Genomic DNA, 1,153,433 nt, shown 5'->3' with positions numbered 1-1,153,433 from the left:
GTTTCAAGCTCGAGGTGTCTTTCATGAATCGAATCGCAAGCGTTGACTGTCTCTAGCTATGCTAAGTCTCCGCATATTCTCCCTTTTTTTGGTAAACTTCATATTTAGAAATGGGATAAAAAGTACTAAAAAATGAATAATCATTAACTCCGTAGAGTTGGATGGCCGATTCTCAAATGAGAGAAATTTTAAAAGAAAGAATCGTCAAAACTTTATAAATCATTTCGGAAGTACTAAAATGCATGTTAACTGTAAGAAATTCTTAGATGATATTGATGAGACGAAACATTTATGAAAAGCATGAAATTTAATGGATATCAAATGCAACGTTCTCCCTAAAAATTAGGAAAAAAGAAGGATACTAAATTTGAAAGAAATAGCGACTTTATGAAACTTAAGGTCGAATTTTGAAAGAAAAAATAGCGGCTGACTTAGCATCAATGAGTAACGTATAAATGACCTCGACTGCCAGATGGATTACCAAATAACCATCCAATCTCAAGGTAATTTTCATGCGCAAGGTGACATGAATGAAAATAATATTTTTCTGACAAGGTCATTATCCCAAGCTTCGCGAAGTTTAATTTGCTCAGGTGTCTTTAGGATTTGCTATTCCTTTCGGAGAATAGCTAAGGTAATGTAGATTATTTTCCCCAACTGCACTCTTTTAGTTCTTTTGAAAGAGACTTTTATTTACTTTACCATATTCTTCTATTATTTGCAATGGAGTTTCTAATAAACCTGCTATCACTGGTATAAATAAGGCATAAGTGTTCCAGAGAGCAGTAAGCCAAGAAAGGTGGCAAAACGACTTAATTTCAGGCAAGAAACCATAGTTCAGCACTTGGAGTACGCGTTAAAATGTGGGTAAGTTTGATATCTCTATGATGCAATCGCTATTAAATCAAAGAATGGTGTTCACGCTGAAGAAAATGCAGAATAATCATTCTTCATTCCTGGAATAAGGATACAAAGGAACAACTGACAAAGTGATTTCTGAAAGTAGTCACTTGGAGCATGAACTGTTGTATCCTATCATATGTAATTATCATAAGAATAGTTCTCTAATTCCTTAATTTAATTAAAATATATTTTGAAATTTTCGGTTTGTTTATAACATCACAGTTACGGAAGACATAAATAAAAGAAAAAATTGCAGACAGGTAATATACTCTCTTCACTTTGAGCCAAAACAAGAATAGTAATTGATAGTAAACAAAAATATGATGAATTGTGGAAAAGTAAGTACAAATTAAAAGGAAATGTTAGAGAATTGAAACCTAAGGTTACCTAGTCCGTGACATAGAAGCGTACGTTGTAGAAGCTTGTAGTTGTAATGCTTTAACGTTGTCACCAAAGGCTATTGCCGAGAAAGTTATGTGAAAGAAAGATATGAATGAAATGAAATAATTAATATTTCTAAGATGAAATTAAGGTTGATAATTTGTTATAATTCCTTATAACAATTATGCTCGTTTGATTTAAACTGCAGAGCCTATGGATCCCAACAAAATGAGTGTGGCTTTCGTGAATATACATTTGCGCAGCTGCGATTGCTTCAGGTGGCAATTCAAAAGCATAGCGTCTCTGTTATCACAGGCTTCGTCGAGTAAATTTCAAACCCGAATCTGCGTTTACAGATTTATTGTTTCCTAAACCAAATGCGGGCTGTGATTGACAATTGATTGTCGAGAACAGCTGTAAAATGGATAGATCACGCAAGCTGATAATGCATCAAAGTGGATAAAAATATTTCTGAGAGGGTATATAAGAGACCTATTCGATTATGGAGGTACATTTGACAGAGACTTCTTCTTTGACTTCACATCATTGGAGGTACATTTCCATCCGTTGATTTCATTAAATTGTTTTCACTTTGCGTATGAAAATATTAGAATATAGTGAGAGAGTCGTAAATAATTGGTAGCATAGCGTAAAGGCTCCCTAGTGTCATTAATTAAGATGATCTTTGAGCGAGGACATTTTAAAACAAAACCTAGAGAACTTTTATTACCTACTTGATTATGGCAACTTATTCTGAAATCATTTTAATTTTTAGTGGCGCATTCTTTTCAAAACACACTCGAGCTGATTTTATTAGTGTTTGAATAATATCCTATTTCATGTCTTCGTATATTTTGAGGGATGAACACGGCATTAGAAATACCTATAATTTTCTTACAGATCAGCAAAATGGCATTGGATATGATTTCGTGCTTGGCCACGGCTCTACTGGTCATATCTCCAGGGGTGCTGTCAAAGTCTATTACACCTGAAAGAGAGGCTAAGGCAGGGCTTTTTAGCCGTGGTAAGTAGAAGTTTATAGTCATTAACACTTCTTAGTAGTAATGAAGGAGAATAAGTTTTAGCTATATATTCTTACGGGGGGATTTAAAGAAATTAAACTAGCATAATTATTTTTGTCTGTTTATCAGTATATAGTAGATTTTAAAATAAAATTTATTCAGTAAGATCTATTTTCCAGTATTAAAATGGTTTTTTTTTCGGTTCAACAAAAACTTACTTATTATCATATATTTATTCCAGACTTGAAGAAAATTGGTGGTGGAAATTAAAGGTTATTTAAACCCTGTAATCGTTGAATGAAACCAATTTTTTTACCATCGTACTGCATGGACAGATAATTTTTAATGCAATTCATTTTTATACGGGTTAAAACTTGCTAATACCAGCTAAAATCACGGGCTAATCATTTTGAAATTAATTTAAATTTATTAACGTTCAAATCACTATTCAATGAATAAAGAAATTATATTCCGTTTAGAATGTAAAAATTGCCGCTTTACAACATGTACTTAATATTTACTAACGGTGATGCGATTTACACGCTCCGAAATCCACATCCACAGTAAAAATTTGTCAGGGAGATTAGTATTTATACACAAGAATCAAAATTTCCTTATGATGCAGTGATGATTTTCCGTCGTTTGAAAGATATTAAATAGAAGAAAAATATTATTCGCGGACTTACAGCAGTTATTTGTTAATCTGTAGAAGAATACTTATCAGCGAGCAGTTTTCGTAAAAATATGAAATAAGATTTAGTCTAATGTGTTCGAAATAGAATTTAAAGAATTTCCACATGCACAAGCCACTCTTTTCTTAAATAAAAGAAAATTGTTTTCTTTATTTTATTGCAATTTTTATAATAATATGCTGTCAATTTTTTACAGAGGTTGATCAAAAGTGTTTTTTAAGGATCGGATGCCTAAACACTACCCAGGACTGGTACAATGCCCTCCACAGACCAGTAAACTTCCAACCAGAATCTCCAAGTGAAATTGGAGTCACTTTTACCCTCCATACCAGAGAAAACTTGCGTGGTGTGAGTATAAAATTAGTATTATGTCACTAATTCAATCAATAAGCCCATGAAATAGCACATAACCAAGGAAAAAATGTGCAAAAGAAGCACCCACTACGATATTCTTCGATAACTTAGAAAAAGCCTGCCCAACATAAAACCTATGCGATCAAATTCTATTTGTTTTGAAGAGAGTTCGCTGCATATTATGCATTTAGAAGGGCAAAATAAAAAAATTAAATGTAAATTCTGAAATAAAATGTTATTTATGACCACAGGAGGTGATAACTGTGGACGAAAAGGAAAAGGTGCCATCAACATTCTACAAAGGAAACAGAAAAACGAAATTCATAATACATGGTTTCCTAGGAAGTGCAGAAGCAGACTGGGTTCAGGTGAGTGCATTGAATTTACCATTCAATACATCGTGATTTTTAATTTTTGTGCGATGCGCTAATGAGTAATTTTTCTCACAAAACGCAGGATATAATGGATGCACTCTTGACGCGCATGAATATAAACGTAGTGACGGTGGATTGGTCCAAAGGCGCTGGCATGCCTTACAACCAGGCGGCTGTCAACACGAGGGTGGTTGGATTGGAAATTGCGTATCTAGTGAACACATTAATTGTAAGTTTAATATTTTCTCTCTATAATATTTTCTCTAAATTTGTAACTCAATGTTAAAATTGATATTTTACACCCGTTTTTCAGAAAAATCTTTTCAAGCAGTGATCTAAAACCTTACAAGGATTATAAAAAAATATCAAAACTTTCATGCTCAAGTCTAGTATATCTAATTTAACAAGAACTTTGAGGGTTCTAGGTGAACCCTCTTAAGGATACAACACACCGGGGCCAGGAACCAAGCACGAGGCTTATACGCCCGATCACCCGGGGAGGGGCTGGAAAAGTAGGAAAAAGGATAGAGGGGCCGCCGCGATGGGAGCCCGCCGACTCCTCTGAGAAAGGATAGAAACGGAAGGGAGGGGACGGCGAAAAACACCTTAACGCTATAGAAGCGAAAAGGGCCCACTAAATAGCGAAACCAAGCATACGCAATTAATTTTCTACCAATTCTAGTGGATTTTCCTATGAGGAAGAAAAATCCATCGATCGAATCGGTAGATAATCTAATTTAACAATAACATTAGTCCAATATCATCCCATCTAGGAATTATTGTGCTCACTAGTACCTACAATAATAATGATTTGATAATGAATCGAACTTGGCCAAAATTAATTCATGCATACTGCTGCATGTATTTGAGAAAAGACGTGGTTTTTTTGATAGATTTTGGCGAGATCATTTTGTAATTCTCATCATTATTCACTCTATTAGAAAACCAGAGGAGCGTCTGCGGATAGTTTCCATCTGATTGGACACAGTCTTGGAGCGCATACCGCAGGTTATGCCGGAGAAAGGATACCAGGATTGGGACGAATTACAGGTAACGTATTGCCATTTGAGTTCATTGGTTGCGATAAAATTTTATTGATAGTTCTTTTTTTAATCAATTAATTCCGTCTCCTTCATTCAAACATTTATTCATTTTAAAACGCATGATTGAGAATATCAAGGATACGGGGAAAAGGAATGAAATTCCATTTTTACAGTTACAAATACAGTAAAAAAAGTTTATCGTTGAAAATAATTTCTGAAGCCAATTTAAATTTCAATTTATCCACCATGGCAATTAAATCCTACATCCAGGAGTGAACTGTGTTAAAATGAATTTTCAATGTCATTTTGTAATAGCTGTAAAATATATCTAAATCAGAGGGGCAGGCTGTATGAGTGCATGAATTATTTGGAAGTCCTTGAATAAAAAAATGAACTTTAATTTCAAAGAAATAGGCGTAGTATTTAAGGTTGTGCGCACGAGTCTCTTCGAAAAATACGTTAAACTCAAGAAAACAATACGGCACCTAAAATATCGAAAAATAAAATTATTGAGTTAGAAATACGACGAAAAAATAAACATAGCTCAAGGTATTTTGTTTGCTTCCCATCTCAAGAGAAATAGATTAATTTACTTGCTAAAAATTCAAAAGCTGAATGAAGGAAAATCCTTTCACATTTCACACCTTAAGGATTGGATCCCGCTGGACCATGGTTCACAGATATGCCAAACTACGTTCGTCTGGACACAAAGGATGCCAAATTTGTGGACATTATCCATACTGATGCAGAATTAATAGGTAAGAGAATCCAATTAACCGCATCATTCACAGACAATGTTGTATTACTATAATTTTAAGTTAATTCATGACTAATTGAAAAGTTATTTCTGTTAACTCTCATTCAATTTAAAAAAATACTAGATGTTCATTTTTCTCTTTTAAAATTAATAGGAAGGTAAAAATTTACTTTGCCATTTATCGAAGCTCTATTAATTGGTTATTAAAAGTATTTTTAAATTATATCTGCAGCAATTATCAGCCTGATAATGAGTTCTATTATTTTGAGGAGAAGAATCTAAATATTACTACTCGGGTATAGTGCTTCATCGTACTCTTATCTATAACGAATATTCAGTTCTGCTGACGGTCGCTTTTATACCTAGTATACCGCACAAATTTATTTGTACTTACAGGCTACCGTTACATTTCCTTCAACAATATCAGTATAATTTTAAAAAAGTACCAGGTTTCATTTCATCACCTTCTCCACATAGGAGCCGCGTTTTTATGTACCTGTCTTGCTAGCTAGTTCACCATTTTATTTTTAAATTGAGGATTTTTAATCATTTACGTAGCCTGATAACAACATAATGAGGTGGGGAGCTGTTTTTTCGATGGAAAAGTATTTTGAAGACGATCACTTAATCAACGTATCCATTCACAACTCTCAGCATTTCCTTGCCGCTTCAAACTTGATTCATCAAAACCCTTTGTCCCCTCCGATATTTCCACAAAAAGATTGCCTTGCCTCTTACACCATGGCAAGCACTTTATAGTTTCTTTTCCTCTCAGGGTGTAATAGCTAAAATATCCACTTTAAAATCCGATAGTTGATAATTTACGGCCATTTATGGCACATATTTAACAGGTTTCTCATCATCCTAACTCTCTGACTCTTCCGCCACCAAAGGTCTATATCCTCTTACCCGCCATGTCTACCACTTTCTCGTTTTCACCTCCAGAATTGTAAGTAACTCAAATTTACGCAATCTTGGCCCCTTATTCATAATTTAAAGTCTGAAATCAGAAACCTGCATTTTTCAACCAGTTTTCATCGTAGCAAAATCCTCTGCCTCCTCCAATTCTCCATTTACCATTTTGCTTCTTCTCGGACGGTGGCTATCGGCAAACCAGTTGCAGCCTCCTGCTCAACATTCAAACTCTTTTTTCGCTCTTTCATTTCTCCACTCGACTTTTTTATGCCCTTGCAGACTAGCCCTACTACATCGGCATTTTTCCTCTCCGGTGAAAAAACAAAAAAAACACCACTATTTAAGACATCGCATTAAGAAAATACTGCCTTTCCGCGGAATTTGAATTAGGTTTTGCTCTATCCAAACTCTCTGTCTCCTCCGTATCTCCTCTAAAGTGGAACGACATATCTGAAAATGATTTTAAGATCTTCCTCGCAAATGCTAAACTTTTTACGAGCAAGTGTTCATCAATTCTACTTTGATAGCACTTTGTTTTATTAAGGAGAGTTGAAATTTGGGTTATTTCGTTCAAACTTCATGTGTAAGTTGTATTACATCTGAATTGATGAATTTATTTATTCTTTAGGTTTAATTTATGTCTATTTACTTTGGACTTAAATAGGTAACATATTCATTCATTTATTTAAATCGAATGCTGCAACCAGGCAATAGCGTACTTGTTGTAATATGTAATAAATATATGAATAAATAATACTAGTATATCTCTTCTAAACCAGCATGTCCACCTTTCTCCTCTAATATTCTAAACAAACCACTGGCTGACCATCCGCGCTATTTTCGCTCCGTGCCATTCAGGTTTCGGTATCGAGGAGGCCATCGGTCACGTGGACTTCTTCCCGAACGGCGGTTACCGTCAGCCCGGGTGCAGCATCCCGATGAAGATGGACATCTCGGAGATGGTGGACGCGGTGAGCGAGGCGCCCTCTTGCTCGCACAGCCGATCCGAGCTGCTGTTCCTCGAGTCCATCACGTCGTCGCCCTTCTTCGAGGAGGATATGGCGGAGAGCTACGGCGAGGAGCTCGAGGAAAGCGACAAGGAGCGGCTCTGCCCGTTCACTGCATTCCTCTGCGATTCCTACGAAAGCTTCCTCGAAGTAAGCACCCCTTTCAACAACAATACACGCAATGAGTTCACTCCGATCCGAAATCGCAGTTATCGCTAATCTGATGAAAGTCTTTAAATAAATCGTGTAGGTCGACATCCTTAAACAAGAAGACAACACACCATAAGCACAAAGGAAAGATATTAGTATGTAGCAGAAGAGAAGAAGTCAAGACTAACATTATGGGGAAACATAATCTGGAAGAGGTTGGTGAATTCTGTTATTTAGGAAGCAGGATAACTAGAGATGGAAGAAGCAAGAAATAAATTATCGGCATAATATCCTAAGCAATTAAAGCATTCAACCAAGGCTATCTACTTACAAAAATTTTAACATAAATGTAAGGAAAGAGTTTATCAGAGCTTATATTTTTTTAGTATGATCCCCTACGGAAGTGAGACATGGGCAATGATAACCGCGGAAAAATCTAGGGAAAATGCCTCCGAAATGTGGCGCTACAGAAAAATGATGAGGATCAAATGGATCAATGGAGTAAGTAATTAGTAAATCCTCAGAAGAGTATAAGAGAAGAGAAGCCTCGTGAAAACTTTAAAAAGAAAACGGAACAACCTCATTGGCCATTTCTTGAGATGTGATATCCGGATGACGACAATCATTGAGGGATAATTAGATGGCAAGAACAGAAAAGGAAAACCTCAAATGGAATAGATGGAACACTCTAAGAAAGATCTGACAGAGAAAAAACACATAGGTATGAAAATATTAGCTGATAGAAGAATTGAGTGGAGAGCTACGTAAACCAATCTTAGGATTGTTTAGGAGTGAATAGCGATTGTTATTTAAGGAGCGAAAATAGATGTCACAAGCCGTTTGATTCCATTAGAGAAAGTATTGTTTTCATACCTGCTCAAAATAATTGAAAAACATATCTGAACAGATATTATTCCGGCTTCAAGAGGTTATAGCTGCATGGTAATTCCTAAAATATCGTATCTCTTTTACTTAAGACTATATATTTCCAAAATTGCTTCGTTACTTTCACTAGGAATGAAAATTTTCAGAGAAAGAATTTGTCAAAGGAAGAAAAAGAATGCTTTGCGCGGTTGGTATTAAAAAATAAAATATGCATTAATGTTATGAGTTTAAAAAAAGTAACTTATTCGAGCATTTTATAAAAAATTGAAATTATATCAAATAAAAATAATTCTTTTAAATATTTGGGTTTTCAAGAGTTCTTACTGCAAAATAATTAAGCAAATCGACTCATTTCATAATTTGGGTAAATCTAGGGAAGGCTATAGAACTATATTTTCTTTGGTGTAAAGGATATCATTAGCGATAATGACAAACAAACAAAAGTTGAAAAAATAACAATTTCTTTATGAATACCTATGAATATTCATAGTAATATAGTCATAAATAATTTATTCATAAATATTCATAAATTTTGCCATCATATACATTGATCGATATTATGGCATTATATAATCACCATAGCAATAGAAGCCGTCGATTCATGGATGAGATACGCGAGTTTTATTTAAAATTTCTAGATTTTTAAATTGCACGGTTAAATATTAATCATATTTTCATGCTATAGACCTCCTTTTAAACGATTCCTTCCACAGATTGATGATAAAAATTTGATCAATTCGGATGTTTATGAGTTACAGTGAGAATTTTAAGCAATATATCAACGATTCCAATAGCTCCAGTAACTGGTGTGGAACAATTAATGAATTCCACATTGATTGAGGTTATTTTAGTCGTTATTCAAGCAAAAATAAACGATTTTTTTCTTTTCTCTTGATTTCAGGGTAGTTGCACAAAGTGCGGTGATGACGGCATGGAGTGTGCTCTGATGGGATTGGACGCGGACAAATACCCAGGAAAAAATAACCCTACAAATGATACAAGAAAGTTCTTCTTGCAGACCAACTCTGACAGCCCATTCTGCGGTAAATAATATTTTAAAATAACAATGTGATGTCTTTGATTATTAATGTACTATTTTTCAAAAAGATAAGCATAAAATGGGGGTATGAGAAAAGTTTTAAAAGTTGGATATGTGTTCCTATTTCATTAGCTTCGAAGTATAACGACGCACTCTCTTCAATTAAAATAATACCGATTTCTGTACATTTAAAATCCTCAAAAAACATGGAATTAATGGTGGAAAAAAGAATTATAACAACCAAAACCGATTGAAAAACAACATTTAAGCCAAAATAAATTCAAGTTTATATGGATTCTCTGGCTCCAAGCATTAAAGTACGAATCACAAAGACAGAGGAGCCACCTCGTATTCGCATTTCCGTCAGACCATAAAATCTAACGGCTAAGTAATTAATCATTTGAACCATTAAAATAGAAGTATCTATTGCCCCTACGCACAAAATAACTAACCTTTGCGTTGTCTTTGCTTCCTTTAAAAATGTTTTTTTTTTATTAATTTGTATACGCTTTATACTGCCTTGTGAGCTCTCTAATTTACGATGGCTCAAATGACTTTATGTATGTAAATATTTTTCAGCCTCCGCAATCTTGTACCTTTGCAGGATATCACTATGCCGTAAATGCGAGGCTTCCAGCTGATTACAAAGCACAGATACCTGCCATTGGGGACCTTATCATCACTGCTTCTGGCGAAGACGGCGTCGCAAAGAAAATGGACCTGACAGAAATGTGATTACCTTTGATATTTTCTCGAAAGGCACAAGTTTAACTATTAAAAATGTTTAAAAATACGAAAAAATACAGTAAGAGACTTTATGGATGCTTTATAATTGTAGCACTATAGAATACCTAATTTTAAATAATTTGAGTTATACCTTGATTTAATTTATACATTCCCATCAGTTTATCATGGACTGCTATACCATGCTCAATAAGTAAAATTATTCTCGAAATCCCAGCGGTAATTTTCAACAATTTCATGAAAATTTGATAAAAAGTATATATAAGACATTTGGAATTGTTTAAAAGCAAAATATTTTCCATAAATGATTCTATTTCAGTTCATAATATAGTCAAATGTGCACATTCCATTACCATTGAACTCTAACTCATGAGCATTCATGAATGAAAAGCAACCTTGAATATCAGCTACATCGAAATGTACACATTACCTTGCAAGCCATTAACAGGAATGGGGTGAACTTTCACCAATATGCACCAGAGGATTATGTTATCTCGCAAATTTATATCCACAAAAAATACTAATTATATTTTTTACCTTGAATTTTCTTTCCATAAAGCGAGGCTCGAAAAATGTACAACGGCTCCTCCTACAATTTCCTTGGATTTTCCTCAACTGACACTGGTAAAATAGGCAAAGCAGAAGTTACGTGGAAGTGGAACCCTGGTTATTTCAGCAAGGATAACTTTTGCTTCAGGTGTATCACGGATCTTTACCTCTCGAAGCTGGAGGTTACAAATCTCGGGTACTACCCTGGAAATGAGTGAGTAAAAATTTTGTACTTTCACACAAAAATAATCGGGGATAATAGGCTAATTTACTCATATTTTGGCCTTTAAAATTTTTAAATTACCCTATCCTTGCAAAATGGTATTCGTGGTTACTCTGCGTGGACGTTTTTGGAGATACATCTCTCGTTAACAATGTCTGAATTTCAGATATTTTTCGTCATTTCATTATTGAACAAGGTTTAATCATTTTCCAATACAAATTACGAGATATTGGTGAATAGTTGTGCTGTAATAATAAGTTTTCATTTATTGCTGGTGGTAGGACATGATCGAATGTTTTTGACACAAATTTCTCCATTTCAGTTTCAAGAAGAGTTCCACCTGTCCAAATGATCCAACATTATTCTTCAAGAACAGGGCGGCAACAACAGTGAATTTGAAGTGCTGATTGTCCCCGTCATACATGCATCCAATGGCAATGTATCACATGCAAACAGAATGAAACTGAGCTTGAAATAAAGTAGTAGTATAGCATTAGTAATTTTTATTATTTAAAAGACTCTGAAACTCAAGTAAACGATGAAATAACGTTAAAATTTTGTATAAAATAAGAAATTCTAAAGTTGATCATGGTTGAGAAGAGTTCCCTCAATGCAAGAAGAGCAAGTGCCTTAGTTGGATAAGTAAGATCAACCTACGGTTTTTAATTGGTTTACACGAAGAGCTTTGATCACACTTTAAGGATCAATATTAATGAGTAAGAAACATCTAAAAAAGACCAAATGAATATCTACAACAACCTTGGGAACCTGTAGTCTCATGAGGACCACTTAAGTTTCTAAATTACTGATGATACTCGCGCCAGTCTGTGTTTCAATACGCCAGAGGTGTTTGACCTACACGCCAATCTTAACCTGTTACAGAATATACCGCATATTGATTATTCACCACAATCCTAATAAAAAAATTACTATGCTTTCATCCAATTAACCTAATGCAGGCACTTTAAAATAATCAAGAGGATTCGGTGACTTGCTCTTTGAGATAATTTCCAAAGGAGTCGCTAATTGGATGGCACTGGTAATGGCTTCTGAAGAGGACGACCAGGATTTGAATTCAGGAAATTATCTCTTCAGTCTAATGAAATTTTAATATCAAGGTTATTTCCAATAATTTCCATGTAAATCGCGTGGAAAGAATACATTTGTTATTCATCATGTCACGGAATGAACTACCGCTGCAAGCATATTATACTCAGTCTTCTTGTTGAGTAGCAATATTTACGATAGCCGGGTAGTCCGTTTTGATTCTCACTTTGAACTCGTTGCGCTGAAATGACGAGTCTTGCTCGTCACGAGCATCCGATGCCAAAATGGCGCAATGACGAGTGTAGCTCGTCATCAGATTTTCATAATTTTAGCGCTATTTAGGGGAGCAATATGAACATTTTGAAATTTTGACTTTTTTAAAAGGTTAGTGTCACTCTCGTGGGGACCACCGATGGTCACTCCCTCTAATGAGGGTTCACCTTCAACTCCGAGCCAAATCCGCCCCTTTCCTGAGGATCCAGGCTCGCGAGGGACGGACCCAAAAAAATAGTAGGGCCTCCAATCATCTGGACCAGGTGTAGTACAATTAAAAAACATTTTAGAAACATACTAATAAATTATACTTCCGCATTCATGCAAAGGCAAAGCTTGCCAACTGAACTCTTGCCATGCACCCGTGGGAAGAGGCTAACGGGGTACTATGCAGGTGTGTGTATACGTATACTCCCTTGGTTCCAATGTTTACGGCGCGAGGATCGCTTGCAACGAATATCGGGCCTCTGGAGCTCCCGGCAGGCACTCATCCACTCGACCCCGCCCGTGTTTGCCATGCCATTCAGTCCTCATGCGGGATGGATGGATGACTCAATGCGGACCAACATTATCCCATTCCGAAACGCACGGACCGCGCACCTTGGAGCGTTTTCCATTCGCTCCCAGCCCATTCTCATCATATGCCTACACGTTTTCTCCATCGGAATTTGAATCCAAAACTCTCGCGGTGCAAAGAGTGCACTACCTCCGTAGGCGCATGCAAAAAGGGAATTGCACCGGGACGAGGCATTCAGTGCAGCGGTGGGTGGGTATGGACGAAGGCCCCGAGCGCAGGAGAGAGAAAGAGAGGACTGGTGGTCGGAGGTGCGTTGTAGGCGAGTTTTCGCTTTAGATTCATTGGTTGTTGGTTTAGAGCAAAGAGAGTGGCCATTAGGAGAGGGAAGAAAACAAGGGATACCGTCCTGCGGAGTTCACGAATATGCGAGAAAGTGCTGTAATGGATGAAATAAATTGAATGAAGTGTGAATCATTGAATAAAAATAGATCAATATGAAGCCCATTCCCAAAATCAGTTTTTACGGACACCGAATGACGTCGGGGTAAAGTAGAAAGAAAGTAATAATTAGGTAAGATATGAAATAAAGAATGTATCGATCAAGGGATAATAATCCCGGAGTTTCGATCAAAAGACCCGGGGATTATTAGTTTTCACTTTAGATTCTTTGGTTGTTGGCTTATGGCAAAGAGAGCGGCCATTAAGAGAGGGAGGAAAATTAAGGGAAAAGCATTCTGCTGAGTTCACGAATATGCAAGCAGGTTGCTAAAGAGGTGCAGTGGGATTGGTAATGCACGTAAAGGTCAAGTGAGTTTTCAAAGCGGACTTCGGTGGGTTCATTTGATTCAACATTATATTTAGTACGAGCACTTCAGAAGACGCCTCACTCACGCGCGACGGGTCTTATTTCGCGACTGAAAGCTTGTTTGAAACATTTATAATCGACCTAATTTTTTAGAATAGATTGGCCCTTGTCAGCATATTCCCATCTCTCAAATTTTAAAAGCTTTTGCACACTCTCTAGGACTCTACGCAGAAACCAAAAGCGGCTATTTTCTGAACTACCTACTTGCCAGGTCAATTTATAACAATGCAATCTAAACTTGACGACCGGCTTTTTAGTAGAGCAGACAATGTCATTAGAAAAAAAACATGATGAATCATTGGACTAAAATGGACTTTTGAGGCACATACGGTATGCAGGGCATCAGTAAAACAAAAGCGGGTGACGACGAGAGGGAGAAGGGGAAGAATAGTTAGGGGAAAAGGCAACAATATTAGGTAGGAAGTCACATGAGCAACTTATACGCGGGGCTCCTTCACCATGGACGAAAGGTACCAAGTATCAACGCTAAAGCTATGGACAATATAAACAATTTTTCTTTTTCGATCTCCCCCTTATTTGACACTAACTTATTTCAGTACTTTATACCAGCGGTTGTGTATCTTACTTAAATGACTCATAAAAACTTCCGTTTCACCAAAGCGATCGTTTTCCATGACCAAATATTAAAAAATATTAAATTTATTTACTCTACCATAGAATAAAATAAAAAAAATTACTTTGTATTATTGCACACTTTATTTTAAATTGCACGACCCGGGTTTCAGCATCTAATGCTATCATCAGGTAATTCATCATCACCAAAGTACTTTCATTTTATTCTATGATGAAGCAATTCCACAAAGTAACACCTGAGACCGTGTCTTATATTATTTATTCTACTTGAACTTTCACAATTTGATAATAATTAGTTTTTAATGAAGAATTAATTAATTAAAATTAACAAAAATTCGGATAAATGGTAAAATAACTCACACACTGCTCTCCATCCTCCATATTTGGCTTGTATTCATAAATAGTTTTTTGCAGAAACTGATATTCAGGTGACCCATCTGATGTGTTCATACTTCTCGATGTGCGTTGCTATGGTATGCCGAACTCCGATGGGTTTCCAGGCAAGTACAGTGCCTGGAAAGCAGGTACGACTCTTAGTACTCTCTCCAGTTTCATTTATCTGTAATAATGCATAGAATAGTACGGAAAGAACATTCTAAAAGGAGCATTCTAAAACAGAATAGAAACAATTGCTTCCACGGAATGACTTAGATAGAGTATAATGGAACCCCTCAAAGTTGGATACATTATAATGAGCTGAAAACAATGAAGACTGCAGCAACCCAAAAACTTTGAGCATCCCAGTATATCTCATTTAAGAGACATTATAAAGGGGGGTAATGTGGAGAACTTCAGCTCGCATAGGCAGGCATTAGCTAGTAATGGGCTTCAGTTCAGCGATCCTTTTCTTCGCCGGCCTTGCAGTACAACTAACGGCCCCACAGTGAAGCTTCACGCGCCACTTAGGGGAACGGGGGTAGGTAGGGAGATAGTTCTTGCACGTGCTTTGGGCGGAGTGCTTCAACGAAGAAGAGAGGTTAGGAGAGGGGGCGAGAGAAAGGGTCTGATAGAGTGCATAAGGATGCGGCGGAAGGGAAATGCATTCATTCTTTTGCGATGATTTGTGCGTAGCGACGCACTCTCACCACCAGAGTGCGTGAGTAAATCGAAGAGGGGAGGAAAGAGGTGGAGAGACTGAAGCTGAAATCTTGCCTTGCTAGAGTAATCAAACTGAAAAGTCGATGACATATCTATGAAAATTACATAAGAGCACAGCCTCAAAGGCCATAAACAAGGGGAATGCATAGAGGAGTCCCAATTCCCTCCCATATTAGGCTGATTTTTTGCCACTTCTGTAGCATTTTTATTGGTTTTCAAAAATGTCCGGCGATGAGTGCAATTCCATCCACTTTTTTCCAATATTTTTTTAAAGGATAATGTTCGTCATTGCAAGGAATATCATGAAAAAGAATGAATTTGATGCAACACGCAAAAATTTGAATAAATTTCTGCTATTAACCCTAACTATACCTTATTTCCCCGTGAAACTCGGATCAATTTGTCCATCAGCGACGCGAGTGGTGACTTTTGTTAACCCATTTAAATGCGCGGTGATTGACAACACATTTAGTGGCCGAATTGAGGATTCTCTTTTGTAACATTCGTGGCCATAAGACTTCTTGAAAATAACTTGGGTGAATAATATATTCTTTAGTGAGTTAACTGCAGTCACTGTGGTTCACTAAGCAGAGACAGATATATTTCATCCAGCAATTACCCAGAAACTGTCTTCTACGTCTGCAAAAATGACTTTTTAAAAATAATTTCAATTCAGATTATACTGTTAACTAATGACTCTTGAAACTGCCACTATATTGATATTACTTTTAGCAGAGCCGCTAAATTTTCATAGTACATGTTGAAATGAAGAACAGAAGCTTTATTGCAAACTGCAGTCTCCTTGCATGCCACAAACAATTGAGGTACAACCAAATGTATATAAGGCTCTGCCGCGGACGAAAAAACAGGCCACTTTCAATCCCTCTCCCGGGCTCAATAGTGGACTTTCAATTATTTCATTTACACCTGGTTATCCATCCTTTGATTTTGCATTGCTGATACATACAACCTTTATGCAACGTTAATATCAAGGAAAGGTCCCGATGACCTCAACATTCTGTCTGGCGCAATGGATATGACAGGAACAGCGTGCCTTTTTTCTGTAATTTCTTCCCGCCACTAAGCGCCATAGACCATTAACGCTTATAGTAGCTTTTTGTTTTGACAGGGTTAAGGCTAGGGGCTTATTAAAAATAATTCTGAAAGATTTACGAATTTATTTCCCACGGCCAAGAGCGAAATTTACCTTAATTACGACTATATGATAGTAAGATGGCTTTTTAATATGTAAGACATGCTTAAGGGTAATTTTACTGTATCAATTACATAATTTCGAGCATTTATCGTGATGGAAAATTATTAATGTGCATGACTTAAATGGGCATATAAGAAGGTTTAGCTGTTGGACCTCAATATTATTTTGCGAATAATTCACATTCAACCATTTTTGCCCACGAGAAATTACTGCCTTGACCCTTTCCAGGAAGAATTCAAGGGAAATGTAGTGCATTAGGGGCCTCAGGAAAATTCATCTACTTACCCTAATTGCGGGTCACAAGTACCCGTTGCGGTTTTTAGGATGCAGCACGCGGCCATGTTTGGCGTTGAAGCGTTTTATACCATAAAACCGATTCTCGGTCGTAAAAAAAGACGGTGAATATTGGGTCTATTGGGCTGTAATATTTTCATTTTAGCCTTATATATGATGTTACTCGGTCTATTAAAAATAATTTATATTTACGTTTGAGTTCCTGAGCCACTTCTTAATGTTATATTGTAAATCGTATTAATTCACTCATCATATCGCATTTTAAAAGATTGAAATCAAGAATCCGATAAAAGTAAAAAATAAGCCATAACCTTTGTGATTAGTTATTTCATATATATCCTGAGTTGGGAATTTTCACCACCTTATCTTGCGTAGAAATTTGTGAAAGCAGCATTGACCGGATGATGAACTAACTCTATCAATATGTTAATATTACATTAAGATAAAATACGGTGGATTAGTCGGCAAACAGAAATAAACGAAAACTACAATAAAATTTTATACCGTTGGACATGTGACACGTACGCTTGAATAATTTAGTAATATACTTAGTTATTTTAAGTAAAGTATATTATGATACATCATTAAACGTCACATTTATTAATTACCTACTAATATTAAGCATTGGTATCGCGTAAGATTAAATAGGTATTCAATGGTGTCTTAAATCAATTAGGAAATCTAATTTCCCTAAATTCAATCCGTAAGTAAGATGGAATTATATTTTTACCCTTTATATTAATTAAGCTTTACATTAATAAAAAAATTCCTTGTGAAAAAAGATATACATAGGTGTACATTTAAGTATTTAAACATTACGAAATGCAGATGAAAAGGTAAAAAAATATAAAATTCAAAAATTAAATTACACGCCTTATTCGGAATCATCTCATGAAAATAAGATAGATCATAAAATCTAGGAACATTCAATTAACATTGAGGTGGTTTTCGTCTAAATTTGAAACATTTAATCTTATTAATCTTTTGATTTATAAAATACCAGCGGATACCCAATATCGAGTGGTAGTTGTATACCTATCCAGCTCATAATAATCTTTTACTTCGCTAACCTCCCTTTACTGAATGCATCTGAATTTCAATGCATTCTCGGTGCCTGCGAAATTCATGCTGGGAGAAGAGAGGAAAGAAATTGGCCCGGAGTGCCCGGGGTCGAACAAACAGAAAGGAGTGGATTAGCGCAGCGGGGGTCTAGTGCCGAGTGAATAACCTCTTTCGACAGCGTTCCGCTTGGCTTGACTCGCCGCCATCCACGCCGAAACCGAAGAGGAAGGGAGATAACGAAGGGTATATGTACAGGGAAAGAGAATAATGAGTGCGCATAGAACGAGGGAATAAGTAATGTGAACCTGCTTACGGGGAGACCAATTTGAGCAATGAAGCATCGCCGTGCTAGCCGTATTTACAAGGCTTTCTTTCCCCTACCGATAGAAGGTAACAGAGTCGTTGACGCTTCCATAAGTCCATTGCTGTGGATAATGTAAAACAAAGGAGAAAATGAGTTAATAATAAGGGCAGAAATAGGGGGAATAGAATGAATAATATGCTAGAATACAGCCTGATGTCACTTCCTGCATTCGATCAACGGCCCTAATCAATCTGGTTCTCAATTTGGTACTGCTGATTTCTCTATCACCTTTCATTTATACACTGGCTTCAGACCCCAGTCATGACTGAGAAAAGTTAGTAATTTCTGAAACAAAACCTTCCTCCCACTGGGCGTTGAATATTGAATAATCATGGCAGCATAGTTCGGTGGCCATAGTTAGGAGAAATCTCTTTAAGCGCGATCACTGACTATACAGCTTTAAAAAAATAAACTATGGATTACTTTACAGAGAAAACCACACTATTTAATGACAAAGTATCATCCGATTTTGTTGAAATTGACCGATCAACTGATTCTACTCATACTCCACGTTTCTCAAGATACATTTTAAGGGAAACTAGGAACTCTCCACATGCAAGCGGTGAATCTTTATGGAGTGGCTTGCATTTGATATAAGTGCACATCAGCTTGCACTGTTGAGTAAGCTTCGTGTACTAACAACAATGGAGATCGGCACCTCGATAGATTAATTTGCTGAAGCACTCGGTTCTAATTCAAGGAGCTGTTGTCCCACTCCCTGGAAACGGTTATCACCGTGACTGAGTACCTTTGTAACAAAAGATGTATTTTAATCACCATGTTTTCGTTGATACAAATGAAACAATGAGCCAAAATTAAACGTAACCCATGAAAAATGTACTTTTAAGATTGGCACCGACTGACCGCGAGTTTCAACTTATTTACTGCATAGCAATAAAGAGATTTCAAATATATTGGAAAGGATTGTCTTTTCATTATTTTTGACTATTTTAAAATGTCCATCTCATCGTACCCTCAGAATTTTCAAGAAACTAATTCAAAATGTGGCTTTCCGCGCTTTACTCCACGTCGGTCGTCCTTATTTCTTTCGGACGACAGTTTCACCGATATTGCCACAGGCTTCTTCAGGTCAATAATCGCGAACAACTTGAGCGACGGTTAGTTAGTAGAATAGATTTTGGATTGCCTATTTAGTGACCTGAAGAAGCCGGTTGCACTATGGGCGAAACTGCCGTCTTTAATGAATATGGACTGTGGCGGAGTAAACGCCGGGAGAGCTGCATCTTCATTGTCTTCAACCCTCGGAAACCTTCATAACGATTCCAGACACTAAAACTTGTAATGAAGAGGGACTGGGTTAAAAATATGACGAGAGCTCCTTAAATGATACTGTAGCACGGAGAACAGTAAAAAACCGGGAAAATAATTACCATTTTGAGAACTTTTTACAGTGTACAAATTGGCTAATATACTGCGCTAAACCTTGGATGATTTGGATTTTCATCGCAAAGTTTCTAAATATTTTTGCCTCTAAAGTGATTGAATAAAATAAAATATTTTCTATAATCTCAAGAATATTTTCTGCGACGACAATGACGTGATGTTGTAGAATTTCTTATCAATATCTGAATAAGACATTTCAAGCTTTACTTCAACGGAAACTTGTGAAAAATGCTGCATCTTTGCATCCGGTCCAACTATCACCCACTGAGGAACTATAATCCAATCAGGGATGGGATGGATCGATAAATCCTTATCTAGAAACCAAGTAAAGGAGGACAAACCCCATCCCTCTCATTCCCATCATTTTCTTGAGATTTTACAAAACTTTTCCTCTCGAGAAAGTTTCAAGAGCGTTTGTTTGCGCATTCACTTCCTCTGTTTACACTTGTTTATCTTATCTATTTAAACCAGCCTCGCTCCCCACACCTCAGTTGCTTAAGTCACCTCATCTACTCTCATCCTTCCATTCCATCTGAAACCCCTATCCCCTCATCCATCCCTTTCCTCTCCGAGTCCTTTTAACATCTTTTGCTCCACCCCATTCTTCTCTCCATCGTCCAACTTTTAATCCTGTCCACTCATTCCCAGCCCTAGCCTCATCACCTTCCATCACACATATCTTCCCATCCTCCACTTGAGCGATCTGATAATTCTGATGGGGAATAATTGTTTGTTTTAATCAGAATCCGAATCGAATACCGATCCAGGCGCACACTGTTTATTTTAGGGAATTTCTGCACCTCGACTATAGGTACTTGGGGGAACGAGGTGGACCAGTGACTTGGAGCACTGCTTATTTGGGGGTACCTTCGGAATTGGCCTTTTAAGTGGCTTGCGGGGTGTTATGTAAATGTAGATAAGGTGTGAGTGACCAAAGGAAAGGAACTGGCTCAAGAACCCTTCGCGTATGAAATTCATGAACCTGTTATTTAGTTTGGGTATAGTTCTACCCTCACCTGTACTAATTAAATTTTGGGTTGAGTCAAGGAGATGGTGAGTTTATTTCAGGTTACGCCTTAGATGTTACCCTTGGCACTGTCGCAGTTACTTCACTTGCAATTCATGTTTTCTCGTTCATTATATCGCATTTATTTTTTTTTCATTTTTCAAATGTAGGCATTTATAGAATAGTCTGATTTTTTCCCAAAAAGCTAGCTCCTTTTTTTTAAATCTGAATTTCAGAAAATCATTCTGTGAACCGTGCTGGCTGAGGAAATTCAATTACTTCCTGTGGATTCAAACACCTGTAATTCTGGCATTTAGTATGAGGCTCTGAAAATGTATCTATGAAAGACTACAAGCATTATAAGGACATATTTCATTTTGCCGATAATACGCAGTTTCAATTTTTGTATTGTATTTTCACATGCATCGGTAACTAAGAGATTTTCGCCATGATAATGTGAAATACTGACGAATTACCATTATTTATTTCCACATTATTTATTGACACATTATTATTATTATTATGATTCCATTTATTGATTTTTAATTGACCTATTTATGGGTTACAGTATGCTAAATTACTAAACATAAAATCTGTAAAACTTGAGAGAAATTAACCACTGAAAACCTATTTTTGCTCGGCCAATGTCGATATCTATACTTCAATCTTAAATTTTAAAAAATGGACGAACGAAATAAAAAACAGGGATACGCTTCACTTCCAGCCCAATTTTTTAAAATCTTCCTGAGTATCCCAAAGTACTTAAGTGAAATGCCTTTCATTCGAATTTCCTTTTTGCGCCATTCCCACTTCGTTCTCATCCCTTACAGCATACCCTTCTCCGTTCCGCACCACACATGCATCCCTGTCCCCGAATTTCTCCCATTTGTTTAATTTCCTCCAGGCGTGAGCTGCAAATCTTGCGAAACCCTTTGCAAAATTCCTCCGAAAAGGCACTGAGAAATCTCTTCAGGGTTTCGAAAAATCCCCTCCTCCAACCGCTCTCTTCCACGCCCTCGTACCCTTTTCTGCCACTCTAATCTCTCTCCTGCGAACCCTAATTCCCTTTCCTTACATTCCTCACCCTCACAACCTGTGCCATACGTTCCGCTACCAACACTTGGCGCCCCCTCAACGCAACCCACCCTCCCCCGCAGATTTCTCCGCTCCACCGAAACGGGGAGCGCAAAGTAACTTCGACGATTAGTTTCTAGGAATTATTTCCTTCTTCTCCTCCCCTTCATCTGCACCCGTTTCCTCCCCAATTCCCCAAATCTCTCGCCTTCCTCTTCATGATTACGCCCTCTCTCTCTCTTGCTTTACTCCCCCTTGCTCCTTTTTCTCTCCGAGAGTGACTCAAACCTCCAATCTTCGCACTTCCTACCCATCTGCGTACTGCTTTGCCTCTCCTCGGTTAGAAGCCCATGTTTTGCATTGAATATTGCATGACTTATGATACAAAAGGGCATTATTATTATTTCGCTCGAAAGCTCTGAAAGTCTTGTGTTCACATTGAGTATAATTTGAATTTAATGTAGGTATATGTTTGTCCTTAAAGAAATTATTACTTATATGCATTTAACTAAAAGACATGCATAGGCTTGCTGATACAGCCATATCCAAATCTTCAATCACTATTTGACCACAGATTTTGATCAAAGTGTCCACATATTACTTTAGGTTGCCCAGTTATTTGTGAAAAGAAGGATTTAAATTAGGGTGAAGGGTGAAAAACGCGTTTGTCGAAAAAATGCAGAGGCTAGCAGCCTTATACTTAGGGGATACAAACTTACTGACAAAAAACAAGAAAACTAATGTCTTCATGATGATTTTGCTGGTCTTTAAGGTGTTTATTAGTAATCATGACGGTATAACTTTTCATCGTAATGGACGAGAGTTATAGCATCCAATATTGTGTAGGCATTTACAAAAAAGTAAACAAACAATGCAAACTAGGGATATATGCTCCTTCTCCGATCGGCCTAAAAGTGAATCACAGAGGAATTTTCATGGGGTATCTCATCACAGTTTCTTTTTCGCACCAAAATTCTGAGAATAATAATAACATAAGTTTTGCTCTAATTAAATTTTACTCTGGGAAGCGTTACGTGTAATAAAACTTTATTTTTCAAACGCAACTCCTTCGCAAAGCAGGAATGCTAACAACTCATGAGTCGCACGAATGAAATTCTGGATTATAACGTTAAATTTATACGTATTTGATGGAGAAACGACAAATATGAAAAGCATGAAAGTCTTCAATTTGTGGCTTTGGCTAGAAGTTTGTTGGTAAGTGGTCTTGGAAGTATAAAAATAAAAACTCAATCGCAAGAATAGAAAACCATTTTTTGTTGGCAGACGAAGTTACATGATAATAAATTTGCATTGAAAGTATAAGTGAATGGTTGACCGCTTAAGGGAGCGAATGGTTAGAACCATCAGGAAAGAAACGGATTGGATGATAGTAATAATAAATAGATGACGAAAATTGAAAAAAGCACTATTTCGGGAGTTTTATTCAACCCCTTTGGACTGGACTCCTTTATAGATATTGAATTGATAATGAATAGATAGACATTGAATTTCCAATGTCCGCAATTGAAAAGAATGTTGAGAGAAGGAGAGTTGAGTTAAAGCATAGAGGTGAGATGACAAGTACCAAAATATCTCAGCCTTTATCCATATCACCTAATTGTAGAAGTTACGGAGCAAGGTGGACTGGAAGAAGAGGTCTTTCCAACACATACTGTAACAGTTTAAGCTGCATCCATTCTCATAGGTAAGAAGAAGAATTATAGATAGTTTGACATGGAATGCCGGGCCATTTTGCGACAGTAAAATTGTCCGCTCTTTGTGGCGGAGTTGGCTGAAAGGGGAGACAATAGATAAGGCATTAATTTTGCAAGAGGACAGAGTTTAAGGGAACATCCATCTACCAATTATTTTTATTGAGATTTGTCACTAGAAATAGATCAAAAAGGTAGATATCTATTGAAAGATTTTTGCTATCTTTTTCAAAACTCAAGCATCAGTTCTTTTAGCTGGGTTAACCAAAATATCAAGATTTTAAAATTTAATGAAAGGGGTCTTCATCAATCACGTTTCAAAATATTCACTCATTTTTTCCACAGATTAAATAGCATGTTTTTGGTTTAAGAGAGGTGCAATACGGTTCGAAAACTATTTGTAATACTCCCTCAATCATTAGGTGTGGAAAAATACAGAGTGATCCACATGAAATAGAATTTTATACTTGTTGAAAGTAAAATTGATACCTGTACTTGTTTACGAATTTCACGTCATAATATCAAGAGCATGCTTGTTAGATCCAACCACATGCCGACGTATGGCGCATATCTTAAAATGTGAGCTGGATCATTGACCTTAAACAGTACCCTGTTCACTTATTTAGTTCATGTAGAGACTCTGCAGACTTCAATTACTTCATGCTAAAGAAGCATGGTTGCTGGTTAGTTTCTTTTGATACGGTTTTGAAACAGAAATTTCAATTAGGCTCCGTCCTACACTCAACCAGCCTCCTTTCTTCACCCCCCCTAGTATCTCGTCTCCCACCCTACCTACTACGCGGCTCGTCAACCCACACTCCTCCCACTCCTACAACCGCTTCGCCAATCCATCCCTTCCTGTTCCTTCTATGCCAGCAGGCCCCGCGGAGCATAAAACTCTTTGTTCACTCCTCCGCGGACTCCATTTCCTATCGTATACCCTTCACTAGTTGTTTTCCATCCAATCCCTTTCATGTCCGTGGAGCGGAGACCACGCATTCGGCCGAATAACTAAAAGAGACGGGCGGTAGCAAATGGAGGAGAAAAAATTTGAATGCCATGTTTTTTTTCCTGTCCGAGCGGATTGGAATTGTTTAATCTGCAGATATATCTTGCGCGAGAGTGAAAAAAAATAAATGAGATTCAAAATCTCTTTGAAAAAGATACGAGATTGTGTTCTCCAGTCTGGATGTTAATTAAAATGCCTTGGAAATGTATATTGTGTGCTGAATGTGTTTCGTGATGCATTCGCCTCGTTTAGTTCTTCAGTCCAACGAGCGTAGAAGTTTTCGGTTATCCGTGGCGAACTCATACTGCCCAAAACCTTTTCGCTAAGCTGAACTCAGGTGGAATTTATCCCTCAACGGTCTCACATAAAATCTCACGTGTACTCTAAGGAAAAGCCTGACGGTGGAGTTCAATTACTTTTTCCTGTTGCAAGGAAACAAACAAGCAAGGAAATGGTCTTATGACGATCAGAATAATGTGAAAATTGTTCAATGCTCTGCTGGGCGTGCGAACTTGTTTATTCTCGCTTTTGATTTCGATATTTGGATAAAATATTACTAAATTCATCATCAGCTGTAAACATGAATTAAACGATAAACTTGTGAAGTAACTCCAGCCTCTTTTCACGTATGACACATGCAATTTATTTGCAAAATAGAAGCAAAGGTTGGCATAAAAATATTGAACTCAGTGTCATACCGATCAGACAGTTTCTATCATTGCTCAAGAATTGAAGGAAATAGTGGAATCATAAGGTATTTAACTGTCATAACTGCTAAAAAAAGCTTGATGACATAATAATTGCTCTAGCTTTTATGTAGTGAACTTTGGGAATTAAAAACCAAGCATTATACCTACAAAATAGTAGTGCTAAGGCGACTAAATCCGGATAAATTACGAAAAAAATGTGAAAGATGTTCATTACCGTATTCTATCGCTGTACACTAACGACAGAGAGTCATTATTTTTTTAGGTGCCATATTTTAAGACTTAGTCGGTTGCATCTCAGTACGAGAGAATTATAGTGGATGTCCATAGGAGGCATGAAAGTTTTTAACCTTTGAAGCTAGCTTTTATATGTAATGAAGCACCTAAAAGCAAGAAAGAAACTAAAAATATCTGGCTTAATTGTCCAGACAACATTTATCGATTTTTAAAGTTTTGATCCAACTCTAGATGCTAAAATTGAATGCCAGCGTGGAATGCAACATGTCCAATTAGAGCCTCGTGAAAAGGAAATGAAATAATGGAATCAATGAATAGCGAGAAAATTATTTATGAAACTGCCTCAAGTTTTATGTGAATTCAAATAAAAATTGAAACATGTTATTCTGGAATTTATTTTTCTACTATTATTAGCGTTATTTGGAATGGGAACAGAAAAAATTTCATCGGCCTTGCTAAGTTTTGGACTCAGAATCATCATCTTACGGTTACGAACGCTATCATTGTCTCCTCCAAGCGATCGTCAGCGATGATACAAGGAGAAATCAAATGAGTTAGCTATTTGAGTCACCAGTCCACGTTGTTGAACAGGCAGAAATAACGAGCTAATGACCCTCTGGTGAAAGAGATGATCCAACTAAGGTTCATCTTGAATAACAATGATTTTAAGAGGACTGTGAAAAAATTAATTTTAACTTATTTATTCTTGCAGGCGAAAGAGATATAAATACAAAAGGTAAATATTTGCTGCAAAATATATCACTCGACCAGGATTTGAAGCCCGGATCTCCGTAGCTGCGATAATTAAACGTGCACTAACAAAACCATGCCCTGGATAGGGGCAACCTACCGTGGCGGATCTCGAACCCGCGACCTCTTGTTTGGCAAGCGGGGACTTTAAACCGCCGCCACCAAGGCCGACCGATGTGTTGTTGATTTACTTTGGCATGCGAGTTTTAGCTGAACTTCTGATTCTTTTGCCATAGACCTGTGGTTCGTTTTTTTAAATAATAGAACCAAACCAAAGGCTACAAATAATGCATAGGTATTACTTCTATATCACCATGGAACATATTTGTCGCGAAGGACGACGAAAATCTTTCCGCAAGAAAACGGACGAATTTCTGAATCCGAGTCTCTAGAGTATTGAGGGGTAACTATGTGTAAGTGTCTTTAGGAAACCTAGTGAATTCACGCTCCCCCTCACCTCTTTCTCCTTACGATTAACGATACGTACTCTTTCGCCGTTAAATCCCATCCCTACGTTTGTGTGACGGTAACGGCCTTTATAATTCTCCCTCACCGAGGACCTCTATCGCACCTCCCTCGCTATCTCCTCCCGCTGTTTCCTTCGAAATATCCTCTTCTTCCTCTCCGTCCGTGGCTTGAAATTCTTTTCTTGGTCCCGAGAGCCGTTTGCTGCGGCACACCTTCATCTTTCCTCCGCACCCAGCCTGCCGCACCTTCTTTACACGCCCGCGCCACCTAAAATCCCACTCAACCGATTTTACCTCCGTTTCATTCGACCACATTGCCACCACTAGCCTAATGCGCTCAAATCCGATACCTTCCTAGGTTGCTGTAGTCATCACCTCTCTCAACTCTCTCTATTTTTTCATAGTTATATCCCTTACTTTGCTGACCACTCACTTTTTGTGCTTGCAGTATATTTACGATTCACCCTGATCATCGTTCTCACCATTCATCATCACTTTATTGTGGATAACTTAATTGTTACGCAAACATTTCTGGCCAGGAAATAGCTCTGCTAAGTATTTGATAAGCTGTATGCGATACATTGGCGCAAAACTTACACATAAAGGTGCGGATAAACTCTCCCCAAGCGTGTAAAGCTTATAGGAGTAAAATCACGAAAGTTATGGTGAATTTCTCAAAAATGCTATAGCCAAGTACTGAGATGCCTATTCAACACTTACGCTGTATTAACACGAATACAAGGACATACAAGGACATACAAGGATGGCACAGCGCTGTATTAACAATTGCTGTTGTCTGTCAGCTGCTGTCTTGTCAAGTGTTACATTAGTTAATGGTATTCTTGCTTATACATGGAATGAAACTATATCTCTTATGAACCGCGGAATTCACGGAATGAAGCTAATTACATTTTATAAAAATATTTTTACGCGTTGAAATCTATACTGTAAAAAATGAAGAGGTCATTAATGAGAAATATTAAAGGCTTTAGGCCCGTATTCTTAGTCGACCCTATATATCTGTCCCTACATCACAAGAGGCCCCTTCATGCGTTTTTCAGTCGACCCTACGTAAGTAGTTGGGGTGATTACGTCGTCAAGTTCTCTGAAATGACGTTGATGATGGCACAGCGCCAATTTTCCATTCTGGTTGCGTAATGGGATCTAACTATGAAACTAAGAAAAGACGTTCGATAGTTTTCGGGAATACTTTTAGGGAAACGGCTCAAGGGAAATAAACAATCGGTGATGTCCGCCAGGTCGTGTCGGTACATTAATTATCGCTACAAATACTCTCATATCGAGCCAAAAGTAGAACCATATTGTCTTTCAATTACTTCAAAAGCGGCCTGTTCAAGATACTGATAAGTGCGGGACAAATATGGTCATTGATTTGGGAAATTACGTCGCATCATCAAGGCTAGATATTCGCTTTCTCCTTCCGTAGCCAAGTTTATTATGTGACAAATAGCAGCATGAAAATACGTTTTCTATGGTTATACGTAAGCGAAGTATTGGTTTTTTAAAAGCGTGCCAAGCGCCAAAGGTGAAAAATATTAATATATATTCGCAGGAAAAAGATTATGTATACCTCTATATTGTACTTATTATTGTTCAGCCAATTTTATTATTCATTTCACATGGGTATAATGTGGTAGTATCATTACCTCTCTGCTGTGTTTCTGTACATTTTCAAATGATCGTTTCAGCTCGTCTCCCTTTATATGCAGCATAACGTAAATTCTTTAATCGAAGTGATCAGCAGACGACATTTGTTTTTATAGGGTGTAGGGCTGGTTTAGGTACCCTACATCAAGTAGGGCCCGTTTAGTTCCAAAAACGACCACATGTATGGCTTGATTTGGCGTATGTAGGGCAAGACGGTTTATGTAGGGGCTGCTGACGTATCCAGGGTCGGTTGGCCCTACAGGGTCGACAGAGAATACGGCCTTTAGTGTTGTTTTGGTCACAATAAAATGCTGAAGTTTCTCACCTCATTGATTCTAGGAAGAGTTGAAGAAATAATGACTCGTCAATCGCTCATATTTTATTGTTACCATTCATATAGATAGTATTTATCTGTAACAAAATCATGGTTGGTAAAAATACAACCTAATATGGAATAAGCCAAGTTGAAATTTCTCCGGCTCCAACTACGAAAGATTTCTAAAAAACAATGCCTACTATTTCTCATATATTTTAACTCAAACACATAATAACACCATTTTAGGTATGAAGCCAACTCTACTAACTCTGTTATAATTCTGAGAGAGTTTCATCCAACATTGGCATTCTTTACTTACAATGCAATCAATTTAACTAAAACAATTTAAATACGGAATAATACGGAAAATGAATCGCTATAATAATTACTACTTAGAATAATTGAATTCTATTATGTTTTTTTATAATTGCTGCATATTTCCATTTACGGCTGAATAAGGATTATATGATGATGTAAATGTTGTTTTATGGAGCTGAATTTTAATTATATTACTAAAGCGAGAATATTTGCTTTTTCTGGCAGATGCAACAATCAAAACACCTCGCCGAACTAGGTCCTGCGCATATAATTTCATAATCATTTCATAAATTTCATCATTCCATAATTTCCACCATCAAACCTCTATTCCTCATGCTTCTCCATTATTATACCCTCATACCATCTCTGTTTTTTTGGCCTCACTTATACTTATTTCTCATGTTTTTCGCGTATTTCACTACTTGCGTTTCCTCTCTACTCCTCGTTACGTGACATTTTAGCCGTTGAATTCCCCTCCACTCCACCGCGTTGCTCTTCTCAGGTCTCAGCGCATATTTCACCTGGCGCGCTACTCTAAAAATCCAGCTCTTCATCTTATTTTCACCGTCCTTGGTGGTCAAAAAATATGAAAAAAAAGACCAATTTTTCTCACAAATATACGTCAAGGAAAAAAATAAGGACCAGATCCAACTTGTCGTTTCTTGGAAATGCTTCCTGTCACAGAGACCGCACGGAACGTCACAAATACTTGTCGCCCACGGTTAATGAGACGTAAAACGCGGGTCTCCGTATGACGGATTGGCTCGTTTACCGGACTTGGCTCGGAGCGAGACCATTGCTCCGGGGATTGCGCGGTGTTTGGGGGCTATCGCCGTGAATTATCGCCGTGCAGTAATGCGTCCGCCGCGAGCCCGAGGGCAACGGAAAGGGGATCGCCCCGGGCGGAAAAACCCTGGCGAGAAAAATGGAGTCGAGTGGACATTGATGGAGCGAGACAAGAGTCCGGAGAGGTCTGGCCCAAGTGCAAAAGGTGGCGGGGAAAATGGTTGGCCAGTGATTCATTCGCCTCGCAGCGAGACGGATGAATGTTTTGGAAGAAGGGATCGGTAAGAGGGAGAGTTTTAAGCGCCCTTCCGATTAAGACTATGGCTATTAATATGAGAAGCTACTATTTTTGGAGTTAATTCAGATTTGAAATACTTTTTCGAGCTGTGAAAATTGTTTTTTGCTAGCGCCGGTGCCGGTAGCTAGGTTTGCCCCTTCATAGTTACTGGGTTTTAATTCTACTTTTTGCGTAGATATAAACTTTTTATGAAAGTTACTTATTGTGTACTTGAGAATGACCTGACGGTCGTAACGCGTCGTGCTTTGTTAAATTAGTTTTTGGAGAATTGTCATTTGCCTTATTAATTATTCAAGTTTTTATGGCTAAAATTAGCTTTTTTGATGGAAGTGCTACAGCCAGCAGAAAGGTTAGCTCCGTCAAGTTTCTGGTCTTGGATTCTGATTTTTCCGTCGATATCAACTTTTTATGGCTGAAATTGTAACTATGTGTAGACATTGATTGATATTTAAAATAAAGCCCGGCAGTCTGTAGCTAAAAAAAAACCACTGTTAATCCAGAAATGCGTAATCAATGGCAGATAAGGATAGGAAATTATCATGCTAATGGGATTTATAAGGCAGAATTTATTCCTTTAGAACGAATTAAATTTCGGTCACTACTGATTTGTTACTACTTTGATATAATCAGGAGTTATTTTTCCATCAGTGATTTTTTGCTCACTTGTTTCTATTGCATTTTCACGCCTAAGGAAGAAGAGATGCAATTGTATATGGCCAAGGTTTTGATAAACAAAGGGAGAAGGAGGAGTATAGTCTCTATGAGGGTGACGTTTGGGAAACTCATATAGTTAATAAATAGAAGCTTCAAAATTATATATGGTTCCGATTTGTATTTGACCTCATAAAAATATGACAATATAAAAGTATAAAAATGTGTTTCGGAGAGAGGTGTAGAGGTCAGAAATCTGCCGACGAAGGCACTATCATGAAACTCTTGTTGTAATATCGTTTATTAAGTTGTTCTAATGCCTTAGCCTCGGAGTTTCAGCTTTTGTATTCGTAGCAGTCAACCACTATAGTAGTCGCCGTGGGTGCTGAATACCTTTTCCTCCGCCGCGGCGTCCGACCGTCTTCCGCCCGGGCGGTGTTCTCGGAGTAATCGGAGTGGACCACAGCATCGCTCATACTTTCTTTTGCAATACTTTTGTACCCAAACATACTTTCTTCGCTCAAGTGCCGAGGAAATACGCAAAAATTGTTAGTATTTCTATGGAAAAACTATGGCATGGCAACTTTTACGTTTCAGCAGGCAATGCCAGTTTTACCCGGTGTTTTACGTCACAAATGGTGCCATATTTTAGCCTTCTTAAACACTAAGTACGTCCAATGTTAACTTTTGTTTATTCCTTTGTTGCGTTTAGTTTCCTTTCCTTCTTAAAGTAACAGAAAATAGAGTCAATGGTTGATTAAACGAAGTAAGAAATGAGGAAAACTTTTTGATCTACAAAGCTAAGCTCGTTTGCTTCGTCCACTAAAATTCCGGGAACATTCAATAACCATATAAATCGTTGATATAACTTTTAATAAAACTTCCTGAGGTTCCCAAGCATTGCAGCTTTGGAAGGAAAGTACTTGTCCAGCTACACAAGTGTTGCCGAAGACATTTTTCTGCCGACAGTAATACCGTAACGTGGAGAAGTCAAAACCTTCTGCCTGAGCATGTATAACAGTTGGTTTTTCTTTGTGAGAATTTGAAAGGACTTCAAATATTACATTTTCATATACCATCTTAATTACAATTGTACCAATATCTTTATTGAGGGTTCTTCTGGGCAGTTTGAATGCATACATTGACGACATATTACTAGAGGTTTATTCATAATTTAATTGTGCGTATGGAGCATGCAGTGTGCATTGAGTAGTTCAAGAATTACCACACTCGACTCGACTCGATACTCGCGAGTAGTTTTCAACTCGCCCCGACACATGACTTGAGGTCAAAAATTACTATTCGGACATCCCTAAAACGCTTGTTTATTCAATTGCTGATTGGAACATAGAGATGGCAGAAGTTATGTGCAAAGTCAAAAATTACACGTAGCGATTTGGAATTTTCTGAGCAAGTCATAAAAGGAATGGTAAATCTCAGGCTTCTGTTGATGATAAACGAGGGAAAAATATTCAGGTGCTTAACAGATACTTTAATGCGCCTACTGTGATAGCAGCACCTCCATTGTTTTGAACTGGCCCTTTTTAGAACTCAACATTTAATTTTTTATTCTAAATATTACTCGGGGTACTCTTCTAGTCGTGGTAAAATTGAAAGAATATTGCATTTTCATCCAGTTCGGAGCTATCCTGAAAATTTCAGCCTCTAGTTTATCAGGAAGCGATCGAAATTTGAGCCGCAAGATTTTTCCCGGAAGGACAAACAAGAAAGCGAGTATAATAAAACGTGGTAATATACTAAAATATAATGAACTTCATTGAGGCAGAGATTCATGCCTTTTAAATGAGAGAAAATTTGGAAGGAAATTGCTATCGGATTAATGAAATATATTGCACTGTAATTATTGTATTGCACAGTTTCACTGCTCTGCAAAATTGCGACCAGAGCTTGTGCGTTAGGTAAGGTAGTGTATAGGTATATTTGATGAGTTATCATTGGCTAATTCCATTATAATTATTCATACTAACTGCAGTTGGCATGTGATTGATGAAAGCACCCTTACCAAGCCTATTAACACCACCGGAAGAAGCTATAAATTTTTACAAAAACGTATTTTTGCACACGGAAAAATTAGCAGCCATGTGGCGAGGAATGTGAAATGCAAATAGTTTATGAAATAGGTAGCAGTGAAGTCGTAATTTTGAATACAATCACTGGGATCAAGCTCACTCATTAATACACACTCAAATGATGAACATGAATTCTTTGGGTAGTCACCGCAGAAAATAAATTATGCATACTTCTGATTCATGGCTTTGAAATTCTCAGCGGTTCTGATTGTAACACTCCTTTATTAATAAATACATATCCGAAAGAGATTGTTGTGAATACTCCATCATACCACCCGGCGCTTAGTCTGCTTTTTAACTTATTAGGGTGTTCAGTTATCAAACAGGAACTTTTGTGCACTTCCCCTGGGTAATATAATTTCCATGGTGGTTATTATTTATTGGTCTTTACTCCCTGAAATAGTCTCCATCAATAAATATATTTAATTAAGACACACACTGATATTTACTCCTGGCCAGACATATGAATATCTAAAAGGCATACATTTAAGTCACTACGGAAGCCACCAAATTTAGGCATCCAGAAATATAGTGGCTATCAGCGGCGTAACTAGGCAAAGGCTTTGGGGGGATGGGATATCCTGAGGTGGCGACGCCCCAGGTCCGGGGGTCTGGGAATATTTTTGAAAAATGAAGAGCCTGGAAATACATTTTACATCATTTTGGAACTAAAGATGTCAAAACTAGACAGTAATTTTATTTATTTTTTTAATTTTCTGAGGCTTTGAGGCTATATATCATCTTATTCGACTCATTTCATCGTGTACTGTTTGATCATACTATACCAAATGAAAGGGGTGGATCCAGGATTTTTTTCTGGTAGGTGGGCACCAGGGTCTGACAACCTAATGGCCCCCTCATATTTGGGATTAAAAACTACACGCAACAATTACCATTCGAAATATACTCTTGATTTTAATATAAAAGTTATTAAAACGTAAATATCAGTAACTTTTACTTTCAAATATAAAATTTATCGGTATTTGCATTAAAAATCTCGACTATTTTTTTAAGCGTGTTCCCGTGCCCATCCTTAATCCGCCTATGATAAAAGTTGAAAATAATTTTAGATAAATGGAAGTTCACAGTAATATACTATTAAAATTTCGTAAATTTAAAGAAACCTAATATGTATTATCCACTTCACTATGACTCGCGTATCGATGCCATCTTTTACACTATCAAAGAGCAGGTGTTACCCAGATCAGCGAATGGATTAATTTGGATCTCAATTTTTAAAATTGGGTGTCACAATAAAGTTCATTTTATTGCAAGACTGAACTCCAGGGAAGATTTCCGGACTAATAAGTTCCAACCGATCAAGAATGGCATAAAATCACGAACACGCGGGGGTTTCATTCCTGCGACTTCTTTCATAATACTGAAGGGCTATTCTACTTTTGCAAAAATGAATCCCATGAACATATATATGAGTGGGTGAGAAACCAAGGGGTACAAGTGATTTTTTATTTCTAGACAGAGTTAGGAACAGAAATTAGGTTAAGAAAACAAACGAGATCAATTAAATATTTAGTAGTGCATTTGATTTTCCACTCGATGTCAGCACATAACAGAGACACACTCGTATCCCTTGGCAACCAAGATTTTGTGTAGTTCTTCCAGCAATGAACTTTACCTAACTCTGTTGAGAAAATGATCACTTTTACCCCTTGGCATCCCAATTCATCATATGCTTCAGCGTTAATGTTATCAATTAAAAGGATCACTGCAGTCGGAAACGTTGAAGTTAATAGTAATTGTTTTAACGAATTGTTAATTTAAATCAAAAAGGGAAAGTGTTGAAGTTTATAAATAAGCAAAGGATTGTCAAGGGTAAAAAGTTGTTGACAAGTTACCAGTGCAGATGAGTAAATAAGTTAAAAGAGACAACAACATCGTGTATAATTAAGAAGAATAAATGGGTAACATTAGGAAATGATTATTTCAAAGTTTTCACCTAACTCAAGGATGAGATGATATTCTTCTCGGGTACTCTCACTTGGTATGGTATGGTATTTGGAGGAGGCGACCGACAGCTGAGGTCATTTGCGCCATGAGGGAAGGGTGCGGAAGGAAGGGTGGAGATAACCCGGCGTCGGCGTTAGCCTGCTCTTAACGAAAGGCGCCAAGGGGACCACGGCTTAACGTCCCATCCGACGGACGGAGTGTTGCGCTTGAAATGTCCTCCACACAACATTCAAGCAGGGATCGGGCGGCCTCTGAAAATTCTCTGCCACTGTCGGGATTTGAACCCGAGCCCACCGGGTGGGAAGTCAATACTCTAGCCACCACACCAACCCGATCTCCCTCTCTCACTTGAAATGACCCGCTATAAGGGCTTATGGACTGCGGCATGAGAGAGAAACGGTTAAGAGGGAGAGAAAGGAATATTGGCATGCCATGCACGAAATGGCAAATGGAGAGGCAGAGAGGGGAATGACCGAATTCCTGGGAAAGTCGAATATCCAATTATGTAGGAGGGAAAGGATCACGGAATGTAAATAGCAAGTTGGATTCTCAGGGTTATGGGACACGAAAAACTGATAATGCACCGTTTTCTGGGGAACCGGTTACACGTGACTCCAAGGACACGTAAAGCCGTTGTCGAGGGGTGATACGTGCAGACGTTCTCACGGGGTTAGACTGATTTGTCATCAGAATGATTCGTAATAAGATTTTCTTAGTCACATGTCCATTTCATAGTGTAATAGCACCACCTTGAAGTTAAAAAGATACATTAGCTTAAATGTGAATCTAAACACCTTAGCATTAAAATCGACCAAGGCTTCAACGGAAATATTTTAAAACATAGTACGTGCTAAAATCTGAGTTCTGATGATAAATTTGATTCCTTTCAATATTGTAGCAGCATCTAATTTAAGATAGCCTAACATAAGTACATGGCTAAATATGAAAATCATATCATATTTTGACAAGTGCACTGCAATACATTCCGGCCGAAATCAGGGTTAGTTTCGATTCAATTAGATTTGATAAATAACCTAGCTTTCACAGACGAATATATAAAATTTTTACTAAGTTAGGCTAGCGGTGATGAAATATAGTATCAGCTAGAATGATAAAAAAGGCATTGTCGATGAGGTGGATAAAATTCACCCCCAATCTAGAATACAGGAAGTAGAAAGAAAGCTATACGTTGATCATTTTTATGTTAATCAATCAGTATGGTTTACCAAAAACATTGTTGCTATGAAATTGAGATATATTTTTCGACAAAATACTGATTGAAAGCACGAAAACATGCAAAGAAAATTAGAATACCGACCATAAAATACATTTTAAGAGGTATAATATCTTTTACCGAGAGAGAAAATGTTCCTCTGTTGAAGAATTATGGAGCACCTCAATGCCTCACAAGATCATAATGATTTCGAGGGATGACATCTCTTTTTGTAGGGAATAATTACCATTGAGAAAGATGTATGAAGCAATGCCCAGAAATTTAAGAGAAAACAACTATTCTGTATTTCAAAGTGTATAAAAGAGATGAAAATTTAGAACTCACGAGACCCGTATGTAATATTGACCGAAAATGAATGTATATTTTACAATTCCTGTTGGATACGAAAAAGTTTACAAGAAACATACCTTTATACCTCAAATGATGTGGTTTACTGTTACTCCGTCCCATTTCAGAGATACATTCATGATACTTCCTAATGCTAATCTTTTCCAGGAAGATACTTTTAGGTGATTTTTTTGTTTTGATTGTTACGATATAATGGGGTACTCCTTTTGCCAATTATCGCTTGTGAGAAGATAATAGCAATAGTTTCCTGATACTCATCGAGCCCATTTTGAGCTAAAATATCCCCATCTTCGTCAAAATGACACTAATGACCTTTGTACGCAACCGGAGTAGCTTACTTACCTCGATCAAAAGAGGGGAATTCTTTATTTCCTTTTGAACTCAAATTTCTTAAGAGGGAAGCTTAAAAGCATTTTTTTTTTGTCAAATTCCAAGAATTACCTACGGACTAAAGGTTCGGGAAACCAAAAGGATATTCGGACGCAACCACGAGAGAGCAGAATGCCTTTGCATCGCTGATGAGAGAGGTAGATATTTCTCTTGTCCTCCACTCGAATCACTTTCATTTCCGCCTACACGGAAACCTTAACTTTGTTGTAACTCAGATTTTTCAAGTGGGAAAGGTCTGAATGAATCGCCTTACAAAACGCTTTGTGACCGAAACATAATTCCTGCTGGCCCCATTCCCCCTTTGGGTCGGGAGAAAGAAAAATATTGTGCGGAATGGGGAAATAGGTGGGGTTGGGGTGAAGGGGTAGAGAGGGAGGGGGGGAGAAACAAAAGACCAGCGACAAGCACGCACTCCTCTTATATATATATTTTTTTCCGCATTCCGACGGTTCTTTCTGACGCAAAATTTAATCGCCTCGGCTACGGTTATTTCCCACCTCACTTGTTTAAACGGCCTTCGCGGTCATTCGTTACCGTTGGGAGAGGAGGGTTACCTCCTTCCCCCTAGGCTCCCCTCAAGATCCAGACCTTTAAATTTTCCCGCATTCACCCTTTTTCCAGGATTCTCTTTATATTTATCCCCTCCTCGCGCCCACGTAACCCCTTCCCCCCACCCTCAAGAACCTATTTCTTTACAGCCATGTTTATGATCATTGCCTTCTTCCTGTTTCCTCTGCCAAAGGTTTCTTTCCACTCCCCGCTGTAAGTTTTAAAAACCACGCCTAAAGCCATCCGTCAAAGTAAGAGCAAAAACGTTATGTACTTGGAGGTCTGCAGTGGGTGAATTCACACAAATATGTTCGTAAGCTGTGCATTTCTTTAACATGAAAAACATTCATGAGCATATTCACGATTTTTCTGGTATCATCTCCAATGAAAATTTTGTAGCATTGCATACCAACTACTGCAAACGTAGAAGACCTAAAAAATTCCTGCACATGGTAAGTCGTTCAGCTTTGTTTGATCAGGTGCAATTTGTATCGAGTAAAGAGTGAAATAGCATTAGATTATTCATAGCTAAATTCAAGTGAAAAAAAATTCATAATGTATTAAAGCATTCGAGTAATAGCAAATGCAAATGATAATTGGAAATGGATCAGTATCTTAAGAATAATCTTAATCCCATATGCCAACTACCTTTCCCACCAGAGAATTCAAAGAAGTCCCAAAACGCATTCTTATCCCACCAATATTTCCACGTGTGCTCTACAAAATAAGTTAATTCTTTTCTGGTTCAGATTTACCTTATATAGATAATTTTTAAACTAATAAAAACATGCATACAGAATATGACTCTTACAAATGAATGTATTTTATCCTAATTTTATTTCTGTGAATGTAATTTCTAATGTCTAAAGCAACGGCTAAAATGGTTCTTATAGTTGTAGACATTACTAATGCTACACTTTTCTCTTAAGAAAACATTTTGTGGTACATGTCCTCTGAAGGATATAATTTAAACATTATGCTTCTTGCTGTGGTTTATTTCTTATGGTAAATCTGTTTTTTTAAGAAAATAAACCCCCTAGAAAAATATATTCTTTTCTGGTCCAAATCCTATTCCCAGCTCATATTTCCTTCCCACTGATTCCCCACCCCCTGATCTCCCCATCCCCTCGTCCCTAGACTTATTACGCACTCGATTTTCTCCCCCGTAACCTCCCTCCGCCACCCACCTCAAACCCTCTTGCTTTACGAGAAAGCCAAATCCAACGCCGCAGACCGGATCCCTCTTTCCCATCCTTTCCCACTTTCCTGCCCTCGCCATTTCTTTCTCTCGCCGCTCGCCCTCCGTAACCGAATGTGCACCCATGCTTTTTACCTTTCATCTCACTTCCTGATTTTCTTCGCAACGTGTCTCTTAGTCCATTCATATGGTGAAATTTTCACCTTCAAGCACTTTGTGGCCTTGTTCACGACGCGTTTTCACATTTATTTTCATTGCTAGACGAATCTAATGTCGAATCCGATTTCATGTTTTCCTTCAAAAGAGAAGGCGCTTATTTGCTCGGAGAGAGAATGAAAAAAATTTATCATTTGAATTTATCTATGGTACTAATTTCTATGGAAGGAAATTGCCTGAAAACCTTAATATTTTGATATAAAAAGAAATTTACGGTATGTTTCATCATAAAAAAATTGTATAGAAAGTTGTTATATTCCAAACTTAGGCGAACAATAGATGGGAAGTGCCGATAATTCATTGTTATCGAATATTTAAAAAGCCTTTCCAAATCTTTTCCGTGATAACAAACACTCAAAGAATTGCACTAGCATAATAATTCCCCATTAATAATCTAATACATAATTTTGTACGCAGAATTACATTCATGATATGCAAAAAGTATGTTGAGAATACCATAGATATACTTATCATCCATTTATATTCTAATAATTAAATTTGTGTACAGAAATACATCATTCTACGCAAAAAGTTAGCCGAGAATACCATAGATGGAAGCATATTATCAGAGGACTAAAAAGAAAAGCCATAAAATGTACAATTTGTTACCAGACGGGCAAGCCCCACAAAAACTTCAGATATTTTATACCCACTTCCCTGCGTGCTCATGCATCTTTTTGCATTCCAGATGCCTCCTGGCATTCGGTCACTTCCCTCAGAATCGATTCGTTCCACTTTGCTCACTGTTTCATGGACCATCCTCTCTGCGTCTCCTCTCCAAACACGTGGAGGAGGGTTGTGTGTGATGGATTACCCAGCTAAGTGGTCTGCTCTCCATGCACACTGCTAATGTTTGCGAAGCTGGGCAAACCAATAAAATTTCTTTCCGATCATCAATAAGCTCCGTTCGCTAGACGTTGACAAGCCATGCTCCTCACAAGTCTGGCTGAATCGTCAACTAATGTGCTAACGTGACCACTAATCGATTCTAAATTGCGAGACATCTACGCGTGTGAGAAAATACATCCCTCAGGCAATTTTTTTTCAGCTGATTCGAATCATACGGCTGAATGGCACAGCGATAATATCTAGAATCAGGGCATAAAAAACGTAAATGAGGATAAAATATTCTGCTCGTAGACCTCAAAGAATATGATGGCAACTTCAATAAATTGGCGAGAGAGACTGCCTTGAATAAAATGGTGAGTTAAAGAATTGATTCGGTAACTGATACTCCGTGAGATAATTGTCGAACTCAGTGTGAGTTGAATTTGAATGTCATAGAAAATTTGAATGAAAAAGTTTCTATGACATGGGCAAAAGAAGTATTATTATATGCGTCTAAATCTAGAATGTAATGACGCTTAAAAGTTTTATTCGCCCATTGGTATGGAAATGTAAATTACCTGGTGTTTGTGGAACAAGTGAGTTTTGGTGCTTTCTTTATTTTCATCAAAATATTCAGGGTATTTGACTACGGCATATTCCTTTGAGTATTGCAGGTACAATGTCAGAAGTGAAGAGCCAAATGTGGGATGCAGTGAATTTATGTGACGATAGTTGAAAAAAGAATTCATTGTTAACAGCAAAAAGAATTCCAATAGAGATGAGGAAGAGGTTTATGAAATGTTTTGTGTGGAGTGTAGTGTTGTACGGATGTGAATCATGGACTGTTAAAAAGAAGGAGGAGAGATATTTAGAAAGTTTTGAAATGTGGGTATGGAGACGAATGTTGAAAGTGAAGTGGACTGACAGAGTGAAGAATGAGGAAGTTCTAAGAAGAATAGGCGAGGAAAGAAAATTAATACATATGATTCATAAGAGGAAGGCAAGTTGGTTAGGGCATATATTAAGAAGGAATTGTTTGGAACGGAGAATAATAGAAGGGAAGATAGAAGGAAAGAGAGGAAGAGGAAGAAGGAGGATGGGAATGTTGGATGATATAAGAAGAGGAAGAAAATACAAAGACCTAAAGGAGGATGCTCAGGATAGAGAAAGATGGAGAGAAGTCCAGTGGAAACCTGTCTAAGGACAGTAATCACTGATGATGATGAGTTGAAAAAATATTACTTTAATCCAGCGTCGCAAAAAATCACTAACTTCATGAATTATGAAAATCGAAATTAAATTAGAAATCAACTAAAAACTTCACTCAAAATTTCTCCTCACAATAAAAGATATTTACAGTTTTTTTGAATTGTTAAATTGTCAAGTTTATAAATTCCGATTATTTTTGGGAAATGAAAAAAATAATGATTAAAGATAAAGGCGCAATAAATTTTTAGGCCTTACTCATTTACTTAGGAGAGAGAAAAACTGAATGTAGTCCTGCGTACTATAGACGTTTTTTTAACAGAGAGTAAAGCCCCAAATTAATGAGCAATAAATGAAAATACTATAAAAAATGATTTGCACACAGCATAAAATAAAAATCATCTATCCCCATACTCCTCAAAATGTTAATAATTGGATTGTTTCGACACATAAATGTTGGAGTTCGGATGGAAGAAAGAGAGAAAATGTTCAAGTGATGTAATCTTCCGGTGGAACACGGTGATTATGGGAAATTTCCACACCCCTATTTAGGTAAGGAGGTCATAAGACGCTGCTCTGGACTTCGAAAACAATAGTGGAGGGAGATAGGAGAGGGAACAGGAGTGAAGAATACGGCCGAGTATTGGAGATAGAAAATTTGCGGTCGATGTATGTGAGTGTGAGTGTGGTAGAGTGGATGGGGTCACACGCAAACACACATTCAAAGGATCGGGCCGGGAATGAAAGACCCAGGCATTACTTTTCTTCTGCCCGCGGTCTCTCTTTCTCGCAAAGTTTTCCTCTTTTTTTATTATTATTTCTCTCCGCGCTGGGTGGAGCAGCAAAGGAGAGGAGTCTATGGGGGTCATAAGAAATGGAGACACAGGGCGCGACCGTGCCGTGGAGGAGGAGGAGGAAAAAAAAAGAACTGCAAGGTGCGTCGTCGAAGAATCGAAATTCCACCGGGACGAGTTTCCAGGAGCATCCTTTAGATGGGAGAAGGCCACGGGATATTGAGTTTGGTTGAATTAAAAGGGGTTTGGGAAGGGACTGAAAGGCTCCCTCTCTTTCCTCGAGGAAGGGTCTCAGATGCCTCTTTTGAGTAGAATAGTCTCAGTATTTTGGCCAACAAGAACGGAGGGGAAACTAGGAGTTGAAATAAAAGAATCTAGGCCACCAAACTGAAAATAAAAGGAGCACGGTGATCAAGTGAAAAATGAGGTGCAGTACATTGTTAAGCCTCCGACATCGCTTAACTAGGGAAGATAAAAGTAAATTGCCAGCCACTACCCAAGAAGCTTCTATTAACACTGCAAAGAGAAAAACTCTTTCATAGCACATTTAAGGACAACAAACCGGAAGTATTTGAGTGTATAAAAAGTAATTATTTCTAAACTCAATTTAATTTACTATGTAAAATTGTTGCAATTGTTCTTTTACTGCTGAGATGCTAATACCTTGTATGCTTGATAGCTTTGAATTATTTTACATGGAATACATACACTCAATCGGGTTTTTCCTCCACCGTTTTTTATTAATTCTTCGAGGGTAAGAAGTGAATATATGTTTAAATTTATCCATTCCAAAGAATTTTATGATTATTTTTAAGGGAAAAAACCAAAAATATGTGACTTATGATATTCATAACCTATAAAGATAAAATACGATGTGAACGATATATTATCAATTTTAATGATAGGTTTTCTGTCTAGTTGTTATTTCTACTACTCTGCCATGCTTTTTCTATTACGTCAAGATGGCCATAGCTACGTATAAAAGTTTAGTGTAGCCTTTAAAAATGTTCCAAAAAAAGTATTTTATATTAACGAGCACTTTTATTTCATGTTCTGATCAAGTGCTACTAACTACATAGGCTTTGAAGACTTACATGAACACAATGAAATAAATAGATGATTAATCGAATATAAATACACATGTTACGCATAAAAAATTAGAATTATGTGGTTATCATATTCATTGATAGACATTTCCCCATAACTGAAATACTTTTTGTTGGGTTAAGGCATATTTTCACTTTATCTTAGCATCCCATCCAGAATTTATCACGATAATATTCATGCTTATTCTATTTCCGAGGGCCCTTGTACGGCTCTGAAGACCCCTTTACAACTAAGTAGCATATTAAATAGCCGGATTGCGTGGAGAAAGAATTGAGGCAGCATTATTTTTTCTGGGCGGCTCGTTGTTGAAGAAGAAGAAGCAAGAGAATGAATGCTGAGGGCTTAAGGACGGGAGCGGTGATGGCTTTGTGGGATAGGGTGGAATGGGGGCGGGGGAGGGGTGGAAGGGGATGGGTCCAGAGTGGACGGGAATGGATTGAGGAGGAAGAGTTGAAATGAGAATTGCTGAGGTGGAAAAAGTTCCACGGGGGTGGAGAGGGGCGGCGGGTGGGCAGCTTCGGGTCAGAGGAGCCAAGTCGGGTGGCCAGTGGGTCTTCCATCTCTTTCCTTTTTTTCAGGATAGGCCGTAGCCACTAGATGGAGCTGCCAGAGAGAGAGAGAGAGAGAAACAGGAGAGTTGAAGAAGAGCATGAAAGAAGGTTAAGGTGGATGTTGTAGAGTGCACGTATGCGAAAAAGCAAGGTGGTCAAAGGGAATTTATGAAGAGAATTAGAGGTTGGAAATCTGGCCAAGCGATATGGAAGAGAGTCGTCGGGTGTTAATATGAGATTTTGGAAAACGGGATGTGTTGGCGTGGTAAAGATGCTTGATTCCACATTGGAAGAGGGGTGGCACGGTTGAATATCATAGAGTATGGCAACCCTTCGTCGGATGTAGCGCACGGCAAAATTCAGTTTATTTAAACCGGAATTTCTCTTACATTTTAGCACCGCAGTCCAGCACGAAGCTAAACGCAAGATACCTAAAAGTAAAATTTCAGTGACTGAGTAAAGGGAACAGGAAAAGAAACATGCATCACACTCCACATTTAACTTTGAGAGAAATCGCAGTTTGGTGTAAGGGATGCCAAAGAGAAAAGGAAGATTAAAAATCTGGGCAACAAAAAAATTTTAGTCACGAGTGGTCAACCGTCATAATTTGAAACATGGAAAAGGATGAGATTTCAGTCCATAGAATAAGTTTTCTTGAGCTGATGCAATTATATGTACGGAAACAGCTGCACAGTTAAATAAAGGAAAATTATTTAAATATCCTTTCACTGATCTTAAAAATGAAAGAGACCGCAGAGTCGGATAACTTTGGAGCTGTAAGAAGTGGCTTTTGCATTTCTCCCTTCATCTCCTTTTTCACCCAATGTGAGCGTTTTTCTTTTCCTTTCGTTTTTCACATTCCGCACTACCCAACCCCATCGGCAAAATGAAGAGCTAGCTTGACCACGTCTAGTAAGACATGCTGCAAGCGTGATCTTGCTATGCACCCGAGCCAGTAACTGAAGCGCTGACGAGAGGGAGACGACGAGGGCACGTTGGGTAGTCGACGTGGGTTTGCTCATGAAGTGAGATTAAAGCATGATTGTTCCGGCATGTGAATTCTTCCTTTTCTGCGCGATTTTCCCTGTACTTCTTGGGAGGACGACGGGAACGAGAGAGCCACGGTGACTTAAAGAGTTCCAATTAAAATATACGCCGATGACAAAACTATCAAAAATTATTTTATCATCATATCAGGGATAGAGTAAGTAGAATGAGAAAAATTTTCGTTAAAATAATAGTGAATTTCCTTAATTCAAAATACATGGGTAAATATTACTTCAAATTTATTACAGGCGGAAGGATTTGATTGAGTCTAAAATTATCCATAAATGTTTAAGTACAGTCAATTGAGACTCCTCCAAAAATGCACCACACCATTTAATGAAACCCCAAAACATTTTCCCGGTATTGGTCCTGCTTGCTTCAGGCTTACAACATCTTTAAAAAATTGCTGAGATAATGAAGAGAATCAAAATTAGGAGTAGGTACGCTTCAGAGCCCTCATTTGTCCATGGGGGAAAACGTCGTAGTTGACAGAAGATTGTAATTATAAGGAGAAGATATTAGGGAAAGAGAGAAAGGGAATGAAAATTTTGGATTACAAAAACTACGGCGCATAATGAGCAGCCGTCATCGTTTGAAGAGAGGGAAAAGGGAAGCCTCGACTATTTGGAATAGCTTCTCACGAAACAAGACGAGCAGGGGAGATGAGGTTGATACAAAAACGTGAAAAAGGCGATATAAAGAATTATATCGAGATTTAATGAAAGAGAACGGTGATATTTATCGTACTCCTTGAAAATTTTCTATCATTACTAATTCTGAAAGATAAATAAATAACTAATTAGTATATTTGTTGTTTTCCTCATTAATAAGTTAATATTTGATGCTATACATTTACTTTTTGAAAGTGGCTGAGACAGGCTGAAACGAAATGAATAATCTTTATCTAAATTTAAGGGTATTTTTTAAATATTGCAAACTTTAGAAGATAAATGTTTAACATAACACGAAGTGAAAAGAATGGATAAGAAACTGTAAAATATTTTCATTATTAAAGCATTTTCTTTCTGAAGACGGGTTGAAATCTTTTCGCATACGCTTAGTGGTACTCATATGACGGTTTAGGAAACTCTCACTGAATATAAGATGGAAATTTCAATGGGATCGACAGAAAGACAGGCATGGAGAGGGGTATTTAACATGGTTCAGGCGCTTTCCCGGTAATTTTTTCCGGAATTACAATAGGGTTCTAGAGCACGTAGAATCATGAGGTAAACATTAACTATGGTATGTAAGATTTTACACTTTCCCGGCGAACAACATGCATAAACTCTTCTCGGGATAATGCGCGGGTAAGATTATGTAAGACCGCCGACGTTTCGGGTACCTACTCGCTAACTATTTTCACGGCTACTGAGAATGGGTAGAGAGTCGATACCCTAAACGTCGGCGCTCTTACATAATCTTACCCACGCGGTATCCCAAGAAGAGTTAAACATTAACTGTGGTCCATAGCAGCCAGTCATCATCCATTCCATCTTTTCAAACGACGAAAAAAGCAAAAGCAGACACTTTTTCCGGAAAGAGTTCCTCGAAGCGGAGTGGGGGAAAGAATAAGAAAGGATACAGAAATACACTCAATTCCACTAAAATTATCGGTACAATTGACTGTGAAGTTGAAATTAATGAAGATTTGGATAATTATGGACTTCATTACGGTTGCACGTTCAAGATATAATGCATGACCCACTTTGATAGTTATAAACGAAAGAAATATCAATATCCATTAAATTAAATTATCTTGACCTACGCAGGCATAAATAAAAATTGTTGGCTCTGTAAATATGCCAAAAGGATGGGAAAGATAGTGAAGGGAATGAAACTTAGGAGTCCACTTGTTGTACTCATCTGACCACCAGAGCAAACGTAATGGCAACGAAAGGAATCTCACCAGAACAATAGGGTAGTTTCCTTTATCAAAGAAAACGAAAGGCATTGCTTGCAATTCGTTACCCACCACTAGTGTATTCATTATTCACAAATTATTTGGTTTTAGAAATACCGGTTTAGACGAATGGCAATGGTCAATTTTATCCCCATTTGAAAAAGGCCAGATTGGCGCCCGTGCGATGCCACTCCACGTGACGTCACAGGGACCTAGTTTCTATACGAGTAGATAGGAGTTTTACATCGTCTGATATAACCAATGCATGCATGAGGCACAGAGCTCAGGGAAACATGTCTTAATAATCACCTATTAAAACTACCGAAGGTCGGAAAGTTTTCTTCGTTTGATAAGGTATTAATAATCCTTATTTAAGCCAAACGCTACCAGCTAGCATGGTACTCCGCTACCTGCTAGCAGCCTGAGTCGTATCAGCGCTCGAAGCCGGGCCCCAAGGTCACCTGACTTGCGGCAGCGGGAACCAGAACGACGTCACACGGAGTTTACCTGGCATTCATACTTACCCGTCGCATTTTCGCGCGCTTGAAAATTTTCACTTTTCATTTAATCGCGAAAAATAGATATCGTCATTTAAAAATCTAAGAGCGTGAAATGCGCACTCCAGGAGTAATAATCTTTCGATTTAGGAAATAAAAAAATAATAGGAAACCACCCTACCGTGGAAGATGGAATGAGGCAACACCCTTTGAAGATAATAAAAGGAATAGGTAGTCGGAAAGGGTTTCTGCGAAAGAGGTGGTGGGAGAGAGACCAAGGATGTAGAACGGGCGAAATAGGTTAAAGGAAAAAAAAAGTATTTAAAGAATATCCTTTTAAAATAATAAATGGAAACCTTAATCTAATGACGCGAAGAATTATGATTAACATGATTGATAACATATACTTTTATTTTGACTTCTCGTTTCACTGTGTCGATCGATGAGGAAAGCTGATAGGAGAGGAGAGTTAGTCTGAATAAAGAACACGCAAAAAATATTTCTAGGCCCCTCGTATTTTGTCTTGTTTTCCCAACGATTACTAGCCTGTATCTTTAATTATCACATTGAAATGTTGAGGGTCAATAATGCACACCTTTTTCAGAATTTTTCCTTCACCTCAAATAAATTTTAAGGTAAACATATCCCGATATATATATATATAAATAAACATATCCCAGTCAAGGCGAATGATTTTTTCTCTGTGGACTTTTCGTCAAATAAATATGTTTAATATCCAAGTAAATAATGAAGTTTGATTTACGCATTAACAATTCCGTGAGATATTTTGAAGGAGTCTACCCTTCACATCCTGAGAATTTCAAAATGATAGAATTTGTTTTCAGCGAGTAATAAGTCATATGAAAAGATGGGTGCGCTGGATCTACGTGTTCTTAATAATATTTTATCTCTCAGCATCATAGGAAGGTGCTTAACAAATAGGCGATACAGCAAAAGATTAGAAAAGTTATAAACCCTTCGGAGTTGGAGGATATAGAATCAAACGAACAAGAACTCGGACGCATGAGAAGTTCGCAGCCGTTTCATGCGTGGGACTGGGAATGTGGACGGAGACAAAGGTGAACGGTTTGTAGGAAAAATAGTTCCAAATAATTGACATCATTCCACTAAGATTGCTTGGGATCGAAGTACACCAGCTGACTTGGTGATTATTCATATATTTCATGATAAATTAACGAATGAAACAATTTGCTGAGGGCGTCGGAGCTAAGTGGCTAAAGATCATAGATTCCCTGATGTGAATCCTAGCTGAAGCCTTGAAATACTCTCAAAGTAAGGTGTGACTCAGGAAAATGGGTCCCTATATCCTGGAAATGTGGATTTCACACGCCTTTGGCTCAATTTGGCGGTGAGATCTGACCTCACCTATCCTAAATATTCACGTTAAATTGTTGAGTGAGAGATAATTTCTCTCTTCACGCTCCATTGAGGCACCTCGGATAGGAAAATTCGTAGGGGATAATTTTATCTAAACTCAAATACATTTACTTAACATTTTTTTTCTTTAAAAATTTATTTGCTGAAGAACAGGGAGATGGTAAACGTACCGGTTGAGATAGCAAAGGACGTGAAAAGCAGTAAAAAGAAGACATGGAATGAGGAAAACGAAAAATGCGGTACATAAGCAGTCAGTCGCCGCCGCCAACGCCGTTTGAAGCGAAGAGGAAGAGCCAGACCTTTGGAAAGGTTTCATTTTTTCGAGAAGCGCGAGATGAGCGGAGAGAGAGGTAGACGCAGAAAGGGCGAAAAAAAGAAGGCCAGCGAGTGAGAAGACAGCCCAAAAAGGATATGTGGAGCCCTCCTATTACGGACGGAATGGAGGAGTCTTTTAATGCTTGTTTGAGGGAAGGAACGACGTCAAGGTGAAAGGAATCGGAGGCGTCGAAATTAAAGTACGTCGAGGCGTTTTGAGAGAGAGCGAGGTAGGAAGGTAATGAAAGCTTTAAGAGTTATGGGGCTGTTTTCGTCCTTTTGATATGTTGTTGGACGCTTTGGCACCCCAAGAGGCAAAGAGAAAGGGAGATTAGATAGGGGAAGTGAGGGAGATTGCCTGAGCGGAAATATCTGGCGGGATCGGAACAAGGGAATGGGTTGAAGTGTGGGGATCTGGAGGAAATCGGTTGAAAACCTTGTGCTCCACCCTGGTGATCTTGAAAGCGTCCCAGAGGTTGTGATGAGGCATTCGTTGATAACCGTCTCCGCTTTAATGATGCTCGAAATGTTTCGTTTATGGATGCTCAGTGCCCAATAATAATGAGCCACCCGTATTCAGTCGTAAAGTATATCTCAACTGCTCTTTCCAAGGGGGTCATTTATCATGCCGTTCATCATTTGATTCGAAATAATTCTCACCTGAAGAGGGATTGAAATTCGCCATTTGTGAGGCCGGATTTTGAATTTTATACAATTTTGTTCCTCTAGACCTTCAGGGCTAATCTTTTCTCGCGATGGAATTGGTATATTCTCATGTTTGACACACATAGCAAGGATGGACGAATTGTGCTTATAATATGAATGCTATAAACTGACCGTAATAGCAAAAAAATGGCGCAATTAGTATTAGATATCAACCCCTCTTCAGACAGAATATGCTTTTATAATATTATTCTGTTGACAGTTTTCCATCCATTCTTTTCACTTCTTGCTATCGTAACAATATATTTTCAAAAGTTTACGATATTAAAAAAAATTTACTTTAATTTGAAAAATATTATTTTCTTGTTTCAGCCTGTCTCAGTCACTATCAAAAAGTAAATATATGACACCGAAATTTAATTTACTAATGAAGGAAATTACAAATAAACTTATTAATTTATTTATATTTCCAATAAATTTTTAAATATTTAAAGTTATGCCATTTTATGAACACAGCCAATGCTTTCAGATAATGAGTTGCAGATCTTACTTGAATTTAGACTCTCTAATCCTGAACATGTGGCTTTCGCACGCCTTACATTGCGGTGAGCTCTGCCCTCATAATATTCCGGTTATATCGCTGAGCGAGAGATGAATTCGCCTTTTCACTCCATTGGCACATCTTGGATAAGGAATTCATTCAAATTTCTTATTATTGACGCAATAGTGCAGAGGAAAAATACTTCATATTTTACAATCGCCTTTAGTCATTTCGAATTCAAATTTAAAATCCTTGTTGGAAATATTCTTGTTCGTACTTAAGGATAAATATCCCTCTAACTCCAATTTTTCACTTACATGTTTACATTTTCTAATCACGTCCGTTTTTTTAACTATGGGTGAACTCATGCATTTTACATGAGTAGCATCAGTAGTAATTAAATAAGGTACTATTATGCACTACCAGCTGAGAATGGGACGTCTTAAATTCACACTTCGTTCAGTACCGTCCCTGATTTCAATACAATGGTGCCATCATATGGGTAGGGAAATGGAAAAAAATGTTATTAAAAGAGTCGTTATGACAGAAATTGTCGTTGAGTGGGATGTTAATCTCGTAGGGCACCTGTGTCAGTTTTGGTGCGATGTTATCCTGCTTGGATATGAATTGCAATAGAAACGATTAAACTCTGTTATTTTAAAGAGTAATTTTGGCTATTTCTGCTGAGCAAATTAGAAATTAATTCAGCATAGACAGACCAATGGTACGGTCAGAATCACAGAAAACACTTTTCGGATCTATATAGTTTTTTAATTGAAAGTGTGAACCGACATTTGTAATGTGATGCAGTTGCATAGATGTTTTTCATTTCATGTAATTCATGGCACGAATAGAATAATAATTATGCAATGAACGTGCTGCCATCTATCTTAATCATACAAACTAGATACGTCGAACCAATATCCAGACGTTTCCGAGATCATACGAGCTTCTTGCGTGATTGATGGCTGCCCATTGCAATAACGGTCAATGAAATTCAGTGGGAATCAATTTTACTGCGGCCATAATATCACTGATTTAAATAGGCAATTATAATTATCTACGAGCATATTTATGCTAAATAAATGTTAAGGTACTCCTAAATTTGCGTTGATTTGTCTTCCAGATATGAAACCAGGAGCCGCAAATTTAAAAAATTTTATGCCCGCGGAGCTTTCATCACAATATATTTTGTCTGAATAACAACATATTTTAAACGTTTCATAGAATTAAGATGGGTTAAAAAACGTATTCATCTTAAAAAACGAAGAAATTAAAATATTTTGACGGAAGAATAATAGTATTAATAGATATACATGCGACTGGAATAAAAAAGGTAATAAAGTAAATGCTAAAAAACATCATACATTACGGCCGATGGCATTTTTTCTCAGCCGGAAATTATAACCTTTCATCGAAGTGATTGAGGACCTAAAAAGGTTGCAAGACCAAAAATAAGTCTTAGATACTTCCAACTCAAAAAATCCCCAAAGTTTTAAAATCTCGCTAAATGGCAGCCGAAGTAATGATTGAAAGCAGTTCTTAAAATTCAAAGTAGAGGATCAGGGGCTTTCAAATTCTCAGGAAATATTCCTATTAATTGAGACGCAGAAAAAGAGGAAAGCTCGCTGGAACTCTTCCCGGAATAATAAAATCTCACAGAACGCGGCGTCCATTTGTACAAAGCTGGAAGTGGAGGATATTTCCTATAAGTTTACCGCCGACACATTTTTTCCGAAATAGCCTGACCCTTAGTGCCAATTACTTTTTTACAATTTACAATTAATTTATCTACCGATTCGATCGATGGATTTCTCTTCCTCATAGGAAAATCCTCTAGGATTGGTAGAAAATTAATTGCATATGCTTGGTTTTGCTAATTGTAGGGCCCCCTTCGCTTCTATAGCGTTGGGGTGTTTTTCCCTCGTCCCCTGCCTTCCGCTCCTATCCTTTCCCTGAGGCGTCGGCGGGCTCCCATCGCGGCGGCGCCTCTTTCCTTTTTCCTTCCTCTCCAGCCCCTCCCCGGGTGATCGGGCGTATAAGCCACGGGCTTGGGTCCCGGCCCCGGTGCGTTGTATCCCCAAGAGGGTTCACCTAGAGCCCTCATAGTCTCTGGCAATTACTATGACATCCGACAATCGACTGATCAGAGTTCCACCTTTTAGATCACTTCCTCGTTTACGCTCACATTTAGTTCTTTTCGTCACTTCCAAGAACGCTCTTTTAGCGCATTGCTGAGGTCGCTATTTCTAGCATTGTACAAATTTCAATCTTTCACATGCAATGTCCAATAAAAAAAGTTATTTCGCGGAGTAGCAGAAACAGAATCACCTGTTTCACATAAAGAGCCATTGTTTGGGCAAGAATATAAATTACGAAATGGATAGGTCAAAGGGTAGTTAATTAGAACACTGGTTTTCATTTTGCGTACAATATATTCCACGCTGTAAAATGTTTTGATTAGTAAGCAAAGTTTTAAAGTTTTTTTCAAAGAAAATCCACAGATATTCCAACAGGACATCTTAATATTTTCACGAATAACGGTGTACAAAAAATGACATAATATCACGAGGCAATGTTTTCATTCACTAAATAATAAAAGACAGTCATCCTCTTCCCCGCAAAACTCACGGATAATATTTGTTAATTATGATAAAACTAAATTAAAAAATCATCAAAATTAAAATTTAACAATCATGAAAATTTAATGTTTATTAAGCTGGACCAAGGATGCTGAGAAATTATATTTAGAGGACGCCATTCATTTCAACCATAAAAAATCAATGAAAAGTCTTATCACGAATTTATTCACAGGCTATTCAATTCATAATATCAAGCAAATTAAAAGAGAATTAGAGTTTTTACGATATAATTTCATCAAATTAATTAAAAAGTAAAGCCAAAAGCGAGTTTTAGCTTCGCAGAGACAAAACAATTTATGGTTAACCGTTACTGATTTTGAATAATTCATTGCGGTCCACCAAAATCCTCAAAACACTGCATTAGAGAAATGTTTTTAAACGTTTTAAAAGCATTAATCAATAAAAGTTCTCAAGTATTTTTACTTTTTTACTCTTTTTCTTATATTCACCATGTGCTATTATGACAGCTGTGTATAATTCTCGCACGAATCGCAGTTCTGCAGATAGAAGGAAAAAAGTTCCTTATTACGTGTAAATTTGGTAAGTACTTTTATCGCTCCATAGTTGTTTTCTGATTCCAAGAATATGACTAAGATATTTATATCATCGATTTTTCTAGATCAACATATTTCAGCTCTTAATTGTAGACGTAAATGCTGGCTGTTATTACAAAAGTGGCAAGAGGGCCTTCATATCCTATATAGATCATTTGAGACTAAAAAGAATGTTAAAAGCAAACGGAAGAGAAACTTAAGACCCGTTTCCTTTTTGGGAAGAAATCTTGGGGATCCTTCTTCCCCACTATCTCTCTCTCTCCTCCCTTATTTATTTTCTCCTGCGTTGGCAAAAACTACCGCCACTTTGCTGAGGGACTGTACCCAAAGGAAAGGCTAAATGGAGAGAGGGAGTGATAAAGGGTCGTATCCAAGGGAACGCCCGCCCGAGGTAGGTCAGCACTCAATCACACCATCGGCGCATGTGTACGTGGTGTTCCTTTATCTGCCATTTATCAACAGGCGACCGAGTTCCAATTCAAGAATCGGCGAAAAAACAATCGCGGATTAAAAGGAACCGTGACGTCAAAATGTCCCCGGGAGTTTTACTAGGGTGCCATAAATCCTCCGAATTCCGAAGAAATGAGCGCCGTAGATGTCGCTTGGGGGAACTCTTTGCAACAACTTTGGCCTTTGCTCTGAAACAATACGTAACGTACTACGTGCTGTTCGGTTTGCCGTGGAGCTTGTTCTCTTTTTTTTCCCCCGTTGAAGTACAATGGAGCTAAGCGAGGAGGCCCCATAAATGTGGAACGCTTTAGATCGTAAATCGCCTTGGCACGCATCCTGTGCCAGAAATGGGCCAAGAGAGATTCAAGTCTCTGGGTTTGTTTGGGATTTCTCTTAAAGCATGCACGAGTAGTTCTTCATACTCGGCGGTGGTTATGCCCCAAAAAAACAAAAGGGCGTATCGACATACCTCACATGCCAAGAGTCATAGGCTCATTCTTTGTAATATATTGACGGAATGGTGTGCTTAAAATAGGTGATATTAGCCCGTTCTTGAAATGGAATTTTGCTTAAATATTCTTACTAGAGCCTGTCTTTCTATTAAATTTTTAATCTCTCTCACAGAATCAGCATAAATGGATTTTGAGTAAACCCTCTGTTATCCCCCTTCTCAATGTATAATGTCTAGTGCTATCGCATAAGAATGGATATATGGATTAAATTAAATACATACATATTACCGTATAAGATTAAAAATTCATTAAGATCATTTTAAGACCATTTGTATTTTAGTCACAGAGAAAATAAGTTAATAGTTAAGATAAATTGCCCTTCTTCAAATAAATTCTTTACCTAAGAGAGCTCCCCCTTATCAATTGAGTCCTTGGCCAAGAGTTAAATTATCAGGGCACTGTTAAGAGCCCATTCAAGTTTTCCAGCACCCTTTCAAATGAATAATGAAAACGGCTATTGACATTTCTACTTCTTCGGGTCCTAGGAAAACTTGCGATCTATGGGGACGGTGTTATTAATTTAAAGACACTTTTTTGTGCTGTGCTTTGCACTCTGATTTTTCGTTTATGCATCCTTTTCACTAAAAAGAAACTATTTTATTTTTTCATTGTTAACGCCTATGGTAGAACTCAATTATAGGACGTTAAAACGATCGACAGAAATAAATAATATACACCTCTATTTATTTGTAATTAAATTACATCTACCTCCCATACCCCACCCTACTTTGAATCATTACAGGAGAAGGAGGGTGATGTCAGTATTTTCATATTATTTAACAAGAGGTAGAACATGACTGATTATCCATGTATAAATTAGTGACAATTTGTTCTAAACTAGATACAGCAATAAACTTGATTGTTTCTGGCTTTACTTTGTGAAAATCCATTCTTAATAATAAAACCCTCCCCTACCAAAGTAATAGCAACCAGATAAACAAGAACCAAATAACTGTTATTATAACGGTTTCTGTACCTGATGATGTCGCCTCTGCGACGAAACCGGTCGTATTAATTAAATCGTGTGGAAAAGTACAATAACGTTTTATTATTATAGACACAGCAATATATTAACAAATAAAAGCCTTTGTCACACACAGGGAATCCTGTAAGATAAAATATACATGATGTACAAAATCACCTATCTCAAGAAAGTACACCAATCGATTCGCAAAATTATGAACGTACAAGCACGACGTCTACCACAAACAGTGGTGTTTGACCCTGGCGTCACATTTTTGAACGCTAATGGTCGCGCGGAGTCTCACAGATACCGTTTTGGAATGGTTAAACAAAATGTATGAGGTAGAATTAACTGTTTTAACTACAACAAATCATTCATTCAATACTTAATTTCATGAATGGACAACACATTTATGCATAATGATGATGGAGATATTAATATAAATTAAAGACTGAATAATACTTATTTTGACGTTTCTTAGTTTTTCTTTCATCGAAATTATATCGGCATGTTTAATTTGGATAGTAAATGCAAACATATTTTACAGTGTTTCACAGTACGGATTTTGAAAATTACCTAGCAAATAATTTTGACTGCACGGGGAATAATTGATTTTGGAGACATTTTCTATTGATAGCGCGTTCAGTTGAAATTGAGCCAAAATATCTTCTATCAGATTTGAAATTTATTATTCGATGACACCAGAATATTTTTATGCGTATGCTTACGGTTAATATAATTCATCTATACCAATGCAATAAGCCACCATAAGCGTATGTGGCCGAGGGGAAAACGGTGTAATATATGCCAAAGTTCACTCAAATAATGTGAGAACCATGGTAAATTCTTCACAATAATAGTTTCATTTAGGCGTTAAAATGATTATAGTAAAAAACTCGTAGCAAATATCCCAAATTTTATGCTCAAATAGTTGTTAGTTCAAATCACAAACGGATTTAAAAATTTGCCATGAATATCACGAAGGTATTAGCATGTGTCGATTGTAACTCAAGTTGTCACGTGGCGTCTACCAGACTCCAAAAAACAACAAAATATCAAAATTTTTTCCATAAATGTGACAAAACATGTAATAATATTGGTGACTATTTCCTAATGATAAAATAATAAGATGCAAGGAATATGAATTTCCCAACTGCGACCTGTGGAGGGTTAACTTTAATTTATGGAACGAACCACACCAGATCATCACAGCTCCTCACTTACTTGGTGACAACTTACGTGGTGAGTAAAGCCAGTTATCCCACCATCCTTCATTCACACCCATGCCTCCGCGGTCCCTTCACGACAACTCGGCCCTGAAATACCGCACCCTGGGAAAACGACAATAGTTCTCCCAAGAGTTTTCGAAAGAGCCCGGGACTTAGAGAGGGTCGGACTCCATGGCGAAAAGGGAGTTGTGCACACAGGGATGCGGTTTCGGCAAGCTGGCGACGGCGTCGGGGGTCACGGGTTTTCTCGGCAAGCGGTTCTCCACCACCCGTATGGACGCAGCCTGTGTTCCTTCTCCTTATGTAAAGAAAAGAAAAAAAATAGAGAAACCCTGGTCGCCGCTGGGCCGACGGTTGAGCTTACGGTGGGTGGTTTTGCTACCCTCCACTCACTCCGGGGGAGATGATGTCACTCCCTACTTTCCTTCCAAAACCAGAGGGAGAGCCACTTTATGTAAGGTGGTGTAAACATTGGTTGGTGGGGATTCAGAGGGAGACCCGTCTCAAGAGGGAATCCCTAAGCTGATCCATCCACTCCCGCTTGCTACAATCCGGACAATCCCTATCCAACGTCCACTGTCATCGCATCTTCTTCAATTTCCCAAACCTCACCATCATTCCTATTTCCAGCAGATTCCTATAGTCTGCAGTATCCTTCCTTCTGATCTCCTCTGATACCTGTTCTTTTTAATTCGTGTCTTCGCACGTGCTATTCAACTATTAAAGCTAGATTTTCTCGACACGAAATTATCAAGAAATTTCCTTGTGAACCATCCGGTTTTATTATTAATTTTTCGCCTCAAGGTCATCTCTAATTTAAAAATATGTTGTACCGATTTAAGAAGAGTGCCATTTATGCTAGAAATAATTAAAAAATAATTGGAGAAAGAATAAAAAAGAAAACTTTTTTATTCCCAATTTTAGGAATAAGATTCACCGTACATCTTGTTTCCTCTAACTATGAGCTTTCATCAGCTGAATTTTGGTTGAAGAATATATCAATAGTATAAGAGAATCAAAAGATACGAAATTCTATCTTATGATGTATATGGCACCTTCACATAATGATTTCACATTGTGCTTGTTTGACAGCATTTGACAGATTGTGTATCATTCAATGGTTTAGTGATTAATTAATGCCTTATTCATGCTGATTTTCAATATTTCCATTCATTATAGCAGCGGAATAAATATAATTGACAAGAAATACTATAGTAAATAATAATACTTAAGGATTTGATCTCCCTTTCTTTGGACAAGGAACTCATTGGAGATGTAAGTGAAGATGTTATAATAATGAAGAGAAATTTGGACTCCTTTTAAAGAGTATATTTAATTATGTACCGTATTTAATGCATTGACCTTCAATTCTACTAATTTTATTATTTCACTATTCTGAGGAAAAATTTAATACAAAAATGGTGCAATTTTCACATTGATATATTCTTCTTAAGATATATTCTGCCCCCAGATTGGTAATTGTGACGTGAAAAAGGAATATCCATGCAAAATTTGTGGAAGAAAGAAGTTCTTGGGCGTGCAATACATAGATTAGAGCCTAAATAAAAGAATGTGAATGAAGAATTATGTGATGAAGAAATTACTGACACATTTAGTTACATTCATGAAAAATAGTTCAACGCCAGAAAAATTGAAAGCAAAAGAAATAGGAAGTAAAAAATGATATTTTCCTCGCAATTAGTCCAGGATTGAACAGATTCATACACATGCAGGTTTCCAATTGCGTTATGTCAATTTTAATTATGCACCCTGAGATGTCACTTAACTGAAATTTGCTTCGAAGGTAATAGAAATGAAGAAAGTACTGTCTGACTCACTCCTAAATTGAATAGATTCGTATCTCATTCTACAAAAAATATGAACTTCTGCCATACACAAAATACTGTTAACATTTAATTATTCTATAAGTAGACCATACCTACTGTTCTCAATTAATTGTAAAGTATTCATTAAAATTTTATCTTTCTATTAGATATCGTAGTTGAATCGATGACCAGAGAATGTTCAATTGGAATGGAGCATATGTTCATATTTTACTAAAATTACAAATTCAATCAATAAATAATAAAGACAATCCTGCATTTTCTGACTTACTTATTCATATTTTTAAGTTCATATTTTACTAAAATTACAAATTCAATCAATAAATAATAAATAAAATCCCGCATTTTCTGACTTACTTCAATTGCTCAAAATGAATGACGACCTTTTGCGAGGTAATTTATATATTGTGGGTTACCATATCAATAGACCTGACATAGTTAAGGTAAATTTTCTAAACGTTTATTTTTTGTATTTTGTGTTTCATGTTTTTTTTCCTTTGGTCTTCATATATTATTGTGTAAAAATGGATTTTGAGGGCTATGTAAATGTAGACAAACATTGTTTTTGCTGATTTGGTGCTATATACACGGGGACATGTAAAGCGAAAAAAATGGTTTTTGAGGGCTTTTACAATTTTTTTTGCATTCAGTATTTTATGCTTTGTAATTTGTTTTTTGTATATTTTTATGTGTGACTTTATGGTCGACTTGTAACAATTTATGTGTTAATAATAAATAGCATTTTTATAAAACATTCCATAATAAAGCCTGCATTGCTGTAAGTGAAATATACGTCAAAGATTTCCGTATCAACCTGTACTAACCTTTCCTAATAATTGCAAATAATCTGTTCAGAGATAATAAAATGTCACATGTTTGGCCTTATATAGGCCAAAGAATTCTTTCAACTCCAACTAGGTGATAAATTTTCCCCATTCAATCTTGATTCCTGGCAATTTTGTGGCATCAACACGAGAGATTAGAAACGGTAGGGTATCTGAAGACGAGATTACGTAAACTGGAGAGTTCTCCTCCATTTCTAGCGTTAGCAGCGTTGTCAATGTCCAACTCATGAGGGCACGACCAAAGGACAGAACAAAGCATGGTATGGGGCTTCTACTGAAACTTACAAGGCGCAAACGAGATATGTCAGCCTTGAACTCCACATTGAGATCATTCATTTCTATCTCCACCACATTTCCAGTCTTTCCCGTTCCTATCTTGCTCATAGGTCAGCATTGCATTCTCTCAAGAAGCTCTTGAATCGAACTGTTGTTGAATCGATTGAAGTTTTCCTAGAATCCATTCTCTTATATTCCTTTTATTTTATTATTTATTTCTAATATTGTCTGAAGAAGGGAACATCTTTTAACATTTAGGAGGGAAATTATTATAAATATTTGTAATCAATGGTTTAATCCATATAGTTCGTCCGCTCAGTAAATAATTCTACTTAAAAAATTTTCTCATTGAAAAAAATTGGCGTACTTTGAAGAAAAGTAATATTGAAATCCGCAACAATATACTTTTTCATGAATATTTTAATCATTATCTTTAATGTCATTTGCTTGCATAGTGGTTGAATACACGGTTTGGATCGGAATCAATGTAGCATTGAAAGTATGAGTAAAATAATAATTTCCAAGCAGCTAATGCACACACCGTTCGTAATATTGTGACATGAATGAATTATAAACCATCATGCACAAAGACACGACGACGGTAAAGAGTCCTTATGTAGTGTGGGTTACCGTTCTCTTCCCTTTAAAGAATTCCTGATGTATATCTATGCTATGAGCTCACAACATGTGAGTTATTTATGCTTGAGTACCTATAGGAAGAAATGCAAGAAAAATATTGTGAAATGTATTATATTGTTATACATGAAATTGTATTGCTTTATGAATATCTAAATATTTTATGAACTTAAAAGGTTACAAAATATTTTTTTCCAGTTTCCACCACTCAATTATGGATTTCAGCTATAAATTATAATCAATATAGACGGTTTTCCTTTTAGAAACCACTCCGGGAGTTGGACAATTCTTGGCTACGAATATTAATAGCCGAGAATGGAAGGATCATTGCAAACTACATCATTGCAAAATCTCCAAGAGCTAAAAATTTCTCGGATAAAAATACTTGTAGCCGAGAATGTAAGGATTCTATCATTGAAATGTCCCACATATAAGCAGCAGCAGTGGGAAAAATAAATGATACTACTTGCACTTGCCTGTTTGTTCAGTCGACTGCAAAGGCAAGTTTTGAATAAAATATGCAATATAAAAGCATTAATGAAATTGAAATTCTCCTCATCCAATTGACATTAATTAATTTTATGAATAAAATGATAGCATAGGCAATGTTTGTGAGGAAAAAAAACAAAAAAAAAACAAAAATAAAATTACTTTGTTCTTTTCTACACTTTATTTTTAATAGTACAACCCGGGTTTCTGCGTATCATGCCATCATCAGGTACTATTTAAAAATAAAGTGTGAAATAGAACAAAGTACTTTTATTTTATGATGAAGCAGTTCCATAAAGTAACGCCGGAGATCGTGTCTTATAACAAAAAAACTCTATCGGGCTGATGAGTCCAAATAGGTTTAAAAGAAATTATCTACAAAGAGAGCATTAAGTCAAGTCACCATATTTATTTCAGTCCTACAGTAGTTGCTTTTCTAAGAATTAGCTTCAATAATTATTAACGCAGTAAACATTTGTGAATATTCACTTGCGACGTTCTCTTTCCAAACAATGACCATGACTATTTTCTCATTCAGTTCGAATCTGGCACTTCGGCATTTCACACATGCTAAAGAATTCAGTCTGATGCGAAATCGTTGGATTACGCATGTGGACATGTCCAGTAAAAAGCGCAGATGATATAACATTGCGCTGAAACCAATAATCAATTATTTCTATCCCATTTGATTACTTCCGGTGAAATGCTTAAATTTTTACTTTGTTCAAGGCATGACGAACCGGGAAAATCAGAGCGCGATCCAGGAATAATGAATCATCTCATTATTTCAGGCCAAAATTGAATTGCACCCGTGTTTGCCATAATTAAACCCCCCCGTCATTACAAGAGCTTAATCGAACGCTGTTCATTTTGCCACGTCAAATTCATTAATCTCTCTTGAATTTCGGTGAACAAAAACGAAAACATTTTTCCGCTACCCCAACGCTACATTTCTACTTATTTTGAACTATGTTGAAATTATCTCCACTCTTTCCGCTGATTGAAGACTGAATCGGCTCAAAACTCCAAAAACCTGATAAAGTCATCCCAAATTTCTTCAAGGAAGGGAAGACACAATCCTCTTAGTCCCAATCTCTTAAATTGGAAGTTTAAATTTAAAAGAAAACCGACTGATTCGGAAATTGAAGATATTTTCGTCTCATTTTGATACATAGGCATCCCATGAATCAATAAGGTGCATTCAATAAACCAGAATAAGAAATTTTCCTGCCCAAACGCTCATCCTTTGAAGGGCGATGAATATGAAAAAAAAGTTAATACCAACGCTTTGGAAGCAGAGGATGCTGGGAAGAAACTTCCACCTACTCCAGTTCTTTCTGGATTTTCGACGCATTGTTTATTTTTATTATCAGAAGTTTCTTTTCTTCCTTTTAGATGAATTTAGCCCAATTCAATCCTTGATTTGCACACGCATCCAAGGCTGTGTCAGAAAAATGAGTCACTCCACAAGAAGGCCTTTTGGGAGAGATATTTTTTTGCTGGAGTTGAAATAAAGAGAAGTTATGCGGAAATGTGCTGGTCAATTTAATTTTGAAATCACTCGTGATAGTTTGAAAAATAAAGATATACCGTTTTCCGATCAGTCGCCTACTTCTCACCCTATTTTCGACAAACAAATCGACGGCCTTTTTAATTCCGAAAAATGTTGATGACGTAACAAACTCATACCAAGCGGGTCACCCTTGCACAGTGACTACTCGTCTGCGCTCATAGTTCTCGCGCCGTTCTTTATTTATTCCAATCTTGTCAGCGATTACTTCTTAAGAGTCATAACCCAGAACTCTTATGACATCACCAGCTCATTAAAATTAGACGTCAACTTATTCGTTTTCGTGTTTTAGAATTACAGGGGAATGTCTCGCTGGAGAAGATTTTTTTGGTAATTAAACTTTCCTTTCCATCTGCCGAATTATTTAAATAATTTGCAACATAAGGTGATAGTGAACCACCCCACTTACGAAAAAGGAAACTTTGGACGGATATTTAGTATAATAAATATAGAGGTTCGCTATTTGTGTATTGTTCTAATAATTGTATATGTTTGTGAGAATTAAAATAATAGTAATTATTATTATTATTATTACGAAAATGTAAAGGCAATTACGACCTGCTCCTTAAATGTTTTTGTTACACAAAATGCTTGCAATATTTATACATACTGGCGAAAATATTGTTGTAAAATGCTTTTAAACTATCACTATGGGAAAAAAATGATTCGCAGAAAGAGGTATCAATTAAGAAAAATAAAACTAAGCACGTCATTCCGCCAAATGAAACTTCCGTAAAAGAATGATTTTTCACCTAGATCTCTCTATTTATCTCAGCACTCGCTCGCTTTCGGAAGAAAATGCATGCCCAGGAATCAAACGGACAACTGCAAGTTTGAAAAATGAATAGAAGAAATGCCCTAATAAACCGATTCGAACTTGTGAGATAATTGAAACGAAATGTATTCAAATGAGGGCGAACTTCTTTACGATTTCCGAGTAAAAAAAAGGAATTGAAAGAACCTCAACTGTGGGCGAATTCAGATAGATGGAGACAGCGTCGTCACTAAAAGAATGAGTTTTTATGTATCTACTGGAAGGACAAAGGCTACGGTCCTTCCACATTCCTCTCTCTCCCTCCATTGTAAGCTACGCTAGAAGCTCCCGCAGCGCCTACCGCCCCTCGACTGTTCATTTTTTTCTTCATCGGCCGTGTCCGTGCGACGCGTCGTTGCAGTCGCCCTCTTTGCTATCTCGCTCTCCGTTATCTCGAGGACGACGAAAAGACTCCCATCGCGTGGAACAAGATGAACAGGGCGGTACTTCATCACGGCCTGAGGCGTGACGTCGACATTTCTTCTGCTTCCATTTGACGCTCAGTGGTGTCCATCGCTTGGATCAGAGATGTAGTTTCTTCATTCCTCGCGGTGCAGAAAATCACAACGGCACCAACTTAATTCCCTCGAGAATACCGAGCTCAATCTTTTTTGATTGGTAGAGCAATCTACCGTTGTAATATCTGTCAATCACCAACTACGGCTTCACTAAAAAAAGTTTGTCAACTAAATTAAGTAAGGTACCTAATACTTAACGCTTTGAAGCCCAAGCCCGAGTAGAACTCGGGTCGTTGTATTTGATTCCGTGGAAAATATTCCGCATGTTTTTCTCGGCCCCGAACTATATAGCCTCTTGATTTTGTAGCGGCTTCTACGTATAATTTTTCGAACTAGGAAATTACTTAGTCTATGTATACTGAATTGAAAGGCTTTCATTTAAAAATGAACAGCTAATTTCCACAAGTATCTTTAGTCTCAAAATCATTAATTCTCCGTGCTTTAATATTGTTCCTTATGCTAATGTCTAAATATTATTTTGGGTTGCAAGGAACAACCCTTGTAAAAGAGAAGCTATATCCAATTTTTTTGTTTTAGTTTTTGGGTACCAAATGAGTTTAATTGTTTCTCTATAGTAAATTCATATTAAAAAATGGGGTTAATTTAAAGTGAACTTCATATTATTAACCACCGGCCAAGCAAAGCTAAGCTAAGAGAGCAGTCTACTTTTGAAATAATGCGCTTTAAATTATTTTTCTTACGTGGAATACATTTGAATAGGCCAACACTATCCATGATTCATCGGCAATATTGGAGTAGTCATGAATATGAATGATGTATTCCTGCTAATAAATAAACAAAATACATGTTTTAGATGAGCAAAGTTCTCTGCTATACTAACTAGCTTCTTTTCCCTAGTTAATGAACGGCTTAAAAGCTGATGCAAAACGCTATTTCTAGGGCTTTTGTATTTTTACATTCCATTTAGCCGCAGCTTCGGAAAACGTTGAAAGCCAAATCAGGAGGGAGCAATATGAAACAAAGAATCGAGCTTCAAAGAATTCACCTTCACGAAAGCACTTTCAACGCACGTAGCTTATATATCTGTGATGCCCTAAAGCACGGCTCGTGGAATTAAATACCTTCGACGAACAATTCACGGAATAGGCTGGAATGATTTTCAGCGGCAGTAGTGAGGAGAATACTTTTTTGAAAAACACATCCATCTCTAGTCCTCGTGAAACACGAAGAGGAAAATGTAATGGAAAAATCCATCCTATCCTCGTTCATCGATGAAAAGATCGATGTAGAGGAGAGCCTTTACAAATACCGAGAAAGAATTGATTTTTGTGCAACGAGAGAATTGGCAATTTCCTAATTACCAATCGCTCAACGTGTTTTGCCAGAATTTCACTTCAATTCTCCCTATTTCATCTCTACTCCATATAAGCATAATAGAAGGATGGTAATGTAAAAAATATACCAGTATAATGTGAAATAGTAGAGTAAAAGACTATGGGGGAAAGAGAGGTACAAGAGATAGATCACAGAGAGCTTTAGAAAGATAACTCGACAGTCACTGTAAAATTAACAAAAGCTTGCGCGTTCTAATTAGTCAGGTGCATAACGGGGTTCGCAAATATTTGAAGGAGAAAAACTGTACAGGTAATCAATGCAGAAAATTTTATGTGAGTTCGAGTTTATCCCTACCAGAAACGGATGTCACATCGCATCGTGAAGATTAGCAGTATTAAAAATGCGATCAGCTTTGCATGAAAAAAATCGCTGCACTTAGAGTCTTTGATGCTTGAGTCTTGATTGGGTGTCTATGTTGACATATTTCGATGGATTTTCATTAATACTCGCAGGAATATAACTCTGGAATATGTGGGAAAACTGGATTTCCTACATTTCAAAATCTCAGCAACATTACTCCTTGGATTAATAAACAAGAGAACTTACAAATAACCTCTCTCCAATCAACTGAAATTTAAATGAGTTTATCGGCCTTAAATAGAGTGAATTTTGTAGTATGTCAGCACTGCTTGATACAATAGATTTTCATTTGATACAATAGAATTCCATTTGATTTTCCTGAGGTGTCCATGGATAACGTATTCACCAAAAGATTTAACCAAATTTGTAGAGAAAGTGCGGTTTCCAATAGGAAAATCTGGGGTACTGTAACTTTGCCACCGTCTCTTCAAGGAAATTCCAGCTTAGGCCATCGGCCATTCATCAAATATAGCGAAAGCAGCAAAGATTGCATTGTAAGGACACAATTTAATTGACGTAGAAAGAATCCCATTTTCTCGTCTGGTTATGATAGATGAAAAATATAAAGGCGGATTCAAAACAGCGAAAGATTGTTAAGGTTCATTAAACTCAATTGCGTGAAGCTAACCTCGCACAGCATCCAAGCGTTACCAATATGCTTATTGATTCCTAATGCCCATGAATTCCTCAAGAATGGCAGATGATGGAGACGACCGACAGCTTTGGTTATTAGCGCCATAAAGAAGGAATGGTGGAGAGTAACCCAGTGGCAGAATTTGTATGCTCTTTACCCCTTCCACTTCAATGTATTTTCTGATTATCTTTCTTCTATCTTATTTTTATTTTTTCTCTACTTATTTTTAAATGTAATGGTAGGTAATGAAATTATATTTTGTAATTTGTTATCAATAATTCACAATAGTGGAATACAAAGTGATCATTATTTCATATTGTAAAGTATCTATTTAAATACATAGAGAACACAGGCATAGCTACTCGCAAGGGCGTACCCAGAATCAAAACTAGGGGGGGGGGGGGGCAAGCCATTGTTGTTCAAGTTATAGGTAAGATTTAAGCATGAAAAAGGAAAATGAAACTAACACTTTAAGGAAACTGTAACAGCTTATTATTAGTTTTTAAAATTATTTGCTTGAAAAAATAATATTTTCCTTAAAGAAATTTGCAATTTTTGCTCCTTAGGGGGGGGGGGGGGCAGCTGCCCCCTCCTGCCCCTCGCTGGGTACGCCCATGGCTACTCAGCGAGGGGCAGTGGCTACATGGCTCCTACTAAAATGAATTTATTAATTCTACATTCATAATTCTAATGAAATATGAGTTCTTTATGCACATTATGGATGTTTTAACATTGTTTAACATTTAAAATATTTAGATTGCTCCCGTAATTACTGCTAAAATCTCTCTACACTCTATTTACTCGTTATTGCGCGATTTGGCATGGGAAGTTCAAGATGAGCTAAACTCGTTATTTCAACGCAAGGGGTTAACGAAATGATATAAGGGGACCACGGCTTAGCGTCTCATCTGACGGACGTACTGCTACACTCAGAGTACCCTCCACAAATCACCCCAGCGGGGATCGGGCAATCGCTGAAAAATCTCCACCACCACTGGCATTTGAACCTGGACCCACTGGGTGGAAAGTTCACCCTCTAGCCACAACACCGAACTCGATTCCCCGCTTGGTTCTCAATATCGATGGAGACGGCTTATATTTTTATCAGTTTACGTTATTGCCATCAAAACTCTTGCAAAAAATACGCGTTTCAAAGCAAGCATTTTTTGAGTTCTTCTCATGAATCAAATTATAGCCATTTCTTCCATGAAACTACCAGAAATGTGGAACGGTTTGATAATGTTTTTTAATAGTTATTTGAAATTGGCGTTTCCAGTCTCTGGTAAGTTTTTTTTATATTTATACCGCTAAATAATAATAAAGATATGTGGTAAGTCCGCAGGCACATCGGACTCCATACATCACCTCCACTCGGAGTGGTAGTATTTTTGAGGCTTCTTGTGCGTTTTGGAAAGTAAAAAAATGGCCTTAGTAAAGCAATGCAGGTAAATTAATAATTAATCAAATCATTGCGATAAAATATTGTTCAAAATACCAATGCTTTTCAAACAGAGTAGCAAGAAGGAACGTTATATTGTTAAAGGTTTACTAGTTCAGATTTTTAGATACAGCGAGCACTAGATTTTACTTACTGATGCTATCCCATCATTGAGATGATTAAATTTGAAAATATGGTGTGTATGACACAAAAAATCGTCTTAATCTCCAAATAAATTGACTTTAACGTATTAAAATATAATTTTTGCCTTCCTCGTGGCGTGCATTTATTCTTTGAGCGTATCTTTCGCGGATTGAGGCAAATATGTCTCACTTGTTTAGCCTGTAAATAGTGTCTCGGGAACTATCAATATAATTTGAGGATATGTACTTCAAATGCCTGTAATATTCATTGATGAACTTATTCATACTTGACTGCGATGGAAAATACTGCATTGACTGCATTTTCAACGTGTATTGAAAACAATACATTCGTTCAACTTTACATACCTAATTCATACACGTTATGATGCTACTTTATGAGAGAATTTTTAAATATCTGAATTAAAATATACTGTCATGCAAGTTACAGAGCAATTATACAGCAAGCCACCTATATTATCTTAAATTCAATCGCAAAATTATCTCCGTCACATTGTGTACGTATTTGGAGTGCTGTTAGAGAATAGTATTTTAGTTGAGTATCATGCAAAGCAATGTGTTCGCAATGGATAATATTTTTTCGATAATAAATATTTAATTAAAAAAAAACGTTATGGTGAGCAAAGCAGATGTTATTTAGTAATTTTATTCATCATAACTTAATTGGGGTTCATTGGGCACATCCTTGAAGTGCCACTTTTTAAAATTAACATTTCAGAGTGATATTCACCGAAAGTAATAGCTAATGACGAAACACGCTAATATCTTTTTTATCTTACGCTGAAAGTGATTCAAAACAGACACACACAGGAAGACGCATTGCGGCAAAAAAAGGCTCTCTGACACCAAAAATAGAACAACAACAAAAAATCCTTCCAGTGAGTAAAATTAGATTCAATATGTTTGATGGAAAGACTCATGAAATAGGATTGAGATAATATTGGCTCTGGATCCATGGTCCATGAAGTGGGCGATGGAGATAAAAATATATAAAAAAAAGGTCGATGATCAGAAACGGGATGGGATTGCGTATTGGGAACCAAGTCGAGCAAAATGGAGAGGAGAGTGAACAGGGGAAGGGACGGAAAGGAAGGAACGAAGAGGTCAGACGACGGAAGAGAACGGATGGTTGACCACGGAAAGAAATAAGGTAAGATAAGGAGTTGGGAAGGAAGCTGGAAAGCTAAAGGAGGAGGGCAATGGGATGTGGGGATATATCTGCGGTGCACCAAGAGGGCAGTTAACGGAATGGGAGTTGGCCTTTTTGTGAATTGAGGAGGGATGTCCATTTTGGGATGGAGGACTTCTAAAATACTTCTTAAATACTACATCGGATAGCTACCCTGATCGGTATAATACTTAAATAATAATCGTTGGAAAAAAATAAATTATAGCCGCAATCATTCTTAGGAATGCAGTACCCAAAAATAAAGCAAAGACAAAATTTTTATTTCCCTTTAGATCGCACTGTGCACCGAGCCATCGCATTATTGCTCAGTTACTCGTGAAACGAGAGTAATGCTGGGTACTATAATTCTCCACGGTTACATATCAAAGCTTAAATGATCGAAAATATTTGTGGTCAAACTGCCACGAACATGGATGCTGAGGGAGTATTTTAGCCGGGTCTGAACCACTGCAAACACAAACGGCAGTGAACGACATTCGAGATCTACGAAGTGAAATCGATAAAGTAATGCAACACATTATTTTCTGAAATTTTGGTTATTTTATTCAGCAATCAATACATCATGTTGTTCCCCAATCTTTTAGGTACAAAACACCATTTTTCTACATAATCTCCATTCAATGCTACGGCTTGACGCCATCTTGAAGTGAGGGCCTGTATGCCTGCACGGTAGCATTCCACCGGTCGGTGTCGGAGCCAATGCCTCACTGCATCAATAACTTCTTCATCATCCCCGTAGCGGCGATGATGAAACACGCATTACCCTACGACTCACTGTGCTTCTATTCACTGCAAGATCACTCTAGACATGGTGCAAGCGCCAATGAATATGTTAGATACCCTAATTTTTCGCTAAAAGAAACTCAACCACTGCCCGTTGTTTTGCAACGCACCTCGGTTACAGATCTCATTTAACCTTTTGTCAGGCGCAATATTGGAATTGCTGAGTACAGCCGCTATGTGCCGGACAGGCACAAATGTGAAAAAACAGTATTAACTCTTACCATGGCCCAGTGGTACACCTTCAAAGAGTAAAACACAACTATTTGTGTGCTCAAACACTTAAATGATGTCTTTCGTGCTCTCCATAAACCCATTTAAATGACGTCATACGGCACAGGACCGATCCAGCAACTTGCGTTTTAACGTTCTCTTTAAGCGAGTAAGTATCATTGCATGTAATTTAAATTAGCATGCGAATTCCATAAGACCAGTGCTTTTCATTATTACCAACTTATTTAGTTAACAATTCCTTTATTTTGTTTATATATGCTAAGTAATCCATTGATCTAGCGCCATAAATGGGAAAATTGCGAAGGGCTGCTTAGAGCGATTAAAAAAAAAGCTACCGTAAGCGTGAATGGTCTATGCCGCCTAGTGGCGTGGAGAAATGGAAAAAAGCTCGCCCTGTGCCTGCCACATCCATTACGTCCGACAGAAGGTTAAACAGCTCCGCATAGCGCGGTCACCCATTGGAAGCCAGTACAACTCTACGAGACGAAACGGGAATGTTTGAAAGTGTTTCACAAGAAATGCCAGCACCTGCCATTTGTAGTGAACTTCTGGCCACTCAAGGCAGTTAAAAATAGCAGTTTCTATACTTTTTTACTTACTTACAAAAATACATTACTCACTCAAATTCCCCTTTTCCAAGGTGATAGGTAAATTTAGAGATCAGAAAAAAGAGACAAGAGCTCAAGGAGAAGAAAACTAGAGCAAACGTGGTGTATTTCTTAAGTTGATAGAAATAATGAAAAGTTTTTTTGGAGGAAAAATATAGCATTTAACGCTTAAATGTCCAGGAAAATAACTATTAACGTTTCCTCATTTTTTCCACCTCTTTTATAATTGATGCGATCCTGCTAAACCAAAATTGGCCGTGAAAAACAAGTGTGTTGCATTACTTATTGAACTCACCTGGTATCTTGGAGAGGATAGTGAACAAGGTTAGGGTTTGAGGGAGGGAAAGGATAGGAGGCAGATAGATCTATCAATGGTGGGCATACGACTGTAGAAGGGAAGGTAATGGGATGTGGGGGGATCTGCGAGGGGGCAGTTAACGGAATGGACGGAGATGGAGAACGGATGGGAGCTGAAGGAAGAGAAGCGGAAAGAAGGGGAGATTGCAAAGGACACGGGGCGAAAAAAAACCGAAGGAGAAAGAGGTCGGGAGGGAGTGATTTTTTACTTCGAGGCAGAGAAGTGGGTGTCACCCGAGAGGGTCTAGGAAATGAAACCGTGAGATTGTTTCTGCGTCTTAAAACCCCTCTCCTGACCTTAGATCCCCACCCCATACCTCGCCCATTCACCTCATTGCTTAAGGTGCAGAAGATATTTCCTCAAAGGGCGCTGAAGATTGTCTTTTAGGAATTGTTTGCGAGAGAAAAATATTTTCCAGACGGGCCTTATTGCTGCATCAGAGAGGTAGGTTGAAAGTTGGAAAGGAAAATACATCACAAAGATATTTAATTATGAAAGTGGAGAAGAAAATGTAAAGATTTGAAATTTGAATCACTGTATAAATAGGACCTTACTGCCAATAAAATAGTAATAAATTTAATACACGTGCAAAACAGTTGCAACACAGGTGATTGTTAATTCTAATCTCATCTTGGCCTCGATGTTTATCTTGAAAAGCATTGAGGTTTGTGAGAATTTCCATAAACCATTTGAATGTCTCACGTTTTTGTGAACAGTGCGAGTAAATTATGAAAAATATAATATTATCATGAAAATTAATATCATGACTTAATTTTTTTTGCCAGTAAATCGTAGCAAAAACTAATGAAGTGAGCACTGCAATACGTCAGCTACTCTTTGGTATTTTAAAATGTATTTCATGTCGAAAATGTTAACGCAAATCACTTACACTAAGCTGTTTCGACAACTAGGATAACTGTGCTCCGAGAATGGCAGGAAAAAGCAATACCTGCAAACATGCAGAAATATGGGTCATGTACGACTTTTTAGCTAATTATTAGTTTTTCCTATCTTTATAAAATGGAGGAAACAAATACTATCACAGCATTGTACACTCCATGTTTAATTAAGAGCTTCAAGTTACGAAAAATCACTACCATTAGCTGGAATTCATGGTTGAAAAAGCCAATTACCTGACGTTGCTATTTTTTAATTACACCATATATTGTTCCATGAAACCTAATAATGGTGTCCTGCAGGGTAAACAGGGTCGTCAGTAGGTTAAATGCATATGTTTGTTCTTGGGTAAAGGAAATGTTTACATTATTCTCGCGAAATAAATGATGAAGATTTTCAACGAAGACATGAGTGATGAAGGTCATACCACATCTTTTTCCGAGTACCCTGGCCACTACAATGAGAGTTTAAAATTATCAATTTAAATAATATTATTTTATATACATTATTGTTTAAAGAAGTTAATATTAATTTAAAATTACACAGTAACTTGAATTATTCAAAATGAGGGAATGGGTTACGAAATCACTGAAACAGGATCGCATCAATTATCAAACGGGTGGAAAAAATGTGGAAACCGTAATTTTTATTCTTCTGGTATATATTAATGCTATATATTTCCTCCCAAAAGCCTTTTTATAATTTCTATCAACTTTAAAAAATACACCACATTTGCACTTGTCTTCGTCTCCTTAAGCCCTTGTCTCTTTCTTCTGTTCTCTAAATTTGCTTATCACCTTGAAAAAGGGGAATTTGAGTGAGAAATGTATTTGTGTATTGAAAAAAATGAAATAGAAGTAAAAAAGAATACAAACTGTTATTTTTAACTGCATTGGGTGGCCAGAAGTGCACTACAAATGGCAGGTGCTGGCATTGTACTACGAAGTGAGGCCGGCGCCAATTAATTTCCCGGCGTGCAACACGAAGTTTGGCGAAGCGGCGAATATTTGTCCCTGGAGAGGCACTGACGGAAAGTTCGAGCGACGTCCTGCATAACGATGGACTTGCGAACTTCGTCATGATGGTCATGAGCGAAATACAAGGGAGAACTTGCGCGGTCTCCCTGTCCCGCAATGAGCAGATACGGAGTAAGCAACGGAACTATGCCACTCTGCGGTGGAGAGCCTCGCCTTCCTCATCTCATGCTTGGGTCGTATAAAGTTCGAAGAATTCCACTTCCTCATTCTATCCTGCCTACGAAAGTAGCAACATCAACTGCGGGCATATACGAAGAAACTCAAGAGCAATAATTGTTGCAAGAACAGGCCGACAGAGCGGTCGGAGTGTACTTTTACCTGACAAGTAGGTTAAAATGCAATCAACTAAAAAATAATTCTTTCCATTGTACGGGCAGAAAACGCTTATCATATACTGCCATATATACTTCTCGAAAAACGCCATGGGGATACGGTAAACCACACTACTAAAAAAGGATTGATTCACTGAAAATAATTTAGGGTAATGCTTAGCATAGAAATTTTACTTGATGAAAATGTATTTTATTAATTATTTCATAGTTGAAACAATATTTTAAATTCTTATAATCCTTTTTTGCTGTAAAATATAAATTTTTTGGTTTTTGATGGAGGATATCGCAAACAAGTAGATCTAGATGTGCTATAGTAGATGATGATGTGCTAATTATGGTTAATTCTCTCGTCACATTAACTGCAATTTTTTCCCCGGAAACTGAAATTTGAGAGGGGAAGAAACGATGAGAACGATGCGTCTAATAATGAATATATTTCTTTCTTCCCAATTTCAATGATGCACATTTTTTAATTAACAGTCAAAGTTAAAGCGTGGTACTACGATTCGTATCAATGGAAGGGAAAACTAACTCCTGAGACATAAGTACCGTCAGTTTCTTTCCGTAATCTCTTTTATTCGTTATGATGAACTGTATTATATCGACACGTTCGTAAATTTTGCAAAGGTAAAAGATCACATCCTTTTTTTCAGACTTCTAGAGATGGTCCCTGCCGCGTATAAAAAATGAAACGTTATGAATGTGGAACTAGGTGGCTTATTTTACGTTAATCACTATCTTTTTACTCCATGTCTTCAGTAAAAAAACGAGTCAAAACGACTCCGTTTTACGATGGGGTATCACCCCATAATTTCAATACGAGGGGCTTTAATGAGCATGAATCCGCCCGTTTTCTTCCAGCCAGACAAAGAATGGTTCCACTCACCCTTCAGACAACTTTGAAACTTCTTCCCTTATTCTTTTTGATGGCCCATCAACTCATCTTCAATGAAGGTATGCATGATTAGGAGTGTTTTATCGCGTAAAATTTTATGAAACGAGCATCATATATTTCCTTTCTTACGACTCCAAGCCTCGGGCTGTAAATTTTCATCGTTACCATCAGTTTCAACCTTTACTGTATCGGTCTCGTCTCGCTTCTCCCATTTTCCCTTTTGCGGGAGACATTCAGTCTCTCTTGGGCCCTAATTAATATCCGAAACACCATCATTACAGAGGGGATCCAATCCGCCGGTAAGATTCTTTCTTCAACATATTTCACATTCATTTTAATGAACAGATCCACCCATTCCGGGCGACCCTTGCGGCTATAATATTGAAACCTTACCTAGTATTCATCGGAAAACGTAGCTGAGTGAATTCTAATTCCTTCTCGGCATCATACATTCATGAAGATTACTCGGGTTTTCATCCGCATGAGAGAATTTCACCCGTAAGAACATTGTTTAAGATAATGTTTTCCTCAGAAGTGCTAAATTTTAACAATAAACAAATGAAAAGAGATTTGTTGACGATGGCATTGTTCAGGTCATGAGCATGTACTGATGTGTTACAATAGGTCAGTAAATAACAGAACGTTTCTAATAAAAAATAAAGGAAAGGCTCCAAAGATGAAATGGAAAGATAATGCTGGAGATACTAGGCATACGAATACATAGAATAATAAGCGGCTCAGAGAAACACAATCCATAAAAATATAGCATGGTTCTATAATCGTACCAATCACGCAGTAAACATCGTACGGAGGAAAAATGTGAAATTACCGAAAATAACCAAGTTTTTCTATAGGTGATGATGTATCATTTAGTCAATTCAGCGTTAGCCTACAAAATTACGTTGTAAATGGCCCTTCAAAATAAATTGGTTCAATATCTCAATGCATGGAATTGCCTAAGTTATTGGTTGTGGGGGAACGAAATAATTTACATTGCACTTGGGCTCATATGCATTATTTTAATTTCCCAAGTGATACCTCTATCGTGCTATCACCGATAAAGTAAGAATATCAATTAGCTAAAAATGGATGTGGCACGGTCCCCAGAGGTTGGTGATACCACTTTTCTCAGCCACGTACTCGTCTTCTTATCCGCCCTCCGGAGAAATACCCAAGGGCTCCCAATCTTTCCTCCCTTCCACAGGGAAGAATGACGCCACGGTACCTTAACCCTCTCATGCATGATATCCTCATACGAGGACGCCAAATCTCTCTCACTACAATTTCACCAACTGTTACTGTATCGGTTTCCTAATCTTTATCTTGAAAGTTATAATATACATGTAAATAAGTATTAACAAAATCCAATTATAAAATACAGCCAAATATGTCACTGCGAATGTCAACTGAACAATTAAAGGTATTATAATACCCAAAGAGGTCCAGAACATTTTTTCTACCTAAATGATCCAATTCATTATTATTGTGTACTGAATCACGATAACCTGTTTCAAGCATAATCACCTCATGTTTGGACATTAAAATTTAGCCACTGCATGGCAAACATATTTATTTATTACTTTATTACTTCCATATTATGTTCAATTACATATGCATGAGAGGGTTAATTGCCTAAAGCCTTCGACCGGAAATCGAGGGATCCGGGTTCGATATCCCGGTTAAGGTGAATGTTTTTTTTCTCTGTGGATTTTTCGCACAATTTGTGTGCATTGGGGGTGACTCCGTAAAGTTATGACCGTAGCTAGTCCCGGTATACTTAAACTTTCCTCCCTTCATCCATCACGGCACCAACGATACTGCTTACGGTGGCCAATCCCTCCACTCCTCACTCAGTGTCCCCTTCTTGTTACAATAACGATTTTCGCCAATGGGCGAACAAGGGGTCAATGTGGTACTCTATCCGGAGATAATAAGATGGCTATGAGGGTGTTCAAGCGGGCAGGAAGATTTTCGAGGAGCAGTAAGCGTCTCCCTTAAATGTGCGGGAAGATATTATTAACTCCTCAAAATGCGATGGTTTCTTCTTGTGGTTCCGATATTATTACCTTCCGTGTAAGCAAGCGTAATGACTCCCAGGCCCTGAAGACGAAACGTACTAGCCTTCATGATCAGAGCAAAAGGAGGAGAAAAATGATGAAAGAAATTGCTGGGAGAATATGAAATACTGTTCACGGCGTACAAAATAAGATTAATTTCAAGCAAAAGAAAGTCTTGTATTTGGTGATAAAAATTCTTCTTTAATCACTCTTTTCGTTAGTTTAACATTTTCACTGATACAAACACAGGCTGATATTTTTCCTAGACGCTCAATATTTCTGTGGAAGTTGGAAACATGATACTGGTTTCCATTTTTTATGGAATAGATTATTTTACGTGTGGTGGAGAGAGAAAAACAGATGGAAGCGGATAGAAATACAGAGTACTGATTTTTCTTCTTATACTCCGGTCGACACATCAGAATACCTAAATTTATGACATAAAGAGTCAGTTACCCAAAGTCTTGAAGATTACAGCCAACTAAAATAGGTGCTAAACATACATTTAATTTACTCAGGGGATTTCCCGGCAAAGCCATAGCCTAGAGGATATCAAGCTCAAGACTCAAAGCCAAGATAAACTCGTTTTAAAAGTAATATACATCATATAAAAAGTATCTTTTAAGTAGGAAATGGGGCCACATTCATATTACATGTGTATTTGTTGATATAATAATATTTTCACGAAAAAATAAAATTTCTTAGGATTAATAGGATGCAACAGGTGACAAGGATGACTTTGGGCAATTAAGAATGAGGAAATCAATTGAATACGATAGAGTTGTCGAAAAACATGTGTCAGAGATCAAGGATTCCCCCCAAAAAACATTTTTAGGGTACCCTTTTAAATGCGAAAGCGGTGATATGTTAACAATTACGAAGCCACCGTAAATGTACACTTGACAAAATACAAGCCAACATACTCAAAACATTTCCAATAAAGCCAACAGACTTTCTGTCGTACCAGCCGTCCTCCCTCCCGAGGAGATGGGGAAAAACGGGAAAAATTGGAAGAACGTATTTAAAATGATGTTGGATGGTCTGTAGGGGTTGGACGGAGTTGCGGGAGAGGAAGTAGCTACCATGGATTGCGAGAGTCAAACGGGGATGCGGCAATTTTTTTCCCCCCGGACGAAGGGCGCAGACGGAATGGGGCGATGATTGAACGCGAGGGGGACGGAGGTCGTTGCGAGAAGAAATTTCGATTCACTTCCGACTCATTTCCCTTCTTCCCACCCCCACCCACACTCCTCTCCACCCCCGTACCTATTGTCCTCCCCTTCCGCCCGAAAAAAGGTATGGAGGGTGGAAATCCCAATCTCCTTGGGCCTCCGAGATCCATCGTGCGACTCAAAGATAGATTTGGATTGATGGCTATTGCAGTTGGTGTTTGCAGCCGTTTATACAGACGGCTAAAATAACTCCTTCAGTATCCATGTTCGTGACAGTTTGACCACAAATATTTTCGACCATTTAAGGTTTTGTATGTAAACAAAGGGAATTCATTATCCAAGCATCACCCTTGTTTCATGTGTCACTGAGAAATGATGCAATGGTTGGGTGCACAGTGCAATTCCTAAATAAATAAATAAAGTTCCTTGCGCTCGAGCAAATACAAATTTTTGGCTTTGCGTGTTTTGGATGCTGTATTGCTAAGAATAATTGTGACTAAAATTTACTTTTTCAATGGTAATTATAGTATATTACAGTATTTTACAGATTAGGGTAGATATCAATGTAGTATTTACGAAGCATTTAAGAAGTCCCCCCTCCCTTCAAGGACTTCCCACTCCAAAAAGGCATACTACCTTTCATTCTATCTAAATTAAACCTATTTTGTTCCTTCCTCTCCCTCGTTTACCCAACATTATACCCTCTTAGGTTAGATAAGAGGGTATAACAGACTCAATTTAGCGAATTATGTCCATGGTATTCTCTCATCATCGCAAAAGAAATTCTTGGAATGATTATGAAAAATTATTGAAATCACTAACACGAACCCATTACGTGTTTGAATATGGAACCTCACGTGTTACACATGCAATGCTTTTATGCTTCTGGAAAATATAAAAATCAAGGGATTTTAAAAATTTTACTCCGAGATCAAAACGAAAATATTTTATTTTTGGAAACAATATGTCCAAAATTAATTGAATTTTAATTTCTCTACTTTTTATAAGGGATAATCTAGCTATTAGTCCAATGCCGACGAGAAGAATCAGCTCTATACGTCTTATATTATTTCTTGAAAGATTATATCCCATGATAGAGTCGAAGATTGCAAGCAATTTAAAGAGCCAAATAATTATAAGTAATTAATTTTTTTAATGAGATGTTTCAATGAAAAACATAATGAATAATCTTCGAGGTTTGAGCATATGTGAGTTAGAAATAAATTTATAAAAACCAGTATGAGAGAAAAACGGAAATAAAAGAAAATCTCTCGAAATGTTCATCATGCAATATGATAACGTACATTTTCTACGTAACTATGGCAAATTGAAGAGTTTAATTATGAAACCATTGCATTGTAAAATATGTTAATTAATATTATAAGCTTGATTAATTAAAATTAAAACATTATTAATATTGTAAGCTTGATTAACTTATTGTACCATATCATTGAAAGATATTGATCGAAGTTGGAGCTTGCCAATTTCTGTCTTTATACTATAAATTTAGAGATTAACTACTACGTATGTTAGAAAGGGATATTCAAACAAAGTTTTCACTTGTAGCCAGCAATGCCGCTTTGCCGACAGTGGACATATGGGGTAGACTGATTTATAATGAATTTGGGAAAGTTTCTGTCGTCTGCGTTCAGCGCTAGAGAACTTTACAAAGAAGTTATTTTTAAAAATATATTTGCAGCCATCGAGGACCAAATGCACGAGCGAAAAGTGATGAAAATATACATTTTTATCAAAAATATATTTGATCTTTCACATTTCCTGGATTTGGTTAATAAAGGTGGCCTGCAATAGATATGTCGATTATTGATCTCTTGGCATTGTAATGTGGGCTAGAGGCCAATGCATACTAATGGAGGAAAGCCAAAGGAAAGTTAACAAAGCAGAGGAAGGAAAAGAACGAGATGGATGAGGTAGGTTTTTTAGGAAATAGTGCCGATAAGATGCGAAAAAAAACACAGAATTTGTTAGGGATAGGGAAGAAAGAGGTAAAATATATTGAATACAATCATTTTTTACTACTTTGAAAATGAAGACATGAAGGAAAAGTTTACTTAATAATGAGGCAAGTGCAGACATACATTGGGGAAACAGCTGAACTCAACAGATCCTTAGGCACAAAGCAGTTTAGAAATAGAGAAAAAAAACGTAAGTTCGGAGAACAACAGAGAATTAAACTAAATAAGAAGTATTTTATTTACTGTGAGAGAAAGAATGCAGGAAAAAACGAGGTTTCCTACGATTTGTACCGTAAAATAAACTTCAGTCAACGATAATCATAAGACGAATAGATGGAAGCAGTTGGTAAGAAGGCAAAATACCTGGCTCTAGCATTCTTTGACATTCAAATTAATAGGGTAGTTTCCTTCATCAAAGAAAACGAAATGCATGCATAATTGCGATTCGTTGCCCACCATTACTGTATTCATAATATTCAAATTATTTTGTTTGGTCCATTTTAACCTCATTTAAAAAAAAACATATTGGCGCCCATGCGGTTTCACTCCACGTGACTTCACAGGGACCTAGATGCCATACGAATAGTTAGGAGTTTTACATCGTCTGAGATTACCAATGCATGCATGAGGCACAGAGCTCAGGAAAACCTATCTTAATGATCACCTATTCAAATTGCCTATGGTCGGAAAGTTTCCTTCGTTTGATAGGGTAAGTATTAATAATCCTTATTTAAGCCAAGCGCTACCTGCAAACAGGGTACTCAGCTACGTGCCAGCAGCCTGAATCGTAGCGGCGCTCATAACCTCGCACCAAGGTAGCCTCACACAGCGGTAGCCGGAACCAGAATGACGTCACAAGTGCTCTTCCCAGCATTCATACTTAACCGTATATTTAGGGTATGGAGAAGGCTGGAGAGAGTGAAGCGGGAGGATAAGGTGAAGAATTAGGAGGTGCTGGAAAGAGTTGGGGAGAAAAGAACATTATTGATAACTGTACTAAAGAGAGTAGGGAATTGGGTAGTTTCTTTCATCAAAGAAAATGAAAGGCATTGATTGCGATTCGTTACCGAAAATTAGTGCATTCATTATATATAAATTATTTGGTTTTAGAAATACCAGTTTAGATGAATGTTAATGGTCAATTTTAACCTCATTTGAAAAAGCCCAGATTGGCGCCCATGCGATGCCACTCCACGTGACTATTAATTATCTATTAAAATTGCCTATGGTCGGAAATTTTACTTCGTCTGATAGGGTATTAATAATCCTTATTTCAGCCAATCGCTACCTGCCAGCAGGGTACTCTGCTATCTGCAAGCAGCCTGCATCGTAGCGGCGCTCAGAGCCTCGCGCCAAGGTGGCCTCTCACGCCGTCAGCCGGAGCCAAAATGTCACACAGGCTTTTCCCAGCATTCATACTTAGCCGTCATGTTTTCGTGCGCTTGAAAATTTTCACTTCAAATTTAATTGTGAAAAATAGATATCGTAATTTAAAAATCTAAAAGCGTGAAATACGTACTCCAGGAGTAATAATCTTTCGATTTAGGATATTAAGAAAAAGGAAACCACCCTATTGCTAATGTAATTGCTCTAAAAATTAAATGTTCTGACAAAAATAAAGAGGATTAAAACAAAGCTTATCATCAACCTAACTCAGCCCATTTGCGTTTCATTTTTCTTTTATTTTAAAAGCATATCAAAGGTCATCAGAAAAATTATACTGTAATTCTCCAACAATTATCCGAAAATTTCAAGAATATTTCAGATTCGTTCGCGGAGAAAATTACTGAATGCATAATGCGATTAAAGAGAAAAATCTGCTTCGAACAAAAAATCTTACTTTAATTTCACCACTTTGTTAGCAATATCTTCTCAGAAGAAATTTTGGACTATACAAAACAAACTATTGAATGCATAATAAAAAATAAGATATCCATAAAATAGATGACAAAGATGGTACGCTGTAAAAAAATGTTAAAAGAACATAAGTGGAGCAATGCCTAAGGCACAACGCGAAAAACTGCCGACATCATTCGATTTTGTGATTTCTTCTTGGGTTTTCAACCAGGTTAACTGAGTCGTATTCGGTGTAAAATTGGACAAGTAACACGCCTTGAAAATGGGAGATAAGTCATCTTCCGAAACGTCAGCCTATACGTCTAGGTTAACCTGGTTGAAAATCCGAGAAGAATTCATCTATATAATTCACCAGGAGAAATTAAAATCGTTTATCGTTCGGTTCATCTAATATATATTATAAGTTATCAATACAAATTTCAGAATCCAATCGAATATTCTTCCTTCTCACCCCACTCCAGATATTTTAATTAAAAGGAAAATCAAGCTGAATTTAATTAATTTCCTATAGTGAAATTAACAATTCATTACTATTGAAGACCTTAATGAAGACTACTTCATGCATACGGTACATCATGTACACGATACATAAGTAATAAATTTGGCTGTTACAAACTTCAGTTAATTATTAACAAATATTCTTGAATGAATAAAATGAAGACAATTAAGGAGAAATTTATTAATACCGTGATAATTTTGCAACAATTTCAATGATATGCTATTTAATTTTCAACAAAAATGCATTTAAGTTTTTGCATAATAATGCATTTAATTAATTAAATACGATCAATCGGATTGTATTCCGGCTTCAATCTTATGCGTTGAATATGCAACTCTACGAGCAATATTCACAAAAACATATCTTAATATGTGTCGTCAGGCTCATCCAGATGTAACTATTTCCATTACACCTCCCTCACACTACGAATTAGCTGAAAGACTTTTTAACAGAAAATATCATCCCACAAAAATGTCTTTTAGAAATTTAAGTTATTCTTTTATTTTATGAGTTAACAGTAAAAAAACTGCCGTAACTAATTATATTAGCTTTGGTATTAAATGAAGTACTAATGAATGGAAAATTTTCCGGGGATACTGGTAACGTTTCATCCTATCATCGAAAATTCAGAATACCGCTTAACATCCAGCCTATACCCGATATCAATTAAACATATTTAAGGCCAAAGTGATGCCAATGAAACAATTACAATGTCAGTTCGCAGAGAAAAAAAATCTTATAAATTGTTGTTTCTGGTGTAAATCTCTGTTATGCAATGTACATTTAAGCGTTGATAACACTTACAAAAATGATTACAGAAAATTGGTAAATTGGAGGAAATTAGAATTATTAAAATCATTATTATTTTTAATAAAGTGCCGCTTTACTTGGAAAATATAATTTAGAGTCATTAACGCATGGGATGCACAAGGTTAAATTTGCGGAAGAAGTTAGGTTTGGCAGATAGCGAAACAGAGATGGTGGAACAGAAGGAACGCGTGAGTGGTTGAAGCTCGCCAAGGGATGCAAGGAAATCGGAGGAGAAGGTACGGGGGAAAGAGAGGAGACTTTTCACCGCTCGTGGCGCGTAATACGTGGATGGTGGATAGCGGGAAAGGGTAGGTTGGGTTGATGACGGGACAGACGAACAGGGTTCGGCACTGGATGAATATTTCGTCCGCCTGGTACGTATTATTTTCTTCCGTAAGTAAACCATTATAAACAGATATCTCTTTTATTTTGTGCCATCTGGGCTAGGTTAAAATTGAAAATATTAACCCATAAGTTTCACCGGAGTGACTTATGGACACATCGTTTACACCAACGAAAAAGATGAAAAACAATGAGAACAGTTTTATGTCCAAATTTGGAAAGCGACAGATGAATAAGCAATATTGTGCAACAATACTTGATGTAGCAATTTGATAGTCTCACGCAATAAACACAACATGGAATAATATATTTTAGAAATGCGATGTGAACTTACCAAAATGCTTCGCGCTCAATTGTTTCGGACTGCGGAGGCACTGTGTTGATCACTGAAATTATCTCGTGCCCGTTGAATTATGGGTATTCGTCATTGCCTACGTCACAGTATTTCGCCAATAGAACGAAGTTACCCGAACAGAAGCGAAGATCCGGGAGAAACGAGAATCACCGCCCAGGAGAATATAAAAGAGCGTGACGATCACATGAAGTCGGGTGCATTATATGTTTACAAGTATACAAACAAAATGGACGCAATAAATATGAGTCAAGATTTGATTCTCAATAATGCCTACGTGAAAAGCAAAAATAGTTAACGATAGGATATTTCGCAAGGAATTTTCACTTATTTCCTCACCGGTTCATTTTATCCAAATCACCTTCTAAGGGTGAAACAATGCCCTTACAAATATTAATGATTTTTAAAAGATAGAAGTGATTTTGACTTTTATTAGTGTTGAAGTATCTTCAGAAGTACAATACATAAGCCTAAAAGCTTTCAAGATAACCCGAAATAATCCATGCTTTATAAGCTCAAATAAAACAAGCTGGTAAATATCCTGATTTCAATCGATGTATTAATACCACAATGTACTTTTCATACAAAACTATTGTATTGTTAATCTGCGCACTACTTCGATCCTAAAAATATCCTTTGGTGTGTCTCAGCGGATGGGGAATCGGTAGGGTAATTTTAATTAGGGATTAATAGATATCAGATTCGTAGATATGACGGCGATGCAATCAACAGGATCAGGCCGAACATTTACTTTGTTTCTTTAAATTTTCCTAGTCCATTGCGGCGCCCAGAGGTGAGCCCACCCGCTGCGGTCAGAATCGCCGCCATTTGTCACGTGAGCATGGCTTGAAAGCAACTTGATGATGTTAGTGGCCAGCAATTCTAAGAGCAAGGTCGTTTTTCCTTAAGAAAGATGGGAATACTAACAAAGCAAAAAATAAAAATAAATTGTTATTAAAAAAATGTTTTTAACACGAGCTAAAAAATAATGAAAGTAAATTTTCGTTCTATAAAATTTTAAGGTAACTTCGATGTAAACAAATTTGTTGTTATGACTTGGTTATGACTATCATTCTCGTTCTTTCAGATGATCACAACGCTGCCATCGGATTTTGGTGGCCATTTCTTAAACTAATCTCCATACTTCATTTTAATTCCTGAATACCAATCTATACACGGTTAATATCATAATAAATTTGTTATAGAATTACATTGTAATCTGGTTCTGAGTTATCATGAAAATTTCAGCTTGATAACTAGTCGGAAAGTGTGTTAAAATTGAGTTGCACGATTTTACGTGTAAAAGATGAAGAAGAGAGTTCATAAAAACGTTATAAAAGAAATGGAAATGGAAAGCTGGAAATTTAAATGGAAGCGTATAATGGAAAGCTGTCGTTTTTCCATTTGACAATACAGGTTGTCTTGTGGCAATTTATTTTAAATTTTTACCATCCTAAATTCATTGATCAAAATACAATCCCTACACGAGAGTACGAGATGCATGAGAATGTACGGCAATCAGTTTGCGAGTATTTTTCTAACCCTGGAGTGGTTTGGAACCTTAGATTTGGAGCATTTTGAGGGAGCGGAAATATTTTCGTGTGTATTAAAGAAACAATTCAAAATTCTAGGGAAGCGTTTCGCCATGGAAGATGAAAAAATAAGTGGCCTATAAAGCATGAATTAAGTTTTAGACGCCCAGTTTCCAATTCATAGAAGTCAAACGTCAAGTGGGCAGTCTATTATCTATCTTTAATTCCAAAAGATAGTTGAGGTAGGGGAGGAAGGTGAAATGGCGGTGAATGAAAACATGGATCATATTCACATTGCTACCTTTATGCGCTCTTTCACACGTCTCAGTTGGTTAAGGAGGGGTAGCCCCTGGAAGTGAAAATATTTCCATCTTGCTGACGAGAATATCTTTGTCTGTTAATCTTTCTTGTAAATGAAATTCGGTTAAAGCAAAGCCTGCAAATAAAAAAATACTCCGTCAAATATACCGTCGTTGGACATTCTTATTTGTGCTAGGAATATTCACTAAATATTAATGAATGAATTTGAAGTGGCAGTACGGTAAACCTTTCGTTGGAGAGTGCTTTTAGAATGAATTGCACCCAAATCAAGAGTCATGGCTCGGTTAGGAACGATTGTTGCCATCTCAAGCCCAGCAGTATTTGGCACCTGGAATCGTGTGCGGCACGTAAAGCCTGAAACGAGAAGAGCTGTTCCTCGAATACTTTAACAGAATTTTCTTACATTTCTCTTACAAAATCATGAAGCACTGCTACTGCATTTCAATAAGGACTTGCGGTGTAAATGTAGGAATTTAGACCTTCACACATTCTAGATGTGAATGCAACACTTGCCGTAGCTAGAGGTGTTATTTCAAACAAGATATTTTATTCTACCCATGTGAATAATTTTTATTAATTAATAGGGTATGATTATGTCGCATTGTGGGAGTAATGTATGAAATTTCAAATGGATGTAATGGATTTGAAAATTGATTTCAAATATCTATCAATGAAAATGAACGATTTGAATAGTATCCCGAGGAGTCTGAACAGTTCAGTGAACATTAATGTTTGCTCTTATTGTGTGACTAGCTAAATATAAGATGTGTTGTAAATATTACATTATTTCAATAATATTCTCATAGCTCGAGTTCCAAAAAGAGAATCCGAAATTTTTGAGGAGTCCCGCTCGATTTCGAAATAGAACTTAAGAAATAGTGAACCCAAAAATTATTTTTAATTCAAACAAAGTAAGAACACGCTCATTTTAAATCTTAGACGCCTCCGTCATCTGATGAAATATGTTTTCATATGATTGAAATAAATGATTGAGATTGTATTCTGGAGATAAAATTGGATGAGGGAGAAAAAAGGGTTAGATGCATATATAAGGCATTAGTATAAAACCCCTCAATTCTAACTCACTCTTGATAATGCGAACGTATTTCTTTGGAGTAAATTACCAAACAATTCATTACACCACTTCCACAGAAAATTTTGTACATCAAGGTCTTGAGATGAACGAGACAAAGTTAGCTTGTTCATCACCAAAAACATCTAAATATGGTTCGGCACGAAAACGCAACTCGGACTCGGAAACGGAACTCGCAAAAAGTAGTCAATCATTGCATAATTGTCTTTTTTTATCTTCTGTGTTTTTATCTGCCAGGAAATTTTCGTTTAATTAAAAAAAAATGCAATTTTGAGCGATACTAAGGACACTGGTGCGCACTCATTCCAAAAGGGCGGCCTACCCAATCAACCAGTCATGTTTTGATTCCTGCAGTCCAGAGCTAATTGAATCTTTCAGCATGAAAATGATGTTTACTCAAGTGAGTGCATGTTTGAATTAAAATATGCATGTGGTAATAATAAAAAAATTATCGAACTGCAGGATCACGGAGCTGAATATTTTGCTCGAATATACGTTCTGCGTTGCGGCGTACCCTTATCAAATGCGAACGTACACGAATTCCAGTTATTGTGAAGGTGGCTTTCAGAATGAGCCTGGGGGAACGATGAAAAACCACACACAGGTGGAAAGATTAAGCTCAGCTCAGTGCGTCTCTTGAGTTTAAGAATGAACCGAAAAACGGGAGATTAATCGCCTTAAATACGAAATACCGCGGGGTTAATTAGGGATAAGATGCAGGAATGAAACCATAGCGGTGATTTCCTAGCATGTTAAACCACGAACGACGTCGTCTCCACCCTCAGCTATGCAAGGCTCAAATTTTTCAGATCGCTTGCCACCAAGAGCCTCACGAAAAGGACAAATTGACTATGATTTACTCCTGAAATGAAAAGGTGCATGATAAAATTATCCATTCGACTGCTCACGTCCCTGCAGTGATGCTTCACGCAATGGCGAATGCTTTGGAGCGAAAGATGCTGTATTTGCTTATCGTGAAGACTCGTGAGATCGTGAGGAGGTTTAAGCTAGAGGTTGTGCGAGGCAAAGATGACTGTGCAAATGCTTCTTCGTCGCTAGATGGAACTAGGGTGGGGACTCATTACATGCTCGGAGGCGTCCGGCCACAAACTCAGGATGGTTTGCGGCCACAATACACGTCGCATATCGATTAATACGTCAAAGAGAAACGGATATTTCTATGGAGCTTATAGCATTTTATTCAGGATATTCTGAACTCGCTTCATTTTTGTAATTTTCTCCACAAAATACCCTCCCGAATATGAATCCGAAAACGAGACCACAAATTTTGCAACGCATTTTTTTCAAACAAGAAACTGTCACTTTCAGTATAAATTTCCCAGGAGATTGGAGGTCAAATTTTTTTTTCAAGAAAGCACAACCAGTATAGCAGCATGAACTGTTGCAATTTGAATTTTACTCATTTTTTCTAATTTAAACAGAGTTCTTCCTCGCAGTTCCTACTTTACCTATCGATAGAATATATAAAACTCTTGTTTTTGGAAAACGTTTCCGCATCTTTGTCACTCAGTGAGTAAATTGTATTCTATTGCACTTTTGTTGGCCGCTAAACGGAATTAATGCATATAATTGTTGTTAAAAGTTTAAAGAGAGACCTATACTGAAAGCCATCCACCAAAAGCAGTATGTCATCAATTAGAAAAATAATTTTGTCAAAAGGATAGTAGACAGGAGAGTGCCGTGAAGAGCTGCTTCAAAACCATCATCGATTGTTCACGTATAATGATGCTGATGATGATTGATTCTATTGTTAAAAAATCAAGTCTAACTAAAGGCATCTGTCTTGATAAAATGTAAATCATGAGCTGAGGATCATATGGAGCAAAGAGGAGGATAGTAGGTGTTTTATCTTACCTGTTAATGATTTCGAGTAACGACTTACGCAATGGCCATTCATAATGGTGGAAAGAGGGAATAAATTATTACGGCCCAACCCATTCTTTCGCATTAGTGGTGTCTCATAATTTCATGGGAGTCCCCCCGTGCCCTGACCTCGCCAACTACAGCGCCGAAGAGAATGCCGTCTTAATTTTGCTCGCACTTCCTGCAGCTAGAGCACCCCGCGCCGCGTCACCGAGTGACTCCTTTGAGCAGCCATTGTTACGTCGTCGTTTCACGGGTTTACTCTCCTAAATTACTAGCATCACCTCTACATTACCCATCGATCTTGATGAAAAGCAATTTATCGGCAAAATTTCCTCAAGGAAGGAAACAATTTGTATCCCTAACGCGAGAGACGATCCTTTTGAGTGGTAAATTAATATAGATGTGCTTTTCGGGCGCAATTTATGCTTTTTTTCCTGCATGGTATTTATTACTGACTATAAACTATAAAACGGGTCTTGCGATGCTAATGACTTTTATGGGTACTACATTGAATACTTTGCAAGTCGTTTTCTTTCATATTCATATTTCTTTAGTCCTAACTGTGATGAATTTTGATTTCAACGAATTTTTGGGCGTAAATTACTTGTAACCATTGTATTTCCGGCCAAAAGAGTTACGAGAAAGTCCTAAGAAGATTAGGAGAGAAGAGAGACCTCATTAAAATCTTATATAAAAAATAAGGAGACGGAAAAAGTAATCGGCCATATCTTGAGATATAATGACCGGATGAAGATAATCTTTGAGGTATAGGTATATACAAAAAAACAGGAAAAGAAGACCTCGAATACAATATACGGGACAGGTAAAGAAATATGTAAAAGAGAAGAGATACGTGGGTGTGAAAAGATAAGTTGATGGGAGAAATAAGTGGAGAGATGCGTCAAACCAATCTTAGGATTGTTTACTAGTGCTGTTTACTAGTTCCTATCCCTGGGTCATTTCGAACTTTGAGAATTATTTTTGTGGGTGTTTAAAGGTTCTACACACTTGGCTACCACGCTATCCCATATTACCTTAATAACATTCGAGTTTACCTCTGAAGGAGTCAGCCAAGGTTATCAACATTTGGAATGCATTGCTTGCCAACTTGAATCCTATTTGCACACATTAGGGAGAGTAGCAGAAAGCGCCCAAGAAATAAAGTAAATATCCGATGTCTTTCAAGGTATCATTCATTCATTTTTAATTTGTCTGCGTGCCCATTCGCAGAGAAATTACAAATTGCATACATAGTATATTTATTGTTTCAACCAAAACTATCAACAGGTGCGTGATGTATTACGTGATAATTTCGAAAGAACGAAACTGTCAACATCACATTATACTATTTCCTGAGAAAATTATACATTAATTTAGCTAAAAAATTTTACGTTGTGAAAATGTGTTAAACACATTGTCACTATCGACTCAAGCTGAAAGAAATATATTTAATGATAACTATTTTCATGGTGCATCTTACTTATCTCCGTAGCCGATATGATTTTTTTCGAAGCGTTGCTTGTTTATAAGTTCCTTATCGGTTTAAGGAACTTTTTAGGGAAGGGTAAATAATATGGAGCAATTCGATAAGGAATTTCAGGTGTACTAAGTATTGCAATGATTAATTAATATCCGGCCTCAGCTTTTGAAGCAATGAATGTTCCCTTACAAACTTCAAAATCGATTTTATTCTACTCTTATGCCATCAAATATTTATCAAACAATATACCACATTAAGGGTAATAGCATCTGAATAATACTTATCAAAATGAGGAATGACTCGAAAGAAATATTTTTTTAGTGGCACAGTCACGATAAAATATACCAAGAACGTACGAACTGAGTACCAGGCTCTGAATTCTGCCATATTTTAAGTTGGCTCTAAGACATTGGCGATGTAGTGTGATATATCACTATTAGACGCGAATCAGGACTATAAGCCAGCCACGCACAAGTCTCGACCACGGAATGGCACTTCTCGTGGCTTATTCATTCATCAGACAAGCAAAAGGACTTTGACGTCGGGAAACTTCCCCAGTGCAACTCGGAGGCGCGGACGTCCGAAGTTCCGCGCAGTGCGAGCAACTCGTCAAAAGATCCTCCGGGACCTTCGTTCACTCAGTCCTATGGTACCACCTAGCCACCGCAGCGAACCGTCAGCGGTCCTGCCTTTCACAGTGAATGAAGTCGCGGAGGCGAAGATAGGAGTGAATGATTTAAACTCTAGCTGCTTCAACGAGACGAGGTATCATAGAGTCGGATGGTCGTGATATCTTTAAAATAACGTCAACTGTCAGCTTGATACTAAGAGTAGATACTCCAAATAATATTTTCACAAATAATGATATTGATCGATATTGAATATTATGTTACATAATTGTCTTCCACGATACTTTTGTGGATACCGTTAACTGATATTCATGCTGTTCTGAGATTGAAATCGCCTAAAAATTAATTTTTTGAAATTTTCTTTCTGTAATGTAGATGTAAACATTAGCGTAAAAATGATATTCAAATCACAAAATAAGATAAATAAATTGTTATTCCTGAACCCTGCTCCAATATTTGAACACATTGGGGACATTTGCATTATTCTAGCAGAAACTAAATTTTGTAAAAATGTGTTTCTATTCTCCCGCAACTTTTCTATTTTAATTCACAAAAATATACTCTCCTACCTATTTCATTTCAGCGCATATGTAAATAAATTGTTTCAAAACTGCAGAAGCCAAGAGTGCATAAAACTAAAAAAAAATGCTCAACAAGATTAAAATTTTGTTGGCTTACCGGCTCTCATATTCCGGATTAATCTCCTCTTGAAGTAATTAAACCGTTAAAGAGTTTAAATTTCTATAGGCATGCTGGATTTTCCATTGTTCCTGCAGTGAAAGCAACTATGCATTCCTTTTATTTTGCAACCAGACATAAATTTGCCTCTGCGCCGTGCATTATATAAGCGGGATTGTGCGGTGATAACATAAATTTACCTAGAGTACATTAGCAAACCCAAAAGTATAACTCCATTAAAGTTGAGGACAACGCAGGCGGGGTGAAAAATAAATGCCGCGGCAGACCCCAAGTGAACGCGACTCGCATAAATCAGAGAAATTATTTAGCAGTAGGAGTAGCGGTTGCATGCTTCCACTACCCCTGAATCATATCAGCCTTTTAGTTTTAGCCATGCAGACGGTGTTTTGAAATCTCTTCATCCCCGTCAACCATGAATAACGCCTTTTGAAAGCGGCTGTAAACTGATCGGGCCAGTCTCAGTGAATTTATATGAACGTGGGGTTAATCAAATTAACTATTACAAAATTGAGTAACTCCGTTCTCCTACATCATCATGCCAATGTTGTGATTTTATATACTTCAATTTATTGGAAGCTTTCTCTACAATATGTGTTCATAAAATCGTAAAAAAAACAAATAAATACCGTTAAAACAAAAAATGATACCTAACTTTAGTGAAATCTTCATTATATACTGCCTTCAATTTGTGCATTGATTAATGATTAATCAATAGCTCTCCATGAAAAATTTCCAATAAACGATTTTAGATACTATATATTTTAACAAACATTCATATTTTTCCCCTTAAATCCAGTTTTACTGTTAGAAAAACAATAATTAAATCTTTGAAACTGCGTAGAATATTTTTGAGCCATTTCAAGAGAAGTATTTGGTAGCGAATTTCATGCGTACTAATATGACCTGCTAATTTGCGCCTATAGCTATACTATACTATACTATTAAAAAAAACTATGATCAACAAAGCCATTAGAATTCTTAGGAGGTTTCAAGAGATGGTATATGGACGTAGTTCAAAAGCACTTGTATGTTGAACACTTCGTTGGCTCACGGATGAATGGTACTAACAAGGAGCCACGATAACAACAGGCATTGTCACACGCGAATCCTCACGCGCCTTCACCGAAGGCAATTGGATTAGCCTTCTATGTTATCTGATTACGTGAAAAAATAACTAGACCGTGAAAAAAGAGGAACTCTCGTCAACACCTTGCGGCTGAACACGAATCGACGAAGAATTCTTTTATATTCCTTCTCAGCGACATTCTCTGCTTCTTTTAGGTTTTTTTCGTGCACATTGGTTATACATGGACTCACTTTAGAGGGTCGTTTTAAAAAAATATGGACGGCATCAAAATGGAGAGAAAGAATGGCTTTAACTGTGCGATTCTCGTTGGTGGAGAATGTGTTGAAGTAGAATGGGTTTTCAGAACAGTAAATAGTGTAGCAAGTTCGTTGGACAGAATGAGATTTATCTCAAACAATTTCGTGGCATTGCAAACATCCTAAATTTGTACTTATTGTAAAAATGCATGTGTTGTGAAGTTCAACTGTAATCCAAGGGAGTTACTTAATGTTATATAAATGAGATTTCATAGTACCTAAACGCGTAACACTGGATTCCTCAGATGAAACTGGTATTTCCGTTTTAAATATCTTTCCCTTGTAAATCCTGCATTTAACTATGAATGTAGCTATCAGTGATTAATAAAACACCATACAAAGAGGCGTTTAAAGGTTCCAAGGGTTTAATCCATACTTAACTAATGTATACTTGCTATGTGCTAATTAAGATGAGCCAGGATATCAGAGAATACTCTACATGGAGGACCATCTAAAATGAGTCCACATACATTTTTAATTTGTACCTAACTTTTATGCATTCCTTTCCTTTACAACGAATAAATTCTATGCCGTCAAGTCGGAGATTTCCTTCATTGCACCTACCAAGCTCTCATTGCTGAAAGAAAAACTAAGCATTGGATGAGCTTTCAAGCTCTACCGATTGCTGAATGAGAGAATATATTCGTTGCCTAGCGAATTCATGAAGATATAAACACTCTTCTGTTTCGCACGAGGAGACTAAATTGATAAAGTCAGGAGTCTCCTGGCAAACGCAGCAATTTTGAAACCAAACAATTGTTTTGAATAAAGGAAGAGACCCAGAAGTGGCCAAGTTCGATACATCTTTTTCGATGCTTGATAATAGCAAAAAACGATTATTTTTTCCCCCTCTGGGTTTATTTTTTTCTACCGTTGTACCATCATCATCGGAAATTTTAATAATTGATGGAAGCATAGGAAACAAATTTTGACAAGGAACCGTATTTACCTACTACCTTTCAAATTATTGACCGAGATTATCTTTCATTTGTTTGTAATAAGTATCCGACCTTAAATTCATGTTTGATAGAATTGTTCACCAGCAGAAAGGTTTTGAATCTGAAAATTGGCCGGTTTTCACCTTTACCTTTGATACTCTAATTTACTCGCTGTTGTATTAAATACTGAAAACGTACAGGCACAGTTACTTGAGAGCCACTTAGAGTTCGAATATATTTTTATTTTTATCTAGGCGCGGAAAGCTAAGTAATGCATGCAGTTATCTGTCTCAGTGTGTATTAAACAGCAATATAATTACATGACGCACGAGAGTATTTTATAGCTAGGTAAAGCTTGAAAAACAAAAAAAGAAGAAGGTCAAGCATCAACATGTTCGGTTCTATATCGTTTTTAAATGATAAGATGTCGCACTAGTGAATTTGATGGTATATTTGGCATAATATTATCAATTATTTAGAGTTTCGTGAGCATAAAATAAAAGTAAACTCATCAGGTTCACCATCGTGCAAGCTGAACATTTAACTGAAATGAAAATTGTTTATTTTTGAGCTCAGCGTTAATTTAAATCGAACAACTTGTTCCAATCAAAGCCATTTCCATACATAAAAGTAAATAGCAAAACCATCCTTTATCATTGAAGTACGTACATTTGACATTTAACATAAAGATAAAGTGTTTGGGGTCGCCGATAAGGGAGGAGGGTGGGATAGGAGGTATTAGGTTGACGGATAAGAAATGCATTGGCACTAGATGCACTCATTTTTACATGGAAAAGTGGTGATAAATTCGTCAGCCGCAATAGCACTATGTATTATCCATCACTATAACATGGCAACGGCAAAATGAATCTCGTCACATTATGGCGTATCATAGAGTTCTTTGAAGGGATGAGATTTTTTCCACATCCATTGGATAGAATGATTAGAATTGCCTGTTTTTCGTCGCTTTGAAATTTTCTCCATCGACACCTAAGGCGCAGCGTAGAGAATATAATATTCAATTTTTCAAGGACATCTCCCACTTAATACGCACAAGATTTTTGAAAGTACGCAGTGGTAATACTTGCATTCCTTATTTACCCAAAGGCTTCGTCAACTTTCCTCCATTTTAGACATAGCTTACTGTTGACTATGGTATTTAGCAGGCGAGAATGCTTATACTCAACTTTTTTCAAAGATTTCTAAAATTATTATTTCAATTGGCTGCTAAAATTATCGTGAGGCCAAAATTTCAATTACGCTGACGAGGGTATTGATGATGGCAGTGCTTTTAAAAATAGAATGGAGAAAAAACATTTACAAAAGAAAAAACAGCCCGATTCAACATCAAGGGTTACTGCGCTCGCTTTCCAAAAAAATAAAATCATCGAATAAAGGCTATGTATGGTCAAGGAAAAGGGACTAACATTGAAAATTGGCTGAAAGGGGAAACCGAGGGAAGTCTAGAGCGTAAGTATGGCTCGAAAAATGAAAAAAAGGATTGCGGAACACGGAAGGCATTCTCGGTTGCTCCGATACCGGCGATGCGATGGTTAGTTTTGAAGTCACCGCATGCTTTGAATGGCCCTAGCTCCCCCCTATCAGGAGGGGAATAACGAAGCAACAGAAAGGGAGAGGAAGGGAAGGGAATGCTTGCACGAGAGAGTGAAAAGAGATTTTCGAATTTCCGACTGAAAGAGATGAGAGAGGTAAAAGGGAATGAGTAGACTATGAGGGTTTGCGACTCGAATATGCGCATGTGGTCACGGATTACTGCGGAGAAAATGGGGAACATGAACATGGGGAACGAGAGTGAAGGAATAAAAGATATCGAATGGTGCAATGAAAGAAAGAAAAGTTCAGGTAAAGGAATCATTCGGCCTCGAGTGTATAATTTGAGTGCATTTCAAACTTACTGTATCTGAATCGAATACGTATCACTTACGCTCAGTTCAGTTCGGTTCTGCGATTAAATCCGCAGTATTGATTTATCAAGGCATTAAGAATGGATCCCTAATAATTATTTCAATAAATTTCGATTTGCGTCTTTGATATTTAAAACTGACTTACTTAAAATAATACCCAAAAACAACCGTGCTTGTAAATGACGAGAAGTGATAAAAAATCATTGATATGTAAAAAATGGTGATTATTTGCCGAATGAAATATGAAGGGTTATTACAATATTTCATTAAAACTTTAATAAATAAGTGCAAAAGAGAATGAGAAAGATTGCATGAACCACTTTGAAGTACAATGTATGGAAGAGGGCTGTTTAAATTTGCTATCTAATCGATTGATTACATTATATTTCTTTAGCAAATCCTCACAATTTTTGGCATTATAATTTAGGTCCTCCATTTAAGAAATTAAGGTAAAACAGTAATATTTATCCAGCCTCAGTTTTGGTAGGGTATGTGAGCTATTTTAGGGATGTATAAACATTTTTAGAAGGTTTTTTGAGGTTTGGTTATAAAATTTCTTTTCGCTGCCTTTTCGGAAACTTTAAATCCATAATTAGGGTAAAAATTCAACTATTTCAATACTGAACGAAATAATTTTGATTGTTGGTTTTCATGAAATGCTTAATGCTGAATTTTTGCCATGATAATGATGGATACAAACTTTCCAAAACTTAGACAGTGAAAGAAAAATTTTATGTACACATTACATCGAACCTCTAAGAACTAAATAAAGATAAGAAAGTGGTCTCGAAAAACAAGGAGTAAGCATTTTTTACCGCAGTAACTGACAGTACCAGCAAAAGCACTTCTTTTAAATACTCTAATAGGAATATAATGTTTGATTTGAAAATGGTTGGTAAGGTTAAGGAAATGTATTGGTCCATTAAAGAGCATTTTATCTCAAAAACCCTAGTGATTAATTAGGATTAGAGGAATACATTCAAAAGTTCATCATCGACTTTTACCTTTTATAACCTAATTATCGTCAAAGGTATGGTTTCGAATGAAATGGGAATTGTTATGAAGTGAAAAATTCTATCCGCTGCGGTAACGCTCAACAATCGCGAACCAAATCAAATTCGCTCATCTAGTAGCCCTACTAGTTGTAGAGGAGGACTACTAGGGCTACTAGATGAGCGGATTTGATTTGGTGCGCGATTGTTGAGCGTTTGTGCAGTGAAGGTATCGAATTGGCGATTGCATAAAAGTTGATGCACATCATTCTGGATGGTATGGCTGTACAGTTGAGAGGGCTTCTTGGCGTGTTTCAGTCGGCAGGCTTAGTCCAAGGGCTCATTTCTCTTCTTTTTCCTCCACATCTTTGGAGTCTATGGGGTATATCGATCATATCGGGGACGGAATCGTGAGTGTTCTTCGAGGAAAATATTTGAAAGTAATCGGAAGGGAAATTTTTGCAGGCATCACACATTTCAATTTAAAATTCTTCCCTACTTTGCTACCTTAAAAGGGAGGTAGGTCTATATTTAACACTAGGAATACCGGACTTGACACCCCCCCTAGAACTACCGAATGGAGTCATTTTGACTCCTACCTTATAATTGTTTATTTTTGCAGTTTATGTCTATTTTTATTGATACATTGTATTAGTTTATCATTTTCGTTGATTATTGCGATATTTCAGACGTTTAACAAAAAAATATAAATTAAAAAAAATGCGAAATTCGACAGTGTTGCTTTGAAATTCTTTTTTCTTACATGTTATGTTGTTTTAATAGAATGTTAATTTAGGAATTAGATAAAACAGCAAACGTAGACTTTTCAACACATTTTCTGATATTGTTTGAATGATCAAAAATATTACTTAGGCTACATGGAAGTTGGGAAGATAATTAAATAATGCAAAAATTGCTGTTGATACGCCACGCATTTGTCTAAGGTGCTTTAGAGTTCAAACATCGTCGTTCATTTTCATTGCCCACACAAAGACTTTTGGCAGGTCTTATAATTCCCAACTGATTATTTTTGCACATTGGTTTTGCCTGGAAATACTTATTTTGCATAAACCCGTCAGAAGAATCTGCGGCATTGGACACGCAACGCTTTTATCTACATCTAACATGAGGAGCCAACTCTGTAATGAGCTTTTTCTAAAACGTTTTGGGCAAAATGTTTTAGGTAGTCTCATTGTATGAATACCTGCTAAGTCGGGTGTATTTTCCAACGAGTAGATAGGCTATCACTGAATAGACGTTCTTGTGGTATATTTGTGATTTCATCTCTTTTGGTTCTTCTGTTCTCTTTTATTTACCTTTCCCACAATGCTAGTACCCTGGAGTTTTTGCTGTTCAGCGAGTTTGACTGAGGTAAAGTAATTATATACAGTAACATTTCGCCCTTTTTCAGAAAGGGTTGCAATAGCTTCAGTATTGCTAAACGGCAATCTGCATGAAGTGAATTACCTTTTCCAACATAAGGGAAGGCGTTTGCAAGATATTTGCTATCCTTGTCAACAGGTTGCCAATATTCATGTGCGTATTTGTCCGGATTATAAGGAATGTACAGAGTGAAATATACCTAATTATACTGGGAAAAAGTTGTTCATCAACTATAATGTACGGATCAGGTTTGTAACAAGCAATGTAATTCTCTATGAAACTATCGTTCACTATTGAAAAGAGGGCAAACTTGACAGTTTTGAGCCGATGGAATCGATTAGATTTCTCATCAAATCTTAGACATTGCAAAATGTTAACAAACCTAGTCGTTCGTTGTAGAAAATGGTATTCCCCAGTCGTTTGACCAAATACTCTCAATAGAGTGATTATTTGTACCTGATATTCCACGGGCATAAAATATGGCTACACATGCAACTAGCTCCACATCGGAAAGAGTAAAATCTTCGTAATTTTGTCTGCGTGGTTCCACAATTGTACATCGCTTTATGTGAGTCAGTATAAACGAATCGATAAATAATCGTAGATAATACCTTTTTTTGTAACTACCTATGAAAGTGGAAGTAAATGTAAATTACTGCTTATATTTCGCACGCATTTTGTCTGAATCTTCAGACTCGCTAGAAACGTTTTGAGGAATGAAATCCTCGACTTCGTCACAGCCGAAATGATCTTTTGTTTCGCGTTCCGATTCACCTTCCGGTAGAGAATGCAACATAGATAGGACTTCTTCACGCCTTCGACTACTTCTTCTAGCCATACTGCCAGTCAGGAAGAATGAAATCCTTGCTTCATAGGAGTTTTGCAGTCCACTCGAGAGTTCACTGGATTCACTAATGCAAAGGACAGCGCACGGTTTTCCTGTGCGGCACCCGGCAGCCAGCGCTGTCAGAACGTGCTAGGACAGTAACTGTATTTCATTCTACTGATTTATTTTCCTGGTTCATCAGTGTATCAATTTTTCTGGGGATTCAGTATATCAAAGGTACTTTTTCATATTTGAAAATCAACTTCCACGCAGTCAAGGCTGAAATAATAGTGCTGCAGCGCAATACACAGTATTAGCGGGCGGCGGCAAAGGTGGGCGGCGAGAAGGAAAGGGTAAGGGAGAAGGGGCACACACGACGGATTCTAAACACATGAATTTGAAAATGCTATGAATTACATATTCACCACTTTATCGCAAGGTAAAATAATATCAGGACATTCACATAGTTTGTAGATCCAAACACAGACCCGTAAAATAAGAAATGCTTTCAAAGTCTCGCAAATATGGGCCAAAAGGAAAATAATTGTATATTCAAGCCATTGATTGATTTCAATTAATTATTATTAACATAAGAAGAGATAAACACTTGAATAAATATTACTATTTGGTGAAAAAACAAGCAAAATACATTAGGGAGTCAAAATGACTCCCTTTGGTAGTCAAAGGTAAATTTTGAAAAACGTGCACTATTTTATTTTCTAGAATTTTTTTAATCGCAAAGCCTTATTTAGTGTCAAAAATGAATAAAAGTCACGGAATTTCAGGCCGGAATTCGAAAAATTTTAGACAGGGCAGAGAAATAAAAATGGCGAGGAGTCAAAATGACTCCATCGGTAGTTCTAGTGTTAAACGATATGTGGGAAAAAATTATAATGTTCCAGAAAAACAAATTATGTTTTATGCAATAAGTTTGCACAACAACGCTACCAGATCCGAGCTTTTGGATGAGAAAATGACGGCCTTAACTTTGCTCTGTGACCATCAATTGTTTGTCAGAGGGTAGGTAGATTCACAATTAAATTTATAATTCTTCTTACTTCGATACCTTAAAAGGGAGGTAGACCTACCCTTTCCCTACCCCTCGAGGGTCGTTTCATCCCTTATCCCCTCATCAGCCACCCTTTCCCTCGCATCTCCTCAAAACCTCTTTTCTAATCACTGCTTAACGGCTCCAATTCCAGCGTCCAATTCCGCCCTCGACGAGTTCCCTTAAAACTTTCTCCTCCCCCCCTTCCCTCTCTTGGCTGCCCACCCTCCTTTCCCCTTCTCCCTCCCTTAAACGACTCTCTTCCCTCCCCCGTCCCGCCGCAGCCGCGCTTTCTTCTTCTCCCAGAATCCTTTGCTCCTCGTCCCTGGGAAGGGTCCTCTCTCGGCTCCGGCCTCCTTCTAATTATGTCCCCTTGTTCTCATTCCACCTCTCACTCAAACACCTAACTTTTAAAACTTAATCTCCGTCCTTAATTAATTTTGCTTCAGTCTCTTATTAATTTATAATCCATGGCCATTCTTGGAGATAACGACTCGATTCGGTTACACGTTGGGACGAGGGCCTGATTGAGATGCGAGGATTATTATTTTTTTTAAAGACGACGGTCGTTTCCTCAATCCGGAAATTTATTCACCAGATAGTATGTACTCAGAAAATTCGTTATTTTTTCTTAGACCAAAATAATTATACAATTTTAAACTTTATCAAGCTGAAAGCCGATTATTGTATTCTGCGTTATGCCTCTAGGAGAGCGGGAGAACTTAAGATTAATTAAAGCTTTTTTAAGCCCACTCAGTCATGTCATACCTTGATGACTATACCACCTAACGACACTCCGAAGGCAGCAATATAAAACTGAAAATGAGAACACACTACGACAGGAGAAAATTCGAAATATATTGGTATGAATACATTTTTTCGATCAGCCTAAAAAATAATAAATGTTCTTAAATACACAACCTGACCATGAATTCATCTTGCTTTAATTATTAATGCAATGGTTACCTTTACAATGCGTAAAATAGTTAAAACGGCAATAATATAGTTTTCTGAGATGAAGTTTGAGCAGGGATACGCATGATTTTTGTTGCCAGAACCTATTCGGTTAGAAGCCGGGATTGAAACCATAGCACAAAAAAGGAGAGCCTACAAATGCTGATGAAATATCGGTACACCGCCCTCAGAGTGGGTCTCATAAATGTTTTTCTGTTAGAAAATAAATAATAACACGAGACTTAGCACTAGAGTTTCCTTTTTTTCAATTACAAAGTTCTTAAATTCAGATCGTTAAGAAGCAATCTATTTCCATTCCGCTAAGAAAAGCAAGCATATCCGGCAGTATAGCTTTTGACATATCGGTAGCTTCAACGAAACCTATAACAGCTGGGACTGAAAATAATTCTGATCAGTAACTTCTCGCTTTAAGTTCTATTACAATCTGCAGTGTTTGTATATCAACATTGGGCTAATGCAACTATGTTTTCGTGACTGCCGATTATGATAGAATATGGAGACTAGGAATAATCGCGAAAAATAATCGAAAATCCTTTGCAGTTAATAAGATGACGTTTCGAGCTCATCTTGAGATCAAGTTCACCGCTTTTCAGCTACTCCTCATTCGTTGATATGAGTTTTGTTTGGTTCGCAGTTTGTTCTCGTGAGCGATTCTTTCACGGAAGGGAAAAGTTCAACCCGAACGAGCGAATGATCCAGACCACACCTACTTATATAGAGTGTATGGTACTTTTTGTGTTTTTTAATTTTATTTTTAGCGTACGAAAGAACGTCTAATCGAGGAAGATATTTTTCGCTTCATTTAAGTTTCATATCCATCGTCCTTTTCATATAATTCTTTTAATAAATTGCGATACCGGGTATAAATTAACGGCGTCACTCTCAACAAAAATTAGAATTTGATGCTGTAGAATTTTAAGGGGACGTATGATATGCATCTCTCATTTTAAAATTACAGGAAACAACTTGTTGCCAACGACTGGATAGGGTCGCAGCATTACGCCAACTTATCACTTTCTCCCCTGGGACATCACCTCGTTGTATTAACCCCAGTTGACGACGCGCATTAAAGTCTCCGCCCCGACACACTTTCGTGCGTCACACCTCCATTCCCACAATTCACCTCGCGCACTCCACTCTTTCACTCCCCCATTTGCGTCATCTCCATTGCCATCCGCGCTCTTCCACCGTGCTCGACGCCTTCCGCGCGCAGCTCTGCCTTCTCCATTGTTCTCGCGTGCTTCTCTCGCGGGGTTTGAGGCGAGTCAAATGCCGCCTCCACCCACTCCCCCTTCCTCCGTCGCGAGAGTTGTGTTTGCGATTCCCCTGTTGAATGGGGGAGCAGGTGCGTCTCGGAGGAAACCGCGTGTGCCCTGGAGGATACGACTCCAGGTCGAGGGGAAGGAAGCGTGTGCTAGCGAGACCGTTCCCATTTATTTTTGCTCCCCATCTCTTCTGTTGGTGTGTGAATGAGGATTTTATGGAAGCACGGGAGGCTCTACTACAAAATTAAATAATACTTTCTTGATATTTGGTGCACATCTATAGAAGAGGTTTTATCTCCAATACATTGCATTGGCACGTTTATTAACTACCATTGAATAAATTTAAATAGAATTAACCTTGAACGTAGAGAAAAATTGAATTCAAAATTGAGACAGGCGATGTATTCTTGCCTACCTCAAATAACTCTCTGTAGTAAAAAAATCGGAATAGAGATATATTTAGTATGCTTGCAGAAAAGATACAATTTGCCGATGCTTCCACCCCCTGATTTGAATTTCTGACTTACAACGGCCATGTTTCTACTAATGTTTTGACATATCTAGTTGTGTTTTAACTAAGATTATTAGAGGATCAAGTTCGTATCCTACCTTTAGAATTAGCTTCTCATCCCAGAAAAAGAATGAATCTTCTAGAAGTTTAAGAATTTATTCCTTCAATTATGTTACAATGAATTTATACAAAGTAAACATTACAGTCTTAGCTTTTATTAGCATTAGAGGGCTGAGGTTAAAATATCGACATAGAACAAGATTCAATAAAAATTTGTTGTTTACTTTCAATGATGAAGGTCATACTTCGAATAAGGAAGTAATGCTGGGCACTTATGGCGATCCTATTGTTTCCTTTGACGCAGGAAAAGGGTCGACTCGAGAAAGAACAAGTTTTCCATCACGCACTCCGACTCCCATGGACTTAATCGTGTCCGCCGTGAATGGCGACGCTGCCACTTCCGCTCCCCAGGGTATTGCGCCGCGGCATAATGGAGAGAGGGATAGGTTGAGCGGATGAGGCGAGCGAAAAAGTGCAACATGGGATGCTAACGCGGTGATCTGCGTCGATTGGCATTTGCGGTCAGGGCTCCACAGGAATGGACGGAAATAGCAAACGCCAAGGATAGAGTAAATGGGGTCATGGTAAGGAATCTCCGCTGCAACTTCGCGATCTTAACTAAATCTATGTTTTATATTTAAAATTTTCAAACGTAAGTTTTAAATTTACATGTAAATAAATTAACCTTTTAAATTTCGTATTTCGCCTGGCAGGAAAGTAATGCTAAAAATCTTGGATATTATTCAGTGGAAATGGTTGTTATTACCACTTACTTTTGCAGCTACATTCCCGGAGATCTCCTTTCTCTTAATTAATGAAATTCGTCCCCAGCCATCAAAATGCTTCAATTAATTAATCAAAAAAATAGACTAGTGATGGGAATGCAAGAGTATAATTTTTGATGGTAATTGTGCAATGACACACATACAATAACATCAATGTCAGAACGGCAATTAGTTTCGAGTCCTTGACTTACATTTTTTCTGCACACAGAGGCATTGTGCCGTAAGATCCCAGATATAATGCCGATTCTAAAAACAATTTCGAAAAATAAATACTGCAAGGTAATGAAAAAATTAACAGGAGGCAATATTTCATGAAAAATATGCTTTGTTTATTACTCACGATTTATTATTAAATGCGGTTTCACGGTTTGAACCACCTTCCTTAATGACGAATTGAGAGCAAGAGAGAGCGAATACTGTCCTCAGAAATTGCAGCTATGGTTGCTAGAAATCGAATTCACGACGCTAAACTAGGACTAAACTAGAAATCGAATTCACTACATTTTCCAGTAGAGATTACGGTAATCAATAGCCATATTTACGTGGGTAATGTCACTAGAGACTTCCACCTAGGCTAAGATCTCAATAGGTACATTATTTTCGCATAGTTACGCAAAAGAAACATTTCATATTAGTGTTAATAACTTATACTGATGATAGAAAGCATACTGTAATACAGAAAATGCGGGAAATAAAATTCTTATTTTCCATCAACAATGCTTTTTCAAGATTTATGTTTGAAGGCAGCGAAGTTTTTATGAAATCAACGTCATTTGACTCCATTAAGTCAGTTTTCATTTATACTGTTGTTTTCTCGAAGGCGACACTGCGTTAATTTCTTGAGAAAAGTGCGCAATGGAACAAAAGTTCCGATTTCTACGGCTAGTTGGCACAATTTTCAATCAAAATATTTTTTATATTCATCGAACGCGAGAAAATACATAAAAAAATATTGGAGTTTTTTGTATTCCATCACAGACAGCCTTCACCAATTTCACCATGATTTCCGCTTTCAAGTGAAAACATTATCAGATCACAGGTCTTATCGAGGAAAAAAGAGGATCGGCTTGAAGCGGTGGCTAGATCGTTGCCTTCCCAGGCAGACGGTACGGGTTCAAAATCGATAATTGCTTATGCTTATCAGAGACTGCTCAATCCCTGCTTGAATTCTTTGCGGAGGACACTTCAAGTAAAGCACTCCGCCCGACGGATAGGACGCTAAGCCATGATCCCTCGGCGCCATTCGTTAAGAGGAGGCTAATTCAGTTATTCACGTCGGCTATGCCTCTACCTTACCCTCCCTATCCTTTCTACATGGCGAAAACGACCTTGAATATCGGCAGCCTCTTCACAATATCATACCATCGAGGAGAAACTCAGGGTTGGCACGGTGAAACGAAACGAAAATGTTTCGTTTAGACTCAAAGGGAAACCAAAATAAGGGGCCTAGGTTTAGTTTCGCTCCCGCACAAAATTAAAATCACCAAGGAGTTTAGTTTCGACCCGGGACGAGACTTTACTCCCGAAAACGAAACTAAATTAATCGAAACTCCGCTGCTCATAGTTACGTTTCGATCCCAGAAGTTGAGTGCAGGGGGATGAGAGGGAATAGTTTCGACCCATTACGTTTGACTTTTCGAATGGCTAGTTTGTGTTCACCGTTTTCCTGTTAGTGGAAAAATATGACTGCTCATGCATCTAATGCCGGTGGGCCGAACATCTACTTAGTTCAACCATACTTCGTACTCTGTGTGTGGGTCGAAACTAAAATGTTCGAAGGTGAAGTTCGTGGTCCTTGCGGTGCGAAACATTATCTACGTTTTGTTTCGTCAAAGAGTTTTAGTTTAGTTTCGACTCGAAGTAGTTTTGACTCCAATTTCCTTTCGACCCTCAGTTTAGCTACCCGGGTTTAAATCTATTTCGTTTTGTTTCTACATTCCGTTGAAATGAAACTATATTGAAATGACATTGTACTTATTTTGACTTCCATTTCGTTTTACTTACCAACCTTGGATAAAATGCCAGGTTTTTATCTAAAACAATATTCAGGAGTTCAAATTTTGCATACATTTATTCCAATTTTCATAACATTATTTCGTAGTTTGTAAAGACCATTTTATCTCATTTTGGCCATAACATTCGGTTTGGTCATAGACATCACATACATTTCATTCACTCTGTTGGCTGATCTCCTCTTGGATATTTATTAGCTTCGGCGAGTAAATCCCTCAAGGGGTAAGAATAGGCAGAATGATTTATCCCGCAGATTTATTCTCTTCGGTAAGAAATCGTGCCCGGAGTATTTACCCGAGTTGCTACTTGTGGAAATAAATCCTTTGGTGACGCATGATACTGGTGTTCTTTTTTTATTTTTCGACTTCTTCGGCAAAGTGAACAGCTAAGATGATGCTGAAGAAGGAAACTCACTCCTACTTTGTAGGAGTACTATTTTGTACTTTCTAAGAGAAAATACTTCAGCAATATTGGTACAAGATTGAACCTTTTTTTAGAAATGTCAAATGAAACTAAAACCGATGATACCAGATGATTCTGAGACTGACAAACTGAAAGAATACTTCTCTAAAAGTATTTTAAAGAAACGTTGCGCATTTAAAGATTAAATGGTATGATGTAAAAAGGCAAAATAATACACAAAATGTCGGAAGTTCAACAATAATCTTTCGTAAAGAATATTTTTTCAAGATTTATGAGATGACCAGAAAAATTACGTGAAGTTATCATGATTTAAATTACTTTGCTGATTAGTATTTAAAATTACTCCGTATAGAGCATTACTTAGAGTGAATATTTTTTGATCACATTTCCTAAGATATAAAGACCAAATCTACAGTTTGACTTTCCAACGACGTACATTTTCTATATTTAGTATTATTTTTCTTGCCCTTAGACGATTATCATCATAAAATTTTATGCAAAAATTTTTATTTCAAATGTAATTTACAGAAAATTGAACATTAGGAGCTTAACGTTTCTCTTCTCCATTCTATAGGTTAATTATAATTGGCATTTGCAGTTGTATAGTAAATATTGGGAGTAGGTCGTACGGACGCCATGCCAAAATCGATAGAGACTTTCTTCCCTCGACGTTCAAACAAAAATACTTAGATGTAGGTTCGAAGATTTTCGCGGCGTCGATCAGATGATCTCAGCATCCTCTTCGGGTTTTCACCGCGTCCGTTGGGTTTTGGTGACAACAGTTTGACCTGAATACGCTGACTGCAATGTCAGCGAAACTTTTGTCGCCAATATGGACGCGGTGAAAATCCGAAGAGCATGCACAGATCAAAAATACTTCGAGAGAAAATTATTTAAATAAATGCTTGTAAATGTTGCGATAAAAAAACAATTTATTGTTGCGCTTATTTAAAGTGCATGTTAACTCATTATGGACTAATAAAACACGCATTGACTGAGACTCACGGTGAACAGAGCGTTTTACATGCGAATAAACACTCTCTCTTTGCAGGCAAAGGACCCAAACAACTGCGACCCCGAATGACAGCCGGCGTGCACGAGCAAAAGGTAAACGTAGCGGTTGCGACAGCAGTGATGGGCACCTCCTCGTGCATCTGGAGATGAGAACTGCGGCCCGTAATGGTGGTCGTATCATGGGATAAGGATTCGTTGTAGGGATATTGGATTCAGTGGCAGACTCATAAAACGCCTAACCGCAGAGGAAGGCGTACCGCTTCTGCTCCTCTACGCAAATATCGAACTCTTTCCTTTTATTTACCGGCGCCAGCACCCCTTCCCATAGTCCATTGCATATTCCTTCTTGACGGTGTCTTTTTCCTCCCTTTATAATTCTATCGTTATTTTCCAACTCGTTTTTCTCAAGAACGGAGCCAGAATAATATCCAAGGAAGAGTTGGAATATGCTCTAACAAGTTTTATTTTCAATTTCATGCTCATTCTTACATTAAACCTCAAAAGAAAAAAATAAATGGACTTTGAAATATACAATATCGTTTGTTACACCTAATTCTACTTCCTATATCTCGTATTCAATTACTGCCATGTTTTCTTGGTCATGTTCCAGCTTTTAGGATAAAATACTGTAAATAATATAAAATTGCAGTCAGATTAATTTCATTCTCTCACAATGTCCTTACATTGATTGGCATATTTTACGCCTGATTATCTCAATTTTAGCAAATTAGTTACAACTTAAAAGAAATATAAAACAAAAGTAATGGGAAGGAATTAATTTAGAACTACTCGTAATTTATGTAAAATATTTATTAGATTTTTTTTACTCTTTACATTTTCTTTATTTACCCTTCACGCTGATATTGGAGTCATATTCTCATGCTCAAAGGAAGAATCTATAATAATTTAAAACAAAGGGGTTTGGAATTTTTCAATATAAGTATACCAGGTGTAGGTACAGTGATAACTTCACGGAATCACCCGTAATGCACAAATTGTACGAAAAATCCAAAGAGAAAAAACATTTGCCTTGACCGGGATTCGAACCCTATTCCCCCAATTTCCAGTCAAGTGCTTTAGCCAATAAAACCACTGAGGCGTCGTTCTATCCTGTGGAAGGGAAGAAAGATTAGGAGCCCTTGGGTACTTCTTCGGAGGGCGGATAAGAAGAGTCGTACGTGGCAGAGTGAAGTGGTATCACTAACCTCTGGGGACCGTGCCACATTCATTTAAAAATAATTGATATTCTTACTTTATCGTTGAGAGCACGGCAGATGTATCACTAGGGAAGTTAAAAAATGCATAGGAGTCCAAGTACAACGCAAATTATTTTGTTCGCCGACTACCAATAGCTTAGGCAATTTCAATCGTTGGGATATTGAACCCATTTGGTTTTGAAGGACCAGTTACAACGTAATGTTTTAGGCTAACGCCTGATTTTGGCTAATCCCGAATTCCACTCGAGTGCTTTAGCCAGTTAAGCTTCCGAGGCGTCATTATTCCCTGTGGAAATTTGAGGAGTATAAGCGATATACCGGAAAAGGTGTCCTTTTCTACGTGGGGACCCGGGTGAATGCCTTTTTTGTCTGTGGATTTTTCGCACGATTTGGATTTTTTTAAATTAATAATAGGAAATTTTGACTCATGTCAAGGTTCACGTGACGCTAAGAGAAATTGCCGAGAACGTGACATTGTACATTGAAACTGATAGAGGTTGATTCTAAAATAGATAGAGAAATACTCATGTGCTATTTTCCATTATGGAATCATAACACCCTGAAATCGCCAACGGATCCTCTAATTCACCGATCATCTAATCCCACCAAAATTATGCACTATTTTGCACTTACAATTTTCATCTCCTATTCCGCATATTTCACCTGAGTTCATGAAAAATCTTTACAGCCTTGTCTCTTTCATCCTCTAATAAACACTTGGTAGCACCTTATGAGCCAGTTAAACCCCAGTTTAACTCCTGGTCCAGCAGGGCTATTCAGTAACTCTTTACGCGGTCGCGAAGACGAAAGATTCCGTTTACGTGGTTACGCCGCGTAAACATTCGAAGACGCGTAATTTGCTATTCAGTAGGCTTCACGAAAACATTTTCGTGCCTTCCCCTCCGCGGTAGTGGGGAAATCGAAGATACCCGAAGTTTTCCTGCAATACGTCACTGCGAGCCAATCAGAGAAAATCGGCATGCAATTGTCCTCGACAAACAAAAATAGAGCGAGATTCAGCTGGTAAGTGCAATGCTATTATGAATTATAACGTTGATTAATGAAAAGTATGTTGTACACTTTTTTAATATAAGTCAGAGCTCAACGTGTATATTAATGTTGAAGATATGTATACGATTAGCCACCTAAGATTACAGTGAGTAATTGGGATAAAAACTTGTAAATGAGAGGAATTTGGCGTTATTATGCATTTGATTATGCCAGATTTTAGGTATGCCTTTGCTTTGATGGACCCATTTTAACGATAATACAAGTATTTGAATTGAAGTAGTCAGTTTCGTCATATCGTTTATCGCAGAATTGGCCGGATAATTAGTTATAGGCAATGAAAATAGTAATGTAAACAGTCCTCATGAGTGTGGTAAAATGTTTTGAAAATTATTATCAACCGCAAGCGATGTCCTAAGAATAGTTTGCTTAATTATTGGAAGACTGTAGATAAGAAAGGATAACTTTACGGGATAAGAACTGGTAACAGGGTGCTAAGAAGACGGAAAATAAGGTGAAGAACTAAACCCCTCAAAATAGATAAAAATAAGAATCTATTTACAACGGAATGCCTATCGTTACGTTGCAACCCTGACTTCAATGTTCACAATTTGTATCCTGGCATTAACATTTAAGAGTTATGGTACTGACGAAATGCGTCTCAACATTTGTCGCTAACGTATATAAGTACACCTAACTTTTTAGAATAGAAGTGACATTAAGTTCATATTTTTATTGAATAAATTCAAATTCTTCATTTTGTAGTGGTTTCAATTTAAGAGATACCTTGGGAATTTTTAAATTATGTACAAAGTCAAGTGAAGGAGTTTATACCTCATAATTTTGGATTCTTAAAAATCAATCACGCTATAATATTATATAGGTAGCAAATTTGCAGCATCTTAAGTCATCAGCACACCTAAAAATATCACTTTCTTACTACCGTTCTTAAGAAAAAGGAAGCACAGCCTGAATGGGTGGCAATTGATATAAACTGAGCTATAGTGATGACTGTTCTACTTTTATCCTGAAGTACCTCACAATCAAGAAGGTTAAGAGACCCAAGCAGTGATAATTGTTAAGGGAAATTTCTACCTAGTGAAAGATATTATATGTCTTATGCAAGTAACAGAAAGATGCATGAAAAGGTAATGGATGAAACATGACCCATTCGTAATATTTTTTTTCTCATTTTAGACCATTCTGATGAGGATGGTGGCAACTACAGGGTATCCCTTCTATGAGGGATCCCATGATTAATTTTAAGGTGGAAAACCGTAGTTTGACCACCAACAAAAGCAATGGTAGTGTATCAATTGGTAATTTACCAATGCATTAGGTAATCTGTTAATAATCACTTGTCTAATACTTCTGGCCTTGTTTAATATGCCTCTTCCAAGAATTAGGGACTCCGCAAGAGCTGGGATCTCCATAATAATCAGCCTCGTCTGGGAAGGGAAAACCAGCCCCTACACACATATTATGAAGTACAACACAAGAATTAACTATCAATCCTGATTTCATTGGTGTACACTCCAGCACTCAATGTCTCAGCAATCATCTGAACCTAGAGTTAAGAACCCCCATGCACCTCTCAATAGACTTCATAATTTGCTTATGGGCCTCAGTTTAATAAGTTTCAGGGGTACTTGGCCTGCCACATAGTATTCCAGTCTGGGGCCAGTGGTGGTGTGGGTTACCTAAGCCACCTATCATTCATTACACTGTTTTTAATATATTCGATGCTCAAGGATACAGATATGATATAAAAATTATTCTTTCTTTTCGATGCAAGGAGTTTACTTTTAAAAAATCAAGGTCATTACTTCCAATATATTATTAATATCATATAATGTATGCTAAATTATGTACCAGATGATTATTTTTCCAAATTTATACCAAACAACGAACACTGATATCCACTCTCCCAAATACATTTCATTTCCCTATGCATGGCTGATTGATTCCATTTATGTATCGACATAATTGATAATCTGGAAAAATTGATGCTTGCAAATTACTGTTAAATAAAATAGGAATGACTTAGAAATGATACTCTCTTACTTTATTTCCTTTGAGCTTACCTGTAATTATTTAGTAACTATAAAGAATAACGAAATGTAACCGTTGTTCTGGAGGTGGTATCAGTTACCATCACGTTTCAAATTGTTTAAGAGCTTGTTTCACAAGCATGTTATTAATATGCTTCTGAGTGGGTTTTCATAGCATATGGAATGAGAGTAGTTACAAGAGACATAAGCTGTGGATGTAGAATGGGTTTCATGATATAGGGAATATGAATCATTAAATTACAGGGGGTGGGGAGCTGTAATTTGGTAAAAGTTTGTAATATGAATAGAAGAGTGGCATTATCACCAAATTCTTATCAATGCTACGTTTCTGATCCCATACTAATGGAAACAGCATAGGTAAAGTTGATGAACAACCAGAGCAACATCTCCATTAATCGGTTACTTACATCATGCCATATTATAATGCAGGAAATTTAACGAAAGGAACTGGATCCTTTATTGTGAATGCATAAATACCTAATGACTGTGTTAGGCCTATTTGTAGGAATACTTCAACTATCACCAATTAATTTGAGAAGGACTGGCATGTAAGGTAATGATGATTTAGAAACACTCACGAGAATAATTTTCTGAGTCAAGGTCTAATCCATGATAAATTATTAAAATAAATTACAATGTTGGTTTGATTATTCTCCAACAGTATAAATTTGTTGGAAAATGCTATGTAAACAGTAATGGGCTCATCACAATTTGTTCTAAAAAGTCATGGGCATCTACATCAGCAGCAATTCATGCTTAATTTTATATTACTATACTCTGCTCATTTTCTATTGATGGGAATTATATATCTTTGGTCAATATGGGAGGAGAATTCTATGCTTCTGTAACCTCCTCAACTTCTCTGCTGACAGAGGGATGGCCAAGTCCCATATTATTGTCACTACCAGTAGCTGCCATGCCCATAAAATTGCAGTGCACAATATATCTAGATTTAGGTAGGTATTCCATGTACAATTTTCCCTAACTTATATAGAGATAGTGGTTGATGTGGTTTAGTAATATACTTACCTTCAAATGCATTCATACTACTAGAGCTCTTTGAGCTGGAGTCATGTGGGGACATAAAATATTTATTAGCTTCCAAGCTAAATCTTTATCCAATTTTTTCCCTGAAATACTTCTTATGTTTATACAAAAGGGTCATATACATTCATCAGTTCCCTCACACAAGACTGTCTCTTTTATCTCTCTCCTCCTCCTAAGTATTTCTAGGGCTCTCACACCAATAATTTTCAATCAGATTCGATCGTTACATAAATTAACGATACAGATTCAAATTAAAATAGGTTAGCCTCACCTCACCTTATGAGAACATTAAAATTGTAATCTCAGAAACAATAAATGGTCTCAAAATGTTATACGGAACAATATATATCTATAGCACATTAAGAAGTAATTGGCTGTCTTATTTCATAGATTTACAATGAGTCATTTCACATAAAAGTATAAATCCCTTAGCTAGGGTTCTGAGTGGCTAGAATGTGGGAGTCAATTCCTTCATACAATCATGATACTGCAGCAGGCACAAACAGGTATCTGGCTCTCAGACAATATCCTCTCACCACTATCCACAATCAACATAAATAAGATGATTGACTTGCCTCAATTCTTTAATAGGGACCATCACACTAATGGCCATTGAATAAATACTCTCGCTCTCTCTTCCATAATAATCATAGTCATGCCATGGACTCATAGGCATAATCGAAAGGAAACATCCTTTATGATAGATATCACAAAAACGACATATGTCGACCCCAATGTATATACTAACCATTTTGAACAAAACAAATCTCTTATATCAAGAAATACTTACAGTCCTATTTTGTCACAAGACAGATGACACTGAAAACAGTAGTATACTCAATGATGACTACTTGGTAAAATAATTTAACTTGTACCCACTATGCTATGTACATAAATAACATGCCCACAAACGTCTATCTGTCATACAAGCATCTACCTATACACAGTTTAGACATGTTAACCTCCAGCCACAGCAGCTGCACATTTCATTTGCGAAAAGGACCTAATATAAACACACAAAATCGATTCACCTATCAGTTATATCCTTTCAGTGTCAATATCTTGTATTTGATTAGTTAAAACAATAGCCAACACAACGTAGAGAAAAAAAATATACATCCACTATACGGCAATAGTTGTGAATATTTATACATCGCCAGTCTGAGTAAAAATATTGATCAGCAGAGGAGCTGTCTGTCTGCTAGTTATGTCCCTCCAACTTCATCATCCAAAAATATCTTATACAACTGTATATACAGACGGTAGAGCGCAGTATTCATTCATGTTATTTTAGCATTGATGTTGAACATGAGCCCTTTCAAACCAGAAGAAACAAAATAATCTTATGATCATACTACGAGTTGTTTACCTTCTTAGTGGATATTGAAAGTATCATTTGTACTTTATCCTAAGTTCTTGAATCCCGCTACATACTCCTTTTGCATATACACTAGTATTCATAGAGTAACACTGCATTCCGAAGTGGGAAAGCACTGACTAACGCCACAAAGGTGACTCGCAGCAGCAAATTCATGAATGGAACACATACGTTTCCTCTTAACCAGCAAATATCTTCCTAACTTTGTAACCGTCCCGGGGAAAAGTAGAACAAAGCATTTAAAATATCTACGCTCATACATCATCTACACTCATAGTGAAACAGACGACGGGAAAATGTCTTGTAAACACGCCTTAAAAACAAGATGCGACGACACATTTTCAACTATAAGTATTCACTTTGATAAACGGTTGAAAATAAATAGAGTAATATTGAAATATGCAATTAAGCGGGCGATAACGATAAATATGAAAAATATAAAACATTTCCTCAATGACGGATAACAACACCTCCAACTCCAATAGGCAAGTATTCCGAAAAGAGAATATGAGAAGCATATACAAGACAAGAATAATTTAAAATTCATGAAATTAACAGTTAAATATGCAAAAATATTACTTGCACGAAATGAAATTACGTCCACAGCTACAATGAACACCACTGTTTACATGGCAAAGCAAATACTTGACATATATTAACGGCATGTGGCCCCGTCGTCTATCGCGGTCTGCTGTTTAAGCGGCGGAAACTGAGTTTTCGTTGACAACTCTCGTCGCGTAAACTGAAGCACGAAACTTACGTGGCGGAATGTTCGAAATGGCTTACAGAATAGCAACAATGTGATTTTCGCGATCCCGTCACGAAATCTTTCGTCTTCGCGACCGCGTAAACAGTTACTGAATAGCCCTGCAGGTAACGAATTTCCCTTCGTGGTGTTTTGAGGTTTAAGTTGTTGATATTCTTTGCCTCTTTTCATCTCTTCCTCCTCATTATATATTCCTATATTTCCAACAATAAATGTATAGGCAATAGAAATTTGAGGAAATTGGGTTTGTGGCCGAGATTGAAATGGCTTATCAGAGATTACGTGATTGGCTTACTAGGAGCTCTTTTTAAGTTTTCTCACGTCTCTTTAGTATTTTTTTCAAGATTTCTCACGCGGAAGGAGAGGAACCACAATTTGAACGAAATTCTTAGATAATCAATTTATTGGTACTTCCTTCTTTCCAATTTTCAGAGTAAACTGAATTTTTTTGCTTCAATGTTGGCCTCATGGGTTATTTTACTGCGCACTGCGGAGCCACCTTGGGAGCATATTTTTACTCTAAGGAATCCTCTGGAGAGAGGAAGAAGAAAAATGTGGCATAAAAAGGCTTCTCTCCTCCTCGCGCGTATCCCTTTTCATTTGTTTATGCCTCTCCCATCCGTATTCGTGTATTATTGCTTACAACCTTCCCACCTGCTGCCACGGTTGGCCTTCCGCACCCACCCCACTGCATAGTTTCAATCCCGAAAGACAGAAGGGGGTCATGAATATGAGCCTTGGAGGAAAAGTAAACGTGGATGAGCGAAGGTTGTATGCGTGCGGAGCGATGTGAGTATTTGTGCGCGGGTGGGGTTTGGCGGTTGGAAGTCCAAACAAACAAACGCCTCGAAGGAGAGAGAAAAAGAGAGAGAGAGGGAGAATATGGGGACGAGTCGCGTGCGGGGGTGAAATGGGATTCTGGGATTGAGAACGGTCGGGTGCGGCGAAGGAAGTGGAGAGGTCGGATGCAGGAGAGGACGCGGAGATGGGAATAAAAAAAGACGAGCGAAATGGAGGGAGAGTGGAAAGGGGGTCTCCACATGCTTCTATCTTCCCGGCCGAGGTTCGCGGAGTAGGTGCGTAAAATTCAACCATACCCCCCGAAATCGGCGAGGGATTTTACTCAATGTTTGACGGTTATGAGCGAACTGTTGATGTTTTTACTGGGGCAGGTGTGTGTGCACCACAATCGAGAAATGTGAAAGGTTTCTCGGGATGAACATCATAAATGAGCATCGATGTAGTGTTAGGAAATGGAGTGAGGAGATTGATATCTTCGGCTTTCAACTGACACTATGCAAACACTGGTTTTAGATTCAGTATGGATTGCATTGGATCTGAATGGAAACGTTGAGAATACATAATTGTAATTAGACTTTAAAAAGATTTTTATATGTTGGCACTCTTGTATAGGCATACGGGTTAGTAAATACTTTATTTAGGAAAATTTTTGTTCTCAACATTGTTTTAATCCACGCATTTTTTGGTACGTACGGTGCAAACCTTTGTATGAATTTTCAAATCTACAGTACGGCTGCATTGCTTGCCATTATTTCATGCCTATCCCTTACTATATAGTTTACGGTTATTTCGTTAGAATAGAATTAAATATTTGATAAATCTAGAATTTCATGAACTACAGTAACAATCAACCATGTTCTCAACTCTTTAGAAATGCATTAACGAATAGGAAACAAATAAATTACTCAATTTGAGGTTTAAAAATCTTAAGTAGAGGAAGAAACAAGTGCGATAGTGCGTTAGTGCGAAGTCCTTTTTTACGATATCACACATTTTATAGCATTGAACCTGTGTACAGCAGAACCAATGCATGTCCATCGTGTACTACCTAGTCTAGCATTTTTTCGCCACCTTGTATTGGAGAATCAAAAAATTTAAGTATTTTTGCAAATAAGTTTACGATTATCTTTACTGCTACTATTCAGGAAGGGAGATGAAGTATCCATTCATTAGACATGAATTAGTTCCCCTATCGACAAATTCAATAATAATGAAGCATAAAGCGAAGCATAAATACGACTGAATACGTACGATCGACAAGTGTAGCATGGGAATATGGAGTCGAATGCGTGAGCATGGGGAATGCGAGGCTATGGAGAGAGGGAGGAGGTTGAGCTTCGTTCCGCATGGGGTCTAAACCTCCTCTCTTGCTTGTTTAGGCCGAAAAGGCCGTGGCTAAATCTCCCACCGGCTCCCTCCGCGGCACTTTCTCCAGGGATATCAATGGCTAAAGAGAAGCTTTTCTGCGAGGAGGAGATCGGCTCATGCGATAAAACGGGGCCAAATTTTCCTCCACTCCCCTCCTCCGAAGAACAGCCGCTCTCCCTAGGGAAAAGAAGGAGGAGAGATGCATAAATTCCCCGAAGGGATACGTTCGAGGGCTCGCTCTTCCAAGAGACACTCGGTCTGGAAGAGCGTGCAACGGGGCATGTTTGATGGCAGCGATGGAAGAGGATATTGTTGGAGAATGAGAGGTGAGGGTGGCCTCAGCTACGGAAATAAAGTCCCCGTGTTCGTTTTCCGTTTTCCCCTATCAACAATACCTTGTTTCACGTTTTATTCTTGATGAGAATTTATCCATTTAACATTGAACTTTTGAGCATAAATTGAACTCCTCAATAACAAGGAGGAAATAATATTTAGTTCGTTTACCTTTATAACCAATCGAAAATGATTTATTCAAGTTTTTAGCAAGAAAATTAACAGCAACAGTATAATGTTAAAATTATTAGTGGAGCAATGTGGTTTCATAATATCCAATAACTTGCAATGCAGGCAGTGCACAAATTCAGTGTGTGAAGCAATGTGTCTGTCATGCGATATACATTCAGATTTGTCTCTAGTCGGTAAGAACCAAGGTCTTTAAAGTTTCTAAAGATGATAAAGCATGTTCAATCTGCCATTGGTAGTTAGGTTACGAAAAAAGAAACAGGAAACAATCGTGAAAATACGTTGTCTCAATTTTTTTTAATGATAAAAATTTACCGTAATTACTGCGAGAAACATTCCAGTTACCTAAATTAAAGCTCCTCCTGGATAATTCCCGGTGGCATCCATCTCACGGTTTTTCCCAGTTTATTCCCGGACTTCCCGGGAAAGAATCGGTTGGGATGGGGGTATGTGGTTGCTCAAGCGGGGAGGCTGGGGAGGGGGGTATGACGCAAGAGTAAAAAAAAGGTGCTCAGTACACTATATTTCCTTCGGTTGAATTGTGGCAGAGCCGGGATAAGGCCTTGCTCCCGTCCTCCCTGGGGATGAAGGGGAGTGGGTGGATATCTCGAGCATTGCAGGGGGAGAAAGAAGGTTGGGTAGTATATGTGGAGGGGTGCTGGACATCATGGAGACATTTAATGTCTCGCGGGGCATTCGTCTGGAGAGTTCATAGCAGGCGGGCGGGTGGCCTTTCTAGGAGAGAAAGAGAAAAAAAGGAGGCGGAAAGAAATATATTTTCTACTAAGATAGGAGGGAGTGCTCCTTGGGAGTAAAAAAGAATTGGGTCATGGCCCGCGGAAGAGGATGTATAAAAAGAAACTCGCCCACGCCGGACGGAATCATTCCTTCCCCGTTCCCTGAGACTGTATTCGCCTTATTTTTTTTCTCAAAGAGCTTTTATATACATGCGCTCATGATATAACCACATTGATCCAAAAGTTATTTTATCTATTGATTTTCCCAAAAAAAAAAATTGTTTGAAAAACCAGCGGATTAGTTACGCGTATCTCATAGTACCTGAATCCCCTTGACAAAGAAATACAGGAGAAAATTATTGATATCTAATGAAAAACCTAATCATTCCCCTTTGCATGCCCTTCATGTGTTGCTGCATTATTCTGTAATATTTGATGCGTTATCGTATAAGGTTTGGAAAATACGTTCAACGATTCAACCTATAATTTTGATTTATATGCAATGACTAGGGCATCTATGCATGTATATATACAGGATATTTAACTATTTATGTTTGAATAGAGTGAAAAACAAACAGGCAAGGACTTAGATATCAAAAGAATGTTAAGAGACAACTTGGCCACTTAAAAAAATTTCAATAGCAATGTTTTCACACAGATTCCTGCTATAGAATGCAAAATGATTTTATTTAATATATTTGGTAACATCTAATGTTATCATAAACGTAAATGTATCCATTTTATTAGCAATTAACCCAACGTGTTATCAAAGCTTCCATACTTAATAGCATTGAATTATTTCTGATTTATCTCCTCACTTTGCATTGCCCATGGTCAGTCAAAAATGTATTAAAACCAGCCTCAAGATCAAGGAAAGAAGCTTTCTCTCGATGCTCTATAAACATAAGAAATTTGAGGCATACCTTAGGAGAAAAAATAATATTGCGACTTTTATTGAGACGATGATATTTATTGAACATGGAAATAGTAGTTCCTATAGATTATTGCTCTTATAAATTGTGACCTGTTTAATTTTTCTGCATTTTATCACAGAAGTAGGGAGATACCCCAAGGATTGCTAATAATTCCTTAGAAGATGATTATTGACACACTGAGTTTATTCAATTGTAATTCAGAAAAAATATTTGGAAAAAATATTTTTGTTGTCATTTGGTCATTAAATTTAGCAACATCATGCACCCGTGAAATATTGAGGTGCGTTTAAGCATCGTGAAACATTTTTTTGGTCAGTTTTTTTCCCTTGTGATCAAAATTTACTGATTATTATTAAACATCTTTCCGCCACTTTCATACGTAAGTTTTTGCGATTTTTTATCATTAGCTTTCTATAGAGAAAAATAAAAATTTTATAGGATATATGCTCTTTCGTAATGCCTCTTTCGAAATATCTCATGATTAACATTTATGAGCGTTAGTAGCATTTATTTAAAAAAATTATTAGTACGTTTAACGCTATATATAATCTGAGCGATTTCTCCGCTTAAGTATTTCCCCGGTCCTTTCTCACGTAAGAACTGCTATGACCCACCCCCATCAAAATTTTTGGCAAAAGTAAGCAAACTCTTAAATCACGCCGCCCCTATATGTAAGTAAACAGTACTTCAACTTCCAATTAGCAAGTGCTTCGGAAATGATGATCAATAAACTTCCTATCAATTGGAAATTTCGAAGTCTCGCTTGTAGCTTTGAGGTGGCAATCAGCTGTCTTCATTCTGGCCCATGATTCAATGATTCATAATGCAAGGATGGACGTTAATATGGGCTTCAAAGGGGCAGTTTGTGGGCAGAATCGCTTAACTTCCTCAGATACCTATTGCATTCTGCATCTTATCTACAACAATCATCCACTCTGCACATTACCCGATTCCCATCCCCCCTTCCCCACAAATAAACAGATCCTTTCGTCGTCCTCCGGCCGCTGCATCCGGCCGCCATTATGTGGCTTCCGAGCCCTATTCGACGCCTCGTTCACCGTCCAGAATGGCCTATTAAACACGCGACCTCAGCGCCCGCCATCATCTCCTCGAACCAACGTCGTTGTCGAATTGCTTCGAGCGTCCATGCTCTGCGGTGTGTGTTCCACGCCGAATGCTTTCGTTGTCTCCAGCCGCTGAATTTGGACTCCATCCATTCTGCGGATTATGCCTTTTTATCTCGCGTTTTCGGCGGTTTAACTGGTTTGCCCAAGGAATTCAACCACAGTGGACAAGTCCTCACTTTGCCTCGCGGGGCTTAAATGCGTGATTTCCTCGTGAATACAAGCATAAGGTTTGTAAATTGGTTCAGGAAATGCTTCTATTGTTATTATCATTAACGGTGGCCTTGCTTTTTATTTAAAACGATGAAATAATTTCAGGGGCAGTTACTTATTTACATTATCAAAATGTATATTTTAGTTTTTGATTATCTTCATTTTACTTGGCTTACGGTCTTAATTATGCTGATATTACCACACGTTCGGTTTGGGAGAATATTTCTTTGATATTTTTATTTAAGCATTTGCCTAAATAGTCCTCACAATTAGAAAAATTCAGTTTGCCAGGCTCTTTATTATGAATGGATGGAAGAATTAATGAATCAAAGATAATTTACAACTCTGCTCAGGTATTATCACAGATGGACTAACTTTATCTTTGCGTTGCAAGGTACACAAAACGAAAAATGAATTGAAAAGTTAAACAGGTTCTTTCTGCAGGAATCATTTCAAAAACGCAAAATGAACAATGAGATCTGTATGAAAATACCAAAGCCAAGTTCAGTAACAACGCATGCTAAATTGGAAATCTAAATGCAATAAGTTATAATTACGAGATCAAATTGCTAAAAGCCTCATGAGCACTAAGAAAATAATAATATTCATGTGGTATTTATAAATGAGTTTATATAATCACAACCCTTAATTTCATAACTTTAACACAGTTATTATATACATTCAGAACATAATTTTTTAACTGGGACAAGTAATAAAAAAGAAAATTATACGAATTATTTCCGATCAATAACTAATTGCCCTTGTAAAATGTTTTCATACTATGATATAATTTATGAATAAAAACAAATATAGATTACATTTCTTTCAAAAATTGATTTCGACTTTGACATTGACTGATAGCCGATGATAAAAATAAGCACACCGAATTCTATCACGATGGAACACGTTCTATTTATTCACATAAGTTTTTTATTCATTTCATTTTGCATCTGAGCTTGGTCCATTTTTACATCCGCGGATATATGGAACACCTCCAAGTTTCAGAAGTCCTCTCCCGAAACATAACGGCGCGGAGCGACAGACGGGAGTAATGAAAAATAAAAACAATTGTCCGTTTTTCTGTCCTCACCCGCCTTCAACCTCTCACGGACGCTCTCCCCAAAACCGTTATTCATCCACCCCTTTTGCCCCTCTTTAGATTTATTTACGACGTACCTCACCCATGCACTACGCCAAATACCAGCCCCGCCCCCTTTTCCCGAAAACCGAGCGACGGGGGTGCAGTGGGTCCCCGGCGCTTTTCTCATAAAACTGGAGAACATTCATCAAAAAGCATCGGAGTTGGTTGGTTTTTGCGGAGATGGTGTGAGAAAAAGCAAAGCAAGGTTGGATCCACCGAGATGACGTTTAACGTCAAAACTGCGGCGGAGCGGTTTCACTAAAGTAGGTGGGAGCAAAAGGGATATTATTTGAAATGAGTGAGTCGCTACAGGAGGAGGAATATATAGGCTCCAGGGAAGCCTTGGAAAATGTGTATCGTGTTACGAAATGAAATTTCTGGTGGGAGTAATAGATGATACATGCTTAATAACCGTGCGAGTGAAATAAAATTGCGAAAGTGTAATTATCTTACTTGCGTGTGAGTATAGACATATCCTATTAAGCATTTGGACGTCACTCATTATCAATGGACTCACATATTATAAATTATATTAATTCGGTCTTCATTACGATAAATTATTACTATTCTGCAATGAAAAATATCAAAATTTAATGTAACCTATTATCAGTTTCATATGTATGGATAGATTAACCCGTAATTCTCTGATTAACTATAAAGGATAAGGGAAAGGAAAAGGTATTTAAATATTACAGGCAAATAGATATTTCCATAACATAGCCTATTAAAATTTTAAAATTAAATTTAAAAGTCGGAAAGGAAAGACAAATGCTCGTTAAAACTGAGACGAGTAATAGTCAGTAAGAATAAACTTGCTAATTATCAGAAATAAAATTTAACATAGAAAAATAGGAAAAAGCTGTGGAGCATGAATTAAAAGCTACGAGTAAAGCTATCATATAAAAATAAATAACGCATATTGCTTGAATAAAGCTGCTAATGAATGTAAAGGTAAGAAAAAAGGCTCTCCAGGACAGGACGGTGAGAAAAACTACATTTGATTAGAAATTTGGTAATAATTCGATTTATATATTCTCACCCAGTGAATAGAAATTCCGGCGTTAATTATCTTACCCCCTGAAAAATTCACTTCCAGATAAGATTTAATCCGTTATTGGGTATTTACCCCCTCTAGGTATATGGAAAATGTTCTTGTATAAAATGATATGCATACGATATTAAATCACCTGAATTGAACTCACACATTTCGTAACAGTTAGTGGTGAAAAGTACAGAAAAACAAGGTTTGCGTAAGATGACCTCAAGGGGTAGCAGACTAGTTATTACTACTAGGGTTGCCCAGAAATTAATGCACCACAATTTTTTCAACAAAGTTGTGAAATTGAAACTTTACGTATCCATTACCTAAAGCATCATGAAGACACATGCAAAATTCGGTCTCTTGCGACTGATATCGTAGCAGCAGGACCATTTCAAAATGGCGTCTGTAAGTAATGTACGTAATAAGCAGCGGGCCGTCATTGAAAATTCTCACTGGAAAGAAAGAAACTGTGGGAAATATTCACAAACGTTTGTGCAAAGTGTATGGAGCATCTGTTACCAATAGGAGTAAAGTTAGTCACTAGGCTCAGACGAAAAGTAAGTACTATCGTTTTCAAAATTATGTAGACACCCACGAGCCCAACTTAACTGATGTGGAGGGTCGGTAAAAACTTGGAAGGTTGGCACATGAGGTAGCCTGCATCTCTCACCAGTAAGCCGATAAGAGCCGACGAGGACGGATGCGGGGGCGATCGGGATAGCGAGACAGGAGTCAAACTACAGGCGCGATAGCCCAATCGGATGGAATACACTGAAGAAACTCACGTCCACGCACACGTTTTGGCAGTCTGGAGATTTTTCATTTGGGCTCCGTGGCGAGGTTGTTCCTCTCTTTAGATTCAAATTTGGACTCACCGAGAACACGGAATGCTAATGTGGCTCCGTAGCTGAGTAGGATTATTTCACGCGCATGTGATGTACTGAAGTCATGGGGGAGATTCGAATCTGAGCCAATTGTATTTTTTTTATTTTGTGAAAGGTCAAGTGATAACATCAATATAACAGATGTAGATTACTCAATTAAAAAGACACCGAATTTTTTTAGCGACTAATTTTATTTTTAAATAATGACTCAATCTGCTTTAATACATTTATTTCTAAACAAATTTATTCAAAGAGTGGAAATAAGCAGGGGGAGAGGCAGAGGTTGTAATTTGTCCTTTGCTACTGTCCGTTGAAGAAATGGATGATATCCATCCGGTCATAAATTTATAATTATTTATTGTTGTCCGATCAGTGCGGTGTGGTCAGGTTGATTGGTCGGCTATCTCCGAGCCCCCGAGGTTATAGGGCCTCCACAACGCTCGCGTCTATCTCGAAGTGTATATGAAAGGTGTAATAAAAAACTCAGATTACTTGAACCAAATTATTTTTAATAATTATAAATTTCTAAGCTTTGATTATTTTTATTTACAGCTTAATCAGCACACAAAGTTTGTAAAAAAATAATGAAATAAAGGTTTCAGAAGATAAAAGAGAACCTTATGCGTTTTAAAAGGGTTATTCGAAAGTTATTTTGGAGGGTTTTTAGATTTCAGTGCGGTTTTAAGGTACAAATATTCTAAATAGATAATAGAACCATCTTACCTATCTAAATTTTTAAGCTATGTAATTTTCATTTTTCTTAGTAATTTTATTTACGAAATGCTACCTTTCATTAACTTTAACACTAGGAATACCGGACTTGACACCCCTCCTAGAACTACCAAATGGAGTCATTTTGACTCCTACCTTATAATTGTTTATTTTTCCAGTTTATCTCTGTTTTTATTCATACATTGCTTTAGTTTATCGTTTTTGTTTATTATTGCAATATTTCAGACGTGGTTTTAACAAAACATTATATTTTTTTAAATGCGAGATTCGACAGTATTGCTTTGAAATTCTTTTTTCCTACATGCTATGTTGTTTTAATAGAATTTTCACAGAGGAATTGGATAAAACAGCAAACATAGGCATTTCAACACACATTATAATCATGTTTGAATGATCAAAAATATTACCTAGGCTACATGGAAGTTGGGAGGATAATTAAATACAGAAAAAATTGCATGTGATAAGCCACACATTTGGCTAAGATGCTTTACAGTTCAAGCATTGTCGTTCATTTTAATTGCCCACACAACGATTTTTAGCCGGTCATACAATTCCTAACAGTTCGATTCTTTTTGCACCTTGATTTTGCCTGGAAATTTTTTTTTGCAGAATCCCGTTAGAAGAATATGCAGCATTGGACACGCCACGCTTTTGTCGAGATCTAATATGAGTATCAGCCAACTCTGTATCGAGCTTTTTCAAAAGCGTCTTGCGCGAAATGTTTTTGGTACCTAGTCTCCTTGTACACTATCCATGAATACCTACTAAGTCGGAAGTATTTTCCAACGAGAGGATAGGTCATCGCTGAGTATATGCTCTTGTGGTATATTTGTGATTTCATTTCTTTTGGTACTTCTCTTCTATTTATTTACCTTTCCCACAATGCTAGTACCCTTGCTTTTTTGCTGTTCAGCGAGTTTGACAAAGGTAATGTAATTATCTACAGTAATATTTCGCCCTTTCTCAGAAACGGTTGCATTATTTTCAGTATTACTAAACGGCAATCTGCATGAAGTGTATTATCTTTTCCATCATAAGGGAAGGCATTTCCAGGGACGCCGACTTACAAAAAATATTGGGGGGGCCCAAACCGGGGATCTTTCCCCGGGAAATTTTATAAGTAGTGAGTTTTAAGTTTTTAAAGCATTTTAGAAGAGTCATATGATCAACATTAGAACACTGAGAACTCTATTTTCGATATCTGGACACTCCGGGGAAAATCGACAAGCCTGACACTTTTTTCCTCACACTCATAACGAATTATTGAGGGGGCTCGGGCCCCCTCAAGCCCCACGGAGTCGGCGCCACTGGGCATTTCCAAGATATTTGCTATCCATGCCAATAGCTAGCCAATATTCATGGCCGTATTTGTCCGGCTTAGAAGGAATGTACTGAGTGAAATACACCTGATTTTAAATTTATTCAACGACTGTGATGTACGGATCAGGTTTGTAACAATCAATGTAATTATCTGTGAATCTATCCTACACTATTGAAAATATGGCAAACTTGACAGCTTTGAGCTGCTGGAATCGATTAGATTTCTCATCAAATCTTAGATAGTGCAAAATTTTTACAAACCGGTTCCCAGGCGTTCATTTCAGAAAATGGTATTCCCCAGTCATTTGACCAAATACTTGCAATAGAGATCATTTGTACCTGATATTCCGCAGGCATAAAATATGGCTATACATACATCTAGCTCCCCATCGGAAAGAGTAAAATCTTCATAATTTTGCCTGCGTGCTACCACAATTTTACGTCGCTTTATGTGAGTCAGTATAAACGAATCAATAAATAATCGTAGATAATATCTTTGTTTTGTAACTCCTTATGAAAGGGAAAGTAAATGTAAATTACTGCATATCCTTCGCACGTGTATTGTCTGAATCTTCAGACTAGCTAGAAACGTTTTGAGGGATAAAATCTTCGACTTCGTCAGAGACGAAATGATCTTCCTTTTCGTATTCCGATTCACCTTCCGGTATAGAATGCAACATAGAAAGGACTTCTTCACGCTTTAGCCTACTTCTTCTGGTCATACTGCCAGTCAGAAAAAATGGAAGCCTTACTTCACAAGAGTTCTGCAGTCCTCTCGAGAGTTCACTGGATTCACTAATGCAAAGGACAACGTACGGTTTTCCTGTGCGACGCGCGACAGCCAGTGCTGTCAGAGCCGACAATACTAGGACAATAACTTTATTTCATTCTAGATACTGATTTATTTTCCTGGTTCATCATTATATCAATGGAAGGATAAAAAGGTACTTTTTCAGGTTTGAAAATCAACTTCCACGTAGTCAAGGCTGAAATAAAAGCAATGCAGCGCAATATGGTGTATACAATATTGTGCTATGCGAGTCTTACAGGTGGGGAGAAGTGAGGAGTAAGCGAGGATGGGCAGACACGACGGCTTATAAACCCATGAATTTGAGAATACTCAATATGAATGGCATATTCACCACTTTATCGCAAGATAAAATGATATGAGGACATTCATATGGTTTGTAGTTCCAAACACGGACCCGTAAAATTAGAAATGCCTTCAAAGTCTCGCAAATATTAGCCTAAAAGCGAAATAATTACGTATTTAAGCCATCGATAGATTTGAATTAATTATTTACATAAGAAGGAATAAACTCTTGAACAAATATTACTATTTGGCTAAAAGACAAGCAAAATACATTAGGGAGTCAAAATGACTCCCTTTGGTAGTCAAAGGTAAATTTTGAAAAATGTGTACTATTTTACTTTCTAGAACTATTTTGATCACAGAGCCTTATTTTGTATCAAAAATGAATAAAAGTCACGGAATTTCAGGCCGGAATTCGGAAAATTATAGTCAGGGGAGAGAAATAAAAATCGCGAGGAGTCAAAATGACTCCATCGGTAGTTCTAGTGTTAATCTAAATCTTAAGAGCCAGAATAGTGTCAAAATCCATTTCTGGACATGCGATTTCCCAAAATCTTCCGGTGGAGGACCCCCTATCATGGGCCCCAGCCGAGGTCACACAATCACCCCAGGCCCCCCCTTTGTCCTTTTGTAAGGGTGAAAGATTTCATGTACCAATTTCCTTCAACTTAATCCTTGGAGATATTTGTATTTCGCACTCCTATTGGAAGCAAAGCGTTGGTGCTTTTAATTACATAACTACCCACACTGGTGAACAAAGATTTTGTCCTGGAGACGTCGTTGGATGATCTTAGACGTATTTTTTGCTGATTCGGAATCTGGGCTTGGATTATTTCCATCACGTCTAGTTTCATTGGGACAGCTGAATGCATGTTTTTTCTTTTACAAAAGTAGTAATTAATTTCATTTATATATCATAATAGCATGAACCGGAAAAAATAATAATTTCCTGTCATAACATGTCCTACGATGGCATGCCTTCCTGTCCCAACAAAATATATATAAAGAAACTTGCAGTAACCAATCGTTTTTTTCGATGCAAGGCATAATCAGCTTCCACTCCAGATAAGTAAGTGACTGTCGGCGCGTAAAGACGTTTGTTTTTCATGTGCAGATGGTTTGAGAATTTTGTTACTAGCAGGAAATGTCAGCTTATTACATTATAATCGTTGTGAAGTTTCTTAGCTTTCATCGTGGGGTCAATCTCTTTCAAATCACTGAGGCAATGTTTCTCAGCATTTTTAATTATCCTGAATTTTTTATCATTGGTTCCCTACAAGTAGGCAATCACAAAACACCATTTGAAAAAAAATTACAAGCCATACGTTTTTTTGGCAGACATTTTTAAAAGGGCGAATGGGCCTAAACAGTGCGTGAACTACCACGATTACTTTTGTCACGCGTGCGGTGAAATTACTTTTAAGGCTAAAAGGAGGAATATATCCTTTTTGAGACAGTGTTTTAGACTTTATTTTGACTGGCCGTTGGGTGACCTGGATACAGGATCGGAGCCTTCTGCGATATGTAGCAGGAGTGAGAGGCTTCTCACAGGTTGGACTGATGGAAAACGTCATATGAATTTTTCCGTCCTCATGATTCGGCGGGAAGCTAAGGATCATATTTCTGGCTACTATTTTGTGAAACACAAATTAAAGAAATAACACCGAAGTCAAAACACACAGTAAAAGATCCAAACACCTAGAATCAGCCCCACACTTGAAAAATTTACCAGTGGTTGAACCACAAAAAATGTTAATCTTAGCGAATATTCAGAAAGTATCTGAGAATGATGGATTTGAAATCTCGAAAGACTCAATTTTCGGACCAAAAATATCTGATAGACCTCATTTTATGACGCAAGAGGATTTAAGTGATCAATTGCGCAATTTAAATTTGTCTAAAAAGCAGAGAGAAATATTAAGATCACAATTGAAGGGTTGGAATTTGCTGGATCCAAATACAAAAATTTCTATGCATCGACCTCTCATCGACGAATTTAAATAATTTTTTCTCATGAAAACAATCTTAATTTTTGCAATGATGTTCTCCCTGTTATGGATACTCTTAGTTTTGAATACAACACAGATGATTAGGTTCATTGATTCCTTTATCGTCAGTTTAAAGGCTGTTTTCTAACATAATGGAATTGAACTCCCCTCGAAATCATTAGCTCATGGAACTGACATGCAAGAATCTTACCAGAATATGCAGTAAATTTTTCATTAGGCAAAATTTGTGGAAAATTTAAAGTAGCTGCATTTTTACTAGGCATACAGTTTGATTGAACGAAATATTATTGGTTCTTCTGGGATTGGGATAGCAGAGACAGAAAATATCATTAATTGAAAAAAGATTGGCTATAACGTTAGCACTCGTTACAGGATTAAAAATGTCCTTTTCATTTTTTTTACGACCCTAAAAACATTATTTTGCCACCTCTAAGTATTAAATTAGAGCTTTTTAAAAATTTTTATAAAAAATATGTGTAAAAATGGTGCAGTTTTTACTTATTTGAACAAATGTCCTAAAAATCAGTGAAAAACAGATAATAGAAGGATTTTTTATTAGGCCAAAGATTTTTTTTAAGAAGCGCTGAAGAATTCGGAATTTTGACCACAAGAGTTCCACAAAAAAGCGCGTGGAAGGCATTAAAAATGCATTTGAAGGTTTTCTAGGAAAGAGAATGGCTAAATATCACCGCAATATGGTGGTTAATGTAATTAAATTGCACAAAAAATGGGCTGCTCTACGTATTCAAAACAAATCACTTCATTGCCTCACACTTGGACTTTTTTCCTTCAAACCTTAGCATCGTTAGTGATCAACACGATAGGAGTTTCCACCAGAATATTTTACTGATGCACGAACGGCACCAACAAAAGTTCAGCAACATGTTAACAGATTAGTGGTGGACACTGAAAAGGGATTCGACAGAAGCTAAATATGCGAGAAAATTTCGAGTGAGTACCCATTTTTCACATTGTTTTAACTCACAATTTATTTCCTTAAACTCCCTAGAATCGGATTGTCCTAAAAGAAACTTAACGTGATAGAAAACATCTGGGCCCAGTTTCGGAATCAGCCCGAAAAATACCAGAGGATCGGCCAAAAACATGGCTAGAACAATAAAAATTATTTTTTTGGTCGATCAGTGTTATCGATTGAGTTGCAAACATCATGATCTACGGCTATCATTATGATTTCAGCAACGAGTGTATCTGGCTATTTATTGAGTATTGTCCATAATATGAGTAGAGTTTTTTATCAATGGAAATTTGACAGTAGCAAGGACAAATTACAACCTCTGCCACTTCCGCTACTTATTTCCACTCTTTGAATAAACTTGCTTAGAAATAAGTGTGTTAAGGCCGATTAAGTCATTATTTAAAAAATAATTAGTCGCTAAAAAAATTGGGTGTTAATTTTTTTATTGAGTAATCTATATCTCTTATGTTGATGTTATCAATTGACATTTCACAAAATAAAAAAATACAATTGGTTCATATTTGAATCCCCCCCAATAACTTCAGTGCATCAAATGCGCGTGTGAAGTATTCCTTCTCAGCTACGGAGCCACAGACACATTCCGTGTTCACGGTGAGTCCAAATATGAATCTGAAGAGAGGAACAACCTCGCCACGGAGCTCGCAAGAAATCACATCGAAGGCCCAACATGAGCGTGGACGTGAGTTTCCTATCCACCAGGGCATTTGAGCCTGTAGTTTGACTCCTGTCTCGCTAGCCCGGTCGCCCCCGCGTCCGTCCTTGTCGGCTATTGCTGGCGTACTGGTGAGAGATGCAGGCTACCTCATGTGCCAACCTTCCAAGTTTTTACCGACCCTACCACATCAGTTAAGTGGGGCTCGTGGGTGTCTACATACTTTTGAAAACGATAGTACATCAGAAGGCGGTTTCGCGGAGCTCCAAGATTTGCAGCGGTCAGCGAGACTGTCCACGGCTGTCGAACCTGACATGTTGCAGCTAGCTGATACTGCCATTTGCGAACAAAGACGCATTACGACTTGGTAGTTAGCGCTAAATCTGTTAATCAACAGAGGAAATCGATGCCTCTAGCGACCTCGGCCCCGTACCGGCCCAGGAGATGTTTCCATTCAACACGATAAACCTCGGCCCCACATAAGTTTGAGGACTGCTGAACACAGGGTTGAACTGTGTGCCCCCATTCACACCATAGACCTGATCTGGTTCCCTCAGACTTCCACTTGCCTGGCCCATTAAAGGATGCAATTCGTGGAACACCTTTTAAGGACGACGAGGAGGTGATTAACTCAATGAATAAATGGCTCCGTCGTCAGAACAAGAATTGGTACCAACAGGGCATACACGCCATTGCTTCACGCTGGAGGACGGCCATAGAAATGGATCGAGATTACGTGAAAAATTGGATGTGTAGCTGAAACATCATTATTTCAAGTGAGTATTTCTCATTATGTGCGATGAATAAATGTCGAAGAAAAAAATACGGTGAATTACTTTACAAGCAACCATCGTATTATTATTTTCACTTAATTGTAGCTGAATGAGATTGCTATTTCTATACATATTTCTAAAATGAATTTTCAAGTAATCAGTAATTAATTATACCTACATTCATATTAGCCCGATTGTTGCTCATTAGTGTCATAGCTCGTAATACCATGCCATCTAATATAAAAGCATAACATTTGATGCAAATGGTGATGATATAATCTCTTCGCATAGTATGAACATGCTGATAAACGGAAATCGACTCAGTGTCATTTCGTTTGCCATAAAGTGAGCAGCAGTAAAAAAGGAAGTAAATACGCATATGTATGAGTGTAAATGAGAAGGGCGATAGCCGAAGGCAGGATAATGGCCGTGGTCAGTGGCAGGGGTGGCCCATTGGAATTGGTTTAGGCGAGCGCGGTTGCATGGGATGTCGTCCTTGGATAATGGGAATCGAATGGGTGGCTGACTGGCGGCGCGGCGGGTGGGACGCCCATGAAAAGGGACTTGGAATATAGCGAGGTCGCGCGACACGGGAGGCAGCGGTGATAGAGTGTCCGCCTTGCTCAGGTTGTTGTATCGCGAGTGGCTGATGTAGTGGTGACGGTCAAATGGGACCGCCGCCGATTCCATGGCGAGCCACGCCAAATAACAGCGGCCGCCGCGGCCTAGAAACATGCTGGCCGTAGATCGCCGAGGAAATAGTTTTTTTCGTCGTTCAACAGCGCAATTTTAAATTTGCATTCATGGAGAATGAGATCGCGGCTATTTTGATCTACACCTTGGCACCACTATAAAACCGAAAGCGATGACAAAAACCGTCAATGAAAATTGAAGAAAATTCTCAAGCGTAACGTAGGGTAATAAATGTAAGTAAATGGGTAGTTACCATATGATGTGCAATCAAAAACACAAGTCCAATAACTAATTCATGATTCTAACTAATATTTATGGAGGATAGTCAAACAAATTCCGACATTTTTTTCCAATAATAATGAGGAATAACCCACATCAATCATGAGATTCGCAATATTATCTGCTGCTATTTTTCACCAAAAATAATTTATAATAGCTGTCCGATATAACACCCAAATACATTATTCAGCGAAGAATATCCAGGTTGTATGTATACAGGCTGGAAGAATGTTTCTCAGAAAAACTATTGCTAGTACGATTGTAAAGGATTTTTCGTCATACGTATCAACTTTTATCAATTACATTTTACTTTCCTTTACACTTTTTATATTACGTTACGTTACACTTCCGCTATTGGGCTTCCTATAAAAAAGTTAAAATCCAGAAAGTTCATCACTTACTTGATCCATGAGAAGTTTAAAGTTTCTCCGGTTGTGCATTTATAAATTACAATTACTACCTCCCCTATTAAAATTAGGGATAAAGAAACGCTGCAGTTCATTCGTAGACCTAGTTACCTATTTTGCATAAAATGTTTTCGGTAACTATTTATTCAGCGAAATTTTCATAAAAACCAATTTATTCCCACAAATTTTTGTATGCTTGGGATTTTAAAAAAAATTGACTATTAAGGCTAACCCTACCCTTATAAAGTTTCACTGCTGTCATGTGTTCGGCACGCGTCAATTAAAACAAATGTTTCTTAAGAAGACGACAGGATACAGCTTACAGTCATGAAATGATTGTATTCCTCATTTCATCAAATGTGTTTTTTTTCACGCGTAGTGAAAATTAATTTTAGTGTTAAATACTATGGCACGGTAAATTTACAAATGGGCAGCTGTAACATTTGATTGTCTATGTTGCTGTGTTTTAATCAGCTAATTTACTTAGATAGGTGCTTCATTTGAAGGTTATTTCTGCATTAATTTTTGAACGGCAAGTTGATCATACGCATAGAATGAAAAATAGGTACCTATCTCAGAGCAACAAATTAATTTTTGCTGGTAAGCAGTGGCTATTCCTTGAAAAAGTTAAATTACGTGATAATCAATCGGTATTAAAGTGTCCTTCAAAACAATCCTATTGAGATATCAGATCAGTTTAATAGTGAAACTTAAGCCAACATCAAAGGAGGAAACTTTCTTCAAATAATTTTTTTTTGGTTTTCAAGAATTGGTGTTTTTCAAGAATTAAATATTTTTTCAGTATTTTTTTTTGTCTCGACTGTTGCTTCGATACGAAGATATAATTAGCTGCTCAATTATTAGGTCAGCATGCATGATAGAAAATCTTCCAATTTGACCATAGAGATACTGTAAAAACTGCACTACTTAAGGGCTTAGGATATTTAATTATCAATTTAAATATATACTGTCTGTAAAATAAGCAAGACATCCGAGTTTGAGGACCTCCATTGTCTAAACGAGGTAATCAATTTCAATGCAACAAAAAGCATAGGCAGAGCAAAGGCGACAATCAGAGCTCAAAACAATAATAAATATCAAACGATGTTGAATTTACTGCTGACATTTAACGCGTATGATCTACGTACTTGTATTCCTTACATTCTACGCCGCAAAGCAGCGCCAACAAATTTTCAATTGACCCTTTGGTTTCGAAGTTAGCAGAGATTTACGTTGTTTAAAACAAATCCGTCAATTTTCGTGGTATAAGCAATTTGTTTCCCAAAATAATTGATTTGGCTTTCTTATATCAAAATTCCAAGTTATTGGAACGAAAAATACGGGAATTCCAAGTGCTCAAAGTCGAGCAACTTGATTTTACGCGCAAAAGACGGATACTTTTCTTGGAAAAAATTAAGTACAGAATGTATTATGGTGCGCAAATTTAAAAAAAAGGAAATGGTCTAACGTAGAAATAAATTCAATATCGTTTGCTTTTTGTTAAACTAAAATTGATTACCTCGTTCAGACCATACAGCCCCTCAAACTCGCGTGTCTTGATTTTTTTTACAGACAGTAGTCATTTATTTTTTCGGCTAGAGAAAAAAGTTCTGGAAACTGCGGCAGCACCGGTTCGTGCGTTGAGAGATCCAGGGAAATCCTCTACGAGAGTAATAATTTATTTCACGATATTTCAGGAGTAAAATCGTTTTGAAGATAACATTTTCCAATGGTCTTTTGTGATTGTCTTATCAAAGAAACCTCAAAGCACTCTAATAAGAACTGAAGTTTATTAATATCCTAATTTTTCCAATTGGAAGTCGGGAATTATGTGGTTCGGTGGTCGTTAGGTTCGGGTGAACATACGATCTACTAAAGCGAGAGGTGTATTGGGCTCCAATAACACATGCCAACAAGGAAAAAACTTTTTTACTGAAAATACCTTATTCTTATGTTTTTAAAGTTGTTGAATCCAAATATGATGGTTTTAAAGTTGTATCACCCACCATTTATTCACATTTTACAGTTAACTTTATGAAATCAAGCAATGTTTTTAGAATTTAACAGCTTTTTTATAGTTATAATAAAATTGAAAAAGTAGGTCTAATGAACGAAGATAATGGGGATTACTGTTTGTACTTCACCGAGAAGTTCAGCAAGCGATTCATCGCAGAAAAAGCTACACAAGAAGCTTCAAGGAAAAAAGGGAAAGAAAAATGTAGACCAATTCCAGTTGACAAGTGAACCCTGTATTATCACGCTGTAGTAAATACAAACAATTTTATCACGATGTAGTGAACAGTAAATACAAACAATTTTATGATGTAACACAGTGTTTCATTGATTTCCCTGTACACCGTATAGTGGTATTAGACTAAATATTAAATACATATTGCTTGGAAACTATGGGTGATATAAAAAAAACTAAGGCCAGGTTTGGATTCGGCACATCAAAATCTATAAAGATCAGCTATTAAAATAAAAAAGTTTTCAAACAATTTTTTTTGTTGACCTGTGTAGTTTAAGGATGAATCTGGAAGACTCCACATAATTGGGGTAGATCTAGGTGCCCATGAAATGACGTGATATGTGCACCATGGTCTTGGCGTGGCCCCCTCAGGTCAGTTTGCGAGTCCAGTCAGGACTAGTACCCAGCTAATAATATTGGCTGAGCAAAAACACATGCGTCAAAGAGTTTATAAGAATATGCCCCTATGGTATACCCAAAATATGGATATGATGCACTAAGCAAAATGGTTAGTTTTATTGGTGACATTATTGCTGTTTCCTCCTACCTAAGAACTGTAATGGACTGTACGAAGGAATTTATTCCCACGGCAATGCTGATTGGTTTAGGCGTAGTCCTCCGAGGATCTCATATCATACTTTAAACACTTTTTTATGGGCAAAAATGGAAAGGATTAAGAAGTTTAAATATCAAATAAATTATGAAGAAGGCGATGATCGTAATTTTAAGAAAAGAACTGTATATAACTGATGAATTTGAAAACCTTTGCCTTTTGTCCAGTTGTGATCCATTTAAAGATCTTTATTAGTGAAAGGATTTAAATAAGGAGCATCGTTTACTACAAGGAAAAGGTGCAATGTAGAGGTAATTTTCAGCAATCTGGTCCCGTTATTGACTTTTGTGTCTTATTTTTTTCAATATTTTCTGAATAGATTTTATTTTCATGGAAAATGTTTATCATACACTTAAATTATTTGAACAACCTCAAATAAATGGTTAATAAAGTACCTAATATATCTACTAGGAAGTTGTGGTACAAAATGTCTAGATTTATCAATTTGTTTTCTTCCTGGAAAATCTCTTGTCAAATTAGTGCCTTAAAATCTCGGGCTACCTAATCCCTCGTCAAAGGAGGTTTATTTCCAATAGGAAAAAGTTCTCACATTCTATGAATCGTAGAATCGGATTAGCATTGCTCCTAGGGCTTTCCCAACTAAAAGAGTTCTAAGAAACCTTACCTTTGTAAAAATGCTGAAATCAGTCATTGATTTATATAATTAATCATTCCAAAGAATGTTTATACGATAACCAGGCTTCGTTTCGTACAAACGGTTTGGTGCGCATTAGCTCGGAATATAATTTGCGCCGTAGAAAGAGTAAGGTCACGCACTGGATTTTGATCGATGCGGTATCCCCTTAAGTAATATTGGGGCTCTCTGAGAGCACATTAAAATAATTGTCTATCATCATAATAATAATACACCTTATAAACAGGGAATTAATGCCAGTGTATACCTTCATACTCTTGTCCTAGGGCACTGACTAATTCATTTTGTAGTTCTTAGAAATACCCTTAAATTCCAACAAGGGATTTTTTAGAGATTGGGTTAGCAGATATGAATCTGGGCGCATAAAAGCCTGCAGCTATGACCGCGAGTAATTCAGAGAACGAAATATGTTATCAGGAAAGTAATTACTTAGCTAGAGTAATAAGAGTTAACCTAGAAAACCTTGAAAAAGGTCAGGTGAAACGTGGAATTAGAGGTAATGGATGGATATGTTTGGATTCGGCAGGAAAACATTATCAATTGGCCATGCGAATACTAAAGGATATTCCGCGGCATAATAGGTAGAGATAAAGATTATTCGTTAAAAAAGAGCAGCGCGTAGGAAATTAATCTAATTGTGCAGCAAAGATGCTCCCCCCGAAAAAAATACCAGTGAGTCTCTCAGAAAAACACTGGTGAATTCCAGTCAACTCATGTATCCCATAAATAATAACTATGTATTTGGAGTTTTATAATAAACAATTTTACAAACCCAATCATTTAGCCTTAATATTTTAAGTTACTGCTTAGGTTTGAAGCTAATCTTCATTCTTTTGTATTCATACATCTTTAATTTAAGAATTGAATCCAAGGCTTTTAAGTAATTTTAAATCATAAGTAGATATTTTATGATTCTATGGACCACAAAATATACTTTTTAGGTGAAAATTTTCTCTAAGGAAATTCCATAAAGCAGTAATTTTCCGAAACTAAAAGTGCCTGGTTTAAAGAATTTATACATAGTAATTCCGAATCATTTCCCTTTGACAAGATGCCTTGACGGCTTGGGTCGAAGGCACAATCGCACTGTCTAATTTCGAAATGTTTTCCAAGTGTCATGGGGTTGCACCACTTTGGCTAGCGTTTTTGACTTTTAGAATATATGTATTCAGAATGTAAGTTCATTTTTTGCGGTTTCTAAGTGAAATAATTCAAGTAAGATAAGCTCGTGAAATTTTGAAGCAAAAATGCATTCTCCAATACAGAAAACTGAAGTGCCACAGTAAGTAATATTATTTAACTCTACATAATACCGCGCAAGCCGCCTAAAAGGCGTGTGGCAGAGGGTGTGAATACACCAGCCGTTTACAAATAAAAAGGAAGTGCTCTAAGGAAATTACGACTAGCATTTATTAAAGTCCTTTATGGTTCGAGGGACCATTCAGTACCAGTTGGTACACTAATACCAGTGTCTGAAGACCGTTGAAGGTGAAAAGTGTAAAAACTAGTTGTGCCGTTAGGTCATTCAAATTGTACGTATACGATGTCTTTTTCATTAATTTATGGTGCCATATCGTAGGTAATCCTTTATTTCAGGGACAATGCATAAAATATTTTTGATTTATTGAAAACTTCACAGAAAATTCTAGGTGAACTACCGCGCAGTAAAAAAGTTTCTCGGGAGTCAAACTCAATCTTTTATGTGGTGATGAATAAAGTAGCTGAACTATCGCACCGTAAAAGAGCTCCTTAGGAGTAAAATTACTCCTCTATGCAGTGGCGAATAAAGTAGAAAGTATGGTACCTCTTTCTAGTATTAACCTGACAAAAAGGTCATTGCAGAGGGAGAGAAACTCCCGACCTTTTCCCCCGAGGAAACTTGCCCGTCCCGGCCTCTTTCCAGGCGGCGGCGGCACGGGTCGACCCTCGTCACCACCCAGCGGCCTCTGCCCGCCCTCTCTGGGGTCGCCACCACCCGGGACAGAAAGAAGTTTCGCCCTCATCAAGCATTCTCCCCGAGGCGCTACCCGCGCTGCCCCTAATCACTCACGACCCCCGCGGGGACGATAATGTGAAAGGGGGATGCTAGCCGAAGGGGTGGGGAGGGAGGGAGGGATGGAAGGGTGTGCGAAATTATGTAGGGGTGGGCATCATGAAGCGGATTGCGAGAAGTGCGTTACCTGAGTATTCCCTTGGGGTTTCGGAATACGTAAGGAGTAAGGGAGAGAGAGAGATACGGCTTGAGAGATCTGTGGACGATCATGAGGGAAGAAACTGCACGCCACAAGGGCGATTAAGCACGCAGTTCACCAGGGGGGGCGGGGGTGTCGACTACAATTCCTATGGGATTAATAAACGCTAATGTCCTTGGAATCTTGAATTCGAGGGAATAATTTTTCCATAAACGCGTGAGGGAGAGGTGATGTAATACTGATTTGCATTCGGTGGAACCCTACTCAAATAGATATATATACATTTTTCTTCGCACATTTTACTCCATTTCGCTGCTGAATTTATTTTGAAAAGAATCTCCTTACTTTAACCAGTTTTTTGTCATCGATTAGTGCTCTATAAAATAACTAAAAAGTTCTATGAAGCGAATACTTAGATGCCTTAAATTTACAATTTAGGGTGCAGAATGGAAAGATGATAATAGCGGTGGATTTTAAATGACGAAGGAATTTTTTATATAAATGTATAAAATGTAAGCCTGGAATAATGCATGAATTTCCCTTTTCGGCTGGAAAAAAATTTCTCTCGACAGACACCTATCAACCACATAGAACGTCGGAGCACAACAAAAAAAGACTTCAATGAAGCACAAAGAGAAACGATTGCGGTTGCATGCAGTTATTCTCAGGAAAGCTTGGTTTCCCATATCATCGTTTTGGTGGATTCTTTTTCTGATTCCTCCCTTCCCTGTTTTACAGGTTAACTTAAGGTCATCACGCCATAAATAGAGTGAGCAAATTACTTCTAAGAAAATGAAGTCTTCATTGCTTATATTCATAGTGAAAGAAAACTGTTACCTAACTGACTCGCTGGTGATAAACTCTGCTGTCAAATGACTCACATTAAGAGAACATATTGCTGAAAAATATACAGTAATTATTTCTATCAATAACCCAAGTGAAATTATTCCCATGAAATTTAATATCATAATTAAGCGTTTATTTATGTATTCCTAATAGGGAAGGAACTCCTATTTTCATTACCCACCCAACAAAGGCTTTTCCCGTTTCTCATATATATTAAGAAAATTTCTTCAGAGACATTAGGTAGTTAAAACTGACTCAAAACTTTCAATTTACTTTATTTGAAATTGATGGTATATTTCAGGTACATTGACCACCCAGTATTTAACTCGTCACTCGAAATAACATTTTGAAATAGGTGCGCTTCTTTAAAACTGACCACGGGCCATCGCCACGAGCAAAATTATCTCAGGGAAAGAATACGTAATATATGTACCGAACTGATACCTGCTGTTCCCTATGGTAGAATGCTTTTAACGCCCAGACCCGCCACTGGGAGTTTTTCCTTCCCCGCTTTATTGCCAATAGAGTTCGGACTGATACCAGACAATGAGAGAAAACTCACGAAAAAGTTTCCAGGTAGGAAAAATTAGGGTCCATTGAGATAAGGAGCGGCTGCGTCGTAAAGCACCTTGGCCAGACCAATTCCGTTGCAACAGTCTTAAATTTGCAAAACAGCCGCTGCAAATTAAGCGAATCGGAATATTTCGGTTGGATGCCACTTTTCCCACTTGGGGATTCAGTGAGTTGTTTTTATCGGAGTGCGGAGCAGAATGGTGGAAAAAATGCATTCAAATTAGTCCCAAGAGATTTAGTTTATGTCTGATTTGGAGTTTTGCAACCCAGCACCTTTTACGGAAACATGGCTGTGTATAAATATGAGGATATATGTGCAATAACAGTTAGAGAAAATTATCGAGACGTATACAACTGGGATAGTAAGGCTTAGGAATAGAGTTTAGTATTTGCGCTACAATGGATCTCGAAAAAGTTTCACCTGAATTTGTATTTTTATTATATTAATCACTAATTGAATAAAATAATGGGCTATACAAATAATGGAAAATTATAACTGGATATTGCAATATAAATAAATTTAAACTATAAGTCATGTTGTGTTTTAAATAGGTGGGGCATGAATCAATGAAGAAAGCGTGTTTCACTATTTTTTTCAGCTAAAATTTTAATTATGAGCCTTTCTAGATCATTTCAGCGATGGATCTATAGGGTCTAGAATAGTAATAAAAATATCGCGAGAAGGTATCTTATAGAAAAGAATATCTCGAAAGAAATATGTTTGATGGGAATTGTTTTTTTCACTCATTAGCGAAATAAATTTCAATACATGATTTTAAAATTAGCAATGTTTCAAATTTCTGGTTGGCCAGGTTCTATATGGTTACCAGCAAATCTTATTTTGTGGAACGAGGCAAGTAGTATTGTTATTATTTATACATGTACCAAAAATAAGTTATTTTTTTTACAGACACAGTATATTGCGCGTTATCTTTGGGAAGTAAAAAAAATATTTCATGCTCTTTTTCCAAAAATTGAAACATTTTTTTTTTAAACAGACCCGCAACTCGAAACTATCGTGAGCCGTCATTCTTATACTTTATTGAATAAAATTTGATTACTTATGTAAAATATCTTTGTGTCAAGTAATAATTTTTAAACTATGGAAAGTACGTAGGTGATTCATTCCTACATTAGCTCTCACTGCCAATAGATCAACAGATTTAACGAACATTTTAATATCTCGCAAAAAGTATATGAAGTCGACACCCTGTCGGTTGCGTCAATTATTATTGAATTGATAGTGAACACATGCATACGGAATGGGAAAAAATGAAGAAAACCCATGCATGACAAATGAGTTTCCATTTATTACATGCCGAAAAAACACGCTAAACAAAAAGATATGAAAGGAAAATTTTACTAGGACTGAGTACGAAAAATTAGAAATACACAAGGTTAAATTTAGCTAATGAAAAAAACCTGTATGTAGCCCAAAGCGTAAATTTTCCGCACCGTGGAAAAATTACACCGAGTTTAAACTTTTAAAGATTTGGACGTAGATAACTCACTTCGGGAGATAAGTGTGCTCAAATATATACCTGGTGGTGGAAAGAGAGAAGAGAAAAAAACGAGAAGTTCTCGAGAACAGGTCCCAAAACCGCCCGCGTATACTGTTTACCCGCCACTGCGAGGTTATGCAATATCTGCGTCGGTTGGAAGAGGGGATCGTGAAGGTAGGTAATCACTCTATCCGCAATTTTTATCGAGGACTCCGCGTTGAGAAGCGGGGAAGGTGGGTGGGTACCTATGGTAACTGGCATCGCTTGGTGAGTGAGTGCTTTGCGAGAGGAGGAATGTTTGAGAAGGGAAGAAGGAATGCAGGCAGACGGGGGCAAAAGGGGGGCCCGGGGAAGAAGGCCTCAAACAATGAAGGAAAGGGGGTTCGCGATTATTAAAGGTAAGAGCCTGAGTGCGGAAAGGGTTGCGGAGAGGGGTACTGGTGAAGGAGTGGAAAGAGAGGAAGGAAAAAGATAAGTATAGTGAGCGCAAGAGAAAGAGTGAAAGATAGCGAGAAGAGGCGAGTAGGGTTTCATAATAATGCTGCGCTCTGAAGCGTGGTTATTCAAAGAGAGAGTTTAAAAAAATACATAAAGAAAAAATAAAAGAAACACTGAAAAGAAAAAAAATTGTCTTTTTTTATTTAAAAACCTTGGTCTTTCTTCAAAACGTACGATTTAGAGAGGCAAGGAGAAATGAAAGCACGGAGAGATGGGAAGTGGAGTATAAATTTTGGTTTGATTACCTTAAAAGTAAATAAAAGGGAATGAGAGAGAGAGAGAGCACGTACACGCGGATTCAAGAGCTTTGCCAACAGAAAGCTGAGAGAGATCGTGGGCTGGGAGGAGCAAATGATAAACTTCCCGGTGCAGCGGGTTAAGTGTCGCCTAAATTTTCATCGGGGAAGCTCTCCACCAGACTCGAGTTGGGAAGGCGGTGAGTGATTCTGGCTGTGTTTCGGTTCGGAACATGACGGATTACCCACAGGGATGACTGGCATTTACGTGAGTCAATGGTTTTTCTCTTAAAAAAATGTCTTCAATACCCTTCCGAAAGAGGATTAATGAAAGTACTGCATTACTGCACGGCTTTAAAAATTATTTCCTATCCCGTTTTGCGTATTTTGAGAAAATTATTCTTTTCTGGCCTTAATTTATTTGCTAGATTATTACTCAAATGATCACATACGCGATAACTGATAGTCCAGCATGATATATTGACTGATGTCTTATTAGATCTTTCTTAGAATGTACCAGTAAATTAACTAAACATTCTAAAAGAGCAGAAAGGGTAAATGATAGTACTCTATAACGCATGCTTTAAAAATTAATTCCCCTCCCGCTTTGCGTATTTTGAGGAAAAATACTTTTCTGGTCTTAATTTATTTGCTAGATTAATGCCCAAAAAATACCATACACGGTAATTGATAGACCAACACGTGATATTGCCTGATACCTTTGATCTTGCGTAGGTAAATATTGAGACCCTACACACGCATGGGAAGGATTCACGAATTTTTACTAGCATGGTAAAAATTTCAGAATGTTTAATCATCAAATTATGTAATAATCAAAAATAAGAGAAATCATATCCATGTACAACACTTAAAGAAGGGGTAGCGGCAGGATTAAAATGAAATAATTATGCAATAGTGTCATGTAAGATTTGAATATTTATTGAATAATTGGTATGTGATATTGGGAACAGGAAACGAATATTTTGGTTTAGATATTTCCAAAGCGAGAGTGTGATGTTGTGAGCAAAAAATAATTCACATCCTTGATTCAGCGGTAACAATGCACAATTTATGACATTGGACGTTGTAAACACAATGAAATATGAATAAATTCAACTAATTTTAACAAATAATGCATTTCATACACACATTACTAACTTTTAACGTAGAACTGGAACAGAAAAACGTGCTATAAGAAACTTTAAGAAAGGAAAACTAATTATTCCTATATCAGAAAAATAAGATGATAAAAAGTAATATTAACGCTTTGAACAACTAAAATACATGGTTAAATATAACTATATCATAATATGAGAGGGATGCTTCATGCATTGCTGAAGTACTTTCAATTTCCGTAGAGCTAATTAATTGTCTCGCCCAGTATTGCCAAACTGATAGTGTAAAAAACAGCCGTTTGACTTGGTATAATATTTATATTTGAGCATTCAAAAAGCTTATTCAATGATTCATATTTTTATTTTTCATCTCAAACACTTCATCTGCAGGGTAACTTTTAAAATGTATCTCACAATGTAACTAAGTCCCAGCAAAAAAATGAGTGAATTGTTTCTTTCATAGAACCGCCAGAGGGCTTATGTCAATATTTACACCTGAGACGCTTAATTTCCCCAAACAATATCCAGAATTCAGCTCTCTTTCTTGTAGAGTAAACAAAAAAGGATCATTGAAGGTAAATGGTATGAAAATATACTGAGGCTATTACTCTCAGAAGCAAACGATGAAATACCTCATCCACGGTCAGTGAAATTATAAAAGTAAATAAAAAAATATCTTTCGCTATTTTGACATAATAACATGTTCTACCTATGCCTTGATTGAATATTCATTCCTTGAATCCCTGAAAATCTCGGTCCATACCTCGGTTTCCTCGAGAAAAATACGTGATGTTTCAAGAAGAACTTTATAACTTTGTAAATTCATATAATATTTTCCAAAAAAGATACAGTACTGGTTTTCGTTTGGTATAAAGGAAAACATTAAATTTTGACTCGCGTAGTTCGCTAGTGCATAATTGCGCCGACACAAGCGCTGGTGGCTGATGCAATAAAGATAAAAGAATTTACACCAAAAGCAGAAAAATATGGTGATGACAAATAATACCAGTGCGTTGGACAAGTAAAATACATTTTACTGGTGACATATGACTTTGTCGTATTATAAGATGGATGCTTCATGAATTTCTTAAGTACAGTCCCGTAGCATTAATTTAGTACCTCGCCGTCAAATCCAATACATGAAGGACAGCCATGTTTCACTTGGAATAGCATTTCTATGTGAGAATTCCGTAGCATTTCATGCAAGCCCTCACTGGACCTGAGCTTTGGGTTTTGGCGTGAGGAATCAAAGTCGGTGACAACAGCTCAGCGTAATTTTCCTACCAAACACGCGAAAGATCCTCTTCTAAGGCCTAAAATGTATGACTGACATAAATGTTTTGTAGGAACGGGGAGCTCAGTAAAACAAAAGAAATCATTAGGTCTTCCATGCACATCTTACGAAGTCGTTGAGAAAATGAGACAAAGTTTTTGTCAACAGCCCTTCGAAATCGACCCTGCGTGCATCCCGTGAGCTGCAAGTCCCACATACAATGGTTTAGCGTGTGTTCACGAAACGTTAGCATTTGATTTTTCAAAGCTGTTTAGTCCTTTTTGAAACAACCTGCATAATAGGAGACTTATAGGGAAAAGTTTGGGGAAGCGGTGCATGATCTTGAAAGATATTTGCAACTTCCACTTGCGTTAGAAATATTGTAATGCGACCATTTTCCCTTTTTACTCCACCGATATGTATCCCCTCTTTGCATCTCTCCACTCCATCTCTTTCCTGTCGTTTTACGCACACTTGTGCGCGAACGAAATTGTACCCGACGTAAATTACAAATTTTGTAGAATTTCACACGCATACTAAGCCTACCAAGCATTCTACTAGCAGTGATAAACATTCATTTAGCTGAAATTATTTGTTGCGTTCGTGCGTAGCTGCTGCCAACCAAGCCATGCGCCGCCGCACTACGACTTCCCCTGCGCGCCGCTTTGCCTTCGGGACTGCCCGAGAGCGCCGGGGGAATACCCTTTCGGCGGGTTACAACTTGCATGCCGGTCACTGTCTCGTCATAGATGCTCCTACAGGGTGGTCCTTATTTTTAAAGTTTTCGAATTTCTTTTGGGACACCCCCCACTTTTGTTCCACTTGGTGAGAAAATGAATCATGAAATTATTTTTGCAATCGGATACCGGGAAAACGTGCCGCATCGCACTTAAAGCTTTGAAATTTCAGTATTTTTGGGTGTTTTTCGGACATAACTGAAGATGATGTCACTATCGGATTATTCTATCGCTTTTCTGTTCTCTAAAACGACTCATTAGACATTTTCAGAGTATAACCTCAAATTTCTTTCATTTCTGCCCATTGGTTCTCGGGATATCGCACCGAGAGTGAGCGCGCGCAACCCCAGTCAGACAATTTGGGTGGCACGCGGGTTGCATACCCTGAATATTAGTTGGTCATTCTCACCCATCGCAAAACCATAAAATTCTTTAGATGAACTTTAAACTTTGTCAATATAACCTCGAATGATATATTTATGTCTGTATATTGCCAAAGTGGGCTTAGTAGCAATGGTTAATTCTCCATATCTAAATCTTACATCTGAGTGCTTCTATCTAAATTCAGTAAATCATTTCTGGGAGCTAACCCCCTGAATGGCATGTGAAGGTGCTTCTTCTTGCATGGGAGATTTTATTTCTTTGCATCAGGAAAATGTGGGGTTAGTTGAGAGTTAATAGATAGGTGGGGGAGGAGCGGGATGAGGTTGGGTGGATTTCCCAGTTTTGATGCATCTTCGACCAGAAAAAGGAGAAGTAGGTGATGAACCGAGGGGCTAATGAGTGTAGGAGTTCAGGGGGAGAAAGGAAGAATTGGCTTGGGCACAGGGCACAATAGTAATGGTACTTAATGGATCCGGGCGTTGACGATTCGTGCATAGAATAATGAAATCCTTTAAATGAATCCCCCTCTTTTCCTACTCCATAAAAAAACTTTTACAGTGATATCTCCCAGTGACCACCCACTAACGTGCATTAATATATTCCTGTAATTTGTTCCAATCAATGCCACTTGGAGAAAATTCCCCTATGATCCATCTGTCAATTGTATTAATACAATTCCTGAGATGGATATGGAAAGCTGTAAATCGGGCATGCAGGACAGGCGTTCTCGAGAAGATTACAGGATGGAGTCGCAGATATTATGAAATTTTCGTTGTAGAAATAAGTAGAAACCCACCTGAGAAAGGACTGCAAGGAACTCCTCGAATGAAGCATTGCTGCAATCACACATACCCGTAGTTCAGTTCACACTGTGGTCATCCGATTCACCAGAACTGTTGATGTTCTCCAAGATATTCGAATGTAAACTATATCTTTTGAACGAATTGGGTGAAAACTTGTTTTGTGCACAGTTGATGAGAATAATGAAATTTATTTCAAATGCGACAAAGCATAAACAATTTTCCTAGATTATAGCTGTTGAAACTTTCGGTTGAGGCACAAAGTTTTGTGTTGTTTTTTCTTCCCCAAAATTGATGCGGTCTGTCGCTTAGAGGCATTTCTGGTGATCGTTTACAGTGTCATAAAAACGATCGGGGATATTTCCAACCACCTCCCCGTCAACTCCTTCGCTTTCACGCAGCCTTGCTTTCCCGTGATCGTCGCTTCCTCTGATGGTTTCCTTCAATATACCTATATTCTGCACGTTCCATTGATATTATCTACAACGCGCTAATTGAACGTGTTTGAATATATTTGTCGATCGGCAATCCCTATGTTATTGTCTTATTGTCCCGTCGCGCTTGGTCTCTAGGCGACATCTTACTAAGACACTAAAGTTTGATCACAAAGTCAGAGGATCAATAAAATGAAATGCATAACGACACATTCCGAAGGCGGTCTTTTTTATCTCCTTGAGATTCAAATACGCGTCTCATTCCTCAATTTCGGTCACTTTACCTAAGCGCTGTCTCTCATGTTGTCTCATTGTCTTCCGCTTTACTTTCTTGATTCGTTGATCTTTTACCAACAAGAAATAATGAATTAAGGTTCAACCTTATTTTGACGAAGTTTAAAGTTTATATAACGACTTTTATGGTTTTGCGTTGCGTGAGAATGATCAACAAATGTAGAGTGTATGCAACCCGTGTGCCACAAAAAATGTCTGCCTGCGGATGGTATTACTTCACATTTTGCCAGCCGACTCGAGCATCAACTTCTTAGAGTGAATGCTGGCTGATACTTTGCTTGAAAAGCTCGGGGTCATTACTAGCTGTTGAAACCCCTAAGAACGAAAGTATAAGATATGTCTTGCATGACTCGATGTGGAGGAAGTAATTAAAGTAAAGACTAATAAGACACTGCAATATTAATCCAGTGGAAATATTGCAATAAGTTACAAAACTTAATGTATAAAAAACTCGATTTTGAACAAACTTAAGGCAAAAAGAGGTGAGTCACAGGCCCCAGAGACATTAGATTTTATGTAATTTTTCTAAATATGAAGAATAGGGTGGTTTCCTATTATTTTTTTATTGCTTTAATCGAAAGATTATTACTCCTGGAGTACGTATTTCACGGTTTTAGATTTTTAAATGACAACATCTATTTTTCGCGATTAAATGAAAAGTGAAAAATTTCAAGCGCGCGAAAACGCGACGCTTAAGTATGAATGCCGGGAAATATCTCCGTACGTCGTATTTCTGGTTCCCCCTCCCGCCCGGTGAGGTGACCTTGAGGCGAGGCTTAGCGCTGATACGTCGCAGGATGCTAGCGGATAGCTGAGTACCTTGCTGAATGGTAGCGCTTGGCTTAAAAAAGGTTTATTAATGCCTTATCAAACGAAGAAAACTTTCCGAACTTAGCCAGTTTTAATAGGTGATTATTAAGACATGTTTCCCTGAGCTCTGTGCCTCATGCATGCATTGGTAACCTCAGACGATGTATAACTCCTATCCTTTCGTGTAGAAACTAGGTCCCTGTGACGTCATGCGGAGTGGAATCGCATGGGCGCCAATCTGGCCTTTTTCAAATGAGGATAAAATTTGACCCTTGCCATTCGTTTAAACCGGTATTTCAAAAACCAAATAATTTGTGCATTATGAATACACTAATGGTGGGTAACGAATCGCAATCAATGCCTTTCGTTTTCTTTGATGAAGGAAACTACCCTATTATTGTCAACATTGGTGTAGTGTAACCTTAGTGTTCAATTTATTGTTTGCGTTAGTAACGTTCAACAATTAAAAAGGTCCATTTTCCAATAAATTCAAGTAGTGTGAATTTCCTCTCGATAAGAGAAAAATATAATCTCTGGGAACGACTTTTATTGCCCTGCTAACTTAACCGAAACACTGAATCGTATTGCTCGAAATACTACATAATTACTATGTCCCTATTTTACCTCCCTTTAGAATATGGGTTCACATATTTCAGGAACGCTCTCCACCAATTTGATGCACTCATTGGTTTAATACCCTGCATACCGCAGAAATTATATCCTTTATTTGAACAAATAATCCAATGACCAAAGCTTTCATACCACCTGATGATATAATTGGAAATGACAAAGACGTAATTGTGTTCCATCCCGCAAATACCAACGAAATACGCATGAACCTCATTATATTAGCATAACTCTCCGCTTGTACTGTGCATTTATACTGCTGATAATTCTGAAGTGCTTTCATTCTGATTATTTTTACCCCTAGTTTTGTTTCATGTTACCTTCAGTTTAATAATCCGAAAATCTGATAATGGCAATTCCATTCTCTCAAACTGCATTCCAGCGAGCGTACTAGGATCCTTCTCAAACGAAGTTAGTGAAGTATTTCCATTTTAAGCTCCTCGTTCAATATTTCCATTCTCATATCCCTCTTGGTACCATCTCTAATTGCCAAATGCCACAATTAAAGTGCAAGAAATTAACTTCTAGCTGCTTCCGTGAGGTAAAATATTTTACGGCATGGAAAGTATTTGAACCTCCTCCCAATGTGCCAATAGCGACAAACGGCAAGCTACACAGACAGTTACACGAAGCTGCTGTTAATCCAAAATTCTCATTTCTATCCTCGTGTGTTAAAAATGCCTGTAAAGACGTTTTATACAAATGAGAGGCTCGGATAAATACAGTGACTGAGAATAATCATCTTTTTTCGACGCAGAGTTTATCAACATTATGATTAAAGTACAAAATGGCATAACCTGTTTTATTTTTTTCAATACCCTTCATTGATAGTTCAATAGAATAGCAGATGGATACTTTCTAACCAAAAATATATGCATCAGACATTTAATAACAAAACTGTTTCTACGTAATTTGAGCCGAGCCGTAAATAAAAATGTGGATGGTTGAGTATTCTTGGCTTCTTTTTCTTGGAGTTTTCTTGCTTTTAGGTGAAAATAAAGAGAAAATGCAACCTTTTGAAGGCAAAATTAATGTTAATGTAACTGATAATATATACCCTGTATTTTCACATATATCTGTGGTGGATATCAGAGAGTACTTTTTGTATTTTAACCGTTAAAAAGCCAAACCAATGGAAGTACTTTCGCGCTGCAGATGGTATAATACCCATAATATCTCGCAACAAAGTATATTCTGACACCTCGCTCCCTTCAAAGGGATCGAATGAAAGGAAGGACGGAGGAGTATCGAAGGAGAAGAATGGCCCGAGGCAGACTATTGGAGGAGAATGGTGGATAGCGGAATGGAGAATGATGAAGTGGAGAATGAGGAAACGCAGGCGAAGAGGAGAATGGAGAGTGAGAAAAAGTGGGAGATATAGAGAGGGCTGGACGTCATAAAGACTTTCCAAAAAGAAGATAAAGTTTGTGCGAGCCGGGAGAGGTGGGATAAAGGCAGAGGCATGGGGGTGGATTGTGCCGGATTGCCGGAGAAGACAAGGGAACAGCGGGGAGGGGTGTAAGGTTGGGGTGGGTTGGAGCGTGCATTGTTTGCGGCGCGGCTACAGCAGTTCGCTTCTATTTCCTCAAAAGACAAACGGTCAGAAAGAGTGCGAGGAGGAATGGGAGTTCGCAAATTTTTAAACCCCTAGAGAGGAGAATAGGTAACTTTCTTATTATTTTTTTATATTCCAGCTCTCACCTCCCAGTTAACTTGGCGGAGTTTACCACGGAGAAAGAGAAGAAGTTTAGCGACAGAACCCATTCTGTCGCGCGGTGGGCAGAGTTACACTAGAGCCGCTGCAGGAATGGAAGTATTTTATTTTTTTTTACCCAGAGAATGTGATTTATTCGGGATGGTGAAAGGCATGAAAAAGTGTTTATCCCCCCAGAACTTAGTTTAATAGGCCAGAAAATTTCATTTTCGGCTTGGAAAAAGTTTTAAACAAAGAAAATTTAAATAATGTTCCCAAGTTAAGTGAATAAGGAGACAGTAGTTGATTATATCTCTACTTGAGAGAAATAACTTAATTCACGGTGAAAAAATGTATGATGAGTGAAATGACTTAGTGTTGAAAGTGAAGATATCAACTGTTTAAAATATTCGGCAAATACATATTGAATATGAAAGAGTCTATATTGCAGAGTTTAATAAGTAAATTCTAGACAATTTTAAAGATAATTATTCAGCAGAAAAAATAGACAAGTATCGAAGTTAAAACTACTCCATATTGCTATACAGTGACTGAAATTCCTACAGTCTTGATTATTAATTATCTTAGTCAGATGGTATTACGTAAAAAGTATGTTTTAGAATGTAAGTTGAAGAATACCACCTACCACAAGTTGCTCAATAAAGGAGTTTTTTCACTGCATAGTTGTGTTCTCATGGCAAAAATCATAAAAAATAGGAGCATGGGAAAAGAATTATTTCTCGTCGTCCTCTTGGTACACTTAACGTACGACCGTACACATACGGCCGAACCGATTCCAATGTAAGTGAAAAATCATTCTCTTAGAATTTGAGGTCTGCGAGATGAATGAGGTGCTATCTCTTATTTTTAAAGAAAAATCTTATGAATGCATGATGAAGTGATGAATTAATGAGGGCATTTATAACATGAAAGTTCTACTACGCGATTCAACATATCAATTACTTCAAGAAATACAGAATCAAGGTCGTCAATGTTTAGTTGTAAAGGGAGAAATCTAATCTAGAAGCTAAAAATATTTTCCGGAATATCTGTAACACAGCATTGCAGCCATTTCATACTCCCTCCATAACGGCATGGCTCCCTAAAATAATAAAAATCCATTCCTATAGACACCCAACTGATGCGATCGGAATTCCTCCAATCCCCAATCACATATCCTTAGATAAGGAAGCCTGTCCAAACCACATTTTTTTATAATGCACATGGAAGGATCCATCCAGTTATGGACGTCACCCAATAAGGGAGCTACTCGGCCATAAAATTGTCTTCTCACGGCAATAATCTTGAGGAAAGAGGAAGACCATGGGAACCAAATCATTTCCCGTCGTCCTCCAGCCACACTAGGGAGAGGAGGGGACCGAACCGATTCCCCAAGGACCGGACGTGAGCTCCAAAATTCCCGGCGATTTCTAATATCTCCGCCAATGGCCCGAGGGTGAGGGGAGAGAGGTAAAAGGGGCTGGGATGTGGGGTAGGGTGGGAGGAAAAGGGAGTACGTGAGCCTGTTGGCCACCGCGATAACTGCGAAAATGATGTTGGGGGCGGGGCATAAATTGTGCAAGTACCAGATACGGGCGGCTCCTCCTCCCTTCTAGGGAGGTGTTGGGGGTTGGTAATAGTATTTGAGGGACGGGACGGCAAAAGTCGTCGCCGCCTCGGGGGAGACATCCGGAAAGAGGTTTGGGCGATGGCGGGAGGAAGGGTACCACCCAGAGACTGAGAGTGCATGCTTGGAGGAGAAGGCATTCAGTGGTCACGACGGTGGCCGATCGAACAGAGGGAATACCACCCACGGCGAAAGTGGAAAGAGCAAATGCGGTGAAATACAATTCAATAGTTGAATTTCAGCCGTATACATTTTTACGTCCCTCCGTTATTAAAATAAATACATGCTCAATGTTAATAAATGCTCATATGTAAAATATGCTTATCCGTGCGCATCCACTTGTGAGCCATTAAGTGGAGATTTTTATCACTAGAGGGTATATAACCATAAACCCTGGAAAAGGTCATTTTACCCTGGTCATGGAAATGGCTAGAAGTCTACCCAGTCGAGACTCGAACTCATGGACACGGATTTGAGGGCGAAAGAAGGGTTGTCGGAAATTGAACAAAGAACCTCTCACCATGAACTTTAATTTATACGTTTAATTAAAATAAATATATGGCAGGTACACGAACTGTAAATTTAACCCCGTTTCAACCCCATTAACTTAAGTTTAGGCATGGAGTCCTGGGCACGTAGCTAAAGTGTAATAAATGCTTAATATCGGGTAATTTACCTTAAATGTAATTTATTTAATGTTTCTTGATGGGAATTGCTCATTAGTTGTGACTCTCATCACGGGTAAAAATAATGTTAAAAAACCATATTTTTCCTTAAACAAGAGCAACAACAATTATTACGTAGCAGAAGCCGGACTCAAGGATTTATACTCAACTTGAAGCAACTAATTAATAAATATGGTTCTCAGTTTCACATCTCGTTAGCATACATTCATAAACATGAGTTATACACCTTGCGCTTTCCCACTTAAGTGATTGCTGGGCAAGTATTGAGCAGCGTAGAATGGATTGCTGGATTTTAAAATATTTTGAACTATGATAAGGTAATTATTTTTTCCCTTTATGTCAGGTAGGTATTATCCAAAATTTAATTTAGGAAATGGACGGAAATTCCTTAAGCAGAGAAAGCTAAAGCTATTTTATAATCATAACGGAAAGAGAAGTTTAACTGCAGCTAACCGGTAAATCTATGAAAGACATGAGAAAATATATCACACTAATGAAATCATCAGTTAAAGTATGATTTTCACAGAGGAAAAAATGAATTTAGAATTATCAGAATAAAAATGTCCCGTTAGCATAGAGCAGTGTGTGGACGAGGACGAAGTACGTTAAGGACTAGGTATCCTGGAGGGGTGATCCTGAAAAGCGGCAACATTTGACCGGGCCAGGGATTAACCCCCAAGGGTAATTAGGCGAAAAGGCAGGGAGAGTGTAGGCGGAAGAAGCGGCCAACTCCCTCTCTCTCTCCACGGGGCCATTTAGGAATTGGCCGGACGGACTGCCTCGCCGCAAGCGGGTCGCTAATGCACTGCGAGGAGGCAAGCGGGGGCGAGTTGGGGAAGGCCTCCGGTGGGCAGGGGGCGGCAGGGTGGAGGTGACCCCCGCGACGCAGGAAGGCCCGCATTAAATAATTACGAGAGGAATCCCCCGGCGTACTTAGGGGGAGTCGGCCACACAGTCGAGACGTGGGGTCCTATGGCTCTGGGGCTTCCAAGATTGTTTCTAATCCTTTTTGCGAAATATCATCATCCACTGCGACGCCCGGGGCTAAAAGTTAATCCACACCGTGCGTCTTCAAACGTTGGCGTTTCGGGACCCACTGTGTTATTTCATGCATATGAAAGCTAATTAGCATAGCTTTACCTCGGGGCACGTTGATTTGAAGATGATATGTCTCCCCTTTTAAAAGCAAATATTTCCACAGTTCCATCAGCTTTCCTCTTAAAATGTTGGTGACACATAAAGTGGAATATATTCATAGCATAAGTCAACACAATTGTTTAACCCAAATAAAAGTCAGTCTCAACGAGCACATCACTTGTTCAACTTGTTACGACCGTGTCATTTCATTGAAAATTTTAAGGCTAAACGGAAAGGCAAGCACATTTGTTTCGTGAAATAAATAATTTGCCCGATTGCGGTTGGTTAAAAATTGAAGATAGGAACTTTTTCAAAGGAGGAAAAGCGATGTTGAAACTTTTTAATTTAATATTAAAACTGTTACAATTTCAAACAAAGTAACTGCAAAGCAACTAGCCACATGGTCGGATGTAGATACCTATAATGCTTGAAAGTGAATTAATGAAAAGGCCGCGCCTGTAAATTTTTGTCTGTACTACCCTAGAACCTGGAATTCACTACCTGCTAGCAGGTGTAAAGTCTTCTTATTTTCTAAATAGGTGGTATGCTTAGGCACTTGAGAATGATTTTAACTGCACTTAGGTACTGCTAAATGTTTGGCATCTTCTATTATAGACATCTGCACATTATCCTACAAGAATATGCTTTTCAAATTTATCTGTCTTAGTGGCACGTTTTTCAAGTTAGGATTGGTAAATGAAAAATACATAATGCCATGATAACAATATTGTTAGTTTGTTTTTGTTTTGGTTTTGGTATTTGCCATGAAGCATATTTCACTGCTACTCTTAGGTAATCATAAATCGGTTGTGCATGCAACAAAGTAGTGCGTGCAACAAAGCTACAGTGAACCTAACCCTCCGTTTGAATAAACAATTTATTGAATTTTCTTTTCATGTTTTTATTAATTCTGCCACTCCGTGAGCTGAAAAACGCGGCCCAGTAAGCCACACTATTCAAAAGGTCTTTCTTTTTGCTATGAATTGCCTCATTCAGATTCGCAATACCTATTAGCAAATTTTTTAAATTCTACTTGCAGCAGTGCGATCAATCCAATATACGTGCCTTTGGCCACACCCAATTATTCATGCGAGTAAAAATTTTTCAACAAAGATTTTTTTTCACCATGATTATCCACCGTAGCTCTTCTGAATTAGGTCGGCGCACTTTTGAGGCACGCCTCCTCTCTTATGCCCTGTTTGTTCTGGAAAACTTCCATCGCTTGGCGTCGGATGTGTGATTAAAATTGTCGTTAGTTTTTGTTTGAATTCTGAAGAGAAGATAAATAATCTCCTGAGCTAATTAGGCCAATTGCTAATTTTTACTACCTGGAGAAAGAAAACATTGCACTGCTTTAAAATCAAGGCCGATCAAGTCATGGTGAATTAATAATGGTGCATGGAGGTGTGGTTAACCCGGTAGCATAAGTTTCTAGGATGAAACAAGCTTTCAATTTTTCAATCGCAATAAAATTTGAACACTAAATAGCATTTTCATGGGAGGTACTTGATATTTTCCGTTTTAATTAAAAGAGCTCGCCTTTTACACCGTAAAAAATTTATATGTTTATTTCCTCAATATAATTATGATGGTTACGAATCATGGTTACATTTTACATGCCCATTAATCCCGAAATACAAGAAATACTCGTCTTAAAACAAGTTAATAGGAAACAATAATTTGATAATATGTGATAAGTATTACTGGGCTGGCATGGCTAAATTTTATTTTTTTGGTATGTCTATTTTGAAAAACCCTATGAGATGCATTCTTTAAAAATATATTTAAATACAGTTTACCGTGTGCGCCTAATTTAATACGTTATCTAGGGGAAATTAATCCAGAAGATATTTTAAAATATCTGATGTCTTCCTATTATTATGATTGGACCGTGTTAATTGGATCATTAGCCTTCATACGAAGGGAACTTCATCGTTTTCACATTTCACATTCATAGCACTTAAGTTTAAAGGTGCTACAAAATATTTCCCTTCACTAATTTTTCGCATCCGACACATAGGCCATACAAATGTGTTTATTTCCCAAAAAAATTATATTATAAGAAATTCATCAATAACTTTAGCCGAAAAATAAGTGGAAAATTATGATATCTTATTTGACCACAGGAAAATTAGCCTTTTTAAACTCGACGAGATTAAAATACTCGTATAGGTATATCGCCATGAATATAAGTATAACCATACTTGGTTTTATTTAAAATCGGTAAATATCATACGATCTTTTTGGATAAGTTAATGCTCAGGCAATTTTTCCAATGTTGTGAGCTCCACGCAAATATTTGAGGAGTTATTAAATTTTTAACCTGTCGAAAACAATGAAGGAGAGTTATTTGATTGATATAAAAATGAAACGAAGCATGGATTGAGAAGTGACGGGAGTGAGCGCTAAGGGAAAAACGTAACATGAGAATGGTTTTTGTCAGAGAGACGGTCTCTAATCATTAGAATGCCGAATTATCATGTCCATTAGTCCATACGCTCCTTTAAACGACCCTTGCACGATGTTCTGCTCTGCAGCAATTATTTGCTATCTGTCCATGAACGAAATAGTTATTATTTCCTATCTCTTGATTCATCAAAAGGAGACGTAAATGTGGAAAAGAGAAATTGCCTGAATAAGAATTTTCCCCTTTTCCATGCTCACTGGTACTGAGCTTGGTAATCTTTTGTCTACTCAGCTGACTACTCTCCACCACAGTTTCATCATCAAAGAGCGTGAGAGACAGAGAGAGAAAAAGAGAGTGAGGATGTGCAGGTTCTTCATTACCTCCGGTAAATAAACTCTGATTCCTTTCAACGAAGGTTGCATGCATATCGCTATAGTTAAAATAGCTAACTTTCTCCAACACACATCTACTGTACTGGGATAGCTAACTTGTACCGATTTTTATGCAAACACAATCTCTGATAATTCCGCATTAAATCATAGGCATGGAAGGAATAATCAAGCTATGGATAAAAACAAATATATGGTAAATCTAAATTTAAACTGACGTGATATCCAGATTTTCTATAAAAGATGATGATTATGATTTTGAATAATAACTGAGTGGTTTGAAAAAATGTGGAGATCTCCAGTCAGTTTGGAAAAAAAAAATATTTTCTCATGGCTGAGCGTAAGACACGTAGAACATATAGGTTGTAAGGATAACTGAAACAAATGCCTACCCGTCTACAATCGCAACTATAAAATATTAACTTTTATAATAATTTGTGATTGCAGAAAACAAATTCCTACCAATAAAGTTACCATTGTATGGATTATGATTACATGTTTTATCTGATTCATTTATATTCATTTCTGCTACATATATAGAACTTAGTATTTAGTGCGCACGCAAATATGCAACTCACTGAAAAGGATCATCAAACCTAATTGTTTTTCTAGTCCACAAGGCATAGGAATTAATCCCTGCAGCTCTATGCACCGGAATGAATCATCAACGACGTTCAAACCTCATGGCTACAGGAAATCGTAACTTTCGCACTCCAACGGAGAAATGCCCTTCGGCGCTCCTGAAGTGCTTGCCCTGCAAATTTTACTCAGACGCTGCAGTCCCGTAATTTCATTTTCCTTGAGAACGTCAAGCGGTGTGCTCTTGTGCACTACAATGTGAACCGAGTGTCCGTTAGAACATGTATTAGAGCTGCATGCTTTCCGAAGTGAGATCTCTAATCCCTATTATGAGAGAGCTCATACGTTTGATGCCGCAACCTCTCGCTCTTCAGTCCCCCAGAGGGAGTTGCCAGCATTCTCCACGCCCGGCATCAAAACCCTCGCACTAGTTGACGGAGAATTAGCGCTCAGTCGGCGCATTGTGATTTCCCAATTGGCCGCGGGTTTACTTCTCACAGCACTGCACAGTAACCGCGAGTATTTTCGGGCTCACGGTTCAATGAATGATTAATCCATTAGTTACCCTTTCAGCCGTTGCGACTGGCGGCGGAGGGAGATGATACCTTACCTCCTCTCTAGCGTTGGTCCCGCGGAGTTTCCTCGGAGTTCACTAATCAACTTGGAAATCTCCTCGTGTCTCGTCGTCCTCAAAGAGCTCTCGAATGAGTTTACGTCAACGACAGCTTCCACATTACTCCCATTGTAGCCGAGTATTTGGTGGGAAACCACCGGTTACCATTCATCATAACCTTGATCGAAAACTACAAATTAAATCGGAATAATTTTTATACGTGTATACAAATAACAAGCCATATTAACTGGTTGATAGTTATTTTTGAATAGAATTATTGACTTAATAAAAAATTATTTTTTTTGTACAGTTCAAGGGCGAAAATTCATTAGTTACAACGCGTTCAATGCACAGTTACATCTAAAGGTCGAGTAAATGAAATATTAAATCCCATTTATATTTCCAACTATCCCATTTATATTTCAACACACCAGTATTATACATTGAGTGCGGTAAATAGCAGAAGAGCCCGGTAGCCATTGTATAAATTCCGAGTAAAATTATTATTTCTGCTAACTATGGCAGAAATATGTTCTACGATACATTGCCACCATTTGAAGTTAACTTAACATCGTAAACGGTACCAATTTATAGATTCTGTTGCATAACTTCGAATTCATTCATGGCAAGAACAGACGCCTTAAACGTTTTTCCAAATCACTGCATTCATATTTTAACTGATTTGTTGAATTGCACCGAAATGATCACGAGCGTTTTATGTACATTCGTTTCCGCTCAAATATAACGACAGTAAAGATTAAAGGAACATTTTTTTATGTAAATCATTTAGACCAGTGGTTCCCTACCGGTACGCGTACCCCTTAGAAGTACGCGACGAACCAGTCCGGAGTACGCCGAAAATAATCGGTAATGGCGGACGCCAGGAACTATGCTTATCTCAATCAAAAAATATGTATGCAAAATGCGCACATTACATTTTTGAGGGTAAAATATTAACTGTATTCGTACAGAGGGATACGGGAAAAAAATGTTTGGGGACCGCAGATCTAGAAGATGAAAGTTCTTTGGTAAGAATTCTACAGATTTTTTCAATAATAACATGAATATGAATTAATAGAATCATTATTATATACTTATGACATATACATGTTTTAGTGAAGGAGAGTCGCACTGTCTTAACATCCATTCTGTAGAATATATGAAGAAGAGAATTATGAATTTTGTGAGGTAGTGACGAGGAAGAATAATTTTAAAAAATGTTTAAAGGTTTGTACATACAGTGATCATAAAAGGACTTTAAAGACACAATTTTCTGTCCTCTAAAATATGTATTTCCAACATTTTTATGATAAAATGTATTTTCATGAACGATATTCACCTTTATGAACTTCTCAACCTGTTAAATCCATATTTTTTTCTATCCTAGAGGGCCGTGAGGAGTAAATTGATAACTGTGCATAATTAGGTACATCGTTCAGTATCATGGCATATATGGCAATCCAAGGTATCTGTCGCAGAAACCCTTTCAAACCAATCTCAGCCTTCCAGTGTCTTTTGCACTCAACCAAATATAACTGTAACTATCTGCGTAGAGGAAGTTACAGGGCTGTACGTGAATCATGCTTGAATTAGTATTGAAATTATGAAGGCATTGTAAGATGGATACGGATTACGTCAGTTGGCCTGGGAGTTCGCAGAAACCTAATTGGGTGCGAGAATATAGAATGCGCTCGTCCTAGACACACGGCGAAGCAGTGACAAGGGTGCGGGGTTTCCTCAGTCTCGGTGCGGTCTCTCTGCTCCCTCGTCACCCTTTGGGTGCGGGCCGCACTACCGCACCCATCTGCAGCTCCATCTCCCTAATCCTCTACCGGCCTAGCACCCATTTCTGGGGCACACACTCGAGCGGCGGCGGCACAAACATTTCGGAACGCACGGCGACAAACACGTTGTCCGACGCAAACAAGGAGGCCCTCTCTCTCTCTTGAATCTCCGAGCTAGCCCTTCCTGCCAAACTCAATTGGATCGGCACACGGACCTCTCACGCTCACGACAGCAGAACAAAAACAACGGCCCTCGCCATTTCCATCCCGGTCGACAGAATCAAAAGAGATATGGCTCCATTAAAATAGCCCAAGGGTTTTCAGTGCACTCATATCCGTCCACACAGTAAGATATTATATTGCTCACTTTTTATTTTATTATTTGAGGTAAAAATCGTAAGGTTTTTCCATTGGTTATAATTAAGATGTTTCAAACGTGTATGTAGAAGTCAGTCTTGCCACTATTTCCCGATTAGCATAATGTAAATGAATATAAAAATAAAATAAAATAGGATATTTCACCAATCAGCTCAGTCAGAAATGTTCTCTCCCCGCTTCAATTGTTGTTGTTTGAATTTTGAAGAGTGTTCTACTACAACGGATTGTCATATTTTTACCGAGCCTATAAAGAATGGAGATGCATTCGTTGAACGGCATCATAAATTTTAGTGAGACATTTTTTAGCCGCAGCTTTAAAAATTGGTGAGTCTATTAAAAAGTAAATATGTTCTGAAGATACTATGTTGAAGTACGGAAAATGACGAGGATACATGGCTCCTTTTTGACAGGTCGGATATTCTGAAGAGATTAGATTGAATTTAATTCACCCTATAACATCAAAAGCATTAAACTCATTAGAGTAGAACCTTAAGAGATCAATCAAGTGATGCGTCAAAATGCATTTTTATTAGATGTTCCCTCTTCACACTCGTCCTTTTAAAGCTTTAATGCTTCTAAATAGTAACAAATTCGAATTCTTGCATACTGATCTGCGCTCATAGCATTACTTACAACTTCGCTGAAGGCGAAAGTAATTAAAATAATTCCAAATGTAAAACCTGCATTCCTCCACGATTTTAAGATATGGATTTTTTCCAACCTCCCTCATCTACATTCTGTTACTATTTCACTGCCATTTCTGCGAAACATACGGATTATAAGAAGAAATAATCTCAATAAATGACCAATAAACAGGAATAATATGACAGAAATACACTGACTTTAATCTGAATCCCGACGGGTCACACAATAGCCGATCATCTTAAGGGTGAAGTTCATGGTATAAGTAGATTGCATTGTAAGGTCGGTGTCATCAACCTTTTCGGAAATGGAGAAAAAGTCATTAATATAATACTTAATGACTTGAATTCACCCTGTATGCAGAACGTGTAGCCAGAAGGTTTGACTCTCCAGGAAGACATCACACACTGGCATGGAAATCATGAGGCTACATCTAATCTAACTATACGGTCAATATTGTAGTCGTTTTCAGCCAATTAACATTTTTGTTATCATTAAACTCCGATATTTATTTAATAAAAATATCACATTAAAGTTTTTATGATGCGAGGCATATTACTAAAGTAAGGGCCGTTTGCATACATTTAAATTTAGACGCTTCAGAACACAGTCTAACTCCTGCACCGCCGTCTATTGATTCATTGAGCTACTCTTGCAGGATTGTTTTTGCTTAGAAGTCAGCCGCAACAATCGTTGATCCAGATGTGAAGAGCGTTCTGTGATACGAATCTTGTATGGATCAGGATTTTCGGCTGCTGAAATTCATCGGGAGTTATGCCTAGTTTATGAGAGCTACAGTTATGAGCCAAGGAGAGGTTAGACAATGGTGCCGTGAAATCAACTAGAAACAGCAGCTCGATGGACAACGTTTCAAAACCGAAGAGGAACTCAGGAACGGCATTGTAAATTGGTTCATCTCTCACGTGGCGAGCTTCTATGCAGAGGGGTTAAAGAAGCTGGTGCAGCGATAAGATAAAATCTTAGAAGGGCACGGCGATTATGTAGAGAAGTGAAGTTGGTTTGTAGCCGACTAAAAGTGCCAATAAAATGTGTTTATATCAGTATATTTTTTCCTGGTATATCAATTAATGAATATGCCTCGTACAAATGAAAAGGAATTCGACTGGTTTTGAATATTTTTTCCAATTTTTTTAGTAAATATGATGAAATGTACTTTTGCTTATTTTGTAGTGCAACTTGGAAAAGAATATTTGGGATTTAGGAAAAATAGCGATAATCGGAAACAGGTTTGTGCATGCGATTTTTTGTGTGATTTGGATGTTGTTAATTTATGGTGTATTGTGCGGCTTGTTTTTTTGTTTCCTTGCTGCTCGGATAAGGACATTTTTTATGTGATTATAACATTTACTTGACACAATCCAGCCACAAAATGACAGAACACCCACAAAATAATTTTTCCAATGAATTTTTTTTCCTTTTAATATGGAGTTTAAGGAAATTGAAAATGAAAAAGGCGCTTAGTTACCTACATCAAAAGCTGTCATTAAGTTGTCACTCCCTATGGTTCTACATCTCAATCAAACAATTTATTACTCATAAGATGAACATTTTATATTGTTGAAGACTTGAAATTGGATAATTGTGTGTTCGCAAGCTAACTATCATCCATTTCCAATATGAGTAAAAATTCCACCAAGACATGCCTGAGACAATTTCATATCTCTCCATCAATCCATACTCAGTCTCCTGGTCTATCACTTTCGCCTCTCCCCATACCGAGCATGTCGTGGCCAGAGGGCGTATCACGTGGGTGGGGGGTTGAGGGTGAAGGTTGAACTCGGTAGAAATAGAGGGCAAAGTGTGTCCGCCGATAATCCTCTTTTGACCTCACTGCCCCCTCACGCCCCCGCCCCTAGGCATTCTCCCCCTCCCCAACTCGCAAAATAACCGCCCCCAACCCAAAACACCAAGTCCTCATCCAAGGTTCCCACCGCCCCCCCCACCCCGTTCTCCGACCCATCTCTCAATTGCCCTGCCTCTAATTCGCAGAGAACGCTCTCAAGGGGTCCTCAGGGGGCCAATTGCCCAATCCAATAACCTGCCTACCTGCCTCCCTCCTCCATCTCTCGATCCGCGGAGCATTCTGGGATGGGGAACAGCAAAGCAACCCCGTCTCCTTCCACCCCTCTCCGTCACTGAGTAACCCTTTTCCGCCCCCGCCCTCTGGCCCTCCTCCTCCCTGAGGGTTTGGGAGGGAAAGGGGTTACTCTGCTTCCATTTCCGCCTCCGGTACACCTGCCGCCATTTTGTCCCCTTCATCCCTCCCTCCCCCTTCATCTTATGAGCCTCTCCTCCCCCTCTAACCTATACTCTTCCCGTCCGTCCCCTCGCAGCGCTGATAACTTCCTCCTCTCCTCTCTCTGTCGGCCTAATCTCCCGACCCGTTGCCTCCGTGTTTCTCTTTCATCTGTCCTGTTCGAGCCGTACCAAAGTTTTGTTTTTCCCCAGAACGAAAAAATATTTAAATCTTCATACTTAACCTTTTATTTTTTACTTCCTGTTTTTGCCCATTCATTTCTTCGATTTTCCCTCGCTGTTCTCTTCATTCTGAAGTATCCATTCTCCTTTCCGGGTAATGTTTTTATCTTCCCAACATCCTTCCTTTCTCGATTCGTAGGGTGCAGCATTATCCAATGTTTTCCCGGGAGCGACTAGCGTATATATGTATAATAATGATTGAGATGCGCTGCGTTTATTTGCATTTTTGTATGTATTTTTACCCTACAAAATCACCAATTTAGTCATATACTGGTGCGTGTACTTTGGATCATTTCCCTCCCTTGTTCAGCGTGTTTCTCATCCTCTTGTTGTTCCCATTTCTGTGTTTAGCAGATCCTTACCTTGTTCGCCGATGTCTTCATGTGTTGTCTTGAATTCCGGAGGCGGTTGTTCCTTGCCGTAACATGCACAGAAATTTCCAAATGGATACAAGAGAACTAATATGGTATTTTCCTACCCATCCACGCTTAATCAGCCTCCTGCCCAAATTTAACGCTCGCATATAAAATAGGTCTACAGCAAAGGATGAGAGTGCAATGAGAAAGGATACGAGGAAAAAAAATTCTGCAATCTTTTTTAGTCGCTGGCAGAAGAAGCTCGAACTTGAATCTCATTTAATTATTCGCGACAGTTAGAGGAGGCTCACATCACTAAATCCCTGCCGCGCAATCATCCTTGCAATCAAATATTTATTGAAGATTTCATAATACTATAGTAATGAATGGAAGTAGAACTGAACAACGAAACCGTTAATTCACCAGTTTATTACGCTTTGCTGCTATCCGAGGAATTTGGCCTGAATTTTTGTAACCTTATCTCTCTACATATTGCTTGATTACTACGTTTCCTCGTATCATGCTTCATTGAAAACGCATCTTTTGTTGTACATCTATTTTATATTATTAGTGACCCTTTCTCATCGTACTTCCCGGTGATTTTTTCCCCTCAATCTTCTCGATATCCTATCAGAATCTCTAAGTCTTCCTCTTGAGACCTCCTTTTTCTTTCAATTACCAGTCTCGAATTTGCTGTATCTCATGGCGTGGCCGACTCACTGTATGAAGGCGTGGAGTGCCTTTGCAATTCATTAAAAAATTTAATTGTGAGGAATACCTTACTATATTTACCAATATTAAGTGATATGCTAAAATAAATAAAATGATTTAACAAACATCCATCATGTATTAAGAAAAAATAACGTCAAGCTCTTGAGGAATAGCATGACGTCTTACTTCTCCTGATTCGGTGCGTCCTCAAACTGAGCGATGGCTCTCAGAGAATTAATTTGCACTTGAATGTTTTCCCTGAAGGAGAAGGTTGAGTTTTCAAAGCTCGTTAGCATAAAAATATATTTTTAACTTCTCTCATCACTCGTGGAATTTAATTTAGATGCAGATAATACTATATTTTCATCGTTGAAATTCTGGGAAGCAAGTTAGTAAGTTTAAAATTCTGTTTTGTTATCCAATTCATCTTTTCCTCTAAAAATTTAGAAAGTTCTCTTTCAAATTTCGCAAGTAATTGCAATAAAACCATTTAAGAACGCTCCTTCAAACTCATCTCATTTCCCTGCCATTTTTTAGAGTTTTGAGAGTGCGGGAAACTCAATGCATCCGCTGAATCAAGAAAATTAATTATAAACACCCTTCGATAGCCATTTATACATTATTTCCAGGGGATAAATTCAATTCAATTTGGTGCCATCCATCAGCTCTGCTATCTTCCATCGTCCCTAACTAGTCGAAAAATAACGAAGGATCTCGTTTGAAGGAGCTCACTGAGCTCTCTCAAATATTTTTTTTTACCTCTTAATTTCCTCAACCTCCACGCGCTCCTTTCCAGTTTTCGTTTCCAGAAGCCACGCTTCCCTAACCTAGAATAACCGTCCTCATTCGATGAGTCCTCTCCGTTTTTACCTCCCTACGCATGCGATTGGTCGGTAACCAATCTCTCCAATCTACCCACCCAGTCCAATGTTGTCCTGAATCACTATGCGCCTCGTCCATGGACCAGCAACTTCCGAACGACGCGACGCATGTTCTGTCTAGAGCAGCCAGAGAAAAAATACCTATCACCAGCTTTGCGTTCAACTTGTGTCCAACCGGAAGCTGAGCTATATTTAGATTTATCAGCGACGGAAAAGGATACATTGTAGATGTTTTCGAAGATAAGTTGCAGCAATCACTGCTATTCCCCCAGGCTAATTTTTCGAAAACCGTTAAGAAATGTAAATATACACATCATCATCATCATTAGTCAACAATCCTAAGATTGGTTTGACGCAGCTCTCCATTTCTCTCTCCTATCCGCTAATCTCTTCATAGCTACATATTTATTCTCTTTTACATCCTTTATAACCTGTTCTATATAACTCATTCGGGGCCATCCCTTGCCCTTTTTCCCTTCCACTTGTCCTTCAACGATTGTCTTCATCAAACCATCGTGCCTCAAAATGTGGCCAACTAAGTTGTCCCTTCTTCTGCTTAATGTTTTTAGGAGGCTTCTCTTTTCTCCCACTCTTCTTAGCACTTCCTGGTTACTCACACAGTGAATCCATTTTATCTTCATCATTCTTCGGTAGCACCACATTTCGAATGCTACCACTCTTGACTTCTCTGCTGTTGTCAACGTCCAAGCCTCGCTTCCATAGAGGAACATACTCCATATGTAGCATCTGATGAATTGTTTCCTTACATTCTATTCTGGTATTTTCAGCTGTAAGAAGATTCCTACCGATTAAAATACCAAAGTATTTACTAAAGTAAATCATTGAAACTGTTTACCTTATCATAAAGAGCAAGAACTATACCGTAACTTTATATCAACCGTGTCTAAAATTCACTGGAAAAAGATATTAAATTGTAGGCATCTGCCAATTCACCAACTACATGGCAAAATAAGAAAAAATATCTGGAAATAAACGATAAAACCTTTTCAGAGGGACAATAAATGATAGATACATTTGCGAAGCATAAACTATATGCGGATATGTCTGCATAGCAATTCCTCTCACAAGCGCAGTCCTGCCAGTGTTTGCTGACATTCAGTGAATTATGATACATAATGAAATACCTCAAAGCTGCTGTTAATAATCTACCTTCTAGTGATTTATTGATTTTCCAACAAGGAATAAATATCATAATACAGCAGTAAAATACATGTATAAGTCTGAAACAGAAAAAAATATTTATGTAGGAAATGTTTAAAAAAAATTCAATTCAACTGGAAACACCGTGCCTTTTGCATATTAGAAAAAAGTTTTAGGGATAAAAATTTGAAAATGTCATAAATGTTTTATTATAATGTACCTATTTAAAATGTGCTCCCTAACTCAAATAATATTAGAATTTATTGTTTGCTTCAATAACTGATCGCTGAATTATATTCTGTATAAGGTTTATGTATAAGCACGTGGTTCCTAACTTCTCTATCATATTATTATATCAAATAACCCGAGTCAGCTTTATTTATACATTAAGGTTTAAGCATTTGATTTTTTGCATGAATTCAGAGTACCCTCTGCGACCTAATTAGGTCGGTAAACCGTTCAAATAATCTTTAATCTCTTGCTTTTACTGTTGAATGCAGAGAAATAAGAGTGAACGGAATAAATAACTCATTTTCTGCTTCGGCCTCTCACCCCGCAGGGGACGTTCAAGTCGCCCTTTTGCGGCAAACGCGTATGGTTTATACGGAGTGGGGAGGCATCTACTCCGCCAAGTGCGTTCCTGAGTTTACTCTCGCATGGCCAAGAGCGGAAGCTTGTGCGCGCACCGTCAGGCATTTGTTGATTTTGCGGCATATGACGATCCGCGAGGCGAACGAGTGAGAGTGTATGGGAGGGGAGGGCAACTTCCCCTGATCCCCATTCCATCACCTATCTCCTCCTCCTCCTCCCACTCCCCCTCTGCATATTTCACTTCCCCATTCCACGGCTTCCCCATCAGTCACCGCGAGCGAGGAGAGTGGTTCGAGGAGGGGGGAAAATGAGTGAAAAGTGGCGTATTCTGGGTGTTTCTCCATCCAAATGGGACCCGTGGAGTGCCTCCAGGGTCGAACGGTTGAGGAGTGGTCTCGGCAATACCTTTGAGGACGACTCAGCGCGAGCGGAGTGGGAGCGTGTTTTGTTTTGGCTGAACACGGACTTGCGATGACGCAAGTTGAGTGACTGGATCGAGAGCTGCCAGTTTGATTGCGCCCTCTGTTTCTCTCTCCGCCTCAGTTTACTGGAGGTTTTCCACATGCAATATGTTTGTTTCTTTATTTCATGCATTAAATTGTGGCGGATTGTTCACATTCTAAACATGAATGGTATTTTTCAATGATATCCTAGAGTTATTCATCGAGTATATACAAAAATAACGCCTATTATTATTACCATTGCATTTAAAATCATACTTTTACATGCGCATTAGGTTAAAATTTGCTCTATATTATGATAATTTGTAGAAAATAGGCCAATTAAGTCCCAAATTCGTCTACTGCGCTCTAGGAGTCTGAAGAAGGAATTGATTTTAATATGCAACATAGAGGTTGAATCTCCAAAAAAATTGCATTTAAAGGAAAGGATTTGTTTGTTAGAGGTGACACAAATGCCATTAAAATGCTATATACTGGATATGGAAATTTAAATGCTAATATTCTTAGAATAATTATACTCTGAAGCTTTATGAGCCAGGCATAGCGCCATTTCCATTTAACTAAGGTTATTTTTTATAAGTAAAACCATTCATTTGCTGATTTCTCATAAGGTAGTGAGTGACGGACGGTTAGGGAAGTTGTAGTTATATCTTAATAGTAAAATGAAATTATATTAAATATTTTGACCAGGTGACATTCAAATTTTGGTCTAAACAACTTTTTCCTGCGCTTACTTCAGCTTTTTACCATTCTTCTTTTCTAATGAAGTATCAAAGCATAATTTATACCATTTTTTATACTACATGGTTAAAGCTTCTCTTCAAGAACATTATATGGCAATTTTATAAAAATTAAATTTTTACTTCCTTGCTCTTCGATTCCTAAATAAAATTTTCGATTAAAAAAAATTAGCGATACGTTGAAGTAGTAGGAAATTCACTCTTGCAACACAAAGCTTGTACATACTATAGGTTGAAACCCAGTAGTTAATTTGAGTGTTACTGGACTTATATTTATATAATTACAATATGTTAATTCATATATTAATCTTTTACATGAAAAGGTCACGAATTGTTAGCTTATCCATTAACATAATGAAATGATAAATATCTGTCGTACTGACATGGATTAATATTTTTGATAAAGTAATAACGAGCCATTATCGAAGATTAACCCTAACAGCCGGAAGTTAAAAATATTAACTTTGCCGCGATATGCGTGTAAAGGGATAGCTTTGTGGACAATTCTCTTTCTATGGTGTAATATATGCAACGGCGATGCAAAGAGCTAAGTTATAAATTGGTGCGGGAAATAGAACTGACAACTGTGGTTTCGACGGCTAACACATCTGACATGAATATCTGAACCAATAAATTGCCCTGCCACAACCGAGAATACCTTTAAAATATTAATTTAACCGTAGCCCACACACGCTCACATTCATTACAGTGATATGAAACGGATTTTCTGATCAAATCGAATTAATTGTTCCCTTGAGAAATCATCGGTGGTCTTTGCATTTAATAGAGTTGACAGGTGCTATCGTTGTCATTTTTAACGATGGAAGTATGTAATTGACAGTTTAATTTGTTGATTAAAACAGTAAAACGGCTGTCAACAGGAAATAGACATTTTAACCCAATATTGTAAAATGAAAAATGTTGGAATGGATGGAGACAAGATATTTACACAATTACAAATATATTTTATCCAAGTAATAATAGTTAGAATGTGCATATGTAGAAATTGACAAGTTAAATAGAACTGCGTGCATGAAAATAGATATCTCGTATTACAGTAGGTAATGGATTCATTCCACGACGCGAGGTTTACAATTTTTGATTCATTTTTAAAGCTAAACAACATTAGGCTTGCGTACACCATGTACTGGTCTCTTTCCAAACGCTACTAAAAAGGGTCGAGTCCTAATCCTGTCTTTCTTATACAGTCGACAATTTTTCGCACCTTTTTAAGTAAGCGATTTAATTTTTCCTAGATGATCAAAACATATGTACTATATAAGCTTAGTTCATTGTCGAACGCCAGAAAAATTTAATTCAGTCGAATTTATGGAAAACCTTTATGCATCGAGTATGCCAAAAACCTTATCAAATATATTACAATGAAATTTGGGAGGCCGAGGAAAAAATTAGACTTTTATGAAACTCGTGCAACTATAACATTCCAGAGAGGGATAATTATATATGCTGTGCGGAAAATGAAGTATGAAATACTAAATATGATGAGGAAACTTGGTGGATCAGGTTGAATGAGTGCACCATAGGCAACGAGTGGTAAATCTCCGTTCCCAAAATCGCGTGCACCTGAAGAAAGTTAAAAGAATTTTATTTCATGATGGCGTCACTAACTTCGTCGCGTAAAGCCTCCAGACGCAAAGGGCGTGGTCACGTGTTTCTTTGTCTATCTTGCTATTTCGGAGGGGGGCTCAAAGAGGGATACTTTAGTTGGCATCAGGAAAGTATTTACTTGAACATTTTGATTCGCCTTTTAAGCAGTAGCAATATCGGTTGAAATTTTACAATGCTAGCAGGATCGCGAAAATGAATTACATCATGGGTTTAAGCTTGGATAGCTGGCAATATTCAGAAATAAAATATTAAATATTCGGAAATCAAAGTCATGACCCTTCGAAAATGAACATTGCATTTTTAATATCGAGACATTTTACTTGAGAACCTATAAAAAGTGAATTTATGGTCAAAAATACAATATAAACGCACATCAGGGGAACATATTTCAACGTTTTTAATCTGTCATTTAAAATAGAGCATTTCCATTACAAACTAGCAGTTTACTTGATAGGACACATCCAACTCTATATCATCCGGTACCTGAATCCAATGCTGAGTATCTCTGCTAGGAAACGTATCTATAAAATGAGTTTTCCGATATGCGTAATTACTGATCCACAAAACGCTAAATCGATGAAACTTATGTCCGAAAATTGGAACTGAAGATGCCAAAATGATGACTGTCCAAAAACGCAATATTAATACAATAAGCATAAAATGAACTATTGTACTGTCATTAGTTGTAAATTCGTTGATTTTCATTTGTGCATTCATTAAATTTCATTTTTTGTGAAATGTTCAACTTTAATCGTGTGACCATCAAGTGATGAATTAGATTTAATCTAATTAGGTATTTTATAATTTTGTTTGAATATTTTCCTTTGTGTACCTAAGATTTCAATTATTTGCTACTCTTTCATGCAGTTGGAAAAACTGGCGTAAAATACATGGTGAAGAAATGAGGCAAACCTTTAAGTAATCATAAGACTACTATCCATAAAAAATAAACTTGAAACTTGTAAAAAAATAACCAACATCCCTGACTCCGGCGTCAGATTCGTGAAAAAATCGAGGCCTTTGGAGGTACTCTGCTGTTTTATCGCGACATATCTCGCTTTTCTTCGCAAAATATTTATTTTTGACTTACCAAGAAGTCGTGATTGGATGAGAAAAATCATCGCTCCGTGCAAGAGATCGATAAGCTGTGACTTTTCCGCCTACTCTCCGGTCAGATGGGAAGGAGTCACTCGAGTGGTGAGATAAAGGAGTTAAAAATAGAGAGAAAGAGAGGTGAGGGGTAGGAGTTGAAAGAGGCAGAGCAAGGGAACCTGGATGGCTCACGACAAGGGGCGGAAGGGGCATTTGCCTCAAGGCGAATCATGAGATAAGGAACGTGTACAGTGAGAGGAGAGAGGTGAGGAGGAGGAGCTGCCTGGGTCGCACGACCCTTTCTAGATACCGCTTCAACCCTGTTTCTCCGACCTAACCCTCCCTCACCCATTCGGAAAGGCGTAGAGCAAGAAGACTGCGAGATAGGCAGGCATTTTCTCTCCGCGCAAGCTGACGTGATTGGCTCCTACTCTGAACTGAGAGAAAGAAGAGAGATGTATATAAAAAATGAGAAATAGGGACGGAAAAAATACAAGGTACACGAGTCCCTCTCGGTAATCTCTTGGCTCGGTTTTTATCCAGTTATCCAGTAGTGACATGATCCGTGAGTACGAGGTCAAATCCGGTATAAACAAGAAGGGTCACGTCTTTCGGGGAAAAATATGGCACAAGGGAGCACGGAATTGGCTGAAGGCAGGGGAGAGGGTGGTTTGTGCTAGTGGTGGGATAGGAGTGAGCGGGAGAGAAGGGCAGTCGGATGCGAAAATACGAAAGAATGACGCAAATTGATCATTCCGAGGCACGGATACCTTAATGGGCCTTATCGATGATTGAATGCTTCTAAATCATCATATCCGACTGCAGTCATCGAAAATTCTGCCGCGATAAATTGCCTATATTATAAAACTAAAAAGGACAGGGCTCTCAGGTGCTCAATGCTCTGGCTATCAGGTGTTGTAACATTAGCAAAAATGTCATACAGAAACACTGTACCCACTCACCAATCAATTTTCAAACATAAGTACTGCTTGAGTTATAAAGTGAAGCACCAAAAAGAGTTCAATTCAGCAAGTGAAAATATATCACCTCTTAACAGAGTTTCTTGGAGTAGGTTTGAGGCAGGGATGGGAATTGAAACGAAACATTTTCGTACAAACAAACAACCCAGAGGGAAACGAAAACACTAGGCCTAGGTTTATTTTCGTTCCCCTAAGAAATTAAAATCACCAAGGAGTTTAATTTCGACCCGGGACGAAACTTTACTCCCAGGAACGAAAGTAAATTAATCGAAATTGCGCTGCTCATTGTTAAGTTTTGATCCCAGACGTTTGAGTGGAAGGGGAAAAAGAGGGAACATTTTCGATTACGTTTGTAATGCGTGCAGAGAGGTTAAATTATTGAGCTATTGAGCTTAAAAACCGAATCGTCAGTTTGCGTTCACCGTTCTCCTGTTAGTAGGAAAAAATATGAGTGCCCCGTGCATCTAATGCCTGTTGGCCGAACCTTTACTTCATTCAACTTCATTCCACCATACATCGTACTCGTTTATTGGGTCGAAACTAAAATGTTGGAAGGACGGATAAAGTTGCGCGCACCGGTTCAATCCGTGCATCGTAAGCATTTGAAAGTGTCTCATATACCATAAACTGATCATCTATTTGTGATAGATGTCCTTCTTAGACTGAAGTTACTTTGGAAATTTTCATGATTAAGTTACGTTCTTCCGACAATAATTGTAGAGGCTTACAAGATTTCTGGAAATCTTCATTGAAAGCGCACTGCCGCTAGTTAACAGCGGCTAACTTCTCAACAATTTTATTTTAACGAACAGGGAAAAAATTTAATTGAAATTCCACGTTGTTTATGGTGTGATATTTCGGATTATCAGTGTATGTAAAACCATTAAAATAGCATGTTAAATGCTCCTTTACTCAGTCTACCATCAGGAATAAAAATAAGCCATCATCAAATATTAAAGCATATAGTTTGTGCAATCGAAATTTAAAACCTACGGTAGTGAAATGCCATTAACATCAATAGCTAATGCATAGGTATCATAAATAAAATTTGCTGAGATTTTAATCCAATAGCTGATTTATTTTGTTTCTAATTGAATGATAATGCTATGCAACTCTGGGATCAAAACAAATTAGAAGATAAGTAATTCGATTGAATTTTTGAAAATTAGCGCAAGAAAATATCGGTCAATAACAATTTATTGAACTTCAACCAACGCCCATTTTATGTGCAAAAGGAAATGTGATTGGATTTAATTGGCAAAAATTGGAACTGATCACTTACACATAACCACACATATCAAGCTTTCAGTTCATCCATTTCATGAGATATAGAACGGAAAAATTTCTGTGAAAAATGACAACAGCACCATCCGGGTGCTAGCGTTTGATTGCAAATTACATTATGGCGACCATGTTTCTTTAAAACCGAAATAATCATTTTTTATGTGCTTTTGATTTTTAAACCAAATGAACATAAAATTTCCGATTCCCCTTTCTTTTGCTTAAGAGCTTACTTTCTTCGTGAGAGCGGTGAATTCTTCTCGGGTTTCCATCCGGGTGAGCTCCATCTCCATCGCTGCCGACGTTTCGATAGAATCCTTTTCTATCGTCATCAGGGCCGATGATGACGATAGAAAAGGATTCTATCGAAACGTCGGCAGCGATGGAGATGGAGCTCACCCGGATGGAAACCCGAGAAGAATTCACCGCCATCATACGCCGGGAAAAAGTGAAATCTTTCTTCGTGAGACTTTCCCGACCCGCACATATATTCTTTTGCGGCCCGTGCATTCACATCATATCGCGATCCAGTTTACCGGTGCGGTCCCCTGGAGACCCTCTCCCATAGTTTCCCTCAAACTGCACACCGGTCACAGATAAACAAAGAGGGGAAAAGCCAGTCCGACTGTGTACTAGAGTACCCGCGTCTCTCTCCCTAATCTTAACGGTCGTTTGGGCCGTTGCTATTTCCCTCCCACCTACCCCTTCCTTTCGCCTTACTCTAACCCTATCTCACCCTCATTCCTCCCCCGAGCCCTTTTACCCTTTTAAAACGTACGCCTTGGCAAACGGGTCATTCTTATTTATAACAACCCCACCCTCTCCCTCTCTCTCTCCTGCACCATATGTAACTCCCTGTAATCTCCTCTCGGCTGTGTATAAACTCTTTGACTCCTTACCATCGTCTTCCGTGGGGTCCCTTTCTGTCCTCCCCCTCGATGCAGGCGGCATGACCCAGCGCGACATATCTTTACGGGCCCCGTCTTTTATCGTTAATGGGGGAGAGCGATCCGCAATTTCTTAGAATGGACCAACGTAGCTCCAATCCTTTCCCTATCTCCTTGCCCTCTGTACAATCCTCTTTCCAAACGCTATCTCCGGCGCACTTGTGCCTAAACGCCGCTCCTATATGGCTCTTAAGGGTTTTATTCGGTTATAAATTTCTCTCTCGAGAGGGCGAGTCTCAAGATGCTCTCGCCCCAATCTCTCACGCTCTTCGCGCAGTTCTACATCTCACACTTGTATTTAGTAAACTAGGTTTCTTCTCTTCTTCGACTGTAGAGCATCTTTCAAGGTAAGGATTGCCTATCCCTGTGGTGCACGGCGAAATCTCATTTTATGTACAATGGCCTACCTTTCCGTGATCTATAAGGGGTTGTTACATTGATCCCGAGAGAGGAATGAGAGCAGGATTTCTTGCTTCCAGATTCTGCGTCATATTATTGCATGGGATCAATTAATTGAACTTATGTGCAGATATATCCCAAGGGAAGTTCTCTAGAAATTCAGTAAGAAAGGAAGGTTGATACCAAATGCAGTCAAAGCTATTTCATAATGTATGGTATAAAGACCAAGACATAGATGTGGATTTCAACAGTAAACGTTACTTTTATGAAAATATACACTATTACTTCACAAAATAGCCAACTGAAACAACTGAGATTTAAAAAAATCCATTATCTTAAAAAAAAATCATACGAATAAAAGTTAACGGTATTTTTTCTTCGATGGTAATCAACAAAATGAATTTTTAGTACTGCAATCATAAGCATTTTTAAACCAAGATCATGATGATGATCATTGTATCAAAATTCAGCTAATAGATTGTCTCTTGGGAAATATTAAGTCGCAAACATGAGTACATTACTACGAAAATAATAGAAACGTTTCACAATTTCACATATATGTTAGCGCATTCTTATGTTTGCGGAATGTCTACATCCCTGAAATGAATTGCATACTGGCAGAAGCAGCCAACTCAATTTTTTTGCTGTGAGTTATTCTAGTTTACGCATAAAATGATGATAAAATGAAGATACATATAAAAATTCATAAGTTCCCAATTTATCATTTTTCACAAAACTGACATAGAAAAACGCATAAATGCCTTGTCAGTGATGCTCATATTTGACTTAACTATTAAACACTTAAAGTAGAATTATGAGAGATAATTCAGTAACAAGTATTCGTGTATTTTATTCATGCCTTTGACATCCTTAACCGTTAACTACTGTCGCGGTGTTTTGAGACGTTAGCACTGGCGTGGGAATATACCAGAACCCTAAATTATTTGTTTAATTTCTTAAAAACTACTGATATTTTGTCAAAACCGCTAAGAATTTTTGAAAGTTTAAATTGTTTTCAGCGATTGTAGATTGTTAGATTTTAATATTTAATACTTTTTTCATGCTTTTAGAAAAAACCTCGTATTTTTTTTGTGAAAACGTAAAATCTAATATTTACAGGAATCATATTTACAGGAATGGCTTTGACTGCTACTGACCTTTGAGTTAGCCTTTGCATCGCAGAATAATCTGGGAATTTTAATGAATCAATTTACATTTCAAATATTTGATTTTCTCTTCATTTCAGTTCCTAGGCACTCATAATTCAATTATTATAAGAAAATTCAAAATAAAGTAATATACACCACTTCAAAATGGTAATTACTTCGATGGAAAAGACGAGGTATCTCTAACGCATCTAGTGGCGCGGGGACATACCAAGTCCCCAGATCATTTTGCACAATGTTTACGCTTCACAAGGAAGAGATAGACTGACAAAAACCAGTTTAAAGGGGAAGAGGGGGAGTAAACTTGAAGCTACTCAGTATCTAAGCGATGCTGCCAAATCACCCTTGTAACATAACATAAACAAGCCACCATGTTGTTTGTATGTAATTTCAAACTAACAATGGTAGTGAGGGACGGGGAGATTGTTGTGAAGGGAAAAAGGGAGTCGTGTATGGAGAGAAGGAGGAGGCAGACGTGTTGAAAAGAAAGATCGGGAGAAAGACTAAAGTAGCGGTGTATTGAGAGAGCGGAGGAAGAGATACGGCAGAATTCAAGATCGGCAGGGAGAAGAAGAGAACGCAGAGAAAAGGAGGCGCCTACGAGAGGAGAAGAGAACGGGAGGAAAGGGATACGAAGAACTCAAGATCCACAATGGTGCAGTACATGGCGGTGGTTCAGTGAGTGGTAGTACAAAATATAAATGGGATTTTGATAATCATGGTGGCTTTTTTGATGTTGTTTTTTTTGCTCCAAAGTTTTAAAATATAGAGCTGGTTTTTGAATTGTACTAAAATTATTTGTTTGGTTAGTAGTGGATATTCTTAAAACGTTACACCCTGGAAGTATACAACAAATTTACCAGCCAGGAGATCTACCATTACTCCGCGCAAAAAAACCACCTCTCACCCCGGGTTAAAAATTCGAAGAAACTCATTAAAAATTAGGTTAAAGTTTGTGCCTATAGAAGCTTAACTTTAGTATATGCCACCGCATAATGGCACACGACTTGATAAGAGAAGAAGTCGATAATATGGGGTTCTATGATCGGATAACCGGAATTTTTGCATTCTTTTGCCAAATTTCTGAAGCTTTTTCATAGCGTATCATATTTACAGGAATGGCTTTGACTGCTACTGACCTTCGAGTTAGCTTTTGCATCGCAGAATAATCTAGGAATTTTAATGAATCAATTTACATTTCAAATTTTGGTCGCAGAGAATAAATTACTCTGAAAATGTGTAGTCTCTATAACTAAATGAAACAGTAAAGGTACCAATTTAAGAATATGTAAAGTAACCTTAACCCTACAAAATTTCCCAGTGGAAAAATTCACGTTCCAAAATAAGAGCTGTTCATAAAATGATATGTATGGCATTGCAACATGTTAAAGCATAAAAAATAATTTTCAAGATTAAAATATTATATCATTGAAATGGCTCTTTAGGCAAAGAATTCCGTATTTGCATAGCATCCTTCGCCAGCATCTTAATCTGCGCTTCACATTCTCAACTTCACATTATAATTCCCTTTAAGAAATACGAAATATTTTCCGCTAGAGTGAATTTCATATTTTGACACAGGTTCCATGCTAAGGGCTAGTTGTATTTTCACTGAAAATTTGGAAGGTAATAGCTTATTTTTTCAAAAAGTTAGGAAATAAAGGGAAAATATGCCCATGCAAGCTTAAGTAGATCGTCCTCCTGGACTGTTAGACGTGAGAAGGTAAGGAGAAGAGTTGGAAAATATGCACTACTTTCCTAATTTTGAGAAGCAAATTTGCAAAGATATATAACTCTACGGAGGGCATCACAAAAATCTTTAATCCACGATCTCTTTTTCGATAATAATTAGACATGATTTATGTTCAAGGAGAGCTTTCAAGAACGGTTTACCAGAGGGAGGAACGATGAAAAATCCATGTAACTCAATGAACTGTACAACTTGCATATGGCTACGAAATTTTTGTTTCTGAAATAGTTTACAAATTGCCTTGTTGATTTGCTTATCTCAATTTATCTTTTCTTGTTTTGATTGTATTACTTTAAAAATTTCCACTAAATACTGATACATTTACGCTATACGAGCAATTATTCACTTGTTAATCTATAGAATCCTCATATGAGATTGAGTTGCTTCCGCGTATGTGACAAATATTTGTTAAATATTCTGCGTGGGTATTACTTAATAATGTTTTTTCTCTTTCTCATGTCTGCCAAAATCAGTTAAAAATATACGTGAAATCAAGTGAAGAAGGAAAATTGTGTGAGGCATTTTTCCACTTCATTTCGTGCAAACTATTTCAAAAAGACAATGTGTACGTATTTTTAGAGGATTTTTTTAGTACACAATCATTATTCCTTAACTGAAGCGGCTATAAATCTCCCTTCTAATTTAGTAAATGAACGAAGTTTATCCAATTTCAATACCCATATTATGTTCAAGATAAAAAATCGCAATTATTCGAGTCGTCATTTTAATTCAATCAAGCTTTTAATTTAAATGCTAATTAGATCGCTTAATTCGCCCCACTCAAACACATTAGAATGCAATTCACTTTTTGGATTACCATTTATTTACATATTTTTTCAGCGGCCGTAGTCAGTGTGTCCATTAAAGTCAAATTTTCATAATATGGAATTATTTTAATAATTTTGATTGTACTTAGAATGAGAAATTTAAACAACTGATCGAGATTCTGCTTCGTATACCGGGAGGTTAGCACGCTCATGTCAAGGGAAATAATCGATAGTATGCATTAGTCAAGTCATAATAGAGCTTAAGTTTTTAGCTTCTCATATGACTTCGTTGCACGCTAAGCTAAGCTGTCGTATACTATAATCGAAGTTGCCACTCCTTGGATTGAGATTGTAATTGACAACATTTTTGATAACCCGGAAATACAATAAAAATCCGATTACCCGCTTCCTATGAGTGACCGTGAATATGTGATGTGTTGCCATCGGATGACAAGGATGCTTTTGGTGCAACGCATCAGAAATAAGTCTTTACAGGGTATAAAACATCTATTTTCGAAAAAATAACTCGCAATACTTACTTCTATGAGGCTGTTTGAAATGAAAAGAACTCACGAGAAGCTGACAAAAATAATATTTTGCTGAAGGATGAATTAATTTCGGCACTTTTCTTACCAAAAATAAAGGATTTAAATACTAATACATAAAGTACTGATGCTAGTATGAAGTGATTCAATAGTAAATCGATAAGATAGGATTAAATAGATGAGTCTGGAAACTCCCTTAAGACAGTAAATTAGACCTGATGAATTGTTGGCTTTCGTCAAGTAATAGGAGCAGGGTGTTTCAGGAGGTATCCACGGTACTTCAAGTGGTGGTAGGAGAGACAATTTTTAGCATTTTTCTCCAATAAACATTGGGTCGCAACTCCTTAGTTTCAGAGCTAAAGCAACGCAAACAATTGTTTTAGATGCACTTTTAAGTTACCATGAAAACTTTTTCTTAGTTATTCAGTCTTTTTGGCATTTTATAAAAACACTCCGAATTTCAAGGACATTAAATAATAAAGGTTGGAATAAAATGTGCGATATGATTATCTGAAACAATTAATTATGAATGTTTAAGTTCATAATTTTTATGCTCACCCAAAGCTCTCGTTGAATTAAGCTCAAAGATTAATTTTTGAGACAATATTAATCGCTTCGCTGGGTGCATGCAATATGAAATTTAAATGGTTCAACTGTAAAAAATGATGCAATAAAATTAAATGCACGATAATATTAAGCCAAAATAAGACCACGATCTAATGCATCATTAGGTCTCTTCAATAGGCTTCTGACCATGACATCTATATCACATAGATAGCCCCGTGTGAAGCATATATATAACGAAAAAAAATATATCGGAAGGCTGTTACTTGGCGCGAGGGAGGAGAACGTGATAGGGCCGAAAGGTGGGGAAGAGGAGAAATCTGCAGAATAGCGCGAGCATGAAAGGGAATTGGAGTGAGATGGAGGGATGGGGTGCCAATATGGGGCTCAGGAAGGGAGGGGGAAAATAAAGGTGGTTGGAGGGAGGTTGGGCATCTCTCTTCAGCGGCCGCAGATTTATGGGCGAGGCGTAAATCTCGAGGAATGAAAGAGAAAAAGGGAGTAAAGAGAGGGGAAGAGAAGAAAAAATAGAGAAAATAAAGAAAAGAGACGCGTGGATAGTGAAAAAAATAAATGGAGACTATATAGAAATACATGCATATTCCTATTCACTTCGATGCAGATTTAGCTCTTCCTGTATCTTCACTATCAAATGTTAAGTTACATCCACGAAATAGTAAGCAGCGCCAACATCTGAACGGGGTTAGTAAAGGAAAAAGAACTATATCTTAAGGAAACATATATAAAGTTTAAGCTTAAAAAAAAATATGTAACCACTATCAAAATACGGGGAAGTTCAAATTCTTAGGATTTAAACTGTTTTAACGATATTAAGGATGGAGAATTTACTCCTTCCCCTTGTTCCAAGCTGCAATATATTAAATTTTGGATGACACTCCATGCAACAGCAATCAGGTGTCTAAAAGCTTTGCTCGATAATTTCTGCTCTATTAAATCAGTAATGCTTAAATACTTATTTCAGAACATTTTCAAATGGCATAAGAAAGTGAAACGGTGATATGTGTAATCTAAATGGATTTCAAAATTCATCACGCTCTCATATAATTATGAGGATAAAAAAATCAACGAAGGTACGCAAATCCTGACGCTTTTTTCCAACTCTTCTTCGATCATTCTTCACAAATACGGCAAAGACACCTTCTCCACCAGAAAAAAAAGTGTTTTTAAACAGAATTTTACCTAATTGAGTCTGAGGGAATAACAATCAGAAAATTGGCCTTCATGCATATGAGTGTTTCACCTCAATACTCATTCGAAATAAAGATTGTTAATGCTAAGATGTAGCGATATCAGCCATAGGTATAGATATTCCTTTCTCTTGTAGTAAAACTTTGTACCGATATGTTTTGATGTGACAAAATCTTGTATCACAACACGATTTGAATGAAGAGGGGAGAAAGAAAGTGAACCTAAGAAGATGCTCTCGGGCATGAAATCTGTGCGGGGAGTTGGAGGCAGGGGGGGGGGCGGAGTACCCTTGATTTATAGAATGGCCATCCCATGCAAATTAAGGAGCATATAACTTAGGCGAAGATGTGGAGAGAAGAAAGAGAATGAGAAGATGCCATGGAATCGGAGCTGTCGGAGGAGAGAGAAAATGTATGGAGTTTAAATGAGGAGAAATGTGAATATTTTTGGGGGGATGAGAGATTACAGTTTAATGGACGAAAGGGTTGGGGGTGTATTAAGTGGAAAGCGAAATCGGAAGCGAGTGCGGAGGGGGAGGGAAAGAATTTTATTGGACGAAAAAAATGATATTTAGATAAAAACAGCTGTAGTAATTTTACACAATATTTTATTCAAAAAGCCGGTTTTAACGTTTAATTCATTATCAAGAGCTGCCCACGTAAAGAGCAGGTAGCCTGGTTTATACATTGCTGGAAGGAGTAGGTGGGGCAAAATTAAAAAATAATATTCGGAGTGGTTTATGCTGGGGATTCACTTGCGTGACAGAGGTCTAGTCAGGGTCATCGGACAAGGATTTTAAAGGGAGAGGGACTCTCACCTTAAGGAAAGGTTAGTTCATCGTCCGCACCATATCATTGCACTGTAATCAACTTTTCATGAAAAATCAGAATACATTTCTATTTCAAAAAAATTCGTACAGCTGTCTGTATCTTATTACAATGAATTTCAACACATTGGGCTCGTCAACCATTGCTCTGGAAACAGTTTTGCTGATAGGTTGTGAAGTGGGAGGAGTATGAAGGAATGAATGTGGCGAATGCTAATATGGGAAGTAAATAACGGTGAAGGTCCGAACAATACATGCGATATCCTAGTGTCACGCTTGGGGCGGACAAGAGCGTGTTGGAAATGGGCGTGGAGGTTGTCACTGGTGGGCGACGCGGTGACAGTGTGTATACACGAGCGCTCAAGGTGACTTATAAGTAACCAAAAGATGAGACGAAACTTGAAACCCTGAACCCAATATTATTATGGGGAATGAGGATTATAATTAAATCAAATACCAAAAAAAAAGGCTTCCATCCTGATGTCTCTTCTTACATGTAAGTGTTAGCGTTAATGAAAACTTATTACCAATACATGTAAACAAAATGGAAACAAACGTTGTTGTCAAAATCGATCAACCCAACCATGAATTGATTTCACATATTTCTTTTTATTTATGGCCAGAAGTGATATGATATTATAGAAATGTGCGCAGAATACAGGGAAAAACAGAACGCAAATGCGAGTCTCTTGTTGATTGTATACTCAGAGCCTTTACCACTATAGTTGAGGAAATGGATGCTCCCCTTTGGATCTGTGTTTTACGGCACTGGAATTCTAATGGCTGCTAATTAATGTATGTCAATAAGACCACCCTTTGAGTGGATGTACTATTCCATTACACTCATTCAATTCTATGTAGTTCAAAAAAATACGTGGTCCGCAGGTAAATACCAATTCTGCAACGCTGTCCACAGCCACAAAAAGGGTTCTAGTCCATGCTCTTAACAATTGACATGTGAATCAGTTGGCATTTCGGATTTCACTGAATTGTTTTTGTGACCTCTGGGACTGGACATCTACTAGCTTTCCCAATTTCCCTGAAAATTTCAAAATATTTTTTCTATTGTACTTCATATTTCATTCGCCACAGAGATAAAATTCCCGTAATATACCTATGCTATTTAAAATGAATTGGAATGCAGTATTTTTACACTGATTTCAATAGTGTTACTTGGCTAAAAAAACGAAAAATATTTGATTAAAGGTGATACATATATATTTCGAACTCATGTTATAAAATATTCGTTCCTATTATTACGTGGATCGCGGAAATTATGGAAACAACTAAATTAAATCTCATTACGGTGCTTTATTTAAGCTATAGGCAAAATAAATCCTAGTGTTTTAGGCAAATTTGGTTGGAGGAACGTAAATATCGCTTAATTTGGTTTATATAGCATAAAAAATTCGTACACACTTCTTGCTCCAATATTATATTCTAAATTTCCGCGAAAGTCGTCCTGCGATGCCAAATTTTGAGAAATTAAATGCGCAAAAGGTAATTGGATTGAATTTCCCAGTTTCCTAAGGCTTACCTCTTAAAGTTAAAAAGGGAAAGTCGTCGTAATGCAGAAAAGAATGATAGGAAGGGAGCATATGGACCGTGACTACGAGGTTGCTCCACGATAATTAATACCAAGAGAAGGAGGGAGGGTGGGAGGATGGGGTTTATGGGGTGCCAAAGTTTTCGTTTGGAAGAAGGAAACTTGGGGACTGCGAGGAAAAGATGGGCGGAAAGGATGGAAAGAAATGTAAGCGGCGTATTTCACCCTTTCTGTCTCCCTTCCCGCCTCGCACCACCCTCTCAAAAACCCTCGGGCCATGATTCAGCAGGCACTATCTTTTTGTTCCTCTCTCCCCATTTGCGTTTTCGCTCCTTTTCGAGCAATTAAGTTGATCAGATGTCCCTTCCCTTCTCTTCTTCTTCGCCGACTTGACGTGGTTCGGGGAGAGAAAATATTTTGTCAGATAAAATTGTGCCAGGCGCTTAAGGATAAATGGGTGTTAAGCGAGAATTCACGACGCTTGGTGGATGTAAATTATCCTCGCGTAGCTCAAGAGTGACAAGTTCCTTCTTTGTTTTCCTTTCTCGAACAATGGGAATGAAACGGATTCAGTTGAATGGGAATGCAGATTCATTTTTAGATAATTTCTATAGGATTAAAAATTATAGTAACACTGATATGCCCTGAATTATTATCTTAAAAATCTCCTCTTCCTCACTTATTACGTAGAATGCCATTCACTCAGTTATTTAACTCAATATGCTCTAATTTTGGAGTATTTCGTTATCAAAGCTACGTAAATAATTGTAATTGAGGAGAGATCTCACCTCGAACTAAGCTAGAAGCCCTAAAATTTCAGGCGTTCAGAGAAGGGATCAGTTCAACTTCCTGGATCACCTGGAACACCTGGATTTATTTTGGGGGTGCCCAGAAGCTCCCCTTGGGATATAGGCCACTTTAAGGTGCAATTTAAAACAGGCAACCGATCTTTCTGAGGAAATCTTAAGGAAGGTAAAAAGGAAAGGGCTTGAAATTATTTTTCTTCAAGAGTAGTATGACTCTTGAGTAAATTTTCCAAGTAGGCTTCCGCGGAGATTATGATGAATTCTGCTGGTTTTTCCGGGTATTCTTCCGCGTTTATCCATTTGTAGGACGATATTTCGCCAACGTACCACGGAAAAGATCGCGAGAGCTCTCCAGAAACACAACATCATGACCAGATTCAAATGCGTCACCAAGATGTCGAATATCCTCGTCAACACGAAAGACCACCACCCTAATGACATCTGTGGAGGAGTATATCAAATTAAATGCAGCTGCGGTGAGTCCTACATCGGCCAAACATCACGAGCACTGAAATGCCGAGTCCAAGAGCACAGAAGGGCAGTAAAAAATAGACATTTCACCCAGTCAGCGGTGGCGGAATACCAATGGAGTGGACCGACACACAACATTGATTTTCACAACGCCTCTCTTCTGAACAAAGAAGGCCGCTACTACCCGAGAATAATCAGGGAGGCAATTGAAATCACCAAAACGACAAAGAACTTCAACCGTGAAGACGGCTACAATCTCGCCAGCGCGTGGAAAAGGGTCTTCAAAGATCCTGGCCAATCAGGGCACACCTCGAGAAAAAAGGCGGCAAACGGGGTGTATATAAGATGAACGTATTTCTGCATCAACACTTCAGTGGACCTGAGGAAGCCAACTGGAACGTTGGCGAAATATCGTCCTACAAATGGATAAACGCGGAAGAATACCCGGAAAAACCAGCAGAATTCATCTTGAGTAAATTGTTTATGAATGAGATTCTACAATAGACGCAATTGATAAGCTTGAAGAGGTGCTGATAAGTGTGAAAAGACTGTCCTTGAAATTTTAGAGGGATATAAATGCTAGAAATATGCCAGAAACTCTAAGTTTGAAGTCTTTCATTATCGTAAACCTACGATTGTAAGCACTACGAGGAATTACTGTGGTACACACAAATAATAATGGGTGGAGATTGAAAATAAAAAGGACCCTCCCTCTTGGGATAAATGACTGTTCATCTATAATTTGTGTGCAGTTGTAGCAAAAAGTAAAAGGATATGAAAATTCCATCCATCAAATGGTGCATCGCTGCACTCCCAGGTACCAATTAATAATAGCCTGACCTAATTGAAATATGATAAAATTGAAATATAAAGCAGTTAATTGTCGTAATTGAGACAATATTTATCTTAACAAGTTTATCAGATGTGTTTGAATAGAATCAGAGGAAAATAAAGGTTTCGTACCTAATAATGATCTAATTTTTGACATAAAGTTTTAGGGGTCAAAACTACACAACCATTTAAGCTATCTGAGATATCTCATACCCTATAAAACGTTAGTTAGGGCAGATTGCTTCTACACTCCAAGGCAAAAAAGAAAATTGAAGAGGTGTTTGGTTGTCTTAGAAACTTCGAATATTTCGTAAGATCTTTCGAAACGAAAGATCATTTCGAAACGAAAACTTCGAATTTTGTATAAAAATTGTGAAATTCGCAGCTCCAAAACTAATATCGAGAGTTATTGAAAACAGATCCTAGGTGTATATAAATGTATTTGTTTCCTCTAAATAAGATTTATGCGAAGTAAAATCATCCTGTTGTAGTAGAATGAGCATCCCGCGTATCCATTAATACTTGAAACGCATTAGAATATTACTTGATTCAAGAATAAATTTAAAGCTATTTGCCGCTCTCGTAGCAAATGTAATGCAATATTATCACTAGAATGATTGCTATTCGATGACCGAGAAGGAGACAGAGTGTACTTAGAGTGTAGATACTTCAATTAATCAAGCACGTTGTGGGTTTGAATTGAGAAAAATCAAAATCCTTCTTTAAAAAAATTAAAATTCTAATTAAAAAATTTAAATCCTTCCTGAAAATTTAAATTTTAACGAGGTTATTTATGCTCTTTAGAATAAACATGCAGTTTATTTTTTGATTTCTTGTTAAATGCAGTGTAATACTTACTGCATTGAATTTTGAGAGTGCATTTTGTTATTTTTATTTTCAATGTTTATCCATTTATATAGAGGTATTATGCATTTGAAAAGATATTTTTTATACGTTTTGTCATTTGCAAAGCAAAAAAGTGGAATCGATACTGTCACGTGGAAAACAGAATTTTTTCGAAAGGATCACAACGGAATGTCCAGCATTCGCATACAAAATTCAATAACCTCAATTTAATTCTCATTTTCATTTTCACTATGGGCTCAACAGGGCAGTCGTCAAATTAATTTATAAGGGATAAGTCATCTCCCTCTCTCTATCTCTCACTCTCTCTGTATACTTTATTTACGATGCCATCGTAAGCGCTTGGAGATTTATTTACGAGGAGACGTGCGCTGACCACGTACTCTCTCTCTCTCTCTGCCTCTCTCTGCCACCACCACCGAACGCTCTCTCCTCGCAGTGCTCCAGAAATAAAACCATGAGACCGCAGCATGGAATCTTCACGGGTTACCACCCACGTGCCGCCCTCCAAAAAGCTTCTCTCTCTCTCTCTCGCTTCACGCTTTATTTATTTCACTCTCTCCATCCGACGGCTTTTGATCTGCGGCATCCTCGCAAAAGGCACTCACGTTTACCCGGGAATTCCATGACCCTTACGGCATGACGCCTAGCCACCCCATGTTTTTTGGACATGGACAAAATATTTTTATCGGATTATTATTAGTGAAATTTGGTGGTTGGTTTACTTAATATAATTCGAAGTTTACACTTTTAGTCAAATTTTAATAAAAATAAAATGTTCAAAGTATAATGGTTAACTTTCCCCGTATAACTCGGCATGGTATCGTGCAGTGAAAACTCTGCTCTTGCTCAAGGGCATCGCTGATTTAAAGACAGAAGGTGTTCAATTCCCCGGCAGAAGGATATGCATTTTTTTTAGCGATAGAGCCTTTAGTACACGTATTTTTCAACTTAAGCACACGGAAATTTTACATACACACTTCATATAGCACAATTTTACTCTTCAACGGACACCATCGCCATGGGTGACCGATCTCTTGAAAATTGAAAGCTATTTAAATTAAATAATTTCATTCAGCCGGGTTGAATTCCTACACTGTATTACTTGCTGGATAATATTAAGCTCAAAAATGAGGTTTTCTCTAGATCACCTCCGACTTACTGACACCTCTCACTCACGGACATATTTTCAAGGACGGTAAGTGAGAGGTTTTACTGCATTTGATATTCAATAAAAGGGTAGTAATTAAAATAAATTTGTTTCAAATATATATAGAGGTGAGAAAATAAATATACATGCTCTGATTACAAAATATAAGATCCCGAAGATGGAACTTTATACTAGTTATGTAAGTGAAGCGTATGAAATTGTAAAATATAATTATGCGTTTATTTAAGGTGTTCTACCAGTGAATGCAGGTTTAAAGGAAGTAATTTGCAAATGAACACGGTTTGTTCCTCCTCCCAAGCATACTTTCTCTCAACATTCCGCAATAAGGGGTATTCGCTTCATTCCATCTGTAATCTCTGTTTTCTTCCATCACTCCACAAACTCAACTGCAAATAAACGCATAGTTACACTTTACATGTTTCACTTAAATAACTCAGGATAAAGTTCTATCTAATAAATATTATATTTCTATGAAATTAGATAATGCATCTCCACCTCAAATGAACGCGTAGTTCATTTTTACATGCTTGACTTAGATAAATCACTAATAAAATTCTATCCAATGGGTATTATATTTATATGAAATTAGATAAGGTTTTTTTCCTTACCTTAACATGTATTGTAACTTCCGACCAAAATCTCTCTCCTCCCTCAACAAGCTCCCCCGCTGTGTGCTGCCGAGTAACCGCCACCTGTTCCTCCCACACGCGCGACCGCTCCCTCCACGCTGCATCATCATCGTCACGCACCCATCCGGGGTGCCGAAAACCGCGGAATAGTCTATGAGGTGAAAGTGAGGCGACGCTCGATCTTGCTCCTGTGTCGCAATGCCACTGACTCTGCTTCACTTTCCATACCTTTTTGGGAAATTTCCCCGCACCTACGAAAGGCAAAGAGAAAAGGACAAGTGAGGATCACACGTCCCTTGCCCATTTACGCGCGGGCGTATGTTTTTATTTGAGCACGTGCGGCGAAGAGAAATGCACATAAATTATTTTTAGACGAGGATAAAGACCACACACTGGTGGAGATTTTGGCGCACATGCAGGCGTGATGGACTAGTTTTTCGGAGTGCAACCGTAATTGGGAAGGTACAAACAGTCAAAATAATTAGGTTTATGAAAATTTAATCAGAATTATCTTGCTGTGTTCAGATACAATGCACCAAATCAATGAGCTATTGTTCCCGGTATATTCCAATTGGGTCATTCAAGCTTGATACATGATGAGAAAAACAGAAGGATGCTAGAAAACTTCGTAAAAATATCTACGATGCTAAGCATCTATCTCTATAGCGTGGACGAAATATCGTATTGTGATCGAAGTGAACTTGTTTTGAATATACCGGAGAAAAATTCATCACTTTAAAAAACAACTCAGGAAGTACACATGGCATCATTTGAAACCACAATGAATTGTACAAAACAAAAAATAATCCTTTAATAGAATTCCTAAATGCGCTATTGATGTCAGAAATACTCAAAATAATAAAAAAACAGAATAAGGGCATTAGGCGTCGGCTTAAGTTAATCACTACAATTTAAGTTCACCTGTAAAAAATATCGGTTTGCAGCAGTTTTGGCTACGCTTACAGAAGTAATTGTAAAATAGGATAATGTTTCGATTGGAAAATGAATTTAATTGAAAAGAATAATCGCATAAAAATCTTAGTATGAAACCATTGCACGAGAATGGCAAAATATTGACGGAAAATTTTCTCTCAACAAAGTATTTTGCCATTTATAAGTTTCTAATAACTATCAAGCAGTGGCGTTGATGTTACCAGAAATCATTCTCCTTCGCTGAAATGGTGCTTGCAGCGTGTTGGTTTTTATGAGGATAATGCTGTGGAAAGCCCTTGCGAAATGCAGCTATGATAAGTTTTTTTAGCGAAAATAAGGGAGGGCACATTACGCCGCAAAATTGCCGATAAACTGGATATGTAGTGGCCATTCGCCGACCCTTTTATGGGCATTTCGACGCAGTTGCACCGGAGCTCGCGGCTTCGAACCTCGTCCCAGGGGCACACGTGTCGCGTCTTTAAAACGACCCTTTGTGTCCGCGGAAAATTACGAGCCGGATGGCTCGAGTTCAACCGGCGAAATTCGAAAAAAGGAAAAGGCTCAAGTATTACGGTTTAGTGAACGAGCAAGTACCATAGGCTTCAGTTAGCCCAAGACCCTTCCTTATAACGGAAAAATGTTCGACCTCTGACGCAATTGGGACTTTTCCTGCTTGCGCTCGAGCAAAGGGCGATGTGGATGAAATTTTCTCCAAGGTGACTCGATGGGTGATATTGGGGAGTGCAGAAAATGGGGAGGCCAAAGTGTTATGGAGGATAGGTGAGGGCGGAGACAATGGGGGCTAAGTAGGGGAGAGATGTTTGTGAGCCAAAGGCATGGACAAGGCTATTGACATAGCAGGGCGAGGCCGACCAAGGGAAAGGCACCCTTTGTGACATAACGTCACGGTAGCTAACGTTTGGATATGAGACGCCCACTCAGTCACAGGAGAGACGAGAGAGAATATCGAAAAAGCCCTCCTCGCCCAACGAAATGAAGGGATAGCTTGAAGAGCAGCGTGGAGAGGAACGGTGGACAATGTGAAGTAAGCATGTGAGAAGGGCCGGATAAACACTTTTAGTTACCTGTGCAATGAAAGATAACGTTTGTAACCGATAAGATCTCTTTTAATGGGCAATGCTGAATCGAATGTATATGGGAACTCGGTTACCACTACATTAGCCTCGTTTTGAGATTTAAAATTGCTGTCCTTGATATAAACTTCATTGCATGAGACTCTTTATGCCTTCAAAATAACCTGTGACCAGAGGACCAACGCATACGGCTGTCGTTTATAAACGTCAAGTTACGATGCTTAATGCATTATAATGAAATAACCTGAAAACATATGCCACCTAAATCATTCCTACCAATAATGCTTCCCAGCATTGTTAAAAAATTCTCAAAAACGAATAGGTCACTCAGGAATATGGTCAAAGTTAGTGTCGCCAATTTAATGAGATATTAAATTTTATCCCTTCCAGAAAAAATACTACACATACACTTACATGCAATAATCTTTACGAGTATATCAATAACACTCGCTAGTCTGTCCTCATTAAATATTCAAGGCTTCACTTCTTTGGAATAAAGCTTAACGTTGAAATACTCTCTAAAATACCCTTGCTAGAATTTGTTTAAAATTTACATATTATGTATTTACATTCCTGTATGTGGAAAACTATTCTGGGTTTATTTATTGGCTAACATCTTTGAAACTTATTTCTTCCATTATGGGCTTAATTTTTCGTGTAATTGTTTCAGAATCACCGATTGCTGGGAGAAGAGGTGGCTAGGTAATGCAATGCTTACTGTTCTCAATGGAGATTGAATTTCCATTATCCTGTGCTTTTATTGCCTTGATCCTGCATCTAATTAATGGTTCGGATTTGTATGTTGAGAGGTGTAAAAGTACATGTATACTTTTTCCACAGCAAGAACGGTGGCAGAGAAAGACAATAATACACAAATTTCATGTATTATTAAATAATTGTCTTTACATAACTCCTACTGGAAATCATGACATCGGTCGCGTTAGATACGATGGTAATATATATTCAATCAATTTTATTATAGAGAACAATTCTTCAACTTCAAGTTACGAACGTGTTGGCGATGACACCATTAAAAATCCCTTTTAATACGTAAGAGTAAGCACGTTATGAGTTAATTCTGATATTTAAGCCTCGATCCTTTTTTTCCTAAATTATTAGTATTTATTTTAAAATATTACTGGAGAAAATTCCGATTACCTCTAACGTTATTTTTTGAGGGAGGGTGCTGGAATGATGTTCGCTTACACTAGAACCGGCCCTGCTTGCTGGTACCAACAAATTCTGCCAACGGAATCGATTTGAATCGAACAAGAAACTCAGGAAACTCTTTTTTTCCCCCAGTGAGCGACATTACCGGTGTGAAGAATTTCGTCGAGGGGAAGAAGAAAATTACTCGTTCGAGAAGAGCGGGATGAGATAGGGCTGGCGGTGAGACGGAGCAAATATGTCAAGAGATAAGACATTCCTCCCTCCCCATTTTTTCTCTCTCTCTCGAATGTGCGTGTCCCGATCCGCACGGACGTGCACGGGAAGAAGAAAATTAATAAGACCATTCGGAATTCGCGCGTTAAGAGCGTGTCAGGTTGGGTCGTTCCCCAGGACGCTCGTTACACAGCGGCGGCGGCGTGCGATTTATGTCATCCCACCGAATGATATCGACGGAATAGGCTCCGCACGACCCAGCCGCGGTGGAAATGGCTGCAAACGGCAAGGATTTTCTCCTCTCTTCCTTTTATTTTTCCTGCAGAAAAGGGCACGTCCACGGTCACATCTGTTCGCCACATCTGGAGACATTTCCAGGGTTAGAGGGGAGGAGGGAGTCGGTGGGTGCGATAAGAATAGAAATAAAAAGGGAGGGAATAGGGGGAGTGAGCAAGATGGGTGGTCCCTCCCTTGATTATTACGGCTGCTGCGAACTCCACGGAGTGAAGGGAACGATGCTTAATGAAAGGATTTCCCCAAACCCTTACAACGCGTGAAAACTCCCTTAGCGATCATTCGCTGACGTGACAGAGTGGCAAAAACAGGCGGAATGCTTAGGGAAATACATTAACAACTGAACAACTTCTATCATTCTGGAATTACCCGTGTACTTTGTGCATATTTATATGAAAAAATACTATTTTGTCTTCATGAACAGTTTGGAAAAAGAAAATCTTTCCTTTATGCAACTTAAAATTTAATATTCCACTAGTTTCAATACACTCTATCATTTTCAAGACAAGTGGTATAAAAAATATCAGTTCTTAGTTACGTATTAGGTTGGGTGAAGGTATAAAACCGAGAAGCAATATGTTTTGTACCAGTGGCGCAGCTAGAAATAAAGGGGGGCTAGGGGGGGTTTTTTAGGCGCAACTTATACTGTGGTGTCTGGGGGTATGGAATACCCGCCAGGGTGAGTGGAAAGTGTGGGGGCCCTCCCCAGAAAAGTTTAGGAGAAATAGTGAGTTTTACGGCGTTCTGAGGGATATTTTATAAATCCTTACACTATTGTATGAATAATATTAATGCAATTTAGTAAAATGGATTTAACTTAATAATATCTCTGATCTCTTATGGGGTTAATCCCCTTACTGTGCCACTGTTTTGTACCACTCACCTTGAAAATGATACATTAAATGGAAACTAGTTTACGATTAAATGTTATGTAGCATAAAGCAAAGTTGTTATTTCTCCTAACTTAATGTGGAATTCTACTAAGTTAAGGCCTCAAAAATTCATTTCATCTAGCCTTCATGACATCATTGATAATTTCAAATTACAGGATATAAAATGTGGTACAAACGTTTGCTGCGTTGCGAAAATTGTAACTAGGCGAAATTGTGGTGTATTGATTGCTCAAAAATTATTTTTGCACCACAGGCCATACACCCTCCATCAATCGACAACAATCAATGAAACAATGAAATGAAATGACACCTTCTTTCTTACTTGTAGCGCAGGCTCAAAACGTTACTAATTAGTGCTACCTAGCTTAGAAATCTCGAAGAAAGTAATTTGGCAATAACACTTAAGCCCAAAGGATCACAAAAGAAAAGTAGGTAAACAAATATTTGGATACTATTTCGAATGAAGAATGAGATACAAAAAATAAAATGGGACAAAGAGTACAAAATGACAGTGTTAAATTATTATTTTATTTGCATGATATTAATTATGCATGATGCTTAAGGCCTTAATAGGCCGTTTAAAATTATATTTGTTGGATATTATATTAAATAGAGCCGACATACATTCCTGCAAAAACATTTCTAGAATGTCACAATATGAAGGTGAATATTAAGATATAGAAACCATTTTAGTAAGAATTTATGCATAAAACATCCATTTTTCCCTTATTTTGATTAATAGTATATTTATAAAAGGTTATGCCATAAAAATGATCTGTGTGATAATTATTTTAAGCAGATATTGATTGATTAGTTAAACAAATTTTCTGTATGCACCAATGTTATAACTGAGAGAATATAAGAAAAATTATGTGCCTATGAAAACCTTACTTGAATAATTCTCTTTGATTGCTTCTCGGCTGTTAATGGAATTCTTTACATGTTAATTTCAATCACAAATATCTCTCCAACTTTTTCTTATCTTACATTTTAAGATTTTTGTAATTAATTGTCCTCCGACTAGTAAATTGAGTGATCAAGGACTTTAATCCACTAGATTTTTGTCATTCGTTTAATTATTTTTGCTAACGGCAAAACATTTATTTAAAATTATAAGCCCTATGAAAAATATATTAGAGTAGCAGTAGGGAGCACTCACGAATGCAAGTTTTCATAAGCGATATATCGGTGCTAAATAAATAATAAACATTACACACCCAGAAAAATTTATTGAAGTCATTTTTCCTTTACTATGAACAAAGCCGCTCAAGTTTCGTGATCGTATTGTGTTTATTTTGTTCTACGGAGTGCGATATTTCCATTTGAGGGCGAATTGCTTCTTATCAATGTTTTAATTTGGCATATTACGCTCTATTAATCGAAAATATAACGTTGAATTAAAAAAAAATACATTTGCTACCGGAAACCAGAAATAAGCTGATATTAAAATTATCAGCTCTTACTGATCACGGTGTTAAAATATGTTAAGGCAATTTGTACTTAAATTCGACTCATAACAGAAGAGTTAAGCTTCACTATCCATGCGTTGTTGTTATTTTTGCTCATTTAATTTTGAAGCACCAATTATGTGCCTCTGAGAAGCGCCAGTAATACTACTTATGGTTTGGATTAGTGCGCTTTTTGAATTTAACACGGCCTCTAGCAATTACGTTCGCCATAAAGCACAGTATTCAATGCCGCGCAGCCTGACCTCCATTCGCTAACCGTGTTGAATGGTGTTGAGAGCATATCGCGGTGGGTATTCCCCCGTATCACGCCACCTGTGAGCCATGAACGGAAACCATTCCGTCCTTCTGATTCCCGAAGCCCTCTTGCCATCGCTTTGCACACGTGGCGTAATATCGTTATAATGAACGCGAAATCGCTACGTGGGTTCCCCTAGATTACTACGGCCCGCTGACCAAAAAAATGGAAACGACGCGACGCTAGATCATTTTTTATCGACCACCACGTAACGCAGGCAGCACGAATATTACAAAAGACGATCCTCAAGTCGGCCTCTCAATGTGTTGTCACCCACCGCGCAATTAAATGGGTTTACAGAAGTCGCCACTCGCGTCGCTGACGGACAAAGTGATCCGAGTTTCACGGGGAAATTAGGTATAATTAGGTATCTTAGCCAAAATTTATAGACACGTTGATGTGATCGATCAAATTCATAACTTTACAATGATATTACTCGCAATTAAGAACATTATAATGCAAAATATTGGAAAACAGATGTTCGCATTGCGATTATCACCGCACCGCGGACATTTTTGAAAGCAGTTTAAAATGTGACCTAAGTGGCAACAGAAATCGGCCTTCAAAAGTATGGAATTGAGCCTTTTCTATGCATTGTCCTTAGCAGGCACACTGAAAGGCAATCGATCTGTTACAAAGCGCGTCTATCGCCACCATATGAAACGCATCTTTCTGACCACAGTAAGAATAGATACTTTGCTCCACTTTTGTCCCTCATTCATCACTGGCTTTGGAAATGACAAGCGCGAATATCCAGATGCGGCTTTCTGCGTGGCGTATTGTCTCTTGTCGTTTGGCGTTTTTATGTAATTGTCGTTACAAGTTGGTGACTTCCGATCCGTCAGACAGTTAATTAATTTGCTCTTACTGGATACTAGGTGAGATTAAAATCTGTAATCCATTTCATTGACTACATAAGAGCGATGATAAATTCTTTGGCCAAAATATATGGATGAAAGTTTAATATGCATGCATGGTGACATTCGATAGCTCACAGGGAATGTATTTTTCCAGTTTCATCGTTCATTAAATATCAAATGATAATTCTCAATATTGCTCGCAACAAGGGAAGTTTTAAGAGGTTGTTATTTTAATTTGAATTTTACCTCTTATTTTTAAGAAATGTGTCGCGGAAATGTGATTAAATATGGCTAAATGAGTGGTCAACATTTTGGACGTCATATGACAACATGAGACCATAAAATTTTGATGCGTCACCTCATGATGAAAATAGTTCACTTCTTAAGTACCGCATTGCCTCCAACAACAACACAACAACATCCGTCGTGTTTATTGTGATAAAGGTAAACAGCTTGAACCAGTATAAGTCATTGATCCATGTTAAAATTAAACCCATTTTTTCAATATTTTGATCAAAGTAGCAGTACAAAATTAATCTCATCCAGTATTATTTCTCCATTTTTGTAATTAAAAACGGAAGACTGCAAGAGCTAATTTCGGGTCGAAAACCCACGCGGTCTGTCCCTTTTCTAAGATAACCGGTCGTTTCCCTTTCATCAATTTGGTACAGTTTAAGTTAAAGGGTAATCACATCCGAAGGAAACGTTAACTTCGTTATTATTATATACGTAGGAGTAGTTGTTAATGTAGACATGTCAGTAAAGCATGGAAAAAGAAAATTTTAAGTTGAAAATTATGAAAAATGAACTTTGTGACAAGGCGTCCAGGAAATAACAAATTAAAAATATTTTCGCATTTCTCATCGTTAAACAGCCTATTTTAGTTAGGGGATTGTTCTTTTGCAACCTCTCCTTAATTAAAAAAACACATTTGCCATTCTGACACGAACTCTCAATAAATAATAAAGAATAATCAGCTGATAAAAATAAGAAAAGCATAGAAGCTTACGTGCTCATTCAATGTAAAAAGTTCGTTCTTCGTAAGCTAGGATAAATTAGGATTTATAGAATTATGCAGAGTTTAAAAAAAGTAATGACGTTATTAATAAGTAAAATTTCAGGGTTTGTATTCAAGTAACTTTTTTTGTTAGGGAAAAATCGAGCTTCTTTTTTCCCATAGAAATAAGTTTCAGCTGGCTGTTGTGTTTAAAATCTGTTCATGTTACCCGCCAATTAGGTATTTCTATATCATTTATACATGTGTGTATATGTTCCTTTATAACTTTTCCAGAATAATAAAAATATTTATGGCGCACGAATTTTGACGAAAAATATCCTAATCTACTTACTTTTGCCCTAGAAAAACTTTTCTGTTTATCATTGAGGTGAATTAGATCATCGAAGTTCATTTCCTGGCGACCTTTGAATCGTTCCCCTGCCAGAAGCCAAGGATGCTGGCGCAGAGGGACGGCGTAACTGCCCGACAAATGGCCTTTGGCCACTGCGACGGCACGGTTTACTGCGCTCTCATCCCGTTTGGCACTTGTCAAGGCAACCCATAAACAAGGGCAAGGTGTGACCTAGCCATAGTCACGCGTCCCTGCGCAGCCTAAAGCAGCGCGCGCTCCTCTGCCTCTATCCCGTTGAGTCGCGTGCATCCGTGGGAAACGGACGCTGAGAGCGGAGGAAGGGTGCACTCGGCGTGCCTCGCACCATTTGTTCCCCACGCCCCTCTCCCATCAGCAGTGATCTCAGCAGTGATGCCATCCCAACCCTCGTTCATGTGATTGCGTTGCTAGGGTGAAATATTGGTTGTTTTATAAGTGGCATGGTGAATACTGCTGTATGCCTCCGAAGAAATTTTCAAGACGCGCGGTTCTTCACGTACATTTACGTACTACCACGCATTCGCCTAAAAAGGCGTGCGGTACGAGGTGTTGGAATATAATCTGTTTTTAATTAAAAAGCAAATGCTCAAGCAAAATTATGGCTAATATTTATTGAAGTCTTATGTCGTGTGGGGTAAAAACGAATCCTCATATCTATCCGTTCGGCAAAATATCTCTCTTAATTTGTCGTTCTGGTCGGAACTGGAAATATAGTGGGACTCTAATATGATAAGTCGCTCTTTAGGGTATCTATTCTCAATTGCTCAAGGAATCTAAGCCTATCGCGGAGCCGCCGAGTCTTTTCTTTCTTCTTAGTTCTTTTGGTTCATTGGGTCCACGCGTAGGACCAGGATTAAAACGGAAAAAGTTTCGATCACGTGATGAGCCTGATCATAATGGCGAAAGAATGTGTCGCCTGATTATAGTGGCGAAAGAATGTGTCGGAAAGGGTTTAACCCTTCCAAAAGTACTTATAATAATGCAAAGATGGCAATTTTTCAAGGAAGCTAGGCGTAGAAAATTTTATATCAACGGCTTAGCAAAAAGTGTCAAAAAATAAATATCCAGATTCCATTTGTCTGTACATATAAGACTTCATAAGACTTTATGGTCTCAGAGGTACTGCACACCAACAAGTCACTGTGGAGGGTAATAAGTAGCCCAACCCTGATATAACGATCATATTCCATCCCTGCCAAACTGGCTTGCTATGATGATACAATGTGTTAGTATAATCTTCAGTGTGCTTGTAAATGTTATTTCCAGATAGTTAAAGATCCAATGAAACAGAAAATTATTAGGATTTTCATAAATTTTATTGACTTATTTTCGGTAACAATACGAAGTTTATGATTTCAATATTGCCCTCGGCTTTCTATTTAAAACGTAATTAATATCTCTCCTTTATGATGTACTCTATTTCAATTTCTTCCTTCATTCCCTTGTTCTCTTCTTTCCTCTGATCATAAGCCAGCATTGTGAGGGACTAATGGAAATCGAAGAAAAAACTCTGCGCGAACTATAATCCACAAAAATGAATTCTGATTTAGAATGAAAGAATTCAGTTGAATGACTTTAAAAAAATTGTTTCACACAAATTCGATTATGTGCTGATATATCCTACCAGTACTCATTTTCTCATTTAATTAAAAACCATTTTAATATGACTCGTTCCAGCTATTCAACCAAGTTTTCCTGCACGTATTCATCTATAGGTGCGGGAAATTTTTCAAAACTATATGAAATTCAAATGAAAGAATTCAAAGGGTGTTCGGTAATATCAATATACTAACCTTACTAAGCCATCTTGAATTACGGTGACTGTTAAAATAGCCAATGTGTTCACCAGCTCCAGGAAAATTTACGATGACATCAGAAAGATTCTTGACAAATGCTGAGTTGCTCCAGCGACAAATTCAGAGTTAAAATGGTAATTACTCTCCCACAGGCTTGATGAGAAAAAAATATATCTGTCAGCCGGTGTCGTTGTGCGGTTTTGATACCTTTTGTTAGCTACGACAGCGGAAAATTTGATACTTTTAGAGGTCCTTGCCATTGTTTACATTTCCAATCGTCAACGCGTTAAATTCTGGTGTAACCAGATCGCATGCCATTGTGTGAGCCACTCGGGAGTAGGCACTTATTTCCATAAGTGGAGATTTAATGGGGGAACGTAACATTATCTTTCGAATCGTTGAATTACTCTACGCATCGCACCTGATGTTTCCCGGTGATTAGTTTAATTTAAGATCAATGCGTATCATATTTTCCCGTCAAAAATTTTAATGGGATTTGAAACCCTTAATGGGAGTCTTTCAGAGACACCATCAGTCATGAAGTAAAGTTGAAAGGCAATTTAAAAAGGGAACTTGAGCTTTAACTGTACGCTTGCATCAATATACCACCAAAAGCCAAAATGAAATTTCGCCTGAATTTTGAGCAATGTTGCAAGTTATGTCGTCCTACACCTTATTATCACAGTAACGTGAACTGTATTACGATTTTGTACTATTATCAATTATTCTATCAATCAGAGCCTTAAACCTTCTAGTTAAGGGATGTTCATGGTTAAATAAAAACACAGTACTATTCCACAACCTTATATTTTTGCAGTCTACTAGTTTCAACGTTACAACGTCATTATCAAGACTAACTGAGAAAAGCATACAACATCCAGCCTTATTTATCCAACGAGTCGATTGGGTGCTTGAATTCTTCAAGCGGGTAATAAGGAGGGTGGGAACATTGTTGTGTGACGTGTTGTCGAGTATTGTGTCCATAAGTGTTTAAAATATTCAAAAATTTCCCTGCCGGTTTTTGAAAGGGTAAGGAACTTAATTGTTTACTTTTAAAATTATTTGTTATTTTCAATATGATTTCATTTGACGGATAGTTCATTATTTGAATAGGCTAAGTTTAGCACTGAGACATAATTGGAATAAGGTTTTTAAAATTTCAAGACAGTGATGATTTTGTGGTTATTTTTCAACTCTTAAAGTCCAAAAGCGTTGTGATAAGCGAAACTTGAAAATGAAACGCAGATTCCTTAGATAAATATATAAAGATATACCACTCGCAAAACATATGTCCATAATGCAGTGTGTAAAATACTAAATTGTAAAGATTCCCCAAATTTCTTTGGTACTAAAAAATAGTTATTCTCAAGATATTCCAATTTGAAAAAAATAGCTTTGGCATATTTGCTATCATTATCGTATCGAATTATCAAGTATACTGACACGTGTATTGAAAATTCGCAATCCTGTTCCAGTGTTCGATCATCAACCCTAAAATTCCTGGTCAACTATGTACGTGGATAGAAAATCCTGTATGTAATAACGATTCGATATATTTTAAGAAAAAGCATATTCAATATATATAGATCGTGAGACTACACGCAAAGCATATTTCCAATGGGCATTGTGAGGAAGACCAAGATGTACCCATTCACCAAATTTCATTGGTCCAACGTAAATACTAATCATATTATGCCAATTCGCGTATTTGCTACAATTATCGAATCGATCTTTCGATAAAACTGCTATCTGCACTGTAATATCCGCAATGCCGTAGATTTTAATTCCAGTTAACAGAAATCTTCTCTATATTTCCTGGTCAACTATGTCCTTGGATGTAAAATCCTATATGTTATAGCAATTCGACATATTTTAAGAAAAAGTAGATTCGATATATATCGAACGTGAGACTAAACGCAAACAATATTTCAATTGGGCATTGTGAGGATTCCCAAGATGTACCCATTCACAAAATTTCATTGGTGCAACGTATATACTAATCAAAATATGCTAATTTCAGCATTTGCTATAACTATCGAATCGATCTTTCGATTATACTGACATCTGCACTGTAAAATCCGCAACGATATTGATTTTATTTCCACGCTATGGTCATCTTCTATATTATTGCTGGTCAACAATGCCCGTGGGTGTAAAATCCTAAATGTTATAGCTATTCGATATAATTTGTGAAAAAGCAGATTCGATATGTATCGAATGTGAGACTACATGCAAAACATATTTCCATTGGGCAATGTGAGGAATACCAAGATGTACCCATTCACCAATTTTCATTGGTCCAACGTATATACTAATCCAGTTATGCCAATTTGCGTATTTGCTACAATAATCGATTCGATCTTTCGATTATACTGACATCTGTAATGTAAAATCCGCAATGACATTTTTTTAATATCCAGTCTATGGTCATCTACTATATAATTCCTGGTCAAGAATGCCCATGGGTGTAAAATCCTAAATGTCATAGCTATTCGATATAATTTGTGAAAAAGCAGATTCGATATGTATCGAATGTGAGACTACATGCAAAACATATTTCCATTGGGCAATGTGAGGAATACCAAGATGTACCCATTCACCAATTTTCATTGGTCCAACGTATATACTAATCCAGTTATGCCAATTTGCGTATTTGCTACAATAATCGATTCGATCTTTCGATTATACTGACATCTGTAATGTAAAATCCGTAATGACATTTTTTTTATATCCAGTCTATGGTCATCTACTATATAATTCCTGGTCAACAATGCCCGTGGGTGTAAAATCCTATATGTTATAGCTATTCGATATAAATTGTGAAAAAGCAGATTCGATATATATCGAATGTGAGACTACATGCAAGACATATTTTCATTGGATATTGTGAGGAATAAAAAGATGTACCCATTCACCATATTTCATTGGTCAAACGGAAACACTATTGAAGTTATGCCAATTAACGTATTTGCTAGAATAATCGAATCGATTCTTCGATCATACTGACATCTGTACTTTAAAATCCGCATTGCTTTTGGTTTAACTTACAGTCTATGGGTATCTACTATATAATTCCTGGTCAAATATGTCCTTGGATGTAAAATCCTATGTGTTATAGCAATTCGATATATTTTAATAAAAATTATATTCGATATATATCGAGCGTGAGACTACTTACAAAACAAATTTCCATTGGGCATTGTGAGGAATGCAAAGATGTACCCATTCACCAAATTTCATTGGTCCAACGGAAACACAATTGAAGTTATGCCAATTAACGTATTTGCTATAATAATCGAATCGACTTTTCGATCATACTGACATCTGTACTTTGAAATTCGCAATGTTTTTGGTTTAATTTCTGGGATATGGGTATCTACTATGTATTTCCTTGTCTACTATGTCCTTAGATGTAAAATCCTATATGCTATAGCAATTCGATATATTTTAAGAAAAAGTAGATTCGATATATATCGAGCGTGAGACTATATACAAAACATGTTTCCATTGCGCATTGTGAGGAATACCATGATGTACCAATTCACTAAATTTCATTGGTCCAACGTATACACTTATCATTTTATGCCAATTTCCGTATTTGCTATAAAAATCGAATCGTACATTCGACTATACTGCCACCTGTATTGAAAAATTCGCATCCTATTGATAACCCCTCCATTCGATGGCCATACCCTTATCCCTCTCTTCTCTACTATCCCCGCTTTCAAAATTTAGCCTATGTTCTTATATTGGTGACGTATATAGGGCGATGCGTGTATTTCTTATGGGGAACTAATACAAAAAGATATAAATTCATATTGATATATCTTCGTTAGGAAACAATACTCATCTAAATAATTTATGTGTACGCATAATTCATTTCTTCCCTTACATATTTTTATAATTTTTATCCCCGTAACTATGTAAATAGGCCTGAAAAATGGCTCAATCGAATGCAACCTTTTATCGATCATAACTTCGACTGTAATCGCTCGATTCGCTTGATTTAACTTTTGTCGAAGAAAAGACATAAACAGTAGTATTATATATGACTTTCACATTCATGCCTTGATTTAGAAAAAAGTTATTAGCGATTTAAGCGTAACCAAGGAGATTGGTATCGATATAACTCGCACATGAATCGATCGAGCGAAATGGTCATCATTGCAAAAGTTGACCATTGTGATAAAAGTATTACTCTGAAAATTTCATTTCTCTAGCTTAAACGGTTGCTAAGATATTCAAGATTGCATGCTCCACAAAAAAATGGCGACAATGATTTTTCGCGTGCAGGACATTTTTCGGAATTTAATTATGAATTAACCAAGAGGGTTACGACGAAAGTAAGCTCAAACGTGAGGGTTCGGAGAACCCTCTAACGGTTTTTCCTAAAGAGTCCAAATTTTCATATGGCACATGTCTCAAGGCTGAAATCCGAGTTTGAAAATTCGCCCATCACGACAATGTTAAATCGAAATCGTTTATTCCTCGGAATTGTTTCGACGTACGAAAATTTTAAGATAGCCATAAAATTAACCAAAGAATTATCTAACTTTTTGGCAAAGGAATTTGTCGTACGATTATTGGAAGTTGGTCAAAAAAATTCCCAAAGTTTTCCCATAAGAAAAGCATTGAGAGCATTCAAACAGTAATAAAAAATACTAAATATCAATTCGTCGCTATGACAACCACACCAAAAAATCGACCAAAAAATCTAGTCCATGTCCATTGAATATCATGTTCCTCGGAAGTTTAAAAGTACAAAATAAAAGCGAAAAAGTTGTAGTCCCATAAGGCTCCCATGTTAATTCAAGTCGATATATCTGGAAAACTAATCGACTTTTTCAACTTTTCAGATTTTTCCTCCCGATGAATTTTTTTTTACTTTTACGTCCAATATTCCATATACCCACACCTATCACAGTTTGGGCTACTAATTTGTGTCAATCACACAATCAATCAATTAGTTTCCCACTTTATATATGCTAACGAGTCGATTGGGCGCTTGAATTCTTCAAGCGGGTAATAAGGAGGGTGGGAACATTGTTGTGTCACGTGTTGTCGAGTATTGTGTCCATAAGTGTTTAAAATATTCAAAAATTTCCCTGCCGGTTTTTGAAAGGGTAAGGAACTTAATTGTTTACTTTTAAAATTATCTGTTATTTTCAATATGATTTCATTTGACGGATAGTTCATTATTTGAATAGGCTAAGTTTAGCACTGAGACATAATTGGAATAAGGTTTTTAAAATTTCAAGACAGTGATGATTTTGTGGTTATTTTTCAACTCTTAAAGTCCAAAAGCGTTGTGATAAGCGAAACTTGAAAATGAAACGCAGATTCCTTAGATAAATATATAAAGATATACCACTCGCAAAACATATGTCCATAATGCAGTGTGTAAAATACTAAATTGTAACGATTCCCCAAATTTCTTTGGTACTAAAAAGTAGTTATTCTCAAGATATTCCAATTTGAAAAAAATAGCTTTGGCATATTTGCTATCATTATCGTATCGAATTATCAAGTATACTGACACGTGTATTGAAAATTCGCAATCCTGTTCCAGTCTTCGATCATCAACCCTAAAATTCCTGGTCAACTATGTCCGTGGATAGAAAATCCTGTATGTAATAACGATTCGATATATTTTAAGAAAAAGCATATTCAATATATATAGATCGTGAGACTACACGCAAAGCATATTTCCATTGGGCATTGTGAGGAAGACCAAGATGTACCCATTCATCAAATTTCATTGGTCCAACGTAAATACTAATCATGTTATGCCAATTCGCGTATTTGCTACAATTATCGAATCGATCTTTCGATAAAACTGCTATCTGCACTGTAATATCCGCAATGCCGTAGATTTTAATTCCAGTTAATAGAAATCTTCTCTATATTTCCTGGTCAACTATGTCCTTGGATGTAAAATCCTATATGTTATAGCAATTCGACATATTTTAAGAAAAAGTAGATTCGATATATATCGAACGTGAGACTAAACGCAAACAATATTTCAATTGGGCATTGTGAGGAATCCCAAGATGTACCCATTCACAAAATTTCATTGGTGCAACGTATATACTAATCAAAATATGCTAATTTCAGCATTTGCTATAACTATCGAATCGATCTTTCGATTATACTGACATCTGCACTGTAAAATCCGCAACGATATTGATTTTATTTCCACGCTATGGTCATCTTCTATATTATTGCTGGTCAACAATGCCCGTGGGTGTAAAATCCTAAATGTTATAGCTATTCGATATAATTTGTGAAAAAGCAGATTCGATATGTATCGAATGTGAGACTACATGCAAAACATATTTCCATTGGGCAATGTGAGGAATACCAAGATGTACCCATTCACCAATTTTCATTGGTCCAACGTATATACTAATCCAGTTATGCCAATTTGCGTATTTGCTACAATAATCGATTCGATCTTTCGATTATACTGACATCTGTAATGTAAAATCCGCAATGACATTTTTTTATATCCAGTCTATGGTCATCTACTATATAATTCCTGGTCAAGAATGCCCATGGGTGTAAAATCCTAAATGTCATAGCTATTCGATATAATTTGTGAAAAAGCAGATTCGATATGTATCGAATGTGAGACTACATGCAAAACATATTTCCATTGGGCAATGTGAGGAATACCAAGATGTACCCATTCACCAATTTTCATTGGTCCAACGTATATACTAATCCAGTTATGCCAATTTGCGTATTTGCTACAATAATCGATTCGATCTTTCGATTATACTGACATCTGTAATGTAAAATCCGCAATGACATTTTTTTATATCCAGTCTATGGTCATCTACTATATAATTCCTGGTCAACAATGCCCGTGGGTGTAAAATCCTATATGTTATAGCTATTCGATATAAATTGTGAAAAAGCAGATTCGATATATATCGAATGTGAGACTACATGCAAGACATATTTTCATTGGATATTGTGAGGAATAAAAAGATGTACCCATTCACCATATTTCATTGGTCAAACGGAAACACTATTGAAGTTATGCCAATTAACGTATTTGCTAGAATAATCGAATCGATTCTTCGATCATACTGACATCTGTAATGTAAAATCCGCATTGCTTTTGGTTTAACTTACAGTCTATGGGTATCTACTATATAATTCCTGGTCAAATATGTCCTTGGATGTAAAATCCTATGTGTTATAGCAATTCGATATATTTTAATAAAAATTATATTCGATATATATCGAGCGTGAGACTACATACAAAACAAATTTCCATTGGGCATTGTGAGGAATACAAAGATGTACCCATTCACCAAATTTCATTGGTCCAACGGAAACACAATTGAAGTTATGCCAATTAACGTATTTGCTATAATAATCGAATCGATTTTTCGATCATACTGACATCTGTACTTTGAAATTCGCAATGTTTTTGGTTTAATTTCTGGTCAATGGGTATCTACTATATATTTCCTGGTCTACTATGTCCTTAGATGTAAAATCCTATATGCTATAGCAATTCGATATATTTCAAGAAAAAGTAGATTCGATATGTATCGAGCGTGAGACTATATACAAAACATGTTTCCATTGCGCATTGTGAGGAATACCATGATGTACCAATTCACTAAATTTCATTGGTCCAACGTATACACTTATGATTTTATGCCAATTTTCGTATTTGCTATAAAAATCGAATCGTACATTCGACTATACTGCCACCTATATTGAAAAATTCGCATCCTGTTGATAACCCCTCCATTCGATGGCCATACCCTTATCCCTCTCTTCTCTACTATCCCCGCTTTCAAAATTTTGCCGATGTTCTTATATTGGTGACGTATATAGGGCGATGCGTGTATTTCTTACGGGGACCTAATACAAAAAGATATTAATTCATATTGATATATCTTCGTCAGGAAACAATACTCATCTAAATAATTTATGTGTACGCATAATTCATTTCTTCCCTTACATATTTTTATAATTTTTATCCCCGTAACTATGTAAATAGGTCTGAAAAATGGCTCAATCGAATGCAACCTTTTATCGATCATAACTTCGACTGTAATCGCTCGATTCGCTTGATTTAACTTTTGTCGAAAAAAAGACATTAACAGTAGTATTATATATGACTTTCACATTCATGCCTTGATTTAGAAAAAAGTTATTAGCGATTTAAGCGTAACCAAGGAGATTGGTATCGATATAACTCGCACATGAATCGATCGAGCGAAATGGTCATCATTGCAAAAATTGACCATTGTGATAAAAGTATTACTCTGAAAATTTCATTTCTCAAGCTTAAACGGTTGCTAAGATATTCAAGATTGCATGCTCCACAAAAAAATGGCGACAATGATTTTTCGCGTGCAGGACATTTTTCGGAATTTAATTATGAATTAACCAAGAGGGTTACGGCGAAAGTAAGCTCAAACGTGAGGGTTCGGAGAACCCTCTAACGGTTTTTCCTAAAGAGTCCAAATTTTCATATGGCACATGTCTCAAGGCTGAAATCCGAGTTTGAAAATTCGCCCATCACGACAATGTTAAATCGAAATCGTCTATTCCTCGGAATTGTTTCGACGTACGAAAATTCCAAGATAGCCAAAAAATTAACCAAAGAATTATCTAACTTTTTGGCAAAGGAAATTTTCCTACGAATTTTGCAAGTTGGTCAAAAAAATTCCCAAAGTTTTCCCATAAGAAAAGCATTGAGAGCATTCAAACAGTAATAAAAAATACTAAATATCAATTCGTCGCTATGGCGACCACACCAAAAAATCGACCAAAAAATCTAGTCCATGTCCATTGAATATCATGTTCCTCGGAAGTTTAAAAGTACAAAATAAAAGCGATAAAGTCGTAGTCCCATAAGGCTCCCATGTTAATCCAAGTCGAAATATCTCGAAAACTAATCGACTTTTTCAACTTTTCAGATTTTTCCTCCCGATGAATATTTTTTTACTTTTACGTCCAATATTCCATATACCCACAAATATCACAGTTTGGGCTACTAATTTGTGTCAATCACCCAATCAATCAATTACTTTCCCACTTTATATATGCGCAGCATACGCAACGAGTCGATTGGGCGCTTGAATTCATCAAGCGGGTAATTAGGGGGGGGGGGGAACATAGTTGTGTCACATGTTTCCGAGTCATATGCACATAAGTGGTTCAAAAAGCAAAGGAAACACCCCAAATATCGTTTAAATGAGTGAAATATGCGGGCAAATCGCTCATTCGCTGTCAACAATACTTAAGACCTTCTTAATAACCATGGTGATCAATGCTTCGGGAGACCGTTTTGATATGAATGATTTACGCAATGTAGAAAAATATATAGTGTACTATAGATGAACTTATGAAATGTAGCCGATTTTTCTTATTTTAGCCCTTAACCTAGGATTATATCACCTCCATTTTTGATTTTTAACGTTTGAATACAGCAGACTTAATGAAATTAAATACATCATTATTAGAAAATAAACGAACAAAGACTAATGAAATGATTATTCGAATAAATATGTCTATAATAATGAAGTAATGTTCGGATTTCTCTGACTATGTATGTCTCTCAATGCTGTCTTTTTTTACTGTCATGTTTTTTAGATCTAAGGAAGGTTTATAACAACAAAAAACGCATTGATTACAATAAATATATTTATACGGTTATGATACTTAAATTGGAGAAAGAACCGAAGAATGTTCAACTGTCCCCGTTGATGATATATTCGGTAAGTAATAGCAGTTCGATATATTTTACAAAAAGTATATTCGATAGGTGTCGAATGGGAGCATAAAAAGCGAATAACTTTCATTGGTGCAGCATGACCAATGCTTTAATAATCATATTCATAAAATTTCTTCGGTCTAACATCAATATTAATAAAGATACGCAAATTAGCATATTTGCTACCATAATCTTAACGAATTGTCAAGTATACTCACATGTGAAAATATAAATTCGCAATCCTATTTATTTATCCTCCCGTTAGGTCATCTACCCTATATTTCATGGTCAAATACGCCCGCGGATGTAAAATCCTGCATGTTATAGCAATTTAATATATATTTTAAGAAAACGCTGAATCGATATACATCTAATGAGACAGTAAATGGAAAACATATTCGATTGAGCTTTGTGAAGAATATCAGGATGTACACATTCACCAAATTTCATTGGTCCAAAGGATATACGAATCAAGTTATGCCATTTTGCGTATTTTTTATAATAATCGATTCGATCATTCGATTATACTGCATCTGTAATGTAAAATTCGCAATGCGTTTGATTTTAATTCCGGTCCATGGCCATTCACCATATAATTCCTGGTCAACTTTGCCCATTGATGTAAATTCCGATGTGTTATAACAATTCCATATATTTTAAGAAAATGTATATTCGATATATATCGAATGAGAGACTACACACAAAAAATCTTCCCATTGGGCATTGTGAGGAATACCAATGTGTACCCATTCACCAAATTTCATTGGTCCAACGCATATACTATTCAAATTATGCCAATTTGCATATTTGCTACAATAATCGATTCGATCTTTCGATTAAAATGCCATCTGCACTCTAAAATCCGCAACGCTGTATATTATAATTCCAGTTAATAGTCATCTACTCTCTAATTCCCTGTCAACAATGCCTGTGGATGTAAAATCCTAAATGTTAAGGCAAATCGATATAATTTGGAAAATGAAAATTCGATATATATCGCATGTGAGACCATATACAAAACATATTTCTATTGGGAATTGTGAGAAATATCATGATATACCCATTCCCAAAATTTCTTTGGTCCAACTTATATAGCAATCAAGTTATGCCAATTTGCGTATTTGCTATAATTATCGTATCGATCTTTCTATTATACTGACATCTATACTTTAATATCCGCAATACTATTGGTTTAACTTCCAGTCTACGGGTATTTTCTATATGATTCCTGGTCAACTATATCCTTGGATGTAAAATCCTATATGTTATAACAATTCGATATCTTTTAAGAAAAAGTAGATTCGATATAAATCGAACGTGAGACTATATACAAAACATATTTCCATTGGGCATTGTGAGGAATACCAGGATATACCCATTCACGAAATTTCATTGGTCCGGCGGATATAGTATTGAAGTTATGCCAATTTACGTATTTGCTATAAAAATCGAATCAATTTTTCGATCATACTGACATCTGTACTGTAAAATCCGAAATGCTATTGGTTTAACTTAAAGTCTATGGGTATCTACTATATAATACCTGGTCAACTATGCCCTTGGATGAAAAATCCCATTTGTTATTGCAGTTCGATATATTTGAAGAAAAAGCATATTCGATATATATCGCACGTTAGACTGCATACAAAACATATTTCTGTTGGGCATCGTAAGGAATCCCAAGATGTGACCAATCGCCAAATTTCACTGGTCCAACGGGTATACTTTTCAAGTAAAACCAATTTGTGTATTTGCTTTAATAATTGAATCGATTTTTCGATCATACTGACATCTGTACCGTAAAATCCGCAATGCTATTGGTTTAAAATCCAGTGTATGGGTAACTTCTTTAAAATTCCTGGTCAACTATGTCCCTAGATGTTAAATCCTATATGTTATAGCAATTCGATACCTTTTAAGAAAAAGTAGATTCGATATATATCGAACGTGAGACTACATACAAAACATATTTCCATTGGGCATTGTGAGGAATACCAAGATTTACCTATTCACGAAATTTCATTGGTCCAGCGGATATAGTATTGAAGTTATGCCAATTTACGTATTTGCTATAATAATCGAATCGAATTTTCGATCCTACTGACATCTGTACTGTAAAATCCGCAATGCTATTGGTTTAAAATCCAGTCAATGGGTATCTACTATTTGATCCCTAGTAAACTATGTCCTTGGATGTAAAATCCTACATGTTATAGCAATTCGATACATTTGAAGAAAAAGTAGATTCGATATATATCGAATGTGAGACTACGTACAAAACAAATTTTCATTGGGCATCGTGAGGAATACCAATATGTACCCAATCACCAAATTTCATTGATCCAACGGTAAATCTATGGAAGTTATGCCCATTTACGTATTTGCTATAATAATCGAATCGATTTTTCGATGATACTGACATCTGTACTGTAAAATCCGCAATGCTATTGGTTTTAAATCCAGTCTATGGGTATCTACTATTTAATCCCTAGTAAACTATGTCCTTGAATGTTAAATCCTACATGTTATAGCAATTCGATATATTTTAAGAAAAAGTAGATTCGATATATATCGAACGTGAGACTGAATACAAAACATACTACCATAGAGTATCGTGAGGAATACCAAGATGTACTATCATTTGCAAAAGTCTTGCAACAAATCGAGCGGCGCCACTTTCGCTCCATTGTCGATTTCTGGCCACCATTAAGATTGAATGATCACTATCTACGTATGAATCTTCATGGTAGCTCGGGAACGACTCACGAACGGGTCATCGTGACACGGGAGTGAGACGTAGGAAATCATTACGATGTTCAGTTGAGTAAACGAGCGTAGATGTTGTTAAGTCGTCGCGGCGTTTGAGATTATTTTTGTACCCGTAGTTGACTGAGGTAGATAATTAAAAATATTTACCCGTTAAAAGAGTGGTGAGAGTTACCTATGACGCCTGGCTTCCAATGGTAAACCCCAAAAGGCCGGCTGGGGGCACGATTTCGCCATTAGGAACACGGAAATCAACTCGCTCGTAACCCTTTTTTTTAGGGATTCAACGTCGTTCAGGAGACTTTATATTAAGTTGTTGAAATATTTGTTCGATATAGAAGAATTAATAAATGAAAAAAATTAACTGGCAATTTTCCGAAAAAAAAACACGAATCTGTCGTCTCCACCATATTTAATTGATTGGCATTAAATAGTTCTTTACGCCAGCTAATAGGTCCTGCACCTCGTCTTGCCCTACATCTTTATCCCAACTTTATCAGCCAGGGATGAGGAAGTAGGTTACCTGGAGTAAAACTTGCAGGCCGTAAGTGATTCTCACGTACTTCCAAAATAGTGAAAATAGGGCCAATTTGTAGCCCTATCATATATACATGTTGATGCCACAATTAGCTTGAAGAAAATACGCACTAGAAAAATAGTTGATAAACACCTCAAGATAAGCCTTTCCTATATTTAAAAATAAGGGCCGTGGTGCGTGCACGATTAAGGATTACCATTAAATAGGTTATTCCTAGGACTATACTTAGTAGATCAGCTGGTCTCAAATTCTGTCCCTTTCCAACAAAATTACTGTATTAAAAAAACACTGATTGTAGAATACTGAAGCCTAAAGTTTAAAAGTAAAATTCTTCACTTAATTTATAACTTTTTCTATCTCTAAGAAAAGTTTCCGTCACTGCTCATTTACGAAACGAAAAAGGGTAAAATTGTTCAGAAAAACTTTACTATAGAAATTAACTTGGTAGGAAATGGCGACAAGTTGATGACAAATAGGCAGCATACAACATAGGCGGGCAGCATAATCGCTGCAAAATATCATTCATAATTTTCTTTTTAATCAGATAAAATTGATCTATTTAAGAAATTACGTATATGGAACCTTAGATTATTACGATAGTTCTCATTCCAAAGGTTAATAATGTTGAGCAGTTACGGACCTGTAAAGGAAACCATATAGCACTAGGAATTACATTCACCAGTGATTCTGATTGGAGTTCCTTCAAGAAAACGCAATTGATTCGTCCTACCGCGCTAACTACGCATGATTCCCGTCGCACGGTCATTTAAATTAGAAATTGTTGCAAAAAATGCTCAAATTCAACAGCTGGTACCCTCTTAACATAAATTTCAAAAATAAAAAAAAAACTTTAAAATAAAATACGGCTTTGCGGAGGATAAAAAATTTCGGCCACGGGAAGGATTTGAACCCGAATCCCTCCTATCACCAGCCCGACTGTTTATCCACTGAGCTATTACTAACTCAAGGTCACGTAGGCGTAATTTTAATTATTTGTTATTATTGTAACACTGAGCTCCATGTGCTTCTCCTACGGCTTCTCACTTGAACGAATTTGATCAAAATAATCACTTTCTCGGTATATTAGTCTTTTATTCGTTTATATGATTATAACTTGAGCACGGAGGCTTTCGCATACTCTATGTTTCGGCTGGTTAGTATATACAATAGGAATATAATGATGTTGTCGCCTGCGACTTCGGTATGGTGTCGTCTTTTTAAGTTATTATTATTTGTTATTATGTTTCAAACTCGGTACTTGTATTTCTAATGAAGCAAGCGTATACATTCATTACAAACAGAAATTCTGTTAGGATTTGCTTACGTCCTTCTTACTCGACTTGAAAGGTTTTATGAAATGAGCTGCAGTTCCACTGATGCCTTAAACATAAAACGTATGGCCAACAAACACATTTCCTTATACAATGTAACCTACTTAATGCAAGTAAATAATTCAATTAATAATGCTAAGTAAGTATCCTACATTATCCCGAATTGATCAGTGTATATGTAAATGATTGCATCTAAATAAGGTAACTTTCAACTGCTATATCATCAACGATATAGCAGCTAAGAGTTATTATTCGCATTCACACTAATTCAGCAGTAGAACATATTATCAAACAATACCTGTTGAAATCCGACAATCATTAAAAATGGGACTTTTAGCTGGAATTAAGTTTTCCTCGTCATACTTTGAATAAGTGGAAAGGAATACATCTTTACCGATTGACGGACGTCGGAGGACTCTGTTATTACTTACGCAACGATTAATGCCGATCAGCTTAACTAATTCATATTTACGTGTTTGCTCAGATATTTATATGATGAAACACTGGGAATTTCAAAGCTGCCTCGTATCATATGTCGTAGATATTGTATTAAAACATCAACCTGAGTCGATAGATGTAAACAAAAGTCTACCATGTTCACAGTGAACGACTCGTGATTTCCAGCTCTCTGAAAAGAGCTGAGATCACTCAAAAAGAGCCAAGCTACCAACTTTTTAAAATCTCTCCGAGGAATTACCTTCGATCTTTCCTACTGCATTAATTGCTACAATGTGTTTGGGGGAATATCATGAACATTAATTTCACTTAAATGGAAGCGGTCTAATCCCGAGACTGAAAAGGATGACAAAATACCTCAACCACCCAATGACCCGTTCTCCATGCATTGAACCATGAAGACTAGTATTGGATTGTTGCATACACCCGAAAACCATACAATTTCCGGGCACAATCTTTGTGGAGCGAAAGTGGCGCCGCTCGATTTGTTGCAAGACTTTTGCAAATGATAGTACCTGTTTACCAAGTTTCATTGGTCCAACGTACACACTTATCAAGTTATGCCAATTTGCGTATTTGCTATACTAATCGAATCGTACATTAGACACTGCTGACATCTGTACTGTAAAATCCGCAATCCTATTGATATCCCTTCTATGGTCACTCCCTTATCCCTGCCTTCTCTAATATCCCCGCTTTCAAAATTAAGCCTATGTTCTTATATTGGTGACGTAATTGGACGGGATGCGTGTATTTCTTACGGGGGCCTAATACAAAAAGATATATATTCAAATCGATGTATCTTCAGTTGGAAATATAATTCATCTAAATAATTTCTGTGTGCGCATAATTCATTCTTTTCCTTACATATTGTTAAAATTTTTCTCTCCGTAACTATGTAAATAAGCCCAAAAAATGGCTCAATCGAATACAACCTTGTATCGATCATAACTTCGAGTCTAATCAATCGATTCGCCTGATTTAACTTTTGTCGGATGAATGACATTTTCAGTCGTATTTTGTATGACATTCATGTTCAAAACTTGATTATTAAAAAAGTTATTAGCGATTAAAGCGTATCCAAGGAGATTCGTATCGATATAACTCGCACATGAATCGATCGAGCGGAATGTTCATCATTGCAAAAGATGACCATTTTAATAATATTATAACTCTGAAAATTTCATTCCTCTAGCTTAAACGGTTGCTAAGATATTCAAGATTGCATGCTCCACAAAAAAATGGCGACAATGATTTTTCGCTTGCAGGACATTTTTCGGAATTTAATTATTAATTAACCAAGAGGGATACGTCGAAAGTGAGCTCAAACGTGAGGGTTCGGAGAACCCTCTAACGGTTTTTCTTGGAGATTCCAAATTTTCATATGGCACATGTCTCAACGCCGAAATCCAAGATTGAAAATTCGACCACCTCTACAATGGAAAGTCGAAATCGTTTATTCCTCGGAATTGTTTCGACATATGAAAATTCCGAGATAGCCAAAAAATCAATCAAAAAATCTAGTATCTTGCGTTTCAAGGAATTTGTCCTGCGATGATTGCAAGTTGGTCAAAAAAATTCTTTACGTAGTGCCATAAGAAAAGCATGGGGCACTTTCAAAAAATCATAAAAAATACTAAATATCAAATCATCGCAATGACAACCACACCAAAAAATCAACCAAAAAATCTAGTTTATGTCAAGGGAATGTCATGTTCCTCACATATTTAGAAATACATTAAAAAAGTGAAAAAGTTTTAGTCCCATAAGGCTCCCATGTTAATTCAAGTCGATATATCTCGAAAACTAATCGACTTTTTTGAGTTTTCAGATTTTTTCTCCCGATGAATTTTTTTTTACTTTTACGTCCAATATTCCATATACCCACACATATCACAGTTTGGGCTGCTAATTTGTGTCAATCACACAATCAATCAATTACTTTCCAGCTTTAATAGGGACGTTAACGAGTCGATTGGGTGCTTGAATTCTTCAAGCGGGTAATTAGGAGGGTGGGAACATTGTTGTGTCACGTGTTGTCGAGTAATGTGTCCATAAGTGTTTAAAATATTCAAAAATTGCCTGCCGGTTTTTGAAAGGGTAAGACATTTTATTGTTTATTTTTAAAATTATTTGTTATTTTCAATATGATTTTATTTGACGGATAGTTCATTATTTGAATAGGCTAAGTTTAGCACTGAGACATAATTGGAATAAGGTTTTTAAAATTTCAAGACAGTGATGATTTTGTGATTATTTTTCAACTGTTAAAGTCCAAAAGCGTTGTGATAAGCGAAACTTGAAAATGAATCGCAGATTCCTTAGATAAATATATAAAGATATACCACTCGCAAAACATATGTCCATAATGCAATGTGTAAAATACTAAATTGTAACGATTCCCCAAATTTCTTTGGTACTAAAAAATAGTTATTCTCAAGATATTCCAATTTGAAAAAAATAGCTTTGGTATATTTGCTATCATTATCGTATCGAATTATCAAGTATACTGACACGTGTATTGAAAATTCGCAATCCTGTTCCAGTCTTCGATCATCAACCCTAAAATTCCTGGTCAACTATGTACGTGGATAGAAAATCCTGTATGTAATAACGATTCGATATATATCGAATGAGTAACTATACACAAAAAATATTTCAATTGGGCATTGTGAGGAAGACCAAGATGTACCCATTCACCAAATTTCATTGGTCCAACGTAAATACTAATCATGTTATGCCAATTTGCGTATTTGCTATAATTATCGTATCGATCTTTCGATTATACTGACATCTGTACTTTAAAATCCGCAATACTATTGGTTTAACTTCCAGTCTGCGGGTATTTTTTATATACTTCCTGGTCAACTATGTCCTTGGATGTAAAATCCAATATGTTATAGCAATTCGATATCTTTTAAGAAAAAGTAGATTCGATATATATCGAACGTGAGACTACATACAAAACATATTTCCATTGGGAATTGTGAAGAATACCAGGATTTACCCATTCACGAAATTTCATTGGTCCAGCGGATATAATATTAAAGTTATGCCATATTACGTATTTGCTATAATAATCGAATCGATTTTTCGATCATACTGACATCTGTACTGCAAATTCCGAAATGCTATTGGTTTAACTTAAAGTCTATGGGTATCTACTATATAATACCTGGTCAACTATGCCCTTAGATGTAAAATCCTATTTGTTATAGCAGTGCGATATATTTGAAGAAAAAGCATATTCGATATATATCGCACGTTAGACAACATACAAAACATATTTCTGTTGAGCATTGTGAAGAATACCAAGATGTGCATATATGCCAAATTTCATTGGTCCACCGGTTATACTTTTCAAGTTATACCAATTTGTGTATTTGCTATAATAATTGAATCGATTTTTCGATTATACTGACATCTGTACTGTAAAATCCGCAATGCTATTGGTTTAACATCCAGTGTTTGGGTAACTTCTTTAAAATTCCTGCTCAACTATGTCCCTAGATGTAATATCCTATATGTTATAGCAATTCGACATATTTTAAGAAAAAGTAGATTCGATATATATCGAACGTGAGACTAAACACAAACAATATTTCAATTGGGCATTGTGAGGAATCCCAAGATGTACCCATTCACAAAATTTCATTGGTGCAACGTATATACTAATCAAAATATGCTAATTTCAGCATTTGCTATAACTATCGAATCGATCTTTCGATTATACTGACATCTGCACTGTAAAATCCGCAACGATATTGATTTTATTTCCACGCCATGGTCACCTTCTATATAATTGCTGGTCAACAATGCCCGTGGGTGTAAAATCCTAAATGTTATAGCTATTCGATATAATTTGTGAAAAAGCAGATTCGATATGTATCGAATGTGAGACTACATGCAAAACATATTTCCATTGGGCAATGTGAGGAATACCAAGATGTACCCATTCACCAATTTTCATTGGTCCAACGTATATACTAATTCAGTTATGCCAATTTGCGTATTTGCTACAATAATCGATTCGATCTTTCGATTATACTGACATCTGTAATGTTAAATCCGCAATGACATTTTTTTATATCCAGTCTATGGTCATCTACTATATAATTCCTGATCAAGAATGCCCATGGGTGTAAAATCCTATATGTTATAGCTATTCGATATAAATTGTAAAAAAGCAGATTCGATATATATCGAATGTGAGACAACATGCAAAACATATTTTTATTGGGCATTGTGAGGAATAAAAAGATGTACCCATTCACCATATTTCATTGGTAAAACGGATACACTATTGAAGTTATGCCAATTAACGTATTTGCTAGAATAATCGAATCGATTCTTCGATCATACTGACATCTGTACTTTAAAATCCGCATTGCTTTTGGTTTAACTTACAGTCTATGGGTATCTACTATATAATTCCTGGTCAACTATGTCCTTGGATGTAAAATCCTATGTGTTATAGCAATTCGATATATTTTAATAAAAATTATATTCGATATATATCGAATGTGAGACAACATGCAAAACATATTTTTATTGGGCATTGTGAGGAATACAAAGATGTACCCATTCACCAAATTTCATTGGTCCAACGGAAACACAATTGAAGTTATGCCAATTAACGTATTTGCTATAATAATCGAATCGATTTTTCGATCATACTGACATCTGTACTTTAAAATTCGCAATGTTTTTGGTTTAATTTCTGGTCTATGGGTATCTACTATATATTTCCTGGTCTACTATGTCCTTAGATGTAAAATCCTATATGCTATAGCAATTCGATATATTTTAAGAAAAAGTGGATTCGATATATATCGAGCGTGAGACTATATACAAAACATGTTTCCATTGCGCATTGTGAGGAATACCATGATGTACCAATTCACTAAATTTCATTGGTCCAACGTATACACTTATCATTTTATGCCAATTTCCGTATTTGCTATAAAAATCGAATCGTACATTCGACTATACTGCCACCTGTATTGAAAAATTCGCATCCTATTGATAACCCCTCCATTCGATGGCCATACCCTTATCCCTCTCTTCTCTACTATCCCCGCTTTCAAAATTTCGCCTATGTTCTTATATTGGTGACGTATATAGGGCGATGCGTGTATTTCTTACGGGGACCTAATACAAAAAGATATAAATTCATATTGATATATCTTCGTTAGGAAACAATACTCATCTAAATAATTTATGTGTACGCATAATTCATTTCTTCCCTTACATATTTTTATAATTTTTATCCCCGTAACTATGTAAATAGGTCTGAAAAATGGCTCAATCGAATGCAACCTTTTATCGATCATAACTTCGACTGTAATCGCTCGATTCGCTTGATTTAACTTTTGTCGAAGAAAAGACATTAAGAGTAGTATTATATATGACTTTCACATTCATGCCTTGATTTAGAAAAAAGTTATTAGCGATTTAAGCGTAACCAAGGAGATTGGTATCGATATAACTCGCACATGAATCGATCGAGCGAAATGGTCATCATTGCAAAAGTTGACCATTGTGATAAAAGTATTACTCTGAAAATTTCATTTCTCTAGCTTAAACGGTTGCTAAGATATTCAAGATTGCATGCTCCACAAAAAAATGGCGACAATGATTTTTCGCGTGCAGGACATTTTTCGGAATTTAATTATGAATTAACCAAGAGGGTTACGGCGAAAGTGAGCTCAAACGTGAGGGTTCGGAGAACCCTCTAACGGTTTTTCTTGGAGATTCCAAATTTTCATATGGCACATGTCTCAAGGCTGAAATCCGAGTTTGAAAATTCGCCCATCACGACAATGTTAAATCGAAATCGTTTATTCCTCGGAATTGTATCGACGTACGAAAATTTTAAGATAGCCAAAAAATCAACCAAAGAATTATCTAACTTTTTGGCAAAGGAATTTGTCGTACGATTATTGGAAGTTGGTCAAAAAAATTCCCAAAGTTTTCCCATAAGAAAAGCATTGAGAGCATTCAAACAGTAATAAAAAATACTAAATATCAATTCGTCGCTATGACAACCACACCAAAAAATCGACCAAAAAATCTAGTCCATGTCCATTGAATATCATGTTCCTCGGAAGTTTAAAAGTACAAAATAAAAGCGAAAAAGTCGTAGTCCCATAAGGCTCCCATGTTAATTCAAGTCGATATATCTCGAAAACTAATCGACTTTTTCAACTTTTCAGATTTTTCCTCCCGATGAATTTTTTTTTACTTTTACGTCCAATATTCCATATACCCACACCTATCACAGTTTGGGCTACTAATTTGTGTCAATCACACAATCAATGAATTACTTTCCCACTTTAAATATGTAACGAGTCGATATGCGCTTGAATATATCAAGCGTGTTAGTGAAGGGTATTGAGATCGAGTAGTGTCAGAAGTTGCCTAGTCCTGGGTCCATAAGTTGGTAAAATGTTTTAAAATTCGACCACGTCAGGTTATAGCAATTGGACATATTTAATGAAAATTTATATTCGACATAAATCGATAGTTAGCCTGTTATTTTCATTAAATTCGATTGGGAAGTAAGCCGAATACTAATATGTACACACACTCCAAATTTCATTGGTGTAACTGAAATAGTTATGAAGATATGTCAATTTGAATATTTTCTACAAATATCGAAACGAACTTGTGATGAGAGTGACATCTATATTGAAAAATACGAAAACGAATTCATACTTTTATTATGTTCTCCATTTCTATTCATTCCTTTCATCCACTATCTATTACTTTTTCAACTATGCCCGTGGATACTAAATTCTACCTGGTATAGCAATTCGATATATTTTAAGCAATCGTAGATTCGATATATATCGAATGTAACTCAACTTACAAAATATATTCCCCCTGAGCATTATGAGGAATACCAACATGTACCCATTCACCAAATTTCATTCATTACCTCAAATATTTCTCAAATTATGTCAATATTCGTATTTCATAGAATAATCGAATTGAACTTCGATTACACTGACATCTGTACGGCAAAATGCTCATAGGTATTGATTCGGTTTTCATTCTATGGTCATCCAAAATCTATTACCATCAAAAATATGCCCTTGGCTGCTTAATTTTAACGTAGTATAGCAATTCGATACATTTGAAGAAAACGCAGATTCGATATATATCGAATGTGAGACGACATACAAAACGTATATCCTTTGTGCATTATACCAAATACCAATATGTACCCATTTACCAAACTTCATACATCTACGTAAAATACTTCTCAAGTTATGTCCATATTCCTATTTCTTATTATAATCGAATCGAACGTTCGATAACACTGACATCCTAACGGCAAAATGCCCATAGCTATTGATTCGAAATTCATTCTTTGGTCATCCACTATCTCTTACCATCGCACATAAGACCGTGGATGCCGAATCGTATGTGTTATAGCAATTCGATATATTTTCAGAAAACGCAGATTCGATATATATCGAATTTGGGACTACATGCAAAACATATTTCCCCATTGCATTATGAGGAATACCAATATGTACGAATTTACCAAATTTCATTCATCTACCTCAAATACTTATCAAGTTATCTCAATATTCATTTTAGTTATAATAATCGAATCGAAAATTCGATTATACTGACATAGGTTCTCGGAAATACGCATGTCATTTGTTTTTTTTCCATTGGTTGGTCGGTTCACATGTTATGCCGGCATAAGTAACTCTCAAGATATGTATTTCAAATAGTTATTAACATTCGATGGAATTAAAGAAAACGTAGGTTCGATATATATCGAAAGTGATGGCCATTATTGGACTAAATTTTATATGATCATAATAATAATACAATGATGTACCTATTCGCCAAATTTCATTGGCCTAGGTGAAATACTTGGGAAGTTATGCTCTTTTCCGTTACACCATTGCAGTAAATTCACCTTCTAAGCCTATGGCCAATGTCAATGGGAAATCCCTATATATAACAAATGACTGTTGCATATGCGATACCGAATACGTAATGAAAAAATCAATACTCAAAAAAGTTAGGCGGTGAGGCTTTACTGGGATCATAACCATGTTAGCCCCCTCAAAATTTCATCCGTATACATGCACGTATGAGATAGGGAAATGCGTGTATATCTTACGGGCACCGACCACCGCCCGTTTGGCGGAGAGGAATGGCGGCGATTGCCGCGGGCTCAAGAAAATAATTTGGGAAAAATTCGGAATGAAATAACTCGTTAAATATTACGAAATCTAAATAAAAATGAAAACCTGGACGTACCGAAGGTACGTTTGTAGGCATGCTTTTTTGAGCTGAATAGCCTAATTTTGAAGCGTCAGCTCTCAAATCGATATTTATCGATCGTCCTATCTCGACAATGTTATTTCGATAATGCTAATAACTCGGAATCTATTCGACAAACGAAAATTCCGAGATAGCCAAAAAATCAGGTAAAAAATTAGAAAAAATATATTAGGCGGCGAAAGTCCAACTACTTTGGCAAGTGGGTCAACAAAAATTCCAAAGTTGGTCCATAAGAAAAGCATTGTCGATTTTTAAAAATTATTTCGACAGTGATCGAAAGAGATCGACGAAAAACCAAGGTACCAAAAAATCGACCAAAAAATCTAGTTTACGTCAATGGGAGACGATTACCCTGAGACGCCTAGTTATGGCGTAATTACGGAAATAGTTTTAGTCCCATAAGGCTGCCATGTTAATTCAACTCGATATATATCGAAAAGTATCGCATTTTTTGGAATTTTGAGATTTTTCCTCCCGATGATTTTTTTTTTACTTTTACCACCGAAAATTTCAACTCGATCGACTCGGCAGTTTGGGCTGGGAATTATGATGAATCAGTCAGTGATCAATCCGATTGCAGCTTTAATATATCCAACGAGTATATAATGCTTGAATTCTTCAAGCGTGTTAGTGAAGGGTGTGGAGATAGTGTGGTGTCACAAGAAGCCTAGTCCGTGGTCCATAAGTTGGTAAAAACTTCGAAAATTCCACCATGTCGAGTTGAAGTAATTCGACATAAATTATGAAAATGCATTATCGATATATATCAACAGTTAGCCCATTATCTTCATTGTTTTATATTGGGAAGTAAGTGGCATACAAACACGTACCCACACTACAAATATCATTGTTCTTACCGAAATAGTTTTGAAGATATGTCAATTTGATTATTAGCTACAGTAATGCAATCGAACTTATGAGTAAAAATACATCTGTGTATAAAAAATAGGCAAATGATTTCATATTTTCAGTATGTTACTCATTTCTATTCATTCTATCCATCCACTATCTATAACCTTCTAAACTATGCTCGTGGCTGCTAAATTCTACGTGTTATAGCAATTCGATACATTTTAAGGAAGCGCAGATTCGATATATGTCGAATGAGATATTACATACAAAACATTTTTCATATGTGCATTAAGAGGAACACCAATATGTACCCATTTACCAAATTTCTTTGATCTACCTGAAATACTTATCAAGTTATATTAATATACGTATTACCCGTAAAATCGAATCGAACTTACGATTATACTGACATCTGTACAGTGGAATACTCATCACTATTGATTAGAGTTTCGTTCTATGGTCATTTTATATCTATTATCATCACAACTTTGCCCGTGGATGCTAAATTCTATGTGATATAGGTTTTCGATATATTTAAAGGAAAAGAGGATTCGATATATATCGAAAGTCAGTAGACATACAAAACGTATTTCCCCAGCGCGTTTTGTAGATTACCAATATGTACCCATTTACCAAATTTCTTTGATCTACCTGAAATACTTACCAAGTTATATTAATATACGTATTTGCCGTAATATTCGAATCGAACTTACGATTATACTGACATCTGTACAGTGAAATACTCATCGCTATCGATAAGAGTTTCGTTCTATGGTCATATAAAATCTTTTACCATCACAACTATGCCCGTGGATGCAAAATTTAATGTGATACAGCTATTCGATACATTTTAAGGAAACGCTGATTCGATATATATCGAATTTGAGACGACATACAAAACGTAATTCCTCTTCGCGTTATGTGGAATACCAATATGTACCCATTTATCAAATTTCATTCATCTACTTCAAATACTTCTCAAGTTATGTCAATATGCGTATTTCAGATAACAATCGAATCGAACTTTCAATTATACTGACATCTGCATGGTAAATATCTCATAGCTATTGTATCGAATTTTATTCTATGGTCATCCACTCTCTATTACCATAAAAACTATGCCCGTGGATGCTTAATTTTTACGTGGTAATTCAATTCGATACCTTTGAAGAAAACGTAGATTCGATATATATCGAATGTTAGACGATATAACAAACGTATTTCCCCTGCCCGTTTTGTCAACTACCAATATGTACCCATTTACCAAATTTCATTCATCTACTTCAAATACTTCTCAAGTTATGTCAATATTCGTATTTCATATAATAATCGAATCGAACTTCGATTACACTGACATCTATACGGCAAAATTCTCGTAGCTATGGATTCAAAATTCATTCTATGGTCATTCACTATCTAATACCATAACAACTATACACGTGGATGCTTATTTTTTTTAGTATAGCAATTCGATACATTTGAAGAAAACGCATATTCGATATATATCGAATGTGAGACGACATACAAAACTTATATCCCCTGTGCATTATACCAAATGCCAATATGTACCCATTTACCAAATTTCATTCATCTAAATTAAATAGTTCTCAAGTTATGTCCATATTCCTATTTCTTATTATAATCGAATCGAACGTTCGATTACACTGACATCTGTACGGCAAAATGCTCATAGCTTTTGCTTTGAAATTCATTGTATCGTCATCCACTATCTCTTACCATCGCACATATGCCCGTGGATGCCGGATCGTATGTGTTATAGCAATTCGATATATTTTAAGAAAACGCAGATTCGATATATATCGAATGTGAGACAAAATTCAAAACGTATATCCCCTGTGCATGATGCCAAATACCAATATCTACCCATTCACCAAATTTCATTCATCTACCTCAAATACTTCCCAAGTTATGTCAATATTCCTATTTCTTATTATAATCGAATCGAACGTTCGATAACACTGAAATCAGTACGGCAAAATTCTCATAGCTATTGATTCGAAAATCATTCTATGGTCAACCACTATCTATTACCATCGCACATATGCCCGTGGATGCCGAATCGTATGTATTATAGCAATTCGATATATTTTAAGAAAACGCAGATTCGATATATATCGAATAAGGGACTACATACAAAACAAATTTCCCCATTGAATTATGAGCAATACCAATATGTACCAATTTACCAAATTTCATTCATCTACCGCAAATACTTATAAAGTTATCTCAATATTCATTTTAGTTATAATAATCGAATCGAAAATTCGATTATACTGACATTGATTCTCTGAAATATCCATGTCATCTGTTTAATTTTCAATTGGTTGGTCGTTTTTACATGTAATGCCGGCACAACTTTTCCCCGGAGATGAGTATTCCAATACGTTATTAACATTCGATAGAATTAAAGAAAACGTAGGTTCGATATATATCGAAAGTGATGGCCATTATTGGACTTAATTTTATATTGTCATAATAAAAATACAATGATGTACCTATCTGCCAAATTTCATAGGCCTAGGTGAAATACTTTGGAAGTTATGCTCTATTCCATTTAACCATTGCAGTAAATTCACCTTCTAAGCCTATGGCCAATGTCAATGGGAAATCCGTATATATAACAAATGACTGTTGCATATGCGATACTGGTTTCGTAATGAAAAAATCAATACTTTAAAAAGTTATGCCGTGAGGCTTTACTGGGTATAGTCCTGTCAGCCCGCCGCAAATTTCACCCGCCTAAATACATGAATGGGATAGGGAAATGCGTGTATTTCTTCCGGAGACCGACCACCGCCCGCTTGGCGGGGAGGAATGGCGGCGATTGCCGCGGGCTGAAGAAAATAATTTGGGAAAAATTTGGAATGAAATAACTCGTTATATATTACGAAATCTAAATAAAAATGAAAACCTGGACGTACCGAAGGTACGTTTGTAGGCATGCTTTTTTGAGCTGAATAGCCTAATTTTGAAGCGCCAGCTCTCAAATCGATATTTATCGATCGTCCTATCTCGACAATGTTATTTCGATAATGCTAATAACTCGGAATCTATTCGACATACGAAAATTCCGAGATAGCCAAAAAATCAGGTAAAAAATTAGATAAATTGTATTAGGCGGCGACGGTCCTACTACTTTTGCAAGTGGGTCAAAAAAAATTCCAAAGTTGGTCCATAAGAAAAGCATTGTCGATTTTCAAAAATTATTTCGACAGTGATCGAAAGAGTTCGACGAAAAACGAAGGTACCAAAAAATAGACCAAAAAATCTAGTTTACGTCAATGGGAGACGATTACCCTGAGACGCCAAGTTTAGTCGTAATTAAGGAAAGAGTTTTAGTCCCATAAGGCTGCCATGTTAATTCAACTCGATATATATCGAAAAGTATCACACTTTTCGGAATTTTGAGATTTTTCCTCCCGATGAATTTTTTTTTAATTTCACCACCGAAAATTTCATCTCGATCGGCCCGGTAGTTTGGGCTGTGAATTTGTATCAATGAATAAGTCATCAATCCGAATGCAGCTTTTATATATGTAACGAGTCGATATGCGCTTGAATATATCAAGCGTGTCGTGGTGGGTAAGGAGATATGGTGGTGTGAATGGTGGCCTGGTCCTGGGTCAATAAGTTGGTAAAAAGTTCGAAAAATTCACCATATAAAAGGTAAAGCCATTCGATTAATTTTATGAAAACTCATATTTGATATTAGATGAACTTAGCCCATTGCCTTCATTAAATTCTATTTGACAGCAAGTGGAATACTAAAATGTACTCACACACGAAATTTCATACCTATAACTGAAATAGTTATGAAGATATGTCAATTTGCATATTTTCTACAATAATCGAATCGAACATATAGTTGATGTGACATCAGTTTTGAAAAATACACAAATCTATTCATACTATCATCATTAAATCCATACGGATTCATTCTTTTCATCCATTATCTGTAAACCTTCTCAAATATGCCCGTGGACACTAAATATTATGTTTTAAAGCAATTTGATACATTTTAAGTAATCGCAGATTCGATATATATCGAATGAGAGACTAAATACAAAACATGTTTCCTATGTGCATTATGAGGAATACCAATATTTACTCATTTACCAAATTTCATTCATCGACCTTAAATACTTTTCAAGTTATGTCAATATTCGTATTTGTTATAATAATCGAATCGAAATTTCAAATAAACTTACATATATAAAGTAAAATCCTCATAGATATTGTATATATTCATTCTACGGTCATTCACTATCTCTCACCTCTCAACTATGCCCGTGGATGCTAAAACCTACGTGGTATAGCAAATCAATACATTTAAAGGAAACGCAGATTCGATACATATCGATTGTAAGACTACATACAAAACATTTTTCACCTTTGGATTAAGAAGAATAGCAATATTTACCCATTTGCCAAATTTCTCTGATCTACCTGAAATACATATCAAGTTATATCAATTAAGGTATTTGCCGTAATAATCGAATCGAACTTACGATTATACTGACATCGGTACAGTGAAATACTCATTGCTTTTGATTTAAAATTCGTTCTATGGTCATCAAATATCTATTACCATCACAACTATGCCCGTGGATGCTAAATTCTATGTGATATACCAATTCGATATATTTTAATGAAAAGCGGATTCGATATAAATCGAATGTGAGATGACATACAAAACGTATTTCCCCTGTGCGTTAGTGGAATACCAATATGTACCCATTCACCAAATTTCATTCATCTACCTCAAATTATTCTCAAGTTATGTCAATATTCGTATTTCATATAATAATCGAATCGAACTGTCGATTATACTGACATCTGTATGGTTAAAATCTCATAGCTATTGTATCGAATTTTATTCTATGGTCATGCACTCTCTATTACCATAAAAACTATGCCCGTGGATGCTTAATTTTTACGTGGTAATTCAATTCGATACCTTTGAAGAAAACGCAGATTCGATATATATCGAATGTGAGATGACATAACAAACGTATTTCCCCTGCCCGTTATTTGGACTACCAATATGTACCCATTTACCGAATTTCATTCATCTACTTCAAATACTTCTCATGTTATGTCTATATTCGTATTTCATATAATAATCGAATCGAACTTTCGATTACACTGACATCTATATGGCAAAATTCTCGTAGCTCTGGATTCGAAATTCATTCTATGGTCATTCACTATATAATACCATAACAACTATGCCCATGGATGCTTAATTTTTCATGGTATAGCAATTCGATACATTTGAAGAAAACGCAGATTCGATATATATCGAATGTGAGAGGACATACAAAACGTATATCCCCTGTGCATTATGCCAAATACCAATATGTACCCATTTACCAAATTTTAATCATCTACTTCAAATACTTCTCAAGTTATGTCAATATGCCAATGTCATATAATAATCGAATCGAACTTTCGATTACACTGACATCTATGCGGCAAATTTCTCGTAGCTCTGGATTCGAAATTCATTCTATGGTCATTCACTATCTAATACCTTTACAACTATGCCCGTGGATGCTTAATTTTTCATGGTATAGCAATTCGATACATTTGAAGAAAACGCAGATTCGATATATATCGAATGCGAGAGGACATACAAAACGTATATCCCCTGTGTATTATGCCAAATACCAATATGTACCCATTTACCAAATTTTAATCATCTACTTCAAATACTTCTCAAGTTATGTCAATATGCCAATGTCATATAATAATCGAATCGAACTTTCGATTACACTGACATCTATGCGGCAAATTTCTCGTAGCTCTGGATTCGAAATTCATTCTATGGTCATTCACTATCTAATACCATTACAACTACGCCCGTGGATGCTTAATTTTTCATGGTATAGCAATTCGATACATTTGAAGAAAACGCAGATTCGATATATATCGAATGCGAGAGGACATACAAAACGTATATCCCCTGTGCATTATGCCAAATACCAATATGTACCCATTTACCAAATTTCATTCATCTACTTCAAATAATTCTCAAGTAATGTCAATATGCCAATTTCTTATTATAATCGAATCGAACGTTCGATTACACTGACATCTGTACGGCAAAATGCTCATTGCTATTGATTCAAAACTCATTCTATGGTCATCCACTATCTGTTACCATCGCACATATGCCCGTGGATGCCAAATCGTATATGTTATAGCAATTCGATATATTTTAAGAAAACGCATATTCGATATATATCGAATATGGGACTACATGCAAAACATATTTGCATATGGAATGATAGGAAATATCAATATTTATCCATTCACCAAATTTCATTGCTCCAACAAAAATACTTGTCAAGATATGCCAATTTACGTATTCGTTTATATAATCGAATCGAACATTCGATTACACTGACAATGCTACTCTGTTTTACGGAAGTCAATTGGTTTATTTTCCATAAGTAGGTCGTTCCTCATGATATGCTGGCATAAGTATCTCCCAAGATATGTATTTCAAATAGTTATTAACTTAAGGTTGAATTAAAGAAAACGTAGGTTCGATATATATCGAAAGTGATGGCCATTATTGGACTAAATTTTATATGGTCATAATAATAATACAATGATGTACCTATTCGCCAAATTTCATTGGCCTAGGTGAAATACTTTGGAAGTTATGCTCTTTTCCGTTACACCATTGCAGTAAATTCACCTTCTAAGCCTATGGCCAATGTCAATGGGAAATCCGTATACATAACAAATGAGTGTCGCCTATGCGATACTGGTTTCGTAATGAAAAAATCAATACTTTAAAAAGTTATGCCGTGAGGCTTTACTGGGTATAGTCCTGTCAGCCCTCCGCAAATTTCACCCGCCTAAATACATGAATGGGATAGGGAAATGCGTGTATTTCTTCCGGAGACCGACCACCGCCCGCTTGGCGGGGAGGAATGGCGGCGATTGCCGAAGCTAAAGAGAATAATTTGGGAAAATTTCGGAATGAAATAACTCGTTAAATATTACGAAATCTAAATAAAAATGAAAACCTGGACGTACCGGAGGTACGTTTGTAGGCATGCTTTTTTGAGCTGAATAGCCTAATTTTGAAGCGCCAGCTCTCAAATCGATATTTATCGATCGTCCTATCTCGACAATGTAATTTCGATAATGCTAATAACTCGGAATCTATTCGACATACGAAAATTCCGAGATAGCCAAAAAATCAGGCTAAAAATTAGAAACAATGTATTAGGCGGCGAACGTCCAACTATTTTTGCAAACTGGTCAAAAAAAATTCCAAAGTTGGTCCATAAGAAAAGCATTGTCGATTTTTAAAAATTATTTCGACAATGATCAAAAGAGATCGACGAAAATCTAAGGTATCGAAAAATCGACCAAAAAATCTAGTTTACTTCAGTGGGAGGCGATTACCCTAAGACGCCTAGTTAAGTCGTTATTAAGGAAATAGTTTTTGTCCCATAAGGCTGCAATGTTAATTCAACTCGATATATATCGAAAAGTATCGAAATTTTTGGAATTTTGAGATTTTTCCTCCCGATGAATATTTTTTTAGTTTTACCACCGAAAATTTCACCTCGATCGGCCCGGTAGTTAAGGCTGTGAATTTGTATCAATGAATCAGTCAACAGTCAAATTGCAGCTTTTATATATGTAACGAGTCGATTGGGTGCTTGAATTCTTCAAGCGGGTGTGTAAAGGGTAGAAGATATGGAGGTGTCAATTGTAGCCTAGTCCTGGGTTCTTAAGTTGGTAAAAAGTTCGACAATTTCACCACGTAATGTTAAAGCAATTCGACATATTGTATGAAAACGCATATGCGATATAAATCTAAAGGTAGTCCATTCTCTTCATTAATTTCTACTGGGAAGTAAGAGGAATACTAATGTACACACACACTTCAAATTTCATTGGTCTAACTGAAATAGTTATGAAGATATGTCATTTTGAATATTTTCTACAGTAATCGAATCGAACTTTAAAAAAGTGACATCTGTTTTGAAAAATACGAAAATCTATTCATTATTTTATTATGTTACCCATTTCTATTCATTATATTCATCCACTATCTATTACCTTCTCAACCATGCCCGTGGATGCTAAATTCTACGTCATATAGCAATTCGATACATTTTAAGGAAACGCAGATTCGATATATATCGAATGTGAGACTACATAAAAAACGTATTTCCGCTGCGCATTATGACGAATACCAATATGTACCCATAATCCAAATTACATTCATCAACCTCAAATACTTATTAAGTAATATTAATATTCGTATTTCTAATAATAATCAAATCGAAGTTTCGATTAAACTGACATCTTTACAGTAAAATACTCACAGCTATAGATAAGCATTTAATTATATGGTCATCCACTATCTATACCTTCACAACGTTGCCCGTGGATGCTAAATTCTATGTGGTATGGCAATTCGATATATTTTAGGTAAAAGCAGATTCGATATATATCGAATGTGAGACTGCATACAGAATATATTTCCCCTTTGCATTATGAGGAATACTAATATGTACTCATTTACCAAATATCATTCATCTACCTCAAATACTTATCATGTTATGTCAATATTCGTATTTAATGTAATAATCGAATCGAACTTTCGATTATACTGACACCTGTACAGTAAAATTCGCAATGCTACTGATTCAAATTTCCTTCTGTGGTCTTACACTATAATATTCCCCCTCAACTTTGCCCGTGGATGTTAAATCCAATGTATTATAGCGATTCGATATATTTTAAGAAAACGCAGATTCGATATATATCGAATATGAGACTACATAGTAAACATATTTACAAAACACATTATGTGTAATACCATGATGTATCAATTCACCAAATTTCATAGCTCTAAGAGTAATACTTATTACGTTATGGCAATTTACGTATTTGGTAAAATAATCGAATCGAACTTTCGATTATACTGACATCTGCACAGTAAAATGCTCATAACTATTGATTAGAATTTCATTCTATGGTCGTACACTATCTACTACCTTCTCAACTATGACCGTGGATGCTAAATTCTATGTGTTATAGCAATTCGATTTATTTTAAGGAAAGGCAGATTCGATATATATCGAATGTGAGACTACATAGGAAACATATTTTCTCTGTACATTATGAGGAATACCAATATGCACTCATTTACCAAATTTCATTCAACTACCTCTAATACTTATCAAGTTATGTCAATATTCGTATTTGTTATAATAATCGAATCGAACATTCGATTATTCTGACACCTGTACAGTAAAATGCGCATAGCTATTGATTAGAATTTCATTCTATGGTCGTACACTATCTATTACCTTGTCAACTATGCCTGTGGATGTTAAATCCTAAGTATTATTGCAATTCGATATATTTTTGGAAAACGCAGATTCGATATATATCGAATGTGAGACTACATACAGTACGTATTCCCAGTGTACTTCATGAGAAATACCAAGATGTACTCATTTACCAAATTTCGTTGGTGTAACGAAAATACTTATCAAGTTATGCCAATTTACTTATTTGGTATAATAATCGAATCGAACTTTCGATTACACTGACACCTGTATGGTGAAATGCGCAATTCTAATGATTCAGAATTCTTTTTACGCTCATCAACTATTTAATACCACCTCAACTTACCCCTTCGATACTACATACTATGTGGTATAGCAATTCGATACATTTTAAGAAAACGCAGAATCGATATATATCGAATATGAGACTACATACAAATTATGTTTTTACAGTGAATTATGAGGAATACTATGATGAACCAAATAACCAAATTTTATCGGTCTATGAAAAATATTTAAGAAGTTATGCTACTTTACGTATTTGGTATAATAATCGTATCGAACTTTCGATTATGCTGACCCCGGAACTCTGAAATACGCAATTTCATTGGTTGATATTCCATTTCTTGGTCTTTCTCAATGTTAGGCCGGCACATCTGCCCCCATTTATGAATATTCCAAGTACTTATTAGCATTCGATAAAATACAATAAAACGTAGATTCGATATATATCGAAGGTTAGCCCACCAGCAGTAGTATGTTTAACATTGCTCCGTGAAGAATACCAAGATGTACCATTCCTGCAAATTTCATTGGTCTACCTGTAATACCAACCAAGTAGTGCAAATTCGCGTTTTTCAATGGCAGCATAGGTTAGGCGAACAGGCAATGGCGGCCCTTATATCAAAATCATATACCCACCAATGGTGCATGAGGCCTAAGATAATAATTTGAAAACAAAAGAGCAATGCATTTCGAAGAATGGACCGCGATGGTTGATTGGGTATCGTCCCATACTTATCGTATTTCTCCCGTCTACTGCCATGCTCCCTCCTATAAGGCGATGCGCGTTTTTCTTACCGAGTCCGACCTCAAGCCGTTTGGCGGGGAGGAATGGCGGCGATCGCCGGGAAGCCAAAAAAATAATTTGGGAAAATTTCAAAATGAAATAATTCATTAACTATTACGATACCTAATTAAAAAAGAAAACCCAAAGTCTAACGAATAGTTAGGCTTGTGCCAACAACTTCGCGAGCTACATAGCTTAAGTTTCGTTCGCCAGCTCTCAAATCGAAATCACATAAGAACGCGTGTAAATCGATATCTCGAAATCGGCTCGACTTGGAAGCTTCTAACCCATGCCAAAAAAATCGGCCAAAAAACTAATGTTTCCCATTTGGATCTCGTCCGCGTGCGGCGATTTAAAGTGGGTCATATCGCGAATTTATTTTTTTTCCATAAGAGCCCATGTTAAAGTAGATCGATATATCTCGAAAAGTATCGCACTTTTTGGCATTTTCAGATTTTTTCTCCCGATGAATATTTTTTTAGTTTTACCACAAAAAATCTCAGCTCGATCGGCCCGGTAGTTTGGGCTGCTAATTATGGTCAATCACGAAATTTTAATGAATTTCCAGCTTTAAATATATAATAATAATTTAAATAGCGTAACGAGTCGATTGGGTGCTTGAATTCTTCAAGCGGGTAATTAGGAGGGTGGGAACATTGTTGTGTCACGTGTTGTCGAGCATTGTGTCCATAAGTGTTTAAAATATTCAAAAATTTCCCTGCCGGTTTTTGAAAGGGTAAGGAACTTAATTTTTTACTTTTAAAATTATTTGTTATTTTCAATATGATTTCATTTGACGGATAGTTCATTATTTGAATAGGCTAAGTTTAGCATTGAGATATAATTGGAATAAGGTTTTTAAAATTTCAAGACAGTGATGATTTTGTGGTTATTTTTCAACTCTTAAAGTCCAAAAGCGTTGTGATAAGCGAAACTTGAAAATGAAACGCAGCTACGTTAGATAAATATATAAAGATATACCACTCGCAAAACATATGTCCATAATGCAGTGTGTAAAATACTAAATTGTAACTATTCCCCAAATTTCTTTGGTACTAAAAAATAGTTATTCTCAAGATATTCCAATTTGAAAAAAATAGCTTTGGCATATTTGCTATCATTATCGTATCGAATTATCAAGTATACTGTTTTGAAAATTCGCAATCCTGTTCCAGTTTTCGATCATCAACCCTAAATTTCCTGGTCAACTATGTACGTGGATAGAAAATCCTGTATGAAATAACGATTCGATATATTTTAAGAAAAAGCATATTCAATATATTTAGATCGTGAGACTACACGAAAAGCATATTTCCATTGGGCATTGTGAGGAAGACCAAGATGTACCCATTCACCAAATTTCATTGGTCTAACGGATACAATAATCAAGTTATGCCAATTTAAATATTTGCTAAAATAATCAAATCGATTTTTCAATTATACTGACATCTGTACTGTCTAATCCGCGATGCAATTGGTTTAACTTCCAGTGTATGGGTATCTACTACATAATTCCTGGTCAACTATGTCCTCGGATGTAAAATCCTACATGTAATAGCAATTCGATATATTTTAAGAAAAAGTAAATTCGATTTATATCGAACGTGAGACTATAAACAAAAATTATTTCAATTGGGCATTGTGAGGAATACCAAGATGTACCCATTTACCAAGTGTCATTGGTCCAACGTAAATACTAATCATGTTATGCCAATTCGCGTATTTGCTACAATTATGGAATCGATCTTTCGATAAAACTGCAATCTGCACTGTAATATCCGCAAAGCCGTGGATTTTAATTCCAGTTAATAGAAATCTTCTCTATATTTCCTGGTCAACTATGTCCTTGGATGTAAAATCCTATATGTTATAGCAATTCGATATATTTTAAGAAAAAGTAGATTCGATATATATCGAACGTGAGACTAAACATAAACAATATTTCAATTGGGCATTGTGAGAAATCCCAAGATGTACCCATTCACAAAATTTCATTGGTGCAACGTATATACTAATCAAAATATGCTAATTTCAGCATTTGCTATAACTATCGAATCGATCTTTCGATTATACTGACATCTGCACTGTAAAATCCGCAACGATATTGATTTTATTTCCACGCTATGGTCATCTTCTATATAATTGCTGGTCAACAATGCCCGTTGGTGTAAAATCCTAAATGTTATAGCTATTCGATATAATTTGTGAAAAAGCAGATTCGATATGTATCGAATGTGAGACTACATGCAAAACATATTTCCATTGGGCAATGTGAGGAATACCAAGATGTACCCATTCACCAATTTTCATTGGTCCAACGTATTTACTAATCCAGTTATGCCAATTTGCGTATTTGCTAAAATAATCGATTCGATCTTTCGATTATACTGACATCTGTAATGTAAAATCCGCAATGACAATTTTTTAATATCCAGTCTATGGTCATCTTCTATATAATTGCTGGTCAACAATGCCCGTGGGAGTAAAATCCTATATGTTATAGCAATTCGATATAATTTGTGAAAAAGCACATTCGATATGTATCGAATGTGAGACTACATGCAAAACACATTTCCATTGGGCAATGTGAGGAATACCAAGATGTACCCATTCACCAATTTTCATTGGTCCAACGTATTTACTAATCCAGTTATGCCAATTTGCGTATTTGCTACAATAATCGATTCGATCTTTCGATTATACTGACATCTGTAATGTAAAATTCGGAATGACATTTTTTTTATATCCAGTCTATGGTCATCTACTATATAATTCCTGGTCAACAATGCCCGTGGGTGTAAAATCCTATATGTTATAGCTATTCGATATAAATTGTGAAAAAGCAGATTCGATATATATCGAATGTGAGACTACATGCAAAACATATTTTCATTGGGCATTGTGAGGAATACAAAGATGTACCCATTCACAAAATTTCATTGGTCAAATGGAAATACTATTGAAGTTATGCCAATTAACATATTTGCTATAATAATCGAATCGATTTTTCGATCATACTGACATCTGTACTTAAAAATTCGCAATGTTTTTGGTTTAATTTCTGGGATATGGGTATCTACTATATATTTCCTGGTCTACTATGTCCTTAGATGTAAAATCCTATATGCTATAGCAATTCGATATATTTTAAGAAAAAGTAGATTCGATATATATCGAGCGTGAGACTATATACAAAACATGTTTCCATTGCACATTGTGAGGAATACCATGATGTACCAATTCACTAAATTTCATTGGTCCAACGTATACACTTATCATTTTATGCCAATTTGCGTATTTGCTATAAAAATCGAATCGTACATTCGACTATACTGCCACCTGTATTGAAAAATTCGCATCCTATTGATAACCCCTCCATTCTATGGCCATACCGTTATCCCTCTCTTCTCTACTATCCCCGCTTTCAAAATTTCGCCTATGTTCTTATATTGGTGACGTATATAGGGCGATGCGTGCATTTCTTATGGGGACCTAATACAAAAAGATATAAATTCATATTGATATATCTTCGTTAGGAAACAATACTAATCTAAATAATTAATGTGTACGCATAATTCATTTCTTCCCTTACATATTTTTATAATTTTTATCCCCGTAACTATGTAAATAGGTCTGAAAAATGGCTCAATCGAATGCAACCTTTTATCGATCATAACTTCGACTGTAATCGCTCGATTCGCTTGATTTAACTTTTGTCGAAAAAAAGACATTAACAGTAGTGTTATATATGACATTCACATTCATGCCTTGATTTAGAAAAAAGTTATTAGCGATTTAAGCGTAACCAAGGAGATTGGTATCGATATAACTCGCACATGAATCGATCGAGCGAAATGGTCATCATTGCAAAAGTTGACCATTGTGATAAGAGTATTACTCTGAAAATTTCATTTCTCTAGTTTAAACGGTTGTTAAGATATTCAAGATTGCATGCTCCACAAAAAAATGGCGACAATGATTTTTCGCGTGCAGGACATTTTTCGGAATTTAATTATGAATTAACCAAGAGGGTTACGGCGAAAGTGAGCTCAAACGTGAGGGTTCGGAGAACCCTCTAACGGTTTTTCCTAAAGAGTCCAAATTTTCATATGGCACATGTCTCAAGGCTGAAATCCGAGTTTGAAAATTCGCCCATCACGACAATGTTAAATCGAAATCGTTTATTCCTCGGAATTGTTTCGACGTACGAAAATTCCAAGATAGCCAAAAAATTAACCAAAGAATTATCTAACTTTTTGGCAAAGGAAATTTTCCTACGATTATTGCAAGTTGGTCAAAAAAATTCCCAAAGTTTTCCCATAAGAAAAGCATTGAGAGCATTCAAACAGTAATAAAAAATACTAAATATCAATTCGTCGCTATGGCAACCACACCAAAAAATCGACCAAAAAATCTAGTCCATGTCCATTGAATATCATGTTCCTCGGACGTTTAAAAGTACAAAATTAAAGCGAAAAAGTTGTAGTCCCATAAGGCTCCCATGTTAATCCAAGTCGATTTATCTCGAAAACTAATCGACTTTTTCAACTTTTCAGATTTTTCCTCCCGATGAATTTTTTTTTACTTTTACGTCCAATATTCCACATACCCACACCTATCACAGTTTGGGCTACTAATTTGTGTCAATCACACAATCAATCAATTAGTTTCCCACTTTATATATGCGCAGCATACGCAACAATAGTGTGAGGGAAGGAGGATTGTTGGATAAATACGGCTGGATGTTGTATGCTTTTCTCAGTTAGTCTTGATAATGACGTTGTAACGTTGAAACTAGTAGACTCCAAAAATATAAGGTTGTGGAATAGTACTGTGTTTTTATTTAACCATGAATATCTCATCGTTCCACCAAGTAACGCCTAAATCTGTTGATTTTATTTGTTAAGGGATGTGTTAATTGAACTCTGGGTCTTCCTAACTACCAATTGTTCTTACAGATATCAGTCACAGACTCATTTATTTCCACGCAAGAGCTCTTAAATAGTCTTTACATGGAAAATAACAGCACGAAGTGCCTAATCTTTAGGTATTAGGCATAAGTGATTAGATCCTGAAGAAAAATGTAGTATTTTTCAAAGAAACGTGTCTGAAACCTCAAGTGTTTCCAAACAATACCTTTCCCCTTTCCCTTTTGTTCAGAGAACTCACATCAAAACGAGGCAAAGAGTCTAAATAGATGAAAAACGCACATGTCATTTTGGTCCATTATTTTTCCCAACGTGATAGCATCATCTGAAGTTTCCGCTGACCGAACATAATGAACGTCCGCAGCAAGATACCTCCAGACGGATGGAAAAAAATTGGCGGAACAAAAAATAAAAACAACGGAAGGAAGGAGATCAGTTGGTGGATGTGGGCGCGGAAACCAGGGAAAGAGGGAGCCGATGGCAATGCGGGCGGGGGATCAGCTGTCCCGGCCAGGAGCAAGGGAGGAAAAAAAGTGCTGTTTGGGGGTTGGAGAAACATTTTTCACGTTCGGCTTTGTGGCTAGAGGGTGGACGTTGAAACCACAGCGGGCAGAAAGTGTGGAGGGAAGCAAGAGGAGTGAGAGGATGAAGTGTGTGTGAATGCCCTTCATGATTGAGTAAGCCTCGTCTGCTTTGACTGCTCGGTGGGGATGTCGGGATGAGGGGAGAGCTTGTGTCGATTGTCGGGTGACCAAGGTTGGTTTTGGTGGAAAGCGTTTCGATGCGTTCCATCCCGAAAAAGAAGTAAAATCTTACTAACCAAACTTTGATTCTTGCTCGATAAGTGTTCGGAGACTTAGGGGCACATTTTAGAGTGACTATAAGGTTCGACATCGACATCTGCCTGCCTTAAAAGTTTTCAATTGTCACGACACCCAAAAACCGATAGGGGGAACAGATTTTTTGAATTCTTGCAAAGCATTAAATAACTTTATCCATTGCTAATTAAACATTTTGTTTGGCATTTATCAATTTATGTACAATTATTTATGCATAATTTATGCACACGACACTTGCTCTTAGATTGAAAACGAGGCAATATTATTTTACTAAGAAATTTTTAATTTGGTATCATAATTTGTTATGGAGTCCAATTCAATTTTTTTCCACAGAAAATATTTTAAATACTCATCTTTATATATATATTAGGTGTTCATCACAAATCACGCACAAATTATAGGGGGCATCTAAAGACATCCCCAGAGGTCCTCAAAACCTCGAATTGAATGAACATTGAATTTTTCTTTGGATCACACTTACTGCCAAGGCAACCAGCTAAGAGATTTTACCCATCTCTATGATTGCAGAAATCTGAAAATACGTTTTGTTTGACTGAGGAAAAGTTATGCTTTTCACAAATCTTTCTATTTTTACAGTAATACGTTCGAATTTTCAACGATGTTTACGATTTTTTTTGTTTCGGTGAACATAAAATTCTTTGAGGCTTAAATCCAGATTTATTGTCCATGTTGTAGGGACAACCTAGTTGTCCCCTTGCCATAGGACGGGTAATAGTTGACGAGTTGAGCTGCGTAAATACACATGGTAAGCTACAGCGCAAAACAGGTGCATTTAAATGTGTGTTTGTCATATTGTTGATAAATCGATAATATCGTTTTTCTGCACATAAAAAATAATGCATTTTTTGTGGAAAATGATCATACTAATGGCGCTTTAATTGATTTTTATTCAGAGTGCCCACTGAGGTAGAGTTTGAAAAAGTTTCTCATATTTTTTTCGTTTTTCAATCCGTCCCTACTTCTCTAGCTATTCAGATATTTTCGATACATAAAATCAACGGCCTTAACACTATCTCATATGAGTGGATAACTGTATGCACTGCTGCGGAGCGGATCACCAACTATTGTGCTACTCTTCGGCCTCTTGTATCAGCATCACGTGCATAGTCGCTGATTACACACTATCGCTTCCTATAGTGAAAATGTTTTTCTTGAATAAGTTTACGAACCAATACACTAATGACGTTACTAACTCTTTAACAGTGGGGGGTGACTTTTTTGGCCAAATTTTGTCGTCTCTTTTTCAGAGTCGATTACCACAGGCGTCAATTAAGTCCAACGTCTCTTAATGCATAAATATTAATTAGAGCATTAATGGCAAATGAGAGAACAACCTTTGTGAGATGCACTAATATAATTGACAAAGCATGACCCCGGTTTCATAAGATAGTTATATCACCAGGTGAACTATGTTATGAAACCCGGGTCGTGCTTTTTCAAATATATTAGTGGAACTAACAAAGTCTATTATTTCATTTCTCATAATCAAGTACTGGATGGGATGAATAACACTGAAAATCATTTGTGCATCTCTCCCTAAATTCAAAATTACACTGTTCTCTCATTTTCGCCATAACCTTGGTTGCACAAAGTAATGGAATACGTGTAGTCCTACAAATAATATCTCTCTAAGACGGCTTTAATAACTTGTGCAGGAATAGGTGAAAGGTGGGCTTTTGACAGGATTCATGTTGCAGAGCGATATGTGGATGTCAGGCAGCTCCAAAGTTTCCTAGGTCTCGTACACATGGTGCTGACACCATCTCAACCACTCCCTCCCTAGTAATTGAACAAGCGCGGGACTTTTTATGGCATAGCAGCAGCAGCTGCTGGGCTTGCCGTACGGTCAATCTTGGATAGGTTTCCCGATCAATTGGGTGACCGGGAGCCGAAGGGAGGGGCTTGGATATTTCAAGCCGCTGAACTACCCCACGGTCTTCTTGTTCGATCTTGGCCAACGTCGTGGCGGTGACATCGAAGGAGACAGGACCCGCAGCCTTCCGCCGGGGAGCTTCCGAGAACCGCGATTTCTGCGACAGAACTAGAGTACCAGAAGGGTAACTGCTTGAAAAAGTAGCCTAGTTCATGAGTCAAGTATTCAGTCAGTAATCGTATTCAGAAACTTTTGAGTGACCAAAGAGCAATTGCCAAAGACATTAGTTTTCATTTCATCGCAACAAGGCGTGATGACAATGCTATACCTGGTACAAAACCATACGGGTGTGGCATAATGTGCGAGCTTAAGGTAGAGAAAAATGAACTGTTTTCGTGAAAGGCAACAACCGATACCCTTTTTCCTTTTCCACCTTCACCGAGGTGAGTCGCGCGGAAGGGGGAGTTTTCTCACCACAAGGCTCTTTTAGCCTCTTTTATTACAGCGTTCGTCCGAGTCATTTGTAGCGTTTAGTTTCTCTCTTGAACTTAAAAAAAAAGCAAGAGATTTTAAGGTCGATTAAATGACGTGAGAAGTATAGAATTTTTTTGGTTCTACAAAACTAAAGTTTAGCTCTATAGTTTGTTCGCTTCGTCCACTTGAATTCCATGAAGATTCAAGATCCAAAAAAATCGTTGATATAATTTTTATGGCATAAAAAAATCGAGATAGATCGAAGGATTACTGATTATGGTTTTTAAAACGAATTTTTGTGCTTGATTAAAAAATGAATAATAAAGAGTTTTGGCACTAATGAATTGGATTGCTCGCAATTTAAAAAAAGTCGATTGTGATTATGTTGAAAATTACAGACATAGTCTTTTACCGTATTTTGATACATTATGTATTTCTCGAGTTATTTGCGGCGAAAAATCAACGACCTTTCCATTTCGTGGATAAGCTGATGACGTCACGCACACTTTCCGAGCGCGTCGCTGCTTCTCCTCGGCCTTGTGCGTGGCCTTCGCATGCTCCGCATCAGTGCGTGCCACGGTAAATTAATATTTCCCTCAGCTAACGATTTTTTCTAAGCACGTTAATGAAAAGAAACACTAATAACGTCGACAACTAATCTAAATTGGGGGGAAATTTAGCCATTATTCTAATCAAGAGTAAATTTCTAAATAAGGTGAATTTTTCACCACAACCTTTCTACACAATATGTACTATATTTGTTGCACCTTAGACAATGAATATAATATATTGGTTGCGTATATATGAAATTTAAATATCATACATATACAAACAATTTTGGAGCCTTAGTCGACCCCAACGGCTATATCCTGTTGGAGGGATCATCTTCAGAAGTACAATCGTAATACTGAGTGCATTGTTTCATAACAAAAAAATGTTTTCGACATGAACTTTTGATGCATAGGTAATAAACATTAAAGATACCTTAAAGAAAAAATAACGGAATCGAAATCAAGTGAAAGAAATTAAAAAAAGAATACGTGTATGGTTTGAATACACTCTTATGAATCCCCAATGTCTCCAACAAAATCAACGTTGAAAAATAGCCATACTTTCATAATTCACATGCTTCAGGAAGTTATACATATATGGTTAATTTCTTTGATTTTTTTGGTAAACTATTGTAAAATTTTGGTCCCAAAAAAAGAAATCTTTTTCCGAACAAAACTTTTGCTTTGGGTAATGTATATGAAGCATTTATACGAAGATAATATGAATGGGGCTTATCCAGGTCTTTTGGGGTACTACCACTACGAAGGAAGAATAGCGCAAACGTAATAACTTAAAGGGCCTCAGGGGTAGTGTCTGCAGTTTGAAAATTATTGGAAAAGACGGTAAACAGCGATCTGTTCCGTGACTTTCTTTCCATGCCATATACGGAATTCTTTTTATGAATTGTGATTTCGAGTCTGTGTGAAAAACCTCTGGCCTCTTCTCCCCGTATATATCCAGACTAGAAAAAAAGGCCTCATGCGTCGCAGGTCTCATGGCCTCATAAGGGATGGTGAGCAAACCGCCATCGCAATAAGTCCTCTAATACCTAAAGTCACTAAGAGGACAAGGCTTTATAGGAGATGTCTTCTCCTCAGAGCAGTCGAGCGGAGAATGGCCCTAAATCATGTACTCTGAAAAATCTCTTCCTAACGGATTTGAACCCTGATCCGGGGCGAGAGGGGCTTATGTTACCGGGGTATCATTCTATGGCGATACCATCAAAGCGTTTTCTGAGTGTAAGATACAGCTTTGCCGTTTAAATATTACTTACGGTGCGCTGCTCATTTAAAAACAAATAAAGAGACGCATCACCATCTTCCGAAAGGAGGAGCAACACTGTGCGAACATCTGTGGTGCCAGAGAATGTGCTGTATTTAGTAGTTTTAATTGTAAATCTATTAATACTAAGACAAGATTTATGTCTGACTGTGGATTGTATGCATGAGCAATCATTTATTTAGACCTCCGGTAGTCGTATAAATGCTGCTTGTCTTGTCAGAAAAACGTATATATATTAGTCAATAATAAAGAAAATCCATAACTTTTGGATGCTTTGCGAGATTTATAATTATTAATTGATATGGGTTTTTTTTAATTCTTGATGAATTCTTTCGCAACTACCGCACTACTGTGACTTGTATATTGAGCATAGAAGACCCTATTGAATGTCCTTAGGGACTAGAAAATCTGTCCATATGTTATACTGAAACTGGGATACTTCTGCTACTGTTCGTAGTTTACAGATACATACTACATAATGACAATACTTTGTAAGAATTCACTCAAATCTGAGTAGTAACATTTTGAGATAATTATAGTCAAAGTCGTCAATAAGAGTCAGTAAACTTTGGGACCACAGCTTTAAATATAGGCCAACGCCAAAAATTGTGAATTACTGACAAATTTTCTTACGATAATGTAAAAAATTTGCAGGGTTGTGAAAATATAATCATTGCTTCTAAGCAGCTTTTTTATACGATTCATGATTCCGAGCACAAAGCGATAGAAATAAACTGAAACGTAATTGTTGACAAAAAAATCATTAGATATAATGAACAAAAATATAATTGAGTTTCTCATTACATATTATGAAGTGATCTCATCTAACGTGAGAACGCAGTTAAGATATTGATGAAATAGTCGACCTTTTTCCTTCTTCAGGAAAAGTTTCCGTGTACGCAGAATTGCCAAAAATCCAATTTTAAATTTTTTCTCTAACATAACGCTATAAAATACCTTTCCAATCTCACACAAAAAGCTAACTTTATTCACAGAAGCAATATTTTTTGAAACATTAATCACCAAACTCGTTGACTCTTGTTCAAACTTTTTGACATCAAAAAGTGAAATATAGATTACTTCTGAGATGATCTCTTTTTAAGTTTTTGACAACGATAGGATTCACCGAGAAAATATAAAGACATGGTAGGTACCCACTACCCATCCTTTCCTCGATTTTTCCTCACGAGATCAGAAAATCACGTTGAAATAAGATATATTCCGAAAACACACCCCCACAACCAATACATACGAGGTGTCGCTATGTTTCTTCTCGTATATTGATATTCATTTGAAATTGAAAGCAAAAAATTAGCAGCCTTTCATTCCCTTGCACCCAGGATGTTAAACACATTCCGTTTAACACCTCAGCCTTCAGCAGAGAAATGAGCTAGATTAAAGAAAGCTTCAAACGGAAATGTTTTCGAACCTCAGTGGTCGATAACAATCGAAAAAAACACAAATACAAGAAATTAATTTCTTAGGCGTTCACTCACAAAAAAGACGAGACCGAAAAAATGCGAAAAATATTTCTTTTATCCTAACTTGTCTAAGGGCCTGGACAGAATTTTGTACGCCGTGAGCACAAAAATTGCCTACATTATTGGCAACAAATTGAAACATCTAATAGGAAATACAAAACAAATGGCTACCTGACAATTAGGTTACATACAAAATTGACAATAGCACATACCATGTTTCCCCTGTCGGTCAAACGCGTCGTAACATTCTCACCTTATACAAGAAACATTACTATCCAATATATATCCCATCAATTGCCAGACGCAGGTATAAAATGACATAAGAAAATTTAAAGCAAATAAAGCGTGCTCCCAACAATAGTTTTGAATGCATACAAAAGTATTTTTACTTTCAAAAGAAAATAAAAACTGCTAAACAGTAACGTTCGATTAGTCCCAAACTCCTGCCTTTTCTCTCTCCTGAAACAGTTCTTTCAATTGACTTCCCGTTCAGCTTCAACCGTAAACACCCCACTCCGCGCTGTTAGCATCTCCTCCTCCCGTTCGCCTCTAATTTTCTCAAAGTTATACTCACGGTTTCCCCTCCTCTTCAATCGCCCCCAACTTCCTTTACCTACCGTTCACCAAAGGCCTCCCTTCGTCCCGGCCGCTCTTCCTTCCCCGTCCGCCCCCAATTTTTTTCCCCTTCTTATTCTAGCTAAATCTTTACCCACCTATCACTTCAAGTCTATGTTGTTGTGAGGACCTTGAACTTCATGCGCTGAAAAGGGCCTCCTGGAAGTCGAAATAGCTATATTCGCTCTCTGCTTGTCTTAGTTTGCATCTTGACCTGCTCCATTAAAGATAAGCTTCCTGGTAATTTATTCTATGGGGTCTGAGTTAGTGTTATTGAGTGTCAAGGTTTGCCAGTTGAGAGGCTGCGGACACTTCACGAAAACCAAGATAGTAAACCCGGATCGGTAAAAACGGTTTTTTAGGTTCCTCATATTCTATACTAACTACAAATATTCGTTTTCTACCAGCACAAGAATTTTCTAGTCTTCCAGCAGCTTTCAGAAATATGCATTTACAGAAAACATATAACAGAACGATAGATGTAAAATAAATTGTAAGGAAGGATGCATTAGCTATATGCCTAAACATTTTCTTAAATTCAAATGGATACATTTTTACCTTTTACCTTTAATGAAATCATTCTCATCGTATAACTACCTATAATGACTACTCTAAAAGGCACGAACAGGCAATGGACGTATTACTTTGAAAAAATAAAACATTTTTTCCCCATGTAAGCGGAAACATCCCAAAATCCAATACATGATAATGCGTGCCGTTATAATTGGCACGGTAACGACAAGACCCGAGGGATCGATAGTCCCGGGCCAGTCCGCAGGGTGGCTCTCCACGCCTTTGTGAGCAGGAATCAAAGGCGGATGGGCGCAGAATGACGGCACTCCCAATTGGCCCAAGGTTTTCGACTGAAAATGAGATCGTCGGGACGAGTCGCCCCCTAAAATTTCGATGGCAAGGTAGGTGGAACGAAATGGGGATGGGCGGACGTAGAGGGTTTGAGGTTATTAGCGAGAGAGAGAGAGGGGGTGGTACGGTCGGTTGAGAAGAAGGGATGAGGTTTTGGCGAACAGGCACGTGAGGGAAGGGAATAGTGATTGGAAACGATGGGGGCGTGGGTTAAGGGAAAAAAATAGAAATTGGGTTGCAATTGGCGAATTGGCCGAAACCCTTTTTTTTTATTCTACAAGGCTTTTTTTTCGTTTTATTTAAATTTCGTTCCCCAGTCGCATGCCAAATGGATGGGGTGGGGGCACGCGATAATGAACCAAAGCTCCCGATTTGGGTGGGGGGGTGGTTTACGATCGGCATTCGTTAATTTACGTCCACCTCATTATTGGCCGCTCGCTCCATCAGATGCAATTACAACACCGTAAATGAAATGTAGATTAAATAACCTTTTTCGCAATGAAGCTCACGCCATCGAAGAGTAGCGGCATAGATTATCTGACTCTATATTTAGCTTCTTTTACCTTCAATTAGCGTTATTAAGGTCTCTCTTTTAATTCTCCATAGGCTTTAGCCATAGAAAAAATAAGAGTATGTTATCTAAGTGTTCAAAATATCGTAATGCCTGGAAAAAATTATATTTTCTTTACCGGAATGAGTTTAAGTTCTTACTTTATTTTCTAAAATACCAATTTATGGAATCATTCATTATGGACAGTTGGGGAAGCACTCGAAATATGATGCAGGGAAAAATGGCTGGAAACAAAATTTGAGAAAACGCGGCAATAAAGCTTATCATCTCAGCTATTTCCCTGAGAACTCTTTTAAACTTTTGGCCATGTATTTTTGTTGTGATGTTAAATTAATTCAAATTTAGAGTACCTATGAAATACTTACCTTAATTCCGCATTTGACGACTAGGCAACGAGATTTTGTAAAATTGTACACAGTCGTGGGAATTATAGGCTCGAAGTGTCATTTTAAAGAATTTAATACAAACAAAAATCAAAATATATGCAAATCTTATTGTTTAAATCTAATGTGCCCGTAACGTTCATACGTCAGAATTTTTGTGGCTTCATTCAACTACAGGTGACAGTGGATTAAGTATTGCCTTTTTAATTTTGAGTCATAAATTTCTGATTTTTTGTCAAACATAGCATGAAAACCAGTTTTTATTCTATATTTTCATCTTTTGCTGCGCAATAGATATAATGAAATGGCATATGAAACCAATAGGGTTACACATTTCAAGGAAGTATCCCATAAATCTTATTTGTTGCTGCACTGACTTGTTAGCAACTTAAAAGTCAATGTTAGCATAAAATTAATGAATCAATTACGAAGCTTCATAATGAGTAAAGCATGCTAATGAACCAGTCACTCCTCATGCAAACTAATTTGGCAAGTTTGGTCGGTAAAAAATGCTCCAACGTGCAAAAGACTGTGATGGGGGACTATGAAATCAGTCTCAGAATAATAAATGACTCCTTCATCACTGCCAGCACTCGTTACGCTGCAGGTTACTATATGAACATACACTCCTTACGGTAAAGTGACTTTTTAAGGAATAAATTCGTGCCTACCAGCTCAAGACTGGTTGAAACTTTGGCGTACTATGAGGAAATTGTTTGCTCGCGGACCTAGTCGTTAAGCTGTACGTGTTCTATCTGCTTTCCATTATCACGTGAAGGTCTCTGAACCATCTCTACTGGGAGAATGGATTCAACAGTTCCGATTAGAAGGAAGAACAACTAGCAATGAAGATGTTGGAGAAAAAAAGAGGCCAATGTGAATTTCCACATCATGATAAGAATAAGGGGGAGAACTAACAAGATAATTCGCATGAGAATGCTCTGATTACAAAAGAGGGATTGTTCGATGAGGTTATTAGGGCCGAGGAAACAATTGGTACAGCGGTTAAATAAGGAAAGATTTGGATGCTAGAAATGTACACGAATTAGGTTGGGCGCCGCTCGAAACTCTGAGTCTACGAGGTAGGCTGAAATTGCTTAAGCAATTAAGAACAGATATCTTTCGAAGCGACACGGAAAATATGTTTCTGAATCTTATTGTTAGTATGTTTCTAGGTCCGACAGATACGATAAAATGTAATAAAAAATACGAGATATATTTATCAAAGTTTTGGATACAGAAATCTGCTTTTCCCCTTCTAAACAACTGGAATGCTCGGTGGAACTAAGCAGTTAAATCATTCCAACGTGCACCTATTATTTTTTTCTTCTCACGTAAACGTCTCCAGTCCTCACACCCTCCAACATATGCCAATGAAAGCACCTTACCTTAGGGGATATGTAGTTATCAATCAGCAGTGATTTGTGAGCATTACATCGAATTGCTACTAAATAAATCGATTTAAAGTTTACTTTTCTCGGCATAATTTTGTTTTTTTTGGCCTCAATCTGAAACTGGGATTTGTTATCTAAGCACTTAAGCATATAAGCCCACTTCAGATATTTGAACAATTACCTAGAATTTATGAGAATTTGTCAACATCAGTTCGAAATTTTAGCTACCCATCTCATTAGCGGCGAATGAGAATGACTGCGCTTTTGGGGCCTGAAAATTAAAAAAAAATCAAATTAAACATAAATATAAGACTGTATTTAGAAATTCTAATGCTTTGTCATTAAATATTGTTGGATTTAAAATACAGAAAATAGCTATACGGACGGGTAAAACTGCTATGAAAAGGTAGAATTTGCTTCTTAATTACCACAACTTAATGAGCAAAGCTTTGGGACACCTAATCCTAGGAAGAAAGATAACTAAATAATAAGAAATTCGGGAATAATTCTCGAAACGTCTTTATAATGGAAAGAAATCCAGCAGAGCATTAAGGAAATAATAACTGAGAATTCTCCGGCTTCTGACATTGTTGCTTGAGCTGCGACCGTGGTTAAATGAGATTGAGCATTCAAATGGAGGGTCTTTACCTGCTGAGCCGGTGTCCGTCGAATGGATGGGAAACTAGAAATCGGTATAAAGTGAAAGGGTAGGAAACTCTTGTTTGGAGCTTAAGGTTTGAAAGGACGGAATCTGCTTTTCCTCTCAGATATCACACTGAAAAATACCCTCTACGAAAGTTCTCAATCACTTGGCATGAGTAACGCCGTGAAAGTAACGCCGGTGAAAGACTTTCAACGACGAGCAGCGGAAAGGCTGAAAGTCCTCGTAATCACAGAATGGGAGCTATTTGCGAGGATGGGCAGAAAAGGCTAACTGCATACTTGGAGGATAAGTGTAAGGGAGAAGGAAATTGCTGGAGGCGCCGCGAGGAACAGTCTTTGGGAATGTGGCCGTAATGCTATGGACTGAACGTAGATACTTGGACAAGAAAGACAGGGAAATAATCTAGAGAAAGTATAAGGGTGTTAGTGGATTAAAAAGAAGATAGGAGCTTAAAAAGACACTGTGCGGCAACGACTATGCGTGGAGAGTGGAGAAAAGAGAAAGGTAATGATGAGGAGAATAATCCTACTCTCAATTAACCTCACGATAATGAATAGTTATATGTTCACCCCAAGAGCTTGTACTTACATTAATTTTAATCCCCAAGATTGTACCTCCACTTTCTTCTCCATAGAAAGAAGCCAAGGTCTGGAATATGTATCGATTATTAAAAAGAATGAGGGATAAAAGAGAAAGGGTTCATAATGTGTGCTTTGAACAGGCGAAGAAAAATAAAATATGCTAACAGCTTTTTAAAACAAAATAAAACTTTTTAAGGCCAAACATGTTTGGAAGTGTACGTATAACCTTGATTAAATAAGAATTATCCAAAAACAGCTAAAATCATCGGTTGAATTGTTTTGAAAAATGTTAAGAGATGACAAATTATTATTAATTTAAAAATTTATATACTGGTTAACACAATATTTTAGGAATGAAAATAACTATCTATTATTTAAGTAAACTGAAAAAAAGATGATTATTTTATTGCTTGAAATATTTGGAAGATATAATTTCAATAGGTTCCATAATCAGGGGAAAGATTTTAAGAAACCCTCCGAAGAATGCGGAGAGTTAAATTTGCCTCATGATGAGTCTAAATGGTGTGATGATGGTAATCGACAAAGAAAAAATAAATGAAATATATGGCAAAAGAAGGCCTCGCGGTAGATATATGGAGCAGGTGATGAAGAGTATTAAGTGGAAGAGTTGTCAGACAGATGATAACATTCCGTAAGTATTAAAATATTAGCGTTATAGTCAGTTAGTATAAAGCTGTGTCAACCCAAAATTCATATCGTCAATTTTCGATAATTAATGAAGTCCCGTCATAGAGAAATATTGACATATAAACAGGAAAAACACAAATCATCACGGAAAATGGTAAAACAATCATAAAATATTTCTTACATGTCGATGAGATATTTTATGCTGCCATTAAAAAAGCACAAATTTTCTATGCAAAAACGTTTTGATAAAAACACTTACGTTCTAGAGATATCCCTTAGTTAAAAGTAGCCAATGAATATTTACTTAAGCACTAGAGATCGTAGGTTCCACTTACAAGTGGTAACTTCGAAATCGGTGAGATAGAATATTGGTCGACCGCACGAACTTCAGATATTACCTTAAGTAGGGCATTCACAACAAATACGCAAATCGAAGAATGCGTAGAATGTATGTAATACGTAGAATGTATGTATGTAATACTTAATTCCATCATTGTAGTAAAAAAATATTGATATTTAATAGACGACTATTTCGAGTCGCATTGATAATCACAATGCATAAAATACTTTCGAAGCTCAAGAAGTTAGTTGCTAAAAATGTCATGCAGTGCAAAATAATGACAAGAAAAAATGAGAACAGCTGAATTAACGCAACTGTAAAGTTCTGAATGGAATGGGTGGGTGTAGATGTGATCTCGCTTTAGCATTACAGTGAGTGCCAATACGTTAAATACGTATCATAAAGATCTCACGGGACGAGACCCAAGCTACGTTTGCGGGGACGGACGCGCAGCGCGGGACCTTCCAAATCGCTTAGACACGACTGAATGACTACAGAGGAGAGAACTGGAGCGAACGCTGCTTACGGCTACATGACACGAGTGGTGGGCGGGACGCAAACGACAGAGGGCGCGCGTTGACGCAAACTTCAGACGAAAAGGTCCCCGCCACCAACACCACACGCTATGGACGACAGAGAGATGTATACGAACTATAGCGCGTCGGAACTGACGACGTGAAAAGCGAGCCAATTTCAGCCCATTCAAACACACGACGAACCGGCCAGGCACCGCATCCACGGGTCCCATCGTCGGTTCATACATACATACGTCGCCGACATGCCTGTTGGAAGGGAAACGATTTTTCGTACCATTACCAGAAGATATAATGATTTGACCACATCACGAGTTCTCACGGTGTGGTGAAAAAAGCGTTGAAGGACAAGTTATAAGAAAGAAAAGTGATGGAAGTTGGACGTCGCCGACAGCCGACGTTTCGATGGGCGAGATGGAGTTGGAGAACCTGACACGGTGGAAATCCCGTGTAACCTTCCACAATTCTATACGGCGGGAAAGCCTACGATCATTCTAGTTAATGAGAGCGTTTCCTCATAGAAAAAAAAGTGGAATGAGGACAGGAAAAATAATATAAATTAGCGCGAATCATAACGCGAGCTTCTGATAGAAGGATCGCCATCACGCCGCGGAGGAGCAGACGTCGAAATGTATGCGGACTATACATATATTCACGCTCACACACACACACATCCCAGCGCGTCGGAATTGACGACGCGAATAGTGAGCCAATTTCAGCCCGTTGGAAACGCACCGGGAGCGGGCCAGGCCCTGCACCCACGGATGACACAAACGTCGCAGACACGGGTGATTCTGGAGGAGCAGGGGGGGGAGGGATTGCGCTCGGGGGAAGGGCACACGTTTGGTCGCCGAGGTGTGGAATCGAAGTGAAGGGTCGGGAAGGAAGGCTGTCTTCTGTCGGAGACGACTGCTCAAGGGAACTGGCGAATGGGACTGGTGGGAGAGAGAGAGAGACAGACAGGGGGCATTAGAAGCAACCGTCCCCGACGATAGAGAGCAGGAAGGAGGGGCTCAGTCGAAGCGTGAAGCAAGTGCAAGATGAGATCATTTGTAGGAGAACGAGAATCCGTGTCGTAAACGAGTAGGTTTGGCGTGGCGGAAATTTCGTAGGATCTATGGGCAAACCCCTTTCCACTACCGTAACTTCTATCACTAGCTAACCCCATTCCTACCCCAATTTCTCTTCCCCATCTCCCTTCCTCTTTCTCTCAGCGTCTCCACTCAGGTGTTCTGGATTGGTCTGACGTGGTCTTTCAGCCGGCTCCAATTCCCGCTATCCACCTCTGTGCACTGGTCTATGGTACGTATTTTCTCTTATACACGCATAGATTGTGCATTCGATTGCAGCGTTAAATCTGGTCTGTTATATAGCAACAAAATGATTTTAACAGGAAACTCGCGAAAAATCTTGGAGCGGTGTCCGTATGAGCAAAATTTGATGAAAGAATATCACTCTTCCGTGAAGCTACTTGGTGTAGCATTACATAGAAGCAGGCATCTGCGATGAATGGAAGTATTACTACCCATGAAGTGCTGTTAGAGTTTAATTATACTGTAGTGTCCCGGGCTTGCCTTTACAAGTATCAATGGCAGGGATCTTTTGAGATGTCATTTTTGCTCCAAAATTACTTTGAAAATATCTCTGAAAGTCTTTCTTATCGTAGCATGAGTTAGAGTGATAGTTGTATCCATTCTCAAAATTATACCGAGCATTATCAACTATTACTAGGCTTTTGGAAATGATAACATTGACCCCAGCGCGAGTTTCTCGCACAATTATCTTCATGCCTGTCGTATTTTTCCACATTTACTGATATCTTCCCTAAAATACAATCTGATTAGACTTGGAAAGTTAAGTTTGACATCGTCAGGCTTTATTTCGTAGAAGTTTTTTTTTTAATTCATACTTTTCAACTTAATTTTAATATTTGTAGGTACTTAGCATTGAAACATTGTTCAGGTATAAAAATTCAGAGGAAAGTACAAATAGATAATAATGAATGTTTGGAAGTTATATTACAATTTAATCAGTAGGAAATTCGGAGAAAAATTACCGATTTTTATCTATATGATTTTACTTTATTATTCCTTTTTACCCCAGATTTCCACCTCTCCATCATTGCATTTGGTATACATCAATTGATATTTGTCGTATTAACGACAGGGATATTGGAACGTTAGAGAAAACCCCATTCGCAAGCATTGTTTTAATTTTAGTATTTCAAATCTCAATGAGATTAACAACTTTAAATGCCTAAAAAAAATAATATTTCTCGTTATTTACATCTGAGAAAATACCGAATTCAAGGCTTGTATATATTTGCTTTTCAATTTGTAGCGGGTGAGGGCTTTGAGTTTATATTTTTCCCTCAAAGGACCAATTGATGTCCCCTTATCAACAGGAACAGGAATAATTTCCGGGAACAAGCAGGATAAACACGACTCGATAAACACTATTTTTATGCCTAATGATGAAAACAAATTCCACGATATCATAAAAGCAAACATTAAAAAAAAATAACTGTCGCTGCTCATTAATTCTATAAAAAAATATTTGTTTTTTGAAATTTAAGGGCGTGAGCCTAATTAAATCAGTAATGGAACCCATTTTAGTACCTAATCAATATCACTGCATGCTAAATTCTCAAAGCATTATTTTGTCAAGTGGAGGAAAAGTTGGATAGCTCGGTTTTGTGAAGATATAGTGATTGCAACTGTGAGTGGGACTGTTTTGAACTTCTCTCAAGAGACACTGTTTTCTTTTTCGCCGTAATTGAACCCCTCAAAGCGCCGAGTACATCCAAACAGGGCGTAATCTCCTTCGGTCCCGTCACCCAGGTGTCTCACTCCCCTCCTCACCGCCTGCACACGTCACCCTCCGCCTCCGCTTAGGAAATTCAAACGCACGGCAGTTCCCAACCGTCTCTCTCCTTCCCTCCGAAGCGGACGGAGGTGTGACACGTGGGAAAGGACGGGCTTGTTTGTGTACGGTCGGGTTTTGCTCCGCCGTCGTGTGAGCCCGCGAGCGGGGACTTGCGAGGAGGTTGCGCACGGCGCTTGATCGCTTACTCCGCTTGATGCCCACGCTGGGAAGGCGTAGGTGGGTTAGCGCGCCGCCAGGCGGAAATGCTGCGAAGTCCAATCAAATCGAATGGTCTCGGTTCGTCGGATTGGAGAGGCGAGGAGAGGAGGATTGTGTCGTCGGCGTTTGACGGTTTCTCGTGAGATGCGGCCGATGGGAAGGGGGTGGAGGTCACGATCACGAGGAAATGGAATGGGGGTTGGGAGAAAGGTAGAGAAAATAATGTTGGTCGCTTTGAAGAAAGAACGAAATAACGACGACTATCTTTCTCATGATAGTTCATAAAAATAAGAAAGCAAAGGCTTGAAAAAATAATAAATACCAATTTGTTTTTTTATGAAAAAAATTTATTGAAAATTTAAACAATCTTTATGTACATGTAAAGTTTTAATCAGCAATTTTGCAATGTCATTAAATTGGTCTCAGATTTTTATAGTCGATTTTAAATTGTTAGATCAAAATTTCTAATTTCAAACGATAATATCTTACATCACCAGCGCAAACATTACACAAAAATTTCATGGTTTATATTCGTAAACTGGCTAGTAAGGGTGAGTCACTGGACTTACCGGAACGGCAATTATAAGCGCGCCTTCAGCACGGCAATGAGATCTTGAGTGGGTGGCTGCGCAGCAACCACGAGTAGAGGTCAAAAACAGCGTCGGTATTATTTAGTTAAATGGAAAGTATGCGAATTCAAACACGTACGAATTTTATCATTATGTCAATTATTCTCCTTCTTCGTGAGATCAAATATTCCATGCGAATAAAATTTCAAATTCTAAAGAATAACATTCCACCAATTTCGTTATAAATAGCAAATGAAAACCATAAAATTCATCACGTGATCCCTATAATTACCTTTTCAATATTCGTTGCGTGCGCCGACGCCAATGATTCGTAGGAGTTGATATTTAATAATTTTATTTCTTTCTTGTTTAAATTTTCTCAATGACCATAAAAATTTTCGAGTGAGGTCAGAGATAATAGTTCATTTAGAAAGGTCGCTCACTTACTTGATACAAACGCAAAAGGTTTCCTTGAGAGGGGTCATAGGACGAGGCATATAGCACTATCTAGAAGCAGTTTATATGTCTAACAATAAAGAAATCGAATATTTAAAAAACTGGGATCAGAATAGGCCATAGTTTTTTCGTAAACATAAATTTAATCACAATGACTTAAATATTTACTGCGAAATGTAAAAAGATTCATTTGAAAATTCACTTCCTTGACCGTACCTTCCTCGTTTCAGTTCCAATAGGAGTACTGTAGAAGACACATTGCTGATATGAGAAACGCAAAACGAAGTTTTAGCGATCAAGGTTCTCCGAATCAAGGATATATTGTCGGCGCAGCAAGATATGGATGAGAAAGAAGAAATTCGAGGCATGCGAATGTGGGACAGGAGCTTTCTCTACACTCCTTGTCCGTCTCTGACGGGAAAAAGAGGAACTTCTTAACTTCAACGCGCGGCAGAAATTAAAAGGGCATGAGCATAAAGTAGAAATCAGCTTCCCGTATCCCAGCAATTCTACAATGACATTCTCGCGCTTGCAAAATGTAGCGTGTCGATTATTAAAACAATATGTCAGTAGCAACGGCCTGATGAACTAGATTCAATCTGCTTTAAAAAAGGAATTCCTTCATCATGAATTTCTCGTACTACATTTGCGCACAGTTAAGGCTCTTTTGAGGAAAGAGAGGTGCTGTACCTTGGATCACCGCCTTCACTCCTCAAAAATCATATCTCCGCTCCAAATAAAAGCTCAAAGACTCAGGTAGAAGATGAAAATTATAGAAGAAGTGTTCCGCTTCATGAGATGGATCTCGATTATGGGGTTCTAGAGGCACTGTCATGAAAATTTTACATTTGAAATACCCGAAAATGATGATTATAGGTAAATGTTTTTGATAGAAAAATCCGAATTAGAACCTAATGCCGCAAAAGAGTTTTAGAAAATGCTCACCAAAACCGGGAAATATAGACCACAGGTTCAAAATAACTATTTATTAAAATTCTTTATAGCGCGTAAATTTTCCAGAAAATATGTAACGAGATATGCCTGTAAAATTTCTTGCTTTCATAAGCATTAAATTTATTTAAAGCATCCAATTGGATTGAAAATAACTCCAGCCCCCGCTGTGGATTTAAACCACTGCTGGCATACAAATGAGTCAAAGTACACTCTCCTTTAGTTACCTCGCTCATTCCAATAGCCCTCCACCTCCGCATATCCAATTCGTGAGAAGCTCAAAGATTACACGAGATATAGGGTGGGGCTAGAACGTGTCAGCCTAGTAATTCTACAAACAGACATGCTCGCGCTTGGAAAATGTAGCCTGTCGATTATTAAAACAATATGCCAGTAGCCACGGATAGATAGGATAGATTCAGCCTGCATTTAAAAAAGGAAGTAATTCTTTCATCTTAAATTTCTCGTATTACATTTGCACGTAGTCACAGTGCCAGCGCACAGCGGGCTGAAATCGGAAAAAGCTGGCCAAAAACCAAATTATCGACTTTTTCATTTCACACCGGGACTAGTATATCATAATTTTATAATGTCCAGGGCATGTAGAACTGAAGTTAATTTTTTTCAAAATAATTTGTTCAATTTGTATTGCTCTTCAAAATTCAATAAAAATATACGTAATCTTAAGTGCGCGATTTTAACAAAAAGTTCTATGTATTTTCCCCAAGCAATGGAATACTATGAATAATTCGAAATATTTAAGGTTATTAATTGAGGTTGTTAAAATCAAGGGCCAAGTACTGTTTTTTATTAACTTCATGATTTGTTTAAAATATTACAGTTTTTCGTTAATTTTTTTCCTAATGTTAGGATGAAAGTAGTTACCGCCACTTGCCGCTCCTAAGATATTTATTCCAGGAGTTAGACTGACCTCTATACAAATAGATGGCTGAAGTGGGAGTCAGAATAGGTAAATTATTGTCCAAGGGATAAATACAGGAGTTCGTTCACCATGAGTCAAGCTAAGATCACGAGGAACTGACTGCTATTGAGGGGACAGCCAATTTATTTCTTCCGCACACATTCGGGGACGTTTTAATCTTTCAGAGTCAAAAGGTATTTTGCTCATGCCTATTTTTTATGTGCACAAAAGCTAGTTTCACCTATCAATAGTCTCCTATTCTCGCATAAAAACAATTTTTGTTAATCGGATACATACATTATATCAGATTTTTTTATACACTGACCCTTACGTCTGTTATGACCTATACCTCAGCTCTGTATTTGGAAAATTGAGGCTAATGAAATTTTGAATTTCATTTTTCACACTTATATACCAAAAAGGCAAAGGCAAAAGTTCTGCCATCCAAATTCTTATAGACCTGTACGGGAGAAAACCAAATGGCTACAATAGTAATAGTAAAAAAGAGTACTTAGTAACTATAAAATGAATATCTGCATATATGTGAAGCCGTAAAATATATCTAGGAAGGATTCAGCGTGATGGGATCGGGGAGAATCTGGAATAAGCGCGGTGTAGGTAATAAAAGCGTGCATAAGGGAAAACGGATCGCAAGGAAGCCGCCGAGGAAATGAGGCAGGAAATGAAGGGAAGAATATTCTCCAACTCCCTCCTAAGAACGGGAAGGAATGTGGCTTGATGGGTTAAGATAGGGGGACTTAGGCGTGGAGGGTTTGAGGAGAGTATTTCTAAGAGAGGTTTGAGTTTTAGGAGGTTGGGGAAAGGATAATAGGAAAGAGTTAAGCGATGGTTCGGCGAGATGAGAGGATGCAAGGTATCACAGGAGACGCATTAGGCCGAGCGACAATGAGAACGCCCCCCTACTCTTCGCTCCAAACATCATCGACTCTGTCGAGCGATAGCGTCAAAACTTTTTGAAGAGCCCCGGCTTTTACTCGCACGCTTGCCTGCCATGCGAGCTCTCTCGGATCTTACACTCTTGAAACATGGAGTGCCTTCTTCCTCCGAAACGCTCCCCAATGCGAGAAAACATTTCTAGAGAGTTCAGAATGGGACCTTTTCCTGCAGCTCGAGAGACAAAATGAGTGCACATTTTCAGAAAGGCAACTTTAGCCGCTTCTGTGCCTTAGATGTCGAGGGATTCCAAGCAGGCATCCGTTGATAATTAAGGTACTGCATTAAGTGGAAGTGACTAATGTGCTTAAGAACCGACTCCGTGCGAGTTATTTCGTTGAAAGCAAGAATTTTGGCGGCAATTGAGAGATAAAGTATCACGCAAGGAACTGGCTTACGGAAGTAGGTTACCACCAGAGAGTCCTTGAAAATAGCTTAGCCCAAGCAAGATGTAGGTTATGGGAAAAAAGAAATCACTTAATAAGAAGAACATGATTCAGCATAATGGATAAGTTAAGAAGCAGTATATTTCACAATGCAATAGGTAATAATTAACTCAGTAGGAAAAAGATATACTGATTCAAAGGATATGTTTGGCTGGGAAAAAACGATGTGGTAAACTAGTCAATACGGGAAAATAAGAGCTACAAAGATATAGTATATATTACGTTTAAAAGTAGAATGGGATAAAAACGCAAAACGGCTATAAAGAAGTAGCACTTTACATTAAAATGATTGAAATTAGAAAAAAAATTACTTTTTCGAAGTGCCTATTCTCGAAAAGAATGAAAAAGGTATTCACTGAATACTTAATAAATATTTAATTTCACTTTTTGACTCGGAAGTATAAATTATTAAATAATGCCTGCATATTAGACAATCCATGCCCCACTAAAAATATGCAGCAATAATTCTTCCTTGGACATACTACTGGAATAGAGTCTCTATCGAATCATAAAACCCAAAGATTTTAAGGAATCAGTGGATATTAAGCCAAATTACTAAATAACTTTTTGACTTGGTTATTATTGCATTTAAAAAATTAGACACTTTCTAATGGCGAATTTCCTTTGGTAAAAAAATAAGTCGGTTGTCATTCCAGTTTAAAAAAATGCAGTGACGAAAATATGGAGAAAAGTACACATTTCTCCCATTATTTTCCAAATTCTAGTTAAATTGGTAGACAAAAGGATAGTAAAATTTTAGGACAAAATGAACGTATTTAAAATTAGATAATGTGGGTTTAGAAGTAGAATTAGTGCTGAAGGTGCAAAAATAAACCATATGCAAATGAAGTATAGTGCTTTTAATTCAAAGAATCGTGCATAAATCGCATGATGTTTCAATACATCACTAGGGTAAAAAAGGAAGAATGGAAAAATCAAATTACAAAATAAATGGGAAATGGTCATGCATATAAAACAGAGAATGGTGAAAGCAAACCAAATGTAAGGGATGGAGGAATACGACAGTGAAAGACTTGCTCTCGCAAGAGTAAGCACTATGCAACTGGGTTCCAGAAGGAGGAAGACTCGGAAGATACTCATGAGTATAGATAGAAGTGACTGGGTAACCCGCGCGAAAATATCGTAATTAACGCTATTAGGGAATAAGTGTGTTAAGAAAACGGTTTAATTGGGGTTTAAAAAGAAAAGAAGGTGTATCATAACGTACTACCTTTATACTTGTTTTCTTGAAAAAATATAAAAAACATATGAATACAATACAGGCAAGAGAGTTTGTTACCAGAAGGAACAATCATGACAACTGTTACTGGCACTGTTAATGGCACGCGATTTACAAAACTTCTTTAATGAAAATATAAGTACTAATAATGTTATCATCCGTAACTTTTTGGCTTCCACACAAACATAAATATCACGGAAAGTGCGAATCAAATTAATAGGTAAATTTGTATTGAGATTGCACTTTTTCTCATAAGCCGGTGATTTAACGTTTAAAATGATACCTCATTTATCACTGCAGGTACAGTATTAATGGAGCATATATGGAATTACAGAAAAAGACCTTTCGGTAATAATATATGAAGATGATGATGATGAGGGGGAAGGGCAGAAAGGAAAGGTAAAGGTTAGAATGACAAGGTCATTAGTTCGGAGATTTCAAAGTGATCTGAAGCGATGGAGAAAGAAATAGGAGGAGGGTCAAAGCGACTCGGCGAAAGAGACGTCGCGACGTGTCGCCGGATGCCTCCTAGGGCGAATGCACTCAGCACTTAGGGCCTATAACAAATCACGCTTGCTTGCTACGAGAGGGGACCAATAAATAACTGGACGGAAATTACTGTGCACATCATTCTTACAGTTTGGGGTTCTCCCACAAGATGCGTTTTAATTCGTCTTTTATGAGTCATTATGCAAAGCGGCGTTGTTTTGGAAAGTTGTAGTGAGCCCCTGTGACAGTTTTACTTTGGAGAGTTTCTCCACCTCTTCGATTTAAATATATGGAGCTGATATTTGCGGGCAGCGTGCAGCGTTGAAATTTTGTTTTCTACTCGGTAAAAGTACGCTAGATGCAGTTGATATATTGTCTACAGCTTGCAGAGAACACGCCTCGAAAATAACTTAAGTGGTCGAGAGGTATTCGCGATTCAAATACGACAACATTTCAATCGAAGACATTCAACACCCAGGCCGGCCTTCTGACTGCTGAAAACGTGGAAAAAGTCGTGCCCTTGGGCACAATATTTTTCCGCAGGACACAAGCTTCTGTACGAGGATAGGAGGCGTACTATTGATGAAGTTGCTGAATGATCTGGTCTTCTGTGTAGATCTGTGTAGCGCTTTTTAGCTGAATATTTGCAAATGAGAAGATTCGCGGCGAAATTCATCCCCCGCTTGTTGACTCTTGATCAAGCGTTTTTGGAAATAAACCGTATGATACCTCTTCCTCACCCAACCTAATCAACAGATATCGCACCTTGTGATTTCTTTCTGTTCCCTTGGATGAAAATGGTGTTGAAAGGGAAAATTTTTATGAAATTCCGAAGGCGAAAATGGAATCGAAGGTGGCGTTGAAAGGCATCGGAAAGAACGAGTGTTAAAGGTGTTTCGCGCAGTGGCAAAAACTTTTGAACCAATGTATCAGTGTTAATGGAGAGTACTTCCAAGGTGACTAGCGTTTGTTGCACCAAAAATTAAAATCTGAATTTTTAATAAATTTTGTCCAGTTATTTTTGGGTACCCCCTCGTATGTTTGCGGAGACTCTCGAGATAAACAACTTACTTTTGGCCTGGATATTTTCAAAACTTTAAAATTCATCTTTCCCCCTACTATTTTTCACTGAAGCACTTGTGATTATTTCCTATTCTGTTAACTGCGATGTAATTTACATCACATGCAGTAAATATATATTTATTAACTTGGAATCGAACTAGAGTCTATCGCATACTATCACCACTACGCGGAAAATCTATGACTGTTACTTTCTGAATACAAAATGTAGTAATATGGATATCCGTACAATTTCCTGAAGGCATAAAATGGACGCATCAATCAGACTTATTTTGTCTAATTTAGAGACTTATTTATGCATATTGCTTGTTTAAAACTTCGCAATCATCTTGTTATGTTAAAAGTATATTACTTTTTCTAAACCTCCCTTCTTTACGTTCAAATATTTAGATTTAAAAAAAGTAGTTTAAGGGAGAAGATATATTATAACGAAGAAACACCTAATGCTGACAATGCCTTTCTGAGTACTCTGAAAATTTCAGGGTGCTGTTAATAATGTTAAACAAGTTATGCGTCACTACATGAGAAAAAAATGAGCGGCTGTGTAGGATTTGTTTTAAAGATCCTGGGTAATTTTTACAGTTTACCCTAAAATCAGCTGTGTCCTTGAAACGACGTAATTTGCCGTCTTAATAATATACAAAAATAAGCACATAGGAAAGTTATGCGAAACGGAGCTTCTTCTGCACAGCTAATCAAACTGAATGTTAAATTTGCATTTGTTCAAAATGCATTCACACCCATAAATATAAGACTTCATAATCTGCATAGCTGATTTTTATACATTTAAAGCATAAATCAATGCTTCTCTTGACGCACACATTATTTCAGTTTTCATGATGCTTAGTTAAACGGAAATCATTGTGATATAAGCAAGGATTTTAAACTAATGTAGCAGATAATCTGTAAGTGTGGACGATATACACGAACAAAATCCCTATGGCTTGCGGTCTATGGCATTTGGAGAAGCATATTTTTATTTTATTCATGAATTCATTCACATATTACTAAAATAACTCTGGATCCCTTGTGAAGGTGAATTTTCAAATTTAAATATGATAGTATTTTTTATGCAATTGAACTTTCCAGCACAACTCATGAGTGAACCACAGCCATAAAAATGTATACCACTTAAATATTTCTCCAGAATCAATCATTAATTTCAATATCAAAATCGAAGAGAAATCTAACGGTCCGCAAATAGCCTTAAAAAAATAAACTAGTTTAATGCGGAAGTAATTTTCCTATATCACGTTTTTTCGCCTTCCATAATGATAAGAATCTACATAAAGACGCTTTTTTTCAAAGTTATATATATTATTATTTCTCATGAAATGATATTGTTCTAATTTTTTATAATATGCCATACTATTTTAGTCGACTTCGAAAATCAAAACACAACAAATATTCATTTTATTAGGTCCACTTGATAAATTTTTACCCATGAGTTCCGAGATTATAAATGCATCATTTTCAGTTCAATATGAAAAAATATCTTCCTTACAAGTATAAGTTTAAGTAATTATCGCTTCCAGCAATGTGTATTTTAAGAAATTCTTTTACTTGTTCCTGGAGATGACTGATAATGCAGGCTGAAGACAGAAACCCACAAATTCAAATTCATGCAACGAAATACATATATTTCCTTTTCACTGTAAGGAGACATTCCTCACACCTACTTAAACCTGGAATTGGTAGGCGATGAAAATATTTAAATCCACAATATCTCTCGTATGTATACGACGGGGATGGATTTCCTCCTTCCAGATCGCGAGACCGTGTGTGGCTTGAGCTCATCTATTCTACTCAGGGAGACTGGATGAATGCGGCCTCCAGGGGCGTTAGACTGCCTAGCGACTACTCGTGCGTAATGCAGTGTCCCGTATTGTCTAAGGCGCACAAGGTCGGATACGCTGTATTATCGTTACCGCTGCCACAAAAGCCACTCGGTTGCGGGGACAACATGCAGATAAAACGGTCGCATTAACGAAGAGTTAGGGAGTATGCCATTGAGGAGACAGAGACGGTATACAATCAGAAAAATTACATGTCCTTATCCTGTCCCTTTCTCCCTCCAATTACACCTCCCCACCAATTTTGGTCTTCTGAGCCAAATGGGACATATTTATTATTTCGTTTACGGGGTTTATTTTTGTGTGTTCTAGCCTTATTGACGAATAATCTTAATGGGTGGTGCGCAAGTTTTGCCTTTGCATGAATGTTGTAGCATAATATTTTAGTTATGTATCGTATTTTGGACCGTGTGGTGTGCATGTGGGAATCCAATTGTATACTGGCGATTGATCACACCCTGCCAAACACCCTGGAGGTGGCTTGCAGGGTGTTATGTGGATTTAAATGTAGCTGTAATTTTTTTCAAGAAAACCTAAATTTACATTACGAAATTTCTTGTCATAAATAGGAAAAATACTCCGAATTCTTGCCAACTCACACGCAGTTAACTTCGGCATGAAAAATATGCAATTAAAATATTCCAAAAGCAAAAGATAACATCAGGAGAGTAGTTACTATACTTACCTATTTAGAACGACGATATTTTCACTGAGGATTGAGCTTGGATGAATGTTGAAGATAAAAGTAGAAACCATATCCATAGGTTTCACAAGACTCACGTGCACAGGTAACACTCGCATCGGGATTTATACACTTCTTTAATTCTGAGACAGACTGGGGATTCTGCGAATTTCACGACCATACGCATCGACCCGCATTGCCCTTTTTAATTACCCGGCACTAAAATGTTGCTGCAAATTAAAAATATGAATTTCTCCACGTGCACGTCTTGGAAATATCACGCTTCCCACGGCTCGTTTCTAATTACCTGGCACTAGATTGCTGTTTTAAATGAAAAATATATCTTCCTCCACGTGTACTTCTTGAAAAAATAACACTGAACTCCAATCAGGGGAGAAAATTCTCCCTCCGAATTAAATATGATGTTTCTTCCCTTCTTTAAGCTCATCCTTCCAATGTCTACACTCTGAGAAAATAAAAAAAATAAGTTTCTAAAAATCAATCATCACTGCGCGCCAACTGAATCCATCAGCTGCACGAAATAGAACTACAGATGATCAGCGAAAGAGGAACAGTCACCGTCTGTTGATTCACCACGGAGCCCAGTGTTGGTAGACGCTATTGGCTCTTATGTCCTTTGAGAGAGGTGGCCGTATCCCAAGTCCACTTCGACGCCTGAAGAAACAAAGGAAGAAGGAGGAATTCAAGTCGACCCGACGGGTGATAAGTCACAGTCCGACTCGCTGGGAGAACACAAAGCAAGGAAAACACCTGAGACAGAGGCAGTAAAGCTCGCATGGTACTCCAAAGTATTCATACCCTTGACACTCAAACTCGGTGGAGTCACTAGTTTAATGGAATGTGCACGCTAAGGAGCAGGGGCTGAAGAAGGTCTAGGATTCAATTCTGAGAGGACAGTTGAAGGGAGCCGATGAATAGTCAAGTGACTCCAGCCCCATAATATACCAGATCCAAAGGAAATAATGAAGCCGTGCCCTCGTAGCGTCGTTAAATTTCCTATCTAAAGGCACGTGCATAAGTGACACAGCTTTTGCGATGCTTAATAAGCTCTTGAAATGATGTTGTGCAGTTTAGAAAAGATTAAAAGTGATCGGTGATGAAAGCATTAGAAGTGAAATAGTCGCTAATGATATCGTTACTTGCAGGGGAATGTGGAGGTCGACAGAAAGATGATTTCTTGATGTTCTTTGACAACCGTGTGTAACTAGACTTGTTTTATAAAAAAATCCAGCAGCCTAATTAAACAACGGCATCGAATTTTTTTAAACTGTTCATTAATATAAGCTTAAAAAAGGCTTGCTAATATAAGCTTCGTAAAATCCAAGCGATCACTAAATAGCTTTCATTTTTAGTTTCTAACGCCACCTTTATACACATACTCGTGCTGCGCCTGATAAGCCATATATATCCCACAAACAAAATTATTATAAAGAATAGTTTTTATACAGCTATGTGCTCATTAATCATCGTCCAAACACAAATCAAAAATAATTTTCATGGATTTTCTTGAATGATTTTTTAATGAACTTCTATGAACGAACCCGAAACATACGGTAATATTTGTCGCCATCAGCAAGTAAATGAGTGGATACACAAAATCGTATATGGTTGGGAATAAATGTTATTTATTATTACTGAAATATTTAAATAGTGTGAGGATATTTTAACTGGGATCCGATGAGAATTTCTAATAAAAAATAATTTTCGTTGCGTAATTTTAATCCACACAGCGAAATTCAAATGTTATTTACATTTTTCATACTTAGTTTTTATATTTCTGTAATTGCATTAAATTTTACCCTTCTTGAAGATATTTACGCGGTGGAAAAAAATGAATTATGCTCCAGAAGAGAACAGTTGCTCACTAATGTGAATTGCATTATGCCCTTCAAAATTATAAAATACGATGCAATATGGCGCCAAAAATGGAGGACATGAGGAACGTAAAATGGTGAGTTATGATCGTATCAACTCCGCAAGATTTCTGGCGCTCCCTTTTTTTGCAACACTTCGGCTCAATGATCGACTCTCCCTTAACTTCCCTCTCTCTATTCCATTCTCCTCTCATTTTTTTTATTCCGTACAGCGTTTTTGTTTTGTTTCCGTCCACACCCCTTTTCTTGAAACAGTCCGCAGGCGTGAGTTGGGCACGAGGGAAGCCATTGCAAAGAAAGAAGAGAGTGGCGAGAAAAACATTTTTTTCCCAGTATTTTTTATTCCTTTTATCTTTTCCTCCTTCTGTCATTGTTGTTTCGTTTTTTTATCCTCGCTTTCCATTTCATATTTGTTGAGTACACAAACTGCGCCGGCCATAAATCATCTGTCGCACCCGTGCCGCTCTTTCACGATTTCTGCTATCTTAGGTGGGGGTCTGGCCGCGCGGAGAATGCAGTAAGGAAAAACAAACAGTGAATGGGACAAGGAGGGAGAGACAAAGAGGAGGAGACGGTGGGATAAAAGAGGCCGAAAGTAACGAAATTGGAGTCTGCGGCGGCGAATGGATTGTTAACCCACCATAAAAATAAGCAAAAATGGTAGTTACAGAGGTAACTTTAACCTAAAGAACTTTTGATAGATAGGTTTGGTTAATCTTTCTCCTAAGTTCTTATATTCATATTTGAATTAAGACCCAAATTGAGAATTGTAAAAATATTAGGAGGGAATTTTCAATAATATTTACGGATGGATTCATAAATACGAGCATTATTCATAAAAGAATAATACCAGTGATTAAAAAATATTATAAAAATACAAACGACGCCTTCATTATAGAAATGCCATTTAATATAAATATTTTTGTCACGCAGCAGAGAAGTCAAGAGTGGAAGCTTTGGAAATGTGGTGCCACCAAAGACTGATGAAGATAAAATGGATTGACCTTTTAAGTGGTAAGAAAGTGCTAAGAAGAGTGGGAGAAAAGAGAAGCCTCCTAAAAATCTTAAACAGAAGACGGGACAACTTAGTTTGCCACATAATGAGGCATGATGGCCTGGTGAAGACTATCGTTGAAGGACTAGTGGAAAGGAAAAAGGCCAGGGGACGGCCCCGAATGAGTTTCATAGGACAGGTTATATAGGATGCAGAAGAGAAGAAAAACATCGCTGCAAAAAGGCTAGCGGATAGGAGATATAAATGGAGAGCTGCGTCAAACCAATCTTAGGATGGTTGACTAATGATGATGAGTTTTATCACACCAAAATGTTCAGTAAAAATTACAGGATGAAAATTCATCACACTTATTTTATACTTCGGCAAAGCGGTAGACATTTTTAGCCTTTTATTAGACTTTTTCAGACACCTTCCAACATAAGAAATCCTCAACACGAACATTCACTTGCCAAGGTGTACACAAAGAAGTGTAGCCTCTAATGAATGCTTGAGCAGCTAACGATGGTGAGCTTTGAAATCCAAAGCACACACAGCAATTTAAATTGATCCATTTGATAAAACGGTAGTTGGAGTAGAAAAATCTTGACGAGATGAAAAAATCATACTAAAGATGAAAAATTGTTGAAAGGCAGGAAGAGTCAAGAATAGATGGAGCACCCTTTTTTCAATCCGAGCCAGAAAAAGTGGGGTTGTAGGGCAAGATAACGCAGTAATTGATGGGACATAGAGAAGTGACAGGAGTTTGAGGGATGGAGTAAGCTATAGCCTTTGCTATCGGACTAATTAGTGCCTCAAAGAAAACTGTCTCGATACGGCAGACAAGAGATGGGAGAGTCTTTGAGAGTCAATGCGCTCCAGATTTTCCCACTTCCAGCTTCCCACCTTTCATCAAAGTAGCTGAGTCACAAGTTAAAAATTTACTTTTCTCTGAAATCTAATGATCCATATATTTGCTTTCCCAAGTTTCAGAAGTTTCCATTTAAATAGGAAAATTTACCTAAGAGTCATATGAAAGAGATACGGAAAAGAGAAAATTGACCCTCGTTTGAACGTGCAAAATAATATCTGATCTGTTCGGGGGTCACAAATTCGAATATTCTTCATGATCGACAAATTCTAATCGAGAAATTTGAGTACATTTTGGCTGTAGGAAATGATTACGGACTAGACAGAGATTAACTTTTGTGGAGAACGCGGTGGCTCGTGATAACGAAAATTCCACATAATAGATGAAATCAGTTGCGGGATCGCGCGTGAGGAGATAAATGTACAGCTTTCTAAGTTTTCAGCATTGGTAGATAAATAGAAGAAAAGAAGTAAAAAAATAGAATTACAGGCAAATGCAACCAGTGCAGATCGCCAAGAGCATGAAAAAAATTCACCAAAACAATATTCTCACCAAAATAAAAAAAATAAATGAATAAATAATCGCACTTAGATATAACAGACTAATTACAAAAATTTAAGGTGAAAATTCATTATGACAATAGTGTCAAACAAACAATTTTTATTAAAGAAACCAAAACATTAGGATAACACTGTGATTTAGCACAATCCCAAATTTAGTTAACCATTTATTCACATGTGTATCAATAAAAATAACAATAACAATAATAATAATAATAATTATGTTAAAACGAATATAAAAAAAAGAAATTCAACTTGATTCAACAAAATAGATTATAGTTCCTGTGTTTAAATCCTGAGTGAAACTTAGGACACCTCCAAACAAAAATTTTCAAAGGATATGGTAGCCTGTTCCGAATAAGTATATGAATTAAATTCGCCAATAACGGAATGAATGAGTGGGAAAAACAATAAAAAATATAACTCGTGATAAATTTTATGGTGTGCAATGACACATAGTTAAATAGCTATCAAATTTGACCCACGTTATGTGTAATTCCTAGCGTTTTTCTTGCAATAGTCATTCCTTGCTTTTAAGTGTATGACATTTTTTAGACTCAAGGACATTACCAATCCGCCCAGTCTCCCTTGTTCCATGTCTTACCATAAACTATAAACGATGAATATTTTTTTAAATATTCATCTTATCTACTTATTTCTTCTTTGTAAATGGAAGTTGAAGTTATGATCACAAGTTTGCATTCGATATTTGCATTTGACAGAGTTATAATAATAGTGGGGGGAATTAAAAGCTATATAACATGTTACAACGAAAACGTGTTATCTAATCATATAAATTATTTTGATCAGAAATGTTATGGAATTGGAGATGTATTGATTTATTTCATTTTCTCCAATGCCATTAATTTTACAGGTACAAAATTATCTGTGTAACGAGAGTGAAAATATTAATCTTTAGTTAGGTTTAAGTCTACGAGTCAACCTATTTTTCTTTTTACATCGATATCTTATTTCAATATGAGGGTGAGCGAAATAAAAATCTAAACATTTTCCATTCGTTTCCGCATGAATGAAATCAATGAATCTATAAGGTTATAACCCTTATAATGTCCTTATTTTGCAAATTTTGGTAAAACTGAATACAACGATAAAGTAATGGAAGGAGCAAAAAAATGAAGCAAAGCAGAGAAGCCGAGAAACTTAGTGCTAGCATGTTGGAAAGAGGGCGATACAGAAAGAGATGAAATAAATTCGGGGCAAAGTGAAATTTATGAAGACTGCCCGGCCAAAAACGGTTTTGAGTTATCATTTCTTGGCTCGTAGACTCCCATTTCCTTCTCCCACCCTTCTTCCGCGAGATCGGCCCCGTTATGAGTCGGCAAAACGGCTTCCGATCGTTAAAAAAAATAAAAGAAGAAAGATCGCAGAAGCGCTTCGCAAAAATATGGTCGTACCTCATTGGCGAGCGTGTTCAATGCATTTTTTTTTTTTTTTTTTTTTTGCACGGCCGAATCACAAGTATTGCATGGAGAACTCTTGACGGCACGACTCTCTGTCGAAGCGGAAATAACGAATCCGCCGTGCACTTTGCTCCTTAATGGCCCCAGTTTTATCTCAATGCCGCGTTTATTGCGAACAACTCGTACCTTTCCGTTTGCTGTTAGCGTGCGAGTAATGGTTTTTCCATGGGTCTTTTCAGACGGGCGACTTGGTTCGGAGATGTGGAGAGGGAATGTCTTTTCATGGCCTTGCTGATGAGGTAATATTTTCTCGATGCTGATCATAAAAAGCAATCAGGGGTACTCACTACCGTGTATTCAGATTTGGCTGATCACTTTAAAAGCATATATTAAATGATATTTGCTGTTACCAACAGCATCAAATTCCTTTTCCAGAATGACTGAATTCTGTAGTAAAACCTGTGTTATCAAAGAAAACTTTATCGTGTCTTTTCTTTATCGGATGGTAATGTTTCCAATTTAAATAACCAATATGTACCAATCAATCTATCTGAATGAAAGGAAAAAAAAACTCACCGCAGCCCAAAGGACTAAAAGGTGATCAAATTAATAATTAATACATCGGTAGATTTCGCAAATCACGTGTTACACCCATAATTTTGCAAAATAAAAGCGATAATTTGTTTTTATGCATTTTAACATAAAAGAGAGCAAGTAAATATTTCTCTCCAATAGAAATGTTTTAGTTTTTTGTTCCAGTTTGGGAAATATAGGGATTCAATTTAATCAATTAATTGCCATTTTAATAATTTTCATGCGCTTAAGGCTCCAGCATAGGCTGTGAACTAACCAGCTTCCTAAAATTAAAAAACTTACAAAGGATTTTTTTGAAAATGAAAATTGATTGATGCCCATCAAAAAATATCTCAAAGTAAACCTAAAAAAATAAAATTTGAAAATACCATATCACTTAATGGAACCAGCATATTAAATATGATAAGCGTAGAAATATCTTCCACCCCTGAAATGACCGCATATTATGGACAAACATTTGATGAAATTTTAAATTATAGCGTTTATATACCAATTAACTACCTATTTTGAATAGTAAGTATTGAATTCAAACGCAATTATAAGCGCGGCAGTCACAGCATTTCGGCCATCCATGCATTAAGCAACTCGATTTGCAGTCCCCGGACGGGATCCAAACTTTTGCATTTCACGCTCCGGCGAATTGCTCACCATTTTATGATGCCGGATTAAAAGCGCGGAGCACGTGAACTGAAAACATGATCCCGCGGGTGGAGCATAAAATTAACTGTCGTTTGACGAAGTTGTAAAGCATTCCGTGGAACAAGCGTTCCCAAAACCAACAAAATTCCAAGTGGTCCTCCCTCCGCTTTTCACGAGCGATTGGTATTCGTGGGCACAAAAAATTTCCGTTCGCGGAAGAGAGAGAGAGAGATAAAGAGATTCTATTTAGATAGATGACCGGTGAGAAATGGCACGTGGTGATCGGGGAACGCTGCGGTCGAAAAAGGGCTTTACCGTGTTAGCTACGGAATTTGGCCATGGAATTGTGATTGGGTCTGAGCACTGGCATTGCGTGGACTTCGGGTATAAATTACTGAATAATTGAAAATCTGGGTTTCTGCGTGGAAGAGCGTAAAAGTCATGTAATGTAGTAAAAATCGCTGACCATGGGTGGTCGACCGGTCGCTGGCGAAGTATATGTTCCCCGATAAACATGCTGAAGGGATTTAAAGAGAGATTTCATATTGGCAAATCTTTCGCATATATATGTAAATAAGGTAAGGCTAGATGAACAGAGACTATTTACGAAAACACTCGCAACCGCAACGTTTTTATTTTTTACCACTTCATAGAGATTTATAATAATAACATAAACTAGGTATAAATAAAAAAAACTGATAATTTTTCCATGCAAAATATTTTAAATGCATAACCGGGTATTATTTGTACATAAAGTGCCTTTATCAAGGTATCATCATGAAGTTATAGTTAATATAAGTAATTTTAGAATTAGTGTTAATACGTAGTAATACAAGATCTCCATTTTAATTAATTTAAAGATTTGTAATATGCTAATAACTATATGTATAATTTATAATACTTTTGCATGCTGTGTATAATGATTTAATTCAGTTCAGATATCAAAAATATTTTAACAAATTAACACGTATAAAGTGTCACATTAATAACAAAAAGCAGAATATTAAAACTTTCGTTTTCAGAAGCATTTGCAGCAACGAATGCTACAAACTGGTTCGACACCCGAATATCACATTTTTGATGGCGAGTTTGAAAACATTTCTTCTAAGATAAGTTGTTTTTGCAAGATGACAGGCGTAGTTATCAACAAAGTACACCATTAATTTCCAATGAAATAGCTAATTTTCATTACCATTATGATATCATATATAACTATGGCCAAGAAGGAACAAATTAATCATGACAGCAGACTTAAGTCTTCTTCGGTAGTTATGGTATTGCCATAGTTATTTCTTGATTTTGAATTTATAAATAAATCCTCGATCCCATTGCAAAAGCTGGTATTATTATCATTTACAATCATTCAGGGGTGTGAGTTCTTACTATCCCGCTATAACAAAGGATGCATTAATCTTGAAAGTTAACTTAAAATCCTAAAATTCTTAAAACTGAAAGAAAAAATTAGCGTTTGCATCAGCTTCCATTTTTCCAGTGCGCTGGGAATTGGTGAATTGATTCCTCTACGCGAGAAAATTTAAGTGCAATTCATGCTAAATTCATTGAATTGGATAGTATTCTGTAGTGTAGTTTTTTCTATTTTGTATTCAATCATGCATAAATTTATATCCTCCAATTACGGAAAACGTGGGTTTCACCCGGTTTGACCCATGGTTAGATTAATTTTCATGGCTAAAAGAGACACTGACACGGTACAATTGGGTTTCTGGGCCATTGCATTTCATTGTAAACTTTAATTATCTACTGCAAAAACCAATCGAAACTTTATAACGGCTGAATAGCGGTACGTCATCGTGCAGCTATTAAAAATTGGATTTGACAATCAAGTGAAAGTGTACCATATGGCGTCCTAAACTTTGTAATCGAAGGAATTGGAAAATTTACAACTCCAAAGACAACTCGTCTTGTCTGATTCTTTAATGTTAACATTAGGAGGTCTTATTAGGAAATATATTTGGACCATTTTGGGCTGTATTGATATTTGCGTATGTTCTATACTAAATCTGTCCCTTCCTTTTGCAAACAGATTGAGTGAACCCAATTCCGGTTTCCAACAAGGGAGAAATCAGTGTTAAACAAAGAACTATAAAAAACACGGTTCCAATAAAAGTAGAATATATTTTGTAGTTTCTCTAGAGGAGTCGAGTTCCGTAGTACATTCATATTCAATGGATCTCTTCTTACAGGAAGTTTTGCTTCTCGTCGCTAACTATACCATAAATTGAAAAGAATCAAATTTATCCAAAAGTGGCTCATTTACAGCAAAATCAAACTTTTTTAGGTAGCAAATGTATATGTATTTTGTAGGCATGCAATCATCGTTAATAGCATGAAAAATTTCGATTAGCGTTTCCATTGCGATACCAGTTTGCCATCAAATATTAATATTTCACTCTTCAGATAAACCCTCTTTAAAAATATCAAGCACATTAATGTAACACAAGAGAAAACTCTATATTTTTTAGCTTTCTGGGAAGAGCCTTAGAAATGTCGGTTTGGCGAGACCGTAAACGATTGGTCAAACTCATAAGTGAACAAAAAAATAAATCTGACAAATATTTCTCGGGTTGGTACCAGGTTAAAGCTTTTATGCAAGCTTTAACCTGGATTCTTGCATAAAAGCTTTAACCTGGATGCAAACCCGAGAAACATTTGTCAGAAGTATTCACCAGGAAAAACTTAAATCGTTTAAAAAAATAAATATTTGCGCATAAAGATTGCCAAGCAGATCCCTCCAAAATTTAATGAAATAGTGTGAACAATGAACCCTCGCCTCTTTTAGTTTCCTTGGATGCTTTATAAACAAATAATGGCAAAAAACATCTGTCATAAATGTTTTAACCAATTGATTCTTAATGGAACCGAAAAGTCTTAATTTGTAATGGATTCCGTTCAAGCTAGAAATCATCTCTCTAAAGAAGGTTATATATTCTCCTTTGATATGAGGATGGGGAGTTACTGGGTCATTAGAGGAGAGTGCGTTTCCAAGGAAACACCCTCACGGGTCAAAAGAATTGATCGCTGAATCCTAAACTAGGTTAGTTGAATCCGAAAGCAGAGCCAATCCTTCTGGAGAGGGGCACTCGCTCATACAACCCCGATTGGCTACTCGAAGGAAACTACTCGAATCCCAGGAAGAGGAGAAGTGATTCTGCTGCCTTACGTAGTGAAGGGGCTACAAACCTAATATAATTTACCAGGATTGGAAATAGAAACTTAACTAAAGTCAAAATCAGTAAAATGTCAATAGTTTCGTTCCAGGGAGCAAGATGTAGACACGAAACGGAATGGATTTAAACCCGGGGACTTAAACTCAGAGTCGAACGGAAATCGAATTTAAAACTGCTTCCGGGTCGAAAATATAGCAAAAAACCTGGGAAGAAATGAAATGCAGATAATGTTTCGCTCCGGAGGGATCACGTGCTTCACCTACGCACGATTTAGACTCGACCCACACTCCGAGTACGAAGAATGATTGAATGAAGTACAGGTTCGGCCTGCCGCCAGTAGATGCATGGGGCACTCATATTTTTACCACAAAGAGGACAACGGAGAACGAAAACTGGGTATTCGATTTTTAAGCTCAATGATTTAACCTCTCTACATTCTGTCACGAAATGGGCCGAAACTATTCTCTTATCCCCCTCCACTCAACTTTTGGGATCGAAACTTAACTATGAGCAGCGGATTTTAGATTAATTTAGTTTCATTCCCGGGAGCAAAGTTTCGTCCCGAGTCCAAGCTAAACTCCTTGGTGATTTTAATTTCGTGCAGGAACGAAACTAAACATGGACCTCGTATTTTCGTTTACCTTCGGGTCGAAACGAAACAATTTCGTTTTGTTTCACTTGCCATCCATTTTTTACTATGTGACAATCATGCTTGGAGGAAGCGACCGAAACCTTAGGTCATTTGTGCCATAAAGGAAGGTAGAGTGGGAAGGGAGGAAAGAAACCCGGCGTCGGCATTAGGCTACTCCTAACGCAAGGCCTCAAGGAGACAACGGCTTAATGCCTCACCCAACGTACGGAGTGTTGTACTTGAAGTGGGCACCGGGCAGTCAAGCATGGTTTGGGCAGAGTCTAAAAAAATCTTTACCACCTTCAGCATTTGAACCCGGGCCCCCCAGATGGAAGACCAACTTTCTAGCCACCACACCAACCCGAACATCACTATTAATTTTGAACTTCACCCGTATTCATACAACTAATTTGTCATTTCGTAATTATGCAATTAATTTTTTATTTGGGTACATTTGGTTGTTAATTAAAAGTATAGAGAAAGGAAATATGTGGAAGTGAGGGAAATAATGGACCTCCGCAGGAACAGCTCCTTGACTGATGACATTTGACTGCCGGTTAATGGAGTAGAGAGTGAGGTTGAAGGGGATGTGAACCTAATAAGAAAGGGAAGGTAGGCCCTTATTGAGAGTGTGGGGAAACTAATGTGAGGTGTAGAGGGGGTGGAGAAGAATAAAAAAGTGGGAGAGGAAGGGGGATTGCGGCTGAGATGAAATGAAGGAACTTCACATAACAGCATAGAAGGAGTCAATCACTCTCAGAAATTTGAGATTCTAATTTCCCAAAACCCGGAATCCTGTAATATATGGAAGAAGGTGGTAAAATGAGACCAAGATGATATTATGAATTCATTGAATATATTTTGGACTCAAAGTATGAAAAAAACGTGTGCATGATAGAAGCCTAAAGAGAATTAAATGTGTAGTTTAATTAAATAAAAGGACAAGTCAGGACAGTGAAAGTGCAATTAGTAGTAGCATCAGTAGAAAGTAAATATTACTCGGTATTAGATTTAGAAAAAAAATAATGAAACCGATTGTACAATACAGTATGCAATTTAATAAATATATTTAAATGAAGGAAATATGATGCTGGAAATTAAAATTTACCATCGGGGTCCTGCTAGTTTCATGGTTTGAAATTAAATGGAATGACAATAGGTGACGCCCATGTATAATAGATTGTCCGTAAAGGATGAAATTTTCAATGAAAATAACAAATTTAAGTGAGCCTAAATATTAACCTGTTATTAATTTTAAATGCACCAATCATCCAAAATTAATCGCCAGGAACTGAAATTCCAATCCTAAAATCTTAGCCATAGAATCTGGTCCGTTCCATAATTTCGGGAATGGCTTCCTGTCGACGATCTTCAATCTCGGGAATACGGGTCTGTATCTCCGGGAGGAAGAATTTCGGAGGTGAGAAAAGGGAAGAGGGAGAAAGCAGGTACAGGCGGAAAACCATCGCGCAAGAAAGCCAGCATACATATGCATGAGAATATAAAAGGCTCCCCTGCAGTGATTGCCTGCCGAGAAATTGGCATCCTTAACCAAGGTGGAGGGGGATCTTTGTGGAGAGGGGTGGTTGAAAGGGTGGCGGATAAAGTTGTCATGGGAAGGGATTAGACAATGGGTTGAGAGGGTTGGCGGAAGCCAGCAGGATGAGAGCAGAAGGAAGATCTTTAAGTGAATTTAGGGCGGTAGGGGACAACGGTGCATAAACTTCACACTCGCATACGATACGATTTCATAGCTGTCATAACGGCCTACAAGACGGGATGTAGGTTAGACTGGGTACGTACCTTGAAAATGGCACAATGGATTGAAACCAAGGTCGGTTGAATGAAGATGGAAATTACCATTTGTGTTCTTCATTATGGATATAACGAACTTCCACAAAATCAAGCCTGCAACGATTTTATATAGACTGGGTACGGTTGTGCCAGGGTAAGTTAGTAGTAGGTATGTTAGTAGTGGTTAGTAGTCATCGTATTAGCAAAACTACAGGAAATAGCGGAGTATGCATTGGAAGAGAGGAGCAGCTAGCACGTCTGAGCCTATGTCAAATTATTGTGTCAGCAGTCGCGTTCCCTACACGCTAGCAGGGGCCATAATGTTTTTTAGCAATCAAAAGTGAGTATTTTTGTTCGATTTCTTTTGATGATTGTTGTTACATGGATACAGATAGAATTTTGAGTATTCTTCCTCAGTATTAGGTAGACCTTATTGGTTTAATGGCAGCGATTACTCTGCTAGTAAGTTATTTTGTATCGACATGGCGTCTATTTTCTTGCGAAACGGTGCTATGGGTACGGTTATGACATTTTTCCTGGTTACGGTTGTGACACGAGTAACAGTTGTATTTTTTTTGCTTTAGGTACCCAGAATATGTGTTAGAAAGGCTTAATGAGGGCAGTGTAGCATGTTGTAATGTGAATACTGTCACAAAGAAGCGAAACGCATTGAAGAAACTTCTTAGTGGAGGCCTACGGGACTTCTTTGTTGAGGGCTGCGGAAATGCACGGAGTTAATCACGTGTCTTCGCTAAAACATGTTCGTAAACGCAATAGCCCTGGAGCGGGAGAAAATGGAAAAATTGTCAGCATAGGGTATATCGCTCACAACAAAGTATTTTTCGGCAGAACAAGAGCAGCAGTTATAAAAATACTTCAAACGTAACGCGGACAATTAGTTTAGGAATCTCCTTATAGAATTTATATTTTGATGGAAATTCTAGACTAGCATGACTACAAATGTTTACTCAACTAATTTTTAATTAAGAATAATGTATTAACTATAGAGGAATTTGAAGACAGACATAGTTATTTTAGATGTGATACTGCCTTGTTAACTTTAAACGGTTTTAGTGTTCCCAGATTTTTTCTTTTATTATAAAGTTGTAATTTTTATCAGGAAGATGACTATGCTGTATTATGTTAAATATTTATTGCAATTAAAGAGAATTCAGACCATTTTAGAGTAATTTCGAAACCTAACACTACTGACCCGAAGTTTAGTCACATCCGGCCTTGGGGTGTGGTCGATTGTGGCTCTCGTCGTTTTTTCATAACTGGCTCCTATGAGCTAACCATTATTTTTAGGGAAGCAATTTTAATTTTAATACCTATACAAATGTACAAATTACATTAAGTAAGATACTTTTTTGAACGTAATAGCCTTCTTACAGAACTAAGGGCAATCATATAAAAGATGTCACACAACCTTACTCAGTCTCCCCTACAGTCCCTAGTGACTAACCGTCGTTGCTTATCCGATTGGTATAACATAAGGGCAGTTTATTTGATGCCATATAATTGGTTAGGTTAAACACTCCTTTCTTCCTCCCTCAGACAATTAGACTTTTGTCTTTACATGTAAAGGAGTCCTTATTTCCGCTACATGTGAGCAAAAATATCTTACGGCAAAGAATAAGTTGAAGACTGCATTATTTCCAATTTTTGTACTAACAGCAATCGTTCGAAATTTTCAACGCCTGGATCTTAATTGCGCACCTCAATTATTCGAATCATCGATTTATTATACTCATTTTCCTCATAGGTGTAGTTATGGCAGCTGTTTTTAATGTCTTCATAATCCGGTTGTGATCATAGATTTGATGAATACGGGTATTTCTGTATGACAAGGTAGAATGTAGGTACACACGCACATATGAACGTCATCAAACACCCTATGCTGTTGCCTAAAACAATAAAAGGGAAACTCAAACAACGGACTAATTAATGGTGGTGCTCATTTTTTATATTTCCCGAGTTGATTGCGACACCTTCAAGAGAATGCCATTCAATTGTTTTGAAAGAAATACGAGGCATATTCATAAAGTTAGGGCCGTTCGCATGTATTCAAATATTTCAATGCAATCGCTTTTCAGGACACAGTTTTACTCCTGTCGTGCCATCTACCGATTCATTGGAAAGCTATACCAGTATTTGTTTTGTTTCAGAAGTTGTTTGCTTATCCATGCATGCAAACAACGATGTCCGCGACAATCGTCGATCCCGCCAGCCGTAGAGTGCGTTCTGTCATACGATTCTTGCATGGAAAACGATTGTTGGCAGCTGAAATTCCTCGGGAGTAATGCCTTGTTTATGGACCTACATTAAAGAGTGAAGGAAAGGTTATGAAATGGAAGAAATGGTGCCGTGAAATCCATTAGAAACAGCAGCTCGATGGACAACGTTTCGAAACCGAAGAGGAACTCAGGAATGGCATAGTCAACTCTGAGGCGGCGAGATTATATGCAGAGGGGCTAAAGAAATAGGTGCAGTGCTAAGAAAAATGCGAAGAAGTGAACGGCGATTATGTAGAGAAGTGAAGTAGGCTTGTACCTAACTAAAATAGCCAGTAAAATGTGTTACATATGAGTATATTTTCTCCTATGACCAAAAGGTCCTTAATTTACGGATATGCCTCGTGCTTCTGATCGGAATTCTAAACATTAGGATTTATATTTTACATTCGTACCCTCTGTTTCATAATTCCAATGTATTTTCATGAAAATCGTCAGAAGGACAAGTTATAAGATATATTTAATATTTTAGAAAAACATGACAGTTGTATATTTGCAATTTTGACAACAATATTGATTTTACTACGTGAATACGAGTTTACTCAAAAGTTAAAGAGGCAAATTACTTTGGATATGTTCAATCTATTCTCTCTCTCTCTTAAATCTTTGGTAAACTGGTCAGCTTTTTGCAAGTACGATGAGGAATTATAAATACAAGAACGGTGATAATTAAAAGAGAAGGATCTTCAACTTCGTAGCATGCAATTGTTATGAAAGCAAAACGTCTAATCGGTATTCTAAACAGTAGGCTTTACGTTTTAAATTCTAACAATCCGCTTCATTATGCCAATCTATTTTCATGAAAAACGTCAGAAGGACAAGTTATAAGATAAATTTAATATTTTGGAAAGACATGAGGGTTGTAAATTTCCAATTTTGACACTGATATTAATATGACGACGAGAGGTAAAGACCACTCAAAAGTTAGGTATTGGTGAGAAAAATTACTTTGGATCTGTTCAATCTACTCTTTCTTTCTCTTGAAATTTTGGTATAGGTAGGTACTGGCCGGTTGTTTTGCCGTCTGGCACCTATTTAATACAACGACGGTGAGGAATTATAAATAAGGGAAGGGATATAATTAAAATATAAGGGCCGTAAACTACGTACCACGCAATTGTCATAAAAGCAAAACATCAGATTGGAATTTTACAGAATAGTAGGCTCTACGTTTTAAATTGGTACCCTCTGTTTATAATGCTAATTTATTTTCATGAAAAACACCAGAAGGACAAGTAGTTTTTCTTGGATAAGTCATTAATTTACATAAGTGATATAAGTAATTGTGTAATATCCAAGAAATATTATAATGGAATACCACGAAGTTAATTATGAGTTAGTGATTTTTTTGTTAGAAGGATAAGTTATAAGGTAGGTATATTTAACATTTTGGAAAAACATGATAGTTGTGTATTTAACATTTTGACTACAATATCAATTTTACTGAGGGAGTAGGAGTCTCCTCAATAGTCGAAGAGGTTCACATTACTTTGAATCTGTTCAATATACTCTCCCTCTCTCTTCAATCTTTGGTAAACTGGCCCGTTTTTTTACGTCCAACAAATTTTTTTTAAAGCACGATGAGGTATTATAAATAAGGCAAGGGAGATAATTAAAAGAGAAGTAGGGGGTGAAAGAGGTGGGCTCAATGTGAAGAAAAATCACGGTGGAGCACAGGGATGGGTAAACGAGGAGCTGAGTGGTTGCTTGTTGGTAGGGTGAGGAAATTCCGTTCGAAGGGATGAGTGGGGAGATAAAAATAAAACTATCTTCATTAGCGGAGGGTTTTTGCAGGCCGGGCCGCAAAATGCGCCCAAAAAAAACAAAGAGTAGCGGAAGAATCCAGGAGTATGAGAGGTGGAAGGAGGCAGCCATCTCTGCGGAGGACGAATTTGATGCGGGAATGTGGGATTGAAGACCCGAATTAGGGTGAGGGAACGCGGGAGGGAGCCATATTGAGGAAAGATTTATGCAGCGGAGAGGAGATCACTAGACCACTTATTCTTCCGTTAAAACCTCTCAAGAGTTTTTACCACTCCGAAATTTTATCATCACGAATGGAGGCAAAAAAAATCTTGCGGATCGAATGGAGTACTTTACCTTCCATTTAGTTAGTTTTCCATCTGATTTGTGGAAGAAGTATGGGTCGAGAAAGAAAAGAGAGTAAATTTTTCTGAGGCTGAGCTTTGGTTTTATGATCCAAAATTAACGTCATATTTTAAAATAGATAGGTAGATATTTTATTTGCTCTAGGATTTTCCTTTAGAGAATAAGTACATGCACACATAAGTTTGAGAAGATCTTGTGAGGTTTTCAATGGGACATTGAACAATGTTATTAATTTCTGATAAAAAATATTAATATGGACATCTGGAGAAGTATTACGATTCATACAGATCTTATTTCAATATATTGACCTAATCATCAAATTTCATAATAAATAGAGAAAAGAAGGTATGCATATCACATATATTTATGATGACGCATTTCCTAATACTATGACATCCTTCGAAGCCGACAGGGATGATTGGAGCATGAATATTACAGAATTTTGATATCGAAATGTTTAATATTAATATTATGTCATGATTTATGCACACGCATGAGAATAAATAATTACTTTTTGAGATAATTTGTACCCCTTACTCCGTTTTAGTACGGCAAGAATGTTTAGGCATCATTTCAGCGACAACTTAAAAAATTATTTAATAATAATTAAATCATGTTAAAATGAGAGGTGCGAGAATTTCCTACTCATCTCGTTTTAAATTATGGCAGTCCTCCTATACATCTCAGTCAAAAAAATCAACGGCCAAATTAAAATATAAAATCTGGAAACATATCGCCAAAGTTGATATATGAGACTAGTTATTGGAAATTACTTGACATTATCGATGCACAGCAATTATTTCCAATTACAGTTAGTATAATTAAATAACATTTACTCGATTTGATAATTTTCCTGGCACAATATTAACTTACTTTTCAAGGAAAATTTTTATAACGAGAAAAAAAACTTGTTAACGATAAAATTTAAAAAGATACATTTCCATTAATTTCGCATCGGTTCCTTTTACATGTTAGAATTACGAAACACTCATTTTTTTACAAAAATAAGTTCCCTCACGGTATTTTAATGAATTTAGTCCCGAGTAACCTAATCGAGACATAATGAGGCCGCCCGAAACTGTTTCTATACGGAAGAGAAAAGATTTGATAGGCGCATACAAGAGAGCGGGATTAATGTTAGGGCAAGACAACGAGGTGGAACGGTTAAGATGCAGTAGGTATCGAAGATGGAACTTAGCTTGAAAAAGAGGAAGGAACACAGGAGGGAAAAACTGCACTGAGGCGAGGAAATTTTGAAGAAAGGCCTCGCGGGGTGATCGGAAAAGGGATGTATGTTTGGACGCCAAGCGCTGCTCAAGGAATGGCGTCTTCTCAGAATGCCCTGTGGGTTAGTATGTGAAAAGTAAATACTACAAAAATCTGGGTCATAGGGCCAGTACAACTAAATATAGAGAAATCTTTGCCGGCAACTTGGAATTGGACCAAGAACTTAATTTGTGCATTCAAGAACCGTAACCTGCATTAATAAACACGAAGTGGAGGATGAAAAAGAATGTGAGCTATGAAGTTTCCATCCTTAAAATTAATGTAAATGATGCTTCATAAAAGTAATGAATAGGAAAACATGCTTTGCAAGTACTCTTTAGTATACCAAAGCAATTATGTCATTTGTTGTTAATGGCTTCTATTTAAGTTTATGGAATTAAATTTTAACCATGAACTGCAAAAATAAACATTGATAATGGACAGTTCTTTATTAAAATTTACTCTATCATTGAATCATTACAATTTGTATATCTCTAATACATCGGGGATAATGGGAAAGAAATTAAGTATGATTTTTGTCTGACCACTATATTCAATATTGAATTTCAACGTGATTCGAACTATCTTAGGTGGTCAAGATTTTGCATTTCAAAGTTAAGAAGACGACATTAAATTTAATATATTTCTTGTCACAGAGCATCATTTATTTTTGCCGTATAAGAAGTTCGCTTGTAAAAGAACGGCAATGTTAGGTCAAAAATGTAAATTTTAAATATTTGAAGAAAAAAAGAGTTTTGATGAAAATATTAAGGGACCAATGGTCCAAGCGGGAACTGTTTCAAGTGGCTGAATTACGGTCATGCAATCGAGAAATACATTCATTCACTGAGAGCGAGTTTTTGAAGTTAAAATTTCAGTTTAAATAAGGGGAAACAATGTGTGAATTGAGGACTGGAGGAATGTGCGCACTCTGTTCCCTTCCACAGAGCATATTCTACCTATGATTGCAGAAATAGCAAAAATGTGGAAGCCTCAGGTAATTGAAGGAAATATTTACATTAACCAAACCAAAAACAGTTTTACGTAAACATTGGACATGTTTAATACTTCTGCGATTCACTGAAGAGCAAATCTTAACCAAACAAAATCATTTCATGTGAAATATTATTCCAAGAAAAAATGCCGGATCTGTCAGCGACGCAATTCTCCTTATTCAACAGAATATTATCACAATATGATTTTTTCTCTGTGGAACTCCGGTGCAAAATTTGGGTTGCCATGTTTTGTATTGAAAATTATCTCTATAAATTGAATAAGTTGATTATCCGATTAATGACTTGCAAACCAAAATAATTAAATCACAGTGATCTAGAAAGCACGAATGTCGACTTTATTGATTCTTAAGTTAAGTTCTTTCGTACCTTTGTGGCATTAATACCAGGGTTGAAATACCTAATTTCACATACGCTGTAAGATTTCAAGTGAACATGACTATGACGTATCCACCCTCTAGTGAAATAAATTTAAAAAATAAGTATTTGTCATGAATTCGAATTAAAATAGGAAAAATAATAAAGCGTTTCCGATTACCTGAATTAAAAAATTTAACCATTTGTGGTGAGAAGCATTAGCCAGTAATGCAAATGCGTCAGGACTAGGATATTTTTTCACTTACGTCTTATATTTGCTATTTGGTGCTTCCGTTTCTTGTATAATTAAATGATTTTACACAATACTCGAGAGAGATTTAAGCAATTTCATGAATTTTCAACACATCTCTATTCACCCGTGTGACGATTTCTCAGAAATTGAGTAAATATGCGTACTCAATATACTCGGCTGCCTTCTCACTCAATGGTCAAGGGTACCAATGCCTTTGGTGACGCCAATAAGAAAGAGACTGGTGCAGAGAACTGGCCACTATAGAAATGACGGACTAATAGGTTTGTTTGCATTTAATTTTCTTAATGAAAAGTAATCGATCTCAGAAATCCGTTCTCCCTTTCAGAAATTTCCAAGGTAACGTCAACATGTGACGCGATGTTTCCGCTATAGATTTCAGGAGGTATCTCATTTCGCAATGACCGAGAAGGGACAGAGGAGAGTGGTGCAGAAATTCATCGAGGAGAGTGCATGCCATGAAGAAATACTAATCCTCCCTTTCCGACGATATATTGCCCTCGTCCAATAATGATACTTTCGGTGTGCATGCCAATTTGAAGTGTGCGATTTCGATGTAAGAGGCAAAGGAAAATCGAAGTTCTGAATCCATAAGTTAGCTAAGGGGCCTACTCAACTCATGAATTGCATTCCTCATGGTTAAAGCCTATTTTTATTTTTTTATATATTAGATTATCGATAGCACCAGTCTTGTATAAACAGTGTATGATAGTAGCAAAGTAGTATTTACAAGGGGTATCTGTATATCCACCATTCTTAAAAGGGTTTTATGTTTCAATGTAATTGCATATGAGTGGAATAAATTTATATTATTTTTGAATATTATATATATAATTTTATTGGGAATTTCAAAGCATCTTATCATGGGGTTGTGAGTAACTCGAGATCGATTAATTCAAAGATACCTATCCATTTGTAACGAGAATCCGATCTCCCGAAGAATAATCACTATGGTAGTAATGAGGAAATTATTCATGAATATGTAACCAACCGTAGAGACCTAATTTATGTTTAAAGGAAATTTGAAGTGACTGGATCTCCTCTTGCGGAACTGTGAGTGCTGAAAGAAGAGGATAGCCAAAAAAATTAGACACTTCAGAATCAGCAGCATTCTTGTCCGTTTCGCGTTGAAAATGGTTAAGAGGAAAAAATAGGTTCATTTCTTTGATGTTCTATGAAAATGAATCGAATCATTGGAAGTTTCCATAAAATTTCAAAATATGTATCACTTACGAAAATTTATGTCTCTTATAAATTGAAATATAATAAAAGCTTGATAAACGTTGAAAATAACGCCGGCGCTCAGAAGATGTCACAGTAGTTGGAGAAGCAAGAATATTACAATTGGTTTTGGTTGGCAAACTATTGATCACTATAGAAAAAAATCAAGATGACTGCCGCAGAGTGGAGATGGGTTCTTTCTCGAACTTCTTATTCCGTTTCCGTCTCCGAGGAAACGTGAAGAGGTCTTTCAAAGATTTATTAAGAAGAGTGCCACCCCAATTATTTCTCTATAGACTACTTAAGGAGCTGATGGGTAGGATTAGACAACATTGAGAGAATATCAATGTCTTAAAATGGTGAGTACCAAAACCATTGCGAGGAGAAGAATTAGGGAGCTCAATCACCCCCGGAATCATTGAGAGGTACAGTTTTAAATATAGGTAGACCTCAAAATGATTCATCTCCTGAAAATGTTTATGGCATATAGGGGGCAACACTTAGGGGAGTACTGCAAGAAGAATCGTTGGTGACTGGCTTGTACAGAAAATCAATCATTGTCTGAAGCTTTCATACTGAGGCTTCGAGAAAGACGAGTTTGCAGATCTGTTGGTAAGAAGGTAAAAGGATTAATTTAGGCAATCGATGCCTCGGCACAAATGCATGGATTATATTAAACTGCTAGAAACATTCATATTCAAACTTCAATAATGGAATTTATGTTATTACTAGCTGACCCGGCGAACTTCGTACCGCCTAACAATCAATGAACTTACAGTTTACTTACACCATTTATAAATCAAGAGCGGCTGTATCGTTTTTAATCATGTTTAATTTATTATAATAAAATAAGGATACAAATTATATAAAAATACGTAAATGAGTACCAAAATTGCTTGTCAGAAAGACATTTTCTTTATTGAATCTACATAGGGTGAATCGGAGCACGTTTCCGCGGATTTTTTTCAACAAATTTTCTTACGTTTTAGCTTAAGACATTTTGGGCATTGTGGTTTAATAAAGCAGCTCATGAAATAAAAATTATACGCATTCAGTTGTTGGCTATTTGCGTTATTAGCTGTAAAAAAATGTTTTTAGGTCCAAGTCTGTTGCATACACTTGGCCCCTTCAGGGGGCAGGTTGACACGACCCCAGACCGACGCTTGACTGATGCTCAAAATCGTGCAAGAAAAGCCCCTATGAAGCAGCATTCGCATAAAATGACTTAAGGCGCGCCAGTTTTAGTATCTCTGTTTGGAAAAAATGCACTGCGTAAACGTACAGCATACGTAAACGCACCACGGTGAGCCCTACACATTCGGGTTTAATGTCTTGCGTCAAGCACCTTCTGAGAAACAACAGTTTTTGTTCTGTTATCAGGCGAAAGATGAAGCGGATGAAGCTAAATAAATATAGCGAAGCAAAGCAGTGACGCAGCGAGGGGAGGTTTTGGGGGATAAACCCCCCCCCCAAGAGCTTAGAGAATTTTTTTATGAAAGATTTTGTTATTAATATTAGGGGGACGGATGACTAACAAACAAAACATATTTAACTATTCACACAGCCACAAAACCCACTATTTTGAACCATTTATCTTAAAAAATGTCTGGGGGAAGTGCCCCCACACTTCCCGCTTACCTTAGCGAGTTTTCTATACCCTACAGACCCGTGGTATTAGCTGCGCCCAAAACCCCCTATCCTAGCTCGCACTTGAAGCGAAGGAAGAAATACAGAGGATGGTTTATCGAATCGTGAACATAGCACGCTAAATTGACCATGAGAAAATCATGGGGTTTCATTAGAACATGAGCACAAACAACACAAAAACTGAAAGAATGACCATGCGATTTTTTAATCGTTATCACGAATGCAACACGAATTGTAAATTGAATACGTTTAACCTCAAAAGGACATATGAGTTGAGATCATGGAATCTACGGAATGAGGACTTCCTAACCTTTGAATTTTCCTTTGAGTAAAGTTGCGTGAATCACATTCATCACCAATTTTTTTAATGATCAAACACGTTCCGTTGGATAGTTATGGTTGGTTTAGGCTTCGAAAGATCATGAGCACAGAAACTACATTTTTCTGTAAATCGTGCCTTGGTAAGCCAGGTACGTCCAAGGACTTAAAATATTCAGATAGATAGTTGGTGATTTTGTCTTCGTTTGTTACACATTTAAAAGATTCGAATCCATACTGAGTACGAACTATTTGAATTTACCTCGTTTTAGTCATCCACATCTTCGTTCTTGCTCGCTAAATCAACCATCTTTGATTCTTTTGGTGATCAATCATATTCTGGACATCTTTGTTGATGAGCTCACCTCCCGCTGAAACTAATTTGCAATCATTCCAAGGTTATGAGTTAAAACTACTCGATTCCTCGACAGGAACACGGACATTACCGTTTGTCAACAATTGCTTGGAGATTTGTTTACAAACACGGTAGTGAAGTGTCAACTCGAGCTGGGCCACGGCTGAGCTTACAATCAGCTCGAATTGAATTTTAAAAATGTAATTTCAATTTAATTAATATTTTGAATATATTTAGTAATTAAAATGTTATATTGTTACTAAATTCAGTTATTAAAGTGGTAAAAACAAAACAAATTATTTAATTTGTAGTTTTGACCGACTTATCAATTGTTGTGTTACTATAACTCCTAAAAGCATGCCCATAGGAAAGAGATGAATTTTTTTTGTGAAATTATCCTTTTTTTAATGGCCTATATGTTGACCCCGCCTGAGACGAATCCAAAGAACCAAATCTCATTGAAATCGGTGCAGCCGTTCTCGAGTTTTAAGTGTTCTAACTAACACGATTTTCGACTTTCTTTAAGCTAATATAAGATGGCAAATTGGTTAACCACTGACTGACTCATCAAAATTCACAGCCCAAACTGTGATAGGTGTGGGTATTTGGCTTATTGGACGCAAAAGTTCATCGGGAGAAAAAATCTGAAAACTTGAAAAAGTCGATTAGTTTTCGAGATATATCGACTTGAATTAACATGGGAGCCTTATGGGACTAAAACATTTTCCCTTTTATTTTGTACTTTGAAAATCTTGAGGAACATGGTATTCAATGGACATAAACTAGATTTTTTGGTCGATTTTTTGGTACGGTTGTCATGGCGACCAATTGATATTTAGTATTTTTTATTATTTTTTGAACGTTTTCTATGCTTTTCTTATGGAAAAAGTTTAGGATTTTTTTTGACCAACTTGCAATAATCGTACGACAAATTCCTTGACTTATTTGGTGGAGGATTTTTTGGTTGATTTTTTGGCTATCTTGAAATTTTCATATGTCGAAACAATTCCGAGGAATAAACGATTTCGATTTTACATTGTCGAGATGGGCGAATTTTCAAACTCGGATTTCAGCCTTGAGACATGTGCCATATGAAAATTTGGACTCTTCTGGAAAAACCGTTAGAGGGTACTCCGTACCCTCACGTTTAAGCTTACTTTCGCCGTAACCCTCTTGGTTAATTCATAATTAAATTCAGAAAAATGTCCTGCACGCGAAAAATCATTGTCGCCATTATTTTGTGGAGCATACAATCTTGAATATCATAGCAACCGTTCCAGCTACATGAATGAAATTTTTAGGGTAATACTTTTATCAAAATGGTCAACTTTTGCAATGATGGCCATTTCGCTCGATCGATTCATGTGCGAGTTATATCGATACCAATCTCCTTGGTTACGCTTAAATCGCTAATAACATTTTTCTTAATCAAGGCATGAATGTGAAAGTCATACATAATACTACTGTTAATATCTTTTCTTCGACAAAAGTTAAATCAAGCGAATCGAGCGATTACAGTCGAAGTTATGATCGATAAAAGGTTGCATTCGATTGAGCCATTTTTCAGACCTATTTACATAGTTACGGGGATAAAAATTATGGCAATATGTAAAGGAAGGAATGAGTTATGCGTACACATTAATTATTTAGATGAGTATTGTTTCCTAACGAAGATATATCAATATGAATTAATATCTTTGTGTATTAGGTCCCCGTAAGAAATACACGAATCGCCCTATTACGTCACCAATATAAGAACATAGGCGAAATTTTGAAAGCGGGGATAGTAGAGAAGAGAGGGATAAGGGAATGGCCATCGAATGGAGGGGTTAAAAATAGGATGCGAATTTTTCAATACAGGTGGCAGTATAGTCGAATGTACGATTCGATTTTTAAAGCAAATACGCAAATTGGCATTAAATGATAAGTGTATACGTTGGTCCAATGAATTTCAGTGAATTGGTACATCATGGTATTCCTCACAATGCGCAACGGAAACATGTTTTGTATATAGTCTCACGCTCGATATATATCGAATCTACTTTTTCTTAAAATATATCGAATTGCTATAGCATATAGGATTTTACATCTAAGGACATAGTAGACCAGGAAATACATAGTAGATACCCATAGACCAGAAATTAAACCAAAAACATTGCGAATTTTAAAGTACAGATGTCAGTATGATCGAAAAATCGACTCGATTATTATAGCAAATACGTTAATTGGCATAACTTCAATTGTGTACCGTTGGACCAATGAAATTTGGTGAATGGGTACATCTTTGTATTCCTCACAATGCCCAATGGAAATTTGTTTTGTATGTAGTCTCACGCTCGATATATATCGAATATAATTTTTATTAAAATATATCGAATTGCTATAACACATAGGATTTTACATCCAAGGACATAGTTGACCAGGAATTATATAGTAGATACCCATAGACTGTAAGTTAAACCAAAAGCAATGCGGATTTTAAAGTACAGATGTCAGTATGATCGAAGAATCGATTCGATTATTCTAGCACATACGTTAATTGGCATAACTTCAATAGTGTATCCGTTTGACCAATGAAATTTGGTGAATGGGTACATCTTTTTATTCCTCACAATGTCCAATGAAAACATGTTTTGCATGTAGTCTCACATTCGATATATATCGAATCTGCTTTTTCACAATTTATATCGAATAGCTATAACATATAGGATTTCACACCCACGGGCATTCTTGACCAGGAATTATATAGTAGATGACCATAGACTGGATATAAAAAAAATGTCATTGCGGATTTTACATTACAGATGTCAGTATAATCGAAAGATTGAATCGATTATTGTAGCAAATACGCAAATTGGCATAACTGGATTAGTATTTACGTTGGACCAATGAAAATTGGTGAATGGGTACATCTTGGTATTCCTCACATTGCCCAATGGATATATGTTTTGCATGTAGTCTCACATTCGATACATATCGAATCTGCTTTTTCACAAATTATATCGAATAGCTATAACATTTAGGATTTTACACCCACGGGCATTGTTGACCAGCAATTATATAGAAGATGACCATGGCGTGGAAATAAAATCAATATCGTTGCGGATTTTACAGTGCAGATGTCAGTATAATCGAAAGATCGATTCGATAGTTATAGCAAATGCTGAAATTAGCATATTTTGATTAGTATATACGTTGAACCAATGAAATTTTGTGAATGGGTACATCTTGGGATTCCTCACAATGCCCAATTGAAATATTGTTTGTGTTTAGTCTCACGTTCGATATATATCGAATCTACTTTTTATTAAAATATGTCGAATTGCTATAACATATAGGATTTTACATCCAAGGACATAGTTGACCAGGAAATATAGAGAAGATTTCTATTAACTGGAATTAAAATCTACGGCATTGCGGATATTACAGTGCAGATAGCAGTTTTATCGAAAGATCGATTCGATAATTGTAGCAAATACGCGAATTGGCATAACATGATTAGTATTTACGTTGGACCAATGAAATTTGGTGAATGGGTACATCTTGGTCTTCCTCACAATGCCCAATGGAAATATGCTTTGCGTGTAGTCTCACGATCTATATATATTGAATATGCTTTTTCTTAAAATATATCGAATCGTTATTACATACAGGATTTTCTATCCACGTACATAGTTGACCAGGAATTTTAGGGTTGATGATCGAAGACTGGAACAGGATTGCGAATTTTCAATACACGTGTCAGTATACTTGATAATTCGATACGATAATGATAGCAAATATACCAAAGCTATTTTTTTCAAATTGGAATATCTTGAGAATAACTATTTTTTAGTACCAAAGAAATTTGGGGAATCGTTACAATTTAGTATTTTACACACTGCATTATGGACATATGTTTTGCGAGTGGTACATCTTTATATATTTATCTAAGGAATCTGCGTTTCATTTTCAAGTTTCGCTTATCACAACGCTTTTGGACTTTAAGAGTTGAAAAATAACCACAAAGTCATCACTGTCTTGAAATTTTAAAAACCTTATTCCAATTATGTCTCAGTGCTAAACTTAGCCTATTCAAATAATGAACTATCCGTCAAATGAAATCATATTGAAAATAACAAATAATTTTAAAAGTAAACAATTAAGTTCCTTGCCCTTTCAAAAACCGGCAGGGAAATTTTTGAATATTTTAAACACTTATGGACACAATACTCGACAACACGTGACACAACAATGTTCCCACCCTCCTAATTACCCGCTTGAAGAATTCAAGCACCCAATCGACTCGTTTATATATATAGATTTAACGGTGAATCAACGCTTTCAAGCTCTTGGTGGGCTTTGGAGACTTAGGAAACTAAAATTTTGAACTAAATTAAACGGAAAAGTAGTCCCAAATTTTTCTCTTTTTGATCATTACTATCTATGATGTATATTTTATCCAGGAAAATGAACGCAAAAGCATCTGACGGAATTATTGGCAAAAAGAAAACTTGGATTATTAGCTTAAAAAGCATCTTCTTATGTGTATATATTTATCAACCTATCATTCTACCTTTACAAAAGTCGTAATGAGCTTAAGGTATCAACATTTATACTCATTATTGGCGTGAACGTTTCTCCTATATTTTATTCCAGATCTTTCCTCGTTAAAAACTCAGTAAGCTTGGGGAAAAGTAAACCTTGTTCCTCACAATCACTGCCACCCACTCAACTTCTCCAGCCCAATCGTCGGAAAAGGAGGGTATAATGATACTCCTCCTTAAGTCTTTACACAGGAATGCTTCCTAACATGTTTCCTCTTCCTCGACGTTTCTAACTGCCGCTTTGTACCTACCTTCCGTGTTCTTTCCATCTCAGATTCACCTCTGAGCACCTTAGCAGACCTGCCTCTTAAATCCTCACCGCAAGGATTCCTCTTGTGCCCTTATCGAAAATATCTCCTTGCGAGCCGTTTATGTCATTAATTCCTCCTTGGAACAATGTCTCCGAAAGTTCCGCAAACACTTCAGAGAAAGGTTAACTCCCTCTAATCTTCCTTAACCGCTCTTTCCCAACAGCCCTTGTTATTCCAGCAAAGCATCGATTTTGTTCGCAGCGTCTGTAAGCCCTTCTTTCCGCGTCCATTACAACTCATTCCTACGGAATTTATTTTTCCTCATCGGATTTTGTGGGATTGAACAGAAGAAATCTTCCAACCGTTCACGTTCTGGATAGGTAGGGATTTCGGAAGAAAAGTGCCAAGAGTTTGTTCCAAGTTAAAGCTGAAATACACGTGAGTTTCTACGATTCGTGTTTTGGAAAAATAATTTTGGGGTTAAACATTTGGCGATTGGTTAAAAACACAACTTATGTCCTTTGTTAAACCATTTTACCATAATATATTACCTGTGTTTATAACATTGAACACCAAAATCCATCCGAGGTAGTGGACAAAATAGTGATAAGTATTATTCGAAACTTGATGCTTTTTTATATTTTCTGTACTTAATAATGGTGTAACAGCCGAAAATGGTCAAAATATTTTTTAAACATATTGTGGAAGCAACAAAGTGTCTGTTATTGATAACATTATTAGCATTACAGTATCAAGTTTACTTTTCATTTTGCTTATATATTTGTTAAAATTTATTGTCTCTTGCGTCAGTTATTATAAGTAACTGCAATGTATAAAATATTTGGGAGTTGCAATGGATAATTTTAGTTAACCGCATGCATATTTTCATCTCCCGTCATGTTGTCACCCATAAATTTTTAATCGATGTTGAAACAGTTTGCTTTTTTAAGTAAAAAATTCTCATATTTATGTTTTTCAACGCATATTATGACTATCCAAGTACTACTCTCCTCTTTATTAACAGCAAATAATGTAAGCAATAAAATGTTACCATTAAGATTTAAATTTTGAAGCATATATCTCGAAACTTCCGATCGATTCGGCAATGCTGACATGACAAATGGTCACAAAGAGAGGTATTTCTGGCAAAAATGTGCGGTCTTGTATCCAAAACAAGCAGGTCTTGTATCAAAGGTCGAACTGGGTACACTTGAGGCATTTGAAACTATCTCAAAACAACTCGTTTATCGCGATGAAAATAAAAATGGAACGTTCCCAATTGAGGCCGATAGATATCGCCCAATAGTATCGGCAAATAAATTTAGCACGTCATTACTGTTGGGGGGGGTCACACCTATGGGAGTAATACTGCTGCATTGAGAGCTGCATTACGGCAGTCGAGGAGGCTCTTAAGTTTGCACAAGAGGTGGGCGTGGTTCGGCACGCCCTTTTTTATGATTTTTTCTTCCTTCTTTCCCAAGTTCCTTTTATCCCATCCCTCCCATTTCCACGTCACAGCGCTGCCGTCACATGATTTGAATTCCTGTCATACCTTCCTCCAGCACCACCACCTCCTCCCCCCCTCCTCCTTCGCGGGCACCTCCCCACTCTGCTCCTTAATTGAATCGAATTTATGGATCCATAATTGGGCGTCACCCACTGCTTGTTTTGCAGCCCTTTCGGCTCCCACCACCTGTCCACCACCAAGCAAGCATTTTGGAAGTGTACAGCGTGTGTGTGTTTTGGGTGGTGTGAGTAGTATGCTTGAGGGAGTGGAGTGTTCCCTCAGGGTTTCAGGTGGCCAATAATTCAATTAACCGCGGCCTCGAAATTGCCTTCTATTATGGCTCTTGGTCGAACGGTTTGAGCACACTTCCCGCTACCTGCCCCCCCCCCTCGGCCCCTCTCTCCCTCTCTCTTCACCTCGCCCACTTCTTCTTCCTCTCGTTGTCCGCAAAAACCCCCTCCATTACTTTGGTCAAAGCGTCCTGGACGGCCACTAGTTTTCAAGTACCCATTTTTTTATTCCTCTCCCATTCGCCCAATAGCCTCGGTATTGTCTCCTGTTATGTCTTGCCTCGTGTGTTTGTCCTTTTTTTCATATCCTGCTCCGTCAGTTGAACGTAACATGCGGGCAGCTTCTCACGTTATGGTCTCCCTCGAGAGTCTTTTCTTCTCCTACAAGCAAACTTGTTATTATCCCCTAAGGACTCTATAACTTTTTCTTGATATTCTTCTTTTCATTAATATTTTTAACTCAAGAAATGTGCAGACCAATTTTTCTCTCCCCATCGTTTGAAAACGTAAAAGTTGATAAATTCTTAACTATGCAAAAGTCTCAACATATATTTTATCCATTGTGAATGCTCAGGTGCACTCTAAAAGACAATAAATGAATTAAAAGGGAATTCGAACAGGTACTCATTTTGATTTATGTAAAAATGTGAAGATAATTTAACCACGGTATATTTTTTATACCAATATGCATGATAAATGCAAGAGCTTCGGCACTCATGATTGAATAATATGTCCAATACATAATGAAAAAATGGCGCATTGATTCCTAACAAACCAACTTTAGGATTTAACGAATTTGATCTTCAGCAGCCTGATGTAACAATTCACATTTCTAGCAATGAAGAGCTATCAAACCAAAATTTGAGCAATAAAATTTGTTTTTAATTTTGGTTTAAAACCTAGTAAAAGGAAGTTATTACTATTTCATTCATCATAAATAGACCCAATATTCCATGATGACGGTAAAAATCGGTTTTCCATTTAGCATACCTCATATTATGCTAATCCAAAATTTCAATCTGTACAAAATGTTTTAGTTTGAGCATTGAAGCCTTTTACGCTTATAACCTTATCTTTCTCCTCACTCGTTCTCCTCCGCAGTGAAGGAATTAGTCCATTGTACAAGAAGGCCATGGGCTCTACACCTCTCAAGGCCTTACGTCCTTCTCCCCTTATCTTGCCGGCCTTTCACCTTATAATTACCCGCAGGCACCTTTCACCCAAGCCCTCTACATAGCAAACTCTCGATGATGTGGTTTTTCTTTTCTAACATCAGGTCTCTAATGGAATTTTCTCTCCCTCGACTACCATTTATTTTTTTGCTGTCGCTGTCAGGAGTTTTCCTTTCTTTTCAGTGAAGGGTAAATGTTCACCTAAATAAACTCGATGAGATAAAATGGACTCTCCAGTGAATCGGGTTCATAACCTTGTGATACGGCTAGTTCGGGAAAAATAACTTCTCAGCGCCCTTTCCTCACTTCACAAAACATTTAATGAATAAAAACTTGACGATCAAAAATGTTAACTCTTTAAACATATTTTTACCCATAAATGGTCTCTGTTTAGTCAGTGATTTTAAATTAATTCAAGCAGATACATTAGAAAAAATGACGATTTACATGGGTGACAAATTTAAACTGATTTTAGGCAAAAATAAAATTATTTACTAAAACATTTGTTTTATCAATTTTATAAAAAAATCACAGGAGTTGGCGGTGAATTCATCAGTTCATCAAAACGTAGGCGGCTTTAAAGGTTGAGGGTAGGGTGCACCCTGAACAAAGTCACTGACTCAGGAATCATTTCAATAATTAATTTGGGACGTAAAAAAATCAAGGAAGGTAAATACCACCCCTGTCACCCACCTTCCAATGTGGACAATACAACCTGCTTGCGTTGTTGCGCATCGCGGAGTGGTTACAACTGGCCATGAGTAAGGACTACGCATCAATTCATGATTCTATGGAGAACTTAAATTTTCACTGATTTAACCTTTCCATAAAAGATATTAAAGCTCATCCTGGCCGCAGCCAAGTGGATTTTATACAACTACGTACGGGGGAGATTTCATTTTCCCAGAAAACACCTCCTAGTTAGTATATTTGATGGAGTGCCTATAGTATACTCCCAAGACTCGAATCTGGGTTCTTGCACACAACAACCGAGAACTCTACCCACTCATATACTGCTGCAACCTCAGTAATTACTTGGAATAATCACCTAAGTAATTATATATTGCACATGAAATCTTCTTTGGGTTTTGAAAATAAAAACTCAGCTTTATACATCCATAAACTTATTTGAAATATTTAACGAACGCTATGTGACCAAGTGAAAGAATTAAGCTTGGTTACGGTATCATCTGATTAGTATATAATTCACATAAGTTTCAATGAAAATGGCCACAATTGTTAAAAAAAAGTAATTAGAGTAAATAAATGTAAGTTTTTGAATTATCCTCCATTGAGTAGACAAAAATTGATGAATCGATTTTTTAAGGAATGCAGTTTTACTATACAATATACTCGTTATTTTGAAATATAATGCTGAAATCTACAGAAAGAATATCACGTTTCAATATCTTTATCAAAAAATTACAAGTAGAATTAGCCTAAAAATCTACCCTCCTTCGCAGGATATAAAATTGATTTTCTAAGTGGTCCGATTCCCATCCCCTACATCATTTAAATGGCTGTTATATCATCCGTTTTCTGAATTCACTTCGATTCCCACACGGATTCCGAGGTCTTCTTAGCATTCACAGGACTTTGCCTCTTTCTCATATCTTTCCTCTACCTCATACTTATTGCGATCGGTTGGACTTCAGGATTTGTTAGATTCACAATGGAAAAACAACGTGGAAGACCACATATTCATTTTCTTCTATCTACGCAATTTCGTCCATTCACAAAAAATATTTTCAGGTCATTCAAATTCACACTAAGGTTTATACTCAGGATAAGAAAAATTAAATATAAAATATTGAAATTTTGTAAATGGTGTTACATAAAATCAGACAAATTATCCACATTTGTAATTAATTCCTTTTAATGATTTTGTCACCACATTTATACATATAGCTATGGGCATTGTAATATTTTCTCCAGCGCGAATAGATATCCAGTTAAAAGTAAGCATGCGTTTTTAAACTTATTTATCACAAAAAACTTTATGACTTTTCTGTAATCATGAATGTGTTTTTTCTCCTTATACTTTAATTATTCTCTTTGAAAAATTAGGAATGCCTTTGAAACTTTACAAAAATAAATGGATGAATATCAGCTATGAAGTTCAACTCATTTTTCCAGAGAAGTGCTTTCAAATCATTTAAACTTTAAAAAAATGTAGCAGTTATTAAGCAACTATTAAAAATAGCTATGAAATTAATGAAGCTAAAATATGAAAGTTTCATACAAAATAATTGAAACGAGCGGCAAATGGTAAAAGTTTCCTGTAACCGATAATAATAACCTTTGTTTTGTTGATAGAATTATTTCCTGGAAGCAAACTTGTATAAAACTCTCAATGGGCTAATTAATTAATAATAGAATAATAAATTTACCATTAAAGCATGACTAGGAGGCATTAGAAACTAGAATGAAATGTTTTCTCGTTTTTACAAAACTCCGCATCAGTATTCACCGGAGGAATTCAATTGAAAGTTTCAGATAAAACTTTCAAGAAGAGAAGGTACTTTTTTTATTTTTTTATTCGGCAGGCACACAACCATAATCATATTATCGCATCGTTTGGTTGCTTTGCAAAAGAATAGAAATATCTTGTCAACGTGAAGCAAACGAAAAATGAACAAAGATGTTCATACAGTGCTTGTAAAATCACGCTTTAAAAGCATGCCAATATTACCATTTCAATATAAAGTACTAGATGACCCGGTGAACTTCGTTCTACCATCGTATCTATGTCTACATAAATCAATGTCAACAAGTCCTTCTCGCTAAAACTCTAAAACGGCAAAACCGATTTGGCTCATTTTGGGTATAAAATATTTGTGGATTCCAAACATTTGAAGTACCGTCTTTCAACCAGGTCACGTGTTATCTAATCATTTGGTATCAGATAAATATATCAACAAATAAGTACCTATCTGCAATTTTTTTCGGTCACTACCGTTTGTGGGCCACCACTATTTAATACGGTTATTAAATAAAAGTTTCTTACAATTGTTTCTTCTAATGAATACAGTATCTTCATCTACATTAAATACAACACAGATACAATACAGTCCATCAATTTAAAGCTTTCTGATAAAATATATTTTTCATTAATTGTGTTGCGTAAATATAAAAAGATGACGAAGGCGTTTGATAAAGGACGTTGTATTTTTGAATACTGGCCAAAAAGTGTTTCGAATCATTTCCCATTCCAGAAGCTAATGAGTGTAATGGAACTGTTGGTGTCACAAACTGTGCAAATTTTACTTTTCCACCTGCGCAACATAATCCAGTGCATTCACCGCCGTAATTTAACGCATCAAAATATTGACAAATGATTTTCATTTGCCCAGCTGCTTCATATTTGTCGGCACAATAATCTACTATGCGATCGTAGTTGAATGCTACCTGTTCCAAGATCACAGGAGCACTGCGTCTACGGAATCGATTAATGTCATTATGTCTTGTTCGCTGTTGTGTTGCTTGATGTTCACGAACTCATTGCATTCTAAGCATATCCGATTGATTTTCAGTCACTATATAACGCAATACTGCCATACGAATAAGACTATTATTATTACGATTATCTATCTAGCTGGTCATGAATACGGTCAGCATGTAAGGTAGCTCGTTTCACCAAGTTCTAAGTGAGGCTCGTTAAGTTAGGTCGTCTTCTCTTTGGCATCGTATTAGGCCAATAATCAAGGAAAAGAAAGTTTTCGCCCACTTAGGGGTAAATAGTGTTGCTATTTCAAACTGCATAAAAAATAACTGTCTTAAAATAAACAATAAACGATTAGTAACGAAAATAGTCTAAATTAGGTGAAAAAAGTTTCCGCGTACTAAGCTTTTGAATAAATAATGGCATATGAACTTATTATCGACAAAAACCTAAGGATTTATCTTGTGAATAAACTTAAAAAGAGATGTGAAAGTACATTAACAATACTGGCGGTCGTCAATGACAAATGATTTTCATTTGCCCAGCTGCTTCATATTTGTCGGCACAAAAATCTACTATGCGATCGTAGTTCAATGCTACCTGTTCCAAGATCACAGGAGCACTGCGTCTACGGAATCGATTAATGTCATTATGTCGTGCTCGCTGTTGTGTTGACTTTCTTTTCCTTGATTATTGGCCTCATACGATGCCAAAGAGAAGACGACCTAAATTAATGAGCCTCACTTAGAACTTAGTGAAACGAGCTACCTTACATGCTGAGTGAGCCTAAACCGCCAAAGTTTCAACATTTTTATAAATGTTTTCCAAAATTCTCCGTCAATCACGCGGAAAACGAAAATAGATTGCAAAAATAAGAATTTATTTTTATTTCTATTTCCGGTGGTATATCTTTCAACTATGTGACCATTATGACTAATTTATATGTGCAAAATAAAAAAGGTCCGCAGGCAATAATGACGGACTTCACATATTTCTTATGGAAATGATTAAGGGCCCATTCCAGAGCCTGTGTCATAATATTATTACCTTACATTTTCACCTGGAATTTCGCAAACATTTTAAAACCAAAAATAGCCAAATCGCTCCAGACGTTCTCAAGTTTTAGCGAGACTAACGCACAGCAAATTAATTTTTATTGCATAGAAAATTGATATATTAGGCCGAAAACAATATGTTCAGTGATGACTCGTACAAATATTATAAAGATCAGTTTTATAATATCAGAATTACTGGGAGGAGAATCACTACTGATGGAATAAGCAAGAAATAAATTTTAAGTAGAAGAGGCCAAGTGAAGACGGCAACCCAAAAAAATAAAGATTCACTCTCAGAGGGATATTTAAGAAGCAAGGGAATAGTTTATTTGAGATTACATTTCAGCTAGGTTTCTATACGGAATTAAAGTATATTATTTTATAATATAGATACTTTAAGGAATACTATAAGGAATTTAAGGATATTAATAGCACCCGAGAAATGAAAGGGGCTACGGTTATAAATACTGTGCATCGGATGAATGATGAAAATAATATGAACAGAACGAGTGAGCAATGAGGAATTCCTGAGGAGAGAAGATGAAATAAACCTTATGAAAACCTTTATATGAAGGCTGAACGACTTAATCAGCCATAATGTGAGGCATGATACCCTGGTAAGACAATATAAGTGGACGAAAAAATTGGAAAAAAAGTCCTCGAATAACAGATATGAAGCAGGTGAAGAAGAAATTGGAAGAGAAAAAATACGTAGGTATGAAAATATAAGCCGATAAAGAAGGGAATCGGCTCAATTGAGTGGAAAGCTACTTCAAAACAATCTTAGGATTGTTTAGCAATTACCTTGAGTCTGATAAAATTAATATTTGTGAAAAGTATTGTTTGGGTGAAATTCAGAATTCAAACTATGCCTGTAAAATTTTACCTGTAATGGCTCATTTACAACCGTGAATGAAGTTACGGTTTAAGAGATTTCATCTCATATGATTTACATCTACAGCATAGCTTCCCCAGTTGATGCCGTAGAAGATGTTCATAGTTTTTTATTCGTGTAATTTTGTTGAGTTCTCTTCAGTCACGGGTCAGAGACACATGCATCAATGCTAATCATCTAGAATGAAATACAGTAGGACTCATACCGTGATCAGGGAATCTTGATGAAAAAGGGATCAATGACTATATATATTGAAGGTTGTGAAAAAAGGGCAGGGAAGTGGAACCCGGTCAGAGGGCACATGAGAAATTTGCATGCGTGGCTTGATAAGTGTCATGAAATCGATGAAGAGAGGATAGGGTTAAGTACGGTGGAGCAGAAAATGTGACGATGGATGATGCTGGGGCGGCAGGGTTCATATCATGCTTCATCATTTTTTTCCAGATCAGAAAATTTCGCGTACAAATGATTTTAGTGATGTAAAGCAAGTAACCTGGAAGTTCACAAATGAAAAAACGACTTCGTTTTCTTCCACTAATTTATTTTGACCGTACGACATGTTTCGACCTTGAGCGGTCATTTACGAGTACTCAAGTCGTTTTTTCATTTGTGAACTTCAACTTCCACAAAGTTGAGCCTGACACCATTGAACCTGGAAGTCAGTTGAATAAATCGAAAGAAAAAGTTTACTTGTGAAAAAAAAAATTATTTTAGGGGGGGACGTTACACATGAATACTCATGCACTATTTTGTAGGCACATACATTTATTTTTTCCTTCACCTATCCCATGGCTTTTTTGCAAAGCGTGAAATCTGTTCCATTATTTTAGCGTTGGCAATTTTTGAGATAAGTGAGGATGGAATTACAAAATCCAAAAGTCTCTAAATGTTATTGGGCCTTTTGTGATTCTTGCTTCAATTGGACCCTAAATAAAGCATGACAAGCTTGTGCTCAATCGGACGATGGTTAGAAGTCATGATATCGCATCGGATCATTATCTTGCGAAAAACACGTTTGTCTTAGCTTTTCAAGTGCATGATGACCTCAATGACATCTTCTGCCGCTGTGGGAGGGCTTCGAAGGTTTAAATACGACAAGAACACTAGATGTTGGCTACTTTACTGGGAATTGGCAGTTGTGTAACACCAATTTTGTCCCCGTCTGTTAAAAAATCGCGGTCGTGAAGTTTGTTATACCGGATGATTCTCAAAGGCCAATTTTTATAGTTTTTGCTGATCATCGGAAAAAGTATGATATTTTTGCCGTAAAAAACTAATGGGCTAATTATAAAATAGCCTTATTTCATTGTAGTGAAGAATATTAACGCAATATTTTAGACTTTACATCTCTCCTATGTCGCAGGCTGCAGTTTTGGGCAAGGTCAAGAATAGGGAAGATGATAAATACCCTTGTATTACTAATAGAAACTTAATATTTTTCATTGTGATGAAAAGTGGTTATTTAAAAATTTCCCTCTATGTTTCAAAGAAAGTAATGCTAAGTTTTAGTGTGAAAATTAACTACTGTTGATAATTAATGCCTATGATTTTAATCCTGCTGTGATATTTTACCTTCCAGCAGCTAAACCTCTCCACTGCGCTCACTGATAGTAGAGACCGTAGCAGACCCACCGTACGTTGCAAAAAATGCTATTCTTCTAGTGCCTTGAAAATGCTATCGCCTACTTACGTCTTGATCCTGATTCGAGCTTTGAACGCTAGTTCGCTCCGTACACTACGGAGAAGATAACTGGGATGTTTTCTGGAAAGTTTGCAGACGAAAAACGTATAAAGGTGAGATAAAACAGAAAATGGCAAGAATATTGCACCAAATATCATGTAGCTAAAAATATATAAGGGGTGACATTGAGTGAATTTGTTACATTCATGGCCATCTCAGTACGACTCTCAACACAATGTTTTCGCATACAACACTTGTTCCTTCAAATTTATTCATATCAGTAACAAGACATTTTACAATTTCGTTAGCGGTAGAATTTGTTATTCCGTTAGATTTCCTGTATCATATTCAGAGCGAACGTGTTTGAAAGCAGAGCTAAACACTTGTCCATAAGTAATACGCATTCGAGATTTTAGGCGAGCATTTTTTTATTAATTTGCGGAAGAATCCACTTTTTCCAGACGACCTCCTCGAAAATCCATGAATATAAATTTTGAACACATGCATCAACACTTCCTATTTCGTGCCTCTTTAGAGAAGAAAACGAAGATTTTCATGTGTGTTCACTGATCACCATTTCACTAATTTCTTCCCGTAGCTATTAATCGTTAGTTTCATCTCCGGGTACCTTTCTGCACCCTTCATACAAATTTTTTTCACGTGCTTGACCTTCTCCCGAACCATATCTTAAAGGTCACCATGAAGTGACGAAAACAGAGCACCTGAAAGAGTTTGCGCAGCGCTCACTCTCGCGTGGGTTCGTGTCCCAGTCACCGAAAGGCGAGGGAGGTGGCGAAGTGTCTTCGCGGAGGCTCGCATCTGCGAAACGCGACGAGGGAATGTGTATGGCGAGGATGGCGGGTAGTATGGAGTAGAGCGCCGGATTGAAGGTCGTCGTATTCCCAAGGGGAAGAAGAAGCGTAGGATCAGAGGGACGGGAGCCAAGAATAGGGGGGCGCAGGAAATGTTGGCCTGGAAACGAGGTCAGGAATGTAAAAAAAAGGAAGGGAGTCAACCGGGTGTCGCAGGCGGCAAATTGAGGAACGTTGGCGGTGAGACGAAGGGAGAGTGGAGGATGTAGGGTTTTACTCAAAGCTTGTATTAAAGAGAGGGAGAAAATGGAGACAGGCATTTAGCCAGCAATTTGTTTTTGGGGATGATTTAGTCTTTTACGAGTTGTATTAATTCGCATTTGCCCTTTGCATGCAAAAAATTAACAAATGTCACCGGCTCCAGAACGACGTCTACTTTATCATACTGAGAAAGAACCCATCAAAATAACTATTTCTTGATAAGACGCAAAAATTGTTTTCATTGACTCAAAACATTAAATGGATTAAGATGTAATTTGGTGAGTCATCATGAATACGTAATGCGTCAATGGACACTAAAAAAACGACGATGTTCGTCCTTTTGGTATATTTCAAGTAAGAGGAACAATATAAACATTTCCTTACATGAAATATTTAGAAATATTTTTTACATATAGCATACGAAACTTCGGAATTCTTCTTCTTTTCTACACCTCGGAAATTGAAATCTACCTTTCGGCTGTTTAAAAATCGAAGAATGGGTAAAATTTAATTTTTAAAATCTATTTGTATTACGAAGATGTCATTCATTCTATAAAAAATACAATGTAATGCACCAACTAAATATTTACCCGAGCCGTCTCGAAGAAGACGACCGATTCGCCGTTCTCATTGTTTTTCGCGTGTTCTTCTTCACTCTTTCGACCTAAGAAGCTAAACGTTTACGTTTAAATTTTTTTTAATGATATATATTGTAGTAGTCGAATAAAGAACCAGTAAAACGATATATGACATGATTCTTATGGAGCTTCGGCAGGATTTTATACAAATGATTAAAGTTCAGCGTTCTACCTTTTCTGGGCCGATAGTAGGTGGAAGAATGTAAAGGACAGGGCTATAAAGGAAAAGGGTGAAAGAGGACAGAATGAAGGTAAGAAAAGGGAGACGTAGGGATGGAAGTTGGAAGCGAGGAAGGTTATATGGTGGAGCAGAAATCCGTAGGTGAAAGGAAAGGGGAATGTTGGGATAGGGAATTGGGCCGAGGGGCTTCTTTCGGTGTCCTTTGGAATGCATACCTCTGGGGATGTCACGTATGCCAGCATCCGAGTTGCGGAGGAAAGGGAAGAGAGACTTGGAGGAGGTATGGAGAAGAGGCGGGTGGTTAGAGGCCCACGGATACCGTGGAAGGAGCACATCCTTGCGGTAACCATAGTAAACTAGCGTGAACACTAAAAAGCTGTAATACGTAGAGCCATTTTCTGCTTCTAGGTATGCATGTCGACAAGAATTAACAAGAAATAATTTGATTGCCCTTTGAATAGAATATGTTTGGAATATATAACATTGAAATATGAATGAAGTTATATTTTTATCTAATCTAGGTATCTGGTTTTAGAAAAAAATACCACCATCACGTTTATTTCTTGAATGAATTTTCTAATTCTTATTCTAATGAATTTTCATTGTAATTTTTAAGGGTAAATATGAGCCACGTAACCCAATATTCATGCAAATACTTAATCAACCTACTCCCTTCAAATCTTAGAAACTATTATTTCTGCAGAGCTCTTTCTCGTTGGGATGACAAGGTGGTTTTTAAATGAGACATTAATATAAAATGTTTTGTCGACGATGAAATACGGTTGACTGATCGACAACGTGTAAGCAAAAACTCTTTTGCTGATAGATTGGCATAATAATGAAAGGCATATGATTGACCCGGTTAAAAAAAAGACGTCACGAAAATAATTTTCAGTAGTTATTATGGCAAGTTATGCCCCCAAAATAAATGTTTTTGACGATATTTCAAAACAGTGCAATAAAATCTCATCTCATAAGTTTTAACAGAATCTTTGGCCAACGAACCAGTTTAACCTTTATCCAACACCTCGATACTCTTAATAACAATAATGCTTTTTGAATAAAAAGAGGGGACCGAATTGAGGTGACGTGAATTCAGGCAAGTTGAATATTAAATAAAAGTTTGAAGGATGATTTGTCATCGGTAAAAATTAACTGCCTCAATTCATCTCTTAAATTGTTATTGGCTTGTTTTCGTAATGTATTCTCACTGTTAGTGTTAAACCCAAGCACTGTTTACTCGACTCTGTTAATTTGCAGTTACTGGTTACATCATTAATGTTTGTGAGAAGGAATGCTTTATTATAGATGACAGATGTACTCTTGTTGGAGACCGAAAATACATTAATAGTTGAGAAAATAATAAAACAAATAGCAGTTGTCATTAATATTAAATAACAAGCACTTGGTAAAAATAAATGCCAATTATAGGCTAATAATTAATTAATAAACTACACTACGTAAATACTTAATATTAAAGACCAAATGAAGGTCACCATAACTTTAAGTCCATATTGAAAAACTGCATAGGTACTCATAAAAATTTAGTTTATTTGGTGAAAACTTGACAGAATTGTGGTACTTCGAGATTTACGCATATTCATAAATTCCAGTTTCTCTCTTTCTTATAATTTTAGCACACTCGAATGTATTTTATGAGAATAATGTTTTTTTCTATTTCTTGAAGAAACTGTTGCATTAGTGAGAAATGCATGATTATATGATAAGCCAAAAGCCAAAGAGAAACTGGCAGTAAATTAATTCTGAACTTGCAGAAAAACTAAGGGAATTTCATGGATTGCATAATTTTTATCATATTAATTTCTCATTTATATTTCAATTTATTCTGACAAAACCTAAAAGAAACTTTGGAATTGGCAAGAAAAAGCATTAATGGCTTAGATTTTAGCCGTCAGCTACATATATTTCCTATTAGTAAAATAGGACGATGAAATATTTATGAAGCAGGGACATAACCAAATGAAGAAACATAGGAGGAAAATTTGAAGTATTGAGTTAAGAAAATCAAGGTAGAACTTGGATGGCTGTGATAGTTTCAACACCCTTGTCACACCTTTTAACGGCGGAAGGTTGGGTGAGTAGGCAGAGATGTTTTGTTTTTCGTTTGAAAGAATGCGACATGTTTTGGTGGAGTAGTGAGGTTGGAGGTGGAGAAGGGAGTGTCGCAGAAGAAGGAGAGCGGGAACATGCATTTTTCATCGGAATCTGAATGATTCAAACACGTCTCTTGGCTTCCTCTCTCTCTGTGAAAGAATCTCCTCCTCCTCTCCTTTCCGTCCAATCCCAGAAACAACCCTCAGTGGCTGGCTCATCGTCCCTTCCCTCCCTTACACTCACCCTTGCCTTTCCTTCCAACATCATCCACCCCTTCCTCCGAGAATCTTTGAAGGTTTTCGGAGTGACGAGCGCGTGGGATTTTATTTCCCATACAGACTCTTTTCATATTTTTCTTTTAGGATGGGGACGAAATTACAGAGACCTCTCGTGTTTCATTATGTATTTTCAAAGGCTGAGTTATGGTTCTTGCAATTTTCTTTCCCTCCCTGATGACTCACCCACAAGCTAACTCCATACACTCCTAAGTGCCTCTATCTTACTGTCCTGGAGCAAATTTCCCCAACAACTTTCATCCGATCTTGGGGTCAGAGCTGAATTTTTCACGACTGTGATGACACGTAAAAGGAATTTCATTAGGGTCATTGAGATATAAAATTTATATTTTTACCTTCTAAAACAAATTTCCTTCAAATAAAATTAACTTATGAAGTATTAATGCATGGTTATGTATGCGGCCTTAAAGTAGTTATTGAACTATTAAAAATTAATTCCTAAATGTACTCTAAAGTCATATTTTACTAATTTGCCACCTTCAAATAACTTGCTTATTTAAAAACTAGAAAAAGTGGAATTATTCTGTTATGAAATACCATAACTACGGGAGAAATAATACCTGAATTTTCCAAGATACCTACCACAGTTTTAGGAAATTCAATCTTCAAAATATCCTCTTACATTGCGCATAGGATCCATTTCAGGTTAGTTAATTTTCCTCAGTAAATTTTTCAATGAAATAATAAATACCAAAGTAAAGTATAATCGTGGTTAGCTTACAAATGGAGACGTTGAAGATAACTGAACAAAGGATTTTTGCTTTCTAAAATTCAGTGGACACAAAAAGAGAAGCACTGATTCAAATGCACTCTTGAAAAATGGAGCTTAAAATTTAGATATATATTGCTTAATAATCAACATAAGGCTGGACGGCGATATTTGGTGGAACTTGGTAACAGGAAACATAATAAAGATACAATGTTGTATGTTCCACAGAAGATTTAATAACCGACCCAGGTTTCGACAATACACTTTGTCATTTTCAAGGTAGTAGTGTACGACACAGTGTATTATCGAAACCTGGGTCGATTATTAAAAATTCTGTGGAATTAACAACAGTGTATCCTTATTTTGTTTCCTATTGTTTAATAAGCCTATTTGATTAGAAATATGGGTTTGGATTTGAACTATCGAGAAGTCAACGTCAAACTTGGATGGACGCAATGGCTTTCACACCCTTGTCACACCTTTTAATGGCGGGAGTATAGATGACTAGGTAGAGGTGTTTGGGTTTTTCTTTAAAAGAATTCACTCTGTTTTGGCGGAGTTACATATAACTGCCCCCCGCTAAAAATGAAACGGAAAAAATAACAAAATACGTAACTTGGTCAACGTAGAGCGGAAATTTTGATTCTTCCCGCAGTACTTGAAATGCTACGAGCACAGAATAGAGCAAAGAAGAGGATGCGAGCTGAGAAGCTATTAATTCACAACATTAATAAACCTTCGCAAGGGAGGACGACGAAGGTGTGTGTCAAGAGGAGCCAAAGGAGCAGTAATCTGCTCTCGTGTTCCGCTTATATAACGATCGGCCGTCATGGAATCCCGCCGCGCGCACTTTGGCCCGACGCTTATCTCTAGAAAAGCGCGAGTCCGGAGGAAACGTGCTAATGACTCAATTCCGTTGTCTTCCTCGTCTTGCTGTCGCCAAAGCCCACAAATATCCTCACACACACAGACACTACAGTCTCTTTAATCCATTACAACCCAATGTTACCTCTAAGTAACATTAAAAAGTGTATACATTTTCAGCTCTATTCAGGAAATATTTAAACTACGTGTTCTTTTGTTCCGTAAAGTTTGATGGTGAAATATACAACTGCCACAATAATTATGATTCAGTACAAAATTTTTCATATTTTTAAACTGAGAAGTCTTAAAATTGAATTACTCCAAAAAGTTCTGGATTGGAAAGGTTAAAATAATAATAATAAACGTCTATATTGGGCGAAATTGGGACTAGAAAGTCCCATCTTCCATCTAACCCCTCGTCAAACATGAAATATATGCAGTTAAATACATTGTCAAGTTGCTCATGAAATTAAATGCAGATAAATTACAAAAAAATAAATAAATAGAAGTTCCATTTGCAATACCAAGAGTAAAAAGATGTTAGTGAACGTGAGAAAAACCTAAGGATATTGACTGTCGTCCTTATTGGAAAAAAACCCACTGCAGGAAAACGCTGGTAAAGGGGTAAACGATGATTCATTTGACATCACTTATCACCATTTCAGTATTTTCTTCCCATATGACTCTTAATCGTTATTTTATCTCCGACTACTGCATTCATCATGCTTCCCCCGAAAAATATATTGATAACGATTGATATTAAAATTCCTGCTTATATATATATTTTAAAGTAATATTTTCAAGGTAGCCACGTTAAAAATTGGCATAGTCAAAACTAGCAAAAATGATAATGGTATGTTGTGAAGTACCATATTAAAACATTGCAAACTCAATTACTCCATCTCGGTAAATATATCAAAGAATGTAGTGAAATAGTTGGACTGTTTGGCAGTCTTTGTAAAAATTACACTTTCACTTTTGTAATTTTTAATCGAAATTTCACGTATTTTACAACCATATAATTGGTTTTTAGATTACACTTCAACTAAAATTCTATGGTGAATATCGACGATTCTAAAATCGACAGGGGGCATTATATCTAATCTTATTATGGGAGAAGCAGAGGAGCGCTTAACTGCGCCTTCGACGGAGAAGCCAACTGAGGCAGGAGGTCACACATACACACATCAAGGCATTCCGTCTTCGTACATATGCCCGACCCGCACACATATACAGGTCACACGCATCACAATCGAAACCAGGGCTTGAATGGCGCTTATTACTGCCCTAGCCCTGCCGTTCCAATCCTGATGACTTCCTCGAGACGTACGTAGCCTTGGTGGGAGGGGTGAGGGAGCGCTAATTGCCTGCTGGAGACTTCCGTATGGAAGGTGAGGATTAGGCCGCGTTGTCGGGCGAAAGACGGAGAGGGAGAGGTCGGGGCGGGGAGAGAGGGGGATTGATGTGGAAGGTGGAGAAGGAGAATAAGTGTCAGAGGTGGGACATAGGAAGGAAGAGGAAAGCAATGGGAGAAGAGGAAGAGGGGAGCAGTGCAATCGTGTCAGGCGAAATATGATGGAACTCCATCATGATGTATCAGAAAGGAGAGACAATGGCGGCTTCCACAATTTATTAATTACTGCGACCGGTTGCGATGACATAGTATCATCATCAGGCCTGATATCATCATCAGGCCTAATGTAGTAGTAGGCCATAGGTAGTGATGTAGTAGGCCATAGTATCATCATCGGACCTGATGTCATTCATGTCATTTTCATTAAACTTTCAATATAGTCTTCCAACTTAACTTAATCAACTGACGACCACGAAGATAAGTTTTCCGTGCTTTAATTTTTATAAATTTTATTTGAAAATCCTTATTTTATGAAATCGTTTCTGGCTTGATTTGGCGGAATTTCTGTCTGACGTTGTGAGCGTCAATATGAGCATTCAGACAGCAACTCGCTTTGAGATAAGAAGTTGGATGACATGCCGTTTTCCAAAACGTCGGTTGATTGATTTAACCCGGTGTAGAGCCCGAGAATAATTCCAGAGTAGTGATAATTTGACTTTACTTCCACTCTGTATACGTCTATTTGATATGAAAAAGGGACAGAGAGTTATTTTTTACCTTTAGAATACTTATAAAAATGTACGTAATTCAAGGTATTGATTTTTGAGGTAATAACGAGTTATTATGAAAATTAAAGTCAAATCACTGTAGTTGCATGAATACAGACCTACGGTCGGCTCAAATGGCTGGGGAAACTAAAAAAAAATAGGATGAATTATCCGCAACTCTCTCCTAATTTTAATTTTAAATCTAGTTGAATCCAACCCGACCCGTTGAATGAGATTCAGAACAATTCGCTAAGAAAAATCAGCCAACAACGGATATTAAAAGTGCGTGTCTTTACATGCACGTGAGGATAGACAAACGTTTGAGTCCATAATGTTTTCCTGCAAACTGCCAAATGACCAAAACGAGTAAAGCATGAAATGAGCGAAAGTTTGAGGAAAAATAAAATATGCTGTGCTTGGTTTATTTAAAACAGCAAAATGAGGCTGACAAAACGTAAAGATTCCGTTAAATGTTAACATGAATATATATGTTAATACCTTCATGGTAATTGATTTATATGCTTATACATAGCAGGTCAGAGTTGGTCAGAGTTGATTGGCCATTTTTAACTACGACAATATACAGATACGAAATCAAAGTGACAGGCCTGAGACGTAGAAAATGCTGCCGTCTGGAGGGACAAGAAATTCAATGGAGAAGAGGCATAATATAAGCAAGTAAGAGAAAAATAAACGGAGAATTTGCAAAAAAAAGGCGCCGGTAAAAGCTATTATGCTGCGATAAGCTGAATTTTAAACTGAATTTTATGTTTATCCATTATGTTCACGGGATGGCATTGACTGCTACCATCGTAATTTTCGCATGCTAGAAAATAACGTCATCTGATGGCTATTTAGCCAGAGTAATATTTATTTTACATTGGTTCTCTGTTTGTGGAAACTACTCGACAACTTCTTTGAAAATAAATTGTTAAACACAGCATCGGCTTGAAATATTCAGATTGCATGAGTGGCTAATGCAAAGAATTCAGAAAAAGGATCAGAAACAATGAAAAAAAGAGAAAACAGCTGTATATAACGTGCTTCATTGAAGACCGTCTAAAAGGCTGACGAAAAGTTTAACATGATAGGTTGATGTAAATGAGGTTCAACCTCACGACTTTACCAAAGTACATAAATGTTATCGCCCCTATCTGACGGAATGAAAACCTACTGTTGACTTAGCGTCAAATATTGCATAGTGAAATTCTAAGTTAACAGGCTGTGACGGAAATTAGGGTGTATGTTGGTTGTCAATCTGTACGCTGCTCCTGGTTTATTGACATTTTTTAAAAACCTGGTTAAGTTCGCGAATTCGCGAATTTAAGGAAATCATTTTCGCGTCCGTTATTAAAAACGTTTCACCATTATAGGTGGATGGAAAAATATTGGAGCAAAGAATGGAATTTTTATATTTTTATTCAATACAAATTCCAGCTATTTAAGCCTTTTTTTTTGCTAAAAAACGCGATTTCACTTCAATTTCAGCATTTACAAGGTTATAACTAGATCGTTTATAAGCTAAGTTATATGTTTATCGCAATACTTAAGACATAACTTAAGGTAAAATAACATTTTGGTCAAAACGAAAAGTAAAATTCCAACATTCAGTACACCATTGAACACGGCATCTAACTTCGAGGACCAGATACACGTAAGTCAGAAGAAGAAAGAGGAAGTCAAAGAGACTAGATAAAGATTGTGCGTAAAACGAAACTCGACAGAAGATTAGCGAAGGGCCGAAAGAAAATAACGCGAGCTACCATCGGGCGAAATGAACTCGCAAAAAAGTTTTGACAGCAATGAGGGAAGTTTTTGCTTTAGCCTTGGGACGGGATGAACGAAAAAGTGAGAGCCAGAAGACCGAGCGAAGAAGCTTCGAAGATTGGAAAGGCGATGAGGTATTGTGGCGAGGATTTCCTTTCCAAGCGGAGTGAACGGATTCACTCCCATTCCATCACCCCGAACCATTGACGTCTCCGAGCCTGTGAATTCCTTGCTCTTTTCAATCTCATGTTACCTCGCCTCACTTAGTCTTTTTTCATTTTACTTTCCCCTTATTTTGAATCGATTTGAGCGATGTTTGCGTCCTCATTATTGCCTAGATTGGCCCATAAGAAATACATCGGTATCTCTGTAGTAAGAGGAACAATTTTGATTTACCTCAATTTTATGACGGTTGCAACAACAAAACAAATTCATTCTATACTGAATAAGAGACTTATAGGTCAATTGATTCGTTGATGGAATTTTCTCCTAGGAACTTAAGCATGAACACATAGCAAGTGTACTGTAAAAACAGGATCGTATTTTCCGTGAAGGCATGTCTTGGATTGACGTATTTATGAATGCTATTGTTTAAGGTCAGACATAAACTCTTTACGCCAATGATTTTAAATAGGTATGATGCATCTTTTTTCATTCACACCAAACATTTGTATGAGTGAGTGATTGGTTGAAAGTAATTTTTATATAAAAAAGAAGAGTTTTGCGAGCGCCTCAATTACTTGACTTCTTCTAACCTTTCAAAATTCATGTTTTAAGTTAACCAGTAAACATTGAAGAGTTAGTAGGTTTCATACCTTATTCATATAAATTGAACTAAAACTGAGACACTAATCGAGAGCTTATTACATACCCCGACGTGAAAATAAAAAAGTGACAGCCTCAAAGTTAATCATTTTGATTGAGGCTGGCCCTTCACTAAATCATTAATTCTCATTATTTTATGATGACATCATTATGTTGGCCGCAAAATGACCACAATCGTGAGATAATTTCAATCAAGCGTATTTTTATGATCATCCAGTTATTTCTTTATCTCTAACAATGTGTTAAGGAAATGGATTTTTCAGTCACTTCAATCTAAAAAAAAAGTACTGAAATTGTAATAATCAGGACTGAAAAATTATGTTCAAGACTAAAACGATGATAAAAAATGTCTTCGCGGTCAAATTTAAATCAAGTTGAAAACGCTTGTGAGATCCTTTCAGCAAGATTGATTGACTGTGAACCATTAGAAAAAAATTGCTCTTTTTTCTAATGGTTCACAGTTACATATCGTCTTTTCGGTTTCTATTCGAAATCAAAGCTCTATAAAAAGTTGCTGGTAAAGTTCCTGGTAAAGCTCGTGAATTGATGAAAGTATATGCATGTATGTATTTCTCATCAAAGCTAAGGCTACGATGTTAAAATCGTGAATTCATTCTTACTTCTATAAAAACAATGGATTTTCTATAGTATATTGATCGCACAGGTCATTACCACTTCACGCCCACATACAAAGAATTTTTTTCCAACCAAGAAAATAGATTGCTCCGCATGGTTGAGGAGGATAAGAGGAAAACAATGGTTCGGTTGATTAAAAGGGCAATAGATATTTCGAATGGACCAACAAGGAATGTTTGCAGTATAAACTTCTTAAGCGTGTTTCCTATTTCAAGCATTATCCATGATGCAAATTATTACTCTTACAGTAAGTAGTGTAAGGTTTCAGAAGCAGAACTGGAATGAAATTCACAAAAGTACTGCCTCGAGTCCCAGCCAAAAAATACAGGTTAAACGTAAACTAAGGTACTGTGATGAATTTGAAAGTAAAATCACCTATTCTCATTCATCATTTAAGGTTGATGCAGGAAGATGTTGAGGACAGAAGAAGAGTCGGATAGATCAATTTTAACCAATTAAATATTTATTCGAACTGAATTTGGGGTTATTTCACCATATATCTAATGAATAATATTTTTTCTGAATAATAAGAAGTCATACGAAAGCTATTCAACCTTCATTTAATTCACGAGCTTAATAAACAATATTTTTAAAGCAGAATAAATTTAAAAAATTGCATTTCTATGTTAAAATGAACATTTATTTCAAAATTTAATCTTGCTCAAGATTCATTGAGGTAGTTGTTTCCCTCAAAAGGATTTTTGAAACAAAAAAAGTTAATTTCCATCTAATTTGTCTTCTGGAATACATTGGTAAAATTAGACATTATATATCTAGGTTACTTTTGTGATTTCACATTGGGTATAAGTGATTGAAGTCAGATGAGAAGATAAAGTTTTGGGAACAATTGAGATCGGCTCTGCCGTCGCTGGTACCCTAAAACATGTAACTAATATTAGATACATATTTAAACTTAAGGAAATGTTTATTGGCTGGATGCTAAAATAAATCAAGGTTACTTACACATAATCAAGTACAAGCTTGAATTAAATAAAAACTCAACTTAAATACCACTAAATGTAAATTAAACTCATACAGTAAAATAAGAAATTAGGTGTATACTTTTTTCTCAAGACTTTTTTTCAAGAATTTGTGGGAAGATATCCTTGAACGGTAAATTGATTTCCCTGCGTTATTTGCTTAAAATAACTTTACTATCAATAATCATTATGCAATATTGCAAAAATCAAAAAGATAATTCCAGTCGCGTAATATTTCATTTTATGCATCTAAGGAAATTACTTCCTCAAGGTCAAATTTATTGGTGGAGAACCAACTGCATTCAATTCTCCATGAATTAAGTTTACGTACGCGATAGACCGTTAGTCACGGCATGGATTTGTGGATGTTCGCGAAACTCTGATACCTCGGAAACAGCTGTAACAGTTTTCGTATTGGGCGGCTGTCTCCCGATTTCCAGCCACTACCTTTTTCGCCCCTTCCTCCCTGCACACTTCCCGCTCGACTCTCGACGAATTCATTCCCTGGGCGGCAGCGCCGCATTTTCATTATCCGCAAGAAGGAGGCTGAGGTGTGGACCGGAGACGTGCAAGGCGGTGGTGGGGAGCGGGAACTGGGACTGGCGCAAAAGCTCGGTGAGTCGGGGTGGAAGCTAAAACTCCACGGTGCCCTTCTCCACATCGAGGAGAGAGAGAGAAAGAAAATAGAAAATAGTTCGGGGAATAAGAGTTGGAATGAAAATATTTTTTCCCCCTCTCCCTCGCAGAGTTCCTTCCCCGTGTCGAGATAAAATTATCTCAGGGCGCTCGCTACTTTGAAATTGAGAAGGATGATGAATGGATCAAGTTGGATGCTCGATTTTCTTTAAAAATACTTTCAAAATTCCATTTAAGTTAAGCATCTTTCATCCTCCGGTTCGCGCACTCCCTTCCCGCCGCCCACAACTCCTTCACCCCCTCCCTCCCTCTCTCTCCCGCTCCCTCCGCAACGCATCCGTCGTCTCCCTTGGCTTGGTCCGCTGCGACCCTCCTCCTCTCGACCTTTTCTCCTAATGAATCTCTTTCTCTCTCTCCCTGATTCCATCCGATTTCCCTCATGATTCAATGTTGGGTCTTCACGTAAGCACACATCCCGACTACTTTAGGTGAATCTTATATGGTGATTCCATATCTCAATGGCATCATACAGTAGAATATTGGCGGTTATGCTGTTGGAACAGATAATTCTGATATACATAGCGATTCAGTGTTCGGCCTTTACGTAAACATACATCCCATTATGCCTAGTAGTAAGTGAATCTTGTTTTGTGATTCCTTTACTTAATGACATTCTACATGTTATGCAGTGGAATTTGGTGGTACTACTATTGGAACTAATAATTTTGGTGGATATAGTGATTCAATGCTGGGCCTTAAGGTAAACATGCATCCATGCCTGATTTAAGTGAATATGATTTGGTGATTCCATATCTCAACGACATCCTACAGCATTTTATACAATGGACTTTGGTGGTGACGCTAGTGGAACTGAAAATTTCGGTGGGCATAGTGATCTGCATCCTGTGACAGCATACATAAAACACCAGTAGTCAAATGTCTGGAGAAGTTCAGTTCCTTCTTGTAAATGGTTTATCACGTGAATATATCAACTTTCACCGTTACAAACTTCCACAAATATCGTCAGGAATGGCTTTAGCAATTGCTTATGCTCAGCACAGGTTGCCATCTTGAAACTCAATCTTCCGTGTGTAGTTAATGACGTTCTTATGATACCTATTCAGAACGATAAGGTGCATGAACCTGGTGCGATGAACGTGCAATCTCTTCATCCAGGACGTTACTTGTTATATAGCTCACATCAATTTATCGGGGGGTAATTTAACTAAATAAGATCGGTGAACCTAGAGAAAAAGAATCCCGTACTGAGACCTTACATTTAGAGGTTAGTGCTTAGCCACGCATAGATGCCCAATTATGATTAAATTCCAGGTATTCAAAGAGATACAGCGAAATGTAGAAAATTACTTAGCATAATCCTCATACAAGTGGATTCCTGTAATGCTGTAATGCCTGCGGTTTTATGACGTAAATTTATATCTTAAGTATACGTAGCGTGCAGCCTTCAAATATCCCTCTATTCATGTACCTCTTATCCTCTGATTACGTTATTAAAAACAACGAAAATTCATAAGTGCTAGTTTCTCTTTTACTTATGTCTAAAAGTTATGTTTTTGTGCTGTGCTATCTGGAAAACTAGTCACCGTAGATATTCGTTTACGCTAAGTCCGCCCTTTAAAATATTCTATTTTAATCCTTAGTTATATAAAAACATAAATTATATTAAAAAAAAAGAAAAACTGCACTTACTTATCCTAATGACAGAGGAAACTTTACTATCACGAATCAAGCATTAAAGGATAAAAACGAAGGAGGTAGTAAAACATTAATTGCCTTGAGCAGACATATCCTGCGAAAGGAATGGCTTCACCCGCCATCAGAACAATCTCAAATGGCAATGTGCTCAAGTTATACGGTTACGAACCAAAGTTTTAATGCCCTGGAACTAACTTACATTAATTGAGTTATTTCTGGAACGAGGAGCCATTACCACATTTTGTGGTCTTTATTGGTTATCCTCGTTTGGAAGATTTTTGGTCTCTAAATCCTTTTTACCTCAAAAATGACAACCGTTATTCATCATTTTCCCCATCAAAAACATCCCTTTTCCGAGGACTTTTTATACCGTCGTGCTGCCCTGCCTCCATTTTTAAGCCGCTTGCATAGACCTCTAGGGAAAAAATTACGCTCCTTTGAAAGGTTTCGCATGTCTCCCTGCATAAAGTTACCGTCAATCAACTTCGAAATATGTCCTGAAGAAGAAGACCGATGGTTATGACCTCTACGGTGCGATCCACCTCTTGAAACCGTGATCTTCGCCAAGAAACTTCGCCGAATCACCAAAAAATAAACTCTCGTGTTGTGAAGGAGCTAAAGGAAGCATTATATGGAAATCTTCACGGAGTGATAACTTCATGATGGTACTAGTCGAAAGAGTACGTAGAGTGACAAAAAATTTCTTCCTTTCATCACAATTGAATGATGTGTTCACGGGCAGTTTCTCTCGATATTTTAAACTATGTATTCAATAAAATACAAATATTTTTAACATCTCATAATTTTAGCATAAGAATATTTCATAATTGAGTAAAATTAGAGTTTCCGCGGTAAACTCATCTGTAATGATTCCCATGAGAAAGATAACTTTAAGTATGATTCAACGAAGACATCGATTAACAAGCGGGTGCTAACGATAGAAGTTTTATTTAAGTTGCAATGAAATACAAAAATTTTACACGGATAGAACGTGAGATATGCAATAGGAGGCACAAATTCTTTCGTTTTTTTCCGTAAACCTCAGTTTAAATAAATCAATTATGTTGATGATTGCATAACTAAACGTATTTTTCAACAAATTTGATTCAATTTGTAGATTATGTTACCCCCTCAACTCGTTATAAACCCTTCCTGAATAAAATAAGGATCATATTTCAGCTGTCATGATTGTATTACCGAGACTATTCAATCACAGTCAATATGATTTCAGGAGACCACCTTCCAAAAACGAGGCCAATCGTCTGTTAAATACAGTGTGAGCGTACATCAGTGACCATTGGACACCACCTGCAAGATCACTTGTGTACCAAACCCTGAAACGCGTGATATATACATACATGAGTCTAATTCAAGGTTGCGTTCCGCCCGTACCTATACAAGTTAATTATGGATTGAAAATTTGTCTGGATGAAATAGAGAAATACATCGTACCCATCCAACCAATGCTTTGAAGATTTAGCTCAAGATGAAATATTTTGAGCAAATAAGGTACAAGGAAGTACTCTTTTGATGATTATTTCAGGCGATTATGTGCTATGTTGATGGAGTGTAACTACGTAGAGGTCGTGAACTTAATTCGTTATTATCCATCCTCACTTTTTCTTCTCCCCGCAAGGAGACAGATCGAAGAAAAGCCAAGCACTCTCTCTACGATTCATGCGCGGGCCTCACGCCCTTGATAATATGCACGCACGGGCTTAGAAGGCGGGTGGGAGGAGAGGGTTTTTCGCCCTTTATTGCGCCATACGGAGGATTACGCGCTGCATCTTTTATGAGTCTGGCACTCAAAATAGAAAGTGCGGGGAGGGAGGAGTCGAACCCAGGAGGCACTTTCGAGGGACCACTCCCAACCACGGCAGCATTGTAAGGGATCCTCCACACCCTTTTCCCCCATCTCGACCCCCACCTTTCCGCCTCCCACCCCCCCCGATTTTTTTATCTCGCCCCAGCCACTTTTTATCACCTCACCCTCCCCCACACCCTCGTCCTTTTCCGCTCCTTTATGGCTCCTCCGCAATTCCTTCCCGAGCTCCTTCCGGGGGCCAAGGAAAACTAACAAACCCTTCGCACGCACGCACACACTCTTCTTTCACTCCCTTTCCCCTCTCTTTTAATTTCAAGCACGCACCTCGTCCTCTTCCACTCATTCGATTTTGCTTCAGCTCCCATAACACGTTCTAAAACGTGGACGCAACACCTAAGCGACGGTTCTGTGGCCATCTCTATCGCCTCTCTTACCTGGATGATATATTCAAGAGCTAAACTACGAGGGCTGTTTTTTTCAACTTCCGATGGGTCATGAACAGGATACGAAGTGATTGATTTGAAATAGTTACACTGGTAAATATTGAGTATAATTGTGGTGCCCTTTCGACACACTTAAGGGCCTCGGCGATTGAGGAATTGGTCATGTCTGTGGGCAAGTTTTACTATACTATCTTCATAGTATATTACCACTAATGACTTCCAATGAATTTTTCCTTTGTCCTGAAGCTCAACGTCCGTTTCAAAACGCTTCCCTCCTAGCTAAATCTTCAATTCAGCGTAAAGATGGAAGTCTTACCGCACTAGGTCGGCATTATTGCACGGCGGGTGATCGATAATGTCCCAATAAAAATTGTTCAAGGAGCAGTTGGGATGCATTAGCGCTGAGATTATGGTCGTTGTCATGGATCAGAATACTTACAGAAGTCAGCTTGTCTCTTTTTTTGTGTTGAATGGGTATGGACAAACCGCATCACACTGTATCACTTTCTAGCCACAGTGCTTGAAAAAATTCTTTTTTCTCTGCACAAAGGTCAAATCATGTCAATGCTGAAGGCATTCGGCGGGTATTCTGGCTATCGCTCCACAGTATCTCTCCGCTCTTGGCGGGAGAAATAATTGATGCAAAGTAGTTAATCAGATTTCCACTAACCTAAAAATAACAACTTACGGGCAGAAATGACTTGAGTGTTTCATGCGGAGGACGCGCAGTTGCCCTACCCGCTCAGTACCCGCCTGTCGCTTGTTTGGTATGTATATCTGAGCAGTTGGAGGTTGAAAATAAAACCACCCACGTAGAACTCGAATCCTCACTGAAACGTAAAAGACATAAATATTGAATAAGACAGACTACGCACACTGGAGTTCTAGGTGGCTGCACACTGCAGTGCACAGTGACCAAAAGTTGAGGCCAGCATTGGAGCTTCGGTTTCCTTTAGGAAATTAAAAAGTAAGGAAAAAGTACTAAAAAGTCGGATCCGAGCAACTCCAGGAGGAGGAATTGACCAAGCCCAACACACGACTGACTATCCCTTACATTGCGGGAGTATCGGAAAGAGTTTCAAGGATCCTGAGAAAACACGACGTGGTCACAAGGTACAATTGTGTGACCAAGATCCACAACCTACTAAGTAGTACCTGGACCGAAAGACAGCATTCCACAAGACTTATGTGAAGGCGTCTACAAAGTGCCGTGTTCGTGCGGGAAAGCTTACATAGGAGAGACATGCCGAGGAATGGCGACCAGGATAAAAGAACATGCAAGAGCTACAAAACAGAAGCAGCTCCACCTGTCGGCCATTGCAGAACACACGTGGAGTGAGGCAGATCACAGTATAGACTTCAAAGGAACGAAGATGGTGGCCAAGGAGAATCGCTTTTATCCAAGGCTGATCAGGGAAGCCTTGGAAATACACAAAAACAACAATTTCAACCGAGACCAAGGCTACCCAATCAGCAACGTTTGGAAGAGGGTATTGACCAATCAGCGTCCGGCAGGCAGCGGGACAGAGCCATATAAGGCGGCCAAAAACGAGAACTTCTCACCTTCGACCTGAAGACGGGAGCAGGATGGCTCCCGAAACTGTTGTCATCCAAAAACAACCAACGCGGCTGAGGAACCCGAAAATCAGAACAGACCATGAGCAACGCCGCGAAAACCTACGCCAGAATGATGATTCTATATTGCGATCTTTGTATCTAACCGATCGCAGTAAAAAAAACAAGTAAACGAAAAATCAATCACATCCATCAGACCCATCATCAGGTCCTCGAATTTTTTCTAATTAAATTTGGCCGCATGCGCTCTTGTTTACCCTGGATTTCTAGTCCGCATCTCCACTCTCCCCCCAATACTATTTTGCTCTAACGTCTTTATGCATGGACGTCTCCCCTACGCGATAGCTACACGGTCGTCTCAATCATTTCTCGTACCTGGCTGAAATATGTGAACAAAATTCTTTATTCAATAGCTACAATTATCCTCAAGGTCTTAGTAAACTGGAAAAATGATAATATTAAATCCCACTGCCTTAGATGATATTCGGGATAGAGCATTAGGGCTTCCAATAAAAATATTACACCTACCATTTAAGAGGAAGGCTAATCAAGTTCCCAAGTTCATGATCAAACGAGGCTGTGATAACATTTCTTAATTTCAAGGGAACCCATTAAGCAGTCAAAAATTTATAACGTATCAAAAGTTCTTTAAAAAAAGTTAACCAAAAAGAGGTTAAAATTGTTTTTTTAATCCAATCTTGTATTACTTTATTAGACAAGACAAAGAAATTAGAAATTAGACAAGTTAAATATTCTCTACGACCTCAGAAGATGCTTTACCGAATACTTCAGCGAGTTGGCTGTATTTTATGTTATATGTTAGAAAAATAATCAATATCTATGCCGCAACAGTTATGTCAGTATTAGTAATTGTGTAGTCAGAAAATTAAAAATACATGCGCGAGGAATTTAAAAACAGAGGTAAAGACTGATGAATCCTTCGAAAATATTGTTTCCCAATTCGTATGAAGTTATGCTGAAGGCTTGAGAACAAGTCTTATTACTGCAATTCATCCGTCATTTCTAAAATACGGACGTATATCCGCTTCATCTTAACGAGAGGAAGTAATTTAAAATGCCGAACATCTTACTAAGGTAGAGATGAAATTGTGCCGGCAAAAGCCCAAATCTAACTGTGTACCTAGCTCTATCTCAGGTTATTAAAATTCAAGGTCCCAATGGAAACAAAGTATCTATACATGCTACCCTTGCATTCGAAATCAAGACGATACATAAAGCTGAAACTCCTCAAAGAGGAAAAAAAATAAGAAGCCATTCTTGAAAACTATAAACGCCGTAGATGTTTTCCTTTATATTTTCAGAGGAGGAAGTGATTGGTTCAGATGCATAGCTAGTAATATAATCAGCGACTCCCCCAGACAACAAGGAATCTGGAAAAATTTTTGAAAAATGACATGCATGGAAATAAATTTTACACCATGTTGTCACTTAAAATTTAGCTCTAAGCATTTATAAGCATTTATTATATCTCAAAACTAGACAATAGTTTGAAATATATTTTTATTTCTCTGATGCTTTGGAGGGGGCGAGAGGATCTATCCTCTTATTCCCACCATAGTTACGCCTCTGGATTGGTTGATTCTACTTTGGCAATAGTACACACACACTCCAGCATAAACGGAATCCTATGAAATTCAGTAAGAAGATGGCTGCAAGGCAAAAGACACGTCTTTAAATAGATCTCCTTAGTTAGCATCAATAGTGACCATATATGCATTTGCAAAATTTACCTTTAAGTTCGATGTGAAACTAGGTGTACACTATGGATAATAATGTCTCATAGTCAAAGAATGCCATACAAGCCATTCATCCCGTAATAACGTTAAAATTTTATGACGATGGGGGATCATTGTAATGTAATCAGAAAATATACCTATATCACTTCAACGGCTCAACTTTGAGGAAATAATACAAATTTCTTGTCCCCCTCAAAAAGATAAATCTCCGGAAAACTACAATTTAAAATACATTTGCGTTGAATCACGACAAAAGCAAGGCAACCGCAATCGAGACGACGACTTATACGACTGATAGCCACAATTCCATTCGCTTGTACCCCGTGCGTCCCTGCCCTTGATTTTGCAAGTAGCATTCAGACTCCCTGATCCCCAATCCCACGGGAGTAATATATCGGATGCGAAAGGTTTTTCCTCTTGCGGAAGAAGAGAAATATATTTATTCCTCATCCAATCAGCGTCCAGCGCTGACTGGTTTCGTCCAATGATCCGTTTTTGAATCGTGCTTTGAATGCTCAAAGTGGTTGTTATGCAATCCTCGTTTCCAGGAGCTCCGCACTTCCCCCTTATCGTGATGGTCTCCTTCCTCAGGGGAGACCCCTCTTTTTTATTGCGGTTTCTTTTTATAGTAGACGAAGGGACGTCGTAATGCCGTGGGGACTTCATGCATAAAATGAAAAGGTACCTATATACACAAGCTTTTATCGGACAACTTAATTGCCTCCGGATTTAATGTTCCCATCTGATTCATAACATACAGTATCATAAAAATTGAATAGAAGAATTCCTATTTACTCTCAGGTAAAACATGAAATGAACGAGAAAACCCTACCGTAGAAAAATCGCTCTCCCACTTCCGTCTAGGCATTTCTTTCAAGTCAAATCTGCGCAAAGGTTTGTGGTACAAGCTCAATACACACCAATATAGATATATTTGAGGGTATAATATAAAAGAGGGTTTGACTTTATATAGATGATTGGAAATATTTGGTGTATTCATTAGCATTTTTTTAAAATTAATATTGGTTTCAATTCATGAAATAGGAATTCATTTTTGGAATGAATTTCTATAGGGTAAGTGCTACAGGAGAAATAAAATGACGTTCAACATTTCTCTTTCTGTCAATGGGAGATAGAGATTGCTTCCTCTCATTGTCAAAATGTCAAAATGTTTTTGGGAATCTTAACATAAAATTGATGCGTTCAAAAGTATGCAATTAGTGGTAATGTGACTGCTGTTTTTAAATTAAAATCATGTTGATCAAATAATGGTAAATTAATAATTTCAAAATCCTCTCACGAAGCAGCTAAATTGCTAATTGAACCATAATAATTCCGATAATTAAATTCTTCTCATTTGCTCCCGGTTTGATGTTTTAATCATAGGATTACTTTCGCATTTTCAAAAGAAGAATAACTCTACTCTTCAAACTCCTGAGTAAATACTATTGTATTGCTCTTACAATGGCTTGTATTTATTTATTTGATAAAAATTCTCACCAGCGAGGTTGGTATCTCTCATAATTTAGCAGAAGACGATACTTCACGAAGCCCATATCGAGGTTATCGATATAAATTTCTCGATTCGTTACAATTTTCTCCTAGCCTCATCGTAAATTATAGGCATACCATAGAATAAAAGCAGAAATGAATAAAGTCATTATTTCAAATTACTTGCGCAGATCAAAAAAATTGCATTGATTTCAGCAGATATCTGTGGTATAAATACTGTTAGCTGTTAAATATATTCAAAAGAAAAGTGATAAGACTCTCAACTTACACCGCAATTTTATCAATTATTTTATTTAAATGCAATTCAATGAACATTATAAGATTAAAGTAAATAGAAATAGAGGAATAAATACAGTAGAATTCACAGTTTCGCAAAATATGACATTTTATTTTATATATTCACATGCGGACCAGTATTTCCACGAATAATAATTATAATCATTCATTTCACAATTTCCAGAGATTCACCCATCCGAAGAAGCAAACAATTTTGCCCTCAAAATATTATGTGAGCACAAAGAAAAAATATCAATGATAGGGAAAAAAACGAGCACAGGTGACTGCACAAAATATTGAAGATCTAATAAGATTCCTGGAAAAGACATCTCCGGAGAATTATAATAGAGAATTCGCGCCACAGGTTGTGGTCTTTGAGTAATAAGCAATAAATGTTTCGATGGGAGATGGAATATATATATATATAGGGGATCCAAGTTCCACCAGTCTCAATAAATGCTTCTCGATCAGTGGCCGGCTGTGATTTGTTCCTCGAAACGAGAAGTTCAAAAACCTTTAAAAAAAATCATGATTATGCCTTCGATGCCAATGAAATTAGAAAAATATATGAATGTAAAAAGAAATGGAAAATTGTTGAAGACCAAATATTAAGTGAAAAGGAGGTATTTTCAAGAAGAGAAAAACTTGTAGGGCACATTTTGAGACACAATAGCATCGTTATTACACTAGCAGAAGGAGATATACAGGAAAGGAGTTGCCACGGACGACCATGAATGTCATTCATGCAGCAGATTGTGAATGATATGGGTTGCACTTCATGCATATAATGTAAGAGAAAGGCAGAAAGAAGAGAGGAATGGCGTACTATCCCAAACCAACTTTAGGATTGAATACTGAAGAAGAAGACATGTTCCCATTTCAAAATGTGCATAGACTAGAAATTATGAAGTTTCACCCTAGTATTTTTGCATACAAGTAGTATGTCTATACTTAAATTGCAGCGTTTAAAAATTAAAAAGAGTTTATTCCATTTATCTTGAAAACTTGTCATTGACCACTTACCTAAAATGAATCGATAAACATCTCTTCTAAGGTACGTTTACATTATCCTCCAGATAGTTCACACCATTCCAGGAGAAAACAGAATGTTGACTATCCATCTTCATTGAAACAAACGAAAAAACGCCCATACAAGCGGAAGAGATTCGTCCCCTAAATGCCATACGGTTCAAATGGTCGAATTTTGAATTTTGTTTCCCCAATACAATTATATATAGTATTGTTTATACTACCTTTTGTGAATGACTGCGTATCAGTGGTGTCAAAAGAGGCTGTTTATTTTGCGCTGAAATTTTTCTATCCAATCCTCCACGCAACACATGCTCTAAGTTTTGCTTCACTTTGAGTGTTTCATAAATTTTCTCATGGAAAATATTCATGCCGATTATAAATAAATTCACTTTCATTATGCTATAGCGATCAAAGATGATGGGGAACTTACGGTTAATCAGTATATTTTCACGAGGAACTACAAGAGGTAACATTATTCAATAATCTTGAAATTTTCAGAGTAAATAGATTAAACCCGTGGATACATTTCATTCGAAGTCAAATTTGACATTTTTCGTCATTATTGTCTCAGAGATATTTGTATTTCAGATGTGTTAACATGTTGAAAAAGGTCTTCCCTCCAAGCCCTGAGAATTCTAATGTGATCACCCAAGATTTATAGGAGTAATCTGTCATAAAAAAGGTCATGCATGGCTGGTAGTGAGGGAGTTATTCCATTTTTGGAAACGTATCGGAAAACTAGAACGTCCTTGAATGTATTCCACCTCAAAAAGAGCTTGAGACATAGGAACGCATGCATTTCGTGTCACCCAGTATTTTTCGATTTCAAGGACGCTTGCCTCTCTCAACACCAGCATGGTGAACTTTCTCTCTGGTGGATTCAGGCCTTAAAAGCCTTCGATCGCTCTGGCAAGAGAAAATGAATAGAGAAAAATCCCTCCTACGGGAAGTTTCCGTCATTTGGCTTTATAGGTTTATTTACCTCCACGAGAGTCTTCAACATTTACGAAAAAAGCGTCGTAAGGAAGTGAATGCTGAGTATCCATCGTCAAAGAGTTTCATGGCATTAAAGGATAGCGACTGCCTACCCAAAATGGCTCTGATTTCAATAAAATTTTTAAGAGGGTTGTTTGGCACTGGAATAAGTGTCTAGAAATTCATTTTATAAGATTCAGTAGCATATGTCAGACCTAGGATTATTTTTCTTGATGTGGGTGTTTTAATCAAAGTAATTGTTGGTAGTCAACTCCATATTATGAAGCATTCTCCCTGGGTGCTTAGTACTTGCCATATCACATCAAGCCCGCAAATAATTGTTCACCGTAATGGTGGCCTTATTGTTCATTTATGTACAAGGTACAATTGGAAAAGGGCATATGAACCACTTTTCTGGAAACGAAATTTGATTAGCAATGACTTGAAAATAAGAATGAAGATTATTCATGGAAACTTAATTTGAGAAATGTAGAAATGTATGTCTTTGCCAAAAAAAAAAACGAATAAAAGAATGATTTTGAAATTTACTGAACGATTTAATTGCTCGCTAAGCCTCCGCTGGATTTTAGACTGGCAACAAAGTTTGCGGACATTCTGAGAGTCGTTTCTGCAGAGGATTTTTCAGGTGCGGCGAAGATTCAGGAGAGAGGTGCATACCCTTCAAATCTCTCTTCTGAGAGTCGTTACTCACTTTCAAGGCTCCCGTACCAAGGGTCTTAATTTTGCTGTTGGCTTCCCAGGCTGATAAGGGAGCCTATCGAAATTACAAAACGCCAAAAACTTTCAACAGTGACGACGGGTACTATTTAACTAATGCTTTGTAGAGAGTGTTTCTGAAACCGGCTGATCACAGCAGAGAGAGAGAATCTGGTCAATCACAACGAAGCAGCGAGGATCCAGGGCTACTAAAACGCGGCGTTGGGTAGGAATCCAGGCGAAAATGTTGTCACCCTATAACTAACATCGCGGCGAGAACCCGGAGGATGGAGATATCATCGAAGCTGTTTGGCTTGGTCTAACGCCGTAGAGGCAATTGCAATCGCCATACCTAGGAAATAGATTTATGGAGACAAGCAACTACAAATTTAAAAACTCCTTTAATTAGGCCCTTGCTGGGCCGCCGGGACTCCGGGACGTATCCCGGTGAGCCCTCCAGCCTGGAAATCTTTGCCGCCCTCCAGTATCGAAACTGACTAATTTTACCGTCAGAATACCAGTATTGAGTAGTTAACTTGATTTCAATGATGCCTCAGTTAACAGCACTATTAGTACCGTCTTGAGTAAAGGAAATAATAATTTAAATTAATGTATTTCATTCTGTGTCATTCCGGTAGTCCCCCTGCATAGTGCTGATGCTCTCTGGCCATGGCCGTAGACCGCCCTAGGACGGAGTCCAGCATGGGCCTGTGCATAAGGCGAAATAATAAAATAAGATTCGGAATATTACAGCGTTGAAAATGAGGGACGACTCGTCTTACTAAAATTTCAACGGTCTTTCATATTTTCTAATCCGGTGCAAGGGTCTAGATAGATCTTTGAGGTCACTCACAGGCAAGTACCTAAGTGTTACGCAGATCTCAAACAGAAATTTTGCGATACTCGGCGCCCAGACTTCAAGGTCTCGCGTTGGTGGGAGCGGCGGATCTTTAAAATCCTCGGGAAACACACGATCCGTAGGCTTTCACGTCCCCACTTTCCTCGCAACGCAACACGGCTCTCAAGTCTCCGTTTCACTCAACGACCACTTTTAACTCACCCGCATCAATTTCTCTCCCTTCTTCCCATCCAACTCACCAAAGTGGCACATTACACTCCCATCTCCTTTCCTCTCTCCCCGAGGTCTAAAAACACTTTTCAAACACCCCCTTAAACTTGAATATTGCCCAGGAAGGAGGGAAAATATTTCTTTTTTGTCTCCTTCTGGTGACAGATGGAAGAGCAATTGTCGGACAGACCATTATTTATGCACGAACCTATCCAAAAATGAAAGATTTACTTATACCGTGATGAGAAGTGAGAGAATGTCAGGAAGTATCTTCTAGGATAAATACTCATAGCCATTAAAAAGGCAAATCTTCATTAAGCTAGTATGGTATCGCTATATACTATCAATATGAACTTTTCGGTTCAATGGGTTTTTTGGCATCACACCAAGTATCCATTTTACACTATTTTAGAATACGTACCACCTACAGTAGCTGCGGCTACCAGAGAGAGATTGTTTTTTTAAATATATGATACATACTACCTACTATGAGCGTAGACATGGTTAAAACTGCAAGTTTAATACTCACTTCAAAGTTGTAGTGAGATTGCACGTAAGTTGAAGGTAGTATTTCAGCAAGCGTTGAGTTAAGGTAATTAATTTATTCAATATTCTTTGCCGCTGCCACATCCATATTTAATATTGAAATCCTTTACCGTTTCTTTCCCCAGCACGTTTCTGTTATCCTTCCATTGTATATTTTCTGCTTCAACACGATGGTAATCATAAAATATACTCGCGTTAGTCAGAATTTAATCCCTTATTTTACACATTTATTTTTCCCAAAGCTCAGGCTCCCGGCCATACGCACACGGACACACGCACTCAGGGAGCATTCCCTTTTAACTGGCTCCGCCCGGCAGACACTTGCTTTTCCCCACGGTCGGTGGCCCTTTAGACAAACGCGGGCACAAATTGCTCTGATGCGAGCGAGTGCACTTCAATTCCTCCTGCCGAAATGGATATCGTCGTCTGGGCTGCCGTTCCTCTTCGGACACGGCCGTGATCGGGCTCTTCCGCGGTCAAGAGCCAGCGCTGCCGTGTTTCGGCGACGTCCATTAGCAGGGCCCGTAAATATGACCACTCCCCTCACCATCTACCCCATCAGTCTGCTCGCAATTGGCGGCCCTGTCATTCCACGGCTCGTGCTGGCTCAGGTCTAATGCCTTCAATTGCTACGTGAAGGCACTCATCGCCCATTCCCTGCGCCCCAACTCAGTCGCCGCCTAAATGGATGCCATTGATACCTAGTGCTTTATTTACCGAGATTGAGGGAGTGATTTTAGGGCCATAAAAGGATACATGGCGGAATAAACTTGTCTCAAATACGGAGAAAGAGATATTTTATTTGTACCACTGGTGATCCAGCGGAGATTCACTTTCACTAACGCTGACATCTCGTCGACAGAAAATACACAGCGTTTTGTAGAATATTTACTTAAGTGTCTTGAATTTTATAAGCGCTGATAAAAAGGCAGTCTCACGCATGAAAAATCAACGTTATCATCTTTAAGTTTAAAAATATTTTCTGCCATAAGTTAAGATATTTTTTTACATACAAACTGCAGGTAAGTACCTAACAATCGAAGGGCAGCGTAAAATTATGGCACAAGATAAAACATGATTACTTTTTAATTAGCTGTATTCGATACGTCAATAGAGAGGCATCTGATTGCTGCGTCCAAATTAATTGCTGTACTTCCTATGAAGTAAACCAAATTTGACATAGATATCCTAGAAAATTAATCAGTAATTACTACTCTACTCTTAGTACTAAAAATAATTTGTCTTAATCTTTGATATAAACTACTACTCTTTTGAAATACCCAAAGTTAAAAAAATAAATAAGACGAAATTTCACTAATTAATGGCAATCATAAATCAGCAAAGGAGACTAATTTTGCAGATACCGACGTTAGATATGTGCTGAAAGTATGTAAAGTTTCAATCATTAGGAAAAATATAATATTTCGTAAATTACAAACTCTAAAAACGAATTACAACGCATGGGAGGATTAAAATGAATCAGATAACAAGCCTGGGTATTTTTATTGGATGTGAGACAGTTAATGGAGTCACGCCTTAAATTCTCATTTGACGCAAGGTTTTTTGCGTTGTTTTCTTTGCTACACCTATCATGGATGTTCTGAAAATTCATCGGAAATTTTCAACCACATAAAATCAACATCAATTCTGCGGGAATCGAACGCGTAAACTACTAGTCATTGTTTAGCTAGAAGAATTTTTGCTTTCATTTCGAATGATGAAGGTCTCTTTCTAAATCCAGGCATAGGTAATATTTTGTTATCTCGCGATATCAAATTAATTACCCGCCGAATATGGATTGAAGCCCTTCATAAAAAGGTATTCACGGGTGATATATTCAAGAGCTTCTATTATAACTGGTACAATAGGCATGCACTCTTAGGTTTTCGATTTGATGGATACTGCTTTTCATTTGGAATCTACGTAGAGATATATTCAAATTAGAATAATGAAAATTTATTCAGAGTAAAATTTTACAAAATTCGAAGATATCATACACCATCGGAGATATTCATGTGCCAATGACGCTAACCAAAAAATAGATTCCTAATCATCCTGTCTCTACTTCCCAGCTATCTAGTTTTTTACACGATCCATCGGTCGGTCTCCAGATGAAATTTCAGCCTCCTAATACCTCGTGAAAAATGGAATATTTTAATTTAATGATCTATATCTATTCAGTTATTCTATGTTCTAGAGATTTAACATCGTTTCTCCTCTAATGATTAAATAATAATTGCAAAAATAATATACATTTATTGACCAAGTGAGATATACGAAACTTCAATGACTACCATCCCGTTAGCAAACATGTGCAATATGTACTTACTGCTTAAAAGCAGTGCGTATTGAAGGGAATGACGATGAGAGGAACAAATTGAAGTACTACTCAGAGCCGAGGGTTCTTGGTTAATAGGTGTCAGAAGAGAGATGTAGAAGCTAGTAGGGAGTCATTGGATGCGAAGTGCGGAAGGGAAGACAGCTGTCAGGATCCGTTGCAAAGTGTGCGCGGAGGAAACAGGACTGTCAGCGATGTGAGACGTGAGCTCCGTGTGTATATGTTTCCGCGATGTGATTCCAGAGGGCGGTGCGGAGGGGAGGATTTCAAGGGAGGGAGAGAAGTTGATTAGCCGAAGCGCGCATTGAACACGGGAGGCCGCACATCAGGTGCGCCAGGCAATGGGATTGAATACTACGCGGCACCGATCTCGGAAGGGATAGAATCCACAGCCTGCGCATTCTCTCTGGTCAGGTGCGACAACCCCTTTCCACCGGGGGATCGGGTTGGTGTGGTGGTTGGAGTGCTGCCTTCCCACCCCGTGGGTTCGGGTTCAAACCCCGGTGGTGGCAGATAATTTTCATAGACGGATTAGCGGATACCCGCTTGAATGTAGTGTGGAGGATATTTCAAGCGCAACACTCCGTCCGAAGGATGGGACGTTAAGCCGTGGTCCCCTTGGTGCCTTTCGTTTAAAGCAGACTAACTCCGACGCCGGGTTTCTCTCCACCCTTCCTTCCACACCCTTCCCTCATGGCGCAAATGACCTCAGCTGCGGGTCATCTCCTCCAAATACTATATCATTCCACCCCTTTCCACTTCTATATTCCTTTGACTGCAGCTCTGGCGAACGTGCTACGTTGAGAAATCAATCAAGGTCGTCGATCACAGTGACAAGGAGAGTCCCTACATTCTTAGAACCCCACTAAATCTATATGTCCAATAGAATCGATGAAATGAGATCGACATTTTTCCTAGAAAACCTTCGCACAATGTTCTCGGGATCATCACCGGGTCAGGGACTGCATAACTGCCGACTTTTCGATGTCCGACTCCGCCATCGAAACGTCGGCAGTTATGCAGCTCCTGACCCGGTGGCATTTCACGAAATATAAGTAGTATTTTGCTTTTTCCATGAACAAGTTTTTTGTATTTACTTGGTCCAATTCAGTCGGTCACATCTCACACATCGCGCACCTAATTACCAACGAACTAGTACATGGCTGACGTCCTAACACTTCCCGACTATTTTGGCGGATCGAGCGAAAGTGTATCAATATAGACTACCAATCTAAATGGCAGAGTTAACTCACATTGGTCAATAGCATGAATACCTAGATACACACCGACGAACTCACATCATGTAAGTGAAAATATAAAAATTAAATGAAATATATTACATCTAAATCCTAAATAAAAAAATAATAATTTTCAATAAAATTTCTTTCAAGCATCAATCAAATGTATGATGAAAATCATTTTAGAAATAGCACCTCTGTCGTTTGTATTAAAATATAGGTTGAAAATATTTTATAGATAAAAAAATCACAACTATTTATCAGTGCTCCAAACGCATCTTTGTAGATAAATTGGCTAGTTGAAGCCGAAAAAACTGGATATTTGTAAATATGTGTGAGTTTACATTTTACAATTTTCGAGCCAAATACCGGTACCCGGATATCCTCTCATCAAGGTTACGGCTATGAGTACGCATCACTACCAATTGAAAAGCCTGGTTTCCTTGCACACGAACCAATTTATTATGTTACTTTAAATTAATGTTTCCAATATGGACACTGTCATGTCAGAACATTCTCCCAGAAACAATTTTCATGTGTGAAATACAGGACGTTGTCATAGTTGGTTTGTTATAGCCACAGTGTAAGTTTCAAGTTGATAGCAAATGTTTGAACCAAGTCATGAGACAGGAAATCAACACCGGTTCCGGTCCTTCAAGCGAAAGCATCCCCTATATATAGCCCTCCCAATCCTTCGAACCTTTAAGCTACGTGCTCAATCACAGGAATGTTTGATCCTGAAGTGTCGTACATTTTGTGGGATGATTTATCTCAAACAACATTTGTGTGTGCGAAAAATCCACAGTGAAATATCATTCACCTGGACCGGGATTTGGACCCCAGATCCTCCAATTTCTTGTCGAGTGCTTCAGCCAGTTAAGCCACCGAGACTTCATTGTCCACAGCGAAAATTTGAGGACTATAGGCGCGCGAATTGGTCGCTTGTGGCATCATATGCTAAGCAGTCCATACCAACTTGTTCGGAATATCCGTGTTCAAATCACGGTCAAGGCGAATAATTTTTTCACTGTGGATTTTTCGCACAATTTGTGCATTGCGGGTGACTCCATAAAAATATCACTGTGGCTAGTATACTTAAATTAATATTTAAATTTTACGTTGCTTGATGCGTATTTAACCTGTGATCCAAAGCGTACAAAAACTTTTAACCTTATCGTTGGTGATGAAAGATAGTTGATGGAATTTAAGACATGCACTTATGGCATAAAAATAGTATTTCCAAGGAAGAAAAAACATGTAAAGGAAATATGAACCCTTTATTATATATTTATCGCCCTCACCCACACAAAAAAGGTTTCGAAGGAAACCCGGTCAAATTTCGGCTTTGAAGCTAATGTATTCCCAGTTTTTCATCATAGTAGCTACCTTATGCTATGGGCATGGTAATGAAGATGTATAAAACAGTGATTGCCATAGTTTAGTGCTCAAATGTGAGTGGTTCCTATATTGATTATTTCGCAAGCCCCCATGAAAAATAACAGGGTCGCATTTCATAGAGTTATTAGTATCTATAGATGAAGCTGAGGCAAATTCTTGTCTTTGGATGATAGTAAAGCCAGTGTACTAGTTAATTGTTGTAGAAGTAATAAATAAAATCGCTTACCAAATTATTTTTTATTAGATTTGGTGATGGCTGAATAACCGAATTCTCAGAGTGATATTTGTAAAGGTCATTCATTGATTGATATCATATGAATTTTATGCTATAATTCGATGTAAAAGTAAAATAGGTATAGGTGAAGATATAATTAGAATACATAATTAGTTATCTGCGATTGGTGTTGGAAAGAAGGAAAATAATTAAAATGCATTGGATAATAATATATCTAGGTAACCATTTCCAACGTGTCACGAGCTGGTATGGCTATTTTGGGATGTTTTTTCCAAAACCATGGATGTTGAAGCATTAAGGATTTTAACATTTTACAGCATAAAGATTTTAGCAACATCTGTGATAAATACATTTTATTTAAAAGTTTAAAATGGCTGACGACTTAAATTAGTATTTTAAATGAAACGCAGATCATTATATAGAACGCTGCATTCAATAATTTTTATAATATATTCCTATCGAATTCGTTTACTTCGGTTGAAATGATGCCAACGGCAAAGTAGACAAGGTATTGGCTTAATAATATTTTTTTTATTAAATAGAGCAAATACGTTTTGCTTTGTGGGTACAAAAGGACTTTACCATGAACCAGTTTACTCCTTCCAATAACTAACACACTGTGAGACAACAAACGCTTGTTTCGACCTCCATTCCGACAGCAGCCGGTAACGATGTCACTCCTCAGGTGTGATAAAGAACGTGAGATAGGTTTTGACAAAATTTGCCCTTAGCCGCACCACACCGGCGCCATAAAGGGCGCCCCCATCGTCAGAGCTGAGCGAATTCAGCGCTTTTTTTTCGTTACACCCACTCTTCATCCGCCTCTCGGAAAAATACTTTTCCTCTCCGGTCCAAAAAACCCCAATTTATCCGACCTTCCATATTTCCTACCGTCGTCGGGGCAAGGGGCCAGGTCGGGAGACGCGGGGGGGGGGCAGGGAAAGCAGGGGTCGGGGGAAGAAAGGAGAAAGCAATGAAGAAGGGGAAGGGCGATGTCGGGAAATCCGAAGAAGTGGGGATATTTCTTCTTTTTTTCTACCATACATCTTTCCTTCCTATCCCACCTAGCCATTTCCCCATTACTATCCTACTAACCCCTTCTCTACTCCCTCCCTCCACGGTCACCTATGTGACGCACAAAGCATACTACTCTCATGCATTGAATGTATTTGAGAGATGCGGCACGTCACAGAGGAGACAGTGCTCACTTTGAAGCTTTTGAAATAAACTTCGTCGGAAAAATTACTTTTGTCCGGTAAGTTGAATTGGACTCGGGGTAAACTTGGGAGTCGGAATGCCAGCCAATCAACTCTAAGCTCAAAATTCGAGGAGGTAAATGCGCTTACACAAAACCTTTGCCTAAAGGTACCTGTAGAACGAGAAACATCCAAATCGTTAGTAGTCATGGGAAACGAGTTGAAATGGAAATGGTGACCTTCAAAGAGTGAGGCTTTGGTGGGAAAATAGTAAAGACATCACAAAATGCACGACTTAGTAATAACGGTACACACAATTTGAGATATATTGAATTATATTTATAATTTATATTGCCAATTCTCAATCGTGGATATATTTATCTTTTAATAAACAAATATGTGCAAAACTGAGCCCTGATGAAGCCCTATACTCCAGGAATTATTTAATCATTGATAAAATGAGGTTAAGATAAGAGAAAAAAGAGAATCGAACTACCTATCTTTTGTGAAGTTGAGGAAGTTCTTGGAGAAATGAACAAATTTCATGTGAAACATACTTTCACTAAAAATGGCAATGAAACTATTAAAGGTTTATCCAGCTTTAATACAGTCATTGATAACTATTGATTTATCTTCTTCCAAAGAATTTAAGAATTTGATTAGCGAAATTTCCCCTATTATTTTATTTCTCCAGGAATACCTTTTCCTTTTTATTCCACATCTTTCTTTATTCAAGCCACATATTATTGAAATCGATTTGCTTTGTTGCAGAAAGAACTTGATATATTTTTTTAAAGGAACGAAAACGCTCCAATGAGAAATATACCTTTCTCCAACGCCACCCGCCCCGTCAGCATCCCGATAGGTACGGAGAGTTTTCCGTGTTGCCACTCTACAGGATGGTGAAAGCCGAACGGGAACAGGTGAGCCATTTTTATCTTCCTGGTGAAAATGAGGAATGGAATACAAATCGATAAGGGGCAGAGAAAAGGAAGCGTGGATGAACCAAGGACATGATCGTGATGAGGGTTCGGCGGATGAGGTTCAAACATGAAAACATATGCAGCATATGCAGAATGTACCGGAAAAGCAACAAGGAAATAAACGCCATATGAAAGAAATGCTTTTTTCATCACCTACCGATGCACGAACAAAATGTTATTCGGAACTTTCCAAATGGAATTGCGTTAATGAGTCTGGACCGTAATTCTTTCGAAAAAAATTGTCATGGCGTGAATTTAAAATTTTGACCATTAGCATTAATGAATCCCTTATCAGCGCAGTAGCTATTTTTTATGATTTCCGAGGGTTACTTCATTTCTGGCCTTATACGTCCTTCACATACTCCAACGTGTGCGTAATTAATTTCAATTGTCATCCGCAAAATTACATCTTAGAATAACAACAGGGGTTGGGAGTGCATCTGACGTTATTAAAAAAAAAAAACAACAGTAATGTGTTCCCAACTGTTGCAAAGAGGTCATTACAGAAAAAATCCAGGTTTGGAGGGAAATGAAAAACTTGTTACGTGGTTTCTCTTCAATCGCATGAATATGGTGCAAAACGAATGAAACAAAGAGTGCTACTACTTATTGTCGTTACCATTGGCCACATTTCCATTCGTTTTATGGCAGAAGGCAGAAATATATTATAATTCTTTAGCAAAACAGCTTTCCATCATGCAAACGTTACTGATATAGAGATGCGTCATGCTATTAGGTCGTTAGTAAAAATTCTCTCAGATACTACTTAATTAATTAAACGGAGAGTTTCATTTAAAATATTCTGGTAAATGTTGGGAGGTATTACCTCTAATTTTGAAATTGAAGTAGCTTTTCTAATTTTCCATGTAAATCTGATTATTAAAAACTAATCAATTTAATGAGCTTAGAACGAAATGTGTTTGATACTAATTCTGTTGAATGGGCGAGGTTCATTTAAACAAGAAATTAAGAAATTAATGTTTAGCCCGGCCAAGTCATAGAAAGTTTTGTTCTAATGTAATGCATATTTAAGTCATATATCAGGGTAATCAAATATTAAAATTTATAAATATTTGTTCAAATATCCTACTCAGAATTCATTATCTAACGGTGACATGAATAATAAAATATATGATTCACCTTTTCGTTTACTCACATTCCACTCTCAAACCCTCGTTGAACTCTAATTTATAATTGAAAAAGAATAAAGCTTTATTCTCTTCTTAATTTCGGTAGTATAGGAATTTATCAATTTTTACATCGTATTTAAATGTCAATTACCCAGTAATGAAGGACGTTTATGCAGTGTTTATCGGGTGAAACTCTTCCACCTGCGAAATATTTAAAGCGCAAATAAGATAATACAGTGAAATTTTGCATGCCTATGCAACTTTTTTACCATGTAATTAAAGGTGATGGAAAAGTATTATAGTTAACTCTGTGTGCTTGACGATAAGGAACTAATGCCTTACTATATTAGAACACTATATATCCGAGGAGGAACCTAAGGAAAAACTCTATACCCGTTCCGATTTTACAATGATGGATACCATTAAGCCTAGATAGTCCATAGTGTTCCATTATTTTTACCCTCCTACAGTCCGCGGTTGGTCAATCTGTGGTCAGGGAACAGTGTGGGAGAACACCCACCTGGGATATATTTAAAGCACAAATAACCTAATGCAGTGAACCTTTGCATGCCTATACAACTTTGGACCATGACCTTGAGGGTGATTTGGAGGCATTAAAGTTGAATCTTATCTTAAACTCTATATTCGAGAGGGAGTATAAGGAAAAACTCTTTACCCGTTCCGATTTCACCATGAAGGATTGGCGCCATTAAACCGATGTAGTCAGTGCTCCATTATGTTTCCCCTTCTGCACACCGCAGATGGCCAATATGCGGTCAGGGAACAACACAGAGGGGGAGTCGGCCGGGTTTATAATTATTGCGGTGTGGGGACTCCACCACCATTCTGAGGTAAATCCCCACAACACTTTCTTCCTCCGCTGATGCCATTCTTTTCGGGGGAGAGTGAAAGGCACAAGGGCCTTCGCGAGAAAGGATACGGGCGATTTGGAAGAGAGAAAAGGAATGAGCGTTAATGTTCGAGATATTTGGAGGCTGAAGAGAGGGGGAGAGATCCTTGGGGGGAGTGTTTCGGGGGAGGTTTATTTCACTGGAATGGGCGGAGTGAGAAAGAAAGAGAGGGTGGAAGAGGGGTGGGATGGGAGAGGTAAAAAAGGGTTTCCTCGCAAGGGAAAGGTGGGAAGAAGGGCCTTGCCGTGGGATTGGCGTCGATACGTTGAGTCGGCGGCGGCGGAACCAGATCCCTTGGGCGCGTGAGTGAGGAATGGTCGTAATAAGAGCTTGGGGCATCATAATCACTTTGGGGGTAGTTTCCTGGAGATTCGCCAGCCGGTCGGTATCCCTCCTCTCCACGTAGTATACCCATCGCTCCTTTTCCGAGGCACCTTTCACGCCATCACGCGAACCTTATCCCTTTTAACCCCTTTTGCCATCTCATCCCTGCCTACAGAACCCTTTCAGTATCATCTCCTCCCCTCATCTCCCCTTCTCCATCTGCGTTTCTCTCCTCACTCTCTATCGCTATCTCTCCATCCCACTTATCCTTTCTCGGTCTCTCTCTCTCTCTTTCTCAGACCCTCACCTGTATAATGACGTCCCTATTTTCTGCCAGGCTGTCCCACGCATCCGTTCAACCCAGGGATCCTTTCTCCATATCCTTTTCTGACCATATAGCCCTTATCCCCAGCCTTTGGTATCCTGGAAACGGTCCACCTAATTTACCTGTGCCTTCAACATTTCCTCACTGTAACTTTGTACTCTGTATGCTCTCATGACTGGAGTTATGTCAGTATTCCGTTCAGGTTGCACCACTAAAACATAACGATCTCATTCTCAAACTTTGGTTTACTGTTCCCGGTGTATCTCATTTTCCTTATCATTCAACCTTTCCTCACTGTACCTCATGATACCCTATTAATACGCACCTAAGCTCAAGGCTAGATTTACGTCAGTAATTCATCCAGATTGCATGGCATCGGTTCACTGATCCGCACATATTCTTTATGTACCCAACATTGCTAAGAGAAACTCCACCAAACCTCTATTTACTGAAAAAAAATTACCTCTGAGATTTTAAACTTTTATCAACCTCTGAAAAAGGAGACTGTAAAAAATTAGCTATTGAAATAAAAAATACGGAATAAAAAATTAAATACTAACCTCATCTACTGACCCAGTTTACTCATTATTTATGAAAAAACTCACGTATAAACAATGAAGGAACCGAAGGAAACGGAAAAAGTATTCACGTTGGTACTAGCAGAGTATCTTATTGCCGGCAGGGATATGAAGGTAATATACTATACACCTTCCAAATTCTTCGATATTAACATGTAAAATACAAATAAAGCTATATTATCGAATTATTTAAAGGAAAAAAACTGCCTCTGATTCAAAGTTTGATAAAAATATCGTTGGCTTAAATTAATAACTTCAGTTCTTAAGACGTAACGATAATGTATGTCACAAGTGAAGTAATAAAATCTCTTCAAAACAATGAACATAAAAATCTAAGAATAGACATTAAGGAAACTTCATCGTAAATTTATTTGGAGCCATTTTTTTTATCTAAAAACGTTTCTGAACAGCATATATAGCAGGAAAGAATCAAGCTGGAGGCAACTGATAAAAACTCAGCTTAAAAAATATAAGCTCTGAAAGTCTAACAAGTATTCATTAAAAATTAGATGAAAAGGATGTGAGAGCAGAGTGAAGAACAAAAATAGGAAAAGATAAATGGAACGCGATGGCATGTGGTCTTGAGGTATTCCTATTAGTAACGCCCACATTAGTCTTAATTACATGTAAGGCGTTGAATGGAATAAAACTTTTATTTTTGCACATGGTGATTTATTTGTTTTATTTTATTTTGTTTTATGCTGTCACGAAACCATGTAATGGGATAAAATTAATCACCGCGTGGAAAAAGTTAAATTTTTATTCCTTCAACTCTTATAATAGAGGATTTCCACCGAGTCACGCTCGCCACTATTCCTTATAAATTATTGAGATGTTCATTGTACAAACCTGGCTTCATTTTTGAATATCATCGAATGGATAACCCTTCTTAATGTCTCCCTGTATTTCTTTCCTTTCATTCCGATTTATATCTCTAGTAGGTCGAATATATCCTCCCAAGATAACCGAATACCCCTCAATGTTCCCACTAAACCCTTTCTTCCCTGTTAGCTCAATTCTTCTCGCTCCAGTCCCTCCTCTTTTAACGTGTGGTTATGCCCTTATAATCCCACTATCCACCCTCTCCATTTCACCCGCGGATATGTAATCCATACCCATCTGACCCGATCCCACACCCCATCACTTGGATATAACTCTGAGCCACCATCTCGATCCACGGACTTTCCTTTTCCCTTCCCCGATGGTCCTCGGAGGTCCTTTCGGCTTCGATTAAATGTTCAGCCATGCCACATGTCTATTCTTTTTCGTATCTTCTCTTTCGAAACCTTCCATTTCTCAGTCATTTCCCTCAGCTTACATCATCAACCCTCGCTACTCTTATACACATATACACACCCCCTCCCCTAGTAACTCATTCACTTCACGTTGGAAAACATTTTTATTAATACATTTCCAAAACAAAAGCTGAAATCATTATAATATGTAGCGTCTCCTTGTATCTAAAATATTTATTATAGAAAAGAGGATTTTGCACGTAGTCACACGCACAGGTGCAAAGTTAATTACTTGAAGATTTTGTAATTAGGATAATATTGTAAATCTAATAACGATGTATTACACTTTCTGACGATTGGAAAGAATAATTTTACCAGAAAAAAACTGTCTAAGGAAACAAGTAAATAAAGTAACAACTAGTTTGTTTTCGTAAATTTGCATTACCCCACATTATAAAACGCACCTTGCTCAAAGCCTTAACTCTTTTGTCCTCTTTGGATCGGCCTTTTTCATATGTTTCACTGCTGCCACAATCTCCCCGTTATGAAGTCAATGTTTTGGTTTGGGAAAATGAACTTTTCATCTTTACAAGAAAAAAATTGATTGGTAGAAAATGAAATATCTCGACTGCGTGAACGCTGTTTCATTAATGCTAGACACAAGAATCGACTAAAGGAGCTATCATGTGTTGATTATGGTCTACTCTCCATGTGATTGAGAAATATAGCGTTTAGATGTCGTAAAGTAAAAATAATACCTTAAAAATATCAACTAAAAGTTTACATGAGAACATGAAAAAGCATATTATGATGTATATATGAGGCATTAAGTTTTATTTTAAATCCACCGAAGGAGCAACTAGTTACGTTTTCTTATCATCGCACTACCCCACATAATGAAACTCCCTTTGCCTAAAACCTGTCATCTTTGGTAAGCCCTTTTTGATAGGTCGACCATTCTCTAGTTCTAAAGTTTCCACGTATATCAACTCGTTTCAGCAATTTGCTGATAGACCACTAAATGTTTGCCAAGTTAAAGCATACAACTCTCCTATAAAAGTGTGAGCCACGATAGCTGCGTGCTAATTACATATTTAGACTATATACAGAAGGTAAAATCAAAATTCGACGGAACTCATGAATTTGAACCAGAAAAGGAAAAACCTCGGAAAAGTTGACACGTAGATCACGAGATACGTTGGTTTATTTCAAATTCTTATGCCCTGTTGCAATTCTCTGTTAGCAGATAAAGTTTAAAAGTCCTGCCACAAGTAATATTTTGGTTATTAGTTCTGAAACTTTCCTTATGGGGAAATAAACATGAAATCTTGTTCAAATATATCAAGCACCTATTTTTCTCATGAATTCCGCACGGCGATAATCTATTGCAATACATTTGCATCGAACATTATAAATAGACACATTATTTCCATTTATTATTATTATATCGATTGAAATAAAAATAAAAATGTTTTATTAATTTTAAGCCGCAGTTCATAAGTTAACTTTTAATTTAATTTGGACCCATAATATGTCTCCCTTATTCGAGCATTCGGTCACTATTCAAACATAAAATGAGACAGCAAAATATATCATATGTTACTAATTGAATAAAAAAAATAATCAAAGTTTTTCTTTCAAATTAACGATTTTATTTCTTGCAATAGGCTTCGCGTAATACTCCAAGTAAGTGAAGTTCCAATTATTAACTGAGAAAATAGCGTAAAGAGAGATAAGGCAGAGATGTCGCACTACTTATGGACGGGTCGAATCAGGAAGTACGTTCCGTGGCTCCTCTCAAAGAGAGAAGGCACAAAGGGCATGGATATTGAAGCATTGGCGAAGGTGGAACAGGGTCGTCTCTAATTGGAATTGAGACTCACTTCTCTCCTCCCTTCGAAGACAATTTAAATGAGGCATTCACTCGACCTGAATATGTGTGAGGTGGGTGGGGAAAACCCACATCAGCGTTAATAATTCTTACAATATGTCCTAGATTCTGCAGATCTTGCTATCGTAAGGATTTGGTTTCCTTTACTTTCCAATGGTAATGGCTCTTATTTTTTGACCGAAATATTGGATTTATAGTATGACGAATGAGAGTTCAACGTAACACCGCAAATCGCAAATAACACTTCACGCCGTCTCATGCACCTCACGTCGATTAGTCTCATATAACAATAAATAAGTCAGACGGTTCCTTAGATAGTGGAATGAAGCTTCATCCTGAAAATCCTAGGGGTGCATGATGACACCTAAGGCTGAGCGGGTTTCGCACCAAAGAAGGTGTGCTTATTCCAAAAGACGATCTTCAGTTCTGCAGAAACGATCCCGGATAAAAACAAAACTGGTGATAGGCTACTGCTCATGCAATTCCACAGGCATGCGACCTCAAGGCATAAAGGAAGATGTTATCTACGGGTGTGAAAGGAAATTTTAAGCGTGAGGCATGATTATGAATCGTAAAATTATTAAATTTGAGGTTTGATACACCAGCTGCAATAGCCAACCGCCATGTTATTTTCCATTAACTCATAGTGGCTTCAAACTCACGATTGATATTCTTTGGTAAAAGTATTAGCGCTTAATAAAGCATTGTATAAAGTACTAAACATAATTGATACCGTCATTAATATTCATCACCAAGCACGGTCAATATTTTAGGTACAACGGTTTTTATTTTTAGTTTTTCAGTTTAAAGTTTGCTTTAATTTAGTTAATCTAAAACACTCCGCGAAAGCTAACCTCTTGAAGGATATTTCTTGTAAGACTCATTAAAAATAAAATATTGGACGGTTAGGAAATCAAATTTTATTTTTTAACCAGCGTAACCTTTAAAAGAGTGAAACATTCCCTTTATAAATCTCCGAATGTAATCTCCACACATTATCCCGAGAATAAATCCGGGGGGCGATTAGCAATAAGAAACGAAGGGTCCGCAGTTCAATTTAACGCGGAATGACGAATATTTACACCGCATGGAGTAATTTTTAAAAACTCTTTTGTGTTAATCATTTTTAGGTTATTAATTTGTTTTAATAATGAATCAGATTCTCGTGATCTTATTAACAATTGCTGGCAGTTTTTTGATGTTGTGGTAAGGCAAAAACCAGAAAAAAATCGTGAACGCATAATTAAAATAAGCTAAAAATATTTAAAATCGTAAAAAATGCAAGACTTAAGAAAACTCGTAAATTTTCAAAAATCAAGGAACCGCACTAATTTGTAACGTGACTACTGCTTTAACGGAAGTGCACCTCAGGATAGAGATTGGGATAAAATTAGTTCACAGGTTAAGTAAAGTAGGTATCTCAAATTTTGATGGCACAGTTGTATCACAAATTAACACTGAAGTGAATTGATCAAAACAAAATTTATTTGAATGAAAGCATAGATTAAATCACAATTTATTTATATCCTTATTATAAATGATTCCGAGAAAATTGGGTTTTAAAAATAGTCCCGAATAAGACAGCGAAATCTCATTTAATTTACACAAAATTAGTCGTTTCTTTTTACAATGTTCAAACACCTTGTTAATAAATTCACCATATTTAAATATATATGTGAAAAATAAATCATTTTTCCTTCATTAAAAACGTTTTGGCGAAATTCTCAAAACATTTTTGCATTCTCAAAGTGTGAACCTGAAATACAATACCGTTTATCACTAATCAAAAACCACGAATTTGTTTCCATGCGATGAAAAATCAGATATTTGAAATATATCTGATATTTATTTTTTTTACACATTGTATGTATCTTGGCGATGTCATTATTTCGAATTTAATATAGACACTTGAATAATACAGTCACTACACAAGATATATTTCAGCACAATGTTGAAAGACCTTGTGTTGTATTTTGACTGGCACGTTCTTATTTTGGGAAAATGCTCCCATCGTGAGTTAAGGTACTTGGAAGTGCTTTCCCTCATTCCAAAACAGTCGTTTACGTCCCGTTGTTCCCTGCATTGAACTGTCAACCTTTTGTGTCGGGCTCATTAGTAGCTGCGCGAGCTAACACGCTTTTCACCATGGCCGCGGCAAAAACTGCAAGCCTTCAGTACAAGCCCTACACCTCTGCCGTTCCATCGTATCCCTCCTCTTTTCCCTATTTACGTAGCTTCACCTAGCGTTAGCTAAACTGCTTCATTTGATTGTTTTAGTTTCTTATATCAACACCAAGAAAATTGTGACCTTTAAAGGTTTAACGTTTGACAAAGTGTTTTTGAAACAAATGGTAAATTTTTCCATTGTCATTAATGCAACTTGAGCACATTTCTGGATCGCTACGGACTCATGGTTTCGTAATAAATAATGGAATTGCCGTCTTCCTTCATTTCTTAAATATCCCAAATGAAATATAACTGTATATTATTACAAGTGTATAAATTTGTGGAATGTGTATTTGTCTAAACATTACAGAGAAAAACGAATAACACATAATGTCACTTTTTTATATGGAAATATTATGGGAAACAGAAAAGGCAGTTTTATTAAATATCATAAAGTGAAATTCGGGGATAAATAAACGGAAATTAACTAATTATTTTCTTCATCTCAGATAAGATTCATGCAATTGGCGTTGGTTCCGGAAATTCATAACAGATAAATAAAAGCTGAATTAGAAAGATCCAAGAAAAATCCATGATTTCATAAAAAAAATTGATAGTAAATTAATAGTTAAGAATTGAAAATCCAACGATGAAATATAATTAATTGCTCCTTTGGTACTTCCGTTCCATTAGCTTCTCGTTCAACTTTATGAATTGTGGAAAAGTGTGATGAACTCAATTTTTCTAATATTTCACACTCGATCTAATTTAGAAACTATCTCGTCCAAAGTCCAGCACTGCACCAATATTTATCCGCTCGAAAGTTCCTCTCCAGATGTCACGGCCTCCGGGAAGTGTTCCCTCACCGAAACTATTCCCTGTCGCTGTAATAAAAGTACCGAGAAGCAAAGTGTTGACAAACGCACCGCCCTGATTCCTTACCCTCGACACTCGAGACCCCGCCCCCTTCACCCCCGCGCCTTTCCCCCATCTGTACACATGTTCCTCTTACCTCCTTGCACCCCTTCCCTGCCCTCCAACTCCCTCTATCTCTGCCGGCTGCCTCCTTGGCCTTCTAGACACACGTGGGCCCCCTTGATTTATCCGCTCGCCTAATTGGTTTGGCTTCCCCATTTCAAAGTGACATACAAGTGGAGCAAGAAGGAGGAGGGCCAAGTTTGTTTCCGCATTTTTCCCTCCACCAACACCACGCACAAAACCAAACTCCTTCTCTCCGTACACAACCCACGCGCCTTCACCGCTTCCACCGCGCCCTCCCCGTCCCCCCGACACCCCATTGGCCGCTTCGTCAACGCTTTGGTCTCCCCCACACCCCTCTCGTGTACCTCCCCTGCTGGTGGCCGACAACCCTTCCCACACACCCCCCCTCCTACTATCCCAGCCACCGTTGCTCGAGTCCCGAGGGAGTTCCCAAAGTCTTCGCCTCTCTTCTCTTCTCCTCCCGGTGGTGTTCCCGCGGAGTTTAGTGTTTTGGGGGTTGAGTGGGAGGTCAGGGGATGCGCCGCAAACATTGGGAGAACTTTATGGAACTCACTCTCTCCACCTTTACCCTGAAAAACCCTTTCCCCTCTCCTAACACACAATTATCCTGAGGGTGGCCGTGTCTGACATCCGTATCCATGACACAAAGACGAATATTCTAATTATAGCAAGATCACCATTAGTCAATAACCCTAAGCTCTTCATTCCTCTCTCCTATCCGCTATCCTATTCACGGTGACGTCTTTCTTCTCCTGTACATCTTTTATAGCCTGTCCTATGTAACCCACTCGGGGCCGTCCTTTGCCCGTCTACCCTTCCACTTGTCCTTCTATGATTGCTTTAATCAGGTCTCATGATGTGGCCGGCTAATTTTTCCTATCTTCTTAAGATTTTTATAAGACTTCTCTTTTCTCCCACTCATCTCCTTCTAGCAGCAACAATTTTAAAGTACTCACTGGGAAATCGAAAATCCCCCTTATTTTACTTAACGTATTCTGCAAGGGATACAGCTTGTATCCATGTGACGAACTTGATTGTTCAACGCATTGAAGCCTTATAACCTTTGTCAAAATTGAATCGTCGGATATAAGAAAAGAAAGATTATGAGGAGTGAAATTAAAATTGCTTTTCTACAACCCTTGCAGTTTTCAATAATATCAAAATTTAATGAAATAAATCTGAGTGTGACAAACGAAAGTAGTTCAATCATCACTTCACGTATGTAAAATATTTTAGGGAAACGATAAAAATGTTGTAAGATCATGGAATATTAATAACAAACAATAATGACCCTTACAACCAACTTGTTTTATGACGTATAAAATTACAATGGAAATTGAGAAACAAGCTAAGCATACATAATAAATATCGCTCCTATGTAAAGAAAAATAAAATCCATTTAAAACTAAACTAATACTGTACAGACCTGTACTGTAAAATACAATAATACTTTCACATGTCCCTCTCGACACAACAGCCGGTATTCCTAACAACTTTTCGGATACCGTATCTATACCCTGATATCGACGTACCCCGTGGAATATAAAAGATAGGAGGCCGGGAAAATACGTACGTCGGGGGAAGAAGAATAAATGACTTCTACCTGGAACTGATCTTTGGATCGACCTCAGAAGGCAGTGTATCTTGCAGACAGAAAGACAAATTTACTCGCCGAAATAAAGAGAAGGGAAGAAGGGCCTCTTTCGGGTAAAGAATCCTTCGGTCCAAGTTGTAGCACCCGTTTCTCTAGAAATCTCTCCCGTCCAGGGCCTGCGGGAGAAACCCTTGCTCTGAGGCTTTTCCCCTCGAACCCCCTTACCCTTTTCACAAAACCCTTGCTCTCATTCCTCTCTCTTTCTTATTCTTCCTCGATCGACTCCTACCCTGAGCCCTTTTGCTGTTCTTTACGCCTTTCATCCCCACCAGATTCCGAGAGATTCCTTTTCCCAAAATCCCCAGGCTCCACCGCACAGAACTCTTTTCCATGATGGCTTTCCTACTTCTTACTCCTTCACGCTGGACGCACACCTCTCAATTATTTCCGCCACCTTTTAAAGCCCAACCTCACTTTCAACCTCACCCCACTTCCAACGTCGTCTCACTTCTTCGTCCCTAGAGAGGGCGCCATTCCCCACGACACACGTACTCACACTCATGGTTCGACCCTCCCATCGAAAAACCGTTGAAGAGACTCCTCAAAATCCTTCTGCTTCACTCTTCGGGGAACGGTGGTCCATTTTTTCACCCCTCAATAGAGATTCTTTTCCTAGAAAGTGGAGGTCGTGGGCATGTATGCGAAAGGCGGAAGAAACAGAATACGTCCCGCTCACTTATATTTCGACCTGAAAGTTCCTGTAATAGTTCCTAAAGTGCATGCATTCTAAAATGTTCCTCATTTTTTAAGAAGTACACTCAATACAAATGCATATAGAACGCGAATTGTGCGAATTGAATGAAAAAATAAAACAGGGCGCGGGAGCACATATTCATGAAATTAGCATTTTATTTATGAAGAGACATTTCTCCTGAAATGAGAGCATGTGAAAATTCAAACAGAGCTCCAATCGGCAGATGATCTTATAAAAATACTGCAAACATATTCTCATATTTCCACAATCCCATATGAATAGAAAAAATTAATAGGATACTATGGTTACTACATCAGGTAATTTTATTCCTATAGAGCAAGTTAAAGTTTTAATTGAGAAAAATGTACAATATCTTTTCCCAGGTTAACAAACTATGTGAGGCTAATTTTTATGCATGACGCCACGAAAGAAAATCAGCCCGTAATTCAAAGTTTGAAAAGATTTATTTTGTGAATGTTGCTGAATTTACCGTAAAAGTCAGCATAATAAGGTTTTAGAAAGGCAGATCATCTTTGCCAAAAAATAATAAAAACCTTTGACCTTTCACACATTCTGACAATGGATTCAAATACTATTTTTTATTTTAACCCTGAAGTGATTTTTAAAATGAATATGCAAAATATACTTCATGTATGAATTCATAATTGGAAAAAAATGCTGCTCGAAAATTTGAAAGAATTAGTTTTAGGCAGATGTTGAATGAAATTTTTGAAAAAAAAAATTATAGAAATATCAGACATCCATCGGCCAACCCAAATTATTTTCTATCTGATATTAAAATAAAAACTAAATGGTAAGGATATAATTTTCAGCCTACAACTTTCTAGCAAGCAACCCAATAAAGAAGTACTTTTAATGAAAGTTGAAATATTAGGACATATCCTTTGATAATTCAACATTTGAAAGAGAGTCCGTCATGCCATTGATATAGTTATCCATAAGGTATTAATTACAATTCCTATGCCTCTTGCCTTTGCTAATTTAATTAAAGAGTCATGGTTGAGCTTCCACGCGAGACAGACGTGGGCTGGTGCTTCGCTCGAGACAGGCAGGTGCCTCAGTGATGTGTTCAGTTGCGTCCAGAGTATAAGTGCATTCAATTACGAGGATAACTTCCTACTCAATTTAGAAGCTCCAGTTACTAATATTAAGTGGAAACCGCAGTTTAAAATGGCTAATTGCAGTGTATGTAATGTGAATGTTCTTAAGCGCCAGCTGAGGATTACCTGCAGTGAATGTCAAACTCAGTGTCACGCTACTTGTGTTCACTTGTCCAAAGAGGATATCGAGTATATTGGCGCTGAAAAGCAAAGTTGGCGTTGTCCTACCTGTGCTGCGGAAAAACGTAAGAGCATGTCAGTAGTTCCCCTGGCGGATACGGACACTGCTAGTATCTCTCATATTATAAACCTTCTAGAAGAAGCTAAAGAGGATAGGAAACGCATGGAATTGGACTTGAACAAGGCTATTGAGTTTGTGCACAATAGATTAGATGAAAATACTAAAGTGCTTCAAGAAAACTCAGCGCAGATTGCTGAATATTTAGCGACAATAGACTTGCTTAGGCAAGAGAATGTTGGCTTAAAATCTCGAGTGAGTGAATTAGAAAAGAGGTTAGACGACCAAGAGCAATATTCTCGCGTTAATGACCTTGAAATACACGGCATTCCCCAGCAACCAAATGAAAATACCTTAGAAATCGTGAAAAGTGTGGGGGACGCCCTTGGTGTTAAAATAACCGACGATATGGTGAACACATGCCACCGATTGGGAAAGAAGGGACACGAAGGCGGAACGAGAGGTATCATAGTCAAATTCGTCCGTAGGTATACAAAAGAAGAAATTCTTCAAAAGAGGCGAGTGAAAAGGACCTTCTCCACACGGCACCTGGGCTTGGCGACCGATACTCCGGTGTACATAAACGAGAGCCTGAGTCCAGGTCGGAGGAGACTCTTCGCTGCTGCGCGTCTTGCGAAGAAAGAAAAGGGATACAAATATTTATGGCTAAGGCATGGGACAATACTCATGAGGAAGAAGGAGAATGATCAAGTAATCACTCTGAAATCCTCTGATGACCTGGAGAAACTGTAAGCATTCTGTGAGTGAGTTATGTATGTCTTCAACCTATCTTTACTAACAAAATGCAGAGTACTGTTAATGATAGTGGATTTAATGGTGGCAGGTTCCTTGTCTTGCATCAAAATATAAGAAGTCTAAGAGCTAATTTTGATAAATTTGTATTTCAACTAATTAATCTCGATATAAAACCCGCTGTAATTGTTTTGACAGAAATTTGGGTCAATGACACTGAAGTATCTATGTATCAAATAACTGGCTATCGGAGTTTTGATGTGTGTAATAATAACTATAGGGCTGGAGGAGTTATTGCATATGTAGCAGATACTTATGAGTGTTCTTCTATTGATCTGGGTGAATTGAAAACTGCTGATATGGTTAAAATATCAGTAGGGATAAATGATTCTTCTTGGATAAGCATTATTGGTGTATATAGACTTAATTTTAATCCTGTTGAACATTTTTTGAGTGAATTGGAGAATGTATTAACCATCTCTCGTGAGAGGAATTTAATTGTAATTGGTGATATTAATTTATGTATATTACAACCCAACGATATTTCCTTTGAATATCAAACCCTTATGGCTAGTCATGGACTGGACCAGCTTATTCGAGTACCAACTAGAATTAGCAAAACGGGTAGTACATGTATAGATCACATTTTTTGCAGAAGTAGAGATAACTATAAGTATGAGGGAAGAGCGGACGATTGGGGTTTAACAGACCATCATGCTGTATCATGTTCTTTAAATATTAATGTACCCATTAATATATACGAACGAGTTTATCGAAGCCATTGCCGGATAAACTTTAACCATCTAAATAATAGTTTGCTAAGATGTGACTGGAATGATGTTTATTCACAACAAAATGTCAATGAAGCCTATGAAATATTTATAAATAAATTGAAATGCTGCATTGAAAAAGCTGAATACGTGTCAGACAGTAACAGATCGGGAGGAATGAAGAGGCCATGGATGACTTACGCTTTGTGCGGGAGAATTTCTAGGCGAAATTTTCTGTATAAAAAAATGAGGAAACACCCTGAAAATGAAAAGCTAAATAGGTACTACGTATCGTACACGCAAAGATTAGAATATGATATTAAAAAGCGCAAAGAAAAGTATTACAGGGACCTATTTGATAGTAATGTCAATAATACCGCTGCTCAATGGCGCATTTTAGATTCACTCACGGGAGGAAAGCAAGGAAATGAGAATTGTGTAAAAATTAGAACTAGTAATGGTATCGTTGTCACTAAGTGCCAGGACATTGTAAACGAATTTAGTTCACATTATGGTAAAGTAATTCAAGAATTGACCCAGAACAATTATTTTGAAAGTAATACGAATAAATACAAAGAAATATTCCCAACCTCCAATTCAATTGACTCACTGTTTTTTGTTCCTACTGATGCGAAAGAAATTAGCAGCATTATTAAGGAATTAAAGTCTAAAAAATCTAAAGGTGTTGATAATATTTCCACACAAGTTATAAAAGAAGTAAATGCAAATATTTCGGAGGTCCTTGCCCATATTGCTAATCTAAGTATGTATACTGGAATATTTCCTAAACAATTAAAAACTGCAATAGTGATACCAATTTTTAAAAAAGGTGATAAAATGAACGTAAATAATTACAGACCAATATCCCTATTATCTGTATTTGCTAAAATAATAGAAAAAGTTGTTAAAGTCAGACTTCTTAAATTTCTAAATCAGCATAGTTTTTTCAATAAAAACCAATTTGGATTTATGAGTGGTAAGAGTACAGAGGATGCATTATTAAAATTCTGTTCAGAGCTGAACGACGGACTGAATAAGAACTGTAGAGTTGCTGGCTTATTTGTAGACATTACCAAAGCCTTCGACTCCATTAATCATAACATACTAATGAATCGATTATGGGAAGCGGGTATACGTGGAACCGCATATGAGTGGTTTCAAAGTTATCTTTGTGATCGAGAGCAATGTGTGCGTCTCAAAAATTGCTACAGTGAAAAGATTCGACTCACCTGTGGTGTCCCACAGGGTTCTGTGTTGGGACCCATACTGTTTTTAATATATGTAAACAATTTATGTGCTGGCAGGTTTAAAGGTCAATTAACGTCATTCGCAGATGACACTGCACTAAGTTACTCTGTTAATAGTGTTGATGATCTATATGAACACATACAAAGTGATCTATTAACACTCAATATGTGGTTTTCGGCTAATTATATGTTGTTAAGTGAAAAAACGAAATATATTATGTTTAGCATGAGTAAATCTACCTCAAACAAAAGTAAACTATACTATCAATGTGCAAATTGTATAAAAGATAATGTTACTTCCTGTGATAAATGTATTTTGATCGAACAGGTTAGTCACATAAAATATTTAGGTATATATTTTGACCAAAATTGTAAATGGAAGTCTCACATAAATAAATTAAAATCAGAAATGATTACTATTGTAAGAAAACTCTACTTCCTCAGATACATATGCCCTGAATCAGTGTTAAAAATGGTATATTATGCTCTCGTTAATTCAAGATTGCAATACGGAATAGCCTGCTGGGGTGGAGCATATTTTATCAACATTAAACCATTGATAGTGGCGCAAAAAAGGGTTATCAGGGTTATAACGCGATCGTATAGGAAAAGCCACTCATTTCCTCTATTCAAAAAATTAGATGTCCTCCCACTAAGGCATTTATTCATTTATAAAGTCCTTAGAATATTCTATAACCGTAGTGGTGAAAAGGCCCGACCACAAAACTATGACATTAGAGCTTGGAGAAACTTCCATATACCTAGGCCGACGACCGAAATTTATCGACAGTCATACAATTACTTAGGGCCTAAATTGTTTAGCATGTTGCCGAGTAATGTAGCAAACTCGGAAAAAAGATGGGGATTTAAATCCGCAGTTAAAAAATGGCTTATGATGTGTGAGGAAGTAGAGTTTCTACTAAGAAAGGTGGGTTAAAAAGTTTACAATAAAAGGTATATTGTATATTCTATGTATGTAATTATGCGTTTATATAAGAAAAATAAGAAAAATAGTTATCCTTGTCCAAATATTTGAAATACGTTTTGTAATAATGAATGCAATCGGCAATAGAACAAATAACTGAATACAAAGAAATTTTACTTCTCATGTGTGCTAGCACCAGACCCATGTAAAAAGTTTAGGATGGTAGCCCCAAAACTACTCAAAGGGGTACCTATATATTCCAAAATATTTAAGTATGTTCTAAAATGTAATATTTGATTGTAAATGGAATAAATTATATATTATTATTAAAAAAAAAAAAAAAATATAGTAGCTTTAGATCAAATGTTTATTGTGCTGTAGCGAGCTGAATGAATATACGGGCTCGTATTTTACGTGCTGTGGACTTCATCCCAAGCATGACTCTTCACATTTGATGCACTCACAGAAACCTGCAATAAGCCACGAACTTTCTCTTTTGATATTCTTTGTTAATGGAGTTAACTCAAAACGTAACTGATGCCGCGCGCAATGCATCGATCTACAATGCAATTCCCTCTTCGGCGGTTTTGCTCATTGGTCAAAAGCAAAGCGCTTTCCATTGAACGAAACGCTTTCCAGCGTACGAAAGATTCGGGTAATATATCTCGATGCTTAATAGCTCCTCACGCCATATTTCAACCCGGTCACTTATCAAAGTGACAGATGAACGCGTTCGTTGGGACCGCTCGAAAACGCTTGCGCCCGGCATTGCAGATGGAATCACCTCCAAAAACTTTGATTAATGAAAAATATTCTTTTGTTTTTTTTCCATTCCCTCCGCCCCTTCTCTTTCCGTACGGGTGGTCAAATGCGTCCACCCGCCATTCAATACCGAACGCCGGCTATACCCAATTTAACCCCACCCCAACATTCCCGTCTTCCGCATCCCCCTTCTCTGTTTCTGCAGCCCCTCCCGCCGCCTTCACCACCCATTCCCTCCCATCCGGCCAAATTGTACCTCAAAAACTCCCGTCATGCCTCATAGCACTTGGTAGGTACTCTTTCAGTAAGAGTCGTTTGGAGGTCTCATCGACGTTAGCCCCATCTAACTGAAATTTCTCCCGCTGAAAATTAAAAGCTGTCCATTTTTCCTCCAACTCTCACATTCTGCAACCGAACTTCCATCATGGTGTCATTCCGTAATAGGTGATAGTATTTCCCCGCCTCATTACTTGCATCAGAAGGTACTGATATTGGTCGTGTCCACATAATAACTTTATGTAACTTGAGCAATATCTGTTTTTCCTCTTTTGTATTTTATTTCTGCATCTTTTAGTGCATGGGAGACTTAAAATCAGTGAATTTTTCTTAAATAGTGAAAAGGGCAACAATTATTTACATCTAATCACTGTAATGTTTGCATAACTTAGTTTAATTCAACTATATTGTCATTTCATAGTAAAATATCAAATTAAACTGGAATTTTTGTTGCTTAAAAGTAAAACTTCATTCTGACTGTACTCGCGAATTCTGATACTTGTGGAAATGTACAGGAGCCTAATATATCTCGTATCTCTAATTAGAACATTAAACAGAGTAGAAATCTCTCCACATTAGTGTCACAAAATGAAGGGAGTGCGAAAGCACAGAAATCACCCTCAAAATCATCGCGATACGCCCTCATCTGAGGAAAAACATCCTTCCTTCCTGGCTTCTACTGCCTCCCCTTCGTCCATCGCCCCACGCCGCTGATATTAGACCTCCAGCCTGCCCAAAGGGCTAACTTATCACTTCCCTCATTCCTTCCCCAGTCCATGGCACCGCCAAACTCCAAAACAGAACACGTATCGTTAACGCCGTCTCTAATTGGCCTGGCAGTTTTGATCGTCCATTTCCCCGGTTCTATAAACCGATCCCTCGCAGCCCCCGAAAGACCGTGAGAGAGAACTTGGCCGGCCCCTCCCGTTTCCTCTGACCTTTCTTGCCCACCGGTAATCCCCGCTTAAGCTGCCCTCTCAATAACACCCGGTTCCGGTCCACGCCTCCTGCTCCAACACTTTACCACCCCTCGCAGATTGGACCCTTTACCAGTAACAGTCCTAATGAGAGATTTTAGGTGCAGTCGCATTTTCGCCTAAGTAATTCAGAATAAATATCTTTGAATATCAATGAAAAGCAGTTTTAACGCTTCAGGAATGCAACGTTGGTTTACTCTTCAATAAGACAAAATTTGTGTTCTTATTTAAAGTTAGAAGTGACCATATAGCAATTATATAAGATTTCCGACGTAAATTGGTGGGTTCAACTCTTCCAAACTCCACGCGATTAGGATGTAAAATACAGATTAACAAGGGCTCATAAGGACACAAACGAAGGTACTGAAAGTTGTTTGGAAACAGAAAAGAATAATCATTATTCAGGTAAACCATGAGGCAAGGCAGCCACTAGAAGCGTAATTTCATTTGGCACATTCCAACCATACCTTTCTAGGTAATTTGCTAATTAAGCCAGTCTCATGTGTCCTTCACAAATTTAAAACTGAAATAATGTCCGCCGCTTTTAAAAATTGCTTAACAAGGTATCGCGTTCTCATTTGAACATCAGAACGTCCTAAAAGTACTTCTGTTCGATGAAGCATTTCGGTACATTCAATGACTGCACTGATTTTTGCTCTGTTTTACTATATTTTACACTTTTACACTTATTTTATTATGCTACCATTTCTGCTTTCATTTGGCCCCATTACCTCTTTCTAAACTTTGTTGCTTGTAAGTCATGTATCATATCGTACAATGTGTTGAATAAGTTCTTATTATATCGTACAATGTTCTGAATAAGTTCTTATTTGCATGGACAAAATAGTATAATTGATTCTCAAAGAAAAAAATATTTACCATCTATCGAGTGCATAAATGCTTCGCAAAGGGCTTGCAATTTTTTAAAGCATTTAGGGTATTATATCCTTAGCTAGGCATGAATTACAGAAGTTCATTCATTTTGGAGTACATTCAAAGTCAAATGGCAGTATATCCCTCCAGGTATTCTGTCAGGCAATCTTTTTGATCGTGTAACCCCTGCTAGGCCTTAATCGCCCATTCTCCTATTCCGCAACCCACACACGCAATCACGGGCACTGAGGCAATGCAACATCATCGCTTCTATTCCGCCCTCTCGCCTCCATTGATGGCCATCTCTTTCACTCACCGAAGCTTTCCTCCTTCCCTTGAGTCGGCCCCGTTGTCGGCTCCTCCAAACCTTCCCAAGGGCCTCTCTTGCGACCGCGGTCTCACTCTCCTCGGTCTTCTCATCGGTGGCACGGGTCGTTTGGCCCGTGATATCGTCGCCATTCCACGAGCGGACCACGCCGACCAGTCCGGCGTGTCCCAACCGATGACCCCCCCCCCTGCTCTCACGGTCCCATCTCTTCCGCACACTCCTCCAGTCTTAATCCTTTGGAGAGCCCCATTTCGCTCCATCTCCCCTCGACTGTTCTTCCCTCAAAATGGCCTTTATCCGTCCCCTAAACGCAGCGCCTTCGTCCCATACTATCGCACTTCTTTCGTCCCACACCAGCTCGCTATCTCTTTGAGCTTCTCCAAGCCTCGCTTTCTCCCCTATCTCCAGCTTTTTGGCCAACAAGACACGATTCGGCCGGTCCTTCACCCTTTATAAAAACCATACGTCCTTCATTGAACACCACTTGCGCTTACCGAAGTTCCTCCATTTCACGGTGAGGGGTCGAGGGAGGTAGATACAGGTCATTTCCCAAGTTTTCATTCTATTTTTCTTTCCCCATCTACTTCGCATCACATGGCGCATTGACTGCGCCTTTATCCCGAGTGATATTGGCCCATCTCGACGATTCCACCTCTTCCACCTTATCTGTTTTCTTCCTGCACGCACACTTTCGGTGAGGCATAACTCCATGGCTGTGCCCCCGGTGCCCATTGTCCTTCTCGTTATTCCTGGACATCTGAGGAAAGTGCCTTGCTGGTGCGGATAACGGTTTTCTTGTCTCGTAATTTTGCTCCAATTGCGCCTCATTACTATTTAAACCCGTTCAAGATATGGGCGAGTGGTGTGGATTTTCATGGTCCAATTTGCATTGAAGGCTGATTCCGGTTTTATTACCACTTGTGGGATTGAAACAGAAAAGCCTTCATTGCGAGCACTTACCAAACGTAATGCTCCTATAAAATATTTCTAAACCACTACTTCGAAGGGCAAGTGTCAGTTATTTGAAAGCGATTGCAGATTACGCATTCAAGCACTCATATATTTTGCCAATGCAATGGTGACAGATTAGTATATTTATTCAATAATATTCAATTCACATTTACTGTTGGCTAAAGGAAATCGTTAAACTCGATTGTTTCAGGCTTAACTTTGTGAAAATCCCTTGTGAACATTTCTGTACCTGATGATGTCGCCTCTGCGACGAAACCGGTCGTCTTGAATAAATTGTGTGAAAAAGTACCATAACCCTTTATTGTTCACAAAGGAAATCGTCCCAATATATTAAATAGTCTGCTCGCAAGGAAAATATTTTAGCCCAATGAAACTCATACCGTCAAAAATCAGAGTTTTGGAAATAATGGGAATATTTTAGTTAATGCTCATTTACTCAAATATGCCTTAGAGAGTGCGAACCGGCGGTTGAGTCAAGCATCTAAGACTAAAATATAGTCTCTTTGACATCTATAAGGTTAGTCAATCCATGTTTTCTCTCTTCTATCCTCTCATAGTGGTAGTATAAATTAAGTGACCGATACCCTTCCATTCTGAGAGATAATGATGGCATACCGATCCGCCCAGGGCCTCGACCCTTGTGCTATTTCAACGGGCCTCCCCCTTTCCCGCCAACCCCAAACCTCTGCATTTCTCCTCTCTCTCTCTCACCCTTCTTCCTCACTCTCCGAGCACTCCCTTTCATAGTTTCCTCTATAAACCCTTAGACTGCCCTTTACTCTCTTTCCTTCGCGCTGCTCATCGATGAGCTATCGCTCGAGGAAATACCCCTTTCCTCAAGAGATCAAGCGGCTCAAATCGTTTCCCATCCCTTCCTCTTCACTCGACTTCGTTCCCATTGGTGTCTCTTCTTGCCTCTCTCCTTCCATTCAGGTTTTCTCAACCTCATCCTAGAGGACGGATAGACGGAAGAGACGGTCACCGAGAGGAGTAATTTCCGGCAAAAGTCTGGGTAAGGCTCGTTAGGAGGAAAAGGATAGCGTGGGGGAGTGAGGAGGATCGGAGAATAGCCCCGTATCCCCTATACCCTCCTCTCGGAAGAGTGCAAAATTCAACGACCTATCTCGGGGACAGTGACCTGATACTGTAGCGTTATTTAGGTAGTATCACTGTTAGCAGAGGATTGAATAAGGCTGCTATAGCTGTGTAAATGAACTGTTATATTTATTTGTCATCACGGACAAAAGCCTCGTCATTGAGAGCATCCATAGATACAAGTCCTCAAGTGCTGCAAGCAAGTCAAATAGTGAGTGGAATAATCTTTGGGTGGCGCATGTATCAACATCCATACAGAGGCTGAGAGACATTTTGTCATTGTAATCGTTTCAAAATAATAAAATATGAAATTTTATGCAGTACTTAGGATATAAAATAAATTTCATGCCCATTATTTATTCACCAAAATATCAAGCATTGAGGGTGATTACGAGCACTCGCATCGCATCATAGTACTCAAATCAAAAGCACAAGTATTTGTACGAAGCCTACTTCGGATCTTGGAGGCTTTTTATTTTTGTGGAACGTTCCACTTTGGAATGCATGAAAGGAACTGGAATTCACGTTGAAGTCATCGAGAGACCACTTTTCTAAAGTTTTACCAGAATGCCAGACGCGAGAAAAGATAATGATAATAACTGCGATGGTTTATATCAAACAGAAGTAATTAATAGGAAATATAATACGATGCGTGGGTAATCATACAAAAATTCGCGATTTAATAAATCGAAGAAATGTATCTTGAACGTCATGTCTTAAAAATTTATCTCTACGGTCATTTTCGCTATGCATTTTTCAACCTTTTTATTATAGGCTTTCCCATCGTCGGTGCTTTAGGCCTGAAGTGCAAAAACGAGGTCAGAGAGCACTGACTGAGGACGAGAGGGAGACAACACTTGAAGACGAGATTTTAGTCAGCAGCATATCAAAATCAGGATACTCATTAACGCAAAAAATAAAAATTGATCCATCGAACCTAGAATGGAGTGAACTAAATAAAATACCCTCTATTCCAAAATGAATATTTAACTAATAATATTCTTCCATCCCCCTAATCCGTCTAAAATTTACCATATTTTAATCTTGGATCCTGTATATTTAACGGAATGTATATTTATTGGAATCATCTACAACCACTCAACATTTACAAGCTACTTACCCATTATAACCAAATGCTGCTTCTAAATATAAAAAATTTATACTATTCACCTCTAATCAGGAAAGATTTAAACTATGTGCTATTTTCTGTAGTAAAGTTCAATAGCGATATCTGTAACTGCAACAATAATTATGATTGAGCAGAAAATATTTACTTTTTTAAAACGAGAAATCTTGAAATTTAATTTCTCCCAGAAGCTGCTCTGGGTTAGAAAGGGTTAAATCATTCAATCATACCATACCGGCATCATACCGGTTAAATCATACCGGCATCGTTAAAAACAAGTTTTATACGTCCAGCGAAGCCATTACTAAAACAAAGCAACCTGAGCTCTATTTTCCTCCATTATCACTGCTCCCTCCCGCGTTTCAACACGTAACTGAGGAGGGAAAAAATAGTGATGAATAGGGGGAGAGAAAAAGCGTGGGTATTGTCGAAGAAAACGGGGGATACTGTGAGGGAACGTATTGGTCTGTGCGATGAGAGATTTCGGGGATAGGGTAGGAAAAAGGTTTTCTTCTTGGCTTGGCTGATATCCCTCCAAAATAATCCAACCAGGACGGAGACATTATTTATTTCCCTCACATTCCAGCACCCCCTCTCCACCACCCGTCCACTCCACCCCTCCACTCTCCTAACCTTCCCCTCAAATCCTAGATTTTGGCCCCACGTGGCTCAGTCCCTGACTCGAACGAAGTGCTTATATTTCGCACGTTCTCGCCATCCTGGAGGCCTAGTTACGTGCCCTCACAGCATGCGAACATTTGGATCGAGTAAACTACTCCCGTCTGATATCCAGACAGCTTGGAATTAAAGTGTTCCATTTCCCTTCGCTTTCCTACGTGTCCTGAAGTGTTATAAAGGAAATGTGAAATTCAATTAGCTATTTTAATGAATATCCTAAGGCTGCATTAGAAGGTGGTGAAAGTAAGTGACTAATCAGTTTTTCTATCTCAACACGAATACACAAATAGTGTAACATGACTCAGTTTTGAGCAAAGAAAGTGAAATAATCAGTATTAATTTGTTAGTGAATGGTTGGGTTTATTACTAATATACCTCTTATTTTACCTTGATAGGACGATATAGTATGCCGAAAGATATATATACTACAGCTTTCGTATTTTGTTAGGTTGACTTTAAGATGAAAAAACAACTGTTTTGGTCCTATTGCCAGGCATGTCATCTCATGGTCAGCAAAGTATAATCCTGCATTACTTAAAATATGAAATGGAAAATGTTCATCGCCAAGCCAAACCATAAAATTGACATTTTATCCAAATGATGATATTTGATATATTGATTATATTTGATGATGGGAAAGTTTCCAATGGAAAACATTCATTGAGGTTTTTACTTTTTGCTGAAATTTCCATAAATAACCGAATTATAATAACTAAAATTCTGAAGCTCCGGGGGTGTTGCAACACAAATCATGTCTTATTAGGGATTTGAATAAATGTAGGTTTTTAAAGGGTCAGAAAAATCTGTGGTATCAGTAGTCATTTTTAATTGGGTTTTTATTACCAAATCTTTTTACTCGTTCGTTTAAGTTAATAATTATTCAAGTTTGGGTTGCATTGGTGAGTGTGAAGCCAAGGGACCGAGTTGCAAGTGTGTTAATTGTGGAATCTAAATCAGATGTAAAGATCCCTGTGCCACCATATTAATCGAAAACATATGTCGTCAAACGCTTCACCCGGATATGAACTGGGAAATTTCAAGAATTTACGCACCATTAACTAAAAAGTTACCTCCGCCTTAGCCACTCGCAAACAGATTTTCATATTCTATCAACAACGATGGGAAAAATTTTTTTTTAAATTTATCTTTTTTCTATTTTTCATCAAAATTTAGTGATGATACTAGATACAGTATTTGTGGTAAGTTAAATTAAATAAAAGCAATCAAGGACCAACATGTTTCAGTTTATATATTTTTCACAATGGAACTCTGTATGGTGATGAACTCTGTCTTGTTGTCACCAAATAATTTGTTTAGTCCAAGATCAAACAAAATAGATGCGAAGGACATTCGTTATGGAATTGAATGTCCAGGTGCAATTCAATGGACTCTGAAGAGGACACGTGCACAAATACATATGTTAGTGAGCTCGGAGTCTTACAGAATGCTCCGGACACTCGCCACGAGTGGGGCAACACAACGTTTTTTTCTGCCTCCGTTAGGCTTCTACTTTCTCATTTCCATATTTTTGTTCACACATATTCGTCTATGTAGACATAGTGTCTAAGAAGAGAATTAAAATTCTGAGATATAGTGGACAATTCAACTCGTCGTGGAGCCAAGTCATACCCAACTCCGTCAAGGAAGGAACAACATCTTTATAACTCAATGAGGCGAATATGTGGAGGCATTTGAATTCATTAGAGGAATATGACATATGTTATAGCACGTTAAACAAAACTGTAAGCATATGCCTGTCAATATTACCCATCCTCTCACAACATCCGTTTTTTCGAAAATGGTAGCTTTTGCAATCTCAAAATCGTGTCCTGTTGTACGCCATTAACTATTTCTTGTTCGGAAGAACTCGTCTTTTCACTTCGGATTTCCTCTTTTCCTACTCATATAAAAATAATGTCACATTAAATTGCAATCATTTCGCGATTCCAATGCTTACAAAATTTGAAAATGAAAAAAAACAAAAGTTAAATTCTAAATAACATATTATGTTCTATTTTTCCTGTAATTCTACATTAAAACCAGAGATTTATTTGCTATTGCTTAGTTTTAGACTGTAATCTAAGGAATTCTACCATAAATACGCCTCAGAGCTAAATAATCGCGATTCAGGGAGTTTAGACGCATCAAACGAAATTCGTGAAATTTTATGAAAAATGGGGCTGTGATAAAAATATTAGTAGTCTTTATTTGTTATCTGTAATCAATTTATTAACTACATAGTACATCTACATCCATCCATATGAGAAACCTGGGTACGGTTGCTTAAAAATACCTTCCTCCTTCTTATTCAAAATTGATTTCTGAGGTATTGTCTTTTCACCTCGATGATTTTTTGAATTAATAGCCAAATATATACTCATGTAAATCACCAGTCATAGTTCATGTTCTCATTTTAAAAGGACAAGATGTGTATGAAATATAATTATAGCTTGTAATGATATTCTGTAATTAATTTCATTATTATTTAAACATGAAAATATAATTAAAATAATAAAAAAATCAAGCTGGCATAATTTTATAAGCAACACCTCCTTATCAGCATTCAGATATTTTTACAGCCACTCTGACACGAAGACTCCTTACTTTCACTGGGTCTTTGTAGCATACATAGATATAGATGATACACGTTATATAGATGATATATGGTTAGTACAGTGATATAGGCGATATATATGACTGTGGTTTCCGTATTCCCTAACAGGCAAAATGTGCTTAAAATTTCGTTGAAAAATCATTTTAAAAATGCATATGTTATTTCAAAAAATAAAATATGCTCTAAATCTATTCCCAAGAATTCTGTGATCATTCCAGTGATCTATTTTTTTCTTTTTCCAAGTAGCTATTTAAAGGGAAAATATTTACACAAGAGTGATAAAAAGTTATTGCTGAAATCCTACACTCCGCAAAAACTCCGTACTTAACTCATAGGTAGGAAGGAGGTAGGAAAGTGACCAGGGAAGCAGAATTTCGGTAAACGGTCTTCGCATCTTGCACTAGGTACCTAAGATCGGATATAAAGAAAATTCGGCCTGCATATTATTTACGACTAGTACCATATTTTACGTGCCACGACCTTAATGTTTCCTCCCCCTCCTCCTCCCAGCTACCGGGTCCCTCACTATCTCAACCTCCATATCTCTCCCCTTTCCTGATGCAATCTCTAGGTCTTGGCGATTCTCTCTGGCAGTCGAGCGATTCCCCGTGAGCTCGTACGTTTTTCCCTCGTACCTCGGGCGAATGGAGCCGCCGCCGGCGCGAACGTCTTCCCACGCCTTATCTTGCCGCACTCTTCTTAGACGCGGCACCCGAGAGGAAATTCCGAGGAACATCGCAGCCCGAGACCCAATTACGATGAAAGGAACGAGAGAGAGGGGGTGTGAGGGTGGGGGAGGGGTTGGTAGGTGCATCGCTCACGTGATCTCGGGGAAGCGGTGTGTTTGTAGAAGCGTACAGCCGATGCACACATTCAGTGAGCCACTCCTATTCCACCACCCCCACCCCGACCACTTCCTATCTGCACCTGCTGCGGTTGTAGATGCAATCACACTCCTCCTCAAGTGGATGCATGGCAATTTTACCATTCGTCCGGCAGCAGCGGCATTCCTTGATTAAAACTAGGAGGAGGTCACGAGTCTTTGCTCCGGGAAATATTTGGAGGCTATTACGTAAGAAAACAAAATTGGTCAATTTACATAACATATTTATCACCGAGGATACACATTACCTACCTTAAATAATTAAATGTATTAGGTCGGCAAATAATTCCCGGCGTTTTTTTACATTGCACTATTCCGTATGTCATTAAAAGTTTTGGCAGATTATTTTAAGCCATTCTAAGGAGAAAATCTTGTTTTTCCGGGGACTGCTTTTTATTTAAGATCAACATGTTACCTTTCAGATCGTTAAAATGGGATAACAAGTTGATAAAAAATGATCGTTTTCGACGTCTCCTTCTTTTTGCTTTTAATCAAGGTTATAAGGCCGTAGAAGCTTCTAGCAACATTTAAGTTGTGTATGTAGTGGGTGGTATTGCTGGACGTACCGCTTGTGATTGGTATGCCTAGTTCTAAAAAGGAAAGTTTGATTTTAAAGACACATGTTGTTCTTGCCGTCCAGCTGAGTTAGATGATTATTCGGGATTTTGGGCCGTTTCTAAACCCGGAAGTTATATTCAAAGAAGAGATTAGTAGATCTAAACTTTTTCCTTACAAGTAGGTCGTCATATTTTTCTAAATCCGTTCAATTTTCACTATGAAAAAGAAAACGTTAACATAGTTAAAGTAAGTATTCTACTTTACAGTTTACAAATAGCTTCCTAATTAAATGCTTGATTAAATTATATATGAATGGGGCCAGTAGCACATAGGCACCTGTATATGAAAGATCTACCCTTTTTTTACGATATTATTTAAAGTCGATTAAGCAATTTACGGAAGAGAAACTGATAATTAATATAGCAGTAGAGCCAATAGCACCGGTTTCACGGGTCTGAGCACATATTATAAATATTTCTTTCATTGACACTTATTTATATTTTGTTCAATTTCATTGACCGTGCCACTTTTTTCCTTAACTTTCTCCATATTGTCTGTTAACGTAGCGAAGCTGTCCCATTTCCCTAAATGATATAAAAACTTTCATGAAAATGATGACGGTGCAACCGCAGTATAGAATAGTAGGAATAAAAACAACTTGAAATAGCATTACCAATGCAGATAGATCTTACCGTGGCAAAACAGTACTATCTTCAATTGTAATTTGCGGACGTGATCGCTCGTGCATTCGAAATCTGAATTTACTCGACATCTCTGGTAATGGAGGATGTGTAATGCATGAGATGAGGTATAAACTGTGATTATGTGATTTTGTGGAAGAAAATCGTAGATACTATTTCTTTACGTCCGTAAAAATTCCATCTAACTCGCTTGAATAACCCTCGACTTGTGCCATAAACTCACAAAAAATGTTTGTACGTTGGATGACTGCGTGATGATAAACAACGATCCACCGTTCCCGAGTATCTAGACGGTGGTGCAATTAGGAAAAATTTCGTGGTGCACGTAGAAGTGAATTCAGTCGATACGCAATTCTTGGATGGCAAAAAAGATGCAGCTGATAAGGGTACTCTGTTGATGTTGGAATTCACAAGAAATTCATGTCCCATGTGAACTATATTCGCGATTTCCTCATTGCAAAATGATTTTCCTGGTTGTTATCATGAGTGTGGTTATCGTCTAATTGTACATACTATTTTTTATTAACGTTATATACATTATATGATTCGTTCATCACATAGCTATTATAATCTAAGAAAATCTGCTTGCATAAATTGTGATTGAAAAAAATGCAATTGGAAGACAAAAGGCAATTTTTGACAGCTCAAATCAACCGTAATAATTTTAGCAGACAAACGAGTTGTGAAGCCGTGGGCGTTTCTTGCTGGTCCGTCGTTAACCTGATGAACTCCAATTGACTTAACCTAATTGAAGCTAAACTTTTCTATGGTTTTAAATAATTTTACTGGTAACATTTTATAGTCTTCTGTTCGCGGGAAAAGTATAATGTGTAGCTCCAATTGGATTGCTTCCACCATTAAAAATAAGCTGAACATCTCTTAACGTTATCAAACTACGGCGGTCCATTCCCGTCAATAATAGTCAAATGTCGACTTGATGATCGATATACTAATTTAAAGGGACGCATTTCTCTTCTCACCTCGACTCTTCTCCTGAGTGAGACTAGTCATTAGGTTTAAGAGGGCCTGAGCTTTTTGCGAGTTAGGGGATATTACAAGCAGGTGAGAGAGATGATCTCAGAGCGATTCTTGGAAGGTGAAAAATAGGAAGTGGGATCAGGTTGACAGGATAGACGAGGTGTGCCAGAGGGTAAAAATGAGTGTGGAATGGGAAAGATGACCGAGATGAGAAGATTAAAGACGTTGGCTCTGGTTATTTTTTTCATTAAAGAAGAGATTTTTCAACTTGCCTGATTTTAACTCCTTTCTTGATGATCTCCTGCGCCGCTGTTACCTTAGTAATTGTTAAAAAAACATCAACTGAAGCTATTCATAAAACAAAAATTGGTGTATTTATTTCGAAATAATTATTTTTACCTTTTAATATCTCAACTGTTATATGAATATAGTTATAATAATAAATATTATTGGGATAATACCCATTAAAATGTTTCTTGTCAGAAGGGAAACAACCCTTTCCATTGATAAATATTTTAGAGGAACCCAGACCGAATTAATCCTGGCCCTAAATTGCTGACGTGAACTTAATATTTTCTGCACAACATTTCATAGCTATGTTCAGTAGTTTGCCCATTGCTGATCGCTTTTCAGCTCATCATACACGGCATACATCCAGGAACCCACATTTCGCGCATTTTATATGGCAGCGGTCGGCAAAAGTTCAAACACACCAGAGATAATATTTTAATGAGGAAATTTCAGGCTAATAATGCAGTACGGTCATAATTATTATATAAAAATTATATAATAATACCGTCTGAAGTACAAAATGATAGATGGAGTAAAAGGAGTAAAACGAACACCAATCCAAAAATAAACTCTGCCATTAACTCAGAACTACATCATATACCTCAATAGTTTTGTGAAATAGATTTTTAACACAAATTTGCCAATATTTCTGTAATTTTTTAAATATCATTCCATTTTTCAAATAAAAATACGATGTATTGCAAAAAAGGTTTCATTGAAAAGAGCAAAATAACGGCCTCCATTGGATTTTGGAGGCCATATCTGGAAATAACCTCCATATTAAATTTGTATTTCTAATAATTGCGCATATTTTTTCAATCATGATATAAGCGTCAGAAAATTACATTTTCTTCCATTTCTGAGCTATCGCGAACATAAATGTGCTCTGGCCGATCAGGAAGTGATCGACATTTGAGTTTCAAGATTTTGCACGGAAGGGCTCGTAAAAAAGAAAGCGAGAAAAATAAAACGTGGTTAAACGGGAGGAAATTACTCACACAATAGTAGCGATGAAGCTAGAAAATAACACAGTTACTCAGTTTGGAAGCCATCATTGCCATAAATTCCTCATACTCCGCAGATTGCGAAACGTTCATTTGGCACATTTCCTCACAAGACTTGACGTGCAGATTTTCTAGACGTCTCCACTCCCATCTGAGAAGAGACTCAAGGCAAAGGTAAAGCTATGAGTTTGGGGGTTTGCAGAGAGATTCATTTGGGTGCGGGGGCGCGTGATAGGCGGGTGCTAGAGGGGGGACGGAGGTTTTCCAAAGGGTCGTGGATGGGAAGGGTGGGTTGGTCGGAATGGCTGACTCGGGGAAAGTAAAGCCGGGTGTCGATGGGCCCTGGGCCAAATGCTTCTTTGGATAAGGAAGGGAAGCTTGAGACGGGAGGTCTGCGAGAGATATGAGGCCACCTTGAGAGAAGGGTGGGAAGCAGTGGGAGAAATGGATGGTAATGTGATAAAACCCACCCCTCCCACGCCCACCCACCCCCCCTTCACAGATCCCAGTCGTAAGACTCTCGTCTTAAGCCTTCCCATCGTTTGTTTGCACCGCCACATAAGCACGATTCGGGTAATCGAGTGAAGAAGCTCTCTCCTTCCAAATGCAACCGTGGTATCCATCCGGTGGTGTTTGCCGGAGTCGGTACTTAGGCTGCGGTTTCGTACTCGAGAACGGTTGAAAGAATGAATGATCCTCCTCGTCCGCGTTTTTTTTCACTCGGGAAGAATACGGAGTTGGCAAGTTTTCAGGTTAATATTGGGGAAGCGAGGGATTGCACTTGGATTTCCATTTCGAGCTTTTTTTTCATCTATACCTCCAGCATTTATGTCGCTAATGAGCCTGCTTCATCAAGAAATGTACCCTCTCCGTTGTTTACAATATCTATTCCCTGATTGCAGACATGGGCGTACCCGGCGTGGGGCAGGAGGCGGCAGCTGCCCGCCCTAGAAGCAAGATTCGCAAATGTCTTTAAGCAAAATCAGTACTGAATTGAAACGAAAGCATTCAACAAATTTTCTTTAAACCCACGAAAGATGATATGTATTAGTATAAGATATGTAGCTAAAATATAACTACTTTTTCGAGGAAATAATCTCATAAACTAATGTCACAACTTGGTTTGCTCCCCCTAGACCAAGGCTTGCCCCCCTAGTTATGATCCTTGGTACGCCCTTGATTGCAGGTATGTTGAGTTGAAAAAGCTTTGCTTCACGATGAGCCCTACTATATTTCCAGGTTCGACAGAAGCGATAAATTAAAAGAGATATTTTGCCGACCAAATAGGTATGGGAATTCGTTTTGCCCCCCAACCATAAAGGACTTAAATGAATGCTAATCGAAATTTCGCATTTCCTTTTTTATGTGCAAACGGCTGGTGTCTAAACACCCCCTGCCACATGGCTTGCGGGGTAGTATGTAGATGTAGATATGTCCACATTTTTTATTCTTCTTCTTCTTCATGGAAATATGCATCCTCATTTTTTAACGAATACAGTAATAACTACCTCAATCTTAAAAATCCTGCCTGTATCCTGCCTAGTCTCATTGAAGTAGTAAAAATGGCGTTAATTATTTCAAACCCTATGTTTAAAAGTATTTCCGCCATAAAATGACAGAAAGAGCTTTAATAAATGCTAGTGGTAATTGCGTTTGAGCATTTGATTTTCATATGTACACGGCTTGTGTCATAATACCCCCCCCCCCCCCTCCCCGTAACACGCCTTTTTTATGGCGACTTGCGGGTTAGTATGTAGATGTAGATTAACGGATTTCCTCTATCCCCCAAACTTCCCTCTAAAAAATTAACTTAGTTGTAAGATTTGATACTAAGCAACAATTTGACACAATTATTTTCATTCGTTAATCTATAGTTTCCCACATCGTCTTCCAAAGTTTCTTGAGACTTTCGCAGTGCTGTTCAATGTCACAGCAATATCTTTAAGGCAACGCTACTTCGACCACATTGTTTCTTGACCAATGCAGGTTAAACTGTGACATAAGATCCCAATCGTATATAAAGAGCTGTCCTGCATTGCGCACAATGAGAAAACATATAAAGTTGTCGGCTACTTTGGTCATACACTCCATAGTTAAAATACAAAAACTTAGCGTTGCCCGAGAGGCATTGATACATCACTACTTACTAATAACATAATGGAAGATACGGATTGCCTGTTGCCATGCGCAAAAAATTATTTCAAACTAGCAAATGAAAAAAAACTGTGAATTTTATATAAGTACTAAATAATTTTCGTTATTTTGCAATATAATTTAATTTCAACGAATAACGTTGGAAGCCTTTGACCTTTAATAGACATTTATTGTTTTTGATGCACAGGAGCTTTTTAAAACCTTCAGTTTACTGAAAATTTATTAAGTTAGCAAATTTTCGCACCTGATTAGTTCGGCGCCTTCTGGTATCATCTTCCAGGAAATGTATTGTGCCGCTGCCGCTGCCGATGTATTTTTGGTTAAGATATGAAAAAAAATCATTTATGAATTATTTTATGCACTGTAATTGATTTTCTGTCGCTGCAACCTGAGTTGCATTGTATTCATCAATTCCGGTGAAGATCTACAAAAATCCAACCTTTGTTGTTACATCAGCCAAATGGAGTGATTAAATGCAATAGTGTCACCTTTGGCTAAAACTATGATATTGTATTTACATTTGATTATACACGTCAACACAACAGGAGTTTAGGATATGAAATTCAATAATTTGCAGGTAAACGGACGATTTTAGAGCAAGTCAAATATTTGTGATATTACAAGTTTTCATTTCCACTAAGCTTCGTTATTTCAATGCCTAACATTTTTTTCTTAGTATTATTTCATTTTTCAAGTACAATCTGTCGCCACATCATCAAATTTTGGTGTCCATGGATCTCGTCCACTGTACTATTTCTAGTCCGCGGAGTCTGAATTGAACTTCAGGGAAGTTCCTTGAAGCAGGAACAAAAGGCTCAGCTGCTAGGCGCTATATGAGCGCTCAACTGCCAATGAGATACATTCAGACTGGATAAGGAAACCTAAGTGTCTCACAACAGGCGGTCGTAAACGAGAGACGTGACCCTAGGGCATCGGAGCAGAATATGGCCTAGGAGTACTCTGCCGGTCATACACTCAGGACGAGGATTAAGAACATGCTCCATAGTTTGGGGCATCAAATAGACATTCCCGTGTTGAAATGGCGCTGTGATGTAGAAAAACTTTAATTAGGTTAAAAACTTCATTGTTATTTCGTTACCCGCGAGAGATCATATGGCTAAAAACAACCTCTGTATTATAAACGCAATATACCGGTATTAACGCAACATAAATTTTCCCAATAACTTGCCTTAGGTAAGCCGTGATGAAATCGATTTGATGACAAATTGATTTAAATTTTTATCTCGTCCTATTTATCACCTTCTAGAGTTTTTCAAATTTGTCGAATAATATTTATCTGCTAACATTAATTTTATACGTATCAACACTTGACTAAAGTGATAAGCATGAATGAATCTTACTAAAGACTTACCCTTAGCGCATTCACACATTATCTAATTCACACATTCAGCTTAGGTACGTAGTAATTCACCTCCTTTTACTAAAAATACTTTATAAAATAAAAAATAAAAATAACGATTAGAAACAGAAATACACATTTTGGTATTCCATTAACTTGGTAAATTTAAAAAAAATAGTAACTTTCACCGTGTCCACAGCACAATAATAATAAACTAAAAATATTATTAGCGGCACTCTCCGTAATTTCACTACAGAATTTTCGTATTAACTTCATGTAAATTTCATGTAACAACAGAGGCAAAAAATCTTCTTATCTAAATGCAGTATTTTTGAAAAATCCATTTTGTAAGGGATGTGCTCCTAAGAAAAGTATGTTAATTGCCACATCATGTGAGCATCATAACTTATGGCGCCATAGCAGCAATTTTAAGATTATAAGAAAAAAACTCGAAGATTGTTATGATAAATCTGCCCAGTTTATTCTAATCCCTGCTAATTGTAACATGTTTCCTTACTACTTATCGTTTACACAATAACTTAAACTTTATCCTATGTAAATCCTTCAGAACCATCCTTTGCCGTACTTGTTAATCGGCGATTTTTTACGACAACCGAAAATCCCCTCCTTACAACCCACACCAAAATATTCAATTAGCAAAATAAAGAGTAAAAGAGTCCATAGAGATTTGCCTTAGCGAGAATTTTTTTCGTCAGACTAAGAGCAACATAAGACTCCATTAGAACCGAAGAATTGGAAGTGGGTTATCCTGCTCCGCTGCATCGTTAAATAGACTGTAAAAAGGTGCTGCTGAGGACTGTATTATACCCTTGTAAGCTTGACATTGAGAGGGACCGAAATTCCTTTCGGCCGCTGTCTTCTCTTCCAGTCTTGGCTGGAAGAAAAAGCTATTTTTTTCACTGACAAATTTTCATAGGGCCAGTTTCCGCCACATCCAGGGATAAAGGTTTCCTGTCTCTTATGGGCCACAATATTGTGGTACAGACAGTACATTTCTCTCATGCCCTCAGAATGATATGGATCGCCACAAGGACAGTGCGACGACGAGGACCGTCGCGAGGTCCATGACTGCGGGCGACCATGAGTACGGGACGTTGTGGCTTCCCATAACCGGTACCCGGCTCCCTCTGCTTCTGAAAGGCATTGCCTTCAACGTTGAATAGACCAAATATCTAAAAATAGTAATGCGCTTCGGTCCGTGTTAAAGAACTACGGGGATTGTAGCACCTGGTGTATGTACCAAACTTTGATAGTGATGCATTATAAGATTGTTAGAATTCGCGAATGAATCCCGAAATGAAATGACTCTCATAAACTCAGTGGTCTCTCACGAAATGTCTTATTTGTGGATTCTTCCTGGTGGTAGAGAGGTGACTCACGGCAGTGAAATCAAATTTATAGAATTTTTTTAAATAAAGATTTTCTTAACACCATTGGCACCCACATGCGTTTAGGTTTATTGTTTCAACTAATATGATTGGTTTAGGTATGCGAGAGTAGAAATACTAATATTGATAGAGATTAAGATACATAAGCGTAAGATTGGTAGTCTGAAGAATATATCCTTTAAAAAGGAAACTTATCAGGACATCAAATGAATTTTTATTTATTATTAATTTAAGAATAATCTATCGGGAAATATGTATTCTGGCACCAAAAATATCACCTTTAATTAAAAATCTTTGAGTATATGAAAGCTACATGGCATTGGCTTTGAATAAATACGATAAGAATCTCTAAAAACTGAAATTACCTCTTAGATTTTAGAAATGTTTATAGAAAAAACATTTTATTACGATATATTCACATGTAAAAGTGGAAGCGGAGTTCTTTTCACGCCCAGCTCACGGAGTAGCTTGGAACATGTAGGTCATGCAAATTTCAGAGCACGTTTTCGCCCTAGTTACAATTCCTGCACCCACGCTCAAACACTTCACGTCTCACATCCTCCCGCCCGCATCGCTGACGCTCTTCCTCATCCAAATTACCCTATCTCCGATAATTAATTCACAAACATTAAATTTTATTCCATCATCATTCTCCTCATTTACATTCTTGAAGACGATGGTGAATAACCTTTGTATATATAATTTACGATTGTTTTAGATAATTAATAAGCCCTAAAGTCTGATAACTTAGTTCTTCTTGTTATACTTTTTCTCTTTCGCCAATAGAGTCCCTCCTGCATCACTAGTGAGTAAAAGTTTCATCTAGATATCCTCCGCAAAAATCTCAAACTGACGCAATTTTTTCGAGAGTCCACCAATATTTAACTTGATTTTTCCTCGCAGTGCCATTAAAAATTAGCAAATCACTCCAATCAATTCTCCTTGAGATTTTATGGCTATTTATCACTTGCACAGTGAAAATTTTGCTGACAGTGGTTAGTTATTAGTTCGAATCATGTATGTTATTTAGTTAAGGAGTGTAGGGTCGGCAATTCGAATGTGATGGTAGACTTTATGCGTCATAATATCCGAAATTTGGAGTGCTCCAACTCACGTAGCGAGATCTGTGACCAATAGGGTCGTATGGAACGAATGGCCAAGTGGCACTGTCTCACGTTGCCGAAATGTTATAGCTCCCAATAGAAATGCCGTTTAGCTCCGCAGGTCCACCGTCCTTATCGTGGCATCCGTAGTATATCATTACAAAGCATGGATAACTTAGAGGCCTCCATATGATAGGCGCGTAACTCAACAGTAACGTGTATGAGGGGATAGAAAAAGTGTCAGTCATTGGTTATACAATGGAAGAATACTTTTTTCCCTGCTACTGGCAGAGAGGAAATATAGACTGTCATGTGAAGGAATTTGTCCATCTAGGCAAACCTCGAACGCCACTGGCGTGCAGAGGAGTCACCAATGTGACATTACTGTTATAGTTGGCTTCATTTCAACTTATGTGCAATTTCTTTAAATTTTATTGAGTTATTGATTCATTCCCTAAACTATTAAATAGAGGTATGATATCTGCACTAATTGTAAATTTTGAGTATCAAACATCGTCCTTTTATAGGGAAAGTTTATTGAAGAAGTTTTGTGCTTTTACTTTCAACTGGATATATCGTTCCATATCCGTACTTAAATATAGACATTAGAGTCAATGCATTAGCTCTTCCTTGGCAAAAAATCAGCCGCAGAATATCACATTTATAACAAAAAGTTTTACTCTATAAATACTGCAATCTTGTAGCACTAACATTGTAACATATGTCCAAGCAATCCATAATATTAAATAAAGTGTGCTTCGGACTACGGATCAGATGGAATTTTTTTTAAAGTTTCCAGTTTCTTAACAGCTATGATCTGACGTATTTTAGTGTTGCTATACTCATCATAGATAAATGATATATCTGCATTCTCAACCTCAGTCTCAAAAACTGGATCCAGAAAAGAGAGCCTTTTTATCAAAATGTCTTTTAATAAGTGAAATATATATTGTTAAAATTTATGTTAGGGTAAGTATTCAGGAATAACTGACTTGAAAGACTAAATATTTTTAACGTTTTTGTTTATATGTATCATAATTAAAATTCAACTGTCTAACTGTTTAAAAATTAAAATAGAGAAAAAATTTACTCTACTTCAGTTTAATCTATTTTACATTTTATTCAGGTATTCTAGATCGATTGAATAATAACTATGAATATATTTACTAGCTAGGCTTTGCATATAAGATATATTAGGTCGCATATTTCACCTATCACTTGCAATTATTTCTTCAAACTAATCAATGGTATTCAACGAAATATATTTCGTGGTGTGTTAAGTCCAAACATTTATAATTCTGTGATAGCGTCTATTGTCTGATTTCTATTTTTTCTTCGCAAACTTTCACAATTGGATAATAATGCATGAAAACAAGAATAAAACTTGTCCTGTAAATATTGAAGAGAATTAGCGTGCCAATAAAAACTTTTACAATTAAAAATAAAAGGTCAATGTGCTGATGAAAAACATATTTGGATTGAACGCATAACTAGCATTTGAGAAAACATATGACATAAATAGATGATTTTTTCATTTTTTATTTAAAACGTAACAATTCACCAAATAAATCATGGTTAAACTTTAATTATCTGCACAAGTAGCTATATCCTCAATTAAATTTGCTACCAATGTTCTATACATACTTATATTTAAGCATAAGCTTAATTGACGAACTTTTTTGGCTACAATAGAAGCTTAATTTTTTTGCGGGGCAAATGAATCATTTTAACAGAACAGATGACATAATTAATTACAAACGCGAGCGCTTTGTTGAATTATTCATGATTGTTTACAGAGGTGATACGATTAGTATGTGCTCCCATTTATCATATGGGGTGGATATCAGCGCAGCACGCAGCAATTATTCATGAGCTGTGGAGATAAATATCGCTGACGCGCTTCGCAGATGATTTCTTTTGCTGTGACATGAAGCTCGCGGATAAACAATGGTTTTATCCAATTAATTAGCTTAGTAGAAAGAGGCTACCGCGCATACTGTTATATGTGCAGTAGTAGATGATCGGATGAAATAGCGAGTGTATAGAATAGGAAAATTAAAACACCTACCGTTGAGAAAAATGAGGACTTGTTTGAGGTTGAAAGTAATCTAGTTAGACCAAGATGATTCGAAAGCGAGAAAGAGGTCATACAATTCCTTTGAAATTTCAAAATCACATCACAACAAAAGGGCAAATAATAATAGCAATAAATAAAAGAATAATGCAACTCATCGTTTCAAAAATGGGATTCGGCCGTTTTCAAAGCACATTGCTGAGGATATTGGCCATCTGGTGCACACAAATTGAGTAAATTGCCTGAGGACACTTTAAGCCTTTACTATCACATCAACGACCTACTAAGCACTATGGAGCGAAAAATCTCCCCAGAGAGAAAATGGATTGGTAGTTGGGGAAAATGAAAATAAGTTCGGGAAAACAAATCCGGGGAAGTAACAGAAGTGCCATTTTTATAGGAATTGCCCTTCGGCTATCATTAAAAATTTTCTCCTAGATAAATGACATATTTGCATCTAACATCCACATAAATACTGCGTCACCTCATTATGAGATTATCTTGAATTGAATCTATTGACCTCCTATGAGTCCACTTAATTGCATGTTTGTATTTAACTCGATGGGTTCGGTGGTACTTTTTCAGGTATAATAAAACTAATATGCCGACACGGTCAGATTTTACATGCTAACATAATACGTGATTCCATGTGTGAATATTGAGGAAGTCATGGAGGTATACTCTTGGCTTTGACTAAATAGGTCCTGGATTCAAACGCTGGATGAATCCTTTGAAAACGCTTGCCACTAAAACATGTCTGTGTGGTTTAGTTGAAATTGAGCGCCCTAAATTTATCTATCCAAACCATCCGTTGTGCCCACACACCGAGTGAGTCACAGTGGTCTTCAACCATTTTTAATACAAGAGCCAAATCGATTTCACATGGCCCGGAGGGCCACAATCCTCCACGTCCTTTACCGTTACATGAATAAATTTTAAAATAACATATAATTTCAAAGCGCAATGACGTTTATTGGCTAAAAAGTTCGATCAATGAATGCAATTTTCGGCATTGTGTATTTTTGATGAGTGTGTCAATATTTGGTTCGCGAATCAATATTTTCCTTAGCCTCTAGAAACTAGCTAGTGGGCCGCATGCGGCCCGGGGGCCGGGGGTTGAAGGCCCATGGTCTAGCTGGTTCTCGTGAATTATTAGGGCAAAGGCATACATTTATCCGTCTGACTAATGCAATTTTATTTACATACTATAGTCATCATAAATGGGGTAACCACTATTTCGCTGGTCAACATGAAACTTTTTCCCCTCAGCGCTCTTTCCAACCCGGCCATAACCATCGCCAAATGCTTCTTAGTGATAACTATCTTCAAATTCGTACTTCTCCCACACTGTTGCTAGCGGCTTTTCTTTCTTATCACCCTAAATTTAGGCTTAAATTGAAATTTTAAATACATCTCATTCTTACGCACTTCTACTTATACAATAATCGTACCAACTTTATCCCGGTGGATTGAATAATAACCTATTAAATTCGCCGTGGACGCGTAGACATCTCTTATTTCTAACACAGTGATTCATGATTAAATGTTCTTTGCTTGTTGAATAATTTTTTTGACGATATCGGTTGCCTAACTTACTATTAAAAGGGTTATCATAAAAGCCGCGGAAAGAATGGAGCAGTTTCAGTAACTCGTTGGAAGATATCAGGGATGGGTTGGCAGAGATTTTTCAAAGGATTTTTCCCCATCGCTGCTTGAGTACCTTGAGAAAGGAGCTTGAAGTGTAGCAAGTCGTCTTTCGGATAGGACGTTAAGCCGTAGTTTGCTTGGCGTCTTTTGTTAGGAGTTGACCGGGTTTCTCTCTTGTCGAGTGACTTAGGGCGAACATATTGAAATTCATTAACTATGGAAAAAAATAGATTTACACGACAAATTTGATAAATAAAAAATAAAAACTCTAATTAATTCTGGATCTGAGGTTTCCGCGGCGTTTATCCACATTAGTAACGGCTTTTGTGCGTTCCTTTCGTTGAGTTTTATATAGGTGATGACAGTTTCAGAAATCTTCTGACCTGAGGACCCGTAATTAATAACCGTATGTTTTTTTTATTTTTCGAATATGTCGTCTAAAACAGTTTTTAAATCATTAATAAATTTGAATGTGTACGCCCTTAGTCGATCGACAAGTGAGAAACTTGGAGTCAACATTAGCCTACTCCTGAAGAAAGGCGCCTAGCGGTACTGCTTATCGTCCTATCCGATAGTCGGCGTGCTGCACTTCAAGTTCCCTCCTCAAGGAGTTTTCCGACTTGAAGACGCCAGCAGGATATCTGGAGAAACTTTCGTCGCCTTTAGACAAAACCACGCGGAAGAACATCCGAAATCCGTTACTAATGTAAGTAATTCTTTTTACATTTGATTTCAAAGCGATACCATTCTTATATATTTCACATATTGAAATTTATTAACAACGTTAAAAATAACAGTTTGACACGACAAATATCTTGAAGGATTTGGAACTTTCCCGGCGAATCTTGCTGGTGAAGTCTTCTCGGGAAATATTCGGGTCAGGATGGACATAGCTGCCAACGTTTCGACGGCCTCTCTGCCATCTTCATCAGGGCGAATGATCTTCTATGATTGGTAAAATGATATGATAAACGAATGAGTAAGCTAAGGTGAAGAAGGACACCAAAAATGGACTAATCACAGAAGACTTGACTACCCCAAAAGTGTATATAAGCCCGGTACTAACCAGGCCCATCATTCGCCCTGATGACGATGGTAGGGAAGACCGTCGAAACGTTGGCAGCAATGTGCATCCTGACCCGGCTAATTTCCCGAGAAGACTTCATAGACAAATATCTTGCTTACGCATGAAAATAGGTGGTAACTGAAACAATTTTTCAGATCAATCTAGAACAATTTCCTCTCAATGTGGATACTCTTTCGCTTTCCAACTCGTGTCCCCGTCGGCGCTCAATGGTTCCTTTACGTTCCTCCTTCAAATCCGTCCTCCCTCCCTCCCACCCCTTCGCTCTTGGCAGTGACTCCCTCTTTCCTATCGCACCCAATCCGAGCCATTTCCGCGCCATTCGCCGCCAGTCCACATGACGCGCCTCTCCCACTCGCAATCTCGTTTCCGGAGACATTATGAGCGAAGGGATTCGCTTTCCGTTTAGGAGGAGAAGAAGACGACCCAGGGACTTAGTGGGAAAGGCGGCAGAAAGCGGAGGCAAAAGATTTTGACGCCAGAAATGAGGCGGAGGACGACGTCTGAGTGGCGTTGGCGATGTATAAGCCTCCTCGTTAATCATCTCACTACGCGAAGGAGAGAGAAATTATCGCTTTAATGGCGTGCTTATTTTGTTGGAACTATGAGTTCAAATATTTACGTGCTACGTGTTAATACTTTAGTTTACCACTGAAGCAAAGCTCGCTCCCTGATGTGATGCATTTAATCGCAATCTCGGAGTTAGTCACATTCTTCTGCATGGAGTTGATTATTCGGGATTACGGAGAAGGTTATAAGAAGGAGGAGAGATGGACTCTTAGGCAATGACTAAGACTATTGAAAATAACGATTAATTATACAAACAAAGGCAAACTATTATATTACCCATACCATCGGCTGTTACTGTCTACCATATTATGTTAATACCACGATAAAAAATTCAACGCCATAGTGAATTATGCGCGGAGAAATTAACCTAGCCTTATGAATTTTTTAAATTTAGCCTTATTACATTCATTTGAACATAAATAACACGATCGAAAACGTTATTATTCTCTCAATTTTCATTGAAAAAGTCATTTCATTCGATTCTAAATCTTCAAGATAATAGAAGTAGATAGCTTCTTCACACTCATTTGAATGTAAACTGGCATTATTCACAAAAGCTGACATGTCAAACATGAACACTTTTATGTGATGCTGAAAATTATCTCATTGCGACTGCATTCACTTTGTGACATTTTACTATACCCGCAAATGAATACAACTGTGAGAGCTCCAGCATTAAATATTCATTTATACTTGCTTAACTCCTACCAACATGAAATGTACAAATAATTTTTAAAAATCCAAACGTAAAGAAAACCTTACATGTGGTGAATATTTTTATTTTAAAACGTTTAGTTATCTTATTTTTTCTTGTTTAGGTAGCAAAACATTGTTACCTAAGATTTTCGTTTTTTTGTATTTTCCACCGAGTCATAGTTTTTCTTAATTATCTACTTCCTTCCTCTTCTATATATTTTTACTATCAAAGTTATGTATAACTTTGATTTTTATTACTGAAAAAAAATTCTGGTTTCATATTTATCAAAAAGAACAATTTACATTTAAGAGAGCTTTTAGCCCATTCACCTCAATATTATTAGCATTCCAAGTCAATAAATGAAATTCAAATACTGTCGAAGAGGTAGAAGTGGTACTGAGCAGGTTAGAATTGCATTGGAAAATGAATATAATTGGAAAATACAGGCCCTCGTTTGAATGATATTGGTGACGCAAGGGCTAGTAGTCGCCCATATAAATCGATTATAGCAATCGAGAGGCGGTAAATGATTAAAAATGTGGATTAAGGCTGTCTAAGAGTATTTATAGACACACAAAAGTATGAATAGAGCCACATACCGCGACTAGAATAATATGAGATCAATGTAATGACGGCGGGAAAGCTGCATCTCACGTTGGTGTCTCGTAGAGATGAACGGAAGCGGTGATTGGAAAGTTTGGAGTTTGTTCTGGCAAATTATTTTGGGTGAGAGAAAGTTAGAACCGATGCAGTATTTGGAAAAGTGAGAAGCGGGGTGGACTAGGATGAGAGGGAGAAGACTGAACAAGATTGGAGGGTAAAGACAGGGGTAGGGTTGCAAGGTAGCCCCAGGGGGAGAGCAAAAGAGGACGGGGTTGCTTAATGGGTGTGAAGGAACATAGAAGGAATTCATCTTGATGGGGTGGAAGGGTTGGGAAAGCGAAGACAGATGAGGGTTTAAGGGCGATACGTAGGGAAAAAGATCGGGCGGAGGTGGAAGGTGAGAGATGAAGTGGATGGATTGGCAAGCCTAAATAATTAGGCTGTGAGCCATGACGTCACATCCCACTCACACATGAAGGCTTTCCCATTTCAAGAACCACATCTCATGCTCGAATAAACGTCTAGTCTTCGATATGAAAAATGGCTAATCATTTTCATGGGGCTTGAAAATTAATCAGGAGCGCCTTTATTTATTCGAGCGACAAAAAATACTTTAGATGTGCATAAATATTTTTTAGATGGCCATACAATTTTTTATCCGTTTCTTGCTTGAGATACTCTGTTTTTAGGCTGTATACTCGTCTGTTTTGCTATTCGTTTTTCTGATATATCACGGAAGACTTAATATGTAATATAATAATTTTAAATGCCAGAGATATGACTAGACTAATAAATACCTAAAATATATTGGTCATGTGAGTGGATGTTCAAATCATACAATTTTCTGTTCAGGTGTAATTTCTGAAGGTAAGATAAATGACTTTTTATTATTATGGACGCCTTCAAACAAAAAGGTGTTACTTCAGATACACATAATTCGGTAGTCACCAAAGAAAAAGCAAAATGCAGTCGGTCATAGTAGAATAAGCGAGGAGTTAAAGGACATGGAATAATAGTATAATAGCCTAAGGATTATTTGCACGACAATAGATTTCTCTTAATGGCAAGTGCAAAAAAATACTAGTCAATAGAGGAGGAGTTTAAAATTGATCACTGTTGCCATTGAAATTCAGGTCAAATTTTCCGAAGAGTATGTACCAGTAGAGCATTACCCCCGACCCAAGTTAAAGCCTCAATCTTAGAAAAAGCATATAATGATAAACTAACTGGTCTCTATAAAGTAAAAATAAATGGTATACTGAGATATTTGTAGAAAAAATCAGAAGCATCGAGTATCAATATATCAAGTTCTAGTTTGATTTATTAGTTTAAGTTACTGTTTTCATGGGGACAGTTGAGGAAACGCGCTTTGATTAAAGGTATCTGAAAATACATAATTGAGTTTCCAACTTCAAGTGTTTCTCATTAATCTTTTTAGTGCACTGGTAAGTAGTCCATTTTAAAATGAATACCAGGTTTGAAGGCCAAATCTATGCTTTGAAATTAAATACATACATTTAAATAATTACAACTGTCAAAAAATTCTATTTCGCAGGGGAAATGTTGAATAGTATTCGCATCCTTCCATGTTCATGAAAGTATTCAACCCTAAAGAGAGTTTTTACTGAGCCTTCAGATCCCATATCCTAAAGCTGTACAAGCAACACAATCGTTACTCAGGTGTAAATCAGATGTCACCTCTTAGGTGCCTATCCGAGGAAAACGTGCCCAAGACGGCCTTAGTATGGAGGACCATTTATTACGTGCGAATATAGACGTTTTACGCCATAAAGATTTGCAGGGATGGAGGGGGGGGGACTTAAAAATGTGGTCGAGTGGTTTGATAGTCTTCCTGCGGGGACGGAAGAACGACGGTTCGAGAGGAGGGAATGTTGATGATATTTTGGGAAGTGGCGTCTGCTGCACGAGGGTTACAAGCAGCAAGGGGAGAGGAGAGAAGTTGGAGTGGTAAGTATCGCTATATAAGGAGGGGGCGATTGCGAAGGGAAGACTAGGTGGGTACGAGTGGTCTGAGTCAGGAGGGATGATATAACGGAAGTGATGCTGGGACACGTTGGCTGAGTCGCAATCTCCCGAAGTTAAGAAGCATAAGGGAATTGTTAAGCCGAGTTGGATGAGCCGAAAGCTGGCCAAAGTTAACTTTCTGACCGGATTTTTGTGAAAAGCTTTCCGGAAATTAGTTCGAATGTCCGCGGCACGAGTTACGCAGACTTCCGTTTATAATTGCCTTGGATGGCTTCCTTACCGTAAGTTAAATAACATCCGGAGGTTGTGAGATGCGATAAAGCAAACATACTTTCTGACATACGCAGACACTCTACACTGCATAGCCCCGGAGGATCTCGGCTACCATACTATTATTTCCCCCATTACCTACGCCAAGAAGATAGTGAAATAAAAGTTTTTCTCGAAAAAATTATAAAAATAATACAGGTTTTTAATGGGATTCAGTTTTTTAATCCTCGGGAATAAATCTTTAATTAAAGAAAAGTGGAAAAGTTTACAGAACCCATGTCCCATAAGTACCTAAACAAAGAGAAGGATTCAATATTGGAAAAATAAAATACTAGAATATGCGATGAATATGACAGGCTCATATATCGGTCTATGAACAAAATATGCCATACTTAATAAAATATGGATATAATGAACAGTAAAAGTGAATGTTATGATAGTTTTCTTTTGAATAATTTATGATAAAATTGTCAAATTAATTAATAACTTGTAACTTCCTAATAAAAGCAATTTTCTTCAGCACGAACTTGCAGACAATAAATCAGGAAAAAGTGAAACATGAAAAAATGCAATTGTGGAGATAAAAAAGGATGAAGCATACGACTGATGTACACGAATTTTCAAGAGCGCAAAAAGGAAATTAGAGAGAAAGAAAAGTGATACGATATAGAGATACATAGTTAAATGAACAAACTAGGTAAACACTTAAAAAATGATTAAAACTTGCTAGCCTGGGTACAAAAATTATTATTTGGAAAGCAATTTGCAGAGGAAAATTGCACTCCTAGGTCAGAATTTAAACTGCTGGCATGGAACAGATGATACCCGTAAGAACGGTAAAGTTTAAAAATGATCATCGGAAAGAGCACCTCTTGAATAGCACTACCCGCTGATGGAAATTCAATTGAGAAAGTTTATCACTTCATGAACAAGAGTAACCACAAGTGGTGCTAATTCATTTCTGCATTACAATCATATGAATGATTATTTAACTCAGGAAATAATAGTTTGAATGAACTCGTCAGTGTGATAGAAATAAATTGAAGGATTACAAAGAGTACGAAATTTCCTATGTCATTCAAAAAGTCCTCCCTATCCATCAAATTGCAATGATTTGATTAAGTAGACCATCTTGTGGAGGCATTGGTCTGAAGATATTCAGAAGCATCCAATTTAAATGTGAATCCGTGTAGCAAACCACTGTGATGAAACTTGAGGTATTGAAAGCTTGAAGTATTAAATTACGAGATAACGCCAAATCATGTGAAATAAATTGAGTGATAGAGGATATTTGCGGCTGAATGATCAAAGAAAGATGAAACTTTGCATGGAAATGGACTCAAATACATCGAAGAATGCGATTTATGAATAGAGAGGATAATACTTTGTTGGTTACTCAAGAAGGTTTGTGCTTTCCAGGATAATCATTGAATAATTTTGAAGGCCCTTTTGTAAACATAGAGATGGAGGAATGGCGAGAGTGATCTGGAAGCAATGCATCCGCTTTCACGGCTGCCTCCGAACAACCCCAGTAAACCTGCATCCCTTCATTCCGACCGGGGCGGACAAAAACGGGAAGGGGGACTCAAATACACCCTGCAATCGCGTGAAAAGGGCGCTCGAAGCACTCATGGAATCCCAATGTCATCGGAATATATTTTTTATTGCCTCTCGGGATGTCCTCTGGCGCCTAACCAAACAAAAAATACCTACACCCAACACCACCAGTCCTTTCGTCGCCATGGCATTCCGGCATCCCTTGATCACCCACCCCAGTGACGTCCTCGACCAGCGCCACAGCACAACCATCTCCCACTCCCTTCCCATGCTCCATCATGGAGCGGCACTCAAAATCCACGGCCGAGCCCTCAGTCTGCCCCGTGGCGATCCGCAACCCTCCACACGCCCATGTTCTCCACACGCTCCCCCAACCTCCCAATCTGCCGGACAAAAAATATCCACTCCTCCGTACCCCATCGCTGTATAACTCTCTCCCCCAAAGCTGACCCCTAAGACCCCTTCTCGTCCCCACCGTGTCCTCACCCGTCCCGGCATCCCCCATATTACCTACTCTCCCCTTCTCTGGACCTCCTGGTAAAAAAAACCTTTGCTCACAACCCCGATTAAACCCCTACCTCGGCATTTCCACCCTTCAACGTTTCGGTCGCTTCGCGTGAGAGGAGTCCGGGTTCATTTGCCTCCTGATGAAATTTCGCTCCGTATTAATGGAATCCGGCAGCATGAGGGGGAAAAAAGGGGTTCTTAGAGTAGATAGGAATGGGGTATGTGGAGGGAAGGGTATAAGGGAAAGGGGAAGGAGAAATTCAGGGGAGAGAAGGGCATGATGTAGGCTTTGAGTGTGTGAGAAGTTGAGAGAATGGGTGGTTGGTACATGTCGAGTATGCATTGGGTTGGGATGGAAAGAGCTTTTTAAAAAAAATGGATGAGGAATCCGGAGAGGGATGTGAAAGGAGGAAATGGAAGAAAAACCTTCAGGAGGACGGAAGAACGCAAAGGTAGAGGAGGAATGTAGAGTTAGATTGGATGTAAGAGTGTTGGTCTTCTATTCAAGAGTTTAGGACAAGGACTTCAGCCGTACAGGTATTTTACAGTCCGTTTGATAAACTCCGTCGCAATCTGGATACTTTAAAATGGATTTTTTCCGAATTCAGAATTAACTCAGGAGCGTCTAAGTCATTGTGCAGCCTTTGACACATTCTTAGTAATTTTCTACAGTAGACTAATGCGTTGAAAATTCTTTTCTGCGCCTTAAAATCTAGAATAATGTTTGCCAATAGGAAAAATAGTCTCCAAATAAAACTCCATAGACCCAAGGCAGTAAGAGAGGCGCTAAGAAATCGTAAGGAATTCCCATCGATCGCGGCTTTTACTATTTTTATTACAAAATATATTTATCGCAGCCGAATTAAGATGGAATTGATAATGGTATATTTTAATTTCTAATTAATATAATATTTACCCGTGAGTAACTGTCCCTGTCCCCAATTTTAATTTTAAAATAATTTTAATGCCCGTGAGTAAATGTCCCTAATTTTGCATTCCCTACTATTTGCGGCAAATGATATTTATTATAGTACGAGAAGAAAAAAAATCAATATAATTTTTCTGTTTTTCTCACCAACGATGTTACTTCCATCACAGTTCAACTTCTTGACCTTGATTTATGACCAAAATCAAAATTGCCGTGCGCGCCGTGTATTTCCTTTTCAAAGTAGAAAACTTACTTCACTTTTTACAATTTTAGCCAACTATTTCTTAGGATTATCCTCTTTTAAAGTGTTTGCAAAGAAAATTTGTTTATTTATCTCTGTTATGATAGGTTGTGCGAAGATTGTTGTATATATGAAGATTTTTTTCTCAATTCCTCCCATTTTTTGCTTTTTTAGGGTAGCTAAGCGAGCCGTTGAAGGAACAAATCAACAGTATATGTTATTTTTATCATTGAAATATGGAAAATGATGATGAGAGAACGTAAACTATACTCACATATCATAAATAAATAGAATACAATACAGCGGCAGGTCAGCCTTGGCTGACGGATTTAAATTATGGAGGAAAGAAGAATTAGGACATATGAAAAAAAAACCGTCAAAGCTGGGATCTTAGTTGCTCCTAAATCTATAAATCAGGGCTGCTTCTGAAACTTTAATTGAATGTGTAACAAATGAAAGGAGAAACTATGAATTCATCCACCAATTTATTATGCGGTACAACAAGTTTCTACGGAGTGGATAAATACATAGTTTTTCTTTTCATCTATCTATATATCATAAGACCCCTTAACGACCACTCATTCATTCACTCACTCATACAAATGTTTGGGGTGAACGAGACGAGATACGGCAAAAAGTCTAATGAAGACCCCCTCTAAAATTGTCTGAAACCCCAGGAAAAATTATGAAAACAATAAATTTACAATTATTTATCAGTCTATTCATATAAAATTGAGTATGGGGATTAGTTCAAAAAATGGCCACCAAATTCCAACGGCGGCGCAGCAGTCATACAAACGAACAATCATAGCAACATATTTGTTTATGCAAACAAGAGGAGCTAAATTGGGAAAGAAGATAAAGGAATTAAAACGAAAAACTGATGTAAGGAAGGAAATTAAGAAAGTAATATTTGAAGTGTCTATTTCCTTGCGTCTTCTTTCCGCAAGAACAAACATCTGTTTAAACAAAGCGCAGTCAAATGAAAAGCGGAGAAATATAAGGTAGGAATTAGTTGTTTATGGTATATTACATTGAAGGTGTGGTGGCTATTAATTTCAAAGTTAACAAGTGCTCTAAATGCCATTTTAGAAATATGATTCGTGCTGTTGACTATAGTTCATATCTTGTTGGCGATACACGATTGTAGTAGAAAGACTTTTAAACAAGTCTTACATAATATAGGTAGGTAAAAATGATTATATTTTCATTTTTTGTGATGGTGATAACTTTTTATTTTTGTTTACGTTCTTTTTTCCGTTAATGTCCTTTTTAATGTACAATGTTATCCGTGAGCTGCAGGAGTGAATAGGCAGTGAATAATACAATATGGAAGAGAAGTGCAAATAAAGGTATTTCTTATTCAATTATTTGTCTTGCGAAAATCACGTTTCCTTGAGTGACTAAGTTATTCAACTGTGAAAATTACCGAAATCTTGACATTCACAATGTCTTGTACACCAAACGCTGTGATCCGTTACTCACCAGATTTACTGCGCATTGCGTTGGATATTAAAGCTGAGATATTTGTGTATTCCGATTCATTAAAACTTTAAATAGAGGTATTTCTGAAGTGAAATCATTCGCGATCACGATAAATAATATTTCGATAAAATTCGTCTTACAAGCCCCAATTCATGCTAAGGCGCATTTGCTCTAGATATTGATATTCTGTCCCTACGCATTTCGCTTACGAAGGGGAACAGCTGTTACATCTTATTCGTATACCAAGAATTTGGTTGAGTTTTGTGGAAAATAACTAATAAACGTGTTTTTCATTGTAATACGTAAAGTCGTTATGTTATGATCTTACGTATGCATTGGGTGTTACAGTGGAACGTGGTCTCAACGTGTTTTGTATTTGAATTGAATAAGTTAGAGAAACTCGTAGAACTTTATTTTACTTTTTTAGCCCCTCAGAAAAACGTTTCTCTTTATACATATTTACATTCATATTGTAGCCTACGCACCATGCGCTCGTTTTACGTGAAAGTAGAAATATTGCTTATACCTAAGCTAGCCAGCTTAAAAGTAAACGATCCTTAAGTAACAAGTAGCAAACAAAAAGTGTAAGACCTCCCACAGTGAGCATAACAGGCCGCAGGCCTTTTTCGGGGGGGCCTAGGGAGGGCAGAGCCCCCCCAGCGAGCAAAGCGAGTTTGTTAAAATAAACTTCCACAAGGTTGAGCCGGAGACTATAAAGATTATATTGAATTTATAGTTAAATTCCCTTGAAATATAAATTAGATACGAGAAAAACGATTTTATTCGAATCAATATTGCTCTAATTGGTTTCATAACCTGAAGGAAATCAATTCAGGCTCAAATGTACAGACTAGAAAATTTACTAAAATTTAATTAATCATTTATTTTACAATTATTTTTCACACATTTATTAGGCTTATGCACACAGAAAATCAGCAGCGGTTACGGAGAACGGCATTTACTGTTTTTCCTGCAAGAGGAAACTCTAGCAATATGTGGTTCAGAAAAAATTTTCCTTGAGAGTACTGGTTTTGCAACGGTGAGAACGAAACCATGTTGGGGAAAACGACGAGACGTTCGATGTAGGGGAGCAGAAGATGCGGAAGTGGAAGGTTTCTCGCGGGAATAGGAAGGAAAAAGCCGAGAGATGAGAGGTAAAATGAATTAGAGTGGCGGAGAGGTAAGGAGAGCGATGGGTTGGCGGAAGCAGAAGGAATATGTGTGGAGAGGGCGAAGAGAGGAATAGGAGGAAGGAGTGTGGAGGATAATTTCAACGGCAGAGTGGGGAAGAAACATGATGGGCAAATGGTTGGAGGAATGGCAAGTGACGTCGGTAGACGCGGTTCCCTCTATCTCGGCTTCGGAATGGATATGAGAGGGGAGAAGGGAAATGGTTATCCACCCTGGTGTGAAGAGAGAGATACAGGGAGAGAAATGGGTTCAAGAAGAGGATATGGGAAAGACAGATAACGACCGACACACCAGGAAGTGAGCAGTTCGAAAGAAGAATGTTTCGATGCAACGATTGATGTCATCTGCATGGGATGTTTTGTCATTTATAATGCAGAAATGCAAAAATCACTATCCATAAAAATATATAAAAGAATGCAGGTACGACATCTAATGTGGAAACACACAAATATTGCATTTCACTCACTTTAGCTTATTTGAAACTTGATTAAAATGAAGTAAGCCTTAAAATTGGTGCCAAAGAAAATTTAATATCAAGTATGTGCATGAAAAGGCATATTTTTATGAATCAGTTCAAATAAAAGTATCCCGTTGATTCACTAAACATCAATTCCATAATAACGAGAATAAAAATCCGATAAAAATGATTGTTTGAAAAGAATATGTTTAGAGCAGTTATCAGGATAAAATGTGGCATCATTGTAGATTACATGGTGTAGACATATATAGTGTACGCTGTGCATTGAATAGTCATTGAATCGTAGTGTAGTAGTGAATACTATGAATTTTTATGATTCAGAACATAATTTTCTGTTTAAAATTGATAGAATATTGTGCCTAAACTATGAAAAGTGGAATTGGTAGATGCATTTTTGATGTACCAATTGATTCACCATATTTTTTCGGAAAAATTAACTGCCATATCATAATATTATAAAAAATAGAAAGCACCTACAAAAAGGAACCTTCAATTAAATATAAACTGATTATGATTTGATAAATATTTTAGACCCCTGGTAATTCCATGAGTACTTCCCAACGAAATGCTGCATTGAAATTATTTTCAATGCAAAGTATTTTGGCTGCATAGATATTGGAGATGCAGATAAAATGGCATGCATTGATCACGACGATGGATATCCAGGAATAGCGCGGAAAGACCGGAAATGAACGAGAACTATAGACAGGCCCAATTGGGTACGCCATCAGGTACCCACCTGTCCCAAAAGGATTCTCACGACGGATAATTCCCCAAATGATTGATTTAAAAATTCTACGATTAAATTCAATCTTCCATGTTTATCCACGCAGTCACTCGTTCTCCTCACTTCATAGTTTATTCAAATCAAAAATATGTACGCTGGGGTGAGATCAAGATGACGCAGAGAGTAAACAGGGAAATATATATTTTATAATACTCATTCATCACTTCCCACTTCGTCACCTAGTACGGGTCTATGATTCACATATTCCTTATCTAACTTCCTCAATAGAGCAGGGTACTTTTTGGAATCATTTACACCAATTTATTTTCCAACTCCATCTATTCCGCTCGTTTTCCATAAAATCAGAAGAGCCATTCGTTGAATCGGCTCGCTCCAGAGCCTTTCGACGGTGAAGTTATTGATGTCACCGTGAAAAAGCAGCCAGCTCCCTAAAGACGTGAGCAAGTGGAGGTGGTGGTATGCTAGGCGTAAATATGGGACGAAGGGGAATTGTTGGCGGAGACGCGGTGCTTTTGGCTGAGTGACGCCATTAGCTCGATCGCGGCAAAAATACAAAAAGGACTTGAACGGCAGAAAATCTACGAAATCCCCGGTGCACGCCTTTAGCAGCGCCCGCATTTGGCTCAAAATGGGGTAAAGCGTATTCCCGGATAAAAATGCAACGCGATGGATAAGAAGTGATGCAATGCAAGCGATCGAGTGGAGGAATCAATTTTCGGCCATTACGAAGCAGAGAGCATGAGCTCCAGATACCACTCGAAGCTCCGCCTTCCGTGTCGTAATTCGATACCATGCAGGCCTCTCATCGCTCCGTATATAGCATATGAAAAAAATCTTCCTGCCTCGTGGGTATGTCTCCCCCAAGTCACACTCCCAGTGTTGTCCCCGGAGAGCGGGCGATGCCTTTCATTGCACGATACAGGCTAGGATGACGACGCATCAGAGAGTTGGAACGGATCGGCTAAAATTTCCATGAGTGCTTCCAATATACCTGAAACGAAGTATGATGAATGAAAAGGATCTAAATAATGGTGGAGCGGGATACGGTAAATTTCATAAAATCAAAGAATTTCGATCGATATCGACAGGTGCTCATAAATCACCTGGAAATGTGCGGCAATTGCGTATGTCCTTTTCGCCCTCAGGTTGAAGACTCTTTCATGGAGTCTTCGATGAAGTACTTTATATTAAATTATATTATGACACTTTTTCTTTATATATGAATTATCAACGTGTTTTTCCGTAAAAAAGTCATAAATGTATGTAAAAATTTCAATCTACCTTGGCCTTATATTTGGACATAATTACACAGCTTACTGAAGGCCTAAGTATTAGCTTAAGTGAAACGTTCAATACACTTAGCTAGTGATATGATTGCAATCTTGTGCAGGGATGATCATTTAATAAAATATATCGGGTGCATTCTGCTTGGTAATTCATGCATGTAACTTGGCCTATTTTGACATTTTATCATTCCAAACCGCCGTCCCAATTTCATATCATATATACCATCAGCTTGAACACATGGGTAAATGCGTTGTTGGGAGATGTCCCTTCATTCCCTTGGGGGAGCGAAATTGAATCAAGAGACGTTTAAGACGCAAGGATCGGCTTCTCGACGGTGGTCGGGCCATTTTTAAAAGGCGTGGACGAAGGCACGGCGAAAATCCCATCCGCAGTGAGAGATGGGATTATAATTACGATGACGGATCCTCTTGGTTGGCCATTTCCCTCCTCGGCCCTCGGCAATTTTGAACGGCAGGCTGGTTTCTCGAAGGATGAAGAAGCCGCACATGATTGTAAGGGCCGGTGGACGGGAAGATGGAGGGTCTCGAGACGGAAGGGTGGGTTGGGAGCAGGGGATTGAAGCGAGAACGTGGGTTCCTGAAGAAGGAAGGAAAGAGGAAATCCTTGACGGGTAACGACGAGCAGGGTATAAGGCTTCGAAACGAAAGGTTTACGATTGAATTTTTTTATCGCTACTCTTAACTTTTGCCTCTTCCTTCCTTCCTTTGCGTCTCATTTTTTTACCCATTTCCACGCAGAAAAACGTCTGAAATTCCGATTATCACCCGTCTCTTTAACCTTCTGATAGACGCAATGCAAATCCTACCACGTTCGGAGACAGTACATCTGTCAAATTAGGTAATGCAATTTTTGTGTTGGCATAGGATATAAAATATAAAAATAAACTTTTCATTCATAGCTGTGCATATTTTTGTTTTTAGAAAACACTTCCTTATATCATTGCACTTTCAGGAACATATTTTAAAAAATAAATTTGTAACTTCTTGAAAACGCTATCATGCTGCTTCTTTGTAACACAACCATGTAATACCATTTACAAAGATCAAATATTTCATTCAGTCAGCATCAGTCAGTCAAAATATTCTCGGACTTCTGTTGTCTTTTACATCATCTCACAGATAATTGCGTCTAACAAAGGGGATTATGTATACCAGGTTCAAATAACAACCAATGGAGGAGTTAGGTCAACAAATCATGTAGCGACACATTTATTACAATTTTTAATCAAAATAGAACATAGTTTTTAATTAAGAACCCCACATACTCAGAATGGTAGGGTGTAATTGGGTATGACTACGTTGAGCGAAAATGGGGGAAAACGTGCTGTTAGATTGCGAGAGAAAAAAAGAGGAAATTACCAATTTCTCTTCAAAATCTGATAATGTAATTTGATCCCGAGTACTAACAACCACTTGAGGATGATCAAATGCCAGAACTCTATTTTTAATTGCTCTCTAATATTCTAGGATAGGAGAATCATCGTTGGAAACGATGATGCGATAGAAAATATTACCTTCGACAAGATTGTCAATTTAGGCAATAATTATCATGAAATTCGAGATTAAGAAAGCCTATACATTAAGATTCGCTAGCCTTTGCGATATCACTATTACTTGAGGTATTACCCCCATATATCCACTTATAGTTGAGATAACCTCTCAATTACGAATGTCGTAAGTTACTGGGTAAAACGTTGCCTATGAACAAAAAAATCGACAAATGTACAGTTAACTTACTCAATAAAACTTTTCCAGACTGTATTTATAAAAACTAAGACTACAATTATTTTTGCCACTGAAAAACTACGTATAATTTTTTGTCCCGTTGCGCATTGATGGCATTCTCAAGGAATTATATCTGTTTAAGATAATTTCAGATTTGAATAAAAACTTTATATCCCCTTGATTACGTGATCCTCCAAATTTATTTCTATGTCGCTTAAGATTTTAAATGTATAAATAAAAAAGAAAGATAGCCGAAAAAAGACAATGTGTCGCATAAATGATATTTAAAAAACTCATTTTTTCTAAAAAAAAATTTTGAAAATCGCTCAGAATGCAAAAATAATGCACGTGACTATAGATATATGAATGTCCTATTTTTGATGAGTTGCCTGGCTCAAAAATTCCGAGAATGAGAGTGTACGCAAGTCTGATGAAATATGTAGCTCATTTAATGACTCATAGGATGGATTTTTTATCATGGAATTCAGAATATCTTTCTTTGTGCCATTTCCTGATTTAATATAATTTCCCTGGAACCATATAATGATACCAAAAGGTTAAAACATTGGGCATTATATTTTTAAAATGAGGTCAACCCTTAGTTAATATGAGTTTAATGAGGATAGGAGATAGTATTTTAAATAACATACCTACATTTTCCAACGGCTTTTCCCTATTTTCCCTTCGTATCACTTGATTTGTTTCAAATCTAAATTTAACATAGATAGGTACTCAAAAGCGTTTTTCATCAGAAATTCCTTTTTCAAATCCACTTCTTAAGATTGTTTTGACTTAAAAAATCATTAAAGTTAACTTAATCTGAAATGGGTATAATTAGTTAACGCCCTCAGCGAGTTGTGAGGATTGAAAATAATTTTTAGCTGTATTTTATTTTTAAGGTATTATATCGATTATGATAGGTTTGCATAGAGCATTGACTAGCAAAGTATTCTAGTAGTGTTCCTTCCCTTCATGCACTTCCAACATCTATTCACGCTCCATTTAAGCCATTTGTCTCCTTCACATCTCATCTAGAAGCTTCTTCTTCACACCCACATCTCGAAAGTCTTCTCTCGTCCTCTTACCTTAATGTCCACGTTTCCGCACCGTTAAGCACCGTAACACTTGCGTAACGCACCCACTAGAGCCACTGACTGCAAACCTCTCACTGACTGGCTTATCAATGCCTGATCATCCCGCAAGCCTCACCAATGTAAACATTTTCGTCCCCGCTTGAACTTCAGCTTCAAACTCATCCCACACCTTCCGTGCTATCTCCTCAGCCTACACGTAAAATAGAAATGGCAACAGTGGACCACATTGCCTCAATACTTAGTCAATGATTGCCCATCCAGATTCCCTGTCCACTACCCTTACTTGCGCAGCCTGGGCCATGCACAGATTACGAATGAGTCAGCGAATCCCCATCACCACTTTCGCTGGGTGGGATATTAGGCTAATAGCCCTGGAGTCTCCGCATTATACAGCTTTTTTTTTAGCGGAATTATAACCGTTTACACGAAATACTACGGCCAGCATCCGCCACCCGTTCCTGGTATTCTGTCCTCAAAGTTCTCTTCAGAGCTTTCAACTTCCTTGCCTTTTCAGTTTTCATATCTTCTGAATCCTACGTTGCACTTCATAAACTCTAGGATTTGTTATGAATCTGCATTCACGGTAGGGAGGCTGCGAAAGTTTTTCACACTATTTCTAAACAAACCTCTGTCTAACCATGAAATAGTCTGATCTAATCTCTCTGATAGATATGATATCTCCTCATATCCCCTTGACTTTTCATGTGATTTCGCCCTTTATAATGATTGAACCATGCGTTTGTGATGAATAACACGTTCATTCCGCAAAATTCAGCTGCTTTCTCTCCCTTGTCGTTCCGCATTCCTAATCCAAACTCTCCTATTTCTTATCCATCCCTCTCTCCCCCTACTGAAGCGCTCCAGCCACCCATCACTACTAGATTTTTCTTTCCAGGTTCCCCTAATTATTTCCTCCAGCTGCTAAGAGCTCGAGGAAATCATGGAGAGGAAGAAATACATTTATTGTATGAATTCATACAATAAATCTATTTCTTCCTCTCCATGATTGCTAGTGGGAGTGTGAACTTCTAGAACCACCTCAATGTTGGCGGTTTGTGTATCAATTTCTACCACTCCTTTTCGCTTACCTGATATACATATATAACTCTGTACCCATCACCAGTAGTCTCCACTATCCTTCCGCCTTACTTCGCATTAACCTAAGATATCCATCCTTCCTTTTGCCATTTCCCTTTCAATTCTTTCTATCTTTTCCGCTCTCATCGCTGTCCTACATTCATGTTCCTACTTCATCTCATTGCTGCTTTCTTCTTCTCCATCTTCTTTCTTCTTGGATCTGATGATGATAATTCTCAGCAAAGGTTTGGCAAATTGATGACCTCAAGAATCTTACCTCACTGCCGTGGAGGACACCCAGCAATACCATAAAGATCCCGCTAAATAAGTTTCCGAGGCTCATTCGATTTTACTGCATGCTTTTATGGAAGAGATAGTTGGAAGCATTTCCAACTTCTATTCAACTGTGCTTTTTTACATGAAACTATCACATGAAATACCTTTTATCTGCCTCCTACTCTTCGATCCATCTGGCAGAGCAGGCCCCATTGGGAGTAATTGAGAATTAAACCTATCTTTGCTGATCTAGGGGTCGTGGGAACGCGCAAACATTTCCATCGCGACAAGGTTGCAACCCCAGGTGAAAAGGTTAGGTCGATAGAGGCTTTAAAAATACTCTATTAAGGAAGGAAAACATTTAGTGAGGCATGGAAAGACACGCATGAATAAGAAAAATATTCTATGATCCAATGAGAAGAGAGTCATTGGTGTTTTTTTTTATTTTCGAGCTGATAAACAGCAGGGCTTAAAATATAAGCAAGGACAAATGCTGGGTAGGTCTCTGATATACGTAAGCGTTCTCAGCTGAAAAGATATGAGAAATGAGGCCGTTCTTGTCATGAATTCGACGTCACTATGGTTTCATAACGATTTTCCACATGAGGTGTAATTCATATTCAGCCCTTTTAGGAATGGTATATAGTTGTAGATGACTGAGATAATCAAGTAATTGTTTTGAATAACGAATGCACGTAAAGGAGGAAGAGACGTTCGTAAAAAATGTAAGCCTTATTGATATCAAGGAAAGCCAAGGAAAGAAAATGAAAAACGACCAATAAAAATGTGTAAGTAGTAGAAAGGATTGTTTACCACACAAAACAAAAAAAACCGGGACAGGATGGTAAGTGTCGTCAATCTATCTCTAGAATTGGATGAGTTGGAGATATTTCAACATGGCGCAAGATGGAAAAAACTTCCATCTTATGTAGACACAATCATTCGGTATAGGGGAGACTGGGGCACAGTGGGACAGTTTTAACATTTCATTTTTATTACCCACAGAATTATTGGTTAATGGAAAAGTTTGGTACCATTGCTTGGAGAATTTATTCTAAAACGTATCAAAAAATCCGCAAGTAATACAATTAACTTAAAATAGTTGAAATACTTCAGTTTATTCTTTGATGAAAAGTTTCCCACTCTACCCCAGGCTGTGGCAGATGGGCACAGTGCACGGGGCAGAGTGGAACAGGCTTCCATTGGTCAATATAGTACAAATTTTGAATTATTTGAGGGTACAAATGAATATACTTATATTTTAATAGGTGAAATATGTATGAAAGCGAACTTATTAATCACGAAAATTATTATTTAATTACATGAGCGGGTAAAAAGTATTTAGTTATGTTATTATAAATTTTAAATCACTGCTTGCCTAGTCCTTTCATATGAAAATCTTTAATTTTCTTGACATTTTTATCGCTCATTTGTCAACATTTTCTTATAAGCAGGCTGTTTTTTTCTCCCTTTCTTTTGATATGATATTAATTTTCCAGTCTCTTTTTAACTAGTGTATTCGTAGGGATCTCCTGTCTTTTCTTCTGTCTAGTATTTTTAGATATTACCCTGGTAGACTTTGAACGTATTTCCTCAGGGGTGGCAACTTTTCCCTTTAAAGGTTTCAGCGCGGGATGTCCTAGGCTTTCGAAATTCTCCTCGGGTTCAAAATGAAATTATAAAGGTGCAACAAACTGATCTTCGACATTGTCTTTTGCAAGGTGTTTGCTATTAAAAATGCTTGGGTTTACAGGGCATACCCCGGTTGAGCTAAATGTAGAAATAATATTATTAGATGTAAATTATTTTTTATATGCTGTACCCACAAACTCTGCCAAGTTGCAAATTGTTATTCTCTCTCCTGAGTGGTTTCTAGGTAATTCGTAGTCGTTTAAATATTATTTCAAAGGGCCGAACACACAGTTATCTAATGGCTGCGGTTTGTGACTCCGGTGAGGCGGCAAAGCAAACGTTACACCCCATTCATTTTTACTAACTCTATGCCATCAACAGAAAAATGCGATTCATGGTTGTGTAAAATTAGCAATGCGGTATTATCTTTAGAATTCTTAGCATGATCGATGAAATGATTTCAAACCAGTAAAAGTAAATTGATAGTCATCCATTTAGATGGGTTTGCGGCACCTACTGATCTCATGAGTTAAACAGTATTTTTGGGAGGAATCACAAAAAAATGGAGAAATGTTATTAACCTGATCATTTATAATGTAGATAGCACAATGTAACCGAGAAGCCTCTTTCAGATGAGGTAACTTCACCTACTTGTTTCTCTCTATTGGAGGCTATCACTTTTCCTTGGAGTTGAACGGTAGTGGACCCACTTTCATCGTGATTGTATACACTTCCAGCGAAAAATACGTGTTTCACTTAAAGACCTGACAAATCGGAAAAAAAATGCTCTCACAACCGTCCTGTAATAGCCCATGGCTCTTGCCAGTGAGGTTTCCTCTAGTTTCCGAAGGATAATCGAAGGATTCCGCTTCATAAAACCATAAAAATAATCATCATCAGCGATTTCTTTCTGATCGCAGGATAGCGGGTATTTATTTCCATTTCTCTGAGCAAACTCATACGCCAATTTTTTCGTGTGCAGGCGAGAAGATCTGTGGTGCAGTCGTGCTGCAGTTATTACTCACAGATTAATATGGTGGTAATTAATTTTACAAGCTGTGAATCTCAAAAATTCAGTTTATAAATAATTTAAATTAAACAGTTAATACGTAACAAATGCTCTTGCCTCAAAATTATCTTTAAAAATAGATTTTAATTGACTGTTATTCTTCCTTTCATGCAAATCACTGAATATTCCCTGAGTAGGCCCATAGAAAGGGGAAACGTCGCAGCAACTAATATTTATGAGACTCTCTCCTCACTACCTAAAGGTCGCTTATGGCCAAGACTGTACTGTTCCGTATGAAGAGTTATATATGTATAATATATCACTTCCATATATAATAGTTGTGGGATTCAAGAAATTTAGACAAATTGTCACATGCGATCGGGGTTCACACTAGTTATTCACTTCGGCTTCACTTTTCTTATGTGCATTGCTGTTGCCATTCTGTACTTTTGTCCTCACATTGTTGCATTGAAATGTACTGCTTCAAATTCTAAAGCATAAACATGTAGCCAAAACACAATAAAGTCACCATGACATGAAATTAGAGTGCATGGAGGTTACGGAGATTGATAGTTTGAACCCCATGGGCTGTAAGTTGGCGTCCAACTGTGCCCCAATCCAAGTTGTCCCACTGTGCCCCAATCCAAGTTGTCCCACTATGCCCCAATGTGAGGTGTCCCACTGTGCCCCGCATGTCCTGAAGTCTTATATTTGTCAGCAAAAGTTTTAAACGTTTTATTTTCGGAACATATTTTTTTAAGAATATTTAACAGTCTCTAAATAACGTATTCGACAAGTCATTTTTTATGAAGCTTGTTATAATTAGGAAAATTGCATAAATATTCAGAACATGAAAGTTACGAAAATTATAGCAAAAACATATTTTATAACATTTATGCCAACGTACATAACATTATGAAATAAGATTTTATGCATTATTTATCGTAATATGACTTCTTTAATTTTAACACAATTGGTCTTTTACCGAGTAAATTGTTTAAATAAATCAATTGTCCCACTGTACCCCGTGTCCCACTGTGCCACAGTCTGCCCTAATCCTCTTCCAATATAAATATTAATTTTTATTATTTATTGAAGTATTGTTGTTCCTGGTTACCAAACGCAATATATATTACGTGTTAGTATGCAAAAACTATGTACCTAGTCTCAATATCACAATTTGTTTTTTAAACAGACAATCAATTTATATTCAAGATAGACTTCTAAATATTTCATAATACTTTGGAAAGAATTATTAAAGCAAAATAATAACTTTTAATGCAAAATTTAAAATTAAGAGCCGATGAAATGCTAAGTATTTGAAAATATTATCCTCATAATATATCGCCAAACTATCTGCCCTATTATTCTCTTTCTTTAGGCAGCATTTGCAAAGAATTGCCTAAAAATTTTGTTGGGTAGACTTTTTATTTTCCCGAGTAACAATGTATTTTCCTCATTCAGTCGGTAAATAAAAAAAACCGGCCTAGTTCCTAACCCAGCCGTGCCAGAGCTGGCCATTGTCTCCCGGAAGAGCAAAATGGATTATCCCTGAAAAAAAAAAGATCCACATGCACACACAGCAAACCAATCTCTCCCAACTTTTTTTCTCCAAGCTTCGGGGATGAAAATTTTATTTACAGCGCCGTGAACCATCAGAATCAAATCTGCGCGTGTACCTTTTAATGCAAGAGCGATGCAGCAGCTTCCCTTTTCGTTTCCCCAACAATCCCCCTCTCCCCTCACACTCACCCGCGGCAAGAGATTTTTCGACGCAAATGAATTCGCTCTCGCAAATGGATTCACGTGATGGAAACCGTACAAGTTTATATTCCTGTCGGTAGAGATTAAAAAGACGAGGTGAGTGCGAGAGGCAGAGGTGGGGAGGAAGGGGGCTAAGGAAACGCAAATTCGAGCATTTCTAAGGAGCGGGAATGGTGAACGGATGAACCGAAGGTTGGTGTTGTTTTGGGTGGGAAGGGAAGGTGCTTGCTTGCTTGCTTGAAGGAAAGGGGTTCGTAGATTGAAGGCGAGGACGTTTAAGCTCCTTGGGGGGGAAGAGGAGATGGAGAAATGAAGGGAAAGATGGAAGGGAGACCGGGTTGGATGCGTTGTGAATCTTTTTTGTTGTACCAAAACCGTGCTGAATTTTCACTGGGTTCGCTCGGTTGATATTTTCTCTCTCCTTGCGGATCCCTTGGACAACTTTTTCTTACTATCTCGTTTTGTAAGCCCCTTAAATCCCTTGAGACGTTCAGAATCCTAGAAAACTTTGCCACCACTAAAGATCTTCTTGAATTCTCCCCCGAGGGATAAAAGACTTGGTCCCTTATCAAAATAAAATGGAAAAGAAATATATTTTCCCTCAAAATACGAAATATGTGACATTTCAATATTTTTATCGCGTCATATCTTTGAATGCAAGGTTATAGAAAAATGGAACTCCATACCGTTTCTTGATGAGAAGGATATTTAATGCAGGCATTATTTTGCTATCTGCAGATAGTTATCATAAATTTAGAATATTCAGAAGATGGTAAATAAGCATATTTCCAATGTGTCTGCGAATAATTGGCGAGGTTGCCAGCGTTGAGCACGAAGTGAAATTGGCAAATATATCAGTGATGGTTATACCTCAACGCAATTCACTTGAATATTTTATAGGTCATCGAATCATTTCCTTTATTTAACCAAAATATCGTATTAGCAAATGGAATTTGTCCATCACGCGTCGATTTACAGAATTAAAAAGCACTTTGGCTTAAGAGAAAGCTGTTCATTATATCCAAAAGACGGTTGATATTTTGAAAACTAGTCGAGAAAAAATTCTAATATAAATATCAATAGGAAAGGCGTAATGCCTCTATTATACATTTCTCTTATTGAAGGAGTTAATGAATCACGACAAATTTAGATTTGGCATTTTCTCGCTTTTTATGCGATTCCTTGAATTATTTGAGAATTTTGTTTTACATTCTTGAATTTGATTCATTTCGGACATAGAAAAATTGAAAAGACAGGTGACGTACATTTAAAATAGGGAAGAATGCCAACCGCGATAGCAAGAAAATCCCTGGGGTGAAGTGGCCCTTCCTTCTTCCACGTGGCTAAAATACATATTTTTCGGATCTTGGGTCGGAGTGGAGGAAGAAGAAGGAGGTTAAGAGTGGAGGCGAGGGATTGGGAGTGTTCGAGGCACTCGTGGAATGCCGAGAAAGGGTTCGCAAAGGAATCCGGAAGCCGTGAAATGGGCGAGGAGGGCGCAGGTTAATGTAGAGATGTACGTCTCTCTCTCTCTTCCCGACCCGCACCTCCGCCTCTTTCCCGTCTTAATCCTCACTGCGCTACCCGCGCCCCCTCTTTACCCGACCATCCTCAGGGATTCCGAACAAATATGTTTCATCTCGCGAGGTGAAGCCATCCCCATAGGATATCGCCTAGTCAGGATATCCTCGTTGCGAAAAGTTTCACGTCTTTCTTTCAAGAAATGCATTAATTTTCTTTGTTTAAATCCGGAAGGATTATATTCCTAGCTATCATGAGAGGTTATTTAGAATCAGTTCATTCTAAAGGTTATAAAAAGTAAACTTAAATTTTCATTCCAGATCCTGAATTCATATCTGGAATTGAAATACCTACGAAAGCGGAATGATGTCATGGGATTAATATTCATTTAGAAAAGGCACGTGCCCAGGAAACACGAAACACGTCCCGTTTTATATTATATAGTCACTATTCATAGAAGACCTATTCAATTATTAAGTTTAACATTCATCTCTGGTAACTTAGAGGAAACGGTATCAATGCTGAAAATTTCCTTGTAAAATTTAATAATCCCATTGGCCAACCCATTCAGACGCGCATAAAGTTTCCCATGACTTGAAAATCGGGGCGCAAAAGGGATTACTCCACCTCTCAAATTAAAAAAAAAACTCAGTCTACATTCATGTAGCTTGGAAATACCCGCGTAATCACAAAGCTGAGATAAAACGCGTTCTGAATGAATCTCACTGTCACTCATCCCTGGAGAACCAGGCATTCCCAAAGAAGGTTTCGAATCTCAGACGACCCATTTTCGAAGTTTTTATCCCCGTCTAATATCTCCTCGTGAGCCTTCAACGCTGGCTGCTCCTCGGGGCGATGCATATTGGATGGCGACCCCCCCGGCGCGATCTTGCGGTTACCTGAACAAGGCTTGTTGCAGATGTAGGTTGCCCTCAAGTCTCCTTCCTATCTGCCCCTTCACTCTCATACATATATCCCTCCCCCTCAACCTACCCTTCTCTTCACCGCCAACTCACCCGGTCTCTCTCTCGCTCGCGAAACCCCCTGACCTAATGCCTCAACTCGAAGCGCTCGCATGGTATCTCCACCTCCCCCCCAACCCTCGCGGTCCTCCTCCCCTCAGACCCTTTCCTTATCCGCCATCTGTACCCTACCCCAACCTCCTCACTTCCAACCCCCTCTCATCCTCACTCGACCCATGCATACTCCATGTGCCTCACGGGTGTTTCTCACCAGCTCCCTCCAAACCTTTCCAAACACACCAGCCATCCATATTTGCTCCCATTCCGAATTCTTTTCTTTTCACTTCCCTCTCTCTTCCGATTTAATTTTCAATTTTTTTAAACCACACGCATTTTATGCATTAATTTATGCCTTTATAGTATAATTTTCATAATTTACTGTTTTACTCGGAGTGAATTTAGCTGTCCACGTTATGAGGCATGTTGGCCTGATGAAAAGAACCGTAGAAAGACAGGTGGAAGGAATGATGAGCAAGGGACGGCCTCGAATGAGTATCTTATGACATTTTGTAAAAGAGAAGAAATACGTCGCTATGAAAAGGATAGCTGATAGGAGAGAGGAATGGAGATATGCAAAAAACGAATCTTACGATTATTAACTAATGATGATGGCTATTTAATTCTTTTTAATAAAGAACTTTTTTATAAATTTTAACCCAGAGTTCAATTTCTACCCTTATTTGTTTATCGATTAAGTTATTTATTTATAATAACTATTCATTTCAAACTATTTATAACGAATGTCTTCACAGAGACTGCCTGTTGAATCGTGATCGAAAATATTTGGCCCGCGTCTGTAAAATTTTTCTTGAACTCAAATATTTTACAGAATGAATGAATGAATTACTGAAGCTCTGCAAAAGAGCCTTAGACCGGCGAAAGAGGGGGCCGGATTGTGCCCTCACCTGGGTCTGTTAAAATAATAAACAAGTCTCTTCCATCCGTTTATTCCATCCTCCAAGTTATTATCATCTTTTCCTTCATCCTTTTTCCTTTCTCGCATCGCTCATTATCTCTATCCCTTTTGCCAGCATACCGAGCCCCAACCCCAAAAAAATAAATTACGCCCCTCTCTTCTCCATCTTGCTTCAGCCCACTGGTCCCTCGAACCAGACTGATCACCTCACCACAGACTCTTGAGATGATCAAAATATTTTCGAGGAAATCATATCCCTCGCATTTTCTGTTACACATATCCTGCAGGCATGTTCCAAAATACATTCTCACCTGAATGATGTCGTACAGAGTGAGGTGAGTATGAGAGTTTCCCCTGTAAATACAATTTTTGAGTTCTTAATTGCAATATTTTTTGTTCTATTACCTATGTAAGATTAGCTGAAAATTTTTACAAGAATCAACTAACAATTAACTCTGGTTCAAAATCTCCGAATATTTACACGTACTGAGTAAAATACGCAAATCATGAAAATTTGATCAATTTAGCATTGTCGGATAAAAATGTGAAAATCCTTGCAGTAAATCGTAAAGATGTGTCACAAAATGATTTTGATGTCATTTGCCATTTTTTTTATTCGTTGCTTACATACTGAGGATTGAATATGAATAAAAACTGCGTTTTGAATTTTCATAGATTCTTTTCCTATTAGGCAATAGGAAGAAAGAACAAATTGTGAAACTGTGTGTGTTAACTGTGAAAGAATATTTAAGTATCTGCATTCAATATGGGGCAAAGCGCTCGCATTACGTAATTGGAAGGATGACTGTATATATTTCTCTGGCAATACTCTCTACCTAGTGCAACTGTGAAAATACTTTCAAGTATGGGGATTCAATGTGGTGGATGCTTTTGTTTTAATTGTTCTACTGTTACGATAAAAATTGCATTCCTCATCGCACACGCATCATGCAAATGGTTGCATCCATATCCAGGATTTTAACCACCAGAAATTGACTAGGTTTTAATGCAATAATTTGTGACAGTGGAATTGAACATTTTCAGGGATAATAATACCGCTATGTTGAATCTTATGGGGCACTTCAAGCACAGCTCTGCGACCGTTAAAAAAAACAGTGTTGATGCTTTTCAATTTCTCCAGACAATTAGAAAAATAACTACATCATATAACTGTAATATTTTGCATTCATCTTCTCCATAAAATACTTAGCCCACACTCTGGTCTGTCATCTGGATTTCTAACATTAGCAATTTTTGTTCTCGGTCACAATTTCTACAATATCATTTCATTCCTAATGAAATTTTTGTGACAATATTTGCTTTCTGGTAATTACTAGAACACATTTTCAGGTGAAGAACATTTTAATTTACCTGGATTTCTCTTTGTCTCACCTGAAATTTTCCACCTACTTTAAACGCAATTAGGGAATTGAAGATGCTGGTAAAGCATTTTTTATGCTTTCATCAAAAAACTCTCTAAACGACCTCTCATATCATTTCATTCAATGCACTATCATCGCAATAACCGTCCTCCGTATTATAATGAAAAAGATTTGGAGCCATTTAGACTGATACTGACTATTAAGACTATTATCAACAATTCGCTACCTTGGTTTGACAAGGTTCCAACTGACATTTTTGCAAAATTTGGTGTTTTCACTCAAGATAACTAAGTTTATGTTTCACTATGTGTTGCACCGGTTTTTATTCCTCTATGTAAAATAATAACAGATTTAGAACAGTGACAAAGTTCCAACAGCAAGGAGAAAAAAGTAATATTTGGTGTGACAAGGTTCTAACTGCATTTTACTTATTTTATTACTGATATAAACATGTAAAAAAATAAAACAAATAACATATTTTCTTAAAGTAATTATTACTAGTGTATCTAGTGGATCACTAGTGTATGTGCCAAAAATCAAAAATAAATTCCTATTAATAATAGAAATAGAGCAGTTTAAAACTTTGACAAGGTTTTTTCTCAAAACCAGCTGATGGTCAGTTAGAACCTTGTCAAACCAAGGTAGCGAATTATATAGTATTCTCCACTTACTACCGACTCAATCTCCTGGGCATGTATAGTATTAACATGCCGCGTGGATGATTGCATCACACAAATGATTGCATCCATATCCAGGTTTTTAATCACCAGATTATTACGCAATAACTGTACTATAATAATAGGTTTATTTTGCCATTTAGACAAAAATCTCAATGAAGACCATAATCTACATTCATGTGAGTATTATTTTCACGCTTTGTCAACGCAATAATCGCCTGTGCATGCCAAGTATTAAGCTGTCACGTAGATAATTGCATCATACAAATGATTGCATCTATGTCCGGGATTTTAATCACCAGATATCACTAATGCCTGAAATCATCTTGGCTCAAGTGCTTTTCCACGCTTCTTGGAGAGAAATTATGTTTTCCCGTGCTGACCGCCCGGTTTTCCGAGCTTCAAGCTGTGTCTAATATGATTTTCTCCCGTCAGCCACCGGTAGCTGTCCGCTCGCGTGGACGCCATCCATACATCCAATTTCCCTGCAGTTTGGATCTTCCTAGCACGTCTACTTCTCTTGCTCTCACTCTCATCCTGATATTCCACGTGCCCCTTCCATGCCAGAAACTCTCCCTTGTTTACGAACCAGAGGCTTCATTAGAGCGCGCGACACTTCTCCCCCTTCCCAATCAATCTCTTCATCCTTCGCCGCCACAACCCCCGTTACCCCCCTCGCCGCCCGGACAAACTTCCACGCGACCATTCCCTCTTTGCTTCTTTGCCTTCCCTCAGCCACCGGCTCCTCTCGTTTTCACGCCATTTCATCCCTCGTCCCCCTCATCTCGCCAAACAACACCCTCTTCATCCCTCAGCTGGATTAATGTTTGTTCTCGTCGCCTTCTCCAAATTTTCTGAACAAACACCGCGGGTGATTTTGCAACTGTACCCATAAATAAATGTCGGTATGAATGAGGGAGAGGGGTTGAATGGTGTTGCAACGATCAACGCATTTGAAATTCGTACAAAAGAGTTAAATATATGAAAGTTGAAATGCAAAACTAAACATAAATTGGAAACAACTAAAACTTTCAAACTTACACATACTTAAACACTTGTAAACAAATAGATAAAGTTGGATTGCTGATGAACATAAGTTAAGACGAGGGACTTGGGGTGAGTTTATTGTATTAGATATTTTAAATTGTATTGTACCTATGTTGATTGCAAAATGAATTATATTTTGCCACTATTAGTGCCTGAGGACCTTAGCGGTGAATGTTGGCATAACCGTGGAGCTAAAATCCTATTAAAAAAGCCTATGTACTAAAAATGCTCTACCCCTAATAGACACTGAGTTACCAAGGCATACTTTTAATTTACGCAGTCTCAACAACTCGTTTACTTTATCATCGTACTTCTCTTTATACGTGCCACTTCTTTCCTTTTCACGTATTTCAATTCACACACGAAGATTCAAAATACGTTATTCAAACATATTTGAATGGTGTTTTCTCTCTCTCTCTCCCTCTCTCTCTCTCTCCCTCTTTAGCTTGCGCTCAACAACCAACCAGCTCACCAACCCCATTCCTTTCACACTTCCACGCTGGGGAGAGAGGGATGCGTAAACTAATAAGCGATTTACTGTCGGCGCAGATGATGAAAACAGACGACGCGTGGTTGGGTTGTTTTTCACTCTGGGGCGGCAGATTTCTCGGAAATTAGAAAATAACAAGTTTCCACGTCGGTCGGAGTTCGCTTTGCCGACGAAAGTAACTAACTATTCATCGCTTGGGATAAACAAAGACCATCTGGTGGAAAAGGCATATTTGATCATTTTTTGAAATTGCAATATTAATGAGCTACGTTCATTTAATTTCGTATCGCGCTCTTTTGAAGTTGATTGGTTAAATATTACGTGTTTTTTTTCTTTCCATCTCATTTAGAAGTGCTTAGAACTCTTCTTTTTTTTTTAAACAAGAAAATTTAAATTGCGATAACCGCAGAACTTGAGTAGCGTGAACGATTTCCCTTATTAATAAGAGGGAAATGAGAATTATATACACTACTTGTAATAAAGGCTATTAGTAGGAATAAAAAATATCTATCAATTGAAAACACTTAAGTGGTGTCTCAAAATTTTAGGTACAAAAAACAGCAACATAATATTTTAATCCAACGACAGATATAATACTTATGCAAATACGTTTCAACTCTGATAACTCAAGATCAAAAGATGAAAGGTAGAAAAAAGTGCAGTGATTGAATGTTATAAAACATTTATAACCCGTTAAACCATCGTCCCTCCGTAGGCATTCACGTCATGCGTTTATCAATCTCTTTTATTTTTCACTCTAATATTTACTATTAAATGATCATGGAGTGGATACTTGATTACAAAGAATATACCATTTATTCGACTGACTCAAAATGGAAATGGAAATCAAAATGAAATCATTACTCTAATTATAATAAACATGAACTTCACTTTTAAAGAGGACAATTATCACATAACAAATGTTTAGCTATGAGACTTATCCTGTGTTTTTTACCCACACATGAATAGGTTTTTGACAATAATCAAATTTATCATCAAGATAATCCAATTTCAAATAATTCAGGATGAAAGCAATATATGCAAATGTGGTACCGGAAATATGTTTGTTCGTAGAATCGTTTGTCCTGGTACATTTTTAAAAATTATGGCATTGTTGTTTTTTTAATTGATTGAAATATATTCAGTTTCAAATGGAATTAAAATTGATCCAAATTTTCAATTACCAATAGCTTCAAATATCGACTTCTGGTTCGTTTCTTCTTTTATTGTATTTTATCGTTTACGCTTTTTTAATACTAGCCTGACTGCTGCTGGCTGCTATGTGACGCAAAACTCCATGATTTGGAGCATTTTTTTTATTTTCGTCGCCAGTTTATATGTCGTTGCAGTATATTTGAATGGATTCTGATGAAGAATCGATAAATAACTGCTATATCCAAGGTGCGTAAATCATTTGATTGCGGCGTATTAACGTTTAACTCTGGGTTGGGGGGGGGGGGGGAATTAGTTTTGCACGTTGAAATACTTATGAGAATTCTAATATAGCGTGGATAATAATTTAGTAAACGCCCGCCTTTGGCTCGATCCACTGTGTTGCCACTTTCCAACCAAGCATTTTCAGCTCTAAGGATTTATTTTTACCTTAATATCTAAATCTCCTCTTCCTTAAATTTACTTTTCCGCATTAATTTCAACCTACTCATAATGGGGCTGTACATATTGCTTCGAAGTCCACGCCTGGCGGCAGGGAAAGGATTTTTTTTGTATTTAAATTTAATAAAGCTTAAAATTGAGTTAATGGTAAATCTATACGTAAAAGCAAAAAGAAAAAATTGTAGTATAAAATTTTGTTTACAGGCAATGGCTATTACACACTACTCTTCACTTGACTGTTTCGAAAGTTTCTTGTTTTACTTTATAAATTCCTACTTTATATACGCTGAAATGCTTTAAAGCTTGGCGTCTTTAATTGCAAACAAAATTATCAAGTTCCTCATAAACATTTGTTCATGTGGAATAAAATATAATATAAATGAAATCTTAACACTTTGGATCAGGGGAATCATGTATAAATACTAATAAAAAATGAAAGATGTTTTCTCTTTCCCCCTAGGACATTAACCACGAACCTCATTATGCTCCATGAATTTTACGCTCGGTCGTTTTATCCATGTACTTTGTATCAATGAATGAATCATGCTCGGGTAGCATATAAGCATTTCCTTACATAGTTTTCCACAAAATATGACTAGGGCACATACATCAGTGGGCGGTCGACCATACCGCCGCGAATCCTTAAATATCTGTTATTTAATAACCTATCCCACCAGTGGCACACTTCACGCCTCCTCGTGCATAAAATAAAGGCTCTAAGGTTACGACCAAAGCACTAAACCATCCCTCAAGACCTTTGCCCTTCCACGTCACACCCCTATGGAATGCTACAACCTACAATGCTCTTTCCCGAGGGGATCCACGACCCAAAACCCCTTTCGGTCCACCCCGCAAAAATACTACGAATTCGGCAAAGCACGCATTCCGACCTCGCACTCCTCTTGTATATATTTTTTTAAGTGCTCATCTAGAGGGCTTTTACTTCCCTCATTCCCACCATCCCTTTCACATGAGCCCCTCCCACCGCCCTCGCCGTAACCTTTCCCCTTCGCGCCGCCCATATAATAATAAAAAACAACTTTCCGCCCGATCATTAAACTCCACCCTTTTCTCCTCACATTTTTCCTTGCATACTACTCACATGTATAAACGCATTTCGTTTACGGCCACCTTTCCCTCCCCCCTGAGTCTCAAACTTTTTCTTTCCTGTGTTCCTTCTAAATGCATTGAATACTGATTAGGTTCATTTTCTTGTATTCATTACATCCTGGTGACCATCCTACACTTTTCTGCAATGAGAGTATCTTTAGAAATAGAGGGTTACACTGATACGAACAAGGCTATACTCTTTTCACATCTCAAGGCGGCTGATATATATGTACCTATCCGTCATACAGATTTGTTTTTACATATTTTATCGAGATCAATGCAGCAGCAAGCTTTTTGCCACCGACAGTGAGTGTAGTCTTCACCTCTTGATCGTTATCGACTGCACAGGGCTTAAATGAAATTCCTAACTCCAAGACTTCCATTCGTTATGAGATAGGAAAAGAGTAAGTGGACCAGACTATGTTTTGTCAGGCAATTTTTTTTATATCTCCTGGTCGTAAACTGATGCATACGGATTATTACATTTCATGAAAAACTCGTAGCATTTCCTTGGTCAAATTATGTTCATACACAGTCCCTTTTTTAAATTATCCTTTTTAGTTTACACATTTTTTAAAGCATTTTTCCAACCTTATTAATGCAATATGTGAGTAACACAATCTTCGCACGTAGCGGAGAGGACGATTTGTGCTGTGCCATATACTTTTAGGTCCAAATTACAGTGGTAAGTATATTTTATCATCTTAACTGTTCAATTCAGTTGATTCACTAATATTAAATACACATAAACTTTCAGTTTGGCATATTTCACTTGGTTTTAGCGTGATTTTAGTAGTAATACGCAATTATCCACATTAAAGACGAGAACTCGTCACTTTCCTGAATGTAGCTATCTCGCTGTATTGAGTCATATTCGTTAGTTCTTTTGGAACCGGGTGGTGATTATGGCGTGATTGCCCTCCGTCATGCACTTGTCATGACCTCAACGTACGCATTCTCGTCACCGCCCGTCCGAGATGCCAAGCCGAGTCATTCGGTCACGCCCTTCCGTTTCAAAAAAAAGCAGGACTCATCAAAACACCCTCTGACACGCCTGTCTTGTCTGTAGCGAGCTAGGCACGCAAGACACACGCGAGGTTCGCTCACGCAGGTGACATCCGCATCACTCATCGCATCTCGAGACTCTCGAGTTCTCTCTTCATGTCGATCTGAGCTCAACCATGAGGAAACTAACAGTTTTGCCACATCCCTCTTAGCTCCGGCACGATCATAGGAGAAGTTTACATTTATATCACCATCATTTCGTATCCCTTGGCATCATCCTGTACATTTTACAAAGAAGTAAGGAAATCTGTCACTAATTACAATTTTGTACTGTTAGATTGATTTCTTCTGAAAAATCTACTCAATGGTGCTAGAAGAAAAGTGAAAAAGAGTTTTAAAGTCCGATCCCTTCATATTTTATGGCTGATTGCGATTATTTTGCCAATAGAAATGAAATTCTTTGACGAATGTTTCAAATAACAATTTCCTGTTTCTTGTATGAGCCCAAGGAACTTAAGAAATTTAATTAAAGGTTATTAAGGAAACTAGAGTATATTACTGAACGACTTCAGTGGTAATAATAAGTGTGGGGGATGATGAACTATGATGATGAACTATGAAATATGATTATTTTTATCTGGACAATATTGTTAAACAGAAATATACAAGATTTTGTTATACACTTGTCACTCCTGAGCTGTTGAGGCAAGCAGGATGGCTAAAGACACTGTCGTTGCCTTACGAAAGCACTATGCGGAGGACCGCCTGAAATTCATTATTAACGTGAAGAAATTACCGTTTGAGAAAAATGGTTTCGGAATTGAAACCATTCTTATTAAAGATAATGAACACGGTGTGAAAATGTGGTTTAAGTAAATGTAGGTTGATTATTTTCATGTTTAGGAGGACAAAATTTTCTCTGAACAATATTAACGAAAACAAAACTTATTAAATCCTGAGATCTCGATAAAATACTTTTTTTGTAAATAAAATTTTACAATTACTTTATGATTTATGTATGCATTCTATAAATACTTATGTAACGCATAATGAGTGCCATCCAATGCAATCTTCAAAATATGAACAAAGTGATAAAAACTATGTCTAGGAATGAAATAAATGAAAGAAAAGCATTGAAAGAACTATCAACGACATTGTAACAAAAACCTAGAAATCACAATGCAAAATACATTTCATCTGAGCTTGATTGAATTCCCGAATTGCGTTATTTTTCTCATTTAAAGCTCGCACCACGCCCCTCTACGGTCACGCATTTGCTAAGCGCCTTAATATATTTGCCACGCTATTCCTCCACCTGGACATCACGTCCAAATAACTCTTTTATCCTCACTCCCCTTTAATACCATTACTACTCCTCGCCATTCTCCGCCTCCTTTGTCCCCGTTTTGATACGAACGCGAATGCGACAACGCCTCCCATTACCATCCTCTGATCTTTTGTTTTTCGCGTGTGTCTCATTGAGTCAACAGAATTCACCTCTATTTCTCTGTTTCGGGAGGGCACTCGCCGGGAAAGGCTGCGCAGTAAGCACTCGGTGAATTCACGATAAGCGACATAATTACTGTGACACGAATAGACTTTATTATTTTAACATTTAATTACCCCTTGAACTTTGAAAATGGAACCATTCCTTCCTTAACAAGGCAAGCATTCTCATGCACACTATTTCATTTTTAAAGGTTCCTGCGGCGTAAATTCGTGTTTTTTACAATTAGACCGAGTTTCCAAAAATCTGAGTCAAAAAAATTGTGTGAACTTTAGGAGATTTTATTTACGGTAAATTGCTGCTATTCGTATCATTGAGAATATTATTTTAGGCTACTGAGGGGTGGTATAATATATTATGCTAATAAAATATCGAGGTAAGTAGTAATTTGACCACATTCTGCATAAAACTATCGGAAAAGAGATTTTCGAAAAGTTTACCAAATATAATTATCAAATGTATTCTAAGGAATAAATTATACCTTGAAGTGGTAAAAATATTACTTTTCCTTAGATCAATGATGGTTTTTTTTTATTTCAAAAAAACACATGAAGGAGGGTGTAGGCCAATCTTCTCACATTATCCATGCAATTTGTGAATTAATTCATTTCAGTAATATTGTATAATTTTATGTATTAGTATTTTTGTTTGAAATTGCATGTATATCTTTTTTGTATAAATGTAGATTATTAAAAAGTTATAATACGAAGGATGAATTTTTTCTAGTAACAGCCGTCTAAAACATACCAATCAAATAGTAGAAAATAGGTTACCGCAGATACCGCTAATACCGTTGAGTTTACAGAGAATCCTTCTCATTGAACGAGCATAGGATGGTACAGTAGTCAGAATATTTGCGTAGGATTTCTAATTTATGTCAAAAGATCTGTAAAGTAATGTTGCATAGAAATTAATCGGCATAAAGTTACAAGGAAAACATTGTGGGGATAGAGGTAGGTTTTTCTTTTCTTTAATCTACAGACCTCACTAATCCTAACTGTTTCTCCCAGAACGGAAACCATTCATAGGGGGTAAGATCGTTGCTTTACCCTCCACGAAAGTGCCTCTGGAAAGTCGTTGCAAAAAAGCCGATATCTCACAACTTGTTCCATCCAATAAATGGTGTACAGGGTCGTACAATCGTAGAGGTGGTGGCCTCCTTTTACACCCTAACCTATATTATTCACGCCTTTGAAGCAATTTGTTTCGTATCCCTTTTCACTTGACCCATTACACTGCCTCTTTGTCTAGGTGGTGGGATTTTTATTTCTTAGGTTATTTAAAATTTCTTTAATTACTTCAAATTTTTACATACTCCTCTCAATGCTATCTCTATTGCTATATCCCTCATTTTTCTTCCTTGTCATCAACTTGCCGCAGGTAACGGTTATACACTTACCATATACTTTCTATAGTTTTTGCAAGCATTTTTTTTATTTTTCCTTTTTATTTTTGCATCTATGAAATACTAATCTTTAAATACTAATAATACTCTTCTTAATAATCTACAAAATATTTTTGTAAAAATAATTTAATGTTCCCAAATCAACCCTTGAGTGAGAATTTTGAGTTACTTTTCTTCAGCTACAACGAAACAATATAAAATTTGTCATATAACTTGACTCCAGGTGTTTTTCATTAATTGCTACTTATAAATTTAATAAAATATTTTCACAAATATGGTTTCTTTAAACTTCTTTTCCAGATTACCCGTTCTACCTCCTTCTTTTGAAATGACTGACCATACAATTAATTTTATATTTTAAGGTCCCGTTTAGTACGGATAACCCACTACGGGGTTAAGGGAGTTCATCGAATAACAGTTTCCGTTTTCATTTGTAAATCTTAAGCAAATTAATTTCATTCTTCTAAACTTACTAATTCCGTCAAATCAATCTATCTTCCATGCCGCACAACTTTTGGTGATATCCATGCCCTTAAAATTTGTTTGGAGGAAGGAGGGTGACATAAACCGCAGGTGCAATTGAGGGTATCCACAAGTCACTAAATGTGCGCCACCGTTATTTGGCAAATTTCCCTTCATCCCTCTTCCGATTGTCTGCCTATTTTTGATTGTTGCTTTAGATCCTCGTTAGCCATCAAGGTCAATATCATGGCAAGGGTGGAAGATCAGTTTTATCCTTTTTTAACTTTTATAAGCCTATCAGGCTTAATTTTGAGGAACTAGGTGATGTCTACGTCAAAAAGTAACCCGTAGCAATTTTCCATACCAATTAAATTACTTGACTGACCTAGTTATTGGGTGCCCAGTCCCGTTGCCGAGGGCTGTTATTGCCAAAATTAGGAAATAACGGGAACGAAATAATGACACCCTTTCCATTCACGAATGGTTGAACAACTAGGTCGATAGCCAGGTAATTTTTTCTGTCGGTAGACATTGTATTAGCCAATCCAGGTACTCCAGTTCGGGCAACACTGGAATAGGAGTGAGAACACCTGTCCCGTCACCTCTCAAGCATATTTTTCACCTCCTTGATTGGGAGACGGAAAGACGGTTTTGAAAGACCCACTGTACTCTCCCCTCCGCAGCTTCCGCTTTCACCGCCTAGCATGCCTCCCGTCCCGAACTTCATCTTCTTCTTCAGAGCAGAACGGCAAAGAGCAGGAAACCCATGCATTTCTAAATGTTCCCAGGATAAATTTCAAAATTTCCTCATGAGCGCAGGGGAAGGGGGGAGAAAATGAGAGAGAAGTGGAAAGATGGAAGTTTTGGCCCTCGAGCAGATATAAAATAAATAATATTTATTTCCTTTATTTCATTTCAAGGGCTTAAGACAGACTTCTTTCTCGCCATCGACTTTCAAAAGCTACCCAGCAACTAAGAGGAAAGTTACTATGATGCCATAAGTACAATCTTTAGTTTTAGATTTAATATTGTGCATAACTTTAAGGTTTTAATAACCGCTGTAGGGCTAAATTTTATTTAATCATGTGAGCAACCAAGCATGACGATACCTAACCTTCTATAAAAAAATATAATGCTGTTCAAGAAACTCTTAGAGTGGAGATGTTGCAATTTTAGTCCGTCACAATGGACGTATTTTTTCATGTTTCCCTCAATAATTATTCACTCGTAAACGCTCGGGAGCACCGAATAGGAAACCAATCTTTCTTCTTCAATTTCTTGTTTCTTTTTTTCTAGAAGAAAAGAGAAAGGACGAAAAGCTCCTTCACTATATAAGACTGAGAGGCAATCCTCACTGCTTAATATCCTCCCTCAAACTTTGTTCAACCTCGTAAAAGGAACTGCTTAAGTGTAGCTGTGACCTAAAAGCGGTGACCTCAAAACTGACTGCATAGACTGTACACAGTTATAATTAGGGTGATGCCTTTATTTTAACGCACAAACTTATATTCTTTACGGCGTAGATCCTATTATGTTGGGAACTGAGATAGGATTTTTATCACATGATCCTTAATTTGAACCACAATAGAGGCGTTTAACAATTACGTTGCACTTAAACACTTTTGACAGAAGGAACTTAGCTTTCAAAACTAAAGTGGTTAAAGGCTTTGATTCAGCTCAAAATTAGAAGCATGAGGCCTTAAATGCTGAAGCAAAAGTAATGTAATACACATATGCACAATAAAAGACAAAATATCGTGACAAGTAAAGCGTTCTGGGTAAGTACGATACAATCTTGGGGCAAAATAATAAGTATCAAAAATACCTTTTCTTACTAACTTAGACAAGAAATTTTAATTTCACCTATAGAAAATTTAGTTGCATCTAAAAGTAAATAGGAAGCAAAAATTAAAAGTTCAGATAACTTTCATGCATAATTCGATAACTCTTAAAAAATTTCATGTTCCAGATAGCTCTATCTCCAAGTTACTAATTCTTGCAAGATATTGGTGTAAATATTTCCATGCATAGAATCTAACCTTTTCAGCGACAATTATTGGTTTTTAAAGATTTCTCAAATCAATAGCAAATATAGTATCATAACAATTAAACACAATATTTACCAACAAAGAGAAAAGAGGCACAAATGAAGATATCCCTCCCTATAGATATAGTCCCTCACTTGCGCAATATGTCCTCTGATGCTGTATTGTCTTCTCTTTCCTTGTCTAATCTGCTGAATCTTAGACTTTAAACGGAATTCAAATTTCTACACAATATCTTGAACTCGACTTTTGACTGCCCTGAACTCCTCTCTCTGTTGAATTTCAGAATACCGACTCGTTCCACCTGCTCGCTCTCCATCTGCCTATTCCCAGAATTTCCCTGACCAAGCGCTTACCTTTATATCGCCTCTCTTCCCTTCTAAATTCGCTCCCTCCTTCCATTGATCCTTTTCACCTGTCACGCAAAAATTTCACCGCACAAGCTCTGACCCATATGTCTGCTAATTGAATGTTATACTTCCCTACTGGCTAATTCTTTGTTTATTTTCATGTTGTTATTACATTGTGTCTAATTCATGTCATTGTTAAAAATTTCACTGTAAATTGGCGTCATGGCTGTATGTGAAATTTACTTAAATAAATAAATAAAAATAAATAATTATCCATAATGAAAACAAAAAAGGTAATTTCCACAAGTTAATTCAAACTCAACTACCGACCATGGTTTCAACATATTAATTCATTTTCATGAATTATTTGACAAAAGGGGAAATTACCATTTGTGTTTTTATCATGAATATATCGAAAATCTATCAAGTTAAACCTGAAACTATTTTATACAAACGAAGATATTATTATTTCAAAAATTTAGAAAGAGGCTTGAATTATGCATGGTATGAATTAAGAGCATGTATTGATTTTGACGAGGTTCAACTTTTACCATGAAACGAAGTGTAGCGTTGAGCCAAAAAAATATATTTTTCCCGATTGCCGGGGTAAGATGCAAGGATTCAAGTAGAGACGATTGGAGAGAACTGAGACGGTTTAGCTTGTGCCCGCGGGCAAGAATGAGTTCCACCACTCCCGTTTCAATGATTACCACGGTTAAGGCTGGAACAGGAGGATTCATGCGAGGAGCCCTCAAAATGGTTCTCTCTACTCATCCCAGAACCCGCCACAGGCACTGCTTTGGAGTCCCTCCTACTCGTCTGCCCTACGGGGAGGGAGGAAGAAGTCCAAATTGTTTCTTTGGCTTCCGCCCAAGCGGGGAAGATGGTATCGGGGACGCCAAGTGGGATGGTGGGACGAAGGGCCATCGGGAAGCCTTTGTTTCACTCGCTTCCCCTGAGGCTACGCGGCGCGGCGCCACCCGCCACTACCCGACGCCGCGTCGTTGCATTGGCCCCGACTCACGCCTCCCTGCCACTACTCCATTTTCCACATTGTCAAGCGGCGGAAAGGCCGGTCGGCGTGAAATGCAATAAAAATGGTCAAGGAATCAGTTTTAGCAGGAGAGAAGACAGTTATTTGCCCCGGATTAAAGTCGGTCCGATTAGAGTTCGCTTTCCCCCCCACTCACTCAATTAGGGTTAAAGCGTATTGTCTCCTAGAAAGAATTACTTAGAAAACGATTTTATTTTTCTAGCACCAATTTGCGTATATGTAAGTGATAATATAGAAAATAAATTCCATTCAAATCAATTTTTATGCTCAGAATTCCTGCCGATTATTATTCAGCTCAATTTTTTTTATAATTTTCCGGATAACTGTCTCTTATAGGCGATTGGTCACATTATCAATCTAATTTCTCAAAGAGCCTTATTTTTAGGGTCAATTATGATAAGACTAGATAAGAATGAGCAATTATAAGTGGTACCAAAGGTTGCGAATAAGAAAATGATCGCTCATGATGAAGTTGTTTAAATGAATCATAGAGTCACATTAAAATATAACAAAATTCCTTGCGGTACTTATCCTCAGGGAGACTTGGTTCATTGCCAACATTAGCTTGTGATGGCATAAGAAGTTAGTTATTGCTAAGCCTTGTGAAAGGAAGCATGAGCTGCAATTAGTGAAGAGCTTGTCATAGCTTAAACCAAATATTTAAAAAGTCACTGTACACTTCCGCAGAGATTTTTCTGAACTCTGAAGTCAGCAAGAACAACTGAGGACCAATGGACTCCTTGATATCCAGGAAGCTGAATAGCTATTGGCTAGTTGTGCGATCCAGCGACTTAAAGTTTGGCCGTTTTGTTCGGACTGCGCAAATTACGAGCGGTATTTGAGTAAAACGATGATTTGGGGAGCGGATGAGGGAATAATGAAGGAAAGAAGGAGAAACACCAGGTTCAACACTAGTAAGGCATTAAATGGTTCATATGTTTAGCATTTTCAAATCAACGGATAAGGTAAAGTTGCAGGTATTTCTCCATGCAGGAAACATTTCTATATACTACCTCTGAAAAAGTGATTCAGTAGCCTCTGATATTCAGTCTGAAAAACTTGAATGAGATTCATTCTTTCAGGGAGCATTTCGAACCACACTCTGAGATGAATCACGCCCATGCGTCACATTATGTAAAAGTAAATAAGAAGTTAAATTTTAAATGACTATCTAGCAGTTATCTTTGAGCAGTCCTTTTTTAAGAAATCATTCATTAAAACCACTATACCATTTCTGGCCTTGTAGTAATGCATAAAACAAATTTTACCAAATTTCCTACAGTCAAACAATCTCATGAGTCAGAATTGTAGTTATTTACCCATGGACAGGTCATGGAATTTTAAAAATGATTCTAATTCGCAAATGAAGAAAACAAATGAAATTCTTTTATAAAATCCAGGCTGCTTCATACACTGTACTTCACCAACTACGATGAAAACAGTGTAATACTCTGATATTATACTTGCACCCAAATAAAATTAAATTAAGCTACTTATCGAAGATGGCAATGAGCAACCTGAATTGATATTAAACTTCAGATAATACTGCAATGAAATCAAATATTTTTAAGTCTCAATAATTCCATGATAAATACTTTCTTGATGAATAAATAATCTTACTTAACCGGGAATATTTTTTTACTAGAAGACCTCCTCTATCGTAAAAATGCGAAATTTTATGATTTCGTTGCGTGAGTAGTATTTTCACGATTTTAAGTATCAGAGCCGCGATTTATAATTTCTGTATAATCAGGAAAGGTATATTAGACCTTACCACCTCATTAAAAACTATAAATAATAATAGCACATTATAATCATATAAATTTTATGATAATCATTAAAAACTTTAAATAATATTTGTATTAACGCACATTAGTTAGCCCTAACTAGGAAATTAAATAACCCTGGAATCCAGCCCAGAATACTATATTTCGAAGAATCCGATAGTGGTTGTGAGTCAGATTCTCTTCGGGTAACACCTCTTCAGAAATGCTCCTCGCTCCTTTTCCCCTAGCACCGCGCAATCACTCGCCTTCTACATCGGCCGCACGCGTTAATGGGTTCCTCTCGCGAGAAAGGGAGGGTCAGAAAAAATGGAGAGAGACGGAATGAGATACATACAAAATGGAAAAGGAGAGGAAGAGAGAGAGATGCAGGGAACAAGAAGAATGGAGAGGGCTGGGCGTCTGAGAGATTCGAACAAAAGGGGGTTAAGTAGCGTGAGATCCCAAGAAACACGTATCCCAGTTTGCACTGCGATTCCGTATCTGTGCGGTGGGTGCCGGGGATGAGCTAGCCGTGTTTGTGTGCGCGAGGTGACGAGAAAACGTGGTGGAAGCGAGGAGGGTAGCCCGAGGTTATTCCCGAAATAAACCACAACCGCATTCTTCGCCTCTTGCTCCACATGAGCCACCTTTTCTTTCTCGGAAGGTCACGCGGCTTATGCATTTTCCAGCAGGAGAGAGAGAGAGAGAAAGATGCAGGAGGAAGGAGAGGAAGGACATTTTCTTACCTTACGAATCCAACTCCTTCTCGCTCCTCTCTCCCACCTGGTCCCCATCTATTTACAACCAGGGCAGTGAAACTGGTAATACCAGGCCATTTTTTTTCCTTTAAAGCATAGACCAAGAAAACAGGGCGCCGTATGTTGTTCTCTGAACGCTTAAAATTTCTTATGGAATGTATTGTACCGACATCTTTCCTCTGGAGCATAGCCCATGGCGAGAATACTTTAGGAGAGCCGTACTAAACATGCAAGCCTTAAAAGAAAGAACGCAATACGATTCAAACGATAGGAGGAACAGCTGTCCGTCGACGATTTTCCGTCCGGCAAAACACATGCCAGGACTATGTGAAGGGAATTTGAGCGTATGAAAATGTTGGAGGATAGAGAAAATCATCTTCTCTTTCTAAGAAGCAAAAAGTTCTTTTCCTTAGGTTAGGATATTACGCCATAATCAAAATGCTTCCGTCTTGCCTTTATTTTTATTCCAAGAATCCCACTATTATAGCTTTTATCGCCAAGAGCGCTTGAATTGGTAGTGTGTGTGAATCTAGAGCGTTCGGAAGCTGAGGAAGTGAACGAGGCAGAAGAATTGAACAACGTGGTGGAAGGGTGTTCCAGAAAGACCGATGATAAATCAAGAATATGATTAAAAGTATGAAAGGTTTAAACCAAAATCATGCGAAGCAAACAGCGAAGCATATTCAGCACCTAAATTAGAAAGGCATAGTTAACTAAGACGCTGGTATGGCCTCACACACTATAATGAAAACCCCTTGGGAGTCATGCAGAATATTTATGAAGATTGACGCAATCGGTTCAGTTTGTTTTCTTCGTGAACTCCGTCTCGTGTATATTGTTTATATTACAGCTTGCCGGAAATTTATCCAGGTGATGACAGAAATATTGCATGAATGCCGAAAATAATTATTTTTTAAATCATAAATTTTAGAGAATTTTGGCCATTGTCTACTGAAAAAAGACCGTTACGTTGATCCGCATCTTTATGATACTTCTTTCAATATCGAGCAAAAATGCTAATTGATGCCATAGCTTTACATAATGCAGCTGTGTTACACCACGATCCGTATAGGAGAATTTAGCGTATTAAAGGGAAAGTAGGGATACTAAAATTTGAAACCATCTCATGAGCTCCCACCTGATGTTAAAACTTGTTCAATTTTTGCAAGAATATTACTGTAGAAAGTATATTTTCATGACAAATTCTGGAAGGGCTGACACAGAAAACAGGAAATGGCAGTCATGGGAAAAAGGTGACTTATATAGTCGGCAGCTAATGTGCCCTATAAATGCCGTGCTAATTGTGAGAAAAGCTATCCTGATTGGGTTGCTAGTAATGATGCAGGTTTTCTTGAAAGATATTTTTGTACAGCTACTCGGATATCATATCTAGAATTTTGGGTTATTATAAGGTTCATTATAGACCGATTTATGATTTAGATGAGCCACAAAAACATATTTATAGACTGAATAAAGGGAAAAATATTTTTGGAAGACGACTGGAAATTTTCTTGTCAAAACATCTAGTTTTGAGAGAAAAATCAACGTTGGGAAAGGAAACTCGGGCATGAGTGATCTCCATTTGTTCTCAAGGCTACTTCATAAAAAATAATGAATTGTAACGGAGCAAGAATATTTTTCCTCACTACGCTTCGTGCGGAAAATAATAATCCATCAACGTGTAACTTACTGGATATGGACTAAAATTAGAGTAATATTCGTGATTGCAGATTAAAATACGGTTCAATGGAGGAACAAAGCTCAAGTATCAAATTTTGCATACCGAATAACGATCGAAATGGGGTTTCATTGTTGGGCGTCTTAAAATTCTGCCAAAAAGGCAAGTGAGAAAAAAATTATGCATAAAGGAAGAATTAAGTGAGAATATTTCCGAAAAAGTTTTTTTCCCGTCGTAGCCACATAGCTTAATGATGCTAAACGAAATGTTTCATCAAATACGTAGGACAATTACTATCATTGTTGAATGAAAATGAGGAAGGCTTATTTAGCTAGTTTCAAACTAATTAAAAATTTCCCACCTACCTACATACCTACCAAATATTTTCCTTGTATAAATATAATAATAAAGGCCAGAAAAAAAGATTTTGTTAACCCAAGCAGGATACCACTCAAAAATAATTTATCTCTTTCCTACTTAAATAGTATACTGATCACGAATAATCTGAGCTTTTCCCGGTGAATATCATGCTTCTCTGGTTTTTAACCGGGTTAGGTCTGCATGGTGTACGCCGACGTATCGTTGAGAGACTTTCCGAACATCCTTAGGCTGACGATGCCGATGTCGCTGTGTTCCGATATTTATACCCTCCTTCTCCTCCACCTAGGTGGCCTCTGATTGGTTCGGCGTCATCAGCGCTGAGGACGTTGGGAAAGCCTCTCAACGGAACGCCGGCCTACACCATGCAGACCCTGACACGGTTGGAAACCCGAGAAGATTTCATCTATACTGATCATGCTGTCTGGATGCCGGAGACAAGTAGTTAACCCAGGCTACTGACTTAAGCAAGATTTCACCACCAACTATGTTTTTTAAGAATGGGGAACTCCGGTTATCGAGGAATTCAAGTTTAGATATATAGATATTACCTTGGACCCTACTATTTATTACTTTATTGTTTTGGCGTCTAGTCTTTTTCTACTCATTGGGTGATGGAGAGGAAATGAATAGTATAGATTTATAAAGAATGGCCTAATAGCCGAATAGATTGATGTAGCCAAATGTAAGTTGAATCATTAATAATCAAACGGCGTAAATTAGCTAGAGGAAGGAAATTTACTTCTTTTGGCGCGACCGTCCAATTTGATGTGCAAATTCAATTTTTGTATCTTCTATCAGGGCATTCATAATTTCTGATGTTTAAATTCAGTAATAATAGTTTTCTCCAGTGGATATTAAAGTTTAATTCAAATTTCAAAGTTATTTTATGCTGCTTCTACAATAGGTCAACTAAATCTTGAGATTGTCTCAATACTGAAGAAGTGCATTATATTATCTCGCATGGACACATAAGCATTATACTGTACATGACGGTGCTAATCCATCACATTATATTCATTAGCGGTGTTTGTTTAAATTCAGAAAAATTTATAATTTATTTTCATCAGTCATAAAAATTGAAGTACCTGCACATAATTAATTTAACATTTAAATTAAGAAATAGCTTTAAGGCTATTTTAGAAATCAAATTCATTTTTAATCGAATGGATCTTTTATTTTTAATTTCAAGGTGGTGCATTAGATGTCAAATTATATATTCTCTTCCAGGCTTAACTACAAATTTAGACTCAAAAAGCATTTACTACCATGGAATACTACTATAGTAATACTACTTCTATAATTTTGAGAGAGTTTTTGATGAAATAATACAATGCACTTCAAGGCTCTAAATCGAGTTATAGTCACTCATATCCCTTAGAAAATCATTTTAAAAAGCGCAGAAATGGAGTTATTAGTGAGTTGAGAACGCAAGTACCCTGAAACAAATTTCGAACCTATGATAGACTCAGGTGTGCCATGCGGTCGAAGTAATAGGGCATGTAGGTAAAGCACGGGGCTTGGAAGGGCAATGGGTTTGAGAGGAAAAGGCGCCGAATGAGCCGTAAATCTAAGCACACATGGGCAGCTCCTCCGCGTTTAAAATGTACTCCTGCTCCTTCGTTCGACCTGCTAAATTGGATCCTTTCGGACCAAAAAGCCATCTTTTCTCGGCGCTTACCCACCAGTAAAAGCATTTATATGCTCATAAAATGCAGCCATGAGTTATACGGTCGAATCGGTGTTGGTTTTTTTTTTACGCTGCAGCATTTCTACCGCGCATGCACACGCCAAAACACAGCTAAGAATGGGAGCTTAAGGGAAAAATCCAGTGAACTGAATCATTCCATTTACTGCCGCGGAACTCCGCACTTAACGTTCGCGGTGGAAGGCGTTTAAAACCCTAAACTGGCGACTCGAAGTGAAGTCCTTTCCTACCAGCCTAAAAATGTGTTTACGAGTCGGCGAGTTGGCTTAAATATTGAATTAGACTGCAATGAACTTCTCGTAATTCGCACACTCCTACTGCACAAAACACTCAGCAATCTCTTGAAAAAATACCTATGATTCATTTAAAACATCAGAAAGATGTGATCAATATTTTACCTTCTGAAACAGTTATCATTTCTCTGAAATGTTACTCTCTGATATAAAATCAACTACCAGCCATTTGTGCTCGCGTTTGTATGTATCTGTGATAGCTCTAAAGATACGTGGAATGTAAAAAAAGTTGACTCTTAAGCAATGGAGGTTAATATTAAAACGATAAAGTATTCTCAACACGGAACAAGGATAAAACCCTGATAAAATGAAAAAATCCTTTTTCCAAGGCTTGGATTTAAGGGGAAATAAAGCACCAAAAATGTACCCTAACGATCTTGGAGACCTGCGAAACCCAGTTGCGGAAACGGCGACGGCTAATTTGATTATGCCACGCACATAAAATGACTTCGCAAGCTCGTTTCCGTGGCTCCGCGACTCGGTTGTATGCCCATAAAAATGTTATCCCCCGACACGTACTAACCATAACGCAGGTCACCCGGATAATGTGCGCGGGTGACACCCAGAACCGTGGGCCTTCACACACACGACCATATATATATATATATGAATCCGTGGGTACCGAAATCCTTCAAAGTCTCCTCGCTCAGAATCTCGCTCACGTTATCCCAAGATTTTCCGAGTGATTCCGAGTAATAGTTCTCTTCCCGGCTCCGATGGCCTGGCAAGAATGGCTTCAGGGAGGCCAACCATAGTCGCCATTTGGCGGGTGCAGAAAGGGAAGAAGGAATTGCTATGGAGTTGGATTTGGAAACAGAAAAGACGGAGTGTAGGCCCAGAGAACGGAATAGGTGGTGGGGAAAAAGATAAGTTTACCACTTACCCAGGAGCGTAGCTGGGATTTTGAAATGGGGGAGGTTTACCGGAGATTTCGGGACTATCTCGGGGCGTATCGAAAACACGCCAGGGCAAAGAAGGATTTTTGGGATTTTTGATGCTGAAAACGCGATTTTTAGGACTCAAAAACAGTAATTTTTACCAGTGTTTATGAAAATAAAGCATATCATTTATACCGTTTTTTTGCTCTCCTGAAAGTTGCTATTTTTGAGATACGTGTTGTTAGAACTTAGCCATCGATATAAAGTTTTTGGCACCCCTTTTAATGGCTCAAGGGGGGTTTGGAACGTGGAAAATACCCCCGTGGCTACGCCACTACCTCTTACGTAAGGGAGAGGAGGTGAGAGGGATTATTTTCTAAGGCGAATAGCAACCGGGGTAGGTCACCAGGGGGTGAGGTGCTGCTCTGTCTATGAGCGGCTAGCGGGAAGGAAGCTAGGAATAAATGTTTGGGGAGGCTGATTTCCCAAGGGGTGCAGGGCGGGAACCGCACCTCTCCTCCCACCCCACCGGTCATCACCTCTTCCTTGCTTCCTTCTCACCGTAGGGAGAAGAAAATAATAAAAAAATGCCCCTACCCCTCCCAGCAGACCCTCCGACCATTATCTATCCGCCCACTACTCTTTTTCTGGGGCCGGTGCCGCCTCTTCCACAGCATTTCAACCTTGCGAGAAAGGCAACGCCGTGGAAAGGAAGGCAGGGCATCCTCCTTGAATACGAATCGGTATATCCAGAGAGATTTTTTTTCCGGCAGGGAGCGTCGGAGATGGTTTGGGTAAAAGGGGTGTGTAAAGGGTGCAAGGAGCGGCCGCTAGGGGTAGGAAGGATCGTGTGGGGAGGGGTGTGTGCTGGCGAGAGCAAGGGTGCGGAATATGAGGAGGAATTCGGGAGGAGTAGAAGTGAATGGGAGTGGAAAGGGTGCTGTGGGCTTTACATGGAAGAGCTTCGGCAATGGAATCAAAATACTTCTCGCTAGCTAGAGCGTTTAGGCTGGCTACGTAATAAAATTTATATAATGTGGAATATCCGCCAATGTCATTTAACAATATTACTGTGGCTGAAACATATCAACGAAATAAAGGAAGACATTAATACGTTAGAGGTATGTACTGATATTTATTTTAGGGATATAGATTTCCATAGGGAAATTACAATGAATCATGTTACTGGGCTATGAGGCCAAAAGAGGAAAAAAATGAAAATTATTTTCATCGACTAGTATTTGTAATTGGATCTCCTAAATTTGTCGGTTAAGGCATAAAATATCTGTAATTATCATTGATACGAGGATCTTTATTCGTATAGCGATCATTCCTAGTGATTTATTACGTAGCGAATTTCTTTATTTGGTGCTCATTTCATCGTAGCACTGCACATGACTTCATTCGAAGTCGCTTCTTTTTTAGTGAAGCCTTTTAAAATCCAGCCTTTACTATATTTGCGATTGCGGCCCTTAGAGGAGGACTCTAGAGAAACCAAAGATTAAGTTGGAGAGAATTGGGGACGGCGATCACGAATATTACAAATGAGGATCCTCAAGATATCATCTAAATGTGTTGTCACCGACCACACATTTGAATTGGTTTACAGAAGTCGCCACTTGCGTCTCTGACGGACGAATCGACCCGAGTTTCACGGTAAACAAGGTATAAGCTGCGGTTTTAACCGAAGTTTATATCACCTGATGACGTGATATATCAAACCTATAACTTTTCAATGCTACTCTTCGCATTTACGATCATTGTACTGCAAAAAAGGAAAAAAAAAATGATCGCATTGCACTCATCATTGCGCCGCGGACATTTTTGAGAACCGGTTAAAATGCGGTCGAATTGGCAACAGAAATCTGCCTTTTATGGGATAGAATTGGGTCTCTTCTATGCAGTCACGAATATTACAAGAGAGGATTCTGAAGTCGGCCTCTGATTGTGTTGTCACCTACCGCGGATTGAAATGGGTTTACAAATTTCACCACTCGTGTGGCTGACGGACAAATTGATCCAAGCTCCACAGTGTAATAAGATATAATTAGCCGTTTCAGCGAAAATTTACATTAAGAATGATTTTTTTTCCTTTTCTTGACCTTGTTTAATATACGATATAATATTTCTTGGAGTTTACATCAAAATTAATGGTATCCTAGGTGTAGCAATACCTTAGCAACAAAACATCAATAAATATGTTCAAAGTTAAGAGGTATGTCAACATTTTTTGTGTATTCCATTCTGTTCTTATACATATATGTTTATATATATTTTTTTTAATTATTGAATAAAAAGCCCGATTGTACCTTTTTTATATATAAATATTGTATATCGTTTTAATATTTGTATTTTATATTGTTCATACTTTTTTCTTACATTGCCCTGATGATGATTTAAAAATAAATCGAAACGTTGGCTTAAACTTGTTTTAAATTGACCTAAACTCCATGAAATATTATATCGTATATTAAGAATGATGTAATCTATCAGATTCACCACTATTCTATGCTAATCCTTGCGATGACAACATTATACTGAAAAATATTGGAAAAAAGTTGATTGCATTGCAGTCATCACAGCACCGCGGACATTTTTGAAAACGGATTAAATGCGACCGTAGTGGCAACAGAAATCAGCCCTCTGCGGGATGGAATTGGGCCTCCTCTATGCTGTCCCCTTGCATGCTGTCTCCTTGACGGCGATGGAGAGACTGCAAGTGTGGCTCGATATGATTCCGAGGCCGTTACGTGGTTTTAAGGTGAAGAATCTGGAATTGAGGGATCCCTCCCTCATCTCCCGGGGGGATATATCTCCCCGCGGTACCCTGTTACGTCCCACCGAGGCCCGCCTCCATCAAATCGCCCACAACCCCATTCTACGCCCTCCCCATCGACCTGCATTTCCAATTAGAGTACACCCTAAGGTCCCATTAGACACCTTCCGAGTGGTCTTTCCAAGGAATCTTTCCTAATAGACTTTCACAGTTCCTATAGATAGCGTTCCGCCATGAATCTTTTGCTACCCTATATCTATTGTCAACTGAGTCGATTTATTTATTTATAAATTCGTTTAATGTCCATTTAGCGTCAGAGGAATAAATTCAATTTTTTTCATATTGTTGTATGATTCCTTTGTTACCCAGATGCCCACGCATACCTTTTAATTTAATACTATGTTCCAAAAGAGTTCATACTCCTGGAACAATAATTTAATTTCTTTATTTATTTATCCATTTAAATATTTGGCCACCCGCAAGAGTGATTCAACAGATACTGCTCCGACAAAGATAACAAGGGTTTCGTTAAGTACATAAAGTTTTGGGGCACGCATGCGATAACTAAAAGTGAAAAAAAATCTATCCCAAATAGCTTTTGATGAGGAAAACTTTCACCACGACTGAATATTGTTTTTAGTGATAATAGCAGGCGGTACTGCAACGTTTTCATGTGAAACAATGCATGAAATGCAACAAATTATATGAAAAATCGTAAAAAGATTTTTATCTTTATAAAAAGTGCGTGCGTGGAAAGATATTACGGATTGGTAATCTTAAAACATTAAAATCACCTCAATAAAATGAATGCAAAATAGTTTGACGGGACTTTTATTTTCGGTAGCTAGTACGGGGGAAATTGCAAGATGATGATGGGTAATTACAAGATGGGTGATGATAAATGTCCTCTGTGAATTTCGCAATATGGAAGAACTTTATTTTAAATCTCTCTTGTGAGGCTTCCCCTACCTAAAAACTTTGTTGCCAGATCCTGGATGCAGAAGTGTACGAAATTGGGGCAAAGACGATGGGACATTTCCACTATCAATATTTTGCGGTCCATTCGTCTTCTCAAAATAGTGAAAATTCTTGATTAGCGTTAATGAGGTGAATAAATTGTCTGAGACCTTAAATAATTTTGTATAAACCTGCGGCGCGACCGGAGTTGGAGCCCCTTATTCGCCAATTGGCGGATTGGCGGCGGTTTCTAGAACTATTTTTCAATACAGTCTCACACACTTCCCTACAAAATTTATACCAATCAGTCACTGTTTTATCCTATGCTTTTCTCCGTCACTTTCAAAACTGCCATATTGTACTTTTGCATACACTGCCCTAGCCATTGACTAGTCAATTTTAAAATTTGGCATATACTTAGATGTCTATTGAAAAACCAAGAACCCTTTCTTACAGATCGTGAACATTCATGCGGATTATTTTGAGTTTGATTTTTACATACCCATTCATTTCCATCAGTCTTCTTTGGTCTCTAACTTAATTTCATTTACCTTTCACACTTAGGACATTCATAACTTGACGCAATCAAACCTTCATTCATACACCAATTTAACACACACTTTTGTCCGTAAACAGGCAATTAAGCGAAATATCCGCTAGAATATTTAACCTCTCTTGAAAAACATTCATCCAAATTATTTTTGTAATACACTTCCATCAAAGTCATGTTCGAACGTTTTATGAAATGGTAACTTCGATAATAAGTCCAATTTGTTGATAAAAATTTAGTAACCATAACGCGCGGAGAAAATTATTCTAGAAGCCGCCGCCAATTGGCGAATAAGGGGCTCCAACTCCGGTTCACCCAAACCTGCTAACTACCGAAAGCCATAGCGAGACAACGGAAAAAAACGAAATGAAACCAATACAAAATCAATTTATTTGCGGCAGAAGTTGCTCAATAATAGAAAATAGATGGTTCTATTCTTAGTTTTATGACAAAAATTTGCGATAAGGACTGAATATAAGAGATAAAATAAATTAAGACAGAATGAATTACTGGCAACAGTTAACTATACTCATCAAAACACCGAATAATATGGAAAAATGCAAACTCAACAGTAAATACGAATGTAACGTGGGTGAAAAGCTACCAAAAACTCCTCAGTTATCGTTTGTTGCCTGTGGGTATAGCAATAATTTTGATAATTGGTTAAGATTGAAGGTGTTGCATTACAAATTTATGAACATTACTACCAAACGAAACTGCCAGTAAAATATTGTAGGCTTAAAGGCAATATATATATGTGCCTTGTGCTAATTAAGGTTTTTTTTAAAATTCAGCTCATGGCAAGTAGAATCATCATGCCTGGGCGAGATGTAAAACGTACAATTAAATCATAAGTTAGGTAGTTTAAGTTAATCTAACTCAATACTAATTATTACAATGGCAAAGGGTGCATAGCAGCGCTTAGATAAAAAATATATCATTTTTCAAATAACGCCACTAAAAAACGTGGGGGAATGAATCAGTTTCATGAATACAGTAATTGCGTTTACATACTAGCAGCAGAAAACCCTAATTCTTTCCAGCATTCAATTAAAAGAGGGCTTCAGCCTTTAATTGCAGGAAAGAAATTCTTTGTTATGATTAGGCATAGAATTTTTTATTGCTTTTGAGTAATCTAGATTACATCACATTCTAGATATTTCAATTCCATCCAAAATATAATACACGTAATATCTGCGTCAACAACATAAGCAGTAAAAAATATCCAAATCTGTAAGAATATCCATATCTCGGGGACAACCATTTAATTCACCTAAATCCTGCATATTTTAGAGAGGCCTCATTTGAGCAATCTCACTAAAATTTATAATTAGATAGCTAGCGAGGCGGAAAACAACGCATTTTCTGGTAGCTCGCAATTTTTCATTTATACGTGCGCGAGTGTGGAGTGGGCAGGGAAGGGAAGGAAGGGGGGGGGAGAGGAGAGGAAAGGGTAGGGGGGGCAACTGGGGATTTTAATGAGAGCAACGTGCACTCACTCACACGAGACTCGAATCTTACCCCTTCCACCACTCCCCTCATCACCCCACCTCCTTTTCTTGCCACTTAGTGCTCGAATGCAGGTGAGAGGTGGGGGGCGGAGGGGGTTAGGTCACCTCACCGAGTTATCCAGCAGCAGAAAGGAGTGGAAAAGAAAGACTTGGAAATTGATCCTCGCTTCCTAAAAGCGACACTGGCCGGAGTAAAGTAAACTAAAGTAAATGGGTCCGGAAGGGGCGCCCATTGGTAATCCATTCCAAACACCAACCCGCAACTGGACTAAAATCTCTGTTCTTTTAACTGGCTTTCACGAGGACAAGGTGGAAAGGTAAAGAGACTGCATGTAGTATTTATAATGATTAGTGTCTTGGTAGAGTAGGACTATAAGAATTAAATGGAAAATTTTGGCCAACGTTTTGGTATATTTTATACCTTCATCAGGGTTTTTTTTCAGCGGATGGAGCCACAGCTGTGGGGCATTAAAGGATAAAACTACGATGGCCGGGAACCAAGTACCAAAATTTATATAACCGAATCATATCCATTGCAAAAATACCCTGATGAAAGCTGTGGCGTTGCCATGATTTGGAAGTGGGATGGGGGTTTACCGTAGATTTTGGGGTCCTTCCGGGGTGCATGGGAAGCATCCCAGAGCAGAGGGAGGTTGTAACCCCAAACCCCCCGTGGTTATGCAAACATTTTGGATTTAATTTTTAAAGACGTATACCCAAAACAAGAATAAACGTTAAAAATCTGAGTTCAAAAATATAAAACCACAATAAAAGCAAAGAAACAAAAAAGGATATCCAAAACACATAATTAAAATTATCATCACCTAAGCAGGAAAATTGGGTTGATGAAAACGTATAGCTAAGTGACTCCAAGATGGCTAACTCTGCCCTGAAACAAAAAGTTTTGCAAGAGCAATCCGAGACGGAGTTATGAGCACCCATAATTACGAAAATAATATCTTGAAACTAGATATAACTGATAAATGCAGGAAAATCAGTATGCTGGCGATTCTATTGCACCCACAATGTTAGCTGCTCACAGTCCTTGAGGGGAATAACTATCTGAATAGTCATTACCAGCTGGAAAAAATAATATACCTTGGACTTATTTGCGTCCTTTCAGTGAATTATGTCCTAACTTACTACAAATACATGCCATCCGCAGTACTCAAAACACAAAACTAGTTCCTCTTACTGGGACCAACCGTTACTCACTGATATAACCGTAGGCTACAAAGGAACGCATATCCTAGTAATCAATTAAGCAGAAAAAAATACTAAACATAGTCAATATCGTAGTGCTATTAAGCAGCAACGTAATGTCCGCGGAGAGAGAGAAACAAACGAAATCCATATAGTTAGCAGATGACATAAAAATATCTATGAAAATGAAATGATGTTAATATTCACCAATTAGTAATATCTACAGCGGGAGTAATGCCATACATTACGGCAACAGCACATAATAGCTGTTGCAAATGGGAACAAGATTGAAATGTCAAAACGTGAGATCGTGTGATGGTTAGATAGTTGGTCATATTGAGTGTACCTATATGTTATATATCCAATAAAGTTATACCCTAAGAAAAGGAAATATATGAGGACTTATATAATATGAATTGAGAAATGTGTCATAATCCAGCTAATTTTACATTTCCTAAAACTACTTAAGTTGGGGTTCAAATGCTAGCCTCGGCTTTCGGATACCACACAGCGCTCTTTGACACAATGACCCTGAAACTAAAACCACTCTCCACTAACAGCCAAACGGTGACGAAAGGAAATACTGATGAACACGCGCAAAACCCTAAAACCACTCGTTCCATTCATTCTTCAGCTCAACACTTCAAGGGCTATGAATGACACCCCCAAGGAACTTCCCTGAATGCATGAGACCACACCGAAAGATAGCTCGTAGCCCATCTCAATCCCTTTGGAAGAGTATTTCACCCGCCGTTATCTCAATCTTGTCCACGGACGACGATCAAAGCCCTCAAGAGTCTCCGCGGTCGAGTCTCGGCAAATATATATAAATGTATATCCCTCTCCTTTCCAACAGTTCTCATTCAAGACGAACCCTCGAGCTTATCTTTCGCATTATCCCATTCCCCTACTCGCCCTCTTTATCTGACCGAATCTCTCAAAGGTGGGATTTCCGTTTGGGATCCTCCGGAAGACCCATTGCAATTATCTCCCATCTACTCTCTCTTTCCCTCCGTTTCCCTCTCTTTCTCACGCTATTTCCACACGTTAGGACGAACACTTTCACTCTTTTCATTAATTGCTTCAGGGATTAAAATAAAAAAGAGAAAACGGCGACGATCCAATGAAAGCGATTTCTTTCACACTGAAATCTCATCCATCCCGCTCTTGTTTTTTTTTCGATGTTCATGTTTTTGTTGTACACGATTTTTTGCTCGGAAAGTTTCTCTCGGAAAGTTATTCGTGGAAAATGAATGATGTAAAATGAGGTGAACGAATTGAAGATGCAGTCACCTGCTGTAATCCTCTCTCGTGATAACGGCTAGCACTGGTTTTTTATGGGCGGAATATTAAACTAGTTTAATACCGCTCGCTAAGAATTAAAAAACGGCTCATTCATGTAAAGTAAGCTTTAAAAGTCGTTCCCCCCGGTCAGCATGAAAAGTTAGGAGCGCTATCCACAGATGAGCTTGAACATCAGGGATAGTCAATGTACTCTGTGGCTTGTTGGGACCAGTTTCACTCACTATTCACAAAGCTTTAACACAGAACTCTTCTCAATTCCTTCATTCCTCGCTATTCTCTCCCCGCCCTACGAGGTAAGGATGTTGGCGAAGCATAAGTTCCCAGCTCGTTGATTCTCACTGGGATACGCAGTCTGGCACGCTTTCAAAAATATCGGCTTGAATCGGCGTCGCAACGAATATTTATGAAGGAACGAAAATCGGAATCTCCTTCTGGAAGAGGATTCCAAAACTTCCTGAACGATAATCGCCCGTATACTGTCTTTAACACATAATTACCAAATGTTGAAACATATTTCGCCTATTTTCTTAGATAAACATGCAATTTCACATGGAAATAACATTTAGACAATATGAGTTCTCTACATACTCACTTGAAATGATGCAGAATCCTCCTCCAAAATTACTGCCACTAATTTATTCTTCAACCTTCGGAAAAGAAAAAGCTGACACTTTGATCTGGAATGGGAGATATCCTTACACTGGGACACGTAGCACTGACAAACAATCACTTAGGTATGCATGGCTATTTGACCTTCACGTGGCATCGCACTCTTTGCGTATTATTACTTTATCGACTCTGAAATTAACGAAAAATTGTTATAACACCATCAATGTAATTTAGCAGTTGAGCTCACGGCTCCCCCGCACAAAATCCAAATTCAGCAGCTTCAAATCAGACACAAACGATTCGCACTCTTATACCTCTAAAAGGGTACTGCAGCCTCTGTGCTGACAGCGGTTTGCCATGTTGGAGTAATGTGACATCACGGGAATAAGGCGACCTTACTTCCAGGCTTTCTTAAAGGAAATGCTGGCGAAGGAAGACGTTCTACGATGGAATTGTCCCACCTTAAACCTGTGTTGAGGTCAGAGAATAGGATAATTCCATCGAAGCTCGCCCAAAACTCACTTGCATTGCCTGGCTCGATGGCGCAAGGAAGCGTATCAAGGTAGGTAAAAGCAATAAGGGTATACGACGAAGTGAAAATCCGATTCCTCAGCCCGACGCGGCACAACACCCAGTAGGTCCTATTTTACCTAACCTCGCTCAAACGCAAACGCCCCCATTTAACCACTCTAGTTACAAATATGCGTCCATGGGGAAAGTGTGATCGTATCCGCAACCGCAATAACGTAATAGGAGACTTTTAGTGATAGCACACAATGCAAGCCCGCGAGAGTGGGAGGGGGGAAAAGTCACGAGAGAAGAGAATGGAAAACAGTCTCGGGTTCCAACCAAAGCCACGGTGGCCTTTTGCAAACTACAGTCTTGGCCGAATTTGTGATCACTCTTTCCATCAGAAGGACTGTGCGCTTATTATACCGGGTGTTTCTAAATGAATGGCGGGGTTTTTAAGCTTTCTTTGCACTAAAATTATTACACTATAATTAAATTAATTATTAAATATTTATTACACTCAAATTACAGCTATAAATCATGCATAAAATGAAAGAAAATATTGAACAGTTTTTAATAAAAGCCTACAAGCGATCAATGTGGGCAGCATTCGTCACACGGCACCAGTTTCGTGGCCAGGATTTTGTTCGGGGAGGGTCCACACCCAGGGGGGAATTTTTTTAGAAACAGGGAAATTGTTATTGTTGTAGAGGGTTTTCGACTAATTTAACGCTTTCCATAATTGAAAATACTTCATTTTTCAAAGAAATCTTTTGTAAATACACGATTTCTCAATATTTGTTTTTTTTTGTCTTTTGTGATTAAAAAAAATGTGCTTTTAAATTCGGGGGGGGGGGGGGGGTTCGTACCCCCCAACCCTATCGACCATATACGAGTTCTTCCTAAACGTTGATTAGTGTCTCTCCAGTAATTGTTGCAACAGCTGCTTCAGTGCTCTTTCTTACTTTGGGAAGGTCAGCCGGTAGCGGGGGCATGGATGCTATTATCACCTGGAGGATTGCATCTGAACTTAATACGGAACGCAAGTTGCACAGTAAGAACATATTCCTCCATTGCAAACTGTAAAACACATAAGCTTTTCGTTCACTAGTTGCCATCTTTGATACCAGCGCTCTCTCACTGATAGCGGTGAAACATTGGGTGCACATACGCGTTGTTGCCCAAAAATTAAACTCTTTGAGTTCCGCTTTCATTTGGTGCATTATGTATTGCTATCAGTTTGCTGTAATGAATATTATAGAGCGTTGAAATCCCGCTATTCATTTTGAAACACCCAATATTATAGAATTAATTATTATACTTTTTGCATTTCATATACTTAGGAATGCAGGATACACTATGCTAAAAAGCGACTGTAGCACTATTTTTTAATCTTCATGTATTGAAAAATGTTCTAAACTTTAATATCCAAAAAGGATGGATTCTATCGTAATGGAATGGAATATTCTATATTCAATTAGCATAATTATATTAAATTTCTTATCACATGCTTAGTGGCGGAACGGAATACAGTTTGCTCTTTATCATTTCTAGTTGAGCTCAGATTGAGTAGAAAAATACGGTGACCCATATCAATTAATAGAAGATGATTCTTTTTGCTATCGATTAACAAAAGTTGGTATCAAACGGATGATAGGAAACCGTTTTCTTAGGAAGAATTGTCAGGTGCGTCAATAACATGAAAAATCTTTAATCAGCCTTGCCGTCTGCTTCGTTCAAAAAAAATTTTTTGGCACTTTTGTACTATGTTTGAAGATAAGCATTTTAGAGACGCATGTGCTGGTATTCATCTTTCACTGCAGTTACGTTGCGCTGCAAAATATTTTGTTTCCTTCCTTCCCGCAGCTTCGTATCCTTTTCATCTCTTTCTAGCACCATTTAAAACTGTAGAAGTTAAGCATTGACGTGGACTTTAGTAGGAATCAAAATTTCGAGGAAAAAATAATATATGTTATCTATTTCTGTTCACTAACTACATCTATTGCCAGTTATTTTAAGTTTCCATTCATAAAAAAATGCGCGCATTAAAATTTGGAATGACTAGGACTTCAGTAGGAATCAAAAATCGAAGGGAAAATTAAAATATGTTGTATTTTATTGATCTGTTTCTGCGTCTATTGTCAGTTATTCTTCATTCGAATCCATTTATTAAGAAACATGTATACAATAAAATGCTTTGAATTCCATAAAGATAAATTTTGATTCCAACGAAGGGCAGCCAAATAATCGTAACGCAATTAGGCGTACTTAGGTCAAAATTGAAATTGCTTAATAGTAAGTAAAATCCCTGATTGCCAAACCAGCTGATCGGGTCAGCTTAAGGTTGGAAGGCGATATTTGGTGGAACTTGTTCACAGGAAACATAATGAAGATATACTTTTGTATGTTCCACAAGAGTTTTTAATACCGACCCAGGTTTTGGCAGTACACACTGTCATTATCAAGCACCTTGATAATTACAGTGTGTACTGCCGAAACCTGGGTCGGTATTAAAAACTCTTGTGGAGCATACAAAAGTGTATCTTCATTTTGTTTCCAGCTGATCGGGTATTATGCATATGGAAATCGGTCGTAGGCCCTTTCCTAAAAGTGGAAATATCTCTCCTCGGTCGGGCCTTCGTTTACCACTTTCGTTGAATAAAAATTTAATTTGACAAAATACCATTCTTTCATAATGATCGGGTATGACTATAGTCGGATACTGCATTTTCGGGTCGGGTATGGTAGTCATCATATGCTCATGTGGGCGCATGCATTTGTGGAATTGTTTTCGTAACCGTGCAATGAACATTTTGCACTCTTTCACTAAATTCTTTGTTTTGTTAAAATTAAGCTGTAAGTTACTCTATGTTTTCCGTGATTATTATTTCAAATTTATGACTCGATAAAAAGTTGCTTTGAGGATTTAAACAATAATTCAAATCCATCTTTTTATCTGCCATTACGAATTCTTAGCGATAAAGAATAATTAAGGGACTTTTAAATTTGATATTCCATGCACAATTGTAATTAATGTAGAACATTTTCCTAACAATCAAAAATCATCCGAAAAGAAAATCAGGGAGAATCAGAGTGAGCCAAAATTGGAGTCATAGTTGGCCCATATTTTGAATTTCATATCCATGTCACCATGACAATCAAAAAAAATATTGTGAAGGATCCAATTATAAAGAGTAAAATAGCGGTGGAATCAATGCAAACACTATAGTGATTGATAATTTTCGTAATGATTGATATTGTTTCATTATGTCCAATAAGGTACGAATGATATTTGATATCATTAAATTCATTGTCATCACCATTAGTCAGCAATCATAAGATTGGTTTGACACAGCTCCATCTCTTCTCTTTTACATCCTTTATTACCTGTTCAATGAAACTTATTAATAAATTAAAGTTTCAAATACTAAAATGTTACGATACTTTCCAATCTGCTTTTTTAATAACAGTGGATGTGATAAAGTTGTCATTCAATTTTAGTTTAACGAAGTACAACTCTCAAAACATGCATTAAAGACAAGCCATAACGCGAGACAAGCAGTTTTTATCAAATTTTGTTAAAAAAGTTTTCAATTTTTTTTACAGTCCTACTGTTCAAACACTTTCCAAATATTTCCACTTTGCTGTTTTTTTTCTATTTCCATCGGATTCAATTTAATTGCCCAAACTCGGCTTCCTTAATCCTCGCCGCACATTTTTAACTAAGCTGATTTTCCATCTCAACAGCTTTATTGATTGTAGTTTTGCTAACAGTGTCCTGCAGAGTAGGCTCTTTGAATGTCGAAGGTCAAAAAAGTTACACGGGCGATATTGAGACGTGAAGTCTTGAAAAAGTCGAGCAAAACTATTACACACTGGCTTCACCCTCGTAAAACTCTTGTCCTTGGATTTTTCAACGAAGCCGAGTCCCGTTCGCGATATTTTTTTTGTGAAGTCAAATCGAAGACCATAACAATCTCGGCACATGAACTCATTATACCCTCCGAAAAAAAAAGTTCCCATGGAAGGACTTTTGAAGGGTCGCATTCATCTTTTAGAGTCAAAAAGTTTCCTCTTACAAGTCCGATATTTCAGTAAGCAAAACAGCTGGAAGCGGATTATGCTCACGCTAGCTAACGTTTCTTTACTCGCCTCAGCAGACTTTTGTCCAAGTTTTTGCAATAAGTCCTTTAAAAAAGAATAAATGATCCGAGTACTATGTTTTTATGAAGATGTGTTTTTGGTAATATATATTTAAATGATCACGATTAGGTTTCATGCAAACAAAATTTTAATTAAGCTATAACTGAGTAGAAACATGATAATTATAACAGCAGTCATAAGAACCTTGTGCAGTTCAGTATAGTCGAGAAACACCAGCCACAAATATTAGCCATATAACTGAACTATTGTCTAAAAACTTTTTCCCTGGTTATACGGATTTAACGACATTCAAGGAAAAAATACTTGGAACGATTATATATTTCCTTACACAAGAGTCGTTTCTGTTATGGCTCAATTGGTAAGCTCAAATCCCAAGTCACCCATGCGTAACTAAATGGATCCCCAAAATATTCTCTCCTGGAATGTAGTTGATACAAATGTAAACTTTTTTTATGAGTATTTAAATAAATAAAAAAATGTGTCACTTTCCGTCGGGCTTAACATTTAACTTCAATGAATGCCACATGTTATTGGATTTCACTAAATATTTATATTCCTTACGATTTCCTTCTTCTCTTTTATAATTTAGAACTCAAAAATGGCAAGTGGCTGGGAGACGAAATGCCGTATAATTAGCGTGGTTTGCAGTATCTCCAAAATATTATCTCCTGCGACCCCTGACCGCATTCGCTTGACCAAGAAGTGGATACAAATGGCTCCCATATGACGCATATTTCGCTAAAGCTCCCATTATTTAATGAGTAGGCCACATTTGGGGCCCGCAGTGCGCTGAGTTAGCAGTGAGAGTCATGGCTTGAGGTGAAGTAGGGAGCACTAGTGGCCCTCCCGTGACATTTCCAACGCCTGCCAGGCACCGAGAATTTCGCGAGCGGAATAAAAGCACGGCGGCCGATTCGGGGAAATTTTAATTGCGTGCACGGCAGAGCAATGAGTCCAGCAGGTTCATTTGCGTCTTGTGCTCTCGGGCGGCTTGAACCGGCACTTGAGTGGTTTGGAAAGGCGGAGGGGTGGCAGTTTTACGGCACGAAGTGAACAGCGTGGAGGCATTATCGCAAACAAGCCGTGGAGGTGGTGACAAAGAACTGAGTCACGATAGGGAGTATGGCGAGAAAAGACGATGGGCTTCTTTGAAGGCCACGGACAAAGTAGATGGGGTGGAGGACGTAGAGATGTCCTTGAGCCCCATTGTTCACAAACTAAGGAACTTCTGCTGCTAAGGTGAAAATAAAAAATGGGGCACGGCCGAAGGAAAATTAAACCAACTCGAAGTTGGAAGCTCTGTTATCGGTATTCCGTGAACGAGGATTGAAATTCGATCAGCAGATATTGGAAAAAGAAATTGTGCTAAATGATGATGTGAATGACAATGATAATGTGTCAACTAAAAAAAGTAGATGAGTAGAATCGAGAAAAATAATACTTCGCGTGAACTCTTGTGGGAAAATTTTTGAAGCCTTGGAGGTTCATTTTTATATTTCCCAACGAAGGAAAGGTCACGCGTTCGTTCACCAAATATTATTTTTTTGCGAATGTGATCGAGTTCCTGAAAACATTCCATCCCTATTATTTCTTTGCAAAGGAGATAGGCTTGTCAACGATAAAATATCGAAGTTAATAATTGTTTTTAGTGACAGAAATTTTAGTGAAGGGGTACATGCAGGATTTCTCTATTCCCTTGAATCTCATCAAGTAAATTGGGCAATAAGGCAGATCCCTAAAGTCGTGGTTGACTTTTTCAGTGGATCGTAAATTATGTAAAATTTGTTCCTCATTTTTTTTCAAGCAATCAATTGCTTTGTAATAATTTTGTCGTGAATCAATTGTATCTTACGTCATCCAAATATAATATTTGATTGCTATCCATGATCAGGCAGTTTTTTAAAGCAGTAAGAGGTGTTGTACCCTTTTTCTTCTCTTATTACCCACCCGAGCTTCAATAGCCCTATACTCTAACATATCTACATTATTGTTAGATCTTTTAAAAATGACACGAGACTCTCGGCTTCACACATTTATTTGCACAAGTACAACACGACCATGCGTGTGCTCAGGCCAGGGCTCGTATACAATAGGCCTCCTCCGGACAGGCTAACTTGTCGTCAGTTCATCTTCTCCTCGCGCTCGCTAGCGGCGCTCCTTCCGCCACATCCGTCGTCAGCACGACGTATCCCTCCGCCGACATACTAGCGCGAATTCAAACGCAGCTAACATTATACAATTTTAATCATGAAAAACATTAGATAATCTATAATCATTTTGAACCCTTCATACTTTGGCTTACCTCAGATTTATGTAGCCCTGTTTGATGAAAATAAAAGATGTGCCTCAATACGATTTTATAGTGTTCATCACCACGAACTTTATATTGTTATCCATTCTTGGATTTGAGGAATAATCCATAATCTTGTTTATGATTGAAAATTATTCTTTTGCAGAGAACAGGGGCTTCATCAAAAGCAAAAGTAAATCTTAATTTTTCATCTAAATTGAACATCACGATCGGCTACCCGTTTTTGACGTACCAAGGGCGATACTAACGAGAAAAAATTAAGCCAAAATTGCCTTTGTACAGAAAGTTATTATTTAATGATTCCATGTGCCCTTCTTACTTCTTTACTCTATTTCATGTTGTATTAAAATTAACTGGAGCATGAGTTTCCAAGGACTGACATGAACTAAGAGATCACGTCATGATGCTATAATATCCGCCCCTATAACAAGCATTCCTCAAGCCTCATCCCCCATTACGGATGATGAAAAACAAATTTAAGACTTAAAAGCCCAATCTCAAAGTTTCATGAAGTCAAAAGCTTCATAATTTTCCTCCTCTCTCATACCATCCGTTATTATTAGAGGCTCTGGTTAGGGGTACAAAAAAAATACAACGAAACGCTCTTGAGGTCTTTCAATTATTTTCCGCAGGGAATTCATGATACGGAAAAAATCCCTTCATAATGGAAAATTGATGGGATAATAACGCCCATCAAATTTTCCGATCATTTCTTCGCCACGAACAACGCGGTGGATTACTATGCCTCGAGAAAAGAGAGAGAGGGAAAGAGCGAGGAGTTTTCGACTTTGCTGTTTCCAGGACATCCAACAATCTTTTGTGGCATTATTTTTTTCCCTCCGAGAACTGCGGTAATCAGATTACGCACGAGGATCTGGCTTCTTCACCACGAGGAAACACTTAGTGCATGATCCGCCCCTCTTCTCTCATCATGTTCCCACGGGTCTCGTTCGAGGAATCGAGGGAGGCAAAAATAATCGAAAGGATGAAGGGGGAAGAGTTGAGATGATTATTTTTGCGCTTCGAGATTTAAAAAATTCTGCCAAAAATCAATCGGGGGAAAGAGTATAGAAAGAGAGGAGCTTGGTTATTGGTGATGCCTCTGTACAGAATGTTTTTTTTTAATAATTCCTTCGGCCCTTCGTACTTTTGTACTCTATTACACATTGCATTAAAATTAACTGAAGCATGAGTTTTCAAGGACCGATATGAACTAGGAGAAACGCATCACCAGTGACTTATCTCCTAATTCTTCTCTTTCCCCACGAAAGTACTGGTAGTTTCAAAATGGGACCACCTCAGGTGCAATACATATAGGTATAACATAGTAATCACATTGACGGAAGAAATTTCTTTGTATTCTTCTTTTTTTCTTAACGTTGCAATTATAACCCATAATAAAACCTCTCCATAGAACAATTATCCTTTTTTTAAGACCGATTTATACACGAAAGCAAAGATTCATGCATTTTTAAATTCGTTTCAATAATAAGCTGTCGGAGTAGTATCAATATTTGCAATATTATACCGTCTTGGTGATGGAGTAAACCAATTTATTAGAGAGAGCGACCTGTAGCAGACCAAATTTATAAATTTTGTGAATTTGAACTCCAAGCAATCAAAGTTCTCATTGCAAGATTATGCATTCAAAGAACCGCATCATTTTTGTCACAGCGGAATCACTTTAAATTATTCTTGCGTAGAACTCAATTATTTATCGTATACCACGGGTGCATTATGACTTCCACATTTACTGATGAATCTCTATTCCTTGAGTACCTAAATAATAAGAAGTAAACAAAAATTTCCAGGACAGAACCGTCAAATAAAAAATTATAGCAACCACGTTTCACTCAGAGTTTCAACACGTAAGTTGAACTCGATCGGGATGAGTAGGCATCACTCTGGGGTAACCCACACGCCTGTGAATTGCGCTTATTTTGAATAGGTGAGCCATTTGTTACCGTGGACCACTTCGCATAGTAGTTTTGTTGCAGGGGTATACGAAGGCTTAACTCAGGATTTCAACCCAGTATGTTCTAATTACTCTGTTATCACGCTCAACGCCTCAACATATCATGCGTGCATGATGAACATTTAGATATGCAAAAGAAAGTTTATTATTTAGTAAAAAAGTTAGTAAAAAATGGGTAATTATTAACGTAAAAAGCAACTTGGAAACATTACTTGCACAATAAATTCTATTTTCCGATGTTTATGTAGTAATTTAATTCAAGAATAATTCAAATATATATATATACATTTTTTTAGACCGATATTTTTTTAAGGTCTATAAAGCACTAAAAAATCGTTTTTGTCACTCTGGGGAATGTAAGCCTCTCTCCAATCGCAAGACAGCAGTTTTATTCCTTGAGCACCAAGACGCAAAAAATTGCGCCAAATACTTTTAAATGCTCGCTGCGCTCCATGAAATTCAGTAAAAGAAGAAGAAATGCATTGCATTTGTTTTCTTTCACATATTTTACCAAAAAAGAAGCCATGAATCTTGCAAGAAGGTTCAATAAAAACAACTTCAGCCGGCCTAGCGCACCGAAAGAGGATTTTCTACTTCTGGAATATCTTTTTCTCTCCAGAAGTACTGGTGAAACTTCTGCATCGGTCGTAACTCTAAGACCATATCCATTCGGACATAAAACCATAAAACTCACAGCAACCGTCAGCGATTTCTCTTTTCCAAGACCGTGTAGGATTCGTAACGAGCAGCAAGCTAATATCAACCTGGGTGTCCATACCTCTGCTTTTGTTGCCAACGAAAATATTAATGCAAAGGTAACAAGTAAAAAAATGCCGCTTCAAATTCTCAAAAATATGTAATTACGTAATATTTTAAAACCAACCTGCAAGATGCATTCTATGTTTGCAAACAAGAGAATTAATGCCTCGAGGACGCATTAAATTATTTACACCTGACTTGCTGTACAATCTCAGGGTAACGCATTGTATTGAAACCCAAAGTGTATGAGAACAATCTCATTACAACTGTATACTAGGTTGCTTCAATGTTGTTTCTTCCTTTCTTTTGATGACCTCAGGTTACCAAATACACTATTATTTTTAATTTGCGTCTTACCAATGAAAAATAAGGTGATAAATAGTGATTTCTAAAATAAATATTTTGACTTTTTTAACAGCTTAACGAAATATATATAAGACCCATGTGAGTTTCACGGAAAAGCGAACAGAATTCTAAGTATCCTCAAAGATCATAATGATACATCTACATCTTTTTCATAATCAGTCAGCTCTCAGACTGCTATCTGGTCACAGAATAAGAATATTTCTTGAAAATCTCCGGGTGCCATGAGCTACTCGGAAATTGAGGCATTGAGCAATGAGGAAGCGCACTTCGGCATGAGAACTTTAACGGCTCCATTTCGTTCAATGTATCAGTGTTAATATGAGTGGCATTTATACATGTTTTAATTTATTGTGAGCAAGTTAAGAAAGTATTCTTTCCCAATGGCGCCTTGAAATTTATTCTCATACATGATCAGGCCACAAGTGAAATAATAACGGTAATATTGCAATCATATGCTAAATACTCTTTAATAAGTTCATCATCGGTATTAAATTTACAAAATCCTTGAATCAGCCTCTCCGTTTTCCCATTTCCCGTCTCGCCCTCTCTAATCCAAGCGACCTAGGGACTTGGCGCTCAAGCACGACTTTAAAGTCGGACGTAAGTGCGCAGTTGCATTTTAGTTATATACCGAAAGCCGATTCCCAAACTTCCAAAACACCAACGCAAAGTCCATATTAGAAATTTCGCTATGCTCTGTTTTATCGAATGCACAAAATATATTAATAAGCTTACCTACTTGATTAATAACAATTAGGGTATTCTCAGTCTCTCAAATTGCTCTTCACCACCTTTGATGAGTAATTTTCGGTCAGCCATCATTACCTATAGCCTTATCAGCTGCGATGACCAAGGGCTGTACTCCAGAACTCTACTCAAGTGTTGATACTGAATCAAACTCAACTCGGTTCCCACGTTGGTATTACGAAACATCACTCGGTAAATTTTACCACTGAACGTTACGGCAACTCCTGCAGCTCAAGTGAGTTGATTTGAAATCAGGTATACAAATACGAACCCTAACTCATATTCTACTTGAGTCTGAGATTTAAACCACTGAGTAAGAGTGAGAATTGAGTCAGGTTCTGGAATGTAGTGGTAAGTATGGTGTATAATGCATGATGGCCCTAAGTAGCTTGGCCGTCTAAAAGTAACGTCGTTTCAATAGCGTCGGCAATACCAAGGCACCTGTTACGGCAGGTTGCTTTAACAAAATGGTCAAGGAAACAAATAAGCTGAATTTTAATCAACATTTCAGCAAAAATAAAGAAAGCGCTGTTTCTTACCATGTACTTAAATTTTAAAGTGCCAAAATACTGGAATATTTTGTAATGGTTGACTTCCAAAAGGTGAAACGCGTTTTAAAAGAGGAAAGCTAAAGAAATTGTGAATTAAAGTGGATAAACTAGAATGAACTTTAATAAATAATGGTAGGGTTGAATTAATTTTTTGAAATATCCCACCCAACACGCCAGTGAGAAAGACTTTGCATATATCATATTTTTAACGCGTCTAAATATCGCAATACATTCTTTTTCCCTGCATGAGAATTTTCTGAGAAATATCTTTTATTTTCCTGATAATTGCCTAAACATCACATCAACTACAAACAGTACCGCACGCTAATCGTATGGTAAAGTTTTGTTAACATTTTGTGGGAGGCGGATGAAACAATTGGAGGTCGTTGATTTAGCGTCCTACGATTCAACGTTGAACAACTACCTTATCAAAAAACGATGAGGCAATAAACTGGTAATGGAAACTATTGCTAGTTTTAACGCAACTCAATGGAAAATAGAGTAATTCAATACTGAATGTAAAGCTGAAAAGGTTTTTCTTCGATTATTATTGCTAAATCACTACCACCATATTTTATATCTCTCTTGAACATCCTTGGAAGTCGTTTTTATGTTCCTTGTGGACATAGTTTACTCTTTTTCATTGCAAAAGGAATCTCACTTACAAAGCAGCACATGGCGATTATGATAAATAATAATTCTATGATGCCATTACGAATTCCATTTTGCCAACTGGCCGTTGAGCTTATTTGACTTTTGCCACGCAAATGAGCCTAGCAATATTACGCAACGACTCTGTTCTTTGCCTGAAGTCACTGGCATTATAGAGTTAACAAATTGTCTTAACTGCGTCTTCCAAGTAATTCCTTTATTTCCTGATGGCGCGAACTAATTTGGAGCGTTTGCATCCTACAAAAATTCAGTCGTGGAACCATTCGCAAACCTAATGAAGGCAATGGTTGCGCCGCGGGAGGAAATACATTTTTCATGAAGCGACCGCATATTTAATACAAATACGAGGAAGTAGCATGCGGTGAAAAAAAGAGGGGGCAACCTAATTACGAATTGCTTAGAGAACTGGAGGCGAGGTTGGCTCATTTACGGGCGGGGAAAATGCCCCGAAAGTCTTGTGGGGACGTCCTGAAGCGAGAGAGGGGGAAGAAGAAGCGGAGGTTTGCCGACAAACGGTGCGGAAAGGGACAAACAGAAAAAGTATGAGGATCTTGGAACGGACGAAAAATAGGGTGGGAGGAATTAAGGGGAGTGGGAAGGTTGTTAAGAGGAAGAACCAGAAGGGCGGGATAATAGTAACGAGAGATGGAGTGGCAAGGAAGGGAAAGAAAAGAGAAGGGGGGTGGGGGAGGAGGCAAGTTTTGGGTGAGTCGGTTGGATGAATAAATTAAATTATCAGAGAGAGAGAGGAGGAAAAAAAGCGGGAGAGGTGGTAAGACGAGACTGAAGCAGGAGCACAGGGTATGGCTGTGTCTCCTCCCCTCTTTCCTCAAAAAAAGAAGGATGCGTCTTAGGTTTTGTGTGTTTTGAGGCACGATGAGAGAAGAATAATGGAAAAGTGTGGAATGGGGGGAGAGAATGAAGAGAATAGAAATATGGTGGAAGGAAAGAGGGAAACAGAGGAATGGATGCCCTGGGGTGATAATAATTACTGAGGTCGGCAACGGAGGTGACAGGATGGCTGAGAGCGGGTTAGTAGAAGCTCAGAAGAAAGAAAGACAGCAATGCGATTGGATAGAATAAAGCGAGGAACATGCATTGCTGAGGATATATTTATTGATAATGCAGCAAAAGCAGACTCCAAAAATATTCCAAAAATCTATCATGCGAGCGCAAAAGTAATTATTAATCACGCTCAAAAAAATATTTATAACCACTACAAAATTAATTGAAAGGCTTCTCATTCATGGTTGCCGGAAAGCAAACTGTGAGCAAATACATAAGCAAAAGAAATGTGAAAAAAACAATTAAAATATTTCGATAATTTACTTCGGTTTTAGTACAATATGCTATGAGGTGCCTAAGAGATCAGACAATCATGCCTAACATGCAGTATATTGCGTTCATCAGGGCCAAGAAAACTTTTCGAGCGTGAAAATAACCCAATTAGTAAATTATATGCATGAAGAGGCTTTCTATATCTTGCCAAAGCATTTCCAGGGCATATTTTGCAATTATGAAATATGCAACATCATGCCAAATATTACGCAAAATATGCTATTTTAGTCTCTGAAGATTTTTTCTTTCTTTTTTTTGGGCCAACAATAACCCATTATAACTCAATATGAAACACCTCGCCTTTGCCCTCAAAAGTCTCCTGAGCGGAAAATTGGGAGGAAAAAATTTACTCTCGTGCCCGGAAATCTCCCTGGCTATTTAACCAATCAACGGGAGGCAACGAGAAATGTGTTTGTTTAGCAGTTTCCCGTCAATATATGTATATGATCTCTATCAAAACGAACGACGTGCCGCTCGTTCAGGTCTTTTTCGCTGCACATAAAAGCGACGTGCGTGGAGAGGGGGGGTGACGTGGTGCCCGGCTTGAAGTGTAAACCAACTCCTGCAACTCTCCCACCGCCCGCCACCCACCCTTTATTAGGTCTCCGCTCCATTGGGGAACTTCTCCCTTTGCCGTCTCTCGAACTGCATCCCTCCCTGAGGCCAACTCGACAACCCCATGGGTATTGATTGATTCTCAATTTACCCCGAGTTTTAGTTCCGAGCGACCCCGTGACCCGTTACACTTTAGATCATTCTGACCCTGACGTTCACTCTTCATTCAAAGGATCCATTCATCCCAGGATTCTGGGTTTGAATCTCTCTGGGCATTAAATAGGAGTTTTTAACTAATTTAAGTATGCCGTAACTTTACGGATAGCTCTACGGACTCACTCTGAAAGCATAAATTGTGAAGAAATTCCACAGAGAAAAAAAACATTCGCCTCGACCGGGATTGGAACCTAGATTCCAGGGAATTTCCACAACAAGCAACGTATTTAAAACTTTATAATGAATATTGCGAAGGAATTAGCATATTACGCATTACTGTACCTCAAGTTATCACGTGACGCCTAAAGCAACAAAATATTCGTATTAAATCCAGAAATGCGACGAAACATAAAATCAATTAGGTGACCAATTCAGATGCATAAAATAATGAGGTACAAGGAAGGACAGTTTCCTAACATTGAAAACACCGTGTGGGTAAATAAAATGAAATGCCTTGGGTATGGTAGACGCCACGCGACCAACAGAGGGTTAATCTCATGATTGAAAAAGTGCATCAAAATTATTTACATTGGGACTTTAAGTTTTCGACGCATTAATTTATGGCCTGTTAATTTCATAATAAAAAAACTCATGGTTTTGCAAGGTATCTGTCGCAAATTTTCCGGAATACTACGGAAATCTGTCTTTATATAAACAACCAAATTTTTCGTTCCTGCCTGGTCCGAATTACCTTAATCCTCGCACAAAACCCCAATTCATTCCCTTCCTTAAATCCCCAACCCAATCACTCCTTCCTCCTCTCTACCTCCCGTCCGTTCCTTTAACCTTCCTACTTCATCACTCTCCCATTTCCCAACCGTTTTTTCTCCCTCTCCTCCCGTCCACCCCTTACTTCACTGTCTCTCTCTTCTTTCCCTCCCGCCGACTCCTCGCTTTTTTCCAGATCTCATTTCGTTCCCCACTCCCTGGGCCCTTCGGGTAATTAATTGGCGGGTCACAAGGCGTGTGTGTTCCACTTGTGTACATGTGGCGGATCTCCCCATTTGACGGCGAGAGGAATGAGTGTGGTGGCCAGCGGCGGAAGAAGGGAAACGGTTGGCCAATCGGGCAAATCGGTGTGAGGAACGGACGTGCGAGTACGTAGGCGGGAGGTCGGGAGTTGGGAGGGTTGGGAAATCCGTGCGTATGGGTTGGGAAGGTGGAGTGAGGGGATGATTTCGGGAGGGAAGAGGGAGGGGTGTGAGGTGCGACGATGAAGCAATCGAAGAGTAGTGGGGGAAACAACGGGAGGGGAGTGGGAGAGAGGTGGATTGGTGAGGGGCAGGGGATGTAATGGCGAAAGTAGTGCCATCTCTTAGCCCGAGGCGGCAGCGGTGGCTCTTTAATTCGTTTTGTTTCCACTCTGACGTGCGCACACAAACAAGGTCTCATCCCTTTCCACTCATGCCTTACACCCCACCGTATTTTTTTTCCTTTCAACCGCTCCACCCCACCCCACCTTGTATTTTTCATCATGAACAGATAGTGAGCGAGTGGGTTATTTAGGTCGTCACCGCTGACGCTGGGGGTGTAAAATAAAGTAATAATAACAATAAAAAAATGAAATTCGTTCCCCACCCATTTTCTCGTAACCGCTCTTCCCCTCCCCATCATTTCCCTCCCATCCCATCCCATGCATTTTTGAAAGCCCGAGGAAATATTTATGAATACTTTATTAGGGCTGTCGAGGAACATGCCGAGGTTTTGCCGCTCAGGATCTCTGCAAACACTTGAACGGGGATGGCTCTCGTGGGCTTGCTCGCTGCAACCGTGTTTTTTTTTTTGTGGTCCTACTCTTCATTTTTGGTCATGTCACTGGTGTAAGTTCTAACGTACGGCTATCAAAAATCAAATCTTTTGACGTACAAATCGGACTCCATACTATACATATTAACGAGAAGTTGTAAAGCGAGAGATTAAAATCATGACTTTTCCAAAGTGATGAAGAGACAAATGATTTCAATACTCAGGGTGTTCTTTTTTATTTTATAGAAAACTGGGAATGCGTAGAGGAGCTGGTCTTATTTAGAAATGCAATAGATGAAAATTAAAGGAATGGATTATTTTAGGTACCTAATTCTCCTGTTTGCATGTAATCGTTGCTGAATTTAACAACGGTAATGGGCCTAAAAGGAAGCTCTAGATATGCATCATAGAAAAAAGGCTGTCGTCACTCCATTTTCATCGTGTATGCACAAGATGAATTTTATGATTTTTCATTTACTAGTAACTGCTATTACTATTATAACCGTATTGTATAAGAGCTGGTTCTTATTCATAGACAGAGCTATATTTTTACTCAAATGAAACCTCGTAGTCAAAATTTGTAAATTATAGGTATACTCCAACATTATTTCGCAATACGTTTTCTAGAGTACATGTAATTTTTTCCCGACCAATTGGAAAAATATTGAGCAGTTTAACTGCTCCAATTACTCCTAAATTCATTTAAAGAGTACAATTAATTTTTATTTCAATTTCACGTAAACCTTTTCTAATATTGAATCGAAAGACAAAAAAAAAGTATTAAGGTCATAAGGCCACCATTATAAAGATGGTTATTCTTTGATACGGAATTATTAGGAAATAAAATTCATAGACAAATGATGAAATTAACCTAAGGGTCGATGTCTTGGCATAACCAATGTGGCATGGGATGGACCAATGGAAGACATAATAGCAAATATTTCATCTTTATTTCTTTTAACCTGTTTGATATACATTATAAATATTATTTAATGGTTTGTGCGGTGCATTAGGAAGTCAAAATTACATTTTGATCGGTGTAAGATATTTTATTATTGTTGAAAGTATCCTCTCTAACTTTAATTTCCTGTCTCTGACCTTATTTTTCATTAAATCTATTTTGTTTCGTTTGAAAGAACAGTTCAATGACGGTCTTGATTTAGACTTGTTGACTGTGTTTTGGTAGATCTGTTCGAAATATGCATGCAAGATAAGATTTTGATGCAGTAATTTTCCGACGTAATTTCTTCTTTTTTATATAAAGGATGTATTTCACTCCATTACAATAAATCTCGAATACTTTAACATAAAATAACCAGATATTTTGGGGATGAACTGCATCTCTTAGCATAAATATATTTACTGATCCCAAAAAAGCGAAATATTTTTGAAGTCAAACCATAAATGCTAGGTGAGAAATATTAACTATTACGTGGAACTTTGGCAGAGAATGATGATTTTATAAAACAATCGTGGACCTTTTCATTTCATCTGGTGTTCTTTGGAAAGGAAAGCAGCAAATTTAAACCTTAGTCATGCCGCGAAACGATACCAGACCTGAAATGGTCTCCAAAGACAATTTTTGACGTATTATGATAATATGGTAATATTTGATTTTTCTGTTCCATGTACTCCCAGTTTTTTTTTCTTGCAATTAGCGCCTTACTATTTCATCAAAACCTCTCCTCGCAAATCACATTTCTATGAGGTCAAGCCGACTATGAGGAAATTAAAAAAAAAATTTCGCCTGGGAGACGTATTCCCGTTTTCTCTCTCACAGGCACACACATATGCATCCCCTTCTCTTTCCGCACCCAATTCCTCCTCCTCTTGAAGCAGACTGGCGCATATCTGACTGCTTTCCTTGCGATCCCCATTTTCAAGCCGAGCGCCCGAAACAATCGTCAATTTTCCGGAGAACACACAATCCAATCATCACGGATGGCGTCCTTTTTGCCGCCTGCGAAGATTCCCGATTTGCATAATTCTAATTCTGATTCTCGTACCAAATCAGGATCTCTCACTCCCCTGGCCTCTTCCAGAAGCGCCCAAGCCCCTCCTTACACAAGCACCACTCCATTCGAACACTCCTCCCATCCCTCCCTTCCGCCCCCACGGCACGGCGTTCTCATCCCTGAGCCAATCTCCAGCGCCTCCAATCCCTTCCGATTCTGCGACCTCTCCCTGGACGATGGCTTCCCCCATCATCCCCGCTCACCACCCTCCGAATCTAGGTCTGTGCGATATGTTGTCGAGGTACCTGCGGAGCGCGTACCGTTGTACCAGAGTGCCGTAAATCGCCCGGTAATCACTTGGCTCGGGATCTATCCAGCTTCTGTTACACAATGCTTCAATGGGATAGGTACTTCTTATTCAATGAACTGATATCAGAAAATTATCATACTTAAATTATTCATTGATGCTAGTTTTAAGTACAACTAGACCGTAATAATTATTTTTCAGAGCATTATTTTGTGAGCTAAACTGTAACAATGCATGACATCAATTTAATACAATGTATTATGATCCAAAATTTATAATTTTAACGATGAATCGTCATTACTACATGATACTCTTGATACTTATGACGCACTTTATGATTCTGTTGGTGCTATTTCATTTTCTTATTTTAAAATTTGAATAATTTAAACCTCACTTGCCAGAAATAGAGAAAATAAGCAATGCTTGCGCGAACTATGAGGTTGTTTCTTTCAATAACTTGTGATTTTGGGGCAAAAGGTTTAAAGCATGATGAAAATGAAACGTAAAATGAATAACTTTTCTCTTAATTTCAGTTATATTGCATATTTTGAGGGCATACAGTACCCCCCTAACTTATTTCTTACGTGTCCCTCGGTCTTTTCTTGTATTCACTCGGTCTTCAGATGATTGGAAAAATATCCTCAATTTCGTTATAATCTTTCTTTTCAAAAGCTAATCAGCTTAATTTTAGGGCGACGGAGAATACCAGAGCAGGAAAACAGACAAATAAATTGTAGAGTTTGGTCACCTGGCACGTGTGATTTAAAAAATTGGTGTCCATAAAAATGTGCAATGAAATATAATGAAGTGGTCGTGGTTCATCGGATTTTGAAGGGTGAAATCTCTTCTCTAAACTAAACAGTTAAGTAAATTGTATGATGAAAGTAGTAACAATCATCCTAGCTCTCCTAATTATCTCACTTGGTTCGCAAACATTTCTCCCCTGACATATGCAACGGCTTCTGACATTTTCCGATATTCATTTACGAAATTACTTGTATTTTATATCCAACTTTACCTTTAATAAAGAGAAAATATCAGTATCCATGTTTTCATGTAATTCTGAAGCACGTCCTCACGTGCTGCTCCGAATAAGTCGCAAATGGTGGTCTACAGACTCGCTCTCCTTCTTAAACTTTTCAATGAAGCAATTTGGTTTGTGATTTTCATCAAAGATTACGTCACAAACTTTCAAGGGATCGATAATCACCATTTTCAATAATACATCGCTTCCTTCGTATTGAACATGAACTCATTGTCACGAATTTCCTCGAGAGCATCGCGAAAAGAAGAGACAGACGTGAAGCGCCGTCTGCTACCCTCGCCGCTGACTAAGCTAAATCGCAGAAGGAAACTGTGCAGCTGACGATGGACAGGGTTCAGAGTAAATCCAAGAGTAATAATAATAAAATAGAAAATGTAATGAGTAAGTGCGACGAGGTCCGTGAGCGAGTAGATTTATAGTATCAGAATTTATGATTTTAGTGATAATTCATTTTTTTCATCCGTCCGTCGTATTTTTCAAAGAAATTTTGATTATGACTCCAATGCCTGTATCCACTCCCAATGACCTCTTTCTCCACCCGGTTCAAGGGATATCTGCGGGGAGAAATTCTCAAAGGTGACCTCCCTTACCCCGTGACCCAGCTCTCCCATCAGCTCTCGCCGTTTCTCTTGCCGTATCGCCCCACCCCAATTCTCCCCTGCCAACCCTCGGGTGCGCCGCAGAACTTCCCGCTGCTTCACTATCCGCACCGAACCCAAGCAATCACGCTCGTCTATTTCCAACGTCAGACCTCTCTCTGTTATTTCAAAACCATTATCGATGAAGTTTTTGTGCGAATCAGGGTACCCTTACCGTTCAACATTTCATAGGAAACGAAATATTCGCCGTCTATGGAAGAAGAATTCAATAAGCTCGGGTCTTAAGGGTAAAACAGGAGCAAGGAAACTTTTGAGTGAGGGTGCCCGTACAATATGGGTGGATTCCAGAAAAAAATGTTCATCTATCTGATCTATGGCGCAATTTTCAATCTATTTCAACCTACCGCGGCGAAGGAATTCTTTCCGAAATGAATTTTTGAAGACATTCATTAGATGAATAGACTGATTTGAATGCCTATTTTTTACGCAATATCGGTCGGTGGAGGCTAAAATTTCAACTCCCTGTGATTGAAAAACTCTTTTTGCTTAATATTTTGAAGCGGCAAAATGATTTCATTTTTATGGCATCAAAAAGGGATAATTTAGAATTTAGAAGATGCGATAGCGAGAACTAAGTCTTTTAAGGGATACAAAAACCTTAGATTACAGAATAGATTAAATAACTTACTTCCCCTGTAAAAAATGGGTTTGTCACTGAGGAATGTAAATAAAATTTACCCATTCATACAGTTGTTAATTTATCCACTCTTACAATGAAATAGTTGAAAAAGAAGAAGCTAAATTTTAAGAGCTTTTCCACAAATTCAACGTATGTGATAAATCTTCCTAGCTTGCAGAACCAATTTAATCAAATACTCGTACTCATCTTCAGCTATATAAATAGGTTTCCACTCTAATGGAAATAGAATAAGATATTTTTATTATACTTTTTATAAAATACATTTTGTATTATGTTTGCAAAAACTTTTTCCACGCAAACATCAATTTTTGTTGCATGAAGTGATAATAAAAACGCCAGCTGTTTGAAAAATCCTCCTTCGTGTACACAATTTATCCCAGTATGAGTAATAGAGAAATTTTGGATGAATTCAAGGTTCAAAATATATGCTACCATGAATTTTAGAGATATACCCAATGAAAATTAATCATTTAGTATTGTCTTCACATCGAACACAACGAGAGATGTCAACTTATCAGGCTTTACTTGTTATGAAAATGAAGCAGGTACTCTCAGTGAAAATCACAGTGGCCTTCGATCAATTGAAACAACTCAGGGATCCCTACAGAAACTGGGCACTTCTTCTCAATTCACTTAAGTCTTAATTCATTAATAACTATTGTTAGCCGTAATACCCTAGTTATTGTGATTTCTGATGGAAAATACCACAACAATATTAGAGGTGATAGCTTAAGCTTCATAAATTTGGCTTACTTTTTTATTGGGATTAGTTTGAAGCCTACTGCTCATCATTCTATTCATGTCGCGAAAAAAATATTTAAAAAATAAACTATTCATTCACCAGGTGCACTTCCGTAAGGCGGCTAAGTATTTGGTTACCTTTTTTTCTAAAGCCAATAAAGTCCAAAAATAATCTTCGTAACATTTTAATGGACGCACAGGCCTAATGGTCGTATTTAAAACGCTAAGTATCTAGCTATTAATTTTATTTACCTAACCAAACCCCGGCGTTTCCACAAAAGATAGCCAAAACTGCTGAATTGCTAAAGCTCTAACAATAACTTCCGGGTTAACTTTGAGAAACTTAGTCATTTACAACAAGATTTTTTGTTGAGCAAAGGCTTTTACGTACTTTTATTTTCTGGAACAACAATTTAATTTGACGAAAAAATCTATCTTTTAGGGTTCGCTCGATATTTCTCCGCTATTTCAAATTACATAGGATAGGAAATCCACATGCTAGTTAACACTAGAAGGACCAGACACTTATTTCGACAGGTAACCTCTATTGACTCAACCCTTAGAGTCCCCGGGAGGTCTATCGGGCTCCTCCTGCTATGTCACTCTTAGATGCTGACAGTTCACCAATCATTCATTAGTCAATATTCATTTTATTTTAGCATTAACTATGTTCTTTAAATTATAAAAAAATTAACTCATACTACCAAAATTCGTCAAATAATGCATTACTAAGGTTAAAACCACATATAACAAAGATTTCTTAAAGTTTTTGAATGTATACCTTTTCTTTGTTTTTGAGACCTAATATTTTTTCTAACTTACTGCAAAATCAGCAAAAATGCCTCGGAACGTTTAGAATAGTTCTTGAAAATCGGTGGGCACTCAGAGGATAAATCATATTTCCTAGATAGTTTTTCTGGCTTCATTTTTCTGACTTATTTATTTTTTATGGCTAAACCTAATCTTAATCCGCTAAAACATAATTTAATATTTTCACGCAGAAACGGATTTATTTCACCTATTTACCTTAAAATACCAACACCCCTCAAAATGATGAGTTAAGCCTTTCTGTTTTACTTGTGCTGGTAACGCGTGTTCTATTGAGGATATCACTACACTATGTTACGCATGGCATTTTAGAAGTTTTAGCTATCACATTTATGCATTTAGAACTCCTTATTACATTTTGAATGGATATAAACAGAATATCTGCCATGCCGAGAGAGGTGCGGTAGGCCGGGGCAGGGGAAGCATGATCGACTTGACCGCTGTTCATTTCAAATTTTTTACTGCAAAATTATTAGTAAAATTTACTAATTTGAATTTATAAGTGAAGGAAAAGTGTTTAATGTAGTTAACAATTAATTCAACCATAAACGATGAAATATTAAAAATAATTACTCATCGTCAAAATTAACGGTAATGGACAAAGGTGGATTTTGGAAGGGCACGAAGGAATCCCCCCCCCCCGGCCAGACGCTTAAGAAAAAGACAACATTTTTACACGATTATCATTACGTTCGCATTTCTTTGTATATCGGAGAACCAATCATCAATTTTATATTAATAACTTTCATGCAAAAAGAAAGAGAATATTTCACAGTGATTTTCATATCTCGTTTCTGATCTCAAGAATGGGAAGATCGTTTACCTGTCATACCCTTGTCCCCCCCCCCCCCACCCCCATAAAAAATCCTGTTCTCGCCCCTGGAAATGGCCCTTTCAGATAGCCATTCGACCCCGGTCCTTTTCAGTATTTCAGTAATTAGAAATATATCTGGCACTGGTTTACCGATTGTCTTAGGCAACCATCGACTGGAAGCAGAACAGGTTTCAAGGCTATGCTAAGATGCTATGAGTTAGATTCCAATCCGCAATATAGTGTCCTGATTCACTTGTTTTGCAGGAGGGAGTTCGAGGATATTTTATTTTTCAGCAAGGGCTTTTACTTATTTTTAATTACTGGGATAAAAAATTGATTGAACGAAACTGTCGATGCTTATATAATACGATATTTCTCCGAAATTTCAAATCCTATCACTCGCTCATAAAGATGTTCGAGGATAATAAATCCAAATGCTAGTAAAAGTTAGAAGGTAAAATATATCTGATACTGGTTTTCCGACTGCCTGGGGCAATCATCGACGGGGAGCAGAACAGGTTTCAACCCGACTAGGCTATGTATGCTAAAAGAGATGGGATGGATTCCAATCCGCCATGCGGTGTCCTGATTCACTTAATTATTGCAGGAGAGAGTCCGGCACGGTATCAGGATATTTCATTTTTCCTCCCGTCCACTTCATGCACTCATTCTCTCTCCATCCATGTTCCGGCATCATCTCTTCAGCACTCTCCTCGCTCGCCCACTTCCTTCCCAACGAGTTCGCCCCCTCATCTTGAGCCTCTTGTCCGATGCTTCCCTCCCTCCGCCCCCGCCGACTGCCCACCACTTCCGTGCCCTCCCTTTCTTGCCTCGCTTGGCTCCCAGGTGACCCGGTGACCCTAATTAGCGGGGCTCGTCCTTATCGCACGCGCCATCCAACCTCCTTCCCTACCTTATCCTTTCACGCACGCCTCACCTAATCCTTCAAACGACATCTACCCATCTTATTTCCTACCCCACACTTCTCTATTCCGCTATGTGCTCCTTATCCTTAGTTTCGAGCCCTCTCAATACACCTTTATACATATCTTTCTCCTATTGCGCTCAACCACATATTGATATTTTATTGGCAATTTCTCTCAAATTGAGATATTATTCCATTCACTTTTCACTGAAATTGTTTGACAATATTCTAGCCTCAATCGCATTAGTTTTGAGATAAATTGTTGACCTCCCTTTGTTAGTTTTATTCATGATATAATTAAGACAAAATTTGTCTTCTTCAGCTTCTAGTTCATTTTTCACTCCAAAATGTAGAGGGAGTAAATTGTCGTTTAAATTATGCGCAAATACTTTAAATAAGAGTCCTGTCAGATGGTCGGTAAAAGTGCTAGAAATATTATGTAAAAATGGCGTAATAAACATCCAACACTCAAATTCTCTTCTTGCTAATTACAAGGGAATTTGATTATAGAATTGGAGATGACATGGGACTAATTAAAATTCATCTTATGTGATAATGAATTTTTACAGGATCTAGTCTCTAGACAGGATCTGTAATTATACTTGAGGAAATATGGAATAATTTTTTTTAGAACAGAAAATTACTCAGAACCGTTAAAAATAACCCAATAGATTTGGAACTTAGAGAGTAAGTAAATATATCCGCATTGATAATTATTTTTGCGGTCTTACATTTTTTTTATTCGAATCCAAGTGGAATCCCGCAGGCTACTATTAACGCCCTACTCTCAGTCCCATATAACTGAAACTCTCCCTGCATTAAGCTGAGCGCAGGACCCATCTATCTTTATTTTTTGTACGTTATAAAAGAATTTTGACATTTAAATGTAGGGAAAGTAATTCTTCAAATAAGATGATACTGAAATAATGGTAATTGACCATTATGTAGTTAAAAATAGATCGATTCATTAATGTTTCCTTCTATCAAAACACAATTTAAGAAACTCAAGCCATTTCATGCTCATTTTTACTTCCATGTTCTTCACGTGCATACCTCATTTAATTACCTCGAGGAATTATTCCCCTGTTTTTGTGTCCCTATACGTCACACTTCCGCCATATCCTCTTCACCCTCCCATTGGAGCCCTCTCTAGACACTTACTCATCCATCCATCTTCTCTACTTACTCTCATCTGCATATCTCTCCCGCCATTATAACCTTTCACCTCTTACTCACACGTCCCCTACCCTACTCCCGTGTCCCTTCGGGACGACTTTAAACTTACCCCGTGTTTTATCCGCGGGACCCAGTCGCTTCAGACGAGACTCGCTGCGGCTTCCCGCGCAAAAGATTCACTCTGAGCCATGCGTCCCCCGAATTGTTTCTTAAGTCACTCGTATGACACCAAATCAAGAAGGATATACTCTATCCAATTGTGACTGAGCTTCCTTATATAAAATTAAAAGATAACTTTCTACGATTACTTTAGCTTTAGGAGTAAAACATTTTCAAGTATTTTTCATTCATAAGGAGTCTTTTCATTCCTTCTAGTGTGGCACTGTGAACTATTTATAAATTACCGATGTTCACAAGATCCAACAAATATGAATCTCCTTATGAGTCTGAGTTTTTTTCATTATTTCCTATGTCACATCTTAAATTGGCAATCATAGACAATTAATTCATCACCATTAGCATTTTTAAATAATTTGTTTGATTTAGGCACAATATATCTTGGAATAGGGTACATTTTGAGCGGTATTTGCAAAATCAAGCAATTTCAATAAAATACTTGCATTTTGTTCCAATCCACGTTATTATATCTAATCTTTTCCGGTTTTACAGAAAATGGCTCATAATTGGATATACACCTTGCAATGGTAAAATGAAATGCTAGGAACAGGAAGAAATGATTAACCAAATATTTAAACTTCGCAAGTACTCAAATTTGAACTCTCAAATTTTGGTATAGAATCAAAATTGGGTCGTTTGATAGAAAATGTAATGCAAATGGAGTGTATTCGAATTATCGCCCCGGTAAGACAAGTTTTCCATAGTCTTTTTCCTTGCAGCAATTGCATACAGATTAAAGAACTGGCTCAGCAGAAATATAATTTAGCCCATGGTAAATCAGGACATGATAAAGTTTTATTTCCAACTATACTACATAAATTTCGTTGTTGGTTTAACTAAATAAAGTTAAAGATACGCTAAGAACCTTAAACTTTCTGATATTGATGCTGTTTGATTTTTATTTCAATTCATAATTTTAAATATTGCTGGATGGTTTCCGTATGCTGAAGATTATTGCATTGTTTTGCAATATTTTCTCATTTTGAAATGATTTTCCAATTAATACATTTGAAACGGATGAGTTTATTTGAAACACATAGGTAATATTTCCATTGCTACTGATGCTTCATATTTAACTCACAGTTCGTAAGGGCATATCGCTTACTACCATCACAGCAAAAAAAAAACAAGTAATCTACGTTATATTCCTACACTTTTGTTGCATTTTATTACATGTGTTTAGTTTTTATTTGAAAATATAGTGTGAAAATAAATATGGATTTTTGAATCTGTTATATACCTGGCATTAAATAATGACTGCCAATTATATTTTGAAGTAAAGAAGGAATTTGCTTACTTAGGCTTTGCATCAGTTTGATATTTCTCCTAAATCTCAAGCAAAATATTTGGAACCCGATCAATTCCAAGTAGCATTTGTAAGGGTTGTGCTCTTATTCATTAAAGTCGGCCATCATTTTCCTTTAAGAGCTTTAATTTATTATGCACAGTTGATATAAGAAATGGAAAACATTTTCAATGGCAAACTGAAACGAGTACTCATTTTAAATGCCCTCATTAATACAAATGACCTCCGCTCTGTACACTGAGGCGTCCATGAAACCGCTTCAACTTTCGTCGCACAAAACACTTCCGTAAGGCGAGAAGCTGTATTAATTTCTCATTCATGATGACGGCGGAGCGTCACTGACCCCTCCCCTGTGCTTCGAACCACATATCCTCCTCGCGGCGTTCATTTCTGAGGACATGTGCCCATTTAAGAAGAGTTGCCAACCACATAGGGATAATATTGACGGAATATAAATGTTAGTATTCATCCAATACTAACGTAGACTCAAACTTTAGACTTTTTCATTACCTTTGGATTTTGCTTGGTACTTTTGTAATCTTTTTCCTTTTTTAGAGAAAATTCATTCTTTGGATAATCATACAAAATTATTCTGTCACAAGAACATGGAATTTACAGTATTGCGGAATTAAAGGTACTATAAAGGATTAAAATAAATATATGAAAAGGAAAAATATGCTTTGCATAAAATGATAGCAAATTCCATTGCATCATAAAATATTTTTACCCTTCGCGACTACTAAAAATGAGCTTTATTAATGAGTATTACCTGATGAACCAGTGCAAGTGGTTGTAAGATACACATCACATATCGAATTCAACTTGACCTCGAAAATAAATGTAAAACAATTAATTTAGAGGATAAAACACGTGTATTTATGCAACGTTTTGGCACAGTTTTTGTATATTTTCAAATATCCGACACCAGATTTACGGAAAAATATCCCATCTAATGATGCAAATGATGTGAAATACGTGGTTGCCTTAAAAAATGCAATTTGAAAAGATAAATTAATGATAGAAAATGAATTTTAATTCTTAAAAATGAGCGAGGATAGCCCAAGCTTTGCCGCAAATTACAACATTAAATTTTTAAGCAATGCCGTAATATGTATTTACGAAGAAAAGTTTCCATTTTAATTGTTGATAAAAATAAGAAGGAATTTTTAATGTCCGTAGAAGACAATTTTTTGCCACCTCAGTAGGAAAGCAGTTTCTAAGGTGTTTGTAAAGATCAAGTTTCATAATTATGTGCCATAGTTTTTTCATATTATTTTGTAAACTAACGCACCGGTAATGACCGTTCATAAGACACAAAAGTTATAAGAATCATCGTATAGAGGAGTTGGCAGCCCTGCTTTTACCCCAGTTAGTCTACTAGAGCCTTTGGCATTCCAAAATTCCTCAAACCCCGCTTCCTTGAGGCGACGACCCTTAGAAGGCAACCCTCGCCCAGGCACTTCCTCATTTATAAGGGTTTCAATATTAGCGAGTGGCGCTAATCTCCATCTCGGAGCCACCAACCCATTCCTTCCGGAATGCCGTCACAAAGGATTCATGCTCTCTTCCCTAAACCAGATACGCCTTCCTTTTTAAAACCTTCCGAGCCCGCATGCATATAAACATGACCCAGGCGACAGTGGGGAGGACAGAGACATCACAAGGACTTTTCCGGCGTCCCTCCCTCTTGCGGTCATTACCAGTACTAACACCGTTATCGTACAGCGTGCCGTAACAACGTGCACAGTCCCCACTCCATTCATCTTCATATCCCGGGGATGAAGAGGCGTTCATATGGCAAATAGGACTCTCATCTCCGTGTTCTGGGATTCAACCTATCCGGTGCGAATATGATTTAGTTGGATACCCGAAGCCCTTACCCATGCATGCTTATTTTTCGGCTCCCTACCTTTTAAATCTCTAAAATTAATGTTCGAAATTTTGAAGATTATTTCTTCCCTCTTTCAATGACACATGATGAAGCCAAAAGTTCCATTAAATATTCTTCACACATTTTTATTTGGCGCATATTATTATCTAGAGCATAGCACTACCGTTTTACTTGAAATCATGTCGCATTCTATGCTCTACCTACGTATTTCTCTCATGAACTTCTTTCGAATAATATTGAAAACACTCAAAAGTTTTCTTACATCAATATTGACTTTCGAAACACTAAAGTATGGAAATAGATAAAGGATAATGGAGAAATACTGTAATTAGTAATAGGAATTGACGAAAATCCTCAAATAATCCTCAATATCTGCTACGTATATCTTCATTATTAATGGTGAAATCCTAAGCCCCATCAAAATCCCCATGAAAATTGTTCGCCTTCGTAGCTTTCTTTATGCTTCTCATTTAACTGTGACTATACATTTACGTATTTATCTTCAGTGAAATAATTTCACCGGTCAATATCACCCTGCGCTATGTAGATTACAACGCTTACAATGATAATGTGTCATAGTACTTGTAGGCTTCTGTGCATTTCTTCATGCATCTCAATCCCAATCGCAATCATACCATTTTCTATATAGTATCGGAGAGCCGAAGACGATTCCAGCCTTTTATAAAATGACTTATTTATGAATTGAAACCTTGTTTATAAAATCTACCTCACTCACCTACACCTACACCTAAAATATGTCCGTGATTAACAATAACTTATTACTACTCATATTAGCATTCATGTGCCTCTTCCTTTGCTATCAACTAGTCCTTTGACTAAGTCTTTCCAACTCTGTTATTATTCATTCTGATCTCTGAATCTTATCATTCAAGGATAAGCATGTATTATATAACATACCCAACACTCAATCATATATTACCATTTGCAGAAAAGAATCATTTATTTCCTGTAATATGCAGCTCCCGGGGTATTCGGTGGAAATTTTTGATATACAATTAAAATATTTGTCTCATTCCACAGTTATTTTTTTTTGGTGACTCAAGTTTTTGGCACATAATGCCATTTTCAATTTACATGACTTTTGGATGACAGACATATTTGGTAAATCCAGTAACCCCCTTCTCTGAAAGCACTACCCCATCCCTCTCTCAGTGAAATATATATACATACTGTCATCCAAAATTCATGTATTTTGAAAATGGTACCATATACCGAAACCAGGGTCGGTAGAAATAGAGAAGTTTTGAATTAGACAAGTGCTTTAATTACGTTAAATATCTTGTATTTCCGTCAACTTGTGGGTTAAAAATATTTGAAAAAGCCAAGCCTTTTCAGCTTACACGAAATGGCCATTCTGAGATAATTGCCAGTACAGTAATGTGCCTGAAGTTTTTTTGCTTTGATCACCTCGTTACTTTGCACTAGCATATGAAAAAATAGCAGGTACAAATTTCCTTCATCCTTTCGCGTTCGTCGAGAAATCCTTCCATATTTAGCCTCAGGCATGTAAATGATCCAAATTGGCCCGGTGGCCTCCCTAAAAGCAGCAGCAAGCTTATACCCACTGCGTCCCTCGAGGTTTTCTTTATCCTGCCCCCTCCCTCCCCATTTTTCTCTCCTTAGAGTCGGAGGGAGAGAAAATTTTCAAGAGTGGAAGGGATTAAAAACCATAAATATGCATTACAATTTGTAAACAAAAAAAACCTCATCCGTGGCAGAGCGCGTGGCTTGCCTACGTTTGTGCCTTGTTTCCCGTCTCCTGCCTCCGGCCCAACATTCCCCCCTTCCCGCCACGGCCGCCGCCGTCTGATTAGTGTTGATTTATGTGGCTCTCTGCGAGGCGGCACGCTTCTCCCCCGACAACACCGGCGCCGCGCCCGCAGAGGCGCGCATACAGCCTTGCCGCACCCACACACCCCTCCTCGCCCCACACCCCACTGCACTCTACTAACCACCGAGAGGATCTGCTCTCTCTCTTCATTTTTTTAAACTAAAATAAGTCGAGATCAAAATGATATATATTTTTTATTACAACTAGGTACTACCGTATAACCGATAAAATGTTATATTGTTTAAAAATTAAACTACACTCGGGGCGTACTTTAATTACTAGAGGTAATTTTGGTGATTTCTGAACCTCCTCTGCCCCCTTAGTGAGATATCGAGAGATTTGGCTCGATGTCCTCCCTCTAATCTCACGTGGTATTGTTCAAATTGCGTATTTTCAGTGAAAATACGTTAATCTATTCGTTGAATATATTTTTTTAAATTTGTTTCGTTATTTTTATCTAAGATTAGTTAAGACTTGTATTTGGGATTATTAAAATCGCAATGTCAAACTGTTTCTTGCGGAAAAAAATTACTTGATACTTTCCAGAACCCCCCTCACCCCCACATGAGATTTACTTGACCCTCTACCCCCTAAACGCCTCACGTAATTAATTAATGCCCCTTACCTATTACAAAAATTATTTCAATGCATACAAGCGTTATAAAATTATATGTTTCTCTATATATCTGAACAAATTTGTATCGTACAAACAGAGGAGAAAATATCAGGTGAGGCTAATTGTACATAAGATTACCTACTTGGCATGCGCATAAATTATTAAAAAGATCGATATCGTGAATTAAACTCATCTTCATGAGAAATAACTCCCATTTGAAATGTCTATTTCACCGTATAATTTCATGAAAACATTCACTGCATAACAGAATTCAATGTTTCAGAAATGACATTAGAAATTTTAAAAAAATATCAGCCATGAGAAACTTAAAACACATACGAAAATGATTTTTATCAATCACAATATATATTAATTCCTTAATGTCGGAGAACATTTCAAATGCATTCCAAAAATATAGTGCCTCTTTTACATTGTTTTCTGTTCTCAAATATAATATTTTAATACATAAGGTACTAATTCATTTTATTACATAATATAAATATAATCTTTATTTTATAGTTTGATACACACTTGCGAGCATGCACAAACCTTCGTTTAGCCCACCACCACTGCGTCTTCAACCCCCCCCCCCCAATCGTCCCCAACATTCGGAATGCACTGAAGTTGTGTCGGCTGCTTGCGAATCCGAGGTCGTATATTTCCAGAGCGATGCATTCGCTTGTGTGCAGTAAGAATTAATTAATGCGCTTCTAGGCTGATCAAGAGTTAGCCTCTGTGATGATGATACATGTTAAAGGTAATTCAGTGCGTGATACTTTCAAATAAGCCAAATGGTTATTGGGATATAATCCCCAGTAAAAGCCTAGCACCATTAGAAATCAACGGTTAACTGTAAAGCAAAAACTTCCTGCAAAGTCTAAAAAATAACTTATATTCAGCAATGACCATTCCTTTAAAGAATAAGCCATGTGAAATTAAAACGTGGGGTGAAAAATGTAACGTTCCATCCTACCATAAAAAATACACTAATTAGAGCGTTCTTTATACATACGCGAAATTGAAACTGGAGTAGAATTTCAGCCATACATTTCAAGAAAATGGTAAAATGAAGTCCAGAAACAGGTCGTTATAGCTGAAAAATCGATAGAGAGAGTAAGGAAATGAACCTCCCGCCTCCAAATAACATTTTTAGAAAACAAGACTGATTTTGGTTATACCTTTTCCGACTTAAATGAAAATTGACAAAATGCCAGACAATTCATGTAACTTCAATTTTTATCATGAATATAGGTGAAGTTCAGCTACCCAAGGCATAGCAGAAAATTACCTGCAATACATTAATCTACCTCGCCAAAGTACAAACATTTTTGATGTCAATGGAAATTCTTCAAAACAACAGGTAACTGAATGTTTAATTTTGGACTGCTTCATCGAAAGGTTACCTCTGCTTTTCCCAACAGAATGGCTTCTTTAGTAAATATTATTTAATTTTATTCTTTTTCCGTAGTGAACAATGTCATTCATCTTGCTTAAGCATGATATTCCACAACTTTAATTTTTCGCTTGATATTAGTTGCTGAACTAGATCCAAATACCTAATAATAATCGCCAAAGCCTTGTCACGTATAATAGTGCATAAGAATGTAGCGCATGTGAGTTTTAGATGAAGCATGTAAAAAAAATTCCTTATAATTGAAATGAAAGTCGTGGTAGCCGATTACGGCCGTAGCGTTTTATTTAGACCAATCAGGATAGCATTAAATTCCATTCATTTTTTTTCAGAAATTAGGTTATTAGATAGAACTTTACTCAAGATTATTAGGATTATAATTCACTATGCTTTAAGAGGAAAATAGCATTTCTCGAAAATTAGTATCTGATTCCACTCGCACGCGTTTGAGCTAGTTGAAATCATCCAATGAATCCGGGTTTCTCATAAAGGGCAGAAATAGCTTCTGCAGAACTTGTTAAGCCGCTTCATGACTCCTGCGTTTCCGGGAATCACATTTTGAAAATTTTAAATGCGTCATTTTATGGCACTGTCTAAGGTTCAGATAAAATAAACATGCCTGTAATCCCACGCATTTTAAAGATACAGTATTATTAATTTAGCCCTATTTTTCATTTGGGATCCTCCTCATCAAATAGAATTAATTGATCCTCATTATAAACTGTATTTTTTGTCATAATGAGACGAGATGTTTCATCGCCAACTTTTTAGTATCAATAGAATAAATAAATTAAGGATTATTATTTAAAATTGTCAATATCAAGTCACTAACCTTTCATTTTCATATTTTATTTTATTCATGCTTACATTATTTTTAACTTGAAAAATTAGATTAGCTTATGCCACATGAGAGGAAATATTAATATATTCTAAATATTCTATTTTATATTTAAGATAATTTGAGAATTTGTGCTTATGCGGTTTTAATTTTGTACATATAAAAACAAAACAAATTTAACTAGGCCATGTTGCCGCAGCGAACCGTGAATTTGACAACACCAAATGCAGGCGATTTGACATTTGTTCGTTTTCCTGTCATGTAACTTCAATTTTTATCATGCTTATGGTTTTGAATTAAAGATTACATTTATTTTTATTTTGAATGCAAAGAAAACATATCTTGAGTAAAATTTTCCATTCCAATGGATTGAGTTCCAAATATGAATGGAAATGTGAGTACTTAACCTGAATTTTGAAAACTCTAAGCAAATCCGCGTTACTAAATCCTTTCCTTATTGAAGCCTCATTACTTTCATCATTCCAAACAAATAAAATCAGCCCTTTTGACGGCTTGTTTCGTACTTTTCGTCAAGAGAAAGGAATAAAAGATATGCTAGAGACCTGCTATAGTATAGAATAGCATTCAATTCAATCAATATTTATACTGCTTCAAAGTAGTTACTTGAAAGAGGCAAAAGGCAGTGGCACTTGCACTATGAGAAAACAGTAGGTGAGCAAGTGTGGAGAGAAAATTGACGTTGGCATTAGCGGGCTTGACATGAAAGACGCCAAAGAGAACTATACGTTTCATTTGACGGACGGAGCTCTGTACGTATTTGCCTAAGAACTCAAAAAGTCCTGCAGCAGTTAAGTTGAAAAATCTCCGCCACGCCGGAATTTGAACTGAGGTCCACGGGGAGCGACGTAGAAACTCAAGCCACCACATCACCCAGACTTACTTTTTCTACGAGAAAAACAATCAGAGAGATGCTATTTTACTTTAATTACATAAGACTTTAACTGTAAAAAAAACTTCATTTGTAGTGGGCATAGTGATCACACATCTCTAAAGACCTAAGACAAACACTCACATAGGGAATCCGCACGAACGTCCATTAGAGTTCGCAATCTCCGGAAACCCACACGAGCACTACTCACGCACGTTCTAGTTCCCTTCGGATGAGAATTAATGCGGACGGTTCCTGGGACGTCCCATATCATGCGGTATACTCTCCGAGTGTGTTCCCTAAGGGTAGTGGGGGTAGGGTTGCTAGGGGACCGGCACAATGTGCAAAACTCTCCACCCCCTCTCTCTTGCCCAGCGTCGCCCTCCGCGGGGACCTTGCCACCTCCCAACAACGCCCTCTCAAACCTTGGCGTCGGTCCCTTGCTCTCCAAAGGGCTTAATGTAGTCCTCTCTCGTGATTCACAGAGTCCCACGGAACGCCGCGTATTATCCGCGCGTCGAGATTTTTCTCGACCGCCCTTCTTTTTTATCTTCTTTATCGCGGTGGTTTCCCTCGTCCCTTTTGCTTGTGGACCTCAAAAGGTCCGATCCCCTCCCCAAAATGTAAGGGTACACTCTCCCAGCCACTGTTACCCTGACATTTCGGCCATATTGCTTCCTGGGCCGTGCAAATTTCGTCGAAAACTTGAATTTTCCACTCTGCGACAAAGTGATCATGTGACCATCTCTTTCGTTTTTTTTTGTTATTTTTGGCTTTCATTCGAGGACCGTCCCTCAATGGAGAAGGTTTTCGAAATGTGATCAAACATCACGGGAATGTGTAAACATGACGCTCCGAGAAAGTACTCGTGCATGACAAGACTTTTCGATACATATTTTATTCCTTTATACTTATTTTATGTATCTACGTAGAGAAATCATCTCAAATTTCAAATCTTTGAGGCTTTTTGGTGTAAGCCGGAGCCTAGATTATTTACGTTCAATGTATTGGTTTCGAGCCCGAGTTATAATGAATTTGAGATTTGGAACTCTAAAAGATGAAAATATCCTGAGCTTATTTATGGTATGCTCTGGAATATAGCCATTAAATTCGTAAAAATATGTTAAATTGTAAAATCCAGGTCACTAATTTAAATGCCTTTTGATTGTGATTAAAAATTAATATTTAGTTTTCCGTCGGCTTTGGAGTACACATGCCATATAAAATTAGTCATAGCCAAAATATTTTATCTGAAATTCCTTCTAAAAGTCATCCCAATAATTATCTTCTAAAATAATTTAACACAGAGTAGGCAACATGCATATTTATATTATATTAATAAAGTACAATTATGAGGTTGGAGAAGAAGTCAGGTAATGCAGGGTTCCCTATTTCCTTAGGTATTCACAAAGTTTTCAGACATAATTTTGAAATTATCACCGCCAAAAATGTTTCCAGATAAATAGCTCAAAATAGGGAGATAAAAGCTACAAGTTACGCTTGAGATAACACTTATTACCTGCCATTAAAAATATTTAATCAATCGATAGATGTTTTACTCTCGAAATTCTTTCTAAATTATTTTACAATGATTTAGTTATGGCCCTCTTCCAATCAATTAAAAAAGGTTTGGGAAATTATGAGTAAAGGTTTTAGTAAAGGAGTAACTTTAAAATCTTAGAACAAAACCGATCGCTTATAAGAGAGCTGAAGTTATTTTACACTTCTCTAATGCAGTTTTCTAATTAAAAATATTCATCGACTAAATATTTTGGAAAATCCTGTGTGCATGGAAATACCCCCATCAAGGTTTCATTTCAAATTGATTTTTTCAAAGATACTCACCACAGTACGCGGAACAGTATCAGACATTGATGATGGATCAGTAAATTTAATTATTGGGCAGAAGTCATGTGATAAAATTATTCTGCTGCTCGATTTTGAAAACAGTCGAGGATCATACCTCGTAAATTTGACCCAAATCCTTTGAAAACGTCGGTATGTTACAGAATAAAGCCTTCATCATCCCTCTCGATATAAGCTGCTTCCGATTACTCGGAATACGTGCCTATTGGCTGTTAAGCATGCAATATGAGAAGCAATTACGAATCACATGAATGCCTCAACAATTGTTCAACTTAATCCATGTTTCTGTGATATAAATTAAGAAGAAATTACTTAATGGACGATTGATACGGAATAAAATACAAATATGAATAGTAATTCATCATTTAAATGTATATCAGAGGAAAATCTTTGAACTTGGTACTAAAATTACGGCTAAGTTGAAAACTATGAATTTTTAGTGCTGATGTTACCATTATTTTATCATATTACTGTCTGCGTCGTAGCATTATACGTACTACGTAGGAGCATTTGAGTCGAAATAGATACAATACAGAGAAAAATTGTTACACTTTCAGGGTTTATGGCATTAATTCTTTGAAGTATAAAATAGAAAATCATTTTATACTATAAAATCATGTAACAAAGGATACAAATTATGCAAGGCCTAATAATCATTAGAGTATTTTGAACTCTTCATTCAGGTCTTAAGAAAGAGTAAATACTCTTTAAGTCATGTATATTGCTGCAAAAATTGCCGTTTTTACACCATTTTTTTAATGATTTAAACACTTACAATCGTATGAGTGGCATAAATGAAATAGCAATATTTAAAATATAAGTTAAAGCTGAGATAATAAACAAAAAAAGTATCAGTGGTTTCCACGGAACATATATATTTGCCAGGAAAAAAGAACCTGTTCTTCGGTCCTCCAGATTACGCAGGAGAATTTACCTAGGTTATTCATAGAACGAAATAAATTAAAGATCTACTCGGGAATTCGCGAAGAATTAACAAAAAATAAACATCTCCTAGGAAAAATACAACTATGCCCGAAATTTAAAAAAACATTCTTGTTTAATTAATGCTCCGAAAAGGGAACCCGTGTCCTCGTTTTCTTTTTTTATTCGGCTAAAATACGGATGGCGCCATCTGACGGAATCACGTAATGTCTGTTCCCGGTGAACTCGAGAGAGAATTACGGGTGAGATTGGAATGGAAATATAGGATGAGATGAGTGGCAAGGGAGCAGTGTGTGAGAGAAGGGGTAAGGGTGGGTACGGGGTCAGTTGGGGTGGGAACCAGGGTGTAAGGGTGGGCGGGGAATACGTGACGTGGATAGTTTCCAAGGGATAGACGTATAACGGGATAGCGGATACCGTTCTACGGGCGGCTGGGCTAAGGGCAAGAGACGGCTGCAGATACGTATGGGCGTAAAGGTGCTTCGGACATTTCACACTGGAAACGTGGAAATATGTGTCATGGGTTAAATTAAGAAAAAAAGAAAATGATATAGTGTTCGACGACCCAGTATTCCATACTTGCTGCGAGCGGTCCTTTGCAAAAATGTTTCAAGGCAATAATTAGAGAAGTAAATACGTGCTATGACCTCGATATTGCCCTTGAGTTCTGTTTGCCAAAATATTTTCTCAAATGGGTATAAAAGTGTTTGCTGTTGAAAAAGTATAATGTTAATATGATTTTTATTAGTTTCTCTGCTGCAAATGACTCTTTAAGAAAATATTCGAATGGTGCAATTAAAGCTGTAAATTTGCACTTGAATCTCATTATTACGACACATTTTGGTTGCTTAAATAGTTTTAGTTAATAGGTGCATGAAGTGTCGAATTTATAGAAAATTATGAATCCCTCTGTAATCAGGTAACTCCTTGATCTTTGAAGACAAAGGGACATTAGCGACTGCTCAACGAATGGCAAGAATGGGGTTGATGACGAGATAGAGATACTTAGAGACCATTGTTATTAGCATAGATAAGTGTTAGGCTATATTGAATTCAGGTATAAAAAAGTTACATTCGTATGCTATAGATAAAAATGAAGAAGTGCGAAGGATGCTTTGAATTATTTTAAAGGTATGGTATTGAGACGTTACCATAAAGATGCTGTTTTTTTTGTCTTTCACGAAATCATTTTAAGGTTATTTTACGAGGGATTATTACGAAAAATTATGCCATAAACTTTGAAATCACAGGGAATAAACGAAATTAATGAATTCAAACATTGGAGCACAGCAACAAGTACATGATTTATTAATTCGCAGTTTTTTTGATGATTCAATTCCACGGAGCTGTGTTAGGACCGCTGGGGATTAGGAGTAGGGAGGGTGGGAAGGTAGCCATTTTTTTAAGAGCTGCAAATACATTCACCTGGGGGCAGAAAGCAGTAGTGCAGGTACTATCGCGCAAAAAAGTATCTCTAAAAATAAGTGAAACTTGAAAGCAAGTTTAGGATGTGTTTGTTTAAAAAGCAGAGCAACATTGGTAATTGCCAATTTTTACTCCTTTGTAAAGCTCCACACTCTCTATGTTAACAATGATCTTTCCAAATTATTGCTGCCGTCGCAATGGTATCATACTGCCGTTTTGCACTGATATGAGATTTACGGAACGAGATATATGTTTACTTTTAATCTCATTTGCCCGCTTTCAAATTGCACCATTTATTTATTTCCATCTTCCCCGTTAACAGCACTTTAAGATCTTTACAATGGAAAATAAACAATATACAACACAGACATCCAAGCCCTGGATAGAGACCACCTAACCAGGCGGGATTCGAACCGACGAACTACGGTTTGGTAGGTGAGTACTTTACCCCACCGCGCTGCGCCAAATCTTGGCGAAAATTCGACCATCCGGTGCGTTATTTTCATCTTTGTGTTCTCGGCCTTAGAATAACAGGCAACAATAGATTAAGTCAAATTTCGTTTGGGTTCGTAAAGAGGCGCCAAAAGTACACTTTCTTGACCGAGAGTACAACTGAGTACTGCGTGGATAGATATAAAATACATTCCTTGATTACTTTTTTTAGGTAATTGAAGGCTTTTACCAAATGTTTACAGTCATTTTCGAAAGATCATGGCTGTCCGTTGTGAATACGAAAATCCCCGCATTTGAACACTGCGTAAAGAGATGGCAAATACATTCCTCAAGTAGTTTTTGCAGATAATTGGAGGATTTTGACAAATTCTTTCGGTCTTTTCCGAAACCTCATAGCTGTCCGTTGAGCATACGAGATTTCATCCGGAGACTCTTCCCTTTTTTTCCCCAATTCCCTCTCCTGCCTCCCGGGCACCCCCACCCTCACAGCTGCCGTCATCGTCCCCTCCAAACTGCCGACCCACAGAAACTGAGACAGTTTCTGGAACAGCTCGGAGATCCCTTTGTTGCATCAAAATTTGTAACCGACGCCCTGCATTGTGTGAAGGTGGGCGACGCGAGGTTTCCAGATATCCCCCCCTTTCCATGGCTATTTCCACACCCGCTCCCCTTCCCATGGTGCCTTTTGCGCGCACCAACTAAAACCGACCCAACTCTTCCTAACCCCTTCTAACGTTACCGCACCTCCACCCGACGTTCGCATTTATCAATGGCGAAGGGAGCGGAGTAGAGCTGGGAAAGATATTGTCTCGGACATAAAGCCAGCGGAGGGAGAGAGGGGGAGAAAGAGACAGTGGGAAACGGGAGTTCCGTATAGTAAAGCAAGGGAAAAAAATGATGATAACTCCTGCCGTTAACACATCTCCAAGCTACGTACGAACTCGCTCTTCCCCCGGCGAGCGGCCCGACGCTACACGATGATATTTTTTCCAAATGCTCCTCCCTCCGGCCACCCACCCCCGCACTGCATTCAAGCACTTCCTCTGTGCGAAGGCAGTGAAATGCCTGTTCTCGCAAACGAGGGATCCGCGAGGCATTTAGGCATGACTTCCAGCCGCCCGTGTTGCCGCCTCCACGGCAACGGGCCCGCCGACCTAAACGGATTTTCCTTTTGATCTCACAAACTCTTGATATGATTTCCCCATATTACTTAATTAAGGCGAAGCTGAATGCGCCCCGCCTACGCCCGCCGAGCATTGAGGAAACAACCGGGATTGCCTACAACGGCTCTGGCCCAAAAATCCGAGCGTTCATTCCTGCAGAGAAGGCATTACGGCCCAGTCTTTGTTCACAAAAATAGCATGCGTGTTATCGATTACAATTGATATGTGGATTGAAGTTTTCATCAGTATCTTTTCTCTGTGTACAATTAAAATTTTATCTCCAACTTTCATTGCCTGATTTTTTAATGTATGGATAATTACATGGATTTTAAAAAGTGTTTGGTATATAATTTGTATGACATTTATCGCTTTTTAATGCCATTAATAAAATACGTAGAACATACAAAAGACGAAAAAAGTACATTGTCATACAATGCTTCAAATATATCTTACGGAAATTAAGAATGAAATCATTGCAAATAAAGAAAAAATTCTTACGAATAAGCACCGGGTAGTAAGCAAATTAAAATACATTGATAGGATGCAGAAATCCTCTCACACTGAATACAAGACGGTTTTTATTGTATTCTATGGGTGAGGTATTCCACTTGGAATCTTATGAAATAAGAAATAAGTTTTTTCTCTGATTGCAATGATTAGAAAACTGAATATAATTCCCCTTTTATCATTATTATAATAGTTTTAATTCGTTAAAAAAATCGCACGAAGATAATAACTTCTTTATCAGTGATCATTACCAACTTAAGAACTAAGTGTAAGAATATTTGAATAATTACAGTTGCTACACACTAATCAGCCTTTTAGGAGTTTAATTTCCTATCAAACCCATTTTATCAGCAGAGAATTTATAGCATAAGATTTGGATGCTATCTGTTTAACTAAATCAAGTTTAAAATTTGGCATTTACAAGATATGCAAATGGAACGGTTTGCTTACACTTAATTAGTACCCTAGATATATCTGGAGTCCATATTTCTACAATGAGTATAAATATTTATTTTTATTAGCAGACAATATCCAACACTGTTATTTTGAATTTTGACTAGCTGAGAATATATTTATCGGAAATTCTCTTCAAAATAAAACCAAAAGGTAAATATACACTCACTAGACAAAAGTTTCACCACTATTTATTGAGTTATATTTATTTTAAATTCAATGGGTTATTTACCTTTGTTAAGCTCATTCTCTAAAGCTCATTTTAGTTGGATTAACCTGTAGCGAAGGTGTAAAAGTTCCTGAAATTTTCATTTGGGAGATGAGTGATGTAGGCAAGAGAGGAGGAATTTGTAACGCTTTAAAAAATGCATGCTTACTGTGTTTAAGTTATGTATGTATTACAGTCAATTATATGTTCACACACATAACATTGTAAAATATGTTTGCTGGGAAAGGGTTTCTGCAATGAAAGTGAGCCAAAGAAAGCATTTATCTTCCAAAAACAAATTCGTGTGCGGGCGTTATGCATTCATCTCAGATATTCTGGTAAGCGGAATGTCATTTAAAAACCTCCCATTCAAAACATATCCCAAAGCCGTATCATGGACTTTATCTTCTTTTAGCATAGGCATTTACAAGGCCACCGATAACGAATCGCAATAAATTTTTCATATCTCTTTTGTTCTCATATTCCCCCTTCACTTTGATGACGAAAAATAACATGTATATCCATTTTTATATCAGTGTAGCGATGACAAAAAAACGTTGTATATCTCTCAGGTCGCATTCCCATATTTGGTCACGCCAACAGCGGACAAAACCATCTCAATACACGGCCTTAATATTAATTTACCTCCAAAAATTAAAAATAAGAGTATCCGATAATTAAAAAAAATAGAGGTGGATCAGGAGAGACGACCAGAACGCGTTCCGATCCGGGTTAATTCAGAGAAATGAGCCTCATCCGAGTCATTCAAATTTCCGACCCGAAGTTGACTCGAACACATCCGAGTATAAATGACACATGAGGAGATGAGGGAGGGGTTGTTCGTGGGCGTGCCCCTAGGGAATAGGGTTTGCCGCAGGGAAGGGAAGGAGGGCTGGTGGGCGAAGGTAGGCCAGGGAACCCGAAGGTAGAGTGAGGAACAATGGGGAGGGGGTGAATTCATGGGAAGAGATCGTGTCGCGGGAGGTAGGCATAGTCGGCCATTACGTAATCCCGGATCACTCACGCTCCGCCAAACTCGCAAAGCTTAGTCTCTTTCGAGCGAATGACTTGGCACCATAAATCTTGCGCCGGGAAACCAACCGTTGGTGGGGGGGGGAGGATATTGCGGAAGGAGGCGAAGACGGTTAGGGATCAGCTCCGTTAGGGTTCGCTGCGTGAGTCGAGGGAGGGAAGATGGGTTGAGGGCTGGTTGATAGGATGTGGGCAAAAGGGTGTTCAACAATCCTCCCCGGTCGTCAGCAGCAGTTTTAAGAAGGTTCAGAAATATGCATGGTGCTCTACTTCTTGGGAGAGTAGGGGAGCGTAGGAGTTGGAACAGGTAGATAACGTTAGTTTTTGTGGTTTAATCAAGAAAGGAAAAAAATAACGGTATTCTGTGATACTGAGAACTATATTTTGATTCCGGTAGTAAAGATTCGGCACCTGCTTTAAGAACAATAATTGCTGAAACTCAGAAAAATGCGGGATGAATTAACGCTGAAACTGCATTGAAAACAAGAAATATATAGGCAACTATGCATTGCTGATTGAATTAATTTAAATGGTCAAAAAAATTTATTTCTGTGATTTCTCAATTCCTATAGCGCAACAAATTGTTATTCAAAATGTTCTATCATGTGGAAATATAAGCTGATGGTCAGGCAATTGCAGCATAATAATATTGACATCAAACTTCATATCAGTAATTTAAAATCATGCAAAAATTAACGTGAGCGGCAACAGAGATTTTTAATACTTGCTGGTAAGATGTGTTGGTTTTCTATGAGTAAGAAGCGCAGATAAAAAAGAGATAGTTGAAGGAAGTCGACCTTTTTTACGTCATGCACGTCACTCCCACGTGAACCGTCACCCCTACATTTTGGGTCATTTTTCGGAAGAGTTTCCCCTTGCTAGAAATGTATTGAATTGGACCAAGCGTCAACAACACTTACAAATTGCTTATTTTCACGAATTTTAAAATGGAGGATTCTCTATTTGGCCTCCAGATATGTTGTCACCTACCGCGCAATTAAATGAGTTTAAAATAGTCACCACTCACGAGGACTAAAGACAGGGTCCAAATTTCTTGAGAAAATAAGTTATAACTAGTGCTATGCAGAATTTAAGTTTTTCCCGGCGTATAGTTTGAAAGAATAATTTTCGGGTTTCCCACCAGGTGAGGTTTTGGATAATTTGTCCCAACGGTTCTAAGCCGGAGTCTGCCATCGTCTTCAGGGGCAGAATGTGGAGCCATATTATTTTTGGTATTTCGTTTGTTTATTTATTTATATCATTTAGTGCCCTTATTGGTTCTTTCTAGATAGTTGTTTTCGTATATAGCGATTGATTGTTATATTCCACGTATTGCTTAGTTGGAAGGCTATATTTCTATTTGTGTTCTTATCTTCTAGGCTCATTTCAATCATTTCAATCGGGGGCTACTGAGTCCCCATCTATGCATTCTATAATAATAATAATAATTGTTTATTACTCCACAAAATAAAAGTACTCTCTTATATTAAAAAAATATTATTTAAACATGGGGCAATATGAGTAAATTTGTGTAGGCAATGTCTTTTTAGCTAAGAAGTTATTAGACAGTGCTCAGAATCTTCCAACGTTATTTTTCATTGTATGGTAATTTTGGTATTGAGTAATTAAATATAGGCACGATGTAAGGAGAAGGAGATGGTATCCACATTGACTGATAATCCCGTCCAATCTCCTTTCAGAATCAATCATTCCCAAGATTGCCCGTTATAATTCAATCTCAGCCAACCGTATTACTCACAATGTTGCCGTGCAGCTGATGCGTTAGAGGGTGTTTCCCTAAGTGCTACCGTTATGAAAATGCCCATATCGCATTGAGAGTCAATTACAGTAACTATGTGGCAGGATTATTTATAACATTTAACTTTAATGACATTCTTATGTAGGCATCATCACTTCAGGTATTGCAAAGAAAGTGAACGTTAACCAGTAATAAAGATTTCTCTCAGAATGGGCAGTTTGGGTAAAAATAAGTCAGGTAGGAAACAGAAAGAATAAAATCCATGGGCCACATCAGTGCATTATTTTTTAATATTAGAGTAACATAAAATTCGTTTCTTTTAATTCTAATATATGATTGCATCACCTTTTCCCAAAGCTTATAGAATATAATAAACAGAATTTTAAAATGCTCCAACTTTTAAATTTAAAAATATTTTTCTTGTCAAAAATGTGTCTTGAATTTAACTGATTAATTTCATATCATGATAATGGTTAATTAGATTTATAACACAACATAAGATGGCAACCTACAATATGCTTATATGAAATTCAGCTTACGACTTAAAGCTGATTGGCTTCAAACGTAAGTTTAATATTTATAGAATGGAGAGAAAAGCCTTTATTACTCCTTGGCGAATTCAAATGAATTTCCTCGCTTGAATCAATGAACACCATAAGGCTATCATCATTAGCTTGCACCATTTATTTTTTTATAATTGAATGCTTCTTTAGGCTTTCAGCCGTTACACTCACGACTCGTTGAGGTGACATTTTTGCAATCAACTAATTAGGCCAGAGAATCTCTCTTTAACACAAACTTCACCCTTTCGATAACCTCTATTGAAAGAAAATGTCCCTATGATAAAACACCGTGAACAAACAAAGAACAAATTATCATCAGTTCAAAACTCATCAATCTTTCAAGACAAGGGTGTTTACTCTAAGCACGCTACGTCAATGATCCTCCAGCTTTGTTAGCTAATTTGATTTCTCTCAATTACCTGAGGAATGGGAGGCGCTGTTTGACTCGGAGCGCATGTTCAATGATAGAGGACGACCGTAAAGGCTGTTGTTTCAATACTGCTGTTATGACAACAAGTGCAATTCCAGGCTAATACTCAACGAACTGGGGCTGTACTCACTAGAATGTCAACTCAGACATGCACGATGCTAAATGAAACTGTGATGGTGGCGTAGGGAGTAATGTGTGAAATGGCATAGCTTCCCTTTAAGAAAAATATTACATTAATATTTTCTGCGCAACGATGTATGTATAAAATTCAGAATGATGACTAGAGTTTGAGGCTGGAGGGCATTGAAAGAAACTTATTTTCGGTAAAACACGTATCTTCTGTAGAAAAACTTGCATGTCTGCATTTTAAAAGTTTAAATCAATTATAAATACCTTTCTTTACGAAATAGAAGGTCTCGATTTTGTATTAACCTTAAGCAGCTTCGATTCTATGAATATTCCAAAGAGATTAGTAGATTATTATGCAGAAAATAATGTTTTTAATGCTATATTTTTTTGATCTAAATTCTTGTTTAGGGTACTTCCTCAGGTCGAGATTTTAAAATATACTCTAACCAGCAGGATTTCTTATAAAATTTTAAAATAAAAAAAATAGATAGTGTAATGTCGTATCTGCTAAATCATGAAATTCAAAAAGTAAATGCAAATGAAAAGTGCAATATATAATTCCTCAAATTCCTCAAAAAGGTTGTCAATTTTCCTCAGAATACACCTAAAATTAATTTATAGTGAACAGGTTAACTTTATCATGTTAACAAGTAAAAATAATTTTATATCCAGATAAGAAGTGAAACACGGAGCCCATGGACTGAAAATCACCCGTGGTTTATCATGAGGTATGCTGATGCTGTGCGAGCGTGATTGGATGTAAATATTGGCCATGCAATGGCAATTTTCTGAAGTATATTTTTACTGTATCACCTACATACATATTCATAGAGTCAGAAGTAGTATTTTCCGGATTTCTTTCACCTTTTAATGATATACCGTACTTTATTTACTTTTTTAGATGATTTTCAAACAAATAAATATCATTCTTTAAGGCTTATGCAGCAGCCAAGTCCTCATTCGGCTAAGCCAAAATGCCTCGCAAAACAAAACTTATACATTAATTGACTCTTATAGATTTCGAATGCGTACCTCTTTTGAAAGAACATATAACGATACATTTAAAAATTGTTTCCTTTTAAAACGAAAGGTCACAGTTTAATAATGAATATAAAGCGTGCTTGGTCATAAATGACAGCGTCCCAGTCAGCTAAACAGTAAGTCCTCGGGAAATACACTCTGGAACTGGAATGACAGAAAGAAGTACTACCTTCTAAAGCATTTGATCGGCTGGGAAGCGATAGCAGCCGTCTCCGCAAATACGCTCAAGAAGTAGTGGTTGCGAAAGGATATTTTAGAAAATACATCACTCCCTCTCGATTGATCACGTTTTATCTTTACTCTCTACTTGTTACTCGTACGATATTAATGTTGTGATCTTGTAATTTTCATAGTTATTTTAGAATTTGACGTTGGTGAACGTTCTCTTTTAAGTCTTGTATCGAAAAATTGCGACTGAGGAAAGCCTACGGCAAAGTTTTGAAATATTTGAGACACAAGCGAATCTTGGCATAGGCCTCTCTTACAATCTCGGAAAATATTAAGATGAATTCATTGGTTAAGCAAGTGATGAGTCACCAAAAATTACCTCTTAGATTTTACCTACTAGTGTTTCCAGGATTACGGTATCATAATTCCACAATTTTATTACAGCCTATTGCAGCTTCACTCATTACAATAATATTTTGGTTACTTCCAGCATTTGTGAAGTCTGTTTTACCCAGATTCTGCGATAAAGAGCACACTATTTTTGCAATTACATTCAATTGTGCAGTTTTTATTTCAAAGTTTGAAAGAATGTGTTGAGTGTGTTGAGTACCACCAAGAAATGGAATGAAAAACCTTTAGGAATGGAGGAATTAAAGGGTGCGAGGCTTATTTTCAATTCAAGAATCGCTTATTGTAGTCGTTCATCGGATGACGTTATGCCAGTCAGTCAATCAGTCAGTCGTCGGGAGAAACACTCGGCGTTGAAACGGGAGGATAACTGTTCAGCGCCACGCGGTGTGTGTCGTCCCTTCCGAGCGCACGTAATTGAATGTGCATCGCATGGCATGTCACTCCCTTCGGCCTGTTATGAAATCGAATATTCGGTCCGCTCCACGTCACTCCGGCGACACGAGGCCGCGGTCACCCTCGACTCCGTCCGTCACGTCCGTCACCACCGCCCGCCCTCCCCCGCCGCCACCGATGCCGTGTCTTGCCGGGGTGGACAAGGCCTCTCGCCGGCAGACCGACGGTGCTGCTTGTCGCTCTGAGCTTAATACTGCCCGTGGGAAATCAGAACGGCGTCGTTCGTCCCGTGTTCCTCGGAATTAGGGTAGGGTTGGTTGGTGTGGCAACGAGTGTTGTTCCGTATAGTGTGTGATGCGGGAATGCAGGGAAGTGAAAGGGATAGGATGGCATGCTGTGATGAAAATAAATGTTAAAAACTATCGCCCATAATCCAAATGGAGGCAATGGGAAACTTGACATTCTCAATTCTTGATATTCTTGCGAATTTTGAACTATACATGGTAGTGAAACGGACACTTTTCATGATATGTTCTACACTATAACTACAATTATTAGTGTGATCAATCCTTTAGAATCCTATTAAACATTAAATGATATTATGTTTGAAAAGCGTGACACATAATTTCAAAACCACGATCTGTTTGGAATAAAAATCAATATGGAAAGTAACGTAGCCTGCATTACTATGACTAAAGTCTGAATTTTCCCCAAGGTTTTCAGTGATGTTGTTATCAATCAATTAGAACTTATGTGGATATTTATTGGCTAAAGTCACCTTCAATTAAGTAGATGCAAACTTCAATAAATAAGAAAACTCTAATTTTTCACAATTATTATAGACAAAATTGTGAGGTTGCTAATTTATAAAGAAAATTAATACTTTTATCGCTTGGCTCCTATTTAAAATTCCTGGGTTCAAACTTTGGGAGAAGACTTTGTGCACACCAATAAAATGTCCTCGAATTGCGAGTAGGCCCAGGAAAAGAGACTAACTCTTACTCTGATATGTGACATTCTCACTCACGTTTCCTATTCCGGAGTGAGCTGTACCCTCACCTATCCGAACTAACCTTCGGGTTGAGGCACTGAGTGAGTAAATCAATATTTACATATTAAAAGGAAAAATTTGCGAGAGAAGTGATCAGTGACACCGTTTTACGAGAAAGAAGAAAATATCACTATATCATTTTACCAATCTTTTCTAACTTATTTATAACTCCTAAATTATTAATTTTTCGCGAAATATGATAAGTATGATACCTGTTTATTGATTGTGAAATATATTGTCGTGTGATACAAGAGACCTGGCAATGAAATTGAAAGATAAGACATCGAACAGTGGATTAGTACCCAGATCCGCGATATAGAGATACTACAAGGAATAAAAAACATCACGTTTGTCCAAGCCACGAAACAGGTACAACAGGGTGAATAGGCAACAAGCAATCAAATTAAACATGGATTCGATCAAACATGGGATGGATAAGCATAACATCATTTCAAAATCTTTGGAAAATCATTAGAAATATCTCATCAACTGCAAATCTCGTGGGGATCGTAACGTTTCCCCTTCACATCCCTTTAATGAAATCCATTTATTGGATTGACTTTGCGTGATGCCAGTTTTGGCTCTGATATTACAACTCTCTCGGTCTTGCCGCTATTCTTTGAGAGAGAAGCTGTTCCGACAACTGGTTTTGGAGGAAATTAATTCTTCAATTGCTCTTTCAAGAGCTAATGCACAAGCAATAACGTTATCACATTATTGGAGTGAATTTTCCGTGTGGTAAAATGGTTGCGTATCGTTAACTTGATGCCAGGTATTTTATGTTAAAAAGATAAATACGTCTAAACGATATATATTTTATAACCGCACATGCCATTAAAAAGGAAGCCTCCTGTGGGATCCTAAGAAATGGATATATTCCGGTCATTTTTTAATTCCTACAACCTATAATATTGAAAATTACAACATTTTTCTCGGGAGTATATGCATACTTCCGCAAAAACCTTATATACCAATGGATTTCCTCGTAAACCATATTTTTTCACGAGTAGAAAGGTGACCCAGTGAAATTAAGCTGAGTGAAAACTTGAAAGTGTATACTTTAATCAAGCTCGAAAATTTTTATAATTAACAGGAGTGTATGTATGCCCAACCTCATTTTTACTTTTAATGTAGCCTGTAGCCTATGTAAAAAGGAGAGGAGTAATAGTTCCGTAAATCTATCACAAGGATAACTATATACGTATATTGAATTTTTCTCTTGACCTCTATGTTTAACGTTTATAAGTGCCATGGAGTCTTAGAGCCATTAAGACCTATATTCCGAGATACTAATCAACTATAACTATTTTTACTGAACTCTTATTTCTGTAGTAAAACCTTAGATCAGGTAATATGTACGTGATCAATCAACAGGGTTGACATGTATTTAAATTATAGTTAAAGCCTGATATAATGCTGTACATTAATGGATTTTGATTAGACCTAATAATTTTCAATGCACCATTTGACCCACCAAAGAGTGAGGTTAATATAAATGACCACTAGATTATGCTAAGGAGACCTGAAAATCCCTTATTTAGCAGGGGAAATATTATATGTAATGAGTATTGACTCTCGCAGCTGTACTGGCAGAAGTAAGAAATTCATATATTACCTCGTGCCATGTGTATTTCATCAGAGAAAATTGCAAAACATCCATTGCGAAATGAAAATGAAATTATTTACTCGGAAGAACAGAACAAACTCGCAAACTTCATTTTCTTAAGTGATTGACCTCTGTAAACCGTTGCCTAAAAATAACTCCAGAAGTGGCTATTGCGACGCCAGATTCATTATCAGTTGATCATGCTTTAGATGACTCAAGGAAAATTTATCTGAAAATGCTCCAGGGGAAACACTTTATTATAAATTCTTCAATTGATGAAACATAATTCTGTAACGCAGCTCATATCTTTCCCACACCTCAAGGAGCAGAATGTAGCACACAATCTCCATAACTCTTTTAAACCACATATTTTAGTCAGCATTACAAGCCGTTGGCAATATAGAGCATATCGAATTAAATATCTCAGTTGATAGAATCTATATATCATGAAGCCCCTTAACGACCACTCATTCATTCATTCATTCACGTATACAAATGTTTGGGGTGAACGAGACGAGATACGGCAAAAAGTCTAATGATGACCCCCTCTAAAATTGTCTGAAACCCCAGGTAAAATTATGAAAACACTAAATTTACAATTATTTATCCGTCTATTCATATAAAATTGAGTATGGGGATTAGTTCAAAAAATGGCCACCAAATTCCAATGGCGGCGCGGCAGTCATACAAACGAACAATCATAGCAACATATTTGTTTATGCAAACAAGAGGAGCTAAATTGGGAAAGAAGATAAGGGAATTAAAACGAAAGGATGATAAAGATAAGGAAGGAAATTAAGAAAGTAGCATTTGAAGTGTCTATTTCTTTGCGTCTTCTTTCCGCAAGAACAAACATCTGTTTAAATCAAAGCGCATTCAAATCAAAAGCGGAGAAATGTAAGGTAAGAAATTAGTTGTTGTTTTTGGTATATTACATCGAGAGTGTGGTGGTTATTAATTTCAAAGTTTACAAGTGCTCTAAATTCCATATTAGAAATATGATTCATGCTGTTGACTATAGTTCGTATCTTGTTGGCGATACACGATTGTAGTAGAAAGACTTTTAAACAAGTCTTACATAATATAGGTAGGTAAAAATGATTTTATTTTCATTTTTTGTGATGGTGATAACTTTATATTTTTGTTCACGTTCTTTTTTCCGTTAATGTCCTTTTTAATGTACAATGTTATCCGTGAGCCGCAGGAGAGAATAGGCAGTGAATAATACAATATGGAAGATAAGGGCAAATAAAGGTATTTCTTATTCAATTATTTGTCTTGCGAAAATCACGTTTCCTTGAGTGACTAAGTTGTACTGTAAAAATTATCGAAATCTTGACATTCACAATGTCTTGTAAACCAAAGGCAGTGATCCGTTACTCACCAGATTTATTGCGCATTGCGTTGGATTAAAAGCTGAGATATTTGTGTATCCCGATTCATTAAAACTTTAAATAGAGGTATTTCTGAAGTGAAATCATTCGCGATCACGATAAATAATATTTCGATAAAATTCGTTATACTAGCCCCAATTCATGCTAAGGCGCATTTGTTTCTAGATATTTATATTCAGTCCCAACGTAATTCGCTTACGAAGGGGAACAGCTGTTACATCTTATTCGTATATCAAGAATTTGGTTGAGTTTTGTGGAAAATAATTAATAAACGTGTTTTTCATTGTAATACGTAAAGTCGTTATGTTATGATATTACGTATGCATTGCGTGTTACAGTGGAATGTGGTCTCAACGTTTTTTGTATTTGAATTGAATAAGTTAAAGAAACTCGTAGAAATTTATTTTACTTTTTTAGCCCCTCAGAAAAACGTTTCTCTTTATAAATATTTACATTCATATTGTAGCCTACGTACCATGCGCTCGTTTTACGTGAAAGTGGAAATATTGCTTATACCTAAGCTAGCCAGCTTAAAAGTAAACGATCCTTAAGTAACAAGTAGCAAACAAAAAGTGTAAGACCCCCCACAGTGAGCATAACAGGCCGCAGGCCTTTTTCGGGGGGGCCTAGGGGGGGCAGAGCCCCCCCAGCGAGCAAAGCGAGTATAACATAAAGACCTGTTTCATTACTTGGCTAGAGAGCTATTAAATTGTGGCTTGAAGTTTTACATAACTACACTTACTTGAGTGACAATATGATAATTTTAAATTTTAATTCTAGCAACCCCGCTTCAGCACTAGAATGTTTAGCTCATCTCACGAAAGCATTGCGCTCGCATAAAAATATACTGGCGCATCAGCAAATAATTTGATTCACTATTAAGCTTCAGAGAAAAATGGAGAATTTCCTTTCAAATCTCAATTTTTATATTGTATGCTTGCTTGTTTAAAAATCCATCATATTAGATAGATGTGCAGATAAAATCATTGCAGTGTAAAACATTGGAATAAATTTGATGCCTTTCAAGAAATAATGCATCTCAGCGACTAAATCCATTTAAAAAGATGAATTTGATTTATAGCAGCTTATTTCTTTATTATCCCAGGTCTATGGTATTTTCGTTGAACACACAGTGGTGACGAATAAAAATTGTGCGAAGATGGAGGGTCTGTCGGGAGTGGATAGATACCTGTTAGGTAGCCCCTTGGGGGCGATGTGGGGAGACAGAGACGGATACAGGGATGGAGGAAGTCGAGACAAATCAGCGTCCGATATCCTTTAGCAGCCGACCTAACTCAAGGGAGGCCTTCCCTACGTCCCATTTCGCTGGAGAGAACAAAAAATGAAGACCCGGGCATTAAAATCTCTCCCTCACTCCTGGGTGGCGTACCAAACTAGTGTGTTGGAGGGTGAAACTTACGACATCCAAAATGTACTACTACGTGATACAATGCGCGACCCACCTCTCCGAAGGCGGAGGGATACGAATGGCCGCACTCAAGCGGGACCCCTGGCGGGGAACAGCACCCACCTCTCACCTCCCTTCCCATCCCGATTTTACTGCCCACCCATAAAGGCCGTGATATAACTACACACTTAGACACGAACGCCGTAATTCGGTTCCGGGGCTGAGTTATCGAAGGTTGGGTCGTATGATGCTGGCCTATCCGTCAGTCAAAAGCGGAAGGACGCGGTGGTGGGGTGGGCCCTCGGACATAGATGGAAACTCCGAACGTAAGGGAGAATAAATTATTCGTCGCACACGCGGTCTATCCCTTCTCCCCTCCCCCAACGCTCCATCTCTCTTTGCGCATATCACTTTCTGTCAAACTTCCGCCTGGCCCTCGTACCTTTCTTCCCCTCTTAACTCCTCCTCCCATTCGCTCGCCTCCCTCGACGTGTATATACCTCTACCTCCACTCATCCCTGTCCGCCTTCATTCCCTGTATCTCACTCTCTGCCGTCCACATGGCACAATCCTCTTTGTCTCATCCACTCTTGGCCGGCTGGTTCGTTATTTGGGACAGCGGCCGACATTTAAGGTCAGCTATGCCATTGAACGCAGAGGTATTATGAAGGGAAGGGGGTTACGGTTTGACGTTTGACTTCAGGGTTAGCTAAAAAAAAAACACCCATAGTTCTGGCTTTTAATCAGAACGGCGTGAAAATTTAAAATTGGAACAGCCTTTCGAATACAAGAGAATAAATTATGATTGCGCATTTGTAGATTCCAGCGTAAATTTGTAAAATAATCTTTTCATATTCAAAATATAATGATTCCTTACTTTTACGAGTATCTTTATTGGCTAAATTCACCTTCATTCGTAAGCGTAATGATAGTGTGATTCAGCCTTTTACCACCATTGTTTTGACTATCAACATCATCGTAAGGTCACCTGTCCAGGACGTGGGAATGAAGTCGAAATCCTGTTCAGTGCTCTTCCGCGGCGATTCTGAAACTAATTTTGTACTTAATGTTCTTGCAAAATATAATTTTCTCATTTGACTTTAATAAACGTAACTACTTTTAACCTTTAGCTAGAGTGAAAGGATCAAATAAATAAACCTAATGGTAGAGTGACATATCTCGCGATTTGAGCGATTGTGGATCTCAAGGTCTGTTATCAGAATAGAATCACTATAAAGTGATCAAAAATCGATTTCAAAATTGAGCCATTTGTTTTCCATAAACATTTTTGGTGGTAGTGAGCAGGTAATGAAGCATGTGTTGAAGGTAATCAAATAGTGAGAAGCACTCTTGTAAAATTTTCGACGAACGACTGTTGCATTATGGACGAGTTCCAACCGATCGCGGAATCCATGATTAAATGGAACCTCCTCCCATGACAATCAAAGTGTGTCAATTTTGTAATCCACAGTATGCGTACTTAAAGTCCTATACTACAAACTATTACCATACTTCGGCCTTGGAGATTTCTGGGATATCCCCGTTTGAATTCTTACCGAGCGTCAAGTTATCTTTCAAATTCGCAATGGTATTCCATACAAGGGAATTGTATGTAGCCAATAAACTCTTATGCTTTATTCTTTAGAATCTTGGGACTATGCATGCATTTTTAGTTCCATTGTGATTTTCAAAATCTATATTCCCTTAACAACTGCTACATTATGACGTTTTTACGAAAATCTAAGAAACAAACTATACTAATTGCTACCTAACATTGATAAAAATTTAAAAACGATTGTTTTATATGGATATAAAGTTGATATAACAAGGTAAACTCTGATTTCAAGACTACAAGTGACAGGAATGTGGGAAGGTAGAGGTCAAAAAATATTTTAGATGGAAGTACCAACAAAAAATTGAAATTAAAAGTTTCATTTTCAATTTTAGAGTGAATGAGGTTGCGAATACAACCTCGATTGTCAACAAATAATGGCACGCAGTAAAAATCAAGCAAACAGCAAAACAACGTAGTGTATGCAGTATCCCGTTTCAAATATGTCCCTCAATAATGTGAGCAATAGTCTCGTTTTACGATTAACGCCAATCAAGAAGGATTGATTGTTGGTTAATAAAAGTCGTATTTTCTACTCATTTCAAGTTTCAACTGTACATAAAGATAAATTAATTTCTAATTTTTACATCACATTAACAATAATCGATCGCGTCATGGGAATCTCTGATTGCTCGTGTTATTAGTACACGATCATGAGCAAAGGCCATGTTGGCAAAGAATGATTTACAGTTCCACGAGACATCTTTCATTCACGAAGTTTCGAGCGCAGTGACTTAACTTGATCATTGACTTTTTTTATTTTGAAAAATTTTAAATTTTAGGGTTCGGGCGGCAATGGTTAATATTACCCGATTTTGATTTTAAAACTTTTGGATATGAGACCCTGATACAAGTACGCAACTTTCCCGCATATGGCAAATTTTATCCGGAAAAAAAATCCATATTTGGCCCGCCATATTGACCAAGGTATGCACGGCCTAATAAGCAATCAACAATCAATAGTACGCTCGAATGTTATTCATACGATGCGATTAGCCGTGCCTAACATATCTTAACATCTTGAGGTGTGGCCTATGATGGATGTTTTATCATCAAATGATGCACAAAAATCCCAAACAACACAAACCCGCTCACAATTCTATTGGAAATTTTTTAAATATATTTTTCATTTAAAAGATGAGTTTACTTTGATTTTTTCTCATGCATTTAATTACAAAGACGTTTCTACCTTATGAAATATTATAAAAAAATGATGAATGATTACAAGTTAATGAAATGCTTAAATTGGATTTATGTGATATTTTAAAAATATTTTTTTAGTAACCCGTTTAAAGTAAAATTTCATTCGGCTACATTGAATGCGCTTTAATGAGTTAATTTTAGTAGAAATCATATTGATAATATTAGTAGGAAACATATGAGCAATAAATGTCAGTCTGAATCATAGGATTCAGTCTCTGGGGCACCATCATGATATTCTGTCTCTCCCCTTCGGTGGAAACTCTCGAAGTACGATATATTACATTGTTTTCATTTGTGAAACTTCTTAGAAACGCTCCTACCATTGTAGTTTGACAATTTTAGATGGAAAGAAATTCTTATGAAGATCTCATGTATGCCATGGATGAGAAGAGAAAACACAAACCAGTTAAGTTCTCTAGAGGGATGTTTGTTAGTCAAAACTTTGAAAAATTGTATTCCGTAAAAAGCTCTAAGCATATTTGAATAGCAGCACTAGAACTAACAATAAGTAGCCTAGAAATTCATTTGCTTATCTCGCCTGACTCCTGATACCGCGACACCACAGCTTAAGTACGTGTGGCATTACTTCCTTTTGCGCCCTCGACCAACATTTGACATTTCTTTGGCAAACAGTCTCAACTCTCACCTCATTACCCACTCCACCTTCCTTTTTTAAATTCCTTTCATCTTCTCTGGCTGTTCACTCAAACTGCTCACCAGGCCGAGCGCTTCCACGCATTTGTATCCTATCTCATAGTCTTACTATCCACCAAACTCACATCTTCCAGGTAATGTATGACTTCTGAATCTTATGAAAAAGCAGTAGCAATTTCATACATTCTAATTGCATACACAAAATTGGCAAAACATGTAATTTAATGCGGAAATATTTTTAAATTAAAGATTTGAAAGAAATAACACCATTTTTTATTACTTCAAGGTGGCTAGGCAGGATACAGGCAGGATTACACCTTTGAATTTTGAAGGGGATTGAGGTACCTACAATAGGGCGGATCGGAAAAATCGATTTTTTTCAAATCCATCTGGCCCAATGAAAAAAAGTTGTGGGACCGATAAAAAATAAGGCCTGAAAAATTTGAGACCTCTAGGTGAACCCCTGACCCTCGCTCAAATGCAATTTAGGGGGGGAAGGTCGAAATTCGAAAAATATAATATTTTATGGTCATTCCCTATAGATTTTGCCGAGTTACTGTCCTTGTAGGACAAACTTTTCGTGCATTTTGACGTATCTGCCACCGTTTAGCCACAAAATGCCTAATTTGAGTCCGCGTCCGCGAAGAAAATATTCCAACGCCCACGCAGCGTCGCGGATACAAGATCGGCTGGCCGATCCCTTCCCCTCCCCGCTCGCTTCTCCCCCTCCCACGCCTCGAATACAACAAAATTCATCCCGCGTGTGCTTTTAGGAGGGCGTTCATCTTGGATAATATAAATCGGAAGATGGTAGAAGGTAAAATAGGATGCGTCGTGAGACGACTTGTCCCTTATTTGGCGCCTCGTCGGCGTTACAAAAATCTATGTGACCAACATTTAGAGAAGTTATGAAATATTTTTAGATCCGAGAACGCAGGAAAGGAGCCTACGGTCTTTGAAGAGTCCTCTCGAGTGGCTTTTAGACGTGCTAACTTTGGATATGCACTTCTATTCCGGTATTCATCATCACCTGCCTTTTCGAAAGCCGTACTGACAGTCATGGAGGATGTTACTCTGACCAATGTAACTGGCTTATGCATATATCCATCATGTCATGCTATTCCAATAAAAAATATTAGGTTATCGTGGCGTTGCGCTGGTTAGTGATTATTGAACGACCCAATCCATTAGGCAATTACCTCTTCTGCTGCCTCTACCTTAGGCAAACTTCACTTGAGAGAGCCATAATTTTTCACACCATTCACTTGGAATATCAGTTTTCCCGTGCTGTTGCTCAATTCGTGCATTTAATTCGTATCCCCATGCAATGCCATTCACAAACTAAATATTTGTCCGGACACTCAGCGTAAATTGAGAAAAAAAGTATCCTATCATTCGGATTTCAGGGTCTCGACGATGCGATAGCCGGAGGTTTTCTCGAAAATATTAAATAAATATTGAGGATTTTGACGAAACATACCAACGAATTGCTATTTCTGATCGTTGCTTTAGATATAGTAACTCATCGGAAGATTACCCTTGTTGTCCTCAAATATGGAAGATGAAATAAAAGAGAATTATAGATCCAAAAATTTCTGACCAAGTAAACGTGGTAATATATTTTTTTCCCGCAGGCTTATTCATTCATGGCCAACTTTTCAGAGTATCAATCGCTGTTTGCTTTAATTACTAAATTTTGAAGCTACTATTTCGTGGTAGAGTGACTGAAAACAAAAGTAAATCTGTGTCTTTAAAAAAATAGATATCATGGAGGCAAGTAATTTTTTTTTCTGCAGAGATAATACTGATACACGAATTCCAACCGCCTCTATATGGCCGAGGAGCACAATCCGTATAAATAACCGAAAATGAGTAGCTGCTAATACCCTCGTAGTCACAGATAATAAAGAATTCTAATATTTTTCTAAGTATTTATAATTTTCTTCACACTTAAAGATAGTGAAGCTAAGATGATCGAAATGAGTATGCTCCATCTTGACCTCTTGATTTACATATCCATTAACGCTTTAACGTATGGTGTGCCAAATTCAACTCGTACCTTCAAACCATTTTGCCTCAGAATTCAAGTAAGTTCACTATTCAGTTCAAGTTATTTCACTATTGCCCATTGTGATGTTTTCGGCACGTTCTTATCTGCCGACAGAAATAAGTTTTGACACCAAGCTAGGAGAGGTAGAACTCCAACTTCGATGGGAAAAAGTCTAAGCAAACCGCTTTGAAGATCGTCTACTTGCTGTGTTTTTCTTTTGGTTTTTGGCTTCCCTAGATAATTTTATTTTTTTCTTAAATTTACTTTGTATTCCTCTTGGTTTACTAAAATATTGTATGTAATCATGACATGTTAATATGCCAGATTATTTGAAGTTGAGGGAAGAAAAGGTGGGTGAAGAATTCGTCCCATTGGGCTCCTACGGAATGATAGCAATGTAAGAAAATAAAGCGTGATCGAAACCTGATGACTAATACATCATAAATATACTTCATTATGTGGTCGTAGTAGTTATATAATTAACAGTAAAGTGTAACTATATGACTAAGTTCTAACATACGAGGGAATTTGATATAAGCGTACATCATTATCGCTAGTTCACATTTCGATAAATCCTCCAACACTGATTATAAGTGGAATAAATAAAATAATTGAACTTATCAAATATCACGCATAATAATGTAAATATCACACAGGTTAAAAATTGCTATATCAGTTAGAAATTACATATAGTACAATGCTGACACCTAGTATAAATGTTTATAGCATAAGTGTGTAAAATTACCATAAAAATTATCGCAAAGCGTCAAAAATCACTCAAGATATATGAAGTTTTACGAAAATTACGTTAATTAAAATGTTACCGCATAATTAAAAATCAATAATAAGCAGTTATCACAAAATATTTTATACTGAGTATTCGATATTTACAAATATAATTATCCTTCCAATAATTCTATCGATTTTTTTAAATAAGCGAAACGTTGGCAAATAATTATTTGCTAATCACCCAAAGTGACAATGTACACTACATATCTTTAATGGATATGTTAACATGATCGTAGACATGCTAAAATTATAGCGCGTAAGAATTAGCATGCAAACTCCGTCGATTGAAAACGTTGGATGAAACAAACGAGTCTATTAATTCAAACGTACATGCACCAAATATAGACATGGTGCCATTCGTAACCGTGAGCGAATATTCCCGCAATCGATGATCTTGCGCATCCTCGGTAGTAAATAATGTTTTTTTTCCCTTCGACTAACACCCATTCCCTTTTTCATAACCTCTGGAGCGGCAATCTCTGCGCCACCCCCATTCATCATCGAGCCCAGAAGTTGACATTATTTTTGCGGAGCGCGTTGCTCCATTGTCATCGCGGCAGCATATCTGCGGTGGCTGTGAGGGTGATGTCTGCGGCCGCGGCTGGTCCCGGGCTATGAAACTTCCCAAGCAGGAATTCCCAGCATGCTCCCGCCCATTCCACTCGCTTCGCTGACCAACTGATTCACAAACGTTAGGGTCCATCGGAATGTTCCTTGTTTGCCGGACGTGATCGGTGTTTTCCATCCCAGTTCGTTGGCTTACTTTTTTTCTCTTCTCTTATTTTCTTTTTTAATTTTCGAACCGATTCGAACCAAGCCTCTCTGTTTCGCGCAGTCAGCCAACCGTCACACAACATTGCTTCCGCGCCACACTTTGCAACTTTCGCCAGACCTTCCAGCCAGCAGCGCGCATACCAACTATCCCTCGTACCTGCATTACCTCGCTTTACTCTTTCCTCGCTCCTTCAATAAACACCGTCCTCGGCCAAATTCCGAAGCGAACTCTCGCGATCCCCTTTCGACTTCACTCACTATCTGTCCACGCTGTTTTTTTTTCTCTCCGCATGCCTGCCACAGCCATACTCATTTTTATCTCTTCATGTCACCGCATTTGGGGCCAAAATATGTCCTGAATACCTCAAAATATTCTCGTACCTCGAATGCAAGCTGAGCACGGCTTTATCTCTTTTTTTTCGTTTTGTAACGGTGAACCTCGGACATTTGACGGCTCAATTCTCTCCTGTTTTTAGGCTTCGCGCGATATAATGGTACTTTCCATCCGGATCAGGAATCCTACCTACGGGAGAATTTTTCATGTTGGGCGCAGGTCCAAGGTTTGTAAATAAATACATGGGGAGAAAAGAGTGACGACGATAGGCGATACAGGTCAACAGCGCGTGATGCTGTTCGTGGTTCCACAGAGAGATATCAATTTGCTTTTAGTGGATTTTTTTCTAGATTGCGTTGAATTTCAATTCCAGGTTTACCCAGGGATATCTGATGCGGATAAAACAGGAGAAAATAATGAAGTTTCTAAAATTTAGCGTAAATGAAGCAAATAATTAAATGACATGAGAGACACTATGCACACCTAATATTATACCTGCTACAGTTACGGCCAGTTTCAAGAGAGGTGAAACATATAGATATCGAAAGTGGGAGGAAACTATAGAAAAATACTTATATTGCTATTTACGAGCGGTGAATTGTTGCGGAGCATTACAAATTAATAAACTATTAATTTTTTTGATGATTGATGGGAAGGGATTTAATTTAACTCTCGAATTAAAATGGATGTATGCGAATGCACTTCAAATGCAGACCCGCTTCAATTCACATCTTATTGTCAATTTCAAATTAAATGCATTAAACAGGCCACATACATTAATTTGTCATTTATATTGCATTTCGATCCCTCCTCTTGCATATTTTTAATAAGTATTTCCTTTCACAATAATCGTGAAAAATCATTCAAAAGAGAAAAGTCTACATGGAAATGATTACTTGGCTCATATTGTATGCAGTTAATGCTCGTTTAAAGCTAAAGAACTATCGTACATTCCAGAAAATATTATTTATGATTAAAAATCAAATTCACTGATCTATAGGTTAAAACATTTAGCATTCATGGATATAAAATCAATCGTTTTTAAGAAGTGAACTTTTGTTTTGGATGAAAAAAAAACGGAAAAAAGATGACAAATGTAATGCTACATCACAGAAGGTCGTGCCCGCAAAAATAATATAGCATGACTAATGTTTTTCCTACCCTGAGTTACGAGTATCGTAGCACAGGTGATCCCATCAAGAGAATTGCCTCCATTAATTAATTTATCAGGGTTTTTACCACAAGCAGTCCCTTCCATTTTCTTTCGTCCAAATAGAAGGAATTGATATTTTAGCAATGATATAATGACCTGTAAGCGTAAAGAGAATTAAAAGAATTAAATTGGATACCCTTAGCTGCTAAAAATCCACACCTATGTAAATCATGTATGTCGAAGTAAGAGTTTAAGAGTTCTCTTTTAAGAGTTTATAAAATAAATCACCGAATAGATTTTTTTAAGTATTCAAGAAACCTTAATTGAAGAATTAAAAAAAAAAAAACAGTGAATAGACGAAAAAATATTAGATTAGAAGAGCATTCAAGTGTAACCATTTTATAATGAAAAAAATATTTTAGATAAAAATAACTATAACATTCAAACCATATCGATTTTAATGACAAAAAATTCGTTTCATATTTCGTTTTTTTAAGCTATAAAATAAAGAACTTTTATTATTAATCTAGGAAATTCATTCATAGTTTTTGTGCTCAGTATAAAAATTTAAAAATTAAAGAATTATATTTTCCATATTTATATGATTCACCGAGTCAATGGCGATGGTGAAAGAATAGATCAATAAAAATACAAGATTGCCAAGGATATGAACTCGAAATAAATCAACGTCTATGAATTGAACCCATCGATGCATTGCTGTGTTATCGACCAAGATCCTAGGACTAACTATTTTTAACGCTGTCAAAACCCAGACAATTCATGCTCTATTTTATTTTACCCCTAATTTTCTATTTCTGCCGGCACATCTGATCCCGGCCAAATCACACTTCCTCCATTCGAAGACAAAAGTTTCTAGGTTCATCACGTTCATATCCCCCCCATCCTCCCAGCTATTCTCCCTTATAATTTCAGCCTTCAATTCTCCGATCGACGAGTCTTCGATTTTCCGTTTGTCTCACCTCCATCGCGCGGCAATAATCACAATCGTCGTCCGAGCCTTTTGTCTCCTCACAATACCGATGTCATTTTTAATGCCGTGCCATCGCTTTCATCGTTTTCTCTCGTGTCGAACGTGATTGACTGCGGTGCATCCATGCGAATCGACGGCGTTCGAACCTATTTTCGAAGCGATAGCATCTCATCCTCCCACACAGCGTGTTTTCCTCATCTGTTTTCCCTTGACCTTCTCACCCACATGGCTCGCTGCAGCGGCAAACCTCTCCCGTTCCCAGAATGCTTGGTGGCTATTTCTCACCTTCCTCGTGTATCTGCCGCTGTGCTCGGCGGAAAAATACATAGGAAAGTCAGGTGAGCATCAGGTGATAACATTTTAAAAAATTAGATTAAAATAAGGAAATAAAGTCCATAAAATAAGTTTCATGCAGAGCGCAAAAATTATTTAATTCTTCGACTGAACATTTCCATAAAAATTGCATAGACTGTGTCTTATCATTTTTAATGCGTAATTTACGCGTTCATTCGGCCTAAAAGCGTTGCGAGATCAAAGTTATAGCTTTTAAGCCGCATGGCATTGTTTCCCTCGCTTACTATGCTCTACGTTCCAAGCCATTCATGCATAGGCACGGTAAAATGAAAATTTCTTGGGAAAAAATTAATGCTTCAAAGTGGATGATAGTAATATGTCAAGCGATACTGATGAAGATTTACCAAGAGTCATGCTGCCGTGTAAAAGCAGTTTAGACACAACAGGATGGACTCATGACCTTGGGAATTTGGTAATGTTCTCAGCCATTCAATCTATTATACTGATTATGCCCCAAGCAAGTTCTTTTCCCCCTCCCCCTGCATTAAAACGACTCTGGAAACGCAGTGCTTGGCGAGCGAAGATTTCATAGACCAAGGGGCAGAGTTTTATTCACCGTGTTTTGTAGCTCGTCCTTAAGTGTGAAATGTGACAGATATTCATGAAATAACTGCGCAAAAATTTTTCAATAATTTTACATTAGAATTTAGCGTAGGAAAAGCGTACTTTGACTCATTAGTCAGGCCGCACCAGCCAGCTGTTAGCTTGTTTATTTAAGAGGTGGCAACCCCAACACTGGTCCTTACCACAGGGATGCTAATATTCCACCTTGTAAAAACTCATGCTTGAGTAAGCTGTTATAATTTCATGTACCATTATGTGGAACAAATATATTGTTATTATTATTTCATGACAATATGAAATTCAAATAATGAGTGTATTTTTCAAACTCAAATTGAATATCTAGTATAACACTCCGATACACCTTTTTTCTCTCGTCTTCAGCTGAGTTGATTTTGTTCACCTACATCCATAGACTCTCGATAGGGCTAGAAATTAATCAGTATCCCTCTCTCACCCTCAGAAATGCCTCTTGCCGACGGTCGGAACGTACGAATTTTATGGGTCGCCCAGCAAAAGTGATCATCTGGACTCATGATGGTATCGCCTTCCTCTTCCTCCCTCTTTCCTTCCCCTACGGCTACATTTTGTCCGAACTCTGCGAATTCCCTGGCTCCTGCGTGCATAAATTCTCGCCGATTCGCTTTGTTTGTTTTTTTAAATTGCTGATTTGGCTCCGGTCGTAATTCCCGCTCGTTCCATCTGGCCCATGGAGTAGAATGGCAGGAAGAATGTGTAATTCGCGAATTGCAGTGAATAATGCGTTTTCGTTGTTACGTTTGGAATTCAACAGTGCCCTTGTGGAGAAGTGGTGATAATATTTTATTGATTTTATTGCTATCGCTTCAAGTTTATGTTTAATTAACTAAAAAATGTTTCATATTTTCGTAGCTGCGGCAAAATATAATGCAAATAAATTATTGCCTATTTAGATTTTCCAAATGCCTTTCTGGTTCGGATAAACGCAGAATCCGAGCTTTCTCGTTTTTATTGTGATTCTTTCACGATGAATATGTTAGCATAATTATTATTTACACAGAAGTTAGTGCGGAGTAAAAATAGTTTAAATGGTAGAAGTATTACAGCTCTCGTGACTTATGTGAAGTCTATATGCGACGCGAGAGATGCCAGGAGGCCTTCATACGAGTGGATACAATACTGACCGATTGGTAAATGACAAAAACAATACCCAAAGGACAAAGACAACCCTGAAGGGTGTGTTAAATAAATAATTTCAATGAAAGAGGCTTAGATATTTTTCATAGGAATGAGAGAGCATCAAAACAGAAATATTTCAATGCAGGCTTTGCAATAGGACAAGAAATTTTAATTTAAAAAAGAGGAGGAATTCAGGGTTATGTATGGACATCATTCACCAAAACTGACAGATAACCTCTAACAGAACAATGTCATATAGCTGAGATGCGAAGAGTGCTCATTAGTTCAATTAACATAACATGCCAACTAGTGTTTCCATTAACATTTTGTAGCTTACTGCCTCTATGGCTCTATTTTTAAGGGCATTTTTAGGGTGAATGAGATGAGACACGAAAAAGTCATACAATCGACCCCTAAGAAATCGTCTGAAGCCATAGGCAAATTGTCGAGTTACCAAATTTTCTATCAATTACAGTGTTGTCAACTGCTTATATCCGTCTACTTTATGAGGGAGAAAAATTATTTTTCCGAATTCAGACCACGTGATACGTTGAGAAACCGGTCCGAGGTCTTTTAATTTTGGTCCAATCGTGAAATGTCTTTATGTAGTCAATTATCATCGTAAAAACGGAGAAAGATTAGGGGTTGCGTCATTTAGTTCAACAAAATTTGTAAAAACTGGCAGATTGACCAAAATATGCCTGTTCTGATGGGATCTTAGGGGGTGGAGTTCCCCCCTTAACAAATGTACCCAGAATGATTACTTAGTCATACAAGAACTAAGAGTCATGCTAAGCGAAATGTGCATCTTTAAGATAAAAAAAATAATTTGAAGCCAGTTGTGCAATTTGATGTGACAAGTTATAAATTTCCCTCTTTATCTCTCATAATTATTTGTTTTGCTGTGATGCATCAGGAAGAAACCGCTGAAAAACATCAAAAAGAGCTAAATTAATAATTAAGCTGATTTCAGAGCAACAGCGAACTAAACTGAAGTGCTGGATGAGTTTGGGTTCGCAGTTGTGGACACGTTCTTGCAAAGGGACTTATTTCTTGCAATTCAGGAACGGCCTCGTTTAAATTGCGCTGGAAAAAACGCTTCCGGGTATTTCAGTAGCCAATCCTGCTCGTTAAATCAAGAGAGAGAACTTCAAAGACTAACGTCAGTCTCCAAAAGAGCAACAAGATGCACTTCGCGGGATTTTTTAGCCAAAGTATGCAGAAAAAAAGGCTGCATAAGTCAGTGGCTTCTAAGGCTGACGTAGGGCACTCCTCCCGCATTCCTTAGTATCATTAGCATTAATTACTATCATTAGTGAATTTCTGAGGAGTCAAGTCGTTCTTCGTTGCTATGAATGTTCTGACCGATGGCATTAATGACCTTGCCGATTATAATGCGAGGAAACCGTAGGCGCTGTTCACACGATATGAGTATCCTAAAAGATTTTATTTTATAACAAAAAGGATAAAAACTAAGCCGCAATACGCGACTCTCTCGACGTAGAACGAAGATTGACACCATATGGATGTTACTATGACCACGAAATAACAGTTACCGGAGTAAACGGCATGAAAGAAAAAAGTTATTATAATGGTCAGAAAAATTAAACCAACTTTTCTGAATTAATTGTTGCTGAAAAATGCCCGGAATATCCCATTGGTTCAAAAGTGAAAAAGTTTTTACAAAATGACCATGATAATTGCAAAGATTAGCTTTTCTCTGGTGTAAAATAATTCCGCAGTAAGAACCTTCGTTGGTGCTTTAAAAAAAATTATCTGGTTTGTAATGAAAATTTCTCTCACAAAAAAATATATTTTTTAAGCATGCGGGGTGTACCACTTTCCTGTGTTATTTTGGAACCCCATTTCTCTTAAAGGGGAGAATAAACGTTGAATCCGGCATGCTATACCGCCAAAATACCGTTAGTCCAGTGCTATTGGACTATGTATATAATTGCTTTCATAAAATATCGCAAGTCGAAATGATCAACAGAGATACAAACATATCTACCCATCCTTCATGTGCGTTAACCGAATAAAATACCCTGGCGTGGTTCTTGTGCTAAATTTTGATCCTTGGAAGTTACTTATATGGAGAATACTTGGAATTAAAAAGAGTGAAAGTAAAATGGGCTTACGTAACGATGCATTCAACCTAACGCCTGAGCATTGCACAAGTGTTGATGAGTGGAATGTAATTTTTATGCTTGGGACTAATGCGTAGACCTTCAGCTGGTTGGCTCTTATCCGTGAATGTTTACCTGAGTAGGCGAATATAACTCGTTGAGGAATCTTACTTCAAATAAAAATCACTCGTATAAATAATATCCTTCCTCCCAGAATTAACTGTACATTATTAATCCGTTTCAACTGGCATAAAATCTAGAATAATAGCGGGTTAGGTAATGATAATATTGCATTCATTGGTGTGAATGGGGCTGAAACCTCAAGAGCAAGAGGGGCTGAAGAGTCTATAGATTTTAGCCTCCTCGACTTCATAGCCAGTTTTTTTACTACTCGGCCTCCGACAACCTCACTTAACCTCAGGTCGGGTCGTGTCTACAGTGATAATTCCGTCGTAAAAATCTTGGACACAGTTTTTACCACATTGGGAATCCCATTCAGCTAGTTTGAGCGCCATACTTAGAGACAAGCAAAATATTTTGCAGAAAAAAGTATTTCATAACTACATTTCAAGTAAATCCAAATGATTCATATTTATCAGTCATCTTTCTAACGACTCATGTCAACACCGTGGCTGGGAACTTGAAAACACTTTTGTAATATAGAACGTCCATATTTGCTTTTAAGCTGACACAACTGATATTAAGTTCCCAAAGTTTTTAGAAGACGGTGATAGATATAAAGGATATCCCCCGCAACTTTTGAAATTTTTAAAACAAGAACATTAATTTGGATTACGATTCAACAGGGACAGAAAATATTGAAATTCTCTAAGAAAATGTTTGAAAAATGTTTTTACAAGACGGTGATAGATATGAAGGATGTCCCCCGCAACTTTTGAAAATTTTAAAACAAGAACATTAATTTGGATTACGATTCATCAGGGACAGAAAATATTGAAATTCTCAGAGAAAAAAATAATTTGACGTCGTTCAGATTTTTATTTAAATCATCCAAATGCTTATCATGAACTCCGCGTCTTACATCATTCTAAAGGTCGTCCGAGTTTATCAAAATATCTCTCTCAAGTTCTCATGGTGGCACACGATGCTAGGTCGCGACTTAAAAGATACATTTTGATAAAGAATAAATGCTTCCCTGTGGATTGTGGATGACAAAATATTAATGAAGCACAATCAGACACAATATGCGCATTGATTCGCTCAGGTACTTAGCGTTTTCCACAAGTTAAAATTGGCAGGGAAAGTATTTATATAAAGATATTGAAATAGAGTAGTTTAGAAGCATATTATTAATATTTTACGCAAACTATAGTGTGACATGATGACCTGATGAAGACAATAGTCGAGAGAGAAGTAGATAGTAAGAACAGAAAGGGAAGACGTCGAACAAAATAAATGGAACAGGCAAAAAAGTATGTGAAAGATAAAAATACGTTTGTTTGAAAAGATTAAGTGATAAGAGGATTGAGTGGAGAGCTGCGTCAAACCAATCACGGGATTTCTGACCAGTGGCGATAATGATGATGGATATTATAAGTATGATTGAGGATACCTACTTAATTTTTCAAAATATTTCAATTGAATCAGATCCGGTTCCATAAAATAAACTAATATTGACAAGTGTCTTGTAGGTTCTTTTGTGGTATGTTCAGAACACAAGAAAAATGGGAAGAGGCTCCGATTAGTAAAAATAGGAAAGGCAGGGAGTTAAGAGGGTGCAGAAAAGAGAATGGATGGAGGGGGGGACAGAGCTAAGAAAATATTGGGAGGCAGTAGTGAAGGAAGCTAGCTGGAGTGGCGAGAGGGGTTGTATTTCAACTTGGGAGGCTGGAAAGTAGGCGAGGGAAAGGGGGGGAAGGTGTGTGTTTCTCCTTTCGGAATGGGACGATGAAAAAGTAGGCCCGCTTGAAAGATGGCCGTTTGGGAAGATGAATTCGTAAGACAGAGGGGGGAAATGGAAAACGCTGAAGGAAAGTAAGGAGGAGAAGGAAAAGACTTGCGCCAAAAATATGGGAGCGAGGGAATATGTTGCCATGGTTTGGGGGCATTGGGGCGCCTCGGCGTGCATTGTCGGGGGTGGTGTCTGCGTGGAAAGGGGGAAAGAGTGCAGGGGGATGCGAAAATGGAAATGAGGAGGCGTTGCGGGAGGGTTAAAGGGAGATTTGAAGGATGCGTGGGACGGGAGGAGGCTGGTGAATGAAAAATGACTGTTTTTCCGGCAGAGGGTGCGAGGGGCGGTGGGGTAAGGTTCTTGGTTTCTTCCTTCCCCAAGAACAGCAACGAAACTCCTTATTTGTGCCAAGATGTCTCCCGATAAGGAATAATGTGCGGTGATAGTTTCAAGAGTATCACCCAAGATGTGCCGTTTAATTGATTTAAAGGATTTGGGTGTATCCACATTATGGTCGAGAAAGGGATGCTTTTATATATTCTTCAAAGATACTGAAACTCACTATTACTGTTATATGAAATATAAATTGTCACAGATGTACATTGTGGCAACGTACACAACCTATTGCGCACTTTTATCTGATCAGCAAAGATCATAATTTGGCGATAGCTACACACCCAGACGACATTTTATGAAGCCTTAGCAGCTAAAATTACCCTAATATGTGCCAATAGTATTCAATCCGTCAGGTTAAGGGCATCTACATGGTATTTGATGGGATCCATACATATTTTACCACAAAAATATATTTAAACATTTATAAATAAATATTTGACGATTCGAATTCTATCAAGTAAAAAAGCTTTTTGTAATCGTAACGTATTCAATAAGTTTACGAAATCAGACGTCAAATGTTTACGAAGAAGTTTTTATAAACCACCCTTTAGTTATTTTTACGTCGATTTTTCATTTTTACTGGCTTTAAATACAAACTAAAAGCTGAAACAATCATTTTTCTTTATTAGAGCCATCATATGATGTAGATGCCATAACTATTATGCATGACATTTCATATTTGTTCTATTAATACTATATACACGGATTTATTTGACCATCTAATGCATATACATCACAATAAATGCCTATACAAATGGGCATTTCAAGATCATGAGGTATGTAAAAAAGAAACAAGTTGCACTATGTTACAATGTGACATTGTGACATGTGCTGACGTGAGTAGAGTATAGAAACATACAGAATAATATTAAGGCTTGCCAAACGGCTGAAGAAAATTAAGTTTAGGAAAGTAGCCAAAAGATTTAAACTAATATCTTTTGTTTTAAAGTTAAAAGGATTTTGATAAATAATTGCTGGTACCCGCAGACTGATGATTTTAAATGATCAATAACTTGCTCAATATGAGAGAAAAATAAAAGGCAATTTAGTTTTTATAAGAATGTTTTTTTGTGATTTCATGAGTTATGCTCCCTTCAGGAAACTCTCAATCCTCCATGCGCAAGTCACGCACCATAGAGTTTGTTTTTCAATTGATCTCCTCCACTCCGGTAAAATGCATTGTTTTTATTTTGCACCAGGCGACGCGACGTCTATCCCGGTTGCTATTCACGTTCCACGGCTAATGTCACTCTGAGGCGCACGCTTTTCCACTCTTAGGTAATCCATCTAGAACAACGTGCATCGAAATTCTCACCAGGATCAACTGATGCTATTTGTCAGTTAACGACGCGGCCATGGAAACGACTGACCACCCATCTGGATCCCCAAATCCATCGTCATCCATTTTATCAATTTTTTTATGCATAATGACACCTGTCTAGTACAATATTTGGTTCGTGAACCCGCATAACAGTGTATAAAATATTCTATAGCATCTCTTTATTGATTAGTGTTTTAATCCCACTGAATTCCGAGCATAGTTCATGCCACCAAAGAGGTCAAAGAGAGTTTCCGTGAGATACAGAGAAGCCATTTTCTCGATGAAAATTTAAAAAAATAATCAGATGTTACGGCAATTTAATATATGCCCTCTGCCTAACTTATATTAGTTATGACAAATTATTCTTAAAACAGTATGGAAAAAAGTTATCAACTACGTCTATCCATCTACCAATCTGCTATCTGATGGGATAAGTCTAGAATGTCACTCTTCTTGACATTCTTATAATAATTCCTGCCAATCCATTTTTAAGAAGCAGTTTTGGAAATCTCAAAGATTGTGTTAAAAGTAGAATAGCATTTTTTATTTAGGTTTCATGTCATAACGTAGATTTTTCTATAAGCATTCCAAAGAGAACTCGAGTGTGAAATCATTGCCAAATCGAAGTCAAGCCTGGCTCATGCTCTTAGCTATACGTTAAACCGAATGTTACTTAAACTCTATGATTCCTTGCACAGTTTAGTCAGGAACCATGCATAATAAGATCTATACCGGATTAGTCTTATGAGGTCTCATTTACCATACAAATCTTGCAATGATGCGGGCTGAAGTTGATAGAGAAATTCAGTACATTGTAATTTATTTCATGTTTTTTATGCTCTCGCGGAAGAGCCAAAGGTTTCATCAAAAAATATATGCCTTACCAGTAATAAATAATATCTTGTATCCAAAACAACCCTAGACATTACTAATAATGCAGAAATATTTTTAGTTTCGTAGTTTTTTCGCGAGAGTACTACTTTTATCTCTCGCCGAAAAGTAATAGCAGTAATTTCAAGTGTATCACCTAATATATTTCATGCATTGACTAAATGGTTGTGACAATATGCACATGAAGAGTGTGACAAGGGTTGTTTTCCTCAGTCCTTAAAGTTGCCCAGTCCTTAAAACTCAAGTAAAATGCTAGAGAACATATTACATTCGCACAAAGGGTAATATTATACGGCAACCAGTACAGCATAACTATCATGTTCAAATGGGCCAGTAAGAATGTAGAATATTTCATAGCTAGCTTTACTCAAACCTTTTGTTCTCAACCTAAAAGAAGCTATAACGTCGAACCTACCCCTCGACATGCAAAAAATTGCACAGCCTAAAACTCACGTTGAACAAGGTGGACCAAGATAAAAAAAATGGTGATCACTTGTTTTACGTAAAAATAATGTTATTTTGCCAGTGAGAAACCATGGTACGCGTCCCATCTACCCTTCCACATTATCGCTGATGCTGCAATCATTTTTTTTCTCGATTCTTTCGCTGAGAGTACTTATTTTTATCATATTCCCAATTAACTCTAGTCATTTTTCACTTCTGCCCACTCATCCTTTCTCAGGTATCCCTTTTGAATCCATCAACCTCAGCGCACGCCACTCCCACCTTCCCCACCCCCCTCCCTCCCTCCCTCGCCTTCCGCTCCGTTCTCATGACAGGAGGCGGTGATGACACCCACCCCTCTCCACTTTCCCACCCTTCCTTTTAAAGCGCCCCCATCCCAGCTCAACTCTTCCCATTTAGCCGTTGTCTTCCTTACGGCGCACCCGATGCGTGCCTCTGGCACTTGAAGTGAGTCGTGCGAGTGTCATTCCCTCACGTCAGCGGGACGTGAACGCCGGCGCGGGGGTTGAAGGGCGTGAGAGGTGACGGTCTGGGGTTTTTGAGTGCTTTGAGGAAGAAGCCGGACCGAAAATTGGGGTACAAGGAGGAAGGGGTCACGCGCGACAAAAAGGAGGCTCGACTATACACAGCCACTCGGACCAATAAGCTTACGCATGAAAAAAGCGTGGGATGTATTCCATGTTTTTTTAATTCGACCTTTTGCTTGTACTTTGATATCATTTACCACGACCTCTTCAGAATGCTTACTCTCGCAATGCTCGCAATGCATACAGTAAAATTCTTGTACAGATCTTGGAGAAGACCTTTGTAAAAAGGTAGATATTATTGCACCTAAAAGATATGTTAAGGCCTCTTTCGAAATCTACCTCATTTTTAATTTGATTAAGTTCCACATTTTATATTTATATAGGTACTTTCTGTTAGCGTGACTTTAAAGTAAATAAAAATATTAACATGAAAAATATGACAGCTAAATTTCCTAAATGAATATAGGTAAATTTGAATGTATTCTTTAATGAGATAACTAAGATTTGAGAATAAACCAATCGATGGAAAATCGCATAGATTGTTAAGGTTAGTCCGGTATCAAATCTTAATTTCCCCAATTTTAGCTCACATAACGTGATTCTGGATATTACAATCTACAATTTACAAAGATTTTCATGAAAAGTAACAAGTTATTTTTTTCTAAGGTGACTATTCTGGATCATTATATGCGTTGAAGAAGGATGGATTTCAGCCATAATGCTTGATGAGTTTGCTTTTGCTGAATGGAAATCGATGAGTAACTAGAAACTACGTAGGCAATAGCCTAAAAAAAACAAACTCCATGTATTTCCTCACTTGACCGTTTGATTAAGCTTTGAAGCTTGGCCGTCTGGATCCTTTAGCCGCCGTACCTGTTGATTGCTCACTAACTCGGTGAAATGCATTATTTTACTCGACCAAGTTCCTCAATCTAAAATAATATCATCATCCCTTTTCCAATCGTGCCTTAGCACAAAAAATAACTCGAATACATTTCAAAAAATCAAGGCTACTGGTATTTTCATGATGCTATAAAAAGCTCGAATCCAGGCTTAGCGGATAAATGCTAAGAGTGAAATATTGCAAAATTTTTAAACCTCCTCACCATAACTTCCGCAAGGTGCCTCGGCGATCTACAAGTATACGAAATATTTATCATTACCATGAATGGCAACTTTTTTTGAGAAAGGGACCGAAGCTGAAATCAATAATCTTGCCGTCCATGGTGGTGGCGGGGTAGTCCTCGCCTGCGAAACCGAAGGTCGCGGGTTCGAGTGCCGCTTGCGTAGGTTGCCTCTACCCAGGGCATGGATACTCGGGTACTTGTAATTGTTATATTTTGTGAAAACCCCGATGTAAAAGACAATGTGGCAATAAATACATAATTGATGAGGATAAGTTTTTGCCCCTGTGATAAAGGCAGGTATTTTTTTGTTTCATTTGTTAAGTGAATGACTTATGCTGGGACTCAATTAAGGAGTTGTTCTTACGTTGAAGGTACTTTCGTCGTTAGAGGAGGTTTCAGCGGAAAATTCCCATTGCAGCAGCAGTTCGAGCAGTAAAACTTAAACGGAGCGGACCTTCTTGACCTTGCACCGCACGTGCACCCGAAACGAAGGAGGTCAGCGAGGAGTGAAGTTGGGAAAGGGAGACAAGTCTGCTTGAAGGCACGGCGCTGTGACGGAAGGAACTCTTGTGCCGAGTGCCTCCCTCGGGTGGAATTGGAGAAGAACTACTGGGAGACGGCTTCTCTCCCTCCTTCGCCGCCTTCACTCAGCCGGAGCTTCCGCTGCAGACAGGGAACTTCGCCACTGCATACTGTCTATTGGACGGAGATGGATGAGAAGACGGCTATAGTCGAGGAAGACTCGATTGCGAAGCAAATTAAATGTCATATACATGACAAAGTAACGAATAGTTTAATCCACTGCTAAATACAGCGAATAATTCTTGTCGCTCCATCTTTTCAGTTCCAGTTGGAGTTTAATTCGCTTGATTTTATTTTAGAAAAATCATTAAGCTTAGTGAAAATACATCATTTGTCTGCAGCAAAAGTTGTCTTTTCTTATAAAATATCCTTTCAACTAATATTTCAATACTAGATCTTTAATTTGGAGACCTTACGACGTTTTATGAAGCAATCGTGCCTTAGCTAAATTCGACCTTCAGAATAACTTCAGGAATCACCCTCAGAATAACTTGAAAAGAATTTAAAGAGAGCAATTAATCGCCATTTGGACTACAATGCCCTTAGAGAACATTTACAAAAGACCTGCTTCAGATAACTAGTTCGGCTGAAATGGTACTATAATTGATTTAATTGGCTCATTTCGAAAACGATTTCATCGACGAGATAACCGTGAGCACGAGTAGTGCAAGCAAATACTCTGCTAAAATAAATTCAGTGGAAAGATTGCAACGTTTCTTTTCACCAATGTTTATTACTTCCAAAAACATCATACAAAATGACCGTGATTGAATATGCACTCCTTTGATTTCAAGACTCATTCTCTTGAAATTATAACATTGAAAATGAAAATTTGTTGAAACTGCAGGAAAAACGCTAGAAGTGTAATGGCCAGAGGGTAGAACTTTAGGCTAGTAATCGGATGAACATGGGTTCGAATCCTGAGTGAAGCCTTCGGGCACGCCCAGTTAAAAAAAAATTTCACAGTGCAAGTTGGCTCAGGGAAAGCATCTGGTCTTCCATCCCTGAATGAGTGGTATCACACACCTGAAACTTAATTTGAGGGTAGATCCAAACTTAACTACTGACCAACTTCAAAGTTACATCACGGAGCGTAAGGTAAAAACAGTTTCTGCACTTAATACTAGACTCTCGTATAAGCATTAGAACCTTCTCGAGATAACGATGGAGGAAACGGAGAGGGAACAGTGCGGTAGACTACTCCGCCCCACCCCCGTTTTCTTCGCACTGCGAGAGCAGACCGACCGTCTCATGACTCTTAAAGGCGCTGGGAGGCAAGTTTGATCGTCCCTTGCTTGAAGCAATGGGGGGAGGAGGATGAAAGGAAGACGAAAGACTTGGAGGGGAAAGCGCCTTCCGGGGTCTGGCCGATTAATTCGCAATTACACGGCCGCCGCTTAAAGCGATCCTTTGCTCGGTCGAGGAACAAACGTGGGGGCGCCGTCGCTTTCATGCGATGGGGAGAGTTTGCACGAGAGAGAGGGAGGAGGGGAGGAGGCTGGGGAGGAGCGCGTGCAGTCAGCGTAGGATCCATCCATCCCCCCGCCGTTGCGGTTCCAGACGGGTCCGTTATGCAACTTGCACCCCCGCGTTGCACTAGTATACGCACATCACAGCGTTCAAGGTGGATGTACAGTGTACAGTGTATTGGTGAAACATGCAGAGCGCTGAACACCCGTATGAGCGAACACCGAAGAGCGACCAGAAACAAACAGTTCAAAGCCTCTGCCATCGCGGAGCACGCCTGGAGTGAATACGGACATTCAATTTTATTTGACGACGCCAAAATAATTGCGAGAGAAGACAACTACTTCCCGAGAATAATAAGAGAGGCCATTGAGATAGTCAAAAGACCAGCGAACTTTAACAGGGAGGATGGCTATCCTTTGCACAGCGCGTGGAAAAGGTATATTCGACGCAAATACGAGGACGTTCCCTGATTGGTCGAAAGAAATCCACCGAATTGGCGCCAAAAATTGACTATATAAGAGAGGACTAAAAGCTTCACTTCATCCTTCACCTGAGGACGCTGGCAGGAGAGCTGGCGAAACTGTTGTGGTTCTTCGACAACGGACGCGGATGCAGCCCGAAAGAATGCTGTACTCAAGTAATCACCGCGGAAACCTGCGTACGAACATTGTTATTATAGTATTCCACCGATTAAGGTAGGTTTCCATGGAGTACTAAAGAAGTGATCTGGGAGCCTCTCTTTCCTTCCAGTACTGCCTTCTTCCATTCACTGTAAGACCTACTCCCTTTCATTCGATCTAAAAATCCTATTCTCTTCCTTCCCCTCCCTCAGTTACCTAACATTCTACCCTCTAACACCGTTTCCAACATCCCCTCCCCGCTATGTACTCGCTCCATCCATACCTTCTATCTCCTCCGTATCTCATCTGAAAGCTGCCTCCCCTCACCAACCATGTCCAGCACTTCGTCGTTCTTTTTCCTCTCCGTCCATTTCACCTTCTCCATTCTTTTCCATACCCACACCTTGAATGCTTCCAATCTTCTCTCGTCCCCCTTCCTTAGTGTCCACGTTTCCGCACCGTAGAAAGCTACACTCCAAATCAAACTGTAGCGGAAAATACTAATATACGGCACGTCTCTTTTTCCGTCGCTAAAACCACCGCTGGCACCTTCCTCAAGGCAATCAGAACGCGCGGCCGCTAACAGAGATTGATACTCCACATTTGGTTTTTTAATTGAATGGAATTTGTAAATACGGAAAGTGACGCGAAAAGCGATGGAAAAAGGGACAATGGGAATGACTGTGTGAATGAGAACCTATGATGGGTTGAACGATCTTTCTTTCCGTAGCTGAGAACCTATTGCTTGAGCTATCATTCTGAGGGACGGATAAAATGAACGTGCGATTCAGCAAATGAGATACTTCTAATTACATTTGGCTATACCCTACACTTTCTCACTCTTGGTGAGCATTCGATTTACCGACAAAAATTATAAAATTTGCAATAGAAGTTAACAAAACAAAAAAAACGCTATCTGCTAATCACATCCATCTCGAAGTTCATCTTTAAGCATGGGCATAAGCCAACGGCTCTCATTCATATTTGCGGTATAATACGCGCAGAAGTGTTCCCGTCGGTGCACCCTCCCTTCCATACTCTCCGTTCCAGCTGATCGATGAATGAGAACGCAACTCGCCAAGCCTTACATCCACGCGGGCTCTCATTCCAGGTTACGAGTCCAGAGCAATGCCTCAAGATTTGAACGATCACACGAACGAACGAATGCGTGAAGATCGGTTTTTCTTCACATCATGAACTTAAATTGCAGCTTTTCAATCGGGGTAATTCCGGTGAAAGCAATTGAATAGTTACCTAAGGCCTTGATGAATGGTTACCGTATATCAATCAGGACACAAATAGGTATGAGGACCATATCTAATGTTTGTGAACATGCGCTTACTTCCATGCATTAAAGAATTTTTAAATAAGTCAAACATTATAAAGAATAAAATCTACCTTATCATTTCCTCCTCTTTCATTCTGAAAAGTATATCGCACTAAGCATATACTCGCTGAAAATATTTGTACTCTTCCTATCTATGATCACTAGTTGTTTTGTATCATAATAATAATAATAAAATATCGCACAGTTAAATGTAGCCGCGTAATAGTGATCATTCACAATATTTCTTCAGCTGTACATCTGCAACAGCATTCTAAAAAAATTATTAGTCCTTGAGCTTCCTCAAGTGGTATGCCAAAATTTGGTTGTCACTGTAACACTATGTCCTATCTGTAAACGTTTGCTAATTTTCATGCCATAAGTGATTTACAAATAATTCAAATATCACTAAAAACAAAATCAACTTTATTCTTCCCTATTATTTCATTCTGAATAGTTTATCCCACTGAGAATATACTCTCCGAAAATATTTTTACTGCTCCAAACTATGACCACTATTTGTATTATGTCATAGCAGTAAGGACATATGGCACAGCTTTCTCAAATAGTATGCCAAAATTTGAGTGTCTGAGAAACAGAATGTTTTGCAATTCCAAAACTTTGGCATGTAGGTACTATCCGTTTGAGTGGGGCAGCATGTCGAGTCTTTAATATCCTATCCACCGTCATCCTTACACGGTCGGCCAAACTCGGGAAAAAGTAAACTGGACGTTGCCCACGAAGTCACCATGTAGTTCCCAGAGGACTTGCTACAAACTTTGTCGAAGTGACAGCCGAATGGATGGATGCTAAAGATATTTCACTGGATCTTTTTCAATGGATTTCATAGTATTCTTCCACCAGAGTCCAAAATAAATGTAAGGACTACAATGTTTTCCTTTGAATGACAGATAAAAATATTTGCTTTTCGGGAACACATTATAGAGTTAACTTAAGCAGTAAAAAGTTATTTAATAGCTTCCATTTCAACTGAAAGATGAAATTAAAGATGGGATGAAGAGAGGATGATCACGTAAGCAGATATGCTTCTTATTAGCTCAGATGCTTAAATGCATCTAACTCGATACACTGCATTGTATTATTTAGTGACCAAATTCAGATGCTTATGAGGCTGTCATTAAAAAGGTAATCAAAAGAAAAGCAAACAGAAAAAGAAATTAATTACAAATGGGTCACGGAAATGATTGACGGCGTCCTTTCAGATTTTTAATACAGACACCATTTAAAATGGCGGAATTTATTCTAAAGAAAAAAAGACCCATTAATTTAAGGTAAACAAAACTAGCAATTATTTCTCCGGTAATATTTAGTAATTTGTATTAGATAAATATTCAATCACATAATTTTTAGCCTGATAAAAATATCACTGTCATTATATTTAGCCCTTTTTCTTCCATGAACATAGTTTCATGGCATTGGTAAGTGATTGAATTATACTTCAATGTAAATTTCATTCAATGCTTGTCTTCCAATAATATTTGATACACTTTGTTCGTACTTTTTTATCTCAAGCCTGTCATTCAAATGTGAAAAGTGAAAATAATTTGCTGATGGAAAACTGAGAGGAAAACGGGACAAAGTGTTCTTGGGTACTTCTATTTTCCCCACGAAGTGTGTGCTTAGAAGAATATAGTCGTAATAGTGCTTGAGAACCCAGCATTATCTTTACAATATCTAGAATTATTTACGACTATTTTTGCAACGTTGAGGGATGCAAGTTAGATTGCACTCAAATGCTCACAATTTCGCATTAATTAGACTTACTAAAATATATCTCTCGCCGTAAAGTTTGATTTTTTATCTTTCTTCGCGATGATTTGCATCAAAATTTGACCAATTTCATGCCATGAGTTATATATTCGGAGGGCGCGGAAAGTTTTTTGTTGGAGGTGATCCTTTTTCAATCCAATTTCGACGCGAAATGTACAGCAAAGCAAAAATGCTGCAAAATGTTGATTCCACCACAATACAGCTAGTAGGGCCAATGCTGAGCTTTTAGTTTGACGTCTTAGCAGCCGAAAACTTTGGATATAGCAAACACTCTTCAATAAGTTATCACAACGGGCTTAAATACGTGGGAGTAAGTTATAAATATGAATCTTGAAGTTTCTTTGTTTAAAGCCACAGAATTTATTAAAATGGTAGATAACGACACCAAACTCGCCATAGTTTTATAAAAATAAACAAAGATCATTTTGCTATATTCGCTAATTTATTCATTCATCATTGAATCAATATGTTACTAAAATCAGATCTTTGTGTCTTTATAGAGATCTTATAAATAGTGGAAAATTAATTTATTGTCCAAAATGTTTTTTTTTAAACCATAAAAGTATGCCATCGTGCTATGCTTCCATTTATCATAGTTCAGAATGGTTAAAACACGGGGAGGAAAAAAAGAGGAGTGGAGCAATCCACCCTTAGGGAGAGTCCTCAACCCTCGACCTCCCAAGTCAGTCCCCCGCGAACTCCTGATCCTCAGGATATTACGGAGGACATTCCTCCACCGAAGTCGAGGAGAATGGCAACTTCGGGAGTCATAACCTCCACGGAGGAACTCCGGAGGCTCCTAGAAGAGGAAGGTGATGGCAGTGGGACGGACGAGGATGATGTCAGTACCTTCTCCGGTGAAACTATATACAGCGGAAGCGATGACGATGAGTCGGAGGAGGAAGGGGATCCATCGTAGGGTAATGAGTTACTATCCCCAGAATCATGCCTCCCGGGTACCTCTTCGCAAGCCACCACTGCCAGACTGAGAGAAACCACATACACCTGGACTTCTGACAGACCGACAATAGACCCCATTCCATTTACCCAGACCCCTGGTATGACTGCTTCACCTCAAGGAGACCAACCCACCGACTTTTTTAATCTTTTACTGACTGACAGTATCCTCAAATTGACCGTGAGAGGGACAAATAGATTTACCGACGAGCTGAAAGCACAGAATGTAGCCCCGAAAGCAAGGATTGTTGAATGGAAGTCGTTGACGAAAGAGGAATTCCTTATATTCTTAGGCGTCCTGTACCACATGGGAATAATCCGATTAAACAGGATATCAGACATATGGAGCAAGGACTTCCAATTTAACTTTCCCTGCTTTCGGGGATGCATGAGCCGTGACTGGTTCTCGGGTATTTTGCAATACTTGCACTTTGCGAAAAACCCGGAACCTGGTCAGCCTCAGCCAAATCACCAACTATATAAAATTCGCCCCCTAATCGACCTCTTTCATGACTCAATAACTAATGCCGTGACTCCGTCGCAAAAACTCTGCATTGATGAGTCTATGCTTCTCTGGATGGGGTGACTTGTTTTCTAAAGATTTTTGAAGGGGAAGAAACATAAATACGGAATCAAAATTTACATGCTAACGGAACCTTCCGGTTTAGTTCTCAGACTTATCGTTTACACAGGATCTAGTGACGCTGGATAAACTAATGGAGGGTCACCTTAATGCTGGCCATTCATTATTTATGGATAACTATTACAACAGTGCCACTTTGGCCCACCAACTACTGGAGTGGAAGACATATTGTACCGGAACTTTGAGAACTAACCGGAAGGGTAATCCTCCCCAAATTAATTCAAAAAAATTAAAGATGGGGAAGTTGTGAATGCCTACACTGATGGCGGTGTCTGCGTCATGAAGTGGAAAGACAAGAGAGAAGTACTTATGATCTAGAGATGGGTCAAAAAGAACCGAACTGCCAAAACGAACTGTTCACTGAAATGAACCGGTTCGAAAATGAACCGTTCTCTAAAACACCCTGTTCACTGTTCATGTCGGCACTGCACAATTGCGGCATACTCGGTACAGTAGGTATGATCATCAAGAGGCATTTTGAACTGCAGCTTACTCGAGCAAGTGCGTTGTGGGTACAACAGATGGCGGTTACGACGGAGGCCATCCAAGGCCGCCGAAGTGCGTCGTAGACGACCGAGCCCCTCCCCTTCTTTCTCTACTATTCCCCTCCGTCGACGAAAACGAACAGTTCGCCACTGAACAGTTCGTTCTAACTAATATTTGAACTGATATTTAAAATATCAGTTCATTCGAACCGTTCGTTCTAACTAATATTTGAACTGATATTTAAAATATCAGTTCATTCGAACCGTTCGACATAACTAATATTTGAACTGATATTTAAAATATCAGTTCTTTCAAACCGTTCGAAATACTAGATTAAATATTAGTTTCCTCGGGGCGTTCAGTTGGGATATCGCGTTCATTTTGATTTCGTTTTTTGAACATTTGTGGATTTGTGGATGCATCTCCAAAAATATTGTTTAAAACGCGATTCATGAACTTAGGAAACGATTGAACTCATGATTGTGGAACATTTTTTTCGGCCCCTTTACCAAGATGATCTTTGGACTTAGTTTTTGGCGCCTACGATGAAATTTTTTAATGTGGATGCATCTCCAAAAATATTGTTTAAAACGCGATTCTTGCTCGAAATTACCATAACACTCTCCACAAACCTTACGATACCACACTAAGCTTTCATGTACTCTAAACGCATGATAAACAATATTTTCTACCGAATGACCCTACCTGTTCACTATGAACCGATATTTTGAACTGTTCTTTTTACTGAACAGGATCAAAGTGAACTGTTCATAAAAATGAACAGTTTAACCCACCTCTATTATGATCAGTTAGCAGTATGGGGGCGAAATGAACGATGTCCCCCACCGAAGGGGAGGGGGAACTATACCCAAACCTGAGGCAGTTGCAAGATACAACGAGGCAATGGTGATACACTGATCAGATGATTTCCTATTATCCAATTGAACGAAAAACTCTCAAGTGGTATAACAAGTTGGGCATTCACATCTTCCACCTTCTCCTCCTCAACAGCTATTATTTATATAAGAAATTGCCTCCCAGATATTCATTTTATGACTTTCGGCTTTCGGTAATCAAATTCACCTACTTTCACTCGCCCTTCAGGCCCTTGGCTTGAATTCACGTCCGTAAAAAAATTTAAATTTTTAGCATTAATTTTTTTTTCAATTACTGAAGAAAAATTGTTTCTTAGGTAAATTATTACTGAAAAACCCAAAAAAATGCATTCAGTCAGAGAAAAGCCATGCAAAAAATAGCCTCAGCGTTGAAAGGGTTAAAAACGGCACGGGTTCAGCAACACTGTGGCGGTATAAGGTAGAACAATACAATTATGGAAATTTGGGAGTTTAAGAGGATCGGATGTCATTCATAAAAGGAATTTCTACTTAATTGAATCAGCAAAACTATTAAGGTTCCGAGTTCGAATCCCGGTATTGGCGAATGATATTTTCTCTCTGCGGAATTTTCGCACAATTTTGGCATTGCGGGTGATTCCGAGGCTAGTTCCGATTTACTTAAATTGCACATAATCTCTTCCTAAAACTTTGTGTAGCCAATAGGTAAATTTTAAATATCCTTTTATATTATTTTAAATAATAAAGGTCATATTCTGCGAGTTTTTATTACTTCATCCACAAATTATTGAAAATTTTGCTTAATAAAATCCAAAATGACTTTAAAGAAGTAGCTTGTACTTAAAATAAATAAATTTTTTGACTTTAGGCAATTACCCTTTAAATAATACATCCCCTCTTTTCCCATCAAAAACACTCCCCAATGGAATGTACATGAACTACACAAGTCAGGTGTAATCCATAAAGATGCTGTCTCAAGATAAAGGAGGCACATACCACGGGGTAGGGAGACGAAACGTCTACGTGACTCAGGGCACTAGGCCATGAGAAAACGGGCAATTCGGATGACGGAACTCGGGCCTGTAGAGATTTAGAACCATCGCACATTCAAGGAGAGATGCGTTCGTCAATCTCTGATCCCTTCCTTGGTACACTTCGTATGTACATGAGACCAGGGTGGGTATACTCACGTGGAGAGGGGAATAAATGACGTGAGCGCCGAGGAGAACGCACGCCGCCATTGGCTGACAGGATCGCGATCGGCTCCTCGTGTGCGTGAGGATTAGTATGAGGGAGGGGAAGAAGAAAAAAAATAGAGGATCGCGGAGCGGAACACTTCCTCGGGATCCCCAGATGCGGACGGGGAATGTAAATTCCTTGATGCGATTCCTCGCCGCCGGAAAAGATCGCCTTGGGATTTGGTTGCTTACTTTGCCGAAGAGACCGGGCGATAGGGATTGACTGGCTGGGAGAGGGGCGCCATGTATATTTATCGGATGTGGAGGGAAGGGAGGCGAAATTCGATGATTGGGGCGGGACTGAATCCCAGAGACAAGAGTTGAAGTGCCTCAGAGATATGGTGAAGCTATACGTCGATTTTAAGGTAGCTGCACGGGTTATTGAGACCAGATTAAGGCTTGCTTAAATCACAAGGAAGCAGGTAGCGAAGAGGAAATTTCTTTTGGGGCTATAATAAAAATATTATATCAAAATTTAACAGTTTTTACGAATCTAGGTGTTGAGCACCAGGGATGAGGAACTTTAGTTCGTAGTCATCATGTAAGTATTTACCAATGATAATTACCCAGAATGATATTGCTTACGATTTTTTAAGCGCAGTTATAAGCCGTAATGGCTAGTTTTGGCTATTTAATAGGCAAAAACTGATAATTTTAAGCAATATAATCACGGGTTAATAAAAAAATTTTTATCCGATGTTGAAAAAATATGCCTTACATGAATAGATCGGACCTTTGAGAACTTTCCAATTTTTTCATTCGAATTGTTTAATCACTCGCCATCAGAGCGACTTACTTCATGTACGAGCTAATTCTATCGTTCAAGGCATAAATGCCCATTAATGTTTCGAAGTGAGTCATGCGACGAGTCTCCATATTTCATGTAGTACAGATCCCCTGCCCTACATATTACCATTGGCTTTAAATTTTTAAATGGACTAAATTTGCGCTTATGGATTACATATTTGTAATAAAACCATCAAAATTTTTCTAAAAGCACTTTTCAAAATTCAATTCCACTGTATATCATATCTGTTCTTTCTTTTGCACTACTTAATGCCCAGTACATGATATGATAACACCGACTCCGCTTCCAGTGGGAAGCTATTATGTATAATAAGGAAAAAAATCTATTTTGGGAAATGCGGACGTTTGGCTATTCATATTGCTCACCACACTTTCCGTATAGAAGGACATAATGCAAGTCATATTTAAAAAAAAGTATATATTGCTTAATTCAAATATTCTCAAATGCAAATTAATTTAGTACGGGTACATTGAGCGAAAAATACTGGCAAAATATTGATCAAAATTCAAAAAACGTTTCATTCCATGACATTCAAGTTTAGCCTACTGAACCAGATCACCGAAATAATTTAAAAGTATCAAAATTTTCCAATAAAATTAAAAATCAGTGACTGCACCAAAAAATATATATTTTAGGTGCATAATCATATTGGATCCAAATGCCTCTCAGGTTCCATTGGAGACATATTCATAAAAATTACGTAATCTGTTTTTTTATCGTAGTATATCGATTGCGCCAGGGAGCATATTGAAATATTAAAAATCAACGTAGCACTGAAAAAATGTTTTGCCCTATTCCGTAATTTCATTCTGTCTGTGATCTTTGCGAAGAATATTAACCCTATGCAATGGACTTCTCTGAATACATGCTTTAAAAGAATGACCCTCTAACTTCAAATGTTTCAGATAGTAAGTTACTTCTGTCCAGACTGAAGTACGATGTGACACAATCGATGACGCATAAAGGTACTTGTAAGAATACTTCTACAATTCCTCGCGAAAAAGGGATAAACACTCGACACTATCAAAGTAACTCGTAATTACACCATGCCCCAAATTCGAAAGCATCCTTAAATTCATTTGCATGTAGATATTTCTTCACTTAAAACGTGATTTTTCGCATATGGAGCTCAGAAACAAGAGTAAAACCTACCTAATCTCCAAAAATTATTTTAACTGCGCCAAATACAGGAATCATTGTGATCAAAAACTAGAATTTATTTGCTAAATAGAATTACCGATCACTCTATAGAGAGAAAACCAATAGCATGTGATGAGTATTCAATCTGCATAAAATAAAACTCCAAGCGCTGGGTCAAGGCAGACCTATCACATTTTAACATATCTGTCTTATTGAGTTGTGAAGGTTGATTTGTTAGCATTATTAAATTTGTTTTTTTTTATTGACTTGTATGTGTTTTTGAACAAAATTTGCATTTTTCTCTAACCAATGGAGTCATGAAACGAAATTGAATTTACAATACGATGTTTTTATTTGAAATTATTTTGATCCACGATATCATTGAGATAGGAGTAAATTATTAATGGAATGACATTGATGATGTTTATTTCCCCTTTATGTGTCAGAGAATTGTAAAGGTAAAAAACATCATCTCTGAACAACTATTGAAGCTTGAATAAAAAACGGAGAGAGAGAAAGATAATTTGATCACCATGGCAGCAGAGCTCACAATTTGCTGCGACAAAAAAACAACAATGACGTAAAATAACACTTATTCCCATCATCAACTCAGCTACAATTCACCAGTAATTTTATCTCAATTCCTCAATATATTTAGATAAATGATGAAAGCACTGGCAGAAATTTGGCAATTACTCGATGGTGTTATAAATATAGCATGTATTAGGCAAAATTTTCGATGATGTAGTATGTAATACGAAGCTGATTGGGTAAAACAATTCTTAAAAACAAAAATCAGCGTACTTATTCTTATAAAAACATATATATATAATTAAAATTATCTACAATAATTCAGTTATTTTTGAAATTGTATATCCCACCTATTACAGAAAAAACATAACTTAAGGAATAAATGAATCATGCCTCAACAATGAACGATACTTAGCGTCATAATAATGAAAGGAAAGCACATATTTATAATGCCCCCTAGAAAAAAATTGATTTCACCCATTTGATTAAAGGGCATTCAAAACCTATATACTGTTAATAAATGGACTCAGTTTCTTTGCTTGTCATTTTATTTCCTGTTTGAAAGTTTTTTCAATTGATCCCGGATACCGAACGAAAATTCTAATAAATTGTTTTTGATTCAGTTTAAAGGAAATAATTTAATTAAATTAATATCCGATTAAGTGATCACTGCCTATTTAAAGATAGCCATTTTAAATTTACGTATTTTATAACATTACAGATTTACAAATTTTAACATCAAATACCTTAAATTCAAAGGTGAGAAGTAACAGTATTGAATATGAAACCATAGTGGCGATAATTTTTCTTTTTCACAATTGAAAAAATTATTGGCTGAAAATAAAAGGTAGCAAATTTATCTTTATTGCTTATGTTTTTGATGAGTGGTCTCGGTTTATTTTTCAAATATATTTTAATCGGATAATAAGGTTATTTAATAGCCTTTGAGCTTTCTCTCCTATCCAGTTTACGCATTCATTTGCGATGTTACAGAAACTAATATTTTAGAGATCATAAAATGATTGTCATTCATTTCATTATGCTTATTACTCATCGTATTTTGGCGATATAAATACCCTCAACCCCCACCAGCTAAAAAATACTTATATTAACACTCATTTCACTCCCAGTCGCTAAATATAATGATAATGTGATTCAAACGTCTGAAAAATCTAAAATAATTTTGTTTAAAAAAATACTGATATTATTGCCATGTGATAAATAATCTGTATGCATACCTGGTAATTTAATGCGTGGTTTGTTTTTGATGACAAGCGTACCGAGTTTCAATCCAATACATGCATTTCACAATTACCTACAATATTCCTCGTCCGGCTAATTGGACGAGACTGAGCCTCATTCAAATCCCAATATTCACGAATCGACCACTCTTAGGCGGTCCGGGTAAACATATATATGCAAAAATAGTAAAATAGTTCAAGTCAAGCAAATCTTCAAGCGAATTGATTACGAATATAACCGCAAAAAATCCAGCTGTGGAGCATTACGTAGTCATATACTTAACGTTAAAAAAACCACGATTGAATAACCATAGACATTAATCATAACCTCTATCTATTCAATAGAGTAAAACTTTGACATTACATCCATGCTCAACAAATCATCCCTACCACTAGGATTTTTGCTGAGTAAAAAAATACTACTCAGTCAGTATGTCTTTTTGTTTGAGTAGAAACAGCATCCGGTTTTTTTTTGCGTATCATTCTACACGTATTTTCACGTTTTTCTGCGTATCATGCGTTTCTGCATGTTACGAGAAGGCACCCTTTTCCTTACATAACCCAAAAAGTGATCAATGCCCCAAAAGAAGATCATTTCAATACTTCAACCTATGACATAATCATTCATTTTTATTTCTGTAAAAGTAACAGACCTAAAACGAATTGTTTAAATTAAAAAGCTTACAGTAAAACACACTTAAAGGTCGAAACAGCTTTGCAGTTTCTGCAATACCAAGCCAGCGCGCGGCACGAAATAATGCTATTTTTACAGTATTTTAAAATTACCGCAAAATGGTACTTTCAAAAATAATGAATCCAATAAAGCGATTTTGCAGGATATTTACAATCTAGTGAGAATGTTACAAAATCCTTAAAATGCAGATCCAATTATCATTGATTTATTCAGAAGACTCAGTTATTCAATAAGATTTCTAAACTCCATTCAACGTTTGAGAAATGGGAGCGTCATTAAGAATACCATCTTTTCCTCATACAGTTTTTTTATCCACCAGAGAGAGCAGTTTCACATTTCGAAAATTAAATTTGACTTTTTAAAAATTAATATTACCTCGACCTTTGACGGTTCATGAAAAATTGTCTGATGACTGGCGAGAACACCTCACCTCCATCAACTAAATTACCACTTTTATGAGCCAGAGTTTTATTACTTACTTCAAGATCCTCGAGCGCGAAAATCGGTTTGATAAAATGCAGTGGGGGAAAGAAGAGGAAAAATTGCTCGAGTGCCAACCGAGAATTAATTGAGACGCTGAGGTATTACTGCTGAAAGCGAATTACCGTCGTTTGGAACAGAATAGTTTCCCGGCGGTTTCCCGCATTTGTGCAATCGATGACGCCAACTACAAAGGCTCCATCTATCTACCACTGAAGCGCTCGCCTTCTAATAGCCATGGGAAGGAATTAATGCTTAGATGTTTCGGGATGTTAATCGCCTAGTCCTTCACACGATAGTTTCTGGCCCGTTATTTTCCTCAATCCTGCTGGCATCGCCTTCCGCGACGTTAAAGATACATAACCGTCATATCTCCAGCCATTTTCATCTGCGAGGTACCTACCATAAAATGTCTGTGGTTCGTGAACGGAATGATTTCACCTCACGTTTACACCTAGTGTTCACGTTGAAGGCGGAAAGTAACAATTTCCTTTGTGTGATAGGCTACGGCTAAGTAAGAGTCGGGGTCAATCGACATTCTTTCAGCATTATTTCTATATTCAAACGCATTCCGTTTGCAAGCGCTCATAGTCAACCTGACGCCATAGTTTATAATCGTGTTTTACAATATAAATGTAAAAGTTCATAATTTTAAGAAATTCGTAAGGCAAAATAGCGAAAATGTAATGGACACACTCATTCTTTCGCATTGCTGAAATCTTTTTCAGCAAAGTTGTTTTTTAAGTCTTAGTATTCAAAATAAGTAGTATACTTTCTCTTTCCTAAAAGACTCAAGGGCTGTTAACTCTATATAGCAGCCAATCATAGTGCATATTTTTAGATACTAGAATAAAGAAGGGGGAAAATAAGTGTAAGGGATTGTGAATTTTTAATGCGGACAGTTGAGTCATCCTTTACAGCAGTGCCCTGCTATTCTAAGACCAAAATTATTCCACGTAGAAGTAATTATCAGTCTCAATTTTTCACGTGGCTGAATCAACAAATTTAAGTTTTATCGAGCAATATCCCACTTACTCAGAGTTTCGACCCAAATAATAGTTCTGCTATGTAACAGTAGTGAAGTAAAGGCCCCGGATAATCCAAAGGGGCATAAGTTTCACTCATTCAGAGTAAAGGGGGGGATAACTCATTCCATAGGTCACCATGCTCCTCTAATATTTTTGGCTGAGATGTTTAAAGGTGTCAGCCGAGAAAAAAGTAATATGACGATATTTTTCCCACAGCAAAATGAGTTTGAAATGCTTAATAAAATGAATCTAAAGAACCTGAATGGCAATGGACGATTAAACACCATTATACAAGACATTACGACAAATATCATGTCAATTTCATCCACACCGACTGAAATAAAGGTAATGGATCACTTTATTGTCTTTGATGGATACGAAGCTAAAATGCCGAATTAGATAAAATGGCAAATGTGAAGACAAGATCGTATTAGCTGCTGGATTGAGCAGTTAGTATGAGCGTAGGTGCACGATTTATAAGCGAGACATTCTAGTGCATTTGTGATGAGAGGAGGAATTTATAAAGAAACTGACGAAAAAGAAAAAGAGTTGACGGTAGTTTAAATAAAAGCATTAATTTTGGATTTTTGATGTGCCAAAGCCAAAAAAGAAAATAATACGGAAATTAAGTGACTACACTGAAAATATTAAAGGGAGCAAGAACTTAGAAGCCGAATTTTCAAATACCAACAGAAGAAACTTCCATTAATAAAATAAATCGCAAATTACAAGAACGTTCAATTTTAACGGCAGGATGAACGCATTAGAATAAAGTAAATTATGAAGAAGATATCTTCAGAACACCATTTTGAAAATGGATTGAAAGGCATTTGGATGAATATATGGAAAGGATAGTTACCTTGTCATATTGATAATCAAGCGACAAAATCTCTTTACAAAGGATTAAAGTAACTGTGGTAGCATGCTAAAAATCTTGCAGACAGCAGCTGGTTTTTGAATACGCAAATAGTGGGTGGGACTTATGGATTTAAAAAAAACACCCAATAGTAAATACAGAAATAGAGAGAGAGAGAGGTACATCAAAGGAACCGAAATAGGCATAATATATATTTTTTTTTAAATGATTTCGTCAAAAAGAAGTGGAGAACCCTCATAGCGGCTAACGAGAGGTGCATGTTGAACCACGACGTTTACAAGGGAACCTATCTTCCAAAAATACAGCGAAAAGCCTGTCACAAGATTTTTGGGGGGGATGCAGAGAAAACTAACCATGGGAAAAGTGGGCTAGAGAAAAAAATGGACGCTTTCGGGAGAAAGAAAAAGGAGCTTTGGCGGAAGGCCGAGAGAGGGGGATGGAGGAAGCTGGGGAGGGAGGAAGTGGCGTTTGGGAGAGATGAAAAAGAACCGGGGGGTGGAGAGGGAATGCGAAAGGGGGGGTCAGGGGGTGTGGGAAGGGGGTTGCGCAGGGCGAGAGAGAGAGAGAGGGCACCGCGAGGGGAAGTGGCCATGGGGGAGGAGGGGGGAGGGTGGAGGGGTTACGGAAGGGTTCGCTGGAGAAGGGCAGAGGCGAGGCAAGAGTAGCGCGCGCGCCAGTCTGCAGCAGTACCCTGGCGCGAACGGTCGCACGCACCGTCTCGCTCTCCACGCGGTTTTAAGCCGTCGCGACAGCATCCGCGAACGCCGGCGAGGTCCCCGTCTACCTCCCGCCGAAGATAGAGGGACCCTTCCGGTAACACCGCTAAAGGGTGCCGGGCCTTGTGAAGGATTCACACCCACTTCGCCCCAATCCAACGTGACCTTTGCACGTGGCTGGTGGTCGTGACTGCGACGTTGATTAGACAGTTCGGTTGGACGATTCTAGTGTTCCTGAAAAGAGAGGTATCCACCCTGTCACGCCGCTGGAGGTCGCCGGTTCTCAACTTCATCCCACTCGTAATCGTGCCACTCGCACGTGGCTGGCAGTGGTGATTGGATCATTCTTGTAAGACATATACGTGGACGATTTAAGTGTGTTCCGATTTCCTCTTCTAAACTCGCCTCCTCCCGATCGTAGGGTGGTCGGCATGAGTGACTTGCCGCCCTGCCTGTGACGGCTTGGCCCAACGTTCCCTGAGGAGTTACCCGCGAGCGAAGTTCGCGGTCCCTCGCGAGCTCGGCCGCCGGCGCAACCCCCCGTCGGAATCGGAGAACCGATCCGCCAAACAGGCTACACCCTTCTCGGACTTCTTTGACCCCTGACCCGGTGGAGACCATCTAAAGCGGAAGTGACGGGACAAAGGTCGATGCGGAACGGTCTCCCCACCAGGGTGTGCCACACTAGACGGCGTTCAAAACAAACAAGTGAGTCCCGTAGTGTTTGCGTACTACAGTGAGGAGGTAAGTCTTGGAGCACACTCGTCAATAGCCGGAGGAGACTAGGGTACTATCGCTCTTCCGCATCTCTGTACCTTTCCTCTCTCTCTCTCTCTCTCGGCCCAGGAGGAACATTCAGGCACGCAAACAAGGCGAGTGTGTGCGTGAGTTGAGAGATACCAACAAGTTCCCCTTTCCCGAGAAAGTCCACTCAGCTGAGTCCACCACTACATCGCGTCCGCCCGGTCCGTTACGGTCCTTCCTCTCTGCGAGAGACCCTCATGGTACCCGCGGGCGCTCTCAAGAGGGTCAATATTCCCTTCAAATAAGAGGGAAGCTTCCGAGTGGTCTTGTGTATCAGGTGCGTGGGAGGCTAAAGGAGAGATACACTTGTAAACACAGATAAGGAGGGATCCCTCACACAAAATTTGCTCCAGAAGTTTGTCTCAGTCATCTGTACCCGGTCCCTCAGCGTCTCTCTTAGAACTTTTGCCAAGGCTAAAGTTAGTCGTGTTCCTTCCACGGGTTGGACGTCGCAGCGGTAGCTGGCGGAGGCGTTGTTTCGAGGATCTGCGGGATTCGTCGGTCATCGTCGGCAGCCGGAGGCGACTGAGCCCCTCTTGCCGGGCGCTTCCTCGACCCCCGCGACTCGGCCACGCCTCTTCCGACCGGTGAGTCTCCTCTCATAGCTCCCATTCTCCGCTTCCTCCCTCGCACTCTGCTTCCCTCATCTCGATGGCCTCTTTCCCGAAAGAAAACTAGCTAGCGGAATTTCTTCCTCCGAAGCGATGAATTTTCTTATCTCAACGAAGAGCACGGGGACTTCCGATTGTTTATTGCGAAAAGGATGGCTCATCTTTCAACCATTTTGGAGTTTTATAAAGAATTTGTGTATTTTAACCCATGCGAATTGGATACAGCCATATCCTTTCCTCCTTTTGAAACCACGTGCCCATTTTCCGTAATTTTAGTAAATATATCTTTTTGATTATTAAATAAGTGATCATATCGCCAAAAAATATCAAAAATTAAAATTATAAATCAATTAAAGTACAATTATGCATATTCAGAGTAATTCCATTCTTTGTACTGTTGATTTATTCCTCTCCAAATTTGTAGAGTGACACAAGACTTATGATTTCGGTATTTAAAAAAATAATGCAACAGATAACAAATTTTATACAATATTTTATCGTAAAATTCTAAAATATTACCACTTGATTGGTCCCTTAATGTTTTATTATCACGATAATGACTTAAGCATGAGTATTAATAAAGTTTTTAATCCTAAATTCTAACCAAATAATTTGATTTCAAATTTCGTTACTTATTCAGCAATTTCACTAAATTTTTATGTGAAATTACTTAAGTGAATATTTAGAAATAGGCTTTGCAAGAATTAGGCGTGCGGAGGATTGAGGGAGAGTGTAAAAATAAAAAAAAATGGGTTAGAATCTTGCATGGTGGGTTATTAGGAGGGGGGAATCCTTTTTAACATCCCAGTACTTGCAAAAAAGGCCTGTTTACTTTTGTTGTTCTTGATCAACATTCTTGGGTAAAGGAATATTTATGGCCATCGGAATCACATTTTTCCACCATTAATCTCTATCACTTCCTTTAAGGCATAGAAAAAGAAATGTATCGCAATTGGACGCCCAATTACCATTGTAATAGGATAGTTACCATAGGCAACTGGAAAATACGCAATTTCAACAATCTCTGATGAAAATCAATCGCAGATAGCTAAAATTATACCTAGAGCACTTAAAATATACTTCAAAAAAATACCACGGCTTTTACTTTTTTACCACCTTAATTTTTTATTCCTTTTAAAATATAGTGACTAATTAATACGAGGGGTCGTAGCGTGAAAATACGACCCTAAAATTTTATCCATAAAGAACGCTGCAGTTTTTGTAATTTATTTTATCCGACGCCTTCACTCGTCGTAAAAATTCCGAAAGATGAAAAAAAAAATGGAGTTCAGCAGACCAAATGTCTTTATCATATTTTCTACCTCTCGTGCCCGTTGCACTGTGGGTGGAATAACCATTCGTCGCTGCCGATGTGTAGGGAGGGATAATCCCCTAGCACGACGGCAAACGCAGTGGATAGCAGCGGGGTTACGCTCACACCTGAGGGATACCGTAGGCACATAAAATTTTAGAGCCGGTGACGCGGGCAGGGCAAGCTGCGAGGGTGAGGAGGGATTGTGGGAGGAGGTATGGTTATGGGGGTGGGAGATACTAAGGAAAGAGAGAGAGGAAAAAACTGACTATCGCGTCGCGAAAAAATGTGGGAATAGGGGAGAAGAGTCGTGTTAGTTGGTGGTAGGATTTAGGGAGTGGGGGTGGGGAGGTGAATGGATAAAAAGAAGAAGGGGTGAGAATCTTCCCGGGTGGGCACTGAAGAGAGGAGGATATCTTTATTACTATCCTCCGTACTTGTGGAACACGGCGGAGCGCCTCCCATAACCGTTATATTTCAGAAGCATCCCCCCACCCCCGTCCTACTCTTCAACCTCACAACGCCTCCAACCCCGAAAGAATCGCACGTCTTTTGGGTTCCCCTACACGGTCCTCAGCTCCCCACGCCGAAAAAACCACACCACCCACTCCCGCCTTCGTCTCGCCATTATCTATCTCCGAGCATCCATAATGCCTTCGCTCCCCTTTTATCTCCGAATTGCTCGCTCCTCCTCTTTCCGTTAAGGCCAAACCCCTTCGCGGACTCCCCTCCTATTCATCCATTCCACACCAACCCACATGCGTATCGTAACCCTTTTCTGCTCCTTTTTATTTTTGCAAGTCAAAAAACCTCTTCTTCCTCCTCCCGCAGTGTGGCTTTTTATCGTATTTTATTAATCCCTCCCCCATCTCCGCTTTTTTATAACCTTCCTTTCATCCTCTTCAGGTGGGAAGATGTTTCTTTTGCAATTCTATTGGTATGAGGTGCGTTACGCGTCCAGAAATACACGTGCCCGTAATTGGGTATGATTTTCCCCGAGCCGAGACTCTTTTATTTATTATTCCAGGGACAAAACGTGGAATCCCCTTCCGAATTGGAAGCATTGTCATTCGGGAAACCATCTTTTTATATTTGCTTTCTGATGTGTGAGTGTAGAATGGTTGACAAAAACACTGCCGTTGATGCGAACACATTAAGGGTTTCATAACCTTCTTCATAGGTCCCCGTTAATGCACTTCTTTCCATTCGCGTGAAGGTGCCTACGCTTGGAAGCACTGATTCTGGAAAGCGAACCTTTTTTTGCTATAGTCTTTTAAAAAGTCACTTAGTACGTTTATAAACTTTTGTAGAGCCCTTAAAAATCACAAAAACACAGAATTAATCTAAATTAAAGGCTGGATTTTGCAATTTTTCCTCAGGTACGCGTGTGGGCTCCTGTTAATATCTTTGTATTCATACGCGCACTCTCTATTTATGCTGTGGAGAAAACCGACAAGGTCGGAGAAAAAGAAAATACGCACGTATTCATCGCATTTTTGGGAAAAAATAAATATTATCACGTGAAAGAAAATATTTTTTGTCGAATAGAAATCTTTAATCGGTATTTCGCATCAGCAGATATAAAATGCTAACTTATTGATTTTTCTCCGTGAAATTGGGTAAAAGCATTTACAAAACTTAAAATGTGTAAGTTAAATGTGTTTTCTCAAATTTTCTTAAAATGGTGAGAAATTCATAAGCTTCTCAGCTACCACAACAGAAATACTCACAAAGTGAGAACTAACGTCATTGAATGAAAAATGGAAATGCTTTTCATAGTAATAAGCAAGGGTTAATATAAATGAAATTCGACTAAATTTTTGGGCAAGTGGTCAATCAAAGTGGTTACTCAAGACAACGAAAGCTTTTGGATTCCATCATCCGTATCGGAAATTTGACCGGATTGATTCCAAACAATTTTCTTAATTAGCCATTTAATTTTGTCACCATTGGGTATGCACGGCATGCCAAACATGGACATTAAAATTGATAGAATGTTAAATGAAGGAGCATGAATCGAATGTGAATAGCGATTTCAAGTACTCTTATACTCAGCATAGGGGATTGCATGCGGTAAAAAAAAGTCAAAAGAGTCATAGATATATGCGATGGAGTAGTATAGCTTTGGTGATTATTAATTTAGGTCGTATACAAACCCTCAAATTTTTATCGAGTATAATTTTGAAAGGTAGTGTAGTTTAAAGACTACTCACATCGTAACGAACTACACACCGTATTTCATATATTTCCGAGATAACTTTTTAATGACAAAGCCATTGGCACCTTTACTTATTCAACATTGCTTTGATGACGATATGTTTTATTTGACCCTAGGTCGCTTGTTCTCGTATTCCGTTTCATCTAGCATACGATCAATTCATCAAGTGGGGAATGTCATCTCGAATTCCTTTTCTGTATTCTACCTGCCTTTCCTTTTTTTTTTCTTTGCAAACGCTTTGTCCTTTTGAAATTTCGGCCGATCACTTGGCTCTCATCATTCTCTCCACCTCATCAAAAACTCCAAACATGTAAATTTTCCCTTTTAATCGGAAAACGTTCCAACGCGTTAAATTTTTCATTTCACTCTAAAACATTTTTGCGAGAGCCATTCCTGCCTTTCAAATGAAGAAAAAAAGGAGATACAAAGCGTGAAGGAGAAGGGAGGTATGGCTAATGACTGCGATGACCGGCGTTTCACACAGGGATGAGAGCAATTATTCGTTGATCTTTCAATGTCTCTCCCTTTTTCCTTCATCCCTCCCTTCCCTGCCACCATCGCGCGCCCCTCGTCGTGCGATCGACCCTCCGGAGGCCAAGTGATCAACTTGGCTGCGGAATTGAATGGGGGATCAAGCGAATGGGAGAGTGGCCAGGTTTTAAGGCAGCTCGGATGATCGAGAGGGGGGATTTCAAATGGAAGGAAGGTCGCTCCTCTTTGGGAGAGCGAAAGACAACACGAATGGCCGGGAGGGATGGGAGGAAAGGGATGAGCGGGTGTGGAGATGGATTATGGAGGGGAGGAGAGGGCAGAAATGGGATGAAGAGAGCAAAAACCGCGTTGGATGGAAAGGCACAGGTGGGACGTAAATATGGGATCTGTGCGATCGAAGGCTTCCCCAGAGGGCATGCGAATCAGAGGTTTTTCGGGTGGTGCACCAGCTAAAGGTTACTCAAAGTTAAGGTCGCACTCATGGGGTCGAAACGTTCACACGTCTACTCAGTGTACCGACCGAGAAAAAAACTAAGGTGCACTATATGATTTTCTGCGAAAGTAGTCAAAATAGCGCAGAATTAATTTAAAAGGAAAGTGCTGCCGAAAATTGAAGGAGACGGGTTAATAGAGTGCCAATCCTCATTTTTTCCCCAAAAACTGAGTTGCCCACGCTATTTTAAGGAAAAATATGAACTACAAGCTCCAACTTATAATCTAATTTAATATTTTAATTTATTTAATTAATACCATATTCTTAGCATAATGTGCAGAAATAAATTTTATAAAAAATTACCAACATTTATGGATTTAACCAAACTTTAAAATGAGAATATCTCAAAACACTAGAAATAATGGTTGGCACTTTTTTAACCCGACCCCTTCAGTTGTATCAGTAAGCAGGGGAAATGAGAGAAGACTGGGATTAGATGGGATTATTTCGATTAATAAATTGCTTTAGTTGTTGAAATTTTGCAAAGCATTGTTGAAAATTAATCCACACTGAGGGAGCCATGTTGAGGGAACCCTCATAATTGTTGCTTACATTGAAAAGTAAAGCAATCGTAGAAATATTTGTTGAAGCGAACTCAAATATACAGGAGAATGTAAATGGAATTAAGTGGAATAAGAAGAGTGATAAGAGGAGAATTTTTCACCCTTGAAACTGATAAAAACGGCTATAGGATACTTTTTAGGTTTAGCTGGTTTTAGAATATGAAAACTCACGTAATATCATTTTAATTGTACTACGTATTTATAGCTCTTTTTGACTTTGAAATCAAAATAGGAAAAAAATCTGCGATACATTTGATGGATGAAATAAGAGAATGAAGACTGTTTTTATTCCGATGTAGAAACTTTAGCACACATGAACATATGAATGAAATTTTAAAAAGTGTTACATAAACGTCCATTATTTAGGTCTCTCAGTAAACGATCAGTATTATACCACGATTTAGCATCTCAATTGTTGTTTCTTTTTCTGCTTGTGAGTACTATTTCAATGAGTGAGTCAATTTTCTTAAAAAAAAAAATAATATGCTCACCCAACACTTCTGAATAATTATAATTGAAAAAATTAAGCCTCATGGCAAAAATTGCAATAATAATTATTTCCGCTCTCTAATATAGGTATTAATATACTAGTGGAAAGAATTTTGAGAAATACATGGACGTCGATAAAAAAAAACTAAAATTTGTCCCTTGTCGTCTCAAGAAGACTAAGTGGGTAATCCTCGTTATAAACGTCTCAGAAATCGGTCTCTGCCTCTTCAATCGTTGAATTCGGGACACATTCTCCTAGCCTCTTTCGAATTTTCACCAAATTCGGCTTATCTTACAACAAATTTTCAAACCCTTTGCTTTCTTTGTAGATAATGCGAGATGATTTCTGGTTTGTACTTTAAAAAAAGAATGAAGCTAAACTTTGATTATTAGTGATGTAACCCAGAAATTGAATTGTTACAGAAAAGCGTATTTTCGGGAAGATCTGACAAATGGTTGTGTAGCTGCATACAGAAATACTTAGGTATTTCTAAGAGTTCCCAATGACAGGCAATTGATCGTTGTGAATTTCAATCTCCTCAAAAGATATAAACATATCCTCAGCCTTAAGGCCGAAAACTCATTCTTATTTTCATGGCCTAATTGAAGCATTATTATCACTTGTATTGTGTTGAAATAAGAGGTATTTTTTTATTCCCACCCGTGCCCTTTGTTCAATTTTCCACCAAACATTTTCCTAAAGAACAGAATCTAAGGAGACAAAAGGAGACCAAAAATGTATGCCTCTTTCTTGTCATCAAACAGTACCGCATGTAATGCGTTTTGATCTCTCTATTGGCTTACACGAGAACTAGGATTTTCAAGGGTGATTAACTGATTGCGTAATTTCGTACAACTCTGTCTTTCTGGGGTCATAATGCCAGGCAATTGTATAAATTCACATATCTAATTTAAACAATCAAACGCATTAAATCTCATCTTTTAAATCAAATAAATGTTGTAATCAAAAATAAAAAACCAATTGAAACTAAGATAACGCTCAAATTTCATATTTCTTTGAATTAACCGGTAGGAAGACTAGATGATTAGTTTGCATATTAGATTTGTATCCCAAGCTTGAATAATTTTTCAGAATGTATTACTTCTCCTTTCTAAATTAAACTGTACATTTTGTATCATTATTATACATATGTCTTGTGATTTATCACCATAATTTTTTTTTCTCCAAAGTACATGAAAATTCTTTGTATTTGCCTTTGAAGAATTACTACATTTCTGTTTAACAGAATCCAAAATTTCCTTGCATTTCCCAAAAGAATGAAAAAGAATGCTAATTAGCGTTGGTAAAAATTTAATTAATTGAATATCGCACAAATTTATATGCATTAAATCCCAATGAAACTTTGGCAATGGCATGCTTGGACTCATTAATATTTATACGACATATTGTTTCTATTTCCGTGGTAGATACCTGATTCTATTGTTCAGTAATACGCCCGGCCTAGTATAATGCCAGTGTCATGAGTCCATTAAAGTGAATAAAACGAAAAACGGATGGAATTAATCTCTGTATCCGAAAACCAGCGAAATAAGCCCTCGAAGCTGATACGCCGAGTGTTCAATCGATGCCCGGGTAATGTGGGGAATTAACAGATTCCGCTGTTGCCCACGGACATTATAGAATGGCCACAAAGTTTTCGAATGGCTTTCAGCGGGAACTTGGTATTTCCAGACCATAAGTTTCCTGAAAGCAGCGCGTGACCAAAATTGGAACTCAAAACCGCAGAGTCTGGTGTAAAGAGGCCTTGTAGCGGATATCTTCCACTTTTGCCGCAAAGGAATCTTGGTAACAGCAGAGTCATGACATTCAACATAATAGTATTGTTGTATGTTTTTGGCAATTCTCAACCTAAAATTTAAATTATTTGATAACACTTTTCGTGGATTTACGTCAGCATAAGGGGAATTATTCTCAGTGAGCAAAAGCTTGCTTTTTAAATAGCGATCATCCATTAATTTATTAAATAAGGACCACTTTACTTACTTTCTTTTAAAATAACTTTTATCAGCCTTTCATATTTTTTGGTAAAAAACAAATACGAATGGCAGGTAGATAGATTCTGTTATCAGTCAGCAATTTGAGGACTAAAGATCTGGTAACATTTTTATCGATAAGCAAGGATAATAACTATGTTTAGTTATAAAATGATATTTTTTCGCATTTTTTTAACGAATAGCGTTTGTAAAATTGAAGGCAATAAACGAGAATAATATTTATATTATGATAAATAATATGCAGAAGCTCTGAGAAGGAAATATTATTGGTCTCAGTTATAGTTAGAGATATCAATAAAGAGGAAAAAAAATCCTTATAATTCGTTAATGAAATTATGAATAAGTTCAATCCGACCTATTTAATAAATATTATCCAGATAAATGCAATGGAATTGAATAACTCTTCAGCATACTACTACAGTTAGACGGTTAAAAACTCCGAAATAACTATTTTCGATGTTGATTAATTAATAAGTCCATTGAAGATATTCCCCTAAAATTTCCAAATTTATTTTAAATTGAATATTTGTCACATTCACCGCCAGTATTCATGAAAGTTGTAACATTGGGCTTTATGATATATTTTTACTTCATTGAACGGATCAGCAAGCCCCCATAACCTCTATTAATGTGAAAGATTTAAAAAAAAATACTTCTGTTATCTGTATTGTTGAAGAGCATTAACGGTTAGTCAGCAAAATTCATGAAATATACAAATACCGTAACGCAATGAATGGAATACATAATTACGATACGATTGCAAATAATGAAATATACCACGCTTAATAGGGCACTGAATGTTTAATATTATAGGAATATGCACATATATTTCTTGTTTTAAAGAAGAATGTTCTCTGACAATGACAACTGTTCCCAGCTGATACAAACCGCTATTTTGGCATTGCATTTGAATTGGTTGCAACAGAAAATAGCGTTAATAATAGTAATTCAAGTTTTTTTAAACAATAAACACCGAACAATAATCACGTTGTACTTCACAATATTACGAAAAATACTATAATGTAGATCATATTGTCAGGCATTTTATAATCAAGATGTGTGCATCGAGTTCACAAATTTTTACATATAAGATACATTTTCAATGTTATGCATTGAAAATATCTAACTATTCAGCTAAATATAATTTGGTGAGAGTTTGATAAACATTGAATAGTGTGCGAGAAAAATTAAGCCTTTTGCAGGAAAAAAAATTGCCAACATGTATTTTTTCTATTAAATATTATCTAATAACTACTCTCGTTTAAGTTCACACAATTGAAGGACATATAAGCACGTATTTTTGATGTCTCCAAACACCAACTTTCAATTGAATTCTCTAACTTTTTACTCTCGTCATAGAGAAACATTGCTTATTATAACTTTTAGATCATTATTCCTCCGCGTGGGAGCTTGTATGATAGGCTATTTCCTCATAACGCCTACTTTTAGTTAGCATTTAGATAATATACTTGAGACTGTTTTCGTTCTTATTGAAAATTCTTTTTCCTTCTCCATGGTAGAAATAATGTTTAGCTATTTTAATTTATATGTGATCTCATTAACAATTACGCCAAATGTTAGGCTTTCACACAGTACCTTTTTTTGTCTATGCTCATTATTACGGAGCATTTATAAGCAAATAAAACGATTTAATCTATGAATTCTTTCCAAAACTACACTCAAAAAAATGCCATCTGCCAAGGCAGTGGAAATCAGGGCGTAGCTAATAACAAATATCTTACGTCATACGGCAGTCATGCTGTCCCCTCTGATCATATCTCCCTTCAACTCCCCTTTCGACAATCTCGTGAATTTTAATCTTATCACCTCCATCCGCTTCATCTGTCTCCGAGGACGCAACTCTGGCATGCATCTAAAATCTTTTCGCGTCTCCATTTTCATCTCAAACTTTTTCACTCCCGAAACTAGTTTTATACGCGCCCCTTGTCTTTATTCATGGTCGTCAAGGGACCCGATGTTCGTTCTCTCTGGACCGCATTTCGGTCATCCCACGCATCCAAAGCGTGTTTGTCGCGTTGCGAGTGAGAAACAGGTCGAAAATGGGATTTGGGCCGAGGGCGGGCAGAATACGGTCGCGGGCTTGTAAAAAGGTCAAGGCAGATGCGGCGTCTGTCGCCCCTAGGTCCCCGAGTAAGTGCGTCAGCCCCGCCCTATTACTGCTCTGACAAGTTGGCGCATAAGTGAAGGGTTTCCCTTCCTCGGCCACGAGGTAGAACACGAATGCTAAGCGCTTTCTACGGGAGATTATAGAGATGATTTTTTTCGGAAGATTCTCTAAGTAGGCATTTTACCACGTTTAATTGAAATTACCATTTTCAGTTTTAAGTTGAACTTTAGGGTGTTTTTAGGAGGAATCATCAAGTATTCACTAGATATTAGGGGGACAATTATAAGCATTTTTTCTCCAAAGACACGGGACATTAACTCTTTAGTTACTGAGCTATGGCAACGCAAGCATTCGTATTTACTTAGCAGTTACCAAGAAAACGGTGTTTCTTGGATAATCACCCTTTTCGACATTTCATTCAACAACCTGGATCTTAAAGAACATTAAATAATATTGGACGAAAAGGTGCGATAATAATTGTCTGAAACAATTAATCTCAAAATGGGCGAGAATTCGCAATCATATTGTTGGTACTTGCTCAAAGCTCTCGTTTAATTAAGCTCAAAGATCTTGAGAAAAATAATTTCTTTATTATTTTATGAAGCCATATTTGGTCTCAATATATGAAATTATGTAGCTTATGCTAATGGCCTGTCTAATGCAATAGACGCGAAGAACTTCTACGTTGAAGGTAAGGCACTAATCCCTATTACTGATAAAGTCAGAGCCATATTCCACGATAATTCGTAAGTGAAGCCATTTAAGCTTAAGTCGGAGTTCAACTTCGATTACGTGATATTTATCTTTGGGAAATTTTCTCTGCTTTGCATAAAATTTTGTAAAATGTTTTCATTTCCCGATCCAAACACAAAATTAACTCAATTTACTTGGCAGATTTCTTGAACAATTTTCACTTTATAGGTTTTTACACTTTTATTCTTGACCCAAGAAAATGGATAAGTTTCGGCTCCATCCAAATCATTTATAAATTGCTCAATATAAATGTAGGTCCCTCAAGCAAAAATCAACTGCTATTCTTTTAGGCGGTCACATCCAAATAAAATGAGGTATCCATGAAGAAGTAGCATAGCAATTAAGAAGCATTCGGTAGCCATTAACGATATGCGCAGGAAATTAAAGTTTTTTTTCTTCAATATTCTCTTTAAATGGACCGAATTTCATCCGAATCATTAAAATAAAATGATTTTTAATGCACTGTTTTGTACTGGTATCCGAACTTCCCGATAATTTATTTCAACTTACCCGGCATCACGCAAACCGAGATATTGATGGCATAGTTCGTGAAACGCATTAAAAAAAAGGATTTTCCATTAAAAACTCACGTGTAAAAAATGAAGAAAAATATGTAAAGCGACGGCAGCGGAAGAGGAGGAGAAAGAGAAAAAGAGGAGAAGGAAAGAAGAGAAGTAGCGGAGGAAAAGCGGCGAGTCCCTTATTCATCCCTCACAACCGGAGAAACAGAACATGCGCGTTTATTCGCCGGCTGAAACCATTTAAGCAACCGGATGCGCTCTTTTGTACGGCCAACGAGATTGGATGCGAGGAAATTCAAAACTCCCGAGGTGCATTAAGAGTGAGAGATAGCAGTATGAAAGAGAGAGGGAGGGTTGAGGAAACAGGATAGGCAGGGGAGGGTGGGGTGGAGGGAGTGAAGGGCGTGAATGAGATGGGGTGGGGGGCAAAGAGCAAGACTGTTAGAGAGCATAGGGATGTCGGAGGTAGGCACATGCATTCGAATCGATTTTTAGCCGTAGAGCGGCGGTTACATACACCGCTTAATCCTACGGCCTCCCTACTGCTACGGGCGGGAAACTGGATTGTAAAGGAAAAGGAAGGAAGTATTAGTGATTTTTGAGTGGCACAAAGCGACAACATAACGTGAAAATACTGGTGATACGGATAGGCTACTGGGATGTGGTCTTCCAGGAAGGTAGACTCACGTGCTTGCCTCTGTTATTCACGATGCAAGGTAATTTTCTCATTTCCTCTCTTTGTATGCTAATCCTGTGAATTGGCAAAAATAAGGCGTGGATGATTTATTATCATTCATTCTTGTTCTACGGAGCTTATGCCATCATGCTTATCATTTTTAGAATAATCATAATATTTAAAATTTCTTTTATTACTCTCACATCTTATTTATTACTTAAGCAGTAGAATAATTTTGTGTTTTACGAACTTCCCACATCTTGTCCCAATAAATTTTCTTGCATAGATTATGTCGGTGCAAAGAAGAAATATTGCACCATTATAGCAGACAATCACAAGCCTATTTAATAATACTTGACTTGAATGCTTAATTCCTCGATTTATCGTATTCTTTCTTTCTTTAATTGCGTTGCCTGTTTAAAAGTTTCAATTTCATCTTGAAACATTTGAGATACATGCACTAGACGTGATATAATAACTAGCTTTTTCTCGATGTACGAAAATTATATTATATTAATTATTAATATTACATTTAAGTTTTTAAGATGATTTAACAAAATAATAAAATTAATTGAATTAATCTAAAATGTACTCAGGAAATTTCAAAATGATTGCGTAAATTAAAAATAATTTATGTGTCATGAAATCTGTTAAAAATATAGCTTAACGCGAGTGAGCAATGGGTCCACTGAAGGAATGCGCAGGAAAGTATTCAGGAGAAAGTTTGAATCGTAGGCAAAAATGGAAGAGCTGACGATATATTGCTATCGTGTAAAAACAAGAGCGAGACAATACCGCAGTCGGGCTTGATCTTGCGGAAGAGTACATAGCAGTGATAAACATCCCGAGCGAGGCGGAGTGGGTAGTAGGTAAGGGGATTAGACACGTGAGGCAGGTATGTCAGTGGCGAGGAGGAGTAATCACGATTACTCAAGTAAAGTCAAGGTCGCAATGGGCAACAGACGATTTTCGACCCGGATGCCGAACCAGAGGTACTTAATGGCGAAGCGAAGTTTTTTAAATCAAAAACGACCCATTTATTACGCAAACACGTAAGTACATGGTAAGGTTTAGAAACTTTTTTGACATGAAATTTGAATGTTTTGACGTAAATTTCTCAAAAGTATCAAAGAATGGCCTTAAAAAGTTAATATTCTTCAAAGGGAGGACGTTCAGTAACGTTAAACGTCTTGATTGAACGAGACATATTCTTTCATTCGCAGGTTGAAAAGAAAGCAATTTTTCCCTCACATTTTACCATTTTCTCCAATATTTTATACATAGGCATCTTTTGACCTAAGTAGACGGTTTTTCTGTCTCTGCCTAATAGGTAGCCGTCTTTGCGAACTTTGGCGGAGGGCAAGAGGAAGATAAGGACATTAGGCTTTAGAGCCGGGCAATTTAGTGTAAAGCGATAGAGTACTTCCGTAGGGGCACGTACTTCCATATATAGCATGCTTAGAGAGAATTCGGTAATCGTGCATATGCCGCGGCCCCAGCGAGAATTGCAACCAGGTGGTTCGGCAGTGATTAGAATATCGATAAAACTTTTAGCAGTGAGCTAACAGGAAATATTGATTTGCCTTAGTGTCTAGAAACACAGCTTACTCGACACATCTTGGTTCAAATGGAGTGTTAATTTTAGTATAAATGATAATCTTAGCCACATTTCCACCAGCAATAAATGTCATTCTTGGTATTTGCCAAACAATTTGACGAAAAACACGATCAATGTCGAGAAGAAACTATTTCCCTGCTGAAATCCCTTAAAATAGCGTAAAGAGAACCTGAAAAATGCAGATTAATCAGTCAATAAAATATAATTACAAACATAAATCAATATAACAATGAAAACGCCCTCAATGGAGTAGTTGAGAATAAACAATGCTAACCTAAGTGAATTTATTTTAAAATAGCTAATGAGCAAAGTTACAGTGATTCCAGATTTTAATTTAAATTTTGATTCTCAAAAAATATTTTTCTCTGCAATGCTTCATTTCTCGTCTTTTTCGGGTGTTAATGAAATATAATACGTCGCTCCAACGTAAAAGTTAGAAACTTGGTCACACACATTTCATTTACTGCCGAGAAATATGTATGTGATGTCGAAATTTCATCTTTTTATACATAGATAGGTTTATTAAAATTGTACTGTAGAGCTATCTATTTAACCTGAGATCTCCAGGTTTGTGACTCGATGAGGTAAGCATTGAGAAGAGATAGTATGGTTTCTCATTCCCTTCTGCCTTGATTAAAATGACAGATTTCAAATTCGGCCCGCGATAATCGTATATGATAGACTTTTTGAAGATACATTTACCCCCAGCATTTTTTCCCATAAGGTATTAGAATCATTTCATCCATTTATTTTACCGTGGTAAAATTACATACTAGGCGAGGAAAATAGCAAATTTCACTCCTTTAATCGCTGTAATCCAATGGATAAGCTCCATGGCTACAACCAAAACTTTAGGTCTTGAAAGCCATAACTATTTGCGGAAACTCTGTGCTATATGCTTAGTTATTTGCTAACGATATGCTTGGTAACCATAATCTATTTGACCTGCTCCCGTATGTATATTGATCATCGTCTCCTTTTCCACCCGCCACAAGTGTTCCCGATCGCCCACGATTCTTTCCCATAAGCTTCCAGTAACTGAATGAACGGGAAATGGCCTGAGAATACGTCATCGCTTGACTCTTCCTCCTTATATTTGCTCTCTTACGCACCAATGCAATGCAATTATTTCACCCACACTTCCTTCAATCGAATGACCCACTTTAGCTCGCCCTCGCTCATTTCAGCTAGCTTCCTTTCTCAACTGAGTATTTCATCGCCATTTCTCCCTTTTCAATCTGGAATCCAACGTTGAAGGCATGCTAATGAAATCAGGGAAGGAAATCAGTTTCTATGTAGGAGGCTGGCGATCAATCGGCAAATTTAGATCTTGTAAACACGAGAGATGCCATCAGAAGCAGAACAGTGGATGAAAACGATATTACAATGTTTGGAGCAGGACATAGTTAATACATATTTCATTCATCGATTTGTACAGGTTTATGTACGTCCTCATGCCCTCTAGAATAGGCAAGCAACATTATAATGATATGTAAGAAATAAAAACGTCGAGATCATATTCAATTTTTTGCATTCATTTTTTTTGGGATTAATTATCCCGCGGAATTTTCAAATGCTCTCGTAAAAAAGACTAGAGAAAAATTTTAAATTACATGTCTCTTACAATTACGCCAATACATAGAACTATTCCAGGATAGAGGCATGCCATATGGCAAACATCACCAAAATGCCTCGACACCAACCAAGTCTTTCCCTCAGAGTTCACCCAGAGACTTAAAAGATCAACAGTTAGAACAATTAACACCAGGTTTTCATTGTTGCACATGAGATTAGGAAGATGAATGTATTACTATAATCTGGAAGGCTTAATGAGTAGCATATATAACTTTAAAGCGATGACTTAGAACGGTAAAAAAATAAGGCAAAAATCTATCCGTCCAACTGCCAATATCTCGATTTTATTTTAAATCCTAGTTAGTGATGAAGTTAAAGTTATCAAATATTATGTCTGGGATGGGAGGAGTCACTAACGACTATCAAATGATTAACAAATCTGTCAAAACCTCTCACATTATGCCGGCGAGAATTTCTGCACGGTCATCGGGATTCTGAACGGGAAGTCTCTCTATTAAAATCTTATTGAACCCGAAAATCAATAAATTGGACCGTTTTCCGCACAGTAAAATCCATATGTGAGCTAATAAAAACAATAAATACATTTGCTCAAAAATTTTCGCTTGTTTTCTTGCAATGCTTACGGCACATGAATCTTCTTCGAGCAGTGAGCCAATAAATTGGCTGATATCCATGCATTTATTTACACTGACACTAATTGTAAGAAACACTATAGAGGCAAAAGTCTTATGGATCAAGCTATGTACCCCACTAAAACGTATAGAATTTAAATATAAATATTTTTACGCATTTACAGTTGTGCCCTATACGCCATCCAAAAACACATTGTCCAATCTAAACTCTCTAACTTGCTATGAAGACAGCTCTACGACATACGGTCTTTCGGCCATTCTGTGATTCGTATGTATGCGTACATAACCGTAATTCGATCCTGTTAAAAGCTTTTATTTTAGATTAAGCTGCTTGAAAAATAATCAACCCCCGCCCTATGTAACTTACTCCTTCCACGTGGAGTAAATGACTCTTGTGGCAATTACACATCCTTATTCCAAAGTTTATTCTGGAATTTGTTCACAGACCTGACCTTCCACATGTTTGTTTGGCAAATTCATTTCCTCCACTCTTTTTCCAGGCAGGAGACAAGTTTCGACTGCTCTATTACGTATTTCCATTATGCGTCCGCCGTAGTTACGATGGCCTCCTAATGTCGCGGTGCTGCCGCTTTGAGCGGTGTCGTATTTTTCTTTAATGGAAGCGTCAAAGGTCCTCGAATCAATCCTTTGAAACCTAAAGGGCTCTTTTGAACGGCTTTATTTGTTCATCGGAATCAGAGATACGGGATTCCAATCACAACTGGTAGGCGATTGCATTTTTTATGGCTCTCTTTTGCTCAAACTTTTTAATTATTCAAAACTTGCCATTTAGCTTGGGTGAGCATATTGAAATTTATGATTCATTGAATGTCGAACCATGTATACATTTTCGTTGCAGGTAAAATTAGCGAACCAGTGCCATGCAATGTAATAAAGTGTTTTCTTTTTAATTAATTGAAAATTTGATTTATATTCCCGCCGATTTGCAAGTAGCAAGGAAAAATAATTTTAATCTATTGTGCATTAACATTTTTTTATAATTACATACATTGGAGCCACTACTTGGTACAGGAAACGAGGTGCAACATAAACAGTGCTAGGTTCATAGATCATTTTTAGGCACGCAATGCATACATAATGCCTAAAGCTCCAAATAAATTTGGAAATTAACGATACCATATATATTTTTATAAGTGAACCTATAGGTTATATATAAAGGCCAGGATCAACCAGAAGGTGGCGGTTTTCCATAGCGAGAAACACTACAGCATTCCTCTTTTTCGTCCCATTAGACCGATGAAAATTTTCTGAGCCTCATCAGCCAGTTAATGGAAAGGAATAATTCGATCGCCGTCTCTTTTCGCACCCTGTTGGGATCTAAAAGAAACCTAATGCTTACTTTCGACGGACGTCTTCTCTCCGTGTAAAGATTGATCCTTTAACGGAAGCGCCTTATTCATATATTTTTAACGAACCTGGATGAGGATGATAGACCTGAGATAATTGAGTCAATAGGAGTTGATTGGATTCCATATCACATCAATTCAGGGAGGGCTTTTAAGAAGGTAATTCCTGAAAGATACGCCCCTGATTGCTTATTTAGAACCGCGAAAAGTCAGCCCGGTTCGTAGCCTTTCGGGGAGGTAGTTAGGCTAGGGCAAATACTACAGGGAAAGAATAACCCGGGAAGTCATTAATGGGATGCGAAAGAGGATGCTTTGTCCTGACCTCTCCCCTCCTCCCCCCACCTCAGACCGGGGAACTTTTATTTCCCTCACACTCAACGTCCCCCTCTTTTTATCGCACTCGGAATTGTTCTAAGCAAATTGCCTGAGCCCCGTCGGCTTATCTCCCGCTCCCTCTCTCGCCGTCGCGACGCGCTTCCTTTTGAATAACCCCTTCCTCCTCTAATTTCTTATCAACATCTCCCTCCTTCCAGACCTCCTCTCCCTCATCCTCTCGACTGCGGATCTCTGCGAAAAACCAACTTCCATTCTTTTTCTTTTCCTTCCGTACCCCTCCCACTCGTCCGCCGTTTGCATCGTTAAAAATTTCAGCTTCATCATCCGTTCTCCACCTACCAACCTTAGGTGCTAGCAACACTCATCCTTGAGTTTCCTGCGAAGTAGTTACGCATCTAATACCCGAAATCCAAAAACTACTGTTTGCAATTGCATCACAAAGTTAGCATTCGTTTAGTTTAGTTTAGTGGAACATTTTGAATTAGAAACGTTTTCGCATTAAAAAGTATGAGATGATTTGAGAGGTTTTTATCGATACAAAAGACACAAAAAATAAGCATAAAGTATCAGCATAAATTATAAGCATAAGAAAATAACTATAACGGAATCACGTTGTTGATCAATTTTAAGAAAATTCCGAGAGAGTTAAAACTAAAGATGCCTTGATGGATAACGGAGTAGTATGGGTTTAAATCTGAAGAAAAGAATTTGAGGGATTTGGAGCTGATGGTGATGAAAGAATGAGGGACTGATATGATAAAGCATTTCGTTAAATTGCCCTTACAATAATATCAGTGGTGAAATAGCGATAGTATTTAAATTTATTTGCTGGTTTGGAGCATCATATGCTGGTTTATTTAATTAAGCTACGAAAGGCCGGTATCGTGGACGAAGAATCACCACTTGATTCCAAGTCATACAATTCCATTTTTACAAATTATGGGAGCTAAAATGTGCATCCAAAAAATGAATTAAAATTTTTGGAAAAAAAATAAGACGAGATAATTATTGGTAAACACATATTTCAACAAAACTATAGATTACGTCATTTTGTGTATTTTGGCATAATTTTCTTCACTCTAACCCTTCGATATCAACTACTCGATCAATTGAATGCATGTCTTCATACTTGACACTTCTCTCATAAGTTTTTCTGGATATCAGACAATTACTTAAATAAGTGGTATAAGTAATTGTAATATCCAGGAAAACTTATAATGGGATACCACAAAGCAAAACAAGAGTTACTGAATTTTACTTCTCTCATAATTTCAGTCCCCATTCCAACCCCTCCCCCGTACTCATCCGGCACCTCTTACTCCCCTCCCCGAGGTATTCAGTCAGGTTAAGATGTTGAAGAGTCTGAGAGAACGTCTAAAGTCGGGGCGGACGTCGGTTCGTGGGACGATGGAATGTTTTCCGGAGGGGTCGGCGAAAGTTTCTTGTCCAGGACACCTCTCTCTATCTCTCCACAGGCTAACTTCTCCACCTTTCCCTGAGAGCACCTTCCCCAAAACGCGCTCAACCGCTCCACTCCCCCTTCCCACCTCCTCCTCATCTCTTAGCTCACAACCCTTACTTCTTCGTTACCCTCAGGGTCTCCCCCATTCTCCACTTCCCGTCCCTTCCGCTCCTCTTCCAAGGCAACTTCGCTGCTTCAAGCCCTAGAGAGAGAGAGAGAGACGGAACTACCTCACATTCCCTTTCCTATCCTTCCCACCGTCCACCGACCCCCTGCTATCCCACATCACACTCACCTCTCTTGGTCCCTTTTCCTCAGGACAGTACCCTCCAAGGATCACGGTGTCCGGAAGCGTAGAATGTTTCTGAAGAGTGTTGCCTTCCCTTCAAATATCCTAGGATTTTTTCTAGATACTCCCTCTCACTGCGTCCCCTTCCTTCGTATATCCACCTAAGGGTGCTCTTACTCCGCCTTGCTCTTAACTTTTAATCCATCACCTTCACGTGGGCCAACCTAGTCGCTATTTCTTTATAGTATGAAATATCTCCCTCGTTCACCTTCCACATTTCGACACGTTGGTGTCAGCTTCAAGAAAATTGCAGCCTATGCTTCCAACCAGTAAGCTGAAGAGTTTTGGAGCATCAAGATGTTTCTCTACCACAGCATATTAAGTACTCTAGAGTTAGTATATTTACGAGGGTTGAATTTACTTTGCTGTACCCGTCATTACTATTGCAAGTGATATTTACGTATTGATCTGATAAAATACGTGGACGAACCATGGGTGTATTCAAGACTATTATTCATGCTTCTTGCATGCATGTAAATTAATTTGTATTCTCAACTTTAAAGGCCAAAATTTTGTGGATTAGAGTACTGCTCAATTCACTCATATTTTCCAAAATTACATATTTTTATCACTACCTTCCGGCTACCTGCATGCAAGTTATTTTGGAAGTCTAGCACCATCAACTATTGCTCAACATAATGGAACTCAATATTTTCGGTGAATCATAGATAAAAACATACTCATTATAGATTCATAGCTTTCTCCGCTCCAATTTATACAATTTCTCTTGTAGCTACTGATAATATTCGTTGTATTTTACTGCTAAAATTCATAATTTTCATATGGAACACAAAGAAAATGGGAAGGACAATCCTGAGATCTTCTCTTAGAGTATTATAAAATCTAATTTCGGTTAAAACGCTCTAATATTTTCTAAAATTTTGCTCAGATTTTGATGAATTTCGGCTCCCGAAACCATTCATTTGTTCTGAATTACCCTTCAATAAAATATAATATCATTTTTAGTCCCTTCAAAGTAACTATTCTTTCCCTCTGCTCCCTTAGCCCGTTTTTGTTACCTTTTACCGTAAATCTGCGGGGCTGCGATCCTCTGGAATTCTCGAGTGCAACCCCCGTTAAGAATAAATGACAGGTAGCGTGTAACCAGCACGTTTTCTCGGAGATAACCAGATAATTAGTGTCGTATTCACTGAGAACTTTGCTCTTTTCGCTCCTCTTCCCATCTGATAGCAATCTCTCCTCCATTATCTGCCTGCACACATCTTACTATTTCTCGTACTCTCGCATTTATGAGCTCAGTTTGCGAAGGAAGTAAAGACATGCAAATTGAAGTGCGGCGTGCAGCTCAGATTTTAAGTCGTAGATCATGAAAGCACACTTTTTGCCCATTAGTGATCATAAATTTTTAGCTTCGATCCATGGGTACTATAAAAAAGCTGGAGAAGTTCCCCAGTTTTGAAATTTGCAATCTTCTTAGACCAGGAATAACCGTTTAGAGCAAGTTCAGTTCCCATTTCTTAAAATTATGATCATAGGTATTAGGATACAAATTACGTTCATAAGACAATATCGTTTCAAAGCTCTTTCTAAGTACGTGGTAATGAGATAAGTTTTCAAGTTTTATCTCATGTATGCAATTATAGATTATTGAGTTTTCTCATTATTTGTATAATTTATGCGAACATATATGTTTACCAAATAATTACAAAACATTAAATAGTTTCACGCTGAAAATAAATCGTTCTTCTCCCTTGCACCATCGAAAATATTTTCCTGCAAGAGGGTGAATGCAATTAAATTCAATAAATTATGATGCCTCTAGTTATTTTTTGGCCAACTTTTAGTGGATATTTATTTACTTCATCATCTACACAGTAAGCACTGAATTCGAAGATATCTCATTTTGAAGCATAACGACAGGAATATCATTACAAACGAAACGTTTTAAATAGCTGTTGAGTAATTTATTCCAATAATTTATACATAAACTTCGAAATTTGGATGAAGAGTAAACTAAACTAGTTAGCATGAATTTTTCAGAGGTGAATCAAATGAACCTCGAGTGTCCTTCCATTATATGTCATCATGAATCTACATTTATTGTATTTCCGGCATTATGATTTCTGTGAAACCATTGAGTAAAAAATTCCGTGATAGAAAGGCTAGTAACATCATAAACTAATCAATCGTACAAGCATGTTTTAATCAAGTTATATTAATATTAAGCGCAACAAAAAGTATTTCGATTACTTTTCAGCGACGATAATGGAAAAAAAAGCTTTGAATGCCGTTTTAACAAGTTAAAACTTTACCATTAGCCAAATATGACACTGTTATTACAAAAATGATGCAATGTTAGGCCATTCTGTAATGGTGGATGACTTCCGTGCCGTTAATATGTTGCGGCAATTTTATTCTTTGGAAATTTCTATGCTTATACCTAATGATACATATTTTATCCATATTTTTTTAGTTTTACCATTTGATAAAATATTATTATCCGCTAACTACCCCATTTCTTAGAGTAATCAAAATAACGTAATTGTGATTAATCAACAGGGCAAGGAGCGGCTCCGAATGAATTCCATAGGACAGTTTATTTAGAGTGTAAAAAGAAGAAATACGTCGCTATGAAAAATCCAGCAGATAGGAGAGCGATAGAATGGAGAGCTGCGTCATAACCAACCTTAGGATTGTTGATTCATGATGATGATGAAGTAATTTTACATCCACGTGCTCAGGCTTTCACTGGAAATCTATATCACCACTTAAACTCTAAAATGGATGACCCGATTCGTGACAACGCCATTTCATGAACCTCGATACCCAGTCGTCCTTTCCTCGCTGCACCGTGAGTTCACTTTTTCGTTCCGGGGACGTTCAATGTTTAAATACTATAATAAGTTTTCCAGTCGGTCCGCTAATACAACAATTTCAGTCTTGAGATATTTTTGATTTTCCCGATTTAGAGTTTCCCGATAGTATGCCATAACCTTATCTTTCAGGCAAACACGATAGTCCTCTTTCAAATTCTTAACGACCTATCCGGCGTTACTCATTGATGCCCTTTCCTTGTCGTTTTCCATGCCAACCCATCCTTCGTCGATTGTCTTCCTTGGCCCAATTCGCTGCCCTACCTTTTGATCAGAGTTCTTAGAAGGCTTATCTTGTGTCCCACGTCTTCATACCATTTTTAATTGTGTGTCAATTTTTTAAGTATTCTACCGGTTTAGGTAGGCGCTAATGAATTTTAGCAACTTTGGCTTTTCATGCGAGAGGAATATAAAAACCCCATCCCTCTCAGTACTCGCTCCCTCAAACTCTTATGTCTCCTCTGCGTCTTAGCTAAGACATTCTTCTCATCACCTACCATGCCCAGCACTTCGTCGTTCTTCTTTCTCTACGTCCGCTGCACCTTCTCAATTCTCCTCCACACCCATATCTCAAATTCCACATGCCTTCCATCGTACTACAGTCCCAGCGTCCAAGGTGCCGCAACATAAAATGTCTCCCTCCTGATCAGACACATCAGTAATCTTTTCTGTCAACTATTTAAAAAATTATTACTATGTAAAAAGATTTTGCTCCTCCAACTGAAATTCTTCACCACATATTTACGGTGTCAATATGATGACGTGCCACGTCGAAGCCCAGGTCGTACAGTATTCAATTTTTGTGGAATAATGAAGTTTATTACATTTCATTATGAATTTAATAAGTACTAGGTGTAACTTAGTACGCGCCCAATCTTTGCCACACCCTTTCCTTGATTTAATTCTTTGATTTTTCTTACGGCTTGTGTCCTAACACCCCACACAATACGCCCGTTGAGGCGGATGTAAATGAATTAAAACCACCTCTTCTCAACCCTTTCCCTGACCTCCGATAACTTTCGTTCCATTTGTCACCCTTCCGCGACACGATCGCCGAGGCACGATGGAGACGTAAGGAAACGCCACTCCAACCGCGACCTCACGTGGGGAGAGGTCAGAATGGAAAAAAATAAACCGATCTCAACCGCGACGACGTCCTCACTCGTTCTTCAATCGCTCCCAGCTGGAAGGAGGGACCCAGATACGGCCGCGCCTCGGGATTTCTGGGTCGCGGCGGGCAGGAGAGGAAGTTGGAGGATGGGGAGGGTGGAGGAAGGGCATTTCCTTATGCACTAGGCCCTTCTTGGCTACTCATCGCGTGTCATCCACCCTCGGTGGATATGCACGTTGGGTTGACTACATCTCACGGGCCACCACGAGATTCCAGGGAGCACTCCCATGTTTGCGTGCCTCGTGCGGGAGACATCGCAAAACGAAGATTTGCCCATTCTCCTCCTTGGCTTCTTCCGTCAAATCTAGTGGCCGTTGGCGTGGTTATTCACAAAAATTCGAATTTATTCACGACTCCAAGGAATAGGGATGCAAAATCAAACAATCTTCGAAACAATCTTCGAGTGCGCAAATTAATACTTTATGAAGTATCGCGCATATTCATTGGTTTTGCACCAATACCTTGAATTGGAGAGCCAGTTTACAATTGAAATTCAATTATTTATGCTCTATATCCTATATAACTAAGATTAATACACGAAGAGCTAAGTATTCCATGTTTTATTTTCCCGGCAAATACTATCTATATACTATTATATTCCCGTCTTAGATACCGATTCGGTTTCCAAAACGCCAGCAGCTATGTTGTTATTGACCCGGTGCAAAGCCTGAGAAAATTCTAAGACAAGAAGAGCTGCATCGAGTACACTAATAATGCGATCGGAAAGGATAGATGAACTCAAGCTTTCTTCTAGGCTAGAATTTAATCCCATAGTGTAAAGAGTCGTTCTTACTAAAAAGAAGCGCCTGATTTAATATATGATTTAAGGAGTACACAAAACTTACGCCATAAAATTAGTGTTCCGGTACGGTGGCTAGGAAGTGAGTTAAATTTTGAAAGTTTGAAGCTATGAAATCGCTGGAGAAAAAAATATTCCTTTCAAAATATACTAAGAGATTCGGGTTTAAATTTTGATTCCACGCACATAAGTCTCTCCACTTAGGAAATCCCACCACAAAGTATAAAAATCGGGAGCAAGATTCGAATTTTTTTAAATCCCCTCCACCTCAATTATTACCACCAGGACGCATTACTGTTACGTAAAAGTTCTCCAAATATTAGCCCAAGAGTTTCTTTTAACTCCAACTTTGATTTAACCTCTTTCGAGTGTGTGGGATTGCATTAGCGAATCCATCAATGTAGGTTGATTCCAACGATCTCCGATTACGCCTGGGAAATCCTTCGCATCGCGCTCACGCAGAAGGTTTTCCAATACTAGCTTTTTGCCTTCGACATCGTTTTTGAGGGAAGGCCTTGAATAAAAAATGCCCAAGCACAATAGAAATTTAAGGTGTTTGTGTGAAATTTGTTGATGTAGACGGAATATTTGAACGAATTAAAAAGTTATTAATTAAAGTGATCATGTAAAAATATAAGACAATGCCATCTTATGATATAAAAAAGTTACAATTGTGGTTCTGCAATTTTTGGCAATATGGGCGGCCCTACAAGGGGGGGCGCCCCCTATCTGTATCCGCAACTGTCGTTGATCATTATACATGTTGTTCCACGACGTCTCTCCACAAAAGGTTGACTTAACTCGCATGAAAAAGCTCGTGCAATGATTTAAGCATCGAATTCTTGGCTCGTTGAATAAGGTTTGATTTCCAGTGTGACTCGCGATGCATTAAGCAAAAAACCCCACGCCAAACATCACGTGCCTTCAGCTGTTGGCCCACTCAGCCATGCATACACACACACACACTCCGTCTCTTAGCCGTGCACTCCACCCTTTGCGCGTACTCCCGCCTCAGACCGTCCCTTCAATTCCACCCCCTTCCTTCATGTTTCGGGCGGTAACGTTAGACTCGAGGCCGCCCGAGCCATAATACAATGTCTCCCACCCCCGACCATTCTATCTCTCTCTCTCTATGTAGGCACTCCGTTGTGCAACGTAATTAATACACGCGGAAACATAACGGGTGCTTCGGGATGAAAGGCCTGTCGCGACGGAGAGGCATCCCGCTTCTCTCTCTCTCTCTCGCAAGGGATGGCTGGATTTGGGGATGTTGCTTGCCGTGTGTGCGGACGTGCAGATGTTGACGTGCGCGTCGCATTATCTCCAGTATCTCCATCCTTTTCGGATAACAGTTATTCCACTGTGATTCAACTCTCGGAGCTCCCCGTGGCTAACACAATGTGGCATGGGTGCATGCGAAATCGTAACAAGCGCACCAGGCAGAGTGAACGTGTTGTACATATCATTTTCGTGAAATCACTGACCCATATTATAAAATTAGAAGACGGCTGAACCATTTGCGCTAAATTTATGGATATTAACAAGGGACCGTGAGATGGAAAAGTATTTGACCATAGACTGAGTGGAGATAAAAGCCAGAGGCAACTGTTGCATATATCCAGTCCTAATCGGCATGTAAGATCTCGAAGAACTGGTATAGTAAAAAAGTAATATGACTTATCACTATACTGGAAATTGATATAATTCAACTAAGTACTTTCCAAAGGTTTGAAAACGACCGTGAATCTCGGTTTTTTTCATAATTTACCGTAATTACAGGTGCATTAATACATTCGATATAGGTTATTATTGAAACATTTATGTGCTCCAAGAAGAGGAATCCTAAGGTTAGATAGTCATTCTTCTTCGCAATTAATAAAGGAAATTTTCCTATTATATTTCTTTGATATCGATTAACCCATTCATTTCCCCATTATTTTTCATTGGCCATCTCTTTTTGATCTCCATGTGCACTTTTCACCTATCGATAATTCCTTTGTGCTCTTTCACTGTCTTTCAAAAATCACGCAGTAAAATTGCGCACTGTTTTCATGCCTTCATTCGAGTATCCATTTTCTAATATTTTCCGCCTTTCATGAATCTATTCTGCTTCCACATATTCCCGGTCATGTAGCGTAAAAAGTCAGTCTCAAGTGCCAAATATTTTCCTGAACTGGCAACTTATTCCCTCCACACGAATGAGAAATTCTTAAGAATATATGAGGGAGCAAGGTAGTTTGAGTCCGTCATTCAAATCTCAGCAGGAGGTTCAAAATGGGTTCTCCAAGGTGAGGGACTGGGATACCTTGGTCCGACACATCTGGGTCGCCAAACAGAGAAGTTCTCCCACATTCCTCTCCCTAGTTACAGCAAAAAATTGAGCCGTCACACTTCGATTGTCACCTGAAGCTCGGCTTCAACCACAACGCTCTGTGCGACCTCGACGAAATAATATCTCATTGCTCACCTCGAGAAGAGGCGCGTGGGGTGGAATTCTTTCTTAGTCACCTTTCTGCAGTCGAGTTCCTCATTTCCCTCACGCAAGGATATAAGTATTAATTTTCGAGATCGATGGAACTGTCTTCTTTTTTCTCATAAAATATATTACCTCCTCCCTATGATAGATTTGATATACCCGAGTGATTCATTTACATCCTGATCGTTTATGATAATTATAAAGATATACACCACTGTTTTAATATCAGGTTGGATTCGAATACCATACTTAGAAATAGAAAGACATCACTTAACCTTAAAAACCATTTTTGAAGGATATAAATGTTTCTCTGGCTCCCTGAGAGATTGAGGACTGTGGACTATGATCGCGGCAAGTTTGGGGTCCAAACAGCCCTGAACTACCTAAGACTAGATCCCAGAAAACTAGGTTAACTGTTCTCTGAGAGTTAAATCTTCAATTCGATTTTATTCCTACATATTTATATTAAGTTCCATTTCACATGAAAATATGGAATGGCATATAGGGAAATTTTATATATTAGAAAGAACATGAGAGCAATACTGTTCGACAATATTAGTGGAAGTCTTTTACATGGTGTTTTGCGAAATCACTTCTGCTATCGACGCACCCTCCAAAAAATTATGAGGAAACACTAATACAGCTAGATCGGTCGTATTTGGTATTTTCTTTGACTCTTATATTACCTTGAAACTAAGCATATTTTCTTAAGATTATTGAGATTTTTATTGATACCCTAGTCAACGTTTACTTGTATCTCGAATATAAGAAATTTACATCTGAGGATATGGTGGGCTAAAATTTTTAAGTTAGGAAATATAACAACCTTGCCTTCTACAATTTAACATTCTATAGACGACTAGATTATAATGTATCATTTTTAAGGCTTTTGCTTCATGATACAGTGCATTGAAAGATGCTATAAATGACAGTGTATTGACCCTAATCGATGATTTAATGTTAAATTGTAGAAAATATAGTTGTTATTTTTCCTAACTTAAAATGGAATTCTAAAAGGTTAAGGCCTAAGTAACTCAGTTCCTGTACATTTTTAAATGTGAGGTAATCACAGGAAAATATTGACGAGGTTTTACTGTATGTGTCCCAAAAATATATTCGATCAAAAAAATATCGATTGAAATAGTCCTCTGAAACGCTACCTACGCTACAATGGAACATCTTACGGGCGCAGCTCCGCTGAGGAAACTCCGTGGAAGCCACCTTCACCCACTTACGTTGCGCCGACCGATTCCCCGCCCCTATTTCGGTGCTCTCCATCACGTTCCACGGACTGCACGCCCCGAAAGCCATTTACTCCCCCGCAACCTCGGCCATTCGCGAAGCACTCAATGCACCAAGCGACGAGCACCTCCTTCTTGATGCGGCGGCGGCCTCAAGGGTGTGGCTGATGGGTGCATGCATCAGGGTGCTGCAATGCCGAACCCGATCCTGTGGAGTTGGGGTGCAGGATTCACTCGGTTAACATGGGAGTGTCGCACTTTGCGAGATACTAAGAGGATTCCATGGGCTGATTTTGGCACCCTCTGAAGTATTCAGGCCAAATTTATCTATGGTTATGCGAAAATAAGTAGGTGAAAATTCAACCTTTACGAAGAAAGCGTCATACAAATAGCTGAACGTCCCCATCAACTCTAAAAACCTTAACAAATTTACTTATATCCTTCAATTATTCGAAATCACCTTAAGTTTTAGCCTGTGAGAGCGCTGTTTACTTAGAGCCTTATCAAACTTATAGCATATCAAACAATCAAAAAATGATGAAAATATATTTTACCAAGAGGGCTTCTATAAGTGAAAACTTAAATTTATTTCACAAAGGATGTGAGTCCAAACCTTGGCGAAATTGAAAGAAAATAATCTTCTTGTTACACTTTAACACCTTACGAAGACCTTTACCACAAATCAGTGCGTAAATTGTATTTCATTGCCAAAAATATGGTATGCATATATACGTGTCACCCTCAGAAAAACGTTTTGAACCTTCATATTGAACATTGATTTGGTTCATGAAAAAATAACAGATTAATTATTTTGCTTAAAACAAAATCAGTGGCTCAAATACGAGCTGTGAAGCCGAGAAATGCATGCGCGAGAGTACTCTGGCAATGGCAACGGTGTAGACAAAAAAGGGAACCGCTTCACCCCCTATTCAAGGGGTCGAGTATCCAACTTGAGAAGACGACGACGCGGCGAAGGGACAGCGGCGGCGCTTATCTCCCTCGCCGAGGTACGCTCAAGCCGATCCCATCGCGGTGCAGCTGCTCAGGTCAAAGTCACTCCCACGCGCGAAAATGAAGGAGGAGCTGCCGCCGGTCAGCTCTCGAGCCAAGGGGCGCGCCCTGGCCGGGAGTGCGCCGAGATGCACCTGGGCAAAATGTCCTTAGACCTCTTAGAGTTAGATACGCTTCTTGCCGTACGCCGAGTAAAAACAAGCCACCGTACCAGAGCCATTTATGTGGAAATTCAAAGAAAATGTCCTTCTTGGCACACTTTACTAAGTGTTTTACAAAGCAGTTCAGATATTGTATTTCGTTGCTAAAAAAATTCAAAATCCAATTGCATTTTATGCTCTCGTCGAATAGATAAGAGATGCAGATAACGATTATGAATTAAAACCTGAAGAGAGACGAAATTTCGGCGGCATCCTAATAAAGTCGATATAACAATAATGAAATAGAGACTCGATGATGGTCGCTGGTTGGAGTCAAAATATTTCTTTTACGTAGAAAACAGAACATATCACGACAAAATAGTATAAAGCATGCAAATATATTTTCTTGGACATTATGTATCACATATACTCTCAATTTTGCATACTTTGAGTCATGATTTTTCTCTTTCTTTCATTTTAAGGAAAAAAGTAATGCCTCAATTCCTCATAGATGCAAGTTTTATACACTACATGGGATATGAAGCCAAAATTTAATAATGCCTGATTAGGGGTTATAAGAAGTCAGATAATTTCACTCGTGGATCAAGTAGCTCAGGGGGTTCGGCCATAACTACATCCATTGGACGGTATTTTACGCTCTCGTTCCCTTGGCGCTTTTCATAAAGAAAAACCTCACAGTGATACCGAGTTTCTCTCCAGCATTCCTTCCCTACTATTTCCTGTAATACAAAGTACGTTATCTATTCCTCATCGTTACGTATAACGACATAACGACGGGACTCTACTGTTCTTGAGCAGTTATATTACAACTTGGACCTTTCAATGATCATGACTAATATTTTGGGGTTTCCGTAACCTATTCTCTTTGAACGAATTCTCTCAAAGATCCTGGCTAGTGTTTTTATTTCTCTCACATTTTAAGGAAAAAAGTAATACCTCATTAAAAAAATTCGCATCAAATATGGCTGAAGAACAAATTCCTGCAATCGAATATGTATTAGTATTAGATTTGTAGCACTTTAAGACTTCTCCCCTAAATCATCTCTTGTATATCGATATCTAATCCATTTGTAACTGCATCAATTATCATCTTCGCTTTCCGTTAAATATCTTGCGTGGAACGATCTTAATAATAATTACGTATGATATGACTCGTGTATTACCAGATCTCACATAAAATTTTTTCCACTGTTACAAATTAAAAATATCCGATCCTCATTCAGCAAATAACAGTCAGTTTTATTTTTCGCTTCTCTTTTTCACAATCACAATCCCAAATAGCCGGTGAATCGGGCACGGACGAGTGACCATGAAACCTGTTCGCATGCAACCCCACGTCTCTATCTCACATCTATCGGTACGAATGGGAATTAGATACAAAGGGAACAATGCATGCGAGAGGACAGTGCCCGCAATTTACAAATTGCACCATAAACACATTATCTTCCGCATGGCTTATTATGATATTGGACGAGATACAGAATATACCGGCGTTCACTAATGAATAGGATTTCATCGTCCTCTCATGTTTGAACGCCAAACAGAGTTCACTTTTTCTCCATGAAAAATAATTTCTAGTGGTACTGAAGAGGGATTGGTTTTTATCTGGTAAAATAAGGCCATGATGTAGTTTTCGATCCATCCACGCGACTTTGGTTTCGGGCAATTCGGTATAAAAGGCATGATTTTGGTTAACCCATGAACACACAAACAGAACTGCAGTCCCCGTGCGTTATGGTAAATGCTATTCACAAGCAGATTAATAAAGTCTATTGGATAAACTTCGGTTTAAATAGAATGGAATGGAAAATGCTATTAGCCTTTCAATCGTTCCACCGTGTTAACAGAGTCGGATATTTTGGCCACACCGATGGTCTTATCTTATTAATGGCTTCCGTTGTTCTCGGTTTTCTTTTGAAATAATCAATTCCAACTGTTATGTATTCGTGCAATTCAATTCTAAGCTCTTTTTGCGAGACTATAGAGTTTATTTTTTATAACACCCATTTGTCTCCTCATCAATAGAATTAACTGATTTTGGACTGAATTTTCACTCCATTTGAGCCGTATTATTGATTGAGAATACGCTAACCATCTTTATTGCATGAGAGTTAAAAAGCAAGGCTCAGTTATTCCAAAGTTTATCACATATAATTCTTGCATAACTAGAAAACGGAAACAAAATTTTAGTTAATAGCTCAAACTCTTACTAAAACAAAATAAAGAACTCCGGTAATAGCATGTGAATACATCATACTCAGACTCCAAACAATTAAGAAAATTCACCTCACGTGTCATAACTGAGTATCAAAGGATATTTGTTACCCATGTTTAAAATACTTCATGACCCATATAATTTCTACTCATGGACAAATCGAAGGTGCAACTATTTCACAACTCTATCCCTGATTTAAAAAATATGTCCAAGAATTAATATTATTTTCAAAAAATACTATTATAACACCGAGGAGAAAGATACTGCTTTGTATCATAATAATTACTTTACAGAAGGTCCTATATTCTCATTTTTTTGTTAAAACTATTATTTATGTCGTCATAAACTTGGTACGTGCGTTTTTCCCCCATAATCTCGCAGTGTTGTTCCACGTCTAATTTTATTAATTGAGCCTGATCCCTCATAATCCATCACCACTGGTCGCAACAAAGGTGCCCTTAATCCAATAAACGCTCGCCCGAATCCTTCTGATTAAGAACGGCATTGGAATTTACGCGCCTCCACCTGCACTGCACCCCGTCTTCCCACCCCATACCCCCCCACGCGTGGAGAGAGGCCTCTTACCCCTCCTCATCCCCAGCCTGATCTAAAAACTTTTCCCACCATTTTTTTCCACTAATTGGGACTTTCCAATCCAGCACTAACTAATGGCTCCCGTGTTTGCCTTTTGTTCATTTTCCTCCCTCTCATCCCTGTTCTCTTTTCTTCTTTTTTTTGTTTCGATTATTTCTATTTTTTTATCAGCGTCAGAACTCACTCCCACCCGCTGTGTGCGAAGCATTGTTATTCGTTAGGTTTTTTCTCCTCTCTCTCTTTGCTCACCACTACAGCCTAACCCAGCATCCCCTACCCTTTCCCACATTAATATCAAACTCCCGCCCCACCCTTCCTCCCTCCGTGTATCCCTAAATCCGGCTCCTCTGCCGCTGCCACCCACCCTCTCTCTCTCTCCCTCTAAGGGTTTCATCCTTTCCCGCAGGGTCTTACTCTCAATCCTTGCTCCCTTCTCCCTCTCACCCCCCATACCCCTTCCCTCGCCACCACCTCAAACATTGCTCCCGAACCTCTCCGGCTTAGTCCAACCCTTGGGCCACTCTCGGCGGGGTGACCTCCGCTAACCTTTCCCACCGCTTGAGCCCTCTGCCTCCCTCACCGCTAACGACTCTCCGACCTTCTCCCCCCAGCGCACCGACAGTTATGACCCCCTTTTCGGAGTCCAATGGGCCTCGCGTTTCACCTCGGCAGCCACAAATGTTGCTGTGTGCCTTCGTAATCGACGGTATGGCACGTTTTCAAATGGAAACTCCGAGCATTTTTTTCCAAGACTTCTTTCCCTACCCTCCCGTTGAATATGCCATAAAATAAAATCAGAAACCTTTCATCGAAAATTCACAACTACTCAGGTATTCACCGCAAACTAACAACGAAGAAATTAGGTTCTCTCTTGCAACGGTAATAAATGACGTCCCATATGTGGTTGCTATAAGTTTCATCTGACATTATTATGCAATATTTATTTCTATAAATGCACCTAATATTTCTCATAGCTGGATCAAATGTATACATTAATTTGGTATGTTAGACACTAAGGTCTCAAATGCTATTATTATTGTTTATATTTTCCTTATCATCATCATAATTTCTGCTTCGATACTGTTCGCTGAAGAGCTTAATTTTTCATATCGATAAGTTTGAAACTATATTGGAATTATAACTATTTTCCAAATGAGAAGAAAAATCAAAGCCATAGAAAATAGTAGTAGTATCTTTACCAACTGGGTCTACCGTGGATCTATTCCGGTGCCGGGTTATATATAATAATTTCTCTTCGCTGACTTCTGCGACCTACACTTTTCAATTATGCTCCCTTTCCGCTGTGAATTTCACAAAATGTGAGTAAGATCTCTCCCTTAAGACTCCCATTACTCCTCACTTCCACGAACCTCCGCCTGTCTTTCCTCTTGCCCCTTGTCTCCCATTTGTCGATTATTCCTTCTGACGTCCCATAAAGGGCGACTTCCGTGTTCTACTCTCGGGGACTTCGTCTCCAGCTTTCACCTCGAATTTTCGGAATTTCCCGTTCTCTCGCTCCGCCACCAATTTGCAGTTCAAAGGAAAGTCACTTTTTCACGGCACCACCTTAACATCAACAGTTGTTTCACTCCCCGGCTATAAAAATTGGATCATCATGCAAATTTAAAGCGCTAATCAAACGAGATTATGCGATCCCCCCTTATACATCCTTCTTTTTATTCGAATTTTAACTGCTAAGCTGCCGTTCCCGTCGAAATGGCCATTATTTCGCGCCTGTCTCGGCTGATTTAGTAAAACATTTTAGATTTCACTTCTTTGCAAACATCGCGCATTGAAATTATATCTCAAAAATAATAAAATATTTGTCATGATTATATATATTCAAGGTGTCAAAAATGATGAAATGTGAGTTCGCATTTAGACCGAAAATTTTTTAATCAGTCGCGTCCCCTATTTTTAATGATGTTTTTTTTCTCTGTTCTTCATAGATTAAGTTAAGCTCAGTGGCCCTTTCATCGAGTAATTAATTTTGATTAATGAAAAACGTGTGCAAGCACCCCTCTTTCGCTCACAAGCTGCTCTTTTCCAGATTCATCCTAATTATATTCTGTCATTTTTTTCTCCCTTTATCCGCTCTTTCCATTCTCCCCTCCCCTCGCAACCAATTCCATTCAATCGCACTCCATCCTCATAATTCTCTCCTTCCGCAGCACACCATATACACGGGCCGTATTTAACGCACTCCCACCGTTGCTTATACAGCCGGGAAAATACTCCCTTACACATGCTCCCCATTCCCTTCAACTCCCTTCTCATAACACGCCCCTGCTTACGTGCGCGCTCATATATAGTATATATACATATGGTACATGAATGTATATTTCATTTCATTTCATTCCCTGCCCCTTGCGGTGGCGTCTCGAACTTCCTCCGCCCTTCTTCCCAGTGTGTATTTTCCCCAATACCCCCATCCCCTTCACCTCCTCTCCATCCTATAACCGTAGCGTATTCCCAAATGACCTCACATTTCACTTCGATCCCATAGCCGTCTTCCATCCCCTCCCCAACGTAAGACTACTACCGCCTCTTCTTTCCCTCTCCCACGTTCTCCCTCCTTCTCCTTCTTCTTCTACTTCTTCCGCAACAACGAAAACCTCTTTTTCAGAAACTCCAGCATTGCACAGAAGTGGATCTTTGGATTTACCAACCTATCTTTCTGCCTTCCTCCTCCAAACGGCCCAACATCCCCTATATATATCCTACCATATCAACTAAACCTCTTTTCTTTTCCCTTCGCCTCACTCTCCAGCTCGATTTGTACTTCCTGCTTTCCTACTTTGATCCCACCTACCTTCTCAGCGTTTCCCCCATCCCCAAATTTGCCCCCAACCGATCGCATACACTCATTCAACTTTTTTTATATTTCTTCTTCTTGTACCATAGCTGCTGCTTTTTCTTTCTCTTCCTCTGGACTTGAGTGGCATCGGAATCATCTCCCTCGTCTCCTCACTTCCTTCCTCCTCATTTCCCCCCGCTTCCCTCATCCCACGTAGCTCGTCCCTTATCATGTCTACGGCTACCTGTCATGAGCCATCAGCCTTTTGATCTTCCTCCGTCCTTCAGCCCCAACCCCCCACTTCCACTCCTCCCAACTCCTCACCGATTCCCTCCCGCTTGCTCATTTCACTCTCCTCATGTGGATCTCCTAACTTCATCCTCTTCTTCCAAATTTCCGGCTCCTTAAGATTCCCTACATAGAATGTCTTCATAAACAATTGTATTATATCCACAACATTTTTGTTTCCATCGAAGCTTTCTAGACAATCTTAACAACTAATCATATTGATGAATTCTTCTCGGGTACTCAGCCAGGTTAATTCTGTCGTATAAGTCGATGTTTCGAGAGACGACTTGTCTCCCATTTTCAAGGACGTGTTACTCTTAGAAAGACCAATTTCGCACCGAAAAAAAGTCGAATACGAATTTTGTCGGCTTATACGACAGAATGAACCTGGCTGATAACTCGAGAAGAATTCATTTATAGTATTCACCAGGAGAAATAAACATCGTTTAAGTAATCACACGTTTGGAAATTTTTTTAAAATTTATGTCGTTTATTGCGGTTAGTGATATTATCCAATAGGCCCACTATTTTTATGTCGTTTACGCTACTACTAGGACAAACTTTTTAAGGCATACATGTTGACATTTTCCGGCCCTTTACCCACTTTTGAGGAAGGAAATAATAAACTTCAGTCCAAACTTGAGGTCATGCAATTCGATTAAAGTTCTTTATACATAATTTCAAATTTTTAAACTGCATGAGCTGTATCTGGAATAGTTATTTTAACAATCCTGTCATTAACCCGGCGGTGGTCGCGTGGGGTGTCCCAGACACCCCAGCCTTATATAAGCGCTATTTTTTCTTGCAATGGTGACTGCAATGATCTGTAACCTCCTCTAGCTGATTTTTTAAGCTGTCTGAGAATACATGTAAAAGATTATGATAAAATCAATGGAAGTTTTTAAGAAAAATTACTTTTGTCAAAGCTCTGCAGAGTGGGGTGCGCCAGACACCCCACGCGACCGTTCTCGTTACGGTTTGCCGCCTAGTATTCAAAGTCACCCTGAATGTTTTTCATTCATTTTCATCACATTTGATAGCTACTTTTCTGAAACTGACCATGAAAGTTGTCTTTTTACGTTTACATCAATAAATATTTATTTTTGGCATATTTTTTGCCTTTTATGTAAACAACAACAAAAGAAAGTTAGTAATTTCTTATAATGTTACAGTGATTTTTCTCGAAGTGAGCCACGAAAAATCGATCATATATTACTTACAGCACGTTCATTCAGTACCATATGGATTCCTGCAGTCTTTCTAAAAAAAGGAAATTGCTAATATACTTTGACTTTTTATTGAAAATTTGGATGAGGAATTATTTGTTTCTAACGTCAACTTTTGTAGAAAATGCGATTTTTTAGAAGTAATTTTTGAAGACTTCGTTCAATTACGTTAGTGCAGTAGTTATTCAAAAAAAAGGCATTATTTACATGTTTATGTGAATTTACCAGTGAAGGTTGGCCTTATAATACTTACATTCATCGTTTTCAATTCATACTAGATGCCAGCTACCTCTTGAGTAAAAGAAAGAGTCTTTGCCTTTTGAATGAATCTATGAGTGAAGAAAATTGATTCTGATGAAAAAGAAGACCGGTGTCATATAGCTGCGCATGAAACTTACACTGAACAACAGTGCAGGGATGATGAGCTTTTGTAAAAGGGAAGGGAGCTTATGTACGTTGAAGTATGGAGTTGCAACGTGTAATACGCAGGGATCAAGACCAAACATAAAAACATAAAATTGTAGCAGTGTTACCGAGAGGAGGGGACTTATTGGCAAAATAAATTGGATTCGAAACACGAATGGTTTGTATTTGTATGATGTTCATTGAAAGAATGGCAGAGAAAATTCTAAATTGCACTAATATACAGGTAGAGAAAGTCACTAAAAATTATTCTCGTAAGAGAGATAGTGAAATAGACAGGAAAGACCTAGTGTTCCTGAATAGTATTTTACTTTTAGCCAGGGCAAATAAAACTGAGTAACAGAATTTTTTATTGTTTTGGAACCACAATGGATTAGGAGTGGAAATATGTTATTCCTCCAAGAGCCATAACATATTTCTCTTTTCCCCTTTATCTTTTCGTTTCGAAAACGTGACTGCTAGAGTAGAGAAAATGAAAAGTGGCAAAATTGGCACAAAGTTTTTGAGATGTTTGCTCGCAATACACGGTAACATAATAGAATTGGGCCATTAAAAAAAGGTGATGAGCAATTTACTCCTTTTCAAAGAAGATGTTCATATAGGCAATATTTACCTTCCAAACCCGCAAAATATGGCATCAAAATTTTTGCATTGGCAAATTCGATTGTATTTGAAAATGTACCTACTCAGGGTGGCAACCAGAGGGTCCATTTTTTGTAGATACCAGTCCAAAATAGGAGTTAAAGCGAATATTTTCTTTTCTAAACAGAAACGGGAGAAACATAATTTGAACTACTGGTTAAATAATATTCCGCAAGCAGATGAAATTCTAAGCAATAATTTGACGGTTGCGAGAACAGCACGCAAAAAATAAAAGAGATTTAGCACTGAAAGTCGTATATGTAAAAGAAAGAAGAAAATAGCAGCTTATTTTGGTTTAGGAAGAAAAAAGCTCTAGTTTCCTGCGTCGTAAAATGGTCAAAGAATGTAATTTTTTCGTCAACAATTCACACAGCCATTTCTGTCAATGAATCTAAGACGAACAGATAAAAAAGAAAACCGGAAATATTGACCTTTTATAACTGCACTGAAGGTCTAGCCACATTAGACAAAATAGGCAGCACCTATTATACAAACAGAAACATCAGGAGATGATCCATGGCCATTTTTATTCATTTGCCAAACACTGCTGACATCAGTGCATTTGTTATACCTAGGTATTCCGATTCAGTATCACACTGCAAAGAAGTTTCCTTCGTGAGATAACTCGATCGTTAGCTTTTCCATACAGTAAAATTAGATCGATATTGAACATGACCTCTAGAGACTTGAAAAATAGAGGAATATGCGTAAAATGAGCCTGAGAAAAGGATGAGGAGAAAAAAAGAAAAAAGTTGGAAGATGTGTTTTTTCCAACAGATATAAAAACAAAAATATACTGTGCACTGTGTCAGAAACTAATGTGTGGTACACTTTTGCTGAAAATTTTGAGAAGTGATTAGATGCAAATAAATAATTTACATGATTTATTTTCTTCATTCTTTAGATTCAATAAAACTTTTCAATAGCGCGAAATTGAACTCCTGTTGAGGACTACATATTTGTTAGTTTAACTTCCAATGCTGTATATAATTTGTAACAGGAGTATTTCAATAGTTATAAGTGACCGTAATATCATCGTCAATTTTTCCTCAAGAATACATTATGGGAAATCGATTCAATATCGATAAGTAAATTAATTTAGTACATTTATTAGTATTTACGTAAGGAAAATAGAGGTCAACGCAGAAAATATGATGAGATACAGTGATTGGTGTTTATAAAAGTATATGCCATGTATTTATATCTCAACATTTCAACTGTGTTCTTTGGCTGAAACAAAAAAAATTGGCAAATTTTCCGGAGGAGCTGGGACTGCCTACTGGAAAATAGGGTATTCAAAAATATTTTCTTAAAAAAATAAAAGTTGAATTTATGGTTTGAAATATATAGTACAGTCATTCCTAAATAAACAAAGAATACGTCGAGATGTGAAATTTTTAAATAAAATATACTATTTGAAAGAAATTGAATAAAATCTTTTGGGGTGTCAGAGACACCCCACGCGACCGTTTATGTTCGGAAAATGGGCGCGACTACCGCCGGGTTAATTGTAATATTTTATTGACCCATCATAATAATTTAAAATTAACTTTTTCTTCTTATTTCCTTTTGTATAGTCAACGTTATTGCCCTCCTTCACATCTCAAAGCACGGGTGGGTACATAAAATTACCTTAACCTATGGCAAAATCTGTAGTAATTTAGAAGGCAGTGGCTATGAATTTTTTGCACATTGTTATTAAAATATCAAGGTTGATATTAAAAATTCCCATTCTACTAATTTTCCAATTTCGTTTTCATATTTAATTGAAACTAAACTTATTTAAATAATTGCACGAATATGAATGCCATACGGTTGCACTATATATGAGAGTTTTGTGCGTTGCTTTGTAGAAGGTCTTGAAATAGGACTTGGAGAAAATTTCCGGTGTTGACAGGTCTCTAAGAAAAGTTAAAAATTATGGCTATGTTTGCAGCCATTATTTTTCTTTCTGGGCTCAATTTATCTCATCTTTCGAATTATTTTGTACTTAATTTTACGTTAAAATATCCTAAACATAATTTTCTAATGTTATCTCCGCCTTTTTTATAGGTTCATCTGATTCATTTACAATTTTTAAGTTTCTTGAAGGTAATAATTTATTCCCAAACGACCAAGTATTTATCCGTTACCAAGCAATTTTAAACCAAGTCTTTACTATGAAGACAATGAGGTAATCTTTGATCATCCACACAATTTTTCATCCATTAAAATCCTTTATTCTCTAGTAGCTACTACATTGCTTTCTTTTATTCAGCTTATTTAACAGTTTTCTCATTTTCTTCTTGATCAAATTCATCGCAGAACACAATACGGTATTCCATATACCCAGTCTTCTTTCTCCCGTCTACTTTAAATTCCCAGCCATCACTTCCACGCTTCATCCTTTTTCAGTTGTAAAGGACTTTGGTTGTAATCCAATGACGCCCCAGACGCACTTAGCTTTAATTTACAGAACAAGTCATCGATTTCTTTAGATTGAGTCTATTTTTTATCTTTATCCGCCAGGGGTTGAATTCTAAGCAGTAACTGGGACGATGTTCAGGGCACAGTTTTTTTCTCATGTGAAAGGACTGGGTTCAATGGCCGTCTGGGTCTCTGGTCGCAGCTTCGACATTTTTTTCCGACTCGTTCCTTTTTTTTAAGGTATAACTAGCGCCGTTTATCTTTTCTTCATCTTTCAGTGACAAAGGATACGCGACGCTCCTTTTAGAATATGAATGAAAAAAGTTATTGTTGGACCTCCTCCGTAGATCTCACAATCATTCTTTAAAGAGCAAATTTGCATGTTCCCTCGCTCCTTCTTTCAAATTTCCACATCCTTTGTGGATTGTGAATAAAAATGACGCATTTTTGAATTTCAGCCGATGACATTACCGTTATTTCTGAAACGAAGTCCCAATATCCGCTAGGTTTAACTAGCTTCCTTCGCGGTGTGCATTTATGGATCCATTATGACGAAATATTTTAGAAAAACTACAAAATCATCCACATCGAAACCTAGGTCATACATTAAAAATTTTGAGGTATTTCACCTCTGAGAGACACGTACTGAACATGATTTGTCATACTTATATAAATATCAATACAAGAGCATCGATAATTTTTATTTGAACCGACGATGTTAGACATCAGTACGTTTGAATGTCCCTAGCCACATTCCCTCATCGTGTGTTGATGTATAATTCATATATAAATTGTGTGTGTAACGAGATTAGAAAAGAAATAAATATATTTATTGACCTGAGTACAATAATGTTTTTGGAATTTTAAAATAATCATAGATGCCTTAAGATAAATCAGTTTATAGCGTGAGGGTAGGAAAATAATTATTTCAGAGAACACGGAGTCGCCAGACCCTGCTTATAGCTTCTACCATAAATGGTATGAGCTCACTATTCAGTTGTACTCGTCTAAGGTTGGTTTGAAAAGGCTAAAATGGCTGTGCCAAAATTTAGCTGGCCTCAGCCACGCAACATGCAGGTTAGAGATGTCAGTTCCTTTCACGAAACTACCCACACCTTCAGCGCATAATTTTAATGGTTTTCAAGCGGTATTTTGAGCCTAAAACCCTCGAATCAGGAGCTAAACGATCCTCAAATTGGACAGTTATGCTTCTCATGAATGAGCCACTATTAGATTTTCAGATAATATATTTTTTTAAATATATCATATAAACAGCAAATAATTTTAGGAAAGGAAATTTTAATAGCTACGGACTAATATTTTTTTGCTATCATCGATGAGAATATTTGAATGAGGTTATTAAAAATGGGTTATTAAAAATATAATTTAGCGACAACGTATGATCAGCCCGGTTGGAATACTTCCTCTTAGCGAGGTTACGAACCTAAATATCGAGCTTTCCCGCCCTTCCCCATTTCCCATGCACCCCTTCTCATTCGCTCATTCTTGGACCGTTTCCCTTCGCGAGTTCCATCCCTTTCATTCCCACCCCCTCGCCATCCTTAAAGGGGCTTAAACGGCTCATGAATTTTTCCTCTTTGCCGCTCTTTGCTCTCACTTCGCACCCTTCGGGAGATCCAACCCAACCTCCTCTTGCCTTCTCGCCCTCTCGTTACTTTCCGGAACGGTATTCCTTCCCCTCCTGTATCATGCATGGCTGTGAAGTGTGTAGAATTCGTTGCCGAGTTTGCCTCAACCGCATGGAAATGCCAAGGACTTGTGCGTGGTCGAGGTTGCTTGGTAAACTTTGAGGAAGGGAATTATGAATTTCAGCCTCGTGATTTATTTACCTAATAGATCGTGTGGGAAGGAATGAAAAATCGAGTGAGTGATAGGTCGTTCAAAACCCCGGTGTGAGCAGGAAGTGTCAAAAATACATGTAACAAACATGAATTAATATTGTGTTTTTTTATGCATAACTTGCCATCAATTCTCCAAGAATTGAAAATATGACCCCGACCCAGAGAGCATAGTTCTGCAAATGTTTAACAAATGCACCCAAGCGATATTTAGCTGCATTAATAAAGAAGATGAATGCGTAATTTTAGCGTAGAAAACTTCTATTAATGAAATTTTAAAATTATTCTTAAAAAAAAGATGGCAAAGGCATACATAAATGGGAAAAATATATATTTGTGAAAAAATACATACACTGTGCACCAATAGGCAAGTTATCAGGTATTTTTACAAATATATACGTGGTGTCAGAAAAAAGAACACAAAACCCTAGGGCACATTAAGACCAAAAAAAATCAAAATAACGAAATCAGTTTATTCACATGGTAAATTCACAACTATAATGGAAATGTAATGTCTTTCCCCATCTTAGTTCACAAATTATTAAGGAGCCGAGCACAGTAAATCTCGATTATATTTTTATAATCTTCATTAAATACTCCATCAACATAATTCTACTGCAAATTCCTTCAAGATTACTTTCGAAAAATCAACCAACGATTGGTGGTGATTTTTTTTGAACATATAAATCCGTGATCTCCTGTTATTTGACTGAGAGTGCATTATGTCTATCCATTCCTACCATTTGTCTTTCATCAGTTTTCATTCCATAAAAAGTAAATATTTTTATTTGTTCTTACATTTAAAAATATATGCTTCCCATTTCTATCAGTATTTAATTTCATACTCTTTACAACCTATGACCTAAAACTGATGTAGATTCGGTATTAAAAGATCATTTTTAAAATTTCGCAATCAATGGCAGCAAAGAATGCAGTGCCTATAATTTTCTATGCTCTTATACAAATTTGAAATTAAATTCAAGTTCGCTGAAACCTCGCATTTGTGGTCCATATTTTACCAATTAAACAAACTAATGATTCCCGTGTGAGTCAATTATTTCAGAGAGGTTATTTTCGCAAAAATTCTCACAAAACACATAAAATCTCATTAAAATGAATGGTACACAGAGGCACTGTTGACCTGCGATAGAGAGAAAAATTCCTTTCCGTAAAGTGGGTGTACGTACTGTTAAATTAAAAATCAAAAGAGCAATTCCGAACAACCTGCGTTCCTGTTTCATTACTGCCAAAATTTAATGAATTTGCATCGACGGAACTCTGTTGGGGCAGCACAGTTGACCTTTCAAACAAAACATTTTTTCGCCATGACAGTGCGACCTCTGTGTTCCTGAATTATGAGAAATACCTTTCCTGCTGTTTTAGTTCGTTTACTTTGTCCGCGTGATCAAGCGGATGATTAAACATTTTCACAGTTCTTCACTTAGCCTCAATATTTAGACTTGCTTTGGAATGTTTTTCATTTCATTCACCGCTAATAATATGCCTGCAATTATTTACACGGACACCTATCGCTGGAATCGGTAGGGTACGGGACCCAAAAACGTAAACCGAAACGTAGTGGGAATTGTTCCACGCTCTCTTGGGTGCTGTGTGGATGGTAATGCTAAAAAAAGGTTTGTTCTTGAAAAGGTGTGTCATGCCATATTCCTTATGGTTGAGTTTTTAGTTAGAGTAGCTTTTATTTACAGACATCTTATCAAGCAACTGTTCACTTACCATCAACGGTGCAACTCATATGAACGCATAGCCAACCCAAAAATGAGCAAAATGTAAGACATAAATAATTAAGCTAAATATCTAAAACGTAACTTCCCACATGCCTTTCATTCATTAGATACTACCTTAGACCATGTGAATTGGAATTCTCACGACCATTGCCAGAAAACCATCGGATAAAGCTTAAATGAACTTATCAATGCAAATCATTTTTACCTGGCTACCCTATTTCCTAAGTTGACTCCTAGGTGGTGTTACAAACAATCATTCAGTGAAGTGTGTCAAACCAAAGGTTTCTTTTAGGATAGTGTAGAATATTGCTCGCCCCAAACACCCCGAATTCTGGGGAGGGAGGGCAATTTCTTTCCCTAAATCACCTTGCATATCAAGGATTATTTTGGTTGCACGACAACGTCTTCACCCGGGACCTAATGCCATTTGGTCAGATGGTTAGCGCTCTATGATCTAAGCTGCAATATCTCCTTTTAAAAATACTGAAGAGTATAATAATATTCTAATCGATACGTTCTCCATTCCTCATTGAATTTTCTTCAGATGAAAAAGAAGAAAACTTCCTCAACGCTGCACTCGATCCACTCTTCCGGAGTAAAACAGAAATCTCCTTTTTCCTCAAACGGGAACGAGGGCAGATTTTCTTCCTCTCACCTTCATATTTCCTGCCCATTGTTCCTTATCATCGCAGCTACACCAACCATAATATTTCCTCCTCCGAGAGGAAGCGCCCCTCCGCTCGCTGTGCAACCTCCCAAGTAGCAGTCTCCACCAACCAACCGGCTATCATTCATCCCCACCTACCCTTCCAACTCCCTCCCGTTTCTCTACTCCTACTGTTTTTCTACAAATTATTTTTTTCTCGTCTCCATCGCTCTCCTCTTCCACAATTTTTCAAAAGCCTTCCCCTTTGCTTTGGTTTTCACTGGTTTTCTACAGTTTTTGAGCCAGCAAACCCGGTCGCAGAGGGTGGGAAATCAGCAATTTACCCACCAAACGAACTCGATGCTGATATAATATCATATTATATCACTCTAGAAACCTATGACTCATACGCTGCGAAAAGATATTGGCGTAAAAATTCATTTAACTATCATCATGCAGGTATGGCAAGTGAAACTAAACGAAAATAATTCGTTTTGACCCGGAGGGAAACGGAAATGCGAGGCCTATGTTCAGTTTTATTCCCGCAAGATATTAAAATCACCAAGGGGTTTAGTTTCGACCCGGAACGAAACTTTACTCCCAGGAACGACACTAAATTAATCTAACCTCCGCTGCTCACAGTTACGTCGACCAATAGACATACGTCTAAAGAGGTTAAAACATTAATCTTAAAAATCGAATGGCCAGTTTGCGTTCACCATTCTCCTGTTAGTGGTAAAAATATGAGCACCCCATGCATCTAATGGCGGTAGGCGGAACCTTTACTTCATTCAACCATTCTTCGTTCTCGGTGTGTGGGTTGAAAATTCGCTGATCGAAGGTGAAGGACGTGGTCCCTCCGGCGCGAAAAATTATCTGCATTTCGCTTCATCCCAGAGTTTTAGTTTAGTTTCGACCCGAAGTAGTTTTAATTCCGATTTCGTTCCGACCCTGAGTTTAGCTCCCCGGGGTTAAACTCCATTTCGTTTCGCTTCTACATTTCGCTTTCGGTAATGAAACTATTGAAATTTTACTGGTTTTGACTTTTGTTTAGTTTCGATTGCCATCCCCGTCATCATGCCACTGAGTATCAGTGCTCTGGCATCATTACTAAGCGAAAGATATTTGATGAATGTACTTTTGTAATCCAATTGCATCATTTCTATTTAGTTCATTTTTGTTTTCTTTGTCGCCCAATTTTCTTGAAAATTGACTTTTCATTAAGTGATGCATCGTTCCAATCGCCCAGTTTTGGCATGGGTGATTGTTGTGCCACCTGGTAATTTGATACAAATGCAATGAAGGTACATTTTTTCCTTCCTTATTCTGGACAAGCACATGATTCCACGTAGCTGTCCACACAGCTATGATGTTAGTGTGAAATTATTTGTAAATATTTTTTTCTCTGGTTTGGACAGCAATTTCCTCAACTTTTATTCCTTTCTAACTCAGAGCTGTTTCTGATAGATGTTAAATTTCAAAACCTCTCATTTTAAAAATGCGAAAATTTTCTATCAATCATAATTAATGTGAGAGGTACATATTCTGTCATTAAACTATAGAGCACAGAGTTACACGTAGTTGAAGTCTTTCCCGAATAGGGCTGAAAATGCATGCTATTTTTGATGTTACTTAGAAGCATCGTTGGGTTGTAGTGAATTAAACGGACCTCAACCCGGCAACCAAAAGTGAGGCCCTCCAAGAAGCCTGCGATCATCCTCCAAGCAAACTATGTTCATATCACTCTTTCCCTCATATAGTCACGGTGCGTATTTATGCATCCCAACCCCTTCATCCAGACATAATCATAATCAATCATAATTACTACTGAGCAATAGTGATTTTTGAACGTACTTTGGTATTCCAAAGGGGATCATTTCTATTTTGTTCAGTTTGGTTTTTGTGTTACCCGCTTCTCTTTAAAATTGATTTTCCATTCATCGTTTCTTCGTTCCAATAACCAGTAATCATATGCTTGTCCAGATCATATTTTTATTTTCCACTAAATAGTGTGAAATTATTTGTGAAGATTGTTTTTTCTGGTCGGGGAAGTAATAAAACTTATTATAAAACTTATACTAGAGGCAACTTTTATGCGGACCTCAAACGGCAACCTAGTGTGAAACCCTACCAGTAAACTATCTCGATATTACTCTTTCCCTCGTATAGACACGATGCGTATTTATGCATCCCAACCCCTCCATCCGACTCATCCCTCAATTTCCCCTCCACTCTTCAACCTCACCCCTTGGCTGTTCCTCCACTGGATTCTCCTTTCCTCGGCCGCTTCATTCAATGGCTTGCATTCGTTGGAGAGAAGACCGAGGCGTCAGCATCGTTAACCTTCGTAGAGAGTTTCCCCCACGAGGAGGGACTTCGAGGTATTCACATATTTTGAAAGGACGACTTTTCCTTTGAATCGAGGAAATCATTTTTCCGAGGGATTCACCAGGTTTATCCTTGCAGGCGGGAGTCTTCTTTTTAAGTTTAAAAATCTTCTGGGAAAAACTTAAAAACGATTTTAATATAAATGATATCCCGTCATTACCAAACATCTATCTCGGAGAATTCAAATAAATATGATATCTACATACAAATTTTGATGAATTCGCCCTTGCTTTCTTTTTTTCGATAAAAAGGCTTGACTTTCATTTTTCATTCTCAAAAAACCTAGTTTTTACTATATGGCGGATAGGATAACCCTCGTTAGCATATCAATCCATCTTTAATGATTCAATAACCTCCAAACTAAAATGATAATTTTCTACTCGAACCTGGTATTTTTAGAAAAAATATTTCCAGCAATGAATTTGAGGCTATTAAGTGCTATAAGCGTACCTTAATTGCATGTTTATTACATTCGTACTTAGATAAAATGAAAAGGCAAACATCCACTCCGAGTTGCATATCTCAAAGAATTAGATAGTGCTCATGCTCAACATACCGCAACAAGTTTTTAGCTATGTTTATGTTTGATAATTACTCTAATATTTACTGAATAAGAGACTCGTTATTACAGCAATTGTATTTGTGAAGCTGAATTTCGGAAGTTAATTGTATTTTTTCCCGAAAAAATGAAACGTTGGTCATGTAAAATATAGCTTAAAGACGAGATATTATGGAAGAGGAATGGTGCACTGCATTATTCAATTCCAGAAAATATCTCCATCGTAAAACTCCTCTTCGTTGTATTGGCCCCAAGGTTTCCCCCTAGTACTTGGAGAAAAGGAAACAGGGGTCTACATTTTTAACGATACCCTTCAAAGCCCCCCATTCACGTCTCTCTGAGTCTATATTTGGTTTGGTTATATTCTTGCTTTACTTCATGTATCCTATCTTTTTTTTAGATAGCGGCGTAAAAAACATGGACGCACTTATCACAGCCCTTTTATTCTGTCATGATTGATGAGTGATCTCATGAAAAGTTACGACTCCATTAGTCCCTGCCGCTTGAAGCACTCTTTCAGGGAAAATCCATGATTGACAACTAGGGAGATTGAAGAGCGTATACACTATATTAAAGAAAGATAAAAAGCCTTGGAGTCATTAAAGGTGCAATATAAATAGGAGAATAACATTTTCAGAATTATAATTACTGGAAAAACGCACTAATTGAAGAAAAATCGTTCATGTATGATTCCTATTCAGAATTCTGTCAGAGTTAGAAGCTAAAACAAGACCAAGAAAGTTATCCAATGCAGTGCGCAAGATATTAATCAAATAACATGCAAAAGCATTCGATTTATCGTCATTGTGTATTCTGAATTATAATTGATTTTTTGAGGTTTTAAAATTATATTTCATTAATTTAGCAACACTCTTCGTCTCAGTTTGAAACCTTAGTCCTTCGCTTACACTCTTGAATTTATTTACCTCCTTCTAAACGTCATTGTTTACTAATGGCAAATTATCATTATCTTCCTTCAGTTATTCCGTAAATGACATTCATCGCACCATGTGTAACCCAAATCATTACACTGAAACGAGGAAAACTTTATAAATGCATCAGTTATAAAACTTAAAATCTTAAAAAATCACACAGAGTATTTGGAACATCTTTTTAAAGTTCGGGATATTCGTTATGATAAAAATAATTCTCTAACCAATCTGCTATAATTATTTACACATTTCTCGTTCCTGTCTTGGCACGGAAGAAATTATATTACTAGAATATATATAAAGGAGGAATTTTGCTAAACAATAATATAACTTGAAAAAGTAGATGTATTCCCTTCATTAATGAATTTAATTACTTTAAATGAAGCTAATGCAATATAAAATATTAATTGGTATCTATATATTTAAAAATGGTAGTAAGTAAATTATTGTGAACAGATCTTTCAGGCACAGATTTATTTATTTTGATGATTTATTGCAAGCACATTTTCCCAATTTCCCTGCGTAAATGGGCCAGGTTTTAATAAATATTAAATAAAAACGGAATAAAAAGATTTAAAAAACACGCTCTTTCCAAAATCAGTCTAAAATGCAATAAAAGTTTTTTTAATGCCTTTCATCCAACGGAGGATTAAGCGCGGGTACTTAATGATTATATTTGTTGGAAATGAGTGTGGAAAAGCCTGATAAGTGATAAAAGTTGACACAAAATATTAATGATTAAACCTAACCAGTATCCAACAATGAGAAGAGCGTTAACCATCAATTATAAGATTACGTCGCTTAGACAGATAGACGAAGCAAGTTAAGAAAATGCGTGTAGTATGATCCAAAGCAATCAATTTCCATTTTTCTTCCTTCTGTAATCTATCGTAAATTTTATGATCTTATGGTAAATTGTTACTTTTGGTTTCAATACGGCTCCTTACGTGGCCAACTAATGGTCTATTCCTGAAATGCCTCAGCTTGTTACTCCTGTCAGCTACTACAATAATCGAAAGTTAATGAGATACATCTTATTCAAATATTGTCTAATGCTGAGTGTGCGATTATAAGATAATGACGGTACTCTTTGATTGGGAAAATCAAGGAAGATAAATAAACTGTTCAATCAACTCACTTGACCACTCATGACCCTAACTTTTCTCCATCAAACAGTTTACCTAAATATGAATTTTAAACCAATCTTCTTGGACGATTACAGCACATACATAGGATAAAACTTTAATTTTATTGAGAATTTATCATGGACAAAATAGACCCTCTGATCACCAGCTGCAGCTGATTGGATAGTTAGGGTCTATATATTGATTTATTGATTGGGCCTTTTTAATTATAGAGCATGGTCTATGAAGTCAGCAATCCCCATATGATGATTTGAGTGAAAGATAATATGGAGTAGCGCCTCATATTTCACTGCTCGTCATTCTCCGAATTTTACTCTTTTATACAATGCTCTACAAGCGCTCTTTCATGGAAAAGAGAATATTATATGAGCATTGAAAAACACGGTTTATCCACTCCATTGATTTCGAAAAATGATTCCACGATGTGCGTGTAAAAACAAATTTGGAATAATATTTCAACGCGCTCATTGATCAAATCAGCTGCATATAAAAATAAATTACCAGTGAATCTCTCTTGTACTAAATGTATGACTTGTTAATGCAAGTTGTTTTTTTTTGAGTTGGAAAATAAAACCTTCTACAGTGTGTACACTGCTATCTCTCCCGGGAAAAATTACCGTCCATATTATGTTCATGCTCTGTATAAAAAGAGCACCATTTCTCTTTTTAAGCAAAAAATTAAAGTTCAGAATTTCAATGTCCACACCAGTAAACACCAAATAATGCGGCGGAATGACCTAATTTACATCTTCTCGATCTCGAGGTACAAGGCATAATTCAGCAGAAATAAAGAGCGAGAGCCAAAAATGCCTTCTCGGGAAGTCTTCCTCGTATCCATTGGGAGATCCATCTCATTTTCTCGACCCATCCCAAGTCCATTCTAGTGGTTGTCTTGGGATTCTCCATTTCCACCCTAAAAGTTCATCCCACTTCATGTCAATCGCGCCAATCACCCTATACACATCGGATGGGCCCTTCTTTTCCACATCTCCACCTACTCCCCCAAACCACTCGGTCGAATATAGAGCCATTCCGCCCTCCGCCTCGATCCCAGAAAAAGGAGCATCTCGTGTTTTCGCTGACTTCAATTCATGGACGTTCATTTACTCCTTCGCGTTTCTGAATGCGAGGCAGGCTTCAATTCCTGCTTCGAAATGAATTCATCAGTGCCATCTCACAGTGGAATGCAATACAGCGGGCATGCATTAACTGTAACGTTAGGTTGCAGATAGAAAATGAAATACTATGGCTAAAGAAATATCTGCTGATGAGAGCTGGATTGCTTAATGAAGCACTAGGAATGCGGAGGAAGGCTCATTATATTTGAGTGGAATTTCTGAGCTTAGATGTTTTATAAAAATCTGTCCTTGTTTCCACTCCCTACTACCTGCGATATAATTATATGATTTTTGATTGAGAAACTAATTGTGTAAATGCTAGTACTTAAGATCGATAAGCGGTTAACTAGTGCAGAATCCTTATTATGCGTCAGTAAATAGATAAATTAATCCACCGGCGGTAAATTTAATAGTTTTGGTTCATTGTGAATTAAAAATAATTTTGAAGATGAATGAAAATTTAAAAATATTATCAAGGTGCGTGAAATATTCACTGATAAGTTATGATAGGGGAACGTAAAAAAACAATTCATCTGCACAAATCATCATTTAGGAAGTAAATTCTTAGATGCCGTAAACTAACTAGTCATATACCGAGTGTGATCAAGACAGATAATGCTAAAATAAAAAATTATAGGCCTGAAACATTCTTTATGCCTTTCTGCGTATGAGTAAATCGTTGGACTAATTTTTTTTGCTAGATTAAATTCATTTTGTTGCAAAATTAGAAGTAAGATTACAAGCAATAAACATGAAATTTAAGAAATAAATTATATTAGAATGAGGAAATTAACCATATAATTGTTTTCAATTTCGTTAGGACATATTAATGCACAAAAACTTACCGATCGTATACAAATAAAAAATATTGGTTGAGTAGGTAAGCTTCCTTCGCAGTATACTTTCTTACACGAGCTAATTCCAGGCTTCATCTAAGATTTCAGTTCCCCGACTCCAATCACGAGCGGATTGATGGACCCTTTCGCAGTCCGTGAAGGCGATCGCTTTCCTACATTGCTCTTTCTAGTCCTTCTGAAACTCCCATTCTAACCCTCTGCCCCAACCCTATCTCAACGCCCCACTTCCTACGATCTGATTTCCGCCCTACCCCCCCGTTTTACTACTCTGGTAAGGGGAGAAATGAAAGTTGAGGCAGAACCGGGCTTCGAAAATGGAATAACGAGGCAAACATGAGGGGGCTGGCTATGCGCAGGGCGTTGCATACGTAATCTGGTGGTTGAAAGGTGATTTTCGTCTTCGGGAGAATTATAAAAACGGTAGAATCCTCCTGAAAGGTTGATAAATGAGGCGGGAACTTAGAGACCAATCTTAGAAACGGGTTTAGGGTATTTTACAGAATAAACGAACATGTACTTACTCTTTTGGATGTTTACAAGCTACCCCAGGGGAGGGCACTGAGTAAGCGAAGGTCTCGGCAACGGATGACACTGGAGAAGACGACGATCGTCGATCTCAAGACTTCAAAGTAAATACCCCTTAAAAGGTGGAATAAGCAAATTCAGTAAAATAACGAGGGAAAATATATGAAATATGGTATTAATCGCATGCTGAGCAAAAAATATTGACCATACAGGGTGGAGGAAAAATTGTGTAACGAAATTTTATCCCAAATTAGTTGATGCCAGTGCGAAAAAAATTACAAATAATGTTAAGGTCGAAATCGCTCCATTTTAAAACTACAGAAACTTTGCGCCAAGCGCTCCGATTGGACACAAGTGTGCCCTGTTGCCCATAGGTGGATTGGGGGGGAGGCACGGGGGTACGTGCCACCCCCTCATAGACGCTTAAAAAATAGACTATTAATGCAGTTAATATTCCGCCTCAATCATTTAATTTAATATTAATAAATTTCATATCCAAATAAAAATAATATGTTTTATAGTAATTATTGCGTTTTGTTTTTAATCTCAAATTTGAGAAGAGCTGTCAGACCCTTAAGCCCCCCGGAAAAAATCCCAGATTCATCCCTGCTGTTGCAGCGGTTGCTCTGGACAACTCATGACCTCGAGTGCTCTGTCTGCCGGAGACCGTGATGAATCCATGGCAGTTTGCCAGCTCAGTGGTAGCGCGGCAACAGGGAGAAATAGCGACCAATCGAAGCGCTTGGATCAAAATAGCATTTAAAAAATGGGGCCAAATTATCGACCAAATTATGATCTGTAACTTTGGTTCCTAATGGCATCAACTATCCACAGTTAAAATTTCGAGAAAAATTTTCTCCACCTAGTATAGAAAAATAAAAAATTATCACTATTCCAATTCTGCCGATGTATTTATTATTTTAGTGGTGTAAATAGATCCTCATTACGGTGGGAGCCCATATTCCCTCATATCCGTCCCTGAGAGGACTAACAATAGCAATGCACCCCATGTAACCGCGATAGCAAGAGCTGTACACGCCTTTTTGGGGCACTTCAGGGATACTCATCAAATTCAGTCAACGATTTTGGTCCTTGGGTTTTCTCTCTCTATCTTCAGCGCGTATCCGACGTCACGCTCCCAAACCTGGCCCTGAAAATGCTGCTATGCCCCTATAGTACTTATTTTAAATGTAACATACGGCCAAATGACTTCCGAGCTTGCGTCTTCATTGTGAAAATTTGAGATAAAGTTAATGTTAAATTTCGAATCATTGACGTATTTAGCCAATTGAAATATTTTATGAATTAAATCTTCCGAAGTCTTGAAGACACTAAAGCAGTTTTTCAGCCAGCCTCGCTGGAAGTAAAATTGAGTAAATGTTAAAAGGATCCACATCACCATTTCTCCTCAAGTACAGTACACTCAGAAGGGGAAATATCGCATTTCTAAAATTACAGATCATCCTCCACATATAAAGAAGGATAGAATTTTCAGGTTATACGTGCAAAATTGAGGAAGGCTGTCAATTACAGACGACTTTGATCGACGCATTTCTTCTAAAACCTCCGAAAAGCCATGGGTGATTTTCACCGAGAGAGATTACCCTTTGGATAACGGCAGGTGTGCTTGGCATGAGAAAACTTAAAAACGAGCAAGTCGGACGAGATGGGAGGGAGTGAAATTGTAGAAGGGGTTTGCAATACTCGGCATAGCCCACGCTGCAACTCTGATCGGAGAAACATATTGGATAAGGCTGATACCTTTTGAGCGAGGCAACGTCCGTCCAAACTGAACTCACGCACACATTTCCGATCACTTACAAAGCGAGAACATCATGCACACATAATGTGTAATAGGACCGGGGGAAGTTCTAGTGAGATTCCTGCTGGACGCAGGCGAGCGAGGGAGATTGAAAGAAAATTAAGGTTCGCTCTACAGCGCGATGTAGAGCGTAATCCCAGTTTCCAACGAGCATCTCCTCAATTGGAGCAGCTGGCTTGGGAATGGTAAGGAGGGAAGCAACCTCAGGCAACGCTTTCATCTCATACCATTAGTCCTATTTAGCATAGACTTTATGCCAATATTTTCGTGATAGTTATGAATAAATTCCGACGGATCAAATCATTTTGAAATACAATGCATGCAATTGAATTAAAATTCAATTACAATGAATGCAATTAATTTCAAAGCAATGCATGGATGTCCTAAAAATCATTTTTCTTGCTGGAAACGTTTACAAATACTTATAAGGGCCCGGGCAGGAGTTAGCAACTCGTGAAATCTACGCTTTGCAGTCCATACAATTAAACCACCTTCTACTAATGATTGTACCATTACATATAATTGCAAGAAGTTATCGTTAAAAAGATCTTATATTAAACAGATATTCACAATATTCAATAGAGCTTTTTTATCATGTTTAATATTTTACAATGAGTAAATGTGCATGATTATGCTTTGAGATACTGCCTCTCACGACACGAAGAGGTTTACATCAAAAAAAATATGACCAGGAAACTACAGTTCCGCAAAATTAAATTCCGTAAAAATTGTTTTTCTTTCGGAGCAGGAACGCTCATGGAGCAGGAACGCTCCGGAACGCCGTTCCAGCACTGGTTAACAAAAGACATAATAGTAAAATAACACTTTTATCAATTTTGCTGCCTCAAAATTTCTTATGTATACATTCGCAACCAAAACAAAAAAGGTAGTAAAATGTAAATAGTAACTTGCAAAAAAAAAACACACAGATTAATACTTCATTTGTAAAATAATCTAAGGAAAAAGCGTTCCGACACTGCTAATTTTGCCATGATATCACTGCCTCCAAGTAAAAATAACTCTAGTCTCTACACCAAACATGGCTATGAAAAGTAAAATAGATGTATAATATCTTTGAATAAACTACTGAATACAACTCAAGAGTATACCTTGTTGAGAAGCACTAAGTCTTCAACTATGCTCTTGCCTAACTGGTAGTTGTAACATTATTTTGATTAATCAAGGAATATATTCCGCTGAAAGAGCGAAAGATAGAATCGCTAGGACATAAAATGAAACTTCGGTTGAAAAATTTAGACGGGAAATAAAATGAAAAATATGGATTTCTGAAAGTCAACGAGAGCAATATCTGCCATCCTCCTAATTAAAGGATTGACCCAGAACTGCTCAAAGCGTCCGATGAAATGGACCTCTGACTTCTAGCTCCTCCGCCCGACCGTTGCTCGAGTTCCTCTCCCTTCCGCGAAAACCTATCACCCGAGGTGCCTGCCAACCGCATCGAAAGGCAAAGCGTTGAACGTGTTCTTTTGTGCTCACAAGTTAAGTCATTACTTGTGTGAGACTTCCATTTGTACCCACTTCCAGAGCAAAAATCTCACCTCCGACGCTGGGGATGTCGGATTTCGTGATCACATCAAATGAGAACTATATCCTCAAACGAAATACAATGAAAAAGAAATAATAATGGTGTCTGCATGGTGTCTGTCTATTTTCTTTGAAAAGAGGTTCCATGTCGATTCAACGGTAGACTAAGATCTGAAACTTTGTAAATAGGTTGAGGCTTCTACTGGTGTCATTAAAATGAGATCACGATTCTGATTGGATAATTACTCAATACTCGAATCTATCTAATCTTATTTCATTGCATAGATCTATCCCCTACGTGATCTCTATATTTTTTAAATTTCAATATCATCTCTTGGTTTTCAATTGAATGACGTACTTACACACAGGAAGACTGCTAAATATAAAGTGCACCTACAAACAATAACACTTAAACAAATAAGATAATAACAATTTAAAATCAAGCAAAAACAAAACAATAAAGCAATTACCGTGGCCACAGTCTAAATATTTAGCAATTTATGTAGTCACTCTGCGTTAAATGAGATGATACCTAGTGAGTGAAATTTTTAAATTTCAATTGTTTAGCTTATTCCTGGAAGATCGGCACAGTAGCCATTGAATCGAATTTGATTATAAATTGTAATATATTATCATCTCTTCACAAGTATTATCACACTACCACAACAAATCAGAGTACTAATCGCAACTTCTAACCAATTTTACCTAAATTTTTTAGACCGTGTGAAATAAAAGATTCTTCTTCATCCTCCCTAGCCATCACGCACAGTTTCGTGTCCTGTAATTTTACTTTGAATATAAGACGCGATAAACAAATATAAAATCTAATTTACGTTTCTTTTGCACTACGAATGTTCCGCGCAGTAAAATTGGTTATTGGTGATTAAATATGGTGCTGCCTGAATGGATTTAAAACTTCTACGAGTACGTGACAAGCCCTCGGACTCTCCAATCATGAAATCTAACTTTCTATTATAAATGGGATCGACGTGCGATGGTAAATCGATCGAAATCATCAGATAAAAAGTTCTAAAATAAAATTATTGAAGCTCAGTTGATGATAAATTAAAATCCATATTCAATACCGAAATATTTTGAAAGATGGCATCGACTCGCGCATATTTATTCGTTGCTCAACTGTTAAATTAAAAATGAATGTGTTTCCTAAATGATGTCAACATAAAAGTAATGGAAAAACTTCTTGTTCAGAGCTCAGCCCAGGACGTGAATCGGCTATAGTTTCGGCCGTGAAGATTCCTTTTCCCCTCATTTACGAGACTCTATTGCAACTAAATCCCGGAGTCAGTCAGAATGTCTTCCTTAATTCCCTTGAGTGTTTGCAAACGGAGAGTGGTTTTTGAGAGAACGTAGGGAAACGCACTTAGCAAGACGTCCGCGGAGCACACGCGAAATTAGAGACCCGAAACTTAGGATATCCGGAAGGTGAGGAGGACGTACGTCCACCGAAATGGCGCTAAATCACGCGTCGGTCGTCTCCTTGCCCTCTAATCCGGAGCAAACGAGGAAAGAAGACCAGGGTGGAAGTGTGGCGAGGTTGCGTGTGAAGTTCCTTTCCTCACATACTGTCCTCCTCGCGTCAATGATTTCCTGGCAATGAAGGGTACGACTGACAACTTGATGACTCAAAAGTTTCACTTTAACTATTACGAAATTCATTTGTTACCAACGCAGAGTTAAAGAAATAGTCCTAAATCTGACGCAGCTGAAATTAATGCTCTAACTTCCAACGTAAAATAATGATCTTTTTTTAAATGGACGAAAATAAATCTCATTATTGACAACTGTACAAAATTCATGAAAATATTTTTAATTTCACTATAAATTTTATTCAATGATATCACTCAGGACACGCATTATGTGCAAAAAAACAAGTCTTTCATGGAATTGTACGTTACCCACAATGATAATAAGGTTCTTTTGAACTATTAATGCTCTTGCAATCGACCACTTTTTATTTTTTTTACGCCTTCTTTTGGAAAAATTACCAGGTTGGTGTTGAAAATTTTATAAAAAGGTATAGGCAAAGAAAAAAAAATTGTATGAGGGTAAAAATCAGATGCTATTTCATAAAAACATATTACTCTCCAATTTGATAATGTCTCTGCATTCTGATCAAATGAATTGTCGTTCAACTGTTAAGTTTCCTTCAATTTAAGTCTTCTTTTCCTGTATTGAGGTTGAGTAAGGCCTGAGTGCTTTGAAGCATGAACGATTACCTTTAAGATGGCCGGAATCGTTCAATGCTGGTCTTGCAAATCTTTTATATTAAAATTCTTGCTTAACATCACTGAAAAACTCTAATTAACTGTAAGTGGGCTAGTACAAAACTAACTATAACTCTTTATTCCCAATCTCCTTTTCAATGTGGGGATTTGGTATGGTGGGGTGGCATATCCAACACCGTGATTGAGATTTTTTCAACAAGGATGTAGGTTGGCAGGAGAAAAGTAGCAGTAATAATTCCACCAAGGATGGAAATATAACGATTGAGCCATATACTTTTTTCATTGTGAATTTCATCCTTGGTGTTGATAACTTTTCTCCCGTGAGCAGGTATCTGCACGCCTACCTAATTGTAGTATTAATAATTTATTGTTAGCTAGTAATATAGTAACATCTTATGCAATAAAGCTTTTCCTTTGGCAAAGGCATATCGGTCACACTTATTGAAACTTAGTTTTCACGTACTTGTATCAGAAGACTTAGAGACAAATAGTGTGCTTTTTGAATTTATTTCTTTGAAAAACAAAAAATTTAAACTAAGGTATTTTTTCTTTCAAATTTCTAATAAATAAAACTTTTTATTTGGTTATGAACCATTATGACGTGCAAAACTCGAAATTATATTTTTTTAATAGGATAAGTTAATGACAAGGTACGCTGAGACGTGAATTTATGCAATAATTGGCAAGTTACCAGCCAGTTGTCCAAAGTTTGAAAGGAAAGTTTTTTATGCACACCACGACGGAACGTTGCATATTCTTGCCCAATAATCCACCCTCCCGTCGTTAAAAAAAAAAGAGAAGCGACCGAGTGGTAAGCGAGGCGACATGCTTAAATGCACGAGTCTCTCGACTGCAAAAAGCAAGAGGTATTCAGGGTCGTTGCGCCCTGCACTCATAGCCATGTCACTCAAAGCGTGATAGGTGACACGTGAGATGGGACTCGTCGACAGATAAGCGCTCCGACAGGACACGTCAAATTGCTTATCGCGGACGGCATTGGCATTTCCTCCGCTGAACGCTCGCACGTTTATTTCTTCCGAATTATATTCCGTCTCTGAAATATCAAACCTTTGCGTAACTTGTAACACAATATAAAATTGAGCTCGCATAGTCATATACGAATACTCTAGTACATACTATAATATACTTTGAAGCACTACAAAAAAGATCGAGATAAATCGGAGGATAATGTTGAATTAGACAAACGGCTTCATTTCTCTCAGGCTATGCCACGAAATAATTTTTATATTTAATTGCTCTACATTTAATTTTTTCAATTTTAGATTTTTATTTTTATAATTATTCCTTAAAATCATCGCTAAATTTTGTAAAGCGTCTAAAGAAAAATATTTTGCGCCGCAATTTGTAGGCCTGATTCATGAAGAAAAAACGCATAAAGGGTAACGCGTAGTTATCGGTTGTTACTATTAATTTGTCATAAATGCATTAACCGGTAGTCTGAGGCAGGGATCGTATATAATGCTGAAAAATGCCATGAAATCCAGGTAATAACTTCTCATTAAAGTTACTATAGGGCACGAAACGGCAAGATGGTGTCTACCCTGCGTGTCTACGTTGTATTTCAGAAATTAGACAAATTTATGGGGCTTTCATAAGCAGGTGTAGAGCAGCAATCATTTCGAATTTTTTGACCCCCTTCTGTTTCAGCAACGCCATTGTGCATTTCATGCATTTCAAAGCCATGGCGTACTAACTTTTTATGAGTTTCGGTGGTAATCCTAAACCTGTGTGAATGCGTCGCTGGAAAAGTTGCATGAATGAAATAACTGGGATGTCTAGTAATGAAATTGGCTGTATATAGCAACCTAGAATGCCTTAGAGGCGAGGCAGTTTTGCGTTTTGTCTATATCATATTATCCTCGGCTTCTCTTTACGAGCAATAAATTTCCTCCACTAGAATATATTTTCCTGCACCAAAACATATAAAATACATTTGTCTGCGAGTTTTCTGAGGCGTAGGTAAAAATATTGGGGTCAACACAAGCCTTCCCTGCGTTTTATGTCCACTGAAATTCAAGGTTTGACGAGAAATATCTTTCATTCCAGGACGGCTCTAAAGTGCGTCATGAACACGAGGCTCGGCAGAAATGAATGCACGTCATGTATTTATTCGTCAGCTCCAATATTCTCACACTCCTCCACTGATAAAAAAATGGGTAGCATTCATTTATTGCAAATTTAGAGATTAGACCTGGGCGAGCTTGGATATAAAGAAGCTGTCTTCCTTTATTCTTGTTTAAAAGTGCTATTGTGCCTGAATTCTGTCATGTTCGCTTGAGATAATCACACTGGGTGAACGTTTTTCGGAATTCAAACTGAAGTATAACAGATAGGTATAAGAGTTAATAAGTAGTTTTAGGAGCAATTTTATAATCATCTCATTTCCTATTATGAATGATCTTTCATTTTTTACCAGTATTTGCTCCAATCCAATGTATTAATAAAATCAAACAAGAAATAACAAATTCCAACTAAACCTAATATCGGCAATGAGGTATCTCTGGATCTTCTTCCGAGTCAACTCGCATCATAAATGAAAAGGGTTGTAGCAATTAACCTACGCCTCCTGAAAAAGTGCAATTTGCTGCTTAATTTCATGCTAAGACACCCCCGAAAAATCACTGCACTTTCCTCTTTCTTATTTTTTTAGCAAAAAATTTCATCGAAACTTAACAGGAATATAATTTCATTGCAATGTTAGAATATTTTTTATTTGGGCCAAGTGTGGTAACCACATGTTTAAAATAAAAAGAAATGATTTATGAACATGTGACGAACAGGCACATCTAACTTTTCAGATTAGAAGTTCATGAGTTAAAATATAATTTCTGTATAATAATCTGTTTCAGGGAGAAAAGGCATAGGTTTGGACAGGAAAAAATGAATTTATTGAATTGTTACGTTAAAATATAAATACCAGTGACTGACAATTTTTATCACAGAATCTTACTCGTCAACGATTACGTCTCTTCAAATAAATAGTGTTTACAAACGCCACACACTTGCTATGAATGTAAGAGCAAACGCTGGCCCTATTATATCTTAAATGGAAATAAGGTAAAGTCAAATAGCAAGAAATCTTTTGATCACTTTCACAATGCCACCCAACACGTCTGGCTGAAAAAATAAACGTACGTCACAGCAGACAGACACCTCATGTATACTATGAAGAAATGTGGTCAAGTTATAGGTATTAAGGAAGAAGTGTTAAAAGTAAATAGGAAAAAGATTAATTAACGTCTACTCAGGATGGTAGGAAAGAAAACCTCTCCTCTGGATTGCGAAGGGGGAGCGGGAGGGAGGGGAGTTGTAGGTGGCAGTCGGGGGCAGGAGAGTAGATACACATGCGAATTGAACGCAGAGATCAAGCAGCTCGCACCTTCGCTTGCAGGTCAGCTTGTGCCCGCTTCTCTTCACAAAATACACCCAAGAGCGCTCAAAGTGGATGTGCAGTAGCCAAAAGCAAATGGTCAGCATTGAGACCCCGGACGACGTTGGTATTACTACGAGAAAAGGGATGACGTCGTTCACTCAGATCGAAATCTCATTACAGAGAAATATTTCGGTCGATGAATGGCAAAGATAAGTTTTGACGAAAAAAATATTTCCTACGCTCAGCCATTTTCTCATGACTTGAAAATGAAAAAAGTGCTAAAGTTGCGGCCCCCTTTTAATGAGTAGATAGGATAGAGATTTGGCTCACTCACTCGTTCAGATTTACCCGATCCTTGTTTAAAATAATGGCTCCCAAGCATGTTAATAACAATAAAACACATGGCATGGAGGACGAGGAGTAGCGGAGAAGCGATGAGCGGTACACGGCAAGAGTCTATGACGTTATCAACTTGTTAGCGACATTATCGAGGCCGCAGACTTTTCGTCGCGAATAGCTCGAGAAGTAGGTGACGGATTGAAAAACGAAAAATACGGGAATTTTTGTTGTCTCACCTCTGCGACAGTAAATAGTAAAAGAAAATCGATGAAAGAGTCCCTTTGGTCATCAAATACATTAAATTTGATGCACTATTATAATCCATTTTCGGGTGTACGTCTGCATGCTTAATATTTGTCTCAACGTTTCATTCCACTTACTGGGAACGTCGTCAGGAGAATGAAAATATAAACATCTATCGTACCGTTGGAAAAACTGGTCCATTGTTGTCAAGGTATTTAAAAAAGTAAATAAAAATAAAATAAAAGCCAACTTCTATAAAACATCTACTATAAAAAAGGAAGATGAAAAGTGGAATATTGTTATCAAATTTTCGAAATATATCTCTTCCACACATGGCTTAAATTATATCCATCATCCCTGTTAAAATTCATAGGTCGTTTAGAAATTTCTATCGCCTCTCTAATAGGCCGTGGATAATATGCAGATTTTCTTGCAATGGCTTTATTAAATACATTTAAATTAATATTTGTAGTACACCCGAAAATGGATTATAATAGTGCATCTAATCGCTGCGAAAACCTTAAAACTAAAACATTAAATTTGATTTTTATAATAAAAATCCTGATACTAATTCGTCTTTTGAAGTGTCAAAAAATAAAACTTCCGACCAAAACACGTAAACAAACGCTATCTTTGGAATAAGTCAACCAGACCCATTTCGTTATCCAAGAGTATGCCTTAACTATCTTTGTTGTATGCTAAAAGGGGGATTATCCCATTTTCTCATATTTACTCTCAGGACGCCTCATGACTGGTCGAAAAAGTTGCATGCATCTGCATGAAGCCACTTAATTCAAAGAGAGAGAATTAAGTAGATGTAATAAATAAAAAGGAAACTTAGCATTGAATAATAATGTAAAGCAGTGGGCGGAGCAAGTCGTGATAGTCGAGGGAACGAAAACAGATACCTACATGAATTGGGAACAAGCCGCTTGCGGATTCACTTGAGAAAATACACGCTAGAGTACAAAAGATAGTTAATCTGATACCAAACTCCAGCTTTGGTACTGCTATGGTATAATTATAAAGATTATATATAATAAAGATATATTATACACATAAAGATTATATATATAATATATATATAAAGATACATTATTATAATAAAATGTATTCCTTTGACGTGGATTTATTCAAATCCGGATACTACTTCTTGCACAATATTATCAACTTTAGCAAAACTTAAATTCAAAATCAAAAGAAATAGGACGTGAAAAAATATTTCTTTTCTGTCAATCAGAACAATCGCGTGATATAGGACTTAGTTTTTTAAATCATGCATCCATACGCATATGAAAATTTTTCCCTCATGCACATACTCACTATGAAAACACCCTTCGTCTAGTTGGTAAAAATAAATATAACATGCATCGACACCTAGTATAAAAAGGGACAGGGATTTGAAGTGAAATAATAGATTCATGAGACTTGATATTGACTCGGAATGGAAGTCGGAGCTGGCGGTCAAGGAGAGCAGAGAGAGATAAATTGAGAGCACGAAGCTCACGGACTCACATGCAGGCCCACTTGTATATGCTCAGAAGCTCCGAATGGCGTAAAGAAGAGAGGAGGAGATAGTGCCGAAATATGGATTGAGGGAGAGCCATGTTCGTGATGGAAATGATTTTAAAATGAGAACGGGCGCCCAGGAAACAAAAAGGTGAGACGAGAGCGGAGGTGTCCGCTGTGGAAAAAAAGAGAGGCGTAAAGCGATTCGGAGGGTCACGTGATAGGGGGTGAGGGAGGCGATGGGTGGGATGGAAGGTTAGGAAGAGGGTCAGCCGTAGTGCCTGCACAAAGAGCCTCCTTTTCTCTCAACAAGAGAATTTCTCACTCCCTTAATATTTATTGTTTTTCCCATCCACCTGCTCCTTCTCCTACGCAGCTACCAGCTACGGATTCCAAGAGAAAGATCAGTGTGAGATTAAAGAGAATATGTGGAGTTGACGGTACGGTGAACTGATGGAAGATAAGAATGCAAAGATGACGATTTCGTGAATCTTAGCGGGAGGGTGGTAAAATAGAAAGACCTTTTATTTTCTCATATGCAAGACTGCGATAAGGTCACATTTTTCAACGAAAAATATGGCTATTCTCGAGAATTAGGGCTAAAGAGTAACATTTTATCACAAGAGTGGTGGCTTGTCAATCTTTTTTTAGGGATATTAATCAATTCACCGCTTTTTAATTTGTAGAATGATGATTGATTGGTATTATTTTTACGTAGATTTTACTATTTCAATCTCAGCCTTATATGTGACGAAAATGTATGATATATGATAGATGTGATAGGTAACTTTCTTCAGGCCGTAAGTTTAACATAAACCAGCAATACGATACTACCATCCCAAACTTACTTCTTCTACGCTAGTAAATTCTTACCTATGAATGACAGATCAGCTTCATCAGCGCTCGCGACAGACAAACGTGCATGTTTCGTACAGGCCTTGCAACCGCAGTTTTTGGAAAACCATTGATACTCTTGAGGGCTTTTGGGGAATAAAATAAGACGCACAAAAAGGATAGATAAAAGGAAAAGGATGCTCCGGTAGGGAGTGTATGGGGGAGTGGGCAACATATTGGGTCCGATGGCACACCATGTGGTGGATGCTGAGGCCAAGGAGGAAGACTTAAGCCCCGGACAATGGGAAGACTGCGGGAGGGCGGTTATCGAGCAAGGTGGTCGGAGGGAGGCAGTGCGGAAGTGGGGATAGAGTAGGTGGAGGAAGAATTGGATGAAAGGGAGGAAGCGGGGGGGATAACGGAGAGAGGAAAAAGAGAAAACGGGTGGGATTATAGTGGGGTGAGATGAGTAACAAGAGAGAAGGGTTTAAGGGATTGAATGCAGGAATGAGCTGGTTAAAGGGAACCGCAGTTTGGGACGGGGTGAGGGTCACATGTGTGTGTTTGCGCCTGGGTGTGGAGACCTGGGGATGTGGCCTGGAAGGGGATATGCGAAGGATTTCGGGATAGACGGGGGAAGGTCGTGGGGGCGTGGCCGGAGAGGCGAGGCGGGTGGATGCAGAGGCCACATGGAGCGGTCCGGGAGCAAACGTGGAAGGAGCGGAGGTTTTGCGGAGACTGACGGGGAGATAGGGAAGAGAGGGGGGTCGAGCCCTCTGGGGGATTCAGGGAGCGGAAGATGTGAACTGAGGAAGAGGAAATGGGGATGAGGAAACGGAGAAGGACAATGAGTGGGAGATGAAAGGAAGGCGATGGAAACGCTCGCTTAAAGGCAAAAAAAGAGCCGCTGGCACTATGAGGGAACAACATGAAAGGTAGATGTACAGAAGAGCAAAAGAGATGGTAAAATAATTACGGATAGGAGGAGTCACAGTTGGAGAGCATTGAAAAAGTCGGAAATTAATAAATACGGTTGAATCAATGGAAAAGACTTAGGGCAAAACGCACTGTCTTCGCTTGACTATTGCGATATTTATCCATACTGAAAGTAAATAAAGAATAGCTGAATATTTTCTTCGTGAATAGGAATCAAGCGATATTCATTAAGTTAGATATAAATCCATAGGATTGAAAACACTTGAAAATAATATAGGAGAAATGGCGGCAGCAGTAGTTTTTGTAGGAGGTGGGGCTTACGAGGATACTGAGAAGGGAACTTGCCTTAAGACTAAAAGACGTACTGTGAGAGTTTAAGAGTGGAATTGGCGAAATAAGGAACGAGAGGAGAATTAAGTGACGAGTGGATGAGAAAACAAAGGGGAATTCGAGGATGAGGGAAGAGAGGTTTCTGAGTTCTATGAAAGAAATTAAAAATACTGAAATAATAGGTGTGCACAATGTGAAAGTAGTGTTGAGCGAAAATAATTGTTATACTCACGAACTTGTATTGTTTTTTACTGTATTTCTCTCAAATAGATACTATTGAAAGAAATAGATATTCATAGACGCGGACTGGAAAAACTGTTTCATCGGGCGCTTAAACTTAAAATCAAGAAATATGAAACATCTATTCGGAGACGTCGCGGTAACAAAGGTATCGCGGGGAAGAATAGGCAGACGGTAAGATGTAGTAGGAGAAGTGGACAAAGGATGAACCCTTCTGGAACCACGGGAAAAGAAAGGGTGAAGGAAGGGGGTGGATGGGGAGCGGGAAAAGAGGACTTGGAGAAGGACAATGGGGGCGAGATAAAAATGGAAGGAAAAGCTCACTAAAATACGGCAATAATGAGACACCAGCACGGAAGCGAAAGATTGCAACAGATGGAAGTATGAAAGAGAAAAGCACCTGTTACTGCATTGAAAAATCTTGAAACGGATGAAAATAGCTGGAACAGCTGCAATAACTTAGGATCGAAAGAAGTTGGGTATCTAATCGAACACATAGCTGCAGACACGGTGCTGCGGAAGAATAGGATAACGGAGAAGGCAGAGGGAAGCCAAAGGGATGAGCCCTTTGGGGATTCCGAGAATAGATGAGACGAAGGAAAATGGAAAAAGGTGAGCAGAAAAGAAAGAGAGAGTGGATGGAAAAGGTTGATGTGAATGAGATGAAACGAAGGCGATGGAAACGATGGCTGAAAATACATGAATAAGGAGTGTCCACGACGAAAATAGGGGGAGGATGGAGAAGGATAGAGAAGGCAAAGCGAACACAAGGATCAAGAGGGATTAGAGTCGGAGAGAATCGAAAGAGTCGGAGAGGAAAAACTAAAGGCTGAATCACTGGTAAAACTAAAGATCGAGACATTGGAAGGTATGATGGAAGCCGGACTCGGATATTGGCTGCCCTTAACAGAGCTCATCAATAGCTTCAAAATATTTATTTTCCGGAGCCATCTTGAATATCCTCAAGAGACATCGTTGAGTACGTCATTCACTCTATTAGAACTTGCGAGAGCCTGAGCTAATGCCCGCGGATTTCTTTATGTGCAATCGAGGCGAAATTTATCAAATTTCTTCTATTTACTAAGCGTACAGTTTATTCTGCGTTTTATTTGAATTCTGGAAGAAATTATTTCACCAAAAATTAGGGCATAGTTTGAGATCACAAGGTTTCTACACTATACCACAAAATTATAGCACAAACTGACTCTTTGGTTTAATAAACTATTTAAAATAATAAAATTCAAGGTTTACATGCCTTATCACGCTTGACGACATCTATAGAAATAATTATGAACAACACTCGTGGAACCAGCCAACTTTTTTGTTGGATGATACCCAATTTCCACGTCATCTCGCTTGATACCTAAAATCTATAAAGAATGAAGATTTTGGTGCGAAGATGAGAGAGAGGAAGATTGAAAAAGAATTCAATGGTGGTTGGGTAAAAAGGAGGGTTTAGAGGTAAATAAAACACTTTCGAAAAAGAAGAAACGGATTGAATGTGACAGAACAGATATATTGGGGAGAAACTGATGGGAGCAAATGTTTGAGGAAAAGAATCGACGGGTGAGAACAATGGAACAGTGTTTCAGAAGATGTTCTCTCACTCGTCGGTCTAAGCAAGTTTCACAATTTGTAATGTATCCTAACAACTTATGCTTTAGACTAGCATCTAGTGTGACGCTTAGATTCTCTGTGTCAGCATAAGAATGAAAGGCAATAATATGAAATCGTATCTCCTGTTTTAATTTTTTTTGAGTTTTCAACAGTTGATTAATATTAAAGAAGCGTCTCGTGACTCACCTAAATGACCTTCACATGCTTTTGCGAGCATTACTGAACTGATTCAGACAATTAAAGGCGTAGGAAATTGATTATAAATTTGGAATAATTGCATTCAAGTCTTGACCTTTTTTAATTGGCATATGCGGGTAGTAGGAGGTAAAGTCAATGCGAGAAGTTAAAAGGAAATAGATAAAAAATAATTCGTTCTTTTTGGAATCAAAGGGGATTATTTTATGCTGTTACCCTTTACAAATATCTGACGGACGTAGAAGGACAAATATGTGAGAGTCTAATCCCAAATTAGCATTAGTATGCGTAATTACAAATGAATTCCGAAAGAAATTTGATCGAACGTCATACACTTGGCAAAACACCGTAACGTGGAATGTAGAAGTAAATTCCTATTAAAGCGGCCAGAATGCTGGCCATAATACCGGTAAATAAAATTAAGAAAACATTGAAAGGAATAAAAAGAAGAATAGGCGAGGTTCAATCAACCAGCAAGATAGTACGGGGAAAAATAATTTTTACCAGATAGCTCTTGAAAATTTTGAGTCGAAAATTGAATTGACTTTGATTGAAAAATTATGAGTCCTAAAACTTGCATAAAAACTGCTACTTTTGATGACAATAACTTACAAAAAACACCAATATTTATAATAATATTTACCAAAACAACAGTTCTATAAGGCAGCTTAGATTTGTTTGAAGGCTTCGTGGACGGTACTAGCTGTATTCGATGTTTATGACGGGTTACATATACATGGACATATATCAACTAAAGCAAATATCATGTTATCTAATCGATACAAGATTCGTATGGTCAGAAAATTATTATATTAATTGACTTTCAAAAATATCGTTGTTTCAAGGTCATGTAGGTATATTTCTTTTCAGTATTTTTTGTAAAAAAAGATTTTTGTGGCTTCTATTTGATGGGAATTAGCTGCTTCTTTAAATAAAGCCAATATTTTTTATGAATGAGTAGCTTTATCGTGGTTAAGAAAAGTGGTAACATCTTAATAAAGCTGTGCAGACAGATAAGAAAATATTTTCATCAAAACTTCGGTGGAAATGAAGAATATAACTGTAGCAAAATCCCAGACAGACAGAAAGGCTCACTTCACCAGAAAACGTAAAATTATAAGTCAATAGAGATAATTCGCGTGGAACTTATTGGAAGGAACTTGCTCACAATATGATTTAGCAATGAAATGGGGGTAAGAGCGGCGGGTGGTTGCGAAAAATAGGTTTGTAAAAGGATACGGAGAGAGGTGGATGAGTGGGAAAATGAGCGAAGGAGAAATTTATCGACGAGAAAGCGGAGAAAGAGGAAAAGAGGAAACGGAGTGGTTGAACTTCTGGATTTGGCTTGGCGCGGCATTTTAGCAGCGAGGGCTGAGGAGCCCTTCACTCGACGCATCGGCGGATGTGGGTCAAGAGGGGAGGGGTGAGCGGAGAGGAGGAAGGGGGAGCGCGCATGCAGATAGGAAAAGAGAGGGGGGGAAAGGAAATATAAGAGGGGCGGTTCTAAGTGCCGAAAGAGGAAGTGTGAAGCGGCGATCGGAGAACGGGAAGGTGGGACGTGGAGAAGAATTAGGCGAAACTGCGCGCGACTGAGACCTGAAGGATTAGAGGTTGACAAGTTTCACAAGTCAGGACTCCAAGGACTGTAGTAGTATTCAAGTGCAGCGGTCAAGGCTTGGCCAGAAAATCCTGGAAGGAAGATGGGCAAATGCGAAGGAGGGGTTCGAGATCGAGTGAGGAAAAATCTGTCGGTGCTAGTGGAGTGATATGTACGAGAGGATTTGGCTTTGAATCGGAAATGGGATTCGGAAAAGAAATATTAAGGTGAGGGAAAATATTTGATTAAACACGAGGCAAATATGCCCACTGTCTTCTATTATAACTATCTTATTCACCTTGAATGAGAGATTCGATAAAAAAAATTGAATACGCTTTGACAGTGCTTGGAGAATTTTTTATGTATTTCTGAGATAAAGAATTTTTAGGATCCACCCCTTCACTAATTTTATGATGACTGGTTAAATAATAATCCGCCTTTTCATATAATAATTCCTTAACACCCATTGTTCACATATCCTCCTGTGTTGTCTCCTCCAACCCAACACTTCCAGCAACACAAATATATCGTATGTATAGTAAAAACAAGTTTCTCTGATTCATTCGTCATGGAAACTTGGTAACCCTCTTTTACCATTTTCACTATTTGGTAAAATTGCCAAAATAGCTTTTCTTTCACCCAATGGTGTATGCTCTAGTGGAAAATAAAATTGTATATGTAAATACGGATCTTTTAGTGAAGAGAACAAATCAATGTAACCGTAAATCTTAACCGTAATGAACCGTAATCCTGTTGATGATAAATAATAAGAAGCTAAGAATAGCAGTTAATGAGGAAGGTGAATTTGGAAGTTGTGTTGGTGATGGTGATGAGAGAGCCATTCACCTGGAAAGTACCTCAGGAATACAGTGAAGAATCTTTTCGTCTCAGTCAAGTTGCTGACAACGCTGGATTCGTTCCTATATATCTTCCTTCCATGATACCACGGGCGAATGCGCGCTAAATTGCGTATTGCGAGGGCGTTGAGGAGCAGGTGAGAAATGGGGACGAATTTGCATGAATCCATGGAAATGATTGCCGCGCCCAGGATTAAGCGTTCACATGGAAGGTGCGGTTTGCGGAGGTCGCAGGAGGAAAGCCCACGGGAGAGACCAGGGACGGTTGCCAAGGGATTAAATCTGGATTTCACAATGATTGTTTCGTAATGAATTAAGAATAATCCCCAAAGCATAATATATAGATGGGGACCGTGGGTTGTAGAAGGATAGTTTTATCATGGCATAGAATAATAAAATCAAAATATTATCGGGGAATTTAAAAAGGATTGGTGTCTATACGAAATCTGCTTGAGTGGTGGAATAAATCATTAGAAGGCTACACGAAAGAACTATATTTCAAATTGTGATGATCACGCATTAGAAGATTGGTTATCAATAAATGTGTAACGGGCAGTGAAATATTCATAACTAATATTATTATGACGAATAGATTTCTATTTCTGAAATAATTTGCAGAATAATCGTATAGGAACTACTTCAATGCAATGTATGTACTTTATGCGTAATGTAATCTGCGATACAGTTCAAACTAATTCTTTCCAGACCCAATTCAATCTAATTTAATTGCTATGAATATTATCTATGATGTAAAGCCTTTCCTAAGAAACATTTTTGAGGAAGAATTATGATAAAATTACGAGGAAGAATATTTTTAATTTCTTTGATGATAATTATAAAACAAACTACTTCATCAAAATTACGAATTCACAAGTATGGAATTTAAAAGGTTTTAAAAATTAAAAGTTTCACCCTTATGATGATAAATTTCGGATATTGAAGTATTAATTAGGTACGTAAACAGATTGAATGTTATTTCTGCATTTGCCTGATGGGAATTCAGAGATAATTTTGTTGTTATCTTTTGTATTTTCCTTGTAAACGTGTTTTTTAGTTTCACTTCAAGTCAATGGCTATAAATCACGGCACCTCATGGAATGAAATTCGATCGGAAAAAACCTTGTGGCTACGCCGAGAATCGAACCCGATTATTCCGATTGACGATCAGGTATTCTTAACAGTACAACGCTACTTTTCACATGAAGTGACAGTTTTCGCACCAGACATAAAAATAGCCACCAGAGTGATCATTTAATTGATATAACAACATAAGATGTAAAGTTAGGTGCAGAGAATGCAAAACTATTTTAAAATTTGGTAAAATGTATGGTATGGTATTTGGAGGAGGCGACCGACAGCTGAGGTCATTTGCGCCATGAGGGAAGGGTGTGGAATGAAGGGTGGAGAGAAACCCGGCGTCGGCGTTAGCCTGCTCTTAACGAAAGGCGCCAAGGGGACCACGGCTTAACGTCCCATCCGACGGACGGAGTGTTGCGCTTGAAATGTCCTCCACACAACATTCAAGCAGGATCGGGCAGTCTCTGAAAATTCTCTGCCACTGCCGGGATTTGAACCCGAGCCCGCCGGGTGGGAAGCCAACACTCTAGCCACCACACCAACCCGATCCCCATTTGGTAAAATATTTTATCATAAATCTACTGGAGTAAGAAATATTTAAGCGAGTTCCCATATCAAATCTTCGTAATTCAGATCCTGAAGTCAATCTTATTCACTAATTCTGTTTTCAGTTTTCGCTTACTATCAAGATCCTTGGTGAACAGTTATAAAAGTAAAATATGCAACGGGCCTGTGCAATAGTAAAACGTGCTCTTATCTTTTGGAGAGTTTTTTTACAAAATTCGCATTCATTATTTTTTTTAATAGTAAAAAAAGCCAGAGAACAAGAGTTTGCCAGCTTCATTCACTCATTTATCATTTCCAGGGGATAGCGCCTTGTTCAGAAATGACGATATTGACAATAAGCTTAACATGATGAAAAAAATGATTTTTGGTTTTGGCAATTAAGTAACCATAATAAAAAATTTGGAAGGCATAGCATAGTAGTAGTAGATTATATCCATCCAGATTAAGCTTTTTGAATTGAATTTCATAACAAACATTTGCATACACAAATGGTGCAAAATAATATAAAGCACCATTTCTAAATAAAATACAAAGTTAATTGCAATAGTGTATGTTTGGCCATTCATTTATAGACTTCAAAACTTTTGCTGGAGTATATTTTTCTCTACAGAATGATATGGGTTAACATAATATAATTCACGTGAAATATTACTATTAAATATAAGTATTTATGGATATTTCAGTAAATAAAGTTTATCTTGGTGAACACAGTGGCCAATCTAGAATAATATAAATTTATGACTTTTTAAACACTATTAATTGCATATGTAGTCATGCCAGAGTTTAAAATAGTTCTTTTACGCAATTTAATTGTTTAAATCGATTAATATTACAAATATTATTAATCTCTTTTCACAAAATCAAAAAAACTTCAGCCTCTATATCTTTAAATATCTATAGAAAAATTATATGTTTTTGCTCTCGACACAAGTAACACCGAAACTTTATAGCAGATCTTTTGGCATCACAGGATTTGAAATGACGTAAGAGTATATATAAGGCTGCATGTAATTTACCTATGTATGCTCGAACACTTTTTTTCGTGTGGTAAACCTCCTACTCATTTTCCCTCAATGGAGAGAAGCTCGGTGGACTCATCTTTTTTTTTTGCCTTTCCTCGTGATTGTTAACCGAAAATCCTCCCTAGCTTGAAAAAACTTTTTTTTACCAAACTATGGAGACACTTAATGTAAGCCTTCTTCAAAGAGGTCACGGGACTTGGCGCAAAGAACTTCTCCGTCCATTTACCAACCATAAAAAGAGATTCGACTCTTTATTTTTTCTTCGCCAGTTCTCTCTCTCTCTCTTTTCCCTGGGCTCCCACTATAACTCTTTCCACCTGATTTAACTCTTTTCACCGTGTCTTTGACTCCCACCCCGTTTCTCCCTTATCGGCGTCACAACTCCACCGCAAACCACCGAACTCGGAGCAGGTTTTTACTACGCAGGCTTTATTATCTAGGACAAGCGTGTTGCTTTCGGCATTTCATCTGAAATGACATTGACCTTCAAGGAAAAATCCCGCTTCATCAAGTTTTTGGGACGACTGGAATCCACTTCAATACTTTTTTTTTGCATTTTAAATACGAATGTTTTTTATTTAGGGCTCCACTGAATTTTAAACGATTTTCTGACTTTTAGCAAAATGAACGCTACGAAAAAGGGATTTCTTAATATTTAAGCTCTGCATCATTTTAATTCCAAATCGTTTACATTGAAGTACTCAAGAGTAATTACAACGCTTTCTTTTTGGTTTTTGATTGGAATTACTGCCTCTAGGACGTGTTATTTCGGAATAATTTCGGTTATATTCCGCTCAATCCATTGTAAAAATTGAGTGCTAAATAACATGGAGTAATCAATCTCCTTGGAGCAATGCCATCAAATATTGGATTCTCAATTCTAATTTCCATCTTTTACACAATAAATTAATTTTCGCAGCATAAATGATTTTATTTGGGTTCTTTAAACTTGTGGTATAAATAACAGAAAAAATGTGAATTTGGTACGGTTTGGGGCACTTATTGTAATTAGGAACGTGATTTTTCGTTTACTCAATAGCTTGAAACTTTCTTTTTACTATGGTATGCATGTATGATATAATATTTTACTAATGCTAGTCGCAAGAAGTTAATGTACTGGCAGCAATTGATGCCATTTCCCATTTTAATTACATTCATTTGAATTGTATACAAGTTGATCAAAATGAGAACATCAGCAAGTGGACCGCAATTGCTACGTCAATAAATTTCAGATTTCGAGAGAATGCCATCATTGTCTGGTTTTGATTATGATGCTCAGATGTTAATGATAGCAAAATGGTCATTATGAGTTAATTCAAGCAAATAATTTCCAATATGCATCGCATCTAAGTTTCTAAAGAATGTCTTTAATATTCGGGTGTTGCGTCAAGCGTGAGTGATATATGTTAATGAATGGACAGGAGAGGTTCAAACTACACAGAACGGCATGTTAAACACGGTTCATGCAAGTTGATGAAGCGCTCTATATGGAGGCATCATGAATTTAGTCTCATTGTATATTGAGCATCACCGTCATTATTATGATAACAACTAAATCTTGTAGGGCATGGATTCATGCATTCCTCACCAATCGAGCTATAACATATTCATTTGCTCACGACCAATTCCGTAGCTGGGAAACGGTGTCCTTTTTCAAGTTCTCTCTTTTCTGCCTTCTAGTTTTAAGGGTTGTTCAATTTAAATTCATTTAGATCTTACGCAAGCTTTTATTTTATAAATTTGCAGCTGTAAAAGTCAAGCAATCACATAATTCACCTCTTTCAAATGAAGAGTGCAAATAATAGCGTTAAAATGGTTACAATACCATGATATCTCTCCCTCTATCTTTGCACTAGCTTAGGAATTGGCGGCCCCATCTGAACACACGTCCTGGCTAAGACCCTGATCATACTACTACCCTGACCATTTTTGCAGTCATGATATTGTTTTTACTCATTTGATTCTGGGGAGCACAAAACCATTAAAGCTACCTTGAGTGATAAATTTATCAACTTTCCATGGTCAATTCTCCGTTTTCTTTCTATTTTCTCTTAGCCTCGCTGAAATGGACTCCTTCCCACCATCCACCTTACTTCCCGCCTTCTTCTCCCCCTTTAGATTTCATTTTCTCCCTTCCACTCCATTCAGAGTAATCCCTTAAGTCCTCGACCCCGTCCTTACGTCTCACCACCCTTAACCAATCCCGCTCTCTTTCTCCCCCTCACTGCCACACCATCCCTTTTTCACCCAACCTAACCCTGAGAGGATGGCACCCATCTTTTCCCTCTCATCTCAAGACGACCCCTGTAACCATGCATCCCCGCACAAGACCCTCCGCATCGCTTTTCGCTTCGTCATAATCCTCCTTACCTGCAGTGAACACACACGTAAGGTTTTGGGAAAGGGTAGAGTTAGTCTAAGTTTTGAGTGGTCTAGGAGAGAGGCGTGAAGATAAAAGAGAACGTGAAAGCAGTCTATCATCGGGAGGTTGGGTATTTCTTCGAGACAGACCAGTGGTAGTATCGAATGAAGAGGTCTTCTGGACCATCGGATGAAGTGCTCAAAGACGTTGGAGGGTGGAGTAGTCCGAGCTCGACAGATGGGAAGGGAATGAAATATGTTGGATGACCATACAGTAAGGCGGGATGGAGAAGGAGGGCTTTGGTAACATTTCTCGTCCTTCGCGGAAATGAAGGATCACAAACTCTCATACTGGTCCTTATGTTCTTCAAACTCCAATCCTCTGAAACGATGTTTCCAAGAAGGTTTATTTTTTTGTTTTCTCTCTCCTTCTGGCACTAAGGGAGCCCTAAAATTTTAGCCCATTCATTGCTACATGTACTTAGTTGTAGATTTTTTTCTTGCATATTATATATGCATAAAAGGGAGAAATTTGTAAAAATTAGTTTAAAACCCCTTTTTCCGAGCAAAAAAGGAGAAAAAGACCAGCTCACCTTGGCCCAAAGTCCCACATTAAAATTATTAAGTATATAATACTGCATGTTTTTGGCGTATATTTGGCATCTTTGTTTAAAACATGTTTTTAGCATATATTTCAAATATATGGTGATATTATTTTCATAATTTTATTTCATAAAAGTGAGGCTTAACTGAGACTAAAAAAAAATAACTGATTGGAGAACCGAGTGGAGAGCTGCGTCAAACCAATCCTAGGATTGTTGACCATTGATGATGATGATGACCGAGTATTTGTTTCTTATCATTGAAGCTTTAATGTTTTGGGTGGGCGTGGATGTTATATCCAATTAAAACATTAGTATGAATTAATTGAATCCGTATGATTCATATATTTCCAATATGAAAAATTACCAAACACATCTTGATAGCTGGAATAGTTCTGGATGTCTTTCATTCAAATATAACCAGACTCGCTTGTTCGCAAAAAGTGACCTCAAAACCAAATGTTTAACATCTCCATGATATCAAATAGTTCTTTGAAGTAAATGCGAGAGACCATGGTTTTCATCATAAAAATAGCCACTGTCCGACATTGATTTTCCTAACCTTCATCAAGAGCAAGTTTCTCCTCACCTTTCTTTGCATTACCCTTCTTTTTTAAAGCCAGCCTGTATTTTTTATTCCATATTTTTTTATAAAACGCTCATGAATTTTCATCCCTTTAAGCGCATTTTAGTGACACTGCTGACGACGGCTCTTTTATAGAGGGATTTTTAAAAACCAAAATGTTATCATTAGGAGAATAATCTCCGGAGACAAAAAGTAAGCTTCCGTCCATTAGTGATTATCCTCGTGAAACGCTTTAGCATCTTTCCATGAAGACCGCAAAGTTTGCATGATAATGTTGGGTGGCTGGAGTAAAAAAAGGTGAGATAACTCTTTTGAAAGTTAATCCGATATCACTTGTAACAGAGCGACTGAGGTACTTATCGTGAAGCTGCCAAAAGCACAATTTATTTAACATTGCGAAGCAATTGTTTCCATTTACAGGTCCATGAGGAACAGCAGATGACAGGAAATGGCGTGATCTTTACTAATTGAATCACAAATCTCTAAAACCATATCAATAAACTAATACTCGTTCTCGCCGCTAGGAAATATCTTCATTTTTAGTCAACAATCCAAAGATTGGTTTGAGGCAGCTCTCCATTTCTCTCTCCTCTACGTTACTTATTTCATAGTGACGTAGTTATTCTCTTTTATATCCTTTATAACCTCTCTCATGCAATTCATACGAGGCCGTTCTTTGCCCTTATTTCCTTCCACCTGTCCGTCTACGTTTGTTTTCGTCAGGCCATCATGTCTCATTATGTGCCCAACTATGTTGTCCCGTCTTCTCTTTAAGGTTTCTAGAAGACTTCTCTTTTCTCCCACTCTTGTTTGCACTTCCTCATAATTTACACGGTTTTTTCTTCATCGTTCATCGTCTCATTTTATCTTCATCGTTCTTCTGTAGCACCAAATTTCGAATGCTTCCACTCTTGTCTTCTCTGCTACTGTCAATGTCCAAGCATCGCTTTCATAGATAATCACAGTTTGAAATACGGAGATATTTCAACCAAGGCATTATGGCTAGCGTAATTCGAGGCTCTAAACTGCACACCACGGCCCTCATTGAAGGAAACACACATGAGCGTTTTGACGCAGTAGTAGAGGATGTATTCGGCAAAGGCAGGGTGCTTTGTTGTAAATATCTGCAAGGAAATCTACATTACTCGTCCTATCTTCTCCACCGTAAATGACTTGCCAACATTCCGTTGAAAGGCACCCTTCTCACGCCTCACCCCTTATACATATATATACGTGCCGCTTTTAAGATGTGGGTATTCGCGTTTAATGGGCCGCCATCATCCATTGTGAGATCCCCTCCCGAAGACCAGGGAGGGCGGGGGAGGTGGATCATCTGGAGGGCCTGAATCCGCTTTCACCTGTCACCACACTCCAAAGGCGAAATGCTTTAAACCGCCTCACGTCGTCCCAGCGACCATTTCCATGTCTCCTTTCCTCGCCTCAATTGCTCCCTCTATCCCCACATGCTCCCCTCCTCGCCCTATCTCTCTCTCTCTCCTTACAGAGGCCCCATTTCACCCTCTGCCCCATTATACCATTTGCATTATCCTCTCTCTCTCTCTCTCTCTCTTCCTCTCTCGCCATGCCAGAAACCATCCCCAACCCAAGCTTACTTATCCCATTTTGCGATCTTCTTTATCCTTTCATTCCACCAATTTTCTGCCTTTCTCCCTCGCTTTCCGTCCTCCTCTTCTCACTATACACTCATTCTATCCTTCGTCCCTCTGACCCTTCTGTGGTGTCTAACCACCATCCTCTGCTGGGCCCCACTCGTTTCCCAACATTTCCTCTTGCGACGGATAATAGACGCAGAAGTAATGAAAGCTAATCTCGATGGAACAGTGAACTTTAAACCCATTAGCATTTTCTATGGAATAATCCAAAAAAATATGTTTGGACTAACGCAAATTTTTAATTCTCTCAATTGTGCGTGTAAATAGTTTACTCAAATAATTTTCCATACAATAGGGAAGTCGGGTCGCAGGTAATTGAAATTTTCCATTTAAATTTCTATGACTCTCAAACAGGAAAAGCATTTTTAGCATATCAATAGAAAATAGGATTAACTCAATCAAATTTGGCAGTTTTCGTTTGCCTTGCCCTCCCCAAACCCCTTCTTTTTGCTAATTTATTTGATCTCTAACCCACACTATTCACCCATACAAATCTCCATCCCTACATTTCTGTTCCGGCTAACATTAACCCTCTTCGGTTCTGTAATAACAATCTCTAGGGTTCCATTCGCTTCAGCATGCTGTTTTTATTACTTCATTCCCCCTTCCACCAGGGCAATGGTGAGAGCCTTAGCCACCCATGTTACCTAGATATAACTTTCGACCAACGAGTTTGAATTATAATTCCCTTTCTGGATCCTAATGTCCCACTGTAACGACGGTTGAGTCGTCAGAGTTTGTAAGGCAAGAGGTTTTATAAAACAAATGGCTGTTATGAGTATGAAATTTCAAACAAAAAATTTAAGAGAAGTATGGATAAAAAATAGACTAAAATAGAATATGTCAACCCGTAGGTAACGGACGATATTTAAGGTTCTGTAAAAACTTCCAAGAAATATTGACTTCACCATGAATCTAATTCATGATTTTTTTTAGAAATAATTCTTGAAATATGAACGCAGTCATTTCATATCTGCTTGCAGTTAATACAGGTTTATAAAACACATATTAATTACAATGCTTCTAATTGTATTTAAAAATTAACCTAAGGTGTACCATTGTGTAAACGATTGGAGATTTCACCTGTATTTTTTTCCGGAATACTTCAGCACTTAAAATCACCACAGATGCTTAGTTGGAAAACGATTACCTTCTGTGAATTCGAGCTAATATTTATGCGGTTTGAACCGAAATACATGTAATTATTCCTGTATTAATTCTAACTGAAGCATAAGTTAATTTATCTCCGTGGCCATTCACCAAGAGCTTCTGCGAAAAGGATTTCGAGGTGAAAAGCGCTCGCGAGGGCACCAATTGCAAGGTCTTGAAAATTATACCCGTCCTGGCTGGATACCATGCGGATGGGTGTGACCGTCAGTGAAAATTGAATATTTTCAATAGATTTTAATTTAAACGAGTGATAACTGTACAAAGCCATTGCGAAATTCTTAAACAATGAAATCGTCCATAAAAATACTCCAAAGCTAATTATATTATTGCCTGATTTTCATGGCTTGACTCTTTTTTTAGTTTTCCTACGGATGCAATGATTCGTACCAAATATTAAGAAGGTTTTAACGAGCCATGATATATACTTACCTTAGCGTAAACTTTGTTATGCAACTCGTCAGCATGGAATTGGCATTACAAAACACAATTGAAACGGCAAATATTATTGTAAAAGAAGATGTTTTACACCATATCGCCTATTTTACTTCATCAAAGAATTTCTACCCATATTTCTTTTTTTTATAATTCTACCCATCTCCATAGCTTGGCACTTCCTCTGGTTACTAATATTACCTCTTTCTTTCCTCACCTGTTATCTATGGCTACAAAACCTCTAAGCCCGTCATCCCTAAGGGATTGTTTTTAACTCCACCCTAAGTCTCATTGAGCCCCGGACTTCTCTCGTAATCTCAACATTAAACTTCGCCATTCATCGCCTTCCTTGGAGCCTCCAAATACTGCCACTTATGAAACAATACCTGGTCGCAATCATACGATCCAGTTTATTCTCCTTAGTGAGAATGAATGCGTAAAGCCTATTTAATTAAGAATGGGGTTTTATAGAGAGTGCTTTCCTGTGTACACATGAACTCGTCTGTAGATCACTTGATTTCGGGTCAATTATATCTTCCCTACTTACAGGTTGCGGCCAAAAGAGTCTAAAACCTTTCTAATTGGTATCCTTAACTTTAACGTTCAATTAGGTACGCAAGAAAGGTTTCAATTCTATATATGCATGTGACCTTCCTTTTATATACTAGTTCTTCATACCAGTGACATGAAAATTTTCAGTTCAATTTATGAGGGCTTAAAACTTTGATACCTGAGCACCGCTGAATGAAGTGTCTACACCGATCACGATCTTGAAGCGCTGTATGCTTATTTCAACACGCTTAAATTATGGAAAATAATTCTAAAGAGACTAATGTTAAGCATTTATTTTTTTCATGAACCAGTAAGGCTTTATTTCGTGAAATGTTTACGGGATTCCATAAAAATGCATGTACCAGTGACATGGAAAATTCGAATATTTTAATTACCTGCCACAGCTCAGTAACATTAAAATCACGACTCTTTTTAAACGCCAAAATTAAATCATTCATCAATTTTCCTACCCCACGTTCATAATTTCACACGCCTCTTCCTCTGCTCCAGCACTTCAGACCTCTTGACCCCTCCCTCTCAGGGAAAAAAATCACAACCCTTACTCGTTCGCCTCACTGGTGTACGTTCGTAGCTTCCTTCCGTCTCTCTTTTCCAGGTACCTCATAGCGTGCTTTAACTCTCGAAGGACCAAAATCCTAAGGCTTCCTAAAAGGACCATTATCGACATTATTACGGGTGATTATATTTTTAAATATTTCTTTGCTTATGTAAAAATTAATAGATAACTTCATTAAATAAAACCTTTTAATTCATTAATCAATACCACTCAGTAATTTTTTACAATGATTTTATATTAAAAAATTTTAAATGAACAGCGGACATGTCGATCCTACTTCCCCTTCCCTGGCCTACCACAAGCCACTCGATATGCCAGATATGCTGCTTATTTCTATTTAAAATATAATAAGAAGTGTTAAATGCGTAAACGTGCTGACTAAAACACCAAAATGGCAAGGCATAATGAAGAGTCGTTATTCCCTGAATATCACACGCGATGTCTTTAATAAGTGAATAGAAACGATTAACCCTTTCTGTTTAGCTGAGAGCTATTCCTGGGAGAAATTAAATTTCAAGACTTCTCATTTTAATGATTTTAACACTTTACACTCAATCATAACTATTGTAGCAGCTATATATTTGGCCATTAAACTTTATAGCACAAAATAACATGTAATTTAAATCAATCCCGAAAAGAACTTTAAAATTTATACTTTTTGATGCTACTTAGAAGCAACATTGAATTACTATGGGCGACTCGTCATCTTAATGAGTGTTGGTATTTTAATATACAGTAGAAAATTTAAAATAAATTTTGTCGAGTAACTACCATAAAAAATAGGTAAAGATCAGAAAAAATTAGGACGATAGAAAAAAACCTAAACGATATAATTGAATAGAGGTTTCCCGTCATAACGACGGGTTAGATCCTTCTAGTAATAAACTGATACCTTCCCTCGTTCATCTTTTTGGCAATTGTACGTACTTCCTCCTTCCTTCTTTCACTCTCTATTTTCCAGCTGCCTTTTAGCGTGCTTAAAACTGACTCGCCCAAACCACATTCCTCCCGAAACCTCCTCCGCTTTTGAAAACCGCCCAATAGATTTTCCACCAATCCTCCGACCACCCTTTTCTACCGCTCCTCCCTTCACACGTCTTTTCACGTCTCTTTCGCCAGTTCCATCCCTTGCGATGTCATCTCTCCCGAACTCATTCACCCACTCTCTCTCTCTCTTCCCTCCCACCTCCTCTCTCCTTTCACACCTTTCACCTCCGCCAAGCCTCCGTTCGCACTCTTCGAGAGTATTTACTCGACCCGAACGCGGGTCTGCAACGCCGAGGAGCGCACTCCGGAAACGGGTGTTGACCCCTAAAGTGGAGGTCCCGGGGATCGATTGCACGAGAGAGGCGTGAATGGATTTCTTTCATTCTCCCGCGCGCACACACACACACACACGTACTCACTGACACACAAAATTCGCACCCCCTCCACTTTCCCTTCCCACCCTCTTTTCCACACATCAAAACCCTCTATCCCTCCATTCAGGCTCAATCCCTACGCCCAAAAATTGCACCTGAATCTCTCTCTTTCTCTCTCAATCTCTCTCTTTCCTGTATTATTTTCCGAAAACATTCTTGAAAGTATGTTGATAATTTATCAAACAGGTCTGAAGCTTCATGTTTTATGAAAATGTTGATGCGTGTAACAAAAAATCATCTATTTGCTGCATTTTTATTTTACTAATTTATATTTTAGAGTCATTTTTTTCTAAAACTGTCGATATATGTAAAAAAATACGATATATACGTTAAAGCTTTTATGTGCACTAATACAGCTGTCAACATATCGCTGGAAACATTAAAATAGGCTGAGAGGCAATTGAATAATTCCCAATTTCATAGCTATGATAAGTTATAGAAAACACTCACTAACATACAAAATTCACACTCACTCCACTTTCTCCTTTTCCCATCTCTTTTGGACGTACCAAAACGCCTCTCCCTTCTCTGCATGCAAGCTCAACCCCGACGCCAAAAACTTGCACCTATCTCTCTCTTTTTCGCTCCCTCTCCTCTCTCGCAATCTCTTGCTCTCCATTCGCACAAGTCTCCTCGAATGTGTCATCACTGTGGTAGTGTTTCCCCATATTTCCCTCCGTGCCTCCGTTTGTTATCCCGACTCTACTTCCAGCTTCCTCTCTACCTCCCACGCCTTCGCTTGCCATTTTTTCTCTGACGCTGACCTGTTTACTCATATTCGTGTCACAATCATAGTGTTACAAATAAAAATGGATTGCATCCTTGATTCGTCCGAGAAATGTTTTCAAGGTATCCTCATTCTGAAATTTGAATATTTTTATGGAAAGAATCAAATACGTAATCGATTATTCATGCAGCAACATTGATATGTTCACAGAAATATTTTTTTTCAATTCATTGTATAAGGCTTTATAACGACTGCGCTTTTTTTATATTATCAGCATCAACGTGTTGGGTCAGGTTTTATTGTTTTTTGAGCAATATATTTTAGAGATTAAAGCACTTAATTATTTTCATTCCTAGAGCAGAGAGCTCGTAATCTCAAATTTAGGTGGCTTTTGACGTTGATATATCGATGAATAACGTTAATTCTGCATTATGTTCCGAAAACATTCTTGCAACCATGTTCATCATTCATTATAAAGTGCTAAAGAATACCGTTTGAAACATTAAAATGAGTTTAGGGAAAGTTGATTAATTCCTTTGTACATAATTATTAAAAGGAATTAAAAATATAATGGACTGTTTTATGAATAATCCTTGCTCTTAAATGAAAAAAACAATACCTTTACCGTAACAAGTAGTGAAAACTTGACTTTTCCAGTAAGCAAATATGGTCTGAACGAACATAATGACAAAATAGATGTAAAAATAAATTAAACATGGTGACTCTCAGTCAAAGGTGCGAAACCCTTATTCTAATTCCCAAGCTATTATTGATCCTACATCTTTTGAGAAACTGGTCATTATTCCTACATGTATACCAATGACTTGGCATATCAATTTTGATTCTACGCCTGTATGTTATGTGGTCATGGCTCAAGAGGAATTTCCGCTATTATCTTGAATGATGAAATGGTGACAAAATGGTTTTTAGATATGACAGATTTTCCTTCGTATTATATTAGAGTACGGGTGGCGAGAAAACAGCCGTTAGATTCAAAGCAGCCTCCAATTATATTGCTTTCAGTGTACCGCCATATTCTAACTTCTCTTTTTCACCATTTTTCTGATTCTTTTTCCCTTTGCAAGCGTAGAGAAGTTGAGAGAAAATTGTGCTCGAATCAGGAGACCGAGAACAAAGGCAAAATGAAAGAAATTGGAAAAATAAAATATTCAAGGAGCATAAGAAGGTTCCCTTTTTTCCTTGAGCGGTAGGCCTGAATTTACATGCCTGCTTATTTTTATTCCGAAACGGTTTCCTAATCCCTTTTCTTCGCCCCCCGTTTTTTTTTCTCCTCATTTTCCGCGGAAGGAGGAAGGACGTTGGCTTACACGCGCGAGTTGGTGTCATAAAATTAGGCCGTCCTGGTTTGCATGCCTTATGAAGTGAAAGTGGAGTGTCGAGACATTTCCTTTTTCTTCCCTGTCTCTCACTCTGTCACCAAGTGCATCAAGAGGTTAGCATTTTCTCAGAACCCACGTAGGTAGGGTCGTATTTACATCACAAATATTCTCTTTTTTTAATTTATTTTATTTCAGAGTTCAATGAACGCAGATTTTGCAAGACGCTTTAATAATTTTATTTAATTTTTGGGGGTGCATGGAGCTGACGATTTCTTTACTTTTCTTCTAATTTTTTTTACAGCTTGCGAACGGGTAGCTCTCTCTCGCCCCAGGAATATTTTCATTAAAATATCCTCCCGCGCCCCCTCAACCCTTTTGTTCTCGCTACCGCTCCGGGTAAAGAATGGAAACTCTGTATAGCTGAATGGGAGAGAAATATTTCGGACGCTTGAATTATTAAAGACTTCGAATTGCCTCGGAGGCGCTCGATTTGCGAATTCCTTTTGAAACTTTCATAAATAACTCGTCGACCCAACGTGGAAGTGCCAACGGGCTTTAGGATCAACAGGGATTTCCAAATGAAGGATTAGGAGCCTTTTTACTCCCCTTCTTCGCCAGCCTTATGCATAATTCCTCCCAAACTCGTCCCGCACCTTCCTCCCGTCGTGCATAATGCAGGGACACTTACGTGTGCTTTCCCCTGATCATCTTTCCTCCGGTATATCATCTTAAAACCCTTTAACAACTCATCCCTTTGCCACATTCTAAGGAGACGATACATTCCATCTCTTCCAACATTCAGAACCCCTTTCACCCTGGAATCTTCGAAGGACGAAGATTATGTCGATATTGCTTTAGCCGAGTGAGCCTCAATTATTGTTTTTAATGTACACTTGAAGGATATAAAGAAAAATTGGCCTGACTACCTACATGAATTCCTATTCAGTTCAATGAATGTCTCGACGGAATAGATTAAATTTGATTGAATGTAATTTAGCTCACAGCCTTAGATCTTTCATAATAGAGGAGTAACATTTCATCTCTGTTCTCAATGCTACGTAAAACCTTCTGCCATTGGGAGTCAAAGTAAATTTTATGAGTAAATTTTAATTACATAAGGCACAAGGTTTCCAAAAATTAATGAATATTAATGAGAAAATTCATGGTAGTGAGGCAATTAAATTATTTTCTGGAACATTAAGTAGATATGAATACAAAAAATTTAATGAAAAAATTAAATATTTATTGCATTATTTTTGGTGGTTGTAGCCTCGCAAATGTTTTACGGAATACCATTACTATCTATCGTAATATAAGAGATCAAAGGATGGCTTAAACGATGTCATCCGGACTAAATTAAAATGAATTCTTCTTAAACACTTCAATGAGCTCTCATTGTGATTTTTTACACGGCTATTTACTTCGCGATGAACATACATTCTTCCGTGTTTAAATCTATCAAATGCAAATCAATTTTTAGGTTGCTGGAGAAATTAACGGTTCAGAATAAATTCAGAATTTTTCCCTTGTCATGTTTTAGTTAAGGCAACTGTTCAATGTAAATATTTCTCATCCGACAAGGAGTCAACACACTGCACATGAATGCATTTTGAAGTATCATCGTACGGTAATTGAAAATTTTCCAGGTGAATGTACCTAGATACCATAATGAATTACTTCATTCATGCACGCATAACTTCGATAATGGCATCTTGAAAGAATATGCTTTTAATTCAGTAATATGTATGGGGCCTAAGAGATATCTTAAATCATATTTTCAGACGCTCGTTTGAGTACAAGATATTAGGCCATTTTCCCCATTTCTTTCCTCAGCCTTATTCTTTATCTTGTTTTTTCACAATGGCTAAAGTCAAAAATATAATAACACACTGTAAATTACTGAAACAGCCATTTTATCAAATGTAACTTGGCTTAATTTTTTACGTGAATTCATTTTAACAAGAGTTCTTAATTTCAATGGAGATTCACTAAAACTCAGTAAATTAGAAGATAGGAGGAGATAGAACAATGGCAAGACAAGCATAATACTAAAAAATAAAATTACTCCCAGAGATACTTGAATAACGATTGTTGCTGAGCAAACAATGCTTCAACATTTTAAAAGTTAAATCTTACAAAAATATTTTTAATTCTTAATAGAGCAAAGAATATTTTATCAGGGTAAGAGAAAAAATAAAAAAGCAAACATAATATAATGTACCATAGCATTCAAGTAAAAAATTCATATTTTGAGTTGTATCAACAATTATTTATAGGAATTGCAAAATATTTTAAATTCTTTAGTGAATCAGGAATATTTTATCAGACAAAGGGAAAAAATAAACAAGACAATATACTATGACATTCACGTAAAAAAATGGTCTCTTAATTGGTGTCATTAATAATAATTGAAATATGGGTAATAATTACTGGTTGAAATTATAAGTTGACCTGACGTCTCTTGGTCAAATTGATAGACAAGAAAATTACAGGTAAGTGATCATAAATGTGAAAAAATTGATTTTTTGTAGTGCGTAGGATTTGGATTTTTTCCACCCACAATTTCAAGCTAATATAGCTTTGCAAAAGACTTGTGCGGTCGAGCAACTCCATGTACTCCTCCTCGCTCTCGCGTTCTTCCTGCAAAACTCTCCGCCCGCCCCCATCCCCCATTTCCTCCAATCCCGCCAACACCAGTTTCATTTCCTTCGCGCACTCCTCGTTTCGCCTCGACACATTTCCTTCTTCCATTTGCTCCGCGCATCCATCTCCACCATATTTTCAACCCCCCTCCATCACCACAAAAACCTCTGCCCACACACAGTCTTCCTGAAAAGGACAGGGCGAAAAGAAATGGGGAGGGAGCGAGATAAAGTGGAAAAAATAAACCTTTTTCCTTCTCCTTCTTCCTGTTCCCTCAAGCGGGAATGGGGAAAACCTTTTTCCCCTCTCCTCCCAGTGCCCAGTCACCAGGAAGGCGTCGCCGGTGGGAGGCGAGGCGGTACGGCGCATAGGTCGCCGTGAAGGCAGGCAGCGGAGGTGGCGGTTTTGGGAGAGAGAGAGGGAGGACTCAGTCGGTCAAGGAAGGGTTGGAGCGAGGCTGGGAGGAAGCGGGGACCGTGGCAATGAATGGAAGGGTCTTGCGTCCGGCGGACCGTGCACTTGGACCCGTGCGGTGGACGGACTCCTGGGTCTTAGTCCTCTGCTTTCTTCTCCTTGGCGGGAGAAACCGAGGGAATTCTGAGATCGGGCGATGCAGAGACCGTAGCACGGCCTCTGATTCTGGCAAAGCTTGGTAGCCTTATCTAATGGGGCAGTGGTCAGGCTGGAGGGAGATTAATTAAAGAGGTGCTTATTCTGCTAGACAGAAGAAGTGTTTTCTTTTGCGTAATTGTTAGACAATTAAAAAAGTTAGATAAAGCAGCGAGGTCAATTTAAATTATAAATTAAAACAAATGAAATCAAAACATAGTTAATGAGCTATGGCAATGGCAAACTAAATGGCAATTAATACTAAGAAATATGACCAGAAGGTGATTTGCGACTCGTGCGGGCAGACTTCGATCCAGAAAAAGCTTTAATGCGTAGGCATTTCACGGATTAAGGAGGGAAGAGTTGCTCGGATTTGATCCCAGGGCCCTCGGGACCATTGCCAAGTGCCCTACCCAAAAGGCCACCTTCCAACCTAAAAAAATATGTAATAGCATTGAGACGACAAAGTTTTTTAATCGGCAGGCAATAAAATGGCCAATAATTCAGAAAATGAAATAATTGGGATTATTTTTGGTTATATGGTTGCTAAGGGTTAGCCATGACCAACATGAGCTAACGCAAATCAGATAAAATAACAACCTTAGCGACATTATGGCAAACTAAATGGCAATTAATACTAAGAAATATGACCAGAGGGTGATTTGCGACTCGTGCGGGCAGACTTCGATCCAGAAAAAGCTTTAATGCGTAGGCATTTCACGGATTAAGGAGGGAAGAGTTGCTCGGATTTGATCCCAGGGCCCTCGGGACCATTGCCAAGTGCCCTACCCAAAAGGCCACCTTCCAACCTAAAAAAATATGTAATAGCATTGAGACGACAAAGTTTTTTAATCGGCAGGCAATAAAATGGCCAATAATTCAGAAAATGAAATAATTGGGATTATTTTTGGTTATATGGTTGCTAAGGGTTAGCCATGACCAACATGAGCTAACGCAAATCAGATAAAATAACAACCTTAGCGACATTTATACATTTATTTGCTATCTTGAGTCAGCGACCGCTATCAATAATCTAAATAAATACCCAGGGCACAGCTACGATGTATTAGGAGTCCAATAGGAACTAAAGCGATGTGATGCGTACAAGGTAGGGATGATTTTCTATGTATTTGGTGAAACGTCAACGTTGTATAACATTAAATACCTCTTAGAAATAGAAAAAGTGTGTTCATGAAATTTAAGAGCCCAATCGACACTGCTTTTTTATTTATGTATTGTATAGGAGGAAGATAGAGTTGGGATAGAGGACATACACGCTGCAATCCGTAATCATCAAGTAATTAAATAAAAAAACTTGCTTCTTGGAATGGAGTGGGTTTGGTGGAAAAGTAAGGGACTGAAAGATCGTACGAAGAAGAGATTGTAAAAGAAGGAGAGAGGAAAGAGTGCAAAAAGTTATTGTGAGGGATGCAGGGAGTGGGAGGGATAGCCGGGAACAATTGGAGCAAAGAATTCGGTTGGACGAGTGCGGCTTAGAATGGGCGGAGAAAAGTTACGAAGTGAGTTTGGCGGAACGAGAAGGAAAGTTCAAAAACTGTAAGGGTGAGGAGAAACTTAGCCAAAGGGGAATGCTAAAGGAGAACGAAGGACGCTCAGTGGTAAAAGAGGGTCAGGAGATGAATACACCAATGTTGAGAGGAATCTGTGGGAAAAAGAAAAGCGGGAGGGATGCTCAGAAAGTCACCCTATAGCTTGCGTAACTTGTAATTCTTCAATTCTTCTCTCCCGCTTAAAATTAACTTCTTGCCCCATTCCGGAAAATATTCTCTTCCTAAAACATACGGTACTAGCAGGCCACACGGCGTTGCTCGGGAAGGATAGTACCCTGATAGGTGGGAAACTTGCAACGCCCCATCCCCAATTTATCCCACGACTGACTAAAAATTGAAGGAAGACGGTGAGCGGAAGACGTTGACCAGTGAATAATGGAGAAAACCATCTCCGTATACCGCGCACGGAATCAGCTTATCCACGCTCCAAAACATTGATTCATTAAGTGTGCGTCCGTGACTAGACCGAAAATATCGTGCGAACATATACCCCAGCAAAACAGTTTGCACCGAGAAGATTAATAGATGAGTGTAGTATCCTTTGAGTTCGTTTGTTTTCTCTTTTAGCGTGTCAAGAGTTGTGCCTACCCGGCAGGATGTCCAATCAGGGAAGTTATATGATGTGACGGAACTACTTCCAATGTGAAAACGATGTGAAGGACGCGTCGTGCTCAATCAATCAATCAGCGAGGTCAATTTATATTATAAATTAAAACAAATGAAATCAAACAGAGTTAATTAGTAATGGCAATGGCAAACTAAATGGCAATTAATACTAAGAAACATGACCAGAAGGTGACTTGCAACTTGTGCGGGCAGACTTCGATCCAGAAAAAGTTTTAAGGCGTAGGAATTTCACGGGTTAAGGACGGAAGTGTTGCTCGGATTCGATCCCAGGGCCCTCGGGACCATTGCCAATTGCCCTACCCAAAAGGCCACCATCCAACCTAAAACAATATGTAATAGCATTGAGACGACAAAGTTTTTTAATCTTGACCCATTCCGGAAAATATTCTCTTCCTAAAATATACGGTACTAGCAGGCCACACGGCGTTGCTCGGGAAGGATAGTACCCTGATAGGTGGGAAACTTGCAACGCCCCATCCCCAATTTATCCCACGACTGACTAAAAATTGAAGGAAGACGGTGAGCGGAAGACGTTGACCAGTGAATAATGGAGAAAACTAAGTTTCTGTCATAATCGCAGAGAAGGATTGTTTCTAAAAATTTCCATGGTTCAATGAATGGTTATCAAGGGAATGGGCACTTTCTTCTGATGCCCTATAAGCAAGGCCTTGTTTGCCAATAAGTTTTATAACATCTTTAACATCAGACATCACTTGCCTTCGATCAAATACTTCTTTTTTTTTTCTTTTTGCACGGAAGTGCAAGGAAGTAGCACTGCCGAGTTTAGGAGCATGAAATGCACCTATTTATTAACTTTGGTCGCAATCCGTGCAGCCGTATGGAAATATATAGCGGATAGACAAGCAGACATCCTCTTTTATACGTACATATTGATGTTCTCGGTTAAAATATTTTACAAATCATGGAGACCGAAAATGCTGAAATGCATAGTTACCAAATCTTTTCTTGTATTTTTCTTTCCGACTACGAGACCTATTTTAGCCAGCGTTTTCGTCCTTATTAGGAATATCTTCACCTCTTGAACAAATCTTATTCATTTACCATCCATTGTCTAGCTATGAGAAAGCGCTAGAGAAATGAACTGTTCGTCAAGATTGACGTCCTTACCCTGTGGAGGAACCGTGATGACACATGCTTAATATTAAATGAGGAATGATTAGATTTTATGGGGGACAGAAAATTTTAGCTCTCTCCATATCCTTTTGATCCCTAAGACACTGAAGAAAAAACCCTGGGCGTCTCAACGGATAAAGGCTGCGGACTGAGCTTTCATCATAGCATGAGTTAAATATAAAAATATTTTCCTTTGACATTTAAGCTCCCGTTTGACTTGAATCTTTAAAGAGCTTTTTTGAAAAAATAGGTCAAGTTCATGGTTTTATGGCATTATCAGCTTCCATAAGAATAGATTTCTGCTCTGTTGAATTAGTGAAATATTTTTTTTCGGTCCAATGTCACTCGTACATTTTCATGCGACGAGTTAAATAGCCCAGAGGTCCAGAGGCGATATCACCCGAGTGTGAAATAAAGTAATAAAAATTTTAATTTCGTGCGAGAACTTGCTTCAATGGATCGTACTGGAGCAATGGCTCTGCGGCCTAGGGGAAACGGCGCGACCCAAGAACCAAAAGAATCGTAAAGTCGTCTTCTGCTAATGGTTGAGCCAGAGCTCCCTCTCTTTCCCTCCTCATATCACGCCCATAAACCACTTTCCAGTTAGGCGCCTCCATTAAAATGGCTGGAGAATAAATCATGCGTAGGCAGGCATAAAAGGAAGGGTGAAGTAACATCAGAGAGGAGCTATGGAGGTTCCTGAATTAACGTCGCAGAAGCCGAGAGGGGACGCAGCTCAAAAGAAATGAGAGAGGGTAGCTCAAACGAAAAGACAGAAAAAAGAGTAATAATCTGATGACGATTAAGGACAACAGATTGCAATGGTAATTTTGGCGACGGGAATCTTACACAAAATGATGGCGGAAGAGAGAAATAGAAAGAGTAAAGAAAGAAAAACAGATTTTGAATACCTGCGGGAAGCATTAGGTGAGATGGCACCTCAAAACAAATAAGGGAATGTCAAGTGATAATAAAAAGCGTAATATAGGGCTAGGGCTATTGATCAGTTGCGAGAGCTGTGAATATTTTTCTATTGAATTTTCTCTTAATTTATGATTGAGATTATTATTACCTTGTAAAAAAAATTGAAAAATGGGCATAATTTGTTTTACATTTTCTCCTCCAATTTCTCCTTAAATAAACCCAGAAAAGTTTCCTGCCAGTTGTTCGTAGTGACAGTAGCTATTTTACTCTATTCTAATTAAATTAAGCATATCGTAGAAGCATCTATAATGCGGTTCTAACCCGTGATTAAATTACTTGTTTATGATGCTTTTTGCGTGCTTAACTTTAGGGAAAAGTGAAAAAATGTGTGTTTACTTTTGGTTGCTCAAGAAAAGAATGATATACGCTAACTTTATGAAGTGGAGGAAGGAATAAAAAATATAGTGCGCATATTGCTACGATAACTAGTTGAACTTATGTAAAAAAAATGCTTTTTATACTGGTTGAAATGAATTACTGTTCAGAGCAATACCAAATGATTTATAAATTTGCATCATTAATAAAGGTATGACGCATTGGGTTACATAGGCCGCCGTGAAGTCAATGTGAAATAAAGAAGCATATGGCAAAGAAACAACGTCTCCCTACACTTTTTGCATTCATTAGAGAAAATGTGTTACATGCGGAGGAGAAGCGCATTCATTACACGCATCTGTTTCATGCATGATCCATGTAGGGCATGGATAGAATCAGACAAATTAAGTTGTGCTCGCTAGTCGTGACCTACATAAGCAAATCCTACCAAAATTAACTTCGTTGAAAATTACCCCAGCGCTCGTCCATCTTTTTTGATCATATACCTATGATTTCCATGCAGCGTATCTCCTGTAGGAGGTAATGGAAAAAATGTATTCTGCATCATGTGCGATAAAAAAAGTTTTTAATGATGCGGGGAAACTTTGATCAGAAAACACGAGCCAAACTCACGCGTGCAAGATAATAGGATGAAATAAAATGCAGGCGGGGAGAAAAACAATCGATTCTCTCTCATCTCCGCATGCGGTAAACCTCCAAAATACGTGATGAAGTGAAAGAGAAAGGTGCAAAAATATTCCGCGCTAATTAAGTAGCAAAACAACTAACTCAATATTATTGTCTTAGTGACAGGTGAGCCGTTGCTTCATGCATAATCCATGCATTGCAGGCAATTCATACCTTTAATTGTATACCAAGGCTCTGCGTAATCTAAAATCTTTGGCCAAAACTAAAAATAAAGTGAAAGAATGGTTAATAAGTTAATCTATGAACTGGTAAATTTTTTAAATAACCTGAAATATACTTATGATATTAAATTCTCCTATGTTGGTTTCAAATTTCCTAATTTGTTTTGTGTATTTTGTTGTTGTTTTTGTTTATGAAGTTAAAACTTGAAATCTAATGTAAATTTTATGCTCTCAATGTGCCTCTACGTAAACTTATGGCAAAACTTATGGCTTAAAAGAACCATGTTGTTTATGGAAATAAAGATAATTATAATCATAGCTAATTTGAATCGGCATATCACGACTATAAGCCGATGTGCCCACAGAATTTTTATGAGTCTTGGACAGATTTACTCGCCCCCGATAACAAGGAAGGGTCATAAATGAGCTGCGTATCCCACATCCCGGCTTCACCCTATAAGACATGATGCGCGATTTTACTGCATGCTGTTGTGTGGGCCGAAGAATCCTTGGATTGCACGGCAGAGTGGCCGGGCTGTAAAAAAGAGAGGCATTGTGAAGAGGAAGCCAACACGTGACTGATGGATCGGATTGAAGAAGTGCGCGTGAGAGGTTTTGCTTTTATTTGGATAGAAGAGAAGTGAGGGTGGTCGGGTGTAGGTATATATATGTATGTGGGTGAATGTGGGTTGCTCGCTGGAAAGGTCTGAGGCGATCCAAGCGAGCCAGTGCGTCCAGACCAGTCAATGCGAAATCCAGTGAACGCTCGAAGGGAGAGAATATGTCCCAGACTACTCCGGAGGGAAAAAAGAGTCATGCCAGAGTGGTCCTTTGGGATGGATCCAATTCGTTTTATTTTTCTTACCCAAGACCCAAAAGCGTTCCAAATAAGCCTCTCTTCTGAACCAATGAAACATTTGTAGACAGCTCAATTCGTATATTCTAATTGGTTTATTCGACTTTAACTTCATGAAATTAAGCATTTTTATGAAAATCTCACACCTGCGTAAATTCGATTCGTAAATTTGTGCTAGAACCTTATTTTCATATACCTAGAAGAGGAATCCGTCGATGAAAAAAATATTCTATAATAAGAAGAATAATCTACCTCGAACTGTATAACACAGATTTAATTTATTAGGACATAGGCTATAGATTTTCCGAAATCAAGAACACTGAAGGAAAAGGCATACCAGAAGAGAAATATGTATTTAAGTTATATATTTATAAGTTATAAAAATATGTTTCTCTAATTAAAATAAATCTGTTTCGGATAATGTTTTTTGTTATCATAATGGATCCTTCCTACGTGTTGTGTATCGATACAAATATATATGTATTTAAATTCCTTTATTCAATCGAATTGAAGGCATTGTGTAATTGCTTTTCATTTTTTTTTTTCAAGCTAGAAATTAACATCAACAGTTTCCAAAAAGGGACCGGTCCAACGTAGTCAACACGTTTTTGTTAAAATAATAACTCCAGATGACATATCATTAAAATGACATAATTCAGGTAAAATTCTGGGGGAAATACATATGCGGTCCAATTCTCTCATCACATTATCATGGATATGTATGCAGACCTGTAGTTATCGGTTTGTTTTCCCCACAATCGCGTAAAAATTCAATAAACTACAAGGAAAAAATATATCTTACAGTTGAATAGATATGAATATCAGGTATACAGAAAGATAATATGTTACTCTCCTTTCAAGAATGACCCCCCATTCTTCAATATTCATTACTATGCCCTCATACAAATGGACCATTTATTTACATCTTGCCTAAAATGTTGATTTTCTGCTATTTTCCATCATTTGTTTTTTACCTAATTTAGACTTGGTTATTAGCGCCAGATCATTCATCTTTTGTTATTACTGTATCAGCAGCAAATTCCCTCGTTAAATGGAAACTTTTATAAGCCCGGTGACGCACTTTTTCGACAGAGCGGTGGGTATAGGGGACTACGAGAGAAGAGAGAGAGAGAAGTCGTGGGAGGATTGGGATCTAAGGAGGGGGATGGGCAACTTACTCCTTGTCGCTTATCGGCTTCTCCGAGAAATGAGGGAACTCATGTGGGCACTTGTGACCCGTACCACTGTCGAGTGGGACTGAGAGGAGAGCAGACAATTAAATGGGAGAAGGGAGGTGGGGGAAGTCGTTCTGCTTCGGGTGGAAAGGGACCTCTTTCAGGGGATTGCGGAGAACTGGGAGTAGAGAGAAGACGGGTGAAACAAGGGAGAGTAGCGAAACAGGAAGATAGGAGGAGGTTGAGGCCAGAGGTAATCGGATTACCCCACAAGAGGAAGGAAGTGAGGAGTTGAGTGTACGGGGGAGGGAGGGAGGTTGGGAGTAAAAACTATTCGGGGGATGGGAACATGGGGTTTTTGAGGGCCCTGTTTGGAGGAGGGGACTGGAGTGTGCCCAGACTGGAAGACGGACTACAAAAAGAAAGATGAACAGCCTTAGGTAGGAATTTCCGAGGGGCAAGGAGGAAGGAGGAGTCGTTTTTGAGGAGCAAAGATCGGGAGGATTGAGTGGTGTAGTGACGGAAAGAATAGCATTTGAAGAGGAGACAAGGGGATCCGGAGAGTTCGGGAAGGAAGTAAGTACTCGGGCAGAGAGAGGAGAGTGGTTGGTGAAAGAGGGAAACGCTGGGAGCGAGAAAAAAATAGATAAATAAATTGTGTGGAAGCGGTGGATTGGTTGGGCTGCGGCAATGGGTCGGGAGAGGACGTGAATAGCGGAATCTGCTGCGAAAATAGCCCGAGAGGAAAAGATTGTGCCACCGCACTGAACTGATGGCGTCGTTGTTTTCGCAAATAATCTTCCACTCAGAAATTCCCCACCCAAGGTAGGGGAGAAGCCTGGAAGCTGCCAGCTGGAGAAACGTAAACAAATAACTATCATGGAACATTTTCATACAATCCATCCGAAATTCCGAAGGAATATTACTTGCCAATAGAAAAATCAAACAGTTTCTACTTTTACTCACAAAATTAAAAAAATATGCTAAAATTGACGAATCTATAATGGTAATCCCTTGTTTACTGGCATCTTACCTCAACTAATCTTGTTCAAATATCGCTATGCCGGTGGAAAAAATTCACTGAAGCCTGTACTACAACCATTTTCAGAAATAGAACAAAAAAAAACGTCAATTTTTGGGTTTTTAGATATTTCATAACCCATAGATTCCAATAAGTATAACTATAACAACTTAATATGGGATATACCTTCGAGTAAAGCTGTTTTATGGGGAATAAAGGTTCTCAGGAGTCCAAGTAAAACTAAAGCTCAAAACAATGTAGTTACCACAAAAATAATGCCAAAAACACCCTTATATCCCGCTGAGTCGAATATTGAGAAATTCACAATTAATGTCTCCTCGGTGGCTCATAATTTATAGAGAACCCTAAAAAAATACTGATCATTAGGATATGACCCTGAACCTACTTTATCGAGTAATTTTATCCCCCGCCATTCCGATAAGTGGGGAAGAAATAATGAGTGGTGCCCTAAATGAAGTTTCTTTTCTCCTCCTCGAAATGGATTTTAAAAGGCATTTTTCCCCCCAGCAATACCCTTTATCCACCACAGTGCAGTGCAGCTCCGGTGTGTGTATTTAGGTCGCTAGAGTGCCATTGCCTCTCATCCCAAGGACGACCGGGAAGGGAGAGGATACGCGCCTCTTAATGAAATATCCCCTCACGTAAATGTAAAGGGGAATCTCAATCAGCCCATAGATGGGAGGGAGGCAGGAGGGGAGATCATTAAAAAGTTTCCGGAAAACACAAGAAGTCGGTCAAAGGAAATCATACTGCGACTCAGTCCTCCCCACCGCCACCCAGCACCTCCTTGAGGGCTCCGGAGGAGGCATAAGCAGATAAGGGAAGACAAGAAGGAGGGTGAGGAGTCGAAGTTGCCTGCGAATGTTTCGCGCACGAATTTTACAAAAGAGGATTTTCGAGTCGGCCTCTGAATGCGTTGTCACCAACCGCGCGTTTAAATGGGTTTACAAAAGTCGCCACTCGCGTCGCTGACGGACAAACGCCGAGTTTCACGGGAGAACGAGGGAAAATTAGGGGTGTTAACCGAAATTTATATACACGGTGACGTGATCTACGTAATTCGTAAAAGAATCCAATGCTATTCCTCGTTATTGCAAACATTATACAGCAAAATATTGGAAGGAAGTGGATCGCATTGCACTCATCACTGCGCCGCGGACACTTTTAAAAAAACCTGTTAAAATGCGATCGAAGTGGCACAGAAATAGCTTTCTGTGGGATAGAATTGGGCCTTCTCTATGCAGTCCCTTCGGTTTCGCGACTCATTTTGTCCTTTCTCTCTACCATGAATCGGCGACAGCATTTTCTTTCTCTTCCCACGCGGATACCCCCTACACTCTTCGATTTCAAACTGCTTTATTCCTATTCTCCTCTCCTTATTTTCTGTCGTTCCGCATCCCTCCACGAGTCCTCAGGGTCGAGTGACACAAGTATTGGCTTACTCTCTCGCAAATTGCACCCCGGGCACTCGCCTTGCCTTTGTGTCACTGGGGGGAGAAAAAGCGCTCTGGAAGAATGAGCCCTCAACTATCCGGCCTCAATACTCCGGTGATACTTGCGATAAAAGTGAGTTCCTCTCCTTCTCAAGTCCATAAATTTACGCCTCGCGAGGATGCGCTCGTGAGAGATAAGGTTCGCCTGCAACGACGGGATGCGGATGCAATTTAGTGCCTTGAGAACAAATGCTGGCTTGTCATTTCAACCTGATGAGAGGCGCTGTAATAATCCTGGCTAAATTAGACCGTTGAAGTGGGTAGGGGGTGCTTATTTTCATCGCTAAGGGGTCAAGAGGGTTTGTTCGTGCTCATGTTCGTGGTCTTTCCGGTGAAAACGCTTGTAAAAGGCTGGAGCAAGGAAACTTACAACATTCGCGGCGGATTTACAGGGTGAGTGAAAACGAAGATAGAATAATACTATACCGTGACCTTGCACGCCATAATATAAAAACAAAATAAACTTGAAGCTATATTTAGAGTAACTATCACTCAATTCGAACGTAATTCTTAAAATTTATCCCCATTACGAATAGCTTGATAAATGAACGTCAAATTCGTAAAATATTTAAGTATGTTCAAGTGATTAGTTGATGAGGTAAAAATTCTGCGGATATCGAAGGCGGAAAACTCTCAATACTGTTTGACTTACTGAAATTCAATAGTTGACCCATAAAAACTATCCACAAAATGAAAAATCCGTTTTTAACTATGGAAAATTTTTAATATTCCATTCAATTTCTATTGGTTGAAATCAATGTACTCGAAATCAATCGACTACGTCTGGTATATCTACACCATTATCGGGTTGCGACCAAGAACCACTAGGTGGGAAGACCTATTTATTGAAAAGAGAAATCAAGTAAGTACACAATTTATCCCTCCGAAAAAAACATAAGAGAGGAAGAAGGTGGATAATCAGAGAAAAATAATTTCCTCGGCATTAACCTGACATCTTTTCCAAAACACGTGACTTGACATGCAAGAATTTTTTCAAGAGGCACCGCGTGTAAACCGCGGTAAATCTCTCAATTTATTCCATCAATTTTCATTCCCACATGTCAATGCTGTACACGATTAATGTTTGTAGACTACTTCAGATATTTTCATATAGTCTGCATCACAGTCATGAAAATTAACACTGCCGTACTGTGGTAGGCGTTGCTCCGGATCACGAAAATACGCTGCCTCTGTTTATAAATAAAAATATATCGCGTCCCCGAAACCTAGCATTACCCTCTCCTCTTTCCCTAAGATGTAACACGGGTGATCTGCCCCTCGATTGTATGGTTTTCCCCATCCTGTTCCTCTCGGAGGCTTGACGGGAGAAAAAATCCGACTGATCGCGATAGCGGTATCCTTGTTGAGCTCCAGCAAACGAACGTTGAGAACACAGGAATGCCCAGCTCGATCCGACTGACGAGAAATCACGAAATACCGAACGCAAAGACTCAAAAAAAAGTTTGATCCAAATCCTCTCCAATTTTTTCCGCCCACTGAATGCAGTTTTATCTGCTTCGGAAAAAAATGTGATGAGAATTGAAAGGTTTGAGATGTCCCAATTTTCAAGATCCTCTCGAATTAATATCAGGCGATAAGTATCCAAGGAATCCTCGCTTATTTGTAACGTTTCATTTAAAGCAGTTTCCTGTTGGCATCGTTACGGTTGTATTTCCATTTTCTGTATAAATAAATGCACCTTTTGTAGCTAGAAAATATTAAATACTTCTACAAGTGTACTCAGTGCAAAATCCATTAATCGAATTCACATTTGAATATATTATTAAAATTCTACCTAAAACTTGTGATTACAAGTACCTTTGTCATGTCGTGTTATCATCGTATATATCTATGAATCAGCCAAAGCAAATAAGTGGCATGGAAGATATCCAAAATCGAAAAAGTAAAACTTTTCTGATGGTGAAAATATTGTTCACGTGATCGCATTCATGAAACTGGATAAAGTTATGGAATAATGTGCTTTTCCCAAACTCTTCTCATATCTGTTAGGCGAATGTAGTCCAAAAGTACAAAAGGTCCCGTTTGGAAGCAGAATTGCAGCCAAGATCAAAAGAGACCTCCTCAAAGTGCTACTTTTGTTCCAATTTCCGTAAATGGCTTTCTAAAACTCTGTAGAGGTAAACCTACCTCCCCACTTCTTTTCATAAATATCTAACCCCACCTTTTTCTCTCCAATTACGAATCCGTTCATAGATTCATAAATGGAATAGAAAAAGAATTTGTCAATCAATTAATAATTTTTCATTACTTATATGCCATTTCGCTGGTTTGGCTCCATTAACTCGCTTCTCAGGATGTTGTTAAATAATGAAAAGTCTTTAAATTTCACGCTAATCAATTCAAAGTCTTTATTTCTCCTGTATACCTACAACTGTTTATTTTAAAGTAATCATTTAGTAAAAATTCATAAATCAGCGGAGTATTATTTTTCATATATTATATAATATATACTATATAATATATATATTTTTTATATATTATGCAATTTTACGATACAAATATTTTGAGATACCTAGAAAACTAATAGCACTTTAATTGAAACTTTCCTTTTCAAAATTCATGCAAATGTATTTCATAAATACGGCTATGGATGTCAATTTATTTCCATAGATTATTTCTGAGGAAAATCACTGCTAGCCAATTTTTTTTCTTCGGAGGGGTGTACAAAACGTTAATTATATTGATGTAGAAACATGTATACATTATGAATTCCCTTCAATGCGAAATGCACAATTTCCACCTCATTAAACTAGTTTAAAATCGCGTCCTCCATGCATATGCATAGGCGGTATATCGCTGTGAATTAAATTCTTGGAAGTTCCGGAAACATTTCCTCATTGGCTAAAACGTGATGACGGAGATCAGGGGTGGAGAATGCCGTGACCGCCGCACAACGCCACTGGCGCTCAGCTTACCCGCCCGAAAACTCGGTAAAAGGAAAGTCGTCGGCTTATCCCACTCGCGGCAAACACCTATCATGCTCCAATTTCCCTGCTGCGATGACGTCACCCCGTTGCTTAGGAACCCAAGCGGGGCGGAAGAGCTGGGCAAGTCCGGGCACTTTAACGACGGGAGAGTGTGTGAGTGGATGGGGACCAGAGGGGTTTGGGAAGGAAGTGCATCAAAGGATAGAGGGGTGAGGATAGCATAATTAAGAAAACATGAGGGCACGGCTGTTTTCGATTGAGCCATTTATGGGTTTATGTTTATCTAGGAAGATGACCACCTATAAAGACTATCAGCCCACCACGAAGAAATTGGTGTAATTGTCATCATTGATTCGTTTCGAAATGGAAAAATAATTATAAATTATAAATCTAGGAAAACATTTTCTTTAAACACGGCCCAAATATTGATTTGCGATAATAATAAAATAATTGAGTTTTGCTTAGAAAGCACATCGAAATGTTCTTCGATTAATAGTGGATTTCACCTACGTTGGCATTGTGTATTCTAGTTAATATTAAATTTTGGAATATAATACGTTTTAATATTATTTTACCATGAGTTTACTTCCTTATCAATCCTTACGACGTTAAAATTAATAAAATGCCATAAATGCTTGGTAATACAATTTTGGACATACATTAAAGGCAAAATATAAAAAGTTTATTTCTTTGGTTTGTTGAAATGTATGCAACTTTATTTTTATTTACAACTTTATTAGGTTTATTTTAAGAAACTTTAATTTTCATGCATGAAATTATGATATAATTTACTTAAATCACAGATTTTCTTTCTTTTGTGAAAATATTTGTTTTCTTGCAATGTGAAATACTTCTTTAAATTACCTCTTTGACCATTTATCTTCTGTATCTAAAATTTTAACTTGGCCAAAATTACAATTGTGATCATTCTCGACTGCACGATTTGCAAATGGACACAATTTTATTTTATTCTGAGTTTTGTGAGTCTATTCTTTAAAAATTGTGACGCTTATATATGGTCACTACATGGTGTAATACGTTTTCGGAAAAATCTCCGGCTTAATTAGCTCACCGGCATCCTATCAAAAGTGACAAGTATCAAATACCTTTAGACACAGTGATTTGTGAAATATCAAACTGAGGCAATATTTGGGATGACTAGTAATGTGTTTCTTACAATAAATTAAATAAAAATGTATTTTTTTTCTCATCGCGCTTTCACGAATTCCAAACATACAATATGAAATAAGAATATCGAGGGTGAATACACGAAAATATGTCCAGTCACATCTCTATAGTTCAAACACCACAGCAATCCTAACAGTAAAGACATCACCTTAGTAGAAAACGTAAGAAGATGACGATTGCCATTAGAGGAGAGCGTTAGTTTGCGGGATGAGCGACGGTGGAATGACGGCCGGATAAAGCGGAGGCGTGGGAGGCCCTTGACGGTTGCGCATTCCAGACACACACACCTAGGACGTCCGAGCAAGTAAACACGTAGCTGCAGCCGCTACGTGTCGGGACTGCCTTCGTCCGCCGACCGCCGGGACAAAGTATGTGACGGACTCGCAATGGGGAGTTAAGGGCGTGCTACAGGGCAGGTGGATTCGGGAGGGGGGACGGCCGATCGCCGCAGCGGCCGCTGCTCCCGTTCGTCGGATCCGAGGTTGAGACGACGCCGAGAATGCCACGATGAGGGATGCGGTTGATGCTGATGAAAGAGCCATGGATTCTCTAACTATTCAGCATGAGTGCCACCTAAGCTCTGATCCATCATGGTTCAATAATCCCATTTACTTATAAATGTATTCATTCGTATGATTTGTATTTCCATAGGTGATTTGACTAATTTCTTCCCTATTACAATACACATGCATCTTATATCATCGTTTATCATTCTAATTATGATGATTATATTGAATTTCCAAGACAAAACCTGCCCACTATATTCCCGTTCAAAGTGGAAACAAACCATTTTTCCTTCGTATTTTTTTATAATTTGCTTAAAATAAATATTTTATATATATTCTCTCAATCTCTTTTTAGTCCCCAATTCTTTCATCACCAGTGCAGCTGGCTAAGTTTGTTATGAGTAACTTGCTACCTTGTTATTTAAGTTCTTTTTGTATCCTTATTGGACGTACAAAACATTTATAATATCCCTTTGGTCCATTGGCCAAGATTACCTCAACTTCCAACAATGGGTATCTAGAGACAAGTGGTCGAACACCCCGAACGGTCAAAAGCGCTCTCAAACGGTAGCTTCCCGTCCTCCCTCACCCGCACAGAACCCGAGAGATCGCCGTCATAAGCTATTGGATTCTAATATTGGCTGACTGCAGCCCTCTCCCCATCCACATGACCTGCAAATGCTCCGATAGTCGTTTCATACCCAGGGAGCAACATTACCGGTGTTCATCTTCCACTATTCCTCAAGGGATCCTACCTTCGATCTCTGCTATCTCAGGTGTTTGCATTAGCCTTCGTCATACAAGTGGTGGTCATTTCATCTACGTGAACTAAGTTGACTGATATGTTCCCCTAAGTGCTTCTGGGAAGGTAAATACGACTTGTTCCAGCGTCTTTGATCCAAATATCAATGATATTGGTCAGCGGTAATTTGGGAAATACTTAATCCCCAATAAATAGAAAGTGTCTTATTTTTACCATTTAACGCATCATATCATTTTACTATTACCCTTAATTTTGGGCCAAGGGTTTGTTAATGATGTTTCTACATCTTAAAATCAGAACCCCCTAACCATGCCGGTTGGTTTTGAAACGATAGCTGGCATCAATGAATTACAAATACAATATCAAAGCTACAGAAGCATAAATTCCACGGCTAATAGTTTGCTTCTGATAACTTTTTTACTAGGGTCATTTGGAATGCAGTGTTGGTGACACGGTTGAGTATTTTCAAATTTTTTCTATCCCTGCTCACATGCAGGGTATACTATTCCCGCGAGGAGGTAAAACAAGCGTAACACGACGTCCACGGTGACAGCTCAGATAATGTCTCCCGCATTGTAGGCTTCGAAAGGAGACATACCCTCACTACCCGTACTGAGACGAGCAAAAAATAGCATTAAAAAAAATGAAGGACGACTTATCCTGGTATCGCGACACGGACGGCCACAATGGATGCGGAGACGGGCTCCGAGGGTGAAAAAGGGCTTTTGGTGTCGTCTCCCGCGGGAGAGGGACGTGTGCAGGTTTAGGTCGCCGAGGATTGGGAAAAGTTTTGGAAAAATTCGCACGTGGGAGGTGCTTTCGCCCACCCATGAATAAATGCCCTGTCCTTTCATCCTTGAGACACCAATCCACGTTCAACTCCTCACAAAATGTATCCCGGCCCCCGGATAACCCTTTTTTTTGCACCAAAACGAGTGACTCAAAATGCTCGAAAACTCCACGAAAGAACATAAAATACAGTATTTTAGAGAAAGGAAGACATCCAATGGCCCAGGCATCACACCTTAAGTCTTTATCGAGAACCAATGCCAGGTTTTAGCTTCGATATATCAGCCGATGATCGTGAGTGCCATAAATATAAAAAATATCTAAATCAGTGAATAGTTTTAAATCATGTAAATTACCATTGTTGATAACATTTAAATAACTTTACTAACACACAATACTTAAATCGAACATAAAGAAATATTAAGAAGCGCCTAGTTCTACTGTTAGAAGCTCATTAATTCATTAAATGTTCCCTCACATTTCACCTGTTTGCATGATTCTTCGTGATTTCTTAGCCAAATTTTGTCGGACTATAATATTCGATAACTTGTTTTGACTAGCATAAGACTTATTTATTGCGGTAAGAAATTTAAATACCCGGAGTTGTGTGTTGTGAATTACGATAGGTTATTGTACCGATAAAATGTCCTTAACAGTCATAACGAGGGAGTATAATATTTATGCGAAATATTATTATACGACAAAATACACACACCAAATTTATTTATCACTAATTTGATTAAAATCGGATGACAAATAAATCTTATAATACTTGGATCGGTTAGATTACCTATCCATTATTCCTCAATAAACCCCTTACCCACCTCTCCCTTCGAGTCATCTCACTTCAACAGTTAAACATTTACGAGTATGATAATGAATGATGAGCGGAAATCATTCGGGCGATATTTAAGCACAGCATGCTCGGGAGGAAACGTATCTCATCGGATGATTGCCTTCCGTCGTGGAATGAGACAAGTAGTGAAACGGTGATTTATTCCATCAATAAATGCGTCCGCCACAATTGGTCGTCGACGGGGTGCGTGAGTGAGCCAAAGGAATAGCCCCGAGTCGCCGCGCCACGGAGGCATCCCGCGCTGCTCCCGGAAGTGATCTCCAATACCCACTGCACGAGGGCGGAGCGCAATTTTCCGCCGAACCGAGCTTCGATTGCATTATGGCGGGCCAAAATTATTTAATGAAGCCCAATTCCCAGGCAAATTGAACCCCTGCACCGATAAACATGAAGATTGTGTGTGGGATGAGGGAGGGGATTTATCCCTCCGTCGACGTCCCGCAAATAGTTCCGCGAACAAACGAAGTGAACTCCGGGCGACGGGAAGGGATTCAGGAGGGTAGGCCGTGATCGATTTTGCTTTAAGGTGGGAGGAAATTGGTTGTGAATCAAAATATATGCATACGTGCACAACGCGGTGGACTGTTAATGTATTATTTCTTAGTAAGTGTGATTATAATTATCATACTATTCACAACACCATGCATAAAGGTGTTACACTTTCAGAGCTCCAAAAGCTGGATTCCACTGACAGCAATGATGAATACATTTACTCTCATAAATTCCTTATTGGACTTAATGAATTAATAAGCACGAGATTTTAAAAATCAAATCCTAATTAGAACTTAGAAATGATAGTTAAGATACCAAATGGAAATTTTTAACGCAATATCAAAGAGTGAGTATGTGGACCGATCACAAGATAAGCAATATGCATTTTTTTATTTGATTAGATTTTGATAATAAAATTTAACGAACAGAAAATTGTTATAATTCCATGAATAAATGCATAAATAATGTTATTTGCTTAATATGCAAACGTTTCCGAAAACGTAAAATTTTAAAAAATTTTAATACTTTGTAAAATGTTAAAAACCCAAGAGGTGAACATTTCGTCAAATTTGGGTGAAAAGACACATTTATTGAACATAAAATAAGAAAAAAATGGAGCCCATAATTTTCAGGTTCGTACATTGATTTTAAATCTGATTAAAAAAAACAAGATGGAAATAATATTAGGTGCCATTAGATTGTATCAGTTACCAATATGTTATACTTTTACACATATACTGCTCTATTTCACTGTCTCATTTTTATTTTACATTCGATGTAAACACTGATATTGTAATAAAACAAAGAAATATATTTATAATATTTTATCTATCCCATGACAGGTTTATACTTATATATTTAACTTTTAGCTATGCACGAGAAAATTATCTCATATCACAAGTAATGTAAATTTACTTAAGCTGAAGCTCATCTCTCATCAAGATAAAATAGCTCTTATTACTTTAAGCACATTAAATATATATCTCAAGTACGCCAGACTTGGGTAAAACATTTTTAATAAATTGCTAGGAACACATAAGAGGAACTTATAATTTTGTTATTGAAAAGCTGCGGAATCCACGTAAAGACCTTTCAACCTAAAATAAGAACAAATTATAATCGACGAGTTATTAAACCATTTTGAGCATCTAGGAAAATTTATTAACTGCAATTGGTAGCTATTATCCTCAATAAATCTCCTATTAGAGCAAAATTTTCAATCACATTCACGATAATGTGAGCATCAAATCGTTTCTGAATAAAGCATAATAGTCTTTGTTGGCGCTAAGACCTTTAAATTGCGCTCACTACCTTTCTGTATTGTTTTTTTTCTTTCATTTGTCTTTTGTCAGTCAGCTGGTGCTGGTGCACATTGTTGAACTCTCAGTTCCTCTTCTAACGTATACATGTACAGCCCAATTATAATACAGTCCACTTTATATATATTTTTGAATCCGGCTTTTTATTCTCTTAGTTTTGCCATCCTCAGCGCGAAACAGTCTTTTTATGCGATACGATCGATATTTAACGAATTTCACGCGGAGATCCTCCCTCAGCCTTGGATATGGTGGGCTTGTGACCTTGATACAGAGGTTGGGTGGGTGTTTCGTGAAAAATAAAAGACGCCGGGTGAGATAAGAATGCAGCATGCCGTTCCTCGCGTTATTTGATACCACCTGGCTGCTGGAGGGTTGACGGGAGGCTTTGAGAGAATGTTGAGGAAGGTTGCTGAGGCGCTGAGACCGGGAAGATATCTCCTATTCTGTTGCTTTAAGATAGTCGAGAAGTGTGTACGCATTTTTGTTGCGGAAGGATACCCAGCCCACCCTCTCATAATGGCCGCTTACGGCTCCTTGGATGGCAGGGCTGAGGACCTGGGGAAGAGGTGGGGAGAAACCGGAAACTCTAGTTAGTGAAGAGGGAGGAAGGAAAGGAGATACTGAAAGAGTATAAAACCATATCTCTTTCCGGATATAAACACCGATTATATTGAGATGATATCTATGGAGGTTGATACTGTGAAAGCAAAACATGCATGCTATGGATAAAGGATCATTTACTTGGAATATTTTATGCATAAATTGAGTCGATTTAACATTCATTTTGCATTCAACTTTTATATCTTCATACTTAGCGTTTATGGATAAGGGCAATTCTTTTATAAACAATAGAATATATGCCTCTCTCGATCATAATAAATATTGCACTGAATTATTATATACTTTTTCTCTCATTTCCCGATAGTAACGATGTACATTGAACTGCTGAATAACTATTTGATGATTTTAAGGAAAATATCGATGGTAATTTCTGGTTTTATGTCCTGTGTCTTTAAATATTTGGTGTTTTTTTTAATTCCACGAATACAACCTCAGGCGTGGGATTCGGTATGAGCATACTGGTCTAATAATACAACGTAAACAATACTAATTAATATTAAATTACTACTTGAGGTATTCGATATAATGCGTATCAAACCAAAATATTTTTATACAATTCGTTTTTCTCGATGTAGAATAAAGCGTATATAACACTAATTAATATTAAATCAATAAATTCAGATACTACTTGGGATCTTCGATATAATGCGTAACAAACCAAAACCTTATTTTGGTAATTCTTTTTTCTCGATGAAAAATTATCTCGTACAATCTCTATTTCTTTCCTGGATAGTTGATTGGATGTATAGATAAAACCTTTGAGAAAACTCCCAGAAGAGGAACATGCCTTTAAGTTTAAACTAGCGTCACCAAGTTAAGTTTTTGTGGGGAGAGAGAGAGAGAGAGTGATAACAAAGGCCGAACTCACCTGGTAACTAGAAGGGAGGCAGGGGTGAAGATCGTCGCGTGGAGTGGGTGTGGCATGACTTGGGAATGAGGCAGATGGATGGGCCAAAGGGGAGACAAACGAGCGAATTAAAAAGAAGTGGAGATGGATGGGGCGGAGTGCCCCCTCGGAAGAGGCAGGGGGTAAAAAGAGAAGTGAAAAGGCGAGGGAGGGGAGACTGCTGCGACCCTTCAAACTGCCTCTCCTCCCTCACTCCATCCGAACCCTCCCCCCTCCCGCCCTCTCTCTCCCTTCACTTTATTCGCCGGTGTGTCCTTGTTTGCTCACAGCTAATAGGGTAGGGGAAGCATTTGGCAGGGTGGAAAAGTGCGTTGGGCGTGCATTTGATTCCAGAAATACCATGTATTATTCTATATTATGTAATAATTCGCTGGCAATATATCTTGTATTATATGCGGCACGACGTGGTGGAAGCTCTTAATATTAGTTAAATGAGACATGTGCATTTATTATGCATAATTAAACTAATATTCTATGAAAAAAGACAGTTTTTAAGCATGCGGGCTAAGCATTTTTATGAATGAATTCCAGCTCTCGCAGCATGTAATGTCTGATCATAACTTTTCAGAACTAATACAGGGATCCTTCAAACTGTTTCTCCGCTCCTTGTCGCCTCCACCCCCTTCCCTTTGTTCGACGACTTGTCCTTGTTTGCTCACAGGAAGAAGGGGTAAGGGGGAATTATTCGGGAGTGTGACGAAGGGCGTGCGTTGCAATAGTCAGAGGGGGAGCGGGACTTTCGATGGCGCGTGTGTGCATGCAAGGCTGGGGTCAAAAGAGGGACGGACGGACGCTGTTAAGTGAGATGCAGACGACGGGGTGTGTTTTAAGCGTAAACAAGGAAGTGGATGTTGTGGGTGTACACAGAAAGATCGGAGAGTAAGGGGAGAGAGGGTCGCATAGAGTAGAAAGGGTACGATGGAGTAAAATTCAGGATCTGCCAACGCAGGTAGGCAAGGAGTTGTGTTTCCAGGGAGCGGTCCGCGGGCATTGTCGTTCTGTTGTGTGGATGATGAGTTTATCGACCTCTCCCTCTCTCTTTCCCTTTTTCGTCAGAGCCTGCTCATCTGCTCTCTCCTCCCACTCGCAGCCTCTTGCGTTACGTCCTCGCCTCCACACCTCTCGGCCAACCCTTCAATCTCATCTCGTTCGGAACACCGCTAGCATAATCTCCGTTTCACTGCGAAAACGAACTTTATTCACGACAAAGCGAGCGTGCATCTTTCCGATCTGTGATAAATTAATTCATGAAAAATATATGCTAAGAAAAAAATGCTAAGTTTTCAATGGTGAACACTTGTATCTTCTCTGTTTCCCTGCAAGAACGAACTTCCTTAACGACATAGTGCGTGTTGAACTTTCCGTGATAAACTAATTTATGCAAAATATTTACTAAGAAAAAAATGCTAAGTATTCAATATTTTTATCAGTGATTCCCTTTTTCTACAACAATCTCGTGCGATGTCCCATTAATCGTTCACTTATCACATGTTAGGAAGTAAATGGGCTACCCAACTGTGACAAAAAATATACATTTCCTTTGTAAGAGGTGAAAATCAAGTCCAACTTTTCAAATGGTACCTTCTCTATAAACTAACTTCAAATAAAGAGCTAAATTTTACAAAAGACGTTATCTGTACAAAAAATGTTTTAAATTTTCATTCAATAAATGGATACCGTAGCATAGTATTTTATCAGTAATTTATTCACTTCCCACAATAGCTACATTTTATCTCCATATCTTAGATTTTTTCTTCATATTTCATCTTGTAATAACCCTCCTACTGTTTTCCCGGGAACTAACCTTTTAAATTTAAGCAATAATTTCTTCATTTTTTCACTTTTCTTTGGTGTAGCAGGCAGCAATGCAAAAATCTTTCTAAAATACGAATATTTCATTAAAAAATAAAGCCCCTGATAATTGAATTATTAATTTTAAGAAATAAAAAATAATACAATTTAGGCATTATGATTATTAATTATTATCATCAATTATTTTTAAATGAGGAGCTAAATATAAACGCTAATGTCGTTTCAAGTAACTTTATGCAATTTCTTTCAGTTTTTTACAATCAAGTAAATGATAGCGATCGTAATATCTCTATATTTTTTACCTTAATTAAGTAAAAGTACATTATACTTGCAAGCACTTATTTTCGTAGTTTTTCACTTTCTAGGAAATAGGTATTAATTAAAGCATAGCCTCTTGATTTCCTGTGGTTTTTGCGTAAACGTAGTTTTGAATTATAGCCGTCTTCAGGGAAAATTTATTAGTTGGCTAAATTTGAAGAATTTCATCCATATTTTGTGCCATTCAACTCACACTGCAAAATTCCGATCCATTATGTCTCATGTATTCTCTCCAGCCGACCAAGTTTTGATGCAGCTGTGTTCACATTGCTTGAAATGCTCAAAAGTTTTGGCACTACTTTGAAAGAATATGGGACTTCCCCTTTGCCGAGTTTTATTTGGCCCTCTTTTCCTGAACTCTTCCAATAAACCTTCGATCTGAACGGCAACTTTTGTATTAACAACACCCGCGGGAATGATCCGCAGGTGGGTGGCATCCGTTTCCCGACCCTTAAAATTTCCATCCGTGAATTGGCAATCTCTACGATTGGCTTGATTGATATAAAAGAAGAGAGTTACGGCCGATTTTATTGAATTTTTAGAAAAACCTTGAAACATATTTTTAACAGAAGATAATCATCTTCTGTATATTTTTACTGTTACATCTAATAGGTAACACTTATTTATTACACAATAATGTAATCACACTCCTGTGACTCATTGAGTGAACCGGCAAATATAGTCATTCCTCAGCATACTTCAACTTTGAAGCAGCGGTGAATTAAAAAATAAAAATAATATATACAATGCCAAATTAAAAATAATATATTCTTCATCTCTTCCTCGCAATGTGGCAGCATTCACCGGTCATTTGATTGGCGAATTCTGTATAAATAAACTATTTTTATTGATAGAACGACAATTTTATGACACTTTTTGAAGACTGATAAATGATTCATTTTTATTAATGCGTCCTTATTCTCATTTTTTCTGTTAAATGTTTCGTCAGATTCTGAGATTTTTCCATGTTTATTTGTTTTCTACATTGCGAAATGAAATTAACTTAAAGGTCAATGGCTACCATAATTTTAAATGGAAAAGGTGACTTAGCATCACTTCTTGACGGAATTAATACTTTAGATCCAAATCCTTGGGAAGTCGAGTGATTTTTCCATAGCCAATTGTTGTGTGCATTTAATATTTTTCAGTGCATATTGCACAAATGGAAGGAAAAAACGGGAAATGAAGGCCTTGGAATAATCCCCAAGGTATTTCTTAGTCGAAGCGCCAATGTGATACTTCGGGATATGCCTTGCATACATCATGCTTCGGCATTATATACATGTTGTAAGGTTCTTGGAACAAATTAATTATCTCTTGAAGTAGTTCTCATTTTAAGTACCTTTGAAAGCACAGTTTTTTTAAATACCAAACAAACTCCGATTGCGAGACAACTCGACATATTGTCTTTTCAGCTCGTAAAAATCACATAAAATAATAATTAAAAACTAAGACGGTCATCTCATTTAGTTTGAACGTAGACTTAATGTGCGTTTGTGCATGCAAAGACTTCAAATCTTGCTTCTGCTACCGCAAGTCACTCTGCTGCTTTCCCCTGAAATACTTCCCTCACTTGCTCCCCCTTGATTTTGCCTCTGATGCACTAACTCTCAAACTTACTTTGACAGATTCCCGAGGCAAAACGTTTTAACGTTTCTCCAGCCTTCCCCTTAAGCAATTTCCTTAATTCATTTCCCACTAATTTCTCACCGTCACTGTTCCTATTAACCCTCACAACCCAACCCAACCCCTTTCAAAAGCCTTCCTTGAGTCGACTCCTACTCCCACCGTTCGCCTACCTTATTACCTTCCGTTTTCTCCATTTGACGGAGGTTCACGTGATATAATGTGATCGGTTCGATGCCCCCCTCGCAAAATGGCGCTGACAGTGACGCTGAGCCCGTGTGATCGAAGGCGCGAAATGGAGTGGTAGGAGAGTGCGAGAGAGAGTACCGATAGCGTTTTCCGCAAGTAATCGCTTATTTATTGAGGAAATTGGCGCCACGGCATTAAAGAGATCCCTTTACCGTCTGCACGCCATGGGAAGTGGAACTTTAGTGAGTAAGAGAGAGCTGAGTTAGAGTGCGCCGTCTTCAACTTACGGATCGTGAGTGCCAGAGACAAGAGCGAGAATCCTATGGTTTTAATCCCATCGCCGCGCCGTGAGAGTATGTTGCGATTCCACGACGGAGGCAGATGGCTGCTGTCGCAAGCAAGCGCTTTTGCTGCACCGGGATGATGCATCGATGATATGTTTGCGTGCTTTGATACTCTGCGAGAGAAATTAGGGGAGAGATTCGAAGCAATCAAGTCAGCTAGTTCGGAGGAACTACTTAATTTTAACGCTAATTTTCCTAAATCTCCTCAGTATTTGCGTTGGTTTCAGCCTCAATCAAATCGTTAATGTTCACTTGAATACGAAAACATTTTTTGGCACACAATCGCTTCTCTTGGCAACTGAAACCCTCAGGGTTCTTTCCTGTCAAAGTCATTCTTCCCTTTCTCTAAATAACTCGTTTGATTTCCCTGAAATTATTTTAATGATTGTCTTTTTGTGCTACCTCCAGTGATATAAAATTAAATTAGAAAATGTTAAAAGATCTTTTAATAAAACTTATTTTCAAATAGGTACGTCGAGGTAGAATTTTTAAAGCATGATGTTAGATCAAGCTCACGCCATATTTAACACACATTTAGCACCGATACGTTTTACCTCAGATACATGTCGAATACATATGGTAAGTCTAGTGGTAGCGTATTAGAAACGCGCAATAAAAATAAATGCAATTGCAAGCATATATATATATATATTACGCTGCAGTATTTCAGGTATTTAAGTTATAGCATTCAGCTCTCAGCTTATTTTCTGTAGATGTTGAAGTAAACCTCTATCTATTCCCTGCAGTATATATACCTGCTTTTTAAAATCAAGCATCATGAACTCGAGTTTTGAGAGAGTGTCAACAAGAGCACAACCTCCAGTATTCAACATCCGTGAGAGAAATTACAGAGTTTTTTTTAACTTAAATAGACGCATAGAAATTTATAACCAGTCCTTTCATTCCCATGAAAGGTAGGTAAAACTGTCTCTAAGCGAGCATTCTGTGCCGCATTACGACTACTTGTGCGACTGCAGTGGGCGGCATGGCGGATCTAGATGGCCACCGATAAACTCTCCTCATAAATGTCCTCAAAACGTGGAAAGTTTACAAATCTTGATCCTGAAACCCTTTTCTCCGAAGGCATCTCCTGGCAAACGGGAGAGAGGAGGATCAACATAAGAGATAGGATACGGTCGTGAGGAGGAATGGAAACCAGGGAGCCATGGGATGCGAGATACGACTGCGAGATTATAGTGGAGAGGAGAAAAGAAAAGTGAGGGGGAAAAAGTAAGGTTGAGCTGATAGTGCGGTCGTTTTTATTAATTTTACGTCATAAGGAATAGGGTGGTGTGCTGGGAAAATATTTATCCATGGCAAATGTAATCTTCCCATAATCGTTGTTGCCGTTTCAAAAGCTTTCTTTTTCGCTTCCATACCCTCGACGTTAGGATCGCTTCAACTCATTTCTTTTTTGTTCCGCATTATTTTTTTGTACTACTATGTTAGCTCAACTTGGGAACGTTTTCAAAATTTTGTATCCCAGACCAGCTGTGGATTCGCCACTCAAATCAGTGAAAAATGTCTTTTCCTTACCATGGGCGATAGTGAATATGCTAATCCTTATCATGAAAATATCCAAAGAAACTATATTTTGTCAACATTCACGTCGTTGAACAAACCTTGGGGAAACGAATGCTGTTCTAAGGTCTACAAGATCGATATTGACAGCAATTTTTTAGCTCACGAACTGTTAAAATTACCTCTTTTTTATGTTCTCCCTTAATACCATACAATTCACCCATTTTATTGCAATTTGCGCCCGATGAATACTGAATTATTCACTATTTTTTCCTTCCTAAAAATGGATCTATCTTCTTCTGGAGTTCATTGAACCTACATTTCATATTTTATTTCATGTTTTGGTCTTTTCTTCTACCGGATACTCCTTTTGATTACCCCATCGGCAGTACTCATCCCTCCCCAGAGCATTCTACATCCGCAATCGACCAAGCCGAGGGTCTCATCATCAACCCCATTCCCTTCCACCGAATGCCCTCGACTGACCTCACTGCCCCCAGGCGACCTCACTCGCAACTGCCCCCCCTTTTTCTCGCCCTTCGGTTGGCCGTATCAGACCCAGCGTCCCTTTTCTAGCTGGTCGCACTTTCCACCTTCTCCTTCCACCTATCTGGATCGCTTCCCTTCCCTTTTATCTCAAAACCCTCCCCCACGGTCCAATGCACCGTCGCCTCTCTTTTTAGACCTGTTTCTCCGAAGTCATACTTCCCTTAAACCCTCGTCCCCGTGAAACTTTCCCGTAACTTTATCGCTCCTCATCTATTCCAACCTGACCACATCCTTGTTCCAAGACATCGTCTGGAGGTACAGAGTCCGTATTCATTGCACATAACGGACTCGATTCTTCCAAAGTACCAGGCCTAACTTAATAGCCCTATCAATACCCACCTTCTAAAGGTATAATGGGTAGGTTATACTCGGTATATTTAGCTCATTTAACACCTTCCTAGGTCCGTTTCGAGTCCGCATTCCTAAGTATTCAATATTGTAATCATTAACACATACACAAATCAAGCAGCCGATAATAATATTTCCTTTTTCAATAATTTAAATCCAATCAATCGCTTCCATTTTCCTTCTAACAGAATCATTTAGCCTTTAATATTCATTATACCTAAAACCATATAAAAATTTGTATATTTTGCATATATGTCACTCGAATTTAACTCACTAAACTATAATACATAAGTCCACTCATTCACAGTCATCGATCAGCCAAACGGTTGGTAAATTAACCTTTCATTCCCTATTGATATGCAGGCGTGTGAACTTTCCAGAGCATCACTCATCCAGGGTAAGGACCTTTACCTTAGCAACCTTGTAGCACTAGGAAAATTATTGTTAAAAGATTCATTAAGAGGTGAAACCGAAGCACCTTGTTTAGTAGTGAGACGTTATAACTACAAAGTGAAAATACAAACGTCGCAATACTACTCCTAAGATAGGTCAATGAAATTCACATTTTTTTAAATTTTTAAGAAATATAAAAGGAAAACGCCGAAAATTAAAGGAAATCAATTTTTCTGATTAAATTTATCTGATTATCGCTCTCCATTATACCATCCTGCATTAAGTTCACTCCTCTTCATTGCCGTTTTGAAAGCTCCAAACATTGAGTTACCTTGTATTCGGATCCACTTGAAACTCTAGGACAATGATTTCACATGTCACATGGCTCCAATGACGCCTATGGCAATTTAAAACGGCCTCATCATGCGTTTATCGCTGCGTTCAAATAAATGAGCGTCAAAATTCAAATAGGTTGGTTAGTGTCGGATCCTGTCATAGATTTACTCCGTAAGATTAAGTTCTCTGTTTCTTGTCAACTGCGGCTAATTGCACTCAGGCTATAGAGTGATTTAAGTATGCGTAAATTACTTTACCATAGTATAATTGGCATTTTGATACTTGATTGGCAGGCGACTTTTGAAATGATCACGAGATATACTTCCATTGGAAGTATGTTTTCATGAGGTCATTTTACTTAAGTTTTGAGTGAACTCGATGCCAAAGTGACTTGATGTTTATACGTTTTTAAAATGTCCTGAGTCGCATGTTGACCCCTTTTCCCCCCACTAACGCCCACTACTTACCCCAGAGAGAAAGCAAAAATCAACGATTAGTCCCATCATGGGTGCTTCTTTACAACCCGCTTTCAGTCACCGAGAGCACCCCTACAAATCCACCCCACTCCTCTGACATTTCTCTGACCCTTCTATGACTGCTTCACTTCCCTTCTCTAACTTAGCAGTCCCTTTTCTTTCATCTCCTCCCGCACAAGCCAATCCAGGAGCGTCCTCCATTCGTCCCCTCAGTTCCAATGTACTGGGCGGCTGGACCTCAAACCCCTCTCCACTCCACTCTCTCATTCTAGTGCCCTCTACTTTTTTTTCGGCACTTCCTCCCCGGAGTGGCCTCTGAACTCACCGGAGTTATAACAAGAAGTGATCTCGGCGAAAGGGGACCGGAGGCGAAGGGGGGTGGAGAGAGTAAAAACAGCTAGGGATTCTTGCGGAAGAACTTCCTTTGCCCAGAGGGGATAAAGAGGTATAAGGCAGATCAGAGGGGATAGTTAGTTTTTGAAATATGGGGAAGCAAAATTTTTGATATGCACTCACAGCTGAACAATTTTTTAATTACTGTTCGGTATTTCCCTCAAATTTGGGTTTAAATAAAAAGAAACGTTTGTCTAAAGGCGGATCGGAGGGGGTAGTATGCAAACAATTGGGGAAGCACAAATTCTGAGATGCACCCAGAACCAAACAACTTTTTAATTATGATTTGGCATTTCTCTCAAATTATATGTTAATTGTCAAACGTTAAACAATGCGAGACAATTTTTGAAAACAATTGCAAAGTGAGGATTTTTGAAGCTTTGATAGTATGAAAGAGGAACTGAGAATAATTTTGGAATTAAAGAAGTATAAATAAACGTATTCTCACTGGAATTAAATACAATGATATTGTCTCAAGTCAAATGAATTTCTCAATCATTTTGATGTAAGTTAAATTTAAGTATAGCTCTTCCTACCAAAACTATGAATAAACATTTCACATATTTGGGAAATCGTGTGAGTTTTAAAATGTGACATAACATTCATTATTTGGGCATCTAGTCACTATGCTTGAAGCAATGAAAAAAGAGGTTAAAAAGCATGTAAAGATAATTAATTATAATTGTACTTGACCACGATGAGTATCAATTCAATTTCTGCAAGCATAGAATTAGCAAAAGGAGTTATTTTCTCCGTAGCTACAATATGCGGAAAGCTCAAGCATTTTCTGATTATAGCAGTCTAGACACGAACGTAGAAACTCGTTGTAAGGTACTGCTGCGTGAGGTGTTACGGATCCACATCTCTGAAATCCGTCGCGCGAGTTGTTTAGAGGTCATATCAATTTCATCGGCATTGCTGCTGACTGCTTCAGATCAAAGACCTGATAATGCATCTGCTGAATGGCTGGTTACAGCTTTGAAATGCCTAAACAGTAAAGCACGACGGATTTCGAGGAATGTTTCCTAAAACTTGATAATATTACAGCAGACTTATTAACAGGTTAGACGCTGGCAAATGGAGTTTGGGCAATTTATCTAATTTATCTATCGCAATAACACGAAAATTAAATTGAATAAGGATTGATTTGTTCAAAAAAAGTGGCGACTTAATGAACACGTGAATATTAGTGAAACATTAATAGGGGAAAAATTGTTGTTTAATTGCCAACATTTACTCACAATAAAATCCACGTCTACACCAATGAAGAAGTGACTGCTATTACTATAATTTATCAAATATTATTTTAAAGAAAGTAGCTAAGCTACGTTGGTTCCTTAAATATATGAGCACAATGTAAGAGAAACTATTTTTTATTAGTGTATGATGAATAACACACATTTAATGAAAATGGATCATTCATAGGAAAATTAAATAAATGTTAGTAAGTAGGTACTTACTAAGTAAGACTTAAGATGCAATATTTTTTTCTAGATGCAAAAGTTTGCTTGGAGTTTTGAAATGAATACGAAAATTAATTAGCTTATTTCAGCTTTCACCAGGCTGTTATAATATATCCAGTATGACTTAGCCCACACCTGAGCATTCAAAAGTCAAAAAAATGGCCAAAACAGGTTGAATAAAAATTATTGCTTCATTCAATCTTGGTATTTCAGGAGGAAATAAAATAATTCAGCTTTGTAGTTCGAAGTGTTAAAAATGCAGCAAAAATTAATCAAGTCAGCAGTCATACATATTACATATGGTACACCTTTTACCACATTTGTAGTCTAAACCACTATTTTAGACAGATTTGACTACGATTTCATATTTCACAGTAGCCCAAGCCCATTAGGTAGAAAGGTCAGTACTATTTCCGGACATTCAAGTCTATAAAACATGTGAGTTCGTCCGTATGTTCTTCCAGAGTTAGTATTGGCAAAAATATAATTAATTATCTGAAACAACCTTTCATACATCCTTGACTTCCATTGCTTATTTCACAGTACTCAGAACCCATTAGATAACGGAGTCTTTACTTTTTCACGGACATTGAAGTCATTGAATTCTCCAAGTATATGTGTATCTTTCCTGGTGAGTTCGTCTTGATGTGCTGCTAAAGTTGGTCGTCGAAAGATGTGGAGGTGAACGAAAGGAGTAAATAACATAAGAAAAGAATCGCATGGCAGGAATATGAAGTGAGCACGAAGAAAAAGAATCGAGGGAAGAGAAGAGGAATAGCATTCTGTTTTGGGAGGGAATATGAAGAGCTTCAGACTGAGGGGATAGAAAGAGAAAAAAAAAGGTGCCGAGGGATGTTTTCTAGCTGTTCGAGGGGAAAGGGCAGCAGGGCGGCTGAACGAGAGGACAGGGAGGTTGTACGAGATGGAAGAAACACGAGACTCTCGCGGGGGACTCTGGGAAGAGCCACCCGAGGAATAGAAAGAAAAAAAATGGTGGGAGGAAATGTCCGGAATGGAGAGAGGAAAACACTCTTGGAGAATGCATAATTCTTTGCGAAGAATATTCGAGGAGTTGGTGGAGGTAAAGGCGGAAGAAACTAGAGAGAGTGGAGAGTTATTCATGACATTATTCCCATCCCGAACTTAAGTCCATGCGTCCCGCCCACGTGAGGAGAAATGGCAATTTTTTTCTCTCTGTCATTCCCATATCCACATGAGAAAAAATGATGTAAGACGATGTAAATACGGTGTAAGCTTCCAGTTCCTTTTAGATACAAATGTACTCGTATCGTTATAGTTGCCATGGAATCAATTACAGGAAATTAACAATTTTAATAATAAGCGAATAAAACGGGTAGAGGTTAATTGGAAGAGTATTATACCTGTCGATTCCTCAGTTAATACACTTGCATAAGAAATAATTTATTCCCTTAGCTTTATTTGCTTTTGTAAAGGTACTGAGAAGATTTTTCTCGTATCCGGACCGAAGGGAAAATTAGCTACAGAGAGACAATCAAAGTGCGGTCAATATAAATCCATAGTAATCATGTAGCCTCTTCTGTTGTAAAAGGAGATATATTTGTACGGTACACCTACTCACCAACACCTTGATTTTAACTATAATCTCTACCTCTACATAGTCGGTATTTCTCCCTTTTTACAAATTTCAGTAAGATCGCCGACAGCAGGTTAACAAAAATCAAAACTAAGAATTGGAGTTACTACGTAGCTGATGACCTGAGTAAAATGATATAATGAAAGGGTTTATTTGCATCTTATTATCTCCATCTCCATCCATCATCACGCCTGCTCCGTATTCCAAATAATACTTAAGTGACCTGTCCACTCATTCTCTCTCTCTCTCTTACATCCGAGAATATCAGAGATTCATTCATTTTTTCACGTGAGACCATTCCCATGCAGAAAACCTGTAGCTCTTTTGTGAGCGCTCTAGACTCTCTGTTCCGGCTGGGGTTGTGATGTTCAAACGGAATAATTTGATAGCCTGCCGCCGGCCCGACAGAGCCCGGACTGGGCGTGTCCGAACCGACCTCCATGCATGCATTATCGAAAAGTGCATTAGGCTACCCACCTCGGATTTGAACTTTGACTCCTCTTTTTCAATTACTCTGGTAATCAGTGTGTGGTAGCGAGTAAATCAATAGTCATCCTGTTGCTCTTTCTGTAGGTACTGAAGAGAGAGATTCGGCCGACCGTGAGAGGTGATTGCTAATTAATATCTCGGACTAAATTATACTATTGAAGGCTTTCTCATCATTCGACTGGATAAAATATTCAACGTAAAATTAATCAAACTTGGTTATTTTCGTAATAGCGAAATAAATTGTATTCATCGCAGCTTTATAATTATGGTGGTCATTCCAATGGTCGATTCATTTCACCTTATGATGAATGATTTAACGTTCGGTAACCATCTGCTGTAGGAAACAAGTGAATTTTTTCAGCGACATGACAGCAGTTTCCAATCTATGACATGATATTTTGTTTGTTGATTAATTCTAAAAAGTAAAATCTATATTCCATTCACGTAATTTCCCATTAGATGGATTTTTTTCTTTTTTTTACTTTGAATGGTATGTACTAAATATGCGACTCTCTTTTAGAAGGGAACAACAATTAGAGTTCTTTCACTGAAAATTAATAACATCCTGCATTGAATATTTCTCGATGTTTCTAATCCTCTAATGATACAGCATCACTCAATTTCAAATCATCGTAGTCAATTATTTTCGATTTGCACGAAAAATTGCCCCGTGGATATTATAGCAACGGCTACTGATCAATCAATTCGTGGTGATTTTGAAATGAGGCAGTATCGTGTAATGTCAATTCCAAATAGCTAACCGAGGAGCAGTTGTTTAGTTGTTTATTCCATCTGATAACGATAGAGATTTCAATTTGACGTAATCCATTCTCCTCATCATGGAATTATCAAAGGGATGATCGAAGTGTGCGAGTATCTCTTCATCATCAAAAGCTTTCAAATGTGAGTTTTACGTTTCGCTCTCTCAGCTGATGCACCGATAGATTTTTTAAATCGACCATTTCTTTGTCTTTGGTTATTTTCACCATGTTAACCCGTTATAACCCAATGTTGCTTCTAAGCAACATCAAAAATGTGTACATTATATGCTCTATTTAGGAAATATCTAAACTACGCATTATTTTGTGTTGTTAATTGTAATGACGAAATATTCAGCTGCCACATTGATTGCAAAATTTTCAAGTTTTAATAATGAAAAATCTTGAAGTTTGAATTCTCCCAAAAGTAGCTCTGGGTTAGAAAGGGTTAATATTTTTTCATAGGATGAATAAAACACGAAAGGACATTTGAGATGAACATATTTTTCGTGATCTCTTCAGCATTCTACAAAGAAGCGTGAAATTGCACGTCACAATATATTCCATGCATTTCAGAATAATAAGCAGCTAAATCTCAATGGTGTTCTTCATAATCAAAAAAACTGTTTGGATCATTCACTTTGTAAGGGTTTGGGTGTCCTTAACGTTTTCCGGCCGAAACTAGTCGCTTCTTTAAGAGAACCACGAAGAGGGAACCTTGAAGAAATGACCAGTATGGAAACGCTGGGGCCACCCAAACCCTAGCGCAGAAAATTATCCAAGCTATTTTTATTCGTAATATAACGAACTAAAATTTTATTTTCAACCCTTCAAGCTATATTTCGCTTTAACATATCCTAGAAATAAAAAATAGACTTATTATTTATAATTATAAGTGTAATGATACAAGAAAAACGCATCAATGTGTTTATTATAAATTTTATGATACTTCCATAAAAATACCCAACGTCTTAAGCCCGATAAATTTGAGCGTTATAAATTGAAATGAAATTAATAAAACTATTATTTCTCTTTTCCAAAATAGTTAATAACATTTTCATTCCTGATGGTAGCAATCGATACCTAAGGGTTAATTATCTTCCCATCAATACAGGAGCTTATGTTTCCATCACTTAATTATAGGCATTGTATATATTGAAGGGCAGAAAAATTTTCGTATTCACGTATTCCATAACAAACACTCATTATTGAGAATCAAAGAGTTGCCAAGACCAACAAAAGCAGCAGAATAATTCATTTTTGTAACATTATTTAATTGACCACAACCTAATTAACTTACCTTTCCCTGCGTATGTGCTAAAGATATTTTAATCCTTTTCACAGTATTTTTATTATTCCATTCATTTAAGCATATGGATCGCAACTCGAAATAATGTAGCAAAATTATCACTAGCAAAACAAATACAAGTTTTGATTATTAAATAATTCTTCCGTGAAATCCGGAATATCAGTTTTGAAAAATTGATACATGATTATTTCGTCATAGAAATTCAGAAAAATAGTGATATTTAAGCACTAAGCACCGCAAGATTCCTATTAGTAAAAAATTAGCTTTTCTTCCGAAAGGCAGAATAGTGAAGTCATTGAACTAAGGACTTATAAAATTCAAATTTGGAAGTCCTTTACTCCGAAGTGAAAAAGGGAAACCCCTTCGTCCCCCACCCTCCCACACCCGCGCCCTGTCAATGGCCTTCCACCCAACAATCCAGCTTTTCTTTCCAAGAATTCCACGCCAACCACCCTCACCTTCACTTCTTCCGTCTCGCCCACGCACTCGTCTCGACTCTAAGCTTCTCCCGTCTGTTTTTTCTCCGAATGCCCTCTCTTTGTTTTTCGCTCTAATTAGCCATATACACTCTCTCCCTCTCTCCAAACTCCGTCGCTCTTCCCTCATCACCAATTCCACGTCCACCCGTGTTCTTCCTCTTCCTTCTCTCCTAATCCGTTGCCTAAACATCTCCCTTTCTGCACTGCCTCCTGTTTTTTTCTTTCCATTCGCCATCCTGACATCTCTTCCTCCCTTCTCTCTGCCCTTTCTTCGTCCTCCTCACTTCACCTAACTGCTGTCCCCTTCTCCTTCCACGACCCTCTTCCCCCTGAAGCTTTCTCCGCAATACGCACTCACAAGGTCTGTCTCTCTATCTCTCTCCCGGCCTTCCACTTCCCTATACAGCCTAAAATCGTATCTCTTCGCCAACAATCCCGTCCGTTCCTTCCTCTTTAAATTTCCGGCGTTCGTTCGTTCCCCGAGAAGACCGCGCCCAGCCGTTCTTATAGGCTCTTATGCGGTGTTCTTTTTAATTTATTAATCTCCTTTTTGTCTTTCTCTTTAATTTTCTAAGCATCGACATTAATGCGGCCAAACTTAGTGGCTTGAATGGCTCCAAGTGCCGCGACAGAAATAAGATCTCTCAGAAATAAGATTGTTACTCGGTACGTAATATATATATTTTTTAAATAAACGAGTAAATAAATGTGGATGGTTAGGAAATTTTCCGAGTTATTATCAATGAAATTTAAAATAAATGCCACAGCTAACATTTTATCTTAAGGTTTGAGGAAATTCCTTTTCCGAGTTCTTTAAGATAGTTTTGCTAACATCTTATGCGATCAAACAAAGAGATGAATTTCACTGCTCAATGCATTCGTATTAGGTCAAAACTAACGGAAAACAGCCTATACTTTAAAGAAAAAACATTTTTTAGTTTAAAAATACAAAATCAACTACCTACCATCATTCTATGTCATACTTATACCTTAACAAAACAACAAACCAATTTGAGAAGTGGTTAAAGGGAAAAACTAGGAGGATATCATTCAATATATATCGTAGGATAAATATATACGTACGTTTCTCTACTCAATTTACATTAGGATATCTAACTTTACTCTGAGCCAAAGGCACTAAATTCAGCCTTGTTTGGAACCCAAAACGCTCCATTTGAGACGTGACAAGTGTCCCTTCAAACTACTAGCAGCATGCAGGCAAGCAAGCAAACAATTTCACCCTAACCCCGCGGTTCAAGCAGTTGGCCATCGTTAATTGCTCAGGAGAAGAAAATTACAGGGGTTACGACACAGCGGCGTCGTCGCTTGAAAATTAAAAGCGAGACGCGCAACTGATTAGAATTCGCGACATGGGGTCAACCTCCTAAGCAGATTCCGTGCTCTGCTCTACGGTCGGAGGACGAGTTTCGGAGGACTCCTGATTCATTATTGCGAGGAACATCGGCTAACAATTTAAGCCGAGCAAGTTAAGCCTTAGCCTGCGGGTAGTCCGGGTAACGGGGCAAGGTTCCAAGGGATGCTGCGAAGAGGTCAAGAACAGGAAATGGTCGGGAGAGCAAGAGAGAGATACGACTCACGCACACATAAATACTACTTGCGAGGGCAACTCTTTAGCCATCCCTCAAAGCAAGTCCTTTCTCCTGACTCCACCGCCATTTCCCCCTTCCCCTGTCCACTAGTATCCCTCCCCCTCCCCTCCCTACCCTACAACCCCTTTCCATTTCCCCCTCCAATGCAACAACTCCTTCCCTCGCGGGCCTCGCGTTAATAAGTCATCGTGTCATCTGGCTGACCTCTTTGCGTTCCTCTGCCGACTACTAGTCGCTCCAAGCTCTCCTTCCCACTTTTTCAAATATTTTTTACAAATTTTTATCAGATCTGAATCCTTAATTTAATTTTCGGGTTACGACGTAACGACACTGCTTTTAATACTTGCACCAGCGAACCTTTTATTTATTTTTCACTCTCCCGAGTGGGGATGTAACTTTTTTTACCTCAAATAAAATGGTTTACGGTTGAACATCAGCATAAACAAGCTATTCCAATCTAAAAAGTAAATGTTAAATAACCTTTTGCAAAGATTAAAAATCATTTTTTTATTCCTTTTAAAATTTTAATGTTTCATTGAATTACTTGACATAACGAAGACAAATTTTAGATGAGAGAAGAGGTATAGCAATTACCGAGATCCTGGCGGTGTTTGGAACATTTCAACCACTTACCTAGTTCTCAAAATAATTACGAATGACGCAAAATTGAATTCCGTCGTCTGTAGGTATATTAATAGTACTTAGGCAGTAAATCGCGGTTGATGGAAGTAATTTGATGTCCTTCATATCCACATCCAGTTAAATTAAGGATAAAATTAATAAGCACTTGGTATTCTCTGCTCACCCAAAGTATTTATTTCTGCTCAGAGTGACAAGATTCTAGATTTTGTTGTTGTTATTTTAATTCACTCTTTGATACTCCCTTCCTTAAATATTTGTAAAAAAATAATATTAATTTTGGTTTTAGTTATTCTCAGCCTGCAATCAAGTTAGCCTTTGTGAATGCCTTCATTCGGGTACAACAGCTTCAACAACAGGTATCTCTTGCAACCTAATGCTGAGGCATGCTGAGCCAATTCAACTTCAATGAGGCTTACAAGCATTTTCATATAAGCCTTCAACCGTCCTGCCGGGCCAACTTCAGCAAGAGGAATATCGAAGGATAATGAGACAGCATCCGCTGCAACAAGATGAATAGGAAGAAAAATCTTTATCCTCCGAGGCCACGGTGCATAAATCGTGATACAGCGTTTTGGCCGTTCACCAAGAATTCCATCTCGGCAAACTTGCTCCTCTATGCCTCTATGAAATTGGAATATCTATCCCGGGGAGCGGATTGGGTGATATTTTTCATTACTGCTTTCCGAAGTTACTAAAATATCCAACCGGAGTTCACGTATGATTTTATACATTTAAGACATGCGAAGGCCACTAGCATGCATAACAATCCTTTAATCCGTGCGTGTTTTTCATGTATTCCTAACCACTGTCCTTGCTTCATAAAGTGTGGTTATCAAACCTCAACTGACATGACCTCTTCTCATTTGAAAATGATAAATTACTATTTCTCTAATTTGCATGACATGCATTCGTTTCACCCCTAAGACCCAGGATGTCTAACCCAGAGAAGTGAAAAATTCTTTATGCAGCATTTTAACAATTATCTCTTGCTCTCACTTATTGGAAATTATTTGAATGATAGTTTATACCTGTTCTTCGTTGAAATGTAAGTGTTTGAGAATATTTAGGTAGTCTTGTTGCTACTTTTAAAGACAAGAAATTAAGATTAATTTTTAATATCTTCGATTAAAATACAAATATACACAGCTTACGTCAGATTATAATCAAATATAGCTGGGGAAAACCTATAACTCCATTTATTCCATGTTCTTGTATGATATCTTGTCATCATAATATTAGCCTATATTTTCTAATTAACACATAGCATTAATTCATAACATTTGTCCTTTCATTACTTTGCATCACATAAAATTGATTTTGAACATAAGAAATTTTTCTTTGACCAAAGAAATTTCATAGCATCTTTCAAGTTCTACTGATATTATTGCTCTTATAATACGTTTCTTAAACTAGTTATAATTATAATATGGTATGGTGCAAGAATGATAAGTATATTAACAAAAATAAAAATTAAATATTTCCCAAATAATTATCATTATTCTTCTGTTGACAGAAACTTTTTTTTTCACTTTTAGGCTCAAAACGATGCGACATTTCTACAATTTACAACTATACCTCTCCCCATTGACTTAACATTGATTCGGTGGTCCTCGCGGCTTCTCTCCTCTCTTTTTATGAACGACCGTTTTTCCATCAATCCCACCTCCTTCTCAAAAATTGTTACCCTACTCTTTCGCCTCGAAAAAGCTTGCTAATGATCACTTATAGAAACTTTCACTTCACGGAATTCTCCTCTTCTTTCCACTTGGTAATGGCACGGATGACATGGGCTCCATCTTGCGTTCATCTCCAATGCCACTCCTGTTGCCTCCATCCACACCCACCCTCACATCCTCACCCACGCAATGCTTTTTTACTCTCCAACTGTCGTTTCCAGCATGTTATTTCTCACAATTTTTCATTGGATTCAATATTTTTGTTTCACTCAATTCATAATTAAGTTTGTAGCTAGAGAGATGTATCTTTTTCTGACAGCAATATACGTTCATTTTATTTTTATCCTATTGTCTTGGGTTTTTAATTTTCTATTTATTTTAATTCGATTATTAAAAAAATATGATTGGATAAAATTGCTAATAAGATAGATAGTAATGAAAACTAAAAAGAAAAAAAGTAATCACGTCTTCGTAAAGCTTTTAACTAAGTATAAAAATTATGAATTAAGATAAAGTTGTGATTCGACTATTCCATGTAATAAAACAGTAAAAGCAGTTCATTTTTTTATCATACACCACCGTATTTACGTATGAAATTATAATATTTTTCCACTGAAGAACAACCATTATAATTACGATTAAAAATAATTAGATCTTAAAAAGTTTCCCTTACGTGTTCCCGTTCACTCGTTATAATGTTTAAATGCCATCAATTCATAGGATTCAGGGAATGAAAAAATACTACGTGACCTTCAGAGTTCAGTGCGCGTGAATTAGTTCCTAAAGAAGAACAATGGTGTATATCCACATGGCATATTGAAAAATCCCCGCATGTGATGAAAGATGTTTTCCGCCCTTGTTTCAGTTCTAGCCAAACTCATTTCTTGTGAAGGTAAACTGAGCATCACTAATCCATGAAATTACAATTACCATGGTTTCGTAGTACTTTGTTTCTGATCAGGCATTGTTTTGGACAATCTTTCTTTATTTTCAGCCGCCTAATTCACTATTAACAAAGCATTCATATTTTATGGAGGTCAGCGGCTCAGTTTTATTCACTTGTACCTACAGTGGAAAAGTGAGAGTAGGAGGTACTCTAGGAAAAGGAGCGTCTGCACCCGAGAATGTTGTCCTGGAGGTCTTGCTTGATAAAGTGGACCCGTCAAAATACGCTTCCGGGTTACTTAACACAGATATCTTAAGTGGCCGTGCATGTAGCGTTGCTCATTCACGCCATTTGCACTCGTTAAAAATGAAACAAAAAACATAAAATTTACTCCCATTTAATACTGAAAAATATAAAACTCTTATTTTCCCAGCCAAATGTAATTTGTTGGCCTTAATATCCTTTTGAAACATACTTTTAACATTAAAGAAAGCTTCATAATCACTCATACCGACCAGAGATCTAAAATAGTAACCCCTTGCTGTAATTTGTGGGTTTTTTTCGTTCAAATTGGGCACAATAGTTTTATTTCGTTTTAATGTTTGAGATTTTCTCACCTTAGAAATTAGTGAACTAATGAAAACACAGTTTGGAATCGCTTAATAGAATAAGTTTGACTCGTAGTGAAAACATTGTTTTACGAACACTTTTTATGGAATAAATTTGAGCCACGGTGGAGAAAACAATGTATGGTAAATAGAGAGATGATAGGTTTAGATTGTATAAGTATTGTTTTGAGACTAACACGTTGGGAATCTATGAATATGGCTTCTAGAAATTTAAAAATAAACACCAAGGGTACCATCGTAATCACCCCGCTGACGATAGATGAGTCGTTCGTTGAAACCTTGGTGATATGCAAAGTATTAAACCGGTGGAAATTCCGAGAAGACGTTAACCAATTAATACGCCGAGAAAAATTACATCATATCAAGGGCAACGTTTGTATACTTAAATATATTTCTTACCTGAGAAATTATTGCAATAGAGTGTATAAGGATTCATGCACTGCGTACGTCTGTGTTTATGAACCAACTTTCAATGCTTTACAAGGATACTAAGACTGAAGAAGCTGAGTAATAAAACTTTTCTCCAACATTAAGATGTGAATCACTAAGTAGAGATTGACCATATCTTTTCCCACCCGGTTTTTTATTCAAAATAGCATCTTTCGTTTTGAACTTCACCATCTCTACTTGAATAAAAGTATTTTTGGTAGATGTATGTGTAAAAATAGTGCTATAGTTTAAAACATTCATACATGGTTTTATACTAATTTTTTCATCAATATACGAATGACTATAATATGCTATTTCTCCATTATCCTAGGGCTACCACAAGGGACCTGTGATGGAGTACTGAGAGTTTCCCATCATCACTTGGAAGGCAAGGAGCCCCAAATCGTGGATTTTCAGCGAGATAGAATGGCGCCAGAGGTGGAGAAGAGGCGCCATGGGCGTTTCCAAAGCTGGTCGCTGGCGTTCGCCGTGCAAATGATACTGATGGTCGCCCTGCCAATGGCATGCCCTGCTCAAGCGGATGACGAATGCTCCCAGTAAGTACAAATTATCTTCATTACCTTGCCACCGAAATATAATTAGCTGTCACTATCATTTTTTAGGTCTCAACCAAAATCTTTTTCGTCATTTTCATCACCAGAATTTTAAATTTGTACTATCCTTTACTCATTTTAGAAAGATGTAAGCATTTGACAACTGATACCTAGTGAACTGGATAATCGATATTTTTATTATTCAATAATTCATTTCATTAGATGCGTTTTTCACCAACACATAATATTCCAAATCTCCGTAGGTACCTAATTGTCGATGATAAATGAGATCATTTGTTGCAGACCCAATAAATTTAAACTGAACTTTCCACGTTACTATGAACAGTTTTCTATACTACTGTACATCCTTTCTAGTAGGAAAATATTGAGGGGCAGATATTTATTTCTTAACTTAACTTAAAACTATCATCATGGACAAAGTTAACATTTTGATCACTATTCCGTCATCTAAATAGCAATATGAGTAAATAAAAACTCCATTCTATGAGGTAATTGTGATTGTAACTACTTTAAACCGTTCAGCAAAATTCCCCGATGGAATATGCGTAATCTGTCAAATTTTTACTTCCACCTTTTGAACCACATATATTTACCGTATGTTTACCCTACATAAAACCATGCACCTAACCCGTATTAACTTTTGGTAGATAAAAATGTACATGCTGTTCGACACTGCATCATGGTTCATTGGGTGTAGAAAAAGAGACACATACATTTATTTTTATGAGATATACATATTAGTCTGAATTGGCTATTCAAACTGTCCTCAGAATTGCAGTGCTACCCATCAATTTATAATCCCTTGCTTGTTTTAAATTAACGTGAATGCCTCGAAATTTTTAATGAATTGCCTCCAATATTCTAGAACAAATATTGAAAGAGCGCGTCTGCCCATAAATATCGAAACGAAAATGTTTATTCGTTTGCGACCGTTCTCGAGTAAATGAGTAGGAGGAGCGATCCAAAATGAACAGCTTTGTCCCCTCCCACCCTTCATCTGCTGCCCGTTGCAGATCCGAATTTGATATTCTGTCGGTCGCGTCCGCCGGCATTGTTGACGCCGCCGTGGCGTCGCGCGATGGTCGTCAGTGGCAACTCCCTCCCCCCCTGGCCATCGCCCTCCCTCGCTCACTCCAGCAGTTGCGTGTACGAAAGCCTATAAATCAAGTTAATTCAACTGATATCGCTGATTGGCTTTCAGGCAAACTAAATCATAAATTTGACTGGAGCCCCGACGGTCGTTCGTTAATCCAACACCCATCTCTGTTCATCCTTTCGCAAAAAAATTCATTGAAAGCAAATTATTATTTTTTCGAAGAAAACGAGGATGAAGCAAGGGGTATTTTTTTCATCTGCACGTAAACTAGCACCTTCATGTTTCATACTGACTAACATGTGTGGATATTACCATATCAAAAACTATAAATAAACGTTTTGAGGCACAAGCATCGGTTAGACGCTTTAATGTGCCATTAGAATTTTGTATTGAAGTAATTTATCAGACAAGCCTCAGATAAGTCTCTGAAGCCTTAATAATTTGGTGAAATACATTTACGGTATACCAATGAAATTTAGTATCATAAATTATAGAAAAAAATAGCTTATGCAATGGAGCAATAAAAGTGAGTATAAAAATACACAATATTGTACCTATAGCTTCAATTTTTGTCCTTAAATTACCTCTAGACAATTTATATAGCTTCAAATAACACTAATGCCTGACAATTTGGTAGCCAACTCAACATACTGATTATCTTTAATTGTATATTAATGCATAAAATACGCTTCCAGATTGGAAAATAACGGAAGAACTGGAAAAAATAATTTCGATCACCTGCCAATTAATCAACCACCTAAATGGTTGAATCTAGATAATTAATAGATTTGCATCCAAATAAGGAACCCGTAAGAATATAAACCTCGGCATGAATTTAAATAAACAACTTGAAAGGAGAGAAGGGGGGCATACTTGATAACCATACCCAATTTAGCAATTTATTAAAATTCATTATTAAGAATAATTAAGGCTGACCAATAAGATGTTTCAAATGCTAATTCAGCTTGCATAGCCCACATAATATTCAACATTGATTTTGTGCAACTTTATCTGAAATATTAAATCTGAATATGAGTGGCATAGCGTTTAATAGCGAGTACTTTCAATCACATCATGTTTCTTCGAGGAAAGTACGATCAGTTCACATGAACGTGATGGTTTTTATTTAGATAGAAAGTGAGTCATCCAAAATAGGCATTTCAGATAGGAATGCACATGAGTGGGTGAGAAACCAAGGGGCACAAGTGATTTCTTTGTTCTATGCAGTGTTAGGTACAGATATTAGGTATAGAAACAAACCAGATCAATTAGATATTTAGAAGTTCATTTGATTTTCCACTCGACGTCATCACAGACTCACTCGTATCCCATGGCAACCAATTTTTTTTTTTTATTTCTTCTGACAATTAACTTTACTTAACTCTGTTGAGTAGAAAACATCACTCGTGCCCCTTGGCTTCTCACCCATTCACATAGCATATCCCACTGTCGGCGAGCTCTAGAGGCAAAAAAAAAGTCTTCTTAGGCCGGAATCTACTTGTACATGGGAAAAGGTACTGCTCGTCTCTTTGACGAATCAGAATTATCGGTGGGGCGAGAGAGGGTGCTATGTTCGGGTGTGAGAGCTCCTAGCATTCGTGTCACGTGACGAGGGCACGGAGGCGTTTGTATCGGATGCGGAGATTATCCCGACGGCGTGTCGCGTCACCTTCCGACACCCACTCCAGAGACGTGTGGGCGTGATGTTGATGCGCGTCTTATGAGGGAATCGGTTAATCCACGGAATATTGCAGCAGTGTGCGAATTTTGAAATCTAGGAATCGTGATCCCTCAATTCACTCATTTTTTTATAAAACCTTCATTTTTTGCGAATTTCATAGTTCATCACAAGCTTTTTCTGCGTTACGTAATTTTAGAGCATCGACTGCAAAAGGGTATTTTTATATAGACTTTTAATTATAGCAGCATCAGTCTTTAAAAGAAACCTTAAGCATGTAAAGGGATAAATGGCTTACGGTCAAATTAAATTAAAAGGGTTTGATTTTCCTAACTAAATAATGACCGAAAATTTAAGTTTACTGGGATATTTCACAGGATGTAAAAATGGTAGTTCAACAGTAAAGATTTGATTTAATGGCTAAATCATATCTTCCAGCAATATCCATGTTGTTTCACTAATGTTGACTTCCTTGAGATGAAAAAATTATACTCCTTTTCCATGCCCGAACTTTTTCAGATATCCGTATGATAAATGGTAAGAATTTTTATGGACCAAGAGGAATAATATTCCACCCGGAAACACGGGTAAAAAATGGTGTGCACGCTATTCTCAAATTGAGTAAGATAAAGAGTTTTAGGGGTCACATTGGATTAAAAAACATGCAGGTGACAGACGAGTTATGCTATTACGTCGTCGTAGGTTAACGGAGCAGTAAGGGGGGGAGTTTTTAAAGGAAGGTTTAGTGGCATGGGCAACGACAGCCCTGGTGGATTCATTCGGGGACGACTAAGGGGTGGAGAAGTACTGGGATGCGGAAAGTTTAAAAAAGCAAATGATTTTGGAGTATTTTTCCTATGTTTTTAATATGCACCAGAAGGGATAGCGATAGAGAAAACTGCAATAATTAATGATTCTGATTTTTTTAAATCGATAGAAAAACGAATGGTGATAAAACTTAATGTTATAATCAACTCATTTTATACAGTGAAGAAATGGTTCACAATATTCGTTTGTTTTTCTTTAGTTTTTGATTTATGGTGCCACACCATTATCAGTTTCTCTTTTCGAGCAGGCAACATACTTTTGCAACTTGTTTTCTCGATATTTCATTATTTTTCTATCGTAAAATATTTAAATTCCAGCCTATCAATATCCTCGTTCATACCAAAAGGAAGCCTTCAGAAAATATTGCGTGAATTTATAATTAACATTACTCTAACGCAGAATGCTTTCCTGTTCGGAATTTATGCAAGGATTTCATTCAGTAATCTTTGCTCATAATACGCATAATATTACTGCAAAGACTAAAAATTAAGGGAAAAATAGTTAGCCTTTAGTTATTTTTCAATTTTTACAAATAAAACATCTCTTCTTAGGGAGAGAGGTCATATTAAACCGTGAATGCTGAACTCAGTTCCGCATTATAAATCTATTTTTTGCACATGTAAGACTCTTTTAACTGTAAGAAAAATTTATCAATGGTGTGTAAAAAAAATAATCTCGCATTTGCTATACTAAGTAAAATAAGCCGCAGTTTTTGGCCTGTGGTTATTAAATATAATAATAAAATTATTTCAAGTAAGTTATTTAAATAAATTCAAAACACATAATATGTGAGCACCGCGCTAAAATAAAAAAAATGAACCATTAGAGTTAATTTTTCTCAGAACTGTCAGAGGGTATTCAGTGCCCTCAAAGCACGTAAGTTATGGAGTCTAATTATTTTGCTGGACCGCGAGGCAGTCCAAGTCTTGCTCCAAATGATAGCCATAAAACAGCCGCTGCTTCGTGAGTGGACATTTCCGCGGCCTCTGCATCCAAGACACTTCAATTAGGCCAGGATGGCTTCGGCTTTCACCCGACCGTGTCGGCACTGCACCGTAGAATATCCAATGTCCCGGCTTATTTTATCCGGTATCAAGGAAAAAGAGGACATTAGGGGAAGTAAGTGAACGGGGGTGGAAAATGTGAACTGAAATGCATATACTCGTGATATAGGATAAAGGGCTGTTTTGAGAAAATGCCGGAAAATACGAGATGGTGGCATAAAATCTCTGGTATCTAACGGCGGTGGAATACGGTTGAATAGTAATGGAAAAGAATATCGTTAACACAACTCAAGGGATATTATATAAAGGAACAACAAAGGGTAAATTACAGACTCTCAACGTCAGTTTCAATCCAAAACGTATATGAATAATTGCCCATATCTTTTTCTGATTTTGCCACGCCTCTCCAGTTTTCCCCGGCTAATATAATGGTTTTTTACTTCGTTTTTTATCACTGTCATGCCCTATTTCCTTTTCTCAACGACCAGAAACTTTCTGTCATGAACACAAGCTTTCCTTTATTTTCTACTGCCTTATATGAGGGTATCACTTCACAATTTGTAGACCTAATCCTTGTAAATTCATTTTCTAGTGCGTTAAAGCAATTTCATCGCATCCATCGATGAAATTCAAATGATCAATTATATTCGAAAAAAATATAATGTTTTAAGAGGGAGGCCACAATATCTATCTAGCATGAAATAGATATTTGTAATTCAAAATTAGGCAAATGCGGAATGACTGCGGAAATTCCCAAGTACCATTGAGAAAAATTTAAAACCTGTACTTATTAAATTATAAATTACTTGTGAAAAGAGTAGGGGTACCTTGTAGACTTCACTTTGTATAATCAGGGAGTAACCTAACTCTAAAATTTAATGTCCCTCCACACTCGTACAGTTTCTCAGTTTCCTTTACCAAATGCCATTTCGCTTTGACGCAAATGACCGCGGTTTTTAGTAATCTTTGGACCCTTCATATTTTCCTCGGAAAACAACGGAAGCGATAACGGGCAGAATGGCAAATAATTCGGGAGTCGGAAGGAAAATTGGCGTAACAAAAAAATAAGAAACAGAGTGGTTTATGATAAAAGAAGTCAAGCTGCATAATATTACCGGTGACGTAAAGAGCCTCGAGGACGGCGGAAAAGCAACGAAGTATTCGGAAGCGAGGACCGGGACTTTTGGCGGCGCAAGGGCGACGCCGTATCCCGTGTTTTTGGAACACCGAGGCGGATGCCTCCCGCGGGATGTATCTGGATAACGACGTCGGGGAGAGACGGTACAAGGCAGAGGATGTGCGTAGTAATGCCAGCCGAAGGGAAGAAGAGGGAAACGGTTTGGCTCGACCGTGTTCACGAGGGAGAGACTCCGTCGCGGGGTGGGCTGCGTCATTCGCTGTACGGTTATGCGTGGCTGGTATAGTTGGTGAGGTGAGCCGGGGAAAATGAGGGAGCGGGACGAGAGATGGTGGTTCGCCGGAAGGGGTAGGTGGAAGTTACCGCCCGCAGGGACTGGAAAGGAGAGGGGGACCGCTACAACCCTTCACATGCCGCGATTCATTAATTTTGATTATTGCGCAACGCTCTAGTGTGTGCAGCAAGGCACGGAAGAGACGCAATGTTACGGGCCCTTGCCTCCCCGAATAACTGGGACGAGTCTCGAAACCTATTACCTCCACACCTTACCGCTCGCTACCGCAACTCCTTCTCTTCCTGCCGTTTTCTCTCGAGGTACATTCAACTCGAAAAAGGTTCTCTGTGGAAAGGTTCGGGAGGCTGGAAGTTAATAAAGGTAGTAGTAGAATAATACAGCAGTCAAGTTGTTTGGTTGCCGGTAACACACGAGATATTTATATGTAAATATATTCGGTTAATTAGGTTAACGAGCAAGAAAGAAAATGGAGAATCATTGCTGTAAAAATGCATGAAAATAACCCATAACTCATGAAAATGTGAATTAAAGAGTAATGACTCTTCATATAATATTTTTTTGCCTCACTATTATGTTTTATCCACGAATGCTTGTTTTCTTCACATATATACTGATTAAAGTCAAATTTTTATTCCGCATATAATATAAAATAGTTTTATTGAAAAATTTCGAATTTGGTTATATTGATGACGATCTCATGCTCAAAGTTGGTTAATAAATCCATTCCGCTGTTTTTTTACTACCAACTTATATAGGCAAATTGTAGTACATAATTAATATTTGCAGGGGGTATAACACAAGAGTTGCTGACTGGAGCGCTGGAAAGAATGGAATAGTATCCATCCAAAATTATGCCTCAGAAACATATTTATTCATTATTCCAATTCATATTTTCAAATATGCATCATCTATCCAGTAATTTTTTTCCTGAGGTCAATTCAGGCATGAAATTTGTTCATAGGAAAAAATTATTTGCATTATAAGCATCAGCAGCTTTCAGTTATTCTTGTAGTCAAATGGTATTCATTATTCTACTTAGTGCCTTATTTTATTCGAAAATAATTTTGTTCATTTATATTTGTCTCTTAGTTAAAATGTACACCATCTCCCTATTGTTTGTCGATTAATATTAATTAATATTAATTAATTAATATATTTCCCTTGAATATATTTGAAATGTTTGAAAGATGAAGAACGATAGTCATTTTTTTGGGAAAGGTTTTTCTAGATGTAACATTTACAAAAAATTTCATTTTCCATGCCAAATATTGCTCTCTTATTCCTTGGAAAAATATTTTCACTCTAAATCCTCGAGCTAGAGCGTCCATCTTATTAACATCCTGCCCTCCGCACGGTCACCTCTCAGGGCCACCGTCAACAAATTCAGGAATTCTCTGGCCCCTTTTGCGTCGCCGCTTTTGATAAGCCCACTGAAATTATGCTTTGCCCCCCAGCTTTTTGCATCGTCTCATAGGATGACTTTTTCTCTTGAAGTAACTAAATTTGAAATATATATATATACAAGAACAAGTTGAAGGCAACGAACTGTTTAAGACACGTGCCGCTGATGCTAAGTAACGACTTGACGTAAACAAACGCAAAATCTCTCGCTTTAGCCATCAGATGCGTCGCAAGATGTCACACTTTGTTTCGTTACGATCCGTTGAACAGTTTGCGCAGAATAAACTCAATCCGGACTTTTTTTAGCCTCACCTTGTAAATATATCTCTTTCCATACTTAAGCATATTGCTCTGCTATACTGTCTACTCTTTCACCATTGAGCTGCGTTGTCCTTTTCTGCTAAAATGAAAAGGTACATCATGGGGTTCTACTGAATTAACGAGCGAATAGCCCATCAGCGATTAAAAAGTATTTATCATTATCCTTAAGTACAATCATCCATCATATATGTTTCATAATATTTTAAGTATATGGAGTTAAAAAAATTTAAACAAAAATAATCTGTGAATGCACTGTATTTCATGAGGGAAATTTCACTCTGTTTAATAAATTCATCTATTAAGTTGTATTCAGATATATATAATTTACGTTTCAATAATATCAAATTTAATCTTACAAATTTGGCAAAATTGAAACAGAGGCAAAACAATGTGTAGTCCAACCACTGAGTCTAAGTTAACCTAGTCCAAAACGCACTTAAATTGGAATAGATGAGATTTGTCTATCATATTCTTTAAGGTGTCAAAGTTAAAAAGAGCATAATGATACGTTTTCTGATACAATGTAAACATTTTTCAGTCACATTCTCATTGTACGTGGAACGATTTAGATCGATAGTTTAGTATGTTATATTCTGTTTTTTCACCACTTCATATTAAAAATTTATGATGAATTTAAGTGACTCTTTCCTACATAAAACTAAGAATGGCTAACTTTCAAGATCCTGGATGATTTATGTCTTCCTGCTCCCGATCAGACAGGGGTATTAAATGCCTAGCAGGAATATATTCGGTATTTCTTAGTTATCCTTCTGGCTAGGAGGGAAACATGAATTGAGGAGTATCCCAATAGCCAATTACATTAGTCCCTGTTGACCCACTTGAATCAACATTGTTTGCCGACCGCTCTCCTCCCTTCACCATCTCCTCCGAATGTACTGTGGCCACTGTACAGCCTCCGACTGTTTATAAGCTTCCCTTGCGAGCGACGGCTTCTCGCAAACATTGCCGAGGACGCCCGATGGGGTGCAAGAATCACAAATTTCCCATCGCAGATCTCATTATTAATTAAGAGCATATTCACGTTGAGACGATTCAAGGGACGAGCACAATGACATTGTATTCGCACGCCACGACGCTTAGGTGATGTATAAGTCAAGCCGACGGCAGGGTACAGGTCAGACGTGAGTGTGGGGTTTCAAGAGTCGATGGATCGCGTTACATTGGAGTGAAAATGTGCCCATCATCGTACGTCGCCCGGCAAACATTCAAATCTGGGTTATTTTTAACGGTGGTGCTTTTGGAGAGCAATTACGCCCACAGACTAGGGAAAAGGTCGTTTCCGCGGAATTGCTATCATACAACGGGACTGTGGAAAGATGTTCCTGACTATGAAATGCATAATAGAAGCACTGCATTGCTCCCCAGGTACCTATTAACGCTCGGGTTCACGTTAATGACACACACTCTCGTACGCTTTATTTGGCCTCACGAGTATTAACATGTCACAGGATATCTCCTCATGCAGTGTTTCGCGTCCATTAACATTTATTTCAAATTTAAGTTATTACATTAAGGGAAATAATGGTTCTGGCACCCGGCCATCAAAGTTTGCTGTATTTTTCTGCAAAAGAGAAAATTTAATTTTTTAATAAAACACAACTTGCAGTAAAAAATTGGTATTGTTGTCATAAATGGCACATTCATAGCTGCAAATATTTTCGAATATGCAGAACTCGTAGGTGAATTTCGTTTTTACCATTTGTGGGAACTCGGCCTAATGCGATCTTAAAATCTCATTTGGACATATCTAAGGATAGATTTTAAAGCGATGTGCTAGCCGAACCACAGCATTTAACGAGCCCTTCTCACAATGGTTGCATGAACATTTTTAGCCCAAAATATACCACATCTTTATGATACCATGTAAATAGTGACCTTACGATTTGGGCTTACGCCAAATGAAAATTTTAAATATTTTTCACGGCTTAGCATCAACGAACACTGGGGATTTCGATATTACAAGCATAAAAATGGTAGATCAATTAGTGAAAAAAGAGGATATGTCGTTATTTCAAAGTACCGATTTGGAATTAGGGATAAAAAATATCTTCGTAGACGGAAAAACGTTACACTGCACCGAGAATTCCCTTTAATCCACAAAATTGCCACCATAGAAGGGATATTTCTAAAGGTCGTTGATGGATATGAGCTTTAAATCTCGTTTAATGGATGTCGTTTGCGTTCTTTTAGGCCTTTGGGTGTACGCATGAAGCCCAATTTACTTCGATAAGTTGACATAGGAGGCGAAGCTTCAATTTCATCACATTTACTACCACAAACACCGAGAAAATATTATCTCTAAAAGGCTCTTTTATCACAAAATAGTTATCTATAAACCACGAGAGGTATTACGTACAAATTGATGAATATCCTACGTTTGCCTAGTAAAAATCATTGTTTTTTTTTGTAAACCAACCGGAAAATTTTATAATTTTGAAATTTTAAATGCACCCAAGAGGAACCAAAGTTGAAATTTTTTAAATAAAAAAAAATATATAGCGTTATATCATTAGTTACCCCATACTTCTTGCAGCCAATGCATTAGAATAGCATGCAAAATCATTTTCAATGCAAAAAACCTACACGTATCAATATAAATTGCATTTAAGCACACATTAACATTTTTAGCATCCATATACTATTTTTGAGGACACGTGTGAAACACAAATACACATATCACCACTAGTTCAAATGAACATCACACTACTATCAAAAAATTTCTAAACTGTATAACTTACACAAATCTTTGCCGGAAAATTTTAGCAAATATCGTCAGACCATACTTAAAACTTAAGTTAAAATTTACTCTTCAACGATTAATATAATTGTGGTGAAAACCAAGAAAAAACAAGCATTTCGATACAAAATGATGTCTTACGAACATTGTGGCGTTTTAATCATTGATTACCGCCACTTCTCATGGATTTCATTTTGATTTATCGCAAATTCTTTTAATTTACGTATTTGTAATTTGATTGAACATTCTTATCACCGGCAGAAGCATGAATTTCGTAATATTTCATGCCAGAAATTTCTCCAAATTAGCCTTCAATTTAAGAGTAAAATTTGAAATTCATGTAATGATACGAATGATTTTGGAATTCCACGGTGAATTATTCCCGGAATTATGAGGATGTTCATGGCAGAAATTGTACGATATGAAATAATAAGGAGCGAAAATAGGATTTTTTCTACATGCCATTATCTTCATTACACATCGGCAAAAAGACAAGGCGCAATCGTATTGAACAATTGATACGCGTAATTCGTCCTTATTATTTTAAAAAAGGTCTTGTATAAAATGTATTTAATATTTGTTACCCAAATCGGTCGCGTAGGTATGATGTAATTGAACTTGATTATGCCTCGTCCAGATTACAATGTTTTCAGCGATCGAAGGAACTATCCTGCATTCATTCACACGACGGTGAAACCTGAGCTGCCCTCCATTGCTGAAATCTAAAGTGAACGAGAAACTGACGGTTACAACAGCTTTTGAGGTAATTAGGGTTAACATATTACTGTGTTCAATATGTTTTTAATGTATAATTCTTCTTCCACCCATATTCTTCATTGCTGGGACTTGATGAAAAAATATGGGAGCTTCAAAAACTTTTCGTCTTTCTCTTGTCTCTTCTGGTTTCATAGCCCCTAACCATTTTAAAATGGCAAGGCTAGGAACTAGGTGTACTATTGCTCGGAAATTCGATCATACCACTATTTTCGCCAAGTATCGTTAGTACGATCGCTCGAACGATCTGGTTTTCTGAACGAGATATTTCTTACATAACTTAAAACATCCTTGTTGTTATAGAGCACTGAAAACTTAAATGTAATGCGTGTTTTATAACTTAACGGATAAATCATAGATGAACTCGCGCACAGTCGCCGTCAAGTTCCATCATCGATGCACAATTAATAGTCATTTTTAAATTCTACCATTCAGAATAAGATATACTTGGGTAGCACTTAGTTTATATCTATAAAAATTACATTAATTACGAGATATTTCAGGTAGAGAGTAATTACCTGAGACGAATTCATCCTCGGTATATTCTTCCATAGCCGGGGGAGTTCAGTCTTGCTGGCGTTTGCTCATAACTCGTGCGAGGAAAGAAAAATACTTCGGCACAGGTAAAAGCGTAATATTGTGGTCATGAAACAAAAAGTAATGAAGACGAATTTTAGAAATTGGTATGGCAGAGTGTAATTTATCCTTGCGGTTCCCACGATGTTCAATCATGATATTTGTAATTCTATGGTTGTTTTTGTTATTATTATAAATTAAATTCTGATATTATGGTTAGAAATTAATCAGGTATAATTCACGTTATAGTTAAGAAAATTTGCATAAGCATGAAATATTTCAGGCAGAGAGTAATACCCGAGAACGATTCATCCTTGGCATCATTATCTTTCGTCGGAGGAGTCCAATTCTTGCTAGCGCTTGCTCATCGCTCCTGAGAGAGACGAAAAATTCTTCGGCACAGTTAAAAGTAGTACTGCTTGCCCTTTATACTCTATCGCTAACTCCAGTGCTAAGCATTCTTCCCAAATTTAAGACATTTTTACTCATTTTAATTCAGTGCATAAAAACAGCCATTTCCAAGACTCCACAATCTCGTGTATATTTTATAAGCAGTAACTCTAAAGAACAATTATAGGTAGATATCTGACCGTAATATTACGGCAGAAATATAAAAGACGATGAAATTCAAACAGACGTTATATTGCGATGCCAAAGTTTCACAGAGTTTCTGGAGAAGGTAATCTTACGTCATTATCATCCAAAGTTTTAAGATCACATACTAACATTATAAAAATTCACACTGCGGTCATTAATCAAAAAATTAAGAGAAATTGTGGAAATTTGAAATGGCCAAGGTATACTTATTTATCCTTGTGATTCCAACGACATTCAATCATGTATATCTGCATGTCGTATAAAATTCCAAAGCTGCTTTGAGATAACACCAAGTCGCACGTCCTCAAGGCTCACATAGCATTGTTATTTTGATGTTTCGCCGCCTAAAGGGTGGCGTCAAGGGGTCCGTCTCTTCTGTCATCGCCGCTGATCGGAGATTGCCGACATTCTATCTCGCGAGCATCAGGTTTACCGCAATCTCTCCAGCCTCCCGTGAAATCTCCGTCCTAGCCGTTCTCCAACTGGTGTTTCTCTTCGCTACCCTTCGCTTCTCCCCTCAATTTGAAAGGCATCCGTCATTTCAAATCCGCGCGTCAATCTTATCCTCCGAGAGATTCTCCTCTTTGCTTACTCATGTCTCAGCTCCTACATCTGCAAAATCCTTGCCTTCGACCTCTTCAAAGCAGTCCTTTTCGCTACGTCATATGTGTGGGACTTAAATGGCAATCGAGAAGAGAAATCTCATTTCCTTCATCTATTTTCTTGAATCTTTCATTTCCTGAATTTATGGAGTACTATATCTGCTTAAAAAAATGCTAATAAAATATTTTTGCCGATTGCAATACATTGTAACGAAGATTATTTCCTTCAATGCAAATTAAATTACCTATGTTCTATGCTATTTCACTTATCATCACATACTTAAATGATATCTTTTTAGTCTAATTGACGAATCGTGAAAGGAAAATTAAAATTCAAAGTTAATTTTTCAAATAAAATCAAATTCAAAGGCGTTTTAAACAATTCAAAAGTATTTTTCCGAAAAATATTCTCATTTGTACACATTTCTCTGGCTCGAGTCGGCACTAACCAGCCACCTGTAAGTATATAGGGTTATTAAAATCCTTGTCATAAAGCACCTGTGCCTCAAGTATGAAATTTTTTCAGGGCTAAAATTCCATATGTACGAACAGTTTCTTATAAATTAGGGTCCGTTCCATATGCTCTGGCGTTCTGAAGATTATAAGAATGAGACAAATTATGCCACATAAAGTTGAGAAAAATACAAGCAGTCGAGCTAAATTGATAACTAAATCTCTTTACTGAATTTCATGAAAAGGGAACGAAGTTGTCTATAGATTCCTCGATTCTGATTTCAATACTTCAATTGATACAATTTTCATATTAATAGGTCTAGTATTTAATAACAAATTTATTGCATTTACTGTGATAAAAGTGGTGGATAAAAAAATATTCTTCCCAAATTTCATTTCTTTCAACCTTAGATTGTGGACGATGAATGCCACGAGAAAAAATTAGACTCCATTTTGCCTTTCGAGTCTCAATACTAATATTTGTAGTAGGGAAAACACCTTCAGTCCTCCCCTTTGGCGTGAAATCCGCTTTGAAAATGAGATTTACGTCTCTCTGGTGACCGAAAATGCGGAAAGAAACTAAAGTGGTGAAGTAAATCTAGAAGACTTGGAAGCACTTGGTCGGATAGCTTCTCAGAAAGTTCAGAACCTCATATAATATAACCGCTGTGATGAGAGCTGACTGGGCTTTTGAGCGACCGTAGCAGACAGGTTAAATGAAACTCACTTTGTCTCTCCTTATTTGCGCACCGACGCGCGCAACGAGAGACAAATTAACGCCGACTCGAGATGGCCTGCCTCGTCCCTTGATTGCCTTCCGTTGCTCCGCTCGGTACGCCCCAAGGTTTTGATTACGCCGTCACAGTGACGACCCAACCGCCTTTAAGCACACAGTAAACTTAAGAGCCACACAAAAATTACTTTCAGAAAATATAATTTTGCGATGCTCCAAGAGCGGAAAAAAGAGTTACCCTTGAGGAAAATATATTTAGCATCATGCAACTTGCTTTGTGGGCAAAAGAGGCTATTTAAGAAAGAAAATGTTGTTCGCTGAAGAAAATACTGGAAAGATAATGATGGAATTTATTTACGAAATTCTCTTCTTTTACCCATTCTGTACACTTTAACAAGCACAGAGTTTTCTATTAGACAATATCCAACGGATACCAATGGAATTTTACGAAATGAAAACCAATTATTAAGTTAAAGATGAATGTTGCATAACAGCATACATCACGAGTAATTGAAGTTTTTATGACCTAAAAGTCCGATAGTTTTTAGTTGAAAATATCGTAATAAGATGATTAAAATAAAATTTAACTACCCTTTAAGTCTTACTTATTAATATTCTAAGCCTACAATTTGCTACTCAGGTGTTATTTTCCGCAATTAAAAATAAATTATCCAACAATTTACATTGTGACAAACCACTACAAGATATGAAACTTTTATTAGAATTGTTTAAATTAATGTTTAGGGCAACGTAGGACGTAACTAGTTACATCTCTAAAAAATACCAGAGTGAACACTGATATTATAATTTTTGTTAGTATTCCCTTGGAATTTTTTTTAATATTACATATGTAAGGTTTTAGGAGGTTACAATGTTTTTTATAAATATTTTTAAATGTGAAATTCATTCGCTCCATATTAATCAAGTTCCATTACATTCACTGACAAGAGACAAATTTTATTCTCAGAGTGATTTAACAAGATTGAGTAAAGTGGTGTGGAGGTGTAATTATGACCATGATTAAAACACAAATGGTAATTTTCACACTATTTAAATTAACACTTAACGACTGACCATGGTTTCGACTTTTTGTGTTATTTTCAAGGTGTCAAAGTGTCGAGACCACGGTCGGTCGTTAAGTGCTAAATTAAATAGTCTAGAAATCACCATTTGTGTTTTAATCATGGATATATCATTATTCCACAAAATTAAGCCTGAAACGATTTTATACGTTTTTAATTATTACACCGGAAAAACTGATTATAGCGAAGCCATTCTCCTGTTCGAAGAAATTTAAGCATTCATCTCAGTAGCTATAAAGTTAAATATCACTAGTAGGAATAAAGTTCCTTTGCCACGTCGACTATCATAAATTTCTTCCATGAGATGAAACCACGTCATGACATTAGAGAGTAAATTAAAAATGGCTGAGATAATTCTCGGATCTTTTTGATTACGATAAGTTACAAAATCCTGGAGCACCGCTGTCAGGAGAACATATTACCACCTTCACGCGCATAAAAAATATGGAGGTTCGTATTTGCAATTTTCAGGTAGGGTATATATGTGTCTGTGAGAAGAGAAATCAACATTAACGCATAAGGAGAACGAGAAAATTAAAGAAGCCTCTTGATTTGATCACATCGTACTGATAAAAAATGTATGCACCATCAAAATACTACCTTCTCTTTCATTTGGAGAGATTTCCATTTAAATAATAATGAGAAGCCATATGTCCCCTTCTCGATTTTCATGCTGTTTATTTTAAATATAGGTCAATTTTACTCTGCGGAAGTGGAAGCAACTCAACAAATTTTTACTATAATTATCATCGTCTTGATCCTCCGCTAGAAAATTTTATTCTTCATTGAGCTCTGTAATATTTCAAAACTGAGAAAATATTGAGGAAATAAAGAAGGCTACAATACACTATAATTGTTAACAGAAAAATGGGAAAAGATGTGGCATTACGGCGTAGAGAATACCATTTCAGCTAATTACTAGTTCATATACGCATCGACCGAGTAAGTAATGACGAAGTCCTAAGAAGAGTAGGAGAGAAGACTAGTCACATGTAAACGTGGAAAAGAATACGGAAAAACGTTAGAGGAGATATCTTGAGGCATGATGGCCTGATGAAAACAATCACCGAAGGACTATTAGATGGCAAGAACGGAAAAGGAAGACCTCGAATGAGATATGTGGTACAGATCAAAGAAGGACGCGAAAGAAAAGAAATTATTTTTAAAGTTATATTATGAAAAGATTAGCTAACGGGAGGATTGAGGGGAGAGTTGGGTCAAGCCAATCTTAGGATCGTTTGCCAGTGAAGGTGATGATTATATCCATGCATTGGCAATAAATAATACATGAATTAGGATACTTCAATATTTTGAGAAACAGGCTGGCAATTTATGGCATCAATAGCTCTCTAATATGTTCAAATATAAATACCGATGGCAATGCAATTATGTTCAAAACGGTCAAAGATATGCGAAAACTGGCGTTGAGTCATTCAACACTTTTTTGTCTTCACGTATTGGTGGACATCACTTTTAGAATGTAGTACAACAATACAACCTCATTCAGTAATCTGAGCATTTCAAAAATACGAATAGAATAATGTAAATGCTTGCGTACGTTCCAAATCCAGATCCTAAGCCAGTCCCAAAAAAGAGGAAATCAGGAAGGAGAGTTGGAGCAATGGTCGCGGGAGTCAAGAAAGGTAGAGTGGGGGAACGAAAGGAGTTTTTTTGGGAGGGGGGAGTATGCAAGGGGAGGGAGGCCGAAGATCCCGGTTATGGAACGGAAGTGAAGGGTAGAAGGGGGGAGGGAAGGGTCTCTGGAGGAATTGAAAGGAAGCCGAAAATGGCCGGAGACATGTGAGGAAGTGAAAGAGGAAAGGACACGGGAAGAAGAGGGGGGGAGAATTGGGGGAAGAGGGAGTTTTTTGGGAGGGAGGTGGGGGATTGGTAGGTTGTAGGAAGGGCGTGGGATTACAAACGGGAGTTAGAGAAAGGAGAGGTCGCCGTTTGCAAGGGCTATGAAAAAATATAAAACTGAAAATGTTAGGGGGGTCATGAGAGAAAATATATATATGTATATGTACTTGGGAAGGAAAGAAAGAAGTGATAGGAAAGGAAGGAGCATAAAGAAGGAACGGTAAAGGAAAGGATGTCGGAGGAGTTGTGAGTGAATAAATAAGGAGGAATGTAATGAAATAAAGCACGGGAACATGAAAGGGAATGAGGAAGTAGCCAGAAAGAGATATCCGTAAGTTAATGCTGAAAATATGAATAGCTATATACGAGGAACGGAGAAAGGAAGGTGAGTTTCAGTAAATAAGGGAAGGCTTGGGCATTTCCAAGCATGCATAATAATAGAAGCGGAATAGCAGAAGGAACGGTAGTATTCTCCTGATGTACAAAAGAGTAAGCTCTATCAAAGTCCTCGTGAAATACGGGAATCGACAATGCTATTGTACATATATTGCCATGCTCACAAAAAAAGATGATCCAGTTGCTCATTCTAATCAAGATGGTTATAAACTCAAAGTAAAAATTAAAGCAGATAAATCTGTTGTAATGTTTAAGATTCTCTTCTCCTCTCCATTCAAAATAGGTAGTTTCTAGTGAATATTTTAATTAAAACACTCTTCAGGCATTTAATTTTACGTACGTCGAAATTACTAACTTTTCTCACGACACAGAAATAAATTTTGAACAAATAAGGCATTTGACTACCTTGAGTTACTCATAAATTACACTTTTACGCAATGAAAATTCAAAGATATTTTTCACCATTTCGAAGTTGAGAGCAAAGATTTAAAAAAATACTCAAGAGTAATTCTTTGTGTACATTACATGAACTTGAAATCCTTACAAAATTTTGAATCTTGAAGGTAGTGCGCGAAAAATGTAAGGAAAAGATATTAAAGTGTACTTAACACATTATTTTTCAGAACTTCTCCCTTAAAGAAAGCTTCAAACGGAAAGATAAATTTATACAGTAATAAGTGGAATGCTAGTCATTTCCTCTTCCCAAGTACTACTGTCGCGATATTTTAGCGAGAACAATGTAATTGAGCGTACAGCGGCAGGAGAGAGAACATTCTAGGGCACATGCCGGAGATGCTGGCAACAAAAAATATTCGGAAGGATTAATGTGAGGAATGGTAGGACAGGGTAAATTACGACGTAGATAGCGCAGTGCTCACGGATAGGAGTTATTGGTGTGATCCGGGCCGCGGGTAAGCGTGCGAGGATAAGAAATAGCCTGGCAAGTATGATCAAGGAGGAAATGAAGGAAAAGCTTTAAGTGGATGCAATTTTGGGAGGAGAGAAGATTATACGTATGTTCACATCAGCTGGAGATTAATATTTTTCAAGAGGTTTTAATTGCGAGAAATTTGGTTCCGCACAGAGATCTTAATGCGAATGCACCTCGGTGTTTTTTGTAATGCCACCACATCTGAATTTTGCCTCGGCTTACTCTGCAAAAGACCCATATTCTCTTCCTTCTCTTGTCATTACTGTCTGGAGCATTCAAATTAGAATGGCATCCGGAGTTGGGCAAAAAGCTTAGCAGCTACTGTTTTCACTCATTTGTATGAGTATTAAGCCATTCGTCATGGTGCTCAGAGCTAATTAACGCCTGATGGTAAAAAAAATACCTGAAAATAGTATCCAGCTCAGCTAAACAAACTTTCATCTATTTACAACTCATATGATACATAATTTAAGGGGTAATCATTTGACAAATGCGTTCATAAATATTACCTCTTGCGATCTAATTATCACTTTAGCACTTGACACCACATTTTATTTCACAATAAGTGTTTATTAAGTACTCCATCCGCTGAAATATACTGTTTCTTGGATATTAAATATAATCAGTTACTGATAACGTATCTTATTAACTTCCCAATACCTACATAATGCAAAAACATAAATGCCTCTCTTTCTCTCAGATAAATTTATTAGTTCACGAATTTGAAATTCATCTGTCACATGAATGGACGAAATATTTTACGATTACTCACAATGTTTTACGTGAAAGTAAAATGCTCGAAGTAATATTAGCTTCATTGATTACATAGTTAATTAATTCAGTTTATTTGATGTTTTCCTCTTGATAGACTGAAATGTATTTGTTAACAATACTCATAATATATCATATCATACTCATTTAACTTAAAAGGGAAATTTTAATCTGTTACTATCAATTTAATTGCTTGATCCTCATACACATATGTGAGCAATGTCCATTGGTTTACTATTGACACTTTGTGGGTAAGGTCTTCATAAAAGAAATTAACTCCTTCGTTTTCTCCTAATAGATGTTCTGACTAATTGAGTCAATTAAAAAAAACTCGTGTCGTGCTTCATTGTTCAGATCATATCTTTATCTTTCGCCCTATCCTTAGAACATTTACTTAATATCATAAACCAAAATTTGGTCAAAACTCTGCAAAGCCTTCGAACCTTTGAGTCCATTTTTACTATCCCTCCTTCTTACAGCAGAATGAAAAATACATTAGCTATATAATAGATATGACAGCATACAATACACTAGATATAGGTAAATCTTTTTAGAGCTTATCTAAGGAAAATTTAATGGTTTTAACTACGAGGTCTTTGTATTGGATTAACAAAATGCAACCGCACTTGCGCCAATATAAAGGATAATTAGCTGTTCGCGCATAGATTAGGGCTCTTGAGAAAACGCTTATACGGTAATTCGATTGCTAACCTTGTTTTTCGTGGTAAACAGTATCGTCATATTTGCCATCTAAAATATATAAAGAACATTGTAACAAAGAGGCATAGAAGAAAAGAAATAGATACGTTTTTTTAAATCAGCCACTTCCATTTAAACTTGGAGAATTAGTTAAGCCTGGAGTCGCACTTATAACGTGTGAAAGTGATTTCCCAGAGCTCGTCACAAGACAAAAACGTAAGCTAACCTAAAATTTCTCAACGACTAATGTATCTATGAAGATCTTATTATTTTCTCTTGCTGGTCAGGTGTACATTTCCACTTTTATCACATGTTTATAGGTTCAAGTCTTAAGAACGCTAATACGTTTTCATCTAAACCGGTAGTCTATGTAATGAGCTCTAATTAGTTATCTAATAACCGTAGATTATTCCATTTATTTTATAATACAATTACATGAAAGTTCTTATCTTAAGGCTAATATCCAGAGCTATTCATTCAGGTAATTAATTTATTTTTTAAATGAGTAAATGCAATCAAACTGCATTAAGCTACTTGATTTTCCTTTCACATTTGTTTATTTATTTCCGTTGAACCATATAGCTTAATAAATTCACATTCGATTTATACACGCATGGCACATTGATCTTACTTTATATTGACCAAAACCAATTTTTTTAGGAAACACTCCTCATATCCAAATCGCCATACCCTGTGCGATGCTATACATAGCTTTATGTACAGCGCCTTTGCTGAGCACAAATTGTTCAATGGTATGTATTTTATCGTATAAAATTTTTCAATATGAAGTTTAAACATAGCATGGAATATGCGGAAAAGATTTTCACTAGCACTGAAGATCTCAAGCTAGTCATGAAGCCACTGTGACAAATGATCCTGATTAATGCTGTGAAACGTGTAGGGATTGAAAGAGTATTAGCAATGCCTAACGGATGTGAGAGCGAAAGAGAGAAAGGGGTGCAAGAGGAGGAGAAAGGAAGCGTGGAGGGGGTGAGAGTGAACTTTCCCGTCGACGGAATGGCGCATTGATGTCGATGCGTGAAATGAGGGAGGGAGAGAGAGGGAGGAGGGGAGGAGAGAATGAGGGGAAGTGCAGGGGGTGGGGTAGGCTTGAAGGGGTGGAAAGGAGTGAACCTCAGGAGAAATTCAGCCAGAGTGCTACTGCTCTTTCCGGGAATATGGGAAGACGGGGTGGGGGGAGGGGTGGCGAGAGAGAGTATGGTGGGAAAGGTTCCGTCCGGGAGAGAAGAGAAATAAATAAGCTGTGGCAAAGAAACAGATATTGCATGCAGTGCTCATTGCCTTGGGAAAGGATACACGAAAGCATTTCCAGAAGGAGGATAAAAATTGGATCCGTTCCCACGCATCAAAGCTTTTGCATTAAAATCATGTAGGGAGGAATATTTCCGGTGGAAGGCCACGGCACGGTATAAAGTATGAGTTGGTTACTCAGCGGGTGCGTTTTTTCAGTTCAACCTGTAGTGACTTAAAAGTTTATGAATAGACATATGCTCAAGGGTATCCGTAAAAGTTAAACATTGCGTTCTGATAAAAACTTATCTGATTAAAATTTGGGAATTATTCATTATAAAAATTTTTCGTTCCCATTTTAAACTTACATGTTAGGTAAAAAAGATGATAAGTGAGCATTTTGAAATTTCAAATTTACATGGAAGCTAAAATAACATGAAAAGAATTCATAAAATTTATATAGGGCATATGGATTTCAGGAAATGATTTCTTGTCCTTTTTGCAGTCTAAAAATAAAATATTGAATAAATAATCTTCATTCCTTACGTATCATTAAAAAATATCATAAATTTGATGAATTTTTGATCACCCTATCTCTCAACCAACATAATGTTTTTCTACGAGCAACTTTTGACGAGACGTGAAAAAATAACTATAAATGTTTTATTTCCCAAGCGGTGTGGCGGTGGGGTAAAGTCCTCGCCTGTCAATCCGTAGGTCGCGGGCTCAAAAACCGGCTGGGTAGGTGGTCCATATCCAGGGCATGGATGTTTGTGATGTTCTACTGTTAACGTTGTAACACCCGTTGTAAAAGGCCGTTTTGAGCTGTTAACGGGGAAGTGGGAAATAAATAATAAAACTCCACAGTGATTCTCCACAGTTGATTTTCAGCACTCAATCATTACATCATGTTATAGTTTTCAGTCAATTAACAATTTACTTCAGCTTAAGTGTCATTTATATGTTGAAATAACGTCGTCACTGAAGCCATTTTATCATCAAATAGGTGGCACTACCAAAAGTTAATTGACATCGTAGTTAATTAAAAAATTCAATTGTTATTAGGAATTTAATAGTGGTGGTATACATCCTTTCTCAATGAAGTTCTGCGGTCTTCCACATTTAAAAAACCATTTCATACCGGATGGCAATAAAAATAAAAATTACTGCATGTCATTTTTTATTACCTCATTGAATTCCGCGATGTTTCCAAGCTTATCTATAGGCATTGTTTGACTCTCACTCTATAAAATGACTCCTAAAGTCACAGTAGACTTTCGTTTCAATATTTATCCCTAAGGTTGGAATTCACGTTTTATGAAGTTTTCTGACCTTATTTGCTTTTCTCCTTGGCGCAAAAATTCAGCTGGTGTTTACCCGGAGTCTTAAACAAGCCGCGACAATGAATAGCAAAGCTATTTCAATGTGGCTATATAGCTTAACAGGATCCAACGCCTCTCAACAGCTCTAAATTTTCAAAACGAACTGTCGCTCGGCAGTAATTGAATTCTTTTGGCACTAACGAAGAGGATTTCTGGCTCCTACCTCGAACTCCGCAGAGCGGAGAAAAGTTTTCTGGAGCCAATGTCACTGTCTTCGAGAAAAGGGGCTTAGGCGGGGATGGGAGAGGAGAGTAGTGGGCCAAGTCGCTTGCATCCCATGTTCCCTTCCAAACCTTTCTCGCTCAATCTTGATATCACCCACATCACATCCTTCTTCAACGTCTCCCGCTCTTTTCTCTCTTTATTCCCAGAATGGTTGTATTTCCCCACCTTTTTCCATCTTCCCTTTGGCCTTTCATTAAATGTTTAACATATTATGAGTTATATTTTTTTCAAATTACATTACTATTCCATATTACATTGTTTAACTCTCACTCCATAAAATTATATCTTCCATCTGATATTTACATCAACTTCTATCCAATGTTTGCTAAGTTAGTATAATGTACGTTAGAATTACTTAAAGTTTTTATCCGAAATTATCACAACAATGGATACTGATAATGAAAATTGTGTAATACAAACAACTTTTTCCGTCATGATCACAGTATTGAAATTAATTCAATGCTCACATCAACCTTCCATTCAGTAATAAAGAACTCATAGAAATATTGGACAAACATGAGCAAAATTTCAAATATTTCACGATACTTAATGCTTTACAAATCCTTTGAACCAATTTTCCTGTATTCTCACTAAATATACAGAGACAGTCGTAGTGGAGATTTAGAAGCGCTAACCCAAGAAAGGTTTAACAGATTTTTCACTCAACCAAGTTACGCAGAATAAGGGAATACTTTTTTACTTGGAATTGACAATATTTATTAGTAATAATATCTACTATCTTTATTTCAGTGGCAATGTATGATATATAATACATTTACAGAAGATCAACAGATTAAAGAAGGAATAATATTCCACCCACCACATTTACTCGCCTATACGAGTATCGAATATCATTCTTCTACGTCACGTCTAGCTACAAGAGATTACACAAGAAGAACTATTTGTTAAAAAATCCAAACTAGTTCCTATCTGGCTACCACATATTAGGGATATAAGTTTGCTGAAGGGGGATTTCAATGAAGAAAAATGTCTTGGCTCTTGCACGGGACTGGAGCTCCAGCCGCGGTCCTCTTTAAGCCTTCGCCTTTAAGCAGGACTTTCCACCACACAACCAAAAACCCTTTTGACCCACGAATCACAGCCGACGCCCCTTGTTTAGAGGATAAGTGATGCCCTGTCTCACAAACATAATACATGGTAGCGTCGAACACGTCTCTTCGGACTTAAGTCTCCAAATCTCTCTCCTGCCCTCCTTCTGATCCCTCCTCTCGCAAATAGAGTCTCCTTCCCTCTCCGCAGCCCGCAAAACCACCCTCAGAACCCCACCCTCACGGCCATCACCACATATCCACCCCCACCCCCCCCCAAAGCTCACTTCACCACACTGCTCTCTACCCAACTCTAGCCTCCCATCCTTCTTCATCTTGCTCAAACCGAGAGCGACTTCACCTTCCAATGCCTCCCCGTCATCAATTCTTCGGCCGCACCAGAAATCCCGCCTCTCACCCCAGAGACTTCCCTCCGCCCTTTAACATCTGGCCCCGAGATTTCCACGGGCGCACACACAAGGCCGTATACACCCCACCGCCCCCTTCTGGGTCGGAAAGCCCTCTGTCTTCCTCTCTCTCTCTCTATCTCTCTCCCATGTGCGCGGAGAGCCGGCATAATTAAACGCGGCTCCCCCCTGTTGGGATGCATGGATGTGCGAATGACTCCATTGTCTAAATTGGTAAGTTTTCGATGGTTTGTGCGGGAGAGGGATGACGACAAGCTTTCACCCCGCTCGATGACGCTCAGTGATACGCCCAGTTTGTAGTGCGGAGGAGGATTTTTGCGGGTCAACCGCACTGTGTCGAGTGAATGGAGTTCGACCCCTTAGTTGAGCGGATGAGCTCTCTATTTAGCCCTTGAAGGTATTGGGGCTACAGTATTTAGGATGCGATATAACATATGACGAGGAAAAAGATATTATATATAAGGTCAACACTTTCCAGAGAGTATGTGGCACAATTAGAAGAACTCTAAAAAACAATACAAGAAAAGAAACACAAATAAAATTTTACAAAGCGATGGCAGTCCCTACTGCACTCTACGGATCAGAATGTTGAGTACAAAAAAGAATGAATTAAGGCAAATAGAATCATCGCTAATGAAATGTTTAAGATCAGCAAAAGGCTGCACAAGACAAACTTGAAGACTACAAACATACATGGAAGGAACATTTACTTCGAATGCCAAATGAAATAATTCCAAAACAAGCAATGGAATATCAACCATTTGGCAAGAGAAGTATAGGAAGGCCAAGGAAAAGATGGTAATGTGGAGCCGGAACAGGCTTAGTAGCCTAATCCTGGAAGGAAGAAGAAGAAGATACTGGGGAAAAACTTCAATCATTCAAGCACTCAATCTCCCAGCCAAGTAATTTAAACATGATAATGGCATGATTTTTCATAACAATTGTACGTAAAAGTTGCGCGTGGGGTTATTTACGAGTGACACTTTCGCTGACAAAATATCATTGCTTTAAATTCTATTGAAATGAGGCGATGATATATTCTTAGAATAGTTTATCTATTCGGTTGCTAACTTCTAATGGAATACCTGAGAAGCCAACCTAGTACATTTACCTCATAAGAATTTTAATCGTTCTCTTTGCGCTCTTTCGCTAAATTACTTCGTATCTCTCCTAGGGAAGAGGGATAGTCAAATGAGCAGGTCTACTTATGGAACGATATCAGGCTCAAACCCGGTTGAAGGCTGCAGGCGCCCTCATGAGAACATCCTCCATGTGCGCTATAGCATTAGTAAATCAGCTGGTCCATATGCTCTGAATAAGAGGAATTTACATACCCATGGTAAATTCCGCAGTAAGCTCCACCCAAATTTATTCAAACAAAACTTCGAGTGAAATCACTTAGAATAACTTTCCTATTTACCTTAAAAAAGATTAAAATAAAAAACACCCGAGATACGGAGCAAAAGTTAATATTTCAACGGTCTTACATGAATGATAATTATAAAAAAGATAATATTTACGAAATGTGATACATAATAATAATAAATTATCGCATGAAAAAATGGTATTATTCCAAACACTGAACTTTGATGTTTTCACGTATATATTTCAGAAAATAAAGCTGTTTAATATCTTCCCCTTCTAAATACACGGATAATCTACTACATTTACATATTGGAGCGTCATCTTAATTTTTTTAAAGAATTTCCTACTGAAATTTAAAATAGTCAATTGTACCCACTTATTTGGTTCTTATGCACCTTTATAAGATTATTCAAACTCTTATGACAGAAGTCATCCTAAATATATCCAAGTGCTATTCTTGTGCATTCTAGAAGTGCAATCTCTATTTTTTTCTAATGAGTTTTTTATGTCAAATTGGGAGAGAAAAATTGTTATAAATAGCCATGATAGATTTTTAATAAAATGTGTTGAAGATGGGAACTTGTAAAATCTTTAAAGCAGACGTGCCCACCCGGATTTTCGTTCATCCCCGTTTTAATGAAATATCACCCATCTGTCGGAGTTCCCGAATTAATATACAAATATTTTTTCTACCCATCCCGCGGTGAATCGTCGCCTGTCATTTCGTGCCACCCCATAGATTAAACGGCCCTCTGGGGACTACAGCACTAAACCATACCCACCCTCTCTCTCTCGCTCTCCTCTTCAAAACCGCATATGTGCCACCTTTTTCCCCAACCCTCAGCCCTTTAAAAATCCTGCTCCCTTTCCCCTCTCCCATCTGACCCACACAAAGTTTTCACCCTTACTTGCGCAATCAAAAAAAAAAGAAAACCATTTCGGCTTCGCTTTCGCTCATCCCTTTGCAGCACGTATGACGTGAGAATCAATATTTCCTCCCTAATAAATTCGTCTCCATCTTTTTCATCTCAGTATCTCTCATTTCCCACACCATCGCCTCCCCCTACCGCTCGCTTCTCGCCCGCTTTCAAACTTTCATTTTGCTAATTCCTTTCTCGCAATCCTTTTGAGGAGGATTTTCAGTGTCACGGCGAACCCTTCTCCTCCCGCCTCTTCACTCCCACGCCTTCTTTCGGTCGTTAAATTTCCTTATTTGGGTCGCGTCTCAAAGGAGCTCTCTTCATCGCAGGAGGCGACAGAGAGAGCTTCCATCTTCAGGAGGTCGCGACTCCCGCGCTGTTTTGGAGCTTCCCTTGCTCTCTCGACGACTTTCCCTCGGGCGAGAATATTTCCATCTCCGCTCGCACCACTCACATTCCGCCGTTCCCATTTGCAAAGAGCGATGGTTTGCTCTCCAAACTACGTAATCTACTAGCATGCAAAGCAAGAATGAATCGCTCCCCAAGCTGCCTCATCCGCTGCTTGCCTTGGAAGTTGGTCTAAACCTCCAACGAGTCAATTAGTATTCTGAGTAGGTCTTATGGCGATGCCGAACCCATAGATATGAGGTTATGTCACTGTTATAGAAGTACTTTCAAGCAAATGAGTTCAAAGTTCAACTCATCCTGCAATTCTGGCATATTTCGATGAGCCCATGTCCATTTTTATTGGTATCAAAGATAAAAGTGAAATAATGGAGGAGTTATAATCTGCATTAGGGAACCTTTTACTGGATTTTAAATAGCGCATTAACGTCTTCTTTTACCCGTATTTCAATTTACGCCTAGACCTTACCTAATTCTATACACAGTTTCTGAAATGTAATTCATGTCATTAGTTTGGAATTCCTAGTGTATTGACACTGCTTATTGTTTCCAACTGGCTATTGAAAAAAACGTCTAAGGTTTCTAATTAACTAAACATTAAGTGTGATTTGAGGGTTATCAAATCAGAGAGATAAGATTATTTCCCTAAATGGGAGACGTTTCTATTTCTCAGAAAAAAATTAATTTTCATGTAATATTTTCATGAATGCTTGGTATTATATTTCAATGAGTATTGTTAATTTTTAAATAAATTACTAGTCTGCAATATGTCGTCATCCCTATTCTTCATGATAAGCACATTCAAGTAATTTTTCGAAGTAACGACTTTTCTTTTTTATAGGTCGCAACATAAACAATAAGCATTAGAATCCTTGGTTTCTGTCATAAAATAACTTATATGAATTCTGCGACGAAATAATGCACATACAAAGAGAAATGACTTTTTTATTTCACTCTCAAAAATTTTTGTGTAATGTGGCGCTAAAAAATCTGAACGATTTCATATATATGCACTCACATCAGATAGCTCTGTATCACTTCATAATGACGTAATTCCTTGAAAAAAACCGACTCATATTTCAAGATTCCTAAGGTTTAGAAATTCTCTTAGTACTCCTGAGAAGACATAAGATTAGAGGTGTAATTTTTCACCTGCAAATGACGAGCTGTCCACCGTAACATGAATCATCTTGAGTATCTGGGGTGTAAGGTTACGCAAGAGAAATGGGTATAAAAAGTTCTTCATGATATGTAATAGCAGGATATCTGGTGTGAGAGCTCATTTTTTTAAATAATATTAAAAATATTGGATTATAAATACATCGATTTTATTTTCTGAATCGCTTAATGCTGTTCTAAGATCCATTTTGTTGCATAATTTTGGTAAATACAAATAGCAAAAATGCCTTTTTCTAGAATATTTTAGAAATCTTTCGGAAAATTATAAATATCATGAAAACATAATTCAATTGCCTTATTCAATTCTAAGCAGACAGAGCAATGTAGCATAAACATATGCTAATATATAACTGCTTGAGGCACCATAACAAAATTTGAATATATTAAAAATCTAATTTATTACTTACTCCCACTCTTCAAACATACGTGAACCAGAACTAAGAATTATTTGGAAAGTGAGGAAAAAACGTGCATTGAGAACCTACTTAGGCCAACTGAGACGGAGAGCTTTATACTTGATAGAGGGTTTCAAAAAGGCTGTGCTCATCTCCAAAAGTATTGCACGAGCAAACATCCAACGAGTTCGCCTCGTATCCCTTCCCCATGAACGACCGAGGATTACAGTTTCAATGTAAACCTTCAACCTCTGCCGCTCGATCACTTCGCTTCTTCACCCATTCCTTGTCGCTTACCTATATCCCTCCCTGTATCCTGCAGCGACCCCTCGACGAGGCGAGCGTATCCTCTCCCCTAACCACCAAACCCCCATGCTCCCTGGAGTGGCCAATCACTTCCTCTCTTTCTCCCCCCCCCCCAGCTGCTCGATCCGATGACAACGAACATCAATCACTCATCACGCGAGGGGTCCAATAAAAAAAGAAAGCGTTACGTGTAGGAAGAGCAGGCCCTTTTCATTCCCTCACACAATATATTTTCTTTCCCTCGACCTTTTCTTCTCCGCAGGGAGGCATTCCTTCCCTTCTTCTCAGTGGGGATGAGGGGGGAGGAGGAAATGCGGGTGAGTCGAGATAGGGGACTTCCCACGCGGCCGTCTGTTGCACTTAAGCTCCCCATACGAGGTTAACATATGTCTTCCATGAACATGATCCTCCATCGTGCATTAATAAATAGAGAACGCCGCAGTGTATCCTTGCAATGCTTTGAAGGGAGACAAGTATATAATTTTATTCCTATATAAAATGCAGTAATAATGAGTGCAATTAACTTTAATCAGAATCAGTCATTTAAATCATAGAAATAAATACCTTACATCCGCAACACTTAGGATTAAATATCGAATAATAAGAGCTTGGTTTAACAGATTAATGGTGAAACTAGATATGTATAGATACTATATCCTTTTATTCAAAATACACAATGTAATTTGCAATTATGTCCAACGCAAACATAAATTGAATCCTTGCCTGGAACGCCAAATCTATGGAAGTACCGTTGATTTTCTATTTCTATGAAATATACTTATTTGCTCACATTTGGATTACATTTTGTAAATAGTTGTTTTTGATTTTCAAACCAAAGATAGGTTTGATGGGTATATTTAACTTTTAATTTCTCTCAGACATTCTGACCCCCCCCCCCCCCAACTCAACGTTAGTAGATTACCTAACATTCAGAGATTTATGATAAAAATCATGGTGAAGTTGCTAGGGGAGAGAAATTGTCGTTACTACTGAATTAAATAGACCAATTCTTCTGGCTACGAAATTCCTGTTAATCCCATCAGTTATAGTTAAAAAGTTTTTTTTAATTTGTGATTCTGATTAAATTTAAATACTTAGTGCATAAGTGATAATGTATATGTTAGTACGCCAGGTTTCGAGTTGGAGATTTGAGCACAAATATTTATATCTACCGAAGTAAAACGTTTATTCAGTCACGGATTACTTGCTGTTTTCCAGATTATTCATCGGTTAATGTGACGTGGAGGGGTCAGGGTGGAGAAATATCGCCGGGGAGGACAAATGGCGTAGAGAGTGACTAACAGCGATACCTCCGCCGCCATTCCTTTTGCGACCCTCTTTTCCTTCACCACGCAAAATTTATAGCGTTTCCTCCTCTCTCCCCTCCACGAACAGGCCGATTCCCTCCATAAGCACAAAAGCAACAATAATCCATTATTTCTACCCTGAACTAATTAAAGGTAACGTGTTATACCAGAACAGACATCAATTATGCCATTGAGTAGTCATTAATGTTGAGAGACGGAAGCTTAATCCTGCTGTCAGCTTTGCTTAAACCTAATGAAGCACTTTCAAGGCAAACACATGTCAAGGCAAATAAACGTTTTAATGAATAGAAAAGATACGAACAATTCAATCTAAAAATGTGGATAAGTTTGCATGTTTGCTGACATGAATTCTTCATTATCGATTCTAATGGGTAATTTATTCAGCTATTTTCTAACCATGCATGACCTTTACTAATGAATAAGTCGAGCAATTACTATCACTAAAAATCAATAAAACGACTTTAGGAATTAAAAATATTTCTATACCATTAGGAATACGTTTGCATTTTACATACTTTTCTCGTGTAACGATTCTGCAACTAATTCAACCTATAATAGTAATAATAGTAACCATAATTTGAGTAGAGTTTTGGAAAAATATTGTACGAGTTCTCGAATGTATGAGTTCCTCAAATTCAAAGAAGACAGTTTTTCTCGCGAAGACAACACGATTTAATGAATAAACTATTCTTTGAAAAGATTAAGGAAAGATATTTCTTATAAATACAATTATTAACTATTAAAAAAGCAGCAGTATAAATCATTTTATGCGTACTTCAGGAGAAGAAATAAATATTTTTTAGGACAAATATTATAACACAGAGCTTGGAAAAGAGCCCGCAACATTTTCTTTCTAAATTGCGCCTTTACCTTTCACTGCATGTAAGGCACAAGCTTTTCAGCTCACTGATGACATGCGAGCGCCTTAAATCGTCATTTCGGAGTCATCCACTTCAAGCAAATTGCTTTTCCTTTTCTCGGGCGAGAGTGAGGCAGCAGTGGTGAGGAGAAAAGATTCAACTTTCACGTCCGACCGCGACGCTTCCAACTCATGAGCCTCCGCGCGCCGGCATTGTCGCCTCATCACTCCGAGCAACGCACTCACGGGAGTCCGGAGCGCTCGCTACAATTTGTCGCCTAACCGTCTCGCTAACCAAATTTTCAAAAGCCCACGCGCTCACATCACCTCTTTCTTTCCCGCCACCGCTGCTAAGGGAGAGACTGCGAGGCTATTTGCTTGATTAGTCCGCCTGACCATGGTCTGAGAACGGACGTGGGACGAAACGCCGACTTGTTTATTCTACGCTATTATGATTGGGTAAGTTGGAGTAGTATGGCTATTGTAGTGCAAATATATTGGGCTATGTCTTTCTCGAATAAATCCGATTTCACTTACATAACAATTATGAAAGTTTCAAGGATAACCCTGAAATTGTTTTTTTTCCAACTTTTTTGGTGGTAAAATATTGTTCCTAAATGACACCCAAAATATTTTATTCAAATATGCTTGTTCACCCGCCCACGAGCCGCCACATGGGAGTGTGGAAATCTGTATATATACATTCATCTGTCTCACCAGAGTGCTCATGTGGAAAAACAAACAAAGATTGTATGAGATACCATGTGCTTTAAGAAACATCATTCTCAAGCTAGGAACCGCGAAACTTGTTTTCAGAAACCTCTTTGTATGCATAAATAAACCAACATTTTTAGGACACCTGTCTCTTCATGCAGTGCAAGACCGCGTGGCATTACTTTTCATATTGAATATCCTTTCAAGTCTTGGGCACCCTCGGATGTCATGAGGCCCTGCAAAATTTAAACGTTCTACCCAGATGACAAACTACTGCTGAAAAGTGGTGTAAATTAACTTACGAAAGGAAGGAATAGGCAGTCGCGTGTCCTATTTTATCATTTTCATTGATTCACGAAGGAAATCAATTAAGTTTGTTCCTTTAACTTTTTTTTTCAAATTTTATCGCATACATTAGAGAGCTATTATCAACTTTTCAATACTCAACATTGAATTGAGTTAGTCGATTGAAATATGTCGCTTCATGAGATAGTTGAGATTCAAAGGAAGAATAAGAAATGGTTGGATAACAATGCTCAGATGCGCCTGATTGCGGCTTTTAGATACGCCAAGTGGAAGAAGATAAAAATGTTTTATGAAAGCGGGATTATTCTCCATGACCATTTTTAATCCATTCTGATTTTCCCGTTTTTAACTCTCGCTAGAGTACCCCCGGCACCACTTTACTCGCCTCGCGTGGACTCCGTCCCTCCGCCTGTCCTTGAACAACCATGACCACTCCCCAACTTCCCCTCAAACCATTCCGCAACCCTCCCTCTCTCTCAATCCGTCAAGCCCTTCGCCGTTGCCTCCCCGCATCTCTTCATTTTCCTTTCTGCTCCGACCGCGAGCAGTGCCAAGGGATAGAATGAGACTGACGGACCGAAAGCAAAGCGGGCTGCTCCTCTGGCGACTGGATGGGAAGAGGGATTCGTTGCTGGGATGCGCTCAAGGCAAAGGGTTTGAGGGATTGTGGAGTGAGAAAAACGAAAAAGTTAAGGGTCTTGGAGATGTTTTTCTAAGGTTGAAAAACCAAATAAAACTACGGGGTGTCTGGCAGAAAGTATGAAGCGGTGTGAAAGACTTTATTTCATTTATTTTGCCTCTCAAGTTTTCGACTTTTTATCTCGTTTATTCAATCATCCCATTAGAAGATTCGAGCAGTATGAGAAAGGTGGAAGGAGTTTGAATCAGTGGGTGTGGAAACACCTTTAATAATGCGGAAAAGGGAACGAATATTGTGGGAATCGCCAGGTCAGTTCTAATTCGACTTAAAAGAGTGGCGGAGTCAAACTGAAGGATTTTCGGGAGCTTTTGTAAAACATAATCTATTGTATCTATAATTTACCATCTCATTAAGTATAATGCTTGCTATTGTCGAAATAAATTTTCATTAATTCCTTTACATGGATTCCCATCGGCTGATTATTGAAAATGTTATCCTATAAATTACACTTGCTTGACTCATTTATTGTAAAATTAAGCTGCAAATTAACGTGTCCAATTAAAAATGTTTTCAATTCGTAAACGTATTCATTATTAGATTCTAAAGCTTGGAACACAAAAATCGGGATTGATCTTCAATGCAGAATTTCCAAGAAAGAAATGTCCCATCAGGAAAAACTACAACCTTTTTTCCTCTCGAGAAAAGTTCAAATATTGGTCCTTTTTTGTTGGTTGATTGCCAGTCTCGTTGCTAAGGATAAAATCAATACTTCTAGAGAGATAAAATATAAAACGAAAGGGAATATTAATACCCTCGAGGGGAATTTCATTCATTCGTATGCTGCAAACAATCCTCGTAATGGAAGTTAAGAGGAATCAGGGTTTTTCAAGATGTGGACATTTCGGGTGCCGGAACGACTTGGGAAAAGGGTCATAAAAATGGATCGGTGAAGGGGAAAAAAATCCGAATATTAAGAGGATAAATAAAAAAAAGAGTTTTTGAGATGCGCCGTTGTGGAGGATGAAGGGGGTGAGAAGAGAGGGGTAAGGGGTGGGAGAAATAAAAAAAAATGATACAAGAGCGAATAAATAAGATGGTGAAACGTGGGAGGATGCGAGAAATAATAATACAACGCTAGGGACCCATTTTGAAATAGAAGAGTAATAGAAGTAGAAAATGTGATTTGTTGTTTCGGGACAAGTGTGTCCTTAAGGGAAAATACATGATTAAAATACATTAGAGTCAAAAATATTACATACAATATGAAAGTTTACATGAAACACCGACGCCACAGAATGCCACATAATATATTGCAAAATATAACAAAAAATTATCAGCGAGGCAAACGTATGAATATACATGGAAAACATCTGATTTTGTTAACTGTAGTACAATCTACAGTTCAAAGAGGGGGTAGGGTGGTAGGGGGGGGGATGGGGGAAATAGAGAGGGAAGGAGGGGAGAGTAGGGGGGATGAATCTTTTACGTAAGAGGAACGGGAGTGGTGGACTGCTATTTGCTCAAGGTGGAGAGGGGGGAAAGCGGCAGAGAGCCGCAGCGGCTGAAAAAGGGAATTAATGGGGGATTGCTGTATGACGATTGTTGGCTCCTCTCGGTCCGAGGAGCTTCTCGAGCGCTAACTCTGGATGCGCGTCCAAAAAGAAACGATAATCAATACGAGGCATGGGATGAGGAATAGGGGGACACACAGTATGAGAGATGCGGAAATAGAGAGAGAGAGAGTAAAAAGGATGGACGAGGTTGTCCCATAAATTGGGAAAGGGTTCCCTTTTTTCTGCTTTTTTTTAAAGCTTAATACCTATTTGATTTATTGGAGAAGTTTTATGGTTTCGACTCGGATCAGTGATAATAAATTGCAGCACAGTTTCTTTTTTTCTGCCCTATATTATTTCTATACGCCGAGGATCTGTTAAAACTTTATTATTGCAAAATTTATTGGATGGCCCTCCACTTCACATTATTTATACTTTAACCCCTATGATATCATTAATCCAGGTTGTGAGATGTTTTTTACGTTATGACAGGGGACGTTAGCGTACGGAAGCTATGTCTCTTTCACCTTCCACACATGAAAATACTCGTCCAACGCCTAGAAGAGGACTTCATACCTTATTTCTTCTTGAATTATCTCCAATATCCTTATCTCCCCTCATTAATTGTTAACAGTGCCCATTGACAATGAAAGAAAATTTTTATAAAATAATTATTGAAAATCTAATCCTAACTAAAGAAAAATAGGAATTGTGAGTTTAAAAGTGATCAAGCATTCTATAGATTTTTTTCATTTATCCTCTTAGGTAAGATTGCTAAGCATTTTCTTGGTTCACAAAATTAAACTCACTGAATTCTTTTTGAAGTCTTAACAACATTTCTCTTTTGACTTTGCAATTTTTCCCGCAAATTTTCTATCCGTACTACTATTTTCTGCATGTTTCGCGATGGTGATAGATTAGCAAAATGTAACCTTGATCGTCTGCTTTAAATCAAGGTACACATCTGGGTTATTCCGCATTACCAATGCTCCAGAATTCATCATTTTCATTGAGAGAGCGAAAGATCTGGTCCGTAACATTCCATCACCCTAAATATCAACGCAGTTCAAAAACCTGCGGTTCATATCTGTGCCCAAGGGCTTTCCAATCAAGGAAATATTGATAAATCAGCCCCGGAAAACATAGTTTCTGATCCCCAATTTCTCTCAGAAATTGATTTTTACGATAGCAATCACATTGTCTTGGCTAACTAAAGAAAACATAAGCGTAGATTATTAATTTGTGATTCTTGTTGATGAACATATTCCCGGAGGCGATCTAAATGACGCAGCAACGATTTTCAATACCGTATTCCCTCCCTTCCATCCGGTAACTGAAACGTAACGATGGAATTCTCCGAAAGAGAGAGAGAACAAGGAGCATTGATCCCTTGTGCATTGAGAGGTCTTGATATCCTCCACTCCTGTCGCCAGGAGGAAGGTCTCTCCCAAGGAAAAACAATAGCGTTTTTTTACGTTTTATTTTCATTCGCGCTCCCGAAAAAAATCCTTCTATTTCACTCCACCTCGACCTCCCTTTATCTTGCATCCTCCTCTTTTTGCCATTGTGTCACTACCTCCATTGCCAAGCCCTTACACACACTCACTCGATCACTCTGCCTGTGAGCCACGAAGCTCAGCTCCTCCTCCCACCTATTCGGTTCCACTCCATTACCTATCCCTTCCTCCGTCTTTAATTACGCATCGTCGAAAGAGCTCTCTCTCGAGTTGGATAAAAAGGAGAGAGAGGAGAAAGGGTGGGAGAGAGAGAAGGAGGTTTGCTTGATAGGGTGGCACGAACGGAGGGGGTGAAGGAACCTGAAGGAGGAAGAGAGGCCTTGGAGACAAAATCCGGTGCGAGCGGGGAATTTTGTTTAGGAGCAGGTCGGGAGTAGCGATACGGCTGACGCCGAATGGGTGGTTTGAGTGCTACTGCGGGAGACAGAAGCAAGGGAAACTAGCAGGAAAGTGTGAGGAGGGAATGGATAGAAAGCTGAGGAAAGAGATGAAGAGTGAATGGGTAGGAGGAGAGCCTGTTTCTAAGGAGAGGAGGAAAGGGTTGTCAACAATTCGTTTGAACTCCCAAAATGGGTGGGACGGAATGGGCGGAGGAAACCGTTGAAAATAGGAGAACGGTTGACGGAAATTGGGACGCAAATTGCTGACTGCCAAAGTGGAGGGAGAACCTGGGAAAATAATAATGAAAGCAGGATGTCGTGGGTGGAATAAAATAGGTGGGAAAGGGGTAAAATACGTGAAGGCTGACCGGAGCGTAAAGTGGAATGGATTGGTTGGGGAGGGAAGAGGGAGTTGTGAAGACGGAGCAACAGGCGCAGAGTGAGTGGTGCTTCTTCCGAAAGAATCGGCATTGAAAAAACTGTGACGTTAGATGCGCATACATGAAAAAATTACAAACAGTTGATTCTTTCCCTTATGCGTCGTCGCCAACGCGAACTTATTTTATTCCTTTCACTGTGCACAGACGCATCAGTAGAAGGAACTTTTGAAACATTCGTACTGTTATTATGATAGAAAAGAGGCTATGTAACTACTAATGACTGTTCCATTAACTGCTTAATTTTTCTCGTATTTCGAAAGATCACCTGTCACCGTTGAGGGAATGGATTTGCGCAAATAGTTCTCTTTTCCATACCAAATACTCATTTCTCAGAATAGAAATCGCGGGTGTTGCCGTGTCAAGTGTAGAGGACATGAAGAACAAGTTCAGAGCGATATTTGAGAACGTTGCGTGGGCTTTACAAAGGGATTTTTCTTCCGTATGAGGACGGTTTAATATAAAAGTGAGCAAGAAGAATCGAGAAAGGTAAAGGAGCGGAAAAGGAAGTCGGGTTGCTGAGCGGAGGCAATAAATAAAATAAGGCCACTCAAGACTTGAAGAAAACAACTGCCGTTTGAAGCGCAGAGTGCCTGAAAGGGAGAAGAGGAAAATGGGATGTATCAGGCAGGGGGTTTTGAATGAGTTTGAGAAGATTAAGTTGATGAGGTGGAGGGGAGGGTGAAAGAAATGAATGGGAATAAATTGAAGATGCTTTCGTGTATGTGTGTGCGAATCGAAGGGTACCAGGTAACCTCCGAAACAGGGGCATAGTTCTAAAAGGGGATTGTCAGAGAGGCATAATGCTTTGAGGATGGACTCGCGCGGCGTGTGGAGAGGAATGGCTGGCATCCGCCGCCAGAGTCAAATGCCAGCGCCCTCCCGGAAAACGTAGCGGTTGAATGGGGAACTCACTGGGAGCAAGTACAGGAGGAATATGAGGGGAGGAGGAGTTGGAGAGGCCTTGAGGAGTGACAGCCGAGCCCCAATGGTTTCCCCACCCCCTTCCCCTCACTTGAAGCCTTCCCTCCGCCAAATGGTGATTTAACAGACATCGTTCTCTCACGCTCTGTGGTTTTCTTCCCGTGATTCGCCCTCTCTTGCGCCATATCTGCTTCCCATCCAACACAACGCAACACACTCCCACGCCATCCCAACCCCCTTCATCCCTCCCACGTCTCCCCATACTTGGTTCCCGTCTGCCGAGGGAGACGCTTTCGCGGCCACCTATTGTGTGTGTCCTGCTCTAGTTTAATCGCCTCACTTCTTGGTGGAAGGTCACGTCAGCGGACGGATTCGCAATGGAAGGGTCACGCGCGTAAGTCTCCTCGAGTGGGATTTCAGGAAAAACAACTGTTGTTTGAATTCTTGTTTAAAAAGACGCATCATTCGCATTCACACGTATTTTGTCTTTTTTGCTTAAACCTATCGATATCGTTCTGAAATTCTCAGGGTAAATGTAGTAGATTTTTGAAAGCATTTGATTGTATTTCAAACACAACATTTGAAGTATGCGACAACATTTTAGGTTCATTTTTTTTTTATCTTAGACGCAGGCTAATGGTGACGAGACTGTCTACGAATGCGTTTAAAAAATGTTGTAATAGATTTCATTATTTATTGACGAGTAACATTTCGCAAAAAAACGCTCCAGTGGAAGTGATACGTCCTCTTAAACGCATATATCGTTAAAACACCTCAATGATAACTTAATATATACGGATTACGAAGAAACATTCCTGCTGATCAATATATTTCTCAAAGCAGGAATAGCTGAAACAGATACGTAATCGTGTCTAACAATTAGCGCTATCCTACCAAACAATCATAGCGCTGTTCTGGCAGAGGCCTATTTTTTTATATTGAAATTAGAAATTATATAGGTGTCTTGTTAATGAACATAATAAATTTTAAAAACTTTTTATAGAAAATCAGCGTACCTTGGGCACTTAGTGCCCAAATGATTTTATGAACTTCCAATTTTAATGATTATCAATAGGGGGAAATAAATCTTTAAAATAGTATTTATGAGTACTTTTTTAAAATTTCATTGTGCTACCGCTTCTCTTCCATTACTTTAGAATGATTATGAATTATTTAAACAAGGGTCTAGCCTACTCGTAGAGTACTGTTCGAGACAAATTTTAGTATCATAATGCCGTGGTGATCTCCGTGATTATTGATATTTATTGGTTGGAATTTTTTTGTATGGTTAAAAAAAAACTTTAAGAATTTATTAAAAATTATTTCATTTTTAATTGCACTGCATTGTATATATTATTATAAGCATTCTCTTTTTGGGATGGTATTTAATATTGAGTAAATTGATTTCTCAGCAGTAAAATATTACGGCACTGAGTTAAAGTAAGGGTGCTTCCATTGCAAAAATCGTATCATCGATGCCTAGAACATACGAAGGTGTTCAATTAAAATTAAGGAAAAGTAATATTTGATGTCAAGGTGTGACGGTGTTAATTTTCCAATGAAAAGCTAATAGCATAATTTACGGAGATGAATACTTTCAGAAAAACTTGTTTACATGGAATAAATAAATTTCACTGGCATCAGCACTTCTTAGATAGACATAGCCTCGTCTATAAAATTGATAATTTTAGGCAATTGAAATAAATTGCTACGAGGATAAATACAGTTCAAATTTGTTCAATTGGTTTTAACTAGCTACATAAGCTCTACGTAGGCAATAATGGCTGCCTGTCAAAAAAAGCCATAGCACTGCAATAAATACCATAATTAAAGTAAAGCCTTGATAATGAGGTATTAATAGAACCAACACTGGCAGTATAATAGAGATTATAATGCGGCTTATTTTCATTAATTATGCGTTGAAATTATTTTATTTTATAACATGTAACCTGAACAAAAATATTGCATGATAGAGGTGAGTATAATTGCAGTCACGTGACTAGTGTGGCTCTTGCCTTCTGAATCGTTGATCGCGCTCATGCGCTAGGGCATACTGAAATTATTATTGCAATGCCACCAGCCCTAAATTTTAAAAAACGACTGCAAATGGTGGCAAAGGTAACTCAGTCACCATAATTTATATCTCTTATAAATTTTACTTTCCCCTCATTTCACCAAAATGCCTAAACTTAAGTTCAGGGTCACAAATATTCATTTCCAGAGGAATGTTTTTGAAACAACAATCATAGCTTATTGATTTACCTATCATTTCCTTAAAAAAGTAATTATTTACTCTAGTTCCTTAATTGCTATAAATGTTAATAGAAAGTTTTGAGAGCATCAGTTGTCTCATTCCACATCTCGGCATAAATAAAGGAATAAAATGTAACTTATTTCATTTTGAAAATTTCACTTACTTTCACTCGGACGCTCCTTTCTTTCCACTCCTTCATCCTCACTAATGGTATTCCGGGGAAGCCGTATAAATATGAGCAAGGCTGATGATTTGGAATAAACCAACCGTTAAGAATAAAAAAAGGAAGTGGAGACGGGCATTTTTCCAAGAAAGAGCACAGTCCCGATGAATAATGAGTCTTGTTCGTTCCCCAAAGGTATCCACCGATCTCCCTGCCATCCCTCTTTCCACGATACCGAATCTACTACTTTCCTCTCCTCCCCCTCTTACACCCCCTGGCCGCCTCCTCTTCCGGTCCGATCAATTAAAAAGGCCCCTCGTTGCCTATTTATTTTTTTTAGTCCTTTCTCTTCCTCCAACCGCCCATCCTCCTCCCCACCCTCATTTGCGAGCGGTTTTTTGTATGTTCGGAAGCGCACCCACCCTTTCCACCTCGCATACATTTCTCCTCCCGCCCATTTCTTTTCTCCCTCCCAACTCTCGCCCTCTTGCTTACGCCATGTTTGCCGAAGCGTCCATTAAGGGAGGAAACTCCCCCGGCAACGATCCTACCCGAACCCAAATTTCCACCCTCCTCTGCTCACCTCTCCATAGTAGAGCGTTCTCTACATCTTTGCAGGTCCAAAAACTTTGTAAGTTTAAGTAATTTTAAATATGGATACGGAATGGCATTTTAAATTTGAAATCAATATTAAATATAAAAAAAACAACACGATGCACGATGGTGTTTGCGCGTAGATGGATGAATTGTCTACGATGGATCTCAGGGGCTGGAGGTGAACAGTTTAGCGCAAAATAATGTCAAAATAATTACTTAACAAATGAGAAATAGCAATTGGATCGGGTATATCCAAATAGGGAAGGGACTTTAAAAACAGCAGTCAAGGGATCAATGGAAGGATGAAAGAGAGAAGGAAGAAGAAGGCTGAAGATGACAGGCGAAGTGAGGTTAAAAAGAAGGTATAAGAATACCGAGGAGAAGGCACGGGACATGAGGAGATGGAGACAACTTTGGTATTTGGGGCCTGCCAGTGAAGGCAGAAAACCAGTTGATGATGATGAATGTTTACATTTCGAAGGGTGACCCCTAGTGTCATCATAAAATACGACGTGGACTCTTAAACTCATTTCACCCTCACCACTACAAGATTCCACCCTTTATTCCATCCCATCTTTTTCATTTCCCGACCACATTGCCTCCTCTTTTCCGTGATACTTATATCGTAACCCTATCTCTTTCTTTCCTCCTCTCAAATATATCTTTAATTTAAATATCATAAAACCTAATCCACATCTTCATTTATTACCGCCCCAACATTCTAACATCAACACAAAATAGTAGAATATTGCTGCTTTGAATACCACTCGTTTCTTCCCTTCGCCAACATGGAATGGAATGGTAATAAGAGGTAGTGTTTAAGGCTATTTCAACGTTTTGTGAAGAAATAGAATAGAGACACTCGGCGTGATCAACGATTTGGGTTCAAAGAATGGCGCCAATGGGACCGGGTGTCAACGTTATAAACCATACAAAAAACCTTTCTGAGAGTACCGATGATTACTGTTCGCCGAAGCAGAGAATTTTTTAGCAGTCCCATTAGACTTCTTCATTATGGTTTACTTCACAGATTCACGCTTGTTTGTGTAGATGTAGAATAAATACTGTGGAGTACATAAAATAAAACGACGAGCGTTTGGACATAAGATGAAAAGAGATTCAGTTGGTAAATGTTGGTAGTTGTCAGATTTCAGTTTCTCACTCGTCAATGTTTTGGCTGTTGCAAAAACATCAAACGATAAGAGAGAGGAAATGTTAGTTAAAACTTAAATTCGCGGGACACAATAACCTTAAAAATGTGATGGTGTTTGAAACTGAGAGAAGTAATAATATTCATGATTACAAATGGAAATTATGAGCTCCCAAATTTGTTTCTTAAACTTAAACACCCAAAATTTGATGACTTTTGAAGACATTTTTATCTATAATTTTCATTGTGTACAACAATGCGAGTTGAAAAGTATAAGTGATTAATTTTCTTCCGGGAACCAGCCCCAAATAATTATATTCCTTATCTTAGCCTCATTCTAAGTATTGAAATCATTATTACTTCCTTTTTCGCTACCTAAATTTTCTTCATTTTTGAGTGAACCAATTTATTTCCTCTGGAGGGTAACTGCAACGCTACTGCGTCAGAATAGCTGAAGGGTGGCAGCGTGAAAGTCGAACCTGGGATGTCAATCTGCTGAACCGGCGAACATGGTGTTAGTTTGCTTCTAATACTGCGCTACAAGTATTTTGATCAATCGTGGTTAACCAAAAACAACAATAAGTATCTAACAAAAAAACCAGTGAATATTTTCAACTGAATTCAATCGCACCGCTGATTCTATAAGTGGTTTCGATGACCTGGATGGCAGTTTTCGATTAGAAAACGAAATTGACCCCGGAACTCTTTCACTCTTTAAAAATGTGAAATGGGCCATAAACCAATATTTTTTTATCAACTCTTTAAATCCCCCACATCATGGAAAGATGTCATGTCTTTAATTGAACCACAATCGGTAATGATACTAGTGAACAGAAAGGGATAGTCCAAATGCAAATTGACTGGGTAAGGGGACTGTAGAGGTAGATAAACATGAGATATAAATATGTTAAGTTCGATTGCTATACCATTACGACTATCACTAAAAGGAATTCAAACTACCCCATGAATTCTTCCTCAAAGCTTTTACTCGAAAATCCTTTTTTAATGTATTTTACTATCATTTCTTTTGTTTCATCCCAGGAATCGCGCGAGTCTTATTGTAAAGATCAAAATAAACAAATAACAATATGGATAATGATGCCTCGGTTACCGCCGGATGAATTAAATAAAAAGGATATGCTACAAAGAATAATGGCTGAGATAATAATACGTCTTTCTGGAGTAAGAATGGGACTAGAAGTCCCTCTTCGATTTTACCCATCATAAGTGAGAAAGAAACAGAAAATTCAAGCTCATCTAGGCCACTGGAGTGTTCCCCAGCCATGTGATAATAGACCCCGAATGGAGCTAGAGAGAAAAGTAATCTCCCCGACTCTGCTAATGGATGCGGTGCACTAATGAAATACAACACGAGCATAATTATTCGCTAACGTAGGTAAAAAAATGTGCACCAGTACAAAGAGTCCATCTCATGATTGAACGTTAACGTGATGAGAGAATGGGAAGAGTAGCTGATTGAGAGATGGCTCGCGAGTCGAAAATTATCTGAGAGAGAAGCAAAAAATATGCGACAAAAATATCATCTATAAAGGACGTGGGAGTGGTCCTATACTCCCTACTCAAACTGCCGACTTCGGTTCCCTCAGAGCAATCCCTTTCTCCATTAGGAACGAATTATTCCATGGCTCATTGATTGCATTCCTCGTAGAGTGCCAGCTGGACAGCTCACTATTTCATCTAAGTAAAATAACTTTCACTTATCTTTATACTGCCTCGATTATTCTAGATTCTAAAATTGGCGCCCATAAAATATGAGAAGGGAAAATTTGGTGGGGGAAGATTAGTTAATAACTTACTTCGGGTTTCCTAATTACATGTCTTTCAATAAACTGTAGATGCTTGGTGTAACCCTAAGCTTTTGGTTGAAGATAAATCTAAAATCATTTGCTATAGGTTTCAACCACAAAAGATATGCGGTTAGAGCAAAGAAGAATATTTTCTCTACCGTGAATTCATTCCAGAATACATGAAAATTTGGTATTTTCGATATTTTGGTAATCTATTTACTTCTCTATCCGAAGTTATCTCTGGCTTCTCTGACCAGCTCTCGTAGAGTGAGGTTGTGTTTGCCGTGCGCTCCTGAAACCGGTTCTTCACTGACCGACAGCGATCAATTTGGGCTTTCACGCCGTTGCTTCCGTTTTTCTTAGTGTAGTGATTTTAGTGTGTACTTCTACTAATCATATTTTGCGAAGTAGTAAGAGTAGTAAAAGTGTAATAGTGAAGTAGTGTTGTGAAGCCGCCTGGTCCTGTAGCTGCTGCTGTGCCTGCCACGCGACGGGGAAACGGATAAGTAGTCGCTGACCAACTTACTTGCTTCTAATTTCTCTTCTCTCTTCCTTATTTCAAGTTGCCTTAATTGTTTGTAAAGATTGCCTAGTTATAATACTATTAGAACTTATTGATAGATTTAAGGTATTAGTGTTAATTCCTAAAAGTTACTTGATCCTTCATTTGTGTGCGAGCTCTATCATTCACCCTTGTTCTTCATCATTATTACCTGTCTTAACTAACTCGTTTAGAAAACTAACTTCCTCTTACGCAATATTTGTATCATTACTATCGATTTCTGTAATTTCATAGCGTTTTTATTAAGCCGATAAAGCCGCTAGAGTAGTATGGCTGGCCGATCTTCCGTCACCAAGATCAAGAGTAAGGCGAAAAGCGACCTTCTTGAGGCACGCGTCACCGAACTCGAGAAATTGGTGGCAGAAATACACGCCCGGGTAACGGGTTTTGTGGAAATCCCACGGTCCGGGGATCGTAGCGTCCCCTCTAAGGGTCCTCGCAATTCCAAGGTGGAGTCTCGAGCAAGCTCGGGGGCGGTAGCCTGCGCGGAGACCTTGGAGAGGACGGTGCAGTCTTCGGGTCGGGGGATTACTCATAACCTGAGGCCCGAGTGGGTGGTTGTACCCCAAGGGCGGGGGGCGGTGGCACGGCCAAATCGGGGAGTGGGGGAAGCGAAGGCTAACCCCATCCCCGTTCACAACAGCTTCGAGGTCTTGTCGGAGGACAATTCCGGGGAGCTAATTGGCGAGGTCGTGAAGGAACCCCCTGTCGCGAGGGATGCAGCTTCGAGAGGCAGCCGGGGAGGGAGGACGGGGATTGTTCTGTTAGGGAGTTCCAACGTCCGGCGGATTTTCCCCCAGTTGGAGAAGAGGGCAAGGAGAGACGGAGCGGACCAACGGGTCTCTTCCTGGTGTATCCCAGGAGGTCTTGTATCCCACACTACGGCGGCGGTAAAAGCAGCGGTGAAGGACACGGGCTGTTCTAGACTGCGGGTGGTGGCCCATGTCGGCACTAATGATGCCTCCGTACGCAGAGCTGATGAGATCTTAAATTCCTTCAGGGATCTAAGCTCGGAAGTGGAACGCGTTCGGAGGGGCACTGGTGTTGATATGCGACTGTCTATCTGTAGCATTGTTCCACGGACGGACTGCGGCCCTCGAGTTTGGGACAGGATTTCCTGGATCAACAAGAGGCTGTGGGAACTCTGTGTGAGCATTGGGGCAGAGTTCGTGGATCTTCGGCCGGTGCTTAGATCGTGCCGGGCTCCCCTCAATTCGTCTGGGGTGCATTATTCCAAAGAGGCGTCGGAACGGGTGGCTCGTAGGATTTTTGAGCACTGTAGGTATTTTTTAGACTAGAGGGTAGGTCATCTAGCGGGGTTATCAAAGATTTAATTGAACGTAGCCTCCGAGGAAATCCGCAATGCGAAATAAACAAGAAAGTAAGCTTAGAAGCGTTAACGCCGGACAATAGCGTCATTATTCCCAAAACGCCTGCTCCAGGGAAAGAAAAAATATCAAATATTATTAGTACTGCCAATAAAATTCTCCCGCTGAGTATACAAAAGCCTAGAAAAGAACCAACCGAAACTCTAACTACAAAATATGACATTAACCTTGTTGTAGTTAATTGCCGTAGCGTAAAAAACAAGCGCGCCGAAATCGAGCATATTTTTCAGGACGCAGACGTGGTCATGGGGACTGAGAGCTGGCTTACGGAAGATATAAGCGACAGCGAAGTTTTTCCTCCAGAATATAAAATTTACAGATGCGATCGGCGCAATAGAACAGGTGGCGGAGTTTTTATTGCCGTTAAATCCCATTTACAAAGCGCCGCTCACGAAATAATTGACAACGAAATCGAAAGCGTATGGTGTACAATTAAACAACGAAACAAAAGGAGTATTCATGTTTGCTCTTTTTATAGACCGCCGAACTCCGAAGTCGATATTATGTACCTTCTAGAAAATCAAATATCCGCATTTACTAAGAGAGACAGTAAAGGTGTAATAGTAATCGGGGGAGATTTTAATCTTCCATCCATAAACTGGGATACTTACACTGTAAAACCGAATTCAAGGAATAAAGAAATCAGCGAGGTATTACTCAACATACTTGCAAATCACTCTCTCGCCCAAGTAGTTGACAAACCTACGAGAGGAAACAAGCTATTAGACCTTTTAGCAGTAAGCGATCCTAAGTTGATAAAACAAGTCGATATTATTGACGGTATAAGCGACCACAGAGTAATATTTGCAACGTTAAAAGTTGATGTGGTGTCAGCCGTAAAACCAAAACGCAATATTTACCTATTCGATAAATGTAACTTCACTAAATTTGGCGAGATGCTTAATGACTCCTACAAAAAATTCGTTGTTACATCAAAGGACCAAAGCACAGATGAAATATGGACACGTTTCTTAGAAATTCTGCGCCAAGGAATCAACGAACATATTCCGCAAAAACTGAAATGTGGTAATAAGGAACCTCGCTGGTACAACAACGATGTCAGAAGAGAACTTAGGAAACAGAGAAAACTATACAACTTGTACAGAAAGTCCATCACGTCTCGTAATAAATCGAAGGAACTTGAAGCTAAAGAAAGTTACGCTGCTCAACGCTCAATAACCAAGAAATCAATGCGAACTGCAATGCGAAAATTTAAGAAAAAAGTACTTGGTGAATTACTCGAAGAAAATCCGAAATCCTTTTGGTCGTACGCGAGAGAGCTTCAGGGAAAACATTCAACCGTAGATTCGTTATTTGATAAAGATGGTAAACTTGTCACCGAAAATATTGACAAAGCTAACACTTTAAATGCCCACTTCGAAAGTGTATACACTACTGACGATACTCAATTCAATTTAGACATCCCATATCCTGAGGATTTGATGGAAGAAATATCTATAAAACGAGATGGGATAACTAAACAACTACAATCGATTAAGAATAGTAAATCTCCGGGTCCGGAGGGAATACCCGCGCGTGTCCTCAAAGAGTTAGCTCCACAGATCGCGCCTTACTTAGAGATCATATTCAAGAAGTCACTCTCCGAAGGGAAGTTACCGCCCGACTGGAAAATTGCAAGTGTTACACCCATTTTCAAAAAGGGAAACAGAAATGACCCAGGCAACTACCGTCCAATTTCCCTAACATCAATTATAGGCAAGATACTTGAACATATCGTTGTTAGTAATATCATGACTTTCTTGGACAGACGTAACTTCCTCCATGACTGTCAGCACGGATTCCGAAAAAATAGATCCTGCGAAACACAGCTCGCGCTCTTTCTTCACGACGTTATAAAATCTGGTGAATCGAAAAGACAAGTTGACGCACTATTTCTAGATTTTAAGAAAGCTTTCGACACTGTACCTCACAACAAACTTTTATACAAATTACAGTCATGCGGATTAAACGAAACAGTTGTAAACTGGATACGCGACTTCCTCAGAGATCGTAAACAAAAAGTAGTTCTTGACGGAATTAGCTCTGATGTTGTAAAAGTTACATCAGGTGTTCCACAAGGAAGCGTAATCGGCCCCCTGTTGTTCATTATATACATTAACGATCTCTGCTCCCGCATTAGCAGTAAAATACGTTTATTTGCTGACGACGCTGTCATCTACCGCGAAATTAGTGATCACTCTGACTATGGAAATCTATCATCGGACTTAAACAACGTTCATTTGTGGAGTCAAGAGTGGGGACTCGAACTTAATCTGAGCAAATGCATGGCGGTACATTTTTTGCGGAATTCGTCCAACACTAACAATGTTTATGCAGTGGATGGCATTAACATAAAGGCAACAGACGAAGTGAAGTACCTGGGAGTTACGATAACCTCGAACCTCACGTGGGGAACTCATATAAAGAATATTTGCGGCATAGCCCTGAAGAAATTAGGATTCGTCAAGCGTATTGTGGGAAGATTTTCGGATGAGAAAGTAAAAGAAAGGTGCTATTTCGCTCTCGTCCGACCGCACCTTGAATATGCAGCGAGTGTATGGGATCCAGTGCAGAAAGACTTAATCCGCGAGCTGAATAAGATACAAAGGAAGGCTGCGCGTTTCGTCAAAAACCGCTACGGGCGTACAGACAGTGTTACCCAGATGTTAAGCGAATTAGGCTGGGAGCCGTTGGAGACTCGGAGGCTGCGCGCTAGGCTTAGATTGCTTGAGCAATTGAGAATGGATATATTTAAGAGCGACACAGAGAACATAATCTTAGAGCCACACTATATTTCCAGGTCCGACAGAAGCGATAAATTAAGAGAGATTTTTAGCCGAACGGATAGATATAAGAATTCGTTTTTCCCCCGAACAATAAAGGACTTTAATAAACGCTTGTCCCAACCTCGTTAGAGCACTTCTTCTTTTTTTTAATAGCTGTAAACGGCTGGTGTCCTAACACCCCCTGCCACACGCCTTTTAGGCGGCTTGCGGGGTATTATGTAGATGTAGATGTAGAAGTTATGTGATGCATTCTAATGTCCATTGATTTCACGTGTGTTAATACCGTCGCCCAATGATTACAATCTTATTAGGGTGCCAGCTAGACATTACTCTATTCTATTCATGTTAAATAGCTTTCACTTATTTAGTTTAATTTATAACATGCATCTCATCGACCATTGCTCGTCACGTGTGTTAACTTCAACCGATTTTTTAAAAATCAAGAGATGCCACGGATTCTCTGCGGTTTGTGGTGAGTGAATAAAAGTGAGGTTAATCAACCTCAAAAATGAAAGATACAAGAGGATAAGGAAAAAACAAAAGAATAGCGTCGGGATGGAGGGCAATCAATCAGCTCCTCTGCTCTCGGTGGCCGTTGCCCCCGATGTCCACTTCTAGACTCTTTTTTTTCGCCACGGCGCCACTTCAAATAAAAGTACTCCTGCCCCACTTAAATCTTACCCGAGATATCCTAGTGAGATATCCTCCCTGAGATACTCACATAAAAGCGTCATTTTAACCGAGGCGTCGAGGTAATTGACCCCAATAGCATCTCTTTCACCCCTTGAGGGTTAGAAACAATGGCAACGGGTTATAGTTTATACTTTTTTTTACTTTACCCTTTATGGCCCCCGATGCATCAACAACTGGTATTTATTTTAACCGTATCCAAAGCAAATATATGCTTTGTTTACTCAAATGAGAGCAAATTAATTAATTCTCGTGTGATGCCGAAGCAATTAATTTAAATGAAGGTACCGGAAGTTTTAGGATAATTTGGTATTTCAATTCTTGACAGCCCAGTTTTATCAGGTACAACGAATAAATGCGCTATGATTAGTTAGTTAGGTTAAATTGTTTCCGGTGCAAAAAAATTATTAACAATATAGTTTCATCAATTCGGAAAAAAACTAAAATTTTTGTCTAGAAGGTGAAATCAAACCTGTTCACTTCTCTGAAAACATAAGATAAGTATAAATACTACAGGTGCAGCATTTTATAATTCTATAAAAATATTTCTGCAAGAAATTTTCCCAGGAGAAACTATTTAAAATCATGGTTGAATTTTAACCTGTTGTTAAGAATCCGCCAAAATATACGAAATTTCAAAATTTTATCGGGCTTTTGATAAACTAATTTTTTTATGCAGTAAAGATATTATTTGCAAGGAATTCTATCAAGATTCATAATGTGAGAAATTTTATTCACTGAGTGAATATATATTTTTAATAAACGGCAAAAAAATTAAAAGTGATAAAATTTCATTGGTTGACAAGCAAAATTTTACAGAATTAATAACTTACACTGATCTTATAAAATCGTTTCCGGCTTCATTTTAAATGACACAAATGGCACCAACCTTGAAAATGACACCAAGTGTCGAAATTATGGTCGGTTAAGCTATAATAAACTAGTGTGGATATTACCATTTGCGCTTTAATCATGGTTATGCTGATGTATTCATCGCACGATTAATAATGTCTCTCATTTGCTGAGTTTTTCTCGCTTTTAAGTCTTAAAGATGAAACGTTCATTATTATCTTGTTAATAGTTTCGAAAATAGCCAGGGATTTGCTGATAGAACATGATTTACGTTTTTCTCACTAATTTTGAGCCTAAGGAGTGAGTGTAGGCGTTTTCATTTCAATCTTCTGCGTTTTGATCTCGCCCATCTTTATTCTCCCCACAAATTCACAATCGTTCTCGACAGATTGAGCATTATAGGGTGTTCCTTGGCTGAAAATTTATAAGTCTATTTCACCATAGCGATAGAGCACTTAGTGGAGTAAATGGTCAAGGCCTAAGAGAGTTATATGTCAGCAAGAATATAAAAATATTCTTCGTACCTCCATTTGCGTATTTCATAGAAATTTGAGCTGAGTGTAAATTTTACTTTGAAGAGTCATTGCTTGAGCCATTATCGTAATTCAAATAAATTCTCAGGGGTATTATCACCATAAAAAACATTTATTCCGATGGTTCCTTTATTTTTATTTCTCTCTCAATTAACCTTCTGGATCATTGAGATTAGAACGGAATAATAATTTAAAGCTGAATCCTATTTACGTAATATCTAAAAAAAAAATTATCGCGCAATAAATTAAATTAAATGTATATTTTATTTTGTGTGCATCTATGGGCGTTGATAAAAATTTTCAGCAATGCTTACTGTATTTTCAAAAGCTTTTGTTTTAAACTAAAAGCAAATAAGCGACCTATGGTATCTCCATAAATAAGGGACTTATTTCAGAGAGGCAAAATGAAATCGCGAGAGTTGGCATTGAATATTCTGCCGTTGGTCTAAAATAGCATCTGCTCATTGAGGTAGTACTTATTTATTTTTCCTTTAGCTCATTACTTACGCCAGCACTCATTCAGCAGAATGAAAAATTATCTAATAATTCTTGCGGATGAGAACGGAAAATGAGGTCAAGTGAAATGAATAAAATGGCCGAGTTTTTTTTAAGGAATAAGGGTAGTCTTTAATGGTGTGCGTTCATGAAGATAAACATCAGCCAATATTTTTCTCGAAACAGATTTCGCATTAATGTGAAGACTGCTTGGCACCTGCATTGATTTTTACTGGACGCATGTGTAAATAAACGATTAAAATTTTCTCCTACTAATATTTAAGCGAAGGACAGCATTGAACATGCGGGAACAAGAATAGGTAAAATTGTCGTAGGTTTGATCCAGGCTAACACTGACTCCAGTTTCGACGTCTTATTAATCAAGAAGGAATCAACGGGTATACACACATGTTTGACGGCTTATTTTAATCCTACAATCTTAGAAAATGAAAGTTTTTACATCAAACTTTTTAAAAATTTTGATTATTGTTAATTTTATATTTTTACTGGTAAAACTTTGTGCTATTAAAAATATCTTATTAAAATCCAAGTAAAGATACTATAGTGAATTGTTTTTATTGTAAAAAAAATGCTGAAAATTTAATTACAAAATCCGTATTTCACGAAACATAGTGCGATAATCTGCTAAGATCTCTTTTACGGTGACCTTCTTTTTACATATACCCATCTATCTCCCATTTCTCGTGCACTAAATTCCAAACATCTGTCATTCTTTTTCTTAACATCGCCCATTTAAAATTAATGCTGCTCTAAGATTCAGGATGAAGACCAATACCATTGGCATAATTCTATAGTAAGCCCTATGAGAAGCAAGATGAATTACCTCTCTTTTTCTACGTAGCAAAATATTACGAAAAAATCCCAGCAGGCTCTCTCAACATAACCGAATTTCCAATTCTTGTCATTTATTTCTTCTTCTTTTAATTTTAAATTAAATAATATTCTTCTTTTCCTAAATTTAAATTATATTAAGAGAAAGAAGACAAGTATCCGATGAAGCTCGCAACTGTTGAAGCGCATAAAGAAAAACATGAAAAAGTCACCTTATTCGCATCGAAATTTAAGTCCATATTCTAATTAGCAGCTAATTAACATAATATCTTCAGGAAAGGTGACTGAAAATGTAATTCATTACTATATTCTTGCATTTTGTAAGGCTACGTAAAGCTATTTCATAAGTTCAAATTTTAAAATGAACTTCATTATACCAAAGTAAAATTTCCATAATCAACAAGTGGAAGACGCAACTGCAGAAAAGTCTGTGAAACTCGTATATTAGATCAAGAGCTGGGTGATGCTATTTTGCATTTCGCAGACTAATACCTAAGTATGCCGAAATGCACCTTTCACTAGGAAATACTAGAATAACGCAGTCATTGAAGCGGAGAATCTCAAAATAACACCGCACCCAAATAAGTAAATTTTGCATATCGAGAGTGAATTCTTAAGAACAAATTTTACATGCGCGATGACATAATATCCTAGTGTTTTCCCCAACTCGGCATCCACACAGCTCCCACCTAAAGCTTTTACATTTTGCCGCAAAAAATAAAATGGAAGGCGTCCCTTCGACCTCCTTCACTTTTATTTTACTTTCCTCTTCCGAGCTGATCCCTAGTCCCGCAATCCTCCGCCTGAATCCCCTTTTCGAATCCTCAATTTCCCTCCCGGCTCCAGCCCAAACCCCACCGCGCTTCTCTCGTGTGTCGCAGCGAGGTGCCTGCGATCGCTTTTGCCCCGGGGCCTATCCCAATATTGCCTGTCTCCGAAAACACCCCACACTCTCTCTCCGACTACCTCGCTTCTCATCTCCTTTTTCCATCACACATTCTTTCGCATCTCGAGCGCCAACTTTCTCTCACGAATTCTCTTTCCCTGCCCTCTCCCATCACACTAAAAAGAACCGGGATTTTATCATGATATGGAACAGGATCGTCCTACTCAAATGCGCCTAAGGTGGTGGATTTCGTTGCGAACGTTGAAACAGATAGTACTTGCTTCAATGCACTCACATTAAATAAATGCAACTCCTACCTTTCTCGGGGGTTGAGTCAATTTTTATCGCTTGTGTTTCTTCCGTTCCAGTGTCTTTTGAATAGAAGGCAAACATTTTCCCAGGATAACTTATTAGATGAGATTTAATCCCAGTAGTTTCATCAACGATCAAAGATTCGCTTCGATAATGACAGTCTTTTTTTGCGTTTGAACAGATTCTGTTCCCGCCTTTCGTTTTACTACCTACGTCTCTCAGTTTTTAGCATCTTGCAACCTGACTTTTGTTTTTTTTTTCCATATAAGTTTTCCCAAGTGCAAGCCAAGTACCAACTTCGCACTTACCACCTTCTTCAACTTGATGAAATAACGTTTCGCACGATTTATGCCTGATATTGCATATTTTTATGAAGGAAAGCTGCAGATTCTTGGAATGTGTAAAATCAAAAACTCATTTCAAACAAGGGATGTAAACACTGAGTACTCGAGAGTATGCTTGCACGGATTGCAGCTACCATAAAAATACAGTGAAACATCCAGGTTTAATTCGGCACGGCTTTATTTTCATCCAGGATATATACTATCCAAAAAAAACTCGGAGAGCAAGCGTTACAAGGTTATAAATTGGTTTACTCTTTCGTTCTCTTTAGTGGCGTGGAAAAAATAAATATTTAAGTCAAATTTATGTATTTGCAGATTACTTATATCTTTAATTTCTTCCAGGGTGCAGGTAAATTGATTTGGGCAGGCTATATTAGCTTCAAATAACACATCTACTTTCTAGGCTCATCTACCACCAAGAGTTGAGCTACAAAATTTTCATAGCACGTACTTCAATATATTTGAGTACTAACACAATCACAATAAATATAATGCAATCATGGAACATTTACAGTTTATATAAGTCAATTAAAATAATGGAAATAGAAAATATAAACTGTCAAATTAGGCATGAAATAAATTCAGTCGTATTAATAAAACTGCAAATATAATAAAATTCTTTAAAGATAATAATCTTTACCACGGCAATGTTATATTTTTCTCGCATTGCGCTGAAAAATTCGCGAAAATCTCAGCATCTTGCATTGATACCAACTCGAAGATGGCATCCTCAAAGAGTTCCTCGAAGAGACCATTTTTCATATTTAACTTAAACATAACTCGTGTACTCAAGGAATTTGTACTCATCTGAAGGTGTAACCGTTCTGTGACAGGTAAATTCAACATCCATGTACGTTTTCAGAGACTCATATGAGAGGAAAAATATTACCACAAAATTCCTCTTCATACCATCAACTTACATTCTCTCATCTCTTTTGAGCTTTCCCGTATGTTTAGGGAACGGTTTTTTTTAGACAACTCACATATTCCTCGCACGAAATCCCCCGCTTCACATTTTTTCCAATGAGACCCTCTTAGCGTGGATCCCTATCCTCAAAAGTGCGTTTTTCCTTGCTTCGGGGCCGACTTTGTGGATCGCCACATATTTCTCCCGCATCGTCTCGCCTAAACCGACAAGTGCCACTTGGAACTCTTCCTCCTCTCCTCCTCTGCCCTAAGTCTCGCTACCCACTCCATCACTAAGCAACTTCCGCCGCCCTTCGCGACATTCTCCCCCCCCCCCCTCACACAAAACGCTATTTTTCACAATCACCCCGGCATCCAATCATTCGGAACTCCCTTCTTCTTTCGCCGCGAAAACTCCAATTTCCCATCCGCGCCCAAAAAGCCCCGAAGACATCCCTTCACGCACATTCCCTGCCTCTCTCTTTATCTCTCTTTTTTACGCACTCTTTCCCTCCCTCCAACTTCAGTCTTAAAACCAACGCACTCCTCTCTCCATAAACCCATAGCACATCCTCCGAACCCGTTCCCCAAATCTAAGAAACCCTCAATCTCCATCAGGTTAACCTTCTGTCTCCACTATCTCTCGTCCCACTCCACCCGTTTGCCGCATCTCCTAAATATACCACCAGGCGTATATTCGCAGACACCTTCACCTTCCAACCCTGCTCCCGGGCTGAAACACCCGTCCAATATCCACCGCTCCTCCAACTGCCGCCGCTAACTTGGAGCGCAGTTCTTTCTGCCTCCACTCCTTCCACCTCATTTCCCTCACCCTCGCGCAACTTCGCTTTTCCACCTTCCGGCAAGGGAAGTGCATCAGCTCCACCTCCTCAGGAATCACTTTGCTCCGAATAAAGTTCTAAAACCGTAAGCTCCGTGTGTGTATATATCTCTGAAGCGATGGTAAGATTTGAAGGAGCCGGAGTGAATTTTCTGGCTAGGGGTTGAGATCGTTTGAGTGAAGAAGGTAAATAGCAAGGGGAAGAGCTTTAATATTCTTGGTCGATGTCAAAGCCCTATGGAAAGTAATTAATCCACGAAAGGTTTCAGTCGAATGAGGCCCTGACATAATCCTCTGAAACAACTGACTCAGGACGAAATTTCTGACTGGAATGTTATTAAAAACATGACCCAAGACAAAGTAATTATTACTCAGAGCGAAAATCAAACTATTTACCTCTACGTGAAAAATTCTCATTAAACACGAAGAAATTCGATAAAAAATTTTTCAATAAACAAATCAACCATAGTTATGTAAAATGTTAGTTTCAAGCATATTCAACTCATCAGGTGACTCACGTTCTGTAACGGTATTCTCATAACTACCCTCTATGTGAACTCTAACGATCCTTCTTCAGCCCATCCTCGTATTTAATGTGCAAATATATTTGAAGTTCAGAAAGAGTAAACACGTGATCACCTACGTTGTAATTATTTCCTAGTACATACAGTGTTTCGAAAGACAGCAAAAATCACAGGAAATTCGCGAGAAAATGAATGCAATAAAAGCAAAAAAATCCAAGTTGCATGGAAACAACTACGTGGATTATTTACTGAAGAGAACAACAGCGAGGAAATAATTTCAAAAGCAAAATACATGTACCTTACAAGTTACTTTTTAGGAGCATAAAAAAGGTATGTAGGGTATGCACAGTTTATGCTGTCATCATTTAATTTTTTTCAAATTTAGGCCATGATTATTTAAATGGCTTAGCGTTAATAAATGGGTTCATAACTTCACTCTCCCTCTCTATCTCTCTGTCTAATTAATTCAGCCACTATGGTGGGAAGTGCTCCATCTCCAGAGTGAGTTATACATTTGAATTGAATTATCAGTCTTTCCGGCCGTGGCAAAATAATTTCTTTTTTATGCATGAGATGCAAAAGAGATTAAGCCAACAGACCATGAGGATTGCTCAGGTTCACTCTTAGCCTTCGGCTACGCATTCTCGCTTCGGTCTCGCTTCTGGAATTCAATTGCCCAGCATAAGGTTCATGTTTGTAAAGCGATGGAGAAAGTCGTTGAGACTCCACTCGCTAAGGAACAATGAGCACAGGAGAGCATATGATACGGAAGGCTATAATTCATTTTTATCATCAATGAATAATGTGTTTGTGCCTTTCATGATTAATCAGAAAGACGTTAGAAAAAATGGCGGCAACAGATGCAAGTGAATGGGAGTAGTGCATTCAACACTTCAATTAATTCCAACTAATCCGCAATGATAGACTTACAACCATTAGGGTTTTGCAATTATAATCAACCAATGAAAAATGTTAGAATGTTATTTTTATTTAAATTGTTCTTGTTAACATTTGCAAATTTTTCCCAGATTTTGTCTTCATGTGGTTGGGAGAAATTTGCAATGAGATGAACATTTAAGATGAACATTTTAAAGAAAAATTACATATTCTAGAATTTTTAATATTGTTAGAGTATTTGTTGCACTGAAGACTAAAATCTTGAATTAAATCGCAGTAGCTTTGCTTAAGCTGAAGCGTTTCTTAAACCTAACTACTCTCCTCTGATATTTTACCAATTATTATGACAGTAACTTTTGCAATCCACTAAGTTGAAGGAAAAAACTTGCACAATCCTGACGTCAATACTGGAGCATCATCATCAGGTGCTATATATAAAATAATTTGAAATCTTCAAGTCTGATGATGATGCTTCAGGTCTGGATTGTGCAAGGTTTTTCTTTGACCATAGTGGATTGTAAAAGTTACTCTTATAATAACTAACTGGAATCACACAAACTGTGGACTAATGCCAACTCATTCGACATTGTACCGATATTGTAAAATCACATTTTATATATTTACATAAGAGATATATATATTTATATAACCCAAAGGACTTATGTTATCATGCGCCTCAAGTTCGTTTCTGGCGGGCAAGCTGTTTTTAGAGACTTGCTGTCACGGGCCCATCCTGTATCCAGGCAATCCCCTCCCCCCGATACTTGGCCCTCGCTTGGTACTCCCCTCGGCCTGCCTTATTCTGCCACCGTGGCACTCACCACCACTCCCACTTAGCGATTCCCCCGTCGTATGTATGTATGAACCGTCCTTCCCCCGCAGAAAAGAGCCATTCTTTTACGGCCCCGTCACATCCACGAAGAGGGAAGACACGCATCCGCTCCCTCTAGTGAGACCAGACCAACAACACCGCTTCGGGAAAAAGGGAGAGAGACGTTGATGATCAAAATGGACAAGAGGTGACAGCGCATGACACGCGTCCGGAAAAAATAATGTGACAATCCCGCGTCAGTTTCCACCGTTCTCCTCTTTACCTCAGCATGCCTCCGACGGGTACTAAAAGGGGATTTATCCTCTAGTTATGGAGGAAAATATTGACATTTGAGACACCATAGGGATAACTTGACAGTGAGGACGAATAAACAGTATTTTATTAAAGTGAATTCATTGATGGGCTAAAATTTTAACCGGCCAGACTGAAATTTAAGTTGATGAAAATAATATCAATGAAAATTCAAATGATCTGTTGTTTTTGAGAGAAATACTAATTAGAATGATTGATGGAATAGATAATCAAAATCTCATTGTTGTTTTCGATGCATTCAGATAATTGATAAATGAAAGTCGTCATAAATTAAAATTATTTAAATGAACCCTTCTCCAATATCGTTATATCTACCATCGTTTCAGGATTTATGCACTTTATACACTATTTAAAAAAAAATATTCTTTAGGTTTCGGAATAACTCTTATCTTCAGAGTTCATGAACTTTTTCGATTCTATCATATAGGAGAAAATATCATAGGTACTCTCAACCTGAAAAAAAAAATTCATTCACGCGACACCGCCGCCACATGAGGCATTCAATCTTATTTTTCTTCATGAAATAGCGTGAAGAACTGTATAATTTTATTAACCATCAATGCTTTTACATAAGTAAATCGCAGTGGATAGTGATATAATCGAAATTTTATTTAGCCTTACTTCCAACCAGGAGGTGAAGTATGTGAGGAGGAAGCGCCTTACATTCTATGAGACAAGGGAGCAAAATAGCACAAAGACGAGCTTAGACGCCACCGCAGAATCTCCCAAAGGAAGCACTCTCTGAGTGAATCGAGAATGATACTTCACTTCCTCGAAGATGAGGGCCCAACACAAGAAGGGAAAGAGATGGAGACAAGAGCGGGGAGAAAAAAAATAATGAAACCCACTCACTTGAGTGATGCCAGCACCTCACTCTCAGTCGACAACAACTTCCGCGAATGGCTCTATGAATGTGGAGACATATTCTCTACGACACTTCACTTCCAAAGCTTCTTATTATTTTGCATAATGCTTTCATCTTCTAGGAGAAAGCCTATATCACGAACCAATGAGCACAGAGAATGATGGAAATGAAATGTATGCACCGGGAAAAAAACTGAAAATAAATACGTACTTATGCGCAACATTACAAGCTCAATCGGATGCTTTTAGCTTGCAATATCCAATATAACTTATACAGGCGGAGTTTTTCCTACATATTTTGGTCCATTGGAAAACATTCTTCAGGGCCGAAAATTGAGCCAAGATCCTCAGGTTTTCCGCAGCTAAGCTAATCACCTTTCAGCTATTCATATTTCTATCTTGCCATTTAAATGACCGATAAAACTCGATAGAGTGGACGACTATGCAGCAACACAGAAAGATTAACATACCCGAGCGATGGTAAATAATGTGTTTCACCGGAAAGTTTGAAATAAATCAAGAAGATTTATTGCATAAAATTATTATTTTTTAAATCACTTGCATATTCATGGTACAAATAAATGAAATGAAAACTCAGTTTTTTAATTTTCAATAAATACCACTTAAATAAATTCGTATATATTTTAGTTCGCCTAATTCACTACTCCGAAAATAAAATCAATTTTACGTTTACCTAATTGAGAGTTGGTAATCAAGAATTTTATCCACTATTATTTCGTTGCGAGAAAGTGATGAAGGCAGAATAATTAGTGCGAAAAACATTAGATATCCATGATAACTCTTCTTATTTCATTGCCACCCTTAAAACTACTACTGACATTTTTGTCAACCCCCAAAAAATATTCTCAAGTCTCACCTAGTCTATATGGCCTCAAGCATCTGTAACTGAAAATTGGGCAAATAATTCCACCGGTAAAGGCTTTTATGGAGTCTGTTGCGGAAGAGTCTTTTGCTTTCCCAAATTCAACTTCCACATTCAATTCACAATAAGGCCTAATGCCCCTCATTCAATCTATAAATCCTATTTCCTTCCCCACAGCTACACGCTTTTCAGGCATTCTTTCCTAAAATCCTATGTTGTCAGAATCTCCTCTCCACTTAGCGCTCGCACCATCCAGTCACTCTGCCGCCTCTGCATATCCTCTAGAAAAATTGTCCTCCTCACCCTCAACGCTCCTGCCTCTCCACCGTTCCTCTACGTCCACTTTAACTTCTTCATTCCCTTCCGGATCCGAATCTCGAGCGCCTATAGCGTCACTTGTGCTCTTATACACTTCACTACGTTCCAAGTCGGACTTTGTTAATCATTTATTCTCTGTTACGGAGAGCAAAAACTAAATTAACAAAAGCATACAATAGAATCATGATTATGCAGGGATACTCAGATGTCATTCATAATTTGCATAATAACTAGCAATAAGCTATGAATCAAGGGTTTTAAAAATCATTATAATAATATTGAATGCAATAAGAAATACATATAGGTATATTGTTTTATAAAATAGCAAAGATTTTGCCTCTGAAATATATTAATTAGTTTCATGTATGATTACATAAAATATTCATACAACTGAAATTAAAAAGTTTTAATGAAGGGCCAAAAGGTCTAAACATTTTCAGAAGTAAAAGGCACTTGAAGAATCGGGAAAAATATGTTAGTAAGCACAATAAAGAAGTTGAAATACTTGCATTCATGATGGTATAAAAATTTCAATGAGTACTTTCTCTATTAATACAACTTAAAAATTTGCATCTCAATGCACTAACGACTCCAAAAATTCAAAACACGCAAATGAAGCAACTTATTATGCGTAGAGAGGGTAGAATATCTAATCACGCTGCGGATGGAGGAGGAAAGATAAAATTTAACTGCGCACATGAGATAAACGAAATGAGTAGAAAGAGAGATAAGCTGAGGGAGATTAAAGAGAAGGATCTTGAGAGATGGACCTTAAGTATTCAGGAGAGGCCAAGGAGATAAACCGCTAAAACGGTAAGGACGCACCGGGGACCACGACTCCAGGAGAAAATTTATTGTAAAAAGTCGTCGGATCCTAAGCCGCGAATGAGCGTATAACATTCAAACCGCAGCAGGCACAGTGGAAAAAGAGGATGGGTAGGCAGCGTAAGACTCTCGGGGCATGAGGCAATAACTTCGGAGGAAGAGGGAAAGGAGCAGAGGCAAATAACATTCTGTGTAAAGACGGAGTCTGAGGAAAACAAGAGAGAACAAAACAGAGTAAAAAGAAAAGGGAAGCACGGGGGTGGTAAATATGAAAAAATAAAGAAGAAGGGAAATATGGGAAGACTAGAATCACGAGCAGTCGAAAAAGATGTCGGTGAAAAAAAAAACAAAAAGGGCAAAAATGGATCATCGAAAAAGATGGAAAAGCAGCCAAGTTAAGAAGATAGAGAAATCCGAAACCATAAAAAATGAAGGGAGATGGTGGATATGAACGAAGAGAATTTGCTGGTGCGAAGCTGGAACTGGGAGGACCGGCAAACAGAGAGGACAATTTGGAACAACAGTCGGAGAGGGAGGATGCAGGAATAAAGAAGAATGACAACTTCAAAAGAGCGAAAGTGGGAATTTCTGAATTGGAAAGTACAGGAGTAAAAAAGCAGGGAGGAAGAAGGAACGACCACATGGGAGGCTAGTTAGTAGACTACGAACAGCTAGGAGAAAAGAGGGAGGAAAGATCCAAAGCAGCCAATGAATGGAAAGATGCAAGAATAGGGAAAAACAAGAAGATAAGAAGAATATATAATAAAAAAGTGAAAAATATTAACTTACCCAGGGATAGAAAAAAGGGGTTGAAAGCAGATGAAGTAAGTAAAGACGTTAACAAAGAATATACAAAGTCTAAATAATCAAAGAAGATACTGTGAAAGAGTAAGTAATGCAACATTTATCTATGGAGAGTAACATTAGAGAAAGCGCCTACAAAAAAGGTGTTTTATATGGAGACATCTGTAGAATGAAGACTTATATATAAAGTGAAAGACAGCAAGAAAACGGACAACACAAAATAGCAAAATTACTACATCTATATTGAAGCAATCCTCTTGATTCATGAAGCGGGAATTTAGTTAACAACACGCCATACTTAGTCTTTAAAATGCTGCTGGTTTTTAAACTGTAAACAATTTTCATGGCAAATTTTTGCCTTGTTATTATATATAATGGAATTAGTTTTTTTATCTTGAAAAGAGTTGTATTTATATGTGCAAGCAATACGTAACTAAATTCAGAAGGACTATATCAACAAACAGCACAAAAAATAACGATAAATAAATTAGAAGAACAAATAGTGGAATGCCACGAGTAAAATGGAGGTTGGCAATTTCTGGAATAGGAATAGTCAAGGAGCGAAAGCATGCAAGGCGGAAGGAAGACAAGTAAGCGCAGAGCGATGCGAAGAGGAAAAGGAGGTGGGCAATCGTAACGCGGAACGGTTAGGTGGCTGAAAAGGTGAGTAGGCAAGGTAGGTAACGCTGGAGCCCAGAGGAGGAAGAGAGATGAGGGTGGGGGGGGGGGGAAGAGTGCGTCTCAAGAGGTTTGCGGTGGGAAGCCACTGGAGAGGGAGGCGGAGAAGGCGAGTTGGCACGGTGGAGGGTGGCGTGGAGGCAGAGTCCGGGGGATGCGCGGGGCGGAGGATTTCTCCGGGGGTGGTGGGGGCAGAGTAGAGAAGCCACGAGGCTCCCTAGAGAGAGAAATGCGGGGGAGGAGTTGGAAGGGGCCGTGCCGGGGGGCAGGAAGGCGCGGTGTAGGAAGACTGGGGGGCGTAACTTAGCAAGATATGGGGGCGGGAACCGCGTCGGGGGTAGGTAGGAAAGAAAGTCGCCTTAAATTGAAAACACGACGGGCGAGGGGGGGGGAGGAAAACCGGAGAGTAAGAGTGTATAAGGGCGGGATGTAAGGGAAGGTTAAAGAGGGAAAACGGGGTGTCAGGAGGGAGGGAAAACGACTTGAAGAGGCAGGAGGGGGCGGTCCCGGGGACTGAATAAGAATGAAGGTGAGCGAAAATATGGGTTTGGGCAGATTAAGAATGGCTGTTGGGGTGTGGACTCCGGTAGGGCTTCAAAGGCGGGGTCAATAGAGGCTGAGGGGATGAGGTGAAAGGAGGGAAAAGGAAAACTTCCGCGAGGACAGATGAAGAGGGAAGCGCAATTGCGAAGAAGAAAAACTTAAAAGGAAAAAAGTAAAAAGAAATGGCAGATTATGGGAAAAATGAATTTTGAGAAAAGAAAATAGAAGCGGACCTCAAGTAAGAGCAGTGTTTTGAGTCAGCATTAATTTTTTCGAAATGGGATGATGATGATCTGATTACCATACTCCAAATTCCCTCGTTTCCTCGAAAATTTCCGATTCTCCCTTTCGTTAATCGATTTGTTTTCCTATTTCTTTCAACCCCCAGAGCGTAGTGCCTAATCATTTCCGGTTTACTCCCTCTTTCGTCTCTAGTGCAGGTTATTTTGCAATTTTAACCCATGAAGAAAGCAACTATCTTTAATTATGAGGAATTAATATTTATTAAAAAAATCTTCAACGTCGTTTTTAGTATATTTTGAATTCCTTCACAAAGGTTTCAAAAGCGAGGTTATGTGAGGCTGAAAGAGCTTATATTTATGGGAGAGGAAAGAAGGATTTCCACGACGGCATATAAATAGGAGAAAATTGCAAAACAGATTTTTTTGAAGGGAAAGATAAGAAGCAAAGAGTCATGATTACATATGAAGAAAAAACACCCATGAAAAGGATGCACATAGGTTTTCGAAGATTAAAGCGACTACTCGGCTGTTGGGACACGTTCGTATTGGATCCTAAAACACCTTTTGAGGTTTGAAATTTTCTTGGATATTTCACTATTACTTATACCGCTACTTTTTTACGTAACGCGACTCCGGTTTCGATGAGTTATCATCATATTCAGGCGTAAATTATGATGTATATCTCTTTTTAATGTTACTTAGTTACCTAGCGGAGATACAGATGAATTTTAAAACGGACTCCATAATAGGAGAAAATAATGGGTAAAGATATTCGTTTATCAGATTACTGCCCTGAATTTATATTATTTTATTTCCAACTGCTCTCTAGACAGCGGTTAGAAATTAAAAAATCATTGAAATTATAACTCTCTTTTTTTAGGTACATACATAAATGTTCTTTCCTCCTGGCTTCGAGGCGTCTTCGTGTCCACCCCACTTTTTTTAAGACTTGGTCACCGAATACCAAAGGACAAAAGGTAAAAAAGGGAGAGGTGGACATGCACAAGGACGAATGAAGATTTTAAAAATTACGAGCAGAGTCCGGAAGCAAAGAGAGGTGTGATAAACGATGAGCGATAAGCAAAAGATTGGACGTTGTGGATATTTAAGCTTTAGAATGAATGTTTTTTTACGAAAGCTACCTCTATTTTCGGTATTGCATAAAATTCTTTTCGACAGCCTGTTTTAATTAATCATCGATTGTGAAGTCACCTCTGAAACCCATCACTATAACTGCCTTTCATAATTTTTATCCTTTTCGCTCTTCTTCTCGTTCGTCAGCTCCGCTTCCCTTTTCGCTCCGAGGAAAGGCGAAGAAGGAGGGATTGGATGGGGCGACAACCCCTCGCCCATCAGCCCCGCCTCCTTCTTAATATGCCCATCTTTTCCTTTCTTCCGAATAACGCTCCCTCCTTCGGCTTCAGAACGTTTTAATATGGAACGCGGCCTCCTTATGCTCCCCTCCTGCGGCTCGGAACCACTGTGGGAGGGGCGACCGCTGATAATGTGTCGGGTGCGACCGCATTTAAATTACGGTGGCGGAAGTTTTTTTTCCATATTTTTCAAAGATGCGTCGTCTGGAGGAAATCGAGGAGGGAATGCGCGTGGATACTCTGCGGTTGGCTAAGAGGGGAGCGAGGTTATGTGGCAAGTGGAGGCCGTTTTAAAAGAATAAAGAAGATATTTGGAGAATGGGACAAGTATCCTGGGGTGCTTAATCGTTCCAATGGGATTGAGGCGGGAGCGTGAAAGGGAACTCGCGGCAAGTATAAATGAAGGAAATAAAGTTTTTTCCATTCCAAGAAACCACCTCACCGCTGCCGACGGTCATATATTTTGTCGTGGTTGAATTTACTTGGGTAACTTTTTCCATTTTCTTTTTCGCCAACTTCCGCGACAGACGTTTATTTTTTTCTTATCTTTGTCTTAATTGCTCTTTTGGCCCTTTTTTCCATCCCAATCACCGTTACCGAGGTTTCACCGCATCCTTAAATTAGTAATACCACTTTTTTTCTTACTTTCGCATACACTTTTCAAGAAACGCTTCCATTCCTACTTTTTACTTGAAATATTTTCTCAGTTGATTCCCTTAAGTTCTGGAAATCCTTATCACAGACCTTGACCATTTGATTAAAATAGCGATGGTTAGTAATCAAATAATTTTGTCATCCATTATAGCTTTAATGATGAAGTTGCACGCTAAAACAGTTAATGTAATAATTGAAGGGTCCATTAGGCTAAAAACGGGAAAGATCTCAGAGCTGTCTTCCCGAAGTTAGGAAAATTTGACAAGATAAGGATAAAACTCAAGGATTTGGTCCACGTTTTCATGCATCTACTCCAGACCGATTTACTATGTATGCCCTCTGTGAGCACCCTAATTGCTCATCCCAAAATATTCAGTCCGGGAGGTAGTAGGTTTAAGTCTTTTCTTTCTAAGCCTACGGTCGAGGGCTAGAGTAACACCTGAGAATATTATTCACCGTTCAAGAAATGGATGGGAGTAAAAATTCTCCTCTTCCGGTCCCTAGAGAATCTAAGCACAAGGATAGGTATTTTGAGGACAAAACAGACCAGAGACAGAATCGATTACCAAAATTTCAATTTTTGGACAGTGAGGATAGCCAGCGAGAGTGAACGCTCAGAAAGAGAAGAAAATAGAGGGTGAGATTCGAAGCGATGTCGACGAAGCATGGAGAAAAAAAATGACTATCGAGCTTCTACATCGGCGGCGGTTCGAAAAGGGGCGCTTTCGCCGATTGCCTGAGGACTTGGCGGGGCGCTATATGCCGAGGGGGAGAAAAATCCATTCGCACTCGAATAAATGCATTTGTCATTCAAATTGCGAAAGGGATGGGAGTGGGAAGAGTACCTCTCGAGGAACGAGAAAGTGATGGCGGGGAGGGAGTAAAGAAAAATATGGGAACTGATTGAAAACGTCATTCCGACTTGGAAAGGAGGACTTGACGTGACTTCGGCAAAAAAAGTAGTTCTCGGGCAACAACTGTCCGCGCACAATTCGCGAGGAAAGTAAACTGAAGAGGTACAGCTCAGCAGGGCATAAAAAAACAACATTTTTTTCTCTCCTTCAATCCTCCAGAGTCGAATATTTATCCACTTTTCGACGATGAACGGAACTGAATTATTTTACTCGCTCCTGCATAAGAAGAGATCGGATAAGCGTCGAACTTTGTGGTGTGAAGAGAGTGAATCTTTTTTGAAGCACCGGCTAATATGCAAAAAAAAACTAGATTGAACGTTCATTTTGCATGAAGAAAACGAAGAATCAATCATTATATCGCAGCTCTAGACTGTGAAATTAGTTTTCAGAGCAAACGGATGACGAAATGGATGGTAATTCGAAGATATTAACGGCTTAAGCTATTTCTATTTTCTTATTTGAATTCGCAATGCTTCGTATTGGTTTTCCTGTACAGTTTATCTTTTTTTTCGAATTTTAAAAGAGGAGCTTTGCTTTAAACTGAGTAAAATTTGATAGTTCTAACAGTAAATTCGTTGAAAGTAAACAACGAAAAGAAACTTAAGGGTCCATTTGGCTAATAATGTGGAAATATTTCAGCGCAACGGTCTTCCGGAAGTTGGGAAAATTTGACACGATGAGGATAAAACTTAGACTTGGTCCACGTCCAAAACTAACGAAATTGTTAATTGCTTCCCATATGGAAATTAATACACGATAACCCGTCCTCGTCAGTAAATTTGAAGAGCAGAGGTCTTAGCAGAGGTTCGAATCTACGAATATCTACAATCTGCTCCTGTCAATCATTCATTCAATAAGCTATGGTGGAAATTTTGACCAATTGTCCCTCATTTTGATGATATTTGCTGCAAAATATCTCAAATTAAGATAAATAAGTATCCCAAACTATTCGAAAAACGTTTCAAATATTTTCTGTTTTCAGCTTTTTTTCCGATAATAACTTACGATGTTGGATTCTACATATAAGAGGGTCAGGAAACCATTGAACTGTGTAAAATCAAAATCTTCAAGACAAAGTGTAAATATGATTAAGAGCTGAGTCCTTTCTTCACATATTAAAAAGTAATCTTAACATGAGCATGGATATTTGTGAATGTTTTAGTACCCATTTTTTCTTGTGAATACAAACAAAATAACGTTTTGCGTCGTTACATTCAGAGACAATATTTGATTCTACAGTTGAAGTAATCGAAAAGTAGGATTTTCAAAAAGATTTTCGATAAGGGTATTGCAGAAATTGATGCTCAGCAGCTAATGAGCATAGCTGCAATTAAATCGGGAATAAACCAATTTAAATCATAACAAACACTTGAGAGATCCAGTAATAATAGATTGTATCCAATTATTTATGTAAAATGCGTTAAGAAGTTACATATATCTGCAGCCTGCACTATAGTGAATGCGAGGATTGATATCAAACAATAATATTATCATATTAATTACGATTCTCCTGGAAAAAAAATTAGGATATAAAACAGCAAAACAAGTAATATCTCAACATATTATTTTTAAATATTGGCAAGAGCAATGAAATTACCGGTACTCTTTTAAGTTATCTACGTGAAATTCCACTAGCGAACGACATCATAAAGCCTAGTTTTCACTATCGCGGCGCGATTCTTATTTTCAAGCCAATTTCCTACCATGGATTTTCATTTAATTAGGTCACTCTCTTAGATGCCTAACCTAATACATGAAATGATACAAGAAATGTCTACCCTCCATTTTTCGTTTCCGTTTTTAAATAGTTACACTCTTCACAATGGGATATTTATCCGACAAAATGATTTAACCAAGACATCAAATCCCATATGATGAAATTCTCATGCTTTCATCCAAAACTTCTGAATGTGGCATTTTGACTCCACGGATCATTCAAGCATTCAACGAGACAATGGCTAATTCAAAATTCAGAACCCGCCCACATCTGCTCGCAGAGTAGCACCGAGCGAAATGGGAACAAACATTAAATTGCTTTCCCAAACCGAATGCTTCCCAGCGGAAATAATCGCATAAACAGACCATGGGAACAAAACAAGAGGACTGAGTTGAGTTGTTTTCACCACGAATTTGATAAATATTTTGCAACATCTCTCAATAAAGTAGCTTATTTCCAAGTGTGATGAAACGACTACTCAGTCAAGCGATTTGAAGTGACGCTGATTCAGAAATGTGATTCTCTTTAACGTTACCACGCGTTGCTAGACACTTTCAAAGGTAAGCTAGTTTTCGGCCTGCTACTATGTATGCCGGAAATTTTGATTTTATTCGGCTTTTATGAAAATTCCTTCTCATGTACCGTGTGTTAAACATAATCAATTTTTCAATCATTTCCTGTAACTGTCATAGCTCCATCGCATTATCTCTGGAACTTTTGATTACTATATTGTGCGCATGAAGCCACTTATAGCGATTTCATTCATTTCCAAGGCAAAAATATGATTCTAAACGCTGCCCCGGTGATGTGATCAACACTAAGAAAACGCAAGCAGAAATTCTATTTGAAAAATTTACTCGGATTGTATCTTTATATGTATGTGAAACAATGTTGCGAAAAACAGCATAAGTACAATCAACCAATTATAGGTATTTATTGCTTTCCGGTTAATATTATATCCATTACTGCGACTTACTCCACAATTCGATTACTTTCATGATGAAGCTGAGATATGCATTAGTTAAAATAATAATTAAGACAAAGAGTTAGCATTATAATATTACCAATAATTGATTCATTTTGCCTGAAAATGTTCAATTTGCATATTTAACTTTGAAACGTGTTGGGATAATATGGAGTTTAGATGCTAAGTCAACAGCTTTTATTTTTATATTACAGTAGCAACAGCGATAGCCAGAACTCTAGAAAAATAGGCGAATAATCCTGTCAACATTTGAATGTTCCTTCCTAGCCAATCGCCAAAGCGTACGCGAAGAATCTCTCCTGCTAACAGGTCCGGGTGAAGAGAACAGGTCACCCGATTCGAATTTATTTCTCCACGCAAATGAACAGGGGAATTGTTATTTTTTCCCTCTGTTCCCGGCGGCCCTGTTGTGCTTTCGCTGGGAGATGCTCGGATGGGGAAAGCTCGGACAAATCCCACTCGTTCAAGGGTGATCGCGTACACTTGCCCCAAAACACGGCTGGCACCGTCACCGGTCGATCATCGTCCGAATTCCCAGCTCCGTCCCCATCTCCTTCTCCTTCTCTTCCCCCTCCCCTCCTCAACTCGCCAAACACCCTGGATTCTGCGTTTTCGGGGTGTTCTGACCGGGGTATGGGTGCCTCGGACTCCATCCGTATGAGATCACAGGGGTCATCTTGTAGCAGCCCCGGTCTCACCTTTCATGAGCTAGTGATTACAAATTGTGATCATCATTTGTATTATAAGGGACAAGGTGGATAACAAGGTGGGCAACAGAATTCGTAAATACCCTAATCACCGCCAAAACAAAAGGCACGACAAATATCTGCGCTTTTGAGCTGTCTATCACCCGATACTTATAGTATTATATATTATTATAGCATCACATCCGTTTGTACTTCTATATTTTATTGATTTTAAAAATTTAAATTTATTTTAAATATCAACTATAATGGGATGTGAATATTAAAATTTACTGAACCTAACCTTTAATCGATCTTGATCCCCGAAAATGTATTCCATATAAACTAATGTTGCTTCTCATTTGAAAAGGATCAGAATTGACCTCTAGCCTCTACATTAATTTCAAAAATTACTCTTCCAATAAGATTTTGATTGAGAATCATAATTTATTATCTGATTGTTATTTGAAAAATGTATGCAGTGATTATATTTTATATTTCCGCGTGTATCATGAAACCTTTACGCTGTTATTCCTGGGCCGGCTGAAAGCACATGTAATAGTAGACGAGTTTACCGGCAGTAAAAAATTGATGGAGACTACCTATTTTTTAACCCATTAATCCCCAGCGTTGCGTAAACGCAACATTATTGAATCCTAATTCTCAGAACAAGTTTCTACTTCAGAATAATTTTTTCTTCAATTTACTGATTTCTTTTAAATATCTCTAGTTCTAATTTTGCAATTTTCACCAACAATTTCATTCATATAATTTTATTTTTATGACTGATGGCGTTTGGCATAAAAATCGATGCGCACATACGAGACACCTAAGGAAAAATGACATACCCCAGAATGTCCGTTAAAAGGCAGAACGGGGAATTTCCTCCAGGGGAATACTGATAACTCCCGGCGACGATTTCGAGTGTGCAAATCAAGAGAAAAAATAAAAGATGTAACCTAATTTATAAAGAATAACTTTTTTTATTTATGTACGGGAGTTTTCCCAACGTTGCGTATACGCAGCATTGTGGAAATCATATAATATGATTAATATAATATTTTTCCAAAAATTCATCATAATTTGGCCAAAATAAATCGGAAAATGCCAAACAACCGAAGTTAAAAGCCTGTAAATACAGTCTGGGGAATAATGGGTTAAGGCAAAGTCCACGGCAAGGATTTCCGCTTAAACATGTATAAAGTACGTAAAAAATAATGAAAATATTAATAATAAATATTTTATCTTAGAACACTGATATCAAACTCATTATTATATCGTCATCTGCAGCATAGAAGTAGCGGGTACTATCTCATTGACTGCTGCTTTCATCATCATCACTTGGAACAGAGCTAGGAAACATTCTCATGTCTGCAGGGTGCAAGGCCAAATAAGCTTGTGGCTATGGGCTGTATTTCCGTATATGAGAAGAACGTGGACCGCAGATAATCGTATCTTTCCGTGATAATTCCTTAAGATTTTTTTAAGACGACAAACTTTAGCATACTCTCCGCGCTAATTAAAATTATTTCTACTTTTATTATTTTAAGTTAGAATTCAATGACACCATTAAAAAGTATAGTAGTTCCATCACCATTAATTGTGTAGATTGCTTTAAATAGCCTCAGTGGCTTCATGTCACGGGTCGTCGATCCTTGCCAAATAATTAAGAAAACCTATGAACTATCTCACTTTTCAGTGAGCACTTTCAATCTTTCAAGATGTAAGAACTCTGCTGTCACTTGAGGAAATTTTCTAACATCGCCTCTTTTGAACCCGTGGCCAATCTCTTTCCCTCACCTCCCCGGCGTCCAAATTCGATACCTTTGCATGCCCAAAACTCATTTATCAACTCACTTTCCTATTCCTGCCCTCCTTTTTCCACATGAAGCCGCCCACCTCTCATTCCTTTTTTCACTATCTCATCTCTCCTCACTCTCGCGTCGCAGCCGACGTCGAAAATCTTCGCATCCTCCCTTCTACATCTTCCCTCTCTCTCCCTCCTCTCGCATTCCGCTCCCTTGGGGGCTCCCCGTGCCCATTTCCCTTGATCCTTCGCCGCTCTCTCTTCTTAAAATCCTCTTTCTCCTGGGAGACTCATCTCAGGATCGCACTGCCCGAGGACAGCACTCACGGAGCGTTTCTTTCATCCTTCCACACATAACGACGGCGATAAAACACTCCATCCCTCGAGTCATTTCTCCTGCTCCATTTCGTTGCCAAGACTACGCAGTACTCAAAATTTCGGGTTGTATTATCATTGAGCTTATTGAAGGGTTGGTCTAAAAACACACGCATCAATCCTCTTACACCAGTAACGCAAAGGCAATCATATCGGGCAAACTTAACTCATTCGCCGAAGAAATCCAAGAAACTCTGATTTAGAGCAATCATTTCTATAAACACTGGACTGTCATTTCAGTTTCTTGTAGTTCCGTGAGCGAAATTGAGTGGGAGAGGTAACTGACTCAAGTAGGGGCTGTTCTAACGCAATAAGGAACTATGAATACCATGATGGGTGAAACATTGAGTGAAATATAGCTGTACCTGAAGGTATTTCTTGGGCCAACCCGCAAGCAGGATGTAATAGCCGCAGCCATCAAGCATATTTGATGGTTCTAATTTAAAAAAACATGAAAAAAGAACTATGGGCTATTTTCACGGAGAGAATTTCAGTGCACCGCTATAATATTACCAAAGAAACGCACTTATGTGATAAAATTAAAGAAAAAATAATGGAATCCAATATTTTGAACTACCATGACAGCACACAGGTAAAAATATCCTTCTTTACTAATATAAAATATACTCCTCATGTCTTCACGAGACTTCTATTACAGGTCGTTTTTTGATAGTAATTAAAGTCGGTGTATTTATTTCGCACGACATTTAAGATGGTTAGACATTTAAGCAAGATGTAATAACCGTAGTGAGCGACTTTTTGTTGGATCTAATTCATCCTACAGGAGAACTATTAGTATAATGAAATTTAATAAAGAATCATAACATCATATTCAAATGCCATAAAATAGATTCAATAATCTGATGCAATAAGACAAATTCAATAACCAAATACAAAAAAATAACCAAAAAAGAATCAAATAAAATTAAACCAACCACAAAGATTATGATGAACCGGGAATAAATATATAAACAGTGTGATATCGACTTATCATTCCCCCTCGTTTTGACTATATTTACTTAATATTTCTTCAAAAAAGACTGTTATTAATTTTCAATCATCTAATTCGGATTTAAATATGACTACAGGTGGTACAATATGGTCTCTTAAAAATTACTTTGACAGTACTAGACAGTGCAATTAGAATTTTGCTATCTCTTTCGATGATTTGCGTCATAATTTATTTATTTATTTTGGCAAAATATCCTTCTAAAGTATAAATTATTAAAAATAATATCAGAAAGGACTGAATACTAATCTATTTGGAATTTGGCATTCCATGAGGTAGTATTAATGAAAAAAAAACACTTACTAGCTATAGTCAGGGCACTTGGTAACTGGAAGACTGCATCACTTCGTAAACAGCCATTTCCTGAGTACCACTGAAAAATTAAATAGATGGATAAGATTCCATCCCATGGTAATTTACCAACTCAGATTATAAATTCCTCGGGTCGTTTAAAGTTCTTAATGCGACCCTCATGAAAACTACCTACATTATGAGTCTCACGACAAACTTTTCGTACAAACAAAGGATGTGCGTCGGTGGTTCTTGAAACCCTTGAGTTCATTGTCTCCTCAAGAAATGAGAGCATGCTAACTCATAAAGATTATAAAGGTAAAGTCTTGAGTTACTCGGGCAAAGTACAATGTGACATTTCTACATGGCTTGGATAAACTTCATATTTAATTTTTGAATTCTTTTGTGCACCATCTTCATCACTGAAACCCTTATAAAGACATCCGATATTCTAAAGTATATCTTTCTTAACTACCAGAGTTGAAAAAAGAGCAACGTGAAACTATTAAAAAATCTGAAAGAACGTATTTCCTTCTCATAGGTATAAACTGCAAATGTTAATTAAATAACTGCTTTGCACATTAAATTTGACACGATTGAATGCCATTGAAAACATTACCAAGAACATACATGATTGTAATCTATCATATAAATAACCGGCATTCGACGCTAAAATTCAAGTTAAAACATACTGGCTTTTTTATCAATAAGTATGGTCGCTTAACTACCCAAATATCAAGCATAGATCCTAATACTTACGAATTCTTCAAGAAAAAGCTTGCAAAATTGCTAGAACAGCTTGAATTTCAAGTCTACGGGTAAATTTAATAATAATAACTGTAATATGCGCATTTTATCATTAGTTCCCTTCTTTCTTCCTTCCCATTTTTCTCACCACCATTTTAACCTACTTTTATCTAGGAATTTTCCCAAACTAAGATACTTTGACCAGAACTCCCTCAGAGAATTCTTCTTTCTACGACCTACCTTGCATTTTATGCATCCAAGAGTTACTTTATTTATCCGGAAAATTGAAACGCTGTAAGAGACTATGTTTTTTGCCTCAAGAGCCATAATGCACGTCCAATGTTTCTTTTTCAGAATCTCAATTTTTTTATATTTTCGCTCCTAATTTCATACTTCCATTTGATACATAAAAATACATCAATCAACAAGTACCAGGTATATACAGTCTCTTTTTCTCGAAGTTTCCATCAAGTTTTTTCCTTAAAACTTTGAGCATCAAAAAATTATGACGAACTAAATTTGTGAGGCAGGAACCAAAGAACGCTGTAAAGCTGCTGAGTACTCCAGTTCCATCTGATTGAAAATATCTCAACTAAGACGACAAGCGAGTGAACCATTTTCTCTAAGCAAGACTTGAATAAGTCTTATTTTACCTTCCTGTACTCTTATAGGATTTCTCAGGGGAACGTCTCAAAAATATCTCAAGGCGACAACCTTTTCGCCAATCACGCACCTCTTGTATACATCCGTTCTCAAACAATCGATGCCTCCGAACTTCTACCTAACGTGACACGCGCCCAAAACGTGCAGCACTCCAAATATAAAGGGGAAAAAATCATAAAAGTATCTTTTTCGCACACACAAAGATCTCTCCTTCACTGGCATCAGCGCGTTCTCATCCTCCCGCCTTTGCTGACTACCTAGAGGCCCTCCTCCTCCATACCCATCGCCTCTCGCAACGACCGACCGTAAAATAAGGCACGTAAAATTCTCTCGGATCACCACCGCTCGACCCTCCTTGCCCTCGCATGCTTCTCAGCGCCAGCTTTCTCATCCTTCATCCGCCTCTTCCAACCCCACCCAACTCTACAACATTACTCAGCATCCGTCTTTTGCACCATCGTCCTGCTCACCCACCCGATTTTTTTTCCTCCTCCTACCTCAACTTGCCCCACGAATTTCAACCCCAATTTCAGAGCATGGCAGGAAATCTCTCCACACGAACTCCTCCGGCATCAAGCCTTCTTCTTTCTTCCCCTTTGGCATCATTTCCCTCCCTCTCCCTGGACCTTTCCCCTCCCCCCCTCGCTTCTGCCCCATCATCACTTACCCGCATTCCTCCCCTCCCCTCCCACTCTTTACCTTCCCTTACCCTTATACTACCACTCTCTCTCTCGTCCTCTTTTTCCCTCCCTGCCGTCCTTCCTTCATCAGCGTCCGTCTCACCTTCCTCTAAACCTCTGAAGTTTTGTCCCCGAGGGATGTGGGGAGGGAGGGTTTTAGGGCCCAAACTGACTCCTCATCTCCTCCTTGATTCTTCCCTCCAGCGCCCTCGCCCCCCCTCATACCCTTGTCGGACTCGTATTCCCTCGACTTCATCCGTGGGACGATGGCCCCTGAAATTGCATTATTTTAAGTGGAGTGAGCCGGCAGTCCTCCTCCTTTTTTTCTTTGACTTGAACATCGGTTTCGTCAATTTAAATAAAAGACCCTAAGGGTAGAATTTTTAAGGCTGCTGAAGGTGCATTCATCGCAGTGAGAGAATGCTAATTAAGTTGGGTCTTCGAACATGGGTTTTTAAGGCTACCTTTCTCACAATTTAAATTTACATAATCTTATAATCCGCGAAGAAAATCAGTTAAAAACTAAACAACAGATTCTTTAATATAGGGTCATGATACAGAACTTGAATAGCATTTATATAATAATATATCTGATATTATTCATGTATTTTTATGATTATAATTTAAATACTGGTGAAATGACGTATTTAGGAAATATATAAGCGTTTAACATGCGCGTTCTTACGTTTTTTTTGCGATATTAATACACCCTACTATACGCATATCTATATAAACGCTGGAATATTTCCTCGTCGCTGATATATTCGAGCACTATGCTAATTTAAGACGTGGTGAACACTCTTTTAATATTTTACCAATAACATCAACCACCTTGAAATTTATTTTAACTAATTAAAAGCTAAACGGATTTTCGTACAATTTACTCCACTTACACTTACTCCAATTTTGATGAGCGCGCAGAAGCATAATGAAACAATAGAACTTTATAGAGGCAAACTTCAAGCGTTAATGCCCAAGTACACTCATTCTATATAGGAAAGTTGGCTCACAAAATTTTCAATAACTCGGTGGTGTCCTCTTAAATTTTATGAATTTAAATGTAAAATTAATAATTTCCGGTGAAACAACCTAACTATACTAAATTCCCACCATATTTTTTGGTCCAACATATGCGATGAATTAAGGGAGATATTGTGCCAAACGGATAGATATGGGTATTCGTCTATCCTCCGAACCATGAAGGATTTTAAAAATGCTAGTCGTAATTATGTTTGATTATTTGCTTTTTATATGTAAACGGCTGGTGTCCTAATACCCCCTGCCACCTGCCATTTTAGGCGGCCTGAGAGTTAATATGTAATCATTAGAGTTATGGGATCAGACTAATTCCAATATCTCCATGCATATTCAAAACAGTCAATTCATAAAAATGCGTAGTTGATTGTGAATAAAATGGTCCTTAACCCTCCCAAAACCAGAGCTGATTCTAGGAGAAATTAAATTTCAAGACTGATCATTTTAAAAATGTGCGAATTATCTACTCAATCATAATTATTGTGGCAGCTACATAATTCGCCATTAAATTTTACATCAAAAAAGAACACGAAGTTTAAATCTTTCCTGATTAGAGCTGAAAATGCATACATTTTTGATGTTACATAGAGGCACAAAACATTGGGTTATAATGGGTTGAAATATCGTTCGCTCCTTCCCTTTAAAAAATATGGTTCAACACATTTCCCTCTTCCTTCAAAACCCAATGGTGCACCGAGTCCAACCTTATCCCAAAAACCTTTTGAGTCTGGGAGACCGTCCGTCCCACCTCCCTTTTACATCTCCCGGTCATGCTCATCCTCCCCCTCCGCATCGAGATGCCTTCCCGACCCGAGCGCACCTCCTCGATCGGCCGACCACCCGCCGCCGCCGCAGACACCGTCACAAGCAGCCTCCCTTCGGCCCGCTGAGCACGCGTCCATCGCCCGCAATCTCTCCCCAGCCCTCTATCCCTCCGCCCCCACACACGGAACCCACTCGCATATTCCTTTCCATCCGCTCGTCCATCCATCACATTCCCTCCAAAACCCTTTTCTTCTCTCTCTCTCTCTCTCTCTCTCTCTCTCTCTCTCTCTCTCTCTCCCTCTCTTTCCATCCATCCCGCAATTCACTTCCACTCGCCGCCGACGACGCATCACTTTATTCAACTCCACTTCACACGACCAACCTCCACACACTCTCCCTCCCTTCCCTCCACAAATAAACAGCCTCCACCACATGCATGCACGCTCACACACACACATATATACTGGATCACTCCTCTTCCTCCACCTTTTTCTCCTCCTCCGTCTCTTCCACAGCTCGCCTTTCGCCTCGCAGAGACTGGCTCGTTGTCCCTCTTTTTTTTTCAATCCATCCGCATATACATATATTAAAAGCTGCACGCGTAATGAGGGGGGTATTCGCTAATACGAAATTTTTGTTTTTTTTTATGATGATGGTGGGTTGATCAGCTTATTTCGTCTGACTAAAATTGAGGAATGTGCTGCGTGATTTTTGATAACTGCTGCTTAAATTTGCATGGTGCCTTGTAGGTTTGCTAGGTTAACGGATCACAGGAATTTGCGAGTCAATTCTTCTTATTTCATAATTAGTAACGCCCTTTTTTTGGCAGCTTTAAACTCATTAATCTGGATAGGTCTTTTCTGTTACTAACGTATTAATTACTCGAATGTTTTGATCCAGAATTTTAATATTTTAATTTTATGGTTCTATTTATGTTATAAAGTTTTAAAGAAGAGCTATTCAATATTTGGCGCAATTTGAATTTGAATGTATGAATTCGATTCGAATAAGGATTAGCATATTACAGGCATAATTTTCTGCCTCAAAACACGCTATTCATATTCAACATACACAATTGCAACAAAATGATAATAGGATGCATAACTACGTGCGTAGATTCTTTAATTATCTTAGAAACCATATGGTGGAAATATTGCCATTTTCACGGAGTAAATATTATTTTTAAGGCACATGCATAGATTTTTTTTAAATATATAAATAGTATACATGTTATAACTGCATGATCATCAGTGCGTTCATTGATTATAATTTATAGATAAGATATAAGTGTGTAAAAAAAAATTTTACTTGAATACCGGAGGTATATGCAGAACATCTACAGCAACATGTTCGACCGTTTTTACCGTATTAGGCACCTTTCCCACGGTCTTAGGGTGTGCGATGCGCAATGCGTTACTCGATCCTCAGCCCGCCGTACCAGTGTGAAAATTCTAGTTTCCTCTCCCTGTGACATGAGCTCCTACGCTCCGACTCTCACCCACCTCGACCAAGCAGACAACTCAGGGGAGGAGCTTTCATTAATACTTCCTTCCTTCTCTCTCGGCTCTTTCAACCCGTGTTAAACACCAATTCTATTTCATCCTCCTTTCACCTCAACCATTTCTGTTCTCCTGAAGCCGAGGCACTCCTCTGACTACCAAATACAACCCCTACCGATCCCTTTTTCACCCCATTTCACTGCCGAACTTGCCTTTTATCTCATTGCTCTGTTTTCGTTACCTTTTCTCATTTACCCTGATCCCCAAACCTGTGACTTTTTCTTACAGTTTTCTTTGAAATTATAATAATTTTTCTCGGCCTTCATCCCCGTTTTGGGTCAAATTAGCCAAGATTTTCATTTGCTGAGGGTTCATAGATTTCTTGTGAAGACTTTTTGTAGATTCTAGGAGAAAAATCTTCAAATCGTCGAAACATGTATTATCTCCGCCTCACTTGCGTTTTCCCAGCCCACTTGTTTCTGCCACAACTTTTAGCCGACCATGCTTGATTTTATCCTCAAGATAACCTTCACAGTAGACCTCTATTATCACATTAAAACCTTGCTGTCTATATATAAATCTTAAAAAATTACACACCTATTTAAACTTTCGTCTTCATATTTTCATTTCATTCTGAAACTCACCCATTTTGTTGCGATGGCCATGAAGTTTCAGTAGGGCTTTATTGACCGATTTTAAAATAAAAAAGCCCTTCCATGTTTTCTCCAAACCTAAAATGAGGAACCTACGCACTTATAACAACGTTATGAGGTAAAAAGGGTATATTGAAGCATACCGCTTGACACAAATGAATATACATCGCATGTTGAAGTTTAACAGATACAGGCGTGTTGTGGTAAAGATTTTTTTAAATAGAGACTTTAAAACTTTTCTCTTTGGTTGCTCATCCACCATATATTTCAACACGGGGTTAATTATGTTATAAGGCCATCACAATTTGTTTTAAATTATCCTTTGCGTGGGAATTTAAGACACGTGAGAAAACTCCTAATGCTGCATCCAATGCAAAACAGCGGTGAAAATATCAGCAAAAAAAGCTTAGAATATAGGCCAAAAATTTACACTCATGGTAAATTTAAATGGTAAGAAAATGAAAAACCATACTTACTCTGCCTTTTCATTGTCCCTAATTTTCCATTTCCAAAGTATAGAGAAACTTAAAAGTAAGTAAATAGATTCCATTATGGTTTTAGAGATCGTTAAAGAAAAATGCATTGTGTTGCAATATAGAGTGCAGCCCTTCATTGAGAGAAAGTCAACGCAGAAGTTACCATCATATTAATACTTCAAAAAAAAATCAATTACCAACGTTTATCAATTTGTGTACTTGCTCCACTTCAATCGCACCCATTCCGTCAAATCCGAAGTCACTACCTTGCCAAAGCTAAGCCTTTCACTTCCTTATCAATTCACACTCCACCGCTCTTCACTGTCCCTTTGAAATTTCCATCCTTCAGTCCGACGCTTTGACGCAGCCAAACACTCTCACGGCACCCACCCCTCTCAAAAGAACCACTCCTCTCGCAAAAAAAACATTCCAACACTCTACTTTTTCTACCCCATCTTCTCCTTCTTCCTGCTCCTCACATTTCTTCCCCATCGCCTCCTCTACATTCATTTTTCTCCCCTCGCCCCCCCACGAAGACTCTTCCTTTCCTTCCCCCAACCAGCCAGCCTCATCTCTTGACCTTATTTTTATCCCTCCCGTCTAATCTCCGGGACCACCTCGACTCCCTCCCTCAGCCCTCTCTCAGCTCTGCCGCTTCTTCCCGATCCTGTTTTCCCGGCAACTGAGCACATATGCAATTCTCACGCATCTCGAAGCACTCCATCCTTGCGACCGAGTTTCAATTTTTTTCTCTTTCCGAGCATGCATTTCCTATTTTCTCCCGTCTTCTCTATTTTTGCTCGACGCGTTCGCAAGAGTTTTCATGGTAACGGAATTTTTGCGATCCAAGATGGAGAACACGCGTATTTTTTATAAAATAAGGGCTTATTGTTATTATTTCGAAGCATATTTTAATTTATTTATTAATAAATAGTAATCTTTGTCCTGTATAAACAAAGAAAACAGTTATTTTACATCACATATTTTTAGCGTGTTTTAAGTCACCATGTGAGTGTTCAAGAGATTCACATTCAACGTCTACGAAAATGAAGCAAAGTGGTAGCGTGTTCCTACTGCCAAAGTTGACGAGATGTGTGGTGTTTTAAAACAACCCCTGGCAGGTTAATTTTACAACTCTATCACCAAAAAATACCATTTTGTTAGCTTAAATTTAACAGCAAGTCTCCTGATAATTTTTTTAATAATAATTATCGGATTAAAGGAGAATTTACACATCTTCTGAGTAACCATTTCTTAGTTATTTAAGGAGGAAAAGCTTGTAATGAGACGATAATTCTCAAAGGATAGCATGGAGAATAGGGATAAAGTTCTCTCGAATTTTCTCCATTGCCCCATAATTCTGGGAATATTTTTACTCCACCTTTTGGTTTTTTTTTTAAGCTACTTTGCTATCCTGCGCCCTATACACCCCAATATTTTGCATAAAATTCTCTCTTCGATGAACTTCATAAAAATTTCATTTATTTATTCTTTTTCCCCATTTCGTTTCTCGACGCATCTTGGTGTAATGTGCTCGAAATATTCTATATTTATTGGCTTCCAATAATTTTTCAATTTCTCTCTCCCTGTGGATACAACCAATTCCATCCCGATAATTCACGGTAAACCCCATCCATTTTGCTGCAGAAATTCGTTCTATGGACCAACAGAGCACACAAGATTGAGATCTTACATAAGCACCTAGGTGTGTTCATTTTTCACGCGTTAGGTAGGAGATTATTTTAAATATAACACTGCTTTATATGCCTTCCCTACAGCTGAGATCGAATGAAAATTTTGACTTCTTGACATAAAAAATGCACGAGAATGGGTGTGTAATCAATGGATCAACGTTTAAAGGATTTAAGGGTTGCCAAAACCACACACTTTAACAACCGTTAAAAATATTATACGCGGTTTCATCTTAGCATCTCTTTCTATGCCCCAAAGGCATTCATTAAAGTTCATACATAAAGTTTTAATTTTTTTATCTCTGGTGAACTTAAGGAGGAATAGTAAAAGAAATTAAAATATAATTAAATTGGAATTCGTAACCCCTCGATAAAAAAATAGCTGACGTTGACTCTTGACTTAGCGTATTGTGACAACATATGGCAAATCCTGCTCAAAATGTATCGCATGGTTGTATTAATACGAAAAATATAGCGCATAATAAGTTTTTCATAAATATTTATTAGAAAATGGACCTTTAAAAGTGAACTTCCATGCTATTTCATGCGAAGATATTTTTTTAACAATGATGTAATCGAGGCTTTTAACTCTACCTTAAAAAAAAATTACGTTATATCTGTCAATTTATGTATATTTATGCCTTATGCTAAATGCATATTTACAATTGCTATCGCAATCGAACAAAACCAATATATGCATCAAAGAAAACTTTTGAAGGCTTTTCTCCAGTTCTCATCAAGTGATATCTACACAATTAGCAGTGCTAATCAGCAACGCTTATTTTTTTCCTATTCAGATACGGCGAGTGTTGGCGTATGAAATTACGAGGCCATCCTTCTTTGTTTGTACAAAACAAGGAGCGATGTTTTACCTTCTGTTTTATAAATATAAATGTCTATCCATTCCTGTGTTTGTACAAATACGCGGACCCCAAAGGATCGCTCGCAGGCAAATAAAACCCGCACCGACTCGCGTCCCGGATCCACTGCGCCCATCGTCCCCTCGGCCACATTAATCATCATCACCGTCCCCGACTGCCGTTTTGTTTCCTAGCTCCAATTAGCGGTCGTCCCCCAGATCCCCTCCTCCTACCCTCACCCCAAAACCAACCCCTTTTCCCACCCCTCTACCTTGACTAACACATAGAGAACGAAAGACATCCCCGTCCTATCCCATTTTTCTGTCGGTCCCAAAAAACCATTCTTTCCCTGTCCGCGTTTGAACTGCTTTAATTGCCCTTCTATGAGGATAAATACCTTTCTGAAGGTATCATAATTATGCTTTAACTCTATAGTTAAAGCTTGCGGTAGTCACAAAATGGAGAGATGGATGGAAAGGGCTCAATTTTTCTTATTTCATGATTCCGCCAAATCGCCCTAACCTCCTACTATGCAATTTTATTGTAATATTAGGCCACTTTCTTTCGTTAGCTGGTTTCTTGAATTTTTATCTCTTAAAATAAAAATCGGCTTCCGGTAACACAATGAACTATTTCTACTTGTTCTTGGATGAGGGTGATTACAATACCTGACCAGTGATCATAATACCTTTGTGAAGGTATCATAATCACTGGTCAGAAACCATAAATTTGGTTTGACAATTTTACTTCACGTCACGTAAAGCCAATCTCTTCACGTCTAAGTTTTTATTATCTTTCTCCTCCTTGATTTGTTCTATATATTTTATTCGCTCTAAAGATATTTTTAATGTTTCCATTGATTTTAATGTAAACAGTCTCGTTTAAATTATGAAAATATGAAGGTCGTCGTAAGGGCCAAGACAAATTTCGATGATAGATGATATTTCATTTCAATTTAGTCCCATTTTATACAATTGCAAAAATTTTCCGTAGGCAATTCAGTGGAGAAATACCTTGAATTTTTAGTGAAAGAAGCAATTGGAAAAAAAGTTTATTTGATCTCACAGTAATGGAGAGTGTGTTTCCAATGCCGATCTCTGCGCCAGTAAAAATATATTAATGCATGGCCATTTTACTATGCGTAAATAATATCTTCCTAATAAGAAAATGTTGCGGTCAAATGGTGCTTAGTAAATAATTGAATTGCAATCATTCGACGAATTCTTGTCGTAGTCACACTATTTAGGGATGAATTGAAAGAGCTAGTTATAATAATAGGCCTCTTTTTTCTCTAGTTAGTTCCTTAAACTGTTGCTCTTAACTTCAACATCGTCTTCCTAGAACACAATAGTTCCTCTAAAATCCCAACCATACTCTTCCTTTGTTTGCTATTCAGGTACAGTAACCAATCATTTCTTAACATAACTTTCTTCGATGGTAACACTTGAAACACTGTACTTCCATAGTAAAGGCAATGCGGTGAAATGTATCGTCTCGAACTAATTCATGGAACTGCAAAGTAATGACGGTATGATATAATAATACTGTTCGTTAAAACTAAATTTCAAGACCACATTACAATGGATTCTAATGGTAAAATTATTAACCACTACGTTCCCATTTTGAACTTTTCTGTCTCAAAGTGTATGACCCTTCGCTTGTATGGTATTAACCCCTCGCTGAAAGTTACCTAAATTCTGTATGCCATTGCAAAAGAAAACATATACTTACAATAATGTTTGTGAACGAGTAAGTAACAACTAGCAGAAACCCTGTTTAGAATAAACTCAATAGAGGGTCGACAGCATTGATATCGCCGCATGAAATAGCATAACAAATTTATGGATAAAATATGTATAAAAACAGTGAGTATGCATTCTACCGAGGAACTAGATTCTTTATTTAGCCCTACGTAGAAATAGATGTAAAAAATGGATTGGGTTGCCACGAAAAATTGATGAAATATTGTTCTGTGAATAATAAATAATCCTCTGTCAATCGTGCCCATCCCCGTCGTTTGAAATATGGGCTTTATTTACGTTCGAACCAATCACAGAGGCAGAATATAAATGCAAATATTTATCGAATTTTCTCAATTTTTTTCCTCCCAGGCATAGTCGTGCACATATCCAATCTGGGCGTGAGTAAATACAATCACAGAGGACAATGACAGCTCCCTCAATGGGCTATGATGAACTGCCAAAAATTCCGAATCTGCCGATCGCTTGGAATTCCACTACCTACTCAAAACGATGCCATAAATAATCGCACTTTGACGGACATATGAGACGCACATTCATAACGGCATGACTCTGTAAAAAGTAAACTAGCCGGAACCATTGCTTTGAATGAACCTATACAGGGTCAACTGCATAGATATCGCCTTAGGAAATAACATAGCTTTATTGACAAAATAGTGTTCCCTTAGAACTTGATTCAAAACTAGCTCAGGGGAACCTCCACCTATCCATGTCAAATAATACGACATGACCAGGAAAGTAGGTTCATTAAGTTTTTTGCAACGCAGGGAAAGAAAATTATGATTTAATTTGAATCAGATGGTTTAATACAAGTAATTTTGCCATGTGATTTGAGTTTATTGACTCAAATAAAATCCTGCAGCGGAAAAATACGCTTGCGCCATATTTCAAACTGTTCTCCTGTCCCTTGCATCAGCCCTTAGCATGAAGGAATACGATTGATGATTCCATATCAGCTTTGAGCCCTTCTGTCAACACCGTTCAGGAAATGAACAAGGGGTGGACTAAAGAAAGCTGGTAGTCACAGGAAGCGCTTTTAGCAGCGAAGATGACAATATCTGGAAATACTCCTGCTCCCTCTTTAGAGCTGGAAACGGTGTGAAAATAAATCAGCATTAATGGGCGAGTAAGGGAAGAACGAAGGACGAGAATTGGGCCCGTATACAGGGATACATAAAAAAAACGGAAGGGCTCGAATTCCACCAAAAGCGGGTTAAAGGGAGCGATGAGGGATGATGGAATTAACTGGGAAAAATTGAAACGTCCCGGGTATTCATCGTGCAACAGCAGCAGCTTTCGTTGAACCAGTGTTTCGGAAAGAGAGTAAGCCCCTCCATTATGACAGTTGATTTACGCGAGGAGGACTAACTGCGAGGAACACGGCACGAAGCGCTTTCTGCGGATAAAGCGGGGATTGCAGATGCGACGCGCGGGAAGCTCGATGCGAGTTGGGGAGAGGAGAGACGGTAAATGGCCGTCGCTAAATGTCTACGAAGCAAAGCGAGAGATTTTGAGACAAGTATTCACTCAGCGGACGTCTGCAATGCACTTAATATCACTAATGGCTAGTAATAACACAACTAATGATTTCGTTTTAATTGCCAATATAAGAATATTTACGGTCACTCAGTTCCTTATTCACCTTCTCGACGCCATTTAATGTGAACTATTCAGTAGAACCCTTGATCTGTTCGGAAGCCAAAAACAAAACCTGTCACCCTCATTCCAGCAAGGTGATTGGGTGAGGTGATTTTTAGCGATTTTTGTCCCCCCCCCCCCCCCACTCCCCTTTAGTGAGATATGGTGAGATTTGGCATGATTCCTCCCCTTCTCCCTCTAATCTCTCGTGAAATTGTTCAAATACGTATTTTCAGTGTATATACGTTAATCTGTGCTTCATTGCGCTACCCATTTATTTTAAAAACGATTTGTTTAATTTTTTATTTGAGATTAGTTAAGACTAGTACTGAAGATTACTATATATCGTAGCCAAGAATCCAAATAGACAGATAAGGAATTTGCCAGGATCCCCCTCCACTCCCCCACGCGAGATTGGGTGAGAATCAGCTTCATTCCCCCACACACGCCTTACGTAATTAATTGATGCCTTTTAAGCAAAAAGATAATATAATACTTTCTTTCTTTATTGAATAAAGAAGATGAAAATAATTGCTCGCCAACTCGGAAATGTGAACAAAAATGAACGTTTTGAACCATTAAACAACGATAAATATTGCAATTTAACTAAGTCTTCATATCGTATACAGCAAGGGCATCACATGAGGATACCAAGAGATTTTCTTCTGCACAACGCCTCAATTTCTACTTTTAAATATTCCTATTAGAAATCCTTGAGGTCATGACTTCCAATTTGCGTCACTTCTGCCCTACTTAATGGATTTGACCTTTCATTTTCCTGCGGCGCATTCGTTTCGTCAGAGTTAGCGTGGGAAGGGCGGGGTTCAAGTGCCTTAAATTCTGTGTGAATTTGTCGCGGTAATTCGTAATAAGATGCGAGGTTACTACGTAGAGCTCGAGAAAATTTGCATGCCTCACAATAGCTGAGATCCGATATCCTTATGGTAAACTTTAGGACACATCGCGAGAATATTCCCCTCGCTCAGCATAGCACGCCGTGGTGCGACGGAATTGAAGCGATGCGGAAACGTGCGCAGAGGTGATGAGAGAGGAGTAGGTTCTCGTCGGATCGTAAAAGAGGAGCGGGACGATGAGGAGGTGGTGGTGGTGGTGTTGCGAGGGAAGTACAAGCCCGTGGAGCCGGCTCCAATCCCTTCGGGGACAAACCCTTCCCCGGACACGCCACGCAAATGAAAATTTGTCCTCCACCCGGTCCTGCCGGCATAAGTCGCACGAAACTACTTGGCGCGGTCGTTTTCCCCCGCCTCCGACGAGAGGTAGAGAGGCGGTCTGCAGAGTGCGTGCGTGTTAGGCGTGGACAGCGGTGTAGTCTATCTGTCGCGGCGATGAAATTCCCGCATTTCAGCCGGTTTTCCCGAGGAATTGTAATTATCCCGATTATTTCCCGTTTTGTGAGCGTTATATCAACTACAATTTTAATTCTAAACCACCATGAGAATCCCCCACAAAAAAATGAGGATATTTAACGAGATATTTACCTCTCTCGTTAAACGTGATATTTTTTTTTGTTAGATAGGTCAAATACAATACATGAATGATATATGAATAAATATCTATCAATATATTTTTTGGGTGAATGTATTATAAAAATATATTTTGTTGGCGACTGCTACATGTCAAGGATACGAGCTGCGGAATAAAATTATCGATCAAACAATGAGTAGCAATGAGCATCTGGCTGTGTAATTCATTCCAATAAATTAGAAATTTTCACTCTATGCTCTTCATCATTTTTTAAGACTGTAAAATTTCCCATTTATGGCTCGCATAATATTCCTAACAAAAGCAAATATATTTGTCTAATTCTTGGGTTATTCCAAGTTTCGTAAAAGGGTGGCGACCCTGCACGTGAAGAAGGAAATTGGACGAGGAGAAAGAAGGGAAAGTACAGGACCAAAACGGTAGTTTGCAGAGTCCTACGCGCCACGGGAATGAAGAGAGAGATAGAGATAGAAGGGGAGTTTCATTGGGAGGCCAGAGTAGAAAGGGTTGTCGTTGGGAGTCGAGGAGGTGAAGCGGCGCGCTAAGTCAAAAGAGGCCGCCCATCCTAATGCCTCCCCCCCCCCCCATTGGGGCCTCCGTTCAAATGGGCCCTGCGTGTATCCCTGTGGTCACTCGGCGGGGCTTTAAAGTCTTAGCCCTCACCGATCCTCGGCCACTTCGCCAAACCCCGCACACTCTCTCTCTCCCTCTCAACACCCGTTGCGAAATCCCCTGTTTCTCTCCCGCACTTTCTCCTCCAACGCACCTCCTCCTTTTCAATTTCTCCCTCATTAACCGCGCTCTCCATCCCTCTACAGCCTCGCACGTTAGTACGTATTTACTCCGCCACATCATTCCGAGACCGTTTCCGTGTTCCAGCTCTCCCTAACTGAAGGAGCATTATCGCCGTCTCTGAGATTCCACGGCTTTTCCAGGATTTCGACAATATGAGCGATCAATTACGCATAGATGATAGCTCCACGCTCTTCCACAGCGATTAAAAATAATTATACAGAGTTCAATTCATTATACTCTTCTATGGTAAGATACGAAACAAATACATTGGTAAATACTAACGCGGTAGGTACTATGAATAATTTCAACATACATCAAAAATTATGTTGCTGTGGATTGAATCATACTCAATGATTGCTGCAGGGTTTTAATACATACCATCGCATTAATGGATTTTTTTCAGATATCTTTGGCAACTCATATCTATCACTCTTAAGAATTCATTTTTAAAATATAAATCTTTCCGTGTTATTTTACATTGCGTGAAATCACTTTTGAGAAATATTACGACACTACACTTTAATAAGACAATATGAGAGGAGGGGTATGCTACTTATATTTCTATGCTTCTGAGCAAAATTCTTGGGGTCTTAACAAACTGCAATACCGAAAAAGGAAGGAAAACGGCTTTGAGCTGATATTAACGTGTAATTTTCCTTTGGTCCAAATGTGAGGTTTACAAAATTACTCGAGGAAACATTGAGGCAAACGAGCTGCTGATGGATGCCTGAACGTGTATTTTGCCTTCTTTCCAGTATTTGGATACTAACCTTGAGGCTTGAAGTTTTTTTCATTTCGACCCCCGAAAGCAAAATGCACGAATTTTGGAGGGTTGGAAGGGGCGAGGGAGGATAACCCACAGAGCTCGTTCTCTGTAAACTATACTCCAAATCTTTTGATCCCAACACCCCAAAGGAGCGCTATCTCTCTTCAATTTATTCCCGTGTAACAACGAAACTCTCTCACGTCCCCCGATGATATTTGCCTCCACTATCTGGCATTAACGGAGAAATCGTACCACAGCCTCTTGCTCTTCTGATTTTGGTCTTCGTTGATTCCCTGCGTCCTTCTCTTAGAGCATTGTCCCTTGGTTTTTCAGCTGACCATATTGTTCCTCTGGATGCGCTCGCTTTTGGTTGATGGTAGTCTTGTTAGATAAGATGGGAAGAAATCATTACAGATTCCTTACAGCCTCACCATTCTTGGAGAGTTCATTTACCTTAAATTTCTGTAAAACTGAATTTGTTTAAATATGATGACAATTATTTTAAGAGTTAATATTTTAAATCCCGTTAAATTGCTGGTATAAAAACATTATATCTAACTAAGCCTAAATTCTGGAGGCTGGGATAAAAATAAAAAAAATAATTCCACGTTTGATGATTAATTTACGGATACAGCAATTTTTGAAGCTATGAAATACCATGATCACTACCACCATCATTCGGGATAGTCTTGTTATAGACATTTCGTTTCAAAAAAGAAAAGATATAGGTATATAGCGTTATATCACAGCTTTTACAATTTAAAACTGATTAAATAATCAAAATAACAACTTTAAGCACTGGTAAGTTTTATTATCCCATTTTGACTCAATGAGGAGCAAACCGCACGTTCGCTTAGTAACAGATACATGACGAATACAGGACTAGAATTAACGTATAGTGAATTTATACAGGTTCTTAATTATTCTATGAGCTATTCTAAGCACTTCTACTACGATTCGATCTGTCCTGAATTCAGTTGATACGCGTCACGATTTGTGATACTCAACTATGACTAAAACTTAACAGCACCTAATAAATTCACAGCAAAATAATGTAAAGTTTAAAAATCCAAGGTTTTGAGAAAAACAGTGATTGGATGGTTTTAGTCTCCCAGTGACTTGTATCTTCCAGAGGCCTTGCCATTTATTACTTGGGCATGCTGAATATATTGTTTGTTGTAGGTTATCACACCTTATGCTAACAACGATGCTTCTCTTTACCATATGCCCTCTCCAAACCCTCCTCAGTAACACCAATTGCTAATTATCTTCCACCGCTATCACCGCAATGCCTGCTCGACCAAGGCAATCACACAGTTCGCCGGCGATGCGACCTACAATGCCACGCCACTGCCTACGAGGCGTAGCGATTTTTCTGCGCCCTGAGACATCGGAATAAAAATAATACCAACAGTGAAAATAAACATGAAATTTAACATAGGCCCAAGTTTTTTTTACGCAAATATGTATTCGAAGCAATAGGTAGCCATCATATATTTTTCTGTCATTATGAATACATAAATATTTCAACAAATTTACTGCAAAAAGTTGTATACTTAAAAGCAATAAGTCTTAGAAATAAACATAGTTTTTACGGTTTTAATCATTGGGTGATTTTCATTCTTAAAAATCTCGTTTTTCAGTATCCTGAAGACATTTGTTCTCGTATGCCTTCAAACCATGAGTTTCATCAGATTATTTCTTATTCTTCAATTCACGTGTGATCTCTTTTGTATCTTTTCTACTGTCTCGCCCTGCTGCCATCTTCCCATACACTCTGAATTCTCTCCATAAAACATCTCTCAGTTTATCTCCATCCGCCATCACCTTCGACCCTGCTCTCTCACCGCAAGCACGAGGATCGTCGCCAACGCCACCCTGCATCCTCCTGCGAGCGACATTTTATCCCCTCCTCATCCCACGAGTCCTTCCCAATCGCCGCCCTCTCACTCGTGCAAAAGCTCTCTTTCATTTTCATACGATGGAGAAGTTCTCGCCACGCTCACGCCCGAGGCACAACCGATACTTTTGTGGAAGCAATAAGGGGAAAAATTCTGCAAAAATATTCTCTGCGGTCTCAAAAACAATGCATATATAAGCCTGTCAAACGGCTCCCTCAAAATCACCGTGAAGAAAAAGTGTAGCAATTGGAAAGTATAGCATACGCCGCAAAATAAGTATATCATTAAGTAAATTGTAGTATGTCCCTGTGCTGGAACGTAAAAAACATTTACGGCATTTTTATAATACAAAGCGGCCATATGGTAATGATCAGCTCCGACTAACTTTTTCTAACATTCCAATTACATTCGGGCAGAACGTTATTCTAATTGACTGTTTTCCTAGATATTTGAATTCACATGTGCGAGAGACATTGCCTCATTAGCTTTCAGTACCTCGGCCTCGACGCAGCTAATGAACAATTCATGATTTTGCGTCCAATAAAAATATCGTATCATCTTTGTTTTATTAATAACTCCTAATTGGCGCTATTCTTCCCGGAGTGTAGTGAACATGCTTTTCTCAAATGACGCCGATGTTACACAAAAGAGGATAGATGAGAGACAAAATGCTAGTTTTCAGAGGATAAAATCAGCAGAAAACTAATGTACGAAGGCTATAACATGTGCTTCTATCAATCACTTGGACTAGTACTGGTGAGATCTCATTGATGACGCATATTTAATACTTTGTAATTGCTACAGTGACCTTACATTTGTCATCCACCTTTTGAACTAATTAAAATATGCCTCTCTTAGATCCTCTTCCATTGCCTTTGAAGCTTATCGAGTAATAACCTTGATCATAGTTATGCAAATGTTGTTATAAGCAATTTTTAGGATGTACCTATCATAGAATCTCCATTTAGCAGTTTAATTAAGGTTAGCTCCTCATCACCGTATTTTTTTAAAATTCTATTCACTCCGATTCACACTTTTTCTGTTTTGTGATTGCAGCCTGCCTGACGCTGGTTTTATATCTCTATCCCCTTGGACACGTACGTTTACATTTATGATTCAGGAAGCGCAAACATCGGTCTGAAAATTTAATAAAGGGCATCCCTAAAATTTTCAGTAATTTTCACAAAAATGGCAGATGATTGAAAAATTTGGAGGCGTAAACTCATTTATATTTTCCTATGCATATAAAAAAATGCCTGTCTCATCATACACTGTTTAATTAATTGTATTAATAAACAGTTAACATAATACACTAGTGATGAATATTTCAACACAATTAAATCGAATTCTACAACCTTTAATTTCTTTTTGCTACGATGACCAAGGTTTTCATATGGTATTTTTAAATCAACTGATTTATAAAAAATCAGCAATCAATGAACCGGTTGAAAACTATTTACGGATCCTGGTTAACCTCAGAATTTTCTAATATACATCCAACTACTCCCTCAGTAAATTCAACCCGAATGCAGTAGGTTGGTTTTAGGGTGGAGCTCACACCTGTAATAACCTCAGCCACGCGAATGCAGCCACGCTATAAGGGAAAAGGGGCCATTTTATTTCCCTGGGCCCCCTCACACCTCCTGGATTTCGAAGTAGAACGTCCAAAAGCTTAACCAGGGAGTTGAACCCGTGGCCCTTAGGTCAACATCCAAGTGATCTACCCTCCAGGAATTCCACGCTCTCTACAAGGCAATAAGGGAAAAAATTCCATAAGGTACAGTGAAGCATTCGTTCCAACGGGAGTTCGGGAATGTTTGCCGGAAATAAGCCGCATCCTTGGCATGAGGTTTATCTAAAATATTTAAACGATTTACGGAAGTCCCGACGGCAGTATGAGGAGCTGTTTTTCCTCTTCTGGCGAAATCCCTCCTCCACCAACTCTTCTGCTGATTCACTATAGCCACATCTAGTCTACCTCTCTGCTCGTACTTTTCTAATTTCCACCATCCGTCTTCCTTGCATTCCGTCATCTAGTTCCCATCCCAAAAGGACGCCCTCCCTGGAAGTAGCTATTTAATGTATCACGTCATCCAATCTCGCCGCAACCGTAGAACTTTTCGGTCGTGCACATCGAAAATTAATTTTCCTCCGCTGCTCCTCCCTTAAATTAATTGGAATCCCTCTCTGCTCGGGTGGTGTGTTTTCTTTTTGCGCCGAAGATGCAAGGGGGAGCGGTCCACGCAGCGACCCGGCCCTGGACGAGTTGAAAATGGAAATATTGCGCGGCGAAATCAATTTTGCCGGGGGGGGAAATAAGTTGCTCACCGCACGCCGGATAGGTAGGTATATGCGCCTACTTCCACATGTGCTAGGGGAAAAGGTAATTGCTGCATTCTATTCCTTTTTATTTAAAACTGCAGCGAAACGCTCTTTTGAGGCGGGCAGTAGGTATGCAGATTAATATTTCCCTCTCGTAAAGTAGTTTCGCGAGGTATGCCGGAGTCAAAGCTAGCTCTCGACGATGGGAATTGTGGCCGGCGCTGTGTTTAAATCAGCATTAGAGTTTCGAATTACGACCGTATTGGATACAAGAAATAAATTCAGGTATTATGCTCCTAGCGTACGTTTCTTAAAAAAATAAAGTAAATGTTGTTTGAGTAATAAATCTGTCTTTGTGAGAAAACAATAGGAGTTTTGAATAAGAGTAAAAAAACTCCCGCAAAATATGAGGGCATAAATGAGTCAGGAAAGTAATCTCACGTATTTCCTTTCAATAATAAAAATTCCTGGAGACCAGTTAAAACTACGCAGCAACCATAGTTTGACGATCCATTTTGAAATTGAGTTATTACAAGAGTAGTTTCATGCAGTGAATACAAAACATAAAGTTAATTAACTATATATATATTTTATTACCAAAATAAAGAAATTTTTGAAAGTTTAAAAAAATCTCAGAGTTTTTCTACCCAGAATGATTTCCTTGTCCAAACAATCCTTAAAAATAATGATTAGTTGTCATAGACACGAGTACAATCAGGGAAAAGCTATTTCCAGCAAATTCAAAGGATTGGATGTTGCGTGACGTGGCAGTACTTGGTCCAAAAGCGTAGTTTAGTAGTCTAATATCTAAGCGAAGTGAAATAGTCTATGCCATTAAAACGTACGAAATGTTCTAGCAAAGCAGTTTGAATCCGGGAAATTCATGGCATACACGTGCAACATAGTGATGGAAGCATTGCTTACCCATTACAGCGGTCAAAGGCTGATGTGAGGGTATGACGCTCATCAAAAATAAATGAGGTAGTTAGAGCTTCATAAAGTTCTAGAAATTTGGTGAAATGGGAACAGAAGAGTAGCTATCTGTCTGGATTTTGGAGAATTCGGTATCAATGGAAACATGACCTTTTATATGTTTTCGGCTAAAACTTGAATAATTTTCTCAAGAATCATGCGTTTATGCACACCCAGGAGAAATTCTTATCGTTAAATTCACAGCAAAGAGTGTAAGGAATTTATTTTCAAATTTTGGTATTCTATGACTTATTGACAGGAAGTAAATAGTTAGGATATTAATTTCACGTTGTGTGCATGACCATATTATAAAATACATCAAATGTAGCTTAGCTGCATATATGCATAACTAGCTGACCCGGCGAACTTCGTACCGCCTAAAATTCAATGAACTTATAGTTTAGTTGCACCATTTATAAATAAAGAGCGGCTGTATCGTTTTAATCATATTTGATTAATTATAAATTAAATGAGAAAATATTGATGAAATAAAAATTTACGCATTCAGTTGTTGGCTATATGTGTTATTAACCGTAAAAAAATGTTTTTAGGTCTAAGTCCGCAGCGTAAACTTGGCTCGTTCACGGGGCAACGCAAACGCTAGACCGACGCTTGACTGATGCTCAAAATAGTGTAAGAAAAGCCCCTATGAAGCAGCATTCGTATCAAATGACTTTAGGCGCGCCAGTTATAGTATCTCTGTTTGGAAAAAATGCACTGCGTAAACGTGCTGCATGCGTAAACGCACCACCGTGTGCCCTACACATTCGGGTTTATATGTCTTGCGTCAAGCGCCTTCTGATAAACAACAGTTTTTGTTTTGTTATCAGGCGCAAGATAAAGCGAATGAAGCTAAATAAAAATAGCGAAGCTAAGCAGGGACGCAGCGAGGGGGGTTTTGGGGGGGTTTTGGGGCCCCCAAAAGCCCACAGAATCTTTTTATAAAACATTTGGTTATTAATATTAGGGGACGGATTAGTCACAAAATATTTAACTGTTCACACAGCCGCAAAACCTACCATTTTGAACCTTTTATCCTAAAAAATGTCTGGGGAGGGCCCCCACACCTCTCGCTTACCTTGGCGAGTTTTCTATACCCTACAGACCCGCCAGTATTAGCTGCGCCTATCCTTAATTCCTAGCTGCGCCCTTGAAGCGAAGGAAGAAATACAGCGCATGGTTTACCGACTCGTAAACATACCACATATTATTTACCATGAGAAAATCATGTGCTTTCACTGACACATGAGAACAAAAATTACAAAAACTGAAAGACTGACCATGCGATTTGTTAATTGTTATCACGAAGCAACACGAATTGGAAATTGTATACGTTTAAGCTCAAAAGGGCATATAAGTTGGGATCATGGAATCTTCGGATTGAGAACTTCCTCATCTTTGAATTTTCCTTTGAGTATAGTGGCGTGAATCACTTTCATTATCAGTTTTTTTAATAACCAAAAACGTTCCGTTGGATAGTTTTGGTTGGTTTAGGTTTCGAAAGATCATGAACACAGAGCCTACCTTTAGCTGTAAATCGTGCCGTGGTAAGCCAGGTGCGTCCAAGGACTTTAAATATTCAGATAGATAGTGGGTGACTTCGTCTTCGTTTATTACAAAGTTAAAAGATTTGAATTCATGCAGAGTACACGGACATTACTGATAATCAACAATTGCTTGGAGATTTGTTTACACACACGGTACCTAGTTATGTGTTTGTTGACAACTCAATTCGAGCTGAGCTTACCTCTAATTCAATTATATTAATACTATTTTAATATTACTTTAATATTTTTAACATGTTTGAACATTTAAATTTTTTTAAATATTGTTAAAAAGATCAGTCAATACATTAGTAAAAACGAAAAAGAATCTTATTTTTTTGACCGTCTTAACAATCAACTCCTAAAAACACATCTGTAAAATAAATTTGAATTTATTTTGTGAACTTTTCCTATTTTTTAATGTCCTATATGTTATCCAGGGCCGAGACGAATCCAAAGAGCCTAATGTCACTAAAATCGGTGCAGCCGTTCTCGAGTTATAAGTGTTCTAACTAACACGATTTTTGACTTTCTTTTATATATATAAGATATCTGACTTTACTGAATTTCGTATACGTGTATTGAGTAGCTGCACTTTTCATTATAATTGCCAATAAATGATTAATTATAGCACTAAGTGTCTTTTTCGATGAATTATTTCACGAACATGGAGAAAAATCAATAGTATTAACCTGCGCTTTACTCATGGTACATGAACTTTCATCTCAAATTCATGTTGAGAAAATTATTAAGCTCATATATTTAGTCAGAGAATCATCATAAGTGCACTAAATTAATATCTTAAAATCATATTATACTTATATTAATTTACGAAATTAAATTTAACACTACTTTACGTAGGCATTTTTTAACCTTCCCTCGACGAAAGAAAATTATAAAAATATTTTCTCAGCTATTCGCGAACTCATTCACATAATTTGAATCCGGTGATTTGCTCACAAATATACCATTTTGTTGACATCACAACTCTTCAGGGATTTAACCCCTCGTCGGTCGCGTGGTGTCTACCAGACGCCAGCCAATTTTTGCCCACATCGTATTTTCATAGGTAGGAGACACATATTAATTGTATCTTATTATTTTATGATTCTAAAATAGTCTCCAATATGGTGTTATGTTTTGCCATATTTATGGAATAAATGTTGCTATTATTTTATTTTTGGAGTCTGGTAGACGCCACGCGACAACAAGAGTTGCAATACGCTACATGATAGTAGCTTCGCGATATTCATCGAAAAGTTTTAAATACATTTATAATTGAAACTAACAACTAGTTAAAGCATTAAATTTTGGATATGTGGATTATTGCTACGAATTTTTTATTGCAATCACTTTAACACCTGGATAAAACTATTATTGCGAAGAATTTACTTTGGTTCTCACATTATTTGAGTGAGCTTTGGCGTATAATACACCGTTTTCCCCTCTGATACATGCGTTTATGGTCGCCTATTACAATTATGTAGATGTATAACATTAGCCGTAAACATAGACATAACAATTTTGTTTTGTATCGAATAATAATTTCCAATCTCATATTTTGGCTAAAGTTCAACTGAACGGGCTATCAATATAAAATGTCTCCAAAATCAATAATTCCCCCTGTAGTCGAAATTATTTGTTAAGTTATAAGAAAAATCTGTACTTTGAAACTGTGAAAAACATGTTTGCATTTACTGTCCAAATTAAACATTTTGATATAATTTCGATGAAAAAAAGCTGTAGGAAACATCAAAATAAATAATATTCAGTCTTTCATTGATACTAATATCTCCATCGTTATTATGAATAAATTTGTGGTCCATTCATGAAATTAATTACTCAATGAATGATTTTTTTGTAGTTAAATTTTTCTACTTTCATGCATTTTGTTTAACCATTCCAAAATGCTGCCTGTCTGACGCCGCGCGAGAAATCGTGATGGTTAAAAATTGCGGTTTCTTCACCAATTGTAAGAAACTAATTACGCACGAAATAATTAAAAACATTATTTCGGTCAATATCCAGATAAAAATGGTGAAATCACGGTAAACGAAGAGGTTTACCTCAGAGAGCTGGCGAGAGGCCTGCATTACTGCATTCACTCAAAATTTTGTTTTCCTTCCTTGAAAGAAGATATTCCCCTACCAATTTTTTATTGTAGAAGAGTCTTGTATCTAAAATGTATACTACGAAATAAATACATTCGAATCGTCAAAAATCGAACTGAAATTTGAATTTGTGATCAACTCTCGTAAATTGTTCAAATCTCGTTCTTTAATCCAACAATTATCTTTCTTAATTTAATATCTTTAAAATAAAATACTGTATGTAATTCTATCTTTCTAATTTCCCGAGATATGACGTCTGATGCTAAGACGATTTTGAAAATTTCAGTTTCTCAACAATGCATCACCTTGTAGATTGATAGATTATCATTAAAAACCTAGTGGTTTTTATTTTTTTATCAATTGGAAGTTATTTATCCGAAATTGATATCACGCGGTCTAATTTCAGTAGAATGACCCATGGGTAAGTGCGTCACGGACCTGAGTCTAAGTGAACAATGTACTGAATTATTTTTCCCCGTCGCGCACGGTTAACTACATAATAATTTCTCCGCCAAGACAAAAACAGCTATTGAGATTTCATTTGATACGAGCGTCAAACCATCGAAGGCAAGCTGGTATTATGTGAAAATGACAGATCACTCTTCTCTTCTTCGGCTTCCCTCACTGCGCAGACCCGACCACACACTCAGCCTTCCACAAAATTTTTATCCTCTCACCCTCTCCTCACCCAATCGGCTACCGTAAATAAGCCCATCTTGTTGTGCTGATGCGATTTAATGACAGACCAACGAACCCTCTCGAGCCTTGATTACCTCCATTCGCATTAGCTACTTATTAACGTCCTACACGCTTTCCCAGAGGACGAGAGGAACAACAAGGTCTTCCCTTTATCTTCAACGTGGACTCCGCCCATTCCCTTAAAACTTCCACCCCAGAACCCTTTTGCGCTCTCCGCGCCTGCCCAATGAGGCGAAAAGCTCGCTCGCCACCCGTCCCTCACGGAGAGCCCTTTCCGTTTTGCGATGTTGGAGTGAGAAGCGAAGTAGGCACCAAACTCATGGAAATTCCAAAAATGATCTCCACTTACTCACCTCATATAAGGATGGGCCCAAAAAATATATCAGCAACTTTAAAACACCTTTATTAAGGCGAAATTGAGACGAATAGGTCACTTCCCCCATTCAACCCCACATCTCTAAGCTGATGCTAAATAGCTACAACGATTTGAATGGGCAATAAAATTTATGCATTAAAAATCTTGAATGCGGTCAAGGATTAAAACTTAATTGCATCAAAGTGCAATGTACGTGTTGATGTAGGGAGTAACGGGCATAGAAGATATGACAATCTACAGAAATAATATAGCGTAGTAACAAAAATGAAAAAAAGGCTTTAGGTGCAAAATGTTATGGAAAAGCATTTTAAAATCCTCATTTTTCGCGGTTTCTTGTGGCGACACTGGACTGAAATACGAAAAACGTAGACTGCTGCAACAACATGCATACCTTTTTATTTAATAAATAACTGATATAATATTCGTCATGCCATAAATATCACGATCAAAATGTTAAGGAACATTACCGGGTTTTTATTTATAACTAATAAATACTTTAATTTAAGTCACGTTAAAAGAAATTTCTTTTCCCAGGTGAGATGTGTTGGAACCGATAAATCATTAATGGAAGAGATTTTGTAAGTTCCATTCATAAATCATCTGACCCACTGATTATGTTAAATGAAACATACAAAATCAATTCCATTTACAGATTACGTTAGTCACAACAAAATGGCGCCACAGTCGGATATGATATGATAGCTGGAACTGATTTAAACTTAAAATTATAAGAATTGAATAGCATACATCTATTTACCTAGCCTAAGCTCTTAAACTTCGATTGATGTCGTCTTAGATGGTAAAACATTCTTTGAAGTGGAGTATATGGTGAGAGTTTGTACCGAACCTTCCTCCTTAAATCCACCCTCACAACAACATCATCAAAACCTCGGCGCGTCAGCCTTCGATCGCTTGACCCGCGATGCGAAGCCGTCGAGAGGCGGCCGGCAGCCGTGGCCGAGTTTACGCACACGAAATCAGTGATGCGGATCAACGGACGCCGATTATTCACTCTCAGCGTCTCCATCTTTCAGTCCTCAACGCCTCTCTCCCGCTTCCATCCATCGCTCTCAGCGCACCCCACATCCCGCCATTCCTCTCTCTCTCTCGCCTTCTATGGATTCCTCCACGCCAACGATAATTCCATCTCAACTCTGCCAAAATCTCCCGATTGGCCATCAACAGGGGTGGATGACCTGAGCGAACTTCAAAGTAATGGAGAGGACTCGAATAGGGTTCGGAGTAACCACAAACTCTAACCAACGCTGAAACCACGCGACCTCGGAAAATACTGATATTACCAAATTCTAAAACCGCAATTTCCTTTTAAAAAATCGGTCTTAAATTAGCTTCAATTCATATTCTTATCCATTATCTTGCGCTTGATATCTCACCTTAATGTAAAAAACATTTGCCAGGAGCAAAACAGCTGATCAGTTCAAAGCAATAAACATTACAAATAATTCAGCCTTGATTGTATACAAAGGAACTACAAATTAATTTTTTCTATCCTTACTCTGAGGAAGTGCATACCTCGCCTCCTATTACTTGACTGGCGTAATAAAGTACGTCAGTCATAGCTAAAAAAGTTTTTTTTAGATTCCTTAACATCAATGAGAGAGTGAAGATTTGTTTGAGAGAGTATCTTTACTGTACCACGCTACCGTAATAATTGAATTGGATATTTTCAACCAACACAAATGGAATTCGACCAAATTTTTCACACTGAAAGTAGATAATTCTGAAAAAAATTGAGTGAATCAAATTTAGCATAAAATATCCGTTTTATGCATAAATTCTCGTACAAAACATTATGCTTACTGGAAGTGTGTTTTGTGGAAATAACAGTAAGTTAGCGAATCATCTAATCACGGAAGGACATGTAGTCGACTGGATCCTCCGATTCCCTGGCAAATCAAGTGAGATCAGCATCAAATGCCACAATTCAGCTTCTGATAAATGTAGGTTAAACGTTTATAAACGGTGATGGATAAAACAGTAAATTGGCCTGCTTCATTACCTTTCAACCGTGTACTTGTGGATGGAAAAGTGCGATATTCTACCCCCACATTGTTGAGCCTGATATTGTAAATCATTCAGTAACTGATCAATTATGTTATACCTCCATCAACTATACCGTAACAGCGCTGAAAAATTATTTTTGCGCAGTTCATCTCGCAATTAATTTCGTTTTCTTTCACCTTAGGTGTGTCGCTTTCTTTGTTCGCCAAGAAATTTCTAGCATTGCGTCAAATAGCCTGAATCATACTTGCATATGTATCGCAATTTGATCACTTATCTCAAGTGAAGTAACATGACACAATCATTCAAAGCCGATTTATGTTAAACTGTAATTTAGTCACCAAATTAACTTTACAATCCTCTATGCCTTAAATAATCTGATATTTTGACGATTTTATCTATGATATAGTTTGTTTGATGATAATTTAAATCTTTATGGTAACAAAATTCCTCTTGTCGCACCTATACTACATGCCCTCAGATCAAAACCTCCATTGCCACGTCCCATCCTTTGGTCAGCATCACACGCACGCTCTTACCCCCTCCCATCCCGCCCCCCGTCTTTCGGGTCTCACTCCGGGCTCATGTTACGCCGGGGCGCGCCGCAAAGTAGCCGTCCTCGCCGGCATCACGGTTGAGGCCGGCGGCGGATCGATATGGGCTTGAAGTGGGGAGAGGGCGGAAGGGCAGCTCTCTCAGAGAGAGAGAGAGAGGGAGAGATTGCGCGAGATATGGACGGGAGAGGTGCGAGCGAGAATGTGGGAACGGTCGGTGATTGCGTCTCCTCCTCTCCCTCCTCCTTCTTCTTCTTTCTCTTCTTCTTCTCTTGGAGGTTGGATGTAGGGATTGGGGTCGCCAAGGGCGAAAGCTAACGCTTGAAGTGATAGGTGTGAGAAAGAGGCGTGTATAGTGAAGGGAATTTGGACATTTTTAGCATTAGAGAGCAAAAGTTTAAAAAAATTTAATTACCAACTGAAAAAAATGTATGCTATTGTCCTAGATACTTTATGGAAGATAGTTAAGGAAGACTTATAAATATAGAAGACACATAGATACGGAAAACACATAGGTAAGGATGGCATATAGATATGGAAGCCAGATAGACATGGAAGATATATGGATTGACACGAATGATATTTAGATATAGTCTTACTCACAGTATGGAAGGTAGTCTTGTCAGTAATAATTTGGCTTAAACACAGCTTAATCCTTCTAAACGATTATACTCTATAAATGTATAGAACTAAAGTAACTTTGGTGAAGGGCAATTGGAGAGGTTCCACAATAGAGTGACTCCGCTGAAAATAGAGAATTAGTATAAAACAATGCTATACTCTTTTCTCAAATGATTTTGGCAATTTTTTTCTACCCAGCAACAATATTGGTTCGATACATATGCAGGTGTAGAATAATAACAGAAGTAATAATTAAATTTTAAAAATTCAGCCACACATAAATCAACATTTTGATAATCTCATTTAGATCAAACACTGTATTTTTTCATAGCTACAAGATATTTTAAATAACAATTGATTTAAACACAAATTAAAAAACGACTTCGTTTTCTTCCACTAATATATTTTTACGGTACGACATGTTTCGACCTTGAGCAGTCATTTACGAGTACCTTAGTAGTAGTACCCTTAGTAGTACTCGTAAATGACCGCTCAAGGTCGAAACATGTCGTACCGTAAAAATAAATTAGTGGAAGAAAACGAAGTCGTTTTTTCATTTGTGAACTTCAACTTCCACAAAGTTGAGCCTGACACCATTGAACGTAATTGATTTAAATGCTGCAACGCCTATTAATGTCGGAAAACTTAGCATAAAAAATCAGAAGTATTTAAAACAAAGAACATGGTGAGTGCATAGATATTGCGTAAATATTCTACGTTTTAAAAGGTAAATGATTTTAATATTTGAACGTATTCCTAATTGTGGACGAAAAATCTTTAGTTTTGTCTTTGAAGTTAATTGTACGTAACAATTGAAACCAACCAAATTATCAAGCAACTGCCTGACGAATTTTTAATGTGCAACATCCACCAAAAAATCTTAGGCGATAAACTTATTCATCCTTTTTTTTAATTAATTTAGAAATGGTCCATCTTGTCTCCAATGTAAAGTCTTTGACCTATAATACCTATCTTTTTGCACATTCACATTAGTAAGAATAGAAAAAAATATTTACCACGACTGTAATTTTCGTTTGGCGTTTATTTTGTCAAAAATCGTCGTAGTAGGTTAATCTTATCTTGGGTTTTTCTCAGAGCTTCATAAAAATAAATAGCTTTATAATGGAAGCGTAGCTTAAGATATTACACAAAACTGGAAATTATGGCAAGAGAATTTAAAGCAAAGCCGGTATTTCTTGAAGAATAGAAGTTAACAAATTTTCGAAAGGGTCTCTAGATAGTAATTAGGTCATAAAGCGGTACAGCTTTACGAGCAGTTCTTTGCCCATGGCAGATAACAGTTTCGCAATATCCTTCTTCCAATTCTTGTGCCCATTACAGTAGCCAAGTTGCAGCGTTCACCGAGTGTGTTATAAATAAGCCAAGGAAATGGAAGAGCGATTTTCCAAATACGAGCACGTTAAGGGCTGAGTCTTTGTCAGTTTCACAGAACGATAAATAAATTACGTTTTAAAAAATTATTTTTTCCAGATAAAACTAGAGCAGATTCGTTTCACTTTGCTATAGATTGGGGTCACAACTTCTTCCCTCTATTTCAATTATAATTTGCTGGAGATACACTCGTCCCTGATTTTTTTAGAGTGATTTCGTTATACGTAGCTTTTGAATCAAAAATGCAGCATACTTACCAAGCCTTAACATTTCCATAAAATTCCGTGTCCTAGTTGAAAAATAGTGGTGATAACCGATTCTGACTTTTTTTTAGTGAAATACATCGACTTTTGAAAACCTTATGGCTGCCAATTAAAATAAGTGGAGGATGCTAACAAGCGCCAATGTATTTTACGTTTTGATGTATGTATCACGAATTCGATCCGCACTTTAGTTTTATCATTTGAACTTATTTTTTCAGAAAATTGCTTATTTGCACTCCCAATGGTTATCGTTAATTCTATATTGAATAGCTGTGATATTTATCAAGCATTGGGTATATATTTATGACTATGTTTTTAAAATGCACGATTATATACAGCAGAACCCAATAATAATTTCTACCGATCCAATCTTGTCTGTTTCTCATGAAAAGCCAGTAAATATTGTATTGAGCGAATTATGGCTGCCTAGTTATTACAAAAGTAAAAATTCAATCAAAAAAATTTTGTGATTCACTTTTTGCAGTCAAAACATTTACTTAGATTTCTGCGCGTGAATTTCAATATATCATCATCATCACTGGTCAACAATCCTAGGATTGGTTTGACGCAGCTCTCCACTCAGTTCTCCTATCAGCTAATCTTTTCACTCCTACGTATTTCTTCTCTTTCGCATCTCTCTTTACTTGTTCCATATATTTTGTTCGAGGTCTTCCTTTTCCATTCTTGCCTTCCACCTGTCCTTCGACGATTGTCTTCATCACGCCATCATGTCTCAAGATGTGGCCTATAAGGTTGTTCCGTCTTCTTATTAAGGTTTTCATGAGGCTTCTCTTCTCTCCTACCCTTCTTAGGACTTCCTCGTTACTAACTCGGTCGATCCATTATAAACTGCAAATTAACCTACGATGGTGTCATAACCTTAAAAGGGTAAAAATACCTCTGAAGTAATTGTTTGATCCAACTTTTGAGACCCCTATGTGATTAAAATTGTTACATGTACCTTTGTGTACACACATTTTTCCTTCATAGGTCGCATGCAGCCCCCTTTGGCTTAAAGTCCAGTTCAAAACAATTATTAACTCGTTTTTCCTAGGCGTCACAAAGTTTCTGCTAGTCTGAGAAGGCTATATTATGGTTCACAGGAACTTAAGCGGAATAAGCAGCCTTAAAATAGTCATAAGTTGGGGCATGAATGAAGTACATTTCAAAGTAGCCAGTAGTAGTAAATATAGTATCGCCTCTTGATAATCATATAGAATATCGAAAGTTGTCTTAAAGAGACTCCATAATTTAATGAAAAGTCAGAGCGGTTATTGGTGGATTTTTCCTTTATTGGGTAACTTCATAATTAGTTAAATTTCGTTCAGCTGCGCTGTTAAGAGCAGGGTTTTAAATCACAACCTTATGAAATCAAAACTCTGACAAGATTTTTTTGATCTTCAGTCATTTTTTAGGAAAGATTAATTTATATATGATCTAACATGCACCCTTTCCAGATTCTCGGGACTAAACCAACGTAAATCGACCCAACCCAAGGAGAGATACGACGGTGCATTGCCTGGATATCACGTCTAGACAAATTCCTAACATAAGTGACAGAGTGGGCAGGGCCGGGCAAAGGGGGGTGGGATGGATAGATACTGGAAGAGGGGGCTGGAAAGGGTCTTCTTCTATCCAGCATCTTTGAAGCAGAGGCATGATCATCTTCACTCTCAAAGACCTTCCAGCCTAACCATCCAAGAAGCGAATGACGGTGAAGTTGGGACGGGAGGGACAGGTGGAACCATGAGAAGAATAAGGCGAAGTGAAGAGGAGATGACGCTTTGGTAAAGGATACGTAAGGAAGAAGATGAAGTGGGAGGTGGAGGGGAGGGCTTTTGGACCAGTGAGGGAGGGTGATAGGACAAGGGAAAGTGGAGGCGTGCGAAGGGTGTGAGGAGGAGGAAATAAGGGCTTGTACTTGCCTCACACACAAAGGGAAAGGCTGAGGAGGAGATCGACTTGGCGATATGACCCTTGACTCCCTAAGAAGGAGTAAGGGGAGGATATAGGGGTTGAAGTAAGGGTGTAGATGGTTTTAGAGAAGGGCAAGAGATAGTAGCAGCAGGAAATACAAGTCGAAGAGCTTTGAGAAGCATGAGGCGGGGTAGGAAGCAAACGGAGCGAAGAAGAACCTGTTCCAGTGTAATGAAATATTTTTAAAAAACTTTATAATTCCACAAATATTTAATACTGTATGACCTAAGTTTTGACGTGGCACGTCATCATTTGACACATTTAATTATAATATAGGAATTTTAAAGTTTTTTATATTTCAATCTGTTAAGTCGATTCCATGAAGTCACGCCCGAGACAACTAATTATATCAAGTATTTACGGTTCTTCATTCGTTTACTAATGCTATTTTAAGGTCTCATTATATTGATTATATATCATTATCACATTATTTTAGTTATAATTTTGTCGCTTTCATTTTTATTCTTTCTTTAGCACCAGAAGCTATCAATACTTTATATTTTCCTTTTAAAATACTCAAAATAAAAATCTTTATTAAGATTCAAACTAAATTACGGCAAAGAAGTGATTATTATGAAGAAGAAGAAATTAAGTGAAGAATGGCATTGTTTGAAAAAGGGGGCAGGTATATTGATTGTGGCTTGAGCATTTTTGCTTCATGTAACCAAATTTTCATTCTATATCCAAATATAACTGAAAGGAATAAATATCAGGTTTTTCAATTATTTAACAGCAGCACCAAGTTAAAAAATAAAAATTTTAATGTCATATTAACGATTAAATAATTATATATCCATGGTTACTTGTTGTAAGAAAAATATTTTAGGAATGATGTGTTACAAAATGATAATTCGGTAAACAAAAGGATAAAACGAAGGTGGAGGCGCCTTAAGACACGAAAAGAAGAGAGTACCTCAAGGGTACGTGGGGAGAAAGGTGAAGGCTGCGTGAGAGTGAAAGAGTCCTTTCTTATAATGAGAGAAGACAAGACGAGAAGAGAATGCAGGAGGTGGACGTGATAAGAAGAATGGAGGTGAAGAAAGACACTTATGCGATGGAGAGGGCGGCAGGAGAATGCGAAGGACGATGAGAGAAAAAGAAAGAGTGGGTGAGAAGAATAATAATAAAAAAGAAGACGGAACTGAGCGACAGGAAAAGAAAAGGGATTCTTTACTTTCTTAATTATAAAGGCAATTATTTTTAGGCATCCCTTTTCTTAAGATGGAGTCATGTCAGCCGCAGTTTCCTGCGTTGGTCCCTTAATTCTGCGTGAACAACTTTCTGTCCTTATTTCTCCTTATCCAAAAATTTCAGGGGTCATTTCCATGCGCAGCCTGCAATGACCGTCATGAGGAGATATATTTAAGGAAAAGCACTCAATCCATGAGTAATGACGATAAAATACGATGTTTTCCGTCGCTTTCTCCGTAACTCCGATAGACTCTACCTTAGCTTTTTAGTATCTTTTCTTTTAATGACTGGAATGCCTCAAAGAGTAGATGCGATTTAATTATTTAGCTGCAGACAGCTTAGTTCGATCTCATATTGTTTTCATAACTGCAACTAGTATAGAAGTTACTCATACCAAAAATCTTATCACAAACCTCTGAATGGTTACTCTTATGGTTGATGTGCTTTTATTTCTGCACTAGGTTTTAGTTTACTTGAAACTCGATTGGAGCTCAACTCCTTGCACAATGAATCTTCGAAAATGTAGATTTTGGATTTCCAGTTCCTAAACAAACGACCAGTATTTAAATTCTCGGTCTTGTGATACTTCCACATTTTTTGATCCCGAGCCTTTAGAAATTCCAAGCTAAACTCATCGAAGAATGAGGTTGCCCAGGGAAAGAATCTGGCCCCTCTACCTGAATTTGCGAAATTGAAACGATTGAACGAAACTTAGTCCGGAGTTAGCTCTACCCTCAAAAATTCAAATCAACCCTCAAGTTGAATCACTGAGAGGGTGACGTAGACTTTGACAGAGAAATCGAAAGGGAAATGATCATGGGAAGTGCCTCGTAGTTTTGCATGATACCACTATTCATCCACAACACCTAGTGAAACGAAATAAATCACGCTGCGTTTGTATTTGAAAGATGTTCCATCTGCATTGAGAAAACGTCTTCGAAACTCCATGAAAAAATGGTAATTTTAAACTAGCGGGTTCCGCACTGAATTACGCTGTGTTTTATTAAGTTAGGATAGGTTGAACCATAGATAGATATGGTAATAAGCAAAGAAGGAAAATCTATTTTATATCATCTTCTAATTCTCGTGTATTATACATTGGAAGAACTGAAAATACAACATACCCTCTCTTGCTAATAATGTAGAAAGCATTCGATCCGTCTGAAAATACTCTCCTCGCAATCGTCTTTTGATCTGGGTGAATATCTTGGCATATCGATGGGGAACGGATTCCATAATCCCATCAGCATTTGGAGATAGACTGGAGAGGTATGGCAAAGGACCGTATTGAGGAACGGAAACCGGTCAAACGTGAGCGAAGGAGGAGAGAGAAGGGGGAAAGCTGTTCATTAATAGGGTCCTCAATCATTGGGCCATGAACTGCGGAGCGATTTCTCTGTGCAACGGGGCTCTCCGAGCTGCCCTATCGGCTCGGATCTAATATCAATTAAGAGGCTTTAAAGAAAAAAAAAGGCCTTCGGCTTGCACGGTAGGGAGGGGAGGAAGGACCAGCAGTAGGTAGTTCGCGAATTCGGCTACGTCCCGCAATCGATACTTAGGGAGAGGGAGAATATTGATGACGCGGCCGTAAGGTACCGTGTTATGGTGGCCTTTGATGGAACTGCTGTTAAAGGTTGAGTCCGGAGTTTCTTCCGTGACGAGGGAGTATGGGGGGAAGGATAGCCGGGCACTGCGATTGATGGAGGCTTTTCATTGGGCGAGGAAATGTGGGAAACGGGATGCGATGCGGATCAGCGGGGTGGGGGGAGTAAAGAGGTGGGATATTGAATGGGAAATGATCATGGGAAGTGCCCTGTAGTTTCGCAAGATATCACTACTCATCCACAGCGCACATTAAAACGAAATAAATGACGCCGCATGAGTATTTGGAAGATATTTCAGCTGTATTGAGAAAATAATGTCTTTATAACTCCATGAAACTAATGATAACATGATCGGGTTCGCAATGATTGACGCAGTGTTGTGTTACTATGCTTTGATTTTATTGAGCCATAAATAGAGATGGCATTCAATAAATAAAGGGAATCTATGTTATATTTTCTTTCTTATTTATCACTAATACTTTCATGTCACATAATCGGTTGTATTTTCACAAACACTTATACTGACTCAATCATTCATTCAGCCTTGGGATCGTTTTTAATGGTGATGGTAGAGCTCACCCCAGTAAAAACCACAAGCTACATCCATAAAACAATAGCAGCACTGGTGGTATTGCCCCTTTTCCAACCTCGTATTCTGAGGTTTGTTTGAGTAAGCTATCCGCAGGCGTTATCTGCTATTTAAACTCGATACCCTTCGTCTACGATCAAAACGCTTCCCTCAACGAGGACCACTCCTTCATAAATTTAAATGAGAAAAAGCAATAATTTTTCATGGTCTGAGCACGAACTAGGTCATATAAATTTGGATCTAGCGTCAAAACCACTTAAGTGACCGACTAGCAATAGGAAAAAGCACTAGACACAATTATGAATTTTCGTGGTGATTTCACGGCAGGTATATATTTGTGCAGCAAAGCTTCTCGTATTGATATTATAATTACTCGTAAATCATTTATATAGATATTAAATCTTGAGGTTAAGGTCATTAATAAAGACTTATTTCCCGATGTTTTGGAAATTAATATCCTATTTTCAAGGCTAACTATATGAAAATATGAGAGGTAGAATAATTTCAAAAGCTACTCAACAGTGCAAAAAATGTCGAATAAAGCATTTTACCCAATATTTTTAAGTTTTTAAGTTGTTCATAATGTTAGTTGCTACGTTATAATATTATATTAATATAAATAATTTGTTGCAATTACTCCACGAAAGATTAATAATGTTTTTTACAAGCAATGAACGTAGCGGTTCTCATCCATTGATTCTCAATGAATGTTCTCTTCTACGACCGGGCCATTCCAGATATCGAAAATCGATAGACCCATCGAAGCTAATCGAATTCTGTTTAATCAACTGCTCGCCCAACACCCTGAAATTATTAGGAGAGATAATGTGTCAGCGTTCCACGCAGGGGCTTAATTATAACCACCGAATCACTTAATTCTGTCCCCAATAAGGTTAAATGAGACTTTTTGGGGCAAATGAAACTTATTTTAGTCAACGTCGACGAGTTGTTGAAGCCTTTGGAACGTAGGTAAGATGGTGCGAGATGGAAAAGTAGAATAATGAGGGTGAAGGAGAGAAGGGAAGCGATCAAGAGGTTAGAAAGTTCAAGCGTTCTCGCCACGACAAAGTCTCCGATGACTTCACCGTAGAGTTTTTAGAAACTTTCAACCTGGAATCTCTCGGCACCCTGAGAGCAAGGTTTCACCCTTAAGGCTTTTGAGAAAGTTTGAAAGGGTATTGAATAGTTAACTCACACAAGGGAATAAAATCTAAAAATAGTTGTCCTTTGCTGTACAATAATTTTTCACCCGCCTAAGTCACATTTGTTCTCGACTGACGACCTAAATTCACAGGTATAATGGCTTCCGACATTGCGTAGTGGAATTCCATTTCTGAATAATTACGATCAACAATCTTCTAATAAGATAAGGTATCGAAAGTACGAATTCCATAGTGAATATATGATTTGAAATGTTTTGCATATACTTTTGCATATCGTAATTCGCCCATGGTTTTCGTTATACATCCCTCTACAGCCTATGTGCATTTGCTCCTCAAATCTCTTTTACCTTTTCATCTGCTGTTTTACCCTGTTTTCGTAATCTCAAATGCGCCTAAAATAGTACTATATTTTTTCCAATTATCAACAATAAATCGGAAATCTCTACATTAATCTCTACGGTTTGAATTACGGGAACTAAATATTAAAGTCAAATAAGATATTTATCAACTTATTTACAGAAAAGAAGCCACCATTTTTGACCGGGCAACAAATTTGACGAGAATTTTTCAATGTCATAAAATAAGTAATTGTCATAGGATGTATTACACCAGTTACGACCGATTTATTAGGAAGAAGGGACTCCGCTCTTATTCCTCACTTCCATCTTTTTCCCACGGTCTTATGTCAGGTGTTTTTCTTCCTTTCCGATATCCATTAGGCGTCCTCCTAATGATTATCACTTTATCTAGGAATTCATTCTTTTCCTCATCATAATTCATCAACACAAAATAGCTTTCCCAGTCCATCGTATAAAATTATAAAAATTAAAAAAAACTAGAACCATTGATTTATCTAAGATGGTGATCAAAAGTCTATCAGTGCGTATATTATGGTGCTCATTTTTCCTAAATCCACGTTTTATCTTTTATGAGTGAGACTACTTTTCCGTTCCAAGGCGTCAATTTAATGAACAGCGGGTGATTAATGGCACAACTTTGAGGCAGCTCTTTGAGGTATCGTTTTAATCGAAAATGCTCACCTCATGAAAGTGTGGAAATACCTCTAAACAACGAATTCAGAGCTTCCTCATAGTTAACGAAGTTAATGTGCAGCGTGTCGCCAAGACAAATAAGATAAACTTGAGAGCGGTGGGCTAGGGTGGTGGGCGGTCGGTGCGAGTGTGCAAACTTGGCCTTGACGTACGCCGCCCGATTTTATCAATCGGGGTCGCCGTCGAGTGGAAATTGAATTGAGACGTTAATTACACCCCCCTTAACCGGCAACCAAGGTTCCCGGCTTGCAAATGGGATCTCTCTCGCGGAGCTCCGCACCCAAATTGCACCTCAGAGCCGACAAACAATCCACGGCATGTTGGCGGTGTCCAACTTTACCTACCGCTGAACAGAGGGCGAGAATAGCATGAACAGGAGATGTTTTTTGCAATAAATTAAAATATCCGCGTTTGAAATACGCAAAATGAAATTTAAAAAACTGAAATTTCCAATTTTTTACCGAAAGTTACCTCCTTAAAAGTCATTAACTATAACACCCATGGAAACATACCTAGCGATTTGTCGTGCAATATAGAATAAGGAACTATTTGATTGCTACGACGGCATTAATAAGTAGATGCACCACATTCATTAAAAATTGGAAATAACCTTTCTTTGATACATTTCTCATGATGCTTCATCAGTATCATTTCCGTAATAATTATAAGATATAACCGCTAATTTATACTTGCACTTGGGGATAGAAATCTGGAATTATCACGTTTGGCGAGAACTGGAAGTGAATTATTACCGTAACACATTCCTTACAATACTACCTGCAATGTAGAAATTATACCAACAGTCACTAACTCAAAATAAAGCAGTTTTTGATTTCCTTGAAAGAAATAAACGAATGATTAATTAGTAAATAAAAGACATACCCAGGAGTTGAAAACATCCTTAATGCTCCTTAAAAGGCATTCGTAAAAAAATCCGAGCAGGACGAGAGGCGACACTTTATTTTAAGTGCTCCCATCCCCCAGGAGAGGTAGCTTTTCTTTTGGGTTTATACTGTGGTGATTGGGGCAAGCGGAACAAAAGGTTTTCAACTCTCGACAAATTAAGATACGAACAACTTTCAGAAGAAAAGCGGGCGAGAAGGCTTGGATACACGAGGCTTGGGGAGTGGGGTTGCGAAAGAAAGGCGGCAGTCGTTCTGAAGGGGCCCGATGTATTGATGAGGGCGCCGCTGTGGCCTGAATGCCACGCGCTACTCCATCCCACTCCCCGAGATACAACGAGCGGGATGGCGAGACTGGAACGGGGAGAGGTGAGGAGAAGCCGGTACCTCTTGGGTTACTCGTGAGGGGGTAGAAGAGACGGGAGCGAAGCTAAAATTATGGCTTTCCCTCAGAGAGCAGGAGTTCCAAAGGATATGCCTAAGGCTCCTCTCCATTCCTCCAGCATCTCTACGGGACCCTCTCCGCTATACGCCCACACCACTGCCTCTAGCATGGGGTTGAGGCTAGGGAGAGAGAGAGAGGGGGTCCCTTCCCCACATTCCCCCCTTATAAGGGATGCTTCAAACCCCTTTCCAGGGGTAGCGCGGAACCGTTGTCAACGGGTACAACAGATTTATGGGAGTTACCCCGGCGTCACACGACATCTCGACGATCTCTTCACCCGAGACTTGGAAAGGGAACTACCGACTTAAGCCGTACTCTATCAGCTGCACTCCTCGCATCGTCCTGCTAACCGCACACCCTTCTCTCCCCATACATTCTCAAACGTCCCCCTTATCCTGCCTCGACCTCCGGGACCGATTCTTTTCCCATCCCTGCCCTGCGGTGCTAACATCACCGGTTCACTCGATCTCCCAGAAAGCTTACCCGACGCGTCGGTAATGTGCAAGGGGGAAAGAACACCTTTGCAGCAGCAAGACCCCGGACAAAAGGGGAGGAAATCCGCGATGCGGTGGAAAAAACACGATGGTGTGATGGTTATGGGAGATGGGGTGGGCAAAGAGTGTAGCAGGGGTGGTGAAAATTCCGGAGCCAAGGTGGTGCCCCAGGGGGTGCTGCGTCGGAGGGTGCTGTACACGGGGTGGGAATGGAAAGATGGGGTTCTGTGAGGGAGGGCGGGGTTTGGTGGCGAAGGGGACGGAGGTCGTTGGATGAGTGGGAGGGCGCTTCGTGGGCGTTGGGGTCGAAATGTAAACTGAGAGAGCGCGCCGAGAATGCAAAGAGTGCACAAGAGATGCCGCTTTGTTCCTCCGACTCCCCTCTGTCCCTGCCTCTTCAGTATCCAGTAACCAGCCCTCAACGACCCGTTTGCGACATTACTTGGGCATTGCATTGGTGGATGGAGGGACCTCAAAGCGCAATTGAATAGGGTACAAGGGAAGAGGGTTGAATACCAATGCCATTAAATTTTGGAAAAGAAAGAGGCCGGTAAAATTCAATGTACACCATAAAAATGATACATGAATCAAAATGAAAAAATGCCAAGAGATAAAAACAAAATTCACTCCTAGCAAAAAGACTACGAAGTCGGATGTATACGGTCACAATCGCGGAGAGAAGTTGGGAAAGGTGCCACAAAAAAAAGAGAGAAGCGCAACACGCAGCTGCTCCCGAAAGCCGTTAGCAACGATTGGATTATGATTTTTGATTTTACTATAAAAAATAACTTCAAGGAAAAGTTAACCACCAATCGTTGGTTTCCCAGCGGAGGCTCTCGTCGTGGAGGCAGCTAGGGAATACCTAAAGGAATTATTTAAGAGGCGCCCAATTACCACTTTTAGCGCCTCCTCTTTAACGTCAGCTTTAATGAGAAGAACGATGCGTATTGTTAACCTTTCGAAAACCTGAGGAAAGAGCTTAAATAGTGTTCGGATGAGGTTAAAAACTCCTGCTGAAAAATGACCGCTACAAGGACAACTTACATTTAGAGTATGCTTCTCTACGAAAGACATGAAAAATGATACCCGCGGATAAATCCAGCGTATAGGCCTTCGAAATGTAGTGTTACAGAAGAATGATGAGGATCAAATAGATCGACCGAGTAAGTGATAGGAAAGTCCTAAGAAGATTAGGAGAGATGAGAAGCATCATGAAAGCCTTTATGAGAAGACGGAACCCTCTTATGGGCTATATCTTTAGACATAATGGCCCGATGAAGGCAATCGTCGATGAACAAGTAGATGGCAAGAGCGGAAAAGGAAGATCTATCACACAATATATGAAGCAGATAAAGAAGGATGAGAAAGAGAAGAAATGCGTAGGCGTGAAGGTTAGTTCATAGGAGAATTGAGAGGAGAGATGCGTCAAGTCAATATTAGGATTGACCAGTGATGATAATGAGCGAAAAAAACAGCACTGGTGAGCTACTTGTGATATAACAAGTTTAATAGCTTGTATCAAAGCTTACCACCTCAAATATTCCCACGAGGTGCTTGGTATGCAGGTGGGAGTCACCGAAAAATGATTCCGTTGCCACTCCTTTTTCATAGAACGTTTGACAAATTCAAAAATATTTAAGACCGAATGAATGAAGTTCTTTTCAATGTGTGCCGAACAAAATTTAAGCAACTTTTTATTTCTCTTTCGATTAATCTAATATTCGTAGAAAAATTTTACACAAAATTTTCCGTTTTCACCGGGATCACTTTTTCCTCGAACCAGCGCTCATGGAAGTAGCGACTGTAGGAATGAACGTACCGTTTAAAACGGCCTTCACACCTTCCGAAAGCTTCCTCCGACACTCCGAGAGGAAGCAATTCATTTGCGAGTGGGCAGGGACGCGGATGCCTAACCGAGGTGGCAGAGGAAGGGAATTGAGCTGCGGAGATGAGGGATGCGGGAAGGCACGTCAATTCTCTGCCGCAAACAACCTCCGCAGAGCCCGGAGAGGGAAAAAATTGCCAAGTCCTCCCTCTTCCTCTCCCGTGCACTCCTACTCATTCCTCGCCCAAGTTTTCTCCCGTGTCTTAAGCCAACATTTCCCCCCTCACACTAGTTCCTCTCTCATTTTCTTCCCTCCGACACACGGCCGCACCCCGCCTTTGGAAGTTCCGTCACGTATCATTGACATTTATGGGCTTCAACGAGGGAGAATTCTCCCTCCCTTCCTCCCCCATAAAAACCCCTGTCCCTGATGCGCCAAAAACACACTCAACCCTCTCCAAAAGGTTTTTTTTCCTCCTCCTCCTTCGTTTTATTATCAAAGGTGCCAGCGATCCCAATTATTTTTTCATTCTATTAACGCTTGGACGATTCCCCTCCTTCTGTTCCCTCCCTCTCTCTTCTGCCGTAACCCTCCGATCTGACCCTCGCAGTCTTTCTCTCTCTCATTTTTTCATTCTTTCCTCCTCCCCCCTCACCCCCTAACCCCACCGAAACAGCTAGTCGTAATTCATCAATCTGCGAGCGCGCAGCTCACGCACGGGTGGCGATCCGATGTGACGCGCGTCATGCTTCGCTGGTTCTCTCGCTGTAGTTACGCAAGTTAACGCAATGTCTGGCTGACGATTGAAGCCGCCTTCACGCGAATGGAGGCTTTCTCCCTGTCAAATCACGAGGAATCCCTCTCCTCGTTCCGAACCGTTGATTAAATCCAAGTTATTTACCTGCGGAGATTAATTGTCATTCACTAAGCATCGCGCTCCTTCCTCGTTCGATGTAATCACGTAGATTTTCTCTATTATCATCTGGCTAGCGGCTGAAATTGCCTCCATTGTTGTCAGCAGTCTTTCCTGAAGAATTTTCGCCTGCATTTTTACTGTTGACGTCTAATTAATAAGCTGACCTCCTGAAAAGAACACAGTGTACCTTCTTTCTTCTAAACATCATAGTTGTTTTCATGTAAGGGAAATTTTTATTCATCACCCGAAACATGAATGGCTTTTACGAAAATGAATTAGTTACTTTTGTGTATGTTCAATATAATTCGCCAAAATGAGGAAAGAGGAAATGTCCTGAATAGATGGTAATTAAAAAATTACCAATCACCATTTTCATATTCGAAGGAGAGGAGTTAGGCTCATAATCATAACCAATTTTTATCACAGCTTCATGTGGATAATCCTTATAAAGACAGCTATTTTTATGCTTAATAATTCACAAACCATCTTTATATAATACATAATTAAAACCTACGCTTGAAAATAAAAATACGAACTTATCACCTTTGTCCAGAACTGGAACTGTTTTTCTGCAACATATTCCTTGCAATACTTTCTCTAGGATGATTATTGAGTCCGTTGATTGGATGTATTTGTTCAAAAACTCCCCGCATTATCTGGTCATAAAAGATCGATGGTTGAAATAAAAAATTAATTTTTTTAATGCAGTTCTTTTTTTCAAGCTTTGATTGCGTCGAAAATAAATTCCTGCGGGCACCTCATTACCCTTTTGTGGATTCGCTTTTCCCCGTGACGCGACTAATTTTCCTCTCCACCGCGCGCAATCTTGACTGCAGCAGGTCCGCAGGCGAACGGAGTCAAGGAGCACGCGGCGAGAGGTGCCGAGGAGGAGGGTGCGGTGCGGGTAATGGAAAGCGGAGAGGAGCCGAGGGAAGCGGGCTGGAAGGGAGGCATAGTCGCCGCGCCTCCAAATAAACCCCACTCCTCCAACCCCTCTCTTCGGCCGCCGCGTTGTGTATGCACTACGTAAAACATCAATTCCTCCTCCGGCCTGTAGTCGTGCGGTGGCATTTCTATATTCTCCCCATGCCCTTCATCAGCCTCTCGATCCACTGCCGTCGAAATATTGCAGTGCCGTCACGCCGTGTGCACGGTTTCGCCCCCGGAATTTGGCGGAAGCGATAGGCTTCTATGCTAATGCTTTCCCGCGGCTGCATTAATTTTTTTCGGGTGTCTAGAAGTTGGAATTCAAGAAAATTCCTCGGATGAAAAATCATTCGTCTGGACGCAAATCGGGATTGCCGAATCCGCGCTAAGCACCTCAAACATTATAGCTGGCGAGGCGTCACCTAATTCTGTGGTTTTGTTTTTGATAACTGAGAAGGTGAATGATTTCTCTCTGCTCGGATTTCGCGTTTTCAGTTCAATTTAAGGTGAAAACATGGCTATTAAACATCTGGCGACGCAATTTTCTTTAAATATATATTTATTTATCCTAAGCTTAAGTACGGAGGAACGAGAGGGAATATATTAGGGTTAACAGCATCACTCGGGGTAAGAAAGGAACGTAAGCCATTAGCAAAGCTAGAGAGAGAAATATGATTAAAAATTTAAGACCTGGGAGGAAGAAGGCTAATATTTGTTCATCTTTGACCATGTAAAACTATCTTCAAAAGACAATTACCCCAAATAATGTACCAGAGCACTAGGGTGAACTCTTATATTACACGGTCGAGTACACATACATCAGTAGAGTAGCGTGACGCATTCGATTAGTAGGTCGTAGTTGATTCAATTAGCGGCTTTTCCCTTATTTAATGCTAATTTGCTTCTTGCTTCAGCATTTTAAAGATATGATAAAAACGAAAATATTTGGTGTTGTCTCATCTCCTTCACAACCTGCGGTCATCCTTAATTCATGCAGAAGAGTGAAGGAAGGGCCAAGCTCAGGAAAGAAATACCTTTCACTGACGTCACATCCTACTCTCCTGAAATTTAAATCGAATTATGCCAGATCCTCGCCGATTTAATTCGACTTCAATCACTCACTTGATTATACTTCATTCCATGAAAGAAAAATGTAAATCATCAAGTAGCCATGATATGTACTACATATATGATGTCATTTACGCTAATTACACACCATTACTAAACTCAATATTATACGCTTAGAGGCTCAACACTTCCATTTGTTACTCAGCGCCTTGTTTCTGCAGTCCTAATGGTCCATGTGTTTCATGCCAATTATTCTCCTCCCAGGCTTTTTTTGATGATTCATCACTATAGGATAAATGTATGATTTATTATATAACATAATCAGCAACCATAATTCAAATTCATAATAATATTCGATACAGGATAGAAATAAAAGCTATAATTAATGGTAAAAAAGCTAATTGTCCATCATTTTAACTGTCTCATGCTATTACCTGGGAAAGGATATGGGAAAATTAAAACAAATTTATCCTTCAGCAATTCTCTTTAATAGTGGGTAATTATTCTTCCATCACTACCCAAAAATATGTACACTTAAAATATTAATTCACTAACGACATTCCCTCAGTAGAAATTAGCTTTTTTCATCATTCTTTTTAACCAGAATTCTATCTATTCCTAATTATCTCAGAATTCAATGAAACTATCTCAAACGAATAGAGCCAGTTATGAGATGTGCTTTTTACTGTAATTTATCGATGTAATTGAATGACATGAATCATTCCCCGTGAAATCCAGACTATATCCTCTGGAGTGTTATAATTAAAAAGGAGATCGTTCGACGATAACTTGATTGAACAAAGTAAGGATTCGGGAGTTTTAATTTTCCCCGGGTCTCCGAAAAATTTGATACCTCCGAGGAAATTAGGCATTACATTATTAAAAGGCCTTCTCCCTCCAGTTTCCAGGGCTTCCCAGCTTCGTCTCTTTCTTCAGCCTGCCGCACAAGCAGAAAATGCTGCCCACCATCCTTCCTCAACCCTCCAAGATCCCTTCCTATGCGCCCGTTCCACCCGGCCACTGAACATTATTACGCTTCTCTCTACCTCGCGCCATTGCCCACTATTACACTTTCCTCACGCCCTCCCTAAATTCCTTACAACTTTTCCAGCCCTTGGACCATTCCCTTTTCCCATTTCTTTCCCTCCAAGAAATCGCCTCCAGTCCCGCAGAAACCCTTTTTCCTTCCCTTTTAAGATATCCCTTACACTTCCTTCGAATTCCGTTGCTTCCTTTTTCCGCGCGATGCTCATTTCTTAAGAATCCTCCGTCTCCCCCTCCCCTCGATTCCCATTCCTTCTTCTTCTTCTTTTAGTGTTTCACTCCTCAGGTCGATTCGAAAGGAAACGTTTCTCGTGATCTCATATAAGTTTCGCTTTCCAGCTCTTGCACTTCGCGGAATGCTTCGTAATTGGGTCAACACTACCGCAAACCTCCAGCCGTTACAGTAGCATAAGTTTCGCAGGGTGAAATTTCGGTATTGAAAGAGCGATGATAGGGATATTCAATTAGAGTATGCATTCATCATAAAATTCGAAAAATCGCGTATACTTACACAATTTCCTTGAAACAAATTACATTTTGTGGGTAAACTTTTCTCGGGATTCCTACCGGGTTAATGTTTTTATACCTACTATAAAAAAAGGCCACATAAAAAAAATTAAAAAATATAAAGGCCACATAAGGAAATTAGACTGTTTTATATAGGTGCCATAAAATAATTGGCATTGTATTTTATTTTATTATTATTTTTTAAATATATATTTTTATTTAACTAAATTTATTACAGCAATGATACTTAGCAACCAATCATTAAATAAATCAATATTCAGCCCTGATGATGAGTGCCGAGACGGTACTTGAAACGTTGGCCGTTATAAAAACAGTAACCCGGTGGGAATCCCGAGAAAAGTTTACCCACATTATTCGCCGGGAAAGCATAAAATCATATTTCACAAATTACATTTTATTCGCATGAATAAATCATTGAATGTTTTTCAACAATTCGTCTTGTACTTGTGATGAAAGAACATTTTTTTTAATGCCAGTGTAGGAAAAATGAGCTCTAATATCCAGTACACTCAAATAATTTCTGTAAAGGAAAAGTTTTTAAATAAAAATATTATCATGCCACTGAAAACCCAAGGTTTCACTAAAAAGATTCATAATAAACCGTAGATTATCATTTTAAATATAATCCCATGTTAACATAAACATCCAATCTAATTAAAATTTTGATGGAAATGCAAAAAAAAAAACATCCTGTGGCTAGAACTGCTTGTTTAGGTAATCATTCATTTAGTTAAATTTTTAAGGCCTTATGGAACAAAATTGATGAGTCACGAGTGTTTCGTGCAAAATAAAGTGTTAAGTGAATTACGGTGGGTAAACTTCTCCTTTCTCTTCAGTGCTGCTTTCTGATTGCAGTGCTCCAGCCATTGGCTGCATTCCTGACCCTGCCACCTCTTTCCCGTCCGTCCACCCGACTACATCATTCCGGGCCTCTGCGCTTTCCCCCCGATCACAGACTCCCCAATCTAAGAGTCCTTATTTGCAGTCCACACCTTATACCTCTACCCCACCCTGAGTCCTCTCACTTTTCTCCTCTTGATTCTTTCTTCTTCTTTTTCATCTTTCCGCGCCAACTTCTTTTCCAACCCCTCCAACGCTTACATTTTTTGTGCACACGCCGAATTTTTCGACTCAAGATGACTCGAATTCTAAAAAGTTCTGATTGAATTTGGAATGCTGATGCAAAAGTATTTTTTTTTAAATACAAGCACGTAGACTTTCGCATCCCTGGATTATGAGAATGATATGAACCAGAATTACTTGCCTTAAATGAGTACAAATTTTCCCCACCAGTTTTGGAATTGTGTGTTCTTTCTTACTCATCTTTAATGTCCCACATGTTAAGCAAGGTGTACATAGAAACTTTACTATTCCCATAGCAAAAAGTTCCGTATGCTTGTCAATCCGTGTGTTTGCCAATCAATACTAAACCGAGGAGTCTAAGCATACGGGTGCAGTATTTAAAGTAAATTAAAGTTCTTCCATTTTTACCGAAGATTACAGAAATTAGCGCATTATAATTAACCATAGAAACTGAAAATCATAATCTTTCAACTAATTTGCATTTAAATCCGAGGAGGAAATATCGAGTTCCTCCTCCCTTTAAAATAAGCGAGGTTAAACCATAATCAGATGGTCCATCCGACGTAACTACATGAACAGGTCAGCATATATTACGACGTAGATACTTCAGTATTCCCTTACGCTTCCATGACGTAGAGGATCAACCCTGAAGATAGGACTCCGTTTCCGAAACTTCGGCAGCCATGTCAACATTTTCCCGGTGGAAAACCCCAGTAGCTTTCTAAGGCGTAGAAAGGCTATGTTTTAATGAGAACGCCAATATTTTTATCAAGGACAGAGACGTCTCATGGTATTTTGAAGATTGCGGTAGTCCAGAGGGCAGAACGTGCGGCAAGTGATCTATGGGTTTTAAGGTCAACTCTCGAATGAAACCTTAAGACATTTGGAGTGAAGCCTCAGGACCCGCTTCCCAAAAACCTCGAAATGCGAGGTGGTCCAAGGGAAGGAAACTGACCCTCCTACCCCTAATAAGTCTCACTGATCTGAGGCTCAGTTCGAGGTGAGCTCTACTGTTACCCAATCAAATCAACCCTCGTGTTTAATCAGAAAGAGAGATGGAGAAAAGCAGGTAATCAAATGGTATTCCGTAGCACTTTTGGTGTGAGAAATTTTCGCGCCGTCATATTTTCATCATTAGATCGATGTTTTCATGCCTCCTTCACATTTTTACCCTCTACTACCTATGTCAACGGCAACCTCTGCAGTCTCTCATCCTTCATATCAAGTCCCTCCATTCTCACTTCCTCTTTCTTTACGTGAGCATGACCCTCACCCCCCTTTCCCTTTCTCTCGTCTCTCCTTTTCAATTCCATCCTCCCCTCTCTGCGGCCCCAGTAAGTGAGCAAACTTCGTCCCCACCTATCCTCTGACCCTCCTTCTCCTTTTCCTCCTTCCTCCCAGGGTAAACACTAAGGCCTGCCCTATTTTCCCTTGCCGAGCGCGTCCTCGCAAATGAAATTACTCAACCGCACCGGAAGGTGCATGGCATTCGGGGCCCTATCTTTCTTTCTGCCCCCGGTCCAAAAACTCCTCCGTCTACTGCATCATCCCTCCCCTTTTCCCCATTCAACTCCTCCCTCATTTCTCACTTCTTACCGCTACTGCCTACTGACTAAACTCTTACCCAGCACAAGCAGCATTCCCTCCACATTCCAAACAATTGACGCAGCCTTAAAAAGTCTGGAAACTCAAAGAAAAAAGCTGCGGCATTATTTGGTTAGCTTAAAAAAAAAAGTTTGCCCTTTTGGAGAAAGAAAAGCTAGGTGTGTACCTGGAAATTCAGCACCTTTATTAAAGTTTCTCCTCTTTTCCTCTGGGAAACATCTATAACAAGAACTGAATTAGCATAGTACATATAATTCTGTGAGCACAGAGTAGCCTTCAATAATATTTGGTTGGCGTCAGAGAGAAATTAAACTCCTATTTTAAGGAGGAAAAAAGAAAACTTACGTAGAAAAAAGCATTTCTCACATAAAATTATGCTGAAACCCAAAAGAAATTGAATTATAAGAGATAGCATAGTTTTACTGAATGAAAATATGATTTGATATGCAAGTGCTCGGAATATTATGATCACATGTGATGAAAGGTGCTTGTTTAAAAGTCACTTTTTAAGTTGGCTCATTTTCTATTGTTAAAAAAGATGAAAATCTGGACTAAAAAGTCGCCGCTCAAAAAAAAGTCGCCGTTCAAAAGAACGAATGTCTTGGGCTTATTTTTGGGGAAATTTGAAATCGAAAAGAAATAATGTTAGCATTCTTTACTTTTTATTTAGACCCACCTAATGACGCGTTAAAACTAAATGTTTTCCGTAAAATGAAGAGATGAGAATGCATCTATCATTAATTTTTTAAATTTTCAATTCCAATTTTGAAGTTATTTTTGCTTATGCAGATATTCGCCCGCCTTTCAGTGCAAGAGCTATCCTCAACCACCCCATGTATTTACCAGCACTCTTGTCAACCTTACCCACTCTCCATCCCTCCCTCCCTCTCTATTCCTAGTCTCTTCTTTATACTTCCTCCGTTAAGTTTGGACCCTCACCACCGTTCCTTTCACGTACCAACCGTTTCTCCCCCTATTATATGGCGCTCCACGGGAAAGTCGCCGATGAAGTTTGTCTCGGCTCTCCTGGAGGGAGGCAGGAGAGAAAGGGGTTGTCCCAAGGGCGGGCGCGGGCGGGAGTAAAGGCGAGGTCTCGTCAAATGCCCCCCACCCATCCCCTCTTCTCGTGTCCCCATTGTCTCTAAGCAACCCCCCTCCACCCCCCACACGTCTTCCTTTTCTTCTAATGCAATTGTAACTCTCGGGATAATTTTTCGGGGAAGGGAAGAATTTCGGATGAATAAGATGAAACAAATGGGGTTGCAGTCTCCATAGTCGTCGAGGATGCTGTGTGTGTGTGCCAGTCAATGCAGCAAGTCAAACGCTTCCCCTCTCTCTCTCCCTGGGTCACGCTCCTCGCTTCCGAAGTTTCTGGCGAGGAATATTGCCTCAAGGAAGGGGGCGCGGAGGGTCGGAGTGAAGAAAAGTAAACTTCGTTCTCAAGGGAGGCCCCGCTGGAATACGTAGTCATGCTTTAAAAAAGGGCCCGAGAAACTCTTTCTTCTCGGCTCATGCAGTATGAATCGGTGAATACTAGCGATGGTTAAGTTCCCCCCCTACATCGATTCCTAAAGGTTAGGCAAAACTTTTTCGCGCAAGGCCGCAACACTTCAATTCACTTGATGGAGTATGAAATGAGGGCATTATAGCCTGCTCACACACTTCAGCGTCATTTGTGACATTATATAGTTTCAAGGATGTTTCCAACCATGTATTTCCATCGATGATAGTTTTAAAAAGTTCATCCCATGCATACAACTTCCCTCTTTTTATAAACTGTCCGAATACAATGAGGTTTCTTTCTTTATTGAGGCAGTCGATTGAGTGTTCTGTTTCTTTAATGCATGGCTCTTTCATGATTCTAAGCGGTTTCCTTTTGAAAACCACGTGTCCACAAGAATATTGGCGATCACGGCAAATAAAAAGACAATGAATTGCATAAATATCTTTTTTCGTCCAAAGACTATGAAAAACCTAACTCATAAAGGTTATGCATCGGAAGAAGAGTCTAAAAGGTGAGGAGAAAGGTCGCTTTGTTATCGAAAGAGGGCTATTCCAATTTGAGGATGAGGGTCTGAAGTATATTTGCAGCACAGAGTTTACCACAAATTTAGGGAATTGAAAGACATCATGAGTATTTCAGGCAGGTATTATAGGTCTTCACGCGCGCTTGAACTCTGGGTCATGAGGTCCAAATTTAAGTCTTCTACCCCCCAATACGCAAAACATGTCTAATGCGATTGAATAAAATTTAACACGACAATTTGCGATTAGATTTCTGCTTGTGCACCGTCGCGAGCTTCATCTGCAATGGAAAGGATAGGGTGGAAATATGAGAAATTCATTTTTCAAAATTCATGCCATTCCTTGATAGAAGTAGAGACAGTAATACATTGTATCCTCTATATCAGCTCCATATTCAGTCTGGTTCCAGGATTAGCTCTTTCTCCGATTTAGCGCGATTTAAACGCGTCGTCATTACTAACTTCTGAGTGATATGAAGCTTAAGGATACACCGCGGCAGATCCTTCATGCTAACACACTAAAACCCGAGACACCAATACAGATGACCGACCTGGTTATTCCTGGCTCGTAGCTTAAGCCATTCGTTCCCCTTAGAATTACGCCACAGGCTTCCTCCCTTCTCCGCGTGCTCGTGCAGACGCAACTAATGCCTCGTCACGTCTTCCCGGCAGCCTCCGCTTCTCAGCATCCTCAAGCAGAACCGGAAAAAGGTGTTAAGTGGGTAAATACAGACAGGCATATGGCGTCGGCTCGTATTTCTTCATCCTCTCTCCCTCCTCCACCACCTTCTCTCACACGCAGTCAGCCACCCATATCAGCAGGCCTTACAAACGGTCCGAGCCATCCAACATCTTGCTTGGCACGCTGCACTTGACATAAGGCATGCACGAAATGTTCGAACGCGACTTGAAATTTGATTACGGAATAGCTGCAAGAAATCCACTCCGGGAGACCCCCGACTCGCCCGAAAAAGCGCGAATTATGTGGGCATGTTGGAGCGGGAGGGTGGGATTGCAAGTTGGGTTCTCCGTCCGCGGAGAGGCAAAGTAATTAATGCATCGGGAGGATTACTGCACTGCGATGAAGGGGGTGGGGCAAGAGGACGGGGATGGAGAATAGGTTGGTGAGCATTAGAGGAGGGGCAAGGGTGTGGAAGGCTGTGTTTTCAGCGTGGAGGCAAAGGTGCGGGGAGCGGTCTGGGTGCGAGATGCGAGGAGAGGAGAGGCCCTCATTTATTTGGCACAGTGGTGTGTGTGTGGACGGAGCAAAGAGGTATGGGGTGCGAGCAAATTAACGCTTTTTACCGACTCGGAGGTGCGAGAGGGAAAGAGATAAAGAGAGAGGAGCGTTGGTTCATTTACGACCTCTGCAGCAGTCCCATCTTACAAGAAATTAAGATGCATAGCGAGCGCCGTGCGTCTGGCGAAAGGAATTCGGAATGAGAAAATACGGCATAAATGCACTCCGAAGTGTATTGTTATTTTAAAACCATTATCTGCGCGTGCTTGGCATATTGAAGCAGTAAACATCTGCTGGTTTAAGGTAAGACCGTGTGCGAAATGAAAAAAAGTGAATCCCGAACGAGCTAAAGCTAGGAGTTATTTATGATGAAATAAAATAAGGATCAACAATGTCGAATCAGCGCTCATTTTATTCGACTACCCACGTAGCCTAACCTTGAGAAAAGCCAAATTATAAGTTGGTCGCGATCTCTTCGGTATAATTTGTATTTCCAACAATACACTAAGTACTCTATTTCAGTGGTATTACCTCCTATCTATGAATTGATATCAAATTCTGTAAATCCTTTATTTTTCTAACATCTTATTCCAAATAGATATCTACTCTCAGTTGTTTTAAACTCATTTTTTTCATATCAAAGGTTTCCGTATTTACATCTCCAACTGCAGTGATTGATAAATAAAAATATTTATCTTAATTTCCACATGACTTTTCGCAAAATTATCCTTCAGCGAAAAATTAAGTATTTTTTAATTTCTTTACATATAGGGAAATTTTAACATGATCCATTTAATCACTGCGAAGAGAAAAACTTACAATTCAAAAATTAGTCTACTTCATCAAGAGAGAGTTTTTTCTAGTATCTATCGTTAACACCAAAAATAATTTGACCAATACGCGAATGGGTTTCCAGGAAACTTTGAATACACTTATAGAAAGTCGTGAAATATCACTCTGCATCTACGATATGTTATGTTTAAATCTGTATCTACCCTGATTCACCTGATTTCCTGCTTACCGAAGCTCAAAAGCTGATGCTTGGCTTCAATAACTGTAAATTTTGTTTTTGCCTATAGAGATTAGGTGATAGTAACCCAACGCATGCAGTATCTTTAGAAAATATCCCACATAATCGACACATTCACGATAATAATAACATAACCGTCTAACTGAATCGATATCTTATACGATAGTGAGGTTTAAGATGTTAGTATAGCATTGCTGAACACAAAACACTCATAAAAATAAATTGAAATCAACATACTTCTTGGGTGTCGTACAAATTTTGGAAAAAATGCTTTAATCTATTTTACCTCCATCGAGACTTATTCTTTGCAACACACTCCATAACTTTTTTCTTCTTTTTTAAGTGGCCTGTCGGTGATTTCTCCGAACGTGGCGGTGCCAGGAAAGCCGACGGCTGTCCTCGTGACGATACACAAGGTGACGCCACCTCTCGGAGGTCCGGCGAACGAAAATTCGACCTCTTCCTCCACCACCCCCGCCACGCCCCCTGATATTTGGATGCAGACCGGTGGACCCGTCAACGTGACCGTGAGTCTCTTGCAGATTCCGCCGGCTGGCGAGCCGCACCCGCGCACCCACAAGGGCCAGCAGAGGCAGTACCAAGTCCTAGCGGAGGTCACGAAAAAAATATACGGTAAGTGCCATTTTTGGTAGCAGCGTTATCACTTTTATTTACCGTAATCAAATCGGTGGTTTAATGTTCATATTAGGCTAAGGTTACAGCAGTTTCCTTTTCTATGTTTTGAGTGTATGATTACGCCCGGTTACCACAGTTAATTCTTTTTGTTGAAGTGGAAGAAAAATGAATAAAATTGGAATTGAAAATACAATTATCAGAAGATAATGAAGCGTATTAAAAACTGAGGATATGAATTAATTCCATCATTTTTCACGCAGAGATACAAATTTTCAACCAATACTTAAACCCCAGGTGACATAAAAAAGCAAAAGATAAAAGGTCTGGCGAACGTGTGAATCAGCCAATCAGTCAGGACACCTTCCTTTATATTCGTTCTTATATACGTGTCTCACGTTGTAGCCTTCTTAGTGCAAAAATTCCGTAGAATAAATATCATTCATCAATGGCATATCCTTCGAAAGGTCGGATGATGGTGTGAGTCGTCTTTGCTAATCTGAGAGTATTATATTTAAGCGAAGTGTTTTGTACATGGAAAATAGAAATACAGAACCTCCATACTTTTTCTTTATTCCTCGAAAAACTACCGCAAGCAGGTTTTTTGTTTGTTCCCTGAACGAATTTTGAAATGTCTATTTTGAAAGATGCCAATACTTTTGCCAATATAATAAGATGCCAATTGTTATAATTTTCATGCTGAGTTATACAATTCATTCTTTTTTTATTTTTTATTTATTAAATATTTTATTGTTTGAATAATCCACATGGAATAAATCATTCATCTTGACCGGGATACGAACCCAAATCCTCCGATTTCTGGTAGAGAGCTTTGGCTAGTTAAGCTACCGAGGCGTCATTCCCCTCTGTGGACATTTGAGGACTATGCAAATTTGTGCATTGCGGTTGATCCCGTGAAGTTATCAACGTGGTTAGCCACGGTATAGTTAAATTAGCATTTTTATTGCTATTAATTTCTTCATGCTCACTCACTCAGTAACTGAACCCGAGAATCGGTTTAAATTGCTTCATAAGAAAGTGTATACATACTTGACTAAAGATGAGGATATGTGACGAGGAAGCGACCAAAAACATAGGCCATTGGCACCATAAGAGAGAGGTTAGGAAGGAAGAAGGGTGGAGACACACCCGGCGTCGGTGTTAGCCTGCTCTAAACGAAAGGACAACGATTTAAGGTTCTATCCAATGAAATGAGTGCTAAATTTGAAGTTCCCTCCACACAACACTCAAATAGGAATCGGGTAGCCAATCTCCACCAACCCTGGGATTCGAACTCGGGTCCACGAGGGGAAAATCCGACCACCAAAATATAGCCACCGCACCAACTCTATTCCCATTTATAAAACTACGTGTTTGCGATACGTAACATCATATATTCAATTAAATATGCTCAAGTTGAACGAAAAGTTTTCTAATATTTTTACGATGTAACCAAAATATTCTTAAGGCTTTTAACGGTTTTGGACAATTGGAAACTTTATTATAGCACGAAGAAAACCTATTCTCAAGTAAACAAAAATCTTTTCCCATTACTCGCTCAACTCTTAAATACTATCAAGAGAATTATATATAGGATAGACTGGGAAAAAGGCTAATTTTGAAAAAATATTTCCATATCCTCAAAAATAATGGAGCTCAAAATCGTTATTTAAACGAAGCAGTAACTATCGGGAAGCTAAGGACCAGCTTGTCAATTTAATTTCAAAAAAATTAGCGACAGACCAAAAAAAAAACCTCGACAGACCATAAAAAAAACAACTTCGAAATAATAACAGTAAAAATTTATGAAATGAAATGAATAATGGCTCTAAAGTAGGCATTGAAACTTAAAATACGACCCATACTAAAAGATAATTTCAAAATGAGTAATTTAACTGGATTTCAACTCGTTACATTCATTCCGATTTTTCAATCGAATTACGTGCACTTAACATCGAGTAGCCTAAAACTCTGCACGTGGAAGATGTAAAAGAAACATTTTTACCTCGGCAAGGCACATTTCAGCACTACCTTGTTGGTGATTCACCCAATCAAAATTAAATTTGTCTCAATGGCTATCCCAGAGATTGCGACAGAATTTATGCAAAGCAAGAAGAGACAAATATAGAGCTGGTGGCTTGTTTCCGAGTGTGTAAGTCACTTTACAATGTAGAAATTTCCAAGCCCGAGAGATAGAGTAGTGCAATGCATTTCCGTCTACGTCTGCAATGAGGATAAAAATAAAGGCCATAAAAGAATAACATATATAACTACGCACCAAGGGTAATAAGCAGCAATTTTATTATTTTTTTTTACTTTTCCATTCTTGACCTTGTTTAATACATTTTATAATATTTCTTGGAGTTTAGGTCAATATAAAACAAGTTATAGCTAACGCTTCGATTAATTTTAAATCATTATCAGGGATATGAAAAAAAATACAATATTTTTACATTTTTATGTAAAAATATTGTATATCGTTGTCATCTTTGTATTTTATATTGTTCATATTTTTTCGTTCATAGCCCTGAGGATGATTTAAAATAAATCGAAACGTTGGCTATAACTTGTTTTACATTGACCTAGACTCCAAGAAATATTATAAAAAGCAATTTTATTATTTACATCGCGGGAGGGCGGAGTGAAGAGATCGGAGCGATGACGCGGCGCGGGAGTGGTGGACTGACGTCTTCGTAGTCGAGGCAGCATGAGCACACTGTACTCGGCTTCGAAAAGATCCCGCAGATAAGCGACCCCGGTGGAATCCTGCCTTTTTAAGAGAGGATGGGTGCGTGACGAACGGGAATTAACAGCGCCATTTGCGGGAGACGGTGGTTTGGCGTGAGGAGCAAAGAGGGAGGGATGTTCTTTGAGAAGAAGAGATGGATTAGCCGGTTGGCCGCCCACTCGGGAAATCCGGGAAAACCGGGAATAGGGCTTGAACGAGAGGGTCGAGGATAAAAAATTCAGGAATAGCCAGACGTTACGGAAAAAAATAAAATAAACAGATGAGCATCAACGAATACTCTAACTTAGTCCAAAATTACTTTATTTTTACATTTTGCTCAAAAACGTAAATGAGTCGCTTATAGAAACGGTATAAGAAATAGGCATATTAAAGAAAATGAAAATTGAAAACAATACTTATACCTTATGAAAAATCATTGTAAAGAACAGATACCCGATATTAAATAATGGGACTTCATTTCAAATAGCCATATATTTTGTAATAGAAATACTGTATTATCGTATTAAACTATAGAGAATTTCGAATCGTAAAGAAGGAAAGAGTGAATCCTGGCGTGAACCTCACGATTTATAGTTCATGAGAGAATACTCAAAGTTTTATTGTGGTATTTTCTCATGCTAAAGGTATTTTTAGTTAAACATATTGAATACAATAAAATTTTCATACACCATGAATTTTAAATTGTATGTTTTCTACCCTACACCACACTTCTCTTCCTGAATAACTACGAGTAGTTATTCCCTGTATCATAAAATACTCAATAAATATTTTTTTACTATATTATAACAATTTTATTTTCGTGCGTGAAATTTGATTTTGCTCCTGCCAATGTTCAAGCGCTTAAAGTAATTTTCAAATTGCAAGAATATTTAATGATGATTTTTCCGTATTTTATAATGCTTCAGATAGTTCATTAAATAATTTTACACTATTTTTTGTAAACGAATACTTGCAGATAAGCAAACTACAACCTGTTCATATATTTTTTAGTATTGAAAACGATTAATACTGAAACTATGCCGTTCGACCATTTAGACCTCCGAACAGCATAATACGTATTCCAATAAAACATATTGAGCTTTAATGCTCTGACAGCGCAATTTTTTTATTTTGGTTATACGAAACTTTATCAGTACCGTCTACTCTGTCATGTACTTGAAAATTGACGTGCTAGAACTGAGAATTTTAATGAAGTACACCAAATGCATATGATTGCTCCAAAATAACTGAGTGAGTAAAACACTATAACTATACTGGGGAAAATCGGGTGAAACTCGGGAATTTTATTTCTTCAGCTGAGCATTCTCGCGTACGGAACAGAACTAAAACCGAATCAGTTTAACAATCTTACATAGAAAAAATTCAAATTTTTGTTACATATTTTGTAGTAACTAATAATTTTAATGTAGTATACAAAAGGCGAAATGAACCACTGCAAAATGAGTATGATAAAACTTTAAATACACTCGGGAAAATAGGGAGAAACTCGGGACTAGCGCCCTCCCCCGGAATTAGGAGAAAGGAAACCGTGTTGGAGGATGGGACAGCGGAGAGAAGCGTTGAGTGAGGAGAGGAGACGAATCCAGTGTCGAGAGATAAAGAGGGGAAACGGTTGGTGGAGGGTGGCAACGACTTGCACGTCTCAAATGGAGATTTAAAGAGGGACTTAGTGCGCGAGGTACGGAGGAGAGAGAGAGAAAGAGAGAGCAGGGCGACACGAGATATCAGAGAGCAAAAGATCGTCGTGGGCTGAGCTGTCGAGGGGATCAGTGAGACGAGATAGTGAATGGATGGATGAAGGGAGTAAATTTCGATGCGACGGAGAATGACGGAGTGTACGGTGCCAAGAGAGTGCGTACGATGGGGCGCCAGATGGAGAGAAAAAAATGAGAATAGACATCGATACATCGGAGCGTTTATTGCTGCAATTTTTATGACGTTTTCACATCAAGGACCTTACCAAATATTTTGCTCCGCTCATACAGGTTTATTCATAAATATCTGTTTTTCACCACAGTTATAAAGCTTAAGAAAGGAAACGAGCCACTTCTGTGATGGAGGTCATGGATTGGTAATGGAAGATATGAACCAATAGAGTGTTGAAAAAATGGAAAGGGCCAATAAATGTATCCTTGTTGGGATGAGGGTGAAACCATGACCATTTTCAATTCACAATTTTAAAATCGGATACGTATAAAATGTACCTCGTGTTTTTATGCACCTACTTGATGGACAAGTAGATTTCACCAGGAGTTTAAACAAAGTAATCAATTATGTTTTCCTCAAAATACGAGAAAAGGTAACGAAATGTAAGAAAACAGATTCACCTATCCGAGCCCGATACAAAAATTTGATCTATGTTATCAGTAAAACCCACACCACTTAGCCATAATTCAAATTCAATTAATGTTGGAGAACTTTTTTTCCTAGATCCCGCTGATTATTATTCAGTTCTCCTTTTTTGATATGAATTCTGAATTCATTAGCTCATTATTTTGATCGAACGGAGTGCTGGACCTGTGGCATGTCATTTTGATTCTTGCCAACCGAGCGATCCCATCAAAAGAATTAACTTGTCATAGGTACTGCTTGCAACATGCCACTGCTTTAGCCAGCCTCGGTGGCGGCGGGGTTAGGTCTTCGCCTGACAAACCGAAAGTCACGAGTTTGAGTCCAGCCATGAATTAGTCATGCCCCTATCCAGAGTATGGATTTTTTCGTACGCTTAGTTGTTAAATAATATGAATAGCCCGATTTAAAAGGCCAAATAACGCTGTTTTGGCTATAACAAAAAAAAACAAGTATAAATTTGACTGATCTTTTAGAATACACCCACCTCACACATTATTGCAGTTCAATGAGCTAAAATGACTTCTATTATTTTGCAATACAATGCAAATATTCAATAAAATGTAATGAATTGTACTTGTACTTTACCGATATTATCGAAATGAGTTTTATTAAGCATTACATATGTTTTGGTATTTTTAAAAATTATAATAGGGGTCCATAAAATTTTCCAGTAAGTTTTGAGGAAGGTAGAGGTTGGTAACCATTCGAACGTTCTGATACTTGATATGAAATATCTTCCTTGGACGCACGCTAAAAAGGCATCAGCCTCCCCGATAATTTTCTTTGGAGTAAACCATGAAGGCATTCATTCCGCATCCCCCCTCCGCTGCACGTACCAATAACAGTCTTGCCGAGTAGGAAAGCAGGCTTGCAAGGGTGGAGTAGGGGGGGAGGACGTGGGGTTGGTCGGTGGTGGGGATAGATTCGCTACACAACGCAGGAATTTGCTCTCGAGCGATGCGATGGAAGGCAGTGCGCCCTAGGAATGCAGCACAGGTAGGGAGGAGGTCAAAGGTCACCGTGGAGGGGAAACGGTAACCACATCTTTGTAATGAGAAAGCACTACAAGATGGGGTCTCAAGAATGACAAAGGAGGAGTGAATCTCAAGGCTGCAATACTTTCGGCTCGCGAGACGCTTCGTAGGCTAAATACTTTGAATGGCACGTTACATAGTTGGGATCTTAATCGAAGTATTTATCGTTGAAGGTGCTGAAAGACGCGCGACACAGAGCTCGAGTTTCAAAAAATAGAGTTAATCCTTTAGTCGGGCTCGCACAGTCCTTGATACAATATAAGTTGAACAATGGACTAGCAGAAGGAATCTAGATGATTAAAGTGGAGACTATTCTGTGGAAAAGTGGTCACGAATTCTTCGAAGTTTGTAGGTTTATCACGATAGAATTTGGAGGAAAGATTGAGTTCACCTCATAATGAAAGAACACACATGGTAATTTCCACACTTTTTAATTCCAAAACTCAACAACCGATCATATTTTCATCACATTTTTTTTCATTTCCAAGGTGATACAACCAGCACTCTCTCATCATTTATACCCAGGCCAAGGTAGGAGCTGGGGGAATATGGAATCGGGGTGAGGGGAGTGGGAGGGGGAGCAGTTTGGGTGAGCAAATGAATGATGGCCGATAACAGAAAAAATACAGCAAGTGTAGCGTGAGTGAAGGTCCGGGTTTTGACGTCTTGGGGATGCTTAACTTTAACAAAGGTTAGTCAGTTCAAAATAAAAAATTACAAAGTCCATCCGGGCTATTGGCAATGTGGAATTTTTCCATAAAATCTAATTTAAGTCCTTTGTCATTACTATGCAAAATACCTATTTAAAAATTGCTGAAATGGTTATTCAGACATTAGTGGTCAGCAAAACAAGATTTTCCGTCATTATATACGTTGAGTTCACTTATTATATCAATCAAGCAATGCGATGAGCAAGGTAAGCAAGAAAATGTAACTTATATAGTTGCCTGTTTATAGGATATCCCTTCCAAAATTCAATAAAATTATAACTCTTTGGAGGTCCGATATCACTATGTATTTCGATCCCCCTTATTGGACTTTATTCGATGGCTTACCTTTTAGTTGTCAATTTCTCTCGTTATATTTAAAGAGTGAGAGAGCACAAAACCTGGCCTGGGATGCTCGAAATTCACGAGTTTTATTTTCCCACATCGTTATGTTTCATTGCGAAAATGTCCAAAGATTTTAGGTAGGAATCCTTTGGTTAAAGGAATAATGCCTACCCTACCATAGAATACTAAACATGTTATACTGTATATTTAGAAAATGATGAACCAATAAAATTTCCAGCGGTCATGAGCGCCACTGGCAATCTGATTCTGTTTCCAACTTCCTCATCATACGACTATTTTTGTGCTTATCGGATGTTTCTGATGACCGGTTTGCCCCAGAAATCGAATGGGTGAATAGATTTTATGGCAGTATAAGGTATTCTGGATACTGAATCAGCAGCAATTTATATTCAATCAGTCCCTGAGATGTGAAAACATACTCAATCGAGAGACAACCGTGCGACCATTGCAACAATACCTAGTCTAGGAACGATCTCGCTGCCGGTGTCCGATGTATTTATCCGCAAATTTTTGCGTACGCTGAGAGCTCCTCTATTTGATCATTCGGGACAAGGAGCACTGTTGGCAGCCGTCGGAATAAAGCACCATCGGAGGAAAGGTCAAATGCGTATACATTGGGGAAAAAAGGGAGGGATAGCGGACGTTTCAGGAAAAAGGGTTATGCTCCGCGGCTATGCACCCCATCCCATTCTTATCCATTCCTCCTCCCCTCCCTCGCAGTCAGGGCGGCAAAGTCGGGCGAGAATGATGTTTGGCGGGGAGAGGGAGTACATGCAATGCGGCTTCGAAGGCGTAAATGGCGGGTTTGGGGCATGGAAAACCACACCGTGACGCACTTCCGCAAGATAAACAAGCCGCGGGCGCGCGGCGTTATGAGGCGGGCGAAGGCCATGTTGTTGCGTGGAAATGGTGTTGTGCTGCCTTGGGTTGAATGGCGCTTTTTACTGGAAGGGGAGGAGATGTTTGTGCGTTGGGGTTTTCCGCGTTGGATTGGGAGGAATGTTTACGAGCGTGCGGGCGGAGTTTTGCAGGTGCCTATACCACCGCGTGCGTGTGGGAACGGGTCGCGAAAGGTTGCGCGGTGGAAAGTGCGTGCGTGACGCATGATGTGAGGACTGTGTGGATGGCTTTGCGGCCGGCGTTGTGTTTTAACCCGCACTCACCCACGTTTTCCTTTTCCACGGCTCTCATTTCACCTCGCCATGCCACGATATTAAGGTGTCCTGTATTTCTGAAGGTTATGAGCCGAGAAATATTCTCTAGACATTCACATGGGAGTAGCTACAAGATTAAACTATTTTTCTAGTTTCTGTAAAAATTTTATGTGGAAAAAATACGTGCCCAAATACCGACGGTTGAGGGAATTACAGTATTATCCGATAAAACTTTCTCCGACAGTTGTTTTCGGAACCATTGTTCTTTCTTCGGGCCTAAGATATAATTTTAAGTTACTCTTGACTTTACCGTTATTATTGAAATGTTACTACGAGTAATATGCTAGATCAAGGGAAATTTAGATAAAAATTTCAAATGCTAAATATGCGCCCAGTGAAACTGCTGATCTAAGCGCACAAGGAAATTTTACCCAATTGACTCCGAGCTCTTTTATTTTATTAAATTAAGTCATTTTACTCTATGGCGCAAACAGTTTTACATTTGATGCCATTTTTTGTAAGTATACATTATCATTATACGGCAAATTCTCAAAAATTTAGATCGTGTAAAAAGTGATGGAGATGTCCATACTTCAAGTGCGTTGGGAGGACAGGTTTTGCGACCAGACCTTGATGTTTCCAGCTATTCTCGACTTTAGGCACCTCCTTCTCCACCACTTGCACTTTCCTTGCAGTTAGGGATATTAGGGGCTCCTGCTGCTACTGAAGTTGGTTCACTGAGAAATGTGTTCTGTTAGGTGACGTGAAAGAGAGCAACAGTAAAAGAATATCTGCATCGGTTACACCCCCTTTTCACGTCGAAATACAGCCCAGAACCCAGATGTAGGCTCGAGTTAAAATACTAGCATGCTATCACAACTATTGCACTATTACCACTACTAGTGCAATTCAAACCCTAGCAATTGTTCCTTTTTCTAAGGCCGCTAAAAATCATTTGATCTCATCCAAATGTTTCAGCGATAAAAATCATTAGAAAAATTACAATTATGCCATCAAAATCTTTGATATATTCGGTGCATTTTAACAAATCATCCCGCAAAATTGATGTGCACCATATGAAGGCTTCTAGCCCATATTGAAATGTAAGGGCAAAAAGTTTTGTGAATTCCATTTTACAGTATTGAATAGTCACAATATTTAATACAAACAAATTTTATTTCTATGTAGAACTATTTTTATGTTATTTTTATCTACTTACAATAATCTGTCAAAAATATAAAGAACTTTACGTACTGTCTGAAAAGGATTTGAATGGGAAGGGATTAAATGGGACTAATATTAGTATAGGAGATTGTTTTCATGATAAAATGTTATGTTGAGAGTTTTTCGGGATTAAAACATACGCGATCAGGTAGGATCTCCCAATTATATGTACTTGTGTATACTATAGCAAAGATGTCCAAAAATCCCAGTAACAGAAAATATAGCGTGATTCTTTTGTTATGAAAAATGTCGCAATGATACCCACCAGCTATAACTTAGCCCTCATAATATAGGGCGAAAATTTCCTATCCTCTGAAATAATAAGACTAAAATTACTTGTCAACTTTAATTATTTGGCAACTCCAAGAATTATCTTCATCTCCAACCCGACTAACAACCCCAATATGTAAGCGTATGGCGGTAAATGCTGGAAAGCCAGCTATAAATAAACATTTTGCTGTAATAAGTACTACTAATTTTGCATTTTATAATTTTTCATTGTTTAAATATTGCATTTAATTTTTAAATTTTTTCCTATTGTGCATGGGAAAAATTCTTACATCCATCAATTCGATGGATCTAGTTCATTTATATATCGTTTCTCTGGAGCTTTGAAATACATTGCGGGTCAAAAATGATACCTTTGGTGTCAGAAAGTAAGAAATCAGGTTACAGGAATACCGATTTTTTTTCTTAGATCTGTTACGTATTTTTGACTTACTTTTGGTCTATGGATAAGAAAATAACCTCCGTTTTTATCTATGTCATCAACTTTTTTTTTTGTTCTTTTACGATACCCTCTTTTTGCATCATATGTCCTATAATGTTTCCGTTTGAAGGAATTTTACGAGAAATTTCACCCTATATGGTTTACCGATACGCATGAACTGACATCAAAATATCATGTTGAATAAAATCTTCTGGGCTATGTCGCCGCGTCAATTCTTGGGTGGCCCCAACGTTTCCCGGCCGATGCTGGTCGTTTTCAATTCAGTATCCCTTGAGAAAGCGACCAGAATCGGTCGGGAAACGTTGGGGCGGCGACATAGCCCAAAAGTTTTAATTTAACATGACGATTAACCGCGAAAGTTTTAACGAAGTATCAAAATATCAGTGTTCGCAGCCAGCTCCACACTGAAGCTTCCCACGAGGCAAATTTCGCACTACAAGCCTATGCCTACCTATTGTATCTACTGCATAATTAGACAACAATGCACCTTTCGCTGGCCTCTTACGGTTTCGGTCACCAGGCAACAGTCGCATAAGGCTAATTTCAGCCAAATGGAGAGAAAATATGCTACTTCTGATCGACGCTCAATCTAGAAGAGAGTGATCACAATCACGCAGGGCGTAGTGAAACCACTTGACGTGAAACAAGAAAAATAACTTCAGTTTTGAAATCAGCATGCCTGCCTTACCTTAAATCAGGTCAAAAATCAACAGAAAATGTGTTAAAAATTGTGCCCCAGTGTTATCATGGAGGACTCCACAAGTCCGCGGACTAAAGGATTATTTACAGGATAGATAAGGATAACTCCGCGGCCAACGGTGTGTTCTCACTCACCTTCAATTTTCTCTCCCACCATCCGCCCACCCCACTCCCCCTTAGAGGCAGTATTCGACCAGGCGAAGGCGGTGCGCGGGGATGGAATATACTCCGTGCGCTCGGTGGCGCGCGAGCAACATGAGTGGGTGGAGCGGTGCGCCTTCTCTCTATGGGCACGCACCGACGTGAATGCGAGAGGTTCGCGAAAATATGCAAAGAGCGCAGGGGGGAACACAGCAGGAGAAGAGGCGCTCCCCCTGGGGTGGTCGTGAATAAAAAGGACTGTGAAGGGAGAATGGAACGCTGCCGGCCTGAGCATTGGAGAAAAATAAAAGGGGGTCGAGTGGAGAAAAGACTCGGGGCTCAGGTTTATATTAAATACTATCGCGAGGTCCATTCACGTCCGGTAAGAAATATTTTTTTTGTTACGAGAGCACTGCACGAAGACATCGGATGCATCATTGGACGCTCGCGAAACTCCTCTTACTTCCAGTAATAAAAAGGTTGGGACTCGCATCCCATAGGGGAAAAGAAGTGAGTGAAATCTCAGTGGTTCGTTCTCCATGCCAATTTGAGTGTTTCATATTAATGGGCAATGAAATTACTTTGTTTTCTATATTATGATTAATTGTTATTATTATTATAATTAATAATTATTGTTAGTAAAAGAGCGATGGTAATATCAGGAGTAACTAAAATTAAGCCAGGGATGTTTTTTTTGTGCTTAGTTATAGGAAACATGCTAGGGATGCACGTCAATATCTTCACTTTGGTTAATATAGCAGGAGTATTTAGATTCCTCTAAAATAGGCATCAATAATGAGTCAGAAACTTTTTTATATTTACGATGTCCATTTGATGGTGTCCAAACCTCCTGTCAGCTTTTTATTTGCATTTAATGCTGTTGAGAGCATTTTATACTTTCTAACCAGCCTCTATTTAAACTCCTACGTGATATGTCCATTTCTGGCGCCCAATCGGATACGAAGTAATTAATCTTCCGCAAGGATCGAATTTCATGCATAAATACATAAGAAGGATGAAAGATCGACTAGAAAAAAAAAATATTTCGAACGGTGGACCAAACTTCATCTTTATTTCATAATGCATCTAAAGGAGAAGAGACCGGCTGCAAAAACTACAGGGAATGATGAACGCTATGAACTGATATGTGGTGAAAGAGTTCCTCCGACGATCGGGACACGGAGTTGGGTTATTGCGGCATAAAATAAGCGGGAGTAGGGAGGGAGAGAGTAGGAGGGCGCAGTGGTTGGCGCGAGAAATGGATGGGAGAAAGTTTCGGCTGGAGTGCAGAAAAAGAGTGATGGATGAGACGAGGGTGAGGAAGTAAATGAGAGCCTCGGAGGGAATGCGAGGCAAGAAGCGTTGGAAGGGGAGGGGAGGGGAGGGGTGGAGGTAAATTAGGGATGAGATACTGCGGCGGTCCATGTGCGCCCGTGATAATACAAGTGATTATGGAAAGTAAGGCAAAGTGAAAAAGCGGAGGGAGTGAAAGGTCTAAGGTAAACAGACCGCTTCTCTCTGATTATAGTTTTCAGAGCACGCCAAGAAGTCGGTCAGCAGCAACTAAGCGGGGCAGAGATTAATTTTCCCTTTATATCTGCCTCGTTCCAGTTAATATAGGGCCCGGGTCTAATTTAGTATATGTTATGTAGCAAAAACTCGAGTTTGTCTAGGACTCATTTCTAATTGCAGGAATTCTTCATTTGGGAGAGATAATAACTAAAGTATTTCACTAAATATCGGACAAAATTAATCGTAATGAGATAAACTGTGATCTAAAATTTAACACGTCTAAATTTTGAAGTTACAATCCACGTAGTAGGTATAAGCGAAATATTTCATGTACACACAATTTTAAAAATTTTGTGGAAATACACGCAGTAAAAAAATTTGTGGAAATGTGCTACGATCTTTTATTTATTAATATATGTCTAACTCCCACCAATTAAAGCCTGAATTTGTTGAACTCATTAAAATAATTCTGAAAATACTAAATAAAAAATCTGGAAGGGAAATGTTAAAAACTTTCATATTCTTATAAAAATTCATGCGCCGGTAACGTTCTCGCCTGCCAAACAAGAGGTCGCGAGTCCCGCCTGGGTAGGTTTCCTCGGTCCAGGGCATGGTTGTTTGTGTACATTTACTTGTTATATTTGTTGAACACCCCGGTTTAAAATGGCCAATAAGAGCTATATCCGGTGGTTTGAAAATAAAATAAAATATCATAGATATCTGTGAAGAGGAAAAACATGTTCCGGAAATTATCTTTCTATTTTTTCTCGTGTACCTTTAATAAATAGAAAATTACCTTTTTAGAGAAGGATTTAGGTTTTTCTCTGGGATACACAAGACCTCTCATGTGCTTTTCCGGGTTGGATCATCCAAGATTGAAAACTTTTCGATACTGACTTCGTTTAATATTTTTTCAAAGCCACAGTGGAATATCAAAACCTGGGAAGACCTCGAGCAGGTGTAAAATATTTGATGCACATTTCTTTGTATATTTCTCCAACAGTGGATAATAAATAATTTTTATTAAAAAACAGCAGAAAAGTTTGTTTATCTGCTAATGGCACAGCGTCTTTTTATAGACCATATTGCTTTGATAATTTGAGATACTACAACTAGCACATGAGAATCACCGGAAATATATGTATTTCCAACCTCAAAAAAGTAATGATGATGCGCTCGCGGTTAATAAAAGGTCGTCAATCACCTTCTATTTGTTTTAACTGTTAATAGGTGCTTCAAAAGCGTGTTAAAATGGTTAAAGAAAAATAAACACCAAATCAGATACACGAAGCAGAGGCAAACATGTTCATCCACTTCATGAGCACAACTGCAAGCCCTGAATCGAGAATATTTGCTCTCCTTTTACAGCGAAAATAAGGGGAGCCAAAAAGTCACATCTTCGTCTCGCTAAAAAAAACAATAGATAGATACTCCGCAGACCGAGGCAAATGTTGTGTTTGGTGAACCGTCCAGCGAATTTATATCTCACAATTTCCTCGACCACTTTTCTGCGAAAGCGAGTACGGCCCTGCACAAAATGCTGTCCTGTACTTCTATTCCCTCCTAACCCCACAGCGCAACCGCTCACTAGCAACTTGCTTTAACAGGGTCTCGGATTGGGAGCCTCCAGCGTCAAATGCGATGCAACACGTCCCTCACCCCTTCTCTCGACTAACTCGCAACTCCACACACTTGACCACACGGGAAGAGCGAAGTAAGAGAGATGGAAGAGGGGAGGACAGGAGGGGGAGGGTAAGAGAGTGGAGATGCATGCACGCTGGCAGAGCTGTCCGGTTAAAGGGGTGGGGAAAAGGATAGTGGGAAGGGTTTGTTTTCTCCAGGAAGGGACGAGTCGGTGGTTGGATGAGAGAAGCTGGGGCAGGGTGGGGAAAAAACGTAGGTTACAGAGTGGGGGGTCAGCTCCGGGTGTACACCTTTGCAGCGAGATGTCCCCAAAGCTCACACGTTTATGGCCTTTGCGTCCCTCGTTTTCAAAATTTTCATATTCATCTCGTCCCATTTATTTCCCAGGGCTCCTTACAACATTTTTTTTATCTCCAGCTTCGCTTTCTCTCGCTCCCCTCCTCTTCCTCCACCTTCTTCACAGCGCGTCCGTCCACGCGAGTCACTCGCGCAGGCGACATTCCACGCAACCTCTTTATCTCCGGTCGGAAGAGAGGAACGGTTGAAGGGTGGACGGTGGAGGTGTTCAGGAGAGAGGAGTGGAAAAGAAGAGGAAGAGTATGGAGAAAAAAAGCTTTTCCTCATTTTATTCACACGGCAGCCCAAAGTATTAAGTATCCAGTGCCTCAGTATCTATGAATAGGTATATTTTGTCAGAATAAATCCATATTGGCTTCCAGTTTAGTTTAAAAATTAAGCGTTTCGGAATTAATAGAGAATACATAACTTTCTAATGCATTACTCGAATAAAATTTGAAGCAATGTTTGGCATTTTCAAGATATAAGTGTAATATAAAGATAAAAGGCGGCCCTTTCAATACTTTCATCGATCTTGGATTTTTGAAAAATTATAATCAAGATGTCCTAATGTATATATCTTTTGTTTTTGAGATAGGAGTAGTTGTAGATACATTTCTATTTTATGTATTCCAAAAATTTTTATGGCGATATTGTGAGTTATATGTGAGTAATACGTCACGCAAAAAAAAACTGAATAAAACTTTTCGAAAAGAAGTGAATCGTCTCTTTAAGAGAACATGTACTACGTCTCGACCGGTAATGTAATTGTTTTTTTTTTTGGTGATGTGATAATCATTGATAATGAAGTCATAGTGTTCAGAATTTCTCAGATACTATGTAAGAAAACTTTCGTTAAAATTTGAATTTGCATAAAAAACATAAGAGTTTTCATTTGAGGATATACTAAGGGTAAATTTTCAAATTTGAGAAATAGGAAAATGTTGATCAGTACGTATTTTATGCAACCCGAAAACATTAAAACTAAGTCATAAGGTTTTCAGCACGTGATCCGTCGCCAAAAAAAGATCGGGCTAGCGGGAGGCATGCGTCCTCTTAATCACCACCCGTGAACTCTTTCCGTGCCGTCCGCTTATTTCGGAAAGAGGGGGAAGGGGAGAATGGGCGCCGGGTAGAAAGGAGATAAAAAAAAGGAACGGCTCTCACGGGGATTGAATAGGGCAGGGCTCGCTTTGTTTTTTTTCGAGCATATTCCTCTCCCGCGCCCTCGCCTCACAGACACACACATGACTATATTCTCTCCCCCTCGCGTGATGGCGCGTTCATTTAGGCACCGCGATGCACCGACGACTGCAGGAGAGCGGAATGAAAGTACGGCCGCCGCGCACACACACACACATGACTATACGCCCGTAGACTCCCCTCCGCGAAGACCCCTCGCTCCCCCCCCCCCCCCCCAACCTCACTGCATCTGCCGTGCATCAGCCGCCAGTGATGCGATTCTCCGCTGCATTCATGCGATTCGCGAATTCAGTTTGTTCCCTATCCAACCCCCATTCCTTTTTCTTTTGGCTTCCCTTCTCATCATTTCCCCATCTTTAGTGCGAAGAATTATTGCACGCGCGTCCCCGACTAGTTTTATTTTCATTTTATTTTCTCTCGTGCCTCTCGGAATTTAAGTTTCCGGAGAGTTTGGCTTCTGCTCGCCCAAATGTAGCGTGATGAATTAGAAAATATGAATATCTAAATTTTTTATGAACAGAATTGAGAGATGACCGCGTGTTTTGGCCATTAATTCATCGCTACAGTAAATTCGTCAACGATTTCGTCGTTAAATGCGGAAGTCGTGTTTCTGTTTTTCGAATCAGTCACTGCAGCAGCTAAAAGGCTAAAAAGGACTTTGAGGTGCATGTGAAATTCATTTTAGGTACTGCGAAAAATATGTGTTTAAAAAAATCACACTATACGTTAAATAAAATTTCGATCCGCGAACGATAGGTAACGGTGTCCTCTGCGCTTATGTGCATTAATATAAAATTTGTAAAGACTTGTACATCCAACCATCTTTAGACCTGGCATAGGATTTTCATCTTTTCCACATGGTTTTAATGCTGTCAATGAAGGGTCTTTTGACCGTTCCAAATTTTCAAAATCGGACGATCCAGGTTATGACATAAACTTTGCTGTTACCTAATGCGGGGTGTGCTAACGCAATGCAGCTGCATAACGCAAATGAGTGCCTCTTTTTTGAAAAAGCTAATATCAGAACCAAAAAATATCTCACACACTGGTTAGAAGTTGTCTGTTGATAGCATGCAATAAGTCTTCCTATTCGCCATTGGATGTGATGTATTTTAGGCATTAAAAATGTTTTCTAAAAACAAATCCCGACACTGACTCTGGAACCCAAGAATTTCTCAGGAAGTCATCCTAGACTCCTCTGTAATACCCTACTTACTCAAACCCTAAGTCCAGATTGGAAAGCCTTGAGTTAAATTGCTAATTCATCCATTATACAACATAATTGTTTCTTAGAGTGAAGAGGAAATCACCTAAACCCTACAGTAGGAAAACATCTTACACATTCATGCTTGAATCTGACTTTTTTACGAACAAGGGAATATTGTGAGATTTCTTCTGGGACAATAGTGAAAATAAGGCATGCTGAATGAGAGGTAGGGAGAGCTACTTCCCCAGAAGAAACTTGTGTTAATGAATTGTATGGACACGACCTGTTTTAAAATTAGTTTAAACTCTAGGCTGTCCTCAACTACAGCTTTCCTTCAATACCCACTGTAAGCACTAAATGAAAGTGCATACGACAAGTGCCTAACTTTTATGTTATTTTGTATATGAGATATTGTAACTTATTTAGGTTGATCATTACTGATAATAACGAGAAAGAAATATAATAAAGGGCTTCATCACATCACTTTAATCAATGAGTGTCCTAATCCTAGCACACATTGTGTTGCCGTCTGGTAATTCCATAATTTCTTAAATAGGATAATATATCTCAGGTAATGGCATAAGCAACAAAATATTTTTAAGGTAAAATAAAAATTAATTTGATGCAATCGAAGAAAGAGAGTTCAGCCCGTATTCAAGTCGGCATTTTTGAAAACACGCTCTCTGAGAAACCTGAGATATTTTTCTTTACAATCTCAAAAATTAGTGCATGAAAATCTAAGTCGATTTCGCAATGATGGGCAAAATATATACTCTAGGACAATTTTGGAAACTCATGAGGAATTTGACTTTATATTAAAGAATTAAAAATTTCATCCAATCGTCCAATTCTCAAAAAAAATGCTGAGGTAATAAAATTCACATCTTTAAAAAAAATTATTTCCATTGCTTCGCAAAATTATCGAATATTATCATTGATAAAAAGAAAAATAAACAAAAAGAAGATTTGGGGACTTTTTCGAGGAGATATTACGTCAGACGTAAGACAAAGAAGATGAAGCAGGCGCTTCGAGGTGGAAGAAAGCAGCTTAAACGAGGCGTAAAGACGTGGATTATGAATAAAAGGCAAATCCATCCCTTGAGAAAGAAAACATCAAAGGATATCAGGGAAAGAAAATGCAAAAAAAGCGAGCATGCCTTTCACAAATATTTCGAAGAATTCATGCGTGGATTATTAGCAATGATGAAATAGGCATCTAACTCAATAACGATTCAGGGAATTCCAAGAATCCAATAGTTTATTAAATCTCATCAAAATTTCACATGGAAGAGCAATGAAGGAAGTAATTTGAATAATGGACATCAGTGGAACTTGAAATTGAATAATTTTTACTTAATACTTGTTATTTCTCAACAACTGCTAATGCAACATGAAAATTAAATAGGGAATGGTTAGAAAGGAAAATATGACGATAACGTCCGTTTACTTTACTTGAAAATCATGAAGATTGTGACATATAATTGCTAGACATCTAGAGGTATCCATCTGATAAGAATCATTTTACAGTAACCGAATTAAGGGGAGAATCAAGTTTCAAAGCAACTAAAGGTCCAGTTTTACCAATTAATTTTAACCACATTACATGCATGAAGACTAATTTTTAACCAGACCACATCAATTTTTAATCTTTATTGAAAAACAGCGTCTAAAAAGGCTACAGAATAAGAAAACAGCCCATAGGCTTCTATTAAAACTTCTTAGATACTGAATTGCTGCTGGTATTCCATCACTAGAGTGAAATCTATAGAGCTACTTCGATATCAATCCTGAAAATAAAGATTGGTTCATCAAAATTTCGGCAGCAGTGCAATTCCTTGCTCAGTGCAAATGTTGTGGTTTACATCATCCATATTCATAGTCATAGAAGTGGTCTGCAGGCAGCGGCTGAGGAAGTTCTTGGTAAAAGAAGAGTCGTAATGAAAAAACCATGGATCACGCAGGAAGTATTAGATCTCATTGAAGAAAGAAGAAAATACAAGGCTGCGAAAACAGAGGAAGGACAGAATCGTTACAAGAGGATAAGGAACGAAATATGTCGTAAAGCGCGGAAGGCTAGAGAAACGTGGATGAAAAGCATTTGCGAAGACGTGCAAAACAATCTTAAACATGGAAAAGTAGAGGCCGCTTATAGGATAGTGAGGAACCACTTTAAGGAAAGGGGCGTAAGATGTAATACCCTTAGGGACAAAAACGGAGAACTATTGATTGAAAACGAAGAAAAAGGGAAGAGATGGAAGGAATATCTGGAAGATTTGTACAAAGGAAGTCGCCTCAGAACGAATGCTATCGAAAACGAGAGGGAAGTGGATGCCGATGACATGGGAGCCCCAATTTTAAGATCGGAATTTGATGCGGCTGTAAGAGACCTCAGGATAAATAAAGCGTCTGGCATTGATGACATTCCTGCAGAACTAATCAAAAATTCAGGAGAGAAGACGTTGAGCCAGCTATACAAAATCATTAGTGAAATGTATACGACAGGTGAGATACCAAAGGATTTCGAGAGGAACATTATAATCCCTATTCCTAAGAAGAAACGAGCGGAGAAGTGCGAAGATTTTAGGACCATAAGCCTTACTACACATGCATCAAAGATACTGACAAGGATCATCTATAGAAGAATAGAACGAAAAGCAGAAGAGTACTTGGATGAGGACCAATTTGGATTCAGGAAAAACAAAGGCACAAGGGAAGCAATATTGGCCCTAAGACTGCTCATAGAAAAGAGAATGGAAAAGAACAAGCCAACATTCGTTGCGTTTGTGGACTTAGAGAAAGCATTTGACAACGTGGATTGGAGCACAATGCTTGGAATCCTAAAGGAAATTGGGGTTCTTTATAATGACAGAAGAATCATCCACAGTTTATACAAAAACCAAATAGCCGTGATAAAATCAGGGCCCAGCTGTGAAGAAGCAAGAATTAAGAAAGGAGTGCGACAAGGCTGTACATTGTCACCCGTAATTTTCAACGTTTACATTGAAAAAGCCATTAAGGAAATCAAAGAAAAGGCATTGGGAGTGAATATCCATGGAGAAAAAATAAGCATGCTAAGATTTGCCGATGACATAGCCGTTATAGCAGAAACAGAGAAGGATTTGAAAAATGTTCTGGTTAATATGGGTAGGGTAATGAGTAGATATCAACTGAAAATAAGCACGAAGAAAACCAAGATCTTAGTATGCAGCAGAAGAGAAGAAGTCAAGACCAACATTAAAATAGGGAGGCAAAAACTGATAGAAGTGGATGAATTCTGTTATTTGGGAAGCAAGATAACTAGTGACGGGAGAAGCAAGAAAGAAATTATCAGCAGAATAGCCCAGGCGAAGAGAGCATTCCACCAAAAGAGAGACCTGCTTACAGCGGGAAACTTAAATATGGATGTAAAGAAACAATTTATAAGAACCTACATCTGGAGTATGCTCCTATACGGAAGTGAGGCATGGACAATGACCGCAGCGGAGAAAGCAAGGATAGAGGCCTTTGAAATGTGGTGCTACAGAAGAATGATGAAAATCAAATGGATCGACCGAGTTAGTAACGAGGAAGTCCTAAGAAGGGTAGGAGAGAAGAGAAGCCTCATGAAAACCTTAATAAGAAGACGGAACAACCTTATAGGCCACATCTTGAGACATGATGGCCTGATGAAGACAATCGTCGAAGGACAGACGGAAGGCAAGAATGGAAAAGGAAGACCTCGAACAAAATATATGGAACAAGTAAAGAGAGATGTGAAAGAGAAGAAATACGTAGGAGTGAAAAGATTAGCTGATAGGAGAACTGAGTGGAGAGCTGCGTCAAACCAATCCTAGGATTGTTGACCAGTGATGATGATTATTTTATAAATACATTTTCTGCATAATACCTCAAAACTTTGCTTACATATAATACAACCTATAATTTACTAAGGATTTTTGATGATACTTAAAATTACTATTTTTATGTTATAATGTAACATAATATTAAGAATTGGCGTTTATGAACAATTCTTAAAAACGCTAGAATTATTCTGCAAAAAAAATATTGCAGTAGTCCATTGCTCAGTCCAATTTAACTTGCGATGGAATTAATATGGACTTATGCTTTTTCCTTGTCCAATATCATGATAAGTTGGCCAACTACTCAACCAGCAAATTGAATCTACATCAAGGGCATAAATTTGAAGAAAAATTAATCACATTAATTGATCAGAGTTGGTATCCAAATAATTACATTGGCAGTCAGTGATGGTACGAGATCTGTGCAATAAGACAGCGGATAAATGAATTCAGTACATTGTGATGAAGAGAAAATCACATTTTAACTAGAGTAGACATGGTGAGAAAAAACTGAGACAGAATTGTAAGAAGGAAATCAAATTAAAATAACACCCTTTCTGAATGGGTTAAACACGCTGCGTATAAATGCTAAACTTTCGAAAAATTTAATCAAGAAAGACAAAGGTGAGAAAGGCGTGTTGAGAAGATTGGTACCCACAAGCCCATGAGAATAAGGAGATGGGAATACCTGTGAGCAGAGAACGAAGGGAGAATTTGCTTATGAGGAAATAAGAACACCTATCTCCGGTCACACAAAGTTGAAGGAACTCACAAAGGCAATGTTTATCCGCGGATATGAAAATGCCTTGGGGAAATAGGAAGCAGTGAGAGTTGATTGAATGAGCGCCGCGTTCCAACCACAAAGTTTCTGCCATCAATTCATGATATCAGAGATCTTATGCACGTTTTTCCTCGATGAAAGAAATTTCTCAAGCGCTTTTGACGCTTTGAAAAGTAGGTAGGCATCATATATTGAACAATAAGACGGAATACATACTAGAAAGCGTGATTAAACACCTTATTCTGCCGATTATTTCATTCTATGAACGTTATTTTTTATTTGGTAAATTTTAAATCACGAAAAAGAAAGGAACGGATAGGTAAAAACCTTATGAAAACGATAATAACAGATTTAATTACAGTTTTACACATGAGATTGTATTATGCTGCAATAAAAAGACAATTTGTTTCGTATTTGATAAAATTTTGGTTCACGAGTTCCTCATCATATTTCATTTTATTCCTGCATTTACAAACGGGAGTTATCTGCCCCAAAATATACGAAACAAGTTGGAATACCAGTGAAGTTGATGGTGGCTGAATTAACTTTGTGGAAGTTATGTAGACTACAATAAAATAAAGGCACTACCAGGATGTAATGTGATACATTTTTATCGAGAAAACCATTATGTTGCTCATCTGATATTTTTAACGAATATAACTCCAAATTCTGGATCCAATGAAAATCCCTTTGGCAATTACAGATTTCAAATAAATGTATCAGCATTTTGGCTTTAAAATAACTGTGTTAATAATTTATTATTAGAATATAGATAAGAAGTACACTAAATAAACTTCTCTAATGTGCAGTTTCCATAAAAAAAATGAAAGAAACAAACAAGGAGTACTATGAAATGCCTCGATTACCGTGAAACTCCATTAAAAAATCGATCACGTACAGTAAACAATCAAAATAAACCAATTAAGCTAAGAAAAACACACTGCAAATCATCCATCGGCGTTAAATTTATAGCATTTATGCCTAAGGTGAAACGTAAGAAGCAAAAGTCGACCATAAACGCCGATATTTCTTCATGAACATGCATATTGCCAATAAACGGTTGAACTTTGGAATTAACTTCCGGTAGTATTTATTTTAACATAATGAAACCTTAAAAATTGCATCATGTGCCGAAACTTTGACCGGTTGGAATGTATTCAAGTGTGGAAAATCACAAGTACTTTTCATTATGTTAAATATCAAATGTGTCCAACGACACGGAAACTGTATCTTTTACGGTGTTTATTTTAATTAGCATTGCCTACCAACAGACCCGATTGTCACCAAAATAACAGAACCTATTACTCAGTCGCTCCGCAGAGGTTGCGGTGAGGGCGGTGGATGGCGCTGCCGAGTGTGCGGCATGGGGAGTTTTAAGTTTCCGCGACGCGACGGAGCGAAGGAGTTTTGGCGCCTCGGGCCACGGGGGCGAGTATCCACGACAGCGGCGTCGAAAGGCGGCCACGGAGGCGGAAAGCAGCGAGGGCGATCGATTCCTTGGCGTCTGGGGCCGTGGATGGAGAGATGGGAAGAGAGAGAGAGAGATGAGGAGTAGAAAGGGAATAAGCGGTGAAGAGAAAGGCGAATGGGAGGCCACGGGCTGTTATTCCGAAAAGGCCCACAGGGCGTCGACGTGGGTGGAGGCGAAAGGGATGGCCGTGAGGGAATCGCGCTCCACACAACTGGCAAACACAGAAGATCTGCGTTTTTCCATAAGAGGCTCCGAAATGGGGTTCGGTGGGGAATGTATAGAAATTGTTTTTTTTTTTCCTTACTCAGTGTGGAAAGGTTCAGTTTACGTGCCGTTACTTTCATTGAATCGGATGATTTTTCAGCGGAATGAATACCTAATTTGTAGAATTTATATTTTATTGCTATAATAATTGTTCTATTTTTCACATGTTCTAATTTTAATATGTGAGAATCTTGAAGATGAATTGCTCGAGGTTCATCTATCGTATATTTAGTGATTATTTATGCAGTTTTTCACATATTACAATTAAAATACGTGAACTAATATCTTGTATTACAAGGATAAAAGTATTTTGATGCGTAGTTTTCCGCGGCGTTGTCTAGATGATGTCTCCATGTTCCTGGGTTTCACCGCGTGGATTTTCTTTGTGACGACAGTTTCGCCGGTATTCCAACCGGCGTCTTCAGGTCGATGTCGGGATTCAATTTTTGGTGACTTATATAGTTCATTTTTGGCGCCAATTTTTCATGCTGGATGCTGATTGGTCCACCTTCTTTTCTCTCGTATGACCCTCTTCCACGAGCTGTGGAGAGGGTAGCCGTCTTCTCTATTCATGTTTTCCGGTGTCTTGAATATTTCGATAGCCTCCTTTATTAGCCTGGGATAATATCTATTTTCTTTTGCAACAACTGATGCTTCGTCAAACAATATCTGGTGTCCGGGTTCGCTCCATGCATGCTCCGCAATGGCGGAGAGCTGAAATTGCTTATTTCTTGTGGCTCTCACAAAGAAAATCCACGCGGTGAAACCCAGGAACATGGAGACATCAGGATAAAAGTATATTCCTTAAACAGAGAATAAATATTACCTATGAGGGACTGTTGGGGCTCATTCTCAACAACGAGTAGCAGTAAAACAAGTCCACATAAGAGAATTAAGAATGAGTATCTCGCAAAAATTTATCATTTTTCATAAAAAAATACAGATCCATGCATACACGAATTTTATTACTTAAGTTGATGGTGTTCATCGATTAAAAAAACTCTGTAAACCGTATTATTTTGCATTTAGTCAATGACTATCTTGCCATCTTTGCCGTTTACGCCTCACTAGTGTGCGAAAATAAGTCTTTACAGCCCAATATTTCAATTCATTTGATCCCATTTTGAATTGGTTGTTGCCAAACATGATGATACATGTTTGTAAATTTTGTGGATATGTTTTAAAAAAAGCCAATCACCACTTATTTCGGAGTCCCACGAATTCCATTCCACACAAATTCCGATCTCTATCATTCCATTTACATAGATAATAAAAATTCGCATGGATGCCTGATATTCGATTAGTCATGATATTTTTTCGCTTCGATTCTCCTATTTTTTTCATTTTTTCAGATTAGCATTCGGCAGACGACCCTCCATCATATCATTACTCTCCTCCTTCTCTATCGGCGTAGGCACAATGTCCCAGGTACTGCGAACTTTTTATTAAGGATTTCATTTATCCTGCGTAAAACTATTGATTTTAATAATGAATTTTTTGATGAATACAATCCAATGCAGGAGATACCGCGAACCAGCTTTATTTTTTATGTGACTTACGTTATAGCCAAAAATATCCATGTTTAAGTTTATAGTGATCATGGAAGTTTTAATGCAATCGAAATGCATTAATTACATTTTCAAGGTATAGTAACAGCTTTGAATGCTTTAATTTAACACACTAATGAAGATACCATTCTTCGTAACTTCATCAATCCTCTTTGAAACTAATACGAAATGCTACCTCGGTACATGAAATTGTTTCACGTTTTAGTTCATTAACGTGGACTACATAGTTGCTGATACTCTCGATATAACAGCCTTAGCCAGCAACTCCACTTGTTTGGCTGGTCTGAAGCCCTTTTCAATGGATCAATTGCCTAAGATAACGTATTTTTTTTAAACATTGAGAGATTAGAATAGCCTCGCTAACATCGAAAGTTATGCCATTCTATGACATAAAATCTTTCATCCAAGAAACTTCAAGAATCCCCAAGCCATCCAAGAGAGCCCAAAGGTGAACGTGTATGTCATCTATAATCCGAATCGTTGAAGACTGGCATTTACAAATAACGGTGTGGCCCCTTTATTACCGATAACACTTTCCTCATCCCGTTTAAATACATGGTACACGACCTTATTACGTACACAATACATGGTACACGACGAGATATTGTTGTGTTAAATATGTTTTTCAGCAGTACCTACCTCAAAGCAATAATAAGTACGCGGTAACAGCTATCTCAAGAATTCACTTTCTTATCTTAAAATTCAAGATAAGATTCCTCCCATTGCCTGAAAGAAATTTATTTATCACTACTATTCTTGTGAATATAAAAAATTACTAACTATATCCGCAAACTTTCTCCATGGCTAAACTGAACATAAGGTGAGATTGAAAATGAGTCCTATTCCTTCCTTGACATTGTCTGGGGTAGGAAGCAAATACGAACTCACTCACTGACGTGTCTCCAGTCCGTTCCTAAAATATTTACCATCATACAGAGTCGTAACTAGGAATACGGTTCGGGGGGGACCACAGACCGGGGGGCCACCCCCCCCCCCCCCCCCCCCCCCGAGGCAAAGGGAAAATTTTTGAAAAATTACATGCCTGGAAATACATTTTAAATCATTTTGTCACTTAAAATTTAACTCTAAGCCGATTCGGTTATCATATATCAAAACTAGACGATAGTTTGAAATGTATTTTTTATTTCCCTGAGGCTTTGTGGGGGGATCTATCCCCTCATCCCCACCATAGTTACACCACTGCCAACATACGTATCTCTCGCCTGTCAAGGACGTAACTCGTGCTCCGAGTAAGAAGAGAGAAATGGCGAGATAGAGAGAGATAGACACGAAGGATAGGGGGAGAATAGGGGAGGATGGGTAGGGAAACGACGGCGAGGCAGGGAACACACGCACACTCTCGCGGTTTGAAGCCTCCCTCTGCTGCGATATATATCCGCAAAGTTTAAGAGGACGACGTGTCTGCTCCAAGTGGGTGCAGTTAGGAGGAGGGGCGGGCAAGTGTTGCGTGAGGAGTTTCCAACGGCAGCAGGCAGGGGCGTGCGCTACGTGCTCCACATCTTGGAGACGATGATGAACCTTAAAAATACCATTCCTCCCGGGGCTATGCTCTCTCATGATTGTAAACGGCATTGTTCCGCATTCGTATGCGACGTTGTGTTCCAAGAGAATTTTGCGCGCGAATCCTTTTCTCTCTCCCTCCGCCCTTCTAGTTTTGGCGAACGCGTGAATTTCTTTTCCCCTAGCACTGCGGGTAAATATGCTCGTTTGATCGATAGGAAAGGATAAAATTCTAGCTGAGCCAAATGGACGGAGGAACATTTCATGTGTGGCATTCGGCAGGTATTTTACTTCGGTTTTTATGGTTTTCGTGATGCAAAAATGATTTTTTTATGACTAAGATATGATAGTACGATATAAAAATATTTTTTAATTAAAGAAGCTATTGAATTTTTTATTTCAAATCTTTATATAAAATATCTTAATCAAAAATAGGTTTAGTAGTTGTTGATAATTTCAATTGAAAGTCTCAATTCTAAGACTTTTTGCTTAAATCTTGATTTCTACCGAATAATAAAAAAGGACCATAATTTTTTATTTACATTATTCAACTGGACTCTTAAAAATTAAATTTTACTCATCACGAGTAATTTTTTCAATGAGCATCATCTTTTAGATTCTTGAACCTCAATGCTGTATGTATCTAAATATATCTAAAAATAACCTTGAGTATTATTCATCCAACATTAAAAAATAGCCTCTATTCCAGCTAGACTCTTATATACCATAGAAATTAATGGTTGATAGACACTCAAAGGTTAACTTGCCAGCATACGATGTTTAATCCGGTGGGGTTAACTCAGTTTAGTCACATTGTGTAGATGTTTAGTGTCACCGATCTTGCGGTTTGTATCATTTGCACTGTGCCACTTATTGATTTGATTTACAAATAAAGAATACGAATCGATATAACTTTCTTAAACGGAAGAGAAAATATTACTGAATGTAAACTACGATACATAAAGTTTTCGGTTGATTATAGTACGGTAGGAAGCAGCGGTAGCACTACTTATTGATACTTTAGTTCTGCATTCAACGCAGAACATTTCCCGAACGGCTCACCGTTTAAAGAGGAAGAAACTAGGCAATGCGCACGGTGAAGATATTCATCACTGCGGGATACCTATCCCTGAAGTTATTTCAATATTACGGATGCTCCATTGGGCTAGTGCTAACCGCACCCATCAGGAGCTCCATCTGCCGGCGGCGGCAGGGGCTCGTTCTCAACTTGGGCGGCTAGCGATCGTCTCATGGGGAATGGAAACCGCTCAGAATACACTCGCGTACATGCCTTACTAGTGTGCGAATGTGTGTGTGTCTGGTGAATGTGTGCATTCCACCAGAAAACCCTTCTCTTTCCCGAGGGCTCGCTGCACCGGTCGTACCTACCTCACAATACGCTCACATATGCATATATAGACTGCTTGCGAATGTTGCGGTGGGAGCGCGGGATATGAGGAAAGTCGTGGAAGGGGATTGTCGACGAGATGCGGAATACTTTAAGCACCCAACCGGCGGATAAAGACTTCTTCCTCCCCACCGCCTTTTCCTTAGCAACCCAACCTCATCTCAGACTCACCTTACTTCTTCCAATGACTGCGTTCCATCTCGAATGGCCACAAAAGGTGGATTGAGAGAAGGAATACACGTTTCAATGAGTTAGCTACAACTAGGTATTGCCCTCGAATGAGTATCACCTTCAGAACTAAGAACCAGAAAGACTACTTTGGAATGGTAAATGAAAGATTTTGAAGATAACCCAAATGCCTCACTAATTTATCAGAGAAATACTCATTCTTGAATACAATTGTTGAAAACTATAAATAACTACATGCCATTTTATGCTTTCACAATTCGCAAAAAAATAACGATATAATAAATAAATAAAATAGAAATAAATTCGAAAGTATTCTGAAGTGGTAAATAAAATTACTTAACTGAGATGGCGTAAGGATAGAGACACGATCAATGGGAGAAAATGAGGGAGGATGGGTTGGCTAAATGTTTGTGGTAGGTTAAATGAAGCTGCGAACTGATTCAAATTACCTTTAAAAATGCTTTCACCTGGAATCAAATGTACGGAGGCAATATTAGTCCGGATAAGTGGGATATCATCATTGCATCGTTAGAAGAGTTTTGGATGCATTAGCTTTCCTTTAAAAAATTAAATTCTGCTTAAAGCAGCAGGACAAGCAATGTAGAACTCCAGCTTTCGTAAACAAACTCAAATTAACGAGTGGAGAAAATTACTAGACCAATGAGAAAATTACCGATAACTTTAATGCCCGCCACGTTTTAACTTGCGAGTAAATCTACAAAAAAATTAAAGAGACTATGTTCATGGAGAATCAATCATCCACTCCTGCATTTGTTTGAGTTCAATAGAGATTTGATGCAGTTATGAGTTTGAATACTAACATCCAATATCAAAGGTTACTTTTGTTAAAGATATTGCTGAGGTTAAAAGGAAGTGTAAACGAACATTATCTGATAATTTTTCCCAATTGTCAACCTCTTTTCTTTGAGGTGATGGAAAAAATAGCTCTACGTGATTAGGGAAGTAAATAGAGCTCTCGATGCAAAGTTTATCCTGAGTGCTCAAGCTTTTCAGTAAATTTTAAAAATTGAATGATTTATTTCTCCAGTCAAGCGTTGCTAGGTCAATAGTTGATTTTTTTAAATTTATTTGCTGATCAAATATTTTTTCAAACTTCTTCTGTCTATTTTATTCTTATGCCTTAGGTTTCAATCGTTCACATGTCCAAAATATACTTGATATAGCCTATATGTTGTGATATTTTAATCCTTCCGCGTAAACAGTGGTGAGATTCACATGAATATCAATGGATTCTGTATTCGAATCGCGCACCTTTGGTTTTTAGGGCCACTGCGCAGACCACTACGCTATCCCTGGATCCTACGAAATAGCATACTGATTTTCAATGGCAATTGTTCCGCGGCACACGGCGTTAGCGCAGGTTTCAGAGTCTTAACGGGTTGCAGCTTCATAGAAGTCCTTTTTCCTTCGCGTTGCCATCTTGGACGGACAACGAGGGCTCAGTATCTAGTGCCATCATCCTTGATACAATTGCCACAGGAAATCAGAATCCTGGATGGCACAGTGATCTGCGTAATGGGATGGAAGGCCAAAGATACGCGGATTGGTTCCCGGTACACGAAACTTTTCTCATAGAAATTCAATGTTAAGTTTAAAAATGCATTTTATTTTAACTTAAAAAATTTTCTAATATCTTAAGGGTAGACATTTCTTCTCCAGTCCAGCCGGCGAGAGTTATCCGATGGAAGCTCAAAAGGAGGGGAGGAGGGGAGCGCCAGCACGGTTTACAGCCAATCGCTGTCCCCTAAACGCACCTCACACCCTCGTCTTGTCATACGACGTTGTCACATGCATATGAAGTACTGAAATAAGCCTGAGCCACCAAAACAAGCCCTTTATTCGAATCACCAAAACATGGGATTCTTCCTTTGGGTCGCTGAAAAGTTTCTCGGGTTGTCCACCGGTTGATGTCGTCTATGCCTCCTGACGTTTCGATCAGCGACTTGCTGATCATCCTCAGGGGATCTTCCGAATCGCATTCCGAACTCGGAAGATACACTGAGGATGATCAGCAAGTCACTGATCGAAACGTCGGGAAACATGGACGACGTCAACCGGTGGATAACCCGAGAAACTTTTCAGCAACTGATACGCCGGGAAAACCTAAGATCATACTTCCTTTGGGTCCTTCACGCTCATCGTCCCCTTTGGCTCCTTTCTTCACGGAATCCTTCTGTTTACATGTGAGGTGGGCGTTTCCCTTTCTTACCTGGCACCTTGCCCCCTACCTAAAGATAGACCCATCTAAAAGTCATCGGACAACTCTCGGCGGCTGGACTGTAACTAAAGAACTAGTCTAGTACACTGCTCGAGGCTTTCGTTAATGACCTCAAAAGCTTACCCGAGAGCTAATCTCATATTATCGTGATATTCGGGATCGGGTTTGTATGGTGACTAATACAGTGCTGACTTACAACCCAGAAAGTCTGGGTTCATATCCCAGCGGTGGTAGAGATTTGTCAGAGGCTGCCCGGTCCGTGCTTGAGTGCTTTGTGGACGGCACATCAAGTTCAGCACTCCGTCCGACGGATGGGACGCTAAGCCATGGTCCCCTAGGCGCCTTCCGTTAGGAGCAGGCGATGGCCGACGCAGAGTTTCTCTCCACCCTCCCTGCCCTTCCCTCATGCTGCATCACCCTGGCTGTCGGTCGCCTCCTCCAGGTTTACAACATTATCGTCAGATCACCGAAATAGAAGTATGACACGTGTTTTGGTCCGCTCCATACTGTCTCAGAGTCAAAGACATCTCCTCAGGGACTCTCACTTCCTTTATCCTCGCGGGCAATTTTGTCCTGGATTTCTCCAGGGTTTCCCTCACTGAAGTTGCCTCGCGCGAGAGCCTTATCACGGAAATTGCGACGATAGCTTCGAATCAGACTCGTTCTCAATTTCTCAATGATTGCTCTCAAGCGAGCCGACGATGGATTATGTGTCGCTCATGGTCTCTTACTATCTCAGACAAGTCAAACAATTTCCAGCATTCTGCTCACTTATCCCGGACATTGTTGAGATGAATAGAGATATTTAGAGAGTGATTTCTCCATCAACCATCAGCCTAATTTTCCGATTCACCTCGCAGTGAGAACGATAACCCCATACGAACGTGCGATAAAAATATTCAATTTCTGCGTAGGTACACAAGAAGAATTCTGATCAAAGACGACTTGTGTCATTTGTACGATTCCAAACGATAAAATCTGGATAAAAATATCAGCTTAAAATATGAGGCGGCCATACCCATAAATTAGACAATTAAATAGCACAAATTCCTTTATTAATTACGGTTAGAGGCATTCCGTGTCATTTTAAGCCTTTTTCCAAATTATTCTTCGCGTTATAGTTTTTGCCAAATGAACAATAGGAATTATTATTCATTTACTATGTGATACTCAAGGCCAAGAGCGTATATCCCAAAACACTTCATATAATAAGGGCGTTTAAGAAACGTTTTTCTTAACACATGCAGAATATTTAAAATAAATATCAATGTATCCATTTCCACATTAGTGAATAAAATGATATTTCATGGAATCCTGAATACCTAAAACATATTTTTCCCTGATTTTACAAACCCTAAGATATTTCATAAACCATTTTCTCAATTTTTACAATAAATCAATGATAAGTTCAAAGGTTACCTATGACAATTAGCCAACTTGCTGAATGATATACTTATGTATACTTTGTTATACGTACTCCCTACTTTGACATCAAGATATACCTTCCGCGGCATATGTTTAAATTAATGGGCCCCCACATATGTAAATCAAAATGACAAATAGGCAAAATGGTAAATAGGCAAATATGTAAATCAAGTGTTTCATCAATGGATAATTATGGTCAACTGGAATTTATATTCTTTGAAAATTAAGTGTTAGCATTAAATTTAAAAAATGAAAGAAAACAAACTAAGAAAAGGGTACGAGCAACGTATCATCCAATGTGCCCTGCCACACACTAAACCCTTTCGCGAAGCCCTTCTTCCTCGCTTCTCTTCCCTTAACCTCACAATCCACCCCTCTCTTTTTCCAGCTTGTATTAATTTTCTCAAATTTAATTAGCACCTGCTATGCCTGTCGTATTTGGTTACTCTGATCCTCTTTTGTAACATATTGTATTTATTATTACTCTTTTCCTCTATTGCTTATCTACATTCGTTATTAAGGAAATCTGCATTCCTTTTTACTTTAGCTTTACCTTTCATATCCCTTGCGGTTGATATAACAGATTCTTTCGTTCTCATCCATTGATTTTCTGCAGAATATTGCTTTGTCTGTTCTTCCACATCCTTTGTTAACTCTGCGCAGCAAAACTGGTGGTTGCTTTTCAGATGAAATGTCCGAGGCATACAATTACTTATGGCAAAGGAACGGTGATCTCCAACCTTCCCGGCTCGCGCCCACTGTCCTTTCTCTTTCGCCGTTCCTTCACTCCTGTCCCTCCTCAATCTCCCCTCAATGCCTTGTTTGCCCCGAATCACTCTCATCTCCCCCTCTCTCCAATCTGTCGTCCGACACACGCCTGCTGTATCCCTCCCTCTCTTTCGTTCACTAGGCCCGCAATGCCCCCCTGAGATTCCTCTCTCCCCTCTCTGCCCAGCGTAGGAGTCTTCTCTCCCGATCTCCTCTTGCCTTTCGCTCGTTGTGTCACCCGTTGCTTCCTTCATACATCCAGGATAGTTGGAGCGATTGGAATGGCTGAACAGAAGCGTGATATATGCGCCACAAATTGGACTTTGCGAGTTTGGAGATGAAATCCTTGTAAATATGAACGCAAAAGTATTATGCAAATAAATAAACCAAAGTAGCCAATGACAAGATACAGGGGCAAAATCAAACGTATAGAAGAGGCAGTGGAGGATCTAGAGAGATGGGTATCCAATTTACATTAGATGAATGCAATTTTGCTCGGACCCCCACTGCTGCTAGGAGGTTACCGCCCTGGTCCCCCAAATAGCCCCCTTAGTCCCTATCCTAGATCCGGGGCTGAGGTGAGGTAGTTAAAAATTATGATAATAACAAATACTTTCGTCTAATTGATCAACGAAAAATTTTCAGCTATAAATTTATCCCTACGGATTCAAGAAAACTAGAAACTACGTTTTTCTAATTCACAAATGTAAAACGGAGAAAAAATGTTCTTCCCATTACTCCCCAGCCTTCTCTAAAAAAAAAACTCTATCTTTAACATCTAATCCTCCCACCATTTACATACTCATCAATTCCTATAAATTATTTTTTTTAATGAAAATTTGAGCAGGATCAATAGATATTATTTCGTCCACTTCCATGCGTTCATTCAGGCTCCTTAAACGCATGCAATCTTCAGATCGGACGATATAATTCGCGCACTTGAATTATTAATCATGATATCATCTTCCCTTTGGACAAAATATTTCCACTTTACCTGGAAGGCTAAAACAGAAATGAACCGGAGCGGATTATATGGTCGCGAATGATGAAGTATTTGTGATGGAATCCTTCCGTTCTTCGGAAAGAGTGCTTCAATGACGTGCACATCTCATTCTGTTGAAGGAATGGGGAGTGGAGGCCAGTATTGATGAGAAGAATAGAGCACACTAAAGGCTTAAATGACACTTATGCCTCCAATATCGATGGCAAGGATATTGAGAGGAAGCAGCATTTTCCCCTTCACCCCCGCAATCCAAGAATATTTCTTTCCTCGTATTTTTCTTCGCTTCTCATGCTTCTAAAAATCCCCAAATCCACGCCTATCGCCGCCAATACTTGAGATGAGGTGTATCTACATAATGCGGTTCTCTCCTCACTCTCAAGCACGACAGTGAGGGAATTTGACAGCGCTTTGGAGCCGTCTGCTTGTCTTGCCTTTGGGCTTCCTCGACGGGAGACGACCGTGCTTCGTAAGAGGAAAAAATGCGCCCCTCCCGTCTCGACGGCGTATTCTCCGCGTAAGACCATTTTCGCGGTGCATTTTCTCGAGTGCACTTTTCGGATGTGCTGAGACGTCCTTGGGCATTCAGCTGAATATTTCATGGGTTTTAGTTACCCAACAAGCTCCCCTAGGGGTTTCCACATCAACATAGACTAAACAGTTCGTCCATAGACACCTAACTTCCAATTTTTTCCGTCTTTAAACTTAATTTGACAGTCAAGTTCACCAAATAGCATGTTAACTTTATCATTAGCATTCCTTCGTTATTACACACATGGATATGGCACATGGATATTTATAATTACAATTTTTCGAGCTTAATTAAAGGCAGCGATAAGTAGAATATAATTCAATAATTCTTATTTCTTTTTGCTGAAGCGGACAAGATTTTATTGTGGTCCCTATTGAATTTGAAACACCCATAAAGAAGTAATAGATTACGGAACTTTAACCTATACATAAATAAGGAAGCTTAAGCATCTCTAGAATTTGTTACTAATGGGTTAGACTAACCATAAAATATTTACTGCTCATAAATTATCCAAGTGATTAAGAGACCTTTTAAAATTCAGTTGCAATCACGTCGATCAAATCGACATTTAATATCGATGTCCTCGTTTTTGGTTGTCGGAGGTTCAAAATATTCAACCAAAATTGCTACTGCCCAAAAGAATTATTAACTGCGCTCGGCTTTCCATAAATTGGTGTTTTGAAATTTTTCCTGGGTCGGGCAGCAATCTGAGTTTGCCATGTAAGAACTAAATTTATTGAAGCAAGCCTCGAGTTTTCTGGTTTCGCCAATACGTGAATTATGACCTATTACGCGAGGCCCGAACTGGGAATTTTGATTACTACCTTAAATTCAATAGCAATTATTCGTTTTGGACTAGGTATACGTATTTCTGGTCGCATTCTTTTATATTTGATTAAAGTATTTCCGTATAAATAAATTTCATAGTATCAACACACAAAACGAGTGAAAAAAAAACTTTTAAAATAATATTAAACAAAACGTAAAAGTTAGCTTTAATAAATTTCCGCGGCCATGACAACCAGTAAAATTTACAAATTTATTTTTCAACTTGATAGTTTTTAAATTGGTTTATATAATAGGCACCAATATTCCTTATTCAATATTACGTAATTAATGGCTTAGATGCACATTAAAACTTGAATGGGCATCGCTGCATCTTATTTTATATTGGAAAGACTTCCTATTATTTCTTTATTCAACATCTTACTCAATTAGTCACATCTGCTCCGTTGACTTCATCTCAATCTCGGTTTGTAGGATAATACATGGAAGGAAATAGCCTAATTAGGAAGGAAAGTATTACATTACGGTGAGACGACGCGGCCGTTGAAACAGGATGCTGATAATTGGGTCCAGGCATCCAGGCGTGTGATGAAGTGAGGATTGTGAAGATTAGAAGGATGGAGAGGAAAAAAACGAGGAAGTGCAGGACATGGAAGAGCTTGGCTGGACCATATTATGAATGGAGAGCGATGATAAAAACTTTAATTGAGAGGCAGATGTCATGTATGTTAGGAGGATACCACAGAGTTTATTGAAAGAATGAAGTGGAGTTTACCTCCTGCAGAACTTAGCCGGAAAATCTATCGGATACAGTAGACCTGCTTTTGTATATAATCACATTGGTGGCCGAGTATCCATGTATACCTGATATAGTCTATGTAGTTGTGGCAAGTGAGACTTTGTGAAATTTCATTCAAAGCAAAAAAGTTCACCTTAGTGTACTTTACTAGGCCTCGGATGATTCAAACTCTCGACTGATTTCGACTGTGCTAAATTCATTCTAAATAGTCCGCAAAGCTTGAGTATTACTGCTGCATTCTCAAAGTCTGTTCCGGAATCATTTAATGCCATTAATATTTTGCTAATAATTTGCTGTACCCCAGGTATTCCCCCTTGTAGGCGCCTAATGGTAATGCATTGAGCAACTATAATACTCGTATTACCCCTAAGATTCAGAGGAGACTTAACTGAAAAGACCAAAAATTGAGTAGTCCTTTGGGCAGCTTAAAGCATCGCGTCGCACAGCAGACGTCGCATCATGCAATTGAATATGTTGGGATTAAGAGAGCCCGATAAATAAGCTGATAGCGGCAGGCACATGGATAGCCGGCACGGATGGATATTTTTTACGATTTCTTTACTCAAATTAAAAATTTTTCATAATCTTTCCATAAATTTGGATGTCTCCAGCTATTCGCCATGGTGATGGATGGAATGGACGTCGTCCTTTCCTTTTAGAGAGCCGCCAGCGAGCTCCACGAGGGATCGAATTGTTACAGGAGGCTCTGAGTTCCATTTCTATGCCTAAATGCTATGGTAGCAATTCTGCCTGGCACTACTTTCTCTTACCCATCCAACAAGCGTTTTAAGTGTTTATTCAGGCTATCGTTTGCAGTTTCTAACTCAGGAAATCAGCGACTATCACTTTTATCGTTTTACTATCTTCTTATGACTAGATAAGGTTAGCTTTAGTTAACCCTAAGCGAGCAGATAACTGGAATAAGCACCTTGGATAATTGAAGGCGTCAGCTTATTCGACGACGTGATGATAAGTGGAAGGATTGGCGGCCACATTGAAAGGAATTTTTGTGTGAGGCATGGAGAATAACCTCGGAGTGATGGATGCTGAAGGGGAATGAGAGGGTGGGAATCAAGCGGAGGGGCAATTCGGCAATCTCATCCCGCGCACACACTCTTCCGAGTCCCTACCACGAAAAAGCTCCGGCAAAGGGGGGCTGTCATTAGAGCAACGCAGACGGCAATCTCTTTATCCAGCCGCGCGGTGGAGGCTCAGCATTTTGGGTTTAAATATTGACGGGGGGGAGGGGAGGGCCACGTGGGAAAAGGAGGTTAGGGAATCCGATGAGTGGAAGGGGGAAACGGAGGAGGCAAGGCAAAGGCTTAAAGGAAAAGGGAGGAAGGGGGTAAATGTGTTTGTGAGCGGATGTATTCGTTTTATACATATATGTATAAAAGACGAGGGAGGCAGGAAGGAGGATTTCAGAGGCTAAGATTGAGGTCTGCGAATGTTGCCGCTTGCGTGAGTGGGAGTATCGAGGAAGTTATATGAAAACTGTGGAGGGGGTGGTGTAGAAGTAATGTGTGGGGTAGGGTGGGGATGGGGAATGGATGTAAGAAATTGGGCGAGAGACGAGGAAGGAGTAGCAGTGGAAGATTGGAGAGAGGAGTACTGGTAATCCCGCGGAAAAGTTTCCCTGAGAACACAGTGGAGGTTGACGAGTTAAGTCGCACAGGACGATTGGGTGGCTTGAGTTGGGAGAGAGGTACAGAGTTTAGGGATATACTGAGAAGAGGTAGAGAGGAATTAGAGGGGAGGAACCAAGTCTTTGGAGTGAGTTGATTGGATAGAAATGGAATCTTGATATGTCGAATTCTCTCTGCCTTCATATGAAATTACATATTTTGCATAATTCAGGAGTTGGGACATTGAATAAATAATGAACTCCTTGGAGGCTATTAATGATATTAGTCGAATTTCTAAATAGCGTTAAATATGCAAAAATTGTTCATGATAATTCATCATACAAACAAAATGTTGATTAATTATATTGTTGAAAGTTAAAAATCATTGCTTTTTGAAGTGTTTCCATTAAATTTAGTTTCGGGGGATATGTACCATACTAACATTCTTGGAAATTAATGTTACATCCATTCAAAGAGGTGGCTTCTCTGTTTTTCTCTCTGTAAGTTGCAACGGAATCATTACTGAGCTCATCATATGCTCCACATTTCAATTGCAACCTTAAAATTATCCACCGATCTGCGCATTTCCCTCCATAATTCAAAGATGATGTTTCTAAGAAGAATTTTACTTTTCATTAACTTTTTATGCTTACTAAATTTTCATTGAGACTTAAAACATTTCTTCATAGAATCTCTCATAAAATTACCTTCTGTACCCATAGTATTGTTCTCTTTCAATCATAATTCAATTCAAGATAACCTCCGATATTACTAGATCGTAATATTTCTTAAATCCATAAATATTTAATTGAAAATTTCATCCTGATGAAGGGATGCATTAAGATTGTGTTCCGCAGTGTTAGCGGATGGACCATAGGTATTCCTCCGTATTTAGGATTTCCATTGAATTTTCAATATCTCTCCAGCCATATCCCATCGTGCTCTAACTCCAATTCTACACCGTACTCACCTTCTCAAAACTAAACCTCTATTTTCCGTGTTATTCCTACTGTTTTCCTGGGCAGAGCCGTAAAGTTTTTAATTTTTCCCCGTCTGTTCAACAGATGCGAAATTTGACATTAAAATTGCTCCGCTTCTATTTCAAGGGAAAATTACACTGACCTAATGAGTCCGTTGTGCATTTTCTACGGAGTCGAACCCACGATAGGAAACATGCTCGCTGGATAGTGCCGCGTATTCCTAATTACTGCTCTTCCAATTTAACTACGGCCTTAATATGTTCTCGTGACAGAGTTTTCTATGTTTTTAATGCAATGAAGATTCTCTTCTAAAATATTTATGATTAAATTTATTATTATTATTACTTTAAATTATCGTCTCTGATTAACATTTACGAAGGATTAACATTGAACTAAAACGTAATGCAAGAGTTTAAGCTTCTCGAAGCCGTACCTTTAAAAATATTAACAATCCCGTTCCTGAGTAAAATTGATTGTTATTACTAAATTATCTTATTTGAAAAAAGTGAGCGAGATAGAATGAAACATAATGTCGTAGATAATGCTTATTTCAATATTTAATAGACAAAAGCATACAATTTAATAGGCATTAAAACTCGGAAAGGCCTGATGGGATAATTCATAGTTGTCTTGATATTCACAATCACGTATCTAAGATCTTATTCATGTAATGACGTCTCAACTAGTCAATTGGGTAAGACTGTTCGGTGACGCATACAGCCACCTATTCACTCTTAAAAATACTGATATATAACAATAAAACTGATCTAAATAAGGCAAATGGGTCTACTGGGTTTTATTACTTACCCACTGCATCTAATTGACGGTTGTTTCACATCATCTTTCAAAAATCAAGATTCCAGAAAATGCTCTTTTTCTTCTCATATTATGGCTTGTATTAATGGGTTTTAGTAGGACAAAGCATTTCCTCCACAGATATGAGTGTTGGTAAGCACTACTAACAAGTGGTCTCGAGTAAACAAACGAGCTTACGTTGCCACGGCGTAATTATGCACCCATCACTGATGCTTTACCTGGTCGACTCAAGACGCATGCCGCTTATCACAACTCTCCACTCACTCAAGTAAACACCAGTTGATACTTCCATTAATTCCAACGTCTCAGCTTAATCTACTTCCAGCTCCACCTCTACATCTGGGAGCTTCCTCGTTCAAATCGAGTATTTACCTGATATTCCTTGATTGTGATATAACTGTCCTTTAAGGAAATATTTAACTATAACTATAAATACTAAACTATACTATAAATAATTAAACTATGGTCAAAATATTTGGAAAATTTATTGAATGAAACGATACATTCCCTAATTATTGAAGATACTAAACACTATATTCAAATGGTCAAAGAAATAGAGTTGAAAACATAATTAGCCACCATTAAAAAGTCAAGGTAACGGTCCATGATATATTGTCTCGCCTTGTATACCTTGATGTAAATTATAAATGATTGATTTTTATTTTGCTTGGGTCAGGTGTTAAAAATGGCAATGGCAATTTGAAACTTGCAGAAAATATCAGTCAGGACAAGAAAAGATTAGATATGATCGCGCCGGTTTCAGTTATAACTTTTAAATCGATTTGGAAATAATAACTTAAGTAACAATCATTTACGGCTTACGCGTTGAGGAGAAGGAAATACACCACTTGGACCTGCCCACTTTTACTGCTTATTTTTGCCAAAAAAAGTCGTTTCAGAAAAATGATAAACTATTCTGATTAGTCAAAAAATAACCTATGATTTTACTTCGTAAGAGTACTAGAATTATACGATAGAATGAAGAACATAGCTATCTAACATTATTCAAATGTATCATCTGTAACAGAAAATATTTTAATGCAATTCATTTGAGCATGAAAATAAAATTACTTATTAACACAATATTATTTGTATTGTTACACGAATAAAAAAAATTTAAATACTTATCGGCTTGTGTATTGTATTACATCCTTAAACCGCTTCAGCCTTACGCTGGCTGGTTCAAAATGCATATTTATCTCAGATTCAGATCTTCGCGTTAGCTTCTTAGGAGAAAAATAAGTTGAAGTAAGATGACCATTACAAGCAGTAACTTCCTTGTTACAGACAAATGAATATTTCAGGGTGATGAACTTCGCAAGGTTGAGCTTGTCTCTTTCCATACCATCCGCTGTTTTAGTGCCTCTAGTTTCTCCTCAATTGCTATGGCATAGTTCAATTCCAATGAGCTTCATTTCATTCAAAGAGTTGCCTACTCTATTTTTCTCTATGTAAGTTGCAACGTAATCATTACTGATCTCATCATATTCTCAACATTTAAATTGCAACCTTAATTCTTATACCTAAACTGTTTACAGTTAAGCAAACTTTGGGCGGTAGCAACCACTTCCGTTACTCTTGTCCGTATTTATCATAAGAAACAATAATGAAATTTGGATTTCAAAATTTCATCATCATTAGGATATTTTTTGTGTTTAATATACGTCTCAAAGCTACTATGTCCCTAAATTTTCAAAGTGGCATAAATTGACCTTGTCTCGGAAATTTTTAAAAACTGTCTGCATTATTTATCTTATGAAAATGTTGGCGGTGTAGATATTTTAAGACGGATAAATTAAATTGAAAAACTTTTCTTTTTTATTCTCAGCATTTTTCAAGCTCATTATTTTTAAGCAAGTCTGAGGTTTCATTTGAGGAGACATGTGGACTTAAATACACTCCGTAGGCAGCCCGACATCTGAAGCCCTTTCCATCCCCTAAGTGAAAGAAAGGGTCAAATAATATCCCATTTTTATTGGCTTGATTGTTAGTCTTTTTCTCTTAGATACACTAGCACGTTATAACCGCAAATTATTTACGACCTTTGTATCCTTGTGGAACTATCTTACATAGAGAAAAATAAAATATCAAATCATGATAGTACGAAATAAATATTGTAGTCATCTACCATAGGACCGAAATGTTTAGAAATAGCAAAGATCGCCACAATGTTTATTTCATTATGAAGATTGCCAATTAATATCATAAAATCCCAAATTTTAAGTTAATGCAAGTCACAATTATTGAAAAAGTATGACTGCCTCATTCGATAGCCATTAATATCTCCTTCAAAAACAACTCAAACTCCAGAAAGGGAAACTGCAAAAAAATTACCACCAGTCTTCCGAACTTAGATCAAAGGTAAAATTAGGTATTCAATTTGTTTTTAAGTGGATTTCTGAATTTCCATTTCACTTAGATCAAAGATAAAATTAGGTATTCAATTTGTTTTTAAGTGGATTTCTGAGTTTCCATTCATTGTATCTCATGAAGTTTTATTGCAGAAAAAGAATGAAATAGGTATTACTGAACACGTTAAATATAAGTCCATAGTTACATCTTTTAAAATATGTAATATAAGTCTCCTTGTATTTTTTTCGAAAAGTATCACACTCATAATGGGAATAACTTATAATCTGCTAAGTCTCTCACCTCTTTAATTATAAAGTTTTAGCGGAATATTCAGGCACTTCATGCGCACAACTAGATAGAAATTTATGAGCTAATTGCCTGAATGACACGCCCAGCGATTCGGAACGTCAAATGCAATCGGTGATTCTTGACTTATCAATTAAAATTTTCTCCTGAAATCAGGGCATCCCTCATTTTATTTGTGGCATTTTGATAGCCTGGTGAACATATATCCCACGGAATGAACGGAAAAATTGAGCAGCTGCTCTTAGAAGGGAAAAAATAATGAAATGACCAACGGGATATCACTCGAGGCGTCTTCATTTCACAGAGGAGTCCGAATCAATGAATTGGTGATCATCGCAATCGCGTTATCTCCAAAAAAAATCAAAACAAACCATCCACTTAATTAATAGCCTCGAGGAAAGAACGCAGGTGACTCATTTTCTTTTTAATTCCCCCGGTCCATTCCATTCCGTGAATCTCGCAAAGGACAGGAGAAGAGCCTGAAATTTCTTCTTTTATTTATTTTTTTGAACTATTTTCGGGAGCCCGATTCAAAACTGCTACCTACTTTATTCGAGCCTCTTCTCAGTGGGATGAGGGAAGAGATGAGAACAGGCCTCCGATAAAAAAGCAAAAAAAAGACCACTCTTTCTCCTTCCTCACCGCGAACTCCCTTCATCCCCTATTGTTCGACCCAGCCGCAAGCAGCTCTCTTCCTTTCTTTCTCTATCTCTCTCCCGGCAGAACATTCAACCACAGAGAGCCGCACCCGGCACTTCCTTTTGTTAACCGGCCTCCGCGCCTCGTTATTAGCCTCACTTTTCCTGCACCTGATGACCTGGTATCCCCTCTATCCCCCGCGAGAGATTTCCCCGGGGGAACAAAGTGTTGGGGAGGTTTCCGAAAGGTGGTGTTGGTGAGGGGAAGGAGGGATCTGGAGACAGACACACACTCGCGAATCACGAAGGGTTGTTCCCCGGAGATGCCTGGGTGGAGGAGGAGGGATGTGTCGGGAAGCAAAGACGGGAGATGGTGGTGGATTCGGACTGGAGGAGTATTGGTCGGTCGTCAGTGAGAAAAAATAACAAGGGGTTGAAGAGGAGGATCATCCGCCGGGATCCGGTTTGAAAGAGTCCGCCGTGGGGATGATAAAAAAAGGAATGAAAAAAACGAGGAGTTGAAAGAAGAAAAAAGTGTGCGAAACGACAAAAAAGGTGGGTGGAGCAACAATGAATAGGTTCAAATCTGGGCGTCCAAAAGGTTTAATGTTTTTTACATCCGGATCCAATTCTTGTCGTGTTATTCTTTTTTTTATCCTATCTCCCTAGCACTCGAAAATCGCCTGATGAACCAAACCGCGAGGCTGTTTTACATTTCCTCCCTCCCTGCTTCTATTTCCGGGGATATTCAGTTAGGCAAATTCATTCCCCGATAATTCTCCCGACGTCTAACGACCTTATCTTTTCTCTCTTTTTATTTCACACTCCTCTCTCTCTCTCTCTTTGTGAGGGAGGGAGCGGGTAGGGTTTCTCCTTTTTTTACTTTCCAGATTTTCGGTTCGTTAGGTTTGAAACAAAAATGTCCGTCCCGCGAATGAACACCTCATCGAAATTTACTCTCGTGGAACTTCTCCCTTTGTCATTTTTTCGCCATCTCCTCCTCCCTCTTCGCTTCCACCCCCTCCTTCCCCCTCCAATCTACCTGACCCCACGATCCCATCCTCCTTCGCTCCGTCTGCTCGAAGCAATGCAATGAACGTGAACGTATCGGGTCGCAGTTAGCATTTCAATTTAAGCTCTCTAACACCTCGTCTACGACATAAAAAGTGATTATTAAATTCCTCAAACTACCGATTTGTAAAATGCAACCTACGTTTAAAAAAACTAACGCTCGCATGTGCATGAAATAAGGGAAAAATACCTGGTATGCGAACAATAATCATTCAGTTAAATAAAAACTGAATACGGATCGAATATGAGGTAATAATTTCTCCGATTTAGTAATTATTACGCTTACATTATTAATTGCCTGATTTTATACGCAGAAAAGCATCAGTCATTCGTAACTTTTATTTCACTCAGGATGTAAATCCAAGAAAGGGCAAGTAAATTCAAAGTTATGACGCCACAAACATATAGTTGGTCATGATAAACATAAATATATTTCAAATATATTTATGCATTATTTCAATATTTAATGCATTATGATCGTGCTAGTAAAGACCCGATCAAAGAATATTTTTAACTACACTTTTAAAATTTTTCCACCAATCTATTTACACTACTTTATAAAATTGTTATGCAAATCATATAATCCCAATTGAATATAAACGGAGCTGCGCGAAGAGTTTCTCAGAATCTCACTGACGAACTGCATCGGTAGAAGCGATGCTAACACACAATCCATGAGAAAGACAACTCCCTTTTGATGTCTAATGAGAGAATAGAAAAAGAATATTTTATGCTCTGAAACTGCTCCACCGTCACAAGTGATAATAATGTGTGTATCACTTTTAGTTCTAAGCATGCCATGATAAAGGCTTCCCTAAAATCATCATCAAACAAGAAATCTACCAAGTAGGGATGTTTTGACAAATGGGTATTGATGTTAAATACATTTAAAAAATGCATAGTTTTTTCTAAATCCTAATGAGAATACAGAAGTGTTGAAAAAAATTTGGAAACTATGTTTGTATTATCCGGAATAACCATTACATTTAAGCAAGTTATAATAGAGAAATAATCAGTAGTCATCATTGGTTTAATTTAAAATTGTCAAATTTAGCTATTAGCAAAAGTACCCTCATTTTATGCTAGGGAGGTTCTTTGAAACTTTATGTCTTACCAAATTTCCATGATTTCCATGTGTTTATGACTAAACAAGCAATGTCTCATTAAGGATGTCGTTGAGTTTTCATTCCCTCATCAGCCAAATAGGTACAGAAAATATAGCCATCTATAGAATTTTCATTATACCAGATTACCGAAAATATTATAATATATGCTCTCTTTGTTCAGCACTATCAATTCGATGGACGTGAATGCGCGTGACTTTGAGCCAAAATCCGTATGGTAGAAAAAAAATCGTCGGTTTCTCAAATTTACATGCTAAAGTTTTTCGGAATTAAGTCGAATAAAGCAAAGTATTTATCAATCAAGGAAATAACGAACTTTCAATTCTAACATTATAAGTTATCCATCCAATGGAGCAGCCTATCATAAGATGCATCATAACTTATGAAATTGTAACTTTAGTGAATACACCTTTAACATTATATTTTTTGGAATATTAAAATGACGTCTTCAAAATAATCTGTTCTCACGTAGAGGATGTAGGGTATCCCTGGAGTCTCCCACCGTCAGCAACTTTCCAGGAGTACGCCATTAACTGCTTGCCGTGCCGGCAGTGTTCCAACTCTTCTCTCAATGTGGTTGCTCTTTAATTCCTCTCTCCCTCCTAAGAAAACGAAGGTAGGTAATTCATTGCCCTCTCTATTTTTTTGTTCCAGCAGTCCACGCTCCAATCTATTCGTTTACTTCCTCCTCGAGTCTACTCTCCAAATCTCATCTCATTCCTTCTCTCCCTCCGCCGCCTCCAGTCTCAAAGCGTTTTCCTCCTAATTGCTTTCTCTCTCCCCCCTGGAGATATTTCTTTTATTCAAGACCCTGAATTGAACAGGCAAGCCATGACTCCAATTCGCTCATTAAACTTTCTTTTAGACTAACTTCCGGAAAACGTTTCCGGAATTTTTTTAACAGTACTGGCAATTATCGCTCATTCTTTAAAAAAAACTCATCAAACTCATCATCAAATAACCCATCGCGCATCCATTTAATTATACTTACCTAAGATCTTTCGTAATCTCTCTCCATCTTCTATGACTAACAATGACACTCAATACAATTTCATAACACAGATATATTATGAAATCGGTGGAAAACATATAGCCAAGTTAATTAGGAGTGGATAGTGGTATTCCGATTAAACTTCCAAAGAAAACGGCCATGGGTATCCAAACTTTTACCACACCCAACATTTTGAATGAAGGCAGATGATTCTGATCAACAAAACATCTTTTTTTCTGATATTTTGTTTTTCATTCGACGCTTCTATTCTCAAATATTTTATCTTTGTACCTCACGCCATATATTTAGCTACTTCATGTTTTTTTCCATGATTTCACTGCATTTTTCAGATAAGTTAGAAATATGAACATCACAGTATTTTCTTTTCGAAAATTAATTTATGTCAGGATTGATAACTAGATGTCATATTTTTATAATAATTTGCAAAAATCGTAAAAACTAGAGTGCGATACCAGGAAATTTTTTAGCATTTCATGGCAAGTAAGTGATGCTTATAAATCAACAAGCCTATATTTTGATCGAGGATCCTTTTTCGCATTACTAGGTTAATTTTCGCTTCAATAAAGCCAAGTAAAAGCAATTGACTAATAAGGATATAAATTTCCTTCGCTGCTAAGCGCCGTGGAACACAGATTACCATAATGCATGACACAATCAGCCCTGATCCCACTATATCCGCAGGAGGGATAATAGCTAATAATGACGAAGTCCTTTCAAATGTTAATTTTCTCTCGGATATGCAGGCAATCAATGCACGGATCTCGTGTCATGCACGAGGTCATGCGTCTCCATTTCCGAGAATCCTTCAATGCCTCTACCGCAATTTCCATCCCTAGGCGTGTACCCACTGAAAGTACATAAGTTGGTGATTCTATGTAGTCGCCCTTGATTCTACCTACCCGCAATGTTTTCCTTGCACTGCTCGATCAATTCCCGCTTTCCATTACCCCTACTCATCGTACGTCATATCTCCACTTCCCCAGTCCTTTGTACTTGCCAACACGTCTCAATGTGTACAGCTCTCCTTGCTTGCCTCCCCAAAGCCATTCTGTCCGTGGGCCATCCAAGCTCGAACGTACAAAGAGGGGTGTCTGCACGAGGTACCTACATCTTTCACCACATTAGACCAAAGTGTCTCGGCCATCAAACCTCTTTTGCAATCCCCTCTCCCTTGCTCTCAGCGACGCCATTTCATTCGCACGAAAACTACTTATCCGTGAAATATTTTAATCGCCAAGTTGAGCTATTTAATTATGATTTTACTAACAATTGATGGAATCCGAGTTGAATTCCTCGAGTGAGTGATTTCAATGAGGGGTGTACTTGATGCGGTTGAAGTGTACCAGTAAAACTCCAAGATACCTAGTGAAAATAACTCAACTTGTTCATAAGCACTTACATTACTACAAAGAAACATTAGTTTATGGAAAACTATTTTCGCATCCAAAAGGCATTAGGATATATATAATAATTTCCAATTACAGTTTTATGGACTTTAACAATCCGCAGTTTTAACTATTTCTGGGATAATTTATCAATCCTACAAACCCTAAGCAGCTAATAGTCTAAACTTCATGCGTACTTTTCTCTCTCTATTTGCTAGATAGAGATTACTCCCTTTCATCTTCGATTATTAATGCCTAAAAAAATGAGGGAAAGAGAAGAATCATGGTAAAGCTAGAGCTTCAATCCACGTGTAGAGGGAGTACAAATTAGCACAGTAGGCGTTGAAGTGTATTACTTCGCTTTATCAAATTGAAGAAAGCTCAATAAACAATTAATAGTAAAAAATGCTAGCAATAAAATGTGCCCCGAATGTAAATAAATTCCTGAGAAAACAAATTCACAACGAAATAAAATTTTTTATAACGGTAGGCAACATAGTAACAAGGATTGTTTCTACGAGATTTTAGATAAAAAGGCTCATCATCATTACTTTTCAATAATACTTTTAGTAAAACTCTCCTCTCATTTCTTCAGTCAGCTAATCTATTCACATTTACGTATTAATTCTCTTACAAATCCTTCTTAGCCAGCTCCATAAATTTTATTCGAGGTCTATCTTTTCCGTTCTTGCCATCTAGTAGACATTCTGCGATTTTCTTCAGTAAGCCTGTCTCAGGATATGGCCAATTAAGGTGCTCCGCCATCCTATTAAGGTTTTCACGAGACTTCTTTCCATTCCTGCTCTACTTAATACTTTCTCATTACCTACTTGGTCGATCCATTTCATATTCTTCATTCCTCTGAAACCATCCGAAACATTCCGAAACCCACCACTCTTGATCTCCGCTGCTGTCATCTGCTGCTGCCATCATACATCACTTTCGCAGAGCATTTTTAGTGAGTACATAAGTAGTACGTTTTTCTTTTTGTGGACTGTTTTCTTCACTTGAAGTATTCAACTAATGATTTTTTCCTTGCTTCTTCGACAGCTAGTTATTCTGCTCCTCAAATGGCAGAATTCATTCAACTTTTCCAGTTTTTTTCCCATACTTCAATGCTCGTTTTCACTTCTTCTCTTATACTGCAATCAAATATCTTGTTTTCCTTTGTCCATATTTTCTGTTGATACATAACCTTTATTCTACTCATATTTACCACCCTCTTCTTCAAACCGTTGATTCTGACTCCTTTATGAAAAAAAGGATCATAAATCATAAAATTAAGGAAACGAAAAAACAGAAAAAGTTTCGATATGGGAAGAAATGTAACACTGAGCTTGAGAGAAGTCATTGAAGCTAAGAATTCGTCATTTCATGTAACCACGCTCTTGATATCTCTCCTTTTCACTCTCTTCACTTGGTGTACCACTTCCTTTTCCTCCATATCCTCCTTTTTACCCCTTTCGGGACCCACCCTTGGCTCATAAACGCAGTCATATACGCATACACACACGCTTCGCTGCTCAGCAAAACACGGCCTCTCCATCACGCACTCAAAACCCTTTCCAACGTTTTTTTAATGCACAAACTCCTCCCCTTACCCAGCCCCATTATCCCATAACCAACCCACCCCGTTCGCGCCCCCATTGAACCGCTCCCACCCCCCTCCCCCGCGCAAAACCTTAATTATTTAATGCACACCTCGCATTTGACTTCGTTAACGCGCTCGCATTACCGCGTAAGTCGATCCCGGAAATTACGCGGACTGATGTGCACGTGGGAGGGGAGCGCCCCATGGGTTGGTCGCGACAACCTCGGTCGGAGACGCCGGCATTCCCCCGCTCCCCGCTCGCCCACCCCGCTCTCTCTCTCTCTCTCTGCTCTCGCGCCCCTTGAGTGCGGGCGTGGACTCAAGCGCACGACACGAAACTCCGCACGCAGCGTTTTTGCGGGTGACTGAATACGTTTTAATGCGTCTCCCGTGGCAGCATTATCAATTATCCTCTTCCTTTTCCTCAACACTCTCCTCAGAATCATTCCATTTCTCAAACAAGGTTACGTTCAGTTTTTTCAAGCGGAGTACAAAAATGAGGTTACATTTGTGTCAATTCTTTTGGTGCAATTTTTATACCCATCCGTCCGGTGTATTATGAGCTATTTTTGCGGTACAAGGAGCATATTCACACATCCGATGGTATTATAAAAATTGATTTTCTGAGATTTACATTGCAGAAATTTAAGGAACGGCCCATGAAAACGTCGAGAGATATCAGAGGAAGTGGCAGTGCTATATGGCTAAAATAGATAAAATTATTCAACGTCACGTCGCAAATAGCTATTTGTCGGATATTATGGATCCAAGGCCTAATTAATTACAAGCTTTAATTAAACTTGATAAATTAAAACAAAGTTAAAACTTAATTAATTACAAAATATTCCATTCACCTTTTAAGAAGCATTGCCCGAATAGTTTTCTTTTCCTCACAGAATTATATTTCAGTTTTGGATAATTATGTCGCATAAGGCATGCATATGTCATTAGCTATTTCAAGTTATTACACAAGTACTAGGAGGCTGATGTTTTAGCTTACTAAAACGGTATGACCTCCATTTATGACCAACAAACCATGTGTGGGAAGAAATGACAAACTTAAGTCCCTTTAATCAATGGACTTGATTGATGTGATGCAGAAAAGTTCAATCCTTTCTGCTAGGTCCCTTTCCGTATATTTGGGGCACAAAACAAATCATATCGATAGAGACACGGTATTTTACTAAAAAAAAACGCCTAGCCGGAAAGAAACACACGATAAAGAAAATAGAGGTTAGAATAAGAGGAAAGGAGGAGGTGGAAGAACGTGGTTAAAAAAAAAAGAAGTTCCAAGAGTGAGGAAAGTGGAGGTGTAGAAGGAGAAGTTGGAAAGAAAGAGAGAAAGGGACATGTTTAAAAAGGACTGCGAACGAAAGTGGAAGCCATTGAACGTTCTTTTTTTTCGAGAGAGATTCTTATTTACTCACTCTTTCAGAAAGGGAAATGAGATGCTGGAACGAGAGAAATAGGAGTGGAATAGGAGGTCGGCCCGGCAACAAAGGAAGTTTGGACGATAAATAAATACGACGAAACTTGCGCACTTGAAACCGTTTCGACCCTATTCTGCGGTTGCGGAGGAGGACGTGGAAGCAATTAATATCACCATGCGTGGTTTCCTCTCCTAAATCCCGGATCAACATTATCAATAGCTACGGTCAGAATAAACGAATTTCTCGTTCGCAACCCAACAAGAGCACTAAAGAAGGTTATTATTTTGAATGCCAATGCACTCGCAATGAGGCACCTGTTCACGTATGCCTTGGAGGAGAATTCTACTCCGGAGTTCACTTCCTCATTGAATCCAGTATTAGTGAGCCTCCATTTAAATGGGTAAAGAAGGACGAAGAACAATGGCTGTGGCAGGCGGGTAAAACAAAAACCGTCCACGCAATCAGGAAATCGAGTCAGGCTTGCGGGATAGGCTTGATTTCGTATGTTTTGTAAACGACACTACTGGCAGAAAGTTGGATCAAAAATTAAAGTCAATTAATTCATTAACACTTTGAGTTCCGGCTGCTAAGTTTAAAGCCCTACTGAAAAATCCAGCCATTTTTACTATATTCGTAATTTTTTTAAAACATTAGCATCAAAAATATATTTATATCGAATTGCATTTCAATAAAAATGGACTTTGTTCTTCTTTATGAATGAGTTGAATAACATTATTGCTACTTTTTAAATATATAATTTAACAATGAAAACTTACTGTTTTTAAAAAAATTAAAAAAGTTGCAACATATGATTTACCGCCATAACATGCATAATAATTTTTTAATACACTCAATTTGAACTATTTAAAGCATGGAAATCATAAAAAAAAACATTTTTCCAAGCAAAGCATTAAAAATCCTGGATGACAAAAAGAGTCAATGCACCCTCAACGAACGGTCCATTGGCCCAAAGAATTTTCACACTAAGTGGAAGATGAGGATGCCGGTAGCTACAGAGGATTTTTCGTCCTCAAGACATAAAGTGAACTCTTTTTCCATCGAGCAGTTGATTTTTGAAAAAAACAGAACCACTACGCAGTAAACTGGAAAAGTACCAGGGGCGAAATTTTACGGCTTCACGCATACAAAGCCAATTAAATGGAAAGACGTAATATTACGTCCATGGCAATCCTCAGAAGGATTAGCAGGACGTAATATTACGTCCATGGCACGCAAAGTGTTAATATCCTCAAATGTTTAAATCGCTGCAGTTTGCTAAGAAACATGGAATAAAAACACGAAAATGATGGTTATCAGTTAATAACTACGATAAATAGTCCTCGCCTACATTTTGCAATGGCTCAAGAAATAAACCTTTCAGAGTTCTTCAAAAAGAAGTATTACATCCTTGCAAACCATCTTACACTCCTCAAAAGTATTTGACTAATAAAAAAATTTTGGTGGCAAAGCACTTTTATAGGTATTGCATTTTATGCAAGTAATTTTTTTCCCAAAAAGCGGAATACCGTGGAATAAAGTAAAAATATAAAGATACTTATTTACTACCAAATGCTCTTCTGTTGAAGCATAAAATCAGGCAATCTCTCCGTAAAATAATTCTTCATCCTACATTGACAGCATCGAACAATGACCATTTCATCAATAAGAATATACCCTATCCGTCATGAACTAGCAATATACAGAAAATTCTTGTCGTAAATATAAACTATGATTTGCTTCAAGCACTAAGTAGCATGGAAAATAATTTGTAAAAATGATGGTTTTCATTTAATAACTAATACCTCGTTTGGTTTGATTGAAATTTTTAACCTGATAGTGCCGATTATACCCCTAGAATATTTCTATTACCATAGTATTACAAAAGTTTCAATTTTTTGGACATATTTGTAAAATAAAATATATGCGACCTGCAACACTTACCAGCACAGAGTGATATGATTAAACATAGCCAGCACCTGGCCAAAGTTAAGTGAGGAATTCACTCTGAGTAAGTTGAGATCGAAGGTTAATAACTGTACATGCAATGACAGACAGTTTTCCTTGAAGCGAGAGAAATGTTTTATAATTAGCACGCAAAGGAATAATCGTAATTCCACTCAAAATCATACCTAAGGCAGAACAAACTAAGTGGGGAGCATGAAGGAATGCGTGAGGGAGAATGAGCTGGGAGAGAAGGACAGGCGTTGAGTGTGCGAAGAGAGAATATGGGAATGCAAGAACGGAGGGAGAAAAATAAACGAGGGGAAGGAAGAGAGAAATGCGGGACGGGGGTGGAGGGGAAATCTCCTGAGAGGTGTAAGGTTTAATGAGGGAAAAGAGAAAGATGTGAAAGAGAGAGAAGACGAGGGGAACATGGCCCGAGAGGAGGTGAGAGTGGACGAGGTGAAGGGTTGAGGAAAGAGGAGTGGAGGAGGAGGAGGAGAGAGAAATGGGAGCAATGTGAAGGAGAGGAGGCCGAGGGAACGGAGTGAAATGAGAAAGAGGCAAGGGAAAAGAGAAGAACGGAGAGAGAAAAGAGAAGCAAGAAGAGATGGAAGTCAATAGGGGAGTGCGTGAGGGGGCGAGAGGGTTAGAGAGGCCTGGTTTTGCAAAAGGGAAAGAAAGAAGAATGCAAACGAGAAAAGAAAGAGTAGAGGTCAAAATTGAAGTTCTTAAATTCCGTATATGATCCCTCGTTTGGCATGATTGACATTTTCAACCTGATAGAGTCGATTACCACCTTAGAATATTTGAACTTTCATAATTTTACAATTTCTTCTGAGAGTTATGGGAAAAAGAGGCAGGGGAAAGAGAAAAGGAAAGAGAGGGGAAAAAACACCGTGCAACTCATGAAGTGTTTCCGAGGGAGAAAGAGAAAAAATACATATTTTCGTTGTATAAGCAAGGACATAGGGCACGAAGTGGAAGAGAATAAGAGGCGGAAACGGAGAGGTGGTAGAAGAGCTGAGAAATGGGAAAAAGAGAAGTACAGACCACAAGAGAAGCCTCAGGGATAGAGGACGGAAATATAAACGCGAAAGAGGGTGTAGTTTGTGTGAGAGGTGGAGAGACCAAACTCACATAGCTAATATTTTCCTTGCAGTTAATTAACACGACACAAATTCAGTGCCCTCGTGAATTGCGATGCGGACGGTCCTTCACCCTCATAATTAGCTTCTACATTATTACGTATTCATTATCAAGAATACAATTATCAGCCTCGACGTACACAGAGAAGAGCACAGCTGTAAAGAAAAATATATCTTTTACCTGAAAATATTCGAATAATAAGCTAAGTTTAATGAACCGTGTACACTTAACGAATACTCCAAACATTGGGAAATTGTGTCATCGGTGAATCGCGCTTTCAAGATACAAATTCATTTCTAGTTCAGTGAATGCAAACATTACTTGACGACTGAAATCGGCTTTGTACACAAAAAAGAACTCTAGTGCATCCCAAAGGAACTGAGTGATTGATCATTCGAAATGCATTTTTGTTGAGAGCCAAAGAGCATCTCCAATTTTGAGGCAATCGATGATATTTTACTGCTTTCCTCCGTGCTTTTATTTTCCTAGTTCCCAAGGGGCGCACTTAATTCCATTTCGACTCGGTCCGTATTCAGCAAAATCCTGGATAAAGCGCCCGTCAAAATGAAGCGCTACTATTTACTCCAAACGAACTCTCTGGGATGAAAAAATATAGCAGGAACGCTGCGGCGTTACGCACTAATTAAAAAATAACGTACAGCATGCGGAAGAGGTTAAAAACATTTCGTTTTCAAAAACCATACTCTGGAGCTGAGCACTCGAAGCGGGATCCACGAATGATATTCCTTCATCGAAGAGTTGTGTGTGAGGAAATACGGCACTGGTAGCATTTAAAAGGATGAAAAAATTTAAGCAAGTAAACTTCTAAGCTTATTAAAAAAATCGGATAAAAAAGAAGGGAAGAGGAGGAGAATTAGAGGACAAGAGCCCGGGGAAAGAGGAAGGAAAAGGAGAGAAAAAGACATAATGCAACTCATGAAATGTTTTCGAGGGAGAAAGAGAAAAAAATACATATATTCGTCGGATAAGCAAGGACAAAAAACATGAAGAGGAGGAGAAGAAGCGGAGTAAAAAAATATACAAGTCTCGGAGCGAGCTTGGAAGATCATAAGGGGACGTAGAGCACAGTGCGTGGGTAGGTATGAAGGGGACGGTAGCAGAAGAAGTCCTGAGACGCGGCGTATATTCCTTCCGTATTTGACCGAGGAGAAAAAGAATTTGGTAGAAAAAGGAAGCAAATGGGAGAGAATAGCATGATGACAATATAGGAATGGAAAGGAAAAGGGGAAAAGGACGGAAGGTAAAAGAGCAAAGAGAAATGAAAGGGCAATGGAAGAAAAGCAAGCAAAAAAGAGTATTGCTATGGTATAAAGGCTCAAAATCCCGGCTGTGACTGAGATTTTTCAGCGAAATCTATTGTTGCACCTGCTACATAGGCATACTACCTACCATTTCCTTAAATCCAACGTGAACTCATTGTGAATTAGAGCTGATATTCTGATCTAACTAGGGTAATTGAAGTAAATTTTAAATTTTACGTGGATACATGCAGAATTCGTATTGAAATTGGTAAAAGGAAACCAATAGTTAGAGAGAACAAAGTATTTGAAGCGAAAGCGAGAATTGAAGTAGAAATCCGGCATTCATGTTATTACCATCTCGACCAAGGGGGCCACGGTTAACGTGCTATCCGTCGCGGTCGGAGAGAATGCAATATTTGAAGTACCTGCGCACAGAGGAAGGGATAGGACTTAGCCTCAGTAGCGTAGCCAGGATTTTGAAATAGGGAGGAGGGGGTTTAGCGGAGATTTCGGGGACCTTCATTATTATCGTTTTATTTATTGAAACCATCTCACTCGTTTTTAGCGCCTCTTTTAACTAAAGGGGAGGGTTGCAACCCAGAAACTCCCCCTCCCCCGTGGCTACGCCACTGCTTAGGCTAAAAGTACGAGCTTGAACTCTGGTCCTTGGAATGGGAATGCAACAATAATGCAACTAGTAACACCATTTTTAAATCTCGAGAAGGGAGCAATTTAACTGTAGCTCGCATTTGATAAAATGCATTAACTGGCATTCCATGCCGTTCCCGGATAATACCAGGACCGTAGACCATCTCGTTTTCTCTTATCCTGCCTCATGAATTTTCCCCAATTCGTACTGCAACATATCCTCTTCATTTATTTAAATACGTTATATGATATCGGCTGACGATTTCTTCCGATGAAAACTGTACATTGTCGACGCAGATTTATTCGGCTCCTATTCCCTGAATTTCGATTTAAATTGAGGAATTTAGTCTCATAATTTGATTAAAGAGAAACCTTTTTAGATTCCAAATATTGATTCCCCTACCATCCACCCCATTCATAATTCTAGGAAATGCCTCATTTCAGTATACTCATCTAAAAAAACTGGAAAGATTCAATTGGTGGGGAAGAAAAATTTTCATTATTTCAAGGGAAATCCGGAAAATAAAGTGATCATCTTTGCTCCTGACAAACTATGTATTAATTATGACATATAATAAAAATATACTGCCCACAGTGAAGTAAGAAATTTTGGTCAACCGCTATTTACAAATGCCAGGCTTCATGGGCATTCATTGAAGTCAAAAATCACTATAACTAACCAACAAAGACTCCATTCATAGATTAAAGTGACAAGAAAATAGTCAGGCGCGCGGTGTGTGAGGTGAACGAACTTTGAAACCACTCATTAGACGTTCGTGCTTGTTTTCATTTGACCTAGCGTCACATTGGTCACAACGCAATGTCTCATTTAAACACATTTCCTACAGTGTGCTATAGCCATCACGCCATGATATATATTTTACGCCGTGTAAATTTAAACCTTGCAAAAGAATAAAAAATAGAAAAAAATGCATGGTGTGCACTGAGGGTGCAACGTACTCCATGAGAAACGCACGAGAGGAGTAAAAATACCCGATGTGAACAATAAAAAGTTGGAAGTAAAGGGAGGGATAGGTACGCAGTCAGTAGCGAAAGGCGTGGAAGGAAGTAAGCAGGGAGTCGGGCGCGCGCGTGAGATAGACGTGTTGCCGTGAGGAGGGTGTGGTTGATTTACCGAAACGTCAGCGATGGGCGTGGCAATCCCCACGCCCGTGCACCCTTCGGTCTTAAACTCGGGCGCCTATTAGACGCCCCGAGGCGTGAATGGAATTAAAAGCCTTTTAGCGCAAAGCACCACAACTGTTAGTCGCGATAGCGGAGAAGTACCCGTGCGATCTTGTTCCGGAGACTGGCATCGAGCCCGATACGTCACATCGGTGACGTAGAAGATCTTATCTTCTCGTTCTTCCTGGACGTATTTTGTGATACATCGATCCGTGAAAAAATTGTGCAATCGTCCAACCATTTTGATATTTTCAGAGTATATATAATTAAACCTATGCTTGTATTTGCTCATTTCTCAAGTTAGATTTAAGTGTGTTACGTTAGGTTACAAGTTATGCAACAAGAAATCGTGATGGTCCGCTGCAAAGCTTTTCCCATACCTACTGCTCGAACTCTCGGTTTAGGAGACTATTCACTGACTTAAAACTTCTGAAATTTTCAGGGTATATAACTTAGACCACGGCCAATATTTTCCTTTGTCTCAAATGTGAAAATCTAACCCTAACCTCAGAAATTATTATTTTTGAATTTTTAAAACAAGCAAAATTGGACTCATTTTAAGGCCATACTATAAATGTTAAGGGTGTTAATCCGTCACCAAGAATACAAAATACGACCAGACAAGAGAAGGTAAAGCGTCTTCTCGGACTATTATATTTCTTATTTCGTTTATTTACCTCGGCCGTGCTGGTCTAAATGTTTTTAGCATGAGTATTCTAAGGCAACGGTAATTATTGCAGTTATTACGAGACATTTTTCATTTTAGTGATGATCCTGAGGAATAGTATGACTGTAATTAACGTTTTCCCCAATTTTCTAACATGCATTGGTGCATTTTCGACCCCAAAAATGAAGATATCATGTAATAGGACTATAATAATATCTCTCTGAATGCGGAGATTATTTAGAGTACCCCCTTCCTACGATGTTACAGCATCTCAAGCATAGAAATTTCACAATTCAGAATATACCGATGTAAAATTTCGGCTCTTAATCGATGAATTTAAGCAGCAAACATTAAGTCACTTAAGAATAAAATACACATTATTTTAAACACTCTTGGAAGGCTAATGAGACACAGAATACTACGGTCATGCCTAATCAACTCACCTCTTAGGGTACCAAAGGAGACGTCAGCCGATCTTATGGATATTTCAAGGTTTTTTACTGATACTATTTAAGCAAAACTAAAAATATGCGTTATTGTATTCTGAATGAAATTTATTTATCCTGGGTCTCATAGAGTTTTCATGCTAAAGTAGAGCACCAATCTCTGCTATTGCCTTACGTTCACTATCTTCCCACCGAGGTAATTTGCCCCTTTGAGTGAATACGACAGCTAATCGACCGGGCGTAGTTTGTCTTTATCCAGAGATATTACTGGTTCTAAACGTAAGTTACTACCTCTATGGATTTGGAGGTTATTTAGGCCCTTCCTACGATGTACTACATATCTCTTGTAGGTATAGAAATTTCACAATTCAGGATATACTGAGGTAATATATCAACATTTAAAATGCACTGAGATGTTGATCAGGATACAGTCTGTGAACCCAGAAAAATTCAAGGCGACACAAAAAGTTTTAATTTTAAAATCTTGGTTTGACGTCACGAAAAAATGACCGATAAAATGGGAGCGATGCGACCTTTTAACTCCCGTGATTGAAGACGGAGAAATGGGTCATTGTTCCCGCCACAGCTACGATCTGGCTAATTCTCATGAATCCAATTATTGTCTGCCGCATACGGCTAATTTATTACACCCTATGATTCTCTGAGAGTATTTAGTACTGAAATCAATTATTCATATGGGCATTAATTCCCCAAAACTAGCCCGTGAATTCATCCCGTGATAAGTACTACGTTATTTTTTTTACTCCCTTCTGCAAACGAATACTGATATGAAGGTATATACTGAGCGTTTACAGGGAAGATGCTGTCTGGTGCGCTTCCCCCTTATAGTTTATTATTTTTCAGCACGTGTTTTGATTGTACGGTGCCAGAGAAAATTACTGTTACTGAAACGTAAACGGAATTAATAGAGCAAGAAAAAAAAACTCTCCTGACGAAGTTAAATTGAGCAACCAAATCTTTTATTAGCTATTATCTTTTTACGGTAAGCGTATAACTTTGGCATGTATGCCCGCCTAAATTTAAATACGATTAGCATATAAATACTGAACTCTGTCAACCTTACTGTTCTTCCGCGAACTGCCGTCATTATTAGAAAAGTGAATTAAAAACTGCAACATCATTGTTAATGATGGAAAGCAGGTCAATGGAATTGAAATACAAATGGGAATTAGGTAAACTGAGTCATCATGTAGAAATAATTTAAATGGCGTGTGCCACATAACGGAGCCTGAATTTTATTGGTTACTAATTCGCAATTACCTGCAAGATATTCAGTGACCTCAATGATACTTGTAATCATTATGAGATTTTCTGCAATGATACAAGAGTATAAATCACGTGTTTATTAATCCTTTTAATAAAAAAAATCTCTGTAATGATATTTATGTCAAATCTTACGCATGAAACATACGTTAAAATCCAATAACAAGGTTTGGCATTATTCTACTAGGAATATTTAAATGGGAGGAGAATAATGAAAATATTTGAAATGCTGCCGAATGTTAATGCCGAACTGTTTTCAGGATATTCTCCAAGAGAAACTGAATAGCAGAATAATTCGTTGACAAAAGGTGAAGATAATGAAAACAGCATGAAAAGCAATAGAGGGAAATGCTAGGGTGGAAAGTTTCGAAAGGCCAGAGGCAGAAGTAAAACTAGTGTGCTCAATTATTCAACAAAAAAAATCCTGTGGGAGCGAAAATAAGGGTTCCGGCAAGGGGCATATCTCATGAGTCACATTCTGTCCCCTCTCACTTTCTTCCCCTGGATATTTGCAGTCTGTCTGTCTCCCTCCTCACTTCAACCTCCCTCCTCCCAGGCGCATCCAGCCCCCATTCCCAGCATAACCCTGCCGTCCACCCTGTGGAAACGAAAGTACCGGGTTCTCCTTCACCCCTGCTACGGCGGCATCTTGTTTCCAAGCGACCGCATCTGGGTTTATCCTTCGGCCGTGTGATTTATGTGCAGTTTAAGGTGAGCGGAGGAATAGGCAAGGTAAACATTTGGCCGGTAATAAAGCACTCCCCTCTCCTGGTTGCTAAGGTAAAGCGGTATCTTGACGAAGGTAAGGCCGTAACTATGCGATCCGAACAAACTTTTCTCTACATATGGTAATTAAAAATGCTATAAATTCAGACATTGATGAAATATTTTCACCGTAAAAATATGGAGTGAAGCACAAGGTGTGAAACAATTACATAAGCGCTTTTCGGAAGCTGCTTAATTCACCCATAAGTGCTATTTTCATTCTAAGTACGTTTACTGCATTCAATAATAAATTCACCATTTCCTAAAAAAGTATTGCATTATAGCTGTTATTAGTAAACTTTTCATCTGTACTTATGTTTTATTGTGCCACATCAGGTTTTTTTCTGAATATATCTTATTCATACTATATTTTATACGCTTTTTCACGCAAACGTTAGCATTTACGCGAGAGTCAACTAGAATTAGGTTAATTTTGAAGTTTTTAAGGCACTTTTTATTTCAAGCTAATAATAAGAGGTTGGGCAGCTTTATAGGAGGGGAAAGACCGTTCATTGCTGAAATTGTATGATAAATCTTTCCACAGTTAAAATACATATAAATGGAATAGCTTAGATATAAAGCATAATGAAATCACCTAAAGGATTGGAGTACCGCTTTCATAATAAACGGAACCAGCAAGCAGACCAATAAGAATTCCATTTACGGCTAAGATACATCAAAGAGTTCACTCTCACCATTTGATTGGTCACTCAAATTCTAAGGGTAAGAACACCTGATACTAAGTAAAAACAAAAACCCATTTGTCAATTATCAACCCAATTCAACTGAGGCGAAATCTATTTCTCCACGTCGTATCTCAGAGAATTTTTTAGTAAGTAAAATATAAACATCTACATCTTTATTTTCTCTACTTGAAGTGCAGGTGTACCGATTTCAACAAAAATATGCGGAAAAGTAATGATAAGAAATATCCACAGATCCCAAGAACATGAAAAAGCTGTTCTCGTTCTTGACGCACCTCTTCCCAATATACCACTCTCTTCTCCTTGAAGCAAGTCAGCCTTTTATCTTGCACTTGCCATCTCATCTCCCCTGCAGATGTGAGATTCTGGGTGGATTATCCACCGTGTCTTCTTAAAATCCTGCCACCCAGCAAGCCGATCGCATCGTATCTCCCTCACCCCGGTCGATCAAATGGACCGCATATCTTCCCCTCACATCATGGTCCTTCGCTCAGTGGACACGGCCACCTCCCCCGCTCCCTCCCCTTCTGGGGCCAATGCTTCTTCGAGTGGATGCGAGAAGGACATTGATCCAACCACGATGGGCTCCATAGGTGCAAATCCAAGACCATCGTGATACTCTTTCTCCCACCGTTGTGATTCCGGTCGTTCGGACCCACTCTCTGCGTCCCGAATGATACGGAATCTCCTCCTCATCGCTTTTTTTAGTCACGCGTCACCTGGGATGAATAGAAGATCGCTATCACTAGGATAAGTGAGAACAGTTGGTTTTTCTCGTGAAGCAATTCTCCGTATTTTCCTCCCAAATTTCTCTCCTGGATACCAAAAACAGATTTTTCGTTCAAGTATCGTTCTTGAAGTCCATTTCTAAGGGGTGCATTGGGTTTCCGTTTACCATGTTTAAAAACCATATATTCGATGCATTCAGAAGCTTGCGTTGCTTGGTCATTATTTATCTCGTTTTTAACGTTATGATATTCTGTCATTGATTTTTTCCATAGCTTCTTTTCCATATATTTATGAACCCCCAAATTCTATTGAAATTTCTGAAGTTAACATGTCAGATAATCAAATTTAAACGTTCTAATGTTAGGAGTACCTAATTAATATTTTAATTGGACTTTTTTTACTAAAATACTTTTCGAGATTATATGACGGAAAAGAACGAACACGTGCATTATTCTCACACAACGATTCGATCAGAAGGTTAAATTCCAATAATTTTCAATAATAATTATTAAATATACGATACGAATTGTGCTATTTACTTATGTTTAAAATAATAAAGAAAAAATATTTCATCAAACATGGAAAAATTCATTTGAGAGCGTTTGCTATTTGATTTAGATATATAATATGAATTTTTGCCTATAGAATTCCCAAATTTCCATACGAGTGAAATTTATTTGCAGAGTGGCTAATGATATGTACCCTGACAGTAAAATTATTACAACCTTGTGATTTATATCTACCACTACTCCACTAATACAAGATACATCCATGTTTAACTAAATTCTTTCGCTTCTCCTTAATAGTATAATGCTTTCCATTTACAGATTTTCTCAAAGCCATTATGATAATACCAATTAATAACTCCTCAATTTACTCATAAACCTCATAATTTTGGTATAGAAAAAATGTCCATTCAATCTACGTAGCATCGTAAAACATCCCAATCAGAAATCCCCATGCCTAATGAATTAACTATCAGGGGAAAAGTTTTTCGCTTAGTTTCACAATCGAACATTTTTTGTTCAGCCGTATCAAAACACATCCTTTTCTCTCATGGCTATAAATTCACGCACGTCGCCTGAGCTATACTCTCTTACTTCGGTGCTCAGAGTGAAAATTATCTTTATTGCCATGGGGCATTGAAGAGATCCCATGTTCATTTTCACCCAGACCTTTACTTTTTCTATCCCTCTGGCTCATTAGACCACCCATTTCTGTTTCATTCATTTCACTCCTTTGTTTTTATTCCGCCCGCCCCGTTTTATGCCCACCTCCTCGTCGTCCTGCGAGCATAAAAATGTCACTTTCTCTCTCACACGACTTCTGGAGGCATATCTCCCTTTCTTCCTTCATGCGCCTTCGTCCTTTCACCTCGGTCCGCCCATTTCGAGATACCCTGTCCCATCTTGTCGCGGACCCCGTCCCTCCATTCCCCCAAGGGTCCATCTCCTCCTAATCCCTGGCCAACACTCCGGCCCTCCCTCCCGCCTTCATTTGGCCCGCTCGTCGCTCACACTGTCACTGCCCAGCGCACATCATCCGCAGACGCCCAACTTCTCTCTCATCTTTCTCCGGTCATTCCTTCTCCACCACCTTTATTCCTCTCCTTCTCCCTATCTTTTATACATCGTGTCCACCCTTTCCTCCTCCGTACCATCACCTAGATCCTCTCTTACCCAACATTTTTCCTATATCATTTCACGACACATTTCATGTTTTTTTTTCTTCTTCCATAGTTTTAACCTTGCATGGATTTGCTATAGGAATCATTAAACATTAGCAACTTTTGTCTTTGCATGAATGTACACGTATATTTTGCAAATATGCGTAATATATCTATGACCGTGCGGTGTGCATTTGGCGGTCCTCTCGCATGCTACGTGTTGGTAAATTGGTCACCCCCTGTCAAATATCCTAGTGATGGCTCGCAGGGTATTATGTAGATATCTTCCGCTGCATTTTCATCTTTCGTTCATCTTTCCACTGTTATTCATTCTTTACTCTCTAACTCATTTTTTTGCCGTATACAATGTTGCCTTCCCCATATCATCATTTCACTTTTTCTGCTTCCTTCCTTTTCATTACACAGTTGTTCTCTCTTTCCCAGCTCACTCATTTTCCTTCATTCTTAAGTTTACCTTTTCCTCTATTCTTAACTTTTATCCATAATACATTTCTTTTATTCCGCGAAATTTTCAACTCGCCTCTCTAACTACCATTTATCGATACTTCCAGTTACTTTTCTTTGTCTGTCTCTCTTACCCCGGCTATTCCCTCTTTCCACCTCCTCTCTGTGCTATCATAGTATGTACAATTTTCTTCTACCATATTCCTCACCTCCTATCTCCTCCCACCTCTTCATCGTCCACCTTCCATTGCATTTTCTCCTTTCTTATCTCTTTCCCAGCCATTCTCCTACATCTTTCTCTATTACTCCCGGTTAGCCATCATGTGTACGCTTTTCTTCCCCTATGATGTCACTTAAAAGTCTTCACCCAAATTTTCTACGTCCTCGTGTTGCAGTGTGTCTCCATTTATTTTCCCCGGTCATTCGTTCTCCCCCACTTCTCTTCTTTCTTCAATATCCTGCCAATTTACTCATTTCCTCCTCAATAACTAGGTCCTAATCTCGCTTCCCACCCTCTCGTCTCCTCTTCTTCATCCCCATCATTTACGCTATTCTTCTTCTTATCCGATACCCTCATTCATTATCCTCCATCTTTCCATTCTCCACATGTATCTATCAATTTATCAACCATATTCTCATCTGACCTCTTCACTCGTCTTTTATTATTTCTTACGTTTCAAATTCTCTCTTCTCCTATCTTTAACCCGGTCATTCTTTCTCCCATACAAATCTCCGTCTTCCTCTATCTTACCCAGAATATGCTCTCCTCTTTCCCTTTATAATCGCACCTCACCTTCTCTTTTTTCTTCAGAATATTTTTCTGTATTTCTTTCTTCACTTGGTTAATTAGTTTCCTCCACTTCAATATTTCAATCTTACTCACATTTATCAATCATAACCGCTCTTCTTCTTATTGATGTTCTTACTTCATCACCCTATCCACGAATTCCTCTTCTTTTCCTCTTTTTTTCTTTGTTCTTTTCTCTTTTCTCCCTTTATTTGTCCGCATTCACCTCTCTCCGTTTCCCTGTTTTTCATCCAACGAATGCACTCTTCTCAAATTCAACACACCTCACTTTCACGTCTCTTCTTCCGTTTCATGGTCTCCCTCCCCCTATTTTTCGCACTATCCTCTCCCTCTCTCTCTCTCTCTGTCTCTCCTCTACCCATCATATTCACTCCTCTTCTCATCCATATTCTTACCTCTCCTCTCCATCAACCCCTCTTTTCTTCCTCCTCCTCCGTTTCATCTTCTCCATCCTTCCCCCTCCTTCTCCCCACACCAGTTTTGGCTCGTATATTTTCTGTTTATACGACGAAAATACAACGTGCCAGGCTCTCCTGCTCGCATGAGGGAGGAAGGGTGGATCGATGCAGGAGCAACATGGTCACTCCCTTCTCTCTCTTTCTCGCTCTGCTTTTCTCTTCAACTTTTCATTCTCTCCGGTCCGCTGCGTCCGCCCAAATCCCTTTCCTCATATTCCGTCACAGAAATATGTTGACGCGCTTCAAAGTTTCTGTGCTCCTGTCTACAATCTCCTTTTCATAACTGGTTAATAAGCATCCTTCTGATAACCTGTTATTACCTTAAATTTCCCAGAATATCATCCTGCTCTATTTGATAACAGATATTTTATCATCTGTAACGTTCACCCTGAAAACTCCACTGGGCTTGCCTTAACCGGCCGGTTCCACGGTGACTCACTCCCCCATTTCCCCGTTTTCCCTTCGCTGGGTGTGCGGAGTCATGGTTCAGGCAACCACCCCTCCCCTTCCCAAATAATCCTTCCCCTACCCACACACCCACCTCCCACCAAACCCCCCTCCCCTCCTGGATAGGTCGGTGGGCTGGCCGGGAGAGCCCAGGTAACGATGCGTCAGCCAGGAGGCGAGTCTGGGGAGAGAGGCGAGCGAATATGCGTATGTGAGGACGGAGGACAGACAGAGAGAGAGAGTAGACAGGAGTCCGGTCGACAGTGGTCGACTCAGAGAGTGTCCAGCCTACGCATAGAGATAGCGCCCGAAGGATATTAAGCCGTATCTCCCGACGCTCTTCGGTAAGTGGATCAGCCTCATTTTTGCAAATGCACAGCATTGGGTGCAATCAACTGGTTTCTGGCCGGTTGCTAAGACATGGGTCGATCCTATCTCTTGTTCTCTCCAGGGCAAGTACTCTGGGGCTGTGGACACCACTCAGGTGATTTCCTGGATATACGTAGCTGAGATTCGGCTGCCTTTTGGCAGATATGAGCCGAGATCCAGCATTCTCCTGTCTCAGAGATCCGGCTGCCTTTTGGCAGATATGAGCCGAGATCCAGCATTCTCCTGTCTCGAATCTTCAAATTTGGTACCAGAAGAAAAGACAATATTCTCATGGTATCTTGTATGTATGTCGCACTGTAATTTATTGGTATTTGTTTAAAAGGAAATCTTTATGTTTGTTAAATTCTGCAATAAATTAATTGCCATGTTAAGTGTGACAATTGTGTGAAGCCTCCCTTCAGTGCTGTCCATAGGAAGGCAACTCTGGTTGCCTGGCGCCCATAAAATTGAAATTCCTATGAGGTCAGCCCACGACTCAAGAGATCGGAGCCTGCCGAGAGCTGCCGGGTATTAGCTATGGTAGGCGGTCCCATCGGATCATAGGCCGAGGGAAGGCGTGACAAAATGGCGCCCAACGTGGGGCGACTTGCTTGACGGCAGTTTGAACTTTGATTCATTTTACTGGAGAGGCAAACTTAGTTTAAAGCATTTATTAGTGCCTTACAAGATCAAGGATTGTTTAATTGACTCATTATTACGTGTCTTATAATTTGTGTTGAACTGTTTAAGTGAAAATTGTGAAGTGCCTGCTCTTGAATTGTGCTTAGAGGCTTGAATAATGTTGTGATTTCAAGTTGTAGACACTTAAGATTTAATTTCAAATTTTCTGAGTTGATACAATCATTTATTGATTATTATGTAGTGTATGTCAATGTATAGGTTAAGAAATATCTTGTGGAATTGATTCTAAAATTTGTTTAAATTTTCTTTCAAGTAACAGGGTATAAAATTAAGCCAGAAAGGCAGAGGTATTCAGTGGATGGACCAGACTGGAGAGTGCTCGATCTTCGCCTTGAACGATTTGGACTTCCGGGGAAAGAAAGGAAATTTTTCCAGCCGGAGGAGAGCACTCGAGATTGGTGAGACCCTATGTTTTCTGTGATTGGCCAGAATGGAGGTTAACCGTTTAACTAAGGATGAGCTGATCTACGAAGTCGGAGTGCGCGGGGGCTCAGCTGGTACAGATGAAGGAATAGATGTTTTAAGAGGGGCTCTCAGAGAATTATTGCGTAGTGACCAACCTATGGGTGGCTTTAAGGAGGAAGAAAGCGTTGAAATAGAGTCAGAACTTTTAGTAATTGAATCGAAACTCACTTTAGTACAATTGGCCATCCAGGATATTAAGAAGGGTGGGAAGGAAACCTCGCCCAGGAGAATTAAAACTCTGTTGTATCACTTAAATAACAGGATTAGTTATATCTTTCCCAGGTGTCAAGGGGGAGACAGAAAAAAGGGTAAAGAGATTTATCGTAGTTTAAAACAATTGAGTACATTGTTTAGTAACTTAGGAGAAGGAGTAGAGTACCAAAGTCCAGATATATGTTCCATGTCCTCTTCTTCAGGACCAGAAGTAGAAAGACAAAGCTTACAGGGTCATAGGAGACCTGAAGTTAATGTTGCAACAGATCAGTATGAAAATTGTCAGGATGTTAATACATTTCATAGAGAGACTCGTGGGAATATGAGAACAGACCGGAATTATGAAGGTAGACCACAATTACATAAGTGGAACATTACATTTAGTGGTAGTCCCTCAGAAAGTGTAAATGCATTTATTGTCAGGATTGAGGAACTTGCAATAGCCCGTGGAGTGTCAGAAGCTGGATTGCTTCTTGGGGCAGTGGAATTATTTGAGGGGCAAGCTCTACTTTGGTTTCGGTCGGTAAGGAATGATATCTCTAGTTGGGAGGAACTCAAGGTTATGCTTCGCTCAGAGTTTCTTCCTTTGGACTTTGAGGAGAATTTACTCCAAGAAATTAGAAACAGGAAGCAAGGGATGACTGAGTCAGTGGGGACATTCATAGCCTGTATGTTAGGACTATATGATAGACTAAGTAAAGAAGTCGGAGAGGAAGAAAAGTTAAGTCAGATTAAAAGAAATTTAGCTCCCTATTATCTGGAAAAGTTAGCTTTGCAACCAGTGTTGTCAATTAAGCAATTGAAATCGATTGGCAAGGAACTAGATTTGAATAAATTCCGTATTGAACAATATGAGGCATCAAAAATGAACAAGGTTAGATCTTTAGAACCCGACTTGGCCTTTAATAAAACTTTCCAATTTAGGGCATCTCAAAAACCATTGGTGCAGTCTATAGGGATAAAAAGAGAGGGTATTAAATGTTGGAATTGTGACCAAAATGGGCATAGATTCTCAGAATGCAAATTATCCTCTAAAATATTTTGTCATCGCTGTGGGTACAAAAATGAAATAACCAGAAATTGTCCAAATTGTAGAAGGGGTAATAGAACTGATAGAACTTATAAGCCACAGAGACAGGAAAACTAAGGAGAGAGTCCGACAAGGGGCACTCGTACTCTCTAAATTATTTAGTTCCCCCCTATGTGAATCTAGACTTGGTGAAGTTGGAAATGGAAAGAGATAGTAGGATTTATCTGCCAATTTCAGTTTATGGTCTGAAATTTTATGGATTGTTAGACTCAGGAGCCACTCATTCAGTTATTGGTAAATCAGGTTGGAAATCTTTGTCCAAACTTAAGCTGTCTCTTGAAAAACCCACATACTCTAGTATTCAAGTTGCAAATGGGAATAAATGTCAGGTAAAAGGAATAGTGAGCTTACCTGTAGAAGTAGAGGATATTACCAGAATATGCGAGTTTTTAGTGGTACCAGATATCACTTATGATTTCATTCTTGGTGTTGATTTTTGGTGGATTATGGGCTTACAACCAAATTTATTAAAGGGTACTTGTAAACTGGAAACACCAATCAGTGTTAATTCTGTGGAGTCAGTAATCTCTAAGCGCAAGCTAAATGAAAATCAAAAGAGTCAATTAGAGAAATTGATGAGAGATTATCGAGAAACTATAGGTAGAAGGGGGATAGGTTGTACCAATTTAGTGGAACATGTAATTGATACAGGTGATTCGCCTCCAATTAAACGGCGTTATTACTCATACTCTCCCAAATTATTGGAAATATTGCATAAGGGCATAGAAGAACTATTAGACCAAGACATAGTAGAAGTTTCAAATAGTGCATGGGCATCTCCTGTGCTATTGATTAAGAAACCAGATGACTCCTATAGATGGGTTGTAGACCTAAGAGAGGTGAACAAAGTATCTAAACCAGATGCTTACCCTCTGCCAAAGGTAGAGGATATTCTTGTTCAGTTGCGAAACACTAGGTACTTGAGTTCATTGGATATAAAGTCCGCATTTTTTCAAATTCCCTTAGAAAAGAAAAGTCGAGAAAAGACAGCATTTGTAATTCCAGGGAAAGGCCTTTTTCAATTTAAAAGAATGCCTCAAGGTTTGAATACAAGTCCTGCTACTTGGCAGCGTCTCATAGACAAGGTAATAGGGGAAGATTTAAAACCCTTTGTGTTTTGTTACTTAGATGATATAATAGTAGTGTCCAATTCATTTGAACACCATTTAGAACTCCTCTATAAGATACTCGATCGTTTAGATAAAGCTAACTTGACACTGAATTTAAATAAGTGTTGTTTTTGTAGAAATGAGTTAAAATATTTAGGTTACTTGGTAAACGAAAAGGGACTTCAAGTAGATCCAGATAAAGTTAAGGCAATAGCTGGATTTCTTCGTCCAACCAATGTCACTGAGCTTAAGAGGTTTATAGGACTCGCTTCTTGGTATCGAAAATTTATTCAGAATTTCTCTAGCATCATGCAGCCTTTGAATGCTTTAACTTCCAAAAAGAATAAGTATGTTTGGACAGAGGAATGTGAGCATTCTTTTAAAGTTATTAAGGAGAAATTAATATCTGCTCCTATTTTAACATGTCCTGATTTTTCAAAAGAATTTGAATTACACTGTGATGCTAGCAATCAAGGTCTAGGGGCAGTCTTGTACCAAGAAGATAAGGTGATAACTTTTATTAGTAGGGGCACCTCTAAGGCAGAAAAGAAATATTGTACTACTGAACTTGAATGCTTAGCTGTATTGTGGGCTATTGAAAAGCTGAGAGGATATCTTGAGGGCTATGAGTTCACTGTGGTAACAGACCATGCTAGTTTAGTTTGGTTAAATAATTTAAAAGACCCCAGAGGGAGATTGGGTCGTTGGGCTGTCAGAATGCAGCAATACAGATTTAAGATTGTGCATAGAAAAGGGAAGGAACATACTGTTCCAGACGCTTTATCTAGAAACCCATTACCGAATGATGGGATAAGTTTAAACTTAATTACAGTCATGGGAGAGAGCCAAGATATTTGGTATGAGAGTCTGAGAAAAGGAATAATAGATAAACCTGAGTCATATCCAAAATTTAAGGTCCAAGATTATCAGATCTATAAATATATTGATCCAGGTTGGAACCAATCCCATCAGTGGGCTAGAATCATCCCTAAGGAATTGCGGAAAGAAGTAATGATAGAATGCCATGATGATCCGGCAGCAGGGCATTATGGGTGTCTGAAAACAGTTAGTAGACTAAGAAAATTATATTATTGGCCTAAGATGAAGGCAGATGTTGTCAAATATATTAAAAGTTGTGATATTTGTAATCAATACAAGGCTACTCAGAATGCACCATTGGGATTCATGGGAGATCAAAGACTTGTTACAAAACCTTTTCAGATAGTATCATCTGACATTATCGGGCCTTTGCCTAAGTCAATTAATGGATTCATGTATTTAGTAGTGACCTGTTGTATGTTTTCAAAATATGTGATAATGAAACCGATGAGAAAGGCAACCGCCGACAATGTTAGAAACCATTTAGAGGATGATGTGTTCTTGAAATTTGGGGCTCCCCATACTTTACTTTGTGACAATGGTGTGCAATATAAGAGTAATAAGGTTAAAGATTTATGTGAGAAGTATGGTGTAAAAATTATGTATAATTTTTATTACCATCCCCAGAGCAATCCCACAGAGCGAGTTAATAGGGTAATAAAAACCATGATAGCTGCATATGTTGGCAACAATCATCGCCATTGGGATAAAAATTTATCTAAAATTAATTATGCCATAAATTCCGCCGATCATGAGGTGACAGGATGTAGTCCTCATAAACTAGTATTTGGGGAAGAGTTTTTCTTAAATGGGACATTAAGGAAAATACAAATTAATGGAAGAGAGATTCCAGATTTTCAAAATCGTAGAAAACATTTAGAACACCTAGAGAAGGTCAAGGAAATAAGGAAGGAAGTTGTTGAGCGATTACAGCAAGCTTATAAAAAGAATTCACATTACTATAACCTGCGGAGGAGAGATGTGAATATAGAGCCCGGACAGAAAGTTTTAAGGAGAAACTTTGTACAATCCAATGCTGCTAATTACTTTTCTTCCAAATTAGCACCAAAATATTTAGGTCCTTATCTAGTCCACTCTAAAGTAGGAAATAAGGCTTACCTTCTCCAGGATGAACAGGGACTAACAGATGGTCCCTGGCATATAAAAGACTTAAAGCTGGTGTAATACAAAAATTTTTCCAGGGAAAAATTTTTTATTTAGGAAGGGGGGGAAGTGTAACGTTCACCCTGAAAACTCCACTGGGCTTGCCTTAACCGGCCGGTTCCACGGTGACTCACTCCCCCATTTCCCCGTTTTCCCTTCGCTGGGTGTGCGGAGTCATGGTTCAGGCAACCACCCCTCCCCTTCCCAAATAATCCTTCCCCTACCCACACACCCACCTCCCACCAAACCCCCCTCCCCTCCTGGATAGGTCGGTGGGCTGGCCGGGAGAGCCCAGGTAACGATGCGTCAGCCAGGAGGCGAGTCTGGGGAGAGAGGCGAGCGAATATGCGTATGTGAGGACGGAGGACAGACAGAGAGAGAGAGTAGACAGGAGTCCGGTCGACAGTGGTCGACTCAGAGAGTGTCCAGCCTACGCATAGAGATAGCGCCCGAAGGATATTAAGCCGTATCTCCCGACGCTCTTCGGTAAGTGGATCAGCCTCATTTTTGCAAATGCACAGCATTGGGTGCAATCAACTGGTTTCTGGCCGGTTGCTAAGACATGGGTCGATCCTATCTCTTGTTCTCTCCAGGGCAAGTACTCTGGGGCTGTGGACACCACTCAGGTGATTTCCTGGATATACGTAGCTGAGATTCGGCTGCCTTTTGGCAGATATGAGCCGAGATCCAGCATTCTCCTGTCTCAGAGATCCGGCTGCCTTTTGGCAGATATGAGCCGAGATCCAGCATTCTCCTGTCTCGAATCTTCAAATTTGGTACCAGAAGAAAAGACAATATTCTCATGGTATCTTGTATGTATGTCGCACTGTAATTTATTGGTATTTGTTTAAAAGGAAATCTTTATGTTTGTTAAATTCTGCAATAAATTAATTGCCATGTTAAGTGTGACAATTGTGTGAAGCCTCCCTTCAGTGCTGTCCATAGGAAGGCAACTCTGGTTGCCTGGCGCCCATAAAATTGAAATTCCTATGAGGTCAGCCCACGACTCAAGAGATCGGAGCCTGCCGAGAGCTGCCGGGTATTAGCTATGGTAGGCGGTCCCATCGGATCATAGGCCGAGGGAAGGCGTGACACATCTTTTTCCTCATTTTGCACATGTCGTACAAATTTTATGACTATTGATAAAAGTTGTAAATAGCGTAGAAGCAAATATGAGTACCCTTTAATATAAATAAATAGCAATACTTTAATCTAAATTTGTATCCAAGGTGTAATGTTTATCCATTTTTGACTCTCCTCAATCCATCACAAAAAACTGACCGTTTAGGAGCGTAAATAATTAAATAATTTCCTCTTAAGTGGTAGTAACAGGGAAGTTGCAGTTAGCAAGTTCATCAACTTTACTGATTAAATTGATAATCACTGCTGTAATGAACCGAAAAACGCTATTTATTGGAGAAGATAAGTGATTCTAATAAGGTTATTAATCATGGAGTATTTGTCTTAACAAATCCTCAGAGTATACAAAGTATTGAAGTAGTCGTGATCGTTTTAAGGGAGTTTTACCCTAAGTTATCATATGAATAAACTATTCAGCAGTGGATAAAGTTAATTACTATAACGGCTCAAAAAGTAGCACAAAATTCATTGCGAAAAAAATTAATTAAAAATATTTTAAACATTCTAAACTTTAAAAGATACACACACGCAAAAACTCAGCTTTACACCAGTAATACCTCCCATGCACTCACTCAGAGATTCAATCTGAAAGTTGGTTAAGATAGTTGAGGGTGGAACTCACCCCATACCAATCGATTAGAGCGTGACTTCCACAAAATCAGGGTAGGGACCAGTTCCTTACCCTGGGCAACTTCGAACCTCGAGGTTAGAGGTGGGGCTTATCGTAGTATCGTAGGGTCTATCACAGTAGGGCCGAGGTATCGTATTGGGGGAGTTTGAAAGCTTTACCCAGGATTTTAACAGAGGGCCCTACGATCAGTAGGCAATCCAAAGCTGGATACCATGCTCCCAAACCTTATCCATTATTGACAGATATCCTTCAGCGTTAAGCAGTAAGAAGCTATTATTTTTGATGGTTCAGAACGTATTCATACTTCTATTGGATTAATTTTAAGAATTGCTTTGAAAGAATGAAATAATGATGAGGCTAAAAACAACATTTACTGGAACCACTCACTTTCGGGCCATTTCCATCGCGGAGAACGGCGAGGAAACTCCCGTTTAGCATCATAAGGTGTATAATAGCCTCTTTCCGCCACGATGATTTGTGAGTTATGAACAAGTTCCCGGAAGCATTCGATAAAATTACACCCCGATAAACGTTAGAACCATAAATGAAAATGGCGGCGACTTCTTCACCAAGAATCGTTTCCGGGGAAACTCTGGTGTGTGTTTCGGTGGCAAAAAACCTGCCCCCTGCAGGAAACGAAAATATGCGCTGTTGCACGGTCACGTGTGTGTTTCTTTTTCTTTTATTCACTCTCGAGACATATGAAAGGCAAATGACTCGCCTCCGGGCGGTGGCGGCGAGCACTCACGTTACTCCCAGGTGTTCGCTGTTTTTATGTGAATTGAGGGGAGGAGGTGGAGGATGGAAGTAGGGTTGGGGCGGTGCCCTCAGCGGAATTCCCATTTGGGAGTAATTTGGTTAAAAATGGGTCTCCACCCAACGCTCAACATCCATCCCCTCTCTCCACACCCTACACCCGTCTCCATCTCCCGAGCATGCATTTCCCCACCCCTTGTCGAAGCACCCGAGGGATCTGGCGAATGTTAGGATGGTGAAGAAATATACGTAGAGTTGAGACTGGGTGGTCATGTAATATGCCTAGCTATTTATTATAGTATTTAGGGTAAAAACACAAAGTTTTTTGCACGGTTAAATACAGTACATTCGTATACACTGTGTTCCTAACTCATATGGGTATATAACTCATGATTTCAGGCAAAACCTTGTGAAACCTTCCCATTATGGAAAATGAAAGAATAAACTTTTTAAGGCTCACATGACATCTTCTTCTTCGTAACATGCCTCATGACATCTTCAGCAGTAAGAAGATGTAACGCCTGAAGATTTAACCATGTTACGAAACCCAGGTTGTGCTTTTTATATGTATTAGTGAACCTTAAAATGTTAATTCTGTAATTTTCCAGTATACGGGTATTATCTATCGTTTGCAGATAAAAATTATAAATGCTCATAAAAATACGGTCGCAAACATAAAAATATGACGGTAATACCAAATAAACAGGCACACTTTCAAATGAAAATGGTTTCATATGTCCATTATCAGACAAACTAGGCCATATTCAAGTGATTCTGTGATCAATGTGAACATCACTTAAACCTAAAATGCTCATAGCCGTACATATCGTTTCCTCGCTTGGTTATAATAAACAATAATTATAATAGTCCTCAAGCCGTAGCGTTATTTCCTTATCCGAAGTTATAGAGTTAGAAAATAAGGCTTTGGGTACAATTATTACCCTGGAAGATTAAATTAAAGTTATGTATTAAAGCCGTAGGACCATTTTTAAGGGATTTGGTTGGAGACGGTGAGAAGAATGCTAGACTTCTACCCCAAGGGCTTCGGTTCGAATAACATATATTTGGAAGTTATTATCAAATAATTTTGATATCTGGCAGGGATCGGAATCAGTATAGTAAAAATGCAGCTAAAAATGCATATTCCGTCCTTAAGAATGGAAGTTATCCGCAGTACCCTGTCATTTTTCTTCGCATTTGCCATTCCCTAACGTTTCACTAAGTGCACGTTCAGCACTATCTTCTTGCTATTGTTAACCTCCTTTTAACTACCAACAAAGGAATATTAAAGATCTTTTAAATGCAAAGAAGACGAGAAGTTGTAGTTACGAAGAATGATTAAACTCTTTCAAACTGGCTCCAAGCGTCTTCAATAACTGGCAATTCCTCTGTTCTATATTTTATACTAGGACGATTATTATGATACGTATAGATGTGTCTTTAAAAGAATATGTAATAGTCGCTTTTAGTCGACATGTTATATATTGTTTTCGCAAAATTTGTCGGTGGTGTTATAATATTCAAAAATGAAATCGTCGTTGCCTACCAATTATAGCCATCGTCAGATAGCCATCGCTAAAAAAACATCAAAATCAATGACACTATTATAAAATCTCAGCTTAGAGCCCGTTGAGACCTTTATTTTACCATTATTACGCCAGTTCGCCCTCTTGAATTCGACTAACGCCTTCTTTGTCGGGATATCATTTCCTTCGCCCATCCAGCACCGCAGTCCTCTCTTCTTTAAGCTCCTGCCCAAGCGACAACGGACTATCATTACCATCACCTTTACAAAAGAGAATTTACCACGCCGTATCCTCCCTATGTACCCACTCATTTTCAGTGCTTCCGATAATCCCGACTTGAGGAAGTGGTTTCGTTGCGAGGCGAATAACAGCTTCCCCCGTCCGCCACCTTCCTTATCTTTCGGAGCTCAATCTCGATGAGGAACCCTTCAAACAGACTGACTAAACCCCAGCTTATCTCAATCCCTCCCGTTCTAAAACATTCTCTTTGGATATCCACCCATTAGTATGAGACCATCCATTTATCCATTTTTTCCACCTCAGTTTCCCAGGGTTTGTGTTTGCGAGACGAAGGCTTCAATGGGACCGCATTTGTGTTAGAGGTTCTCTGAACATATATTGGCGTGTGCGGTATTCATCGTAAAGTATTCGAGAGCCTCTTTTTAATGTCAATGGTGTAGTATTCATTGAGAAGACTGAGATTAAGGAGGGCTGTACCACAAAAACCTCACATGTAGCATTCTTTTCAAGTAAATATTTAAATTAGACATTATTATTTTGTAAGAAACCGCAAAAAAATACCAGATGTAAAGTAAATACAAATAGAACTGCGTTTGTTGATATTACGAATTATATTAATTTAAAAAACAATAAAAATATCACCTTAGATCATACATATATAGTGACACGTTATTGATTCTTAAATTAACTATAACAACCTCATTCAATCTATTTAAATGATAGTATCATCCACAAATAACGAAATGATGTTTAATACTTCACCAGATCCAAGGCATTTAGAACTAAGACAAAAGGGGAAATGATGGTTCATGAACCTCTCCGGTTGAAGAAGAGAAAGATAGCACCATTATGGTTTTCTCTTTTAAATAATCTATTTTATTATATTTTTATTATATATAACCAATTTTAAAAAAACACGTTTTTTTTTATTTTTGTCTCAGCCTCGTAATAAAAAATTACACCTCTCCACCGTACTGAAAATAAATTACGCATGGCACACGATTTATGAACGAGGTTCATGAGATTTGAAGGTTCCCCGCACTTGATTAATGCTAATTAATTTCTTATCGATTAGCTTATCTGAAATCTACATTGAAAATTATATTCCCAGGAAAAAAGTGCACATCTCGGAAGTAATTTTTTACATTCTCTCACTAACCCGCATCTAAGGTGCTCTCTGACTAGTTGACTTTTTAACGGCCAGTTCTAATATAAGGGTCATATAATTGTTTGCTAAGCATTGTATTGAGCAATAGAGATTCTTCATTGACACATTTGGTTGAGGACCTTACAATAGACTTCAGGGATTGAAGGCTTGACCTCAAATCTTTGCGGATTCCTCCTTAAATCCAAACTCGACGTTTTCCGAAATAAATTTTGCTTAACCACTCTTGCGCACAGGTGTGAAGGTGAGCTGGGAAAGAAAAAAGTGTTTGTGGATGTGAAATAGGGTAAGGTATTGGCATCTCCTGAATACAGAATATTCCCTTGACCTTCAGTTAAGGTAATATTCTGTATTCAGCACTATATAAATCTCTGGCCAGTTTTCAGCTTGAAAAGAAAAAAAACTATGATTCCAGACCCCATAAATTTAACCATTCACCTATCAGCCAGTAGCACTGAATTAATTTCAAAGTAGTATGAATAAGTGTTGCTGTTTGAATAACTTGTTATGGATAATTTCATATTCAATCATCTCTTAAAGCCTGATAAAATTTTATAAATTTAAAATGAAGCTTTAGCGTCATATTACTTAGTCCAGCTAACGTCACTTTTATGCAGTCATTGACTGTAAAGTAACAAAAATTATTTTTCTCTTGACTACCTGGTTCACAGATATCCAATTCCCAAAGCACTTATTTTCAATTATATTCTATTTTACTTGGCCATACATTAAAAGATACTGTACCTTTTCTCCCCCTTGTTAACAAATTGACAAAATCTGAAGCTTGATATTAAAAATTGGGACTCACTTCCAGGATTGAATGGCTTTTTCTCATTACTATCACAAATATCATTTTCTAAAGTTTAACTCAAACTCCCACAATCTTCCTTCGATGAAAAAAATAATGGATTTCACATGAGTAAGGACAGGTATTCATTTAGCTATTCGTCAGTTAAGTTACGATAAGTACATTATGCATGCCCAATAATAATTTTGAGAAAAATGAATGGTCAAAAATTTACCTAATTATTGTCTATTGAGATTATTGGTATCAATTATGAATAGTGGATAACATATCTTTCAAGTAACACGTAATCCAAAATTTATTAATGATGCCTGTCAGTTTGGCGTCATAGTCACTAAGATCCGTTAATCATTAAGTGACTTACAGTTTCATAATATACAAAGCAGCTAAAACGAAAGCTCCGAGAGAAGAGAGCTTTGTCTTTTTTCGTCACTTTGACTTTCAAATCCGATGTTTTTTTACTTTGTAAACTTGCATGAAGAAAAGGATTCGTCGGAAGGGAGACGGACTAATAACTCAAGCCCTCCATAATCCTTCGGTCGGCTCTTTAACTTTCCAAGTCACGCTCCCTCTTGTTTCTTTCCTTCCGAATGCTGCCCTGTCCGCATCCACCATCCAACCCCACCCTCCAACCCAATCTTCATCCCTTTCGTATCCCCTAACCCTTGAAATCCTCCCAAATTCGCCCCCAGAACCATTCCCTTTCCCCCGTTTCCATTCAGGGCCTCGCCTCCCTTCCTTCCCCCCTCACCGAGACACTGAATCCTTTCCCACAATTCCTCCCTTTATACATTCCTCTCCCACCTTTCCACTCTTTTTCTCTTCAATCTCCATTCCTCTCGCCGCTCCATTGCCTCACGTGAGAACGGCCGCGAGTGTATCTGCCGTGTGGATGTTTGAACTAATCCTCACTCTATCGTGTGCACGATACTCGGTCGTGCATCTCTCTGCACATTCATCCTTTACTGACGGCAGGGGGTACGTGAAGAGACGACCAATCCTCATTTGCATTCGCAACAACCTCCGAGGATGTCGTAATTAAGTAGTCTTGAGCCTCGTGCACCAGCAGTTGTCCGTTACGTTTTCATGATACACGTGGCAATCCAGTAAGTCCACTTTCCTCACCATAAATCTGATTTATGGAGTATAGAAATATGTATTTCATTTCCTTCTTCAAAAATCTTTCTCGGCTTCGCTGATGCTTCGAAAAATGACTTGTTATTTATTGTCAGGAATTTTACTTCCTGCTCTGCCAGAATTAAGGAGAGTGAATTCCGACCGAGGTGGGATAACATGTCCTAAAGATGAAACCCATCAATTTATAAACATCCACGCCATTAAATAACATCTTCCGGTGCGAATTCCAAATGACGTGATTGAATTCAATTCAACGTGAAAAAAACCATATCACTTACTCATTAGTGGTTAATAGGAACATTATGATTATATTATGGTCTTGTTAGCTGACTGTAAATATCATATGAAATTCATTCCTTGAAAATACGTAAATAAATAGTACGCCTTGAAATCTTTTCTCAGGCATATTATATTTAACGCACGCACTACATCGATAAATGTGTCCGAAATATTTATTGAATGAGCCTTTAATTTATAGAAAGCCTTTATTTCGAAGTACATATTGCCACTCAAGGACTAGTTAAGCCTCAGAAAATCCTTTAGAAGGTCGGATATTTGAGCACTAGCTCCTAAGCATAATAATGATTCCCAAGTTTTGGCAATAATCAAATCTCAAATATGCTTATCCTATCGTAACATAATATATTCCATTATTGTGGAAATTAAAAAGATCTATCACATAAATTCTAAACAGAGGCGTAAATGAAGCTATTAGTCCATATTATGAATTTATACACGTTATAATTACGACGTTTATAACTTTTTGACATTTAATTATACTAATCGTTAATATAAAAGCAAACGGGTAGATTAATAGCAAATTTTCTTAAATTGAAAAGTTGAAAATGGATTAGACACCCTTATTTGCATACGGCTCCTTAAAGTTTGCGCATCTTATGTAGAAATTTCTTCAATCCTTTCAATGAAAGCTGAGAAGCAATATTATCACATCTCAAAACTTGAGAACTTGAGCCTATAAACTCCAAATCAATCTCCAGTTGAGCGGCACCTCGTCGAGGAACGTCCTCTTCCCCATTTTCCACTAGAACAGAGAGAGCTCTACCTTCATCTTACGCTGAAACTTTATTAACGAACGATACGTTCGCCGAACTCGTAAAAACCCAGTCGAAATAAGCGTAGAGCCCTGCCATAAAAATCGCTAAACCATCATCAACGCCCCTCCGCTCTCCTTACGAACTTTTCTTCAACTCTTTTCCTTTTCTTAAACTGTCTCCTTCTTTCCAGGTCTCATACCATGTTCTCCTCATTTCTCTCCGCACTGGAAACCCTCTTACGACCCCTTCCCGTAAATCCCTCCCTCTCTTTCTCTGTCTCGTCCAACAGACCTCTTCTTTCCGTCACTCCATTTTTTCTCTTTCTCTCCAACCTCCATCACTCTCTTTTACTCTCCCATCCCACTCTCATTCTTTCCTCTTTAATTCCATTCGAGTCCAACACGCCCTCTCCTCGCAGAAACAAAATCTCGGCCTTGCGATTTCGACATTTCTCTTTCCTGCGACCATCTTCACCCTCTACTTCAGCGGATCCCAACCTGCGGTACCCGTACTTCTTGGGGGTATGCGACGAACCACTCGGGGGTTTGCTGAAAATAATCGGTAACGGCGGACGTTACGTTCGTTCATAGTAGCCAGGCAACATTGGCGGTTAAACTATTATGCATCTCCATGTGTACAAATGAACAAAAGTTAGATCTCAGTCAATATTTTAAAATATATTAGGTATTTTTAATTACAGTAGAAGTAGATAAAAATGAAATACAAAAATAAATTATAACTGGGAAATTAAAACTCTAAAGTTTAAAATAGTGAAAAATAAAGACTTAACCAGGAAATATGTATGCCTATATAAATGTTTTACTTAAATTATTTATGAATAAAAGTGTCGCCTTCCAGTAGTGACATTAAGCAATATAATGTGCACGTTACATTTTTGGGGTACAATATTATTTTTCTACATACATATTTTTGTATTGAGGCGAACGGGAGGAAACAAAGGGTGGAAACCGCTGAGTAGTGTAAAAATGAGGATACTGGGACAGTCGCCATCTTGGATTCTCCGCCATCTTGAATTTTTCCTCGAAGGTGCTGCCATCTGGCAAAACAAATGAATATCGAAAATCTAAACGTCTCGTGGATGAACTGAGGATACTGGGACAGCCACAATCTTAGTGATGATGGTCTGAGGGTGTAGAGGTCAAGTGATAAATTAAAAGAATGGATAACAATAATTATTTATTTTCATAATATTAATACAATTCATCAGTCTGCGTTGCAAAATCTCTCACATCCTTAAAAATTTTATTTCCCCCTAAAAAAACTTCTTGCTGCGTTGGCCATGCTCGCACATTTGGAACACTTAATTTTGTATGCACCACTCGCGACTTCTTAGAGGATGAGAAACTGTAGAGGCATTCGTTATGAGGGTATCTGTATTCTCCGGTCTGGGAATAATTGTTCATGGAAAAAGTATATATTAAATACTTTTCCCACAGGTACACGTAAAAGGAGACTTGAAGTGGCAGACAACAGAATTGAACAGATATCTGCGGTGAACCTTCTTGAGTAAACAGTTTAATGAAATTATGGGGAATCTGCTCATCAATAAAACGGGATGGGATAGGGAGGGATCGACAAAGGTTTTTCAGTAATGAATCTTCTACTGGGTGAATTTCATAAATGGAATGCACAAGAGACTTAATCGAAATCATTTTCAAACTCAGTGGGGTAAACTTCACTTTAGCCGGCCTGCATTCTGTGAGTATCTTGCTCACAAATGCGTTGAATTTCTGAAATAAGTGAGGAAAGAGAAATGAATTAAATTGTTTTTCAAACTTATTTCTCCATATTCCCACTTATTTTCCTCTCTTTCCAATGGGAATACTGAGACAGTCACAATCTTGGTGATGATGGTCTGAGGGTGTAGAGGTCAAGTGATAAATTAAAAGAATGGATAACAATAATTATTTATTTTCATAATATCAATACAATAATTCTTCAGTCTGCGTTGTGGCATCTCTCACATCCTTATGTATTTTTTTTCCCCACAAAATTTCATGCGGTGTTGTCCATGGTGGTACTTTTTGGAAAATTGTATATTTATGTGCGTTTCTTCGATTCCTCGACAATTTATAACACATGAGGCATTCATAATGGGGATATAAGTCTAGACCGGTCTGCGAATAATTATTAATGGAAAATGTATAAATGAAATAACTTTCCCACAAGTGTTGATAATATGAGAAACTCATTGGAAGGCAACAGTATTGTACCAATATTTGCGGAGGACCATCTTGAGAATACAGAGACATGAGTATTTGGGAAAATATTTTGTCAAAAAATCTGAAGGGGATGGGAAGGATTTGGCAAAGGTTCTCTATCCTTGGTAACGAATCTTCTTCGCGAACTTTATGAATGCATCGCACAACAGCGTTGACCGAAAGCAACTGCAAATTTAGTGGGCAAAACTTCACCATAGCTGGCCTGCACAATGCGGTCGTCGTATTCACAAATGTGTTCAATTTCTGAAATAATCAGCGGAAAGAGAGGAATATGAGTAGGAATTTGAAGGAATAAAATTTCAACAAAAAAGATTGAATATGTTATATATTTTTCAAGACAAATTATGAAAAAAAGAGGAACAGAAAAAACAATGAACATCGAAACTTAATTGAAACAAAATCAAATAAAATGAAAAATATTCACAAATCTCTCAAAAAAATCAGTTTTAGGAACAAATCACATATTTAGGAATTCAAGAAATAATATAAAAATTAAAGACAATAAAAATAATTGTATCATGATATTAAAAAATATGAAAAAACAAAAAAATATTAACTGAAAAAACTACTCCCAAAACAACATGAATCCTCACAAAAGTGCATGTAAATTTTTTTTCCCTCTTATCCCCCGAGGATCTCTACACACCTTTTTCTTCGGAACCTCATCATCAATGGAGAGTCTTTTCATAGGTGACTTTATAACAGACGTAGAAGCTGAGTGAGCTCCATCACTTTGTAAAACAGGCATATCAAGAACTTGAGCCTCCGAGGACGCACGCGAATGTGACGATGGGATCCACTGCACATCGTCCTCCGATGATCTCGGTGACTGAATAACAATGGAAGGAGATCTTGGCGGTGGATTTGTAGGCTCTGGGGATGATGGAGGTGATGGTGAGCAAAGACCTTCGGTATCGGGTGGTGGCGATGCGGGCGACTCAACTTCAAGCTGTGGTGTTACAGCAAGAGGTTGAGTATCCGGCATCGGAGATGTGGGGGAATGTGCTCCAGGCAGGGATGGAGACGTCAACGGTTGCGAGGTCGGCTGCGGTGCTGGTGATGTGGGGGGTTGCACCGCAAGCAGGGATGGTGATGTCGCCGGCTGAGTTGTAGGGCGTGGTGGTGATGGTTGAGTTGTGGATGGCCTGCTCAGGCGAGATATGGGCGGTGGTGGTGTTGAACGCCCCGATGCTGCTGATGCTGTGGACGGTAGAGATGATGTCTCCTCGTCGTAAGACCGCCCCATCCGCGAAATGGGGATAAGTGGAGGCGGTGGAGAATGTGATGACGATCTCCGCGTTAAATCAAGTGCCTCCACCCGTCCAATCTGTGGAATGGGGATAAGCGGAGGCGGTGGAGAATGTGATGGCAATCTCCGCGCTAAATCAAGCGCCTCCGCCTCATTAAACAGCGCCGAAACGAGGTCGTCAAATGACATATCACTCGGTGAATCATCCTCTGCATACCCCCAGTAGTATGGAGCTAAACAGAAGTTAACTTCGTTCCGCGATCCATTCCACACCTCAGCCATAGGCCTACACGTGGAGCACCTATGCGCTGGCTGATCAACAGTAATTAGAGGTCCATCACACAGATCGCAAACAAAGCGTGGAATACGTAGGCGGGACGAATAAATTGAGTGCCTAGTTTCCACATGCGAAAGTTCAATATATTGAAGACGAATCCGACACCATCTGCAAATGGACACTGTGGCCCTCGATGTCGACCGCGTATCCAATGCGTGGTAAATGGTTGCCTGAACGCAATGGAATGATGCCATGGTGGATGTATGATGTGTTTTCTTACACAGCGTATATATAAGACTGTCCCACGTGACATTATTCGATATCTAAGGATGAAGCCATTGGAGGAACTCTCAACCCAATCAGCTCACAGGGCCGATGGTCTGAGGAGGCGTAAACCTTGAGGTCGGTCCCCCCACAGCTTCAAGATTTCATGCTGGCGACCCCAATCGGCTGGGGCATTGACGCACGAAGGAGAAGTCAGAGACCTTCGATTAAGATTAGCAATCGACCCTCATAAAAATTGATGACCGGCTGTGCGATTGACGCAAGCAAGCGGAGACAGACGGGTGATAAAGATTAATGAGCGACCCTCGTACGATCGGTTGGGGCATTGACGCACGAAGGAGAAGTCAGAGACCTTCAATTAAGATTAGCAATCAACCCTCATAAAAATTGATGACCGGCTGTGCGATTGACGCAAGCAAGCGGAGACAGACGGGTGATAAAGATTAATGAGCGACCCTCGTACGATCGGTTGGGGCATTGACGCACGAAGGAGAAGTCAGAGACCTTCAATTAAGATTAGCAATCAACCCTCATAAAAATTGATGACCGGCTGTGCGATTGACGCAAGCAAGCGGAGACAGACGGGTGATAAAGATTAATGAGTGACCCTCGTACGATCGGTTGGGGCATTGACGCACGAAGGAGAAGTCAGAGACCTTCAATTAAGATTAGCAATCGACCCTCATAAAAATTGATGACCGGCTGTGCGATTGACGCAAGCAAGCGGAGACAGACGGGTGATAAAGATTAATGAGTGACCCTCGAACGATCGGTTGGGGCATTGACGCACGAAGGAGAAGTCAGAGACCTTCAATTAAGATTAGCAATCGGCCCTCATAAAAATTGATGACCGGCTGTGCGATTGACGTAAATTACCTAGAGGTCGAAAAACAATTCACTCCACCCACCCCGATGGGATGGGGGAAATTCAGTATATAAAGGCATAGCAGAGCTCTCACAACCATACTCACAGCAAGAACGCCTTACGGTACCACAGAAAGTAGCAGCAGAACCAGCATCAGCAGAAAGAAGCCAGGAGAAGGAAGAAGTTCCCGATAATTTCCAACACCAGCAGTTGCCCTCACAATCCTCAACGATAGCGTGAGTAAAATCATATCATTAGTTTTTAAATGTATAAAAATTCAAGTCCTATGAGGATTTAGCTAGAAAAACTGCTAAAATGCTCATTTATTCTATCTACTTCAGATGGACGCTTTGAAGATCAAGTTGCTTACGCAGCAGGAGGAGGCAAAATTCTTGAAAAAGGAGGAGCTTAAGGAGGGTCTGGCATATGAGGTGGAGAAACTTTCTCCCACTATTACAAAATATGGGAGCAGCATAATAGCGGAGATAAATTTTGAAAATGCAAAGAGGAAAATATTCCTCCCCAAGCATTTCATCCTCACTCTTGACGAAATCGAGGCCTTTAATGCCGACGCATGGGGCGTTGGGCTAAAAATATCCAGAAAGGATAATTCAGTTGTTTTATTGTAAAAAATTAAAATAATACATGTCTTCGCTTATAAATGACCATACTGAATAATCTTGTTTCATTTAAAATAACCCTCAAATACACGTTAGGTTACTTATGTATAAAGCCTAATTCTCATATATAGAATTTCATTTCCACTGGAAAAACCAACCAGACGATAATGGAAGAGATGGTGCTATGCCCGGTATGCTACGTCTATTACCACCCAAGGTACAGAGCCGGCCATGAGATGTCGGAAGTTCATCACCGCCATGCAATCAGACAAGTTGGAAGAGGAGCTGACGCTTCTTCTTCAATTGTAGAGATTGAATCAGCGGTTAAAGGACGGCTTAAAACCTTTTGGGTGAGTGCAGGTGGGGAGCATACAGACCTGGTAATTTTTTTAAACAGCAAAAAGGATTTACTTTTAGAGAAAATTAGAATTTATCTCAAAGATACAGCATTAAAAATAAACATACTGGTGAAAGCTAAATTTCATAATGATAAGAATGAAGAAAGAGTTGAAACACAGGATAGATGGTTTAAAACAAAAAATGTTAAAGTTTTTGAAGCAGATGATGTGAATGAAATTTTAGAAATATTATTTGCGAAATTGTTGAAAGAAAAATCAGAAAGCTCATCTAAGGGATCAGGTTGGTCACTAAGTGAAATAATCGGCCTCGAATTACGGATAAATAGATACATCCCGCTAAGAGGGTCATCTTTCATTGACCTTCCTACTAAAATTAAACTCACCCACTCAGTTATCAACGTAAAGAATGAGGATGCCTTCTGCTTCAAGTACGCCATATGGGGGAAGAAAATAAAGTGTCATCCCGAACGCCTTTCAAAATATAATAATATAGAGTTTTATCAAGGATACAATTGGGATTGCATTAATCATCCAGTAGAATTATCAAAAATTTCAAAGTTTGAGCATGAAAATTCAATTTCAATAAATGTTTTCGGTCTTGATGAAAAAAATAATGTATATCCAATTAAAGTTGTTGATCAGGAGTTAGATGACCACCGCGATCTTCTCTACCTTGTTAAGAAGGACAAGACGCATTTCTGCTGGATCAAAAATTTTGGTAGATTGATTCGATCACAAATGTCAAAACATAAAAATGCGTTACACGTATGCAAACGCTGTTTTAAACCTTGCTATTCGAGTGATACTCTCAGAGAACATAATATTGATTGCTGTAGAAATTCTCCAACAAAAATAATAGTTCCAACTGCTGATGACAACATCTTGAAATTCAAAAACTTCTCACATTCCGTCAGAATTCCCTATGTTGTATACGCTGATTTTGAATGCATCCTTAGTAAACATTTGAGTTGCTCTCCCAATGATGAGCATTCATATACAAATAAGCAGCACCAGCATGAAGTCATGTCCTTCTGCATGCTTATGGTATCAGATACTGGAGAAGTATTCGAACCATTTCTTTACCGAGGTAAAGGTGCGGTAGATATTTTTCTTGAAAAGCTGAAGCAAATGGCTCTCTTTGCACGAAATAAGTATAAAAATATAATACCTATTGATACTTTGACCGAGAGTGAGAATGTTGCTTTCATTTCAGCACAAATATGTCATATATGTCAAAATGAGCTCGGTTCGGATAGAGTGAAAGATCATGATCATTTAACGGGTAAATTTCGTGGGGCGGCTCATAAGAGTTGTAACGTGAATTTCCAAGTGCCTGACTACCTACCTGTTTTTATTCATAATCTTTCAAATTATGATGCTCATTTGATTGTCCCACATCTCGGCTGTGATGAGATGAAAATATCATGCATCCCTAATAATGAAGAGAAGTACATTTCGTTTGGAAAAAATGTAGATAAGACTTTTTCATATCGTTTCATTGATAGCTTTAGGTTTTTAGGGACATCCCTATCTAAATTGGTTAGCTCGATCCCAAAAGATAAATTTACGAGATTATCCAAGAATTTTGGCGATAAAAGTGATCTCGTGATGCGTAAAGGTATCTTCCCATATGAGTATGTGGATTCGTGGGAAAAGCTTGGTGAGGATAGATTACCTAATATTGATGAGTTTTACAGCACCCTTACCCAGGAAACTATTAGTTCAGATGACTATGAATTTGCTCAGGCGGTTTGGAACGAATTCCAGTGTAAATCTCTGGGGGGATATTCTGACCTATATTTGCTAACAGACGTCTTGTTATTAGCAGATGTATTTGAAAATTTTAGAGACGTATGTTTATCTACATATGAGTTAGATCCTGGTTGGTATTATACCGCACCAGGACTGTCTTTTGATGCGATGTTGAAGCACACAGGGGTGGTACTTCATCTTTTAACAGATTATGATATGATACTTATGATGGAGAAGGGAATTCGTGGTGGTATAAGCCAGTGTGTTAAAAGGTACTCCGAAGCTAATAATAAACATATGAAGGAATTCAACCCTAGTTTAGATTCCAGATATATTGCATACGTAGATGCTAACAATTTATATGGTTGGGCGTTGTCAGAACCTCTCCCAAAGTCCAACTTTCAATGGATAGACCATGTAGATGTCATGAATGTTCCAGACAATTCCAACAAGGGATATATTCTAGAGGTGGATTTGGAATATCCTAGCGAACTGCATGACTTGCACTCTGATTTGCCCTTCTGTCCTGAGAAGAAAATTCCACCAACTGGGAAACATCAAAAGTTAATGACTACGCTTGATCATAAAGAGCGATATGTGATTCACTATAGAGGACTGAAGCAAGCGCTTTCTTTTGGTCTGAAGCTTAAAAAGATACATCGGGTCATTGAATTTGAACAATCGCCTTGGATGAAGACCTATATTGATATTAATTCACAAAAACGCAAATTGGCCAACAATGACTTTGATAGAGATTTTTACAAATTAATGAACAATGCCGTTTTTGGAAAAACAATGGAAAATGTTAGAAAAAGGATTGACCTTGAACTTGTTTGCAATCCCAAAAGACTTGATAAAGTGATATCTAGTTCACTCTTCATTGATCGCACAATTTATTCAGAGAATTTAGTCGCGATTCATAAAAGGAAAAATTTTGTTAAAATGTATAAACCGTTGTATATAGGACAGGCTGTTCTGGATCTTTCAAAAACACTTATGTACCAATTTTTTTACGAAAATCTTAAACCGAAGTATGGGAATAACGTACATCTCATGTACATGGATACAGATAGTTATATTGTTGAAGTAATGTCTGATGATTTTTATACCGATTTGGTCAAAGACTTATCTTCCTATGATACTTCCAATTATCCTAGAGATCATCCATGCTATTCAGCGAACAACGCTAAAGTCATTGGTAAGATGAAGGATGAATGTGGAGGAAAGATAATGACTCATTTTGTAGGACTGAGAAGTAAATTATATTCCTACCGTGTTCAAGGTGATGTGGAAGGAAAGCGTGCCAAAGGTATTAAGAAGAATGTAATCGATAAATCCTTAACATTTGATGACTATGTCACGTGTTTGAAAGAAAAAATTCAATTATATAGGAAAATGACACTAATAAGGTCGCAGAAACATCAAATACACACCGTTGAAATAAATAAAACTGCTTTGTGTGCAAACGATGATAAGAGATTCGTCTGTGAGGATGGAATAAACACCCTCCCTTGGGGTCATTATAAAGTAGACCGCAAAAGATCATATGGAGAGGCCTTTCCAGATTCTTGATAGGCAGCAAGAATTTTTTGTCTTTATCGCTGCTGAAATACTCGATGCTTGTTTTCTTCGCAACACGCAAAAAAATATGACCTTGTGAAGTTGCTATAAATACTGAACTCTCCTCAGCGGGATACTCATTTACAATCATGAACAGCAACCGCTTGGATGGTGTTGGAAACCTACCAATGGATGGTGAGTTGGCTGATGAGAGAGCTAAAGCGAAGGTCTTCGAAAAATTCTTGATGGAATTTTTTTGTGGGAAAAATCATGCGGATATCCCACCATTATTGGATGAAAAGAAAATTTCAGAGGAAATGGCGAGATTTAGATTCAAAAGAAATATCGAATGTGGGAAATGCGAGTGTAAGCTGAATAATCCCCCTATTTTTAAAAAACCGGATAAAGAAGAAGATATTTATAAATTCGTACAGTATAAAACAAAGCGTGCAAGCTCAGAAGTCGCTGAAAATGAGAAAAAATGTCCTTTGAAACATTCACTTTCATCTACCCCTATGAGCAGCAAAAATACGAGTAAGGCAGCAAACCCTTCATTCGAAGAGATTTTTAGCAAAGTGGATTCCACAATTAAGAAATTCTTGAAGTATCCTTGCATTTCAAAACTAACTGACGTTGAGATTGCCCATCTTCCTCCATCGCTGGTGTTAAAAATAGCTCCAAGTCAAATGACGCGATTAATGGAAAGACGGGGTATAAGGGATTGGAGATATGAAAAATGTACCGAACATTATAACAAGGGAAGAACGCAAATAGATGGTCCACCACCTTTGCGAATGGATTGCTTAACTTGTCGGTTGAAATATCTATAGAAGATTCGCAGGCGTCTTTTTTTATTTTTTCGCTCACCTTTTTTCATAATTTAAAAAACGCATTACAAATTGAAATGGTCACTCGTTATAAAGCTCATTTCTTAAAAAGACTCTGAAATGTGCAGAATGATGAAATTGCTCATTTTCTTAAATTTATTTTTCTTCTCACTAGGGAAAAATCACACACTTAATAATACAGCATGCGTAGTGAGTTACCTTAGCGAATATGGTTATCTTAACTTGAATACAACAGAAATAAGTCAAGTAAGGCTCGAATCAGTTAAGGATGCTATAAAAAATTTTCAAGAGTATAACAACCTCAGCATAGATGGGGAGCTTAATGAGGAAACAATGAACTTGATAAACAAACCGCGCTGTGGTGTACCAGATGATATAAGTTACTCACTCTTTTACTATAAGTGGAATAAATCTGTATTAAAATGGCGTTACGCTTTCGCAAATGCCAAACTTCATGAACTGACAAGGGCAGCTTTCGATGCTTGGAGTCGAAATACAAATCTAATCTTCATGCATGATTTAGACAATCCAGACATAGTAATTATGAATACTCGTCTTACACATAAAAATTTTAAAAAGGGAGGATTATGTCCTGCCTCTTTTAACGGGAGAGGAGGCGCTATTGCTCATGCAGATTATCCTAAAAGTGACGGTCGAACCGTTGAAATTCACATCGATATGGATGAAAATTTCTATTATGAATTAAATAATAGAACTGGTTACGATGAAATTAATTTGTACAAAGTTTTGGTACATGAAATCGGTCATGCTTTAGGCATATCTCATTCTCTTAATCAGAATGCTATCATGTATGCACAATACATGAATGGATATAAATTAGATCTCGATGAGGATGATGTGTTAGCTATTCAAAGTTTATACCGAGTTCGAAAAAAAAATGAAGAAATTGAGGAGGATGAGAGCGTAGAAAATGCGGATGAAATCACACCGACAGAAGCTGTACAGCCAGAGCCAGCTATAAAAAAACCGTCACTATGCGACGTTGAAATGGATCTTAATACTTTTCTAATAGCAAACCGAATGATGTACATTTTTTACGAGAAATGGGTTTGGTTACTAGATTTGGAAGACCCAAATCGAGGTCTTCAAGGTCCCATTTCCATCAAAGACTGGTTGACGTTTCTTCCGAACAGTTTTAGTAAAATAGATGCTATATATCAGAGACCTTCTGGTGAGATAGTTATATTCGTAGACGGTGTTGTCTATATGATAAGATTTCCCAGCATCGAATTAGTGGATGGATATCCTAAACGAATAATAGATATAGGATACCCTCAACATACAGTGATTCAAGCCGTTGTAAACACTTACTCGGGACGAACTTATGTCTTTTTTAGTGATAATTTTGTGATTGAGTTAAATGAATGTGAATTCAGACCAATGAGCATTTCTGGATTGTCCAGGGTGTTCCCACAATTACCTCCAGGTCTTACTTCAGCTTTTCGGTACACAAATGGGCTCTTATATTTCTTCCGAGGTCGGAACTATTTTGAATTCAACGAGTTCAACAATACCTTAACTAAAGCTGGTATGAATTCTATATCATTATTTGGAGTCCACTGTCGCAAGAAGTCAGTCTTCCCAGAATTAATAGCAAATTTGAAAAGTATTATACACAAATTAGAGGGGAATAACTCAATGGAGAGGTTCTGAAATGATATTATTAAAAGTAAAGAGAAATTTGTAGATGGGGTGTGAAAAAATACTTAAAAACAGATTGTTTCTACTGCTTTCCATTCTAAGCCAATGAGATGTTGAAGTGGAAACATCCTTTCACTTGCATTTTAGCCGGACCCTCCGGTTCTGGGAAAACGAGTTTCGTGTTAAAATTAGTCAATTCGAAATTAATCGATGTTGAGATAAAAAAAATTATTTGGTGTTGTAATCGTTACAGCAGACCTAAAGATAAAGAGTTAAACACGCTCAAGAATACCACTGTAATGTTTCGAAATGATATCCCAAATTTTGAAATAGGAAGCAAGAATAAGATGCCCACTCTGTATGTAATAGATGATTTAATGTATGACTGTTACAATAAAAGAATTTCCGAAGTATTCACGCGAGGTTCACATCATTTAGGTATTTCAGTCATTCTTATAACGCAGAATGTTTTCTACCAGAGCCCACAAGCACGTACTATTTCACTTAACGTGAAGTACTTAGTGGTATTTAAGAACCCTCGCGATCAATCACAATTCTCACACCTTGCTAGACAAGTTTATCCCAAAAAACCGGATGAGCTCTTAAGAATATTTAATGAAGTGACATGCAGACCATTCACTTACTTACTCCTCGACCTTCATCAGAAAACGAACGATCTCCTTCGATTTAGAACGGAAATTTTCGACGAATGCAAAGCGATAGTATTTGTACCCACAAATACTGCGGAATATGAAGAGGTTGAAACGTAACAAACATCTTTTCGTACTCTTAAAGACTGCTGAACCTAAGTTACGAAAGGCAATAATTAGTAAGCTGAGTGACGATCAAATAAAAGCCTTGGGTGATTGTTGTAGCCTAATTTTAAGTGGAAAATATAGGATTAAAAAGTCGCTAGAACAGAAATTGGGAAAGCACAAGAACTTACTCAGAAAGTTGAGTTGTAAAAAAATCACTGTTAGCAAGAAACGAAACTTAATACAACAGAAAGGTGGTTTCTTATCCTTATTAGTAAGTTCCGTGCTAGGTGGTCTAATAAGTAAGTTAGCCGGTTTAGCATAATGAGTCTGAAAAAGATGATTCTCATTGAACCGTCCTCGTTAAAGAAAGAGCGATTAACAACTAACATCACAAATCTAGATGATCGTATGCGTAAGATTCTATCAAGTGATATGGATGACACTAAAAAGTGGCATCATTATCGTCGGGAATTGGATTCTTATTTAAACGCAGTGAGTGAACGAGGTGGGCCCATTTCATATTCTTTCTTAGAAGATTCAGCTGCTAATGTCAATGAAGAAAAACAATTGAAAACAAGAAGTAGGAGTTTAAAAAGGAAAAAAATAACCTCCAACAGTGGTAGAAAAATTTTGCGAGCTAATCGCAAAATCGGAGAACAATGGGAAAAAACGTTGGAAAGAGCGGGAAATATGGAGGTCTTGTTGGAAAATCTAGAGAGAGAGATAAGCTCCGCGGAGGTGAAGTCAGAAGACTCATCTCCCGAAAGAGAAATAAAAGTTCTGTTCCAATCACCTCGAAGAAAACGAGCAAAAAAACCGAAAAAAATATTCTCTCCGTCTTAAGTTTAACTCCACAAAGCAAAAGTCGTTCGAAGAAAAAAAAAGTTAACAAAAATGATGATGGGAATTTGAGTAAAACTGATATTAATAATCTCTTGAGTTCAACCTATTTTGATCCTGGAAATCCCGCCAGTTATTCAACGGTCGGTAGACTTTGGGAGGGTATAGGGAAAAAAATCCCGCGAAGCTATGTGAAAAAGTGGTTGGAAGCTCAGGATTCGTACACTTTACACAGACCTGTGCGAAAGAAATTTCAGAGGAATAGATACACAGTGTCTTATATTGACGATACCTGGCAATGCGATCTGAATGATGTTCAGAATTTGAAAAAACATAACTCCGGATATAAATATCTTCTCACTGTGGTGGATTTATTCTCGAAGTATGCCTGGGTAAAGCCCATCAAAAGTAAGTCGGCCGATGATGTTATTCGAGCTTTTAGAAATATCTTAAAAGATGGTCGAAAGCCTTTGAAAGTTCAGAGCGATAAGGGAAAAGAATTCAATAACGAAAAATTTAGGAAATTCCTTACTTCTCGGGGAATTACATTCTACACTACCAACAATCCTGACGTAAAAGCCGCCGTAGTGGAAAGATTCAACCGAACGTTAAAAAGTATTATGTATCGATACTTCACTAAATCAAATTCACGTTCCTATCTGACCGCATTACCAAAACTCGTAAATGCTTACAATCAGCGCTATCACTCCAGCATTGGTATAGCTCCTTCTAAAGTGAGTGATAAAAACGCATTCCAAGTAGCGCTTCGTTTAACGTCACGTGATAAAAAAAGGAAACCTCGTTTCTCTGTTGGAGACTTTGTTCGTATATCTAAAGAAAGATCGCCTTTCACAAAGGGTTATACTCAGAATTTCTCCAAGGAAATTTTCACAGTGGTTAAAATAAATGAAAATTTAATTGTTCCTACATATCAATTAAATGATTTAAATGGTAAACGTATAAAAGGTGAATTCTACGGTTCAGAGCTGACAAAGACGGAAGTTAGCGAGAATAAAGAATATGAAATAGAAAAGATTTTAAAGAGTAGGGGCACTGGGAAGAAGCTTGAATACTTGGTTAAATGGGTGGGGTATGGTGATGATTTCAACAGTTGGATCGCAGCATCTCAAGTAAACAAGTTAAAATAATGGAGCAAGGAGAATTCTACGTGACCCTCATGAGTGATAGCTCGGGTTCTAATTTGAACACGATAGCCAAATTTCGATCAAAACTACAAAAGCGAGTGGAAGTTGCCGGTAAATGGGTAGTGGGACTTGTGGAAGTTATTCTACCAGACTTTGAATCACCACCGAGAAATTGTCAGTATGATGGAGAATATATTGAGATAGAGATTGTGAAGGGGGTAACTTATAAGTTGCTCGATCATCATACATACATTCTTGATAAAATGCTCATTGATATGAGAAAATCCTTAAGCAATGACTTACATCGCACTGAATTTGATATAATTGTGGAGAAATTCTTTAATTCGTTGAATGCGGATAAAAAAGCATCCCTCAGCAAGGCAGATATCACATCCAGTAAAGGTTGTGAACATATAGCAATAATTGTTACGGCTACTAACCACATTGTACGGTTGGCTTGTGCTCGTTACACCCTGATTGAACTATTGAATACGCTCTATGAAAACACCCCAAAGAAGTTTCAGAGAGGTTTTCATAATCTCTTAACAAATGCAATGCATATTAATAAACAGATAAGACGGAAAAGATCTGCGGTAAATGAAAATGATGAACTTCAGCAAGTATTTGTTTACACGGACTTGGTAGACCCTCAAATTGTCGGAGACAAGTTAATTTCATGCATAAGGATAGTAAATATTGGTTCGGGAAACCATCAACTATTCAATCCGCCATACTACATTCCACTCTCCAAGAGAGAATTCGATACCGTGAGTATTGAACTAAGAGATAAGATGGGTGAGCTTTTCCCATTCACATCCAGCGTGAATCCTGCAACCTTAGTACTACACTTTGTTAGGCATTCATAAATACATACAAAAGATAATACACGCCTCATTCATAGACGTGATGTCGAGGGATGTGGATCGATATATGAGATATTTTTCTCAGACTGGTGGTGATTTAGGCCCAGTGTATCGCGCGAGTATATATAGACAGAGAGGCAGGGGATTGGGAAGTTTTTTCAGCGGTCTTTGGAAATTTGTCAGACCTTTAGTTTTTAGCGGTGCCAGAGCTGTTGGAAAAGAGGCTAAGGAGGCTGGGTTAAAAGCTCTATCGGACATTAACAGCGGTAAATCACTCAAAGAAATCTTACAAACACGTTCTGGAGAAGCTGTTCGTAACTTGAAAACAAAATTAGAGAGTAAAATTGGGGAAATGAGCGGATCAGGTTTGAAACGGGCGAAAATTCGTAAAGTTGCGATTAAAAAGAAAAAAAACCACACTGGCTCTAGAAAACAAAGTAAGAAGTCTAAGCAGATTGGAGGGGGTCTACGAAAACACAAAAAAAATCCAGGCAAAAAGAGGCAATCACGTAAGGGACGTGATATATTTGGATAAATACTTGAATAATTTCATATAATTGCTTAATAGACGATCAGTCGTCGAAGAGTTATCATCATGTCAGAGTACATTCCATCGTGTTTGCAAATGTTCCAACGCCCGCCTATACAAACGAGCATTATTGGTAATAGAATTATAGAATACAAGCCCGTTTCCTCTCTAGATGGTGCTAAGGAGTTGAGATTTTCGATTAAGGACAACGGTGATCTATACAAGGATCTTAGTGGAATTGTCTTAAATGTCAGAGTAAAGTTATGTAAATCGGACGGTTCAGATTATAAGTCAAGCGATGCGGACCAACCCGGTGTTGTCAATAATCTCCTCCACTCCATGTTTTCTCAATGCAACGTATTCTTTAACGGGGACAGAATGACATCTTCTGAAAATTACAATTATGCCGCATACTTTGAAAATTTGCTGAATTATGGTAACGATGCCGCACGTACACACCTTGAGTGTGATGGGTGGTGTTTAGATACCGGTGATAATTTGAATGAGCAAGGAGAGCATAATAAGGGATTCTTAGCTAGAAAGAAATGGTTTGCAAACAGTAATGAGAGAGAATTAGAAGGAAAGCTACACGTTGATCTATTCAATCTCCCACACTTCCTCGTAAATGGTGTCTCAATTGACATAGTGCTCAAGTTGGCCGAACCTGAGTTTTACATTAAAGAAGGTGAAAGCGGATCATCAATTCTAAAGATAACCCAAGCCACTCTCAAAGTACCCCATTTTGACATTAGTCCTTCAATTCTTCTATCACATAATCGACTTATGCAGAAGGGTGAGGTCGCTTTCTATCCATACAAGAACGTTGAGGTTAAAACGTTTTCTGTCTCTGCAGGGAATTCGGAAATAACCTGTGATAATCTCATACTAGGTAAACTCCCAATCACATTAATGGTAGCATTAGTAGATGACGATGCGTTTCATGGTAGAAGGTCTAAAAACCCGTTCAGCTTGAATCATTACAGCATGACCAAATGCGGTCTGTACGTCAATGGTACTCCTCACGAAGTTGAAATGTCTTACGATGGCTCGAGCAATCATGCCGTACAGCCCTTTAGGCAACTGTATTCAGCTTTAGGTGTGCATCATAACGACTGGGGAAATCAAGTAACTTTACACATGTTCACCCATGGGAGCTCTGTATTTGTTTGGAATTTAACTCCAGACAAAAGTGGAAACGATGATCATATATCCAAACCGGAGACGGGCAATATACGATTAGTGATGACATTCAAGGATGCTTTACCCAATGCTGTCACAGCAATTGTGTATGCCGAATATGAAGCAGCTCTCGCCATTGATTTTAATAGAGTTGCTATGGTACAGAAAGTCTAAGTAATGAATAAGCATGCAAACAGAAGACATCGAGCGATCCCTTTCAAAAGACTCTCGCACGAGAGCGTCTTTTCGCGGAGTTTTTCCTTCAGATAAACTTCCCAGTAATCCTAATTATGGAACTTATGTGATAAATTTTGATCCCTCTGGTAGCCCAGGAACTCACTGGGTTGCAGTTAATGTCCCTAAGTCAAGAAAGAAGGCCGAGTATTTTGACTCTTATGGATTCCCTCCTTTCGTTCAAGATATAATTACCTTTCTTCAACCTTTCACTGTGAAATTTAACCGTACTCGTTTACAAAATTATGAATCAGATCTTTGTGGTGAATACTGCTGTCTGTATGCTCTCTTCAAGTCCACCAAAGGGTCCCTATCTCAGTTCACCTCCCTTTTCCCGAATCCTGAATTAAACGACTGTGAAGTTGTTCGCCTCTTCTCTGAAGAGTTTGGATCAGTTAGGAGACGACGTAAGTGTCATCCACGCTCGCAAAAGTGTTGTGCTCTGATAGAAAAAAAATCCATGAGCAAAAGAGCCATTCGCGCTCGCAAAAGTGCAAAAAAACAAAATCCGCATTTAAGTGACATACTTCCTTAGACGTGGTCAGTTACGATGCAGGAGTCGTACGGGAAACGTCGGAGATCATCATCATCAGAATCTGAGGAAGAAGACGTGGAAGTTGATACATCAATTCTCGACACACCCATCACCATCGGCAAAGGAAAATCAGTTGAAATTGGTTGGCTCATAGACTCTTCACTCTATCTCTCCGGGCCTTGTGTGGTGATTTCATCGTTGGGGAAGACTGTGAAATTAAAGTGGGATGACTGGACAAAACTAGAAATCGAACAACCTGCAATAACAGACTACTTCAAAGGTGCAGCGAAACCTGCGTATGTGAAATCATTAATCCGATTTCCCAAATTCTTTGGTAAACCTCACATTACTGTGGGGGAAGAAGAACGTGTACCATTAAACGCCTCTGATTGGGAGACGTTTACACACTCATTTGAACAGATTAATGCAATCTTAGGTTACCTTGAAAATCGAAGAGGTAGAGTGCTTCACAATCTGAGTAGGATCTTGCAAGCCTTGGAAGGTTTCAACCTCGATGAGGTGTGTATCACCTTTGGTGAGAATCCATTCAGCAAGTTAAGAATACCATTCCCAAAGGATGTATCACACTGAACAGTGCCCCAGTAGAGGCAAGGAAATAAAGGCGGCGGTCTTGGATTTCCAAGCGCTCGTTGATGGGGGAAACAATTTTATCGTTCGCGAACTTGCTATCGAGGATCTCGAATATGACCGACGAAAGTCGTGGGTATTCCAGATGCCTTCCGATAAGCAGTTGGACGACGACAATGTGAGAAATGAATGGCTGGTGAGATCTTACCATGGAATTCCCATTGATGCGGGAACCGTATCATACGAGGAATTTCCCAGAATTCTGAAGGAACAAATCAGGTCGTACGACTTCTTATTCGCAAAGGGTGTGGAAAAGTGTCAATTCCTTTCATACGCGTGCGATCGTACGGTGTTTGAATTGGAAAAATATTTTAACGTTCCCTCTCTAAAGAAACTTGAATCATCGGGAGTTGAGTGCTCTTTATTGACTCATAGGAAGGATGATTTCGCATGTGCTGTGAAAAACTGCTCCAAGTTGAAAAAGTGGCTTCTTTCGAATGTGTCAAAGAACAAAATATTGGCGGTGATGGAGACTGTGACAATGAAGTGAAACATACATTTATCAGTGATGTGATTTCCTTTACCTCAAAGAAATGGTGATGGACCTACTATGTGGAAAAAAAGATTTTTTCATTTATATGATTTCTGTCTTATTCTTCATTATAATAATGTTTTATGGGGATTAATTACTTATGTAAATCTGGTGTTTTTATTGATGTACAATGTAATGATAAAAAAAATATAATTATTTTATTTCGTCATATGTGTTTCTTTTTTAAAAAAATAACTTCCCCACCTCACCCTCACGAATGCGCAATCCACCACACTTTCAAACAGCTAATCACTAAGCTTGTAGCAAAAGCTGGGAAATCCCAGCATCCCCAATCAACTTCCCCTCCCTCCCTATTGTCTCACTAATAAGTGTATATATACGTGGTCCCCGAGATTATTAGCTCATTCAACGTTGACATTAGCTCAAGAACTGTTGCTAAGATGTTAAGAGCTTCTGCAGCCGCTCACTCACTCGAAGCTAACATGACCTCCAGAAATGTTGCTGAGCTGCGAGGTTATCCTGTAGCCACCCTGGGGAATACTGACCTCCGGGTGGAGAGGCAGTCAGATCCTGATACTTACATTATACACATCCCTCATCGAGGTAAAGATTTTGTGCTCACGTTGTATTTTGAGGAAGAGCACATCTGCGTATTCCGATACGAGAAGAGGAAATTTACTTATATCGGAGAGAATGCGATATTCTCAGGTTTCAAGAATGAGAGTGGTGTAGTGGAGAGATTTAATATAACTCATCAGGATGATATCACCGATCCGGAAAAGCGGCGCCTTGCGGAAAAGCAGCACCCAATCATCTGGTGTGATGTGTACGAAAGCATCCGGCCTCGATGCTACGCTAAAGGACTTAAATGTGTTTCCACTGACGGTCCTAAACCTGTGTGTTATACTGACCATCAACGATCAAAAGTGAATTATATTACCGTTGAGGCTAAGAAAGGTAGCCGTCTGCGTTGTATTAAGTTTATACTTCAACTTGAGGACGATATGGATGTATATTGAATAAAGAAAACTTAGTCATTAAAAAAAATTGTTGTTCTGATTTCTCCTTGAAAAAAAAGAACAGGGTATTGTTTTTTCATTCGTTTAATCACCTCAACCACCACGAGGTTCCACTATAGGTCACGTGAGCACTAACAACCAATCAAAACGCTGGGATATCCATACATTTCAAAAAAAGTGCGCGAAAAAATACCTCCTAAACCAAGCGCACCCTCTTATTCATTTGTTTCATCACCTCAACCACCACGAGGCGCCACTATAGGTCACGTGACCACAAACAACCAATCAAAACGCTCGGATTTCGTTAAATCGATATATCGAATTGAAAAATTCAAGATGGCGGAGAATCCAAGATGGCGACTGTCCCAGTATCCTCATTTTTACACTACTCCGCTGCTCTACTCTATGCTTAGGTCCCCAAAATCTCCTTCTCATACTCTTACGGTACACTCCTTTTGGTCTCTAAGTTAAAGGGACTATGAAAGGAAAAAAGGCGAACACATGTTTCCATTCCCAGGGGGAAATATATATTAAAATCCGACTACCGTATGAATATACATACATTCTCCGAATTGTTTTTCTTGCGAGGATCAAAGAGTTCCAAGTACGAGTAGCTATGTGAATGGCAATAACAAATCGTTTTAGCTTCATGCTTATTCCTACCATTTCACCGAATATTCCCTCCTCAAAGATTATGAGTTCAAAACTGATATTGGCAAAAGCATCATCTTTCGGGTGATTTTTTTTCCTTCTACAGGAAGGAAACTTTTCTCTATGCCACGATTCGATTTTCTTGTGAAATTACCCACAAGGTTAACTTCAAAAATCCTCTTTTCCTTATGTTGAGTTTCTGAATCAAAGTTCTGCTGACAGCTCAGATAATTAAAAATCAAAATCCTCGATATGCTCTCCTTTATCTATGCCATAACTTTTTTGACAAATCATTCAGCGCTCAAACTGAATATTAAATTTCCAAGTGTAATTATTATCAATTGCAAAATCTTATTCTTCTGAAAAATAAGGAGTATCCAAAAGCCAGACAAGATTCTTTAAGGAAAGAAATTATTTTCTTATGGAATAGGTTAGCGAATCTCAATTCCAAAAGAATAATTTGATTTAGAATTGGCTGTCTATTATTTTTATGTTTAATAATGATAGCAGTTATGATTTTAGTAATTTAAAAAATCCAGGAAATTATTAGGATTAGGACAATCTTATTACTTGATATTGACACTGCTCAAAAGTTCTCATTACTTACTTGGACGCAATCGGACAGATACGATTTATCTATTATCTCTCATTGACAAACAAATCTCTCACTCCATTAGCGCACAAAACGTCCTATTCCTTTATCTACCCTCTTTTGCAATTTTGACCAATATAAAAACGTTTTGGAAAACGCTAAACGTGTATATCACTTTTCTAACTTAATGAATAAAGTCACTCTACAATTTGTATGTTTCAATTTGTATTTTCAAAAATGAGCACAAAGAGCATATACACTTGGTAAATAAAAATCACTTTGTGCGTTCCACAATGTATAAATGCATCGATACCGACCAAGGTTTTAATTTTTACCATTATATTGGAGGTGATAATTATGATTAAGTATCTAAACATGGCCAACGTCGATGAATATTCAATGTGGAACGTATTAAGTGATTTTTATATACCTAAATAGAGGTTCAACAAGGGAAGAAACCTTACATAAGCAAGTGCAAGTACTGAAAATACACTAGGGAAATAAAATTCACATTATGTGTTCTAGAATCTATCGACATCAACCATGGTTTTGATGCTTCCCATGATGATGTTTTTGATGAAGTATCGGAAGTATAGTCAGTGTCGATAAATATTCACGATATGTGGGACGTAGTAAGTGATTTTTACTTCCCCAAATCGTGTGAAGAAACTTTAGATAGGCATGTATAGGTACCAAAATATAACATTCGTATTTTTGTTGGACTGCGAGGGGTGAAATTCCCAAAATGTTTCATCGAAGAAAGTATTAGTGCTCGTTAATTAGTAAAAGTATTAGATGATTAGTATTTGGAGATTTACGTCATGGATTCGTTTTTTGCTGTATAATTTTTGTCTAATTAGGTGTATTCACTTCTCTTTCCATCTTAGTACAGCCTTCCTGATGATACTTTCTGTCTCAACCATAATACCTGATACCTTCGCCAGCGCCGTCGTCAACACACTATTGTCTCTCTCGATCCATCCCCCAGACTGACTCGACCCCTCCTGTGGGCGTTCCATTTGCCAATTCAACTCGAGACCAGACATCTTGGTCAAATCAATCCCTTGCCCCTTGCTGGCACAACCCTGATTAGGATATCTTCCAACGCTCTCCGCAGTCCGCATGCATAAAGAGATGGCCAGAAATGAGTCGTTGACATCACAGTTCCATTCCATGCTAAGCATGCAGAACACGGCCTTCCTTCGGCCACAATTTTCAAAATTCATCAACCCTCTTCACCCAGGGGATAAGTTGCATATTTTTTTTCTGTGGAAGAATTCGTATCAATACTTAATTTTTTCAGACTATAGTAGAACTTACCTATCACAAATAATAATTAGTGATCAAAAAATAAGATATAATGCATTTCTGATGCATTAAATGCGAAATTAATGGCGGCTTCAACAGGAATAGTAAATGTTTCATATCCCATCTAAGTTTTGCTTATTTCGCAAGTTATTATACATTTCATCAATTTCAAATGATCAAACGGGGTTCAGAAAGTCTCCATCTTCCAAATGATATGCAACCCTACCTCTACCACATTATCCTTCCTGTCTTTTAATGCCACATTCTCATTTTTCTCTATTGCCTTCATTAATATCACCAAGTAAGCACGGGATAGCACTTTTAACCCTGAAGAAACAGTACTCATTTATAAAAGATATGGTTCACGCCATCCGGCAGGAGTTCGTTTGGATTTATTATTAACGAAATTAAATTTTAATGTAGCGTCCAAGCGCATTCTTACTCACGTTATTATAGAAACTCTTCCCCATTTCATTATCCTCTACAACACTCAACACGTGAAGTTAACACAGTTTCTGCTTACTGAGGAAAATAGCAGCATTTTTGAGTTCCCGAAATTCTGAAAATACGCACACTGTAATTTTTAGAATGATAAAATTTAAAAGTTTCCGCAGACATTCAATAAACGTTTATGAGCTATAAAGTTTTAGAACTATTTTCAACTTCATGAATGCCTAACATTATTATTGAAGGATTTTTAGTACGCTTATTCGACCGCACATGTAATAGCTTTCTTTCTCCAGTGATGAGACAAATTAAATTCCTACTTTTTCCATTAATCCTTGCCTGATCACAAACAGATAGGACACTGTTGGTTCAACAAAATTTAAAAATAAATAGATTTCCCCTTTCTTTTCACTTTACAATTACATTCATATTATTTGATCACATTTTATGCATGCACAATACCCAGCAATCAGCTAGCAATTAAATAAAAGAACAATTTAAAGGAATTCATGGCATTAATTATCCGCAATTCAATTAATATATGCAATGTATTTTCAGCTTCCGCCACCAATTCATCAAGTAACCTTCATTAATACAATATTATGAGAGAGAGAGAGAGAGAGAGAAATAAATGTTTAATTCTTGTAAAGATAAAGATGTTGTGTCTATATACTGTTGTGAACTTATAACTGATACGCTGATTTAACTGCTGCCTATAATTATGACAGCATATACATATTTCTATATTTCTTAAAAATTAGCTTTGGTGATGATGGCAAAATTTCACTACTTCTAAAATAATAAATAATTCTCTGTAATGTATCTTTTTTAACAGCCTCAAAATATACACGTAGCGTATTAAAAATAAATATGGTAATTTCCACTCATTACGTAAAAAAAATATTCCTTTAATTATACATGAGAGCTCCTGTGCTTTAAAAGTACGTACCTTTAATTCAATGAGGGGAATGGGAACGGTGCTAAAGTCATATCTTCGAAATCCTTCATCTTCAATAGCCTTGCACGACCTTAAACCTTGGTACTTACCTCGAATTTTCTGCACGGAATATTTCGCTCCCGCTTTTCTCAGCGTTTAGCAATTATTTCCTTATCCTCAACCAATCCAACCTCTTGTTCAGTTCATTATTCCATTTCCTTTGTACGTCTGTGTCGCTGTCATCTAAAGGAATCCTATTTCATTCTACGGAGACCTCCTCCAAACTTTGGCACTTTCCCGCCGATCCCCCGCAGCGCTAAGCCACCCCCCTCCCCTCTTTGCCACCCTCTCTCACCCCCAAGGTTCCCGCTCATTCTATATTCTTTCGAGACCTCGGCGAAATAATTCCATTTTCCCCGACCATAGCTCTTGCTTTCCATCATCACGTTTTTTTTCATTTCTAATCTCCTGTTTCTGTATTTCCGTCGACCAATCAAATTCCGCGCATGTCTCTGGAATAGAACCCGAGAAAGAAAATCTGTATTAAGTCACCTTCCAATCCAAAACAGCACAATCAATGACACGGAGGGCTTATGAGAAATTCAACGCCACGTTGCCATTTCTTGGGGTTAGCACTCTCCCGAGTCAGAGGGAGCTTTCATCTTGACTGCTCGCTTTGAAAATCCTTTTCCCCAATCGCAGAGCCAAAGTCGAGGGCAGAAAAATAAGGGAGACTATTTCTTCCAAAGATATTTTGGAATGGAATAATTGTGCCTTCTTCTCCCGCAAAAATCTAGCCTGCTATGGGTAAGACCCACATACTAGATATATTTGAAGGGTCTTCTAAACTTTGAAGCGAGAAAGAAAGAAATTATCCAAGATCTTATTCTTGCGAGTTTGTGCCCCCGTTTTTTGAGTTGGAATTTTCAAAGAATTATTTTCACTCACAAGCATGCCTCATATAGGAAGCCAAAGCATTCACTTCTCATTCAATTGAACTCAATATTTTCATTTCAGTTTTTCTTGATTTCAAATATTTAGTTGAAATGAATAGTTACAACAAATATCAATGATAGTAAAACCTCAGGGAATACGAATGTTCTTTCTGATATGGATGCCGTAAAAATAAGCTAATTAAGTATATACTTTTTGAGTACAGAAAACAAGGACATCAGATCCTCAAAATAATTCTTTTATTTTCCAAACGTAAATAATGGAAAATTTTTCTAGGCTGATGGCTCTGAAAAACTGAAATCTCTGCGTTCACATGATTTGCATCATTAATCTCTTCAAACGACATTTTCTACTGTTTAATTTTAGCTAGTAGACTTAGCACATGAATTTCCAATACTCCCTGTTTCTTTTCTCATCTCATCCAAAGTAGTCCGAAATTATTTTCTGGAAAGGAATTTAAACGGATTCTTGACATAGTTGCATTCCAACTTGGTTGCACTCTGTACATATCAACCCTACCCTCATCCACTTTCCTCCAGTCTTTAACGTGGTTTCTTTTTTCTCCTGGCCCTGTTCATCTCCTTTCCTCGCGGACACTATACGTCTACCGTCTCTTTGAGTAAGCTCTCCTCATTCGCCTCCGGTGTTCCCATCATGCCTTTCATGCCAGCGAGACCTCCAGGCGGCACGAGCCTCTTCCTCTCTATGTCCGTAATATATTCCGCCCTCGCCCGATATCACCGACTCGTCAGCCTACAAAACAGAACGTTCTCTCGCGCCCCTCTCCTCAATCGCCATACTCCACTCACACGCAGACACCCGCTATGATCTGCAGCTTTCTTCATGATCCGCACATTCCCTGTCCGCACGCTCTGATGTCTTTTTCCTTCATATCTCTTGGAGCTGCCCTCTCCCCTTGCTCGTTGTCATCCACTTGCATGGCTTGACTGAGTCATTTTTTTATTACGGGGCGGAGACTTCAATGGATTGTTGGTAGTTATCCCTGAATGTACTACAGCACATCAAACCATCAAAATCCATTAATCTTGAAGAAGAGCGCCTTCATATTTCAATGGTTAACTGGTATAATTGGAAGATTGTAGCAAGTTTCAATATCACAGCAGATGATTTTTTCAACCATTGAATTTTTAAAATGTCTTGCAATTGAGATAACTGTGCAATCGTATCCCCAACCAAATTTACCAATGATATCAAAGTGCTCGATTATTAATTATATAATTAGTCAATAATGTCTCGCTCTAAATGCATATTTCAGAAAACAGTGAAAATTAGTTATATGGTTAACTTCCTAGTATGTTGAAATAAAGTGATATAGTAGCAGAGTTCATGTTATTATATTACTAAGTATGGTCAAAATTTGCACGTTAAGCTTCTTTCCATTTTGTACAAGTGATCATTACAATATCCGATAAAGCGATGACATCAGTAATCAAGAACACTATCATGTAGCAAGTCAATGATTTTTACGAAATACGAGTGTAAAATAGAAAAGCTATTACTATTCGGTATCATTAGTACACAGCATATAGCTTGGGACAATTGAATTGAAATAGACTGGAGATTATAGTTTCATACCACTTACGGAAAATATTTTTTTTCGCGAAAATCCTTGAGGCATTCCCATCAAAGAAAGCACAGATGTTTAGATTTGAAGGAAATAGGATTTCAATTTCTTAATGTGCTCCCTATTTCAAATGTCTGCGGACAAAATCCTTTCGAATATCAAATATTAAAAAAAACTAAACCTATACCGCCCCACCAAATGCTTTGAAGAAAAGGGAGATAGATGGAGGCGATTATGTCCATGGAAAGAGGATAGAGTCAGAGGAGGGAGGAGAAAGTGCTGCAATGGAGAGAGGGGATAGCGGAGAGATCTCCCACGCAAAGAGATATGCAAACACTCTTGCTTTGGTCCACAGAGACGAATTCGGGGTCTCAGGATGTGCGGCGAGGGAAGGAGTATGCGTTTGTGTGCGCAAAGGAAGATATGCCAGAGTCCAGAGGCAAAGTGGTCGAGGGAGATTTATTTATTCGGATGGACGGAGGGAGGGGACGGACGGCTGGGAGGGGGTGGAGGGGCATTTGGGGGTTTGGCAGGGTGGGGCGGGGTTTGGCAAGAAAGCCGGAAAGATCGCGTTGGAGAGAGAGAGTCAGGAATGGAGAGGTGGAGAGACGTGGCTAAAAAAATTACGAACAGTTTGCAGTAATCCATTAAAAATTATACCACTTATCTGACGATCGGAGCATAAAAACTAATTTCATTTATAAGTCAATTTTGTTAAAAGAATGATACATTAAGCCGAAAACAGTCATAAAATGATTACTCTAGTTATGTTAGCAAGATGAATAATTTATTCAATCGTTACTTTATAACCATTGTCAATTGAGATACGAAGTTAACAAACATTAGTTTATTTCGCAAATCTGACCATTAAAACTATTATTCTTGGGTTAAATGGGACATATTTCGCTGATGAATTTCAACTCCTGGCAATCCCACTTATTTGTAGATTTTCTTTTTTAAACGCAAAAATATTTTTCAAGAGTAACCAGAAAACTTTCTTATTTGTTTTCAATCTGCACTCCAACTAATTTTTTTCTCCTTTTCTGCACTCATTTTTTCTTTTCTACATTTCTTATTCCACTTCAAGACTTCCCCAGCAACAAAGTAATTTTAATATTTAATTGGCGCAGGTAATTAATTATCTCCACCACCGCAGATTTTTATTGGTAATTCCTTCCTGAGACCTAAACAGTTTCTCCTTTCTATCATATTTAGTTTCACTGTTCCTTTTAAGTTAATCTCATTCCACTCAATATTCCACAATTAATCAGCATTACATTTCACCACTGCCTCAAGCATATCCTTCAAATAATTAGATTCATGAGGAACACAATACTATGAGATGAACATGATCCTAATCGAGTCAGTTTTCCGTAAAACTAGAAGTATTTTCCTAAACTACCCTAAATGACATCAAATATAAAAAATTCATAATTTATCTGGTTTTTTTTAAGTGCAGGGTTAAAAAATAATCGATTCACTGCTGAAAAATAATCGCTGCAATATATCGAATATATTCTCACATAAAAGATGATAGGCATTTAGGTGACCTTACTCTAGACTTAAAGCGGCCATAGTATTTCATTTTTTCTCTTATTAGGTTCACATAATAGATAAAAAGTATAAAAAAGAAATAAAATACTTATTTATGTCTCTAGTTTGGGACATATTGTGGCATTCATTCATGCATATAAGTCTCCTCTGATATCTATCTCTTCCAAAATATGGTTTGCTTGGCTTGAAATCTAGACTTTGCAATCTGCTTTTTTCAAATTGAGTTGATAAGAAATATTACATTATTTCTCGGTAGGCACGGGAATCCGACCACAATTTAAATTGGAACGAAAACATCCCAGAAGTGAGGCGAAGTGGGTCATGAGCACAAAGACCACACAACCAACCCGAATCCATTCATTTATCTCCATAAGGATTCAAAAGTATGGACAGTCATTCATTTTAATGGGAGCAAAGCTGCACGGAGGGAAAAATTTCTTGTGGCGATAAAATGCGTGGAATACTCTCTCTCTCTCTCTCTCTTATACACACACACATACTTTCACCGATGCTCAAAGGCAGCGGAAATGCAAAACATGCACGCGAGCTCACACCCCCGTACTCTTGTTGTTCCGCGCTCCGTGGATAGTTGACAACGAAACACATCCGTTCAACTCCAAGCCATAATATTTACTCAAGCGCTCGTGACGAAATGCATTCAAGCATTACGTCGTTTCTGCAAAAATCGGAGAATTTAGGGAAAGGTGCATCGGATCGAAAAGTGGGAATGTTTACGATAGAATTAGACTGAAAATAAAATCAGATGCGAACATTTTCATTATATGTGTATCCTCAGTAATGTCTGTACAAATAAAATATATATTTTGGCAACGATAACTGTGAATTATACTACCATAGGGCATAGTTAACCCTTAGGTGCACGCATCTGCAAGTATAGCGCCAGCGCACGCTAGCGGCTTTTTTGCCGACATGTGGTAAGAGGTTGAGATAAATTATATAAACAATAATAACAGCAAAATAATACTGCAAATGCTTACAAAAAACATAATAAATACGAAACATTATATTAACATATTATTGAAAAAAGAATTATGCTTCCAAGTTTCCAAGGTAGCGACGGATAATCAGAAGTTCCTTAGTATCGTGTGAACGCCATCTAGCGGCAAATCACCCGAAGTTGTCGTCGTTGAAACTTTGTAATATTCTAACGCAAAAGTTGGTCGTCACATTGACGCAAACATATGTTCTTGGTAGAGGGAAAAGTACAGAAATAGAATACCAAAATGTGCCACCAGTGATCCATGCGCAATAAACGCGCTATTTCGAATTTTTGAAAAATGCGGCAAAATCCCCGCTTAGCGTGCACCTAAGGGTTAATTGTTTTATCCATTAAAAGACATAAAACCTGTTGCCCTAGGAAAATGAATGAATATGTTGTGACATCGGTTACTATATAATATTTTCCTATTTATGAATAGCTAACACGGAAGCTAGTGGCAGTTACCTGACTTCAAGTGACTGTATAGTTCTATTTGTAGTCTAATACGTCAAATGTAAATGATTTCAAACTCCCAAATTTTCTCCCACATTTTCATCCTTATTACATGCTATGGCATGTTACCATCAGGCATCCGAGAGGCATGTGACGTGCGCAGAACAATATTATTGGCAATTTAAAAGATAAGTTAAATTATTGATTGCAAATAATCGTCATTTTAGCCTTTGACCATGTGAAGGAATGGAACCTCTTGGATAAATGTAAACCTGAAATTTGGAGAAAAAACTTTCCATATGAAATTACTCTTCCCAATTCATTGAAATTAGGATTTTTTATTTTTAAGACCCCGATTGAATTATTGATTGAAAATAAATTTCCTGTCATATAAGACATCCGCTAAGATAATTGCTATGGCACCCAAAAAAAGTAAATTTAAGTGATCCTCATTCAAACTAGCTATAAGTGAAAATTATATCTTTCAATGTCCCATAAATAATTCACTCTGCATCGTATAAGCGGTATTTCATTAGTTTGTACGAGATTTTAAATATTGAGAATTAGAGACCGATGATAATAATTGAGTTTTCAGCAAAGCCTGAAAAAATGATAATTGCTTCTGTTGGATAACTTACGAGACAGAAAATGAACTACGATTAAAAATATCGCCTTCCAATTATTTCTATGAATAAAATAGGAAAATTGGCAGGTGTAAACGCTCCTAAATAGAAGAACTCAAGAGAAAGGTTCATTATTCTCTTTCCATTTGCATATTATTTGGTATTTCCCTGAGAAATTCTCATTCGCAACTCTTTCAATTTAGAACTTTTTTTATATGCCCCTCTTTAAGCTTAATAGAAAAACGGAATTACAGAAGTTAGGTTGTGATACATTTCGGGTAATATTGCCAATTTTAAATAAACTAGACCTCCTACTTCTCCTCTGTGAAATATTTTCAACTTTCCGTAATTATATTTGAGCTCTTATCCTCCCTATTAAAGTGGAATTGAAAATCTTCCATCTCCTCCTCCAAATAATTCATGCACCCCACCCATCCTAACAGACAAACTTAAGCTTTTATAAGATTCGCTGTCTTCAAGCACAAATAACTTTTCACATTTCCTGTGAGTAACTAAACCAATTTGGGTATTTCCATACACATTTTCGCTACCTGTGTCATAAATGGAAATTTTAGGAAGTGTGTGCCATACCGCAGAGGTGGACAGTATGAAATTAATGATTTGTTAGAAGATTTAGGAGCAGTTACTTTGTGTTACCAAATTATCTTTTAGTTTTTTTTCTGCATAATTTTTCCATGCAGTTGCTCCCTTCCTTTTCAGTTCTCTATTTTGTCGCGGTTTCATATGAATTACCAAAGCTACACGCAAAATGAAGTGGTTTCTGGAATATTAATGTTAACGTAAATAAGGAGTTTCCAACCTGTCGTATTGTGAACACCAAAATAAAACCATGAACGGGTCACCACACACTTGTCCCTAACCACGAGTATAGGTGGCTGTCACCCTTCCTTATTTCCTCGTCCATCCTCAAATTCAAATGTGATAGAGTGAAAAAGTTAAGAGGACATTATGAATCACTAAATACTTATATTTTTTTCCGTCATATTCCTCGTATACTTCTCTTAAGATCTTAATCTACTCGAAGCTTTTTTTAATTAATTGTGAAGCATTCCTGAGGTTTATACAAACAGACTGTGATCCGCCACTAATGCTGATGAACTCATTTCGCATTTACAATTATTTTTTCGTTACTTAATTCAGTTGGAAACAAAAATGCTAAAAAGTGTGCGGCGAAAGGCTATATAAAATGAAAGCAATGCTGATGAAAAATTTCTCGGGATTCCCACCGGGTGTGGTATTGGGTTAATTCTCCCAACGTTTCAACGGCTGAGTCTGCCATCGTCTTTAGGGGTTTACTCTTAATGGTACTTTTTTACGTTACTTATTTATTTATTCATATCCCTGGTTGCCGCTATTGTTGTGTGCGGATGTAGCGATTAATTATGGTATTCCGAGCACTGCTCAGTTGGGAGCCTTTATCTTTGTTTAAGCTCTTCTCCTCATGGTTGTAATTGGTTGTAAGGTTTGTTGAAGACTATATCAGATGGCAAACTTCATCCACTCACCATTAGCCCTGAGGATGAAACCCGACTCGTGTTCCGAAACGTCGGCAGAATGGAGGGAGACCACCCGGCAGGAATAGCCTTTTTAGAATATATTCGCCGGGAAAGCATCAGATTTTATTTCATGAAAGTAATGCCTTGCTAGAAAATTCGCGCGCAATTATACAGCACTACAACAATTCCTCATAGTTCGAAAGATTGAAAAAGAGAGATTCCATAAGAGAATTTCTCTCTTTTAACTTTTAAACTGCCGTAGAACGTTCACTTACTGATACCTCATTGTTTTTCGATGCAATTACGGCTACGATTCAGAGCATGTAAACTATCCAGCCTCATTCGGCTGTAGTGGCTCCGCTATGACCGCGGCTTCGAAACTTAAGCGTCAGAGTGAGGCGTCGCCTCTCTTCGCTTGAGAGGGGAGGTTTGGCCGGAAGAAAACCCTGAATTGGGAATGAGCAGGCGGTATAAGACCGCCGCTGACGCAGCACGGTGCAGCGAACGGATAAAAGTCACGCCACCCCCTCGATATACCCCCTCTCTCTCTCTCTCTCTCTCTGATGCTCGGGAGACCTCTTTATTCCACCGCCTGCTGTTGAAATGAGTGTCTCACTTAGGAGTCTTTCGCTCGGCGATGAGAGAGATATTCTGCATCCTTGAGTCGCCGTTCTCCCGAGGCTCAGTGTCTAATTAAAGGGGCTGGATGAGTCCTCTTGACCTAGATATGCGTGCGCTTGCCTCGGTATTTTTCGTAAACAGTAATGGCAACGGAATGAAAGAAAAGACTTGGGGCGCGGCCAAAATGAGATGAGAGAGATAGGGAGTTGGGAGGGGCGAAGGCCTATTAAATTCAAAGCCGCGAGAGGCGAACTTTACACATGCGTATCGAAGAGGGATAGCCTCATTCCGATGAGATGCTTTCTCTCTCTCCATGCGACGACGCCAGCATTTCATATAGATGCTCAGGTTCAATTGAAAATAAGGCTCATTTTTTAGGTTGAGTTATTCGGTTGCCTTCCATTCCAACGACCCAAACCCGATAAGTCAACCTTATACTCTCTTGCCTTAGAGCACGCTTATGAATAAAATGCCTTTGATCACCAAGCCGATCCAGCAGACCGAATTCAAGCCAGTTGTGCCTGCTGTGGAAGTATACATATTTGAATTATGATTGTTCTTCACAAAGAAGACGATGACATGACTTTGAGATGCGGAAAACTTAGACACAGGTTTCACACCGACGCAAAGAACTGCTGTATCAATGCAATTTGTTATCAAAATATCCCCATAAAAACCACCATGAGCAGATCGTTCAATGGGAGGAATGTTGATTTCATGCATTAGAATATGATATACTTATTTCTTCAGGCATTATTCCTTGAAGAACTTTTCTGCGTCGTAAACCTGCAATACACATGACACAAAAATTGATGTTTCGACTAAATAACCAAGTATTATTGTACAATGCATAAGAAGACTAAGTAAGACGATAGGCGTTGAAGTTCAAAAATATCATACAGCAGGTATGTACTCATTATCTTTTCCATTACAGCAGTGGAGTTTGTAGATTAGTGAGGAGGGTAATTATGACGCTGAGAGAATGCTTGAAGGAAATGCAATCATAGCTCAAACATTTAAGAGGTTTTTCAACTTTTATAAACACTCGTTTAACTCTAAGCAACGTTTCTTGCTGATTGAGGACCCAATAACACTCCTGATTTTTAAAATTGATTTTCAGGAATGTAAAGATATATGTCAGAGAAAAGCTACCGAATCATAAATTTCTCCCAATTTGCCTCCTAAAAACCACTGTCTTTCTAAGCACCCTTCACATTTCAATCCCTTCCTCCAAATTCATTACCACATCCTCATCGCAGTGATTTTCTATGTAAAATTCATTTGACGACCTAATCAAGCCTGAAGAAATGAAATTTTAAGAACGGAAATGAAATTAAATTTTCGGCGACTTCATTAAATATATTTTGATGACTCTATTTGTCCGGCTTGAAACGCATTGGCACGTAATGGAGCGAGTCTTAAATGTCTATTTGTGCTCGATTCCTTTCTTAATTAAGTCCTTCAAGGGCCACCCATCTCTCCTTGCGCCGTTTCTCCCCCGTTGCTTTCTCTGTGTCCCTCAAGGGGATTCACATTTTCCGACTCCCTGCTTCAGTCGCCTGCATCTTATCCCATTTCCCTTGTTAACTCTCCACCGCCTCGTTACCCACCTTCCATCCTCCTCTCTTTCTCTCCCCAGCTGTACCCTTCACTCAACCTTGGAGCGTTCCTTTATTCTTGATTCACTCCTTTTTCACCGGAGGTTTTGCGTCCCCCCATTAGCCTATTAAGTGCTCTTAGGTGCATATTCATCAATTAATAGGCCAAACATGATCAATTATCGCCTCACGTAATTTTAAAACTATCCTTTTAATTATTTGCACAGATTTCAACGCATTCACATCATCGACGCGTTCACATCATTCAACGTATTATTATCCGGAGACTATCACCCACCGAACTACACGGAAGTTAGAGAAAAGCAATAAAACGTCTGGGGATAGTGAAAAAGCAAGTATTTTTTCATCATTTTAGTTGATTCTGCAAAACGGTTTCACCAATTTTGCCGTGAGTCTTAAATAATCAGTAGGTCACGAAATGATACTAAACACGACTGGTTAAGAAGCAGTGATGTGTCCTCTCAATCTAAAAAAAATCACTTTACATTCTAATATTTTCATATAGATACGAAATCTAACGGTATTCGATCCTGGGTCCCGAAGATGGAACCCATTCCTCAAACCAATCCATTTTGCTGGACCTTGGTGCTTCCTATCCCTCCACTCGTTAAGTAATCCGTCTGAAGGCACCAATAGCACCCGCTCCCCTCATTTCTCTCTCCTCCTCATTCGCTCTCCTCGCAAAATCTCCTCCTTGCGCACCCACGCGGAGCCACTATTTCTCGTTAGGGGCGATCTCGAATCTTAATCTCGCTCAGGCGTAAAAACAAAGGGAATGAGAGGGTGTTTGAGGAGGGGGAGAGAGGAGGGTTGAGGGATGGGGGTGAGAGTGAATTGTAGGGGCGCAGTGGGGTGGGGGGATGAAGTGGTGAATGAGGATGAGGAGAGAATTCCAAGACGGGGCCGATTGATCCCCCAAAGAAACCCTTTCTTTCTCCTTTCTCTCTCTTTCTCTCTCTGCGGGGCTATTGGTCCGTGTCTCTTTTGCCGCCCCATGCCAATCCCTTCGGGAGCACCCTTTCTCTCATTTCCCTCCCGGAAACCTATTGCTTCCTTTCTCCTCACTGTCCTCCTCATACATCCACGGTTGTATGATACCTCTTTAAATTTCAGTACCGTGTCGTGATACCGATTTTTCTTGTCTGATATTCTCGATATTCGATAATCTCATCGTTATCCACTATTTTTCCAAAGTATTACGCTTGGAAAACAGCTTGTAAGGTGCCAAGAGCTTGGATGCACAAATTTAAGCGTGAAAAGACAGAAAATGATCGCCAACAACAGGATAGCATGTGGTGGTGCAGGTGATGACATACACGGATGGAGTAGATGATACCATCCTTAACAAGCAAACGAAACGTCCGAGTTCGCGAAGCGAAACGACTCCGCGAAATCAAGAAATTTTGTTGAGTTGTTCCGTCAGCTAGATCACTGTTTTTTCTTTAAATAACTACCAGTTTATCCGCATGATTTCGACTTCAAGCTCGAGACTTTATTGTTCAGGTTAAGGTATGCAAATCAAAGTTTGAAAAGAATTTTCTCTCTAATCGGGGAAAAAAATTAAGCATTTTCGAGGAGTCGTTCCATTAGCTAGATCGCATTTTTTTTTCCTTTAAATATCTAAAAGTTTATCCACATGATTTCGACTTCAATCTCGAAATGTCATCCATAATATACGAACGGGCACTTCATGCAATTTTCAAGGATCCTAGAAAATATCGAAATGTACTTATTCCACGTCCGTGTCATAATGAATCATTATATCAAACAAATCAAGTAGTAGTGGTAATGATTTATGTGAAAAATATTCAGAAGATAAAGCTACAGACAGACATGCATAGACCATATCTCATGCTATAAGTCAAATGTTCGGAGATACGAGAACTCCAAACCCGTGGTGAGGAGCACATATAAGAAATATTTGTGACAGTGCCCTGTAGAAAATAGGATTTATCAAGCGAGTTGTGGAAAGGTTTTCGGATGAACAGTGAGGAAAGAAAAAGGGAATCTATTTCGCACAAGTCAATTCACACCTTGAATAAGCTGCGATTGAATGGAATCCAACGCAGAAAAACTTAATCTGTAAACTTATTAAAATAAATTAACTCGAAAAGCTATTCGAATCGTAAAAAACAGCAACGAGCGAAGAAAGGGCGTCACACAGTTTTTAAAGGAATTTACGGCTAGGCTTATTAACAATTGAAAATAGAAATGTTTCAGACCAACTCGTAGGACATCATCATTATACTTAATACATTTGTAGTTCCAAAAAAAAAAATACTTTAAGTCAGGTATTTTGCCTAACTGATAGGTAGAAGAATTCGATTAACCCCCTTAATAATACAGGACTTGAATAAATACTAGATGGGAGGATACACGCGTATCTGCCCTGTTTTCTTTTTATTAAAGGCTGCTGTCCCAACACCAAACGCCCGTTGAGGCGGCTTGAATGTAGAAGTAGATTTGACTTTAAAAGAAGATTATTCCTTGAGCATCGCGAATCGTATCCAAGATACAGCAACATCGGTCCGTTACGCCCACATCCAAGTTCTCCTTCCCTGCTCCATTCTCCCTCACTCCACAACTCGCTTCGCCCTTCACTAATGATTTGCCCTGGCACCCACGCTGCCCTCGCCAAAGAGAGAACGCGGACTAAGCGGGTGGACCGCCTTATTGCAAAATCCTCCCTCCCCCCGCCTCCCCTTCCTCTCAACGGTCTCCTCTCTTAACCCCCTCTCTCTCCTACTATCTCTCTCTCTCTCTCTCTCGGTACACAACTTTTGTCCCTCTTTCTGCACGCCCCCAGTTATAAATTCTTGCTCTCTATCTCTCCTCCTCCTCCTCCTCGAGACGTCTCACTGTAATGTCTCCAGAAGACTGTGCGTAAATGAGAAGTCGTGCAGTCGGGGAGCTCTCTTCGAAATAAAAACATTAAAACGCCTTTCAAAAAAAAAAAAAACAGTCGCGGATTGCAACTGAGACATTCTACTCGTGGATATTTTTTCAATGATAGTAATGAGTCGTAAGCTTTACTATTATCTTCAAGTATCTTAAAATATTATCATTCTATTTCTAATCCACAATTTTACAACGTAACGAGAGCTCATCTCATAGAAGTCGAGCAGTGGGGGAGATCTTCGCAATAATAGCATCAAAACGGCTTTTAAAGAAAAAAACAGTCGCGGATAGCAAATGAAATATTCTACCCGAGGATTTTTTTTTCAATAAAGGTAATGGGTCGCAAGCGTCACTATAATCTTCAAGTATCTTTATATATTCACTACATTGTGAATTCACGACTTTAAAATTCAACAAGAGCAAATCTCTTAGAAATTACACATATGCTTGGAAAGCGTAGCTGAGGGGATTTTTCTAGCATTTCACCAACAAATAGCTCTCTAACAACTTTTTTTCATTTGAAGAGGATATAAAAGGATTGTCTCAGACATTTTGTTTAATATTTTGCTTCTTTATTACAATTACCACTGAACTTCGTGATATACTTGGACGAGAAGAAAGATTAGTACCATACACTTTGATTTTAATGCACGAACTTGATACATTAGGCAAATGTTTCACTGCTCCCGGGAAAAGCCAGAAAATTGTGCATCTACCGGCGTTACAAAGGTTCTCCTATTTAGGCGCAACATAAGACCGCTTGAAAAATCCACGATTACTTTAATATTTTTACATTAAAAACTGATTAGGATTCTGCTACAATTTCTCCAATGATGGGGTTGGAATGTATTCTAACAGTTTCCTAAACTTAATAACCAATAGGTTGACAAAGGTCTGCTGAATATTTTCTCAGAAAAATATATCGGTTGAAGCTCTTAATATTTTGTGCCGCGGCATAAGTTGGTCCAGATGACTGTAGGCACTGATCAGCAATGCAGTTTATGCAGTGAAGTAAATCTGGTGGTAATAATGTGAATTTGAGAGGCAGGATGTATTGTATTCTTAAATAATGTAATATGCCTGAAAGAGCAGCTGTAAAACGTATTTTGATCGATATACCGATTTTTATCCATTGGGTTAAAATATCACCGTCATTTTTTCTAGGCAATCGCATTTTATAAAATAAGCTGGAACTGTGGATTATTTTATTTCAGGAAAGAGATTTCATTTGGTTATTTATGTTTACCCAAAACTCAACAATCGACGCCGATGACAAGTGATACACTATAATACAAATCACGCATATCCATTCACCCGAAAGAGAAAAATGATATTAATGGAATTCGGGCTCTGAATTCATAAAATAAAGAATTTTCAACATTACCATTTGTTTGCCATGACTCAAAAACATAATTCACTTGCATGACATAATCATGGCGGCTCAATGTCCAGCTCAACGAGCAGTCAGAACGCAAATGATTAGATATACGTGAAAATAGGACTTTCATTTCAATTTTTTTGCATTTTCAATTACAGTTTATAGCTATTTGTAGCGTCTATTTTTTTATTTATTTTCATAATATATCACTAGTAGTTGACTACCAAGTGTAATGAAGCTCATTTATTTAAAATAATACGGAATAATTTAAATAATTATGAGGTGCAACAATAATAAATTACACATTAGATCTTACGCAAATAATTAAAAATGATATTAGCATCCTGAGTATCATTTACACTAGTTGAAAATCAACATTGAAGTTCCAACGCTTTCTTCCTTCAACCGGTTGCGTTTGTCAGTCACAACTAGATTATACTGGCTGAAAAACCTCTCTGCATCGACTATGATAACTGGTGTCCAGGTTGTGTGGAGTTCAGCATTACCATACTGAGTTTTTTCTAGGCAGATGGCAAGAAATATTTGCTTAAAATTGCCGAAGCTACCAGGATTCTCTCTTAACCTCTCAGTACCTGCCGATGAAAATACATGTAACCATCTACGAAGCAGAAAGGCCCAACGTTCAGTTGCGGAGCGAGGGAAGTCTCGGCTCTAAATTTACAAATTATGCCATCGAAAAGGCAAATTTTCGGTTTAAATATCATAAATGTCCAGTCATCGTGCCTATTTCGCATTTATTCACGTATATTGCATCAATATTGCATTCATCATATGTGCAATTTTCACCTATTTTTCACTACAAATGTTATTTGACGTTAAAAATCGGTAAAACCCCAACGTTTTTTCAGTGATATATTTATGCTATAATTTTATTTGATAAGAAAAATTTCTCATCAAATAAAATAATTTCCCTGAAAATGGAAGTCTACGCTGTGAATATTTTTCGCCCTCATTTTTCATATCTGGACTATTAAATGAATATTGACCTGGTATTCGACGAATTATTTTCCCTAAATTGGGATCTAAGTCACATAAATTCCTCCTGTGCAGTAGAATATTGATGTAAAAAAAACAGTTTTTAACAATATTATATACTATGGAATATGTTTTAATAAAGTAGCGACCTCGTAGTAGCAAGGAAATTTACTCGATGATTTTAGCCTAAATTTCTGGGTATTACATGTCATCCGATGTCGTTACCTTGCACCGAAATAGCATCATAAAATGGAGTACAATAGTTTCATTTGATTCAATATTTTCAGATTCCAACGATTTTAGGAAATGTTTCCATTCTAAGCACCGCCTGCAAATACTTATCATGCTTATAAATAACTTTTTTTTCCTTAAGATGTGTATATAGCAATATATATAGTATATATATGCAATTCATATAAAAGCTCGTTTTCAAATTGGCTCCCTAAGTAATGGTGCTAGAGAGTTAACCCAAAACATAATTATTTTGATTAAAAATACACTCCCCATCTTTACAGCACAAATATACATACATGCATATAAACCTAATGCGCTGTCTTCAATCACCATTGAATGGCACAAAGTTATTTATCAGACACGGTGACGGGGTTTAGTTAAATTGCATCTTCCTCAAGCGTCTTTTATAATGTACATGTTCATCATTGTACACTGTATATTTCAATTCACTGGAAAATTTCATATCCAATTTATTATTAGTTAGGCGTCAAAACTACATAAACTATGAGGCTCTAATCAGATTTGAAATGAGTACCGTGCAGTATCAGTGTATAGTGCATCTTTATTGTACTCAAATTATTATCATACAGAAATATTGTATTGAGTTATGAATGGAAACATGAAAAGGCTAACTTTCATTCCATACAGCATATTGAATATAATAGGTATTTTATATGTACTATACGGCCTCCAGTAAGTGATATGTCAAATATTGCTTTCATTTTTCCGCTACATTAAGCTACCCAATTATTTTTATTGAAAGCGTAAATGGAAGTGTTGATAGAATAATCAAGTTAGTTTTATTTGGAATGTTAAATGTCACCCCTATACCTAATTTATTTGCGGGAAAGAATTTTCCGTATGGAAGATTATTTTTATGTCAGTTGACCGTCGCCATTTAATATAACTTAAACTACTCCTAAATATGAAAATTACGAAGGAATATTTATCTATTACCCATTCTTCCAAGAAGCTTAATGTTACAATTTTTTCGATTGATTGCTGAAAATATTAATGCTCCCGAGACTCTTAAATATAATAATTACGACTGAATTCATACTTGTTATTCATTTTCCAAGAGGCTAAATATTATAATTTTTCTCTTAATTGCTGCAAATATTAGTTCTCCCGACACTCGTCCTCCTTACGCTTGAAATCACCGCCTCTCAACACACAGTGTTTCATTTTTTAGATTCAGAAGCCGCCAAATTCCCCCAACCCGATAATGTTGGGCAAATAAGGAAAAGAAATCGTTTACTGTTCGTTAATCACACGAAGTAATGAAAATTTTATATCGAAGAACGTATATCACACTCTATCAAGAGTTCTGCTTATGATAAATTTGTCGATATAAAGGACCTAATATTAAAACGTAGTCTTTTGCTATTGACCGTGCAAGAAGAAATATTCAAATTAAAGGGAGCTCGGGATGACTATATTGCATCCGCAGCCGAGATACCTTGCCGGATTCAAAGTTCACCCTCACGTTCATCAGACACGGCGGTGGCTTCTCTGCATTTTGCGTCACTGTCGCCGAGACTTCCTTCCGCATTCCGTCGAAATTATTCATTTTGTACGAAAATCCGCCGTTTTTTGCGTGAATTTTTTTCTCCCTTCCAAGAAAGGGCAGGAAGAGCTCGGGGGTTATTTGGCAAATCCGTTTGTTATTCAGAGACATCCTCCACCCCCGCCCCCGCCTCCCCCCTCCCCACGTCCTTTGCGTGCGGCATAAAACTCTTTTTTCCCACCCACGGTCCGCTACACCTCTCTCTCCCTCCCTTACCCCATCCTCCTCACACATAAGAAAGAAGCCCCTTTTATCCACCCCCACTGCCCCGCGACTCGTGTTACCACTGCCGCTTCTACCGATAGGGCGAACAAGCTCAACTTCTCCACCATCTCCTTACCCTCCCACTCTCTAGCTGCTTCCGCCCCCCTGCCTTCCTTGGCCGCCCTCGCGCGACCCCCTTCGGGTTTCAACCACTCCTGTCACACTCCCTATTCTAGCATTCTTCTCAGCATAGTCGGCCTCTCGCCTCGAAATCTTCCCCTGCACTGTCGAATTTAAATCCAATTCTATTCTTGACTGTGTGCTTTTTTTGGTTACTCTTATTTCAAAATTGTAGGACATCTCAATATCTGTAAGGCATTTACAAAGAGGACGAGGAACGGATTTTTAGATAATCAATAATCAAATGTCTCTTCAACAATGTCTCTGACAAATTATTTTTTTCCATCATTAACTCTGGATGTTGCTAATATTGTTTCTCCCCGTACTCGTCCTACTTACACTAAAACTCACTGCCTATCAATGCACACAGTTTCATTTTTGGTAGTCGCAGGCCGCTAATATCCCCCAACTAGACACCGTTGGACAAATATAATATAAATAGTGTTCACAGCGCGCTGATCACCTACGGAATGAAGCTATTCCATTGAAAAAAGTGCATCAAAAATTGTGTCACTATAATAAGTGCCGGATGTGCAATCCTGGCAACCAAAACCCCGTTCAGCCACTTGACCTGACTTAACCTCTACGGTCACTGCCTCCTTGACCCATATATGTCCCATACTACCCCCCTTCATTCATAAAAAATTACCCTATCTTGCCTCTACCCAGCCCTCACTACACCATTTCTCTCCGTGTTGCTCTCTGCACTCAATTTCTACCCCAAACTCATGCCTTCTGCCATCGTTAATCCCTTCGGGTAGCCCGCCATCTATCCAGCCCGTCCTTCACTAGCGACAAGAGGTTTGCAACGCAACACGCACCACGTTGGATTTTCGCTTTCATACGGAGCGATACAGAGTAAACTCGTTGCCCATTCCCACCCCTCCTCCCTATGCCACCATCACCGAACAGTGTTTGCGGATTCTTGAAAACAATTCCTCCGCTTGTCACTTTAAGCCTGGGGTATTTCATGATGAAGGTCCTTCGGAGAGTAGTTTCTTGCAATGAAAGAATAGAAGGGGAAGTAAAAATTTCGAGAGGGACTCTTACGTCTTAAGTTGCATAAGGTTTAAGAAATTGTTTAGACATCATAACTTGGGAAAAAAAACAATAAGTAACAACTTCAGTAAATGATGCAAGGATAAATAAATACTATCATAGTTAAAATCCGAACACTATTTTGGATAGGAGAATGTAGACTTCACTGCATACCCAGGCACTAGTGTGTGAATAACATACATTAGGGGCAGGGCAGCCATTTCCTCTTTTCTCACCCATCTTTTTTAGGTTTTTTGCTTATGATCTTCCCAGGAATATGAAACCGCGTTCCTTCGGCCAGAAGCCAAGCGATCAACCCGTTAGGATGACACGCACCTCAATTAATAACAACCATATAGGAATTTCCGTATACAATTTTACCATGTATTCATATAAATGCAATTTTTCTCCTTAGTAAAGTATTAAATGGATCATTTTCTTCATAAATTTTGGTGAACATAAGACTTTTCCGGTTTACAAATCCGGTCCCTCGCGATAGAAATCCATCCTCCACATGAAACCCTCCCCCATGCCTCTGCCTCGAGGTCCGCCCGTCTCTCCCACCTGCTCCCTAAGCTACAGTGCTATTTCTCCGCAACCCACCCACCCACCCACTGCTAGAGTGGGGGTGTTCACATGCGCTGTCGTTCGAGAGCGTTGCCCTCACCAACCCAATCCCCCTCCTCCCTCCCAGCATCTTCCGGACGACTCCTCTGTCTCCTATCCCCACACACTCTCTCTCTCTCCGTGCTCAAACCATCAAAAGCCTTGGGCACACACGAGATGGGACTCAGGACTTGGACCAAACCCACTTCGCCATCTATGCTCGTCTCAAAGCTGAAAATTTCGTAATCCTTTTCCAACGTTTTGGTCACAAATGACACAAAACGCACTGCATTTTCTTGTCGTGAAAAGTCTGGTGTTACTTTTATTTGCATGAATTTTTTCGCACAGCTTCTTAAAAATTCCCAGGATGCAAAAATATGAAAGTTAAAAAATACGATTCTATATAAGGTTCTACGTGTCAAAAAAATTAAGCTTATGTTTCATGGAACTTAAAAAGCTATAATATTAGGTTTTCTGCAAATGCTGAGGATTACAGATTTAGACCCGTAATAATTTTATAAAAGAAAAGTTATAACCTGCATTGGAGAAGGTGATTGCAATGTATTTTATCGCTATATTTAGGGATTGAAACTAAACGGTAGTTATTAATATTTACAGGTTTATGCTAAAAAGAGAGGGATATAACTCTATATTTTGGAAAGCTATTCCCACCGTAAAGTTTGCACAAGGGTGCCCATTTCAAAAAAATATCCCACTGCAAACTTTACGTAGGAAGCAGCTTTCCAAAATAGGTATCTTGAGATCGAGAGATAAATAAGTAAAATTACTATACGAAAAAAATAAGGGTATTAAGATAGTAAGAATGATGCAAAAAAATTAAATACACTGCGGAAAATCTCTCTAACCTTTTAAGCTGATTAAGTTTCCAGGAAGCATAAAATTAGGGCATGTGCAACATCAAAATAATTAAACTCAATGGAGATGCATCCTTGGTTCCGAAGCTCGGTCATGATCCTCGAAAAAAAAATTAATCCAGGACGGGACGTCCGCGCTCAAATGCGGACTCGGTGGTTCGGATCTCATGTTATTTTATGAAAACGACGTTGCGGGACGTAATGTGTACTCACTGAGGCTCATACGTTGCCCCCTGAGGAGGAGGAGGGCGGGCTTTGCGGAGATCCGAAATGGAAGCGAAGCGATGGGGTGGGGGAGCCGCTGAATGCGCAGGAGAAGGGGGCGGTCAGGGTGGAAAGATGGGAGGGGAGGGGAGGTTGTAGAAGGGAGAGGGATAGTCATCGTGAGATGAGTAGTCTGAGGTCCAAAAGCAGGACAGCGGGAGACAGTGCGATGCTATAGCCGGATAGAAACAAAGCCTACGCAAAGATGCTTCTACTATGCTAATGCATTCATGGCAATATATTTAGGAGATTTTAATAAAATAGTAATAATAATAAAGTTATTTATTTCACTGCCTAAAAATGACACCAAAATTCATAGAAAATCAGTGAAATTAGGCACCACAGATTATATATAAACAGTTTAATTATTAAAATGTCATATATTTTAAGTATTAAAAGTGTAATATTTCGTTTTATAAGTTTATTATCAAAACTTATAAAACAAAATGTGTTGATGATGAAAGAAAACAAAAAAGCACAGTAACTTTTCACAGATTTTGCTTAAAGATATGACGGATAGAGTATTTCCTATACATCATTTGCATTGACCGGGATTCGAAAAAGGATCCCCCGATACCCAGTGGATAATCGTGAACACTACCAGACAATGTGGTATGGACTGCTGAGCATGTGAGGCCACAAGTAGTCCAACTCGCACTTTCGACGCCTCGATACCCATGTGCTTTTTAGATTTGAGACGTGTGATAAAGAGAATTATCCTCTATGTTAAAAATAAAAGTAAACCTTATATCATCTTTTGCATTTTTTCGGGGAAAAACTGGTTTATACTTCCACAAAGTTTGGGCAAAAATAGCCAATGGGAGTTTTCGCTTAAAAAAAGGTATGTTACATCACAAGTATATCCTCAATTCTAACTGGAAGAGCCCATTAATATTAACATTCATTGCTTGGAGCGTATCTGGGGGATAGCCAAGGGTAAATAAACGGAGGGAAGCGAAGAGCATTTTGAAACATTTTTATTGCAAACTCTTTCCTTATACTTTGAGGAAACTTAGTGCGAGCCAAAACTTCTATTCCATCATTTTCCGGGGACCCAACTCAACCGCCCTCCCTCACCAATCTTCCTCGCTCTTGACACTCACGATTGCAGTCCCCTCTTCCCTCAACAATGTCCCTCTTTCCGAGCAACCGCCTCTCCCCCCCACATCCCCACACCCCCACTCGCCTTAATACCACCCCACCGTCCGACTTGGGATCCGCATTCCTTCGTCCCTCATATCTTTTCCGGACTCTTGCGAAAGCCTTTTTCCCTTCTGCCCTCCACTCCTTTACAACCGACTCCAGGGTCCTGTTCCATGCCCTGACTTTTTTCCACTGTCTCCCTCACTCATCTTGACTTACCAACTTCCTTCTTTTTCCGCCGCCCTCCCCCGCATACTTCCAGCCATTCCCCGTATGTCCCTCCCGCCCCTGCTATCTCAGCCTCCATTTGCAACCCTCCGCTCGCTCCTTCGCTCCATCCTCCTCGTCCTTTTTTTCGGTCATTCTCCACCACCATTCTCTTGCTCTTCCTCTGTTCTATCTTTATTCTGCCTCCTCTTTGCACTGACTTTCATTCTGCTTCAGCATGACCGTTGAAGTGGATCTGTTGACATAGTTTGTACTGTTGGACAATTTTTTGAAGTAACCAGGTTCGAATTTCTCTGGTATTTCCATGTGTTGAACAATTTACCGGCGTTTATGAGTAATTTTCTTAGCCTAATTACAGGGGTAAAATTTATTTTGGAACTCAAATACGTGATTTCATTCACAACCACGCAAGAATCGGAGAAGAGAGTGCATTCAAAGATTAGGATTCGACGGAATTTTTCTGTAGGTGCCTATTCCGTGGTGTAGTATTCTAATTTTTTCATCAGATGTGTCGATTAGCAACTCGCTCATCATGAGCAGGATATCGCATAAGAAGATAAGTGAACCGAAATCCATTATGGGGATTTGTAAATTACTAGCCAAAGAACACGCTCGCCAACGGAAATGGGAAAATGAACGCGGGCTGCGTTATTCCCAAAAAAATAAGTTGTGTCCAAAAAGAGGTACCTCTCAAATAGCTACAAAAATGTTATATTTTCGTTGCAATTTTCTCCATATTTTCTTCATGCAGCCACTTTAATTTCCTCAGCCAGCCCATTCACGTCATTTGAATTTATTGACATGCATTGCGCGAACACTTTCACGAGGAATGCTGCTCCGTGCAAACTGCGAATATGTGAGCAATTGTGCGAATGCCCCGGCGATTAAAATTGGAGCTCTCTCTGATTCCTTCTACGCAAGCATACAATTGCAAACCCGTTCGTGCAAAAAAAATTGCACTCGATAAAACAGTTGTGAAAACCATCGTGGATTTCATATCTAAGTAAATAGCAAATACATATCTATCCGTTATATCTCTGAGCCAAACCTACCGTCAATGTGACGGCCTGTGCACTATACACATAGTTGCGTGTTTCTTTTCCTAGTCACTAGTCACAACACACGTCCGTAAAATCTTTGAACGCCGTCGGCCTGTTTCCTTGTACTTCACCCTCATTTTCCTATTCTTATCCTTCGCCCTCCCCTCTATCCTATCTCTCCCTTCTTTGAACCTTTTTTCTCTCATATTCCCGAAGACTTTCATTTCGTCCCGCAATCGTATTTTAAACCCGCCCATTCCATGCATCATTCCACACACGGGACACTCTCTCTCTCTCTCCCGCATCGAATTCCCTCTCAAACCCCTTCTCGTCCCTTTCCAATTTCACTTCCTTTCTCTCCGCCCTGGGTGCCCCCCGACCAATTTTATATTCTTTACGTCGCTAGCTCCTCTTTATTTGCTTCCTGTCCGTATTTCTTTTGGGACACTTCCCTCTCCGTTTATCTTCCTCCCCATTTTTCTTTTCCCTTGTTCCTCTCCCCCGCTCTCCTTTATCTTCTCTCTCCCTCTTCTTCTCTTCTTTCCTTTCCGGGTCCTCAGCAATATTGTCCCGCATCACCTTCTACTCCCCCTCAACCCCTCCTTGGAATCCGTCCAAAAACTTGTACATCAGAGAAACACAGTGCCATAAAGTGTCCGGCTGGGTAAACTTGGGAATGTGAGCAAATGTTCAATATGTATTTGAATAAGCGTGAGAAATGACTTTACGCATCAAGAGATATGACGTGAAATGAGCAAATGGATACGTACTCGACATATAATCAAGGTTGCATCGACGAAAATGATGACGATGTACACATATTTTGAGTGGGAATAGCACGATTTCCTCTGCACGCAATGAGCAAGAATGCAAGATGAAACTTTTCTTCGAAACACCTCAAGAAAAAAGTAGATACTGCAAAAGATTTTCGAGGTCAATAAATGGTCTATGAGTAGCCTCAAATCATAGGATATAACTTCTTCCCGGGCAGCAATCTTCTTAATGCAATTATCGAATGGACCATGGAAATGCTATATTATCGGGGCATATTATTGATCATACGAAAAATAATTTTAGCCAAAATATCTTTTCATTCATTACTCTTTACAATATTCAACTACAATTATTTCCAGCAGTTCCACTTAAAAAAGGAAATGGGACCTTCATGGTCACCTTGACCCTTTCATGAATTTAAAAAAATCTTTTATGTCTGTTTTAACTAGCCCTTTGTCAAAGGTATATAGTTCGAATGTGTAGGTACAATAACTGTGATGTGAAAGTAAGTTTGGAAGAGTATGCAAACGTCGATGGTTTATTATGAGGTTCCTTCTCCCATTCTAAAAAAAGTGGCCCTCGGCTCTTCTCGTCCGATGTAAATCCGAGGCGATAACAGCATTTCGATCGCCTTTCCTCCCGCTCTCCTCCAAACCCACAAAGCTCCCTCCCCAACCCGTTTTCCGCTCCTTTTTCCCTCTCTTATTTTTTCCCTCGTTTCCTCCGAAGCAGTGTTATATATCATTGCTTAATGCTTTATACGCGACCGCGTCGCTCGAGAAAGGAGACCGAGGCGCCTCCCATCCCCCCTTCCGACCAGATACTACCCGTTTATTGCAGCGACACCACCATCACACCATCCACACCCTATTTTCTTTTCCTACGGAACGAAATCTCTCTCTCTCTCTACTCAAACACACACACACACACACACACTGTTACATATTCCATTGCCTCTTTCACTCACACAATCCGACCCGTATACGATTTCATCGCCCTAATTATGACTCCCCCTTTCCTCCGTTCCTCCTCTTCGATTTTTCTCACAAAAAGTTTGAATCTCCCCACTTTCAACCGTAATACGCCATCATAAAAAGGATAGTCCTATCACTGATCTCTAGACGACGGAACGCTAATACCTCCTCTCCAAGAGAGGTCAGCAAATTATGTACCTGGCCATTTTAAGATGAACCTCGAAAATGACGCACTAAATAAATTCACGGTAAGTAATGCAACTACGAATTTCTTCACAGCGTACATGCAACAAAGATTTATCTGTTGTTTTCATAATCAAATAGTGGGACAATAAATCCTAAAATCCGAATTTGGCGCATTTTCCGATGAAAAATACTTGGTAGTTCGCCATGCTGGTAGGCATCGAATTAGCCCCAAATGATCTTAGCTCCAACTGAAGCGTGGAAAATAGCGACAATTGCAATGAAATCAGTGGGTCAAACTGGTGTTTTAGGAATTGAGGTGGGAGTGATAACAGCAACTGATACATTCTGTTCTCGATATTGGACATCGAAGGATTTTCAATTTTTATTATAGATCCTTTATTCATATGCAAAAAAATTGCTCTATAACGGATTTGGCAGGAAATTATCAAAAGAAAATCTATTGAGGTGTTCCGTCGAAATTTCATCAACAATCGGTTTACTGACAACATTTGGCTGAATTCGGTAACTGATAACGGTAAAAAAAACTGTTTACTGTTAACAATTTTTTACCGAAGATCATCGGCTGAGTACTGAAAATGACTTGATAGTTGAAAGTAAGATCAAATCCGACAATCGGTGACTATTGACAAACGGGTGAGCGCTGACAATCGGTCGAAAGGACATCAGCCAACACAATAATGTTATCAATGCCACTGTTGCAGTTGGTCCAGAGAAATGATGCATGGGAGGACCCAAAAATGACCTGACGAAAATCGCTGCGCGCGTAACTCTTATATTTTTGGCTTCTCCCACTATATGGGTGTTATTTCATCACCGCGTGGATATAGACGGCAGTAGGGAGCCCCTATGACAGTTAACATTCGAAGAGTTTTTTGAACTCTTCGATTTTCGAAATGGCTGATATTCGAGAACATCGTGCAGCACTGATATTTTGCTCCCTGCTCGATAAAATTGAGTCGGATACGGTAATTTTGTTGTCTACAGCTTATAAAGAACACGCTTTAAAAATAACTCAAGTGTACGAGTGGTATTCGCACTTCAAACGTAGCAACATGTCGATCGAAGACATTCAACGCCCAGAACGGCCTCCCAGGTCCAGAACTGATGAAAATGTGGAGAAAAAATCGTGCCCTTGTGCACGAGGATAAGAGGCGTAATACTTACGAGCTCGCTGAACAAACTGGTCTTGCTTTGAGTTCATTACAGTGAATTTAAGCTGAAGATTAGCAAATGAGACGAATCGCGGCGAAATCCATCCCCCGTTTGATGACTCCTGATCAAAATGCGGCACGTGTTGCCGCTTGCCACAACTTGAGTTTTTGGGAAAGAAAATGCAAGACATTGCTTTCTCACCCACCCTACTCACTAGATCTCGCACCTTGTTATTGCCGATTGTTCCCTCGGATGAAAGTGGTGATTAAAGGGAATGCATTCATCACATTAGGGGGGTGAAAATGGAATCTAAGGCGGTCCTGCAAGGCATCTGATATAATGAGTACCAAAGGTGTTTCGCGCAGTGGGGAAAAACATTTTAACCAAAGAATCAGTTTAAATGGAGAGTACTTCGAAGGTGACTAGCGTTTTTAACACAAAAAATTAAATTTTGAATATTTTTCAATTCGGTTATTTTTGGGTCCCCCCTCGTTCATGCCCATGCCATTTACATGTCATTGCCATGGACATTTATAAAATACTCCTCAAACTCCATCATGTCGAATGAAGAGTTCAAGAAGAAATTGCATTCGAAAATCTTTACAAATGTTCGTAATGGCTTTCCTAAACCCAGTTTTGTCACCGTACTAGTGTTTAAAATATTTTCAAATGACTGATGCAAATGATGTTAATAACTTAACTATGGCAGCAAAACTATATTTTTCGCAACACATATTCGCGAAAAGTGTCTGTTTTAAATCGCACAATGACGAACCCCGCAAATGGTTTAAATAATCGAGCTGTAAAAAAAAACTCCTTATCTCTTCCCCGGTCATACTCCTCAGCGTCTCCTTCCCTTTCTTTTGTTCCTTCCTCCGTCCACTCTCATCCTAATCCCCCAGTCCATTCCCTCCTCTTGATCTATGCTCGTCATCCACTCTCGACCCATTTCCTCCCCCACCCCACCCACCCCCACTCCTCCTCACCCCCTCTCCCACTCCATCCCTCCACGACCCTTCCCCCACCCACTACATCCCCTTGCGCGACCCCCTTTCTCGCACAAATCCCCTTCGACGCAGTGCCACCACCACCACACAGACACCCCTTGTCGTGACGGATTTTCCATGGATCGCGATTTCTCCTCGAAGGACCACTAGCCCGACCCCAACACTAAATCCGCTCTTCCTGCATTTCTCTCCCTCGAGCCAGTTGAAAAATTCTTCCTCCTCTTCCATTGCCTCGGGTCACACCAATGCATACCTACCTCTTGCCTAACCGATGACATCGGTTCGATTTCGTGAGGTGGCCGAGATATTTCAAGGAATCCCGGATGGGTGATACGTGGAGCACACCTCAAGTACACTGCCTGAACGTTGGGTTGAACTGTAGCTCAATTGGTGCCATTTGTCAGTCACGATACTGACTCCAACCGACTTTTCGACCCTTTCCAAGGTTCTTTAGAAGAATCTTAGTCTTTACCCGCCTCCCAAAATATCTCAACTTTGCCGTAAGATGAGTCAAACTTAAGCGTTTTAGTGTCCAGGCTCACTCCTTGTTATAAGTTTACCAGAGGCCTATGCAATTCACTGCCTCTTATTATTGTGAGCACCTTAAGGCATCCTTAAGTTGTACTGAAAATAAGAATCACGTCAAAATTCAAATAAAAAAATGGCTCCATTTAATTTTTAAAATATATATTTTTTTATTCTGAAAAATATTTCAGTGTTTCACAATGACTTATTTTGTGATTCATTTATTGTTTCACATCCTTTAATTTAACAGGCTTTCTTTTGAATTATAAATGAAAAATTAGTATTGCTTGTTCATTGGATCCTGAACGTTGGATTTCTGAATGATTCGTGGCCTGGACTGTCTAGTGACTAACGATAAGGAATATTGATGGAATCCATATAAATAGCAGGGTAAAAAGACATTCTGCAGTTTGCGTGCAGTGCATTTGACAAGAGAAATTTATAAAATATGCTATTTCACATCCCTGGATAGTGGTTCGACGATACAATATTGTTGACATGCCAATACAACTTTTTTAAAGTTATACTTACATTTACGGTGTTATTCTTTATTGCAGCCAGCGGTGCTCTTACGTAAGGCTATAGCTGCAAGTATGCCGCATGAGGATCCGTTTAGGTTCTACATTTCACTGATCATTCTTAAATTACAATTCAGTTAACTCCCACACAGTTGCGATCTCTCAATCGCACAGGTTTAACATCACCAAAGTATAGTTATCCGCTAAAAATTAACCTTTATAATACGCCGACTATCGCTCATGAATAATTGGAATAAATATGTTTTTCTGGAATAAATATATTTCTTATGAGAGTATATCCCGAATTTCGCGGTATCCGAGGAACTCGGATACCGCGCAGTGCGGAAACCTCGCTTCTACTCCATCCTTCCGATCCTTCGGGGGGGCCGGAAGTATGGAATAGTACGGAGGCCTTCGGCGAGTACTTATTCCCTATTCACCCCATCGTCCTTCACTCCCGCTCTCCATCCCAACCTTCTCTCCTCACCCTTTCCTCCGCAGACCCAATCTTTTTTCGATCCATTTCATCGCACCCTCCCGCTCCTCAATTCTTTTTTTTTCTCTTCCTCTCCTCCGGAATTCCTCAAAATTCCTCGTCCTCCAGCGTCCCTCGGGCGCTTCTTTCACTTTCCCTACCCTCTCTCTCCGCACCCGCTGTGCCGCTCACCCACCTATTTCTTTTCCACCAGCCTCCAAAAAAGCAACCCCTTCCCTTCCCATTGCACTTTATCTTCGATTCCTTCCTCCCTGCCCCTCATCTACCCTCTCTCTCTCTCTTGGAGCAAGGCCTGTCTCACGTTTACAAATTTTAGGACACGGGGAATGTGTCCAGGGCCTATCCCATAACGCTCACCGCTTCCTCACTCCTGTCACTGCGGTTTCCTGTTTAAAAAAAAAGAGAGAGCTTGGGGAAAGGAATTGTGTTACTCGTCGATATCGTCATTTTGGATAGCCTGAATGATACAAATAGCCGTTTGCTCAGGCTGCTCAGGAAACACCTCTCGCTGCAGATCGCAAAGCAAATACTCTATACCATGACGACCATGACTAAAGTATCCAATATTTTATTAAAAAAAGCAAATAATTTATTTTCAGTTGCTTCCATTCATTCCGGTCTTCAGTATAAATTAAGAAAAAGTGAAAAAAGGCATTTCTAATTCTATTTTTAGTGATAATTCTTAATAGATTATTTAAATATTTCCACACCATCCTACCAAAGTTCCGAAAGCTCTCATTGACATAAAAATAAATGGTATAAAATCAGCTCATCTTCAAAGGGAAAATGTTATTTAAACTAAGGGATGAAGTTTGTAGAATAAATGTGTTTATTCATTTATGACTTTCCTTTCAATAAAAACAGGTGAAGGAAATGGCAACTTTCTTAGAATAAGCAGTTAGAAAAAGATAAACCAAAATATTATTGAAAAACATTTTAAATGTGCTTGAATATACATTTGATTTTTGATTCTATACCAAGCATACTTTTTACGAAAGGCTACATATGTTCTATTTTTAGAATTAGCATGGGACATTAGTCGAGGAGCTAATGTTATACTGTCATTACTCCTCTCACAGAGCTAAAATGAAATGCCTACATAAGCAAAGAAATAATTGCATATGAAGTTTTATCTTTATTTATTAGTTTCTTTACAGAGCTTAGTTTTCCTTTATTCAATCAAAGAACAAAATTTGTAAATTACGTTTATGTTACTCACTCCTCGTGCCTAATAAAGTATATATAAAGCTGATGAAAAATGAATGATTCTGCATGTTACCGAAACAGGAAAAAAAAACATTTTTTGCGCTATCCTTTGATAAAAAGCCTGAAAGTCACAAAAGTTTGTTCCTTAATCCGCAGCTCTGAACTAAGCCCTGCTTGTTGGACATGGCGAAAAAATCTGGAAAAAATTATGCTCCGATACTATACGTAAAAGGTTACTTCTCCTCCTCGAACCATTCATTTCCCTTTTAAAAATTTGATTGTGCTTTCCTAATAAATTCTGATTTTTAATTTCCACATGGATCTCGCATTTACTACGCAGATTATGTTTTCAATTCACTCCAAACCCGAATTCCTCCTTTACAATTTTTCCCTAAGCTCCATCTTTCCTTTTCCGCATGAGTTTTGTATTCATTTCTCACTTCGCATCTCGTGCTCCAATTCAGAAAAGAAGGAAACGCTTTATTAAAAAAAATGAACCAGTTTCTTGTGCACACGCTTATTTCCCCGTTTCACGAAATTCTCTTTTTCTCGCTGATCCCCTTGTATTATAATGCGGAACACTCTCCAGTTACCTCTCCGTCCCACACAACAGTACACACAAGTCGTCTCTTCGCCTCTCTTCCATTCCGGATTTTCTGTTCTCATTTTCCACACCGACTTGTTTTCCATTTTTATAGTTCGTCCTCCTAACCCCCAGTGCCCCAAAAGGGGCTCTCCATTTCTTCCGACATCCAACTTCCACTGTACCTTACACGAGGGACAGCAATAGTTGACTTTAATGATTTACAGAATAGGGAATAGCTAGTCAACAATGGAGGAGGCAATCAAACATTTATAAAAGAAATCTAGTTGATCTATTTTCGAGTTTGTTTGTCCATGGAACATGGAACAGCTCTCTAGCATAAAGACATGTTCAACTTAACGCTGTAAGGCGATACTTGGTGGAACTTGGTGACAGGAAATATAATAAAGATACACTTTTGTACATTCCACAGAAGTTTTAGTAACCAACCCAGGTTTCGACAGTATACTTTATCATTATCAAGGTGACATAGTGTGTTGTCGAAACCTGGGTCGGTTATTAAAACTTCTGTGGAACATACAAAAGTGTATCTTTATTATGTTTCCTTTAAAGACATGTTAGAATATTTTTTTAACATGACGAGACTTTTTGCTGAAATATGGTACATTTTCATTGGCAAAAACAAAATGACGTTTTTTCAATAAATGAAAATGAATCTACATTAAAATTTCCAACTTTCTTCTGTCAGTCAAGTCACGGTCTTGGAAATCTATATAACTTTTGCAGGAGTTCCCAAACAGTAGTCAAGTTCAGTACTCAAGGAAATTCCTTAAAAATTATGGATAAAAAAATGCCTTGATCAAAGTATCGTATCAATACTTAGAACTCCAAAATGGTAGCACTGGCATATATCCGTTTCCAATCACACGAAAAGAATTACATCCCAGTGGCCTACACAACATCACGCGAAATTCCTTGTATCCTCTTTCACTTTCATTCTAGATTTCTTTTTCTCATTTTCCACATCGACTTGTTTTCCATTCTCGGATTTTTGCAGCTTCTACTACTGAAGGGTTCTCTGTTTCACTCCCCTAACCCCCTTAATTTTCCCCACCCCATCCCCCTGCGTACATTATCGCCCGTCCCTCCCAACGCTCTTTCCACACTCTCACTCCCCTGAGCTTAAAATCACTCAAACCAATGCCTCCTCTCAACCTCTAGCTCCTCTATTCGCGCCCTCTTAAGTTTTGGGGATTAATCCGAATTTCACTTAGGCCTTCCTATGAAGTTCGCATCAAAAAAGTTGGCCCGCCACATTAATCCCCCTACCAGTCCCCTGTTGTCATGGCTACCTAAGGAGATTTTAGGCCCTGCCCAGCACCCAACTCTCAAAACCTTTTTTTTCCTCCCGGGGGTGACTGCACTCGGGTTTTTGTGTCCATTGCCGCACCCCTTGCTTCGTCCATTGTTTTCTTTCGCCGCTCACAGTGTTCCAATTTTCACTTATCAACGATCCTTCAGAGGGCAATTTACCGCTCTCTATACAGCCAAGAATAAAAATTATCCCTAAAACTAAGTTGAAAATTTTACTAAATGATGTGTCCAGCTACGCTTTCATCAAATGAAAATTAAAATTTAAGCATTCTTACCTGGGTATTTCATGCGACAAGGAGAAAATTTCAGCCTTCTAATATATTTCATTATTTAAATGAAATTAATATCTGAGAGTCTGCAGTTAGTATGGAACTTGGAGATTATTTTCGTGGTAGTATTACTTTACAATAACAACAGGCAGAAGAACCTTCGAATCCCTAGCATGAGCTTGAATTACTGAGCATAGACAAGAAATAGTGTAACCAATGATGTCAGCCTTCAAATAACATTAAAAGTGTCGGTAATTGTGGGTAAACTTCGTTTTGGGAATTTTCATCGTGATTAATCCGAAAAAAAACAAAATATCCTAGTTTAAGCGCACAAAGAAAAAAGTGGGATAGGTTTTAGCCAAAATAAACGATGGAGAAAATGATTCGACTTTATATCCCCAATTAATGCAACATACTTTCGGCTATCTGTGGCTCGGTGAAACCGAATCTGGGGTAGCCGGAAAGTCGAGTATTCTGTAAAAAAAAACCGCATGCTCGAAATAATGAGCGGTGGAGGAGTTGTTTGGGAGCGATTTACTTCAATGAGGGAAGCAAATTAAACCAGGCATACTTGCCCCTATACAGATTGGGACAAATAAACTTTACCAGAAATTCAAGCTCGATGGTAGAATTTTACAGAAAATCTAAAAAGGAAAACTTGAATATTTTATCATCAGCCACAGCATCAAAAAGTTATAAAAAAGAAATAAAAAATATTTTAGTACGATGAGGTACGACACAATTTGGTTTTTCACCTAGATGAGGCTAATGTTCACTATAATCTCAAAGAACGTTTATCAGCGTTTCAGATAAATGAGAAAATGGTTTGGTCATGGAATGACAGAGTTGGATTTAATAAAATCCCATGAAAATATACAAATATACGGCAAAACAATTTTAACTAACATATTTTTCCCCGAGTCATCACCATAGTGTGAATCCACTGATTTAAATACAATTAATGGAATATAAGACGCGTAGAGACAGTAAAATCACTCGGTACGGAATTAAATCTAAAAAGGAAAACTGCATTGCCATGTCATAAACAATGCCTTCATTGCCATTTTCCACTTCTTAGATTTCAAGCTACGACACACCATCATAATGACAACTCATTATTTCAAAAGAATCAGTGTTAATCAAAGGGAAAAAAATATATTCGAACGATATCAAGCTTGGAAAAATTTCCATTTTATCATTATTTCCGTGAATTTTAGGATTATATGCTTCTGAAATACATTCAGAACATTTAAACAACAGCGGTGAATTGGGTGCGACCAATTAAATTAAAGAAGGAGATTAAAAAACGAGAAAATTTAACATTGCATTTATTCTGCTACGTAATCAAATGAAAAGAACCGATTTATCCACAATTTTCAAACTAAAAGTTTCACCGTAGCAATTCTTATTCATCCCTTAATTTTGGTCGACATAATAATGATGCCAGTAGTACTAGCAGAACGACATGCATGGAGTTTATTCATGTTCGTATTTACGATACTTCAGAGCTTCTTTTGGTGAAATAGTTTTGCCTTGGAGAGGATGATTCATTCTTGCTAAAAAAAAATACCATATCCACACCTATTAGAATGTGACAGGAAATTCACTCCAAAGATACGCAGAATTCAGCGTTATGTATGGTATGTGCATTTCACCCAGTACATAAAATATTTGATGTGGCCGGCACGGTACTCTTTCAAAATAATTACACTCACTGAATAAACTCGTTGAAATCACTACCACACCTCTGGATTTATATATTTCAAAGCGTTACCCGTGCAAAACCATGAAATCTGCACGAATGAGAAGCAGCAAAATGAGATTTTCATGATAATACCAGAGTGATCTGAATGGGTTAGAATAACTACCATGATCAATAGTCGCAATTCCTTTCGAGAGGTTGAGAGGATAGATAATAACCGTCTTAGTTCAAGCAATTCTACGCCCATATCCCTCATCACCACGCCCTTCAAGAGCAAGCCGTCGTACACCCACACACACACATCAAACATACTCGGAGACGGAGTGACACACATTGCAGGGAAGAGTATCCTCCTCCGCGCCTGGGATTCTAGGGGCCACTGGGCGAGGCTCCAAGCCCACTTCCCTTTTCTCAGAGTCCGAGAATTCTCGATAAACCGGAACAAGGGCCAACACAGACTGAAGGAGAAAGATAGAAAGACTGCTAGGAATAACAAAGGGACAGCTACTTCCAAACAAAACGCGGATTGACGAGGGCGCCGCGAGCGAAAAAAAGAAGGATTTTTTAGATCCATTCCGACAGGGATTTTTTTTATTCCCCTTCTTTTTGTGTAAACCTCACTCTTCCTTTATGCATCTCTCTTCATTTTTATCTTTTATTGTTTCCTCACTCTCTCTCTTTTACTCTTCCTCCAATATATTTCCATCCATCCCCCGGAGGAGGTGCGAGTTGAAATTGAGATCCGTCGTCTTTTTTTTTTATTCTCTTCATTTTACGCAACCCATGTCCGTTTCCATCCGTGGGACCGATCTCTCGTCACCCCCGACAACGATCCTCGCCGCAACCAGCACGACCGACGCCGCAGGGGATATATATCCGCTCCCGCCGCCCCTTTCTTCCCCTTGTCGAGAGTGAGGGATGAGTGAGATAGAGGGAGGAACGGAATGGAGTGACAGGTGATGAGACGACTCGCTGGGCGAGAGGTTTCGCTCCGGAGAGTGCGTCGACTGGTTACCACTGGCTATCCGGATCAAACTCATTAAATGTTCAACTTCATTAAATTCTGAGCCCAGTCGGGACGTTTCGGTAGATAGAGCGATGTTAACCCAAGGAAATGACGTTGATTGAGACTTTGCTGGGATCAATTCCATTGCCTCCATTTTCCCGTATTCCCGTTCCCAATGAGCAATTAATTGCAAAATTTTCACCAGCGTAGATTAGTTGGTCCAGGATAATGTCGAGAATCTTATAATTATAAAACGCATTTAAATGAAAATATGATGAAACATTGTAAAAATATATTAAAATATTTTATAATTTGATAAAATTTGCCGTATTTTCCGTTCCCAATGAGCAATTAATTGCAAAGTTTTCACCAGCGTAGATTAGTTAGTCCAGGATAATATGGAGAATCTTATAATTGTAAAACGTAATTAAATGAAAACGTGATGAAACATTGTAAAAATGTTATATGATAATATTTAATAAATCAAAATGACATCTGACCTCTAAGTTACTTTCGATAAAAATAAGGAAAACACATTTTAATCATCAAAAGCTAATAGTTACAAAGAATGAATTTTAATTCATAATTCATTATTTCATTGCAGCCAAATTTATATATTTAATGGTTATCAATTAATCTTTTGCAAAACATGAATATCAAAATTATTTATTCAACCTTCCGACTTCGAATTAATTTATGATTTACACGTGTGTCCCTAAAACTAATCTTTACAGAAACATTCGGTTCAGTGATATTCGTTTCATATAAAATAAACCGGAAAATAATTGCTTTGTAATTCATATTTAAAATCTTCAAATTTTTGCCTGAATATCCACGGGGAAACGGGTGCACGAGTTAATGAAACTGAGCATTGGACGCCAATCGATGATTATTCGACTCGAGGGGAACACGATCTGAGAATTGACCACAGGGGATATTGGCGTCGAGAAATTGTAATTTCAAATGGGAGCTTACCCATTAAAAATAAAATCTATCCCTTTGGATAAACAATTATTTTTATTTTAAATGAACGTGCGTCAATCAAATACCTATCAAATTAATAGGCGAAAGTGGGAAAGTGTTGAAATTGGTGCCTCCATCCTAAAAATATGCTGAGCGTGTTTACCCGTTTATTTTAATAACAAATTTTATCTAAATAAAATTTAATTTACCAGTAATTATATACTTAAATTTCCAATACCCTTTTTCATAAGGAAACCAAATCATTCATTGGTGTAAAAATGTTTTCCTGTACTCTATTTTAATTTTACAGGTCAATGGTATATTATCTTAGTAATAATTAAAATACATCAACAATGAGTTAATTTCCAGAAAAATTTGCACGCTATCATAAATGGCTCCATCATTTCAGTCAGCAACAAGGAAACATATATAGTTCATATCTACTTTTGTTTTAATTTTCTCAAACTAATGGCTTTTTCTGTAGGTGTCGAATCGACTTAGAAAAATATCTCGTCTTTGCCTGTAATTGTAAAGAATTTTCACTATTATTGCCATGAGAAATCATTCTGCGCACCGGGACACGAAGCAGTTAGCTTTTATCCTTAACTCCGATTAGAATTGACAAATTTCAGCTGCATTGTGGCTAGCAGTTTCTCGGAATGTTGAGGTTTGGGAGTTTTATTTGCAGGTCTCTGGAATTTTTTAATCAATGCAGTGAGTATGACTTTTGCCACCATTTATGAGTTCAGTCTACATCAACGCAACGTGTCCCTCCAACGTTTCTCACCACGAGGGTCCGGGTTCTAATCTTGGCGTTGAGATCTTTGGTTGCCCGGTCCCGGTCGGAGTGATGTGTGGAGGGCACTTCACGTACAGCACTCCGTCCATCCGATGGAACACTAAGCCTTTGTCCCCATGGCGACTTTTGTTCAGAGCCGGCTAATGCCGACGCCCGGTTTCTCTCCACCCAACTCTTGCCTTCATGGAGCAAATGACGGCGCGGCGGCTGTCGGTCGCCTCCTCCAAACGCCTTACGAATTTCATAGTACCTTTTACCTATCCACGCAATTCCCATGATTTTTACTTCGTATGATGATGATGCACCCGTAATCCGATGATATTGTAAAATCTTTTTCTTGGAATAAAAACCGGGGGAGCCCATCATCTTTCTTCAACCTGACCACTATCCTACGGAAGTAATTTCGTTTCTCAAGACCTCTTTTATTCATTGTAAAAATTCTAATAATATTATAAAGGAAATGCAAGCAAAGTTACGTTGCGATAGATAACCAAAGTTGCCTCTTAGAGACCATAATGGGCCTTCTCCAATTACCAAGGTAACAAACTAACCATCACCTTTAAATGATGTTACAGGCCTTCATTTTCCTCCAACAGAAGATCTTACATTCAATAAAGGTGAATATTTTGTGGCCGGAATTTGTTTGAGCTCACAATGCACAAAGAATATATTTTCTGAGACCCCAAGTAAATTTAAATGAAATCAAGTTACTTGATAAGTTTGTCAAGTTGGAAACATATCTTTTGATACGAATATAGAGTATCCTGCTGATTCGAATTGTGAATCTCATTTAATAGGATTTATCTCAGCTTGTATTTTTTTATAGTATAAAAAATTTTCGTGCTAGTTCTATTCCACCATATATTTCATCACTTTAATTTGAATACTCCAATCAATAAGACCCAAAAGAGTATTTCCCTTGTTATTCCTCCAATAAAATGTCAAGTCGGAATCGTGGTCGGGTAGTAAGTTTAACTCATGAATTCTCGTCTTCTCTTTTCAGCAAATGGTATCATCACTCTTCCAATCCCAGCGGACACTCGTCCGGGTCAATGGTGTATCCTGCACGTGAGAGCCGACTGCAGCGCCGATGGGGCCAAGAAACCAACTAACTCCACTCTTGAGAGTCTCTCTAACTTACGACTGGTCGGTCGAGTCCGTGACGTCATTGTACGCCCAGCAAAGAGCTACTACAATCCCGGAGAAACGAGTGAGTTGAGGTTTATTTCACTTTTTTAAATTAAGAATACATAAAACTGCAGGACTTGGATGGTATTTCCTCGGGGTTGGCTTTCTAAATGAAAAAGAGGAGATAAAATATTCAGTTACATTTAAGTTAGTAAAATCATATACTCATGGCAATATAATAAGGTTCGGAAGATTTCGATAAAATATATACCTACGTGAGTGATCTGAACTGCCGAATTTTTAGTATTCTGGGTGATATTTTGCGAAAAAAATGAATGGATAATAAACGGATTTAAATAACAGCATTGGGCAATTTTCTTTTCAAAGAAGAGGGCGTGGAAGTGGATCGAGTTGAAATAGCAATATTATATTTATTATTTTTGCCAATGGAAAAGATTTTTACCTTTGTAGAGCACGATAAAACCATTTTGACCATGCTTAACAAAACTCGTATAACTTTTAAAGTGACCCATTGAATCCCAAATTATATAATTTTATTCCGGATCACGAATTCTATGTCCATCCATCACCATTCATAACTGCGTTTGGATTTTATAACCATTAGGTATGAGAGATAAAATTAAACCGTTACTGACATCGCTTGAAAACCGGCATAAATATATCTTCGTTAAAGTTATTCATCGTAATTTAGAATATCTTCGAGGCAAAGAAATAGTTCGAGTGTTAACCTTTTGCGTCATTTTTAGTATGTTTCCAAGCATGTTTTCATGTCAGCTGATGATTATTACTGACATATGTGTGCCACAAATAAAAAATAGTTTACAAATGACTATATCTGCGGTTTTAACCCAGAATTGAGGTTCAAACAAAATATTAAGACACGTTAATATAACCTTTAATCAGTATTTCCTCCGATTAGCCGTTTCATATAAAAACCTCCTTAGATATCCTAACTCAATTTGTTAAAAAATGCTTATGCGATTCTGTAAAGATTGCATGAACAAAAGCAAAGTATTGAGAAAAAAGGCACAGTTTTCACCATATTTTCCTCGCATCGGGGGTTATATTTCAAGACAAAATCGAAAATCGTGGATTATGTCTCAGATGGAATAAGTCGAAGTTTACACATTATGTGGATTGAATAAGAGTTCTTTCAAAAGTTAAAATTAAAATTCATAGTGTTCCCATTATCTTTTCCTTCTTTGCGACGTCCATTAGGTTAACTCCTAAAATCCGTGCACCAGCCTCCTCTTTGAAAAAGATGAGGCAATTTTACAGGGACTCGCACTTCCTCAGGGACGACAATTACTTTGAAATAACTCTCGACAGCGTCTTCACGAAGGAGTCCTTACTTTGCTCTGGCCAAGCGGCGAAATCGAATACGTGTTGCGGTCATTTGTAACAAAGGAAAAAGGCTGATGGAAATAAAACAGGAATCCTAGAGAGTCAAAGGGGCCTAGACTGGGAAAGCTTTACCAGGGGCGTAAGTCGTACGCGTAAAAAGCTGAGAAGCCTTCTCATAGGTGACGAAAGATTTGGGAGAAATTGACAACACTTCTACGAAAGAGCGTTGATGGAGAGAAGAAAACACAAGAAGTTGGTTTTCCTGAGGGGGGAAAAGACTATGGCCGTTTTCCAATTCGCAATTATTCACCCATCGTGCACTTTTCAATCGTCAACATACGAATGTGACGACAGCAAGGGTGGATCCAATCGGCGAGGGCGCAAGGGAACGAAGGGTAAGTGAACAAGGGAACGCGGATGCTCTCTCGTTAACATGCCCTTGAAGGAAGTGGACGTGAAAATGGCGGTAATGGAAAACTAAGAAATTTTGAACTGGAGTTGTAAGTAATTTTGTGTTTATTATGTGCAAAGAGAACGTCCAATCGGTGCCAGAAAAGTCAGAATACTAAGCAGTCTAAATTACAAACGTAAACAAACCGAGAAGCAGGGTGAAATTTATTCTTAAATCAACCAACAGATGTCCTAACACTACCCTGCGCTTCACATTTCGTTACTGTGAATAGTTCGCAATATTTCCGTTCACACTTTATGGCGCCAGTAGGGCATTAGTAAGGGAGAGGGTTCATGGGAGAAATGGTACGAGGGAATGAGTGCATACTACGTGGATTGGAAAACGGCCTATTTTACCGCAGTTGCAAGAAGGCTACTATAAAAATAGGTGCATTAGGTCCTTATAAATTTGTGGAAAAACCAAAGGATGGTGGATGTTAACCAATTTCAGCAACATTAAGCAAGCCCATTTTCTACCGTATGCTAATAAGGACCTTACATGTGAATTTTAAGAGGCAAAAGACTATATGAGATCATTATCAAATTCAACGAAGCGTGGCATTTAAAAATGTACCTCCACACATCAGCATTTATACGTGAACACCTAAGCGGTATTCGCAGACTTCAGTCCCTTGGGATATAGTAGTAACTGTAACTTTATGCATAATTTCTAGCTTTGAAATATCGATAACATTTTCCATAGGCCACCGCCTAATTCAGCGTATTTATTGGGAGTATTTATAATCCTCCCAATACATCGTGTTCATAAATTACAACATCTTTCTTTTTGCAAGACAATTTGACTGTAGCCGGTGCCCTAAACACGCATTGCAACACGATATGTTTTCTTATGGGACCAGAATCTACATCGTTATCGTATAGATTCACGTGTTGTTGTACGCCTCAGTATTTCAAAGAGAGAAGCCAAGTATTGAATAAGCTTGAGGACTTAATTTCCCGTGCTTTCGAAATACCGCGGTCGATGTCTCTGCCTGGATGAAGGCAGCCGGACCCCGGGATATGGGTCAAGGCCACGGACTGGGGACGCCCTACACTTGGAGGCTTATAGAAGAGGCCGGGGACGCATCTGAGCCACTTCCTTTGCCGACGAGGCCAATTTCATTACAAGAGCTCCGGCGGCACTGCCTCCAACCCCCCTTATACCCAATCCCCCCCACCAATCCTAATCCAACTCCAACAGAGTACACCGGCTCTACGTGCAAGACGCGGCGGCCGCTCGTCTGAGAAATATGCCCACGGAAGTCACTTCTTTTTATTCTCAAGCCAATTCCTCCCCAAATTGTGGAACGAGAATATGTTTTTCTGGTGCTCCGTACGATGAGGTTGGGAGAATATAAAAAGCTATTTAAAAGGATATTATTTTAAAATACTCGCACACGTTCAATTTTCATCCGGATTTATTTCTCTTTTGAGTAACCACAAGGCTGTCAATCTGTGGTCTTGAATTTCCTGTATCATTGGTTGTTTTAAAAGCAAACATCAATTTCAGAAAAGAAAATGTTTTGAACTTCAGCTGCCTTTTACACTTGATGTCTCTCTTGAAGACGTTTTACATTTCTGGGAATACTCTGGTCTAGTGCATCAATTAGAGTCCTTCACGAAAACAATTGTGGTATGGCTTTTGCAATAAGTACTCGCCTTATTTTTATGCTCCCTTAAAACTGAATACTGTCAGTAATCGGTTTTTTCGTCACTGTTAGAACTCCTTCAGGTTCGCACAATTCTCTTCTACAGCCAATTAGAGATATTAAGTTATTAGCTTATACACATGCTCCCCAAGGTTCCATTCCTATCCGTAAATTTTACATTGTCGGGGGAAAATTTCCTGTTCCCATTTCCGTGCTGCTAGTTAAACTCTCCGAAATTCAGTTATTTCATTATTTCGAAAAATATTGAAACTGAAAATAAATGCGAATTATATCAAACTGAAAACTAGGAAGCCTAACTAATTTTTCAAATTAAAACAGAATCAAAGTCTTTGGCTACTGAGAGGATACAAAGGTGAAGAGTGTCTTACGAAAAGGTTAAATAACATTTCTATTTCAAGTTAATATATGGATGCTAAACTCTGCTTTTAAAATGGATGGAAAACTCGATTAGAAACAACAGAATAGTAGATATAGGGGCAATCAGATATTTATAAAGAAATAAAAGGGATATAGAATGTGTTAGGTAAAGTAAAAGACAGTGGAGAGTAATTTAATTAAACGGATGTGAAGAAGGAAAATAAAAATTTTTGGGCTTTCTCTGAGGCATAGCAAGACTTCCAAGAAAAATTAAAAGAGAATATATACGCGGAATATAATTGTGGAAAAAAGATGAGCAGATGCGGAACGAAATCTGGTTGCCGGGTAACGTTGTTTATCATGAGAGTTTAAAAAGAACGTAAATGAATACGGCTTTACAACTGCCGCCTTCCTTAAGAAAATAAAATTTCACAAAATCGGAATCCCTTAATTAAAAAAATTTAATGTTTTAGCCAGCTTTGAGCAATCACGTTAGGCTCAATCATTTCAAGGACCGTTTTTATGAGTGCATGGAATACTTCATGACTTACATGAAAATTTTACGCGGTAGTTTGGTGACCATTATTTCAAAGTTAATGCGAGTACGTAAAATTACCAAATATATCAATTTAAACAATTAAAATGATTATTCCTTTACAAAATAAGGTTGTGGCTCAATACTTTGATTAAACATGCTTGAGTGAGATTTTTCATTGTATCTCTTCAGAATTTTTACCAAATACGTTTTAAAATCATTCATAATTTAGTGAAGCTTTGAAAATCAAAATCAAAATTAGCTCAACTAGTTAATACTCTAGAAATTTCAAGAACAACTGACGACCAAGTAAATATTTTTACTCAAGTCCGTTCTACCGCAGGGAGAGCCTTTGTCGATGGGTAACCAACTTTTCATTAAAAAATCGCTTCTCTTCGAGTGAATTTTCTCTTTCGTTTACCTAAGGAAGATGTGTTATCCATTCCAAGTAAGCTTATTTTCCATGTAATTATTTAAAAAATAATAATTTGAGCCATTAACCTTCACGTCGTGTTTAACTTACCGATTATAAGCTTACGTAAATCCACTCCTTTCCCTTGTCCTCGACACAGGATATGAAATACGATTAATGTTTTCGTGAATGACAAACTTGAAATGAGTATTGACAAAAAATTATATTTCCAAACTTGCCACCTATCGCATTGCAGTTTTTATTTAATACTATTCAAAAGTATTTTAACTAATAAAAATTTTCCCCGGTCTATTTATCATAGTTTTAACAGTTTCAAGTACTGTAACCCTTTATTCTTGGCCCCTTAAATGTATTTATAAAGTCTATTATACCATTATCAAGGAAATCTACTGCTACGAATGGGTTATTAATATGTAATTCTTTGAGATTACGGGCCAAATTTAACGGAACAACTATTGATAGACAGATTTGAATGAACATTTAAAAACCAAATATATTTTTCTACATTTAACGGAAAATATCAACCCTCTATCTTAAGTTTAAGTGATTTAGTCAAGCCAAATCGTCTGAACCAATTCAAAACCATTCCCAAAATAAAATATACTATACAATTTAAATTGATGATGATGTTATTCCGTGATAAACTTTATCTATGAGCATTTTCTTACATGCTGCTAAATAACGGTAAAAATCTATCCGCGATTGAGTCAGAGGTATTATCGCTAACAACGAGGAGAGAAAATCCTCTATCCTAATCTAAGTCACTGTGCCTGAGCCATTCATTTTTTCCTAATGCCATCATTTATTCAACAGAAAGGAAAACGGCCAGTGAGATGCTGGTAAATGGAATTTTCTTGGAGGCTTAAGGCAACGCACGGTCACCTGAATAGATCCCTTGGAGTGGCGTCTCATGTCTCATGGAAAGGCGACACATTCTGGAGTTTATTTTCCTCGCGGAGAGACGCGAGAATATCCACCCGTGCGGCACCGTGAAGGGTCGAACCGCCACCCACGCCATTAAAAGCTCCGAGTCCGGCACTCTTTCCTATTTGATGAGGGCGTGAGGGTGGATGGGAGGGGAAGGAAACACGAGACGTCCACCCGGAGGCTATTCAGACGTTACTCGGCGGTAGGGACACCTTTCCCCCTTGGCCTCAACCTCTCTCTCTCCACGCTTGGGATTCTAGACTTTCTAAGGAAATGCTGGACGCAGAAAAAGAAAGTTAAGTGAGAGGAAAGGAGGTTGAAATGAACTAGAGGCGATTTGAGAAGTCTATTTGCTTAAGAGCTCGCTATGTTAGCTTGCATATTCGAAGTGCGCTAATCATACGGCGCTATTACAACGTCGTCTGCATGCTCTGTCGGAGACCACGCCACGAGAGTGTTTAGGTAGCTGCATCGATAAGGGAAGAATACATTCATCGCAGCTGCGTAGCCTGAAATATTTCACTCATGGCTCTAAATTTTTTTATTCCAAAAACTCATAGAGAGCAGGGGCGCAGCTAGGAAATAAGGCTGGGGGTGGTTAAGGTGCAACTAATTCGCGATTCCAGCCAAGGGAGACACCACCTGGCGGAGAACGCTCGAAACAGAGGAACGATGGTCATGACGCGGTAGTGCTATGAGGAATAGTGTACATGAGACCTTTACACTGTTTTATTGACTAGTTACGGGATGATACCTACTTTTTTGTTTCAAAACAATTATTACCCTTACTTGAGGTTAAATATTCTTTAATTCTACGACCCTGTAATACCTGCAGCACAAGTGGAATTGTTTCAAAGCGAGGCGACGACTGTTGTTCCCGCACGTAGGTAGGAGCACAAAGCTCTTGCTTAGGACGATTTTAATGGAGATACGTTGGCTTTACATGTTGTAGCTATTAATATAGTGTTATTTCAATTGAAAATCGTTCATGTGTCAGGTTACGCAGAAAAAGTAGAAAATAAGCTTATATCCAAAGCATCAAAGTATCCGATATCCGTGATCGCGGTTTTCGACATTTTCAATATTACATACTCAATATTATATCATACTCAATCCGGGGTGTGTGGGGTATGGAATAACCTCCAGGATAAGTGGTAGGTGCGAGACTAGTAAATTGCGGAATTTTAAAGATAAATGGTTCAAAATGGTGAGTTATACGGCTTTCTGAGGGATATTTAATTAATCCTTACACTTTTCTATCAGTAATATCAAACCAATTAAGTAAAATGGATTAAACTTAAAACATTTCTCTGAGCTCTGGGGGGAGTTTTATCCCCCAAACCTCCCGCCCCTTGCTGCGCCACTGATGGAGAGGATCAAACCCGCTTGAATAATACTGGAGCGGCTAAGTTAAAAACATCCCGGATTTTTGATTTTACGTTGCACTTATAGACTTGCCCTTATTAAAGCTAATTTCTTGGAGAAAATGAGATCACTCCACTCTCAGCGTCGCGAAAACCGACTCGTATAAACCCATTTTATGCACGGCCGGTGACAGCACATATATACCGGCCGATTTGAGAATTCTCTATTGACATACAATACATTTGAAGTTAGCAAAAGAAATTAAAACAGGATCTGGATGGCGACATCCTTCCACCCCTGACAACAGGTTTTCCAGTCTTAAGATAGGCTTTATAGTCCCAAAATCATCAGCGGTGTAACGCTGCAACATTTCGCCGGGATTGCAGTCGCCACGTGAAAGATGTGACAGCTAGCGCGGTTCTAGAAAGGCATCGTAGCCAGGTCATAGTGCTAAACCATCAGGTGCGCACAAATGGATGACTCACTTTTTTTGGAAGTATCATACTTACCAGCAGGTTGAAGTATACATTTTGGTAGCATAAACAAAAAAAGTAGTGCATTTCGAGACAAATTGGAAGATACTGCTGGTGATACATTTTTAAAAATCACGTAGGATGTGGCTTCAATCCCGAAGAAATAATCAAAAACGAATAGATACTCATATTAAGAATGTAATTTTTCCAATGAAACTACTTGCACATTGCAAATTTGACATTAACTTATACTTGTAATGCTCACCCGCGTTCATTTTTACCTCCTTTGAAATATCTCTCTCCGTCTATCTCGACTACCACGCCTGTCATACCCCTCTTTCCATCAACCTCGTTCTCGCGCAAACCTTTCCTTGCGTCTCAGAGGACATGGGATTTCGCGATGACGTGTCACTCCTTCGGTAGAAGTGAGCCTCGGAATTGGTTTCGCGGCCTCGAGAATACGAGCAGTGGACGGGCGGAAGGGTTGTCGGGGACAGCGAAGACTATGTGGTAGGGTGACGGAACTGTGAATAAGACCCATTCATGAATCCATGTACATTATGCCGAATTTTTACGATTATCGTAACTCTTACTTCCAGTCCTCGTATGATTTTGAATATTCTTTTAATATTATGCATTTGTACTTATTTTATTTCGGTCATTACCGTATACAAGATGATATTAACCGTCGATCAAACTTTGAAACGGGTCAATTATTTGTGTTATTGTAATAGAGACATGCGTTATTGATGATGTAAAAGAAGAAAAATAGTTTATAATACTAAAATATTCTCTATTATTTTAACATTTTCACGGGAAAATATGTGAAAAGGTGAACTTTGCACAAATAGCCCAGCTTTATTCGTAAAACTATCGAAAGGAGCTAAGTTACTGGTAAATTTAAAGCCCTGCACGAATTTTGATTTTCATCTTATCAGAATTGTACGCTGAACGGAGTTCAATAAATAAAGTATGTCACCAAATCTTTCGAGTATGACGAGCAAGTGATTATGAATAATAAAAAAAGTAAACTTTTGGCTTCATAAAAATCTTGTTCGTCACTCACGTTTTCAATTTGCTTTTTCATTTACATATTTACATGATAGGATAATATTTTTTTCAATACCTATTTCAATAAAATGACAAACAATATTAACGGATATTACTCAAATTTCATATTCTTGGCATATAGGTATGTTTTATCCCTTTATAAAACCTTAAATTAATATATTCCTCCATTGCGCCTTCTGTTATACTGAAAGAGTACTCTCCTTCAATTTTCAATCCATTATATTCTAATATTTCATGCAAAACTTTACTTTGTCCACCCAGTATTTCGTAAGCCATTAATCTGATTTTCTAATTCAAGAGCGACAAACCCACAAGAGAGGCAAACAGACCGATACCAATCATTAATTTTGTACTTTTCCTTATTTCTCGGTTGACTGAACATGTTTTTCCTCCACTAATGATCATTTACAATTTAAAGGTCGCATTTGTACGCTCTTTCCCGAGCCTGCGGGGCTGATATTTTTATTTTTTTCGTTTTTTGTGATTATAGGTAACTAACGGCCAGCATTCATCACTTCTCTGAATAATTTTCCTCTTTGGAAACTAAATATAGCATCTTCTAGCGCCAATATAATTTCCGCCAAGAAGGCTGTTCGAGCAGCCGAACATGGGCTACGCAGATGAGTAAATTTTATATCCCCATTTCACCGATGTTTCCATATAACTAAAGGAAGTTCTAAAACCCTATTACCGCTCGCCAAGTACAATCGTTGTAGCCGAGTTTTTATTCGTGAATCTCCCCTGAAGATATACGCAGCCGTCATGTGAAACGTCTCTTCTTTTTTGTTACGTTACTGCCGGAAGTCTAATGGGCCCCTCTTCCAATTACAGTTTTTCTATTACTTCCAAGTTTTTCCGAGGTTCTAAATTTCAGACAAGGCACACAAACTAATTATTAAACTTAATGCTGCTTATTTTTAGAACATTTCCGGTTCTATTTTACCCAAAATATATGCCCTTTTTATTTCCGCTAACTGATGATACTAATTATTTATATTAAGGTCATGAAATGTTTGCGTACGTCGTCAAATGTAATAAGGCATAATTTGGAAACTTATAGGACCATCAATAAGAAACAAGCAAGGGATTGTAACTTGTTGCACCGTGCAAATGAATTGATAAGATTATTTTCTCTATTGTTGGCTAACAGTCAATAAGTTCTGTTTTCTTCACAGGATTTACTTTTATTTAATCTGCATTGCCAACATCGAGTCACATTTATGCCCCTTGTATTTTATTTCTTCACTTAGAGGAAGTATCATAAAAATTGAAAATATAACACCAATAATCTTTCAAATTCCAGCACAAATATTTTAAAAGAGAAAAAATAATGGCATTCCCTACAACCACTCGTAATATATAATGATGCATTCAAGTATAATAAGTTTAAAAAAATGTAAGAAACTTTTCTTACAACTGCACAAAAATGCATATAAAAATATTTAGGCAGTAGACCTGAAGAAAGCGAGTAATATGCAAAAAAAATACCGAGAAGTTATATTGGGGATAATTATGGGAAAAAAGGGAAAGAAGATAAAGGTACGGTTGGTCCTGTGTCCACTGCGTTAAAAATTAATCGTTAAGATTCACTGATTTCTTAATTTTTAAAAATTAAAGAATTTATCTCACCATAGCAATTAAATTTTTTTAGCTCCTGAAAAAAATGTTTCGTATTTCATTTTTTCAATGAATTTTTACGTTTCAAAGGTTTTCTGAAAACTATTTTACGTGTTCGTAAATACGGTCTACGTATTATTAGTTTCCTAATATCTTCCAGCTCCCTTTCCTTTCCTTGCTTCAATAACCCATAAAATTTAAAGCCTCATAATGGAGCAGTACATTGCGTAACATCTTGCAGTACGAGAACGATTAGCTGAGCAAGCGATTAGACCCCAACTTCAGAACGGTTCTCAGCACCCAGGTCTTTAAAAGCATATCTATTCATCTCCCCAACTACTCAAACCAAAGGTTCCCGAGAACTTTGTACCAGCTGGGAAGTGCTTGGATGGATAAAAACCAACCCGCTGAGCACTGCTCTCTGGGCAAAAGTCATACGCTGCGATTCACACCTCAGTTGACCTCATCTCTCACGGATCTTCTCTCGAGCCAAAAAATAATCCTTTGGATTTAAAAACGAATAGTAGGGAGAGCGTCAAGATAGATTTTGTGTGAGGCCGGGAAAAAAGACCATTGAGAACAAAAATGAGCAAAGGAACGGGTGAGTTAGAAAGGCGATAAAATGGAAATGCAAGAGTGGCAGTGAAAAAATAAAAAAAGATGATCGCTTTGTGTCTTTCCCGACTGTTTGGTTCTCGAAAGACATTTCGCCGGGTGAAAGGCAAGGGGGGAGGGGACACCGCGAAACTCAGAAAGGGAATCGTGAGGCGTAGTGCAAGGAGCTAAGGGTGTCTCAAGAGGAAGGAAGAAGATTTATAAGCCATGTCTCGCAGACAATAGAGGGAAATAGGAGAAAGGAGAGGTGTAATCATCATTATTAATTTCAAAAAGAAATGCTATAAATTGGACCCGCATGTAGGGTGATGATATACTTTTACAAAACACCTCATCTAGATGAATAGAAAAATATTTTTGAGTAAGATGAAACTTCAAAAAAATGGATAGCAAATTCTTATGATAACACATTCAATCATCATTTTTTTGATATGTAGTAGTTCATGACAGCCCTCGGAAATAAAATTATGAATAAATTTCCTTTCTATTGTTATTCAACGAGCTCTCTACATTCTCTCAGGCTAACGCAATACTCACTACACTCGGATGTACTCGGGTGACCTAGGAAATAAATACCTCTTAAGGCATTGGAATTATTCTGACTAGAAAGAGCGCACGGTATTAGGTAAGGGTACTAGAAACTCATGGCGGAAATAATGAACCGAGAAAGTCGATAATGCCAAAGTGTAATAAGAAAAATCATGGACTCAGGAATACTAATTCTTCTAAACTAATAGTATTATTCTTCTGGAGAGAATGGTCATGAAATTAAATCTAAATCTCATATCAAAAGTATGCATAAAATTTATTTCCAATGAATCAGAGCAATAATCACCAAAAGTGTTCATTTAATTTTGAAAAAAGAACGTACTTTTATCATAATATTCCGTATTGAGCTAATAGATCAGCCTGTAAATATCTGTAGACTTTAAGAAATACGATAAATCGCGGAAATTGCAAACTTTTAATGTGCTCTAAAAATAAAAGGTAGATAAAATGCATTTCAGTAAATAAACGCAACCAAGAGATCAAAAAATAGATATAAGATGTTTTTAAAAATGTCACTAATATCCGAGCAAACATCTCGAAAACAAAAATGTAATGTGCAACGTCAAGCGGACTGGATGATGACTGAATCTTAGTTTCTGTAGTGCAGGAGCTGCGAGGTAGCTTGTAACGTTGGCAATTGAGGATCCCACTGATTGGCTTATCATCAGTGCCTATTATTGTTCGAATATTCATCGCTCACGCCATCTACGGTGGAAGGAAATCACTCCTACTCAATTTCGTAGCCCTCCCTTCACTCCCTGCACCACTCCAACCACCAATCCGCAAACAATCCACCCCCTCTTCCTTTCCTTTACCTCGTCCCTACAGGCACTACTCAGAACCCCTCCTTCTCCTCACCGCCACTTTTCTAGCTCTACGCTACTCCGTCGCCGTATACTAAGCTCTCCTCCTGGGCCATTGTCCAAGTTTGCCTCAGCAGTTGACGGGATACCATTGAATAGCGACTGGAGGGGGGCGAGAGGGAAAGAAAGTCCTGGAATTCGGAGTAAATTGACAATGTGGGGTTTTTGGCGGGGGGGCGAAGAAGTGGGAAAAGTGTCAACGAACGAAATGTAGAAGAGAACGTGATTGAAGAGGAGGAAGGGAGGAGGACACAAAAGAGAAATCAGCCGCCGAAAGGAAGGGGGATTGGGAAATAAAGTTATATTCCGGGAGGGGAGGGGTGGGGAGTTGTATTCACTGCCTTGCTCAATAACACCAAGTCTTTTCATGTCTCCTCCCCAAAGTTTGGAAAGACGAGAACGAATGATCAGAAGAATTTGATCCTGCCTACGAATCAGAGGACCTGCAGATAGTAAAACTTTACACACTGAGCGCAAAGGAATTCCGACACATGCAGGGGAAATCATAGGATTTGGAAGTCAAGGCTGCGTTCAGGAAATTAGTCTCAGTTTTCAAATGCGTTCTTTTTTTTCGCAGGCGTAAGTTCAAAGAGATGCGAAGTAAATTTTGGATTTTTTTGAACTGGCGTTGAATGAACGCGCTTTGCGTGAACTTAGATGGACTTACAAAGTAATATCAATTCAATTTCGGTCCGTCACTGTGAAAAGCAAACACCTGCGCATTAGTATAAAAAGCCACTCGTGTTTCATAAGTTGAAACTCAAAATATAATTTATTTTTTACAGTATGTATTTAACATTTTTCCAGTACGTTCAATAGAAACTCCTTTACAAATTATTGCGGGTGAGTTAGTGAAAAAGTCTCATTTTTTCACTCTCTAACTTTAAGTTTAGTAATTATGGATAGCTTTCCATTTATGGTATTCCATCAATTTGAGGTAAGTAATCAAATTTTATTTTGAACAACTCATGTTTGCGAATATTTCATTTTGTTTTTTGTTTAAAGAGTAGGTAAATACGTTCATCTGAACCCAAATAAACTATTTCATTCCTAATACTTATGCTGCCGCATATTGGTTCATTTTCTAAGGTTTTTAGATAAAACAGGATGACAAACCTTGCTATATAACTCCACGTTTATCACCAAACAGAAGCTGTATCAAAGAAGAGAAAGATCAGAAACTCGTGAAACCGCGTACTTAATTGGAAATTTTTCTGCATTTATTTAGATTAGGCTATGGTGAAAATCCTTCAAACTATGTTAAAAACCGGTAACACGAGATAAAATAATTTCGAAGACAAATATTTATTGCTCACATGCACGGTAATTGTGAGTGGCCTTTTAGACCTCATGAGATACAAAACCTCATGAGTATTAAAGAGCGGCAATAATTAATTTCAGTACCCATTCAATCTACTTGAGACTTTACGGATAAAATCTCCGAGAGAACACGTTAAGTAGGAGAATATAAAAGGTAAAACTGCTGAGAAGAAGATTTCGGAAAAGTATGGTAAAGTATATCGCAAAGCGTACTCCAAGGGCTTAAACAATTTTAATTACAAGTAAGACTAATAACAGTCAAATATTATTATATATGGAGATACCCCCTTGAATCATTGAAATATTCAAAGTCATGTGATTTAGTAAACAGGTGAGGAATAATGAGAACAAGTGTTAATTTTTTGTTAAACCTTGTTCATAAGTATGATAAATGCATTAAGAAGTACGAGAACCATTTCAAGATCCTTGTTTTTTCTAAATTTTTCAAATGAATTCTGTCCCGTAGATCAGCGAAAAAAATTTCATGTCTGATATCCATTTTCCAAATATTTACCCAAAATCATTGTTTCAGTAGCCATTAAGGGAGGCAAAAATGCGGTAACACTATACTCCCTAAAACATGCCTGCAGGTGTTATATTAAACAATTGTGGTAATTAATTTTCCATCTGCTAATTCTACCAGCGCTAATTGATAAATTTAATGCGTGCCACACTTAATTCATTAAAAAATCGCCAAGTGTTTTTTCCGCCAGAAAATGTTGTATTAGGCGTCATTTTTAAATTCAGCTTAACCAAAAACTTCAAATTTAATTCCGACTAACTGCTCGGTGCGTCAATATTATTTGAACCAGCAACATGACACTGAATTTTTATTCCTCAAAAATAATATTAATTTAATTTTAATGTTATTGGTATCTAATATGGGATCAATAATTAAATTTTTACTACGTTTATTTCTTGTTCTTACGGAGTAATTCCCTTAATAGAGGCACACAAAGTTTTTTCGTCTAATAAATTCCAAAAGTATTTATTACTATTAAACAAATTTTTAAAGGCGTTTCATGACAAAGTTATTAAGGTAAAATTGTTGGTAGTCAATACTTTTTTTCTAAAAAACGTGGTTCTGGAAGGATTGGATGTAGCTTAGCTAAGTTTTCCTCGTAGAAAATGTGTAATTGGAAGGAGAGTCATTTGATGAACTGTTTGATTTTTAACACATCCTTCAGTCAATAAACCTCGGAATCTTGATTTAAACTTGACTGACAAAAATATATTCCCTGCACGAACCGTGCACACATTTGCTTTATGCGAGAATAAAAAATGCCACACGGGCCGCGCGCTCTCCAGGCGCCCTAATTTCCAAGCTAATGCGGTGGCGCCCGCGGTGAGGCTGTCAAAAGTTTTCGAGGGACTCCACGCAGGTGTTCGTCCACTGCGCTGCCTCCAAACAATGAGATGAGTGGATGCCGTCCCCAAACGTGAAAAAGGATACAGCTGTACACAAGGTACGCCCGGGATGATTTTGACGGAACCCTAAGCAGATTAGCAATATTTTCCGTATTTTTATTTTTTTAACTCGGCTGTGGAGTGTGATTCCTAAATATATCCTACATTAGTAAACAAGCTCTATGTATTCAATGACCCGAATGATGTTCTGGCTGTCTGAATTTACTGCTCAATTAAAATAACTCATCAAAATGTTCCGAATTTGTGTTTTGCCAAGCGTATCAAATTCGGATATTTGTTTGGACAAAAGCTTCCTGGCTGCATGATAACTATACGAATTCAAAAACTGGGAGACTTACCAATAATTTATAATTGTTCTCAGAAATTATATACGATTATTATCGTTATTAGTGTAGCATTTACGTGTCTTTTTCATCCTATCTTTTGAAATTACAATCAACTAAATAAATATTTCGGTTGGATATTGATGATATTTTTCAATTATAAGACCATATTTTTAGTCATACGACATTTTCTTACAGCATTTACAACATTCAAATAGCCAATTCACAGAAATTCTGGCTCCAAAAAAGTCTATTCTTCTGATTCTATAGCTCTTCCAGCATTTTTGAATTTAAATGTAAAATTTGATAATATTTGTGAAATAATTCTGGCTATTGTTAACAAAAATAATGCATAGTAACACGAAGGAATAAATATTATAGGAGTTTTACTTGTCACGAATTTGATTACAAAACTTTTCAGTTGTAGCTAATGCGAAATAGGTTTACTTATTCGGAGAAAAATTAATTACTTTCAATGTGATGCAAAGTTTTTTGGTAATTTTGAGTGGCATCAATTTACTGGAAGCTACGCTTCGACAGTTTCTGCTCCCAGTTCATCATTAACCGAACGAGGGGGGAAAGCGAGCGGTATTAATTCAACATATCATTCCAAGAATTCTTTGTTGCTTTTTCATCATCCCCGCCATCGATCTCTCCGGCCGGACTCATCCCCAAAAAAGTAAACATATAGAACTAAAAAAATAAAAACCGTATACTCACGTCAAACATGATTCTGGGAACCGAAACCATCCGTGCTGCCTTTATCCCAAATAATTGGTTAATGGCATTAGCATGGAAAGAGCGTGGACGTACGTGTGTGTATGCGTTTTATTTTCTGCCTGAGCAAAGTTTGGCAGCAGTTTTTAAAAAATTGAGGCCCAGTGAACCGGGTCATTTCCATTTGCGAGTGCAGGGGAGTCAAAAAAAAATGCTACTGAATTAACGTCTCTCTGGGGACGTATTTTTGCTGCTGTACTTCGAAAGATAGAGGAAGGAGGCGAAGAGTTTAGTTTCTATGGCGAAGAGTGGTCACGGAGAGAGAGGTAGTAAAAAGGACCGCGTAAAAATCGGATGGAAAGCAAAAGGGCGCTGCGAGGCGAACGAGGAGAGGCAGGTAATGAAGTGGGACGCTTTTTGCCGTGCGATTTCATTCCAAACGAAACGAAATGGAGTGAAACGGATTGGTTACATCCGGCGTAGAAGCGGCGGCGGCAGCGGTCTCGCCACGGGTTCATTTTCACCGTGCGCCATATTGCAGGGGGAGAGATGTCTGCGAGAATAGTAGTCGGCCAAAATGAGACCTCCTTAGCCTCCAAAGTTTGATGGTGACCGATTCCAACGGTAATACAAAAAACGTAACGCAAAACTCATCATTAACATTAAGAATTATTAAACATTTGCATGTAAAGGCATACTTTAAGGCATTTAGAGTTTAAAAAAGAACAATAGGAATTGATTTGTTTTCTTTTTCTTTTCCCATTTTTCCGTAATAGACTCATAAGACATTTGTGAGAAAAAAAGATGACACCGTGCAATAGAAAATGAAATTCATGAAAGCCAGTAAAAATATTCCAATGATTAAAAATGGGTATACTTTGTCTACGATACGAAATATTTTTTATTCAATATGCTTAAAGTTAAGATCAGTGTCATTATCAATAATAAGAAAATCCTCCCCGAGTTTTGTGAGTTTCTAATAAATATTGAATTAAATTTGCATAACGCGTAGTGATCGAAGATAATAACGTCCGACCACCATATATTGAGTAGACCCTTCGGCCCCGAATGTATGTCGCTGCAACGGTGTAAATAGTTCCACGTTTTTAACGGAAATTACCGCGATGCAAAGCACTAAAAGAGCGTGAAAGAACATTTTTTGGGGCCAGTAAAACCTTTCTAGTATTGACGTACGGTGATACGTTTATTTTTCAATTGATTTGCTTATTTTTCGAGCTCTGGCAGAGGTATTTTCAGAATTTGAGACCTAGAGTGGAAGGCTAATTTTCGACTAAAAATACACTTGGGTCTACATTTAGCCCTTAAGAAGGATCTCTCGAATCTCGTTATCTCCCGAAGGATTCTTTGCAACTGTAATAAATTTATAACCACGTGCCTGTTGCAAACAAAGTTTTTCCGACTATTTAAACGCTTAAGGGATTCCGATTCCGCTCTTTTTTGATTTGGCGCTCTATTTAGAACCTTCAAAATAATCGAACTCTTTATTTATTTAGCCATATGCACGGTCGGGTAAGGGAAAAATTATTTTAAACATTCTATGAGACGGTTGATTAGTTGGATACGTTATCTTCCATTGCGATTTGTCTCAGCAATTAGCCACTTTCCCAGTTTTACCCACTCGGCAGCCATTGTTTCATAGTTATCCTTTTCAGCGTGGCTTCCTTGAATAGTTGGTCCCAACGGCCATGGCAGTGTAATTTTCTCTTATCTCATTGAGCTCCTTGGTTTTGGGTTGGACACAAATGCCTGACGGCTCCAGTGTGGTTCGTCTAAAATGGCTGCGATTTTCTTTCGACCAAGTTCTAACACCGTGACTCATCTTCCCTCATTACAAGCTATCTTCCTCGAAGAGAACTTTCCATGCACCCGTAATCTTTAGTAACCGTCACACTTCAATTCGGCAGTCCGTTTAATTTTCCATTCCACCTGAGCGATAAGTTTGGACCAGCTAAGCAGAACATTTGCAAAGTCCGGGAGCAGAGAAAATAAAAAAAACCTTATTTCCTTAAACCGAAATTTCAGGAATTATTCGCGAATGAGAACAGCAGTAGAGGTGAAGATCAAAATCAGAAGACCCTTATTTGAGAACTCGGGAGAAGCATAACGAGTTTTTCAGTGGACTTTCAGCAGAAATGAAGCCCACTACAGAATGCAATAATCGCTAAATCTCCATGTAGAACGGCTTTTTCGAAAAATATAAATTTTCTTAGTATCATTAAAAAAAACTCAAAATAATCTCGATAGTATTAGGTTACTTACAGTACCATAACAAGTCTTTCATTTATTACTGCCACAACAGTGGTAGAGCAACATTGTCTTTTCTCGGTTGATTTAACAAAATTCGCTAAATATATGGCCGAGCAATTGATTCCACTAATATAAATATTTTCGGTTAGTTACCATGCATTTCATAATGATTTTACGGATAGCGACGATATTAGTCTCATCAAGAATCTCATTCACTTCCGTGATGAATTTCATTACAAAGGTCTCAAAACATCCTTTCACAGCAATTCTTTCCCAAGACTTTGTAGGGAAAAACAAAAGAACCGTTTTAATTGGAAAATAGGCTGCATATTATGGTATTGAGTCAATAAAACCAAGCTCTAACTCTGGAAATGCAACCACAGACATACTTAAATCATACAAGGCGTTCAAAACCACTTAAACTATAGGTGAATAATTGTCATGTTGGAATCTTCATAGCAGCAAATGAGAATGTCAATGAGAAAAATCAAATGCCGAATTGATGTAAGCCTTACCTGAGTGCTGTATATTTGATTTTTAGATGTTAAACGTTAGAGTGCATAGTTAGAGAATAACGTATTTATTTATTTATTATAAAACATAATATTGCATACGCATCAAGGTTTTCGGGTTGACATCCTCGTCAATTCATCTTCATGACGACAGGTTCACCGGCGTTGCAGCTAGCGTCTTCAGGTTCGAACCTGAAGACGCTAGCTGCAACGCCGACGCGGAGGTCAACCCGAAAATATTACTACGTATGCTGCACCACCCCACGAAAGTTTCCATCAACATTAAAATATATTACATACTATTAAAATAATTAGCGAACAATACTGCGAGCTTTGATCGTTATCAAATTCTCCTCGTCTTGAACGAATTTTATTTGGGTGCTCTCATTTGGACAAATGAAAACTGGATTCTTACAATAACTATCACTGAAATATCTTGGCAAGCAATTGAATAATATAATATAATAATAATTTGAATTGAATCCCGTTATTTAGAAGTATAATTTCCACATTTTATTATGTTATATGGCAATATAATGCGCTAAGTGAGAACTCTTCAATGATTTTCATCTTATAAGGTAAGAAAACTAAATGCGTTGACTGGCGAAAAGTATAAGAAAGCAGTTGAAAAACTGGCAAAGGAAAAGAACAAACTTTCTACTTATCTACCAATTTCCTTTCGCGATACAACTAGTTTCAACGCAGCGGCGTCATCCTCAGGTACTTTAGAGATTATGAAAAACTGGCTTTTGACTCCCAGACCGAATTGGAAACTATCATTATGAATATGAGGCACACGAAGGTAGTTTTTTTTCATTCAACGACAGACATTGCCACACTGAGTCCCTGAAATGGACCCTTTTTTTCCCCCAAGTTTCCCCGACGAAAATATTTCGAGACCTTGGCGGCAGCCTATTAGCACGTCCACTCTTCCCATAAAAATTAATTCCCTCAATGCTTTGGGGGGGAGGGACGTGCTTTTTTTGTGCACACATACCACACTCCCAAGAGGGACCATATCCTAGCCGCATCCATATATTTTTTGTCCCTCCTCCTCAAGCGGAGGCTAAGGAAAGGGGAACAAGTCCTGACAGTCACCATAGCGATAATCGCCCCTCGCCATTTTCGCTGCCAAAACGGCGTGGGTGGAGTATACAGGGGTGGGATTCCTATGGTAGGTTAAAGGAGGTGGGAGGAATAAGTGGAGGGGAGGGTGGGTCTCATTGGGCAGTGAGTTACCCGTCCTGCAGTACGGAAAGGAGCCATTCCCTCTTCGCCTTCGCTCCACCGATGCTGTCCGAATTGGCCACTTGCCATTCTCCCCGAGGCAACGCAGCGGCGTGGACGCTTCCCCGAACACAGTCCTACACGTAGCCGAGGATGAAGCGAAGATCACAAAAGGGAGGACTGGCGGAAGCGAGGCATATACAGGAGTGGATATAGCTGCTGCGGCGTCGATGGAGGTAGAGAGAGAATATTTTAGGCAAATCCATCGCACTGCGATATAGCGATAAATCGACGGCGTAGTGGATTTATGTTTCTTTAATGGATGGACTTAATATATATATATATTCAACGTGTATTAGACATAGTATTTTATTTAGCGGAAGAATTCGATGCGTAGCAACTAATACAATGCAAACTTGATGTAGGAAATACATACTTCGATGATTTTGGATTCACATAATATGTGAGAATATTTCACGCAGAATAATCAAATCTCTTTATGGGAAAATTTCGAAATCTTTGCTCATAATATCCGTCTTTCGTCATTTCTGTCACCTTTGAATATCCCTACACAGCACTTTATGTAACAGGGATTTCATCTTATCATGTTTTGATTGCCGCAATCAGATTTGGCCGTTATCACTACAAATACGAAGTTGTCTTTCATATGGAAATGGTCGAATACTTTATAAAAAACATAATAAATATGGTATAAATGAGAAAATAACAATTATAAATGAGTGATGATTTTTTTAAGTTAATCACCCATATTTAATCAAGGCAAAACTGGCGGATTTTTATGATTAAATATGGGGGTTTTCAAAAACATCAAATCAATTTTTAAGTGGACTATAATATTTAAATTGTGATAACAGATAAAAGGAGGAAGATAGAAATTTATTCTGATGCACAAGCCTTCGACATTGGATTATAATCGTTATCAAAACTACTGGACATATTTATAGTTAGGACGTATTTTTTTATTTTCTTTTGGAAATTTTATTGTTTGAACAAATCGGGACTTAAATTTACGTGGAAAGTTTATAAACTTTTGGGAATGTGTACTTGATGCATTGAAATAAAAAATTGCCGCTCCTACTGATCTTCACTGAAGTGAAATGATAATTAATATGAACATCACAAAACAACATTCAAATTATGGACGTAACGACTAATTGGATTGTACTATATTTAAGATCTAAAATGTGGGAATTGTGCACTTACTGCATGGAAAGAAAACATTACCGCTCCTGTTGCTCTTTAAAGCGGTAAAAAAAGTAATTTGCATATTATTGTATTTTATGGAGAGTAAAAATCACAAAACGATATTAAAAGTATGCAATCCAACCTGGCGTAACGACTGGGAAGGACGTGTGCTGTTGTATTGAGGTATGGCACAGTTATGATAGCGCCAACGATTCCAGGAAAGGAAGGAATGCGTTTGAGTGAGTGAGTGAGTGTGCGTCGGCTGATCGTTCGCACACGTGCACACACGAAATCGGCGCCCGTGGAGCAGTCGCGCTCACAGTTAGACGCGATGGAATCGTTGGCCGCCGTAAATCAAGCCCGTCTCGTCCACGGGAGTGATTCGGTGCGGGAGGGAAGATGCTGCCCCTGAGCGCGGCAGCCACCCATCACACGGCGACATGGACGGAAGCGGGCGTCACAGGGGAAGAGAGGAGAGTGCAGACCAAGCGAGGGTTTAACACATTCTTTTTATTTATAAACCTAGTGCCAAACCCCTATCGAGCGTGATGGACCTTAAATTATTATATAGACACTTTTGGACCTTCAGAGGGGCGTTTAGCGGCGCAGCGGTTGGATATGCTTTTCTTCTTCACATTGGGACAAATTAATTGGCACTATCGTGGTGAAAAGAGATAATTTTGAGTAAATATTTCCTGACATTAAGGATTAAATTGGCACCAATACGCGTCGATAATTTTCAGTAAATTTTGCCCTCTTTGTCGGAGAGTTAAGCAATAATGAGTCAATTTCACAGTCAAATTTTGGAAAGGCGACGGTCAAGAGTTCCAACCATGAGGAAAATTTCCAGGGGGCAATATTTGAGTAACAATATTATTTACTATCAATATTTTTTAAGTTGTATTCTCCCTATTCATTGCCATAAATTATCTTCATAAAATGTTGACTCAATTTTGAGTTCAACTTCAGTTTTTTCTACGCACAAAGCAATGTTATCGCTTCTGCGATCGAATGTGGAAAAGTCTAACATTCAAATTTAATAATCTTTCAACACCTTAAATATTCGCGGTGGGAATATCTAACTTTTAATAGTTTGTGAGAACACCTTTGTATTTTAGTCATTAGAGGTTTCTATTCTCACCTACCGTATAATCTTCGGTTACAAACAATGGATGAGTTATCGTTAATCGTAGAAGGTATATTTAATTTTAGTTACCTTCCTAAGAGTTTGTACATTTCTATCTCATCCAATAAAATAGAGTCCTTTGAATTAAATTTCTAAAATTGTATTACGTTTTATTCACTTTACTATATTAATACATTAAAATTCTAAAAAAAAAACAAATTATATTCATTCTATTGGACTTAAAGAGTCGTAAAAAAAGTTTTCGACTGCCCAAAATTATTTTGAATTCTTAATTACGCATTCAACATTCAATAATTTCCATCAGCGCCACAAAGGAGTAAATACCTTGTTTTTAGTTCATAATTAAACGGCTTGTTTCCAGTTTGTAGGATTACAATTTGTTAATGATCAATCTAAAAAATCTACGATACATAAATAACGCCCAGGAGAATTCATAAATGAATGAATAATAATGATAAAATAACTAAAATTTCTCTCTTTTAATTACAAATTAATGTCGTTTTTGAGGGCTTGAAAAGCCAAACTGCGGTTTAATGAAGGTCAAATAATTAAAATGCCTGTGACATTTGCTACTCTTTTGGCATGTTAACTCATGTTAGCTACCTACATAAGAAGGGAAGGTTTCATCAAAAACATGAAAAGAGAGAGCTATTTGTTTTTCCTTGAATGCGATTTTATGCCAAGTGCGAACAGCAATTCAGCAAACATTTTCATGACGGATTTTTAAATTCCCTATACCGAAGATAGTCTGCTGTGATGCAGTATGCCACATTTTATAAAAGTATTTTCATCTAAATTTTAAGCATGAAATATAAATGTGACTTATCCATTTCATGATCTTGCAAAAATACAAATTTCATTCACATTTTCATTCCTTTCGTCATATTAATCTCCGGGACTCAATGAAAAATTAATATAGAAGGAACTGATATTTGCAGCTATAAATTATTGCAGTAATTTATTTTGTTGAAATGAAATAATTTAATTCGAATTAAGTCATGAAGAATTTACTTCTTCTTATTTTACTGTTAAAGGTGGACAAAATAAATCATGATGGAAGTGATTAAGATACAATCAAATGCTTTTACCGTAGTATTTCATTAAAAAATATATTCAAGCTGAAAACATTAGCTTCAAGTTATTCTTATTACGCTCTTGAAGCCACAAATTATTCGTAGGATACTGTTTTTTATTGCTTCATTACATTTGCAAATGCAATTTTGTGTCTATGAACCATGTAGTATGTTAAGATATTAGTTACTCCTAAAATTATAGATATAAGTATCAATCAATGCCATTTTTATTGTGCACCTTAAAGCAAATAATTCTATATTTACTTTACTGGTGGATCATGGAACATTTTTGAGAATACCTTATGACATTTAAAAAGAAGTTAATGAAAGGTGAAATATAAAAGAGAATGCCAGGCAAAATTGAATCCGGCAGTGATGACAAAAGTTGGAAGATAACGCAGCTATGAAGTCAAAACAAAAAAAAATGGGAACTGGATGACTTTCCAAGGTGAAGTATTAGGTTAGAATATTCCTATTTTAACTTTGATATTAAGAAAGTTTCAGGAGGAAATTAAACGAGTTCCTGCTATGCCTTATTCAGTGTAACTTCCGTCGAGTCAATGCTTGCGTCGCAGACAAGAGGGTTTCCCTGCCGGCGGTCTTGCATATATCTTCACTTCTTTGTCTCAACCTCTTGCTTCAACCAATCCCTTACGAACTGTCATGTGCTCATGGCGTCTCATACTACGTGCCCGGAGGGAATATTAGAATCTTATTCGAACTAATTCTGAATTTGTATGCATGAAAATGCTTCTAATTTAAACGATAAAGATGAATGCAATTTCCAATGCATTCGAGTCTAGTGTAGGAAAGTTCCGTAACTCGAAAGGAAAGAATAGACTTATACAAGGAATGAGAGATCAATGTGGATTTTAAGTTCTACCTACCTAGACTTTCCCGCTCTTAACTCTGATGAAAATTAGGGTTTTTACCATTCTTGTAAAACTAACTCATGCCATTCATATCAGTGTCTAAACTTTAAGAAATGTCACCAACAATCACACGGTAATTATTTTGAAATACGAAATAAATATCTCGATCCTTATTTTACTATCCTCATTTGTATTCTCCCCATTCACCAGTATCCAATTCAGGAACCCAATTTATCGATCCTTATTTTATATCAATAATTTTTATTCTCCCCATTCAATAACGGTTCTATATTCAATTCAGGAATCCATTTCATGGAATTCTCACCTATTCCTTTTCCGTCCGCAACACAGTATCTTCATGAGATTCGCAACGAATAAACCATTCCTTATATCATTTCTTTATTCATTAAGTCTATCAAAAGGCACACGCGGGAAATGATTACATTTTTTTCAAAAGCGTATGGGTTACAAATCACGTAATGAATACAAATCAGCCTCTTAACATCGCATTCCTCATTCGTCGCCGATTGACTGGTGCGGATCGTCGCCAAACATCGATGAACGCGGCGAAAAACAGCGCTCCAATATGCGCTCGCGAAATGAAAATGTGGTCGAGCGCATCCATAATGGATTGGGACGGGAGCGCGCGTCGCACTCATTCGCGCGGGGCACACATCGCGTCAATATGAACTATCTCGCGTAGTCGGGTGATGACGTGAATGACGAAACGAGGGATTGGCCGCCGAGCCGCCCGCACAGCTGATTGCAATGGAGGGCGGTACTTGTTCAACATCCCTAGCGCTCAAACACCGAACTACCGATAGTGTTACGGTGAAAACGATATTCAAGAGAATTATTTTTTTTATTTATTCCTTATTATACATGCAAATATGCATATAACTGCTGCTGCTTTGCCAAAAAGCTTTTGTTGCATGATACTAATTGAAATGAGGCGGCGCAATACAATACCAACGCCGCTTTAATCCTTGCTGGTAGAAGCGCAATATTGACGGGAATTTCTAAAAACTTCAGGATAACATTGATTCTGTGCCCGCGCTTATTATTATTTAAGGTATCCTTTCTTGGTCAATGGACACAGATTTCTTTTAATTGCTTAAATTTTAACTTTAAAAAATCGCTTTATTTAAAAAGCCATCATTTTCTCGGATGACATTTTTTTATTTATAGTCTCAGTATTTTGTTGAAATGTGATCATCGATTGGATCCCAATGGTTATTCTATTAATCAGGCACTTCAAAATCTATTGGCCATTATTTTAGAGAAAATATTTAGCATTTCCATTAAGCGACTGGGAGAACTGCTGATAGAGGGAATCAGATTGTTGACACATATTGATAATAGTATTATTTCAATGCCTCTATAAACCCCATTGATAGGCAAAATAAAAACTAGGAGTCATGTAAGCATTTTAAACGTTATAGTACATAACTGGTGATTATGTACGTACTCCTTTAGTTTATAGAGAATAACAAAATTTGGAAAGATTATGTATGGAAATAATGATGCCACAGGAGCCTCTTAAAATAATGTATCGAAATTTGGCTGCCATACGGATTATTTCAATGAAATGCAATTTTGCCTTCTGTCATCAATTTTTATTTAGTAATCACCTAATCACCACAAAAATATGACATTTCTGTGGTTATAAGTACATGTCAAATGTTCAAGCATATCCCACACTAATTATTACTATCATTAATGGAGATATTCTTCACAGTCAGCACTGGGTTGTAAGCCAGTCAGAATGTGCTTCATAAGAGCCCCTAATTATTCGGAAAAAGGAAAGTAAATATAAATACATGGTGAAAGCTAAAATGTATGGCACAAATGTTCACAATCATATGTATTTAATCAATTTAAAGGCATAAGTTATACAAGGTATTGGCCACCAACATATGAAGCGTGCGCCGTACGTGAAATAAATTAGAAAAGATCTTAATTGGCCATCTTGCCTGAACCTGAGACGTATGTAACAATGGGAATTATCAAAAAATTTTCCAATTTAAATTAAACCTGATTTTTCAAAAGTCTCTTAAATTTAATGTGCAGAATTGTTAGGAATAAGGATTACTTGAAAAAAGTTATTTTCTGAAGAAACAGATGCATCGTGAAGAGAATGAATAAATAAATTTCGAATTCCATTTCCTTTCGCGAGAAATTTACTATTTTCTTTGACATTTTATATTGTAACATTGGAAAAATTCCTCACTACTGAGCTCTATTCTACAAAAGAAATGCATAAATGCAATGAAAGGCAATGAAATGCAATGCAATTTTTAAACAGCGGGACCGAGCTAGAAGGGAAAGTTAAGTACAAAAGGGCATTTTTTCCCTCATGCATAACGTAGCGTATATCAGTACGCTGGAACCTTTAAAAATAAATCCGGAAATGGATGGCCACCGCAAGCCATTTTCCGTGCAGGAACTTCAAGGAGTACCTCGGCCATTCGAAGTATGGGTAAACTGAAAAACTGCAGGTGGGGAAACTAGCGAAATGAAACCGAGAATGAGATTGAAGCTGTGGTCTGGAATCAAAATAGGCAGTAGAGTTGTAATGGAGATTCAATGAGCACGAAAAACATAGGATGAGATGGAATAACGGAATACGTTGAGGCGAGAAAAGAAAAATTTAGGGTGAAATTGAAACTGTTGGAACTGGGCGAGAGACAAAGGGAATACTTCAATGAAGAGAATGAAGTGGAGCGGTTATGGGTGGTTCATATGGTTTTTGGCATCGACGCGGACGGCGAATTTGAAGAATAGCGATATCGCAGTCGAAGCCAGCGGTTCGCCTACCACCGTAAAATGGCGGGCAAGATTGAAGGGAATGAAGACATCAAACAGAACGGAGATGCGATATCGGATTTCGAAAGCTTTATAATGCTCTAGTGAGTTCAGTCCAATGCTTCGGATAGCCTATTAAAGGCCGATTCCGCAGACGACCGGAGGGAGGAGAGAATGGTGATCAAATAACCGATCAATTCCACCAATCTCTAGTGAACAATGCTCCCCCTTTGAAAATGGTCTTTTTGATAAACTTCCATTTAATTATGACCGATCAGCCGCTACGAGATCTAAAATACTCCATCTGCAGGAATCAATCAATCGATCACTTTAATGGCCGTTGTTAGAGCCAAATTATCTTTGGAATTTTTTTCCATTCGAATGATTTCCTTTCAAAATTCGTATATTGAAGCATGCTAATTGAGTTCTACTCGAGAGGAATGGTTTAATCATTTTTGGACTTGACGACTATATTATATGAGAAGACAAAAATATTGCATACATTCGTCAGCCTCCTGTGCTTTCATTCTCTAAGAACTATTTTCTGGCGCATTAAGCATGTGTTGAAAGGCTACCACCCATGTTGGGATAGCTTAGTGTTGGATGTATTTTCAATTGCTGAAAGCATCAGGCACTCCGCTAAGTTTCTTCAACAAGGCATTCTTATGAGCATAAGAGGGCTATAGATCATGCGTAAAACAGTTTCGTATGAGCGTAAAGAAATCCATTCGTCCTCACTTTAAAATTTAATACTGGGTTTACTTTGATAAAAAGTTACATTTAATCACTAGCACGCTTGGGCGCATTGAGCTCAACGGGCAGAGCACTATAAAAATACGTGTAGCACCGTTAAGGGAAAACACAGTGAAATACTCAACATCGTTTTCTCATTGAACAATGATCAGGAAACCAAAATCCTTTAAGGCAAAGTACAATGCTCGGTTTCTCCTCTAAGGGAAATTCAAACTTAATCGTAAGCAAACTTAATCTTAGATAAAGGCCCTTTTCAATCTGTGTGGGAGCATAGGTGGCTGGAGATGAAATTGATTCCTCAACCGTGATTTGCCAAGATCTAATTTGATTAGAAATGCACATGATACTCGTACCTCTATCTTTGATGTTCAATCTCCAAGTTTCTTAGTATCTTCATCGCCCAATACAAACACTGAATGCGCGCAGGACGTCTGATATATAACTCCGCTGGAAAACTCATCTCCGTTGCTCTTTACACTTCGGACCATATGAGGATTTATTTCTTTCCGATGCTCATCATGAAGAAAGATAGGTTTCCAGACTGAGCACATTGTGTGTATATTACCGTCTCTGCGAGAGGAAGGGAATAATGCAACGGATAGCCTGAGTGTTTCGCGTCCCGTTAATGGAAATTCCTCGCAAGCCCCACTCCCTGTTCCTCATCGCCAACAACTCCCCCTCCGTCTTCTTCATCTTCTTCCCATCATTCAGTTCCATCCTCACCCCTCTCCTCGGCTCTATTTGATTGGTAAACACGGATCAAGCAGTTCATCTCCTGGGCAAAGCGGTGCGCGTCCACTTTACGCTCCCGCGGTCGTTTAAATATTGACCAAGGGCAACCGAAAATGGAATTGAGACGCGCGATGAAGAAAATCATCTCTCCACTCCGATCACTGCTGCTTCCCAAGGAGCCTGGAAACGTATGTCAATTGGAATTGATTGGAAAGGATCCCGTAGAAGAATAAAAAAGATTGATGGATGCTTAAAGACGAGTATATAGCAGAATAGTTTGGAGTGCTGTACAAAGATAAACGGTATTCATTCGTGACTGTGGGTTTGTAATATTTTCTTTCACAAATTCAAGTTGGAAGAAGTGAAGTTTGTACTGGAATAATCGTTGAAAGGTTTCACGATAAACATTAGCTACTATATAAAGTCCTTAGACACGCAGTTTATCTCTGATGCAGTGCAGATTTTTTTTGGCTGATAGTTTTGAATAATGACTCTCGGAATACTTTATACTGTTTTAAAAGTATATATCCATCTTCTAACGCCTGCAATATGTCTCCTAACCAGCAAATCACGATTAGAGAGACACGTTTGAAATACGGGCCTGAAATTGTAGAAAAGCCTATACATGTTTCCGCTGGAAAAATTGCAATTACATAGCTACTATTTTTAAATTTTCTTTCTACCTTTCTAGTAGTGATTGTTGATTGGCAGCTTTTAGTGCTTTTTTTAATAATTACCAAATATCCTATTTAGCAGAAAATATTTTCTTATTATTCTTACATTGCACATATAAAGAGGAAACAGAAATATGATACCTACTAAATCTCGTCATGGTTTTCATCATTAAATGATTTATCTAGTGAAGAAAATAATTATATTTTCGTCTGAAGACTTTCACAGCTTCTTTTATCTATGTTGTTGGTGGTTTTCGGGTATTGCTGTGTACAAAACATTTTAACTCGACGTTTCACTCCTCCTACTGGGAGCGTTATCAAGAGAATGGAAGGAATTTATTCTCGTCCCGAGATTATTTATGTTTTTTTTTTTTTTTTTTTTTTTTCCGCTACCCATTGTTGTGCCGGATTTGAATTTTAGCCGCTAGCCGTTGGTCGTTATGTTGTGCTAGGAACCCTCTCCATATACGGCTGAGGTTATACCCATCCTCCCTATTAAAGTTATTAGGTCTTTTCGCTATCTCGATGGACTCACGTATAAGACGCGGATGGTATTCTTCCGTCTTCGCTAATACCCGTGTAGCGTCAAACATTATTCTATGCCCAGGGCTGGAGGCAAAATGTTCAGCAACAGCTGATGCGTCCCACTGATGTAATTTTAACGCCCTTTCGTGCTCCTTAAGCCTTTGGGAGATTGAACGCTTACTCTGTCCCACGTAGCTTCTGCCGCAGCAGCAGGGAACCTCATACACTCCCATAGATTGAAGGGGAGGATGGCTATCCTTCGGTGAAGGTAGGATATTCTGAATCTTCTTCACGGTGCAGAAGCGAGTCTTAATGTTGCCTTTATGGAGGATTCTGGCGATTCTATCGGTGACCCCGGAGATGTATGGAATTTTAGCGTATGTAAGTGGCTTCTTCCCCTTGTGGCTGTCATCTTGAGGAGGGTGTTTTTCTTTCATTGCTCTTTTAATGAAAGAGACACTATAACCATTGCCTTTCAGTGCCCACATAAGGTGTTGCATTTCATCACTGATATGCTCAGCATCACACACGATTTTGGCTCGGTGGGTTAGCGTTTTAATGACGCAGGCCTTTTGTTGTGGGTGGTGATGCGATGTTGAATTCAGATACCTGTCTGTGTGGGTCTTCTTTCTGTACACTGAATGGCCTAGGCTTCCATCTATTTTTCTTTTAACCAGTACATCTAAGAAGGGGGGACAACCTACTTCTTCGAGTTCTTTTGTGAATTTTATGTCTGGATGTACTGTATTTAGATGTACGTGGAATTCCTCAAGTTTTTCTTTTCCATGTGGCCAGATCACAAAGGTATCATCCACATATCTCAACCAGCATGATGGTTTCTTCTCGCTCGTCTCAAGTGCCTTCTTCTCGAAAAACTCCATATATAAATTGGCAATCACAGGTGAAAGTGGGGAACCCATTGCCGCACCACTTTTTTGTTCATATATTTGCCCGTTGTAAAGGAAGTAATTGTTTCTAAGGCAGAAATCTACCAAGTTTGGGTAGTCTTCTGGTAGTCCATCACCTGTAAGAGTTCTTAAAATTTCCACTGAATCGGGGACAGGAACTTTGGTGAACAGCGACGTGACATCAAAGCTGACTAAAATATCTCTTTCGGTCACTCGAAGGTCTTTCAGGATCTCTATAAAATGCGCCGAATTTTTTATGAAGGAGTCCGTTCTACCGACGAAATCCTGGATGCCTCTTGAGAGATAACGGGCTAACTTATAGGTCGGCGAACCAATAGTATTTACAATAGGTCTCAAAGGTGTACCTTCCTTATGGATTTTTGGTAGACCATATAAGCGTGGAGCTCTGGATGCGGAGGGCATTAATTTCCAATGATTTTCCTCGGGAATTGAAGACCTCTTGATCAATTCTCTCACTTTGCGCTCGATTCTGGCTGTCGGGTCTTTATTTAATCTCTCGTAAGTATCGTCATCCAAAAGGGAGAGAACTTTCTTGCCATATTCTTCCTTATCCATGATGACCGTTGCATTGCCTTTGTCAGCTGGAAGCACGAGGATGTTGTTATCACTCTTTAAGAATGATAACAACATCCTCGTACTTATCAATGATTTATCATGGATAAGGAAGAATATGGCAAGAAAGTTCTCTCCCTTTTGGATGACGATACTTACGAGAGATTAAATAAAGACCCGACAGCCAGAATCGAGCGCAAAGTGAGAGAATTGATCAAGAGGTCTTCAATTCCCGAGGAAAATCATTGGAAATTAATGCCCTCCGCATCCAGAGCTCCACGCTTATATGGTCTACCAAAAATCCATAAGGAAGGTACACCTTTGAGACCTATTGTAAATACTATTGGTTCGCCGACCTATAAGTTAGCCCGTTATCTCTCAAGAGGCATCCAGGATTTCGTCGGTAGAACGGACTCCTTCATAAAAAATTCGGCGCATTTTATAGAGATCCTGAAAGACCTTCGAGTGACCGAAAGAGATATTTTAGTCAGCTTTGATGTCACGTCGCTGTTCACCAAAGTTCCTGTCCCCGATTCAGTGGAAATTTTAAGAACTCTTACAGGTGATGGACTACCAGAAGACTACCCAAACTTGGTAGATTTCTGCCTTAGAAACAATTACTTCCTTTACAACGGGCAAATATATGAACAAAAAAGTGGTGCGGCAATGGGTTCCCCACTTTCACCTGTGATTGCCAATTTATATATGGAGTTTTTCGAGAAGAAGGCACTTGAGACGAGCGAGAAGAAACCATCATGCTGGTTGAGATATGTGGATGATACCTTTGTGATCTGGCCACATGGAAAAGAAAAACTTGAGGAATTCCACGTACATCTAAATACAGTACATCCAGACATAAAATTCACAAAAGAACTCGAAGAAGGAGGTTGTCTCCCCTTCTTAGATGTACTGGTTAAAAGAAAAATAGATGGAAGCCTAGGCTATTCAGTGTACAGAAAGAAGACCCACACAGACAGGTATCTGAATTCAACATCGCATCACCACCCACAACAAAAGGCCTGCGTCATTAAAACGCTAACCCACCGAGCCAAAATCGTGTGTGATGCTGAGCATATCAGTGATGAAATGCAACACCTTATGTGGGCACTGAAAGGCAATGGTTATAGTGTCTCTTTCATTAAAAGGGCAATGAAAGAAAAACACCCTCCTCAAGATGACGGCCACAAGGGGAAGAAGCCACTTACATACGCTAAAATTCCATACATCTCCGGGGTCACCGATAGAATCGCCAGAATCCTCCATAAAGGCAACATTAAGACTCGCTTCTGCACCGTGAAGAAGATTCAGAATATCCTACCTTCACCGAAGGATAGCCATCCTCCCCTTCAATCTATGGGAGTGTATGAGGTTCCCTGCTGCTGCGGCAGAAGCTACGTGGGACAGAGTAAGCGTTCAATCTCCCAAAGGCTTAAGGAGCACGAAAGGGCGTTAAAATTACATCAGTGGGACGCATCAGCTGTTGCTGAACATTTTGCCTCCAGCCCTGGGCATAGAATAATGTTTGACGCTACACGGGTATTAGCGAAGACGGAAGAATACCATCCGCGTCTTATACGTGAGTCCATCGAGATAGCGAAAAGACCTAATAACTTTAATAGGGAGGATGGGTATAACCTCAGCCGTATATGGAGAGGGTTCCTAGCACAACATAACGACCAACGGCTAGCGGCTAAAATTCAAATCCGGCACAACAATGGGTAGCGGAAAAAAAAAAAAAAAAAAAAAAAAACATAAATAATCTCGGGACGAGAATAAATTCCTTCCATTCTCTTGATAACGCTCCCAGTAGGAGGAGTGAAACGTCGAGTTAAAATGTTTTGTACACAGCAATACCCGAAAACCACCAACAACATAAAATAATTATAGTTTTATACTTGTATGAATGAATACATAAATAACTTAATAAAGACTGTCATCAACTCAGCATTAACCAAGTAAAACATTTATGATTACTCGCCGCATAATAAGTTGCTGCCATTGTCGTGGAGCTATAATGGATATATAATACACAAATACTACTAAAACTCATATAACGCTGGAATTTTGTCGCGTAGTCTCTTCAAGGGTGAGTGGAAAATAGGGACAAGAAGTGGTTCATCGATCATTTGTCACTGTTTAAAAGCTTTTCTCACTACGACGTCAACTCGCATACCCCGAGAAACGTCTCCGTTGTACACTTTTCACGTTTTTCAATCATTATACCGCCGACTTTTGTCGACGTCGCAACTTTCGAATCAAAGTGAGAGATACACGGTGGAGCGGAGAGACGGGAGGCATCAACTTCTCGCAAGTGCCCACAATAGGCGCTTGACGGATCAAACGGAGCGCCACACATATGTTTGCTAGTCCTTGTCATAACACAAAAGAGCCGACGGAGGCATTCTGCAAGCGGATAAGGATCGAAGGAATGGCGTTCCCTCCCTCATGAATTCATCCGAACCCATCCCCCGCTTGTCAGCTCCACGGGTTTTACTCCGTTCCGACTTTAATGGGGCGGGACACGGTGTGACGGAAAAGTTTGGATGAGATGGGGGAGAAATTTATTATTGCGGGGAAAGGCTCGGTGCGGGCCCCTGCCACTGCTATTCATGGATCCATGGAGATTAAAATCTGTCATTGCAGAGGAAAATACAGAGAGAATTTGGCATTTCAGAAAAATTATTTTGGTTAAAGATAATTCGAAGGTTTTTGCTTGTAATATAATCTGATTCAAGTATACTTAGACCAATTTATTGTGTTGTCTATAATCTGAAAGCATCTGGTATACATGATATGCTACATGTCAGGGTAGCTAACGGAGTTTAGTTTCTAAAATCGGGAGGCAATTAATTGAATGAGATTCGATACAGTTACCTTGTAAAATCTATAGTTTATGGCCGGACCAAGAAAGTGCCTGTAGGGGTACAAATAATCTTAAGTGCGTTAGGGGCAGGAAAATTGCTACAATTTATTGCGGTAATATCCAACCTTATCGAAAAATGTGAGGAGTTTGACTTGTTTCGACTTGTATGGGTAAAGGATCTCTTACGAATGGTGTACAACATATTTGCCAATGCTACTAGCATGAAGCGATAATTTCAATGAATTTTAATGAAACCATGAGTCAATTATTTCTTGTTGCTACTCTAACTACTATGCTCAGCACATATATAGCTACCAATTTTAGCTACGCGAGGCTTCATGCATCACACCTTAGTGATAATTTTCAACCGTTACGTATGATACGAAGGCTGTAAAGGATGAGAGGCGATTTATTGGAGAGGAGAGGTCAGTTTCAGCTGAGTATCGCATGCATGAATGATCCAAGATACTAGCCTGTGAGTTTATTGGGAGGGAGTAAGTAGGGTAGAAAAAAAAATTAGGATTAAAGAAGCCTCGGCTACGACATAAACAGAAAAGAATTATCTGGATACGGGGGAGAATAAATATTTTTAAATTAATTTTTATAACGTGGACCGAAAGAAGAGTAAAAAAAGGCAGATTTTTTTACTGCACTACCCCATCAGGATAAATAAGATGACCCTACTCGGGGATAACAACGGCTCTGGCGTTGCAATCTCTAAAAAAAAATACCCTACGCCCGGCTGAATATCGTTTCGCAGCGCACCCGACACATGGAGCGGTTCAGACAGCCTCCCTCTCGCTCGCTGCGCGACCTGGCGGAGCTTTTGTAATGAATTAATGGAAGGGCGAGGTTGACCCTTTGCGAGCGGATGCAGCGGTTCGGATTTGGGGCATCGTGGAATGCGCCGGAGATGCGTCAAATATCACTCACGAAATGGAGAAATGTGCAGTTATTGGCCGTCCTGGCCCTTTTCTTCCGCGAGGATCACTCGCTCGCGTTTTTAAACTCTCGCCAAAATTTCACGGTTGCTTGGAAGAGCCTCTCTGGGTATGACTTTCTCTCTCAAATGAGATGCATTTATTTAATGATTTGGCATGAGATAACGTACTGACTTTCAATTGAAACGTGTGAATTCATTTTTATTCTACGTACAGATGCAAATGTTATTTTAAGTAACGTCTGGATAAGTTGTTGAATGAAAACTATAAATTCCACTAAAATGCGCATCTATCGTAAATTTCCATAATAATTTAACATGCATAATATTTATTAATTTATTAAATTTTATATGCATTTCACTAGGTGGAGAAAACATATGCACCGTTATAAAGATATTTATATTCATGATTTTCTAGACCATTTTATAGAACATATCTTGTTATAATACATTAATACAGGTACTATTTCTTCTGTGTATACGAGCTCTTTTACGAATACGAGTCCTTTACTTGCAATTAAACTTATCCGGCTCAAGCATAATTTTGATGTGAGTTTATTGATTGGCTACAGAATACAAATATATATGTATTTTATAAAAAAAAATATTTTTTCATTATTTCTATCGTTTGGAAATCCAATGGAAGATTTTAAGAAGTTTACTTACGTGGTTCAGTCATCTCAGTGACGGAGCCATTGTCTTACTATCATTTAGTTATCAGAGAAACCTTTTATTGAGCTATTTTCGTAATTCTCAGTAAAGACAACCTCCATAATCAGAAAAAATAATTCTATATAACATGTGATATGTTCAAATAAATGGTTCTATCAAAGTATGTATCCTGAAACGTTATTACTTACCGATTTTCTTCTTTCCAGTTATCTTCTGGGTGTTGGCATTGGACCATGATCTAAGGGTTCCCACCAGTGTGCTCGGCAGGATAACAGTGCACGATCCGATTGGGAACAGCGTGACAGTATGGGAGGAGGTCCCCTTGGATGAAGGTGAGAACTGATGAGAGATAATATTTTTGCATTGATTTTATAACCTGATTAAATGAAGGATAACACAATATAAAAAATTTAATGTCAATTACTTCCAATTTATAATATTCTACAGAGAAAAGGAAATGGAGAAATTTTAGAAAAACGTGGTCTCCAGCCTACGAGGAAATATATTTTTATTCACTCGAGTAGTTTTTACCCACAGTGATGTCTCTCTTACGCCATGTTCAAAGCGAAGCGATGCCAAATTTTATGGAAGCGTAAGACATGATTTAAAAAGGTACCATTTTTAAGGAAACATTTCTGTAGGCAAGAAGAGTTTGCATTATTGGTGATAAAATTTGAGGACATTTCTTCCTTGAAGTATGTGCTCCCTCAGTAATTTACCGTGATTTTGAAGTCATTATATGTCCATTGCGTAGAAATAAAAATTCACTACATTAATTCAGACCGTGCCTAATAAAAGCTGTTTCATGACCGTTAAAAATCTCATAAATTCAAGTAATTACGAAAAATTTTCTCGTTTTTGTGGATCTAATGGATTAATTTTGCAATAATAATTACTTTTAGACTCACATCGAGCACCAAAATATTCAACAATTAATTTGTCAAAATAGTCAAAGCAACAATTATTTTGAGACATGCATCGCATATCGCATAAGGTATCAGTAATTTTATTATAGGTTTTAAGCACTAAATTAATCACTCGACCAATTGATTACATATTTTAGTCTATTATTAGTAAGAAATACTTTCAAATTTGTAGCTATTCGGGTACTTTTTAATGAATAATTATTATATATGTGCATTTCCAGTAAGTTTCAGATGCTATCAAGACCGCTAATTCAGCTCAAATGAAAAGACCTTTGCTCCTATTCGTCTTATGTAGACTCGAGATATTTCCGCATTGAGGTGAAACGTAGGAAGTACATTATCTCTTGAATGTGTAAACGATGATGGCTTTGGCTTGGATTTCAGGTAGGGGCTCAAGCTGTTATCCCAGACTTAGAGGATTCTCGCCACAACTTCCACGAAGTTTACCGCCTGCTAACCCACATCAGTTCAGTCGAACAAAGCCGATGGTTGACTAGGAGCTGTTTTTAATTTATATTTATCAAAAGTATATTTTTAAAGGTTTCAGTAAGATAGTAGATACAGGAGATTCATATGACATTTTCCATGCACGTATTCGTGCTCATATGAAGAAATCCTCCCTCTGCGTATCTAATTGTTTTCTCTTACCCTTTATGTGCAGCATTTACCATCGTAGACAAAAATTTCGACTGCTTGCTATTATTTTCTCTCTTGGCTGGCATCTTATTCTTATGTTTCAACACCATTGGATGAAAATGTTTAATTTCTTTCAATGCATGCTCTGCCAAGTATAAAGTACTAAATTAAAAATGTTTTATCTCCTCACCTACCACTGTCAAGCACGTTTTGACCGTTTTTTTTCCTTTCCATCCCTCCTCCTACATTTTCCTCCGTAGTATTCGTTTCCCTGAGGCCTCATTTGACCTTTATTCATAATTTGTCGTGTTTCCACTATTTCTAACCCATTAATGCACACCGTAGTTAAGCCAATATTATGACCGCTTTATGATTCTAGTGAGATAAATTTTCTACTTAATTATTATACAAATAACTCGGGATTCCTAAGATCCGTTCGTTTTCATATTTTTGATTAAATTACTTTCTACTATAAAATCTTTTAAATTTCCTCGCTAGATACTGATACAATTAAAATATGCACCCATATATTCACCCTTTTTGATTCAACGAGGAAAGGAAACGGGGAGTAAAGGAAAGAAAACAAAGTAAAAAAAACTAACTAAAAAAATACATAAAATGAAAGGAAAAATGTGATTTACCTAATCAGTATTGCCATACCAGAGAAAAATGGTAAAATATAGTTTATAAACTCGATTCTTTCACGCAAGATTTCATTCCATGTCTTGTAAGCAATTTTATCGCATTTCTCGAGTACATTCCTAATATTACGATTTTCCAAAATAGACCCTCCCAAATCCTCATGTTATTGGGGGGTTATTACATTTCCTCGAGTAGCGCAGTCATACGAAGATGTCCACAGACTCATTCTACGAAAGTCACTCCAAAACTAATGCACCCAAATTTCTTTACACCACAACCTTTGTTCTAAGTGCTTCCAATTTTTACAGTGTATTAAAATATCCTTTAAAAACACCATGTCACTTTTCAACATAATCTCCGTTTTTTTCAATAGCCTAACCGCGACTTGAAACTTAGGCGCGTGTACCTATCTGGTAAAACTCTTGACTCGGCGCGGCGCACTGAACAATGAGAGGTGTTTGTGCAGTATGGGGTCTACCTAATCTATCATCATTCTTCATTCTTCCTCCTAGAATGACTCTCCAAGATCGTTAGAACATTATTAGCTTTGCTTGGTTTCGCTATTTAGTTGGGCCCTCTTCGCTTCTATAGCGTGTAGGTATTTTTCCCCTTCCCATCCCTTCCTATCCCAGAGGCGTAGGCGGACTCCTATCGCGGCGGCGCCTCTTTCCTTTTCCCTTCCTCTCCTTCCCCTCCCCGGGTGATCGGGCGTATAAGCCACTGGCTTGGTTCCCGGCCCCGGTGTGTTGTATCCTCGAAGGGCTTCCCTGAGCCCTCATCCGTTAGTATGGGGTCTACCGCTGCGCCCACGATCTTCAATATTGGCTGTGGCCAATGACTAACTGTACTGAGATCTTCATCCCTATACACCCTCTTCAACCTTTCGTGAATGTTTCCGACAGTCTCATTCTCACAACAAAGGAGCTCAATTACAGCGCGTTGTTTTTGACGGACATCAAGTGAATCCGCTATCATATTGAACTGCCGCTAACACGCCACGATCTTTATTGCGTTGAAATAAATTTGAATGGAAGCGGGAAGGATGCTTCAATGCACTCTATTGATTTGAAGTTCCTGGAGTGAAAATTATGGTGTCAGGAAATTTTTGAGCATTACTTTGGTGTGCCCCCCGTATCTGCATCTACATAAGCGGTTTCCTCCCTGCCAACAGGAGTGAAGACATTCTCGCTGCCGCTGTCGCACGCCGCGCGGACGGGTCGCTGGACCATCCGGGTGGACGTGGGCGAGCCGGCCGAGAGCTTCTCCTCCACTATCAACGTGACGCTGGAGGATGGCCCCGGGGAGACGTCGGAAGTGGCAATGGCAGAGGAGCACTTCGTGGAGCTGCGGTTCGGGACCGAGATGAGGAGATTGTACAAGCCGGGTTTGCCGTTCGTGGGCAAGGCAAGTCGCATCAGTATTACCACCCATCGGTATTCGCTACTGCGGCTGACATATCTACACTGAATGCTTCGCCGAATACGCCAGCTGCTGATCAAAATAATTCCAATATTAAATTAAAGTTTTTTTCCGATTTCATACAGTATTTTTCTATTATATATTACATAATTTCCGAGCGGCTTCGAAATTTTTCTATGCCAGCTCCAAAATTTTCGAGTCCTTGTCGTCAGGAAAATCAGAATATACACCCCTGATATTCGTGTCAATAAACATTTTTGCCATCCTGTTGCAATGCATTTCAAACTTAACTCGCAAAAATTTACACATGTACCTATATTCATTGACGAAAATGATGATACTAATACTTAAATTTTCAAACCTACAAATCTCTACGCAAAAAAGAGTTTTATTAGAATAAATATATATATATTTTTATGAAAAACATTAGTTACATCATGTAAATTTAATAAAAATATAGTACGAATAGACTTATGGATTTGCAAATCGAATAAATGCTAATCACATGAAGAACAACTCTACAGATTACACCGAGAAGAAAAAACCTACTCTGTCTTCAAACTTAGCGCCAAACTTTTCCAGCATTTATGAAGGTTTTAGCGAAGAAGCTTCTCAACTCATGGATCATCCCAGATGATTGTTTTCCAAGTACACAGCTTAAATGCAGAATTCACGCGTTAAGTTGGCTGAAAAAATAAACGGTGGAAACTCGTTTTCCTTCTTTTAACTAAGAATTCGATAACTTTGTTGCATCCCTAGGCATTTGTGCTTCGCAAAAGTTGGCAGAAATTTTAAACAGAACAGATGGGACCCTTATTTGACTTGAGAACACTTCCGAAAGACTTTCTGAAAGGATTTGCAGCACCTGCGCCATTTTCTGCCCGCGACTACTTCTCAGTTCATTTATATACGGAGGCTGAACACTCCTCGCAATAATGGAAGCGAAGGTTAAGAAAAATGCATCCAGTGCCCAGTGAAGCAGAAAAGGTCTAGTGCGATTCTTTGACAGGCGTTTTGAGTGGGTTGTGCCTTCGATTTATTTATCAAAATAAGTTTCAATGGGCGAACTTTAAGTCTTTCGAGATGGCAGATATATCACTCTTATAAATTCAACAAGTTCCCTCTTTGCTTATCATAACAATGCGTAGGCAATTTATGTGAGAAGGCAAACCTTCGGTTCAACTCAGTTTCAGCACCTCCTGTGAATAATGATTCAGAATGACAGCACAACCAGCAACTCATCAGTGCATTCATAAATAACCCATATTGTTTCCGAGACACTGAGAATCGGCCTATTCCATCTCATTTGCTCGATCATAAGTATTCATTTTGTGATATTACTAGAAAATTCACCCGTAATTATAAGTAAAATAAATCGATATTCATCAAAAACATCTACACTATTGATAATTTTTTCACGAATTCTATTCAATAAAAATATTAGTATAGTGTTCATATGTTAAAACGCCATCATTAGGGGTTTTTAGTGTCCCGCATTCTTTGTTATTTCAAGTTTAGAACCATTCTCCAGCTCTCAATTGCAAATGTTATTTTCAGATTGCTTCATTAATTCCGCCAATATCTTCTACCAAAAGAAGGTCACTCCTTGATGTATCTCATGTCCTTGTAAAATAAACAATTAAAGTGTAGTCAACCACTTGTAATTCTACGCAGGCTTCTGTCGAAGGAATTTACATATATATAAGATAATAAAAAATAACGGAATACTTCAGTTGGTCTCATTCAGGCTCTTTTTATATCTTTTCAAGTTGATTTACGGCCATTCCCAATTCTCGATGGCAATCGATTTTTCAGCCGGTACACTTTATTCATTCCGCCAACTTCTACTCCCAAAAGAAGGTCACGCCTTGTCATCTCCTATTTCCTTGTGAAAGATGCCATTGAGTGTAATCAACCCCTTGTAATTCTATGCAAACTTCTGTCGAATGAATCTGGTCAAAGGATCCAAATTTGAACCAAAACCCGTCCTACAAAAGTAGCTTCATTTTAAATAGCACGCGTATTTTTAAGGTCTGTGTTTCAATATTCACAATTGAGAATTTTTTCACGAATTTTATCCACTAACAATATTTTTGTTTTATTAGAGTCTGTGTTTCATTATATTTTCTATTGATAATTGTTTTTTCACGAACTTTGTTCCATTAAAACACTTTTATAGCGATCGAATTTAAAACTCCATCATTATGCTTTAGTTTACCGCATTTGTCTATCTTTTTAAGATAATTTAAAGCCAATTCCTCAGTTCTCGATGCAAATCGATTTTTAAACCGGTAAACTTCATTCATTCCGTCACCTTGTCCTCCTAAAAGAAGCTCACTCCTCGACCTCTCTTATTTCCTTTTAAAATATTCCATCAAGTGTAATCAATCCCTTATAACTCTACTCAGGCTTCCGTCGAATGAATCTGGCGAGTTGGCTTTCGGGAGAGAAATTGCGGTGGATGCGGAAGGAAACGCTAACAAAATTACGGAGTACGAATGAAGAGGACGAGGTGAAGGGGTGGAGAGAGGGAGAGAGAATAGTTCCAAAGGGATCAGGGAAGTTTGTATTAGTTGTGAAACGACGTAAGAAGAGTTGCGGGAGAGGAGAGGCCGATTTCGAGGAACCTGTCCTATATATCAACAACTTCAGAAATCCCGACGAAACTTGCCTCGAAGTTTCTCCCGAACTTTTCGAGAAGCTAAGCAAGTGTTTTAAGCAAATACGTCCCAAAGGGGTATCAAGGATACTTGCTAGAGGGAATCAAGAGTTTTTTTCGCCAACCCTCACAAAATTATCGCGCATCTATTTACGTGGAGATCTTGGTTTATTCCAAGGTTGAGAAGTTTGTTGACTTGGAGTAAATTTGTTGGGAGGTTGGGCTTTAAATAGGCATTAAAATTATCATACGCATATCACCAACACGTGGGAAAGCCTTCTTACCTTTCTTACGTATTCATTTTTTAACCTAATTATATACCCCACATCCATGTCACAATTTCACATGAAATAGTTCACCTGACCTTCATGTATGATTATTGGAATATTTATTTTTCTCTAAATTATTTTTAGGTGGAAGCTGTCAGTACCGAAAATTCGGTGAGGGTACGAGTAAAAGTTTACGATAATACCACAGCTATCTACAGTCAAGACATTGAAATAACATCGGGAGAAGGTACATTTGTGGTGCCTGCTATCCTTGCTGATAGCGAAGTGATTATTCTCCAGGTATGAATGTTTTGTTAGACATATGATATTTTTCTAAATAGTAAATACTTTTATAACCCCTCCCCATTCTTTAACCCAAATGGATATTGGATTTTATGCATATAAGGTTGCCGCATTAAGTTTTAGTACATGAGTGTGCTTTTGTTCTCAGGGTTTTATTTATAACTTCATACTCTTATGTGAAAATATCTTCAACATAATTTTCTTTTTTAATTGTAGATCAATACAAGTAAAACATTAACGAACGTATGGGAATTTAAAGTTGACTTTTCAATCAATGTGTCAAAACTGTACTCTTCTATATTAATTAACGCTGATGTGATATGATAACAACAACCTTAACAATGTAACAACCTTAGCGTTACTCCAATTACAAAGGGCGAAAAGTCTTTTCTAATCCTTTTACTTATATTACGTGTGCGAAAATGTTGGCTTCCGAGATTTGCCAGCGTCATTTTTTTGCTGATTGAATTCGGTATACCCACATTTCCCGTGAGATATTTGTGTATCTCGCATTATAAAAAATTGCATAATGGATTTTTCTCCCAGGCTGAACTTGTCTCCGTCGAGGGAAAAGAAATAGACAGCCACTACGTCCTGGCTAGAGAGCCCATCCGGAAGTGGAACTCATCATCTGATTGCTACATTATCATCGAAGGAATGGAGCAAACGATGGAGGTATTTATAAGTGGACTCATGATATCAAATCCGAATAATGTTCAGATTACAGTCCTGTATTTTGATTTGAGTAGAGTATACTATTTTCTGCTCTATCTGCGCCAAGTAATTTGATTGAATCTATAAATAAATAAATATCAGCTTACTTTGTCGAATTCATGCTGATTTCAATGTACAACATATGAAGACAAATATGATACTGAGTATTATCCAAGTAAAACTCAAATTCATCGACTAAAGAATCAATTAAAATCTTCACTAATATGCGTCAGTTATACGCACATTCGGTACAGCGTATTTTCTGTCTCTCAATTTAATTCATTAAGTTTTTCAGACTGAATTCACCAATTACTCTCCGGCTCTTTTGATTGGGTTAATATTTCGATTTCCATATAATCACATTCATAATAGTCACGATCTAAAGCCATTGATGGTGTATTTCAGATATGGTGATTGAGGTCAAATAAATCACGTGCTTCAACTTATGTCCCGGTCATTAATCAACTTTTCAGCCGGGTGAGTTGGCGAAAGCGGCGATCCTGTCCACGTGTCCGTGCGACAAGAATTTCCAGATGGTGGTGACGACCAACGGGCAGGTGAACTATTGGACGGAGAGGCACGTGGAGACGGGCAAGTGGAGGCGGGGGTCATCGGTGAGCGAGGAGGAGGGGGGCGGGGACGAGGGCGACGGCAACGCCACCATCCTCAACCTCGAGGGATCCGCCATGTGCAGGGTTTACTTCAGGTAAATAAGAGAGAGGCTAATTCCTGAAGACATGCTAATATGAGTTGATACTTCAATTATAATATAACTTGCCTTTTTTATTATTATTATTATGTCTTCAATTATTATATAATTATTAACGAAATAATATAATACTACCACATTTATTTCACTACATCGACACCTTAAACCTCCTTATTTCGAGTAAAAATTTTCACTGCATGTTTCGAATACCGTGCCTTACCGTTTTTAATAACTATGTAATGTTTTCTATATTACTTTTATTTATTCTTACCATCGACAGGAAAATTATTTTCCTTAAAGTTTTCATCTACGAATAAAAGAGTTGAAATATTTATTGAATGTTTTATGGAGTTAAAGCAAAGAAAACTATCTGGTTTAATTGTGAAATACCTAACTTCGCTGCAGGTATTTTTAATGCATTGGTGAGATTGGATAATACATATAAATCTTATTATATTATTATATTTAAGCTAAAATTTTACTTGCATCCATTGTAGTATGAGTTGTTCAAAATTCATTTATGTCTCCAAGTCTATTCAAATTTCAACTCTAAAAACGCTGCGTCCAGGATTATTTGAAGAATTATTTGAACAGATTCTGACTCAAATAGTCCTCAGCAGTTAATATACTCAGTCGGATATAAAAACCGTAATATCGTGAGGTAAAAGTTATAAAGGTATTACAATGTGTCAATACATGATAAATTTGGTATTTAAACAGTTGATGAGATAAAATATTCCAGACTTTTTAATTGAAAAGTCCAGAGAAGAAAAATTGCTTGTCGTAACTGGGACTCCCTTAGGATAGTCGTACCCAGTAACTTACTTGAATAATGTAGTACATTTTATCTCGAAACCTAAAGATAAAACACTAAAAACACATCTTATTCTTTCATTTAGTTTCACAGTGCAGGCTGTGATGGCACCAGTGAGTCATCTGCTGGTCTACTATATCACTGAGGACGGAGAGCCCATCAGCGATGTTGTGAGCTTTGACATCAACTTGCACCAGAAGCAGGTAAACTTTTTACGTTTTTTATTATAAAAAGGTGACATTAAAGGTTTTTATATCCTAATATTTTCAAAAAAGAATTTGATGGCCCAACTTAAAGCTACGGTCCATTTGAAATTAGGTGCTTAACTATGCTGCTGCTAATTCTTTCTCAAAATAATCTGCTCAGTAAAATAAAATAACATCAATAACTTCAGTTTCACATTTTTTTAAATTCCTACAACTTTAATATACACATTTCACACTTTCAGTTATAAATACAAGTCATAAGCCACGATTGATGAGTATTAATGGTTCTTGATGATGAGTCTTCATGAGTATTAATCAAAGTGCTTTCAGTAACTGATATACACTTAATCGAAACGAGAGAGCGGAATAGAAAACCAAAGATTAATAAATTAAGGACTTACCTTAGTTGAATGAACCTGACTATGAATGAACAAAAAATTCACACTTTCGTTCCGATTATAGCGTTCTTGAAGATTACTTCACCACGCTATATATTAATGACGAAAGAACCTCAAAAATTAGAGACAGGAGTGCTCCCTTACCTGCATATTAAATTTTCCCATTAAATTTCAAAAATCATGCAAAAAATTAAAATGTTCAATATTTCATTGAATAAGCGCTATATTGTAATCAACTAGAAGGTATTTCACTACATGGTATAGTAAACAATTTGCTCAAGACCAGCCGATAAACGCTCAACCCACTCAAGCCTTCATATTTTATTCATTTTTTGTCGTTCGAAAGATGAGAAGACAAATTGTAGTTAAAACGCATTTCATTTCAATTGACATCACTCTAATTGTTTTCACTTGATCGGCCCGATATTTCCCACCTACACTACCCTCAAGTACCTATTCTATCATCTGTGGTTTGTCTTGCCTATCACGGTTGAATTTTTCAATCGATCTCCCTATCCCTTCCAGGACGGGCTGGATAAAAGAAAAGTTAGTGAGCCAGTAAATCGGCAGCCATGAGTGCAAAAATTCTCGATGAGTTCTGCAGAGTGTCCCCTGTCCCTGACTGTTTCATCTATCGCACGTAGGTCACCCTGGAGCACGACGAACCCAAAGACCTGTGGCTCGTCTCCGAGGACATGGAGGTCCGCGTGTCCGCCGCCGAGGCCGGCGCCCTCGTTTGCCTCATCGGCGGCCGGGCCGCATCCGACGGCAAAGACGAGGGGGAGATGGGCGGAGGAAGCCGAGAGGACAAAGGGCGCAAGAGGTTCGGCGCGGCGAGGATATCGCCCAAGAAGACCACGGTGGCGGCGGAGGAAGGGACGGGGGCGAGCGGAGAGGGGAGGGCCGGTGGCCCAAAGGGCGAGGGGAAGCTGGTGCCGGCCGAGGAGCCGGACGAGAGCCGCGTTCCCGCCACCGCCAACCCAGACATGGACTTCGAGGAGGCCGGCATCGGCTACGCCAGGACGAGGTGCTCCGTCCGCCCGCCTAACTTCTGGGAAGCGGCGATGGAGGCTGCCAGGAAGGCCGCGGGCGGGGAGTGGCCGAGGAAGGAGGATTCGGCGGAGGGGAAGGCTGGAGGTTCCGGGATATCCAAGCGGCTCCAGCAGAGGTTGCTGGAGGGGGTGGTTAGGGGAGCGGGGCTGGAGCAACTGTGGGTCTGGAAATGCTTTAATTACAGGTAGAAGGGTTGTCTCGAGTCGTTTCTGCTTACGCCATCTCTTCCTTTCTTCCTCGCCGACCTCGTTTCCTCCTCTCCCCTTGTTAATTAAATTCGGAAATTATCCCCCGAAGAGTGCTTGCAATCTCCCGGCCAACGTTCCGCCCCTCCTCCATCCCCCCGCGCTGCACAACTCCCCCACAATACTAAGCGGCCCGAGTAAGGTTTCTCCTAATTATTACGAGCCCTAACTTGTTCCCCAGTCCAATCTCGATGTTTCTCGAGATGCTACTCTTTGTTTTTTTTCTTCTCGGAAATACTCGGCCCGACTTTTTGAAAAATTTTGGATGAACTGGTTCACGGTGGGAGGTGTATGGATAATGGGAACGTTTATAGTTCTGTATCGGAATTAGTGAAGCTATGGGTTGCTCCTGTTGAATGATTTAATCAAATAATCTTGTATTCTGCATCATTTTCACTGGGCAAGAAGCCAGGTATATGGGCTTTGGTACCTCGAAAAATTGCTTCGAAAAATTGTTTCCTAAAATTTGCCTACGCAAATTTTTAAATATAAAGATTTAAACGTGTTTTAACATGCATTCTTCTTAAATTTATAAATGGATTAATTCTCAAATGTAAATGAGATTTGTTCCCTGCATTTTTTTTCAATTTTGACAATCAACGGTTAAGTATGATTAGTTGCCGATAGCCGTAAACTTAGACCATAAGGAAGAAAATTCCTTGACTCTCACCCTCCGAGGAAAAGTTTGCATTAGCTATTATTTAACAGTTTATCCTATCCTCATAAGATCCATTAATAAGGCAATAATAAATGTCTTGTTACTATTCTTTATTTTTCTTTGATATCCCTTCTTAAGTTGTTACTTTTTTAGCACTCTTTCCTCTCAAAAAAAAACAATCCATCAATTTGCATCATGTGTCGTTTACAGCTTTTTTTAATGGAGGCTTTCTGTTAATATATTTCAGGCGCAAAATATCGCCTTATATTTATGATTTCCTGGTATCCGATACGTTCCTTCATCCATAACAATGGATCCCGATCGCTGTTTAATTGTTGATGTTAATCTTTAATTGTGTAAAACAACTTGAGTATAATGAGTACACTTAGGTAATTAATTTTTTTTATTCCAAAAATTAATTACATTGATGATATATCGGAAAATTGATATTATGATGGGAGTTCTTTTGATACTTTGAGTTTGATCCTGGCTTGAATTAGGCTGGCATTGATTTCCGTAATGTATACCCATAATAAATTTGGAACTTAACATTTTCATTATTGGTATTTCTCATTGCTGTTGATAATTAAAGCACCCATTCGAGGCATTTAATTTATGTTTCTATCGCTCCTTTGTTAAATATTTTAATAATAATAATATGAGAAATAATACTGCTCAAATATATTTTTTTCAAAATTTTAGCAATTATCTTTCATGATACATCCCTACCCGAGCAACGCTTCGAAACTTGTGCCTAGAGTAACGATGTCATTACGGCATCCTCAACTTTGTGCTACGGTCCAGCGCGGATAGAGGATAAGTTTTTTTACGCTACCCTCGGACACCTCTGAAGCGCTGGACGAGGGATCGCATTTAAAATAATAATAAAAAAAGAGGAAGAAGCGACGTTGCACGCGGAGGGAAAAAAATTTAATCAGTCCGTCGCAGCGAGGAGGAATATCATTAAAAAGTGCTGCGCTCCATCAATTTTTTTCCTCTCCCTCTCTCTCTCTCCCACACAGCTCGGAGGCTTCGCCGTCGTTGGGCATCGGGGGTCGGAGCGGTGGGTTGTCGGTGCGGCTGAGCGCGCCGCCGGACGCCGGCAAGTGGGCGCTGCGGGCCGTGGCGCTGTCGCGGCGCTGGGGCGTGCGGGTGTCGCCTCCGCTGCCCGTGCCCGCCTTCCGGCCCCTCGCCACGCACTTCCGCCTGCCCAGCAGTCTCCGCGTGGGAGAGGCACTCGAGGTGGACGTCAAGATCGTCAACAACATCAACTCGTGCCTAGACGTGAGTGGTGGAGCGGAGAGAGCTTGATTCCAAACGCGGGCATTGTATTTACAGGGCATTTAAACGGTGCCCAGTACTCGAAGGTCGTTCCCCAGAAGTCCAAATACTCAACTCATTCCATTCCGCATCAACTTTTTTGAATGATTGGATACTTAAGCAGATACATGCCCCTTCACAAACTATTCCTCGCCCAAGTCGCTCGCAATATCAACGTGAAGCACTGTCGACACACTTACTATTTTCTCCTGAGGAGCCCAGTCATGACGTAGTTGTTTCTAAGCCCCGATTGCAACCCGCTTGAACTTCACTGAATGATTGGGTACCTAAACATATATATGCCCCATGGCATACTCTTTTCTTCGACTCAGTTTGTCCAAATATCAAGGGGAACCGCTTATACGAACATCTCTTCGCTTCGCTTCATATTTGCACCTGAGGAACCCATTCATGACATGGTTGCTCGGAACTGCGCGTTCACAGTCCGGCTAATCCGGCGTGTCACGTTAACGATCCAGAGCTAACTCCAAAAGACTTTTAGAAGTGTTTGATTTTGGACCGATATTATTCCCTAGCAATTTTATTGTATACATGATCGAAGGAACTCACTACAATGGATTGCCGATCGTTATGTGCCGCGCACGGTATAAGCTGAAGTCAAACTTTGACCTTCCGGTATGGCCGATACAATGAATTTCAAATAGGAAAATCAACAGAATTGGAAGCTAAGGATAGTACTCCTTGGAGGCATTGAATCTTTATAAAGAAATTGATTAATTGATCATCCGAATCGCTATTTCATCTTAATCATATTAGCGGATGAAAAAAGTTCAAAGTAGTACGCATTTCCCGAGCACGGTGCCCAAGATGGCCCAATGGTCAAACATTTTACTTCACACATACACTTGATAAAATCATTTCATTGTATCGATTTCTGCGGCTGGGACACAGCTAGCGACCGAACTACCCGATATGATTGAAATCCTAGACCGTCTTTGTTGTGATAACCTCTGCAAACTCCTCGACAGCTTGACCGTCAACCGTCCGGAACGAGGCCCAGATATATTTCCTTACAGCAATGACACCGCTTGGGATCGGGACACTAATGAGACCACCTGGATCCATGGTGCCGGCCTCGAATCAAAGGGGTAAAGTGAGTTGAGTTGTAGTCGAACATTGATCGATCCACAACGATACAGACGTTATGATATTGACGCCAAAATTTTAGTTCTGAGGATTTGGGATGGTCTGGGCCTACCCGACCCGATTTTTTTTTTTCGTCGGGCGACAAACCAACGCATTAGCAACCGTCGGCAGTGTTGGCCTCGACAGTTGGGTGGTTTGGTCGGAACGTGTGTAGTGAGCGGGTTTTAATTAAAAGCCCGAGGGCTCGCGGCGGCCTCCGTGCGCGACCGACCGGCGCGCCACTCGGACGCCCGAGGCGAAGAGCGGGAGATGTGAGGAGCGAATACGAAATTTCGTCCCTCGCGGCCGCGTCCTCGCAAAGTTTGTCATTTCGAGAGTTCAATTTTACTGCAGGTGAGAGAGAGAGAGAGGTATTTTCCTACTCCTCTTCCTCCATACCTACCTGTTCTGCAATTTCGTGAATAATATTTTCTCAAGCGTAATAACCAGGAGATACCAGTCCCTATAGATTCACGTATATCGAAAGTTTTAATAACGACCCGGGGCAAACTTTCGGTTGGTGTGGTAATTGTTTTTTTTTTCAATTTCCCCATCTTTTTTCGTAGAATGAAAAATTGTCTATGATATTTTAGACACTTGCAACACCCTGTATGCTATTATTGTTTTATAAGAACTTAATAAATATTGCAAAAACCTAGCAAGTTTTTCGTTGGATAAAGTACAATATTCAAACACCTCTCACTCTATCAAATTTAAAATACTTGTAACATTTAAATGGATCCATGGTTCAATTATTACATTTTCATTTATGTATTCAATTCCCCATTGCTGTAAGATAGTATTTCTGACAATGATTTTCATTTTTAATTCGACAGATAACAGCACATCTTGCACTGACCGAAGGAGCTCATTTCCTCAGCAACCGAGTGTTGTATCTCACGGAGAAGCTGAGACTTGGACCTCATGGAGCAACCTCTCTTGTTGTGAAAGTAGTAGTAACGCGCCCAGGTCTGAAGAACATGACCGGTAAGTTTATCATATTAGCCTTATATAGCACTTTAAATTGATAAACTTAAGTGCTACATAAGTAACATAAACTTCAGCCTAGGAAATCCATTGACCACTTAAATTAATAATTAATTGCGATAATTAAAAATCCTATGTAGCTCAATTAGAGTGATTATTGGGAATAAAACAGTGTGATTTACCCATAGAATGATTATGTTATCAAATAGTAATCAATATTCTAATGAAAGAAAAAAAAGCCCCAGATCTAGTTGACGGAAAACCTGCCTTCAAACTACCAGTGGTATATTTCCTCCATTGAGTGAAATATTGAACGAATACTTCAGCACCTCGGCATTAACACAATTAATCTACCAAGTATGCGTGCCTACTTAGTTCTTACCGACGCGATGCTCCCACCTGTCCGGGATCGGCGGTCAAATAACTTGTAAGCCCGGTTTTTCTCTATGGGGTGAATTTCGTCTTTATCATTTATCTGCATATTACTTAAGGACAAAGGAATTTACTCACTTAAAAATAGTAGAAGCAAACAGATTCAGCATACCTATGGTCAGACACTTCTCTATTTAGTATGATAAGATAAAATTACTTCACCTCTACTACCACTGCAACTTTAAGTTGAAAGAGATTCAGAATTGGCTTTGGAAAGGAAAAATACTGGCTCCAACCTGGACAAAGTTTGGAAGTTGCTTTGAAGTCAAATGGCGCAAAGCCTTTGTTTATAAGCTCTTTGCACTAAATGAACCGAACATAACATACCAGTTTTTTTACCTAACATGCCATCATTTTATGTTGATTGGTATATCCTATGCATGCAAAAGTGAAAATATTTCTGCCAAAATTTATAAATATCAATAGTTTTTTTTTGTTTCAATTTTATTATTAGTTCATATTTCCTTGGTGATATTTTTCGCTCGGAGAAATAAAATTTATTGCTCTCTCTCTTTCAAAAAGAGCCATAGAAGTTCCCTTCAAGCCTGAAAGTTAGCTTATATTACACTAATACCAATAATGATAAAAATATTTTTTTAATAAAAGGACCAAAGAATGTAAAAATATTTTTTTACCGATTCTAGGGATTAAAATGCTCTAAATTTGAATTACACTCGTCCGTAGCGGTTCTATATCTGAATTACATTTGTCTGCAGTGCCTTTCTATCAAATACCACCATCTAATTTCTACAGGTCAGACGATGCAGTGTATAGCTAAGATGATTAGTCCAATTACTCTTATTCTGGTATAAATTCCTAGTATCGTCAATTTTCTCTCGGCCAGGTCATCGACGACCACTCCTAGTCGGAAACAAATTAAATTCAAGGATTTTTCCCCTCACCGGGCGGCGTGGGCACACCGATCAGTTTTTTTTTTGTTCGAATCAAATTACCAGCCTGCGTCAACGCGCACGTATATTCGCTCCAAAATGTGTGTCTCCGTGTGTCGAAGGGTGAGGGGGGGCGAGAGGGGGAAAGGGGAGACGGGATCCATTCGAATGTATTTGACCTCCGCCTCGAAATTGAAAGCGCTCTTCGCAAAACGCCCTCTCTTCCACTTCTCCTCCTCCCGGCCAACACACCCGTCAAACCTTTCAACGCGGGATTATCCTCCGCCTCATCCCACGCGTTCGCATTCTATCCGCGGGGCCCCAAGAAGAGAGAAGAGAATAAAGAGAAGAGATGAAAAGGAGGGAGGGGGAGTGAGTGAAGATGGAAAGAGTCCTCATCGTCAAAACCGCCGATATTCGTTCGGGAGCCTCTCGCAGCTCTTCTGTGTGTGTATGGAGAGAGGGAATGGAAATGGATACTGTGGCAGAAGGAGCCAAGAAGAAGAACTTGTAAGAGCTCTTGACATTTTCACACTGTCCCGGTGACTTTCCCTATACCTTCAGCTGGAGAATCTGTCTATTATCAATGAGGATTAAAGTGGTCGGTTATTTGAGGAAGCGACAGACAGACCAAGGACGCTCGCCCTGTGGCGGAATACTTGGGTAGAAGAATGTAGGGTGTAATATGCTTTTGAAGCAGTCAGAGATATATCCAGTAACGGAGCTAGAATCCTATTGGTAACTCAAAAAAGAACCTGTAATGGCGTATCTTTTAATTAATTCACAACCTGGCTTTTGACGGTTAGTCCGAAGGGCAAAAATAGAACGCACCACCTTTGTCCCACGTTCTCAGAAGCGCGTCAAACCGACTTCAGAGAGATTAATAACAAACATTAAGAATTACGAGAGAGGCTCTCAGACGGTTTAATATAGCCCAAGTTACATCAGTCTCTATCTCTTCAATTCCCATTGTATGCATTGCCATAAAATATAATATGGATGAGGACATAGGTGAGGTGTCAGTAAAATTGCAAAATCTTGATTTTTATCTTTTGTATCGACGTTCTCAGAAATCTTCCATTTTCCCGCATATTCCTCCTTAGGTATCCGGAAACAAAAAGATACCTTAGAATTGGCGCTTTAATTTCATTATAAGGCATTTCATTACTACATATTGGACTTGGTCGTTAATATATATAAGCTATTGAGTAAACTTGGTACTTTGACTACTACATTAATTGAGTGCAGCATAATTTTAAAGTATTCTCGTTTTATGTTCACCCCAGTACCACTATATTTTACTAATATTACGTCCTAATTACTAACAAATTTAAAATAAAACATTTTACCCTATTTTCAGTGCTTCTTCAATAATCATCAATGTTTCTTCTTGCAAACCACATTAATGTTGTTAGGATATATATTGTGTAACAATGTCACTTCCTACCAAAAGCTCAACTAATTACTTTCAGTCTCACCGTTAAAGTACTAATAGCATCGGAGCGTAACCATTGCCAAGTAAAACAGATGAATAGAAAACGCGTCATCCAATTGCAAACCAAGCTTGCCGTCTAAATGTCTGGGGGCACAGCCTCCTGCTTCCTCCTCTCTCCAGATGTTCCACCTAATTAATTCACGCTCAATTCCCTTTCGTTTCTGCCCATCTTGCCTTCTAATAACCTCTCTTCACCGCAGTAGCACTCCTGCTCCAGATTGTGGCTCGAAGAAATGCCAAAAGTCCGCATTTATTCCAACAATCAGCATCATATGCACTTCGAATATTTTCCCCGAATTTGCTAATATGCATTCCGATTTACAAAAGTGTATTCCAATTCAGGGCATGATTCAATTGCTATTTTGTATGCCTATATCACGAAGTTGCAGTGAGACCGCCTCATTTCTTTATACTGAATTTCGGCTGCTCATTTGCTGATAATAATAAAAAATATATGCTAGTGAACTCCACAAGCTTGGTACCATTTCATTTTGTTTCGGCGGTTCTGCCATCATGAGGTACAGACCCAATTTTGACCTAAGGTATGAAACTAACTGTACCGACAAAAAACAGTGAAATTCTTCAGCTTGTTTCTCTGTATCATTTTCAAAAAATTCCACGAAATAAGAACGCAGTCACCAAGTTGGATTTCCTTTTGTATCGACTGAAAACTCACTATCTTTGGCAATGTACCTTTGATTTCCCTCCGGTCGCCCTCCACGGCTCAATCCACCCAATCAGGCGTCCTTTACCCAAACCTCCCTCCATCCGCCCAAGGAACATCACCATCCTCCCCTCGTCCACTTCCCACCCTTCTCCTTCTCCCCCCCTCCCTATCGACTCCTTCGCGGGTGCTTAACTAAACTCCTTATAGGGACTCCGACTATATTCCCAATCCCTTCCCTAAATCTCATTCCCTCTCCCCCAACACTTTTCGTTACTCCTCCCCTTATCCTCCACCACACCCCCGCCTTTACGCAGAGTCCTCCAAACGCCGGAGTGCTACTACTACCTACTACCACTCTTCCGCCGATCCTCCATTCTCCGCCCGCCCCCCTTCCGAATCGCGCCATTTCTTTCTCTCCGCTTCCTCTGACGACTCCCCTTCGCCCCATCCCGCGCTCCTGACGAGAAAGCCCTTCTGCAGCCTTCGCTAATCTATTCACTGACGTCTTTCAAATCGACTTACCATCCAAATCCCCACTCTCCCCTCTCATCCTCCCTCCTCTTGCCTTCCGTTATAAACCCTTCCATCCCTTTCTCATCTTCTAAACCCTCACCGCATACCCCCCCCCTCTCCCACCCTTTGAGTACGGCTCCCTTCGAAAGGCACATTGGGCACATGGGAGACTCCACAATTCTCTCCGATTCGCCATGTTCTCGTTCTCACTTCCTCTACGGCCCACCACAGCCCTCCTATCTCCATATCCACACCCTTTATACATAAATCCACTCCCCCGGCGATTTTTCTCGTCTTTCACTCTTGAAATTCTTTTCCACTCACTAAAAGAACTGGAAACAGCCCCGGTAGTCTTTCCACATCCGTTTCATATACCTCTGAATCGATTTTATTTTTTGCGTTTTTCTCTGACTTCATGCCTTTTCTTTGAAAGAATAGCTTTGTAGTCCGTCTCGTCTCTCCGACATCATTTGAGTCGGTATCAAAATCCTATCCGTGCTTACATCATGATGGAAAAAAATATATTAATCTCTTTACAGGGTCATCCATCGTGAATACCTCCCTTGAATAGATTGTTCCTTAACCCGTTGAATAAAACCATACCGATAAATAGGAGTTTGGATACATTAGGCTGTTGAAGGTGCTCATGGTTGACTCAAGATAGGTATAGCATAATCAAGAGATTTTATACACTTTATTCTTTCTAAATATCTTTCAAATAACCGTGGGGATTAGTTAGCCGTCGATTCTTTATCTGATAAAAAAAGGGACATATGGGAAAGTAAGACCAATTATTTAATGAGTCAAGGCCTTCATAAATCACCAGCATTCCTTGGAGCTGCGGAGTTTCATTTAAATTTAAACTATGAAATTTATTTCGACTGCAGGAAAAAATTCTAATCACTTTTCGAATTGCACCACTGACAGCCCTATATCTTTGATTTTACTGAGACATTGATTTTGAGAGTATCACTATTGCTGCTACTTTTCTAGAGTTTTGAATTCGGTGGCATCGCAGTTTTAATTCAAATCGTTAGAGTCATCTTTCTTAAGAGATGACTTTTATGTACCTTCATGCAACTACATTGAATTATTGTCACAAACTACATCTTTTGGGCCTATTCCGGCGATGGATACGATATTTAAAATTTCCTCTCCTTCATTTATCTCTCATTTTTTATCTTTTTGTCTAATTTTTCAACTGCCGTTTGCCCATGTTATTTATCAGCCCACTTCCAATAGAGACTTGTCAATCTTCTCTTTACAATGTATTCTCGACTCACATTTCAACTCCCTATCGAATTCCTCGAGCAGTCATTCATTCAGCCTCGCCCACTGTTCTCAGAAGGGGATTCCTACTTTTTTAAACTCATTTTAATGCCCGGTTCGACTCCACCCTCTTTGTCTCTTTCAATAGCCAATTCCACACATATCTCATCTCCTCTTCCGACTTTTCCAACTCGCTGAAGCAAGCGAGGGCTCTTGATGGTTGGAGTGAGAGACCAGGTGTCCCCCTCCCCTCCTGCCAATACCACGATCCCAAAATCCCTTTCCCAACCCATTTCTCCACATGCGTTTTGAGCCACTTACCTCACCACCGGCTTCACTCATGCACTTTTCCCCCCTTCTCTCCTCCCAGCTATCTAATCCTCCTTCGTGCGTTCCCATTGAGTCTCCTTCACCATCTTTCACCATTCTCAGCCTTTTTCCCACCATATTCCTCCTTTTCTCTGCGTTTTTTTTTATCCATTTTGGTTCGATAATTATTTTCTTAATTAATTCCTCCGTCTGTATTTTCCAAATCTGTATACCTTACCTCTGTATTCGCGGCTGATTACTCCAGCATCTTTGTACCCACCACCAAAGTTCAAGTATATATTAATCCATTCATTTATTCTGCTTTTAGCGGGCCCAAGTAGCATTTCGTTTGGATATATCACTCGCGCCTCTGTCTAGAACTAAACGCGAGTGACCTCTGCTAGACAAATAATAATAAATAACTCTATTTCCCGAAATAGGATAATGGAAAATTTTAATAAGAGACAAGGGGAAATTTTATAAAATTTTCGCTATGACACATTTATTATAAACGTTATTTAGTCTACACTATCCTATTACGATGTCATTTAACTTCTGTGATAAATGAAATTGACAAAAAAATTCATGATGTTCTGATTACAAGGCTAGTGTAGCTTATAAAAATCTTAAATAATGTCCAGCTTTAAAATAGTCACTATGACTATTTTAAAGCTGGACATTAGAAAACATACTAACCCAAAGCTGAATATTGTTATCATGTATAATTCCTAAAAAACACACCCGGCCAACGACCTCCGCTCCTCATAAAATTCAATGAAATGTTTCACTCTTGCGATTTCAATTCCATTCAGTCCCGCTTCCATAGTCAAAATTCTCCGAATCCTATTATTCACTCTCGGTCGCGAGTGGTCAAACCGAGCTCTGGCTTCCGTATCAAATAATTGGATGGACAGATTCGAGACTCCGGTGACAATGAGTTTAGCGACTAATAGATAGCCATCGGCATTAGCTTCTTCCTCAAACTGGATTTTCACAATATGCTAATGCATGGCTTCAGGTTGCAGAGCTGTAATTTTTGCGTAGTTAGAACTGAAGGGAGTACACGTACAAAAAAATATCCAATAATTGAGGCAACTTTAGTAAGAGAAAGTACGAGTTTAAGCAAATCTTAAATATCATTCATGTTTTAATTCTAATTTAAAAATTAATTCCAAAAATCGCTCAGAATAACTTATAATTAAAAAATATGTCAATGGAAGAAAACAAAAATAACTATTTTATAATGAGCGGTTTATTTAAATTATTTTACATTATTTCGAGGGAAGAAGCAAAGAACTCTTTTCCAAAAGGTCAGTGATAAAAACCTCGAGTTCATGGCAAGAATTAATACCGGCATGAAAAATGTTTCCAATTTGAGGAATACATCTTCCTATTTGAATATAAGTAAAAAGTACATAAAAGCTTTTTTTAAATATAAAAGAAACCTACTTCTGCACTCAACGAAAATGTCGTTCCATATTTTCATTTCTTGGATGGCGAATAGATGACTCATCTAGCACATTAAATTCTCGAGTCACAGTGTTTTGTAGACAAACTCTTTCAAAACGGCTGAACCGATTCCTATGAAATTGTGTGAGTAAACTCAGTAGGTCTGAGAATAGGATTTTAACTATTTTTAATTATTCCGCAGAGCCCACGAGGCCCTGGAATGGGCCCTGAATCATTTCCATAAGAAATACATGTCGTTATTAATGCCTGAGACCTTTTTTCTTATGCATATTTAAATTAGAGGTAATGGCCACATTTAGTTGAGACTCATACCATTGTAAAGAGAAAAAAATGCACACTTTTATTCTTGCAATTGATGTTCGTTTTACACTTGATTTACGGTGTTTTTTGAAAAACAATGCCGAAAAATGCTGAAATTTTAGCGTTTTTGGCTTACTGTCCTCTTGACGACCGTCATTATTGTTTATGTAATTTGACGTATCTTCTATCGATACAGTTTGCGATACCAGCAAAGCTTTAAATTATCCACCTGAGTTTTTGAATTCATTGGATTTGCCAGACATGCCGTTTACAACAAGGTATGATCTCCAGTTAAATATGCTTCGTAATTTGAACCCACCACGGCTGTGCAGTGGCACGCCATTAGTCATAAAAATTGATGAAAAACGTTGTCGAACATCCTGAATGGAAATTTCTAAGGAGAGCATGTATTACTACCACGAATCCCTGTTATTCCGACAGATGTGCCAATTGAATTCAACGGGTTCATTTTCCAATTACATTGGAATTCCCAATGACAGTCTATAAGACTCTAGGCCAAACGATGTCTGTTTGCGACTTAGATTTGGGTACACCGTGTTTTTCTCACGATAATTATACGTGGAATACTCTCGCGTGGGTAAGCCTTCCAGTTTGTTTGTGTTGGCTGAAGATGGACTCATAAAAAATATCGTACACTCCATTGAACTAAGAGATTGAAAATGTTCAATTTTTCAATTGTCATAATTTGTTAAATAGTATAATTTTAAATTTATTGATAAAGATAATAAAAGTTCAATACATTCAAAAAATGAATGCTTAGTGATATGTTATTTTTACAGGTCATCATTGTTCACAGCGCTCCATTCCTTTTTTTTGGTCATATACCACATCCCCACGCACGTACAATAAGTTAATTATTTTTTATTTGAGTACCAAAATATTCACTAGAAATAATTTATACGGCAAAACAACGTTTACGGGGTCGGCTAGTCTTTCTATAAATTTCTTTATAGTAACCAAAGATGAGTTTCTATATTCATTTGGTTGCTCGGATGGATTCACAAATTTACATGTAAATACATCCAGGTTAAGCGATGGAATAGGTACCGAAACAACTCCACAGCCTCTATCTAATCTTTCTCCAATAATACTAATTCATTCCCTTAAAGCCAGACACCACTTTCAGGAATTGCTAATCTTTACATTAAACGTAGTGAATGTGCTTATGATCTGAAGCAAGCTAGTTCTTATTGACGTGAAATGATCTGCCATACTTTTAAGATCTCGAACATTGTTTTTACTCCTGGACTGAATATCACATGCAAAACTTAACTTATATACCTCATCTCTCTGACTAAGTATTATAACTGTAAATAACGCTTTAAAGCATAACTACAGTAGAAGGTAGATCATTGAATAAAGTATGCTGTGTGTGCACACAAAATTTCAACATCTGTTTTCATTTTTCTTCGAATTTCTGTTCACGATATGGCAACCGTGGTACTACGTATATAACCATTAATTACGCCAAGTACCGTTCTAAGCTCGGTATAAAAGTCATAAAAGTTAGAAATGAGAAATATGAAAAGAGCTATTATAGTGTGGCCGTTATAGATAAGTGAAGGACGAGAGCGAAAGTTGTATTGATAGCTTTGAATCCAACAATGTAATAACCCTTTTGCCAAGGATTTTTTTAATTGAATCTATGAGATTTCAATGCGTGGCTGTGAAAGGATTCAATACTTTAAACCGTGTGAGTGTTCACTAATCGCGCTGATGAACGCTTCCATGAGAAGGAAGCTCGCCGAGCACCCACCCATTAATCTATTTTCTGCTGCGTATTCACCTAATCCTCTCCTAACTCCATTCAATCCTTTCACTCCGATTTCCTCACCTTAATGCATCCCACGCAAATTTCATTCCTCCCATTCACTAAAAGCAAACCAAAGTCAACAACTTCCTGTCTATCTCTGGCCCCGATCATTTTAATCTTACTAATTATCCCCCTTTCAAACCTAACTTTTGTGAATGCCATCACGTTCAGCACGCTTCTCTTGTTTTTGAATCTATATTTTTGTATTTTTCACGAGAATTCGCAATTCAGTGATGGGCATTCCCGCATATTCTAACAAAACCAGATACGCTTCCCGAATTTGAATTTTGATTTTAGTGTTTCTCCTTTGAAATCATATCCTGGTTCCAATATTGTAGGCGGAATACTTTTAAACAGCGAAAATGCCAACTCCGTTTTCTTAGAAAGCAAATAAGAAGACTTCAACGATATTTAAAAGAGCAATGCATGAATATTATAAAGCCTTTTCAGCGCCGAGGTTATCAGGAGAAAGAATTTTTATCCTCGTCCCTCCCTTTGAATCTTCCATTTTAATTCTATGTAATGATGATAAGACGTCTTGTGGAGTAGCATTTACTGGTAGATATATGGATTAAGACGAATCGGATCCCGTGCCATTAGGTGTAAACTTTTTTTATCTTAATGTGAATCTTCAAATCAAAATCACTTTGCCAAACGATTCGCTTTGAATTTATAATTAAGTATTCGTATTTAATGAATACATTCAGCTCCTTTGTCAAACTTAATATTTCAAATAGGTGGTTTGAAAATTTTGTGAATACAAGTACTGTGCTCGCAGTTTGAAACAAATAAATCATTTAAATACCATCCCTCTCCCCTTGCGCCGAGATCATCAATAACATGTTCTATCAGCACTGCATTAATGAATGCTAAATAGGGGGCAGGAGCTTTTGACCGGGCGATGAGATTACTGGGGGATGGAGAGATCCCGGTAAATTCACGTAAATAATCCCCTAATGGCCAGTATCCTCCCCCTTAGCGACGGCACCTTCAGGATTAAAACTCACGCAGCGGGAGGGAACGAGGTGAAACTTAATTTGGAAAAGTTTCGGACGAGAGAAACTGTCCAAGACCTAACGAACATGACCATGATGTAGGGAGGTGACGGGGGAGAGGGGAGGACCATAAAAAATAGTGATCCCATTTCACCTCACAATGGTCAGGGACCCACAAATTGTGGATTCACGTGTTGAAGGAGGAGTTGGAGCAAGGAGGGATGCGCCATAGTTCCCCAAAGCTCAAGAGAGGAGAGAGAGATATATCCATGGTGATGGATTAAAGTAAGCCAAGCTGAGGACGAGGTGGTTGGTATGTTGGCCCAAGGAGAGCAGTTGGTAGAGAAGGGGGTTGAGAGGAATAGTAGGGATAATCCAGAGAGAGAGAGACTGGCAGTTAATCCGAGAGAGGAGGAAGAGTTAGGTGGGTTGCGAGCGGGTTAAGGTTGTCTTGGGATGGATGAAAAGCGGCCGAGTCCTCTCTCGCCCAGGGTCGAGAACGAGCTATTGGGAAAGAGAGAGGTGGAGAGAGGGAGAGAATACAAGGAGCTATGTGTGGGGGAGTGGTGAAACCTCAGAGCGAAGCAAGACCGGGACAAATGGCACAAAAAGCCATTGTGCCGTTTCACAATCGACCTCATCTCCCCACGTGCCTTTTAACCCTCGAGCTCGTCACCAAGATCCCATCCCTCCCTTCCTTCCTTCCTCCCTGTACAGCCTACCTCTCCCCTTCCCGAATACCACGTCTTGTTCCGAGTCATCGCCCCTCGTGCTCTCCCCCTCATCCTCCGCAGCCCTGTCTCCACCCCAAACCTCTCAACATATCCCTCTTTCCTCCACAAATTCTTCCGTCCGCGAATCCATTGCTAAAATCTTCCCCGAGCTTTAAAAGATCCTCCTCGACATCACCCATATCACCTCCTCCTGTATCAAAGCTTTTGTACGCGTGGCCTTTGAATGCACACAGTGATGAATAGTAGTTCAGTCATTCACTCAATCTAAACTGCCCAAGAAATTAATTTATACTTGAGGATATCTATTATTATTTTTGTTTTTGCGAATTAATTCACGACCCCCTCCTCCTCATCTTCACTGTTATCACCTTCTCCTGTACCAAGGCTTTTGCGCGGGTGGCCTTGAAATATGCAGTTCAGTCATTCGCCCAATCTACGCTTCCCAAGATTTTTAAATTTAGGCCAGGGGATATTATTATTTCTATCATTTTTTTACGCATTAATTCACGAAACTAGGCAGTTTAACGTAAAGGATATTCTAAGGTGCTACAGAATACACGCTAGAACGATCAAGAAAATGTCTTTCAAAAAACAAATTTATTTTTCATGAGTGACCCACCCATGGAGTCATCAACTTTTCCAGTAAAGTGATCGATTAAAATCAAACTACGTTTTAAGAAATAAAAGGCAATTATACTTAAAGCTGAAAGAAGACTAAAGGCAAATACATGTTCATGACATACAGTTCAATCATACCGCAAACTAATTTTCTCCGGGGGAGTTAATTTACTGTAGGAAAATTGTATAAAATGAGTCTCGTTAGTCTAATAAAGGCTATTACTTCCAAATACTTCCTAAACCATTACATTGCATTGCTGCAGTTATTGCTATGCTATAAATAATATTATCACTGAAATCATTGTACTTAAAAACGCCATTTGTTAAAGTATTTCTATATTACTGCAATGATAAGTATATTATAAACAAATGATTATAAGTTACAGAGAAAAAGCTTAAGATATTTGGAATGTTAAATCCCCTCCATTCCCTCAGGGCTAACTTGAGATTTTAGGAAAAAGTTCCATACAATAATAATGACGTATATTGATATCACATACCATGGGAGTATGGTGACCCATTTATGCATTAGATATTTATTAGGGTAAACCATCGAAGAGTTCCGAGTTTAAAACCCGAGGATAGCCATCAGAGCCTGAGACATCTCACAAATAATCCGCATACCGTGAGGTGGCCCAGGGAAACGAAATAGTCACCTACCCTTTTTATGCAAAAACACACACCTGTAGCTTAAAATAAGTCCACTGTGAGCTATACCTTCATCTAAGCAAACCGGCTCACGGTTTGGATTACTGGGTTAGTGAAGAATATGGACATGTAGCACACTGTCGTCTCTTCTAAACGCCTGGCTCTTCAATCCATCATAACATGGTTTTTTTAGTACAAAAACCTAGGTTTAAGTTATTATCGCTGACAATAGAACCCCTTCTCCTTCGATAAGTCTCCTCTTCCGTTACAAAGATCTTTTGCTAACATTAATTCATCCGTCCCTTTCAGGCCTAGCGCATGGAAATTCTACAATACAATGATTTCAATGGGATCAGATATTATTATTTTTGATCATGCACCATTCATGAAAGATTTCAAAACCGCTGGTTTGTAGGCGAAGGTCGTTATATCTTTTTTTTCTACTAGCCTTTTTTTCGCTAATTGACCTAATCCCATAAGGAGACATATCATATTAGGTAGCCTTGAAATGAACCAATGAATTTAATTGCATAGATCTATTTAATTTCCGTTCAACATAATCACTGTTCCAAATAGAAAATTGGTACTATTAACGAATGGAAATATGATTTAATATTAATTGTACAGGATTTTATAGGCATAAATCATCCGAAAATAGTGATAAATTTAATATCCGTATTAATTTAATACCAATTCATTACATACTGTTCAGTCCACACTATCTACAATTCCGTTTTTTCATAGTGCTCTGCTCTTTTAAGCCATTGCACGAGAAAAAATCATCTCCAGTGTATTCCTCATGCAAACCGAAGTTGGGTTGTTAACGACTTTTAAACTCCTGAACTCACTCTATCAGTCTCTTTTCTCCACTCCACCACGAAGAACGTCTCCAGCGAGCACTTCACCTAGTCCACATTACTAATAACTACATCCATCTCCCGAGAGCCATCAACACCACACCAACCCTTTTGAGAGGTGAATCCGAATTTCCAAAGTCAACCAACCTCCTTTAACACCGTCGTTGTCATTGCATCCATTAGGAGAACCTTTCAGCAACAGGGATCCATCCGAGAAGACTTTTCAACGACTGATAAGGTAGAAAATAAAAAAAGGTTGAAACTAGCGTCGCGAGCCTCTCACTTCACCGAATCCACTCCAATCGCGAAAGTTTCGAAGTTATTTTTCTCTGCCTTTGACGTTTGCTTTGTGCATTTTTCCCTACCAATGAAGCAGCAAAACGATTCTATGAAAATACTTACGAGACACTGTAAAACTTTCACACAACAATAATGCTAATTTATAGGCAAACTTTTCGCAGAGTAAACGAGAGTCTGATTATATTTATTTCATATAATCTGACTTCTTTAGTTTATTGTATTCGATTTTATTCATAATCGTCAATTTTATGGCGGGAAATATTTTCTGCACCATTTATTGCTAATATTTTTAAAAAATATTCCCCTGTACATATTATTTATCAACAACAAAGGAGGACGAACCTGTGGGGATAAAGGATGGGAAGGAAGTTAGTTATACTCGAGTATTAGGAGGCAGTGGATCGCACGATATAAAATTACTAGGTTTTGTTGAGTTACCAAGGTCTTTTTCCCTCCTAATCTCTTCAAATTAGTTCCCCATTTAACTGGTGACCCCCTACCGACTCCTACTCATTCTCTTCCTTCAAATTTTAATTATTTGCGAGGAGCAGCTTACACCTGAGAACCTTAAGTCCCGTAATATCTGCTTACACTCTGACACCGCGAGCAGTCCTTTTCCACGAAAATATAGCCTACCTCTTCTTCATAAAATAATTTTCTCACAATACAAATCCTAGGTTAAAATAACTAGTTTTTCTTTTGGATGATGTATTTAAAACACTTATATCACAAAATTGCAGGCGCTAAACGAAATCCTACATGATGTTACAATAATAAGGTAGAAAATACTGGCTAAGCGTCCTATAGTCAGTTGAATAGAATATGCAAAGAATATAATTTGAAAAAGTGATGCGATAGGTTACCAAGCTTCTGAAATACTAAACACTAGATATGGTATCATACCTATTCGACGTAAACGGTGGTGGCTGTGGTTAAATTAAGTCCTATATACCGTATATGATACACACTTCCACAACTTGGTCATCAATCATTACTTCTTCTGATTTCCCATTGCTACGAGAGTCCATCTACCGATTTGATCGATAGATTTTTCTTCCTCATAGGAAAATCTACTAAAATTGGTAGCATATTAATTGCGTAAGCTTGGTTTCGCTAATAGTAGGGCCCGCCCGCCTTGTGACGGTGCGGGACTCCTCGTCCCTTCCCTTCCTTCCCTATCCACTCCCCGGAGGCGTCGTCGGGCTCTCATCGCGGCGGCGCCTCCTTTCCTTGTTCCTTCCCGTCCTTCCCCTTTTGGGTGCAGAGGAGAAAATCTCGCGCTTACAGTCCCTGCCCCAGGAGTGTATCCCCGCGAGCCCGCCCTAGGGTTTCGTTCCCACTGCTACGAGAGTCCTTCGATAAGTCTTTAGAAGAAGGAATAAAGACGAATTACATTGGGGCAATTTTTTAAATAATTCTCATTAGTCTTCTTTCAGCCGTATAACATTTTTTTAGCATTTTAAGCCGTCCAAAAATTAGAATAGACATTGTTTTGGACGATGGCATCCTCCTTAGACGTTAACCTTTGTCCGAAAAGTTATTTCTTCAAGTTGTGAAATTGTAAAAAGTCACCGGAGGCCATATCTGGTGAATGCGGTGAATTTTGTAATAATTGAATTTTGAAATAACTTTAATTCTGTAATTTTGGCGATTGACTCTGAACAGGTGTGCAACCGTGCATCGTCTTGTTAAAGGAAGAACTTTCTTCGCTTCAAATGAGGGCACTTTTCTTGATTTATACCATCAACCGGTCCAATAACGGTGCATAAAACTCTCTTATTATCGTTATTCCCTTTTCCAATTAACCGATGTAGATAATTCTGCATACATTCCAATATCTCGTTGCCATGACTTCACCGGCCCATTTCAACATCTCCGCCTGCTTTGGAGCCCGTTCATCTTCAAAATTTCATTGCTTTACTTGTTATTCTCTCCCTGTAGTGTAGTGAGGAACCCATATTTTATCAAAAGTTATGAATTGATGCGGAAATTCCTAATGATTGCGAAGAAAAAGCGCCAAAATACTTTGAGTTGACCACACGATTGCGTTCATTCACCAACGTGAGAAAACGCGGCAGCAAACTTGCAGATATCTTTTTCACACCCAAATTTTCGTGCAAAATCAAAGCAATTGTGCACTGCGATATACCACTGACCTTATCTATATCGCGCTCTTTTATTCGCATAGCACTTAAATCCATATCGAGGATTATGCCAATCATTTCTGGGGGTAGACACTTCCAAGATCCATTAGAATGTACTACAACGTACAACCAAAAAATGAACTTAAAAACGCCTCGCAACCTAGAAACCTAGAAATATCAACTCATACTTCACAGTAAGAAATTTTTAAATGGCTATTTTTTTAAACCGCATATAGATCTAATGCCTATGGTTCTTTGCTCCCGTGATAGGAGAATATATACCGCTATTCGTGCTGAGGCATGAAAAATTGTGAACCATAAATGAAATAATATTTTTTGTGATCGGCAAATATGGGTAAATGTTACACTTATTTAGTATTTTAAAAATTACTTTGTTTTAATATAAAATAGTTTTAGAAGTAGGACCGACCACGGGTCATCGTAATAATTGTATAGAATAAAAATAAAATAAAAACGATTATTTTAAACACGTTTTTTTTTTAAATAGTATAAAATGCACTAAAAATTGAGCTTTTCATGCCTTAGAGTTTAAAGAGCGGATGATAATTAGGTTTCTGTGTAGTGTAGAAGAGTTCGGAAAAGTCTGATCGGTGAGTAAGGATTGGCAGGCAATATTGATATCTAAACCTATCAGCACCCACCTTTATCTTCCGAGTGATGACAACCTTACTATAAAGAACATATTATAGTGTTTTTGAAAATGAGTGTTTTTATCAATTATTTTATTTTATTTTCTAATTTTAAGTCGTAGCACAATGAAACAAAATTTCACATGTCTGATTTTTTTAAACATTGTCTGGTCATAAAAAGCAAGCGTGTAACATTTCAAGCCGATCCGACAATGAGAACAAGGATGAAAAATCAATGATAAGATTCCATCGGTGAAACAGACAGACGAAGCAAGTGGAATAAAGCGTGCAAAGAACGGAAGCAATTGAATTAATTTCAATTTTCGAGTAAGTCACTAACTCTGTCTCTTACCAATCTCCCTCTATCCCCTCGTCGATTTTTTCGATTAATCGATCTTTTGGTACTAATTTCGATTTTTGTTGAAAAGTCGAGCTTTTCACATCGATTTCGAATATCAACTGTTCGAAAAATCGATTTTGACGGATAGATTTTCCTGTGGCTATAAGTCATCGTATTAATATTATATTAAAAAAACAAAGGAATGGAATTTTTTTCAATGTTTGAGAGAGTCACAATGCCTGACACCCTCCTTTCCTGTTTCCATTGCCAATCTCTTTCAGTCTCCTTCCTTCTTACCCCACTCTCTCGTCAATCTGAGCAACGTCCCCAAGTCTCCATTCTCCCCTTCTCCCTCTTCTCAATAGTTCATCAACTCCCTTTTCTTTCGTCCCATCCCCCATTCACCAGCACACTCCCCCTCTCTCTTTTCCTCTCTCTCGCTAATCCCACTCCCGCCGCTGACTCATCCATCTTTCCACCAATCGCCACCGCCCTTACTCTACCCTAAAATCCCCTTTCTCCTCACCAAATCTCACTTTGTAGCTCCCGCCACACTAAGTTCCAAGCGAGTCTTTAGTCGAATCTCAGGACACACATTTAGTGCCCTTCATGCATGAATACAGTAACTCTCCAGTTTTCAGTCGTGTCACTCAAGCGCCATTTTCAATGCAACAGGGTGCATCCAGGTTATTTGAAACCGCCAGGGTAACTTGAGGCCAAAACAAAGTTTAGATTACTTCCCTTGCTTATCAGAGTCATATTTTAGGACACTCTTTCTATGAAAGTACGAGGAAATGTCACAGGCACGGTGACTTAAGTTCCTACATCGGGATTCGAGTTTCAGCACCCTGCATTTTTCAATTGAGTTTTTTAAGGGTATTTGGATAGAATAGTTATGATTTTGGTAATTTAGCAGTGCACTTATTATTTACAAAAATACATATATCCTTCCCTTTCAACACAATATTGGATATCAACCTCTTCCCCGGAAGCTAAAAATCTTACTGGCACCCAAGAAGGGTCCAAATATCTTTAAAATGGCTATGATTAGAGTCTGCATTTCATTTTATGCAGAAAACATGCAACTACTTTCTTTATATCGATATGCAAGTCTGGAGGAATTATTCATCGTACTGCTACCTTTAACTACAGCGTACCTGACAAAGGTAGTTTGAGTGCAGGGACGCTTAAATAAACTGAGAAGTCCCGAAGGTTGTCCGCGGTGATATACTTCGGGAAGTCGTTCCGTCAATAGCGGTAAACACGTCGTTTTGAGTCGAATATATCCGAAGAGTCAATTCGCTCAAAGAGATCATTTGATCGTGATCCTTCGAGGACGGAATACTTGCCGCCACTCTCTCTAGTCCGCGAAGGCTGCTATGTTATGCTACGGACGTTTATCGCCGCTTTTAACTACCCGTGAGGATGGAAACGGAAGCGAAAGTGTTTGCGCCGAAACGACCGAAGGACGAACGGCTATCCTCCGCACGCCACTGCTTCCTAACTCATCCCCAACTAGCGCCCCCACCCGCACAAGAGACACAACATCATCTCCCCTCCCTCCCTCCCTCGAACAAAGTGCCCAACCCACATCACCACTCGAACCTCTCTCCGTCCCCAATTCGTCCCCGGGACAACAGGGCCGATCCCGTCCTCTTGTCAGTGCCCTCGTCAAACCCAAACCCATTATGAACGCATGCACGCACATGCTCCCGTTGCCTTGGGCCGGATTCGTGGGCTCCACCTTCCCCGCTGCTGACCTCCCCCACCCTCCACTTCTCAACTCGTCCTCTTGCCACACGATCTGTCCCCCCCTCTAACCTCCACCCAACTCCTCAAATTTCCCCCTCCCCTATCCCTCCTCTACCCGCAGGGTGGGTCGACATGTTTGCTCGGGGTGGGAGGAGCGTAAATTATTTAGCGGGGTATAACGTCTCAGTTTACTCTCCCTCCCTCTGTTTACAATCTTTTTCCATAAATGACATTTCGTGGTACGTCCGTCTCTTCTGTAAAGAGATGGGGATCCTTCGCTACCATCTATGATAGCAAACCCTAAATACGCAGACCTCTGCATTTAAAAGACTTTCCCTGGTGGATGACAGTACAACGTTGTCGCGATGCAATGACCTGTTTCACCATTTTTCTTTCGTTTTATTTTTTACAGAGGTTTTTCATAGATATCAATAGAATTAAAATTTACTATTTTAAATTACCTGAATCCAATTTACTGTTTTTTATCTCTGTACCACGCATTAAATTTTAAAATTGAATGAAATGTTGCTCACAGCAGCAATAAATAGGGTTAAACTTATTCAATAAACTTCATGGAAAGAGGAAATTTTTTTCATAACGTAGCTCACAAATGTAGGCTGACAGAATAAGCGTGGTGAATAAGCTTCCCTGATTGCCAGTATTCTCCACTTACATCCTCTGCACTTCTCCAGTGATTAAATAAAGGATCGGGCCTACTTAACCAGTATTCACGAACTAGCTATAATGTACGATAGAAAACACAGAAAATAGTTTATGAGAGTGATGGTAAGCATTAGAAGTAATTGGAGTTAGGAAATGCAAAAACCAAATACCTCAAGGAATATTTTTATATTTAAGATAGGAAATGAAATAATAATCGACATTGTATTTTCCTTTTGTATATGTGTAACACGGCATGATAAAATATTTTGCTAACATATTTAAAGAATGATTTTCCTATAGTATGAACTTGAATTGTGGAATAAAATTACTGCTGAGCACAACTTCTGCCCCCCCCCCCCACGGTGTGCAAAATTACATATAAACTAGCTGGTTTCGCGTTAAAAATATGCAAAAACTTGAAGAAACTTGAAAACCTGAGGATTTTCATAAAATATCCGTAAATCTCTTTAATAGTTATGCTCCATTATAAAAACTGATCTTAGAGAGCTTAGAAGTAGTCAACAGCTGCTATTACACTACTTGTAATTCCCGGTGAAACACTCATAATTTGCAAGTTACATATTAGAACTTCGAAGCTCTTAGAACTTCGGGGCAGAAAGTTTTCAAAGAAGACAGAAATAAATTTGGTGTGGAGGAGTGTAATGCTTATTCATGATCAGGGGATCACCGGCTTTCTTATGCAAATCCTAGGCTGCTTGTTCACACTTTGTGCGTATCTTATGTTCCAGCGGAGGTCTCAGGCTTCCGTAGCGACAACTGCCGCGCTGCGGGTGGAAGCGACGGAGCCGTCGCTGCCCCCTATGGAAACGAGACGCTCGTGGTGACAGCCGTGCGCTCCGCGGCCATGCTGGTGCATCCGGAGGGGATCGTGAAAACCACCACCGAGAGTGCTTACTTTTGTGCAAATGGTAAGGGATGGATCCTGGATAATCCTTCGATGTAGGTACTGTGGCAAAGGAGGAAATTTTACAATGCTTCAGACTTAATTTCCCAACAGCAAAATGATGACTAAAATAAGGTGTAACGTTGTCTCCAAAGACATACTTTTAATTATAAAATCCTAAGCAAATTTCTGCGAAGAAAATAAGTTCAATTCGAATTTAAAATAAATATCAATAAAATATCTGAGCAAGCTCTACCCGATTTGAATTCAAACTAATCTGTAATTTTTCTATGTCCAACGGAAAGCAGTTGTATTAAGCTTGGTTCAACATAAATACCTCAGGATCTTAGCTTGCTCTCTGCAAAAAAATGAGACCATCTTCTGAAAATTAAATCCTGAATTAATTAGGTGGAAATAAATTTAACTGGAATAAGCAATGAATTTTCTGTACTTCAAGGAATGGAATTCTATTTTTCCGAATTATAAAATTAATTACTAAACACCTATGAACAGGGATAAAAATAATAATATTTAAACAGAGGTTTAGTATATATATCGTGGAAGATAACAACGCCTCTCCAATTTAAGTAAGAGATAGCGCTCAAAGCATGTATATGAATTGATCCTGCCGACAATAAAAAGAATGAAGCCATTCAAAACTCTCTGTTTTAAACCATGTCCTTTCCTCCTCCTATTTCACAGAGAATGTGCTCATTTCCTCGCCGGATACGTTCCGTTTCGAGTGGGTGGGTGCCCCGAGGTCTCGCGAGGGTGTTGTCTTCGAGGTTCGCGCTGGCGCCGGTGTGCACGTGGCGCTATCGGACGTGAGGGAGGCCTCGTCCAGCATGTACCGAGTGGCGCTGGGAGACGCGGACAACACTGTCTCCTGGATCGGACGCGGAAGTCACGGTAAGGCACGACTAACAGAAAGCACTTCATTATTTGTTAATGACGTCGCAACAGAGCACGAGGAGAATTGAAGCCCAGTGGGAATATTACGCATTGAGGCAGTAATAGTACCAAGAATAATTAACTGGACTTATAAACAAATGCTACATCAAATTTGAAATCATTTACGGGTGCTAAATTGGATTGAAACTGGACTTATTAGTAGTTCCATTGTTTACATTTTAAACCAGTTACGGGAACTAGATGCATTTTTTAAAGAAACTTGGGACAGTTATGCATTTCTCCGTACAATTCCTGGTGAGAAAAACCTGATTCCTAAAACCTTGATGTACATGGATTTGCCCGTCCCATCGGCTCTTTCGGTGAAGGCTTGGTATCATCATAGTCATAAAAGCTACAATAAGTTTCATAATACACATCGTATCACAATTTAGAGTTACATTTTGGAAAATTTAACGATTAGTTACATTTAAAATATAACCGTTACCGGTGACAAGGGTGCTTATAACCAGCTAACTAACTAACCATCCCTAACTTTGAATACATAAATAACCACACTTCTGCCATTCTATAAGACTATTATTATCAAACTTAAACCTAACCGCAAGAATGATTAGAGTAATGCTTTAGGTAAACGAATAATTTTAAAAATCTGTATCTTACAATAAAGTTAGATTATTACACCCAGATATGAATACTAATTGTATTTCACCTCAACTATATCATCATTTATTTTTGGTGATTCAACTTTATCTCAGAGAAAGATGATCTTTGATAGAATGATTCTGTTAACATGAGCAATAATAGCGATCCTAGGGAAGTTTGTTCCCACAGATGATAATTATAATTGCAAAAGACAAAAGGAAGTGGTTCTTCTGAATCCCTTACAACTTGCATCATGAAATTTGACCGTTTCCAGTCGTGTAGCAAAGTACAGCAGAAACATCATCCTTTAAGTAAGTTTAGTAAAAAGATATTTGAAGGAATATGCTTCACATAGTATTGAGTATTGCCCTCCGGCTAGTATTAAACCTATCATAATGCAAGTTAATTACCCATGCGTTTCATTAAAGCCACTTATAATTATGAATTTAAGCAGTGTAAATTAGAGAACAGAAAAAAAAATATTCAATGAACTAGAGGAAATATGAAATTATTAAGTTCTATTTATGAAACCCCAGGTTCAAAATTGTTCACATATTGCAATGAGTAGTTTTTAATATTATCTGCATTCATTCAGTTGACATAATTCCATCACCCATAGTTTAGAAGTGAATAATTTCTATTCACCTCGCTCATACCATTTTAATTGCATTTGTAAGTTGCAGAAAGTTTTACCGGAGTACAGCTACATATTAAACACAGATTCTCGTTATAACATTAGAGTTTAAACTTTACTATTTACAGCAATTCAAATAGCTAATTTTGATGGTGTACCTTATAAAATGGATTATTTTTGCATTTCCCCGGGAAATTTATTTTTTTATGGAGAAGAAGACACATTCTAGGTGATAATTTTGAGCTTTGGTGTGAATTTAGACCTCAATGCACTTAAACCTCAAGCTGTAAAGTAAGGAAGGACTTATTTAAAGGAAAGCTGGAAGAGCTCTTAAAAGCGATGCATTAATGTATGTGGAATTCTTCTCGCTATCAGAACGAGTTCGGTAGGTCCAACCGTCTTATCGTTTTCCGAAGAAGCATTTTCACAAAAAGATTTATCCAATTCATACCCTTTCGAGCTCATTAATCAAAGAAGAAATGAAATCAAAGAAAATTTTGACATCTCTCTCACTCGCGGTTTAACTTTCCAGATTTATTCCGATGATGAAATTCCGAAAGATTGGGAACGGTCGAATGTCTCAATTAATTTCCCCAGACGAAATGTGAGAACGGCACGCAATGGAAGCTCGCATTTCCCTTGGAATCGTTCTGCGGAGAACCCTCCGCAGGAGGGGCGAGTTGAAAAATGAAAGGTTTAATCTTGGAAAACAATTTAACAGGGTGACATTTATCAAGCGTGCCTCAACAGATAAAGGGACCGCCTTTCTTCCGCATCGGAATTCTTTCCAGCCTCGTCAAGCGCGGCCCTTTTTCTCCTATTTTTCCAAGCCCTCCGACTCGTTACCTCCCACTTCCTCATGCCACGAAACTATCCTTATTCCCTCCCCTTCAACACCATTATCCTGGAAGCCACATCGCATTTTCTCCGCCATTTACCAAATTGGAATGTCCCGTATTTTTCTTCAGTTCCGAAAGTCCCATTCTCTCCAGCAATTCGTTAAATCGAGCCGTCGATCCCTCTCGCAATGACGATATTTCAGCCAGCATCCAATATGCTATCAATCATAAAAGTCTGTATAATGCTCCTCTCGACCAGAGAACTCTCCCTTTTTATTGGTCCTTCTCCTCTCTCGGCTTCCTCTTCTTCCGGTTCCACGAAAAAAAAAATGAAAGACAAAACTTTTTTGTTTTTGTTTCCACTCCGGTCCGCTTCACGCGTCGCGGGCGTTTTGAGAATCGATCAGACCCTAGTTTTCCCGCGTCCGTTCCCACAGTGTTAGTTCCGCTTTCCACCACCGCAACCTCAGCGTCGCTACCAGCCACGGAAGTCAAAAGAGGCAATTTATATGTTTTTTTACACGAAAGCACGGTGTGCGTCCCCTCGTCGTTTTGTACGGCGACCACTCGCTCGGATTTTCACGGATTAAAAACGTTTATCTTTTTAAGGGGTCACCGTCGGTAATTGGAGTAACATAAAAAATAATGCGTTAAGTTATATCTGTAGACACCGCGCCGACGAGATTAACGGCGTGACAAATAGCACACTTTCTCAATTTCTTCTGCCAACAAAAAGTAAATTGATTCCAAATAAAAGTAATGATTTGGTAAATGAATATTAAGATGATGGATGGAAAATAAACATTCGTTATCATTGATCCCATTCTCTCCCTCAATTAATAAGATCCTAAATTCTAGCTTAAGAATTGAAACTAATTATGCCGTATTTATACTATGTCACGAAAAATCGTAATTTTATACTTACGTCAGAAGAAATATTTTTACTTATTATTATGCATCTATTTAGTCTGTTGACTCAGTTAAACATCGATGTGTCAAATCATCATAGCTTTATAGATTCGTATGAGAAAGTATAACTTAGTCCAGCGAGAAGGTATAACTTAGTCCAGCATGTCCGTATACGACTATTTTTTCAATAGGTAAATGTCGGATCCATCTAATACGTCTCACCTTGGGTACGACGCAAGATAATACTTAACAAAGAATCAAAGAACTAAATATTTCGGAGGCGTAGTCAGAGAGAGCATATTTTCGACGCCAAATATTGGAGGTTAACACGTACTGATAGCGATAAGATCAAAATGCAGGCCATGAAATCTGATTATGATGGTCCATTAAATGAGTAATCGTGCATCTTTTTGTAATCAGTTCGTGGTGATATCTAATAATATAATTCGTAGCAGTCATTCTGTCAAGTTCTCGGGATATTTATTATCCCGTCAATAAAAAGTTTTAAAAATAGAATTCGTTATTATTGCAAGCCTGGGTATCACCGACTTCATCCTTCTTCGGGAATTTGTCCTGATCCCACTCCATGTAAGGATTGCGTTATAAAGTCGCCACGAAAATTTTGAGAGGATTCAAAGCTTTCCAAGTTGTAAAGTGAAAAGATTTTGAAGTAGTTCCACAATTTTCTTGCCAAGTGAAGGTAAACGACAACTTAGTGGGAGTTTTTAAACGGTGCCCATATTAATTTGTATATTTTTCCAGTGAACATTTCAATCCAACAAACTGTTACGTAAATAATATTCATTCAAAGAAGATTTTAATGACACTAATGTACTGAAAAAAAGGTGGAGTCTATGGAACATTATTTAGTAATCTACTAGAAATAGTAATGTTCACGCCTAATATATTTAGGTGATAACACATAACAAGTTTGGAACAACGTATTTTATCAACTTCTCTTTTCGATAGTCGACTCTTGGAATGGTGCTATGACATGCTAACAAATGTAATATCCCCGTAATGAAGGGTGTGAATGAAAATTTAAGACGTTTCCAATAAAATCGAAATATGCTTTTTAATACCTCTGATTTGATTAAAATTTAACTAACTTGACTGTTTAAAAGGCCAATGGATTCTGCACACGTTTATCTGAATCGTACGTTTTTGCTATGGATTTCAATGATAAACTGATAAAACTTCTCTAAATTAACACACATTAATATATGAAGTGAAATGATTAAAATCTCCTTGAAAAATCAAATAAATCCATCGATTAATAAGAATCGCAAAAGCTTGATGTTATATCAATCTTGACTCAAAGACTTGGTGCGCCATTTCTTGTTTGCTGTTTTAATTACAGCAAACATTAAATTTAACCTTTATAGGCTCCAATTATAATGTTCCAACATATAATAATCTGACGTTAAGCCTATAATGGACCTTAAAACTTTATGGACGTACTTGTAAAAAAATCTGTTTTAATTGATCTCCGAAGCGGGTAATGAATGCACGATTCCTGTTTTCTTTGACAGCGATCGGCGTCCACTTGGCGAGTGCTCAGACTCCCCGCATCTTGTCCTCCGAGGACTTCCGCACCTTCTGGATGACGTGGGAGCAGAGGTCAGGGAGGCTTGAGGTGGGTACCGGCCACACCTTCCACAACGGCACTATCCTCTCCGTGAAGACGGACCCATCGCATAGAGTGCGTCAACTCGGGTTCGCCTCCGACTGGGGGCTACCCGCAGAGTTCAGGTAATGAAGAAAATCTTTATTGCATAAATATTATTGTCGTAACTAATCCAAAATAATATTATCCTATTTTGATTATTAATAATCATCCATCAACATATTTTTTAATAAGTAACACTATTTGTAACTGAATCAAACTCTACTAAAACACTAATTGTATTTCCCCCAAATCAACTGCGTCTGTCCTTGTTTAGATGTCTAATGAGGACGGAAACAACAACAATTGAAACAGACCTTTAAATACCTGATAATAATGATGATTTTTCATAGATACCCGGGCATTAATTTTTTTAAAAACGAAATAAAATTTATGCTGTACGCAATGCAAATTTATGCAATTAAATTTAGCGAAATTATGATCCCCAACTCAAAATGAACGTCACCATTCACAATTACTTTCTTTAATTTGCTTTCTTTACTTTTTCAAAAATCAGCTTCTAGTGCCTCAGCAAGTCATTAACGAAATGACAAGATTTTTTTTCAGTATCGACTTTCAATTTTTACAATAAATCTTTTAATCACACTTCAAAAACGTTTTGCATGGTAAATTAAGCACATGCTACTGAGAATAAGTATGCGCTTTGTATTTTAGCACTGCAAAATATGTCAATACGTATACTCACTCATCCAGAGCCCTTTGTTAAAAGCCTAAAATTAGTTACATTCTCAAATTAGTAGAAAAAAGATCCAAAAGCGATGGAGAAGAAGTATAAAATGTAGCAAGACGCATAAATTTTATCGCCAAAAATTAACCATTGTGTTTGTTTGCTGATGAAAGTTATTTTCGCATTTCCAGAGTTTGGAACTTCAACGACGAAGCGGGATTCTCTCAAGTTCTTCATTTGGATGTGCCCAAATCAGTGGTGCCTGGCACAGAACAAGGATCTCTATTTGTTGCCGGTAATTCTATTAGTGAAATTATTTATAGTAATATTATCACAAAAACAAAGTAAATTCCATCATCATTGAGGCAATAGTATATTGTTGGTTCTGCATTGATTGGCAGCTATCATGATAATATGTTTGACAACCTAAACCATTTTTTTCGTCACAAAAGTAATGGAAATGAGGGTTTAATGTTCCACGTTCCGGATGAAATTATTTTCTCATACCTTAAGAATATATTTTTAGTAAAAAAAATGGATCGAACTAACTACTACTAGATCAACGTTTCTGATTTTGAAACAGTTCTTCAAGCTCAGCCTTCACTTAATTTTATGATCAAATGGTATATTTATTCTAAATTCTAAGAACAGATAAAGAGAAGGACACAACATTACTGAGCTTTGCTAATTACTAAGTATATTTATTGTTTGTAAGCTTACCGAGTTTTACGGTTTTTAGTACTAAGTTGTCTTCTCTTTCTCGAAATAAAACGTTTATGCAGTTTAAATGGCAAGAAACCTCCACAATCATTATCAAGCATTACGAATGAAAGCCTCCATCCCATCAAGCATTATCCTTGAAACCTACTCTTCACATAATTTCATCATTAAACATTTGTTTCCTCCAGAAACTTGTTTAAATACTATTATCTTGCAACTTCATCTACTTCTTAAACTTTACTTTATACGCCGGGCTACAAAAGAATTTTTTGCTATTTTCCTTGAAAGATTTTCTTATAAATTCCTTCAGCAATGGCTTACCATGCATGTCCAAAACAAAGCACAGTAGCATAATGTAAAAAATAATTCCATTCTGCTATCCTAATACCTGAGGGAAAAAAGCTAGTAGAAATTCAACCAAATAAAGCAGAAAATCAAATGAAAAATTATCCATTAGAATTAATACAGCGGATTTGAGAAATTAGAGCCATGGAGACAATGAGAGAAATGGCGTTGATTCACGATTCCATTTAGAGAGAATTCACTAAATATGACTCATAAACGGTCAACGTTAGTCAAATATGTTCTCAGAAAGGATCAAAAGTACCCCAGATAGATAAGGAGGGTTTATTGGCATTTAGGCATTACTATTTTTTGAAATACAAATGGATCGCGTATTTTTTCAGGTGGTCTATTCCTCCCACCGCATCGGGACACATCGAGGACCTCGGCAGTCCCTCAAGACGACGACGAAGAGGGCATCCTGCCGCCGTGGGGCGGAGGGGGCGACAGTGGAAGCGGGGGCCGTGGTGGGGGCAGCGGGGGAGAGGACGAAGGGGGCGAGGGTCGGGCGTCGAGAGCGGAGGAGGACGAGGGGGGCGAGGAGGAGGAGGAGGCGGGCCCGGGGGTGGGAGGGGACGAGGAGTGGGAGTGGGAGGGCGGACCGCCGTCAGCGGGCCCCGACCTCTCGGACGCGCTGGCCGCCTTCGCGCCCCTCCTGCGCCTCGAGCACCAGGAGGCCGTGGGGGAGGCGTCGGCCGCGAGGCGCCAGAGGGTCCGACGCCTCCTCGGCCTCAGGGTGCAGGTGCTCTTGGGGTTCCGCAACGTGGAGGAGGGCTTCTTCGGGGACCACCCCAGGATACCGCACTACGGGTAAGGGCATCGGACTAATGAAAAGTGTGACAGTTACGAAAGAGTTGTTTCTTAAGAGTAACGAATGGTCATCTCATGTAAATGTCAATCATGGTCCCCTGGACGGCCATTGTCAATTGCAGGCTAATTCCTACCCTAGGTTTCTCTCAAGCCTTACTTCCCTACACGGTTGAAATACATGCCGAAAAAGACCTAAACTATCAAATACCGTCACCAATTACAGGTCCACAGGTAAATACGTTTCAATTGATGTTAAGATAGCTCGAGAAAGAAGTTATACTAAGGAGCCGATCCGAGAATACCACATTACAGAGAAGAGACCTCCATTGATGAGACCAAGTTGATGTAGGGTGTAGTTTGGAACTGGTTGTTAGGTTTGGGCTTGGACCGAGTTTCACAAGCCTTAAGGGATTTTATTACTTATTTGACGAAAGATAATGATAGCTCAAGGTCATTTTCAACATGTATTTACCGTGTAGTGAAGGAAGGGTTGATAGAGACCTAGTGTAGGAATCAGCCTGCAATTGACAATGAACGTCCAGGTCACCACGATTGAACGTCCCTTCACACAACACTCAATTAGGCATCGGATTACTCGTAAAGATCTCTGCCACACTCAGTCCCACAGTCACATTTTTAACTCAGTCCCACGGATTATAAAGCGATGCTGTAGTCTTCCCATCAACTCGAACCCCTCCATATATATCCTTATTTTTATGGAAAGCTTTCCATCATAACCTAGTAAGAGAGGAGCCATCCTCTCTATCACATAATTTCTACTCTTACCAAGGGATTCAGCATTATTGGGTTCAGCTTCATAATCAAAGCATTGTCAGCAAGAAAAAGTACCTTCAAAGGCATAAACATATTAAACTATCAATTTACTTGTCGTAAGGTAAAGCGCAACATTAGCATATCAGCCTCATTTAGGGTATTGAGTGGTGAATATTGTCATTTAATACTTATGTAATAAAAAAATACTGATCGTCAACTAGAATCGCTATGATCTGATGATTCAAGGTCCAAAAAATTAGTAATTAATCGCATACATTGGATTTGTAGCAGTATTCGGTTAAGACCATTCACTTTTCACTTAATATGCGGAAGACGGTTTTTTTACACTCTGTGTAGTACAGTACAACAGTTGTCCTTAATAAATGACCTGTGACGCTTACCGCACAGGGTATTGTACAGTCACTTTCAAAAGTCGGTCCCCATACCCGGCGCAGCCGTCTCCGTTATTCTCCGAAGTCGACCTTCGCGTATTGTTTTCACGTTCCTTGTCCCCTGGGGATCAATTCGACTTGATCAGGGAGTACAAATGGTGCAACTTGACTACTTTAACCGTCGTCAAGAGCCCCAAGCATGATTTCAGAGGTAGGAAGGCCCCGTGAACCTTCCTCCCCACACAGCCAAACAATTCCACCATCGAAGAAAGCGGAGAAGAAAAATTAAGCATTTTTCCGGCAAGTAACCCATCGCGCGAGGAAGAGGGGAGACGTCTGAGTCGTTTGGTAAACTCATACAAAACATATAGTGCAAATAACATTTTCGGAGCATTACGAGCATATTACTCCAATATTTTTATCCACATCGCCTTGTGAAAAATACGTAAATATAAACGCCAATGTAAATATTGTCATTTGGGTCACGGTTACCATCCGTGCTCGCGTTCATCCGTGTCGGCGGTTAAGGATTTTCAGTCATTTTTTCAATGTTTACAAGTGAAATAGCAGTTACTCCCCAAGTAGTAGGTTATTCGGACTACAAGTAGTGCCTACATGTTGAATACCGCAACTTATTCCCATACTGTGAATAGAAAATCAGAAGAAGTATTTTACTTTTTTACCGGTCAAAACTATCCGTACGTCAATTTTTTTATGGGAGAAGTTAATTTTGTATTATTTTTTCGGGTGAGCAATTGGATTGCCTTTGAATTTTATTGAATTGCTTTTAAGATAAATATAAATTTTCACTAAAAGAAGCAGCGAGATATTTATTGGCATCGAGTAAAATGGCAGGCTTTTAGACCATAATGCGTCGTAGGAAGTGTTGTCCTTTTCTTTCTGGGGAATACTCTTACATTAGTATTGTTCAGTGTTTTTTTAAGAAAAATAATACGAGCAACATGAGCGTGAAATTATGATGGTGAGTCAGCCAGTTATGGTGGTTATAGGAAAACATCATTTACCTGCCCTTCTGAAATTAAGATTTTACGAATCACCCTGCCTGCACGCCTCCCAACTTGAAATTACCCCTTTAATTAAAAGTAACGCCCATTCGCATTAGGCCATTTCAATCTAACCATATCCTTACTTTCATCCTTCCCCTCCCCCTTACCTCGAATCTCTTCACCATAGATGGCACTTCTCCATTTCTTTTCCTCTCCATCCTTCTCACCTTTTCCTTTCTTTTTTATACTCATATCTCGGATGCCTTCATTTTTTTCTTGTCCCTTTTGCGTCCTAAGTTTCCACACCGTCAAACGCTACATCCCAAGCAGTATATTTGGCAGGTCATAAGTTTAATTTGTATTAATAATGAAGAAATAGTAAACAGGTACCCAACACGGTATATTTTTATCGGATGAATATTATGCATGCGTAGTTTCGTGTCAGTAGGAATATGATCAGTATTTGTTCGCACGTAAGACTTACTCAAGGTATTCATTACATGAGTGTAAGTTCTATTTATGCTATAAAACCACTTATACATAATAATGTGAAGGATATTGCCGTGCATGATATCACCAGGCGCCAATTACCACCGTTTTCAGCAGAAAAAAAGAAAGGAAAAAGGGCCAGGAATACTTAGGTTAACCTCTCAATGAAGGGGCAAAGTATCAATGTGCCTTAAAATGGTAAGAAATAGGCACACAAGTCATGTAATTAATGCTTCCGTTGGTATTTTCATTATAGAAACTATCTTTATGGTAACTATTTAACAATTCGAACTTTCGATGAACATGAAGATTTGGGTTAATTACTTACTGATACCTGGAATATATATATAGCATTATTTAAATATTTGTTCAGGGATATGTTAGAAATGACTGGAATAAATATAATACAGAATTAAACACTAAAATTTAGCGCACGTCAGTATTTTTGATTCTCGAGTGATGAGACACGTAGAAAACTGTATTATAAACCGTAGTAAACATAAGTATCCTAAGAAAATGCTTAGGAATAATGAATGCGCCAAACAGTGTTTAAAATAATTAAAAACATAGAGCAATATGTATTGATGGTGTTGGTAATAATGTGTTTGAGGTATAATCTAGAAGGTTATTCTGTATGAAACTCTTTGAATAATCCTTCAGACATAAATTCCAATTTTCGTTTCTTCCTCATATGTGCGTTGCGACGCATATACGTCTCGTTATTTTTTAGTACAAGCCAGACTACTCCGAATATCTTTCTCAGAATACTATCAGGGTGGGAATCCCATGACTGCGAACATATGCTTCGCCTTGTGCTCTGGCACTGGGAGTTGGGGAAGTCGCGAAGAATTTAGGAATAGTGAAGAATGCCTCGGGAAGACTTACGAGGACGGTGAGAGTAAGTCAAACTGGCCCTTTCAAGGTACAGAAGGCATAGGCAATACCCGAAGTTCGACCTCCGAAGAAAACGTAGTTGCTTGCGCTGGCCGTGGGGACCGACTTTTGAAAGTGACTGTACCTATAATTTTATTAGGAGAACAAAAATTTAAGTTGAAAATTTAACGATATTGATTTCGAAATATCTAGCTTATTCCACATTGGATTTGCATAAGTATTTCAAAATGGTGCACTAAGCGATATTGTTTCTCAATTTTTTTCTCAAATTCATTTTGCAAGTTCAAATAATCTTTGACCATTTTTTAGCCATTTCGTCTACTTTTTCAACGTAAATAGAATTTTTACAGCCTTATCTGAATACAAACACAGTATACGCTTTATATATTGTGATTTTCATGCAGAGAAGGTAATTCTCTGAAAATACTCAAAATAATTTTAAAATTGATTATAAAGGAATTAATATATTGGCTACATTATATATAGAAAACTTTTTCTGAGTTAACAACAAAATTTAGGGCAATTATGCTTAATTATGATTACAAATGAAAAAAGTGTCCACAGGCCATATATGTACTCATGCCTATTATAATAATGATGAATTAAATTCCTCCCATCTGACTGAATTAGACTTATAATGTGTATGCTGTATAATACCACAGCGCGTTGTTTTTTACCGTGCATGACATGCTCATCGACTGATATTCCATGTGAATTTGATAATCAAATTTCCCTCTCTTCTCAGGAACACCCTATTGGCCATGGAAGTACTCACCAAGGCGCAGGCGTATATCAGCATTGATCCAGAGATTCTCCTCTCCGCCAAGAGATGGATACATAGTCGGCAGTTGGAGGACGGTAGCTTTACAGCGTCGCCAAGAGATGGCAGCGTAGTGACCGCTGTGAACAATATTACTAGCCCGGAAACTTTAAGAGCTTTTAATTGGGCTGTCGAAATTACATCAGAAACAATCTACACGCTGCTAGAAGTTAATATCGAGAGCGAGGTAATGCAACAATAATGTAAATATTACTAGATTCTTTACATCATGTGAGTCGAATTAATTTTTTGTAACTCAATTCACGACAGTAGTAAAATATCGTGAGATTGAATAAATTTATGAAACAAATCTAGGGACCCTTTGTCCATTCCTGGACATTTTTTCTTCTGCTTCAAATCAAATATTAATTTTCTCTTACGCATTAAAATCATCCATAACTTATTTTATTCATAAGTACATATTAGGTACTTCCTGTAAGCCTAAATGCCAGTAGTAAACCCCAGTGTCGAAATTGATACATTAGCTGCGGCCTACTTAAACTACGCCATCGATGTCAGTTACAAATAGCGGATGTCCTTCACCACTAACTCGTAAGTGGCGGAGTCCTCAAAATACGCCGAAATAAATTCTGGCTACTGCCTTCGTTGGAATCATATTTCAATTTTCCCCAGGTTTAAAAAATAAAATTTGACAGAATTCCATTCTTAACAACTGTAGATAATCACATGGACAATCCTGTAAATATACCCTCTATGGCAATCCATAAACCTGTTTGGTAGAGTCTGTTGCTGATCCATGTTCAATGCCTCCTGCAGGCATATTTTGCCGGCCTCGGTAGCGCCGGGGTAATGTGCTTGTCTACCGTAGGGGTTAGATTCCCACATGGGTGGATTTACCACCATCCGGGACATGGATAAATGAGACTGTCGAACAAGTGAATTGTAAGAAAGTACTATCTAGTCCCAAATTCGCTTGTAACAAAGACGAAATTATTGTTGTTATAATTCTATACTGCGAATACCGATCGTCTCCTTAGCATTTTAAATTCTATGGAACTACTATTCGTTGCAGAGTGACTCGGAGGTGATTCTGAAGGCTCGAGGATTTTTGGAGCGCAGCATTCCGCATGCCACAACGCCGAGGGCCGTGGCCGCCCTCTCCATGGCGCTGTCGCTGTCCAGGAGTCCTTCGGCCGCCGCCGCTCTAGACAAGCTGCGCGCCGCCTCCACGGACGACGAGGGCGATTTCGAGTGGGCAACCGCCCCCGCCGCCCCACAGGCCCCCGAGGACGAATCATCAGCGGCGAGGGGGCAGAGGGCAGGACCAACCCCTGATTGGTTGTACGAGGAAGGCGAGGAGGCGGCCGAAGAGAACGACCCCAACGCACCCTCTGGAACCATGCCTGGGCGTGAGTGTCTCTCTTTTTTTGGATTTTCTAAAGCTTTCAGTGAATTATACAAATATCTCGCAATAACGTAATATGGTGGTCCTTATTCTTCCATTTTCGTAGGAAAACCTCCCAAAAATTATTCCCCAATAACTAAAAATTATTCTAAGAAAGAACATCCTGGTCATGTTACAGCAGTTAAAAGATGAGAAAAAATTAGTTTTGATTTTTTGCCTATTTTACTATTTTTCGGACATAAATGGTGATGAGTGAGCGGTGGTATTTATTCTTCACATTTTCTCAGGTGACAAAGGTTTTTTGAAAGCTTGAGACGAATATAATAGTCTACATTTTGAACCGGTTGTTTAACAAGACACGCATCTATGAGAGCGTCGATGCTCGAAGCTCGAAGTCCTCCTCAGCGTTCGATGATAAGTCTTGTTCTTTCAATAATATAGATATATATTGTTAAGCGATATTTCTCGAGTGTTTTAAAATTTTAAATCTATAATAAGGCACGCGGAGCCCTTATAGAACCCAAGAGTTTTTCAAATGCAATATTGCATGTTATTATTGATTTTCTGGGCTGGAGATGTCCATGCATTCATGTCATGACCTTAATAGAACACACAAGATATATCACCTCATCATTATATTTAATATTTGGGATTTTCCTGAACGAAAATTGAAGAATGACAATCACTCTACTAGTCATTTAAGTAATCAAGGGTTTTGATAGGTTATCTGCAAAACAATCACATGAATTTCCATCCTTACATCTCAACGACATTGATAGATTTGTAAAGAGGTATTAAACTGTAAATTCATGAAATACTACCATATTGGCTCTTGTAAATAGCTCGGTATTTTCTTAACCCTCGAAGTATAAGAAAAAATAGTATCTAGGCGTCTTCTTAGGGTCAGTCTCTAGCAGCCTTCTCTCATACTTTAAGACGCCGGCGTGCTTCATAAGTACGGGCGCTGGAGCAAGTACTTTTTAAGATCCTGCGGTCATTCCGTAGGTGTTTTTGGCCATTTAAGGCCCAAAGCTTCACTTTTATCTGTTGCCATTGGTGTTCTATTAACTGAAAAACTGTTTTCTGTAACATTTCACACTAAATATGGCTACCTAAGCAGATAGGAGCTCAAACATTAAACAAGATGGAGATTACAGTGATTAGGTGAACTATAAATTAAACGATGTATTCATTGGAAATCACTGACAGAGTATATATTAATCATGATCACAGAGATCGGAAAGAACCTAGTTAGCGAATTTGATCAAAAGTTCAATTTTGAATGAAAGTTGTTACTTCATTAGGGACAACTCAATTTCTGATTTTCCTTATTAATTAACAATAACAATAGTTAATAAATTAAAAATTTATGGGCCAACTTTTGTTGACTTACTTTACTCTTACTCTATTTCCATCTTATAACAAATTGGACTGGTATTTTGGGGTCACTGTAAACGATAAAGTTGTATTTTCATCAAAATTGCGTCAAAAACTTTTATTTCTTACTATACATCGTAAAATTAGGAACATTGAATCAACGGAAAAACTCAGAATCAGACAACAGATATCACACGCTTGTAGAAAATGCGTAACATATATCAGATTGTATTTCAACTGTAAAGGTCAAATTAGATAGGTCATATATTTGACGAGAGTGGTCGTAACGGCAGTCGAATGGTATAAAAGCCGTAAACCTCTGAAAGTACGGAAAAGGTCATACCAAGATATGACAGAGTTGCTTATATAAAGCCGATGGTGACCACGTATAAGGACATTGGTGAAAGAGTCGAGAGCGGTTTAAGGCCATTAGCAATAGGTTAACGGTTTGTTGATTAACGTATCTTTACAACTAACGCACCAAACGTTGAAAGATTCAACAGATTCAACAAAGAGAAGAATGGCTAACAGAAAATAATAAAATGGAATAAAAAACTCTACCAATTTTGTTAATAGTATAACTAGTTTCGACGCAGCGGCGTCATCATCAGATATCATCAGATATGACGATATCAATATTACGTCATCAGGAGGTATATGACGATGGCGCCACCACGTCGAAACTAGTCATGCCATTAAAAATTGGTGAAATAAAACGAAGTTTTTTTTCTTTTTATCGTTGAAATGAACTTCCACAAAGTTGAGCCTGAGACGATATAAATAAACTATTAGAAGTTTTACCTTCGGGGGAGAGTATGGAACAACAGAAATTTGCATTCTGAGTATTTTTAAAGGCAAAATATACGAAAATACGGTAAAATAGTTGCACTTCTGAAATAACTATCCAAATAAATGAATGAAATAGTTTCACTAGAGTAAAATTAAGTGCCTTGATACTAGTAAAAAGAGAAGTTTTGAAGATGAAAAGTGCAATTAATGCGGTACTTACAAATATTATTTTATTATATGATACACTATTTTGAAATACATTCACTGCTCAAAAAGGGTAGTCTAGAAAACACTAGTATTGTTTTTACTAAGCATTACGTTTTAAGCCTTATTCAATAACTAAGAAGTCCAGGCGACAGGCTAGTCAAAATTAAGTATAAACGGCAATGAAACTGATAATAAGTCATTCTCTAATACCATTCTAATAGATTTAAATAATATAAATAAAAGTTGGTGATTCAAGTCGTCTATAATTTCTGGCTTTTCTTTTATACTTAGTTTATGAATGGTTCTACTTTATAGAGGACCGATGATGTGTGCAAAAAATTATTCCCAATATTCAAGGTGATCGGATTCCAAAATTCCCTTTTGCGATATGATACTGATGGTAACAAGTTTCCAGCCGTGAAAAAAAGAGAAAAATAAAAGATGCTGAATATAATGAGATGCGAGCTTTTCCATAAGTCTGCATTTTACAAATGCCGAAGTCGTCGTTTAATATTCATCTTCTTCAACGGTGGGTTTATATTTCTTCCATAATAGTACCACTGCTAAAAACTTCGAAAGCAGATTTTTTTAGGAACTTCTTTCTTCCCAATAATTAAGAACAGATCTGATAGAAAAACTGCTCCTTATAATTTGAATTTTTACCGTTATCATATCAATTGAAAATTGAGATAGTGTCGATCATTAAGATATCATTTTTTTTCTAATCTTTCTCTCCACGATTTATTACCATTTTTTATGAGGTTGGCAAATGGAATGACTAAATAAGGATGAACTAGAGCAAAATGCTAACTACATGATTAGTTATAAATCAGCTTATGGAATTCCACTTTCTACATTTTAAATGCTATATCAGACGATTTATAAAATGAAAATTGATGAATACCCTTAAATTTTATAATCCTTTTTGCCACGTCCCGTCAATGTTTAATTTTTACATGTTCCAATTCTCAAACGAACCTAAAATGAAACGAGCTGAACTAACCATTCCAAATATTCATTGTGATGCATGAAGACATTAAATGATATCAGCCTGGAGCTTCATAAAATTGCAAGAGCTTATTGCATAGACAATTTCACGCAGTCGAAAGACGAATAGAGGGAGAGCGACCAATATGCACTTCTTGCGAGAGGGATGGAAGGAATAACTTGGGCAAATCAGGGTCCATCCTATTCATCAGGGCTGAGACCAGTCCGCTCTTCCATAATAACGAATCAACTATTTAAACTTTGGCCAAATTCGAGGGTCTACTCTCCATTCTCCATTAAATCAGCTCAAAAAATTGGTGAAATACGATTAATTAGGTTTTTTCAAGTTTTTATTTGGAGGTGTTATGATTTGAACCTTCAATGCATTCATATTCCTCTCTCGCACTTTCTCTTATCAATTCCACACGCACATCACTCTCAGACAGATGAGTGCAAACACAATTCAGCTTGTCGCGTCCACGACCGCGCCGTGCTGCATCTGCCCTAAGTGGCCTCTAAATTGTAGAAGGGATAATTGCGATTTTGGTGCTTACCTCCGAAAAAAGGCGATAAGTAAGAGTTGTGAAAGGAAGAGCTGGGTTATGGGTAAACAAAAGATGAAGGCCGAGGTAAAATAAACTTTCGTCTCCTTCGATCACATTAACAAACAGAAAAGTATCACGCATCTAATTGGATGTACATTAAGTTTCCTACTCTACATCAATTTCTCCTTATGCCCATGAATTAATACCATATTATAACAAATACATAATATAACAAATGCATTAACGCCTTATTAGATAACAAATATATTAACGGCTACATTAGATCATATTTTGCTGTTTTCGTCGATGTAGAACAATATTTATGGCAAAAATATTTATATAAATAAAAATTCAGTTTAGCGGAGATTTAGCCGAAAAGTTTTTCAAACTTCAATAATTTGCCTATTCACATTTCATGAGAAAACGCCAAGGCTTCAATGAAATTAACTTTTTATACTTAAAATACTACTTGAATTGCAGCACGATTGTTTTATTCTTGTTCGATGTCACATTAAAAACGAATTCTGATCAGCTCAGACGCCGAGTTCAAATGAATATGTAGGACAACAGCGCGCGTTACAAGGAGATGGAAAATTAAGATAGTAGGGAATGACGAAGAATCGGAAGCAATTTGATTTGAAAACGTGTTAAAGTTACTATCGCATACCTTAATGGATAGTCATGTATGAACGAGATGGAATTTTCTTATTTAATATTGATAAGACACGCGACCATAACTTTTCAACTTTAAACAGGTCATATCATCTATTTATTCATTCATTAATATTTATAAATGAAAAATATCTAATTTCATGGCAATAGCCTCGTGCTTATTTACATTTATCGATTTTTTTCTTGCCTTAACAAAAGTATGTTCACTTTCACCGCACGCAAGTCTGAAAAAAATATTTCATTAGCTTTATATATCCCATAATAATGAAATCATATGGGGCATAAAAAAACAAGCCAAACATATTTTTCCTTGATCTTCAATAGAAATAACTTAGAGTGCCAAAAGAAGCATATCAAATTTAGAATTCTTATTTTCTTAGCTTAATTTCTTTAATACATGGTTCAAAAGCATTGAGGAATGAATTGAATTTGATCCGTCTTTTTTTATTAACCTGAAGGAACTAAAAAAGCTAAAAATGGCATTTATCCATGAATTTGCAGGAAATGACCTCTATAATATAATATTAAATTCGGATATGATAAGTGGTTTGGGAGAAAACTTGAAGAAATATTTTGATGGACAATATTAATATTTACAAAAGAAACAAAGAAATATGCCAATGATTGAGAAATGAAATCCTTTGGCATATAAAATTGACTCTACGTAGTATGTGGCCGGATTAAGACCGTCTCCTTTGATGCAAGTAAAAGAATAGGGTGGATGAAAAGAGAGAATGGGCAAGTGAGACCAACGCTTAGAAACGCCGTTTACCGGAGCGTGTGTGGTTGAGCGTGGGAGAGGCGGTTATAAAATTTTGCGGCGATGGAAGCAAGTGGCGCCCGCGGGGGAAGGGAAGTGCCGCAGAGGAAGAGGGGGAGGCTAGGAGGGAAGGGGTGCGGGGACATCGGAGGGTGGAAAACGAGTTCTCGGGCAAACCCCCTCCCCCAAACTAAGCACGCTTGCCACGTGTTCCTCGTTCCCTCTTTACTGACCGCAGGACTCATTTGTTACTCCCCCAAGGTGGAGGGTGACTCTCCGTAAGGTTCCCTTTTCTTTTCCCCGGCCTTCTGTCCTTTCTGAGTCGGTTCTGGCGGTTGGGATGCGGGAAGATGAAAAGGATGGATATAAACAATGTACAAAGAATAGAGAGAACAATAAGAGAGGTTTCCAGAAACCTATAGGATATGATGAGGAGCTAAATGTGACGATTGATTGTCCCTGGGAAGTAAAAAGAAACAGATCTTGATGAACTTTTTTTTTCGGAACGGGTTTTCAGTAGTGCATGCAAAATCGAACGTATTCCTCAGGCCGATAATCGGTGGAATTATATGACTGCAAAAATTAAACTTTTGATTACATTCCACCACAATCTTTTGTACACCCAACCGGGGAAATGCATATTTTTAACCAGGAGATTGTTCTAAATAATAGCACACGAGTTTTGACACCGGTTGAGTGGATAAATATAATTGTGGAGTATCACGGAGCGTTTTCTTTTGCAAGCCCACAGAAGAGGGTGGGGAAGAGAGATTAGTTTGACTTATTCAAATAGGAACGAGGCGACTTAAAATTCTTTTAATTACTTCCTTATTCACTCTTTCTTCCTAAATAATGTTCTTGGGAGACATAATTGATGCATAATGATAAAGCCCACGTAAAAATGGAAACATGAGTACTCATTCATTGAACATACCGAAATCCGAACACCGAAATTGAACATTGAATACCGAAAATCCTGAATAGAGCTCCATCATTTCAAAGTTTTAATCTTGTCATCGTTTGTAATAAGACATTATTTGGAAAAAATGCGATGACTTATACATTTCATTTAGTTTTGTAGGTGCATTTTCTAGGAAATATCAAAACTTCAAACGAGCCTAAAAGATGCCGACATCGATGATATAGTTTGAACTTACATTGGGAGCAATATTAGCCTTGTATTTATATAGACTTTCAAATACTTTGGGTTTGGATTGGGTCAGAAATTCAATTTGAAGAAATTACTGCGATAAAAATATAACATACAGTGAACTAAATTGAGTAAAACGTGTAAAAAGAGAAAGGGGGGAGTAGCAGGAAGGTGTTACTGGTCTCTAGGGAGTGGATTAGAGGCTATTTCGGCCGTTGGTGGCAGGGGGAGCGGCCGAGCAGGAGACAGAAAGCCGTGTGCAAGGTGAAAGGTGGAGGTGGGCCCCGGGGCGGAATAATTCGCATTTCTGACCCAGACCTCTTTCTCTGCCCCTCCTTTCTCTAACCCTCACAACTTCCCCCGTGCACTTCGCTATAGCTGGATTCCTTCCCATCTACTTGCGACACCGTCGCCTCTTTTCCTTGCTCCTTTCCCTCTCTCTCTCTCTCTCTCGCAGCAATGAGGGTCGATTGTCTTCTGTTCTATTACTAGCAACAATAGGCTCATCAAGACGTAATGAAGCGAAGAAAATGTAACGGTGGACTGCAAGAGTTTGAGTCTGGTCACCGAGGTCGGCGATTCGGAAATTCCAAAGATTTTTTCCATTATTCTCCCGTAGACTCATTGAACAATAGACCCCATAAATGATGGTCTGGTAAATTGAGTCTTTGTCTCTCTTTCTTTATTTATGCGGAAAAGGCTAAAATTGTGTTTTTTAAATTTTGAGGGTCTGAAATAGTAAGTTAAATTATGTTATCATTACAAATCGATTAGCAATTTCAGCGAGGAAGTTTGCGACGAACGATAAATATACTTTTTCAACCCAGTCGCAACTATGGGGAGTTTAACTAATATTTTAGTTACAATCGAGTGTTAGTTCTAGAACCTGATTTTTTTTAAGTTTAATATCTCTATTATAAAAATTTTCAAAATTACACAGTTAAGGGTACTTTAAAGACACACAATGTGAATGGATTAACATGGATATGGGTGTCAATAATAAATATCGCATTCTTTTCGGCTCCACTTTTCCCTACCTTAAATATATGTTTTAAAAGGATTTTATATAGCTAAGAACAATAAAAGATATATATATTTTTAATGAATCCTAAATAACATCAGAAAAATCATAATTCACTATGATACTGATACTGCATAGGTGCACCTTGCAATTACAGGTGCACACTCTTAATAGATATAGCACCTTAAATTTTGAGAAGGATACTCTGCGCCACGTTAAGTACGGAAAACGTAAGACCCAACTTAATTTCCTCGGCTAAAATACTGCATTGAATGAACGACACTACTGACCGTAAACATGCAAAACATTGGCACCGATTAGCATCCTTGCAAGCTCTTCTAAGATCCACGTCCAAAAAAGTCTAACAGCCTTGATAAATGCGCTCATAAGAGTGTTCTAAAATGTCCTAAAGTTGACATTTTAGATATTTCTTTTCATATTTATGTCGGTATTTAAGTATTTTGAATTCTAACTCAAGTCTTGTAACGCTTCAATGGCATCATTAAACATCTCTCATCCAATAGGTCGTCAAGTACGATGGCGAATGGTAAAGCCCTTTATATCCTTAAGCGTAGCTTATGTGCATTACGTATACGTTGTGATAGAAGTAACATTGCAGGATAAAAGTCTTTATGAAATGAACCAGCATGAGTCATGTCAAAAATTAAAAGCTGGCAAATATATTTTTTAACGTACTATTAAAACTGAAATGCCTCCTCCAAAAATTTTTCAAGATAAAATTTTTAATGTTAACTCACCAGAAGGAATGGGTTAAGGACAATGCATAACCTCATTCTACCTGGATAGTTAATTGAAAATAAATCTGGATGGAGGTTTTACTGAAGAACGTTTAATTTACATAAACAATAGGCGTTGTTGTCTTCGCAGTAGCTATTCAAACAAGAGAAAATGAAATTTTGAATGACCCATTTTTTCAGGAGCGAGTTCCTTTCGTAATTTTTGTTCTGGATATGTTAAATGGAAGATCGAGTTTTCCATTTGTTCGAAATTTTTAGAAATAAGCTGAGAATGAGAATTCAATTGTACATTGGTTTTCATGTAAAACAAACTTCTTGTTATATGGAGTATTGAGCTTATGAGTCTGTGCACTAAACGTAAAATTGTATATGTCTACCTTTTGATAGAGTTGTATATAATATCTTGCTCTTTAGATTAATTGTTTCAAATCATCCAATTGCTCTTTTAATCGTTCAATAAAGAAACAGAAAAAACAGCTCAATCAATTAACGCACATAATTATTAAAAAATAAAATGCATAGCTCCATTAAACTTCGTTACATTTCAAGGCGAAAACTCTATTAGACAAGGCAGGATCTCACTAAATATAATTTTTGCATGTTCGTTTTTCCATTCTAATTAAGTAAACGACGTAATCATCCTTTTACAAACTTCAATTCATGTAAATTATAAATACCATTATGATGTACTAAAAAGCAACCTCATTCAACAGTGAATAGCACGGGCATTAAAGTCAAAACCATTAGTTAGCTGGAAAGTGTTATCAGAAAAAAAATTATTTTAAATATGTGTAAAGTTTATGTCCCCCGACACAGATCCCAAAATATTTTTACAATACCTTTTTTAGTTTTATGCGATCAAATTAAATTGCATAGTTACAAATGTACGAATGAATGATGCTATAATTTCGCCGCTTGATGTTAAAAATGTTGATAATTTTCTCTTACAGCCAGCGTGGATGAATTCGTTGCATCCATGTTTGCCTTGAGGACACACACCGCCAGAGGAGACTTGCAATCAGCGGAACCCGTGGCCCGTTTCCTGTTTTACCGCTCACAGCTGCTTGACACCCATCGAGAGGTAAGGACAAGGCAAGCTTTGTGTCAGCTGATTGACACAGCAGACACTATCTGTCGGCCGGTCGTACAACCAAATGTCCATCTCAAGTGCCATTATTACCGACGCTTCGGAGAATAAAAATCCCTCACCTTTAGCAGTTTCAGGGCCTTTCAACTGCTCATTATCTCCATAAATACAAAAGAGTTTAAATAGCATGCATAAATATAGCAGGTCAAAAAGCTTTTTAAGGGATTCACATTCCTATTTATCAAGTCAAAAATACATTCCTGCGGTCCTGCAATAAGCAATAGTTTTATAGTAGTAACTGTAAATAAGTCTTTCCATGATTACCAATTTCAGGATCGTGCGTCAGTTAGCTAGGTTAGCTGAGGTGTGAATACTAAAGACTTTTAATTTTTATTTCATCCCAGAAACACAAAAAATAGGATAAATTATTTATTACAACTATTTCAAATTTTCTTTTAAAATCTTACAGACACGAATGCTTACATGAATTAACTTGCTTACAGAAATGACATGAATGTTGTATGTTGACTACAGAGTGCATACAATGTCAAATCAAGACATTTTCTAGTTACGATTCCAAGTTTACTGCCAACATTTTTTAGGCGCAATTATCTTTTGACTTATGCAACTCCAACTATTGCATTGATTTCCCAATATTAAGTCAAGAATAAGTAAAATTCCAACATCTTTATTTGTTTATGTTTACCACGCCAGCCTTCACTTCCTGCATATCATTAATTATATATTCGTACTTTTCCATTAAAACAAGATTTCTGTATTGTATTAGTACCTTATGATGGTCCTTATTGGTGAAATATGTTGTATAAATATAAAGTTTTAGTGGAAAAGTTCGGATAAGTATATATTTATGGATATTTTATTGTTTGTTGGATGTTTACGAAATGGCACGTATCACATCATGGTTTCCGCCAAAAAAATGTGCAAATGGTAGAGTGCATATGAATTTTCATTTTAACCTATTTTTCACATCGCTAAGGAAAACAATATAATGAGACCCTGAGGTAAAGATGAATTTTTAATGTAATTTCTGAAAAGACTACGAAGAAAGCCTTTTTCATTAGTAAACAAAGCATAATAAGAACAATGCATGTTGATATTTTGAATAAAATTGCATTTACTTTGTTTCTCTTTCGAACCTCATTGGGAGGGCGTATCACTCCAAGCGACCGATTTGATTTCTTGAGGTGCATTTTCACTAATGTAAAACTCACATTATCAGTCAGAAATTTCAGGGTTTGTGAAATATATATATATATTTATTGCAGCGACCCTGTGTTTCGACTAGTTTATAGTCATTATTAAGGTCCATAATAACTATATACTAGTCAAAACCCAGGGTCAGAACAATTAAATGTTTTATAGAACGTGACTTAGTGATTTTTTTCTGACATGATGTTTATAAATAAGTCCGCTTTCAATCATATTTGTTTCAAATATGATATATTTTCCTCATAAAAGTATTAGGATAAAATTTCACGCATGTGAAATACAGATAGCTGTTGACGGGAATCTAATTTATACTGTATGCCCTTAATATTTCCTTATGCTAACATAACATTTAAACAAGTAATAACTTAGAAAATCGAGATGAAAATTCGGCCAATACTGCGACGTGATGTTTTCTCTAAAGGAATCGAGGGTAATGCATATTCGTTTGTTTTCAAAAAGAGATAAATCGTTGCTGCAACTTTTTTTTGTTAAAATAATTTGCGGAATTTGAAGGAAAAAGGAAAACATTTAAATTTTTTTTGCATCACCTCCCGTTTTTTGCTTCGACTGACAGAGAGGCTCATGTTTTCAATGAGCCCAGACGAGCTTGCTCACATCTTCTTCTCCCTCTTCAGGAGTCATCGCATTCACCGGAACGCGCCATTCACAAGTCACTCATTCTAGTCCAGCCACTCTGGCTGTAACAAACAACCCCGCACACAATCGCCACATTAATGAGGCCCCATGGATTTTCTACACGAGAGCTATACCAGACTCGCTAAGCACTGCTGTGCAGGACTATTAACGTCTTTCTCAATTCCCCTGGTTTAGCATGCCATTCAGTTTTTTTTTTTACTACATCTCATCCCATCGTGTATGCGGTTGAATGATCTTATATTAAATGCTGGATAGAATAGAGGTATTGTGCCAATTCCATTTGATAAATTTTATCACAGGAAGGAACATAAATTGTTTAACTAAATATGTTCATACTAAATATTTTAATATCTGTATTAACAAATATGCTCCTATTGTCACTTCCGAGTGGGTGTAATAAAATTTCTGTAGCACTAAACTACTCTGTCTAATCAAATTGAGGAAAATTAATTATTTTAGCTCTCAACAGCCTTTCCCGTTATCTCACCCGAGAAAAATTCTCTACCATAATTATTCGAAAAAATCTCAGATTTTCTATTAAAATAAGTGTTTTCTGTCATCGTTAAGGTTTGAAACGTCTAAAAATGTCTTTGGGATATTAGGATTAAAAATTCAGAGAAAAGATGGAACCGGAGAGCTATATTTCTAACAAAATTACGGTGTCATTGTGGCTGAAGCTGAAAGGGAGGATATCTTCATTCTGGAGAAAAAGATGGAAGGGCAAAAGAAAACTACGAAATACCATATCTTCAGTCATGAAATTTATTTAAGAAATACTTCAAACCAACTTGAAATAATTAGAAACATGAAGCAATTAAAGCACATTAATCCCTTAAGAAGCTTATTCATTACGAAAATGCTACCATTTACTTTCAAAATTAACTCTTCTCATTATAATCAATATTTTGCCTTCCCAAATGTATTGGACTCTTTAATGTGTAATAAAATCAAATAAAGCACATACTCAACATTCCCATTACTTCGATATCAAAGCTGAGTGTAAAGAAAATGAAATGATATTGTTGAATACATCAATCTGATTTCACGAGTGCCACAATTATGGCAAGTACGAATTTCCGAGATATTGGGAAAGAACATCCATATGGTTCCATTAAGAATCGTATCTGTAATGAGTATTTGATGTGATGATGGAAAGTGCACATCACTGATACGTTTTTTATGATAAGAAAGTCTGACATTTTCACTCTATCGACCTTTTATAAAACATTTAGGTTATGAAAATAATATTAAGTTGGGTTTGTTATAAAGAGAATGATTCATCTCCAAGAATATATGTATTTAATTTATTTATGCCTTAAATTGTACTTAACATTACGCACCGAAAAGAGCAGAAAATGTTTTTTCGCGTACTTTCAATATTTTGCCCAAAATACTTTATAAACTGGCAGATAGAAATTTAAATAAATATTGATGTTTGATGGAAAAAATATATAAAAAGGAAACGAGGCGAAAATATAATATTAGTGTATTTAAAAATAAGAAGCGAACAAGGACTTCGGTAATATCACAGAAGTGATTGTGCAAATGAGTGTACCAAATTAATTTTTTGTTTCTAATTTTTAAGGTACTCAGAGTGTCCATTTTTTGTAATTTTTTACATTCATACACTTCTACAGGGAATGTTTCTTTTCTGCCATTCTTGATATTATCTTTTTTCAATTTTTAAGTTTTTTTTCTAAAGCAGGTTAATATACAGAAACAAAAAAATGCATTCCATTAATTTTACTCTCTCGATCAAATTATGTTATTCTTACATGAACTTATAGTAATTGAGGAAAGAAGAGGAGAGTATTCCACTGTGGCTGCCCAGAAATAAAAGATCCACTGATATTATTTTTTTATAGTTGTGATACAGTAGTGTCACTTGGATGAGAATACAAACGAGTCCATCGCGGGATTGGTAATTATTATAAGTGAAAAACGAAACGTTGGTTTTTTTGTGGTACATAGTCTTCTTACTTACAAAAAATTTGAAAATTTGCAAGTGAAAACAAAAAAAGTCTTCGTGGTAAAATTCATGAACGGTCGTATCTGAGAGTTGCAAGAAATATAGAGGTATTGTGCTTTTTAGCATCCCAAGAACAGCGCAGTCTGCTTAAACGTCAACCGTAAACGGATAATGGAGGAAAGAACATGATTGACGGTAAGCATTAGGTGAATGCGATAGTATTGATTATGAAGAAGAGAGCCATTGGCAGTCTTAAGAACGGGATGTGTTCGGCCCATCAAGAGATACACAAATAATGAAATATAGAGGAAGCATATTCGAAAACATCAAACCACGACACACTGTCCGTCGAAAAATATCGCACCAACCAATTTTATCCATTCCATTTTTATTTATTTTAACTTATTAAGGACGGTGAGATACGTTATTTCGTATGCAATGATTTACATGCGGTTAACAAATGCAGTAGGTGATAAAGTAAAAGGTATGCACAAGTCGCTCTGAAACTTGAGATGACAACACAAGGTACTCTGAATTGGATAGTTATTTTAGGAAATACATCTTTTACTTCGAAATGAAAACCAAATTATCGAGGATCGTTTTCACCGCTATCTTCCGCCTCCAAATATATATTCGCGTGAATTATTTTTTCACCATATCGGGGAGGAAAATATTTTTCAGCTGTTTTTATCTCTAGCAAACACTCTTCGCATCGCTTCATGGAATCTTAATTTGGCTCTCTTCCTCCGCATCACTACCCCTGTCTTCACATACACACTGGGTTTTGTCTGCATGAAACCCACATTTGCGAAGTGAACCAGAACATCAAGCCGAACACTTTGCACTATTCAAAGCCTTTCCCACGCAAGCTTTCTTGCTCATTTCTTCCATCTATCTCGCGTTACCCTTGCATGAATTGTTTAAAGCTCGGAGGAAAGCGTTACCAATCGATAGGAGTGAACTCTGCGCGATGCCTACAGGATGAAACCGGTTGATTTGGACAAATCGAGTAGTTCAGCTATCTAAAAATCCATGAATGATTCCTAATTTCATTACCGGTGAAACGATAAATTGGATGTGCAGTTTGAAACAAACTCTACTGAAATGTAATGACGAAAACTTGCGATCCTCGGTAAAAATATTAAATTTTCTCATTTAAGAATTTGAACCTCATTGATTATAAAATCACTTTCAATATTATTTTCATTATAATCCAGAAAATTGATATGCATATATCTTATCGTTTTTATACAATTCTTCGTATTTTTGAGCAGTAAATGTCATTGCTTCATCTCTTCAGTGATTTTATAATTCCATATTTATTAACCAAAGAATTAATTTCAGGCACACATACGTTAATTCTTCGACAATGTACTTAACAAACGTTCAATGATAAGAAAAATTGATATGATTTCAAATGCAGCCATATTCGGTTTAGATAAAAACTTTTTCATTTGAAGCAATTTCACCAAGTGACGCATCAAGCTATCGGCGATTTTCAGTATTTCTATGCTTTAAAAATGGAATTTTTCATCTTTCGCCTTGCGAGCAAAATGTAGAAATGCATTTTTTTCATGATTTTACTAGGAATAATCTTCCCACGCACTCTTTCCCTTCTTCTTAATCTCCCTCGGTCGGTATTTTCCTAGTCCTTATCATTCGAAAACACTCCTCTCACTTGACCACCCTCACAATCATTCAAATAATACCTCTCGGGTTCTGGAATCCATAAAATTCCCTCTTCCCTTAAGCCCCGATCCAACTAATGCAAATTTTTCGAATCACCACGACCAAGCTGCGAAAATGAAAATACAAAAAAGTCCAACAGTCTCACATCATAAATACACCACCATACACACATTTTCACAAATTAGTCATAATTAGGGGTTGCAAAATTGTTCAATTCTTATAATTATAATCATAAAATCTCTTAACATTTCTCACCACTAAGAATCAAAAAATTGCCATAACGCAATCGCAATAGTCGAAATTGAGCAGACATTTTCCCTCACCTTATCTTAGATCTCTCATGATGTCACTACAAGTGGGTGGTAACTAATGCGGTTTTTGGCTAGTGACTGAACGTGGAAGAAAACGTTGTCCGCCGAAGATATATTTCCGTACCAAACTATGGAAGTCATGTTTCGACAGTTTGGGGGGGAGAAGTTGAAGACTCTCTGAACAGAAAAAATAGTACAATACGAAGAGAAGAAAACAGCGAAACATTATTCTATACCAAAGGGATGGATATAAAATACTCCAAAAATTTTATGTGATGCTTTAATTTTTTTTCAGGTAGGAATTTGCTGCCAAAATTATTCACATATGAGCGGTACCCGAATACCAAAGTCAATATCCAAGAAACGGAAGTCTAGAGATGGAAATTTAATGTAGGATTTGTGCATAAAAAACCCCTCTTACTTTAAAAATACCTCTCATATCCTATTTCATTTACTTATACATTTAAGAACGCTCTTATCCCTTCAGAGAATTTAAATGCGCATGGCTTCCTTCGAACAGAAGAATAGCGTAATTAAGGTGAATGTGCGGACGATGATTAGTTTAAAATTGAGAGACCAGATTAACTTCTGGCAAAGCCGAGTCTGAAAAGTATCGGTTCATACTATTCCCAACGTATTTCACGGCATGAAAGAAAATTTTTTCTAGTTTCATACCAAGTCAAGTTCTTCATGCCTTCCTCCAAATTGTCGACGAGACGTGAAAGATGGGCATTCATAAGGAATCCACGTAAATCACGGTTCTATTTTGTAACGTAAAGTGTGCAGTTGGCTGGAGCGCGTTACGGTTCCGCATCACGTATTGCATGTATATTGAAGGTGTTGATGTATGTTGCACCTTGAAAAATAAAGATCAAGTCAAGATTATATCACGAGTACTTTATTAAGCAAAGAATATATGGCAACAAAATTAATAAACGGAAACGGTCGCTGATTTCTAATGGATTATGCTATATAATGTATTAGGACATTACAAATGTAAGTAATTATGCCAGGCTCGCGAGATTATCCACCAGAATGGGCAGTATGAGGTGAGCCGAGCCACAGGGGAATATCTTACCACAGTCGTGTAAAACGGAGTCAAAGATTTCGAAAACAGGTACAAATAAAAAATGATCGAAGAGTAAAAGACTTGAAAATTGAGGACCACATACGAAATTTCTCTTCAATAAAGATTTATTCCGGTGTTGAGTCTTTTCATCCTAACCTCGTGAATCATAGGGTATATATATAAAGGGAAGCATTAAGGAACTTACTCCGAATTATTTTAAATGATCATACTCGAGAGCATCGCCGTGACATGCAGTGATACTTCGTTATACATATGATTATCATTCGTATAATTTTAAATATTAAATTAAATTGAATATCCTTATTTAAAATAAGTTCCAACGATCCCTATTATTATCGATCAATCATCAAAAGTCTCAAGCACTACTAGCCCGAGTTCATGATAGAGATAGGAAAATCCATCGGACCGGAATTCAATAGACGAATGTTCGATAAGGGTCTAGACACGATTCGACACCAAATTTAGCTTAAGTGCAAACATATGTTTCAAGTTACTCACGGCAGGGTTCTCGAATTAATATAAGAATTATTATTGTATTTTACCGATTTAGGTAGGTTTCTATGTAGTATTTAAAAAGTATTCTGGCAGTCTCTCTTCCCTTCTTGGACTTCCCTCTCAAACTCACAATAAGGTTTTTTCTGATTGATCTCTTCCACCTGTTCACTTCTGTTTGTTCTCATTGTTTACCTGAGGTTATTTTTTCTTTCGATGTATTGTTTTTGCTTTCTGTTGAAAATAGAAATGTACCAGGTTTATTTTTTATTTTTGCAGTTTGAGCAGAAATTGTTGTATTTAGTATTTGCTCTTATGGGGAAACCTAGAGCATTGATAAATTTTCATTCATTCCTTTCTCAATGTTTCCTTGCAGTTGGTCTACCCGTCTGCCCGAGCTTTCCTCTCATTCGCCACACTGGCTGCGGATTCCCACCGCTCCCTCACCGTTTCCCTGGCCACCTCCGGCATGGAGCTCACGGACACCATCGAGCTGGGCCCTTCACCGCCCCCGAAGACGCGCCTCCGCCCCTCGCCGCCCCCGCGCGCCGCCCTCCGCCCCCGAGCCCACCTCCTGCACCTGCCCAGCCTGCCCACCAAGGTGTTCATCTACGCGACGGGCGCGGGCTGCGCCAGCGTCAGCGGCCGAGTCACATACTCGACGTACGCCCCGCCCCCGCCAGGCCCCCGGCTGCCTCCGCTCCGGTTGTGGGCGAGGGTGGACGTGGAGGACGACCCCCGACCCAACTCCATCGACGAACTGCAAGGCAAGCTGCCCTTGGTACAAGTCCGAGCGTGCTTCAGGTAAGTCCATCAAGCATTACCATCTATCTTTCAAACAGAGCAATCATTAGCGAACAGAATATTTTTTTTCATTTAGCTCTATCGCAACTAAAAGTAACTCGAAATAAATCCTTTCCGCATATTTAATTTTTTCCTAGTTTTGCATACTTTACTGGCACCCTTGTATGTAAATATTGAAAATAATGTTACGCAGAAGGTAGGAGATTCAAATGTACTATCAAGCTCAAAGGTTTTTCAAGTTCTATGAGCCGATCTCAGTATTATGTTGCTAACGTCATTAAATCTCATTCAAATAATTCATTTCTTGGATTCTATGCTTTATTGTATCATTATACTTGTAGAGTAACGAATAACACATCACTTTTTTGTTATGACGACATTTATATTCCCGTAGTAATCAACACTTTCTATTTTCTTGGATAATCAACGTCATCAAAGCCTTAGTTGATTCTCAGAAAATATTCCCACAAAGTATAAAATAGAAAGCGCATTTTTTTAATCGTCATTTGGCGAATTACTTTTAAAATATCACAACTTGGAATTCCGGTGAAAATTATATAGTCTTCGTTCCACTATAGCACCTGAATTCTGCTGGTTTTTCCGGGTATTCTTCCGCGTTTATCCATTTGTAGGACGATATTTCGCCAACGTTCCAGTTGGCTTCCTCAGGTCCACTGAAGTGTAGATGCAGAAATTTGTTCATCTTATATACACCCCTTTTGCCGCCTTTTTTCTCGAGGTGTGCCCTGATTGGTCAGGATCTTTGAAGACCCTTTTCCACGCGCTGGCGAGATTGTAGCCGTCTTCACGGTTGAAGTCCTTTGTCGTTTTGGCGATTTCAGTTGCCTCCCTGATTATTCTCGGGTAGTAGCGGCCTTCTTTGTTCAGAAGAGAGGCGTTGTCAAAATCAATATTGTGTGTCGGTCCACTCCATTGGTGTTCCGCCACCGCTGACTGGGTGAAATGTCTATTTTTTACTGCCCTTCTGTGCTCTTGGACTCGGCATTTCAGTGCTCGTGATGTTTGACCGATGTAGGACTCACCGCAGCTGCATTTAATTAGATATACTTCTCCACAGATGTCATTAGGGTGGTGGTCTTTCGTGTTGACGAGGATATTCGACATCTTGGTGACGCATTTGAATCCGGTCATGATGTTGTGTTTCTGGAGAGCTCTCGCGATCTTTTCCGTGCTGAAATCGCCAAAACGACAAAGAAATTCAACCGCGAAGACGGCTACAATCTCGCCAGCGCGTGGAAAAGGGTCTTCAAAGATCCTGACCAATCAGGGCACACCTCGAGAAAAAAGGCGGCAAACGGGGTGTATATAAGATGAACAAATTTCTGCATCAACACTTCAGTAGACCTGAGGAAGCCAACTGGAACGTTGGCGAAATATCGTCCTACAAATGGATAAACGCGGAAGAATACCCGGAAAAACCAGCAGAATTCGTCATAATCTCCGCGGAAGCCTACTTGGAAACACTATAGCACCTCTTTAATATAGCATTCCAGTAGGTAATGATTGCTCGAGATATATTTTTAAGCTTTTTGATATCATCGGTTTTTGTTGATATGGTAGTTCAGCACTAGCGAGTGAAGTGACATCTATCGGAAAACAATATTGCCTCTCCTAAAGTCGCTTCTGTAAAAACTTCGATCATAGAATCAAACATATGCTCCTTTGTTCTCTTTACCATTGGGACAGTTGGTCCCGACATCATCCCGAACCATTGACGTTACACTTTTTACAATTTCACCTGGATAACCTACCATGACATGGTATTCAGCTAGTTGTTTTGGGTTTCGCACGCGCATCGTGATTCATGAGGCTTCTGACAATAATGGACAAGACTTAGCTCTTTATGACTCTCCATAAAAATATTTGATGCTGCAACCAATATTTTGCCCTCGCAACACATGCACTGTTTACATAAATAAAATGTAAAAGGAGCAAATAATAGTGGACAAGAGATAGCACTTACATCTATAGACTACCCACTTTTCATTGTTCATCATGAAATTGTTTTGATATTGAGACCAATATTTTGTCCTACCCTGATCACGCGTTTTCATGACAGAAACGCAATACCAAGCAATATTGTCGTTTCGCTTTTGCGGAGCAAACTCCAAAACTTGAATGAAGATCACAAAGAATTTATGTGTATGAATTTGAAATAATGTTTTGATATCAACAGTATATATGCTACTGGAGTGAAAAAATCTTAATCGTCTCAATGTGCCCTACCCCAATATATATCTCCATCCGAAATCATGCAAGGTAGACTGAAATTTCGAGTGGCGCGTATTTGGTGGGTGCCTATCAAGAACTATGGGTAAGAATTTGATAACATCTTTCCATCAACTACTACGGTATGCAACTCTATGATTGACCATACGGTGAAGATATGATGTTAAACTACTCTCACACATAAAATAAAATTGCATACTCATAATTTTTCCAGTGAGAATTCACTTCCGACAGTTAAATATTATCATTTTTACCAACATCAAAATGAAATAAGACAGACATCCATTCGATATTTTTTCATACTTAAAAATGTGTGCCAGAATGTATTGAGGCATACCAGTCTACAAATAGTAAACATTTTTTACACAAACATGAGTCATTACTAACACTAATATGAGTCATTAATTTTTTCGTAAAACAATACGTTACCCATCACCTTTACAAACGTATATTACGTTCCATACGTTATTTTGCTTTGCAAAGTAGATATGAGCGTTTCTACGCGTCACTGACTGACCGTTACACCCAGTTTTTGTTCATATATTTCCCCTTTGACTTAATACAAATCAATTTAGGAACTTTCTGGAGGATTCCACCAAAAACAAGTTAGTGAAAGCATACACTGGCTTTGGTACCACCCTGTGACCCCAGTAGAACCGGAGATTTTAAACTTCAAAGTCGTCGTCACTGACTGACAAAAATGAAACTCCGTTTTGTGACGTTGTCACATTTCTTCGCATTGCTCTGAAATTATGCAAGATAAAGAAAATCCACGAAATACGTAAAATAGTTTATTTTCCTTCAGAAAAAAGTGTTTAAATTAGTTTAGAACTCTCTACCTAGTACCCTGTTTTAAAAACATTTTCCCCCTTTGTTAGACCCCCCCTGAACGATGCTCGCGCTGACTCTCTGCTCTCGTCTTTGCCATCTTAATAAATCCTGACATATGTTACAATTAAGGATTTCAGATCTCAACAATCACTCTGCTCCTATGTCCCGCTTTCACAACAAACGTACCAAAGCGACGCGACGACAATGAAGGTGACGGTGATACGCGGCATGCCGGAGTCAACAATTGGCAAAATAATAAAATACTCCGCTGCATAAACAAACAATTTACCAAGAACAATAAAACTGATATAACATATTATGCCACGAATTCAGTGTACCAGTCGGGGCCAATGAAGCGCACGCACCAAAATTTGAAACTTGAGCAATACTACCACAGGTTAAAATGTCAGTCAGTGACGGCCCTCAGGAACAAAAACGGTGAATGCTGGGGATTTTTTTAAATCTGATCTTTCATCCTTGGGATGGACTTGATTTGGATACGAAACGATTTATCTCCCGCATCCCTCGATTTTGGTCAGCGGAAAAAAATGTATGTCAATCGTCACTGACTGACACCAAAACGACGCACTGTTGCGTTACATTCCTCTGCGTGAACATGTGACCTTCAAGTATTGATGAAATGGATTGGTAAGACACAGTCATGATTGGGGAGAATGGTTAACTTGAAATTTTCACAGAAAAATCTTATATTAGTTACGAAATCTTCAGTAATAGAATGGCACTGTAAACGGAATCATTTGCTCATATAATACGAGAGCTCAATTCCGCGGCGTTTTCGTAAAAAATTGTTGGAGGATGGGGAGAAACAGGTACGGATTATTAAAATTTGGAATATTTACACCATGTCAGGACTTTGAACGGTCTATTTATCTCAAATTGAATTTTTGAACCCTAGTATGACAGTTACGTAGAAATGCTCATATATGTCATGCGTCTACGATTCGGGATAGATAATTAAAGTTCAGCGAAGAAAAACGCTAGTTTGAATTGAAAAATTCACGTATCGACCAAATATTTCCGCAATCCCTCACAAAAGTTTAATCCTAAAAAGGAAGTTTCAACCTTGCCTTCAAACGAATTATAGAAAGTATGAGTATGATAATCATTATCATTAGTACTGGAATATTCCATTTTATTCCTTCAGAAGTCACAGACAATGGAAGATAAAATCTAGGGAAAAAATATCCAGATACTTTCTTTCAAATTAATTTCTTTCAAAAAAGATATTCATTAGCAGTAAACGTAGCAGTAAAATTTTTGTTGAAATGAAAATAAAAATACTATATTTGATGGCTACCTCAATTCCTATTTCAAATAACGTAATATCAGCTAAAATTTGAGTTATCCCCTTGAATTTCATTCTCTTAAACCAACAGCAACGCTAAGTGCAGGGGAATTTATAAGAAATCCCAAAACCAAATAGGTATATAATCTGCCTAGCGCAAAAAAATGATGCTACACTATCAAACTTGCCATTTCAGTAAATCTAAAAGTAATTATCTCGAAAATAATGAATTTTTCCGCGAGCAAAGTACATTCACAAAATAACTAGCATGATGCAAGGTAAGAGCTTTTTTCTGTCTCTTTCAGTACTGGTCTTAACAATTTTCATTTTTTGAGCTCAAATGAATCTTAATTTGTCATTTTTTCTAATAAATCGTAAATCATTGTTTTTTTTTCACAGTGAAAAATATTTTTATTTTCATGCAACAAATATTTTCTCATTCTTTAATTTTTTGAGACGGATTTTCTCAGCCGAAAAAATCTCATCATAAACTTCGCTCATCTTCACCCCTGATTAAATTTTTCACTTGGTATATACTTAAAATCTTCCTCTGATTTTGGAAAACGGTTATGGATAAGCAAAATACTCGTTTGTCAGTTTAATTAAAAAACTCTTCGTGTGATGGGGTACATAAAGAATTAATTAAAAATTTTCTGTTATGAGATTCCTCAAATTATCTGCTGACGTGAAACTTATCAAATAATTACTCACAAAGAAATTATAGAAATGCTCCAATTTTTTGACACATCAATATATAGCTTAAATAATTACGTTACAATCCGAAATAATTGAGGTTCATGGGTGAGAATAATATTTGTGTGGACCGAAGAATGACAAGGAATATATATAATATGCATCCGTATCTATCGTCATAGAATAACTAATATTTTATTGAGTTCTACAAGAGCCCCAAGAATTTTAAAATATTCATTTCGATTTTGATAGCAGATTTATAATTAACTATTTCCCCATAGTTACTGAGAGTTAATATCAAATCACTAAAGCTTAAATGTACGGATAAAGCTTCTTCTAAAAATTCAAAACCTTTTTGATGTACCTACCTAGATTCAAGAAGTAAGCAGATAGAGCAACAAGTTGTATCCAATACAAAGTTATTCATCTCAGGTTATCCAAAAATCAACTCATTCATCTCAAAGACTTATGTTATAATCACCAATATCAAATATTACTGCGAGATAAAATGTAGTCTTTACTTGAAAATTGGAGAGGTAATATAAGTAACATAAGTAATGCATTAAAGAGTGTAGGAAAAATGTTTTCACACAATCAATAAATTTCTTTAACAAAGATGCATCACCTTAGCTGCGATAATTATATCTAACGTGTGTGTCTTGATGTTTTTAAAAGCAAACTGCGACAGTTGCTGTTATAAAGTAATGAAGGAAGAATCACCTTCCAAATAGATAAAATATTTTCGTAAAATATTTTCCAGATCGACTCCGCCCAGATTTTTACGACAGCTCACTGAAGACCAGTCTCGTAGTTCCCAAGTTCCCAAAAAAAATGCCACTTCCCAAAGTGATCCCTTTTCCTTCATTGAATCCACTTTTATGGCGAAGGGAATTTGACCCAAATACTGCATGGGCGACCAACTGTACGCTCTACGTGAGGTTCAACGAACGATCAATGCATCGGAATCTCAAGGCTCAGGAATGCGAGTATCTCTTACATTTACCCTTCCAGCCTATCTCATTTTGTTCACTCGCGTGGATCAGGTTTTTCGTCAACTATTTAATCCACTTGATGATAACTTTTTTTACCCACAAATACTAAAAGATGCTCCAAAAAATATATATACCTGAAAATGCGAACTTGAAACGCTTAAGACCGCTTGGACCGCTTACGTTTCAGAGGGTCCTGGAGGAATAAGTACCCCATATTTTAATTCATGATAGTAAACTCCAGATAGTAACACGGTATATTAATTGAAATCAAATACATAAGAAGCAACTATATATTTATAAATCGATAAAAATCCAAAATAAAATCATATCCTGGTAAAAATAATTTTAATTTTACTCAAAAAATAATTTTAAAACCTAATTAATGTTATTCCACTCCATCGTCAAAGCGTATCGGTTCCAATCACATCTCATTTGATCTTTGCATACCCTCAGCATATTATATGCTTTCGTTGTTTAGATAGGAATAGTTGGCATTTGGTCGCCAATAACACGCAAAATATGAATTCGTAAAAGATCTGTAATTTAAGGAATAGCGAGAAGGTGCATATCTAACGTACAGCACAACTTTCAGGAAAAAATTATTTCTCCACGATTAAGGTCCACATACAACTACAAAAAAATAAAGATGACTCTAATATAAGTGGTTTAATCATCAAAATGTAATTGTGTATTTACTGCAGTCGATATAATGTAATTTACAGAAATGTTTTGGATATCGAATTAGGTTTAGTTTTTACCATGGTCGATTTCCATTCATTAATTCTACAGTCATCTAGACTACTTTACACGGAAATACAAGATATTTTAGATCCATAGCTCCAATGAACGGTTGTATCTCTGTTCTGGTTGGTAGAAAAATCCATTCGTTTGATGCAGAAAATGTGAACTTGAAAACATTTTAAACTTATATGGAGTCATATCATATTAACAATATGTTCAAAGCAGCGATTTACCTCCTCGGATACTATGCTTATATTCACATTTTACTAAAATATAGGTTATTACCTATTGGACCTATATATTATTAAAATATAGGTCCAATTTTTACGCTAACTTGACACACTTAATGAGTAAACGCTATTTTTGTTATTGGTTTCCATGCTATTTATGCCGTTTATTGGGTGAAATACCTCAGAAAAATATATTACGATACATAAGAATTTAACATGAATGTGAAATAGAATATATTTCGCACTCATCATTATCAAGCTCAAATTACACCATTTTTTAAATAAATTCCACCTGTTAAATGAAGGTTTTAACTAGATAAAATTTGTTCTATTTCTCGACTAAGGTTTGCCTATTGCAGCATAAATATTTTAATTGAACAAAGAAATCGAAAAACGGATCCCACACGGTTTATTCCCCCGCCCACCTATGGCTTTGATCAATTTTCTCTCGTGAGACCGTTAAAGATGGGTTTTCTCTCTCTGTCTCTTCTCTTTGCAAGCTATCGCATTACTGTGACAATATAAGCCAGAGTGACGTCAAACATTGAAACAATTAATCACACCACCCCACGCTCTCAATGCCTCTGAGCGAAATTCCACGAAGAATAAAATGATTTATTTATTGGAATCTTCATGCGACGTCAGCGCAGCTTTCATTCAAATACATTTCCCACAGCTTAAATGGATTAAAAGTAATTTTTACGAGCCAGAATCAGTTTCCAAGAATGGGTTTCGCAAGATTAAAACTTATATCAATTTGAATCACAGCGTACAGATGTTATGTAATCGCATTTAAGTTAATACTCCTCGCAATAAGCATTGATCCATAAATTTCCGAATGTTGACTGCGCCATTTTTATTTTAGTTGACTCATACATTTCACAAAACGTCTTTTCTGTATTTCACTCACTGCATTGCATTTTGTTACCTTTATCACTTCTTAGTGAGCAGCTTTCAAGTGGCAGTAATCAATGGTAATACAAAAAAGGCACACATTTACTGGCAGCTCTTTTGTCCTTTCTCATTAAATTCGACACGCATCTCTTCGTTTTGTAGTTATAGATCACAATACTTCTTTATGAATACTCAACTTACAAAAGGTATTTTATCATATCTTTGGAATAGCTTTTTATTCCATTATTCCCATTCATTGTGCTGCAGTGTATTATCTGCATGAAAAAGTATTGATATGCTGTCTCACACTATAATTTAGGGTGGTATTTTTAGATTTTGTCCTCAAAAGAGTGATCAATTCTACTGATTTTCTCTTTTAATCCCTAAATATTCACATTAATTCCCTGGTGCCTTACTTTCATATCAACTACATCTCTCCACTTCTCCAACTCAACAGTCTCAAAATTATTATCTTCTTTATTAAAACTATATTCTTCTATATATAAAATTATTATTCTTCGTCAAATTTGTGAACGGTAATGAATTTTATAGCTAACTACGTATTTAGAACTATTATTTCCCTTGGTCGCAAATCTTCTGATACTATTTAAACGGTGAACAAACGGAAAACCACGAAGCAATCTATCCCTATCATTTCACTGCCAAAGAGATTTATCGAACGAAATCGTTCCACAGGTGTGAAGTGGGAAAATCTTAATGGTTGCTCCACCCTGAATGAGGCGCGAGGTGTCGCAATTCACTTCAGAGAGGTGCGGACGAGGAAAGTCGATGCGGGGAAAGATATATCCATCCAGCCCATTACTGATGGCATCGGCGGCGACTTTAACCCGCTTCCGCGGCGGCACCCATCTCAAACCACTCGGTGTTATTCCTCCATCGTGCCGCCAAACCACACCCAACGCATCCCTTGAACTTTACTCATCCCGTGAATATGCGACCGCTGAAGTTGCCACCATCTCTCCCTATCCTGACTCCCCTTCCAAACCGTCCAACCTCCTCTCCTCCGGCCCTCAAGACTTTCGAACGTAACAATAACCGCAGCTTTGATGGTCAAATTTTTCCCCATCGCCCTCTCCCCTTATCCCGTGGGGCAATTTTCGCCTCACTGCGCCCCTCCCTTTGGGTGTGAAGTTTATTCCGTTACCGCCTCCCCCTGGAAGAGAAACGCCGTTTTCCTCTCCCCGTAGGCAGCGAAAGCAACACGGGAGTGTTCTCCCTGCACGAAATATTCTCCCGGCTGCTTTTTGGCAGTTCCACCTCTGCTAAAACTCCTCCCGTCAGAATATAATATACATTTCGAGCCTTTCTCCTTGTTCAACACGCTTCCTGCGCTTTCCTCAGCGTGGTTAAATATTCCGGGTTAGATTGGAGTGTCTTTCAACTATTCCATCACGTTTTATCTCATAGATTACAGCAACCGACGCCGCTGCCTAAATTTCTCAGAAACTCTGTTTTCTATGATACTCGATCTCTCACTTATTTACCACTACCGATAAGCCTTATTTATTTGTTTTCTTTAAGAGTTTTAGTCGTTTCTCTACTCGATTTTCGGTGGTATTATTTTTGGAGATTTTTCTTCATATTTTGACGTATATTTTGACCTTTTCTACATAATATTTAGTACCATTCACCCAGATATACATTTGTCTGCTGTTTAATATATGTTTCACAGTCATCCTTCGTAGGGTTTACCCATAAATTCAGCTTAAGTTGTTACTTCTGACTTCTCTAATAATATGTCCTCCGAATATTTGTAAAATAAAGGCATATTTTTTTAGGATGTATTGAAAGGTTACCTTAATTTTACTCGTTAGAATTTTTAAACGCCTTCATTATGTTCTTAAAATATAAATAACACTAAAAATAGCAAAGCCGTCATCATAAGTGAGCTCAGCAAATATTATGAAATGAGAAATGCTTTTTCAAATTAATTTTGCCTGATGTCAAATTAAAATGACTATCATGATACCCATAAACGGCACAGAATATACAAGAGGAATGAAGAGGTAGGGATCTAAAGCGATTTTCATGTAGGCAATCAGCTGTCTCGTTACTATTTAAAGGATTTGGAATATGTTAATATCCGTCGCATTACCAATGCTATTCAAGGTCTCAGGTGACAGGGAGGGAGATTCTGGAAGAGGTAAAGGGGAAATCTAGAGAGCTATGACTCCCCACGTATTTATTCAAGCGTTACCACGCACTTATCTCCTGATTCGCAATTTCCTCTACGAGAGCCCCCCTCCTCCCTCTTCGACTAAGCATCGCTTATGACAGCCGCCTCCCAGGAACTCGCCTCCGCCATCCCTTCCTCGCTTGGTTCTCCACCGCTCTCGTTGAGGGGAAATGGAGAGGTAGCGTGATATAAGGGGGTTCCCTTTTAAAGCAAAAAAATAAGCTCTCCTTTAGCGCATACAGAGGCGATAGAAACGAAGGAGAGGAAAGGCGTGTACCATTATTTTTTTCTGTTATTTTTGGCGTGGAAGAATTTTCTCACATTTTTCCCCCGATTATTTTTTCCAAATTCTTATTATCTGATTAAGTTTCTCATTTAAGCAGCTCCTAACCAAACCAATAATTGTCCCTCTTTTCCCTGCCTTCCACTCAAATTCAAAACCGCTTACTCATTTCTTGCTTCACGCATCTCAGCTGTTTATGGTCCAACACTCTTTAATTTCTTTTTCATTCCGAACTTTTGCTCAAATATAGTAGACTCCTAGCTATTTTAACCTTCCTTTCGTGCTTTTTCTGATCTTCTACAGGTTATTTTACGTCCAAACACTCTTCCAGATGACGGTAAACTCAGGTCTACAAGTTCACGAAAAATAGGGTAAAGCATACAAAAGAGCGATTATTAAAAAAAAATACCTATCCGAATCCCTTGTCTGTGTGCATATAATCACAAACACCTTGGCATTTACTTCTATCAAATCGATGGCCATAGCAAAGGTGTTATTTGCAAACATATTGCAACTCAGAGCAACAGAAAATTCTATTAAATACTTTTAGTATATTAAACGCTATTAAGAATTAATAATCGTAGCAGTTTACGTACCACAGTCCTTTTAAATTTACTCCATTGCTCCTTTCGTCGTCCTTAGAAATTGCTAGGCTTCATCGTATAAATTGATAATGTTTATGAACATAATTTTGTAAAGAATTATTTTAAAATATAATTTTTAAGATACTTAAATACATTATTTAAAAGATAATAATAAATTAATAAAAAACGAAAAAAAAGCAAAGATACAATTGAAACATTTTCGGTCTGATGAATAGAAAGTTGTACACAAATAAACTTTATGCGATATCTAAACTAATCTAAGTATTCTCAATGTGTAGCGCATGTGTAATAACCGTCCAAATTCCTTTCGCTTATTTTCCTTATAAATCGATGTCCTCTATAAAATTTGGTATTCTCGGAACATAGTCATCTCTAATTAATATATTGATTCAAATAATATCAACCATTTCCCCAATTTAATTTAAAAGCAGTAATATTTTCTGGATTTCCTCAAGTTCTTGAGCATCATTTCATCTAGCTTTATAATTACGTCACCGGTCAGATAATTTGAAATAAAATCGGTCTCATTTAAAATTAAACCCTCTCAGAGGAAAATTTTCGGATCAAAGACGTAATTAATATACCTCATAACGGTCACATGGTGCTCACTTTCTTTAACTTTCTTCAAGCCCATCCCTCCAACTCGGCGAGATAGCTAATTTACATTATCATGAAAGTGTTATTCTTCCATTTCCTTTGATGTCATCTCCAATTTGGCCTTTTTTCTTATAAAATTCGTCCTTTTCCCACTTTGTTCCACCAGCCTTCCTCCATTTTCTTTTCTTTTATGAATACCGTTCTTTCTTGCGTTTTTTTTTCTTTCCTGAAACCAAAATTCCTTTGTTGAAATAATTAATTAATATATTCTAATTCACCAAGCAATTACCATTTCAGTACAACAAAAAATTACTGAAAATAATTTAACAATTATTTGAACCCCTTTTTATCTGATTTCCCTTGGAATTTATCATACTTTTTGCTAAATTTTTATGGGCATTGCTCTAAAAAATGCTCTAATTTTACATTAAATCCTATTTAAAATTACTCTTTATACCATAAAAGAAACATGCGCAGTGAGCTACATTCCGTGTGCGTTGTCCATATCGTAGAAAATCTCCCATCCCTCAGAATCCCATCCCTACATTTCCTCGACACGGTCCACTCCTTGTTTACCCGCGAGCGACATATACGGTTTTGCTCTTTTTCATCGCACAAGATATCCCCCAGCGGGGGTGGCAATAACGAGATGTGAGCTGCCGCGGTTTACTGCGTAGATGGTGGGGCCCTCCTTAATGACGGGAAGCGCAGTGGGTGAGGGATGAAAGAGTTGCCGTCCTATTGTGTCGGAAGGCAGGAAAGGAAGGTATTAATAATTCACTCAATCGCTTGGGCAATCATCAGTTTTTTGCTAGGCCTTGTCTTTAAATCGGGATCGACCAGCACATGTGCAGCTCTCGCGGGATGAACCATTTCTGCGATACAATCATGCAAAATGCGACACCGATGAAATATTTTTTGTTCGATCATATGAGGCAAGTCAAAAATAATCGCTTCGTCAATACCTCGTTTGTAGAGGACACAAGCAGTAGATCACGTTATATGACGTATGCTTTCACGCAGCATACCATGAAATTTTGAAAAATACTGCAATCGATTTTTTTCGCCTGTACAAAGATAGTGACTGTGCCTGTTTATAATAATAAAACTTCGATCTTAAAAGTATACTTGGCGTAACTTGAAATGGAAATGTTTATATATCCACTCAAATTCATAGATACCGACTGGACAGTATCTAAAAAATTTAATTTAAGATCTTACATTTGAAAAGGCTGGTTGGCTTTCGATCAGTGAGTGCCATTATATGTCACGTACGATGAGTAAGATAGTTTAAATGATATTCAGTACCAAATAAAGCTAGGAAAAAATGCTATATGCTTTGCGAGAGAGTTTCGGAGTGTTCAGAGTCGAACATGATTGTTCATAGAGAGATAGAACAAATAATGGAACTTACTTAGGTAACAATTAAGTTACAGGTTACAGTCGAATCTTTGGTATTCAATGCCGTTAATTTTGGTATTATATGTAGTCAATTACTTCACGCAGCGTCTTTATCTCTATAGCTTTTTTCGCGGAATCATGGCGTGAGTCCAGTCAAGGGAAAATTAATTTTGCTTTATGGAATTCTCACATTTCCATGTACTACTATGCCACCCCGCTAAGCTTGACCGCTGGCTAGTGCCAATTTCTTTTTATAATTTAACCATTTTCTCAATGTTTGTATCCTATCCTATGTTTCAGGTAGGTCTTTACGCCACCAAGATGTTCCTTTTATATTTTAGGATCATATCCACCGAAATCTTAAGTCCCACTCAAGGTAAAATTCTCCCGAAATTGTCAATAACGAATTATGTTGTACCTTTACAGATGGCAAGGGGAAGGAGCTTCAGGAGTTTTACGCCTTGAGGTGTCACTCTTCTCTGGATTCGAAGTTGAGCATGTGGCTCCTATAAGGGGACCGAATGGGAAAAACGTCGACTTCTTGCACGACAAGAGAGGAGAAAAGATTTGGTTCCTCTTTGATAGCGTAAGTAGAAGTAATTTTTAGTAACTTTTACTAATTTTATGTAAAATTTTAAAAACTCTCAGTCACCGAAGTGAACATTTAAATAATTACTAATACAGGAGATATCACTTGTTGAAGAGCAAAAATAATGCCATGTGCTAGTTGAAATTAAGTTTCTCATTCCCACTAAATCATCACTGAATTAAGACTACTTCATATTCCCTCTTTTCCTGCCCCGGTTTTCCTCTGAGCTGCCCAGCTAACGAATATTTAATCTCGGCCCTGCAGAGATTTCGAAACCGACTGACCAATATTTGCGCATTAATTTCTAGGTGCTGCCTGGGTGCGCGCTGTGTGCTCGATTCACCGCCCGGGGCCGCTACTCTGTACGCTCGCTGCGGCCCGCGTCCGCGCGCGTGTTCCCGGCGGGCCGCGCCCACCTCGCCGCTCACGCTTTCTTCCACGCCCCGAGGCGCAACCAGAGCGCCCTGCTGGCCGGGGTGACCGACGACGACCTCATCACGTGGTTCGGCAAGCAAGTTGTGGAGTCAGCCGGAGCAGGTGAGTGGGGCAGCGGTCTGCTCTGCTCTAAACTCATCGTTTTAACTTAATCACAAATTCACTAATTTACTTCATCTGATAAATATATGCTATTAATCAATACTACCTTACTACAGAAAATACAATTGGACTACAAAAATTAAGAATGCAGTTAAATTTAATTATCCGTTTCTGAATGCACCTTCATTATATCCTAAACTATTTGACATTCCTAAAGTTAGGTTAAATGAGGTAATATGCCCATGACTACATGGAAGGCTTCTAATGCTTACGCATTCTAATTTAGTCATAGAGGGCATTAAAAGAGGATTTCTCAATTATAATTCATACATAAATTTATTCTATAATTTGTGCTTACTACATATCATCTTGACGCGTTAGCAAATATTGTTAATTCATTGAGTAGTATCTGTTCAAAGCTTGCTCTGGTTTAACGTGTTTATTCTGAAAATGAGTGACTAAGCTCTTTTTATTGAACCCTTGGAGTAATTTTCCGCCTAATCTCTTCAACGTTTTCATTCCGATGTTTCAGCAGAGGTTCCTCTTGGCTCGGACTTCTCAGACATGTGCGAATGTGACTGTCAACCCTGCTCCGGAGGCGTAAAAGGAGAGGCAGCTGCCACCGGCGCTGATAAGAACTCAACAGAGAGCCCCAAGCCCACAAGCGAATCAACCCCAACCCAGGCCCCAGTGAAACTGACCACCACGACATTCGCCACAACCCCTAAGGCAGCCACTCACCCCCCTACCGTTACGGCAGTCCCTACCCGAGTGACCACACAAGGAGAAAATATTGAGAAGCTTGCAGACATCCTTACCCCAAAACCAGACGCAGTTAAGCAACCTAATGAAGAAAGTGAAACCACCACCAGAGCGCCAAAGATTCTATCAAGAAACCGCAACAGAGAGGTTTACAAAACGGTCCCTGAAAACTCCGATGGGCTGCACCAGGAAGATAACGCAGATCACGATATTGTGAACAACGTGGTGGTGTCCCTGGAGACTCCATCTGTGAAACCAAATACAAAGCCAGAAAATGCATCACCAGTCACTGACAACGTCACATCTCCTCCAACTCGATCTCAGCCCATCATTGCGATTTCAACCACTGGCCCTCAAACGACCACTAACCAGAATATTTCCCCGTTGACAAGGATACCGGAGACCTCCAAGAATGCTACCACTCTTCATCGAAAAGAGACGCCAAGGGAAATGGGAACAACAACGTTAGGTACAGAGCCGCCGGGGACTGTCACGGTATCCGAGAGCCCAGAAGTGACTCAGATGGGTAAGAAAGCATCGTCAGCTATATCTAAGGAAGTAACTACAGCAGCGGAGACTTCTACGGCTGCGGCCACTAGCACAGTGGATCCAGCAACGGTGAGGACAGGTTCCACGGCAAAGAAATGGCCCAGGGTGAGGCTGCCAGATATGAAGACAAAGCCCACGCCTATCTCCCAAAGCAACCTGAAGCAGACCGAAGGTCGAATGGTGGTGTTGGACGGCAACTCCCTCTATGGACTCCTGAAGGGTTCGGCGAAACCTGATCCGCACGGCCGACCGATCAAGGGAAAGGGACAAGACGATTGAGAACTGGATGAGGCGAAAACAAGAGAATAGCGCAAGAGGGCGTCTACGTCGGACACTTCCACATTTGTTATCCCTTTGAAAACCAAAGAGACTTAATCAAGAGACGAGAGAATACAGTGTTGGAGAAGAGGAATGAAAACGTTGAAATGCTGAAATTATGGGGGAAAAGGAATTTTTGAAAAATTTTGATGGACTTCTCGGCTGCAAGGAATATGTGAAGTGTGAGCAAAAGGACTACTTTAAACAGTTATCAGTTGTTATTTAAGCTACAAAAAATACGAAACAAAATAAACATTTACCCAGAGTACAATTCCAACCCTGATCCCAAATGTGAAGTGTCGAAACTGATGATAATGCATGTGTACGCACGTTCCGCATGAAATCGTACAAATATACAGGGGAAAAGTCTCCCTTGAAGTATGAGAATCACCAGGCCAGTCTCAGCTATACTGAAACCCGCGATCGTACATTGCTCGAGCATTTACGTCTCGCACACTGAAGAGCTACAAAAAAAAACTGTCACAAAATTTCTATGCCCAATTTGGATCGCTGGTGGCCCGAGAAAACGCGTGAATTTAAGATTAATGCACTTTGATCACGTGTTGCCTGAACATCTGTCCTACTAACAGATTTTTCTCAAAGGCTTGGACGGATGGAGGTCTAAAACATTTTCCTCGAATTCCATTCTTTCGCCAAATGGCGACCTTTACTTCACTCTCCCATTAACCGCTCTCTTGATGTCTGATTGTGTTCAAAAGAAAGTTATTTGTTTGTGTGCTTTGTGAGAAAAAGTTGTTGCCAAGTAAAATGACGGCGCAGAAGGACGCCAAACTATTCTTTAGAATGTGCCACAGTCACAGTTTAGGCAGTAAGTAGCCTTGTCGTAATTGCACTTACAGCGTTAACTTCATTTTTTTCTAGAAGAATGTCTAATTTTTAGGGTAAAGAAAATTATCAAGCTATCAATCCATCCGTCCTATCAAAATTGAAATCAACTTTCATTACACCTTGATTGTTTGGTGCAAATAAAATTGGCTGTCCCAGTAGCATGTTTACCGCAACTTTCATTATTATATATGCAATAGTTCAACTTATTTACCCCCTAGATACTAGCGTCTATTACATTTCCATTTTAATGTCGACATGTAGCAAATATTTGTAAAATGAGCACATGTCCCATTAAGGTTCAAAATTAAATTTATGCATATTCTCAGCCATGAATTGGTAATTGAAGAAACTAATTTTAAGGGTTTTTAAATATCTCATCAAGAATGTATTTGCCATTGAGGGATGATCACAAATGTTTTGTTTAAGATTAAAAACAATGAAGGTATTTCCTCCGCAGCATTACCTGTCAAACGGCTTCCGTTCATCACGTTTCTCTGTAATAGATTACAAAACATTACCAAAGCATCGGTCATGAAGCGAAATCAAAGATAATCCACAAATCTTGTCACATTTATTTTTATAATGTAAAACGAGAGCAATATAAAATTCCCATTACCTCTTCAAAGAAGGGTTCTGGTGATTAATCATAAGTCAACTGGATACATTTAATCGCTTGGCAAATGATAAAACACATGCTGCGTGAAAATATTCGAAATAACTTAAGCCTTTGCTACTCAATGCCGAATTTTAGTTTCTGGAACTTTAAAAAAGCCTTATGAAGTAAATATAGATTAGATATAATTTGCTTATGTGTAATGTCCATTGATTTTTAGAATGATTCTCCGAACAGAAGTTTGCAATATCTGTATCATATCAGTGTTTTCCAGGAAAATATCACCATATTATTAAAAAAAAACAAAGAAAAATCCTTAATTTGTCTTTTAATCAAAATAAACTTTTTTACCAATTTAACGACTACAATATTATTTATGAAGGCCGAAGTGTATGGCAATGTTCCATTCTGGGATGTTAAACATCCATGGTTGTAAATATGATGTACTTCACTCATTCGAAATGGCACTGTTTTTGTATATGAAATCCAAAAAGCTAAGCGAAGCATGAATAAAGGTTTACCAAGAATATCGGAGATTATTTGGAATTCCAGGTGCTCCTCAACTTACGACCGTCGGACCTACTACAAAAAAAGTAATTACGACATTATGAATAATAATTTTAAAACGCAGGTTTTGAAAAAGACCCTAAGTTTCTTCTAAAAACTTCCACGACAATTTCACTCATATTACGACAAAGCATTCCCATTCCGACATTTTTATCTATTTTTATTTAAATCTAATTCTTCACCTTAACGATTCTACCACATGCGCGTAAGATAGCCTGCTAATAATAGGCGGCTAAGATTTTTGTTGTCAATAAGGAGTGAATTAATTAAATAAAAAGGAGGAAGGTACTCATCGAAGGAAGAGCGAAGGAATTCTGGTTATATCTTCCACATGGTTTTAACGAGAGGCGCGAAAGAAACCGCGATTCAGGGTTCCAACGATCGTTTTAAAAATTCTTCTCTCGGGGCAAGGCTTGGTAATTGGAGGCCCACGACATAATTCCATGCGGTCAACAAAAATACTAAAATTATCTATTTCCCATTCAAATTTCTTGTAAAAAGCAACGAGTCCTGGCTCACTTACTTACTGATTTACAGACTCATTCACTGAATCATTCACATACAACCCAATAAACTGAAGTTAAAACCACGAAATTTTCAGAATACATTTCTTGAACCATGCATAGGCACACTAAGAATGTACTTTGGTGAGAAACAACTTTTTGGGTATTTTTCTCCCCATTTATATTAAATGTTTTGACTCGCATAAGAATATCACAGAATTACATATGTACGTTATCTTATTCTCTATCAAATAATTATTACTTAAACTATTGGGTGCAAATTTGAACGATTTCGCGTGAAAAGGAATGCTTTAGTAAATATATTTGAAAGTATCATTTTATCAGCGTTTTACCTATCACTTTATTTTACACAAATTTGTCTACCATCGTATCAATCATTTATTTCCCTCAGTAGGCATTCATGTTCCAGCTATGAGCGAGCAAACATTTATTTCAATGCAATCTTATAGGTTTTAAATGATATCCCATTCTTAGGTGCTTGAAGTTCACAGGAATAAACTAATTTTTATGTTATTAGAAGTTCTTCCTCGCAAAATAATCACCCAAAACTCTCATTTCTTCGATATGTCCTTTGTTATGAGTGAAATACCGTACATGTTTTAGGATAAATAATTCTATTACGTTAAATCAAAGCTGAAGAATTCAGAAAAGCATATTTTTGAAGCTGACTACCAAATTTGAGAAGGTGATAAGCTTCCAGGAGGTTGGTGGGAAGTAGTGAATGTATGATCATGCAATTCAATAGTAACTTGCTAATGATGATTGAATCTCATGACGATGAGAAATATGCAGCAGACATGGGGACCCGTGGAAACTGTATCGATTGGTTGACGGAGATGCGGAGAACGTCCTGAAATAAGATGATGCATGCCTTGAAGTAGAATATCTGGGATCACGAGAAAATGGAGATGAGAATAGACGACTGAAGACCAAAGACAAGGTTAGTAGGAGGATAAGAAAGACGTGGTGGATGAGAAAAAACGAAGGACGAAACACTTGAAACGACTTACAAAAAAAATACTTTTTATTAGATGAGGACCTGGTAGAAGTAATTGTTAAAGCAGCAAAAAAGGTAATGCACAATCACATTAGTAAGGGCAAAATACATTTAAAGTTGATGCGTAGTTTTCCGCGGCGTTGTCTAGATGATGTCTCCATGTTTCTGGGTTTCACCGCGTGGATTTTCTTTGTGACGACAGTTTCTCCGGTATTCCAACCGGCGTCTTCAGGTCGATGTCGGGATTCGATTTTTGGTGACTTATATAGCTCATTTTTGGCGCCAATTTTTCATGCTGGATGCTGATTGGTCCACCTTCTTTTCTCTCGTATGACCCTCTTCCACGAGCTGTGGAGAGGGTAGCCGTCTTCTCTATTCATGTTTTCCTGTCGTCACACAGAAAATCCACGCGGTGAAACCCAGAAATATGGAGACATCAAAATACATTTAAATTGAAATATTTTGGTCACATGAGGTATGAGGATATTTTTTTATACAGGATAAATTACTGTATGCGATGCATAGGTGATAAATTCGTAACAATATTTTTTCCCAAACCTTCAATAAACAGTAAACACTGCTTCAGTATATATAACGTCATTCAGCCTTCAATATCAATTGAATTTCTACTAGTCCTTTTCGCTGGTATCAGATATATTGAAATTACTTCTGAGAGACTAAAGAGCTTAAATTCAGAGTATCGCATAGCTACAGTAATTTATCACACATATTCGTCATTTAGAAAAATATCCTGCTTATCATCCTCCTTCATGTGACCAAAATATTTCAATTTAAATGTATTTTGCCCTAACTAATGTGATTGTGCATTACCTAGATAATTTTTAGTTACAGCTTCTATTAATGTGTAAAATTTTAACTAGCCCTCACTCAGGGCATCTTAGCATGAAATAAATTTGTGGTTGACTGGTTTTTAAGTAATCTATGCCTCAGAGCCCGGGCAGACCGAGGAAGTTCTTCACATGTCGCATTCAAACCAGTAACGACGCGACGGAAGATGTTTCATGAGACCATTACCTCCTCACTCAAATCATCCACAATAATTAGCCTCCAGCATGGATCTCAAAACAGAAACTAATAACAAAGCACTTGAAAAAAATCATATGAAAGAAGCAATCACGGTTTTAGACTCTTTCAACATGCATCAATTAGTGTTTAACTCTTCAAAAAGTTTTCAGCCAACGAACGAAAGCATTACTATTTCAGTCATTACAATTTTTTCCTCCACAACGAAAAAACTGCCACTCTTATTGAGTTAAATATGACGTTTACGTTACGTCACGTTTGTTTGGAGCGAGTATGACACAGCTTTTTTCCGGTTTTCCGGTTCAAAAATGGCAAAAATCGCATTCTACTTCCCCTGGAATTCTACTGAAGAATACCCACCGCCTATTTTTTAATTCAAACCCTTTAAGACGGTAGTCACTTGGAAGAGGAGACTGATGCACGCAAGTGATATTATTGACCGCGAAATTCAGTGGCAAATTCTCAATACGCAACCAGTGTGATGTTGTAAATGGTTAAATGGCTGTACTTCCTCGAGATAGCCCACCACCGGAGGTTACCGTTCCATCATCTTGAGGAAAGCTAGTTTATCCTATCATTAAATGCCGCGCTTGAGGGATTTTGGATTACATCTACTCTACAGTAGACCAGTAAAACGTTTATTTATTTACGATGCCATTTGAACTGCGTCTACAAGGTGTTACGATTTTCTTAAATACTCGAAGCAAGGAAAACAACTGCGGAAACAGTAATCAGATTGTTACATTAACTTCTATGAATTGAGCCTTTGAAAACTTTGTGAACGACAAAATAAAAGAGAACAAAAAGATCGTTTTTTTTTTCAGGATAGTAAAAAAAATTTTAATCAATTGGTCAACTTGAGCATATCTTCGCAGCATCGTGATGCTAAATATTTTACAATGAAGAAGTCAGTACTTTGTAATTGAAACTGACGTTGAATGTTAATAACCCAGTAATATCACAAATATCTCAATAAAAATGTTGTCTTTCAGTTTGGAATTTGTCCTAAAATCGAATAAATGGGGATATAACAGTCTATAAAATTTTAAATTGATTTCTAAATGAAGCTTACATTTAGCTACAATATTTATTTATAAAAAAACTTAGGGATTTTTTAAATTTAAAAAATATGCAATATTTGATACATACTGTCCATAACTACAAGACGATCTTCCGTGTCGTTACCTTCTAATGTATTTAAACCATGGAAAGAGAAATGAGGAAAGTTTCGCATGATAAAAAAGCAAGTGGAAACCAAAAACAACTCCACTGGTAACTAATTCGACCATTATATAGCAGTCTAAGCTTCGTCGTCAAATATGGGAGCGTTTATTTACTACCACAGTTTGCACGTTGTAAAACGAAAAATTCAATTTAAGCAGGTGTAACTTTGTATCTTTTAATCTCCAGTACACAATGAAATCCCACATTACAATTCGAATCGGTAAATCACATAAATTTCAGTCATTATCTAAAGGCAAAACTTTTGATACCACTGCTCTTATGATGCACATACATAATAATTCAGTACACTTCATCATAAGAACTTTAGCCGGCTATGCTATGAAATGTCAACAAAATGACGCCTGTTAAATAATCAAAATTATTGGATTCAGATAATTGAAACTGTATATCCCATAGAGTAAAATATTCAAACAAATCTATGATTCCCTGCGACAGCCTTATTACAAAGCAACGAATCGTATTTCGTAAATCATACGGTACACAATCCCACTCCAATCATGTTTCAATCGATGAATGATTTCTCACACCAAACGATTGATTTTTTAATACATTTGACACCTATCAATAATCTCGTCCAACTCCAATAACTGTGTGTCAGTCTTGCTTTCATTTTGAGTCGCATTCGGGGTAGGCCTGACTTTAAATGCAACCTAATGATATTTCTAGCCCATCACAATTAAATATTACTGCCAAAATTTATTTTTAGTATTACAAGATGCAGATTATATGGGAGATTCAATTTCATTTCATCTGTATGTGTTTGAAGCAGGACAATGGTAGATGAGTACAAACTCGGAACTTGGTTTAGAAATTGAAATATCCTCAGACTTTCAAACTGGTTAGGCCTATAAGATTTCATTTAAATAATCCAATAGGAGAGCATCAAATATTTTTTATTGTCTAAAAATGTTAAAAATTCCCAATAAAAATTCATTGTTAAATATAAAAAATAAGAAGGCGATTAATCAATTGCAATTTTTAAATACTTTTAGTGACGCAAAAACTATTTTGTTATCATAACTAAGTTGGAAATAATCAATTTGGTAAATTTTACTGACCACTTATAATGATGACCAAGGTCATGAAAATTAATATCATAATTCATATTTGTGGAAACATAAGTCGCCAATGAGACACAGGAAGTGAAATTAAAATTATATTCTATTTGCAGTATTTAAAAAAAACTCATATAATTTGCCCTGAAAGACTTCCTTTTGTTAAAAATTCTGGAATGAAGTAGATGGATCATATTCTATCATATGATGCGGCCGATTGACCCACCACAAAATAATGATGCAAAACAGGTCTAGTGAAAGAAATTCCTACCCTCTTACCCAATATCTGTGAAATATAGATCTATGCTACTTATAATTGGGCGAACTGTACTTTCGAATGCATAAGCCAACCCGCAGGTTGAAGCGATTACCGGAGTGACAGGCTGGGGATAATGGTAATGTGTACCACGGGAAATTGATAAACTAAACTGCTAAAAGATCCAGTAGGTACGCAGAAGCGTACACTTCACCTTATATATTTTTTTTATTCTAATTCTATTTTCTCTTCATGCAACAAAATAATTATTGATCGTGAACGAAATTTGGAGGCCCCACGCAATTTGCCACTCTCTGAGTGAATGGAATGGGGAAATATTTTTATTTTAATGCTCTGTCAATGATATAAAATGCCTCTCAAACAAGCAACGTTTGAATGGAAATCTAATACTAAGCTTTCTATGAGGAAGTAAAGGGTTGTCATAAACCGCAGTAAGAAATGGTTATTTAACCTAATTGCATGCTCAAATGAACGTTTAAAAAAAAAAATATTGAACTCATTGATCAAAATCCATGGGGAAGTTAAATTTAGTCGTTTGAGATTTTTTTCTCCGTCTAATCCCATCATTTTTATTTCTTCATCAAGCACGTATTTCACGGTGTATTTCCTCGATACGTATTATTGCTCTCATAAGTTGGAAAAATGCGGAGACTGCTGACTCAGCCGGCCCCGCATTCTCCTATAACTGAGTTCCGCGTTTTGCTTACACTTCATTCCATGCTCGTGAAGAGTCAATTTCACTTCGGCGGCTGATTAAACTTGGCTATGTGTTCCGTATTCAACACATAGCAAAAACTGGCGATGAAATACCCTCACAAAACTCCCCTTCCATTTTTAAAACAGTTCAATCATGAAAGAGCCTTTAAGTGTGAGTATATTTAAGCTGCTACTATTGTGTACAGCGAAGAGGATGGTGAAGTATTTCGTTTCTCGAAAGAATCCGAGAAAATTGGAGCCCAACGAAACTACAAATATTGGGCTTTTCTAAACGCGCTGACAGCGTAATTTTATACTTCTGAATTCAGAACTTATTGGTGAAACAATGAGTTCTCGAGAGCGACTCGCCGAGAAAATAACCAATTGTTATCTTCATGAAAATTTTAAACTATTCTCTTCTAACTTCATTCCATTCTTTTTCATTACCATTCTTCATTTCCACTGTTTTTCGTAACTTTTAGGCTTCCCGGGGTATTTTTAGCACTTCATTTTACATTATCCGAATTTAAATGGTATCCTAATGTGTTTTTTTTTCAAATGTGTGATAAAAATTACGACCAGAAAATTAATGATTTAAGATCAGAAGCAAGCGTTAGGTTTCTCGTGACATTAGTCAAATTAAAACTCGGCATCTTTCATACTTCTCACTGGTTACCTGTAAATTAAACAAAGTAAATGATGTTGGACTATGACAGTAAGGTGAAAATGAAATTTAAAATGTCGCAAACCACAGGTAAAAACGCCCATAAACCCAAGTAGCCTAATTTTGCTTCACAATATTGAACCTTGCCGCACGTGTCGTATTAAGGAGCTTAAAAAAGATAAAATATCAATCAAGTGCTACGTGACATGTCCAAACAAAACTCTTAAGCTGCTATTATTGGGTACAGCGACTCTGCAGAGTCGATGGTCATTCCACCTCCATTCAACAAACGTTTGCTCCTTAGGGAATCGGATTATGATATCAATATCCGTCTCAAAATAAATACCCTGAAATCGCTCTGTGAGAAATAATGTGCTTTTCATGCTTACTTAACTTTTTTCGATATTTTTGCAAAAAAAGTGCCTTGAATAAATATATTCCGTATATTCCTCCACCAAAATACCATAGCACAATGACTCGTAGATTATTTTAAAAGCAAGACTTGACATAAGACATGAAATGCATAGAAAATTGATTTAATGTCCTTTTCTTATTTATTACTTTTTCACTCTTTTTTAATTTATTATTTTTATATTTAATTTAATTCGGTTCCTGTTTCGGCTCTGCAAAGGAAGTGATCCTCAGGTTAAAATGTTAATGAGGGGCAAAATTGAATTTTAGATTCAAAATAATCTTTGTCATATTTCATCGCCGGAATACTTTCTTCCATTGGAAATTGACCTAAAATCGAACTAAAAACACGTTATGGATGAAATACGAGTACTTTTAGAGAAGGCAAGGTACATGTTTGCTATGCAAAATCGACAGATAACAGGAATGAATTGCATAAAGCCATAGACAGAGTTTGTACTCTTTAGGGAGACTTGCCGTCAATTAATCCTAGTTTCCCTTTGATTTTGTTCAGAAAGTACAAGCCAAGGGACTGCACAAAGAAGGCCCAATTCCATCCCTTAGAGGGCTGATTTTTGTTGCCACTTCGGTCGTATTTTAATCGGTTTTCAAAAATGTTCGCGGCACGGTGATGAGTGTAACGCGATCCATTGTTTTTCAATATTTTGCAGTATAGTGTTTGTAATTGCGAGGAATAGCTTTGGGTTTCAATGGATTTGATAGATTAAATCATCATATATATAAATTTCGGTTAAAACCGCAGATTATACCTTACTTCCCCGTGAAACTCGGATCACTTTGTCCGTCAGCGACGCGAGTGGCGACTTCTGTAAACCCATTTAAATGCGCGGTTGGTGTCAACACATTTAGAGGCCAAATTGAAGATCCTTTTTTGTAAATATTCGTGGTACAAGCACTCAAAAATGAAGGAATAAATAACTTAAGCTTGCAAAAAAAATACCCTAGTACTCCAATCCATAGCGTTTAATCACATGAGTACCTTCCCTGGATAGGAAAAAGCTGTTTTGCTACGATCAAAAGTCTTAAGTGCAGCCAAATTTTTAATGTTAGTTTAAAAGAATTTTCTCGAGATAATTAAAAACCTTTTCCTCAACGAATCATCAGCATTTTTCCAGTTTGGATGGTTTTTATTAACTTATTCCATGATTTCTACGACAATTGAGGACGGGCGTAAAATAATCAAGCAATTTGGCATCTTTCAAAGGAACTATTTAACTATTCTTAAAATTTTCATTTTGGGCTATCTACTCCTCCCCTTATTATTTGCCGTATTTTTGGCTGTAAGTCGTAAATGAAATACACAGGCCTGAAATCAATTCCTGACTGATGTAGGTTTTATTTGTGAAGTACACATGCTTTTTTACGCACTATCCTTTCATCTAAATATTTCAAAAACATTATTCCTAATACAATTCAACAAAATTGCGAAAAAACCGCAGCTGACAATAATAAGATAGTGATAGATACACATTGCCGCAAAATTCGTGCCATTTCCGAGGCATTTTAGGCAAATTATAAAACTTAATTTTTTCAAAATAATTTTTGTCGTTATTTACGTTCCACACAAAGAAAAATTTTTAAAAATTTATGCGATAATTGCATACAATAATAACGGTTTTCATTATAAAAAAGTTTTTAAACTATGTTAGAGAATAAAATGTCTACATTTACGCTTCCAATCAATAGCTATTAAAAATAAAGACAATTTTTAGGATACTTGAATAATGAAATAATATCAGTGAATTGCTATTTTATATTCATAACTGAGGGCATTGAAGGAAAATTTAAAGGAAATATACCATATTCAAGGTTTTTTTCTCTTTCATGCACTCAAATGAAATTTTTACTTCGCTCGTAATACAAAAATTATAATGCTGAAAATTCCCCTAAAGAGGTAACAGCATTATCATCAGAAATACCAAAAAATGTACCTGCACTTTATGTGAGGTTTAGATTCCTTTTGCAGTAAGAATCCTTTTCTTTTTTCGAATGAAGCATTGGAATGGCTCCTAGAGTGAAAACTATAAACCAAACGATGAGAGACCTCACCCCACATTTTCACCGATGCATTTGGCCTGGCCTCGAGTAAGATAGCGGTGTTTTTAAGTCTTGGAGAAGGTCCAAAGAAAGGAATTATGTAGACCTTCACGAATAGTGAGGAGAAATCAAGTGGGTGCCAAAACGTCGCTGAAGACATGGGCATTACTTGATGATTAACCGCGTCTAAAATCGTAGTTTCCCTTGATTGGACCTACTTTTGAAATTTTAAAACACGCATTCAAATGTTTTTTCTCTGCGGATGCGATGTTTGAAGTCTCCAACGTATATATTCACGTATCTTTCATAAGTTATTGAATGAATATGAATTATAAAATTACCCAAATCATAGTTTAGTTGGCAGTTATCTTTCTGATGATGCTAATTGTATAACTTTTTGAATAGAAATCGAGTAGCGCTGAAAATTGATGGGAGGAATGTCCGTTTCTCATATTTCAGATTTATCACCGACATCAATCCAAGTCCTCCAATTAAATATGCGTTGAAAGTGAATAACCTAGTCCTATGAATAAATCAATGCGTATGAGAGTAAATATAATAGTAGGTGCTTCATAATATATAGCAAGTTGATTACATTATGCCCGCACATTTCCAAAACTTCCTATTATTTTTTGCTTACAAAGCCGATTTCATTGATCTGACTGACACCTTCTGATCGCCATGTGATAAAAGCGATACGTTACGAGTACAACCACCAAGCCGTCAGCCATTGTTTCGGTAATCGGTTGAATAAATCAGTGAGTGTTTAATACGGAGAACAGATGAGGCGATAAATTGTCGCAGACTAATATTGTCTGTCTCCAAAACCTGCAGATATTGCTTTTTAAATGACGATATCGCGACCTCCACGCCCTCTTCTTCGCGAGGACAACATGGATCACTTTTACACCCCACACCCTTATCCCAGCCCACACCGTTTTCCTCCCTTACAAAACCCATTAGACACTGCGAACGATTGATGGCCCCCAAAGTATTCCAAGCAATCATATTTTTCCGGCACCTCTCCCTCGGAAAAGACTTTAGCGGCATTTGCCTTCGCGTCCCCAACTATTCAAGGTTCTTTGACACAGCCGAAGAGAGAGTTTCATCTCTCTTGCAAATATTCCATTTCAAATAGAGTCGTTGATATCGCGTTACTTTTTCATCAGGGACCTACGATGAGATAAAAATGTAGCTACAAGGAATTCCACATATCCGTAAGCGGCTAGGGTTTAATATCTGCAATTTCAGTTTGTATCACAGCCACATCTACTTTACCTTCGTACGGGAATTATTCAACCTTAATAAAATTCCACCGAGAAATAATATTATTTCTGTTAAAAAATCCAAAATGGCACGTTTCGTTAAATTTTGGCAAATACAAGAATTGAATTTTCTGCATAATGCATACGATTGTTTTGATTTAAAATATCAGTAGATTATTTTATTCTACGAAGGCAAAAATCTTTTGAAATAAAATAGTGCGAAACACATTTTTTTTGTTATTTGCGTCGCAATGGCACCACCTTAAAGGTTGGCTTCTTCATCATTAGGACAGCAAAAAATCGATAAAATAAAATATTATTCTAAAAATGCCACAGTTAAAAAATATTTTAAATATATAACAAAACTTTCGACAAAGCATATTTTTTGAAAGAGGAAAAGTGGACAGAGGTTGAAAATATTCATATCTCTTTTAATACAATAAGTTCTATTAGCAATAGCGAGAGGTACCAATGAAATTCAACGGGTAGTGAAGACAAAGCTATGGTTTCACAATTATTCAAGCAATGACTTGATGTTAACACTAGGTTAGGTGAAAGCAGAATTATCACACCACCAATGTGGCATACCTAAAGTATGTTAGTACAAATATTATTCATCAAGGAAAATATCCTGTTCTTCTTGCTCTAACTTATTAATCGTCTACTATTTTAACAATATTATGCAATCAGAATTACTCCATTATCGTGGATTTTGTGATTTTGTAAGCCTTTTATACTGCTCCATTAATTAGCCCTACGAGTTTCTCGTACCTTTCAAAGTCATTCTTCCTATGCAAATCAATACGTGTACTTCATCGATCGCTTTTTCCTCCTACAATGCATGCTCCTTATCCATTATCTAAACATAAACTTGGTCGCCTGTACCCTATTATCATCTTTATTTCTGACGGTAACTGGTATCCTTCCCCAAACTACACAAAATGCCATTTTAGGATGATGTTCTGCCGAATTCCGCTTTACAGTCACAAAAGCTAGTCGAAATCGGTGATCCAAGGGGCAATCACTTGGTTGAATTTGGGTGAAATGACACAGATGAGAACGCAATTATCAGAATGAAATAATGTTCGTATATATATTGAGCAAAATAGTCAAATTCTGTAATCTTTTTAAATAACCACAAAATATCTGGAATGTAAGTAATTTCTGAAAGCAAAAGATAAAGTCTGGGCGAGATTCAATGCTTTTCTTATCGCAGTTCAAAAGTTAATATTAATCCGAAAAACAAAACACCAAAATCATTCCTCCCAAAATCCCAATATATTGAGTCCCTAATTTCTTTCTTCTCTTTCATTTTAAGACACTGAGGGCTCAGTTACTGTGAGCATTGATAGCTATTATTGTCGATTCAGAGGAATAACAGATTTTCTGGAAGGTAAGGAAAGAGGTATTCTCGTTGTTACACCAAGGTTATGGCAGCAAACCTCTTGGGACAGCTGTTAAGATGGCGAGTGCCTCTCGCTCGATCGTGACGTGGTGGAAATAATTTGAAAGATCAAATGAGAATATATTCGCACGGACTTTTTTATGGGAGTCAAAAACCTAACATAAACGGGGTGAGAACAACCCAAAGCATTGTTTATCGTAATAATCCCTACAAAATCACCCTATAGATGACTTAAGGAATAATATATACTGAAATTTTCGTGGCTGCATCTTCAGTAATTTGGCCTGTGCATTGACGAATGTGTGGAGCGGTCAGTCGGCCAGGATACGATGCTTTATGTAATTGATTACATCAACCTGGGTAAAATACTGAGTGAGTAAGGGTCTCGAAAAATTATTTTACACCTCTAGTGCAGGGTGTACAGAGTATTCACTGGAAAATGATGCTGTTCGACAAAATTTGACGTTTTTTTCGAAGTATTTTCAAATTAACAGGCAAAACGATAATGAAATATTAAACTCATTAGTAAAATATAAAGAAATCTTTGAATAAAAGTTTACAAAATGAAATAACCGAATATGAGACACCCCCTCATAAATATTTTATCAATTGAGTCACTTAATATTTTCTTGTGGCTGTTGTACAATTAGCCTTTTACAAAACGCCTCCATAATGTGGCTACCGATGCAATTAAAATTATTTTGCAATGGAAACTACACGCTGATAGCAAAAGCATAATTTTCAAATCAGTTCATATTGAGAATAAACTAAATATGGAATGCTCTGATTAAAATTTGATACTTCTGCCACAAACCTCCATTATGGGATAGAAATTTTCAGGCGACGGATTTCCTACTCTTAGCTCGTGAGCTTTCGAGAAATTTCATGACGGCTGATATTGCAATGTATTTAATACCTAATACTAACAAATAATTATGGGAGAAGAAATAAAAGAATCCCAAAGTCATCGTATTCAGGCTCTTTTTCAGTGATTGGAGAGGGCCAGACATCTAAGGTACAAAGACTATAGGTTTACACTAAACAAAATGGAGAAAATTTGTAGCGTATTAGTGAAACCAAAATAAAAGCAATACGATAAAAAATACAGTTTATGTAAAATTTACGATAAAAATAAGTTTTTATACTTTTATTCATTTAGTAGCCTTGGGGATAAGCCCCGAGTCGGAGCTCGAAACGTCGGCAGAAATGAAGTTTTTAACCCTATGTGAATCCCGAGAGTAGTTTGTAGTGCATTATTTATAAATGATACTGGCTAATATTAATATCGAATAATCGCATGAAATGCGATTGAAAATATTTCGATATGACGCAAAAAAAACTCTGACAAAATCTGTCATCAAACTTCCTTTCATCGGTGAAAAATAATATAAGCAGAAATAATGAAAAGTTGAAGCACATTAGGACATAAATTTGTGTACAATTAACGGGATGTAGAAAGTGTGATAACAGTGATATCTTCTTATATGGTTGCGAATAAGCTATATCGAGGCTAATAGGGCGGTTTCCTTTTTTTAATTGCCTAAATCGAAAGATAATTACTCCTGGAGTACGTGTTTCACGCTTTTAGATTTTTAAATGACAATATCTATTTTTCGCGATTTAATGAAAAGAGAAAATTTTCAAGCACGCGAAAACGCGACGGCTAATTGTAAGTATGAATGCTGGGAAAACTCCGTGTGACGTCGTTCTGGTTCCCGCTCCGCAAGTGAGATGACCTTGGGGCGAGGCTTTGGGCGCTGATACGACGCAGGATGCTAGCAGGTAGCCGAGTACCCTGCTATCTGGTAGCGCTTGGCTTAAATAAGGATTATTAATACCTTATCAAACGAAGAAAACTTTCCGAGCTTAGCCAGTTTTAATAGGTGATTATTAAGACATGTTTCCCTGAGCTCTGTGCCTCATGCATGCATTGGTAATCTCAAACGATGTAAAACTCCTATCTACTCGTATAGAAACTAGGTCCCTGTGACGTCACGTATCCCACGTAGCATCGTATGGGCGCCAATCTGGCCTTTTTCAAATGAGGTTAAAATTGACCATTAACATTCGTTTAAACTGCGATTTCTAAAACCAAATAATTTGTATATTATGAATATACTAATTTTGGGTAACGAATCGCAATCAATGCCTTTCGTTTTCTTTGATGAAGGAAACTACCCTATTAATATACATATGTACCACGAAGCATACCATGTCGTTCACTCAGAAATTAGAGTGGCATTTGAGCAATGGCAAAAACTCGTACCATTGGTACCATTCGTTTTATATACTTCCTGGGTCATTACACCTTGAATGATATTAATTGAAAAAACAATTGCGTAATAGAATTTTGCACTTCACAAACCGTATTAAAAAGAAGGGCAGTATCATAAGGCATTCAGCAGATAATATCTCTTTAATCACATCCCAAAGTTTAATATTATTCAAAAAATTATAACTAGCATTCATTACAAGTTATAGATATTCATATCGCGTACGAATTTATATATGGGAGTTACAATTTCAACATATATGTTAGTGACTCGGTATTTGAAAACTCGATACCGCATTCAACGCTCTGTAGCTGAAATCCAATTACCAAGCATTACGGTGCATACATAATAAAACTTCGTTAACAAGAGAAATAACAATTTTGCATAAATAACTATCTAAATCACCTCCGTAATAAATGCAATGTTGAAACCTTGAATAAGACCCAATCAATAAATAATTATATCAAATCAGAGCTTAAATTAAATCACCGCAAAAACAAAGGCCGAGGAGTATACCAAATAAATTCGATTAACGTATTTGCAAATCTGTCCGTCATAAAAATATAAATGTACATCAAACTCGAAAAGCTACGTCTAAATTATTAATGGCGGTTTTGTGCAAACAAAATCACACTGCAAGACTTAGCCCTCATTGATTTTGGTCACCTTTGGCACTAACTATGTATTCCATTACTATTTTCATAATACCTTTTTACTTAATAAGGTTATACCTAAACTTCAATGTGTGACTTTACTTTTGAACTACCTATACTCTATTGCTACTTCCTCGAAAGAAAAAATTAGATGAAATTTTGCCTTGATTGTGCCTTAAATGCGCGCTAATTTTAAAATCAATAAATCCTCTTCTGCATTTAACGACACAATCGTCCAACATAACAAATGAAATACAATAAAGTCATTTCATTTTATACCAACCCTTACACTTAATCATTTCTAGTCAACTCTATGTCTTGAATCACTTCAACACCTGATCCATTCTTAACCGAAAAACACGAATTATCAGGTTTTTACATCTGAGTCAACCTAGGAGATTAAACAAAATATTCGAGAAAAGATTTTAGCATGCTATGAATCTCAAATCTATTATTTCAGATAAGAGTTAGAAACAGATATCTTAAATTAACAATAACTGGCATGACAAGGTTCAAATAATTTTCGTTTTGTAATTTTGTTGGGACATGCTTTCCAATGATGGCAAATAATCTGAAAAATTCGATTTTTCATAAAATAAGATTCATTTAGGACAAACCCGCAGCAATTCAGGCAGCCAAAATACCAGGTAAAAAGGAATACTCAAAGTAAAATCAAAGCCAACAAATAATTTATTTTCCAGGCGGCTGAAAAATTGAGAACTTAAAGAAGCAAATATTTTACACCAGTATATTCTTACGATGGACAAAAATTTAATAAAACAATCAAAGAATATAAATGAAGATAATCTGCATTTACTGAGTAAGTATCCTTTAAAATGGCAAAACTTTCATGTGAGTAAAAGTTGATCATAGCAACAAAGATAAACCGCCAGTTGAATGGTATTATTAGCACTCAATTTTCTTCGTTATGAATTTCTCAAAATCCTACCGTGAAATAATTTTCCTAACGTACCATAAAGCATTTCCAAAGGTGCTATCACCGTGTGACATGATACGGTACCTCTAAGGACTATTTAGACTATTATTGCATAACAGAAGAACTAAAAAAAAAGATTTTAGCTATCTATAAAGTACCAAGTGAGATTTTAGAGATGGGTTAAAGCTAGCTGAAATTCTATATTTCTACAGTTAAACATGTTCTTGATCCTGCCCCCGTCCTATCCACGATTATCATTCCGTTATCAAACAAAGTACGACCTTTTGATCGCTCAATGAACCTAAAAGAACATATCTCAATAAAATGCTGCTTTTAAACTGAGAGAAAAGGGGATTCCTGTATGTATGAATAGAAAAATCATACTTAGTAATCCATCATAAGAGGCACTAGTGGCATTTCCTTGAGAAAAAGGTCAAGAATAAAATTGAATTCCCAAAACCATTCCTTTTAATGAAGAAGCTGGAGCAATTCCACAATTTTAAATTAATTGGTACTACCGGTTTCGCTTACAGCATCATCAGGTATGATGCTTGTTGTTTGCTCCTGCTTCTTCATTATGTTCCGTTTCCACTCCATCTCGCCTGAAACCTTAGATAATACCATTCCTTTTCCTCGCTAAGAAACGCTTGGCATCTCTAATAATCAAACTACTCTCTCGAAGACCTCAATTATTGGTCGACAAACAATATAATAAATAAACTGACGAAAATACTTGCAGGCTTCGTGGGAACCCTTTTAGTCGTCAAGCGGAATGAGTGACGGAGGATATTCGAGAAGAGACGACTTGAGCCTTGAGGCGTGATAGGCGAGACGGTAAGCGATAGGAATAACTTGCTGATCGAAAGGAAGTGGATGGAGTCTGGAAAGGAAACGAGAAACATATATAGAGGAAGGGAGTCATAAATGACGGTCCCAGCGAAAAAAATATATATGTATATACACACGATCGAGAGATGAGAATGAATGATTGTCAGCAGCGAGAAGCAGAAAGGCGACGTTCTGCGATGGAGATTGGAAACCGGAGTCGCGGCGAGACGCAAGAGAAGAGGGAGGAGAACCGCACCCGCTCTGCCAATTTGGAGAACGTGGGCGCGGCGCGGTGCGGTGCGTGAGAATCGTTGGAGGTGCGGCGGCGAGCGACAGGTGTGACGCGTGGGCAACACTCCGACAACCCTCCTCCCCCTCTCCCCCACACCCTTGGAAGGCATCTCAGCAGCCTCGGAATCCGATTTCACGCCCCCGCGGGCCGCTACTACAACTGTCCCCCTCCGCCTCCGGGGACGGAAGGGAGCAAACAACAGAGTCTCTGTCACACCCGGACCGCGTCGGGCCTGCAGCAGTGGCGTGTCAATAGTGATTGCTCATGTTACCCAAACACGCGAACGATAACTTGAGTACTCAAATGAATATCAACATGAATACCATCACCATCCAATCCATACTCTTGAAATCATTAAGGTAATTTGGAACTCGTAGTCATATATCTATTTCAAGTATTTCTATTCAATGACATTCCCAGTCGAATAGACAGTATAAATCAATTGCGTCGGCATGCGAAAGATTTATTTGCGCCCTGCAGTGCGCGTCTGCATTCAGCAGGAGATGGTAGTCTCTGCGGCGCGAGTTCGTCAATCGAGCGAATTGGTCTTTAAGAACTGAGCTTCAAGAAGTGAAAAATTAATGTGAAATATTGAGTACGAGTCCTAGTAGTTAATTAGTGTCTTCTGGGAGGTTCACGATATTTTTTCCAGCAGACCCGGAGATAGCGCCGGGACTTGAGGACAATTTCGCTGACCGCTGCGCCTAATTCTACTGCGGAACCTAAGAACTTGGTTTTTATTGGGTCTGGTCGTCTGGGTATTCATCAATCGCATCAAAACCTTGATGAGTTCCGCGCAGTGCTCACGGAGTGATAAAATATGGCAGAACGCCAAAAAAAATCTTCCGCTACAAACTAGGCTAAAGAACTTTTCATTCTGTAGAATGAGAGAGCTCAAAAACCTTTACATGAGGAACTAAGGAGCCGAACCATCAGAGGAAATATGAAAGTAAAATCTCAAGTAATCGTTTGAGTACTCAAGTAATTATGTGAGTGTTGGAACAATCATTTGAGTAGTCTAATCCTATCATTTGAGTACTTCCGTAATAATATAAATACTCCAGCAATCGTTTGAAAATCGGAGCTGTCACTATGGCACTGGAGTAACGAGGGCCCTATCCCAAGCCTGCAAATTTCCGACAAGGAGTGTGGGGAGGAGAGGGGTAGAAATGTGGGAAGGAAGTGGGTGAGGGGTGAAAGGAAGGAAAATCTAATACAAGGAGAGAGGGTGGACCATGAGAAGAGGGGTGGGGAGCAGGGGTTGCGTTTACAAATCCCTCGGCGCAAAATTATACACGTTTCCGGATTAATCTCTTGCCGGCAGAAATTACTACGAAACAGTATGAACACTAAGACCAACCTGCCTCCGTCGCTGTATTTCCCCCTCCCCCTCCTTCACCCACATAACCCTCCGAACAATTTTGCAGCGAGAAATGTTCCTCCCTCTCTCTAGGTCTCTTTCCTTTTCTTTTGACCCCCCCCCCCCCCTCTTAAGCCCAATTTTCCAATTCGGGAAGCCTCAGCATCTAGCCGAAACACAGAATGATATTTCATGCCGCTAGGAACGGTATTCGTGCGAGTGCGAAGTAATTCTGGCCCTCTACAAATAATTCTTCCGCGTGTGGCTCCCAACCGAATATCCCCATCGATCAGAACTCTCGGGCAGTAATGCAGGAACGGGTTCGCGTAGGGTGATAGGAGCTGAACATTGAGCTGATTCCATATTTTTACCCCATCCACTTATAACGTTATTTCCGCTGATCCCGTTGAAGGATTTGTATGGCCAAGAATAATCCAGCGACACAAGTAATTTATTCCATTGGAATTATAAACGCGCCCAAGCATTATGCCGGATAAGACGGAGTTAGAAATCCAAAGCAAAGCCTAAAATGTCAAGTACCAATCTGGCAAATGCCAGCGCAAGCCATTAGCATCGTGTAAGTGGTTAGGGTTCAAATTGTTCCTCACTATTATTGTACTATTTCCTTTTTGAATAACACAAATAATATTGTTTTTATTTAAATGTTAATATAACTGGCACCAAATAAATCATTTTCGCCATTATTTAACCTTACTCTACAACTATTTCTTCATTTAATTCAATCTCATACTTTCAATTGCACACACTCGAACTTCTCTTTTATTCCTTCCTACAATTAAGTATAGCAACTGTGTCTCTATTGATAGAATTAATAGCGTCACTTGCTTGGCCGACTGATTGCGTGTTCTTATTTTTTTCCATTGTTCTAATCTTGCATGGATTTGTTATAGGAATTACTTACCGCTGGCAAGTGTTTCCTTTGGATGTGGGCGTAAAATTTATTTGTATGCGTAATATTTATATATCCCTGTGGTGTGCATGTGGCGGTCCTCTTGCATGCTACATGCTGGTAATTGATTTCCCCCTGCCAACAACCGTAGAGGTGGCTCGCAGAGTATTATTTAGGCGTAGAGGCAATTTCAAGTAGGCTTAGATGAATTTCATCTTTCATTATATTTACGCATTAATTCTGGTTTTTAATTTTTTTATACTCCTCTTCTACCAATTTCCAATAATAAAAAATAATACGATATCCGAGTCTAACCTACTACATGAACTTAAAGTAATTGTCCTGCGAGGCGCTGTCCTTTCGACCTTTTACATTAGAGAATGCACTTCTTAGATACTCCATTTTCATCAGCTTAGACTGACATTCATAGTTACAGTGCTTCAAAAAACAATGTTTTTAGGGATATTTGAAAACGGTAAGGTCAGACATTTCCTTCTGCCATGGTTGCCTGAGGGGTGACTTTGACCACAACTTCTTTTTGAGTTATTATGGTTCAAAGAGCGGTTTTTTCGAAGGTGAGCCTCGTTCAATTAGGATTAAGCTGCTCAGAATGCCTTCAAGATACTTAATCTCTCTTCTTCCATGCCGTTGGATTTATGCACCAACATAGGTTGGTAGGGAGCCATAATTGTAAGCATAAATTAAAAGAGAGGCTTTTATGCAACAAAAAGTTAGGCCTCGATGTAATTACAAGGACTAGAACACTTTCGGGCTCGCTTTTTAGCTATCATAGTAGAACTTTAGCTTTATTCGATTACACTATTTCAATATCAAAGAAACAATTCATAAGAACCTACATCTGGAGTATGCTCCTATACGGAAGTGAGGCATGGACAATGACCGCAGCGGAGAAAGCAAGGATAGAGGCCTTTGAAATGTGGTGCTACAGAAGAATGATGAAAATCAAATGGATCGACCGAGTTAGTAACGAGGAAGTCCTAAGAAGGGTAGGAGAGAAGATAAGCTTCATGAAAACCTTAATAAGAAGACGGAACAACCTTATAGGCCACATCTTGAGACATGATGGCCTGATGAAGACAATCGTCGAAGGACAAGTGGAAGGCAAGAATGGAAAAGGAAGACCTCGAACAAAATATATGGAACAAGTAAAGAGAGATGTGAAAGAGAAGAAATACGTAGGTGTGAAGAGATTAGCTGATAGGAGAACTTAGTGGAGAGCTGCGCCAAACCAATCCTAGGATTGTTGAGCAGTGATGACGATGATTTTATATCTATACGATACACTTATTTTCTATTTCTAAGAGACGTTAAACGTATAGAAAATACCTATTTCTCGAATGCTTAAACTAAGATGGAACCAGAACGCGGATTCCCGACTTGGGTTTTGATTAGACTGAGAAGACCATTACACTTTTATATCCATCTCGCATTGTGCAATACAGCTAAATACAAAATTTAAGGAGGATTGGGTACATTTCCGCGGGATAGACTGTGTGAAAAGCTCTCGGGACTGCCAACGAGTCAGGAGCAGGACAGCTGCCAGCGTTTTGATGTCCAATTCGGATGTTGGCTACCGGACTGATATAGACTTCAAATCGTTGAGAGTATTGCATCTCCTGACTCGGTGGAAGTTTTAAGAGCTTTTCACGCAAAATTTACAAGTTTTTCGTCTAAAATTTGAGAGTGTTAAATTTCAGAACTACTTTTAGATATATACCACTGATATTAAGATCAACGAAAGTTCCCCATAAGTTCTTCGCGTGAATCATATTGGAACCTGTTTATACCATCAAGACTAAATGTTCAATTGCAATACTCTTGCTTTCAATTAGATCGCCTATATGAGTAATGAATTTCACTGCGAGTATTGCAGCACACCGCACAGGGATGTGTACACATTATTACCAGGACCGCCGTTTATATACATGAATTTCCAAGAGATAATATTCCCCCGTGCCGGGAATCGAACAATCGATCTTTGGCTTTCCGGGCCACAGCGCAGCCCATTACGCTATCCAGATACCTACATTCCCATTACCATTGTACCTGAACTCTTGGTACTAGGTCCTCGCGGTCTATCAAGGATATAAATTTGGGCCCGATTGTCGTCATAGATTAAAGGGTTTCATTTATTCAATCCCACATAGTATAAGATTGGATATTTTGTAAGTAACTTTAAGTGAAGGCAAATTTCTACCAAAGAAAGAACATTGAGCATATAAAAGTTTGATTATTAATATTCTATCTATCCTCTATTCTATATAATACAAATTAATTTCTCTGCCTTAGTCTCGCTAAAACTCGAGAACGGATCAACTGGTTTAGCTAATTTTGGTTTAAAAATGTTCGCATAAGTACAGGAAAGGAATTCTTCTCGGGTTTTCCACCGGTTGAGGCTCTCCATGGCCGACGATTCGAGGCTCGACTCGAGCATCGTCATCAGGGCAGTCATTCAACTGCCCTGATGACGATGCTCGAGTCGAGCCTCGAAACGTCGGCCATGGAAAGCCTCAACCGATGGAGAACCCGAGAAGAATTCCTTCAACTTGTTCGCCGGGAAAAACTTCGATCCTATTTCAGTACAGGAAAGGTTTAAACGGTGAATGAATGGACGGATCCAGAATTTCTTTATGGGTAGGGCACAAGTAAGGCCGTACCCAGTATTTTGTTCTGGGGGGGGCACAAGGATACCTCGTAATACAAAACGAACGCAATGATAATGGGACCGTATTATAAATATTGCATATTTTTAAGGTTCACGTGCACGTGTAAGAGGCACGTGCCCCCATGATCCCCCCCCCCCTAGATCCACCTATGGGTGAGTGTATCTTTCTGTAGGTCCCATAAGGCCGCGGAATGGGCCCTGACTCATTTCCATAAGATATGTATGTACAGCTCGTTATTGATGTCTGCAGACCTTTTTTATTTTGCACGTTTAAACTATTAATAACGTTGCATATAATTGAAACATATACCAATGGAAAGAAAAATAAATACAAAATCTTATTCTGCAATAGATTTTCGTTTTCTGCGTGATTAACGGTGAGGAAAAAAACATTTTAAAAATGCTGAAATTTTGGTGCTTTCGGCTTACTATCTCTTGACAACTGGTATAATTGTTGATGAAGTTTGCCATCTCTCAACCTTTATTCTCCAAATAAATCCTTTGCTTTGGTCGTTAAAATTTCATTTGTCATTATTTATTCACAAATTCAGTTAGCGAAAACATTCTTCACTTACTTTAGGCTAATTTCGTTAATAGCCGTTTGTTGTTTATGTTAAGGCAGTCATTTTTTATGTAGTTTTACATAGCGATACTATTTGCCGCTGAGTGCGCGAGAACTTTGTTTTCTTTCATTATTTACAATGCTAAGTAGATGACGACCAAACTGCGAGGCACACATAACAATTATAATAGTCGTATTGGTATGGCAGAATTGCGTTCTAGAGTGACTCGAAATGAAGCGGATAGCCTTACAATGCAATGAGTTCGTGAATATTAAATAGGTATAACAACAGCGAGACCGAAACAATGAAATTAATCGATTAAGTCGGAGTGCTCCTGTGATCCTGGAACGAGTAGCATTCAACTTCGATTGTGTTGTAGATTATTGTGCCAAAAACTTCCAATAGTTAGCAATCGTAAATGGACGTACAAGATATAGATACGAATTTGTTAGAATTATTTTGAGAGCACATGACATTAGGCGAGGGGTTGAAATATGACGCACCAAATCAACATATATTGAAAAAGTAAAGTTGCCAAATAAGGGTGTACCAACTTGATGAGGATTGGCTGCGGAAGCATACAGCACTTTGTTGCTTTCAATTAAAGATATTGAGCACTGAGTTTTCTCATGAAACTAAACTAAAGGTTGTATCGTGCTGAAAATGTTAGCAAATATTTACTCGCTTTCTTAAATACAGCAGTGAAGCCAAATTCCTTTGTGCGAAACAAATATAATGATTCAAAAGAACTACAGACAAAAATAGGCATATAAATCACGTTTTAGGGGGAAAATAAACAAAACTTTAATGGAATGGAAATAAAAGCCAATGCCTCACGCAGGAAATTTGTTTCGCTATGCGCCGGTAGCTGATCACACCCGTGAAATTATCAACAAACGCTTGGAGGTAGCACCGAAAAATACTGGGTCTCTGTGTCATCGTGCAATCCTTTGACTAATCGACGAGAAAGTGGATGACAAAAGTTGATTTAGTATTTACCTTACCACTCATATATTAGCACTTACCTTCACTTAGTTCTGCCTCCGCTCTCAAATTCCTCCTCCTTAGACCCCAAACTGCAATTCGCCCTACTGCAACCACAGATTATAGGTTCTATTCAAACGAACCATTTCGTCTCGATGAAGATCACGACTGGCAAAAAACCTCTTCAGGCAGTCTTACGTACGTCGCTGCGTTTGCGTTCAGCGATAAACGTAAAAATGCAAGCAACTCAAAGGGACTGCATATAAAGTCCTTCAAAAACTATCTACTAAGCAGTCGCCCGTCTGGATTTTAATACGAATGTAGAGATTTAGAACCATTCCGAACTGCACTATGCGCCGTGATTGAAATACTCACTTCCACCATCCGTCACGGAACACTAAAAGGAACTGACTCAATGAGATAGGTGGAGGTGCAGAGGTAAGTGAAAGTGAAACCAATAACGAGAGGTTCATTAGATTGTTACTCGGAATTCCTCAAGGACGTTCCACGCCCCAACTTCGTCCGACGTCTGTCTAGCAATGAGAGGTCGCGTAGAATGCCATAGCTGGAAAGATAAGCTCAGAGGGGTGCTTTACTCAACATCTTTTTTTTTTCATGACAATTGAAGGCCGGAGGTACTGTGCTGTCTTAGAGTCAAATCAAAAACATTTTTCGGAATAGCGTTGCGTTTTCTCGAAAAGAAAGGTGGTAAAAAATACACTTGAAGCGCTTCTTCTGACTTATCTCGCGCCCTTCTACCCAGCTCCTCTCCCACTTCTGCTGTGCAGCTTGCTCTTTAATTCGTTAAAAGCAGATAACATGCTATTCCAGAATTATATTTTCTCTGAAGTCATCAAAATTATACCGGAAACATTTGAATAACTTTATAGTCGATGAAGACACTCGGAATTAAGGCACCTTTGAGAATTAAAGAGTTAACTGCACAGGCGCTTACTTTGTGTGTCTACCAATGTCAACTATTACACATCATTTTCATCAGAATGTTAGTCTCATATTTGCAAGACTGAAGTACAGGACAGTTTTAAACAGCAATCACCTAATTTTATTAAAAAATATTTGGGCAAAACTTTAATGATCCCCTTATCAGATGAGAATTGAATCACTGTTATAAGGTATCCTCCACCAATTTTCTGCAATAACTTTTTCCTAAGATGTCATTTTTACGATCTTTAAGATTCCTATTTTAATTTGAATGACCCCTATTCATAATTTTCTGCATAATAGTCAATAATTTGAATTTAATTTATTCAGAAACTCTTCGTATGGAAGTAGAGATCGCACCTTTTCTGATCTACGTTACTTATGCAAAATACTTAACAAAGCGTTACATATATTTCCAAGTTTACGTGAATGTGTTTATATTTTGGGCATAAAATTATGCAGCCCCTCTTTATGCATACTTGCACCAATAATCCGAAGGCTAAAGGCCTAAATGCTTTCAATATACCTCATTCCATTCCTTACCATCACGGCATTGAAATCGAAGGATGAACGCATGACCAACACTACCCTTTGGTCACGCAGGATTCATTAGTCAGAAAACCACTTAATTTAAAGCATGAAAAAAAACTCACTGATATCTTGATTTTATAACTTTATTGCACATAAGTAGTAATTGACAAAGAGGGCTGACAACGATCAAATTAAGAACAATGGATAGAAACATCTTGGGCAAGTAAATGCCGCCCTAGAGTTCATCCACTTTTTTTTCATTTTTTTTGGATTTTTCGAACACTGAAATGAATCATCAATGACGTGCTTTCAGTTGTTGCATCCCCTCGATGCCTCATATAAACGACAGGTCTTAACCATACTACGTGAATTCAAGAGAAGATAAGGAAGCGGTGGCAGGTTCACAGAGATATCCGAGAGCAAAAGAGAAATCCTGATATTTTTTGCAAAACATTTATTTCGAAACATGGAGCACAAAAATTTCACGAATTCACCGAAATCTGAAATTGCGGGAACACCCATCGTCTACCAGCGCAAGTCACAGAGATTACATTTATAGGTATATTTTTCTAATGAGCGATTATTATTCATTTCCGGAACAGTCGATCGCCAGTGAATATTTATAGTTTGCGGATAAAGAGAGATGCTTTTTTTTTATGAATTTTTTTTACATTGAAAAACTTCAGGTTGTTCTTCTTCTGAGGGAAATTTCGTACAGCCGCTCCAGCAGCGAGAGAGGTCCGTTGTCCATGATGTGTTGTGGAGAGTGATTCCTTCTTCTTGACGATCGACTGGACTACCGAGATTGGCTGAATGCATAACTTATCTCCTTCAGTGAATAATTCAGAGTAGTAGACGCTGAGTTGAGAGTGTGTACGGGGGGTGGGGGGGGGAGTTATTCGGGAGAGTGATCCGGGAAAGGTTGCGAGAACAGAGAGCGGGAGATGAAGGGAGGAGCGTGAAGAAGTTGCAGTAACGGCAGCAGCAGCGTGGGAGGAGGAGGAGCGATATCCATCTGGATGGGCCTTCACCTCCGCTTGGTCAGTCGGCCCCAAAGCCTTTCGCCGCTCTCCATCTGAAAAGAAGAGAAAGAGGAGCTTAGCGGGCATTGATTGAATAGCCACAATCTGATCCATCTCCGATTATACTGGCTGTCCCATTTATCTTGACCACCCGAAATAACTTTTTGTCCAGATGCAAGTTCAAAAATTTGCCAAGCAATTGTCCATTAGCCGTCAGGGGGACATTTAATCAGCATGATTGCCTTCCTTGTAGCTTTGTTATTTACAAAGATATGAACAGCGGTATGCCTTTTTGAAATGGCACCCTATATTTTTTATTCGGCAATTCAACGGACGATGGTTCACTGAATGACTGGTGTGCATTTCACTATGTTTTCATTTGTTTACTGTCAACGTCAGCAAGGGGAGTACTTCCAATACTGCCGTGCCTGCACTAAGCGCTAGAGAGTCTGTCATTTTTCATAACACTGTGTTTATATTAATGGTCCACTGTGCTACATTTTTGAATAAGTCTTTAGGAGAGGAAATGAATTGCCGAATAAAAAATATAGGATATCATTTAAAAAATACATACCGCTGTTCATATCTTTGTAAATAACAAAGCTACGAGGAAGGCAATCATGCTGATTAAATGTCCCCTGACGGCTAATGAACATTTGCTTGGCAAATTTTTGAACTTGCATCTGGACAAAAAGTTATTTCGGGTGGTCAAGATAAATGGGACACCTCGCATAAAGAATCCCTCCCCGTCGAAATTGGTCGTGAAGAAATCAAAATATTCCTGATTCAACCATTCTCTCAAAAATTAAAAAAAAAATGTTGGGCCTATCATTTCATCAGCTGGTGACGTCATTGGAATTTTGTCTCATTAACTCGCTTAGAGAGAACAGCTCCTTGAGATTAAGGATTTCTCACTGTAGCGCTAATAAAAATGAGCGAAGTGAGACCGATGGCTTAGTCCGAGAGTAGCGAAGAAGCGGTCCGGAAGAGTAGTCCGTAACGTCATCAAATTATCTGAGAAAGAGCCAAACCCATCATTTTTTCGTTGCATATAACTCGATAATTAGACTAGGATTGGAGAACGAAAGAATACTGGTCTATCTATTTTTCAAACCGTATTTCAATCGACAATAGTGAAAAGTTGGCGAATAAGCCTATTGAAGCGTGTATATTCTGATTATTACTAGGGGTCGCTAACTCACTTTGGAAAATAAATTAGCAAATCTCTCTACGATTGTTGTATTATCATATTATGGCCGGCTGGCCTTAATGTAGCTGACCCTTAGAGACGAAAAAACTGGAAGTAATGCCAAAGTCATATACGTGGCAGGTAGGTGGCTTGACCAGTAGGTAGGCAACCATTAGTGAAAGTAATTTGCGTAATGTCGCAAATCGGCGGTGCAGAGATTCTCGTCAGTTAGAATGCCTCCAGAGAAACAAAAAAAGTTCAATCGAAAACTTTTTGGATGTGTACACAGGAAAAAAGTTTATAAAAAAGTTAAGAACCCCTTTTTTACTATGTAATCCTAAAGCACGTAATGCCACGATAATATATTACAAGTTGCGTTCCTAGTGCAAAGCAGAAGGGAATTATTTCACTGACCATTCGGTATTGAAGACGTGAAAAACCGTAAAAGTAGAGGAAAGTACTACGTTTACGCACTGAAACTAATCCTACCTGCAGTATGGTTGTAAAAGACATAGAATAGTCTTTGTAAGGAGATGGGATGGTCCACCGAAAAATTAACTTACTAACTTACTGAAGGAATATATCCAACGAAATAGGAATGCTATGTCAATATTTCTATTTTAAATAGCTCATCTTTCCAGTGATGCTACACAGATCAATATGCTTCATTTCTCATTTAAATAGCATTTTTTATCAAACAGCTACTCTATTTCAAAGAATTTTGGAAAATTGTATTTTTATAAATAGATCAGTATGTGAGTAATAATAATTTAGTACACAGAACTTACAGGAAGATATATTTTTCGCGACTTAGATAATACTGGGTTAATCGATCAGTATTTCTTGTCGCTGCGAGTGGTTTGTTATTCCAATACCATAACAAAAAAACAAAGAGTACTTAATTATAGAACAACAAAATTGACGTGAATTACCATAGCAAAATGTTCAATATTTGCAATGAATTTCCAGAAAAATGGGTCCATAAGGTGCACGTTTTAGTCTTATTCAATAATTTCTCCAAAAAATACAAGTAAACAAATGTCAATGTAATTTTTTCGGTAAGCAAAGATCGATTCATCCCAGATTCATCGACTTTTTATGCGTGAATTAATTTTAATGCCAGTTCCCTAACTTCTATACAGGGATAATTGTTAGTTCTGTTGAAAAAATAAGCCCGAGTACATAAATTACATTTCATTTACCCATCATAATTTATTAAAACAGGAATTTATTTTGTTGATAATGTTAAAAGTATAACTTACACATGTTTATCACTCATTTTAAAGGCCATTTCCATGTTTTGGTGGTTATCAAGGCAGATAAACAATAACATTAACATAAAATTCCTAATCAATACATAAAGATTATTCGATGTGTGAGTTAATTTTAATAATAGAAAGAAGCAGATAAAATAAAAACCAGGTGTTGGCACAAAGACTCTTAGGGCTGAACAAATTCACGAACCAAAATTGCGTTGCAAGGCCTCCGGAAGATATTTCCAAAACATAAGCTGCCAGTTGCTGTGATTACAATCACTACTGAAGCTAAAAGTCAAAGTTCTTATATAAAATAGATTAAATATTTATTTCACTATACTTTACAAGGCGGTTATCTCATAATCTTGCTCACAAAATAACTTGGCAAGGATGAAAAACTATGTATCTCAATTGAATAAACCCTCATATATGACGTAATAAAACATTTTACAATCCTGTTCGCCAATTGAAAATCTCATTTTTTTTCGGAAAACAGGTCATGAGTGCGCCAAAATTTATCCTAAAAATCTTCAAAACAAATTTAAATTGTTGCGGAGGCTTCCGCGGTGATTAAATTGAAAGGAATATCTGCTACGAAATAGGAATGCTATATCAACATTTCCATTTCTAAAAGCCCATCTTTCCAGTGATGCTACACAGATCAATCTGCTTCAATTCTCATTTAAATAGCAATTTTTTTTCATGAAACAGCTACTCTATTACAAAGAACGAAAGTTTTACTTAGAATTGGTAATTCATTAAAAAAATTAAAGGTATATTTTCTAATTTTAATTGAACTTCATTCAGTAATCATGTATTATCACTTGCTACCACTCCCCACGAAGTAACTTTTTTCATATGTTGGCTTCTAATCTCAGAGAAAAACGAAATCAACGGATTTCAGAACATATTCAAAATTTCCAACACGTACAAATACTATGCAAAATGAGGTAAAATCATCTACGATTAACAAAAACACATGATATTCCAGAAAGACAATCCCTGTATTTGATTTTTCATCACTTGTAAAAATTAACTCATTTCGATTATAATATCATTTGAATTTATCGAATAATGCAATTCAGCTTATTTTCAAGTTGCCGAAACCAAGGTCGGTGAAAATAAAATAGTGTAGGAACAGACAAGCTGTTTTAATAAGCTGAATATCAAAGATTTCCACCACACCACGCCGGACACTGTATCTTTTATTAGAATAATGCAAGTTTTACTCAGATTTGGTAATTCGATGAAAATAGAAAGGCATATTTTCATAAACTATACTTGAAATAGTTTGAGCAGTCAATGCGCTAACGGGTCAACGCAATATTTTCAAATTGCTAATACAAAATTATAAAAAAAAACTTTGCAAAAGCTCAATCCTGAGTGTTCAGCTGAAAATCCATACTAACCGAATTGCTATCATCAGGAACTGGTCGCAATTCAGCCCTCTTCCCAAACCTGGAAAAAAAGAAATGGATGAATAATAATTGAAATTATTCTTAATTTTCATACGCTAAGATAATCGTTGTGAGAACTTTCCTTAGTGAAGGTCTCCACGACTACATCGAGGACTCCAAAATTGTGAGACTTAACATTTTCATTACAAGACGTTAGCTCTCGCGGTACAGAATTTTTCATGAGTAAGTGTGTTTCTACTCAACAAACCTTGAGAGAATATCAGTAGGTGAAGGTCATGCAACAGCACATTGTATGCAAACAAAAGGCAAATCAGCATGCTCAGATCAAGAAGCAATCGCTTCATCTCTTGTTGGCTTGAACAATTGCACACAAACATTATGACAAACATAAGGAAGGTGGCTCAAGTCATATAGAAACAATACTTTCCCTCAGGCAAAATGCTTTCACCATGACCGCATTGGAAAACTCAGAACGGCCGTATTCAAAAACAAAAAATAATCTTTGCTTCAACAATGTCTTTGAAGAGTTGCATTTGGCATGCACTGACTTCCTTGAAATGCATTAAAAGCTATTGTGGTTTTTATCTAAAGTTTTAGGATGCTGGCAGAATGAATACTGACTTAAATATTACTCAGTATTAATTAAGTACGTGATTTTATTTTGGAAATCTAATTTACTTCCTTACATGTAAATATGAATTTTACTGCGATTAAAGTACAAAATGATATCATTATTATATTATCTACTGAGTGTGAAATAAAAAATATTTATAGTCTCATCACAATTTTCAATAAAATGCAACCGCTATTCGCAATGCATAGATAGCCATTCAAAATGCAGCTGTAATCAAGATACATTATTCTGATGGGTCATTTTCAGTTAGCTCATTTTGCATGCATGCGTTCACATCTTCCATCAAGGGAACTTGTTCCATTAAGTGGCTAAAATCCATAATAAGACAAATGCAGCTCTCTGTAACCTAAAGCAGCTATTGTACTACTTTGCATATAGACTTCTGAATATTTTTCAGCACGTTCCGCATAGCATTAATTTTCGCCAGAGTGTTACCCGGTCAAGCATTCTTCCGCAAGATGATGATAAAGCCCTGTTATTTCTGATTAAAAATGCATGAGGTAGAAAGCGTTTTCGCTTTGAACGAGCCAACTAGAGGGAAACTATTGCAGACCGAAAGAAGTTATATTATCATCCGAATGTTTTCCATAGATTTTCAGTAAAAAAAATTGAATTATACAGGAAATTATTACTGATTTCCGATTATCCCTGACCTCTGACCAAACATCATCATTTTCATTATGCTTTTCAATATTTTTTTTTTGGACAAACGTCAAGACTCACCTAGGTCGCGTTCGCTGTGAATAAAAGCGGTCCAATTCTTGCAACTGGAGCATTCGCAGTGCTTTCTCCACCTTCGTTAACTCGTGCGTTCTCAAAGAATCACTTCGCGGACTACCTGCCACAGAGGGTAGCAACGTTAGCTCATTTCAAGAAGCATCCATACGTTCCAGCGGAAAGGGGACATGAAGCAAAGTTAAAACAGCTTTTGGATGAGGGGAGGAGGTTTTTTAGGTTCACGTCACACAGTCAATACAGAAAAAAAAACAAATTTGATAACAGCAGATCTCTCAAACAAACATTTTTGACCTAAGAACATCCCATTACCCCTCACGCGCTCCAAAAAAACATTTTCATTGATTTCGAGCACAAGCCAAGCTCTAGAAAGCATGCTAAGATACGCAGTCATGAGGAAGCATGGCGTCATGAAGCCAAGCGTAGATAATGCTATCATGGCTCAATACATAAGCAGACCTTTGGCAAACTGTGGTACATGCTTACGCTAAGCTTAGAAAGATTTGTGACCCGTATAAAGTCAAGTGAAAATGTGCCAGGATGTATGAATTATTCAAAATATTTCACATGAGAAAATTATTCACTCTTAAATTTAAACAGAACAATTTTAAAATTAGACATATGTTCCATAGCCATTTTACCTTGATTCTTTTTTATTTCACAGGACTTAACATAAATTTTTGACTAAAACTTTCGTTAATATCCCACCGCACTATTTGAACAAGATTAAAACATAATTTTAACAATAATAAAACCCTCTCTTTGATGTCCACAAATCTGCACTGACAATGAACAAAATAATGCTTTGATCAATGCTCCGAATGGGTAAAGAATAAATAATTAGTAGGAAATAACAGGAGTTTGTAACATTTAAGGGGAAATTCTCAATATTAAAACGGAAATTTCCAGAGATTACCGGGTGTGCTCCACCTGCGAGCATATTTTGCTAAACGATCGTTTCCAATTCTCCGCAGATCTCCTCGCACACTCAATTTGCCTTAAAGCTCTTGAAGGTCTTGAGCACTTCATTTGTCACGAGGAGAAGCAAAAGGTGGCCCGCGTTCTCTTTCGCCCATAATGAGCGCCTACATCCGAGAGGACGACCTCCGCTAATCGAAATATTCCAGATGACGACACCTCCCTCCGGCCAAATAGATTTCGCTTCCATCTCCGGGTCTTCTCTTACACCAGCTCTAATTTTACCCAATCCAATCCGAAACCTCTCTCTCTCTCTCTCCCTCTCTTCCTCGCCCACCTCCCTCTGCCTCCTCCTCCTCCTCCTCCACCGCCAAACATCCATACCTTTCACATTTCCAGCCGCACATCGACTCTTTGGAGTCAAAAGTTCCCTCGCCCAGCGGTGCCGTCACAAAGCCAGCGAGAGCCAGCCAGCGCACCAGAAAGCCGCATTGGGACGAGCCAAACCGGACGAAGTAATTTTCTTACGCCTAAATGGGTTCCTCGCGACTGATTTCCGACTTCAAAATTTACTCCATCCCGACGTATTCATTTGACTGTTAAAGGTAATGGTATTTATGCATGGAAGGGCAATCACTTTTTGAGGCAAGATAACTGTTATTTCTTTCTACCTTCTCTAATGTATAGTGCCTTTCTCCGCAACCTTGAACTTTAACATAAATTATTTCCTTTCCTGCTGATTAAAAGGAATCATGAACTCATATTGATTTCTCAAAGTTCCTAATATACTCGTAATAAAAATATTCTTATTTTGTAAACACGATGTATAGCCCAAATAGTATCCTTTGGAATGGTACGGAGAGTAATGTCATGTTCCCTTATCCTGTCTTATATATTACCTCACTATCTATTGAAAATATTAGTCATTGTTTAAAAGAGAGTGCTAATGCAATTATAAAATGGAGATAGAATTTTGACGATATTAGCTTGGAATTCAAAATGGCTTGATTTGAGGTGATATTATTCTCACATTAAGTCTATTTTAATCACATTCACACTTCACATTCATTTTTTTACATCCAAATTTACTAGAACACTACCATTAACCTTCAAAAATTTTAATTATAATAAGTAACTTGGTATCTGAGAATGAGAAAAGAGGTGAACTCATGTATTTTATTCACAAGTGCATATTCAAAATTACTTTCAAATTGTATTTTTACTCTTTCTCCAAATAAATTGATAAAAATGGCCAAGTTGAGAAAGTTTAATGCTGTTAATGAATCGTGAATTAATTTATTTTACCCTGAGACTTCAATCTTGACTTCAGAACTAAGTGACCCAGGATCTTTTGATATACTATAATATTCTTAATTGGTGATATGCAGATAGAAAAGAAAGAATAATGTTTAGATAACAGATTCCAAGTCATTACTGCTGAAATACTGACTTCCGACCACGCCTTCCGTTTTTCTCCTTGACCTAGTAAAACCAAATTCCTCTGACATAAATATGAATACACTCACTCCATTACAGAGTATTCCTTACTTTTACGTCATTAAAATTATCTATCAATTAAAGATTAAAAGTTTGCTAATTTATTCATGTCTTCGTAAAATATTTCATCCTCAAAGAACTCTCGATGACTCATAACTTGGCAGAAAACTCTATCGCACTTTAAGATGTGAGTAACAACAGAGTTTAACGCGAATTAATAATAATGCATAGGCTTATTAATTAAAAACCGACAGTAATATTATCATGTTCAAAACTATTATCTTCTACATTCATGTAAGCTCCTTTTTTCAAATTATAATCATCATTCTGCTCATTCAATCGTGATCTTTACTGACTGGAAACATCACTCGGTCACTCAACCCGAACGTTGGTTTGGATAGTGCGGCTGGATGATTTGGTACGTTGAACTGGGAAGGTAAAATCAATGCAATAGAAGAAGTAAACAGATTTATGCCACAATTACACCGTGTTTTCTTGGTATCGAGGTAAGGAAACAGGTGGGCACCTTGTCCCAATGGGTAAATAGAGGAGGCAACCCGATGACACGGGCTCCCCCAATCATAATATCACCTGCTCTAGCGAAAACCCTTCCCTTCCCATGAGACCAGCTCTTACTCATCTAATTCCCACTGATTGCTACGCCCCCTTTTCTCGAGTGGCCTCCTTTCATCCCCTCCCCGGAAACCACTCCAAGGAGCCTGGTGCACAGCGCCTTCGCCGTGATGTCGAGGGCCGCGGGAAGAGAAGATGTGCTCCCACTTTTAGAAAACCCGTCGGACTTTCATTCCTCCCTCTAATCCACTCTCCCTTCCCGCCTTCTCTGTTTCGAGACCTCTCACTCTCTCCCCTTACTTGCCGACGTCTTCAACCCAACCGTTCCATCTCCCGACCCTTTTCAATTCCCACCATATACACACACACACCAGTAGATCATCCGAGTTCCGGCTTACACAAGTTGAATGTTTCCGCATCAAATTGCGTGTTACATAATTGGATGTAAACAAGGAGAAAAGGTCACATTTACATCCTTGTATATTACTGATCGCATCTAATTTCAGCAACCTAGAATTTTCATCGCTAAAACGATAACTGGTTATCAGTCACGTTTTTTTCAGATAAATAGTTCTCTCGTTAATTAGGACTTATATTTTTCATACTTAATCCTCATACCTACCTAAATATCTTTTACTCATATATCACAGTATTGTAACACTAGGACTCTACGCTCCATACTAGATATTAAATTACTCAGTCTATTCTATTACTCAGGGACAGTATTACTGCCGTAATCTATTAATGCAAAGTTATTACATCAAGTATATGTCATAATGTCAGCTGCAATGCCGAGTTTTCACTCTGCTCCGCAAAATTTTCCAAATTTTAGAAATAAGGATGGGAAAAATTGAGTTCTAGGGCAAAACACGCGCTTCTGAGGGACATACAGATGAGACGCTTTGTATATATTTCCTGATTTACGTGCTATCGGAACAAAAACTCGAACTGAAATGGGCGAAATTGAAAAATCAGTGTTATTTTCTTATATTCCTTAGGACCGATGTTCCGAGGCAACATTCAAATCGGAATGATAACAATGTGTCTGCAACTAAAAATATTCAAGGACCATAGATTTTTTATAAAAATTTATCGAGCAATGAGTCGTCTGACTTTCATGAAGACTATATTACATAAAATAGATTTCAGAGAAATACTTCGATGATATCATTTGTAATTTTAATCATTTAAACTGTCAAACTCCAATATAAAAATCGAATAGGGGTTCCAAAATAATACACAGAAATTTGAGTTTAGGGTACTTTAATTTTTCTCAGTCAGAATATTTAGGCTTTCCTAATTTCTACATAACATGGTTTGGACACTTGCTTGTTAAGAGGAATAGTCTCTGCGATTATATAAGGTGAAAAAACTTGTACTACTTGGAAATGGTGCTCTTTCTTTCTATTCTTCACATGCTGGAGCGCATCTCATATAGTTTAGCGCAGAGAATACTTCTTCAGGCGAAAACTTTAAATTTCAAATTTTCGAACAAGGTTAAACATATAAATATTAGTTACCATAACTTTCTTGTATTATTAATGATTATTTACAGATTGCTTGGTTGCATTGAGTGAGACTTGTTGATTCATTAATTGGCTTACAAAGCGATAAATAATACTAATTATATGAAAGGAATCTAATTGAGTCTCAAAGTCCTTAATTGGGAAGCTTCTTCCGAAAATTAAAGGAATGAGTCTGAGCAAATATCTGGTGAAGAAAAGAGAAGGGAAGGCACGGAATATCTTGGCACCATTGAGAAGCGATATTCATTTATTCGCCGTCAAAGCATAATTTTCACAGTTTTCAGAGCATGAACGCTTTTCATCATTCTAGATTCGGAGTTAATACACTCTGAATAAAACAAAATTTATGATCATAAAAAGTAATGGGAGTAAATCTCCTTACTATTCGTTGATTTCCGGAATAAATTATGAAATTCAACAAGATCCCACGCCTATTTTACCCATGGTTCCTGACTGACGAGCTCGAATACTATGGGGGTGCTCGGGATGATTAAATTCGAAATATTTTTGGAGACCTTTTTTAGGTATAGTAATTCTAAAATCAAGAAAAAATAGTAAAAAATTCAGTCGATTGTTATCATACTCCCTGCAATTTTTATTTCCGCTTCACCGGGCTTACAAATTGACATTTATGTCAATCAAAGAATATTTTTATTCAAGACGTGTGCGTGTTACTTAATACTTGTAGTTAATAGTCAGTAAAATAATTAATCTATTTTCTCATACCCAAGGCTCCACTTTATCATATTTCTCCAACATCGAGTAAAGAGTCGGTTCATTTGTTCTGTTCTGGATCCCATTCCCTCCTCCCTTGCCTTTAATTATCTTAAGTATTTCTCATCATGTTCCATGGATATCGACATCAATGCCCGAGACGTTTCCATCCTCTGAATCCATGCTCATTTCATTCTCCCTGCCTCCTCCCTTTCCATCCAAAGTTGAAATGTAATTGATAATTGTATTGCTTTAAATGAGGGCTCTAATGTATCTCAAGAACTGATTATAAATCTTTTCAATAGTTTTGATGAAGATCTTTCGAGAAGAGTAGTGATCATTAGTCCACGCACACGAACAAATATAATTAAATTCTGAATATTTGCGTTTTCTTCCCACTAGGATTATGATCCCTAAACGTAGTAAATAGAAACACTTATACAATTTATTCTTGTAGAGTTTTTGCGAGTACTCTCGCAAAATAATACTTCCAGTTCGTTCATTTATTTAACTTTATTTTATAGATTACATATATACATCCGCCTACCATATTTAATTTTGTAATTAATTATACAGAATTAGGGAGGATATGACAAGCTATTAAATATTATTTCTCAAAAGAGTCTTTAGCAACTCGTTGCAAGCTTTCTATAATAACACTTCCACTACAATCCACTGGTTATGCAATAAAATAGTTTTAAAACATTCACTCTTTCGTTCTACGCATAGAAACTATTGTGTAGGCAATGAACACGATAGCTATATAATAGCAATAGCTAATAGTATTTATTATTAGCAAAACACAAAATCTTACTCACAAAGTGTGCATTACATTAAAAATTTTCAACGATTCACTCAGATGCGTTGAAAAATAAAACTGAATATAGATGTAGTGCATTGAAAAACGTGAACTCTAAAAGTGGTCTTAGTGGGCCATTATTGGTAAAATTACTGAAAAATATAGCAATTGGATTTGGAAATTCTCAGGGAGGTAAGCAAGACATATCGCTCCATTTCATATAGTTGGTTGGTTAATTGCCTAACAGCAGCTTATGCTCTTTGTTCTTATATTCATCAATTGCATTAGGTCTACAAATGCCGCTATCTTCTCTCCGATTTATCATTGGTCATTTATTTAAAATATGATCAGGAGAAAATAAAATGGATTCAATTAGTGTCTGTGTCAATTATCAAGGAGAATTCAGAAACTATAAGTACTTATGGTTTTTTGAAACGAAGAAATTTCAAGCATCATAAAAACTTTAATGTGAATAATAATTAATCTCTGTCCTTCATATTTTAATATTAATCATTTCTGAAACTTAATATAAATATTTCAGTCATTTGAAAATAACATAATACATGAAATAAATCTTGATAAAATAACATTTAACCGAGGTTCCATGATATTTGACTATTCTGTTTTCTTTGCCCAGAGTTAGACAAGTCTCGAATTTTCTTAAACGGACGTAATACAGCCTCGTGAGAACCATTGTGTACCGAAGAAATGCAAACACCAAAGTGTGGCCGAGGGCAGAATAAACAGAATTGATTTTTCTTTCGCTTTATACCTCACTATCTCCAGGCGACTTATTCAAACATATACAGAAAACGCCCCGCCGTAGGCTAATTTTACACTTTTCATGCAAACCTTTCGCTGGGTAATGCTTGGCTTAGGATCGGTATTATTCCCTCCCGGCGCGGTATTAAGCATTTAAAAACCTCTTTATGAGAGATGTATTTTCCAAAGCATGTGTGAATTACCTCGTTAACCTATCTCAGCGTTTTAAAGAGGAAGTTGTTTAAAAAAATCCTGAAACCTGAATAATCCTTAATTTACGTACAAAATGACTAATTGTGGACGAAAAATATGTGCCAAAAGATCTCTTGTAGATTATAAGCCATTATAATAAAATTAAAAATTAAGTGGCGATTGGCTTAACCGCAAATAAACTTTTTTTCCCAAGAGACAGAGCAATACACGTGTGCATGGTGTAGCCAGGAGTCAAACGTTAATTATTAACCAAAAAATCTGAGTAATTGCAATGAATGGCATCTACTTAGAAGATATTGCTATTGCTATTGATGTCAACATTAATGGGAATTGAAGAAAGCCTATGATTGCGATATAATTAATTGGCAGAATGGTATGATGATATGCCAGATCTTTATAAATTCTTAGGAAACTAAAGGTAAAAATGTTTTCAAATCTTATTGGAGGGTTTCACAATTATATCCTCCATAATTTTTTATTTTCATTACTCGCGCTGAAAATGAAAAAAGAACAGTGGAGTCCTGGCGAGGGAACATTAGAGGAAAGAGAAATGTAATTTGAAGTCAATGAATGCCGACGCAGGAGGATAATCATGGGCATGAAAAGTGAGGACGGAGTGACTAATGAAGTCCTTCAAAAACGGGACTGAGGGATGAGTTTACGGAAGAAGCGGTCGAGCAGGAGAACAATATGAAATCAAAGAGCCCGGGAAAGAAGGATGAGTGGGAGTTGGAATCATTTTACAGTCAAAATAAGGGGGAAGAAAAATGTGTTCAGAAGTGGCCCTCTGACCAGAACCACCACTATCGTGCGAGGTTATCATAGAGTTTGATTTATTTTTTTAATCCAATAATTATTCTTTACTTTCCAAATGTCAGGGGAAGTAAAACACATTATTTGAAAACATTTTTACTGAAAATGGCAATTTTTTCCAAGAGAGTTGTCAAATTTCCTAAGTAATCAAATATCTAAGGAGTAATACATGATCTAAGATGTCGATCATGAAGTACGTAATTGATTTTCTTGTTGCATCTCTGTCTATCTCTAATCCCCTTATCTTTAAAGTCATAATATATTGCTATAAACGGAATCAGTCCATTAGGGGCGTCCTCGGGTGGTTCTCGTGGTTTGCGAGGGAACTCCCCACTACCCACCCTAGATCAAGGCGTTACAAAAAGCTAATCTAATGCTACACTAAGCATAATTATTCAGTACCCAACACCAAAATTCAACACCAATAGTATTGAGATATCTATATATTCTGAAATTTTTGCTTATTACGAACTTTCTTGCATATGTTTTAGGGGAATTCTTTATCCCATTGAATATAAAAGAAAAAATGATACTATTAAAGCTTACATAGTGTATTCCGATTTCTCTAAATCCTATGCAAATACTTAATGGCCATGCCGTTTGATCGGAGCTCGCTGATGATCCAGTAATTCCGACCTCACTAAAAACAAAACCCTCTATTTGATCATATTGAGACTTTTATAAAGGAATTAAAAAAACTCATCAGTATTGTCTGTAAAACATCATCCAGTCTGAATGCGTGGACGCTTGGTGAAGCCTTGACAAGAAGATAATACATCTTTCCCCTCCTTTGACTATGATACCATCGCGGGAGGGTAATAAAGCCCTTGCTGACCAATACGTCTCCCCACCCTATACGCCTAAGGTCTTATGTCCACCCCATCCGTTTTCAAAGGTATCCCTCGGATACTGCCCATAAACCCTCATTTATTTCTGCCCCTTCCCAACGTATCCCTACCCTTTGCCTTCCCATCTCCCACCTCTCTCCCTATACATGGAGGCCACACACTTTGGCGAATTCTTTGCCTTTCGGTGCTTTAAGAGGAGAAGGATCTTTTGTCACCGCTTTCCCATCCTCCACTGTATTCTCCGCTTACACTGAAGGTCGCCGAAAGGATCTTTGCGTCGGGAGACACTAAGGGGTGTGGGAGGGGCCACCGAGATGGTTCCATGGGTAGGATAGGGGCGATGGGGAAGTAGAGTATGAGACAGAAGTGAAGATACTGATTCTCACGGGGGGGGTTATGGAAATTGTGGAGCCGAGAATAGAGAGACGATGGGAGAGGAGTCAGGAGAAGCGATAGGATAAAAATGCCTCAATATTAAATAAATAATATTCGAAAGCGACTCGCCAAATATTTCAACACTGACCGAGTCATCAGATGAGTGGAGGAAAAATTTATTCTGGGAAGATGATTTCAATCGACTAGTCTAGACTTTGAATCAGAGAATGAGATTTTATAGTTTTTACTCAAATAGTAAAAGACATTTTAATCTATTCTTGTTTAAAAGCAATATTTTTTCTGAATGGTTATCTTGGTAGGCATGAATTATTTCTTAAATCGGTATAATTCACTCCAAAACAACTGTGAAATGTTCCCACAGCGAAAGAATCGGTAGTACTCTTAATTGTAGGACTTATTTGCAAAGGAACGTCTTATCTAACAATAAAAATAAGAATTATGCTAGTCACTTCCGACATATTTTTTCTACTAAGTTCAACTCCTGAAAAAAAGGTTGGCCACCAAATATCAATTTTCATACGTCGATGATACAGCAACCTTCAACGCGCCACTGATATGAATCACCTTGTGGGACCCAACCATTTCTGTTGAAGTCGAGCACTAGGGGAGGTCGCAGACAAAAAAAAAACTTTCACCCGTCCGTGGCTCCAATGACAGGCATATTGACGAAAGATGACACAAGATAGAGTAGAAGGAATCACTGCAGCCCTGAGAGTGCTTTGTATGTTGGGGAAGACAGAGATGAGGGGAGAAAAGGAACCGGTAAACGTCCCATTAAGGCGTAAAGGACTATTGAAGGGAGGCCGTGACGGAGCATTTGAAACGACAGAGATGTGAAGGAAGCGGGTGGAATGGGACGAGTGACATGAAAGCGGGCAGCAAGGCCGTGGATGCGACGAGAAGGAAAGGGATGAGGTTGGCGGGGTTCAAACCTCCTCTTAGATCGCACAAGGAGGCTTGGTAGGGCAAAGTATTTGCTCCTAGCATGAGATCATGAGGGGCCAAAAATCATAAAGAGCTTGTTTCGGACCACTTTCGTCGCAATTTTACGTTAGCTACCTTCGCTTCCAAAAGAATGAGCTTCGGGGCTCTCTTGGAACACCAAATATGTGGAGGCTTTGCTAGGGCAATGTATTTTGTCCAAGCATGATATCATGAGGAGTCACAAATCATAAAGGGCATGTGTCGGACCACTGGCGTCACAAGTTAACGTCAGCTAAGATAGCCTCCAAGGGCTTACTTTGGCTTTGGGGTTACTTGCAGTCCGTTTAAAATTTGTTGGTCCCTGCGTCGGTTTTGAGCATGGGCGAGTCTATTTTGAAGAAGTACCGCCACATGAAGGTGTTGTTAAAATTTTAAATTTTCTCTAGAACTAGACTCCATTCTATTTGGAACTAGACTCCATTCATGGCCTATTCTTGACTTAATCCGAAGCTCCTCGCCATTTCTCCCCAACCACAGCCATTTTTCCCCTCCACTCGCTGGAGTGCAGCGCATGGAGGAGACTCCGAGTTTTGACCAGAATGTACATTTGTTTTTGTTCTGGGCATGTAATTGCTCTATCACGTTTGGTAAAAGCTTCGCAAACAACACCCCGTAACTGATATCTGGTAAACGGACACTGTTAACCCGGCACCACGTCACATGAAACATACATGCTATCAGGCCATTTCATATCTCGTAAATAGGAAAAAAACTGGTAAGTGCGAAATAGGAAATTGAATGAAAAAATATTTTTGCCTGCAAATAGGACGTGTTTTTTTTAATATGGCGATGAATTCAGAAAATCAATGAAGAAGATAAAAATGAACGAGAAATGGAAGTTCGTGGAATGGAGGTAGGTTATTTATTTCTGATGTAAGATTCATATTAAAAATGTACTCGACTACGGGTAATCAAATTTCCTGGTGTTCACATAGGTACTGGGTACCCATAAGCATATTTCAGTGATTATTATAGCCGTCTGAGAAATCTAGTAGCCACACGAATACATTCAAACCTCGATGAGAAGAAAAATATTTTCAGACCTCAGGCTGCTCCAATAGCTCAGTTAACACTCGATTATCGAGAGGAATACTGTTAGGGTATCTGGATCACTACATCTACTTGTCCATTCATTCATCTGAGTAAACGAGTATCCAGACGGATACTTCATAGGTACTAGAGTGCATGTCTGAATACTGCAGTCAATTTGACACACTTTCAGTTCAGAATATGAGGAGAATCTTCTGGACGGGGACAGGATTTTCGCGATAGATGGGGCGGAAGAGAGAGGAGGTAGGAATGGGGTCAGAGCAACAGGAGAGGGAAGGCGAGGCGAAGGAAGGAAAGAGGAACAGAGGGAGGGAGGTGATGTCCTTGAGGTGGAAAGGTGAGTTTAGACCCTCCGCTCAGCGCCACGAGGGAATCGGCCTCACAGGTCGGGAATGCTCCGAAGACTGATATGCGTGCTTCGAGAGTGGCGAGGGTCATCTTGAGAAGAAGAGGGAGCGTGGGGTAATCCACGCGTGGAGTGAAATGGGGGTGGAGGGAGAGCAAGTGCGGGGAGAAGAAGGTCGTTGCGAGACCATAGGGAAGGAATGCGATCCGAGGGCCATTCTCGCCCCGAGTAGAGATAACGTCACGAGGCTTATCTCTTGCAAGCGGAGAATAGGCAGGGGGTGGAGAGGAGGTGAAAAATACCTGTGGCATCATAGTTGCGACATCGGAATGTTATTAAATCATTAGTGCATAAAAGTGACTCTGAATGGCGTATTGTAAATATTGAAAGAATATTTTACAGCAAATTTACAAAAACTTGGAAATACCTATCAGGGTGGAGAGCAAGAAGTCACGATCACAGTTATTGATAGCCCTTCCGCAAAAATATTCGCCACACTTTACCTACTAAAACAATAAGCGTATGCATGAAAAGATTTATGCAATGAATTAGGAGGAGGCGACCGACAGCTGATGTCATTCGCGCCATGAGGGAAGGTTAGGTAGGGAAGGGTGCGGTAGGTAGAGAAACCCGGCGTCGCCATTAGCCTGCACTTACGAAAGACGACAAGGGGAACACGGCTCAACGTCCCATCCGACGGACGGAGTGTAGCGCTTAAAAAGTTCTTCACACAATATTCAAGCAGGAATCGGGCAGTCACTGAAAATACTCTGCCATCCCCGGTATTTGAACCCGAGCCCACGGGGTGGGATGCCAACACTCTAGCCACCACACTAACCCGATCCCCCCTTGAAAAGCTCATCACCATTTTTCGATAGGGAATCTAAAGGCCTGCAAAACTGTAAACGTAATGGGTAAGAGGAATACTGACACCATTAATAAACTAAGTATACAAAAATTTAAACTTACAAATTTCATATTTTAACAGTTCGTAAAATGCTCATTCCAAATTCAATCAATAGATATGTATCGCTGAATGAGATAATCAAAACATGTGTCATGCAATAATTTAACCAAATGAAACTAAGATTCGAAAGGTCGAAGACGAGGTAGTGGTCTAGGAAACTTTCCTTTTAATTGTAAGTTGATGTTATCTTCAAATAATGATGAATCTGTTGGGTTGTTTTCAAATGCTAATCTTAGTTTTATTAATTAATATCAATGATTTACCTCCATTGAAATCTTTAAGGAACAACTGTTTTTATGCAAACTGAAACAGATCATATGCATTTCATCCCATTAAAATATCCCCATTAAAATTCAGTGACTCTTTGGATAACACATAAATGAAGTAATTATAAAAATTATTAAAGTAAATCAACTTTTACTTATAATGTATAAAAGAATAGTCGTGAATAGGGGAATAATTAAAGCCAGAAAGTCATATTCACGAATTCGAATGTAATTCATGCGCATAAATTTTACAAATTGGATAAAAAAAAGCCACTAAAGTTAGCCATGAGTCGCTGGATACAGTGAGTCAACGAGTAACTCTTCAAGCCTATACGAAGCCTTCAAAGATAGTCTCCCGCTCTATTCCCCCTCCGAGGTCGCTGCTCCTGGATAAACACGCCAATTTAAACCCGCTCCCTCGTATTTCACGTCACCTCGGCACTTACATTTGGCCGCTGTAAATTGCCCACCCTAATTTTTTTGACGGGTCGTTAATCTGTCTCCTCGCGAGAAATGCTCTATATCGGCCTTCGCCTATGCGATTGTTTCTCGGCAACCGAAAACCGAATTAGGCAATCAATTCCCACTGTAGCGTGTCCTCTTATATATGATTTCTCATTGAAAACCGAGCACCAGAACTCATCACTGTCAAATGTAAAAAAATGAAAGTATCTTTTTGAAGAGGAAGATATGAGGATTTGAATTTTTCTCTTTCCTCGACTCTAAAACATTGTATGGTACTGCCAGAAAAAAAAATATTTTTATCCGCATTATTCAATTTTTTAATAAGAGTTATTTAAGTTAAACTGATTCAGTTGTGATATAGTGGAGATTGAAAAGATAGTTACACTGTTTCAAAATAATTGTGGAATTGAATTATTGTGAAAAGGTGCAACTACTTTTCATTTAAATAGGATAAGTATATTTAATTGCCTCCTAAAAGTGGTATATCATTTCTCCTGCAAATTTAAATTTACACGATCAAATAAAAGATAGTCATCACCTGCCCAAGAACTCACTTTTTTAGACTTATTAGTGTACAGATAATTGCATTAAAAATGAAAATCTGTTTTCCCTTCGGTGAGGTAATGGCTTGGAAGCACGTAATTCCGACTACATTTATTCTACTAACACCTTCGCCTGACTTGTTCCTCCTCAAATGTCCTTCGATCTGCAATATCCTATCAGATATATTATTTCTTAGAAACTGTGTATTCACTTTTACACACTGCGGCGAACACATTCGTTGCTTCGTCCAAGTGTTTAGTACACAGAATACCAAGACCAAGTGAGATTTCCGTAATCTATTCCCTCGTAATCCAGTCGCAAATTACCGATGACAGGTCGTGAGGTTAACACCGTCCGTCCAAAGGAAGCGTCAAGATATTGCATCCTGCCAGCGACACCGGAAAAAGACCATTCAGACGGAATTTCAGGCAAAAGGGGGTCTTGGCTCCGAGGAGTGGGACTTTTTGAGCCGCGGTCCCTTTAGCTTGCGGTTCCCATTCACGGAAAAAGAAAACCAAAGCCACTTGATGACGCGGGTGGTCGGGCCTTTCGTGCGTGTGAGCCACCACCGAAACAGCCTCGCCTCCCGCCCAGGAGCTCGCGAGAATTTCCGTTCCCCCATTATGACGCAAGCGGCATTTTAATGGGGAGCAGGACAACGCCTTCGTGGACATTAAATTCGGGGCTGGGGCGGAAAGATGGGGGCGACTTTTCCGCGGCCCTGAACATCATCTTCATCGCCGCTGCGTTCCGGTGGACACCCACGCTACCTTCCGAAAGAGTGGAAAAACTCCCCTCCAGTATACTAAAGAAGTGGATATCAACGCCATTCTCCAGAAATTTTCACCAGCTTAATACCTGATGATTTTTCTGCACCTGCAGGTTTTCCTATCTTTGATATTTCTTCCCTTGGATACCACAGAATTACTCTGAATTAATATTTTACATATCTTTAACATCACGACATAGTTTATTAAAGAATTTCTGTTGCACCTCAATAGAAGTCCTTTTAATTTCCTTCCGTCGGTTACACAACTCATGAGAATCTCTTGTAAACGAATTACCTTCACGTGTTTCCAATTTAAGGAATTCTAAATATTTTGACTTTACAGTATACTCTCTACGCACCTTAACTTTATCGATATATTTTATTGGAATATGTACTGTAATTATTGATCTAAATTCTATGTTGTCGCAAATGCTAGGACAGTACTTTGGAATATAACCGAAAATATTTCCGTGGACCATAGTGTCTGTAAAATTCTGTTGTTTGCACTATTATACTCTGCCAAATGTTTAGCGAAATATTGAAAGTGGTACAATTCCTAAATAAACCAAATTTCTATGTTAATTTTCATCAACTTAATCACATATTCCTATAAAATAGACAAAGATATCAAATTTTCAATTACACTATTTATCTTGAAAAGCTATATCATTTGTACTACTAAAGTATGCTTGAAACCCGGCCACATGAAACAGATATGCGATTGTTTGCCGTACCAATAAAATTTCCTGAGAAACATTGCATATTTGGGCATGTTAAGATTAGGTTAAACCAACATATTCGGTCATTTCACAGCTATAAGATGCCTTACTGCTGAGAAGAATCATTGCACAACGGTGTTTGTGACAAGAATATACACATGTATACTTAAGAGGTGGTAAAATATTTCGAAGCTCTTTCGCGGCTTTGAAAGTTGTAATGCACTACATGAAAAATCCAGAAAAAATGTCAAGACGTTTTAAAATGAAATTGGTGCATATTTTGAAAGGATTCATTTGGGGTGAACACCCTAAATAATGTATCTCTCCAACATTTCAGAGAGGGCTTGAACCTTTTGAATACTTTACCCTCCTCTTCCTCCTCCTTTCTTTACGGCCTCGGCGGGCAGAATATCTGCGATACTGAAACGAATTGAAGGCGGCATTTTTTCATCGTGGGGAGATTAGAGGGGAAGAGTGGGCGACGCCGCAATGATGGGGTGTGTTTTTTTTTTTGGTGAGAGATAGTGAGATGAGAGGGATGAACAAATATGGGAATATTTCATGTAGATGAGCTGTGGTTGGTGCTGCATTGGGGAGGTCGCGTTTGGTGGGGAGAGGAACGGAGTCGAGTCGCAATACTCAATCAAAGGAAGCGAAAGGGAAAAGGAATGCGGTACCCACGTCGTCAGGAGGGGCACGCCTACTTCTTTGGCGAGTTTGTGGGCGGTTTTGTGAGGGTTGAAGAAAAGTAGTTCGCAGGGCCGAGAGTAGGATGACGAGGGGAACCTTTTTCCCAGGAAAAAAGCCGTAAGGGTGAAATTGGGTGTTGTGTGCACATCAAGGCGAACCGACTTCAAGAAACATGTTTGCCAAAAACATAAAGATTGGGGTGACTTATTTTATAATTTCAATCGAAATAGAGTTGCCTCGTTCCTCTGTCAACGTCAATCCGAGAAGGTGAATGAAGCAGGTCCACTAAGTAGTTCAACTGTGCCCGAAAAATTAGGATTGTCTGATAATGAAACTAGTACTATGTTTTTGATCACATATTATTTGATAAATTTAATGTAAATAAAGTCTTTCGCAAAATAATCACCGTGTTCGATAATTTTCTTCATAAAATTCATGCTCATTAGTTTCCTATTTCATTCTTTAGAATATTTCCTGCTTTTAAGAAAATTTACACCCTTATGCCAAAATAATCGTAGTATCTCAAGCTTTGAAATTCTTGCTTAAAATTGCCATTTAGCCATTGACTGTTTAAATCGGTTAATTACTTTTTTCGCGCCCATATTAAGTTCGTTGAGTCTTTTTTATTCTAGGATACAGTAAATCTGATATACTATTTAAAAACTCGTCGCTAATTATCCTAATAATACAAAATAATACAAAAACAATGCATGCCTAAAGTCTCAAAACTACGTAAATCATAAAAAAAATATTTGAAAATTACTAATCTTTTTATAAATGCGTATTCTAACCTTCATCAACTTCTTGATTACTCGCGAAATCTGAAACTTATACCAGCTGTCTTTGATTCTGATTTCTGAATATCTAGTCTAAGTTTTAGTGAGAATAGAGTGCTAAAATCCATTTCATTGGCGATATAAAAGAATTAAATTCTGCCTTTCAGTTACTTCATCGCCAAATCCTAAATACATGCTTTTTGGCATTAAAAATGAGTGATCATCATTTTTCTTCATTAAAAGCGGCCAAAATATCCTTTTCTCCCGACGGATTAGATAGTCAACAATGGACTAACGTTTTAGCAAACAATTGCGTTTCATTTTCGGGATTATATTAAAGTGGATCGAATAGAAAGACAAGATTAAATTCATTCAGTTTCTGTAACGCACATTTTTTAGAGGAAATAACCTTGCGAAAGGTTAAGCAAAAATTTTTCAGTCGGAAATGTGAGACTGGAGGAAGGAAATGAAAAAGATTTAGACACGAACTGTATTCGGGAGAAGATTGACTTTCAAATTGGAAAGTAGCACAACTTTGTGAAAGATTTCTTTTTTCAAGGGAGAAATGGCGTGGAAACGAAACATGATATTTTTTTAAGAATTGAGAGTAAAGGGTGTATTATTTCAAGCGGTAGATTTGGCATCGTGAAGCAACTACTGAGAATTCATATTTCGAAAGTGATGTGTGCTTTCATTCAGGATACCAACTAAAATATGAATAAAAAAGTAACTCTGCGGAGAGAAACTATTTTATCCCGGAATAGTATTCTATATCACTTAAAATGAATAATAGAAGAGGATATAAATCCAAAATCTACTAGTAAACTTTAAACATATGTATTCAATGCGCAATTATTCTAAATATTTCCATAAACCCGTGATTTTAGCCTACTTAGTACAAACCACCACATATTCTCATTCCAACAAATTAATGTCATGCAAGTATGTTCTGATTTTTAGTTTTCGAGACTGCATCAAATAAAGGTTAACATCTAACGACTAAAACTAAGGGCTGAACAGCTCTACCACGTTTGTGTACCGGTAAAATCCTGAGGGTGCTTGAATACGCCCGCATGGAACGTCGAGGTAGATACCGTCACCATGTGTCAGAATATGGCACATATGCTTGAAACGCAACAGATTAAGGAAAAATATAAGGCAATTTAATGATACTCTACCAACAAAGTATGTGGCACATGAACCATAACCCCAAAGAAGAGAAATTTAAATAACTCCTGAAAAGATTTCGTCCACACAAGAAAAAAATGTAGAAAAATATGTAAAACAGAAATCTCTACGGATTCAATTTCTGAGGTAATAATTTTTGTGTACTGTGTGTTTCAAGGAGAAGTTAGGCCTAAGAACGTTATGTCGGAAATACGTCAATACTACTGATTTTTACCCTTTGTATATTTATATCCACACATCTGTAATCACTTTTCACATCACTTCTAAAATTGAGTAACATATGACGAAATAATGGCCTGCCAGGTGTACGAAAAGCAGCTTTTTCCAGCGCTTTTTTCAGTTTGTGAGATTTTATTCAATCAATTCTCTCCTGAGTTGTTGCCGCAAGAGGGAAGTATGCCCCTAAACACACAACTTTATACCTCTGCTGAAAGTTCGTAAACACTTCCTGAATATTAAGTGGCTCTTCCCCCATAACTCGCAAATAGAATCACTGAGCTTTTACGTGACTTGTTCAGAAAGATGGAAAGTAAGGAACTTCATTTTTTACGACGCATAAAATTAACTATCTCCTAGCGGTGACCTTTAGAGTGCTGGAATTACCAAGGCATAACGTTAAGTAATGTAAGTGCATTCCGATTAGGGAGGCTCGAGAAATAGTGAAATTAACGCATGAAACAATCGATTTATTAAAATACTCATTTTCTGTGGGTACGGTATTATTATATTATATAATTAAAATATAGTACAAATACATTTTTACTCTAATGTTGGTAGCATTATAGACTATTGTCGAAATGATCAATTATGCAATTGGCAAATTAATCTTTCGATAAACTCCTAACTTTATGATATTTTAGTTTGAAATTAAAATACACCATAATTCATAACCTCTACGGCAAATTATGGAAGTTATTATTTGATGACTCCTAATTAAATAAATCAACCAATATCCACCAAAGAATCCCCAATTAAACATAGATGTAGGGGTCGCTGAATTTGATTCTAACCCAATCGATAAACCAATTCACCAAGTAAATCGGCAATAAATGTTAATACATAGTGGACTGGAAAAATTAGGAGGCAAAGCTATAGGCAACTTCAGCTGGAGTGAGCTGTGCCATCAACAATTCAAAGCAACCTCCCAGTATAATCGCTGAGTGAGTGAGTTTAACTCTGAAATCACGCATCCCACACACCAAATGAATCGACCCAAAAACTTGCGAGAACACCTAATTTGACCTTCTTCAATTCAATGAAAAATGGGATTCATCCCTTCTAATTAATTCAATGGAAATTTTTACCGTTTTTTTGTCTCTCTCTTTCACACAGCTCTCATCACGCGAGGTGAGTTGCTGAAATTACGGAGAAGTTCCCCAGTGCGACCTGTTGGAATATCACGCCAAGTTTACGATGAAATAACGATTAAAAAGACTCACTCTGGTAAAAGCATAAGGCTTTGAGTTCGTGGAGGGTGACTGCAGAGAAAAAGACAGACCGAACCTATGTCGCAGTCTCGGATTACGCGACGTCGTCGTTCAAATTATAATCACACCTCCGGCCGACAATGAAGCTCGTCTCGGGAGGCCAGTTGGAAGTCACAGCTAGGTAGGGAGAGAGAGAGGGTCGAGCCACCTGATGTCGCTTCGCAGCGGGGACACTTCGACCGGAACTCTCACACCGAGGTTGCATTAATTTCCATTCCGTCCCCAGGGAGTCGGGAGACATGAAGGGACTGAGTGTTGACGCCGAGACTTTAAGAAGACGTGTATCTCCCGGTCTCTTTTCGCGACGTACAGTCACTTTCAAAAGTAAATGGACAAAGTTTGTGGCGCCACTTCTGCCTCTCGACAAAATTTTAGTTTCCCTTACTCTTTTTGTTTTCCTTGATTACTTACCGAAAATATTTCTTTTGCGGATGAAGATGTATATACGCTCAGACGGAGATTTTTCTTGCAAATTGATCATTCTGTTTCGATTTATATCGGTTTTGATGATTATTTCGTGTGCATTTATTCCGTAATTTCCCCGGTTTTACTTGTTGGTTTATACTCTATCTGGAATCAGTTGTGGTGGTCTAGTGGAATAAACATGCATCATTAAAAGAGATTGGTATTAGTTTGAGTCCCCGACGCGGAAATCTTTCCTATATTTTTTTACTCACTTACTTGTTTTGTATTTCTTTATAGGTTTCAAATTAATTTAAATTCGCTGTTGCAGCATCATACACTATTTTCAACTGTAATGAGCTACATAAAAACTAAGAATAGGGTAAGTGTGATATTATCCTTTTTAAGAATGGATAGGTACACTTTAAAGGCAAGTGATTCGTAAGAGGGTCAGCCAGTGGTCAAGGGTAGATAAAAACCCGACGCTACGTTATTGTTATTGAGCAGTTCAAAGGTGCAAGGAGTTATATATTTCGTGTTTTTATTAGAAACTTACTATTATTACTTCGCACTCTCCTCGGTTTTCTTTTTTTGTCAGGTTTGAAAACTTATATGCACCTTTGAGGAATGAGCGCATTTTGTGATCATAGATATTCGTTAGTTTACATTTTTGTGCGCCATTATATTATGTCTCAGTTGGGTTACATAAAATAGCCTTCTTGATGATCATTCACAATAAGCCATAAATAGCATTCATAATCATCACATACTACTCTGCTCGGATTTTGCATTGACTGTCCTCTGGTTCTCAATTAATGAAACGATCCAACTAATCTCTCAGAGAGGATTCTTCCAATTAATTGGTGAGCTGAAAAAGAAAACTAATTAAATTTATACCCTATTGTGAATGCAAAACCAAGAAGGCATAAAGATATCACCACTTATCGTAGTGAAACACCTTCCTATCGTCATTGCCTTAGGTCGAGTGCATTGTTTAGTATTTCAATCCTAAAGGAGTCATATATTATTTTTAATCATACTTGGTAGCATAAACTCTTTAATCTTAATTCTTCTTTTCAATAAGCAAAATATCTTATTATTCTCAATAGTAATCTAAACTTTTCCTTGCTTGAGGAAATGTTTCTTGAAAAAAATTATGCACCCTCTGATTAAAACCCGGGTCCAGGTAGTTAATTAAAGCGCATACCATGTCACCAGGTTAATTCAATTAAACGCTAATGCATAATTGGACAATAATTTTCAAATGATAACCATGAAAACGCGAATCGTGGGACTGCAAACCATGGCAAAGCGGGAAAAAGAAAAGCGTAAGTAAAGGCACATTAAAATATTCATTTTCACAGGTCCTCCTTTAACTTGTATTCATATGTTGGAATACAAAGACATTAAAACTCTTTATATACTATGCGTAAGTGCTGAATAATAATTATGAAAATCAATGCATAGAAGTCATAGATTTTCATCAGCAAAATATTTAGCATAAAAGCCTAAGACTTAATCACAGTGACATCATGACTTCAATCGAATGCTCTTAACACTTTCCCATGCGTGTGAAAATTGAATATTGCCATGGTTTTGAAGTGGTAATCATGGGAAAAGGACCTGGGAGCCATAAACAATGAAATATCGAACTAAGGGAAAACATGTGCGAACAAATGCTGATAAAGGTAAACTCTCATTCACTCACAAAATGATTCAACCCGAAAGTTGGTTATGATTGGTGCGAATAGAGCTCGCCCCGGACTGAACCACAAGCGTGTTAATTCCACTTCTTCAGGGTGGGGAGGCTTGTTTCTTTCCCTGGATCTCATCGCACTGCGAGGATTGGACTTGAAGTGTCCGGATATAGAGATTAGAGCCCGAGATTTCTCCATCAGTAACCAAGCGATCTACCCAAAAAGCTACTCAATAAACCCTCAAGGCATTTTCGTCGAGAAAGAACGACCAAATGCGACAGATTGAATGGGTTTCCTCTTCCGAGGACGTATCAATCTGGCTCGACTGGTCGCATTACATCTTTTTGTCTTTTTTATGAAGCATCACAATTTTCAAATTAGATTCTCATCTGGAAATTATGGAGTAAACTCTTGTCAACATTAATATGAATTTCAAATATAGTAATATAACGGCTATGGAAATACTGAGGTAAAAGATTAATTTTTCATATGCATATTCTGGCCAGGATCTACCCCCCAACAGGTACCTCCCTTGAATCTGAGTTGATGATAGAATACAGTTCTATCTTTCAGCTGCTATCATTTCCATTCGATAAAATATTTATTTTCACCCTCAACCTCAAGTTAGACTTGCGGCGTCAGATTAACTCTTTTTGTGGTATTCATGGTTTACAGTGGATAAAAACTGAATACAGCCTAAAAAACATATAGAGCTTTGCATTGTTGACTACTTATATCATCCATTCGCAAAATCCAGCAATCAGTTCTCTTCTTTATCAACAACCTCTTGACAACCGAATCAATTCCCGTGTTAAAGCAAGAATAAAACATTGTCACAAAATACCACAAATTAGAGTATATCACTATAGAAACAAAAATTAAATACCTATAAATTGACACTTAATACGCTTAAGAGTACAAATCAACCAGTTTTTACATACTCTAAAAATTTCCTAATCGTTAAACTTGTTTAAAGTAGTTATTGACGTCAGGATAACAAGCTGGTCGCGTCCACATTCGGGTAAATTACATAAATGTCACATACTTCACGTCATTCATCGTTAGGGTGCCGTATAACTCAGTTTATTTGATAGCCACCTCGTTGCAACAATAGATATGACACCTTTGGCATTTACGCGATTGACCCGCTGGAGTGGAACGGGAAGTTTACGCTTACGAACGCCTCCCTTGCCCATTTGCGAAGGCCTGGGGAACGACTACGGCAGCGGGTGACTCGCTAGAGACCCGCATTAGAATCATGTCCCTCAGATAATCTCTTTTAATCTCCCGTACGCATCTACGAGGGCTTGAGAGTGGCAGCGGGCGAGGAAAGGCGGAGGGTTTTCAGCGTGGGGTATGGGGGCAAAGGTTTGGCGAGCGATAAAGCCGGTCTGAAAGTGGGCAGGAATGGCTCCAAAGTACACGACGCCCCCGCATTGGTTAATTAGGAGAGAAGGGCAGGGAAAAATTGCCTGCCATCGGACCCATGCGATGCAATATTGAAATCCCTGAGCGACTCTTCAGTTCATCTCTCCCAAACATTTTCCCTGCTCCTCTTCCGGCGCCGCATGATTTTTTTTCAACCCCTCCGATCCCAGGATTGGAGGATGATGATAAGCAGTATGTCAAGGCTTACAGATTGGTAAAACAGGGAGTGGAACTTCTCCCAGCACATAGATCCGCTCCTCAGATCCGCTTCACCAGAAAGTTAGGGTAAATCAGCTTAAGCCACAAACGCAAAAAACTATCGCTAAATATTCTGATCTACCTAATCATCCTGAATAATTTAGCTTTTAGCAACTTATATTCACGCACCAATTTCGACTCTTAACTTTTATTCCATGTGTGCACCATTATCTAATGAAGATTTCGATTGCGTTAAACAATGCATGATTTTGTATGCTTCGGCAAGTTAGGATTTTGGGACCAATTTTGATACCGAGGAGTGTCACAAGCTGATCTATTGGTGAAAAAACCATTAAAGGCTAATGAGATATCTAAAGACCAGTCGCTTGCTTTTCAAGAAATTTGAGAGTAGTGGCAGAATATTGTGTTGTGATGTTTTTACTGAATAAGTTTTTATTTCTTGCAGCACGTAGAACAGTTTTTCTTTTTCCTTAAACATTCATGCCTCGTTCAGAAAACTAACCCCGTATGTACGCCTAGAATTCCATTGTGCTTCAATTTTATATCCAATTCAGTTTTTTGGAACGCAAAATGCGCTCACTATTAGTTATTCAATGGATTTTAGGGGTAAAGAAGCAGCGAATTAATAGTTCAAAAATTCAATACTGACGCAATTTTTGAGGCATTGTTTTCAGCGACCGATCTTAAATACTCATTCCTTTTACTAACCCAAGTCATAAGACTCCTTCGTTAACGGGAAGTCCACGGGTCGAAATTTTCCCGTCAAGGGGGGACAGAGAGCAACAGGGGTTACCTCATTAAGTGCGGAACGTTCCCTTCGACATGTTTCGCCGAAGTTCCCTGGAATATTCACGGCACATGCGTCTCGAGATTTCAGGGGTCTAAGCCTCGTCATTGTCTTTCGAGGTTGCGCCGTATACCAATTATGATCCTATAAATTGTATAACCCCGAGATGTTTAATGAGAGAAAGTATGTCCTCTTATGAAAAGGAATCCGGAGTCTAAATCTCGCGTAAAAATCGATTTAGACGGACGACTACATAACTCCGCTATCACATTGATCGAATTGCTAGACCATCAGTGGACGTTCTTCGAGAAGAGATCTGATGAGAAAATAATGTCAACAAAATTAAAATTCAAGATAATCGTATACATATTGCATTTTAACAGAAAACATATTATTAATCTTTCATAGTCCCCTCTAATTCCTAAGGCATACTAAAATAAGGAATGTGTGTTGTAGAAGTCATCTAACCCCGAAACTATGTAGAATTGTCCCAATTTGTTCTATTTTAGCTGCGTTTTTTTGGCAATTTTCACAGTTTAACTTGTACAGACAAGGTAGCTTTAGGTATTTCTTCTTATATGGAAAAATTCTAGTATCTTCTCATAAACATAATCTTTTCTTATATTATTCGTTTTATCTAAAATTAAACATACTGTCTTTGAATTAATATCGAAAGAGAGACATTGGCGATGTCCAAACTGTTTTTTTTTCTATGTTATACTCCAGCTCATAATTCTTCCAGCTTTTGGCCAGACACAACCATGAGCGGTAATTGCTTAAAGTATACACTTACTGAAGCTATGTCAAAATAACACGTTCTAAATATGGTTAATTTGAATCAGTTTATCAAACTCCGTTTATTTTATCCAAATAATATCAAGTGGTAAATAACTTTTGAATGGAAAACCAAAATAAAGAATTGGCTATGAATCACATGTTATTTATCAATAATTTGTATCTGAAAACTCAACTTCCTCAGGAAAATGAGCTCTTTTCACATGGACGCTATTTTATCCGGCAATTATATTTAACGAGTTAATAATTTAACTTGAAAGTAGACTATACAACGCGAAAATTATGCCTTTAGTGTAGAGTTTAGCGTGGCATTCGATACTATAATTTCTTAATGAAACCTACGCACGCAATCTGCTATGTCCATGAAGCAAAATGAAGGACAGTTCCAAATTATTATTAGACGCAGCATAACTTTTATCGTGACTCTTACATGTCTCCCAGTTTTCAACTATGACGAATATGAAACGGGCGATTAAAAGGCCAATGTGGGTGCCGGACTTAACGTGCTCATAGAACAGAGCCCCACTGCTTGCTGTGACACAATTATTGTGTTATGAGCCGTGTGCTTCACTTACCGCTATTCTCCTCTACCGTGAATAGAGAGGAAATTAAGCAATATGCGCGAACAAACAGTTCCGTCATGCGAAATACGCTCCTTTAGATGCTCCATTTAATTTCATAGTCTGAGGAAACACGCGTGCACTAAATCCCAAGGTGGCATTCATATTCACCCTTTACGGCTTACAGGCAAATTTGTATTCAATTGTGCTAATCCCGATGACAGGAAGATTTTCACGACTTACCCATCTGAATTAAAATAAAACTTAGGCAATATCATAACCACTGACATCAAGAATCTCTTTGGAAACGGATGAGAATATAATTCATATCCCTCAAAGCAATTCGTTTGAAAAAATTTTGATTCGTTATACGAATTCGGAATTCCTTGCAATTTGTCTTTATTTACTATTTGATAAGATGAAGACTTTATTCCATGGAAATTCTTTTAAAAAATTATAACTTATTCTATATAATATAGATTTGTTTTCAAAATTGGGATGGAAAATGGGAAAAACAGCAACAAGGGGGAAAATAATTAAATTGTACATTATTAAAGTAAGTTCGTCATGTATAAATCCATGCCCAACTATTTTCCCTCGTACTTCCTTGATGACTTTTACGATATTATTATTATTTTTATCATGTTTTTATAGTCATTTCAACTTGTAAATCAAAAATGGATGCCAGCATCAATGCCAAAATGCCACAATGTAGTGAAAATACATCAAAATTACGGCAAAAGTTATTTCCGTGCTTAATAAATTAGCACGTCTATTTCAGACGTATAAATTGATGGCCCATCAATTCTATAAATAAATAAATTCCTAAGATGCAGGAGTCCTGATCATGCAGAGGAAGTTATCACCCAGCGAAAAGGTCTTCAAATTAAAAATCTTCCATTCCTTCTTAACAAACCATGAAATTTTCCAAGCTCAAGAATCGTAGCAACATCGTAGCCTAAACAAGAATGACAGAGACATTGCAGAAGCCTTTTGTAACCCAAACATTGTAAACTATCTAATGCAAGGATACAATCATAGTCCCACTATCTCCATACAAATTTATTTAAAAACAAGATAATGACCCTTGAATATTCCTATAAACTCTTATTACAATTTACCAGCCTAAGAAATTCATTCTTTTACTTGACACTAAAAAATGGGCCCCACCTCAAAACAAGGCATGCCACTTTCAATCTAATGGGAAGGGAAAATGGTGTATTTTTAGGAAATTATCGTAATTAGTTGAATATTATATTGTATATCATTGAAATATAAGGTTGAATTATTGTTTTAAATGCAATTTTGGAGAACATTAAACCACTGAATGCAAGTTTTAAAATTGGCACGAATCTAAAAACCACCATATCTTGGATTTTTTAATTAAATTATTTGTGAGAATGAGAGCATTTAAAATAGCTTTTTCACTTGGAAGACTTCAATACAGCAAGTAAATGGCCCATTTATCCCGTGTAATATCCCAAAACGAGTTTCTGGCATTCCATGAGCTTCTACCCATTATTTCCTAGCTATGGAACTAGCAGTGTACAACAGCTGAATGGCTGCGATGCTATTTTCAACGTACCGCACTAGGTACAATTATTTGGGGAACAAAGTAATGCATTCGCATGAAATCCCCATTAAAAGTCGTTTGTTGATCTACAGTCATTTCTGTCATAAATTTGATTATATCTCGGGTAACTCACCAATTCTGCGATTCCGTTTTGTATTTGACACGCGAATAAAAGTGAGAAAAAAAAACTCGCTGTAGTCAATTTCACGATGCAATCGACCCCGAATTTAACTTTCGGAATAATGCGTGGTTGGTGAAAGGACAAACGTCCTTATTCATGTCATTTAATGAACTCCATTTTCACATTGTCACGGCTAAAGCCATGGATGGCATTTCACGTTTCATTGTATTTTATTCCAAGAATTAAATGAACATCAATTTTATCGACTTCCTCGATCCTGTGAGAAAGAGCAATCAAAAATATATTAAGGAATTACTATAAAAAAGTAATCGGTAATACCAAACCTTTAATTTTAACTTATGAAAGTCCACCAAGTAAAACTTGTGAATAGGTTAAGATGAGTTGATTTATAAATTTCCCAGATTGGACTCCATCCAGACATTTTTCGTCAAATAAGAACCATGGAAACTCTGGTAGATGGAACCATGGAAAGCTGGCATATTTAAAAATGCATTTTTGGTCGTAAAATTCAACTAAAGAAAAACGTATATTTTTCCTTGTAATTTATATAAAATTGATAAGGAGCTAATGAAATATATGTGATGGAGAAGATATAGACGAGATGAGCCCTCTCAATTAATGACAGGTATTTGAAGGAATGCAAAGTTTTGTATGATTTTACACTTTCCTGACGAACAGAATATTTCAACTTTTCTCAGCATCAGGAGGGGCGGGACTGGTCGAGTCCAATTTTTTGTCGCGGAGGACCGTGGACCAGCGTAGAAATAGCTCTGGCATTCATAATTCTTTTTAGAGTTCGATTCGAAGAGCTGCTGATCGAATATCCGTTATCTCTGTTGACGTTTCTATTTTCCAGTCTTATCTCTATAGCCTCTTTAGTTAAACGATCCCAAAATTGATCCTCCGCGACAACAATCGGGACTCGACCAATCCCGCCCCTCCTGATGATGGGCTTCAACGGTCACTTCAAATATTCATTCAGAAGCCTTGGGAATGAGAACGAGACGGAACGCGAAACGTCAGCACTCTTAGGATATCTTACCCGCGCAAAAACCCGAGAAAAGTTTAAATATTGATGTAAAGTTTGCTTTATTTATTTCACTTAATTCAATTCGCTCTTAAATTAAAATTTGAGCAATACACAATAATTAAAAACTTAATTTTAAAAACACAAGCATCAAATGACGAAATAACTTTGTAACCTGAATGAAATAAAAATTCGAAAATCCTAAAACCTCAATCTCTTGAAGATCTTAATTATAAACGGAGCTAAACCTATGGGATGACGTGAGCTACGACTGAAGAAGAGGTGACATGAGAATCTAAGGTGTGAAAGAGTATTATGGAGATCGGTTAATTTTTTATTTAGCAGAAAAATTTAGGTAAGAATTCAATATACGGCTAAAGGTGCGTCAAGTGCCCTAAAGACAATCATTATTTGAAGAAAAAATAAACATAAAAACTCCTCAAAACTAAGCAGTGCTCTACAAGAGAAATAGAAACAATTTCGATGAATCGCCATAACTTTGGCTATGTGATCACTCAATTCAATTCAAAGGTATCTTCATCATCAAAAAAAATTCTATATTCTAATCAAGCAGACCCCCTGATAGCAAGTGGTTACTTAGCTTAGTAATGGGTATACTCACACTTTCGTACGGGTGGCCAATATAAACAGGAGAGATTTCACGCCCTAATCCTTGAGTGGTAAGTCTCCAACTGCATGATAACTATAAGCGACGATTCACTTTTTTCACTAGCATTCGCAAAAGCACGCAGTAATGGCTGAGTCCCAGGAGAGCTAGTCGACAGCAATTGTGGCCAGCATCCGCGTACGAACATAATCCCTCTTCCGGCGACCCTTCCCCACCCACCGCGGCGCCAAATAAAAAATGCACCCGGATAACTTGTGGTTTTAAGCGATCATCGCGGGCGCAACTCGTTTTTAATTCACCAGCCTTTTGTCAGCCGGGGGGGGGGGGGGTTGGGTGGTCCGGGAGGTTGCATGACTAAATTGTAGCGCCTTTGGTCGTGCCCGAAAGGGAACAAAAGAGGATCGGCCGAGTTAATTTGGTCGGTCGCAGGCGGGTTCCTCGACGCCAACTGGCTCAATTTCGCCCGGGGGGAAGAGCATGGCGTCGAGTCCGCCGGAAGGGCGGCCGCCGGTGACCAAGAGGAGCTTCCTTTTGTGTCCGCACCGAGCCAAAAAGTGGCGGTCAGCGACGAGATACACGGAACAAAACGGTGCTAGATCGTTTCCTGCGACAGACCTTGTATATCGTTTACCAGCACATGAAACGCTTCAAATGAACGCACGGTAAGTAAAAAATTAAAGAGTGACGGCAAGAACTCTCTCGCCAAATATGCCGCATAGTAAAACGGCGATGTTTACCCTTTATCTGAACTGGTGACTCGGTAAATGTTAGCGGCAAATTACTCAATAGTTTTTCCCAAAAGTGGAATCTTAAGAGGCTCTTAGCGGTTTTTGATTTTAATAAGCGGATCAAAGGACGATTTCGTAATAAATAAATATTTTTTTCAATCCAATTACGGAGTATTCTACGATGAGTACTCCATTTGGAAGAAAAAAAATCCGTTGAAAATTGATATCGAGTGTAAGTCTTTTTTAATACAGAGCATTATAATTTATAACTAACTTTACTTTTCAAAGATCTATCTCTGTGACTCCAGCAGTTTTACTAATTTATACCGAACAACTTTGTTATAACTCGTGCCTGATCTGAAAAGAAATAGGTGTCCTAAGATTCTTAAAAATGTAAGATCATATTCAAACAAATAGCTAATATGTATTTTAAGAGGAAATACACACACATACAAACGAAATAATTTTTGCCCATCAGAAAAGTTTAGGAGGCAAGTGAGACAAATTTCTCGGGGATGGATGAAACTGTAGAGAGGATCGCGACTGCGCTTGTGAAATGACGCCATTGAGTCCAGGACTCTGCCCACACTATCTGGAGGGCAAATATAAACTTCAAATGCCCTCCGCGTAGCTCCCAAGGGTCAGGATTTCACTAAAAAAAGCTCTCAACCACTTCACCGACCCGATACCCGAGACGGGATGGAAAAAACAGCTGAATCCTCTCCACCAGATATCTCAAAACAAGAAGGGAATTGCACGAACATGTCCCGATAATGCAGGCGCTAAAACTTCGCATGGCTAATCTACGTAGTCTCAATCTCACTTTCTTCACCTTAATATGACTACCTCTTTCCTTTTTCCTCATAGTACAAAACTTATGTCCTTTCATTCTCTCTTCCTCAGCTCCTAAGATGTCATTTTTGACATCTCCATTACTCACTTTGTCGTGACTGAACTCCAATTTTGGTATCTATAGTTAAGGGTTATTATCACTTCAGATTAAGCCACCGGTGTGTGATTTTCACATACTCAGTGTAGATAGAACCTCTCACTTGGAGGATTTTTGTTTGGGGGTGTCGGAAGTCTCCACACAAGATTTGAACTAGGAACCCTCCACTCAGAATCAAGTGCTCCATCCACTAAGCAATCCCACACCCCAAATGTACATATTAATTCACATTTTCTAAGATAGATGAAACATCAGATACAGCCATTGATAAAATATTCGTTTATAACAAATTCACGCATCACTCAATCTGGTAAGGAAGGATAAATAGTGGATTTTCTCGGGCTAAATTACTCTCGTCACCGTGTCCAAGATATGAGCGATCTACTCTAAGAGAAAAAATTTATGTGGAGTTAAGTATGAATAGGAACACAAAGCAGAGGGCATTAGATATATATATAACACCCTATTTAAAAATTTCAGAGTTTGCATATTTGCAAAACAAAATTAGAACATTAACAAGGGGTAACTTAGAAGAAAATGAAATTCCTATTAGTATTCAGCAGCTTCAACATGCACTATTTTCTCTTTCATATTCCATTGGAAGTGGAATTTTTAAGGTGGGAACAAACAGCCATTCTTGGTTACATTTGTAAGACCTATCAACTTTATAACTCCAACCGATGCATTTATAGCATAACCGCACACCTCAAGGACCCTTTTCTTAAAAAATTTCCTCTTTCCTCCTTTCTGTATTTCTCCTGTACGCTTCCCCAGCATTATGATCTCATTAGATTCAAGTTTCCCCCGTTTGTGCCCATTGTATTGTCATAACTCATCATATGAGGAAATTTTCAGAAATCCTGAATTTCATGGACCAATATGGGCACTATGTTTCTCTTCAGTGATAATTTACTAAATAATTTTATCTCACGAGTTGTGTTTTCCTCGTATAGCGCCTGGGTAAAAACCTTGTTTTCGACGTTCTTTCGGGCTCTTCGGGAGAGCGGCTCTTTCAGGGTTTCGGATGGGTATTCTGGATGCATCTGATGCTTCATCAAAAGCAAAGATGATACATGAGTAGTTTATCATAACGTCACTAGGTATATTACAATGACCTGAAAGGCTGAGCTGCCCATATGAAAATTTATCGCAAGCGTTGGCCGGAACTAATGTTCCACGTACTTACTTAATTTCAACTCTTCAAGTTGCTGATTAGCTAATAGGGTGGCTACAGGCCGAGAGAAATGATTATTATCAACTAAAATCTTCAATCAACATCAAAAGTTTTAGAGAAATGAGAAACAGAAGCCTCGAAATTATGTACGGAAGACTCTATTAAGCCTTTCCCTCCGGACATTAGTTTTAGGAAACCATATTCTTCATCACTCACAGCAGCTGAAATCCATTACCTACTTCCACCAGGTAATTTCCTCCGCTTAGATTTGCACGCATGAATAACATGGAGGCGGTGAGCATTTTGCTGGGAGAAGGGAGTAGCTAATCCTAGGTGATATTGCATGCATGACGTGCGAGGAGAGAAAATTTTCAATTTTCAGAGATGTGTTTGTTGAGATGCATTCTGGGGAAGTATGGAATTCTGATTGAAGCAACTCATATTAACGTGATTCACGCATTCTCTTTCAAAATCCCGAGTCTTTCAAAATTCATATTTATACGGAAGACTTATTCAATTTCCAGTGGGTGGTTTCAATGCCAATTTCCGCATTTATCTCAAAAAAAAGGCATTTCATTTTAACGGGGGTCAATCTGCCTAAAATTATGACTTAAAACGTGCATTAATATTTCTCGTAAATGTTACTGCGTATGTATGCCCATTTCATGGCTTTAAAATTGATTTATAAATATCCAGGGAGTAAAACATTCATTTGAAGTCATTAAATAGGTCACACATGTTTACAAATGTCTCTGTCTAATAAAGTCCCTAGGCTTATCGTATTTCGGAATCAGGCCAAGTATTCATATGTTCAAAATAATTTGTACTCATCATCCACTAAAGAGCGAGAAATATTAGACTTAATCGCTAGCAATTAGCTTGAGAGACACCAATGTATATCCCAATCAATATTTTATAATAGCAATGAAAGATTTACTCCATATAAAATGCTTTATCACCTGAGACAAGTTCAACAGAAAATATTTGTGCGGAATATTTTTTACTCTGCTAAATTTTGTTTATATTTTTTGATGCTCTTAGAAATATTTTCCGTAATAATTATAAGAGTCCTCGCACTTGTAACTTGGCATATCCCAAAAAATGTACTAACAGTTTCAATATATTTTTCCAAAAATAATGCGAAGCAGTAATTAATATTCGTGTATCAAAGGTAATATAAATGAGGCGACGAAATGTACACTGGAGATTTATCTCGAATATAAGAAGCGTGTGAGAAACTAATGGGAAATGTTAATGAAGAAAGCTACCGTATCAATTTATAATGACGCATGAAGCCCAAAATATATGAATACTTGTGAATGTAAAGTTGTACACCCAACTATTTAGCTCTGTCATAATTTTTCATCTCAATGTTTGGAAAGGAAATTGCTTAGCTTTTCTACAAAACACACACTTTATTGCCGACTAGTTTCGGTTACACTGTACCAATTAGTCTTGATAATGGTACAGTGTAACCGAAACTAGTCGGCAATAAAGTGTGTGTTTTGTAGAAAAGCTAAGCAATTTCCTTTCCAAACATTAAATATGGAATTCTACAAAGTGAAGGCCTCAACAATTGAATTCATTTTTCATCTCACAAACTAGTGAGGAACTGAGGAGTAAGATCCGCTTTCATTATTATTACTAAAAATCAATGTCAGATCACCTTTATGGAGATTAATATTGTTATTGATTTTATTATTTTACTTAGAAATAAGACGCAATAAGACAAAATGGTGAACAATTGTACATAATTCTTTAATTAATTTCAGTTTTCTTAGTCCCTGAATGATTTGAGCTTGTTTTCTTCAAACATGCAGAAATACGATTCCTGTAGAAAATTACTCCACCTAATGCGCTATACATCTACCTCCTTTGTTAAATGCATGGTAAGCAGGAGTGATTTCATTTGCTAAGTGCATTGCCGTGGTATTGTACGAGTATCTGGCTCCTGGCAGCGCACTATTCCCGAAGCGGGTCAGAGTTTCAGAGCTTTTCAAACCCGTACCCCGATGATACCTTCACTGCACCTCTTAACAGAAAAATTTACTTTAAATTGCTGCAAATAAAGTATATTTTAAAGCAAAAAAAGTTATTATAAGTACCTTAACCAAATAATGCAGAGTTTATTGGTAAGCTAGTAAAAATAAATCATCCTTTTCAAGACTAAAAATAATTATGTATTATGTATTATGTATTAAATTTGGTACATTGGAGTGATTATAATTCAAGAGTTAAATCAAAAATTGCTAAACATAAAATGCTCATTATCCTCCTTTAACCGAAATAATATTTCATATTGACTGTAAATAAATTGAATATTTATTTTGAAATTACCGAATTATAATTTATAATGAGCGAATAAATAAATAGCAAGGAAAGCATTGGAACTTAATAGGAGGAACGTTTGTAAATTGTAATCGAGGCCGAAGGAAACTCCTAACGCAGCATCCTCGCGATGCAAGGTGACTGTGGGAGAACTGAACCTGAAATAAATGAAACATAGCTGAAATTCGCACAACCGTAGCTTAGCCTGTCCATAACTCTTCTCTCCTCCTCCATATAATAACTATTTTGCTTCTGGTGTCTTATTGGCCAATATGAGACTGAAATCCTAGACAAGGAAGGCTTTTTGGGTTTTCCAGAGGCCCAACAAACATAATTATTTCAAGTTGGTGCGTAGTTTTCCGCGGCGTTGTCTAGATGATGTCTCCATGTTTCTGGGCTTCACCGCGTGGATTTTTCTTTATGACGACAGTTTCTCCGGTATTCCAATCGACCTGAAGACGCCGGTTGGAATACCGGAGAAACTGTCGTCATAAAGAAAAATCCACGCGGTGAAGCCCAGAAACATGGAGACCATAATTATTTCAATACCGAAGCCCCGATTAGTCAAAATCCCAATAAGTCTGGGATTAAAAAACGCGTCTATAGGATAAGCATGTGAGGACTAATTGTGATGTATCACACTCTCTCGGCCACTCGCATTTTGTGTTTTTCGCGACAAATAACTCAGTCTAAACTAACGTTATCATCTTCATAAATAATCGTTGTATAGAGTTCACACGGAGCGTGGTATCATAATGGGTAGGTAGATCGCTTGTCTGCTGATCGAGGGATCATGGGTTCAAATCCCGGGTGAAGCCTTCGGAGAAACCCAAAAATAAAAAATCCTCGAAGTGCGAGGGAACACAAGTAAAGGAACTGTCCCCCTACCTCATTTGTGTAAAATTCACACGCCTGTGGCTTTGTTCGAGGTGAGCTCTACTCTAACCTATCCAAACTAACTTTCGGGTTGAATCGCTGAGTGAGTGAGTGTACACAAAATGTGCTTCCATCTCAAATACAATAATTGTTAAGGTAAGAAAAAACTGAAACAAACTTTTTAAAAATTGAGTTACTGATAAATATTGAAAGTGCACAAAAATATCTAGATGGTAACTTAGTCTTTAAACTAGCTATTTGATGCGAATATTCGCCCTTAATTAAATCAATCGAGCGAGAGTGATGCGTTCTCGGACCACCACCGGTGCCAGCAAAAAACAATGGGCATTAAACAACGAGGCGTTATTATTTAGTATAGAGCCAACAAAGGAATACTGCTTTGCTTTATCATGCACCAACCTCTGCCATAAATAAACGCCTACGCGCTGCAATTAACACCTCTCACAACGTTCCATATTACTTCCCGCATGAGTTCCCGATCGCTGAAGCGGAGAGGCCCGAAGGGGTTTTGAAGGGCCCGTTGAAGGACGCCTGCAAAACTCATCACACCGCCCACATCACAGTTCATCACATCCACGGATCCCCGGCTCCCGACAACCCAAGGGCCGACCAACTTACCTTCCCGGTCAAAAATCAAACAGCTCCCTTGCGTTCGTTTTTGCGCCATTATTATTTCCATTGATTTCTGCGAAGCACATGCAGCGGGAGGTCGTCGAAATATGAGCCTCACACAGTCGCATCAGCGGGAGGCGTCCCCACCACAAGAGGCTTTCTAGCTCAGCTGATTTTTTTTTTGCTCGACCACCTGCAGTCCCTGCGCTCGGCTTGACGAGTCTTCATCACGAAACCTCACTCGCTCGTCGGAATTGTCAAAAGCGCGAAGCCACGCAATTCTTTTAAAAGCCAGCCATCTCTCTGCATTCTATCTAGCCTGTTTCCCGGATCCGACGCTTTCTCTATCTTCCCTTATTAACCCTTTCTAACCCAGAGCTGCTTCTGGGAGAAATCGAATTTCAAGATTTTTCATTCTGAAAACTTCAAAATTTTGCACTCAACCATAATTATTGTGGCAGCTAAATATTTCATCATTACAAATTACACCACAAAGTAATCCTTGTTTAGATATTTTCTAAATAGAACAGGATTTTATAATTTTTTTATGTTGCAAAGAAGCAACACTGGGTTATAATGGGTAAAATATCCTCGCAATACTCACTCCTTACGTATCCACTGAGTCCCAATCGAGTGCATTTTTTTTAACCCCGAAACGTATAGGACCTACAAACTGGGCCAGATTTATATCGCCACATTAGTGGCTTTATTCTTGACTCGTCTTATAATAAATAGAGATTGATGATAATTACATATACAGTAAGTAATAAATGAAAACTGAGCAAAATAAAATTTAAAATGAGATTTAGAATTAATAATAATTAATACTTCAAAGACTACTATGAATTGAAACTACGATTGAAGGCATCACGGTAATTCTGAGCATACTTTTCAAAGGAATGTAACCACATCGGGAACATACGGTGTTTTAAAATATTGGGACACTCTTATTCCTAAAATACATCAGTTATAATCACAGTGACAGGATCCTATCCTTTTTCTTTTTCTGGGAAATATGAATCAAATTTTTGATAAGAAATAACACTTTTGGTCTTATTACACGAACTTCCGCGAGAAAATTAGGCCATAAGCTATTTCCATAAATTTTACCTACTCCATTTTTGATTGATTAAATTGAATAATATATCTCATAGAAATGATTTACCACATATCTTTCCAAGGATTTGAAGGACAAGCGGATGAAGGAATAATTCGATCAAACGAGATACGGGCGTAGCGTAGTTTCATGGATATAACTAATCTGATGGAAGAAAGAATATATATTTTTTCTAAGGTTTCAGACGATTTTAGAGGGGGTTGATTCTATGACTTTTTGTCTTATCTCGTCTCGTTCGCCCCAAATATTTGTATGAAACAGTTAGCCAGTGAGTGGTCGGAAGTGGGTTTTATAGTACATAGATAAGAAATATTGAGTATTCTTGATCACTGTGGATCAAATTGTGACGGTGGGGGCAAATTAACCGGCCTCAGGGAGACCAATATGTGAGACCGGTCCCAACCCGTCGGCTAACATCGCACTTGTGCTATTTTATGTGGCAAGTAATCACACGACATTCACCAAGGTGAACGCTTCACTGCGCGTATAAGAAACTCGGTTGATTCCACCAGCTACAGAGAAATTATTCAGGATCTTCACAGTAAAATTTTCCCTGCATTGTTTATCAACTTAATTTTTCATCCATAACACTTGAGAGTCTTTGAAACGTGCATTGGTATGCGCAAACCTCATGCATATGTCATCAATATTACATTTTCTCTTTGCTTAACAATTAATCGTATATTGAAGTACGCTTATCAAGCCTATAAGTTGGTAATCAACACAAAAATAACATTCATTAAAAACACCGAAATAAATCATCATTTTTTCTACCTGAGCCCTAATCCTAATCAGTCTAGCAATATTACAATACTAATTCCAACTCAAACGACATATCAAAACTGATCTAGTTTTTCTTCTCTCTGAGGGATCGGGTTGGTATGGTGGCCTTCACTCGGCGGGCTCGGGTTCAAATCCCGGCGGTGGCAGAGAATTTTCAGAGACTGCCCGATCCCTGCTTGAATTTTGTGTGGAGGACATTTCAAGCGGAACACTGCGTCCGTCGGATGGGACGTTAAGCCATGGTCCCCTTGGCGCCTTTCCTTAAGAACAGGCTAATGCCGACGCCGGGTATCTCTCCACCCTTCCTTACCTACCTCTTCCCTCACGGCGCAAATAACCTCAGCTGTCGATCCAATACCATACCATTTCATTTTCTCTGAGGGCAATATGTATCAATCTAATTTTCTCTCTTTCAACATTTTGGATATATATTTTACTAGACCAAGCATGATGAGAAAGAGAAATGGCGAAAAATTACATTAATGACGTAGAAACATGTATATCCTAAAATATTTTGAATCATACCGAAACGTCTTTAAGGAAAGCGAGCAAGCCCAACCTTTTGGATACCAATGGGTTCAGGCTTCAAATCTAAGGTGAAGCCTACAGACACATGGGAAACGATGATCCTCATACTCAGGGAATATCGGATATAGTAATGGCAAATATAAGATTTCTTCTATCCTGAAAGAGTGTAAATCACACGCCTATGGCTTAGTGAGCAACGCCCTCTAATCTCACCTATTAAAACAAATCGTTGAGTTGATTCCCTGAGTCAGTTCGTTTAGCGTCTTCAGTGGTACAGCTGTAATACTAAAGAAACTAAAAGCAAACAACTATTGACCAGGACTAGGGAGTTTAAAAATTAGGAAAACTTTCAAAAAAAAAAGACTGTCCGTAATCGCGAAATAATGAAGTTTTTTAATCTTTTATTCACGCATTTTGTTCGCCTCGGTGTGACTTTACTCTTTAATTCATAACCCACGTCGCCGTTTGTTTGCAAAGGACGGAGTGAGATGTGAAATGGCCAAAGTTTTTGAATGACAGGCGGCCACAAAAGGGATTCGCCAGTGAATCAAAAAGGCTTTTTCAGCTATTCATGAGAAACGTCAGGGTCTTAATATGGGCCGATTAATTTCAATGCCATGACTTACGAGCGTAATGCACACCATGTAAACCAAACCTAAATATCCCATGTGAACAAATTCCCTGACTTGTTGGACTATTTAGTACAAAAATGTATGTAATATACTTTTTCATTTCTTTCTATTACCTTTTTTATTTCAATTTGCATTTATCAAAAATTAATGGAGTTTGACAATCAGCATATATCCATTAAATCATACTACTTATTTTCAATTTTGATCATATCAATGTATTAACAAAAAGGTATACCATACATGAATAAGGTACGTTTGATCCATTCATGAGATGACAACTAACGCAAAATTCTTCAACATTGTGAAATCTCACACATGTCTCATCCCGCAGATTAGGTGTGATGGTTCTATATTCAGGATTTACGTGTTTATTAAAAAAAACACAACGTTACTTTGGATGCATTTTCGAGCAACATTTTTGTGCAGAATACACTGTCACTAAATCAAAATAATAATGATAATTAGCAATTATTAACATTTGAAAAGATTATATCAGCAATGATCTCAAAATACTGGACTATGGGTTATAACAAATATACAGTAAAATGTACCGATCCTTCTTCAATCGTCAGGCGGCGTTTTATATAACACTAAATACACGATTAAATTCAATTAGCTCATCCAACCATGCAACGGTGAGAAATTTATTTTCTTTGTTTAGTCAGAGTTTGGTTTCATTTGCCGTTTAGCATATGAAAAGCCATTATTCATTCAGCAATCTCTAATTTTTGGGGTTAATTCTTTTTCGAGCCAAGATTTTTTTGCCGTTGATGTATCGGCTTTCCTTGTCGCAAAATCCTCATATCACGCTGTGATGGTTTTTAATATAAAAAAATCAACGCGATACTACATCGTAAAGGTGAAATAGATATCAGTGAAATGGCTTCTTCGATCTCAGGTAAAATTTTAACGTATAATGACCAACGTTGCCTCAATGCAACATGAAAAATGCATAAATTTTTACCCATATTTAGGAAATATCTAAACTAAGTTTTATTTTGTGATGCACAGTTTAATTACAAATTATAGCCGCCACGATAATTATGGTTCATTGCGAAAATTTCATTTTATTTTAAACTAAATAAAAATCTGTAAATCGAGGTCATTAACTGAGAAAATATTTACGTTTTTTCATAATGTCCATAGCCATTGAAATAGAAACCGTCATAATTTTACCAATCATGAACTTCTTAGATATTATATCACGAATGAGAATGAGTTCAACTAGTTTAATTCTTAGTTAAAATTATTTCTTCTCGTTCCTCTTGAAAGGTAAATAAGGGTCCAATTTTCCGCTTTAAGTTTAGGCTTCTCTATTATCTCTGCTGAATTGAGAACTGTTTCCTCTACTCACAAGATTCTGTGTTATATTTTATTATGGCAGTTTATCCACGCATCATTTCTGAATTTAAACTGCATTAAATATAAATATGTCTAAATTTAAAAAATAAAAATCTGTTATACATCGCACGAATAAAAACAAAACGCAAATACTGACGCACAGGATGCATCTTTAGAAATAGATATCTTGGAATCTATGAAACAAAGGCGACATTTTACTATGAAGGCCAACTTGCATAATAATTCAACTCTTTGACTTCTCGAAAAGAAAATACACCTCGCCAAAAGGGAAGTACCATGCACAAAGGTCCCCTCCACTCAACCCAGAGATTCTGAAGCTTCATTATGATCGGAAATGTCATTCTTGGTGTGTTGTATGGCTTTCGGATCGAGAGGAATCCTCTCCTTTTTCAGAGCGCAAATAACTCATGATTAAGAGAAGAATGGCATCCCTTTCCTTCCGAGAGGAGGATAATAAAGCAAAATTAATTTGGAAATGAAGAATGGGGAACGGCGATAGGATGATGCTGACATTCAATTGCTAACGATATTTCTCACAATCAAACCCCTCCATAATGATTCTGTACCCCGATGAACTGGGTTCTGAGTTTCATAAAGGTGCATCCGTCACAGATTTGATGTAAAGGGCAATTTATTTTCTTACTCAACCTAAGAAAGTCAAGTAACGTGGGTACCCAATTAGAAAAGACAGCAGTTCACTTTTTCATTGTGTCTGAAAAATAAATACAATGGGATGTAATTATCCAGTCGGAGGAATAAAAATTCAATTATTTCCTATATCATGGATTCCAATATCTTTTAACGAAGACCTTCACCGAATACTCCGAGTGCAATCCAATACATAAAAAAGAAATTCTTCATAAATCGCTCATACCTAAAGCTATAAATATTTCAAGGTGGGCAAAAGATAAAATAACCTATTGAAACAAACAGAGCATCCCAAAATAGACACATTAGTATATGAGTATTTGCTGGCCTTGGTTGCCGCGTGGTACAGTCTTCGCCTGTCAAACCGTAAGTCGAGATTTGAGTCCCGCCTGGATAGGTTGCCACTATCCAGAACATGAATGTTTGTGATTTATCATTGTTATTTGTTTTATCCACGATGTAAAGGCTTCGTAGTGCTATTTTCCTAGTGATGAATATTTAAAAAATATATATATATAAATATGCATATAAATTCACAGGTAAGGAAAGTATAGGATATATATAAATAGTTACTTAAGTGGTAACTTAGGCACAGAGTTCGCAGTATTAACTTTTGTATCATTTTATTCACTAAGCTCACTTCTACTTAGTACACAATATTACTGCTGAGTTCATTAACGATAGAAATCAAAATCTCAGAATTCTACGACACCCTAAAAATCTCAAACATCAAGTTAAATAAAGTATAGTTCTTTATCGGCCCATATCCCAAGGAATACCCGAAAATGTCCATAAAAAAGAAAAAATTGGGAAAGATTGGTTATATTAATATTACGTGTCTTAAAAAAGGGGGTGGGATAAATTTGGCATACAAACGATTTTTCGTTTATCCGGACTAAGCATTATTTTATCGCTCGTATCTGGGATTTCAAAACCAAAATTATTAAAATAACCACAACATTTCTAATATAAATTGATATCTCATAAATATATAACAAAGAAAAACCTCGCATTATTGATATTTTTATTACTTAATCCATTGCATTGAATTTCAATCCCTTTTCCTTGATATGGTGAGGGCGATTTTTTTCAACACTTCACATGATTAATATGTTTGAAACTGCATTGATAAATTAGCGGGTGACTAGATTTTCAGTCAAAATGAATTATTTGCTAATTTTGTTGGAGAAAAATAATTGGTTAAATACATCCATTCATTCATTTATTTCCTCCATGGTTAAGTAGATTACTAAACCAATCAATTTTGAGCTATAATCATTTTTTTTTGTTCAAAATTTGAAGTTTAAAATAATACATTAGCCCGATCCATTGGGCCTCCGTGATTCACAAATTAATTTCAATACAACTCGTGTGATTATTTACGCACTACCTTGATATCTCTCCGTTAGTATATATTTTTCTGTTCATAATCATGAAGAACGTTGAATAAAAGAATTTAGAGTTTATCCTAATTATTTTATATTCCTTATATCATATGAACGAGGTATTCGCTGCAAACGGTAATCTCAAGTTTTTCTTACATTAGTAGATCTTTATAGCATTAACTGCGACTACTACAAACACGAGACTCAGAGAAAAATCATGAGCTTTCCGTAACTCGCAAATAAATGGCTCATAAGAATAATTAAACTACCGCTCATACGCCAATCTTTTTTAACGAACAAGATTGTTACCGCTGTTTGGATATTTATTAATGCTTCCCTAGTTAATATTCTAATGACTATTTATTTCGTAACGCTATTAATTAGAAAAAAATCGATCTTTATGGTATTTTTCACTTCAATTGTAACACAAAGGATGTGTACACCGTCTATGAAGAAATGATTTTGTGGTCAATAAATTCAATTATCGGGAATAAATTATTAACGGGAAATTAGTCACTTATCTCTGCAATTCCAGATGACTTATGATACAAAGCATCGATACTCAATTTGGAAAGCATACCAGTGGAAATCCGTGGGCAAAAGAAATACGTTGATTCCCGTTGACTACAAATAGGTTCGAGCACTCTGCATTTTCTATAACTCATACACTTAATCTCTCTATTTAGTTCTTCTTCCAATATCTCCGGTATAGACCTTACATTGCGTGATAATGCCATTGTGATACTTTTCCGAACTCGAAGACTTTTGACTGGAAAGATTTTGATTTGATAAGTGGGGAAAGGACGCTTTCGGAAGCCCATCGAACACCCGTCAAGACCTCCTCCATGCGGCACGAGATTAAAAATAAAGGAACTCATCATTATCGACTCGTTCCTCATCCTTAAATGTCCCAAAAGGGCTCCTTGAAGATTGGAGTGAGAGGTGGGGCGGCGTGGGTGGGCGGGAAACGCGATTGACAAATGGGATGCTTCTTCCTTCCTCGTTACGAGGAGCCTGACATAAGCCACGGGGTCGCAACCGCCGGTTCCAATGGCCGCCGATGGTGGGCAGGAAGGTAGAGGGACCGCTTCGCTGGGGAAAACAGGAGGCCGATGTCGGGCGGCGAGGAGGAAGTTAGAGGAGCAGGAGATGGATTGAGAGTAGGTTGGGGTGGGAGAAGAATCAAAAAAAGGAGCGAGGAAAGACAAGAAAGGTATTGGATGAAATGTAGCAAACGGAACGAAGAAATTGACGCGCGTCAACGTAGAAATAATGATGTGGGTGGCGGGGAAGCTTGATGCGCGCATGAAATATGCGAGTTCGGAATCGCAAGAGAATATATTGAGACAGGAGAGAGGCAAAGGCCAGATGCTACCGATGAGAACAGTTTCAGGCATATTGGTAGAAAATATGACGTTCAACACACAATTCCTGATGTATCGAGGGCTAAAATATGGTAATATGAAATGTACCGAATAAATCGCCCACTCAGCTGCAGGCTAAAATTATTTGATTTCCCTTTGGACGAGGAGGTGAAATGTTAAAAAAAATTTCTTTGGATAAATAAAATTATTAAGGCCCTATTGATAGAGTTTAATGGTGCAATAGCATTTTAGAATGCCTTCTCAGTTGATAAAACGGAAAATTTTATATATTTTGTAAATATCGAACGCTGAATAACACTTAACCAACAATATCATGAAAATGTTCAAAATTACGATAATCAGTCATCTTTATCGATTCATAAATTAATTTTTGCGTGGTATTTCGCAAATTAGGAATGGGAAAATTTATTTTTTTCGCGCTACTGTTTCATCACCATAATTTCTAATGCTGATATACCATTTTTTGCGAAGTCACCAGAATTATACTATTTATAATTAGTTGTTAGTTCTCTAATTTGACATCTTCCGACGAGTACAGAGAGGAAAATAATTGACACCCGGCAAAGTGAAAATTAGGAGTGAAAAAGTAGAGGTTTTCCTGATTTCCAATGATTACTACACCATGATAGGGTTTTTTAAATGCTATTCTTTACAATAATTTAAGTGATTGAAGAGTCCGTTAAAACATGAGCAAGGAAAAAAAACTTTTTGCGAATATACCTTCCTTCTCACTCACTCAGTGTTTCAACCCGAAGTTTTTGTTTGGATAGGTGAAAGTAGAGTGCACACCAGACACACAGGCGTGTGAATATCACATTGCCTGGGTAGGGGAGGCAATGGTCAGTGGGCAACCTGGGGCTGACTCGAACTTCGAAGATTTTATTTGCGGGGTGTCCGAAGGATTCAGCCGGGATTTAAACCCGAGACCCCTTGGTCAGTACCCACTAAACTACCAACTAGAATCTCTTCTACTCTTCCCCATACAGGATGTAGAAAAATTATTCCTCTAAATTTTAATCCTGGAAATCTGATTCCAGTAGGAGCCACAATTACCCATGATTTTTACGTCGAAAACGCACCATTTTTAAATTACATGAACTTTGAGCCAAGTGTACCAGTTGGCCTCGAGTTTTCCATGTTGCCAAGTACTCTGGACAAATCATGACTTCGAATTATTTGCCTTTATCCAATTTCCTTTGTCTTTGAAACAATTTTTGACCTAAATACCATTACCAGTTTTGGTTCCTAATGGCATCAGCTTTCCAGGAAAAAAATTTTATCCACCATGTCTACAAAGAAGCCCACTGGGTATGACGTAATTAACGCCACTTTAAAAAAAAACCCTTGCAGGATAGTGAAAATTTTAGAGGGGAATTCTAAATGCATAATACATAACGGAGGCAGGGGTAGCTGCTTTTCTCAGGAATGCGACATGAGCATTCAGGGGAATAGGCACCCCTGTCTACAAGGATAACATGGATGGAGCACTGGTGAAAGAGGTGCGGCGCATGAAAAATAGTAAACTGTCGCAACAAAGAACAACTTAAACGAGAATATTTTTACCTTTGATAGAATTGAAAATTGTGATTAGATTGATCTCCAACGTAACATTGGATTTTGTTTCCTATTATTCGATTGATCTCCAACGAAATACAAATTAGATTTCGTTCCTTATTATTCCGTCGAAAAACTCTTCAGCCGTAACCGAGAGCTGCGTAAAAATAAAGCAATGTTATAACATAGGCACCTTTGTAAGGATAAAGAGGCAAATATATTGAGTTCGCTTTTTTCAAAACAGTAGACTTGTGGAAATGTACACAAAGAAGGGAAAATATAAGAAAATATGCTTTGGAATGTGGAATAACTTAGTCAAACAAAGAAAAAGGTAAAATATAGGATCTCTGAAAATCACATAAAAATGATATCTGATAATGTCAATTGCTAACTTAAACTCGTTTATAAGAAAAATCTCACTCAATTATGTTTAAAATTATTGAAAACCAATACCTATCAAAATAAATAGATATCAGAACTACGAGCAGCGAAGAAAATGATTTATTCCTGAAGTAATAAGTGTGAAACAGAAAAGATAGATTGCCTAAATTCTACGTAAAGCTTCATGAGAAGATATTAACTAACTAAGATGAATATACTGAATAATAATGAAATTAACGCGTAGAAAGCAGGATCAAAATTTCGAGAAAAGAGTGAGACTTGGCGATGGAAGGCGAAGGACGTACGGAAGAAGGGAGATGTCCAAGCCGTGAGAGCGATACGTTATGTTCCGAGGTTTGTGCCCTTTGGGGAAATCATGTGGGCCAGGGGGACGAAGGAAAAAGGACAAGCGATGAGTCCCGAAAGGACTGCGGGAGACGAAGCGTAGGCCGGGATCGCTTTGTATGCGTCACGCTGATTTAATTCCACGGATTCCTTCCATCTGATCGGAATTGCGAGCTTCAAAAGGGACTATCGATGAAAGGCAACTCCATCCATAGCGGAAGTGAAAAATCATTTAGCCTTCAGCTATAGGAAAACGACTATTTTAACTCCGAAAACGACTTTCGGACCCAGAAAAAAAAGATTCGCCTCCCCGAATTAAAAATTAGTGGGTAGCCAAATTTGCATGACTGCTTCATTTGAAAAAGTTTGGCCTCATTAATATTCATAGCCACGAAAGAATTGATCAGCCGGCGTCACTCATCGGAGGGAATTCTTCCTATATATGCATTTCTTTTTCATGTCATAAATTCAAAGAATTTCCAGAAAAAACTACAATCGTCGAAAAAGAACATCCAAAGTCTCCTGGATAGATAAAAAAGTGATTAGGTACATAAACTTTCAAAATGAATTGACCAATCATCGCTTCCTGCTCTTTACATTAATACATTCGTTTTTAAATTTCGAAACTTTTTTCGGCTAAAAGGTGGATAGGAATTTTTTAATCGAACCTAGGATTTAATATTCCAGGGAATATCGCGCCATTAATATCCGTTACCGTATCCTTTCAAATTTCATTCTAGCGATATCAGGAAAACATTTTTTTTGCTCTAGTATAGTTATCTTCACGATCGTGATCAAATACATTTGCAAAACTTAGACGTGAAAACTGATTGCAGGAAAAACAATTAAAGCTAGATCGCCATTAAAAACTTAAAACCCTGGCCTAAAACCATTTTAATCTGCATTCGCAATCAACAGGTGACCCACCTGTGCGGGCAATATTCTCTTATTTTCCACATTAAAAGTACTAGACCAATTGGTAATTAAAAGTAAATAAAACTCAATTGAAAGCCATTGTCGGTTGAAGTATCGTTAACAGCAGGAAATACAGCGGATATTAAGGGCATTAAGTTAACTTGCTAACTTTATCGTAAGTTATAAAGTTGCGTACGTCCAGTAACTTTTCTTACTTAACTTAACTTACGCTTTGAAAGCTCAAAATTATGAGGCCTTTCTCTAATGAGCCACCACTAATATTCGGTAAGTTACGGTAATACAAGCTGTAATTTTCAAAGAGTAGAAGAGCATAATTTTACCTCTCAACGAGAGATACGAGACAAGAAATGACGAAATGTATTTTCTCTTTTAAATCCGATCAATTTTTTAGATTAATTGTTTTTCACAAAAATACGAAATTTTACATCAAAGCAACGCATGTAAATAACATTTTTATAAAATATGAAAAATTGCAATGGGAATATATCTACGAGGTTTCCCTTTTCTGGGTCACCCGACAAAAATCAATTAGAAAAGTAATTGGTTATCGAAATAAAGAAAGAATTCCCCAGCTATATTCAATAAATAACATTTTTGCGACAATTGAGAACCTTTTACACGGACAGATAGATGTGAATGTTCAACGAGCTTGTAATTCCACGGATTTTCAGGACATAACACCCTTTGAACCGACTGATACGCTCCAAAATTGGAAAACCAAAAGCTTTAAATAAGGCTGTGAAAAAAAATATTGAAGCTGATGAGATCACATTTCTTCTTCAAAACTTCTGAAGATGGCTTAATCCTAAGTTAAACCTTTTAAAATTAAAATACAGTTCTCAGACAAAAATATCAAGTTAAGTCAAATATTTGGTTCAGCGGATATAAAATACTATACGTAGACACACATAACTTGCCATGAGCATATTTTAAGGTTTCTTTGAAAATAACGAGCGACTGAAATGGAAAAGAGAAATTCATCCCTACCAATTACCCAGCGATTCCTCTCATCCAGCGATTGCATCAACTCAGCCCAAACTGCTTCAAACTAATCACAACTATTTCTTTCTATTTCTAAGATGACATATTTAGCTTTTAAATTTTTAAACCAAACTAATCTTATCCTCCATGATAGTTTGAAAGTTCCTGTTTGGCCTAGTCCCGCGCTCTCCTAGATCCTAACCCTTCTAAATTATCTCTATAGTAAGAATAGTGCATCTGGGGGTACGAAAATGTCTTATGTCACAAATCGTGCAGGAGAGACAGTAAAAAAAATGAAGAAACCTTCCTCGTCACTCACCTAGGGCGGGCGACCTGCGAGTAGTACTTGTCGAGCTCCTGGAGATACTTGAGAGCGTCGGCCATGGCCGCCAGCTGACTGGGGTCGGGCTTGGCCTCCGCGGGACTCCACAGCTCGGTCGCGATGCCCAGCAGGATTAGAGCGGCGGCCGCCAGCCACGGGAGACGTCGGGAGCTCCTAGCGGGGACGCGCGCCGACTTCGCCGGCCAAGAGGCGCTGCTAGCAGCCATCGGATGCATTTCTCTTCGTGCGGAGCTGAAGACACCTGACTGCAGGGGGCGAGTTGGAACCGAATCTCCTCCGGCGCGACTGAAATGGACTCTTTTTAACTCTGCTTCCTCTCGTGCGACCGACTGGCTTCGCGTCCTCCCGCGCTAACTGATAAGTAAAACCTAATGGCTTGACTGGCGAGAAAGCTTTTTTTTCTCTTCTCTCCTCGTCCTTCTCTCACCGCTCGGTTCTTCCTCTCGAGGTCTTCCACTGCCGTTCAGGTTCTGCAATGAGCGCCGTTTGCCAAGTAACGCGACGTATTTGGTCCTCCCCCTTTTATAAGGCCACGAAATTCCGCGCTCGGGAAAGGGAGGGGGCACGGAGGGAGGGAGCGGCGGTGCGGGGTGTGTGTTTGGTAGAGGGGTGGGGATCGTGGAAGTGGGGGGGGTGGGGTGGTGGTGTGCATTAGACGCAAAGGGGTGGGGGGAGGTGCGTGGGCCAGGATTATGGGGGTGGCCTAAAGGGAGGGTTTGTGAGGTGAGGATGCCGATGAGAGGGTGGGGGAGGGTTTTTTACTTACACGATGGGGGAGGGACACTTGGGTGGGAAGGTAGACTACTTCGTGGGGAAGAGGGCGGATGAGGGGGGTTGGTGGCGAGTTGGGGGTGTGAGGATGTGGTCCGGAGGTGGGGTTATTGCGGTGGGCGGGGGAGTGGGAGGTGGGAATGGAAAGGATTGGTGGCAGGGGAAGGGGGAATGGAAAAGGATGACGGAAACTGAGTGAGTAGGTACAAAGGACCTCCCTCTATGGAGAGGCATACATGGTGGGAGGTGTTTGGAGAAAAAGGTGAAAATAAACATAATATCTCGGGAGCGAGGAAATGGGTATGAGTCAAAAAGTGACGTTCGACACCGTGTGACGCGAGTGGGTCATATCGCACACCACGGTTGGTCATTCGCTTTGCGGAGGTGGAATAAGCACATCCGGTTAGTTGTAAGGAAGGACTCAGAGAGTAAAGTTACGGCAAACTAATCCCCACTACGATTTCGTGTAATAAGGGTATACTAGGGATTTTTTTTATACTTTCGAAGTACTGATATACCTACTTTGAGGTAATAATCTACCAATACACTTGCATAAAAGATAGCATAAGAGTTGATTTGGTGGAATATTTTTATGTCGGAAGAATCCGCTGCCAAATTTTGCCTAAACTCCTTGAGTGAAATTTGGTGTCTTACTAAATTAACAGCGGAATGATTTCCAGTCTTTCATTTCATTAACACATTTATCGTTATTTTCCGATTCGACTATTTGCTTAAGGGCGTTAACTAGTACAGAGGAATAGTGGCAGGATATTGATACCTCTGATTTAAGTTTTGGCCACTTTGATCGTCCAAGTAGTTTAATCATTAGAGATTATTTCCTCTAAATGTATAAATCAAACGAGCAAAATTGCCGATGAATGTCAAAATTTTAATAATCTCAAGTCTCTGTAAAAAAATGTCATTTTGGCCACCTTGTCTCTAATTTAAATTCACCAAAAAAAATATCTAGTATTTAAGTATACCGGGACTAGCCACGGTGATAACTTTTACGGGTGTCACCCGTAATGCACAAATTGTGCGAAAAATTTCCCTGTGGATTTTTCGTACATACATACAAATATCTGGTAAGCTAAAAATAGGTTTCTTCTCGGATACCTCTATTAACTATGTTCTATTAGGCTTCAAAATGTTGGAGAAAGACAATCTTTCCATCAGGATTTTCAAAATATCAAATAATTCCATTCTAAAAGCTAGGATACATTTATGTGGAGCATCATATATGCCAAAATTAGAGGCACCGCCACAGCATGTCATCGAATCAATTCTATTGGGTCATCTCCTTTACCTTTCTGAAAACTGATCACAATCAAGCGAAAACTTTTACCTCCCCGTTGTCTTTGGCAAGAATCGAAGAGCTAAGATGGAAATTTAGGGTACTGACGTGGTAATTCGCGGAAACAGCGAGGCCGAGGAGCGGTGAAACAAGAGGTTGAAGAGTCACTGAATGGCCGGGGGGCGGGACCACCGTTCTGAGATTTAGGAGCGAGGGAGGTAAAATGGTGGGTAAGGGGAGGGGTGGGAAGCGAAGGTATCAGGAAGTGAAGCGGGTGAAATTTATCGCTCCCGAGTTAACGGGAAAGAGGATTGTCGCCCCGGACTAATGAGTGCCGCCGACTTGGCACGCTCACGTGGGCGTCTGTTGGGGTTGCAGTGCTAACGGAGAGCGTATGGCGTGCGCCAGAAAACCCCATGTCTAGGGCCGGGTGCGTACTCAAAAAGGGAATTTCCAGGAAAGGCGCGAGTTTCGCGCGGGGCCCAGGCGATGCGGATCCTGCAGGCGGCGCAGAGCGGCGCGGCGTGGGCGCGCGGGCACCGGATGATTCAGAGCCCGCGGGACGGGGGCATCGCCGGAAGGGCTTTGGGAAAAGGTTTTACGGTTGTTTTTTTGTTCCGATGAACGTCTCCCCATGAGCGTGGGTTTTGAAGGAAAGGTGACGATGGTTGGATCATACATTGAGAGCTGAGGGAGGGAGACGCAAATTTATGGGTGAAAGGGAAAGAGAGGGAGAGGAAAGTAATAATTCATTCGTTTGGCATTCTCATGGTAAGCACCTGTGGGTGTCAATGAAAATGGTCGGAACAATTCTAAAGGTCAGTTAATGAGGAATATATACATTTTCATAGGAGACTTTCATTTGATAACTAGATCAGCAAGAAAAACCGTCTTCACGACCGGAAGATCCGGTTTTGTATCAGAGTAGCGGAAAAAACAATTCTTAAAATAAAACAAGACATCTTTTATGAGAGGGGATTACGGAATGGGAACAGAAATTTGTCACTTGCGTCTTTAAGTACTGGTATATGGGAGATAGAAATACCTTTAGTGAAGATTGTTTTTGATATTAGAATTTCGTGAAGGTGGGAATATTTCATGAATGAAATTGGGTCATTGATATACGGAGTCGGCATCGGTAATAACTTAAAGTAGGTATCACCGTAAGACAACATATCCTATTCCTGAGCGTTTTTCAAGCTAAAGAAATTGCATTGCAGTTGTATTAGCATTAAAGGCTTTTTCTTCGATCAACACTTTACAATAAAGATTGGTTTAATGTAACACAAAATATCTCGTCTAGAGTTCAAAGAACTAGAACTCCATTTCTTTGTTTCTTACAACTTTAAACCTGCTCCGAGTTACTCTAGCATAAGACTAAGCTACGTCTATTAATTTCAAGACCTCAACCCTCCTTCGATTTCGTTTCATCTCGGTTCTACGCTACGGAAAACGTGCTCCGAAGAAAGTGTCAATTAAGCTTTCATAAAGCGGTATAGGATCTTAAGAAACCATAGTGGAAGTCGTAGCGTATAGTAAGGAGAACTAAAACCGCTATAAAAGGGAAAAAGTAGCGATAAACCACTACCATTCACCTACCGAGTTAAATTGCGTCTTTACGCTTGCTCTCGCTTCATTTGAAATTTACAAGATAAAGTTTACGACGCTGGAGGGTAAATTAGGGGAGGGAATAACTTTATTTAGTTTCGTAGTGTAAAGAAAATAATCGCATAAGAAGCGGAAGCGAGCTATTGCGGAATTTATTACTTTCCTGCTATCTCTGCCGCTTAGTTAAATCTACCATAACACCAAAGCCCCTCAAATCGGACGAAAGCTGGCGCTTACGATATCGTTTCGTTAACTTTAAATTCTCTCTGAAAATTTTAAAGCAAGGAAAAATCTTCTCAAATCGGACGGGAACTGACGCTTGCGATACCACTTCGTTATCTTTAAATTCTCTCGGTAAACTTAAAAGCAAGATGCAAGAAACGGTATGTACGAAGCCAGTATCCGCTTCTTGAAATGGTTTCATGCTGCCTCATGCCCAGTATGACGACCGAGAAGCGCAGGATTTTTCTACAGAGAAAGCACCGACGCGTGTGGAAAAGACTTGTGTGACATGTGTAAAGAGGGAATGCGGGTGACGCCGGAAGGTTTCACGTCACTTAAGTAGTCGGGTATCGCGGGGGTGGACTTGGTCTCGCGGTCGTCCCGACGCCAACTGCCGAGGACGCATTCTGTCGGGAGACGGCGCAACGGCGTCACGACGAGTGACCAATCAGGGGTGCGGACACTCTTCTCCCCCTCGCTCTCCGTTCCTCTCCACCCCTTCTCTAGGATAGCCACCCATCCCACACTCCTCTACACCTCACTCTCCCATATATATGTGTATCTCACCTCCCCCTCCCCGCGAGGTCCACGGAAAATATGGCAAGCGGAAGGGTCAGCCGAGTGGAGGGATGAGGATCTTAACTATTTGTTGCGTGCGAGCTCCCAAGGGCCCATAACATTCCCTCGAGACACCTTTCCGCCACTGAAGAATGCCTCTAAAGGTATCGGGAAAATGTGATGGATTGTCATCTTTAGGTCTCGGTTTAATTCATCATACAGCCATTGTTAGGTGTACATCAATCCAATTTGAATTAGCAATTAGGTTCATCGTGTGAAATTTTAACGAGTTTGACGCAGATTTACACTTCGTATCATGAGATAGGGTAGTATCATATCCATGAGAAACTGCTGCGGGGATTAGTCACTTCGTAAACGAAAGGATACTCATGGTATCTAGGGATATTTAAGCTAAGCACCTTATGCGAAGACGGATATAAGCTCATGATTGAACTGAAATGAGAGAATGTTAAAATTTCCTCCTCTGTAAGGATACGGACCCGAGATAAGGTATTTTATTACCAACGCATCAATATCTACTTTATATGCATTATTACATCTCCTCTGTTGAAATACAAAGCTTAATGTCCAAGGGAAATTGATGTCAACGTTTCTCCTCCCAGTATCATCACATTATTTACTACCAGCTCAACCTATCAAGTTACCATTTCTTGAAGGTGTGCGTGATCTTTGCTTTAGGTGTTCTCGTCTAAAAATGTGTGCGGACTTCATTCTGTTTCCGGAATAATTTTTTCTCTAAAAAAGGTAAATTTCATCAGGTTTTCTTACATACAAAAATACATACAAATTTTCTTGTTCCTTTTGCCCACGAATAGAGTGGCTCTTATTGAGCTTATCCAATTGCGAGTTTTTAATTGCTACTTATCCTAAGTTTCATTTTTTTCATGGAGAAGGTAGTAGATGCACATGCCAATGGCATGAACAAGGTAGAAAGTCAATTGGTACAATACATCAGTTGCTACGATTGATGAAATTTGGACACTAATATAAAGTTAACACTGTTAGTGAGCCTCTTTCTGTCGTCTCCTATAAAATTCAAATTAAGTGACTTACTATCTTTCCCATGACAATACTTCAATTGTTAAAGCGTGATAAAAAACTATTTAAACGTCTATTTTAAAAATATCGTTATTCGTCCAAAACAGCTGCCCGTCACCACTGAGCAACGGTCCCTTCTCACTTGAGTTCTGACGTAACTCATGATCATGATGTCCATTTCACTCATTGGTAGATGGTGAAGTGTTGAAGATGAAAACTGTGGGACTGAAAAAGTTACGACGCGGAATACTCAGAGAAACCAAATTGCTTGGCTGACTTTCCTTACCCTCTACCAACACCAACAACCAGGTCACCAACATCCTTCCCTAAGTCCCCGCTGGTTTATCACTCGCTCACGCGAGAAGATGCAATCTGCACAACAGGCAACGCTCATCGGTTGAAATTGAGAAGAGAATATGCTCCGATATGATCCTTTGCATAGGGAATTGAAGAGCTGTAACAAGGCGTTGATAGAGGCGTTGGATGTCTCGGGAGCAGAGGCCAAGGAAGCGAGGGAATCGTTCGCAATCGGAAATCTTTCTCAATTACTCCAAATAGCGACGTTAATGAAAGGTCTGGAGAAATATTTCTTGCTCCCCGGGTCGGTAGATATCATCTTTAATCATGTTTATGGAAGGGTTTCCATTAGAATTCCGCTCTGAGAGCCCTGGGATGCTCCCCCCCTTGTGCGAAAAAATTATCGCCCGACATGAGCACGGGTAAAATTATCCCTTCGTGCCGCCCTTCAATTTTATCTGATTGATCACGCTATTTGAAATTTTAATCAGCGGAGAACCATTTGCGGGAGTGAATGAAGCCAACCGCCGACTTTCAAGTGCAACTGAATTTAAAATTTTGAGCGTGATAATTGGCGAGTTAATTTGAGTAGGGTCTCTTCGATTGGAAAGCTCGATTTTTTTTGGACTGGGTGGCTTTAAATTTCAACAACTGAAAAATGATACCGCTAACTTTTTGTGGGAACAGTTTGAATGAGATGAGATTCCGTATATCACATTGTATTTCCATTCCGCTCTCAGTGTGCAGATTAGTATTAACGCGGACTTTCTTCCCACTAGCAAAAGTATGATTCTTGGCCGTAATGCTTCTCAAATATCTTTTCTATCTATATCTATTTCTCTGCACAACCTTTTTCTATCCAGCACACTTTTTCTATATTCACCAATCAAATAACATTTATTTCATTCTATAATTATAATAAAATAAGCTATTTGTCTAAATGTCACTCTAAAATTGGTGTGCCTTTAGAAATTGCATATTCAATGTAGGTTAAATTTTAAGGACACTTCACTCACTCATTGATTCAACTTGAATGCAGGTTTGGATGAGTGAGGTAAACCACACATCAGGCACAGGTGTTTGAATATCACACATTCAGGATAGCGGGGAAAATTTCTTCCCTTAGAACACTTCGCACAATAAACATTATATTTGAGGGTGTCCTAGGGCTTCATCGAGGATTTACAAGTTGATTGGCGAACATTATTCAACTTTCTCCTCATAAGATGTGTATCAAAAATGTACCTGTGAGCACTCTATGAAAATGACTCCCCAACCCCTATGAGAATAAACAATAAGCTGTAATAGCCACTAATTATCTTTGATAGCATGAAAATTTCCATTTAAAAGTCGTCAATATTAATATTACAGTCACCTAATAATTTCCACTGAAAGATAGTTCATTCAAATATTGAAATGTTTAATCAAAAATAAAATAATGTCATAACTCGATTTTGAATGATATTGCCTTCCCTAGCAGGAATTAATGCCAAACAAATTACTGCATATCTAACCTGATTTGACAGTTGATCTACACACGGTATATAGGCCCACTAACAGTCTTCCAAATGAGTATTTCGAATCACCTTTCTATAAAATTAAGGCTATCTATAAAAGACAAAGCATCAATTAACCTCGTTATTGCTTGTAAGCACTTGCGATATACTCAAAACGGGGAAGAAGTCGTAGCTTACATCAGCAAAGTTATCTATCGTTTTATGTTTAAATACAGTTTTCTGGTCAAGATTAAATTCAGTAGGTAAGTGCTTCATATCATATTCACTACTCATGACAAAGACTCGAAATTTTCTCATCCGCAATGCGCAAACTCTTCAATATTCTCATGCAATAGCGCCAATTATTGGAAACTTACTGTCTTGGTTCTCTATCTCTATAAATTCACCTGAGAACAGAGAAGTTAGGATAATCAGCGGTTAACCTTCTGCAATCACACATAAAATTCACGGCTTTATATTTTGAACACAGGATTGAATGGGCCACCATTGATGACAAATCATGATAAAGAAAGTATACTTCCTTTGTTATATTGCTGAGCTTCTTACAATAATTATCGTTATCTTGTTGCCCATAGAGCAACTAACTCTGATAAATTTATGTATTTAAAAATTTCATTGCAAATAGTTTGGCGCAGTTATTCCAAGCCGAAGTCTGCGCAGAGCCGAGTAAAAAATTTGAGAGGAGAGATTTTTATTTTGCCATTTGGTTGTATTATTTATCAGACCTATATTATGAAAATAAATTTAATGCTGGCGTAAGTAAGATACTTTGCCTTTTTGTGAATTAATTATTACCTTTCGTGAATATAAGGGTTGTATGGTACATAGCATGTGTATTGTGTAGTGCTCAGGGTGCCTCAGATACAGTATGTGATACCCTAATAAGCGGTCTTCTTGTGATTGATTTATTCCTATGGATAACTTTTTACGGTACTAAATTATTATGTAATAGTAAATATAAATCTCATGAATCTATGTAACATTCTATATACGTGATAAAATTTCCTTTATTTCGCTTTCCATCCTAAATACTAATTTACCAATTTAGCAATTAAATTCCTCAGCTATATTACGCATGCGTTAGAAATATAGAGGAATTTATTGATAGGAAAAAATGAATTATCCCATCAAATTTTCGATGAGGTTATCGATACTTAAAGTTTAAGGCCTAGTCAATTCTCCTCTGACCTTCATCTTTTATACTTAATTCCGATGGAATAAGGACACAGTTATCAAGTAGTCATAACTGAATTTCCTGAATCGAATGTCTCTCTTTAGTGTACTTTATCTCTTTGCACCCGTGCACTCGGCACTGTACTGAGTTACTTTTAGTAAGAAGCATTCCTAAATGCGTCCTTCACCGACTATCGTTGGAGTAGGGTTTATTTCATCCGATAGTGAATTTATTACACGACCCCGTCCCCTATACTACCAAGTGGACTTTGAATCCAAGCATCTTGCTTGGTAAATCTCCTCGAAATTTTTCATTGAATTTGATGCAGTTACTGGAAGAATGCCTGACCAATAAATAAAGGGGACGGTAAAAACAAGTCCTGTTGAGATCGAATGTCTTTGTAATAAAAAAAATATCATGATGAAAAGTAATTTCGCATAAATAAAAAAGTTTTCATTGTGTTAAGTCGATTCCATGAAGACACGCACGAGGCAATGAAAAAATATCATCCTTCAGGGTATATTTTGAAATTGGAAATCGAGGCGGTTATCAGCTTTTCCCCCAACGATATATTTACATCTTATGAGGTATGATGGACCATAATGTACCACATGATGCATTGATTTTTCATATTTCCGGCTTGTGAGAGAGATTATATATGATTCACGATGTAAGGAGACATTAAAAATCAACACCTATGGTTTTCGTTTAAATGAGAAGAAATAACTAATGATAAATTATATATAGATAAATTAGACCCTTGATTTTTGAAACGTCTTTACAGAACATGAAGGTGGGTACCAAATCATTCATGAAAGAGGATTATCCTTACTCTCATGGGTAGGAAATGGTCCGAAAGAAGTAGGTAAGTAAAAGATAGTCAAATCTAAATTTTTTTATACGTTTACTTATTGAGAAGCAAAATGTAAATTTGCTGACCAATTTTGAAATTCACCCTCTTCTAATTTATATTTTTTTAGCATTTTGCTTGAATAACTAGCTGACAAATAAGTATTCGACGACATTTTCACAGATGTATGATGCAACGAGTCTACTTCGGAAATTAAGTTTCTTTTACCATCTCTCTCCCAAAAATTATTCTTTCAATATTTTTCAAAATCAGTTCCAATTTTTGGGAAATATATTCATGGAAGAGGACTAAAATTTAATCCTGCTGAGTAGATTAGTTGACTTCTCAGCGTAGATATATCTGCGAAATACAATCAGTGAGACCAATGACGACTGCCGCAATTTCTTTTGTAACGTAATCGTAAGCGGCTCGCGTCGATATCAGAATATCTGATGAAATTCGCTTGGAAGGTATCATCATATCTAGCTGCAATAAACCATGATGTGATTTGCTGCCAAATTATAGACTCAATAAATCTTTCTGAAGTTGTCTCTTCAAACGAAGATATCTGATCCCCAACCGCCAATGACAAATATATTTCTACAACGCATGTAGCTCCTTTTCACAGCTTAATAGTCATTCCACATCCAAATTAATCACATTTTACAATGACCAGATAACTAATTTGAACGCCATAAGTTCATTTTTTTATTTCAAGTGGAGAGAAATCAGAGAGAGATGAGAGTACGTCACTAAGCCTAAAAATGGGACTCCTTTAATGGCGAAATTAAAGAGGAACACAAGCTAATGTTTGGCTAATTAATTTTTTCTCTTCTTCCCGGATATTCTTATAAAATAAGTATATGAAAAACAACGTTTACTTAAAAATACCGAACGCAAAGTAAATTCAAGGAGGAAAAGGATCTAAAAATCCTTATACGTGCCATGTGCTTAAATATTTAGCACAGTCTTTATCAAAATGAGTCTACTCACCACAAAAAGGAGGATAATTTATTAGTGGAAATTATTTCCTATACATACTGGAAAAGAATGCGGCAGCATTTGTTTTTCTACCTATAATTTAATAATTGCTCAAGAATCTTCCCTTATTACTTATTTTAATTTGAGAGACGATTATGGTAAGTTTCCTCTTAACTATTCTCAACAATTTCGGTCTTTGTCTTCAAGTTGCTCCAAAACAACTTCACTGTATTATGTTTGTGTGTTATAATATCATGATTCCATTTCTTCAATTACAAAGTTTTTAATACCGATCGATTTCTTCACCAAAATTGCATAAAAATAAGCGAATAAAGTTCATAAAATTAGCCAAGTCCACTTTTCTCGTAATAAAGCAAAAATTGCCTGGACCTCGGTCACCGAGTGGATTTTAAAAGTACCAAAGTGCTATGCCGCACAGACAACTACTGGGATCGAATTGTCAAAGAAGCCATACAAATCAACATACACCAAAAGAACCTAAACAGAGACAAAGGCTTCCAGTTAAGTAATACGTTGAAGTCAGTGATCAATCACTATAAATCACCCCAATTCAGAAAGGACCAATCAGGGCCCACTTGAACGGCCCTCATGTGTATAAATACCGGAGAAAAAACTTGGCTCAACATTAACCCCTGATGACGATGACGGACTTAGTCATGGAAACGTTGGGAACTACAACCCGATACGACACCCGGTGGGAAACCCGAGAAATATTCCTGCAAAAATATTCACCTCCAATGTGCGCTAAGACCGAAATTAAGAAACGAATAAGAGTCACTGGGCGAGGGAAACTAATCCGCCGAACCCGATGAACCCCTGAGTATATTAGAACCCAATCCCCTCATCTCGAGCGTGTTAATGTGAATAAGAGACCCTAAAATTGATATTTTTCCCTTGCCTAACTCCCCAACGAACACAGTGAGTTATGGGGTCACGATTAATAACTCTGTACACCGAAATGGTGGCAATGCCATCAAATAGGCTGTATCAATGCCTTCTCACGGCTCCAATCATCTGAAATATCACAAATAATAAGCTTTTATCCCTGTGATTTGATGGCATTTGTGAATACCACGTCGTTCCACCGCGTCATCACTCGCTTCTTCCCTCTCCCATTTTCGCATATGTGCCCGGACAAAGTAGTCCGGCTAGGGCGTTCCATGCGGTCTCCACATCTGTCACCCACACCTGCAGGGAACACCCATTCCCAGAATTTCACTTCATGCCTTACACTGACGTCAGACTCATGACCGCCGTCCTTACCCCGTTTGACGCATTAGGCCCCGATTTAATACTGGCATGCACAATCGCGTGGGAGGGATGTTTTAAAGTTTTCAAATTCTTCGTCGCCTTTCCAATTTCTTTTCTTTTATTTTCCGAACGATTTGAAGAAAATGCTAATCTTAGTAATTTAATGAGAAGCAGAAACCACGGCCAAAAACTTCATTCGCCTAATTATTCCTCTCGTTATCATATTTTTCCTAATTTTTTGATAATTTCATACAATCCATTCATTTCATGAACTTTTTCTTAATTATAAAGATAATTGAATACTTCCCTTCTTCATACTTCCTTTACTTTTCCTCAGAAATGAATGGGTCACATAGGTAACCGCTGAGGATGAGGAATAACATTAGTTTATGTTATACATAATATGTCGATGTGAAAATCTATTGTCTCCAGTTATCTTCAAAGTATTATTTTCATTTACTATTCCAAACTTTTCAGGAAAATTATTCATGATTTTCAAATAAATTACAATATAGTTTCCAAATCCATTCAAATTCCCAAAAATCATATTATTCAAAGAATTTTAATCTAAATTCGTTCATAATGGCTAATTTTAGTGGTTTTCAGCCTATATTTTATAAGCAACAGTATTTTTTATTTCTATTTTATAATAATACCAGAAGATAGCTTAAATTATTTTACTCGACATTTAAATGCATGCATTGAACCCCAAAAATACTTAATTACTCCTACCTGCTATGGAGCTGTACCCTCCAAAGTTGATACCTACTTCTCCGCATTGATAATCTCCCGCGTCGTGAACCTCTCAGTAAAGATTTTGACTTCACTAGGAATGAGAAAGAATCCCTAAAGGTCACATACCGGAAATATTAAACTATGAATTCTTTTTAATTTGATGGCATTCAGAGAAAGTTCTAAATGAGAGCATCCATACAAATATTTTAGGTAGCCAAACTGAAGAAATGAGTGGTCCTTCTCAACATTTTCACAAAATTAAGGCCTCTGAAATAAATTTGGGACATCTCAGGTGTACTGCAGCCTCCTTAATTTTTTCACCTCATTTTTTTCGTTAAATATTTCGAGTATAAAAAACTGCTTCTCAGAGTTCTCGGTGCTGCCACTGACGGAAAAAAATATACAGTACAAGTAAAAATATATTCCGAGTCCAGTCTCCTCCTCAGCAGCCTCCATATATTTGTAGAAGAGAAGCCTCTCTTTAAAATATAATTTTTCAATGCAGTTAAATTGTAGGTACAGAAATGGAGAAACACTATCAGGGGAAGTATAAATTTATTGAAGCGTAATGACAACATAATACTTGGGAAAAACCGTGAGTGAAGTAGGTGGTGAAAATGACCACTAGAGAAAATAGTAAGAAAGTCGCTTATTTGCCGTATTTCTTCGTCGAAAAAAGTATTTTCACTTTATTTTGGACTTTCCCACTGCCGAGAAAAAATGAATGATCTTTTGGAGATGAATCATAATTTTGTACTCGGTTTCAAGGCGTGCAAGCAATTCTATCAAACTTTTCTTCCTTATTCTACGAAATTCGATGATACTGAATCCGGTTAGACCAATAGCCATCGAATGTATAGCAGAGCAGTTCTTTAACTGTGTTATTAATTTTAAATTGAAGGAGCTGACGATTGCATTTGCACCCAAAGAACATTTTGGGCGAATCTGCAGTAAATTTACCAGAGAAAATTGTGAGGAAGAAGTCTATCTTAAAACCGTACTAAAAAGCCTTAGTGACCTATTCTCCAAAAACATTCCTGACCTCCATGCTTAGCATCTTCTTTACCTCCATTTTGTGGAATGTGCGCATATTGCTTATTAACTTTTTCGCGTTTCGGAGAATGCAGAATTAACCCCGGGAAACGCAATGCAAAATGAACGATTCTATAAAAAAATGAACACGCAATCTAAAGTGCATCCGCCGAAGCATGCGAACTCGAATTAAAACGATGATTAACTTTTATTCATTGAAATCACCCACGTGCGACGATTCTGAAAATGCTTGAGGCTTACTCGCTTCCGAGTACACGCCAACGTGTTTAGTGTCGAGTTCGGAGACAGGTAGGCGTTTAAAATTGAGGCACTACTTCCAACTCGGCGGGAGTGCGAGCAAAGGTGCCTTCTGCACGCTTAAACTGATATGTCTCCCGAGTTTAGCACTTGGCAGTCCAGCAAACTCCAGCACCACTACACTCCGCAACACTGACTCCCGTTAGCCCGCGGCTTATGTCCTCCTTCTACCGACATCACACCGACACATCTTATTTTTTAATTTAATTTCACGGGGCCTCTGCTCCTTTTGTTTCCTCCCACCGCACTCTCCGGGGCGACTCCGACGGGGAGTTCAGTAAACAGAGGTGGAACCCTGTAGCGTCTTCGCCCGAGCGTAAGACCGCACGCGGGGAAAATTTCTCTCTCAAGTTCCCCATTTTTTAATAAAATGGAATCCAACGATTGTTTTTTTTTCCTCCTACGAGACGCACACAATAAATCGAGATCCGTCGACTTTCCTAATTTTACTCCATAATCCTTTTTTGTCATTCTTTTGTCTTTAGCACAAAAGAATGAAAGCCCAGGCCTTAAAAGGAAAAAAATCATTTACTGCGTAGCGTGGAGGAAGAGTTTTCAAGAGCCCGTGCCGCACTTCAGATTGCCTTCGTCAGTGCGAGGATAACAAAACTAGATGAAAGAAGAAAAATCAGTGGCATAAAGTTATTTTGCTGAAGTACGTCTCGTAAGGAAAGGATTGAGAGCGGTAAAAAATTACCAAATTTCAAAAAATGGGCTTCTCTAAATGTTAACCAGTCGTACACACATTATCAGCTCGTATTGAGGAGGAAAATGTAGCATCTAAAGGGGATAAGCTATCCAAACTTCTCGATTCATACAAATTATTGATTTTCATCCCGAACTTTAAACTCAGCAGCGTGGAAGTGGAGAAAGAAATGAAGCGCCCAAAAAAATTGTGTACTGATGAACTTCCGATATTTCAGGTATTCGTGTTTCTCAGGCATGGTTTTTTTTAACATCTGGAATTTACAGAGGATTATTGATCGATAACCACGTGTTGAATTTGTAACGTAATAAACGCGTTCGTTGCTTTTTAGCCTTCAACGTTGTTGATAAGACATTTATTTTTGACGATCCATTTATTTTCATTATTTTTAAACTTTGGAGATTCAAATGAAAAATTTGTTTAACATTCATCTTAGCAAGTCCTCTTTGAAATTAGGTACCATTACTTCCAGCGACATTTATTTTATAAGTAACTAGCAGGCCACCTGCCGTTGCTCGGGACCGATAGAGGTGGGAAACATGGAACTTGGACTTTAATGATCTTAGGATTAATGTATGATAATGTAGGATTTTTTGTTACCTCTTTGAGCGTGTCATGAGGTGTGCCTACCCGGCAGGATGTCCAGCCATAGAAGTTGTATGACGAGACGTAACAAACTGTAATGAGAAAACGACGCAAAGGACGCAACAAAATGAGGCACTACGAGGTTTGAAAACATAAGATGCCCCTATACACTAACTTTGGTTGCAATCCGTGTAGCCGTATGGAAACGCATAGCGGACAGACAAACAGACATCCTCTTTTTTTTATTATAAGAAAGGGATAGGAACATATAATGGAAAAATGACGACGGTGACGGTGCTGCAGAAGATAGAAAAGGCCAGAAAATCAGAGGTTAAAAATGCGGCCTGATTGGGACTCGAAACCAGAACCTCCCGGTTGCCGGCCGTGTGCTCTACCAGTTGCGCTACCAGGACGCTTAGATTTAGCAAGATTTCGACGGGGGTTTATGTACAGAATATATACACTAGATTCAACCCGTAAGATATTCAGACAAAACCATGATTCATAATACCCATTATTAAATTTCAATCGTCTTCTCCGGTCTGCGACCAGAAGATTGGTTTGCACAGGAGTGGACGAGGTCCACCCCGGACTACACCACCGGATTTTGAGTTAGGTTTTCTCCCAGCCGGGCGAGAGTGTCCATCTTCTCCATCGTTTCGAGGCCCGACACGTTCCTCATCGCCAAGGATGATTCCCTTAATTCTCTCATGATGAGTTGTGATAGTCTGTTCACCGGCAAAGCATCACATCTTTCTTCATCGGCATTTTATTTTGCAAAGTCAGGGTACCGTAAACCGGGACAACTTTGCCACTTTTTTTCCTTTTTCATCTGCATTCTTGTAAGTTCATGTACGACAAAGATTTAAAACCATTATCAGTCATTATTCTTGGTCTCTTCTTTAAAAGGTATGAAAAAATTACAACTTAATTGAAAGTTGATACGTTAAAAAAATTGAAAACATAGTTGTCAAAGATTCTCTGGAACTAGGACAACTTTTCCAATTGTGTTATATCCAACGGAAACCTCAATAAAACAATAGAAAAAATAATTTTAACTTAGAAAACTCTTAAATGTAGAATGGTACACAAAGATACTCAAGGCATTAAACGTGGAATACTATGGTCATTCCCCTAATTTTTCTTCTTTTTACAAGTCCCTCCAATATGATTCTGTGTGGAGGTGCTTGGAAGTGATCAGGGGTAATTTTTCCACGGTTTCTCCTGGGGCCACATAAATTTTCCGTCTTCTTCTCAATGGTGAACTTTTGTTTGAATTTCGACGACAGGCTTGAAGATAATTCAAAAATGAATCACTTAATCTTGTGGGAGTGTCATTACGATCAGTTTTTTATGGATCCGGAATCCAAAACTAAACTTACTCAGGATTGAGTGGCACGATGCCACATTTCTCGAACCCTGACATGATGATTGAGTTCATTTTACCTTCTTCATCCAAAGCACTGAGAAGTTTTGCCAGAAGTATTCGAAATGCACTCTTTTCGAGAGTTTTTTAACTAGTAAAGTTCCACAATTTATGGTCTGTCAATATGGCTTTCCATTTATTTTTTACAATGAGCGAAGACTGAAACATCAAAGGGTTGACATAAATGATTGGACGATGGTGTAAGAACACAAAACGAATCAATTATCAATCAATGGCATTAAAAGGCATTCCCCAATACGCAAAAACAAGCTCATGTTCGAGGATCTCTTCTTCCTTATCCTTGCTCATTGCCGTCTGGCGCCCTGGATTCTTTGAATAGCGACACTTCACCTTACTGTCAATTGTCCTATGTGGAATATTTTACTTTAGGCCTGTTTTTCCACTGCTCATTTCATTATTAATCACTGCAGAGACAGCATTTTGCAGCGTAGTGTCATTATGATTTCGATACCTGCGGTCTCCCAACTTGGTATTAAAGCGTCTTGGCATCTGAACGGCCGATAAAACGAATATGAAAAACGCACCCTTAGGAAAAAGTGAACTAGAATTTGAAAAATAGCAATATTGTCAGTTGGCAAAGTTATCCCATTTCCACCGAGCTTTCTGGTGCAGCATTGCCGAGTTACATTATTAAACCTAAATGCAATATACATTATGAAACCTAAATACTGAAAGTAAATTATATGCTCTATTGAACGATACCAGAAATTTTTACTTACGTTAGAGTAAATGGGCAGGGCGAGACACTTAAATAGACTACCAAAATATTCAGTTAGGACCGACAAAAACAAAACACTAATAAAGACCTGCAAACAACTCGTAAGACTACAAGTGTGTGGAAAGGCTATCACTCAATATCTTGTCTGTGTGATGAAAGCATGGGCCCTCTCTTGGATAATTAGGGAACTTAGTACCCTTCGATCCGTAAGCACACGGCTAACGCATTACGGTACGACGCGACGCTCGTCATGAAATAAATCCCATCCATGATGAATACGGCGTGTTTCTTAATTCCATTGATCATTTCTTACATCATACCTTAACGATCTCATCTGCCGAAAAATGATTTTATTTCTTGGCCATTTCACTTGACTATCGTTCAGTAACAATATTCGTTACAATATGTACGATCGTCGTCTTATTAGAAAATAAATTTAGAAAAGTAGATTCCTCCGTGAAGTTATCGGCCACTTTGTTCTACAGCTATTAATAGCCTTTTTCTCGATCGCAGTTCTATGTGCAAATAATGATGAATGCTTGATATATCCTCACGTCAGCATGAGTGTGGACAATTATGCGAAATTACGAAGGCTATGGCGTATGCTATGTAACTGAAAATTTGTAGTCAGGGTAAATTTCAATATGTAAAGAACAACTCGCGGGATAAGAATTTTTAGACCTCCAGCATTTTTCAGTTCTTTGACCTTTTTTTAATTCAGTTGGAAGCTACCACAATTTATATTTTTTACCCAGTCCATCCATTCAACAGTTCCCTCATGCATTATTTCGCGACATCATATGCATTGGTTTTTTTGCGAACTACAACTCTCCTCTAAAAAAAATCCTACTTTTCTTCTCCTACCATACTTATATTGAAAATCGCTCTCCCTCTTTCTCCAGCCAAATTCACTTCATTTTTACCAGTAATATCTCCAAATTGCGAGTGAAGAGCAATCATTAATGAATGCATTAACCTGTAACAAATATGAATCTAACATTCAAGAATTAATAGAAGATTTTCGATCATTTCCTTTTCCGTTTTTTCCTTTTTCATCCCATCACTTCCTTGGTAAAGTAAATTTTCCCCTTTTTTACTTAAAGGCTTGGACTTGTTTAATTGTTAATGCATGCCTGTTTAAGTTTACCAATTATGGGCGAAGCAAGAGAGAAATAGTCAGTAGAATAGCGCAGGCGAAGAGGGCTTTCTACAAATAGAAGAATCTTCTTTAAGCTGAGGATGCAAGCACAGAAGCAAGGAAACAATGCATCAAAGGGGCATGGAGCATGTTTCTCTATGGAAGCCATGCTTAGACGTTAACACCAGCGGAGAAGTCAAAAATGGGAGCATTTGAAATGTGGTTCTATCGAAGAATGATGAAGATAAAATGGATCGACCAAGTAAGCAGTGAGGAAGTGCTTCTAAGAGTGGGAAAAAAGAAAAGTATTCAAAAAACTTAAGGAAAAGTTAGCTGGACACATTATAAATCATGTTGGCTTAATGTAAACAATCGTAGAAGGATAAATAGAAGGGAAGAAGGGCAGGGGACGGCCCCAAATGAGTAACATAGTCCATAAACCCATAGCCCATGGGTTGCATAAACGCCCATGCTAAGATTTATAAAGGGTGTAAAAGAGAAGAAATACGTCACTATGAAAAGGCTAGTGAATAGGAGAGCGGAATAGAGAGCTGCGTCAAACCAATCAAAGTTGACTTATCAATACTGACTTATGATGAAGATGATATATTTAAGTAGAAAGTTTATTTCAGTATATTTATTCAAATCTTTCGCTCTCGAATAAGATTTACCCTGATAAAATGAGGTCAACCCATTGCATCCCTCGCTTGAACGCTGACAACACAAGTGCCCATGTTAAGTCTCTTGTTCCGTCAGAAGTGTGCATGGTCCAAATAATGATTGATGGCATTGGTCAGGGACCTAAAATACTTCCGTGCCTTTCCTTGATATACTCTTTTACCGACAGTCGAAAACCCACGCTTGCACGGGCTTTTTCGGTAGTGGCGTTATTATTTTCTTCGGCATTTTTGCATTATTTTATAGTCATTTCATTAATTTCACAATGATAAGGGCTTTTATTAAGTCAACTTCTCCATTTATGTCCTTTCTTCTTCAGTCGTCTTCTTCATTTAACAGTATTACTCGCAATGCAACGCTGTCGTCCGTATCTAGTTTTACAAGTTTTAGCACTTTTTTCGTCATCACTTATTACAGAAACTCGATTGTGTTCCAATCTTCACTTGGTCTGGCAATATAGTTCTAGATCTAAGAATCTGAATCTTTTCAGATGCACTAAAATTGCAGTATTTAATTTCATCTATTAAATTTTCTTTACTTCATGTACGCACACCATCTTTGGGCAAGCTAAATGTTGGAGGCTCGTTGATTACGGCAAATAGCACTCAATAAGCAATTCAATTAATTATGACAGTAAGATAAGAAAAAAATTAAACTACAATTTTTTCTATCGATACTAAAGGGCGCATCGCAACCTAGCGCATCTTCATCCATTCAATTCTGTGATATCAAAGAGTGAATAAAGTTTCACGTTCCATAATTCATGGCTAAATATAATAACCATATTCTCGATCCTAAAGGTTTCCGATGACTTTTGAGTTCCTTCACCCGATCAGATCGTCGTGTCTAGTGCATAAATCCTCAATATAAAAGCATCGTGAGCCATGCTCTCTCGATAGAGGATAGAAATCAGATATGGGCGGATATTTCTCTTCGTTCCCACGCTGCATACTGGATAATATGGTAGGTATATGAAGGAGGTGACAGACACCAAAGTACTTTGAATCATAGGTAAGGGTAGGCGAGGAAAGGTGGAAAAAATCCGGCGTCAAAATAGGCCTGCTCGTGATGAAAAAATCCTCGAAAAAAGATTTAGGCTACTTTTGGGTGCCATTCTTTAGTCTTGTAAACTCTGTCAAGCAAATGACGCATGATGAGATTTTTAGCGCCTGAGGGACTACGGCTTCAACGTCCCTTCCAACGGACGGAAAATTCCAATGGATTGCTTTCAGCTCAAAACGATCTTTCTCTCGGCAATCCTGAGAATGTATCTATTTGCGAAACGTCTTCCATTTTTTCATTGCCAGCCAGACACGACAAGAAGTCTCTGACTCCAAACAGAATTTACATCAATTAATATAACTCATAGTTTCCGATTGCAGACAAAAAGATTTCTGCATAATTTAGGTTTATTCTAAATTAAAGGAATACATTCATTCGTCACTCTCTATGTTGTGAGATGACGCACTGACCTAAAAATGAGGCATTCGCGCATATTTCCGCTAAAACATGTTAGTACTAAAACGTTCATGAAGTTGGATGTAAATCGCCCACACTTTTCGGTATTTCATTTTCCATATTGTCGTTTAATTTAACACCGTTTTATTTACTTTAAATGCTTAAACAAAAACCTCGAGGCGATACAATTTCCCACTGCATAATTTAAATGAGCAACATAAATATACATTATTTTCAAGGAAGAGAAATTTGCACTGACAGAACTCTCGCTTACATGAAAAGGCTTCCATTAATTGGTTTCAAGAGATCTGCAAACAAATTCCCACCCCACTTTTCACATTTTATAGCAGTTTTGCGTTTATTAATGTGAGTTCAGAGGCATTTAACTCGAAAAAAGAAATTATTCATCATTAGGTGTTATCATGCTAGCAATATTTGGTTTACTGGTTTTCAAGTGGCATGACTCACTTAACACTTCATCACATTGGAGTGTGATGAAACAATGTTTTTGAAAATTGATGATACTTCAAACTCAATACACACGGTAGAAAGCCTTTCTAATGCTTGGAATGACTGAATTTGCTATTTCATGCGTAAGAAAAATTTTACTATTTATAATAATTCCTCCTCACTGAAAATCCCATCTTATTTCAGGAAGAAAGTAAAAAGCTAAAATTCTAAATGCTTGTCAGGTATTTTCATGTATCAAAAATTCTGTTGTACTGAGAAGCCATAAAATGTAAAGCTATTGCCTTTCGCTTCTACCGATATTTAGCATAAGGTTTTGCTTGACTACAAAAATTACTGCTTCATTAAGTGGCATAAATTGTGCCAATGTACGTTAACTTCACCCATGACGCGTGAGCCGTGTCTCTTAATTGTAGTGCTTAATTCCTGATCGGGAAATATTAACTTTATGTAGACTTAATAACTTAAGCTCGTTGTACTTCTTAAAATATACGTTTTCATCGTAGGATAAATTAACAATGGAGAAACTACGATGTATTTATCTTAGACCTTGTATCTGTTTTCTTCTGGAATGATGCGGGAATGATGATTTTAGGTGCTCTTAACTTTCTCTTTCACTCGCAATGAATCCATCCACATGACAGTGGGAAACGAAGAAATTCACCCTTCTTAGGATTTGGACTGGTAAGTGCGTTCAACGAACTATTTTCTCGTCCCATTCGGAGACAGAATTCGAGGGACACAAGGAGACAGTGGAGCCAGCTACCGTGCGTCGATGGCCTCAAGGCAAAATGCGAAAACAGTGTTCGAGTCGAGGGCGTAGATTTCGGGAAGTGTGACGGGTCGGCGTGAGAAGGCAAATATGGGGAACGTGGTTACGGAGGGAAATTGGGAGTGGTCAGGCGGAGCGAAAACCCAACCGGGAGGGAAGGAAGATAAGACAGGGCAGGGGACTTCTTTCCAGAGACAACTCCCGGCGCCCTTTTCCTCCCGAGGGAAATAAAAATCCCGATATAACAAGTGCGCCGCGGCTTTGCGGGCGAATTTGAAGCGCTCTCGGGGACTTCAAGTGCATCAAGCTCATAAACCTAACGAGTAAAATCCAATCTGCTGCACTTGGGAGGCAAGCATGACGAAAGAACATGCTGTAACAAGGCCCTGAGAAGCAATAAAAATATTTTGAGTTAGACTGTGATAAAGTGAAGTAATCTGTGGAAAATCATATTACCAGGAAACCAATCAGGTTTCCCTCAAAAGTCAGCTGGAGCATCAACGTAAATCCATCACCTAATATTTTCCGGGATAACCTATACATCCCTTTCGTAAAATGTCAGTCAAAACGATATCATGGCCTCATTAGGCAATCTAAAATGAAATTATTTTCAATTTTATTACAATAATTAATTTGAATAAAGGATCCGGGGCTCTAATCCTGGTTAAAGCCAAAGGATTAAAGCAAACGCGTAATATTTTCCGGAATAGCCCATCTATCCTCTTCGTAAAATGTCGTTTTAAATGATATCAAGACTTCATTAGCCAATGTAAAATACAATTATTCGGAATGTTATTGCAATAATTACGTTGAATGAAGGATCCGTAGTTAAAATTCCGGGAAGAGCCTTCGAATACCCCCAAAAGAAAAATCAACCAGATATAAGATGGCACAGGGAAAGAGACTGCCCCCCATACCCTAAATGCATTGTATTATACGCGCCTGTGGCTTATGCTAAGGAGGGTGCTACCCTCACCGGTCAAAATCAACCCTCGCGTGTAGTCACTAAGTTAGTGTTAAAGGCATCAACTATTCTGAGTGAAATATTTTTCCAATAATATTAGAACAAAACTAGGGCATGCGGAGATGCCAGTCAGCCTACTTGAGGCACTGCCTGATAACATGCAAGTGAATAAAGACTAGATCTTTGAGGTTGCATATAATAATAAATTCATTAAAAAATAAAATCAAACAAAAGTAAAACTTGTAGACAACGCTAGGTAATGAAATGATGGACTTAAATATGAAAATTAGAGGAAAACACGTAGAATTAAGTACGTCTTGACCTCGAATCAAGCCGTTTTCATTGGCCTGAAAAGTGAAAGGTCTATGTTTCCTTTCCCGATCGGGATATTTTTTTCTATGTGTTTTCTGACATCATTTAATCTCGGCAATACCCCTTTCTGTGCAATGTGATCTCTCTGTGCCTTTTCTCCTTTTTCTCTGTCTGTATGAATTAACACCGGTTTAAATCACATCGTTTCCTTTATTTGGGTGATTATGTTATCAGACAGTGCCTAAAGCAGACTGATTCGTATTTCCCTATGCCCTAGTTCAGTTCTAGAATTATTGAAAAACTCAATGAATGCGTATAAATTGTTTCATATATAATAACGAGTTGTATTCTTTTATTCAATCACATTCCCATCCCATTTTTTAACAACTTGTATCATTTTTTATGTTTTGTATTTCACTCGACTAAAAAAATCCTAGTTATATACATTGACACAGCGATTGGCGCTCTCAATCGTGATCTCATGGAATTGATTCATCAATACAATTAAATGACAATACTGGCTTTGTTTTCCGTCATAAAAAAACTTCCTTTAAGTGACCTGGGTTCCGAAGTCTCACTTCATTGTCAGGAAAATCTTATACAACACAATACACTTTGTATACCATAAGAAAACAACCAGATTAACCAATCAGGGTTGAAATGGAGTGGAAACAAAACAGAAAAGTTGGGTGAGATGGATTTTCTGAGCAATTTTCTCAGTAACAATAAATGGTATTCCTATTCTTTTGCATGTTGATTAAAAATCTCACAAATTGAGAAAGGCAATTTTTAAAAAACCGATTCCAATAAAACCACACGACTAGCATGATTTACAGTAAGCATGATCACTAATCACAGTGAATGTAGTTCCGAAATATTCTTGAGGAGACGGTCCTTATTTCTGAAGAAATAACAAATCAAGAATATTTACAGCTTTAATAATCATTGTTATCTTAGTCATATATTTTATCAGTGTAATAATCTAATAAATTTTTGGCTGAGTGTATTCCTTTCTGTACTAATAGAATTATCCACACGATTGAAGCAAATTGCATTAACAATGACAAATAAAATGCCATAATATATTCTTTGAAAAATTAAAAAATATAATGTGAAATACTTGATTGTAAATAATTGATCTTTTGATGCACCTCAGTGGCTCACTAATTAAAGAAATTGAAGGCTATGGTTCCTTTAAATTACCTAACTCTGAGTATAACGTTTCTTTAACCGAATATATTTCCCTTTAAATTAAAAAATATGGTGGATTTGGAATAAACGAGTTTCTTACATACTCATGCTATGAAGAAGTACGAGAGTAAGCAAATAAATTTTGCATTCAAATTATATCCAGCCACAGAAAATTAATTTTGAAATGGAGTGTTACGTATAATTATATTTTTTATTACTTTATAAATAAATAAAAGAAAAAAATCATCACCCAAAGTATAAACAGTTATTTATGACACGGATGTCCCGGTGATTTCAGTTATTACACAGTAATCCTATCAATTTACATGTTTGGATTGAGAATTCATAAAGATGGATAAATGTACCTTTAAATGCCATTCACATTTTCTATTTTTCAGCTAAACTGGAATAACAGCATGTAATTCGCGCATACTTATTCCCTGAAAATAAAAAGAGAATTCAAATTGATGTTTTGATAGTTTCCATGAATGTCCTGTAACGTCATTTCAAATTAAAATAGAGCTTATTTTATTGGTAGGTGTGGCATCACGTAAATTGGAATTCTAAAAAGCATAGAGATATCAATTATGCATCGTATTTATATCTTTTTATAAAAATTGACCCCAATTGTACATACAATAAGGTATTATTTCCCTATTGATGGAGAGATATTCGATGAGTTAACGAGGAGGTAACTAGGACGTAACTAGGTCATTGGCTTACATAAAGAGTGGAGCTAAAATCGAATATTCCTTCATAATAGAATAGTGCTGCCTATTTACGCAAGCGTAGTATCTTATATGAACAGTTAATTTTAATTTACATCAATTACAATGAATCACGGAACTTAAAACCGAAAATTTTAATGCAACAATTTTTCGATTAGTTTCCATTACTTTTAAGAGCTGTTCTTTGTGCGTATATTTCCCGGTAAACCAATGTCTCTTATTTATACTATAGAGCAGGGGTCTCCAAAATACGGCCCGCGCACTCGTTTCAAGTAGCGCGCGATTCTCGCTCGTTTAACTCTGTGCGACGCCGCAGGGAGCATTGCAGCGCTGCACTGCACGTCAAAAGATCTATGTGCACGTCAAAGTCGCCTTCAACTGTTCGTATATAAGAAATACGCCACCGGATTCTTCAGAAGACGTTGGTATCGAATACTTCAGTCATCGGCAAATTTGCTATCCGGCCCGGGGGGCGATTCAGAACTTGGAATGTGGCCCTCGTGGCCAAGTAAATTGGAGACCCCTGCTATAGAGTATTAGAACCGTTAACTTAATTTCTCTGTTCCGTCACCTGAACTCATTGACAAGCCTACATGATCTGGGCACGAGGTGTATATTAAATTCGTCACTTCACACCTCTTCGCCAAAGTACCGATGAAGCAAACGTCAAATTAAATTAGCTGATAGAGGTCCTTCAGCATTATCAAATATAGTATTACGCACACGTTATGAGTTAATTCATAGAGCCCACAAGGTAAATAAGAGAAAGTCTAAAAATAAAATAGGTATGTTGAAATTGTGAATATGGTGGACTAACTCACCCTTCTCGTCACGGCATTTCTTGAATCTTTACGAGACGTTTTCGCTTTCATCCTAGGCTGCATTTCTGATCAACCGATAAATGACACAGTAACTATTCAAAATTTGTATATGTACTTTGGGTGCTATAAAAGCACAAAATTTATGAGCTAATTTAAAAATTTCTAAAATAAATTCAAATTTAACTTCAAAATCAACATAATTTTTTTATTGTCTCCAAAATATGTCACGTATTTCAGTGAGGTATTCAAAACTATGTTAAATGCCTCCAGCTCATAAATTTAACTTAGGTAAGATAGGAAATTCAATTAATTAATCATAGTAAGACTGTTAGAGACAGGAAAATTTTGGAGTAATATTCTGATGAACAAAAAATTAAATAAAAGAACAAATAAAAAATATCAAATTGATATTTAAAAGGCATCCGTTAATATTTTCATCAGACAAATCAACATCAACATATCAAATCAATTCTAAGCCTGTGAATGGAATTATTTAATTGTTGAATATTACTCTGTTCTTATCGACGCATTCTCACAGAATCAAAAATAGAAAATGAAGAAATGTCTTCTCAGAACAGGTATGCCGATTGATAGTATCTCTCTTCCTCTTCCCGAAGTAGATGCTAACATCTTCCGCTAACCCCAGATTTTTTCATTTTCTATATCCGTATTCACGAAAAAATATCTTTTTCTTTTCCCTCGGTAGTTTCAAGGTAACATCAGACCCCTTCTTATCGAAAATGGCCCAAAGATTTCAGGTATTTTGGGATAATGGAATTGATGGGTAATTTTTCCATTCTTCTTAGCATATTTCAGCTCTCCTCAATTTTATGCTTCTCCTCATTATTACGCCAGGCTTTATATTTTTGTTCACGATTAGAATACGGAATTTTTGACCCCTTCTCTTCATTTTTTCAGTAAAAACACTTTAATATCACATTTGCGCTTCAGTATTTTGCTGTGACTCAATACCTTTCACGAAATGGCATGAGTTTATTTCTTAGCTTTTGTTTAGAATTCAGTCCAAGTCCTTTACCTACTTTCTAAAATCACAAACTTACTTTTAAATATTAAAGTTTTCGTAGGAATGCCAGGCTGTTGGCTCCAACAATAACGTGCTAGTTATCTATCTCTTACCTCTTTAGTAAATGCTTTTAATTGCGTGAAACACATACTGGACTTAATAATCTTAATAATTCTGATAATTTAATACATTTAGTGTTATATGCGACGGGCCGCTTATAAACTCTTATTAGTGGTCCTTGAGCACTTGCTTTATATTAATATTATACTATTTTCATCTTCTCGCATGAGAAGAAAAGCGCTGCCCAAACACTTGCTGACATTTAGTTCACATGGGACAGATCATTAAACTGAATAGTGATTGCTCACATTGAATAGAATTCACACTCAATCGATATTAATTAATGAAAGAGATGCAACGATAAAATAAAGTCGCGATTCTTGCTCGTTCCGCTCACGACTCCTCACAAATGGCAATCAGACGACCGCACTCCAACCTTAAACAGGTGCACTGCATGAATATTTGATGCATATCAGAGGGGTTCCACCATTCATTACCGAGGGATAATCCCAGAGAACCACCCTAATCTGCCTACGGAAGGACGCAAAATTTCCTTCGGTGAACAAACAATCCCCATCCTCCCACAGCCAACCTCCTCACCACATCCCCGTAACTACCCCTCGCCTCTCCCGAACGCACACACTCCAACCTACCCTTCGCTAACCTCCGCGTCTTCAACCTCCACTCCACCTTCTGCCTTCCTCTTCATTCCGGGACCTCTCTTCCACATCTCACTTAGCCCTGCCCGATATGGTGCATGCGCACTGCGTCAGACACCCACGATTTCAATCAACCCGTCGTCACGGCACACCGACTCCTGCGTAGTTGTTTAAGAAGCCGTAACCGGGCGTGGGCCGGCAACAATTACGAGTGGCACAAGCGAAAATGTCTTTTTTTCGCCATCGTGGATTTTTTGTACAATCCGATGGCTCTCATCGCATTGGTGGGTTTTGTTTCCCTCGCGACCTTTAGCCCTGCTCCTCCACTTCCTTGGATGGTATCCATGGAGTGAAGATTCTAACGAGATGAGCAGAGTTGATGAAAAGCATGCGCACGTGGAAAGAGAATAATGTCAAATAACCGCAGTTGCAGCACCTTAATACTCTGTTGAAACTCCTCACACTTAGTAGCAAATATCTAGCGATAAAACAATGTCATTATAACTTTTAAGTCACACTCCCCACCGTACACCTCTATCCGCGGGGAAATTTTTCACTGTCAAATTTTCGAATCTTTGCGACGCAGTGAAGAATAGCGACGAGTTAGAAGTTTTCCGAGAATTTGGAGCAAAATCGCGGTTTAACTGAGAGCTGGTTCATTCCAATTACCCGACTGCATAGTATCAGCCACAGTGTATGGAAGTGGAAATATTTTCGGCTGAGGAAGATAAAATAGTCCCCGACGAACAATGCCTGGGCTTTCGATCACGTAATAGTGACAATACCTTCCAAAACTTGTCCTTACCTAAGTATTAGGCAAAAATAGATAACAGGATTCGAATTCAAAATAAAGTAACTTGTTTTTGTCCATTTTCCTCTTCTTATTTGGTCAAATGGCAGCCCTCCATCGTATTCTTTGACTGATTCCGGAGTCACGCCCTTAATTAACCATCGAACGGAAACACTTGGGGAGATAATACTCGAAAGGAGTTGAAATTAATTCCAAATAATACTAATTTAGATCCAGCGAAGGTGTATGTATCTATCAGAAAATTTTATTTATCTTATGAGGAGTTTTTTTCTTTTCACGAAAATGGAATGACGTGCGGATTTCATGCAACAAAATCATTTTGAATTCTCTTTCAACTGCTATATGAACAAAATTCGATGATTTTGTACCCATTTACAATCAATACAATATTCCACGGGATGATGAACAGACAATTTTCCGTAACGAGAACTTTAACTAGGCACAAGTCTATTTTGACCTCACTTTTAATCTATTACCAACAACATTGGCACTTCACTTTCACTTTGCGTTGATATGATAAGGTGGTACGATAAGCTTTTCTCTCCACCACCAGTAGAATATAAAAATTACGAAAGCTGGATGAAACGTGAAGAATGTGACATTTTACGATTCGCTGCGGTGGGTCCCCTCGGGTTCAACGGATTCGATCGGTTTTCTAAGAAAGGCATATCGAAGGAGAGAGAAGAGGGTGGACGCCAGGCAAGAGGGAAAAAAGGGTTCGGCGAAACCCTCTTAGCCCGTCACAGGACACTCACTTCCTCCCGGCGACCCACTCACGGCTGCTCCTCCATTCCTTCCCATTACACGCCGCCCCCTCCCCTCCACCCCCATTTGGGAAATCCCCTAAGCACACAACAGCACATAGTGCGCACCCACTGCCATCCACCTCTCCCCCCGCACTATGTCTCTCCCTCTATTCTCGCGGCCTCTTGGATGTCCGTCGCATCGCCTGAAAGGCAACTTTCGCAAACTTTGCGGGCGCGCCTCATTAGACCGCAGAAAACAAAGGGGTTTGCAAATCCGCCTTCCTCTGGGGATCTTCCGATTAATCCACAGCCCTTTTCGTAAGGCGAACGCGTTAAGCCGTCGGGCGCATTGACAAAAACCTAGAATATTTATTTTATTGGCTGATACCCTCAAGGCTTAGAGAGCACTTGTTTCCGCCCGATAGAAAAGGGGTGACCCAATATTGCAGCGCTATGAGGGACGGCAATATGACGGGATGAGCAGAGGTTAAAGGGCATATAATGCATTTAAATGTACGCATTCATGCACAACAAAGAAAGCCATTTAAATTGGCCGTACATAAGTTGATTATAAATCACCGTCTCAGCTCTTCGACTAATGGCTATACCCATCGCCGTACAAATTTATATGTTTTCATTAGTTATAAAAACTGAATTGATAGGGTCATTATTCTTCATACTTTTGAATCTATTCTCAATATAAGTCATAAATACAGGTGATCCAATTGATAATATGAAAATTATGAATAAATTTAGTGTCTTTTTATGATATTTCATGGAGTATAGGTCAATAAAAATAAATATCATAAAAATAATAAAACAAGGTCAAGAATAGAAGAGGAAAAGTAATAATAATACTAAATTTAGTGTAGCTAGCAGAAGAAGTCTTAATGGCTGAAAAGGATTTAAAACGACTTTTAAATTCTCTTAATTTATTTAAAGTAAAAAAACGTGTTCAAAGTTGGGCCCGCGCTGTACAGACTATACACGCAGAAACTAAAAACTGAGGTACGACAAAAAATAGTTATGGCTGACGATATTTCCCATTTCATTACAACTTTATACAATAAGTGAATATTCACATTTAATAAACCAGCGTAAAAATTGAACTCAAGCGCATTTTTAATGTCTATTTAGGAATTTTAAACGCAGAAATTGATTCTCACAATCAATTTACTCCCTCCATAACCGCCCTCTCTCTCGTCGATACATTTTAATGAATCAACTGTCGGCTATGTGTAATGGTAATTGATTATTTCCATGAAATCCTACCTGGCAAATTCGCAAATTTTCAGAATAAATTATAATTCATTATGAATTTTGTTTTGCTCAGTAAATTTATATACCCCTCAATACCTATCTATTTGTAGCTAATGATTTCTACTATAGCCAAATTGTTAGCATCATACCAGTTGATCCTACACTTATACCTGTGATAATTGCACATCTAGCTCCCAACGGAAGTTAATCATTATTGGCTCTCTCCATCATATATGACAGATACATGAGCCCAAGACAATTCTTCTTTCACTCGAGTTTCTATTTTACTAACCTCCCTCTCAAGGAGAGGGATGAAATACAGCATCAGACTGTAGAGACTTTGGGTAAAACGTTGCCAGGTGGTCAATTTCACCACAGAGCTAATACCTAAAGCCAGAGGAGTTGATTAGATATTTATATAACTAAGGATAGCGTAAGAAAACGACAAAAATCGTTGCTGGAAAGTATTTTTTAACATTTTAAATGCATATTCTTTAACTGAGAATAAATAGGAATTCAAAAACATGAAATGGTAATAAGTCTTGAATAGGATCCAGATGCTAAGTTGCGAAACGCACTGAAGCAAACATCTCCGGTGAATTCAAATCGTGCGACTCAGCAGACTGTTAAGATACATCTCAACGTTTCGGAACTTAAAACCGCCACGCATGAACGGAAAGAGCAGGGAATTCTCCCCTTTCCCAGGATTCTCGGCAAGCGCCCTTCCTAGAAAACGGTTTACCCGCAGACGCCGCCGACGTCGCCTTCCAGCGATATTGTTTGCTCTCGAGCGAGTCCACGCAAAAAGTCGTCCATATTGTTTACCGTCGTCTCCCTCACTCACTCCATTCCCTCTCTCCTCTTTCGACCCAAATTCTCTCTCCGTTTCCCTCTTTTCCTCCTCTATCGCCTCTTCTTCCACCTCCCTCCCTTCTCTCTCCATCTGCACCATAATCCTCACTCCAGCAGCTTCCTCCCTATTTCCCTGCGCTCCTTCTCAACCCGCCTCTTGTGAGCCCCCTATCCTCATCCTTAGCGTACATACCTCTCTCTCTCTCTCTCTCTCTCTCACACACACTCTCTCCTCGACATCTCCTCCGTCTTATAAATGAGATCTAACAAGCCCCCTCCCTCATCCCGTCAACACACAAGTAATTCCCCCATCAGACTCCCACGGGCTGTGGAGAGGCTTAATCGCTTTATGGCATAGTTTGTTCGGAAACAGGATCGTAGACAGCTCTTTTGACTAGGTTTATTGTTTCTTCTCTCGGTATCAGTTCTGGGATATTTGGACGGTATTATTATGCGTATTTTATTCACGCTCCATTATGAAGCAGGCGCATGGAATGATCGAGAATAAATCATATCACAGCAGGACATCAATCAAAATCCAATTCTTATGGAATATCACACTCCATCAAAATTACCGCAAATTTGTTATTTTCAACGGACCAAATGTGGAGAAACGTAGATACGCAACTCAAGGCTTTTGGACAGCAAGTGGCAATTCAACTGTTCGTGGCTTAACTGTGTGGAAAATTAACCTCGTCGTGCTAAAAGAAACAAAGCACTGACATTTCCTCGCTTCATTTATTGTTTGAACCCGACGGGATCCAATCATTATTCCATGGGGACTGCATATAGGAGACCCGATTCCATCCCTTAGAGGGCTGATTTCAGTTCCCACTTCGGTCACATTTTAATCGATTTTCAAGAAGTCCGCGGCGCGGTGATGAGTGCGATGATATCCAATTTTCCCAATATTTTACAGTATAATTTTCGCAATTTCGAGGTAGAGGATTGAAAAGTTATTAACTTGATAGATCACATCACCATGCATATAAATTTTGGTTAAAACCCCTAATTATAGCTTCTTTCTCCGTGAAAATCGGATCAATTCATTCGTCAGTGACGCGACTGGCAACTTTCGTAAACCCATTTAAATGCGCGGTGGGTGACAGCACATTTAGAGGCGGACCTGATATCATCTTTTTAAATATTCGTGCATATTTAAACGCTACCGCGACACTAAGGAGTTTTCTATGTGCCACCGATAGTGACGCGCAAAATATATATAGTGAAAAACACAAACATTTCTAAACGAACGAGAAAGAGACAATTTACGGCAGGATACTTTGGGAACCATGCAAATTTTTAAGACGACTAGGTTATGCAAAGGCAAAAGTAAGCACATGTAATTCCATGAAAACAATATTAAATCAAATGAAAAACGGAAATCATGATTCCATCACTAAGAAAAATCGGCACAAGTTTGGAATAGTTTTTTCGCGTGGAGTTAATAACTTTCAAACTTAGCCACACTGGTCCGATAAATTTCAAACTTTCAAACAATGTTGCATCGAAAACTGGCAAATTTTCACAGAGTAGAAAATAAATATGATAAAGAGACTTGAAATAATCTGAAAGACATGCAAATTGAAAAAATATCACTATTTTCACAGAAGAAAGATTATGACGATGAAAGAAAAACTTCGTTTAATTTATTTCAAATCGGAAGGTTCCACTGGTGGTGAACTTCTGAACAGGAAAAGATGTGTTTATTTGTATCTCCGCCAACCACCTCAGGCCATATGGTCGGAAATTGAAAAACGCTAGCTATCCTCTTACTTTTCTATAATTTATTTTCTCCATTTTATCGTATTTACAAGGACGAAATGAGTATTCGACAAGAGTTGGTATCATGGCATGAATAGAGTACGAATCGTACGATAAGGAATCTTCGAGGGTACGTAAAATCACGAATGCAAGATACCCGTGTGCACAATGAGGAGCACAAATGTTTGGAACTATACAGAATCCAAATGTACAAATGCGTATAAGAATACCCCATTCCGTCAAAATCATTGCATTTGATGCTTTTCACTCAGAAATATTCCTCTCCTTTCGTTTTCTCCTCTCTTATTCTTCATTTACTAAAACCGCTTACTTTCTCCAAGCTGGATGATACGTATAAACATTTTTAACATTTTCGCAACTAGTAGGGCAAGGTTTCCTGCCAGGTTTCCTTTACTGAACAAAGAGAATCCACCTTGCCAATACATTGTGGGATATTATTTCAAGTGACATCTTACATCACTGCTGCGGCTTAAGATTTGCCTCGGCTGAGGTTTCCTCACACGGGTTCTTTTTAGTCTGTGACTTGTTCAGAGTGAATTGTTCTTCGTACTTACTCATCGGATGTTTGATGAATAGTCTTTGATATCCTGTCTCATATCAATTCCTAATATGGAAGTGGTGCTGTTACTCCAGTTTCAACAAAACCATATCAGCGCGGGAAAATGGCTTTTAAATACAATTTACAGAAATAGCGTAAGATCATCATCTAGAATTATTAGTAAGTTATCAAAGAAATAGTTAAGCCCACTTTTACCTTCCAAAGCCTTGCATTTTATCAAGACTATATCTGATTGAGAAAAAGGTGATTCTGTGATACACTGATACATCATATCCATAAAAACAACCATTTTAACATGATATATGGACCGTGTCTCAGTAATCACTAGGGTTTAATTTTCCATTTCAAAAATTGTGAAAACAAAATTGAGCAATATCTCATCAGTTTTCTTTCGTATCGCTCAAGTTCGAAATTTGCTCGTAATTATTAAAGTTTAAATGTGTAAATTGAATAATTTCCTCTATTTATTTTGCAACATTTCTGCTCCTTAATTTATAATGTCAACCTTTCAGGAATATCGCCACACACGTGAATTTTATTCAGCGAGCGGATGTAGTTCAAAGTAACCTACCGGTATCCTGAGTGCCCGCAACCAACCTTACCCCACAAGGCATCTGTGATTTTTTGTCACAATCTTCCACGTGAACGTTTATTTATGAATTGAAATCTTCTTATTGAAATGAATGCTTGGGAGAGCAATGACTATTTGCCCAATTCCAGCCACAGCGTCCTATTTATTTTCTTGATTTGATTTTGCTTTCGCGTTATGGGCGCCAGAAGAAAAATTATTAGCGTAGTATGCTCGTCCATGAACCACCACATTGTCAGATACGGCATAAAATCTTCAAACTGGTTATTTAAAATTTGTTCCAGTTTATTATTCCCATTCTTTTTCAAATTACATAACTTTAGTCCCATTCCAAATCACGAAAATAGGAAGTAAAAACATTATCCACAATTGTCCATGATCTGACGGGTTAAAGTAAATCTTTGCATCCCATGAATTCTTTTCTCTACAGCGCCCATGATTTCATTGCATATTTGTCTAGATTTTACCAGTTACCAGCGCACCGCGGAAGCCTTCGCACCAACTTTGTCTAGATTTGTATGCCATTTTTAGTAAGTCGTTAGGTGTACTTGGTGTCCACAAAAGTAATTACAATTTTATTTAAACTATAATTACCAAGTCAAAAAAGGATCAAATCATGAATTCAAATATTAACCGCTTCCCACACATTTTTTTGCTGCGTGGATTTTATATCCCCTAAAAAATAATGACGCGTCGAAATATCCGCCCAGTAAGGTTCATCAAAATATTTACAAAAAAAACAGAAAACTAATCCAGGACGTAAGAACGTAAATCGGAATTAATTAGTAACTTACAGATGTAAACACCCCGCCCAAAATATTAAAATCAGAGAACCTGGAACCCAATGTACGAACACAACTGCAAGTACAACTACAACTTAATCATTATCATATTTATTGAGAAATAAACCATGATTTGAGCTCAACCTTAAAATTTACAGGAAACGTGGAATAAAAAATGTTTTTTTCCTCGAAACTAGAGGAGAAAAAAACTATCTATTCATAATTAACACGGTAAATATTTCTTCTGAACTTCAACTTCGGAGGAAAACACTTATAGCGCGTGCGGCTATCGCCAACTTCAGCTCATTTGAATCATCGACACGAGGCGACAGCAATGAAACGCGCACAACCAGCTTCGCGGCAGCACGGAGGGGAAATCGCGACATTTCTTCCGTGGCCGGTAATTCCGTCGATGCCAAGCGAATCGTGAAGTTGGCACAGATGTTTCCCCGCGGAAGGCAATCCACCGTGTCCTCCTCCTTCGCACCGCTTCCCGGGATGACGGTCGCGGATTCAAGGAATGTGTTGACGGCGTGGGAGACGCCGCAGAGCAAACCCCGTTCGCGCCCACATCCGCTCGCGGCCGGGCCGGCGCGTATGTCGGTGCGGGCTGGCGGGCTCGCAAAGCATATGGCGGTCCCAGGCCGATGGCTTTTGGGTGCGGCAAGGGGGAACGGGCGATTAGTGGCCGTGTCGCAGATAGGCTGGCCACGGGATGAAGTGTGGGCGACGCGCGGGGATGGGGGAGAGAGAGATTAGCCCTGATTGAGAGGACAGAGCAAACTTTAACCGATTGCCCCCCACCCCATCCCTCCTCCCCCGCCGTAATTGGCTAGCACTTCCCCCATCCTCTTCACGCTCATCCGCACTCGTGCTATACAAGCAGAACGTGGGACCGCTTGAAGCTCACTAAAGCATTATTCAAAAGGTAATCGATACGTTCCGTGAGCAAACAAAGTTTAAAAATATTTTAAAATTAGGCAAATACAAATGCAATTCTCCACTGATAGATATAAAGACGAGTACTTTAGACAAATTGCCATTATCAAGTCAGTGTTGAGAATGAGTGCGTTGAAAGTGGATAATACAAAATATATCTTTTATTATCGATATCAAACTTAAAAACACGATTTAAATAGGAAGAAACACATGTGCGTGCTCCATACTCTCATACCCCCATCCTATTCACGCTCTTCCGCACTCATGCTATACAAGCAGAAGTGGGACCGCTTGAAGTTCACTAAAGCATTATTCAAAAGGTAATCGATACAGGTAATCGTTCCCTGAGTAAACAAAGTTAAAAATATTTAAAAATTAAGCAAATAAAAATTCAATTCTCCACTGATAGATGAAAGTCGAGTAGTAAAGACAAATTGTCACTATCAAGTCATTGTTGATAACGAGTGTGTTGAAATTGGATAATACAAATATCTTTTATTATTGTTATTTAACTTAAAAATACAATTTAAATAGGAAGAAACTCCATCCTCCTTACTCATGCTACACAAAGAGAATGTGGGACCGCTGGTAGTTCAGTAAAGCATAATTCAACAGCGTGATGATTTTGTTCCATGAGGAAACAAAGTTAAGAATATTTGTGGAAAAGCGAAATATAAGTTCCATTTTTCACAGATATATGTATTGATGTATATTTTACGCATTATGTCATTTTCAAGTAAGTGTTGAGAATGATAGTGCATTGAAAATAGTCGTTAATAAATCTATATATACCTAATTGGAAAAATGCATATTTACTTATCTAACCCTATCTTTGGAATACTTCCATTCAGTGGACTATGATATACGTACATTTTATATAAACTGAAAGTACATCATTGCCTATTAATAATTCTAAATAATGCAACCTTAAAATAAAGTGCATTCCTACCTATAATCAGTGCTGTAGTTAGGCCGGTACAGCATACCCCCTAAAATCCAAACTTGTTATAAGCATACCGGTGAAACTATCTTTTTAAATCTGTAAAAAGTAGCCCAACTGTAAATTGCCCAATGGATTTCAGAAAGAAAAATTGGAAATGACTATTTACTTGTTCAGAGTTATCTTGTGGCACAATTTTGAACTAACATAAGAGTTGGAGTTTGACATTTCAATCGCGGCTGAATGTATAATGTATGTTCAGCTGTTGGCAATTTTTGGTGAGAAGTGCCTAAATTTTTTTTCCCAACTACAGCACCACCTACAATAACGTCACTTAAACCCCATTTTAAAAAGGAAGAAACTAATAGAAATAAAAGACATCTGTATTAGCAACTGAAATGAGGGTGTGAAGATACTATGAAAACAGAATCCTACAGAACGCTCTGAGAAGAGCCCATAGCACTCGAGAGGGAATCAAGGGGTTCAAATACCTTCTCCTTCCCCAAAAAATTTGCGAGATACGGTACCAACACCATCTGGTTTACTCCCTCCAATTGCACCTTCCCCTTGATTGAACTCCCTCTCTTAAAAAATCTCTCCCAAAATGTTTTGTACAAGTCTGTCAGCTGTAGTTATGCTGTAATTCTCTAAATCAGGTAAAATGGTAGTAGACTATGTTTGCACAACCGCTTTAGTATAAAAATACGAAATACTGTTCAGTTTTAAATACCTATCTCATTGGGCAGTAAGCATTTGAGCATCATAGTCATTGAACTTAAGAATTTAACTCTGGATAAGAACATGAATTGACTTTAAAAGAAACTCAATTATCTCCAGTGATTATAAAGTCAGTAATTAAGGCCACAAGTTCAAGAAGAACACGATTTAAATGATACGTATAATAAACAAAGCTTCTTTTTAAATTAAAGGTGATAACTTGCATTTAGACCTATTAAGAGATGTGGCCCTGATTGATAGCTCGCAGTCATCACAAAATGAAAAACAACCGCATTTCAAACAGTCAAACAAATCATTCACCCTTGGGCTACAAAGTGGCCAGAATATCAACTGTGGCTATTTTGACCAGCTGCCAATATACCAGACACTTCATCAGATACCTCTTAATTTGGGTGTAAAATTTGACCAGGGGACCTAAAATTAAATCCTGTACAGTGGTGAGTCCAGGGGGTCCAGACCCCCTCCCCCCAAATATAAAAATGCATTATTTTCCTTCATAAAAGAAAACAAAGTATTGAAAAATCACGACTTTAATAAAGATTTCTTTGAGAAATAAAGTTTTTTTTTCGATTATGAAAAATGTTAAAATTTGTCAAAAACCCTCCACTTAGTATCCTGTTTTTCAAAAATTTTCACCCCTGGTTTTGGACCCCCCCCCCCCCCCCCAACGAAATTCCTGGGTATGCCACTGATCCTGTAGAACACCCAATATAGCCATTGCCAGGGAAAACCGGAAAATTTCAACAATTACAAGTTAACACATTCACAGCCACTTCCCTCATAATGACCAAAGAATGAGTCACTTTTTTGGCCTCTTATATGTAGTATGCCATTTGTCACAGCTATGTACGTAAGTAGTACATACATATATGACATGACCAACACAGTGCACATAGCCGAATGCACACGAAAACACAAATGAAAGGATCCATCTGTTAAAGCATAAGAAAAAAGAAAAACAATTTGGTGGAATGGGTGAATTTGTCTAAAAATATGCGGCAGGGAACTTGTTAAAACCTGTTACTCAAGTAAGACTGGAAAAAGTTAAAGCACATTACCACAAATACTCAAAACCTTCATCATGCATTAAAAAGGTATACATATAAAGTTGAGATGCTGTAGTCCAGAGAACAATAATTACACAATAACAAATTTTATACACGACATAGAGCTAATATTCTCATTTTATAATAACTTGTCAGAGGCTAATGCAAAATCAATATTAACTTAATCCATAGAGCAACCCATACCAATTATAGGGCCAATAGAGTTCACCTACACAGATTAGTTAGTCAAATACAAACAGCGATGGTGTAAACCAATTTGTGATTCAGAAAAATTTCTCTCAGTTCGACCAAAGTCGGTCATCGACAATCATCTCAAGAGACTAAAAAATTCCTGTGAAATAGATATCTGAGAATATCTGCATTACTTCTCCTCCAGTCTTAAAAGCCAGTGCAATAATTGTATTCAACCGAATTTAAGCAAAAGTAATATACATACTTCAATGTCTAATTCAAATATGTTAACTAAGAAAAACTCATTTTTCACAAATGTTTTCATGATAACAATCAGTACTAGTCATTGCGAGAGGGCATGTTAAGTCACCATCTAATTTATTTGTGAACACCGATGTGCATTGAATGCACTACAGTAGTATTCCTAAAAAAACCGAACTCTGCGAGGGGCAGGGGGGGCAGCTGCTCCCCCCTCCCTCGAGAAGCAAAAATCGCAAGTCTTCAGGCAAAATCAGTACTGAATTGAAACGAAAGTATTCAACAAATTTTCTTTGAACCCACAAAAAATGATATGTATACATTTGTATAAGACATGTAAATAAAATAAATCTATTTTTTCAAGGAAATAATCTCATAAACTAATAAAGTGCTGTTATAATTTTCTTAAAATGTTAGTTTCATTCACCTTTTCCATGCTAAAATGCACAACTTGGCTTGCCCTCCCCCTAGACCATGGCTAGCCCCCATCTATAGTTATGATCCTGGGTACGCCCTTGTATCAAAGGTGTACTCAAAATCATTAGCCATATGACCATCTGAGAATTTGTAAAAGGTAGAAGCCGACAACCTCTTGTACCGTGT

The 1,153,433-nt window shown here is 38.0% G+C and overlaps 4 protein-coding genes across 5 annotated transcripts; 3 read left to right on the top strand and 1 right to left on the bottom strand.

The window, feature by feature from the left end:
* The first annotated feature begins 846 nt into the window (after positions 1–846).
* Positions 847–11,534, top strand: LOC124158789 (pancreatic lipase-related protein 2-like). The gene is made up of 12 exons (XM_046534108.1): positions 847–867; positions 2,185–2,308; positions 3,195–3,346; positions 3,604–3,720; positions 3,809–3,955; positions 4,668–4,776; positions 5,420–5,527; positions 7,300–7,598; positions 9,385–9,526; positions 10,127–10,253; positions 10,826–11,029; positions 11,361–11,534. The coding sequence occupies exons 1-12, from the start codon at positions 862–864 to the stop codon at positions 11,443–11,445; spliced, it is 1,620 nt and encodes a 539-aa protein (XP_046390064.1). The 5' UTR covers positions 847–861; the 3' UTR covers positions 11,446–11,534.
* Positions 11,535–440,877: 429,343 nt separating this feature from the next.
* LOC124161009 (protein TRACHEARY ELEMENT DIFFERENTIATION-RELATED 7A-like) lies at positions 440,878–453,704 on the top strand. The gene is made up of 3 exons (XM_046537539.1): positions 440,878–440,947; positions 447,872–448,149; positions 453,552–453,704. Exons 1-3 carry the CDS (start codon positions 440,878–440,880, stop codon positions 453,702–453,704), a joined length of 501 nt encoding a protein of 166 aa, XP_046393495.1.
* Positions 453,705–520,181: 66,477 nt separating this feature from the next.
* LOC124160222 (C3 and PZP-like alpha-2-macroglobulin domain-containing protein 8) lies at positions 520,182–1,035,387 on the top strand. Its single transcript, XM_046536362.1, has 25 exons — positions 520,182–521,598; positions 648,844–649,069; positions 774,952–775,241; positions 915,284–915,490; positions 951,443–951,568; positions 954,612–954,844; positions 957,932–958,087; positions 958,637–958,765; positions 959,278–959,510; positions 960,413–960,530; positions 961,576–962,168; positions 963,910–964,171; positions 966,190–966,340; positions 985,970–986,149; positions 986,827–987,033; positions 991,593–991,812; positions 992,606–992,709; positions 993,821–994,286; positions 998,588–998,849; positions 999,696–1,000,032; positions 1,009,245–1,009,375; positions 1,017,196–1,017,623; positions 1,031,070–1,031,229; positions 1,031,541–1,031,769; positions 1,032,302–1,035,387. The coding sequence occupies exons 2-25, from the start codon at positions 648,939–648,941 to the stop codon at positions 1,033,357–1,033,359; spliced, it is 6,411 nt and encodes a 2,136-aa protein (XP_046392318.1). The 5' UTR covers positions 520,182–521,598; positions 648,844–648,938; the 3' UTR covers positions 1,033,360–1,035,387.
* A 24,769-nt stretch (positions 1,035,388–1,060,156) lies between these two features.
* Positions 1,060,157–1,114,423, bottom strand: LOC124158775 (neuropeptide F). Of its 2 annotated transcripts, XM_046534088.1 has the most exons (4): positions 1,113,893–1,114,423; positions 1,066,270–1,066,380; positions 1,064,904–1,064,952; positions 1,060,157–1,061,102 (listed from the first exon to the last, which is right to left on the bottom strand). In XM_046534088.1, the coding sequence occupies exons 1-4, from the start codon at positions 1,114,129–1,114,131 to the stop codon at positions 1,061,055–1,061,057; spliced, it is 447 nt and encodes a 148-aa protein (XP_046390044.1). In that variant the 5' UTR covers positions 1,114,132–1,114,423; the 3' UTR covers positions 1,060,157–1,061,054. The 2 variants fall into 2 exon arrangements, with proteins under 2 accessions (XP_046390044.1, XP_046390053.1); XM_046534097.1 differs by lacking the exon at positions 1,066,270–1,066,380.
* Between the last annotated feature and the right edge of the window lie 39,010 nt (positions 1,114,424–1,153,433).

The sequence above is a fragment of the Ischnura elegans genome, chromosome 1 (genome assembly GCF_921293095.1).
Source record: "Ischnura elegans chromosome 1, ioIscEleg1.1, whole genome shotgun sequence".
In the NCBI taxonomy this organism is placed as follows: domain Eukaryota; kingdom Metazoa; phylum Arthropoda; class Insecta; order Odonata; family Coenagrionidae; genus Ischnura; species Ischnura elegans.
The sequence above is the reverse complement of the archived record's forward strand: the minus strand, read 5'-3'. Positions and strand labels throughout refer to the sequence as shown.

Bases quoted from the DNA above. Each gene is read 5' to 3' on its own strand.
- LOC124158789 (XM_046534108.1), top strand. The intron at 7,599-9,384 runs GTAAGCACCCCT...TCTTGATTTCAG, and splicing joins CCTACGAAAGCTTCCTCGAA to GGTAGTTGCACAAAGTGCGG. The intron at 11,030-11,360 runs GTGAGTAAAAAT...TCTCCATTTCAG, and splicing joins GGGTACTACCCTGGAAATGA to TTTCAAGAAGAGTTCCACCT.
- LOC124161009 (XM_046537539.1), top strand. From the start codon at position 440,878: ATGACCAAGGGCTGTACTCCAGAACTCTACTCAAGTGTTGATACTGAA. The intron at 440,948-447,871 runs GTTGGTATTACG...GTACCAAATCAG, and splicing joins AAACTCAACTCGGTTCCCAC to GATCTCTCACTCCCCTGGCC. The intron at 448,150-453,551 runs GTAAATCGCCCG...TCATCTCTTCAG, and splicing joins TACCGTTGTACCAGAGTGCC to CACTCTCCTCGCTCGCCCAC.
- LOC124160222 (XM_046536362.1), top strand. From the start codon at position 648,939: ATGGCGCCAGAGGTGGAGAAGAGGCGCCATGGGCGTTTCCAAAGCTGG. The intron at 994,287-998,587 runs GTAAGGGCATCG...CTCTCTTCTCAG, and splicing joins CCCAGGATACCGCACTACGG to GAACACCCTATTGGCCATGG. The intron at 1,031,230-1,031,540 runs GTAAGTAGAAGT...ATTAATTTCTAG, and splicing joins TTTGGTTCCTCTTTGATAGC to GTGCTGCCTGGGTGCGCGCT.
- LOC124158775 (XM_046534088.1), bottom strand. From the start codon at position 1,114,131: ATGCATCCGATGGCTGCTAGCAGCGCCTCTTGGCCGGCGAAGTCGGCG. The intron at 1,066,381-1,113,892 runs GTGAGTGACGAG...TGTGGCAGGTAG, and splicing joins TCGCAGGTCGCCCGCCCTAG to TCCGCGAAGTGATTCTTTGA. The intron at 1,061,103-1,064,903 runs GTTAGTATGGAT...TCTTCTTTTCAG, and splicing joins TTCCTGATGATAGCAATTCG to ATGGAGAGCGGCGAAAGGCT.